Source organism: Sus scrofa, chromosome 17 (assembly GCF_054392235.1).
Source record: "Sus scrofa isolate SSC_HxYL_T2T_F1_AM1 chromosome 17, Sscrofa_HxYL_maternal_Yorkshire_Landrace_v2.0, whole genome shotgun sequence".
Lineage (NCBI taxonomy): Eukaryota > Metazoa > Chordata > Mammalia > Artiodactyla > Suidae > Sus > Sus scrofa.
The window spans coordinates 32,022,914-33,176,346 of NC_139399.1; the positions used below are offsets into that span (position 1 = coordinate 32,022,914).

At 42.5% G+C, this 1,153,433-nt stretch overlaps 6 protein-coding genes and 1 long non-coding RNA gene across 63 annotated transcripts in view; 3 read left to right on the top strand and 4 right to left on the bottom strand.

Moving 5' to 3' along the window:
• Positions 1-86,888: 86,888 nt before the first annotated feature.
• Positions 86,889-159,970, bottom strand: LOC102160165 (uncharacterized). 3 transcript variants are annotated; one of them, XR_014832846.1, is made up of 10 exons: positions 159,872-159,970; positions 159,657-159,729; positions 151,803-151,873; positions 143,758-143,821; positions 135,914-136,082; positions 135,650-135,753; positions 133,891-134,072; positions 129,545-129,603; positions 127,650-127,725; positions 127,402-127,547 (listed from the first exon to the last, which is right to left on the bottom strand). XR_014832846.1 is itself a non-coding variant. In XM_085004525.1 (4 exons), the coding sequence occupies exons 1-4, from the start codon at positions 134,135-134,137 to the stop codon at positions 87,001-87,003; spliced, it is 534 nt and encodes a 177-aa protein (XP_084860651.1). In that variant the 5' UTR covers positions 134,138-134,244; the 3' UTR covers positions 86,889-87,000. The 3 variants fall into 3 exon arrangements, 1 of the variants encoding a protein (XP_084860651.1); XR_014832847.1 differs by lacking the exons at positions 135,914-136,082; positions 159,657-159,729; positions 159,872-159,970 and having other exon boundaries at positions 140,636-143,821; XM_085004525.1 differs by lacking the exons at positions 127,402-127,547; positions 135,650-135,753; positions 135,914-136,082; ... (2 more) ...; positions 159,657-159,729; positions 159,872-159,970 and adding an exon at positions 86,889-87,152 and having other exon boundaries at positions 133,891-134,244.
• On the bottom strand, positions 116,094-117,228 carry LOC100623116 (SIN3-HDAC complex-associated factor). The gene is given in 3 exon segments (XM_013991573.3): positions 116,094-116,252; positions 116,512-116,881; positions 116,883-117,228. Coding segments are annotated over 3 exon segments (657 nt in total). The 5' UTR covers positions 117,108-117,228; the 3' UTR covers positions 116,094-116,190.
• Positions 159,971-165,546: 5,576 nt separating the features above from the next.
• KIF16B (kinesin family member 16B) lies at positions 165,547-474,363 on the bottom strand. 36 transcript variants are annotated; one of them, XM_085004492.1, is made up of 28 exons: positions 472,662-472,787; positions 430,084-430,153; positions 427,131-427,244; positions 420,670-420,786; positions 417,624-417,721; positions 416,243-416,352; positions 412,897-413,039; positions 410,865-411,033; positions 409,578-409,709; positions 407,740-407,915; positions 399,755-399,820; positions 395,058-395,117; positions 354,201-354,251; positions 319,097-319,216; positions 318,169-318,220; positions 315,700-315,837; positions 294,628-294,710; positions 292,926-293,014; positions 274,050-274,082; positions 273,648-273,701; positions 270,486-271,847; positions 266,689-266,841; positions 264,359-264,455; positions 263,323-263,373; positions 245,687-245,809; positions 223,001-223,090; positions 200,167-200,250; positions 165,547-166,656 (listed from the first exon to the last, which is right to left on the bottom strand). In XM_085004492.1, the coding sequence occupies exons 1-28, from the start codon at positions 472,706-472,708 to the stop codon at positions 166,498-166,500; spliced, it is 4,041 nt and encodes a 1,346-aa protein (XP_084860618.1). In that variant the 5' UTR covers positions 472,709-472,787; the 3' UTR covers positions 165,547-166,497. The 36 variants fall into 36 exon arrangements, with proteins under 36 accessions (XP_084860618.1, XP_084860629.1, XP_084860620.1 ...); XM_085004503.1 differs by having other exon boundaries at positions 430,053-430,153; XM_085004494.1 differs by lacking the exon at positions 354,201-354,251.
• An 804-nt stretch (positions 474,364-475,167) lies between these two features.
• Positions 475,168-645,446, bottom strand: LOC102159962 (uncharacterized). 13 transcript variants are annotated; one of them, XR_014832838.1, is made up of 7 exons: positions 644,722-645,327; positions 641,442-641,498; positions 636,508-636,838; positions 635,704-635,808; positions 619,993-620,031; positions 602,507-602,565; positions 594,183-596,453 (listed from the first exon to the last, which is right to left on the bottom strand). It is a non-coding gene; the product is annotated as an uncharacterized LOC102159962 (long non-coding RNA). The 13 variants fall into 13 exon arrangements; XR_014832842.1 differs by having other exon boundaries at positions 596,257-596,453; positions 636,508-636,613; XR_014832834.1 differs by lacking the exons at positions 594,183-596,453; positions 602,507-602,565; positions 619,993-620,031 and adding an exon at positions 626,211-628,815 and having other exon boundaries at positions 644,722-645,362.
• Positions 644,883-655,019, top strand: SNRPB2 (small nuclear ribonucleoprotein polypeptide B2). Of its 6 annotated transcripts, none has more exons than XM_021077336.2 (8): positions 644,883-644,926; positions 645,321-645,519; positions 646,532-646,621; positions 647,007-647,179; positions 651,512-651,652; positions 652,733-652,783; positions 654,082-654,170; positions 654,657-655,019. In XM_021077336.2, the coding sequence occupies exons 3-8, from the start codon at positions 646,558-646,560 to the stop codon at positions 654,814-654,816; spliced, it is 678 nt and encodes a 225-aa protein (XP_020932995.1). In that variant the 5' UTR covers positions 644,883-644,926; positions 645,321-645,519; positions 646,532-646,557; the 3' UTR covers positions 654,817-655,019. The 6 variants fall into 6 exon arrangements, with proteins under 6 accessions (XP_020932995.1, XP_020932996.1, XP_020932998.1 ...); XM_021077337.2 differs by having other exon boundaries at positions 645,321-645,401; XM_085002898.1 differs by lacking the exon at positions 644,883-644,926 and adding an exon at positions 644,944-645,044 and having other exon boundaries at positions 645,321-645,401.
• A 7,128-nt stretch (positions 655,020-662,147) lies between these two features.
• On the top strand, positions 662,148-666,253 carry OTOR (otoraplin). 2 transcript variants are annotated; one of them, XM_085004526.1, is made up of 4 exons: positions 662,148-662,369; positions 662,750-662,889; positions 664,084-664,194; positions 664,544-664,824. In XM_085004526.1, the coding sequence occupies exons 1-4, from the start codon at positions 662,255-662,257 to the stop codon at positions 664,634-664,636; spliced, it is 459 nt and encodes a 152-aa protein (XP_084860652.1). In that variant the 5' UTR covers positions 662,148-662,254; the 3' UTR covers positions 664,637-664,824. The 2 variants fall into 2 exon arrangements, with proteins under 2 accessions (XP_084860652.1, XP_020937754.1); XM_021082095.2 differs by lacking the exon at positions 664,544-664,824 and adding an exon at positions 665,181-666,253 and having other exon boundaries at positions 662,160-662,369.
• A 297,256-nt stretch (positions 666,254-963,509) lies between these two features.
• Positions 963,510-1,153,433, top strand: part of PCSK2 (proprotein convertase subtilisin/kexin type 2) — a 239,841-nt gene continuing 49,917 nt past the window's right edge. The window contains exons 1-6 of one of the 2 annotated variants that reach the window (XR_014831821.1): positions 963,510-963,997; positions 992,037-992,141; positions 1,091,470-1,091,583; positions 1,093,796-1,093,904; positions 1,102,376-1,102,413; positions 1,145,016-1,145,092. Coding sequence is in view for 1 of the 2 variants with exons in the window: in NM_001004044.1 (NP_001004044.1) it covers positions 963,821-963,997; positions 992,037-992,141; positions 1,091,470-1,091,583; positions 1,093,796-1,093,904; positions 1,102,376-1,102,413; positions 1,145,016-1,145,092 (620 nt within the window). In the remaining variant the exon portion in view is untranslated. 2 annotated transcript variants of the gene reach the window in all.

A 1,153,433-nucleotide genomic window follows, 5' to 3' on the forward strand; every position in this document is an offset into this window, starting at 1 on the left:
CCTTCCCTGCAACTGTGATTCTCAAACTGTGGTTCCCAGATGACCAGCAGCAGCAAGGTTACCTGGGAACTTGTTGGAAATGCAAATTCTCAGCTCCCATCTGAGACCTATTGAATCAGAATACCTGAGGGTGGAGTCCAGCCATCAGTCTTAACAACCTGCCAGAGGATCCAAATGCCCATGGGAGGATGAGAACCAGTCTGTTGAGACAGGCCCTAGGCAGAAAAGGAGAGAGAGAAAAAAAAGGAGAGAGATCAGGGCTTGAGACAGGAAGCTGAGACTACCCTGAGAAGCATCTGTTGCCACTTCAGGTAAACCCAATTGGGCCGTGCAGCTCTGGGGTATACATCAACAGCATTAACCATAGGCTCCTTGTTTTTACCTCTGGGTTTTCATTCACTCATCCCCTGAAATGTTTAGTAAACTTCTCCACTTTTTCAGGTGCCCTGCTTAAGGCTCAGAACATATTGAGACGTGCCCTGGCCTTTGAAAAGTCTGTAGTCTGATGGGATGATAGGGGAGACAGTTGTACATGATCTGCTCTCAGAGGTACGACAGATTCCCTGCAGCTTTTCAACTTTAATATTCATCCGAATCACTTCAGGATGGTGTTAAACCATTGATCTGGTTAAGGAGGCTTGGGGCAATAGTCCACAGACCACATTCTGAGGACCAAGGCCCTCGAGAACACTGAAGCTGAGACCTGAAAGACAAGTAATAGGCAGTCAAGTTCAAAGGAAGTAGGGCATCTGCTCTGGTTTGCCTGGGCTGAAGGGGTTTCCTGGGATGTGGGACTTCAGTGGCCAAACTGGGCTAGTTGGTCCCCTAGTTAAAGGAGGAGGGGATGGTGGAATTTCCGTGGGTCTCACTGAGTTAAAGGTCTGGTGCTGTCACTGCTGTGGCACAGGTCAAAACCTGGGCCTGGGAACTTCTGCATGCTGCGGGTGAGGCCAAAAAGGGAGGTGGAGGTGGTTATGGAAGGATGAGGAAGAGGAAACCAAGTATTTATGAAGTCCTTGAGGTAAGAAGAACATGCTGTGTTACAGAAAAGGAAGAAGGCAATGAGACTAGGAGAATGCAGGAAAGAGTGTCTTGTAAGCCTGGGTAAAGCAAACTTTGGGGGATACTTACATCTCTGAGCATCCCACTTCAGGTGAGACTTCCCCTGCTACATCTCCAGCTGCATCTTTTGGCAGGGGGTGGTCAAGGTGGTAGCCCCTACCTACCTCATTGGGCTATTGTTTGAGTACTTGAACTATGGCTAGTGAAACTGAGGAATTTTTAAGTGTATTTCATCTTAACTGTAAATTTAAATGGCCACACATGGCCTGTGGCTACCGTCTTGGACAGTGCAGGTGCAGAGAATGCATTGATGAGACAGATGAGAAAAACCCAATGCTAGGAGAACACTTGAGTAACTCCTTTAGGAGAAAAATGTTGGCTTAAATGAGGTAGTGTTGGCAGTAGCAAATGAAACAAAATACTATACCTGGTTCAAAAATATGAAGATATAAATGGTAAAAGAGACAATAAATGATAATTCCTAGGGATCTGCTTTGAACAACTAAATATATGGCAAAGCCATGTGCTATGGAGAATCAAGTTTGGGGATGGTGGGAGGAAAAGATATGTTTGAAGTGTCTGTGAAACATTCAAAGGAGATACAGAATGGGAAGTCTCATAGGCAGATGAGGATCTCAGATGAGAGGTAGGCTGGACAGCTAATGTTTGTTCTGCTCAAAATGGTCATCCCCCAACTCCAACCTGCAGGTTCAAATTGGCATTCCATCTTCAAACTGCCCTCACTCCTCCTCGGTTGGAGAGTAAGGGGCACATGACACAGGTGGTCCATGTTTCAACAACTATAGTGATTGGCCCAAGGGCGGGTATCCAACACAATCACCAGTTCTCAGAGCACTTCCTGGACTTTTCAACTTGGGACCAGAAAGACAGATGCTCAGTGACCCACAGACTAGGAGCTCTTGTTAGCCATGTTTTCACCATTTGGAAAAAAGCTAATTTGGGATAATTGTGGGCCTGCAGCAAGAACCAGGGGTAAAAGCAAAGGATAGCAAGAGACAGATATGGAGGCCCTTTTGCATAGTCTCAGAACCACAACATAACTATAACCTGTTCTTGACTCTTAGTTAATTAACCAGCCCAATTTATGGGCATTTCCTTCTTATAAGGCACCATGCTAGGCTTTGAGGGAGTACTCCAAAGGCAGAGACCTTTGACTAAAAGAATTCACTGCCTAGGTTAGAGGATAAAAACTGTGACACAAATTTAATAGCCCTAAAATTGGAAGATGCTGCAATAGAGGGCAGACCTGAAAGAATAGTGCAGTCTTTTGACTTCATTTTCCACACCAAATAAGTTGTCAAAACCTCTCAATTCTGGGGGAAAACAGCTGTTAAATCCCTTCCTCTCATAAAGCTGTAAAAGTCTGTAAAGAGCTTTAACAGAATGCTATCACAGTGAAAAATAAAGCCAAACATTTTAAAATACCCAAATTATCAAATAAGATTAATAGAAAATGCCATTAAGTAAATAAAGAAATAAGCAAGGCTGGGACAAGGCTTGCTAGTAAATTGGGTCTTTCCTACTTAGATTAATCTCTTTCAACTAGAGGCCTTTAAATTTCAGGGTAATTAATCAAAAGCTTAGTTTGCATTAACATTTTTATAGAAATAAGTCCCCAGGTTAAAACCCTCTAGTGGCTCCCATCACATTTAAGGGGGAAAAGAATGCAAATTCTTTGTAAAGGCCTTTAACTCACTTCATCATTTGTTCTTCCACTTTTTGCTACCTTATTTTCCACCATCTTCTCCCCCTCACTCTCCATAATCCATCTACACTGGCCGTCTATGTTTCTAAAATGACCTCTTCACTCAGTCGAGTATTGTTTCCCCAGATATTTTCTGGTCTTGTCTTAAAAAGACAGCGTTCCTCTCAACCCACCTCTCTCTATGAAGTAACCCTGATTTATTTTCCCTCGAAGTCTATGACCTACTTATGTGTGTGTTCATTGTTTAATTTCTGTCTTTCCCACTAGAACATAATCCCCATAAGGGCTGAGACTGTGGATCTCTGTCACCACTTTAATTTTCAAAAGTCCAGAGTAGTGCCTGGCTTATGGTAGATTCTCTAAGCAATAGAGAAAGGCCATAAGGCAAAAGGTTTTACCTTCAGATGTCTCTTACATTTTGTGTGGGAAGAGTTCACTTCCTGAAAGTATTCCTTCATGCCTTATTGGCTCAAACTGAATCACATGTTTACTTCTGGACCAATCACCAGCAAAGAAAAGTAGGGTTGTTGTGATTATATTGAACCAATCATAATTCACTCCTGAGGAGGGGCCAGTCTTCTTGGAAATTAAGGAATTGCTACTCACTACCTGAAAACAAAACTGGAACTCTATTAGCAGGGAAAAGGGGGATATTGGAAGGATAGGTAAACACCATCAGCATCAGCCATCATGCCTGATGTCTTATTTCCCAGGTTGAAGTTCTATCACTTGGAGACCACAGAATGCTTCTACATGTCATATAGGACTGCACCTAACACTGTGCATTATTTAACTCACCCATTCATTTGTTCATTCTCACAAGCACCTTTGAACACCTTCTATTTATCAGATTGCATTAAAATCTAAAGATATAAAGAATCAGTTCAAATTTTAGGAGATATCACAGTCTATGGTGTAGATGAGCAGTTATATAAACAGTTATAATACCATATGCTAAGTGCTTTAGTAGATGGATGTATAAATTGCAATTAGAAATGGGAAGAGTTACCAAATCTCCAAACAGGGGAAATTCAGTGAACGTGTTGAATGAGTAATGGGAGATAACATGACCAAGTAAAAGAAATAGGATGACCAAGTGAAAGAAATAAATGAATACATGTACACTAAGAAAGCTTAAACTAGCACTTCGTGTTAATGTCTGTATTCTACAAGAGGAATGAATCATAGAGATATGTGCCTATATCCATGTCAACACCACTTTTTTTTTTTTAAACCTTGGTAAAGATAAAAGGGAGAGTCTGATATGGGAGCCAGAGCACTGCTTGACTGATAACGTTCAAGCTTTGGTGAACTCAGGTGAAATTCTAGCCAGAAAAACTGGGCAAGAAAGTTAAATAGAAGGCATTCCAGACTGAAAGGGAAGAAGTAAAGTGTTCTCTATGTGCAGATGCCATAATCTTATATGTAATAAATCTTAAGAAAGCCATTTAAAACATACTAGAATGAATAAATGAATTTAGCAAGGTTGCAGGATATAAGAGCCATATACAAAAATCAGTAGCATTTCTAAACAGTAAAACAAACTGAAATGGTATTATGAAAACAATGCTATTTACAATAACATCAAAAATAATAAAATACCATTAGGGATACGTTTAACCAAAGAAGTGTAAAACTTTTACTCTGAAAACTACAAAACATTCTTTAAAAAAGTGAAAGACCGAAATGAGTAGAAGGACATTCAATGCCCACAGATTGAAAGATAATGCTATTAAGATGTCAGTACAACCCAAATTGAACTACAAATCCAACAATCCCTATAAATATCTCGGCTGGATTATTTGAAGAAATTGATAAATTGTTTCTAAAACTCCTATGGAAATGCAAGAATAGCCAGAACAATCTTGTAAAAGAATAAAGTTGGAGCACTCAAACTTTTTCATTCCAAAAGTGTTACAAAGTTGCAATAGCCAAAAAAATGTAGTAATGACGTAAGGACAGACTTATGAATGAATGGACTAGAATTGAGGGTTTAGAAATAAACCCACATATCTATAGTCAATTGATTTTCAACAAGGGTTAAAGACCATTCAATGGAAAAGAATGGTCTTTTCAACATATTTTACTGAGAACTAGATATCCACATGGAAAAAGAAATGAAAGTTAACCCTATTTCATATCACATTGAAAAACCAACTCAAAACATATCAGAGTCTACCCTTAAGAATTCAAATTACAAGTCTTAGAAGAAAACATAGTTGTAAATCTTCATTGCCTTGGATTAAGCAATGTTTTCTCAGATGTAAACCCCAAAGCACAAACAGCAAAAGAAAAAGTAGATAAACTAGATTCTATAAAAATTAAAACATTTGTGCTTCAGAGGGCACCATGAAAAAATGAAAAGACAACCCACAAAATGGGAGACATTTTTTTATTTTTTTGCTTTTTTTTTTTACATCTGCACCTGTGGCCTATGGAGATTCCCAGGCTAGGGGTTGAATCAGAACTGCAGCTGCTGGCCTACAGCCACAGCAACACAGGATGGGAGCGGCATCTGCAACCTAAACCACAGCTCATGGCAATGCCAGGTACTTAACCCACTGAGCAAGGCCAGGGATCAAACTTGCAGCTTCATGGATACTAGTCATGTTCATTATCACTGAGCCATAAAGGGAACTCCAAGAAAAGATTTTTAAATTGCATGTCTGATAAGAACTTGTATTTAAAATTTATAAAAAACTCAGAACTTGATGAAAGACAAGTTACTCAGCTAAAAATGAACAAAAGATTTGAACATTCTCCCAAGAAGACATACGCACATGAAAAGATGCTCAACATGATTAACCATTAAGAATATGCTAAAGAAAGACACAAAAGGCCATATATTGTATGATTCCATTTATATGAAATATCCAGACTAGGCAAATGTACAAAAACAAAAAGTAGATTCATGGTTTCCTTGGAATATTAGAGGAAAATGGGAAAAAAACTTCTAATTAGCATGAGTTTCCTTTTTGGAGTGATGAATATGTTCTGGAATTAGACAGTGATAAGGTTGGGACAATTTTGTGAATATACCAAAAATCACTGAATTGTACTCTTTTTTTTGTTGTTGTCTTTTTAGGGCCTCACCCACAGCATATGGAGTTTCCCCAGGCTAGGGATTGAATCAGAGCTGTAGCCGCTGGCCCACACCACAGCCACAGCCACAACCACGCCAGATCCAAGCCTTGTCTGTGACCTACACTGCAGTTCATGGCAACACAGATCCTTAACCCACTGAGCGAGGCCAGGGATCGAATCCCTGTGTCCTCATGGATACTAGTTAGATTCATTTCCGCTGAACCATGACAGGAACTCCTGAATTGCACTCTTTAAACAAGTGAATTGTGCGGTATTTAAATTATATTTCAACAGTGCTGTTTTGTTTTGTTTTGTTTTCAGAAAGACAAGCCTATTTCCTGTATTCCATAGAGAGTTTGTTGAGCAAACCAAGTTAAAAGTCATAGAGATAGCCAATGGTATGAGGCACTCATACCACTAACATTAGGGACTTTTTAATTTCACAGCTAAAAACGACCATCTGAGAAAAGCCCAACCAGAGCAGTGTTTGTTGCAGTTTTCAGTAGCAAGAATTTGCACTGTATGTGCAAACTTCAGTCCCAACTTGGAAATCATGTCTCTTTTAATTTTTACACCTTGATTAAGATAACATCTTAATCATTATTCAGCCTGAGACACCATACATTTTACCAAGATGCCTCAGCACTGCAGCCTCCCCACCGATGCACACTGGGGCTGCCACCTCTGCTGTCCCTGACCTCCTCCTCTTTCCTCATCTGCCACACTCCCTACCCAGACTTCCCTGGGTCCCCAGCCAGTCCCCTGCCTGGACCACCTGCCCCTCTGGGGAACGCCACCTTCTAGTTCTTCCATATTCTCTCTCAAACCAGTAGTCACCTGTTTAGCTTCCTTCCTGCACAGTAATTATACTGTATTCATAGCCTGATTTGACATTTCCATAGAAAAATGCAATTATAGCATCATGAAAGGCGGAAATAACGTGCTGATGATATTTGAGGGGGAAAAAAAATCAGTTTCAAGATGTGCTTTATCTAAATCTCTCAGAACAGTGTTTCCAGATGCTTTTAGGTATCCATTTTCCTTCACCTTATTAAACCTTGCCCAGCTCTGAGTATTAAGGTTTTTCAAACTCCAGTGAGAACTCCCATTGATCAACTTAGAACCTTACAAAGAAAAGCCTTTCATTGGAGCTACAAGATGAGAAGAAGACTTTGAAAGCAAACTCTTATAAACTCAACCCATTCATGCAAAAAACAAAAACAAAACAAAACAAAACAAAAAAAACAAACAAAAAACACCAAGAGCCGATCAGTAGAATATGATTTGTGTTTTCCACATTTTAAATTAGCAACAGAAGGAACAGAGAGTACTGTAGATTCATTTCCACTTGCCATCACCTGCTGGCTAGAAGACTTTCAGAATTTCAATGATCTTCTACTGTACCTACCTACTAATAGATAGTATTTCTTTTATACAATAAAGGTCAGGAATGCGCTAAGTGCTTAATCTACACTTTAAAGTCACATAGACCTGGGTTCAAATTGTGATTTCACAACCAGTTAGATGTATGACTTTGATCTTCAAGCCTAGATTCTCCATCATTTTTAAGCAACAAGATGCTCTATGAATTTGAAATATTATTATAATTTCGCTGTACTGTGAGGCTTTCGTGTCTGCTTTGTTGAGAGAGATGAAATCTGTCCTGTGTTTACAGGAGATTGTTAGATATCACGATTTTATCACTAAATGTCTGATGTGAGGTTGAGGATCTGAGCCCTTGAATGCCAGACTGGGGCCCCAGAATCTTCAGTGGGCCAGATGTACCGATGCTATTTTTCATAAACGCCCTTCTAAGTATTCTTCTCCCTCATCAGGATGTTTTTTGTTTTTCTCTAGCCAATCATCATTTTGGATGCAGCTCAGTCCAAGGGCAGCTTTAATTAATGATCCAGGTTTCTGGTGTTGATAAGAATTGCTAGGTTAAGGTCGAGTGTGGAGGGCAATCTTCATTAAATACGCTAAATGTGGTTGCAATTTGAAATGAAATTGTCTATCTCTTGCTGAGTTGCTGTTTTATTACACCAGAAGGGATGGCCTTCCAAATTCAAAAGCAATAGTAAGAAGGCTATATGGGAAGTGATGTTTACTTGTACCACAACTATTTAAAATTAAACAGTGTCTCTGCTTGTTACCGAGATAGAACAAAGTGACATCCCTGTGAGTGGTCTGTTGAAGGCCCCCTCCAAACTTCGGTGTCCCTAATGCTCATTCTGGGCCTTCTGATCTGTTCCATGACAACCAGATGTCAGATATTTCGGGTGATGCTCCACAATATAAAGACCTAACATAGAATCATAATGTAGTATTTTTATTCCTATGCATTTATTTATAGTATTTTTAGCGTTATATAGAGCTTTTGTTGCTTTATAAAGGTTGATTTTCCAGAGGTTTTATAGTTGTTGTTGTGGGTTTTTTTGTTTGTTTTTTGTTTGTTTGTTTGTTTGTTTGCCCTCCACTATCAACACCTCATACCAGAGTAGTGCATTTGTTATAACCTATACTTTTGCATCATTATCACCCAGAATCTATAGTTTACATTAGGGCTTTCTCTTGATATTATATATTCTCTTGATATTCTATGGGTTTGGACAAATTCATACTGATACCATTATAAAATCCTACAGAATAGTCTCTCTATCCTAAAAATTCTCTGTGCTCTGTTCATCTATCTCTCTCCCAACAACTCAATCCCTGGCAACTACTGATCTTTTTACTGTCACCGGAGTTTTGCCTTTTTGAGAATGTCACATAGTTGGAATCATGCAGTATAGAGCCTTTTCAGACTAGCTTTTCCTCTTAGTCCTAGGCATTTAAGTTTCCTCCCTGTCATTTTATGGCTGGATCATTTCTTTTTAGTGCTGGATAATATTCCATTGTCTGGATGGACCACAGTTAACTCATTCATTCACCAACTGAGGGACATCTTGGTTGCTTCCAACTATTGGCAATTATGAATAAAGCTGGTATAGGTTTTTGTGTAGACATAGGTTTATAACTCCTTTAGGTAAATGCCAAGGAGCACAATTGCTCTATTACATGGTTAAGAATATATTTAGTTTTGTGAAAATTTTCCAAACTGTCTTCCAATGTCATTTTGCATTCCCACTAGCAATGAATGAGAGTTCCTGTTTCTCCACATCCTCGCCATCATTCGATGTTATCAATGTTCTAGATCTGGCCATTCTAACAGGTATGTAGTGACAGTTAATTGCTGCCTTAATTTATAATTCCCTAATAATATATTATGTGGAGGGCCCTTTCATATACTTATCAGCTATGTATCTTCTTTGGAAGGAGCATATTATTTTCAGTTTACATTTATTAATGTATAATATTTTACAAATGATTTATTTACCCACATTTAAATATTTACATCTTAAAATCCCAATAAGTGAAACCACAGGCATCAAATGAGTGAATTGCCAGAAACATTGTCCTATCTTTTAACAAAAGGACCACCAGCCCATAAACATGGGAATCAAACCTCAATATTAGCACTCAATATTGGCACTCCTGAGTAAGTTATAAGATACTGAATTTAAGAAACAACAGAGGGAAACAGACTCGCAGACATAGGAAACAGACTCGTAGACATAGAAAACAGGCTTGTGGTTGACAAGAGGGAGGCAGAGGGAGTGTGATAGATGGGGAGTTTGGAGTTATTTGATGCAAACCAGTACATTTCAAATGAATAAGCAAGGAGGTCCTACTGTATAGCACAGGGAACTCTATCCAGTCTCTTGGGATAGGCCATGATGGAAGATAACAAAAAAGAGAATGCATATATATGTATAACTGGGTCACTTTGCTGTACAGCAGAAACTGGCACAACACTGTAAATCAACTATATTTTTAAAAAAATGTTTAAAGCAATAGACAGAAAGAAAACAGATCTGTGATTGTGCCAAGATGTTCTTTGTTACAGCAAAAATAATTAGGGTTTACTCCACCCTAGCTAGGCTTACCACAAAATATAACTAAAGAAATTCAACACACCAGCATGAAACCACTGCATGACCTGGGCACATGGAGGGAAAGGCAGTTATGATGGGGACGCTTGCCCAGGTGGTTTCAGTGGAGAAGGTCGCTGTTTCGGTCCAGTCCTAAGGCAAGGAATGGCTTAGTGAGAGCAGATCTTATATATCAGGGGATGCAGCCCATTCCTGCAAGGTCTGACTTGAAGGAAAAACCTTATTGACCCCCCCCTCCCCCGGCCCAGCCAGTAGCAACCGGCATTCCCACTTCAGTTTTTTGTTAAATGCACAAATTTTCAAAGTGGTAGTACATTGATCTTTGAATGACCTACTCAAGGCTCAAAGTCTTGTTGGGAGCATCCAGTTGGCTGGATGGCCCTAAGCCCTATGCTCAGCTCTGGTTGCTAAGATAATAAGCGAAAATAGCACCCATGGTTTTTTTTACTGAAAAGTGGACTCTGCCTCTTTCTAATGGGGGAGTCCTTCAACATTAAGAAATAGGCTCAGAGCAGGACAGCCAACAAATGACAAATACATTGGCCATTTCTTCCTTTTCTTCCTTGAAAATGCCAGTTCTGTTCCCTTTGCAGGATCTTTGCTTTTGAAAATCCCTCTGACAGCTGCTCTTCCCCAATTTAACATGGCCGGTCCTTCCCATTCCCCAGGTTTTAGCTCCTCTGACCTCAATGAAGGCCTACATCACTCTGAAGTCATTCCCCCTTTCTTTTCTAACTCTCATCACTCCGTGAGGAGTACCCTGTGTTTCCTTGTGTGTTGTGTCCTGTTTGCTCCACTGGAGGTCATCTGTGAAAACGGAGATGTTGGCTCTCCTCTTGTCCTTTGCTCCATCTTTTCTCCATTGTAGACCCACCTTGACCATTGAATAAATGTTTGGGAAGAACAAATAGATTTAAGGGCCCCCAAACTATGCCCTAACATCATTTTGCCTCTATTTATTACAGATACATCTGCTTCTATTTCTCAGGCACCTGCACTCTGTTTAATGCCCTGACTTACCATCTGCCTCCAGCCACCAGCTGGATATTCTGGCTGTTTTCTTGGTCTTCGTGTGATCCCCACTCCAGCCACCAGCCCTGAGACACCAGCCCCAATTCTCTCAAGCACTTTTCCTACCCAGTCTCATCTCAGTTTGGAGAGATGTGGGGTGGGGGATGGAGCATGAAGAGGAAGGCAAGGTGGGTCATTTGGAGAGTAGACGTGATATAGAGGAGGGGGAAATTTTCCCCTATAGCCCCTTGACTCCTTGTGACTGAGCTAATAATAAAATGGACACAAGACTATGAACAGGAGAGAAACAAACTAATTTGTGAACATGAAGTTCTCATAGAGATGGGATCTAAGAAGTGGCCAAAGCAGGCAGCTTTTATACTTTTTAGACAAATAATAAAGTTGTGTGAAGAATTGACAGGACAGGGAAACTTGAGCTTTGGGTGCTCAATTAGTGAAGAATCTAAACAGAGTTTGGGCTTGGGATAGTCCCTTAAAGAAGAATTTTCTGGGAGTTCCCCTTGTGGCTTAGCGGGTTATGAACCTGACTAGTATCCATGAGGATATGGGTTTGATCCCTGGCCTCATTCAGTGGGTTAAAGATCCAGTATTGCCATGAGCTGTGGTGTTGCTATGGACAGCCAGTGCATCTCTAATTCAACCCCGAGCCTGGGAACTTCCTTATGCCGCAGGTGCAGCCCTAAAAAGCAAAAAGCAAAAAAAAAAAAAAAAAAAAAAAAAAAAAAAATTCTGCCCAAATCCCTTGTCCAGTGATAAGAGGATACACCTTTCTCATGGGAGATTCATTTCCTGCTTTCAGGGAGACAGAGAGGAAGGTCAGAGTGTCTCTCTTATATCAGCCGTTTCTTACATAACCTTAATTCATAATCAATATGTCACTGAGGCACAGTTTGGGGTGGCCTGCCCTGAACCTCAACAGTGACTAGCTTGGAAAAAAGGGCAAATGGGTGAGTAAGACAATTCAGATGATTGACTAGTGGATGGAGATATAGAATAGCATTGGACAGTTCATGGAGGTTGGAGCAGGGCCTTCTGAGAGGAAAACCAGGAAGAGAACAGTGAATGAGGATAAAGGGATTCTGGAAATTATTCTTGCCTCTGGAGTTTGACCCCAGGCTGGATAGATGTGATTTGGAACCCAAAATACAATGCAGTAAATATTTTTAAGTATCTATTTTCTTAAAACAAGCATTGAACTGACCACCCAAGGGGTGGGAACCCAAAGACAAGAGCCACACCCTCCAAAATCCCTTCTGGGCTCTAGATCATGGCAGGACTCAGGGCAGGCAGCTCCCTATGTTCTACGAGGCACCAAAGTGTTCCACACATTTGGGCTAAAATTAATGTAACAGGAAAAAAAAAAAAAAAAAAAACACATCACAACATGACATGCCCCTTCTTGCCTATGGCTGAAATAATAATAGCTTGTATTCATCGAGCCCTTAAAGAGCATTGAGCTAACCACTTTTCATGCATCATTACATTGAAGTCTCATGAACCATTTGAAGTCTTATTGTGATTAGCAGCATTTACAGATGCAGAGACTAAACTGTGGGCATGTTCCAAAGGTTGCACAGCTGGCAACCGGGGAGGCTGGGGTAGTTCCTCTTCAGTGGCCTCATGCCTAAAACCTGCGGATCTTTCTCCACAGACCTTTCTCTTTTTATGAAAAGATTCTTTGTGATGCTACCCATGGAAGACTGCCTTAGGGAAGCCAGAATTGACTTTTCCTTCCCCTGCCTTTCTATGCCAACTCCCTCCTACTAGTGTTTGGCCTGTAGCTAATGCTGCCTTTTATGATAATCAGTTAAGTCATTTGTTATGTGCAGGAGCCACAAGGTCATGGGTTCAAGACCACCTCCATCCCTTATGAACTGTGTGGCCACTGCTTACAAGCTGTCCTGGGAAAATGCATCAAAGTGCAATTCCTCGGAAGATGCACATCTCCCCATGATACCTAGATCTGTTTTCTAATTTTCCATATATGGCCTCAGTTAGGAGTGTTTCCCACTGAGTGAACAGGGAGGAAATTGGGGTGGGGGGAGGCATTGGAAAAGCCAGGTTTGCCCTGACCTCCCCGACCTTGGAAGTTACAAAATCTCATTCGATGAGCAGACATTTCATGAAAAGTGGCTGGAAGTGTATTTTATGTTTTTTATTATGGCTGCACCTGCAGCATATATAAATTCCTAGGCCAGGGATTGAATCTGAGCCACAGCTATGGCAACACTGGATCCTTTAACCCATTGTAGAGGGTCCAGGATAAAACCCAGGCCTCCACAACAACCCAAGCCACTGCAGTAGGATTCTTAACCCAGTGAGACACAGCAGGAATTCTCGGAAAGGTATTTTAAGCTAAGCCCCTTTTCATGTGTTTGGATGAAAAGAAAACTTTAATTACAGGATTTAAAGCCAATTTAAAAAAAATCAAGCCATAATCCTAACATTTAAAAAAAAAAAAAAAAAGGCAATTCTGCACAGAGAGAAGCAGAATGAACAGAGAAGCAGGATAAGAAAGGCATTAGTCCATTCTGATTGGGAAGCAAGGCACATGCTGATGAAAGGTTGATTTCAACCACACAGGCAAACAATCCCAGCTCTGGGGCAAAAGGTCTTTATATTTATCTTCTTTCCAAACCCAAATCAAGATTGCTAGTTTGTGTCTTTTTCCTATTAGCTCTGAAGTCTTAAAAGATTTGTGCCTTATTCTTTTGTTGCAACAACATTCCTATTTATCCCATGTGAAGGAGAAGGTGGTGTTTCTGGCTTAAATGGAATTTACGCATTTCAAAAACAGTGTTTAGGATCAGGTCCTGACCTTCAGCTTTATTTTTTTTAAGCTAATTCTTTTTGGGCTGAATACAGACTAAGCTGTATGCTTGCGTTCATTCCTATAGACTTTCTGCCCCAAATGCAAGGTCAAGAGGCAGCACTTTTCTTTTTAGGGCTGCACCCTCCGCACATGGAGGTTCCCAGGCTAGGGGTCTAATTAGAGCTCTAGCTGCTGGCCTACGCCACAGCACAGCCACAGCAACACAGGATCCAAGCCACATCTGCAACCTACATTACATCTCATGGCAATGCCACTACAGCTCACGGCAACACCAGATCCTAAACCTTCTGAGGGAGGCCAGGGATTGAACCTGAGTTCTTATAGGTACTACTCAGGTTTGTTTCTGCTGAGTCACAACGGGAACTCCCAAGTGGCAGCATTTAAAAACACCATCCCAACATAGCCTATTTGGGGGCTCTCTTCCCTGATGATACATAGTTTCTGTCAACATAACTTGGAGATATTCACCTGGTACACTTGATAAGGTGACAAAGGTTAGGAGATCTGAGAAACCACCTCTTTCATATGAGCCTAAGATCTCCAGCTATTCTTTATCACAAACAAGACTGATATTTGGGACCCAGCTTCTTCAAATACAAATAAGAACCTCCCCTTGTCAACCTGGAAAGATGAGTGTTTGTAAAGGTGGGTGTTCTTACCTCCCCCACCCTACCTAGCTGACAAGGACAAACAAAGAAGGGAGAACTTCAACTGTGAGTATAGAGGGATTTAGGCAATATGTTGGGTAAAGCTTTGGTGAGTAAACATCATTTACCAGCTAAGGACTGGCCAAAGCCAAGGTCAGATGGAGTCTCTTCCAAAAAAAGAATGGCAGCTCCCAAATTCAGGTGAGACAAAGTCACTGGCAGTTGCCAGGAGCCTTTTGGCTGGTCGCCAAAGTCAAGAGTATCAGTAACAACGAGGCTGAAGGAGAAAGCATGGGGAGCAGAGGTTGGGTGGAAGGGAGCAGGCATGCTCCCTCACCCTCCGCAGAACCCCACTCCTTTCCAACACTTCCTCCATCGCTTTTCATCTTCCCCCTACACCCATCACTCCCAGGAACACCAGTTAGAGAAGAAACATGTTGAAATTCCTAAGGGAAAAATCTTAGGGATGAGAACAGATAAAAAACATGACCCTACAAGGCTAGCAGCTAAAGAGAAGCCTTGTTGAACAGAAATGTCCATGAGGATTTTAAGTCATTGGCTTTGGAGTAAGCGACAGAACACCCTTCCGCCAGCATTCTGATATCAATTATTTAGCCAAATCTATCAGACCACTGCTACTTTTGTGAGACTAGATCCTCCAGGGAAACTCAAAAGTGTAATGAGATTGGTATTCTGAGAACATACAAAATTCACCATGGATGGTGAGAGCAGATGAAGGACAGCTCACCTCAGGGGCATGCCCCTATGGGTGATTAAGAGAGATCCTTGCTCTCATTAAAAGGAGTTCTCTCAGTTGTGGGGGAGGGGTTGGATGCAAACTGTTATATTTGGAGTGGATGGGCAATGGGCCCTACTGTAGACCTCAGGCAACGGTGTGTGACTGGGTCACTTCGCTGTGCAACAGAAATTGAGGAAATGTTATAAATCAACTATACTTTAATAAAAATAAAAATAAAGGGAGCTCTCAAAGTAAGAACAGAATCCGCTTTCTTCTGCACACTGAGAGTTCCCTCCAAGACCTCCTTTCCTCCCTCCCTCTTTCCCCCCTCTCTCTCCCTGTCTCTCTCTGCCTCCATCCTCCCTCTTCCCTTTCTCTCTCTCCCTCTTCCCTTTCTCTCTCTCTGCCTCCATCCTTCCTCTCTCACCTTCTATCTCTCCCTCTCTTTTCCTCCGTCACCCCTCCCCCTTTCTATCTCTCTCTCTGCCTCCCCCCTCCCTCTCTCCTGCTTGCAGGCTCATAATACCAAGAGGCAACAGAACAGATTCAGGAAATCAATCACACAGGTGAGTTGCCCATCGGGGCAGCTATCCAAATCAGAGGGCTTGATTTTCTAACTCGAAGTTAAATCACCTTGCACATCTCTTAAGGTCGAAGTCACTATAGAGACAGAACGTTGCTGAAGTTGAACCTGACAGTGTCAGAGGGTCAGACTCATTGCTTTATCCTCCGAGCCCCAGAAAGAGAAGGCAGGCAGCTGGAAGAAACCAGCAGGATGATCTCACTGAGCAATGTAATAAAACTAAAAGGGGCGGGGTTGCTTTATAAGCCTTTTGATTAAATTCAATGGTGCTAAACGGACTGACGCACTTTAATAGGCAAAAGCGTTTATGAGGAAGAACTGCCTTTTCTGACTTTGGCTCCTAAAAAAAACAAAATCCCGTCTCAGACTAAGCCTCTATATTAAAACAGACTCACATCAAATCTAGCATGGCATTTGATCCTCTTGAGATCCTGCCCCTTTTTTCTGTCTTGCACATGTGATTCTCCCACACCAAGAAACTGTAGGAGACTAAAAGGGAAAAGTGCCTGAGTTATCAGTGGGACCATCAACAGGGATAGAATTTACAAGTCAATGCCCAGTTCCCTGCCACACCTTGCCTATGAGACTCAGTCTGTTTTTAAAGAGTTTTTAAGTCAGTTTCGTTCTGTTATGGTATTTATTTTCAACCATCAGTACCAGCTGCAATGGAAGAGACCACTTGTACCATTGATTTAATTTGGTTATTTGCAGTGGTTTTAAAGCAATGGTTCTCTAACTTGGTTCATACTGGAATCGTCTAGAGAGTTTTAAAAAATACTAGCGCCTGGGTCTCACTTCCAGAGATTTTGATGTAATTGGTCTGGGTATGTCTCAGGCATGGGGAGTTTTTAAATCTCTCCAGGTGGTTCTAATGTGCAGCCAAGGTTAAAATCCACTGGCATAAAGCAACAGCAATGGTTCTGGAATTTAGCACGCCTCAAACTCATCTAGCAGGCTTGATAAAACACAGACTGCAGGGCTGCACCCCAGAGTTTCTAATTCAACGGTGCAGGTGAGGCCCCAGTTCTAACTAGTTCCTGGGCAATGTTGATGCCCTGGCCTAATTACCTCCCTTTTCGAACCACTGGCTTAAAACACTGTGCAAACACTTCTCCCTAAGGTGTTTCATCACATCAATCAGCTCCAAGGAGCCGCCCCAAGAAGTCAACATCCAATCATGAAAATATCCAGTGAAAAGACAATCTTTCTGCTGCCTAGACCCCATGGAAGTTATTGGCTTTTGAGTCTCCTTTGTTATACGTTTCAGAAGAATAGATCAGACTTTGGCAAGGAATATCTACTGAAGTGGAACTAGGTATCACTTCTACTGTAGTTTCTGGCCTTGTTTCTCTCTTTTAAGTGTCCTTTTAACTCCCAGAAGGGATCTGAATAAGTGTATCTGTTCTCCAGGTTCATGGGGGGGACTGGCTCTGGCTCATGGCCCAGACTGAAAGCCCGCCTAGACTCTGCAAGCTTATATCTTGAGTGTAAGTGTCTATGAAAGTACAATGTCTTTGTGGCCCAAGAAGAGGCCAATTCTAGAACTTGTCAAGACTGGCAAAAATATCACCAAGTAAAGAGTGTCCCCTGGGCTGCCCAGATCCACCTATGCAGTAGAAGAGGCAGAAATAACCAGTCCTCATCCATCATGTTCAAGATGCTCTGAACAGCATCGAGAAGCAAGTCTGACTGCTTTTACTTCCCAGGAGTAAACTCTAGGAGATCTTAAGCAACTAGGCATGGCAGAGAGCCCAGTGAGGATTTCCTATATTCCTATATTTCTGTTACTTTTGGCATGCCAGGACTTCAAAAGATTAACTTATAAGATCAAAAGGATATGATCTTTAACTTTGCTTTTCCCCAAGCAGAGGGAGGTAGCCATGAAGGTTGTCCAGCTGCATGGATGTGAGACAAGACCAAGCCTTTCATTAACATTCTTCCTCTTCAAAGATGATCATAATATGCTACAAAACCATACCTGTGAAATTTCATTTGACCTACTTAAATGGCAAGACAGATGACTTTGTTGATGCAAATCCTGTCATACATTCAGGATAAGGAAGCAAAATACAGACAGGTCACGTGATTAATTCAGCACTAGAGCTAGGGCAGAAGTTCCTGGTTCCCAATCCATGTTGAGGAGTCAAGAGGAGGGACCTCAAGGGGCTGCCTTGGAGGCCAGAGTGAGATGGGTATGTAAAGCCCTTCCTCCACTCAGCCTCTACTTAGAGAACACTCTTTAGAGGATACCCTATGAATACTCCTGTATATCCCTTGCTTTTGTCTAAAATTTTGTTTCAAAGTTGTTTTTTGTCTTAGCGCTTCACTTGCAGCAAATGGAAGTGTCCAGGCAAGGGGTCTAACTGGAGCTGCAGCTGCCAGCCTACACTCCAGCCATAGCAATGCAGGATCTGAGCTGCATCTGACCTACACCACAGCTTGTGGCAATGCCGGATCCTTAACCCACTGAACAAGGCCATGATCAAGTCTGCACCCATATGGATTCTAGTCAGATTCTTAATCTGGTGAGCCACAGTGGGAACTCCCTGTTTCAAAGATTTTTGATGATATATAGGGTGGATAAACAATATGGTCCTAATGTATAGCACAGGGAACTATATTTAATATCCTGTAATAAACCATAATGAAAAGAATATGAAAAAGAATATATGTCTATATATATATACATACACACACATATATATGAGTTACTCTGATGTACGTCAGAAATTACTGTAACATTGTACAACAACTATACCTCAATAATTTTTTTCCAAAAAGACAAAGATTTTTTAAGGAATATACAAAACCCCATATTTTGCAAACTGCATGTAACCTCTTCAGAGCACATCTATTGAACACAGGGTATTGAAGGAGCTCCTCTAAGATGGTGTCTCACAGACCCCATTTCATTTGGAAAAGCTGGTGAATCAAACTTCAGTGTGTATCAGATTCCCCTGAAGGACTTGTTAAAACACAGACTGCAGGGGCCCATCCCCTGGGTTTCTGACTCAGGAGCTCAGGGGTAGGGCCTAGGAATATGCATGTCTAACAAGTCCTCAGGTGATGTTGCAGCTGCTGTGGGTCTGAGGACCACTCTCTGAGAACCACTACAGTAAGAGGGTGGTTCTTCAGACCTGCTTATATACTATAATCACCCAAGTGTCTTTTAAATACTGTAAACACCAGGATCACCCAGACCAATTAAATCAGCCTCTCTGCAGGTAAAGCTTGGTTATTTATATTATTAATGTGGTCTCCAGGAGAAGTCAAGGTTGAGAACCTTTGCAATAAAGGAAGCCCTATGTTGAATGACAGTGTTCACCCCCCTAAGTTGGGAAGTTTCAAAACGCAGTCCTGAATTAGCACTATCAGCATCACCATCACCATCAGCATCACTTGGTACCTTGTTATAACTACAAATGCTTAGATCCTATCCCAAACCTACAGAATCAGAAACCCTGGAGGTGGGAGGTCTAGTGATCTGTCTTTACAAACTCTCCAGGGAAATCTGGGGTTTACTGAAGTTTAAGAACTACTTCTCTGAGCCTTTGGCTTCCCCCCAGATGACCCCCTGGAAGTTGGACTGGAAAGCAGTAACTAAGGCAGGGGTACAGCCTTCCACACATACCAGCTGCTCATCAGTAGCTGAGTTGGCAGAGGGACAAGGAAGGAGACCATTTATCAAGCTGTCGGGGAGGTGCCCTGGCATGCTGCTAACATCCTTTCAGGGACATCTGGCTTCCAAGCTCAGTGAGATAAGTTCTGAAAATGACTTTGTAACAGGTCTCACCCTGGAACACTCAGATGCAAGTCCAGCTTCAGGCAAAATTGAGAGGCAGCTTAAACCAACCTTGGATCTTCCCTCTTTGCCTTCCTTCTCCCACCTTCCACCCACTACCACCAATTCTCCAATGAGGTTGTTGTCATGGTCTTCATTGCTATTCAGTGAAAGCTCAAAAAAGTGATTAATTACACTTTAAGTGTCACACTTGAACTCCCAAGGGTATACTCATTCCAAACAAAGATAACTGGGATGGGCAATGCTTAACATAGAGGATCGTGCCTTCAAAAATGGAATCTTGGGCATTTGACTCCTAGTAGAGAAACAGATCATATCATTTAGATGTTTACCTATTTATCTGGCATCATGCTCCTTGGGTTCCAGAGTTCATATATCTCTGTCCCCACCTTTGTTTTCTGGGTCCTAAATATACGCCATAAGGCATAGCAATGGAGGCTACTTTGGTACCTCTTGAATCTGGTCTTGTGACTTGCTTTTAGTTAGTGGGACATTAGAAACCATAATGCAGAGACTTAAATAGCACTTGAGAATCAGGGCTTGGTTCTTGCTAAGACCACTGTGTAAATGAACCCAAACTAGTGGCTTGAGAATAAGAGGCTGTTTGGAGGCGAACCAAGGCCCTCTAGCTGTGATTGAGACCATCCTAGGTCATCCTACCAGCCAGTCTGCCAGATGACCACAGAGGTGTAAGACTAGGAGAAATGAGCCAAGCTGGCCCAGACAGAAGAACCATCCACTTGACCCTCAGAATGGTGAATCAAATTAACTGTTGTTGTTCAGACCACTAATCTTGGGGTTGTTTGTTATAGAGCAAAAGCTAACTGATATACTTGACCATGCCAAAGAGTGTCTTCATTACATCTAAAGATTACCCAGAAACAGAAATCTCAGAAGTGTTTCCTCTTCTGCAATGCCTTCCCTGAACACCCCTCAATTGCTAAGTTGCTTCTGTATTTTTCTATAGAGTCAGTTTTTATATCTGCCTAATACTTGCCACTTTAATTTCCACTTTTGTTTCTCTGCCTGCCCCTGACTCCTGACTGTGAAATCTTAAGGGCAGGAACCTTGTCCCAACCGCCTTCACATTTCAAGCCCCTAAATTATTTCTTTGTGTTATGCTGAGCTGAATAAAATGGAATACACGATTAAAGGGGCAGGGGTATGAAGTGGAAAAAGTCACCACAAAGAATGGTTTGTGTCTCATGGGCTAGATTCTAGACTCTTCCCCCAGGACAATCCATGCCAACCAAGCTCACAAGAGCCAAGTGAATTGATGCATGTCTGGTCCAGGACCCATCACAATGTAGACATCTTTGTCTTGTGGGCCATGGATTATTAGTCTTCTTCACCACATAACAGTTTATAGAAAGAAAAAAAAAGTTTTAGATGAGTATTCCAAAGACATCAAGTTTGCATTATTTTTCCTCATTTTACCACTAATGATGGGCCAGGAAGAGATGCTGTTTACCCCTAATGACACAACACAAATCCAAGACTGCTAATTTGCCTCCTTTCTCCAAACACCTGTATCCCTAAGTCCCAGGGAAATCTGGACATAATTGATAATAAAAATATATGGCTTGTTTATCCAACTGCCATTAGGGTCCAACACAGTGCTCTGAGCTCTATGTGCATCACGTTGCCCAGCCCTCACAACTCTTAAAGATGTTACTATGATACCCGTTTAACCAATGAGAGTGCAGAGACTCAGAGATGACAAGACAGACACCCATGTAGAAGAACCATATTTTTCTGATTCAAAATGATATTCTTAAAATCATAATAGTGCTGAAATGCATGCTATCAATGATAGACAGCTATCCTTTTGATATCTGGTTTCTCTCACGCAACCACAGAGCTGACTCGCTTGGCAAAGGAGATATCATTTCAGAAGCGTGCTTTGCCAAAAGTCACACAGCAAGGGAAGGTGAGATAGTCCCTGGATGGGCAATTCTGCATTGTTGTTTGGCCTGTGACAAAGATGGGCTGCCTGAAGCGGCCTCCACAAAGCTGCCACCTGAGTACATCGTTAGCGGAAAGGGTCGATGGGCAGTGGCAGGCAGGCAGACAGGGACAGCAAAGGAGAAGATGAAAATAATTACAGCTCTAATTGATCAGCTCTACTCAAGAGGAGATTAAAAGGGAAAAGGCATATTGAAGAAGGCACTCGATGTCCGCCCTGGGCCAGATTCCATTTGCTGCTGTAGCCAGACCTCCTCCCCTCCCTTCTGGCCCTCAGTCCAGTAGCCCCCATGGCAGAGCCCACACCACAGCCCTGATGAAAGTTGTCCTTGGTGGAAGTCATCAAGTTGTACTCCCATGAATAACTGCTTTCACAAACAGCGGGGAGGAAGCAGCTCTGAGCAGTGGATGGTGGCCTCTCACTGGCAACTCCCCAGCACCTGATTGCCAACAGCATGTGGAGTGCATGAAAAGAGTTGCCAGGAACCAGGCCAGCCCAGGGCAGGGGACTGGAGCAGCAAAGACAAGCCTATGCCTTGTCATCCGATAACCTCACACCCACAGACACAGCCTGGGCTCCAAGAGCATCAGTCTGGTTTAAGCTTGGTGCACTTCCTGACTCAGCCTTTGGCTTCTCATCATTTGGGAGCAGGGCCAGGGGGAAGTTTTGCCTTGTCCCTGGCACACTGATGGAAGAGCCAGAGAAGAAGGACAGGGACAGGGACTGGAGCCAGGGAGGAAATAAGAAGGCCCATTAGGAGGGAGTCACAGCAGCCTCAGCCTTTGCCAAGTCCATCTGTTTCCACAGGGTCTGAGCAAGGTCAAGAGCAGAAGATGGGAGCAGGGAAGAGGGGAAAACCTCCACGTTGACTTTGTCACAGGAGGAGAAGGCAATCACACTTAGAGGAGGGAGAATCCCGTGGAATACTCATTCCTGACATTTGGGCTCACTTTAAAATTTTTTTGGGGGGGGGGCATGCCTACAATATGTAGAAGTTCCCAGGCCAGGGATCAAACCTGCACCACAGCAGCAACCCGAGCTGCTGCAGTGACAATGCCAGATCCTTAACCAGCTGTACCACAAGAGAACTCCTGGGCTCACCTCTGACTTATGACCTGATAGAGAGGAGAACCAATGAAAATAGAGACCAGAAGCCTCAAGGTTTACTTTCTATGATAGGAGCTGCAGTAGGAATCCATGCAGGGTTCAAAGGAGGGAGGTGATAGGTTGAGAGGTCAGGGCAGAGTGGTCATTCATTCACCATAAAGGCTGTGGAAACAGGAAAACCCAATCACTCCTCTCTCCTCACTGCAAAGTTTAAGCCAGTGCTTCTCAAACTGAAATGTTTGTGCTACTCACTTGGGTTTTAAAATGTGGATTATGATGCAGAAGGTCTGGGATGAGGCCTAGATTCTGCATTTAGGCAAAGTCTCAAGTGATGCTGACACTGCTGATCCATGGATCACAGTTCAAGTAGCAAAAGTCTAAGCTGCTTTAGAAACAGACAACCTAGGGTGGGATTAAAGCACTCTCTTTTTCTTTCTTTCTTTCTTTCCATCTCTTTTTTTTTTTTTGGATGTGATGTACTGTGATAAAGATTCTGCTGGCTTTGTATGGAATGTGGCTATGAGCCAAGGAATGAAGGTAGCATCTAAAATCTGGAAGAGCAAAGCACTATTATTTATGCTAAAGTGGGATTGGAGATTATAACTGCATGTAAGGCTACAGTGGTCTCCATGTCTCTTGCTTCCTTCTCCTGCATCAGCTGGATTAAGGATAGCTATGCTTTTATAGCAGAGGCATCCTGACTTGCCCAGGGCCACAGCAGGAGAAAAAGGAAAGCACAGAGCTGCCAGAGGAGACCTTGTTAGGTCTGCTGTAGAGTCAGGATAAGCTAGGTTATGCTGCCGTAACAAACAATCGCAGGTCTCACTGGCTTAAGAAACATGTTTCTTTGTCACTCACATAAAACCTTCTGTTGAGATGTGTGGGTGGCAGTATGTATGGGTGACTCTGCAGGAATTTTCAGAATCTCAACTGGCCTCCGCCTTCTTGTACCTCCACATCAACCTGAGCTCCCATGATCTCCATGACAACAGGGAGAGGGCCAAAAGCCAAGCACGGACCATGACATACTTTCATCTGGAAGTGACACAGTTCATTTTGGCTGCCATTTCTTTGGCCAAACAAGTCACACAGGGAAAAACAGATAAAGAAGAGAAAAGAAAGACAAATGGACTCACTGCCTCGTAGGGGAGAGTGAAAAAAAGTTCTTGCCTGCATCCTCCACAAAGGTTTGTTTTGAGAATGAGTCATAGTTTAATAAGAGGCACTTTTCATAAATTTATATTATACTTTTACACTTTGAGCATTCTAATGTAATAATCTCCTTCTGTATTTTGGATTCTCATGTACTTTTACAGTCTAAACAGAGGAGTCCAGATCGGGGAGTCAAGAGACCTGATTTTTTTGGTTCCAGCTTATGCTCTTTTCATTCTATAATGTTAGATGATTGCTTCATCTCCTTTTTTTTTTTTTTTCTGGAAAATTGCACTATATGGAATCCAGGCTTGCTATAAAGATCCAGTGACATAACAGATGGGATGTTAAAAGTGTAAATGTGCCCAGCTTTTGTTACATGCATAAGTCTGTCACAAGATATCTCTTTGGTCTTTCTCTCACCCTTTATATGAGAACACTAGACTGTCCCCAGTTATTTTAAAAATAATTCTGAGTTTCCCACAGATTATTTCCTAAATCTTCTATAGTCTTCAGTCTTCAGCCCTGCCGTCTTTTTTCCTTCAGCTCGGGGATGCAGCAGAGAGACAGCATGCAAAAGCTGGTTCTCATAACCCTGCCACAGCTGAAAAAAAAATTTTTTTAAGCAGGAACTCCAAAATGTGAAATGATTCCACTTTTTTTTTTTAAATGGCCTCACCTGTAGCACATGGAAGTTCCCAGGCTAGGGATGGAATCACATAGCTATGGCAATGCTGGATCCTTTAACTCACTGTACTGGGCCAGGAATCAAACCAGCAACCCAAGCTGCTGCAGTGAGGTTCCTAACCCACCATGCCACAGTGGGAACACCTCAGCTGAAACTTTAACAGGGTTAAAACCATCATGGCAAAATATCAAAATACCATGTTTTCATGCCTTGATCTGATAAACGATATTCCATAACAAAGCAAAACCATACCCAAAAGCCATCCAACGTCATCCTTGATGGTAAAATGATAAATGATTTCTCTTTGAGATGGAAAATTCTCCAACTAAATCTAATAGGAGATGTTTGAGATATCTACCCATAAAAGCATGAAATTTTATTGAGAGAAATGCAAGAATATCCAAATAGATGGGTTTGTAAGACTATATCATAAAGATGTAAATGCTAAGTTTATCTATAGATTTAATACAATACCCAAAAAATCCCAGTAATCTTTGCATCAAATGTATAAGCTGATTTTAAAATTATAAACAAAGCAAAGGGCCAAAAAGCCAAGACAATCTTGAACAAGAAGAGGAAAGTTGGATGATTTACTCTCCCAGTTATATATATATATATATATATATATATATATATATATATATATATATATATATATATATATAAACTACAAGTCTAAAGTAAATAAATTAACAAAAGTAGACAAATAGAGCAATGGGACATAATAGAAGTGAAGCTGACCCATGCCTAGATGGACACTTGATTTATGACAAGATTTGCAGAACACAGCAGTGGAAAAGGAACAGATTTTTCATTAAGTGCGACTGGATCAACTGAATATCCATATGGAATAAAATGAAGCTTTTAGACAAAGGATTAATATCTGCATGGAAACAATGAAGGATGATGTACAAAAATCAATTACTCAATTGCATGTGGGCTGTAAATCTAGATGAGAAAAGTAAAGTAATAAAACTGTTCAAAACCCTTAAAAGAATATATTTATAACCTTAGAGTAGGCCAGGGTTGTTTTAAGAGTATATAAAAAACACTCATCATAAGGGAAAAAATTGTTAAGTTGACTATATTAAAATTAGGAACTTTCTCCATTAAATGACAGCACTAAGAAAGTGAAATAACAAGTCACGGAGTGGAAGAAGATATTTTCAAGACAAATAACTGAAAGGGGGTTCATATTCAATTTACATAAAGAGCTTCTACAAATTACTAATTAAAAGACAGAAAACCCAGTAGAAAAATGGAAAAGAATATTTGAGTAATCACTTGATTAGTGAATATATTCAAACTATTAGTAAATACATGAAAAAGTAAACACCATGTTCAAATTCATTAATCAGAAAGAGATTGCAAACTAAAATCACTAAAAGATACCATGACAAACACTCTAGAATGGTTAAAATTTTAAAGACAGCAATTCCGCATGTACCAAAAAATATACAAGAATGCTCGTAGCATCATTATTTGTAATAGAATAACTAGTAACGACCCAAATGTCTATATATGGATGGATAAGTAATTATGATAAATTTATTCAATGAAATACCCTATAGTCATTAAAATGAATGATCGATATAACAATATGCATGAATCTCACAAACATACTGTGTACTAAAAAAAAGTCAACCACAAAAAAAGTTTATGTCGCATGAAATATAACAGGTAAAAATAATCGTGATGTTATAATTCTGGATAAAGGGAGGAAGAGACGGTATCAGGATGGGCTGTGAAGGGGCTTTTGCAGTGCTGATCACATTCCTCATACTGACCTGGGTGTTGGATATGCAAGTGTCAACACTATGTAATGATTAATTGAAGCAAACATTTACAAACTGTGCACTTTTTTGGAAGAATACTACACTTCAATAAAACATTTTTTTTTCTTTTTATAGCTGCACCTGCAACATATAGAGATTCCTGGGCCAGGGGTTGAATTGGAGCTGTAACTGCAAGGCCTATGCCACAGCCACAGCAATATCGGATCCACAACCCACAGAGCGAGGCCAGGGATTGAACCCACATACTCCTGGAGACAGCGTCAGGTTCTGAACCCACTGAGCCACTATGGGAACTCCAAAACATTTATTATTAAACCTTTCAAATTTATTATTATTATTATTGTTATCATTATTATTATTATTTCCTTTTTAGGGCCAAACCCACGGCATGTGGCAGTTCCCAGGCCAGGGGTCGAATCAGAGCTGTAGCCACCAGCCTACACTATAGCCACAGCAACATGGGATCTGAACCTTGTCTGTGACCTACACCACAGCTCAGAGCAATGCCAGATCCTTAACCCACTGAGCAAGGCCAGGGATTGAACCTGCATCCTCATAGATAAGCGTCAGATTCGTTTCTGCTGAGCCATGATGGGAACTCCTAAATAAATGTTTAAATGTCATGTTCCTGGAGTTCCTCAGTGGCTCAGCAAGTTAAAGATCCAACATTGTCACTGCTGTGGCTCTGATTACTGGTGTGGCGCAGGTTCAATCCCTGGCCTGGGAACTTCTGCATGCCTTGGGTGCAGCCAAAAAACATGAATAAAAATAAGTAAATAAATGTCATGTTGCCTATGGGACATAAAGATGAGGGAAAAACAACATGATCAGTGTTTCTAAGGAATTTTTCCTAATGAAGGGAGGTCAAGATGTGCAAAGTAATTGGGAAAATAAAATTATTTTCTTCAAAGAAAAAGAAAGTATTTTTAGGCTTTCCCACTGTGGGGCAGCAGGTTAAGGATTTGGCATTATCTCTACAGTGGCTGTGGTGTAGGTGCAGCTATGGCTTGGATTCAAATCCTTGCCAGGGAACTTCCATATGCCAAGGGTGCAGCCAGAAAACAAAGCATTTTTGAGCTTTTGTGGCAAATTATTATTTGTGCAAAGATAATATTTATCTTATCCAATGAAAGAAGGTTCACTGGACCAAAGAATGAAGTTTATTACAACAAAGAAAGTTTAAAGAGGTGAGTGAGTTCCTTGATAATTTCACTTGGAAAGTTTCATGTGAGGATGCCACTGGCCTTGCAAAGAATCAAGCAAATGGGATGAGGAATTTGAATCCCCTGAAAGTACCGTGAGTAATTGTTCACTCTCCTGTTTTAGAATCCAGTGTTTCTCAAAAGCATCCTTTTTGTCCATACATCATCCAGCATGATTCCTGATAATTATCTGTATAGACTGACTTAAAGAACACAATCTCTTGCTTACCAGGCTGTTTCCAGGCTGTGATTCCTGGGGAGAAATTGAGCAGGGCCAAGGGCAGAAGCCCTTTGTTCTGCTGGTGTCAGTGTGGCTATGAGTGTTGAGGAAGAAACATGCACATGAGCATGAATTCTGTATTCTCAGGTCCTTGAGTTTCAGAGAAGCACATTGTGAGGAATCAGGATTGAGGCTCATAAATCTGGCAGAACCACTTTTGCTATTACCAGCAAGTTCTCTCTGCCTGTAATCTTGATAGGTGGAGGTCACACATAGGAGCCTCTTGATACTGTTATTGAGAATAACAATGCTTCCAATACTTGGAACACCGTCCCTCTCAAGCACTTAAAATGCTCCCCACTTGGTACATTCATGGGCACTTAGAACACTTAGCTCCTCAGGTTTCTAAGACACCAATGAGTAAGCATTTCAGAGAAACCAACTGAGGGTAAAAATGATCAGTGTTGTTAAATACACATAGTATGAACTCCTGGAACACTTGTCAAACAATGTCCACTGGCAACAAAAAGGTACTTTCAAACACTCAGCAAAATGAGTTCAACAGCAGACTTCAGTCTAATTGTGTCAGTAAGAAGCCAACCCAAATAGTGCTCAAATAGAGAGGAGAGCCATCATGCCCCATTTCTACTGCGATGGCCTTTCTTAGGGGGCTTGCTATTCCTCCATGCACTGCTGCAGTAGCCTCCCAGTTTGCTCCCATACCACAGCTGCCCAAAAGAACTTTCTGCGAGGTTGGAGATATTCTACATCTATTCTGTCCAACATGGCAGCCATGAGGATTGGAGACATGAGGGTGAAGTTCAAGGACCTTGAGCTCACCTCCTCTCACGAACGAACCAAAATCACAACGAACTGATGAACAACCACTGATTAAAAAAAAAAAAAAATACTGGAACCTTCCAAAAGGAGATATTCTACATTCAAAGACATAAAGAAAAAACCACAATAGGGCAGCTGGAAACCCCACATGACCAATGAGCACTAGAAATGTGGTTTGTGTGACCGAGAAACTAAGTTTTTAAACTTTAATTTAAACTTAAATTTAAATAGACGCAAATGTTCATGGCTACCACATTGAAGAGCACAGCAGTAGTCACTCCTAGCTGAAGTCCCCAGCAAGATGTCCCCTAGCAGTGACACAAATGACAAAATAAACAAAGATGGAGAGAGATGGCTGTAAAAAACTAGAGAAAAGTGGCCTGTTGCTCACAAATTTCCTTTTCTTTTTTTCCTTCAAGAAAACTTTATAATCTGAATTATTTTTATAATGTTAAATCTCTGTCATGAAAAAATTTACTAAAAACAAAAGGTCTCAGAACCAAACCAACCCCTCCTGCCGGGCCCACATCCAGCCCGAGGTTCACCAGACTGCAGTCTCTGTACTATTAACTTTGAAGTAGTCAATTCAGCTTTGTTACACCTCTGCTTCAAAAATGACTCTCCATTACCTATACATAGAGCCCACACTCCCAACCTGACACTTGAGGGCTTCCTCCCTGGGGCTTCAACCTCCCCTTCCAACCTCCCATGCAGTGGACATCTTACCTGTGCCAGATTGATCTTGGGGTTAGTTCTACCCTTCATCTTCTGGAATGGCTTTCCATGTCCCCAGACCCTTACATAAAACTCATTTCTTCCTCTCCTGGAATGCTGATGGTCTACCTTGCTACATTGACTACTGAGCCAGGAGTCAGGCTGTATGCCTTTTCAACTAGGCATTAGTCCCTGGAAACCATCTTTGTATAGTTTTGGTGTGAAGGCTGAGCTTGGCTTGAAGTAGCTTCTTTAAGAATGTTCTTCAGGGAGTTCCCATCTTGGCGAGGTGGAAACAAAAACAACTAGGAACCATAAGGTTGTGGGTTCAATCCCTGGCCTCACTTGGTGGGTTGAGGATCTGGCGTTGCAGTGGGCTGTGGTGTAGGTCACAGACATGGCTTGGATCTGGCGTTGCTGTGGCTCTGGCATAGGCCAGCAGCTACAGCTCTGATTTGACCCCTACCCTGGGAACCTCCATATGCCTTAGGTGAGGCATTAAAAAGACAAAAGACAGAAAAAAAAAAAAAAAAGAGAATGTTCTTCAGGAGTTCCTGTTTTGGCTCAGAGGTTAATGAACCCAACTAGTATCCATGAGGACATAGGTTCCATCCCAGCCCTTGCTTAGTGGGTTAAGGATCCCACATTGCTGTGGCTGTGGTGTAGGCCAGCAGCTACAGTTCCAATTCAACCTCTAGCCTGGGAACCTCCATATGCCATGGGTGCAGCCCTAAAAAGACCAAAAAAAAAAAAATGTTTATCAAAGTCAGATCGATTAAACAGAGATTCCTTACTTTACTCTTTCAGAGCATTTTCCAGAGCTCCCAGAGATCTTGGTGTGTTCTAGAATGAACAGGCCATGCAGGGAAAGACAATGAAGCTAATTTAAGAAGGAGCAACTTGAGTACATGGTCACATGGTAGCACAATCCTTGGATTTTCACAGCTGGGAGCAGGCAGGGGCCCAGAAGGAAAGAAAGAACAACTCAACCAAAAAGAGATACAATGACTCAGTTGATATGGAACCACCCCAGAAAGGGAATATAACAATGGTATCTCTTTTTCCAGAGTAAAAGAATAAAGAATAATTCCAGAAAGTGTTTTATTCTTCCTGCTCCTTAAGCATTTTTCATTAAAATGTTATTTCCAATTAAAAAGCAAGTATGATTATGGAAGAAAAATGAAAGGGAGAGAAAATGGTAGAGGAAAAAGTAATATCACTCATAATTCCATTATCCCCAAAATAACAATAATGCAGGCATTAGGCTTTTGCATAGCTTTCTATTTTTTTCTGCTTCCTGCCAGTATTTGATATTCCAGTTTTAAATCATAATTATAATGGAAAAATTTTTCTTGCTGTACAAATAAACAAAATTTCACTGTTTATAATATTCTCTCAAGTGGATATACTATGAACCATTCCTTGTTTTTTGGCCACTTAAATTATTTGCAAACTGCATCCCTATAAATCAAGTTTGAGGAATATCACCATGCATACCACTTTTTCCATATTTAGAATTATTGACTTCGAAAATGTGTTTAAAGATAAAATTCCTGAGGCAATAGTTTGAATATTTTAATGGTGCTTATAGAGAGTTCTAAATTCACCACATCAAATTGAGACGTCAGACAAATTTCTAGGGAGGAGGGGAAGTGAGTTTGTTCTTGGGTTTCTTCATGACCTGCCTGCAAAAGAAGCCATTGCATTATCCAGTAGATGGGTCTACTCAGGGCTCAGGCCAGTAGAGGTGAGATCCATAAACTGGCAGACCTTCCTCTGCCAAATGCTTTGACTTATCTAAAACACAAAAAATGGCACCCCATGACCAAGTCAAAATTTGGCCTCTAGCTAGGGTTTCAAATAGATTCATGAGATTTAAAATATAAAATCCACATAGGTAAGGCTTGTTCTGTCTTCTGTAGTTGAAGCCATCCAAAGTAACACTAGACTACACCTTTGGGGTGGGGGGAGGGGGCTCACAGAGGACAGGGTGGGTGGGTGGGGAGGCGCCTTCTGGTTTGTTCATCCTCTTCCACCTTTCAACTGGTGTAGGAGGACAAGAGGCAGAGGGATCTGGAGAACCTACTTTTGTGTATTATATTCTCTTCAGTAATTCTGAGAAAACAGGAAACCAATCCTTCAAACCAGGAACCTAGTATTCTTTTAAATCGATACTTATTCTCAAACAAATAAACCAAAAAATAAATAAATAAACAAACCTGGAGTTCCCTGGTTGCACATCAGGTTAAGGATCTGTTATTGTGATCCTGAGCAGTGGCTCAGGTCACTGCTGTGGTGCAGATTTTATCCCTGGCCCAGGAACTTCTGCACACTGGGGCCATGCCCTCCCCCCCAATTATTATTCTCAACTTTCTATTATAAAAAAGATGAGAGAAAGTCAGGATCTTAGAGTTAAGCTTTTGCCCAGGTAGGTGACTCTGAATATTTTTACCCTGCTTTTTCTGATTTTGGAAGCTATGACCAATGTTTACTTCTGCATGCTACAACCAACCTGTTCTTGACTAATTGAAAGGAAACAAATGGAACTTAATCAAACGTACAAGATTTGCACAGCAAATGAAACCATAAAAAAAAAGAAACATAAAGACAACCTACAGAATGGGAGAAAACAGTTGCAAATGATATAACTGACAAGGGCTTAATCTCCAAGACCTACAAACAAGTCATATAACTCAACAGCAAAAAGAACAAAAAAATCCATTTGAAAAATGGGCAGAAGACCTAGAGATATTGCTCCAAAGAAGGCATACAGGAGTTCCCGTCGTGGCGCAGTGGTTAACGAATCCGACTAGGAACCATGAGGTTGCGGGTTCGATCCCTGCCCTTGCTCAGTGGGTTAACGATCCGGCGTTGCCGTGAGCTGTGGTGTAGGTTGCAGACGCGGCTCAGATCCCGCGTTGCTGTGGCCCTGGTGTAGGCCAGCGGCTTCAGCTCCGATTAGACCCCTAGCCTGGGAACTTCCATATGCCGCAGGAGCGGCCCAAGAAATGGCAAAAAGACAAAAAAAAAAAAAAAAAAAAAAAAAAAAAAGGCATACAGATGGCCAACATGTACAAGAAAAAATGCTCAACATCACTAATTATTAGAAAAATGTAAATCAAAACTACCATGAGGTACCATCTCACACTTGTCAGAATGTCCATCATTAACAAGGCTACAAACAACAAATGCTAGAGAGGGTGTGGAGAAAAGGGAACCCTCCTGCCCTGTTGGTGGGAATGTATATTGGTACAACCACTATGGAGAACAGTATGGAACTTCCTCAGAAAACTAAATATAGAACTACCATATGGCCCAGCAATCCCACCTTTGGGCATATAAGTCAGACAAAACCTTCATTCAAAAAGATACATGCAGGAGTTCCCATTGTGACTCAGCAGTGACAAACCTGACTAATATCCATGAGGATGTGGGTTTGATTCCTGGCCTTGCTTAGTGGGTTAACTATCCAGCATTGCCTTGAGCTTTGATATAGGTCACAGTCATGGCTCAGATCCTGCATTGCTGTGGCTTGTGACCTAGGCCAGCAGCAGCTCTAATTTGACCCCCAGACTGGGAACTTCCATATACCACATGTGCAGTCCTAAAAAGAAAAAAAAAAAAAAGATACATGCACCCCTATGTTCATTGCAGCACTATTCATAATAGCCAAGACATGGAAACAACCTAAGGAAACAACCTAAATATCCATCAACACATGAATGGATTAAGAAGATGTAGTACATGTACACAATGGAATACTACTCAGCCATAAATAAAGAACAAAATAATGCCATTTGCAGCAACAGGGATGGAACTAGAGACTCTCATACTGAGTGAAGTAAGTCAGAAAGAGAAAGACAAATATCATGTAATATCAATTATATGTGGACTCTAAAATAGGGCACAAATGAACCCATCTATAGAATAGAAACAAACTCATGGACTTGGAGAACAGACTTGTGGTTGCCAAGGGGACTTGGAGTTTGGGATTAGTAGATGTAAACTATTATATATAGAATGGATAAGCAATGAGGTCCTGCTGTCTATACTATATCCAATTTCTTGTGATAGAACATGATGGAAGATATTATGAGAAAGAATTTATGTAAAATGAGGTCACTTTACTGTATAGCAGAAATTGACAGAACATTGTAAATTAACTATGATAAAACTAAAAAAAAAAAAGAGTTTGAGGAAGGCAGGACAGTATCCCATCTGCTTACAGCTGTCAATCAGCTTTACCTTGCTCCTCAGACAGTTTCTGAATATTTGGTAACATGGACTTTCAGTCCTGGTGGCTTTGAACCATGAACAGTATTACTCTGATCCCTAAAGTTCCACTTTTGCTTCAAATTATTTTTTATGTGTGTGTTCTCAGAAACAAACCTCAGCACTGTAAGGAAGTGTTAGGGGAATTATTAAGCGCAAGAGTATACCCAATGCATGCCTCACACTGACAGTTATACTGCATGGATCCAAACAGAGCTTTCAAGTTGTTCCCACCTGGCAGCCAGAGCTTATTTTGAAAAGTCTTGAGACTGACGGGTCCAGACCAATTCTCCCCTGGTATGTTTGCAAGGAGGTAGAACAGATGCTCATCCAACATTAATAAAGAGAATGAAGTTCCCACCCCCCTAAAAAGAAGAATGCAGACCCCAAAACATGAAAGAAAAGAAAACATTTTTGCTCTTGACATTTCTTTGGAAAACCTTCAGCAAGCAAAGACTTGAGAAAAGCACCTTTGAAGCCTGACAAGTGCAGAAGCGGAGCCATCAGAACTGAAATTCAGGAATCCCAGCTTGTTTCTTTGAGACCAGCTCTGTCTTTGAGGATAGATTTGGAGGTCCAGGGGACACCACCTCCTGTGATCCTCACAGGTGGAAATCTGCTTCTGGCCACTTTCTGATCAGAAAGTTGAACATTTCTTCTTGGAACAACTCTGCCATCACCTTTCCTTTTGAAAGTTTTCTCAAAGCAAACAAAACAAAGCTCCTTCCGTTTCATCACATGGAAGTTGACCAGATAAAGGAAGAGGAAAATTTTGGTTCATGGGTATTACTTTGACAGGCCCTCCTAAAAGGACCCAGCAATCCCTGTGTATCTTCCTCACTCACCACTACCAACCCAGGCACTTTACTCCAGGCAGGCCAGACTTCTCAATTCCCCTGAACACACCCTGCAATTCCAGCCAGAGTCCACACTGTTCCTTTCCCAACTCCCATTTCAGTGACCTTCTACAGAGTTGGTGCCTAACACCTTCCTCTCCTTGGAGGCTCAGTGGATGTCCCACAAATTGTAAAGCCCTGTTCATCATATATAAATAATCTTAAACTCTCTTCCCTAATTCTAAAAGGTAATAAAGAATAGAGCCAAACTTTCTAGGCTGAAAAATAGAAAAATCAAATGAACTCATTTCCAGACTCTAAATAGCCTCTGTATAACAACCAAGCCACCACCTCTAATTAAGTCTGAAACGATGATCTCCTCTGAGTTGTGCTTTATTGATGACACTCAGCTTGGTACTAATCAATCCTTCTAGCCAGGATTTTTGCTGCAAGCTGCAGCTGATGAGTGAGGCTTCATGATGCATAATGGGATGTGCATGGGCTCAGACTGTATGCTGAGAGGTTGAATAAGCCTAGGCAGAGGTTTCTACCATAGGTCTTTGATGCATTCCTGTGTGCCCTAGTGAGGCACAGGTTGCTAGTTTAGCAAAGTACTGATCTGCAGATAGAAGGACTCCTTGCATTCCTAGATCCAAGGTAGTCCCTTCTGAGGTTTAACTAAAGCTCTCAGTCACAATAAAAGACAAATATCATATGATATCACTTATTTGTGGAATTATTTAAAGGATATAAATAAACTTATTTGCAGAACAGAAACAGACTCACAGACTTTGAAAACAAACTTGTGGTTACCAGAAGGAACAGTTAGGGGAAGGGATGGACTGGGGGTTTGGGACTGGTATATGCACACTGCAGTATATGGAATGATTGGCCAATGGCCTGCTGTATAGCACAGAGAACTCTACCCAAAATTCTGTGATAGTTTATATGGGAAAAGCATCTGAAAAAAGAATGTGTACATGTATCGCTGAATCACTTTGTTGTACAGCAGAAATTATCACAGCCTTGTAAATCAACTATATTTCAATAAAACTGTTAAAAAATAGATATAGGACACTTTAAAAAAGCTCTCAGTCTATGGAGAGTTGGTGTGTAAAACATCTATAGCTACAGAATAAGCACCCAAAACTTCACAGCTGAACACTACAATTATTTATTTTGTTCATGGTTACTTGGATTGGCAGTATGGGCTGGGCTCATGTTGCTGGTTCTTCTGCTTGTCTTCACTGGGCTCACCTACACAAGTAATGTCAGTCCAGCTGGGAGTTGGCTGATTTAGGATGACCTCTGCTGACAGCCCATCTCTTCATGTGTCTCATGTCCTACAACAGGCTCTTCCAGGCCTGTTCACATGGCTGCTCAACAAGGCCCTTAAGCCACAGCAGGGAGCAAACACTAACACATGAGCCCTTTTCAAGTCTTGGTTTATATTATGTTTTCTTTTGTTCCATTAGCCAAACAAGTCTCATGGACAAACCCAGGGTCATGGTGGGAGGGTAAGACCTGCAGGCATGTGTACAAGGAAGCATGAACCAATCAGGGTCAATTACTGCAAGAATAAATACAGGTGCTGACCTTGGTTTTCTAGCATAGTTTAAATCTCCCCATGGTCCCTCATTTTAGCTAATTTGGGTGGTAGGACATGAGAGTTCATGCCTACCTTTCATTTTCAAAATACTATTTCTTGATCATCTACCATGTACCAAGCATGACTGGAACTACTTTACATATGTTACACAATCCACACAGCAGTCCACTAGGGAAGATACAATTGTGCCCACTTCATAGACGAGAGAAATGAGGCTCAGACAGTGAAGTGACCAAGGTTGCCTCTGTTCCATAACAGGTAGAGCTGAGCTTTGAACCCTAGTTCACTTGAGGCCAAATTTTAGGCTCCTAACTATCAACCAGCCCTTTGTATAAACCCCTAAATGTTTATTAAAATGATTCAATAGCTCCCTTTTCAATGATAAGGTATTGGAAAATTTGGGAAAGAGGGTGGTGATTACCATGAACACATCACCACAAGCAGATAAGTCTTCTTCAAGAAAGGTTCTTCCTCAAGGGCCAAAAAAAGACCAGCAAGGAAGATAATAAAAAGGCCCAGCTCTACCCCAGGCCTCTTCTTTTTTTCTTTCTTTCTTTTTTCTTGGTGGGAGGAGGTCTTTTTAGGGCCCTACCTGCAGCATCTGGAAGTTCCCAGTCTAGGGGTCGAATCAGAGCCACAGCCGCCAGCCTACGCCACAGCCACAGCCAACATAGGATTCGAGCTGTGTCTGCGACCTATACCACAGCTCATGGCAATGCTGGAAATTTAACCCACTGAGTGAGACCAGGGATTGAACTCTCATCCTCATGGATACCAGTCAGGTTCTTAACCTGCTGAGCTACAACAGGAACTCCTAAGGCCTCTTCTGAAATGGGGCAGGTGAGCAATGGGGAGCCATGGAGGCCAGGATGGCTGTGGGTCCTCTGGTGGCATTCAGGGCTGCTGTGGCCTGCCCTATGGTATGTCAGGGTCCTCGAAAGACAGAAAAGAGAATCATTTGCTCACTTTCCAAGATGCCAGAGCCAGCCTTCTCAAGTTTCCCTAAAGTTTCATAGAGAGATTTGGAAAATCAACCATGTCTAGGAAAGAGCCTGGAAGGGAAAGTTGCCTTGGGACCCCTCAGGGGTCTCAGAAGAGAACCCTAAAGAAAGGAGATTCAAATTAAACTGCCAGGTTCCATCAGCAGAAAGGAAGCCCCTGTTACATCAGTGCCTCCCCCTAAGGTGAGACCTTGATGTTCACTTTCTTCACTCTGCCTGTCCCAGATCTGTGCCAACAGCAGAATTGAAAGACACTGAGTGAAGAGTCTGAAAGATCAGACCAGTTGGTTCTGTGGGAAATGAGCAGAAGCTGGAAGGAGAGCAGGTCTGCCGCCCTAATTCATTGTTCTGACAAGGAGATGGACTAGCGCATTGCAGCATGTAATGGTGTTTGACTTACAGCATCTTATTATACTTCTATTACAGCCCTGGAAGGAAGGTCAAGATGGCACAACCACCTTGGTTTTGTAGATGAACAGGGCACTAAGCTCAGTGGGTAACCTGCCCAAGATAACACAATGATTGTGTGGCTTGAATGAGAAGCACAATAAGGTCTTTGGGCATCGTGGTTTATGTTCTATTTTGCTTTCAATTTTCTCTCATGCTTGGGCTTCCTTGGACACCCTTGGTTCTTGAGTAATTTGAGGAAGTGACTGTTTCCATAATCCTAAGCATGGCATCACCTGCCTCCCCACTTCAGTTCCAACAGCCACAAATAAGACCCCAGAAACAATATCTGCTGTGGTTTATGGGACAAACATGGGATGTACAAGAATCAACATATCAACTTAGCAGCAATTACTTGTTTCTATTTTCAAAGGGGTTTCTTTTTTCTTTTTGTTGTCTATGTAATTCTTTATTTTTTTTAATATTTAAGAATTGTTGATTAAAGTATAGTTGATTTACAATGTTGTGTCAATTTCTGCTGTACAGCAAGGTGCCCCAGTCATACATACATATACATTCTTTTTCTCATATTATCTTCATCTTGTTCCATCTCAAGAGATTGGCTGTGCTGTTCAGTTCAAAGCAGTTTCAATACTTTTGGATACCTTTCAAAAGAATAACTCGCTGAGCTAATTGATCTGAAGAAGAGACTCAGTAAGAAGTATTTTTGGTTTCACTGACTTACTCCCAAGGCTCTAAGGTCACAGGCTTGAAAACCTCCTCTCATCTTCCTGTGCACAAAAGATGACCACCATGTTTGTCCGCTGGTCCGAGAGGTCTGTACCACTAATCATGAAGTTTTGCTCATTTTCCCTACATTCTCAGCTTTGACCCACTTGTTCCTCAAAGGTCTCCCCATTTTCCCCTATATATGAGATGAACTTCCTTTTGGAAAATTTACTATATCCCCCTCTTGGGAAAATCCTGTCCATCTGCACAGGACAGCTCAGAACAAACCTTCTCCTTCCAGGCTTCCCACTCAAGTCAATGGCAGCTCTACTGGTCTTGTGGCTCAGACACACACCCCAGAATCATCCTTGACTCTTTTCTCTCACACCCCACATTCAGTCCATCAGCCAAGCCTGGGGCCTTTACCTGGGGGTTCAGCCATCTTTCCCACCCCCACCATACTGGCTGGTCCAAGCACAAAGCATCCTCAGTGTAGGTTATCTGACATGATCACATATCACACTTTGGGGTCCTTATTTTTACTGCATTGGGTCCTCTTTGAGGACAGAGACCATTATTGATGTCTCTCTGTATTATAACACTACTGTATCATGTGGATAGCAATTTACAAGCATTTTTATTCTCACATATCAGCCCGCACCATTGCACAGGTGGGGAAAGTGACTCAGAGAGGTTACCTGTATAGACAAAGGCACAGATCTCCCAAGTGAAACAGTGGGGCTCTTGGATTCCAAGTCCATTGCCTTGTACCTTGGAGCAGGCACTCATTAAATGGTCACTGAGAACGTAGAGAAAGGTGGGAGGGTCCATAATGTAAGCAGACTCAAACCCTGCTTTTCTTCACATATATTTTTTTCAAAGTGTTCACCAGGGCAATTTGCTAATTTAATTACCATGAAGACCAATCAAGATATTACCTAGAAGTTTGTTTGCCTTTTTATAGACTCTTAAAAAGGGAGTGAAGAATTATTTTTTATCCCCAAGAGTATTCACAATGGCCCCACGCTGAAAACAAGACAAATTTTCATCAACAGGAGAACAGATAAATAAATTGTAGCATAGTCACACAGTGGAAACCCAAAAAGCAATAGTATTAAATATATATTAAATACTACTACATGCAACAATATGGATGAACCATGTACACATGATACTGAGAGAAAAAAAAACAAGACACAAGTAATATGCACAGTATGATTCCATTTACACCAAGTCCAAGAACAGAAAAAACACATGTTTATGACAGATGTCAAAACAGTGGTTACCTCTGGATGGGTGGGGAGGGTTACTTCGGATTATGAAGGGTGAAAAGGAACACTGTGAGGTCTGGGAATATTCCATAACAAGATTCAGCAAGCTATGGCCATGAGCCAAATCTGACCTGCTACTAGATTTGGTCAATAAAGTTTTCTTGGAAGCCGGCCACGCCCCTTTATTTACATTTGGCTTCTTGCACCTTGCAAGGGCAGAGCTGAGCATTGCAAACAAAGACCATGTGGCCTGCAAAGTCTAAATGATGTATTTCCTGTCCCTCTACTGAAAAAAGTCTGCTGACTTCATTTGTATACCAAGATCTGAGTAGTGGTTACATGCATGTTTATGTATGAAAATTTTCATCAAGCTATATACTGTCAATTACCACTCTGAACACTAAAGGAGGTCCCACTGTGGCTCAGCAGGTTAAGAACCTGACATAGTGTCCATGAAGACACGGGTTCAATCCCTGGCCTAGCTCAGTGGGATAAGGATCCAGCATTGCCACAAGCTGCAGCTCAGATCTCATGCTGCTGTGGCTATGGCATAGGCCTGCAGCTGCAGCTTTGATTCAATCCCTAGCCTGGGAACCACATGCCACCTGTGCAACAGGGGAGAAAGGAGTAAGAAGGGAAATTTTAAAAACAGAGAAAAGTGTCCTAGAGCAAGTCACTTGTAAACACCCTGCCAAGCACCACACTGGTGGATGGAGAGAGAAGTCATCTCACTGTGAGCGAGAGCCTGGGTCTTGAGCTACCAAAGGGGTGTGATGTTATTTTCCCAATAGACTCCTTCAAGCAAGGTGTTGTCTGGGGCCTCAGATATTCTTGTGGTACAACCTAAGCTTGAATCTTTGCTCTTCCCACCTTCTTCAAGGTGTGACTTTAAACAGATAACTTACTATCTCCCGCCCTCAATTTCTTCCTCCTCAATTTCTTCCTCTGTAAAATGCATATAACAATAATCCTTTCCTCAGTGAGTTATTAGGAGAATTAAAGGACATCAATGTATGTTAAGTGCTTAGAACAGTACCCCGGGAAAAAAATCTCAGTTAACTATTGATTAGAGAATATAATAGAAACTAGGAATATGCTCTCACCAGAAAAATGAACTCCTTCACAGACTTTGAAACAGAATAATAAGGAAGTAAGGACTGTCCCAGAAGCCCACAGTGGCCCTAGAGTTTGCTACTAAGGTATCACAAAGGCACGGCAGACCCTGTGCTGACGCCAAAGCCCTGAAAATGCGTAGGGCTGGCATGCAGCACCCCTATCTCATCTCAGACAACAATCAACAGCCCTGCAGGGGCTTCTGCCAGCCCAGTGGCAAGCTGACATCTAATTTTACCAGCTTCCATCCTAAGTTGCCGGGTGATGGGATCCAGGGAAAATGGTGGAGAAAGTGGTAAAAGGCACCTGCAGTGGGACAAAGCCAGTCCCCAACCTGGAGCTGGGCCTGCGTGGGTAGAGATGAACACATTGGAGCCCAGGCAACAAGGCTGAGATGAGAGCAGCCAGGATAATGGCTCATCAAACCCATTCATCTCCACCACCTTCAGGGACCATTTGTCAATTTCTGAAGCCCAGCTGGCCTCCCGGGAGGTACACAGCTTTTAAGAACAGGGGCCATCATGTGCCAGACACCTGGCAAGGTCCCTGCTCCACTAGACATGTGTAGAGATGTTTTCTCTGGGGCGGAAGCCCAGACCATCTCCACATCCATTGTGGGGAAGGTATGAGCAGGTGCCTACTGGCATCATGCTGCTGGGATTTGAGCACTGGATGTTCCCTGGCAGGCCCACTGGCTACCCTCACAGAAACACCTCACCAACTTCAGGGGCATGAAAGGGCTAGGAATTGGGTGAATTGGTATCCAGCTGCAGGGAGAAGATGTACAGGAGGCTTTGCAATTTGTCCATGAAGGACAAGGTAGTCTCTTACCTTCTGACCATTTCTCTAGCAGAAAGACACCCTAGATTCCTTACTGTTTTCTAATGCCGTCTTCACTGGTAAGCAGTAAGAACCAGACCATTTTACTGTCTCAGAGCTTTTTTTTAAGTAGGGATTATCTCGCATGTTTTGACTGGCTTTGGGGGCTCTTGTAAGAGGCACTGGCTGCTGGTGGATCTGCTTCCAAATGCACTAAAGTTATTGGCAGGATTCATTTCCTGGAGGCCACAAAATAAGGCTGTTGGCCAAAGGCCATCTTCAGCTCTTAGAGGTCCTAGCCCTGTGGCCCTTTCCATAGGTTGTGTTGCACCACATGGTAGCCTGATTCTTCAAACCAGCAAAGGAAAAAAGGCAAGTCTAGTAGCAAGACAGAGTCATTTATGCTGTAATGTCACAGGAGTGACATCCCATCACTTGCCTTATTCTATTGCTTAGAAGCAAGCCACAGAGTCCCCCTACATTCAAAGGGAGATGATTATACAAAGGCATTGAGACTAAAAGGCAGGAGTCATTGTACCACCTTCAAGTCTGTTCATCACTGGGAACAAAAAGAGATTCCAATCTGAGGAGCTATGAGGATCAAGAGGGTACTTTAAGGAGTTCCTGTTGTGGCTCAATAGTAACGAACACAACTAGTATCCATGAGGATGAGGGTTTGATCTCTGGCCTTGCTGTATAGGTTAAGGATCTAACATTTTCATAAGCTACGGTACAGGTTGAAGATGTGGCTTGGATGCCTTGTTGCTGTGGCTGTGATGTAGGCCAGCAGCTGCAGCTCCAATTTGACCTCCCAGCCTGAGAATTTCCATATGCCATGAGTGTGGTCATAAAAAGAAGAAAAAAGAAGTGATCAGATATTAGGGATTTCGAGATCCAGAAGAGGAAAAGATTGATGCATACTGGCATTATTGAAATTTACCTTGAAGCATAGATAAGAAAAAAAAAACCTGCAAAGCTTTAGAGTCTGCTTTGCAATGTCATACACCATTTAATATTCCTGAACATCCTGCGACGGAGCTTCATTTAACAGGAGAAAAAGCTGAGATACTGAGAGGTTAAGTAACTTCCCTAAGGTCAGCTGACAAATCTCTAAGCCAGAATTGTTCTGAAGGACCTCTAATCCCATAGTTCATGTCTTTCTGTAGTTAGATTGAAAAGGTGAATGAATTGACAGTGACATCAGTGAGAATGATGAAATAAATACTTCAGAAAAATCCTCTCCTCCGAAAAGCAATAAAAACACTGGTTAAAAATGAAATAAAAATATAAAGGTTTAAGAACTCTGAAAATTAACCAAAGTCTTGCAACAATATGGAGTGTTTATTCAAGAAAAATGTATGATCTAGATAAGAATAAAGAGCTTTATTTTAACTTATTTTATACCCATCTCTTTTCCTCGGCTCCCTGGTACCCATGAAAACTAACAGCCACAATTACAGGGAAATCCAGCAACCTAGAAGCCACTGCAAGACAATACTCCACATTTGTTTATTTTTCTTTTTATTGTCAATACTCTGATAGGTGGATCTGAGAAGATGTTGCTGCCGTTTATGTCAGAGAGTGTTTGGCCTATGTTGTCCTCTAGGAGTTTGATAGTGTCTGGTCTTATATCTAGGTCTTTAATCCATCTGGAGTTTATTTTTGTGTATGGTGTTAGGGAGTGTTCTAATTTCATTCTTTTCCATGTGGCTGTCCAGTTAAATGATCTAAGCAAACTTCAAAGTTTCTGCACAACAAAGGAAACCCTAAACAACACAAAAAGACAACCCACAGAATGAGAGAAAATCTTTGCAATGAATTGACTGACAAGGGATTAATCTCCAAAATTTATAAACAACTTCTGCAGCTCCATACCAAAAAAACAAACAACCCCATCCAAAAATGGGCAGAAGATCTAAACAGACAATTCTCCAAAGAAGACATACAGATGGCCAAGAAACACATGAAAAGATGTTCAACATTACTCATTATTAGAGAGATGCAAATCAAAACCACTCTGAGGTACCAACTTACACCAGCCAGGAGGGCCATCATCCAAAAGTCTTCAAACAATAAGTGCTGGAGAGGGTGTGGAGAAAAAGGAACACTAGTACACTGTTGGTGAGATTGTAAATTGGAGCAACCACTGTGGAAAGCAGTGTGGAGATTCCTCAGAAAACTAAACATAGAACTACCATTTGATCCAGCAATCCCACTCCTGGGCATCTACCCAGAGAAAACCACGACTCACAAAGACACATGTACTCCAATGTTCATTGCAGCACTATTTACAATAGTCAAGACATGGAAACAACCTAAATGTCCATCGACAGAGGAGTGGATCCAGAAGATGTGGTACATATACACAATGGAATATTACTCAGCCATTAAAAAGAACGAAATACTAGCATTTTTTGCAACATGGATGGACCTAGAAACTATCATGCTAAGTGAAGTCAGCCATATAATGAGACACCAACATCAAATGCTTTCACTGACATGTGGAATCTGAAGAAAAGGACAGACTGAACTTCTTTGCAGAACAGATGCTGACTCACAGATACTGAAAAACTTATGGTCTCTGAAGGAGACAGTTTGGGGGGTGGGGGGATGTACCTGAGCTGTGGGATGGAAATCCTGTGAAATCAGATTGTTATGATCATTATACAACTACAGATGTGATAAATTCGTTTGAGTAATAAAATAAAAAAAAATAAACATTAAAAGCTTCAAAAAAAAGACAATATTCCACAGACTGATCTACCAACTCTAGGTAATCATTGTCAAAAATCCTAAATGAATTTTTTGCAAAAATTAACAAACTGACCCTAGAATTCTTACAGAAAGGTCAAGAAAAGTAATGTACCCAGAATAACCAAAGCAAGCTTGAAAAAGAACAAAGTTGAAGGATTCACACTTCCCAATTTCAAAAAAATAGAAAGCTACAGGAATCAAGACTATATTGTTCTAGCACAAGGATAGTGGTATAGAAGTGAGATTCCAAAAATAATTCCTTATATTTATGATCAGTTGATTTTCAACTAGGATGGAAAGACAACGTAATGGGGAAAGACTAGTCTTTTCAACTAATGATATTGAGACAAATGATTATCTACATGCAAAAGAATGAAGTTAGATCCCTACCTCACATCATATAAAAATATTAACTAAAAGTGGATCAAAGACCTTAGTGTACAAGCTAAATCTCCTAAGAAGAAAATTTAAGCATAGATCTTGTGACTTTGGATTAGACAGTGGTTTCTGGGCTATGACCAAGAAAAAGCACAAACAGCAAAGGAAAAAAAGACAAACTGAACTTCATCAAAATGAAAAACTTTTGTCCTAGGACATTATCAAGAAAGTAAGAGACAACCTACTGAATGGGAGAAAATATTTGTAACATATGTCTAATGAGGGACTTGCATTCATCATATATAAAGAACTCTTAGTACTCAATTATATAAAAACAAAGGGGCAAAGGGGCAAAGGATTTAAGTAGGCATTTATGAAAGTGGGCAATAAATACATGAGATGATATACAATATCATTAGTCATTAGGGAACTGCAAATAAAAACCAAAATTAGATACAACTTTGTACCCCCAGGATAGCTTATAATCAAACAAACAAACAAAAAACACCCAAACAAGTTGAACCCAAATAGGCCACACCAAGACATATTATAATAAAAATGGCAAAAGTTACAGAGAGGATTCTAAACGCAGCAAGAGAAAAACAAAGTATTAATTAGAAGGGAACCCCCATAAGGCTATATCAGCTGATTTCTCTACAGAAATCAGAAGAGGCCAGAAGAGGTATAGTCAAAGTTCTAAAAGGGAAAATTTGCTGTCTAGAATACTCTACCCAGGAAGAATATCATTTAAAATAGAAGGAGAAATAACGAATTTCTCCACAAACAGAAACTAAAAGAGCACAGCAATACTAAACCCATTCAAAAAGAAATACTGGAAGGGCTTCTATAAATAAAAAAAAAGAAGTTAGGAAGAAATAGGATGGAGGAAATCACAACTGGAAAGCAATCACTTAAATAAGCCAGTATACACATCTAAAAGGAAAAAAAAATAAGCTGATAACAAGTGTTTGGAAAGAATGTGGGGAATTGGAACTCTCACATATCATTTCTAGAAGAATGATACAGCTAGTGTGCAAGCCTATCTCTGCAGTTCCTCAGGAGGTTAGGGTTACCATATAACCCAACAATTCCACACTTAGATAAATACCAAAGAAAAATGAAAAACCTTTGCTCACTCAAAAACTTGTACACAAAAATGTTTATAGGAGCCCAAAAATAGAAACAATCCAAATGTTCATCAATTGATGAACGGATAAACTAAACTTGGGATATTTAGACAATGGAACATCATTGAGCCCACTAAATGAATGAAGTAGTGATGCATTCTACAATGGGGATGAACCTTGAAAACATTATACTAAGTGAAAAAACTCAGACCCAAAAGGATACATATTGCATCATCCCATTTATATAAAATGACCAAGATAGGCAAATCCATAGATATAAAACAAATTAGTAGTTGCCATGGGCTAGGGGATGGGAAGAATAGAAGTGGCTGCTAATGGGTACAAAGTTTCCTTTTGAGATGATAAAAATATTCTGGAATTAGCTAGTGGTGAAGGTTGTACAACTTTGGTATTGTACTGAAAGCTACTGTATTGAGGACTTTACAAAAGTTGGATTTTACAATGTGTAAACTACATCTCACATTTTTTTTGGTCTTTCTTTTTTAACGACCATACCCATGGCATATGCAAGTTCCCAGGTTAGGGCCCATGCCACAGCTACAGCAATGTGAGATCTGAGCCAGGTCTGTGACCTACACCACAGCTCATGGCAACACCAGATCCTTAATCCACTGAGCGAGGCCAGGGATTGAACTTGTGTCCTCATGGATGCTAGTCAGATTCATTTCCACTGAGCCATGACAGAAACTCCTATCCCACTTTTTACAAAAAAAGATCAATGAACTAATGAATGGGAAAGAAACTTGAAGGGTGAAAAACACACATTAATACAAATCCACATGCTCATTATGAACCTTAGGATCTTTTCTGAGATTGCTAATTAAATACTTGCCTGAATAGACTGTAAATATATAAAACCCTAATGCATAGACCATCTTAAACAATATGTCTGAATGAGATGGGAGGAGAGAATTCACTACTTTTGAAAAGCTACTCAGGAATCACTCATATTTCTACTCTAGTTTGAAAAGATGCATGCACCTCAATATTTATAGCAGCCCTACTTACAATAGCAAAGACATGGAAGCAAACTAAGTTCCCATTGACAGATGAATGGATAAAGAGATGTTACATATATACAATGGAACATTATTCGGCCATGAATAAGAATTGAATAATACAATTTGCAGCAACATGAATACACCCAGAGATTATCATACTAAGTGAAGTCAAAAAGAAAAAGATAAATACCGTATAACATTTATATGTGGAATCTCAATTATGATACAAATGAACTTATTTACAAGATAGGAACTGACTCACAGACATAGAAAACAAATTGATGCCAAGGAGGTCAATGAGGGAGGGGTAGTTCTCACTGTGGCACAGCCGAAAGGAACCTGACTATGAGGTTGCAAATTCAATCCCTGGCCTCGCTCAGTGGGTCAAGGATCTGGCATTGCCATGAGCTGTGATGTAGGTTACAGATGTGGCTTGGATTTGTCATTGCTGTTGGCTGTGGTGTAAGCTGGCAGCTGTAGCTCTGATTCAACCCCTAGCCTGGGAACATCCATATGCCATGGGTGCAGCCCTAAAATGCAAAAAGAAAAAAACAAAAAAAAAGTGGGGGAGGGATAAATTAGGAGTTAGGGATTAACAGATACACACTACTACATATAAAAAAATAAGGACCTACTGTACAGCATAGGGAACTATATTTAATATACTGTGATAACCTATAATAGAAAAGAATCTGAAAAATACATACATATATATATATACATACACATAACTGAATCACTTTGTTGTACACTTGAAACACAGTCAATCAACTATACTTCAATAAAAAAAGAATCATACATTTCTGATTGGAGTATAAAATGGTAGAATCACTGTTTGGTAGCTTAGTATAAAACTAAATATATGTCTACCCTATAATGCAGCAATTTCTTTCTTAAAAGAGCAACGAAGGAAAGTGCCCACGAAAGACTTGTACAAGAATGTTAACCTTAGAAAAACAACTCCAACCAGAAAATAACCCAAATGTCCATCGACAGGAGACTGGACAAAGACATTGTGATATATTCACACAGTGGAACAGAATTCAGCAATAAAAAATGAATGAATCCCTCACAACGATAAAATTGAATTTCACCAACATTACATTCAGCGAAAGAAGAAAAACCCAGGATAGGCTATACTGTAGGGGAACAGACTAAATTAATTTACTGTGATAGAGGTCAGAAAGTGCTGGTCTCCAGGGGAGAAGAGAATTGACTAGAAAGAAGCGCAAGATAACTTTCTTAAGGGACAAAAATTTCTTTATCTTACTTTGGCTGGTAGTAACATGATTGTATAAAAAAATCCACATTCATCAACTGAATGCATTTTGATCTAATGCATTTTATTATATGTAATTTATATCTCAAAACAAAAATGTCACATGAATTGTATATTATATATAGCTTATATAAATATAGTCAGTTACAATTTTTTAAAAATCTTGGATAATTCTGATGTGCAACCACATTTAGGAAATGCTCACTGATTTCATCTAAAAATGCATGTTTCCTTTAAGTCTCAGGAATAGCCTGTAAGCCATTTTTATTCACCCACATTTTTTTTGGTCCTTCCAAGGCTGTAGTAATGGGCTTTCAGTTGAATCAGCCTTGACAGTCTAAGAAAGCACTGTTTTAACAAATCAAGCCCAAGATTAATTTCTTTTATGATTACAAATCCAGCTTCCTTCTAAGCCTTTTGTTTCAATCATCTGTCTCCTCAGGCTAGAGCTGGGCTAAATTTTGTGCCTCTGCTTTTTCTCTAAAATTCGTAGCGCAGACAGTGGATATAGTTCCAAGATGTGATTGATATTTTAGGGAGCACACCGTCACATCCTCTGCTGGGTCTACTGGAGGTGCACTTAGAGTGGGACATGAGGTTTATGTTCCCATGGTAAAAGACATGATCAAAGTGTCTTGGCTAAAGCTGCCAGTCACATTTATTTTATGAGAAAGCTGGTGGTATGGTCTGTGTACAGAATATTCCACCCCACAGCAGAAAATCCTACATCTACTGCAAGAGATGATTTGTCAGCAGAGGCTCCCAGACAACCTCCCCTCACCCAGAACTACACTTGGAGGGGAAAAACTGAATAAGTGCTAAAGATAAAACACATACCAGTGAGGGGTGTGCACCAAGGGGTCTCTGTACCAATAGAATTTAAAACTAACTCCAGGGCGCAAAGACACCTTTCACCAAGAACTATGAACAACGGTAGTGCAGAACCCCTGTGTTTATGGAAAAAGAATCAACAGTCCCTCAAAATGTGACCGTGACACTTGCTAATTCCTGCAGCAATCAACTAGGTACACGCACTCTTAATTTTCCATGTTAAAAAAAAAAAAAGAGAGAGAGAGAGAGAAAGGAAAGAAAAGAAAAGAATAGCGGGTCAAGTATGAGTTCTTGGTTCTACAGTGCTGCAACTTCTGAGTGATGTCCATGAAGGAAGTTTGGGAGGATGGTAGTCAGTTCATTGCATTTTTTTTTTCTTTTCAGGGCCACACCTATGGCATATGGAAGTTTCTGGGCTAGGGGTTGAATCAGAGCTGAAGCTGCCAGCCTATACTACAGCCACAGCCACGTGGAATATAATCTACATCTGCGACCTATGCCACAGCTTGCAGCAATGCTGGAGGCCTAACCCACTGAGTGAGGCCAGGGAGTAAACTCACATCTTTATGGATACTAGTCATGGTTCTTAACCCACTGAGCCACAACAGGAACTCCTCTTTGTGTTTTCTAATAAAAATGCAAATAACTTTATTGAGGGTATATTCCATGGGAGGTACATGTCCAAGAGCCTTAAATACAGGAAATCATTTATTTCCTCAAACGACCCTCTGAGTTCAGTATCACCAACATCCTGCAAGGAAGGAAACGTAGGCCCACAATGGAAATTAGTGATTGCCAAGGTCAGACAGCTAGTAAGCATCCAAGCTGGGTTTTGAATGGTGGTGGTCTGGCAAGTTGGTCTGCAACTTGAAATGACCTGGGAAACTTTAAAAAATTCTGTGGCCTGGGAACCACTCCTAGAATTTCCATTTTAGCTGGTCCAGGGTGCAATCTGAGCATCTCTCTTTTTAAATCTCACCAGGCTATTCTAATGAACAAACAAGGCTGAGAACCACTGGTCTGGAAACCTCCAGTTTACATCTCTGGTCTGCTCCCTTCTCTGAATCATTGATTCAAATTCCTCTAAAGCAGGTCTTCATAGCCCAGAATTTGCAGAACTCCAAGCTACAAACATTTCAAAAATTGGGCATTTGGGCATGTACCATTTTCTCAGTAAGATCATTTCATCAGATTTTCTGTAATAACTTTGACTCAAAAAGAAAAAGTTAAGAACTATTCCAAAAGGAAGTAAAAATTCATAACTTATTGCAGCAAATGCTTGGGTGAATATGTAAATTTTTTTTTAATTTATCTACTTTGGTGGCAGAGGAGCCAGGAAGTCACTTCATTTTCAGGAGAAAATCACAGTAGAACCACAAAGATGTCCTTTTCCTTGAAGAAGGCGGTAGAAGCCCTGAAAGTAATTGGGGTAGCAATACGGTCTAGAGAAAGAGCTAAAATGAGAGTGACAAGTGATGTTGTTTTGAAAAAGATTCTTAGGAGTTCCCATCATGGCTCAGCGGAAACGAATCCCACTAGGAACCATGAGGTTTAGGGTTCGATCCCTGGCCTCATTCAGTGGGTTAAGGATCAGGCATTGCTGTAAGCTGTGTGTAGGTTGCAGACACAGCTCGGATCTGGTGCTGTTGTGGCAGTGGCATAGGCTTGCAGCTGTCCAATTGGACCCCTAGCCTGGGAACCTCCATGTGTCTCAAGCGCGGCCCTAAAAAAGCAAAACGCCAAAAAAAAAAACGGGGCGGGGGGGATTCTTAGACTCTCTGAGTTCTCACCTGGGAAATAGAATAAGAGTGCTATTTATCTCCTAAGGTTGTTAGGAACACAAATAAGGCATGCATCTAGAGTGTTGACAAGGTCCAGCACACAGCAAACCCTCAACACATGCCAGCTACTATTATTACTGAAAGTTATTTGATAAGGAGCATAAGTGGTACTCAGTAAATATTCCTTCCCTTCACTTCTTTTCTTTTTTCGCTTCTCCTCCTGCAATAGATTAAAATGACCACAAAATCTTTGCGGCTCTTCCCATTAAATGATTGGAGGCTATTCCCTCAAAATTTGACTCTCATTTGGCCTTAGACTTGTTTTGGTATCAGGCAACTTCTGACTTTAAGCCTCAAGGGGTCTTTCAGCATCTGAACTTGCCCCTTTGGAATGCTACTGCTATGTGAAGAAGCCTGATCCAGCCTGCTGGAGAGGTGTGACACAGCTGCAAGCCAGCACCAACCTTCCAGACATGTAAGGGAGAGCATCCTAGACCTTCCATCCCCAGACGAGCCTCCAAATGACTGTGGCTACAGAATGACCTCAACCAAGATTAGGAGAAGAATCACCTGATACGCCTAATCTAGGTGACTGACCCACAGAATCGTGAACAAATACAATGTTTGTGGCTTTAAGCCACTAAATTTGGGGGTGCTTTATTCCACAGCAATAGATAACTGATATATCATCCTCAATTCCTGTTCAGACCATTAAGTCTCCAGATGATTCACATTCATTAGAAATAGCTGAAAGGTAAAGGTTAGGGGATAGTGGGAGAAGCTAGAATTTTCTAACAGAAGAGACTCCAAAGCTTCCTGGCAGATGAAGTAGGGCTGCTTCCACTGAAACAATATATTTGTTTGCTTGGTTGTCTTAAGGAAGCTCAGAAACTTCCATCAATATCTTTGCAATTGCCCATTATCCTAGCTGAAAAACAAAATGCAGAATTGAATGGAAAAAAAAATCAATCTAATTGCACTAGATAGATATAACCTATAGATAACAGTAGCTTAAAGAATAAAATGCCAAAGTACTCTGCACCACAGAAAATGTGCACTGTGCAATTTTTATGTTAACCCATTAAAAACTCAAGCCTGCTTAAGCCTATATCTCTCAGTTGCCTGATCAGGAATAATACAAGCACTCTCATTTATCAAGGATTTTGTATCAGGCACTGCCTAAATATTTTATATATGATTAGTTATCCCAGCTAACCATAAGTTGGAGGTACAGTTTTGTCCATTTCACAGATTAGGAAACCAAGATGTGCCTCATTTTATTTGCATCCCAAGCTCTTACAATCAATCACTGGCTTAAGTAAAACACAAACTATCAGATTATTTAATGAGAGCTTTTGACCTTCTCTAAATGTTTTGACCTTAAGGTCAGTGAGGATTTGAGCTTATCGAGCATTCAAAAAAAAAGATATCCCACCTATACTCTCCAAAGATGGGCTTGGAAATAAGCTCAAAGGCAACCCCCTTCTCTCTCTCTCTCTGTCTTTCTGTTAAGTGCCCAAACCTAGAAATAGCATGATACAAGCTTTGCTATAGTATAGATTTCCAGTAAGCTCTCTGCCTCTAATGTTCCTGACCTGCCTTTAGGGAGAGAGGATGGGATTCGAAGAAAGATGTTCTCACAAAAGCAGTGAGCAAGCTGCAAGGAGATTCACTCTCCAAGGTGAGACCAGACCTCCCCAGTGATTGTTCTTGGCAACTCTGGATATAGGATGATTTTCCTGGTTCTTTAAGGACTTGAGGGCCTGCCAAAGTAGTGTTTCTTGATCTTGTCTGAATATTAGAATTACCCAGAGATTCAACTAATTCATTTTCCCAACAACTCCTTTTCTAAAAACATTTTTATGAAAGTATAGTTGAAATAAAATATTCTGTCAATTTTCTGCTGTAGAGTAAAATGACCACGTCACACACTTATATATACATTCTTTTTCTCACATTATCTTTCATCATGTTCTGTCACACAAGGCTGGATATAGTTTCCTGTGCAGTACAGTAGGACCTCATTGCTTATCCATTCTAAATGTAATAGTTTGCATCAACCAACACCAAATTCTCCATCCACCCCACTCCCTCCCCCCTCCCCCTTGACAACCACAAGTCTATTCTCCATGGCTATTAGTCTGTTTCTGTTTTGTAGGTAGGTTCATTTGTGCCCTATTCTAAATTCCACATATAAGTGATATCCTATTGTATTTGTCCTGCCCTTTCTGACTTACCTCACTTAGACTAACCTGTTCAACTCTCCACTCCCAGTAACGTGCTTGGTCATGGTCAGTCTAAGGCTTGGCTGCCCATTGGTAGAGAGCCTATGCTTGGTATAATAAGCACTGTTCTTAAAGGTGAGAGGAAAATGTGGCAGAAAACATGGCTGTTCTTTTAGATGTGCTTGTCCAGAGAGAGATGCACATTCCCTTAGGAGTAACTATGACCTTGTCAGGCAGAGTTCTGTGCAAGAACAAAATCCATCTTCTAAATTCATTTTCTAAAATAAATACATCTTCCTACATCTTGACCTGCAGTTATACATAATGTGTGCCTACTCTGAACAAATAGACAGTCTATATTCTGTTTGGAAGAACTAGAAAGTTCATATTCTATTAATGGAATCTAGAATTCATGACTCCCACTAAGAACTGATGGCCATTCTTTAGACAATGTCCAGAAAATGCTGTCAGTATCTGGCTTTAAATTGATCTCATGACATAGATCCTCAACTTTCAGAAATGCTTTGCTCTAAACAAAAGACAAGTTCTCCATGTTGCAACCTCCTTGACCAAAAAGCTAAAGCCTCAAAATGGTAAAAGAACCAAGAGGTAGCTGGGCAAGCCTCCATATATATCCCACCCATCTTTATTCACCATGCTAGACACCTCAGCATGTTAAGGGACACTAAATCTCCAGTCAAGATCCACTGCCCTATAATCATTGTCCTTGTTTAAGACTCTCCATCATGTGTCCTAACATATCTAATGCCTGAGCTTTTGGATGGTACCTGTTATTTCACGGCCACTTGTGAAGTCATAAACCAGTCTTTTCTCTATCTGTCACCCTATCACACAGTAACCACAACAGGATGGACACTTGATAAATATTTATGGAATTAAATACCATTGCATGATCACACCACTAGCTTCTTCCCAAGCCAAAATTATGCTTCCATCAGCAAGGTCCTGGACACAAGCACTGAATAGCCCTAGATGCTTCGTAGAAACAGCTGCCTCTACCTGAAGTTCAACCAGACTCAGGCTGCCACAGATTTCCAGATGAAATCACTTTAGATCGTGAGCCCCTTGTTCACACCGCAATTTCACAAAATCTTTTTATTTTTTCAAAATCAAGTGCCAACCCCACCTTCCTCTCTTTACAGAGAAACCAGGAGAATGAGTCACACCTTAGAATGCTTCTTGATGATTGTATCACTTACCACAGAGTATTCACACCATCCCCCAGGAACATCCACTTACCAGCTCGCTCCTGGTCTTCCCCACAGAGATCAATGGTGGTGCATAGATTATTCCAGTCTATGAGGTTTCATATTCTCCATTTTCAAAAGGTATATTCAGAGACATGAAGGAAAGCTCCCAAGACCACCCTGCTAATCTGCAGCAGGGTCTGATCTAGGACTAAGGTCCTTGGGCTCCTGGTCCAACAGTCCTTTTGCTGACGTCATGATTTAATGATAACTTGGAATGTGATAAAGTTAAAAGTAGGGAAGGGGGCAAAAATCCATACTTCAGGTGGATTCAGTGGTTGTCTCCCCCTCTATCTTAGAAGAATATTATTAACTATCAGCTCTCCCAAGTATGGCAAGAAAGAAAAAACCATCTCATATTCACTTCTCTTGTATAAAGGAGAAAAGAAGACAAATTCAACATCTAACTTGAATATAGGAGAATAAATAAATCTAATATAGAAGGGTTTCATTTCAATAAGGATAGTCAGCATGGAATTCCTTCTTTCCTATTTCACTGGCAAATTGAAAGAGCTAATATTTATTTAGCACCTAACATGTGCCAGCCCTATTATAAGCACTTCAGATCTATGTACTCATTTTATCCCCCCAAATAACCAATGGAGTGGGTGATATCATTATCCAATCTTATACACGAGAACACTGAGGCAAGATGTAGATTGCTTAACAAACATAATAAAAGCCATGTGGCAAATTAGTGGTGAAATTTAGATTCAAACTCGGGCTAAGTCCAGGGGGGTGTCCTATGCTGATATTTCCTCATTATGTTATAGGTGATATTAAGGTCATCACAGATGAGCTTTTAGAAAACAAGATATATTGTTTCCCCTGGATGCACCGTGTTCTGGCAACTTAGTAAAATATGAGAATTCCAAAGTCTCATAGCCCTAAGACATGAATCACAGTGGCATCCATCTGACAGAGCAGATTGCACTGTCGTCCAGAAATATAGTCTATAGCAGGTTTCTTGGAGAACAGGATAGAAACCACAGATGCCCCCATCCTCTTCCTGCTGCCCACTTGGGATAAATTCAGCTGGTGCCATCTTGTCCCATGAATTTTTCCAGCTCGGACTAGGACTGGGTGCCCACTCATAAAATCAGTCCTGGATACTCCCAGGCACACACAGGCCTTCCAATTATTCATTCCTTGTCACTTTTAAGCTTCACAGCTAAAGCTATTGTTAGTACTTTTATTGGTTGTTAAATATATTGGTGACAAAGCCAAGAGGAAAAAAGCATCTTTCTGAATGGCAATCCTATAGAATAAATTGGGGATTACCCAGAGAAGTCACAGTTTAAACATAGTGCAATAGATTGCAAAAGTGCAAAAAAAAAAAAAAAATGGAGTTTCCCTCGTGGATCAGTGGTTAACAAATCCAACTAGGAACCATGAGGTTGCAGGTTCAATCCCTGGTCCTGCTCAGTGGGTTAAGGATCCAACATTGCCAGGAACTATAGTGTAGGTCACAGACACGGCTTGGATCCCACATTGCTGTGGCTCTGTGAAGACCAGCAGCTACAGCTCCAATTACACCCCTAGCCTGGGAACTTCCGTATGCCATGGATGCGGCCCTAGAAAGTACAAAAAAAAAAAAAAAAAGTTTGCAAATGTGGGCACAGTTTTGCAGTTCCCCAATCAATGCGTGGAGTTCATTCCTCTACCCTTTTAATCTTGATTGTCCATGTGACATGTTTTAGAGCAATGGAACGTTAGCAAATGTGGATCAAGAGTGGAAATTGAGATTTTTCTTCTCTGGTTGAAACCTTGAGACCATCATGTAAATGAGCCCTAGGTGGCCTGATGAAAATGAAGAATCATATAGAGGAAAACCTACCCACTCCAGCTAACAGCCACCAAACCATCAGACATGTAAATGATGCCAGAAGACCCAACAGCTGGCCACAGATGCATGATGGAGTCCAGCATACCAAAAGAATCTCCCAAGCAACCCACAAAATTACAAATTGAGTAAAGTGGTTGACATTTTAAGCCACCAAGTTTTGCAGTGATTTGTTACATTGCAAGAGCTGATACACATGGCAAACAATGGGAAGCTACTTTGAAAAAGTATATAGTTTAAATCACATCATGGTAAAAGACAAGCAATAAATGAGAATGTAGTAGATTTTATTTCTTTATACCTGAAGCTAAAGTGCAAGTAATACATTTTTCAAAGAAGAATGGTAAAGAAATTCTAGAAAACAGAGATTTGTTTAAAAGAACAAATAGTCTCTTCTGAAAAAAATAGAGCAAGACTCTACATCCAACTTGCAGATTATCAAAACGTCACCTAGAACATTCTAGACATTACACAGTAAATGTGACCCATTGGATTGAGTCCATATGAATTATGGAACAAATCTTAATTATTGAAATCTTGTGCACTCTATTTAGTTGTTCTCACTATCAAAAAGATTCCACCTTCATTCAATTACTCTGCAGATATATATCAATACATATCATGTGCCAAAGGGCAGTGCTTGATTGTAAATCAAAAATAGTCATGGTTCCTACCCTAATGGAGCTTAGGTTTTGAAGGGGAAAGGGGTAATAAGTAAATATGTACATACATACATTTATGCACACACTCATACATGCATACATACGTACACTCATATATGCATACATACATACGAGTGACAAGAGCCACACAGGTGATTGTGTCAATCCAAAATTAGGGAATTTGATTCCATCAAGGAGGTTGCAGAAGGCTTTCCTGGAAATAATGCTTGAATTGGTACTTCAAGGATGCATGGCATTAAGTACATAGTTTGGAGAGTAAACACATATGTGGGCAGAAGGATCAACAGAAGCAAAGGCTCTACACTGGGAGAGAGGAAGGAAGAATGAAAGACTGAAAAAAAGCTTCCTGAGTCAGCACATGATGAAGACTACAGCTCAACAGAACTCAGAGGGTAGTATTGAACTTCAATGGTCAGAGGGGCCCAGACTTTAGAAGGACCCACCTTTAGAAGGTTGGATTAATCCAGCCCCATTCTTCTCATGGGGCAAGAAGATTCTGGGGTTAAGAAGAGGTTTCCCTCCCAGAGTTCATGCTCCTCTCTTTTTAGACCATTCTTCATGTATAGGACGTACAGAATTCCTTCCCCAAGAACCCCCCACCTTGTCTCCAAGGCCTATGTGGCCTCTTTCTTGGGTCCATACATCAGAGGGTAGACCATGTTATTGGGAATGTTCCTCTAGTTTTGGAAAATGGTGCTAAGGCAGCTATTGGTGGGACTGTAGACAGATACTGGGTGGGTGGGTAGGTTGTCTATGTGGGCTTAAGACTTTCTTGGTATGTTATGATATGGAACTACAAAGAGTCCAGGAATTCTAAAGGAAACCCAACTTTCTAGACTGTTAAGAAGGCTTATCTGTCAATGTAGAGGACAGGAAATATTTTCTTCAATAGCTAGTTTGATTTAGTATTTTTAAATGTTTAGGCACTGGACTTATGGGCCCCCATTTCAACTCTTGCTCAAAACCCACAAATGTTAGGCAAGTTTCCTAAATAGGTAGATAGGTAGGTAGGTCGGTATATAGTTGGTTAGGTAGTGACCAAAGAACACAAAACCTTTCAGGTCAATGCCTTTTAAGCTTTAAAGTACCTGTGAATTACCTGGGGATCTTGCGAAAATATAGGCACTGATTCTGCATTTCTAACAGGTGTGGGGACCACACTTTAAGGAGCAGGGTTGTAGAACATGTTGAGTAGTTTCATTTTTGCTCATTGGTCTTTTTATCCAAAGAGTCACATTCTTTGGCTCATTTGGGTTCTTGAGGGATTTCACGCAACAGATTTTTTTTTTTTTTTGTCTTTTTCTTAGGGCTGAACACGTGACATATGGAGATTCCCAGGCTAGGGGTCCAATCAGAGCTATAGCTGCTGGTCTACACCACAGCCACAGCATTGCAGGATCCAAGCTGTGTCTGAGACCTACACTACAGCTCACCACAATGTCAGATCCTTAGCCCACTGAGCAAGACCAGGGATGAAGCCCTGGGTTCTCATGGATGTTAGTCAGATTCACTTCCATTGAGCCACGACAGAATTCCACATGCAACAAATTTTCATTCTGAAAAGAGGGCAAGAGCTGGGATGTGAAAAACAGAGTAAAGGGCAGGAGAGGAAGTTTCTGCACTTAGAGATATTTAGAAGGTAAGAGCTGTAAGACTTGTTGCATGGATAAAGGAGGGAGAAAGCAATGTGGCCTCAGGATGGACAAAGTTTCACAAAAGCAAATGAGTAAATAAATGAAGCAATAAACTGCCTGTCATTCTCTCAACCAAAAGGCTTCAGAATAGCAGGACTCAGAAGAGTCTTAGTTGTGGGTGATTTCAGAGAACGAGAGGCATTTTTTCTGTTCCTTTGAAATAACTGGAAAACATCTTCACTCAAATTATCTTTAAACTTCTTGGGGGGTTTTTTGTTTGTTTTTTGTTTGTTGCCCAGAGAGCTAAATTAATAGAAGTGATAGCAACTATAATTATAAGCATAATCATCTTCAGTTATCTGCATTTCTTTTGCCTTTAGTAAGGTCATCTGAGCAGTTTCTCCCTTTCATGTAGTGGTTATAATGAGCATTTTTCTTCTCTAAGTTATTTCTCCCATGCCCAAGGGATTAAACACAGACCACTGATGACTTTTCTCTTCTGTGGAGCAATACTCTGGACCCTGGGAGCCCAAGCATCCTTTGGGAAGATGCTCTCTCCCTGGGGGCTGTCGTCTCAAGCGAGGCTTGCTGGCATCCAGGTTGGGCTCTTGGGAATGTTTGTGACTTCAGAGGAGTTTTACTTTCTTTGGCACATGGGAGCGGGATTCAACATCCTCCTGGGTTAATTGCTCAGCTGTATCAGCTGCAGAAGCACACTGCCCCAGGGAAGCTGGTGCCTCAAAGGAACTTTTTATCTTCAGCAGCACATGGCATACTGGGATAGGATGCCAACAAGGGTTTATTGCTCTGCTAATCCCACTTCCATCTTCTCCTTCTCCAGCTTCCTGCTATGACTCACAAAGTTCACAAGAGGTCCCTTTGGAGGAACTTACAGCCTAAATTCAGGGACAGCATCTTAGTTTTTTCATTACAACCCAAGGAAAATTTAAATTCAGTGCACAGCACTCTCAGTCTCCTGCATCACTTATTTCCCATTCTTGCCCTGTAATGGTCCCAAAGATGGCTGACTTGATTTGCATACATTTCAAGAACATCTTTATCTTTTTTATCTTTATTTATTGTCCTCTCTCTGTCCTACTTGCTGCTTTAGAAATCTGTATCAAATATTTATGTGTGTTTACTTCCTGGCTTCAACCCACTTCATCATTCCCTTCCATGGAGTTTTATACTTCATGAAATCCACTGCCTTCCCACAGGGTCCATGAACCCTCCTGCCTTCCTCTTCCACAGTCACATGCGAAGCTGCCAGACTCAAGTTTAATTCATGGGGGTCCTTGTTTCTCTGTTATCCTATAGCATCCTCAGAAGAAGGCATGTGGGAGACATGCCCCTGTCCTTAACATTTCCTGTGCCTCGTCATGATGACTCATAAGCAAGGACAGTTCCTGGCACTCAGAGCTCCTAAAACAGTGTGGGGCTTGTGGGAGTGGAAGAATGACAGAGGCCTGGCAGAATAGTAAGGACGGCTGGAGCTTGTGGCAAGCTGGAGAGCCCACATCCCACTGAAAATATATAGTCTCTGCTCAGGTACACAAAGAACATCATGTGGGAAGTTATCCTCCTGTCTAATTTTTCACCAGAAATAGGAAACCCAATTTTAATAAGAACTGTTCATATTTTTGTCTTCTGCCTCAATTAAAAAAAATAAAATAACAAGCTAGCACATCTGCAGGCCAGCATTGCCTGTCCTGTGTTCTATAGTTCCCTGGGCCTAAAGCACCTCATAAACCCCTCCCCACCACAGGTGTTTGGTAATATATCATATTAGCTCACCTGGCCCCTTTTTAAGCACACTGCCCTGGACATCAAGAAGAAAATTAGTCACAGGAGCTCAAAATGTTAGCCTGCATCTCCTAATATGTCTTCGATCAGATTGTAATCTGAATACAACTGGGCAAGCTTGAAGTTTTTCTTTGCTTATCAGTTTATCTAAGGACAACAACGTATGCCTTTAGAAGCTTGAAGAATAACAGTGACCTTTTTCCAGATTTCCTTAAAGGGGTAGTCCAAAGAGCTTTATACAAAAGGCATGGCATTCCTCTTAAAACTCATCCTTAGTTACTTTTGGTTTGCAGTTGCCCTGAAGTTTTGATATAGGAGTCTACATATATATATCTATGAGATTGTTTTATGTTGTTGGTCTCTTAATTGCAAGTGCATCTCCAGTGTCCTGCATTTGTACCCTCCTCTTCTCATGATTTCTGATTTTGGAAGCATATTCGTGTGTGTATGATTTCCTACTTTTACTGTATATATGCCTTTACTGGTGTCATTTGTGGTATTTTTGTTTCTAGTTGTGATCTTTCCTTTTCTGCCTAGAGATGTTCCTTTAGTATTTGTTGTAAAGCTGGTTTAGTATTGCTGAATCCTCTTAGCTTTTGCTTGTCTGTAAAGGTTTTGATTTCTCCTTCAAATCAGAATGAGAGTCTTGCTGGGTAAAGTAATCTTGGTTGGAGGTTTTTTCCTTTCATCACGTTATGTATATCATGCCACTCCCTTCTGGCCCGCAGAGTTTCTGCTGAAAAATCTACCAATAACCTTATCAGGGTTCCTTTATATGCTTTTAGTTCTTTTCCCTAGCTGCTTTCAATACTTTCTCTGTCTTTAATTTTGGTCAGTTTGATTAATATATATCTCGGGGTGTTCCTCCTTGGGTTTATTTTATATGGTATTCATCGTGCTTCCTGGATTTGAGTGAGTGGTTCCTTTCCCATGATAGGGAAGTTTTTAGCTATTATCTCTTTGAATATTTTTTCTGTCCCTGTCTCTCTCTCTCCTCCTTCTGGCACCCCTATAATATGGATGTTGCTGCATTTAACATTGTCCCAGTGTTCTCTTAGACTCTCTTCACTTCTTTTCAATCTTTTTCCTCTTTTCTGTTCCACATCAGTGATTTCCACTAGTCTGTCCTCCGTCTTGCTTATTCATTCTTCTGCCTCCTGTATTCTGCTGTTGGTTGCTTCTAATGAATTTTTTATTTCAATTATTGTATTTTGCATCTCTACTTGCTGAAGTTTTAAATCTTGTATTTCTTGGCTCAGTTTTTGCTGTAAATTATCAATTTTGCCTCCAGTTTATTTCCAATGTCTTGCATCGTCTTCAACATCATCAGTCTAAAGTCTTTTTCCTGGAGGCTGAGAATCTTCAGATCACTTAGCTGTTTTTCTAGGGTTTTTTCTTACTTCCTTATCTGAGTTATAGTTCTCTGCCTTTTCATTTTTATAGGTTTTTGGTGTTAGTCTCCTTTTTACAGACAATAGAGTTGTAGACTCTCTTACTTCTGGTGTCTGTCCCCTTTGTGACTGATGTTGGTAAGGGGGCTTTCTGTAAGCATCCTGATGGGAGGGACTGGTGCCTGCCCATTGGTAGGTGGAGCTGATTCCTATCCCTCTGGTGGGGGGGGAGGGTTTTTCTCTGGGTAAGATTAGAGGTGGCTGTGTGCCTGGGGGGTCTTTAGGCAGCCAGTTTACTGATGGGTGGAGCTGTGATCCCACCTGGATTGTTGTTTGGCCTGGGGCTTCTCAGTGCTGATGGGTGGGGCCAGATTTTCCCAAAATGGCCACCTCTAGAGGAACACACACTGATGAATATTCCTGATACCTTTGCCTCTAATGTCCTTCCCCCACAAAAGAACTGCAGTCAGGTCTGACCCAGATTCCTACAGAGCCTCTGCTCTGGCCTGGGACCCAGAGCACATGAAAGCCTGTGTGTACCTTACATGAATGGGGTCTCCATTTCCTTCAATCCCAAGGAGCTCCTGTGCACAAGCCCCACTGGCTTTCAATGCCAGATGCTCCAGGGGCTCTTTCTCCCAATGCCAGATCCCCAGGCATGGGGACCTGATGTGGGGCTCAGAACTCTCACACCTGTAGGTGAGTCTCTGTGACACAGTTACTTTCCAATCTATGAGCTGCCCACCTGTCAGGTATGGGGTTGCTTATATCACATAATCACCCCTTCTACCTCTTGATGTGGCCTCCTCTCTGTCTTCTGGAATAGGATATCTTTTTGAAAGTTTCCAGTCCATATTGTTGAAGTTTATTCAGCATTTGGTTGTAATTTTGTTGTTTTTATGAGAGAAGGTAAGCTCCAGGCCTTTTATTCCACCCTCTTAATTCCTTAGTTGCCTTTTTTTTCTGCCCAGAGTCTCAGCTGCCAAGCATCTCCTAAACCCCCTTTTAGAACCCCTCTATTTGGCACATCAATCTCTCATTTGGGGAGAACACATTGCTTTTTTCCCACAGATAAGTCAGCCCTCCTGAACTGGAATTGTAAAGAGAAAAATTTACACCTATACTGTAAGAGTTATCCTCATTATTTGAATAGCTTGTTATTCCACCACGCAAGTAAATGGTCTCTGAAGAGTTTGTTACCATCTTACAACATTCTACCATCACTCCAAATCCCCAGAGCATTAGCCATGATCATTTATCACTCCCAGGGAATCTTTATGGGCTTGAGCTAATTCTCCTTAATGCCTATTTTCTTAGTGATTAGTCATCTAATGATTGAACTATCTAATATTTAATCGTGCTCTCAATCCTTTCCAGTATTTATCCTTTTTTGAAGTATCTTTGGTGTTTTAATCATTTTTAAACAAATTTGCCTGTAGGCACTTCTGAGAGATTCTTATATTTTAAATACAAATTTGACCCTTCTGTAAATGTGCCCTTTGGGTGTCTTTTGTTATTTCTGAATACAGTTCAATATTTTAAGGATATTTTATCCAACTGTCTAATTAACTTATTTTTGTGTTTAATCAATACTTTATATTTAAGATCAAAAAGTTTGATGAAAGCTATCAAAGACACAAATGAATAGAATGGTATCCTGTGTTCACAGATTGAAAGAATAAATAGTTAAAATGTCAATACTATAAAATGCCATGTATAGAGTTAATGCAATTCCTATCAAAATTCCAACATCATTTTTTTAAAAAGTAGAAAAAGCACCTCTCAAATGTATATGAAACCACAAAAGATCCCAAATAGTCAAAGAAATCCTGAGCATGAACTGGGCAGAAGGTATTCCATTTTCTGTTTTCAAACTATACCTTAAAGATACAGTCATCAAAATAGTATGTACTGGCATAAAAACAGACAGAGCAATAGAAGAGAATCAAGAGCCCAGAAATAAACCCAAGCACATACAGTCAATTAATACTTTGCAAGGGTGCTAAGAATGGAAAATAGACAGTCTTGGAGTTCCCGTTGTGGCGCAGTGGTTAACGAATCCGACTAGGAACCATGAGGTTGCGGGTTCAGTCCCTGCCCTTGTTTCAGTGGGTTAATGATCCAGTGTTTCCATGAGCTGTGGTGTCGGTTGCAGATGCGGCTCAGATCCCACATTGCTGTGGCTCTAGTGCGTAGGCCGGTGGCTACATCTCCGATTAGACCCCTAGCCTGGGAACCTCCATATGCCGTGGGAGCACCCCAAGAAATGGCAAAAAGACAAAAAAAAAAAAAAAGAAAGAAAATAGACAGTCTTTTCAATAAATGGTATGAGGATAATTGTATATTCCCATGTAAAAGAATGAGAATAGACCCATATCTTATACCACTCACAAAAATTAACTCAAAAGGGATTAAAGACTTAAATGTAAGGCTTGAAGCCACAAAACTCTTAGAAGAAAATGTAGGAATAAAGCTTCTTGACATGGATCTTGGTAATTACTTTTTGGATATGAAAACAATAAAATCAAAAATAAATAAGTGGGACTACATCAAACTAAAAATCTCTGCACAGCAAAAGAAATCACTCACAAAGTGAAAACACAACGAATAGAATGAGAAAAAATATTTGCAAATAATATATCTGAAAAGGGGTTAATGTTAAAATTATATGAAAAACTCATACAACTCAATTACAAACAACAACAATAACTCAATTTAAAAATGGGCAAAACACCTGAATAGACATTTCTCCAAAGAAGATAAACAAAGAGCCAACAGGTACTTGAAAATATACTCAACATCATAGTCATTAGGGAAATGCAAATTAAAACCACAATGAGCTATAACCACATACGTGTTAGAATGGCTAACATCAAAAATATAACAAATATTACATAATTGTAGAGAAAAAGAGAACACTTGTTCACTGTTGGTAGGACTGTAAATCAATACAGCAACTATAGAAAACACTATGAAAGATCTTCAAAAAATTTAAAAAAATAGAACTACCATATGATCCAGGAATTCCATTTCTGGGAATACATTCAAAGGAAATGAAAATAGTTACATGAAAAGATATCCAAACTTCTGTGTTCACAGCAGCATTACTTACAAAAGTCGAGAAGTGGAAACAAACTAAGTGTCCACTGATAGAAGAATGAACAAAGAAGTTCTGGTGTATATGTAAAGTGGAGTAGTGTTCAGCCATGAAAGAGGAAATCCTTCTTTTTATAATGACATGGATGGACCTTGAGGGCATTATGCTAAGTGAAATAAGTCAGATGGAGAAAAATGAATATTGTGTGATCTCACTTATACATAGATCTGAAACCAAAACCAAAACCAAGCAAAAAAACCAAATTCATGGAAAAAGAGATCAGACTGGTTACCAGAGTTAGAGGGTGGGGGAAAGGAGAATTGGAGGAAGATGGTCAAAAAGTCCAAACTTCTATTTATAGATAGTACTAGGGATGTAATGTACCAGATGATGATGATAGCTAACATTGCTGTGTAATATACAGGAGAGTTGGTGAGAGAGTAAAACAATAAGAGTTCTCAGGAGTTCCCACTATGGCACAGTGGGATAGATGGCATCTCTGCAGCACTGGGACACAAGTTCGATTCCCAGCCTGGCACAGTGGGTTAAGGATCTGGTGTTGTCACAGCTGTGGCATAGGTGGCAACTGCAGCTCAGATCTGATCCTTGGCCAGGGAACTCCATGTGCTGCAGGGTGGCCAAAAAATAAAAATAAAAAAAAAAGTTCTCATCACAAAGGATTTTTTTTCCTATTTTTTTCCCTTTTTGTTGTATATGCATGAGAAGATCGATATTAGCTGAACTTATTGGGTCCTCATCTCACAATATGTGTAAATTAAACCATCATGTTGTATGCCTGAAACTTATACAGTGATGGATATCAATTACCTCTCAATAAAACGGGGGGGGGGGCAGGGAAGGTTTGGGTTCTAAATGACCTCTACATGCAGTAATACATGGTGGAACTTTCTATGTCGCCAAGGGGAAGGGCAACTATACTGCTGTGTGTGCCCTCTCCCAACACCAACAAAATTCACCCTCACTTTTGCCCCCCTAGTCCAGTCCCTGCTGTCCTAGGCATTTCCAAGATTCTCTGTACTGGAGGAAATTTCTCATTTCTTCTAGAGAGAAGTTGGCTCTGTAACCTGCATCACCCAAAACTCTTCCTGGGAAACTTTACATCTGTTCTGGGGAGCCTAGCATTAACTACCCAAAGAAGCCAATTTCCTTGCTCCAGAATATTAAATCTCCCCACATAGTGTTTGATGGCCATGTCAATAACTTAGTGGCTCTTGCATCCAAGTACCTGACCTCTATGAATTTCTTGTCTAAAGGTTCCTTCATCTTTTTTTTTTTTTTTTCAGGCTGTTCCCATAGCAAAAAGTTCCTGGGCCAGGGATCAAAACTATGCCACAGCAACAGTGCTGGATCTTAAACCGCTAGGCCACCAGAGAACTCCCTTTCATCTTTAAATCAAAAGAATCATAACTACCCTCACAACGTTCTTGTAAATATTTGGAAGAAATATCCATAAAGCACAGGATACATGGGAAGCATTCAATGAAGGAGGAGGAGGAAACAAGAGGAGGAAGCTATCATTATTGTTCTATAGAAAAGAGCATCTGAAACAGAACTGCCAGAAAGACACTGTCTAAGAATTGGGGAAAGCGGCTCATACTCACTGAGTCTATGACCTTATGAAAAAATAATCATTCTTTGATGTCTTCTTTGAAAAGAGCCATTGAAAAACTCTGAAAGCAACCTATAAGATGTTACCTTTGGCTAAATTAAAATTGTGGGGGAAAAGGAGTTCCTGTTGTGGCTCAGCAGGTTAAGAACCTGACATAGTCTCTGTGAGGATGCAGGTTCGATCCCTGGCCTCACTCAGTGGGTTAAGAATCTAGTGCTGCTGCAAGCTGCGATATAGGTTGCAGATGTGGCTCGGATCTGGTGTTGCCGTGGCTGTAATGTAGACCTCCAGCTGCAGCTCCGATTCAGCTCCTAGCCTGGGAACTTACATATGCCACAGGTGAAGCTATGAAAACAAAAACAAAAACAAGAAAATTGGGAGAAAAATCAACCATTAGTCCTCTCTGTCACAGTATAACTCCTTACTCTATAGCTCAGGACCTTGGAAATATTTTTGGTCATGGTCTTTCCCAGGAAATCCTCCAAATTACTGAGCCAGGGTGTGAGTGTTTGTTCTTTCCTGGTGTCTTCGGCCAACCTCCTCCACCCATCCCCTCAACTGTCGTATTTCCATTGGCACCTGCCTCAGGCAACCCCTCATTATTAAAAGATTAGCAGGTGATAAAAGAAGGTATGAATGACCTGTAGAGGTTTTTGCCCTACTAGGATGGAACTTGAAAGTAAAAAATGGAAAATATTGATGCCAAAACATCTGACTCTTGTACTCTGTTTTCAGGGGTCTGTAGAACACGTATCTCATATTACAAAGGGAAAATATGTCAGGGATAGAGAAGGTATGTTTGTTTTGGGCTGCCTTTAGATTGAACAATGCCATTTGGCCCCCTAGAAAGCTTTAGAAATAGAATATACAAAGGATGGGTCTCCTTCTCCCCCTTTCCAAGCTACTTCTAAAGCTGAATTTTTCTCATTTTCCCTTTAACCAAGGAAACTCATTGTCACTGAACTTTTTTTCCCACTCTTCACTTTCAAGTTCACGTAACAGAATAAAATTGGCATCAGTCACTGAATGTGACTAACAACTGCTAAGTTTGTCACAACACCCCATCCAATTTCCATAAAGTCACACTCTGCCTTCCCAAGCCAGAAAGAAGCAGCCAAGGGTCCTCAATAGACACAGTGCCTCAGGCAAGAGGCCCACTGTGTGGGAACATGTCGGTCCTTCCTGTAGGGCACAGGCGCAGATGCAGGCAGGTAGCTGCTGCGTTAAGTTCACAGCTGTGGCAGCAGGTGGAGGAGAAACCAGCCAGCCAGAGACTAAAAGGCCCTTCAGCCCTGCCACTAACTAGCTGTTTGGCCCTACACAAGACACTCCCCATCTGACATTGTCCTCCCTGAAGCCAGGACAAAAAAATGACAATTGGTAAGCCCTTCCCAGCTTTACAGGACTCCTCCATCTGCCCCAACCACCCCAGGCTCCAGAAAGTCAGCTCCCTGCACACATATGCAGAGACAGTAGGTTGACCCAGAACATTTTGTTGGTGTTTTGAAAGGAGTGCAGATGTTTTCATCTTTCCAACCTTCTCCTTCCTCCTATCTGATTGTTTCCTTTATGACAAAAGCAGCATGTGCTTATGGTGAAACCATTCACATGTACTGATAAGCAGAAGAAAGGAGAAATTGCCCACAACACCAGATTCTTTCATTCTGTGCTAGGTAGGTGGAGGGTCTACATATTCTGTAGCATTTTTTCAACTTAATAACACATTGACAATTTTCTTCCTTTTATATCATCTGAAGACAACTTGAATGGCTACAATTGCTGCCTTATAAGATTTGAATAGATTTTATAAAATAATTCTCATAAGAATCTATTTTCCAACTTACATATTTTTCTTTTTTTTTCTTATGTTATATGTTTCTGCCAGCCTGTCCCCTCTTCTTTGAAAATGTCCAGTTGCTCTAAAGAATACAGGAAGTGCTCATGTTTTTTTAAAGGCTGCAAATTCTTCGAATGTCCTCCAGCTGAGAAGGAGAATGTAACTCTATTCTTCTTTAATCAGGATTAGATTTATGACTCATTTGTCACTAAGAGAACAGGGCAGAAATGATGCTGTGTGACTACCAAGGCTGGATCAGAAGAGACCAGCCATCTCCCACTGATTGTCTTAGGAGACTTGCTCTTGGACATCTGCCTTTCCATATACATTTTCTTGGAATCCAGCTGCCATGCTGTGAGGAAGCCCATGCTACATGAGAGGCCATGTGTAGATGTGCTGATCAACAGCTTGTCCTTCCATAAGATACAATAGTATATTCTTTGTTGTGTTTTCTCTTTCAGCCTGGATACCTGAATGTCTGCTTGGAGGAGAGCCTCCTCTAGTCCCTCATCTTGAGAAAGAGAGAAACTACCCCTTGTTGTGTACAGCCTCTGAGATTTCAGGGCTTGTTATCCAGCAAAGCCTCTTCTACCCAGCAAATGCCAAATCCAATGATTCTGTGCCCAGAATCATGCTAGGTACTGCGTGTAACTGGAATTGTAAGGCAGGCTCTGCCTTTAAGAAACTGACAGTTATTGAGCTATCTGCAAAATGAAGGGTTTTCTGAACAGATGGCCAGGCTGAGCCAGCAACTGAAGACCCATAAATACCACTGACAGGCCCTGTTATCACATTTGGGAAGAGTTGTTACGTAGGCACGGTTAGGTGGTGGCTGCCATTTTTAAGATGTTGCTGGAGGGTGACTTGGAATGTCAGCACTGAATCTGGACTCTCAGAATCACCCCAAGTTTCCAGACTCTCCTTAAGCTCCCACATCGATTTTTGCTGTTTCATGGTTTTGTTTCACTTAAGGTGTGTGATTGTGGCATCTCGCTCAGCACCTTTTTTCTAGACACCTGGTCAAGGTCCTTGGCATGCTTTCCCTACCTCATCCTAGCCGCTTGCCTTGGAACTAAGCTTGCCCATGATACCCAGTTTCCATCATGCTGTAATCCTCCTCTGGGCAGTCAAGGTTAAGCACCATGGTCAACATCCTGTTTGCTGAATAGCTGGTCACCTCAGTCAGGAGAAAGGGTCTGTCACCTCAGCCAGTGCCTTGTGTATCAACTTCAGCAAACCACTCTGTATGCTCACCTGCAAAGTGAGGGTGTAGGCAAAGTGGGCACCAAGGTTGTCTTCCAGTTGAAAAAAAAAAATACTACTCATGCTCACATAACTAGTCAGTGCCAGAGAAGGGGTTAGAACTCCACTTGGGACCCATTGCCCTCTGTCATCTGAAACAGAGTCAGGCTCATTAACTACATTTATTTGACAGGTGGAAATTTCTCAGGATGGCCACCCAGACACTCAGGACAATTCTTATTATTCCTATAAATAGTGAGTGTTTGAAATTCTGATTTTTGATGAAAAAAGCTTGTCCTCCTAGCCTTGCATTCTACAGTCCTGTTGCTGGCTCATTTCTCTCTTCTCTGTAGAATAAAGGAGAATTTGCTCCCTTTCTCATTTACTTAATAAGCATTTATTGAGTGAGCCTCAGTGTTGTGCCTATATCCTGCTAGAGCTGGAGATAAAAAGACAAAGAAAATGGGACACCTCTCCAGAGAACCAGTCTTTTTTTTTTTTTTTTTTTTTTTCAGAAGACAGGCCCATTCTCAGGGGGTCTCATGGGAGTTAAACAATTGGGTTCCTTACCTCAGGGATCTGGGAGTTGAGCCTTTTCATTTTTTTTTTTTTTTTTATGGCCACATCTGCAGCATATGGAAGTTCCCAGGCTAAGGGTCAAATCTGAGCTGCTGCTGCCAGCCTACCCTATAGCCACAGCCATGGCCACAGCCACAGCCACAGCCACGGCCATGCAGGATCCAAGCTGCATCTGTGACTTACACCACATCTCACAGTAACAATGGATCCTTAACCCACTGAGTGAGGCCAGGGATAAAACCTGCATCTTTGCAAACACTGTGTCTGAACCCACTGAGTCACAATAGGAACTCCTCAGAGTTGAATCTTAAAGCATAAGTAGGAGTTCACCAACTCTCCTGTCTTTGTGAATCTTTTATCCCACTTACTCTTTAAAGGCAAACTTTCAGGTCTTCTAAGGAGAACAACTAAACGGCATGTGTGCTTTCTTTTCTCAACAGCCTGGTTTTTTCCCTTGACTTTTGAGACCCTTGTCTCACCATAGACTCAACAACATCTATTTAGAATCCCAAAAGCCAAGACTTCAACTTTTGTCTTACTCTGAGTATTTTCATATCCTCCTTTCTCTGGGACAATCAAATTCAACTTCTCTAGTTTTAGAAAGCTAAGCCCTGTAGTTAAAATAATTTCTAAAAAGAGTAAATGCAATACTTGTAAAGATTATCCCTGTACCAGAGAGCAGGTCCAAATAGCCACAGAGTAGCAACGTGGCCTTTCACTAAGTCAAGGAACCCAGTGCCAAGTGCTCTGAAACTGGCACAAATCCAAAAATTTGCATCCTGCTTGCTGGGAGGGTATGATGCAGGGAAAGTTCTCTTCATGAGGGAGGCAAGGCCAGGCCTCCAACATATCACCAGGATGTCACCAGTGGACTTTGTGCTTCTCTCCCTGCCATATAAGCACTAATCCTTATTAAGGATCTGAAGAAACTATTTATATTTTTGGTAGTTTATTGATTTCTCAGAGATTCTTGCTCAGAGAAGCTCCCCTCACCTTCCTGACCCTCCCACCTACAGCACCAAACATTCCTTTGCAACAGTGTGCATGCTATTGTGATTCCTTGATGCTTAATTCATTTATCAGAAGGAACTTCTCCATTTTCCCTCATTATTGAATCCTCCCCTTTGGAACAGTGACTGTAATCAGGGAGGATCCTGTGAGGCTTTCCCAGAAGAGACCTCCACTCAGGTCCTCCACCTGCCTTTTTGTGTAGAGAAAAACATTAGTCGAAGGGTCAATTTCATCAGAGAAGTGAAAAAAATACAGAGGAAAAGGAAAAGTTAAGCAAAACAAAATAGTAACAGTTTAGCCATTCAACAAAGACAAGGACATTCAGTTCTTCCTCAAGGACTATGTCTAATATTCTGAACCAGGTTCCTGGAGCTGTTTTGCAGATGCTGAAGACCCCACTGGGTGGACAATGTCAAAGGTATGCTGACCACCAGCAGTAGACCCCAGACCTGTTGAAACCGGAAAGCTGATGATGCTAACTCCCAATAACCTCACCATGCACCATCAGGAAAATGTCCATGAGCTGACCACACGCTGTTCCTTGACACTGTAAGACTCCTCACTACCCCCTTCAAGGGGGTTACTGTCCTTGAGGAACTAACCTGCTGTGTCCCCTCTTTGTCTGGCAATTAAAGCTACTTTTTCTGTTTGCTCCAACTCTGTCTCTGTGTTTCTATTTGGCCTTAGTGTACAGAGTCAGCCAATATTTCAGCAAAGTGACTAGAACATAGCACTCGAAAAGCTATTTTTGAGTGGATAGCGTATGCAAATAGAAGGATTTATAAAATCTTTATGTGAAATGTATAGTTTGCCTTCCTCATGGGCCTGTCCCTGGGTTCTATGCTTGGGGAAATACTTGAAAGCAAAAGTGTAAATACGTTTTTTGAGAGGATTAAGAGATGAAGCTAATACCCATCAAACCTAAGTCATTACAGCAAATACTTTAGATAGTCTAGATTCTAAATAAGTTTCAGAGCATCGAGGAGCATATAAGATTTCAGCCACTCTTCATGAGGAGATCCAGGGATGGGCTGGGTAAAACCCAAGGGACCACTGGAGATGGGAACAAGGGCCCTCATTCAAGATAAAGGGATGTGGGATGGGGTGTGGGGCAAAGGGTAGAAACAAGTCAGAAAAAAATACTGGAGAGAAAACATGGAGTCAGGAAGCTTGTTAAGTCCTAGGGTAGGAGCCCGAAGTCTGGCCATGAATCCATGAATAAGAATCTGGTAGATGAAATCAATCAAAACAAGGATGAGTTGAGCAAGTGGGTGGGACTGACTGGGAGAGAAAGGACAGCACTCTCAAGACCATTACTGCCATGAGGCCGTTACACCAAGGGGGGGGGGGGGGCTGCTGCCCTGGACACCATGTGACAGACCTGCTCTGTCCAAGAGACCTACCCACACAGGTAATGAAACGTTTTCTATAACCACATTTTTTTTTAAGGGCAAAAGAAAAAACTGATACATTTAATGAGATATTTTACATTACTTTTTTTCTTTGGTCTGTGTGTCTTCAAAATCCAATGCATGCTTTCTAATCAACTAGTTCAGCAGATCTCAATTTGGACCAGCCACCTTGCAAGGGCTCAAAACCACATATGGGCAGTGGCTACCCTATTGAATATCATAGCCTTAGGGGGATCCACTCTGGTCCTCTCTGGCTGCATCCCTCATCACAGGAGCAAGAAATCTGTGAGGCCAAGGGGACCTAGCTACCTAAATCCTACAAACCTTCTTCTAGATAGCTGAGATTTTCAAATTCCCTGCCCAAAGGATCCACAGCCTACTTCCAAGGTTTGCATGGATCCTTTTCCTGGGTCCATCATGGGGAAAGGGCAACTCTTTGGTGCCTGCTTGTCAGGGAGGTAGAAACAGAGCATGAACAACTGGGCTGAGATTCCTGTGCAGGACAGAGCTGGAGTGGGGAGGAGAAGCCATTAGGTCATGGACTGGCCCAGGGAGCCTGGCCATCCCTCTCCACACCACCACATCCCAGTAGAGAACCCTGAGGGGTTTAAGAATTCCACATTGGAAACTAAATTTGACAAGGCAGAAAAGTAAGACATATTTTATTATTTAAGAGTTTGTAGTGTGTATACATCAATCCCAACCCCCTAATTTATCTCCACCCCACCCCCATGTTTCCCGTTTAGTATCCATAAATTTGGTCTTAAGATCTTTGGGTCTTTTTCTGTTTTGTAAGTTCTTTGTATCATTTTTGTTAGATTATACACACAACTATATATATAAAATAGATAGGTAATAAGGACCTACTGTATAACACAGGGTAATCTACTCAATACTGTTTAATAACCTAAATGGGAAAATAATCTCAAAAGGAATGGATATATCCATTTGATTTACTTTGCCTGAAATACAACTTTCTTATTTAACTATACTCCAATAAAATTTATTTTTAGAAAAGGGCTTGTTAGCCTAATTTATAAGTTTAAATACTTAGCCGTAGTATGTGAGCCTCCCTTTTTCCACCTGCCCTTGACCCCACAAAAGCTGGAAGCCAACATGATCCTCAGTTTTTATGATTTACTGTAATATCTGTTATTTATTTATTTCTTATTTATCTTTATGGAAAATGTGAAGAAATTGGCCCATCTTAAAAGATCAGGGGTACGATGAACTCTATGTAGCACAAGAGGAAAAATAAATGATTTGGCATAAGGGTTTGAGTCTCGGTTTTACTGAAGGAGATAAAGTTATATTCCTTCCGCTGTGGAGAGCACCCCAATTTCAATTAGCATAACAAATCACTCCTGTCTCCTTGTTCCCACAGAGCACTTTATTTTAAATTTCTTCTTCATTGAAAATATTACATGTCTATTTTCCTCTGAAACATTTGTTATTTATTTTAGGCAATCACAGATCTTTCAGAGAAGAGTATACTAAAAACTATGAGTCCTCTGCATAGGGAAAAATACAACATATGCACATTCAAGAGTACAATTTCAAGGAGTTCATGGACTTGAGGGTTAAAACCCCTGAGTGTGACTGGACTCCATGAGGGAAGGTACCGATTCCATTCTACTCCTTCTGAAACAGACTACGTACCCAAATCAGATGGGATGAAAAAGCAGCATGTTTATGGTATCTATTGCTGTTCAACAAGCCATCCCAAACATGAGTGGCTTAAAGGAAGAGGACTTTAATAAATATTGGGCAGAATTCTACAATTCAGGTAGGACACAATAGGGGTGGCTCTGCTGCATGTGCTGTCAACAGGGGCAGCTTGACTGGGGAACAGAGGAACCAAGATGGCATCACTCACATCCTGGTGCCTTGGCTAGAACCACAGGGGGCTGGCTGGACTCTGTTTCTTTTTCACTTTCACTATAGTCTCATCACTTCCAGGACATCTCTCCATGGGAACACTGCAGCAGGATAGTCGAACTTCTCCTCCAGGATGGTCCAAGGTTTTAAGAGGGAGCTTCTGCTGATGGCATGCTTTCTAACATCCTATTGGCCAAAACAAGTCATATGACCAAGCCAAGAATCAGGGTGGGAAGGGATTATGCTAGGGTATGAATGAATACCAGGATACATGGTTTACTGGGGGGACCAAATAAGCAGTCTGCAACACAGCCTTCTTGAAATAGGCAATTATTGAAAGAACAAATAAGCCCTTAAAGTTACTTCTTTTTATTTTCCTTTTTTTTTTCATTTTTTGTTTTAATTTTTGGGCTTTTTAGGGCCGCATCTGTGGCATATGGAAGTTCCCAGGAGGCTAGGGGTTGAATTGGAGCTACAGCCTCTGGCCTATACCACAGCAATGCGGGATCCAAGCTGTGCCTGTAACCTACGCCACAAGTCATGGCAAAGCTAGATCCCTGACCCAATGAGCCAGGACAGGAATTGAACCTGCATCCTAATGGATGTTGGTCAGATTTGTTTCCACTGTGCCACAAAAGGAACTCCATAAAGATATTTCTTAATGAGGGTGGGGTATCTACTTAATTCCTCCCATCATACCAAAAGCCTCTTTCTCAGGGCATCTGACTAGATCACATCTTCCTGGGAGGCACTATCCATGAACCCATACCTTTCTACATAGATACATATCATAGCTTGTGATGATTTATTAGCATGAGTATCTGATTTCCTTTCACCCAAACTAAAATAGGTGCTCTTTGAGGGCATAGACCATAACTACCTTGCTTACCATTACAGCTCCCTCTGGGTATAAGACCAGGCATATGGTAGACTTTCATAAACATTTGAAGAAGGAAGGAAAAAAGAAAGAAAAGGATAAATGGAAGGGAAGGGAAATTCCATATGGCATAAGTTATAGGAACTCAAGGCATGGTTTGATTAATAGTCACATTCATTGAATAGTAGTATGTGCCTGATATGAGGCTAAGGCTTATATCTCATTTAGTCTCCAACAACCCTAAGAGAGAGTTAATATTATTCACTCCATTTTATGGATGAGGAGATTGAGGTTCACAGTTGTTATGTGATGTGCCCAGGGCTAAAAAGCTGGTGAGTGGCAGAGCTGGCATTTGACCTGAGCCACCTGACCTCAGAGCCCACACTCTTAACTATCTTAGCCATTCCATCACTTCTAAGGATGAAGTGATGTTCAGAAATGAAGGAGAATATGTAACAATGCAAACAAACGAGTACCTTCTTAGGGACTTTGTGAAAAAAAAAATGAACACATATTCAAAGAAAAAGAAAGAGATGCTCCTTGCTTTGGGGGTGGGGAGGGAAGAGGCTTCAAAAGAATGGTGGAGATTCAGCATGAAAATAGCCTGGAACATGAAAAGCATCAGGAAGATAATGAGGCAGAAAAGACCAACGGAGAGGGATGCTCCAGTGGGTGGACCCACGTTTCGTTAGAAAGGGGGTGATGCAAACACTTCCTAGGAGGGGGGAGAAAGAAGATTAGCTAGTTAAAGGAGTCAAACTAGCTTAGCAAAAGGCAGTTCCCAAGATGAGTCATCATTTCAAAGAATTATGGACCAGAAGTGTGAAAATACAAAAATTTTACAGCAGGTACAAATTTTTATTAATCACAATACTCTCATATAAGACTTCTGGTTTTCAGCTGCAAACAGAGATAAAATGCATAAATCTTTCTCTATAGACAAGTTAAAAAGGCAGATAGCTAAAGTGAAAACAAGACGAATGAAACCAAGCATGCGTGAGAATAAAACAATGGAACCGTCCCACCCCATTGGTGGAGAGGGTAACCCAGTGCACCTGCCAAGGAAACCTGCCAGCAAAACCTGCCAGCATCTACTGAAAATGAACATACATATGCGTTCTATGACCAAACAGGGTCACAGCAATGCACACCTGCAGTCATCTAAAGATGTCTCAGAATGCTCAGAGCAACACTACCCAGAATGGACCACAATGGAAGCCACTCAATTACGCATCAACAGTAGAGCAGATAAACCCATCATGGTTATTCATACACAGGAATACGACACAGTGATGGGCATGAACAATGCACAATGACATACAAAACTATGCATGAACCTCACTAACATGAACATTTAAAGGAGAGGGAGTTGTACATGAGGAAGACTTCTTAGGCCACAGGTGCACTTCTCTATATGGATATTATACTGCCATTAAAATTGTCAAAGTTATCCCCATGTTCAAAAAAGAGAAAAATTATCAAGAACCCCAAACTATATAGAGACACAAAGAAAGAAGAGAAGGAGTGGTAAGGAAAAAACAGAAGTCATATTGGACCTCCTATTCACAATCTGTTTAGGGACATGGGATGGTTTTGGAGGCTCCTGGCAGAATCCTTAGAGTGGAGATCTTGAGAGAGGTCACATCCCTTTCTTGAGATATCTTTGTTTTTAGCCAAGACAATGGAAACAACCTAAATGTCAATGGACAGATGAATATATTAAGAATATATGGTACCTATACATAATGGAATACTACTCGGCCATAAAAAGAACAAATCAATGTCATTTGTAGCAACATGGATGGAACTAGAGATTCTCATTCCTTTTTTTTGTTTGTTTGTTTTTTGATCTTTTCTAGGGCCACACCTGCGGCATATGGAGGTTCCCGGGCTAGGAGTCTAATTGGAGCTGTAGCTGCTGGCCTACACCAGAGCCACAGCAACATGGGATCTGAGCCATGTCTGTGACCTACACCATGGCTCATGGCAATGCCAGATCCTTAACCCACTGAGCGAGGCCAGGGATGGAACCCACAACCTTATGGTTCCTAGCCAGATTAATTAACCACTGAGCCACAATGGGAACTCCCCAAGATTCTCATTCTAAGTGAACTAAGTTGAAAGAGAAATACATATACCATATGATATCACTTATGTGGAATCTAAAATATGGCATAGATGAACCTATCTACAGAACTGAAACAGACTCACAGACATAGAGAACAAACTTTTGGTAGCCAAGCATGAGGGAGAGGAATGGAATGGACTGGGAGTTTGGGGTGTAGATGTAAACCATTAGGTTTGGAATGGATAAGCAATGAGGTCCTGCTGTATCGTACAGGGAACTATATCCAATCACTTGTGATGGAACACAATGGAAAATAATATGGAAAAAAAAAAGTGTATGTATATGTATGGCTGGGTCATTTTGCTGTGCAGCAGAAATTGACAGAACATTGTAAATCAACTATAATAATAAAAATATAAAATTTAAAAAAAGAAATGTTCTTGTTTTAAGTCAATTCTAAAAAACAGAAAGGCACTTGCCTCTCATCTCTCTCTCCCCAGCTCCATACATTGTGCCTCATACGTGGTGGATTCAGAGTAAATGTATGGTGAATGAGTGATGAACACACAGAACTAAGCACCTCTTTTCTAAAGGTTGTGTCTTCAGTTGGACTCCAGCAGCAGGAATATGTAAGTTTATGTGGGTGATGTCCCCAGAAAGCACCTATAATAGAGCAGGGAAGTGAGACAGGGAAGGGAAGGAGACAACACAAGCTGAGTTAGTGAATAGTTTTCCACTCGGGGCAAATGGAGCTCAGTCCCACTGATGAGCTCACAGCATGAAACAGAGTGACACCCCCCCACCCCGGTGTGTGAGGGAGCTGGGGTATTGATCCTCCAGCTGGCATCTGTCCTTGGTACAACCTGTGCCCAGAGGGCTAACTCCCTAGCATGTATTGAGACTCACAAGTCCTCCCAGCAGGATATCTTGGAATGGGGGCAGGAGGTTGCTGAAGGGGGAGAGAGGGGCACCAAAAGCATCTCCTACAGGTGACCATGAAAAGTCTTCCCTGGAAACATTGTGTTGTATTCCTCCAATGATGGACAGGGGCTATGACTGATAGAATTAAGATTCAAGAGCTAAAAACAGAAGTCATAAAAATCTCAGTAGGAAACTTTAAGACCCTCTTCCTGGCTACTCTTTGATGTTTAAATCCTTGCTCGTGCTGTCCACTCAATGAACACCCATGAAGTAACCACCTGAGAAGCTTTAAGAAAAATAGCAACTGAACTCCAAATGTCCCATGTCCCTCCTTTCAGCTGTCTGCCCCACACTTTAAAATAGATCACTCTGAGAAGGGATATGATATGTTTGATCCCTGTTTTCATGCAACTTAACAACAAAAATTACTATAGTTTGGGGGGGTTAACAGATGTAAGCTATTATATAGGAAGGGGATACTCAACAAAATCCTACTGTTTAGCACGAAGAAGTATATTCAATATCCAATGATAAACCACATGGAAAAGAAATGTGCAAAGAATGGATGTGTGTATATGTATAACTGAATCACTTTGCTATAGAGTAGAAAGCAACACAACATTGTAAATCCACTATACTTCAATTAAAAATAATAAAATGCAAAAAAAATGCTATAGTTTTCAACAGTGAGACATTGTACACATTGGCTTTCTGTCTTCTATTTCCATTCCAGGATCAATTCCTGGAAAGAATGCAAGATTCATTTCAAAATTTCCAAGAGTCATTCAGATACCAAATGTTAAGATCAGGGTTTAGAAACTGCTTTGGAAAGAGAGACACTCTTAGCCTGCTCTCCTCCAAACCTATGAATCTTATTAGAATTCTCCCCAACCCTACCTGTTAATACCAATTTCACAATACAGTGAAGCATTTATGTAAAATTTAACAGTTTCTCAGTTAATCATCAGAATTAGCCTATCATGGTAAAGAAGGGATCTTCTACTGTTTCCATGCCATATAATTTCAGATAGTAAGTGAGATGATGAAAGAGGATTTTTAATGTGTTATAACCCCATAGGGCATTTAGACTGCTTGCAGAGAAATTTTAAAGTGCCAGAAAGGGGGGAAATGTTGAGGGGGATTCCAAGCAAAGTCCACTTGGACACAATCTCAATGAGAAGATATCAAGGGCCTGAAGGTCAGGCAAGTAAAGTTTATTCAGATACGCTCCTTCCTAAAGAAAAGAGTAAAGTCTCCTTGGAAAAGAGCAAAGTCTTTGAACAAATTTTTGGTTTTTGATATGATGAGGACTTCAAGCCACCACAGCTCAGATAACGTCTATATATTGAAAAGATTTATGATTGATTATTATGCTTAAAATATGGTCAGTACAGGGAATACCTGCACACTGAGTTACTATCAGCATCTTAAGGGGGCTGGCCATATCTATGTAACAATCTGTACTATTGTTTATTAATCTGCCATGGTGTCTATCCCAGTCAGGGGTACATAATAGGTCCTCAATAAACTATTGGTTAGGATACATCTTTAAGGAGCCACATTTTTTAAATGTACCTGGAAATAATGTTCAAGCTTACAAACTTCTCAAAATAAGCTGCATCTTTTAAAAAGTTGCCACAGCCTCGTATACCTGGGATACTGGAAGGACAGCTGCAAAGTCCAGAAGCACGTTTGTAAAGTTGCTAGTGAGATCTGCTTGCTAGTCCTAAAGAAGGAACACCTTGTGATGGGAATAAATGGGTCAGAAGATAGGACATGACCTGACAGCCTACTTCTGTTTCATTGTCTTCATGTCCCATCTTGTGGGAATGTGCAAATGAAAGCATTTAAACTGAGAGCAACAACCCCTTTCTTTTATTTTTCTTTTGTATTTAGCTTTTGCGTTAGTCGAACGACATTTCCCTAGTGTCTGTAAATCCCAGGGTTTCTAGAAGTTTTTATAGACATGATATCAGTTCTATACCAAACATCTGAAAGAATATGAGATAATGATGCGTACAAGGTGGTTTGGTCTGCGTGACCCTCCCAGCTTCCTTCTTCCTTGTGGGAGCAGAATTCAAGGCTATTCTGATAGATGGATGGTTTTTTTGGTTGTTGGTTTTTTCTTACCCTAGTATTCTCCCAGATTTTTGAATTTCGTTGTCTCTTAAATAGGTCAGAGCTACTCAGTGAACATCTTAGATCCCTTTGGTTTTAGACAAATTTTTCATCTTTGCCCCTGACAGTCATGTTGGATTCTTGGCTTTTCCTTTGATTTGTAACTAACTTGCTATAGCTGGACATTGATAGAGGCAGGTAGTTGGAGAAAGAACCCAAATGATTACCCTGTATCAATTCTTTTAAAGGAAATATAGACCAAAAAAATAGATCTTAGATCAGGTCAGAGATTTTTGCCTTTGATGGCAGATGTATTTCCAAAGACAGACACAATGATATCTCACACCCACCACTCTTCTTATAACTATGACACTCCTCCCATTGAGATGTGGCATATAGCCTCTCTCCCCCTGAGTTGGGCTTGAGACTATGACAGAAGGAATGTTATGTGACTTCTGAGCATAGGTGATAAAAAGCCAGACAGTGTTCTTCTGGGACACTGGCTTAGAGTCCTAGGCTGCCATGTAAACAGCCTGGGTGTACTGAAGTATCCCTGCTGTGAGGAAGCCCAAAATAGCCCAGGCAGAGACCACATGGGAAGCTCTGAGACTACACAGTGGGAGAGAGACATGTGACAGCCACCAGCTGTTATTCTTGGCCATCTTCTATCTGCAATAACTGGACACCTGAGCCACAACCACCCAGCCAGTTCTTCCATGAATTCCTGACTCTCAATAACTATGAAAGATGATTAAAAATGATTGTTGTGTTTTCAAGTCACTAAATTTTGGTGTGATTTGTTACTCAGAAACATATATCCAGAACATCACCCATGTTTTAAAAATATTTACAATCCTAAATTGAGGAGGAAATAGTAATTAGATCTCAATATATTATTTTTTTGGTGATAATTAGGGTAATACACTTTTGAAAACCAAATATGGTTCATCAACCATGCAATTTTGGTTCTTCTCAATAATTTACTTATTTACAAACCCTTGAGTTACAAGACCATTTTAGGAGTATCAACCTACTATATCTAAATCAGGTAAACCCAACAAACTAAATTATGTGCTTGAGGTGTAGGGAGAAAATTATTTTAATTCAACCTGTCACACAACCATGAACATGGTAGAGTGTAATAAATTGTTTTCCAAATAGGAATTATCCTCAGTTTTGATAGTCTGATCTTATAAAAGACTGACTCAATAGTGGGGGAGTTTACTTGAGTCAGAGGCACTTGACCTGCCTTGATCCGTATTGTGTAAGATGAAAGAGAAGAGCTGACATGTACTAAATGTTGATTCAATATCAAAAGGTACCTAAGTGATGACACTGATAAAAACATAGGTCTTGAATGGAGAGGAGCTAACTTCTTAGAAGCCAAGTCCTGTAGCACATGGCTTTTCACATGATTCAAAGACTTCTTGGCATAAAGTGCATCCCTTTCAGGTAAGCTGCCATGTGCTTTGAGAATAAAGAAATGTATCAGTTGGCTTTGTCTGTGTAAGAAACCATCCCAAATTTTAATGCCCTGAAACAACTATTTTATTTATTTTATGAATGATTCTATGGGTCAGTTGGGCAGTTCTAGTTTGGGTGGGCTCAGGTTACCTCTGTTGGGCTCTCTTGTGTGACTATGGCCGGCTGGAGACTGGATAATATAGGATGGCCTCACTCACATGCTTGGCAGTTAAGAGGCTGTCAGGCAACTGGGGATACTTTGTTTCTTCTCCTCATGGCTTCCTGTCCTGTGAAAGGCTAGCTTAAGCTGGGTATCATAAGGGTCTCCAGATTCCAGATGTGCAGCAAGAGAAGCAAACCACAAAGTACAAGTTCCCTTCAAGCCTCTGCCAATACCATATTAATCAAAACAAATCATATATCTGGGCCTAGGTGCAAGGTGTGGAGTACAGGTGATGAGAAGAATGGCAAAGTCAAGTAGCAAAGAGTGGTCCATGAGGGAATAGAGTAACCGGGGGCCATTTTTGCAATCTGCCATCAGGAGATGCTGATGCCATACCAAAAACCTACAGCAAAAACCTGAGATTCTCAGCTTTCGTTTCATTCACCAGTTGCTGCCAAGAAGGCACAAGAAGCAAATGAGCAATCCCGCCACCCTCTCCAGATCTCTAACAGCTTGTCATCTCCCAAAAAGGGGCCAGAATATTTAGTTCTGGACAATTAGCTCTGAGACACAGAGCATAATATTTTTTTTAAACACATAATGATACTGATTCAATATAACAGCTGTGAAAAGATCATAAAAGGAGAAGTTAGGGAAAGGCCCATTGGAAATAAGATTAGAGATGATATTCTAGCTCTGCAGATTTTACTGTGCCCCAGGAAAGGAAATACAGGAGAAAAAAAAAAAGGAGTTAACATTTTATAATGTTCCCTCCTAATGAACATTATAAGGACAAATATTCTGTTCACATGGCCCCTTTCGGCAGCCTGGTTAATTTGTTAAGCCCAACTGGACACATAAAGAGAGCCCCTTTATCTTCATTTAACACAGTAAGAATGAATGGCAAACCACAGCATCATTAGTCTGGCCTGATGGTTTCCATCAAAGGACCCGGAAAGCTCTTAAAAACACTGGTGACTTTAGGGGTGGCCGTGTTGGGGCTTGTTCATCTCTTCTAATAAACATTGGGTGTTCTTACCCCTTATTCATAGGTGTGGACAAGCCATAAGTGGCTTCCAATAGCAGGCAGCAGAAAAAGCCATGGGTGGACAAGCGGGTACACACACACACACACACACACACACCAGCATGATAATTGGCGGGGGCTGGGGAGATGGAGGTGATGGGTGGCCATCAAAGACAGCAGTTAAAAGCATGGGTTTTTGAAGTTCCCATTGTGGCTCAGTGGGTTAAGGACATGACATAGTCTTCATAGTCTTCAGGGTTTGATCCCTGGACTCATTCAGTGGGTTAAGGATCCACAAGCTTCAGGGTAAGTCAAAGAGGCTGTTCAGATATAGTGTTGCTGTGGCTGCGGTGTATGCCTAAGCTGCAGCTCTGATTCGACCCCTGGCCTGGGAACTTCCATATGCCACAGATGTAGCCCTAAAAAGAAAAGAAAAAAAAGGCATGGACTTGTAAGCAGACTTCTTAAATCTGAACCCTGACTCTAGCACTTTCTAGCTAGGATCCTTAACCTTGCTGTGACTCATCGTTGTCATAAAACAACACATCAATAAAATTCATGAGGCTATTGTGAGGGTTAAGTAAGTTACCATTCTTGAAGTGCTCAGAATAGTGCCTGCTATGTAATAAGCACTATCAAAGTGTTATTGAAGAAAGATGGCTATTCCAGGACCAACATGAAACAGCTAAGGAGTAGCTTTGTAACAAACACTCCGAGATGCTTTGGAGCCCAAGTGACAAAGTATGGCTAGAATCTGGAGATGCAGTGCTCTTCCTGTACCCACACAACTGAGTCTTTACAAACCTTGGAAGGTACTGAAAGCTTTGGAATCAGTTCTTCGACAGGGACCTAGAAAGGAGAGTTTTGGAATGGGCAAAATAGGGAAGGAGTGTCTCCAGGAAGCATCACAAACCAGAAGAAAGACAGTGATGCTGATGGACCATTGACAACAACCGAGACAACAGACAGACTGCTTCATCTGCTTCATGGGTACATGGGAGAGGTCTTTTGTGGGCCTCCCAGAAATAATATGCTGGGGGTGACTTGATGGATGGGGTCTGGAATCATCAGGAAGTATTTTCATCCATGTGTCTGGCAATTAATGCTAACTTTCTCCTGGGATATAGGTTTTATCAACTGGAGCATCCACGTATGGCCTGTATCCACTGGTCTGACCTTCTTCACAGCATGGTGTCCTCAGAGTACTCAAATTTCCCCTGTGGCAGCTCAGTGCTCAGAAGGAAAAATGTCTCAGCTAAAAAGCTGGAAGGTGTTTTATTACCTAGCCTCCAAAGCCACACAGCCTTCCTTTTGCTACTTCCTACTCATTGCCAATGAGACACAAATTTGCCCAGGTCCAAAGGAAGGGAGCACAGACAGCACATCTAGATGGATAAAGTGTCAGGGTCACATGGCGGAAGAACATGTAGGATGGGAGATATAGCAGCTGAGACGCAATCAGCAACAGGGGCTCTCAAGCCTGAAGATGTGCGCCTTATACACTTTTCATCCATTTTAACTTTTTCTGGAAAAGTAAATTATCCACTGAGCTGACACAATCCTTCTCTGTTTCTCTGGCGATATTAGCAAAGGGCAATCCAAATATGATGCAGCCATTATGTGCTTCCTTATGGGAGAGAAATAGGGATCTTGCAGTCAATTATGTCTTTTGAGGCATAGCAATTCCACATGGAAAAAGTTGCCAAAACATGGTATATTAGTAAAATTGGGTTAGCAAGCACGAAAGGCTCAAAGTATTGGCTCCCATAGGCAGGAAAGGTGCTGAATGGCTCACAGAAATGAAAGAAGATCCACATGACTCAGAATCTCCAGGACAGTAACTGAGGTCCCAGTTCCATAAGCACCTCTTTCTCTGCCATCTGTCATCTCTACTTGGCTCTTTCCTTTTTGTTCATTGTCCTTGTTGGCTCCAACTAACGACATGGGACCTTTTCCATGAGGCTATGAAAATGATCAACCAGTAAGCACACAATAAGACAGACAGAGGTGCTTTTTTCCAGGGTCAGTGTATCAGTTCTAGCTCTGATTGGCTCTAAGTGGGTCACATGACCTCACCTTGGGAAATACTCCTGCTGGGGGATGATGCTCTGTATTGAGCTGGCCAGGGCAGGGGTCAGGGGTGTGTATGCCATGTATTTACTCTTTGGTCCAGGAGTAAGGATCTGTTGCATCTCCCAAGAGCAATTAAAAAAAAAAAAAAAAAAAAAAAAAAACAGGAGTTCCCGTCATGGCTCAGTGGTTAATGAATCCAACTAGGAACCATGAGGTTGCGGTTTCAATCCCTGGCCTTACTCAGTGGATTAAGGATCCGGCGTTACCGTGAGCTGTGGTGTGGGTCGCAGATGTGGCTCAGATCTGGCATTGCTGTGGCTCTGGTGTAGGCCAGCAGCTACAACTCCGATTAGACCCCTGGCCTAGGAACCTCCATGTGCCGTGGAAGCAGCCTAGAAAAGGCAAAAAGACAAAAAAAAAATTAAAAAATAAAAATAAAAACCTTATTATAGTCGATTCACAATGTTCCATCAATTTCTTCTGTTCAGCAAAGTGACCCAGTTATATACTCTTTTGCTCATATTATCTGCCATCATGTTCTATCACAAGTGATTGGATATAGTTCCCTATGCTATAAGGCAGGACCTCATTGCTTATCCACTCCAAACGCAATAGTTTGTAGTAGATCTAAACCCAAACTCCCAGTCCATCCCACTCACTCCCCCGCCCACTTAGCAAACACAAGTCTGTTCTCTATGTCCATGAGATTGTTTCTTTTATACAGATAGGTTCATTTGTGCCATATATTAGATTCCACATACAAGTGATATCATATGGTATTTGTCTTTTTCTGACTTAGTTCACTTAGTATGAGATCACTAGCCTGCTGGACTAATTGTTCTCCCTGGTAACACCTCCACCCTGAGAGTGGTCACTTTTGTCCATCAGTTTCCATGGGATGAAGAGAACTCCAACAGCTTGGGCATGTCCCCTCATGATCAGGCGGTCAGTAAATCATTTGCCTTGGTGCCTTTCACAATTGCCCAGTCTACCGGCAGGATAGATGTTTGCATTAGGGTCATGCTCCTTTTTATTATCAGAAATGAATTACCTCATGCAGCCAGCAAATATCCAAAAGCATTTTACCTTTCCACTAAGTGTAAGACTTTTTTTGCCTTTTGCTTTTTTAGGGCTGCACCCGTGGCATATGAAATTTCCCAGGCTAGGAGTCAAATCAGAGCTACAGCTGCTGGCCTATACCACAGCCACGCCAGATCCTTAACCCACTGAGCGAGGCCAAGGATCCAACTCACATCCTCATGGATCCTAGTCAGGTTCGTTAACCACTGAGCCATGCAGGGAACTCCCAAGTGAAGACTTTTTTCAACCACTTTCCAACAAAAGCAAAATAACCACATTCTGAGATTGCTTGATATCAATATTGCAGGTTTATTTTTCTGGATTTATTGTTGATCTTCATTTGCTAATAATATCATATTTTAATAATATCACAATTTCCATAGCAAATGTGGCACTGTAGCAAGGAACAGTTGGAACTGTGGTATACCATTAGGGCAACATTAAACATAAACTCCAAACTTTCAATGTTTCTTCTGAGCCCAGAGTGATAGGCTTCCTGTAGGGCATGGTGAAACATTCATAGAGGAGTAAAATTCCATTTTTGTTTCCATTAGACCCTGGAATGCTGGTAAAACAGCACTTTCTTTTTTTTTTTTTTTTTTTTTATTTTCCCACTGTACAGCAAGGGGGTCAGGTTATCCTTACATGTATACATTACAATTACATTTTTTCCCCCACCCTTTCTTCTGTTGCAGTATGAGTATCTAGACAAAGTTATCAATGCTATTCAGCAGGATCTCCTTGTAAATCTATTCTAAGTTGTGTCTGATAAGCCCAAGCTCCCGATCCCTCCCACTCCCTCCCACTCCCTCCCCCTCCCATCAGGCAACCACAAGTCTCTTCTCCAAGTCCATGATTTTCTTTTCTAAGGAGATGTTCATTTGTGCTGGATATTAGATTCCAGTTATAAGTGATATCGTATGGTATTTGTCTTTGTCTTTCTGGCTCATTTCACTCAGTATGAGATTCTCTAGTTCCATCCATGTTGCTGCAAATGGCATTATGTCATTCCTTTTTATGGCTGAGTAGTATTCCATTGTGTATATATACCACATCTTCCGAATCCAATCATCTGTCGATGGACATTTGGATTGTTTCCATGTCTTGGCTATTGTGAATAGTGCTGCAATGAACATGCGGGTGCACGTGTGTCAGCACTTTCTGTTAATAAATATACACCATACCAGCAGCCATGTTCACCATAAGAAGGACTATCATCCTTTGCTCTCTGAGTGGTGGCATATTCCAGTGACTTTGAAAGCTCATGTTTCATTTTTAACTTTCAAACAAAATTCATCACATAGTGATTGAATGCTGACCACATACAAGGGATGGTCCTCTGACTTTCTCTTTTTTGCCATCCATAGCCTTGGACCAGGACACTTGGATATCCCTCCTGTATGCTCCTCAGGGGTGAGGCCTGAATCTTCGTCCCTGCAGTAATACCCAGCATACATTAGGCACTCAGTAAATGCTTATAAGTGAACAAATACGTCTAGCAGCCACTGAGGCAATGAGAGGGCGGAGAGCTTTCCTGGAATAGGAGACCCATTCATTGAGCCTAAAAGGCTGCAGCATTTAGTCCAGTGAGGGAAAATGGAGGAAGGACAAGCCAGATAGAAGCAACAGGAAGGTGGCAGGGATGGGAGAAACAGGAGCTGTGGACTCTGAGGGTCTCAGAGCACTACGTCTGTGCGAGGCTGAGGACAGAAATGGGGCACAGAGGGAGGCACCAGGCAGGTCCTGGAGCACCGGAGTGTGGGGTTGGGTCTGGGCCTCCTGGGGAGGTTGAAGGGTAAGAAGCAGAGACAGGTCTTGGTTGCGCTTCTGATCTAGAACGTAATTCAGGTTTCAGTAATAAAGATGGGTATCTGGGGGAACACCTAGGGAGGAGACCACTTAAGAGTCATGGTCATCCTGGCCCTCCTGAACATCCCCACAGGAACACTGTGCAAGTGGCCTTGGACTGTTCCCATCCCAAGGCCCCCTGAGATGCTCTGTGAAAGAGAGAAGCTCAGGGCCCCCCTCTCAGGGCACCTCATGTCCTGGGTGTTGTGTTTCAAGGGTCGCTTTGTTCCAGGGTAGGGAGGGGTCTTCCTCACCCCTCCACTATGCCCCTTCCCCTCCCATCCTCCCGTTAGTGGGCACAGGCAGGGGGGGTGGCAAGGTAGAGAAATAAGACGAAATGCTGCCCTTTCTTTCCCAGTCTCAGAATTTCTCCCTTTCTTTCTCCCTTACTTTCTTTCTTTCTTCCTTTCTTGTTTGCTTTTTAGGGCCACTTATGTGGCTTGTGGAAATTCCCAGGCTAGGGATTGAGTTGGAGCTATGGGTGCCAGCCTATACCACAGCCACACCCACACCAGATTCCAGCCGTGTCTGCAACCTACACCACAACTCATGGCAACACCGGATCCTTAGCATACTGAGTAAGGCTGGGGCTTGAACCCACATCCTCATGCATACTAGTCAGGTTAACTACTGAGCCACAACAGGAACTCCCCAGTCTCAGCATTTCTGAGGACAACCCTTCCTCAGCGGATACTTCCCAAGTCAGCACTGAGAAAATGAATCTGAAATGGAAACATTTGCCCACGGAGAGCTTTCCTGTGGAGGGAAGAGGAAGCCATGTCCCTCCCTGAAGATGACCATTAGACACAGATCCAAAACCACAGGCGTTCAGGTTCACAGACTCTCCCAGACCACAGCACACCATGAACCCACTTGAGCACCAGGCATCCTTTCCAAGGTGCTTTCAAAAACATTGCAGGTTTTGGAAGCAAAAAGCCCAAACTTTGGGCTGTTTTTTAAACCTCAGACACTGCTTACCTAATGGGGGCCTTTCCAGGCTAATCTTTGAAAAGAGAAAAAAGGTTTTGCAGAAATATTCAAGAAATCAAAATGACTCAGACTAGATGAGAAAATTGTCAGCAAGGACTCACGACTCCTTTGAATCCAGAGAAAAAGAAAGTTGCTTTTCTTTATGGCAAAGGGAGTCTAATTGGTTTGCCAGCTCCATCAAAAAGCCAGACAAGGCAACATGCTTGCTTTGGAGCAGATGGATTTAATTTGAACAGAGAGAAACCTTACTGGTAGGAAAAGTTGTCAGGAACTGCAGTGAATTCTGCAAATTCACTAAAATCGCCAACTATATGACTGCTCTGTGCCAAGAGAATTTACTCACAAGTGGAACTAAGAGTCCCACCCAAGTGGAACTTACACTCTAGCTCTGTGAGGTCCAAAGGGGACCAAATCAATGAGGCTCAGAGCGACAGAGCTACCAGGCATCTGAGCTCAGTGTGGGACAGTCACGTGAGGGTGCAGTGGATACAGCCAGGCACAGAGAGACAAAAGACAAGGGCTCACCACCAGGAGAACCAGCTTGTGAACAAAGCATTTGGGTGGCCTGAGAAGCAGGGAGCAAGTGTGAGCCTGGAAAGGAGGTTTTGAGTTTCAACCAGGGCAGAACAGGAAACAGGTACTGCATCCTGGAAAGAAAAGAATTCATGGCGAGATAGGAGATGACCTGACCTGGACCTGATGAGATAAGGACGCACAGAGAATGGTAGGGCCTAGGGCAAGAGACCAATGAGGCCACTTGAGAGATGACACAGGTGAGAAATGAAGTGACCCTGAATGAATGGCTAAGAGGACAGGGTTTGGTTGCTATTTGGATGGAATCTGTGAGAAGCAGGGGCCTTGAGGAGAGTGGCCGGACCTTGTGACCAGCAGGTGGATGGTGCCCTGAGCATGCATGTGGGAAGGAAGGTGGAAGAGAATACATGTGCTGGGTGGAGTTCACCATCAGCCCCACCCCAACATGAGTCTGCACCAGGAGAGGCAACTCAGAGGAAACCACTTGCTGGGTCAGTGCTGTGCATGACCCCAGGTCTGGAGGCTCAAGGTATGGGAGGACCTCAGACATGGGTAAATGAGATGCCTTCCCTGGGCTCAGGAGGGAGCTGTGCAAGCCTCATCTGGTAGACTATGGGTAAATGAGTGAGTGCAATGCATCTTGCTCACTGCCAGCACAATCTTGAGGAACAGCCTCATTACTTTTCAGAACCCTCTAGAAATATGATTTCCAAACCCCTCACTTCCAGTGTGACTCAGAATTGGGCTCTAACTTTCCCTAGATGTCTAATAATTGATTCAAACCCAGGTCCTCTAAGAACTTGAGAGGGGTCTGGAGGTAGGGAGAGCCCCGTCACATCCGTGGTAATCCATCCTGCAAGTGATTGGATTAAGTCCTCCTGACACCAAGCTCTCCAAACAGATCCCTGGATTTGGGGGCACAGTGGGTAAAAGGGAAGCATGGCCTCCTAAGTTCTCCAGCCCTGGCCCTCCATCCTGAAGGTGGCAATGCACAGCCAGGGGTCCTTGCTCTATGGTCCCTTCGGAGAAGCAGGGGCACTCTCCTCCTCACCAAGTGGCCCTGGTAGCCTGGCCACAGCTGACTTCACAACTGCTCATGCATCTGATGAGAGGTGGTCTCCACTGGGGTCTCCAAGCCTGGCCAAGAGGCAGCCACATTTACACACTCCCAGGATGGGATTTACAACACTGCAGTTTTGTTTCCTTACTTCTTGATGTTGGTGATATGACAGTCCCAGGTAGGTCAGCAGTTTTATTATCCATAATCAGAAAACCTCTTTTTCTTCATGGGTCCTTCTTAGGGACCTGTGGGGTATCACCACTCCCTGTTCATACACACCCACTCAACACAAGACAGCCCAAGGCATAATTCCCCTCCAGATGCTCAATGTATTTGCACAGTAACTGGGACATGTGCCCTCCTGAAAATACCGTGGAATTTCAGTAATAGTAGATACCAAAACATTAGATAGAGAATGAAACAAGGCACACCGGAGCCCTTTCAGTCCTGCACAGAAGGGTGACAGGGTCACAGGTGTTGGTAGACAAGCATAGGGGTTGACCATCTCCTCTATAAAGGGGCTGATAGTAAACATGTCAGACTTCCATGGACCAGACCTCCATTGCACTCTGCCATTAGAGCAACCCCCGTCAACACAGAAGCCACTGGGTGTGGCTGTGTTTCTGATAAAACTTCATCAACAGAAGCAGGCAGTGGCCCACCTGCAGCCTGCAGCAGCAGCTGGCCAGGCAATAGTTTGACATGGTACATAGACAAGAGTAGGGGAAAAATGGAACAAAACCTCAGAACAGCCAAGTTTAAAGGATAAGCAGTATAGAGGCCAGGTTACAGTGGGTTAGAGAGTCATGGTTATATGTGTATGTATGTATAATTCACAAATGTGTGTATGTGTCTCTCTGTGTGTTTGTATTACACACCTACACTTGAGGATTCTAGGCTCCTGACAATTTAGAAGATTGGATATACTGAAAAAGCACCCTCTTGGAAAAGCCCTTATGGATAAAACATTGCATCTCTGGCCTGGCTTGGGAGAGAGGGGAATTCTCAGAAGAACTCAGAAGCAGAGTGAAAGGAGGAGCCCTGTATGTTTACAACAGACCATGAAGAACACTGAACTTTTCCTTTTCCAGCTTCCCCGGGCTCCAAGGAAAAGCCCTGAAGCCTTGTGCCAGGGAGGTGGGAACTCCATAGGAATGGCATGCTCATCAGCATAGGTGTTCCAAAGCTGGAAGGATGCACATGACTCATTTATGCTCACAGAACAACTGGCGGAGAACTCAGCACAAGAGCGGCAGTGGAAGGATGTGTGTGGAAAGGGGTCAGGAGACCACAGGCCACAGCATCTCTGTCCTCCTACAGCTGCATCTCATGGGAGAGCTTTGTCTGTAACAAGCACTGGTGTGTCTGTGTGTGTATGTGTATATGCATGCATGTGCTTGTGGTGCTCGGTGCAATAGGGCAGGTTGGTGAAGCACTTTGGTACCTTGATGCTAGCAAACCTGTTCAGAGTGGGCCTCTCTTACAGACACATTCTAGCTCCATGACCCGTCTTAACCACTAAAACCCAATCCCACTTCCAAGCCTCCACTAAAACCAGGAACAGATCCTAAATCCAAATATTGTTACTAATCAACACTGACAGGCCACTTGCTGCCTTCTGCTTGGAAACGACTCACCACTCCATGACTCCAGATCACTGTTTATCCTTAGTGAACAGATGTGGGAGCTTGGGCTAAGGGTCAGCAGCTTGGGAGATAAGCATGTGTCAATACAGGCCAACAGAAGTGACCCCATGCTACGCACCACATCCAGCCAAGACCCCACAGTGTCACAACAGCCTCTGTGGTCCAAGAAACCTCAAGAGATAATGTGACCATAAGTAGCGATGCCCCAAGTAATAGGTAGGAGCAGGTACACATCCTCAATGGAAAAGTTCAGCTTTAACCAGGACCTCAAAGAACTCAACAGATCAAGTTCCAGACAAAGTGGACAGTTCTCAGACAAGCTGCATGAGCAGGAAATCTCCAGGGCAGGAACCGAGATGTGGATTAGTTTTAGTATATCCAGACCAGTTTGAGGAGTTGAATAACCTAAGACCCTGGTATTCTGTGAACAAATGGCCCTTGACCCTTATCCAAGGACATTCGAGTGAGGGAGTTTCTGTGAAACCAAACTGAACCTTCATGTTACAGCGCTAAGACATAATAAAACATTGGGATGCTGGATCTTAACACAGTTATGATAACACCAGAATCATCAGACAGAACCTTGAAAACATCTCTTTTGTTGTCAGATCAGTTGACAGAAGTCTCCTACAGAAAAAAATTATCCTAAAATATTCACCGAAGGATTGATGGGAATCTGGAATGATGTAATAAGGAAACATCCTGATGACGCTTTCCAAAAGAAGACTCTTCATAGTTTAAAGAAGTCAGAAAACAAGGAAGTGACAAGTGAGGTAAGAAGAAAGAAAGGGAGGAGGGAAGAGAGTAGATAAAATGCCATCCTAGTGTTTTGAGAGTCACTAAAAAGTAGCAAGATCAATTCTGGGCTTCAAGCAAAAAAGGAATACTGTTCACTGAGGTCCTTAAGAACTCACAGATGCCCAGGTATCACAGAGAAGGCAGAGAAGTCTGGTGTCACCTCCACTTCTGCTCCATAGGCAAGGAGCTTACCTTGGGAGATTCCATCAGCCTGCCGTCCTCTGTGTAGAGACACGCAAAAATGAAAACTCCAAAAAAGCCAGCCTAGACCTCCCCATATCTGGGTGTTTATTTTTTGTGTGCACTCGTTCTCAGTGGCCACCAACCTCTCTTGTCTGCTCTTTCAAAGAGCCAGCACTCAGTATAAAAGGCTATGAGCTGTGCCCAAGTCTTCAACTCAAGATATGCATGCATATTTGATCAAGATCTCTGTAAATTCCACTCACCAACAGATTGAATATTTTCCTTTGCTTTGAAAATACAGTTCACCTCTGTCTGTATTTGTGTTTCTACAAGCAGCAAAGCCTTCATTTATTGTTTTCAATCACCCTTTTATATTCAACCTCTCTCATTTTAAATTCCTCCTTGAAAAAATAATGTCTCCTCAACAGATACAGGCCTTTACAAAAAAAAAAGATTACAACATAGTTCTTTGTATCTGTGTCCTTTATGTGAGATACCTTCAAGAGCATCACTCAGCCAAACAAAGCCCCATCTTTGTCATTTATCTTTGACTATTGTCTTGACTACACATTTGCCTGCAAATGGCAGACTTTAAAATTTTTCTTTTAAGTATTTAAGTACCATTTTTAAAAACACACCAGTGTGTAATAATACAGGAGTTGTTTTCACTTTTTTTTTTTTTTTTGTCTTTTTGCTATTTCTTGGGCCGCTCCCGCAGCATATGGAGGTTCCCAGGCTAGGGGTCAAATCGGAGCTGTAGCCCCCGGCCTACGCCAGAGCCACAGCAACGCGGGATCCGAGCCGCGTCTGCAACCTACACCACAGCTCACGGCAATGCCAGATCGTTAACCCACTGAGCAAGGGCAGGGACCGAACCTGCAACCTCATGGTTCCTAGTCGGATTTGTTAACCACCATGCCATGACGGGAACTCCCAAGGAGTTGTTTTCACTTTAAATCTATCGCGTTAAGACAAAAAATATAATTGCCTTTCTCCCCTTCTTTTTTGTTCTTCCTCTGGAAAACATTGTTACTAGATTGTCCAGAGGGACAATAAGAACTATGTGGGAATCTTGTTAAAATGCATATTCTGATTCAGTAGATCTGAGGTAGAGCTAAGATTGTGCATTCCAGTCCCCAGAAGAAGCTGATGCTGCTGATCCAAGGACCACATTTGGAGAAGCAAAGGAAAAGACAGACAGATGACCAAAAATAAAAAAAATGAAAAAATTCTCAACATAACTAATAATTACAGAAATGCAAATCAAAACTACAATGACTGTATCACCTTGCACCAGTTAGAATGGCCATCATCAAAAAGCCTGGAAACAATAAATTTTGGAGAGAGTGTGGAGAAAAGGGAACACCCCTACACTGTTGGTGGGAATATAAATTGGTACAACCACTATGGAAAACAGTATGGATATTCCTTAAAAAACTAAATAGAGAGCAACCATATGATCCTGCAATCCCACTCCTAAGCATATATCCAACAAAACAAAACAAAACAAAACAAAAACATAATGTCCACTGTAGCACAGTTTACAATAACCAAGACATGGAAGCAACTTAAATGTCCAGCAACAGATGAATGAAAAAAGAAGAGGTGGTACATATATACAATGGAATATTACTTAACCATAAAAAAGATGAAATAATGCCACTTGCAGCAACATGGATGGACCTAGAGTTATCACACTAAGTGAAGTAGGTCAGAAAGAGAAAGACAAACATAATATGATATCACTTATATGTGGAATCTGATAAAAATGATATAAAAAACTTTACAACACAGAAACATAGTCACGGATTTCAAAAGCAATCTTACAGTTACCATAAGGGAAACTGTTGGGGGGGAGGGAGGAATTGGGAGGATAGGAAAAACATACAAACTATGGTATAAAATAGATAATTAACGAGGACCTATTATATAGCACAGGGAAATCTACTCAATGGTTTGTAATAACCTATATGGGAAAAAAAAGAATGGATAGATATGTATCCAATTCACACCGCTGTACACCTAAAACTAGCACCACATTGTTAAATCAACATACTCCAATAAAATTGTTTTAAAAAGGAGATGACCAGGGCAGTGGTTCTCATCTTGGTCCCACATGTGAATCCCCTGAGAAGAACTCAAAGCAGAGTTGCCTGAGTCCCACCCCACAGGTGCCAATGGAATTGGCCTGGAGGGTGGCCTGGCATCAAAAATATGTGAAAGCACCTGGGCAATTAATGCCAAGGTGCAGCTCAGGTAGTTAACAGTGGTCTAAGGCCTGATTTAGCTGGCAGGTATCCCTCATCCTCACCAGAGGGCAGAGTCTGTGGTTCTAATATCTCTTCCTCCACAAAGATTTTAGATCTGGATCATAATGGAAATGCAACTTGTTATCAATATCACCCATGTGCTTAAAATTAAATGTGCCCCCTACAGGGTGAATGATCAGGCTCCCTTTCCCATTTACCCTGAGAACCAGCATGTTTGGATCAGTGGTTCCTATGGACACCAAGTGGTCCAACATGAGAGGTCTTGGAGTCCTGTATCTTTGATCTTATTTAAGCATCACATACAAAAACTCTGGAAGGAGCAATTAGTCTTCTGCATTCTCCAGATAGGAAGACCAAAGACAAGGTCAGTTAATTATTTTGTAATCAGGGACTCATCTAAGGCTGTGTTTCCCAAGAATAAGTAATAGTCTATCTCCACCCATAGAACAATTGAAGCATGCTGAGAGCTTTGGTAATTACTTAAGGTAAGGAATGTAGGTTTCTGAGGACTTTAGAGTCAGCTTGTAGTTCTCAAAGAGCCCCAGGCTATAGCCCCTCTGCGATTGAAGATGCCCCTGGTCCTCACACTTGCAGAGACCCCACTGGTGAAGACAGATACTGTGTGACTATCAGGGTTCCAATATATGTTGAAAGACAAATACAGTAAAAGAAGTGCATCACTTCACTCTGGTCAGAATGACCATCGTCAAAAAGTTTACAAAAATAAATGCTAGGGAGGGTGTGGGGAAAAAGGAACCTTCTTACACTGTTGGTGAGAATGTAAACTGGTACAACAACAATGGAAAACAGTATGGAGTTTCCTTAAAAAAAACTAAAAATAGAGATACCATATGATCCTGCAATCACACTCCTGGGCATCTAACTGGAGAAAAACTTAATTTGAAAAGATATATGCACCCCACTGTTCACTGTAGCACTATTTACTATAACCAAGATATGGAAGCAACCAAATGTCCAACAACAGAGGAATGGATAAGGACATACAAACACACACACACATACACAATGGAGTATTACTTAGCCATTAAAAAGAATGAAATAGTCTGTATCTTTGCAATGGATTAGCAATGAGATCCTGCTGTGTAGCTCTGGGAACTATGTCTAGTCACTTATGACAGAGCATGATAATGTGTGAAAATAGAATGTGTACATGTATGTGTAACTGGGTCACCATGCTGTACAGTAGAAAAAAAAATTGTATTGGGGAAATAACTATTAAAAATAATAATAATGAAATGAAAAAAAATTTAATTTTAAAAATTTTTTAAAAAGAATGAAATAATCCCATTTATAACAACATGAATGGATCTAGAAATTATCATACTAAGTAAGCCAGACAAAGGCAAATATCATATGCTATCACTTATATGTGCAATCTAAAAAGGTGAGAGAGATGAACATATTTACAAAACAGAAATAGACCCATAGATGCAGAAAATGAACTTACAGTTACCAAAGGGGAAAGGGGAGAGGGATAAATTAGGAGTTTGGGATTAACATATACCTACTGTTATATGTATAAAAGATAGATAACCAACAAGGATCCACTGTATAGCACAAGGAACACTACTCAATGTTCTATAATAACCTATGTGGGAAAATAATCTGAAAAAGTGTATATGTGTGTGTGTGTATATATGTGTGTGTGTGTATATATATATATATATGAAAAGCTGAATCATAGTGCTGTACAACTGAAACTAACATGGCATTGTAAATCAATTATACCTCGATAAAATAATTTTTTTTAAAAAAGAAAGGCATTGTGAAAAGTAGATTTGGCTGAGGACACAAGTAGAAAAGGGATGCAAGATTCAGAGCATTCCTTAGGCAAATTTAAAAAGCACAGGGAACTGTATCTAATCTCTTGGGTAAAACCTGATGGAAAATGAAAAAAAAAAATGGGTGTACATGGGTGGCTGGGTCACTTTGCACAGAGGAAATTGAAGGAACATTGTAAATCTACTATACTTTAAAATTTGTTTAATTAAAAAATAAAATAAGTCTCTAGGCATCTGGAATTGGTGACAGCAATACACTGTCACTGATTCACTTTTGGAAACCCATCTCAAGTCTACAGTTATAACTCATCAGTTGACTACCTATTGGCAACAGGACTCTAGGTTCTGGTGTAATATAGTGGAACTTTTGTATGAAAGGTCATCATTTTTTCCACTTACTTTTAGCTCTTCCCTACAGCCTCTAGAGAATAATTCGCAAATGCCATTGAATAATGAGATAACCTTGAGGACACCAAATGAGCACTCCACTGGGCAGATTCTGATGGGTCAAACAGGATCTGATGGTTACATTCATGGCAAAGTTCCTACTGTACACATCCCTACTCTGCCATAATGATATGCTGGTAAAAAAAAAAAAAAAAACAGGGCAAAAGAATTTTTTCAACAGGGAGTCCAAAACCAGGGCCAAGTGTAACCCATCAGCAGCAGCATGTGAGTGCAGGTGAAGATCATAAGGTCGATATGACAATTAGCTTGCATTCAGATTTCAGCAAATCTATTCCATGTATTTCTGAGCCTCCCAAGGGGGGTTGTGGTAGGTGTTCAAAAGTCCCAAAGGGCACTGCTGCTGTCCTGCCAGCTCCCACTGCTCTTTGACATTAAGCTCCTAAGTACTAGTGGTCTGTGATCTGGCCCAAAGGGCACAAAGTTAATCGCACCTTAATGGGGTCCCCAAGAAGGGATGCTTGTCCCCTACTGTGTTCCAGTATCTCAGACTTTGTATCTAGATCCCAGGTATCCAAGGGTCTCTCTGAAAAAAACCAAATGTGAGTCCCAGCCACCATGTCTATTTACACTGTCTATTCCCCTCCCACATTGTCTAAGCCTCTTCCTACAGTCCTTTCTTAATGGTGAGTTTCCTTTCAGGAGGATCCAAGCATATAAATGTCAGTAGAGCTCCCTCATCAGTCCTGCCCAAATCTTCTGGACACAAGCAGTGGACACAACTGAGACCAAGATAAAGATCATAAAAGCACGAAAGTGTCTGGCCAAAGACCCAAGGAGAAATATGCAATTTTTTACTAACAGCCCCTTTTCAAAGCCAACAAGCACATGTTAAGCTGACAAATGGCAGGCTGTTTGCTGTATCTGATATTTGAAATGCAGCCCAAATTTCCAGAACAATAGGAGTCTACCATGTGGTCTAGTTAGAGATGTTACTGGGATCAGAAAAAAACTTGCCAAATGGGAAAACCCAAATCAAATTATTATTCAAGTAAACAAATTGAAAATGAAGGCATTCCCAGATGCTTTTGACAAGGGGTGAATGGGCTCCTAAATCAAACATTTCATAAATAAGTTAGCAAAATGCATTTTGTAACAGTAACATTAATGACACACACCACATTGCCAAGGTTCTTAATCAAATATTTTCAATCTAGGTGCTTATATAGTGAAAGGGTCAGTTCTTCCAGACAGCTCATAACACAAAGCAAGTCTCTCCAATGACGTTTCTGCCATCACCAAATGTTTTTCTTCTGATCTGTCTCTGGGCCTGACATTTTTGTAAATGAAACTGGATTGCATTATCCATGATGGCTTAAATCCAATTATCCAAATAACTAACCAGCCAGCTCCATGACTAAATTATCCACCTGCTGCTTGAACTTTTGGGATTTGACAGCATGCTGGTTTCATTTCAACTCTGAAAAGTAAAAGGAGACCTGGATTTCCCTTGGCAAAGAAACTAGGAATTATCTTTCCTTCTAGTATTACTTTAGGAATCATAGTCAGATAAAACAATACGCATGTGTTTGGACGCATGGGCTGAATGCACCCACTCCTCTCCACCCAGTGTTATTCCTCTGATCTGCTTTTATGCACGTTTATTACGGTTTCCAATTTTATACAATCTCCAACACCAGAAAAGACATCTTTATTTTTGTGCTTATTTCTAGGTCAGAAGGAAGTCACATTTTTATTTATGAAAATACTGCCCTATTGCCTTTCCACAACAGATACTGTAGGTTTACATTTCACCTAATGGTATGTAAAAGTACATGCTTCAGAGTTCCCATAATGGTGCAGTGGGTTAAGAATCTGACTGCAGCAGCTCAGGTAGCTGCAGAGGTGTGGGTTCGATCCCCAGCCCAGCACAGGGAGTTGTGGCATGAGTTGCAGTTGTGGCTCAGGTTCAGTCCCTGGTCTGGAAACTTCCTCATGCCACAGGTGCAGCCATAAAATTAAAGTTTAAAAAAAGCCCATGCTTCCTTCACACTCATTAACACATATTTTACGTCTTTTTAATTTTTGCCATATGACGGGTTGAAACAACAGGGCATTACTTGTCCTTGAATTTCTATTGTTACTTGAGATTGTACATTTTTTCAGGTTTATTGGCCCCTTTTATACATGGTTTTCAAACCCGATATAGGGAGTAATAACAGTTTTTTAAGGTGTAAACAAAAAAAGAGAGTTATAAGATTAAAAACTGCCAAAACGTGTTGGTAGAAAAATTTTAACTAATAATGAACACATGAGAGTCAAATTTCCAGATAATACTGAATGAAAGGCAAAAGACATCAGAGCAATGTAATGCCAAGGTTATAACAGAATGAAAGAGTAGAAATAGAGACAGTGGTCTTAGATTGGGAGGCAATTCTGAAAAGAAGAGGGTTTGGAGTTCCCATCGTGGTTCAGTGGAAAGGAATCTGACTAGCAACCATGAGGATGCAGGTTGGATCCCTGGTCTTGTTCAGTGGGCTAAGGATCTGGTGTGGCTGTGGCTGTGGCTGTGGCTGTGCATGGGCTATTGGCTACAGCTCTGATTCAACCCTAGCCTGGGAACCTCCATAGGCCACAGGCGCAGGCCTAAAAAGACCAAAAAAATAAAGAAATAATAATAACAATAATAAATAAATAAGAGCGCTTAAAGATAAGGAGAGAATTGCATTTATCATATTTGTTTTCTATTGCTGCCATAACAAAGTAGCACAAACTTACTGGGTTAAAGCCGCACAACTGAATTGTCTCACAGCTCCATGGGTCAGAAGTCTGGCAGGGCACTCACCATGGCTAAAATCCAGATGTCAGCAGCTCCATTTATTTCTGAAATCTCTAGTCTCTAGGGAAGAATCTGTTTTCAGTCCCTTTGGGGTGTCAGCAGCATTCAGTTCCTTGAAGTTGCAGGACCGAGGTGCCTGTTTTCTTGGTGGGTATAAACCAAGGGCTGATCCCGCTTCTTGAGATTCCCTATTCCTCGGCTCCCAGAAGCTGCCTACGTCATCAAGGTTCACATGATGAGGCTGAGCCCACTTAGGTAATCTAGGCTAATTTCTCTATTTAAAGCCAGCTGATGGGCTGTATGAATTCCATCTTACAGCCTGAATTCATTGTTGCCAAGTGACATAACACACTGGCAGGTTCTACCTATTAGATATCTTTATGGTCGGGGTGGGGAAAAGCATTGTTCCGCCTACCACAGTGAGCCTAATGGAATATTCATGGAAGCCCCAAAGAATGATACACCCCATGTTTTCTGGCTTTTGTTTTTAACTACTGAATGAAAAACAAAATAAAAAACTTTGACCTTCCTTAAAGCTAATTTGAGGAAGCCCTGGATACAGACATCTGCCAGTTGAAGACTGTATCTTTTTCCTTTGTTCTTTCTCTAGATCCCCTCCCTTAACTTCCAGGCCCTGGGCTTTCCCTGTGACCTTCCAGCATGCCAGAGCCAATTCCAACTTCAAGAGAAAGTGGGAGGAGTTCCCGTTGTGTCTCGGCGGGTTAAGACATAGAGTCTATGAGGATATGGGTTCAATCCCTGGCCTCGCACAATGGATTAAGGACCACGGGCCACAGCATAGGTCGCGGATGCAGCTCAGATCTGGTGTTACTGTGGATGTGGTATAGACGCCCAGCCCAAGCTGTTCCCTGCAGGTATGGCTCTAAAAAAGAGAAAGACATAACCCCTCCCTCAATCCACAGCATCCTTCCCCACCTGGGTACCCCAGCAGCCTTGCTTCCACTGCTGGGTCTCCATATATCTCCTGTGAAAGTTGCTTCTCCTGGTTCTTGGGAGCAGGTGGATGACATAAAAAGATCTTTTTATGTCCTCTTCTCTCTCCTTTGGTGGGGAAAACATTCAGGCAAATTGACACCTGGTAGGAGTTCCCTTTGTGGCTCAATGGTTAACAGACCTGACCTGGAACCACGAGGATGCAGGTTCAATCCCTGGCCTTGCTCAGTGGGTTAAGGATCTGGCATTGCCATGAACTGTGGTGTAGTTTGCAGGTGCAGCTCAGATCCCATGTTGTGTAGCTGTGGCATAGGCTGGCAGCAGCAGTTCCAATTTGACCCCTAGCCTGGGAACTTCCACATGCTGTGGGTGTGGTCCTATAAAGCAAAAAAGAAAAAAATTGACCCCTGGTAGACCAAAGTTCACAAGAAACATACAGAGAGGTAAGATTCTCTTATGGGGAAATACATACACACTTCTATATATGCATGTGTGTACAAATTTGTGTGTGCATAAACATACATAAGAGACAGATACACACACACACAATGAAACCACAAATAATCCACTATTCTCCCAAGGAATCCAAAAACTATTTTTATTACATTGTTCTAAAGGGTCTTTGTAGGCTACATTAAGACAATAAGTCATTTCATTGGCCAGATTGCAATACTTAGACCTGAGACTAAGTGTTTTTCTTAAGCTCATCAAGACAACATAGCCATCCACCCTTGTCCAGGGCAGTCCTGACCAGAAATTGACCACTATTATACTTTATTCAAAGAACTTATATGCTCAGAAGACAACCTATTCATCACTGAAGCTGAGGTCTTCAGGTGAATGTGTGGGGTGTGTAGGCTCCTGCCAAGATGCAGAATGAGGAGATGCAGGACTTCTGTGGCCTCCACTGAGAGCCAGTGCCAGTGGGAAACCCCCAAGGCAAGCCTTGTTAGCCTCCCTAGAAAGCATCTATGGGTCTACTTTGGAATCTGCATATTGGGAAGTAAGCCAAAAAGAACCTACATTCCATGGCTGTAGAGGCCAGTTGTATGTAGGGAACTTGCCCCCAGGAGCTGCCCAGTCTAAGGCAGGCCCTGCTAGAATAACCTGATGGAGGTCCCAGTGGATCTCTAGTGGGGGCCTCAAATGGAATCATCAAAAATTCATGACCTTAGAAGTGTCTCACATAGGAAGTAAAGTTGTCCTATCATAAGATCATTAGACTAGAAGACCCAGAACACTTTGGCCTAGGCTCACCCGTTCATAGCCCATCCTAGAACCCACAAGCTTTCATAACCATCTGTCTCACCCTCCTCTAAAGGATGTGACTTGGGAAGAACCCAACACTTGCCTGCAAACATGTGAATGTTGCTATAGGACAAAATGACAAAGGACCAAGATGATATCCCAACTCCAACTGGTGTGATCCCAGGTGAGTCACTTTCACCTCCCTGACCTTGAGGTTCCTCATCTGTGAAAATACATGTAATGAAGGGTTCCCTGGTGGCTCAGTGGGTTAATGGTCTGGCATTGTCACTGCTGTGGCTCAGGTCACTGCAATGGAATGGGTTCAATTCCTGGCCCAGAAACTTCTGCATGGGGTGGGTGTGGCCCAAAAAGTAGATATAATGAATATGTATGGAGGATTTCTGTGAAAATTGAAAAAGGCAATCATGGAGAAACCCAGAGCATTATGCATGTAAATTTTTCTAGCATTTCCTTGTGGGTCTGAGGACCCAATTCTCTTCCCTCTCTACTCTTTGGACCCATTCCCCAGGATCATCTTGGAAGAAACCAAAACTACTGGAGTTTCTGAGTTGGTAGTCCTAAATCTTGATCTTGGAACAAACCCATCGCATGCTTGAGACCCAGAATAAAATATTGTCAGTGTCCCACAACTGCCTCCTGGCTTTGTCATAAAACTCACAGCCTGGTCCACAGAGCAGAGGCAGGAAAGATCAAAGCCCCAAGTCCCAGGCCTGAACACAATGAAAAACAAGCCATCTTGAGAGGATCAGCCTGCTTGATTGTGGATGCTTCAAGCATGTTAAACAGGAACTGAACAGCAACAATGGAAACAAGACTCGGGGCAATGAGAGTGCAGCCATTAAATTTTCATGATTTCAGAGCTCAGGACATGCATGTTCATCACTATGGCACTTTTTATGTCAGTGAATTTATAACGAACATAGCTGTTGAAAATCAGTGCTATTCATGGCAATAGCTTAATGCACAATGCTGGCATTTTAGAAATTGACATCAAAACCATTTCACTATCAAAACGAATGAAACCTTTAATAAGTAAAGAAACCTAAATGCCCTGACACCATTTTTCAATAGGCTAAAAAGAGGGTCCTTTTTAGCTAGTGCTTTCAGCTAGTGCTCTTGTACCACAGTGCCATGGTGAGGCCAGTTGGGCCATTTATTTTCAGAAAGGCACTTGTTAAAGTTTAGTTATTTATTTAATTCACAAGTAGTGAAGTCTAGCTAGTTTGTAGCTCATATCCCTTTGTCCAGAGTCATTTTTTTTTTTTTGTCTTTTTGCTATTTCTTGGGCCGCTCCCGCGGCATATGGAGGTTCCCAGGCTAGGGGTTGAATCAGAGCTGTAGCCATCAGCCTATGCCAGAGCCACAGCAACGCGGGATCTGAGCCGCATCTGCAACCTACACCACAGCTCACGGCAACGCCGGATCGTCAACTCACTGAGCAAGGGCAGGGACCGAACCCGCAACCTCATGGTTCCTAGTTGGATTCGTTAACCACTGCGCCACGACGGGAACTCCTCAGAGTCATTTTTGTAATATTTCATTCTATATCCCACAATCTCTCTCTCTTTATCTCATACACACACACACACACACACACACACACACACTGATGAAGAGCCACTCTTCAAGGGGGCAACTTGAGTTTTCATTTCCTTTTTTTCTTTCTTTTTTTCTCCCCCTTTTATGGCCGCACCTGTGGCATATGGAAGTTCCCAGATTAGGGGTCAAATCGGAGCTACAGCTGCCAGCCTATACCACAGCCACTACAATGCAGGATCTGAGCCACATCTGTGAACTATGCCATAGCTCATGGCAACACCAGATCCTTAACCCACTGAGTGAGGCCAGGGATTAAGTCTGCATCCTCACGGACACTATGTCAGGTTCTTAACACTCTGAGCCACAACCGGAACTACCCAATTTGAGTTATTGATTTTTCATTGCCTCTTTTCTATCCCAGGAGCATCACTCTGACTTGCCAACTTTTGGCTCCACAGTTTGAGGACCCTCTTTTCAGGTTGGGTTCCCTTGGCAGACTCTGAGATGAGGTTTGAGTGTAAATGGTTTATTGGGGGAGTGAGACAGATGGAGGCAGCCAGTGGAGGATGCTTTGATGAGCAGGTTACCACTGTGTACAACTGGGGGCTCAGTTCCAATGCTGACCTCTGGTTGACCATGTAGAACACATCTCACAGAATCCCAGGGGTGAGGGAGTTGAGGCATTTATCCACCCATTGCTGTTTGTCATTGGTTCAGAGCTGCTCTAGGTAAATTCCTCTGCCCTCGTCTGCCCCCACACAGACCAAGCATACTCCTGCAGCCAGCAAAAGCCCTTGAGTGTTTTCAGGTACCAGCAGTGAGAAGCCATGAGCATGGCACACAGGAGTGGTGAGCAGTAAGTGACTGTGAGCAAGGAACTGACCATATCTGCTTCACGCTCTATATAAACCTCCATAATTCCAGACTCTCCTGAGTGGCCTTTCTACCACCTGTCTTCTCCCTCCTAATAGGCCACTTGGAAATGGATCTTGGAAGCTCTCCCTGGAGGACCCTACCTATGACCTGCCTTTGCACACAGTCCTAGACCAATGCCGGCAAATAAAAGAGAGGCAGAGGTGGACAGGTGCCTGGTGGGAGGCAGCATATGCCATGGTTAGGAGTACGGATTCTTACCAAGGTCAAGATGGCAGAAGAGTAAGACATCGCACTCACCTTCTCCCACAAACACATCAAAAAAACACATCTACATGTAAAACAATTCACACAGAACATCTACTGAACACTAGCAGAAGAACTTAAACCTCCAAAATGGGAATAAACTCTTGACATAACTAGGTAGAACAAAAGAAAAAAAGAGAGAGATAAAAAAAGAATCAAGATGGGATTAGCATTCCTGAGAAGGATCTGGGAAAGAGAAAAGGAACCCACATCCTGGGAAGCCACCTAACTGACAGGGAGATCAGCCAAGATGGAGGGACCTCAAAGTTGCTGAGAAAAGCACAGCAGCTGGACTGTGGAGGGCAAAGTAGAGTGAGAGCCTCACAAATCATCTGCACCACTTCCCTGGATGGCACAGCCTGAGACACTTGGGTGGGGGCCGGGGGCTGAAACTCAGGCTCCAGAGTTCAGTTCCAGGGAGAGGACTAGATTTGGCTATGTAGGAACAGCCTGAGGGGCTAAGGAGCAGTGTGCCACAGGCAGAGAAGCAGTGTGCTATGGTCTGGGGAGTGGAATGCCATGGCAGAGGGAACCTGGAAGGAGGTCTGGGTCCACAAGAGACACAAGGGGCATTGCTGGAGAGGGTGAGAGGAGGAGGGGTGGACCGCCATAGGAGTTTCCCTGCACACACACAGGCTCTCAGAGGGTGGGGTGCCTCTGGCATAGGCTATGGATGGTGAGAAGCCACTAGCTCAGGCTTGGGTGCCCAGGCATCTCTTGTGTGGGCTAAGGGCAGCAGGGGCCTAACTGCAACATGGTACCTCTTGCATGAGCTACAGGTGGCAGGGACAGATCACCATGGTTGTCTCAGAGGCCAGAAGGAGGCATGGCCTGCCACCACTGTGGACCTGTGAGTGGGCTCCACCATCAGCCCCAGTCACCTTAGGGGTTCGAAAAAAAAAAAAAAGTCACTACAACAAAGCACCAGCCATTGTTGTTCTCACTCCACTGAGAACACACCTACCCTGCTGTGGCACTGCCAAACACTCTGGGCAGCAGCAAGATACTTGATCACTGTCCCTTCCCAAGACCCTGCAACTAGGAGCAGGTAATGCAGCACGTCCTGCATGGGCTAAGCGGGACAGGGTGCTTCTTGCATTGTCTACAAGTGGCAGGGGCAAACCACCACTGTTATCACTGACTCCAGAGGTGGGCATGGCCCAATACCACTAGGGGTCCCTGAACAAGTACCACTTGTGGCCCCAGTCACCTCAGAGGAGGGCATTGTGATCAAACACTACCTTTTGTTGCTCTCACTCCCCTGGGAACTTACACACCCTGCTGATGCCACTGCCAAATGATCTGGGCACCTTGTAAATGTGCATAAGGCTTACTACCACTTCCCCAGGGCCCTGCATCTAGGAGTAGCCTGCACTACCTTCCTGCAGGTCCTTGACGCTGTTAAGAGCCCAGCAACCAGGCACTGAATGCTAGCCCTACCCATTGCTTCCTTCTCCCTGGAAACATATTTAGCACCCTGGGGATAACAGCCTGCTCACACTGAAGAAACAGACAGCAAATATCCAAACTTCCAAGCCAAAAATAAATAGTAACCCCCCAACAAAATACAATGGGCTGCTCTTGCATAGAAATAGACCTCCAAAACTACTTGAACCCACAGAAAAAGAAAAACGTAAGCAAGATGAAGAAGAAACCATTCCCAGTTAAAGAAACAGGAGAATTCACCTGAAGCAGCAAACAATGAAACAGACCTCTGCAGTCTGACAGACACTGAGTTCAAAAGGGAGATAATGAAAATACTGAAGGAATTAAGACTGAATATTAAGAAATTAAGAGCAGATATGAACAATAATGCCGATTACTTTAGAAAGGAACTAGAAAATAAAAGGAGGAACATGGAAAAATTATAAAATACATTTGCAGAGATGCAAACTGAGCTAAAGTCACTAAAGAGCATAATGAATAAGGCAGAGGAAAGATAGAATAATGGAAATCACCCAATCAGGACAGCAGACAGAAAACCAAATAAAAAAAACATGAAAGCAATATAAGAGATCTATGGGATAATATAGTGGGCCAATCTATGCATAATAGGAATTCCAGAAGGAGAAGAAAAAGAAAAGGGGATTGAAAAAATATATATGAAGAAATTATGTCTGAAAACTTTCCAAATCTAAAGCACAGTGATATCAAGATACAGGAAGCACAGAGGGCCCCAAACAAGTTGAACCCAAATAGGCCACACCAAGACATATTATAATAAAAATGCCAAAAGTTAAAGGCAGCAAGAGAAAACAAAGCATTAATTATAAGGGAACCCCCATAAGGCTATGAGCTGATTTCTCTACAGAAACACTACAGACCAGAAGAGAATGGCAAGATATATTCAAAGTTCTGAAAGGAAAAAAATTTGCAGCCTAGAATACTCTATCCAGCAAGAATATCATTTAAAATAGAAGGGGAAATAAATAATTTCTCCAACAAACAAATGCTAAAAGAATACAGCAATACTAAACCCATTTGAAAAGAAATACTGAAAGGGCTTCTCTAAACAAAAAAAGAAATAAGAAGAAATAGGAATGAGGAATCCACTGTTGGAAAGCAATCACTTAAATAAGCCATCATGCAGATCTAAGAGTGGAAAAAAAATTAAAAACCTACTGAAATAGTGATGACAAACACAAAGAACAGCAAAAGGACAAATATAAAGATGTTTAAAAAGGAATTCAAAATCATAGAATGTGGGGAAGGAAAGTAAGAAAATATAGACACTTCTTTAAAATAATGTGTTTGAGCCTATATGACTATAAGGCTAAAGCAAGAAGATACAAGAAGGGGTTAACATACTTAAAAAACAGGGCAACCACAAATCAAAACCAAACATTACATTCACAAAAACTAAAAAGAAAAGTACACAAGCATAAAATAAATGGAAATCATCCAACCAAAAAAAAGAAAGGAAGAAAGGAGAAACATAGAATCAAATGGAAAAAAAGTTTTAAAATGGCAATAAATACATATTTATCAATAATTACCTTAAATGTCAATAGACTGAATGCTCCAATAAAAAGACACAGAGTGGCAGATTGGACGAAAAAGCAAAAACCAACAATCTGCTGTCTACAAGAGACCCACCTTAGGGCAAAGGACACATATAGATTGGAAGTGAGGGGATGGGAGAATATATTTCATGCCAATGGACAAGGCAAGAAAGCAGGAGTTGCAATATTCATATCAGACAAAATAGACTTTAAAATGAAGGCCATAAAAAAGACAAAGAAGGGCACTATTTAATGGTAAAAGGATCCATTCAAGAAGAGGATATTACAATCATCAATATATATACCCCTAATATAGGAGCACCCAGAAACATACAACAAATACTAACAGACATAAAAGAAGAAATTGATGGGAATACAATAAGAGTAGGAGATTTTAACACCTCATTCACATCAATGGACAGATCCTCTAGACAGAAAATTGATAAGGCCAGAGAGATCCTAAATGACACAATAGAAACGTTAGACTTAAATGACATTTTAAGAACATTACATCCAAAAAAAATCAGAATATATATTTTTCTCAAGTGCACATGGAACATTGTCAAGGATCAATCACATACTGGGTCACAAAGCTAACCTGAACAAATTTGAGAGTATAGAAATTATTTCAAGTATCTTCTCTGACCACAGTGGCATGAAACTAGAAATCAACCACAGGAAAATAAGTGAGAAAAAAACTGCCTACATGGAGACTAAACAACATGCTATTAAAAAAACCAATGGGTCAATGAAGAAATCAAGAAGGAAATTAAAAAATACCTTTTAGGGATGCCACAAAAGCAGTGCTTAGAGGGAAATTCATAGCATTACAGGCCATCCTCAAAAAAGAAGAAAAATCTCAAATCAACAACTTAATCCAACACCTAAATGAATTAGACAAAGAAGAACAAATAAAACCTAAAGTCAGCAGAAGGAAGAAAATCATAAAGATCAGTGAGGAAATCAATAAAATAGAGATTCAAAAAACAATAGGAAAAAAATCAATAAAACTAAGAGCTGGTCCTTTGAAAAGTAAACAAAATTGACAAACCTCTGGCTAGACTCACCAAAAAGAGGAGAGAAAAAACCCAAATAAACAAGATAAGAAATAAAAAAGGAGAAATCACAATGGAGACTGCAGAAATACAAAAAGCAATAAGAGAATACTATGAACAATTATATGCCAACAAATTTGACAACCTAGAAGAAATGAACAACTTTCTAGAGACTTTCAGCCTGCCAAAACTGAATCAAGAAGAAATAGATCAACTGAACAGACTGAGCACTAGAAATGAAATTGAGTGTGTAATAAAAACACTCCCTGCAAATAAAAGTCCAAGACAAGATGGCTTCACAGGTGAACTGTACCAAACATACAGAGGAATTTATACCAAACCTCCTTAATCATTTCCAAAAGGTTGAAAAAGAAAGAACACTCCCAAAGACATTCTATAATGCCACCATCACCCTAATACCAAAACCAGACAAAGATACTACCAGAAAAGAAAACTATAGGCTAATATCTTTGATTAATATAGAAGCAAAAATGCTCAATAAAATTTTAGCCAACCAAATCCAACAGCATATGAAAAAGATCATATACCACGACCAAGTGGGATTTATCCCAGGTACATAAGATTGGTTCAACATATGCAAATCAATCAACCTCATATACCACACTAACAAAAGAAAAGTCAAAAACCACATGATCATCTCAATAGATGCAGAGAAAGCATTTGACAAAGTCCAACATCTATTCATGATAAAAACTCTTACAAAGTGGGTATAGAGGGAACATACCTTAACATAATAAAAGCCACTTACAACAAACTCACAGCAGGATATAATAGTCAATGGAGAAAAGCTGAAATCCTTCCCACTAAAATCTGGAACAAGATAAGGTTGCCCATTCTCACCGTTATTCAACATAGTACTGGAAGTCCTAGCCTCAGCAATCAGACAAACAAAAGAAATAAAAGATATCCAAATTGGAAGAGAAGAAATTGTCACTGTATGCAGATAACATGATACTATATATAGAAAAACCTAAGGACTCAACCTAAAAAAAACTCAAACTGATCAACAAATTCAGCAAAGTAGCAGGTGAAGTTTAACATTCAGAAATCAGTCACATTTCTGTATACTAACAATGAAATATTAGAAAAGGAATACAAAAATACAATACCTTTCAAAATTGCACCCCCAAAAGTCAAATACCTGGGAATAAATCTGACCAAGGAGGTGAAAGACTTATATGCTAAGAACTATAAAACATTAGTCAAGGAAATTAAAGATGATATAAAAAATGGAAAGATATTCCATGCTCCTGGGTTGGAAAAATGAATATTGTAAAAATGGCCATACTACCCAAAGCAATCTACAGATTCAATGCAATCACTATCAAATTACCCATGATTGTTGGTTCTAGTCCTTTTTCACAGAACTAGAACAAACAATCCAAAAATTTATATGGAACCATAAAAGACCCAGGGTTGCGAAAGCAATTCTGAGGAACAAAAACCATGCAGGAGGCATAACTCTCCCAGACTTCAGGCAAAATTACAAAACCACAGTCATCAAAACAGGGTGGTAATGGTACCAAAAGAGACATACAAACCAATGGAACAGAATACAGAACCCAAAAATAAACCCAGACCCCTACAATCAATTAATCTTCAACAAAGGAGGCAAGAACATAAAATGGGATAAAGATGGTCTTTTCAGCAAGTGTTGCTGGGAAAACTGGACAGCCACATGTAAATCAATGAAACAGGAACATACCCTCACACCATGCACAAAAATAAACTCAAAAGGGCTGAAAGACTTAAATGTAAGACAAGACACCATAAAACTCCTAGAAGAAAACATAGGCAAAATATTCTCTGATATCAACCTTACAAATGTTTTCTCAGATCAGTCTCCCAAAGCAACAGAAATATGGGCAAAAATAAACCAATGGGACCTAATCAAACTGACAAACTTTTGCACAGCAAAGGAAACCAAACAGAAAACAAAAAGACAACTTACATAATGGGAGAAAATAGTTTCAAACAATGTACTTGACATGGGCTTAATCTCTAAAATATACAAGCAATTTACACAACTCAACAGGAAAAAAACCAACAACCCAATTGAAAAATGGGCAAAAGACCTGAATAGATGTTTCTCCAAAGATATACAGATGGCCAACAAGCACATGAAAAACTCAACATCACTGATTACTAGAGAAGTACAAATCAAAATTACCATGAGGTACCTACCACCTCACACCAGTCAGAATGGCCATCATTAATAAGTCCACAAATAACAAATTCTGGAGAGGATGTGGAGAAAAGGGAACCTTCCTGTATTGTTGGTGGGAATGTAAGTTGATACAACCACTATGGAAAACAGTATGGAGATACCTTAGAAAACTATACATAGAACTACCATATGACCCAGCAACCTCACTCTTGGGCATATATCCAGACAAAACTTTCCTCGAAAAAGACACATGCACTTCTATGTTCACTGCAACACTATTCATAATATCCAAGATGCCAAGACATGGAAACAACCTAAGTGTCCATCGATAGATGATTGGATATAAGAAGATGAAGTAAATGTACACAAAGGAATACTACTCAGCCATAAAAAAAGAACAAAATAATGCCATTTGCAGCAACATGGATGCAACTAGAGACTCTCATACTAAGTCAGAAAGAGAAAGACAAATACCATATGATACCACTTATATCTGGAATCTAACATATTGCGCAAATGAATCTTTCCACAGAAAAGAAAATCACGGACATGGAGAACAGACTTGTGGTTGCCGGGGGGGGGAGGGAGTGGGATGGACTGGGAATTTGGGGGTAATAGATGCAAACTACTGCCTTTGGAATGGATGGGCAATGAGATATAGTACTGGGAACTATATCTAGTCACTTATAACGGATCATGATAATATGAGCAAAAGGAATGTATATGTGTGACTGGGTCACCTTGCTGTATAGTAGAAAACTGACAGAACATTGTAAACTAGGTATAATGGAAAGAAATAAAAATCATTAAATTAAAAAAGAGTATGGGTGCTAAAAAAGAAAAAAAAAAAAAAAAGGTTTCCCTTTGTGACTCAGTGGGTTAAGAACCTGACTAGTACCCGTGAGGATACGGATTCGATCCCTGGCCTCACTCAGTGGTTAAGGATCAGGTATTGCCACAAGCTGTTTGAACCCTAGCCCGGGAACTTCCATATGCCAGGGGTGTGGACCTAAAAAGCCAAAAAAAAAGTGTGGATGCTGTTGCCACACAGCCTGAGCCTGGAGCCCAGACCTTGTATTTTCCACTCCAAAGTTATTTCAGTGCTGGACCGTGATATTTTTCATGATGTGACTCCTCCTGCCAGATTTCTAAAAGCCGTCCCCCCACAAAAGCAGCACCAAAGACATGTCAAATTAATACTGGGCTTGTACAAACACCATCCCAAACCCTGCAGGAGAGATTTGGTTCTGGGAGAGCTGGGAAATGTGTAAAGAAAAGGCCATTGTTTTCTGCAAGAGCTGTGGGCATCCTGGGAGGGAGCTATAAAGGCCCAACTCCAGCTTGGCAAATTCACAGCATGGCAGCATGGCAGAGATATACAGCTTCACCATAATCCCGCCACCCACCAGCCGGGGTACGAGGGCCATGTGGAATTGATTGGGCATAAGCAAGGCCCAGAAGATTGCAATTGAAAAACAATTTAATTATAAAAAGAAAAGGAGTAGACCCTGATGGGGGAAGAAATGGCAGAGGGAACACTGGAGAGAAAATGCTTATGTGTGTGTGTGTGTGTCTGAAAAGAGACAATGAGAAGAAAGCATGGAAATCAAAGGAAAGAAAACTAAGTGGGGAGGAGAGTGATGAGAGAAAAAAATAAAATAAAAGAGGGGAGAGGAGGGAAATAATTCATTCCAGACAATGGAAAATAATTCTGGTTGATTCACATTTAAAATTCCCTCTTGAAAGAATAGTTTCCAGGGGAGGGAGAGTTGGGAATTAAACAAGCAGCCCTCAAAGGGGGCCGCTCCCCAGATGGACAGAGGCAGCAAGAAGAAATAGGTCATTGCTTCATGTGCTTGTACTCAATACTCACTCTTTTCTGTCCATACCTCCACTGAAGACTCATATTCCCAGGAAAAAGAGTCTAGCCTGTTTTTTATCACATGACCTACCTTTGGTGGAGGGCTTGATGTAAGGCATCTTTTTTTTTTTTTTTTCATAAGTGCCACACCTGCAGCATGTGGAAGTTCCCCAGGGTAGGGGTCAAATCGGAGCTGCAGCTGCCAGCCTACACCACAGCCACAGCAATGCCTGATCCAAGGCATGTCTGCAACCTATACCACAGCTCGCAGCAATGCAGAATCCTTAACCCACTGAGTGAGGCCAGGGATCGAACTCACATCCTCTTGGATTCTAGTTGGGTTCTTAACCCGCTGAGCCAAGATGGGAACTCCCAGGGACAGGGTCTTGATTGACAGTTCCATACAGATCACAGAGAATGAGGGAGGGGAATCTCCATGATGGTGCTGAACCAAAGAGCAAGAGCTGCCATGCAGGGAAGCCCAAGAGAGGAATCCAGTTAGGAGAGGACCAGTTACAAACCTGGGAAAGACTAGGAAACAGGAAGTGGAAGAGATGAAGGAAGAGAAAGAAAGGCACAGATGTATCACCCAAAACCAATCAGAATGGCCACCATTAAAGTCTACAAATAACAATTACTGGAGAGGGGGTGGAGAAAAGGGACCCCCCCACACACATAGTTGGTGGGGCTGTAAATTGGTACAACCACTATGGGAAACAGAATGGAGGGTCCCCTTAAAACTAAATATAGAACTACCATATGATCCAGCAATCCCACTCCTGGACCTCTATCCAGAAAAAACTTTCACTTAAAAAGATGGAGTTCCCATCATGGCTCAGCGATTAGTGAACCTGACTAGCATTCATGAGGATGTGGATTTGATCCCTAGCCTCACTCAGTGGATTAAGGACCCGGTGTTGCGATGAGCTGTGGTGTAGGTCACAGACACGGCTCGGATCCCAAGTAGTGGCTGTGGTGTAGGCTGGTGGCTACAGCTCCAACTGGGCTCCTAGCCTGGGAACCTCCAAATGCCACGGGTGTGGCCCTAAAAAAAAAAAAAAAAAGATACATTCACCCCAGCTTCCATTGCAGCACTATTCACAACAGCCAAGACATGGAAGCCATCTAAATGTCTCTAAATGTCTATCAAGGGGTGAATGAATAAAGAATATGTGGTACATATACATAATGGAATCTTAGCCATAAAAAGAATGAAATAATGGCATTGGCGGCAACATAGGTGGACTTAAAGATTATCATACTGAGTGAAGTAAGTCAGACAAAGACAAATATCATATGATATCATTTATATGTAAAATCTAAAAAAATTATAGAAATGAGCTTATTTACAAGACAGAAATAGACACACACACTTAGAAAACAAACTTATGGATACCCAAGGGGATAACAGAGGAAGGAGGAGATAAATTAGGAGTTTGGGATTAACATATACACGCTACTATACATAAGATAGATAACCAAGAAGGACCTACTATACAGCTCAGGGAACTATACCCAATACTTTTTAATAACCTATAAGGGAAAAGAATCTGAAAAATACTATATATATATGTGTGTGTGTGTGTGTGTGTGTATATATACACACACACATACTCATTATATACTCATATATATGAATCACTTTGCTGTACACTTAAAACTAACACATTGTAAATTAATTATCCTTCAATAAAAACAATGTATTTTTTAAATTTTCTAATGACTAAATTTATTCATACCCTTATAAAAGTTTTGATGATGTTTCCAACAGTATAAAAAGTACAAAACAGATTTGTAGATTTCTAATATATTAATACAAAGTACATGACTACATACAGTACGAAGAGAGGTGGAAGGGGAAAAGAAGATTGTGGTTGAGGGCTAGTAAATAAATACAGAGGTAGCGAGGATCCATGTGACAGTATGTTCTACCACCAATACTGCACAATAATGTACAAAAAAAATTTTTCAAAAATAGCTCAGGAGGAGGATGAGAATGGCTGTGATTCTTGTAATAGAGCTCAGAGTCTGTGGAAGAGCTAACCCAACTCACTGTGTAGCCTGTGCATATGGTGGCTTATAGTTTTTTTCTGAAAAGGAAGAAATATAAAACTTTAAGTTTAGACTAAGAAGTGGCTTACTTCTTGCAGTTTTTAATACTATCCAATCTTTAAAATCCAGTTTTAAAAATAAGCACTGAGTCATGCTATTACAAGGTAGGCAAATGACCCTCCCTCATTACAAAACATCTGAACTGGTGATGTGTTTTTCCTGAACTTTTAGATAAGAGGCAATAAATAGCACTCTGGTTCAGGTTCAAGTAAGAGGCTTTTGATGAAAATTTTAGAATTAAAAAACTCCATGTTTAGTATGTATCAGCTAACACTTCAATGTTGAGAAAGTCTGACCAAAAGAAACCCAACGAAAATCAACCACTCAGCATTAATACACACCTCTTTTATTTTACCACAATTTTACCTTACTAGAGAATGAAAAAACAAACAAAAAAACCAAAAACCCAAACCCTGGGGTTCCCTTTGTTGCTCAGTGGTAGTGAACCCAACTAGGATCCATGAGAATGCAGGTTTGATCCTTGGCCCTGCTCAGTGGGTTAAGGATCCGGTGTTGCCATGAGCTGTGGTGTATGTTACAGATGAGGCTAAGAGCCCATGTTTCTGTGGCAGTGGTATAGGCCAACCGCTGTAGTTCTGATTGGATCCCTAGCCTGGGAACTTCTTATGCCGAGGGTGTGGCCCTAAAAAGAAAAAATTAAAGAGCATGTTACAGCAGCATTCAGCTTTCCTATGAAATACTCAGAATCCTCAATATTATGTACACTCCTTTTTTTTTTTTTTCTTTTTTTCTTGTAGTAAGCTAGACACTGGCTTCAAAGTTTGTGGAACTGGAGAAAAAAATAACACTCAAAACTATTCTAGAAATCATCTTTTGGCAGAATAGCAGGTATCCAAGTTAAAAATAGGAGGTCGTTTTTTTGCTTTGTATTCCAAAATTCAAATCGTTTTTTTGTTCCCCTTCTACGTAAACCTCAGTCACCACTCCTGAGCAGAGATGGGCAGAGGCTCTGGGCCCTGCCCCTCCAGCTTCTCAGCAGCTGCTTTCTGGTTTTTTTTTTTTGTCTTTTTAGGGCAGCACCCACAGCATATGGAAGTTCCAAGGCTAGGAGTCGAATAGGAGCTACAGCTGCCAGCCTACACCATAGCCACAGCAACACCAGATCCGAGCCAATTCTGTGACCTACACCACAGCTCACGGAAAGCCGGATCCTTAACCCACTGATAGAGGCTACAGATCAAGCTCTCATCCTCATGAATCCTAGTCGGGTTCATTACCACTGAGCCACAACAGGGAACTCCCAGCTGCTGCTTTCTTATTGCTGCAGCAAGGCTTGACTAGATGTGTGTGGAGGACTTCCTCAAAACAGCCTTTATAGATAATGACACAATGTATTTTCTGTGTTTCCAATAGGTGAGATCTAAAGCCAGAAGCCACCTCTGTATCTGAGCCATCATCTGACTGGTTACTCCAACAAGAAGATGGAGCTGAAGAGGCACTTGAGGTGGTACCATGAGCATCAGTATTGTGATGTTTAAATTCCTTTTGTAGTTTACTGATCTGGTTGCTTTTTATGCTGTTTCCAGACAGGGTTTTCACTCTCCTTAGTTTCAGTGTTTTCTTTAGACTAGGTCCTGCCCTTGCATCTACCACGCAATTCCAGTTTTTTGTTTGTTTTTTGTCTTGATCCTGCTGGCAACTTCTTCCATCTTTTCACAAGCAGGACACAGACAATACAGATGTCTCCTGAACAAGTCTTATGTAACCCAAAACAACTCTGGAAGTCCTTTTCAGAGTGTTTACTGTCAGTGAATAAAGAACTAGAGGATTTGGCTCTGCAAATACAGCAGCCCTTTATGCTTCGGTACATCTTTGGCTTATGAAAACCAAACATCTTCTGGGCAATAGTCTTTCAGAGCAGCTGTTCCATGCACAATAATGTTCCCGAGGTATGGAGTGCAGACCGAGCAAACCCTCTCCCCCAGTCCCCCCAAGGGGGCGGCAAGCAGGAGGGGTCCCTGGCCACCACAAGAGAGTGAAAGTTGACATCCACTCAGCTCATCATGGACGTCCACTCAGTGATGATCCATGATTGTGCTCTTCTAGTTGCTCTCTTGTTGCCCAATGAACCACCCCAAAATTCAGAACCTCAAAACCACAAATGGGGAGTTCCCATCATGGCACAGTGGAAACGAATCTGACTAGGAACCATGAGGTTTTGGGTTTGATCCCCGGCCTCTCTCAGTGGGTTAAGGATCCAGTTTTGCCGTGAGCTGTGGTGTAGGTCACAGACGTGGCTCGGATCTGGTGTTGCTGTGGCTCTGGCATAGGCCAGCAGCTGTAGCTCTGATTTGACCCCCTAGCCTGGGACCCTCCATATGCCAAGGGTATGGCCCTAAGATGACAAAACACCAAAAAAAAAGAAGAAGAAATCACGAATAATTGTCCCTTAGAGTTCTTCAGCTCGACTGTACTTAGAGGAGCAGTGTTTCCATCCCTCGTGACCCAGGCAGTTCAGTCAGATGTCCGCTGGGGCTGCATCATCTGAAGATTCATCTGAGCTGGAACATTCAAGTTGATGCATTCATGTGACTGGCAGTTGACGCTGCAACTCAGCTGAGGCTGTGGATTGAATACCTCCATGTGGCTTGGGAAGCTTCACACTATGGTAGCTGGATTCCAAAAGGGAATCTCCCAGGATGGAGCATTCCAAGGAGTGGAAAGAGGAAGCTGTCAATCAAGCTAAGACAAGCCAGAAGCTGGCACAGCATCACTTCTTTCCTAGTCAAAGTGGACAAAGTGGAATTTCAGGGATGATTCAATCCCATGTTCTGCAAGGCTCAGAACTGCTGTGCGTCCCCTGGCTCTGCTTGTTGAGCCCTTCACACTTTCTTTATTACTAATATGGTTGGAATTCTTGTTTTTTCTAATTCCCATATGTAGTCTTTCCATATACCTATTACTTGAGGCTTATAGAGTTCTTACATCCCAAAATATCTTACTGGCCAATACAAATATCAACAAATAATAATGGTCACCCTTAAAGAGTGCTTACTATATACTGGGCATTCACTATCTCATAAATTCTCACAGTGGGGATAAAGTATGAGGATAGGATTAATTTATACACACTACTGTATATAAAGTAGATAAGTAACAAGGACCTACAGTATAGCACAGGGAAATCTACTCAATATTCTGTAATAACCTATATGGGAAAAAAGAATGGATATATGTATATGTATAACTTATTCACCTCCCTGCACACCTGAAACTAATACAACATTGAAAGTCAACCCTACTCCAGTAATTTTTTTTTAAAAAAAGAAAGAGTTTACAGGTGAAGAAGCTGAATATTTGAAGAGAATGTTCAATACTAGGGTGAATCAGTTATTCAAAGTCAAGTCAACGAGGCTGAACTGGATTCAAGACTAAGTCTTACCACGTTCTGAAGCCCAAATAAGTCTGATTCTCCAACACTGCTGTGTAGTGGCTGAGGTCTTTTCTGCAGGCGAGGGTATCACTTTTACCACCCATCAGAGCAAGACAAGAAGTTAGGGAGCATATAATATGAGCATCACTGCTTTACCCTTGGTTCTGAGCTTAAAGCCATGGGCTGATCCTTGGTGGGTCCCCAAAGGCCACCACACAATAGCGTTTCCCTCCCATAAGTTCCTTGACTGAAAATAATAAGAGACTGCTGTGCATGCACACCCTGAGGAAGGTCAGCTGTGGATTCTTAAAGAAACTCAGACAAAGGACTAGAAAGAAATGTTATCCTGTCACTTGCTGTGTTAGGCCATATGGATAAACAGAAACCATCCCCAGGCAAAATTCTTCTCTCATAGGCGATCTAAACATCTTTTTACCTAATTTTGCTGCTTTTTATGTTCACATACATACATATTTTACAACTGTGCCATCTGCGTTATCATAGATATGGTTGTGCCAGTGTTTCCATAAAAATGACAGTAAATCTTTCTTTTCTGAGGTTCAGAAATAGCCCATAAAAAGTGAGTCTAGGCCAAAACTCATTCCCAACAGGTTCTAGCCAAGGCATTAATAGATTTGTTGGCAAATTAAACAAATATCAACTTACTTGGCAGACTAAAAACACTACAAAAGTCTCCTACTTCCAGAGGAAATAAGCATTCATAAAGGAGAAAAAAAAAACTAAAACTCAATATAAATAAAATTATGGACTTTAATTTTAATGTCTGTAGGCCATTCATTTGGGTAATTTAAAATGTTAAGAAGTCAGATTAGTACCATAAAATCTACAGATGTTTCCTGATTGCATTTGCTAGAGATCTCTTTTGATAACAAGCAACAGAAATGCACCATGGATACCTCAGGCAAGAAGGAAATTCATCAAAGGGCTTTACAAGATCCCACAGGATTAAGGAGCTTAGGGGAGGGTGTGCTGAGGAACTAGGGCTGAAATGAGAGGGAGCAGATCCAAGCAATCTTACTAGCATGAACTGCTTGGTAACATCATGTCTAGAATGAAGGCACTCTAGTCCTTTTGTCTTTCTCTGCATCCTTTTGGTCTGGATTCAAAATTCTGAAAAATGATGTGGTGAATCAAGCCTGTCATGTGGTCATGTGGCTGCTCCTTGCTTCCACTGCACCTGCTCCTTGAGGCTGCAGAGCAGTGGGGTGGGGGAAGCATCGAGGAGGGTGGGTAGGGGCTCAATGGACAGGAGGGGAGGGAGAGAAAAAAAAGACAAGGAAGAACAGAAAGTCGAAAAAGAAGAAAGAAAGAAGGGAAAAGGGCAAAAAAAAGGATGAAAGAGAGAGGGAGGGAGGAAAAAGAGAAAGAAAGAAAGAGAAAAAAGAGAGAGAGGGAGGAAGAGAAAGAAAGAAAGGAGAAAGAGAGAGAGGGAGGGAGGAAAGAAAGAAAGAAAGAGAAAAAAGAGAGAGAGGGAGGAAGAGAAAGAAAGAAAGGAGAAAGAGAGAGAGGGAGGGAGGAAAGAAAGAAAGAAAGAAAGAAAGAAAGAAAGAAAGAAAGAAAGAAAGAAAGAAAGAAAGAAAGAAAGAAAGAAAGAGAAAGAAAAGAAAGAATCAAGGAAGAAAGGAGATAAAATGCAGAAAAGAGAGAGAGAGAGAACCACGTGGATGTCAAACACTAGGGAACCAGTTGGATAGATTATGCTACTAATACAGGACACAGTCATTTAAAGTTAATAGGAAGATGGAGTTCCCATTGTGGCACAGCAGAAACGGATCCAACTAGGAACCATGAGGTTGTGTGTTTGATCCCTGGCCTTGCTCACTGGTTAAGGATCCGGCGTTGTTATGAGTTGTGGTGTAGGTCACAGACAAGGCTCGGATCTGGCATTTCTGTGGCTCTGGTGTAGGCCGGCAGGAACAGCTGCAAATTAGACCCCTAGCCTGGGAGCCTCCACATGTGGCAGGTGTGGCCCTAAAAAGACAAAAGACAAAAAAATTAAAAATAAAAATAAATACCATATGATATCACTTATATCTGGAATCTAATATATGGCACAAAGGACCCTTCCCACAGAAAAGAAAATCATGGACTTGGAGAATAGACTTGTGGTTGCCAAGGGAGAAGGAGAGGGAGTGGGATGGACTGGGAGCTTGGGGTAAATAAATGCAGAATGTTGCCTTCGGGATGGATTAGCAATGGGATCCTGCTGTGCAGTACTGGGAACTCTGTCTAGTCACTTATGATGGAACTTGTAATGGGAGAAAAAAGAATGTATACATGTATGTGTAACTGGGTCACCATGCTGTGCAGTAGAAAAAATATAAAGAAATAAAAATGAATAAATAAAGTTAATAAGAAGAAATATTTAATGATTTGGAAGTCTGTGTTCACATAGTTTTAAGGAAAAAATAAGTTACCCAACAGTATGTGAAATATGATCTCATTTTAGAAAGTAAGAAATAAACAAATGAGTATGTCTGCATGAAAAAAACTGGTGATGGAATTTCAAGTTATTTTTAGTTTCTTATTTTAACTAATCTCTGACAGATGTTTTTAAAAACACATGTATGTTGCTTTTGAGATAAAAACCAAAAGCCTGTTTCTGGTTTGAAAATCCCCTCCTATCTGCACGCCCATATTCATTGCACCATTATTCACAATGGCCATGACATGGACACAACTTGTGTCCATTGATGGCTGTATGGAGAAAGAAAATGTGGTGTATATATGTGTACATATAAACATATATATGTATACCATATAGAATATAATTCAGTCATAAAAAAGGAAATCCTGCCATTTGCAACAACACAGATGGATCTCGAGGGTGTTAGGTGAAATGAAATAAATCAGGGAAAGACAAATATTGTATGATCTCATGTATGTGGAATCCCCCCCCCAAAAAAAATCAAACTCATAGATAAAACAGATGAGTGGTTGTCGGGGTGGGGGATGAGGAGTGGGTGAAATGGATGAACATGGCCAAAAGTACAAACTTCCAGTTATAAGACAAATAAGTTCTGGGGATATAATGTGAAAAACAACAAACAAAAACCACCTGCTCCTGAATCTCTGAGTGAGATCCACCAAAGAGGATGATTATCCCACTGCACAGATGGAGAACTCAAGGCCAAGAGAGGATACTGTGAGGCAGAATCAGAGCACAGAGCTGAGGCAGGAACCCTTAGTCTGTAAACCCCAGCGCTCTTTCCCTCTCCCTTCCAGTGGAGCTGGAGTCACAGGATGTGACCCTTCACAAAGTGAGTAAGAACAAGCAGTCAGCAACCTTCTGGTGAACCATGCTGGCCTCCCAGCTTTCTTTAGTTCCCAGAGCTGCCACTGGAGCCTGTTGAACCAGAGCTTTTTCTCCTCTTTTTGCGAGAGGGGATCATTAAGACATTATTGGAAGTTCTGTGCGTCACAATAGAACTGCTGAGCATTATCTTTCATGGACCTTGCTGAAATCATCTCTGTGTCTGAAAGGTCACTACCGAGGGCTCAGTGGCATTGATTGTCGGCATTTACAGATGTACGTGATGACTCCTGACGGCCTTTTCATGGATTGAGGAGCTGAGCCAGTGGAGTGGGAGTGGCAAACATCTCCTCTGAGCAGAGTCATTGTAAGAGAAAAGATCAACCTGGAGGCTCCAGTGGGAGCTGCGCTTTCCTGAGATGACTGGTGGTGGCTGCCATGCCCTCCCAGCCCAGTCTGCTTCTGGGGCCACGGCTCGAGGGCTGGCACCTGGCCAATGTGACACCAGGACACCCAGGAGTTCCTGTCACTGCGCCCTCCATGCACCCGGTGATTCATGTTCCACAAGAGAAAATAGGCTTAGTGTTGGTGGGGTTGGGGCTGCTTTTCACCATGAAATCTCAAATCTCTTTAGAAAGAACAGCCATATTTCTTCTTCTTTTTTAAATTTTGGGTCTTCTGTCATGTGTCTGCTTGCTTCCTTGGAAAACTTTTTTATTGATGTATAGTTGAATCACAATGTGTTAGTTGCAGGTGTATATCAAAGTGATTCAGTTATAAATACCTGCACATATACATGTATTTATATTCCTTTTAAGATTCTTTTCCACTATAAGTTATTTTAAGATATTGAGTATCATTCCCTGTGCTATACAGTTAAACTTTGTTGTTTATATATTTTAAATACAGTCGTGTGTATATATGTTAATCCAAACTCCTAATTTATCCCTCCCACTTACTTTCCCCTTTGGTAACCATGTTTGTTCTGTGTTGTGAATCTACTGTGTTGTAAATAAGTTCAGTTGTATCTTTTTTTAGATTCCACATATAAATGATATTGCATGAGATTTGTGTTTGACTTACTTCACTTAGTATGATCATCTCTGGGTCCATCCATGTTGCTGCAAATGGTATTATTTCTTTCTTTTTGATGGCTGAGTAGTATTCCATTGTGTATAGATAGATAGATAGATAGATAGATAGATAGATAGATAGATAGATACCACATCTTTATCCATTCATCAGATTTCATTTAAACACTTTCAGTTTGAGAGACACCTGTCAGTCACAAGGGTTCATGGTAACATATGATCTCAGGAAGACAGGTGCACCATAACCTGCCCTGCATCACTTCCCAGAATCACTGGGGTGGCATAAAGTTGGCAGTGAGTCTGGTTCATGTTGCCCCAGTGCCTTTGCCAGGTGCGCCCCACTCTGAATAAGCACTTTCTGAGAGCTTCAGACTAGGCAGTGTGTGAGGACAAGAGATATTTTCATCACAGGGAAGAGACCAGATTGTAGGCCTATAAAACAAGTTGCTTTGCTACTCCCCCCAACCAAACACATATGCCAGAGCAATCTAAAGAATATATATTCCAGTGGAGAATGACTCCCACCTACCGTGTGGATTTTTGTTTCTTGCTCTTTCCCAAGGCATTTAGGTAAGAGATCCTGGATTCTCGCCTATGAAGCGTCAAATTTGTCATGGGGTGACAGGAACACTTGATCCAGTGTCAAATCTGAATTGAAATAATCAGCTCCATGCTTAGCAGGGACATCACCTCAGAAAAGTTAACAATTTCAGTGGTTCTCACAGTAGGGTCCAGGAGCCCATGCGGGACCCCTTTCAGGGCTACCAAAGTCAAAACTATTTTTATAATATTGACATAATGTTATTTATCTTTTCCACTCCCTTTCTCTCAAGAGTGTGCAATGGAGCTTTCTGGAGACTATAAGACATGTGATGTTATCACATTGATGCCTCATGGAATGTGTGCTTGTGTATTCTTTTTGTTTTGTTTTGTTATACCCATGATATATGGAAGTTCCTAGGCCGGGGATCGAATCTGAGCTGCAGCTGCAGCAACACCAGATCCTTAACCCACTGTGCCAGGCCAGGGATTAAACCCCGCCTCTGCAGTAACCCGAGTCATTGCAGTTGTATCCTTAACACACTAAGCCACAATGGGAACACTTGTTTTAATCTTTTTTAATGTTTTATCATATTTTATTTATTTGTTTAGTTATTTCAATTTTTGTATAAACTTTTTTATTAATTAAAATAATTTTTATTAGGGTGTAGTCGACTTAACGGTGTTGAATCAATTTCTGCTGTACAGCACAGTGACCCAGTGTGTGTATGTATTTATGTATATACTTTTTCTCATATCATCTTCCCAAGAGACTGGATATAGTTCTCTGTGCTGTACAGTAGGGCCTCATTTCTTAACCATTCTAATGAGATGAGTATTGATAGAAATAACCCATACAAGCAAAAGCTCTTCTAGATCCTCAGTAAGTTTTAAGAGTGTTTGAGAACTCCTGACCTAATCTCTTTGCACCTCTGCTTCCAATGTATCAACAGGCAGTTGTGGAGATAAAATTCGGTGCAGTACATGGCCCTGAGGGCAACACACCAGAATCCACCCCTCCCTGCTCAAATGCAGGCCTTTGCCCAGTTGCTCTGAGCACTCAACTTTACCCTTTATGGGAATGAGTTTTATGCCTGCTTGGAAACACCCATTGCCCTCCATCCTTAATGCCAGGCCCTTGTCAGTCTCCTTAGATCCAATTTCCTGCCCCATCCCTGGCTTCTCTGTGTGTCGTCACTACAGATATTAGGTTCACTGTACTTTATCAGGCATACCTTGTAGGCATCATAAGGCCACACCTCTGTGAGACAGAGGCAGAGCCTTTCTTGAAATGAATGGTCAACAACTTGGAAGTGAAGAGTTCTAAGACAGCAGCCAGGGCCCTCTATAATGTCTCCCTATGTCTCATCCTTGGGCAAGGATTGAGAGGACTGTAGGCAGGCTTATAGTACCTCCTAAAGTAGAGGAAAGATGGATCCTGGTCCCTGGAGAGAGATCAGGCGCCTGGTAGAAAGGGCTCCCACACTGGCAGGTTCCTTCATACTTATTAATCCTCAGCTCCTCTGTGTTAACTTCTCAGGGGTTCAGTTGTTCTTCAGAAAAATGAAAACCCCACATTTCCCCATCCTGCCATGTCTGAGATCTGGACAGATCCATTTCCTCTACAAGAGGTTGACTTTGGCATTCCATGTCTGATGAAATAGAGCAGGACAGCTTTGGTGGCAGGAAAATCCTCCATGGACAGTGGGGACAGAGAGGAGGTCTGGATTGAATAGATAGCTCAGGATTGATCAGATGTGGGGAATGAGGGAAGGGAGCAACTATGGATAAGCCCAAGGATTCTGGCTCCGAATACTGATGGAAGAGATGCCATTCACTGAGACAGAGGGTAGGGGGAAAAGGGTTGGACTGGGAGGGAAGAAGAAGAGTAGATAGAAATTCAGGTCTAAAGCTCAGGCTGGCGGCTATTAGCCAGAAGGTCGCAGAATGCCAGCTGAACCTCCAGGGATGCTGCTATGCTAGGGAGACATTTCGGAAGCAAGCACAGCAGAGCTTGCAGCTGGAACAATGAAGCTGGCAGGAAAGCAGCAAGCTGTTCTGGAAGATTCCCCAGAGTCCCTGTCACTGATTTTTATTGTCAATTCCTTTCTTGAATGCAATTCTGGCCCCTGACTTGAATTCCCCCATGGCCTTCAGACCTGCTTTTGTAACCCCCAAACTCTGTCTCTTTCATTCTGCTCCCCAAATCATCTCTCTGCCCAGCCTCCGTTCTCCTGACCCCCTGGGAATGCTTTGACCAGTCAAGGCAAACACCCCACGGCTAGTTCTTCTGCTCAGTTCAGGACCCACCCTTATGTTTCCCACAGTCCCGAGACCAGCCCAGGAAATCTTTTATTCTTGCTTTGCTGAGTCCCATTATTAGAAGCTGAGGGAGGGCTGAGATCACAAAGGAAGAACATGTAGAGCAAGAAGAAAGAAGGACCCCAGGAGAACGAAAACAATAAAGCAGCCATTAGCAAACTTGAAAAACTCTTTTCTTCTACACTGTGCATTTTCAGGTCCTGTTTTCAAAGGAACTATTTTAAATGGCTGATTGAAGCACTCATGTCACTTGGGTGTACTTGGACTACAGCCAGACCCTTCATCCTCAAAATGATTCAATTCACTGTAGCAAATATGATTTCACTCAAAAATTACATATAACAATAGAAACAACAAAAATATCTGCAGTCTGTACAGTGGTTTGTTGGTTTGTAACAATTGTTCAAATAAATAATATCTCTTATTAGAAAAATGCAAATCAAAACAGCAATGTGGTGCCAACTCACACTGGTCAGAAAGTCTAGAAATAACAAATGTTGGAGAGGGTGTGGAGAAAAGAGAACCCTTCTACACTGTTGGTAGGAATGTAAATTGGTGCAGCAACTACAGAAAACAGTATGGAGGTTCCTCAGAAACACTTAAAATAGAGTTACCATGTGATCCTGCAATCACACTCCTGGGCATTTATCCAGATAAAACTCTAATTTGAAAAGATACATGCAACACAATGGTCATAGTAGCACTATTCACAATAGCCAAGTCATGAAAGTAACCTAAATGTCCATCAACGGGGCTGAATGGATCAAGATGTGGTATATATATATATATACATACATATACACACACACACAAGAGAATACCATTCAGCCATCAGAAATATGAAGTAATGCCATTTTCAGCAATATGAATGGGCATAGAAATTACCGTACTAAGTGAAGGAAGTCTGAAAGACAAATATCATGTGATGTGGCTTAGATATGGAATCTAAAATGGACACAAATGAACTTATCTATGAAACAGAAACAGACTCACAGACACAGAGAACAGACTGGTTGCTTAGGGAGAGGCTGGGTTGGGGAGGGGTGGAGTAGGAGTTTGGGATTAGCAGACTATTATATATAGAATGGATAAACAAGGACCTACTGTATAGCACAGGGAACTATAGTGAATATCCCATAATAAACCATGATGGAAAATAAAACCAAATTTAAAAAATAATCTCATGTCTTAAGAATATAAGTAGTCCCTTATAATTCACTACTGGGCTGAAATATGTTGTTGATTAAATATTTTTGAGGAAGATGAGAAACTGTATTATTTGGAGCCAGGTGTCTGTTTAGTTTGGATCATTTGCAACTTTTTGCTCAGAAATGGGTAAATATCCATAGTAGCTAAGTTTCTTCCTAGTTGGTGTCAACAGCGTCAGAAGCACGGTTCATTCGCTGACCTCAATTAGTAAATTCCCCAAAATGCTATTTGTCAACTACATAAAATGGAAGAAGGAAGTTATACTAGTCAGGATAGGCTAGGTTATGATGCAGTGATGAACAATCCCCAGACCTCATGGTTTGATCACAAATGATTTATTTATGATGCATGCTCATTACTCATAAATGGAGGGGTTTGCTCCATGTTATCTTCACTCAGAGACCCAGGCTGGTCACAGTAGCAAGAAAGAGGGTGCAAATGAAGAATCATCATTCACTCTTAAAGCTAGAAGTGAAAGGTAATTATGCTCAAGTTGTTTTAACCCACAAGTCACAGGAATTGGTCTAAATTCAATGCATACTTGAACACAGAAAACTAAGTACTTACGAACAACTGCAAAATTAATCAGAACAGTGATAGAGATATCTTCATTCTCAAATTCTAAGCTCATTAGCAAGATATTCTGCATGAAGACAAAAGCAAAGAAAATAATAAAATATAACAATCTCAGGACACATGTTGTAAATTTTAAGTATGTAATGTTAGGAACAAAATATTTGGGGGGAAAAAGATCATATAATTCATGTTTTTTTATCAATGAGGTTCACGCACTTTCAGTGACTTGACCAAGATCACACAGCTAGTGTGCAGTGGCCTTCTCACTTCTACTCTAGTCATCTTTGAAGTAGGAGTCCAGCAAAGATAGAATTTAAAAAGAACAACAGTAAAAAAATGCACAGCTTGCAAGTGAATTATTCTGTGTTAAAAAAATTATTATTTCTTCATTCAGCTGGTAAGAAAGTAATTCCCACTTTTATTATAATGGGAATAAAGTCAAATCACCATTCAGAGACCCATGTGCTTTGCTGTAAACCTGAGCAATTCAGACAGATAAGTAATTGTCTGTTACTTTCTCCAAGAGTTTATCCTTCAGTAAAGCCTCAAGGTAAAACCCTAAATATTTCTTAGATAGTTAAGCTATTTTGCCAATCAACTTGATGATGATTTCTTTCCCCTGCCGAAAATATTCAAGCATTTCCTGAGCTAGACTTATAGCATACAGTAATTTGCTATAGAGTTTCCAGTGTCTATTTAAAGAAGGAAAAAACAGCATCATAAAACTATTTATGATAATACCGATAAAGGCAGTAGCATATAACTTATTCCTTTAAGTCTCTCACAGGTCTGAAATGCAAAGCCATAATAATATGTAGAAAAATAACTTGAAGTTTAGAGCACATACACAAAAGTTTATTCCCAGGAGACCAAACTAATGTATATTTGGGCATGAAAACCAAATTATAAACATGTGCAAAATTTCTTAATTTGTTTAATAAAAGTAAAACCTGCTGGCATCATGTATGTAAGTACTAATGAAGACACAGCAAGAGGTAGGCAGTATATAATGGATCAACTTTGGGGTTGCTTGATGGCCACTGGCCATGTGGGATGTCTACAAGACATCCCTGTTCTTTTTTTTTTTTTTTTTTCTGTCTTTTTGCCATTTCTCGGGCCGCTCCCACGGGATATGGAGGTTCCCAGGCTAGGGGTCTAATCAGAACAATAGCTGCCGGCCTACGCCAGAGCCACAGCAACTCGGGATCCGAGCCGCATCTGCAACCTACACCACAGCTCACGCCAACACCAGATCCTTAATCCACTGAGTGGAGGCCAGGGATCGAACCAGCAGCCTCATGGTTCCTAGTCAGATTCGTTAACCACTGAGCCACAACAGGAACTCCAAGATATCCCTGTTCTAAGAGTAGGTATCTCCTGGAAATGGTCTCCTTTATGCCTGTTCTCCTGAAAGCCCCATAATCATCCACATACCTGGGCCACCAATAAATGGATAAGTGGTGCCTTTCAAAGTAGATCAGTATTCCCTATGCATTTCATTGAAGTAGACTTCATTCCATCCTTAAGAGCAAAATCATGCAGAGAGAAATCCCTTATATGCAGACATTGACAACAAATATGTCTCCTGCCTGGGCCTTTAAAGTGATCCAGTTAGCTGCAGAGTTCAGAATTTCTGGAATAGCAACAAAATCTGTGCTTTTTCTCCTGAGAGCAGAAGCATCAGCTCTTCTGTGAATGGGAAGGCAGTGGGGAGGGCCATATCCCTGACATGATGTAGATCACATATGTCCTAATAAGGTCCCACTTGCAAATCACTCACTGAGTGTCCTCATGGATTTTAGTCAGATTCTCTTCCGCTGAGCCATGAAACGAACTCCTAGGTTTTCCTTTTTAACACTTAGACATTTTAAAAAGTGCTTTCATACCTGTTGCCATCTTGAATCCCCAAGAACCCCATGGAGCAGGCAAACAAGATTCTTCTTCCCTGAGTAGAGTGGGGGAAATTCAAACTCAGAACAATGGAGTGAGTCATCCAGACCCTTAAAGAAAGTTGGGAATGAAGCAACTTGAGAGATTCAGCCCTTGCTCCTTAGTTTTCTATCTCACACATTTCCCTCTTGAATCCTGATTCTTCAATATGAACAATCCATGAATCACCCCTGAAACTCACATGTATGTAAAGGTGGAAAAAATTTCTGTGTTAATCAATGACCATTGGATAATGGATTATGTGTTGCAGAAACTACTGAGGACCATAAACCTGAGAGCTCTGAGCTGCGTGGGTGGTGGGGGCACCAGCAGATGTCTGTCCAGCCACTGCATCCAGGGAAAAGGGAGCAGCCCCGAGAGAGGATAACACAGAATGCTCCGTCATTAGGCTAGCCAGGGTATTCTTGCTATATTCATCTTTGACTCTCTGATGCCTTGCAAAATGGGCCCTACACATGTTTTTGTTGGACTAAATCATCTATATTTGGAATTTCACAATATGCTTTCAAAGCAGGCAGTTCGGAAATAATTATCTTTACTTGGCAAATGAGGGAAATAATACTAAAGGAAATTAAATGGCAAGTTTACAGCTGGTCAGTATCCAAATCTGGGCTTTTCCCCAGAACTCAGTGAACTCAAAGAAGGGTCTCCCCTCCCCCTGGCTTATGTGAATTCTGTGGGAATCCCTGCTGGTCTCTTTTCCAACCAAGGTCAGCACGAGTACTCCATAATCTCTTCATTGATTACGTAACATTTGCCCCTAATAATCTTCAGTTCGATTCTTGTTATTCAAAAGCAGACACTGAAAACCTTTGGGACCCTTGTGGTCAATGGGATTGTGGGGTGAGAAGTAAAAACCAGGCCCTCAGTGCAAAGGTCCATGGCATCAAATGCTCGTGTGCTTTGAACAAGACCCTTCACCTAATAAGCCTCCTATTTCCTTAATTGTAAAAGAGAACAAGAGTTTTCCATCCACTTTGAGCTCTAGAAGTCTCTGGCAATTCTCCCTTTGCCATTTTATTCCTGCATTATGCATCTATTCAGGTAGGTCTTAAGAAACTGGAAATACATTTTCTTTTACTTCCATCCTCATGATGAAAAAGTCTAATTTCATTACCTGTAAGATTCCCCAGCTGAGATGCATGGCCATCAACCACTTTCTGGATTAATCCAGAGAAGAGCAAGGGACCTCATCTTGACAGCACACAACTATCTTGGTCCTGAATCACTTCTGTGCTTTTTTTTCTTTTTTTTTTTTCTTTTCTTTTTTTTTTTTTTTTTTTTTTTTGGTCTTTTTGCCTTTTCTTGAGCCGCTTCTGCGGCACGTGGAGGTTCCCAGGCTAGGGGTCTAATTGGAGCTACAGCTGCCGGCCTACACCAGAGCCACAGCAATGCGGGATCCAAGCCACGTCTGCGACCTACACCACAGCTCACAGTAACGCTGGATCCTTAACCCACTGAGCAAGGCCAGGAATCAAACCCGCAACCTCATGGTTCCTAGTCAGATTCACTAACCACTGCGCCGTGACAGGAACTCCCACTTCTGTGCTTTTTAAGTACGTTTCCTTCACCCTAAAAATTGCAGGGGGACCCAAAGGCACCCTTTTGTCAAGGATCTGGCAGCCCAGCAGAGTGAGCATTTCCAGATCCTGCAAGTACTCCATCATGGACTTGCCAGATGCTGAGTGATGGGGTGATGTGAGCACAAGTATCATTTTAAGGACTTTCAGTCGCTGGATCCAGCATGGGGGCAGGGGGAGGCAAGAAATCCAGAGCCTTTTAGAGATTCTCCCACAGCCCTAGCTCAGTCCCTAGGGGTGACTGCTTCCACTGACCCCCCTCACAGCTACATTGACTCCACACCTTTGGAAAGGGGGTGACCAGACACACCCCAGTCAATCCCACCTCCTCCCAGGTACCCATCCACATTAGCCAAGAGCGCTGGAGACCAGGACACACCCTCTACTGGTTTAACTTTACAAAAATGCATATGACTCAGCAACTCCTATTTACAGGAATGCTTTGCTTATTAGCTAAAAGCCAAACAAGAGCCACTTTCTCATCATTGATGTGGCATAAATAAATAAAAGTCTGCTTAAGAAATCCTACAGAACTCACAGCATTGTGACTTTACCCTGAAATTATAGTCACACAACAATCTGGGAGGTCCCCCCCAACCCAATTCTGCCACGGTAGTGATTATCTAACTAGATGTATCATTTATGTCTTATTAATTCCCAATGCCTATATCTTAGTTTATTTTTATCAGTTTACTAATAAGCATCGGTAAGTTGGGGTAGAGGACAGAGACCTTTTGGTGTCTTTTGGGGTAATTTCCATGTTCCATGCATAACTGATTCTCAGAGCACTAGTGTTCACACTCTGATCTCGCTCTCTCTTTTTTGTTCAATAAGGATTTTTAAAGTTTATTTATTTATTCAAGTATAAATACTAATACAATGTTGTATTAGTTTCAAGTGAACAGCAAAGTGTTTCAGTTATACATATACACGTATACATACATATATATACATATACATATATATACACACATTATTATATATTCTTTTTCAGATTCTTTTCCATTATAGATCATCAGAAGATATTGAATATAGCCCCCTGTGCTCTACAGTAGGTCATTGTTGTTTACCTATTTTATATACAGTAGTGTGTATCTGTACTTCTACCTCTCTTTGATGGTCTCTGTCATTTGTCCTAGTTCTAGGTCCAGTGTGACGTCTCATTATTCTTATATAGTAGATTGGATTGTTGTGACACTCCTTTGTTCCCCCTCCCACTGTTAAATTCTACACCTACCCACTTTGTCATGTGCACTAGACAGAGTATCTTGATGGTGGATTTGGCCCAATGATTGCTTTGGCCAACATAATCTGAGCAGAGGCTTTGCATGTGCTGCCCAGCTGGGCCCGTAGCCACCACAGGCAGGGGATGCCCACAGAGCTGCTGTCTCTGATGAGCCTGGACCCTAGAATGAAGATACATGATCCGACTTGAACCCAACCCACGGCTCTAGGTAGAGCTGTCCAACTGACTTGAAGCCACCTCGGCAAGAAAAGAAACCTCTGTGGTTGTTAACTGATAGAAGTTCTGATGTTTGGGGGCAGTGTTACTGCAGTCAGAATGATTAATGCACATTTCCAGGAGACACACCTCGAATCTAAATACTGGGAGGCCTCTGTTAGAGATTATAACCAAAAGCAATTGTTCCCTAGAAGACAAGGCCAATTGGACACACTTAGAAAATAAATTTGAGTGGCCCTCAAACTAGCAGCCAAGCAATTCCTGCTTAAACATTAACCATTTGCCTGTAAGTCTGAAGGTTACAGAGCCCCAGCAGAATATAAACATTCATAGATATGGGCCCCATATTTTGTGCTGTCATCATTAAGCAGGTTGCAGAAAGCATGGATCCCATGAGAGAAGGCACTTTTATAACACAACGTCTTCCTTTCACCTCCTGATGATTATAGGTTCAAAACAAGACCTGTTTGGTAAGCAGACAGCTTGCTAGAGTTAGAGCATATGCTGACATGCTTTGGAATATATGCTAACACACATTGCAGTATATGCTGACATGCATTGCCACGCCAGCTGCATTGTATGCAATCTCCTGACTTTTCTCTCCTGCTTAACAGAGGTCAAAACTAAGCTATTAAAACATGGATATCATTATCAAATACATGCTGTTACTAGGTGTCAATCTTTACATCAGTTCCTTTCAGCAATTCTATAAACTAGAGACAATTGGAATTCCCATTTTGCAGATGAGGACATAAGGCTCAGATGGGTTAAGTAACTTGCCAGGAGCCACACAGCTAGTTTGCAACCTTCAATCCAGGTCTTTCTGAGTCCAGAGAAACCCCTACCTCTAGCATCTGCCCACCTATTTGCCATCACGCTTCTTCCGTCTCCAGTGCTGGGTAATTTGCTAGGCACCTAAGGCCAGTGCTTGAGGCCTATCGGGCTCCACAAATCTATCTACCTCTGGGCCCAAACATTCCTTTGCTGGCAGACAACAATGACAAGGACACAGTAGTGGTCACATAACCTCTAACTTTCAAAGGAAATAAATACAAACCAATCATACCTCATGGTGAAACTTCCCACATGTCAGTACCATGTTGGCATGGAAGGTAACTGGGGCACAGAAGCAGCTACAAATCTCCCTTTGAGGAAGGTATCTTTTGGAGTAATTCTACTGGGATAAATCCATTGACCCTCGGGGTCAAATTTTAGCAAAAACTAAATGAAATATACCTACTGAGAAATCCTGGCAAGTCAGTTGTCCTCTTCCCCAGCACTGTCGTGAAGGTGTCTTGAATTTGACCAACTCTTGATCCCACGGTCAAGAAGCACCCCTCAGAGGGAACCAAAGGATGACAAGAAGCATGAGCTTTCCTCCCAGTTTTCCACACACAAATGCTTCCTTTTTGGAAGTGAGTTCTGCAAGTGATGGAAAGAACACAGACCCTGGAGTCAGGACTGCCTATAAATACCAACTCAGCCATTTCCTTGAGTGGCCCTGGGCAAGCTAATGCCTTCGTATCACTATAAGCTTCAGTTTTCTCTCCTACAAATGGGGGATAATGTCTTAAGTGAGGTTTCCTCAAAGCATATCCTGAGACTAGGATGCGTATGATTAAGGAAGGGCTCCCAGGAGAAAGTGGAAATTGAGTGGGGGAAGTGGGGGAGAAAAATGGATGAAGCTGAGCAGAAGTGTCATTTCAGGCCAAAGTCCTGCAAAGGGCAGCTTCAACCTGACCCCAGAGGGGCTCTGAGCTGTAGGTGATGCCTGTGTTGGCCACACCCAGAGGTGCTTTCATGTCTCTGCACCTGTTAGTCACTGGTTAAGGGCTGTGGGAAAGACAGTGGATGAAAATTCTGCAGTGCTTACATCTCTGCAAAGCAAGCTCCACCAGGCTGAGAGAAGGCCTATGAAAAAACAGACACACTTGCTTGCTGCTGGAAGCGAGAGCACACCCAAGCCTGGGGGTGGGCACAAAAGGCAAAATGGGTGAAAAGGGTTCCAAGGGGATCTGGGAGGGTCAACATTTTTCACTACAAATAATAGTACTTCTCTTTTTGGATCTATCTCTCTATCATCTCTCTAATCTATCACCTATCTGTTATCTATCTACTTATCGATCATCCATTATCTATCATCTATTTGTTATCCATCTGTCTATTATCTATCAACCTATCTATCCATCCATCCATCATCTATCCTTATCTACCTACTCTATCTTCTGTCATCTATCTACCCATCTATGTCCTGACCTGTCACATTGAAGACACTTGATAAATAATCTGTGCTAATGTTATTATTATTATTATTGTAATTTTGTTCATAAATTTGCCCATAAAATCTTCCCCCCATGGCCTCACTAGGTTCACAGGTCCCATTTACTCTCCGTTGTGAAGCCCACGTGCTCCATCTGCCAGCCAGGTGGAGATCCTGCCAATTTCACATTATGGGCTTTCTCTATTCGGCACTGTGTTTGTCACCCAGTCTCTTGGGGCTCTCCCCTACTCAGGCTGGCCAGGCCCCATTGGCGGGCTGTTTATGAGAGAAGCAGGTGGTCCAGGGCTCAGGATTGAGACTGCTCTCTCGGCTCAGCTGAGAGGCCTCCAGCAGGGCTTGCCCGCCCTGAAATCCTCTCTCATTAAATAAACCCTCCTGGCCTTTTTAAGTTTTGCCTATTCATCTCCCCCCTACTAAGGGCCAGGGATTTCTTGGAATGACCCATGGTCACAAAAGGGCTTCTTGTCCCTTTATTCCTAAGATCCTACCCTCAACAGTCCCAGTGCAGCCCTCTCTCCCCAGGGGGCCCCAGACCCTCTTCCCCCACAAAAACAATGCAGCCTGGCCTTTGCTTCATTCATCTTTCCTAACAATTGGCCTTTTCCTTGTGCCAGCCAAGAGAGCCCATGTGCAAAGGGGCCTCCCCTCTGGGACTAATCCTCTAGGTTAAAAGATGGTGCTTGGCTCCAAAGCACCCCCCTTCCATTCATCCACTCACCAGAGACCATCTTCTCACGGGACCAGACAGCCCCTGCAGCCACGCTACTCCAGGCCTCATTTTCTGGATGTCTGTCATGACTGAAATGAATCTAGGCAGGGCTCCTGTTACAAGAGTGGAGGCAAATATCCAATTCAATTTGCTTTCCCCTGAGATTTCCCAGGAGTCAGGCCAAATGAGATAATCAATGATGATTTCAGGGCTTGGCCTGCTTGGTGGAGTCATGGTGTTAAAAGGAGGGATGGTTTCTGCTTCACTGCTCACCCAAGTCGGGGGCTAATTCAGGCAGGTCCATGGCTTTTCTCGGCAGTTCTCAGCCATAAGCCGTATGCACTGTGATGAGAACATGATCACATTGGAGGAAGGGGTGGGTGCAGAGGTGATTGGTCCTCTTACACAAGAAAAGAGAATTCATTTTTGCTTCTCCTCCCACCTCGGAACAATAACAACAGAAATTTATTGAGCATCTGGAGCAAGAGAAAGGAGGCTGTTGGAACCAAGGATGCTGAAGGAATGTAATCGGGCTGGGCTCAACTTTCCTCCTTTCATAGAGAGCTAGTCAATGTCTTTGTCTAATCCAATCAAAAAGAAAGAATTCAATAACTTGTCGCTTAACCCGGAGAGGACCAGTTTCTGCCTGGCTGATTGTTCTGAAAGATCACAGCACCCAGGGCAGGAAAGCAGTGGCAAATGGCTCACGGGAACCAAAGGGACCCTCCAGATTCTCCCACACCCTCCCTGTGGTTCCTCTTTCTTGCCTCTTCTAGTCTTGTACCAGCACCCTGGGGATGGGGGCTTCCCTGGGCTCTGGACACTTGACAGAGGCTGTGGCTCAAAGCAGAGATGTGATTATGTATTAGTTACCTATTGCTGCATAACAAATCACCCCAAAATGTAGGCGCTGAAAGTCACAAACATGTACTGTCACAGAGTTCCTGTGGGTTAGAAATCCAGGAGCATCTCGGTCACGTAGTTCCACTGAGGGGCCTCTCACAAGTCAACAGGCTGGGTGTCAGCAGAGGCTGTGCCATTTCAAGGGCTGGCTTGGGGAGGATCAGCCCTGACTTCATACAATCCCATGGCCATTGGTAGGAAGCCTCAGCAGATTAGCTTCACCCATGGGGGTGTTTGCCACAAGCTGGCAGCTAGATCTTCCCAGAGTTGGTAACTTGAAAGAGAGGGGGAGAAAGCACAGTGGAAGCCACAGGCTTTTTGTAACCTAGCCTCATAAGTTATATTTGCCCTATTCTATTGGTTAGAAGCGAGCCAATATGGCCAGGTCCCCATGAAGGGAAGAGGATTACAAGAGGGCACACCACCAGGAGGAGGAATCACTGGAGACAGTCTTAGAGGCCACTGTGCTGGAAGGGAACCAGCTCCCTTGGAGAGGTGGTCTGAACATGAAAATGGAAGGGTGTTGCCCTGTTAGGCCCTGAGTTCTTATATGTCTGAGGCAAACTCCAGTGGGGGCTTCATTTCCATGGTGCAGTGTTATCTCTGCCTCCAGGGAAGAAGGAAGGGGTGTCTGCATGCACAAAGAATTGGTCCAGATGCTCAAGGTCACCCACCCACATGGTAGAACAAAAACCATGGGTTGCATCCTGACCATATCACACTAGGGTTGCCTGTGCCTCCATCCCAAGGATTCAGGGCCACTTTAAGAAAAAAGATTTTGCTGTGATCATCTTGATACACTTAGTACATGCCTGACCCATGGCACACAGTTGGTGAAAGCTGCTAAATTCTTATATTCAGTAAATACTGATCAAATTCCTACTGTGTGCCTCCTTTGAGGTCACAGCAGGGGATAAGTCACATGAATTTCTACCTTTAGCTTGCTTATATTCTACTCAGAGGTGATATGCAATAAATAGAAACAAGTACAATATAGAGTATATGGGAAGGTTATAGATGCTCTGCAGAAATATAACACAGGAAAAGGGCATGAGAAGTAGCAGTTTTATGGACGCTGACATCTGAGCAAAGACTTGAAGGTAGAGAGGGATTTAGCTAAGCATTCAAGGCACAGGAATCAGCCAGTGCAAAGGCCCTGAGGCAAGGGTACCTGTTTCATTTGAGGAAGAGCAACAAGGCCAGAGTGGCTGTAGCTGTGTGAACAAGGGAGCTCCTTTTAGAAGATGACATTGAAGAAACAGTGGGTGATTCAGTTTTTGTAGAGCTTTGCAGGCCAGAGGACGGATTTCAGCTTTTACTCTGAGGGAGGTGGGAAACTAGGGGAGTTTGAACAGAGGAGTGACAGGGCCAACGTAGGCTTTAAAAGGATTGATTTAACTGTTCAATTCAGTGAAAGAAGAACTGTGGGGAGTTATGAGTGAAAGGAGTTAGGAGGCAATAACAATAACCCAGATGACAAATGATGGGGGCTTGGAGCAGGTGTAAGAAGTGGTTAGACTCTGGGTATGCTCTGAGTGGCATTTTCTTTTTCTTTTTTTCTTTTCTTTTTTCTTTTTTATGCCCATTCCTGCAGCATATAGAAGTTTCTGGGCTAGGGATCCAACTGGAGCTGTAGCTTCTGATCTCTGCCACAGCCACTGCAACCCCAGATCTGAGGTGCCTCTGAGACCTACACCACAGCTTACAGCAATGCCAGATCCTCAACCCACTGAGTGAGGCCATGGATCAAACCCCTGTCCTCATGAAGCAGGAACTCCCTGAGTGACATTTTCTAACAGATTCCACGTGATGTGTGAGAGAAGATGAAGACATAAGGGGTCCCAAGCTACTCCAAGACTTGGGTTCTGAGCATCTGGGAGGGAGGACTTATGTTGGCTGGGGGGAGTTCTGTGGGGGGCTCGGGTGTGTGGGTGGCCTGGAGCACTGAAGGATATGTTGACTTTGGTATTTCCATTAGCAGAGATTTTGAGGAAGCAGTGGGATTCTTGAGGCTGGAATCCATGGGGGAGGTGTGGGCTAGAAGTATAGATTGGAAGGAATCCACAAACTTGAGCACATTATTTTATTCTTTTGATTTTACTTTCCTCCATGGTAAATTGGGGTGAGAGGGGGATATTAGTGAGATATTCGACTAGATGATCTATAATCCTTCGAAGTGCTAACATCGGCCATTTATCTCAAAGACAACTGAGCCGCCACACAGGTCACCTCATTGGCTTTCTGCTTTTGCTTGTCCTCTCTACTTTTTTTTTGAGGGCATATGGAAGTTCCCAGGCTAGGAGTTGAATTGGAGCTACAACTGCTGGCCTATGCCACAGTCACAGCAACATGGGATCGGAGCCACATCTGTGACCTACACCACAGCTCACAGCAATGGCAGATCCTTAACCTGCTGAGCAAGGCCAGGGATCGAACCTGCATCCTCATTGACACTATGTTTGATTCTTAACCATCTGAGCCACAACGAGAGACCTGGCTGTTATACTTCTGATTCCATTTTCCTGGTTCCTGGAAGACTTGACTCTCTCACACAGAAAGTCCCAGTGCAGCAGGAGAGCCAGCCTATGGCCATGGATGAAGAGCCCAGCTCTCAGTGATCCCAGGCTTCTGGCTAAAGAGGTGGTATAGCCAGAAAATGGGGGTGCGATCGTCCCACCACCCACTGGAAAGCAGGGGCTGCAAAGGGCAAGCACCCAGCCACCCACTGGACAGAGGAAGAGATGACTTGATTTTCCAACACTGAACAGGAAGCACTTTGCAGACAGAATTGCCTTGGAAGGAGGATGACTATGTGTCCTTCTCCAGAAGAGCCTGGATTGGTGTCTTTTATTCCAGTGTAATCATTAAGAGCACCCGCTTTTACTACTAAATTGATCCCAGCTTGAAAAATAAATCTTCTAGCCTGTGGACATCATTTCCACCAAATGCCCCCAGTGTCATCTTTCCCCAAGGACCATGAACTTTCTGACTTCAGAGCAGTTAGGAATTCATTCAAAATCTGTGGGCCAATCTAGCAACTTAACAAGAGCACTAAATTGGCTTCTTCTTTCTGCTCCTACTGGGGAGGGAGGCACAAGGACCCAGGCAACAATGTACATGTGATCCCCCCCTACTTAGGAATCTCAGGGGTCAGGGAAGCCTTCAAGGTGCCTAGACTTGCCTTCCTTGAGTTCAAAGAACTTCAAAAACCCATAAGGCTGACAGTGTGAATTGTTCAAATATTCCATTCAGTGGGGGGATAAAACCACACTCCCTCATTCTAATTCATTCATGTAATTGCTCATCGATAAACTTTCTTGGAGTTCCCATTGTGGCTCAGTAGGTTAAGAACCTGACTAGTGGAGTTCCCATCGTGGTGCAGTGGAAACGAATCCAACTAGGAACCATGAAATTGCAGGTTCGATCCCTGGCCTTCCTCATTGGGTTAAGGATCCAGTGTTGCCACAAGGTATGGTGTGGGTTGCAGACATGGTTCGGATCTGAGATTACTATGGCTGTGGCATAGCTGTAGCTACAATTGGACCCCTCGCCTGGGAACCTCCATGTGCCACAGGTGCGGTCCTAAAAAGCAAAAAAAAAAAAAAGAATCTGACTAGTATCCATGAGGATGAGAGTTCAATCCCTAGCCTCGTCAGTGGGTTAAGGAACTGGCATTATGACAAACTGCGGTGTAGGTTGCAGATGCAGTTCTGATCTCGCATTGCTGGGAACTAGCCTGGGAACTTCCATTTGCCACAGATGTGGCCCTAAAAAGAAAATAAATAAACTTTCTTTCCACTTATGCAACAAATACTTATTAGATGCTTCCTAGCTACAAAGCATTATCTGTATTAACTCTGTATGAAGAGATTCACATATTAACCTTAACCTTGGGTCGAGCACAGGACACAAACCAGGCAGAACTCTCCCAAAACTGACACAGCAAGTGAAAACAACACAAAAGGTCCAGTTTAGGGGAAGGCAATCTGATGATATAAAATCCTCCCAGCCTTCAACCACATTCTGTGCATTTTTTTCACTCTGCAAACATTGTGAAAGTGCCACTTAACCAAGGCTGGCCACTTGACTTACTTTATCTCATTTAATCTTTACAGCTATCCTCCGAAGTCGGTATTACTGCTTCAGCTTTGTCGGCAGGGAGCTGGAGGCTCAGAGAAGTTGGAAGATTTGCTGAAGGCTACGTGGTTGCAGATCAAGAGCTGGAGCCAAGGTCTGTGTACATCTCTTTCCAGATTCCACCTCCACTCAAGGCAGAGCGGCCCCAACTCTGCTGAAGGTGATGGTCAGTCCCTGGGAGCACACAGCTGAGCCCTTGCTGAAGGAAGGACCACACCCACTTCCTCTCTGGCTAAAAGGCCATGCTGGGACCAGGGTGAGGAGAGTGAAGCACTGGCTCCAGGTGCAAGATTTAAGGAGGCACCAAAAACTTCAATAGCTGAGATAAATCATATTTCAATGCGGTAGTTAAAAAATATATACAACTGACAAATTAGAGCACTTGGGTTGGCTGTCTGTCTTTGTTAATAAGATTTTATGAGAACAGACTTGGGTTGCCAAGAGGGAGAGGGAGGGAGAGGGAATGGGAGGAACTGGGAGTTTGGGGTTAGTAGATGCAAACTATTTCATTTGGAGTGGATAAGCAATGAGATCTTGCTGTGTAGCACAGGGAACTGTAACTAGTCATTTGTGATGGAACATGATGGAGGGTAATACAAAAAAAAGAATGTATATGGATGTATGGCTGGGTCACTTTGCTGTGGAGCAGAAATTGACAGAACATTGTGAATCAACTATAATTAAAAAGAATAAAAAAAAAAGGCATGTCAAGACGGGTCACATCCACCATCTGTACCTACCTGGTTTTACTCAGGTGGGGGGAAGGGGAGAGATTTTCTTTTAGCCTTTTAGCCTGGAGGACAGAACATTTTTCTGCAAATAAAACCCACGTGGGTTGGGTCCTGAACAATTATAAAGAGTGACCCCAGGAGGCAGATTGCTCTCTTATTCCTCTTTGGAGCCCTAGCAACCTCAGTTTTTCAGACAAGTAGCCAGGGCTTGGAGAGTCAGGAAGGAGCGAGGAGCCAAGAGGCTGGAGGGCTGTGCAGATGGCTCCCTGGAGGGATTAACTCATCCACATGCTTTGCACAGAGAGGGACTCAGTGCCACCACTCAGCGCCATAAATGTGATGGGAACTGTAGTTTTGGAGGGTATTTTGGGCCATATCTTCCACATGTGGAAGTTCCTGGGCCAGAAATTGAACCTATGCCACAGCGAGGACCCAAGCCACTGCAGTGACAATGTCAGATCCTTAACCCACTGCTCCACAAGGGAAGCTGGAACTGTGGTTATTTTTAACCTACACACTCTGCGTGCCTGGGCTCCACCATGCAACGACTCCAGTGCCAGTGCCAAGCAATTATTAATGGGAAAAAAGATGCAGGGACCCCCAACAGCCATTTCTAAGCACGGACATCATCACTCCACTTTGAGCTGCACCCGGGGACTCGTAAAAGGAAGACATAATGCTTGTTTGTGGAACTTTTATAGCTAATTGACATTTTTTCAGTGCTCCCCTGACAGCTGTAGTTACTCCTGATTGGAAGGGCTATGGAAAACATCAAGTTATGCACTGCCTCCAGATGGGGCCATATTTCTGATATACCACTGGGGGGAAAAAGAGTAAATAAAAAGCTGTCAAGATAAACACACTCAAAAGTGCTAAAGAGGGGCTGAAATGATTGGCAAAAGCCATCTTCTTTGTCCAAAAATAATGCGTGCTGAGTTCATATGAATTAATGACAGACAGTCTCTGGGACTGTCAGATTGCCTCTCTTTTACCTCAGTCCATGTGACTCTACTTATAGGTCCTAGACTTCGTCCTTGGTGCTAGCATAAGGCAGTACATTGTATTTTGGCTACTTGTTTCATGAGACAAAAATCATCAAAATCAAACTGAGAAATCAAACTAATACTGGAAATTCCACTTTGAGCTCTGGACATATTCACATATGGGAAGATTGGTAACTAGGGTAGCACAAGATACACCAGTTTGGCTTTGCAGAAACTAATGAGTATCTGTATGGATCCACTTATTCTAGGCTTCAATCTCATTATCTTAACTCAAAAAAGTCACTGATTCTTACAGAATAAATTCATTTGAGAACATTATTTTCAAGATAGAACAATATTCCAGATGGAAACTACCATATAAAACCAACTTTCCTGGTTGCATAAATAACTAGATCACATCTTGCCTACATAGAAATCTCCTAGCCCACACATTTCCTGATTGAGAACATGTCTCAAGACAGGTACAAAATCCTAAAATGCAATTGAATGGCTATATTTAATATCCAACGTCCACGTATCAAAAACTTAAGTACTTAAGACAGAGGGGAGCCTGTCAAGTATTTGCTCAAAACCTGTGTTCACTTACTTTCCATGCAATCCAGAGACCGGAACTCAGAGACCAGATTTCTAAGTCAAAGCAGCAATTAAAGAGAAGGAGAGGGGTTGCTAGAAGCACTTATAGTGACAGCAGAGAGAAATGGCAAAGAGTAATAGCCTAGCAACAATGGGAAAGATTTTTAATGCAAAATAGTTAGGCATGAGAACTCAAAGAGCCCTAGACACCAAGTCCATCTGACATGGAGGCAAGGGCACATGGCAGCCCTGAATGCCAGCCAACCTGATAAAGAATGTCCTGGAACCATTCTGTGAAAGGTCCCATTTGGCAGCTCTGTTTAAGAAGCCAGAAAGGATACATTTTAGAAAAAAATTCTAAATGTTCATTAGGGTTGTTATTATTATTAATCAAGGGCAGCTAAAGGGCAAACCTCTGCATTAAGCAAGACTCTTTTGGTCTCAAGAGAAACCCATCAATGAACTTAAGAGAATGTTCACTCACCAAGTGAAACTTCATAGTTGATCTGGGTTCAGAACCCACTGGATTCAGGTGGCCAAACAATGCCATCAAAGTTCTCCATCTTTTTATCCCACTTTCCTCTGAAATTTCCTTTCATCTCTCAGTACGGCACTCCAGGACAAAGAGGGCTTCTTTGTCTCAATGGCTGAAGCATAAATCCTGGGAAGGGTTCTACTGGCCAGCTTGGGTCACATGCCATCCCCCCCACACCAATCACAGCAGCCAGGGCAGTGCAGCACTCTGATTGGCTAGGCCTGGATCACTTACCCACACCTGAGCTGGGGAGGCAGTGGGTTGAGAGGAGAGTGCCACCCAGTGGCCCCAGGAAAATCTGGAGGCAAAGAAGAGGGTAAGGATGCTGTATCATAATAAAAGCACAGTTTTCTAGAATGACTCAGTGTCTGAGAGGTTTTGAGTCCTGGAGAAAGAGACTTACATGGAGAATCAGGTGTGGGAGGATTTTTGCAGAGGGCTGTTGTTTCAGCATGACAGAGGGAGTGAGGGAAGGTGAATGAGTGGGTCAGAAGAAGGTGTCAGGATGGCATGAAGATGCAATAGCAGCCTCAGCCCATTCCACAGCCCTTCCAGGTCAGCCTGAACACAACAGGGTCCAGGCCTTTGTACCTCCTGCACTGACCAGTCATTGTCATTGTTACCAGTTTTTTTGTGTAGCTTCCCAAATGATGTATTGTGTGTGTGTGTGTACATCCTGTAACAGGACCTACAATGCAGACTCAGATTCATCACAGTTGTAAGGATGCAGCAGTCATAGGTACAGCCCGTAACACAAGGAATGTTCCCACACTATGGCCATACTGCCCCTGGGGAAGGGTCTTAATCTTGGGGGAGGGGGCTCCCTTCAGCCAAGTGCAATTCTAGGGCAGGGACCCAGCTGAGAGTCATCTCTGGGCAACCTTCCCAGCATCACAGGAAACAGGTGCCTCGTGCGGAAGGGGCAGTCTGGGCAGCACACCAGGCTGAAGAACGACCAAGCACAGATCTGAGGTGGGCAGCCCTGTGGACAGGCCAGGTCCCTGGGAAAGGAAAGGCACTATCATTTGTTAAGCACATGCTATGTGCTGGGTCCATGCTAGTTTCCTTCTACTGCACATGTGATTCTATTCAGATGAGATGAAGAGTCTCTACAACTAACAGTCTATAATTAAGGGGAAAAATGTGTGAGCAACTTAAATGCTGGTTCTTGGGGCTCCCTATTAAGAAAATTCGTTCCAGATTTGGATTACAGAAACCACATTAAGGGCCAAAGAAAGAGGAACACGGGGTTTATATTAAATCAGTTCAAGAACAAGAAAAAGGGTAGTTATTCAAAAGTGAGCCCCTGGGATGAGCAAAGTGCATTTCTGAAGGTGTGTCAAGGGAAATTAATTCCCAAGAAGAGGTAGGAAATTAAGGGAAAGTGTGATCACATAATTAGTCTACTTTTTGAAGGCTTCTTTTTAAAGGAGAAGCACCAAAGAATTCCCGAAAATTCGTTATAAAGAAGGATGAGATGTTCTAAGACAAAGAACTATGAGATAAAAATCATAGGACATGGCCAACTGTGTAGAGCTTCTAAGAGGAAAGGACTTGCAAAATGAAGTCATCCCATTTGCCCTTGACTCTTTACCACTTTTTTTACGGGAGTTATTAACCTGGAGTTTGTAACTGAGCTGAAGAGATCCATGGATACCCTACAACCGAACATAAAAGTGTGTGTGTGTGTGTGTGTGTGTGTGTGTGTCCTCACAAGAGTATACCTTTTTGAGGAGAGGTACCTTCAATTTCAAAAGACCTTTAAAAACAACCTAATTCCCCACGTTTAAGAACCAATGTCCCAGCCCAAATAGCGACTCTAGTGACTAAATCATTGCAACAGGAAGAGAAAAGATTTAGGAAATACTTTTATTTCCTCTTTGAGTAGATTTCTCATTTTTTGTGCATGTGTGGCTCAAAATTAGAAATATAGAAAGAGTATTCAGTAGAAAGTTCCCCCTGTCCTGTCACACCTACCTAATTTCTGGCCACATAGCAAATAATGTTACCAGTTTTTGTGCAGCTTCCCAAATGCTGTATTCTCTATTGTGTGTGCGTGTGTGTGTATACACCCTATAATAGGACCTATAGCTGCAGACTCAGATTCATCACATTTGTAAGGATACAGTAGTCATAGGCAAGCCCCTGATGTGATGGAATGTTCCCGTGCTGTGGCTGCCAGTGAAGGGTGCCTCTGTCTTGTCAGGAGATCTGCCTCTGAATTTTTAATTTTTTAATTTAAAATAGTATGTTTTACACAAAGCAAGCCATAAAAGCTGTATGAAGCAAAACCAAACCAGCCCAGGCATAGCTTGTTATGGCAGAATTGACAAAAGTGGTAATTAAGTCAGGGTTTCTGCAGGGGGAGAAACAAATAGAGACTTAACCTTGGCATTGCTCACTGCCTTCTGAGGCAGGTAAAGCTCAGGGACCACTGAGTATAGAGGCTGACCACTTGGGCCTTGGGGGGTGGGGGTACAGGCCAGCAGAAAGTAGGAAGAGACCAGCAGACATTTCAAAGCATGCACTGTGTGCAGAAGTGTATCAGGTGTGTGTTGTTATATTCAGCCACCAACACAAACATGAGAGGCTCTCTCCCCGCTTCATAGGCCAGGATGTAAATGTACCTGGTATGGCTTGCTGTGCAAAATATGAATGCAAAGCAGATCCACCATCCCTTCTCCATATTCCTTCAAATTCAGAATTTGCTGAATTCAGAGAGTTGCAGATTTGGAAAAGGTCACAGGACACAGTGATTCGAGATTACATGACACCCTATCAGTCTGAGGTCAGACACCATCATCCTCCAACAGCAATACTTCTGCAGTAAAACATAGGCATATTCTCACCAGGGATCGATGAACATTATAAACACCATAGCCTTATATCGTATCCTGTCAAGTTTGCAACCTAATGAGACTTATCAATCTTGGGGAGAAAAAAAAAAAACAGAACAAAAAAGAAATAAACTCTTTGATTGCAGAGCATTCTTGGGTTTGGAACCATAAATTGGAAAATATGGACCTTTTTCATTTTCTCTCTGGTGTCATTTCCTACCTTCCTTCATTCTTTTATTTCTCCTTCTCTCTCCTCCTTCCCTCCATCCTTTAGGGCATCTGTAAGAATGTGTTCGGTAAGATAACCAGAGGTCTTATGTCTATCAACAGTCACCACCTTTCCTCTCCCAAGCAAATCACCAAACAAAAAGACCCCATGATCAAATGGGGAGATTTGGGGGGGGGGGATTGGGATAAAAATGTTTCTTCACTGAAGCAGTTAAAGGAAACCTTGGAGTTCCCTGGTGGCTCTGCGGGTTAAGGATCTGGTGGTGTCACTGCTGTGACTTGGGTCACTGCTGTGATGTGGGTTCGATCTCTGGCTGAGGAAGTTCTGCATGCTGCAGGCACAAGGGGAAAAAAAAGGAAACCTGGACGTTACAAAACGTCTTGTAAATTTCCCAAAAAGTAGCTATGGCTGTATCTATTTGAAGACAACACTGATAGGCTTTACAGATGGTGCCCTTCTATCAAGCGATGCATGGTGAGAGTGCTTACACATCTGGGCCTTCCCTCTCCATCTCCAGAACTGCAGGCTCCTCCTATGTATTAGCTGAGACTTTTAAGGACCCCTGTTGTAATGCTTATTCATATAAGGAAAAGGAATCCTTAGGCTTGTCCAGAAAGGTCCCCAATTTTAGGACTATTTTAGAGCTAATATCATAAATGTCTTAATATATAATGAAGGAAAACATCTTTATTAAAGTAAAAACTGATTCTGCCTACTTATTTTTTCATGTTACTCATCTCAAATGACTCTGATTTTTTTTCCCCCCTAGGGCTGCACCCACAACATATGAAGGTTTCCAGGCTAGAGGCCTAATCAGAGCTGTAGCCACTGGCCTACGCCAGAGCCACAGCAACGCGGGATCAGAGCCTCGTCTGCGACCTACACCACAGCTCATGGCAACGCTGGATCCTCAACCTACTGAGCAAGGCCAGGGGTAGAACCGGCAACCTCATGGTTCCTAGACAGATTCGTTAACCACTGAGCCATGACAGGAACTCCCACTCAATGATTTTTAAAAACTGTATGCCACATCTCCATAAGCAATTTATCACCAGATTTAGGGGAAATGAGATGTTCGAAAAATGGATTCTAGTTGAAAGGACAGATCCATTTAAACGCTTTGTGAGCAATGTGTTTAAATCAATGATACTGGAGCTTACAACCAATTGTGGGAAGTTCCATTTTTGGAAGGGCAGCATTTTATGGGAGAAACACATACACACACACTCATTCATACACAGTCAAGGAAAACTCTTCATGAACATTGCCAAAATAAGTTACTAAGAAGTGTAAAAATCAGAATGCTTTTGTGGTTTGTTTTAAAAGGCAAAAAATGTAAAAACTTAAAAAAAATTTAGAAATGGCTTTAAAAAATAAAATATACATTCCACCATAAAAATTCTGAAAATGGAAAAAGGAAAAAGGAAGAAAATTGTTCTCTGCTAATTCACTGCAGCACTATTTACAATAGCCAAGACACGGAAGCAACCTAAACGTCCTTTGACAGAGGAATGGATAAAGAAGATGTGGTACATATATACAGTGGCATATTACTCAGCCATAAAAATAGAATGAAATAATGTCATTTGCAGCAACATGGATGGCCATACAAATTATCATACTAAGTGAACTGAGGCAATGAAAGGCAAACATCATATGACATCACTTATATGTGGAACCTTGGAAAAAAAAAAGGATACGGGAGTTCCCGTTGTGGCGCAGTGGTTAACAAATCTGACTAGGAACCATGAGGTTGCAGGTTCGATCCCTGGCCTTGCTTAATGGGTTAGGGATCTGGCGTTCCTGTGAGCTGTGGTGTAGGTCACAGACGCGGCTCGGATCCTGCGTTGCTCTGGCTCTGGCGTAGGCTGGCAGCTACAGCTCCGATTAGACCCCTAGCCTGGGAACCTTCATATGCTGCGGGAGCAGCCAAAGAAATGTCAAAAAGACCAAAAAAAAGACCAAAAAAAAAAAAAAAAAAAAAAAAAAAAGGATACGAATGAACTTATTTGCAGAACAGAAACAGACTCACAGACTTTGAAAAACATGGTTACCAAAAGGGACAGGCCAGGGGATGGGGTAGGGGGAGGAATGGACTGGGCTTTGGGATTGGCATATACATGCTGAGGTGTATGGAATGATTGACAAACGGGGACCTGCTGTATAACCCAAGGAACTCTACTCAATATTCTGTGATAATCTATGTGGGAAAAGAATCTAAAAGCGAATGGATGTGTGTATATGTATACTTTGTTGTACAGCACAAATTATCACTAACTTGTAAGTCAACACTTCAATAAGACTTTAAAAAATGAAGAAAAAAACCCTGGGAGTTCCCCTTGTGGCTCAGCGGAAATGAACCCAACTAGTATCCATGAGGTCACAGGTTTGATCCCTGGCCCCGCTCAGTGAGTTAAAGGATCTGGTGTTGCCATGAGCTGTGGCATAGGTCACAGACACAGCTCAGATCTGGCGTAGGCCAGCAGCTGTAGCTCTGATTCAACCCCTAGCCTGGGAACTTCCATATGCCTCAGGTACAGCCCTAAAAAGCAAAAAAAAAAAAAAAAAAAAAAAAAAAAAGAATAAGGAAGAAAGTCATTCTCTGCTAATTCTATTATTAGGTGTGTACATAATATATATTCTCTCTATATAAATGAATACATTTTGTAATAAGTTTTTTATTAATATGAATATAATGGAATGAATATTATGTAATACAATAAACTAATGTTAATCTTATATTTATACATTTTAATAAAGAGATCTTGATCATCATATTAGCTACCACTAGTAGCTCTTACTATGAGTTGAAATTACACATACCATTAAGTTAACTTAATTACCTGCATTTAATTCTTATAAACCTCAGACAAGTGTTATAATGAACCTCCATTTTCCAAATGAGAAAACTGAGAGCTCAGAAAGGCACGGTGCCTTTCCCAAAGTCACACAGCAGGTGGATGGTGGAGGTCTCTATACAAAGTCAAGTTGGCTCTAGAACCTGCATATTCCATCCCTGGGCTATTAACCTTTTCCTGTAAACTGCTTTTTTCACTTAATGAATCACATTTCTATTGTTTTTTTTTTTTTTTTTTTTTTTTTGTCTTTTTTTTGGGGCTGGACCCAGGGCATTTGGAAGTTCCCAGGCTAGAAGTCGGATTAGAGCTGCAGCTGCCAGCTTACACTACAGCCACAGCAAAGCCAGATCTGAGCTGCATCAGCAACTAACACTGCAGCTCACAGCAACACTGGATTCTTAACCCACTGAGTGAGGCCAGAGATGGAAACCACGTCCTCATGGATACTAGTTGGATTTGTTACCGTTGAACCATGACAGGAACTCCCTCATGTTTCTATTTCTATGTCAATAAATATAGACTGAATTCTAACTTTTAACGGCAGGAATGCATTTCACTGTCCTCGGCATGTTAATTTATTAAGCTCAGGGTTCCAAGACAGTGAAAATGGAAACTGTCAGACCCCCACAGGCCTAGCACCTAAAGCTGTAACTTCACTTCTGCCACATTCCATGGGTCCACACAAGTGTCTAGGGGAGCCCAGAAGTCTGATGGGAGTGTGACAATCACACTGAAATGGGGGGGCCGTGGGGTGGGAGGGAATGTCATGACCACCTTTGCAAACGACTTAAGGATAAGTCAAAGCATATGAAAGCAGCAAAGGCTTTTGACAAATACTGTCCCCTGGAGGAATGACACCAGCAACACCTCTTCTACAGAGACTCAGAGTATCTGTTCCTCCATATTTTCAGAAATCTCTTGAAATGCTTACCAGTCTGTGGTATCTCTCATAATAGCACTGTGATGACTTTATTTTATGGGGAGGGAGGTGGTAGTATATTTTATTTTATTTTTAAATTTTATTTTATTTTTATTAAAGGAGAGTTGCTTTACACTATTGTGTCAATTTCTGCTGTACAATGTAGTGACCCAGTCATATATATACATATACATATATACACACATTCTTTTTTTCATACTATCTTCCATCATGTTCTATCCCAAGAGACTGGATGTAGTTCACTGTGCTGTACAGTAGGAACTTCACGGCTTATGCATTTGAAATGTAATAGTTTGCATCTACCAACCCCAACTCCCAGTCCATCCACTCCCTCCCCCTTCCCCTTGGCAACCACAAGTCTGTTTTCCAGGTCTGTGAGTCTGTTTCTGTTCTGTGGATAGGTTCCTTTGTGCCACATTTTAGATTCTACATGTAAGTCATAACTGATGACTTAATTTTAATTTTTAATTTCTAGTAAAATTGTACACCTGTCCATATGTTCATGGGCCATTTACATTTCTTTTGTTTTTTTAAATAAATTGTGTATTCATATCCTGTGCTATTATAAAAATCAGTTTTAAAATGCCATTTAAAAAAAGGATCGTGTGAGTTGCTATTGTGGCTCAGTGGGTTACAAACCCAACTAGCATCCATGGGTTACCTAGCTCAATGGGTTAAGGATCCAGCATTGCTATGGCTGTGGCATAGACCAGCAGCTGCAGCTCCAATTCAACCCCTAGTCTGAGAACCTCCATATGCCACAGGTGCAGCTCTAAAAAGCAAAAAAAAAAAAAAAAAAAAAAAAAAAATCTTTGCCCCCTTTATTAATTTGAATGCACTCTTTACTCCTTTTATTATTATTATTATTATTGTTGTCTTTTTGCCATTTCTTGGGCCATTTCCATGGCATATGGAGGTTCCCAGACTAGGGGTCAAATCGGAGCTATAGACACCAGGCTATGCCAGAGCCACAGCAATGTGGGATCAGAGCTGAGTCTGCAACCTACACCACAGCTCACGGCAACGACAGATCCCTAACCCACTGAGCAAGGCCAGGGATCGAACCTGCAACCTCATGGTTCCTAGTCAGATTCGTTAACCACTGAGCCATGATGCGAACTCCCTATTTATATTATTAATAATATGAGCTCTTATATTATTCATTCTTTGTCACATAGGTAGCAAACTTTTTTCCCCCAGTTTTAATGTTGTTTTCTGATGTAAACACCATCTACATTCTTTCATACTCACAGCCCTGCTGTGTTCAGGCCCAGGTCAGCTAGATGTTCCTGGGCATCTCACCTCCTCCAGCACATCCTCAGGGCATGTTCCTGAACAATCATCCACCTTGTGGAGTATCTAAGATGCTAGTTTAGGAAGCCTGCTCAGGGGACTATCCTGGTCCCCTGGCTCACCCTGGGCTGTGCTTCTGGAGTTGAAAGTTGCCATCACTCAGGTTGGGTACTTCTGTAGTTCAGACTGGATCCTAGAAAAGAAAGAGCACACTCAGGGCCTCTCAGAAGACTAATCACAGCAAACCAGGGTTTCTCAGCATGCAGCAGGGAACCGAGTTAAGCCTGTGACTGGGTCCCTGGAGTGACACCCTTGTTTCCATCCACACCTGTAGAGCTGCACCTGGAGACCAGAAGCTTCCCCTCCCCAGCATCAGAGCCCAGCCCCAGGGCACCTCAGCACGTCCTTCAGCAGCCTGCAGAGAAGTCAGGCCTCTGAGCACTTTCCCAGGTTTGGAACAGATGAAGCTGCAGCTAGAGGGCCTGGAAGCTCTACCGCTGATGGGGTTTTGTTGGTGGTGAGGCAACAGTCCCTGGTTATTCAATCACATACTAACCAGGTGTTGCTGTGAAAGTATTTTGCAAAGGTAATTAAAACCCCTCATCAGCTGGATTTAAGTAAGGGAGGTTGTCTTGGATAATTTGTGTAGGCCCCAACTGAACCCACTGGAAGGAAGGCCTTAAAAGTAGGGCTGACATTTCTGAGCTGAGTAGGGAGGGAGTTAGGGAGGCAGGGTCTGAGAGAGAGAGAGAGAGAGAGAGGGAGGGAGGGAGAGGATGAAGGCAGAGAGATAGAGGGAGAGGGAGAAGGAAGGTGGGAGGGATGAGAGAGAAGGAGAGACAGGGAGGGAGCAGGGAGAGAGAGAGGATGGAGGTAGAGAGAGAGAAAGGGAGAAGGAAAGAGGGAAGGATGAAAGAGAAAGAGGGAGATACAGGGGAGAGAGAGAGGATGGAGGCAGAGAGAGAGGGAATAGAAGGAGGGAGGGGATGAGAGAGAAAGAGGGAGAGAGGAGGAGGGAGGGAGAGAGGGTGAAGAGAGAGATGGAGAGAGAAAGAGAGGATGGAGGGAGGGAAGGAGAGAGAGAGAGAGGAGGGAGGCAGAGTGAGAGGGAGGGACACAGGGAAGGAGGTGGAGGGGGGGAAGGATAGAGGGAGGGAGAAAGACAGAGAGAGAGACCTTCCTGTGGACAGCAGCTTCTGGCCCTGGCTGCATGCCCACCCTACCCGGGTCTTCCCTTCATTACTGCTGTGCCCTGCGGACCTCAGACCTGCTCAGCCAGCCCACGATTCACGAGCGTCCTCTTTGTGAGATGAGCAGAGTTCACGGGAACCACCCCAAAGGCCAGGGGGCCTCGGCTGCTCCTGTACCTGGGAGTCCATGGGCCATGGGCCTGGAGGGAGCAGTGGAGGAAAAGAGCAGCAAAATGGAGACGTGGGAGAAGGCCGGCCTCCGGATCTGAGTCCGCCGAGGGCAGACGAGGAGGAAGGACAATGGGCCCAGGTCTTGTTTGATGGCAGGTCACACGTGCGGGTTGAACAGGGGTCGTGGGAAGACTTTGCACGAAGGCCCCCCTGGTGCACAGCTGCCCTCACCCCACATCTGTCGGTTGTTTGTAAACCTAGGCCATCACTGCCTGAGATCCCACACAAACCTCTGGGTGCGAATCCCTTTCTGAGCCTCTGCCAAACCACGCCCTGGCCTCCCTCCGAAATCTGATTTCACGCTCCGGTGTGCCACGACGGTTCCCCAAGTGGGGCCATCTGGCCGCAGTTCGCCCTTTCCAGAAATGCTGGAAACCCAACTGTCTCCCTTCTTCCATGTCCCACAGACACGCAGGGGTCTGTTGCATCAGGGATGTCCTTGGGCCTCTGGGTACCCACCTCCCCTTTGTTCTCGGCTCTGGCCTTTGACCCGAACAAGGAACAAGAGCACATCGCGGAGCCTGGAAGCATCTCCCTACCCCTGGGATTGGGGGCAGCACCTTCAGCTTGTTCCTGCCTGAGCAGGGAAGCCCATCAACGCCCCACCACCACCACCTCCCCTGCTTGGCTTTCCTTTCCTCCCTAATACGGGAGGCATAGGGATTTAGGCCAGAAGATGGTTTTGGAAGGCAGTGGCCTTTCTCACCAACGCTGTTTGGGATTCACATCAGATCCTGTTGATCCCGCCTCTGTGGACACCAGCTCTCTCTTTCCATCCCCACAGAGGCTGCCCCATTTAAGGCTCCTGGCCCCTGGTGTCCCCGCACTTCTTCACCATCACCCCTCCCAATCCATCTATTTCCGGAAATAGCTGGCAGGATTTTCTTAGAAAGTTAGTCATCACTACCACTCAGCCCCCAGATACCTATACCAATTCAACTTAATCCCACTGACAATGCCAGGCACGGAACAAGGGAAACCAGGAGTGAACAGAGAATGAAGTCTGTCCCCTCGCAACTCAGCATGTAGGAGACAGGCAGACAGAGGCCCAGAAGCTACCAGACAGTTATTCAATGTCCTGTTTTCCCAGTGAGTTGGAGAGGAAGTCTGACCCCTCACTGGGGGCTTTTCTCACTTGGCCTTCTCACCCCCTGCATTCACCACCACCCCTGCCCCCGCTGCCCCCCACAGCCTATGCAGGTGGGGCACCCCGGGCTCATCCTCATCATCCACTCCTGTTCTGCCTGATGCCCCTAGGGAGCCCCTCTGTCACCCTCCTGGTGAATTCCTTCTCAGTTTCCGGGTGACCTTGGTTAGTCTGGGGAAGTCTTCGTGAAGAATCGTGAGGCTCGGAAGAAAGACACCTGCTGCCATTTTCCTGTAAGAATCATGCCGACCTAATCTGGGCCAATGGTCTTTAAGCCATGAGATAGTGGGAACACTTTAGACAATGGTAGACGTGGGGAGGGAGAGGAAAGGGAGGGAGGAGGGGGAGGAAGAGTGCTCTGGAGCTGGCGTGGATGGTGAGACACCAGCCCCATCATCCACTCCTATCGAGCACCTGCTAGATGGTGGATGAGCCATGGAATGGTCCCTGCCATTTGCATGCTGATGGGCTGAGTGAGAAGACAAATTTGCAGACAAACCATGTTTTGGTCCCAGTCAGACCTTGGGGCCTAAGCTCACCAAATGCGTGTGGAGCCTGCGACTGCATTTTTGTTTTTCTCCCACAGGACTCTGATATGCAAGAAACAGAAACAGTTGTGGTGTGGAGTAGAGTCAGCCAGTCAGCACACTTCACCGATTAATTACTGAATAGGTGTAAGGCATACTTTATATGTGATGAAATTCACCCTTTACGACGGAAAGGTTTATGAGTTTTGACAAACACATGTGATTGTATGATACCCCCACAGCAACAATCCCCTCACCCCAAAACATTCCCGCTCTGGCAACTGAGCATCTGTTTTCTTTTCCTGTGATTTTGCCTCTTTGAGATTGTCATTTAAATGGCATCTTACAGTAGTTATATTAAACATCATTATTAATGTAATTGCTTGACTCAGTCCTATAATACTTGTTTCTCATTTTGGGGGCTGCATTTTCTTTGATCACTTCTGTATCTGATAATGATATAATATCATCTTAATTTAATTAATTAATTAATTAATTTATTTATTTTTACAGCTGCACCTGTGGCACATGGAAGTTCTAGGCTAGGGGATGAAGGGGAGCTGCAGCTGCTGGTCTACGCCACAGCCACAGCAATGTCAGATCCAGACTGAATCTGTGACCTACACGGCAGCTTGTGATCCTTATCCCACTGGGTGAGGCCAGGGATTGAATCTGTATCCTCAAGGACACTAGGCCAGGTTCTTAACCTGCTGAGCCACAATAGGAACTCCTAATATCATCTTTAGAAAGAAGAGAAAGATAGGCTCTCTATGGTGTCACAACTTGTTACTGGAAATGCCATATCTTATGTGCCATGCTTCTTGCCTAAAGCACCAGCTCTTTCGTCTCCCTACACAAGCCCCCAGGGCCTTGGCCTTGGTGGTACTAGTCTAGCTCAGCCCCCACCTCTCTGCAGCTGGGTGATAGAGGCAGCCTGCCAGCTCTGCCCACAGTGCCCGTAGGACCACGAGGTGGAGAGGTGATGCCTAAGTGGGGGGCAGAGATCACCCCATCCAATGAAAAGCTGGGGTGCTGCTTCCTCCTCAGGAAAACCCAGGCACTTTGGAAGTAGCCTGTGTATGTGACAGGCTTAACCCAAAACATCTTCCAGATAAGACGTCAAATCTCCCTTAGGAGACCAGTGGTTCTCAGGAAACTGCAACTCCTCAAGCCTCGAAAGATGCACCCCTTGTTCAACACACTTCTATTCCATGTGCAAATGCAAAGATGGAGCATCGGGCCATTAGGTGTTTGGGACTTCTTGGTCCTTGGGAAAACTTTTCCTGCTCCCAGAGAAGCAAAAGGGGCACAATGCAAATGAGATTATGAACTAGAGACTTTTGTTAAAAGGATGGTGAAAGAGAAAGATGAACCTAAGAGTCTGAACACATTTTCTAAATTACCTGTCTTTTGCCACTTTCCTTTTGCCAAGTGGATGATGGCTAGTTAGAGAGATTGCTTAAAATATGTTTTATCTATTCAGACATCCTCACTTTTAATTGAGTTCCCTTGAATTTACAGGTAAGGTTTTGGCTTGAGTTCACTGATAAGCCCTGTCACAGTGTATTTCTCGAATGGCAAACAGAGGCAGTTACAACTCTTGTTCCTGGCACCTTCATAAGAGGAAGCTTTCCTTGTGATCAGATGTATTTTCCAGCACTTGTCAAACACCACACTGAGGAGCTGATCGCCTGCCATTGATACCAGGAAATTTAATGAAAATAAATGAAGTTCTTTGAGCTTCCTGGACAGCCTTCATTTCAAGAGGAAGACAGACAAACACCAGCTCAGCCCATGTGAGATGGCTGGAGGGGTGAGATAGGATAGCAAGCAAGAATTAAATGTTCATTTCATTGCCTGGGGATTTCATTATGGTATTGAAATAAGTCTGAACCTCAGAGCCAGAAGGCTTTTCTGGGCCATCAGAGTTGTTTTTTGTGAACCTGGAAACCTGGAATCTTTTTGTTTGTTTGTTTTTTAGGGACACGCCTGCGGCATATGGAAGTTCCCAGGCTAGCGGCTGCATCAGAGCTACAGCTGCCAACCTACGCCACAGCCACAGCACCTTGGGATCCGAGCCACATCTATGACCTCTACCACAGCTCATGGCAATGCCGGATCCCCGACCCACCGAGTGAGGCCAGGGATTGAACCCGCGTCCTCATGGATACTAGTCATATTTGTTTCCGCTGCACCAAAACGGGAACTCCCAAACCTGGAGTCTTGATGCCAGTTCTCTTTCAGAACTCCTTCCCTACATGACTCCCCTGCTTCCCGACCTTGCCCACTTCCCTCTGATCTACCTGTTGGACCTCCTGGCACAGGTGATCAGAAAAGCTCCAAAGGAAAGAGAGCTCTTGGACTCCCTGGCTTAGCAGAAGTGGCCTCTGCCTTAGAATAGTGGTCATTGGGAACGGTCAACCACAAACTCCAAAAATCAAAACCAAGATCCTACTCGAATGTCTTTGCTCACAGAATGTTACATCTCTTTAGAAAATAGTCACAAGTTCTGAAGTTCAGAACAGTCAGGACAACAGCCTTACTTTTTTCTGTTTATTTATTTATACATTTATTTATTTCAGCCACACTTGCAGCATATGGAATTTCCCAGGCCAGAGGTTGAATTGGAGCTACAACAGGAACCTATGCCACAGCCACTGCAAAGCTGGATCCAAGCTGCATCTGTGACCTACACTGTAGCTTGCAGTGACGCCAGATTCTTAACCTCCTGAGCGAGGCTGGGGATTGAACCTGCATCTGCATGAACACTGTGTTGGGTTCTTAAACCACTGAGCCACAACGGGAACTCCTGGTTTGTTTTTCAGATAAAAATTTTGAGAAGAAAAAAATTCTAATAAAAGAAGAAAAACAGTCTTTGAGTTTGTGTCAGACTTGACTGGGGATGAGCACCGATACTGGCCTGGGACCCAGTGCAGACATTAGGACCCTGCCTGCCCCAGAGCCCAAATCCTGCCAGGAAAGGGAGGCTCAGGCCAGTCAACTTGCCCAGAGCCTCCTGGCCCCCATCCAGTGACAGTGACTGCTGCTGAGGGCTAGGTACAGGGATGCATTCTTAGACATCCCTATTTAAGTCTCAAAACATTGTTAAGGCATTGATTCCTGCATGTTCCTGAAGAGGAAACAGGCTCAGATTTACATGCGCAAGGTCAAGCACCTGCAAGAGTTAAGTCTAGATTGGGGCCTGGGTCTCTTCACAAAACCTGAAAAAAAAAAAAAAAAAAAAAAAAAAAAAAAAAAAGAGGAGTTCCTGTCTTGGCTCAGTGGTAACAAACTCGACTAGTATCCATGAGGACTAGCCTGGCCTTGCTCAGCGGGTTAAGGATCCAGCATTGCTGTGGCTGTGGTATAGGCCAGCAGCGCAGTTATGATCTGAACCCTAGCCTGGGAACTTCCATATGCTGCAGGGGTGGCCCTAAAAGGACAATTTAAAATAAAAGATTTTTTTCCTCTTATAGCAAACATTATTTTGGCAATTTATTTTGTAGACATAGACCCTAAAATCAAACCATTGTTTTAAGTAAACAATAGAAAGTATAATCCCCATCTTTCACCCATCCAATTTCAGGTCTCTGAAAGTCAAAGGCATGGCCTAGGACAGGGAATGTTATGGCTGTTCTTGCCTCTCAAGGGGATAAGCACAGAGCAATAACTTCTCAGGGGAGAAGCACTTTAGGTCACGGGGTAGAAGGGATGAAACTGCCCACCCTAGTGTCCTAGTCAGATTCGTTAACCACTAGGGTGACTCTGACACCGATCAGCAAGGGTGCTACCTCCAGCTGCAAAGACCACAAGAAACCACTGTGTTTACCCACCAGCATATACCCTCCCTTGCCAGATGCTCTAGAAACACCCTCATCTGTGCCTGCAGGGCCAACCCAGACTGTCGCTCTCTTCCTTACAGGGCCATGGAATTAGAGCAGACACTCCCAAAGTAATTTTCTTGGTAAGGGAAGAACAGAGAAAAAACAGCTCTTTTTGGCCCAGGAATGAGCATCCTAGGATGTTTTGGTTCCTTGCCTTTTCAAAGCAGCCTGAATATTTCTTTCAAGTTCTGAAAGCCAGCCCATGGCAAAACCCAGTTGAGCCAGGAGATGCTTATGGTGTCATGTCTCACGTGACGAGTATCACACTGCACAGCCGTGGTTACTTTGAGCAGAGTGCTCTCTGTCTCTCGATCCCCTGATAACGGTTTGAAATGAATTTGACCTTTGTAAGCAGGTAAGCTCCTGGAGGGCCAAGACCATGGAGACCAACTCCCAGCACGTGGCCCAGACTACAACTCAAAGTTTCCTAGGGATGGCAGAATGTTTGCGGTTTTCTGGGATACTAGCGGGGCTCCCACCTCTGAGGGTCCCTGAGACTCTCAGTCAGGAGCCCTGCACAGCTCACCGGGGTCACAGCCACATGTGTCAGGAGGTGGCACGTGGAGACAGGTGGCACTTGGTATAGGCAGCAGAAGCTGACTTACTGGCTATGGAAAAGAAGTGTTCTGTGTGGTTAGAAGGCCCTGGATGGCCACCTCTTTCCTCTGCCTTTTAACTTTAATAGATTCATTAAAAGCTACTTGGGGAGGAGTTCCGTTGTGGCTCAGCAGGTTAAGAACCAACTGGTATCCATGAGGATGTGGGTTTGATTCCTGGCCTCACTCAGTGGGTTAAGGATTGGGTGGTGCTGCAAGCTGTGGTGTAGGTAGCTGATGCAAGCTGCAGAAACAGCGTCCCAGTTAGCATGTGACTCCATGAGAGCTGAGCCTGCATGGGGTACCCTGTTCTGCTGTTCACAAAGCCAGGCCAAGATAGGACACACAAGTTACCGGGACCTGCCGGCTACTGAAGGGGGAGGGGTGGGTTGTGGACTCACCCAGCTGGACTTCTAATGGTCTGCAGAGATTGTGTTTCTTGATTGTGCTTCTCAAAAGAAAGAGGCTTTGAACCTGGAACATGTTAAAGGTCAAAGTTCCAAGGGCAGGACAGCCAGCTTCTTAAAGGCAAGGGACAGGACAGTACCCCTGGGCCCTGACTGTGCCCTTGGCTATTAACACTTACTCAAGAAGTAAGTTGGTTTCTCCCTCTTACCTGTAGCTTCGAAGGTTGAGTCTTAGTTGCCATGTGCTCTCATCTTCCTCCCCAGGGAATATTCTTCCAAAACAGCAGTAGCTGATGGGAACAGTGATCCTATTTACAAAATCCAGGCCAGCAGCCACTCAGATGTCCCGTGGCCTGATCTGTGTCCCCCTCTGATGCTCCCTTCATGCTGTGGCTCTTTCCTCCATGCAGGGCCATCTCTCCACTCCCACATCACTTGCTCAGGGAAACCTTGGAAACTCCCAGGCTAGACAGTTTGTCTAGGACATTCTCTCCCTAGACACCCCCTGCTCTTCCTTCCCAACATTTATCCCAACTTGCAGTCGCATAACTGCAACTATCAGCCTGACTCTGAGCGGAATGGGAGCCCCTGCAGCAAGCCCTTGGCCACACTGCTCATGTCTCTGCAGGGGCACATGGCGGGGACAGAGAAGATGAGGCAGAAGACTTTGTGCTGGATGCCTGGCTGGTGAAGTGTGGGGCGCGGATGGGAAGGCCACCCTCCCCTGAGGACCAGGAACGAGGAGGACACAGCCAGCTCTGAACATGCTCTGTGTATCTCTCTCTCAGCCAGGGTGGACATGAGAATGGCCAGAGTTTGGGCTGATCCTCTCGCTGCAGGAAGGGGATTGGGGCAGTAGCGGGAACATGAGTTTATTCCGGTGACTTCGGGTAGGGCAAGTGCCATCCCTACTTTATAGACTTTCCGAGGGTCACCTCACTGTGCCAGTCCCCCACTCCTCCCAGACCCCAAGGGGTACAGAGCAGGAGAGGGATCAGAGTTCAGAGAATGGCGTGCCCCTTGGGCTGTTGAGGTGGGGACAGGCAGTGGCCTATGCAGTGGGGGCCAACCCGACTGGCACCAGTTTTCTGATCAGGCTTCTACACGTGGCAGCACGTCCCACCAACAGCGAGCCCGAGGACCTCAGTTCTTCAAAGAACCACCCCGCGCCACCCCCACCCCGCTGCGATTATGACCTGGAGGGGAACGATGTGGCTGCCCTTGGATCTGAAGGCGTGGGAAAGCCCCTACCTGTAAACATGAACTTCCCCATCCATTTATGGAGGATAAAGCGCCAGTATCTTCACATTTCTCTGCAAGTGAAGGCTTACACTCTCTGTGAATTGAGTTTTCTCATTACACGCATTGAAATTAGGGCTTAGGAGTTCCCACGGTGGCTCAGCAGTTTAAACACCGACTAGTTTCCATGAGGATGTGGTTCGATCCCTGGCCTTGCTCAGTTAAGGGTCCAGTGTTGCCATGAGCTGTGGTCTAGGTCAAAAAGGAGGCTTGGATCCCATGTGGCTGTGGCTGTGGCTGTGGCTGGCAGCAGTAGCTCTGATTCAACCCCCAGGCTAGGAACTTCCATATGCTGCAGGGGCAGCCATAAAAAGAAAAGAAAAGAAAAGAAAGAAATTAGGGCTTAAAATACCTAAAAGAAAAGGAAGTCTATAATGGCAAGGCACCCACCTTGTCCATGGTTTTTAGTTTGTTTTTAGGAAACAAGCTAACAGTTTAGAATCAACCAAAGTGCAAAGATTAAAAAAGCTCTTGATCACCACACATTGGTATTTACATTTTTTTTTATTATAGTTGATTTACAAAGTTCTGTCAATTCCTGCTGTACCACATTGGTGTTATTGTTCACTGTGATTCTTTTCTCTAAAGATGTTCCCTGGTGCTTTGAAAAAGCAGCCGTGTCTCCCTGCCTCCGTTGCTTTCCTTCTGCCTGGCTGACCTGCAGGCACAGCCTGAAGAGCCACTGGAAAGATACAGGCATATCCGCAAATACTAAATGTGCGTAAGGACCTGGGACACTTTGAAGAAAGTAACGCTGCTTTTAAGCAGTGAGGATGCTCAATATTTTCCATGTTGGTTTTTTTTCCCCGCAGATCGAAATTCTGGAGAACAGTTTCTTTCTGGTGACTTGCCTTAACACAACCAAACAGCTTTGTAATGCTAACCTGACATGGGCCTTACTGGGCTTAGTCATCTTTCAAGAGCTGCACAGAAGGGAGAACCTTATAGAAAGGCACGGGGTAGCCTGAGGTGCCAGAGCTTAGTGTAATTCCACAGTGAGAAGTGCGTGCAAATGCTCTTTGCAGGGAACAAGGATGAACTCCTACCCTTGATACTCTTCAGCTGCGTCAATTGCCTTTCTGTCTCTCCCATCACTTTAAATGTAACGGGTCCTGCTAGATTTCCAGATACAGAGGATTTCTGAAGGAAGCAGCCTGGCCAACTCCAACTTGACCCTGCTAACTCCCAGGTACCACCATAGGATCAATTCGTTGTTTTGTTTTGTTTTTGTCTTTTGTATTTTTAGGGCCGTACTGGTGGCATATGGAGGTTCCCAGGCTAGGGGTCGAATCAGAGCTACAGCTGCCGGCCGGCCTTCGTCACAGCCACAGCAACGCCAGATCCAAGCCGCATCTCCGACCTACACCACAGCTTGTGGCAATGCCAGATCCTTAACCCTCTCAGTGAGGCCAGGGATCGAACCCTCAACGTCATGGTTCCTAGACGGATTCATTTCTGCTGCGCCAGGACAGAACTCCCAGATCAATCTGAAATACAGTGCTTTTAGAGTTTCCTGGTGGCTCAGCAGGTTAAGGACCTGGTGTTGTCCCTGCTGTGGCTTTGATCCCTGGACCAGGAAATTCTGCTTGCTTCAGGTGTGGTCCAAAAGAATGGGATGCTTTAGAAATTTATAATAAGAAACAGGTGGATTTGTTTCAACTGGGAAATAACTCTGTATGCATGGAATTTAAAATGTGAGCATCACAGAATCATTTTCCATCTAATGAATTAGCATCAGAAAAAGCAGTCTAAGCTGAAGGGGGAAAAAAATCAACAGTCAGGACCTCTTCTGGCATGTGGATAGAGCCCTGTCCTTAAAAGGAGGGCTACACAGGCTTCATTTGTCACGAATCCATCTCCTTAGATGCACAGTCTTTAATTAGTTTTCCCCAAACATAAACCACCTGTCATGATCATTTAAATAAAATGGAAGCATTTGATTTTGCCATAGAGTTACTTTACCTTAATTCCCTTACTCCTCCTTAGAATGGAAAAAAGGGGGGGGGGGCCTTTCCTGGAAAAATGTCTGAATGGAACCACTCCCCTGGGTGTATGTAGGAATATGGGCAGAGAGGGTCTCATGGCTCATGGGGCAGAAATGCTCAACTCTGGACTCATGAAACCTCCAGGCACCATTTTCAGCATTTGTAAGAGAGTGAAATTAAAGCCTGTTTCCAACACAAGCCTTTGGAAGCAGGACATCACTGAATACTCCTTCTCCTATCGCGCTTGCATTGCTACCTGCCTCTGAGGGAATGAAGCTTGCTGGTGGTGAGCTCCATATGAGCAATAATGACCAGCCACGTCACCATACCATGCCACTTCTCCATCTCCAAGAGCATGGTTTGAGGAAAAAGTGGGGCAGGCATGGGACTGTGTGCTGGGGGTTGTGGAAAGGGCCCTGCCCTTAAAAGGAGGGCTACACAGCCTTAATTTGTCATGAACATGTGTCTCCTTAGATGAACAGTCTTTAATTTCTGAAAATCCCATCTGTAAAAGCTGAGCCGAGAATAGCCACGGGTCCTAGCTCTAAGGCTGGGAGCTGCACCTCCACAGGAGCTACACTGCCAGGTTCATGGATGCTCCAGGCTGTGAGAGCTTCTGGTTGCCTCTGTTCAGATGGAAAGATACGTTGTGTAGAGCTCCGAGGGAGCAGATGGGGACCAGACTGAGCAGAACCAGCTCTTCCTATGTACAAATATAAACAGAGGTGCCCTGGGGCCTGGGTACCCTGTTCATGAATCTTCAGAGCATCTCCACATGGTGGACCAGGAATCTTCTGGATGTCCCTCATTAAGGAACCAGCCCAACTTGGTTACCTGCCTCTCATATGCCTAAGTACAGCACTGACTTTGAATCTTCCGAATTCAGAAACAGCCAGGCCAGGGTAGGAGCCAAGCTAACTAGCATTATACTAATTTCGAGTAGACACAGTTTGGTGCACATATTTTAGGGTGTGAGCAGGACCGAGGAGCACATGCTGAAACTTCCTACATAAAGAATTCTGTTTAAGTTTCTTAGATTTGTGCAACTGTCTACAGAATATTTAGAAACTGATGGCACCTCAATCTGAATTGCCTGAAGCCGTCAGCTTAACATTCCATCCTTATTTGACATACTTGAAAATAATGACACACACTTGCTAATTTTCTTTTACTCCTTTGACTGATTCCAATGAGCAAAGCTTCAGTTTTGTCCTTCTGCCTCTGTCATCTGTCTTCTCTTCATTCCAGAAGGGGATTCCATTTTCTCCTTAGAGGAGACTTTCCACTGACTTGTCAAACTTCCCTCAAGTTTTACTTAGATTAAAATGCCTATGGGAGTTCCCATCGTGGCTCAGTGGTTAACGAATCTGACTAGGAACCATGAGGTTGCGGGTTCGATCCCTGGCCTCACCCAGTGGGTTAAAGATCCGGAGTTGCCCTGAGCTGTGGTGTAGGTTGCAGACACGGCTCGGATCCCGTGTTGCTGTGGCTGTGGTGTAGGCTGGTGGCAACAGCTCCGATTTGACCCCTAGCCTGGGAACTTCCATATGCCGCTGGTGCGGCCCTAAGAAAAGGACAAAAGACCAAAAAAAAAAAAAAAAAAAAAAAAAAAAAGTGCCTATGAGTCTGATGAGAAGTCTGTAGTTTGTATCCACACCTGGTGATGAGAAGTCTATAGTTTGCATCCACACCTGGTGACAGTCCTGCTGCTTATAATCACAAGCTGGGATGGAACCTAGAGGTTGTCCCAGGCAATAGCTTCATTTTCACATGGGGACTGAGGTTCAGAGAGGTGAAATGGCACGTGTGTGTTACAGCCGGCTTTATGCTGTAAAGAGCCAACCAGGACTTGAACCTTAAACTCAACATTCATCATTCTTAAGATGAAGACAGGAATCAAACCATCTCTTGCATTCCTGCACTGCCTACAGACCCACGCCTACGTATTCTTTCAGGATTCCAATGAAATGCCCGCCAGGAGCCTGGCCTTGGATTCAGGTCCAAAAGCGAGGGAGACTGATTATCTGGTTGATTGAAGAAAACACTTTAGTTTACTCAGCACATGGGGAATAATCTTCAGGGCTTTGGCTCCTTTTAAGTAAATGACCTATGGTTAATTACTATCTCCCAGCTTTTATCCTTTAATCTCTAGGTTTAAATTCTCTAGTAGCAACTGTCCCTAACCTATGCCTGTAATCACAACTGCAGACAAAAACAAGTCTTCCTGCAGCAGTTAAAAAAAGTCCTCATTTTTTCATGCGAAACCATGATATCTAATTAGTACACTAATAGTTTCCCCCTTATCGGGATAATTGCATCTTTAAATACATCTTTTCAGGTTGGAGAGCTCTGTTGTGAAGGCATATTCTAAAAGTCTGAATGCAAGTATGTTTGGTTACCCAGTCATTTGTGACTTCAATCATTACTATAAGTGGCGTCTCCTACAACAAAATTGCTAAATTATACATTATGTACCTTTCCAAGCACATTAGATAAATTTTTAAACAGGCTGGTAGGAAGGATCATGCCACAAACTTAAATTCAGCTATAGAGTAGATTCTAGAACTTCATTTAATATTGATAGCAGCTCAATCTAAATCTTTAAAAAAGCAAACATCTTTAATAAATTTGGTGTGAATGATTATATATTTTGATACAACTATCATACAGGAGTGTATACACATATAAATCTATAGGAAGAATTACATATACACTTCAATATATATCGTATATATATTTTTTCTACTCATATTTTTCTCTTTAGTAAAACAAAGCAGTTTTCCTGTACATAGATGTGCAAGGCTACATTAAGTCCTGAGTAATTGAAGGGATCATTAATAAACTACATTAAATTCTAGTCTCTTGGCTAAAGATCCGGTAGAGTCAGGAACAGAAATGGGAACAAAACTTTTAAAAATATGCATTCAGCAAGGCGCTGGTTCTGTGCTTGGCAGAGAAAGCTTGAGAGTGCACAGCAGCCATTTGGGAAAATTTTCTTGAAGATTCAAGATTAAACAAATAGCCTATTTGAGTGGATTTATAGACGTTTTAAGTGATGTCATCTACATCCAATGTGTCAAGCATGGAAGACCCCAGTCTTGATGGGAACGAACATCCCTTTTGCAGAATATGAATTTCTGTGTAAACATCAGTGCTGAGGGATTATAAAAAAGGGCAGACTCAAATAGAGGGGAAGGAAAATACAGTGAAATAATTTAAAAATGCTTGTCTTGGGATAGGGCCAGCCACATGGAAGGCATATAAAAAATAAGAGTGTATTTTGGTAAAAGAGGAAACCAGATGAACGCCATTAGCGGGGTCTGGGCGGCCACCCGTCCCCAGAAGCCTCAGGCTGCTCGGCTCCAAGGCCCAGGATGATCGAGCCACGGGGGCAGCTCCCGCGCCCAGCGAGGAGGAAGCACTATGGGGAAAAGGCCACATTCAACGGCGATGGACAGAAACGGCCGCCTGTCGGGGTCACCGTCGGCAAGTTCAGCCTCCTGGCCCCGCGGCAGGAGAAGGCACTGCGTGATGGTCCCCGTCACCCGGCTCTACCCCGTCCCGTGGCTGCTGTAGTCAAAGACCCCCTTCTTGAAGAAGGGCGAGAACTCACAGACGGTGTGTTTGGACAGCGTCAGCCCCACTTTGTCGATGTGCAAGGGAGACGTCGCCGACTGGAGCATCACGCTGAAAAAGTCCCTGAGGTACTTCTGCGGAAGAGACAAGAGGCAGAAAGAGGATCAGGATGCGGCTGACAGCGGCAGAGGGATGTCCACAAACAAGTCCCTGCCGGCCTCGAGTTGCTGCGGCTGGCATTACAAACAGCGCTGCCTTCGGCACATCAGAGCCACCTGAGGGGACAGCCACGACGTGCAGCACGCAGGGGACACTTCTTTACTTCTTGGCTCAGAGCAGCAGGGCTAGTGCCTGGCTTGGGCCTGTCTGCAGACAAAACGCCCAGGGGGGAGCCAGGCAGTGCCTGATGGTGGGGGGGCAGGGCAGGGGGTGGGGGGTGTCTGACTTCCTGCCACAGGATCGCTAGTTAATACCCTGCTTCTTTAGCAAAGAGACCGTCCCCCCACAACTCACTCATTAAACGGCAATTAAGAGGGGAACAAAAAGGCCAGACATCTGCATGATCCTAAACATGTATTTGCCAAAGGACACAGACGCTCTGCTTTGGAGTCTTCTTATAAACTAACACAAAAGAAATACCGGGGACAAGAGAGTCATTTCCTAATGTTTACAGATCATTTCACAGCTCCTATGACCACCAATAAAAGGAAGTTCTCGGTGAGAATTTCTGGACCTCTCATGCAGGCGCGCCTCCCCTCTGTGTCACAGCATTACCGCCTCTTCCTGCCCCAAGCACCTCGGAGCCTAGGCTCTGAGATGCTGAGGTTGAAATCAGACGTGGTGCCAGCAGAGTGTTTAAAGGAAATGCGGACACACAAAAATAATATATTTCAGGTCAGACAAATGTTATCTATAACCAAAATGGGGCGGATAGGGGTGGCTTTAGACATGAATTATTATTGTCTCTGCTTGTTTAAAAAATATAAATCTGGGAGTTCCCGTCGTGGTGCAGTGAAAACAAATCCAACCAGGAACCATGAGGTTGCGGGTTCAATCCCTAGCCTCACTCAGTGGGTTGGGGATCCGGTGTTGCCGTGAGTTGTGGTGTAGGTCGCAGATGCGGCTGGGATCCCGAGTTGCTGTGGCTCTGGCGTAGGCCATCAGCAACAGCTCTGATTAGACCCCTAGCCTGGGACCCTCCATGTGCTGCGGGAGCAGCCCTAGAAAAGACAAAAAAAAAAAAAAAAAAAAAAAAAATCTGGTCTCAAGCTTAGAAACTAAACATAATAATTATGGACTCTGAGTAACAAAAAACATTTGCCTATGAAACATGGCCTAGAACAGTGGTCCCCACCCTGGGTGACTGCCCTGTAGACATTTTTCACTGTTACATGGAGGAGTGGTGTGTGTATCTTAGGGGTGGAGGCCAGGGATTCAGTTAACATCCCACGATGCCCTGTACGTACAGCCGCTGTGGAAATAATTATTTGGCTCCAAAAGTCACCATTGAAACACCTTGGCCCCGGGGAAATCTTTTCTTTTTTTTAAGCCAAGCGAAAACCCAACACATTTATTAAAAACAGATATTTCGGTTAACATCCTGTAATCAGGATAGCCACAATTCCAGACACTCTGGTGTGTCAACAGCCACGTCTGGATGATGAACATGCCATTGAATCTTAAACTAAAACACCGACAATATGGTCTTAGACCCTTCAGACTGAGTGAACAGGTATGTTACAAGCACTTTGCCAGGTTCACAATGGCAAAGCCTGCAGCTTCTCCATTTGGAAGGTCACATTTCCTTCGCTTTCAAAGGTGAGCTGGCATGGCTGGGGGAGGGGCAGAGGAGGAAATCAACTCCATCTACCCAAGGACTTGCAGCTGTTATTGCAGACGGCTCCGGAGGGCCCATTATAAGCTGCTGTGCTATGCTGTGCGTCCCTGGAGCGCTCGTCACGTGGCGTCTCCCCAGCCTCCAGCCTAGGGCCCCCAGGAGCGCCAGCGCCATCAGCTTAAGTGGTACCGCAAGGCCGAGGGGAAGAGGAGGTACCCGAGACCATGTCTCCGGGCAGCTTCCGTGAGAGCTCCGGGCGCAGCTGCCTGACTGAGGCCCCGGCGCTGTTGCCGCCTCCCTACACACGCGGTGGCAGAGGGTGTGCGTATCTTCGGAGACTTCAACACCTGCAAAGCACCACGCTCCACTCCGAGTACCGGCGGAACCAAGCAACTCTGCCCTGCTGGAGCCCCGCAATCTCATGTGCGCCCAGAAAACAGTGACCTTGAAGCCAGGGACGGGTGGTCAGGCTGTGAAAATACACTTTTGAACTTTTGAGAGGACTGAGGGTTCACTCCGCGCCTCGCCCTTTTCCCCCAGCACGGCTCGCCCCCACCTCATATCAACATCTGAGACGCACCCCCTTCCCCTACCACTGTGAGAACCACCTCGGTTTGCTAAGTGGGGACGGAGAAAACGTTACTCCTATTCAATTTCCAAAAGCGTCCTTTCACGGTGCCCAGTGTTTTATATAAAGAACCAGCACCCCAAAACACAGGGGATGAGTTTTTTTAAGTGTGGTAAAATTTCAAGTCTTGCACTTTGAAGTACTCTGAAATTATCTATGCATGTTCCCCTCTCCCAAAGTGGATGAGGAACCAGCCCTGGAAAGGTAAATCAAGTAACTGAGGTCATTCCCCTCCTTCAGGCGCTTGGCGACCCTGAGAATCCTGGACTGGGGCGACATGGTCAGCGGGTCAGGTGGACCGAGAAGCTGCGTGGAACTGCACGCTGCACCACCAGGACTGCTCACACCAAATAAGGGGTCCTACTGACTGTGAGCTTGGGGTGGGCTCTGTAATATGCCTTAAGTAGGACCAATGAAGTCCTACTTTTTTTTTTTTGGTCATTTCTAGGGCCGCACCTGAGGCGTATAGAGGTTCCCAGGCTAGGGGTCGAATCAGAACAATAGCTGCTGGCCTACGGCAGAGCCACAGCAACTAGGGATCGGAGCCGTGTCTGCGACCTACACCACAGCTCACGCCAACACCGGATCCTTAACCCACTGAGCAAGGCCAGGGATCGAACCTGCAACCTCATGGTTCCTAGTCGATTCATTAACCGCTGAGCCACGACGGGAACTCCAACGAAGTCCTACTTTTCAACCACATCTGGGCCTTCCACCTCAGTTCCCCGCAAAAATATTTGCTATTTTTCAATTTCTCGTCTTTATTAGTTACCTTTCTTCTTTCAAAAGCACGAGTTCACCAGTCTGAGTAGGGATGCACTCCTCCAGGCAAAGGCTGGTGCTGAGGCCACAGCCACCCCGGCGGGGTGTTAGCTGCTAGGGATTAGAATGCCATTGCCAGTTCTGAGCTGTGCCCTCCTTCTGGACCGGCCAGGATGGTGAAGTCTAATTAGTCTAATTCCCCTTCTTGGATGAACTGCCCACCTGAAATTTACCTCTGAAATAAGATATTTTGCTCAAGGAAAATCTGTTAGCTACTTTCTTAAAAATAATAATAGGGATTACTAATAATTCACGTTTGTATGTAATTTAACATTTTCTAAAATCTTCTAACATCTAACTGTTTGTGCCTTATAGACGTGTAACTGACTGAACACGGTAACGGCATACCCTTCAAATGTACAGTATGTGGAGTATTAACAAATGCAGGTGGCTGGGAAACGATTGCCAAAGCAAGGTGACAAACATTTGTACCACACCCCAAAGTTCTCTAGGTCACCTAATTTTAGGTGATCTTCATACATGGCCTAGACTTACCTCTTTTTATTATTTGCTCATTATCAGGTGAGCAAGGCTAGTAACCAAGAGAGGAGACTGGAAAACAAGGGTTTTTAACTCAGACTCTGTTTTCTGTGTTCCAAATTCCTACCTTGCTGGTCTCATGGTAACCTCTCAAGAAAGGCTCTTGAAATAGAAATCAGGTTGAGGTAAGAACATGCCAAAACCAACTGCTAAGAAAATAAGAGAATGGAGTTCCTATTGTGGCTCAGAGGGTTAAGAACCTGACACAGTATCCGTGAGGATGTGGGTTCAATTCCCTGGCCTCACTCAGTGGGTTAAGGATCCAGCATTGCTGCAAGCTGTGGCGTAGGTGGCAGATGCGGCTCGGATCTGGCATTGCTGTGGCTGTGGTCTAGGCCCCTAGCCTGGGAATTTCCATATGCTGCAGGTGTGGCCTTAAAAAGAAAATTATTTTAAAAAAAGAAGAAAGAAAAAGAAAACAGAGACCTTGCTCCAGTGCTTATTTGCATCAAAGAAGCAAAAGGAACCTGCCTTGACTTTTCTGGGGGGAGGGAAGCAGAGACCATTAACCTAGAGGGACGTGAGGTTCATCAAATATGGTCACTAGGAAAATATGGACCATACCCGGGCAGCCAATGCTCGTGATGAAATGCACACTGCAACTAACTGTGTAAGATGGAGTGTGACATGATTCTGCACAAGGAGGATGTGCGTGGAGCTGTACCACCTTCTCAGTGTAAAGCAGGAACAGAGCCAGCACCTCAGCAGCTCCTGTGTAGCCTGTGTGCCCATGGCTGCACTCAAGCTCAGACAATGCTCACAACAAATGCGTGCCTTCAAGATGAATTCCTCCTGGGTGGAAGGCATCTGAATCTGGGAACAGATGTTGCATTCACATTTGTCATAATTAGTTCACAAAACCGGGGCCCTTTAAAGATAGTGAAAAAGAGAAGTGAAAGCAAAAACTAGAAATATGACGTGAAGGGAACATATTGGAACCCCCTTCACTGCTGGGGAGGCACCATAAAGAGAGCAGTGAGCTAGCTGCAGGTCAGGCCTTTTCTGAAAACGAACACCTCGGTGAAACCTCGAGATGGGGAGATCGGAAAGTTATGTAAGAGCTTCTTTGCAAAACAAGTCTCTGCTCAGCAGAGTGGGGCAGCCTTGGTTCCCATTACACAGACTGCTTGCTTGGTCAGAGAAATGCTGCGATTAGGAAGCATTCCTGGCAGTGACCTTGGGATGGCTCTGAAGTGTAGGAGGTGACATTGGCCTTGGCTGGCTTGTCCAGCCAAGGTGGGCTGAGCAAGTTCTTTCTCCTGAATGGCAAACCCAAAGGACCAGAGCCGGAGCTTTGTACATAGATGGAACTAAAATTCCAGAAGGTTCCTGAGGTCACGGACAGCATCTCATCTTTGCAATCTTCCATCATCCCAGGCACACTGCTGAGGCTGGGAAAAGTGCTTCTGAGCAATCTTGACGACTTTGACGTTTTTTTTTTTTTTTTTTGTCTTTTATCTATTTAGGGCTGTGCTTGAGGCATATGGAGGTTCCCAGGCTAGCGGTCAAATCAGAGCTACAGCTGCCAGCCTACACCACAGCCATAGCCACTCCAGATCCGAGACACATTTGCGACCTACACCACAGCTCATGGCAACGCCAGATCCTTTACCCACTAAACGAGGCGAGGGATAGAACCTGCAACCTCATGGTTCCTAGTCAGATTTGTTTCTGCTGTGCCACGACAGGAAATCCCTAGACGAATTATTATTATTATTTTTTAATTAAAGTGTACAGAGAGAAAACAGCATTCATCATGAATGCGCAGCCTTGTGACTTTTCAAAAAGTGAACACACTGGTATCATCAGCATAAAACTATTACAACATTCTTAGAGGCCAGGCAGCCCTCCGCACACTCCTCTCCAGGGTAACCACTGTCCTGGCTTCCCATACCCTTGGTTAGTTTTGCCAGGTTTTGAACTTTGTATTGATGGAATCACACAGGGCACACTCCTCTGTATCTGGTTTCCACTGCTTAACGGGTTTGTGAGATGTGTGCATCCCACTAGGTGTGGCTGTGGTCTGTTCATTTTCATTACTGCACAGTATTCCGTGCAACCATGCCCACCCACAGACCTCAGTGGAGGGGTGTGTGAGGGTGACCAGTCTGGTAATTTTGTCTGTGTCTCCTCCAGTAATGAAATTTAATTCCATGTAATGGTATCGGGTGAGTCAAGTTTATTACTATTCCTCCAATTAAGAAGTTTCCCCTTAGGGCTTGAGACCTCTCTCTAAGACCAGCCAATATGTCAGAACTCTGCTTTTGCATGCATTCAATATACATTATAATTATATATTAAGTAAACATTTAAATATATACATTTATATTAGTAATTTTTGCTGCCTCTGCTTCCACTGTTTTCCACGGCCCCTGCAGCTAAAGAGAGAAAATTAAAGTGCTTCCTGTCCTTGTTCTCCCTTTACTGTTGATCCAAAGGCAGCTCCACCCTCCCTGGTGTGTGAAAATAAAGCCAGGTGCCCAGCTCCCTCCCCAAGGCACTTCTAACGCTTTATAGAAGAGCATTACAATTACAAAAACTGAAGGACATCAGGGGTGTAAATGGCTTATCAGGGTTAAAAGGGCAAAGCAGGAGAAGGCTCTGTGAAATCCAATATCCAATTTCTGTTTCTTTCACATGGCATTGCTTCCATTAAAATCTGGAAGAAGAACAGGCATATTTAAATCTCTGTAGCCCTCGGAGACCACAGAAGGCCTGCAACCCTTGCCTGCCCTGGTGGTAGGGTCACACCTGAGTCTCTGCTCTGATCAACACCCTGCCTCAGAACCAGTGAGGATGGTGGCTGCACCCACAGTGGTTGTGCAAGTCAGCCCTGCCTCAGGTGCTTGGAGGATGAATGACAGAGGAGACTCACTCTTCTTGCAGTAAGATTTCAAACCAGGAAATGGAGTCTGAGCCAGAGGAGGTCTGGAGATTTCTGAGAGAGCAGCTGAGGGAAAGGGGGGAGCCAGGGCAAGAGAAACACCAAGAAATAAGGGGGGTGGCTGGGGGAGGGCGAGGGAGGATGGCTGGGATGGAAGGGGGGGTGCAAGGAGGGATGCCTGCGATGGAGGGGGGAGGGTAAGGAGGGATGCTGGGATGGAGAGGGGAGGAGGGGGGAGGATGGATGGGATGGAGGGGAAGAGAAGGGAGAAGGAAAACAGCATGACCTTGATGGCAACAGAGGCCCCTGAGTTGTTTTCCAAGTTGGCAAAAAAGCTTTAGGAATAACAGATATATTAGACATTTATCTAGGTGTTTTCACTTTTTGCCACTTGGACCAACACTAAAATATAAGGTGTTTTCTTATCAAGGCTTCCAGAAAATCAAATTTAGATGGCTAATCTTTAAGGCGTGCTTCAGCACTGGCACAGAGTACCTTGATTTCATAAATGGTCTCTCTTCCACGGGCTATGGGCCTGTTTTACTGCTTTTTAAGGTCAATCTACATGTAGGCAGTGAGCGGGTGGGGGAGGAAGAAGTCACAGGAGACATGGGCCCCCCATGGGTCTGTTTCCAAGTGTTAAACTGGCATGTGCTTTTAAAATTCCCCCCCAGAACAAAACCAGAATCCTGTCGAGGACCACAAGCTTGTATTTTTATTTTTTTTTTATTTTTGTCTTTTTAGGGCCGCACCCATGGCATAGGAAGGTTCTAGGCCAGGGGTCAGGACCTCAAGCTTTTAAACATGAGGCCAAGAGAGACCAACAGAAGGATGAGGGACACACAGATGGTCAGAGACCCCACACCGGGCCCCTGATCCTTCTCTCCTAAGTGGTTTTTTTTTTTCCTTTTACTCTTACCTGCCAACACCCCTCCAGGACTGTTCCCTGTGTGGTCACCAAGGCTGACCAGCCACCACCGCCTTCCTCTCATTAGAGGCCATTTATCAATGGCTCACAAGGTTTTAGGCACAGTGAAAGCTTTTTTATTTTTTTTTAGGGACACATCCATGGAATATGTTAAGTTCCCAGGCTAGGGGTCCAACAGGAGCTGCAGTTGCAGGCTTATGTCACAGCCACAGCAATGCCAGATCCGAGCCACATCTGCACCCTATGCCACAATCTGTGGCAATGCCAGATCCTTAACCCACTGAGCAAAGCCAGGGATCGAACCCACATCCTCATGGATACTAGTCAGGTTCTTAACCCACTGAGCCACAACGGGAACTCTGGCATAGTGAGAACTTTTAATGGTCTTGTTTAATTCCTGCAACAACTTTATGAGGTAGGGACTTCTCTTATCTTTGAGATTAAAAAACTGACATCAGGAGGCTTAAGTAATGTCACAAAGGTCACAGAGCATGGAAGTGTCCACACCCAGATCTTCCAACACCAGAGGCTGGGTCCCAGTCACTAGGGATGCTGTCCACAGAGTCTGCCCCCCCCCCACCAGCTGACACTCCTCCTGAGCACAGCTGCCTCACCGGCCCAGGCCGGCGACACTGGGCATCTCAGCTTTTCCCAGCCTGGATGGTGCTCTCATGGGGAGCAGGAGTACTGGGTTATCTAGAGTTAATGTTCCATACAAACCAGGGGCAAAGACCCCTTTCCCGTGAGCCTTCTATACTTCTAGATGGAGCTGTCCACAGCTCTGCCCAAGCCCTGATAATTTACTGACAGTGACTTGCTGGTCACCGGCCATTTTTTGGTTGCCCTTCCTTTGTTTCCCTTTCTAGAGAGCATTCAGATTCCTTACTGAAAAAAATGCCTTCCCTTTCTTTGAGACTAGTTATCTGGCTAACTTAGGGCAGACAGCTGGTGACTTTTTTCCCCTGCATATTCTGGAATGGGCGCCCCGTAGCCAGAAACCTCATCAAGACAGCACTTGGAGTTAGCTGGGACAGAGGGTCCCCTGGGCCAAGCCTCTTCCAGATGGCAGAGCGGCTGCCGTGAAGCATTTCAAGGGTTTACGCGAGAAATTCAGGTTAGATTCCAGAGAGCGTCTGGTCTGCCCATTCATTCCAAAACCCACTTGCTTACAATGACCGCAGTCATTTTCTGGAAGGTTCCTGCGCCAAACCCAGGTACACACACAGGCCAGTCTTTCAAATCCCAACTCCATTTGAAAACATGGCCACCAAACATCATTAATCTTTTCAACTGAAGCACCAGCTAATACGGTCTATTGGCTCATGAGTTCTGAAGGGTGAAACACACTCCCTACAGCACTACAGGGTAATTCAGCCAGAATTTAGTCAATTATTTTAGAGCTTTCGCCTGGTACCTCAATCAATACACTGCATTAAGGAAAAAGAAATGAAAATAGAATGTGCTGCTACACGCTGTTCCACTTTAGATGTTCTTGACGAAGGTCGCTGTGTTAACATGATTCATGTGTGACTGGTAGTACAATGTCGGTGTCAGCCCGGGCTGAAAGGAAAAGTACTTAAGTTTCTGGAATAACCTGGGTAAATGCTGGCCTTGAGGTAGCCCCTGCTGGGCTTTTCTTTTCACCTCGGGAGCTTGCGGCTGTTCTGGTCAATAGTCTATCCAGGCATAAACCTGCCAGGGCAGCAGAGGGTTAAATAGCGTGGCTGCTCCCATCCTACAGCCATTCCCTTTTAGTTCTGGGACTGGGGAAGAGGGGGAGGTGTGAGACCAGGGAGAGGAGGGAAGGTGTGTGGTACCCAGGCCCAGCAAATGACGTGCATGCAGATCAAGGCCAGGACGGAAGGCTCAGCGTGGGGATAAGAAGGGCCGGAAGGAGATGATGGGGGTGGGGCTTGACCCTGGGTGTGGGTCTGCAGGGATGCTGTACACAGCCTTACCTGGTCCAGGAGCTCCTAAGACCCCTGAGACATGCTGAGGAGAAGCATGGGTATGTGTATCCTGTTTTCAGATGAGGAAACTGAGACCTCAAGGCACAGTGACTTAGCCAAGGTGGATGAGGATACAGGGCTAAGGAAAGCCCTGGGGCTCTTCAAATTCAGGAGAAAGTCCTGGAAATCCTCAAAGGGAATTCTTTAAGCAAGATGTTAATGTAAATGTAAATGCAGTCCCTGTCTACAGGGCAGTCCACACCCCGCTCATGGAGGCTCTCGGAATTGTGTGTGTGTGTGGTGTGTTCCTCAGAAGTGTTTGAAAGATCTTGCCTTTTTATCTTTTGGCTTCCTTCCTTCCATTTTAATTAGCAGGGGGATAAAATCATGAGCACTTTATGATATTATAAAAAAGTTCCTGCTTTAATAGGGCTCATGACTGTATCTGCAGCTACTGCTTGTTTCGTGTGCAATATTTCACGCCGGCCATGTCACCGTAATGATTTCCTGGCCATCTCCCTGTTGTGGAGCTCTCTTCATTTCACAGTTTTAACACCAATCCATGATTTAATTTCCAGTTATTGATATTAAAATTGAAATGTTCTTTAAAAATGTAATAGGGCTTTGTCCACCTTTCCCTCATGACAGATTAACAGGGAAGACAGCACAATGGCATCCCTCATTTCCCCAAGTCATTAGCCATGGCAGCTTAAAGACACAGCGCTGGACTGTGCACTATTCAGTGTGGAGGATGCACTTCCGGGATGCACTGCCTGGTGGATCAGCTCTCTACCTGGTCCCAGATGGGGCTTCCAGCACTGTGCTCTGGCGGCCTCTCTTCTCTCTGATTCATGGAGTCCTCCCGGGCTTTCTGGGTGGAGTCTCTGACTTTTTTTTGTTTTATTTATTTATTTATTTTTTAATTACTCAAATGAATTTATCACATCTGACTTGCTTTTAACCAAGAGAATATGCTGGAGATAATGCTGAGAGTGAGCCCAGGCCTCAGTGGAGATGCGATCAGAGTGCAGCCATATGAGTTCCCTGACCTGACAATGACACTTGGAAAAGATGAACCACCCAGTGGAGCCCTGCCCACATTCTAGGACCACCGCATCATAAGCTATAATAGGGTAGTTTCTTTAAGGTACTCCATTGTGGGGTGGTTTATTACTCAAGGATGGATTACCAAAATACATGTGTTTGGGAATAAAGAGGTGAGGGAATAAACACAATTAGTCAAAGCAGAAGAGAAAAAGTTCCTTTGGTTTCTACTTATAATTTATGACTAGCCATAAATTACAGTTTTATTCTACTTCATGCCAACCTCTTCCAACCTTTTCAGTATTTCTAATGAATCATTCTGTCTTTGCAGATACTTCTTTTTTGTCCTAGGTTTTAGAGTAAATACTTGGATTAAATAGACATCACTGGAAATATGGCATTTATTTCTTGATGTTATATAGAATTCTGAGAACTCCCAGTTAAAATTCATCAGGGTGAAAATGTTAGTCTGTGATTACAGAATCCAAACTATTCATTACAGCTATTCAGAGAATCTTCTTTATGAGTTTAATGACATAAGCATATTGTATTGAATTATTATGGGGAGGCATCAATTGGACTCATAAACTTAATATACTCAATCTGGTTCACATATTCTAATAAAATCCAGCAAGCTTTAAAAATTTTATAAGGGATGTGCATCTTAAGTCCATGTGATACTCAATTTTCACAGGTTGACGTTCTTGTGCTGGGTGTTAAGCAGCTTCGATACCCTGATGACCCAGCCTGGCTGACCAGCAAGGTCAGGGTGAAACCTCATTAACAAGGTGCATCAGAAGGCCAAGGTCTGCTTAGACTGAGAGGCTGGTGGAGCTTTTCTCTTTCTTTTCTTTTTAGGTCACACCTGAGGCATATTGAAATTCCCAGGCTAGGGGTCGAATTGGAACTGCAGCTGCTGGCCTACGCCACAGCCACAGCCACAGCCACATGGGATCTGAGCTACAACCTACACTGCAGCTCACAGCAACACTGGATCCTTAACCCATGGCGCAAAGCCAGGGATCGAACTGGAATCCTTTGGATACTAGTTGGGTTCATAACCCACTGAGCTACAAGGGGAACTCCTGGTTGAGCTTTTCTCCAGAGCACAAGGCACCACCAGTCCCATCTTTCTGCTTCATGGAAGGGAAGGGAGGAGTTGAGTGTATGCTGTACCTGTGAGCTGGAAGTGACAGCACGTGCAAGGGAGAAAGCAAAGAGCTTCCATTCTGTCTCATAGGAACCCACTCTCAACTTCCTTTGGATGAAGCAAAATATGGGAGGATGCTGGGAGGAGCCAGTTTCGGGGGCTCACTCTGCTTGACTTTCCTTTATTAGATCTTAGGTTCTCTGTACGAGATTGATAACTAGCTGAGCACAGATGCCGAGCAACTCAACATTCTCAGTGTGGAGGGGAGGTTGGAAGAGAGCCCAGGAGGCACACACTGGCCATCAGGACTGCACAGCAGCTGGAGTTCAACTCTGCCCTGCAAGCCAGCTCCTCAGGCACTTGGTCACTTTGCAGCTACCACGCTGGGCACAGAGACATTACAGCACAGGGAGAGTAAGTCCCTGAACTCCTCTGCACCTCTGTTTCCTCGTCTATCTTTTTTTTTTTTTTTTTTTTTGTCTTTTTAGGTCCGCACCCATGGCACATGGAGGATCCCAGGTTAGGGGTCAAACCGGAGCTACAGGTGCTGGCCTACACCACAGCAACAGCAGCACAGGATCTGAGCTGCATCTGCGACCTACAGCTCACGGCAATGCCAGATCCTTAACCCACTGAGCAAGGCCAGGGATTGAACCCGCAACCTCATGGTTCCTAGTCAGATTCCTTTCCGCTGCACCATGACGGGAACTCCCTCATCTGACTGTCCTTAAGGATCAGAATCTTAAATGAGCTGCCTTCTGTAGAGTGCTTAGGGCAGGGCCCAGTTCGCAGTGTTTATTAAGTCATCAACACTACTATCTATACAGCTTTGTCCTCTGGGAGTTACTGGGCAAAGATGTTAATTTTCTTCTCTTTTAGATGTTTAGAAAGACACGGGCTTAATGCATGGGAGTATTTAACTTCAAGTTTTCCTCTAAAAAGGAAAATGAGAGACAGCAAGAATCTGGAACTTCTTTTTTCCCCCAAAGTTACCCCATATCTGATCCTGGCAGCCTCGTTATTTCAAGAGTTGTTTTAAAGTAAGGAAGAGTTCAAACTGGGGAATCCTATTAAAAATAGATTTTTAAAAATATAACTATACTGGTAAATTATTTATTCCCTGAAGGATCAGTTTAAGATATCTTTTGGATACTGAGATTCTGTAAAGTGCCATTTGGGATAAAAAAACAAAACCAGAGACAAACAACTCTTCTATCCTTTGTTTCTAAGCTTATGATTCCTTCTGACACTGCAGAGACCTTCATGAAGATTCCTGACATTTGGGGGTGTGGGGGGGTGGGAGGTGGAAGCTCCCAGTGACCCACTAGACTGACAAACTTTCAAATGAGCATCTGGCTGAGTGGCATTTCCTGGCTGTAATGCACTTAAGAACCAGGTTCTAAAACACTCGAGACTCGAGAAGCAGGTGTATATCACTTACTGGAATCCTGAGGTCTCCCTTTCTGTGGAACCCAGGAGCTGCCTGCAGTGCAATGTTTCGAGAACCCTGTTCCTCCCTGCCCCCCAGGCCATGCCTGTGGTGGAGCAGAATGACCCTTCCCTTTAAGGTCTTGCCTAAGGTCATCTGCATGTGGACAGCAAGTTCTCCTTGGCTGGCCTTGAACCGGGCCATCACTGAGTAACACGGAGGCCTGATTTCAGGCAAGAGGGTAAGCCCTTACTCCAGGGCATGGAGGAGGAAGCCCACTGCCCCCTTCTGTTCTCTGGACCCTGAGAACAACTCACAGATTACCCTCTTGCCTCGGGAGTTATCCCTCTATGCCCACATGCCGCCCTATGCCTGGGGGGAGCCATGGTCATGCCCCAAGTGTGAAGAGGACTGTGGCCTGTGACCCTGCCCCATCGAGGGGATTAGCTGGGGATGTGGATTATCTGCACTGCTGATCCCCTTCAGAAGGGACAATGAGTGAGGCTTGATTCTGTCAGGGAGGGAGGGAGGAAGAGGAAGGGAGAAAAGCCAGCTCAAAGCTTCTCTAAATAGAATACCTCGAGTTTTCCAAAAGGATGGAGTAGGTCTGCATTTCATACAGGGAAATGAAAATAAATTCCTTTTCCAAATAGATATTCTCTACAGAATTAAACCTCTAAGTTAAAAAAAAAAATACACACTGAATCCACGAACTTCCTGAATGGTACTTTGCTCATAAAAGACACTCTCCATTACATGACTGCTGTGAAGATGGCCCTTAGATGATGCTCAAAGGCCACAAAAGGTGTGGGTTTTCTTTCCTTAGTACCTCACCTTGTAGCAAAACATTATTTTATAGTATCTTCTTTATCCTGAACAAGGGATATTTACTAATTTACTACAGAGAACAGCATCTATTCATTTCTGCTTCAAAGCCAGACTGTGGAAACGTTTAAGGCTGACATCTATGCTTACAATCCGAGAACCTGCTGCAGAAGAGAAGTGGAAAATGCTGCATACCAGGCGGTGATCACACATGCTTCCCTGAACACCTGCATCTGGCTGCTTTAACCACCAAGTGAACCTGAAAACGGCTAAGCATCCATCATAAGCATCTCTCAATCGTCAAAACTTTTAACATCTGGGACTGTTCTCAAGTAAAGGGCTGGGCAGGCAGTGCAGCCAAAGCCAAAATGTAATGACAGGGAGGGAGTGGGATGGATGGGGAGTTTGAGGTAGGTAGATGCAAACTATAACATTACCAGAATGGATAAGCAATGGGCTCCTACTGTACAGCACAGGGAACTAGGTCCAATCTCTTAGGTTAGAACGTGATGGAAGATAGTACGAAAAAAAGAATGTATATGACTGGGTCGCTTTGCTGGACAGCAGAAATTGAAAGAACATTGTAAATCAACTATACTTCCATAAAAACTTTTTTAAAAATGATAAAATGAAGACAGAAAGAAGGTCCAGTAGATCACAGGGAAATGTCACCAGCAAGGGGATCCTGGAGAAAGCGATGGGGCCATTTAATCCAAGAAACAGTAGGGTTAATTTGCTATCCACAGACCCTGCCATGGAAAACTGTCTTCAAAGTCAGGAAATGTCAGTTTATCCAGGCTGCACTGTTACTTGCATATATCCAGCTTCTTTCAAATGAGAAAATGCAAGTAAACGCAGTTTTGTGAACTGGAAGATGAGGACTATAAATGGAAAAGGAAAGGGGGATCAGCCATAAATACCACAGACTATGGTGCAGTGGGAGCTCGCTGCCCTCAGCCCTCACCGCAGAGTCTGCAATAAGAGCCACTGGATCCCTTCTGCTGCCACCCGGCTAAAAAAACTCCATTGAGGAAAAAAGCGATGGCTTCGTTTGCTGCCATTTTCATCTCTGATTAGCACATCTTTCCTTGATTTCAATGGCAGTTTCTTAATTTTACTTATAAATAATATGAAGCAGGTGATCTCAATTAGAAAATAGATTACGGAAAGTCTTTTCTTTTTTGGCTGCCTGGAATGAATATTATATATGTAAATGTAAACGCACTGCAGCGAACTGCTGGGCGCAGCAGTTCACAGCAGTTTTTTTACATCTAAAAACGGATGGGAGCTTTACACGGGCAGACGATGAAGATAAAAAGTTGCATGGAATTGGAACAAACTGATGTTCTTCTCCATTCGTTCTCTACAAATATTGTCTCAAAGGGCTGCGGCAACACTGATTCATGACCACTATGAAACAGAAGTGGCGCATACTGAAGAAAAAAGGATTGTCAAGGGAAAAAAAAATAACTGCAGGAATTCTGAAATAAAGACGATGCTGTTTACAAAGGCAATACAGGATGAGATGGAGGTTCAAAGGCAGAGGCCATGTGAGCACTTTTCCTCTAAGAAAAGCACACCTTTTCTGGGAACAAATCTGAATGAATGGAGTCATGGGAACTGAAGCATCTTCAAGAGAGCCGAACGCCAACTAGGTGCAGGGCTTCATAAGAGAGGAAGGATAATCCTCTCTTATGTGTTGGTATAAACAGTGAGCAGAGAACTTAGAGGAGACAGAGCAGAGATACTGGCTCTTCAATGTGCAGGAAGAATTTTGATCATGTCTTTTGGGCAGTTGCAACAAAGGAAGGGCATGAAGAGGAATGACACTGACATCAACGGAAATAAAAACCTGACTATTTCTGGGAGTTCCTGTTGTGGCGCAGTGGTTAATGAATCCGACTAGGAACCATGAGGTTGCAGGTTCCATCCCTGGCCTCGCTCAGTGGGTTCAGGATCCGGCATTGCCGTGAGCTGTGGTGTAGGTTGCAGACACGGCTCAGGATCCTGCATTGCTGTGGCTCTGGCGTAGCTGGCAGCAACAGCTCCAATTCGACCCCTAGCCTGGGAACCTCCATTTGTCACGGGAGCGACCCAAGAAATGCCAAAACAAACGAACAAAAACAAAAACAATAACTATTTCCGGAAGCAAGCAGCTAGGTCTTCAGGTTTATGACAACCCTCTCAGATGCAGAAGTGACCAGCAGAATGTCAGAGCAAAGGAGGACAGGGTAAGGTGGCCCAGGAGCACAGTGCTTCTCAAAGCTGTGGGGAAGGACCAGTGGGGGAGGGACATGAAAAGCAGAGGAGAGGAAAATGAGAGGGGGCTTAGGCCACAAGGATCCACCCAGACACATGGGGGTCCAGAAAGAAACCGAAAAACACATTAAATGAGGAAATCATCATAGAGGACTCCCAGTGATGACGGATGGGAGAGAGAAAGTCTGTGCAGACAGAGAGGCTGTTCACCAAAGCAGGACCAGGAGTACTCCAAACCCTGCGGACAGAGCGGGGGAGAGAAGCACGTCACATCCAGAGGATCAGTAATCAAAACAGCTTTGACCAGCCCAACAGCAGCACGGGAAGTCGGAAGACAATGAAACGACCCCTTTGAAATTCAGAATGAAAATGGTCCTCAACTATTATATCATATCCAGCCAGGGTGTGGGTGGAGAAAGCCCCTGTCAGACATGTCTCTAGAAATGTACCCCTTACATGTCCTTTCTCAGGAAGCTACAGAGATGTGCTCCGTCAAGACAAGGGATTGGGGGGAGTTCCTGTCGTGGCTCAGTGGTTAACGAATCCGACTAGGAACCATGAGGTTTCGGGTTCGATCCCTGGCCTTGCTCAGTGGGTTAAGGACCCGGCATTGCTGTGAGCTGTGGTGTAGGTTGCAGACGTGGCTCGGATCCAGTGTTACTGTGGCTGTGGTGCAGGCCGGCAGCTACACCTCCGATTTGACCCCGAGCCTTGGAATTTCCATATGCCACGAGAGTGGCTCTAGAAAAGGCAAAAAAAAAAAGGGCAAAAAAAAGGACAAGGGAGTGGGTTAAGAAAGAGGAAAACCCAGGGCACAGGAAGCAGGGGGAACAACTCAAGAGAGAATAGAGAGGACGGAGAAGGTCCTTGTGGATGTGACCCAGGCTGACTTGAGCACATCCACAATTGACACTTATTTAAAACAAAGTTTTAAAAACTACACACATACACAAAAGAGCGGTAAATGTGCACAGGTTCACTCACACACACTCTTCGCAAAATGGTCAGAATGCCCAATCCATATGAGTAGTTTGTGATCCCCTGAGAGCAAAGACCGAGTCATTTGTTCATTCAGGGGTGACCCTGGACACGGAAGCAAAGGGGCGGGGGGAAGAGAAGGGGAAAGGGGGGGAAAGCCAATGCAGGGGCTGAGCAGGTTACCACCTGCAGGACTGGGCTCAGCCCTGCTGGGGCAACATGGAGAATGTGCCTGGAATCGTCCTGGAGAGGATGGGAGGCTGGCAAGCTCAGCCACGGACTTGCAACCTCCCTGGGGTGAGAGTTCCCTCCAGGGCCTCCTCCACTCCAGCCTCCAGTCAGTCTGCCTTGGCTTTGGAGAAGGCCAAGGGGGAAGAGCTGAGAGACCTGGGGGACCTGCTGGTGTTACAGGAGGATCGAGGGGACAGGGATAGCATACAATGTGTGTCAGCTGTGGGATGGGACTGGGGCTTGGGGTGATGAAGGGGGATCCTGGCTGTGGCTCAGCTCAGCCGTTAACCACGGGGGCTGAGGGGTGGGAAGGTGGCAGGAGTGTTGCTGCTCCTGACTCAGCCTCAGCTGCTTTTTCCTCCCCAAAGCTCTCTCTCTGTGTCGTTAGCACTGGATTTTCTTTCTTTCTCTCTTTTTTTTTAAGGGTGCCACCCATAGCATATGGAAGTTCCTGGGCTAGGGGTCAAATTGGAGTTACAGCTGCTGGCCTATGCCACAGCCACAGCAACGTCGAATCCGAGCCGTCCACAACCTATACAGCTCAAGGTAACGCTGGATTCCTGATCCACTGAGCAAGGCCAGGGACTGAACCCACATCCTTATGGATAGTACATGGATTTGTTTCTGTTGCTCCATAACTGGAACTCCAAGGACTGAATTCTCTGATGAGAACTTTTTGAATTCACAGGAGGCTTACTCATTATTTTCCTTAGGCTGTGCAGGCATTTTTAAAGGACTTAAATATACATGTTTTATTGCAACCTTAGGGGATAAGAATGCGGGCAAACATGGCTCGTGCATAGGGCCTCAGTGAATCCATCATCAAATGACTGCAAAGCATTCAGAAGACAGCAAGGCGCCCAGGAGCTCCCCACCTACCCATGGTCTCTGCTCACATCCAGGCTGGATGGTGGCATCTCATGGGAGGAGCTGGGACGGTGTCAGCCAGCTTGGAGTTCCTGGGCCTGGGCTAGACTGCAAGTACCTCCAGGGACTCCTATGCTTTATATCTTTTTGGGTTTTGTGAGTCCCCTCCCCCCACTTCTAGGGCCACACCCAGAGCACATAGAAGTTCCCAGGCCTACACCACCGCCACAGCAAAGCCAGATTCAAGCCACATCTGCAACCCATACCACAGCTCATGATAACGTTGGATCCTAAACCCACTGAGTGAGGCCAGGGATCAAACCCTCATCCCCATGGATCGTAGTCAGATTCGCTACCACTGAGCCATGATGGGAACTCCCTGTTTTTTGTTTTTTCAAGTTGTATTGAATTACAGTTGATTTACAATGTGATAATTTCTGCTGTACAGCACAGTGAATCAGTTATACATATACGCACATCCATTTTTTTCAGATTCTTTTCCCATATAGGTTATCACAGAATATTAGGTAGAGTCCCTGTGCTATACAGCAGGTCCTCATTGGCCAGTCATTCCATATACATCAGTGTGCATATCCCAAATCCCAATCCCAAACCCCCAATTCATCCTTCCCCTCACCTTTGGTAACCATAAGTTTGTTTTTGAAGTCTGTTTCTGTTCTGCAAATAAGTTCATTTATATCTTTTTTTTAGATTCCACATAAGTGGTGTTATGTGATGTTTGTCTTTCTCTGACTTACTTCACTTAGTTTGACAGTCTCTGGTTCCATCCATGTGGCTGCAAATGGCATTATTTCATTCTTTTTGAGGCTGAGTAGTATTCCCTTGTGTTAGATGCCACATCTTCTTCATCCATTCATCTGTGGATGGACATTTACGTTGTCTTCATGTCTTGACTATTGTAAATAGTGCTGTAGTGAACGTTAGGGTGCAAGTATCTTTTTTTTTTTTTTTTTTTGTCTTTTTACCTTTTCTAGGGCCGCTTCTGCGGCACATGGAGGTTCCCAGGCTAGGGGTCTAATTGGAGCTGTAGCTGCTGGCCTGCGCCACAGCCACAGCAATGTGGGATCCGAGCTGCGTCTGCGACCTATACCACAGCTCATGGCAACGTTGGATCCCTAACCCACTGAGCAAGGCCAGGGATCGAACCCGCAACCTCACGGTTCCTAGTCAGATTCGTTAACCACTGAGCCACGACGGCAAGTCGTGCAAGTATCTTTTTGAATTATGGTTTTCTCTGGATATTTGCCTAGGAGTGGGATTGCTAGATCATATGGCAGTTCTATTTTTTTGAGGAAGCTACTGTTTTCCATAGTGGTTACAAGAGTGGATTCTTTATTCTATTACATAACTCTACATAGTTATATCTATATACAATATTGAATTATACCTAAATTTCACATCTCTATACACATCTACAACCTATACAGCTATAACCTACATCTATGTTATACCTATAGAACTACATTTATAATTATGCCTATAATTATACCCAAATAATAGAATCTATAGTTAAATCAACATTAATTGTATCTTGCTAGATCATGCTTTATCTTATTCTGTAATTAATAATATATCACTGCATGTCTCCTCCTTTAGTGAGTGTGAGCAAGATGTGGATGTGTCTACAACACTACAATCAGGAGCTCTAAGGGACACTCTGGTCCCCAGGAAGGGACTGAGAACCACACAGGACACCCTTTTATCTGCATCCAGGACAATGTGTGCACTGGGGGAAAGAAAACATGGCAGCCTCTGGCAGAAAGGAGCAGATGTAACTGCACAGATGTGAACACTGCTAGAAATTAATGACATAAGCGTGACACTATCATACACATGACTCCAAACAGTCACTAATTCCAAAACAATTTTAGTAGCTCGGGCATCCCCAGGAGGTCAGAGTTCTTTCTACCACAATCACGACTGCTCTTTCCCTCTACCTTTAGCTGTACTTCTGATGCTTCCCCCAGGGCCCAGGAGCTAATTAAGTGCTTGGGTTTCAAAGACCTCTCACAGAAGTGAGATGAGACGGGTGGCAAGAATGAGAAAACACGAAAACGGTATTTAATTACGCAGAGCAAACAGTGAGGCCCACAGCACCATGGAGTTCACATCTGTCTCTGAGCAGGGCAGGCCAGCCACCCCCAGGTACAGGCGACAGAGAAGGGAGCTGCTGTCATGAGGAGTCACCCGCGCTGTGTGTTCAACACCACTTGTGGTGCCTGCTTCTGTTTCAGAGGCAATGAGACATTTAATAAAGGAAACCGAGCAGCGATGCCTTGCTGGAGCTAGAAAGAGAGCAGGGACAACTCTCTAGCAGTGTCACACCACAGCATTCAGGACTCGTGTCATTCTGCTATGAAAATAAGCCGGGAAATGAAAATTGTCTGGTACCGAACTCCACAGCGAGCGTGCTTGGCCTGTAACCCTGCTGCCGGAGCTGCACTGCACTCCTTTCATTTGATGCTATTGCCATAAATTGGGAAGAGCTGTGGGATCCCTGTGGTATGTGTCAAGCCCCCAACACCTTGTAAAGGAGCACGGGACCCAGGAATGACAAGAGGCCATGGACTTAATGGGTCTGCACATGAAGAAGGATTGCAACTGGGATTGATATTAGACTATCAAAAGCCACACCAAATGGAACAATTACCACTGTAGCATATCAGGGGTGAAGAGAACTGGTTTCTGTGATGGTGACTTTTATGTGTTGATTTGGCGGGGCTATGCAGCGCCCAGATGTTTGGTGACATATTGTGCTGGTGTCTGTGAGGGTGTCTCCAGATGAGATTAACATCTGGATCAACAGACTGAGGGGACCACACCATCCCCCCTAACGTGGGTGGGCTGCACCTAATCAGCCGAATAAGAAGGCAGATCCTCCCAGGGTAAGAGGAACTCCTGCCTGACGGCACTGAACTAGGGAAGCAGTCTGTCTTGTCTTTGGACTTGAATGGAAATGGTAGCTTTCAGAATGGAACTGACGCCACCAGGCTCTGCTGGTTCTTGGGCCTTTGGACTCAGATTGGAACCATTTGCTCTCTGGGATCTCAGGACATCTCAGCCTCTATAACTAGGTGAGGCAATGCCTTATGACAAATCTCTACACACACGCAGACATCTTGTTGGTTCTGTTTCTCTGGAGAACCCTGGCTCATACAGCTTCCAATCCCCAAATGGGTGAAGTGGTGAAAAAGCACTACTTCAGTACCATGAGTTGCATGCAGAAATGCAAAATTCACAATATATCGACTGCTAAATCTTACTGTCTTGTTAAAGACGGATGTTCAGATCTTGGGCATCCAGACTAATTCTATCGCTGCCTCACAGTTTTGGTTCAGTGGAACGGTGAGCCCTGCTGGTGAGGCTCATATCCTTCTGCCTTCCTCCATCCCAACCACCGTCTCATCTTCCTTTAGGCCACGGTCACCTCTGATCTGAAGGCAGTAACAGCTGGGTCACTGCCCTTCCTGCCTCCGTCTCCGCTGCTCCTCTCTTCTCGCTCTGGCAGTAAAAACCTCATCCCACCATTCCTCAGCTTAAAATACTCGCTGGGTCCCTCATTGCCCTGTGGTTCAATCCAAGGACATGAAAGTGGCTTTAGGATCCAGCTTTTGCTTCCACATCAGTTCCATCTTTGCACAGCAGATTCCCAGATCCCACTCTAGACTTGCTGAGCCAGAATATACTAGAATGAGGTCTGATATGTCTATTTCAAAAAGCTACTCAAGATCTTTCAAAGATCAGCCAGACGGGTTTGGGAACCACTGGTTTGGGAGTCGCATCCTTGATGAGCTCAGAGGTGGTCATGACTGTCCCTGTAACTACTTGTCTCAACTCTGCTCCGACAGGGCAGAGCCCCTTGAAGCCTCAGGAAGCACTTGACTGACATACACAGGACTGGCTCACTGCAGGCATGGGACGTGGTCCTGAGTGTGGGTTGTGACTGCCATAATCACCAGACAGCCTTGATAGAGAAAGCAAAGACCATCAGAGACAGACCAGCAGACATCACATCCCAACTGCCATGCTCTGAGACATGGTGGAACAGCAGCACCACCTCTACAGCATTCTTGACCCAGAAAATCAGACCTGACCTCAGTGGAGCCACTCAATCTACCTACTTGCCTTCAGAAGACAAAGGATTAGAGAGGCATAGTGAACGACACCCCATGTGACTAGCAAAAACTCAAATGTAAGAATTCACTGGACGAAAGACATGGTCCCATCAACAAACAGATGGTGGGAAAAAAAGAGGGAAGGCAAACCTATAGATTATAAGACACTTTCAAGACATATTGACCAATGCTAAGGGTGGATTTATTGTGGGTCTTAATGGAAGTACATCTGTTGAAAAAAAATGAGAAAATTGGTGTGGTCTGAACATTGACCAAGTATTTGTTTATATAAGAAATTAGTTAATTTCTGGTGTGTGTGTGGGTGTGTATGTGTGTGTTGATGATGGCATTGTAGTTGTGGTTTTTTTTCTTCCTCTTTTTAGGGCCAAACCTCTGGCATATGGAAGTTCCCAGGCTAGGGGTTGAATCAGAGCTACAGCTGCTGGCCTACACCACAGCAACACCAGATCCAAACTGTGTCTGAGACACAGCTCACATCACAGCTCACAGCAACACTGAATCCTTAATCCACCCTGAGTTTGGAAAGAACAAGGGAATACAAATGGTGCTCAGTAAAGACAGATAAAAATAATGTTTTTCAAGTTTCAGAGTAATGAGTTAGGTCGTCCTTAATGAAATATAAATTATTATATGCTTAGCAGTAGAGAAAATATGTATGAAAAATATAATTTATTTAGAGAATGATTATCTTCCATATATATATATATATATACACACACACATATATATACACACACACATATATATACACACACATATATATACACACATATATATACACACACATATATACACACACATATATACACACACACATATATATACACACACATATACACACACACACATATACACACACATACACACACACACACACACACACACACATATTTTTTTTTTTTTTTGGCTTTTTAGGGCTGCAGGTGCGGTGTATGGAAATTCCCAGGCTAGAGGTCGAATGGGAGCTACAGCTACTGTCCTATGCCACAGCAATAGCAACTTTGAACCCAAGCCGAGTCTTCAACCTACACCACAGCTCATGGCAACACTGGATCCCCAACCCACTGAGAGAGGCCAGGGATCGAACCTGCATCCTCACGGATATTAGATTTGTTTCTGCTGGGCCACAACAGGAACTCCCTGCCTTCTTTTTAATAATAGTTAAACCTCATAGTTTTAACAAAAGTGTATACTAGTGTCAAATGCATTCACTCACCCATCTGTCCATCTGTCCATCCATCTCGCCATCCGTCCGTCCGTCCATCCATCCATCTATCCATCCATTCATCCATCTATCCTTCTTCCTGCCTTTTGTTTAGCAAAGCAATAAAGGGACAGTGGAAAAATAAGAGGATGGAGAGAGGACAAAGTGAAAGACAAAGGAAGACAGTAAAGGAGGAAAGGAAGATTATAAATGCATGATGACTGCATTTATAAAAAATTTATAAAAATTTTAAATAAACTTAATTTGTCTTTTGCTTTTTAGGGCCGCACGTGAGGTATATGGAAGCTCTCAGGCTAGTGGTCAAATCGGAGCTGCAGCTGCCAGCCTATACCACAGCTGCAGCAACATGGGACCTGAGCTGCATCTGCAAACTACACCACAGCTCACGGCAACGCCGAATTCTTAACCCACTGAGCGAGGCCAGGGATTGAACCTGCATCCTCATGGACACTAGCTGGGTTCGTTACCGCTTAGCCAGATGGGAACTCCTAAACTTTATTTTAAGAGCAGTTAAAACGTGACAGAAAAATAGAGAGGAAGGCAAAGAGATCTCTCCTACACACCCCCATCCTCACATACACACGGCCACTATGAAATTCCTGCACCAGAAGGTTCCATCTGTTATAATCAGTAGCCTACACTGACACAACATTATCACCCAAAGTCCACAGTTCACATTAGCGTTCACTCTTGCTCACTCTATGGGCTTTGACGAATGTGTACTGACATGTACCCATCATGACAGTATCCTACAGAGCAGCTTCACTGCCCCAAGAATCCTGTCCTCTGCCTGTTCACCCTCCTTCCCACCACTGACCCCTGATCCTTCTCCTGTGTCCATAGTTTTGGCTTTTCCAGAATGTCATATAGTTGGAATCATATAGTATGTAGTCTTTTCAGACTGCTCCTTTCACTTAGTTTTATGTATTTAAGGTCACTCTATGTCCTTTCATGGTGTGACAGCTCATTTCTTTTTAATGTTGAGTAATATTTCACTCTCTGGATGTACCACAGTTTATTTATCCAGTCACCTACTGAAGGATGTCTTGATGGCATCCAAGTTTTAGTAGTTATGAATAAAGCTGCAATAAACATTCATGTATAGGTTTTTGTGGGGACATATGTTTTCAGCTCATTTGGGTAAATACCAAGAATGCAACTGCCAAACTGTATGGTGAGAGTGTGTTTAGTTTTAGAAGAAACTTCCAAACTGTCTTCCAAAGTAGCTGCATCGTCATTCATTCCTGCCACCAATGTAGGAAAAGTTCCTGTTGCTCCACATTCTCCGTGGCATCTGACAGCCATGACGTTTTGGGTTCTGGTCATTCAAATAGGTGTACAGAGAGATATCTCATTGTTATTTCAATTTGCGATTCCCAATTGATATATGACATTGAATGTCCTCTTATAGTCTTTTTTTTTTTTTTCTTCTTAACACTTGTCACCATCAGAAATTATCTCACTTGGAGTTCCTGCCATGGCTCAGTGGTTAATGAACCTGACTACCATCCATGAGGACTCGGGTTTGATCCCTGGCCTCGCTCAGTGGATTAAGGATCCAGTGTTGCCGTGAGCTGTGGTGGATGTCACAGACGTGGCTCAGATCTTGTGTTGCTGTGGCTGTGGTGTAGGCCGGTGGCTACAGCTCCGATTCAACCCCTAGCCTGGGAAGCTCCATATACTGCTGGTGCAGCCCTAAAAGATCAAAAAAAAAAAAAAAAAAAAAAACGGCAAAAAACAAAAGACAGAAATTGTCTCATTTATATATATGTATTTCTTCTTTTTTTTTCTTTTTATAGCCATACCTGTGGCATATGGAAGTTTCCAGGCTAGGGGTTGAATCGCAGTTGTAGCTGCCAGTCTGTGCCACAGACACGGCAACACCAATCCAAGCCACATCTGTAATCTATGCCATGGCTTATGGTGATGCTGGATCCTTAACCCACTGAAGGAGGCTAGGGATCAAACCCGCATCCTCAAGGACAAACTATGTTGGGTTCTTAATGGGCTGAGCAACAACAGGAACTCCATTCTTTTATATTCTTTTATTTTATTTTATTTTATTTTTTGTCTTTTTGCCTTTTCTAGGGCCACTCCCATAGCATATGGAGGTTCCCAGGCTAGGGGTCTAATCAGAGCTGTAGCCACCAGCCTACACCAGAGCCACAGCAACACAAGATCTGAGCCACGTCTGCAACCTACACCACAGCTCACAGCAATGCCGGATCCTGCACCCACTGACCAAGGCCGGGGATGGAACCCATAACCTCATGGTTCCTAGTTGGATTTGTTAACCACTGAGCCACAATGGGAACTCCTCTTTTATATTCTTATTTGCTATCTGTATATCTTCTTTGGTGAAGTGTGTGTTCAGGTCTTTTACCTATTTTTAGATCAAATTTCTCATTTCTTTATTGGTTAGTTTTAAAAGTTCACAGTATGTTTTGGATAAGGGGCCTTTATCAGATGGGTCCTTTGCAAATGTTTTTCCCCAGTATGAGGCTGGCATTCTCATTATTCTCATTCTTGGCATTGTCTTTTGTAGAGCAGAAACTTTTAATTTTAATAAAGTCCAGTGTATCAATTAATTCTTTCATGGATCATGCCTTTGGTGCTGAATCTGAAAGGTCATCACCGTACCCAAGGTCATCTGGGTTTTCTCTAATATTATCTTCTAGTTTTAGAGTTTTGCATTTTACATTTTGGTCTATGATATATTTTGAGTTACTTATTGTGAGAGGTATAAGGTCTGTGCTAGAATCTTTTTTGCATATGGATGTATAGTTGGTCCAGCATCTTTGTTTGAAAAGACTATTTTTGTTCCATTGCATATCTTTTCTCCTTTGTCAAAGATCAGTGGACTTTATTTATGTGGATCTATTTCTGGGCTCCCTGTTCTCTTTCATTAATTGCGCTGTCTATTCTTTTGCCCCTAACACACTCTCTGGATGACTGTAGCTTTACCGCTAGTCTTGAAGTTGGGGAGTGTCTGTCCTGTGCCTTTGTTTTTCTGCTTCAGTATTGTATTGGCTGTTCCGGGACTTTCACCTCTCCATACAGACTTCAGAATCAGTTTGTCCACGTCCACAAATACCTTGCTGGGAGACTGCACTGAATCTATAGGTCAAGTTGGAAGACCTGATATCTTGACAATATTGAGTCTTCGTATCCATAACACAGACAATCTCGTCATTTGCTTAGTTCTTGATTTCTTCCATCAGCATTTTATAGTTTTCTTCACATAGATCTTATACTATTTTATTAAATTTTTACCTAAGTATTTAATTTTAGGGGGTGCTAATATACATTCTACTGTGTTTTTAATTTCAAATTCCACTTTTTCATTGCTGGTATATAGGAAAGTGACTATTATATATTAACCTTGTATTGTGCAATCTTGCCATAATTGCGTCTCAGTTCCAGAAGACTTCTTATCCATTATTTTGGATTTTCTAAAGAGATAATCATGTCGCCTGTGAATAAGACATCTGCTTCCTTCTTAAGCAGAATGCCTTTTGTTTCTTTTTCTTGTCTTAGTGCATTAATTAGGACTTTAATTTTAAAAGTACACTGTAAGTCACCATATGGCGATGGGAAGATTGATCATTTCTAGTGTTTTCTATGTACCTGACACTTATCCAAGTATTTTACACATATCTCATTTAACCTTCTCAACAACTCAGCTATGAAGTGAGTTCTTTTATTACCTCCATTTTGTGGAAAAGAAAACTGATTCACAGAGAGGTTAAGTAACCTGTTGATGGTACTCAGCAAGTGGCAGAGCAAGGATTTAAAACTAGGTCTGCTGGACTATATAGTACCATATAATGTATATTTTAAGTCACTGTCTTGTATCAATTTGGGATATATACACGTTACATCTTCTATAGGTAGAACTTCTGTGCCATTCAGAAGTTCTGGGGCCAGGGGTTAGACCTAAGCCACAGCTTCAACCCAAGCCACAGCAGTGACAACACCAGATCCTTAACCCAATGTGCCATCGGGGAACTCTTCTCTTTTCTTTACTTCTTCTCCTTCCCTTCCTCCCTTCCCTTATAGGTGTTTTTAAGATACCATTTTCATTTGATCCCCTCAACAGCTCTGAAAAATTAGCTCTTTTGTTTCACATTGAGAATAATGAAGCTCAGAGTAGGTAAGTAGCCAGCCCAAGAGCCTATTATTGCAAAGTGGCATTTAAACCCAAGTTTAAACACAGGCAACACTAGATCCTTAATCCACTGAGCAAGGCCAGGGACTGAACCCACATCCTCACAGAGACACTGGGTCCTTAACCCACTGAGCCACAATGGGAACGCCTAGGTAAAAACTATTAAGACATCCAATCATAGAATTAGCCCAACATCCAATCCAGAGTGAGGCCCCACTTCCTTGCACTCTGCCCTGAGTCACCTAACCTGAGCCCAAGTCCTATTCTAAGTTCTTGGTAACACCTTGCAGAGACGCCACCTGCTTCCTCTGAAGCAGGTATCTGTTTTTCCTCAGGGCAGTGGGTTAATATAAATCTAACATTGTTAAAAAGTAGGTGTGTTGCTGGGGGTTGCTGGCCAAAAGGCATTTACGCTTACCTATTTTTTTGTAGGCAGAAGCTCAGGGACGCATCAGGTATGTTGGGGACTCCTAAGGGGGTGGTCCTGCCCTCAGTGACCCGGGAGATGCAGAGAGAAGCAACTGGCTGTGTAGAACAGCAACATAAACACAGAAGAATGGTGCTCATTTCGTCATGATCCTGGGCCCCCAATCTTTCTCACAGTGGACAAGAGCTTGACCATGATCAAATTGTCAGAAGCCATTTCTAAATTTTCAGATGACAATTTTACAGGTTGAGTGAAAGGCTGGTGTTACGGCATGAAAGTCCTGGCATCTTCCAGGGGTCAGCATGTATAAGAACATAATTGTAGTGTCTCTGCCCTTGGAAACTGATTTTGCAAGTAGACGTGACAGACTGAGGTGCCCACCTTGTTACCCATTATGACTGCAGGAGGGTGGCGCTCCCTTGTCCTTCCCTGGCTCTGAAATGTGCCAGAAGGTGCCATCGCTGTTGCCATTATCGCCACCACCGTCTTCACTCACCACTGCACCACCCAACACTTCTGAGAGCTTCTCTCTGTGCCAGGGTCCAGATTCTGTCCGTGATTTCACTTAACCCTCAGGTCAACTTCTGGAAGGTGGTGTCTAATTTATCCTCATTTTACAGATAAAGCAGCCGTTGGTGACGTTAACTTTGAAATAGAGCCAGATTCAAGACCCAGGATGACATGCTCCAAGGACCACTCTCCCAGCTCTCACACAATGTTCATCCATCTTCCTAACGCTCTAGCTAAGGAGGTGAAAAAAAAGGCAGACAAAAAGGAGTGGCCTTGGGCTGGTGCCCACTCTAGGACTTCCAAGTATATGTCCTAGAAATTTCCTGGGTCCTTACTTCCAGAGGTGGTGGTTTTATTCTTGAGAGCTTTACTGTTCTGGAGGATTTCATTTGTTTTCATTAATTACAGTTACTCCTTGAAATGACAGACTACTGAGATGATGAGCGGAAGTGTTCCCTAGTAGATAATAACATTCCCTGAAATTAGTGACACAAAACACAAAACAAAAACCTCATCTGGGCAGATTTTTCTGAGAATTTGGTGAATGATTCAGGGAATTTGAAGCACATGTGAAATATCAGGAGAGATTAAGAATTCCATTAGACGTCTATCTGTTGCCTTCAAGTAACTTTAGAGTACAAATAAGGGAGTTTGGGACCTAAACATATCTTTGAATATGAGCAAGAAAGGAACAGGTATCTCAAAAGAAGTGGAGGACAACGCTCATGGACATTCCAGAATCAAGTATGTGGAAGACCCAACTCCATCTCAAATGCAGAGTATGCTGAGGATTGAGAAAAGGAGCCTGCTCTGAAAGATGTTCCACTAGGAACTAAGGCTTTGCCACTTACGGGCTCTCTGACCAAGACTTAACCTTCTCACCTGTAAAATGGAGATAATAATAGAAGTCACCTCAACAGCTGGCTGGGAGGAGTAAACGGCCTGATGTATCAAGCCTTTCACGTATGCCTGGCACTTAGTAAACACTTAGTAAACATGACATTGCAGGAGCATTATGTGGAAGCCTATGGAATTGCCAATATTCCTGCATTTCTGACCTACCACAAGGGCAGGTTCAATCTAACAGTAATGGTATCTGGCTTCAAGGATAGTAAGTAACAAGGTGGAGTTCCCACTGTGGCACAGTGGGTTAGGGGTTTGGCATTGCTGCAGCTGTGATGTAGATCACAGCTGCAGCTCAGATTCCATCCCTGGCCTGGAAATTTCCATATGCCACATGTGCAGCCTAAAGGGAAAAAAAAATAAGGATAGTAACAAGAACCTTTCTGCTCAAGAAAAGGCACTGGGCAGAGACTGATGTAATCATATCCCGTTATCTCCAGAGCCTTTTCTGCTGGGCTGCTGTCTGCGTTACAGGAAGGGCTGGATGAGCTGGGACGTAAGCTACATGTGGGAAGTGTTGCTGTCAGAACCCTCGGCCTGCCCATGACGTGCACACTTGCACTGAACCCATGTTCGGAGTGGGGGGTGGTGCACCACGGTGGCAGCAACATCAAGACTGCCCATGTCAGAAACCGTCCAAGAGTCTATGGGTCTTTTTGAGCAAAAGTGCATGGAGGCGTTGGAGCATGAGATGCAAAGCAGTAACAGGGTGGATTATAGAAACACTGGCCCCAGATATAAACCAGAGTTGTCTGCTAACTATATAGGTGGAGCCAACAAAGTTTATCAGTAAGCATCAGTGCTAGGGGCCAAGTTTACTCCTCCTCTTAGCATCACCATGTCCTGACTCATTCCTTTTTATGTGCTACCTACCATGACTCCATATACGTCACAACCCCATATACACCCTGACCTCATACACACTCCGACCCCATACACACTGGGACCACTGTCACACACAACTGAACTTCCTCTCTCCGAGGTGAGAAAATCAATCTCTAAAGCATCTTGTGATAGGCAGAAATTTCTGTTACTACCCATCATTTTTACACTAATTATACCTTTTTACAAGCAAGATTTAACTTATACAATTTAAAAAGCAGCAATGTGGTGTCTACGTCTTCCATGTGAAACCATTTTATGCTTTTTTGCTGATACGCTCACATGGTCCAAATCTTGGAAATATTTTAATAGCAAGGAAGATGGAAACACGACTGAATGCTTAAACCACCGCTCTATGCTGCTCAATCAGTGTGAAGAGGTTTATAGAGTTGCGTTTCTGGATTTTAAAAATCAGCAGATAATTCCTTTTGAGCCAACACTATGTATATTAGTGTCTACCAATACAAATGGGTCCTACTGGAATCCATTTTTCTGTATGTGCTTATGTATTTAATTATACACACCTCTAGGTAAAGTTTCATACAGAAATTTAAACATATGCTCTTCGAGGGAAGGAAATATCATCATTTATCTTGATATTCTATTTAACACCTAGCGCAGTCTCTAGCAGGGATTAGGAATTAAATAAATGAATATTGAGTTCAATCAAACAGGAAGTCCAGGAAAATAAATGTTAATTTCCACCTGAAAATGCATTAAATCGGTGACTTCTAATGTTAGATTGAAAAAAAAAATCAACAGTAGTTGTAGGAAATTAATCCAAGAAGCTCAGGTTAACTTTCTGTTAAAGCAAAGCTAAATTACACACTCTCCTTGAAAAGAACATAAATCTTCTAAGATTGAACAGTCATCATTAGGTGAAACATTTAATTTAAAATGTAAGTCCCTATTTCCAGGAGGTGTGAAATGCATTCCAGAAAGGTGAATGTCACCAGTAAACCACAGCCGCAGGCAATAGGAGGGATGCTTGTATTGGAAGAGAGGCTAACACAGAACCCCGTTCACCAACAGCTGGTGGCTTAGGAGGGCTAAGCGGTTAAGCAGATCCTGAAAGAACAAACACAGGCTCCATCTGAAAGCACCAAGGATGAAAGCGAGAGAGAGCTTTGTTCTGACTTTGTTCTGACTCTGGAAGGTGGATGCTCTGACAGCTGAGCTCACGAACGTGCAACACAAAAAACACCCAATCTGTGTGGGCCAGCAGTCGCCATGTGCATTTAATCAGAGCCTTGAGTAGGTCAGGACGTCAACAGTCTACTTGCTGTTAGTTTGCAAATGTGTTTCGATATACTGTCATTCTGCATCTTTCCATTAAAGACCACTCTAGATAACTGAGGCTGGTAAGGGTACGGTCAAGAAAACCATCACTAGTTCTACTGTTATTTTCAAATTATGCATATGATACAATTACACCTTGAGGAGAACTTGGTCAAGCAGACTCACCATGACAATCTTTCCCCGGAATGTAAATTCTTCAGCTGGATATTAGGGTCAAGCCCCCTCACAGGCTGATTTTATTTATTTATTTTCTCTTTGTAGGGCCACAGGTGTGGCATATAAATTCCCAGGCTAGGGGCTGAATTGGAGCCACAGCCACAGCCACACCAGATCCAAGGTGCATCTGAGACCTAAGCCGAACCTCTGCGACAATGCCAGATCCTTAGCTGACTGATTGAGGCAATGCACTGAACCTGCAACCTCATGGATAACAATCAGGGTCTTAACCCACTGAGCAACAATGGGAACTCCTGACTTTTAGAGGCCTGCAATGACCCCTCCAAACCTCCGTCATCACAGTTCCAGGACCTTTTCAAATGTATAATTCTATACTTTAATGCACATGTCTGTAAGCATGGCCACACTCGGAAAACTCATCTTCCCTCAGAACAGTCTATGCTGAGGATCTCAAAACTCTCAGATGCCCAGCATGGAGCCTGATCTCCTTGTCTTCAAGTTCTGCATGGCCCCCACTCCTGCTTTTGGCTCTCACTGGAAACTCTAGTCTCTGGGTGCTTCCCTAATCCTTGGTGCACTGGCACTAACTGGACACCATGGGCAGCCACTAAGACTGGCTCTAGGAATGGGAACAGTACCAAATTTTTAGGGAGGACACGGCAATTCACAAAGGGCTGTATCGAGTGTCCTCTTACTTGATTTCATTTGCAATAGGTCTTATTTTTACTACTCTTGAAGGAGTATCAGAGGGGACTTTGTTGGGCCCCTGGGAAGCTTGTTGACTAGAGTGAGCTCTTTGTGATTTTGTCTTCTCTGCCTCGGTGGCCACAACGGCAAGAGAGCAGCCAATGACCAAGGGCCACCTGCGATCATGCCTCGGCACAGATGCTGTCTCAGTAGCATCAGATGCCAAGCAAATAAGCAACTCTGCCCCAAAAAGAAATATGAGCTATAGAAAGCAGTCTGCTAGGCATGCTGGCAGGGAGGCAGTCAGAAAAACAACAGTTGTGTTGAACCAAAGTTCTCCAAGTAGCTGGCTCTGAAGACGAAGTTAAAATAAGTCAAACAAAACCGAACCATGACTAAAATAGGTATGCGTCTTTTTGCTTCCAACCATCCTGAAAAAGTAACTGTGGTGCGATACTATATGACTTCAGTTAATTAATTCAAGTTTTTGGCAACAGGCTTCATCCCCCTGTTCTGCATTGTGCACCATCTGTCTCTGTGAATATTTAGTTCGCACCCACAACCTGCTTCCTAACCCTTGGAATAAATGTATCTCCTTCAGACCCAGGATGATGCCCAGTTAGACTGGGGTGGGGTGTGTGGGGGGGAGGGGAGAAGAAGACATATTTTAAATAAACTGGTCTCATTACTTTATAATCTGCTGCTGCTACCTCTCATGTTACGAAGCTGCACCATCAAATCGTGAGCCAGAGGTAAGTGTTTAAGAGGAAGGATTCTCACTGGTCAGTGGGAGGGCAAGTTTTCTACACACCGAGAAAACAAAGCTTGATTCTGTTACCTCTAAGTGACTCCGCCTCTCAGCAATCACACGCTCATCCTTGTTTCCAAATAGTTTCTTTGGCGGGAATTCAAGGGTCGCAAGCTGAAATACATATTTTACAAGAGATGCATTAATATCACACCTGTGATGTTTGGGCTCTTCGTAATCAATTATTATATTACTATTATTTGGAATCTCTATCAAGGGATGGAAAGAGAAAGAGGTTGGAGGTTTAAAGACAGTAGGCCCTAGAGTTCCCTGGTGACTTAGCAGTTAAGTCATTGCGATGGCTTGGGTTCGATCAATATCCTGAGAACTTCTGCATGCCTCGGGCATGGCCCAATACATAAATAAGGTAGGTCCTGCCTTGTTTAGCCACCAACCAAATGTGTGACCTTGAACAGACCAGGGAGTTTCCACAAGGGTCAACCAAGAGGCAGGATGACAGGGACTCCACAGGAAGCACAGACTTGCGTCTCAATGTTTTGTTCCAGATGATGTACGCATCCATCTCTTTGCCAGACGGCATTTCACATGTTTTCTTTTTTAAAACATGAGTTTGCTTTTCTTTTATGCCTCTACTTATACTGGAACTCAATTATTTTTTTGTGTTGAGATGAGAATTTGAAAATTTGACTTGCAATCTATCTGAACATTATTTTGTGCCAGAGTTTTTAGGATCATTGTTCTTGAAACATCCCACGTTGCCTTTGGTCAGCTTCTGCTGCAAGTGAAGAGCACCCGTGTGAAAAGAGGACTTCTTTTCAATCTTTTCACCTTGTTTCCTCAAGAACAAAGGTTTAGAATTTGTTGGAGCCAGGTCTGGGAATTTCTTAAGTATTTTCCTTGTGCTTTGCTTCTTGGAAGTACAAAAATTGCCATAAATAAAGATAAGTTCTCTTAGAGACACTAAGGCAAGAAAGAACTCGTCAGCTGGTGGAGACCTGAGCTAGGGTGGCTTTGGCTGAATGAATGCTGAATGGTGACAGCTGCAGGTGCTGAGGAACTTCACTGTTTCCTCCCTTCCTCGCCTTGTCAGGTTCAGACACATGGAGAAGCCAATGGAGCGTCATCAAGAAAAAAATGAACATTTTCCTCCCACAATATAGGTTACAGGGTGCCACCAATGCCTCTTTTATACATATGCAAATCTTAGTTGATTTAAATATATATCACCACAGTGGGGATAAAAAATTAAGGACTTTAGCAGCGGTATATTTAGTACTTTGAAAACTTAGCATTAAGTAGAATACATATGCAGAAAAGTGCACATAAGTAAATCCGAATTTTCAGCATCTCAATACACTGTAACCACCACCGGGATCAAGAAACAGGACATCCCCAGCAGCCCAGGACCTCCCAAGTGCTCCCTTCCACTGCCCCCTTCTGCCCTGTGCAAAGGCTGGCACTAGCCTGGCTTCTAACAGCATGGTGTAGTTCTATTTTTTTTTTTTTTTTTGGCTTTTTAGGGCCACACCCACTTTCATCCCATATGAAAGTTAACAGGTTAGGGGTCACATCGGAGCTACAGCTGCTGGCCTATGCCACAGCCAAGTGGGATCCGAGCGGCATCTGCGACCTATACCACAGCTCACCGCAACACCAGATCCTTAACCCACTGAGCAAGGCCAGGGATCAATCCCGCAATATCATGGATCCTAGTCGGGTTTATTAACCACTGAGCCACAAAGGGGAACTCCCTCCCCCCATTTTTGAACTGCATGTAGATGGCATCATACGGCATGAACCCTTTTGTGTCTACTGTCATCGCTCTACCTCGTGTTTGCCAGATCCTCCCAGGCACCATGTGCAGCAATAATTTGCTCATTCCTGGGAGTGAATAGTATTCCGTATGTGAATGCTCCGCCAACTGACTTGTTCAGTCTCTGATTACTGACCTTTGGGCTTCTTTCCAGTTTTTTGGCCATTAGGCATTGTGTTGCTATTAACATTTTCCTATAAGTTTTTTTTCCCTTTCGTTTTTTAAAGTTTTATTGAAGTACAGTTGATTTACAACACTGTGATAATTTCTGAACAAAGCGATTCAATTATACGTGTACACACATCCATTCTCCTATAGGTTTTCTGATAAACCTATGTAGGGAATGTGGTTGGTCACAGTCTTAGGGGTGAACGTGCCAGGTTGCATGGAATGCAGGTGCTCAGCTGTACCTGAAATTATCAAATGGTTTTCCAAAGCAGTCCTACTCACTGGCACTCCTACCAGCAAAGAATGAGAGACCCAGCTGCTTTAGATCCTCACCAATACCCGGTGCTGTGGGCTTTTCCATCTTAGCAATTCTGGCGGGTATGCTGTGATTTCTATTGTGGTTTGAATTTGCATTTTTCTAATGAACCATGATGCCGAGCATCTTTCTACATGCTCCTTGACCATCTGGTTACGCATTTTGGGGAACTGTCTGTTTAACTCTTTTGGTTTGCTTTCTTTTTTGTAAACTCGTATATGCCTTTTTCTTATTAAGCCTCCCTTTTCACTCTCTTTAAGGTGTCTGATGACTCCAGAGCCTGTTTTAAAAGTTAACTGAAGTCAGGCAGAGGTTTGCGCTTTTCACAGTCAGAGACATCTTGAGGTGAGTGGCGTGTAGCACCTCTCTTTTTTTCCCACCGATGTTCCAATTTGGTTGCTTACATTGAGCTTTAAAATGAGTCCAAGGTCAAGTGACAGACCACAGGCACTGAGGTAAGACAGGCCCAGTATGAATTAGCTACTCTTATTATTTAGAGAGATCTGGTAATTACCAAGAAAGTAGCAAGCCACACCCCCTGGTCCCCTCTCCCCATCCCTGTACAGGTGATATGGCTTCAAGGGTTTTCTGGAATCCTGCCTCGCCAACACAAACACACTTCCCATATGTTACTGCTCAGAGAAGACAGGTGCCCAGAGCGTGTCTTCTGGGCTTCATCCAGCCTCGATTTCATCCTGCACAAATGTGCCTACCCCACCCACACCCCCAAATGCGGTGATGATGAAAGCTTGGCAAGCAGGCTTTCACGGTTGTTTTGTCATTTTCCTCTGTGGCTGATGAGGGGATATGGTTTCTATCAGGGGAAATTTACAGGCAGGTTTGCATGCTCAGTCAGGACTGGGGCACTGAAAGAACCTTGGGCAGCTGAACTGGGTGGGGAGCAAACATTTACATTTCCTCGTGGTCCACAGCGGTATCCCATCCTGAGATGGAGGCTAGTATTTTGTGCTCTGACCATCCACCCTGTGAAATAAATATGTACAAATTCTGTGTAATACTGTTGTTCAGATTGTAGGAAGGAAAGGGCAACCTTAAACGGCACTGAGGTACATAATCCTAACAGTCTAACTCCACAGATAAAGAAATGCAGATCCAGATTTCAGGGACTTAGAAAGGTTCCAAGGGAGTTCCCATTGTGGCAAGGGGGGTTGAGAACCCAAAGTAGTGTCCATAATGGTGCAGTTTCAGTCCCTGGCCTCGCTCAGTGAGTCAAGGGTCCGGCGTTGTTGCAAGCTGTGGCATAGGTGACAAATGTGACTGAGATCTAGTGTTGCTGTGGCTGTGGCCACAAAAAGAAAAAAAAAAAAGAAAAAAAAAAGAAAGGTTGCAAGTCATGGGCTGGCTGAGTCAAGACAAGGAACCCAGATGACTCTAGGTTTTCATAATGAGGCTGTAGAGAGCATCTTTGGGGCATGGAAGACCTGCCTGAAGTCTTCCAGGGCCTGGAATCCAGATGAATGGCAGTGACCCTTCCTCCAGTGTATTGGCCTGAAAAATGATGGATAGCTGCTGGCAGTGGTCAACAGGTCCACCAAGAGCTGTCAACAGAACCTCCCTGAGCACCTACACCAACAGAGGTGACAGGGGTTGGCGATGGGGTGGCATAACAGGAACATGATGGGTCTGGAGGCACAGTCCCCAGGAGTCTGTCCTGGGACATAGAGGATTACCTGTTCCTGTCGCCTTTCTCTTCACAGAAAAACGGGAGCACCGAGTTGAGGTGAAGGAGGTGGGGAGAGACAGAACGGGGGCACAAGTTCCCATGGGATGGGTGATAAGTGCACAAGATCCCCTCTGCATCCTTTGGGTGGGGCTGGGCCACAAACAAACTAAAGTAGAAAGGTAAGGTCGTGAGGTAAGGTATTAAAAAATGTACTGCCTCCATCGAAATAGTTATATTTATATCAGAAACTGCTTTTCAGCCTCTTCCCTCTGAGAGAATGGAAACTACCTCCATTCCTCCTTTTTAGAAAATCTTGACAGTGCTGTTTAGCCTCGCAATCTATAAACTCTTAGGCTGAATGAGATGAAATTGCCAATCTTGAAGTTAAACATGGCTGCATATCAGCAATTCCATCTGGTTAAACCCCATATAAAACTCTGACATTTTTAAACGACCACTAGGGTGAAGATCCATCTCCAGCTGCTTCTACCTGCCAAGGATGAATATCCTGGGGACTGTCTATCGGCTGCTCTAAACCAATATTCTTTCTAGAGAAGAGTCTTCTTAAAAGTGCTCAAAAATAAAATGAAACTAGAAATATCTTATAGTAAAAAACAGGCGACATTAAAAGAGCCGAGGAGTTGGGGTAAATAGCGTAGGTGGCATAGAAGCCATTTAGGGGCCAACAGCTGTTGGCACAGAACGGATTAGAGCGGCATGCTCAGCATCAGCACATCTTTTTTTTTGGGGGGGGGGAGATCATCATAACCTTTACGTGGATTAAAGGAAAGAGGGCAGGAACTACTGCTTAATTCATGATATCAGAAAATCCGTCTAATCCTTTTTATCTTTAATATTATAAAAATCCTTAGAAGGGTTTAGAAATCTGGGTTAGAAAAGAGGTCTGAACTTTTTTCTCTCCACAAGTACAAAGTTACTACCTTCATTTATTTTGAAACAGAACAGCAAAAGCAACCCTCGGTAGGTTTCATTTCTGGATTGGGAATTATTTCAACTGTCCAAATACTTTTAAAAATGGACAATTTACCAAGATAGAAAGAACCACTAGTCAGGACAAATAATGTGCCTGGAGAGCCAAAAAAGGGAGAAAATCTCTTTTCCATTTTGCAGAAAGTGTTGTTGTCTGAAAAGTAATATGTCCAACAAATGAAGAATAAAGAAGAGGCTCAGAACGGGGGGTGACTGAATTGTCCCTGACTTTCTCACTCATGTCCTACATACACTGACATCTATTGTTTGTTTGGCTTCTCATGTTAGACATAAAATTTAAAATAAAATCAATCATATTAATTGGGCATTTATGTTTCTTCTCAAAATTTTTATAGTTAAAATTTTTTCATTTTCGTTGCTTCATTTTTTTAATTGAGCAGATGGTTGAGATCTTATTTCCATGAGAAACACTGTCAGGGACAGTAAACAGCAAACCACTGGTGGAGGAGAGGCTCCTCTGATTTCCTTTGTAACCTCTGACAAAGGAAATACAGTGTCCTATGTTTCCAAAAATTAAAGTTCCTCAAGTTCTATACTCCTGACAATAACCAAATTCTAAAGGAATTCAGATAAATGTTTCTGATGTGTATAAAAACGATCAAGATACTTGGGATTCAGTAATGAGGAAAAAAATAACTTTCTTCCTTTTTGTAAGATTATCTTTTCAGAAAAGGCAAGAACTATCATTTCACCTTATGACTTTCATGAAGAGCGTCTCATGTTAAAAAGTGTGTGTGTTCTTTGCCATTCACCTAGTCATCTGAACCCACTAGGCAAAGCTCAGTAGCAAAATTCTATTATTTTGTTGATATGTCAAAAAAAAGTCAGTGTAACAGAAATAACCTTTCTACAAACCATAACACTGATGGAACAGCTCTAGTTAAAGATGGTAGAGTCTAACTTCACTCAGTGTGATAACCTCTGATATCCCTTATATGTGCAATCTGATTTTTAAAATGATGCAAGGGAGCTTGTTTATAGAACATAAACATGCAGATTTCACAAGCAATCTTATGAAACCATGGAAGGGAGGGGAGGAACTGGGAGGATGGGAAGAACATATACACACTACTGTATAAAACGTGATTAATAGTAACCTACCGCATAACAACAGGGAACTCTACTCATTAGGTTATAATAACCATATGGGAAAAAAATAATGCATTTATATGTATGGCCGATTCACTTTGCTGTATACCTGAAACTAATACAACATTGTAAGTCAACTATAATCCAATAAAGTTAAAAAAACAAACAAACATGGTGGAGTAAAGCTTTTGTTGGCTCCCCTTATCGCCATCAAAAGCACCACAAACAACAAAGGTGATGAAAAGTAAAGGAAACACTCTGTCTCAGACTAGGAAGCCTCTGAGCCTCCCTTCCAGGGCCCGGGCCATGAGCTGTCCACTGGAGCAGGCTGCCAAACCCCCAGGTATTCCACGATGTGCCTGTTAAAGATGAAAGCTGGGGACAAGGAGAAGGTGGCGACACCACGCTGGCAGCAAAGAGGACGGCAGCAGGGGCTGTGGGAGGAGAACCTAGAGCTGTCCAAGGTGTTGGAAGGAGATCAGGCCAGAGGCAGGCACTGGGCTTTACTGCCACAGAGAGTGACCCCACAGTCTCCGCCAACACCAGAAAATAAAGAGAAGATGCATCTCAGTGCAAAGGAAAAATGGGTGGGAAAAAATTCAGAAACATTCCAGGCAAAGGTTTAGGCACGTGGTAGGCTTGCTGCCTTGCCTCCTTCCTCCTCCCCAAAAGGATGCTGGGTAAAAATTAAGGAAATCTCAAGAGTATAGACTTTAGCTAATAATAATAATGTATCAATACTGGTTCACTAGTTATGCCAATGCCCTATACTCAAGTAAATTGTTAACAGGGGAAAGTGGTTACTTTTTTTTTTTTTCTTTTCCTATAAATCTAAAATTATTCACATAGGATCTGGTTTCTGATCTGATATGGAAGGAGCCTAGGAGTTGTGATTCCTGTCCTCACAACAAGAAAACAACTGACCAAACTGAGGGTTATCAACTCTTTTTAGATTCATTGGAGAACTGAGGCCACAGGGCAAACACGGGTTCCCAACCAGAGAGATGGACAGGCAGAAACAGAGAAGCAGAGCTTAGCTGGGGCAGAAGCTCAAAACTGGAGTCAAAGAACAAAATAATGCCATTTGTAGCAACAGGGGTGCAACCAGAGATTATCATACTGAGTGAAGTAAGTCATAAAGAGAAAGACAAATACCACATGATGTCACTTATATGTGGAATCCAAAATATAGCACAAATGAACCTATCTACAAAACAGAAAACAGATTCATAGACATAGAGAACAGACTTGTGGTTGCCAAGGGAGTGGGGGATGGAGTGGGATGGACTGGGAGTTTCAGGGGAGTAGATACAAACTATTACATCTAGAATGGATAGGCAATGAGGTCTTACTGTATAGCACAGGGAACTATACCCAATCTCTTGGGATGGAATATGATAAAAGGGTAATGAGAAAAAGAATGTGCATATATATATATATATATATATATATATATATACATACACACACACACACACACACACACATATATATGAATATGACCAGGTCATTTTGATGTACAGCTGAAATTGACACAACACTGTAAATCAACTATAATGAAAAAGAAGAAACACAACAAAACTGGAGCCAGTTTAAATTACAATTGATGAACTGCTAGAGGCTCAGTGTAGACGAGTATGACAGCTAAAAAAACTCCAAAGGAGCTAGTTTTCAGAGAACTGGGATTCCCATACTTTTGTGAGGTTGACCTCCAGAAGTCCCACAAGATTCTCACTGTGAAGACAGGAGAAAAATCCCCTGAGCTCTGCAGAAAGTGGGCACTGGGGGTGGGGGTGAAGGAGTACTTTTGAAATTCACCCAGAACACTCTGTTGTCCTTAACAAGGTCTCCCCTCCCTCAAGAAATACTCTTACTGGAATCAAACCACCTTGGGTTTTACCAAAGCCTAATGGTCCTGGGGGTGTGGAACGCCCACCACAGGCTAAGACTGAGGCATAATCACAGGCCTGCAGACTTTTCCTCCAACACACACACCCCCCAACAGGGCTCCTGAATGACAAAAGGGATGCAGCTGAAGGAAGTGCTCTATTTAAGAGTCTCTGGGAAAAATCCAGAGAGGGAGTCCTATTGTGGCTGAAGAGTAAGGAACCCGACTAGCATTCATAATGACTAGGGTTCGATCCCTGGCCTCGCTTGGTGGGTTAGGGATCTGACATTGCTGTGAGCTGTGGTGTAGGGCACAGACGTGGCTCTGATCTGGTGTTGCTGTGGCTGTGGTGTAGGCTGGCAGTTACAGATCCGATTAGACCCCTAGCCTGTGAACCTCCACATGCCCCAGCTGGGGCCCCAAAAATGACCCCTCCCCCCAAAAAAAAAACGAAGACAACAGTGGAAATACAAACAAGGGCACTAGAGGACATTGTAGACTCTGACACCACAGCCAGGGCAATCATAGCCTATATCCTAATCAGATAAATATGAAACTTCACACTAAAGGCCCACTTACCTCAGTTCCATTCACACACTGCATCCTGTCCAACTTTCAACAAAAATTAACAAGGCATGCTACAAGGAAGGAAACAGTCTGAGACTATTCTAAAATGAAAAAAGTTGGGAGTTCCCATTGTGGCACAGCAGAAACGAATCTAAGAACCATGAGGTTGCGGGTTCGAACCCCGGCCCTGCTCAGTGGGTTAGTGAGCTGTGGTGTAGGTCGAAGATGCAGCTCGGATCTGGCGTTGCTGTGGCTGTGGTGTAGGTCAGATTAGACCCCAGCCTGTGGTGTAGCTCCGATTAGACCCCAGCCTGGGAATCTCCACATGCCAAGGGTGCACCCCTATAAAGATTAAAAAAAGAAAAGAAAAAAGTTGACTGAGAAAAGAAAATCCAACACTTCAATGCCCTCCACCTGAGCCCCTATCCTTCCCAACCCCTCCACCTGCAAAAAAAATTAAATAAATAAAAAGTAAAAAAAGTAAGCAAGAACTCAAGGAAGAGATGAAACAAATACAGTAGTAGAAAGAGAGCCCCAATGCAGAAACAAAATTGAACAAAGACAATAAAAACACAGAATAGCATATGGCATAAAGAGCAGAGCAAACAACAAGGCAAAGCAAAATGTGCTAAAGGGATGAAAATATGATCCAAGGAGTTTATAACTAATACAGAAGTGCCTTTGTTTGTTTTCAGTTTTCTGGCCACTCCCACCATGGCATGCGGAAGTTCTGGGGCCAGGGACTGAACCTGCACCAAAGCAGGGAACCCAAGCCGCTGCATTGACAATGCCAGATCCTTAACCCGCTACGCCACAAGAGAACTCCACAAAAGTTTCTTTAAATTGTGCAGGCCACAAACAGACATTCTCAAGATGGCAAGAAGTCGGGTAAAACACATCAAGGCGAACATTTAAAAATCATTCTGTGTGATCAAAAATAATGGACCAAGAGATAGCACAATATAAGGATCTCAGGAACGAAGAAACCACAGTAAACACCACCTCTATTTAAACTCACAACTAGGAGAGAATTATGCATAATTTATGAATAAAGGGAATTATATATCTTAACAATATAAAAATATAATTTTAACAATTGGGTAGGGAGGAATAAATAGAATGTGATAATCTAATCTTTGTCATGAATCAACCGATCATTCATAAGGGGGAAACAACTGATAATTTATCAAAATGAAACCGACCATATGAAAATGAGCTACTCTTGTTTAAATGTTTTTTATAATCTTTTTTCTTAAAGTCACATATATTTTAGAAGTTGTGGTGGAAAAAAATTTAATTTGAAGTTCAGAAATTTCTTTAGTTTTCCTTGATTTTCTTTTGCTTCCATTAAATTCAAGTAAAATTAAATTTAATGTTTGTAATTTAAAATAGTACATCTAGAATGAACCCAGTGTTACAAAGTTATTGCATTCCTTTTTTCCTATTCTTTTTTTTCTCATTTTAATTTCTGTGTATCTTTCTACATATCCATCCTTTTATCTGTGCCTATGCATTTAAGTACTTAGTGTTCACTAAATGGTAATATTAATTATATTTATAGAATGATTTTGAGTCATCTGTTGCTTTCTTGTATTATATGAAATTTTTATAAGTTAGCATGCATCATTTTTATAGCAACAATAAAAAGTGATTATTTATTTTACAAAATTAATGGAATGGTTAAATTAACACCATATGCCTTTTTCTTTTAATAACCTGGGATTTAGGAAATCCAATTTCAAAGCAATGGTGTAGTTTTATCATCTGTTAAAATGAAGGAGTTAAAGATATTTCAGTTTCCTTTCAGCTCTGAAATTCTCTGTCTCAGGTTCTAATGACTAAAATCTCTCTACAATGAGTCAGAAGTAGTGCTATTTGTGGAGCTACTTTACCTATTATTGTGGCTACATTGCTTTTGAGGAGTTTACTTTTACTTCCCGTAACATCTTCACAGCATTCTTTATTTGAAGAAAAGCAAATATGTATACAGGGAAAATAGAGCCCAACATAATAATGACATGTTACTTTTCAGGAGGTTGTAGAATAGAAAGAGGACAGAGCAAAGGGGAATGCAGTATTCATGAGAAAACCCTTAAATGGTATCTCTTCCTGCTATAGCCATTATCCTTACAGCGGGAGTGGGAAATGATGCAAAGACATTTGAGCTCTTATGGGAAAATTGTACATTAAAGTTAAAAATGATGACTAAGGGCAAATATATTGGACATTTGTGGGAGACATGATCGGCCTAGAGAACACTGGAAGAAAATTGAACAACAGCCCTATGGCCTACTTTGGATAACTCTGAAATTTGATTATGCAGAGTAAAACAGAAGAAACAAACAAATGAGAGTTAAAATGGCACATTTCTTTGGCCTAAAAGAAACATAATGACAAGCTTATTCTGCAATTCAGTAAATAAAACATTCTAAAGACAAAAAGACTGGAATAAGAGCCATTAAAAAATGAAATCAATAATTAGGAGGCCTACTGACTTCCAATGAAATCTGTCTTGCCCTTCTGCACTCTCCAGGGAGTATAAAAATCTAAGCTATCAACTTTATTTTTTAATTTTTCTTTTTCTTTTTAGGGCCGTACCTATGGCATATGAAAGTTCCCAGGCAAGGGGTCGAATCGGAGCTGCAACTGCCAGCCTACGCCACAGCCACAGCAACACCAGATCTGAGCCCACATATGCTGCAGCTTGGGACAATGCTGGATCCTTAGCCCACACAGGGAGGCCAGGGATCAAACCCACATCTTCATGGACACCATATCAGGTTCTTAACCCACTAAGCCACAGTGGGAACTCCTCAACTTTATTTTGCATCTTGAAGAAACAAGCCACTGACTTTTAGGTTGAACAATTGCTGTACATGAAGAACTATCAATAGGGTCAGAAAAGACAGAGGTTCCTGATAATATTAGCATCATTAATTTATGGAGTTATTTGTGAATCTCAGTTTTGGGAAAACGAAAGCACTGCGTATCCATTTATCCATCAAGTTGGCTAGCTGTATGTATATGTATGTATTTTAGAAATATAATCAGCAGTTTCTGTTGCTTTGTAATACTTCTTAATGATCTTAATGATCTCCGAGTAACGTTTTCATCTACAAGTTGGCTTTTCCCTTTCTGATTCCCAGTGAACTGACATAGCCCAATTTTTCCTAGGGGCCATCATGCTCAAATCCTGACTTCAATGTTTATTACATTATAATGAGCTAGGTCGGCCAGTCTGCTGCCATCAAGAAGACAAATTAAGTGTAATGAAAAAGTTTGCTTTTATTAGAAGCTTTACTCTCCTGGCCAAGATCATTTTTAGGTTAGCCAAGTGGTCTTGGCAGCAATAGACAGCGTTTTGATAAATGGCATCGTTGTTCTTTTGGATATAAAGAATGGCAGCTGTAACACAGAAAAGAAATTAAAATGAACAATAAAAAGCCTTGCACATCTTTTATGATTTTATATCAATTAAGCAGCTAAAAGTGGATTATAAATCACTGAAAGAAAACTGAGAACAACTAATGAAGTATGCAATCTTGACTAATCAAAGGAAAACATGTGACTTTTGTTACCACCTAATAAAAGCATACTTTGCTGTCATTCGTCATTTGGATACCTAAGCAGTACCCAGTTTTTATTACTTTACTCGTTTTATTTTTTATTATTGTTTTTTAGGGCCACTCCTGCGGCATATGGAGGTTCCCAGGCTAGGGGTCCAATCGGAGCTATAGCTCTGGCCTACACCACAGCCACAGCAATGCCAGATCCGAGCCACCTCTGCACTGGATCATTAACCCACTGAGTGAGGCCAGGGATTGAATCTGCAACTTCATGGTTCCTAGTCAGATTCATTTCTGCTGTGCCACGGCGGGAACTCCAGTACCCAGTTTTTAAATATTAAAGGGGAGAATTCTATAAGGCTCGCTAATTGGTCAAATCATCTATAACCTGCCTTTTGTGGGTAGACACACCTACATGTCCAGCAGCAGCTGAGATACCCACAACCTACAGGTACGTGTGGTTGTAAATTTTAGCCATTCCGGCTTTTGAGAAATGAAATAATGAAAACTCATCAGAGGGCTGCCATTATTCTCACAGCTGACTAGATGGGGGCATTTCTGACTACTCCAAATTAATAGCAGCTCCCAAGGCCTTATAAGAAAAGCTGTCACCGAGAAACACACTCACCAACAAAATAAGCGATTCTCCTCTAAGTTTGATTTATTAGACGCACAATGCAGCAAGTCTTCAGGACAGCCTAGAGGGGTTATCAAAGGAGCAATGAGCTCCCTTTAGATCTCTGAGATGGTAACGTGAATATACCAGGCAATATTTATGATCACGTGCTATGCGCCTAGCCCAGCGCTTGGCACATTCTGGATTCTCATTAAAGGTCTGCTCAATGAACAAGGCAGAAAACTTTCCTGGCCGTCCACGTGGAACAGCCAGCAATTACAATGAGGACATTCCACCAACAGAAGCTGCTGTCTTTTTGTCACTGAAGTGCTAAGACTTGGCAAGGTACTAGGTATAAAACCACAGCTGGAAATGTAGTCAGGACTGCAGTGATTTCGTTACATCTGTCATAAAGGTTGTTAACTTTTTTCCACATAAATCCTGCTCCTCCCAAAGACATTGTCAATTTTATTTACATATAAGCCAGTGAAGATGGATTTGAGGACATTCATATATGTCGCAACAGTTTTTCCAAGTGGGAAACATTTTAGATCTGTGAGAATTTAATGCGGCATTTTTAAGAATAATTACGCAGTTGAATTAAGTCAAGGACTTGTCTTTCCTGTCTGTTACTATGATGCTAACTGTCCCTTTCAGGAACTGAGACACGACAGGAACCTCGGTGTCATGACATTCTACAGAAAGAACCCAATCTCTAGTTGTCATTTATGGGATCTTGCTATGTAACAGATTTTTACATGGAAAAGATTTTCTTCTTTCTGTCTCATCTGGAGCACTCTGAAAACCATCCCTTTGCTCCACCACCACCTCTGCACCTCTCCCCCCAACCCCATGCCACACTCGCAGCATATGGAAGTTCCCAGGCCAGGGATTGAATCTGAGCCACAGCTGCAGCAATGCTGGATCCTTAACACACTGTGCCGGGCCTGGAATCAAGCCTCTGCCTCAGCATCAACCCGAGCTGCAGTAGAGACAAAGCCAGATCCTTAACTCACTGTGCCACAGCGGGAACTCCAGAAAACACCTTGAGTGAACATGGTCACAGGGAATTCAGGATAAAGAAGGACTGAGAATCAGGAGACATGAGCCTTGCCTGGTCCCCAAGTATCGATGTGACTTTGAACAAAATGCTCTTTGGGTATTTGATTCCTCATTTCTAAAATGAAAACTGGACCACCCAATTTTTTTTTTTTTTTTTTTTTTTTTTTTTTTTTTTTTTTTTTTAGGGCTGCACCTGTGGCATATGGAAATTACCAGGCCAAGGGTTGAATCAGGGCTGCAGCTGCCAGCCTATGCCACAGCCACAGCAACTCAGCATCCAAACCACATCTGCGACCTATACCATAGTCCACAGCAACACCGGATACTTAACCCACTGAACAAGGCCAGGGATTGAACCTGCATCCTCATGGATACTAGTTGGGTTCTTAACCCACTGAGCCACAACAGGAACTCTTGGATGACCCAATCTTTAAGGTCTCTTGGAGTACTTACAACTCATAATGTGCAAATGGTTCCAACCCATTGTTATAGAAGTTCCCTTGCTGGTTGGAGAGGAAAGCCTGGTACAAGTCTATGTCTTATCATCTTTGGTGATCAGAGAGGCAACTGACGTGTTTTCATGATCCAGGTTTAAACTCACCAGTCATTAATTTTGACAGGATTAATGACCTAGAAATCACCTTTTAGATTTGGTGATCTATGACAGTGACTATAATAATGAAAAATCAACTAATGCTCCTACAGTGGATGCAAAAGAAATGGCAGGCAGCATCTTAACCAGTGCTCCAGAGAGCATTATTCAGTGGCTTTTTTTCCCCCCTAACTACACACTCCCAGGTTCCATGTCAGATTTACTGAATCAGAATTTCCTAGTTTTGGAGTTCCCATTGTGGTGTAGCAGGTTAAGAACCCGACATAGTGTCCATGAGGATGTGCGTTCGGTCCCTGGCCTCACTCAGTGGGTTAAGGATCTGGCAGTGTAGGTCACAGATGCAGCTCAGAGTCATCATTGCTGTGGCCATGGTGCAGGCCATCAGTTGCAGCTCTGATTCTACCCCCTGGCCCAAGAACCTCCATATGCTGCAGGTGAAGATGTAAAAAGAAAAAGAAAAAAAGAATTTCCTGGTTTGGGGCCTGGGTTCACATATCATAGAAAAGCTTCTCAGCTAATTGATGCCTTTGCTCCCCAACCCAGGTTTGAAAGCAGTAATTTAAATACGGATTATCTATCATGTGGAGTGAATAGTGTGCTATAAGCCATACAGTGAGATACCTGGGCCTCTGAGAATGCACTGGGTCAGGAGGCTGACAGCATTTTGTTTTTCCCTACATAGCTGTTTGTTATTTAGAAATTCAAGGAGGCTGAGTGCCTGGTGCAGCTGAGTTGATCTAAGGCTTACTGAATGCTCATTGTAGCTATGGTTGGTAGCATTATAACTTGGGTGGTGAGTAGACTTGTAATTTTGATATTAAATTTGGAATGCAGGTTATAAAACTGTTTAGAATGCATTTTAATGCTGGATGGTAAAAAGCTGTCCTAGACAAATAACTGGCCAGTAATCAGTTTATTTTCTTTCCCCTTTTTGGTGCTGCTTTGGGGAAACTACTTGGAAGATAAAGAAGGCGAGAAATGGTTCTATCAGTACAAACTGAAAGTCCGCATACGAATCACATAAGTTCTTCCCTAATCATTTTCTTCCTTCCCAGTGGTATTTACTGGGCACCCAGAGGATGCCAGATGTGAGCCTCAAGAGTTATTCTAACATAGCAATCTTTCATGTTTTTACTCGAAGACTCTGAAAATATTTTTCTCCCTCAGTTCTGTAACAGGGAGAAAGGAGCACTCAGAGGGATGTGGCTGATGGAGGCGGATTCTGTTTGACAGTCAGGGACTCTGATGACTCACTGTGATAACTTAGCTATGATGCAGACAGGCAACGTGGTCTGTTCCAAGTAACTTAGGCTCTCATCACACCAGGGCATTAAAGTTCCCTTAGCATTTATTTTGATACATAAAACATTGTACATTTTAACACATAAAACATCCCATTTTTCATGGTTCATCCACTTGCCTCTGGGCAGAAGCACAAACCTGCTTCAGAATCACTATTAGCAAAGATTTAAAAAAGGCCCTCAATAATCAATTCCAATGCTTAACTGCTTGCACTGTGAGATGATTCTCCAGCGACGTAAGGTGCCCATTAGACTCTAGCATGTGGAAGGGAGGGCTCCTTGCTAAATGTACTAAAATAAAGTCATCTAAAAATCAGACTGAGGTTGGCATCTCTGAATCTCCTAGAAGGAATGGCTCTCTCAGTGACCCTCTGACATGGGTCTGCTATGTCTTACCACTTTATTAAATACATTCAGAGCCTATCGGACCACTTATCCAAAAGGGGGAAAGGGGACAGGAAACTAGATCTTCATTATTCATTCTAAGGGTTGAAAGGGGATGTGGTTTTAAAATAGCCTTTTTTTCAGGTTCTTGATAGCTATGTTTTGTCTTGATGGGCTCTCAGACTATGACCTGGATCTACAGGCAAACTTCAGGGACTCCAGACATCCAAAGTAACAACAAGGTCCTACTGTAAATCACAAGGAGCTATATTCAACATCCTATGATAAACTGTAACAGAAAAGAATATAAAAAAGAATGTATACATACGTATGACTGAATCACTTGGCTGCAGAGCAGAAACTAAACACAACATTGAAAATCGACTACAATTTAAAAAATTTAAAAGTTAAAAAACAATAAAAGGTAAGTAACTCTGCCTCATCTGTAGAGAAAGGAAGAGGACACTTAACAGGGCTTTGTTTCTGAGCACATGACTGATACTTAAAATGACTATACTGATTTTTATAGAGTGAAAAATGCATGATTTTCATAGAGATAAAGAGCACTGCAGAAATGATTTGCATGACAAAATTTCAGAGGCATTCTCTCTGGCAGATACTGCACAATACTTCATAGTTACTTTCAGGAACATATTTCATCCGAGACTCTCGCAATCCTTTACGAACTAGCTGTGGCATTATTATTTTACAGATGTGGAATCTGCAGACACAAGGTTTAATTTGATTAAGATTCCATACAAGGTCAGTGAAGGGAAGCAGAGAGGGTAAGCCAGAAGGAGCTATTATCTTGCATGAGACATTTTAAGATATCAAGAGGACAAATTAATTTGAAACAAAAGGCAAAGATATTTAGAATCCAGAAGATGCTAAGTTTAAAGAAGATAAAACGACAATTAAAAAAAAAAACAAAAAACCTTGAATGATGCTGGAGCTCAGCGCACTCACACAGCGAGTCAAGAAATAGAATAAATAATGTTTCCATATGATGCTGGTCAACTGCAGTCAATCTGTTCTTTTTTTTTTTTTTTAGGGCCACACTGATGGCATATGGAAGTTCCCCCAGGCTAAGGGTCAAATCGTAGCTATAGCCTCCAGCCTACACCACAGCCACAGCAAAGCAGGATCCCAGCTGTGTCTGAGACCTACCCCACAGCTCACAGCAACACCAGATCCCCAACCCATTGAGCAGCGAGGCCAGGGATCAAACCTGCATCCTCATGGATACTAGTCAGATTCATTTTTGCTGAGCCACAACTGGAAATCCCAGTCAATCTGTTCTTCGGTATTATTCAGGACAAATAACTTGGCCTTCTTTCTTTCTTTTTTTTTTTTTTTTCTTATTCTGAAATCTATCACCATACAAAATAATAGACTAAATTTTTCTTTGATTTCTGCTTTTTCCCTGCCCTCAATCCCCACACCCCAGAGTTTCAGGGAACCCAGAGATTTCTTATCTTTTCATTTCACAAGTTCACTTTGCCTGCAATAATCGTAAGGTCCTTCTATTTTTGTCACAGACCTATGGTAAACCTAATAATCAGCAACCCCTGCCTGGTTTAATGGGCTCACCACTCGAGTGTATATAAAGTATCCCTTGGGGATCCTTTAGTTGACATCATTCTCCTTAAGGAGGCATTATAGTAAATAATTAAGCAAATGAATGTGGGGGAACAGAGAGATTAGAAGACAGCTGAAGGATAGTTAAGGGGTTCCAAAAACCTTTACACTAATGGGAGCGAAGGACCTCAGGGCTCTCAGCTCACCCAGTTTCTGTGTGTTGAATCCTAATCTAGTCTTTTTTGGTAAATTGGGTCTTTAAGAACAGTTGAGCAGTTACCAAATTTCTTCACAAAGCCAGCCTATGCAGACAAACATATCTTCAAGAATCCCTTCAGATAAAGAGTCACAGCAGCAAGAGTCTGGAAACTAGCCATATGTCCATCAAAAGGATTCTGGAAACCTGATAAGGTGATATGCCAACTTTGTTACTAGGCACTACTGCTCACGGTAAAGTGATAAACTGCTTGATAAACTGATAAATTGTGGACCAGGCAAATGATAGCTATTTGGTAGGAAGCCATAGCATACGGCTTCTCTAAGGGAGGTGACCTGGTAACTCAGCATGTCCCTTGTGAGGCTCTGACCATAGAGTTGTTCCCAGAGAAACTAGCTCTCTTATTGGATAAGATTCTAGGGCAGAATGGTTCTCAAGTCTTCCCTACATGGGTTTTCTCTCCTAGCACCTAAGCTACTACCTGGGGGAGGATGGGGAAAGAGAACAGCTGCTGGACAGCCATGTGGACTGCGGTGGACACTGCTGCCAGGCCCCCTCCATGCTTCGGCCCTGCTGGGAGGCCGTGATCTCTGGCTTACATTGTTCCTGGGTCACCCAGTGCCAAGTGTGGCCTCTGGGAGTCCTGTGATTCTCAATGTTTAGTTGGACCCAAGGAAGACCTTCTGAGGTCCTTGCAGATAGTTGCTTCTGAGGATCAAACTAAGAGAAACTTTCACAATCTACATATATGTCTGAATAATTTTAACTTTTTACCATAAACAAGTAACTTATCATCTGGAAGGAAAAAAAAAAAAGATTACTGAAAGAAAAAAACAACAACAAAAAAACTCCACAAAAGGAACTGTCACAAAGTCAAAGGACTTTGTGGGGTATCCCCAGGAAAACAAGGCTAAAATTTCAGAAAGAAATGAGGATGAACAGGGTGTAATTTTAGACAAAGTTCCAAAAGATGAAAAGCTATAACCAAAACTCAAGTTTTGAGGTGAATAAAGATTCTTGACCTTGGCAAGTACTACAAATTCTGGATATACTGAAGTCAAGTGTATCTTTTCAATTTTCTTTTCAGCTTGATTAAAAATTTGGAACCTTGTATGACTAGCTATGTTTCAGATGTATCATTAAAAAAATCATCAATTATTTCATTATGAACCAAGAAAGGAAAAGTCGTTTTCTACTTTCCACTTCCACAGAAAGAACAAGCCCAATCTGATGAAAGGGTGAGGTAAGTAAAACTTGCTTCCACGTGGCAACGAAACAATCCTTCCCAAGAGGAAGCTTTTAGCAGTCTTCCATAAGAAAGAAATCCTTGGCCTTTCACTCCTGAGGAAGGTCCATCTTTAGCAAGTCCAAAGACTTCCAGGATGTCAGGCCAAACAGACGATTTGGAGGTAGCTGATTACTTCAAAAAGATGAACATTATATACAGAGATGGCAATGATACAGACAATAATAAGAGCGCTCAAAATTAGCGAATACCTAATATCCAGATTATTGATCTCAAGTCCCAACAAAGACTCAGCAAATAAGACAACGTGATGCAAGTCTGCACAAAAGAAATGTCAACTGGATGGAAAAAAATAAAGTTGATATTCATCTTGATGTTTCAGCTTCATCTGGAAAACGTTAAGTGGACAATGCTGCCCTCTCACCGAAATAAGATTTATTTCCATCTGGAATGCTCTTTCACAGCTAACTTTTTTTTGGTCTTTCATTTGGGAAAAGAGACTGTAAGTCACAAAGCTGAGCTCAACAGGGAAAAGCAACGTGCAGCCTTGGTTTGGTTACCCTTTAGATCACGAGTCTGTCTTCAGGGAGAGGGCTTCTGGGAGAAGTCATCTCTGAACAGAATGGAAATTCCAGCCAGGTTTCAATATCCAGAACTTTTTTTTAATATCCTCCAGTGGTTTCCCACAGCATTGAGAATAAAGTCCATGGTGCCACGTGGCAGGGTCCCTACCTATGTCCCTGCCCTCCTCTCTAGCACACCTTCCACTTTCATGGGTCTTCTGGATCAGGAAACACACCGAACTTGGGCTCACCTCAGGGCCTTTGCATAGGCTGTGTTCTTACCTTCACATGTTCTCACCTCCGGATCTTCACTGCTTTCTTCTTCTTAGCACTCAGAGACAGACTTACCTCTTGCCCGTCCTAAGTAGCACAATGCCCGTCTCTCATGCCACATGACCACACTGCCGTGTCTTAGTCTCTCTGTGGCACTTAATATTATCTAAAATCCTCTTGTTTACTGGGTTTTGTTTGTTTATTGCTCATTCTCTCTGCTTCATGAGGAGGGATGGCTATCCTGCTCACAACTGTCATATGGTGTGGAGTTGCTCAATATGGACTCGTGACCAAATGAAGGAGGAAACCAGCTTGATTTTCATTTGAAGGTCACTGACCTTTTTCAGCATGTATGTAATAAACTCTTTACCCCTTAAAATAATTTTACATAGGGTAATTATCTCTCTTCATTAATTCATTAATTTTGCCTGGCACCAGGCAACCACTTCAGTTTCTAGGTTGATGTCATTGTTAACCTAAGTTTTTTTCTATTATATCTTTCAGGATGGCTTCAGTCTGTTCTAAAGGGTTTTTTTTTTTTTTTTTTTTTTTTTTATTTCCAGGTAAACTCATTTAAATATCTCTCACTGCATATTTCAACTAAAATGCCATTTTGTTAGAAATATCCTCACACTAAATGATCAACACCTTCCACCATCACGTCTCTTTTTTTCGCTTTTTTAAGGCAGCACCTGAGGCATATGGAAATTCCCAGGCTAGGGGTTGAATCGGAGCTGCAGCCGCAGGCCTACACCACAGACCCAGCAATGCCAGGTCCAAGTTGCATCTGTGACCTACACCACAGCTCACAGAAATGCTGGATTCCTGACCCACTGAGTGAGGCCAGAGATGGAACCTGCATCCTCATGGATACTAGTTGGATTGGTTTCTGCTGTGCCACAACAGGTGCTCCTACCCATCAAATTTTACTGATGTTTTCCTATAAGGTATGTGCCTCAACTAAATGGTAACTGTCACCTGGCATGCTTACTCTTCAAGTGTTAGTTGTTATTACATTTTCCTGGTTTATAGTCAGTCTGCCCTGATATAAATTAAAGATACATAAGAGAAGATACTTTTGTTCTTGTCCACTATTGCATTACTAGAGTTTAGAGAAATATGCCCATGTAGAATGGCTTGAACTAATGGCACTGAAAGAAGTGATCTGAAATAAATGATGGAATCAATTTATATATATAAAACAATATATATATTCATATATAACAATTTTATATATATATAAAATATATATATACATATATATAATAATGAACTTGAAACAAAGAACACAAACTTTACCAAGATTTTATACATATCCTATGCCCTTTCTTTCAAGTTCATTGTTTTTCTCCATCTACTAATGTCGGAATTTAGTATGTTAATGTGAAAATTTGTACTTTATTAAACTACTGATGTAGTAAATTATAATCAAGCAGTTAATGATCTGCAAAGCTCACTTTAAAAATAACTTCCTCTGTATATTTAATATGTACATAATTACTTCTCTTTCTTATTGTCCATGTTAACTTGGGACATAAAGAATAAACCACAGAAAGAAACTTAATAACTTGACTTTGATGTAGTTACTTTGGAACTGAAGCCTCTTGGCAACACTGAACTGTAATTCATACCTGAAATGTCTTCACTTTTTAATAGAATACTAATATTAATTATAACAACAGAATTTCAGAGGTAGCTCAATTTTTCCTGGATTCAAGATTTTTCTTTAGACCACACTAAAGAACCATTTTATCTACAAAAAGGTATTTTCTTTATATTGTGTATCAAATGAGAGAGAGGGAAGCCACAGAGACATTCAGTGTGAAATAAATTAAGGATACACGCCTGACTAAATTATTTTTTAGAATAACATAAGAAACTACAAAAATAGTGCTGAAAAGCAGTACTTAAGGAAAACAGGCTAAATAGACAAGGACTACTGATTGATTTGCAGTCAGTTCAAACCAAAATTCCCTAAGTGCCTATACAATGTTTCCTTTAAAGTAAAAATTAATTAATTAATTAATTAAGAATAGGAGAAGTTCCTGTCCTGGTGCAGCAGAAAGGAATCCAACTAAGAACCATTAGGTTGCAGGTTCAATCCCTGGCCTCGCTCAGTGGGTTAAGGATCTGGCATTGCCATGAGCTATGGTGTAAGTCTCAGATGTGGCTCCCATCTGGTGTTGCTGTGGCTGTGGTATAGGCCAGCACCTGCAGCTCCGATTAGACCCCTAGCCTGGGAACCTCCATGTGCTGCGGGTGTGGCACTAAAAAGCAGAAAAAGAAAAAAAAAAAAAAAAAAAGAATACACTCACTTGGAAGATACATATTAATTTTAGGAATACCTTTCTTACATAAAAATATTTTTTAAAAACAGTCTTTGTTCCCCCCCCCCCAAAAAAAGATTATAAATGTATCAATATAGTCTGGAAATCTTGCCAGATGCATGAAGTAAAATGCTTCCTTTCTTCTAGATAACTGCATATTTACTATCTACTTTCCCTCCATGTTTGATGGCAAATTAATTTTTATGACCCTACTCCTCAGCATGTGGAAGTCTAAGTATGTAGTCTCTTTTAAGTGAATAAAGGGCAAATCTAACCTAAAAAATTTATTACTATTTCATTTTAATAGGTCTCACTCATGGTTGGGAAGTTGCAAATAGATTATTTATTTAAAAATTCATCGTAAAATTTATGAAAAGGATAGAATTCATTTACTACCACTCAAAATTTTGTGTTCAGAAGAATGCTTAAATTGCGTAGAATACAAATGGAACAGAGGACATAAATTAAAAAGCTATCTTTGGAAGATGAGTAATTGAAATAAAACTTGGTGACACTCATAAGCAAATACCTAAAGCGAAAGGGGGGCATGGATAACCCAATCAGCTCAACTGCTTTAAAAAACAAATGTTCTTAATTGGAGATAATTATTTCATAACTCACCTCTGCATACTTTAACTTCAATGTTTTATGCATTTCTCGGAAACGACTGTATCGCCTGAATACGGTCCATGTCTCATCGAGGACAGTGATCTATTAACCAGGAAAATCAAAATAAATCAGCATTAATTAGAGGGAAAAGTGACTAAACTTGTTTAAAATGATTTGAAAATTAACAAAAAGTGATTAGCATGAAAATTTCTCCAGAACTGAAAACATTAATCTAGCTGCACAAATAAGACTTATAAATAATAACTGCACTCTGCTCAAGCACGCATCTCTGGTTCCCTAATCTGGTTAGAAGCAGCATGTGACTCTATAAAGTGAGGGACAGAGAGTTACCTCTTAATGGCTTGTAAAAAGTGTCCCTTAACTCCCCACTTTGGGTGTATCAAGGAAATTCCACAGTCTGACCTTTCTGTTACATTTGTAGGGCTTCAAGGCCCCTTCAAGGAGATAGAACTCAAAGCCTCTGGCCAAGACAAGAATCACCAATCCTTATCATTGTCCCACCCATCTCATTGTCTTCCCCCTTCTCCCACCTTGAGCAACCTGGCCTATTCCTTTCTGCCCCCTACTAGGAAAGGTATGTGGCCCACTCCTCACCCCACCCCTACAGGGTCTCATATGACCTCAACCAACCAACAAGTGCACTGTAAGACCCCTCTTTCCCCAACCAGTCAGCAGGTCAGCAGGTGTATCCTGAGACCTCTCCTCTCCCTGGGCTATAAAAACAAACACAACCATGTTGTCAGCTCTCCCTGTTCATCAGGAAGTCATCCCGCTGTGCTAGCAGCATCTCTTCTCTCAATAAACTCTTCTTTTTCTTCACCCTGCTACACTGGAAAGTTCTTTTTCTGAACTGCATATATGGACCAGGACAACAATGATGTACCCATTTACACATTGTATATAAAATGTCAGTGTAGGTCTCCAGAGGCCACCACAGTGGACAAGAAGAAAAAATAAGAGAGAAGAAGCAGGAGAGGAAAAAAAAGATGGATGAGGAAAAGGAAGCAGGAGGACAAAGGATGAGGACAAAGAGAAAACTGAAAAAAACAAAAAGAAAACATCCTTCCTGCATCTCATCGATTCTCAGAATCAAAACACATACTGTATTTTGATATATTTCAGAGGAAGAAGTCTCAGTCCAGCCTCTAATCAGCAGTTGAACTTACTGTTCCTGTTGGATGTTGGGTGGACACTTGTTGCCCATCATCCACATACCAAGGTCATGGTGACCAGGGGAGACTGGGAGACACGGCAGCCTCCACAGTCACACCTGAAGCACAGGCTCCGAGGGTCATATCCCATCTCATTCCCACACTTCCTCTGAGGCCCAGTCCTATGTCTCCTGGGAGACATCTTTCTTCAGATGTCACACTCACAACTTCAAGGTCAGCTTGTCTGAAACACAATCCACCTTTCTCTCTAGTCTCAACTCTACTTCATCTCAGTGCATGCACCACTATCGATGGAGCTGTGCCAGACAGATGCTGGTCCCCAGCTCCCCCTAGCATGTTACAAATAAGAACCAGGTCCTGCTCCTTTTACCTCCAAGACATGTCTTAGTGCTCTGCCTGTCCATCCTTCACCACCATCTTACCCTGGGCCATCAGGTCTCATGTGGCCTCAGCCAGGCCTTTCCCAGTTGTCAATATCCACAGCTGCTCCACTCCATCCCTTCTCTGCACAATTGATAGGAGAGCATTTTAAAACTTAAATCTGACCTGTCTACCTTCCCCCTTAAGTCCCGTAGAAGCTTCACGCTGCTCCTAGACAAAGAGCCGCAGTTTACATCTGCACCCCGTTACCTGTAGCAGTCTGACCTCCAGCATCTCCCTATGGGTGTCTTGGCTCACGGCCACACCCTGAACATGAATACACCTTCCCATGCTGGACTCTGCGGGGGCCGCATCCCTGTACCAGAAACCCTACTAGGGGCACTAGAGAAATGCCCTCCCCAACACACTGATTCAGCCTGATTCTCCCGCGTGGAAACCACCGGGGATGAGCAGCAAAGTTGGGGACCCACAAATCACAGCAGGATCAGTGGGGGGAAAATGCCACGCAAGAAGCCTCGGGGGAGTGGAGTCCTGAGTCTCACCCTTTGTTCCTCAAGCTCACTCATGTCCCCAAGCTGCAAACAAGATGACTTTGGATTATACAAAAATACATGTTTTAAAATTAAGAATACGTGTGTGTGTGTGTGTGTGTGTGTGTGTGTGTGTGTGTGTGTGTGTGAAAGAAGAGAGAGAGCGAGAGAGAGAGACTAGGTCACTCTGTTGTACAGCAGAAATTGACAGAACATTGTAAATCAACTATAATAGAAAAAATAAAAATCTTAGGAAAAATAAAATACAATAAAATTCTTCTGGTTCTACATTCACTATATACAATAACTTTTGTTTTGGTTCGGTTTTGGCTGTGCCCACAGCATACAAAAACCCCCAGACCAGGGATCAAGCCCACGCCACAGCACTGATCTGAACCACTGCAATGACGACGCTGGTTCCTTAACCTGCTGTGCCACCAGGGAACTCCCTACAATAAGGTTTTCATTGTGGCAAGTTTCTTCCTGTGAGGTTCTTTGAAAAAGGTAGTTCTATAAGGGAAAAGAAAAAGGTAAGTATGTTTACAAAAAATCATATAGAAAAAATAGCACAAGTGTCACCCAAGTTTGGGAAGCACTGCTCCTGGCAGCTAAGGTTGGGGGTGTTTCTCTGGCTCTCTCCTCCTCAGCAGACCCCTGAGATGCTGTGGGCATGGCCAGCACACTGGGTAAGGGGGTGAGGGCTTCCTTGGGGCAAGGGCACAGTGATAACGCCACCCTGGCTAGACACAAGCCAGGGATCAAGGAGAGAACTGGGCAGGAGTTGGCATGATGCTGCCTGCTTGCTAAGAAAGCTGGAGGATTCATGGAACCACACCTGTGACCTGGGCACAGTAAGATGCAGATGCTCATCACAGGGAGGCCATCTTGCACTGGGGCTTTGGAATCCACAGGAAGTCACGGAGAAAGCCTTCAGTCTTCCTCTTCCAACAGACTCTGAAACTCCCTGGTGCTCTGACAGTGTCCACTATTCCTCTTGAACTAATGGGTAATCATACGCAAAATCCTCAGCCTCTTCTTGGGACAGCCCCTTCATCTTGGCTCTCAATGAAAGCTGTCCCTTCCAAGGAAATCCCACCCCCCACACAGCCCTCTCAAGGAGGGAGCTTTGTGCCGGGAGGTGGGGAGACACTTTGCTCTTCCATCCAACTTTCAAACCATCGCTCCCCTGCCCATTCTACCACCCCTCCTATGGGAAAGCCTGCACCTTCAGATTCCACCTGTACCTGACCTTCCCACAGGCAACTCGCCTTACTAACATCCTTGAGGACATGAACAGCTTAGGTTCTGCTCACTGTCATCTGCTCCAACACCGTGGCACTCCAGCCACAAATCTTGGTAATTTCATCAACCCACAAAGGATCCCTCCTATGCCCTGATCCTGTCTTTGACCTCTGCCTGGTCCCTTCCTCTCTCAACTTGGAAACCCTGGGCAATTATTAAAACTGCTTCATGGCATTCAACCTGACCTCTTTGTCCTGCTCTTGAGATACCCTGGATGAGGCTAACCCATGATCCTGCTGAAATCCAGCTGGCTGCTTACTCCCCTCTACACCTGCCCAGCAGGATATGGCAGAAAGAAAACACACCCCAGATGGCTGCCTGGTCCCAGTTCCAAAGTCACAATCACCAGTTTCATGTCAGCCTGGACGCCTCCCACCCATAAAAACCGTATTTCCCAATTTCCTCCACTCTCCCATTCTTAGATCAGAGTTTTCTAAACGCTTTACTGCCGCTTTCTCCTCAGGCCTTCACCATCTCCCTCCTGTCTCCACTCTCAGATGATAATCCTAGTTCCTCTTTCAGGGAGGAAGTGGGGACAATCCAAAGAACACTCCCCTGGGCCCACATTGCCACCATCCACCCTGAACCTCCTCTCCTGTCCGGTTACAAGGCCTGTGCCACTGGTCCTAGGTAAGGCTATTCCTCTTCCTAAACATGGGATTCCACGCCCTACGGCCTTATGACCACCAACACTGCCATCGGCAATGTTCTCTTCTCTCTCCGGCACCAACACAACACATCCCCAGTCTCTGCTAGATCCTTCTTATCAGCATCTGAACTAGCCCTGATTTCTCTCACCTTGAACTCCCCTCCTGGCCTCCCTTTCCCTTCCAAGTACCACTCCATTCCTGTCCTTCCTGTTACAACAAACTCCTTGAATGACTTTATCCTTGATGTCACCGATTACTTTCTTCTCATTATCCCTTCACCCACTCTAACCTACTCACCATTCCACTCAAACTATTCTTGCCAATGTCGTCTTCAACGTCCACAGGTTATTTCATGCTAATCCAGTGGTTAAGTCTTGGTCTTTATACCACTTGATCGATCACAGGATTTGACAGAGCCAACAGCTCCTCCTTGAAATGCTTTTTTCACTTGGCTCCCAGGTGGCTGCCTCTCCCACCTGAGTTTTTTTCACTGGGATTTCTCCTCATCCCCGGACCCTTCTAAGCATCACATTGTCCCAGGGCTTAGTCCTTGAATGTGTTTTATTTTCCACCTGAGCTCACGCCCTCGGTGATCTCACCCTCTCTTGGAGTTTAAATTTATACCAGGGACTCCAAGGTGCTCACCTCTCTCCCCTGAACCCAGACTTGTATATCCTACTGCCTCCTGGACATGTCTGCCTCCATGGATGTCCAGTTGCACTGCAAACTTAACATGGCCACACTTGCCAAATTCATCTCATTTGAACTTGCTCCCCTTCCTGGCCTCCCATCTTGGCAATGATGATGCCATTCTTCCACTTGCTCAATCCAAAGACGTTGGCATCATCTCTGATGTTCCTCTTTCTCTCATATCCAATCAGCCAGAAAATCCTTTCCACCAAACTCCAAGATATATAATAAAGAATTTCCATAATTCTCATTATATAAAAGATGAGAATCTGACACTTCTCCCATCACCACCATAAACATCTAGGTATAGGTAACCATCATTTCTTGCCTGATTTTTTTTTTTTTTTTTTTTTGGTCTTGGCTGCACCTGCATCATATGGAAGTTCCTGGGCCAGGAATCAAATCCACACCTCAGCAGTGACCCAAGCCAATGCAGAGGCAATGCTGAACCCTTAACCCACAGCATCACAGTGGGAACCCCCTTGCCTGGACTATTTTTAACAACTTCCTACCCGGTCCCCTTGCTTCTGCTTTGTCCCCTCCCCGATATCCCCTTCATTCCTTTCCAAACACAGCAGCCAAAGGGATCCTGTTAAAAAGTATCATATGAGGTTGTTTCCCTGTTTGAAAGAGACATCCTTCCACAGTGTCCCATCTCACTTGAGGTACAAATTCAGGTTCTTTCTCTGACCTACCAGGATCTCCTTCCCTACCTCCTCTCCAGCCACACCTTCCCTTGTTCACTCTGCCTTCCTTGCTTATCTAAAATGCATGAAACATGCTCATAGTAAGTTTAGCCTCGGGAACTTTGGATGTGATTTTTTCCAACTCTTTCTGGAATGCTCTTTCCACATGACCAGTTCCCTCACTTCCCTCAAGTCCTTGCTCAAAACCCACTTTCTCAGTGAGGCCTTCTCTGGATATACTATCCAAAATTGTACCTCTTTCCTCAACTCCAACACTACTTGCCCCTCTTCTTTTTCTACGAAGCACTTCTTACTCCCTAACATGGTACAGTCACATCTCCAAGATTTTGTGGGTTTGGTTCTAGGTCACCACAGTAAAATACATATTGCAATAAAGTGAGTCACATGCATTTTTTTTGCTTCCCAGTGCATATAAAAGTTATGTTTACACAATACTGCAGCCGATTAAGTGTGTAATTGCATTAGGCCTGAGAAAACAATGCACGTACCTTAATTAAAAAATACTTTATTGCTGGAGTTCTGCTGTGACAGTGGATTAAAAAACTGTCTGCAGTGGCCTGGGCCTCTGTGGAAGTGAGGGTTCAATCCCTGGCCTAGTGCAGTGGGTTAAGGATCCAGTGTTGCCATAGTGGTCGCAGCTGCGGCTTAGATTCAGTCTCTGGCCCAGAGACTTCCATATGCCACAGGTGTAGCCATAAAAACAAACAAAACCTTTCTCACTTAAAAAAATGCTAACCATCATCTGGTAACGCAGCATTGCCACAAAGCTTCAATTTGTTTAAAAAAAATGCAATATCTGGAGTTCCCGTCGTAGCGCAGTGGTTAACGAATCCGACTAGGAACCATGAGGTTGCGGGTTCGGTCCCTGCCCTTGCTCAGGGGGTTAACGATCCGGCGTTGCCGTGAGCTGTGGTGTAGGTTGCAGACGCGGCTCGGATCCCGCGTTGCTGTGGCTCTGGCGTAGGCTGGCAGCTACAGCTCCGATTAGACCCCTAGCCTGGGAACCTCCATATGCCGCAGGAGCGGCCCAAAGAAATAGCAAAAAAAAAAAAAAAAAAAAATGCAATATCTGAAAAGTACAGTAAAACAAGGTATGTCTGTACATATTCACTTATATGTCTTGGTTTTTGCTTCCTTCCCCACTGGGATAAGCTCCAGGAAAGCTGGGATTTCTAATTGGTTTCCACCACATCTTGGATAAGTATTTGACACACCACAGGTATGTTGGGGGAAGGTGGAGGTTGGAGCCCCAAGATGGGCTCTCGTCCATTGTTTTTTTTTTTTTAACTTTCAAAAATTTAAAAAATTTTTTTAATTCAATGAATTTTACCACATGTTTAGTTGTATAACCATCATCACTACCTAGTTTTTTAAAACATTGCCATCCCAAATCCCCAAACCTCTGCAGCTTGTCTTAAGTGTACTCGGGCTCAGCAGCAGTGAAGCAGCAGGGCCTCTGTTCACCTCTCTGGTGGGAGAGATGGCCTCAGTAACATCAGGATATGGACAGATAACCGGACAACAAGCCTGTGGTTCTTGGGGAAGAAACCCCAAGTTTCTTCCTCTTCGTGGCTTTCACAGCTCTTTCATGTCGGACCATTTTTGGAACCCTCTAATTAATGAAACGGCTACATCAAATCTGCCTCATAATCAGGGTTTCATTCCTCTTTCCCGGTGGCCCCAGAATAGTGCCTTTATAAGGGGTACTGATTTCTCTAGCAACCTGCCTTCAGCAAATACCGGGAGGACAGGCAGGCTGATGGATTTCCCGGGCAGGAAAATGGGGACATCTGGGCACAAGAGAACGAGAGCAACAAGACATAAAGTCCCTGAGAGCCACCTAAAAGCACCCAAGGCAGTTCCTCCTGCTTCTTGACATCAGCCCCCTGTGGTCACATGGGATGTGGGTGCATGGAGCTGGGAGGAGATGGCGAGAGATGGGCAGATGTGGAGAGCTGTCCGGTTGGGTAGCCTGTGAACTGGGCTTAACGAGGGCCACGAGGGCATCAGAGGAACCTCTGTTTTCACCGTGTTACACTGGTGACTCCAAGGATCCCATGTTACTGAGGAGGGAGGGGCTCAATGGGAGCCATTAATACTGTATAGAGTTTCTGCCAAATACTGAACAATGAAGATCATTACGGGTACCTTCTGGGCAGTGGTTAATTTTGTGCCTCACATCTTGATATCTTAATAAACCCACACACAGGTCTCAGTGAACTGTGCCTTCGTCCACAGTCTAAGCTGGTGGTTCTCAAAGGGCGATGCCTGACCGGAAGTAACAATGGCCCTTGAGAACTTGTTGGAGATGCACATTCTGAGGTCCACCTGCCCTTACTTAACCCTGGAACTCTGGGGTGGGGCCCAGCAATCTGGGCTTTAACAAGATCTTCCGTATCTCTGGTGCAGGGAGAAGTCTGAACAGCCCTGCTGTGAACCTCTCTAGAGCTGCACCCCCCAAATCAGACCTGGTGACATGTGGAGAATATGGCGCCTTCTCAATGTATTTGTATCACATGCTTAGGTGAGGCGTAGAGAAATTTCCAAATTCTTTGAGATTTTCACAGGCTTCCTGCTTTCCACTCTCCTCCACAGGCCAAAGCTCTTGACCTGGCCTGCAGGGACTGTTTCAGGATAACCCAACGCTACCCTTCTGACTCCAGCTCTTAGACGATTAAAAATCTCACACTTCAGACGAGTTGTCAACACACAAGTAGACCCATCTGACGGTCTTTTGAAGGGTCTTCTGAATGGCCTTGTCATCTGTCCACCCCATCCTGTGGCCAAGAGCTCCTGCTCAGCCTCTAGGGTGGGTCCAAACCACGGCTCCTCCCTTGGTGGCATCCTGGCTTCTGCTCCCTTTCTCCCCAGAAGGAACTGCCCCTTCTGCATCACACCTTCGCATGAAGCTCACACTCCGATCAGAGCCCATGTCATAGGATATAATGTATAGTATTAACCTTGTACTAATAATGTATATAACCGATATTAAATATACAATATCAACTATACTATTAGTTATATAATGGCATTAATTATATTACCATACACATTATTGTATAATATTAATTACATAATCTTTGAGGGTATCTCTACCTTACAAGATTCTAAGCCACTTTGGCAGTAAGTGGGGGAGAGGTGGGAGGACTCTCATTGAAAGGATCAAGGTTTATTGAGCTACTGCTGTGTGTCAGGCACTGTATCAGGCGCTGGTATTTTTTTAAGAGATGTACTTAAGATTATTTTGTTTTTCAAAGCAGGTAAAGCTCCACTATCTTGGCTCCACTAACTGTGTTCTGGTGGTTTCTATAAGGTTCATCTGAATCAAAGATTATTTTACTAAGTCACACAGTAGTATCTTTTTTTTTTTTAAATCTGTACCAAGAATATGGTGCATTCTCAACATATGCATAACACAAGTTCAGAGTGAGACACGGAGCTCCACATCCTTTTTTTTTTTTCTTTTTTCTTTTTCTTTTCACAGCTACATCTGCAACATATGAAAGTTCCCAGGCTATGGGTTGAATGGGAGCTGCAGCTGAGCCACAGCCACGGCAACACCGGATCTGAGCCACATCTGCGACCTACACCACAGCTTGTGACAACACCTGATCCTTAACCCACTGAGGGAGGCCAGGGATTGAACCCGAATCTTCACAGAGACAACACTGGGTCCCTAACCTGCTGAGCCACAATGGGAACTCCGAGAGTTTCAAATTCTTTACCCTTGAGATTTTCACCAGAACCCAGGTTAAATATAGGGATTACAAAGGCTCAAGCTTCTTGCTTTGCATATAAAACAGTTAAATCTCCCCTTGTCTATCAACATGTCAACAAGATGAGGACAGTGATGATGAAGAATGAGGACCATCATGACCACCGTGGCAACAGTGGCTGAGGCAAACCCACGGATCACCTCTCACAGGAAAAGTCCAACCCCTGCTCTGTAACTGAGACACCTTCATGTCGAGCGCCTGCGTGACAGCGTGTGAGGTTTGGGGAAACCACACGGAAAGCGGAAATAGTAAAGTCCTATTTTTTCCCCCAATTATAGCTGGGCATGGGATGAGGTGCTGATGCAGAGAAGAGGGTCAGAAGATCACCACACCTAACACGTTGGGTCAAAACACTCAACTATTCTCTCCTGAGCCAAGAAAGCAGGGCAGCATCACTGCGGGTCCTGGAAAAGCAAATTCATTACTTCTCTCTCACTGAACGGTGCTGCTGATACGAATCCATCTTTTAAGGGCCATAAAATGATCAAGTGCAACTAAACACCATAAATGCATCCACAAGATAAACTGTGTTCACTTATGGACAATTCTCAATTGAGTGCTTCCCCGCAAATTTATGTCATATACATATTTTGCTGGTTTAAGGATTGTTGATTTTAAGACTTGTCATCAGTATATATTTGCTTGTGTATATCTTTCTGTGTAAGAAGGAGAATCAACAGTTTTTCATCCAAAGAAAAATACTCTAAGGGGGCCCCAGGTAAATAAGCAGTTACTTGTAGAGTTGTGTGCAACACTTATTTTTAAACAACAATTGGAAGAGCTACTTCAATCCTATACAAATGAAATTCCTTGTATTTACTAAGAGTTTGTAGGAAATGGTCTAATACCAACCTAGTATACTAAAATAAGTTTTGTCAGATTTTTGCAAAATCTTATGCAGTCACTAACTATGGGCATGCTTCAGGAAACACGAAATATACTACAAATATTTGAGTCTGTAAAATGGCAAGCATTAATACACTAGATTTTTTTTTTTTTTTTTTTGCTTTTTAGGGACACAGGTACAGCATATGGAAGTTCCTTGGCTGGAGTCGAATCTGAAGTACAGCTGATAGCAATAGCAATGCAGTGTCCAAGCCATGTCTGCGACTTACACCACAGCTCATGGCAATGCTGGAGCCTTAACCCAGAGAGCAAGGCCAGGGATCAAATCCCCATCCTCATGGATACTAGTCAGGCTTGTTACTGCTGAGCCACAACGGGAACTTCCAACACCCTAGATTTAATTAAATCTCTTCAGATAACTGTTGCAAATAGAACTACTGAGGAGGTGTCAGGAGAAGTCAGCCCCCGTGAGTCATGGCACTGATGCAGTGATCACAGCCCGACACCCAGGACTCCTTGCTCTGGTCCTCTTCTTGGACATCCTTGTCTTCCCAAGGACAGACAGCCCCAGCACGCTTGGATTTTGGATGGACATGCTCACCCCACGTGGCCTGCATCCAATGTCTGTCTTTATCATGATGCCCCAACCTTTCCCGGTCTCCCAGCTCCCCCTTCTCTTCCGCTTCTTCACCAAAGGTCTAGGCTGGTCTCCAGGTCACTCTTTGTGCCTGATAATCCCTAGCTCCCCTGACCTTCTGGTGGGAGGAGGTCAGAATAATCCCCTTCTCTCCTGGGTGCTGCCCAGCACGGCTCCAGACAGCCCCCACGGGCCTCCCCAGGAAGGCGGGAAGCACTGACATTAAACATGGGCTGTTTTTACTCTGCAGGGTCAATCCTATGTGGAAATCCTTCTGACATTTTCTGCGATGAGGGTTTGCAAATGTTCTAGATGTCTGATCCTCATGGACAATGTTTTACAGAGATGACTAGGGTCACCCAAGTCCAAACCCCGAGCAGCCTCTCAGCTCATCTCCACAGGACACTGTTGCTCCACCCTTCTCCTCCCACCCTCAAGACCTCTTTGGCTTCTCATCGTCCTCATTCACTGCTGCCTGAAAGGAGTGCCTCCCCGGGGGCTGCCTCAAAAGTCCTCCTTCTTGTCACCAAAGCATCATTTGTACCTGTCTGCCCTTGGACCTGACCTGGCACCCCACTGCCAAGATCGCCCTCTCTCACTCCCACTCGTGAACAAAAACCCTGACTCCCCGGGTGCCCTTCATGACCCCTCTGCTCTGCATGGTTCATGTTCTGCACATTTCTCTCCCACACCTCGTTGACCCTAGAGTATGTGAACTGTCTATTCATCTTTTCTCTTCCTCAATATCTTGATACTTCCAGTATGGTCTTTTTTTGTAAAAAAAAAAAAAAAAAAAAAAGTTACAGGTACAAAAGAAATATCTTTTAAATGATACATGAATGACTAATAAAGATAGCAGAGCCCAAAGCCTCTTTTCAACATTTTTCTGCCTCATTTTCCCAGTCCCTTTCTATCCATAAATGTGGGCGGTACAGTGATCTGAATCAAGGCCCTTTTCTGACTTTCCTACAAATGTTTAACGTTTTTGGAAAGGAGGCGTTGAAGGAGATAAGGGAGAAGGTAAAGAATTTTGAATCAAAGGAAATGTCATGTACGAGATTCCTGGGAGAAAAGAGTCTTGATTTAGGATAAAAGATTTGGGGTAAGAATGAGTGTACGTAAGTGTGAGAAAAAACTCCTAAAAAATACATCAGGAAACAAAAGATGGTCTCTAAACTGCCTATAAAAGGGGGGGTGGCGCTTAACTGAAGAGGCTTTGCTTCTTTCTGAAGGTCAAGGTCCCCTGGGTTTGCAACCCTGGGGATTCTGGCCAAGGATGGGGGCTGGAGCTGGCACCCCCCCCCCACCATCAGCAAGGGGATAACAGCTGGAGCCCAAGGGACATCTAGGAAGTGGGGAAACACTATGTTTTGGAGAGAACTTGATTGTCTAAAGGGGGTATTGTCAGTTATTTGCTCCGAGATGTACAACGTACTTCCCTTCTCTGCTTCCCCAGGGGAACGTCAGCAAAGTTTATATGCTTTTCCTTCTGGGGAACCCAAAGGAGTGCTGAGCTCCACGGCAGAGTGGACACAAAGGGGAAAATACTGTGACAGCGACCCTCCAGGGTGCTGGATGTGAGGGAACAGCTGCTGCAAACTACATCCTCAAACCTCATCCTGAGTTCCAGGGCTGAGTTTGTACCCCCTTCCCTGCAGGGGGTACTGTGAACCAGAGCGCCACCATCCACAGAAATCCCATCTCATGGGCACCTGCCAGAAGATGGGCCCTGGCAGGCTGAAATGGTCTTAGAGGCAGCACATTGTGCAAGGAGGGGGAGAGGTCTAGGGTCCAATCCCAGATCCACCCCCGTTTGAATGTAACATGGAAGGGTGGTTATGGAGTTCAAAGAGTGAAGATTCCAGAAAGCTATGCAGATATAGGATTATTCAGCCTTATTATCCAGGAAATGTCTCAGACATCCTCTGTGTAGACACATCATCAACAAGGACAGAAAGTGCCTCGGAGCCTCTGGCATCTGAACCCCATCTGAATCCAATGTGCCACACAGACTGGTGCCTGACGCCTAACTGCTGGTTACACCACACTCCGCATAAGCAGGGAGTGATACAAAATCAAATGGGGCTTTCTAGCTGGCTGAAATCTCAGCCTTCTGCAATAACTAGAAATAATGGCTACTTTATGCTTCCATTCAGTACCTTCAAAATAGGCATAATACTGCTTATTTTAGTATATTTAACTTCATAGAGTAATTTGAAGGTAAATTTGAAAGAATGTCCAAAGACCTTAAGATTCTGCTAATAAGATGGATGCCTTTCAAATCCCAGATCATTACTAAGGAGTACTTCTCCCTTCCCCTAACACCCCTGTGAATCAGGTGAGGAGCAAAGGGTGTTATTCTACCTTAAAATCCTGGGAAACTGGGAGAATGATAGCCTAGGCAGTTTTCCTTCAAATTACCCAGCTATTCAGAGGCAAAGCGTGGAATGCAAACTCTCATCATCACTGGAAAACAGAATAATGAAAAGTTCTGGGTTAAGAAGACCTGGATCCTGGCTTTAGCCCAGGCACCAATTAGCTGTGACTGTGGCTAAATTATGCCACTCCTCAGGTTCAGTTTCTTCATCTGCAAAATGGACTCATGACATCCAACCTATAGCTGAACTAAAAACTGTGAAGCAACCAACACAGCACTGGGGTCCTCAATAAATGGTAACTCTTGTGCTGGGATCACATTCCTCAAGAAAAGCCTTTCATTATGCGCTAGTCAAAGGCCAGGGTACCTGTGGGCAGCAACCTCAGAAAGGGGTGTTCAAACTATTTTGTGCTTTTTCTTTTTTTCAAGGCCACACCTGGGGCATACAGAAGTTCCCAAGCTAAGGGTTGAATCGGAGCTGCAGCTGAGGCCTACACCACAGCCATGACAACATCAGATCTGAGCCACAAAAGCATCTTGCAGCAATGCCCACGGAGCTAGGACAGGGATCGAACCTGCATCCTCACTAACACTGTACTGGGTTCTTAACCTGCTGAGCCACAAATGGGAACTCCATGATTTCTTTTAAAACAAATTTTATTCTAGGAAGAGATGTACAACTTCCCAGATCCTGAAATGAAAGAAAGAGACGGGTAATATATTCCTATAGCAGAAAAACAAAGTTGAAGGGAAATCCAAGCTATGACCACAAGGTGATGACTGATTTTCCTCTATGCTTGTGACTCAATCTCATTTCCTCTTCATTTCTCATGTGCACAGCATTAACTTTGTGAAGATAAACACAACTGCCCAAGTAAAAAGCAATGTAAAAGATCAGTGGCGTTAAAACAGGGGAAGGGAAAAATGTGTTTTCTTACTTTTTTTCTAGTGAAAGACAACATTTTCCAAGGGATGGGAACAGTGCTTTAAAAAAAAATAAATAAACCTAAGACAAGATATGATGCGTTAAGTCTCAATGTTATTTCTTCCACTTGATATTTATGTTGAAAATAGGGCGCAGACTGGATATGTGAATCTAGATGGGCCGCAGCTCATGTGACACTCTGTCTGTCTGAGCTCCGCTAATTCCACGTGGGGAGATCATCTATCTTGATATTAATAAGCAGAAATTCCGATGCCAACACACAAATCCTTTTGAACACTGATATTCTATCGAGTTGGGAGTATTTCTAAAAGATGTGTTTCTGTGCATAGTTTATCCAATAGACTGGAATGGCTCTTCTTTTTGTTCTGCCAAAGAAGGAGACATTTCTCTGACTGGAAATGTGACTGCTTCAGCTCCCGAGCTGCACATTTTCTGGGCATTTCCTCCTCACACTTCCTACCAGCTCTATCCACCACCACATTCTCGAGGTTTGTCAAAACTTTAATAATTGCCCCAATTTACAAAATGCCTGTGACTTGGCCAGAATTCAAGATAAAAGTTAAAGTACACCCAAAAATAACAGCAAAATTGGAAAACAGGCAAGGATTTGGAAATGGCCGCTATGTCTAAGGTAACAATAAAACATGGCCTTGACTTCCAAAAAATACAGAAAGTAATGCTATTTAGAAAGTACATTAAGATGAATAAGTAAGGGAACCAGGATGTCTCAGAGTATTTAGATTCCAAAGACATTTAGTACCTGGACCTACTTAGCAGCCATGCACACTAGGGCAGGTCGTTCCTATTTCCTAGTTCATTAAATGCAAATAATGTCCCCATTTTGGTATATCTTCCACATTTGCGAAAGCATCTGGCAAAGTGCCTGAGACAAGAATGTGCTTGACAGATGTGAGCGTCCAACGTTGAAGCAAGGGTCCGAACGCAACTGCCTCCACAGATTAGTCATAAAGGCAACTCCAAAAGGCCCAGCGAGTGTAGGAAACAGGGTTCAGAAAGCAAGTCTCCGGACCACCTGAGCGCATTCGATTCTGCTCCAGGGATGGACGGAGCTCCTGAGAGGGGCTAAGAGCAGCCAGGGAGTAAGCAAGGAGTTTGCAGGCAAACTGCACAGAAGGTGTCAGAACAGTTGCACAAGCAAGCAGCTTGTGAGAATGAAATTCATAAGACATGCTAAATATAGGCCTATAACCTATGAGACAAGATAGAAGAAATAAAGGTGAAAGAAGAGACAAGAATGCTACTTAGAGACAGAAAGGGCTGAGTGGTGATCACGCCCACTCTGGACCAACAGCTACATCAGCCCTGAATTTACTGCCTTGGTGCCCCGCTGGCCCCCATGTGCTGGCCGCCACATGAGGGGAAAACCAGGATAGGTGGTCCAACCCCCAGGGAGCAAGTGTGCACTGCCTCCGGGTGCCCTGCACCTGCTGAGGCCCTGGCTCATAACTCTGGTCCTGATAAGCAGGGTGGGCAAGGCCACAGCAGAGAGGGATGTTCAGGCTGGGGACAAGTGTTCCACCCACCTGCCCACCACTCTCCGAGTCTCTGCATGTGTTTAGGCTGATTTGGTAAATGGTGTGCTCTGAGGCTGCATGGGGTCTGTGGCCTTGCTCTGCGGTCAGATGTGCTGGGTGTCACCTAGTCCCTTGGTGAAAGGGCAGCCTGTGGCAGGGCAGAAGGCCCAAGCCCCACCCCCACCCCCAAGGAGCCACCGGTCTGCCCCTGCCCGGGGTGGTGGTGGTGGGGATCTCACGTTTTCTGACATTTTACGGAAACGTGGGAAATCTGGATTTCTGTGTCAGAGCTCCCAGATCCGAAATGCTGACAACTCATTCAAAAAGTTTTGAGGAGTTCCCGTGGTGGCGCAGTGGTTAACGAATCCGACTAGGAACCATGAGGTTGTGGGTTCGGTCCCTGCACTTGCTCAGTGGGTTAACGATCTGGCGTTGCCGTGAGCTGTGGTGTAGGTTGCAGACGTGGCTCGGATCCTGCATTGCTGTGGCTCCGGCATAGGCCGGAGACTACAGCTCCGATTCGACCCCTAGCCTGGGAACCTCCATAAGCCGCGGGAGCGGCCCAAGAAATAGCAAAAAGACAAAAAAAAAAAAAAAGTTTTGAAATCTGTTCAAGCCCAAATACAGCACATGGTTCACTGCCCGTCTGTTCCTGCTGCTGTTAAGTCAATGCTGTTCCAGTCAGTTGTCTCTGATCTCAGATCCCTGACAAAGTCCCTTAGACAGAAAAGCAAGATTCCAACTTGAACCATGGCAGCCCTGAAGTTTTGCCATTACCCTGCCTCACCAGCAGGATCGCTTCTACTGAGGGAGAAGCGGCAGAGGGAACTCAGAGTTGAGCATCTCCTGGCTCTGCGACAGACAGACTTCAATCAGAAGGCAGGACTCACAGATCTAAACCAACAGGACGGAAAACGCCCGCCGCCACCAGTGCTCAGGGGCTGTGCACAGGGTCTGCAGGTCTTCACTGGGCATCTGCCCTGAGGCTACTGTCTCGCTGGCATTCACTCTGTTTCTCTGCCTCTCCTCTTCCTTAGGCCACCGACCAGGACTTAGAGCAACACGAGGAGGCACTTGGGGAAAGGAGGAGACTGTTACTGTGGCACCTTCCACAGGAGCCAGAGCATCATGCTGGGATGGGCTGTGACTGGGGTCCGTGGGTTTGAGGTAAGACCATGGAGTCACACATGTCCTGGTCTGCAGGTAGACACAGGGCTGACCTCCTGCAGCTACGGGAGCAAACGCAGGAACTGTCCTCTCCCTATCAGCATGAGGAGTCAGAAGCCCCTTAGAAAAGATGACACCACCACCTGGACTTCTATGAGCAGCAGCTGGAGAGGGCCTGGGAGAGATCCAGAGGAGGACAGGTGGCAGAGAACTATCCCTCTGGGCAGAGGAGCCAGAATGAAACAACAGCTCCTCTGGGTGCTGGAGAGGCCAGAACTAGGGCATGCATGGGGCCCGGGGGTGGCCAGGAGAGGCTGGGAGGGGAAGCCAAGGGTGGGAGGCCCCAGTGCTCTTGGACACGGATGCTGCAGAAGGCTGATTTGTCCCACATGCTCACTGAAGGACCTGGACTGGCAGCCACGTCATGGGAAAGACGACGGGCGAGACATTGGAAGGATGATGGAGATGAAGCGCAAGGGCCTGATCACAAAGGGCACATGGTCACATAAGCCCCGAGGCTCCAAATAGGCTCTGCCTGCTGCACAGAGCCTGTGGCCAGACTGGTGTGGGTCACACACCATAAGTGGGTCCTGGGTATGGGCTGGGCCTCAGCAATGTGCAGGCTGACGAGGGCCCATGGAGCTTCTGCCTGTAACACAACAGTGACTAAAGAAAAGCAATGGGGCTATGGCTGTGACACCTGCTGTGATGGGAATAAACCAGGATGGGGGTGAGTGGGGCACACTGGCATAAATGATACAGTCTCCAAAAGAGACAGGAAGACAATTCTTGTAAGCATTGCTTCTGGTTCTTACAGGAATAAAAACTCTCAGGAAACAAAATATTTTAAAATTATCTACCAGTATTAGATTATTTCTCCACATTACCACATTAACATCTAAGTTACAAAGCAGGGCATTTGAAGCTATGCTGGAAAAAGCAGCTCATTTCTAGGGCAGAAGAGTATAGTGACCTCTGTTAGCCAGAACCACAGATTTCAGGTCATGCTGGAAGGTATTTAAAAATTAAATTCTCCCCGGTCTGGCTCTAGCTAACTGAGAATGCAGGGTAACTGGTGTCACATATCAGTCACTGAAAAGCAGGGGGAAGCAGGAGTTTTTTGCTGGGGTCTATGAGTTCATGATCTTCCTTGTGACGGCTGTGGTTCCAGGCACACTCATACTGTGCAGGTACATTCTGCTGACAGCAGGCCATGTTCAGTGACGTTCAACGCAGAATGTGCTCTTCTCAGAGAGTAGCCAGGCACACCCTGGGCTTCTCTGCCTGCCTGTGATATCAGCTGGCGGGATGCACATCTCCTAACATAAATGTGCACACGGTTCCAGAAGGACGTGCAACTGGGACCCAGTGGCAGGTGTAATTGCAGGGGTGACTAATGGGGACAGATATCCTGACCCACGGGTTCCCAGGCTTGAGTCCTTCAGAGGTGATCAAATAAGGCGTGGGGGTTGACAGTGGAGATGATAACTCTCTACACTGTCAGATGAGAACAACAGAACAAATGCCAACCCACACAGTACGATGCTGCTGAGCAACAGGAAGAAACAAATTACTGTTACACTCAACTACGTGGATCAGTCTCCGAAAAGTCACATGGGGGACGCAGACAGACCCAGAAGAGCAGATGCCACCTGTCCCACCCCCACCGCAGGCTAGACTAACAGACCCAGGAATCTGTAGTTACGGAAAGCAGATACAGAAAGCCTGCCTGGAGCATGAGAAACTTTCTGGAATGACTGAGACATTGTAAGTTTTGATTGGGGGGCGGGCTTCAGGGATGTACACATATGTCAAAACTCAACAAACTGCACTTACAAGGTGTGTTTTTCACGGGATGTAAATGATGCCTCGACAGAGTTGATTTAAGACATTAAATATGACCCAAATCCCCAAACCTTATCCTCATCCATTCTCACAGTTCGTAAAAGAAAGTTGTTTTTAATCCCCCGAGTAGAGAAGATAGAAAAGACAGCTCCTTTGAATTAAATGCTCTATGTTCCTCACTTTAAAGCCCAGGGGTGGAAACCTCCTCAGGGTTCATCAGGAATCAGAAGATGAGGGTTTGGGACCCACTCTTCTTTCCCCCTAGAGTCCTCTCCCTGCACCCTACCCCGTACATCCCTTTAAAGGATCATGACTGCTTTGTTTGGCGATGAACAGTTCAGGCTGGAGGACTGGAGCTACCCAATTGGGAATTAAAATGAACAAGGGCAGGAAGATGAATGATTTAAACAACTAATACATTCCATCTAAAGCAGGGGAGTAGGGAAGGGCAGGAGCCAGAAGGAACAGGGTGAGGGAGAAGCTGAAAGCAAGCACTTCCAGGCTCCCACCCCTACACACACTGGCCTACCCTGGACTCCTGGGGACCTGCCACCTCAGCCACTGGAGACTAGCACCCAGTGGGCCCTCTGTGTACCCAAGTCAGCTCGGCCCCTTTAATGAACTGGATATGAAGTATCTATATCCCTTAATATCATGTTTTCCTTCAAAGAAAATCTAAAATGAAGTAGAATAGACTCTTTCAAAAATAATACTTTTTTTGACCTGCCTCTTCTTAAAGCCATTGGCTAAGAGAAGAATTCGGGAGCGACCAAGATGTTACCCTAAGCGTGATTACTTGCTCTAGAAAACACTACCTGTGCATGAAACAAAGTGATAGAAGGAAAAGGGTGGCACAGTTCATTTTTAAACTCAGAATAGTGAGAGGGAATAAACACCCAAAAAGGAGAAAAAATAAAAATTCCAATCCTCATAAAGATATGATAGAACACAGGAAGTCATTAAGGGGATTCCGAGGGTAAAGTCTCACTCAGTTTGGACATCTCTTTATTTTTTGGCCACCCCCACAGCATGTGGAAATTCCTGGGCCAGGGATCGAACCCATGCTATAGCAGCAACCTGAGCCATTGCAGGGACAATGCCAGATCCCTAACCTGCTGAGCCACCAGGGAACTCCTTTATTTATTTTTAATAACAAACACATACCCAGTACTTAGGGTGTAGCTGGCACCGTTCTGAGCATTTCACATAATAAGCTCCTAGCGTCCTGAAACCAACTCAGCTGGGGTTTCCTCAGCTCCAATTTACAGATGAGGCATAGCGAGGTTACGTCAGGGAGTAACACTCGCCAGCACTTTTCTAACAGCTTTGCTTCTGCTGAAGCTCAGCTACTTTTGTCTTTTTAATAAAGGAGGGACAGTATATCCCCATGTTTGTTTCTCACACTGAGCCCTGAATCCTGTGTTGATGGGGCACCCCCATAGGACCATAAGACCCTCTGCCCCCTCCCTGCGAGTGTGTGGGGCAGCCCTTCCTTCTCCTGGAGAAGCAGGGATTCTACAGGCAAAGGCTAACAGCACACTCCTGATGCTAATGATGACCTGGGGTGTGAACCGGAAAAAAAAATACAAAAACAAAAACGCAGAACAATGACAGGCTTTCAAACATGGCTTTGATCAGTCCAGAAGAAGCCAGCCTAGATTCTGCAAGATGCCAGGTTTTTCCTGTGTCAGGTTTCTCTAACGTGCCTTTGCAGTAGCATCTGCACAATTCTGGCCAGATCCACCTGTGGCCAGGACTATAATTTGCTTGAGATTTTTATTTAAATCAACTCAGTTAAAAAAAAAAAAACTAAAAATATTCTTTATTCATGTCTTCAGTTCTAAGGATGAAATCCATTTAATAGTGACATTTTATGAACACATTTTTATCTACTAAAATAAAAGAAATCTATGTACCAACTAAAATCATGGCATGTCTTCCAGTGCTGTGAGTTCTACGTTTTGGAGAATTCAAATTTTTGAGCTGGTAAAAGCCAGTCTTTACTCTCTAATTTAAAAATATGGAAATAATTCAAACACACCTTTAGAAATTATCTTTATATATGAATATAACATATATGTGCAAATATGTATATATGAATCTACCCACACATTTCAAATGGCTGAGAAAGGAAACTAAGCAGGAATCAGGCATTAGGTCGGGGGCAGCGAAAGCCCTGGAGCAAGGACATGTGGAACATTTTAACAAGAAACCACAGCATCTGGCCAGTAAAGTTCAATCACCACCACTACTACACAAGTATCATGTCTTCTCAACAAAAACCTCAAATATTATAATGCATAGCTTTTACTCAATAAGATGGGAGGAGGGACTCAGTATGCAGAAATAAGATTACAAAAACTTGATTAATTGGAAACGTTATTTTACATTGTTTCTCCAGGCAGACTGAAATAGCATGCATGCCTAAAGGGAGGGTCCACCAGAGCCTGGGGGTTCCCCTCAGATGCACCAGGATGGGGGTGGTGCTGGATTCAGGATCCTACCCACCCTTCCTCCACAGCAGCTCCAAGCTTATCTGCTTCTACAACGTCCTTCCTCATAAAAGACTCTCAAGAAGAAATCTGGAAACCACTGGCAGTGTCCAGTTTCCTCACCTTACCAATGAGGAAACTGAAGCTTAGAGAAGGTCAGTCACAAGACTTTGGGTCACTCAGCAAAGCACAGTGGAATCCGAGTGTAAAGAATTCCACATCTAAGAATCCCCATTGTGGCTCAGCAGAAATGAATTCAACCCGTATCCATGAGGATTCGGGTTCGAATCCTGGCCCCACTCAGTGGGTTAAGGATCTGGCATTGCCACAGCTGTGGTGTAGGTCACAGACATGGCTCAGATCTGGCCTTGTTGTGGCTGTGGCATAAGCTGGTAGCTGCAGTTCTGATTGGACCCCCAGCCTAGGAACTTCCATATGCCGTACCTGCAGCTCTAGTGGGGGAACAATAGTGACCATCTCTGGGCAGAATATTGGTACTTAAAAAAAAAAAAAAAAGGAAAGAGGAAAACCTCAACATCCAGACTCTGGGGTTTATCTGACCAAAATCACTTCCAAGAATGCCCTCCCGCAGACATACACTGGTGATCCTAGGGAATGCCACTGTACCAACACCCTCACCTGTCCTCAAAAAAAGAGGATGTGTGATGAACCACCAATTCTGTGAGGAGGGGCTGGTGACCAGCGATAGCCAATGAACTGCTATGAGTCAAGGTAAGTCAATCAGAAATAAGATGAAGTATGACATAAGGAAACAGGCGTATCTCTTCGTGAAAAGTTGAATCCATCAAACAATGCCTAAATGGATTAGGAAAGCTTCCTAATTAGTAATGACAGAAACAACAACAATGAAAATAGCAACAAGATAAAAGCAATGGCTATAATTTATTATTATGTACCAAACACTAGAGTCAGTCAGCACTTTATATACACTTAATATCTCTGTGGCACAAATATTTTTATTCCTACTATTATAGATAAAAAAAATTGAGGCGTTCTCATTGTGGCTTAGCAGGTTAAGAACCTGACTAGTATCCAGAAGATGCGGTTCGATCCCTGGCCTCGTTCAGTGGGTTAAGGACCCAGCATTGCCATTAGCTGTAGTGTAGGTCACAGATGCAGCTCAGATCCCATACTGGCAGCTGCAGCTCCAACTGGACCCCTAGCCTGGCAACTTACATATACCATAGGTGGGGCCCTAAAAAAGAAAAAAAAAAAATGAGCCTAAATGGATGGTAGGGTGAGCAACAAACTGTCCTGGTTTGCCTGGCAGTAAATAGTTTCCAAGCTGTGGAACTGTTAGTGCTGAGAGCAGGGGCATCCAGGACAACCTGAGGTGGCTGGTGACCATCCCTGTGGGGCTGGTAGGTGACAGAAACTCCCATGTGGGCCTAGCTCCTGAGCCACCACCACCTTCTGTGGGATAACTTCCCTCCATGAGCTCCAAGCTCAGAGAGTTTTGCACTATCATCTAAAGATGTGCATCACCAGTTGCATACAAACAACACTTTCACACGTAGCTTTACTTCCTCATGTAAGAAAGATGCAAAGCACCACAGAGCCACCAGCCTCCATTATCCAGAAGGGCAAAGATGGGGACACTTACCTTGATCTCGAACTCGAAGTGCTCGTCCTTCCCTTGGCCGCAGAGGACATAGCGCGGGATACTGATTTTGATGGGGTCCTTCAGGTCGTCTGGACTCACTCCCAACGAGCGAGACACCATCCGCTATCAAAGGCGCGCCGGATGGGAGAACAAAGAGAGACTGAGATCACTGCACTGCAAACAGTCGCCTGGGCAGGCGGTGAAACACGCTTCAAGCAGAGGAAAGAACATCAAACCAGGAGAGTTTATTTAGAAAAATGATGGTTTCTTTTGAAGAGAAATGCTTACGTCCCTCTCAGGACAAAAGACCATTTCTTTAGGGAGACCATTCCACAAAGGTAGAGGAACAGCACTTCTAAATGTTGTTTGGCTTTGATGTTCCTTCCAATTTAAAAGAACAAGTGAAAAAAAAGGGGGGGGGAGGACATATTACATCTCCTGACTTTAAAAAAAAATCTGGTATAAACCAGATTCTTTTCTGAAAAGTCCTATCACACTGAACAACAGCTTTGTTCTTCAAAGAGTACCAGACTGCCGTACAGAAAGCTCGGAAGCTGGAGATTCTATCCAAATTTACTTCATTTTTAACCTCGAGGCATTTCTGCAAGGCAGTGGGGTGTGGCAAGCTCTTTAAATCACAATTAAAATGAATTCCCCAGTGTTTTCTTTAGGCTCCATCTGATTAATAATCAACTGAGCTCTGACCAATGTGTGTGTTCCGGATGGAGGGGTTTGAGGAAGTCATTAAAAAAATTCGAAAGCAGTTTTCTTGAGTGTGAATGGGAGGAGATCTCTGAACAATCCTCATCATTTACACTAGTGGATGGTTTAAAAAAAAAAAACAAACAGAAGAAACTATGTTTTTGAAGCAGTAGCAGTAATACAACAATTAAAATCATAGTTATCACTTATTGAATACTTACTTATTACTTAGAACTGTGCCAAGCGACTTATGTGACTTATGTGCATTGTTTCATTTAATCCTCATGATCCCCCCTCCCCTCATGAGACATGAACCATCATTAACCCAGTTAGTAGATGAGAGAGGCCCCAGACTGACAGCTCAGGTAACTTGTAAGAGTTTAAATAACTTAAGAGGTAGGCGGGAGAGCCAGGGCTCGAACACAGACTAACCAAGAGAACCCACCTGCATCACCACTACACTGCCATCAAGACATTTTATTTATTTACTTTTAATTGTAGTACAGCTGATGTACAGCATGGTGTCAGTTTCAGGTTTACAGCAAAGTGATTCAATTACACATGCACTTTTTTTCTGATTCTTCTCCATTTTAGGTTATTACAAGATACTGAACGCAGTTCCCTGTGCCAGACAGTAAATCCCTGTTGTTTATCTATTTTATGTACAGTGCTCTGTACCTGTTCATCCCCTACTCCCAATTTACCCCCTCCCCCCACTTCCCCCTTTGGTAATCATAATTTGTTTTCTATGTCTGTGAGTCTGTTCCTGTTTTGTATATAGATTCATTTGCATTGTTTTTTGGTTTCCACATACAAGTGACATTATACGTTCTTCTCTGACTTACCTCACTTTATTAGCTTTCATGAAATTTTAAAATAAATAAACTGAACTGATAAACAGTTCGACACACACAGAATTTAAGAAGATGGAAATCTTGTGATTATGTAATGAAATTCATGTATCTGAAAAGGCAACAGGGGCAACAAGCTCCCCTTCCCTCTGGCAGAAAGGGGTCTTGGACTCAGGCAGCCTCGGCCAGGTGTAGCGTGGAAGGGCCCACTTTGCTGTGCATGTGAAAACTCAGGTCTCTGGGTGACAAGGGCGTGTGTGGTTTGCCCCAGATGGCTGCTTTCATCTAGCTGACAGTATAAACATCTTGGCGTGATATGAAGTTACCAAAGCCTTCAAGAGCATCTTAATTTTTCACTGCATAGCTGGTTACCCCCAATGAGAACGATCCATTTTATTGCAATGCTGCACCTGTTTAGCTGCCCTTGGTGTCAAAAACAAGAGTGTAAATTCCTAAACAGAGAGTTTCTCAATATGTGTGTTGCCAAAAACCTTTCAAGCCACCAACAGTATATTTTCAAATTACTGTGAATGAAGACATTTCCCAGAACATGGAATGTGTATATCTATTTGACGGAGAAAAGGCAGAGAAATAATCTAGTGCTTTTATTTATTTTCAACAAACACATTAACACATTTAATATTAAGGAATGTCTCTAACCTCGAAGCCTTCTTGGTTTAGCCATGAATTCCTAGCACTTCTTGCCTTAGCCCTGAAACTTTTTTTTTTTTTTTTTTAATGGCTGCACCCATGGTATATGGAAGTTCCCAGGCCAGAGACTGAAGCTGAGCCACGGCTGAGACCTACACCACTGATGCAGCAACAAGGAATCCTTTAACCCACTCTGCAAGGCTGGGGATGGAACCTACAACCTGAGTCACTGCGGTTAGATTCTTAACCCACTGTGCCCCAGCAGGAACTCCAACACATTTAATGTTAAGTAACGTCTCTGACCTCACAGGCTTCATGGTTTAGCTGTGAAGTCCTAGCCCCGCTGCCTTGACCCTGAAACTTTCTGTCATGCTTATAACTGTATGTTTCAAGTAGGGGCAGAACCTCTCTTGCAGATGTGACACAATCATCTGGGAAATCCACGGTTACACCTGTGTGTGTGTGTGTGTGTGTGTGTGTGTGTGTGTGTGTGTGTGTGTAGTTGGGAGTACAGAGCTGTGGAGATGTGACACAATCATCTGGGAAATCCACGGTTACACGTGTGTGTGTGTGTGTGTGTGTAGTTGGGAGTACAGAGCTGTGGAGCTTAGAACAACCTTGGCGGAAGGAGATGCTGTTTCAGAACTCTGAAGCAACAACTGATGATACTATTTTAGAAGACCCACTTGCAATATATCAGAAAGAACCTGGATCCTCCCTACCGGTCAGACCAACAGGCCCTCCTGCAGCTGACTGGTGAGCAGCCCTCTCTGCTGAGTTACAGGTTCCCTCCTAAGAGGCAAGAATAAGGGAAAGGAGGAAGGAAGCAGAGCAAATAAAGTACTCCCCTGCAGGCTTGGTCAACACACAGAGTGATAAGCCTGGACAGGGCTGGAAGTGCTCCTGGACCACAATAAAGCCCTAGAGGTCTGGTGGTCCCAAGTAGAGAGGCAGCAGCTCCAGCCAGGGGACAGGAAAGCCTCATGGAGAAAGGGCTCTGCAGCCAGGTACAGAAGGATGAACAGGAGTTTTCTAGGAGGAAGTGAATGTGCATTCTGGCAGAGAAAAGGACATCCTCTGGGCAAATAAATACTTGGACGAGGTTTGGCATAGTGTAGGTGCAGAGAGGAGGGGAGGAGGGGGAGTGAGGGGAAATAAACATTCCTCTTAAATCACTTAGGAACCGTGTATTATCACGGCTTCTCTGAAAGGCGTGGACGACAGCACTAACTTGTGGAGTACACGCAGCACTGAGACTACCCTGTTTGCTTCCGAGGCAGACACAGGAGAAGAACTTGGATTCCAGACGGCGTGCCTGTCAGGACTCTGACAGAGAAGGAGAATGAGAATCAAATACAAGCTTTAGGATCCTGTCTCTGGGTAATGGCCCTCCATCCTCTGCCCCTCCGTTTCTATGGAAGCAAGCATGATGTTTACCAAATCACATCTATGGGGCACGAACACACTGTGACCAAGGCCGTGTAAACTTCTGGTCAGAGGCCAACTCTGACAAGGAAACTGATCATTACAGTGGGATTAGAAAGTTACAATGGGGTCACTGAGTGAAAAAAAATAAATATGGACAGTGTTATCTAAATGTCTTGAATTTTACTGAGGAAGAACTGCAGTCAAAACAGCCAAGATCCTTGTTAACCAAGCAATGGAGACTTTTTTTTTTAAAGTATAGTTGATTTATAATGTTTTGCCAATTTCTGCTGTACAGCAGTGACCCCATCATGCGCGCACACACATATATACACATACATACACATATAATTTCCCCCCCCCTTTTTTTGGTCTTTTTTTCCTTTCTAGGGTCACATATATGGCATATGGAGCTGTAGCCACCAGCCTACACCACAGCCATAGCAACACTGGATCCAAGGAGAGTCTGCAACCTACGCCACAGCTCACAGCAATGCTGGATCCTTAACCCACTGAGCAAGGCCAGGGATCGAACCCGCAACCTTATGGTTCCTAGTCGGATTTGTTAACCATTGAGCCACGACAGGAACTCCTTCCTTTCTTATGTTATCTTTCATCATGGTCTATCCCAAGAGATTAGATACAGTTCCCTGTGCTATAAGGCAGGACCTCATTGCTTATCCATTCTAAATGTAAGAGTTTGCATCTAACAACCCCAAACTCCCCATCTCTCCCACTCTCTCCCTCTTCCGCTTGGCAACCCCAAGTCTGTTCTCCATGTCCGTGAGTCTCTTTCTGTTCTGTAGATAGGTTCACTTGTGCCATATTTTAGATTCCACAGATAAGTGATATCATATGGTATTTGTCTTTCTTTTTCTGACTTCACTTAGTATGAGAATATCTAGTTGCATCTATGTTGCTGCAAATTATTTAATTCTTTTTATGCCTAAGTAGTATCCCATTATATGTATGTACCATATCGTATTAATTCATTCATCTGTCAATGGACATTTAGGTTAATTTTAACTTTCCAAATGCTTTTTCCTAAAGGCACCCCCAGGAAATATAATCAAACGTTGGTGTCTGGTATTGATTACCAGCTACAGGGCCGCATCCTGGGAATACAAAGTAAGTTTGATAAAATTTCTGTACCTTCTTAGACCTTTAGTTTTTCTCAACTGCATTAGGTTTTAAACAAAGACTTGTGGGGTTTTTTTCACTCTAGATGTATCATAGGCTAAAGTTAGCAAACACTACCTTAACTTTCTCCTTTTATATGTCGGCTTTCAAAGGGGGTTAAGGCTGTAATTGATGGTCTGGTTACAGGCATTTTAAGATTAGAAAGTTCTCTAATTCTAAGAATGTATAACTGAAATCAATTGCTAATGAAAAGAAAGCTGCATGAAGCATAGGCTCAGAAACCCTTTAAAGAAAAAAATTCACTGCCTTTGATAATTTAAATGGGTATGTGAGTTACGTACAGGCCGGTTATCTGGGAGAGACTGGATCTTATAATACCAGGTAGCTCAACTAGATGTAGGACAGACCTTTCTATACCAACACATGCACGTGCACCCTAAGATATGATTCTAGGGAGTTCCTGCTGTGGCTCAGCAGGTTAAGAACCCAACTGGGATCCATGAGGATGAGCATTTGATCTCTGGCCTCGCCCCCTTAGTGGGTTAAGGATCTAGCATTGCCAGTGGCTGTGGCGTCGGTCGCATATGTGGCTCAGATCCAGCATGGCTGTAGCTAGGGCATAGGCCTTGAGCTGCAGCTTGGATTCAACCCCAGCCCCGGAACTTCCATATGCTGCAGCTGTGATTGTAAAAAAGAATAAAAAATTAATTTTATAACTTAAAAAAATGGTTCTAGACGGCACACAAGAGCCACTGACCAACCAGCACTTGACAGCGAAGAGGAAGTAAATCCTTTGCTGAGAAGAGGATAATTGTCAGCGTCCCCACTACTGCCTGTGGCCAAAGTTTAGTTCAATCTCACTGACTTCACAGTAACTAAACATCAACAGGTATAGAGACGTGAACACCTGCAGGAATGAATGACTAAGCTGGGGATCCAAAAACATGTGAGCAGAAATAGAGAAATAAAGTGTATGTGTTTCCATCAAGTCACTGTGACAACGTCATCTGTAGAAATTACCTTTTGAAGCCAATTTGATGAGACATGTCAGAGTCTCTGGATACAGTGTGAAAGCTTCCTGACATCGCCCTGAACTAAGGCAGGAAGGAAAACTCACATAAATGCCTCCTATGTTTATTTTTTTATTTGAAAGTAACTATATTTTGAACATCTTTTTGAGTTTATAGTAGACACATAAATGTGGGCTGTAATCATATCATATCCTAATATTTATGAGATCTTTTAAATTTCCATGGAATTACTTATTTTGGTATTGGTTGCAGTTTTCTCTCTATGCAGAAAAAAGATTCTTAAGACTTGGAGGGGGAAGCAGGTGACACATAGTAGTAGGAGGGAAAGAAACAGGAAGGACTGTAGGTTTAGAAGCACATCTTGCAGGAAATCTGGACAAATACGAAGGACACATTAAGGAATCTGAATGTGTCAGGGAGTGGCTCTCTTTAGAAATAAAAGCATTTAATCAGTAACTTGGATTATATTTCTATATTTTATATATATATATATATACACACACACACACATACATATTTTTTTTCTTTTTAATTCTTTTTTGGCTGCCCCAAGGCTTATGGAGTTTTTGGGCCAAGAATCAGATCCGAGCCACAGTTATGGCAATGCTAGATCCTTTAACCTACTGTGCTGGGCCAGGGATTGAACCCTGTACCATGTGCTGCAGAGAGGCCGCCAATCCTGTTGCACCACAGTGGGAACTCCAGAAATATATTTTAAAATAAGATACAAAGAAATATTTTTATAATAGCTTTTAACAAATCAGTGTCCTGGGTCCACAAATACAATCTTTTTTCCAGTGTCAGGGAAACACTACAGTCCGGTCCTCAGCCAAAAGAAGCAGACAGAATATAGGCGATATATTTTGAATATTCAGATTAGAATCTGCTCTTCCTACTCAGGCTGTCTCCTTCGATAGGAACAAATTAAGGGAATTAATAGTAAGTGGCATTAACAGCAACTCAGATCGCTGTCGGCGCTACAGAGGGCACAGAGCGGACCAAGTCTATAGGGAGCCATCCGCATTTCCCGCATTTCCCCCTAAACGCTCTAATTATGTACCAGATGGTGGGATTCAGTATATGCTTTAATGATGACAAGGTCAGGCCTCAGGATGGCTGTGGATCTCCTAGAGCCAGATTTCCAAGCTTTGCTTCTAAAACACATGCAATCCTGGGTTTTTATCAGATTTAACAAAATTAGTAATTCCCCTTTCTCTGTTCCCAGCATTGCACACATTTCTAACCAAGCACACAAGCCACAGCAATAGTTCTAATTAGGTATTATCATTAGGCACCAGCTGTGGCCCAGCAGCTTGAAGACAGGGGCCTGGGGCAGAGAAGGTGAGGGTGCATCATATTCTCAAATCTGAGCCATGTCACAAGAAATGTGGCCTAAAGGTAAGCTGTGTGGGCAGGTGTACGTCACAAACATGGCAAAGAGCCAAGACATACTTGCATCTTTCTCCAGGAGGTGAGCCTGCTGGTGCTGCGGGGGCTCAGGGCCAAAACTGTGCCACCTCCGAAGATGTAGTACCTACATCTACATCACCTGGACTTGCTACAACATGAGGCACACCTGCTGCGGGTCCTCTCACTGCCAAGGTCAGGACTTAGCCACAGCCTGATGCAGAGAGACCCCACTGACCACAGCTCATCTTAAAGTGAGTTTAGAAGACTCACGTCAGGAAACAGAAATAGGGTTCGTCAGGAAATAGAAATAGGGTTTTCAAATAAAGGATTACTTCTTTACTTTTGACATATATCTGTATCTCTACGTCATTAAGGATAATTACCCAGAAAATGACAAACTGTGTTTGGTAGAGATACTTGTGGAATATAGAGTTTAGTGGCCTTACAGTAAATTCTAATCTGTGATTTTTTTTCTTTTTAGGGCCGCACCTGCAGCATATGGAAGTTCCTGGGCTAGGGGTTGAACTGGAGCTGCAGCTCAAGCCTATGCCAACAGTCATGGCAATGCCCAATCCAAGTCACACTGCAGCTTGCAATGTCAGGTCCTTAAACCACCAAGTGAGGCCAGGGATCAAACCCAAATCCTCACAGACACTATGTCGGGTTCTTAACCACCCATAACAGGAACTCCTAATCTGTAATTCTTTAAAGTAGATTATTTCAGCCATGAAGATCTCAGTGGATCAACACTGTTTCAAGGTTTGGAAGTACTGATGAATGTTTCAACTTGAAAGCATGAAAAATGTCCCCATCTTTCTCTAGACCAAAAAGAACTTTGATGGTCATTGTCTCCGAATAACCCATCATTAAATGGATGGTTTAAAAAAAAAAAGTTTGGTATGGCACATGGAGAAAGTGGCAGCAACTGTCAAGTGGCCCTTGTTCCCAAATAAAACTCTATGTGGCTTAGAACCTGAAGAGGGAAAATCAGGTGTTCTCCTTTCTGGTTTTACAATGTCTTTAATGACCTGTGAAAAGGGCCATTCACCTTCACTCATTGATTTTTGCTGAGCTCTAGTTTGGGTTCAAATTGTGCGGAATTCTAAGGTCCAGAAGAGACTAAAGTGGGGGTAGGGCACTGGCAAGCCCTCTTTATCAGGTTTCTGTAATGCTTATCATTTAACCTTCCAACTAAAGGAGCAACTTCAAGCACACAAGGTTATCTGTACCACTTGCTGCAATGATTATATCCAGGCTTCTCTTCTATGAGAGCTAAAATGCAGCAAGCAAAAGGAGATATAAAGCCTGCAAGAAACAAAGGAACTGCTAAGAAACTTGTAAGGCAATTCTTGAAAAACAGAACTCATTAAAAGAGAAATAATTTTTAACATCTAGAAATTCCAAGAAAAAATGCACAAGAAAAAAAAAATTCTTCCAATTACTTATTCATATGAAAAAAGAAATCAATAAAAAAAAAAATGTATGCAGGCCAGTCAAGAATAACTATGACCAGAGGTGACCTTGGCATTGTGAAAAGATTATATGTTCTAGAGTAAAGTCTATGTTTGAGTTCCACTTCTCAAATATGTGATCCTTTCAGATATGCAATGGAAATCTGGAGTTCCCATCATGGCTCAGTGGTTAACGAACTCAACTTGTATCCATGAGGATACAGGTTTAGTCCCTGGCCTCACTCAGTGGGTTAAGGATCTGGCGTTGCTGTGAGCTGTGGTGTAGGTCGCGGATGCAGCTCAGATCCCAGTTGCTATGGCTATGGTGTAGGCTGGCAGCTGTAGCTGCAATTCAACCCCTAGCCTGGGAACCTCCATGTGCCGCAGGTGCTGCCCTAAAACAAACAAACAAACAAAAAAAACAAAAAAAAAAAAAAGAAAGAGAAATCCATGACAATTCCCCCATCCCAGGGAGGCTCACTGTGGGACTTCAAAGGAACAACGCACAGGGAAGAAGTCCATGCCCTGTAAACCACAGTGTAAAGGGTGGTTGGGTTGTTATCACTGTGACCCACTGCCTCTTCAGCAACTTTAACAAGATGATATAAGACATACTGTGAGCAGTGATTTACCACAGAAATCTCGTTCCTCCTCACTAACTGGATTATTCAGTTCTACTCCTTACAAAGAGTTATTTATTTATTTATTTTGCTTTTGGGGGTCGCACCTGTGGCATATGGCGGTTCGCAGGCTAGGGTTCCAATTGAAGCCATGTCCTCATGGATACTAGTTGGGTTCAGAACCTCTGAGCCACAACGGGAACTCCCAAAGGAGTTTTTTTGAATAAAACAAGGATGCATCGTTAACAAAAGATTAGATGGTGATGGTTTGGAAACTGTGTTAGGAACCAGCAGAGGGACCGAAACGTGTTGTAGGTAAAGCAGGAAAATGAGAGGAGGGGAGAGAGAGGGAGGGAGGGAGGGAGGGAGAGGGACAACTGTGATCCCTGAAGGGCTGCAATACAGTATGACTGTGGTATAGACTGTGACAGAAGGCGCCCTGGAGGGACGGACTGCAGATGGAGGTCACCGTGAGGAAGGAGATGGAAGGAACAGTCTAAAAATGGGAGCAGGAGTTCCCGTCGTGGCGCAGTGGTTAACGAATCCGACTAGGAACCATGAGGTTGCGGGTTCGGTCCCTGCCCCTGCTCAGTGGGTTAACGATCTGGCGTTGCCGTGAGCTGTGGTGTAGGTTGCAGACGCAGCTCAGATCCCACGTTGCTGTGGCTCTGGAGTAGGCCAATGGCTACAGCTCCGATTCGACCCCTAGCCTGGGAACCTTCATATGTCACGGGAGCGGCCCAAAGAAGTAGCAAAAAGACAAAAAAAAAAAAAATTAAAAAAAAAAATAAATAAAAATGGGAGCAGATCCCACTGAATAAACTGCTTCTGATGCAGATGATGATCAGCCCACAGAGGTGCCAATCAAGGACTGAGCTGGAAAAGTTCAACCAGTAACTAGTATCTGAAGGTTGCCATTAGGGAGAGGTTCTATCTGAAGATTCGTTTTGTTTTGTTTTGTCTTGTCTTGTCTTTTTAGGGCCACACCCACAGCATATGGAGGTTCCTGGGCCAGGGGACGAATTGAAGCTGCAGCTGCTGGCCTATGCCACAGCCACAGCAACGTGGGATCCGAGCCAAATCTGTGATCTACATTACAGCTCAAGGCAATGCCAGATTCTTAACCCACTGAGCGAGGCCAGGGATTGAACCCATGTCCTCATGGATGCCAGTCGGGTTCACTGACCACTGAGTCACAGCAGGAACTCCTTAAGTGTTATCTGAATATATCTTCAAGAGAACGTTGGGAACCCTGACACAATGCATCTGTGGTCGATCCTCAGTCTCCTGTAGCTGGAAGGGGAGAAGAAGCAGACACTCCTTTCATGGCTTCCAAGTGAGTGGCATGAAGCCTTCTTTGCCCCTTGATGTTGGGTGTGGCTGAGTGACCTGTGCTGGCCAATGGGATGTGAGCAGACATGATCCGGCCTTTCTGTGCTTCTGCCATCTTCACAATGGCCACTGTGCCTTCTGCACAGACCCCAAAATGAGACAGCTGGTGCAGACCAGCCACAGCTGAACTGCAGACAACCTCAGCCTATAGCAGGGCTTGCCTCAACCTACTTACAAACCATTAATGAGAAATAAAAGGTTTTTTTTGCATGTCACTAATATTTTGAGGGTTGCCTGATATTTGGCCGCAGGGTGGATTTCCTGGTGTTCAAGTGGTTAGGACTCCGTGCTTTCACTGCTGTGGCCTGGGTTTGATCTCTGATCTGGGAACTGAGATCCCAGACCAAGCCACTGCATGCCACAGCCATTCCCCCGCCCCATCCCCTTCACTAAGGAATGACACAGTGCTAACTAAAATGAATACTGGAGGCTGTGTAACCAAGTTAACAAAACAACCTCATTAGCAACTGGTCTGTCCAACAAGACTGCCTGATTGTCAAAGAAGCATTAATAAAAGTGCTCTAATCTACTTATCATTCAAAACTTTAAATCATCTATAGAAGAATGCAAATAAAAATTATTGTAATTACTACCGCTGGAAGGCGGAAGTACTCCTTCCAAAGGAATCACACACATTTTTTTCAAGTAATGAGGACAGGGAGACAAACTGTTTTGAAATGTTTTTCAACAAAGACTAAATACATTCACCCTGACAACCACAAGTCTGTACAACAGGCAGCTGTGAGCAAAATGGATGTTAATCAAATTCAGATGAAATCACTGTTTCAAAAGGCCTCAAAGAGGTATTGTCTAGAACACATCAGCAAAGCCCTTCGATGTAAATGTTTATGCCTGTGTTACAACAATGCAAAATGCCACGTAATAAAATACACATAAACTTTTTTTTTTTTTTGGATCCAGGAACTTGTTACAACTGAGAAAACAGTCCTCAGGCTGGATGCTGAGGTCCCCATATCTACTCTACTGCAGCAGTGACCTGGGCTCAGAATCCCTAGAGAACGAGCCTGGGAGGCCCTGGGATTGAAGCCAGTGGCCTCCACTGGCCTCTTCAGGATCATGGCAACCTCAATACTCACTTCATGATGGTAAATCAAGTTCTCAGTATCAAGAACCGTGTTTGATCTCAAGGTAAAAAGTATGCCTACATGAAAAGGCATGAAATCAAAGTTGCCTAGAGGCTGCTTCTATAACACAGCCTGGAATGCAATCCTCATCCTGGGCTACCTGGATCATAAAGCAGACGAAGTTACAACCAATAATATGATCTGTACACAATGCACGTGTCTACTGCATGCTCCATCTATGGACAAAATTAAGGACCATGATATACAACATAGAACTGTGCTCTTTTACCTATGAGGACAGGAAAGTCTGTTTAATATGTATCATCCTGTTAAAATTTTGTACTGTTTATGTACCGTTTCCTTTCCAACCATGACATCCCTCTTCTGGCATCTTAAATTCCACTCCCTCTGCTCTTCATGATCATTCACTCTGTTCTTCTTATCAAGAACATAATGAGAAAAAGAGTTCCCTTTGGGTTAAGCATCTGGCATTGTCATTGCAGCAGCTCAGGATGCTGCTGTGGCATGGATTTGATCCCTGGCCCAGGAACCCACACACCATGGGAATGACCGAATGACCAAAAAAAAAAAAAAAAAAAGGAAAGGAAAGGAAAGAAAGAATTCAGTAGGATGGTTTAAATTAGGGGAAATATTATTGATATTAGAAGATTATTGTGGTTCATTTTGGAATTTTTTTCCCACGGTAGAAGATCCACCAGCCAAGAATTTTAATAATACACAGCCTCAAAAGCCCTGTGTGTAAAGCAATAGGGCGTGGTGTGTGTGTGTGTGTCTACATCTGTGTGTGCATGGAGTGAGGGTGTGGAAGAGGTTAAGTATCCGAATTCTATTGCCTCAAAAAGACAAAAAACTTTGCTTGGCTACGGCAAACCAGGCAGGACCCTGACACACTTTCCTCGGTCCTGCTTCCCCCGCTCACTTCCCCGGAACCTGGGGAGAGGAAAACCATTGCTGAGAATGCGGAACAAGTTAATGAGCGTGCTGTCAGCTCTGATGGGGAAGAGAAGGAGGACCTGCACTTCCCAGCCAAAAGGGAGACAGCCAGTTTCTGGGAGGGTTGGCCTTGACACCAGATTAGCAATGAAGCAGAGGGTACGACATTTATGTTGCACATTATCTACAGGTCTGGCCAGAACAGAAAGTGACCCCTCCAGGCTGGGCCAAGGCTAAGGCCTGAGTAGAATGGCTGAGCCACTCGACTGCAGACACACTGTGGTGCAGCTCCCGTGAACGCATATGACCCTGGCCAAAGCCAAGGAGAGTGAATGGGGTAAGGGGGAGGGGCCTCCTTCCTCCTGGGACTCTGGAAGTTAGCAGAACCCTCAACCTGAGAAATAGGAGGACATGGGCAGAGCAGCCCAGGAAATACAACAAACACAAAATGGGTAAGCAGATTCCTCATAGGCAACTTGAACCAAGGTGGGTACAATGCAGAGTCAACCAGAGGAGAGAGATTCTGAAGAGCTCAGTCTTAAGCCTCTTACAGCAGAGGAGAGCAAGCAATCGTGTCCCTGGTGAGGAGGGGAGAGCCCGGCCTTGGACTGACATGGGGTGTGACCTCCTCCCAGAAGCAGAACACCTTTGCCTGAGGTTAAGAGAGATGCCTGGGCTGAGAGGCAGGAGGGAGGGTGGAGGAAGCCCTGGATGCCTTCGAGGAGGCCCTGTATCTGCTAAGACAGCATAATGCAGCCAAAAAAGCTACATTCCTTTCCAGGAGAGAAACACAAATGCTGAGAGAAAAGACTGGCACATGGGAGCACGTGGTCTAGGGGAGGGGAGTCAAAACCAAACCAACAAGTGAGGATCTGAAATCACACGGGCCGGGAAGGAACAGTCCAGACATCTATAAGGAGGAAGGCAAAGGTGATGACCTGAGGAAAATGACCCCACAGCGCACCAGTGCTGACCCCCCCAGCCCCACCACCCCTCATGTTACAGTGAGGGGAGGGCGTTTTAAACCCCTGGGTCCTCCAGGGAAGCCTGGTGCTTCAGGAACGTGCTCTGCTGAGCTGTCCTGACCATGGTCAACACCGTGGATATTGAGAAGGTCCCTGCCAGACCAGGCACCTTTGCAGGCAGCAGAGTTCTGCCCGCCAGAGTCCAGCAGAAATAGACACCAAGGCACAAAGGCCAAGTCGACAGGAAGCCACCACAGTCAGAAAGGCTTTCATCACCTCACAAATAACAAAGCAGACCTGACTCACAGGCTGAGGCTCAGGAAAATGAAACAAGTGGTTTCACAAAGGTATTCCATCAGTGCACTGCCATCGCCTATTTTTATGTCATTGTAGGTATCTTAAATGTTTACCTTTCCAATGTATAGAGGTCTACATTTTTCCATTCTCAAATCAGGTAGCTACACTGACATCATCAGAGACCTGGATGGTTTTCATCATGTTTAATGAAAGAGCTCAAAAAACATACAGAGTATTTTTACAAGGCACCTCCCTAGAGCCTTGTCAAGTGTGAGATCAGCCAGAGAGCCTCATCTTGAGAGTTGAAGGTCAGTTTCCAGACCTCGGGAGCCACATTCTGGCCACCCCCTGGACACAGTGTGCTGGCGCAGGGCAGAACATTCTGGGCTTCCCGAGAGTGCTTGGAGGGAGCACTTCTGGAATCTGATGGGTGTCTGGGTCTTTGGGAGAAGATGAGTTCAATGGTGGATGAGTTCGGGTCTGGAACAACCAGGCACCGGAATTCCCTCAAAGCGCGGCATGTGACCATGTCAAACCGTGTTCCTGGAGGTGGTGAGCTCAGAGAGTGGCTCCGAGGGTAGAACACGCAGTCTTCCCTGACCAGGGCAATGTGCGTGTTTAGAAGGGCCAGCGACTGGCAGCGGCCTTGGCCAGAGTCACCCTCCACTCTGACCGTTGTGTAGAGCAAGAGTCGGGCCTCTGCCAGAGAGGGGGCGTCGGCGTCCAGATTTCCATGAACATAGTAGATCAGGTCCACCAAGGTGCTCTGGAATTTGGAGGACAACCGAACTCCGTTTGCCAAGACTAAGTCAGGGACTTCTGCCTGCCAGTTGAGAGAAAGCTGGACCAGGTCTTGTTGGAGCAAAGGATGGTTGGTGTAGGCGGAGGACTGGGATGCAGACAACAGCACACACAGGAGGTCCTGGCATATCTGCTGACAGAGGTTTTTGTTGTAACTAAAGACGGTGAGCAGAAGACTCTCTGAAGAGCCGAAGAGTCGTAAACTCTGCCCCGCAAAGCCGATCTGAATCTCCTGTAACTCAGCAAGGGGTAGAGCATGAAAAACGACCATGGAGGCCAGGGGATCCCCAGACAGAACCAGTGCGTACAGGGCCGAGCGGAGCAGGAGCAAACAGGCGGCCCGAGGGGAAGGTTCCGCGCAGGTGGAGACAGCAAGCCAGTAGACGCCTTGAACCTCACTTGTGTCACTGGCAAGTTCTGGGAGGGAACTGGCCACCAGCTCCAGGAAGTCCTTTAAGGGGCACTCCTGAAGTTTCAGCATTTTGTCTGGGAACTGCACGAGGGTCTGCTTAAACACAGAGCCCCTTTTGGCACCTTCCAGTTCGAGGCAGAAAACTGAGCCTGAGCAGGAGCCTGGAAACTTGGCAGCTGCTGGGGCAGGAGGCAGGCCCAAGGCTCCATAGGGCACCAGGCTCCCCGCCTGCCCCCTGGCCCCAGGCTGTTCCCTGCGGTCACCAACGTGGGCTTCTTTGGGGCAAGAATGAGCATCAGCTGACACTTCTTGTGTCTCCAAGAGCGTGTCCAGGGGTAAGAGTTTCAGGAACGGCAGCCTCCTGATGAAGGTTGCAGCTTGGGAGGCGAGCCCACTGGGGTCACACAGGACCCCCACGTGCCTGGCCTGGCTGATGGCCTTTGTGCCAGCCTGTAGCAGTAGGGTGCTGGTGTCTCTGTAAAAGTCTGAGACCTGCTGGTAAAAATATCCCAACCCACTGCGTCCCTCTGTTCCGGCCGTCATCGATGACTCTGGAGAGTGAACTGCTTCAGTCTCTGACTCTTTCCGGGCTTTCTGCTCAGGGCAGAGCTTCGAGGCCACTGTTCCTGCAGAAATGCTTTCCAAGAGAATGAGGCAGAGTAGCTGGCTCTGCCTGGTCTGCGAGCTCCCACTGTTCATACACACTTCCTGGGATGCGCGTTGCAGCCAAGTCCAGCTGGACGTGATCCCCGGGCTGTGTTCGCCTTGGCGAGGTGTCGGCTCACTGGCATTTTCTGACTCACCCTGAAAATGTTCTGCCCCTTTGGGGATGCTTTTGTTAAGCAAAGAGATTTTAGGTAGATGGAAACATTCTGGTTGGAAACTGCTTGTCTTATAGTCAGGACTGCATCTGCTGTGGCTGTTAAGTGACAGCTCATGCTCCAAGGCCTGAGACCCCGCCTGATGCCGGCAGGCTCCCCAGCCTGGTGCTGAGGAGGGGGCCATGGGCCCTGGGATGCTCCACGTCATGGAACGGCTCTGGGAGTGGTTCTGGTTCACTCCCCTTCTCTCTTCTCCGTCGGGGGCGTCAGTGACTTCTTTGGGCAGCAACAGGGCAGGAGAGCTTTTCTGTCAAAGACAGGTGAAATGGGGGTGTGGCATCTTTTGCAAATCTTTCGCACATGAAGAGCCTTGCGGTCATTGGTTTCATCGTGTGGATTAATGACAGGCATTAAATCGAAAGCCTAAGCCATTCATGCTGATTGATTCATGATTTAAGAAAAGAGGATCTGATTCACACACAGAGCATCAATTTCTGTATTTCTTATTTTACAAATTGCCAAGTATTTTGGTAGAAATATGCTGGATGGGATCGAGCCACAGTATCCATTTCTTGGTCTTTCATTTACTCTAAAATAAATCCTAAGACCTTCGATTCAATTTCCCAAGGGTTACATTTAGTTGTGAAAATAAGTCCCTGACTGTATGTCCAAAATGCAAGTGTAATCAGGGCATATTTGATGCAAATCAGAAAATGACCAGTGTTCCAACCCCGCATGTTTCTTTTGCTCGTGGTTTATTTCATAGGAACTTTCACTTTATCTACCCTGGTTAGATGGCCATGATGGTGTCTACAAACCCATGCTACAGAGGTTCATGGTCACGGCCAGCCTGCTACAGGCCAGGCACGTGGACACAAAGAAATCAAAGGCAACGTCCTGCTCTTCACAAGGTTATGTGCTGATGAGACAGAGGTCCAGAGGAAGCAAGCCTCATTCCTGGATGGTGGGGACGGAGGGAGAGGTGGCCACCAGCCAGATAAGCCTCCCATGGAACATCCAGCCTCCGCCCCCGCCACTCGCCACTCGATCTGTTCAGTGATGTAGGATTTCTGTCACCATGTAGTTTTGCTTTTTTGATTTTTAATTTAGGAGGCTATGGAAAGGAAAAATCCCTCGGTGGAGGAAAATACAAGAAAAGCCTTACAAAGCATAGGCCCCAGTAAACCTTGGTTTGACAACTCACCAGAGAAATAAGCTAATCGACCCAGAGTATTTCCTTGGTACCACTGCCAAGGCAGTCTATAAAACGGGTAGGGTTTCTAAAACATCGAGAAGGACTCAGTTTCATTTGCAGGCCTCCTATCTGATTCTGATTGTATAATGCTGCCTTTTAAATGCAGAGCCAGGGAAGGGATACTGTTACAAATGAAAAACCGGGCAAAGGGCCTCCACCACAGTTACGTGCCATTCAAATAAAGTCAAAGCAGTTTGCGTCCGGCAGGATTCCGTTTAATTTTAAGTCATATTATAGCTTGCCTTCCCTATTAGCCATTAATCTCACTGGGACTTCAAAATTCTAATTACGCAACCAAACATTAAGAAAATTTAATCACACAAGCATGCCATAATTTAAGGCGACCCTATCAATCTGAAAAGTCATTACCTACCTCATATTTTAGCTTACGTTGAATGGTGCCATTGTGAAGTTTCTCGTTACCCTGAAAAGAAAATAAAAGCTCTCTGTATTAAATTATAGCATGTTCTCGGGGGGGGGGGGGGGGAGAGACTGATTTGATTAGAAATATTTAGGCAAAAAAAATTCTAAAGAAACATACTTGTCATTCAATACTGACAGTGCTTCTAGAGAATTTACATTCCCAAGGTAAACATGACTCTATCGATCCATGGGCCTATAAGGGAACCGAACCATTAATTCTTAATCTTAAAATTCTCAGAATAGCATTAAAGGCAAGATTTCCTTGGGATACATCTTAATTTGCAGGATAGAAATGAAACACCTTTCTTTTGATAAAAAATGAACTTGTCAAAAGTATGATCTTCTCAAAGGCAAAATTATATTTCTACTTGGGATAATTAATCAAGTACATTAAATATTTACGGAAACATCACATTTTTGGAGAAAACAGAAAGGTGGTAGGTATAGAATTTTTATAAATCAAAGTAAATCAAGCATTATAGGAAACTTGATATTCACCCAAGAATCTCCCCCCAGAGTTCAAAATTTTAAGTAAAAAAGTTACTTTTGAATGAATCTCATTTGTAAATTGTTAAACTCCAATCCAAGTAATAGTTAATTTTTCCAGAACATTTTGCATCTCAATTTTCTCACCGAAAAACAGTAAATAGAAGACCTGGGAGTTCTCCTTGTGGCTCAGTGGTTAACGAACCCGACTAGTATCCATGAAGATGTGGGTTTGATCCCTGGCCCCCCTCAGTGGGTTAAGGATCTGGCGTTGCCATGAGCTGTGGTGTAAGTCACAGACATGGCTCGGATCCCATGTTGCTGTGGCTGTGGTGCAGGCCAGCAGCTACAGCTCCAATTCTATCCCTAGCCTGGGAACCTCTGTATGTCTCAGGTGTGGCCCTAAAAAGACAAAAAAAAAAAAAAAAAAAGCCACCCCAGTTACTTATTGAAAGGTCATCTTGAAAACGCATGAGCGGGTCACCTGCTCCATGGCTCACCTTTGCAGTCTCTGCAGGTGTGCTGGTGCCATTGCCAACTGCACAACGCAAGTCCTGAAGACGCCTCTGGACTTCTTCTTCAATGTAAGCACTGATCCTGAAAGCCAAAGACACAGGGGTATGTGACCACGGTTTAACCACACAGGCATTCTGAGATTCATTCTTGACAACCTGGAACTTTCTCTTTCTCTATGCCAAACATAACAACAACTCAGGACCTCGAACACTGGTCTGCTTTCTAAGAAATCTAGTGCCCCATGTTCACCATCTTGGGTTTTCCCTAAACGAGAAAGACCAGGATGAATAACGGAACCTTGGGACAGGAAGGCAGACTCAATGATCCCATCCGGACCCTTCCTGGATTTCCTGGGTGGAACCCCTCCTTCAGGACAGGGGAGAGTGGCAGACCCTCCTTTCAGATGCCTCCATGGTCCCAGAATTGATGGCACACTTCACTTACGGAGCCTCGATTTTGTCCCCGGAAAATAGTGAGTTATTTCTCACAAAACACAGAGTCATTTCAGACGATTAAAAGGAAAACCAAAAAGAAGTGGCTACACTCTCTATAAACCTTCACTACTGGATGGAACAAAGTCTCACACTATTCCTGCTCTGTCTTGTTACCTGCACCCAGCCAAGAGAAGCTCAATTTCAAAGGTCTTTACCTTCCAAAATGCTTGGTGAAGGGCCAAGGTAGTTGAAGCCAGAAAAAGGTGACTTTCAGGCAGTTGTCAACCAACTACCTGGTACGACATGCAATACAGGGAAGCTGCTTAAAGGACAACTGTCCACCCACAGGAATCAGGGAGACGAGAGAATTTCTGGTTCCATCTAAAATCTTTCTAGCGGCAGAGTTCCTGTCGTGGATCAGCGGTAACAAACTCAACCAGTATCCATGAGGATGCGGATTTGATCCCTGGCCTTGCTCAGTGGGTTAAGGACCTGGCGTTACCTTGAACTGCAATGTAGGTTTCAGACACGGCTCGGATCCCGCGTTGCTGTGGCTGTAGCTGTGGCTGTGGTGTAGGCCAGCAGTTATAGCTCTGATTCAACCCCTAGTCAGGAAACTTCCATATGCCACAGGTGTGGCCCTAAAAAGACCAAAATATATATATATATATATATATATATATATATATATATATATCTTTTTCATTAAAAAAAATTTAAAAAATAAAATAAAGTCTTTCTAGTGGCTCAATCCACCCAAAAGCAAAGTTTACTCAGTTCTAGGCTCCCTGCTCCAGTTCTATAGACACCAAATTACACAGATTATTTCAAATGAACCACTCTAAATGTTTTACAACTTAACACACTAAAAAAAAAAAGAAGAAGAAAGAAAAAAGCTGGTTTCCTCTTGCTAAGCACATGCATAATCCTATAAACACTTCTATGCTACTGACCACTACTGAATGATTTTCTGATACGCTGGGTAAAAAGATGACTACTGTAGGTAAAATAGCCCAAAAGAGTGGAATTAGGGTAATAAAAAGCCGTATTTACCTTTTCAGTATTTCAGTAAAGAAAATCCTGTACAACTGAAAGCTGAGCCAAGGCCACTTACAGATTCTCTCCCCAGACCTTAACTTAAATTTTAAATGAGCACCACGGAAAGTGCAGACCTTGATTTAAAGGACCACAGAGGTTCATGCCATTTTGATATCCCAATACCTATCTTCTACTGCTCAGGGCTCAGGCCTGCCCAATTTGCAATGTCCCCATGATGGAGATGGGGTTGGGGAAAATAATCCATTTCTTTTACAGGAAAAGAACGATTAAGTCAGTTTATCCAGGGCTCTAAGGCACAGAGCAATTCCCAATGCCATCCAAGTTGAAAATCATAATCTCAGACATGTATTTGCTAGTCATGATCATTCTGAATGTACTGGGACAGTTTTTATGACAGACTTCATCCATTTGTAATCAATGACTTCTATAAATTATTTGTCAGCACAAGGTCCTTCTTGGTACAATTCAATTAACCCAGTTTCTTTGTTCCTCTCAACCTGGCCTTGCACCTTTCTGGATGAGCTGGTTTCCCTGAACCTTTTCATTCTACCTCCTCACACAAACCACTTGCACCAGCATTCCTTGGATTTGGCTGGCCAGGTCTCAGGTCTTGGGCCCTTTAAATGATACCTCATGCCACCGCGGGCCAAGCAGCAGCTAGCCAGGACAGAGCTTGTCTCAGGGACATGTCCTGCTTGTGGCCTTTGACAGATCACTCCATATGCAAACTGGCCAAGATAAGGTACATATATTGTGTACCTACTATTGCAGTCAGTAAATCCCATCAGAAATAGGCATGGCATCAGTTTAACGTCCAGTACCTGGCATCCATCAGAGGGGCCAGGGGAGAATTTTCAACACTGGATACCAAGCTGGAAGATGCAGACTTTCCTTCTGAGGTCCCGTGATGCCCTTTTTGAATACCATCGACCTCACAGATCTTCTGCTTCAACTGCTGGATTTCATGTTCTAACCTATGGAAATGGAAGTAACATGAATTCATTCATAACCTACATCTCCTGTGCATCTTCAACAGAAACCATGGGAGATCCAGACAAAAACTGTGCAAAGAGCTTTACCTTCTGGTAGAAATGACACCACATACCTGTAAGACAAGTTATAAGGTGGTAACAGGCCACAACAGAGTTTCAGAACAAGTGCTGCAGGCATCCAAAAGTTGGACAGAGTTCTCCCATCAAGGGCAAGGGTATTCCCACGTGCTCAGCTAATCCTCAGAGGTGGGTGTGCAGGATTCTGAGCCCTGACCTCTGCTTCAACAAAGCAGTTGGTTGTGGACTATATATCAGATCCCACCAAATATTTCTATTTGACAAAAGAGGTCTCTGCTTCAAAGAATTTTTTGAAACCACCAGTCGGAAGAATCTTCACGGTCAAGGCAGTTCTAAATTGAGTCTTCAGAGGCCTGTGGGAATCTGGCACTTGGGGATGATGGTGGAAGTCTCTTTAGGAGCAGAAAGCAGTATGAATGAAGGGGCTAAGCCACAAAATCCAGGAACCTGCTTTGGCTAAGGCAGCAGGTGTGGAAAAGAGGAAAGAAAAGGAGATAGAGACCTAAGAGAGCAAGGCTGAGGTTTAGCGAAATTGATATAAACCCTAAGTTGTGGAACCAAACATTTACTTCCAGTGACAAATGATACATCGGAAGTCAAGGACATGGAAGGATTGTTCTCCCACTGGCCCAGGCATGCTTGAATCCAAGGTCATCAGGCTAGAGTGCCAAGCTTGCCAGTAAATTTGGCCTGAGGACCACAAGACCCATTTAAGGACTGCAGGCCACTCATGGTTAATGTCATCTGGGTCTCAATTTGTTCATGTATAGAATGAGAGTCAACTGTCTCTCCAAATTCTTTTGGCTCCAAAATCCAGAGAGTCTAGATCAGATGCATATATGCTAGGATACTGCCAGCTCTCTGGTGTCACCTGCAGCAGTCTGACTGCTCCATCCTGAACATGAAAGCCAAGTTCTTGGCTCTCAGAAATGTGATTATGGGATTCCCCAGGGTAGATGCTCATGGGTTTCATGGGAGACAATGCCCAGCTGAACTCACCTTTCACCTGTCTACCTGTTAGCAAGTACTGACCCAGCAACAGCTTGCAGAGCAGGTAGTACTTTGGAAGGAGGAGGGGATGAGGATGAAGAGTGATGTCAGGGACCAGGTGGTAGGCAAAAAACCAGGGAACGATGCTAATACAGAGCATTAGTGACAGTAAAGATAGTGAGCCGATGCAAAGAGGTGGCTGCCAACGTTTATAATTAAAATGATGCCTACAGAGTTGTTCAAAGACATCCTTCAGGGCTGAGCAGTGGGAAAGACTCCACAGAGCCAAAAGGCTCCAGTGAGGCCCTGAAGGCTAAGTGGAATTTAGATGGGTGGCAAGGGATAGCAGGGCATCCAGGAAAGGATCACAGCATACATGAAGAACCAGCCTGCCTGGCAGTGGCTCTCTGGTCAGGAGACAGGTAGACAAAATGAGGCTACTTTGTCTACCTGTCTCCTGACCAGAGAGCCACTGCCAGGCAGGCCGGTGGTCACTAGACTTGGATGCGAGCTGCAATTCTGGGTGGTCACTAGACTTGGATGCGAGCTGCAATTCTGCCACTCCTAACTGCCTGACACTTGTCCTCAGTGGTAACATAACCAATGGGGGGAAAGAAGAAAGAAAATGGATTAAATCTGAGAGAGAAGACCCAGTACAATATACTGTTCAATCTGGCTTCATGTGAACTGGCTATTTCACACTTTGGAAATTCAAAAATGGTCAAGTCAGGGTGCATGATGCGGTCCCGGCTCAGCCATGAGAACCCAGAGAGATAAAAAGACATAAAAGCAACACCCCTGGAAAGCTGCAGGGCCGTCACAGCTGGAGCAAAGCGCTTAGAATTTGTTGGCCTGAATTAGCGCTTAGCAAAGTCTACTTAAACACATGAAGCTAAAAGCCTCCTTTGTGGCTTCTGGAGAAATGCTGACATCAGGAAATCACTTCCGTGGAAATCACTGTAGTGTGTCCACTATAATAGAGTATTAATACTAAATGGCCAGGGAGCCAAGCCAGTGGATAAGAGCCAGGGACATGAGGCTAACAGCTCCCACTCGCCGCATTCTCATTGCACACCAAGAGCCCCCCCCTCCCCCGCCCCATGACCTTAAATGTCCTGGGGCTGGAGCTCTGTCCAGCAATTTCATGTATATAACGTACCTACAATTATTTCTTTAAACCTCAGACCTATATGTCTGAAGTCACAGCATTATGGTTTCTGATTGCTCTCTGTTGCTATTTTGCCTGAGCGGAGGGGGTAAACAGAATTCAGTTTAAGCAGATCATCTGAAAGGAGGCTGTCTTGACTTTTTCGGGCAAGATGATGGAGGTTCCAACAACACCTCACAGCAAGGCTTGCCTTGTCATCAGCATCGATCCAAGGCCACTGCCAATGTCAAGCTGGGCTCCTAGAGGCCAGGAGACCAGGCTTCTGCTGCAGCCCTTCAGAAGGAACTGGGAGGCTGGGGGTGCAGCATTCCAGGCCCCAGTACCTGGGCTTCAGTTAAGATCTCAACAGACCAAAGGGTCTGAAACTAAAGAAGGTGCAGAGGCCCAGGCCCTCCTTGTAAAACTGAGGACATTGTGGGACCAAGATGGAAGAGCCTGCCCAAGGCCAGCAAGGCAAGAAGGGCACCAAAGCCCCTGGAGGACACCAAAGTGGGTGATGTCTATACACTAGGCAGCCACCAGCCTCTCTGAGAGTCTTGGCATTTCATCTACAAGGTTAGCAGGAAAAGCTTTCTTGAGTTCATGTATTTATTTGTCTTGAGATTCCCACCTCCAGGAAACACAGTGACAGGGAATAGGTGGCAGAAGGTAAATATTCTTTCTTTACCCTGAAAACAGTGCTAGTTCCTAGTTCTTAACATCAAAATAGTATCAATAAGTCATCATCAAACATGCTTGGATAGCCCACCGTGCTCAGGACTTCTGGAGAGCTTTGGTTTGCTTACGTTTTAATACAAAATCCTGAGGCCTCTCCTCAAACACTGGGAGTCCGTGGTGGTGATTAGGGAGTGGGGTGGAGGGGTTGTCAATTTGCTTCCACATGTGGAAATCAGTGTCTCTGCAACTTGGGATGCTTCACCAGGACAAGTGCTGGTCACGGAGAAGACTCGAAGCCAAGGGTTAGGATGGGGAGAAGAGAGGGAAAGGGTAGCAGAGGGAAAGGGAGTCAGGGAAAGGGAATGAGGAGAGGGGACAGCCTGGAGGAAGGGGTCAGGTGGGGTAGGAAGCTGTCTTCCCTATTCATCAAATATTAAACACACAGTCAGAGGTCAGCCAGGTAACAGACAAAGGCTTTGTTTTTGTTTGTGTGCTTTTCTCTGCTTTAAGGGAGTGATTCTAAAACAAGAATACTAAGCAAAAAGAAAGCTTAAGGGTACTCTTCTCAGGTTTGGTAAAATGAGCATCTGCTGGCATAAAGAGAGGTCATAAAGGCTAAAGGAATTACTTTTTTTAAAGATTATAAAAGAGAAGGCACCAGGAGTAGAGAATATGCGATCACAGGGTCATGAGGCCCTGAGGATTTGCCAAGCATCCCCTGGGCTCCGCTCACCTCTCCTGGTCCTTCTCCAGGGCTTCCTGCTCAGCCCCTAGGCTGGCCCAGAGTCCCGACTGCTCTGATCCTTCACCCCCGCTCAGGCTGGCCGGCTTCTGCCTCTGTTCCTCTGGCCCCAGGCCCCGGGCGCATCGCCTCTGCAGGGCCGAGTGCCTCCTCTCCAGCTGGGCCACGGCCCGCTCCAGCGCCTCCCTCTGCTGCTTCTCCCGGGATTCCAGAATCTCCTTTTCCTTCCGCCTCACCTTCTCCTCCTGCCGGGCTACATTGGCTGTGAACTCGAAAGTGGCCTGTAACTTTTGCAGCTGGTTGGCACTGGCCTGGTACTGGGCCAGCTGTTCTTCTTTCTCTTCCATCTCCTTCTCCACTTGATAAAGAGTGTTGTCTAGGCCCAGGGGCCCCCGGTCAAGGATTTCACAGGCTCTCTGCTTCTCCTCCAACAGCATCGGCAAATGATGCTGCAAGAGGCATCGGAGCTGGCGCTCCTTGTACTGCAGCCTGCACTCCACTGGCTTGATTTTCTCTACATCTCCCGCCATCTGGGGGGCCTCTGTGACACCGCCATCATTTTGTCCCAACCACCCAAATTCTTCGTTGCCAGATTTCAAGCGCGCCAGTGTTTCCTGTTCTTCCTCGACCTCTCTCTTCAGGAGGTCCTTCTGCTGAATCAGGTCCTTTTCCAGGTTAGCCAGCGTGGCCAGCTGCCTTCGCTTGAACTCCAAGAAACGCAGCTGAGCCTGTTCTAGCTCCTGGCCGTCGTCATTGTCCCCCTCAGCGCGGGCCTCCTTGGCCCGCAGAAGCGATGCCCGGATGCTCTCCAGGTCCTGCCGCTCCTCCTCCGCGCGCTGCACCTCCCCGTGCCGCAGCGGCGGGATCATCTCCTGCTTCTCCCGGAGCTGCTCCTCCAGGTGCGCCACAAGCAGGACCTGCTCCTTCTCCTGCTCCTCCAGCCGCTGCTTCTCCAGCTCTAGCTTGGCGTACTGCTCCTCCTTCTCCCTTTTGAGCTGGTCCAGCTCTCGAAATATCTGATCCTTTTCCGCCTTCTCGTGGCTATTGAGTTCTTGCAGCCGCTGGAGCTCTTCCTGGACGCGGAGAAAGCTCTCCTCTTCCTGCTTCTTCTTCTGTAGCTCGATTTCCTGCTGCTCCCTCAGCCTCTCCTCCTCGAACCGCTCCTTCTCAGCGAGCAGGTCCTTGAGCTTGCTCTCTAGGTGGAAGCTACGGCGTTTGAGGCTCTCCTCCTGCCGGCGGATCTGGAGCTGGACGATCTCAGTTTCCTTGCGCTGCGTCTCCACCTCCTGTTGCATCCGCTCCAGCGCCGCCTTATCAGACTTTTGCTTTTCCTCCATCTCCTCTATGAGTTTTCTGAAATGCAAATCATTAACTGATCATTACAGGATCACTAGGTTCACATGCTGCTCTAACTTCTCCCTAAACTGAAACATCCTGGAAATGCATGTACAGCACCAACTCTTCACTAAAATGAAAAAAGACAGCGGACAGCGCTTTACTTTCAATACCCAGCAGCATACTGTTGCATTTTTTTACTCTGTAACTGTCCAACATATCATTTGCCTAATCTCCTGAAGTAGCCTCTGATATCGTTTCTTTGTAGAGCCTATAAGCATAATGTGTTATGCATGATATAATTTAAAAGCCCCCTGAGCTCAAAGAGAAAGAAGCAGGCCTAATTTAAATTTAAATGTGAATGATTTTATTCAGCCCAATGGCTAAAACTCAATAGAAAGTCAGCTGCAAAATGACATTAAATAAAAATGCTTATGCTGTCCTCAACTCATCAGGGTCAAATATCAAAGTCAAGGTAATTGACACTTCATTGTTCTAGCTCAAAGAACTACATGCTACTTAGCATTTAATCACTTCTTTAGGAGAAATGGTAATCACCAAATGACCCAAAACATTAGTTTATTAATGTGTAATACTGAAAATAATGGCAATCTCCATTGGAATATTTAACTGCATGATTCTGGGGGTTACATGTCATGTTGTATTTTGGAGAGCAAATGATCCCCACTGGGAGCTAAGCCAGTATTTTGAGGATGGGATGACCTCAGAAGCCAGAACATGGGGCACATTAGAGTGTGGGTCCACAGCCTCCATCTGCTGACCCACCAAAGACCTCTCCTATAGCATGCCCAAAGCTAAACTAATTCATCTGCAACATCTAGATTCCATGTTCTAGAAAATAAATATCCCTCATGAAGATTTTTTTTTTTCTTTTTCCCTTTTCTAGGGCCGCTCCCGCGGCATATGGAGATTCCCAGGCTAGGGGTCTAATTGGAGCTGTAGCCACTGGCCTACACCAGAGCCACAGCAACGTAGGATCCAAGCCGAGTCTGCAACCTACACCACAGCTCAAGGCAATGCCGGATCCTTAACCCACTGAGCAAGGCCAGGGATCGAACCCACAACCTCATGGTTCCTAGTCGGATTCGTTAACCACTGTCCCATGACAGGAACTCCAGATTTTCTATGACTTAATTTCTAATCTCGTTTCTATCCTTGGTCCATTTCTTGGCTTGCTGAACAGATCAGGCAAAAAAAAAAAAAGAAAGAGAAATACCTACGTTTTATCAAAGAATTATATTCAGAACATAATTTAAAAAAAAAACAACAACCTCTCCAAATCAATTGAATAAACACACCCACCCCACACCCACCCCCCATCCCCCAACACACCAACTAAAAGAAAAGTGAGCTGTGAACATGAAGAGGTGAATTTGAGATGGGGATACAAACGGCCAATCAACATATTTAAAAAGTGAGGAGGCATAAGGAAGGGGAATTGTCACTCTTTTGGCCTTTTTAAAACTCAGAGGATACTATTAAGGAAGACACACTTTTTAGTTAAAGTTAAGCAAGTCTATATTTGGTGTATTACATTTCCTGAATGTGTTAAATTTGCCTCCTGACTTTATTCCCTCTATCTCCAAAGTATTTGAAGATGAACTTTTTAAAAAAATTCAAACACGAAGTAAAACTAACCAGCTAAAGAGAAATGAGCTACAGTTACTCTGTTATACATACAAGTAAATGATGGACACGGAGCCAGAGGGGGATGGCAGGGACATGGGTGAACCTGTTCAGGACATCAGCACAGGCATCCACCCACTACACGGGGAAGACTTGTACCGCGAGGCTTACCTTTTACTCTCTAATTTCTCAAGTTCTTCCCGCTGCTGCCGCTCAAATTCAAGTCTAATAAAATCAAATGAAAATGAGTCATTTTTCTGAAAGAGCTTTTTCCTCTCTTATTCTCTAAATGTAGTTACATATTACAAAGAGCATCAATTTTCAAGTATGATTTTTAATTGCTACGGGTTAGCCAGTTGAAAATGCATTCTTTGTTCTATGGCTGTGATTAGAAATTAGACATACTTTGGGGTGCTTGAATTCAGGCTGAAAAGAACATATTTTATTTGGAGGAAAACAAGCAAAACACCACTGTATGGAAAAAGCAGGCTCAAAGGAGATTTCTAAATGAGAAGCATGTCTACCCCATGCAGCTTAGTCAGTGATGAGTATATAAAAATGGAAAATCTCTACCTTAGACAGATGGGTCCTTTTATAGGGAAAAGACTGCCATGGAGGTAGAGAGAGAGGGAGAGAGAACACGGACATCAATTAAGACAAGAATTAACTGGGAGAACATCAGGAGAAAAGCAATAAGGTACTTAAAAGCCAAGAGCCATGCACAAATTGAAACGTATTTTCATACTTATCACATTTCCCAATAATTTCTTGAAGCAAACACTCCAGAGTTAGCTGTTATGTTTTGCACACTTCCCGTAATCATAGCACTAGGAGCTCCTGTTGTGGCTCAGCAGGTTAAGAACCCAACTAGTGTCTATGAGGACGCAGGTTTGATCCCTGGCCTCACTCAGTGGGTCAAGGATCAGGCGTTGTTGTGAGTTGCAGTGTAGGTCGAGGATGTTGCTTGGATCTGGCATTGCTGTGGCTGTGGTGTACACTGGCAGCTGTAGCTCCGATTTGACCCCTAGCCTGGGAACTTCCATATGCTGCTGGTGTGGCCATAAAAACAACAACAACAAAAACTAAAAAATTTTTAAAAATTACAGCACTAATAATAATAATAATAATAATAAGTGCCCACAGAAGTCACATTCATATTTTTACTACTTTTTTCTTTCTTTTTTGCTTCTTAGGGCTGCACACATGGCATATGGAAATTCCCAGGCTAGGGGTTGAATCAGAGCTAAAGCTGCTAGCCTATGCCACAGCCACAGCAACGCAGGATCTGAGCTCTGTCTGCAGCCTACACCACAGCTCATGGCAATGTCACATGTTTAACCCACTGAGCAAGGCCAGGGATCGAGCCCACATCTTCATGGATACCAATCAGATTTGTTTCCGCTGCACCAAAATGTGAACTCCCTATTTTTACTACTTTATAGTAGTAGCTTCCCTCAGATCCTCCTGTAATGAGCGCTTATATGATATAGGAGTTACTGGAGTCTACAGAGATTATGAACAGACTGCCCACTGTGGGAGCAAAATACAGGGGTCAGGTCACCTGGAATTTTAAAACAACTCAAATATTGATAACCAAGATTGATTTCTTCTGAAATACTAGGTTGAAATGCTTCAAGACTTCACTATACCTATGAATCAGCATGAACTGTAACTCTTAAACTTCCTCTTATGGTGGATGGCAAATATAGCAAAAGGTTGAACTATGGAGAAATTCATGAGCAATTGTTTTCCTTGGATAACATGTGAATCCAGGTTGGCAACAGTTACCTCTACAATGAGCTAACAACATATCAAACAGATCTGTTATGATTTTAACTTGAGCTACAACTGAGAGTAAGAAGTCTGGTGGTTTTTGTGCTGTGCTGAGGGATTTACACATTCACTTACTCTGCGATCCTTGCAAATCTTAAAGACAAAATATAGTATCTGATCCATTTTTTCAAAGACAAGGAACCCAGAGCTCAGATGTGAGAGAGAAATTGTCCAAGGTCACGATGGTAAGATGTGGTGGAACCAGGATTTGAACCCATAAGAGCCTGCTTCCAAAACAGCCTCAATTCATTCATTTTAGGGGCAACGCTTAAGTTTGTGATGTGTAATAAAAGCTTTAACTTTCATTGAAACCAGTCGTTTAGAGTCATATTTATCTTCCTAGAAAATGAAAATAATCTGTGGATTACAGGCATTACCATCCATGAGAAATCACTCACATATAGGAAATCACATATATGGAAGGTATTTGCCATTTCCTGACCCCAATCTATATGCCACTACAAAATGGAACGGGGCTTCCTTAAAGTGCATATATGATCATTCTGTTTTATATAACAATAAACAGAAACTTAGGAATGTTTCCCAGCAGCTATTTTTAGATTTCGGTATAGTTCAGTCTTACTACAGATAATTACAATCCAAAAACATAAAATCATTGGATAAAACACTTTCAAAACCTGAGGGTTTTCCAAAGAGAATAGTCTTTAGTCTCAATTTTTATTTTCTGTGGCCATCAGCAGATAAGGCCTCTCTGCTCTGACAATGTCGTAAGTGTGAGATCATAAGTCAAATGCTGCTCTGAGAAGTTTGAATGAAAACCTACCACTTGTGGGCAGCTGACCACGCGCAGGCACTGGGCCAGCCACGCAGCATATAATACCCTTTCTTGGTTCTTCCAGCCCTAGTGGGTTTCGTTCCTGTTTTGTACCATAGGAAACTGAGGCTCAGGACTGGTAAGGAGCAGAAGGAGGGCTTGAAACAGTATGGTACTAAAATCTGTGCTGCAAATTGCCACAACTGTTGCTAATGAGTTGCATGGTCTCAAAAGGTCATAAAATGTGTTAATATCTTCATCTCCAGTGTGAAGCTCTGAGCATTCCCTTTCTTTACTGAGCACAGTGTCAGGCGCCATGCCAGGCACGAGGGGGATACAGCACTAAGAATGGGACTCACAGTCTCTGCTCTCCCCTGGGGGTCCTAGTCTGTTAGTGACAGTGGAATAAACACGAGGGGCATCATGAGCCAGGACTGAGAAAGGACACAGTGTCATAACACTTGGAACAGCTGCTGGTCTCAGAATTTAGACCTAGAATCTAGACTAGATTGGCACCTCGAATGAGTGTAACCAAGCAGGACCCTAGGGAACCTTCCCGGGACAGACCCCCACCCATGTCCTCCACCTGCCTTTTTGTCTAGAGAAAAACTTTAGTCAAAGAATCAATTTAATCAAAAAAGTGAGAAAACATGGAGAATCAGGAAAACAGTCCAGCAAGACAAAATAACAACAGTTTAGCCATTCAACAAAGTCAAGAACCTGCAGTTCTTCCTCAAGGACTATAGATAATATTCTGAGCCATGTCCCTGGAGCAGTTTTGCAGGTAGAAGAAGTCACCTGTATGCTGCCCACCAGCACGCAGACTCCAGACTGGTTGGAACTGGAAGGTTGATGATGCTGACTCCCAGTTAACTCACCACCAACCAATCAGGAAAATGTCCATGAGCTAATCAGGCCCTGCTCCTTGACACTCTAAGACTCCTCGCTGCCCACTCTGAGGGGGGCACAGTTCTTGAAGCACCAGCCTGCTGTGTTGCCCTCTTTGCCTGGCAATTAAAGCTACTTTTTCTGTTTCCTCCAACTCTGTCTCCAAGTTTCTATTTGGCATTGGTGTAGAGGGACAGCTCATATTTCAGAAACACTGGTAGGAACTAGAATCAACGGAGGCTTCCTGGAGAAACGTCTACCTAAGCTGCATCATTCTTCCTCGCTCATAACTTAGAAACTCAAGAGCAGCTCAATAAAACTTTTATCCCACTTCCTGTGGGGTAAAAGCCAAGATGCGAAGTTCGAGAGACAGCAGAAGCCACACAGTGAAGGGCCTTGGAAGTTCTATTAAGGACTCTGAACTTGACCCTAAAGATGGTGGCAGAAAAGAATCGTGGAATAGGGATGCTGGAGAGCCCACAGAGAAGAGATGGGAGGAGAAGCCAAGAAACAGATCAGGAGGCCAGCTTTGTCACAGAAATAAGAGCTAACAGAGGCAGGACCAGGAAAACCAGGATAAGGAAAGGCTGGCACCTGATGATATTTGGGGGGTCAAGTTGACAGGATCTGCTAATGGGATGGATTTTGTTGGGTGCTGTGATGAGAAAGGAAGAGTCAGAGATGACACTCAGATTTCTGGCCAGGTCACAGAGGGGGTGGAGAGGCAGAGCTTAACTGCCAAGAGGCTGCAATGAATGGTCATTAGGTCTGAATACAGATGCTAGTGGTTGTGAGGCTATATATGAGTTATTTAACCATGGATACTTACTTTTCACAGAATTTGAAGAAAAAACAAGCCCCCCGAAAGGGTTGTACGAGCATCAAACAAGACAATACACAGAAAACACATGTAGAGTGCCTACATACAGTAGGTGCTCAAGTGCTGCCCCTTGTGGATGATGCCTGGAGACAAGGAAGAACTAGGTGGTGGGGGTGTGGGGGGAGGCAGCAGTCATGGTCATGCCAGTGCCCATGGTGGCAAAGGCAAGGATCTGGTCAACATCCATGAAAGACCACCTAAACCTGCTTCTGATGACTCCTGCTGACTCTCATGATGGCCCCACGAGCTGGGTGTCACCATTACCCCACTTGACACACGAGAAATGGCTTTATCTCTAGTAAATGGCAGAATCAATCAACTCTAGAGCCCACAATTTATCTCTTCATCCCTCCTTTAAGAAAGGAAGCTCAACTGTACACATGTTAAATCTAATGATTCTAGGAGTTCCCGCTGTAGCTCAGCAGTAACAAGCCCGACTAGTACTCATGAGGATGTGGTTCGATCCCTGGCTTAGCCCACTGGGTTAACTATCTAGCATGGTGGTGAGCTATGGTGTAGGCTTCAAATGAGACTTGGATCTGGCATTGCTGTGGCTATGGTGTAGGCCTAGGCCAGTGGCTGCAGCTCCAATTCAACCCCTAGCCTGTGGGTGTGGCCCTAAAAAGAAAAAAGAAAAAGGAAAAAAAAAAAAAAAAAAACACAGGAAGGAGAATCGAAGAGTGGGCTAAGCAGACACCTGAAGTGAAAGGATCAAGGGTGCTCTAGGGTGCTCTAGGGTGATATGAGAGCAGCTGGGGGCCAGAGGAGGCGGGAGGGTCTCTGGCCTGTAACATCACAGGTTCCCCCTCAGGAGAAGTTTTCATCACACAGAGGATTTGATCAGGATGAGGAAGGAGAAGGTATCTGGGTCAGTGGCAGCAGGCATCTCACATGGCCACAGTGCTGATCCTTCTTGAAAAGCAGCATCTACTGGAATGTAAGTTTCTCAGCCAAGAAACCAGGGAGAGTTTCCCAGTTTCTTTCTTTCTTCTTTTTTTCTTTTTTTGTCTTTTGTCCTTTTAGGGCCACACCAGTGGCATATGGAGGTTTCCAGGCTAGGGGCCTAATTGGAGCTGTTGCTGCCGGCCACAGCCACAGCCACGTCAGATCCAAGCCGCATCTGCGACCTACACCACAGCTCATGGCAATGCCGGATCCTTAACCCACTGATCGAGGCCAGGGATCAAACCTGCAACTCATGGTTCCTAGTCGGATTCATTGCCTCTGCGCCACAACGGAAACTCCCCCAGTTTAATTCTTAATGAAGAAGGACCTGTTTCTAAATAGAAAAAAAAAAAAAAATGCAATTGCTTTTATTGAAAGCAGGATGTCCTTGATAAATGTTTCCCATTTCCTCAAAAATAAGAGTTAAAAAAAAAATAAAGATGCTCAGTCTTAACCGAAAACGAAGTCCCAAATAGCCTAAGGAGAGAATCATCACTACAAAGTCAGGAACTATATTTTAAGTATGAGGAGCTATCAGCTATTGTTGATACCATTTAGCTTCTGTTAAATATTACATATTTACTAATCATACTTCAAAATGCACCTTTTTCCATAATCAATGATAATTATTTCAAACAGCAAATCTCAACAGACTGTGAAATATAAATGCGAGCGTATTAATAACAAGGAAGAGATACCAATGGTAATTGTATTTTAATGTGACTTCATTTTAAATAAGTATAATTCAATATCTTACTTTACTGGAATTATCCTGGCCCCAAATGCTAATTTCCTAAATATTGTAATTAAAGGAAAACCACAAAAGGATATAATTTTTGCAGTTGTTTTTAGCATTTTTAAAATGGCAGTTAGAAGTACACCCACTGTGTTGGGTCCAACAAAAAAGCACAGCGTACAATCTATTTTTAGGAGAAAGAGTCTTTTTTTTCCCCATTAAAAACATCTAGCATTTTTATAACTGCACATCTTGCAATTTATCTGCCTATTACCATCAGCAAGGAAAAAGCAAGGGGGTGAGGATTTCTTCATTCGGATCATCACACTGAAAGTGAGACTGTGATGATCAAAAAGAAAAAAGAAAAATTTTAATGCACTGAAAGCATACATCTTGAGCCCTTGTCTGACCTCGGTGGTGGTGAGCTTTGCACCACTGATGTCATTTCTAAAAGGAGGAAAGTGGCAGAGTTCCCGCTGTGGCACAAGGAGATTGGTGGTGCCTTGAGAGGGCTGGGACGCAGGGTCAATATCCAGCCTGACACAGTGGGTTAAGGATCCTGTGTTGCTGCAGCTACAGCTTAGGTCACAATCGTGGCTCAGATCTAATCCCTGGCCCAGCAACTCCATGTGCCTAGGGGCAGCCAAAAGAACAAACAAAAAAAAGGAATTAAAGGAGGAAAGTGGCTACTTGCGCCCAGCCTCCACTGGAGCTGGCAGCTGCAGGGGGAGGCGGATAGGGCTTGGAGGCTGAGCTCAGACCACAGAGCAGCTGGAAAGGGGCTCGCACCGGATCAGGGAGGTGAGCCGGTGAGCCGAGAAGAGGCAGCCCCCGTGGGGATGTTTTCAGTAGGTTCTGTGGACAGGTAAGGGGAAAGTTCTTGGTCAATGGGAAGGCCTGGATTTCTCATACGTGGCTTTCAGGTTGTCATCACACACAAAGATGACCTCGTGGGTGTTAAACCCTGAAGCTGCACAGGGCCCTGTATGTACACAACCGATGCTCTACCATTGTCATCCTGCAGTGCTTAACATCTGAATGAGAGGCCCTGCCTTTTCACTAGGCACCAAGCCCTGCAAATTGGTCCTGATCAAGTAGATGTCATTTTTGAAAGAATCCCTTCCTGCTGCCTGGAATGTCTGGTGGTTTTCCTCAGTCCAGAGTCTGGTGAGGGACAGGTGGGAAGGAGCTGGAAAAATCCACAAACTCTGTAGATGGTTTCCCCTCTCCCGGATCCTTCACAAAGGATTAGGCTTTGGTCACACTGGGGTCTGTAATGGTTTAGGCCAGAATCGCTGACCTTCTCACCACCCTACCACCCTCAGGCACTGCCTTCCAGCCAGTGTCTGATCACCTCCCAAAGATTACATCCCAAGGAGACCTGGGGAGCTTGAAGATGAAAGAGAAAGTTTAGGTTTGGGTTCCAGAGTTGATGCAGGTCCTATCCAGCTTGACAATCCTGACATGCCAGATGTCCTTTAAAGACAGAGCAGAAACCAGATGTTACCCAAGGGAGGCAAAAGGAAACCCATGAAAGAAGAATCTGGCCCTCCATCCAGACTCCAACTCTTCAGAGGCCCTGCCATCGTTTCTGTGCATTGGGGTTCATGTATGCTTGCGTGTGAAAGCTAAGAACAGCTGCTTCTGCAGAGACAGCCACAACTGCCACACCACTCCCTCCCAGGAACCCCTTTCTTCTCCCCAAATCAAGTTATCGGACAGTAGAGGGACTTTATACAACTGTAATTCAAGGTGCTTACATCCAGATGAGGGCCAGGAGTTCCCATCGCGGCTCAGTGGAAATGAATCTGACTAGCATCCATGAAGATGCAGGTTTGATCCCTGGCCTCGCTCAGTGGGTTAAGGTCACAGACACGGCTCAGATCTGGTGTTGCTGTGGCTGTGGTGTAGGCCAGCGGCTACAGCTCTGATTCGACCCCTCGCCTGGGAACCTCCATATGCCACAGGTGCAGCCCTAAAAAAGAAGATTAAAAAAAAAAAAAAGATGAGGGTCGCATAAGGCAATCTGATCTAGGTGTGAAATTAAACCCCTTTTAGGTAAAAGTCAGAGTTTATAACATAAATATCCCTAGGATTCTGGGGGTGGTTTTCTAATGAACTTTCAAATCCCTAGTCTAGAAAGTCCTCATAAAGACTTTCCAGGGGCCAGTCTTAAGCCTTTTGTATTGCAAATGAAAAGTGCTCAGAGAAACAAAGATTGTTTTAACAAAAACAGTAAAACTTGATACCAAAAGCATTTTAAGTGAGTTTCCTCCCAGCCTCCTTCTCCTAACAGTAGTATAACTTGCTCTAGTAAACACTGGCCATGACCACATGCTAAGCCCGGAAGAGCCTACCTGATCCAACACCAGAGCGCAGGCATTAGAAGGACATGGCACTCACGTGTTCAACTTGACGCGCGCGCGCACACACACACACACACACACACACACCCCATGCCCCCTGGGCCTACCCCTCCCACCACTTTACTGGCTAGGAGATGGAGGCTCCGGAATATTAGGGAGAAGCTCAAGGTGACCTCCTCTTTAGAGAGGCCAAGAGTATAAAGCCCACCTCTTCCTCCTCCTCCATTCTTACTTCAACTCTGGAATTCCATCTCACCTTCTCAACCTATACCCCAGAAACCTATACCCCATGGTAACCTATACCCCAGAAACAGCCTCCCAAAGTTAATGATTCACCATTCCAAGAGGTACCTCTTCCAAGGGACGAACCAGAACAGTGGCCACAGGGAACGTTCTGGCCACTTCAAAACTACAGGGGAACAAAGTACAGATTAACCCTCCTCAAAGCTGCTGCAAAGTATACAGCCTCTATCTAGCCTTCCCAGCCCAGCTGAACACACATGGCTAAGAGCCTACGACAGAGTCTATTTTGCAGGCTTTTCCTCTTAATATGCACCTTACACAAATCCCCAAACCATTAACTATCATTCTACCACAGAGTTGAAGAGCATGCGATTTCAGAACATGGATGTACCATGAGTTATGTGAGCAATCTCCTAGTGCTGGAACCATACATGGAAGATGACTCTGATGAAATGGTTTGGCAGGATCTACACTGGGTAACCCAAAGAGAGTTTAGTTTAAGAAATGAAAAGCTGGAGTTCCCATTGTGGCTCAGCAGTAACAAATCCAACTGGTATCCATGAGGATGCATGTTCGATTCCTGGCCCCATTCAGTGGGTTATGGATCCGGCTGTGGTGTAGGTCGCATATGCAGCTCAGATCCTGAGTTGTTGTGGCAGTGCTGTGGCAGAGGCTGGCAGCTGCAGCTCCAATTCGACCTCTAGCCTGAGAACTTACATATGCCACATGTGTGGCCCTAAAAAGAAAAGAAAAAAAAGAGGGAGTTCCCGTCGTGGCGCAGTGGTTAACGAATCCGACTAGGAACCATGAGGTTGTGGGTTCGATCCCTGCCCTTGCTCAGTGGGTTAACGATCCGGCGTTGCCGTGAGCTGTGGTGTAGGTTGCAGATGCGGCTCGGATCCCGAGTTGCTGTAGCTCTGGCATAGGCTGGCAGCTACAGCTCCGATTAGACCCCTAGCCTGGGAAACTCCATATGCCGCGGGAGCGGCCCAAGAAATAGCAAAAAGACAAAAAAAAAAAAAAAAAAAGAAAAAAGAAAAAAAAAGAGAGAAGCTGTGCATATTTGTGGGCAGAGAGAAAAGAGAGGGCAGAGAAGGTAAGTTTGAAGATGCAACTTGCCATGGCAACTCTGCCCTGGCATAACTTTTACCCAAGTGAAGAGCTTTGCAAGTCTGCTTTCCACATTTGTATACCTTTGATAGCATGAGCTGGGAGAATGCTCACACACTTAACTAGGCAGTGCCTGACCCAGCCTGGCGTCTGGTGGGGCTGAGCGAGGTCTCAGCAGGGCCTGTGGATCGCAAGAGCTGTCCACCGCCCCCCTCCAACCCCCAGCCCTCAGTCTTCAAGCCTCTCTTTCCTTATTTCTCTCTAACATCACTCCATCCCTCCCTTGGTTGCCTGAGTGTAAGCAGCAGGTACTGTCAAACAAAGAATTCCAGGGCATGCAGGTTTAGCTGACAAAATAATAGAGTGGGAAAGATTTATGTAAGCTGATTAAATGAGATGCAATCAACAATTTATGTCGGAAAAAAAAGAATAGTTCCCAAAGTCCTTAATGATTAAGCAAGACTTACATTATAGTATAAACATGGAACAAAGACGAGTGTTCAATGGCATGGAGAAAAGTTCACATGAAGATGTTAAAAGAAAAAGGAGGTGGTTCCTGCTGTGGTGCAGTCGGCTCAGTGGCATCTCTGGAGTGATGCAGGTTGGATCCCAGGCCTGGCACAGTGAGTTAAGGATCCGGCGTTGCCACAGCTGCCATATAGGTTGAAACTGTGGCTTGGATCTGATCCCTGGCCTGGGAACTCCATATACCACGAAGCAGCCAAAAAAGGGGGGAAAAAAGCAGAATACAGAACTGTGTATCAAGCATGATTTCAAGTTGGCTTTTTAAAGCACTCTTTAGAGTACATGATTACAGTATCTGCTATACAATTAAATACATACACAGTATAAAGTACAAGTAAATATTATACATGTAAACCAATCATTACTTCTTGGTAGAAGGATTGTGAATGCTTGTGATTACTTGATTCGTTTCTGAATGTTTTACTTTTTTGTAATAAGCATTTCAATTTGTAATGAGACAAACTACCTGTTTCAACATTTTTTCTTAATCTACTGTGATTATAGCAACTGTTCTGCTTCCTCTTTGCTTCCATAAGTCTCTAGTTCATTTCTACTCATCTCCAGCAACGATGCTTAAACCCAGTAGACTGCGAGACATGGGGGTTGCTGATGGTGACTAGACATGTGATGTCTCTGATGTGGGACACAGATGTGCAAGGTCAGGATTACAGTCTAGGATCAAGGAAGGGGATGGAAGGTCTTTGTCAGGGCACAATGATTCTCTCTCTCACACACACACATACAATCAACAATTACTTCTCACACACGCTACTTAGCGGGGTACATTATTAAGAAAATCCAAAGTTCTAGCTGTGGCACAATAGGATCAGTGGCATCTCTGGAACACTGGGACTCAGGTTTGATCTCCCACCCAGCATGGTGGATTAAGTATCTGGCATTGCCACAGCTGCGGTGTAGGTTGAAACTGTGGCTCCAGTCTGATCCCTGGCCCCAGAAACTCCATGTGCGGTGGGGCGGCCAAAAAAGAAAAAGAATATTAAACCTTTTCACTAAGTATACTAAAAATACTCCACTCAATATACTAGACAAATAATTGTATCAACGGGCACAATTGCCAACCAAGCGCCACCAAAGAAAGACAGGATGCTAAGGAGAGGACATCCCGGTTGGGGTCAGTCATGCCTCCCTAAGGAAGCAACATTTAAACTGAGGTTTTTTTTTTTTTTTTTTTTTTTAGGGCCGCACCCGTGGCATATGTAAGTTCCCAGGCTAGGGGTTGAATCAGAGCTGCAGTTGCCAACCAAAACCACCACCACAGCAACGTGAGATCCGAGCCGCATCTGCAACCTATACTGCAGCTCACGGCAACACCAGACCCCTGACCCACTGAGCAGAGCCAGGGATTGAACCAGCATCCTCGTGGATACTAGTCAGATTTGTTTCCACTGCACCACAACGGGAACTCCTAAACTGAGATTTTAGAGACAATGAGGGACTTAGCCATGTGAAAAGCAGATGGACACACGGACCAGCGTTCCAGGAGGAGGAAACAGCACATTTCCAGCAAAGGCCTGGAAGCAAGAACAGACGTGTATGTTGAACCAGAGCCCTTGAATGAATCAGCAACAAGCTCTAATCAAACGAGTCAACAAATTACAGAGAGTTCATGGCAGGTAATCAAGCTGATACATGATGTTCCTTCAGAGGAAAGTTATGCTGTCAAGTAGGACCAACCAAGAGGAACCTACTCCCTTCCAGCTTGCCTATAACTACCATCCATCGTTATACTAGGAACAGCCTCACTTCCTCATCTGACCTGTACCATCAGCTTTAGTTCCTACAGTTAGTTATATGACGGAAGCAGGAAAGCAGGCACCATGCAGGCAACACAAATCTAAAGTAACAAATGAAGACAGACTGTGCATCTTTCTGCCTTCTTTGAAAACTGGAAACCCAGAGAGCTCATGGAATTATGCTCAAGGACAAAAAGAGAAAAAGCTAAGTCAGTACAGACAGAACTCATTTTACTGTACTTAGCTTTACTGTACTTAATAGATTTTTTTTTTGTAACTAATTGAAGTTTGTGGCAACCCTGCATCAAGCAAGCCAACCAGCAGCATTTTCCCAGCAGCCCTGGTTCACACGGTGACACATGTCTCTGTGTCACATTTTAGTAATTCTCACGCTATTTAAAATTCTTTATTATCATATTTGTAATCATCACATTTGTGATCTTTGACGTTACTATTACAAAAACATTATGACTCACTGAAGGCTCAGATGACGGTTAGCATTTTTGAGTAATTTTTTTTAATTAAGATGGGTACTTCTTTTAGACATAACACTATTGCACACTGAACATACAATATAATGTAATCATATGGCATAAACCTAATTTTTAAATGTGCTGGGAAACCAAAAACTTGGTGTGACCCTCTCTATTTTGATATTTGCTTGTTCACGGTGGTCTGAAACCCAACCCGCCGTGTCTCCGAGGCGTACCTGGAAATGACACTGCTCTCTGTTAGTGGCAGAAACAAGCTCACTTCTTTCAGTCACTTTCATCACAAGTTCCCCGAGCCTGTGCATCTTCACAAGCCATTTAAGGCACTCTACAGCAACCGCAAAGTTAGTAAATGGTCCATGAAAAAACAACACCGCTGAGACCAAAGGCTGGAGAGAAAGTCAGCCTTGCAGCAAAGCAAACTTTTGAAAAATGGTAAAGCTCAATAAAACAAACCAGCAGAGACAAACATAGTAAATAACCATCAGCTAAAACACAGGCTAACTACCAAATCACCGGCAATATAAATATTGCCAACGACACTGCATAAAACTTCCACGCTCAAGGTCAACAACAACCAAAGGATAAAAGAGGTATAAAGTCCCAGAGAGTGAGACAGAATAAGTGAGAAACGTGGGTCTGGCAGGGCACTGTAATCACGGACAACACGCTCTCTCCTCCTGGACCTGCAGTGAGGACAGGCCCTCAACCAAAGTTGCGGGTCGTAGCAAGACCATGTCCAGCTATGACCTCACTCTGTCTGCAGCCTCTTCTGCGCTGGTATGAATTCACTTAGTTCCTGTGTGTTACGTGGCTATTAAGTGCCAGGTGCTATGCTGGGCACTGAGTGAGCAAATTAGATTCTGTGCCCATTTTCTGGAAGCTGACAATCATCTCGAGTGAAGGAAGTTCAGCAAAGGATGCACCTTGTTTCCTGTTCCTAATGTCTTCTCACTCTCTCCCCAGTGTGATGTACTTGTCCATCCGGTTGAAGGAGTGAATGGGGAGAGTGCGAGGGAGGGAGGGAAGAAACAGGAGAGAGAACTTAAGGGAGAAATAGGGAAGGGGTGGGGGAGGAAGGAAAAGGAAACTATTTTCTTTTCCTACAATTGTCATCAGCTGGCAAGAAGTTCCCACTCACATCTTGGTGCCGACAGCTTTGTGCTTCCCAATCCCAGAACTCTTCATTCCGAATCTGGCTCCTCCTAGCTGTACATTCTGAAATCCCCTCCCTACCCTTAACCAGGAAAGAGCAGGAAGGCTGGGGCTAGCCACACAGGGCGTTCTTGTACAGTGCGGAGCTCAGCACAGGACAAATTAGGTGTCTGACGAACCCCTGCTGATGAACAGGCCCAGGACATGCTTCCTGGAGGGTCACCATAAGGGGAGTTCCCAAGAGCCCAGTTCCTGGGAACACAGCTTAGAGCTGCATCCAGGAAGGTGTGGTCACATTGACCCAGCCAACACTTCCGGAGAGTCCCTTTCCAGTTTCCAAGCAGAAGGAAGTGCTCAGACAGTACCCATGGGAAATGAATAGTGGTGAGAGGTACCACCAACCTAGAGAGCAGTCTGTGAGCAGAGGGCAAGAGCCTTAAAACTGGACACATGCTCTGGCCTGGCAATTCCATTTCTACTTTGTTCTCCCCTGAGGAAGAAATAATCATGGATAAGGACAAAGATTTAGCTACAAATATGTTCACCCCGATTACTTGTCATAGCTCGAAACTAGAAAATAAATACCTACCAATAGAAGATACGTAAGGCGTGGAATATCCATATAACAGACCCTCATGTGGACATTAAAACGATGTTAGATAATATAGATGAAGGGAAAACATATATAAATGCTGAAAACTCTCACAAGCCCAGTGTGAACCCATCATGTGTGCATAAAGATGCACACACACACACAGATGGCTAGATAGTGGGACAAAGGTAGAGACTAGGAGATACAGCAACGTGTTAACTGCAGTCATTTTTGCTTGTTTGTGATTTCTAATGTTTCCATAATGAACGTATGGAAATAAAAACAGGTTAAAGATAATCATCGCTCATCTGTCTTCATCCTTTGATTGTCGATGACCTCAGACCCACTCCAGAGGTGGGGGGCCTTCCGCAGCTCCTGAGCCCCAGGTTGGCCCTGATGCTCACCAGCCCCTTCTTGATGCTACACCTCATGAAGCTTTGGTTGGCTTACCAAATGCAGGTCTCATGTTAGACTTTAGATAACTTTAGTCCAACCAAATCTGAAACCCGGGCATTTCTCATCTTCAGAATTTAATTACTGAAAGACAGTATAGCTACTGAACCAGGCTCGCCACCGGTTAGTGTTTAAAGGAAGTTAATGCGCAAGTGACAATATTTCCCTCTATTTTTAAGACTGAAAGGAACCTGGATGTGTATCATTTCACTTAGAGTGCTTTTAAGAAACTGTGAAGGCTCCCGCATTCTGCCAAGTTAGCTGCCTGTTTGCAGCCTCAGAGCAAGACAGAGGAGGGCTAAGGAGCAGGCTTGGTTTAAAGGACACTGCGCCTCTGAGAAGGAATGTTTCCCCTGCAGCGAAGCTGTTTCCTGGCAAAGACCCTGGCTGGGCCCTGCTCCAAAGTGACGCCAACTCCCCAAGCAAGTCACCAGGCTGCTTTGCCTCCTCCAGAAAATCTCTGGCACCAAGTACCACTCATGTGTGCACTCAAATTCTGGTTTCCAGAGAGCCTGTGATTTGGGCAGTAAGTTCCTAAACTACCTGAGAAACACTACATCCAACATTATGTGCCCCGATGGGCTGTTAGAATGTTCTTGGGTAGCAAAGGATTATCACAGGATCTAATAGTCCCGCATCTGGGTATATACCCAAAAGAACTGAAAGCAAGAGCTCAAAACAGATATTCCCCCCACCCCCCATGTTCATAGCAGCACTATTCACAATTGCCAAAAGGTGGAAGCAACCCAAGTGTCCATTGACAGATGAATGGATACATAAGATGTAATACATACTTGTAATGGAATACTATGCACCCCTAAAAAGGAAGACATTTTGACACTTGCTACAACATAAACTTTGGAGACACTATGCTAAGTGAAATAAGCAGTCAGAAAAAGAAAACTACTGCATGAATCCATTTTTACAAGGTACTCACAGCAGCTAAATTCATGGAGACAGAAAACAAAGTGGTGGTTGCCAGGGAGGAGGAAAAAGATCTGGGATGTTTTCATTTAATGGGCATAGAGTTTCAATTTTATAAAATGGAAAGAGTTCTGGAAGTTACTGGCAACAACGTGAATGTACTTATTAGCACTTTGGAGCTGTACACTTACAAATGGTGAAAACGACAAATTTTATGTCAAGTGATCTTTGCACAATTTAAAAAAGAGTGAAGAAATGAGTTAGCAAATGCTTATGATTATACGAAAATACTCCTCTGTTGTACTCTGGGCCATGCATTTTAATCATGATCATGACAGGTGCTGCGAATGGGCCTGCAGAACCCGAGCTTCCGTCTCTTACTTTGAATCCATCCACCCAAACTCCAAAGGGCTTTTCCTCAAAGAATAGCTGTCTGTTTTTCAAAGCAAATCGCACAACCCCAGTCTCGGCCCTCAGCATGCTCCCCAGCCAGGCCTCCCCCTGCAGAATCCTCTCATCTCTCCCCAGCCTTCAGCACGACCCCACCAGCACCCCCCAGGTTTGCTCTTCAAACACTCCTCTCCTGGAACCTCTCTCCAGAGGAAGTTCCTCTCCGTCTCAGGTCCTGGCACAGAATCCAGTGCATCTGTGAACCAGGGACACAATTCCCAAGAGGAACTGAGGGGAGTGATGTGGGGCTCCAACCTGGGGAGCGTCTAGGGCTCAATCTCTGGTGAGTGTTCCATCCTCTTTGTTCTCTGAGATAAAGCATCTTTATAGATATCCAACAGCTGCATATCCTCAAGTCCAAGAAAAAAGTGCTAGTCCAGAGAACGTGGGAGAGTTACTACTTAAGGCTCCTATAACCTACTATCCCCCCCAAACCCCTCTCCTAATGTGGCACCACAGCTATTTACTGCAGGCTACGTGTTGCTATGGCAGTGAGAGAGCGCAGAACAAGGGGAGGCTGGGAAAGATATCATACAGAGGTAAATGCCTATAAGCATAAGCTTTGAGGACAAGTGGAGTTCCTGTTGTTTAGGCTTATGGCAGCCTCCATGATGACGGCTGGAGGTGGCCTCAATGTCAAGAAAGATTCTGCAAGTCTCTGGTTTTCTAAATTACCCAACACACTACAAGGCATGGCTACTGGAAGAGAAGCTCTTCCAAGGCAGGTCAACTTGCACTTTACAGACACTGAGAAAAACCATTTTAACTTGAAAACCAGCAAATAACAACAAACAGCATCACTCTTAAGAGGACCACATATTCTCCTGTGTTCAGAGGGGGGAAAAAAGGACTGAGATCCCATCAGCAATACCAAGGAAAGAGGGGCCCACAGCTGTGGACCCCATACCTCCGAGGACAGGCTGCATGCGGACCCCTTTTTGGTTTCTGGAGGCAATGAACTGCCACGTGACACTTCTAAATGGTTTCAAGGTGGAAGCCACCACCATCAAGGACAATGACACTGGGACCTGGATCGGGTTCCGAGTGGGGAGGTGAATCCAGGCAAGCACGCGCCACACCCCACACAGATATAAGGGGCCCAAAACAGTGAGCAGATGGGAAAGTGGTATCTGAGCTGAAGTGACCTGGAGAGTCCTGTGCATTATAGTAAACCTAAATCAAGGAGTATGTGAATGACTCAAGCTCAGTCACCATAAAAGGCAGTTGCTAAAGGTAAAGAATTAAAGAACTAAAACCAAACAAGCTTCTCAAAGCACCAATAATCCAGTTGCTCTGAGACTGTTCTTGTATGTCAGGGGTCTGATCAGTCCCCGTGGCTGAGTTCAAGGCCGATTTATTCCATGAACAAATTCTTCTTGGGAACAAGAGTTGTAATAAGACGGAAAGACTCCATGCATGGTGCGGGCAAAAGCTGACACAGGGATGGAAGCCTGAACTTCCAGAAGTTCTAGAAGGAGTGGGGTTGGGGGATGAGGAGCCTGCAGTCGCAAGGCGGCACTAATCAGGTCTGGACTTCAGCTTGCTCACCCATAAAAAGAGGAATCCAGAAACGTGATCATGATCAAAGGCCTTTCCTAGTTTTAAACTCTTAAAACAGTGAAGAGATTCCTTATAGCTGGGTCTGCTGTCCCCAAACCAGAGGATGAGCTGAGCTGAAGGAGGGAACGCAGGAAGCTCGGAGTTCATGAGAAGTGCTGAGCTGGGACCACAGACCATGGGACCAGCACCCAGGTAGGAAACTGCCCCCCAAGTTGAGAAAAGCAGGAAGTGACACAGTCGGAGCACAGGCTGGGGATCAGAGAGTCCTGGACCCACTCCCTAGCTCTGATCCTGAAACCAAGGTGAGCAAACCTATATGACTTCTGTACATATGTGTGAAGTGGAAAAAGGGTCATGGTGAGAAGTAAAAGAAAACTAACAGAGCAGAGGTGCTCAGCACAGCGCCTGCACTGTAACTTCTAAAAGTCACTTCTAGAAGACGACACCGTGGTCAATTGCAACTCACTGAGCTATTAGATTTACCTCCCCCCCCCTTTTTTTTATGGCCACACCTGCGGCACATGGAAGTCTGGGCCAGGGGTTGAACCAGAGCTGCAGCTGCCAGCCTACACCACAGCTACATCAGATCTGAGTCACCATCTGCGACCTAAGTCACAGCTTGCGGCAATGCCAGATCCTTAATCCGCATCCTCGTGGAGACCACATCAGGTTCTTAACCAGCCGAGCCACAGCAGGAACTCCACACCATTTTTTTTCATGTGAGATTATCCTTGTAGGAAAGAGAAAATTATGGAGGCTCATAAACCTGGCAAGGACCCCAAAATTCTTCCCTCCATTTCCCTGTTTTGAGGCATTTTCTTTACCATTTCACAGATGGAGTTGTGAAGGACCTGGGCAGTTAAGCTGACCACCAAGATCACCCCCCACTAAGTCCATTCGAAACATGGTAGTTTGGGAGCTCCCCGGTAGCCTAATGGATTAAGGATCTGCTGTTGTCACTGATGCAGCTCAGGTTACCACTGTGGTGCAGGTTCAATCCCTGGACTAGAAACTTCTGTATGCCACAAGTGCAGCCAAAAGAAAAAACAAAAACATGGTAAGTTTGTGTCCCCAGTGTCCCCTAGAGCCTGAAAGGAGTGATCACAACTCCCTGGGTATCTGAAGCCCTAAGAATCATAGTTGTTATTATGCTAAATTTATAAAATGAAAACAAAGTGCCAAAAGCTAAAGGGATGGTGCTTGGCAGTCAAAGTGCCACCTCTAAAATATCAGGCAGCCATGAAAAGGAGAAGGAAGCCGGAACCCTCACCAATGCTTACAGGCAAACAATCCAAATGTGTCTCATCTGTGCTGTGATTACAGCAAAGTGAAACTGTGTCTCTACACGACCAGGGCTAGGAAGGAATCTGGCCTGATAAAGAGGCCTGACTGCAGAAGTTTCATTTTTATCTGACTTGTTTTTGTCCTTTTTTTTTTTTTTTTTAGGGCCGCACCTGCGGCATACAGAAGTTCCCAGGCTAGGGGTTGAATCAGAGCTATAGCTGCTGGCTTACACCACAGCCACAGCAATGCAGGATCTGAGCCGCATCTAGGGTCTATACCACAGCTTACACCAACACCAGATCCTTAACCCACTGAGCAACGCTGGGGATTGAACCCGCATCCTCACGGATATTAGTCGAGTTGGTTACTGCTGAGCCACAGTGGGAACTCCCTGACTGTTTTTTTCAGTTAGTGACTTTGACAGAGTCCACATGATGGACACAATGGTGCCGACCACAGGGAAGGTGACGCCGATGTCCACTCACCCTGGGTTGTAGAGCATGACGGCGGAGAGGTTCTCACAGGACTTGGAGAGGTCGGTCATGGACAGGCTGAGCGAGGACAGGAGGCCACTCTGGGAGCAGACATAGGGCAGAGTGGTCACCTGGGTGGCAGGGGAGGCTGTACACTGCGTGCACCCTCTCCACTCGTGACAGTCGGTGAGGGGACCAGGCCCCCCTTGAGTTTGCACACAATTGGTCTCCCGGGGACACAGGTCAGAGACAGTCAGGCTAAGGATCCGTCTGGAACCCAAGCCCGGAGTTTGGATGGGAATGGCACAGCCCACCCAAGGGCCTCCCTGGCAGGGCTGCTGTATTCATGTCGGGGGAAGGGGTCAAAGCATCTTTGTCATCTCTGTCCCCAGGCAAGAAGCAGTGCCCTGTTAGCAGCACTCACCCATGTGAGTGACACAGAGGGAGAGGTGACGAGAGACCGAAAGGTCAGGGGCTTGATTTGCTCTGCTTCCATGCAAAGCTACCGGCAAACACACTCTCCTCCCTCTCTCCCCTGCAGCTATGAACCAAAAAGGGCCTCTGGGGTGACCCTGGGCTGGAAAAGCTGAGAGGCTTCACTGGCTAGAACCACAGCCCTGGAGAGGGCTGCAGCTTTCTCATTATTTCCCATGCCAGGCACTGGCCTCCTTGGGCAGCTTGCAAGAGCAGGCTGAGATGCTGAGACGTGGGGCTGCAGAACTCAGGGGTGAGGGGCAAAACGTCCAGGTTGGCAGGTCAGGGCTGCAGCCCAGCGCCCCACTTGCTGGCTACAGGACAGGTTACTTTCCCCTCTTGATCATCTGACATGTAGGGCTAACAATAGCCTCTGTGCAGATAAAGTGGCACATGTGGCAGTTTTGCACAATGCTGGGCTCCCAGGAATACAGTTGTGACTTTATTCTCTTCCTCAGTCTAAAGACAATGTGGTGTCCTAGACACGTTTCTCTCGCTCTCATTTCTTCCCTTCTCTCTGGTCCTTGGCCCACCTCTCCCATCCAGCGCTTCAGGTACCGGTACCCTCCGGATGTGCCCCTCCAACCAAGCCCAAGTCTCGTGCAATGATCCTAACCCATCCCTTTCTGTTTCACAATCAAAAACCCTGGTCACTGTGAATGAAAATTAAGAGTGAGCAAACTTTTGGATGGAAGCTCCTAAAACTGATGCTCACGAGTGGAAGGCACAGTCCACTTAATGTAAAACAACGCCCAGAGTTCCCTGGTGGCACAGTGGGTTAAGGATCTGGCGTTGTCATTGTGGTGGCTCAGGTCACTGCTGTGGCTCAGGTTCATTCCCTGGCCTGGAAACTTCTGCATGTTGTTGGCACAGCCAAAAAATAAATGCATAAACAAATAAAAACAAAATTGTTAAAACAAACAAACAAAAAAAATACAACACCCACCTCCCAGGGGAGGCTAGGCTGAAAAGGATGGTCCAAAGAGGAGTGTTTCTCCTTCCACTCTGGACCTCACTTGCTAGCCTACTTCATAGCCAGCCATCCACTGGACACAAGCTCCCTAGAATCAACTCAGGCTACAGGACTTGTCAAGTGCTTTGCGCTCCAGAATGTCAAGCTGCTGGAACCAGAGTGGAGACTGCCCCCCTCCCCACCCAAACCCTGTGCCCAGCGCCCCCCCCCCCCGCCCCAGTCCCCACCCAGATCAGAGCTGGATCCTGGAGATTCTAGGCTGCTCACCTTCCTCTTCTCCCTGAGCTTGGCAGCCTCCTTCGGATGGTTAAAGCGGAACATGTTGGTTCTTCCTAAGAGTATCACCGCACCTGCGAACACACAAAAACGGCAACGAGTCTACAATGGGCCACCTCGTCTGTGGGTGAAATATTAAATGGAATTCTACAGCTGCACTGCAACTTCCAGTGTATTCTAAACACTGGAGCATGGGAAGGCTTTAGTCTCAAAAGTCTGCTTACATAAGCCAGTTTTAAAGCTTCAAATACTTTTATTTTTTTCAGCCCAGGGTCACAATACTCGTGTTACCTGGCGCAGAAGTGATGGATCTAACCATTACCACATCGTGTGAGATTTAATAGATAATTAGACTTCTGATTCCTGAGGAGAAAAACAAAAAATCAGGTCTCCCAAGAGAAGCTGGAATATCAAGCAAAAACATATGGTCGCCAATTTAGGAAATGTTTATTAATGCCGATAAAAGCAGAAACCTCAAAGGAAGGTGCTTTCAAAAGAAAACTTGGTGACATCGCCAGAGCCCAGGTCACTGTCACTACGATCACCCTTAGAATTCGACAGGAAAGAAGGTGTGCACGTGTGGTGTCTTATTTCCCCATAAATACACTGCTTCTTGTGAAAACTCTGTTAAAGCTTAGATGGCTCCATTAGACACACAAGAAGGGCTCCTTTTGACTGATGAGGGGCCTGCTTATTCAGAAAATGCTTATACAAAGGGCAGGCAGATGACAATGTAAACGCCCAAGCATAACAAAATTATCAGGTGGGGAAGCGGACTTCAGCTTGAATAGGCCAATAAGCAAACAGACACTTCTAAGGTCGACTCTGTCCAAAGCTGGCACGGATGTCATGGAAGGCAGTGAGCTTGTGGTCACTGGAAGCATTTAAGATCTACATGATCTTACCTGGTCCCTTCACACCTGAGAGTCTACGAGGCCTCAGAACAGACCCCTCCCCCCACCTATGTTCAATCTCTGCCCTGAAAAAGAAAATAACTTATTTGTGAAGATAAGATATTCATTCTAAGCAATGAGATCCTGCTGTGTAGCACTGGAACTATGTCTGGTCACTTGTGATGGAGCAGGATAATGTGAGAAAGAAGAATGTATACATGTATGTGTGACTGGGTCACCTTGCTGTGCAATAGAAAACTGACAGAACACTGTAAATCAGCTATAATGGAAAAAATAAAAATCATTATAAAGAAAAAAAGATATTCATACTAGTAGTCAACCATGAAGGACCTAAGTGAGGGGGGCAGAATGCAGGAGCAGGGGACAGACTGTGGCGCCGAGGACCTAAGCTGGGCTCATGGGACAAGAAGAGGACAAGAGAGGAGTTCCGTGTGAGGGGGACTGTGGGGAGGAGCTAAGCCTTAAACTATAGGGTGGGCCTCTTGAGTTTGGAGAAAGGACAGGATCAAGTCCAGCCAAAATGCAGAGCACGTGAACCGCAGCAGGATTCCATACTGGACAGGGGAAAGAGAAACAGACTGTGAAGCATGAGCCGCCAGGATAAAGAATCTGCAACAAAGACCACAAAGTGGTGGCTGGAGAAAAAAATTCAGCTCAGAATTTCCTTTGGTGTGCCCCGTGAAAATTTCAAAAAATAAATTATTAGCAGTCAACAGTTAAAAAGGAGTAGTTTTCACCAAAAGCCTGTGTTTCTGGCTCCCCTTCAAAAACAGAAGATACCGAGGTTGTGGGTTTGATCCCTGACCTCACGCAATGGGTTAAGGATCCGGCATTGCCGTGAGTTGTGGTGTAGGTAGAAGATGCGGCTCGGATCCCGAGTTGCTGTGGCTCTGGCATAGGCCGGCGGCTACAGCTCCAATTAGACCCCTAGCCTGGGAACCTCCATATGCTGCAGGTGTGGCTCTAGAAAAGACAGAAAAAAAAAAAAAATTAGAAGATATGGTATCAGAAGCCTGGGCTGCCACTGGGTGAAAATCCCCAGACTGCTGCCTCCATTAGACTGGGCACGTGACCTCTGGCTTAACCACGCCTCCAGCCTCTCACTTGAGTACCAACTCCACCTGGACCCTGCAGGTAATGTCATCACCCCAGATCGCTATGCTGGAGCCTCAGACCAGCGTGTCCACCTGCCTACTTAACAAACTGTCTCAGATTTTCAAAGGAGTTTCCAATTCAGGATGGTTAAAACCTAACAGGTTTAGATCATAGCCACAGGGAGCAACTGGAGAGCTGGTTCTGGTGGCTGTCTTTGTGTAGCAGTGATGGAGTCAACACGAGAAGGAGAAGACAGCTTTGGGAGACTCAGGAGGGCAGCAATGGGTATCACCCACTCCACAGCCCACTTATCCCCCTCGTGTAAAAGTGCATTCATGTTTTTTCACATTACAGAAAGGCACCATGACCATAAGGAAGATAGGCATTTCCCATGCCTTTTATGACTAGGATTCAAAACTGTGTGCCAGGAATTTCTGTTGCGGTTCAGCGTGTTAAGAACCCGATGTTGTCTCTATGAGGATGCAATTTTGACCCCTGGCCTCACTCAGTGGGTTAAAGGTCCATTGTGACTGTGACTGTGGCATAGGCTCCAGTCACAGCTCCAATTCAACCCATAGCTCCATAACTTCAATATGCTGCAGGTGTGGCCGTAAAAAGAAAAAAAAAAAAGTGCCATACAGAGAGTCAAAAGCTAAACAGCCAGGTTCAGGATATATGTGTATTTAATGCTCTTAAAGTGACATTAGAGATTAAAAAGGCAATCTCATTCAAGATGTTAATCACATCTAATCCAATTCTTTTTTTTTTTTTTTTTTGTCTTCTGTTGATCAAATGCCCAGCCATGCAAGTTGAAAATTGCTAAAATATGTTAATGGAAAAACAGAAGAGTATTTCAGAGACACAATTCATATCTTAATAAATCTTTGAAAATCATCTTGCCACCCACATATTTGCATGAAATACACATAAAATTCAAGGAGTTATGAAAAAAAACCCAAAATTACCTATGACCATTCTTTGTTTCCATCCACATGTGTGTAAACTGCCTGGCACATAAAAGGGGCTCTTAAGGTTGGTTCCCTTCACTTTCCTCTGTCATTTTCCTTGACTGAACAAAGCTATGGGCTAAAAAGATGCAGCTACTGTGTGTCCATTCACTCAACAAATACAGAATGAGCTCTTGCTCCATTCACTGTGATAAGCCCTGGGGGTGGGGGTACAGAGGTGACTGAGTCAGATCCACACCTTGTCCTTATGGAGTTTATCAATAAGCAAAAGAGAGGGGTCAGTAAGTAAATACGTCCACAAATAAACACGAAGCTGCAACTGCAGGAAAGATACCCTGCCCCGCCCCCCTCACATGAGAAGGGGTCTGACTGCAGGGGTTGTAAGGAAGGAAGCCCAGGAGGAGGTGGTGCTTAAGACAAGCCGGTGGTGGGGGCAGGTAGCACATGCAACAGATAGCAACAGGGAGAAGTCTTCCAGGACTGAGTAAGGCACCTCTTATTTCCCACCAGAGCCAAGAGAAGACCCTCGAGGGCTTTGCACAGCAGCCTCACACCATTAGCCTGAGTTTCAAGAAGATCTTTCTTTCTCCTGTTTGAAGAATGTACCAGACGGCAAGAGTGAATGAAGGTAAATAAGGCAGGAGACTTCTGCAGAGGTCTGGTCCTGACAGCTCAGCATGAGGAAGGAAAGAAACAAACAGGTTGGGATGACATTTAGGGATAAAATCACCAGGACTCATGATGGGCTCCATAAAGGGAACAGAGAGCCTTCTGAAATCCACAGTAACTATTTGGAAAGGGGGGCTGACCACACAAATGGAGACCATTGGCAAAGGACCGAAATCAGATCGAGGGGAAAATTCTGAGTTTGGTTTAGGCACAGTGAGTTTGCAATGCCTTTGTCGGGTATAAATAAAAGCTCCAGAAAGAAATTTAAAAAAAGGAAGAACAAAAATAAAGCTCCAGAATAAAGACCTAGGAGCTCTATCTATCTGTCCATCTCTCCTATTTCCTATCTACTTCTTTTCAATATATAAATATATATAATATTATATAATTATAATTTAATATCAATATTAAATATTAAATTTTATATGAAATTATATAACACAATAAATTTTAAATTATAATTTTAATTATAATATATAATAAAATATCAAATATTAATTTAATATTTAAACATTAAATATTCATATTTATGATTTATAATTTATTTATAAATATTAAATATTTAAATATAAATATTAAATATAACATAATGACATATTTTATATATATAATTTTGATAATTTGGTGCTCTGTCATGAAAAGACATGGTGCTGAAATATGGAATATTTTGTTTAAGATGTTCTCTTGATGTTGGCATGTATTCTTGATAAAGACCCAGGGGTTCTTTCACAAGTATATTTTGTTAAATGATCAAGATGAAGAGATCCAGAAAGTTGGAAAATTAAGAATTGTTTATTGGAGCTCCCTGGTGGCTCAGTGGGTTATGAATCTAGCATTGTGGCTCTGAGCACTGGTGTGGCATAAGTTTGAGCCCTGGCCTCACTTAGTAGGTTAAGGATTCGGCCATTGCCAAAAGCTGTGGCATAAACTGGCACCTGCAACTCCGATTTGACCCCTAGCCCGGGAATATCCATATGCTGCAGATGCAGCCATTAAAAGAAAAACATAATAAAGAACTGCTTATTAAATCCTGATGGTAACTCCAAAAAATCTGTACATGAGATATACATCTCAAAAAATCTATATACAGACACACATATGTGTACATATCTACCCAAGATCTGTATGTATATACATATGCATATATACACACACATCTCTACAGACATTAGATAAATATGTGTGTGTGCGTGAGAGTATATACCTCTATGTATATTTGAGAATGTCTCTAATAAAGGAAGCCACAGGTCATACCCAAGAGGAGAGAACAGTGGGGTGGGAGAGAAGAGGGCCTGAGATATGGCACCTTGAGGAACACTGGCTTTTAATGGCCAAGCTGAGGAAGGTGAACCTGCAGAGGAAATAGAGAAGGGCCATCGAGGCAAGAGGGCAAACCTCAGAAGCTGGGGAAAGGTGTGGAAGAGGATACAGGATGCTCAGGGAGGTCAGCCAAAATGAAAAGCCTGGCAACACCACGGCGGGTGGGGGGGGGATGACATGGGGGCCACATCGGCCCTCATGGGTTAGGGAGTGGCCAGGAGCCAAGATGGAGGGGACAGGGAGCGAGTGTGGGGAAAGGAAGAGCAGGTCTCCTGGGTGCAGACAATCCATTCCAGAAGCCTGTGCTGTACATTTGAAACTCATGCAATACTGTAAGTCAACTATACTTCAATTTAAAAAAGAAGCAGTCTGTGTATGAAGGAAAGACAGAATTAGTAGTAGCTGGAGGGGGCAAAGGATCCTATGGGATATTTTGTGATTTTCTTTTTTGTGAAAAGGAGACTTGTGGGTATACCAGAAATAAACCCAGACACCTATGGCCAATTAATCTTTGACAAAGGAGGCAAGAACATAAAATGGGAAAAAGACAATCTTTTCAGCAAGCATTGCTGGGGAACTTGGACAGCTTGCATGCAAATCAATGAAACTAGAGCATACCCTCACACCATGCACAAAAATAAACTCAAAATGATGGAAAGATTTAAATAGAAGACAAGACACCATCAAACTCCTGGAAGAGAACATAGGTAAAACATTCTCTGACATGAACCTCATGAATATTTTCTCAGGTCAGTCTCCCAAAGCAACAGAAATAAAAGCAGTAATAAACCAATGGGACCTAATCAAACTGACAAGCTTTTGCACAGCAAAGGAAACCAAACAGAAAATAAAAAGACAACTTACAGAATGAGAGAAAATAATTACAAATGATGCAATGGACAAGGGCTTAATCTCTAGAATATACAAGCAACTTATACAACTCAAAAGCAAAAAAGCCAAAAACCCAGTGGAAAAATGGGCAAAAGACCTGAATAGACATTTCTCCAAGGAAGACATACAGATGGCCAACGAGCAATGAAAAAATGCTCAACATCACTGATTATTAGAGAAATGCAAATCAAAACTACCAGGAGAGACCACCTCACACCAGTCAGAATGGCCATTATCAGTAAGTCCATAAATAACAAATGCTGGAGGGGGTGTGGAGAAAAGGGAACCCTCCTGCACTATTGGTGGGAATGTAAGTTGGTACAACCACTATGGAGAACAATCTGGAGGTACCTTAGGAATCTATTCATAGAACTACCATATGACCCAGCAATCCCACTCTTGGGCATATATTCCTTGAAAAACACACATGCACTCACATGTTCATTGCAGCACTATTCACAACAGCCAAGACATGGAAACAACCCAAGTGTCCATCAACAGATGACTGGATCAGGAAGATATGGTGTATGTATATATATATATATATATATATATATATATATATATACACACACACACAATGGAATACTACTCAGCCATAAAGAAGAACGACATAATGCCATTTGCAGCACCATGGATGGAAGCAGAGACTCTCATACTGAGTGAAGTAAGTCAGAAAAATAAAGACAAATACCATATGATATCATTTATATCTGGAATCTAATATATGGCACAAGTGAAGCTTTCCACAGAAAAGAAAATCATGGACTTGAAGAATAGACTAGTGGTTGCCAAGCAGGAGGAGGAGGGAGTGGAGTGGTTGGGGAGCTTGGGGTTAACAGATGCAAACTGTTGCTTTTGGAATGCATTAGCAATGAGATCCTGCTGTGTAGCACTGGGAACTATGCCTAGTCACTTATGATGAAGCATGTTAATGTGAGAAAATAGAATGTGTACATGTATGTGTAAATGGGTCACCATACTGTACAGTAGAAAAAAAATTGTATTGGGGAAACAACAATTAAAAAAATAATTAAAAAAAAAAAAAGGCAAAATGCTGAAGGAAAAAAAGGAATGAATGGGAGTTCCCATTGTGGCTCAGCAGGTTATGAACCCAACTAGTATCCATGAGGATGCAGATTCAACCCCTGACCTCGCTCAGTGGGTTAAAGGTCCAGCTTTGCCGTGAGCTGTGGTTTAGATGGCAGACATGGCTCGGATCCTACGTTGCTGTGGTTGTGGTGCAGGCCGGCAGCTTTGACCCCTAGCCTGGGAACTTTCATATGCTGTGTGTGTGGCCCGAAAAAGAAAAAAGGGAATGAACTAATGAATGCTAGTGACAGGTGGTACAAGATTTGGGGATGAGACCCAGCCTGTGCATCCTTGCCTGATGGTAACCCCTCCAGAGCTCGGCTCTCCTTACCCAGTCATGGAGACTTCCTTCCTTCCAGATCTTTTTTTTTTTTTGGCTGCATGTGCAAGTTCCAGGAACAGGCCTCAGGGCCACGGCAGTAACAGTGCAGGTCCTTAACACTAGGCCATCAGAGAACTCTGAGACCTCCTTCCAGATCTTAAAGCCTCCTTAACTAAGAATGACTCCTTGATCTGAGGTTAATGCAATTCATCGCAGCAGGTGGATGTTCTGTGATACACTTAATTTGTCATGTTTAGAGTAAATCTAAACCTCCCTGAAACATATGATGGCTTCTTTGGGATCACTTTTGAGCCTGTTAAATATGTGAGGATAGACAAATTCTACACGGTCTTAAAAGGGGACGGAGGGGAAAAGACATTATAAATGGTTGACAAAGACACTTGATAACAACAAAAAGAGCCTTACTCCATAAATCTCTGTGACTGAAACCATGGAGTGCTGCTTTCATGGGGATTTTCTGTTTTAATATTTCAGGTATACTGAAAAAAATTAAGCACGTAAACATTCCTAGTGATTTCTAATGAGCTCACTGACAATAATCATCGATATCACCATTAATTGCCATCCTCAAATTTTATGTGTTTTCTAATTCTGCTACTGCACAGATAAATCAACTGTTCTTTAGATTAAATATTGTCATATGAATATTTATGAAGTGATATTCAAATGATTTCATTCTGAGTTATAATTCATATGAACATAAAAGACAACTGTATTCTCCGAAGGGTATGGTCCAGTGTAGTGTGAGCTTTCAGGCCAAAAACCAGGAGGCCTTTGAAATCTGCTTTAGGGCTCCACATTCTGAATTCAACCATACTTTAGTAAGTCCATCCTCAACTTCACCGACCACGCCCACCACTACACCACAAACACAGACACACACAGACACAGGATATAACTCATTCTTAAACTATGCTCAGTGAAAGACAGGTTTTCATTTTAGGTAAAACAGCCAGAAAAACAAAGCTCTGTTCAGAAACACGATTTTCTGGAATGGTACCACAGGAGAGGTTGGAAGATGTAAGATGAGTGAAGAGCTTTTGTTTTCTAATTCAAGCCGAAAGAAATTTGTGTGTGATAATTCTTCTTTTCATTTAAAAGACGTTAAAATATTTAGACTAAAATAAGTTATAATGATGACACCATTTGGGGGACCTGATAAAGTCTCATTTCCAACTAACATAGGCTGATCCTGAAGAAGAGATTGCATAATATGTTCTAGGGCCTTGGACACTTGGGACACTGGCTTTTAAGATGCCTGAAATACAGCAATTTTTCTCTATCTTAAAAATGGCTTTGGGCAGCGAGATGGGAAAGATTTAAGAACTAACATGGTGCATGACATGGGTAAGAAAATTTCACATGAAAACTAGTGGATTCGAACAGGTCACATGGTTTGAGGCTGACAGCTGGCTAGAATGAGTTATAGGCACTCAGCATCATGGGTAGCAGGTGTTAGTATCAAAGCCTGTCCCGGCATCACCCAATGGAATTGGTGAAAGATGAAAATGCACAGGATGCCTCACCAAAAAGCCACACAGGCCCCTGTCCTCTCCTTGTTAACGTTTATAATTCCAATGTGGATTGACAATTTCTTGTTTGAGATGAATCACTTAACCCATTGATTACCTTTGGCACAGTAAAACTTGCAAACCTAGACTCTGGGACTCTGGAGAAGAAAGAAAAATTTAATCTTTGTTACTGAATTTCTAGCCAAATAATCCACAAGAATGATTTGCCTGACTATGTGCACGGGCTGATCATAGAACTTTATAAAATGTCAAGATGCTCCAGCCCCATCCCCAGATAAATATTTAGATGTGTGTGTGCGTGGGTGTGGGCTAAGTGGGAGCTGAATGTTTTCTTCCTAAAGCCTCAGGGGAGACACAAAAAGCATACACAAAGAGGTCTCATCCTTCTGAAAGAAAATGGAAAAAGCATAGGAAATAATTAGAGGATGATTCCAGAGAGTAGAAAATAAAATGTTAAATTCTAAGATAAGGTACTGAATGAAAGGCATTACAGTAACTGGTCAAACTATTAGCACACTCCTCTCTCAGTATCCATGGGGGTATCAGTTCCAGGACCCCTGGAGAAACCAAAATCCATGGATGCCTTAGATAAAATAGCCCACTATTTGTAATATCTACCCATATCCTCCTGTATACTTTAAGTTAACTCTAGATAACCTATACTACCTAATATAATGTTTAAATTCTATGTAAATAGCTGTAAATAATATGTAAATGCTATGTAAATAATTGCCAGGGCACAAAAATTCAAATTTTGCTTTTTGGAACTTTCTGGAATTTTCCCTGAGTGTTTTCAATCTGCAGTGGATTGAATGCACTGGGATGAGGAACCACAGACAAGACAGGGCTGACTGTAACATTCTTTCTACTCACACCTAGTAGTTGGTATTCTTTGTTATCATCACTTATCCCGCTGGTAACTACCTCGACTATTGAGTTCTTGCCTCCTACATGCTCCAAACTGCCAATCTCCTACCCTTCCTTCCAAAATGCCTCCCCCACCCCAAAACCAACAGTCTCCCACCTGCATTACCCCTTTTCTTTACTTCCAAGCCCTCCTTGGCTACACAAACACTACACCATCCTTCACCTCTGCAACTACGTTACTCATCTCCTGAATGTTGAACACTTTCCACAGAAAATTCCTGACACCAGTCTGGGATTTCAGAGCCTTAAACACATGCTAGAGGCCAGCGGCCAGGGCTACTTGGTATCCTGCTCCTTCTGCCCCCACATCACCTGTTTTCCAGCCTTAAGATAATTCTTCACAGGACACTTTGGCCCAAGTATATCTAAGTCACTTTTCATCATGGGCCATCATGAAAAATACATTCATTCATTTTGGAGGTCTGAGTTGGATAAATTTCTCCATTTTCGTCAGTCTAAGGCCACGCTAAACGAGATATTTTGGTTGTGCCCCAGATGGAACAGCACCCTCCACCTGCCTCTCCCTCACAATACAGCTATGACCTGATGGCCTGGACGGAACATGTGCAGCAGTTACTTGAGGGGCCTGAAAACAAACAGAAGCAGGTGGATTGAGGGAAACCAGGACCTAAAGCACCACTGCACCGGTGATGAATTCATATTGTTCTCCTCCAGGGTGACCGGCTTCATCTAGGAGGAACCCCAAAATTTATCAGTGCAAGGGAGAGAATGCCAGGGAGCTACTAGTTCCAGTTCTAGGAGGAGGGAGAGGGCCTCCTAGCAGCAACCGTGGCAGCAGGAGGAGGCCACAAATGCCTAAACCAAGGAGGGAGGGGAAATTCTTTCTTTAGTCACAGGAGCTGTTTTATCCTTCCCCTCTCTGTTCTCGCACTGCTCGGCCCAGACATGTGCACAACCACAGGAAGAACATGAAGGAGTAATATAAAAACAGGTCCAGATTTCTAGCTGGAGGGCAGAAAAGGAAAGACCCAAGGAATTGGAAAGTACTTGGGATATTGTGTAGAGGAAGGAGTTCATGAAAGCGACCTTACGGAACTATTTACGGACTCCTGGGCCACCCCAACTGTGCATGCATGGAGCTGACCCCCAGCAGGACATGGAGACTTTGAGAACTGAACTAAGTGACAGACCACTGCTCAGCTCGCAGGCCGGCCGCTAGACGGCACACACAAAGGACAGACTGAGAATAGCACTGCAAAGGCTGTGAAAACTGAAGAGGCATTAGAAGTAGAACCATGACCCATAGAGACCGATTCTCACTTTTGGTCTAAATCTGACCAGGCCAACTGTTTGCTAAAACAAACAAGCAAAAATCAACATTTCCCATCGGATTCCCATAGAAGACCCAGACTCTTATAATATAAAAATATCCTAGAGAACAGACTTGTGGTGGCCAAAGGAGAAGGCTGGTGGGGGTGGGAAGGACTGGGAGTTCGGGATCAGCAGACACGAACTATTACATATAGGATGGATAAACAACAAGGTCCTACTGTATAGCACAGTATTCTGCGATAAACATAATGAAAAAAGAACATCAGAGTTTCCACCAGGGCTCAGTGGTTTAGGAACCCAACTAGCAACCATGGGGATGCAGATTTGATCCCTGGTTGGCCTTGATCAGTGAGTTAAGAATCTGGTGTTGCTGTGAGCTGTGGTGTAGGCTGCAGATGTGGCTGGGATCTGGCTTTGCTGTGGTGTAGGCTGGTGGCTACAGCTCTGATTTGACCCCTAGCCTGGGATCTCCACATGCTACTAGTACAGCCCCAAGAAGACAAATTAAAAAAAAAAAAAAAAAAAAAAAAAAAAAAAAGAATGTGTGTGTGTGTATGTGTGTGTACATGTGAGTCACTCTGATATTCAGTAGAAATTAACACGTTGTAAATAAACTACACTTCAAGAAGATACATTTTTTAAATGCCCAGACCCTTAGTCCAAAGTGCTTTTTAAACTCTATTTATTTATTTGTTTTGGCCAGGCCCACAGCATGCAGAAGTTCCTGGACCAGGGATCAAAGCTGAGCCACAGCAATGACAATATCAAATCCCCAACCACTGGGCCACCAAGGTACTCCTTAAAATACAGTTTTTAAATGTCCAAAATATAATTCAATATTACTCAGCATATAAAGAACTGGAAAAATTGCAACTTGCATGGCAAAAAAACAATCAACAGATGTTAATATTAAGACCACAGGGATGTTGTATTTACTTGATAAAGACTTTCAATCAGCTATTATAAAAGTCTTCAAACAATTTATCCTATAGGCTGCCCAGAAAAAGGTTTGTGTCAGGGTAGGGGTGGGGGGGGTCAGAGAGGAACCCTAGATGAAGCAAGATAAGCAAATGTTAATAATTATTGAAACTGAGTGATAGGTACATGGGGGTTAATTGTAATATTCTCTAGTTTGTATATGTTTGACAATTCCTGTGATAAAATTCTTTAAAGTTTTATCTCTCAAATGCTTAAAAATGAAAATGATTTTCCCTCCCCCCCCAAAAGAGTTCAAAACATAGACAAATACTCTTGGTTAGTAAGACATTTCAACAAAAAAAATAAAGGATATAAAGAAGAATCAAATGTTACAACTTTTGAATACAATAACCAAAATTTAAAAGAAAACTCACTGCATAGGCTAAACAGCGGAATGGAGATGACAGAAAAAAAAAATCAGTGAACGCGAAGACAGATCAAATAAAATTATCTCATCTGAAAAGTGAAGAGAAAAAAGTTTATCAAAAAATAAAAACAAATAAACAGAGCCTCAAGGATCTGTGGGACAACATTAAAAGATTTAACATTCATATAACCAGAGCCCCAGAAAGAGAGGAGAAAGTGGACGGTGCAGAAAAATATTTAAACTAATGACTGAGAACTTCCCAAATCTAAAGAAGGACAGAGGAGTTCCCATCATGGCTCAGCGGTTAATGAACCCTATTAGTATCCATGAGGACATGGGTTCAATCCCTGGACTTGCTCAGTGGTTGAAGACTGGGTGTTGCTGTGAGCTGTGGTGTAGGTCGCAGACACGGCTCAGGTCCAGCGTGGCTGTGGCTATTGGCTACAGCTCCAATTTGACCCCCAGCCTGGGAACTTCCATATACCCTAAAAAGACAAAAAAAAAAAAGACAGAAACCTACAGATTCAAGAAGCTCATTAAACACTAAACAGGTAAATTCCAAGAAATCCATTGCAAGACACACTGTAAAGTCACCCTAAGCTGAAGATGAAACTTGAAAAGGAGTCAGAGATCATGAAAAACTGATGTGATGACTGAAGAGAAGAAAGGGGTTTTAAGAAGGTGACAAAGGTTGTCTCCTGTGCCAAAGTCCGGGGCAAGACTTTCTGATTAGCCTTGATCCTCAGACCATAGTGTGTGTCAGAATCACTTGCAGGACTTGTTACAACAACAAAATCAAAATTAGATTTCTAGGCCTATCCCCAGACGTTCTGATCCAGCAGGTCAAGGATGGAGTCTGGGAATTTGCATTTTGAGAAGTTCCTGGGTATTACTAACATTGTTGACCTAGGAACGTATTCTAAGAACCAGCAGCTTTGGGTATAATCTTTAAGAAGAGTTAGGGCTTGACACTCAATAGTTCCTGCTGAATGAATCATCCACGTGCAAGTGGCAGGTGTTAGCTTTGCAGGTCTCAAATTTGAAGAAGAAATCTAATGAGTGCTTCAGGGCAAGTGCAGTTGAGTTAAATGGGAGGCGAAAGGCTGAGATCTGCTGGCTTCTTGTAATGCTCTTCTGTTCACTAGACATCTTGACTAAACGGCTGGAAAATCTAATTCCCTTTCTAGTTCCACTAAAATTCTTTTTTAATTTGTCACTGAACAACTCATATCAGCCCTTCAGCGGATGAAAATTTTATCAAAGGCTCCTCAGCTCCACTCCCCAGACAATCACCTGTTCCAAGAGCTTGAATAGATGCAAACACAGTTTGGCACTCAAGCATAGCACATTCAAATGCACCTAAGTGTAAATTCCCCAGATGGAGTTCCTGCAGCACTTCTAACTGGAGAGATGAACCCTCCATAGCTCTGACAAACCAGCAAGATCAAAGGCATCCACTGATATGAATGGAAAAATTGATTATATTTAACAACTATCAGCTTTAACCATTAGAATAAAAAAGAAAAAATAATAATAACTAAAACAAGAGGAAATAGTTCCTGGCAATTATACAGCAAAGGCTCAAATACATTTTAAAATATAACTCACTTGATTTTTGTACATTTCACATTAAACATATGAAAAAAGGAAAACCTAAGGTTCGAGACTCTACCAAAAACAGCTCAAGGCCTATGGACTAGATGCTGTGGTCAAGGCATGCTTTCTTCTCTAGCAAAGGCCTCCTCTTTCTATTGAATCATAGAAAGGAAACTACATGTCTAAGAACACACCCACTGAACAGTGTGGTTAGATGCAAGGCTGCATATGCTTTGCACTGTTTCTGGAAGAACTCAAAAAAGAGCAGAAAAGCTTCAGAGGCTAGGCTTTAGACAAAATGCAGTGTAGACATCATCGCATTTAACTCTCTGAGTATTAGCAAACGCTTTTCTTTTTAGTGACATAACCAGATGAAAACATTCCTGTAATTCAAGGCAGAGGAAATACTCTTCAAGCAACGTGAAAGAAGGCAGTTAACTGAAAACAGGTAAAAAAAAAACTTCCCTGGCAATAGTGACAATCTGCTCAACACAGATAAAGCTCCTATTAGTTGACATTCACAAGTGTCTTAAGTGATTTTCATAAGGAAGTGGTAATTACTACATGTGCTTTTAATGGCACAGACTAACTAACACATTTCCAAATGAATACTCATTTACTAATGAAAAGAGACATTTAAATACCAAGTATCAGCAATATACTGAAGACTGGTAGTAAAGAGACAGGAAGCTGCTGGGGAACCAGGAATCCAGACAAACGCAGAGTTAATACCATGTGATATTATAATATCTGCATTTTTAATAGCTTTACTTAAAAAATGGTTTCATGGGTAAACGCCAAAGTAGTTTTTGGTGTGTGACCGCACTGCTGTTTTTCACCTTGTCTGCCTGTTATGACTACATTTTAATGAAGCACATATACTATTTTTTGGTTTAGTCTATTTTTTCTCTTTACGAAATAAAATCTCACACAGTGGGAGTTCCCACTGTGGCAAAACAGGATGGGCAGCATCTCTGCAGCATCAGGATGCGGGTTCAATCCCTGGTCCTGCACAGAGGGTTAAAGGATCCAGCAGTGACAACAGGGGTCACCAACTGTGGCTCGGATCTGATCCCTGCCTGGGGAATGCCATGTGCCATGGGGTGGCCAAAAAAAAAAAAGAAAAATAAATAAATAAACAAACACAATCTTGCAGACACAGTTGAACATCCTCATGTGTCCCTGCCTGATTGAGCCCCTTCCCATTCTTCTCCAAAGGTTAACACTATTCTAAAGTAGATATGTGAGTCCCATTCACATCTTTTTATTTTTAGTACCTATTTTTGTAGCCACAAACAACACATCATATTATTTTGTGCTTAAAAACATGTTCCAGTTCTCATTTTAGTGAGCCTCGAAAATCAGGAAAATTTAAGTGCAGAATTCTAATCTTAATTTCTAAAGAACTGTACGTGTTTTTCCCTTGATGGGATCTTTTAGTCTTAAAAGTGTGTATATTAAAAAAAAAAAAAAAAAAAGGTTACCATCTTGCTTCTCTCCTGTGAAGCCTTGAAACACAAAGTCCTCTGACATTTTACTGCCTAAGACCTGCTACTGACATTTATAACCAGCACTGTGTTTCAAGGCTTTAGCATTTTTATATTAATTTCACTAACAGTAACACTGAGAAAGCTGTTCACATAGCAGAATTCCACAGGAATCCAAGCTCACTGAGTTTGAATACCATGGCAAGAAAAGAATTAAGAGTACCCTGCAGGGGACAATCCTAATAATTAACCCTGAAGGCCAATTAGGACTATTACTTTCTAAGGACGAGTCACATCTTCAATATGAAGATGAAAAATTTAGTTCCAGCCATGACTAACTTGAATAGGCATATTTTTCAAAAGGACTTTAAAAATTTAAGATAAAAAGACCACTCAATAAAAATACTGCGTGGGGGATACATTTATTACTTACCTACCACACCTCAATCCACAGAGAATTAGAAACATAATCATTGCTACATGTGCATATGGCAATGGAAAAAGAAGCCACTTCTCTGAACCAAATACATAAGTTAATAATGGGAGGATAACCTCAATATTAATTATTAAATTCTAAGTGGTTCCCACATTAAAAAATATACGCTCTAAAAGTTCCTCTTTTCTGTTGTGGCACAGCAGAAACGAACCCGACTAGGAACTATGAGGTTCGGGGTTTGATCCCTGGCCTTGATCAGTGGGTTAAGGATCGAGCCTTGCCATGAGCTGTGTGGTGAAGGTCTCAGATGCGACTCAGATCTGGCATTGCTGTGGCTGTGGCATAGGCCGGCACGTATAGCTCCAATCGGACCCCTAGCCTGGGAACTTCCATATGCCATAGTAATAAAAAATAAAATTCCTCCTTCAGTATGTAGTTTGGAACTCTGGACTCCTTTTCTCACAAAAACATCATTACATGTAACAGCTTCCAGGCAAATCTGCAAGAGATTAATTAACCCATAACATGGCAGGAGCGGTGATCACTGGAATCCACTTAACAGGCTTCTTAGCATCCAGTGGCCAGGACTTCAGGTGGCCTAAGTTCCAGAAGCTCCAGGGAAACATGTCCTTATATCGGAGGAAACAGTCCAATGGACAGACAACAAAGCCAGGTAGATCCAGCAGCGGACACTGACCTTTGTGGACTATTTGTGATTCAAGCACTGGTTTGTGCTAAGGAGCACCCCCAAGTTAACCTCCACTGTAACCGCTTCTCTAACATCTTGTGTCTCCTCAGACACCAGTCTGCATCTGGCGTGTCTGGAAGAGCAATGCACCAGACTCAGAAGTCCTGGAGTCCAGATGCTGAATTCTTTGGGCCTCGCTTTCCCATATGGTCTTCAATCGATATGCTCATAGGCCCTCTGTGCTTGAAATAATCGAAACAGATTATTATAGAATACATGTAAGTTCTTTCCTTTCCGTTTTTGAGCTGTTAATGTATACAGCTATGTTCAGAACTTTGTATACATGAATAAATGCGGTTCAAAAGCACATAAATTAAAAGCCTTCAATGTTTTATTGGAGGAAAGTGATGAAAACTTAAACATGACAAGAGGCATATTGAATAAACAGAAGCCCCAAGATGGAAAAACATTTTTTAAATGTTAACAAATCAAATCAATTTAGAATCTAACGTCTCAAAGGCTATTTTAGTGCAAGACGATTCTAAAATTTCTTTGAAAAAAATAGGCATGAATAGCAAAAAAAAACACTCAAGTAAGAACAGAAATAAAAGCATGTTATAGAATAATAAGCATTAAAACTGTGTGATATTGGTATAAAAACAGAAATAGAGTACTGGAACAAAGTGGAAAGCCAAAAAATATAGTACTTTGTATGACTTTTTAAACTTATTGGGAAAATAAATTTCTTCAAAAGCAAAGTGCTGAGAAGGTTATGATAATGGTATATCAATGTGGGAGAAAATTATGTCCACACTTTCTATACCAGTGAAACCCAGATGTACTAAATATTTAAAAATGAATTTTCAGAGTTCTACTCATGCATTAACAATGATACTGAAAACCAGGACAAGCCTCTTGTGAAATCCTGTAACAATAACCAGAGCCATCACCACAAGGTCACCGCCCTCTGAGCTGAGGGAGATGCAGCCAGTACAGAGATCTCTGCTGGACAAGGACACACGTCTCCTATCTCTCATCATGACCCCTGCATCACCCCTGCTGCCTGAAGCAACAGCAGCAGGACCGTCACCTGAGGCCCTAAGAGAGGCCAGACAGGTGGCCTGGCTGTGGTCCAGATCCAGTTACATAATTCACTTGTGGGGTCATCTGTCAACTGTGTATCCTCTAATTCCACCTACTGTGCACAGAAGGGCAAGGACTGCCACTGAAGAGCCTTACCAAGTGACCTCTTGGCTGCCAGCCAATTACGGTGACTTTCTCAGCTCAGGGCAGAGAGAGCTTCTCACCATGATCAATACTCCTGCCTGGCAAGATCCAGGTTCTCCAGACCTTATTGCCAGGACCTTTGTCCTGGCTGCAAAAAAAGCCAGGATTGCTGCTTTGGTAACGGTAACTGGGTGCTCCCTGTGTCTTTGCTTGGGCTGATCACTGGCTACTTCTGACCTCTGACCTTCCTGGATAGCCCCAAGGCATCAGATGTCACCCAAGTTCAACTAAACTTGAGACTGAGAAATACTAAGAACAAAAAACAAACAAAAACCAATGAAGAGATAGATGAATGGAAGGATGGGTGGATGATGGGTGATGTGGAGATGATACCTGGGTGGGTGCTCCATCAGCTGCTTTTCAAATGTCTTTGATGGACTCTCTGTGCCTCCTGTAAAAGGAAGATCACCCTGGTCCAGGCTGCTGTCCTTTGTCTCTGAGATAACTCCTTGGAACTGATTTCTGATATGACTTCACTAACACCAATCAACTACATGCTTTCCAGTCTCCATCTGTCCAATTCCTATGTCACAGCAGATACAACCTTGTAGTATGTAACCATGAAAACTAATTATAAAGCTGAGATATAATACGCCAAAGAGAGCTTAAAATAGAATGTCAATGTCTTTCTTCCTTCTTGTATAGTTCCATACAAAAGCCCTTAGATGGGGCTGGCAAAGCTGGCATCAGCACAGGAATGGAAGGGAGCCTTGGCATAAGGTGAGGAAGGTATTGGCACCAGGAGAAGGGTGAGGGCGGTGGTGGCCCAGTGTCGGGTGTCAGAGCCCAAGGAGGAAGAGGAGGGTCCTTAAATGAAGAAGAGCCAGAAGTGACAGGACACTGGTTATACAATGGGAGTCAAGTTCATCACTGTCAGAAAGGGGCTTCAAATAAGAAAAGGGAGAAAACTAGAAAGAACTCTATGGTACAGGGAATTAGAGGTATCGGTATGAATTCCTGGTTAGCAATACAGATACTGAAATACAGGTTTTTCAATATACCAGTATAAACAGATACAGAAATATAGTTGTAAATGTTACACACACATACACACGTACATTTTCCCTAACTCTGTTGACTGGCAAGACCTGGGAACAGCAACACTCCAATAGCAATGATCACATCCAGTGCCCAGATCTTGGTCTCTAAATCCCATTCTCCACCAAAAGGAAGTAGGGCTCCTCAGAGAACTGGCTGATTCCAGAGAAGTTTAAGATGAGCCTGGAATAGCTTGTTGTGTCAGAAAGTAAGGAAGTAGTCACGGACAACAAGGAAGAGCTAAAAAGCACAAAAACCAACTTGAAGGAATTCCTACTGCCCAAATTCAGGACAATTTGAGCATCAAAATAAGCAATGACAGAAAGGGACCAAAACCTACCAAAGAAAAGAGCAAGACATGTGACCCTGTTGATTTTAATAAACAAAGAAGGTTCTTTCTTACAGTAAAAATGCCAACCAATAACTGTAGAAGGAAGAAAATCACCATGTGCCAGACATCAGAATAATAATGACATCAGACAAAAACAACAATGGATTCTAAAACAGGTGGATTGAAAGTATGACAAAAAAATAGAATATTTGGAAGTTCCCGTCGTGGCTCAGTGGTTAACGAATCCGACTAGGAACCATGAGGTTGCAGGTTCTATCCCTGCCCTTGCTCAGTGGGTTGGGGATCTGGCACTGCCGTGAGCTGTGGTGTAGGTCGCAGACGTGGCTCAGATCCCGAGTTGCTGTGGCTGTGGCGTAGGCCAGTGGCTGCAGCTCCAATTCGACCCCTAGCCTGGGAACTTCCATATGCCACGGGAGCGGCCCAAGAAATGGCAAAAAGACAAAAAGACAAAAAAAAAAAAAAAAGAATAGAATATTTATGATCCCCAAGTACCTTCCCGATAGCCTTATTAATGAGAAAGGGGGGAAAGATTAACTTCATAGCGAAGTAGCCTGGAAGGCTGTCCTTAATGAAGTGACCAAAACAAGCATCCTCAGTAACAGGACGAACAGAAACCATGTAATGAGACATGAGAAAATTACGGCATCACTTCTCTGACATTTTTGACATCATTCTCTGTCAAAAACGGTATTAGTCTAATCACGAGGAAACCATCTCATAAATTCTACATTTATGGAGAAGGACATTCCACAGCACATCTGACCTGCAATGTTCAAAACTGCCAGAGTCATAAGAGTCAAGGCAAGACCAAGGCACATGTGTAGACTGAAGGAGCAACGTGGCAACCCAATGCATCATGACGCTGGACTGAATAACAGACACTGTCAGGACAAATGGCCAAACTTGAAGGGGGTCTGAGAACCAGGTGGTAGGAACGCATCTCTTACTTTTGCAGTGTGGACAGCTGTTCTGTAACTGCACAGGAGAACACCAACCACTGTCAGAAATATTTAGGGATGCCAGAGTATCACGTTGGCAACTTACTCTCAAAAATCCTGAAGTTAAGAGGTTCTTGCAAATTTTCTATAATACTGAAATTACTTCAAAAGAAAAAAACAAAGATATGATACTAGACCCCCTAAGTATGTTACAACTATTCATAAAAAAATATAAATAAGGAGATACAATTATCAAAAGAAGTCGCTGTGTTAAGGTTTTGCATTTGAAGGGCACTTTTGAAACTTAAATGCCTTTAAAGCCATATTTCCATAACATCAATAATGTTTGGAGTTCCTGGTGTGGCGCAGTGGTTAATGAATCCGACTAGAAACCCTGAGGTTGCAGGTTCGATCCCTGGCCTCGCTCAGTGGGTCAAGGATCTGGTGTTGCCATGAGCTGTGGTGTATGTCGAAGACGCGGCTTGGATCACACGTTGCTGTGGCTCTGGTGTAGGCTGGTGGCTACAGCTGCGATTGGACCCCCTAGCCTGGAAACCTCCATATGCCGTGGGAAGTGGCCCTAGAAAAGACAAAAAAATAATAATAATAATGATAATGTTTATGCCGCCGTGTGTGTGTGTGTGTATATACATATAGGCATTTATATACGTGCCCATTTTATTAAGAAGTCATCTGCAAAAAAAAAGGAAACAGCCTACTGAAGCAAACAGTCTTTACCCTATTCACAAACAAACAGCAGTTAATTCAAAGATGCACACGTTCCCCCGTTACCTCATTGACTTGCTTTTGGGAAACAAAGTACATGAAGAACTCAGAACCAAAAGCCGATACCTTGATTGAGGTGTGTAGCCTCCATGATCTGAACACCGTTCACAGAGCACTGGGCCCCATTCAGGGGGATCAGAGTCACTGTCCCCCCGACATTTTCAAAGATGCAGTGCTCACTCTCCAAGTCAAGGCCGTGAAGAACTGAGACAGAAAAACAGAGAAGGAAAATATTTCCTGTGGTATCCAGGGCAATGATTCCCAAGCTTTATTTATTTAGTTAGTTAGTCTTTTTAGGGCTGCATGTGCAGCATATGGAAGTTCCCAGGCTAAGGGTCCAATCTGAGCTGCACCTGCCGATCTACACCACAGCCACAGCAATGCCAGATCCAAGCCACAACTGCGACCTACACTGCAGCTTGCAGCAATGCCAGATCCTTAACCCACTGAGCAAGGCAGGGATGGAAGCCCCATCTTCGTGGATCGTAGTTAGGTTCTTAACTTGCTGAGCCACAATGGGAACTCTGTTCATTTATTTTTTCACACTGAATATTGTTCCTTTTCCATACAAAACTGTAAAGTGAAAATTTATGTTGAGTAAGAAAACTGAATTTCAGGAGTTCATGACACCAACTGATGGAACTGTCCCCTGAATGCTACTCAGTGAGTCTGAACATCACCTGCATAAGGAAGTAAGTTCTGACACATTAATTTATTTCATCTCCTGGGAGAAAAGAATTGAGAAACTTCCCTGAATTAAATACCATTGAGTCACTTTGTTTGAGGCTAAATAAATTTCCTCCATCAGTTACCCAAATGTTACAGAAAAACAGAAGGGACAAAAGGGCCCTGTGGCTCAAGGACTTACTGTGAGCTCCAAATGACACTGTGTTCCAGGAGCACAAACCGAAGGTGGAAGGCAAACCTGGCCTGGTGTGGATCCGGGGAGGCACAAGGATGTCTGAGGAGTGCTCAGGTGACAAAGCCACGGAGCTCACTCTGAGAGAACTTGACCCCCTTGGACTGCTCAGAGCCCATGGCTACTGAGGGCCACCTACTCTGCTCTGAACTCCCTGAGCTGTGTCTGATGAGAGGCCAGGCATGGATGTGAACGCCTATCAAATGAACCTATACGATTTTAGGCACAATTCTTGGCCAGCTTCTGAGAAGCATAAACCAAGCAGCTCCCAGTATTCTCCACAGAACTGCACTACTGAACATTTGTGTTCACAGAGAACAGGTGTTCTTAGCACTTACCATCATTTGTAAGAAAACAGTTGAACCTAAGGACTTCGAGGAATTGGTTTTCACCATAAATAGTAAATGCACGTAGGAATGTGCGAGGCTTGATAAACAGCTTATGCTGACAAGGAAGCAAGTTCATTGCCAGCAATTGCCCCTCTGTAACACACACATACACAAAATCATGTGAATTCCCAAGGTTATGCTTGTGAAGCCTGGCAAGACCTCACTGGGCTCAGGTCTGAATCCCAGGTTGTCTGTATACCCAGTAAAGATGCTGGAGAAACCCAGGAAGTCATGCTCTGTGTGTGTGTGTGTGTGTGTGTGTGTGTGTACACTGTGTATGAGTGTATCCTACTTTCTTGCTCATCTTTGCACAGGTAAGTTTCACCTTTAATGATTTCCCATTAAAGATTCTTATATCTGATCCCTGTACCTGTTAGCATACTGCCATCGATCACTGTCCCCCTGGGATAAAAGTTTTTTGTTTTGTTTTTTTTGTCTTTTTCACTTTTTCTAGGGCCACACTGGTGGCATATGGAGGTTCCCAGGCTAGGGGCTGAACCAGAGCTGCAGTCACTGGCCTATGCCACAGCCACAGCAATGCGGAATCCGAGCCACGTCTGCGACCTACACCACAGCTCATGGCAATGCCGGATCCTTAACCGACTGTGCAAGGCCAAGGATTGGACCCACAACCTCATGGTTCTCATGGTTCCTACTCGGATTCGTTAACCACTGAGCCAGGACGGGAACTCCGAGTCAAATCATTTAAACAACAGTACACTTGAAAGACATCGCAGAGGACATGGGCCCAGGGTGTATGTAGGGCAAGGATCCACAGCTCGTTTTATTCACTAATTGTTCTGTGTTACCCATTTGAGTTTAGTTCAAAATTACACAGATACACATTCTGATCAATATTGTATGTGAAACTTCTTTTTATAATTACTTCAATGTCAGTCATTCAAAAAAAAATGTTTTTCATTAAGTGATCTAAAGAAAAATCATTGGGGGAGTGTCCGTTTTGGCTCAGCAGGTTAAGGACCCAAGGTTGTCTCTGTGAGGATGTGGGTTTGACCCCTGCCTTCACTCAGAGGGTTAAGGAACCGGCATTGCCAGAAGCTGCGGCATAGGTCACAGGTGCGGCTTGGATCTGGCGTGGCTGTGGTGTAGGCTGGCAGCTGCAGGTCCGATTTACCCCTAGACTGGGAATTTCCATATGCCGCAGGTGTGGCCCTAAAATGAAATTTAAAAAATCACTGGAAAGAGGGAATTGATAAAGATTCTCACCAATATCTTGTTCTGTTGAAGCATCTTCTCTGCCAACATACGTCTGACCTTCCTAGGGAGAAAAATCACACAAAATTGATCAGTAAGAACATGAGGAATGGTCTGTTTCTCCATCTGTCATTGAAACCCGAGTGACCTGGTGACCAACGAGCTGAGCTCTGTCCCAAACAGGTCACAGCCGCAGTGCAACTGGAGTTCCCTCGGGCTCTATGATAACAACCGCGTGGTCAGGAAAATGGCGAGGGTCCCGAGGCTCAGCCCTGACAAGGCTTGGACTCCTGTTTCAGCATCAATAACCTGCCCGTGCCAGCAATCTCACAGACGTTCTGATCCCCCCTGACAAGCTTCTCCTTGCGCAACCAGAGGTTTCTTTGTGTCTAAAGATATGGCTGAGGGGAGCCCGTGAAGCACAAGTGCAACACCATTCTCATGTTAAGTCAGGGATCAAGGAGAAGATACTAAAGTCAAGGTTAAAGAGGCAACTACTGATACGGATGCAGAAATTCTGCTCTCTTGACAAGAATAGCCTGCTCGGGACCAGGTCCAATAACGTAGGTGGGAGACAACTATATAATTAACACAAGAGACCAGGAAACTGTCTACACAACAAATCCCAGTTCTATGTGCTTGTAACTTCTTCTTTGGTCTGCCTGCTTTTGGTTCCTGACTCCTTAATGATTCTACAAATGAGAAGGCAAAAAGTGAATGATGGGGCTTCATTTAGCTTCAGAACCACATAAAAGGGGGATTCCGAACACCACAGAATTGCACCCAACTGCCAAAAACCCCCAAGGGGCTGGGGGATTTGTTATTTACTCTTTGCTGTCACAGCTGCGTTCCTGGATATGGAGTATTACAATAAACCTCGCACCTGTCCAAGGGCAGAGCTGAAAACAAAATGAGAACATTCCACTTAAGCAGAGTCTACCTTCAGGTGATATAAGATGATTCCAGTACTCAGAAGGTCGTCATCGATGCCAATCAAGTGGGGCAGCTCGGAATCCAAGACAACGCCAATCCCTTCCTTCCTCAGGGCGAGAGTCTGTTCCTGAAATGAGAGGGAAAAGAAAGGAAAAGGTTACCCTGGGGAAAGAAAACTTCCTATTAGGTGCTCATTCTAACTCTCGTATTAAAATGAGCAAGGTTTTATTTCTCACCCAAAAAAACTGCAAGAAAAATGGACTATAAACTTCATGTTGAAATCATGGCACATGGTGGGCAAAGCAAGCTCGGAACATATAGGAAACTCAATATAGGAGTTCCCTTGTGGTGCAGTGGGTTAAGGACCCAGTGTTGTTACTGCAGCGGCTCGGATTGCTGCTATGATGCAGGTTTAATCCCTGGCTTGGGAATTGCCAGATGTCATGGAGTGGCCAAAAAAAAAAAAAAAAAAAAAAAAAAGCTCAATATAAAGTGATATACATGAATACACACACACAAAGCTAACCTCAAACCTTGCCTTCCTTAGGAAAGGCTTAGGACCACTCAACCACAAAGTAATCTTTCTCCCTCTTCAGAACCTTTATTTCACTTAATACCTAGATGTCTCCTGACTCATTGTTTCTCCTTCCCAATTACTAGGGTCAAACTGCGCATGGCCCTAAAAGCAATTCTCCTCTGTGAGTTAGCTCCCCTGCACTAGAGGTACCTGACCCTGTGTCCTGCATCACTTTCTCCTGCCCACCTACCATCCGAACCTACACAGGCCTCTGCTACATATCTCCCAACCTTGTCTCTCTTGATCCTGCGTACCCCCGACCCCAGCTACCACCAATTTCTCTGTGGCCCTTTAGGAAAAACCGCCTCCAAAGGGTTCCTACACCTTCGGTCCTCCAATTCCTCCCCTCTGGCTCTCTCTTGAACCTGCTTCCATGGAGTCTCTCATCCCAGGGACTCCAGTGTCTACAGCCATCCCTTGATGATACAACTTGCCTCCTTGACTTTACCTGCAATCTACATGGCCGGTCCCCGGACACCCTCGGGGGTAGGGGACTCGTTCCAGAACCCCCACAGATACCAAAATCCAAGGATGCTCAAGTCCCTTAGGTAAAAGGGCATAGTATCTGCATATGCCCTATACACATCCTCCCTTATATTTAAATCATCTCAGGATAACTTATATCACCTAATACAATGCTAGGTAAATAGCTGTAAACATAAGGGGAATGCTATGTAGACGCTTGCTAGCAAATTCAAGTATCGCCTTTTGGAACTATCTGAATTTTTTTTCTCTCCAAATATTTTTGATCTGTGATGTTGCACCTACAGAGGGCTTGACTGTAAGTGGATGACTCAAATCTAAGTCTGCAGACAGCCCTGTCCCTGACAGCTCCACACTCCTGACACACCCCGCCTTCCTCAGCAGACCTGCCGGGGAGCCAAACAGGCAGCTCGAACTTAACCTCCTGCCTCCCACAGCCGCACGCTCTCCCTTCTCAGTAAATGCCAACCTTCACCAAGTTGCTTGGACCAAAACTCAGGCTCTCCTTTGCTCCTTTCCTTCTCTAAACCTAGGAGCGCTTGGTGTTGGCTCTACCTTCAAAATGTGCCTGGATCAGATAACCACTGGCACTGCACCGCCCTCCTGTCTGGCCCCAACTACCCCCCTATCTTTTGCCCATGCGGCTGCCCCCCACACCCTCGGGCCCCCATCAGGGTCCATGCTCTCCCCCCAGCCAGAGGGCCATCAGGACAGGCCACTCCTATGCTCGGGTCAATTACATAGCCCTCCTTTCTCTGAGCAAAAGCCAACGTCTTGGCAAGGTTCTCCCACGCTCCATGTGACCCCCCCCCTTGGCCGCTCTACCCCCTGCTCAATCCCTCCAGGAACCCAGGCTCCCTGCTGGCACTGAAATGTGCCAGCCAGCCCCCACCTCAGGGCCCTGGTCACTGCTGTCTCTTCTGCTTTTGTGGCTGCCGTCTCCTCTGCTCTCGTCTGTTCCCTCCCGTTCCCTAGAGCACGGTGTCCCAATCTTGGCACCACTGACATTTTAGTCCATATGATTCTTCACTGTGGGGGGGGCCATCCTGTGTACTTGTGTGACATTTAGCAGCATAGCGGGCTAAAACACATCCCTTTCCCAAGGTTGTAACAAACCAAAAATGCCTCCCAACACCGGCAAATGTCCCCTGGGAATGAAGTCTGCCCCTGTTGAGAAGAACCGCCTTTGCTTTACATGTGACTTGGTCTTCACTTCCTCAGGGCTCTGCTCAAAAGCCACCTTCCTGGAGTTCCTATTGTGGCTCAGCAAGTTAAGAACCTGACATAGTGTCCATGAGGACTGAGGTTCAATCCCTGGCCTCACTCAGTGGGTTAAGGGTCTGGTGTTGCTGTGGATGTGGTGTAGGCTGGTAGCTGCAGCTCCATTCAGCCTCTAGCCTGAAAATGTCCTTATATCACAGGTGCAGCCCTAAAAATACACACCCACACAAACCACCTGCCACATGACCCCATAAAGAGCAGTCACCGACCCTATTATCTATCCTGATTAGTTTTTCTCCTTAGCAAGAATCACTCTAAGAGATGTTATACACAAGTTTATCACCTGTCTCCTGACTAGAAGGTAACCCAGTGCCTAATTTCACATCTGACACACAGGAGCTCCTAGTAAGTATTTGTCACATGAATGAATGGAGGTAGATATGCAGAGTTCAGAAAAATGCAGCAAGGAAGGTCAACAGCATCCTCTCAGGGAAGAGACGGAGAGGCCGTTACCCTCAGCCGCATCCGACCCGGACAAAAGACCTGGAAAACCAGGCTTCTCGGCAAGTCCCAGCAGAAAGCAGACAAACTCCAGGAGGTTAAAGATGAAAACTCCATCCTTGAGGCTGGGCTGTGCTGAGTTCACATCCAAGAGCACGACTCTGTGCTCTGTGATGACAAGGTGATGGGAGCAGCCGAGGAGCCAGCCTGGGCTGCTAATGGGGGGGCTCCAGGTCAGAGGCTGCCCAGTCACTAGCTTCCCCACCCCACACCGGCAACCAGACACAGTGAGCAAGACATAGCTCTGGACTCCAAAGGCCAGCACTGCCTGCAACAGAATCAGAACTCCTCACCTTCCAGGGTGGAATAAATGCATCACAAGTCATTTAAGTATTAACACAGTGTACAAAGCCGGCCCTTCTCTAGGTGAAGAATTCAAAACTTCACAGCCTTGCAGACAAGGGGACCGTCAGAAGTTCTGGGAAAGGGCAGGGGAAAGAAAGAAAGAAACCCCAGGCCTTCATCTCTGCAGACCTTCCAGCTTCCACCAAACACCCTTCCACCACACTTGCAGAGCTGGAGTTGGGCCAGAGGGCAATGGAGTGGAGTGGCCAAAAAGATGGTTTTAAAAAAAAAACATAAAAATCATCACTTGAAAGAAAGCAATTTAACAACCATTAAATAGATATGCAGAGAAAATGGCCAATGCATAACTTAGATTCAAGAAAAGGAAACGAAGCGTATCATTGTTCTCAATTAACCCTCTTAGCAGCGGGGCTCCCTCTCCAGGCTCAGAACGTCAGGCAGGGAGGGTGCAGCCTTCCGTCATCCTGCACCCAGGATTTGCTGCACCCAGGCCCTTGCGAATCTGAGCTGAAACAAGCCCTCTAAATAAACCAGCCTCAACTCCTGCCTCTCTGACATTGGTAGAATTTGTGCTTTTCCTCTTGCCAACAGAACTCAAACAGAAGTGGAAAGGCTGGGATTTTTTTTTTAAGATCTGTATTACAGTGGAGAATTGAATCAATACAGCTCAATCTCCTCAAACAATGTCCTCACTCGAAGATCTGGTGGCTCTGAACTGTGACAGCCCTGCTCACACGGTAGGTAGCTCTTGGAAATTGATGGTTCCAGGCCCTCGGGTCCACATGAAAAAGACAGGGACTATTCTCAAAAGTCCAGAGACAGAGTGTTTTCTTTCTGCATAAAAGGGGACCATAACCCAAAACTGAGGGGCAGTATTTTAAACTCTGTGAGCCTCCATTCAAACTAGAAAAACAGTTTTGCACTATATCCTGGTTTAGTTTAAGAATCTTTTTTTTTTAATCCCATTGAAAAATATTTTTTTAACCTTCCTTAAAATAACGCCCATAGACTTTGAAAATCATTTGAAATTCATAACTTCGGAGCCCTTAGGTTAAAAGCAAATCAAAACCACAGTGAGGTACAACCTAACACCAGTCAGAATGGCCATCATTAAAAAGTCTGCAAATAACAAGTGCTGGAAAGGGTGTGGAGAAAAGAGAACCCTCCTACACTGCTAGTGTGAATGTAAATTGGTACAACCGCTATGGAAAACAGTATGGAGGTCCCTCAGAAAACGAAATACAGATATGATCCAGCAATCCCACTCCTAGGCATATATCCAGAGAAAACCATAATTTGAAAAGATACATGTACCCACATGTTCAAAGCAGCACTATTCACAATAGCCAAGACATGGAAACAACCTAAATATCCACTGACAGATGAATAGATTAAGAAGATGTGGTACATATACACAATGGAATACTACTCAGCCATTAGAAAGGACTAAAGATGAGTTCCCATCATGGCTCAGTGGTTAACAATCCTGACTAGCATCTACAAGTATGCAGATTCGATCCCTAGCCTTGCTCAGTGGGTTAAGGATCCGGTGTTCCCATGAGCTATGGTGTAGGTCGCAGGTGCAGCTCAGGTCCCAAGTTGCTGTGGCTGTGGTGTAGGCCAGTGGCTACATCTTCAGTTGGACCCCTAGCCTGGGAACCTCCATATGCCGTGGGTGTGGCCCTAAAAAGACAAAAAGACCCTCCCCCCCAAAAAAAGGACAACATAATGCTATTTGCAGCAACATGGATGCAACCAGAAATTCTCACACTAAGTGAGGTAAGTCAGAAAGAGAAAGACAAATACCATTTAATATCACTTATATGTGGAATCTAAAATATGACACATAGGAGTTCCCATCATGGCTCAGCAATAATGAACCCAGCTGTTATCCACGAGAACAAGCTTTCGACCCCTGGCCTTGCTGAGTGGTAAGGACCCAGCATTGCCATAAGCTGTGGTGTGGGTCACGGGTGCAGCTTGGGTCCTTCGTTGCTGTGGCTGTGGTGGAGGCCAGCAGCTACAGCTTCGACTCAGTACCTAGCCTGGGAACTTCCATATGCTGTGGGTGCAGCCCTAAAAAGACAAAAAAAAATTTTTTTAATTTAAAAATAAAATATGGCACAGATGAACCAATCTACAGAATAGAAACAGTCTCACAGACATAGAAAACAGACTTGTGGTTGCTGAGGTGTGGGGGAGGGGGAAGGACTGGGAGTTTGGGGTTAGTATATGGAAACTACTACATTTCAAATGGACAAGCAATAAGGTCCTGCTGTATTGCCCAGGGAATCTAATCACTTGTGACAGAACATGATAGAAGATAATATGAGAAACAGAATGCATATATATGTATGACTGGATCACTTTGCTGTACAGCAAAATTTACCAGAACTATAACTTTTATTATAATCAACTATAATAAAAAAACTTTAACAACAAGCATTACTTATGCCCACACACACATACACACACACACACACACACACACGCACATACCACCAGCCTGCACTCACACACACTCCCATACACAGAATGGGTAAAACTTGAATTAAGAGAAAGTTTTTCAGGATTGGGAGTGGAGGCAGATGAGTTTATGACTAATGCTGCCCTAAAGCTCTATGACATTCAAGCTGTATTCACTATATGATATTATAAAACTGTCACCTCATAAAACCAGACATGGGGGTTTAAATCATTGCTCAAGTGGAAAAGTAATTTCAGACAAAAATATCTATCACATATAAAATATTTATTGAGTGGCATCTACTGTTATACATAATTTATAAAACGCCTCTTTGATAAGATAGACTATTTAACAAAGCAGGACTGGCGACCCCTTTCCCACTCCAGGCATGCTGGGTCCCAGAGAAAGAAGGGCTCAAATACATATCTCTAAACATATTTTGTACCGAAACAAAGCTTCTTTGCAAATTTTCTTGTATGAAAAGCAAACTATCACCTGATGAAAAAGTGTCAAAAGATGGTACCTGCTTAAACATTCTGTTCATCCTATTTGTAGATGGTATGTTCAGTATGTTTTCCTCCATCCCCTGAATTTAAAGCATGTGTCCAGAGTGGGGATGCTGGCAGCAGCTCTGCTGACATGTCCCTGCAGGCCTGGTGAGTGGCAGGCAGGGTGCTCTGATCCAAAAGGAGACCTCAGGGCCTGGCTCCCTGGGAGTGTCCCATTTATTAAGGTGAGCAGGAATTCTCTCTTTTCATCACCACCACATCCTTAACACCTAGCATTGCACCTGACCAAACTCACCAACTCTCCTGAATCAATAGGTTAAAAAACCAAGACAAAAACTGGTCAACAAAGAAGCCTGTGTCTCCCTCTTGAGAAGCTTCCTGAGAGAGAGATCTTGCCTGGGAAATGCTAGGAGAACTTGGGTCTCACATCTGCCCACCTGCAGTAAGAGCTCTTGAAGGACGGGGGCTGTGTTTCCTCACACTGAGGACCTGAGGTGAACGTAGGTGCACCACGCACACAGCAGTCACTCAATAAGTGCTGATTGTTTGCCACCAGAGGTAGTAAGTGATTTTATCCGAATTTTTGTTGTTGTTAGCCAAGAATTAAAAGTCAGAATTGGGGGGGGGGGGCGGAAATCTAGTCTATGAAGAATTAAGTATTTCACTAAATAGGAGAATTAATTCTGTAGAGTTGCCTCTCGGCATAACACGCACCTCATTTCTGCAAACCTGACCAATAATGACACTCAGCAGAAGACGAGGGGGGTCTCCACACTCGGGGCTTAAAGCACACACCCTGCGCGGGTATGTGGAGGAGGGAGTAGGAGGGCAGATGGGAAGACTTGTATAAAAAATAACACTGTCTTTCCTCTAGCATAGATACTTTTTCATTTAAAAAAAAAAAAAAAAAACTCGTATATGATTTCATTTGAATTTAACAGAAGGAAAAACAACTGAAGTATTTCCTGAATTTCAGCCAAATGTTTCTTTGCTACAGCAGACACTTCCTAAAATACCCTTCTAAGTTCAGACGTTATGAAACATATTTAGAGGGTGACAGCCCTGTGTATATGTATTTTTTGTACATGTTTTGGTTTTAAGTACCACTACCCACCCTTACACGTGTTGGAGTCTATCCACCTCTGCCCAAGCACCTGACCGCCTATACCAAGGCCGTGTCCATCTGGGTCGAGATGGATCCACTTGCTCTCCCTCAGAAGGGCCAGGACACGGCTCCACTCTGTTCAGAAATTAAATGTGGCACCAAGGAAATGTGAAGCAAGTCTGACTTTGGGTCTATGGCAGATAATCTGGTTTTTCTACCCAGACGTCAGAAGAAATCTTCCTTTATTTTTGAAACCCAATAATGAGGCTAGATATTGGTGTTAAATATCCTGTACTCTGAATTTTCCTTAACACGATACATTCTTCTAATCTGTCCAGTTGTTTTCATTTCATGAAAGTTGGCTTGTTCTATATTTCATTTTCTTTTCTCTTTTTTCCAGACTGTCTGATTGGTTTTATTTACTGATTGACTTTTTGCCATGCCCACAGCATGTGGAACTTTCCAGACCAGGGATCAAACTCACTGTCATGGCAGTGACAATGCCAGATCCTGTACTGCTGAGCCACCAGGGAACTCCTCATATTCCTGTTTCATATGTTGACTGTCAACAAGGATGCCAATTATCCTTACGTTACATTGCCTTTGTCTTTATCTTTGAGGGTCTGATTGCTTTAGTACCTTGATGGCTTCATTTGTGTTCAATGAGATTATCAGGGCTTTAATTTTTCACAATTTGATTTCAGTGGCATCTTTTTGTTCCTTTGCTGTTTCTAATTTTATGTTAGTCCTGTGATGGGTGTTGTTTGGACCCCTCTGTCTTTCTGTAGATCCACAGCCTCCCTTTTCATTTCTTTCTCCTCTTACCCATCTTGCTTTGTCAAATTCACATTTCTCATTAACTTATTCCACGAAATGAAAAAACTATAAGGACGTCCCTTCTGCGTGCTGAGGTACGTCTGCATCTCGATCCGGATCTTTTGTCTTTTGCCTATTATACTCCCTTTTTTCTTTCTCTTTGTCCACCCATCTGTTGTCTAGCCATCCATCAAGCCATCGCTGCACTTATCTTTATATAATTGCCTATATTTTTCATCTATGTGTGCGTAGGTGTATCTGTCCAGAAATCCTGCTGCTCTAATATGGGATGGGCAACTCCCTGCCTCCTGTCCGGCCCTGTCTGTGACCTTTCTAGTTTGAAGACTGAGTGGATCTGTGTTTGATCCACTTGTCTCTGGCCAGGCGGGGTGACAGAGCCAAGAGCTCGCAACAGAAGCACTTAAAGGCTTCCTCGGAATTCCTGAGCTCTGGGCTCTCTTCACAGAGGATGTTAAATATCCTCTACTGGGTGTCTCTGTCCTCCCAAGAAGAGCCAGCTGCCATGGGGACACTGCCTCCAGGTTCCCTATATCACAGAGTCAGCTCTGCTCCCCAGAGGCCCAGTTTCTACGATCCCTCTCCAAGAAGAGGCAAATCACCATGTCTGTCCGCCCGCCCCCAGATCTGCAGGTGGAGAAGGGTTTTAAGAACCCTCACTAACTTGGTTTCTGAGGCCCTGGCTTAGGCACCCCCATCCTCAACCTTCCCTTCTTAACATCAAAGTCAAGAACAGGATTTTAGGAGTTCCCGCCATGGTTCAGCGGAAACGAAGCTGACCAGCGCCCATGAGGATGCAGGCTCGATCCCTGGCCTCACTCAGTAGGTTAACAATCGAGTGCTGCCATGAGCTGTGGTGTAAGCCAGACATGGCTCAGATCTGGCATTGCTGTGGCTGTGGTGTAGGCCAGCATGTGTAGCTCCAATTCAACCCCTAGCCTTGGACCTTCCATATGCTCCAAAAAGCAAAAAAAAAAAACAAAACAGGATTTCAACAGACTACAAAAAGGAAGGAAGAACACAAAGGGTACTTCAGGTTTGAGGGGGATGTCTCTTGAGCAAAGACATGGAGGCAGAAAATATGGGCACATACAGAAGGGACCACTGGACATTGATTTAACTGATAAACCCCAAAAAAGAATGGTCTGGAAAGACAGGCAGATGGTCATTACTTGATTCAAAAGCCAGGAAGCCATTGAGAATCCTGAAAATAGGAACTGGCTGATGGAAGATGAACTGGCAAGGATGCACAGGAAAAATCCTAAAAGTATGCCCACTGGCATTCACCCAGACACTACAGTTTCTTGTACCTTCCTCTGCACAAAGAAAGAATCCTGTCCATCTCACAGAAGAAAGATGACCAGGAAGTCAGCAAAGTTGTACCTGTCAAACGCCTCAGCACCTTCCTGTCCTCCTCCACCCTTTGTTCATGCAACCTCAGCAAGCAGTGATGACAAGAAGGAATGATCTCCTTTGCTTTCCTCCAGGAAATAAATCAGTTCTTGCTATGTTCCCGCAGAGCATGATGAGGTGGGTAAAAACAGTATTTGCTGCCTAGGAGGGTGTTCCAAGTTCCTGCAACGCTGACTGGGAGGTAACGTGTAATCCCTCCAGGAAGAGCTCTATTAATTATGCTCCTCAAATAAGAATGATAATTTTGTCTTTTTAGGGCCGCATCTGTAGCATACGGAAGTTCCCAGGCTAGGGATTGAATTGGAGCTGCAGCTGCCAGCCTACACCACACCCACAGCAATGCCAGATCCTTAACTCACTGAGAGGGTCAAGGGTTAAACCTGGAACCTCATGGATACCAGCCAGTCTCTGTAAGCCACTGAGCCACTATGGGAACTCCCAGATTTTTTTTTTTTTTTTTAATTACAAACACAGAGAAAGGGAAGAACAGCTTGTGAGAGTTCAGGACTGGACATCTACCTAAACTGAAAAGGTCTGGAATGTACCTCAGACCTTGAGAGGCCAGGACGGACCAGGAATCAGCCTCCATCACGTTGAGGACTAAGGAAGGAGATGGTTCAGGTCAGGGGGCAGAATGAGCAACCCATAGGTCGCAAAAACAAAGGAAGGATCACGTGGGTCAACCCAGAAGTTTCGCCTCTAACCCCACAGCCAGACCATCAGGAGACTAGCTCCTGGAAGCGCAGGGCTGCCAGGATCGCCCACGACCTCCCGTCTCCACTGCTCTGCCATCGCCATCTCCTGCCTAGCCTCTGATGTCCCCAACTGTCCTTCTGCCTCCTCCCCTGCCACCTCACAATCTGTTCTCCATGTGACATCCAGAGCCTGCTTTCCAAAATGCCAAGAGCTCACACATAAAGCCCTACACTATTCTCAGGCATTTGGAAGAAAAAGGCACTGAAGCTCACTTCATCTGGCCCCGACCCACCTCTGCAATCTCACCCCCTAACTCACATGTGACCGCCAACACTCCAGCCTCAGCGGCCTCCTCACTCCCACTGCAGGACCTTAGCACAGGCTGTTCCTTCTGCCCAGGACATGTTCCCCCTAAGTCTGCAGGCTGGACCCTTCGTGTTCATCAGCCCTTACTGCACATGCTGTCTGCTCTTTAAGGTTCAAAGATACCAGTGAGCAAGATGGACAAGGTCCCTGCTCACAGAAAGCTGGCCTCCTACAAGAGTCACCACCCTCCTCCTCCCAGGCACATTCCAGCATCCCTCCTGGCCGGCTGTTTTCAGAGTACTCCAGTCTATCAAAATTATACGTTAGTTTATTACCTATCTGCTCCTCCAGAAGCAAATAGTGGGTCCAGTTCAAGTGAGGCCCAGGAAAAGAGGGAGCAGGCTGGGGCCAGTGAAAGCAAACTACTACGGCTCTGACTCCAGGGCTGACAGCATCTCTCATCAGACCTATTTGCAGGCTCCTTGCTAAGTAGAAGCAGCTCTTCAACCTCAACAGAATGCTTAAAATGGCCTGAGTAAGTCGGAAGCATAGATGGGGATCGTCTTTACCTGTGAAGGCTGGATTCCAACAGACAATCATCACAGATAATTTAACCAGTATCCGTAGCATCTGTACCAGCATCAGGAAGTTACTATCAGATTGGCACGTATTATGTCCTCAACACTGAAGTGGGAATGGAAAAGTCTTGCTTTTTACACGACTATCAAACAGTCCACATTACAACAGCTGTGCTCAAAAGCAACACACTGAGAATGGATGGGGAACATTCCCACACTCGCCAGGGCAGAAACGGGAAGGGAAGACTCTGACCACCGCCTCACCCCTTCCTGGTACAAACACACCTGCATTTCCTGGTATTACTGGCTGTCAGCCCCTAAACGGTAAATAGAATGAATATTGTCCTTTTAACGGACAGAAGCTCTTGGGGCTGTTCAATTTCCACTATGCTTCCCAGTGCAGGAACATCATTTTTTATTTAAGCACCGAGCAGCTAACTGCTGGCAGGCAGTTCAGAGATGCTCTGTAGATCCTCCCAGTGAAGCGGTCCTCCGCTGGCTGAGCAAATCACCCAGATGTCGGTACTTAAATTATGCAAAATGCATAATACCAATTAAAGAAATTACGTGTGAAAATATGCAAGAGCAAATTTCCTCACATTAATACTTAACTAGACGTTTCGGAGCAGAGCAGGATCTTGTGATCGCAAGTACTTCAGTATAGTTGACGTGAACGGAAGCCCAAAGTACTCAAGAAATAAGTAATTCTAGAAACTGATCCATCCACTCATCTAACATATATATATGTTATTCATGTGTGAGTGAGAGGGAAAGAGAGAAAGAGAGAGAAAGAGCAAGAAAGAGCGAGAGAGAAAGCTTGGGCTGCCATACAAAATACCACAGACTAGGACTAGACGGCTTAGACATAAGAAATTAAATTTTCACAGTTCTGGAGGCGGGTGAGTCCAAGGTCGAGGTGTCAGCGAGATAAATTTTATTCTGAGGCCTCTTTTCTTGGCTTGTAGGAGGCCACCATCTCACTGCGTGCTCATGTGGCCTTCCCCAGGTGTGGGCACACAATGGGGGAGAGAGAAAACAAGCTCACCAGCCCTACTGGACTAGGGTCCCATCTTTATGACCTCATTTAACCTTCCCTTAATTTCTGCCTACAGGCCCTATCTCCGAGCACGGTTGTACTGGGGATCAGGGTTTTCGATAGGTGAATTTTCGAGGGTAACAATTCAGTCTATAGCAGAGTGCGAATGTCTAATATATACATCACACACGTATAAAAGATACAATAAATAAATATGAGAAAGAGAAAAAAGACAAGAAGAGAGATCCTGAACCTAACAGAGATGTCTCATGCTAATTAGAAAGAGATATTATTATCTATGGGTAGTTTTTTCTTTGTCCTTCTTCACTTTCCGAATTTTCTATAATAAGCACACCTATAATTAAAATAATATATATGTAGGTAATAGAGATTTTTAAAATAACATAAAGGAGGAGTTACCGTCGTGACTCAGTGGTTAGCGAACCAGACTAGCAACCACAAGGTTTCGGGTTCGATCCCTGGCCTCACTCAAGTGGGTTAAGGATCTGGCGTTGCTGTGAGCTGTGGTGTAGGTTGCAGACGTGGCTCAGATCTCGTGTTGCTGTGGCTGTGGTATAGGCCAGTGGCTACAGCTCCGATTAGACCCCTAGCCTGGGAACCTCCCCATATGCCATGGATGCAGCCCTAAAAAGCAAAAAAAAATAAATAACATAAAGGAACATACTTCCATATGAATTTTCTGAACTTATTTTACTTAATTTATTCCAATTTATTTTATTTAAAATTTACATGATCTCAGGTAGTCATCGCCAAGGCTGAGTTTTACTGTATGTTATATAATATCCTGAAGATGGAATTCTAAAATAATGAAAATGCATCAGCCAAAATGGAAAGCTCAGGACTATTTCCTCAAAAGCCCTGACCGTGGAAAGTCTGTCCACAGCTAACATCACACTCAATGTGATCAGCTGATAGTTTTTCCTATAAGATCAGGAACAAGACAAGGAGAAAGAAATCACATCCATTAGAAAGAAAGAAGTCTGTGTCTATTTGCAAATGACATGATATATAGTTAGAAAAGCCTAAAAATGCCATCAAAAAAACTATTACAGGAGTTCCCACTGTAGTACAGTGGGTTAAGAATCCAACTGCATCAGCTCATGCTGCTGCTGAGGCACGCACAGGTCCAATCCCCAGCCTAGTGCAGTACGTTAAAGAATTTGGTGTTGCTGCAGCTGTGGCTGGGATTCAATCCCTAGCCTAGGAGCTTCCATTAGCCTCAGGTGCAGCTATTAAAAAACAAACAAACAAACAACAAAACTATTATAGGGAGTTACCACTGTGGCTCAGCAGAAATGAGTCCAACTAGTATCCATGAGGACTCGGGTTCAATCCCTGGCCTTGCTCACTGGGTTGGGGATCTGGCATTGCCGTGAGCTGTGGTGTAGGTCACAGACATGGCTCAGATACCCCATTTCTGAGGCTGTAGTGTAGGCCGGCAGCTATAGCTCTGATTTCGCCCCCTAGCCTGGGAACTTCCATATGCTGTGGGTGCAGCCCTAAAAAGCAAAAACAACCCTATTATAACTAATAAAGAAATTCAGTAAAGTTTCAGGAAACAAAATCAAAATATAAAAATATGTTGAATTTTCATACACTAATAACAAACTATCAGAAAGAGACATTTTAAAAACTATGCCACTTACCTTCTTGCATCAAAAGAACAAAATAACTACCAATATATTTAACCAAGATAGTCAAAGCCCTATACACTGAAAATTACAGGATATTGGTGGAAAAATTGAAGATATAAGTAAATGAAAAGATATCCAATGGAATGGAAGAATATTGTTAAAAGATCCATCTCACCTAAAGTAATCTTCAGATTCAATGCAATTCTTATCAAAATTCCAATGGCACTTTTCACAGAAATAGAAAAAAAAATACTCAAAATTTGTATGGAACAACAAAACACCCCACATAGTCAAAGTAATGTTGAGAAAGAAGAACAAAGCTAAAAAAGGCATTATGCTTTCTGTTATCAAACTATATTACAAAGCTACAGTCATCAAAACAGTATGGTACCAGCATAAACACACAAAATCAACCCCCCCCCCACACACAGAGATCAATGGAATAGAGAGCCCAGAAATAAACCCACACACATATGGTTAACTAACTTATGACAAAGGCACCAAGAAAATGCAATGGGGAAAGGACAGTCTCTTCAATAAATGGTGCTGGGAAAACTGGACAGTCACATGCAAAAAAAATGAGACTAGACCCTTATTTTACATCATACACAGAAAATAAATTCTAAAGACAAACATAAGACCTAAAACCACACAACTTCTAGAAGAAAACACAGCAGGTAAATTCCTTACCATCCGTCTCAACATGGTGTTTTGGATATGACACCAAAAGCAAAGGCAACACAAACAAAAGCTCAAGATTTCACCGCACTACTCAAATCAGTGTGTAATTTAAAACTTACGAATTATTTATAACTAAAATTTTCCTTTTAATATTTTCAGACTAAAGTTGACCACAGGTACTGAAACTGTAGAAAGCAAAACTGCAGATAAGGCAGGACTACTGTACATGAAAAGTTCACAACATCACTAATCATTAAGGAAATGCAAATCAAAACATCAAGGAGAGATCACCTCACACTCGTTAGAAAAGACTAGTGATAACAAGTGCTGATGAGGGTGCGGAAAAAAGGGAACCCTTGTGCACTGACTGTTGGTGGGAACCTAAATTGGTGCAGCCACTATGGAAAACAGTATGGAGAGTCCTCAAAAAATTAAAAATAGAACTACCATATGATCCAGCAATTATACTTTTGAGTACTGATTTGAAGGACATGAAAATGGGATCTTGAAAAACCATCTAAACCCTATATTCATTGCAGTATTATTTATAATGGCCAAGATATGGAAACAACCTAAAGCAGCACTAGCAGATGAATGAGTAAAGAAAATGTGGTGTACACACACACACACACACACACACACACACAAATGGAACACTACACTGGCCACAAAAAGAAGGAAATTCTTCCATCTGCAACAACATGGATGAGAACTTTGAGGGCATTATCCTAAGTGAAATAAGTCCGAGAAAGGCACATAGTGTAACACTGCACCTGTAAGTGGAATCTAAACAAATCAAAGTCACAGATACAGAGAACAGATCAGTGGTTGCCAGAGGTCGGGGGTGGGGCAAAACGGGTGACAGGGGGTCATACGGTTCAAATTTCTAGTTTAAAATAAATATGGAGAAAGCACATGTATAGTCTGGTGACTAAAGTTAACAATAACGTGGAGTTCCCATCCTGGCTCAGCGAAAATGAATCTGACTAGTATCTGTGAGGATGCAGGTTCGATCCCCAGCCTTGCTCATTGGGTTAAGGATCTAGCACTGCTGTGAGCTGTGGTGTAGGTCCCAGATGTGGCTCAGATCCCACCTTGCTGTGGCTGTGGTGTAGGTAGGCCAGCAGCTGCAGCTCCAATTCGACCCCCTAGCCTGTAAATTTCCACATGCCATTGGGTGTGGCCCCAAAAAGACCCCCCCCCGCCAAAAAAAGAAAGAAAAAAGAAAATAACGTATCATATAATCATAATTTGCTCACAGAATAAATCTTAAAAGTTCAATTACAAGAAAAAAAGTGTACCCAAGAGAGGTGAGGGGTGTTAACTCAACTTGCTGTGGGGTTCATTCTGTAACATACACACATATCAAATCATCAGGTTATACACCTAAAACGAATACAGTGTTCTTAAGTCAATTATCTCCAAATATAACAGGGAGGAAAACAAGCAAAAAGGAGAAATTTCAGGTGTCAAGAAGCTAAAGCAACTTTCAACCACTTTTATCAGCAGAAATCACACCTGAAAGACCTATTAATGCTTTTAATTAAAAATGACCATCCAGAGTTCCCACTGCAGCGCAATGGAAGTGGTGGCGTCTTAGGAGTGCTGGGACGAAGGTTCGATCCCCAGCCTGGCACAGTGGGTTAAGGATCTGGCATTGCCACAGCTGCAGCTTAGGGCACAACTGCAGCTCTGATCTTATCCCTAGCCCAAGAACTCCATGTGCCATGGGGGGTGGGCTAAAACAAAAAACAAAAAAAGAAACCTGACCATCCTCCACAGGCATCATGAACACACTCTTGAGTATAAAGTTTAAAACTCTATGTGGGAACTTGTAAGGGTCCCTTTGCATGATGCTGTTACGTCACACGGCATCTGGATTCTGAGCTCTTAATTAAGCAAGAAATAAATATCAAAGCAAATGTCCTCCAGTTCACTTCTTCTGTGAGCCGCTTTTTATCATTATTTCACATAAAGTAAGATAAAGTACATTAAAGAGAGAGAGAGAGAGAGAGAGAGAGAGAGAGAAGGCGGGGGGGGGGGTCTTCTCTAATTGGTGAAAGGGTGAGGTTAATGCCCAGACTTGGTGTATTAACAGATTTCACTTGTTTCTTAGCCACTTGAGTCAGTGTCATTATCAGAAGTAAATCTAGAAAAAATGGGAGAAGGAAATGGGGAGAGAAGAGGAAGAAGAGGAGAAGGAGGAAAAGAAAAAGGAAAGGGGCCAACTTGTGGCTTCTAATGATTTCCTTGAAGAATGCGCTCACCCCAGGCACCTGCTGAGTCAGTCAGTACAGACCACCCCCAAGGAACAGGCTCACTGCTTCTCCCAGTCAGCAATAAAATCTGCTTTTTATGAGGAAGGGGGAGTATGCACCCCCCTTTCCTACATTAACCTGATATCCACCCTACTCACTAACACCCAATCAGTCCAACGAACCCGACTGTTCAGACAGCTGCTTACACCGCACACGGTGAGGGCCTGTCAAGAGCACACATCGGTACAGAAGTGATTGCAGGAAACTTGGGGGAGGAGGAGAGCCCAGCACAGAGATGCGCCTGGTGATGAGGGGCCGAATCAACTCTCCTCTAGGAACCCAAGGAGTTAATACTTTCCAAATGGTCTGCTGCCAAACCAATCCTGACCCTGTGAGAGTTCAAGTCCTTCACGTCACGAAGACAACACTTGACACAAACACCAAGCCCAAAAGCCCAACTCCTCCCTCCTCCCCGGTCAGGTTAGCAGGAATCTACGCCTATGTCTTGGTTGTATAAACTTTCTCATGGTCAACAATATTTCACACAAGTATTCCTGTAAGTGATACATTACACTTAGAAATGTTACTAATATATCTTTAGTAAGATACATTGCACAGTAAATCAAAAGGGCACACTCCCAAGAAGGAGGCTTTCAGAAGCCCAGATGTGATTTTGAGTGCTGAATGCACAAGGCCCGGAGAGTTTATTCAAATATGAAACATAATCCATTTGAGAAAGAGAAATTACATGTGAAAGCTTTTTACAAGTAAAGCATGCGGCGAAGGTTACAGAACTGCTCGAGGAAACATGAAATGCAAGATACAAACTGCATTGTGTTTCCTGACCTGGTCTGTTCGCAGTAAACAAAATAAATAAAAGGTACGTGTGCGACACTTTCCAATCACACACTTCAGTTAGTTTTGCTAATAAATGCCGTGCCTGCCACTGAGCTAAACATCTAACCTCACAAACAGAACCAAGAGTCAACAGCAAGCAAACAATTCTTCCTTAAGCCATCACAGAATCCGGACCCTGAAATTCACATACTTCATTCTTTACAGAACGATTTACCTGTTATAAACTGGATACAACCACTTTGGGAAACTGGCAGCATCTTCAAAGGTTATATAATACCTATACCAGGTGACCCACCTGGGCATCTGCTCGATGGCAGGGGCGCCAACTCCTTTCCAAGGCCCCATCAAGTCAGCCTATATTTGAACTCTGTGTGCCAAGGGTGAGCTTTACATGCTTAGGAGGTTGAAAAAGTCAAAAGAAGAATATTTCATGACATGTGAAAACTATCTGAAATTCAAATTTCCATATCCATAGATAAAGTTGTAGGAAACACAACATTCTATATTCACTCACGTCTGTATTGTCCACAGCTGATTTTGACTCTAGCAGCAGAGGTGAGGGTCCGAGGCGGAGGACATGGCCAGCCCCTTACAGAAGCAGCGTGTGGACCCCCTGCTGTGGAAACGCATGTGCGTGGTCCCCAAAGGATGCGCTCAAGAACGGGCACAGCAGCATCACCCAAAACACCCCCACAGAAAACCTGCCAACTGTCCCAGAGTCTGCTAAGAGTAGAATGGGTGAACCTCCGTTTATTCCTATGACGGAATAACACAGGCTATGTGAGAACACCCAACAACAGCCATAGAAAACACCTCGATAAAGAATACAAGCTCAGCATGGAGTGAAGAGGCCAGAAAGACCAGGGGAAAATGATGAGCGATTCCATGGGTCATGGTTTCAAAAACAGGCTGAACAGTCAACACAGATAGGAAACCAGGAAAACAGCTACTTTTCAAGGCAATAGGAGTGACCAGGAGGGGGCCGCTGGGGCTAGGATGTTCTTCTTCTTTATAGGGATGTTAGTTATAAGATGCACTCACGCGGTATGTGTGATTCAACCTGGATATGTGTGGTTTCTGCACATGACTGTTTTGTGGACACTTCAGTGTCAAGTTCACCAAAATTTCTGAAAATGCAGAGTTTGCGCGGCCTTGATAACGTGACTTTCTGTCCCCAGTGGAGTGGCAACAGCCAGCAAGAGAGGAGGAAGAATATGGCAGGAGAAGCGGGGCTGCCCAGAGGGGCGAGAACCAGGACGGATTAGACCCCAGAACACAAAACGTGGGACAGTAATTGATAACTGAGCACTGAAAGGTATAGTACTAAGTGTGGCCTCCAAATACCCCAGCAGAGGAGCTCCCTTGTGGCCTAGAAGTTAAGGACTTGGCATGGTCAGTGCTCTGGTGCGGGTTTGATCCCTGGCCTGGGAACTTCCACATTTCACAGGTATGACCAAAAAATAATTTTTTTTTTTTTTAAAAAGCATTCCCATCATGGCTCAGTGGTAATGAACCCGACTAGTATCCATGAGAATGTGGGTACCATCCCTAGCCTCACTCAGTGGGTTAAGGCTCCAGCATTGCCGTGAGCTGTGGTGTAGGTTACAGACGCGGCTGAGATCTGCTGTTGCTGTGGCTCTGGTACAGGCAGGTGCAGCCCAGAAAGAACAAAAAAATAAATTAAAAAAAAAAAAAACAAAACGGTAGGGGAGCATAAAATGTGGCTGTTTCATGATGACGACTATCTGGGTTGCTAAGGAACACCAGGGGTGCCTTATACTAAAGTCTGACTCTTCACCTCTCAGAGTCCAAACCATTTTCCAGCCCTGGTAAGGTGTCAACCCTACACCCACCCCCAGTAATTCTTTCATTGTTCACATCAACGCTTGGAACAAACCCGGCCACGACAAGCATTAAGGCACTGTCCTATTGCTAATGTGTATTTAAAACAATGGGAAAGTGTGCTATTTCCTGAAAAATATCCACTTCGAATGGGTAACATCTGTTTCTTTGCTCTAAAGTATAAACTTTCATAACCTAGAAAACAGAAACTTTGAGCAAATGCCTCAGTCACAAGAGCAGATAAGGAGTGGCCTCCTTTGATAGTAAATAATCACCGATAATTCACCCTGGGCAATTCTGTAAAAGGTTAAATATATCTAGATAGATAGATACACACACACACATATACATATATCTATACCTATATATACACACAAACTTTTAAACTATATTAGTTTTCTGTTGCTGCATAACAAATTAGCACAAACTTAGTGGCTTAAAGCAATACAAACATACTGCATACAGTTTCCATGGGTCAGGGGTCCACACACAGGGAACTGTTTCCTGCTCAAGGTCTCACAGGGTTACAGCCAAGGTGCTGGCCAGCACCATGCTTTCATCTGAGGCTCAGGGTCCTCTTCCAGGTGCATTCAAGTTGGTGATAGAGTTCAGTTATAAAGGTTATAGCACTGAAGTCCGTGTTTTTGTCTTTTTTTGCTGGCTGTAGGCTAGGAGTCACTCTCAGGTCCTAGCCAAGTGACCATCACAGCATGACAGCTTCAAAGCCAGCAGGAGAATCTGCAGTTGGCTATGACAGAGTCTTAGCCCAGTATCATCGTATCCTTGCTCAAAACAAACAGTAGCAAAAGTATCAGAATTAAAAAAAAAAAAAAAAAAGTATCAGAATTAGAACCGCTTAGCGTGGGAATGACACCCCTCATTTTCACAGACAGGGGTGGGGGAGGTGGGGGTGTAGGGGGGGTCACACAGAGTGTCCAAAGCAGGGGCAGCAATCTTGAGCCAATTTAGAACTCTACCCCCCACAAAAATGAATCAGGGCTAATTTACTTCTTGAAGGTATTTACAAACTTAAAACTTGACTTTTTCTCATTCTGAGATAAGTAAAATCTGAAGTGTCATAAAACTAATACCAGCTAAAACTAAATTTTTTCCCCAATAAGAAAATAAGTTCTGGAGTTCCTATCGTGGCGCAGTAGTTAACGAATCCGACTAGGAACCATGAGGTTGCGGGTTCGGTCCCTGCCCTTGCTCAGTGGGTTAACGATCCGGCGTTGCCGTGAGCTGTGGTGTAGGTCGCAGACGCGGCTCGGATCCCGCGTTGCTGTGGCTCTGGCGTAGGCCGGTGGCTACAGCTCCGATTAGACCCCTAGCCTGGGAACCTCCATATGCTGCGGGAGCGGCCCAAGAAATAGCAACAACAGCAGCAACAACAACAAAAGACAAAAAAAAAAAAAAAAAAAGAAAATAAGTTCTTTCTACTAAGTTTGTTTGCTACCAACAAAGGGGGAAAAAATGCAGTTAAGCCAAATAAATATTTAAAGAAACATTCAGTTGCAGGAATAAAACCATCCTTTCCATTACATCTGTCCTAAAAATACTCTCCACTCAGCCTTCCTCTTTTAATTGAGTGATAAGGAGGCTGCGTTATCAATGGATTGAAGAACTTGATCCTCCCTCACTCATCCTGAACATCAACATTAGACTAACAAAGGATGTGAGCTTGGCACTGAGGATAGGAAAAGATATTATATTCTTTTCATCCATTTTATCCATAAATTTTTATATAAAGAGAAGATTATGCAGAACAGAAGCTATAACAACAACCAGTAGAATTCATCAATCGAAGAAAGAATGTCTTCTCTGACTTTGCAGATTCCTTCTACTAGAGCCCTGCAATGCTTTGCTTTTTAAACACATTTCTAATATGCCCTGTGGGGGGGGGGGGGGCAAACAAATATTTACCAAGTTAGAGTCATTTCCATGGGAGTTAACTGAGGTCAAGATTATGTCTACAGCTCTCTGCACTGCCTGTGGTTTCTGGCACACACAGTAGGTGTTTTATCATTGTTTGATGAATACCATGGTTTCTTATAAGATGTGACAAGTAACAACATCAGTAGGATAAGCGAGATCAGCTCAGTCCAAAGATCCTCCTTACGGAGCTATTTTGTTCTAATTCTGATACTTTTGCTACTGTTTGTTTTGAGCAAGGATACGATGGATTCTTTCTGCAAACAGAAAGAATGAGTAGCCATTGTGGCACTGTGTTCTGCTTTGGTCCTGGGTACCCTCCTCAGGATGTAGTCAATGACCTTGAGGACAGGCTCGACTTCAGGTACTCCATGCTCACAGGTGAGGGGCAGCACAGATCCAACCCTAGGCTCCCACCTCTGCCCCATAACTTCGGGAGAGCTCTTAGCCTTGGTCTCCATTTCTGCAGAGCGGGACCCTAGTACTTATCTTAGGATACCCTTGAGTTTATGTAAGACGTTCATGTAAAGCATTCAGTGCCCGTTACAACAGTGCCTAGAACCTAGCAAGAGGTCAGTGAATGGGACATTCTTACAGTGTCATCATCACAACACAGTTATTTCTCAACAGAAGAGCCAAACGACCCTTCGAGAAATAGTCATCTCCCCTGAAACTGAGCCATTCTCCCAGAGGTAGCCAGGTCCAACCTGAGACACAGCCCACGGCAGGTTTAATGTTGATGCCCTCAGAGCTGCTTTTTTACATCATCAACGGATTGCGCTATTTCAACTAATTTATTTTTGGAATCAGTGGAATTTTTTCCCAATTTCAAATTGTAACAGACGTATGCAGTGAACACATCCCCCCCTTCACGCCTACACCCAGCCAACCAGGGTCCTTCCCCAGCGACACAGGCACAAATGAGTATATTATGACTGTGTCACCTCTCTTCCCTTTTTTTTTTTTTTTTTTTTTTTGTCTTTTTGCCATTTCTTGGGCTGTTCCCACAGCATATGGAGGTTCCCAGGCTAGGGGTTGAATCGGAGCTGTAGCCACTGGCTTACGCCAGAGCCACAGCAACATGGGATCTGAGCCACATATGCAACCTACACCACAGCTCAGGGCAACGCCAGATCCTTAACCCACTGAGCAAGGCCAGGGATCGAACCTGCAACCTCATAGTTCCTAGTCAGATTCGTTAACCACTGAGCCACGACGGGAACTCCTCTTCCCTTGTTGTATACCAGTGACAGTCCCAGTGGGTACCATCCCCAGCCTTGTTTCACTCTCCCCACTTAAGAGTGTTTCTGGAGCTCACTGCATATCAATATATAAAGAGCTTCTGCAGCTTCCACATGGTTACATAAAGTTCCACCATGTGGCTGAGCCCGAATTTATTCAACCTGTCCTCTCTTCATGGGTATGTAGGAGGCTCTCAGAATCTTTCAATCGCTGGCTGTTGCCAACATCATGCTGAGATGAACACCACCGAATGGACAATGAGCCTTCCAGCACTGGGGAAAGGGAAGGACAGACCTATAACCGAACCTGATGCATGTGTCAGAAACCACACAGAAACAGTCCTCAGGGCTCTGGTCCTAAAGGAGCAAAGTTCTACACCAAACTGAGGCCAAAAACCCCCTCTGCTTCCAGGGGCCAAGTGTGCAGGGTGCTATCATATGTGCGTTTATTACGGATCCAGAGTGGGGAGGAAATTTATTAATTCCTACTGTATATGTCTTTGTATACATACATGTGTATTCATATATATGTGTATATGTATTTTCTCCTTTAATATGAAGTTGCTTCAACCAGACTTTACAAGAATTAACTTAAATATACTTTTAAGTAAGAATTAAATGACAAACCAAAGTCACAAATGGCTCAGAATTCCAAGGGTTGTCAAACGTCATAAGGAGCAGCTTTGATGGCTCTTTTCTGAAAACATGGACATGCATATATTTAGAAACTTAGCCATGAGACAAGTAATTTTACGAGCACTAAATAATAAAATACTGAGACTTGTAGTATTGTACGTGTCTTGTTTTCCATTTTTATTATTCTAGTAATTCATTTTTATTGGATTTTACAGAAGCATCAGTGCTTCAGATTAACATTTCAGATTAACATTTCTTTAAAAAAAAAAAAAAAACCAACTTGATTCTTCGATAGAACCAGCAACCTCCGCTTCCTATAATCTGCCAGGATGGGCAGTCGATGGGAGCACCCAAGCCTCTAGCATGAGCCTTGCTGTCGACAACACCCCACACAGACTAGGAAAGATGATGCAAAGGAAAGAGGGTCTTTGCTTTTATAAAAATAAACTTACCCTTATGTATCAATTAAATAATGAGCATTCCAACCAGGAATGCTGAAGCCCCCACTTCTTTGCTAAAAGGTAAATTCAATAGTTTAGGAGAAACCATAAAGGCAATCTCATTACAGTTTTAATGGGAATGGTGTCCAGCGTTAGCAAATTCCAACTTCCACAGCCCTGTGGTCTTATCAAAATTCCAGATCGGGGTTAGTTTTTAATTAATCTAATGAACCGGCTGCCTGGCTTCAGCAGACATTTTTTAAATGTCACCGCAGACCTGGGGGCCGCGGGTGAACCGGGTGGCAGCTCTCTGTACCGTCTTGATTCCATTAACACTCGCCGACGGGAACATTCCACGTCTGCACCCTCATATGCCACGATAATTCTGTCAATTTATGCTTTATTAACCCAATTAAAACACAGAAATGTTAAGTAACGGAAATCTACAAAATTATGACAATCCCTTAAAATAAATGATGCCCTTAATTTAATTGGGGTGGGGGGGGAGGGGGGGGAGGGAGAGGGAGAGAATGGCTACCATGCTTTGGTTACTTAAAAAGACCAGAGATTCTAAAAGTTCTACAGGGAAAATGTTGATCTAATTCCTAGAGACCACACTATTGAAATCCTAGGTCTTCTATCAATTTAGGCTTAGAAGATCAGAAGGCACACTAGGTGGAATGGTGGATTCCTAAAGCTCTACAGACTGGGTACTAAGTGCTCCTAAAGAAAACTTGCAGGCCATCATGAGAAAATACAAAGAGTCAAAAAAAAAAAAAAAAATCAGCCCCTACACTGAATTAAATCTACCCATGTTCATCAACTCTATTCTAACAGAACCTCTTAGGAACAAGAACATGGTCTTTTTACACTTGGCTTTCAGATACCCAGCAAGGGGCAGACACTCAAACACGAAATGAATACCCCCTTGCAAACTAAGCGGCACTTTAAATCCTTCAAATCACAGACCATACTTGAAAACAGGAAAAGGGAAAGCGTTTAATGCAGCTCTTTAGGGCTTATCTGATTTACATTAGATGTGGGCCACTTAGAACATCTTTTCATTTTTTCTTCCTCTTGTTCAAAGATGTACTATGACCTACAACTCTACTCTTGAATTAAATGGTAGAAAAAAGTTAGAGTTGAGTAATAAATCACAGGCTCCTTCTACTGTGAATATATTCCCATGTTTTTGATCACCTTCTTGAATTAAAACCAGAGACCTGACTCCCACTTCACTCATCACGGGAAGAGAAGCGAAAGGGTCCTGGAGGGTGACCTGCAATTTCACTAGAGAAAAAAAAAGGTGTGCTGGAACTTACACTGGGAAAGTCCATTAAAAATGCCCACCCTCATAACTTCCAGAGTTCAGGCAAAATTACAAAGCCAGAGTAATCAAGACTGTGTGGTACTGGTACCAAAACAGACATACAGACCAATGGAACAGAATAGAGAACCCAGAAATAAACCCAGACACCTATGGTCAATTAATCTTCGACAAAGGAGGCAAGAATATAAAATGGGAAAACTGGGAAAACTGGACAGCCACATGTAAATCAATGAAACTGGAACACACCCTCACACTATGCACAAAAATAAACTCAAAACGGGTGAAAGACTTAAACATAAGACAAGATACTATCAAACTCCTAGAGGACTACATAGGCAAAACAAGCTCTGATATCAACCTTACAAATGTTTTCTCAGGTCAATCTCCCAAGACAACAGAAATAAAAACAAAAATAAACAAATGGGACCTAATCAAACTGACAAACTTTTGCACAGCAAAGGAAGCCATGAAATAGTTTCAAATGATGCAACGGACAAGGGCTTAATCTCTAAAATATACAACTTATACAACACAACAGCAAAAAAAGCCAACAACCCAATTGAAAAATGGGAAAAAGATCTGAACAGACATTTCTCCAAAGAAGATATACGGATAGCCAACAAGCACATGAAAAAATGCTCAACATGCCTGATTATTAGAGAAATGCAAATCAAAACTACTATGAGGTACCACCTCACACCAGTCAGAATGGCCATCATTAATAAGTCCATAAATAATAAATGCTGGAGAGGGTGTGGAGAAAAGGGAACCTTTCTGCACTATTGGTGAGAATGTAAGCTGGTACAACCACTATGGAGAACAGCACAGAGGTACCTTAGAAAACTATACATAGAACTACCATATGACCCAGCACTCCCACTACTGGGCACATATCCGTAAGAAACTTTTCTTGAAAAAGACACATGCGCCCGCATGTTCATTGCAGCTCTATTCACAATAGCCAAGACATGGAAACAACCTAAATGTCCATCAACAGATGATTGGATTAGGAAGAGGTGGTATACATACACAATGGAATACTACTCAGCCATAAAAAAGAACAAAATAATGCCATTTGCAGCAACATGGATGGAACTGGAGACTCTTATACTAAGGGAAGTAAGGCAGAAAGAGAAAGACAAATACCATATGATGTATCACTTATATCTGGAATCTAATGTATTGCACAAATGAATCTTTCCACAGAAAAGAAAATCTTGGATATAGAGAACAGACTTGTGGTTGCCAAGGGGGAGGGGGAGGAAGTGGGATAGACTGGGAATTTGGGGTTAATAGATGCAAACTACTGCCTTTGGAATGGATAAGCAATGGGATCCTGCTGTATAGCACTGGGAACTATATCTTGTCACTTATGATGGAGCATGATAATGTGAGAAAAAAGAATGTATATATGTATGTGTGACTGGGTCACCTTGCAGTACAGTAGAAACCTGATGGAACACTGTAAACCAGCTACAATGGAAAAAATAAAAATCATTACAAAATTAAAAAAAAAAAATGCCCACCCCTATATAAACATCTTATGCAGCTTTCATATCAAAACAAAACAAATAACCCAGAGTTCGCACTAAGGCACAGTGGGTTAATGACCTTTTTTTTTTTTTTTTTTTGTCTTTTTGCTATTTCTTTGTGCCGCTCCTGCGGCACATGGAGGTTCCCAGGTTAGGGGTCCAATCGGAGCTGTAACCCCCAGCCCACGCCAGAGCCACAGCAACGCGGGATCCGAGCCATGTTTGCAACCTACACCACAGCTCACAGCAACGCTGGATCCTTAACCCACTGAGCAAGGGCAGGGACTGAACCCGCAACCTCATGGTTCCTAGTCGGATTCGTTAACCACTGAGCCACAACGGGAACTCCAATGATCCATTTTTATTTAACTGGAGGCACCAGTTAAATCCCCAGTCCAGCAGTGGGTGAAGGATCTGTTGTTGCTGCAGCTGTTGGTGTAGGTCACAGCTCCAGCTCAGATTCAATCTTGGCCCAAGAACTTCCATATGCCACGGATGTGACCAAAAAAGGAAACAATAAATAAATGACTCAATCAAGAAATAGGCAGAAGCTCTAAACAGACATTTCTCCAAAGAAGACAAACAGATGGCCAAAAAGCACATGAAAAGATGCTCAACATCACTACTTATTTGAGAAATGCAAATCGAAACTGCAGTGAGGTATCACCTCATGCTAGTCAGAATGGCCATCATCAAAAAGCCTATAAACAGGAGCTCCCATTGAGGCGCAGCAAAACGAATCTGACTAGTGAGGATGTGAGTTCAATCCCTGGTCTTGCTCAGTGGGTTGGAGATCCAGCATTTCCATGGGCTATGGTATAGGTTGCAGACACAGCTCAGACCCCAAGTTGCTGTAGCTACAGTGTAGGCCAGCAGCTAGAGCTCTGATTCAATCCCTAGTCTGGGAACTTGCATGTGCCACCAGTGCAGTCCAAAAATGCAAAAAATAAAATAAAATAAAATAAAGAAATAAAAAAGGCCTACAAACAATAAATGCTGGAAAGGGTGTGGAGAAAAGGGAACCCTCCTACACTGTTGGTGGGAATGTATTAAAACAACCACTATGGAGAACAGTATGGAGATTCCTCAGAAAACTAATATAAAAACTACCATATGATTTAGCAATCCCACTCCTGGGCATCTATCTGGGGAAAACCTTGATTCTATAAGCTACATGCACCCCAGTGTTTACTGCAGCGCTATTCACAGCAGCCAAGACATGGAAGTAACCTAAATGTCCATCAGCAGAGGAATGGATAAAGAAGATGTGTTACGTTATATACAACGGAATATTACTCAGCCATTGAAAATGAAATAATGTCAGTTGCAGCAACACGGACTTAGATATTATCATACTAAGTCAGACAAAGACAAATACCATATGAGATCATGTATATGTATAATATAATAAAATATGATACAAAAGAACTTATTCACAAAACAGAAACAAACTCATAGATTTCAAAATCAATCTTATGGTTACCATAGGGGAATCTGTGGGGTGGCAGAAGGGAGGAATTAGGAGGATGGGAATAATACACACACACCACTGTATAAAATAGTTAACTAACAAGATTCTACTGTATAGCACAAGGAACATTACTCAATAGTTTGTAATAACCTGTAGAGAAAAAAGAATGGAGATACACACACACACACACACACATATAGTACATGTGTGTGTATATAACTGATTCACTTTGCTGTACACCTGAAATTAATACAACACTGTAAGTCAACTACACGCCATTAAATTTTTTTTTTTTTTTCTTACACGTCCACCCCAAATGCAAAGCTCTAAAAAAGGGCCCTGGCTTCTGATGTAACTGCTAAAACCATGGGCAGCTGTTCCACTCTCACCTGTCTCCATGTTGAAGTGCTAATAAAAACACAGGAAGAAATTCAACCTAACACACACTTTGGAATTTAGAAATACTGGCGATAATGGGCCACAACCTGAGAGACACTTCTGTCAATAACCTACAGAATGCTAAGTGTCTGAGAAAAAAAGGCAGATTGCTACCCCTGCCTCTCCTCAACCCCACAGTCTGTTCTTGGCAGGAGGAACCCCCTTCCTGAAGTAGCCTAGACTACTTCATCACCCCAACCCAAGCATCCCCAGTGCTATTCTTTTTCTGCATCAATTGTCGCTCACAGCCAGGACGGAGGGAGCAGGCCACTGCACACTGTGTCTTGGCACGTGACGGAGGTGACAAGGAGGGACGGAGGGAGGCAGAGCTACCCATGCAGTCTCATGCTGCATTTCTGCCAAGATAAACAATGCAGATATACCCATTTATTCTAAGTAAATCCTCCTTTAAATAATCTCATAATATACAAAGGAACAGGCCATCCCTCTTCAGAGAGACAAGACAAGCTGGACAAGTGACTAAAAGACACCAAGAATTTGGCGAAGTCTGGTCCACTCAGACCAGCCTTTCAGCTTGTATCTGGCAAAGAATTCCAATTAGGAAGAAGGAAGGCAGTGTTGGGGACCAAAGAAAATCCCCAACCAGGGAAAAGCAACAGCAAACAAGTTCAAGTGACCATAAACCTAAGCAACAACAACATAAAAAGCAACGCAGATCGGCATTGCTGGCAACCAACAAGCAACAATAGTCACAACAAAAGCCAATACCAGGGACTCTCCCTTCAAAGAATGAAGAGATGAAGGATGACCAAGAAAGAGGAAGGGAAATGGAAAATCTGTGCTAAAGGAAGTGTGTATTCCAGAGAAAGAGAGGAGACCAATGGGTATGAAGCTACAAGCCACTGTAAAGAAGCTGAATGGAGACCAGTATCTATAAGGAAAAAACTCTCCAAGTAAGAAGGCAAAGAAGTATGCCAAAATTTTTAATTAAAAAAAATAAATTTTAGTTGTTCCTGTCATAGCTCAGTGGTTAATGAACCTGACTAGTATCCATGAGGATGCAGGTTTGATCCCTGGCCCTGCTCAATATGTTAAGGATCCGGCATTGCTGTGAGCTGTAGTGTGGGTTGCAGACATGGCTTGTGCTGTCGCTGTGGTACAGGTCACAGATTCGGCTTGGATCTGGCATTGCAGTAGCTGTGGTATGGGCCAGCAGATACAGCTCCAGTTGGACCCCTAGCCTGGGAACTTCCATATACCCCAGGTGTGGCCCTAAAAAGACAAGAGACAAAAATAAATAAATAGATAAATTTTAGCATAAATCACAGCAACACCTTGTTGATTCACCTCCTAGAATAATGACAATAATGATGCAAATAAACCAATGGGACCTAATTAAACTAAAAAATCTTCCACATAGCAAAGGAAACCATTTTAAAAATGACAAGACAACCCAGAGAATGAGAGAAAATCTTTGCAAATGATTCAAAAATGATTCAACCAACAAAAGTTTAATCTCCAAAATAAACAACTCATACAACTCAACAACAAAAAAATAAACAACCCAATCAAAAAATGGACAGAAGACCTAAATAGACATTTCTCCCAAGAAGACATTCAGATGGCTAGCATGCACATGAAAAGATGTTCAACATCAGTGATTATTACAGGAATGTAAGTCAGGACTACAATGAGGTATCACCTCACACCAGTTAGACCGGCCATCATTAACAAGTCAACAAACAACAAACCCTGCAGAGGATGTGGAGACAAGGGAACCCTCCTTCACTGGTGGTGGGAATGTAAATTGGCGCAACCACCATGGAAAACAGTATGGAGGTTCCTCAGAAAACTAAATATAGAACTACCGTATGAGCCAGCAAGCCCACTTCTGGGCATATATCCAGAAAAAATAAGACACATGCACCAACTACAGGTTCACTGAAGCACTATTCACAATAACTAAGCGGGAACAACCTAAATATCCATCAATAGATGAATGGATTAAGAAGATGGGGTACATATATACAATGGAATACTTCTCAGCCATAAGAAAACACAAAATAATACCATTTGCAGCAACAAAGATGGAACTAGAGACTCTCATACTGAATGATTTAAGTCAGAAAGAGAAAGACAGACACCATACAGTATCACTTATATGTGGAATCTAAAATATGGCACAAATGATCTATCTGCAAAACAGGAATGATGATGGACATGGAGGACAGACTTGTGTTTGCCAGGGAGGAGGGGGAGGGAGTGGGATGGATTGGGACTTTGAGGTTAGTAGATGCAAACTACTGCATTTGGAGTAGATAAGCAATGAGATCCTACTGTATAGCACAGAGAACTATATCCAATCACATGCGATCGAAGAGGACGGAGGATAATGTGAGCAAAAAATGTGTATATGTATATATATGTATAACTGTACACTTTGCTATACAGTAGAAATTAACTGAACATTAATTTCTGTACAAATTATATTTGTAAAGAATAATTTACAAATTATATTTGTAAATCAAATATGATTTAAAAAATTAAAATGTTTAAAAAGAATGAATAGTTGAAAAGATGTGAACATGTAGTGACAAAAACAGCGGTTGGGCCAGAACAGCTAAGAATTTAAAGAGGAGAACAGCCACAGGGCAGTCACAGAATCTTTAATTCCCCTCTGAAGCACTTACATGACAGTATCTGATGCACAGTTCCTGAGTTGTTTTATAGCTGTTGAAACCCTCACCGAATGGAAGTTAACAACTCGGTGACCATGAGCACAGAAACCCCAGACCGACTGGAGCCTGAGGATTGATAACATGAACCCCCGCGACACCGCCCTTTTATCTCACCATCAACCAATCAGAGAACTGTGCACAACCTGACCACACGATGACTGCCCTTCCTCATCTGGACTCAAAAAATTCTTTCCTGAAACCCACTGGGGAGTACAAGTTTTTTTGAGCGTTAGCTAACCTGGATTCCTTGTCTGAGTGCCTTACAATAAACACTGTACTTTCCTTCAACGTAAAAAATAAATAAGGAATAAATTTTAAAAATCCTACTGGTATCATAATAAAAAGGGAGAATACTGAAGCTCCGTGGTAACCTAGCGGTGAAGAATCTGGTACTGTCACTGCTGTGACTCGGGTTTTGGCACAGGTTCAATTCCTGGCCTGGGAACTTTTGAAGGCTACAAGCATGCCCCTCCCCTGCCCTTGCAAAAGAGGAGAACATTTGCAAAGGAAAAAAAGCATTAAGCTGATACAAGAATTCCCTGTGGCAATAATGAACTCCAGAACACTCACAGATTCTGGAGGGGAAAAGATCAAAAGAAAAAAAATTCTACACTCACATGGTTTTTTCCATTTGCAGAAGTGGACCCAAGCACCAAAAGACAGTCAGTAAATTCACTCTGACATGATCAATCAGAGAAGAGCTAAACAAAACACTTACTAACAGGGGACACAGAGGAAGTGGTCTAAAATGCACAGCGTCAAGCACTGAAACCATCTCACGATCGGAGTGTTCTTATCGATGGTTGGAAGTGAGGTTAGAAAACTGGATCGAGGAGTTCCCATCGTGGCACAGTGGTTAATGAATCCGACTAGGAACCATGAGGTTGTAGGTTCGATCCCTGCCCTTGCTCAGTGGGTTAACGATCAGGCATTGCCATGAGCTGTGGTGTAGATCGCAGATGCGGCTCGGATCCTACGTTGCTGTGGCTCTGGCGTAGGCCAGTGGCTACAGCTCCAACTGGACCCTTAGCCTGGGAACTCCATATGCCGCGGGAGCGGCCCAAGAAATACCAAAAAAAAGACAAAAAAAAGAAAGAAAACTGGATCAAGTGTGAAAATAAGTAAATTAAATAGAATTATTAATAATGGAATGTAAAACCTCTCATTCCATCAACAGGAGTAAAATGAGTGGCAGATGGGCAAGGCAATTACCAGAAAAAATAGATGCTAGAGGTGAACTGGGTTCCCATAATTTGATTCAACAAACATTCACTGGGTCCCTTTGTGAGCAATGGACCACAGCACACGAAGGTGAACCAGAAACAGAGTCTTTAATGAGGGTAACCACGAGAGTGAACCACAGAAATACTAGGAGAAACTTTAAATAATTAAGAGAACAAGAAAAGCAGGCAAATTTCGACCTTTCAGAAAAGCAAGTTTCATAATTGATATCCTGTGGAAGGCCAGGCCACGGCTCAGGAAGGGCAAACTTTTTAAAATTCTAAATGCAATCCAGCCTACTTGCGTATTAATCTATGGTAAAGTTCATTTGTGTTTGAGTTTTAACTGCTTCTTATTGTATAGACCTTTGCTAATTTAGATCACAAAGGAAATAAATATGAAGCATGGAATCCATGGCCTGAGAACTCCAATCCTGCAGGGCGGCCAAAAATGAAAGAAAAAAATATGTATGTATGTGTATGTGTGTGTGTGTGTGTGCGCGCGCACGCGTGTGCATGTGTGTACACACACACACACATAAAGCTTGGAGGGAAACCAATACACACACACACACACACACAGTTCCAACAATGGAAATGCCTTTACCAATAAGCCCCAGCTCTGCCACTGCACATCTGCACAGAGAGCACAAAGATACACCAAGGTGTCCTTCAGCTAAAATAGCAAAACAGTGTGATCAGGCTAAGGTCAGCAAAGTTCTACTGCAGAAGCTCCCTGGCGTGAGGCAAAGGACAGGAGAGCCAAAAGGGACCTTGGGGACTCTGTGACCACACCTACAAACACACATCTGCAAGGCAGGACCGTCCCTCTGCTCAAGTGCCCTGTGTCATACCTGCTTCATGGTCATTACTACTGTTCCTGTCTGACTGTCTCAAAATCATGCGCTATCAAGGTCTTTGGGAATGAGGACAGCATCTCGTTGGGGTTTGTAACCCCAGCACCTAACACTGCCTTTTATAGGGTAATGTGCTCAGCAAATGATGTGGGGCTGAGCTAAGCTTTAAGTGGGAAGAAATGCATGACATCTGGAAACAAACATAGTGTTTCGGATCCACATTCTGACTGACAGGGGCTCAATTCCATAAAAACCTGAGGGCACCTCTCTTTGGAAAGAGAGAAACAGGCAAATAGTGTGAACAGGTTACAGCTCACTGTTTTCCACCAAAGAATACTGTAGTTTGTTTGCGGTGACAAGTAATATGAAAGATGAATCCTGTGCAGGGCAGTGTGGAAGGTGACAGTGTCACTTTGTACCACTCTGCATCTTCTCAGACAGGATTGGGTCAGTCAAAAATCTTGATATCCATGTTCTTTTCACATTACCTAGAAAATAGGCTTGTCAGCACATATTTTGCAAGCTGCCTTCCAAGCTCACATAGAAAGAAAAATACAAATGAGAAAGACTGAAATAGAGCAAGTCAATTAGCATCTCATGTGGCTCGTGTCTTTAGGGAAAACATTTCTATAATTGTAACTGCCTTATTTGGCCTTCTGATGGGAGACATTTATAGCAGCAAATGCAAGATGCTGCTAGACTTGAGAGACATAAAAATACATTTCAGAGAATAATGAGGAATGGGAAAAAACACCATAGCTCCTCTCGCCACCCAGAAAGTTTATGAAGCATACACAACTGCTCTTCTCTCGGTATTTAAATTTTCACTAATGGCGATTCTTGATAAATCATAAATGACCCAAAATCACTCTCCAAAGAAACTTGAAGACTTCTCTTTCTTTGGATAGCTATGCCATTTGCATTAAATTGAAATAATTACCACCGTGTCAAAAAAAATCATTATTTCTCATAATACTCTAGTCAAGTTCATTAAAATCCCTGTCTTATGAACTTGGCAAAGAGAAGTTAGAAGAGGAAGTAATTATTAAACAAACTCTGTCTCATTTTCACACAACCCAGCTTCCAGTTCTGGCGAAGATTATGCATGCCCAGTGCACATGGAACTTTCCCATAGTTCTGTAGAAATAGAATATTCCCATAAAGATCTGTAGAAATAGCTGGGAACCAACATTATCTTATTTGGATCTTGCTTTCACTTTGCTTTAATATTCAGTTTTTTTGGGCTTTTTGTTTTTTGGGGTTTTTTTACTTTTTAGGGCTGCACCTGCAGCATATGGAGGTGGCTAGGGGTGGAATCGGAGCTACATCTGCCGGCCTACACCACAACCATAGCAATGCAGGATCCGAGCTGCATCTACAATGTACACCACAGCTCACCGCAATGACAGATCCTTAACCCAGTGAGCGAGCGAGGCCAGGGATCGTATCCACAACCTCACCGTTCCTAGTCAGATTTGTTTCCACTGGGCCACAACGGGAACTCCTGTTCAGTAATTGTAAAATAAGCTTATATTGGAGTTATCCTGGTTAAAAAAAAAAAAAAAAAAAAAGGCAGCAGCAGCTCATGTTTACCTATTAGATAAGGAATACATGAGATCCATCCGGCTCCTGGTAGGAGTGTGGGAACTGCCCACAAGTGATTTCTCCCACTTCTCCTAAAAACCATGAAAAGCAACCAGATGAATAACCAAAGCCTTTTATGATGCCTATCTTAAATAATGTGAGGATGTGGGGGGTACCAGCAGAACTGATGGCACCAAAGTGACATTTGTGTTCAGGGGGAGAGGATACAACAGGGAAGAAGGGGTCAGGGATGGGATGGTAAACAGCAGATCCAAAAAAAAAAACAAACAAAAAAAAAACAGCAAAACAATATTTTTCACCAGAAGGAAAGGGGCACACCCTTACCTGGAACTGCTCTGGGCAGGTCTGAGAAAGAGCAGGGCAGAGCAGGAAGCACTGGGGGAGGCAGAAAGAAAAGGCATGGAAAGTGATAAAAATGCAATCAGTGCCTTGCAGCAAAGAAATCACCCCTTCCAGTAGCAGCATGTTTTGCCAAAAACCAGAAGGCTGCTCTAAATCCACTCCCTCCCAAAACATGATGCTAGGAAAATACAAACAATCCGAATAGGAACAAAAAAGCAAGTAGAACTGCCATATTCACCATAGGGAAAAAAAAAATTATTTCTCAGCAGAAGAAAACTCACCAGAAAAATTCAGGTGCAATGCTAGAAAGTTGCCATAAAACATTCCAGACAATTCAAATATATGACTAGACAACAGCAGGAGGGGAGAAGAAAAGGTACAGAACTCATGAAGGATGGAAAACAAAAAATAATTACGAAATTAGGATAATTATTTGGCTCGTAAATAAAACATTCTTTTAATTTCATTCATAAGAGAAATACAAATCAAATAGTACCATGATCTATTTTCAATCTATTAGACTGGCAAAATTTTACAATTTGAATTCATTCTGTTGAGAAGTTGTAGAGAAAGAAAAATGGGACAACCCCATGGAAAAGAATTTAGCAACATCTTCCCCAATTACAGATTAATTTAACCTTAAGAATTTCACTTCTAGAATTCTATCCTATGATTTTGAAGGAAAAAGTACAAAATGATTTTTTCACACAACCAACACACACGCACACAACTCAGTTATTCCCTATGATATTATTTCCACTCCAAAAGACTGAAGAAAAAATGCCCAGTAACCCAGAACTCTTTTTTTTTTTTTTTTTTCTTTTGACTGCTCCCACACAACCTAAAAGTTCCTGGGCAAGGGATTAAACCCATACTACAGTTGCGACTTGTGCCACAGCTGTGGCAATGCCAGATCCTTAACTCCTGCACCACATGGGAACTTCCAGTACAGAACTATGGGGGCCACCTGCAGTGATACAGTTTATCTATCCACACAATGATAAAATGCAGTTAATAAAAAATGAGGAAAATCTCTTAAGAACTAAGATACATTGCTAAATGAATAAAAAACAAGATGCAGAACAATGTATATATTTTATTGTCCTTTTCTGCAGCAAGTATGGAGAATACAAATTCATACTTGCTCTCCAAAAGCCCAATGCATATTCATATATTCTTATTTTCCAAAAGAAAGAGCTGAAAGATAAATAACTAATAAAAATAGTTACCTATGGGGGCAAAGATTAAAGTAAGATTTATCTATATATACTATTCTTTATAAATTTAGATTAGAGAATTGTTTAAAAGTAATATATATTTGCACATAACACATTATATAATATATACACATATAAAACATATATACATAATACATTTTATGTATATAAAACACACCTGCAAAGATATGTGTAATTTAATTTTTTAATCTTAAAACACTGAAACAAACAGAAATAAAAGAATCTGAGCATTCATCAAAATGAAATAACCACAAATACAATTAATCTTCATCTGGAACTACGTCCAGTCACTTATGATGGAGCATGATAATGTGCGGAAATAGAATGTGTACACTGGGTCACCATGCTGTGCAGTAGAAAAAAAAAATGTATTGGGGAAATAACTATTAAAATAATAAGAATAAAACAATTAATCTTCATCTCAAGTGAATCTATAGTGCAGCACTCTGGCGACAAACCCTTCCTAATAGAAAGCATTCTCAAAGACGAAAAGACCTACGCATTTACTTTAAATAATAATATTCATTAATTTTATTATTAGCTATAATATTAGTAATATTGTTTTGAATCAGCTTTCAAATCAAATAAATAATAAATAGAAAAACTCAAATAATTCATTCAAGGTCTTAGGAATCAAGATTTTCAGTTAAGGGGGAAGACATATAATGATAAGGTGAAACAAGTTAAATACAAAGGTTGTATTTATTATTAAGTAGTTGAGGAGCCTCAGCGCCCCAGCAGCGGGGACCACCCTGGTTTTCAGAGGTTGGTTTCTCCAACAGCTCATCACTAGCTGGAACCAGAGCTCCCTCAAGAAAGGGCTGATTTCCGCGCTCAGGCAGGAGGGTCTCACCCTGTGCCTGGGACACTGTGTTCTGGCAGAGAGCAAGCAGCCTTCAAAGATTTATGAGGATGGGTAGACCACAGGTGGAAAAACATTCACTGAACAAAGAGTTTGACATCAGAAAGAACAATGACTGGAGTTGACTAAAGAAAACACACTGAATTGAGGAGACCCCATATTCTGTAATAATTATCATCCAAAAAAAAAAAAAAGGCAGGAAGAAAAAAAAGACCCATATCTGTCCTCATTTGAAGTAGCTATGAAACTAACTCCTTATCTTAAACAAATATGACAAAGAAAAACAGTCAGCATTTATCCTGACTTTTCTGAAGCTTTGAATAGGCTCCAGTGAGAAGGTAAAGCTCAGTTTTACAGAAGAACACGGCATGATAGGAGGAAGAGATAACATTAGAAAATATTCCACAGCTTCTAATGAAATTACTGACTGAGGGGAGAATGATCAACTGCTGTCAAAACCAAGAGGTAAACAGGTTCAAAGGCACCAAGTGACAGCATATAGTCTTTGTTTCTACTCTAGTGCCCAACAGGAGTCTGCATACAGTAAAGACAGGAGCCAAAACTAATTATTATTATTTAGTATTACTTTAGTTATTAACTCTTTATATTTTATTAATATTTTAATTCTTAATATTTTGTCTCAGAAAAACCTAAAGGGGGGCAGTAGGCTAAATGAAGGAGTGAGGACATGGAGTTCTCTTGAAGCACAGCAGGTTAAGGATCTGGTGTTGTCACTGCAGTAGCTCAGGTTGTGGGTTGCTCCTGTGGCATGGGTTTGATTCCTGACCCAGGTGCAATAACACCACCACCACAACAACAACAACAACAAAAATGGAGTGAGGATAGGCATCCTATATGTACATTCTTTTAGGGCAGGACAAACTCCTGACCTTACATAAATCGGCTAATACAAAGAGGGGACATGTCTAGCTATGAGATTCAGTGTCTTTGAGTTACATACAAAACCCTTCCCCAGCACAGCTCCCACCCTTCCGGATACCAAGAGAACTGCCCCCCCTGGAGTCTCACAGGGAAGCAAGCAGAGTCCTTAACAACGTCCCAGATTCCACATGGCAACCTGCTTTCTACTGCATTTCCTACAACGCCCTTCAATACAGGTTAATGGGATGTGGCCAAAATCGGTTCAAGTGAAGCAATTCTACTGGGAGCTAATAGGATTCAGCCCAGAAATATAATTCCAAAGGTCTGACCTAATCCAGTTAAAGATTCCTAAGGATCTAGAATCCAACTCAACACATTTTACTTAGATAAACACACGAAAGATTCACATTTCCTATGGGAGACCCAATTTGGAATACACAGCTCTCAGATGCCTGAACTCTCAAATTCAAACTGACATTAACGTCCTTGCAGTAGACTGCTTTTCTGCCTTTGAAATGAAAATGCAAATAGAAAAGGCCTTCCCTGATCTTGCCAAAAACAGGCTCCCTTTTTTCTTATTCCAATTTAAAGTGTGCACACAAACATAACACACATACACAAATCCTTTACTCCAAAGTACACATACCTTGTGTGCTCTTTAATGATGTTCCTGATGGAAGGTGGGGCCCTGTGAGTCCCAGAGTGTAACCCCCAAAAAGGAAGAGATAGGCACTAAAAGAGATCACTAATATCCTAACAGCCAAAATGTAAGTAACCTACCCAAAGGACACAACTAGTAACTAGAACAACTAAGACTGGACCTTAAGTAACCTGACCTCAGAGATCATGACTTTCAACACTATACAGTATGACCTCTCAACAGCAATCCTCCTCCTGAACCAGGGATGCTGCCCCCATGGTTTTTGTCACAGCTGGCCTGGTGATGAATATAAAGATGGGACCTAACTTGCATACCATTTTGAGTGAGCTATGATGCTGTGGAAGAGCCAGGGCTCATCCAGCCATGGGGGCACCTGCCTCGCCACACACAGCTCTGAGCTTTAGGGGGACAACTGTCTATTTCTAAAGCCTCAGGGTAGGGAAAGATCGGTGGTACCCAAAGATTCTACCCACAAATCAAAAAAGACACAGAAACATAAATGAGGACCAGGCCTCTCCTCACCTCATTCTTCAAGTGCTGTCATTTACAGGCCGGTCCAAGCACAACAAATAACGTGGGTCCTGGGTTAGAATCCCAGCAACGTCTTACTCTTGGTGACAATACTGAGAAACCCCGTTTTACTTTGTGCAGGTTCTGGAAGACCTTTGGTCAAATTATGCTTTCGAGATATTCCTGCAAGGGCTTTCTTTTTGTTTTTGTTTTTTGTCTTTTGTCCTTTTAGGACTGCACCTTTGGCATATGGAGGTTCCCAGGTTAGGGGTCCAATCGGAGCTGTAGCCAACGGCCTATGCCAGAGCCATAGCAATGCGGGATCTGAGCCGCGTCTGAGGCCTACAGCACAGCTCAGGGCAACGCCAGATCCTTAACCCACTGAGTGAGGCCAGGGATCGAACCTGCAACCTCATGGTTCCTAGTCTGATTTGCTAACCACTGAGCCATGACAGGAACTCCAAGGGCTTTCTTTGTTGAAGAAACAAACTAACTTGATAGATAGACAGGCAGACAGGCAGACACAACTCACACATGCACACGCGTGCATACAGGTAATGGCCAGTAACCTAATTATTTCTAAATATGTGCGCACTGTTGCCAAATGACAATTATAAATATTCTGAAAAGGACAGAAAACATGTAATGCTGAAAAATATCTCAGACCAGAAATCATACTCAGTGCTGTTTATCTATATAGTGAAAATTCAATGGCTGCCTTTGCTCAAAAGAAGTTAGTCTTATGATTTCATGTCCTTCATTTCTGCTCCATGAGATGTTAAAAAGGGGGAAGGGTGGGAGGAAGACTGAATATTCCCTGCCTTCTGAAGTCTTCACCTGCTCCATCCATGAAAAGCCTGGCTGCGGTCTGTCATCCAATATTCAACAGCTGAGCAGGTGGTGTGCAGAACTGCTGCCTAGTCTCAGGCAGAAAACAAAAAGGACTATGAACAACGCCTTGAAAGGTCTTGCTTCATACAGCCTGCAGCTTCCAGCTCAGGGTGTTTATAAAGGGTCACGGTAAAGCCTCCCCCAGCAAGGCCTGACCCTTGACATGGACAAGGACCTGAAACAGGGCATCACAACAGTCAACTCAATGGGAAGCCTCACTGCTCAGCCACGCCTGCATCAGTGGTCCAAGATCACAGTAAAAACCATGGATGGGAATTCCTTTCATTCTCTCGAAAAGAAAGAAATTAACCCGCATCACACAAGTAGAGCACAACCAAGAGGAAACTCCAGAAACAGTATTTCAGGAAATGGGAGGTGACGGGTGGCAAGAGTTTTCTTTGGGCTTTGTAAAGCCCTTCTACTTTAATCAGTCAAGAAATCCATTAAAGATTCTGCCACAACCCAGATCAAAACTGTGTAGTTGTGCTGTGCACCACCTCCCTGCCCCAGTGCAGCTGCTGCAAGAACAATCCAGGGGGGTAGTGGCGGCTGCCAAAGATGAATATCAATTAAGGAAAATGACAGATGCAGCATAAACAACTGCCCAAATGAGCAAGCCTGGCACAGAAACAAAGACAACAGAAAATTAACATGGTTGCTCTGAATGACGAGAAAATGTCAAGTTAGGAAACCTCACCTTCTCACAGTTCTCACTTGTCCTATCAATTACTTGCTTTTGTCACCTAGGCAATTGCTCACCCATGGGTGGGCATGAAAATAAAAGCAATTATTAAGAAATCAAATTCTATTATAAGAGTCAAAACAAGAAGCCGCTGTTGAAATTCACATTCCAAGAGCATTTCTTGATATCAATTTTTGATTAATGGTCTGATGAGCATGGGTAGCATATGCTGTACTTTTTTTCCAGAAAACTCTATCTTTATGAATAAATATGGCTTAATATTCTAAAAATGGTATGCAACTGTTCAAAACATCAGGCTTGACAAAATGCCAAGTGCTAGCCATGATTAGGTTCAGAAAATACCTAATTTTAGTTAGAATGAAAAGTGAAGAAAGGAAGGCAGGGTTAGAGAGAGGAAGGGAGAAAAGAAGAAAACACCGAAGAGAGGAAATTCACATACAAATGGACATAAACACACAAACACTCCATGCCCCGCCAGCCACTCCTTAGGAAAGCCAAAGAGATTAATTAGATGACTTCTGGAAAGTGCTCTGAATTCTTTGGAAGAAAGGTGCAATATGAATGTAAAGTATTCCTTTTATTATTCTAAAAGGCATCTTCATTCACTTCCAGATGAAATATAATACAACTAAATATCCAGTTGGCTTTCTTTTAACAATGAAAATGAATCAAATCAGAAGTCTTTCTAGTACTTCTATTAAGCAAACACCAATTCCCCATTCACCAACTCTAATGCTTGTATGATTATCGTTTTTCTTAACAAGTGCCTGGAGTCATGATTTCTTGCCAAACTAAATTACTATAAATTTAATTACAAGCATACAGGTATTTCTGACTTTTGAAAATCACTTCCTCATCACCAAGACTAGCACGCACAAACGTTTATTGACTACCTACCCTGACTAGTACAGAAAAGCATGGAATGCATTGCCTGACCTCAAGAAGCCTGCAATTGTAGGGAGATGACACAGACTTTGTAAAAATTCATGAAGGGAAACCTCAGTTAAAACAGAGCCTAGGAGTTCCTGTCATGGCTCGGGGGTTAATGAATCTGACTAGGAACCATGAGGTTGCGGGTTCAATCCATGGCCTCGCTCAGTGGGTTAAGGATCTGGCATTGCCATGAGCTGTGGTGTAGGTTGCAGACGCAGCTTGGATCTGGCGTTGCTGTGGCTGTGGCCGGTGGCTATAGCTCCAATTAGACCCCTAGCCTGGGAACCTCCATGTGCCACGGGTGCGGCCCTAAAAAAGACAAAAACCAAAAAACAAAAACAGAAGCTGGAGTCCGGAAGAGGGAGCTGGAGCTCTCATGCCCTAGGAAAGCAGAACCCAATGGCAAGAAGACAAGACTTTCTCTTCTAGCCTGGCAAGAGCTCAGCCAATGAAAAGCTACTCTACATGGAACTCTCACTTCCTCCAATGGACTTTCTTTCCTACAGTCCTTCCCAACTTCCTTTTCCCCTCTTGCAAAGAGTTCTCCTCTCCTTGCTGGGCAGGAACTTACAGGAGGCTCACCTTGGTTGCACACCCCAAATTGCAATTCTTGGTTGATGGTGAATAAACTTGTTTTTGCTGGAGAAATAACCAGCAGTCTATTTGTTTCAGGTCAACAACTAAAATACAAAAACTATCCACTAAGGAGTTTCCGTTGTGGCTCAGCAGTTAACGAACCCGACTAGTACCATCAGGATACAGGTTTGATCCCTGGCCTTGCTCAGTGGGTTAAGGATCTAGCATTGCTGTGAACTATGCTGTAGGTCACAGATGCAGCTTGGATCCAGCATTGCTGTGGCTGTGGCACAGGTCAGCAGCTTAGCCCCCATTCAACCCTTAGTCTGGGAACCTCCATATGCCATGGGTGCAGCCCTAAAAACACCAAAAAAACTCCCCCAAACCAAAAAACTATCCACTAACATCATACTTAACCAACACTGTTGCTGGGGGTGGGTGTCAGGTGTTCTTCTAAGAATTTTCCTAAAACTCTAGACCTTCTTTCATAAAGTTCTAAACCACTGTCTAAAATGGAACTACATTTAAGGGAAATTTTCCTAAAAGGAACAGCACATTGTTGGCTCTCGAGTACATTGTCATTGATCCCTGGGACTCTGAGTCATCACTGTGACCTCAGATAACTCAACTGCAACAGAACTTAAGTCTGTGCCTTCGGTTAGAGCATCTGAAGGTGGGGACTGCTTTCATCCTAAACCAAGGAGCCATCAAAGTGCTTATTAGATTTGCTGAAATTATTCTGCCTCTTTTCAAATCAGTGGGTTGTCATTTATCCCTGCTATCTGGGTTGGCTCCTCTCAGCTCCTGCCCCACTTCCAATTTGCTTTTTGCTAATCTCCTGTGAGCCAGGAAACTCAAAAATCCTTCTTAAGATGTATGCACTGAGAGGTCTCTCATGTGAGTATAAGTTTCTAACATATTCCAAATCCTTGCCAGCCTTTCGTTGACTTTTGACCCTTTTTAGTGCTCAGCTATGTCCTGCAGAGCTGAAACTGTCAAATTCACCTGTCTCACCTCTCCCCTCACAAATGCTTAGTTTAAAAGAATAATAAGTATAAAAATGAAGAGTAGTGATGGGGAGAAAGAGGCAATATCTATACAATGGAAATTCCAAGCTGTTTTTGTTATCGATCCAGACAAAATGAGACAGAGGTGGCCAACATCTGAAGAGCTCAGGGTAATATGATTTTAAGACAAACAGAAAATGCCACAAAGAAATACAAATAAAAATTAAATGCAGGTTGGCTTCAAGTAGCAAAAATAGCCTTAAGATTTCTCCTCAATTCCAGGATTTAGAAGAAAAGAGGGCACAGCTTTAAGCTTTAACGAAAACATCATGAGCCCTACAGGCAACCCAGCTATAATTTACATGCAAAAGCCATGAACATCCAGTGGGTGAAACCTCCATTCATCCAAGAGGTAAATCAAAATAAAGAGAGGAAAGGGGCAAGCAGTTGTCAAACGCACTAGTTTGAAGCCATGAAGATCAGAAAACTCACTGAGTTTAATTTAAACATAGCCTAAATACAGAGAAAAAGAAATAGACCCTGAAAAAAAGATAGTGTAAAAATAAAACAAAAATCTGAAATTAAAATCCCAACTCAGGGAAATTTTAAAAACCTTCTTCCAAATATCTATCGAGACAATGAAGAAAATAAAACTATAACTAGAAAACCTATCCAAAAACCTAAAATTACATATTAAAACATACAAGATGCTGCCAAATTTACACTCAAAGGAAAATGGATAGCCTTACATAATTTCATTTTTCTGCAAATGGCACAAAAATAAAGGTTTTTAAAATATCAAAGAAAGAGAATAAGAAAATAAGACATAAGCAGAAATTGATACTTTGAAAACCAAGGTAAACATAAGATTTGAAGGTACACACAGAGGAATGAAAGGCAAACTTTTAATGCATCTAACAAAAGAGGGAAAATATACAAAATTAACAATGAGAAAGATCCAGAATCTGCATCCTTTGAGTACTTTTTCAACCTTTTTTCTTCTTTACCTGACTGAGACTGAAGAATCTAAAACTTATGAAACCCACTGGTTCCTCTTCCCATGTTAAAAGAAATCAGTAAATAAGAAACAAATCATGTCACCTCTGCTGTGAACCAGCCCATTTTATCCATCACTACACCTGGAAAGATTAAACACGCATAACAAAGAATATGGATCACAATGAATCCAATCTTAAGGTAATTTATCATTTATACGTTTTTTTTAAAATTCCAAGAATATTAATGATTGAAAACCACCACCCAACTCAAACCCAGCTGAAGACACTGACAACAGAAAATTACAGATCTTAACGGAATACTGACTAGTAATTCCCAGTCTCCTCTTAAAAATACCAAGTTTTAACGATGTAATAAGTTACTACCAAGGTACTGTTAGGCATAAAAGCAAAAAAAGCCACAGAATTGTGTACTATATTCTCAGAAGAATGACAGAAAATACATGAATTGTTAGTAAGTTTCTGGCCTACCAGAGCAAAGGGAAGTATCAGAATTACTGTCCAAAAGCAGAAGTTTCAAACTGGAAGTTTTCTAAGAATGGAAACTTCCAGAAGCTATTAAACACAGAGAGATGTAAGGAGACCCATTTCTCTAATTTTCGCAGGTGCGCTTTGCTAAAATGGATCTTCCTGAGAAGGCGCCTGCAATGCACACCCCCAATTCCACTCTTCTCTGCCATCTCCTTTTTCACAACTGCTTTTCCTCCATTTTACACCAGAAAGACATCCCCGTCACCCATCCTAACCTCTCTACAGTGCACTCAAAATGCCAAAGAGAAAATCTGAATATTAGGTTTAAATCTAAGCCTCTGCAATCAAGACCTATCATAGGACTCTTTGACTTTCCCTTCTGATACTATTTTTGTTTTTTTGTTTGTTTTGCTTTTTTGCTTTTTAGGGCTGCACCTGCGGTATATGGAAATTCCCAAGCTAGGGGTCCAATCGGAGCTACAGCTGCCAGCCTACACCACAGCCACAGCAATGCCAGATCCCAGCTGTGTCTGCAACCTACACCACAGCTCACGGCAATGCAGCATCTTTAACCCACTGAGCAAGGCCAGGGATCCAACCCGCAACCTCATGGTTCCTAGTCGCATTTCTTTCCACTGCACCACAACAGGAATTCCTGATACTATTTTTGTTAAGGGCAAACCCCGGTGATAGACTCTGGCTGGTCTGGCCTCTGGGATGCTCTGGGTTTAGATTTATCAGTGTCTTGACAACAAGGCAAGCAGAGGATCTGGACATGTTGAAGACACTGTCCTTATTTCAAGTCAGCAAAGGCCAACTTTGTCACTGTCCCCAACTCTCCCCATCTAACCACTTTAGAACTGGGGAACAGAAATGACAAGGATGTCAGAGAAATAGAGACTAACACATTTGTTTGAATGGAAGAATGAAGTTAGATGTTTTTAAACTAAAAGCCAGTATTTTCTAACTAGAATGATAACAATTCTGCAGCTCCACGGTTTTCACCACAAATACACAAATACATAGAGACAAAAATATATTTAAAGTCACTAATATAAAAATGCATTCTCAGCCTTTCCAGAGTATATAGAATCTTAAAAGGTGCCTTTTAGGAAGTTCCCTGGTGGCCTAGCAGTTCGGGATTCAGCATTGTCACTGCTGTGGATCAGGTTATGGCTGTGGCTACGATTTGATCCCTGGCCCGGTAACTTCCACATGCCACAGGTGCAGCCAAAAAGAAATACATAAAATAAAATAAAGTAAAAGGTGCTTTTTGAAAGTGAGAACGCAACAGGTATGACTGACGGTCAACTGGTAATTTGGGATAAAGCCTTTTCTGGTAAACTTCCCAGAAACTGAAACAGAGAATGGCTCTAATGAGTGGGAAACAAAACCTTTGTGACAGTCAGGTGATCTCCAATTCTTAATTTTCAAGCAAATGGAAGGAGGACCAAGTCTCAGCTTGTCAGCTCACAGAGTATTATTGTTTTTTGGTAAGAGATCACCATGTGACTTTTTGCTCATCTCCTAAAACCACCTTGAAGGATTAAAGGACATGGCTAATGGAGCTCACCTTCCACTGACGTCAACTCATCTACACGGAAAGATCTAGCAAGGGTAAATCTATGGCCCTCTGTCAACGTCCTTGCAAACAGACATCTACCTGAGGGGAAGGTCCCATATGTTTTGTTAAATGACACCTCTCTAATAGCACTTTTTTTTTTTTCTTTTTATGGCCACACTCATGGCATATGGAGGTTCCCAGGCTAGAGGTTCCCAATTGGAATTGTAGCCACTGGCCTACGCCACAGCAATCTGGGATCCGAATTGTGTCTGAGACCTGCACCACAGCTCACAGCAACGCCGGACCCTTAACCCACTGAGCGAAGCCAGGGATTGAACCCTCATCCTCATGGACGCTAGTCGGGTTCACTAACCATTGAGCCACGATGGGAACTCCTCTAATAGCACTTTTAATGTGTGATAATCAGTTATCAAATTGCAGGCTTCTGTTGCTTTGATAAAGCATGTACCACAAATAATTATGATGGTAGGCAACTCGAGAAGAAATTTCCTTAATAATCACAGCCTCATGGTTATAGGAAATATTTTTAATTACATTTTTTTATTTATTGCATGGTTTTATCATAAGGATTATGACGGGATGATCAAAGAAAAACTTCCTAGCACCAAAAATGTATTAAATTAGGAAAAACTGTAGTAGGGCGAACTGGTAATACAAGTTCAAGGACAAAAGAAAATGATACAAAATTTCTGAGAGTTAAAAGGAAACCTTTATTTCTACATGGATGATGGTGGAGAGTGGATCCCTGTGGTTTTACATTTCACTGGATTCATTCGAAAGGGTGATTTTATTTTAAAATGTCAATATTTGAAATCCACCAAAAATTCCATCTTGTGCAGATGTTAAGCATAAAGCAAAACACAGATAGCAACTTACAGATGTTCAAGGAACGTAGGGTTTTGCAAAGTTCCTTGAGCAGGGAAGTGACTCCAAGTGTGGAGTCAGAGGGTCAAGGCCCTCTGGTTCCCAGCATGGCCACAGCTCGGGGGCTACACTCCAGGCTCAAAGTAACAGTTCCTCCCCTGGACCCTGGCCCCCCTGGTAAGTTCTTCCAAAAAACTGGGCTCTGAATTCCTTTGTTTACTCTTTCATACTTATATCTCAACTGCCTACCATAATGGCAAACAATACAGATTGCTGATTTTCCAAATGAAATGACATTTGCCAAAGGTTTGAGAGCAAGTCCTTGCTCTTTGGGAACTTGTTCAAGCTGAACATTTATCAGACACAGGAGCATAGATGGGCTGAACTTTGGACTCTATGAAGAGAGGTCAGGAGGTGACTTCCTAACCAACATGAGTTCCAGGAGTGACCTTTGATGAATCATCATATAGGTTTTCATCCATTTAAAAATAAATGTGCAAGAGACCAGGCTTCTTGCCCTACAGCAAAAGCAGCCTCAAGAAAATGAATGCAGGCCTGGAGAAACATTTCCAGCTCCTAAAAGAAAGAAATGCTCAACACAGGGACCAAAAGGATTTTTAAGTCATCATTTATTCTAGTGTATCCTCTACCTCGGGATAAAACCAGAACCAACCAATTCTATGCAGAGCTGGAGGCTGCACTGCCATTTAAACACCGTGAATGGGAATCAAGAGGTTCTTTAGTAGAAAAGATTCTTTGCCAGAGTTCCCATTGTGGCTCAGTGGTAAGAAGCCTGACTAGCAACCATGAGGCTGCGGGTTCAACCCCTGGCCTTCCTCAGTGGGTTAAGGGTCCCATATTCCCGTGAGCTGTGGTATAGGTCACAGATGCGGCTTGGATCTGGGTCTGGCATTGCTCTGGCTGTGATGTAGGCTCACAGCTACAGCTCTGATCCAACCCCTAGCCTGGGAACTTCCATATGAATCAGGTGTGGCCCTAAAAATGCAAAAGAAAAAAAAGAGAGAGTGAAAGAAAGAAAAGATTTTTGCTAATGTGGTTTAGCTCCACAGTCTCCCCTGTCCTGGGAGGTGGGCAAACAACCCAAGCCCAGCAGGCAGCCTCTGCCCCTCCACTTGGGAAGCACTCCACACACCTCTCAAGTGCTATGTGCAGCAACTTCAATGGGCTGATGCATTATTCATTTTAAATCATTTTAATATGTATTAATTTAGAACATGCAGCTGCATGCATATCTGTGCATACACGTTCCTGTACAGAAGCACGAATGCGTATGCAGTCTCTCCACGAATTATTTTAACTAATTCAACAACCAAAGGTGAAAGACAAAAATCACTATTAAGCCTTACAACAAGAATCCAACAGACACATTTTTATGTGCAGAACATTTTTTCATTTTTTTGCTTTTTAGGGCCACACCTGCGGCATATGGAGGTTCCCAGGCAAGGGGTCGAATTGGAGCTGTAGCCTCCAACCTATGCCACAGCCATGCCAGATCTTAGTCTCATATGCAACCTATACCACAGCTCATGGCAACGCCGGATCCTTAACCCACTGAGTAAGGCCAGGGATCGAACCCACATCCTCATGGGTCCTAGTAACATTCATTAACGGCTGAGCCACGAAGGGAACACCCTACATGCAGAGCATTTATTGAGCCACACCGCACATTCAGGTCTACATAGCCATGGCTGAGCAAAGCAGATCCATCTTTTCTCTCAGTTAAACAAATCTAAGTAGAATCCTTAGTGCTAACAGACCTTGAAATCATTCCTCCTGTACTTCTTTCTTTTTCTCTTGAACTTCAGGAATTTGCCAGAAAATCAGAATGCTGGGCGCTCGATGGCAGTGGAGACTGGGTCCTGTCTTGCTCCACACCCTCTAGCACCCAGTAGGGGGAGCTGCACAAGGACTTGTCCAGCAGACAACATACAATAGTGACCTGGATGTAGAGGGGGAGTTCTCATTGCCGCATACCTCACGCAGGCAGGGCAAGGAGGTAATTAAAGCAGTTTTAAGTGAAATTTGTTTGGCTGAGTTATATTTATATATAAATTACTTTTTTCCAGCGTTACTGAGATATTACTGACATAAGACATAGGTAAGTTCAAGGTATACAATACAATGATTTGATACCCAGACATACTGCAAAACAATTACCACAATAAGGTCAGTGAACACCTCTCAGCCCTCACCTGGTCACCTTGTGTGTGTTTATGACAATAACAATCAAGACCTGCGACTCTTTTCCCAACTTCAAGTATGTGATGCCGTATGAGTCACATCACCCATGCTGTACACGAGATCCCCTAAACTGATACATCTTCCAACTGGAAGTCGGTATCCTTGGAACAACATTTTCCCATTTACCCCACTTCCCAGCCTCTGGCAACCTCCATTCTACTCTCAAGTTGAGTTTGGTTTTTTTAGATTCCACATCTAAGTGAGATCACACAGTATGTGTCTTTCTCTGACAGACTTATTTCACTTAGCATAGTGCCCTCAAGATCTACTGGCTCGTGGAAGAGGCAGGACTTGCTTCTTTTTAATGGCTGAATACAATTCCACTATGTAGAACAGATACTAGCTACAGATCTCACATCTTCTGTATCCACTCATCCATAAATGGACACTTGTCTCCAGGTTTTGGCTACTATAAATAAAGCTGCAACAAACATGGGCGTACAGATGTCTCTTTCAGATAGTGATTTTATTTCCTTCAGATATATACCCAGAGGTGAGATTGCTGGAGCATATGGAAGTTCCATTCTTCATTTTTTAAGGAATCGCCAAACAGTTTTCCATAGTGGTTGTACCCATTTACATTCCCATCAATAGTGCAAAAGGGTTCCCTTCTCTCCACATCCTCACCAACACTTGTCACTTGCAGCCGAGAGTCGTTTTGACAGGTGTGAGGTGAAAGCTCATTGTGCTTTTGATTTGTGTTTCCCCCAGTAACTAGTGAGGCTGAACATCTTTCCCTGTGCTGGTTGGCCATCTGTAAGTCGTCTCTGGAAAAATGTCCGTTCATGTTCCTGCCCATTTTTTAATCAGATTGTTCATTTTTAATGGTGTTAAGTTATATGAGTCTGTTTTTAATAGTGTTAAGTTATATATTTTAACACCTCATCAGACAGGTGGTATGCACATACTGTCTTCCATTCTGTAGGATGCCTTTTCAATTGTGCTGTTCCTTTGCTCTGCAGAAGCTTCTTACTTTGATATAGTCTTGCTTATTTATTTTTGCTTTTATTGTTTGCACTTTTGGTGTCATCTCCAAAAAACTCATTGCCAAGATCAGTGTCAAGAAGCGCTTTCCCTAACTTTTTTGTAATAGTACTACAGTTTCAGGTTTTATATTTAAGTCTTTAATTCCATCTCGAGTTAATTTTTGTGAGTGGTGTAATTCAGGGTCTAATTTCATTCTCTTGCATGTGGATGTCCAGTTTTCCAAGCACCACTTTTATTGAACAGACTGCCCTTTCCCTATTCGATTTTCTTGGCTCCCTTATCAAATTTAATTGTTCAAATATGCATAAGCTTATTTCTGAAGCTCTCAGTTATGTTCCATTAGTGATGTTTGCTTATATGCCATTATCATACTGTTTTGAGTATTATAGCTTTATAATAAAATATAAATTATTATAATGGGCGAAACATGACAGAAAAAAATAGAACGACCATATGATTCAGAAATCTCACTCCCACTCCTGGCATCTATCTGGAGAAAAATCATAATTTGAAAAGACACACGCACCCCAATGTTCAGTGCAACACTATTTACAACAGCCAAGATATGGAAACAACCTAAATGTACATCAACAGAGGAATGGATAAAGAAGATGTGGTACATACATACAATGGAATATTATTCAGTCGTAAAAAAAGAATGAAATAATGCCATTTATCACAACATGGATGGACCTAAACATTACCATACAAAGTGAAGTTAGACAGTGAAAGATAAACATCATATGCTATCACTTATATATGAATCTAAAAAAAGCACACAAACAAACTTATTTGCAGAACAGAAACAGACTCACAGATTTTGAAAAAATTATGGTTACCAAAGGGGACAAGTTGGGGAAGGGATGGACTAGGGGTTTGGGACCCGCCTAGGCACACTGAGGTGTATGGAATGATTGGCCAGCGGGGACCTGCTGTAGACCACAGGAAACTCTACTCAATATTCTGTGATAATCTACGTGGAAAAAGAATCTGAAAGAGAATGGATATGTGTACATGTATAATTAAATTACTTTGTCATATAGCAGAAATGACCTTGTAAATCAACTATACTACAATAAAATTTTTTTAATGGGGAAAAAACATAATAAAAAATATAATAACAAACAAAAAACATGACACAGATAAAGGCCTGAATGAGAATCACATTCTGGTATTAACTTCAAAGAAAAAAAGTACTAACTTCTGGTTTCTGGTCTATCATGTAAGGAGCACAGAAGTCACCATATCATCCTAAGAATAAGTAAAAAGTTGAAGAAAAAAAAAAAAAAACTGAAAAATCAACAACTCTTAGATCTGCCAGAGAGGTCAAGTCCGAGCAAACTGCTACCCTCACAACTGAAGACACATCAAATACAGAGGATCACAACTTACTGGAGCAAAAACCCATGACAAGGTGCCAGGGTAGGAAAACCTAAACGGTAATTTGACAAATTGGCAGTGACTCAGGGTGGACAGGTCTGATGGTTGAAAACCAAGGGAGGAATTCCTGTTGTGGCTCAGTGGTAGCAAACCTGACTAGGATCCATGAGGATTCAGGTTCGATCCCTGACCTTGCTCAGTGGGTTAAGGATCTGGTGCTGTGTGAGCTGTGGTGTGGGTCACAGACGCAGCTCAAATTTGGCATTGCTGAGGCCGTGGCGTAGCTGGAGGCTACAGCTCCAATTCAACCCCCAGCCTGGGAACCTCCAAACGCCATGGGTGCAGCCCTAAAAAGATAGATAGATGGATGGATGGATGGATAGATAGGTAGGTAGAAAGATAGAAGAATAAATATGTAATAAAATAAAATAAAAACCGAGGGAACCCAGCCATAGAAGGAGGTCCCTGAGCTTTTGTGAAACCTTCTCCAGGAGCTCTCCGGATCCACACAGAGAAAATCACAGAAAAATACCCTCGTGCTTACAGCAGAAGGTGGGGAAAATAGTCTTTTTTATAACACCAGTGCATTTTGTTCTTAACAAGGCTTCTCTCAGGAGAAACCCCTTCACCAGAGCCTAAGGTGCCTGGGGGAAGGGAAATACCCAACTCCAGCCCCTCCCGCCACCCTGTCCCACCTAAGGGGACACTGAAGGGATGGCTGAGAAGCACTGTGAATTTCACAGTCCAGGGGCACCCGTCCAGCACAAGGTGAGAGCTAATCAGGAGACTGCCAAATGCTCCCCTCCCCAACCTCATCTACATAACAAAGGCTGGTATATTCTGGTTCCCCTCAATCAGCCCCTCAATGCCTACCTTTCAACTAAAAAATCCTAGGCATGCCAGGAAATGAGAGCAGTCTGAATTGCCAAAAAAGCTTCAGAAGCAGAGTCACACATGGCAGGTTGGTTGGAATTACCAGACTCAGACTTCTTAAAAACTGTAATTAATATGCTAAGGGCTTTGATGGGGAAAGCAGACAAGATGCAGGAACCTGTCACAAAAATTAACCCCACACGGGTCACACATCTAAATGTTAAACACAAAACTATAAAACTCCTAGATGATAAAACAGGTGAAATACTAGATAACTTCAGGCACAGTGGTAATTTTTTTTTTTTTTTTTTTGGTCTTTTTAGAGCTGCACCTGTGGCATTTGGAAGTTCCCTGGCTAGGAGCTGAATCAGAGCTGTAGCCACAGGCCTATACCACAGTCACAGCAATATGGGATCTGAACCACATCTGCGACCTACATCACAGCTCACGGCAACTCCAGATCCTTAGCCCACCGAGTGGGGCTAGGGATCAAACCCTCGTCCTCAAGGATACTAGTCAGGATCGTTACCACAGAGCCACAGTGGGAACTCCCATGGTGACAGCTTTGTAGATACCACAGCAAAGGCATTATCAAAGCCAGAAGTCACCGCCAAGCTGGACCTCATTAAAATTGAAAACATCAGCTCTAGGAGAGACAATATTAAGAGATGAGAGGGTCAGCCGCAGACTGGGAAAACTACCTGTACTCCGGTGGAAGGAGGGGGTTTACCTTCCTTCGATGGCCTTTGACACGTGCTGCACAGTAGAAGACTTTCACCTGTGTTCTGCATGCTCACCTCTCCCTCCCCGCAACCTAACCTCTGACAACCACTGACCGCCACAGTGTCACCTTTACAGAAGGCCAGGGAGTTGGAATCCTACAGTATGGAGTCGTTTCAGATTGGCTTCTTTCACTTAGTAAGATGCCTGTGGTTCCTAAAATATTCACTATCTGGTCCTTTAGAGGAAATTCACCAGCCTCTCTGGCAGGAATTCTACAAGGCAGCTGTACAGGTTACCTCTTTTACACGACTGATACCAGGGAGGTACAGATGACCAGTGTCCCCATTTTAAGTAAAAGGAAGCTGAGGCTTACTGAGATGACGTAATTTGCCCAAAGTCACAAGTGGCTAAGCCAGGCTTCTCCAAACTCACTGGCTCCAAGCAGATGCTCTAAAGCACCAAACTCCACTGAGTGGGACGGTAACTTAACCCTCATGTAAGAAAACGTGTAGCCTGGATTCCTTAGAACAGAAGTGCTTTTTCATTCTTTTTAGGCTGCCTTTTGTCCTTGGCTATTAAAATGGTAAGAAGTTTTCTGCGAAGACGCTGATGTCTTAGAATGGTGGCATTCCGAAAAATGAATACTGCGTAGTTTCTCAGAGCCTGGTTCTCATGTCTGTCCATTGAGTATTGATACTCACTTGTGGTTGGGTCCCCAGCTTGGGACACCAAAGTGAGGTACGCTGGGGGGGTTAACTTAACCCTCGTGTTACCTAAGCAAAGAAATCTTCACTGGTACAAAGGTAAAGGCCTAAGCCAACCTCTGGAACTGAGGGAGTCCCACGCTCTGGGGAAACATTTCCGGGATCCCATCATATGGCAGGTACCACAGTGTCACCAACGTTCCCGTGAAAATGTCAGGCCATTTGCTCTGGACACTGTGCGGATGGAGCCAGAACCTCTCGGTGGACTGACCATCAGCCCCCGAATCTGCATTCGGTCTTGCTCGATGTGCCACCACCAGGCTGATGCCCCCTCTAAGGACGTGGGAGTCAGCATCTCAGCATCTCATGCCCGGCACTAAACAGACTTTGGTGGGCCAAGCTGAGGACCCAACCACAAGTGAGTATCAGTACTCGATGGACAGACATGAGAGTCAGGCTCTGAGAAACTACGCATCATCTTCTAAGACACCAGCGTTTTAGCATAAAACTTCTCACTCTTTTAACAGCATAAGGACCAAAGGCAACCTAAAAAGAATGAAAAAGCACTTCTATTCAAATGAATCCAGTCAGACTACATATTTTCTTACATTCTAGACACAAAACTGAAAAAAGACATGTGGCTTAGAGCCAAACGGCCACTCTGAGAATACAGTAAGTTTAAGGCGAGCAGCCCCTTCTTAGAGCTCCCTTAAAGGCTTGCCCGAATTTCTATAAACAAGCCTGGTCAACTGTGTTTAACCCAGAACTGCCCAGATTTATCAGAACAGGTCATTTGTTTTTTTGTTTTTGTTTTTTTCCTCTCTCTCCCAAGGAACCACATTAACACTGGAACAGTTTATCAACAAACAATTCCTGAGTCTCTGCTCTGAGTCAAGAACTCAACTGAGGACTAGGTATCAGCTCAAATGCAAATTTTTAACCAAATATCAATGTCCTGTAAAGTGCTACACAGGGACCAGGGAACAGACCTCAGGAAACACTGCTCGGGTGGAAGGCTCTGGGCTGAATCAGAAGGTTCTCTTCTGACCTAAACTCAGACACTGACTCCCAGTGTTGAGGCACCAGGCACGCTCAGCCACAGCATGAAGAGGTTGGATAAGATCAGCGCTGAGGGCCCATCCATTGTGAATATTCTATGCCATTAATTCAAAGTGAAATGAGGGAAACGAAGAAGAAATTTCAATATAGTACTTAGACACTTCAAAAGACATACTGATGGCTCAGATAATGAAACTAAACTGGAAAAATGTCTGCAGAATGTATGTGCGGAATTTAAATGAGCTCCGAGTATTTTTTCCTCAAGAAATAATAATGAAGCTGAAGGAGCTTTAAAGGGGGAATGAGTCCACCATGACCTGATACGAGCTCTATCACCAGTCTCCAACCACTGCCCTCTTGCTCCAAAGCCCACTCAGGTGCCTGGAAAGCCCCAGTTCCCCAGGGTGATGGCTCCTTCTGAGCTCCAGCTATGAGAGAGCCTTTATCACCCCAACAACAACTTAGTTCTGTGCTGGCTTCAAGGTCAACTCTTCTCTGAATCCCTCCTGACATCCTAGCTACACGCTTCCAGAAGGTGTGCCCTGTTGGCCAAGGCCTCCCTCGTGTCTCCACCAGTCCTAAGACTGATTTCCGGCTGGCCTGGTCACTGATTAGCTGTGTGAAAGCTCCTTATCTGCTCCAGCCTCCCTTTCCTGTAAGAGAAAAATGAGCATCCATGCGGCAGGTCTGTCAGGAGCTTCCAGCGAGTTACTACCTACAAAGAGCTTCGAACAGAGCCCAACACAGAGCTGGTGCTTGTGGTCAAAACCATCTTCTGCTTTCGCTTTCTTCTTCCTGAACAAAAACCCAGTTTTCTTAGGGACGGCAGCGTGCTCAGCTGAAGCAACAATTTCCTAGCCTTCCTTGCAGCTAGAAGGGGCTATGCGGTACAGCCCTGTAGTGAGATACAAGCCAAAGCTGTGAGCAGGGCTGAAAAGAGGGGTAAACTGAGCTAACGTAGGCCCATGGGGCAGGGGATAAGGTGGTTGCAGAAACTGTCTTGAAACCATTGAGAGAAAGACCAAGGAGATTACACAGGTTCGGCTCTGAGTGAACTACTGAACCCTTGCCACCAGAGGCTGGGCTCTGTACCTCTGTCCAGTGAGGGAAAAAGGACAACCCTTAATTGGCTCAAGGGTCCTCTGCTCAGCATGCTGTTATCTGCAGCCATATGCGTCCCAGATACAGTTAACTCATACTAACTTAGAACCTATAACAATTTATTTCATTAGTTGTTTAAAGTTTGGTTCCCCCACCAGGTGCAAAGTGTCTCATTCATGTCCACGCAATCTCTCTCACCAAGTAGGTGTTCAAAAATGTCAAATGAATAAAGCGATAGCGAGGCCAACACAGTTTGTCCCCAGTTCTTTTCTAAGAGAAAAAAAAGATTTTTCTTCTTCCTCTCCTAGCTAAACTCAATACGATTTAGACTATTTAGCACTTATAAAAAAGCCTATACAGTGCCTGAAATTCAAGTTTGTTATTTGACAAGCCCTAAGAATGTTATTTGCCAAGCACTGCAGTTCAATGCTTTACAAGCAACTCATTTAAGGAGTTCCCATTGTGGCTCAGTGATAACAAATCTGACTAGTATCCATGAGGATTCAGTTTTGATCCCTGGCCCTGCTCAGTGGGTTAAGGATCTAGCATTGCCTTGAGCTGTGGTGTAGGTCGCAGATGTGGCTTGGATCCTGAATTGCTGTGGCTGTGGCGTAGGCTGGCAGCTATAGCTCTGATTCAACCCCTAGCCTGGGAACTTCCCTATGTTGTGAGTGCAGCAAAAGAAAGAGAGAGGGAAAGAAGGAGGGAGGGAGGGATGGAGGGAGGGAGGGAGGAAGAAAGGAAGAAAGGAAGAGAGAAAAAAAAAAGCAACTCATTTAATCCGCATAATAATCAGATAAGACAGGTACTGCTACTTCCCTTTCACAGAAAGGAAGCTGAAGCAATGAGAGGTTAAATAAGTTGCCCAAGGTCACACAGCCAGCAACCCCAAGGGCTGGGACTGGATTCCACACAGTCAGGTTCCAGAGGTCAGGTCCCTACAGTCTCACCTCTTTCTTTCTGCTTCTACATAAACCTGCAACGAGCTGGGAGAAAATTCACGCTGAGTTTCTATCAAGGTTCCTGGCTCCACAAACCAGCAGAAACCAAGGAAGAGAAAGCTGCATCCACTATACTAAGAGCTGTGGTTACTTTGCTCCAGTAAATATGATTGGACAGAAAGAGAGACAAGGAGTTGTATATTTTAATTCTCTTAAGAACTTCTAGACTTGAAATGAGGAATATGCAAAGTAAAAAAAGAAACAGCATCACAACAAAAGTCTTTTAAGGGGCAAATACAAGCAAGCAAATAAATACAAATAAATGACAAAGCTTTTGAATGGAAGCTAATCAAAATGACCACCTAACACCCAGGCTTCTACCTATATTATCCAGGTATTCTAATCTGAGGCAACTTTAGAAAAAAACTATTTTAAAAACTGAGAGAAGAACCCCCCAAACGTGAAGGGACATTTACATCTTTCAGAGCAATTCTCAAGTTGGCTGCAAGACACTACTTATACCAAATTCTTCACTATTTCCCTCTTACAGCTTCGGCATCCCCAAGTCAGTAACCAGGCCCCAGTCCACTTAGCAATACCTGTCATGTCCTTCCAGACAAATTCACTACCAAGGACCCTGGAATTAAAGACAGGAGGAGAGCTGGTTCTTCCTATCTCCAGTGACATCTAGTGCTAAGAAACTGAAATGCACCCTGGAGCCCAATGTTCCTTCTGATTACCACATTAACTGTATTATAAGACAAAAATATGTGTAACTCGAAAACAGTTTTTTTCCATAATTGGATTGCCAATTGTCAACTGTCTTCTAAGCCCAAATTTTAAATATCTCATAAAATTAACCCATTAAGAAGATACACTCCTTTTGGCTGAGGGGAAGAAATCACTTTGTTCTCCAGTTTTTTTGGGGGGAGGGGGCGGGGCCTGCAGCTCCCAGGGCAGGGATTGAACCTGCACCATAGCAGTGACCAGAGGCACAGCAATAACAACACGGGATCCTTAACCTGCTGAGCCACCAGGGAACTCCTAGGGGTTTTTTTGTTGGTTTTAAATGCAAGTGTAGCTTTATTTACTAATAGCAGACTGAGATGTTAGGAGATTCTACAGACTCCTGTTAAATTTAACCAAAAAACACTCAGGCTTTATATAAGAATAAATACAAAAAAATAAAAAAGAATAAATACGAGCCATTTATTCAAAAGCAACTTCAAAAATCTCTGAAGGAGAATAATTTAAATGCAGATGAAGCCCATTATAGAATGGTTTGCTGATTTAAAAATGCCATGGGCTAAATCTTGTCTCCAAATTTTACATATTAAAATTATATTCTAAAAGATGCAGGCTAGCCATGTTCTCTTTATCAAAGTAAAGCACCATTTTGGAATTAAGAATCGAGGCATTTGGAAACCATTTGAAAAGATAAGTAAGATAGCACTGGATTAGGAGGGGAAAAACAAAACAAAAGAAAACAGGACCTAGTCCTGGTTCGAACTCCAGGACTTCAAGACTGATTCATTTAATTTCTCGACTTCAAATTCTTTCTTTAAAAAAAAAAGAAAAAAAAGTGGGGTGAGATGAAGGAAGAGAGTCCCTAAATTCCTTCTTGGGTCCCTTGTCCTGACATTCTACGTTCCATGAACAAGATGATCTTTAACATCTTTAAACTTTTTTTTTTTAATTACTTAAACTACAAACAATGACATAGAACTATGAGGAGAACGGTCTAAGGGTCAACAAAGGAGATGTGAAGTGATACCAGTATGGAATACATAATCTTCAGGATGCTTAGATGATGACCCCTGAGCTGGATCGAAGACATATGTTAACTCACATTCACTATGACCTTGTAGTTTATAACCCATAAGGACTGCCAGAAGCCTTTTAATTAAGATTTTCAGAAATCATTTAATTTTATTTTCTTCTCTTTGGCCACCCCACAAGAGATCAGGGGTCAGATCTGAGCCGCAGGTGTGACCTATGCAGGAGCTGCAGCAACGCTGGATCCTTAATCCACTGTGCTGGGCTGGGGATCGAACCTGCATCCCAGAGCACCAGAGATCCTGCAGTACCACAGCAGGAACTCCAGAAATCATATAAGTAGGCTTTGTCACTGAGCCCGGATATTCATAAATACTCTGGGCAAGTGAGGTTTTGCCATAGAATAAGTTTAAGTCTTCGTTTAGTTTACAGGGAATATTTACCGAAAAGCCTTTCTAAGATGAGGAAGGAGATCTAAGTGATTTCAAATCTGCCTAGAGCTTCCCACTACAGTTATGGTCAGCACTCTCCCACTTTGCAGAAAGAAAGCCGAACCAGCTAAAAGCAACAGCAATGGCTCAGAAAAGCTAAAAAGAGACCTTGGGTGGGGAGACCAGGAGAAAGAGTCAAACTTGACAAAAACAGGAAAGAAGGTAAGTTGAACCAGAAAGATCCACCAGGTTTGGGTCGATTCCAGATCATGGCACTGGTGTTCCCCAGGCATCTCAGGATCAGCCCCCCTCCACCCCCAAGCATATGTGACGAGCTGGTGCCTCAGTGAGTGCCAGCTCTCCAGGGTGAGGGGGAGCAAGTCTGTACATCAAGGGGAGGGGGTGGGTAAAGTGTACCCGTGATAGAGGACAGGAAATGCCAGGACAACCCACTTGATGACAAGGTCTAAATGAAGCCACTTGGAAAATGAGGCTAATTAAAAATAATGGTAATTGGAGTTCCCGTCGTGGCTCAGTGGTTAACAAACCCAACTAGTATCCATGAGGATGGATGTGGGTTCAATCCCTGGCCTCACTCAGTGAGTTAAGGATCCGACATTGCTATGAGCTGTGGTGTAGGCTGCAGACATGGTTTGGATCTGGCATTGCTGTGGCTGTGGCGTGGGCCAGTGGCTACAGCTCCAATTGAACCCCTAGCCTGGGAACCTTCATATGCCAAAGGTGCACCCCTAAAAAGACCAAAAAAAAAAAAAAAAAGGTAATGGAGTTCCCATTGTGGCTCAGTAGCAATGAATCTAACTAGTATCCATGAGGATGCAGGTTCAATCCCTGGCCTCACTGAGTGGGTTAAGGATCTGGCATTGCTGTGATCTGTGGTGGAGGTCACAGATGCGACTCTCATCCAGCATTGCTGTGGCACAGGCTGGCAACTGCAGCTCCAATTCAACCCCTACCCTGGGAACTTCCACATGCCTTGGGTATGGCCCTGAAAAGGAAAAAAAAAAGAAAAAGGGGGGGGGGGGTTATACCATCAGGAAATTCAAAACAAAACCATGATACGATACCATTACACACCCATCAGAAATGGCTGAAAACAACAAAAGACGGAAAACAGCAAGTGTTGGGGAGGAGGTGGAACACCTGGGCCTTTCACCCATGGCAGGTGGGAGTGTAAACGGTACAAGCACTGCAGAAAACTATTTTCAGTACCTACTAAGGTAGAGTGGACACCTGCTCTATGACCCAGCAATTCTACATCCTATGTGTTCATACATCAGAGCACGTACGAGAAGGCAGCACTATTTCTCACAGCCCAAACCAGGAAACAATCTGAATTCAGAGTGGAATAAACAAACTGTGATATAGCCACTCTATGTAATAGTATGCAACCATGAAAACAAACACGACTATGTGCAAAAACACAGCCGGATCTCACAAGCATAATGCTGAACAAATGAAGCCAGTCACCCAAAACAAATACATTCTGTATGATTCTGTATGTATACAGTTTAAAAGCAGGACAAACAAAGCTATGCTTTTATGCTTTTGTTTTTTACAGCTACACCTACAGCATATGGAAGTTCCCAGGCTAGAGGTTCAATCGGAGCTGCAGCTGCTGGCCTATGCCACAACCACAGCACTAGATCCGAGCCACATCTGTGACCTACCCCACAGCTCATGGCAATGCCGGATCCTTAACCCGCTGAGCAAGGCCAAGGATCAAGCCCACATCCTCAGAGACAGTATGTTGGGTTCTTAACCCACTGAGCCACAGTGGGAACTCCAAAGCTATGCTTTTAGAGTCAACCTAGACATCTTCTTTGGAGGTAATAATGATTAGAAGGAGGCCCGTCAGGAACACTGAGGGGCAGATCATATTGTTTCCTCACCTAGTCACAGGTGAGGGGGCATTTAGTTTGTGAAAATCCATCAAGCAGGAAATGACTTGGGTAATATTCTACACATAGATGCCCAGAATGAAAAGAGCTCCCAGGTCACCTTCACAAAGGAAGAGTGGTCCCAACAAAAGACATCCCACAGCAAGGGACAAAAGGAAGCAGTCTGGAATCCCTGAAACAGAGGAAAGAGGGCACGGTCCCATGCCCAAGATATGGGGTCACAGGGATAATTCTATGCAGCCTCCTGAGAAAGAACCCTGGTCCTCAAATAGAAGGAATCCTGAGAGCTCACCTTACCAGCCTACCTCGTTATAACTGAAAAACTGAGACAGTGAAAGAGAAAGATAGAAAGAAAATCATTTCATCAAAATCATGCAACCAGCTAGGGATAAGTCCAAGTGTAAAAGCCAGGTCACCTCAGGTAATTCAACTTAACTAACTAGAAAAGAGTCAAGATAGTTTGAAAGAGGGAGTTCCCGTTGTGGTGCAGCGGAAATGAATCCAACTGGGAACCATGAGGTTACGGGTTCAATCCCTGGCCTCGCTCAAGGATCTGGCATTGCCCTGAGCTGTGCTGTAGGTTGCAGACACAGCTGGGATCCTGCGTTGCTGTGGCGTAGGCTGGCAGCTGTAACTCCGATTGGACCCCTAGCCTAGGAACCTCCATATGCCATGGGTGCAACCCTCAAAAAAAAAGAGAGAGAGGTTTTGAAAGAATGAATTAGGCACCTCCACAGACTGAGTAAGGACATTCAAGGACAACTCAAGAAAGGACATGGCTTTTGCCAGTTTCATTATAATGAGAGAAGCAGAGCAAGGTGACAGGCACACGCAACACCTAACAGACACAAGGGGGACCCAGAAAGGTTAGGAGAAGGCAGTCTTGGAGACACTGGGAACATGGCACACTGGCAGCAGATGAAATACAGCAAAACTACCTACCACTGTACCTATGATCTCCCTTCCTTGAATGTAGCATCAAAAAATTAATATTTTGCATATCAGCACCACTTTTCCCTGTCCAAGAGCACATTTCAGATCTGTTTTATAAACAACCATAACTGTAATAAAGGGCAATAGAACAACTGCATAAAAGCAAGTCTAATATGAAGCAAAAACATTACCTACAAAGGTAGACAAAACACACAGCTGGCCGGATATATTTTCAAAAAAAGAAAAAAGAATCTGAAAGATGCTCAGAGAAATCATTCATGTAAGAATAAATGTTAACTGGAGTTCCTGTTGTGGCACAGCAGAAATGAACCCAACTAGGAACCATGAGGTTGCGGGTTCGATACCTGGCCTTGTTCAGTGGGCTGGGGATCCGGCGTTGCTGTGAGCTGTGGTGTAGGTCTCAGATACAGCTAGGATCTGGCACTGCTGTGGCTGTGGTATACCAGCAACTACAGCTCTGATTCTACCCCTAGCCCAGGAACCTCCATATGCCGCAGGTGCAGCCCTAAACAGACAAAAAAAAAAAAAAGAAAAAAATTAAAATTAAAGAGTATGTTCCTAATAATTTTTATATTGATTATGTCAAAATGGTAATTTTTTAATATAATGAGTTAAATAAAATGTACTGTTAAAATTAATTTCAGCTGTTTCTTTTTAAATGTGGCTATTAGAAAATTTAAATTCCCATATGTGGCTTGCATTGCATTTCTATTAAATAGTGCTGACTTAGAAAAATGCCTGGCACACAGCACGAGTGCAGTAAATATTAATTTACTATTAATATTCCTATTAATATTATCATTATTAATACCTAAATGCAAGGCAGTTTGAGAGGACCCCAAAACAACTAAAACATGCTCTACTTTCTGGGCCTCAGAGTCCAGCAGAGGAAACCCAGATATACCATAACAGCTTTATAGACAAATTATTGTAGCTGTGAGAAAGGAGGACCTGAGGGAAAGGAAAAAAAAAAAAATTCACGGGGCATATTCAACACATTGAAGACCTTTGAAGCCACCCTTCTAAATGTCTCCAGAAACCAGAATTTGTGTTAACCACTCAATTAGACTAGATTCAGATGAGGGGAAAAAAAAAAAAAAAAAAAACTTACACTAGGAATCCACACAGACTAAAGGCAGACAACTGCTTCTGGTGGAAGGGGAGGTCTTCTCCGGGTGGGTCCAGACCCGATCCACTGGGACAGGGGTCCTGCCTCACTCCCTCGGCCCAGCCCACGTGGACAGCCAGCGGAACAGGGAGTCAAGGAAGTGTGGGTTGGGGACACTCTGACTACAAACACTGGGCAGGCACATGCAGGAGGAAAGCAAGCTGGAGCCAAGTTACCACCAGGATGAGAGCCAGAAAAGGGGGCCCAGTGAACGCACATGCCCAACAAAACAGGCTCAAGTGTGTTCCTAGAAGCCTTGTTCATGACAACCAAAGGACCGGAACTGACAACCCAAATGGAGATAAGCAACAGGAAAAGGGATCAAGTGTGTGCTGAGGTTGCATAATAAAGCAGAAGCTACTGTGGAACACAGCTCGGATGCATCTCAAAGACGACAGGCTGCATGAAAGAACACACTGCAGGAAGCCCAGGAGCAGGCAAAACCCATCTCAGTGACGGCTGTCAGAACACCACTGGGAGGGGAGGCTGGGATGTAACTGATGGGAAGGACAAGGGGGACTTCTGGGGAGCAGGAAATATTCTGCATTTCCATCTGGGTGGGGGTGACAGGGGTGCACACCCAGAAAAACTCATGAGCTGGACACTTCCGATGTGTGTCCTTTACAAGTTCACCCAGTTGCCCACTTCAAATCTGCACTTTGTGCATGTTGGACCTCAATTAAAAAAATTAACTCCAATAGTTTTTAAAAGGTCTTGTGAGGAGTTCCCAACGTGGCTCAGTGATTAATGAACCCAACTAGCACCCTTGAGGATGCAGGTTTGATCCCTGGCCTCGCTCAGTGGGTTAAGGAGCCAGTGTTGCCATGAGCTGTGGTGTAGGCTGCAGACACGGCTTGGATCCCAAGTTGCTGTAGCTGTGGTGTAGGCTGGTGGCAACAGCTACAATCTAACCCCTAGCCTGGGAACCTCCATGTGCTATGGGTGCGGCCCTAAAAAGACAAAAGACCAAAAAAAAAAAAAAAGAAAGGTCTTGTGGAGGAGTTTCCATTGTGGCTCAGTGGAAACAAATCTGACTAGTATCCATGAGGAAGACACAGGTTCACTCCCTGGCATCGCTCAGTCGGTTAAGGATCCAGAGTTGCCTCGAGCTGCAGTGTAGGTGGTAGACAGGGCTCAGATCTGACCTTGCTGTGGCTGTGATTTAAGCCAGCAAATGCAGCTCTGATTCGACCACTAGCCTGGAAACTTCCATATGCTGCAATTGAGGGCCTAAGAAAGCAAAAATAATAATAATAAAAGGTCTTGTGGGAATTTCCATTGTGGCTCAGCAGTTAAGTACCTGACTAGTATCCATGAGGATGTGGGTTCGGTCCTGGGCCTCACTCAGTGGGTTAAGGATCCCATGTTGCTATGGCTGTGGTGTAGGCCGGCAGCTGCAGCTCTGACTCAACCCCTAGCCTGGGAACTTTCATAGGCTGAGGATTCGGCTATAAAAACATACATACAGACATACATACGAACGTAAATAAAAAAGGTCTTGTGAACGAATCCCTCTGTTATAACAGAAAATAATCTATTCAGCTGAAATTTCAAATGGCACCACCAAATGTCTCCAAATGCTTGCATGAGTGTACAATTTGGGGACTACAGAGCATGGCAAGAAGTTTCAAGCACCATTTTTTCCCAAGAGCCTTTGTCCATGTAATAAACGTGTGGAGATATGCTTTAAGGGATAGTCTCCCACATGCTTAGGGCTGTGGGTCCCAAGCCCTGCGAAGCTCGGGGCACTTGTTTACAAACAGAGATCTGGGGAGGGGAGTACCATCCCCAACAATTCTCCTCCACAACTCTGCAGAGCCCCCAAAAGCCCCCAGGGAATTCTGAGTGGAAACCCCTTCCATGTGGAAAAGCAATGTCTATGACATGCAGGCTAAGACATTTATGTTGCTTTGGATGAAAAACTGGACTTAGCAACTTAAAGAATACCATAGCAAGTTCTGTTGCTTGATTTCAGTCCAATGTGCTAGAAATGCCAGTGTAATTTTTACTTTCATAGCAAGGCTTAAATATAATACATTAACATAGAGTAGCTAAGATCTAGAAGAAAATGAGCCTCTTCAGTGACATTCAGGTTGTTAGATTCTTTCAAGGAGAAATCACTGTTTGGAACATAATTTCTCACATAGGACACACAAGACAACTTGTTCAGGAAGGCTGTTTTCAGCTGGTGAAACTGGCACCGTAAAATATTATATAAGATGGTAGAAATTTATAACCACCCCTTCCCGCTAAAATCGGAATATTCTGGTAATATATATTCACAGGCAACCTAGGTCCATATCCGTTTTTCAGTAGTTTCCCACTGCAAATTAACCTGTCTTAAATACCTACATGCTTCTTAAACCACCACTTCTGCCAAGAGATTCTACTGCCTGGAATTAAGAGAAATGATGATCATCCTTAGGCAAAAATCAACCCAGATGCTAAGGAACAGTAATCTCCTAAAACCTACTGTTGAGCTACAAACAGAGGGCAGTGCCAACTCACCACTCATAGCAACTGTTGCTAGGCAGACCGGGCTGGGAAGCATCAAGCTAAAGGGGTCAACGGGAAGTTAAGCCAAATTCAAAACCACATCTGAAAAGATGTAGAAGGGAGCACATGCTCATTTAGAGCTCGTTTCAAATCACATAATCAGTCTGATAAAGGAGAGAGAAGTGTGTTTAAATACAGGGAGCTCATGGTGGGCCATCCTTCGATTTTAACACCAGCAAAGAGCCATTTTTTCCTGTATGGAAGGTCTCCACCACAATACAGATAATCAGGGGCACTTTCGCACGAGCTTCCAGCTGAACACGGGACTTTTGAGTCATAAAGGAAGTATCTGAAATTATTTTCTCTTACGAAATAAAAGAAAACTTTAACTAAGTTCCATCTTCTGGTTGCCTTGAATATAATTTACACGAGAGTAAGTGACCAGGTTCTAGTCTTTTTCTTTAGGGCCGCACTCACAGCATACGGCAGTTCTCAGGCTATGGGTCAAATAGGAGCTGCAGCTGCTGGCCTACGCCATAGCCATAGCCACATGGGAGTCAAGCCACCTCTGGGACTTACACCAAAGCGTGCAGCAACGCCAGATCCTTAACCCACTGAATGAGGCCAGGGATGGAGAACCAGCATCCTCACGGGCACTGTGTTGGGTTCTTAACCCACTGAGGCACAATGGGAATGCCCAGGTTCTATTCTTCAGTGGAAAATGCTGATGGCATCACCAAGGTTCACCTGCTCCCCCTACACCACAATGAACAGTGGCTGCATCCAACGGGCCTGACTTCAGCCCAGGTCCAAAGGGGGCCTGGTTCATCTCAACCAATCAGGGTAACCCATTCTCTTATCACAGCAATTGGTGTAGACAACCCAGGTCTAAGCCAGTCAGCATGAGGCCCCAGGGAACTGGTTCACAAACACATCGATCAATCTGTGCAAGGCTCAGAATTGTGCTGGAAACTCTAAAACCCAGGCTCTTTGAATTTAGATGGTATAGTGGGTAAATATAAAGCTATAATTGCCACTCTCACTTTGCCATCCTTGAGAGCCTGAGGATGATGTCTTTACAGCAAAAAGGTGAAACCAAAAACAGTCCCAGAGCACCAGAGCCAGTGCCCTGATCAAACCTTGCCTAAATTCCACCCTACCTCCAGACCACTGCTCTTCTGTGAGCTCATTAACGCCTTCACCATTTAAGCCATTTTGGAACTGGGTTTTCTCTTACTTGAAATTAACAAACAAAATACTATATGATAAAATGTATGATAAGTAATACTCTGTTATAGCTGTATAAAACTGTATTTTAAAAGTCTGCATATACACAATTTCTGTTTTTTCTACCCAAGTGAAAAGACATACATTATTGGCAAGTCACTTTTACATATTAAGAGGATGGATTCAGAGAAAATAAAACAAGTAAGAAAACAAGATGAATTATATGTGAAATCTAAAAAACAAAAAACAAAAAAAAACCCTAAGCTCTCACAGATACGGAGAGCAGATTGGTGATTGCCAGAAGGAGATGAGAGGAATGTGAAATGAAATGGGTGAAAAGGGGGAGTTCCCATTGTGGCACAGTGGAAATGAATCTGACTAGTATCCATGAGGAGGCAGGTTCGATCCCTGGCCTCATTTAGTATGTCAGGGATCCAGCGTTGCTGTGACTGTGGCGTACATAGGCTGGCAGATTTGACCCCTAGCCTGGTAACTTCCATATGCAAAAAGAAAAAAAAAAAGAAAGAAATGGGTGAAGGGGGTCAAAAGGTACAAACTTCCAGTTATAAAATAATTAAGTTCTGGGGATGTAAAATGTTGAGTATTTTGACTATAGTTAATCATACTTTCTGCATATGTGAAAGTTGCTAAGACAGTAGATCTCAAAAGTTCTCTTTGCAAGATTGTTTTCATTATGTTGATAAAGAATGGTAACTAGGTTTGTTATGGTGATCACTTCACAATATACACAAATATTGAACCTGCTATGCTGTACACCTGAAACAAATCTAATGTTAGCTGTCACTAATACCTCAATAAGAAAAAAAAGGGAAAAACTGGACATTACCGAATGCTTCCAACACCGACCACCTGCCGAACACTGTTCTAGGCATCTCACACCTGCTCCTTTCTCACCTTAAAGGACAGGTACTGTTATTGTTGGCCTCTTACAGTGAGGTTCTGAGATACAGAAAGGTCAAAGGGACCAAGGTCAAACATGCACAGACACAAACCACCTTCCCACTTTCCTAGGCTCTCCCCACCTCCACCCACTCCTCTCCAAGTGAGTTAAGAGTGTTCCTCCGTGACATGAACAATAAACTGATCGGACCATGAAACAGTCACTTTTTAAGCTTTTCTGCCAAGGAAACCCAGTCCCTAAGTGCTGGCACCCCCAGGGAGTTCAGGTGCACACACAGAGCATCCTTCCACGTGACCAGGCAATCTTTTCCTCCCTGACTGTGGCAATAAATATGCAGTAAGAGCCCATCAGCACACATGCCTCACTGCAAAAGATCAGAAGGAAAATCCCACGTGTATTCAAAATAATTTATCACACGGCTCCAACATTTTAACAGGGCATGTTTGACTTATTTCTGAGCCTTTTGCTCCAGAAACGTTACTCAAAAGTAAGAACCAACATATACGTGCAGTACTTTTATTTATGAGCAGCTCCCTCAAGATGAAAACTGCCATGGAAAATAAGGTAGGCATGGCATTCTTAACAGCATCAGAGCTCACCCTGGGAACAGCTTGCTTACCCTCTGACCCTGCCAAGCTCTTAGTCAATCTCCAGTGCAGTAGGGCTGACAGTCACCACCCCAGGAAATTATTCAATCTCAGGTTCAGAGAATAACAAACTTTATTACTGCGCCTTTCATCTTAAAAACACAGTTGCAACAGCAGAACTTCAGAAAGGAGAGAAGACATAATCTGATGGAAATTAACAGCCAAGAGTCTAACTTGAATGAGAAGTTGACAATCTAACAACCGCATACTACATAAAGTGCAAGTAACTTCTTTTTCCCTTTCACATCAAGAACGAGCCAGTGAGACAGGATGTGTGAACGCACTCAAAATAGATATAGGGCTTTGCACACAGGGGTACTGATGGTGGATTTTGTTCAAAAAGACATAAAGTCATGCACATTAGTCTGCATGTTAAAGCAGCAAGACAAGTAATTTCTTACAAAGCTGCAAACAGTAAGAATGACTCTCTTAGGTTAGAATTTTGAACGTCAGGAGTTCCCGTCGTGGCGCAGTGGTTAACGAATCCGACTAGGAACCATGAGGTTGCGCGTTCGGTGCCTGCCCTTGCTCAGTGGGTTAACGATCCGGCGTTGCCGTGAGCTGTGGTGTAGGTTGCAGACGCGGCTCGGATCCCGAGTTGCTGTGGCTCTGGCGTAGGCCGGTGGCTACAGCTCCGATTCAACCCCTAGCCTGGGAACCTCCATATGCCGCGGGAGCGGCCCAAGAAATAGCAACAATAACAACAACAACAACAACAAAAAAGACAAAAAAAAAAAAAAAAAAGAATTTTGAACGTCAAAGGCCCAAAGAGTTGCTAATAAGGAAGGTGACCTATGGTTGAAAGAGAGGTCTCCTCAATCCAAAATCTGAGCAAAATCAACATCCATAAAGAGAATTTTAGGAGTTCCTGTTGTGGTTCAGCAGGTTAAGAACCCAGATCCATGAGGACACGGTTTTGATTCCTGGCCTCGCTCAGTGGATTAAGGCTCTGGTGTTGCCACAAGCTGTGGTGTAGGTCGCAGATGTGGCTCGGATCTGGTGATGCATGGCTGTGGCAGAGGCCTGCAGCTGTGATTTGAACCTTAGCCCGGGAACTTTGCATATGCCGCAGGTGCCACCCTAAAAAGAAAAAAAGAGAGAGAAAAAATATGCTACCCTTGAGCTACCCCCAGGTGCAGCTATTTCTTGTACCAAGAGGAGGTCAAGATTAACTGATTACAAAGGAGAAAGAGGCCAGCAATAATGTCACCTCTCCATGGCTGTCCATAGGGCACCTAGAAACCAGAATATCCAGTGCCCTGGGCAGCAGGAATCCCAGGGACCAGGGCCGTGGATGGCCACGAGCCCACTGAGCAACAACAGCCCCTGTTAGCGGTGCTGCTTCCAAGTCCATTATACTCCCCAACGCACGCACGTCTTCTGCATGAAATGGAAAACTGCAGACGGCAGGAAGAAATTCTTTTATAGGCTGCCATAATCTTCCAAAGACAAAAGTTCGGCTGATTGATTCTATCATAAAACAGAAATAAGTTGGTTTAAACTATGCCTCTCTGTGAAGCTCAAGCTCAGAAAATCTTGAGCCAATAAAAGACTCCAATTTCATTTTACTATACTCCTTACCAGTCAAAACATTCTGAAAGAGTAAAAATATTTTCTTCCATCACCATGCTGCCCACTCTTGCCCTGGGCTTGCGGTACTCACTTCTTCCACTCCCCAGAGATGGAATAGTAAGACACCAGCACAATTTACTTATTTATTTTGTAATAGACCTTAACCTGTAAGAAGGCCTATTTATTTATTTATTTGTTTTTAATATATTTTGTTGGCCACGGCTGGAGCATGTGGAAGTTCCCGGGCCAAGGATCGAATCCATGCCACAGCAGTGACCTGAGCCACAGCAGTGACAACACTGGATCCTTAACCACTAGGCCACCAAGGAACTTCACCAGTACAATTTAAGCTTAAATCATTTGCATTAGGATCCCATCATCACATAGATTCAAATATATACCATCCTCCAAATTCAATTCAACCAACACTGTTTACCAGAAGAGGAAAAAAATCCACATAAATAATGTCTGGAAATAAAAAAGTCTAATACTTTAACTGAACTCACACTTGCACAAACCGCTCCCTTCTCAAGGACAAACCTCTCCAGTACCAGCCTCTGCAGGGGCGAAGCATGCTTCCCATCCCCCACCTCCTGTGCTGGGCCATAGACAGACCCTTGCGCAGGGCAATGAAAACACAAGTGCGAGTCAGGCACTGGCATAATCCAAGGATGTGTTTTAAGTGAGGGAGTGACCCTATGTATTGAAAACTGCGAAGAATAACCAACACTGGAGGGATGCAAACAGAGGCCCTTCGAGCACCCCTCTGCAGCCCGTCTCTGAACGGACTTTGCACAGAGTCCGAGGTTCCTTCTGCTGCGCCATCTGTCAGACCCTGGAGAGCTGGTCGCTGTGGTCCAGATGGGCTGTGATCTGTCCCAGAGCACAGAGCTCAAGGAGTTATTTGGAAGTCAGATAACTTATCGCTGAGCATTTCATCTTGTTTAGAAAATGCTGGGACAGAGAAACCAAAACGTGCACAGAGTGGACAAATGACAAAGACGCCCATGGGGTGGGGGGTGAGGGAGAAAGTAGGAGTGAGGGGACAAAGAACTGGGGGATTCCTCGTGGCCTGAAAACATTCATCAGCAATAAGATACTCGGGATTTATAAAAAGCAAAAAGGAATCAGCTTAATCCGTTAACGTATTCTTTTCTTTTTTTTTTTCATCAGTTAATACAGTCTTCCTTTTGGTCTCTCGCTCATCTTAGCATGCTGCCCCAATGTGTTTTTCATCCTGGCTGAGTGTGTCTTGAACTGCGATCACTGTCGGATCTTGGAACTTTGTGTTGTGCTAAACCCAGCTTCTCTGAGGCCTGGGATCCACGCATTCCTGAGGCCTCAGTTCCTCTTTCCCATGGCTTCTATGGGGCACCGCTGGCTTAGTGTTTGTAAAAATCACCACTTAAGACCCCTCTCATGTCCCTTCTGGGGGAAGCAATTTTGTTTTGGGGTGTGGGAGAGGAGTGATCAAGAGCTTCACGGTGGATTCTGATGGTCCAGGAAGGGGGGCATCTCAAATGATGGAGCACCACAGGCAAAGGCCAGGAGACACCCTGAAACCCAATGCCCAGCGACATGGGGACCAGCAAAATGAGGCCAGTGGAACTGTGACCCATCACACAGAGAATTCAGTGCCTCTGTGAGCCGGGCAAGGGACTTGGGGCTCTAATTTCTAGAAAATGAAAATTAATGAAAATGAGGAAGGTAGGTTAAGGGGCAAGAGAGCGGATGTACAGCAAAGACTGTAGAGGATGACGAAGCCCTCGTTATCCACCTGCCCCCACCATCAGCACGCTTCCATCATCGGCTACTTGTGTCTTAACCCCGAGCACTCTGTCACCTCTTACCTGTGACCCAGATAGGAAGGAAGGGCTGCCATCCACCAACCTCCATGCTGGGGACGAGGGCATGTGACACTGGGTAAGTGCCACAACTCAGTGACTCAGAATGAGCCTGAGATAGAGACAGGACAGAACAAAGCCAGAGACTCGTGCGTCGGCACCACCAGCCCGGAAACAGAAGGTACCTTCTGTCTAAGCACCTTTCACCCCCGCTTTACCTCCATTCAACACACCTGGGGCTTCACTTGTTGTCGGCAAAGACAGCCACAGACCAGACTACAAAGAAGGGAACAAAGCCAGTCCTTGGCTTCTGAGTATCTAAGGGCCCAGGATCTAGAGATTTCCAGAGAAATCAGGGGACTTCTGAGAGTAATTCTGACCTAAGGGACATCTGCCTCACATGGTGACTCGAGATGCCTACCAGGCATGAGAAGGACCCCCGCAGATCCCTGAGGCTGACAGACCCACGTCAGCCCTCACAACTGGAACAGGAAGTACCAGCACAAAGCAGTTACATGAACAATGACAATGAAGATTATTCTGAGGGCTGAGAATACAGGTAACATATTTTTCCTTTGTCCTCCCTTCAAACATTACCCGTGAGACTCCTCTGACATGACTCAAGGAAGCTGGGCAAGAAAAACCAATAAGGCCGATGCCAGCCGTGCCAACAGGCACCAGATGCCCACGCGTCTCCTTCCATCCCCTGGGTGGCCTGACTCTCGGTCTTCTCCTCAGAGGCTGCTTCTTGGATGCTCATGACTTGGGGCTTGGAAGAGATGGTACTTGACAAGCTGGCAGAGTAAACAACTGTGTCCTGATGATGACGATAATCCTGGGAATTTACCACTTCACTGAACCTGTCTCTACAAAGTGGGCAAATGCAGCAGAACAAGTTCCCAGAATGTAAAGATTCACATTTTAACAGGCGCTGGTGCCAACGAAAACAATGATCTCAAAGCAGAATTAAACATTTATAGCCTGGCTGTGGCCTTATCATGGGAAAACACGTTTCTCCCCCCCACTTGACCTTCCACTCAGCCCACTGACGTGCTCTGCTTCCAAGCAGAGGCTGGAAGTGTGCTTGCAGGACCACCCATGTATGCCTTGGCCATGACCATGAGAAGATCATGCTCTGGACAGCCAGCTGGTCCAAGAGGATGAGAGACCTGGAGCAGACCTGGAACCTACCCACAGCCTAGATCCAGGCCCAGCAAACCAGCCCAGCCAACCCCCAGCCAGGGGGATGCGCAGGAAGAAAGATTAATGCTGTTAAAGATAAATGCTGTTGCGGCCACTGGGCTGGAGTGGGTTCTACGGAGCATTATTGGAAAAAAAGCTGACTGAGGGAACAATCAGGTAGCAGAAACATGGGAGAGAACTGCACAAACCACAGAGATGACCTCATCAAGTAACAATCTCTTTCCCCATCAATTTCCAAAGACTGTTTTCAACAACATTTGAGTAGCCCTCTTCTTCACCTCAGCCCACAGGCACTGTCTTCCAATGAAAGCTGAAAACAGCTCTTAAAGTATCAGACGTGAGCAGAAAACAACGACAGATTGAAAACACAAATTCCAGCAGAGAGATCTAAAAAGGGCTTGCAAGGTCAAAGAAGGGGAAAATGTGAAATATCATCAGACTTGCTCATACCTTTAACACCCAGAACATAACTCCTTTCTAGTCCCCTCACCTCAAGTTATAAAAAATAAAAATAATAAGATTTATGAAAAACAGAATGGGAACTGGAAGATTAGCTTCGGGGCCCAGAATAACCATAAAAGAAAAAGCATCAGAAAAAGCTCAGCGGTTCATCCTGGTGACCCTCTGAGTGGATACCTCTGCAGGGCGGATGTAAAACCTCTACCACAGTGACAAGGAGACCCGGCACAGGAGATGGGCTGAAACCTCTCCATGCACGGCCGCGTGCCTCCTGTGCTAAAGAGCTCTGAGTACACTAGTGACTTTTCAGCTAACTACTTGTCTCTCTTTTCCTTACATGCTGAAGATTTTAGTCCTCTTAGGCAAATTTGCTGAGGAAAGCATCCATCATGCCATGAATGGTGCAATGACTGGGCTTCTACTTCTCCAGCTTGATGCAACATAGCAATAAAAAAAATCCACATTTTTGCTGGTGCTGATTCTACACCTGACTCTTCAGAAATGAAAGTCAAGTCTTTGCTGAGTTCCCTGCATGAAAAACCTCTCAACAAATGCTGAGAAAGGACCTCAAAATGATGCAACGTCATCACTGTCATCAGGAAGAAATAAAAGTCGGGACACAGAAGCCTCGCTTACTGCAGGGCTTTCTGTAACTGGGAAGAATGTGCCTGGGACAGTCACAACTCACGGCCACCCTCTGCGGTTTGCCCTCTGCTCAGGAGCAACAGCCTTTCTAACCCCCAGAGGGAGCAGCCAAGACATCCAAATGTTCAAGGAAACTTGACATAATACGATGGTGGTTCCACTCTCAGAGTAACTCCACGACTACTCCAGAACCTCAAACCCCTGTGAAACGGCAACTGGGTGCCCCATCCTCACCTGAAAGGGGTGCAAGTCAGGGTTCTGCCAAGACACACAGTAATGCTCATCTCTCCAGCCTCCCAACAGTCCAGGGAGACTTCAGTCCTTTGGGAAAGTTCTATCTGAACAGACCTCAAAAACCAACCTAGGGGAGGTTCCAGTCTGGCTCAGCGGGTTAAGAACCCGACCAGTATCCATAAGGATGCAGGTTCGACCCCCGGCCTTGCCCAAGGAGTGGGTTAAGGATCTAGTGTTGCCACAGGCTGTGGTGTAGGTCACAGATACAGCTTGGATCCAATGTCGCCGTTGCTGTGGTGCAGATCAGAGGCTCCAATTCGATCCCTAGCCTGGGAATTTCCATATGCCGCAGTCGCAGCCAAAAAAAAAAAAAGAAACCAAGGTAGGATTCAGTAATCACCCCCAAATCGCCTTCTCTCATGTATAAAACAGATGCTATCAAAGCATAAAATTCCAGTCTAAACCTCACACCTGATGTAACTGACCCCCAACAGATGACATAAGCTTCCTACCAACTCAGCAAAAAATGGAACCACAAAGAAACACGTATTTTGAAGCACAGAGTGTGAAAAATAGAGGCCGTTACTGACATCTTTTCACAATATGTCCTGCCAAAAATGCAGCCTAGCCTTTGAGACACACAGAAAAAAATCCCAATAGGAAATCACTAGCTGAGACATTTCTGAAGCCTACCCCTGCTACGCCACACATACTCTACCCTACTGTCATGGGAAATACTGTTTTTCATTTTACATATTGCTTTTATATTGGGTTTAACAAAAGCAGAAAAGCAAAGTGGGTGGCCTTGAATGTGAAATGGAGTTTAATATATGCTGAGTCCCTGAAAATGGAAAATGGCAAAACCCCAAGAGTAAGAGCAAATACCTTAAGTATCAGCATCCCCTCTAAGTGCACAGAGCTTTAGTGACTGGTAGCTCCCTTTCCTGTTTCTTCAAAATCAAACCAGACTCCCAGCCTCCCAAAAAGGCACTAATCATTTCCACTGATCTCACCTTAAGTAAACCACACAACTGCCATACTGCAGGAAGAAAGAAAAAAAGTTGTACCTACTTCCGCCAGCACAGTAAGATTACACCTTTTTATAGTCCTTACTTTTAAAATGTTTTGAGTTTCGTTCCACTTATTTGTCCATTCCTTGGTCAATTCTTGAACCTAAAAGGAAAAATATACATATGTGATTGTTCCTTTGAAAAAAAAGTTATTATGATTTACCTCTACAAAATTTCCAAACTCTTATACATTATGGTAGGATATACTCCACATTTTAAAAATTAGATGGCAATTTCTGTGCTTCAAAGAACCATCACCAAATACAAATCAAACAAGCTGAGCTCATCCTACAACCTACATTATGGCAAAGGAAAGAAGGGGAAAAAAAAAAAAATTTGCTCAATTGCCTAGAGTTTTACAAGCAGGCTTTTTCATGGTGTACCTAAATTTAAGCTGCTTCCCTGGATATTAACCAAAATTACAGGTTCAAGGATGACAATGTCTCATTAAAGGGGTTAATTTTTTTCCTGATTATACTTTAGGTCTTAAGAAACTGCGATTTACTTTTCTAATTAGATGTGATGATTAAATCACCCTGGATGCTGCAGTTTTCTTTTAGGAGATAATCTGCTTTTGTAGCTAATTAATTGAGTTTATAAATCTCATTCTATCTTAAAAAAAAAAAAAAAAAAAAGGTGGTCCTTTAATTGACTCTTCGTAGAAGCAAAAAACTTCTGATAAAAATCAGCTTCTTTCCAGTCCATGGTAACTTAGGAGAGAAAATATCCCCCATTGTCGAACACAGCAAGTTGGAAATTGTTTCTTCAAGCTAATGAAAACATTCTGCTAGTTCTATACAACTTTTTAAATGATCTTAGTGAGTGATTCATTAAGAAGCAAAGAGTGATACCTGATTGAGAGATAGAAAGAAAAAAAAATGAAGAATTCTGTAAAGAGAAATATACCTAGGGCGAAAAGAGATGGACCTCCTGGCAGTGGGGGGGAAATGGATGTATCCTTTCAAAGCCTTTTCACTCTGCTCTTCAGCACCTCTGCCACCTCCCCGCCCAACCACAGACTCCATCCCACTTCAACTGGCAGGTGTCCCCACAGGGAAGTGATCCTTTTTAACTAGGGCAAAGTGAAGGCACAGAATACACTTGATTATACTCTCACTGCTAAGAGGAAGATATTTTCCACAGGCCATTAAGTAACTGAAATGGAAGGGGTGTGAGTCGGCAACCTTCACAAGAGGCAGTGTTTGTTACTTCACTGGATGAACCGGAGTGATGGTTTAGCCAAGAGCAAAACCAGAACATCTCTCACCCACCTGTATTCATTCAGGGGTCATTCATTTTCCTCCTCAACATACCTCAAACAGGACGACAGGAGTTCTATGTTTAACATCTTCTACACATAACGTATCCTCTTTCACTAGTTATTAATGTTACATCTATCATCTTCTTGGTAAAAAAAAATGAAAGATACAGGCCTGGGCCTCTCTAATTCTGCTTTTGGCTCGTTTTTACTATCAGATAAGACTGTCCTGATCTCTGTGGACTGGTCACATGCAAGCCTTCATTTCATCACCTACGTGATGCCAGCCCCATGGCCTCCACCGACAACAAGAGAAGTCATGGGACTTTTAGTTCTGGAGAAGTTTCAGAGAGGGAATATTCTTATGCCTTCTCTCCCTACAGAAGGGGAAAAATTAGGGTGATGGTTTACTAATTTATATAATCAGTTATGGATTTCCTGTTGTGGCTCAGCAGGTTAAGGACCCAACACTGTCTCTGCAAGAAAGTGGGTTCAATCCGTGGCCTCACTCTGTGGGTTAAAGATCTGGCTTTGCCTCGAGCTGTGGTGTAGGTCACAGATGAGGCTCAGATCCTGCGTTGCTGTGGCTGTGGTGTAGGCCTATAGCTGCAGCTCTGATTCAACCCCTAGCCTGAGAACTTCCACATGCCACAGATGTGGCCCTAAAAAGAAAAATTAGGAAAAAAAAATTAAAAATATAATCAGGAAGTTTCCATTGTGGCTCAGCAGTAATGAGCCCAACTAGTATCCATGAGGATGTGGGTTCGACCCCTGGCCTTGCTCAGTGGGTTAAAGGATATGGCATTGCCTTGAGCTGTGGTGTAGGTGGCAGATAAGGCTCAGTTCCCAGGTTGCTGTGGCTGTGGTGCAGGGCAGCAGCTACAGCTCCAATTCAACCTCTGGCCAGAGAACTTCCACATGCTGCAGGTGCAGCCCTAAAAAGCAAAAATAAATCAATAAATAAATATATTTGGTCAGTTAACAGATTCTCACTGCAATTTATCTGAGAAACACAAAGCATTTAATAATAAATGCTTCTTTGTTTCTCCAAAAGATAAGTCCTCCGTAAAGAAAAGTAGGCCAATTAATCTTTTTACAATTCAATCAAATAATTCTAACTCTTCAACAAATTATAAGTAGGCCTTGGGTTTATTTTACTATTGAATTTAAGCCAAGCAATCTTCATTTATAAAATTAAGAAAAAATGCAGTCTGATGCCACCTCTGACACTGGGACCAGGAAATAAGGTCTACAGCCAAGCAGATGGCAAACAAGTTCAAAAGGTCAGCGAAAAGCTAGATGAAAAGTTAGAAAATAATATGAACAAGAGAAGTAGTCATTTCTGTCCCAACATGTACAATGCATTCAAATTAAAATGTTTATTGGTTTCTATTAACTTGCTAGGTATTCCTGAAAACGATTAGTAACAAATAATTTAAGACTATATCCAGACATTTCAAAGCACTCAGAATGAGAATATGAAGTATTAAAATACAAAATGTCAAGAGAAAAATATAGATTAGGAAACTGTTTTCACTAACACTATTATCAGCAAATTAATCAACATAATTATCCAGGGAGGTATCAATAGGTTCCTAACTACAATCCAATTTATATCTTCAATACTGTGTATTCTTGAAAGAGCTTTATCCACAGAATCCAATTTTCTTTCTCAATCTGTTTTAACCATGTGGCACAGTGAACAAAATTCAGTCAAGAAATGTTCTCCTTTCGCAGTTATTTAAAAAACAAAAACAGTATAGAACTAGATCAGCCATGAAACTAGCTTTCAAAAAGCACCAGCAGGAGCTCCTACTGTGGCTCAGCAGCAGCGAACCCAACTAGTATCCATCAGGACTCGGGTTCAATCCCTGGCCTCATTCAGTGAATTAAGGATCCAGCATTGCCATAAGCTGTGGCGTGGGTCACAGATGCCGCTGAGATCCCACGCTGCTGTGGCTGTGGCGTAGGCCGGAAGCTGCAGTTCCAATTGTATCCCTAGCCTAGAAAACTCGATATAGCACAAGGTTCGGTCCTAAAAAAGCAAAATAAAAACAAAACAAAACAAAACAAAACAAAAACCAGCATACAAATACTGGTTTCAACCCAGAACACTCCCTTCCTGCCCCAAATCCCACCTCACTTAAGAGCAACTAGGGAGTTCCCGTCCTGTCTCAGTGGTGAACGAATCCGACTAGGAACCATGAGTTTTTGGGTTTGATCCCTGGCCTTGCTCAGTGGGTTAAGGATCCGGCGTTGCCGTGAGCTGTGGTGTAGGTTGCAGACGTGGCTCGGATCCCGAGTTGCTGTGGCTCTGGCGTAGGCTGGCGGCTACAGCTCCAATTGGACCCCTAGCCTGCGAACCTCCATGTGCTGAGGGAGCAGCCCAAGAAATGGCAAAAAGACAAAAAAAAAAGCAACTAAACATCTACCTAGAGTTGCAGTTGCTAGAAAGTTAAAAGAATGACCAGAAACTCAGCGGTGGTCATGGTAAAGCCGTGGGGACCACCACTGCAAACTCGGCCTCCCTCCACTGTCAACTCTGAAGGCCTGGGCACCCTTGCTGCCTCATGGCACAGCCCATACATATGTGGATTTCAGTCACCGTTAACCATCATGTGCCTGACAAATCCCATGTATTAAGTCATACAGAACATGAGACAATACATAGAAAATCAACCATTCCAAGTCCTTAAAAATGGGGTGGTAGAGTTCCCAGCGGGGTGGAGGTTAAAAATCTGACTGGAGCAGCTCAGGTTGCTATGGAGGTGCAGGTTGGATCCCCAGCCCCATGCAGTGGGTTAAAGGATCCAGTGTTGCCGCAGCTGCAGCTCAGATTCAACCCCTGGCCCCGGGAACTTCTATATGCCCTGGTGTGACCATAAATTTTTTTTTTTTTTTTTTGTTGTTGTTGTTGTTGTTGTTGCTATTTCTTGGGCCACTCCCACGGCATATGGAGGTTCCCAGGCTATGGGTCCAATCGGAGCTGAAGCCACTGGCCTACGCCCGAGCCACAGCAAGGCGGGATCCGAGCCGCGTCTGCAACCTACACCACAGCTCACGGCAACGCCGGATCGTTAACCCACTGAGCAAGGGCAGGGACCGAACCCGCAACCTCATGGTTCCTAGTCGGATTCATTAACCACTGCGCCACGACGGGAACTCCAATTTTTTTAAATAAATAAATAATTTTTTAAAATTTTAAATGGGGTTGGGGGTAGTTCCTTGGTGGTTCATTGAGTTAAGGACCTGGCAGTGTCACTGCTGTGGCTTGGGTTCATTCCCTGGCCCAGGAACTTCTATGTGCAGAGGGTACAGCAAAAAAAAAAAAAAAAAAATGGGGTCGGGACAGAGGGAGTGTTAAGTGTCATGAAGAAAAAAAAAAAAAAAAAGAGTCTCAAACAGCAAATACCAAGTATGCACTTAAAATAGTGAAAGGATTTAAAAAAAAAAAAAAAAAAAGTAGTCAAGGTATCACTTACTCTTGCTTCATTCTGCTGAAGTTTTTCCTCCATACTTAAGGCTGTGGGCGAGTCTAAGAGGGCAATCTGCAATTTAAACCAGAAAGGAAAGCAGTAATGAGTAGACATCGATAATGGAGAGGAAGGATCTGTCCAGGTTGTTGTAAGTCACCAAAACCTGACAAACTACTAAACCCAGGTAAAAAGTACTGTCCCACATCCTCCAAAAAGTGTCAATCTTCACTAAGTCTTTAATCCTTAGCATATGTATCTCATAATATTCAAAACCATGGCATCCCAGGAATGCTACATCTGCAACACAAGCTGGCAGAGGAAAGGAAACAAACATGTAACATACTGACATTTTACCAAAATCAAACACAGTCTAAATCCCAAGATCCTAAAGGCTTCGTCTGTTGTGAATGTGCACAAAACATAAATGCAAAAGTAGGAAGCGTAAAGTCTCGCTCGACCACAGGCTTTTGAGGTTCATCCACGTGCAAATGCAACTCAGTTATCATCACTGCAGGACCAAGTTCCGTGTAACCATTTCCCCATCCGTGTTGCAAAGGTGTGAAGGCTGACGTGAGAATGAACAATAAACACCAAAGCCAGCCTCTCCCTGGGGGGTACAGAGCAGGCAGAGAGCAGGGAGGCAAAGGCAGGCGGGCAAGGCACACAGGGGTTCCAACTGCAATTCATAACTCATAACCTGAGAGGCAGGGACACAGGACCCCAGAAGACGTCACCAGAAAGAAGAGAGGGAGGTGGGTCTCCCTCCCTCCCCATCCCACAGGCAACCTTTCCTACCCGATTTGCTATGAAATGTGCAGTTATTTGGGTCATATGCAAGCATGTTTCTGTTTTTGTTTTTGTTTTTTTAAACATAAACAGCATGAACAGTTTTCTGAATATTGCCTTTTTGATTCAATCTATCTTGGAGAAAGTTCAGCACCTTCAGTCTTTCTAACAATTCCATTTCCCCTGTATTCCATTGTGCAGATTTTCTACAATTTATGTCCGCACTTTCCTATTAACAGACATGCAGTTTTTCCTCATCCTCTGCTTTAGCAGCGATGCCACAGTGACTGTCTCACAGAGTTGCCTACAGTATGGGTGGCTGTATCATCAACAAAATAAATTCCTAGAAGGGAATTTGTGAGTCATCTATGTGTATTTTTAATTGTCAAAGTGACCTCTCCAGAGACTGTCACCCTTTTTTCTTTCCTTTTTTTTTTTTTTTTTTGGTCTTTTTAGGGCCACATGCAAGGCATATGGAAGTTCCCAGACTAGGGGCAGAATTCGAGCTTCAGCTGCCGGCCTACACCACAACCAAAGCCACAGGGGATCCGGGGCTGCATCTGTGACCTACACTGCAGCTCACGGCAACATCGGATCCTTAACCCACTGAGAGAGGCCAAGGATCAAACCCACATCTTCAAGGATACTAGCTGGGTTTGTGACCACTGAGCCACGATGGGAACTCCCATTATGATTTACTTTTCAATTTCTATTCAAACAAATGTAATCCACAAGGTGGTCTTCTCAGGCTCGGTTAAACACTCAGACTAACAAGCAACCGTGGGCCACTCTTGGCACCTGCCTGTTGGACAGGAAGCAGAGCCAGGACAGGGAGGGTGATGTCCACGTGAGGTCTCTGCCTCTGCTGCACTGCAGCCCAGGGGCTACTGTCTTTGGCCCTTTTGAGGGGTCTACATTCAAATGGGCAGGTGGAACCCACCTTGGCTGAGAAGCCCAGGTCCTACAAGTAGCAACATCTTTTGCAACGACACCAGAAGCACCTCCAGGGCCCTCCAGGGACACAGCCAGTTACGAGTGTCCCTGCACTCAGGGAAACCCAGAGCCTCGACTTCCCACAGGCATTCAGGGTTTACACAGAGTTCATCCTAATCCAGCTGCAATTCATCTGTTAGGGGGTTACTATTATCCTCGGAGCTGCTGCCTGGTCATAAGGCTGGCATCTCACTCTTATCTGGTTTACAGAGGAGGACAGCCTTTACCCTCGGGAAAGGAAAGCATCCTTAGTGAAAGAGAGGAGCTGTTAGCTCATTACTTCAACACATCTCCAACCCTGCTGCACCTCGCCTGTTGTCTTGCACACAGGTGGTGCTTAATAAATGCTTTCCATTGAAGAAACACTAGTGGTAGGTGTTATTATGACTGCATTGTTTATTATATGGTTGACAAGTTTCAAAACAATCAGTAACCCCTTGATACCATGGCTAATTGTACAGACTCCACAGCTAGGGTTTTTCATCTGTAATCAGAGCTGAAACATTCCTACCACATCATCAACTCGGGAGATAAAAGACTGACTGCACACAAGCACGTAGCTACTACTCTGGAGCACATGTGAAGAAAGATCTAAGTCTTTTTAAAAGACATCACTGAGGAGTTCCCGTCGTGGCGCAGTGGTTAACAAACCTGACTAGGAACCATGAGGTTGCAAGTTCAATCCCTGGCCGTGCTCAGTGGATTAAGGATCCGGCATTGCCGTGAGCTGTGGTGTAGGATGCAGGCTCGGCTTGGATCCCACGTTGCTGTGGCTCTGATGTAGGCCGGTGGCTACAGCTCCGATTAGACCCCTAGCCTGGGAACCTCCATATGCCCTAGCAAAGGCAAAAAAAAGACAATAAATAAAAAATAAAAGACATCTTTGAGAAAACCAAACCATTTTCAATTAAGTTATTCCTTACAAGGTAACTGTTTAGAAGAAAAATGTTCAATATTAAGTAATACTCAGATGAAGTTCCTATACTAAACCAAGAGTCAGACTGCATCGAAACGGCCGCACCGTCAACTCCACTGACAGGCAGGCACCTTGCACCTCCCACCTGTGACCACACACTGCGTGGTGTCTTTGGCCAACTGATGGGTGAAAAGGACATCCCCTGGCCTTGTAAGAACTCTGAAGTATAACATCCACACAGTAAAATATGCAGCTTGACACCTCTCTCTGGATCTGCTCATGGATCCATTCGCCATTCCTCAAGGCTGCACTGACTGTGTTGCAAATGAAGGCAAGCACATGTTCATACATTACGAAGCCACTGCAAATTCTTTTCTATGAACTGAGCTTATATTCTTTGATCATTTTTCCGTCAGCTTGCCACCTTATTTTTGTTGTTGTGGTTGTTTTAGTGCCTCACCCATGGCATCTCGAGGTTCCCAGGCTAGGGGTTGAATCGGAGAGAGCTGTAGCTGCCAGCCTACACCACAGCCACACCAACGCCAGATCCAAGCCACATCTACGACCTACACCACAGCTCACGGCAATGCCAGACCCTTGACCCACTGAGTGAGGCCAGGGATTGAACCTGCATCCTCACGGGTACTAGTCAGATTCGTTTCTGCTGGGCCATGACAGGAACTCATAATAGAACAAACTCTTTCCATAAGGAGGACAGTAGTCTTTCATTGCCTGAGCCAGCAATCTTTTGCCTGCTTTGTATTGATTAGAGCAAATTTTCACAATGTCCTATAAAGATGTTCTGTCCTTACTTATTTTTGTCCCTGTGAGTGCTCAGGGAATAAGAAAGAGGACTTAAAGTTCCCTGTGGTGAGTGTGCATGTGGCTCTGTCACCTGCCATTTCCCAGGTCTTTTTTTTTTCTTCTTTTATGAAAGCTGACTTCATGTTTGATTTTAATTATGAATTGCACGCTCTGTCACGATAAGCACTTGTTCAGGCTCACATAATGCTGTTTTTGCACTGCTTTCTTCCCCCCTGAAGTACGTGGCAGGCTTTTGCTCATTCTCACAGACACCATATAGCCTAGTTTTACTCTGGGCCCCCCTCTGAACTGTGTTTATCTTAAAGTTTACACGTAATGGCATTTCTACGATCCAGCTATTTAAAATGTATATGTGATTCCAGTTGCACAAATAAGAAATCCATCCTCCTTTCATCTTTTCTTACTCGTGGTCTTCTTTGCTTCCTGGACTGTCCTTGCTCATTTCCTTTCTACACTGTTTAATTTTCCTGTTATCTTCAGATACAGTCAAGAGAGAAGAGTTAACAGACATTTTTCTCTCTGCCAAAACCAAAGCAGGGGTCTGAAAATGCTTTCAATATAACCAAAGGGAACATGTGAAAAGACAAGATGTCCAATGCTCAGCTTCACTAATCATTTGAGAAGCGCAAACTAAAATCACTGATACCACAATGTATACATCCGAATGGTTACAGCGAAAAATAGGCCATAAGAGATGACACCAAGTGCTGGCCAGGGTCTGCAGCCAATAGAACTGACACTGTCGTAGACTTGTGGTGGAATAAAAGTTGGGATAACAACGTGTTTTTTTGTTTTTTTGTTTTTTTTGTCTTTTTGACTTTTGTCTTTTCAGGGCTGCACCCACGGCATATGGAGGTTCCCAGGCTAGGGGTCTAATCAGAGCTACAGCTGCCAGCCTACGCCAGAGCCACAGGAACACCAGATCTGAGCTGTGTCTGTGACCTACACCACAGCTCACAGCAGTGCCAGATCCTTAATCCACTGAACGAGGCCAGGGATCGAACCCACAACCTCATGGTTCCTAGTCGGATTCATTTCCACTGCACCACAATGGGAACTCCGATAACAACTTTTTAAAACTATTTGGCAGTATCTCCCATACATTCTGACATACCAACTCTACTCTTAGGTATTAACCTAACAGAAATGCGTCTGTAACATTCATGAAAAGACATGAAGAAGAAAGTCCAGAGCAGCACTACAAGCCCCCAAAAGGAAACTACCTAAAGTCCAAAAAAAAGAGAATGGATGAGCTGGGCAGTATCTGTAGGACGGAATGCCGCACAGTGATGACAATGCATGGATCTACAACTTCTTGGGCCACTCTCGGAAGACTCGACAAAGGGTCTCCGATGTGAGTTGTTTACTGTTATTCAATGCACGGCCCACCCCCACTGGCTCAGGCAAGGCCTCTCGAGATGTCATTTGTTCACACTTTTATCTTTCTCCCTTTGCCCTTCAACCTTGCTGCCTACCCATCTCCTGTTGTGGGCCAGCATCCTGGCCTATCTGCAACCATATAAAGTGGGCTTTGTTTTGTATACCTACATTTTTAAATTCCATAAATTTGATCTCATGTAAAAGATCAAAAGAGTATATACTATACGATTACATTTATATAAAGAACAAAAGTAGGCAAAACGCCTACTTTAGAAATCTCCACCTAATAGAAATCAGGATAATGGTTCCCCTTGAGGGAAGGGCAGGTGGTCCCTGGACAGAAACATGAGGGCGAGATTCCAGGGCCCTGGTTATGTTCTGTTTCTGGATGGAATGCAGATTAGATGGGTGAATGCAACTTGTGACAATCCACTGATATGTAAACTGACAATATGTGCAGTTCTTCAATAAAGAGTTCACATATATGCATATACACGCATCTACATACACCACTACACATGTATCTGTATATCTATGCAATAAGAGAAGCAAATACATGTCGGAATCTTTTGCTGTATTTAAACTGTGCTTGTGAGACTCTGATACACATGGCATTTTGCATTGGCAAATGGATAAAATTATTAAAAGGAGGAGTTTTTATTTGGCTGGATGCAAACAAATAACCCAGAAATGGCACTCTGACTTGAGCAACACTCTCAATGAACCATGGCAGCATCTGGAATAAAATATTGTGGGAATAGAGTGATGTCCTCAGAAAAATTTATACAGAGATTCTTAACTGACACTTAAGAATACCTGCTTATTTTACTGAGAAGTACAAATTTAATTAATTTTGGATAAGCCTGTACTGTCTCACAATTTATAGCTTAATAGTGTGAAAAATTATTTTAAATTGGACTCATTTTTGTTATAATGCATTCATGTTATCGAAGAATTTTATCTTCTCTGTATCCTAAAATAGACAACTACAACTATATTTTCCATCCTCACCCCAAACCTACTCAAACAAAAATAGCCTTAAATTACTGAGGTGTTCTTTGGCCATGAAAGAAACAAGACAATGGAAAATCACAAAATATAAGGCAAATAACATACACGAAACCTCTGGAGACATTCCCCAGAGAAAATTTGTAAAAGTTTTAATAAAGTTTTTCTGTCCACGTGATAAGGCTCCTTTTGAGGATTTCCTTAGTTTTATTTCAAAAGGCTTATCTTTCTTTTCCTTCGCTCTCATAACTTAGCAACTTGTTAAAAATACAAGAAATTAAACCAAGAATTTTCCAGGTAATTCCCTTCACAATAGCTTGGGTGATCCTATCAAATCACCGTAAATATTTACTTCAGATCAAATGTTTTTTAAAAACACTGAAAAAAGATCCCAACAACAAGGGGTATAAATAAAAATGACAATTGTGGTTCATGTCATAAGTGATGATATAAGCCTGTTAACTTCTGGTGCAGCTGGACCAGTGGTTCTGACAGTTTCCTTTCACACATGGGAAAGCTCCACATCAAACAGTAAAATGTACGTGGAGATATATAGATATATATATACATTTTCTTTTTTTCTTTTTTTTTTTTTTTTTTTTTTTTTTGCTTTTTAGGGAGGTTCCCAGGCTAGGGGTCTAATCAGAGCTACAGCTGCCGGTCTACACCACAGCCACAGCAACGTGGGATCTGAGCCACATCTGTGACCTACACCACAGCTCATGGCAACGCCAGATCCTTAACCCACTGAGTGAGGCCAGGGATCGAACCCACAGCCTCATGGTTCCTAGTCAGATTCATTTCCACTTCGCCATAATAGAAACTCCCACACGTGGAGGTTTTTTTTGGTTTTTTTTGTTTGTTTGTTTGTTTGTTTTTTGGTCTTTTTAGGGCTTCATTGCAGCATATGGAGATTCCCAGGCTAGGGGTCTAATCAGAGCTACAACCGAAGGCCTACACCAGAGCCATAGCAAGACCAGATCCAAGCCAAGTCTTCGACCTACACCACAGTTCACAGGCAACGCCAGATCCTTAACCCACTGAGTAAGGCCAGGGATCAAACCCACAACTTCATGGTTCCTAGTCAGATTCGTTTCCACTGCGCCACAATGGGAACTCCCATGGAGGTATTTTTAAGCACAGAGCAACTCCTGGTCCACTGAGGTCCATCAGCTTATGGGAAAGCACTGTGAGGTGTGTAGGAAATTCAGGGAGCTTCTCAGCCTGCTGATATTTTCACAGGTCAAACCACTTACGGGATGCCAAGGGCTTCAAGCGTCATATATTCCTGGATGGAAAGTTGCTCTACAGAAAGCACTGTGCGTTTAAAGAAAAGGTCAGTTTGTTGTTGTTGTTGTTTTTAATAATATATCCCAGATATCCATTTATAGGTTAAGTAATGGGAAGAAATCTCTATTTCTACCTCCAATTTACCTTGAATATTTTCAAAAGCTATCCTCGATTTTCTTGCATGACAGTGTCTAAAACAACCCGCACCAACCTCGATACATCACAGGATGCAGCTGTGTACAACATACACCATGCAGATTATGAGGGAGTTTACTGTGGAAAACACACAAGGACCAGGCTCCTTCACTAAAACCCAAAAGATCCTGCAGAGAGGCTGTGGCCACAATCAAGCAAGGGCCCCCATATATCACACATGTCCCTGTATCTACAAAACAGAAATTCAGAAAGGTATTCAAATGAGTCACATTCTGTTAAGATATATTTTCAAGTCATAAAACGCACGGGTATGATTTTAAATACCACTCCAAGCACCTCGATTTCCCTCCACTAATGGAGATTATGCTCCTAATCCTATCGCAAGCTAACTTTCCATCCATAATTGATAACTATTAGATAGTTAATCATTTCGGGTTTAGTGGATAAAACCTCACACACCAAGTCCATAATGAATGCAAAGGCCAACAGGAAGGTGATGAGAGGAGAGAGGGTTCAAAGCTTTACTTAGCACTTATTTACTCAAATCAATATGAGGGAGATAAGTGTCTCATTAAGATCCAGAAATAGATGCCATTACTCAAAGAAAATTATCCATGAATCTCAAGAAAAACCCAACCTGATTCCCTTGAGCAAGCAGCATTTTCAGCCTGGCTATTTCAGCTCGCAGCTCACGGATGAGCTTGACGTTGGCATCCTCGTTAATAGTGGGCTTGTTGATGATGTTTTTGGCTCTATTTGCATAGCGAAGAGTACTTAGGGTTTCTCCATAATTGACATCAGCAGGTGAAATGGCTGTGAAGAATGAATTCAGATGATCATTTATCCCGCACTCCGTTTCATTTAACACCAAGTTGGTTTGTAATTTAAAAGTCAGATCAACTCCAGGTCACTGGATAGACTAAATATTCACTGCCGCAGGAACAAATATTAAAAATTATCTAAGACTCATAGGAAAGGTGCTCCCTATACCAAATTAAACATCATTTTTTCACTCTTCTTCAGTGGAGAATCAGCCATTTGACCAAATCTAAAATGAGATCGCAGATACACCACTGTGGTTTGGGGAGTTTTCTCTGTTGAAAATATGAGAAGAGGATTTCAAGACTATTTACACTTCTCAATATAAAACAGAAATTAAAATACTGTTTAAAGTTCTATCAAAAACTATGACCAGTAAAAATCCAGAGCATGATCATTTTTTAAAGGAGTCAGTGGAATCAGCTAGCTCTTTTCCACCTAAAGCTTTGGCTCACTGTCATCCAACCCCGCTCCCCATCCCCCACCCCCTCCTCTTTTAGGCCTCAAGTAACTGCATCTGGGGTAGATCCTATGCCTCCAGTTACTTCCTTACGTGGAGGAGGAGAAGACCTGGAGATGAGAAAGGGGGTGGTGGATGGGGAGCCGGGTTGCAGGGAACAGGTTTCAAGTTCTCCTTGGCGGTTTATCTCCCCTTTGCACCTCTTCCCCTCTGTTCTGTTTTCTTCCGGTTAATTAGTGCAAGTATATTACTGTTACCACAATTTTCTATATTTACTGTTGTTTTTCTTCTTCTCAATTCTTAATTTTAAATTCCACATTTACTGCTTTAAAATAGAAAGATAAGAATTTCCCATCATGGCTCAGTGGTTAGCGAACCCGACTAGCATCCACGAGGACGCAGGTTCGATCCCTGACCTCGATGAGTGGGTTAAGGATCCAGCATTGCCGTGAGCTGTGGTGTAGGTGGCAGACGTATCTCAGATCCCACACTGCTGTGGCTGTGGTGTAGGCCAGCGGCTACAGTTCCAATTGCACCCCTAGCCTAGGAACCTCCATATGCTGCAGGTGCAGCCCTTAAAAAAAAAAAAAAAAAAAGACAAAAAAATGGAAAGATAAAGCTTTGTTATTTTTATCTGATATCCCTACAATGAGTTCCTCCTGGAAGTTAACAGAGTTACAAGTTTCTATCCTGCACTTGAAACAAGGAAAAGCTGAGAATCATCCTGTAAGTACCAAGCTTGCATGACCAAAAACATGGCAAGTTTATGAAACTAGGAAGAGGGAAAGCGTTAATAATATAATACCAGAGACTGGATCACATTAAGTGTTTTTCTTCAAAATATAAAAACAATTTAAAAAAAAAAAACAAAACACAAAAGGTGCTATTTCCTAATGAGACACTCCCCCCACCCACCCCCAGCATCCACGTCATATGAAAGTTCCCAGGCCAGGGATTGAATCTGAACTGCAGCTTCAACCTACACTGTAGCTGTAGCAACACCAGATCCTTTAACCCACCTGCCCAGGCAAGGAACTGAACCTATATCTCTGCAGTGACCCAAGCTGCTGCAGTCAGATTCTTAACCCACTATGCCACAGCAGGAACTCCCCTAATGAGACACTTTAAACTTAAATATTTATAATCAATTCACACAAAACCCTATATGTTGAGGGGAAAAATGTAGAAATTCTTACTGGCAATCATGATAGTTTTAGAGTTTCCTCCAAGGCTATCTTTTAACAACCAAGTCAAAACAGAATCCCTGTAAGGCACAAACACTTGCTTCTTCTTTACAAGAGGGTTTGCTGCATCCTGAGATAAATCAGCTGTAGAGAGAAAGAAAAAAGGAGAGGAAAAAAAAAAGTTAAAGACAATTAGTAACGTTTTTACTCTGATCCAGCTTCAAAAAACCTTCCCTGAGGCTATTACTTTGGTTTATAAACTAAAAAAAAGGGTTGTCATACGATCCAGCAATTCCATCCAGGGCATTTATATCCAGACAAAACTATACTTCGAAAAGATACATGTACCCTTGTGTTCACAGCAGCACTATTTACAACAGCCAAAACATCAAAAATAGCTAAGAAGATATCCATTCATCTGTTGACAGACACTTAGTTACTGCTGATGTCTTGGCTATATATACTGTGTGTGTGTGTGTGTGAGAGAGAGAGAGAAAGAATGAAATAATACCATTTGCAGCAACATGGATGGACCTACAAATTATCATACTAAGTAAGTCAGAAAGAGAAGGAGGGAGTTCCCTTCGTGGCTCAGCAGTTAACAAACCCAACTAGGATCCATGAGGACGCAGGTTTGATCCTTGGCCTCGATCGTGGATTAAGGATCCGGCGTTGCTATGAGATACCGTGCAAGTTGCAGACATGGCTCGGATCCCACATTGTTGTGGCTGTGGTGTAGGCCAGCAGCTATAGCTCCGATTCAACCCCTAGCCTGGGAACTTCCATGTGCCCTGCGTGCAGCCCTCAAAAGCAAAAAAAGGAAAAAAGACAAGACAAATATATGGTTTCACCTGCATGTGAAACCTAAAATATGGCACAAGTGAACTTATCTACAAAACAGAAACAGATTCGCAGACATAGAGAACAGACTTGTGGTTGCCAAGCAGGAGCGGGGAGTAATGGGAGTTTGGGATTAGCAGATGCAAACTAGTATAATTGGGATGGACAAACAACAAGGTCCTACTGTATAGCACACGGAACCAGATTCAATATCCCATGATAAACCATAATGGAAAATATGAAAAAGAATGTGTATATATATATATATACAGAATGTGTATGTGTGTATAACTGAGTCGCTTTGCTGTACAGCAGAACATAACATTGTAAACCAACTACACTTCATAAAATTTTTTTAAAAATTACTTTGGTTTGTAACACAGACATTAAACACAAGTGCTTCAGGCCACTCTGGCCCCACCAGAAGCAAGAGGAGGCAGGAGATGAGCGTGAACCTACCTAAGGCAGAAATGACATTCCCCAGAGTCACGAGGGACTTGTTGATATTCCCCCCCTCCTTCAGCCGGACCCCAGTGGCACCAGTGGCATCCGCCCGCTCGCTGCCGGCAAGATCGACCAGGTGGATCTTACTCACGGTTTCACACGGCATTTCAGAATCAAATTTTGCCTGTGGCAAAACACAAAAGCAAAATGGAAGTGGTATAAAGAGCCCCAGTGTTGTTCATAACACAAATTCTAATTATTTTTCATTCTTTACTGTAATCTCTCAGGGTAATTTATTTTTTTAATTTTGTGGTTTCAGTGGCTTTCTTACGGATTACAAAAATTAAATTATATACAATAAAAGTCAACCACGTGAGGATTTTTAAACTTTCTAAAGAACTACGGATTCTATTACTCAAACCACTCAGTCATTTTCAGAGTTTCCTGCTGGCTCAGCAGATTAAAGATCTGGCACTGTCATTGCTGTGGCTCAGGTCACTGCTGTGGTGCAGGTTCGATCTTTAACCCAGGAACCTACACAGGCTACAGATGCAGCCCAAATGAAAACAAAAATGAACCAGTCAGCCATTCTCAAAAAAGGCTGAGTCTGACAGCGGCAGAATAGGAACCTAGGCACTAAGGGGCCCTCAACAAAGAAAAATGTAATTAAACGAATAATTAGTTTTGTTCTCATCCAAAATTTTCAACATTATAAGCACAGTGGCTTTCTAAAATATGATAAATATAGACAACGGAGTGTAAGATCATCCAACCACTCATTATTCGATGTTAAAATTCTATTTGTATCATAATTACAAAATGGTGAATATCTTAAATACTGTATTCCTTGATTCTAAATTCTACCAAAATTTTCCTTTCCCAAAGACTCTTAACCTACATGTTACAGTTTGAACCAAGATGTCAAGAGGAAATTATTCTATTTTGATAGACAATCAAGTCTCTTGGAAATTAGAGATGGCCACATCCTAATCCCCATTAACCAGGAAACAGGAGAAAAACCCATCAGCTATAATAAATGGAGAGAAAGGTCTACCAAAATGCAAATTTGTAGAGAATTTATCAGGAGTGGTTCCATTTGACCTTAGAGAATTATTTTCTTTACTCTCCAATCTCCCTCATTAACTAAATCTTTCTTATGTGTTCAATGGTTAACACAGCCAGGACTTCTCCAAACCCTTGACACGTGCTTAAGCACCGCAGGTTCATCTGCTTGACCAGCCAGGGTGTTAACATATTTACCCTGAGTCATTTCCACACAGATTCAAAATGCTCTCTACCTCTAGATCAGAATGAATTCCTGCATTAATACTTAAAAATGTCCCTTGTCAGAGCCCATCATGGGTCAGCAGAAACAAATCTGACTAGCATCCATGAGGATGCAGGTATTCTATCCCTGGCCTCGATCAGTAGGGTGGGGATGTGGCATCGCCATGAGCCGAGGTGTAGGTCGCAGACGCAGCTCGGATCCCACGTTGCTGTGGTTTAGCATAGGCCTGTAGCCACAGCTAATTCAACTGCTAGCCTGGGAACCTTGATATGCTGCGGGTGCAGCCCTAAAAATACAAAGAACAAAAAATGTCCCTTGTCCTTTAATATGGTTCTAATTATGATAATCAGCACTGCGGGGTGAGTGCCAGGGAGCGGGTGATGCACCACAATGAGTTACCTTGGTCTCCAGCTGGTCTGACTGGCAACCCATTATCTCCCACAGAGCTTGCAACAAGGAAAACTTGGCTTAATTAAGCACAGAGCAAGTTTTTGGTGTGTGTTTTTTTTTTTTTTTTTTTTTTTTATATCTGGAACAGGGCAGAAGTCTGCTAAATATTTCTTAAGGGTATACATCAGGATAGTTCAAATGACTGTGATTGTAACCACGGCGACACTCAGCACATGTTCGACTCTAATTAACAAGAAAACGGTGGAGGACCCCTCCACCTGCCACTGCTCCTGGCTCAACGGGATCGGTCCTCTGCAGGTGCTAATCAGCCCACAGGGAGGGAGCCTGATGGCCCCCCACCACCCTCACCTGCGTGAACTTGATGGTGAAGATGGCGTGGGACCTGCTGCTGACGTCATTCATTCCTGTGGCTGCTGTGGTCCGATTGATGTTTCCTGCATCCATAAGCTCTTCGACGTCACTGTAATTCTGTACTAAATGTTTGGATAAATCTGGGAGGAAAAAAAAAGAGGAGCGCACGCAAAGGTGAAGAAATCCCCCCAGTATATACAGTACATGGAAGAAGAAATGAACCTCTATGAAATAACGCACGATGGGACAAATTTGCTGCCTTGTTTAAAGACTCTCCTTGTTCCTCCAGTGGGGTGGTTCAGACCACAGACTCAGGAGCTGGGCTGCCTGAGTCAACTCAGCAGTGTACGAGGGGACTTACCTGGTTGTGAATGAGTCACAACCTCCCTGAGCCTCAGTCGCCTCGCCTGATAATGCGTACCTATCACATTCAATATTTAGGGTAACTGTGAGCTATTCTCATCAACCTCATTAGCACTAATCATAGGCAGGGAAGTGTAAACGCTACCTCCATGCAAAACCCCAAAGCATTCTTTCAAATCCTTTTTTTCACTTTTCTGGAAACATTCCTACAGTTTTAAAGTCAAAGGCTACAAAAAGTATAGTGTAAAGGGTCTCTCCCCTTCCCCCTCCAATAACCCCTCCCTCCCTTTCCTCTACTGTCCGGCAACCCAAAGTTATTAGTTTCTCCAGACCCTTCCAGAAAGAACCCATACATATACAAACAATTACATACACATTAAACTATCTTTCTACACCCTGCCTTTTTTTATTACTCAATGAATTTAATACATTTATAGTTGTACAATGATCATCACAACACCCCACCTTTTATACATGGTAGCATACCATAAACATTGTCTCACATCCTTTTTTCTGTGTCAGAATACATAGAAGAATATTCTGTATCAATTAAAATGACCATTCATTTTTATAGCTGCAGAGTGCTACGATTATATGCATAAATTGTATGCATGTACAATAACCAATTTAACAGCCTCTAGAGACAATAGAGTATGTTTAAAGTTTGATTCCAATACAAGTAATGCTGCTATAAATAACCGTGTACATAGGTTTCTACAAATACGTGTGAATATTTCCACAAATTCTTAAGAGGTGGAATTGCTAGATCAAAGCACATTTGAAATTTTGACAGATGCTGCAAATCTGTCCTCCACAGAAAGCAGTTTACACCCAGCAGCGATAACGTTTAAGATGGCCTGTCTCCTAACACTGTCTCATCAAGTTTCCTCACATCTGTGGGGAAACAGGTTAACAAATGTTACCTTGAAGACTTTTTATTTTGTTTTTCTTTGATTAGGAGAGGAGTGAGCATTCTTTCCTCCATTTTAAAATCATCAGTAGTTCCATTTCCGGGGACAATCTGGTCACATCCCTTGTCTGCTTTTCTCCTTGGGGTTGGAGCTGTCCTTATTAGCTTCTAGGTGCTCTTTATATATTAGGAAAACAAGTCCTTTGTCTGAAATTTGAACTGAAAATATTCTCTCCATATTGTGAACTGAATGTTTGCTCTGCTTGTGGTGTCTCTGCCAAGTATAAAGTTGGGCTTTTTGGAGTTCCCGTCGTGGCGCAGTGGTTAACGAATCCGACTAGGAACCATGAGGTTGCAGGTTCGGTCCCTGCCCTTGCTCAGTGGGTTAACGATCCGGCGTTGCCGTGAGCTGTGGAGTAGGTTGAAGACGCGGCTCGGATCCTGCGTTGCTGTGGCTCTGGCGTAGGCCGGTGGCTACAGCTCCGATTAGACCCCTAGCCTGGGAACCTCCATATGCCACGGGAGCGGCCCAAGAAATAGCAACAACAACAACAAAAGACAAAAAAAGACAAAAAAAAAAAAAAGTTGGGCTTTTTGTTTCATTTTGCTTTACTATTTCAAACTTAACACTTTTATTTCATGGTTTCTGGACTTTAAGGAAAAAAATGTTTAAGCCTTCCTTTCTCCTACAAAAAAGTAACCCAGGGTTTCTTGCAGTCATTATGTCCCTTTTTACATTTGAATCTTTTATCCATTTACCATTTACCAAAGTATAAAAACTGAGCTCTGGTACTAATTTACTTTCTTTTCCCCTCACAAACAGCTTAATAACCCATATTCTCCCAATGTTTGAAAAACAAATTTATTAGAAACTAAATCCCCACTAAATATCTATAAGAACTTCTGGATGTTTTACCCTGCTAGATTATTCTGTCTCTCCACAAACCAGCTTTATAGTATGTTTCAACAGCTGATAAGACAAAGAGAAAACATGAAACAGGTAACAAATGCTACCTGTTTGTAACATGAAGGCCCAGCTAGGCTAAAAATTATTAACAACAGTAGTTATCCTATGCTCCACCAAACAAATACACACCTCACCTTGGCATAAAGGGCAAAAAGTTCAAATGCAAATGTACTATGACAGTCATTGGGGTGCTGTGGGTGCATCTGTTATCTCCCTATAGTCATGTCATCATGAAGGTTCATAAAAACATACCACTAAAGCCATTTAACAAGACCATTTACATGGAAACAACCCAAATGTCCATCGACAGATGACCAGATTAGGAAGATGTGGTATATATATGCAATGGAATACTACTCAGCCATAAAAAAGAACAAAATAATGCCATCTGTACCAACATGGATGGAACTTGAGACTCTCATACTGAGTGAAGTCAGTCATAAAGAGAAAGACAAACACCATATGATATCACTTATATCTGTAATCTAATATACTACACAAATGAACCCTCCCACGGAAAAGCAAATCATGGACTTGGAGAACAGACTTGTGGCTGCCAAGGGGGAGGAGGAAGGAGTGGAATGGATGGGGAGTCTGGGGTTAATAGATGCAGACTGTTGCCTCTGGAATGGATGGGCAATGAGATCCTGCTGTATAGCACTGGGAACTATGTCTAATCACTTCTGATGAATCTCTACATGTATGTGTAACCAGGTCAACACGCTGTACAGTAGAAAATTGACAGAATACTGTAAACCAGCTATAATGAAAAAATCAAACTAATTTAAAAAAAAAAAAAAAAAGACCATTTAAAGAGACAGGTTGTAGGGTCGCTCATCTTGCCATTCAAATCTTTGGAAAACAAGTTTCTGGAGTTCTTAAAGCCAGAGTAAAGCTACTGGCAAGCCCCACAAAAATCAGTGAAGTATAAATGCATTAAATGAACAGTGAGCAGAGACAGCACATGTCATTTTTACTACAGTAAAATTCCAAAAATAAATTTCTTAAATCTCACCACTACCCTACATTTTTTTTTTCTCTGACACTATTATTTTTTACAGAAGTTCCCAAGAAGAACAGGGCTACGAAACAGTCACTCTTACCCTCAACATAAGGCCCTTCTTTTGGATGCTCACGGACTCTCAAGTTGAAGGTTTTGGATGACTTCCGTCGCAGCAGATCTCTCACCCGTTCATTATAAATTTCTAAGTAGCTAAAAATTTCAAATAGAGTTGAATTTAGTAAAATGATTTCAGATATTAACAACAATAATAACAGCAGCAACATACATGTCAGGTGGTAACCATGTGCCAAGCACAGCACTTTACATGGATTATTTAATCCCTGTAATAGCCTAGAGGTAGGTACTACGATTATCCCCATTTTACAGGTTAGATGATAGAGGCTTAAGGTGACTGAAACAACTTGTCCAAGGCCACATGGCTACTGGGAGGTCAGGCAGCCAGGAAAACTCTTGATCAGTATGTCTGTCCTCAAACCAAAGATCAAACTGCCTCCCCAAACACCTTTAAGTTTAGGAGAAGAAAACAAAACAAAACAAAACAAAACCTTCAACCAATCTAATTTAAAGATTAATTTAGGAGTTCCATTGTGATTCAGTGGGTTAAGAACCCAACTAGTATCCATGAGGATTTGGGTTCGATCCCTGGCCTCACTCAATGGGTTAAGCATCTGGCATTGCTGCAAGCAGCCGGGCAGTTTACAGATGCAGCTCGGATCTGTCTAGTTGCTGTGGCCATGGTGTAGGTCGGCAGCTACAGCTCCGATTGGACCCCTTGCCTGGGAACTTCCATATGCCACAGGCACAGCCCTAAAAAGCAAAATACATATATATTAGATTTATAGTGATCCTACCCACATAAAGAATAACACAAATCTGGGAATTCTCATGGTGGCTCAGGGGTAACAAACCAGACTAGTATCCATGGGGAGGCAGGTTCAATCACTGGCCTCACTCACTCAGTGGGTTAAGGATCTGGCGTCGCCATGAGCTGTGGTGTAGTTCACAGATGCAGCTTGGATCTGGTGTTGCTGTGGCTGTGGCATAGCCCAGAAGCTGCAGCTCCTATTCAACCCATAGCCTGGTAGCTTCCATATGCCACAGGTATGGCCCTAAAAAGCAAAAAAAAAAAAAAAAAAAAAAAAAAAAAAGAATAGCACAAATCTGATTCAGCTAAAGGAATAAGGAAATAAACACTGAAAAGTAAAAAGCTCAGTCCATCTGAGACGAGCTTCCTATGCTAGCTTCTGACCAAACCAGGTCACCTCAAGTAGCCTCCCAAGCCCTAATCCAAATAGTACCCAAGCAAGTCACTGAATATATATGTGTTTTAAGCTTTACTTCTCACTAGCAAAGCAAAGGAGGGGTAAAGACAGACCCTCCCCTTAGGAATCCAAAAGGCTGATCCATTCCTTGGGCCTTAGGTCAAGTTCACACTCAGAGACTCAGGTCACAGGCCCTACCTGACTTCAGTCCGGAAAGATGCTTCATCCCATCTGGTAGTTTCATTGATCCCACTGAAGAGTCCTTCACAGATCCGAGGTATTAAGCCAGAATCACCCTGCGGTGAGAAAGAGGAATGTCTCCACCATCACTTGAAAGAAAAGCAACCGATGATTATATCTGCAATTTGCTGGAGTGGCCTTAGACTCCAGCAGCCTCCAGACCCACCCCAGGGCTCCAGGGGCACCACTCCCTCCACACAAGACTGCTTCCTCCTCTCTGAAATCAGAGGAGGAGGCTCTCTAATTTCTACATGCCGGAGCCATGGTAATAAATGGTTATCAGCTGTTAGCCAGCTAAGCCAGGGCTTGCAAACATGAAAACCTATTCTCTGGCTTTCAGACAATGGAGTCTACCTTGTCTGATAAATGTTAAAAATCTGTTAGGATCAAAGGGCAAAAAAAGTTGAAATATACAATGAGCAGAAAAGAAACATCAATGAAATCTTAGTAAGTCCTCAAAGTAGTGGATGATGTCTTAAAATTTAGGTCACGACCACATTAAAACATGCAGTATATCGCTCCCTCGATGCACTAATCCCTACACTGGCCTCCCCAGCAGGAAAGTTTTAACACATCCTATTACTTGCACAACATGGGCATAATCAGTAACAACCACATGTCAGCACCATCAAGCTGATGCATTTCAGGAGGTACTAAAGACCAAGGAAGGAAGTTCCCCGGCAGCGCAGCAGGTTAAGGATCTGGCGTTGCTACGGCTGTGGCACAGGCCACAGCTGTGACTCGCATTCGATCCCTGGCCCAGGAACTTCCATATGCTGTGAGTACAGCCAAAAACATAATAAAAACAAGGCAAAACATTCTCATTAGGAAGCCAAACTCAGAGCGTCGATGTTTTCCTCAGCAGGTCCTCCTTACCTTCGCCCAATCTCCCTCCCAAAATGTTTTCATAAATAGCATCACAAGTTTAGGGAATTTTTTTTTCCTTTATACCATTAAATCAGTACCAACTCAGAGTTTCTACTGTGGTGCAGCAGAATGAATCTGACTCAATCCATGAGGATGCAGATTCCATTCCTGGCCTCGTTCAGTGGGTTAAGGATCTGGCATTGCTGTGAGCTATGGTGTAGATTGCAGATGTGGCTCTGATCCATGTGGCTGTGGCACAGGCCTGCAGCTGCAGCTCTGATTTGACTCCCAGTCTGGGAACTTCCATATGCCTCGGGTTCAGCCCTAAAAAGCAAAAAAAAAAAAAACAAAAAACAAAAAAAAACAAAAAAACAGTACACTCCTTGCTGTGGCTCTGGTCACTGCTATGGCATGGGTTCAATCACCGATTTGGGAACTTGTGCATATCACAGACATGGTCAAAGAGAAAAAGAAAAATCGGTAAAAATTCTTGTAAAGAAAAATCGGGGTTTTCACAACATTTTTTTGTTCTTTCCCGCTATGGCACAGTGGGTTAAAAATCTGACGCGGTGGCTCTGGTCACTGTGGAGGTACAGGTTGGATCCCAGGCCCAGTCCAGTGGGGTTAAAGAATCCAGCGTTGCCACAGCTGTGACTAAGATTCAATACCTGGCCCAGGAATTTCCATATGCCACAGGTGCGGCCATAAAAAAATAAAATAAAAAAGAATACCAAAATGGTACTCAACTATAAGGTCCAAGAAAAACAGCTGTGATTTATGAGTGCTTTATAAATGTCGCACTTATATAAAATAGCTTAGAGGGAATCAACATGCAGACTTCACTTTTAGAGAAGACGTTTTTCCCCCAAAGACACAGTAGGAAAATAAGAAGAGAGGAGTAACGATAAAAGGAAATGGGAAACTCTTGAAACCGTCTATTCTAATTCTTGCCTACTTTCCAGCATTGAGAGTTCACAGCCCAGCATTTATCTACTTCTCCTGGGAAGGAAAAGTCTGGCTTTAAAAAGCCAAGATGAGCAAAAAAAAAAAAAAAAAAAAATACAAACTTCCCATCGTGGCTCAGTGGTAATGCACCCAGCTAGTATCCATGAAGATGCAGGTTTGATCCCTGACCCTGCTCAGTAGGCTGGGGATCGGGCATTGACGTAAACTATGGCACAGGCCGCAGCTGAAGCTCTGATTAGACCCCCTAGCCTGGGAACTTCCATATGTCACAGGTGGGGCCCTGAAAAACAAAGAAAAAAAAAAAAAAAAGAAGAAGAAGAAGAAAGAAACCAGGACACATGCGCTGAAAGGCTTTCACCTGGCAAAACCTCCTCTCCTTGAATGCCTTACTTCTTCCAGGAACCACCAAACTTTTAGCTTGCAAGACACCAGGGAGCCTGCCAGCAGGAAGGCCTGCCATTCTCTGCCACATCTAGAACAGGCCATGGCTCTGAGAGTCAGTGAGCAGAGGTTTCACCACATCATTAGAAAAATAAAACCCACAAGCACTATCCAGGTCTCGAGAGAGGAGAGAACGGGATAAGGTCCTACAGTCAAGTCTAGTTTTTCCTCCACCACGTTCCAGGACAAGCATAACTTTAATATCTCTTCACGTCCAGAATAACTACAAAACTCTACATGCTCTGTTTACAACTAGGTAGACTATAACAGTATGATTCTAACACTTCTCATGTATTTGCTGGATTTATGTAGTACCTTTCCACCAAAAAAGACTTTTTTTTTTTTACATTTTTCTTGGAGAAAAATGTTTTGAATAACTTTTAAAAGAACAGAGTTCAGTAATTTTATTCAAACTGTTGGGCTGGCAGAAAAGAAGAATATATTATTTGTGGGCCCAGCATACTTTTTTGATAAGATTATAAAGCCTTTAAAAACAGAAAATGAACTGAGAGTCCCATCCATTATTCATGCCCATAAACTTAAAACTATAATTTAAAATCTCTCACAGGAGATTCCGTCCAACTTATTACTGAGTTTTATCTGATTGCTAAAAAATGATCAGAACATGAAAAGCAAGTTAGTCCAGACCATAAAGATAAGAGAGATACTTTTATCAATCCAAAGAGAGATTAATGAGAAATTTTCCTCCCCTACAGGGTAAACAACGTACAGAATCTCCCATCATAGTGTACGACTTTCCTGATCCAGTCTGACCGTAGGCGAAAACACAAGCGTTATAACCTTCAAATGCAGACTTCACGACATCTGTGCCAAGGGTTTTGAAAACCTGAATGCAAAAACAAACACACAAAAGATACAATTACCATAGAGGTTAATAAAAGCCCCTTCAGTGTAGACAGTATTCTTGAAGGCTACTTTCGTCTTTTTTTTTTTTTTTGCTTTTAAGGACCGCACATGCAGCATATGGAAGTTCCCAGACCAGGGGCCCAATTGGAGCTACAGCCGCCAACCACAGCCACAGCCACGTGGGATCCCAGCCACGTCTGCCACCTACACCACAACTCACGAGAATGCCAGAACCTTAACCCACTGAGCAAGGCCAGGGATCAAACCTGAATCCTCATGGATCCTAGTCGGGTTCATTAACCACTGAGCCATGAGGGGAACTCCTATTTTCATCATATAAGGATTACAGCATAAATAAATCACTGCAGAGCTGTTAGCAGAATGTGTACCCCAGTTTTTAATTAAAGGGAAATGTTTTAAGGAAGCAAAAAAAAATCCCCTAAAATATAAAAATGTAAACAAGGCAAAGTGACATGCAGAGAAGCAAAGATGATTTTAAAGCATGATGATTTACCTGCTGATTTACCATTTCGGAATTTAGAAAACTTATAAGGTGATTTATTCTATCAGAGCTTCCAGAGACTAAATACTCAAAACCCCCAAGTCACAGCAGCCAGAAGGTATGGCTCAAACCACGTCAAGTCCACACCATCATTTTAAGGGTTCAGCTATTCGTCAAAGTTGCTCTCAGTGGCTCAGAGAACGGAGGCTGGGGATGCCTGGCCTCCAGAGTCAGCCCAGATGCTTTTTCCCATTTGGGAATTTTCCAGGATGGAGAGGGCAGGAAGGTGGGTTGTGTGGGACCTGGGGTGGCAGCCACATGCCCTAAGTCCGTGTCCACGGACTGCAATGGGACACCCTGAGGAATGCAAAGGGACAAAGGACAAATACTTTACCCACACAGTGTAAAGGTAGCAAACCAGGATGCCTGGTCACTTCCTCACTCCCAGCAAGAGAGGGGGTCAACCAAGCTTCCCAAACCCCCAAGTCTTTTCGCTGCCCCCTGCCCCTCGGATCAGTGTACTCAGCACACAGAACACAGCCGGGCTTCCAAAACAAGGGCCACCTGAAATTCCTATTGTGGCTCAGTGGGTCACGAACCCAATCAGTATCCATGAGGATGTGGGTTCAATCCCTGGCCTCGCTCAGGGGGTTAAGGTTAAGCTCTGGCTGTGGGGTAGGCTGGCAGCTGCAGCTCCTATTTGATCCCTTGCCAGGGAAGTTCCATGGGCTGCAGGTTCAGTCCTAAAAAGACAAAACAACAACAACAAAAAAACAAAACAAACAACAACAACAAAAAAAACAGCCCATCAGCAGCTGAAGAGACAGTAGAGAGAGGGTGAGAAATCAGGTTCTCAGTCTGAGCCAGGAAAGGTGTGGGGTCCCCAGGCCCTCAGCCTCTCAGGAGGTTCAGCCTCTGTGAGCAATGCCCACAGGGAGCTCCCCTCTGGCCAGACACCACTCCGGGTGTCTGATGACCACAGGCCATGTCGCTCTTCCCCCCAACAAACACCATGGCCACGAACGAGCCTGTGATCCTCGGGCACTTCACACTCCATCTCCCCACCCCCTCGCCTGGACCTGGTCCCCTAGGCGTCATCAGAGAGTCACAGGCCATCCTCCCACACGAGCCGGCTCCACAGGTGACCGTTCGCATCACTTTGCTTCCTTCTGAGCTGCTTTTCACCCACAGCAGCTTTACGAGGGGGAACTTTCCCGATCTGATTCGCAACATCAGACGATTTGCTCAGCCTTTGACTACAAGAGCAGCTCACCCTATGCTCGGGACCCACCCTCAGGGTGAGAACTGTGGTCAGAGCCACTTTCTGGGGGGCGAAGAGTCAGGTCATCGGGCATAGCGAGTGGCAGGGAAGGATGTGACCCTGAGGTTGCGCTTTGCTTCTGAAGACCTCATGGCAGAGTGGTCTTCCCCTGTTCCTGACATCGACCTGGAGGCTCCAACCCTACCTTGAAGGGTGTGTACCTATCTCCCTCACTTCCTCTCTCTCTCACACACATACACACACACACTGTGAAGAAGCAGAACCAGGAATCCCAGGGGACTCTGGGTTCCAGACTAACTGTCTGAGGTCCATTTTCACCCCTGCACATGCAACAGGAGGAAAACTCCAGATGTTTCTTACGTTTTTTTTTTTTACTTTTCAGGGCCACACCTGCAGCTACCAGCCTACACCACAACCACAGCAATGCCAGATCTGAGCTGTATCTGCAACTACACTACAGCTCACAGCAATGCCAGATCCATAATCCACTGAGCAAGGCCAGGGATCAAACCCACATCCTCGTGGATACTAGTCGGGTTCTTAACCTGAGGAGCCACAACAGGAACTCCCTCTAAATACTTCTTTCTTTCTGATTAGACAAAAAACAAAAGACAGAGATCATTTCTACCATTTCACAGAGGTCCACTGGAGAGCAAGAAGAGCCTTCCAAAAACTTCCCCAAGAATAAAGGAAGGCTTTCACGCAAACTTTTGTCTGGGGCCAAAACAAAGTCATGGGAAATAGCATATTGAAACCAAACCCAAAAGTTCTCAAAATGAAATTCTTCCCCAGGGTTAAAACCCACTCTCACTGCTTTCCTATTCCTTTACTCTCTAGGAAGCTAACTCAGCCAGAGCTCCCAGAGGGGTGGGGGTTGGGAGATGTGACCGCCCAACTGGCCTAGAAGATGCAGGCCTGGAGGTGCCGAGACCCAGGCCCGGCTCAGGCCTGGCTTCAAGTCGGCAGGGGACCCAGGGAAGCGGTGGGATGGTGCCCACATCTCTGGGGATCCTCGCAGGGAAGACAGGCTGCTCCATGGCATATCCCACCAAAGACATATTTACCATCATCCACCAAACCAAAACCAAGGTGGGGAAGGAAGGGCTGCCTGAGGGGGCAGACGTCCCTCACCCCTCCAGGGGCAGTGAAAGCCCACTGATACTCTGTCTGGCCAGAGTCCTGGAGATCCACCCTGCTGTGCCTCTCTCTGAGCTACTGCAAAGCTTCCTCCCAACACAAAGGAAGGCAACTCAGGCCTCACCTTCCCACAAGGGGGCACTGTTAAAACAAGACTCTCCCGTCCAGCGGGACAACTGGGAAACTTTACATTTCAAGTTGGGCCAGGGCTGAATCAAGGGACAGTCTGTGTGAGATCAAAGTCTCCCTCTGGAGTCTGAAGAACCATGAAGAAAATGAGACCGCATTTACTGGCCTTTCATCAACATGAGTAGGGATAAATTGCTCACAGATTTTCTTTTTTCTAAATCTAAAATTAATTTGGAAGGAAGAAACATGAACCATCATCTTACTTGGAATTTAACATTACAGGAAACTTGAGCAACAGTAATAGGCATGCTATGTGATGCCTTTACACTCACAGGATTTTAAAAAAGAAGAAAAAGACAAGGGCTCACATTGCACCGAGCCTGGGTCTCCCTCCATCAACTGTTTAAAGCAGGGGTGTAAGACCTATCAGCTCAACTCCTATGCTGCATCTGGCAGCATGAAAACCTTAGCCAATATGACACCAGCTAGTAAAATTAGGGATGAAAAATAAAGTTAAGGATGAAGACAGCGACTTTCCCTTGAAGAGTCTCTAAAAATAAAATAAGTGTTTTCCTCTGTCTCTGCTGGTGTTATTAACACGCAGTTCTACTAGAAGGCAGTGTTTACTAACATGTCTCAAAAGCTTTTTTAGTTTTGAAATGAACATATAAATAACCCCAGATTGTTGCAGAGTCAAAGCAGCCAAAGCATCTGAAGCAGAACTGTCTCCTTCTCAGTTGAAAATTCTTCACCATCTCAAACTACTTTTAAACTCTGGGCAGGTGTCTTTAACTTCCCAAAGAGCTAAACGTGATCCTGATTCCATGACCTTGGCTCGCTGATCCCAGGAAGTGTCATCTATTCCCATAAAGGAAGCGCAAGGCCTACTGGTCAGCGCACATCTGCTGAGTATCCCTAGGGAGCCAGCCCCACTGTCAATGCTGCCACTCCCCTCTTCCCACGACGGTCCTCAGCACAGCCCTCTGTCCCCAAAAGGCCTCATACCCAGGTTGAAAAGGGAAAATCCAGCAGCTCATGGGGTTAAGTTAGGAGGAAGGCCTCGGTGGCCCTTCATTTAGCCTCTGGTGAAGAAATTCTGAGGACCCTGCCATGAACTGGTTTTTCCCTAAAGGCCCTTGTACTGGCCACTTCAGTCCACCCCTGTTTGAAAGCCCAAATCTGGATGCCATGAGCTGTCACACTCTATTCCTTCCAAGACTCCTGACCACCAATGCTGATGAGTCCACTTAGGTCAGCACCGGTCACCTCCATTCACTCACTCTTCCATTTCTTCATTCACCAGGGCCAGCAGATCCATCAGTCACTGAGGATGCACCAACCCCTTCCCTTATATCCTTAAGACCTTCCAGCAGCATCTCTACCGCCCTACACATCAGCCCCAGGGCCTCAACTCCACTACTAGGAAGGGGATTAGATCTGTGGACTGAAGCAAGTTATTTAAGCTGGCCGAGTCTCTTTGATAAAAAAAAACAGAGCTGAAGTTGACCTCACTTGATTCTCATGAGGATTAAAGCACACGTGAGCACCGGCCAAGCAGCATTTCTGACTCCGATGCAAACTCCAGCAAGCCCAGTCCACCCTTCTTCTCCTGGCCCTTCATCTCTCCTTATGGCCCCCGTTCCTACTGCTGTTGTCCTTTTCTAGGCTTCCCTGATAATCAATCGACATTTCCAGACACCACCACTCCAGGCCTCTCCCTGGAACATCTTCTCCACGTTCACAACATACCTTAACTCCAGCAATTATATCACCCCAGAAAGCCAGTCTCCTCCACAAACCAATTCTAAACCAATGACATTTCTCAAATGTTAAGGAATGTGCAAATCACCCTGGGATCTTGCTGGAAAATGCAGTTGGATGCAGTGGGTCTGGAACAGTTCCTGAAATTCTGCATTTCTAACGCTCTCCCAGGCAGCGCTGATGATTCTGGTATCTGGACACACCAAGGTACAAGAACCCAGATGAGGACCCCACTTCAGGATGTCATCGCATGGGTTACAACACCAGGTGAGCGGGACAGGAACCCCCATCCTTTTAGCACCTGGAGACCTGAAGCGGTATCTCCAAAGAAGCTGTTAACAAGCCAGAAGAAGCCCCACTGTGCAACCACGTTACTCCCCCTACCCTGTGCTTCCCCATAACCGCTCTGCTCTAATAGCTGCTTGTCCCATCCAGGGAAATGCACTTGTCCCGGTCACACAACGCACCAACATGGGACAGGCTCATGGGAGGGTCTTCGGGTCTGTACTCTTTTTCCCATGTCACATCTACATTTCAGATCACCAAAGCCTACAGCATAGGGTTTCTGGACAAATTCCAGCTTCATTCCAGGTTCTAGAACGATTCTGGACAAGACACTCTTTCTAGAAACCTTCTTTCTAGGACCTATCGTGATCCACCCAAGCAGGGAAACATGCCTCCGGTTTGAAGTCTACCTCCCAAAGCTCTGCATAAAAGCAGGACTCAAGGCCAAGTGAGTTACTGTGGGCCCAGTGAAGTGACAATCACAGCAAAGCGAGTCACACACCAATGCTCTGGCTCCCTGTGCATGTAACAGTTATGCTTATACTACAGCAGGGTCTACTGAGCATGTAGTAGCATCGTGTCTAAAAAAAAAAAAAAAAAAAAAAAAAAAAAAAGATACACATACTTAAAACACTTTCTTGCTAAAAAATGCTACCGTGTGAGTATTCAACAAGTAGTAATCTTTTTTGCGACAGTAACATGACAGATCACTGATCAAATATAATAATAAGGGTAAAGTTTGAAACATTGTGAGAATTACCAAAACGTGACACAAAGTGAACAAATGCTGTTGGAAAGATGGTACTAACAGACTCACACGATATAAGGTTACCACAACTTTCAATTCGTAGAAAACGCAGTATCTACAAAGTACAATAAACCAAAGCGCAGTAATGAAGTATGCCTGTTAACATCCCCCCAAAAATGCTTTATTTGTAGAGCGCCTTTAAAAAAGTAGTCACAGCCAAGTTTTGACGCAAAAATTATGATCATCATGCTCAGAAGTGGGGGGAAAAAAAAAAGAATCAACCTTTTGGGGACTGAATCCTTCTCAGGCTTAAGATAAATGGTGCTATGCACCAACCAAAAAGCGAGGTTAGCAAAGGCTAATTTTATGTGAGTCATATTCAGAAAAAAAACTTAGCAAGATGGTTTAAAGAGTTTTAGGGTAGGCATGTTTTTCTCAATATGAAAATAAACCACAAGAGAGATCTTGAAAATTCCATACCATTTCTTGTGAAACATAATCTGGACTTTTTGTATCAGCAGAATAAAAAGAAAAGTCATAGGTGAAGGTCTTGGTCCGTTCTCTTCCTGAGTCTCCAGTCCCTCCTTCCGGTATCTAGAGAGATGATGATGTAAGAGAAAAATAATAATAATGTGAAGAGCACTGTCAACTAACAAGTAATCTATCTAATTCAAGACAAAAAAAAAAAAAACTTCATAAAAAGTACACAACAATCACCATTTTCCATTATTTATTTCCTCGTATTTAATTTCTCCCAGCCACTTCTTGAATGAGTGAATGAATGAATAAACAAAGAAGCAAATCTAAAACTCCTCCCAGCAATCCAGGCTCTCCACAATATGAACCACGGCTATTTTTCTGGACTTTCTGATCATGATTACCTTACCTGAACCTGACACTCCAGCCAGACTCAATGTTTTTTTACTGTTTTCTGCATCCAAAACCACCAGAGCTGGAGGCTGCCCGACTCCAGAGGGTGCTGTTCACACAGATCACAACGTGACCTCGGTTGTGTGATTCTGTGGCCGCACCGAAAACTCCAGGTCAGATGCTTCCTCTTGCATTTGCATGATGCTTCCTTTGGGCCCTCCTTCCAGAAGCAATTAGTGCCCCCACCCCCCACCCCATCTATTCTCCCTGGTCACATCTTACATACATCTTGTCTCGCTATGTATGGAAACTGAATCAAGAGCCATGTTTAAAAATCTTCATGTGGGAATTCCCATTGCGGCTCAGTGGAAACAAATCTGACTAGTATCCATGAGGACACAGGTTCAATTCCTGGCTCAGTGGGTTAAGGATCTGGCGTTGTTGTGAGCTGTGGTGTAGGGGGCAAATGCGGCTCATATCTGGCGTTGCTATGGCTGTGATGTAGGCCGGCAGCTGAAAGCTTTGATTTGACCCCTAGCCTGGGAATCTCCATATGCCACAGGTGCAGCCTGAAAAAGATCAAAAAAAGAAAAGAAAATCTTCATATGCCACCAAAGCCTCACATAGTTTCCCTGGACATGAGCTGAATAAAGTGAATGAGCATCATATTTTCCAACACAACTCAGATACTATAAAGAAAAAATTTTAAGGTTATTATTCAACAATATTAAAAAGCTGGTCCTCTATTCTGATTATATCTGACAAGGAAATGTTCGTAAACCTCAAAAAGCAACTGAGTGGCAATGAGGTTCTGCTGTACAGCACAGGGAACTCTATCCAGTCTCTTGGGATAGAACATGACGGAGGACAGTATGAGAAAAAGAATGTGTGTGTACATATGACTGGGTCACTATGCCGTACAACAGAAATTGGCAGAACACTGTAAATCAACTACACTGTAACTTTTAAATATACATTAAAAATAATAAAATGTAATAAAGCACATGTTAAAAAAAAAGGCAACAGAAGCATCATAGAAAACAGATTTCATTACACACAAAGAAGACTCATCCAAGGCCAGGGTCTCCCGGCTCCGTTTCGGCAAATACAGTTTTTGATCAGACTTTGACCATAGCTCTGTGAGCACGGGAGAGGTGGGAAGCAGCGCCAAGCCAAGGTCACAGACAGCAGAGAACAGAGTGTGACTAAGAGCAAGGTGAAAAAATGTGGGAGGTCAGATGAGGAGAAGCCAGCTGTGGGCCAAACAGAACCACAGGCACTAGCACTGCAGGGGGAGAAAGAAGCCATTCCACTGGAAGATGCCTCAGGCCAGAGGCACCAGGCCTTGAATCACCCAGAACCAGCCTGGCTGGAAGACAGGGGCAGGCCCCCTTGCTTCCACCCCTGGAGATCAAGTCGCACTTCTTTCAACTGAATTTCAAAGTGTCTGTTCCCTGGAGCCAGGAATTAACAGAAATCCAACAGGAGCCGGATCTGCTCTTGGCCATGGGCCAAACCCATGAGCAAGTGACAAATATCAAAGAAGAATGAGGTTAGGTCCATAAAGCACGTGACTTCATTATTATTGATTCTACACTTATTTTTGCCCTAAGTGAAAAGTATTCAGAGTCCTTACCAAATTCATGGACCAGAAGAAAAACCAGAATATTTTAAGTAAAAAAGAACTCATCATCTTAGAAAATTCTTAGGTTTTTTTTTTTTTTTTTCCCCAGAAAAAAATTTCAGGTATTTTAATTTTTCATCCTAAGTTTTGAATAATACCAACTCCTCTTACAAAGTTTACAAAATCAATTATTTTTGGGAGTTCCCTGGTAGCCTAAAGGATCCAGCACTGCCATTGCTGTGGCTTAGGTTCAATTCCTGGCTTAGGAACTTACACATCCTCAAGGCATGACCAAAAAATATTCTGATCATTTTCATTGAAAATGAAAACAAGAGTTCCCATTGTGGCTCAGCAGAAACGAATCTGACTAGGAACCATGAAGTTGTGGGTTCTAGCCCTGGCCTTGCTCAGTGGGTTAGGGACACCGCTGTGAGCTGTGGTGTAGGTTGCAGACAGGGCTCGGATCCCACGTTGCTGTGGCTGTGGTGTAAGCCAGCGGCTACAGCTCTGACTCGATCCGTAGCTGAGAAACCTCCATATGCCACAGGTACAGCCCTAAAAAGACCAAAAAAAAAAGAAAACAAATCTAAGGCCAGAGCTTATTTAATGGTCCACAATAAGCCAGGCTGAGAGTAAGGATCCACCAAGGACACAGGATAAAAATGCCTGGGCCAGGGCTAAACCCACAAGCTCATACCCCAGAGCTTCAGCTTGGGTCTGGCTCCCAGATCAATGAAACCAGGGACCAGAGACGGGAGAGGAGACAGAGCATCAACCCTTCCACTTAGTGAAGGAGCCCAGGCCAAGTACAAGTTGCCATGGTTAACTGAGCTGGGAAAGGAGGCTGTGGAAAGGGCAGATGTATTTACCCTCAAACCACGTGACACTAAAACAAACATGGAACTCACAGAACTGAAGCCAGGCCAGGTCACTACTTGCCTTCAAGTTGGTGATTGTTGTTTTGCTTTTCTCCATTTGAATGATGAATTTGGCTTCCAAGTCCTTTTCCCTACAAGAAAAATAAATTCAGTATTGGTTAGGACAGAAGAGATTGTTTTTCCAGGGTTTGTTGTCTTTACTTTTTACATATGGCGGTTTGTTTCTAAACAGCATGTGAAATGCAGTCTCTGACACACCTCCTCCCAAATCCTCACTAGCATAAACATGAAGACACACAAAACAGATGCCACCGTCAAAAACCTAAGACTGAAAACACTATGTCAGCAACCCTGGAAGAACGTCTACCTAGAAGCCAAAAGGATTGTAAGAGAAATGACAGAAACCACGGAGGCTGTGCGACTCCAGAAGAGAGCAGCCCCGCCACCTGGTACAGAAGAAAGTCGCCTTATTCCTCCATCCAGGATGAGGACAGAGAAGAAAATTAACTGAGTGGTCACAACTTCCAGAAGCTGCCAGAGCATCCCCTCCTCCCCATACCTTCATTCTATATCCATTCAGAAACTGGCAGGCCTAGAAAACACTTGAACTAGGAAATTAAGAGAACTCCTAAAAAGTACAGTTCTCTAGAATAAATGAGCAAAGACCACACGATGGAGCGTGATGTCATTGGAAAAGAAACGAGGAAGTTCTCCACGTGCCGCTGGGGACGGGGGCCAGGGCACATTAAGTAGGAAATACGAGGTGGAGAAAGGATACACAGAATTGCTACCCCTTGAACTCAAAGATAAAAAGGCCAGCCTATTTATTTTCCAAAAGGTTACCTAGGGAGGAAGAAGATGAAATGGAAGAGGCAGAGATAGAAGCCAGATTTTTACAAAAAAATACCTCAATCTGGACATCCTCCTTAGAATGATGAAAATAATGTCCACAGATATAAAACAAAATTACTTGTTAATAACCTAAAACACAAAAATACGTTGAAGCAAATGAACCTGTGTGCCACGCACAGTGAGAGAAGATTTCAGTGGTGACTGCAGGAGGAATCTGGTCCGAGGAGAAAAAGAATGACAAAGCCATCTTAAAGCTTTTTCAGGAATCTTCTTTTTTAATTATTATTTCACTGGAGTAAACTTAAAATGTTGTATTAGTATCAGGTGTACAGCAAAGTGAATCCATCATACATATAAACATAGCCATTATTTTTTCTCATATAGATTATCAAAACTATAGAGTAGATTTCCTGTGCTACACAGTTAAGTTCTCGTTAATCTTCTATTTTATACAGTAGGGTGTAGTGTTATTCCCACCTTCCCAATTCTCCCCCACCCCCGCCGCCCCCGAGGAATCATACTTTTGGGAATAAAGTAAGTGTGGTTATTCTGGAATTTCTGCTTGTGTATTGTGAGATTATACACGAGTAATTATGTTTCTGCCACTGAGAACCCAGGCATTTGATTAAGATATAAACATTAGATTTGTTAAAAAGAAACTAAAAGGCCAAAATGGAGTCACTTAGGCTAATCCCACCAAGACTTAGTACCTAACTTAGTGCAGTTTCAGCCTCTCCCAGGAGCAAATCTTGAACCAATCATCTGGAATTACCTAGTTTACACTAAAAAGGGAACCTGCCTGCTATGACCCCTGCCACCCCCAGGGAAGCTGAAATAATCTCTAACTCACTTGTCACACCCTCTTTCTGCCTATAAAAGCCTTTCAGTTTGTACAGCTCCTAGCAGGGCCTTTCTACTCAATAGGTGGGTATTGCCAGATTCATGAATCATATAAGAAAGTCAATCAGATCTTCAAATTCACTTGGCTGAGTTTTTTGTTTAGTTTTTTTTTGTTTGTTTGGGTTTTTTTTTGGTTGGCTGGTTGGTGCTTTTTTTTTTTTTTTTTTTTTTTTTGGTCTTTTTAGGGACCTGGATTCACTCCTGGGCACTCTGGCCAATGCTCAGAACCAGGGGCTTTTGGTCCTTTAATTCACTAAACTTACTGGGATTTTTTTTTTTTTTTTTTTAGGGCCACACCCACAGCACATGGATGTTTCCAGGCTAGGGGTCCAATTAGAGCTGTAGCTGCCAGCCTAAACCACAGCCACAGCAACACGGGATCCGAGCTGTGTCTGCAACCTACACCATGGCTCATAGCAACGCCAAATCCTTAACCCACTGAGTGAGGCCAGGGATCAAATCTTCTTCCTCATGGATATGAGTCAGATTAGTTTCCTCTGAGCCACAACAGGAACTCCTGAATTTCCTCTTAACAGATTGATGAGGCTAGGTTAAAAACTCTGCAGTCCTGAATCTGAATGGGAAATACTAACATGAACTTTATCTGAAGTGGAAAGTACTCCCCTAGCTTTGTCCTCTAAAAAGGCCTAGAATCTTATGACCAAATCATAGTATCTAAATACCATTTTGACTAAGGTAAGTCAGGGATCTTTAGAGAAAGATTCAACGCAAACACAAGCAGACCTCAGAGGGACTGTGGGTTCGGTTCCAGACCATCACAATAAAATAAACAGCACAACAGTGAGTCACATGAATTTTTGTGTTTGTTTCCCAGAGCATACAAAAGTGTCATGTGTAAAGTGTGCAATAGCATTATGTGGGAAGAAAAATGGTACATAACTTAAAAATACTTTATTACAGGAGTTCCCATGTGGCTCAGCGGAAACGAACCCAACTAGTATCCATGAGGATGCGGGTTTGATCCCTGGCCTCATTGAATGTGTTAAGAATCGCAGCATGCCATGAGCTGTGGTGTAGGTCACAGACATGGCTCAGATCTGGCGTTGCTATGGCTGTAGTTTAGGGCAGCAGCTGAAGCTCCCATTCAACCCCTAGCCTGGGAAATTCCATATGCCATGGATGCTGCCATTAAAAAAAATTTTCTAGTACTTTAATAGCTAAAAACACTAGCCATTATTTGAGCCTTCAGCAAGCGGTAATCTTTTTCCTGGTTGAGGGCCTTGAATCAAGTTGATGGCCACTGGACTGGTTGGCTGTGGAAATTTTTTTTTTTGCTTTCTTTTTTTCTTTTTTTTTTCTTTTTTTTTTTTTAGGGCTACAGTTGTGGCATATGGAAGTTCTCAGGCTATGGGTCATATTGCAGCTACAGCTGCTGGCCTGACCACAGCCTCAGCAAAGCCAGATCCAAGCCACGTCTGCAATCTACACCATAGCTCACAGCAACACCAGACCCCAAACCCACTGAGATAGGCCAGGGATTGAATCCACGTCCCCATGGATGCTAGTCAGAGTCATTTCCGTTGCGCCACAACGGGAACTCCAGAAATTTCTTAATATAAGATAATAATGAAATCTCATTATTATGAGACTCATGATGAGAGTCCCTCATCAACTGACTCTTCCTTTGATGAACAATCTCTCTGCAGCAAGCAGTGCTATTTGATAGTATTTCAACCACATATAAGATAATAATGAAATCTCATTATTATGGGACTCATGATGAGAGTCCCTCATCAACTGACTCTTCCTTTGATGAACAATCTCTCTGCAGCAAGCAGTGCTATTTGATAGTATTTCAACCACAGAATCAAAACTGTGGTCAATCCTCTCAATCCCTGCTGCTGCTTTATCAACCAAGTTGATGTTATATTCTAAACCCTTTGTTGTCATTTCAACAATCTTCACAGCAAATTCACCAACAATCTCAGCATCTTCTGGAACCACAGAAGAATAGAATCTCAAGGAACCATTTTTTTTTTTTTTTTTTTGCTCATCCATAAGAAGCAGCACTTTATCCATTTAAAGTTTTATCCTGGAGAGTTCCCTTCATGGCTCAGTGGTTAACAAACCCAACTAGTATCCATGAGGATGAGGGTTTGATCCCAGGCTTTGTTGAGTGAATTAAGGATCCGGTGTTGGCGTTCCCATCGTGGCTCAGTGTTTAACGAATCTGACTAGCATCCATGAGTATGCAGGTTTCATCCCTGGCCTTGCTCAATGGGTTAAGGATCTGGCATTATCGTGAGCTGTGGTGTAGATCAAAGACACGGCTGAGATCCTGCATGGCTGTGGTGTAAGCCCACATCTGCAGCTCCGATTTGACCCCTAGCCTGGGAACCTCCACATGTCTTGGATATGGGCCTTAAAAAAAGCAAAAAAGAAAGGATCTGGTGTTGCCATGAGCTGTGGTACAGGTCAAAGACGTGGCTGGGATCCCATGTTGCCATGGCTGTGGTGTAGGCTGTCAGCTATAGCTCCGATTTGACCCCTAGCCTGGGAACTTGAACACACCACACCTGAGACTCTTTAAAAAAAAAAAAAAAAAAAAAAAAAGGCAATAAGTAAATAAAGTTTTATCCTGAGATTGCAGCAATTCAGTCACATCTTCGGGATCCCCCCCTTTTTTTAGGGCCACACCTGTGGAATATGCAAGTTCCCAGGCTAGGCGTCAAATCAGAGCTACAGTTGCCAGCCTACAACACAGATACAGCAACACCAGATCTGAGCCATGTCTGCCACCTGCACCACCGCTCACTGGCAATGCTGGACCCTTTAACCCACTGAGTGGGGCCATAGATCAAACCCATGTCCGCATGGATAAGAGTAAGGTTCTTTTCTGCTGAACCACAAAAGGAACTCCAGGATCCACTTTTAACTCTAGTTCTCTTGCTGTTTCTACCTCACCTGTACTTACGTTCTCCATTAAGCCTTGAACCCCTCGTAGTTGACTTTGAGGGGTGGAAACAACTCCTTCCAAATACCAGCTAATGTTGATATTTTTACCCCTTCCCATGAATCATAAATATTCTTAATGGCATCTAGGATGCTGAATCCTTCCAGAAGGTTTTCAATTTACTTTACCCAGATCCATCAGAGGAATCACTACCTATAGCAACATATGGAATATATATATATATATATATGTATTTTTTTGGTCTTTCGTCTTTTTGAGGGCCTCACCCACAGCATATGGAGGTTCCCAAGCTAGGAGTCAAATCAGAGCTGTAGCCGCTGGCCTACGGCAGAGCCACAGCAATGCGGGATCTGATCTGAGCCGCATCTGCGACTGAAACGTATTTCTTAAATAAGAAGACCTAAAAGTCAATCACTCCTTGATCCAGGGGCTGCAGAACGGATATTGTGCTAGCCAGCATGAAAACCACAATCATCTCAGTGTCCATCTCCAACAGAGCTCCTGGGTGACTGGGTGTATGGTCAGTGAACAGTCCTTATTTTGTTTTGTTGTTTTGTTTTTGTCTTTTTTATCTTTTCTAGGGCTGCACCCATGGCCTATAGAGGTTCCCAGGCAAGGACTCGAATTGGAGCTACAGCTGCCAGCCTACATCACAGCCACAGCACTGGGGGATCTGAGCGGCGTCTTCGACCTACACCACAGATCACGGCAACACCGGATCCTTAACCCACTGAGTGAGGCCAGGGATCGAACCCGCAACCTCATGGTTCCTAGCCGGATTCGTTAACCACTGAGCCACGACGGGAACTCCAGCAGTCATATTTTGAAAGGAATTTTTTGGAAAATAGACTTGTGGTTGCCAAGGGGGAGGGGGAGGGAATGGGATGGATTGGTAATTTGGGGTTAATAGATGCAAACTATTGCATTTGGAGTGGATAAGCAATGAAATCCTGCTGTATAGCACTGGGAACTATATCTAGTCACTTGTGGTGGAGCATGATGGAGGATAATGTGAGAAAAAGAATGTGTATATATATATATATATATATATATATATATGTATGTGTGTGAGATTGGGTCACTTTGCTGTACAGCAGAAAATTTATAGAACACTGTAAATCCAGCATAATGGAAAAAATAAAAATCATTATTTAAAAAAAAAAGAAGAAATGATCAGATTAGAATATCATCATTTTGTAGCCTGGTTAACTAATGGCTCCAGGGAGCAGCAATCAGTAACTAGACCAGCCACTAGTTACCACTAGACCACCAGACAAGCTGTGTATCTGAAATGAAAGACCAACACCACTGCCCCATAAATCTTGCCCCCTCTCCATCTAAAAGGCCTGACCCGACCTAGACCTGATGTCAGGGCAGTGAGCCACCAGAGAATACTGGGGGTGGGAGAATGTGTCAAACAATGTTGGGGGGCCGATGGGCAAAATCCAGCCTCTGGGAAGGATAGCTAACAAATGACCCAGCTTAAAGACATGCCAACCAACTGGAATCTCCATTCAAACAGAAAAGGCACTTTTAGAAATTATAAGATATGTAGGGAAATGTTACGACTGACTAGATATTGGATGATATTAAGGAATTATTATTACTGTTTTAGGTGTGATAATAGTATTGTGATGATTTTAAAAAGGTCTTAACCATTTAGAGAGACATGCTGAAATACTTGCAAATGAAATGATACGCTGTCTGGGGTTTATTTTGAAATAATCCTGGGGGAGTTGCGGGGGTATGGAGCCAGATGGGGCTAGCACCTGGCCACCTCAGGATGAACAGGGTCAGAATAAACACCACCCAGAGCAATTAAGCTCAAAGAGTATGTTGCAAAAAATACCATTCAAGAACTACAATGGATCCCCACTGCCTGCTTCGACTTTTCCAAGCCACTTTGAGGAAGTGCAGGGCTGAGTGAACAGAACACTGGCTCAGGGACAAATAAATGCCCTCCCTCCCATGTGTGGGAAGCTTCCACTCCACCCTCTGGGTCGTGGGCAGCTCTACTCTGGATCCAAAAGGGGGAACTGCCTCAGGGACACTCCACGTTCACGCGCCGGAAAATAAACACCTTGCATAGTTACCCCTGTGCATAGCAATCAACTTCCAAAGATACATTCCACCCAGCCAGGGAGCCACACGGATTCGTGCCGTTGATGCTATGGACGGCCACGTCTCGGTTCCTCCCATTTCCCCCAGAGGTCATTTCTCAGGCACTCACCAACCTACTGTGTCTACATCTTTCCCTTTAAAACCGCTGGTATTATCATCAAATGCCTGCTGGGAGAAGAAAACCATCCAGGGATCTCAGAGGACTGGTCATGGCCACGACCGGTGGGATGCAGGACACAGCACATCTACCCCAAAGGTTAAAGAACTCTAGGCTCCGGGCCTTACGCCTCGGGAGCAGCTGGGTTTAAAGGGCCCTCCCCATGATCATTTATTCCAACCTGTAAGTTACCATGACAGTACCTTCCTGGCTTTAAATTAACATCCACTCCAGAAAAATAGCACGTAAGAGTTCCCATTGTGGCTCAGTGGGTTAAGAACCCAACATAGTGTGCATGAGGATGCAGGTTCGATCCCTGGCCTCGCTCAGTGGGTTAAGGATCGAGCGTTGCCGTGAGCTGTGGTGCAGGTCAAAGACGCGGCTTGGATCTGGCATTGCTATGGCTGTGCCGTAGGCCGGAGGCTGTAGCTCCAATTGGACCCCTAGCCTGGGAACCTCCATATGCCACGAGTGTGGCCCTAAAAATAATAATAATAATCACAGGTCATCAAGATTAATATGAAAGCCATCTGTTTCAGAAAGGAAATTCCACAAATAACCATTTCCTAGATCACTTCCTTCTTAAGCATAAAAACTAGAACTGTAAGGAAAAGATGTATCTTGACTCTGAAAACAATCCCTAAAGTAATAGTATTAAACATACAGAGAAGCTAGCTAGAGATTTAGCGAATCTCAGTCTACTTCCTAAAAATACTGATGGAAAAGCCAGTGTAATCTCCATGAAGCAGTTACAGTAGCTGGAATGATTCAATGCTGAAACAAACCCTCTGGTGCTTTCAGCCTTGGTCGATTCCAGGAGGCTGTCAGGCTTCTAAGTAGTTCAGAAATGGAAGAAAGGAATGTGGCCCCAAGCTCTCCTCTCCCTCCGCACCCTGCTGACCTGCCCTACTAGGGCCCCTCCTCCTCTGGGAACTGGCTTCTGCTCCTGGCTTCTGCACCCCAAGGCCTCCCTCCAGCAGCCTTACCTCCTGCTCCCCAGCAGTCAGTTACCCCATCCTGTCCCATCTATCACCAGGCTGCCAACCTCAGCGACCTCTCCCCACTGCACAGCCAGTGGCCCAGGTGGGGCCACCACCAACTGTCTAGTCTCTCTGCTTGCAGCCTTGTCCCCTCCCATCCACCCTCCACTCTGCTGTCAGAGGGCCTTTTCCTGATACACAGGACACCACGTGGGTCCCTGGCTTTACCCGCCCTCAGCCATTTCTTTCAGGGGAAGCCCAGCTCCCAGCAGTAAACAAAGGCCTTGGGACCCGACCCTGCCTAAGCTGCCATCCCACCTGCTCCCGGCCCATGCCCAGCCAGCCCACCACTCAGCCTCAACGCCACACCTTACTGAGCCTTTGCCAGGCCACTGCTTCACCCCCTGACTAGGGGCCCATCCACTTGTCTCACCCCATCGACTGTGAACTGCTCGGGAGCAAGGACTCATCCATCTGGGCTTATATCCTCAGGCCCAGCCGGCGCCTCTATGGTGCCATAAATTGGCTGGGCGGGGGGGGTGGGGGGGGTGGGTGTTTGTTTTTTATGGCTGCATCTGAGGCATATGGAAGTTTCCGGGCCAGGGGATGAAATGGCCCAGACATCCAGGTTCCCTCATCCTTAGCACCCTACCAAGCTTCTGGCCCTTTCTACACCCATATACCATACCGTACTATGCCACAGCCACAGCAACACCAGATCCAAGCCACGTCTGCAACCTACACCACAGCTCATGGCAATGCTGGATCCTTAACCCATTGAATGAGGCCAGGGATTGAACCTGCATCCTCATGGATGCTAGTCAGGTTCTTTACCCACTGAGCCACAGCAGGTACATTGAATACGATGAGCTAACTGACCGAAGAGTCAAACGGATGCTCCCCCGACATCCAACCCTTGGCCAGGTGCATTCCCTACTTGGTCATTCCCCACGCCAGCCACTAAGCACCCCAAGTTCTGGTTTTCCCACCCAGGCTCTCAAGCAAGCCTGGCCCAGGTCACTCTGACTCACCTACCTGTGAATTTTCAGAAATGCCTACCCCGCCCCCCCAACCCAAACGGGCTCCAGCCCTGCTGGTATCATCTCCCCAGTTGGTCCAGAGGGCCTCAGGGAAGCAAGACCCCAGCGTCCTCTTCACCCCACAACCTGAGCCTCTGGGCACAAGGGCGACCCTCATAATCACTGCTGGATGCCTTGTCCTTCAGCTGAAAACTGTGGACACCAGGCATCGAGCCGTCCCAGCCTCAGGTCAATTTCCTCTGACATTTACAAAACAGGGAGAATAAATCTTGACGTTTTTCTCATATTGTGGAAAATAAATAATTCTAAAATTATTTGAACATTGATTTGATAATAGAGCAAAATGAACTATGTGTCTCCCTGGCCACTTAGGGGAATTGGGTTTCTCAAGTGAAAAGTCAATTATGGTCCACTCATATAAATAAGTAATTTATTGGAAAGGTCTGGAAACTAGCTCACAAGATGCTACGAATGAACTCACTGGAGTAAGTACGCCGGGTTATAGATCAATGGGGGATATAAAATATCCAATCAGAGAAAGAGATGAATTGTGTCAGCCCTCAGATAGGAGAGGAGAAGGCTTATCAGAAAACACAATCATCTGCAAAGGTTAATATTTTGCAAATGATTTAAAAGTAATCAGCCATTCAGACTGATTCCGCTGGTACAGCTAATGGGGTTCAGTCAGTCCATAATAAGACAGCTGGACTGGGGGATGCCAAGATCCCCAAACCGGGCCATCGTCTTGCTCACCCTGAGTCCTGAAGTGAACCAGTCTCTCCAATCTTACCTTGAAAGTTAACCAATATTTAACTTCCTTCAACTTGGTGGCAAGACACTCAAACAGCAAGGAAAAAAAAAATTTTTTTTTTTTTTTATGGCCACACCCACGGCACATCGAAGTTCCCAGACCAGGGATCGAATCAGAGCTGCAGCTGTAGCCTATGCCACAGCCACGGCAACACTGGATCTGAGTCGTACTTGCAACCCATGCCACGGCTGTGGCAACACCGGATCCTTAACTTACTGAGGAAGGCCAGGGACTGAACCTTCATCCTCATGGACACTATGTCAGGTTCTTAATCCTCTGAGCCACAATAGGAACTCCACCAGCAAAATTTTTTAACTCTGTTTTTAAAGAGAAGACATAGGCCTAGCCTTTAAAAACTGAATCAGGGGAGTTACCTTTGTGGCTCAGCAATTAATGAACTCAACTAGTATCCATGAGGATGTGGGTTCAACCCCTGGCCTCACTCAGTGAGTTAAGGATCTGGGTTGATGTGAGCTGTGGTGTAGGTCACAAATGCGGCTCGGATCCCACATTGCTGTGGCAGTGCTATAGGCCACCGGCTGTAGCTCTGATTTGACCCCTTGCCTGGGAACCTCCATATGCTGCAGGTGCAGCCCGAAAAAGCAAGAAAAAAAAAAAAAATGTGAACCAGGAGTTCCTGTTGTGGCTTAGCAGGTTAAGAACCCTACTAGTATCCATGAGGATGCGGGTTCAAAAAAGTAAAGCAGCGGAAACAAAATCCAACTAGGAACCATGAGGTTGCAGGTTCGATCCCTGGCCTCGATCAGTGGGTTAAGGATCCAGCATTGCCGTGAGCTGTAGTGTAGGTCGCAGACGCAGCTCAGATCCCGAGTTGCTGTGGCTCTGGTGTAGGCCAGCGGCTACAGCTCCAATTAGACCCCTAGCCTGGGAACCTCCATATACCACAGGTGTGGCCCTCCAAAGACAAAACAAAAAAGTAAAAATTGTAATCCATTGTACTATATACCTATAATTACATAATACTGTACATCAACTATACTTCAATTTAACAATAAATATTAATTTAATTAAATTTAAAAATGCATGACCCCAGAGGTACCACAATGGAAAGAGGTGCAGAGGACACCCTTAAATGCGAGAAAGAAAGAGCAGCAAAGTGCACAGACGATGATGCAACCTTCAGTTAAATAAGCAGATAATAAGCAAAGAGAATATGCACATACACGCTTCCAGAGGCACAGAACACCCCTCAGCATTTCTGAAATAAGTGGGAAATGCCCTCAGTGGCAGCTGGTCACCTCTGGCAAGTAGGTTGGAGCAGGACCTCAGGGGGGAGAAAATGAACTTTAAGACATATCACTGCAGGAAATTATTTCATTACAGTAAGTTTAGTGAATTAAGAGTTCCCGTGTGGCTCAGCAGTAATTAACCCAACTAGCATCCATGAGGATGTGGGTTCAATCCCCGGCCTCACTCAGTGGGTAAGGATCCAGCATTGCCATGAGCTGTGGTGTAGGTCACAGATGCAGCTCAGATCCTGTGTTGCTGTGGCTGTGGTGTGGGCCGGTGGCTACAGCTCTGATTGGACCCCTAGCCAGGGAACCTCCATATGCTGCAGGTAAGGCCCTAAAAAAAAAAAAACAAAAAAAAACAAAAAAAAAAAAAACCAGTAAGTTTAGTAAATTAAAGGGCCAAAAGCCCCTGATTCTAAGCATTGGCCTGCTCCTCAGTGCCCAGGGGTGAATCCAGGTTCCTCCAGGGCATGGAAATGAAGGGGCTCCCTGCTCTCCCCTCCTCACTGTATGGCCCACAGAAGGCAGCTCACCTTGGGCTTGGCTCCCCCACCTCATCCTCCTGCATCACGTGCTGCCCCTCCTCACCCCACCAGGCAAAAAGGCACCAGACATTCAAAACCAGCCCAGGTCCCCCCTCTTTCAGGAAGCAGTCCTGCTCCCTAAAATGTTCAGGAACAGCTCAGTCCATGCGCTTCACCCAGCAGCATCTCTTTCTCCCTTATTAGAGCTCCAGATGAAATAGAGGAAAATCCAGCCAAATCTGAATCTCAGATAAACAGTTTTTCAGTAAAGCTGTATCCCAAATATTGCCTGAGACCGCTTGCGAACCTGACACCACTGTGGCCGGGGGCGCACCCAGCAGGCTCCTCCAGGTCCACCATACGTCCGTCCTCCCTCCCCCAACACAGGGGGCAAGCGAGCCAGGCCTTCACTGATGCTCAAGCCTCTGCACCCAGCGGAGGAGCAGGGGCTCCATCAGGACGTATCATCTTGCCCTTGCCAAAGCGTGAACACAACCTCAGGGCGGGCCACTCTCTTGCAACCCTCGCACCCTGGACAACTCCTGAACCTTTCTGGACGGTTTGAGCACTCAAAGATCTTGCTGATTTCTCTGAGCCGCGCTACCCATAAAATCATAAAGCCTTCAGCTTATGTTTTGGGAAAAACCCAGGGAGACAAGATACTGAAATTCCGGAGTGAGTTTTTCAGGCCGTCACCCTGCCTGCATTTCAGAATCGGCCTCAGCATGCAAGGGTCAGCTAGAGGTCAGCAGCACCATGACCTGCATTCTGATGCCCAGCACCAGCCAGGGAGGCATCTGCACAGCCTCCTCCGCTCCCCAGCCAAGGGCAGTGGTGCCGTCACGTCTCAGACACTGGGAGCGTCTGGGGCCATGCGGAATCCTCGATGACCCTGCCACTGTGGGACAGACAGGCTATCAAGCTGCGCCTTGTGTTGTCTTCCCTGACCTAGAGAGGGTGTGATAACCCTAGAAGATTAGCAAAGTGCCAAGTGCTCTGGGCTGGGTTCCCGAGAAGAGGACGATCTGAGGGAGTCTGGCTGGCACACGATGGGGTCAGTCCTGGAGGGGGAGGAAAGGACAGCAGGACAGACCAGAAGGAGCAGTGGGACGGTAATGCAGGCCCCAGGGCTCTTCTGGAGCCACAGGGGCCCTCTGACACCCCCCACACTGCACAGTCAGGGACCAGAACCATGCGCTGCCAGGGAAAGGGCCCCAACCTTGGGCTCCTGAGGGGCTGACACTAAAGACCATGTGCACAGAGCTCCAGCAGCAAAGGAGGCTCTGGGCATCAAGCACAGGGTCCACACCCTCAAGTCCCCTCAAATCAAGGCTGTAGATGGTGCCCCAACTTCCCAGCACAGGGCGAGGGAGGAGCTGGGGCTACCGGGCCAGAGAGAAGGCAGATACTTGCTTTCAGTTTACCATTGAAAGAAGGACAGCCTAACAACCAGAAGCGTCTCAATACAGAATGAGCTGTCCTGAGATGTGCAGACTCATCAGCAAGGAGGCTTAGCCCAAGGCCAGCAGATCCTAATCCAGAACACTGGGGGGCAGGGGGGTGGGGGATTTCTGTATTCATTCAGTCCACAAACGTTTAATAAGACCTTCAAATGCCCAAAAGCCCTCTCTATGCAGGGATAAATGGTAAATAAAGGGAAAGAGTTCTGTCGGGAGTCTTCCTTCCTTTTAGTGAGGCTCAATAAAACACAAACAATAACATTTTAGATTCTGGTAAGTGCTGGAAAGAAATAGCAAGGTATTAGAGGCTAGGACTGAGGGCGGCGGGGGAGGGGGGGAGGCAAGCAGTCCAAGAAGACCCCTCTAAGGGGTGGTGCATGAACAAAGGGCTGACGAGAGCGAGGCAAAGCGCTGGGAAGGGCATTCCAGATAAAAGGAACAGCAGGTGCAGAGACCCTGCAGCAGGAACCAGCTGGTGGGGCCAGGGAGACGAGGCAAGAAGGCCAGCATGACAACAGGAGAGAGGGTGGTGAAGCAAGATGAGGTCGGAAAGGGGGACAGAGCCACATTACACCAGGTCTCATAGGCCCTGGTTAAACAGCCGAGACTTCGGAACTCAGACATGAGAGGAAGCCAAGACACAGGAAGGTCATATGCAGAGGGGGTAGCAAAATGCTTTGATGTTTTTAATATGTTTTTAGGGCCACACCCACAGCATATGGAAGTTCCCAGGCTAGGGGTCCTATCAGGACTGTAGCCACCAGCCTACACCACAGCCATGGCAACGTGGTATGTGTCTGCGACCTACACCACATCTCCCAGCAACATTGGATCCTTAACCCACTGAATGAGGCCAGGGATCAAACCTGTGTCTTTATGGATGCTAGTCGGGTTCATTAACCACTGAGCCACTACAGGAACTCCTGCTTTGATGGTTTTAAATGATCTCTATTGACTCTAGAGCAGGGAGGGGAGGACAAGGAGACCAGCGAGGAGGTCAACACAGGAGATGCCAGGCCAGGCGTCTGAGAGCAGACATGTCCAAAAGGCAATGGGGATGGATCTGGGTTCCCAAGCCCTGCTGGGCAACAGCATCTTCTAAGAGCCCAACACAGGCCTCTAATAAAGGATCTCCAGTGAGGACCAGGCACCTGCACAGTTAACCTCCCAGCACATACCGATGAGCAGGACGGTGAGGCAGCCCCTGCCCCATGACTCCCTCCTCATCTCCAAGAAGCCAGGATTCTACAGGCTGTGGAAGCTCAACTGCCCTTCAGCTCCTTCTGAGACAGTGCTTTCCTCAGGGGTTCCCACCCCTTCCTCTGAATCCCCAATTCCAGAACAAAAGTCCAGAGCAGGGCTCTCTACCTTCCGGGTTATAGCTGCTGGCTTCCAGCTGAAGCTTCTCTTCTGAAGTCTTTTTTTTTTTTTTTTTCTTTTTACAGCCACACCTGTGGCACATGGAAGTTCCCAGGCTAGGGGTCGACCAGGCTAGGGGTCGAATTAGAGCTGCAGCTGGAACCTACACCACAGTCAAAGCAACACCGAATCTGAGCCTCATCTGCAACCTATGCCACAACTTGCGGCAACTCCAGATCTTTAACCCACTGAGCCAGGCCAGGAATCAAACTCGCATCCTCATAGAGTCAACATCGGGTCCTTAACCCACTGGGCCACAACAGAAACTCCCTCTTCTAGAGTCTAGAACACCAAAGTGTTGAGAAACACTGGTATGTGGAGAAAAAGAGCAAGTAGCAGAAAAGCAAGAAAACTCTGGTCTTATTTGCAATAAAAAAAAGAAAGAAAGGAAGGGAAGGAAAATATATATGTATGTATACTGACTAACTATTTCCAATTCCCCTCAAGAAGGCACCTATCTAAGCTCTATTCTAGAAGCACAAGAGCAAGGTTAATTGATTACAGAAAATGGGTGCCTTACTCTAGGCATTAGGCTTCATTCTGTCATGGAACCCTGGCCCCAGTTGAGAAAAACTGGCAGAAAGCTCAAGAATTTCATACCCTACAAAACTGAAGGACTAAATTTTGCTTGAGAATGAAGATGACAATGACACTTTCACAGAGAGTTTGGGACACTCACCAGGGAGAGCACCTGGGGCCAAGATGCTGCAGGCTTGAGAAATGAGGCCCCGGAAGTGGAGCTGGCAAGGAGAGGAGGGCTCAGAAGAGAGGGCGAGGGGCCAAGCCCACCATCTGGTCCCACCCAGAGATAAACTGACCTCTGGAGGTTAGAGGACTGGCGTGAAGCTGCTCCCTTGGAGTCAGGATGGGAAAAGGTTAGAGGAATTAAGCCACAGAGCTCTGCTGGGGGCAAGCTAGCACCCCTGACTTGATTTCAGCCACAGCCTCCTGAAGGCAGGAGTTCTTTAAGCCGGGGCCCCATGTGATCTCAGCGGGCAGGTCAGCACATGTAAAGGATCCACATAAAGATTAGTTTAAACAGGGTGCAAGTCACCGACTGTATCAGGCCTATGCAGCCCCACCGCCTGCCCACACCTACTCTCCCAAGCTCCCCCCACGTTCCAAACTATGGACTCACAAAGCCCCTCACGCTGGTCCCTCTGCATAGAAGGTACTTTTCTCCTCCAGGGCACTTAATGCTTCAAAACACTTAAAGACGTCTCCTCCTCCAGGCTTTCCCAGAACACCCCCTGGCCAATACTTCTGTGTGATAACTGACAACACATCACACCTGCAGAGTAACAGCTTGCAACACACCACAGCAGTTTCCACTTTCCACCCAGGTGCTACTGGGCAACACTATTTTGTCTTCCCCACCAGTCTAGAGGCTTTCTGAAGGCAGGGATGATCCCCTACTTTTTGTCTTTTTGTCATTTTAGGGCAGCACCTGTGGCATATGGAAGTTCCCAGGCTAGGGGTCCAACGGGAGCTACAGCTGCTGGCTTACACCACAGCTCTCAGCAACAACAGATCCTTAACCTGCTGAGCAAGGCCAGGGATCGAACCCGAGTCCTCATGGATACTAGTCGGGTTTGTTAACTGCTAAGCCATAACAGGAACTCCAGATCCCCTACTTTTTATATATCCCACGGTACCTGCACTGTTTTTATATACAGCAAGCACTCATATGTATGAATCAATGAATGGATAAATAAGCAAATGAAAGAATGAATGAAACAGCTGAACTGAAAACAAGGTACTTAAACTCAAGCACTCAAGTGAAGTAAACGCTTCCAAGTTTATTGCACGTTTTCTCCCCTATAAACACCAGTTAACTTAGCAGATGTTAACTCCAAAGGCAAACCCATAGCTGTGACTGACGCCAAGACTAAGGCTGAGGGACCTGTTCTCTCTTTGGAGTTATGGGAAAGAGAAACACAAGGATGTGCATCTGGCCAACCTTCCTCCAGGAACTTCTCCAAAAGAGATAAGCATCATATTCATAAACAAAAAGTGGAACTTTAAAAGAGGCAGTGTAATATAATATCCAAAAGACAACAATATCTACTAAGGAGTTCCCGTTGTGGCCCTGCGGGAACAAGCCCTACGAGTATTCATAAGGATTTGGGTTCAATCCCTGGCCTCGAGGAGTGAGTTAAGGATCCAGCGTTGCTGTGAGCTGTGGATTAAGTTACAGACGATGCTCAGATCCCACGTGGCTGTGGCTGTGGTGTAGGCCGGCAGCTGTAGCTCCGATTCGACCCCTAGCCTGGGAACCTCCACATGTGTTACTACTTGTTTTGTCTTCCCATATGCAGACATTAAATCAACTATGGAAAGCGCGGAAATATCCTAGTTGAGGGCGGCTGCGCTAAAAGAAATGAGTTTCCTCTGCTCTTTGCCCACATAACACTACCACGCTCCTTCCAGATTTATCTCTACTGTAGAAAAATGTTCTCAGTGGCAGCTTTTGAAAAAAAAAAAAATACAATTGCTGGCCTGTAAAAAGAAGATTGATTCCTTTTACAACATTGGCGGCTAAATATACTAGAGATAGAAAGGTATGCTGAGAAATACCAAATTGCAGGCGTTTTTCTTCAAAAGACTTCACCTGGAGTCAGAGTGGAATAAAACGCAATCTTGGGCTCCAGCAGCATGTCCATCAATCACAGCGTCTGATGCGCCCAGCAGAGTGACCAAATAATTATGGGAGGTGGGGGGAGCACAGGGCTTCAAGCAGTTAGGTTCAAATCCTAACTCTCGGTAGCTCTGTGACTTTGGCACTTGAACTTTGCTAAGCCCTGGTTTCCTCACCTGTAAAATGGCAGAATAAAACCTTCACATGCTAGAAAGCACTGATTGTGCAGCAATGCTGTGGGTGCTCAGCTACCCTTGTGTGTAACTTTTTGCTGGAAGATGTAACAAAGGAAAGCAGGCAGCACCAAGCCAGGCACCAGCAGAGAGCCAGTGTGCTCTTTCGCTTCCACCACAAACCCAAGACCCATCCATTCACTCAACAAACATTCAAGGTGCCTCTTCTGTCCTCTGAACTTACATTCTGGAGAAATGATTCACTTTAAGAAAACCTTCCCAACCCTTTCCCAAAACAGATAGAAATGAAGGGAATCCAGCAAATATATTTTACCAAATTTTCTAGCCGGATCTCACAAAAAGGAGGAACCACCATATATAGCTTGATCTTCATAAATTTTGTTTATAAAATGCTTATCTTCATCAACACAATCCAGAGGCCACGGTTCATTTTTTAAAAAAACTTTTAGGAGTTCCTGTCATGGCTCAGCAGAAACAAAGATGACTAGCATCCATGAAGACGCAGGTTTGATCCCTGGCCTCACAAAGTGGGTTGAAGATCCGGCATTGCCGTGAGCTGTGGTATAGGTGGCAGACTGGGCTCAGATCTGGCATTGCTGTGGCTGTGGCATAGGCTAGCAGCTGTAGCTCTGATTTGACCCCTAGCCTGGGCACCTCCATATACCGCAGGTACGGCCCCCCAAGAAAATAAAATCAAAATTATTTTAAATAAATCAAAAAATAAAAAAGAATATCAGGAACACCAAAATTCTTTCACTTAATGTTTAAATGCCTGTGAGTTGTTTGGTTATTCTGACTTAATATACTGACTGTCCAATCTGAAGACAGGGGAGCACGCTGTGCCCAGCCGCCCCCTCTCCCCCTCCCTCCCCTGGGCAAGTGCAATGCTCATTTATATTTTAAATTAATGAGAGAGAGCAACAGCGCCAGAAGCAGGAGTAGGTCAATGGACAAACACAGACATCTCCCCTTGGGAAGGCTTTCTGGGGACCCAGAGATGCATAATCACAGCTCTTGCCCTTCAAGGCCCTTGATCACCCCACACAGGTGAGAGCAAACAGGCTGTAAAAGCAAAACCAGCTTGGAAGTTGGGCGAGTGGGTCACCCAGCCCTGGGCAAGGGAAGCCAGGCCCAGGAGAGACCAGGCTTCGGCTGGCTAGTAAGTGAAACAAAGTTGTTCCAGAAAGGATGCCCCATCACTGCCTAATGCAGCAGCGGCATTTTTTTATACTGGGAGAGAGGGGCGAGGTCCACCAGCAGTTCCTGTCCAGGACATTCTCTGAACAGCAAGCTGGGCCACACTGTAGGCCTGGGCTCTTGCCCCCATTTCCAGACCACGAAGGTCAGACAGGCAAAGACCACCCTTCATCTGTGTTCCCCAAAGCAGTAAAGAACCAAAACAGGAGAAAGGAGCCACAATCCACACTTGGGCGGGCTTTCACTTGGCCATTGCGCTGGAAATGTCAGGATGCAGACGGAAGGTGAGCAGGCCGAACTCAGCCAGAGAGCGTGGTCCCCGAGCGCATGCAACTCAGCCACCTCCCAGTAAGGCCTCCCACCCCAGAAGCTCCAGGGGGCTTTAAAGACACCGCCACCCAGCTGCATCCCATACTCCATACATCCCACTCTTGGGGGTGGGGGAGGAGCCCCAGCTGAGAGGGAGGCCAGGGTCCCCAGCTCCTGGGTTTCTCCAATTCCCGCTGCTGAATGTCTCAGAGGGACACACCGGGGCGCACCCATAACCAGATGTCACTGCCAAAGCCCCGAAAGCAAAACAGACCAGGCTTTGGCCCTCCAAGAAACCAGATGAGAGAGAGACACAAACCAAGTCGGCCACCAATGCCCTGGGGAAAGGAGAAAACACACCCCCCCCAACCCTGCCCCTGCAGGAAGGCAGCTTGCCTGGGGCTACAGCCAAGGTAGGGGTCTGGAGGGCCAGGTTGAGGCTCTGGATCTGTGACCCAGTGACACTCTGATGGCCACTCAGCCTGTCCACCGTCCCCAAGACCTGTCTCGGAGGGGATGCGAGGTTCAGAGCACAGACCCAATGCCCACAGCAGGTGATCAAGCCACAAAGGCACCGTCCTTACTAGGCACCACCAGCAGAGCCTGAGGGAGCTCCCTTTAGCGCTGTTTCTCCCAGGAGGCCCCTTCCACCTCCCCTCTTTCCTGATCCTGGGGCAATCAGGGAAGGACCAGCATCTCTAGTCATGCAGTGAAACTCAAGGCTGTTTGTGGCACAAGAGTGGGACCAGTGAAGGGCACCCAAGGATGACGCCTCCCCAGTTATGGGCAACACTGACACTGCAGGAAGGGGGACTGTCTCAAGTAAACAATGAATTCTAAACAAAGAAAGGAGGAAGTTTTTGTTTGTTTGTTTTCTTTTTAGGGCCTCACCTGTGGCATACAGAAGTTCTCGGCTAGGGGTAGAAATGGAGCTTCAGCTGCTAGGCTATGCCACAGCCACAGCCACAGCCATGCCGGATCCTTAACCCTCTGAGCAAGGCCAGGGATCGAACCCAAATCCTCATGGATACTAGTCAGCCTCACTACTGCTGAGCCACAACTCCCAAGGAGGCAGATTTTTAAATCTCCACTCTAAATAGGAAGTTTTACACTGGCATCAGAGAATAAGGGCTGGTCACTCTGTTCTGAAACCCCTTTGAGGATAAGAATAAATTAGGAGTTTGAGATTAGCAGATAACACATTACCACACATAAAATAGATAAACAACAAGAACCTAGTGTATGGCACAGGGAACTCAATATTCCCTATCATGGGAAAGAATCTGAAAAAGCATATATATCTGAATCATTTTGCTGTGTACCTGAAACTAACACAACACAGTGTGTCAATTATACTTTGATACAAAAAAATTCTTTCTCTCCCTTTTTTTTTTTTTTTTTTTGGCTCTTCAGGGCCTCATCTTTAGCATATGGAAGTTCCTGGGCTAGAGATCAATAGAAGCTGCAGCTGCCAGCCGACACCATACTTCACCGCAACACCGGATCCTTAACCCACTGAGCGTGGCCATGGATCAAACCCACGTCCTCATGGGTACTAGCTGGGTTCTTAACCAGAGCCACAACGGAAACTCCCCCAACAATTTCTTAATTTATAAAAATTAAAGAAAACACCTTTAATTAGTTGTATTTTAAAAATCAAGAGATTCTAAATACAAATCTGGCTTTCAGACTTCTCTGGAAGCATGGGAAGTCACAGCACCCTGAGCTTGCACCTATAGGACAGCAGGGCCAACTCCCCACAGGGTCCCACCAGTCTGCCCCCAGAAGCTGCTCCCTGCCTGGCTCCCTAGAGGCTTCACAGAAGGGACCGTGCCTCTAACAGCAAAATCCCTTATTTTAATGACAAGCTGGCAGCCAATTCCAAGGATCTGATTATGGCTTCTCAAACTTCATGTACTTTCTGCTGGATTTCATTATCTCTGCCCACCCACGGTGCCTCCACACAGGACAGAGAGCCATGAAGAAGCTGGCAGAGGCAACGAAACTAATCAAGCTGACTTTTAACAAAATAAAATATGATTTCACCCAGCCAGGAGCAAATAACCTTTGATTTGCTCAGGTACTGAGGATTTACTAAAGAAACCACAGCGAGGGGCTTTCTCTCTCATTTCCTTCTGTCTCTGCAGCATCTTTCAGTGTGGGCTGCACCCACCCCAATTCTCATTCCTTCTCGCTCCTTGACCATATCTTCACCCTGGATGTCCTCAAGCTATGCGCCTTTTGAAGAAGTGGCCCTTCCCCCGCAGCTGGAATGCAGGTGTAGCTCACAGGTTCTTAATTCAAGGATTCATCTCAGATTCCTTGAAATTGAAAACACTCCCACAAGGTCTCGGCAGAAATAAAAGACATCACCTCGTCATCAAGCCAGAAGGACCTGGAGTAAGAAGGCCCTCTGATGCCACCATGCTTTTTGCAATAAAACAGAGACAGAGAGCAAAACAGGTCTGGCCTCATTTCTATGGCTCAGTTGAGCCAAGAGGCCACGCTCAATAAAGCAGCCCCTCTGAGGACAGTCAGGTGAGGTCTCAAGTTGCACCTGGCTAAGGCCTGCACCTCTAGTTTGTACGTCATTTCAAAGGCGGAGGGGAGGAGGGGGCTGGAGCCAGCAAGTCCTGTAATTGCACTCACTGTCTCAGCCCAGAGGCCTCCTCTTGTGATAACAAGATGGCATCAAAGGAGCAGTTCCACATCTGGTTCACTCACGTCCTCACTCTCCAGTGGCGCCTTTCTGTCCTCCGATGATTGATCAGGTTTTTTTGTTTAGGGCCACATATGGAAGTTCCCAGGCAAGGGCCTAACTGGAGTTGCAACTACTGGCCTACACCACAGCCACAGCAATGCCAGATCTTTAACCCACTAAGCAAGGTCAGGGATTGAACCCAAATCCTCATGGACATTAGTTGGGTTCATTACCGCTGAGCCAAACAGGAACTCCTAAGTAGGCTTTTTAATTCGGCCTCCACTCTGCTGCACTGACGGCCACCTCAGAGCCCCTCATATTTCAGGGCTCTGCTGCTTGCATTTTCAAAGCCTGACAAACCAGAGGTCCTGTCACGGTAACAAACCTGACTAGTATCCACGAGGACGTGGGTTCGATCCCTGGCCTCACTCAGTGGGTTAAAGAAGCCAGCATTGCCGTGAGTTGTGGTCTAGGTCATAGACTTGGCTGAGAACTGGAGTTCCTGTGGCTGTGGCATAGGCAGGTAGCTGCAGCTCCAATATGACCCCTGGCCTGGAAACTTCCATACTGTCTAGGCCTGATAAACCCAGTTCAGCATTTGACATACAAAGCTCTCTGACAGGAGAGCAGAAAAACCCAGCCCTCAGCTTCTGAGTTACACAGGGAAAAGACTTGCGAACAGCTGTGCGTGCCTCTGAGGTTAAACAGATGGGTAAAATCACATCAGACTGAAGCCATGCAGAGAACGCAAACCACCGGTATCCTTCTAGCAACTTCGACATCAACACGCAGCTCCCTCTGACCTCTGGGCCTCCATGTGCTGCTCCCTCCACCTGCTGCCCCAGCCCTGAAGGCCCACAGACATCCACTGCAGGCCCAGCTGAGCCACTTCTCCCTCCAAGGCCCTTCCCCCTGGAGGTCCACCACAGGTTACTTGCACCACAGCACCTGGTCCCACCAGGCAGAGCCTGTGCCTGGCTAGTGCCCTACTAGATCCCCAACATAGTTTGGGGGACTCTGCAAGGTCCAAACTATTTGCATAGTATCACCAGGACGTTTTTTACCTTTTCACTCTCACTCAAAACAGCAGGGCGAAGTTTTCCAGAGGCTACAAAATGTGTGCTGATGCGTCATTCTGATAACTAAGGGGTCACGCGTGTGTGCACGCCTGTGCTCTAAAAATGTCTATTTTGGAGTTCCCACTGTGACACAATGGGATCAGCACTGTCTTGGAAGAACTATGACTCAGGTTCAATACCTGGCCTAGCACCAGTTAAGGATCCAGCATCGTGACTGTGGCTCAGATCTGATCCCTAGCCGGGAAACTCCCGATGCCATAAGGCTGGCAAAAATGAAAAAACAAACAAAAACATCTGCTTTAATTTCTAATGCGGTAAAGATATTGACATAATACACAAAAACAAAGGCTCTTCAGGGTCTTCCATAATTTTAAGGGAAGCCCCAAACATGGAGAGATGCTGGTCTAGCATAAGGCCTGCCATACACCCAGCAACGTTTACTTTGTGAATGATCGATCCACCCATCAATCAATCGATGATGAAGAGATGGATCCTCTTTCTATCACTAATGAAGTCTAGTGTGAAGTCTCATACAGACAAAAAGTAGAAAGAAGTACCCAGAGGTCAGTTCATGCTCCCTCAGTTAAGAGGGGAAAGAACCAGATTTGGGGAACATCACCTGAGAAAGAGCTAGGACCATGACGGGCCCTGTGGGTGATTCCCTGACAGCCCCCGCCCCCCGCCACTGCCACCCCCATCCCCAACTAGATCGTAAGCTCCAGAAGAGCCAGAATGTGTTGACTTTGCTGAATCCCAAGTGACGAGCACAGAGCCTGGGACAGCAGGAGCTTAAGGAATGCAGGTGGTAGGTTTAGTTGATGGGTGGATGAGTGATGGGATTTGGGATATTGTGAACTGAGACTCATATAGATTCCATAAGATTGTTAGAAAAATTCGTTTTTCATACATTTTAGGACAGGAAAGTCTATCAAGTTAATTGCTGTTGCTAATCATGTGTGCTGGCTTTAGTTGGAATAAATAAACTAGCTGCTACCAAAACTGCCAGGTGTTACTATAAGATCATATGAAAGGCTGCACCAGCAACATAGGAAAGTTCCCGGGGCAGGAATTGAATCCAAGCCGCAGCCTCAGCAACAACGAATCCTTTAACCTACTGCACCGGGTAAGGGATGAAACCCACATCTCCGCAGTGACCTAAGCCACTGCGGTCAAATTCTTAAACCCCTGCTCCACGGCGAATTCCTGAGATCACATTTTCTTGTTGAGTTCTTTGAAAATGCTGTATCTATTCATCTGAAAATTGTCAGCCACCCAGAATTCCCTACATGAAATCTCCATGGTCATGTTCCATGTCTTTATCAAGGTCTTCTTAAAGGCTATTCAGCTATTATTCTCAAGACTTACTCTTTTACCTATTGCCTCCTGTCCTGGGCTGAAATTTTTGGTAGGCTTCTGATTAGACCGGCAGGTGGTTGGTTGGGTAGGTGGACAGATGGATGGATGGATGGATGGCAGGTGGCTGGCTGGCTGGTGGCACAGCAGGTAAGTGGGAAAGTGGATCTACTCTAGCTGCAATGCACTAGCCTCTGCCCCTCTAAGTTCAATCATACCTGGCCTCCAAATCTGTCCGGCAGCTGTGAGTCTCACTGGCTGGCTTTCTAACACACAAATCTCATCTGTTATACCCATTTGGAAAAATGGTTCCTATTACCTACAGAACCAGCTTTAAGTTCAATCATTCTATAACTATTTTATAACAGTTTCTTTATAAAGAAAGAAACTATTTAATAAAGTCGAGAGAGCACAACCCCCATAATCTGGACCTCCCACCTCTCCACCCCAGCACTTACCAGCCATATGAAGTTCCAGCCTCAGCACAATACTCTGCAGCTTCCCATCACACTCTACCGTGTAGGGCCTCTGTACACTTTCTGCTTAATATGTCATTGCCCCTCTTGTCTGCTTAGCTGTCATCCCACAGAGCCCTGCCCTCAGCCCTGAAATTCTTGGGGTGCTCCTCCAGCCCTGAGAAGGAATGCCACCCAACACCTGTGCACCCTGACACTGCCATGTGAACACCATCACCCAGAGAACTGGGGACACTCTGTGTCTGCTGCTCCCACTCTGTGTCCACAGATCAAGTGCTACTGGAGAGCAGGGATCTCTGACCAAAGTAAAAGACCCAATAAAAGCTCAATGGCCAGACAGAAGCCAAGGTCTCCAGGAAAACACCTGCTCTCCACCCTAAGCCCATGCAGACGCCAAAGGTCCACTTCTGCCATAATGTCTGCCTGGACACTCGAGCTCACACTGATTTTCCTTTCTCTAAAACCTACCACACTTTAATATCAACACAGCAGAACCTAATACATGGTGAGACGAGCGGACAAAGTCCATTCATTATTGAGTTATGTGAAATTCTGCTCCATCATCACAATATTCATGTGAAATACGAAGAGGTACAATACAAAATTATAACAGCTACCACTGATTGTGCCTACTCTGTCCAAGCCCTTTACAGCCATGAAAATAAGCTTACGAATAAGGTTATTGTCCCCATTGTACAGATGAGCAAAGAAGAGACCGAAGGCTTATTCTTTAGAAAACCATGCAGCTTGTTTAGTGGCAATGCCAGAAGGAAACCCTGGGACCATCTGCTTCACCTACCCTTCAACATCCAAGCCTCTATCACACCCTTACTGTGCTGAGCACTGTGTGAAAGTCTGAGATTATAGAGAGTGAGATCTCTGCCTCATTAATTTAATCAAGTCACAGTCCAACAGTCTCCTCTCTAAGAAAAAGCTCACTTCACAAAAACACAGTTTCTGTTAGGCAGAAAGCATTTAATGTCTGCTGAAGGAAGATATGAATGAATAAGAAATGGCAAATCAATAACTACCGACACGCTCCAAAGCTAAAAAAGATGGTCGAGAATATAAATCAGATTTACCCCGGACTGATTATCAATAGCTGTCTCTCAAAAGTCAGAGCAGAATAAAAGGAAGAGAGGGAAAGATGACAAAAGCAGAAACAACCACAAAGTCCTCGGACTCTTCAAAATCAAAAGAGGGAGGAATTCCAACCAAGATCAAATTCGAGACAATCAAATCAGTTCCAAAGCATTTATGTTCCAGGAAAGAATAAAGTCCTTCCACTGATTCCTGAGTCCATTTATCAGTCATCAAAAAGAACAGAAAATCAGAGAACTATTAGTAGAACATGCAGGCTAAGTTACTGCCAGAAATAAGGTTCTCTTGGGGAAAAGCTGCCCTCTGGAGTGTTCCTCCTTCCCTGCTCAGCATCCTCCTCCTCCCAACACTGTCCACTGACCTCATCACACACTGAACCTCAGCAGCTGCTTCTGCAGCTCAGCTTCAGCGGCTGTCCTCTGTCAAAAGAATAAAAGCTTACGAATTCTGGATCCAGTTCCAGTTCCGGAAGGATCAAAGTAGAGGCTCTTTGGCCTGAAACTCTAGCATGATGATCAACAGAGTCGAAACACAAACAAACAAACAAAAGCAAAGTGCAGCCAGGTGGCATCAGACCTGTGGCTTTACATCTGCCTCCCTCACTGCTCCTCTCCCCAGCCCTTTTGCTGCGACCCAACTAGTCACTTCACTGGCAAGCCTGAACTTCCCGAGAGCAGAAACTGTGCCCTTTGGTGTCCCCAGGGCTCAACACAAAGCTTGGCACTTCAGAGGTAGCCAATGAATGCTTGCAGAGTGAATGAGCACTTGAATAATTGTGGTCACACAGCTACACCTGTCGCTCAAATCATCTCACTTCTATTCTTGGCCCCTTGAGAGTCCATTCTCCACCAGCGGCCTGAGTGGCCTTCAGACACTCCCACTCTCTCACCCACATGAGAGCCCTGACCACACTTAGAATGAAGCCTAAGGCCTCACTCTGGCTCTCTGGGTCCTCCATGGTCACCACACGTCCCCTCCCTCACTACACTGGGCCCTCAGCCTCCCGTATGCAGTGCACACTGCAGACACACTCCTGCCTCAGGACCTCTGAACTGCTTTTCCTTCTGCTTAGAACATTCTCCCCAGATATCCCCACAGTTCATCACCTTCTTTCACCCGCACAGAGTCCATCCCCGACCACTGCTACCTACCTATGCCTTTACTCTGTTTTATTTTCTTCACAGAACTTTCAACCACCTGCTATTATACACGATTCATCATTTACTCACTAGACCTGCACTGTCTGAGATGGCGGCACCCAGGCACACACAGCTCTGAGCACTTGAAATGTGGCTCGTCAGGAGTTCCCATCCTGGTGCAGGAGTTCCCATCCTAGGAACCATGAGGCTGTGGGTTCGAACCCTGGCCTCGCTCAGTGGGTTAGGGATCCAGCGTTGCCGTGAGCTGTGGTGTAGGTCACCGACGAGGCTTGGATCCCATATGGCTGTGGCTCTGTGGTGCAGGCCGGCAGCTATAGCTCTGATTGGATCCCCAGCCTGGGAAACTCCATATGCTGTGGGTACAGCCCTAAAAAAAGCAAAAAAAAAAAAAAAAACAAAAACAAAACAAAACAAAACAAAAAAAAAAAAAGAAGAAGAAAAAAGAAATGCAGTTCATCCAAACTGAGTTCTGCTATGGGTGTAAAACACACTCCAGATTTCAAAGACTTAATACAAAAATAAAAAATAAAAAGGGAGTTCCACTGGGGCTTAACAGTAACAAACCTGACTAGTATCCATGAGGACACAGGTTTGATCCCTGGCCTCACTCAGCGGGTTAAGGATCTGGCACTGCTGTGAGCTGTGGTGTAGGTCCCAGACACAGCTCAGATCCAGTGTTGCTGTGGTTGTGGTGTAGGCCAGCAGCTGCAGCTCTGATTTGACCCCTAGCCTGGGAACCTCCATATGCCACAGGTGAGGCCCTCAAAAAGACAAAAGACAAAAAAAAGAAAGAAAGAAAAGTAGAAAAAAAAACCAATGAATAAGGAAAATACAAAATAGGCCAAGCTGTGATAAGTGCTGTAAAGAGAAAAAAAACAAAAAAAATCACACACCAGAAGGTCAGGTGTGATACTTTCAATGAGACAACTGAGGAGGTACCATCTGAGCAAAAACTCTTAAGGAAAGAAGTGGGCTGTGTAGACCCCTGGGTCTCCACACCTCCAGCAGAGGTCGTGACCCGCATCACTGAGGGGAAAGGGGCAGAGGGGGCAGTGGAAATAGAGAGCTTCCCCTTTAAGGTATAGAACTGTCGCTAGAAAGTGGTTTTCCCAACCAGGAACCACAGTTCCCAAGCTTCCTTGCAACTGGGTGAGGCCATGTGAGCAAGAGTGACTCATCTCTTCCTTACCGAGAAGGAGGAGAGGTGGATGCACTCTGCCCACCCTCTGGCTCCCTTCCTCCACCTGGAGGGAGTAGACAGTGAGGCCCCAGGAGTGGAGGCTCCACAAAATGGGAAGAAAGCCACCTGCCTCCCTGAGCAGAAGATAAGCTCCTTGGTGACTGCAGTGCTAAGCCACCAACACATGGGGGTACAGAGCCCTTCCATACAGGATCCCTCCCAGACTCGAAAGCTAAGAAGCTGTTTCTTTTCCCATCCTCTGTGCTCAGGGGTTGTCATGTGCATCACCATAAGCCTGCCAGGTCCCTAGGGGGCACCGAGTGTGTGGTCCCTGTACAACAGCTGATTCAACCAATCATGTCTAAAATCAAGCCTGACACACCACTGAGATCAGCCTTCCTGGCTCATTCCAAACTCCAACCCTTTCTGCCCCATCAAGGATTAAAGGTCCCCACCTGTCCTTTTCACTGACCTATGGAACTGAACAATTAATCCAGCCTCAATCTTTTGAATGGAGAGAGGTACACCAGGGGAAGTTTACCTATTCTTACCCTTAATGTATCAGCATAATCCAAGTTGGCCCTAAAATCAAGAAAAGCTTAATTAAGGAGGAGATGTTTTACAAAACAACTATTTGCCTTGTGTGATCTTGGACTGAATCTTGGACCAGAGAAAAAGACACTATCGGGGCAATTTGGGAAATGTGAATGAATCAGATTAGTAGATAATACCGTATCAAGGCCACTTGCCAGGTTTTTAATTACACTACAGTTGTACAGGGTGATAACACCAGGGCAAGTTGGGTAAAAGACACATGAGAACTCTGCGCTACTTTTGCAACTTTTCTAAATATTTCAAAGTGAAAAACATTTTTAATATTAAAAAAAAAGAAGATATCTCAATTGGATCATCCTCTATGAGCCCAGGACTAGTGACATTTTCCTCACAGTTGCACGTTTATCCGATCAAGCAGAGACAGCTCCTAGAAAAACACTAACTTTGGGAAGAGAACAGACCAAAATCTGATATTTTTAAAAACTTTATCTCTGCAGCTTTTTTTCACTTCTGAGCTAGTCTCCATCACCTTGACTTGTTTTATTTCTTGAAAGTTCCCTGGGGCTTTAAATCTCGCTTAGAGGGGGCTCACAAAGTGACTTTCCTGTACCCCCAGTGGAGTCACTGTGATGGCTGAGACTCTGTTAATAAACCCTGAAAATAAGAATCAGTAGGTGCGCCCAGGCAAGAGGCCACGAGAGCTTAAGAAAGAAAGCTCCTGAGAGTGGATACACACGGTGGGCTCAGAACCCTAGACTCTTTGAAGTTGAAAATTCTCACTCTAAGCTTTACGTATCCTCATGGGATCAGGAGCCCCACACCCACCCCCAGCTTCCAAGAGGAAATAGGATTGACTTTCTGACAGCATCCTAATTTCAATGTTCCCTTACGTTAAAAAAATCAGATTTTACCAAGTTCAGCTCTGAATAAAAGATTCACTACACTAGTGTTTACAAACTGCCCATCATAAAATCAGTTTAGTGGATAACAACTGTCGACTTTTTTAATGAAATAGTGGAGAGTAGAAAACATCAAATGCCATGGGCTGATAAATGTCCTATAGCAGATGTTTTAAGTGCATAGCCCAGTACAATTATCATCAGCCTTCCAAAGCACTAATGTCCTTCATTTTAAATGTGATTAATCCTTGTGTAATAAGTCAGAAGGAAAAATATATTTCTTTTTTTTTTTGTTTTTTTGCCTTTTCTAGGGCCGCTCCCACGGCACATGGAGATTCCCAGGCTAGGGGTCTAATTGGAGCTGTAGCCACCTGCCTATACCAGAGCCACAGCAACGCAGGATCCGAGCTGTGTCTGTGACCTACACCACAGCTCACAGCAATGCTGGATCCTTAACCCACTGAGCAAGGCCAGGGATCGAACCTGCAACCTTATGGTTCCTAGTCAGGTTCGTTAACCACTGTGCCACAACAGGAACTCCGGGAAAAGGTATTTCAAAGGTATCTTATATTCACAATTACTTTTACTAGAAAATCTGAAATGTGTTCCATGGGCAAAAAATACCAACTATTTATAGCTGCCAGTCTACACCACAGCTGTAGCTCCGATTAGACTCCTAGCCTGGGAACCTCCATATGCCACAGGTGGGGCCCTAAAAAGCAAAAAAAAAAAAAAAAAATTCCCTTCTGGACAAATGGCCAGAATGCACTTGTAAAGATGCTCAGCAGCACTAATCATCAGAGAAATGCAAATCGAAACTACAATGAAATATCACCTCTCGCCATCATCATCAAAAAATCTACAGACAATAAGAGGGTGTGGAGTAAAGGGAACCCTCCCCATACTATTAGTGGGACTGTAAATTGGTGTAGCCACCATGTAGAACAGTATGGAGGTTCCTTAAAAAACTAAATATAGAACTACCACATGACCCAGCAATCCCACTCCTGGGCATCTATCTGGAGAAAACCATCATTTGAAAGGATACATGCACCCCCAATGTTCACTGCAGCAACTATTTATAATAGCCAAGACAGGGAAGCAACCTAAATGTCCATCAACAGAGGAATGGATAAGGAAGATGCAGTATAAATCTACAATGGACTATTACTCAAACATAAAAAAGAATGTAATAATGCCACTTGCAGCAACACGGATGGACCCAGAAATTATACTAAGTTCAGTAACTCAGAGAAACACAAGTATCATATGAGATCACTAATATGTGGAATCTAATTTAAAAATGATATGAAAGAACTTATTCACAAAATAGAAATAGACTCAAAGATTTCAAAACTAAAGTTATGGTTACCAAAGAGAAAATGTGGGGGAGGGATAAAATAGGAGGTTGGGATTGACCTATACACACTACAATATATGGAATGGATGGGTAACAAGAACCTACTGTATATTATTCAATACTGTGTGGCAAGCTATATAGGAAAAGAATCTGAAAAGGAATGGATATATGTATATGTATAACTGATTCACTTTGCTATACACCTGAAACTAACACAACCATGTAAGTCAACCAGACTCCAATAACATTTAATTTAAAAAATAGTTTAAAAAAAAAATAAAATACAGAAAGAAAAACTAAAAAAAAAAAAAATTGCCAAAGGGGGAGGGAGTGGGATGGACTGGGAGTTTGAGGCCAGTAGATGCAAATTACTGCATTTGGAGTGGACAAGCAATGAGATCCTGCTGTGTGGCACAGGGAACTACATCTATCCACTTGTGATGGAATATGATGGAGGATAATGTGAGAAAAAGAATGTGTGTGTGTGTGTGTATATATGTATGTATAACTGGGTCACTTTGCTGTACAACAGAAATTGACAGAACACTGTAAATCAACTATACTGAAAATCTTTTAAAGAAAAAAGAAAAAGATTCCTGTCTACTCAGAGGGAACAATGTGAAACATCCCACAGATGCTGGGCTACGGATCCCTGATTGCTTATAAACATCTACAAAATCAAAGACTGGGTTAGAGGTGACAGTTATTAATGCAACAACTATTTTCTGAGTATCCATCTCTGTCAGGCACATTCCAGGTCCTAGGGAAACAGCCATGAACAAAACTAACAAGGTAACTGGCTCTCATGGAGTTTACATGCAAGGAGAGAGACAAAAACCAAGAAAGCGAAAATCCTTTCATATGTGCACACACACATGCCGGCACACAAACATATATATATATATATATATATACACACACACAAACTCAATCACAGCAAATGCTGTGAAGCCAGAAAAACAACACAAGGTGAGGAAGGCTTTTCAGATGAAGTCATGATACTTGAGCCAGAACCTGACCCTTCTTTGATCCCCGTTTCCTCAGCTAAAAATATTCATTTCTGTGGGACTGTTGTCAAGAATTAAATTAGATACGGAGGGTATAAGAGCAGAGTTCCTAGTCAGCGAATGAGTGGCTAGAAAGTAATTGATGAAAACAACTACTCATCAACATTACAGTGAAAGCACTTGCTCAACTGACCTTAAATTCTACACATCCCATTGAAATTTGCTCAAAGTGTCTATGAGTAGATTGCTGATCACAGAAAGAGCTATTTCCCCTCCACTGGGCAGCAACAAGGAATAATGAATGTACTTGGACATGGACAAAGCAGGAAACACACATGCTCAGCCCAGAGCAGGTGAGAGCGAAGGGAAGCCCCCAGGACGGACCTCTGAGCCCTCCTCTCCGGTCCCCTCCCCTGTGCCTGATGGGACTCACTGGGCCGAAGCCATGGGAATGATGACCACCTTCCCAGGAAGGATTTTTCCATGATGGCCGATGTCACTGTAGCAGGACAAAAGGCAGTCCAGGACACCGAAACAGGCCAGAGGCTCCGTCCTGGGGAAGGGGCTGGGTACTGGGAGGCACTATCACTCCGCCCCCAGGACAGAAGTCTAACTAGAACATATTTTCTTTCACAAAACTGACCTTACAAGATTGCATCACAGAGTTCCCATTGTGGTGCAGAGGAAATGAATACGACTAGTAACCATGAGGATGCAGGTTCGATCCCTGGCCTAGCTCAGCGGGTTAAGGATCCAGCATTGCTGTGAGCTGTGGTGTATGTAGTTTGCAGATATGGCTCAGATCCCGCATTGCTGTGGCTGTGAGTGGCAGCTACAGCTCCAATTTGCCCCCTAGCCTGGGAACTTCATAAGCCACCTAAAAAGAAAAAAAAAAAAAAAAATTGCATCCCAATTCCCAAATCCACAAAAATAGAAAAGATTGAAATAACTGATTATATATTTAAATAATTTAGGAAATTAATCATGAGATGAGAATGTGTAAACTAGGTCAGCTTCAGACCTAAATGGTATGGACCACACCACTGGGCATTTCTTGACTCTGGTCCTCCTCAGAGACAAGTCACAGCCACCACAGCTACTATCACCTTCAAGTAACTCACCTCCAGATAGGCCTCCACAGAGCTGGTAACTCACCTGTGTCACTACTTCCTGGATCAGCCACCAGCATCCTGAGCCAGCTTCACTGACTACCATGGCACTCCACCCTAACCAGCTCATCCTGCAACCTGACCTTGGGAAAGGTCATTCCTTCACTTAGAAGGGCCCCAAACTACTCAACATCTGATTCTTCACCTCTGGCCTATTTATTGGTCTTGAGAATGTCTCTTACAAAGGCAAAAAAAAAAAAAAAAAAAAAACAGTCTATAACACAGTTATAATTTATGCTGCTACACCAACAGGAAAAAAAAAGACTGGATCTATATGCACCAAGACTAAAGAGGGCTTCTCTCTGGATCATGGAATTTATGAGCCATTTTCGATTTGATTTCTTTGGTACACTTTTCAGCACACTTTTTTTTTTTATATAAGCATACACTGGTTTCACAATTAGAAAATACTGTGGAGGAGTTCCTGTCGTGGTGCAGTGGTTAACGAATCCGACTAGGAACCATGAGGTTGCAGGTTTGGTCCCTGCCCTTGCTCAGTGGGTTAACGATCTGGCGTAGGCCAGTGCCCACAGCTCCGATTCGACCCCTAGCCTGGGAACCTCCATATGCCGCGGGAGCGGCCCAAAGAAATAGCAAAAAGACCCCAAAAAAAAAAAAAAAGAAAATACTGTGAAAGCGTCTTTTGGGGTTTTTTGTTGTTGTTGTACATTTCATACTTTGACTGCCCTTTCTTGTTACTTACAACCCCAACGGAGTCCAGAATCCCGCTGTCAGGGGTTGTACCTCAGTTCTCTGTATGGACTTCTTGCACAGGCCTCTGCCCATTCCCAGGACATCTGAGGCCTCACGGTCCAGCATTGCAGCAAGCGGCAGGAAAGTGGGCGGGATTATAGTGCGTAAAAGGCACCTGACGCAGCACTCAGAAAACAATCAATAAATGTTTGCCGTTGCTGGAGCTGGCAGGGTTACTTCTCTGCTATTCCACAGTGAAACTCCACTCACTGGCTAATGACAACCCTGTTTTAAAGCCATCGGTAGCTCCCGGTGCCTGATGATAACAGCCAAGATCTACAGAGCCCAAACTTTGGGGCCCGATACTGATAGCAAATGTTACTTCATTCCATCACCATCTCCCCCAGACAGGTGGGTCCTGAGAAGATCTCCCTCCAATGGATGAAGAAACCAAAGCACAGAACAGCTGAGCAAAGTGTCAAGGCACAGAGCTGGGGTTCAAACCCAGCTCAGCGCAGGCTGTCAGAATGTTCCACAATAACGGACAAGCTATCTACTGCTGTTCAATATGTAGCTGCTGAGCGTTTGAAATGTGACTTGTACAACTAAGTAACTATGTTTTAAATTTTTTTTTTTTTGTTGTTGTTGTTGTTGCTATTTCTTGGGCCACTCCCTCGGCATATGGAGGTTCCCAGGCTAGGGGTTGAATCGGAGCTGTAGCCACCGGCCTACGCCAGAGCCACAGCAACGCGGGATCCGAGCCGCGTCTGCAACCTACACCACAGCTCACGGCAACGCCGGATCGTTAGCCCACTGAGCAAGGGCAGGGACCGAACCCGCAACCTCATGGTTCCTAGTCAGATTCGTTACCCACTGCGCCACGACGGGAACTCCTATGTTTTAAATTTTATCCCATGTTCATTTAAGTAGCTGTGTGCAGCCAGCGCTAGGACAATGGCCAGCACGGGACTGAAACAAGAAAGCCCAAACTCTCAAGCTAACAAAGAAATGTCCTCACATCACCCACCTCTCAACTAATCCTTACAAAAAGCTCCGGTTAGTCTAAGATGCCTGGTGACTGTACTTGGTGCCACCTGCCAGCCACCCCTCCGCCCCCCTCTCATCTGAGTCTTCTGTTCAAGGGAGGGGCTTTAGAAATGAGAGTGAGAGAGGCTTCAGCTCAGACCCAAGCTCAGCAGTGACAGAGCTGTGTGACCTCAGGCAAGCTGTTTCCGTCTCTGAGCCCTCACTCCGCATCTGCAGAATGGGAGTGACTGTGCTGACTTACAAAGAGCACCAGCCAGGCACTCCACGGACACCCTCTAAATGGTTACTGTCATGATCCCTTCAGAGCTCAGTTCAAACTCCACCCTCTCATCTATGAGACCCTGGAGATCTCCTCCTCCAGCCTCCAGAATCTCCTCGAGACTCCCTCTTAACCCTGCACAGACTCCATTGTTGTGTGTGTGATATGTGATGTGTCTTCTCTGCCACTGGCCCAGCTGTCCCCTGAGGCCAAGGGCTTCTGTCATCAGGGAGCCCCAGGGCAACAACAAGTTACCAAGCAAAGGGCCTGGAGGGATGAGAAGCCAGCTCAGCCCTGCTTTATTATCTAAGGAGGTCTCAGGTTCCACTCAGGGAAAGGGGGTGAAAGGCCCGCTGTCAGTGAGTTGGTGGGAAGGGAAACGAAGTTGCCAAGATGAAGAGCACGGTCCTCTCGACAGCCTCCCATCCTCAATAGGGAGGCTGTCATCATCATCACAGACCCCAGAGGCCACAGTCGGCTATTTTCCACGACACTCCTGCTCTTTTTTTCTTTTTTCTTTTTATTGCTGCACCTGCTACGTATGAAAAGTTCCCAGGTTAGGGGTCGAGTCAGAGCTGTAGCTGCCTGCCACAGCCACGGCCACACTGGATCTGAACCCCATCTACACCACAGCTTGAGGCAACGCTGGATCCTTAACCCACTGAGCAAGACCAAGGATCAAACTATATCTCCATGGAAATTACGCTGTAGGGTTCTTAACCCACTGAACCACAACAGAAACACCACCCCTGCTCTTAAAATGGGAAAACTTCTGGAGTTCCCTTGTGGCGGAGTGGGTTAAGGATCTGGTGCTGTCACGGCAGGGGCTCTGGTTACTGTTGCAATACAGGTTAGATCCCTGGCCCGGGAACTTCTGCATGCCACCAGCAAGACCAAAATAAATAAATAAAATCAAATCAAATGGGAAAACTTCAGGGCCCTCTACAGATGTCAACTCCAGTCAAAACACCATTGGCATTTTTTTTCTTTTCGACTTAATGAACATGACACCAGATTCTACCTGAAAGGCTGAGAACAGTCACAAAATAGAAGGCAGGGAAGGACTTGCCTCATCAGATAAGAGAACATGTTATAAAGCTAACTTCTGGTCTGTTGCCATTAGTCAGTAAATTTTTTTTTGGTAGAACTTTTTTTTCCGTCTTTGTCTTTTTAGGGCCGCACCCGCAGCATATGGAAGTTCCCAGGCTAGGGGTAGAATCGGAACTGCAGCTGCCGGTCTACGCCACAGCCACAGCAACGTGGGATTCAAGCTATGTCTTCGACCTACACTGAAGCTTGTGGCAATGCTGGTTTCCCCAACCCAATGAGTGAGGCCAGGGATCAAACCCACATCCTTATGGATACTAGTCAGGATCTTAACCCTCTGAGCCACAACAGGAACTCCAAAAACTGCAATTTTTTAAATGAGACAGAATAGAAAAAAATAGGACGCAATAGAAAATATGAATGAATTGCATGTAACACCTCATAAACCTTTTACATATCTACAAAGTTTCAATTTAAAATGTCTCAATGTGAATTACAGTAAAAAAAATTTTGAAAAAGATCTTGTCTCACAACTTAACAAGGTACGTATGAGTATCATCGCCATTTTGCAGATGACAGAATTGAGGCTTAGAACAATGAAGTCACTTGCTCAAACTGACCCAGCTTGTAAATGACACTTAAAACTGGAACCCAGGCTGCCTGCCCTCAGACCTAAATTGTATTAACACTGGCAGGTCAAGGGGACAGATACACGGCCCTGAAGAATCAGCTCTTGTTTCATGAAAAAACATTCAACTGAAACCAACAGGAAATAAAATTAGTTACCAAAATATCATTTTTTTGTCTCTTCAGAAGAAAAAAAATTGTTTAATCTCATTAAGATTGTAAAAATGAAGCCAGTGAGAAAGAAAAGACTAGGCATCAGGACCATGGATATAATCACAAACAAAAAGCTACAGACAATTCATAAAAGTTAAGCTTTTGCCCATAAAAATGACGAATGAATGAACTTTCTGCCAACACCTTACTCATTTTAAAAAACACAAGAGTTCCCTTCGTGGCTCAGCAGTAACAAACCCGACTAGTACCCATGAGGACTCTGGTTCAATCCCTGGCCTCTTTCAGTGGGTTAAGGATCCTGTGTTGCCGTGAGCTGTGGCGCAGGTCATCACAGATGCAGCTCAGATCCCACTCTGCTGTGGCAGTGGTGTAGGCCAGCAGCTGCAGTACCGGTTTGACCCCTAGCCTGGGAACTTCCATATGGCATGGGTGCTGCCCTTAAAAAAAAAAAAAAAAAAAAAAAAAGACTAAATAAATAAAAAGCACAGCTATGACTGCCCTAAGAAACCTACTGTGGGGCAAGCTGTCTTTCTCAACCTGTAAAACGGCATGACAGTAAAAGTCTCTACCTGCTATGATTACTGCAAAGATTAAATTAGGTTTTGTACCTCTGGCACAGAGCTAGCTCTGAATAAAAGGAGCCGCTATCATGCAATAGAAAGTATAGCTCGGAGTTCCCATCATGGCTCACCAGTTAACAAATCTGACTAGCATCTATGAGGTCGCAGGTTCGATCCCTGACCTTGCTCAGTGGATTAGGTCACCGTGAGCTGTGGTGTAGGCCGAAGATGCGGCTTGGATCCTGTGTTGCTGTGGATGTGGCATAGACCAGCAAGTATAGCTCCAATTAGACCCCTAGCCTGGGAACCTCCATATGCTGTGGGTGAGGCCCTTAAAAAAAAGAAAAGAAAGTAATAGCTCTTCCAAATTTCAAACTATTATGTCTGCCACATAATCACATAGCTTCTGTTGGGGTTCAGGGTGGGTCACCCCAAAATGCACTTTCACGGCATATTGATTGTTTTAAGTTAAACTTACTTAAGAAACCACCCATGTAAGAGAGTCACTCTCACTCTCCTGTCTCCCTGAAAGCGGGAACTAAATGTGTCATGTGACAGGTGTACTCTCTGCATCAGGAGATCCTTCCTGCCAAAGATATGGAATTTGGGGCTTTGTTACTGCTTTCATTGACTACCTCAAGCACAAATTCTATTTAGGTTCTTCACCAATCGGGCATACCAAACCTAAGTTTCTTTGTCCTATCAATTCCTTGCAAACTTGATTCTTTGCCTAAAAAGGGTAAATGCTGTCTGCTCTGGCCACTTCTTAGATCCTGTTTCTGAGACCTCCATGCAGAAGATGAAAATTTGGGTCTTTTTCTCCTGTCAATCTGCCTTGTACCAATTTTATTATTAGTCCAGCTACAAGAACTCAAGAGAGAAGTAGAGGGGGAAACTCCCCCCCCCCCCGGATAGTACAAAAAACAAATTCATCACATCTGGTCCTTAATCAAGCCCTTCATATTTCTTGCAAGGAGGACTGGCTCTGAGCACAGGCTCAGAGAGTCAGCATCTCACCTCCTCACCCCATTCTTCAATAGTCCACCTGTAATGCCATCCCCACCTCCCAACCCCTCCAGGCCTTTCCTCCCTGTTGCTTGCTTCCTCTTTGCCTTCGGCACCTGTATGCTTATTTACAGCAGCCAAGAACAATTTAAATGCCCAAAAGAAGACAGGTGAATGGGTATATGCAAATATTACTCAGTCATGAAAAAGGAAGTCCCACCATTTACAGCAACATGGATGAATACTGAAAGAAGTCAGAGAAATACTGTATAGATCACACTTATAGGTGGAATCTAAAACTAATAAGGCCAAAACAAACAAGTAACAACCACAAAACTCAGAAAAAGAAACCATATTTGTGCTGAAGTTCCCACTGCCACACAGTACAAGTTAATCTGACTACTATCCATGAGGATGCGGGTTCACTCCCTGACCTTGCTCAGTGGGCTGGGGATCCAGCATCACCGTGAGCTGTGGTGTAGGTGGCAGACACGGCTCGGATCCCACATTGCTGTGGTGGTGGTATAGGCCAGCACCTTTGGCTCCAATTAGACCCCTAGCCTGGGAACCTCCATATGCCACAAATGCAGCCCTAAAAAAGACGAGGAAAAAAAAAAAGATACAAACTTTAAGTTATAAGATAAATAAGTTGTGGGGATGTATGTACAACATGACAAATGTAGTTAACACTGCTGTATGCCATGTTTGAAAGCTGTTAAGAGAGTAAATCCTAAGGGTTCTCTTCACAGGTGGAAAAAACCTTTCTTTTTTTGTACCACATGAGATACACATTTTTTAACACACACATTCAGGAATTTCCTGGTGGTTTAGTGGGTTAAGGATCTGGCATTGTCACTGCTGTAGCAAGGGTTTGATCCCTGGCTGGGGAACTTCCACATGCTGTGGGTCTAGCCAAAAAAACAAAAATAGAAAACACATTCACAAAATGCTACCACAGTGTGTATGTATGGCTATCTTGCTTTTCTCACTCAATCCCCCTATCTTGGAACGTTTAAAATTAACATATTCTTTTGTAAATACTAAATAGCATTCTACCAAACAAATAGGCCATAACTCAACAAATCCCCCATCACTGTATATTTAGGTCATTTATGATGTTTTGTTGGTTTAAACAATGATGCAGAAATATCCTTACACATACATCTTGGCAGGTGGGAAAATAATCCATAAAATAAAATCTTGGAAATGAAATTTCCCAATGAAAGAGTTTATAAATGTCTAACCTTGACAACTACTGGCAAATTTCCCAATATGGACATTTCAGAGGTCTAGGCCCTTCATGATTCTGTCGCCATGCCTTTCCCAACACTGGATGTTCAGACAACAGTCACCATTCTCACTGGTGAAAAATGGTTTCTTTGGGCCACTGTAACTGGCAAGTCTTTCATCCTGAGTTAGGCCAAGCACATTTGGATGGCTACTTGTATATCTCTTTCCAATTCACTCCCAACTTCTGAATCACTGTCTCTCCCTGAAACTGCTCTTTGGAAGGTTACCAATGCTCATGTCTCCAAGACCAAGGACCTCATCTCACTGGCATCATCAGAGCACCTCTCGGCAACAGACAACTCTGTCTCGGTAACACCTGACACCAACACCTGCCACTTCCTTTGGGAAACCCTTCTCCTTGCCTGTCATGAGCACCTGCTGTGCTGGTTCTCCTCCACAAGCTGCAAGCCAACCTTCCCTCTGGAATCCTAAAGAGAAGCATGTTCCAGTGTCCAATCCCTGATTCCCTTTTCTTCTCACCCTAAACATCTTGCTTCTTTTGTTTCATCTACTGTATATCTGTGCTTTATGCATAAAAATGAAATTTTTCCCTCCTGAGAAATCCCCTCACTCTAACATTCTTACACTGTCATCTACGTGCAAAACATCTCCAAAGGCCGATCCTCGGATCACCTGAGACCCACGTTTCTAACAGTCTACTGAACACCAGAAAGAGGGGGACGTCCTTCCCACACTTGAGAAAATGAACAGGGTCAACGCGTGGGCAGCACTCACCCAGCACTGCACACCGTGCTTCTACTTGACACTTACTGCACCCACCTGACCGTCCACCTTCCCCAGACCTCTTCCACCTCCTTGAGCATCAAACTGAAACCCAGGAGGACCCTAAGGGGTCTTCCCAGGGCAGGCCCTTCCCCCAGAGCCTCCTCTGCTTTAGCTCTTCTCTGAAGAACCTAGATAACAGTATGTGATGAACATCTCCTGAGTTGTTTTACAGATAATAAAAACATCGCCAAAAGGAAGAAATTAACTACTTGATGATCCTGAGCATGTGGGCTAAGGATGGATAATGTTAAAACCTGTGGTGTTGCCCTGTGACCTCACCATCAACCAATCAGAACTGTGCTTGAGCTGATCACTTACCCAGCAACCGCCAACCCCCCCCACCCCCAAACCTGGCTTTTCAAATGCTTTACCATTTTGTTTGGGCTTTAGGGTGGGGGGGGGGGGGAGAAGAGCCACCTGTCTCCTTGCATGGCCTGCAACAAACCTTTCTCTGCTCCAAACTCCAATGTTTTGGTTTGTTTGGCCTCACTGTGCATCGGGCACTTGAACTTCACTAACAAAACCTCAGTCAGTGACCTTGTGTTCTTCCCCTTTCCCCTCTTTGCCATCCACTGAACTGCCAAACCCTGTCAATTCCTACCAACTGTCTCCATGGATCTTTCCATCTCTATCTATGACCTAGACTGCTGCTTCCTTACCTCTTGGTGTAATCCTGATGCCACCAGCACAGTGAGAACACAAATGTCATCACATCTACCTACCTCCTGGAAGCACCTGGCTTTTGGACCCATTTCCTACAGTCCTTCCACGTACCTGGGCTCCAAGCACTGTCAAGGAACACATGGCAGCATTCTTCCTGGGGCACCCAGTGTTTTATGAGAGTCCCACCAGCATGCAGTCCCTCCCTCACCAGACAGTAAGGTCCTAGAAGACACTCATCAGACCTCCTTTACCCTGTCCCCCAGACAGCACTCAGCACAACACTCAATAAGTGCTGGCAGGTGCTTAATAACTGCTTTCTAAAGTTCCCCGATATGACCTCGGAGCATGTGCTCCAAAGCTTCTTTATTTCAAAGAAGGAAAAGAACTTTCCGTGGAACTCCAAAACAAAGAAAATATTTTAAAACCATCTAAACAACTTTGGGGTCCACTTGTCTCGTATGACTAAATATACATAGAAATATACATATTCCTAAGACTTACAAAAAAGTCAAATTCCTTCCCTAAAAAACTTTAGAAATAACTTAAAAATTACAAAAGCACTCATTTCCAATAGTTTACAAACCAGAATAATAACTCCCTACTTGCCAAAAGAAAAACAGATTCAGATGAGTCAAAGACGGTTCTGGCAATGTCTTTATTTTATGATCCTCTGCTGCCCTAATCAGCTGTCAGAACAAACAAACAATGACCTCCAAAGTCAATACAACCTAAGTAGCAAAGGGCATATGGTAAGTCAAATGTCCAACTTGCTTGGGAAGCAAATAAAAATAAATGCCCGGTATGAACCCCTTCTATCAAATGAGAAGGACACATCCCATTCAGATCTACTTCATCCTTTAAAGTTATACCTGAAACTTAAAAAGCAACTTTTCTAAAGCCTCTTTCTTAACTGATTATAAAATGGTCACTGAAAAGGACGCACAGCTTATTCTTCAGAGAATGCAGTCAATTCATTATGAAAAGCATTACTGTGTAGAATCATACAAGGTTAAATTCTAAATGTGTTTAGAATCCCCCTCCCCCCCCGCCTCCCTCCCCCTCAGCGTATTTCAAACACGTGCACTTAAGTGTCCTTGATTTTTTTTTTTCTTTCCAGGAAACAAAACTTTGTCAAAGTTTTCCCATCCACTCTTTAACCTGAAGTTAAAAACTGTTAAACTACTGATCAGAAGTTAGGGTTCACATTCAGGGGACAGAAATCATCTCCTACTAAAGGATTAAAGAGTAACACTGTTAATAGCGAACTTCTGAGTTGGCATAATTGAGGGGACTTTGCCTGACAGCTCTGGTACCCCCATGACCACGCTCATGGATTTCTACCTTCCTGAAAGTGATCCCTTCATGCCTTATAAAGGAGGAACAAGCAAACTTCTTTAAATTAATGGCACCAAGCGGAGTTCATAGGAATCTTCTCCGCCGTCCCGTAAACTCTTTACCCCGTCCAGCGGAGCGTAAAAGGGACAGCAAAGCTTCAAGTATCCCAGGCCCCCAAAGGCCATAGCCAGGGCCCAGTGGGCCGGAGACGGGATTCTGACACGTAAGTCCAGGCTGGCCTTGGAGGGGAGTTGGAAACCAACTTCCTCCCGGTGGGGACTGGGGACGTGTCGGGGAGCCGCCTGCGCCCCGCCCCCTCTCACCTGCGATTCATGGGCCGGACTCTCACGGCCACCTTGACCGATGCCATTGCTCATGCCGGCCCAGCCCGGCCCGCGCGGGCTCACACCTGCCCAGCGCCCTGCGGCAGCCAGCGATCCTCCAGACTCGGCCCGCGGCTCCCGCCCACTTCCCCCTCTGCCCCCGCCCCTCGGCTCCCGCCGGACCCGGCGGCCCGCGGCGGCCCCACCTGCCCAGCCACTGAGCATGCCCAGAGCGGCTCCGGCCCGCGTGATCCGCGCACCCGTGTTTGGCGGCGGCCCGGAGGCGCGGAGGGGCGGGGCCGGGAGGTGCGGAGGGCGGGACCGCGGTGTCTGGGCGGGGCCGGGATGGCTGCGGGCTGGACTACAAAGGTCGGAGCCGCCGCCTGAGGTCTAGAAATCCCACGTATTTCAAGCTGCAGGCGGTGGCCTGTGAGTCGACCAGGGCGACAGGGATGGGGTGATTTCAGGAGAGTTTAAAACCCAACCTCATCCCTTGAAAAACTGGGGAGGAAGAAGAGGGATTCGTAGTAATTTAGGTCCAACGCAAGGATCACAGTCCTGTGATCAAATTACCAAAAACAGTTTTCCGGCCCTTATGGAAGACCTAGTTTTACCCCCACAGTGCAGGAGTTAGCTAATCTAATTTACTGAGCAAGAAAGTGACGCATAGAAAAGATTATCACAGATTGTTAGAGTGCAGCTCCGCTGAGGACTTCTCCACTACTCTAAGGCCAACCAGGTATGTGTCTTGGACCCCTCAATTCCGAGATAACCAAAAAATGAAAATAAAAAGGGTACTAGAGGTTTTAAATGCTATATCGGCCGAAATCAGTTCTTAATGGGACTTTTTTTGCACTTACGTTACAGTTTAGTAGTTTTAATCTTAAGGGAGTTAGCGGTGGGGGCGACACTATCCTCGCGGCTTAGGGTCTCTGATAGAAGAGAAGTCCAACGCTCTTTTTTCGTGAGTCCCTGCCCCGCTCCGTTCTCCCTGAGAATATACTTTCATTCATTCAGCCCGTTATGCATTCATGCGTGCATTGGGGCATTTGTTCACACACACCCAAGGGCCTACCACATTCCTAGTGGAGCCACAATGCTCCTCTCCCCCTCCTCGAAAGTATTTCACACCCTCAGGGCACCCAGGAGCTGGCTGGCAGTGGTCTTGGTTCTGAGGAAGGCAGCTGGACAAGGGTCGGAGGGGCTGCTCCTACAGCAAGCCCAGCAACAATGGAGGCCGCAAGGTGTGAAGGCCGGGCTCCTGTGTTTGAGCCTCAGCTTCAACACTAACTTTGGAAGTCGTCCAGTTTTAAGCCTCAGCTTCAACACGAGCTTTGGGAGTCGTCCAGTCTGCATCACTGAGCACCTCTAAAGCTTTCGCTTTATCTGCAAATTAGGAACAACTCCTTGAAGTTGGCCAAGGCATTAAGTGAGATGATGTCTGCAAACTTGTCACCCACCAGACAAGGAATAATGATCTCATCAGCTTCCCTAGAGCCCGCAGGCTGACCTGGAATCAGCAATCCGTGTGTTTCCAGAGCCCTAAAAATCCTGGGTTTTTCCCCTGAGAAGCACGGCGCTGAGTGCGGATTTGACTACGCGGCTGCGGAAAAACCAGGAGTACTGGATTCCGGAAAGGGCCGGGCATGCGCGGTAGCGGCGGGCGAGTTAGAGACTCCGGGAAGAAGCTGGCGCGGCGCCTGGGCTGCCCAGGCAGGGGTGGGGCCACTTTATATGGGAGCTGCGTGGGGACAATCGGCGCGGACCTCCTCGGAGGGTGTGGCCTGACATCCACGCGAGCCACTGTCATCCAAGCCCGCGACCACCCTCTCCGGGTCGCAGGTCTCAGCGCACTGAACTGGCAAGGGGCCCAGAGCCGGCAAAGCCAGCCCAATTCTTAAAGACAACAAATTACACAAACTTTGTAGGAGGAATTCTAGATTACATATTAAAGCGGTTTTTTGTGTCTGCGGCTTTTTTGGTTGGTTGTTTGGAAGGTTTCACTCATTTATTCATGTGTTAGTTATTCCTAACGCCCTCCACATGCCTGTAACTCTCAGTCCGTTCGTGACTTTTCCATTTAACAAAATAGACTATAGCAACCCTGCAGACACTGTGGCCCCACCCAGCACTCCTGGAGCTTTTGAGTATGAGGCGGTAAAGCCTTCATCTCACACCAGAGGGAAAAGAAACATAGCCAGAGAATATTTCCAACCGAGAGTAAGGAAGTCTCTGAAAAGGAAGATTAATTATAAGATAAGGAGTTGGCTCATCTTCTCAAACGTTAAAGTGCATACTTCCTAGTACTTCGCAAACATTAAGGCCTATACAAATCACCTGAGGAGGCTTATGAACGTGCAGAATCTGGGCAGTTCTGGGGTGAAACCTGAGATACTGCATTTCCCCAAAACTCTGGGGATTGTGGATGCTGCTGGCTGCAACCCACACGAGGGGAGCCAGGTGTTAGTGATCTCTAAGCAGTGTGGGAGCTTTGAAATACTTACATGTCTTATGAATAGTGGGAAACACGTGTCTCAATGTGAGGTCCAAAGGGTCAGTGGAGAAACTTCAGGGGTCCACATCAGATATGTATCCCAGCACAACAGTCCCAAATTTAGCAGCTTAAGACAAAAACAAAACATTTATTATTTCTTACAAATCTGTGGGTTGTTTAGTCTCACTTTATGGAACCAGGGGCTTGAGGTTGAGCTCAGTTGGGATGATTGGAAAGCCTGTGCCTCTTTCTCTTTTTCAACCTCAAAAAGTTGGACCAGATTCTTGGTTGGGCAAGGCAGCCTTCCCTGAGGGCAGCCCAATGACTCTGTTGGAGCTCATTTTGATGATGTACTATTGGCCGAGTAGAGCAGACCCAGCATCAGTGTTGGAGGGGGGAGAGGTGAGTGGGCGCAGTCACCCACCAGGAGCTGGTATATATGAGAGCCACTAAAATTACAAATTACCAGAAGGTCCTTGAACTCAAATGAGGGAAAAACAAATTACACCTGTAATAGCCTCTAAGTAAAATAGATTAGCTTTAGTAATACCAGAGATTTTGGCACCTCTAGAAATCACAGATATTTTTATGTTCAATTGGAATCTTTTCAGCATTCTCAAATTGTTTAAAAAAAAAAAAAATCAGTTGTGGAGTCCCCGTCATGGCGCAGTGGTTAACAAATCCCACTAGGAACCATGAGGTTGCAGGTTCGATCCCTGCCCTTGCTCAGTGGGGTCAACGATCCGGCGTTGCCGTGAGCTGTGGTGTAGGTCGCAGATGCGGCTCAAGTCCCACGTTGCTGTGGCTCTGGCATAGGCTGGCGGCTACAGCTCCGATTGGACCCCTAGCCTGGGAACCTCCATATGCCGAGGGAGCGGTCCAAGAAATGGCAAAAAAGACAAAAAAAAAAAAAAAAAATCAGTTGTTATTTTGAAATTGCAGTAGTCATGAGACTGACGCTGTCTTGTTTTTAAGATAACCATGTTATTCTATTACAAATTTATTTTTCTTATATCTTGTTCACTGTGTTCCATTGCAGTTGATTTCACTTTTAATCTCATGTATCTTATGTTATACATTTTAAAATGTTATTCTGAAAATGTTGCTTTCACCAGACAACCAAAGGGGCTCAAGGCACAAAAATATTTGAGCCTATAATCTAGGAGTTCCTGTCTTGGCGCAGTAGAAACAAATCCAACTAGGAACCAAGAGGATTCGGGTTCGATCCCTGGCCTTGCTCAGTGGGTTAAGGATCTGGTGTTGCGGTGGTCTGTGGTGTAGTTTGCAGAAACAGATCAGATCCCAATTTGCTGTGGCTGTGGCGTAGGCCAGCAGCTGTAGCTCCAATTAGACCCCTAGCCTGGGAACCTCCATATGCCGAGAGTGTGGCCCTAAAAAGACAAAAGACAAAAGACAAAAAAAAAAAAAAAAAAAAAAAAAGAGCCTACAATCTAGAAATTTATTTGGGTCAGTGATGGGCATTCCTATTTTCAAAAAAAAAAAAAAAAAAAGCGAGAGAGAAAGAAATACAGATTCTGAGGCCAAGGTTAAAACCAAAATGGTAATAAATGAGAGTGAAATGTTAACCTCACCATTAAGGTGTACTTGTGTGTTGGATTAATTCTGTTTGCTTTTTCTGATGTAGCTTATTTGGGTCTTCATTTATTGCAGAATTCTTGTGTGTGTGTGTGTGTGTGTGTGTGTGTGTCCTGATGTTTAGGAATCTCATTACTGCCAAATAGTTGTGAGTGATTTAAGTCCCCTGAGACCTAGTTTCTTCATTTCAAAGTGACATAACACTGGAATAGAATTTTCACTGCACCTCAAAATGTTTGAATCATCTTGAAATACCATTATCAGGGAAAAAGGTACATATTCCTATCAGCTATATGTATAGTTATGTATTTTCCCTCCAGCCTGTAAGGAATAAAGTTGATTTACTCTCTCACAAACATGACTTCTAAAACACCTTGATAAACAGCAGACTGGCACACATAAATTGGAATATAGAACACAACCGACATCTCAGAAACCCATCTGTTTTCCTAGAAAGAAGTGTGAACTGAAGTTTGGCACTTGCCATCAGCCTCTACATGGGTTAAATTATAAACCACAGCAGCTGCTGACCCACAGCACCTCATGAGCAGAGCTCGGGGTGGAGACCAGGAGTGAGGCACTCTGTGCCCTGGGAAAACTGGAATAACAGGTCTTCAGATAGTCTGTTATTTTTAGAAGATTTTATGTGCCCATCTCCTCATACCTAGAAAAACCAAAATCCTTCATGGTGATGTCTGCTCCTTGTGACTAGTGGTAACCTTCAGGAGACCAGCAACAAACTTTTGTAAAATGTGTGCAGGCACCTCCTCCCCACCTTGATCATATACACTGATATTATTTCCCCCTGACTCTTTGGGGTGGTATTTCATAGTTATCTGTGAAGGCAGCCACCTCCAAGGGTGAGCCGGTAAGCCCAGAGGGCTAAGAAAATTCAGAATACTGGCCCCTGATAGCTGAGGTGCATATCAATGAATAATTTCAATAAGCCCAGGCCTCTTTTGCTCCTGCTAATTGCCCTTAAAAAAACTCCTATATATCCTACTTCCCCCCCTCACCTCCTTGAGTGGATTCTCAAGGCTACCTGAGATGTTACCTCCAGGGCTTAAATCCTAATTTTGCCCTAAAAAAAACTTAACTCTCAACATTCAGGTTGTGCATTTTTTTAAGTCGCGGGGAGGAAAGGACAGCCCTCAAGCACCATATCGTACAGTCTACTTGATATCTTCATGTGGGAGTACCTTACATCGTGGGACTTATGTTGAATTTCGGAGGTATGTGGTGAGCCAATAAACAAAAGGAAAACTTCTGGTTTTCAAACAAGGGTGTAATAGTATCAGAGACAGAAATCAAAGATAGCGAATCCAAACACAGAACAATTTTCAGGTTCTGAGTCATCAAATTTAAAGGTAAATTTAGGACCTCCTAAAATCCTAAACATCAAAAAGCAAAGATGATTTGAGAAAGTGTACTTTGGGGCCCAAGAGTGAAACCTGAGCTCCAAAGTAATGGTGAAGATAATTCCAAAAGCCGTCCATGGTAATTTTGCCGCCAGGCTCTAGGCAGGTCACTATGAACGGCAGCTTTCTTTTACAGCAGAAGTGAATGAAGAAATCACAGCAGAGTCAATTTAATAGAAGCTATCACCCTAAATCATAGCCATTTGATGGACAAAGATGAAAAAAAAAAGATTGTTTTCAATTGCACATCACTAGACCTATGGTCACAGAGAGCTCAGAATCAATGGTCTTTGTACAGAGTCCGGGGAAGCATTTCAACTTCTTCAGAGTGAGAAACCACATTTAGTTAAAGGGATAGGGGAAAGGTTCATGGATGAATTAGTTGTGGAGACAAACCTGGTAGGAGGGATGGCGTTTGAATCTCAAGATGGAGCAGATGCTGACTTCTGAAGCAGAGGAAGTACCTTGAACAAGTATTCAGAGACGGGAAAGCAAGGGTCCTGCCCCAGGAAGAGTAAGAAAGCCCTTTACCTAAAGCAGAATGTTGGAAATTTAAAGAGATGCAGGCATTCCCGTTGTGTCCTTACAGAATATGGAAAGAAAAGCAATGAGAAGAGGTCACTGAGTATTGAACCAAGAAATCAGACAGGAGTTCCCACTGTGGCTCAGCAGGTTAAGAACCAGACAAAGCGTCCATCAGGATGCAGGTTCAATGCCTGGCCTCGCTCGGTGGGTTAAGGATCTGGCATTACCACAAGCTGCAGGTAGTTCACGGATGCAGCTCAGATCCTGTTTTGCTGTGGCTGTGTCTGCCGCTGCAGCTCTAATTCCACTCCTAGCCCAGGAACTCCCATATGCCACAGGAACAGCCCTAAAAAGACAAAAAATAAGAATGAAGATAGTGATGCATTTCCCCTTCCCTACCATGTACTTGTACCTTGCACTATCACTTGGCAGTGACCCTCAATCAGAGATGGCTCTGTTTCTCCCTGATGTTAATATGATTGGCCTTGAAACTTGCTTTAGCCCACTGAAGGTAGCACAACTTCGTTATTTCCAACCTAGGCTTCAAAAGGCCTTGCCTGCTTTCACTCTCACTCCAGGGGCCCTGCTGCCGTCACGTAAAGCAATCTCAGGCTAGTCTGCTGAATGATGGCCTGACAGGTCAAACCCAGTGCCACAGCCAATAGCCAGAAGTGGAACTGGAGCCACTTTGTGCCAGCCCCAGCCAATTCATGAGCTGAGCACAGATTTATGAGAACAGCCCAGAATGACAGAGCCTGCACAGACCAGCAGAACCACCAAGCTGACCTGTAGACTGCAGGGGATCAGAATATGCCACTCTGATATATGCCACTGCAGCACAAGAATTATCTTAATCCAAAGACAACTAAAAAGAAGCCAACACAGAAAGTGCTCTTCACCCTCCCTCAACTGCCCCAAAGCAGGACATAAAATTTCCCTTTGTGAAGGTGTTTCTCCTCCCCTCTGCAATATTATTAGAGACAGACCTTACTCAGCTAACCCTTATCTCCCATTAATTTTGCCTGTGTATTTACTTTCCCTCAATTTACAGACACTAGGAACCCAGAACTTTTTTTTTTTTTTTGGCCGCTTCTGCAGCATCCAGAAGTTCCCAGGCCAGGGATCCAACCTACATTACAGTAGTGACCCAAGCCACAGCAGTGACAATACCAGGTCCTTAACCCACTGAGCCACCAGGGAACTCCCTGTTCCTTTGTGTAGTCACCTCTCCACTGTATATCACCTTTTGTTAAAAGAAGCTCCCAAGCCTAACTGCTTTGAGGAGTTTTCATTCCTTTTCTGTGATGCCCTCCAGGTGCATACAAAATAAACCCTTTCTTCTGCACATCTGTACCTTATCAGTTGGATATGGTTATTGTTTAAGCCATTTGGTTTTAGGTATGTGTGTTTATTGCTTGCATCCATATACATTCTACCTGGTATAACAGGAAGGGTTTTGGCTGGTGAGGACAATTCAGGAGCCTTGTTAGTCTTATAGAACTACGAGTGCCATAGAAAATACCACCAAGCTGGGAAAAAAAAAAGAAAAAAAAAACCCCTGTGGCTCAGCAGGTTACCAATCTGACTAGTACCCATGAAATGTGTGTTTACTCCCTGGCCTCACTCAGTGGGTTAAGGATCCAGCATTGCTGTAAACTGTGGCACAGGTCAAAGATATGGCTCGGATCTCAGATACTGTGGCTGTAGATGGTTCTAATTCAACCCCTAGCCTGGGAATTTCCATATGCCATGGATGCAGCCCTAAGAAAGACAAAAACAAACTTCTAAGCTGAGGCCCTGATCAAGGGCCTTTGGAGCTATTGTTTGAAGCTGGAAGCTTTTAAGTTCATTTCTTACACATGAGGAGACTCAGGCTCAGACAGACGATGTAATTGTGGACACCACTTTCTTTCCCCACCGCCCAGCCTGCTCAGAGAACTTAAGTCAGTGAAGCAGATTCACGGGAGTGGAATGCTGACTGGAGCTCCTGTTGTGGCTCGTCGGAAAACAAATCTGGCTAGCATCCGTAGAACACAGGTTCGATCCCTAGCCTCGCAGTGGGTTAAGGATTTGGCGTTGCTGTGAGCTGTGGTGTAGGTCGAAGACATGGCTCGGATCCCGGTTACTGTGGCATAGGCTGGCAGCTACAGCTCTGATTCAACCCCTGGCCTGGGAAATTCCACATGCTGCAGGTTCAGCCCTAAAAAGCAAAAAAAAAAAAAAAAAAAAAAAAAAAAAGGCCGGGGAATGCTGTCTGAACACACTCTCTGCATTCCCAAGGCCACATGGTGCACCCAGCAGGCCTGCTATGTCCTCCCTTCCTGGGTCCAGTTCTCCCTCTGAGTTCTTGCCTGTTCCTATTCTTTCCACACTGACCAACTCACAGCAATCACTCCCTCTTCCAAACGCTTTGTAATATGGTCAGGACCACTCACTTGTTCCTTCCTGGAGAATTTTCAACCTTGTTTTCCTTTCTTTTTTTTTTTTTCTTTTTTTGGCCACCCCACGGCATACAGAGTTCCCAGGCCAGGCATCAGATCCAAGACGTGGTTGCAACCTAAGCTGGAGTTGCACCAACACCAGATCCTTAACCCACTGTGCCAGGCTGGGGATTGAACCTGAGACCCAGTGCTCCCAAGACACTGTAGATCCCATTGAGCCACAGCGGGAACTCCTCCACCTTGGTTTTCTATATCTCTCTTCCAATCTGACTATATATCCTTTAAGGATAAAAAGCAGGTCTTAGAGTTGTCTCTATTTCCAGTAATGTCAGATTAGCAAATGTCGACATTGACTCTTAGCAAAACCAATAAACTCATTACACTATTCTGTATCTATAGATGGCCAGTATATAAACACGAATTTCTATGTGGTGATTCTTTGGCCCATTTTTGTCCTTTTCTATTTCTCTAACTAGGTCATAACATAAAGGTTATACCATTTGTTACTGTCAAGCTTAATTAAGTCCATTATAATTCGTTAACCCCTGTGCTTGCTTTGTAATTAACATTGATTAACACAAATAAGTACAAAATAGGCCATCAGCACTTTCCAGAAGTGCTGATTACAATTTTATTGGTAATTCAATACAGTACAGAAGGTGATGGGATAGTAATTTGCACTTGCTTTACATAAGGAGACAAATCTGCTACCCCGTCAAAATAGCCTAGGAGCGAAACAGTTTGTTGGTAGGATTCTCCTGATTACACCTCTGCCTTGTTAACACTTATGACCAAGCCACCTAAACCTCCTTGGGTGGAATTGCTGAAGGCAAAGCTCCAGGGAATTTGCTTCATTGCACCCTTGGACCAAAAGAGGAATTAAAGCTGGCAGAAGGATGGCGGAGCACCCAGACACAGCAAAGCAGCTCCAAGGCTCATGACAGATAATTATGACACTCAAGATCACATTCCGCGGTTCTGGGAGAGGTCTAGGGTTTGACGGCAGCAGGTTGAAGCTTCACAACAATTAGCGCCCAAGACATTGGATCCAAAAACCTCTCTATAACGAATTGCTTGAAAGTAAACTCTATCTGCCTACCCAGAATGTAAAATATAAACAACCTTATATTCTAATATAGTCAAGACTGTGTTTAAGTTCCCTTTCTCTCTGATCTCAGAGGTCAGGGATACATTCTTGGCCTCCGAGTTAAGAGGAGGCCACAGTGGTCACCTGTGACCAAGAGCACACCTGAACTTTTGGATATTTGAAGGAGAAAAGTCGGGATGCTTAGGAGTGGCAGCAGTTTTCGTGCTGTACAAAATAAGTGGGACTCTGCCCCACAGCCCTCCAGGGAAGGACTAACAAATTGATACCATCCAGATTCATTGGCTCTGTGCAGATGACTTCATAATGAGGCCGGGGAGTTCTTAGAGTTCTCTGTTACTGCTACAGAAATCATTCAATCCCTCTAAAAGGAGTGTTAGCAGAAATGGGGTGTTTCAAAGTCATCACAGAAAGAGTTGTAATGTTTGTGAAGACCCCTAAGACATGAAGGCTTCCGTATACATGTGTGGCTCGTGGAAAAAAAAAAAATGCTTGATGTAAAAACATGGAGAATTTGCTGAAGGTCACAGAGCTTCTAAGTATGGAACCTGGACTCTGAACCCAAATGTGTGTGTCCTCAGAGCTGGGCTTTCTCTTTTTTCATCCCTCTCCCCAGCAGAGGATGTGTTGGAGAAAGTGCAAGGAATAGAAAAGCAGCTGTGGGAAGCAGAACTGAATAAAGAGAGGAAAACCACAAGCACACATGGATACAAAGCCTCAGCCTTAAGCAAGATGGGGACATTGGTGACACGTCCTGGTGTCTGCAACCTTCCAGCCTGCTATTATCAAACATCATATTCATCATATTTGGGATCTTGTATCAGTCCCAACAGGGTTGTAGAGAGTCACTTAACCCTCCCTCTCTCTCTTTCTCTCTCTCCTAACTATGTTACAAGAGAGCGAGAGGGAGGAAGACACAACAGAGCCAAAATGGAGTCACCTGTGCTAAGCCCTGTGTCACCAAACCGAGATTTAATACCTACCATAATTATAGTTTCAGCCTCCCCCTGAAATGGAATCTTAAGCCAGTCAATCTGGAATTACTGGTTAGCACTAGTGAGGTCATCTGCCTGACAGACTCCTAGTGTCCCCTAAAACAAGGTGACCATGCTACAGACAATTGACTCTTTGCTAATATAACATCTTCACCACGCCCCCTTCTGCCCGTAAGTCTTTCATTTAGTACAGCTTTCCAGAGCTCCTTTCTCTCTGCCAGATGGGATGCTACCCAATTCATGAATCACTGAATAAAGCCAGTAAGATCTTTATAATTTACTCACTTGAATTTTGTTTTTTAACAACTATGACACTGTTTCTTCTTCATTCATGTTAAAAAATAGGATATAAAATACACTCAGTGGAGAGTTCCCATCATGGCTCAGCGGTAACAAACCCAACTAGTATCCATGAGGACACGGGTTCAATCCCTGGCCCAGCTCAGTGGGTTAAGGATCTGGCATTGCCATGAGCTGTGGTGTAGGTCACAGACATGGCTCGGATCCCACACTGCTGTGGCTGTGGCATAAGCTGGCAGCTGTAGCTCCAATTCAACCCCTAGGCCAGGAACTTTCAGATGCCACAGGTGCAGAACTGAAAAGACAAAATCAATTAATTAATTCAAAAATAAATAAAATACACTCAGTGGGATGCATAAAGTATACAAATCTTAAGAGTATGGCTCAATGAATTGTTCCCCACATATACACCCACGTACCCCTCATGCCAATGAGATTCAGAACACTTCTACTATCCCAGAAACCTCTGTCAAGTTACATAGAGGCTTTTTATTTCAAAATCAGGTTTATCGAGGTATCATTTTCATACTGTAATAGTCTCCCCTTTTCATAGGTAGTTCTATGAGCCTCAGCAAATGCAGATAGTTGTGAGGCTACCAATAAAACCAAGATATAGAACTGTACCGTCACTCTCCCCCCACACCCCACAACTCCCCCCTGCCTCTTTGTGGTTAAGTTCCTCCCTCCAGCTCCGATTCCTGACAACCACTAATCTGTATTCTAGCCCTATAGTTTATCTTTTCTGGAGTGTCTTATAAATGGACCATACTGTGTGGGTCTGACTTTTTCACCGAGGATGATACATTTCAGATTCATCAGCATAGCTGTGTGAATCAATAGATTCTTCCTTTATATTCCTGAGTGGAACTGAATTATACCACATTCTGTATATTCATTCCTTAATTAAAAGACATGGGTTGTTTCCAGTCTTATAACAATTCTGAGTAAAGCCACTATCAATGTTCACATACAGGGTTTTGTATGAATCTCAGTTTTCACTTGTTTGGGGTAATAACCCAGAAGTGGATTTCTTGGTCAGTGCTAAGTATAGGTTGAACCTGTTCATTTTTTTTTTAAGCCAAATGGTTTTCCAGAGAGCTTGTACCATTCTGCATTCCCACCAGGAAACAGAGACTTCACTTTCTCCATAATCTCATCAGCACTTGGCATTGGCAATTTTTTTCAAGTCATTTCACTAGGTGTATGGCACAGATATTTGAAGCTCAGCAATGTTCACAGACTACTGCTGTCTTCAGAGAAGACTTAAAATCAATCTTAAACCTCTTAAGGACTGCATGCTAATTAAGCAGTTCATATTAATGATCCTGACTGGAATGCCCTGTCCTCAGCCCAGTTTGTTTATACCTCAATCAGCATCCTTGCCAATTTCCTTAGCACACTTAAGGCAAGAGTCCCGTCTCTTACCTGCCCTTGCCCTGCAGGTTATGCCTAAATGTTATGTCTCCTCCCTGGCTTCCTTTGGCATCTTTTTTTTTTTCGTCTTTTTGCCTTTTCTAGGGCCGCTCCCACGGCACATGGAGATTCCCAGGCTAGGGGTCTAATCAGAGCCATAGCCACCAGCCTACACCAGAGCTACAGCAAGGCGGGATCCGAGCCAAATCTGCAACCTACACCACAGTTCATGGCAGCACCAGATCCTCAACCCACCGAGCAAGGCCAGGGATCGAATCGGCATCCTCATGGTTCCTAGTCAGATTTGTTAACCACTGCGCCACGACGGGAACTCCCTTTTGGCATCTTTAAAACACTTTACAACCTAGCCCTAATCGCCTTGTTTATGCATGTTTCTATACTCAGAAAATGAAACATCCCCCCTGCTCTTACTTTCAAGAATATATCTATTGAAACCACTCTAAGTGGAGGAAGGGGGGAAAAAAGCTTCATTGTGGCAAACACACTGTCATGCTCAGGGGATTGCTAGAGAATTCAATCACTTTCCTACTCTGCCTTCAACATGCACAGAGCCATATGCTGTTATTTTCTGGAGGTAACCATAACCAAGGTTGATTTTTCTGGCTTGGACATAAAAACACACATAGTCAGAACCTGGTCTTCTCACATTTGTCTCACAGATCCCTCCCTGGGCTGTTGCTTTTTTCTGGATTTCTTTTCTACAGCCTTATTCATTTGCATCTGTCCACTACATCTGCTGGTTCTAATGCCCAGCTGTTGGCAGGTGGGCTGTGACGAATGAGCCACCTCCTTTGCCTTAAGAAGAGGATCCCTGCTTTCCTCCTACTCCAGCAATTTCCATCTCTCGCCCTCCTTCCCAAACAGAGGAATGCACCAGGCATCCTTAGCTGCATCTTCTCATGTTCCTAAATTTTATTGTAGTTATTTTATGTTTTCCTTTTTTAGGGCCACACCTGCAGCATATGGAAGTTCCCAGGCTAGGGGTCGAACAGGAGCTGCAGCTACCGGCCTATGCCACAGCCAAAAAAAAAAAAAAAAAAAAAAAGATTATCTAAAATAATGACTTCATAGCTTAAATAAGACAGTAGTGTATATCATGAAAAAGATAAACAGAGTCATATGGTTCAGGGCTGGTGTTGGTAACTCTGAGCTCAGAGACTGAAGGTCCTTCTATCTTGTTGTTCCTTTGTTCTTAGCCCATGGATTTCTCCTCAGGTTTCAATGTGGCTGCTTGAGCTCCAGCCTTCACTTCTGCATTCCAGCCTGAAGACCAACATGCTCCCTATCAAGAAGGACAATTCTCAGTTCACAAAATCCTTGCAGTTATATCCTCTTTTCCAAAACCTAGTCACAAAGCTACACCTAGCTGGAAGGGAGGATGAGAAATATCATCATCTTCCAGGGAATCTGTGGAAAATTGGGTTCTAAGGAAGAAGGAGAGGAGAGTGGATATTGATGCACAACAATCAGTTTCTGTCCCAGAATTGTTGCCAGTCCTTCTCTTACATACACTGTTGAAATATACATCTTTGTGAACATTGTATGTGACACTATGTGGGAAAATCTATAGAATTTCTATGTCACGGGGCACGTGCATTTTAATTTTCATGGATATTACCAATTGCCATCCATCGACAAGTTAACATTTGTACTGACCTTTTGTAATAATGCCTATTTTGCACATTCTCAACAGTTTCAAAGATTCTCACATTTTTTATCTTTACCTGTGTGATAGCTAAAATAGAGTATCCCAAATTGTCTTAATTGGACTTGACAGGGCATTTTCTTATTTTTAGTGGAGCTGAATACTTTTCCAAATGTCTAGGAATCATTTATATTTCCTTAACTCTAAACTGTTTCCATCATTTGTGCATTTTTTTTTTTTTTTGCTTTTTTAGGTCCCACATACTGCCTGCATGGCAAAAAAGAAAAAAATACCAAAAAAAAAAAAAAAAAGAGAGAGAGCGAGAGAGAATCTGAAATAAACGTTGCAACTCTCATTTAAAAAAAAATAATAATAAATAAATAAATAAAACAGAAAACAGTCAGGAGTGTAAAGAGAAAACCAAAAGGAGAGTTTGCCTGATAGCTCTTCAGCTCACTGGGGTAGCCACAAGCAGAGCCTTCTCAGGGGGTTCTCCACACAGGATGGTCTGAGGCAGGGACAAGAGGGCAGCAGGCAGCCTGGTGTCAGGACAAGGGAGGCGGCCTAACAGGTATCTGTGAAGTCCCAGAGAAGAGCACCCAGTCCCAGGTCTTTCTTCGCTGATTCTAGAAAGTGGCGTCTATCATGGGACCAGGAAAGAGAAACTTGAGTGGAGAGGCGGGTGGTGAAGAGAGGATACAGCAAGGCGGGCAGAGATCAGCATTTTCTCCCAAATATCTATTTTTAAAAAGAAATCTCATTCCAGCAACAACATGTCAACTTCACTCCCACACACAGCCACCAAGAGGGATGGTTTCTATAGGCACGTCTCGGTTTTGCCAATGCTTCCCCTCCGAGGTCACACAAATAGCTGATACATCTGTTTCCCCGAAATAAATGCCATCATGGAGGTGTGCTCATCACTGTCAGAGGTTATGAGCAGCGCTGATGGAGCTGGGTAATGACATCGCAGGGTGATTGAAAGGGCTTGGGATGTGATTTCCTATTTGGTTCAGACAAAATAAAAACCATTATCTGTGTTTCATCTTTTCTAAAGAGATTGTTTCCACAGCTCCTTCATGCTGGAAGCCTGTTTCAGAGCTCAGGGGCAATATTAGCCTGTCACAATTATAGATCAGTTCATCACCACAGTCGGCCTCCAATCTCCTTGAACTCTTTCCAGGGGAAATGACTTTCTGGGGGTCTACCTTATCCCTGGGCATTTTGCCTTTTGACAAAGTTGGTGCTGCCATCACCCATCAGCTTCGGAGAGCCGGGTGGCGAGCACACACCCGGGGGCGCTGTGGGGAACTGTCACGGAGCCACCGGTGAGAGACCAGGACCCCCACTGGCTTGTGGGTCAGCAGAAATCAGGCACTCAGACAAGTGGATGGAAGGGGTGGGGGCAAGTGTTTGCTTAAACATGTTAAGGAAATACTTGATGCTAAAGAATTAGGGCTCCCTGGTGGATTTATTTTTTTCTTTTTAGGGCTGCATCCGAAGCATATGGAAGTTCCAGGCTAGGGGTTGAATGGGACCTGCAGCTGCCAGCCTACACCACAGCCACAGCAATGACACATCTGAGCTGCGTCTGCAACCTATGATGCAGCTCACAGTGATACTAGATACTTAACCCACTGAGTGCGACCAGGGATTGAAAACACATACTTGTGGATACTAGATGGGCTTTTAACCTACTGAGCCACAATGGGAACTTGTGCACAATGGTGCATCTTTTATCCATCACTAAGGCACGCCCAGGTGGGTAGGCTCAGGTGGCCAGGCCACAGTGAGGATGCAGGACAGCTGTCAGTATCCTCACTCTTACACTTGTACCCCCTGCTACCCTAGGAAAACATGTCCTTAATATTCTGGCCCTCAACCCTGTTTTGCTTAACAGCAGCTCATCACCAGAACTAGCAAGTCATCTTCAGATCGCAGGATGCTGGCTCTATGCTGCAAGAAATCTTTCCATTCCAGGGGCTTCCCAAGCACGGGCTTCAGTCCAGCCCCCGCACACCTTCACATGAGCAGTAGAAAGTCCTACAGGTTGCCACTTTTCTCAGAATCAAAAATATCTTTAATTCACCTCTGTAGGTAGGTGCAACATATGTATACAGCCATCAACTTGGCAGTATTTTTCAAATTGTGACAAAATATACATAACCTAAAATTTACATTTGAACCATTTTTAAATGTACAGTTCAGGGGGGCTGTGGTGGAGCTGAGGATGGCAGCCTGGCCATAGGTGTAGCTGCCATCTCCTCTGTGTGGGCGCCTGGGGTTGGTACAGCGGTAAAAAAGTTTTTTGTTAAATTTTAATGTGCAGTTCAACATATATACAATGGAATACTTCTCAGCCATTGAAAAAGAATGAAATAATGCCACTTACAGCAACATGGATGGACCTAGGGATCATCCTGCTGAATAAAGTCAGTCAGAGAAAGACAAACATCCTATGATATCACCTATATGTGGAATCTCAAATATGATACAGATGAACTTATTTACAAAACGGAAACAGACTCACAGAAACAGAAGCAGACTTGTGGTTGTCAAGAAGAGGGTGTGGGGGGAAGGATAAATGGGGAGTTTAGGATTAGCAAATACAAACAATTATTTATAGAATGGGCAAACAACAAGGTCACATCATATAACATAAGGGGCTAGATTCAATATCTTGTGATAAACCATAATGAAAAAGTACATGAAGGAGTTTCCATTGTGGCGCAGCAGAAATGAATTTGGCTAGGAACCATGAGGTTGCAGCTTAGATCCCTGGCCTCGCTCAGTGGGTTAAGGATCCAGCATGGCTATGAACTGTAGTGTAGGTCACAGATGCGGCTCAGATCCCATGTTGCTGTGGCTCTGGTGTAGGCCAGTAGCTATAGCTCCAACTGGACCCCTAGCCTGGGAACTTACATATGCTGCGAGTGTGACCCTGAAAAAAAAAGTATATGAAAAACAATGTATATCTCTGTGTGTGTGTATATTATTGAATGGTTTTGCTGTACAGGAGAAACACAACATTGTAAATCAACTATACTGCAGGACAATAAAATTTTAAAAAATGGACAGGTCAGTGGCATTACATACATTCACATCATTATAAAAACATCACCACCATCCATCTCCCCTAACTTTTCCAACTTCTCAAACTGAAACTCTGTCCCCATTAAACAATAACTCCCTATTCTGATGAAACCACCTAGATTTGACTTATATTTACTTCATACGGCTGAAATCCTACAGAATCTGCCGTTTTGTGACTGGCTTATTTCATTCAGCATAATGTCTTCAAAATTCATCCATGTTGTAGCATGTATCAGAATTTCATTCCTTTTTTAATGCTGAATAATATTTCATGGTATGAATGTAACATATTTTGTTTATTTATTCATCCGTTGGTGACTATTTGGTGAATATTTCCACTTTTTGTCTTTTATTGATATGAACATAGTTGTATAAATATCTGCTCAAGCCCTGGCTTTCCATTCTTTTGGTATATATATCTAGAAGTGGGATTACTGGATCAGATGGTAGCCAGTTACCGAAGGGAGTGATATGTGTGTATGAGAGAGAGAGCAAGACAGAGAGAGATGAGGAATCATTTTACCAAATAACAGCCACCATCATCAGAATCTTGTTGCCGGTGACTGAGCCCCTTTAGGGTCTGAGAGAGTGGACACTCCAATCTATCATACTTCTAAAATTTCTCACACATATTCTCAAGCAACACATTTATACCACTGCCATCTGTTTAACCCATTGGCTCCATAGAACTAAAATATATTTATTAATAAAAATGTCAATAAAAACAGACTGAGAGCCATGTGGAAGGATATATCTGCAATATCTAAGACTGATGGGGATTAGTACTTAAAATATATAAATAACTCCTGCCAATCAATAGGGAAATCAAGAAATCAAATAGAAAAATTGGTGAAGAATATGCATAAGCCTGATGCAGATAAAGTTTGAAGGATGAAAATATATGAAAAAAATCCTCAACTTCATTAGAAATCACAGAAATAACAATTAAAACACAGAATTTACATGAGACTCTTAAGAACAGCAAAACTTGAAAGGCTTAAAAAAAAAAGAGGTATGTATTGGTCAGTAGGTCAACTTCCTTCCACTGCTGAAATGTATACTCGATAGCTGCTCTGAAGAACATACTGACATTTTTGTATGAAATTAAATATGTTTAGGACTGGGAGTTCCTGTCGTGGCTCAGTGGTTAAAGAACCCAACTAGCATCCATGAGGATGCAGGTTCGATACCTGGCCTTGCTCAGGGGGTTGAGGAGATGCGGCTCAGATCCCGAGTTACTGTGGCTCTGGCATAGGCCAGTGGCTACAGCTCTGATTGGACCCCTAGCCTGGGAAGCTCCATATGCCACCAGTGCGGCCCTAAGAGAAAAAAAAAAAAGACAAAAAAAGTATATTTAGGACAAAAGAGACATAAATCTCTTTCTTGAATGTCCCAGAGCAATTCTTGAACAGGTTGGTGAGAAATTAACAAGTGAGAATTTTCACCACCACATTGTTTGTGGTACCAGGGGGTAGAGAGAACCATCGTGGTGAGGGGTCTATCACAACAGAACAAGATATAAAGAAAATTAGTGGATCCACCATGGATTCTGCTGAGTTAGAAGCAAGAGATTAAAGGTGCCTTCAGCAACATGGAGATATCATAAAATGTTAAGAAAAACAATCAGGAAACAGCACATAAACTTTAGTACCACCTGTGAACATTAAAGCATAGATACAAAACAACACTAAGTGGTTTTAAAGGATACGCGCATATCAGGGATGGATATCAGCACATTAGAACGTGCCTAGGAGTTCCTGTTGTGGCACAGCAGAAATGAATCTGACTAGAAACCATGGAGTTGCAGTTTGATCCCTAGCCTCGGTCAGTGGGTTAAGGATGTGGTGTTGCAGTGAGCTGTGGTGTAGGTTGCAGATGCAGCTTGGATCCTGTGTGCTGTGGCTGTGGTGTAGACTGGCAGCTGTAGCTCCGATTTGACCCCTAGCCTGGGAACCTCCATATGCCACGGGTGCGGCCCTAAAAAAAAAAAAAAAAAGAAAAAAAAAAGAAAGGTGCCAAGGAGAATTAAGAATCAAGAAGGGAGTTCCCATTGTAGCTCAGTGGGTTAATAATCCAACTAGTATCCATGAGGATGTGGGTTCGATCCCTGGCCTTGCTCAGTAGGTTAAGGATCCGGTATTGCTGTGAGCTGGTCTAGATTGCAGATGCAGCTCAGATCTGGTGTTGCTGTGGCTGTGTCTGTGGCCGGCAGCTGCAGCTCTGATTCTGCCTCTAGCCTGGGAACTTCCATATGCCACAGACGCAGCCCTAAAAAGAAAAAAAGAAAAAAAAAAATCAAGAGGAAACCTAAAACAAGAGAGAGAATTTTCAGAAGACTGTTGAGGAGGAGGAGGAGGAGGATAGATCTGGTTAGTTTATATCTCCTTAGCCAAGAGCCAAACATAAAATAAAGCAAAGCCAAAAAAAAAAAAAAAAAAAAAAAAAAAAAAGGAAGAGACGACCCAATGATCAATATCTGAACTGACTGTTCTCTGTCTTATCTATACCTCTATATCCCACCCCCCTGAACACTCTAGCAAAAACAGTGAGGAGTTCTACATAATAAACATGACTGATTTCCTCATACTTAATAGTGAAAGATTGAATGTTTCCCCCAAGATCAGAAACAAGACAAATCTGCTCTCGCTACCTTTATTCAATACTCTACTTGAAGTTCTAATAAAGGCAATTGGGGGAGAAAAAGGAAGAGAGAAAAACAAGGCAGCCAGACTGGGAAAGAATTATTAAACTATTCTCTACTTGAAGAAATATGAACTTTCATATAGAAAATTGAGCTCAGCAGTATTGCAGGATACAAGATTAATGGCAGAAATCAAATGCATTCTATACACTAGGAAGGAAGAATCCAAAAATGAATTTAAGAAATTTACTCTAGTATCAAAAAGAATAAAATATTTAGAAATAAATATAGCTAAGTATAGAACATGTACCCTGAAAACTACAAAACACTGTTAAAAAGAAATTTAAAATGATATAAAAACAAGGCCACTGCATAGCACAGGAAAGTATATTCAATATCCTGTGATAAACCATAATGGAAAAGAATATTAAAAATAATGTATGTATGTATTTTTCAGATATATAGATATGAATCATTTTGCTGTACAGCAAAAATTAACATCACATAAATCAACTGTACTTCAATAAAAAAAAGAAATTGAAGAGGATGTACCTAAGTGAAAAGATCTCATTCACGGATAAAAAAAGACATATTATCGTTAAGACGGCAATATTCCCCAGGTTGATTTACAGATTCAGCACAATCCCTACCAAAATCCTAGCTGGCTTTCTTACAAAAAAGGCCAAGCTGATGCTAGAATTCACAAAAATTCAAAGACTTAGAATAGCACAAACACTCTTGAAAAAGAAACACAAAAGACAGAAAACCTACACTTCGCAATTTAAAAGCATACTAGGAAGGTACAATAATTGAGTCAGAGTGGTCCCAGGTAAAGATAGACGTATAGGTCAGTGGAATAGAATTGAGAACCCAGAAATAAGCCCCTTATATTTATGGTTAACTGGTTTTTGACAAGGGTGCCAAGAAAATGTATTTGAGGAAAGAAGAGTCTCTTCAACGAATGGTACTGAGAGTTCCCCTTGTGCCTCAGCAGAAACGAATCCTACTTAGTATCCATAAGGACAGAGTTTCGATCCTTGACCTTGCTCAGTGGGTGGGGGATCCAGTGTTGCCGTGAGCTATGGTGTACTCTGCATTGCTGTGGCTGTGGTGTAGGCTGGCAGCTGTAGCTCCCAATCAACCCCTTGCCTGGGAACTTCCATATGCCGGGGGTGTGGTCCTAAAAAACAAAAAACAAACAAAAAAATGGTTCTGAGACAACAGAATATCCACGAACCAATGAGCTTTGACTCCTTTTTATAAACATTCACTCAACATAAATCTTAGAATCAAATGCTGAGCTAGGAGTTCCTATTGTGGCTCAGTGGTTAACCAACCTGACTAGCATCCATGAGGATTCGAATTCAATCCCTGGCCTTGCTCAGTGGGTTAAGGATTTGGCATTGCCATGAGCCATAGTGTAGGTTGCAGACGTGACTCAGACCTGCATTGCTATGGCTGTGGTGTAGGCCAGTGGCTACAGGTCTGATTAGACCCCTAGCCTGGGAACCTCCATATGTCTCTGGTGTGGCCCTAAAAAGACCAAATAAATAAATAAATAAATGTAGAGCTAAAAATTATAAAATTCTTAGATGCATAGGAATAAATCTTGTGATCTTGATTTAGGCAATAATTTTTTTGAGATATGATACTAAAAGCACAAGTGCCAAAGGGAAAAATAGATCAACAGAATTTTATTAAAATTAAAAACATTTGTGGTTCAAAGGAAATCATTCAGAAAGTGAAAAGATAACTTAGAAAAGTAGAAAAACATTTTAAAATATTTGTAATTCCAATCATGGCTCAGCGGTAAATGAATCTGACTAGCATCCATGAGGACGCAGGTTCGATCCCTAGCCTCTCTCAGAGGGTTACGGATCTGGCATTGCCGTGAGCTATAGTTTGCAGATGCGGCTCGGATCCCAAGTTGGGTGGCTGTGGCATAGGCCTGCAGCCTCAGCTCCAATTTGAGCCCTAGCCTGTGAAACTTCATATGCCACAGTGCAGCTCTAAAAAGAAAACAAAACAAAACAAAACAAAAAAGAAAAATATTTTAAAATATTTGAAAATTGTATCTGCTATGGGGTCAGACAACAAATTCAGCAGTAAAAAGAACCCAATCTAAAAATGGGCAAAGGTTCTGATGCTGAAACTATTCACCTTGAAGATAGAATATGGTGTCTCAGAAGGGAAAGAAGTCAAGGGGCTGTTCTGTAGTGACTTCAGGAAAGAATTGTCCCTGGTTGGGAACCCAGAGCAGCAGAAACCTATCATCAGACCATTGCACAATCCACATAGCTGCAGTACACCTAGAAAGACTAGACTGATTTTCCCAGCAGATCTTGGTCCTCTGCACCAAGATAAAAGAATTCTCACTTCTTATTCTTTGCTGTACCTCATGTTTCACGTGAAATGGCTCAAGTCCAAATCTTTATCAGTGTCCTTCATTTATATGAGCCATTTTCACTAGTTAATGTCCAACAAATATCTAAGTGGAGCGCCATATTTATCAGGCTAATGTTGAGAATAACTCTACAACACATTCCATAATCAACATACTGGCCTTTATAAAAGAATTCTCTTTCTGGAGTTCCTGTTGTGGCGCAGCGGAAACAAATCCAACTAGGAACAATGAGGTTGTGGGTTTGATACCTGGCCTCGCTTAGTGGGTTAAGGATTGCCATGACTTGTGGTGTAGGTTGCAGACTTGGCTTGGATTCCACATTGCTGTGGCTGTGGCCGAGGCTGTGGTCGTGGCTGTGGCCGGCAACTGTAGCCTCATTAGACCCCTAGCCTGGGAACCTCCATATGCCATGGGTGTGGCCCTAAAAAACAACAACAACAACAAAAAAAGAATTCTCTTTCTAGTGGTGATATGCTTGTTTGACCTGGTCTAAATTAAATAAATAAGCACTTCAGGAGACAGAACTGTGTATTTTTTTCATGTTTTCCTAACCCCACAGGACCCAGAAGAAGGTCCATTAACTTGTATGTATATCATAAGTTGGAAAGAAATGGTTCAGGATGGAGTGGAACAAGAGACAATGCACACCAAGGAAACGAAAGGATAGGATGTGCATCCAGGGGACACACCAACCATGCTTCTTGGGATGCTCACCTTCTAGCAACCCTACGCACCTTTGCTTAAAGACAAACATTTGTTCATAGAAGTTCAACGTGACAGGTGACCTTACTTGTGGAATAAAAAAGTCCCAAGTGATATGACTCAATACTGTTTACAAAATCAATTGTCAAGTTTATTTTTCTTAGCCTGAGGGAGTTCTAATTTTAATATTTGGCATCTTGTTTTCTGCCTGAGATGCCTCTGGGCTAATCACACATTTGAATAGAGCTGAATTATTTAGCCTATCTACCTTTGTGCTTTTGTGACCCTAGCAGGCTGCCTGCGGAAAAGATTTGGAAGCATCCCAGACTATCCCAGTACACAGAAGTAAAAGAAACTAAATGAAAAATGCCTATGTTTTAAAAATAATTTTAAAATTGTCAGCTAATCAGGAAAAAAAGTTGTCTTTTCCATTTACAAGTTGAGGTTGCCCCACTGTGCATTTCACAAGTCCTAAAATATGTGGATAATTGTCTGATTAGTTTGACCATGATGCGGACAACCAGATCTGATAATTTAAGTCAAAGCAAAATTTAAAAATTTTAAAAATGTCTTTTCTGGGAAGCAGGTGAGCTTGAATGGACCCTGGATGTATGGCACAGTCAATTCTCTCTCTATAGAATTTCCTAGAGATTTTGATGACCCAGAAAGGCTTCAGCACTATAATGGCACTTCCTTGCACCTTGGTCCATGAGCAGAGCAGAGAGATGTAGGAGGAAAAACCAAATCTTCTGGTCCCAGAGCAAGATTGCACCCAGAGATAATGTGGCATGGAGGAAGGCCAGCCTAATGTTTAATTTAGCCAGGTTAACTGGCTGATGAAGACAGGAGATTTATCATATATATTTTTGCTTTTCAGGGCCACACCTGCAGCATATGGAGATTCCAGGCTAGGGGTTGAATCAGAGCTGCAACTCTACACCCCAGCAACAGCAATGCAGGATCCCAGCTGCATCTATGACCTACTCCACAGCTCACAATGATGCCGATACTTAACCCACTGAGCGAGGCCGGGGATCAAACCCGCATCCTCATGGATTCTAGTCGGGTTCATTACCGCTGAGCCACAATGGGAACTCCCAGATTCATCATTTTCAATTTTATTCAAAACAAATCAAGAATTGCCATTCAATGACTGATTTAGTTCATTCATCACTGAATCCAAAAATACTGAATTATTTGACCCTGCTCTCTTCTTCCAGCTTGTTTGCCAAGGGGAGACAAGTAAACAATTTTCGCACCTTGGGATAGGTGCTTAGGTAACAGATATTACATTAATCAGACAATTCCAACCCATCTGGGAAGGTAGGCTTCATGCCTGCCTACCACAGAGGAACTTGATTTGGCTGGAGGAAAGCAGAGCATTTAATTCCTACCACGCTAAGGGCAGGTGGGACGGAGGGTCGGTTCACCTTGCCAAGAGAGCCTCGGGTGCACTGGAAACAAAAAGCACACGCTAGGCTTCTGATTTGTCAAATATTTGCCAGGGCCTTGTTTGTTTATTTATCTGTTTCTTTGTTTTGGTGGCAAGAATCTACATTGAGAGGGAGCAGGTGGGAGAAACGCAATGCATCCTACACCAGCCTCCAGAGATTCAATTTTCCATTCCGGTAAATACTGTTCACACAGGTGAATAAAGGTTCAGGTTTATGCCCTAAGTCCTATTGCTAATAAATGCTGCGAGCCAGGATCTCAGACTCAAGTAATTGCAGGAATGTGGTAAAACCAACTCTGGGGCATGGCTCTCAAGCCTGGGGGGGGCATCCAGGGAACACGGAGGTGGAGCAGTTAAGTGTGTGCTTCTGGGGCCCAGGATCATGCATGACTGTCAGTCATCCTTAGAGAGAGAGAAATGGTCTGCTCTGTCATGGATGACTCATTCTGTTCTTTCTCCCCTTCTTCCTCCTCCTCCACCCCCTTCCCCTCGTCCTTCTTCATCGTCCTCCTCACCCTCCTCCTCCTCTTCTCCTTCCTCTTCCTCTTCTTCTGATATATAACATTGTATTCATTTTAACTGTATACATAATGATTTGATACATGCCTATATTGTGAAATGGTCACCACAATAAGTTTAGTTACTATCCATTGCCAAACATAATTACAGTATTTTTCTTATAAGGAGAACTTTTTAAGACCTACTCTCTTAGGAGCTCTTGACCATATGATTCAGGACACAGTATTGTTAACTCTAGTCACCACGATGTACATCACATCCCTAGGACTTATTTATCTTATAACTAGAAACTTCTACATTTTGACCACCTTCATCCACTTCACCTCCCCTCCCCCACCCCCTGGCCTCTGGCACTCCCCAGTATATTTTCTTTTTCTTTTCTTTTTTTTTTATTTTCAGAGTTTTATTCACTGTGAATTTTGCAAACTTGGTCTTTTCTCTACTTGAACTTTTAGAACTAAACAATTTTCCCAGAATGTTTCAAGGTCACCTTTATTTCCAAGGATCATTTGAATCACAGTCTAAAGAGAAATGAAGACCTCTTAATGGTCTGTTTAGTCCCCAAGGTTCTCAACCTGGCTGCATTATCCCCAGTATGTTTTCTGTACCTTGCTTGGTTTTTGTTTGTTTTGTTTAGATTCCACATATATGTGAGATCATGCAATAGTTGCCTTCCTCCGATTTATTTCACTTAGCATTATACCATCAGGGTCCATTCCATGTTGGCACAAATGGCAGGATTTCCTTTTCTTTTTCAATCCTGAGTTGCTGTGGCTGTGGTATAGGCCAGTGGCTACAGCTCCAATTGGACCCCTAACCTGGGAACCTCCATATGCTGCAAGTGCAGCCCTAAAAGAACAAAAAATATATATGTATTATACACAAATATCATATAACATCACTTTCATCATATAGTCATCCATTTACTTACTAAATTCCTTCATTCACTGAGTATTAGTTGAGCACTTGCTGTATGCCAGGGCATTGCTGTAGGAGCTGGGCATAAAATGCAGACTGAAAATAAGATTTGTCATTGTGACGCTTACAGTTTAATAGGGAAGACAGCCATTACAAAAATCTCAAATACATATTGTCCTTATGACAAATACTCTCAAGGAGAAGTACATGGCAGGATAATAGAAGTTTCCTCAGAAATTCTTATAAGCACTAAATAATACCATATGTGAAATACTTTAAAGCCCATTAAGTGCTTTGCACATTTTACCAATTGTTAATATTTGGTGTGGACATGGAAGTCAGTTTTCTTTTAAATTTGGTTCTTCTCAAAGTGTCCCAGTCACTACAAGATTTAGTTGTCTCATCCCATCCCTCTCTTTGGCTAGAAATACTTTCCTTTACTCAACTGCCCTGGGAATTTTATTTTATTTTATTTATTTATGTATTTTTAGATCTACACCTGCAGCATATGGAAGTTCCCGGGCTAGGGGTCAAATCAGAGCTGCAGCTGCCAGCCTATAGCACAGCCACAGCAACACCAGATCTGAACCTTGTCTGCAAATTATACTCCAGCTCACAGCAATGCTGGATCCTTAATCCACTTAGTGATACCAGGGATTGAACAAGAATCCTTATGTATACTAGTCAGGTTCTTAACCCACTGAGCCACGTCGGGGAATCCTGCCCTATGAATCTATTTCTATTCTATTCTATTCTATTCTATTCTATTCTATTCTATTCTATTCTATTCTACTCTGCTCTGTTCTGTTTTGACTTTTTAGGGCTGCACCACAGCATATGGAAGTTCCCAGGCTAGGGGTCAAATCAGAATTGTAGCTGCTGGCCTACACCACAGCCACGGCAACGCCAGGTCAAAGCTGCATCGGCAACCTATACCACAGCTCACAGCAACTCTGGATCCTTAACCCACTGAGAAAGGCCAAGGACCAAACTCGAATCCTCATGGATATAGTCAGATTCAATACCACTGAGCCACAGCAGGCGCTCCTGCCCTGGAAATTTTAGATGCCACCTCCCCACCCACCCAGGAACATACACGCAGCTCGCCTTCCCCCAGTAGCCTGAAACACACACTGCACAGAAGCATAACCTGGCACAGGCCTCCAAAAAGCCAGCCTTGGGTTCTGCAAGCAACTGGCTTCCCTCACAGATGACTCCAGGGCAGTGGAAGCCACTTTTTGGAGGGCTGCTAGCATGGCACGGGGGAAGACCCAAGCTCTTGAGAAATTGCCAATTTGAGTTTTCAAAGAGTGGCACATCTACTGATACCATCATTTGGTCCCAAAGTTAACACTTGACCTACTTTCCTGCTGTGGAAATCCCTCAGGAACTTCAGTGGGGCTAGAGCTATTCACATTTTAAGCAGGGAAACCATTCTCAACACCCAAGCTGAAAGGCATGGGTTGTCATGCAGGGACCCAGATTTCAAGGGATGAGGGGACAAGGAAATTCAGTGGAGAAAGGCACAGCTCCAAGGGGACTCTGGGGACCACACCATCATCAGGCAAGAGCTACAGGATTGAAGCATCTTGGTGTTAAATGTAACCAAGCAGATCCTATGAGACCTTCCCAGAACATACCTCTACCCACGCCTTCTGCATGCCTTTTGTCTGTAGAAAAACTTTAGTCAAAAAACCAATTTAGGAGTTCCTGTTGTGGCACAGTGGAAACAAATCCCACCAGGAACCATGAGATTGTGGGTTCAATCCCTGGCCTTGCTCAGTGGGTTAAGGGTCCGGCATTGCCATGAGCAGTGGTGTAGATTGCAGATGCAGCTCGGATCTGGTGTTGCTGTGGCTCTGGCATAGGCCATCAGTTATAGCTTCAATTCGACCCTTAGCCTGGGAACCTCCATATGCCACAGATGCAGCCCTAAAAAGACAAAAGACCAAAAAAAAAAAAATTAATCAGAGAAGTGAGAAAAATGCAGAAAGAAAGGAAAACAGTCAAGCAAGACAAAATATTAAGACTTTCACCATTCAACAAAGTCAAGGACCTTCAGTTCTTCCTCAAGGACTATGGATAATATAATAATAATAATAATAATAATAATAGTCATGGCCTTGGAGCTGTTTTGCAGGCGCTGAAGCCCCCACCAGGTGGAAGAAATTAACTATATGCTGCCCATCGGCATGTAGACCCCAGACCAGTTGGAACCAGGTTAATGCTAATCCCCAATTACCTAACCACCAACCAATCAGAAGAATATCCACAAGCTGATCACATGCCCACAACCCCCTCCCTCATCCTGTTTTTATAAAACTTTTCCTGAAAGCTAACGTGGAGTTGAGGTCTTTTAAGCACTAGCTTCCCTGGACTTCTTGCTTGGTGCCTAAAATAAATGCTGCACTTTCCGTCATCACAACCTGGTGTCAGCAGATTGGGCTTTACTGCTCACGGGCCAGTGCACCCAAGTTTGGTTCTGTAACAAACAATATGTTTCTTTTTTTGTCATTTTTAGCCACCCCACAGCATATGGAGCTCCCAGGCCAGGAATCAGATTGGAGCCACAGTCAAGACCTAAGCCGCAGCATCGACAACACCAGATCCCTAACTTACTGTGCTGGGCTGGGGATCGAGCCCGTGTCCCAGTGGCCCCCAAGACACTGCTGATCCTGTTGCACCACAGTGGTACCTCCAAACAAGATGTTTCTGATACGCAGTCCATTCACTTGTGAGTTGCTTCATGTTGGGATTGGAGAAGTTGAAGATAGACCTGAAATTCATGCTGGAAGTGGTGATGAAAGAAAGAGGCAATGGGAAAGGGGATGATGAGTTGGGTCCTACTGAACTTGAAGGGCTAGACACCATGAGGTAGAGCTGTTCAGGAGACAGCTGGTGTTCATGCCTTCAACCTCCACAAGGGACTGGGAAGAGAGGACAGGTCAACAGCAAAGGCTTCTGAAGTGGTGGAAGCAGTCGAGCCTCACTCAGGGGAAGCCAGGGCCCAGGTGGTGCCAATGAGCCCCCACCCACCACTCCTGTCAGCACACCTTGTATGGTGCTTTGAACTCTCACCACATTCTTGCTCCCTGAATCTCCTTACAGATCCTTCACACCTCTGCTTTCCACAGGATCTGTTTCTCGACTGTTTTTTTTTTTTTTTTTTTTTTTTTTCTTTCCCAGGGCCACTCCCGCGGCATATGGAGGTTCCCAGGCTAGGGGTCCAATCGGAGCTACAGCTTCTGGCCTACACCAGAGCCACAGCAACACGGGATCTGAGCCGCATCTGCAACCTACACCACAGCTCACGGGAACTCGGGATCCTTAACCCACTGAGCAAGGCCAGGGATCGAACCCGCAACCTCATGGTTCCTAGTCGGATTCGTTAACCACTGAGCCATGACGGGAACTCTTTGACTGGTTTTGATGAAAGAGGATCAGAGATAGGCAGAGACACAAACTCCATGGTTAACCTAGGACAATGTTCTGAACTCACCTTGCCTCCATTCCTCAGCCGGCAATAGGGATAATGGGAGTTCCTGACTCAGGGTGGGGGGGGAATATTCAGGCTTCGAACAGAGTATCTATTAGTGCTCAACAAATGTCTATCATCAGTAGTTGGAAGGAGCAAGAGATAGGATATGCAAACTATCACACCAAAATAGCAGTTTGGTTTAGATCAACTGTTAACAATAAAATGCATGATACCCTCACATTTAAAACACATGTTGGGAGTTCCCACTGTGGTGCAGTGGAAACGAATCCAACTAGCATCCATGAGGATAAGGATTCCATCCCTGGGCTTGCTCAGTGGATCGGGGATCCAGCGTTGCTGTGAGCTCTGGTGTAGGCTGACAGCTGTAGCTCCGATTCAACCCCTAGCCTGGGAACTGCCATGTGCTGCAGGTGTGGCCCTAAAAAGCAAAAATAAATAAATAAAAATAAAAACTATTTGCACTGTGTCTTTAAAAAAAACACATGGACATTTGTGCATACCTATGCGTATATGTAAGCTTATGAGTATGTGAACACACGTGCCCCTGTATCTGTATATACATATGCCTTACTTCTTCAGAAAACATTCCTGTATCTGTTTTTCTTCAGAGCCCTTGTTGCAATCATAATTTTGCATTTCTTTGCATGATTATTTGAAGTTTTTCTTTCCACTAGGAACACGAGGGCATGGATTTACGTATGCAGTAACTTAGCAGAGATAAGCCATTCACTTTTTGTCCTGCCTGGCACTGAGAACGGCACTAGGTAGGAGCTCAGGGGTGATTTAGTGGCTGAATCAATGGATGGATAGAGAAGCTGGTAATGGGCAGAGAGTGGTACCCAAACATTAGCTACAACAGAAGGCTTCCCTAGACTAATAATGTTCCAGCATCAAATAACCTGAGAAAAGTTGACTGGTTTATTTATCTAATTCCTAACTTTTTTTTTCTTTCTTTCTTTCTTTCTTTTTTTTTTTTTTTTTTTTGCAACCCCCACAGCTCACTGCAGCATGTAGAAATTCCCAGGCCAGGGACTGAACCCACACTACAGCAACTCAAGCTGCTGCAGTGATGACACTGGATTCTTTTTTTTTTTTTTTTTTTTTTTTTTTTTGTATTTTTGCCTTTTCTAGGGCCTCTCCTGTGGCATATGGAGGTTCCCAGGCTAGGGGTCTAATCGGAGCTATAGCTGCCAGCCTACACCAGAGCCACAGCAACACGGGATCTGAGCCATGTCTGCAACCTACACCACAACTCATGGCAACGCCGGATCCTTAACCCACTGAGCAAGGCCAGGGACCAAACCCGAAACCTCATGGTTCCTAGTCGGATTCGTTAACCACTGTGCCACAACAGGAACTCCGACACCAGATTCTTAATACACTGAGCCAAGAAGGAACTTCCCCAATAGACTTTTTTTTTTTTTTTTTGGCAAGAAATAGATTTATTAAGATAGGACACTTTTGAGAGATGCATGTGGGCAGGCAAGGAGGCTCTCCCCCAAAAGACTTTTGAGTTTTGTTTTTTAAATCTTGAAAAACAAAATGAGTCATGAATGAATAAAAGTAGATTTCTGGATCATGAATATGTGCTGTAACATCTTAAAAAAACAATTTTTGTGGGAATGTAAACTGGAGAACAGTATGGAGTTTCCTTAAAAAACTAAAAATTGAACTTACCATATGATCCAAAATCACACTCCTGGGCATATATCTAGAGAAAACCATAATTCAAAAAGATACATGCACCCCAATGTATAATGTTCACTGCAGCATTACTTGCAATAGCTAAGACATGGAAGCAACCTAAATTCTCAGTGACAGATGAGTGAATAAAGAAGATGTGGTATACATAAGCAATGGACTATTACTCAGCCATGAAAAAGAATGAACTAATCCCATATGCAGCAACATGGATGGACCTAGAGATTATCATACTAGCAGAAGAAAGAGAAATATCTTATGATATCACTTATATGTTAAATCTTAAAAAATGATACAAATGAACTTATTTTCAAAGCAGAAATAGACTCATAGACATAGAAAAGGAACTTATGGTTATCAAAGTGGAAAGGCAGCAGGAGAGATAAATTGGAAATTTGGGATTAACAGATATACATTACCATATACAAAATAGATAACTAACAAGGACCTGCTTAGGGAACCATACTCAATAATCTTGTAATGACCTAGGATGGAAAGGAAACTTTTATATATAAAAGAATATATATGTGTGTATGTATATACACAATATATACAACAAACATATGTAACTGATTCACCTTGCTGTATGTGTGAAAAAGCGCAACACTGTAAATCAACTATATTTCAACAAAAATTAAACAAACGTCTCCCCAGTCTTGCTCCTTTCCAATTATATACATGCACCAACACCTTGAAGGGGTTGTTAAACTCAACCAACTTAGCAGGCGAGTGTTTACTGAGCACTGATTATGTGTATCATATCTCACTAGCACTGCATGCAAATGGCAAGCTATATGCTCCCAAAGGAACTATGATGTTATAAAGATTCAGGCATATTTTGAAATTTAGAATTTGCCATTTCTAACACTTCCTGAATTTTTCCTATCTTTCAAACACTGTTCTAAACACCTTTCCTGGCTGATCTCTTTCTAACTTTATAATAACTCTTTGCAGCGGGCATAAATTATTGCCATTTTATATTGCAGTAGTTGAGGCACAGGCAGACTAAATGACCAGCTCAAGATCACGCAGCTCTTTAGGGAGCCAACCCTTGGGAGCCTGGGCTATTTATCACCACACTTTATTTTCTCTCAGCAGAGCAGATGAAGGTGACAGTGCAAAGTATGTTCAGAAATTAACTGTACAGAGTTTGGTTTATCTTTTTTCTTTTGGACAGTGTACCCAAGAAATTAAAACAATTTCCTATTTGCTTTTGGAAATCACACAGCCTTCCTGAAGCTTTCTGCTTCAGGAAATTTGAATGCAGCACGTTAGTTCAAGAACATTACTTTTCATTGTTTCTGATTACATCAATAATTATCAGATGCAAGTTGGTTCCTTACAATGTACCTGGGTTTTATTCTCTGGCATACAGGGTGACCACATCCCACTGTGCCATTCTAAAACTCATTGGACACTTCCATCTTCAAGGGAGGCTGGGAAACAGATTTTTTTTTTAAGCATATGATTTATTTATTTATTTATTCTTGTCTTTTGTCCTTCCAGGGCCGCACCCGCGGCATATGGAGGTTCCCAGGCTAGGGATCTAATCAGAGCTATAGCTGCCAGCCTATGCCACAGCCACAGCAACAAGGGATCCTCAACCCGCTGAGCGAGGCCAGGGATAGAACCCGAAACCCCATGGTTCCTAGTCAGATTCGTTTCTTCTGCGCCACAATGGGAACTCTGAAACAGATTTTTTTAAAAAAATCCGAGTCGACTAACAACAGAGGGGTTCTGTTACTAAGAATGTAAACAATAAAACCTAATTAGACAACAAGCAAGTTCTGAATCCTCCCTTGCTGTGATGGTTTTAAAACATATCTAGGGAGTTCCCGCTGTGGCTCAGTTGTAACAAACCTGACTAGTATCCATGAGGATGCAGCTTCAATCCCTGGCCTCGCTCAGTGGGTTAAGGATCCAGCGGCGTTGCCATCAGCTGTGGTGTAGGTCTCAGACACGGTTCCCATCTGGCATTGCTGTAGCTGTGGTGTGGGCCAGCAGCTGTAGCTCCAATTTGACCCCTAGCCTGGGAACCTCCATATGTTGCAGGAGCGGCCTTAAAAAGACTGAATAAATAAAAAAATAAAACATACTACAAAGTCTGGTATGTTCCTCTCACTGAGGGGGTGGCATCTATCTCTCACCACGTGAATCAGGGTTGGCCTTAGTGACTGACTTATAAGCAGTAGAGTGCAGAGGAGGTGACACCATAAGACTTCAGAGGCCTTTTGGTCACAAAAGGCCTTGCCATGTGCTCCTGCATTTTGCAGAAGCCTCACTCTCATGATACTCCCGGGGTGCTCCCAGCCCCCACACTGTGAAACACTCAAACCACATTGAAAGTCCACCTGCTGGCTGTCAGTTCTGACAGAGCCTACTCTGAGTCGTCCCCGTGTGGCACCAGACACATGCATGAAGGGCTCCCCAACAACTCCAAGAGGTAACGTACAGCCTTAGCATCTTTCAAAATGGTAGTAGCAGAGACAAGCTATTCACTCTTTGTCCTGCCTGGATTCCCCACTCAGAGAATCTGCGTATGTAACACAACAGCTTTTTGAAGCCGCTAGGTTTGGGGGTGGTTTGTTACAAAGCGGTGGTATCTAGAACACCTCCCTTCCTCCAGAAGAAGATAATTGCTCCTGTATGTTTCTATCACTGGCTAGTCATACATCTACACTTTCTAGGAGTTCCCACTGTGGCACAACAAGATCAGTGGTGTTTCTGGAGCTCATGGATATGGCAGGTTCGATTCCCAGCCTGGAACGGTGGGTTAAGGATCTGGTGTTGGCGCACTTGTGGCTGGGATCACTTTCTATAACTTCTATCACGTGGGACATAATCATCTTCTTTAAATGTTTAATAAATGAGTGAGCTATATATATTTTTTACATTTTATTCTAGTTATTTTTTTTAATCTTTTAATCTTTAATCACACCCACAGCATACGGAAGTTCCCAGGCCAGGGGTCAAATCAGAGCTGCAGCTGCCAGCCTACACCACAGCCACCACAATGCCAGATCTAAGCTGCATGTATGACCTACACCATAGCTCATGGCAAGAACGGATCCTTAACCCACTGAGCATGGCCAGGGATTGAACCCGAATCCTCATAGTCAGGTTTGTTACCACTGAGCCACAATGGAAATGCCTCTAGTTATTTTTTAATATTCCATCTTCTCTGCTATACTGTGAAAGCTAAAGCAGAGATCATCTCTGAGGGCATTGGGATTAATAAAACTCTGTGGGATTGAATTTGCAATGGCTAACTTTGAGGCTCTATTTGAGAATAGACAGGGATGGGTTTGGCTATCTTCTATAACACTGACTACAAATATTTATATTTTACCTTTTTTTTTTTTTGTCTTTTGTCTTTTTAGGGCTGCACCCATGGCATGTGGAGGTTCCCAGGCTAGGGTCTAAACGGAGATACAGCTGCCGGCCTATGCCACAGCCATGCCAGATGCAAGCCGAGCTGCAATCTACATCACAGCTCACGGCAATGCTGGATCCTTAACCTGCTGAGTAAGACCAGGGATCAAATTGGCGTCCTCATGGATTCGTTTCCGCTGAGCCACAATGGGAACTCTGGACATGCCATTTTAAATGCCTGAAATGGGAGTTCCCGTCGTGGCGCAGTGGTTAACGAATCCGACTAGGAACCATGAGGTTGCGGGTTCGGTCCCTGCCCTTGCTCAGTGGGTTAATGATCCGGCGTTGCCATGAGCTGTGGTGTAGGTTGCAGACGTGGCTCAGATCCTGCGTTGCTGTGGCTCTGGTGTAGGCCAGTGGCTACAGCTCCGATTAGACCCCTAGCCTGGGAACCTCCATATGCCGCGGGAGCGGCCCAAGAAATAGCAAAAAGACAAAAAAAATAAAAAATAAAAAAATAAAAAAATGCCTGAAATGCCACAGCCTGTTTATCAGCATGGGTAAGGTAGTTTATGCTGCAGTAAGAAATACCCCCCAAATCTCAGCTGTTTAATCCAGCAAGATTTATTTCTCACTCCCCTACATGTCTAACACAGGTCAGTAGACCCACCTCAACACAGGCTCTCAGTTTCTGAGGCAGGACAAGGAACGTGGCAAGTCACATACTGGTTCTTAAATCTTCCACCAGAGGTGACATATGCTACTTCCACTTTCATGTCATTGGCCCAAGAGGGTCAGGTGGCTACACCTGATTTACCAAGGATGGAGAAGTTCCACCTACCACATGTTGAGAAGGTGGGAAGTCGGAACACTGAAAATCTGACAAATGACCATTCGAGGTGCATGTCTGTCTCTACTGCTGGTGAAATGCAAATTCTCTGGGGACAGGGACCTCGCATCGCCTGTCAACAGCCATTAATAACTTCATTTGGTTACTGGAGCATATTTTTCTTGAGACTATGTTTTGATGTGATCAGGAAAATATGGAAACAAAAAAATGACAGTGACTTAGATCACAGAAAGATGATTTAGGATTAGCAGAGAATGCTCTCTAGAAAGCTGCTGACAGCCACAAGGCTGCCTGATGGGAGAGGGAGGGAGTGGGAGGGATTGGGAGCTTGGGATTATCAGACACAACTTAGAATAGATTTACAAGGAGATCCTGCTGAGTAGCATTGAGAACTTTGTCTAGATACTCATGTTGCAACAGAACAAAGGGTGGGTAAAAAATGTAAATGTAATATATACATGTAAGGATAACTTGATGCCCTTGCTGTACAGTGGGAAAATAAAAAAAAAAAGAAAACTGCTAAGGAGTAAACAGAGATGAGAAACTTCAGTTTAGGAGGGAAAAGACAATAGCTGCTGAAACTACTTAGTCCTAATTCTTCCCCTAAGTAGCTAGAAGTTTCAGGACAAATTTTTCTACTGCTTAGGTCTTGGCTCCCAACCCATACTCCTTTTTTTTTTTTTTTTTTTTTGCTTTTAGGGCTGAACCTGAAACATGGAAGTTCCCAGGCTAGGGGTCAAATTGGAGCTACAGCTGCTGGCCTACACTACACCATGCCAGATCTGAGCCATATCTTTTACCTACATCACAGCTCATGGCAATGCCAGATCCTTAACCCACTGAGCTGAATGAGTCCAGGGATCAAACCCACATCCTCATGGATTCTAGTCAGGTTTGTAACCCCCTGAGCCACAATGGGAAACCCCCAACCCATATTCTAAGGTTACTAGAGCCAGAGGCAACCCTGCCAACTTATCACCAGACTCTCACAGACAAGGAAAATCATAAATACAGAGAGAACAACAGAACACAAGAGCACGTGAGGGAAAGGTAGCAAAACACTAGGCTGGGTGCCCGAGGAGAGACAGCCAGTGTATATTTCAGAGGCAAGAGGTCCTGGCCTTCGCAGAGCCCCCACCCATCTCTCCCTACAAGGCCCTCAGCCTGCAGGGTTTACACTTGGGCCCTTCCAAGTGGCAGGTCAAGTCCCTAACCATTTCTACTGTTCATTTCAGAAAGAACAAATCTTCAGGGGAGTTTCCATTGTGGCTCACTGGCCACAAATCAGACTAGTATCCATAGGATGCAGGTTCGATCCTGGCCTTACTCAGTGGGTTAAGAAACCATCATTGCCATGAGCTGTGGTGAAGGTCCAAGATCCCGTTGGGATCTGGCATTGCTGTGGCTATGATGTAGGCCAGCAGCTACAGCTCCGATTTGACCCCTAGTCTGGGAACCTCAATATGCCATGGGTGAGGCCCTAAAAAGACAAAACAAAACAAAACAAACAAAAAAAAAAAAGGAAAGAAAAAAAAGAACAAATCTTCATTCTAGGTCAAGAGGGAACAGAGCCAGCTCTCCTTTCCATCTAGAGCCGCCCTTGAAAATATAAGCTTATTAACCTCTGAATAGGCAAAGGGAAGAAGAAAGGGCTCCTAGGACAAAACCAGCTGAGAGAGACTCCAAGGATAGGTTTTATTGGTAGTATAACCTCTTCCTTCAGGAATTTTATGGGGAACTGTCAGGCAGCAGAGACCTTGGCAGCTGAAATTGCCGGCTGCTGTGGATCTGAAGGCCTTGGTCTGGAAGCATATTCTCCGCAGGGTCTTGATGTATTTTAAGAAGACAAGCAGGAATTACTTATTCCTCCCAGTGAATGATTTCTCATTTTTCTTCCAGCAGAAATAGGAATGGATTGCTCTTAGATTTGCAAGCTTCCTGGGTGTTCGAGAGGGTGGCAGTTAGAATGACAGTAATGACTTTGGTTTCCTCTGAGGATGGTCCCTTCATTACTGGGACAGCCTGGGCTCTGGCCCCATCACTCACACCCCATCATACCATGCATGATGCTCCCCACTCTGCCCATCACGGTTCACCCTGCTCGCTGGCCGTCTCTCTCCGGGACAGCCTGTCAGCCTCACCAGACACACCCCCTAAATGGGGCACAGGTTGGAGCAAACCCTACAGAATCCTCTCTCCTCTCTGCCAACACACATGCGTGTGCAGAAACGTACATGTACACAGGTGTGCTCACATGGACAGTAAGAGAACTTGAACTTAAGTGAACATTGTAAGCAATCTGAGAATTGAATGCATCTTATTTTATTTTATTTTATTTTATTTTATTTTATTTTATTTTATTTTATTTTATTTTGCTTTTTACAGCCTCACCTGAGGCATATGGAAGTTCCCAGGCTAGGGGCAGAACTGGTACTGCAGCTGCCGGCCTACACCACAGCTACAACAATGCTGGATCTGAGCTAAGTCTGTGACCTACACCACAACTCATGGCAACACCAGATCCTTAACCCACTGAGCAGGGCCAGGGATCGAACCCATGTTCTTGTGGATACTAGTCAGGTTCATTACTGCTAAGCCACAATGGGAACTCCTGAGAAGTGAATGAATCTTAAGGAGAGAGGTGTGGAGGTGGGGAGAGCCAGCCCCACCATTTAAATTTGGGAAGCAGTAAAGCACCAAGGTTACTGGTTAATTAGATGTACCAGGACTGCAGAGCAAAGGAAGGGATTGAGTTTCATAATCTATTCATTCACACTTTTTCACATCTTCCTAGTAGACAATCAGAGAGTGACCATGTAGTACCATACTCAGGGATACAGAAGAATCTCATAGATGTAAACGCCGCTTCCTACCATCACGTTCCCCACCCCCGACCCCGCCCCAATACACCACTCACCCTTGGGCTCCCCCCTCAATCTGGCCTCTGGTACCATCACCCCACTGAAAGATCTCTAGCCTAGGTCAACAATGACCTTATAAACATCAGATCCAAAGGACTTTTTTGTTTCTTTTTTTTCTTTCTTTTTTTTAGGGCTGCACCTGCAGCACATGGAAGTTCCCAGGCTAGGCACTGAACCAGAGCTGCAGCTGTCAGCCACAGCTAAAGCCACAGCCACAGCCACAGCAACATGGATCTGAGTTGCATCTGTGACCTACACCACAGTTCTCAGCCTCCGAGAGCTTACTGATTCTCTTAACAACCCAGAATGGTGGGTGCCTCTGTGCCTTTGCTCTTGCTCTGAATACTCCACGGTCAGCTACAATACAACCTGGTGAGCCACTGGACCCGAGCGTCTCCCTGCCAAACCCCTGCCTACCTTACTTTTCCAGGCTAGACTCAGGATCATCTCCTGGAGGATACTTTTCTCAAGCCTCCGTGGCCTTGGCATGGGTCCCAGCCATGCCTCCTTTGACCCACATTTTGCCCCTGCATACCTCTTCCACAGCATGAATGACACTGACTGCCCTCACTGCCTCCCCCTTCTAAACTTGGGTGGCCAAGATGATGTTTTATTTGTGCCTCTGTGTTGCAGTGACCAGCAGAGAGTCTGACACAAGCACTTAGTGATAACACTTGGATGTTTTACTGAATGAATCACTCAGTAATTTTATCTCTGTAGTTCATGTGGAGGGAGAGAGAAAAGGCCAGAAAGTCATACCAAAGTCTACATAAATGGGCAACCTCAAATAGTATGATGGCCTCTGCAAAGGAGAACTGCTATCTTTGCCTGCCTCTTGGTGACAGCCCTTCCCTTTCCTTTGGGGAGCCCAGCCCCCTTCTCTCCACACTCTCAGGGGTGGAAATTTGAAACTTGAATGAATCTTACAAGGACAGAAAGTAGTTCCTACTGTCTAGAATCTCAATGCCATTCTGGCTCCTGTCCTCTCTGAGTCCTGGATGGTCAGGTTTTCTTCCTATTTTGTGGGTCCTCATGTCCCATTAATAAATTGCATTTCTCCCTTCATGGCACTGAAGTTGGTTCCTCTTGCTTGCACTTAAAGAATCTTTGTAGCTAGAACAATGCTCATGCTTGCTTTCTGTTCCTGGTCCTGCTCCAAACCCTTCTTTCTCAGAAGTCCTACCTCCTCTCGGTCCTACCTGTTGGCTGCCTTTTCCTATGAACACCTGCTCCTCAACTCTTCCTGCCGCCCCTGCTTCTACTACCTGGCTGTGACTTGAATGGGGAAATTGTTTGAAAAGCAGAGACTCTGATCCCTTAAAGACAAGGAGTCTTTACTACTTCTGCCAGGCAGGGGTGTGCCTGATTCAGCAGGAATGAGTGGGAAGATGATGGTGTTGGGGCTGGAAAGAGGATGGACTCCACGCCCATTTGTCATCTGGGTGATCATGTGATCCTGGCCTTGCCAATAAGAGCAGACCCTCATTTGAGGGCATGGAACATGAGACAAAGGGAGCTAAATGGAGGGCTGAATTCTGGGACTTTAGTTAGAATCCTTAAGAAAGAAAACTCTTTCAGCTGAAGTTGCCTGGGAGCACCATCTGGTCTGACTAGGGGAGCTTCTTTGGAGATGGAGCTGAGCCTGGGGCAAATGGATTTAGGGATGAGAAGAAGGGGACTGAAATCTAATGACACCATTTGAACCCCTGCAGTTCTCAACTCTTCTGAGAAGTATGATTATGCCTTTTTAGCCTGATGGCCTTTCCTTGTCCAAACCTTCCCAACACAGCTGCCACAAGCACACAGGCACTCTTTCCCCCTCTCTAGAATGCCAGTGGCACCTACTACCTGGAGCTCCCAAATTAAAATGGTCACTTAGGCACCTTAAACTCAATCAGAAGATAGCAGAAGGCAAAGATGAGTGAAATGCAGTCACTGTCCTTAACCTGTAGCCTGGTAAGAGGGAAAGAGCAAGGGTTGCTGGTTGAAGAAGAAACTAAAGCACAGAGAGGTAAAGACCTTTGCCCGAGGACACACAACTAGTAAATGCTGGAGTTTGTATTCACACCCAGAGGCTCTGATTCCAGAGGCTGGCATCAGTGATCACTACTCATACTGTCCCTTTGAACTGTGAAAGATGTTATTTTTCCTCCTTTCATTTCCCATTGGGAATTTTCCTCATTGGATTTCCTCTTGGAGAGTCATTAGTTGGGAAATCTTTTCCCAGGGCACACAGAGACCTGGAGTGGGGGTGGGGCTGGCAGGTCTTTCCCTGGCTTGAGGCTGTGAGGTGCTTCCACTGTTTGTTCTACGGGACCACACAACACAAGCTAAGTGGATCTGGAGACTTCAGCTCCTGCTCTGCCTTTGCCAAGTTCAGCTGACAGTCAAGTGGCAAGATGACATTTGTGACCTACACTCCAGCCCCTCCCCAGCCCCAGCATGGTGCCCTGAGGAACTGGGAGAAGCCTTAGCTACTGACTCTAGTTCAGCTGCCACCACAGCAGCAGTTAGAGCCATCCCTCCCAATCCATGGGTTTCATAGCCATGAATTCAACCAACTACGATTGAAAAAAAAAATTTTTTTTTAATTCCAGAAAGTACCAAAAAGCAAAACTTGAATTTGTCCTGTGCTGGCAACTATTTACACAGCATTTACACCTATTTACACAGAGATGATTTAAAGTATAAGAGAGGATGTGTGTGCATTGTATGCAAATAAAATACTGTAACATTTAATTTTATTTATTTTTTATTTATTTATTTTTTTAGGGCCACACCTGCAGCATATGGAAGTTCTCAGGCTAGGGGTTGAATTGGAGCTGCAGTTGCAGGTCTATGTTATAGCCACAGCCACACGGAATCCAAGCCACATCTTTGCTTGTGGCAACGTGGGATCCTTAACCCACTGAATGAGGCTGGAGATCAAACCCACATCCTCATGGATACTAGTCGTGTTCTTAACCCACTGAGCCACAAAGGGAACTCCTATACCATTCTATATAAAGGACTTGAACATCCATGGATTTGGTATCTGCAGGGCTCCTGGAACCCATACCCCTGGGGTACCAAACACAGCAGCACCTAAAATTCCACTTCTTCTCCAACATTTTTGATAAACTCACTCCAGCAGTATCCTTGTCCTGTCTTCTCTCCAGTATGTCACCTTCAGACTTAATACAGCAGAGACCAGATGTTAGCAGGGTGGTGAAGAGAGGAAAACCTCTCAGGAACTCCCCAACTGGCAGACACCTTGGAACAAGCTCCCTCTTAAGGCTTCATGACCGGGGCTGAGAGGAAAGCAGCCTATCCTGAATTATACCAGCTTCAAAGCTGGCCCATTTCTCTATTGCCTTGACCTCAATAAAAAAAAATAAAAGTGGAAACAGCATCCTTTCAAGAATACCACTAAATCATGTCGGACCTGGAGCTCTCAGGCTCAGTTGAAACAAATCTGACTAGTATCCATGAGATGAAAGTTCGATCCCTGGCCTCACTCAGAGGGTTAAGGATCCTGCGTTGCTTTGGCTGTGAGGTAGGCCAGTGGCTGCAGCTCAGATTTGACCCCTAGCCTGGGAACCTCCATATGTTCCAGGTGTGGCTCTAAAAAGACAAAAAGTGAAAAAAATAAAAAATAAATAAATCATGTCAGCCTTGTGCAGGCTGAAGCAGCCAGTTCCCTGATCTCTCCACAGAAGCTGTTTCTACACGGGCTCAATGAGCCCTCTTGTCTACACCTTTGTTACTCAAAGTGTGGTCCATGCCAGCAACAGCAGCCTCCCTGGAAGTGTTATTAGAAACACAGACCATCCACCCTCATCCCAGATCTACATTTTGCAGGGACTTTAAAGGACATACATTTAAATTTGAGAAAGAGTGATACAGCCCAGGGAGTTCCCGTCGTGGCGCAGTGGTTAACGAATCCGACTAGGAACCATGAGGTTGCGGGTTCGGTCCCTGCCCTTGCTCAGTGGGTTAACGATCCGGCGTTGCCGTGAGCTGTGGTGTAGGTCGCAGACGCGGCTCGGATCCCACGTTGCTGTGGCTCTGGCGTAGGCCAGTGGCTACAGCTCCTATTCAACCCCTAGCCTGGGAACCTCCATATGCCGCGGGAGCGGCCCAAGAAATAGCAACAACAACAACAACAACAACAACAAAAAGACAAAAAAAAAAAAAAAAAAAAAAAAAAAAAAGAGTGATACAGCCCAGTGGTTCTCAGATTCTAGTAGGCATTAGAAGTCCCAGAAGAGCTTGTGAAAACCCAACTTTCCCTGCAGGTAATAGGTGCCCTATGCCTTTGTTAGTGGATTGAGTGGTTCTAGGCTGGGAGCACAGGGATGGATTCTCTTGGAAACCAGCTAAACCCCTCATGCCTAACATCCCTGCCAGCAGTGTCACACACAGCTGTTCATGCTGTTCTGGAAGCTCCTCTGACCACCTGCCCCTCTCCTGACTGACCTTTCCTGGAAACCGCAGGCACACCACCTGGGGAAGCACAGCATCATCCTCAAATGTCCCCTCCACGTCTGGTCTTACAGAGCCCACTTTGGCTCTGTCCCAGGTCGACCACTCCCTGAATTCTCCCATATGATTGCTTCTGCCTCTTGTACGACTCCTGCTTCAGGGCTTGGATGCAGGGTGGCCCCCCACTGCCCCCTTCTGACCTCTTCCTCTTCCCTCTGAAGCTCTTGGTCACCACCTTCTTTCCCCTGGGTGACAGAATCATTAATCTCACTCAAAATTACCCTACCCATCCATTTTCCACTAGAGTAGTGCAAATACTCAGGCAAATGCAAACAGGCAGCTCCATTGGGTTACAAGGTCCACGCTCTTAGAGCTCACCCACCTCAGGACAGGCCAATAAACAGAGAATTTTTTTTTTTTTTTTTTTACTTTTTAGGCATATGGAGATTCCTAGGCTAGGGGTTGAATTGGAGCTGTAGCCACTGGCCCTCACCACAGCCACAGCAACATCAGATCTGAGCTGTGTTTGGCACCTACACAACAGCTCACGGCAATGCCGGATCCTTAGCCCACTGAGCGAGGCCAGGGATGGAACCTGAAATGTCATGGTTCCTAGTCAGATTCATTTCTGCTGCACCACGTCGGGAACTCCGGCTTTTTTTTTTTTTTTTTGGTCTTTTTAGGGCCGTACCCACGGCATATGGGGGTTCCCAGGCTAGGGGTCGAATCTGAGCTATAGCCACTGGCCTACACCACAGCTCACAGCAACACTGGATCCTTAACCCACTGAATGAAGTGGATGCTCGTCAGATTCATTTCTACTGAGCCATGACGGGAACTCCCAAGAGAGGCATTTTGGGAGAAAAAAAGTAGTGACTTTATTCAGAAAGCTAGCAGACTGAGCGAGAATTCAGGCTCCTTTTATACTAAAAGGGGAGGGCATCAAGTCAAAGAGTTCCTGGTTTGGGTTGGCCTCTGGATGGGTGTGTGAATTTCTTCCTTGTGGCAGCCATTCACAGGTGGGGCTGGCTAGGAGGTTTCATGTGAGCTAAACAAAGGTATCTCAGATTAATGCTCATTATTACCTAGGAGGCAGGGTTCCCAGAGATGGGATATTATGTGTAATTTGAGCTTATAGGCAACATCTCTTTGGTGATTAACTTGTAAGAGTAGACAGAGGCTCTTCCCTGTTACAACTGTCCTAAGGAGAGAAGTCTAGCTCCTTACCTTGGCCATGGTGCTCAGATCTTCAGCCTAAGCCCTATCTCCCGGGCTTCTCCTTTGTCTCCCACTTTCTTTCCAATACTCAACCCTAGTGTGTGTCCTCCAGAATAGCTTCTCAGGGACCCTGGCTCTTGTGGGTTTGTCTCCATGCCTGGAGAACCAGGCATCTCTCCTCCATCCTGGGATAGCACTGTCTTGTAATTGCCTATTACTGGTCTGCCTTCTGCCCATGCACAGGGCAGGGCTTATGACTCATTCTCTGCCCCACTTAGGAGTCTGTTTAGCTGCAAATTGCAGAAACCACCCAAACAGTCCTTTAAACAGCTGAGCAGGTTTGTTTTTCTCACATAACAAAAAATCTGGAGGTCCACTTCAGTGGCTTGAGGCTACTGCCCATGACTGATTTTTTTCAAGATTTTTGCTCCACCTTCTTTCATATACAGTCTTTGTCCCTCGTGTTTACTTCATGGTCCCAAGGTGGCTGCTTCTCTCCAGCATCCCTTCTACCCGCCAGAGATGGAGAGGCTGACTGAGCCAGCCCCCTTCTAGCCGCAAAGAGGGCTGGGACACATGGTTTGTAACCAGATATGCTGCTGCACTGAATGAAATTGGCATTTCCTTTCTTTCTTTCTTTTTTTTTTCCCCAGGGCCACATGTCCAGCATATGGAAGTTCCCAGGCTAAGGGTTGATTTGGAGCTGCACCTGCTGGCCTACACCACAGCCACAGCCATGCAGGATCCAAGCTATGTCTGTGACCTATACATCTCATGGCAATACCAGATCCTTAGTTCACTAAGCAAGTCTAGGGATCAAACCCGAGTCCTCATGGGAACTCTAGCGTTTTCTTAATAGGAGGATGGATATTGAGAGGTAGTTAGCTGTTGGTGTCTGCCATATCCTAGGATCCTCAGAATGTAACAGAGCCAACCAAGATTAGGGCTCCATAAACAGTGGTTGGTTGAATAAATGGGTAATAAATACACAGAGTCAGTTCTATGGGGATCTAAAAGAAAAATATCAGACTCAGACAGGTGGTGCTTATTGGGCTAGGAATTGACTCAACCATGCTTTGACATTGAGGGCGACCCCTCACATGCTCTCTATAGGCCTTTCCTCTGGTTTCATGTTCTCATGTCTCCAAATTCTTCCCTAGGCCCTTTATGGGGCATCCCTGGGGCTAGATGGAATCTTGTACCTTCATTTTCCCAAATACAAATACGAATCTTGTATTTTCCTAAGGTGCTCTAGGATCTAGGGTAGTCCTTCTCCAGGCTGAAACAATATTTTATGGTTAAATTCAAAAATGGAAATGACCACAAAAAGAGAAAAACAAAGACTCCTACAAACAATCAACTTTTTTTTTTTCTTTTTAGGGCCACACCTTTGGCATGTGGAAGTTTCTGGGCTAACATCCAGTTGGCACAATAGATGCCACTCTGTGCCACAGCCACAGCAACACCATATACGAACCACATCTGTGACCTACACCTCGGCTTGCAGCGATGCTGGATCCTTAACCCACTGAGTGAGGCCAGGGATCGAACCCCCATCCTCATGGATACTAGTAGAATTCTTCACCCACTGAGCCACAACAGGAACTCCACAATCAACATTTTTTTTTTTTTGTCTTTTTAGGGCTGCACCTGCGGCATATGGAGGTTCCCAGGCTAGGGGTCCAATAGGAGCTGTAGCCACTGGCCTATGCCAGAGCCACAGCAATGCCAGATCTGAGCCACATCTGCGACCTACATCAGAGCTTACGACAATGCCGGATCCTTAACCCACTGAGCAAGGCCAGGGAGTGAACCCGCAATCTCATGGTTACTAGCTGGATTCATTAACCACTAAGCCACAACGGGAACTCCAACACAATCAACATTTTGATATAGAGTCTTCTAAAATTTTCTTATACATACATTTTTTTAAAAACCAAATTAGGAATACAAATTTATGTAGTATGTTGTAATTCCATGATTTACCTCATATAAACATCTTTCCCTGCCAATTAACAAGTGTTTGCCATAATTTAAAGTGTTGCTACATTGGATTGCATTGCAATGTCTTGTTTATGCTTGATCTTCGCTCTCCACCCACAGCTCTACAGATCAGAGCTCAGGGCTTAAACCCAGCATATCAGCTTGGGTCCTGTGAGAGGCAGAGGTCAGGATGGAATGAAAAGGGCAAGAAGTTTCCTGGGGGGAAATGCTTGCAAAGAATAAAAGTGAGAGGAAACAAGAGAAGCCAGGGAGAGCCTTCAGAGTGGATACAGGCCTGAGTCCTGTCAAAGGGAGGGAAGCAGAGGTGAGTTGGGAAGGATGAGCCTGAGAAGAGTCTCAGCCAGGCCAATGGGGAGCCTCAGATATCCCTGGCAGAAATGACCTGACTCTAGTACCCACCATGTTTCATCAAGTGCTGGCAGTGGTGTGGCCTCAGTGTGAATGCTGAGTTAATCTGAGGTTACAGCCGCTGGAGGCACTCAGCCAATGACATTCCTCTCAGCAGTTTCTTTTAGAAATGTTACGGGTGCCATATGCATGCTCTGGGAGATTCGGTTATTTCCAGCAGTGTGGGAAGATGGAATCTGACCTAATCAGTGTAAAATAAAGGGCTAGCCATCCTCTGCCCAAAACCTAAGCTTTTCTGCTGGGGCATGTTTTAAGGAAGGCATCTCCACATGCTGGCAGCAGTCAGGGATTAGACTGGTTTCACAGTATTGACTGTGGGTGAGCCGTCTGCCCAACTATCAGAGGAAAGACACCCAAGAGAGGTTAGGCAATAATTAGGAGATAAGTAAGCCCACAGTGAATAGTACAGAAAATCATGTGCCTGCTCAGAACAATAACTCTGTCAGGCCACTGCAGAAATGCGTTCTGGGTCCCTCATGATACCCATCAATCTGACAGCCTGTATTGATCTCTGAAGATTGACCGTGACTACTTGAAGCATGTCTCATCTGGCTGGCTGGCTAGCTGCAACAGCCCTGCCTGGTGGAGAAGGTCTGTTTTTATTGTCTCAGCACACTTCAATTCTTGCTCTAATCCAAGGACTGAAAATTCACATTTCTTCAGGGGTCCTGTTTCCTAGATGCTTCTAGACCTGGTGCTGGAATTTTGGTGCATATGCCTTGTTGCAGGGGTCCTCTTAGGCGAGGCAGTGAGGAAGAAAGGGCAGAGCAGGGATAGAAGCTGAACCAGGGTATGACTTCTGCTAGAGTGGACCTTCAGCCTGATACCCCTGGATGCTCTGGAACAACCAGAGCTGATCCCACCTTGAGGTAAGGAAGCCAGCCTTTTGGATGGCTGTGTCAGTCAGTCATTAGCTAGGACAGCAGCTCACCAGGAAGGACATCCAGCTTCTGAAGAGGCAGCTCCCATTTAACTGAGAATAATGGTCTGCAGAAGGGAACAGCTGTGAACTGTAGTGTTCATAGGCGGTGGAAGAGGGGACACGGGACTGGGTCACAGCTGGCACCTACTAAACATCTTTGATGGAGGTACTCCTTTGACAGAGGTTTTAAGAAAAGGGAGAGACAGGTACTGGTGGCAAAGAGAATACAGGCTATGTCTGAGGCACCACCTGGACCTTGGCCTCGGCCAATGACGGCTGGCTCAGCATTGCCAGTTAGGGGATGAGAGCAGCTGAAAAGTCTAGATGTTCAAGATTTGAGCAAACACTGGCAAGGCAAACAGAACTCTGTGTGGGTCTCCCGTGTACCACTTCCACGGACTCCTTCCCACTCAGCCTGTCCTGAGCATGCTTGCTTCCTACCCCAGCCAGGAGCTGAGTGAGATCACAGGATAAAACACAGTTTTGTGAAGCAATTAGAATTCAGTTCTGTCACGAGTGGCAGAAAACCAAAAATAACAATGGTTTAGGGAGTTCCCATTGTGGCGCAGTGGAAATGAACTTGACTAGCATCCATGAGGATGTGGTTTTGATCCCTGGCCTTGCTCAATGGGTTAAGGATCCAGGGTTGCTGTGAGCTGTGGTGTAGGTCACAGACATGGCTCGGATCCAGTGTGGCTGTGGCTGTGGCGTAGGCCAGCAACTGCAGCTCCAATTCGACTCCTAGCCTGGGAACTTCCATATGCCTCAGGTTTGGCCCTATTAAAAGAAATGGTTGAAAGAAAATAGGTTGGTTTATTTTTCCCCCTTCTCTAAAGTAAATGGAGTCTAGAACTAAGCCACTCAGTGCTGGTAGGGCAGCTCTATAATATTCAGGGACTCAGGCTGTTTCTACTCTGTGTTATTATTATTATTATTATTATTATTATTATTGCTTTTTAGGGCCGTACCTGTGGCATATAGAGGTTCCCAATCGGAGCTACAGCTGCCGGCCTACACCACAGCCACAGCCATAACCACACTGGATCCAAGCCACTTCTTCAACCAACACTGCAGCTCATGGCAACACTGGATCCTTAACCCACTGAGTGAGGCCAGGGATTGAACCCACATGCTCATGGATCCTAGTTGGGTTCATTAACAGCTGAGCCAAGAAGAGAACTCTTGTTCTGCTTTTTTTTTTTTTTTTGGCTTTTTGGTATTTCTAGGGCCGCTCCCATGGCATATGGAGGTTCCCAGGCTAGGGGTCGAATCGGAGCTATAGCCGCTGGCCTACACCAGAGCTACAGCAATGCGGATCCGAGCCATGTCTGCAACATATACCACAGCTCACAGCAACGCCAGATCCTTAACCCACTGAGCAAGGCCAAGGATCAAACCCACAACCTCATGGTTCCTAGTCGGATTTGTTAACCACTGCACCACGATGGGAACTCCTTTTTCTGCCATTTTTAAAGCATGGCTTATTTCTTGTGATTTAAGACTGTGTTGCCCAACATGGGTGCTCTGTCGAAGTGTGGCTTGTCCTAACTGACTTAGTATGATTTTTAAAAAAAGTATATTATTAAAATGTATTTGCCTGCTTCTTTCTACTTTAAAAAACCTGGTTACTAGAAAATCTTAAATTGTGTATGTGGCTCTCATGTGTGCCTTGCACTGTATTTCTGCTGGACAGCCCTGGTCTTAGACAATAGCAGGAGCTCTAGTCATCACATCTATCCACAATCTAACTCAGACTGAACTTATGAGTTACAACACTTATAACTTGAACCCATGTGCCAGGACTCAGAATCAAGCCTAAACCCTGATTGAGACTTGAATCCATGGCTTTTAAATTAAAATCACTCACCCAGTGTCTGGACTTATTGAGGTTCAGAAGGAATTCAGCGAGAGACAAAGGGATAGACAAGAAATAGATTTATTAAGATAAGACACTTGTGAGAGATACAAGCGGGCAGGCAAGGAGGCTCTGCCCTGAGGATTAGGTGGGCTACGTTTTTTTATAATCCAAGGAAAGTGGGGAGGGGGAAAAGACCGCCCCTTTCTCTTTCATTGAGTAGATGTCAGACTGACATCACCAGTTCCTCCTTCTTATCCAGTAAGAGAGTATATGACCCTATGAGGTGGTGTTTATTCAAATCAGCAGAAGGGCATAACATATGCTAAAATATGTTGAATCATTTCAAGTTTCTGTATGAGGTCTCCTGCTTTGAAATGTCATCTTTCCCATAAACTCCTGTCCTTGGTCTTAAGGGTCATTGTCTTGCTAAACTTGAAGGGAGGCCTCATTTTCCTTTCACTTAATGACCTGAGGTATATCTCATGAAGCGAGTCTGCTTCATTCTGATGGCTTTCTTGAGCGATTATTAACTCACAGTGATCTCCCAAAGTTCCCGAGGTTTCCCTCTCTATGATCCCCTTTGGGACTTCTGCAACTACCTGTGCAACTACCCTACTCCATCCCTACCATAATCAGCAGAAAAGAGAAAGGGCAAACAAGGGCATGCCCTTGCCTCCAGAGGATGTATCCTGGACATGGCAAGCAGTATTTTTACTTCTATCTTATTGGTTAGAACTTGATCTGGTAACTACGTCTAAGTACAAAGAAGGCTGAAAAATGTCCTATACAATTAGGGCACAAGCTACTGTTCCCACTTTACTTCCCAACCTGCTGGCATGAATTGCCTTATTCACCAACACACACTTACCTACACTTACCCATCAAATATTTGTTAGTCCCTGTTTTGTGCTGGAACTTGTACCACTGACCAGGCATGCAAAGGTAGGTAAAGGCCCTCACTGAGGAATTCCCATTTAATAAGCAGGGGCAATCTTGTGAAATGAGTCAGAGCTGCAGACTCTGACAGGTGCCAGGATGGGCATTTATAGGAGAAACGAAGGCTGGGATGGCTGGTTTTTCTTGGGGGAAACAGAAAGTACTTATCAACAAGGTGGCTCAGAGGTGGCCCCTTGAGCTGAGTGTGGGCAGCCCTGGGGAGCTAGCTGGAATTAGGCTCCCTCTGGTTTGGGGAAGGTGAGGGGTGAGGTGGGATGCTCTGGGAAGCCAGCTCCTGTGCTGCCTCCCTCCCCATGAAACTGCCAGCACTAACGGCCTGAACCCAGCTTAAACCTAGATTGAGACTTGAACCCATGTGCCGGGACTCTTTCCTTTCTTTTTTTTTCTGATAGACAAGAAATAGATTTATTAAGATAGGAGGCTTGTGAGAGATGCAAGTGGGCAGACAAGGAGGCTCTGCCCCCAGGATCCGGTGGGCTACAGTTTTATCATCCAAGGGGAGTGGGGGTCAGAAAAGACACCCCTTCCTTCCTGGGAGTAGTAGCCCCTGCTTGGTATCCTGTAAAGTGTGCTTCAAGTTATCAGAAGGGTGGTCTTCAAACTACTGCCCTTGGTCTGAATCTGAATGCCAGCCTCATCCCATCCCCCCGCCCCCCCAAAGTCATGAGGCAGTTCTCACACCTCCACTACTCAAGCAGCCTGCCTTGTTCTGATGGCTTTTTTGAGCAATTTATTAACTTACAGCGACCTCCCAAAGTCCCCTAAGTCTCTCTCTTTATCTATGGTCCATTATTGGGATTTCTACAAGGACCTGTGCCCCGCCATCCCTATCACCCAGGTAGCCTAAGATGAACTAGGAGTCACTTCTACCCCAGGAGGAAGGAGAAGGCCTGGAGGGTGTCCTTTCTTACCTTGCTTTCATCCATGTGACCAATATTCCCTTTCTTCCTCCCCTGCAGGAACCTGGTGTTAGAGATAGCTTAGATGAGCACATCCCCATGTGGGTGGGCTAAAGCGAACCCAGGCAGGAAACTGATCTCTTCTGCCCAGTCTCTGCAAGATTCCTGTTCTTCTCTCTCCCACCTCCCTCCTTTTATTCCCTCTCCAACCTCATCAACTAGGGAAACTGGGTGTACAATCAGACTGGAGTAGAAACTCATAACTCACGCAGTCTCTCGACTGAATCCTCTCATTGACACGGGAGGAAGCAGCCCAAGAGGAAACCTTTCTCCCCACGTGAAATGTGGTAACTGGCCCCATTTCCACCCTTTCCCACTCCATCCTCAGCCCTCATCCTTCCCCATGAATGAGAGCTGGTTCATCCCACTCCTCACCACGTTGGACCTTTAAGCCCAGGTTAGCCTCCTTTCCACCTTTGTTTTGTTTGTTTCTTTCTTTATAGGGCCATACCCATGGCATATAGAGGTTCCCAGGCTAGAGGCTGAATTGGAGTTACAACTGCCGGCCTACACCACAGCCACAGCAATGCAGGATCCGAGCTGCGTCTGCAACCTATACCACCGCTCCCGGCAATGCCAGATCCTTAACCCACTGAGCAAGGCCAGGAATTGAACCCACAACTTTATCGTTCCTAGTCGGATTCGTTTCCGCTGTGCCATGACAGGAACTCCTCCCTTTCCATCTTTGACTAAAGCACAAGAAAAATCCCCTTCAATTCCTGGGTCCATCAACAACATAAAAAATTTTCAAATGTTGCATTTACAGGAAAGCTAAGGGAAGCAACAATGGCCAAGAGCAAAACAGGAAAATCCAGGCAGGAACAGAGGTGGAGAAGGCAGCTCTGGCCTGGCATGGGACAGAGTCACAGGGTGCTGAGGGCTGAGTAAGACCCAGCCTCACTCTGAGCTGCAGGGAGAACTGGGTGGAGACCCAGAATCAGACTGCCTGGGCTCCAGGGCCTCCTCTGCTTGACCCCAGGCAAGTCAGTAAACCCTTTTTATTTTCCTGTCTACTTAATCTAGTACCTGCCCAGCAGGCAGGTTTAAGGAATTAAGGATAAGTCAGGATTCAGGAGCTAATTCATGTGAGAGTTCTCCCCTGCCACAGTAATTGCTAAATAAATTTAACTATGATTGTTATTATTACAAAAAAATTGGACAGAGGCATGTCCTTTAGCCCATCTTGACTTATGCTTTTAAGACTTTCTTGGAGTTCCTCTTGTGGCTCAGCAGATTAAGAACCTGACTAGTATCCACGAGGATGTGGTTTGATCCCTGGCCTCACTTAGCGGGTGAAAGATCCAGTGTTGCTGTGCCTGCGGCATAGGTCACAGCTACAGCTTCGATTTGACCCCTAGCCTAGGAACTCCCAGATGCCACGGGTGCAGCCCAAAGAAAATCAAATAAAATAACAACTTTCTCCAAAGGCCGAGGCACTAGCTGACTTTCTACTCCCCAAGCCCCACTGTTAACAGGCTTTGCCTTGAGCCAGGATCAGCCTTTTAAAAACTGGAGAAGAAACAACAACCTTTGTGTGGACTTTGAAGGCCAACAAGTCTCTTCCCATGGAGTCCTATTAAAGGGCATGGGGTGCCCTTCTCACAGAGGAGTTCACTGTCACTCTGAGGCTTAGGGATGGACCTGGTGCTTAAAGAGCTTATGCCATCATGTGGTACTAATCCCCTGCCCCTCCTGTGCAGCTGGATCTGCAGAGGGCTGTGCTGGTTTTGGGCAGCCAGCTCCCTCCTTCCTTCCTCCTTTCTCTTCTTTGGATTTTGTTTTGTTTTTGCTTTTCATGATTATTCTGAAGAGGAGGAAAAATAGCTTTCCTTTGATCCTTCTGTGCTCTTGGCTGAGATGCCCCTGCAATAACAGACTAACAGGAGAAAAAGCAAAACAATTTTTATTATGTATGTACAGGAGCCCCACAAAGATATGAGACTCAAAAGAAGGCCAAATGGTTGCAGCTTAAACACCATCCTGAGCTAAGGAAAGGGACAGGGGTCTGGAGTGTCCAAGGGGGCAAAGTGACAAGAAATGTTTGGCAAACAAAGGCTCCCTGCCATGCAGATCAGTCTCTCCAGGGAAATGTTTTCTGTGGTAATAGCCCTCCTCCTGTGAATTTAATGTGAATTTCCCTTATAAAAGGGTAACTTATACTCTGTTTTTAGAACTTCTCCTGTGTCTGCAGTTCCTCAAAGTAATCAGCTCAAAATAGTCCTTATGCTGCCAAAGAGGCATATTTGGGGGTGGCATAATCTACTCCCCTTCAATTGCTATCTTTTAAAGAAACTCACAGATAAGAGCCAGTAGCCCATTTTTCATTCTTGGCACTCTGCCCAGACTCTATGGCTGGACACCAAGCACTTGTCAAACTTCTTGGACCACCAAAGAGGCAGGAAGCAGATCGACTGTGTGTAAATTTGTTCTTTCCAGATTTTTAGCCTCATTTTCTCTTTGGTATTCAGCTCTGGGGTGGTTCAGCCCTGAGGCTTTCTCAATGTTTTCTTTCTCTGATGCTCCTGACTCAAAGGGAACGTCTCCAATTTTAGCTGAACCCTTGGAAGTTTCAAATGATTGTTTCCCAAAGTATATTTCAAGGGTATGTTTTCAAGTAGAGTAATGGGCATGCCCATAATAGAGAATTTTATGAGCAAAGAAATTTAGGATCACTGTATTGGATAGATTACAAAGAAAATTAGAGGCGTTCCCGTCATGGCTCAGTGGTAATGAACCGACTAGAATCCACTAGGATGTGGGTTCGATCCCTGGCTGTGCTCAGTGGGTTAAGGATCGGTGTGGCTGTGAGCTGTGGTGTAGGGCACAGATGCGGCTGGGATCTGGGGTTGCTGTGGCTGTGGTGTAGACCAGCAGCTGCACTTGGATTTGACCCCTAACCTGGAAACTTCCATATGCCGCAGGTGCAGCCCTAAAAAGCCAAAAAACAAACAAACAAAAAAAAACCCCCCAAACTGCTTGCAAGATGCAGCAAAATCTTTAAAAGATTAGTAAGCATTATAAATCTGCAAAGGATTAAACTATAATTTGAGTAAATCACACACACACACACACACACACACACACACACACACATAAAATGAAAAATAGTGCACACATCTCAGAGAACCTGTTCTCACTGATCACCCTTTAGAGACAGGAAGGAAGGGGGCTGGCAGAACTTTTAAAAGAATGAGGAGGGGAGGCTGGAGAAGACAGCAGGCCTGACTACAGCATGCCCTGAATACCTAGCTGCCCCAGATGGACATGCCCCTATTGCACTGGGAATCCACAGAAAGAATTTGAGCAGAGCAGGAACCCTTCATCTCACGTGTTGCTCTTTCCCCTTAGTACCTCACCCCGGTTCTCATAATCCCAACGCCCCCCGCCTCCGGGCCCCCTTCCTCCTTGAGGGGAGAAGGGGCCTGGTTTAACCTCAGGGCCGGCTCAGGACCACGTCACCCACTGCAGGAGTGACGTCCAACTCTGTTTGTCTAGTTTCCAGACTCTGGACCTGCCTCTGCCTCCAGGGCCCTTCTGGATCCTCGATGTCATCTTGGGCAGCTAAGCCTTCCTGCACCGAGCTGGGCAGGAAGAGCTGAGCCCCAGAGGGGCTGCTGCCTGCAGGATCCTGGAGGACAGTGAAGGGCCAAGCTTGCGCAGGCGCAGTTCTCTGGGGGAGTCCCCGGTTAGGCACAGTGCACCGGGTGATAGACAGGTGCTTCTATTGCTAAGAATCCCCTATTTCCATTGGAAAAGAAGAAAGAAAGAAAAAACAGGATACAGCACCGTCAAAAAAGAAGCAGATAAGCTAAACAAAATCTATACCTTACACTTTCATTATTAATTTACTACATATCCATCTGTTTAATTACTAATTTACTATGTATTCATCTGTTCTATTATTCACTAGGACTCTGGAAAGGAAATCATAGCAATAGGCAAAAATTTAATAAAAATATATGAGGGAGTTCCCATCATGGCTTAGCAGTAATGAACCCGACTAGTATCCGTGGGAATGCGGGTTCCATCCCTGGCCTCGCTCAGTGGGTTAAGGACTCTGCATTGCAGTGAGCTGTGGTGTGCAGGTGCAGTATGGAAACTGCGTTGCTGTGGCTGTGGTGTAGGCAGGCAGCTACAGCTCAGATTCCACCCCTAGCCTGGGAACTTCCATATGCCACAGGTATGGCCTTAAAAAGACTGAAAAAAAATGTATGGGAAAGGCCCTTAAATTAAGGGGGGGGGAAGGAAAGGAAGGAAGGAAGAAAGGAGATATAATAAAAACTGGTTGGAACCAAAGAGGCCCAGGGTGGGGAAGAGTTGTATTCCCAGAGGCCCTGAGCCTTGTTATAGGCTCATTGTAATGCATTAGCTATAGGACATACTATCTGCGCCATGACCGTTCCAAGGCAGACCTTGTAGGCCAAAAGCACACTGGCCCAATTCCTGGAAATCTCCTCCAAGTAATTAGAATAACCCTCCTTAGTGCATGAAATTACCCAGCCAGGAGTTCCCTTGTGGCACAGTAAGTTAAGGACCCAGTGTTGTCACTGCAGTGGCTTGGATTGCTGTGGTGGTATGATTCAACTTCTGGCCTGGGAACTTCCACATACCACAGACGTGGCCAAAATAAATAAATAAATAAAAGCTGAAGTTACCCAGCCCATAAAAACTAACCACCTCCAAGCCCCTGGAGACACTCTTGACTTTTGAGACCTTTAGCCTAGTGGAATGTGTATCTCTTTAAATAAACCTGCTTTCACTTTACTGTGGCTTGCTTTTGAATTCTTTCCTATGAAAATCAAAAGACCTTCACATGTTCCAGGAACTCACCTGAGACCTGGGACATGACCATTCTCTCACTTCCCCTTTTCCTGAAGAAATGAAGATCTAAGCAGTGGAATACTATACAACCATTAAAAAGGTGCAAAAGGCTTATACACGATTTCTTAGAAGGATGTCTACGATGTGTTAGAAACAAAAATATCTCAACAACATGTACACATTATTTTCATTAGGAAAATCGCAGGTAGGTGAATATAAATATGTAAGTGCAAATATACCCAGTTGGCACAGAAAGGGCTGGAGGTGTGTCTATTACAGAGGTATTAGGCCCCTCATGAAGTAGGGAGAAGACTGGAGGGGTGGAAAGGAAGAGTTTTTACTTATTTTATTTATAAGTAAATAAAACAATTATGGGGTAAGTATAAATGATTTTATTCTTTGTGGGGTTTCTATATTTTAAAAATAGAAATCCTAAAAATTCACAATGAACACATCTAGATGTTCTTACTCGCTTTATCCTTATGCCTCTACTAATATTAAGAATTCTGACAAATTGAAAAAAACGTACACCCGGTGTTGGAGCTTTGGGCCTTATTTTTATCATGAGGAATGTCTGCCTGTCACTTACATTTGACCATTAGTGTTAAGTTTCTTGAAAGAAAAGAAATGTGCCTTTCTCAGCTTTCCAATTTTAGGCAAGAATGTTGGCCAGAGATAAATACGTAAGGGAATAAATGAATAGGTGTTCGTGGTTGACATCTAATTGCTGCAGAGCTAGGGAGCAGAAAAATGAGAATGTCTCTAAGGTATCTATTTCTTCTTTCTTCCCCCAACCGACTGCCTCACATCAGCTGCAATGGAACAATTTGTTGGTTTTCTTTCTTAACTGGACCAGGGAGATGTTTTAATAACTCTGGTAGGTGAGCTCTTGGTACTCCCAATATATTTTCCCTATCAGCCAATTTTGTCTTCATTGTTCAGAGAACTGTTGCTCTGTCTTTTGAGAAATGGAAGAACTGTTACGATTAAGTAATAAAGAGATAATGCTGGGTGACAAATGCCTGTAGAAGCAAGAGCCAGGAAGATTTAATAATATCTGGTGAGTTATGATCATAATCACGTTTCTATTTGAAACAAAGAACGCTGGTAGCAGGTGTCCTGGAAGATTTTTACTACATCTCTTCTTTTTTTGTACCAGTTGCCTGGTTCTTGACTCCTAGATCGTGACAGGAAGAAGCCATTGCGCCACCCTGGGACTAAAGATGTTGGGGTGGTGTCTTCTGTTGAGTTGCCCCCAGCCCCTGTAAGCAGAAGCTGAAATAAGGATTTGATGCAGCAGCAAGCGAGTGGGCAAGTCAGATGGGAAGAGAGGAAGGCCCCCAAGGGGCATTCTTTTTTTTGTTTTGTTTTGTTTTTCTTATTAGGGCAGCACCCACGGCACATGGAAGTTCCAGGCTAGCGGTCAAATTGGAGCTGCAGTTGCCTGCCTAACACCATAGCCACAGCAATGTAGAATATGAGCCACATCTGCAACCTACATCACAGCTCACGGCAACACCGGATCCTTAACCCACTGAGCAAGACCAGAGATCAAACCCGCAGACTCATAGATACTAGTCAGGTTCTTAAACGACTGAACAACAACGGGAACTCCGAAGGGGTGTTCTTTGATCAGGCTGCTTCTCCAGTGGGTAGCTGGGATTTCTGCTGGGAACATCTTGGAGACTGAGGAAAACACACCTCAGAATTGGTGGACCCAAGAGGCAAGGAAACTGGGCATTTGTTTTTCAGCTCCCATTTCCTTTGCTTTTCTTTCTTTCTTTCTTTCTTTTTTTTTTTTTTTTTTGTCTTTTTGCCTCTTCTAGGGCCGCTCCCACGGCATATGGAGGTTCCCAGGCTAGGGGTGGAATCGGAGCTGTAGCTGCGGGCCTACGCCAGAGCCACAGCCACAGCAACGCGGGATCCGAGCTGTGTCTGCAACCTACGCCACAGCTCACGGCAACGCTGGATCCTTAACCCACTGAGAAAGGCCAGAGATCGAACCTGCAACCTCGTGGTTCCTAGTCAGATTCGTTAACCACTGCGCCACAACAGGAATTCTGCTCCCATTTCTTTTTGGCTTAGAGCTGCTCCTGACTGTGTGCTGAGTACTTCCAGACAGTCCTGAGTGGGGACAGAGGGTGGCAGGGGAAGCCTATAGTGTGTCTCAGGTGTTTGAAGGGCAGGTGTGGAAAGGTGAGTGCCAAGGGGATACAGGCAGGGCGTGGACAGCATCCTTCATAGGCTGAGAGCATGACAGTCAGATCTGTGGCGCTTTTATGGGATCCCCAAAGTTGGATTAGCCTGTCTTTCTAGTAACATTGTGTTTTGTTGTTTTTTTCTGGTTTTTGGTTTTGGCTGCCCTGTGGCATATGGAGTTCCCAGTCCAGCTATCAGATCTGAGCCACAGTTTCAACCTATGGCGCAGCTGTGGTAACACCAGATCTTCTGACACACTGTGCTGTGCGGGGGATTGAACCCGCACCCTGGTGCAGCAGAGACACCACTGATTCTGTTGCACCACAGCAGGAACTCCTGTAGTTCAGGTAACATTGGAGTGGAGCTCAGGGAAAGGGGTAAAAAGGGAATGCAGGAGAAGGTGACAGAAAAGGGGTGAAAAAGGGATAAAGAAAGGTGAGGAGAGCAAGGAGAAGCAACATAAGACAGAGGACGTCCCAAGAGACCAGCGGTCTTAGCAAAGTGTCTTTGTACTGCAGCCCAGTTGTATTGTCAACATTTGCTCTCGATGACACAGTAACAAAGCTGATAAAAGGAGTGAAGACAATTCTCGCTATCCCTTAATAAGAATCTACTTTGCTAAATAAAATAAGAGAACCTAGATTACTGCCACTTAAAAAAACCAGACCTCATGTTGGTTGTTTTACACAGAGGAATTGTCATTTTCACACAGAGCCTGCGATGTGGGTGTTATTATCCTCTTTTACCAATGAGAACACTGAGGCACAGAGAAGTTCGGTGATTTGTAAGCCACTATTTGTATCAGAACTGGCTCCAAAATGTATATGCTTTCCCCTGCAGAGTTCTTTCCCTTACACACGCCAAATCCCTTGACATTTAATTCTTTGGCTTTGACACAAGGAAGTGACCAGTTTGCTTTAGCCTGATCTTAGGTTGATAGGAATTCTGGGCCACCAAGGACGGAAGCACTTCATACAGGATGGCCACGCCGTGTGCTCTGCCCCTCAGTTTCCGGCACAGAGCCCAGCTCCCAGAGGATTGTAGACTCTGAGCACATCTGGTGATGTCATCCTTAGCGCGGAGATATTTATGGACCAGCAGCAGCAGGTGGTGACTGCACCTAACTGCTCTGAGGGTACCTATAAGGATTCACCTTGAGAACTAATAGAAATAACAGATGTGTTAGGTCAGATTCCTTGAAAGCCGAGCATGAGGCAGGTTTCAGTGGGAAGGCAATTCATTGGAATAGGGAACGAAGTCTTCTGAGTATAAGAGGGGCTGCTAAAAAGCCAGAGACACTTTGCCTGCAGAAGTAACATGTCAACTAGACCGATCAAAATAATCCTGATGCTGAATAATTCAGTCACATCAATACTTTTCATAAAGATTGCTACATGAGGAGTTCCCATCGTGGCACAGTGGTTAACAAATCCGACCAAGAACCATGAGGTTGCGGATTTGATCCCTGGCCTTGCTCACGTTGCTGTGAGCTGTGGTGTAGGTGGCAGACGCAGCTCGGATCCCACGTTGCTGTGGGCCCATGGCTACAGCTCTGATTAGACCCCTAGCCTCGGAACCTCCATATGCCGCAGGAAGTGGCCCTAGAAAAGGCAAAAAGACAAAAAGACAAAAAAAAAAAAAAAAAAAAAGATTGCTACATGAATATCTGCGTATGAAACAGACAAGAGGCAACTGAACTTCATTTTTGTTTTAAAAATGGGATCTTGGCCTTTTAGACTGATTTTGTTTTCTTTTTAAGGCCATGACTGTGGCATATAGATGGTCTCAGGCTAGGGGTTGAATCGGGGCTATAGCTGCAGGCCAGTGCCACAGCACCACCTGATCCGAGCTGTATCCTCGACCTACACTGCAGCTTGCTGCAACGTTGGACCCTTTACCCACTGAGTGAGGTCACAGATTGAACCTTCATCCTCACAGACACTATGCTGGGTTCTTAACTAGCTGAGCCACAGTGGGAACTCCTAGATTGATTTTTTGAAGGAACTAGGGAGGATCTAGGAGAGACCTGACCACTTGGGATCTTAGAGAAATTGGGCCAACAAGATTTGTTGGGCTAACAATTCCATGTAGGACTCCTAGGCAACACAAGATATCAGACTCTGCCCATCTGCTAGAGTGACCCAGGGATGTTAGGGCAGCACACAGTACTTCCTTTCCCCAGACAGAGAGCCAGAGTCCCATTGTCATACAGAGTGATGTGCTAGGTTACCTGCTGTAAGCATTTGACACCTGGAGGAGACGGCTTCCACCTGGTACAATATCCGACTGCGATACACAAACTAATGTCTGCCCAAAGACCACTCCTTAGCTTGCTTTATTTCTTCTTATTTAGTTTTAGCTCTGTAAGGATGGGAACGTTGCCTTGCTGAGTACGTGACCTTCAACAAATATTTGAGGACTGACTGACTGAATGAATGAATGGGTGCTGAGAGATGCTAGGTTCTCTGCTCCAGACCCATAGGGCTACACTCTGGCTTCAGATCCAGAACCCTGTGAACACCGTGGCTCCTTGTCAGCTGGCTTCTGGGCATGTTCTGCTGAGAAGAAGCTCTAAGGGAGGCTGGAAGGCTGGAAGTGGGGCTTGGCGGGGTGATGGATAGTGGGTGGACTTCCAGTTTTGTTGCTGTTCCTGTGAGTTTGGCCCGACCACAGCACTTTCCCCAGTGGCATCCGTTGGCTCCAGTGTTTGGTCTCATTCAGAACCAGAACCAGCCTCGTACTCCCTTAGAAGGACCAGCACAGCTGTGTGATACGTCTGTCCTCTTTAAAGGTCTGATCTGTCTCCATGGGGCTCCTTCTCCTACTTTCTTGAATCTGTCAGAACTTGATTCCGTCCCTTTGTTCCCAGACCCTGAGAAGGTAGCTGCTTCCTGCAGTTACTCCCTCCGTGTTTCCTTTTGCTTTCCTCTAATGCCTGTGTCATTACATTCTTTCTGTTAAAATACCTTACGTGGGGAGTTCCCGTCATGGCTCAGTGGTTAATGAATCTGACTAAGAACCATGAGGTTGTGAGTTCGATCCCTGGCCTTGCTCAGTAGGTTAAGGATCCGGCATTGCTGTGAGCTGTTGTGTAGGTCACAGATGCTGCTAAGATCTCACATTGCTGTGGCCCTGGCGTGGCCGGCGGCTATAGCTCCAATTAGACCCCTAGCCTGGGAAGCTCCACATGCCTCGGGTGCAGCCCTAGAAAAGGCAAAAAGACAATAAATAAATAAATAAATAAATAAAATACCATACGTGGCTTTGGTTTTCTGGACACTGATTCTTACATGATCTTTCAGCAACTCTGTGATGTAGGTATTACTCTCTCTATTTTGCAGATGAGGAAAGCAGTGCAAAGAGTTGTTCAGTAGCATTTCTAAGGTCACTCATCAAGGACATGTTGGAAAAGGCAGTATATTGTGGTCAGAAAGCCTGATTTTGAATTCCACCCTATTTTTTTTAATTGTTTTTTAACTTTTAAATTTGCATATAGCAAAACTCACCCTTTCTAGAGTATGGATCCATGAATTTGGACTAACACAAACATAGTTGTGTTATCTCCACTGCACTAAAGATACAGAACAATTTGGAGTTCCCATTGTGGCTCAGCAGTAACAAACCCAACTAGTATCCATAAGGATGCAGATTCAATCCCTGGTCTCGCTCAGTGGTTAAGGATCCGGCATTACCTTGAGTTGTGGTGTAGGTTGCAGACACAGCTCAAATCCTGCCTTGCTATGGCTGTGGTGTAGGTCAACAGGTGCAGTTCTGATTTGACCACTAGCCTGGGAACTTCTACATGCCACGGATATGGCCTTAAAAAACAAAAAAACATAAAAGAAAGAAAAGAAACAGAACAATTTCATAACCCCCCAAATCCCCTCACACTGTCCCATTATAGTTAATTCTTCCCCCACCCCTAGCTCTTGGCAATCACTATACATTTTCTATTCTATAATTTTGCCTTTTCCAGAAGGTCATATAAATAAACTCATATAGAATGTAGCTTTTTGAGTCCAGTTTGTTTCATCTTGCATAATTCATATGAGATTTATCCTGTTTTAGCAGAAGTTCATTCCTTTTTTTTTTTTTTTTTTTTTTTTTTCTGAGTAGAATACTTTTACATAGATGTATAAAAGTTTTTTTCATTCACAACTGAGGGACATCTGGGTTGTTTCTTGCTTAGGGTGAATACAAATAAAGCAGCTATAAGTATTCACTTAAGGGTTTTTGTGTGGACATAAAGTTTTCTTTTTCTTGGGTAATTACTTAGAAATGGGCTTTCTGTGTTTTGTGGTACTGTTATTTAACTTTGCAGAAAATGACTGAACTGTTTCCTAAGAGGCCGAGTTATTCTGCATTATCACCAAGAGTGTATGAGAGTTCCAGTTGCTCCACATCCTCGTCAGCACTTGACATTGTCAGCTTTTTTGTTTTTATTTATTTTTTCTAGTAATTCCAATAGGTATGATGTGATGTAGTACATAATGAAAGCACCTGGGTGGGGCTTTGGACTATATAAGTTCACCTTGGACTTGGAAGGCTGCAGAGCATCATGGTCCAAAGTCCAGAACCTGCAGTTACATTTGGTGCTCACTATCTTTGTAAACATGGGTCTCAGTTTCCTCATCTGTAAGATGAAGACAATAATAGAGTATACACCTCAAAAGTTGTTTTGAAAGTTAAATGAGTTAATACATGTAAAGCACTGGTACAGAGTAAATACCACTTAAGTGATAATTATTATTGGTATTATTTTATCTAGGTCACTGCTTAGCTACCTGGTACCCATATTTGCATTAAAAACAAAGCTGAGAAGTTCCCTTATGGCACGGTAGGTTAAGGATCCGCACTGTCACTGAAGTGGCTTGGGTCACTGCTGTGGTGGAGCCCAGGAACTTTCACATGCCACAAGGTATGACCAAAAATAAATAAATAAATAAATAAAATCAAAGCTGAGAGTTCTCAAGTGGCTCAGAGGTATCCAACCCAACTAGTATCCATGAGGACAAGGGTTTGTTCCCTGACCTCACTCAGTGGGTTAAAGATTAGGCATTCCAACAAGCACATGAAAAAATGCTCAACATCACTGATTATTAGAGAAAGGAAAATCAAAACTACTATGAGGTACCACCTCACACCAGTCAGAATGGCCATCATTAATAAGTCCACAAATAACAAATGCTGGAGTGGGTGTGGAGAAAAGGGAACCTTCCTGCCCTATTGGTGAGAATGTAAGCTAGTACAACCTCTGTGGAAGACAGTATGGAGGTACCTTAGAAACTATACATAGAACTACCATATGACCCAGCAGTCCCACTCTTGGGCATATATCCGGACAAAACTTTCCTTTAAAAACCCACATGCGCCCGCATGTTCATTGCAGCACTATTCACAATAGCCAAGACATGGAAACAACCCAAATGTCCATCAACAGATGATTGGATTAGGAAGAGGTGGGATATATACACAATGGAATACTACTCAGCCATAAAAAAGACAAAATAATGCCATTTGCAGCAACATGGATGGAACTAGAGACTCTCATCCTGAGTGAAGTAAGTCAGAAAGAGAAAGACAAATACCATATGATATCACTCATATCTGGAGTCTAATATAAGGCACAAATGAACCTTTCCACAGAAAAGAAAATCATGGACTTGCAGAATAGATTTGTGGTTGACAAAGGGGAGGGGGAAGGAGTGGGTTGGTTGTGGTACTTGGGGTTAATAGATACAAACTATTGCCTTTGGAATGTATTAGCAATGAGATCCTGCTGTGTAGCACTGGGAACTATATCTAGTCACTTATGATGGAACATGATAATGTGTGAAAATAGAATGTGTACATGTATGGGTAACTGGGTCATAATGCTGTACAGCAGAAAAAAATTGTATTGGGGAAATAACTATTTAAAAAATAATAATAATTTAAAAAAAATCCAGCATTGCCATGAGCTGTGGTTTAGGTCATAGTCGGGGCTCTCACCTGGGGTTGCTGTTGCTGTTGCTGTTATGTAGGCTGGCAGCTACAGCTCTGATTTGACCCCCAGTCTGGGAACTTCCATATGCCATGGGAGCAGCCCTAAGAAGACAAAAAAACAAAAACAAAAACAAAAAACCCAACAAATCCCCCTACCTCTTAGAGTAATGACAGTAAAAACAAAAATAAACAAATGGGACCTAATCAAACTTAAAAGTTTCTGCACAGCAAAGGAAACCCTAAACAAAGCGAAAAGACAACCCACAGAATGGGAGAAAATCTTTGCAAGTGAGTCAACTGACAAGGGATTCATCTCCAAAATTCATAAACACCTTCTGCAGCTCCATACCAAAAAAACAAACAACCCCATCCAAAAATGGGCAGAAGATCTAAACAGACAATTCTCCAAAGGAGACATACAGATGGCCAAAAAACACATGAAAAGATGTTCAACATCACTCATTATTAGAGAAATGCAAATCAAAACCACTATGAGGTACCACCTTACACCAGCCGGAATGGCCATCATCAAAGTCTACAAACAATAAGTACTGGAGAGGGTGTGGAGAAAAAGGAACCCTATTACACTGTTGGTGGGATTGTAAATTGGTACAACCACTGTGGAAAACAGTATGGAGATTCCTCAGAAAACTAAAACTAGAACTACCATTTGATCCAGCAGTCCCACTCCTGGGCATCTATCCAGAGAAAACCATGACTGGCAAAGACACATGTACTCCGATGTTCATTGCAGCACTCTTTTCAATAGCCAAGACATGAAAACAACCTAAATGCCCATCAACAGAGGAGTGGATCAAGAAGATGTGGTATGTATACACAATGGAATATTACTCAGCCATTAAAAGGAACAAAATACTGGCATTTTTAGCAACATGGATGGACCTAGAAATTATCATGCTAAGTGAAGTCAGCCATACAATGAGACACCAACATCACATACTTTCACTGACATGTGGAATCTGAAAAAAGGACAGACTGAACTTCTTTGCAGAACGGATGCTGACTCACAGACATTGAAATATTTATGGTCTCTGGAGGAGACAATTTGGGATGTGGGGGGAGGCACTGGGTTGTGGGATGGAAATCCTGTAAAATTGGATTGTAATGATCATTGTACAACTATAAATGTAATAAATTCATTGAGTAATTAAAAAAAAAAAAAACCCTAAAGCTGAGAGGTCATACCTTGGACTCCAAAGAGCAAATCTTAAAGCTTATTTATTTTATTTTATTTTATTTTATTTTAGTCTTTTTGTGTTTTTAGGGCAGCACCCGTGGCATACGGAGGTTCCCAGGCTAGGGTTCTAATCGGAGCTACAGCTGCCATCCTACACCACAGCCACAGCAATGCCAGATCCCAGCCACATCAGAGACCTACACCACAGCTCACGGCAACACTGGATCCTTAACCAAGTGATCGAGGCCAGGGATCGATCCCAAAATCTCATGGTTCCTAGTCAGATTAGTTTCCACTGCACCACAATGGGAACTCCCCCAAATCTTAAAGTTTTTTGTTTGTTTGTTTGTTTGTTTTGTCTTTTTGCCATTTTTTGGGCCACTCCCAAGGCATATGGAGGTTCCCAGGCTAGGGGTCAAATCAGAGCTCTAGCCACAGCAACACGGGATCCGAGCTGAGTCTGCAACCTACACCACAGCTCACGGCAACGCCGGATTCTTAACCCACTAAGCAAGGCCAGGGATCAAACCCACAATCTCATGGTTCCTAGTCAGATTTGTTAACCCCTGAGCCATGACGGGAACTCCTGATTGCTTCTTCTATCTTCGCCAATCCCTAAACCACAATTCTGTTTAGAAGTCATTCTATGAGTAATGCAATGCTCATCCTCACTTTGCAAAAGTCCAATTTTGAAGACAGCATTTGAACTTCAGTGATTAAAGAAAGCATTAGAATTGTTATGGATTCCCATCTCTGTCCAAACAATACGCTTTTAATAGGAACACAGCTTGTGATTGATACCATTTCACTCTGATCTGCAGTGCAGTACGCATCATCAACATTAAGATGAAATTACTCTGCAATCACACACACAGAGCTCATACTTGCAGTAATTGCACAAAGAAAACCTCATTATCCTGCAATATGTACTTCAAAAATAAAACTTACAACCTTTTCTCCCTCTAGTGGCACATTTAAAAAGCGACCTCAAGGCGCACAGAGGCCAGTCTTGCCTATTAAATTTGAGGGAAACAAGCAGAACGTTTACTGAAGGCTTGGGAGGTGCATAATATTTGTTTATTATCGATCGTGGTGAAAAGTTTGCATTTCATTTATGCCAAATGATATTGCTGTCAACACAACAGGCTGGATGACAGCCGTAGGAGTTTTATGATTTATCCTCAATTGGCACTTTATTTTTTATTAAAAACAAGAAAATAAACGTCTACAAATATTGAGCAGTCAGGGATTCTGACTGCAGGCAGCCTCTTGAGAGAATGAGATATTCCCCTTGCCCTGCCCTTTAAAGGTTTATCATCTCTGAGCAGTGATGCCTTATTGCAGTGGGTTGGACAGTGTCACCCGCAAATTCAGGTTCACAGAATATGACCTTATTTGTATATAGTGTCTTTTCAGATGTGATTAGTCAAGATGAGGTCATATTGAAAGGGATGGAGTAAGATAGTTACACGGTTAGCTGTAGAAGTCCCAATAAGGGAGCATAGACAAAGAGGGAAACCTAGGGAACTTTGGGAGATCACTGTAAGTTAATAATCACTCAAGAAAGCCATCAGAATGAAGCACGCTTGCTTCATGAGATATGTCCCAGGTCATTAAGTGAAAGATATTTATTTATTTATTTTTTGTCTTTTTGCTATTTCTTGGGCCGCTCCCACGGCATATGGAGGTTCCCAGGCTAGGGGTTGAATCGGAGCTGTAGCTGCCGGCCTACGCCAGAGCCACAGCAACGCGGGATCCGAGCCGCGTCTGCAACCTACACCACAGCTCACGGCAACACCAGATCGTTAACCCACTGAGCAAGGGCAGGGACCGAACCCGCAACCTCATGGTTCCTAGTCGGATTCGTTAACCACTGCGCCACGACGGGAACTCCGTAATTTTTATTTACTTATTTATTTTTTTGTCTCTTATTAAGTGAAAGATAAAACAAGGCCTGCATTCAAGTTCAGCAAGACAATGACCCTCGGGACCAAGAGCAGGAGATTAAGGACCACCCCTCTGCTGATTTGAATAAACACCATGACAGTCCTAGTCGGACTTCATAGGGTCAAATACTCTCTTGCCAGATAAGAAGGAGGAGCTAGTGATGTAAGCCTGACATCTACTCAATGAAAGAGGAAGGGGCAGTCTTTTCCCCCTCCCCACTTTCCTTGGATTATAAAAATGTAGCCCACTTAATCCTCAGGGCAGAGCCTCCTTGCCTGCCTGCTGTGTCTCTCACAAGTGTCTTATCTTAATAAATCTATTTCTTACCTATCCCTTTGTCTCTCACTGAGGCACAAAGAATCTGAACCTCAGTAAGTCCAGACACTGGGTGAGTGATTCTAATTTAAAAACCATGGGTTCAAGTCCTAATCTGGGTTTGGGCTGGGTTTGAGTCATGACTCGTGGGTTCAAGTCCCAGTCTGGGTTCCAGCTAAATGCAAGTCATAAGTGTTGTCAGTTTCAGTATAAACTGACTGGGCCTTAAATCTGTTAAGTGGTGTGCTTACAAGAAGAAGAAAGGATGTATGGGGAGACAGACACAGGGAAGAGGTTTATGTGAAGGTGGAGGCAGGGGCTGGAGGGATGGGTCCATGAGCCCAGGAAGGAAAGGGGTACCAGCAGCTGCCAGAAACTATGAGAGGCATGAGGAAATTCATCCAAAGTCTTCATAAAGAACCAATCCTGTTGACACCTTTATTTTGGATTTCTGGACTCTTGAACTGGGAGAGAATACATTTGTTAGTTCGAACCATCTGATTTGCAATAATTTGTTACGGTCACCCTAGGAATCTACCACACTTACTCTGACGGATAAAACAAGGATCCTTTCTGCAGGTACTATCACATGCCTAGCACTCAGTAAGCAGTTTGTCTAAATTAACTCATTTGATTTTCACTGTAGCACTGACATAGCTACTAATGTAATGTGTGGTTTACAGATGAGTAAAACTGAGTCTCAGAGAAGCCGCATGACTTGATTAGTATCACATGACTTGCTATTGTTTAGATGTGGCTGCCTCATGTTCTCGAATACCTGGCAAGTGTCTGAGATTGTTCTTCTGCTTTTTCACTTAGATCATTCATATGTCAGATTTTTTTTTCTTTTTGGCCACACCCATAGCATATGCCAGTTCCAGGGCCAGGAATCAAACTTCTTAATGCACTAGGCCACCAGGGAACTCCTCCTTTGTTAGTTTTTAAACTTCATTTTACTGAAGGATATATCACATACAGTAAACTATGCAAATCTCTCACACACACACAAACACACACACATACACAGTGTACTGAATTTTTACATATGTACATAGCACATAGATCAGCACCCTAGAAAACCCTGCCTTTCTGAATGATATGATTTTAAGATTTTTTTTTTTTTTTTTGCTTTTTAGGGCTGCATCTGCACATATGGAAGTTCCCAGGCTAGGGATTGAATCAGAGCTGCAGCTGCCAGCCTACGCCATAGCCATAGCAACAGGGGATCTGAGCCACGTCTGTGACCTACACCACAGGTCACAGCAACGCTGGGCTTAACCCACTGAGCAAGGCCAGGGATTGAACTGGCATTCTCATGAATACTAGTCAGGTTTGTAACCCACTGAGCATGATGGGAACTCCCAAGACTTTTTAATATTAAAATATTACAAAAAGTTATAAGGGTTCTTTATAAGACTTTAAAACATAAAAAAGCTATGAAAATTGATAATTTCTCTTTCCCATTATCCCTTATTCCCACACTCAGTGTTAATCATTGCTAATGTGTGAGTTGTATAATCTTCCATACCCTTTCTGTGTTATATTTTTATTTATATATGTAGATACATGCATAGTCTGGCATAAGCATACATGTTTTGTACATATATACATGGGTGCAGATGCATGCACGAACACACGCACAAGCACAAAACATGTACATGCATGTACATATCATTTCCCCAGTACAGCATAATTTTATAAATATCCTGAAGCTCATTATCTTTTCATTTAATAAAAAGTCATAGCATTTTTTTACGTTGTGCTCATAAAGACCCACCTGAAAAGAGTAACACTGGGGCTGCCATCAGTCATTTCTACTTTAGTGTGAATGAGGTTTATCAATGAAGATACTGGGAAGAAATGAGGGTGGGAGTTCCCATTGTGGCTCAGTGGTTAACGAATTGACCAGAAACTATGAGGTTGCGGATTCAATCCCTGGCCTTGCTCAGTGGGTTAAGGATCCAGCATTGCCCTGAGCTGTGGTGTAGGTCACAGATGTGGCTCAGATCCCGTGTTGCTCTGGCTCTGGCGTAGGCCAGTGGCTACAGTTCCGATTAGATCCCTAGCCTGGGAACCTCCATATGCCACGGGTACGGCCCTAGAAAAGACAAAAGACAAAAAAAAGAGAAAAAGAAAGGAGGGCGGAGCTAACTTTCCAGTTTAGCCCATTCCACTCCAATCACTTCCACTCAGATAGCCTCATTGCTAGAGGTTGGAAAGATAAAGCCTACTTTCTCAAGACTCCCTGACACCTTGCAGGAACCAAGGTATTTCCAGGAGACATCTGGGGTCTTGGAAAGCAGCCGCGAGACAGAGACTGTCCAGTTCCTTCTTTCCCTTTATGTTTCAGCAGGGAGGTGCGGTTGTGGCAGATTGTAGTTTGCTGGCCGCTGCGGCAGCAGAGATCCCAGGTTCTCAGAAGTCAGGACATTTATCAGAATGGGTCATAGCTGAGGTGATAACGTTCCTAGAGGTTAGAGTGTGATAGTGGCTTCCTGACCCCAGGTCAGTTCAGAGCCTGGGTGGCACCATGGGCCAGGGGTAGGGTCTGTGGCTTCCTGAGCATGACCAGGAAGCTGCTCCTTCAGGAGTGCTGTTCTGGGAGTCACTCCTGGAAACTCAGCCAAGAGCCCTTCTGCTGACCTCCCAGTGGTTTTGTAAACATCCACCTCCCTGGAGCAAAGCCCTCTACTGAAACTTGGGTGGCTTCTGACAACAATAATCAAACTACTACAGAAGGGAAAAAAAAAAAAAAGAAGGAAGGGAAAAAAACAGAGAAGGGCAAAGACAGGAAAGTTCTACTTTGGGACAATGTCTCTAAATTATTCACCTACATTAATGGAAATAATCATTTCAATTCATTAATCGATAATGAAATGAGTAATAACCAACAGACACTGCAAACACTGGCTTTTAACATTGTGTTAGAACTTAATTTAATAGATATGTTTTATGCCCTGGAAGTTCATACTACTGTTGGGAATTCCCACACTGGCAATGTGGGACATCCTCTCCCCTTCAAATCTTCTCCTCACTGAACATCTCCTTGGATGAAGCCAGGTAGTCATTCTTCAGACCAAGTTCTAAGCTCGGCGAGACTGTAGGTAAATTTCCAACAAAAGTGGTATCCCAGTGTCCCAGAAGTCTTCTCAGCTAGGTGTCATTTTGTTCCTTTTTTTTTTTTTTTTTTTTTTTTTTTGGCCATTTTCAGGGTCGCACCTGTGGCATATGGAGGTTCCCAGGCTAGGGGCCGAATCGGAGCTCCAGCTGCCGGCCTACGCCACAGCCAAGCAATGTGGGATCCGAGCCTTATCTGTGACCTACACCACAGCTCAAGGCAATTCTGGATCCTTAACCCACTGAGTGAGGTCAGGGATCAAACTCCAATCCTCAGGGTTGCTAGTCAGATTCCTTTCCACTGAGCCATGCAGGGAACCCCCTTTTTTACATTTTAAAAGGGAGTCATTTTCACACCAAAGCAACGGACTGCTGGGATCATGTCAGATCTGACCCCTTCTCAATTCCACTTCCTCCAGCCCCATCCAGAGTGAAAAAGAGGAAGAGAATTTGTTGACTCAAAGGTGGAGATACTATGAAGTGCATTCTCCAGCACTTATGTCAACACGTGCCAACTAGAATGGCTCGAAGTGCCCTAGAAAACCTCTTGAATCTATTTAAAGCCTCTGTGGTTTTCCAAAAGGGTATTTTCTCCCTGTCTTCAAATCTGTAAGCAAAAACAGTTTTCCAAAAGAGAAGCCTTACAAAGTTAATGGAGAATAACGGAGTTCCTGTCTTGCCACCGCAGAAATGAATCCGACTAGGAACCATGAGGTTTCAGGTTCGATCCTTGGCCTCGCTCAGTGGGTTAAGGATCTGGCGTTACCATGAGCTGTGGTGTAGGTGGCAGTCACGGCTCAGATCTGGCATTGTTGTGGCTGTGGTGAGGCCAGCAGCTATAGCTATGATTAGACCCCAAGCCTGGGAACCTCCATGTGCCACGGGTGTGGCCCTAAAAAGACAAAAGACAAAAAAAAACCAAAAACCAAAAAACAATGTTAATGGAAAATAACAACATCAAAAACGCTCTCTATAGGTGTTCTACATGTGTAGGATGCATTTCATTGTGAATCTCACTGAGAGAGAGAGAGAGAGGGAGAGAGAGGGAGAGAGTGAGGGAGGGAGGGATGGAGCACCTAGCCTTCTGTCCAGAGCGCCATGCTTGTAGTTATAGTTTTTGACTGTTTTTTGCAGTCTCTAAATCAGATCTAGACTTATTTCCGGTACTAGAGGAGAACTCCATCTTCTTACCCCACACCCCCAGGACATTTCTGAAGCCCCATCTCTACTAGTCCTCCAGTCTTTTTCCTTTGACTCTTTTTTAGAGCCACACCTGCAGCATATGCAAGTTCCCAGACTAGGGGTCAAATCAGAGCCACAGCTGCCGGCCTAGGCACAGCCACAGCAATGCAGTATCTGAGCTGCGTCTGTAACCTACAGCACAGCTCATGGCAACGTCAGATCTTTAACCCACTGAGAGAGGCCAGGGATCAAACCTACATCCTCATGGATACTGACTGGGTTCATTCCTGCTGAGCCACAACAGGAACTCCTTCCTTCTGATTCTTTTTTTTTTTTTTTTGTCTTTTGTCTTTTTGAGGGCCGCACGCATGGCATATGGAGGTTCCCAAGCTAGGGGGTCTAATCGGAGCTGTAGCCACCAGCCTACGCCACAGCCACAGCAACACCAGATCTGAGCCGGGTCTGCAACCTACACCACAGCTCGCAGCAATGCCAGATCCTTAACCCACTGAGCGAGGCCAGGGATCGAACATGAAACCTCATGGTTCCTAGTCGGATTTGTTTCCTCTGTGCCACGATGGGAACTCCCCTTCTGACTCTTGATGCTCAGCCTTCTCTGTCTTGGCCCTGGCATCACTCACTCTGTCGGGGGCCCTGTCGCTCCTGGCAGTGCAGGGAGACAGTTTTGTCAGCACCGCCCCCCTTCACTGCCCCTGGAGACAAGCCTGCACACACATCTTATCGTGGTTTTGCCACTGACATCACAAAAGAGAAACCAACCAACAGAGGAAGACAAAATAACTATCACGCTTAAGTCTTTGGCATCCAAGTTTTGGGACTCTGGTTTCTAACTTTTCCATTTTTGTGCTAATTAAAATAGAAGCATGCTGACCCCCTGAGTCTGGTGCTTACCCACTACCTCCCTTTTTCAATGTGGGGCTGTAAGTGCAGACACCTACTCCAGGTCCTACTCCACCAAGACTCTTAACATCCTCAGTCACTGCAGGTGCAAAATAGTCCACACTGCTGCCTCTGTCCTGCAGCAGAAATCCATCCCCTTTACTTTAGTTTCTTTTGACTAGGGTAGAGCAAGAATTATTGTTTAGAGTAAGGATTGATGAACTATGGCTCTCAGGCCAAATCTGGCTACAGCCTATTTTGGTACAGTCCTCAAACTACACACACACACACACACACACTACATTTTTTTCTTTTTTTTTAGGGCTGCACCTGTGGCATATGGAAGTTCCCAGGCTAGGGATTGAATTGGAGCTGACGCCACAGCAACACCAGATCCAAGCCACATCTGTGACCTATACTGCAGCTTGAGGCAATGAAGGATATTTAACCGCCTGAGTGAGGCCAGGGATTGAACACACGTCTTCATAGATATTAAGTCAGTTTCTTAACTCAATGAGCCACAGTGGAACTCCTAAAATATATAATATATAAACTATATTATATAATCTATGTAAAATATGTGCTCTAATATATAAAAGATATTTACCACATATACACATAAAAGACATATACCTAACACATATACATACATGTAATATATATATTTTCTTTTGTATAATGATTTTTATTTTTTCCATTATAGCTGGTTTACAGTGTTCTGTCAGTTTTCTACTGTTCTTCAAGTTGACCCAGTTATACATACATGCATACATTCTTTTTTCTCACATTATCATGCTCCATCATAAGTGACTAGATATAGTTCCCAGTGCTATATACAGCAGGATCTCATTGCCTATCCATTCCAAAGGCAATAGTTTGCATCTATTAACTCCAAACTTCCAAACCATCCCACTACATGATATATATATAGTATATATAATATATATGGTATATAGGATATATACCTAAAGATATTGAAGGGGTTTGGAATGAGCCTCCCCAGAGTTCCCTGGTAGCTGAGTGGGTTAAGGACCAGGGATTGTCACTGCTGTGGTTCTGGTTACTGTTCTGGCACGGGTTCAATTCCAGCTCGGGAACTTCCACATGACAAGGGGTGCAGCCAAAAAAAATATATGGCAACAAGATTCCCCAAAACATGCCACTTTGGCATGAAGACTGTTTTGAGATGAAAGCAATCAAGACTCAGCAGATTCAAACAAAACCAAACAAAAACAAACAATATTTTACCCTCAACTACTACCTTAAAGAACTTAGATAAAGGACCTGTCCAGAAAGAGAGCTATTACCAAGAGATAACTTTGTATCTGAATGACCCATCTCCAGGCCATGATGGGACAAACATCTAATTACCAAGGATCCACCCCACTTATCCTCTTGGGAATCCCCCCTCCCTGTGGAAACTCAAGCCCCCAGCCAATTCTTTAACTCAGGGTGGCATATAAGCCTCCATTGCTGACTTGTCCTTGGGTTTCATTGTCCTTGTGGGGCCTCTGCATGTGTGTAATTAATTTTTTTCCTCTTTTTGATCTGTCTTATGTTAATTTGATTATTAGAAAGCCAAAGAACCTAGAAAGGTAGAGGAAGAAATTTTCCTCTCCAACTATGTATATATATACACCTAAAAGACATCATTTCATGGGCTCCCTCCAACCATTCGGTGGATGTTTGGAATGCTGTTATTAAGTTGTGTTAGGCTTGGCCTGAATGAGACAAGTGATTGATTAGTAATGTGCCTGTGTGTATCTGCCCTCCTGGACAGACCCTGTGAAAGGCATTAGTTTGGATGCCTTATTCTATGGGACCAGCTGACCAGTGGCTTCACACATTCTGAAGAGCTGGATGCTGACAGTTGCCTCACTGTGACTGGAGTCGTGGCTCTGAACTCTGCTGGCTCACTTACCTGGGCGAGTGACCAGAACGCACTGTCCAGAGTCCTGGGCTGACCCTGCCAGGCTGAAGACACTACAGGATGTTCATCATACCATTAGCCCAGGGCACATTGTGTCCTTTTCTTAGTAGGGATACACAAGATGCTTCCAGCATCCACCTGCATCCTCTTGCTTTGGCAAGCAGGCAGCTTCCTAATTCCTACTACGAGCATCCTGGACTCTTCCCAAGGGCTTTCTGTGAGCCCTTCAGGAGCAGGCTGGGCCTTGGTGCAGGGCGGCCTGGGCCTTGGTGCAGGGCTGGGAAGCACTGGGGAGTTATTGCCTAAGGAATACCCCAGAGTTGATAAATACCACAGGATCCTCACCCCTTAGATGTGACATCTCTGATGTGTGTTCTACATAACCTCCCAGAATTCACTTTTTGGAACAGTTTAAAGCTCAATTTTCCTGTGTTTGCAACCCGCTCATTAACCCTATGCTCCCACTCTGAACTGACTTCTGGGCTGTCCATGAAAACACACCTTCTGGAACTCTAACCACAGACTGTGGGAGACCCAGGTCCTGCTAATGCATGTGAAATCCATTACTGTGTTGGTCTTGCGTCTGTGCTTCTTGTGGGCCATGTGCTGCCAAGGTCTCCGCACAGCAGGGAAACTGAGGCAGACCCAGTCTTGGAAGATACTGGGCTCCTCTGACTGCTGACTGTGGCTCAGGGACTTGCCACTGGCTTTGCCAAGACTTCCTGAAAACTGGATCTAAGGCTTTCCACCCAACCCTCCTTTCTTCTTTCCGCTCTATGGGGGTGGTACTACAGCACCATCTGTGTTTTTAAAACTTGGAGTATAGTTGATTTACAATGTTGTGTTAGTTTCAGGTGCACAGCAAGGTGATTCAGTTTTTTATATATATATACATATATATACATACACACACACGTATACACACATATATCTATTACTGATATATTATTTTTCTATATCTTATATATCTTACATGTTATTTATATATCTTATATATATATATGATAATGTATATTCTTTTCCAGATTCTTTTCCATTATAGGCTATTACAAGCTATTGGATATAGTTCCCTGTGCTATGCAGTAGGACCTTATTGTTTATCTGTTTTATATATGATAGTGTATATCTGTTAATCCTAGGCTCCTAATTTATCCCTCTCCACTTCCTTTCCACTTTGGTAACCATAAGTTTGTTTTCTATGCCTGTGAATCTGTTTCTGTTTTGTAAATAAGTTCATTTGTATCATTTTTAAGATTCCACATATAAGTGATATTATATGGTATTTGTCTTTGTCTGACTTCACTTAGTATGATTATCTCTATGTCCATCCATTTTGCTGCAAAAGGCATTATTTCATTCTTTTTTTTTGGCTGAGTAGTATTCCATTGTGTATATGTACCACATTTCCCTTCCTTATCCATTCTTCTGCTAGTGGACACTTGGGTTGCTTCCAAAGCTTTTTTTTTTTTTTTTTTTTTTTTTTGCATTTTAGGACTGCACCTGCAGCACATGGAAGTTCCCAGGCTAGGAGTTGAATCAGAGCTGCAGCTGATGGCCTACACCACAGCTCATGGCAACGCTGGATCCTTAACCCATGGAGCCAGACCAGGGATTGAACTCCAGTCCTCATGGATCCTAGTCGGGTTCATTACTGCTGAGCCACAATGGGAACTTCTGCTTCCACATCTTGGCTGTTGTGAATAGTGTTGCTCCATCCCAATTTTTTTTTTCTTTGTCTTTTTGCCATTTCTTGGGCCGCTCCTGCGGCATATGGAGGTTCCCAGGCTAGGGGTCTAATTGGAGCTGTAGCTACCGACCTACACCACAACCACAGCAACGCAGGATCCGAGCTGCGTCTGCAACCTACACCACGGCAATGCCAGATCCTTAACCCACTGAGCAAGGGCAGGGATAGAACCCACAAGCTCATGGTTCCTAGTCGGATTCGTTAACCACTGCGCCACAACAGGAACTCCCCTCTATCTGCATTTTTAATCTCACAGATGTTTTCTCAAGATACCCTTTTCATGTCCAATCCTGTCTTTCTTGGAGAACCCAAACTAACACAGTGTCCTTCCTTTTCTTGTCTCACTTCTCCCCTCCCCTATGGAGGCTTTCTGTAATCACCTTCCAAAGGACACTTACATCTTGGGGTTGGTTTCTGTGGGACCCCAACCTACATCACAGTCTGTAAGTGTTTTTCTCACTTTGTGTTTATGGGGCAAGCCCAGGTTGGCCAATGATGCGATCTCCTACACTTCAGATGCCAAAACCCACATTTTCATGGCCTTTATGAAGTAAATAAAAATAATAATGGTCTGAATTGCAGTGTTGTGTTTCAGCTTCAGGGGTTCACAGAAACTTACTACATCAATTGTGGCCCTATTTATATCTTCCGACATGAACTGGGTATCAAAACTCATTATCAATAGCTGATTTGCAAATTATTCTTCTCTGTGTTACTTTACGTAGATTGAATAACAAAAATCTATTGTCAATATTTGCCTCACATGAAACTCATCAGCATGGAGCAGAAAAGCTGCAAATATTCCATATGGAACAGACCCATAGATAATCAGATTCTGAACATATTCTTTTCAAGAGACTCATGATTATTTTTCCCATTTTAACGGTTCATAGAACACTGGCCTAATTGCAGATGATATATAAACTGGCCAAAAAAGCTATTAGTCTGAGTACATTATTTCCTGTTGACTTATTTTTGAGCTTTCTCTCAATATTGCACCTGTTTGGTACCCAAAAACTCAAGTGTTCTGAATAAACTGAAACATAGCCTGCAGGAGCATAAATCTTGCATGATATATACATTTCTAAATAAAAAAGGAGCTAGAACTCATGAGGGAAAAAATGGCATTTATATATCAAAATATTATCAGATGTTAAATATGTACTTTTTGGAGGTATTGTTAATTCTCAAGAATTTAACTTTCTAATTCAGAGAAGTCAATATGGTTTTTTTTTTTTTTTTTTCTTATGTGAGATCCAGATATTCACTTTTGTGTGGCTGTGGGGGGAATATAGGTCTTAAGATGGCTAGTTTTTCTCTGTGAGTTGGCAGGATAATTTAGCCAACCAACTTCTTGGCAAAGTGCCTTGTGTGTTTCAGAGCCAGAAATGCTCCATTAGCATTTTTGGTTAGAGGTGTGTGTGTGTGTGTGTGTGTGTGTGTGTGTGTGTGTGTATGCGCGTGTATGCGCGTGCATGTGTTTGGGGGTACTGGTCTTGCGCCAGTGTTTATCAAAATGGTTGTAGGTTGAAGTTCCTGTCGTGGCTCAGTGGTTAACGAATCTGACTAGCATCCATGAGGCCGCAGGTTCGATCCCTGGCCTTGCTCAGTGGGTTAAGGCTCTGGGGTTGCCATGAGCTGTGGTGTAGTAGTAGACGCGGCTCGAATCCTGCGTTGCTATGGCTGTGGAGTAGGCCGGAAGCTACAGCTCTGATTCCGACCCCTAGCCTGGGAATCCCCATATGCCTGTGGATGTGACCCTAAAAAGCAAAAAAAAAAAAAAAAAAGTTGTGGGCTAGAGAATCATATTACCTTCCCGAAATACTCCCTTTTCAATTTATTCTTTGGTTTGTTCCTGGGTGAATATACCTATATATACATATACATACATATATATATATATATATATATATATATATATATATATATATATATATATATATATATCTTTTACAGCCACACGTGTAGCATATGGAAGTTCCCAGGCTAGGGGTTGAATCAAAGCTGCAGCTGTTGGCCTACACCACAGCCACAGCAATGTAGGATCCGAGGTGTGTCTGCACCCCACACTGCACCTTGCAGCAATGCCAGATCCTTAACCCACTGAGCGAGGCCAGGGATCTAACCCATATCTTTGTGGATACTAGTTGGGTTCTTAACCCACTGAGCCACAATGGGGACTCCTTGGTGCACATATTTGCCACCTTTTAATATCCTTTATTCTAGCCACCCGCATCTTTTCTATTGTGACCTAATGGGATATGCTGGTTTCAACTTCCTAAAAAAATTGTATTTCTGTGGCTGGAACAGCTGGGTGAAAGGATAAAGGCTGAGGTGAACTTTTATCCTCCAAAGTCTCATCTAGCTGAGATGGGAAAAGATGTGGAATAAGAGTTGGAACTGTATCCTTTGTTGGAATGTTTGTAAACATAAATGCATATATTCCTCCATAAGAACACTGAATAGAGATTATGACTTAAAAGTCATCCTTATGTGATTTTTTAAAATCTGTGAAATGTTTATAGATTGGAAGGTGTCTTGGAGTTATTGGCTCCTGTTTTCACTTATGTGAAAACTCAGGAGCTGTTGGAGGTTGTCTAGGGGGAAAATAAATTTATCCTCTACGCTCTTAGCTCTAGGGCCAAAACACTGTGAATTAAACTGGCAAAAGACACATTAATGTAGAAAACATACAATTATTTAAGTTGATGCCAATATTTTTTAATGTTTTAAATTATAGTTTATTTACAATATTCTGTCAATTTCTACTGCACAGAAAAGTGTCCCAGTTATATATATATATACATATATATATATATTCTTTTTCTCATATTATCTTCTATCATGGTCTATCACAGGTGATTGGATATAGTTCCCTTTGCTGCACAGCGGAACTTCATTGCTTATCCATTCTAAATGTAAGTTTGTAATGCTAATATTTTTTACATGCATAGGAGATTCCCAGAAAAGAAATAAAAGCTCAAAGAAAGAGTTAAACTAGGGTGAGGCTGCTTATACATCATTTAAACAAAGGGTAATAAGTTGTGGAGAAGTGACTAGACAAAGAAAAGGGGATTTGACCTTCGAGGGCAAAAAATTGTGGGAAAATGACAGGGAGATATATAAGGAAATCTATTGGAAGATAGGATCCTTTTATTTTTTCTGTTCTATTTTATTTTATTTTTAATTTTTTTGCTTTTTATTTTTAGGTGTGGCATATGGAAGTTCCCAGGCTAGAGGTCGGATTGTAGCTACAGCTACCGGCCTACACCACAGCCACAGCAATGCAGGATCTGAGCCTCATCTGCAACCGACTCCACAATTCACAGCAGTGCTGGATCCTATCCACTGAGCAAGGCAAGGAATTGAAACCTCATCCTCATGGATACTCGTGTCAGGTTCCTTTCTACTCAACTACAATAGGAACTCCCTATTTTTTCTGCTCTTTTCACTTAAAAAAATGTTATTGGAGTAGAGTTAACTTACAATGTTGTTTTAGTTTCAAGTGTACAGCCAAGTGAGTCAGTTATACAAGGGTTATTTTAGTAAACTCTGTTTATGCAGATTTATCTCAGTGTGACCAATCCCCCAACCTGTCTCCTGAAATAAGGATCAGTCTCTTTGTCTGAGGGACACCTTTATCAAAGAAAACTCAATGTCCTGCTTCTCGGCAGATAAGGGATGGCCAGAGAACATTTTCTGCATCCACTGCCTTCAGCTCAAAGTCATCCTTATGCCAAAGTGGCATATTCTGGGACGGCATATTCTGATCCCCTTCAGGTTCTAAGAAGATCCAAGATAAATGAATTACATAACAGGTAATCCTGACACACAGAACATCTGGTTCCAACCTCGGAATGAAGGAGCAGAGGGGCAAGCTCGCCCACCTTGAGGGTACAGGGAGCCAAAAGCATGGGTGAATTAGGGATTTCTTCATTGCATTCTGCAAAAGAGAAATCAGAAACTGAATTGGCAAGGTGAAAAGGGAAGGAAGAAAGGCTTTCCTTCAACTCGCCAACTTTGAAGATGAAATGGGAGTGTAGGTGATAGGGATGGAGGAGGCCCAGGTGGTTGAAGAAGTCCCAGTAAAGGATCAGAGATAGAGAGGGAAATCTAGGGAACTTTGGGAGATCACTGTAAGTTAATAAATTGCTCTAAAAAGCCATCAGAACAAGACCTGCTTGCTTGACTAGTGGAGGTGTGAGAATTGCCTCAGGTCTTGGGTGGGGGATTGGGAAGAGGCCTGCATTCAGATTCAGACCAAAGGCAGGAGTTTGAGGACTGACCTTCTACTGATTTGAATACACACTTTATCAGATACCAAGGAGGAGCTACTACCCCCTGAAAGGAAGAGGCAGTCTTTTCCCACTCCCACTCCCCTTGGATGATAAAACTGTAGCCCACCGGATCCTGGAGGCAGAACCTCCTATCTTAACAAGTCTATTTCTTGCCTATCAAGAAAACCAAAAACCAAAACCAACCAACCAACCAAAAAAAAAAAAAAAACAAAACGAGTCCTGTCTCGTGGGTTCAAGTCCCTGTCTGTGTCCTGGCTAGGTTCAGGCCATTAGTGCTATAGGAAAGTCACACATACTAAGTGATTATATGTGATAATCACAGTGACCTAGACACACATAATAACACACGCAATAGCTGATTATAGGGATAGAACCTATTAAACAAATGTACAAGTTAGGGAGCTCCCAGATGCAAGAAACAGAAATTACAACTCGAAATGTCTTGAGCAGTGAGGGAATCTTTATGTCTGATAAGAAGGGTTGTCACTGGGTTAAGAACCCACTAATATCCATGAGGATGCAGGTTCCATCCCTGGCCTTGCTCAGTGAGTTAAGGATCCGGCATTGCCGCAATCGGTAGCATAAGTTGCAGATGTGGCTTGGATCCTGTGTTGCTGTGGCTGTGGTGTAGGCTGGCAGCTGCAGCTCTGATTTAACACTGGGAACTTCCACGTGCTGCAGGTATGTCTGTAAAAAGAAAAAAAAAAAAGTACTGCTAGAGAGTGGCGCCAAGTTTAGTTCAGAGGTTCCATAAGGTCAGTAAGTCACCGAGGATCACACTCTGCCCTCTTTCTACCACCCTGGCCACCAGGATCTTCAGGTTAACTCCTTTATTGCTGCCAAATGGCTTCCCAGGACCACACCATATTTGCAAACAGCTTGTTCAATGGAAAGAAATGAGGCTATTTACTCAGGTTATTTCCTTTTGTCAGTAGGAACCTGCCCAAAAGATTTCTCTTAGATCTCACATTTTATTAGTCAGGATTACATGAATCATGTATTTTATTAGCTGGGATTACTTAAATCTCTGTTAAAGAGATTCCCCTCCTTCCTGCCCCTGGGGGCCAAAGACAATGTCTTCAGAGGAGGGTCAATACAGGATGATTCAGGAATCTTGCTTCAAGGCAGAAAGAAAGGAGAAGGAAGGAATTAGATAAAGAACCAATACCTGGGCTGGAACCCAGCACCCAGGAACCTTCATGACCCAGACAAATTACTCTAGAACTTGGGAACAAATCCAGGAAAGGTCACCAGGCATTCAGGACAATGTTTTTGGATGATGAGGCCGAAATATTTCCTGAATTACTAAAAGGGCTCGAGGTTGTCACCTAGAATCTCATCCAGAAGCATCACTTAACAGACTAATTGAGATGAACTACATTCTTGGTAGGAAATCCATGCCTAGGGTTTGTTTGTGGCTGATAATAATGCAGTTGAAAAGGAGAGAGTTGAAATTCTTCCAGTTTCCACCCATATGAAGGACAGAGGGTGCCTACCTTATCTAGCCCCGGTTTTGTTCCAGGAAAGGGACCTTCTGTGGCAGAGTAAATCTGCTAGACTCTGCCAAGTGCAGGATGAATGATCACCCAGGACCTCCCGTATCCCTTTGTTCCAATGCTCTGCCTTCCCGTAAAACCTGCAAGCAACCTCCTAATAATTGTGCTAATTTTCCAACTACCTTAATCCTGGGAAAAGGGCAACTTGGATGGAAAACCTGAATACTCTGAACACTGAAAAGGCATCTTCTCTACTGCAAATTAATAAACTGGCATCATTCTGATATACATTCTAATTGTCAGCGGGTTGGGTTTGTCATCAGATGTGAAAAAGAAACAAGTCAATCCTGGACATCCACAGGTGAGGACCAGACCACAAGCCGATGTTGTCCATGTCAAGGGCAGACACCTTGGAAGGCCCTGCTGGAGCAGTCAGGCTGCTAACCCAGGAACCTAGCCTGTTTCTCTCCCTTCCTCTGTTGCCTGGTCATCACTGCACTTTGGGACAGGACTTTGTGAGATGACATACATCAAAGCCAGGTGAGCTCCTGTCTGGGAGGTTTCCAATCTCCTCTTGCCGTATCCCCTTTGCCATCCTGCTGCTCCAGCTGAAGACCCTTGGTTCCCTTGTCTTCATCATGGGTTACCCAGATGGATGGATAAATTTACTGGGCTGCAAGAAGCTCTGCAGAGCACTGACTTCCTGGAGGACATCAATTTGGCTTCCTCGTTTCTCTTTAGAGGTAATTGAATGTCAGGATAACAGATGGAGGGTCAGGAGGATGAGCCACAGTTTTACTTTCAGGACTTTTGGCAGGAAGGAAGAGTTAAGATTGCCAGATTTTAAGGTTTTTTTTTTTTTTTTTTACAGCCATACCTGTGGCATATGGAAGTTCCCATGTTAGGGGTCGGATAAGAGCTGCAGCTGCAGGCCTACACCACAGCTTGTGGGAACACAAGATCCTTAACCCACTGAGAGAGGCCAGGGATAAAACCCACAGCCTCATGGATACTATGTTGGGTTCTCAACCCCCTGAGCCACAATGGGAATTCCCAGATTTTAAGAGTTTTAAGATTGAGTTTGTTTAGGTTAGTTTGACGTCCACTCTTAACAATTTGGAGAGAATTTGGTGAGTAGAGAAAATGTAAGTAATCTTACTTCTTCCACTCAGGTTTCTAAAAATTCTCTTTAGGGGAGTTGACGTAGACTCATCCAAAGAGACATCTCCAAGACTGACTATGGGGAACCAAAAATAGTTCTGAGACAGTGGTTAAAGCACCTGGTTAGACATTTGTTCACCATTATGGTCTAAGTCAGTCATCTTGACTTGCCAACAAATACTAAAATATTTGTCCTACCTAAATTACCACATGGGACTTGACTTGATCTTTCATCATTCATCCCACCTCCAGGTAAATTATCTTTTCTTTTAGGAAACCACCCCTCCCCTTGGCCCATGAGTTTAGTTGAAGATGACCCCCCTCTTCCCGTGGACTTGGCAATGGCTGGATGATCCAGTACTGGCCAGTGTATTCTGTGGATCTCCTAAGCAGTCATAGGAAAAGAAAAAATGTTCTTCAGTGCTTTTAGAGTGGCTCGCTACATCTGAAAATTAAACTGACAGAGACAGATCAATAAGAGAAAAGCATACTCATTTTATTAAATTTTTACATGTGTACGAGAGCCTCCACAGAGGATGAAGACCTGAAGAAGAGACCAATTTTAGAGAAATAATGCATTTGTGAAGAATTGATAAGATACAGGGGATTTGGGCTAAGGGTAGTGAATGGTGTAGACGTCACTGGGAAGAGACGGGTAGGTTTAACCATATTTGTTTGTGGATTTGAAGGTGCCATCTCTGGGCTGATAAGGGTCTGTCTCCAGGAAAAGGAGAGCTGATTTCCTGTGTTTAGGCAGAAAGGGGAAGATTTGTCTGCATTTACTGCTTCTTAGTCGCTTTCAAGGTGAAAATAATTTTTATACTAAAGAGACATATTTGGGGGTGACGTATTTTGGTTTTCTTCAAAGTTGGTCCAGCAATGGGAATAAGACCCAAGGTGAACAAGACCTTAGTTCTGGGACTCCTCTTGGACCTCTTGGAAAAGACAAAGCATCTTTCCTATGGTATTGCTGGCTGCGAAATGGATGAAAGCTTGAAGACACTGTGGCCACTCTGAGAAATCTGTTGGTGTAGAGGAGAGTGGAAGCGGGCCTCAAAGAAAGGGAGAGGTGGATCATGGTGATGTTATTTGAGTTCCTGAGTCCAGCCATGCCTGCCATCTGACTTTTCTGTTATTTGAGTCAACAAGCTCTTTTTTGTTTTTTTATGTAAGCCTGTTTGACTCCAAGGATTCTTATTTGTATTTTTGTATTTTTATTTTTTTGCTTTTTAGCCACACCCGTGGAATACGGAGGTTCCCAGGCTAGGGGTTGAATCCTAGTCAGGTTTGTTAACTGCAGACTCACAATGGGAATTCCCTTTTTAAAAATTTATTTATATCTCTAAATGAAAGAATTCTAAAGCAGTCAAAAATTATGTCAGCTTTAACTATTTTTTTTTATCCCCACTGCATCTGTTACTCATTCCTTCTGTCTCTCCCATCCAAATTCGAGCCCCTGTCTCCACCTTTCCTTCCTACCACCTTCTGACTTGGTAGTTGTGCTTAGTCTAGACCAGAGCTTCTCAAACTTTCCTGTATAGTGAAATCACCTAGAGGGCTTTTAAAAACAGATTTCTGGGCCCTGTTCCCAGAGTTTCTGCTCCAGCAAATCTCAATTAGAGCCTGATAATTTGTAATTCTAAAAATTTCTCTGGTTAAAAAAAATATTCCCAGGTGATGAGAACAGTTGTTCTGGAAATACTGGTCTTCTCAATAGTTCTCAACACAAAGCACAGTTCCAGTCCAGGGCCTTCATACTGAATGCTCTTTCTGCCCAGAAGACTCTTTTCTTGGATATTTGTATGAATTGAATGCTAAAAATACTCAGCGACTAACTTTCTGGGAAAAAAAAGAAAAAAAAAAAAGTCCTGATTTATAGCCTTTGTTGATTTCTGGGGAGCAAATCCTCCCACCATGGTTGATTTTAAGCTACCAGTGTGAGGTCACTGAAGGTAGAATTGGGAAAAGATGTATCCTGTCTGTTCTTAGGTGCCAATGTGAGCTGGCTCAGCACACCAGCATTCAGGTGACAGCATCATGTCTCTGCTCAATGTCACCTCCTCCATGAGGGCTTCCCTGATAACAGGATAAAATAGAACAACCATCTCCCAATCATTCTCTTTTTTCTTATTTTAGTTCACTTCATTTGTTTCTACCTATGATGCATTTCTATTTTAAAGTTTTCATTGTCCCTTACTAAGGTGTAATCTTCAAGAAGGCAGAATTTTCCATCTCATTCCATCCTGTATCTTTAGAGCCTAGAAGGATGCCTGGCCCAGACTAGATGATCAGTAACTATTTGTTGACTGTATGAACAAATGAATGGGTTTATGTACATATTTGTTGTCTTTTTTCCCCATTACCTGACTGGAATGTAATCCCATGAGGGTGCAAATTTTGTCTAGTTTTGTCCATTGTGTCCTCATCCACACATAACAAATATGAGATAGTTTTTGTTTTTGTTTTTGCTTTATGGGCTGCATGTGTAACATATGGCAGTTCCCATGCTAGGGGCTGAATTGGAGCTATAGCTGCAGGCCTATGCCACTGCAACAGCAATGCAGGATCTGAGCCGCATCTTCAACCTACACCATAGCTCATGGCAATGCCAGATCCTTAACCCACTGAGCAAGGCCAGGGATCAAACCCATATCCTCATGGATACTAGTAGGATTCGTTTCCGCTGAGCCACAAAAGGAACGCCTGAGATAGTTTTTGAATGATTTAATCCATCAAGTTGTGGAGAGGATAACATGAGATAGTGTTTTTTTTTTTAATTTAATTTAATTTTATTTTATTTAATTTTATTTTATTTTATTCTATTGCTGCTTCTGTGGCAAATGGAAGTTGCTGAGCCAGGGATTGAATCTGAGTCACAGCTATGACCTACACCACAGCTGCAGCAACACCAGATCCTTAACCCACTGAACTGATCTGGGGATCGAACCCATACCTCTTCAGTGATCCAAGGCACTCAGTCAGATTCTTAACCCACTGTGCCACAGTGGGAACTCTGAGAGGGTGTATTTAAACGTGCTAAGAAAATGGGAAATGGGGATATAAATGTAAAAGGAGCTTTACACATACCTGGTCTCTAAACATGTGTAAGGAAGAGACAGGGCCCATTAGGGAAGGAGTAGAGACAGAAAAGATGTAGAAAAAACTCTCTCCAATTTAGAATCTCATTAACCATGGAAAGAAACATTTTAAGTCAAATCTTGTCTCAGAGGTCCTGTCATGGCTTAAAGGAAATGAATCTTACTGGTATCCATGAGGCTGCAGGTTTGATCCCTGGCCTCGATCAGTGGGTTAAGGATATGCTGAGCTGTGGTGTAGGTTGCAGAAGTAGCTGGGATCTGGCATTGCTGTGGCTGTGGCACGGGCTGGCAGCTGTAGCTCTGATTGATCCCCTAGCCTGGGAACCTCTGTATGCCATGGGTGCAGCCCTAAAAAGCAAAAAAAAAAAAAAAAAAAAAAAAAAAAAAAGAAAGAAAGAAAAAAAGGTGGGAAAGCTAAGACCTTCACACAAATTTTGAGAGCACTGAATAGTACTCCACTGTATATGTGTACCACATCTTCTTAATCCACTCCCTCTGTCAATGGACATTTATATTGTTTCCATATCTTGGCTATTGTGAATAGTGTTGCATGAACATAGGGGTGTGTGTATCTTTTTTAATTACAGTTTTGTCCAGATATATGCCTGGGAGTGGGATTGCTGGATCATATGGTATTTCTATTTTTAGTTTTCTGAGGGACCTCCGTGCTGTTTTCCATAGTGGTTGAAATAATGCCATTTGCAGCAACATGGATGGACCTAAGTTAAGTAAGTTAGAAAGAGAAGGACAAATACCATCTGATATCACTTATATGCGGAATCTGAAACATGATGAAAATGAACCTATCTACAAAACAGAAATAGACTCACAGACAGAGCAGACTTGTGGTTGCCAAGGGGGAGGGGGAGGAAGTGGGATGTTTGGGGAGTTTGGAGGGTGGATACAAACTATTACATTTAGAATGGATAAGCAATGAGGTCCTACTGTACAGCACAGGGAATCATATCCAGTCTCCTGGGATAGACCATGATGGGAAACAATATAAAAAAGAATATGTAAAACTGAGTCACTCTGCTGCACAGCACAAATTGACACAACATTGTAAATAAACTATATGTCAATAAAAAATTTTATTTATGTATGTATGTAAGTATGTATTTATTTATTTTTGCTTTTTAGGGCCACTCCTGGCATATGGGTTTACCAGGCTAGGGGTCTAATCAGAGCAATAGCTGCCGGCCTACGCCACATCCAAGTCACGTCTGCAACCTACACCACATGGCAACGCTGCCGGATCCTTAACCCACTGAGCGAGGCCATGGATCGAACCCCCAACCTCATGGTTCCTAGTCGGATTCATTTCTGCTGCGCCACAACAGGAACCTCTAAAATTTTTTTTTTTTTTTAAATTGAGAGCACAAGGTTGATAAGGCTAAATACCTCCCAAAAAGTGAGTGTAGCAGATATGCTGAGAGAAAAGCAAGAAGCCAGAACTTCATAAAGCATGAGGATCAGGAGCAGATTCCCAGGTTCCTCTACGCCTGCAGAGTTGCTGTGTCAGACAGTGTCTCTGAAAAAGAGAAGCTGCTCAGGGACCTGGTGGATGTCAGCCTGAGAAATATGGGCAGCTCATCTGCATATCTTTTAGTGACCTTCCAGAATGACAGCCAAGCCACCAATGCTTCCCTGTTTGCAAATGATAGAGATCTCATTTCTGGGGACGTTGGGATTGATGTGGCAGCCGCAGTGCCATTAGGCTTGGAAGATGCTCTGTTCTCATTACTGTCTCCTGGCAACGCAGCACCAGATGCTGCCGTGAATATTAACGACCCTCATTCATGCAACCTTTAGCGCCTTTCCCCCAGCTCCTCCAGGCTGCAGCGGGGGACCACTGCTATCTGCTTCTGCAGTCTCCCTCTCAACAAATCTTTCCTTCTTCTTCTCCTATTTGAGGAAAGAATTATTAATGAGATTTTTATCTGAGGAGAGGGTTTTTACTCCTCTATGGAGACGCTCACTTTCCAAGCCTGATCCCATTTTCTAAGAAAGATAAGGGCACACCCATTCTGCTGGAGTGTCTCTGTGATGGCTTTCGCTGACTTTATCTGCTGATTGGAATATGTCATTTGTCTAATATCTTTGCTTCCTCATAGGCGTGGTTTAAAAATAAATGTACAATTGCACAAAGGGGGAAATGAAACAGTACTAAAATCTCAGCAGTGTCATAGTTCCTATCAGCTTCCATCAATTTCAGGGCTGGAGTGATGTGTGTAGCAGTGGTCACTCCATGCTCATCTGTCTGCTGTCCTTTGGCTTCACACTAAGGGCATACCCTTGAATGGCGAAGGCATATGGAATTCTCCGGGCTGGGATGCTTATTTCTCTTGGCTCTTTGTCTCTTTAGACCTCCAAGATCCTGGCCGGAGGTCATTCTTGAGAGTCATTCAAGGCCCAGCAGAGAGGAGAGTCTTTCCCTTTCCTTCCTCTGATGTTTAGTGAGTGGTTTCAGAACATAAACCTCAGAGGAATCCAGAACAATGTATGGCTCCTGGCTCTGTTATTTCCTAGCTGTGGATTCCCGGGCTTGCTGCTCAATCTTGCTAAACCTCAGTTTCATATCTGTAAAATGTGGCCAAAACCACCCAACTCCCCGGGTTGTCAGTAAGTTAAATGACATAACCTAGGTGAAATACTTAGCCCAGTGTCTGGTACATAGTAAAGACTCAATAAACGGCAGCCTGGTGTGGTAGATTGTTGACGACACATGCCTCCTGGTGTTGACAGCACTCACAGAGATTCTAGAGTTGGCCACACGACTTGCCTTTACCAAGGGGACATCAGCAAATGTGACTGAAGTAGAGGCTTGATAAGAGCTTGTGCCCTGGAGATTTCCCCCTGGGAAAACTGGCCCGCACCCTATGAGGAAATCCAGTCTAACCTATAGAAGAAGGAAAGGCAGCATGGAAAGAGGCCCAGCCAACCCTGAAGCTGAATGCAGCTGCCTAAGCAAGACCAGATCTGGGCAGGAAAACCATGAGGCTAACCTTGTAGGTGTTTTAGATTTATAGTATGCATCTATCTACCTAATTTATTTAACTCAATCCTGACTCACCACACCTTAGTGTTCAGTAGCCACACAGGGCTAAGTGGCTACCATGTTGACACCATGGGTCTAAAGACTCAGTTTACTGGACTGTGAAGTGGGGACAGTGAGCTGCCCTCGTGAAGAGCAGCGCGCGTCGAATATGATCATATGTGCAAGTTCTATGTCATCCCTACAGGACCTCACAGGCTGTCCCAACAGTCTTGCCATTTTAAGCTTTTCCAACTTCAGAAGCATCAAAGTTACGACTGATAAAAACCATCCTTTGGAAATTTCACAAATTAAAAAAAAATACATTTTGAATTTAATTTTATATGGGCCACAGTTTCTGGGTGATGCTTTCTTGGGCTGGTGGATGGGTAGGGGGTCCTCTTGCTTGGCGGTGTCATCATATGACGTAATTCCACAAGGCCATTTCTTGTAAGAGTCATGTCAAAAAGATCGAGTGTAAAATAAAGCCTCAGTTACTGGGTAGTGACTCAATAGCAGCTGATGGACGTATAGTCAACGTTCAAAAATTGACTACAGCGATACACAGCACAGGATGGTGGTGAAGTTGAATTCAATAGGAACATATTACTATTGAAAAATGATAATAATTAATCTCCCAGATGCTATTTGTTGTAGGCTTATAGCATTTACACTTCCAATGTAATTAAAGCTTTAATTAGCATTAGCCTTCTGGACACCATGTATTTATGTTACTCACCAAAAAGGTGATTAGAATTGTTCCCCCCATCGATCCTAGCCTGTCTCCACAGAACTCTCCCCCAGAGAGCTGAGCTGCACAGGCTGTTGTGAAGGTCAAGTTGTTACATGCTGTAAACTGAGGGTCAAGAAATCTGTGTGATAGATAGTTCTTACGTGAACTGGGAATTCCTCACTCCAATTTCTCCATGAGAATTAAGACCTACCTACCTCAGAGATCAGGCACTAGCTGTGGGACAACTAGACTGCTTTGCATTTTTCTGGAGGCCTTGAAGGGAAGGAACCTGAAACGATGCATAGAGATCCTGGGTATTAGCTATAAATTGCCATGTCTTGGTGAAGCACAGCAGTGGAACTGGTAACAGCGAAAAACTCACGGGAATGCCTACATAACATGTTTTCAAAATCAGAAGAATTCACGCCTTTAGAAGGCTATGGTAAGATTGTCATTAGTTCATTTTTCAAACTTTGTGTTTATTAAAAGAAACTGTCTGTCCCTTCCTCTGGTAGAGAAATAGCCCTGCCCCAGGGCAAATGGCTTGGGAGTGAAGTATGGCTGGATATCAATTCAACTGCTTGATTGTCTTTGTAGACAACCTATATGACTGTACCTTGTGGCCCTGGCAACTGTTGGTTCACATTGCCTCTCAAGACTGAAATGTTACAAGTGAGGCAGCAATCTAGCTGGCTCATAGACCAGTTTGAATAAGATATGGTCCATTTTTGGGCTATGGTCCATTATCCTGCCCTTAAAAATTAATCACATAGAATACTCATCTTTTAAGGACAAGTAAGGGGGAAAAAAGGAGACTCTAAATGTCCTTAATATTATTTAGGAACAATGGAACTCAACTTCTAATCTCTACCATACTGCTAAAAGACATTTTATTTCATTAATATTTTATGCCTTTTCCCTAGAGCAATTGAATACATCACATGTCACAAGACTAAATTACATTTATTCCCAAGAATTTAAAACTGGAACTTGAGCCAAAAGGACCCAGCAAGGAAGGAATGCTTTTCTACCACAGTCTAAATGAATTGTACTGTTCATGAGTGAGGCCGTGGTCCTTTGGACCAAAAGAATACACACATTCGCCCAATGAATGAAGAAATTGTGTCTAGTTCATTTTCTCTGGCTTTGATTAGAGATTAAACAATTCCCAAAGAATAGGAAAAACAAGAGAAAATATACATTCCCCATGTGTTAGAGCAGATGGCATATGGAAACTCAATGAACTGATGATAAAAATACATACCCATCGTATCGACACTTATTGGTGTAAAGAGAATTTTGAAAATCTCATTGGCCTTAATGATGGAGAGACAATCGTTTGGCTTTATTATTTTAACTGAAAATGGAAAGAGAACTTGTTCCCTAGTTTCAGAAAGAATTTTAGAACTACCCAGACACTTCCTATAATTGCACCATTACTTTTGGTGAAAATGACAGGTCAGGAAATATTCATTTTCTTATGCCATTTCTGGACTCGTAAACACTGCTTTTTCTCTCTCCCTGTCACATACACGCACAAACACACACGCTTCAGTCTGTCATAATTCAACGCAATAGTTAATTCCTTTCAGCCTAATTCTCTTTCATATCCTGTGGTTATCATCTGAATTCATCCAGAGAAATGGGGAAAGACAAACTGCCTTTTCATCCAGCTTTGCTCTCAGAGTTCAGAAAGCTTCCGACTTCAGCTGCTGTGTGTAGCAGACCCCATTGGTTTCCTGCCCATATCCTGTTGCCTTCACCTTCCCATAATATGTGTGGAAAGCATTGCTCTGTAAATTGCCACCTCTGCATGATGGCTTGCTCTTAGCCCGTGTCTGGACCAAATCAGAAAGGCCAAAGCATTAATGCCATTCAGAGTATCACTTAGTCAGTGATGGATGGGAGATGAAAAGTAAATACCCCAGCTCTCCCATTCCTGGAACAGGACAAGGTGAGCTCCAGACAGTCTTCTCAACCTAGAGGCCTGCAGACCAGGGTTACTGCACAAAATATGGGATGGCCAGTTAAATTTGATTTTTAGTTAAGCAATGAATAACGTTTCAGGTAAGTAGATCCAAAATATTACATGGGACACTCTTGAACTCAAAAAAAATTGTTGTTTGTCAGACATTCAAATTTAAAAAAAAAATTTTTTTTTCAAGGCCACACCTGTGGCTTAGGGAAGTTCCTAGGCCAGGATTTGAATTGGAAACATTCCAATTTATTTATTTATTTTTAAAATGATTTTTCTTCCCCGTCATAGCTGGTTTACAGTGCGAAACACCCCAATTTAATGGAGTATTTTTCTTTACTAAATTTGGCAACTCTACCCCATAGAAAATGGACCCCAGTTACCCACAGGGTCACCTGTTGCTTTGCAGAAGTAGCTAGCCTCCTGCTCTGCATTGTTTCACCTTTCTCCTCCCGAGGCTTCCTGGGACACCCTCCACCTTCAGGTTCCCTAGAAAGTAGAGCCTGAGAAGGGGATGCTTACACAGCATTTTCTGGAGGGGATGCTCTTAGGAGAAAGGGGAAGTACACAGGGAAGCAGGATAGGGCAGGGAAGGGGTGGAGCAAGGTGTGGTATGCAGAGGAATCTCTCTTTAGCCTGATCCTGGGGGCGTTCCAGAGAGTGTGACACACACAGGGTTATCACACCTTGAGTTGCAAGGGACTGACTTTTGCCACCTCCCCACCCCCATCCTCTGTATTCACTTGTGGCCTGTGGTTTACCCAGATAAATGCAAGATCTGGGCAGACAGCACCAACATCTACAATACCTCCCAAACGGCCTGCCCTCACGTCTTTGTCTCAGGGCTGATCTCTGGGCAATCTGATCCTAAAACACTATTGGAACCCTTGATGTTTCCTAATTCCTCAGGGATAATAATTTCCCTAAGGACTAAATTCTGGAACTCCCTTGAGGGCTGGAACTGCAATTTATTTGCAATACTTCACATAATAAATGGTCAATAGATATTTGTTGAATTGACTTGTACATAGGAGTATAACTGATGTAGCAACAATATAACTACTAATAAAAATTATACTTTTGTTGGAGTTCCTGCGATGGCACAGCAGGTTAAGAGATACGGCGCTGTCTCTGCGCTGAGGAGGGGTTCAATCCTCCACCTAGCACAGGGGGTTAAGGATCTGGTATTGCTACGGCTGTGGCTTAGATTCGATCCCTGGAATTTCCATATGCCACAGGTGCGGCCAAAAAAATATATATATACTTTTGTTTTGTGTCTCCTACTGTAAACTAAGTGAGGCACTTTATTAAGGCTACTCATTTTTAAAATTCAATGAACAAAGAAACAGAAACAGACTCACGGAGTTTGAAAAACAGCTTATGATTACCAAAGGGGAAATGTGGGGGAGGGATAAATTAGGAGTTTGGGATGAACATATACACAATGCAACATAAAAAATAGATAACAGAAAAATAAGATAACCAACAAGAACCTACCGCATAGCACAGGGAACTCTATTCAATATTCTGTAATAACCTATATGGGAAAATAATCTGAAAAAGGATGGATACATACATAGGTATAACTGAATCACTTTGCGGAACACCTGAAACAAACACAACACTGTAAATTAACCATACTCCAATGACTTTTTTTTAAAAAATTCCACAAATAAACAAACAAAAAAAAAACATTGCAATCATGTCTCAAAAATACCCTGGAACTAGTCTCAGCCTTGTTAGATCTTTAGCAAATTAATAAAATACAGGAACTCAGAGTATGGCTAAGTATCATTGAAGCACAGATGCAGCAGCTAAGAGATGGAAGTGAGTGATGATAAAAGACCCACCTTCCCAAAATATTTCCCCTGATGAATTCTCCTTTTTGTGCAGGTGGCTGACTACATCAAGGAAACACATGGCACTACTGGAGCCCTTGGTGGGAACAAGAAGGCCCATTCTCCAGAGTTGCCATTGTCTAGATCTCATGGTGCTGCCTCTCCCAAAGAAGCCCTGAGCTATACTCACACTGCTTTGAGAGCACTGAGCCTTCCAGGTAGGGGCACTGGGAGAGGAGGGACAATGGATGGGATCCTGAAGCACTAGGGTTGTTGCAATCAGTTTGGACAAGGGTGTTGCAACCTGGCTCTTGTCGGGTGGTGGCAATGGCCTTGGGACATGGGACATACTAAATTTGATGGACCTCAGTCAACACTGGATCAGGTCAGACACAGAAGAGACTGGTTAGGACTCCAGGTAAGGAAGCCACAGCAGGAACAGGTATAATCTGCCCTTGAGTCTTTTAAGTGCCTGATTTGATCCAAGAGGCAATTAGCCAACCACCTTGGGATCTGGAAGAACAGAGGTAGCTTTTCCTTGTTTTTCAAAGGAAAAGGTCCAGAATATTTGATGTTGTGCAGGGTCAGGGTGTGTGCACATTTCACCAAACCCTAGGCAAACAGGCAGTAGGCAAGCTGGGAGTTCAGGGATGTGAGACATAGGTGGTGGAGGAGGTGGAATTAGACCAAAATGTAGGAGCTAAAGTAAGAATAAGGGAGCATTAAAGGGAAAGCTAATGGTCAACCACTTTGGAAAACTCTCTGGTAGTATCCATGCACCCCAAGCCTTCCAATATGCCATGATCCAGTGATTCTGCTCCATTGTATATGCCCAGAAGAGAAGTTACATATGTTCAGCAGAAGTTAAATATAGAAATGACCAAGGCAGCATTATTTGTGATAGCCCCAAAGTGAAATAACTCAAATGTTCATCCACAGTGGAGTGGACAATTGTACTCAAGAGAATAATACTATCAAAGAGTAATATTATCAAAATAATACTACTAAACATAGTAGTAATGTCAAAAGACATCTGATATTACAGGCAACAAATTTCCATGTGACAGTGACAGGATAAGCCCCCTAAATCCTCAGAATATCCTGAACCTTCATCTGGGGCCTGAGTTTCCACCTCCCTTTCAACTCAGTCATCCGTCAGGTTGTTTAACAGCGGCCACAATGGTGGTTCATGGTTTAGTTCTTCAATTTCCCTGGCTGCCTACCTTCCGGCAGCAATGTTAGCGAGCAGATAAGTGGTCAAAAAATGGCAGAGTGGAGGCAGGGGACAGGGTGCTGAATAATACGCTTTTGAAGAGCAAGACTTGACTGAGCCTGGCACTTCCTGTGGAGACTGGAGAAGAGGACGAGCCCCTCTGGGCTGGGAGCGCGGATGCTTATCCACAGGGAAGTGCCACAGGATCATTGGCCTTGGCAGCAGTATAAAGCTCTGGTTTCACTTGAATAAACTCTTCTTGAACACCATCTCCAGTGTATTTGCACACATCTGTTTTCTCAGAGTGTTCCGAATTCGTTCCTTTTTGGTTCTCCTGCTGCTCAAAGCAAGTAGAAACCCAAGGGATCCAGCCTCTCATTGTAAAATAAACACCATTCTTTCTGGACCAGCTGAGCCAGAAGAAAATGAGACCAGAAAATGAATAAGGCACAAGGCTAAAGCAAGTCAAACTGTCCTTATCCCTTTCATGGGCCCCCCTCTGCCTGTGAGTGAATGGAGGGATATGTCACAACCTCTTTTTTCTGCTACCAAAAGCTGATCTACCTGTGCTTACTTACAATGCACTTTCTTATAGTCTGGCTTTCAAAGGCTTCTCTGTCCTAAACTTTTGTCCCTCCCATTCACCTACACATCTTCAGGCTTTCTCCATCTGCCCCATCCCTTCTAATCTCAAGGATGATCTAATACACATTTGCAGCCAAGGTGCCAACCACTGATGATATTCTAAACCATTACTGCTTCAAGGTCACCTCCAGCATCTTGGCCACTGCCAGTTGCTATTAATGATGGGCCTAGACCTTTGAGCCCTATTCCAGACCACTCTTGTGACTCAGATGCTTTGGACAGAGCCCACAGGACATGTACTGCCAGCCTCAGCTAGGATTCAGACCTCAGCCAAGCTCTGAGCTCTCATGCTCCCCTAAATCAGAGCTTCTCCCCTAAATCAGAGAACTTACCCTAAATCAGAGCACTTCCCTTTCACCATAGATAGTGCCTGAGGCCCGACCTCACTTTCCTGTTTGTCCTGACTCTTTAGGTGAGCACACCCAGTTTCTGAGCTAGTCTGACCAAGGGCCAGGAGGCTGTCAGCCGCCATGTCCCACCAGGAGCAGGTGGTTGGTCTGGTTGTATTGGCCAAGTATAGCTGGAGGTAGCCCAGCGCCCAAAGCAACCACGCTTCTGCCCTCCTAGAGTTCACAGATGGAAAATCTAAAATTTGGGCTGGAAGGAAGGTGCGTGGTGTCAAGAGGGCCTAGAACAAAGGGATTGACCTGCTCAGGGAGGTCAGAGACTACTTTTCTGCAAGACTGGAAATTGAGCTGAGATCTGGAGGAAAAGGGACATGGGGGAGAGAGCTCTAAGTAGAAGGAACACCCTGCCCTGAGGAGGGATGGGCACAGTTACTCCAGGAGTTGAGAGAGACAACACTGACTTGTGCCCCTGGGGAGAGGAGGGTGGGGCCACCCCCGAGGGCCTTTAGTTTAGGTGTCACAAGGACCTGTCCTGATCATAGATGCACCAGAGTTTCACCAGGTAGAAAGAGACAAAGGGGCCAGAGCTTCCAGCTTGGCCAAGACCACTGTTGCCATGATGGGTCATGGGATCTCAAGTAAATAAAGAGGCAAGTGAAGCAAAGGGAAGGCTGATGGGAGAAAAGAGAGGGGCTAGGGACTTGATGGTCTTGTACAAGAGAAGCCTGGTGCTAGTGAAATCATTCCAGTGGTGAGCCAGAAGAGCAGGGGATGGCTAGCATCTGGTGTGGCCTCTCAGGTGCACTATCAGGAATCTCCTTGTGTTGATTCACAGCTGGGAAGGCAGAAGACTGTGTGGGCAGGTGTGTCTCTGAGGTGTTAGTACCTGGACACAGGGAGGCGGGGAGCGGGGGAAGGGAAGGCAATTTCACGGGAGTCTGTTTGCTTGGCTAGCTTATCTTTCTCTGAATATTATTGAAAAATATAAATATACCTGTTTCCATTCACATATTATTCTTGACTGCCTTTTTAAAATTAAATTAAATTTTATTTTATTTTTTGGCCTTTTTGTCTTTTCTAGGGCCGCACCCGAGGCATATGGAGGTTCCCAGGCTAGGGGTCTAATCAGAGCTGTAGCCGCTGGCCTATGCCACAGCCACAGCAAAGCCAGATCCTGAGCTGCGTCTGTGACCTACACCATAGCTCATGGCAACACTGGATCTTTAACCCACTGAGCGAGGCCAGGGATCAAACCTGCAACTTCATGGTTCCTAGTCAGATTTGTTCTGACCCACACTCTGCCCACCTCTGGTAACCACTAGTCTGTTCTCTGTATCTATGAGCTTGTTTTTTTGTTGTTTATTTATTTTTATATTTTCATCTCATTTTATTTTTAGGGCTGCATATGGAAATTCCCGGCTAGGGGTCAAATTGGGACTGCTGCTGCCAGCCTACACACAGCCACAGCAACACTGTATCTGAAGCGCATCTGCAACCTACACTGCAGCTGTGGCAACACTGTATCCTTAACCCAGTGAGGGAGGCCAGGGATCAAACCCTCATCCTTATGTATACTAAGTAGGTTCTTAACCTACTGAACCACAACAGGAACTCCCTGTTGTTTGTTTTTTAGATTCCACATATAAGTATGATATTGTATGGTACCTGCCTTTTCTGTCTGACTTATTTCACTTAGCATAATACCCTCCAGGTCCACCCAAGTTGTTACAAATGTAAAAATATCATTATATTTATGGCTGAGTAATATTCCATTGTGTATGTGTATATATATATTATATACATCTCATATATATAATATAGATATATAATATACATATATCTTATTTATCCATTAATCTGTCAATTGGCACTTAATTTTTTTCCATAAATTGGTAATTATAAATACTGCTTGGGTGAACACGAGGGTTCAGATATCTTTTTGAATTGGTGGTTTCATTTTCTTTAGGTAAAAACCCAGAAGTAGAATTGCTGGATGATGTGGTAGTTCTATTTTTAATTTTTTTTTTTTTGTCTTTTATCTTTTTAGGGCCGCACCTGCTGCATATGGAGGTTCCCAGACTAGGGGTCCAATCGGAGCTGTTGCTGCCTGCCTATGCCACAGCCACAGCAATGCCAGATCAGAGCCTTATCTTCAATGTACACCACAGCAGCTCATGGCAATGCCGGATCCTTAACACACTCAGTGAGGCCAGGGATCAAACCCGCAACCTCGTGGTTCCTAGTGGGATTCGTTTCTGATGCCCCACGAAGGGAACTCCCATTTTTAATTTTTGGAGGACTCTCCATACTGGTTTCCATAGCAGATTTCCACCAATGGTGCATATGCATCTCCCTTTCTTCACGTGCTCACCTTTTTGATTCTAGTCATTTTAACAGGTGTGAGGTGATACGGTAGTTTTGATGTCTATCACTTATTATCCCAACATTTGCCTAGTTACCTCCCTATTGTAGAGAATTATTGGAGCAAGGCTGTGAACGTTTAAGCATCTTTTATAAAACAGCCTGTCTTATGTTCCCCCGGGACACACAGTTATCAGTTTATGTACTGTGAACTATGTGAATCAACCGCACAATTGGCAGCACTGAATGCTATATCTTTTTCTTGGATGTCCATTTAGCAGATGTAAAATGAAATGGAATCTCACTCCTACTCTGCTTTATATTTACTTCCATGTAGGCATGTTTTCTCCGCAGCCTTTGCTATTGGATTTGCTTTTTTGTCTTGAAAGCAGGAACTGTTTTGTTTTGGTTTGTTTTTTTTTGGTTTGTTTTTTTTTTTTTTTGCATTTACAAAACATGTTCTTGAAAGATGGAAAATATTCCTAGAAACCATTTCCTAATCTCAGTTTTAAAATAAAGACTAGCAGGGGAGTTCCCTCATGGTGCAGTGGAAACGAATCCGACTAGGAACCATGAGTTTTCGGGTTTGATCCCTGGCCTCGTTCAGTGGGTTAAGGATCTGGCGTTGCCAGTGAGCTGTGGTGTAGGTTGCAGACTCGGCTTGAATCTGGCGTGTCTGTGGTGTAGACCGGTGGCTATAGCTCCGATTCAACCCCTAGCCTGGGAACCTCCATATGCCACGAGTGTGGCCCTAGAAAGACAAAAAGGCAAAAAAAAAAAAAAGAAAAAATAAAAAAAAAATAAAGACTAGCAGGGATAAGGAGACATGCAGTGGCTACTGTGAGTGAAACAGAAGAAACGGCACAAAACATCAAAAAAACCATAGGTTTCCCACTTAATCAGACTCTGCAAAGGCCACCTGGTGGCAGTTAGGTATAATTGCAAGAAAATGAGAAGAAAATGGAGACATCATACACCCATAGAAAGTGTACAGAGTGTTACACAGGCATTTAAAGATAATTTTAAAAATTCAAATCCATCCCACAGTTTTTTCATTTTTACCTTTTTCTTCAAATCCCTGTCACTTATTTCAGAATCACTGAAAAGGGACATCAAAAAAATAGAAATTACTCGTTGGAGACAAGGGAAAGGGGTTTGCCTCAGAACACTTCCCTGGTGGCTAATGAGGACTATGTGTTGAATAAATGCTATTTTCATTCATAAAATTCCAGAAAAATGCACAGTTTGGACAATATAAAATCAACATCTCCAGGAATGAAAGCCTTTTCTCTTGGAATTGGATAGACCCTGAAGGACATTTCAGGAACTTTCTCAGCCTCACTACTCACCACTTACATCCTTGCGGTTTTCTCCTGAAGGAAAACTTTTTTGATACCCTTCCACAAAAAGGAAAGGGATAATTAAATGACTGTTCATATGCTTACGTGTGAGGTTTTTCTTTCTCTATGATTGTGTCAAATTTTTTTTAATGTTCGAAGGTTTTCATAATGAATGGTGGAAAAAAATGTAAGCAAAGTAATTACTGTGCCAAATAAGAGATCTTAGATATACCACAGAGGAAATAAAAATAATTAGTAATGAATAATACATTTAGTTATCTACAATAAATGTGTAAATGTTTATGAAAACGAATGGCCATAATTGGCTTTAGAGAGGAAGAAAATGTGTCTAAATGGATAATTTTTTTTAACGGCCACAGGTGCAGCGTATGGAAGTTCCCAAGCTAGGGGTTGAATCAGAGCTGCAGCTGCTGGCTTATGCCTCAGCCAGATTAAGATGTGTCTGTGACCTACACCACCACATCATGGCAATGCCAGATCCTTAACCCACTGAGCGGGGCTAGGGATCAAACCCGCATCCTCATAGATACTAGCTGGGTTTGTTTCTGCTGAGCCACAACAGGAACTCCCTAAATGGATAGTTTTTTAAAAATGAGTTTTACACAATGTCAAGTGTGAGTTAAGTGGTTGTCCAAGGGTGTGGAAGGATGAACTGGGGGATGTTTGATGAGCATGGTGGAGACCTGGGGTACTGAGGATAGAGAAGGAAGTGGGTACAAGCGTGACCATTGCTACCAGCTCAGCTTCCTGGTCTTTGAGTGGCAATCCTACTCTCATATGATTACACTAAAGATTAGAGCACTGATTCTCCAGCTTGTGCATGCTTCATATTCCCCTCGGAGACTTGTTAAGACATGTCTAATTGCTGGACATGTGGAACTTCCCAGGCTCAGGATCCAACCTACACCATAGCAGCAACCTGAGCCATTGCAGTGACAACACTGGAGCCTTAACCCTCTGCACCACAAGCGAAACTCCCAATTCAGCGTTTCTAAAAAGTTCCCAGGTATTGCTGCCATTGGCCCAGCTCACATTTTGAGACCAGGCCCCACGTCAGAGATTGCTACTATTTTAGTCATTCACCCCACATACACTTTCCCTTTTTATCCTTGGCAACTCCACAAATTAACAGATCATTTGTTCAGGCAAATACTTACAGGCAGAGACTGAGATGTAAGAACCGCCCCCGCCAGATTAATCTCTGAGGAACATGGCTATGATAATTTTGGTCATCTTACGTTTTATAATTTTGCATCTCTAGTAAAATATTATAATGTTCCCTTTCTTGAGGAGGCGGTATAGTATCCCTTATGTGGGAGGATACCTGTTGTGTTCTTACCAAACATATACAACTTGAAAAGATTATATTTTATATTAAATCATTAATGACTTATGTTAACTATACTAAAAACCATTTTCAGAGGGTGCAATTAGTGTTGAAGGGTGTGTCCTAAAACTGGCAAAAGGAGGAGATGCCCTCATGGTGATTATGGCTAATAACCCTGTGCTAGACACCTGAATGTTGCTAAGAGAGTAATTCTTTTCTTTCTTTCTCTCTCTTTCTTTCTTTCTTTCTTTCTTTCTTTCTTTCTTTCTTTCTTTCTTTCTTTCTTCTCTCTCTCTCTCTCTCTCTCTCTTTCTTTCTTTTTTGCTTTTTAGGGCCCCACCTGGGACATATGGAGGTTCCCAAGCTAGGGGTCCAGTCAGAGCTGTAGCTTCTGGCCTGTGCCACAGCCACAGCAACACAGGATCCAAGCCTCATCTGTGACCTACACCACAGCTCACGGCAACACCAGATCCTTAATCCACTGAGTGAGGTCAGGGATTGAACCCGCATCCCCACGGATGCTAGTCAGATTCATTAACTGCTGAGCCACAAGGGGAACTTCTCTTTTTTTTTTCTTTTTAGGGCCACATCCATGGCATATGGAAGTTCCCAGGCTAGGGGCTGAATCAGAGCTGCAGCTGCAGGCCTATGCCACAACCGTGGCAATGCTGGATCTGAGCCGCATCTGTGACCTACAGCACAACTTGTGGCAGCCAGATCCTTAATCCATTGTTCAAGACCAAGGATCAAACCCACATCCTCATAGATACTAGCTGGGTTCTTAACCTGCTAAGCCACAATGTGAACTCCAAGAGAGCAGTTTTTTTTTTTTTTAGGGATGCACCCTTGGCATGTGGAGTTTCCCAGGCTAGGGATCGAATTGGAGCTATAGCTGCCGACCTATGCCAGAGCCACAGCAACACAGGACCTGAGCTGCGTCGGCAACCTACACCACAGCTCACAGCAATGCCAGATCCTTAACCCACTGAGCGAGGCCAGGGACCGAACCCGCAAACTCATGGTTCCTGGTCAGATTCGTTTCCCCGCAGAGCAGTCTTTAAATGTTCCTACCAGGAAAAAGAAACAGTAATTGTGTGACAAGGAGGTGTAGTGGCTGGGTGGCAGCTGGTGCTATTCATTTGTAATATATCAATATATCGAATGTCATGTCACGTTTTACACCTTAAAGTTGCACAATGTTGTACGCCAATTATGTCTCAATAGAGCCGAAAAAAAATGAAAACAAAAAAAAAGGGGAGGGGATGCCTACTCATCTGGTTTTCATAAGTGCCACACGGAAGTGGAAATCTCCATGGACACGTGTTAAATATGCACAATTTGGAGATTAAAAAAAAAAACTATTGCTGAGATGTCCATCCCCACCCCTCCCACCCTCCACCGCAATGAACAGACAAATAGAAGGCAATGGTCACTGCTGACAAGTGAATTAGCAGCTGGGAAGATGAAGCACAAACCAAAAAAATCACTCTCAAAACAGAAAGAATAATACAGAAATAGAAACCATGAGGGAGAAAAAAGAAAAAGATTCAGAGGCCAGGTCTCGGAGAGCTAAGTGAGACTAACAGGCTTTCCAGATGGAGTAGACGGGACAGATGGAAGGGAGTTAATCACTCACATAATTGAAAACTTTGCTCATTTGACAAAAGACTTGGTTTGCAGCGAAAAGGGCTCACAGAGTTCCAAATGTGATTAATGAAAAACGACACACACTTCTGCACATCCTGGCCAAATTATGTATTAAGGATAAACAGCAAAATGCTCCCTTTCCAAGCGGAGGAAAAGGATAACATTAGCATCACCCTGTGGCCTGATAGGAGCTAATCCCATTTTCCCTCCATTTCTGGAACTTTCAGGATCTAAAGGAGATGCTTTCTCTTCTACTTGCTTTACCTTGTGTGGAAGATGAAAGATGATGACAGATTCCTCGTCACTCACTTTTGAGGGTGGACTTTTTTTTTTTTTTCTGCTCTCCTAGAATCTGGGCTGGCCTCACTAGTTGAATGGGACAAAGTGATGTGGGTCCTGTTCCAGGAAGCTTCTGCTTTGTGCTTCTTAGAATGCTTGCTCTTGGGCTCTTATTCTTTGAACCCAGCTGCCATGCTGAGTGGGAGCCCAGGCCACACGGAGAGGCTTTCCTGCTGACAGCCTTATTGAGGTGAGATTCTGGAAAAGACTCAGAGAGAAAATTCTAGAAAAGACAGGCTTTAGTCCTATCAGACTTCTCCTTGGCCAGGCCCAGTGGGGCCCCTTAAAGGAGATAGCCAATAGATTCTCTATAAACAGAGAATTTCCTTCGCTTCCTAGTTAATCTTTTATAAGGGGATTACGTATAGTTTCCCCCGAGTTTTATTGAGAAATAATTGACATACATCAATTTAAAGAGGAAAAAGTTTTTCTAAAAAACACCTTAAACTTATACAATTTACATTTTTGTGTGTATGTGCTTTTTAGGACCACACTCGTGCCATATGGAGGTCCCCAGGCTAGGGGTCTAATCAGAGCTGTAGTTGCCAGCCTACGCCACAGCCACAGCAATATCAGTTCCGAGCTGCATCTGTGACCTACACCACAGCTCACAGCAACAATGGATCTTTAACCCACTGAGCAAGGCCAGGGATCAAACCCACAACCTCATGGTATAGCGTTTAAGTTTAAAAACACCTTAAACTTGGAGTTCCTGTTGTGGCGCAGTGGTTAACGAATCCAACTAGGAACCATGAGGTTTCGGGTTCGGTCCCTGGCCTTGCTCAGTGGGTTAAGGATCTGGCATTGCCACGAGCTGTGGTGTAGTTCAGACTTGGCTCGGATCCTGCGTTGCTGTGACTCTGGTGTAGGCCGGCAGCTACAGCTCCAATTCGACCCCTAGCCTGGGAACCTCCATATGCCGTGGGAGTGGCCCTAGAAAAGGCAAAAAAGACAAAACAAAACAAAACAAAAAAACCCCTTAAATTTATACAGAACAATTGTTTGATTTATATACATTTGATTTATATACATTGTGAAATGGTTACCATTTAATTAACATTAGTTTACATCCATCATCTCATATAGATAAACAAAAAGAAAAGAATCATTCTTGAGCTACTCTTAACAACTTTCTTATACTATATCAAACTGTAGTGTTAACTATAACTAATTGTCATGTTGTACATGGTATGTGCATATTTTCTTGTGTACCTCTGCACCCTTGTGATAGCATTTAATCCTCTCTACTGCCAGAACCCAAATCATCTGCCTAGATTCTACAGAATGCAGTTTTGCCAACAGATGTCCCTCACTGTCTAATACAAAGAAGAATGTTGGCTATTAGACCATGAAAAGGCAGCCCAATGAGCGTTGTTACCGTGAGATGCCCCTTCCCCCCGAAAAAAAACCCCAAAACCCAACCAGGAAGGATATGGATCCTACTGGATTATTTCATTAACCATGTCTTTTTTTTTTCTCCTGATGGTTTGATATCTGGGGTCTTGCTGATCCTTGAAGAATTAGCCATTTCCTCTATCCAGAAGGTAAACAAGGCACCCTGGAGCAGAACATGCTTTTGAGATGCAAATCAAACCACTCCAGGGCCCACATCTCCCTGCCTCCTTCATCAGGATCTCACACTCTGAGCTACTCTCCATCTGCCCTGATCCCCCACCCCCACACCCCCGCCAGGTGCTGGACAAAGGACAGCCTGTGTCCCAGAGCACACTGAAATGATTCAAATCAGCCCATTCTAAACTTGCACGCCCAGTCCTTCCTGTGGAAACCACAGTAAAGGCCCTTGGCCACAGCTGTCCTCTCTCTGCCTGTGACTAACCTCGTTTCCTTGTGCAGTTCCCTATGACATGGCACGCCACCTCCCCCGGGACCCATGAGTAGCAAACTCTCTCCTTAATGAAGACCATCTCCTGATCCGTTACTTTTTTTTTCTTTCTTTCTTTTTTTTTTTTTTGTCTTTTTAGGGCTATACTCTTGGCATATGGAGGTTACCATGCTAGGGACTGAACTGGAGCTGGAGCTGAAGCTGCAGGCCTATGCCACAGCCACAGCAACTTGGGATCTGAGCCACATCTGCAACCTACTCCACAGCTCAAGGCAATGCCGGATCCTTGACCCACTGAGCAAGGCCAGGGAACAAATCTGTGTCCTCATGGATACTAGTCAGATCTGTTTCAGCTGAGCCCTTTAGGAACTCCTCCTGATCTGTTTCTATATCTCAAATTTTTTATTAATAAATTACACTTGAAAGCAAGCCTCTAGACACTGGCCCCAGGCTTCATTTGCTCCTAGATGTTAGAAGATTATCATCTTAGTGATCACGCTGATAGGACAGCTTTGCCACTGATTGTTTCAGCATCGAATAGACATGTTCTAGGCGGCCTGTGGCCAGTTCTATTTTTCAAAGACAGCAGTCACACTACCTTGCATTTCATGTGCGGAATAAGATGATTTTTATGTTCGTCCCATTCACCTGCTCCCCTTGACTCTTGTGATTAGGGCAGAAGCAATGCAATATGACTTCTGAGGCTAAGTTATAAAAGACAGTAGAGCTTCTAGCTGGTTCTTTTATGGACCACTCACCCTAAGAACCCAGCTGCCATGCTGCGAGGAAGCTCAAGAAGCCTATGGACAGGACCACATGGAAAGTAACCCAGCCTTCCAGTACAAAGCCCTGTCTGAGTTCCCAACCAACAGAGAGAAACACCTTGATAGCCGTGTTAGCATGCCCTCTTAGAACCGAAACCTGTGGCCCCCTGCTGGGCTGTCCCAGTTGATGTTTAGTAAACCAGAGATGAGCTGTCCTTGCTGAGCCCTGCCGGAATTGCAGATTCATGAGCTAAGTGATTATGTGTTGTTGCTTTAAGCGACTGAGTTTGGGGGTTTTGTAATACAGAAATACACAACTGGAAAACAGCCCCATCGCAAAGGTTCCTTTCAGCCCTCACTACAATACATGGAGGGTTTGTGGAACATGGCCACATACTGGGTCTGGGGCTAAGCTCACTCCCAGAGATTCTGATGTAATTCAGATCAAGTGAGCCTAATGTGTAGCCAGGTGATTCTAATTCATCTGCAGCTATAACAATAAAATTAGAGACTAAGAGGTTGGGACACAAGCATCTGCATGTCTTAAAGTTGCCGAGGTGGTTCAAATACACAACCAGAATTGAGAAGCTTGTAGCTAACCTATCCACAAAGAGAATGTTAGAGGAATGCTTCTCCAAACTTTAATGCACACAACAATCACCAGTGGATCTTGCTAAAACATGTAGATTCTGGCTCAGTAATTCTAAGGCAGGGCCATGGGTCCGCATTTATATCAAGTTTCCTGGGGATGCTGATACTGCCGGTCCCAGAAAAGTATCAGATTCTAGTCAGATTCATTTCTGCAGAGCCTTGAGGGGGAACTCCTCTATTTTTTAAATTCAGAGGAAGAGAGAAGTGGACACGTTTCATCATAATATGATCATGTTTCTCGGTTCTTTCATAGTCACTTTTTGGTTTTTTTTTGTTTTTGTCTTTTGTCTTTTTAGGGCCGCACCCATGGCATATGGAGGTCCCCAGGCTAGGGGTCTAATTGGAGCTGTTGCTGCCAGCCTACACCACAGCTCACAGCAATGCCAGATCCTTAACCCACTGACCAAGGCTAGGGATCAAACCCACAACCTCATGGACGCTGCGCCACAACAGGAACTCCCATAGTCACTTTTTTATTCCTCTTTTATAGCCCCTCTTTCCCCTATCTTGTTCTTCCGAATTTTTACTCCAGGGGCTCGATTTTCTTTTCTTGTGCTGAAGAAATCTTTTCTGTAAAGGAGAAGTGGGGAAAAAGTACTCCTTTGTCACATTGCATCTCTCCATATGAATCTTTGTTTTGAAAAACAGAGATACCCAGGAGCCTGGATCCACTTTCCAAATGTAGTTCCTGGCTTGATGAATCTCCTAATGTGTGAAAGAAGTCAGACACAAAAGAGTACATTCAGTATCATTCCATTTATATCGGGATTTTCCTTCGTGGCTCAGTGATTAACAAACCCGACCAGGATCCATGAGGATTTGGATTCGATCCCTGGCCTCGCTCGGTCGGTTAAGGATCCTGCATTGCTGAGGCTGTGGTGTAGGCTGGTAGCTGACACTCCGATTCGACCCCTAGCCTGGGAACTTTCACATGCCACGGGTGTAGCCCTAAAAAGCAAAAAAGTATGATTCTATTTATATAAAGTTTAAAGTTCAAAAATTGATAAAAGTAACGTCTTCCATTAGAAGTTTGGATAGTGGTTGCCGATAGGTGAGGTGGTAACTGGAAGGACATGATGGGGCTTCTGATGTTCTCTTTCTTGACCTGGTTTCTAAGAACATGGGTGGGTTCATTTGGTAAAACTTCACTGGGCTGTGCACTTACAATTTTTGAACTTGTCTGTTTTCCTTCATTTAAAAATTTTACACACAAAATAGGGATACTAGAGAGGATGTCTGGAACCTAAAGGAAAAAATTAACCCTATCCTCAGTTTGAAAGATTTTACCATACATAAGCTACCTTACATCTCTTACCTTCAGTTTTCTTATGTGTAAAATGAGGTAATAATTTACTTAGCTTGGATTGTTTGAGACACGTGGGCCCACGGAAATAGTGCCTAGGATACAACATGGAAGAGATCCTCAACCACGAGAGCCGGATGTCATGGTGCAGGGTTCTTGTTTGCCTGTGGTTGGGAGAACACTCCCAGGGCCTACTCTGACCTAAAGGGAGGTGAGAATGGGGGTGAGGGAGGATTTGGAGAGAACAGTACTAGCGCCTGCTCTAACAGGGAGGTGAGAGTGGCAGATGGGAGGGTGGGATTCAAGGCAAATTGCTTTTGCAAGACTCTTGGCTTTGAGGACTTCAAGGCTGATTCAGATTATATAAATGTGTGCATAATCTAAGGACAGAGAAATATATTGTACACAGAGCTAACCACTATAATACAGTGCAGTAAATAATACTTTATACCATATTTGCATGTAACTTATATGAGTTCAACTTGACACATCGCGCACACACACACACACACACACACACAAACAGAGCTCTGGAAGGGAGCTTGAGTTAGGAGGTGTGTAGCACACATTCCCACCCCACTCCGCCCTCTATGTGAGACCTCTCAGTGACAAGTGTAATCCCAGTACTTAAAGAGACAGTTATTTTCATACCCCTAAATGCAGGCTGATGACTCTGTTTCCATGGCCCATGGCCAGGCAGTGGTGGCGAAATGGCCATCAGTGCCTGGGAGCATGAAGACTTGCAAAATTGGTAAGTGAGAGAAAGTTTCTCTTTATAGAAACTTTCAGCTATTAGCTGAAGAGGGATTATAGGATTGAAATATCACCTTTTCGCAGCTTCTAATGAACTAATGGATCCTGGCATTAAACATCAGTGGCTGCTAACATCACAAGAAGAGACAACCAGATATTATGTGCTTCTTGATGGAAGAATCCAGCACCATCTAGCAAGTGTTCCTGCAAAACATCCAGACCTATCTGTGATTGAGCTTTTAGATCAAAAAAACAATTTGCGGTAAATACAAGGGACAAAAGAATATTTTAAATTACACCACAGGGATGAAATCAACAAAAATCAGGTGGTGACAAACTCTGCATGGGCAAACAACCCAATTTCTTCAGAAATAAATTTTAAGGGGAAAAAAGAGGGAATGAAGGAAAGCCTGAAGTTTAAAAGAAAAAAAAAGACATACCGAAAAAACTACCACAAGAAAATGTAATTTGAATCTTAATGTTTTTTTTTTTAAATTTTGTATTTTTTTGTCTTTTGTCTTTTTTTCTTTTTAGGGCCGCACCCTCAGCATATGGAGGTTCCTAGGCCAGGGGTCTAACTGGAGCTACAGCTGCCGGCCTATGCCACAGCCGCAGTAATGTGGGATCTGAGCCGAGTCGGCAACCTACACCACAGCTCATGGCAACGCCGGATCCTTAACCCACTGAGCAAGGCCAGGGATCAAACCCGCAACCTCATGGTTCCTAGTCAGATTTGTTTCCGCTGTGCCACCATGGGAACTCCCTGAATCTTAGTTAAATAAAAAAAAAGTTTAAAGAAAGGTCATGACATTCATGAGATAGTTGGAAATTTGAACATTGCCTGGATATTTGATGATATTAAAGAATTGTTTCCTTTGATGTTGAAGAGGTATTACGTTTATGTTAAAAGTAATTCTATCATTTAAAGATACACACTAAAAGATTTATGGATGAACACTATTTCAGACACGTGTCAGAATGATGTGTCATAGGAAATGACATGTCAAGACATTTGTTTCAAAATTATACAAGAGAGGAGAAAGCAGATAAAGGTGTGAAAGTGGGTGGATGGTGGGTAATGGATACATGAACCATAGTTGGTTACTCTGTTGCTTTTGCATATATTCAAAATTCTCCATAATTAAAAATTTACAAAAAATTTTTAAACCTTATAGAACGGTGTCAGTGGCTTGGAAGAAAATCGTGGTGCATGCATTTTAAGAAGTGCCTCATCCCCCAGTCTTTTGGCGAAAAAGATAACATAGTCATTGGCAAAATGGAGTTGAAAGTGGCTTGGAATTAAACTCCAAAAAGTGAAGAAGTTTTAGAAGTATTTTAAATAATTTTTTTGGTATACTTTGCTTTTCTAAAGTGCCAGTGATAGATGATTTTTTGAAATGCTTAAATGAATCTAATTCATATAATTGGGCTAAAAAATTCAATAGGGATCAAGAAAATCTCCTTCATTAGGATAAAAATTCTAACTGATACGAATGCATCATGTCTGAGTTGGAATTGGTGGGTTTTTTTCTAGAGTGGTGTATAAAGGAATAGGATGTTATTAATAACTTTTTAGCTTTGATAAAATATGAAACTTCATCTAGTGGCCTTGGTGATTTGTTTCAGAGTCAGATGGGAAAAGGAACTAGTTTAATGGATTGACTGACAAATGTTCCTTGCTATTCTTACTTGGCAATCTAATGGTTTTGTGTGTGTGTGTGTGTGTGTGTGTGTGTTTTGTCTTTTTTTGTCTTTTCTAGGGCTGCACCCACAGCATATGGAGGCTCCCAGGCTAGGGGTCGAATCAGAGCTGCAGCCGCCAGCCTACACCAGAGACACAGCAACGTGGGATCCAAGCCGCATCTGCGACCTACACCACAGCTCATGGCAACGCCGGATCCTTAACCCACTGAGCAAGACCAGGGATCGAACCCACAACCTCATGGTTCCTAGTCGGATTCGTTAACCACTGCGCCACAACAGGAATTCCAGCAACTAATGGTTTTTAAGGGATTCTTTTGCCAGGTACAGATTTGGGTATATTCAGTGATCCTATCTAAAGTCAAGATGGGGAAGGTTCTGGGGGGGCTCTCTGGCAGCAACCTTGATGGCAACTTTTATGTAGATCCTTATTTCTCTTACTTAACCACTTAAAATAGGAGAAGTTAATATCAGAATAGGCGCTTGGTGGCAGCTAAGGACTCCAGTTTTATGGAGGTAAGCTTTGCAGTGGATGCCTTTGTTACCAAAGAAATATGGGGATTCTGGCCTGGCTAGTAGGTCCTTGCTGTAGGAGCTGGCAGGAGGTTTAGGGATGACCTGATCACTACCATCATTTCATAGGTGAGGAAAATGATGCTCTGGTTGCCCAAAGGTAAATGGCAAGCTGGACCAAGGCTAGAAACTGGGTCTCCTGGGTTCTAAGATTCTGATCAGTTCTAAAAGTACATGCTTCTAAGGGTCTCTAGAAGCAGAGATTGAGATGGATATTCCTGTGCAAGTGATTTGTTGGGAAGAATTTGTCAGAAGAGAGAAGGTGAAGGGAGCTGGAGAGGGCAGAGAATAAAAGCTAAGCAAGGACGTGGTTTCAGGTGCAGCCGAGCCTCAGCCTGACCTCACCATGAGCTCAGGAGCACAGATCCAGCCCAGAGCTGGTCTGACCTTGAGGCAAGAGGGCTAGGCTTTTGAACTCTGTATCAGCCACTGGCTGTGGGCAGCTAGGGACTGGGTTGCTAAGGTGCCCCTTTGTTATGGGCTGAATTTTGTCTCTCCCAAACTCGTATGTTGAAGTCCTAATCCTCAGTGCCTCAGAAAGTGACTCTATTTGGAGATAAGGTCTCTCTCTCTCTCTCTTTTTTTTTTTTTTTTTTGTCTTTTTAGAGATGCACCCATGCATATGGAAGTTCCCAGGCTAGGGGTCCCATTGGAGCTGCAGCTATGGACCTACACCACAGCCACAGCAAAACCAGATCCGAGCCACGTCTGTGACTTACACTACAGCTCACAGCAATGCCGGATCCTTAGCCCAATGAGCGAGGTCAGGGATCAAATCTGCATCCTCATGGATACTAGTTGGATTCGTTTCTGCTAAGCCACAGTGGGAACTCCAGAGACAGGGTCTTTAAAGAGATAGTTAAAATGACGTCATTAGGGAAGACCATGGAAGGTGCCGGAAGAGGATGACCACCTCCAAGCCAGGAAGAGAGACCTCAGGATGAAACCAATTCGGCAACCCTTGAACTTGGAGCTCTGGCCTCCAGAACTGTGAAGAGATAAACTGCTGTTGCTTAAGCCACCTGGTCTGCAACACTTTGTTACATTAGCCCCCGCAAAACTGCTCTCCTGGGGAGGGCACAGCTGTGCACAGCATTATTGGCCAAACTGCCCAGCAGCTGGGGGACAGATGCCCTGGCTGGTAAAGGGATCCACCCTCTAAGGTTACGTGGCACCAAGGGATCTCTTCAAGGGCGCTCTGCAAGCTTTTAGAAACCAGCCTTGATTTAGCTTCTATCTGGGTCAGTCTCAGGGGACACAGAGGGACAGGGGGAGGATGGAGATGGATTTCTTGATTGTCACGATCCTGCAGCTCGATGCTTTCATCTTTTTTCCCAGAGCAGAAGTGGAAGGAGAATGGGGCCTGATGAGCAGCAGAGGACAGAAGGAGGGTGTGGCTTGTCGTTTTTAACTGGAAAGTGTAGTGGGACCTGCTGGGGGAAGAGGGGGTTCTACAGCAATCTGCCACCTCTCCTCCCACCCCCAGATGAAGTATGAACTGCCTCAATGACACGAGGTTGACATTATGAGACAGGCTGCGTTTCTCTGTTACCACAATTCCACTCTTTCCCCTAATGGTTTTACCACATTTTTTTTTTACCCTGGCTGGCTGAGTGAGAAATTTTAAGGAAGGCAAATTAAATTATTGCTGAAGTTTATCAAGTTGATTTTTCCACCCCATCACTTTCTGTGCTTCATAAAGCAAGGGAAAGGTTATTGATTAGGAATTTCTCCAGGACACTGTATGAGCAGGGTAGCCAAATGTAATTCTTTTTAACAGTCAGAAACTTGGCCACTTCAAGACCTGCAGTATGATTTTCATCTATGGAAAGAAACTCACTTTCTCAAGTATTTACTCCGTTTTATTTCCACCAGCTGTATTAAATTGCTACTAAGCAAGACAATTCCTTCCATGATTTGAATAGCATATTTTTGGACTCGATCACATAAATCTTGGTGCCAGAAGGAAGCTTCCATCACTCTGATAGAGTGAGGGCATCATAAATGAGAAAATCCTTAGGCTCCCTGAGCGGGAAGAATGTGAAATGGCTACACTCATCAGAGTCTTCCTCTGGGTGAATGAAACAGGCAGACGTCTGAGACCTTGCCTGTGTGCAGAGGCGGATCCACGGAAAGCAATCAGGCTTCAACTCAGAGGGGCGTCACTTATATGAGCACTTCCAAGGCTCTGCACCTAATTCTTCGTTCACTGAAGTTTATATTCTGTTCTTATAAAATGGACACCAACACTGAATCATCTCCAGGCTCCCCATATATGGAACTGCCCCCTATTGGATATAATTTGGCCAAAAGAAATTCTTATGGATGAGACAGTTGGGCCAGCACCTATGAAGCAACACAGTGACAGCCCCAAAGGGGAAATATCCAGTGTGACTCTTGCATGGAGCCTGCTAGCAGCTATTTAACTGGCTCTTGTTTGTTTTATGTTTTGGTTTTTTTCGGTCTTTTTAGGGCTGCACCCAAGGCATATGGAAGTTCCCAGGCTAGGGGTCAAATCAGAGAGAGCTGTAGCCACCAGCCTACACCAGAGCCACAGCAACTTGGGATACGAGCCGCATCTGCAACCTACACCACAGCTCACGGTAATGCCAGATCCTTAACCCACTGAGCGAGGCCAGGGATCAAACCTGTGTCCTCATGGATACTAGTCAGATTCCTTTCCAATGAGCCATGACAGGCACTCCTTGGTTTTTGTTTTCATTTTATTCTTCAGCTGCACCCAAGGCATATGGAATTTCCCCGGGCCAGGGATCAGACCTGTACCTCAGCAGAGACCCAAGCTGCTGCAGAGACACCACCAGATGCTTTACCTGCTGTGCCACAGCAGGAACTCCTAATTGGCTCTTGTTATACATTCATTTGGGTAGCCCTGAGAAGATGGCATGCCATAAAACAATTTTAGAAGACTTAGCCTATCTTTTGACCAGTGTTTTCCAACTGGGGATGATTCTGACCTTCAGAGAACATTTGGTAAAGTCTGGAGACATTTTCGATCACCCTGACTGAGAGGCACTCCCAGCATTAAGAAGGTAGAGTGAGGCTGCTAGGGTTGCTGCTCAACATCCTACAATGCACAGGACAGGTCTGGTTGAACCAAAGAATGACCTGGTTCCTAATGACAGTGCTGCCACAATTAGGAAACCCTGTAAAGTGTGGAGGTGAGGGGTTCCCTTTGTGGTTCAGTGGGTTAAGAACCTGACTGGTATCCAAGAGGATGTGGGTTTGATCCCTCAGTGGGTTAAGGAACCGGTGTTGCCATGAGCTGTGGTGTAGGTCTCAGACGGAGTTTATATCTCGCATTGCTGTGACTGTGGTATAGGCCGGCAGCTCCAGCTCCAATTTGACCCCTAGCCCGGGAACTTCCATAAGTTGCAGGTTCGGCCCTAAAAAAAAAAAAAAAAAAAAAACAGAAAAAAGAAGAAAAAAGAGTGGAGGTGAAGATTCTGGCATCAGGGTCCAGAGATCTGAACTCAGGTTTTTCCACTTGCTGGATCTGGAAGCCTCAGTTTCCTCAACTGAAAATGGAGATAATATTAATATCAGTCTCCTAGGGTTGTTAAGAGGGTTCCATGAGGTACCAGAGGTAGGATGCCTAGCACAGTGCCTGGCCTATAGTTCTCATAAAGTGCTATGATTATATTCAAATCCTAATATTTTAGATACTTTGAATGATAATACGTCTTTACTTCCTTCCAAGGGTTAATCTCTTAAGAATACTTCTCTGGCTAAAATAAGAAGGAGGAACTTGATCAGTGGTATTTAGACTTGGCTCAAAGAAGTCAAGGGATTTAGTGATGACACTTGTGCGCCCCTCACCCTAAAAGCTTCCATGGAGAGGGGCGCGGGGGCAGGGGGGCCAGTGTGCAGAGACAGAAATACTCGGCTCTAACTCAGGTCAATCAACTCGGCTTTGATCTGTTTTGTTTCTGCTTTGAGTAAATTGAGTCTAATAAAAAAAAAACAACTTTGAAAAATATTGAACTAAAAGCTTCATTCCAACTAAGACATGTCATGATTATATAATAATTTTAAATACTTTCAACATCTGTAAGCCCAAATAAACGTGTGAAGCATTTGGGTAAGACACACAATCTTGAGTATCTTTCTCCCTGGAAATATAATAGGTTTTTATGTGGAGCCTAATAAATCCAGAAAGAAAAAGATCTCGTTAAACAAAGTCTGGGAAGGATGTTCTTTATCTGGATTTTCTTGGTTAACATCTTGACTCTTACCTTTGTGTAGGAACCACGTCATCCAGGTGTCCATGTGTAAACTCACATACAGAGCTTCTCTGGGACAAGGATCTACAGTTTGGACTGACAAATCTGTGCCATGCTTTGGGCCAACGAACATGTCACTGAACAGAAAGATGCTTCCATGGGTTCTGATATGCAGCCCCAGTCTTTAATCAGGGCGTGTAAGGGCCACACTCTAGGACTGACCTGGACTTTCTCATGGATTTTCCTGGTCTCCCAGGTCTGGTCTGCCCCTGAACATCCTCTTTGTGCTGTGTTGGGTCTGTGCCGGAAGCACCAGGAAGGACTACGTCTGCAGATGCTGACAGCTCTGTGTCTGCTCTGTCTCTGGAGGGATGGCTGTTAGCTGGGGCCTGCATCCTCTCAGTGTGCAAGGCTCTCTGCTGGGCACAATCTCTTCTGACCAAACACTGGACAGAAAAAGAATCTTACCTTTGGGCCGGGCTGGGCACTTCCTGGGTGGCAGCATTAAATCACTCCCCAGCCATAATCACCTGGGGTGTCCTGGTCATTGGACATGTCTGTGGGTGGCCTCCCTTTCATGGTTGTAGGACGGGGGCAAAAATATAGATGACAGCTCTCAGCCTGTGGTCTGCCTCCTTTATTTTCTACCCCTGATTCTATCCTGCACAACAAGGGAGCTGATACCAATACACCTGGCCTGCAAGGTTAAGCCCCCATACAGACCCTCTGCGAAAGTCACCCTTTGGGCCCATAACTTATCATGGTGACCCTTGAGAGGAAAGACCAAGAAAAAAGTTCACACAGAGGATCCCAGGGTCTGAATGGGGACACAAAGTCTCTGGGTGGACATATTCCCTATGCCCTGCACACACCCACTCTGGAAAAGGGCCAGAGCAAGGCTTCTAAAGTACAAGGCCCAGGGCAAGGCAGCATGTTGCCTGGTCCAAGGATGGTACTACTGTCTCCCAAGGAGATGATACTGTACCTATTTTCTGCTGCCTTTTTTTTTTTTTTTCTTTTTAGGGCTGCACCTGCAGCAAATGGAAGCTCCTGGGCTAAGGATCAAAGGGGTCGAATTGGAGCTTCAGCTGCCAGCCTACACCACAGCCATAGCAACACGGGATCTGTGTTTGTGCTTGCAGCAACATTGGATCTTTAACACACTAAGCAAGGTCAGGGATTAAACCTACATGTTCATGGATATTAGTCAGGTTCTTAACCTGCTGAGCCACAACAGGAACTCCTATTTTCTGCTTCTAACTTTACTGATTCAATAACACTACACAGTAATCCTTACATGTCATAATTTGTTCTTTTTACATGTTCACATACTATTTCATGGTATAGATGTATCATCATTTAGCCAGCCTCTTCTCTGTTAATTGACATTGATCAATGTCCAGTTTTTAGTTATGAATGATGCAGTTATAAGTATTTACATATGATGGTGTTATTTCTTTGGATTTTTCTATTTCCTGGAATGGAACTGACATGTCAAGAATATACAATTTAGACTTCAATAAGTGCTGTCAAATGGTCAACGCACACATGAGAGAATACTAAATTCACCAGTCATCAGGGAAACACAACTTAACCTAACAACGAAGCATGACTTTACATCCATCAGATTGAAAAACTGTAAAAACGAGTTATAACATCAATATAACTCTGGGGAGAAGCATCAGCTCATACATTGCTGATGGAAATATGAAGCGTCCCAGCCTTCCCAGAAGGCAGCTCAAAGCTTATTTATGGGGTCCCAGAAATAAAGCAGAAATCCCTTGTCTTTTCATGTTTCTCTCCTCTTCTGTGAACTAACATGTGCGTGATGACACTATAAACTCACTCTCTCATAGATAATCTAATCCACCTGCAGGGAGTGGAAAAGGAGAGCTGAAGGATCATGGACCTTGGGTACCTTCTGCAAAGCTCACATGGGCTCCCAGAAACTCATCTCCTGGTCAGAGGTGGCTGATGTTCATCTTGGATACAGGGGGATGGAATGAAAAGTGGGGGGCTGGAGTTCCCGTCGTGGCTCAGTGGTTAACGAACCCAACTAGGATCCATGAGGATATGGGTTTGACCCCTGGCCTTGCTCAGTGGGTCAGGGATCTGGTGTTGCCATGAACTGTGGTGTAGGTTGCAGATGTGGCTCAGATGTCGCATTGCTGTGGCTGTAGTGTAGACCAGCAGCTGTAGCTCCAATTTGACCCCAAGACTGGGAACTTCCATTTGCCTGGGTTCAGCCCTAAAAAGCCAAAAAAAAAAAAAGAAAGAAAAGAAAGGGAGGGAGGGAGGAAAGAAGGAAGGGAAAAGAAAGAAAGAAAGGAAGGAAGGAAGGGAGGGAGAAAGAAAGAAAAAGAGAGAGAGAGAGAGAGAGAAAGAAAGCAAGCAAGAAAGAAAAAGAAAAGTGGGGGATTGCTGAGGAGAGCAAGCACTGGAGACAGCAAGCACTGAAGACAACTCCCCTTTCCTCAATTTAGCAAGTTTTCTGGGCAGAGGCCTCCAAATCAGGCTATCACCAAGGTCCATCTCTGATAATGCAAAAGCCCATGATTCTTTTCCAGAGGACTCTCTCCAGCTATGAAATTTCTAGCCATAATTCAATAGCGTCCTGTGTTTTCTTCTGGGTCAAATAGGCTGTGAGTGTTGATCTCTGCCCACAGCCCACAACCCCGTTTCTGGAAACAGTATGCATTGTCAGCATGGTTGATAAAACAGAGAGATGAAATGCCCAATTTTTCTTTTTTATGATAGATATGACTAATTAACTATAAATGTCAAGTATCCACAACTTAATTAATTCCAGTTCATTTAACTACTGTAATTAGATTTTTTTTCCCCCAAACAAAGCAACAGTCTGTTTTTTTCGAAGGTCATAGAGTAATACTACAATGAACAAGGCTGAAAGGCCTGCACTTTGGATGAAAGGTAGCTGATGGCTGGAGCCTGTGGGAGAAACAGACCACACAAAATAAAAAATAACTGGCAGGCTAATGAACAGAGTTTGTTTGAAATGTATACATAATTCATCTTTGATTAATAGCACCAACAAGTCCTTGAAATTAAGCCTTTAAAATTTTCAGAGACTTTTCATTATAATAAGAAAATTGAAAAAAGAAATCTGACTGGAGTTTGAGTCAGACCCATAGGAAGCCAGAATTCTAATTAGTGGGAAAACGTCTTTTGTTTAAGAAAAGCAATTTAAATGGGCATATTTGATTCTATGTATGTCAAGTTCTCCAGGGCATAATCTGAATGGGGAGAGATTTAATCAAGGAAGGGTTAACTTGTTTGCCTTAGGATAAAAACCTTAAGAAAATCTGGGAGTTCCTGCTGTAGCACAGCGGGTTGAGAATCTGACTGCAGTGGCTCAGGTTGCTGCGGAGGTGCAAGTTCAATTCCCAGCCTGGCTTAAAGGATATGGTGCTGCTTCAGCTATCGTGGTGTAGACTGCAGCTGTGGCTGAGATTCAATCCCTGGCCTGGGAACTTCCATATGCTGCAAGCATGGCAAAGAAAGGAGGGAAGGAAGGAAGGAAGGAAGGGAAAGAAAGAAAGAAAGAGAGAAAAAGAAAGAAGGAAGGAAGGAAAGAAAGAAAGAAAGAGAAAGAAGGAAAGAAAGAAAGAAAGAAAGAGAAGGAAAGAAAGAAAGAAAGAAAGAAAGAAAGAAAGAAAGAAAGAAAGAAAGAAAGAAAGAAAAAGGAAGGAAGGAAGAGAAAGAAAGAAAGAAAGAAAAAGGAAGGAAGGAAGAGAAAGAAAGAAAGAAAGAGAAAGAAGGAAAGAAAGAAAGAAAGAAAAAGGAAGGAAGGAAGAGAAAGAAAGAAAGAGGAAGAAAGAAAGAAAGAAAGAAAGAGGAAGAAAGAAAGTTTGAAGAGGCTGGTAGGGGCTTCCGGTGCCTGGGAGAGGGATTTTGAAGGATATTTGAAAGGAGCTAAAAGAAGGGGAGACCCTAGCCACATGGATGGCATGGATTCAGCCATTTCTAGACAGTGAGCGCTACCAAAACGGAAGACGTTATCCAAGGAGTGGATGTGGTCAAATTCAAATGGAGACGCCTGTTATTCAACTTTATTTTTGGTGCTAACTTCTGCCACCACTTCCCCACAAATTCAAGTAAAGTCTTGGAACTGGCCTGTGAACAATGGAGTGTTTGTCTGGAAACAGCATGGGCTGAGGACAGGTAACGGAACCCAGTTTCTGTAGAAAGGCACCAATTAAGTCTCGGAGACGGTGTTTGGGATGAAGAGGAAAAACAGCTTTATTGCTTTGTCAGGCACAGGAGGACACAGCAGGCTGACCCCTCAAAACTATGTCCTGTCCTGAGAGGGGATAGCAAGGGGTTTTATTGGATTAGCTCAGAAGACAGGGTTCCTGATTAGGGATATATAAATATATATATAGTCTTTTGTCTATTTAGTGCCGAACCTGCAGCATATGGAGGTTCCCAGGCTAGGGGTTGAATCAGAGCCTTAGCTGCCAGCCTATGCCACAGCCACAGCAACTTAGGATCTGAGTCACATCTGCAACCTACACCACAGCTCATGGCAATGCTGATTAAGGTGTCTATATTATTCTCCCTCCATAGATCATTTCAGAGTCATCAAGTCCAGCATCAGTCTGTCTGGTGATAGTTTCTGGTTGTCTTTGGGGTTATTGTTCCTTGACCTTTTCTCTGGAAAGAAGATTGCCTACAGGGAAGAGGAGTTAGGGAGTGTTCCAATTACAAAAGAAAATGCTAGGCGCAATATAACTAGAAAGTAACCATTAGTAAAAGAAAGCAAGGAAGTAAGGAAGAGATCATTTGTGAAAAGCCAGAGACTAGGTAAAATGTAACTCTAACTAGAAAGTAAACCTTAGTAATAAGTTAGTGGGCCAAAGCAGGCACATACCATGGAGACTGTTTTAGTTAGTTCTTAGCTGTAACGATATTTTCTAATCATTAACTCTATTTATTTATTTTTTTGTCTTTTTAGGGCTGCACCCACGGCATATGGAGGTTCGCAGGCTAGGAGTCGAATCAGAGCTATAGCTGCTGGCCACAGCCACAGCCACAGCCACACCAAATCCAAGCCGCGTCCATGACCTACACCACAACTCATGACAATCCTGGACCCTTAACCCACTAAGCAAGGCCCAGGATCGAACCTGTGTCCTCATGGATGGTAGTCAGATTCATTAACCGCTGAGCCACAATGGGGACTCCCTCATGATTAACTCTTGAGTCAGCCTTTTGAGACTGAGGGGAGGCCTGGGAGGCTGCAGGAAAAGTCTTTTACTTCGAAGCACAAGGACTCCTGGGCTTGTACATGCTTTCAGACACGTGGAAGGGAAGGAAAAGCACATGGCAGAGAGGATTATTTCAGTAGAAAGAACACCTCCCCCACACTCCTGAGAGGTCACTGGCCAGGAGCTGGACCTCCCTTAGGGCACGGTGTTGAGCTGCTGACATGAAGCAAATAGACTGCCAGGCATTCCTCCAGCAAAGTTGGGTCTATTCAGCATCAGCAGAGAATTGTGACTCAAGCTCTGTAACCATGGCGAGCCACATGCAAATCTCCAGACAGCAAGGGAAGGAGAACGTTTTTATAGAGGGGACAAGGAAGTTGGGAGGTCTGCAGTAAACATAGAGCCTGGGATTTTTCACTGGCTGAATTCTTGCCAGAGAAAGAAGAGGTCTTTCTTCCTGCTGGGCTCTGCCATCATTGCAGGGTGTGAGAGCTCCCCCTTATGGTCATGCAACTCTATTTAACTGAGGTTTCTATTACTTTTTTTTTTTTTTTTTTGCGGGGCCCAAGATTGTTCAATACCTTTTAAAAAATTGATTCATAGTCTTTATTTACCAGTTTTCAAAACGGTGTGTTGGTTCACTTCCGTCCTTCAATGGTTTCCAATTAATTTTTTAAAATGATTATGAACTCATGTATTGAAACAAATTTGTTCCATCATATGCCGTAATCTTTATTAGTGCTCAGATGGTCCCATCTCTGGCCCAAGGGAGCCTCTTGAAATGGCACAAGCCATTTTTTAAAAATTTAGATATAAATGACATATAACTTTATGTTCGTTTCAGGTGGACGACATAAAGACTCCGTGTTTGTATATACTGTGAAATGATCACCACAATCAGTCTGGTTAACATCCATCACCTTTCATTGCTACAAATTTTTTTAGTGATGTAAACTTTTAAGATCTACTTAAATGCTCTTAACATGGCACAAGCCATTTTTATTATGATGCCAATAAGCCATTTTTTAAAATGCGAAGACAAAGGGTAGCTGTGGAAAGCTAAAATCTCAAGGCTATCAAGGCAGCAGTCATCTATCTGTGAACTGACATTCTTCTGGCTGTTTCTCAACATGTCCTCCTTTTGTCTCTCTTTTTCAAAAACGAGATCACTTAACCTTAGTGCATGCATCTTATCAGACTTAAAGGAAAGCCGTGACTCAGTTTCCTGCGTGTGTATTTACTAAGTGCGCACTACGCTGGGCCAGGCAATGCTCCCTTCTTCAGTGGCTAGACCCTCGACTCTGATCTCCTGATGAGTCCTGTTGTCTGTGAAGGCAGTCATGGTGATCCCTTTCTCAAATGGTGTGGACTTGTCAGATTAAATTGGGTGAGGCCTCAACAGTAAAGCTACGGTGAAAGGTAATCATTCTTTAATGGTTTGGGTAATGCCTCCTTCCAGAATTGGCTTTTGCTGTGATTGGTAGATAAGGGAACATCGTCCTTGCAGTGTTTTCAAGCATAGGTAACTGGGTTCATAGCCCATGACCAGAGTGGGCAAAGGGATTCGCCACTGTTGGCGGCATTACTGGCCACGCTACAACTAGGCTGCAAGTGGTAAGGGCACAGTAGAACTTCTCCTCCATAACTACTACTCTGGCTGTTAATACATGAGTCATGTTCTGAGTTTCCAGAAACCTCCCCTCCAACCTCTTTTTGCACTCTCAGGAAGAGTATCTGCTGTCGTGCTATTCACTTCTCCAGATGCTCAAGGGCCAAGAAGTCTTTGTGAGGCAGCTTTCTTGAGGGGCTCCTGTCTTCGGAAGGATCGAGTCAGGTCCCGGGGAGCACAGGGATCACGAGTGAGGATGGCAACTCCCTGCTCTAATCTTTCATCTCTGTGGCCGGTTCAGTGTCTACCACAAGGGCCTGGAGTGGAGACAAGAGACCACTGGAAAAATTCTCTCTCCTCCTTGATGTAGAAAACAGTGAGTCAAACAAATGTGACTCTTGGCTTTAGCATCTAATTATTTGATTTGGACATTGTCTGACATTGGGTTCTTTCTGAAAGCAGACTCAGAAAAAGGTCTGAGGTAAGTAGTTAACTTGGGAGGTGATTCTAGGAGGCGCTGGTAGAGGAGTGGGGAGGCGAGGCAGGGACAGGCAGGGCATCTCTTACAAGGTACGTTCATTTACTCCTGTGGGCACCTGCATCTCATTCCTGCTGCGGAGCGCCTGGGAGGCTGCGCAGAGCACGCCTCAGTGCCATCCCACACAGAAGAGAGGAAGCTGGGGAATTTATCCACCAACATCTTTCCACCAGGGACAGGGGCTGCTCCCAGGAGTGTCAGCACTCCAGCCTTTCTGCGTGTGGGCTGGTTTGTTTCTGCAGAGAGAGCCAGGCACAAGGGAACAGCTGCTTGCTATAAGGAGCCTCTGGCCTGGAGGTCAGCTGGTGTATATGAATTGTGGGTCCACTGCAAACATGTTAGGCAATATCTCCAGGCCTTGGGTTTCTCGTGTGAAAAATGGTGATCACCCTACTTCTCAGAGTCCTTGTGAAGGGTAACAAGCTAACGTGAGGGAAGAGCTTGCCATGGAGCACTCAAAGTAGGCATCTTCCTTTTCCTTGTAGATACTAGAGAGCTGCGACAGCAAATAATCCTGCAAACAGGCTCCATGCTTTAGAGACTTGGGTGGAAGGAGGAGGTAGGGTGGGACCAGCAGGCAGACGTGGGGCTGAGTGGTGTTGACGAATAGGAATAAAAGCATAAGGTAGAGTGTTGTATACTCGTCCATGGGGATGCTTCAATATATTTGCATAGAAAGATAAGATTTCTGCAGTTTCTTCACAAAGTTTTCCCAATGGCACCTCTTTAGTATAATATGCAGTGTGTTTCAAAAGCTAAATTGCTGCCTGGCATCTTAAATGGAATCTTTGCTTTGGGATCAGGCAGCAGAACATGAATAATTTGTACCAATATATTCCCTTCCATTCTTCAAAAACTAAGTACTTTCTGTTATTAACTCCACACACTGCACTTTTCCTTAGGGAAGGGAAATTACCTCATCAGCAAGCATTCTCACTTCCTCTATTTGACAGTTGCAAAGACCCAGCCTAGAGGTATATCCTGGGGGATGGCCCCACCCCAGAAAACTTGGGTTCAAGTTACATAAACTCTAGGCCTCATGACATGGTAATATCCAGAGCCTCATAAAAGAAAATGGGAACATGATACGCTGTTTCTAAAATCAGGCTGTGGTAAATGGGTTACACGTGGCTCTGAATCTTCTCTTGGCAAGGAAATGAGACAGTGCAGCTTGCATGCATTTGTGGGTAGGTGCGGCTGTGCTGTGTCTTAGTTTTTGTAGTTGTTGTTCTGTTTTTAATTACATGTGCATTTGGGTCTGAGGGTGTGTGAGTGTGTCTCTGTGTGTTTTGGTGAATGGCCCAGGCTAGAGAATAACTAAGATCAGAGACCCGGTCCATCGCGTCTCTTTTTCTTCTTACCTTAAGATTAATGTATCAGTCAGGATAGGCTAGGCTATGCCAAGATAACAACCAGTCCCCAAATCTCAGTGGCTTTACACAAGCAAAGGCTCCTCCAATGTGTCCATCAAGGGTCAGCTGGGAACTGAACTCTGTCTCTGTGTGTTTGATCTCCCTCTAGGACCCAGGATGATCAACAGCCATTATCTGGTAAGTTTCTAGTAATTATAGAAGAGCAGAGAGAGAGAGAGAGAGCGTGAGCCACAGATGGTTTTCCATCAATTATTAAATGCTCAACCAGGAGTGACATACATCACTTGTGCTTACAGCTTATTGCCTAGAATTGGTTGTGGTTGCCAGTAAACTCCAAGGACTCTAGGACGTGCAATGCTCATGGGTACCCAGAAGAGAAAAAGAACCAAAATATATGGTGGACAGCAATCATGACCACCTCAACTTGAGTGATGGCCAGTTTGGGGTAACTGCTACCTTCCTGCTATTATACAGAAATGCCTCATCTCACATAGTATCACCATATTCAAGATATAAAATTTTAGTCATTTATTTCTAGACCAGCTCTGTCCAGCAGAACTTTCTGCAGTAATGGAAGTATTCTCTGCATTGACCAATACAGTAGCTTCTAACCAGACATAGTTATTGAACACTTCAAATGTGGCAAGGGTGTTGGAGGAACAAATTTTTAAATTTGTATTTAACCTTAATTAATTTAAATGCAAATACCCAATAGTGGCTCCTGTATTGCCCCACATAGTCCTCGACCTCTGAAGTCACGCTGTGGGTTCACTGTCCATCAGCAATTATAACAATAACATTACTACCCCCTTATACTTCTGTTGCATTCTGTAGTTTTCGAAATGCTTCTATGTACACCACTCATCTCAAACTATTCTCCCAACATCCCTCAGAGGTAGACAAGGAAAGTCATATTATAATACCCATTTCATAGACACAAAAACCAAGATTCAGATAGTTTAAGCGATTTGCTCACAGTAATGGGGGGATGAGCGGTACAGAGATTAATCTCTAGACAGAGATGTGCCTTGTGTGACATTAGCCAAATGCTTGTCTCTCAATGGATATTTGACCTAACCCTCAAAAACTCTAAGAACTTTAGAGCTAACCCATCTCTCCTTCCTTTGAAGCACTTTTCATAAATACTTCCATAGCACCCTGTTCAATATCACTCCATATTAATCATAGAGTAAGCTTATACTAATACTTTCTCTTGAGTTGGTATCTGTCAGTGTAATGCATAGATTTCTTTCTTTTTAAAAATCTAATTCAGTTGCAAACTCTTTCAGTTTAGAAGTTTTTCTTTCTTTGATGATTGCCTCAGTGCCCAGTAGGGTGACCAACAGTCCCCATTTGCCTGAGGGTGACAGATTTCTCAGGATGTAGGACTTTCAGTGCTCAAGGCACTGGGACAGCTGGGCACCTAGGTATCCAGTACAAGGCTGAGTTCACATGTTGAGTTGAATTGTATGTTAAAATAGTAAAGGTGTGTTTCACTCACAACCCTACCACAGTCACCTGACCATTGTAGGTACTCTGTAAATGCTTTATTTAAATTTTGCAACAAAAATAAAGGGTGACAAATTTTATAAGTGTTTCCTTATACTCAAATAGCAAACTAAGGAAATGGATTCTGGGGGAACTGTGTGATGCCAGTAGACCTATCTTTTTATATTTTACATATGGTTTGAGTGCTATTTCAAAGTCAAGATTACTGATCTTGGACATAGCAGGCATTGTTTACAGCACCCACAATCAAAAGATAGCCATTCTCAAAAGCGTCCATTGACTTTAGGTAACTATTCTAAAGTTGGAATGTTTGTTTTCAAACTTTGGTCCCTTCTCTCATTCTGTTTTGTTTTGTTTTGTTTTTGCCTTTTTAGGGCTACACCCATGGCATATGGAGGTTCCCAGGCTAGGGGTGGAATCGGAGCTGTAGCGGCTGGCCACAGCCACAGCCACAGCCACAGCCATGAGGGATCCAAGCTGTGTCTGCAACCTACACCAGAGCTCACAGCAACGCTGGATCCTTAACCCACTGAGCAAGGCCAGAGATCGAACCTGTATCCTCATGGATGCTAGTCAGATTCGTTTCCGCTGAGCCACCATGGGAACTTCCCATCATTCTTTAAAATAACCATTACCTTCCATCTCTCTGGGAAACAAGGCCAAGCTCTTGCCTTGTGGATTTTCCAAGCCTCTGCTCTTACAAGCATGACTAGAATTTTAATTTTGATCTGTGGATTTAGGGGGAGGGGGCATTCTCTATTGTGCCTTTGAATTCCTCAGTCACTATAGCATATTGATTCCCTTGACTTTTCTAATGAGAAAGTGCCTTCTGAATAGCAATAAGGCAACTCCTGACTTGCCTCCTGAATAATAATCTCCTGCACTTGTGTGAGGACCAGCAATGTCTTGAGGAGTTTCTCATCACAACAGGCAACTCTGCTGTCTTCTGCATCACTACTACCTGGCAAATTTCATGAGGACCTCCTCTGGCCCTCATTTTATCCAATAGCTATATCTCTTTTTAGGGCCACAGGTGCAGCATATGGAAGTTCCCAGGCTACGGGTTGAATGGAGCTGCAGCTGCTGGCCTATACCACAGCCCCAGCGATACGGGATCCGAGCCGTGTCTATGTCTGTGTCTGTGACCTACACCATAGCTCATGGTAACACTAGAACCTTAACCCACTGATTGAGGCCAGGGATGGAACCCACATCCTCATGGATACTACTTTGGTTCGTTACAGCTGAGCCACGACAGGAACTTCTCCAGCTGATTGTAATGAGCAGCCAAGTCTCAGAACTACTTTTGAGGAAGGGGCTGTCACATTCTGAGTTCTTTGATAAAAGGTCATTAAGGGAAATGTCTATGATACGATGGAGAGAACACAGAGGAGGTGTATGCTGCCAATTATGATGTCTATTCCAACTTTGGACTTTGCTTCTTAATTCAGTGCTCTATTTCTAATGCTCATGGTAATGGCACAAGAGAGAAATTCATATCAGGTCCAATTTATGCACCTTTCCAAATTCCCTCAGTTTCAAGTGTCTCTCGATGGAGAATCTTGCTGCCCCCATCAAATCATCTCTTCCTAATCCATCGATGTGTTCTTGACAAACTGCTCTGTGCTCCCCTAACCTGGGGATGTGAAGACGTCAAGTTCCACAGTATTCCCTCTTACTGTGACTTTGATTCTTTGCTGCTTGTGGGCAACCTCATAACTGAATAGCTATCTGCTTTTTCTTTTTCTTTTTTTCTTATTATGGCTGCATCTGTGGCATATGGAAGTTCCCTGGCTAGGATCAGACTGGCAGCTGCCTGCCTATGCCACACCCACAGAAACATCAGATCCAAGCCACATCTGCAACCTACACTGTAGCTTCGGGCAACTCCAGATCCTTGACCCACTGAGTGAGGCCAGGGATCGAACTCACATCCTCATGGAGACTATGTTGGGTCTTTAACCTGCTGAGCCACAACAGAAACTCCTGTCTGCTTTTTCTGGCAGTAAACTCAGTAATCCTCCTGCTGATATTTGCTTTCCTTTCATCTCTGTCTTTTTCCCCTCACTCTCACCACCCTGGGGTTGAACCCCTCAGTAAAACACTAAGAGGAAGTTTTGAAGGAGACCCAAGCAAATACAGAATTATTATCCCAACAAATGCTGGTGTTGGTCTCCAAAGTCCCTACCCTTTTCACCCCTCTCTTTCTTTACTCCCCCCTTTCCTCCTAGGAGGGAGAAGAACTGGATGTGGTCCTTGCTTTGTCACTGACTTTCTGTATAATCTCAGAAAAGCCACTTGTCTTCTTCAAGCCTATTTCCTAACCCGTCAAAGGAGAGTGTTGGGCTATCAGATGTTCTAAACTTCTGGAGTTGGGTGAAGCCTATGGATTTCTTTGACAGTTGGGTGAAGCCCATGGATTCCGTCTCAGAAAAAAAAAAAAGTTTTCAAATGCATAAAACAAACTACACATAGAATGACAAAAACCCTACAATTATATTGAAATACACTTGTGATAATACATGTATATAATTCACAAACTATGTGTGATACAGTAATATATATGCTTCCTTACTCATGTCTTTTTTTCTTATGATTCTATTGAGATATAACTGACATGCTGTATTGTATAGGTTTAAGGTTAAAAGCATAATGATTTGACTTACATACATTATGGAATGATTATCACAATATACTCATGTCTTAAATAGATGCCTGTTTAATAAGTATCATATCTAAGTAGTGATAAGAATGCTACATTGAAATACCTATAAGAAAACAGTCCTGAAAGCAACTAGGCTATAATGATCCCAATAGAAGTAAACAATGCTCAAAGAATATACATGGTCATCAGACAAGTTCACCGTGTAACAGTATCTTATTTTATTTTATATTATTTGCTTTTTAGGGCCACACCCACAGCATATGGAGGTTCCCAGGCTAGGGGTCCAATCAGAGCCACAGCTGCCGGCCTAAACCACAGCCATAGCAATACCAGATCTGAGCCTTGGCGTCTGTGACACCACAGCTCAGGGCAACACCGGATTGTTAACCCACTGAGCGAGGCCAGGGATCGAACCTGAAACCTCATGGTTCCTAGTCGGATTTGTTTCCATTGTGCCACAACAGGAACTCTCTGCGTAACAATATTTTAAATAAGGCAAAGACTAAGGCACTCTTGAAATACAAAGATGACTAAACACTCTGCCCTTACAACAGACACAAGTGACTAACAGCTTCTTGATCACTTGTGACTTTAGTCTTGTTTAATGCTCTTGTGCTCTAAATAAAAGTGATCTAGATACCTAATCACTGAATGATTCCCCAGTATTGATAGGACTGTCACCCCAACTTCCTCCAAACTTCCCAGAAACACTCACAACAAGCCCGATGCTACTACAATTCCATCCTAATTCCTCCTTTCTCAGATGTCTATGGTTTCTCTGGGGTACGTTCTTTTTTGCTGCAGGGAACTAAATGAAGATAAACATTTGGACAATGTATTCCTGATGGTCTTTGGACAGTGGGCTTTAAATTCTGCAACAACTGTAACATGAAAAGACTTGTGGTTCCTACCAAGGACAATAAAACTGCAGCTGAGATCCAAATCCAGGCTTTCTGGTTTTAGAGACTGAACTCTTAACCTCTGTGCTCCATAGCCTCTAGGCATAAAGAATTAAAAAGCACACAGTGTAAGCAGTCACACACCCATGATGTGCTGTGGCACATACAACATCCCTAACGGCATGCACAAGTTAGAGAAATTTTAGCTGGCGCTAAAACAACCACACAACCAGTAATAGTAGAAAAGGGAAGGGAGAAAAGGAACGTCTAAAAGTAAGTAAGCATAACAACGATCTTCCTTTTTTTTTTTTTTTTTTTTTAGGGCTGCACTGGTGGCATAAGGTGGTTCCCAGGCCAGGGGTCAGATCAGAGCTGTAGCCACTGGCCTATGCCACAGCCATAGCAATGCCAGATCCAAGCTGCATCTGCAACCTACACCACAGCTCACAGCAATGCCAGATCCTTAACCCACTGAGCGATTCCAGGGATTGAACCTGCATCCTCATGGATGCTACTCAGGTTCATTTCTGCTGAGCCACGATGGGGCCTCCCAATCTTCCATTTGTGTAGCTCTTTATACTTTACTGGACCATCTGCATATTAGCCTCAGCCAAGTGAGGGCAGACCCACCCCCCAGGGAAGGTTTATTTGGGCATAGACCAAGTCTTTTCTTTACCTGTAGGATCTAAAAAGAGACATGATTCCTGTAAGGGAGGAAGATGGGTCATTCTCAGCTCATTGTTGAAGCCTTAGTATTTATATTCAACCAATATTTATTAAATACTGTGACTGAATTGTGCCCACCCCTTGCCTCCAATTTCTATGTTGAAGCCCTAACTCCCAGTACGATTATATTAAATGAGGTCATCAAGGTGGGGCCCTAAACCAACAGGATTGGTGTCCTTACAAGAAGAGGAAGAGACATCAGGGATGTGAGTGCGTGAGAAAAGGCCCTGTGAGGATACAGCAAAAAGGCTGCCATCTGCAAGTCAAGGAGAGAGGCTTCAGGAAAACCTCACCCTTCCAACACCTTGAACTTGGGCTTCCGGGCTCCCAAACTATGAGGAAATAAACTTCCATTGTTTAGTCACCCAGTCTGTGATGTTTTCTTACGACAGCCCTGGCAAACAAATACCTAAAGAATATGCTAGATGTCTTTACTCACTTTTCATTAAGTCATCACATCCAGGAGAATGCTGGAACCATCCTCTACTGGCTGTACACCTTAAAACATTTTTAGAAATTTTGTGAATTGGTTTTTTAAGACATTCATTACTAAAATTAAGCTATGTTAATTTAAAATGAAATAATTTGTATTTTTAAAAGGTGATGAATATGCAAAAGCCATCACTTCCTTATTTTACTAACTTTTACCATTATTTATGTCCTTGAAGTTGTATCTGTTGTCTCTGAATTTTGGAAACACTACATAATGGCAAAACTACAGGGTTGGTAGTTTTAAATAGGCCAGGGTGGGGGTATTTACACCATGGAAATGGGCAAACAGTACCAATCAGGTTTTTTGGGCACTCCAAAGAGCTGACTGTTAAACATTTACCAGCATATCCCTGATCACGATAATCCCGCAAAGGAGGCTGCCTAATGTCAGATTTACAAATGAGTAAACTTCAACTACTAAAATGACTCCAACTACTCCAACCACTAAAACACCACTACTGAAATTACTGAAGACTCAAGGAAGAACCAGACACCCTCGCTTCTGAATTAAAGCTCTTTGCCTGATGCCACACTGCCTCTCTGTGCACCCAGGAGGAACTGCTGTTGCTCCACATCTCAGCCAGGCTGCCCCACAGAAATCTGATGAAAAGGAGCAAGTACACTGGATGAGGGTCCAGGCCCCGCCTCCTAAATTTCTCTGCCCAGCATGGCCACTGTGTAATGCTAATACACCATAGAAAGGAGGCTGCTTGCTATAAAACCCAAAGCAATGGGAGAAAGCCGTGGGTGGAGCACTCTTTAACAACCACAATCTACAGTCTGTTGTAGAGGATTTGCCTGTGTGTTTCTGCAGCATGGTAAGACTAACGAGGAGCTGAGGGCTGAGTCCAGGTACATGTGGAGTTGGGAGCAACAGGCTTGACCATTCAGAGATGGATGCACAGAAACATGGGCGGAAGACCCAGCAGGAAGTCTTCAAAATAACTCTCAGAGAAGCTTCTTTGATGAGCTGAAGCCATTCAGCGGTTCTTGCACTGTGCATTCATGCTTATAAATCAGACAGCTTTGCAGGGGTGGTAAGACATCACCCACCAGCAGTTAAAAGATGTTCTGGCTGCAGTAGCATTAATGATCTGCTGCCTGTTATTTTACTCAGGTTCCTTGCATCTTAAGGGACAATTTGATTCCTGTTGTTGATTACTGGAGGCATACACATTTAAAAAGGCTAACTATTAAACCATTCCAAGAAAAATCTTGGAGATCATTTCCCGAGGAGAATATACCCAAGAAAACTTTGAAGACTTCAAATGCGTTCTTTTAACCTCTGAAATCGAGGGAGTGCAGAGCCTGGTTTACATAGGCTGTGGGTGTGAACCACCCAGAGAGTTTTAGAAATCCTAAAACCTACATCCCACCTTCCAGAGATGCTGACGGACGTGGTCTGAGCTGGACGTTTGGATTTTTAAAGCTCTCCGGAAGACTCTGAGGCACAGTCAAGTTGGAAACCACTATTCTAAAACTTTGCATCTCAAAGTGTGGTTGATTCCTGGACCAGCAGCATTAGCCTCACCAGAGAGTTTGTTAGGAATGGAGAGATTTGACCCAGACACATTGAATCAATCTGTATTTTGTCATGATTTCTGGATGATTCAGTTTTGCAGCCAAAGTTGAGATTGTCTAGAACCCAGGGAAAAGAAGCTAGAAGCTGACCTCCTAGAGGACACTGCCTTAATTCAGGCTCGAAATGGTGTTTTTCCTTTCATTCCCCACATCCAGTTAGGTACCAAGTCCTGATTTATTTTCCTTTCAAACAAATCTCTCTTGTGTCTCACAAGCTTGTCCCTGACAAGCACCTTCCATCTTCCTTGAGGGCTGCTGCTGAAATAAATCCTTTCACTACCTCTGCTCAAAAAATTTCAAGGGACCCCTATTTCCATCATTTCAGATGTGAATTTCTCCACCTGAATACAAGGCCATCCCACATCTGGCTCCAGGTGACCTGTCTAACCTGATTTCCCCTGTGTATCTCTCTGGTGCCAGCTGGTCTTTTCACCATGTCCCAAGATGCCAGCCAGTTCCTCTTTATCTTGGCTCCTGGAGAGCCATCCCCTTGCCATCTTCCCTCTGCCTCTCCAAACCTCATTCATTTTTCAAGGACACTTCCTTTTGCTCTGAATGCCTCCAGCACTTATAACTTGATACAATTATTAGCTCTGCTTCTTCTCACATTGCTCACCAATCTTCACATATCTAGGACCAGCTCTAAAACAGGAATAAATGAACCCTAGAGATGAACTCAGCTTCTCTCTGTTCAGAACAGACTCAAGCTCCCTCTGTCCCCCCAAGGAAGGCACCCCAATTGATGCTGCCTATGACCATACCTATAATCACACTTTGCTCCCAGCTCAAAGGTCAAGCCTGGTTGTTTGCCTCTTCCATCAGACTAGGGACCCTCAGGTTCAGCCTGGCAGCCTCTGTGGGTCCAGTATTGTCACCAGTAACTTAGCAGGTGGATCCTGGTGCCACCTGTGGGCAGATCACCATGCCAGGTAGTGGTGGAGGTGGGTAGCAAGACGCAGTACCAGGATGATTCATGGAGTCATGGCAATAACTCGAATGTATGGAGGACTATCTATATGCTGAGCATGATTCAAAGTGTTTTATATATTATTTATCTAAAAATCTTTTTTTTTTCCTTAGGGCTGCAACCATGGCATATGGAGGTTCCCAGGCTAGGGGTCGAATCAGAGCTATAGCCACCAACCTATGCCACAGGCACAGCAAGATCCAAGCCTCATCTGCGACCTACACCACAGCTCACGGCAAGGCCGGATCCTTAACCCACTGAGCGGGGTCAGGGATTGAACCTGCAACCTCACGGTTCCTAGTTGGATTCCTTTCTGCTGCGCCACAACAGAAACTCCTAAAAATCTTTTTACTATAAAAGACATACACAGAAAATCAAATAAAATAACAAAACATTATAAGGCAAATACCCTTGTAAACATCACTAAGATCAAGAAACAGAATCTCACTAGTGACCCATACCAATTAGAACCTCCTGTTTCCTTTCCCCACAAAACAAAACCATTATTTTTGCTTTATTGTGGTAAAATATATAGCATAAAATTTATCATTATTAAGTGTACAATTCAGTGCATTAAGTACTTTCACATTTTTGTGCAACCTTTACCTCTTTCCACATCCAGAACATTTTCTTTTTCTTTTTTCTTTTTAGGGCCCCACCTGAGGCATATAGAAGTTCCAGGCTAGGGGCTGAATTGGAGCTGCAGCTGCCAGCCTACACCACAGCTCAGGGCAATGCTGGATCCTTAACCCACTGAGAGAGGCCAGGGATCAAACCCGCCTCCTCATGGATACTAGTCAGGTTCATTACCACTGAGCCACAATGGGAACTCCTCCAGAATCTTTTCATCTTCCCCAGTTGAAACTCTGTCCCTGCTAAATAACACCCCATTCCCCCTCCCCACAGCCCCTGGAAACCACACTTCTACTTTCAGTCTCTATGAAATTGACAACTCCAGGTCCTTTATGTAAGTGGATTTTGTGACTGGCCTGTTTCACTTAACAGAACGTCTTTAAGTTTCTCCCATATGTCCGAATTTCCTTTCTTTTCAAGGTTGAATAATATTTCACTTTGTGTATATACCACATTTTGCTTAGCTATTCATTTGTCAATGGAAACATGGGTGGCTTCCACCTTTTGGAAATTGTCAATAGTGCTGCTATGAACATGAATGTACAAATATGTATCTTACCTTTTATAGTAAACACGTCATTAATAGTTTTATCATCCAATTGTGCATTACCAAGCACTTCCATTCGGTCTTAACCACCCCTTATAATTTGATATTTCCTTTCATTCTCTTTTAAATATTCACTTTGAAAATGCTATTTCTTGTCCTGGCAAACTCTATGCCTTAGGTATTGTTATTACTGCCCCATTATGCAGATGAGGACAATGAAGTTTCTCAAGGTCAAGCCAGAATTAAGATACAAATGTATTTATTCCCACAAGTGTTTTTTCAACTACATGAGCCATTTTTTACAAAATAACTTTGGGTTCACTACTTAGCACAGCCATTTAAGACCCTTGAGGCATACAGCATCACCCGGGTAGCTTTAAGAACAAAACCATGAAAAGGTCCCACACTAAACCAATTAGGTTTTTTGCCTGTGGGGCTCCAATATGTTTGCAAAGCATTCCAATAATGCATTAGCACCTTCCTCAAATAGCTGAGATAGCCTTGATCATTAGCTCAGCATGTAAATTCAGGACTGCCAATGAAAAAAATTGAGGAAGTACAACCTGCCTATTCTAAGTTAGGGAAAAAACTCCATCAAAAGTGGTCCTCTTGCACTTCAAACATATCCCTGAATATTTGATGAGTGTAAGCGTTAGGCTTTGGTTGTCATAGCAACAAGGCAGGGGAAAGGAATGACCAGGTGCACTGCCCTAGAAGCCTTTATTCCCCCCTGCCATCCTGCAATAAGCTGAGCCTTTCTTTCACCCAAAGTTATTGATTAACTGAACTCTTCTAGAGCAGATCCATGGAGACTGCTGTCTGAGGTGCTACTTCTTGTGGTTGTCATTGTGACCTGACCAAGCAGGGCCTGGGAGGCACCCACTGGGTCACACCTGGTCCTGGAGCAGTTGTAATTTCAACTTCTTTCTCTTGAAGCAGTAGAATCAAGTGCAATTAGTGAGGATGAGGTCATATTTTATGGGATTTTGTGCAATAAAAAAGACACAGAAGTTTGGCTTAGTTGCCTAACGTTTTCTAGTTATCTTCTCTTTAAGCAGCCACGCTTCAAAGAAATGCTTTCTCAGAGCTAACCATTACTTACTGCAGTAAACCATTTGCAAAAATAGCTACAATAATTCTCCTTGCTGTAGCCACACCTCCATGCTGTGTGACATTTCAGCATCCTTCATCAAGAAAAAAAAGGCCTGTGTCTAGGCTGGTACAAGCGGCAAAGCTGGCAGTGTGCTAGTTCCAAGCCAGGGGCCATGGGGCCTTGCACTCTTCTTTTTGCTCTTGGGATCCATCCCATTATCAACATGAGAAAAAACCCAGGCTAGCCTCCTGGGGAATGAGAGACCTCAGAATGGAGATGTGCACTTGATGTGTCTCTAGGTCAGCAAACTCAGCAGCTGACTGTAGACGTGCAAGCCTAGCCAAGACCAGAAGAACCACCAGCTAAGCCCTAGATGCAAGGCTAATCCACAGCATCATAAGCCAAGTAAATGGTGATTGTTTGAAGCCACTAACTTTGGGGTGGTTTATGACACAGGAGAAGCCATGTGATAGGTATATATACACTAATAGAGTATTTTCTATTAAGTTTAAGTGACTTCACACATTTCCTGTGTGGATACCTACTCTGTGATACAGAAAGAAACTGAGATTTCATTCCTGCCCTTCAGAAATTAAGAGACTTTTTTGAATAATGAGGCATCCTGGGCTTTTTGCCATCCGGAAAAATCAGTTCAGACTTGCTGGGGAATTAAATTGCCGAAACAACTCCACCTGGCAATGAACTGAAGGTACTAGAGAGATAAATTTGGGACTCACCAGTAGAGAAGTGATAGGTAAAGCTAGAGAAGTGAATACAAACTCTGAGAGACAAAGCATCTATAGTTTGGTTTGTGCCGGAGGTGAACTTTGGGGGAAAGTCATAGAAGGGATCTCTGAAAAGGCAACCTTTGAGCTGAGACCCAAATGACAAGAAGGAACTATCATGGATCAAGCCAAGGAAAGTGGATGCCAAGCAGAAAGATCAGCAGGTGCAAAGGCCCTGAGGTGAGGAGACCGGTCATTCAAGGAATGGAAGAATTAGTGTTACTGGAACAGGCTGATGGAGAGGGGAGCAGAAGAGGCAGTGGAGAGGTAGGCAGGGGTCAGTCCCATTGGCTGTGTTGGAAGATATGGATTTTAAATAACTGCAATAAGGGGAAGTCACTAAACAGTATCAGGCAGAAAAAATAGCATGATCTGAGGAACACTCGCATATTGTCTGCTGTGTGACAGGTGGATTATGGTGAGCAAGAGCGCTGGGTGCAGCTAGGAAACAATGGCCTTGAGGAAGACAGTGGAGGTGGAAGGGGGCTGCTAGTGCGTGGAGAGAAGAGGATGGTTTTGGGAAATAGAAACTAGTAAACACTTTCAGTCTTCAGAACTCAGTATTATGAGCTTCTCAGATGAAACGTGCCCTTAATACAAACATGCTATAAATACACAATGAAATGGGTGTCATTAAAGGTGACATTTCACCCCATCATTTGAAAAATTGAAGCAGTGGAGTTCCTACTGGGGCACAACGTGATCAGCAGTGTTTCTGCTGCACCAGAACGCAGGTTTGATCCCTGGCCCTGTGCAATGGGTTAAAGGATCCTGCCTTGTGGCAGCTGCAGCATAAGTTGCACTTGCGGCTCCAATCTGATCCCTGGGCCAGGAACTTCTATGTGCCTCAGGGTGACCAAAAAAGAAAAAGAAGAAAAAAAACTAAAGTGGTGAGAAATGGAAAGTTGATTGAATTATTCTAACTCTTCAAATCCTTTGAGGGCTATGATGTATTTCCAAAGGGAAGAGGTTATGTTTGGACGATGAAAGTTTCATAATATTCATTTATGGGCCAATTGAAATGGGGAATAATTTTCAAAGTAAGATGTTTCCCTCCTTTCATTAGAGAAATTAATGCTGCTCAGTGATGTCGTTATGGCAGAAACAAATGAAGAGGTCAGTGTGATATCACCTGGATTGAGCGTGAATTGCCTCCTATACCGAATGTCAGGCAGTTGAAAACAGGGTCAGTAGCAGGGCCTGCCTTTTGAGTGTGCATTCTCTCTCCTGAGCTTTCTCTACGGCTAATCCGGTCTCCTTTAGCATCATTCTCCTTGAACCAAGAAACAGTGTATCTGACAGGCTGCATATCATATAAAAATATGGTGAATAAAGCCATTTTCCTGGGACACAGCATGCCATAAATTCTGAATGACTCCCATTGTGAGGAAACACCAGACAAACCCAAATCAAGGGACAACCAACCTGGCCTCTTCAAAATGTCAGGGTCATAAAGAACCAAGGAAGGCAGAGGGACTGTTCCAGATTAAAGAGAAATGTCAACTATAGGCAGCGTTTGATCAGAGATGAAAGAACATTATAGAGAGAATGGTGGCAATTTGAATATAGGCTGTATATTTGATAATCATACTGCACCAATATTGTAAAATAACCAGGATTTGATAATTATAATTTGTAATCATAATTTATAATTACTGTAATTATAGAAGGGAATGTCCCTGTTCTTAGGATGTATGGGCTGAAGCATTTAGAGGTAAAGGGTTATAATGTCTCAAGTTCTAAAGTGTCTCAGCAAGAAAAAAAAGAAGACAAAAATACCTAGAGAAGTGGCAAAATACACTTGGTGAAACTAGACAAAGGGAACACAGGTATTCGGGGTTTCATTTTTGAAACTATTCTGTGAGTTTGAAATACACAGCTTAAATAGAACACTTAAAAAGTTAAAGAAAGAAAAAGCCATTTTCCTTTACAGGTCACCTCATAGACTATAGCTCATACTTTGGGTAAATGCCAAGATTAGGTATTTATTTTTTATTTTTATTTTTTTAATTTTTTTGTCTTTTTGTCTTTTCGGGGCTGTGACTGCAGCATAGGGAAGTTCCCAGGCTAGGAGTTGAACTGGAGCTACAGCTGCTAGCCTACACCACAGCCACAGCAACACAGGATCCGAGCCGCATCTGCAACCTACACCACAGCTCACAACAATGCCAGATCCTTAACCCACTGAGCAAGGCCAGGGATCAAATCCATGTCCTCATGGATACTAGCCGAGTTCGTTACCATTCAGCCATGACAGGAACTCCAAGATTAGATATTTCTACCTGTGACTGCTCAAGCATGAGGAAAACACAAGAGCACAAGGAAAAACTGCTCAGGAATCACAACAGAAAGTTCTAGGACTGTCCTCATTCAGATCCTCTGAGTTGTATCTGAACCCACAACCCCAGCTCTCCTACCTTCTGGATTTTCAGGATCTTTCTGTTCTCCATCTGTGATTGTTCTCTGGTTTTCTCCCCTCAGCATCCCTTTGAATGTCTGAGGTCTTACTTTCTGCTCTGGGAATCATCTCCAATTTTAGCACCAAAAAAACACACAAAAAAACAAAAACTCACAAAAAACAACCCCCCAAAACACACACACACACACAACAAACAAAAAACAAAACAAAAACAAAGCAAGACAAAACAAAACCCCACCTAAACACAAGAGTTTCTGTCTAGGTTTTTTTTTTTTTTTTTTTTTTTTTTTTTTTTTTTTTTAGGTTTCTTAGTTTTTTAAAATAGATGAGCAATGAGATCCCACTGTACAGCACAGGGATCTATACCCAATATCTTGGGATAGAACATGATGGAAGATAGCATGAGAAAAAGAATGTATATATATGTATGACTGGGTCACTATGCTGTACAGCAGAAATTTGTACATTGTAAATAAACTATACTTTAATAAGAATGAAAAAAAATGCCACCTGCAGAGAGTCCCTGTGGCTCACTTAAAGATACTCCTTGCAGTGATTTACGAGCTGGTCTCTAAGACATGGAAGGGCACCCCATGAGGTGCTCCAGAAGGGACAGTGCTGCTGGAAGTGTTGCAGGGAAGAATGTGGAAGGGGACTGCTTAGAAGCTGCAGGAGCCAAGCCGTTTGATGTTACTTTCCATGGGGCTGCACTGGGATCCAGGAGAGCTGAGTTTCCATCCTAGCTGTTTCAGGATCCAGCTCTGTGAACTTGGGCCACTTCTTTAACCTCTTTGGTCTTCATTTTTCTTTTCTTTTTTTCTTTAAAATAATTTTTTGTTGTTGTTATGGTTGCTTTATAATATTCTGTCAATTTCTGCTGTACAGCAAAGTGCCCCAGTTATACATATATATATATATATATTCTTCTTCTCATATTATCTTCTATCATGTTCTCTCACAAGTGACAGGATAGAGTCCCTGTGCTATACAGTAGGACCTCATTGCTCATCCATTCTAAACATAATAGTTTGCATTTACTTACCCCAAACTCCCAGTCCATCCCTCTCCTGCCTCTTTCCCTTGGCAACCACAAGTCTGTTCCCATGTCTGTGAGTCTATTTCTGTTCTGTAGATAGGCTCATCTGTTGGGCTTCATTTTTCTCACTTGTAAAATGATTGCTGAGGTTCTCACAGGTTTAAAATTACTCTAACCCTTCTAATTCTCTGATTCAAGTCCCTCCTCATCACATCATAGGACTGCAACTTGAGGACTGTCCCTGGGATGTGAAATCATTGATTAATCATGGAAACATGGTGAGCAGGTTCTATGAGGCTAGGCCTGTTCACAGTGGTTAAAATGAAGAATCCTTGCTCTCAGAATTTGGACAAGTTATTTACTCTGCCTAAAACCTCAGTTGCCTCATCTGTACAAAGGGATCTGTAATGTTACTTACTCTGAAACATTATTGATAAGATTAAATGAGATAATGCATAGAGTGCCACATAATGAGCATTCATTAAAAATCATATTTCTAAATACTATTAATAATGTTCTATTGGAATATAAGAAAAATCTTTTTCATCTAGGATACTCTGACTGAAGTTACATGATTGAAGTTTATTTAAAGCCTAACAACTGCAGAAAAGGCAAGAAATTTAATGATAAAGTCTGTGTGGTGGAGATAAACAAGATTTTATTAGATGGGAGTTCCCATTGTGGCTCAGCGGGTTAAGAACCTGACTAGTATCCATGAGGATGCAGGTTCAATCCCTGGCCTCACTCAGTGTATTAAGGATCTGGCATTGCAGCAAGCTGCAATGTAGGTCACAGATGTGGCTTGGATCCAGCATGGCTGTGGCTATGGTATAGGCCAGTAGCTGCAGCTCTGATTCATCCCCTAGCTTGGAAACTTCCATATGCTGCAGGTGCGGCCCTAAAACGAAAAAAAAATATTTTATTAGATGAAAGAGAAAAGCTAGTTTGGGCCAAGACTGTAATTATTCCTGGCTTAAATATTCAAAATACTATAGAGAATGGAACAACTTAAAAAGCATATATGTAAATTGTTTTTTATCTTAAAAATGTATTAAAAATAAAATTAGTAACTGTATAGCACAGGGAACTAAATCCAATCTCTTGGTATAGATCATGATGGAAAATAGTATTTTAAAAAAAGGATGAATAGATATGTATGACTGAGTCACTTTGCTGCACAGCAGAAACTAGCACATTTTAAGTCAACTATGCTTTAATAAAAAAAAATTAAAAAATTAGTACATGGATGCATCTAACTTGAAAAAAAATATCTTCACATAATATAGATTTAGGAAGTCTTCATTATTGCCCAACCAAATCCTACTGTCCTCCCCAGATGTAATCACTATTATCAGTTGGGATGAATTAAAGTTTTTGTCCTTCTATTCATTTTTGTTTGAATATTCTAAATCTGGGAAATCAGGGGCCTAGGGTTCATGACAGTTATGCTGCTTACTTGTTTCTTTTTATCTGTATGAAATAGCTCTTAACCTTTTCTGATTCTAAATTTGCCTAGAATATTGTTTCTCAGCTCTCTTTTGGTAGCATTTACCTTGCATAGTTTTTATTTTTATCTGTTTTCAACTTTCCCCCTTTTTTTTCCTTGGTTGCTTTTTTAGGGCTGCACCCACAGCATATGGAGGTTCCCAGGCTAGGGGCTGAATCGGAGCTGTAGCTGCTGGCCTACACCACAGCTCACAGTGATGCTGGATCCTTAACCCACTAAGGGAGGCCAGGGATCAAACCTTTGTTCTCATGGATCCTAGTCAGATTTGTTTCCACTGCTCCATGATGGGAACTCCTATTTTCAATCTTTTGATGTGGTTGTATTACACATATTTCTCTTGCTAACAACACAGAAGTGGACCTCTTCAACCTGAACAATGCTTTTCTTTTGTTTTGTGATTTATTTTTCCAGTATTGTTTTCAGAACCCTCACTCTATCACTCTGTTTTCTCCTAAAATTCTTATTAGATATATGTTGACTTCTGACTTGTTCCTCCAAACCCTTATTTTTCTTATATAGCTCATAATTTTTTAAAAAATCAGAATTCCTCACCTAAATCTTCCAGGCCACTGATTTATGATACACCAATGTCTATTTTACTTTTAAGCCCATTACTTAGTTGTTAATTTCAATGGTACATTTTAAAAAATGCCCTAGATCTCCAATTGAGCATTTTTATGGCTACACAATATCTTCTTAGACTTGTCTGAGAATAGGGACAATAATCATTCCAAAGTCCTCTTCTGTTTACCATATTAACTCTGTTTCATAATTTGTTGAGTTTCCTGCCCCTTTTCCAGTTGTTGATCCACTCAAACGTTTGCATATTCTTGCCTTGATTTCCTATAACCCTGACTCTATGAATCTTTTGTCTTTTCCACGGTCCCCCATTCATGGATTCCTTCATTATGCTGCATAGGGGGAATCTGCTTTTAGGTGAGGTGGATTGTGGCCACTCTGAAGGTTTGGGAGTCGCAGGTGGGCACAGTGTGGCATGCTGTCTTCTGGACACGAGCAAGTTCCAGTGCCCCTTTTGGTCACCATCCTTCTGAGATGGTCCTATTGGGCACTGTCTAGCCCTGCAGAGAGTTGGAAGGGGAAGAGGAGTCAACCGTTTGACTTATCCCAGCCAGTGATCCAGAAGCCACCATACCTTGGTCCTCCCTTCCTCTTGCCTTTGCTACCTCTAGGCTGCAAGTGCCCCTGTATTCTACAGAAGTCCTCTCCTACTTGGGTTTGCAGTTTGCATGGTATAGTCTTACTTTCCCTCTGATCTACCCAAAACACCTCTTATTTTCAAAGCTGATTATGTATTTATTTTTAAACATAATCTATTTCTCCCTTAATTTCTAAGACTGTGCAATGGGAAAAAGTTACAGAGTGTTGTCAGGAAAATACCTCTTTCCGAATAGACTTTAAAAACTGTTTTCTTTGAAGTTTTGTTCTCAAAGAGCAGAGGAAATAGTGCTGTATTTATTTATTACAAGAAGTTATCTTTATATTCTATCAGGGTTATATTTCAACTCCTTGAAAGCATATTGCATTATAGAGATGCTCTTGTTAAAAGAGAAATCTTTGAAGAATGCCAAGGGTTATCTTGGCAGAAATCCACAGTAAACAGAGCTCTGGCTCAAACAGACCATGCTACAGAGTCTTCCAGATAAATGACCCTGAAAGAAGAGGCACAATTCTGCATCTGCCAGCATGGCGTGTGTGTATATGTCTGTGTGTTCTTAATAGAAAAATTTTATTTGCAATTTCGTGTTAATTAGTGACCAGTTATCAGCCAAGACTTGAAATTCAATTAGGAAATCAGTGTGATGAGAACTTGTATCTATCCCAAGAGGAAGATTCTTATGGGGAGAAAAGATAAAAATATAACTTCTGCCTTTTCCTCCATAAAATAGCAAATTCAGCTTTATTCTTGTATATAAAAAGTCTAGGTCTCAAAAGAAACCTCTGATCATTTACACTGACAAGCAGCAGTGGGCTCTCCCCTCTTGAACTCACGTCTGTGTTTATCATTCATCCTTACATTCACTGCATTAGCTAATTTTTGCTTGGCAGTGAACCACCTTAACCATTATGGGGCTTAAAACAATAATCATTTATTTAGCTCAGGCACTGACTGGGTGTTCTTCTATCTGGGTGAGGCTTGGCTGACCTCAACTGGCTTCATTCATGCATCTGTGGTCAGTTGATAACTGGCCGAGGGCTGCCTGGGATATTGGCAGAGGTGAGGGGGCAGCTGGTCTGATGGGACCAGTGGTTTCTCAGCATCCAGCAGGCTAGCTTCCACTCCTTCACATGGAGGCTGGGCTCCAACAGCAGAAAGAGGGTAAAACCCAAAACATGAGCCTCCTTGAGGCCTTAGCTAGCTTCACTCTTGTTAATGTCCCAATGGGTGAAGCCCACAAGGTAAAGAATATATTCAAGGAGTGAAAGTGTAATCAAACAAAGTCCATATGCCTGATGCACTGTGAGGCCGAACAATACCAAAACATCAGAGTTTGGGGCAGAGAAAGGCTTATTGCAGGATCATGCAAGGAGACAGGTGGCTGGTGCCCCTAAAAAACCTCGAACTCCTCAAAGGCTTTCAGCAAAGCCCTTTTAAAGGCCAGGTGAGGGAGGGGCATGGTTAGGTTGCTGCAAAGTTCTTGGTGTCGGAACCTTTGGTCTTGCATCTGTCCACAGAGGACAGGCCACGGCTAGGTCATAATGTTCTAGCTGGAGCATCTTCACATGGCCATTCATGCCAGGAGAGGGTCCCTCTAGTTCTCGGGCAGACTGAGCATCATCATCTTCATCTGTCTGCTGGTCTACTTGTTAGTGTGCCTGCCTGGCCACCCCAAACACCCCAGACTCACCCAAAGCAAGAACCTCTGATGCTGCTGCAGCTTTTCCTTTTCAGTCCCTTCCTCAGCTACTGCTCCTCCAGGCCTCATACAGTGACTGTGCAGGTGAAGGATGCCAGCGTGCAAATGGGGGCTGCTGGGTCCCTCTGACCCCCACCCCAGGAGATTGCCAAGGTGGGGACCACTGCCATGCTGACCCTTGGTGGAGTGGGATTGCAAAGGGCTGGGTGCTCTCTCTGGGTGCCCTATTACAGTTCCTCATTTTTCTTTGAAACCAAAGAAATCTTGAAAAGAACCAGAGTGGACAAGGAGGGAGATAGAGTTTTGGATAGAGAGGCTCATCATAAACTCACAGGGGGAACTCAGTTTTAAGGGGACTTGGATTTAACTTACAGTCCTATTTCATCCTTCCCCAAATCTTTCAGGGAATGGGAAGATGACAGCTCTGGCTACTTCCTACTGAAATGGGGTGTAGGCTTACCTTGATTTGGGGAATGCACATTGAATCAGGAATATTCCCAAGTTCCAAGTCTTGGATCCACATTTTGTATTAATAAAGATCTCACTTCCTGAGGAATTGAGGCGAATAAGCCTGGAAACCAGTCTGCACCTGGCCCTCTGGGGGAGACCTGTGGCTGGTTGTCTACTTTTACCTATGTAAGTTTTAACTTGTGATGTGGTATTAACAAATACATAAAAGGAGCTATTGGCCACTACGCATGTCTCCTTTTTCTCCTGACATCTGATCTAAAACTATTTTATTGTCTAAAAATGTAATAGTTACAAGAGGGGACCTTGAGGTCATAAGGCAGCAGCTGCCATCTGCCAGCAGGCACTGCTCTGAGAGTGGCTGGTGGCATCTGAAGCCTGACACAGCTCAGAAAATTCAAGTTCTCAGCAACACAAGGACGTGCCTGAAATCACAACCACAACGGCCACCTAGTTTAACCTTGGAGGTCTGAGCCACAGCTATTCCATTTTCGACTTTCAAATGTATTCCCCTCCTCAATGGCTAAGGCAGATGTATAATACATGTCCAAAGGCCACAGAACAGACCACTCTGGTAAGTAAAGTTTAAGTTAAATCATGTGTCAGCCCAAATGACTTCCCCATACTTCAAAGTACGGGTAGATTTTTTCAATCATCTCCCTTTTTAATTACAAATCCTTCAACAGACCAAAACATGTCCCTTGCTGCTGGGGTGATTTAGCTGTTTGCTCTGAGTCTAGACCCTGTCTCTCAGTGGTGCTAGACATCCTTCACACTTGCCTAAATATTCATGTTAAGGGAAAACTGACCAGATGATGTAAACAGGCTCAGAGGTATGTTAATGGGGAAATACTTTATAGCCCACGCATTTTAATCACTTATATCCAATTGTCACACTAGCATTGTACACGTGCCTTTTTTTCTTCTTTTTTTTTTTTTTTTTTTTAATGGATGCACCCACAGCATATGGAAGATCCTGGGGCAGGGATTGAATCTGAGCCACAGCTGCGAGTTATGCCACAACTGTGGCAATGCCAGATCCTTTAACCCACTGTGCCAGGCTGGGGATCAAACCTGTGCCTTTGTAGCAACTGAGCTGCTGAAGTTGGATTTTTAACCCACTGTGCCACAGCAGGAACTCCATACGTGTGCTTTTAGCGATAGACTTAAAGTAAATGGCTTCATACATCATGAGTAGTTACGCTCTGTAATAATTCCTCTAGATAATTTTCCTTCCCTCCTGAACATCAGGGCAAAACTGTGACTAACAAAATAACTGTCATAAATACAGTCCTCAATTAACAGAACTAGAATTTAATGTCTATTGAAACATAAATTACCCTCATCTCCACAAATATGCCAAATCAAGGCTAATTTTCCTAGAGTGATGAAAATAAAAACAAAAATATACAAATGGGACCTAATTAAACTTAAAAGTTTATGCACAGAAAAGGAAACCATAAGCAAAACAAAAAGACAACCCACACAATGGGAGAAAATATTTGCAAATGAAGCAACTAACAAGGGATGGATCCCCAAAATATACAAACAACACATACAGCTCAATGTCAAAAAAACAAACAACCCAACCAAAAAATGGGCAGAAGATCTAAATAGACATTTCTCCAAAGAGGACACAAAAAATATAAAAGATGCTCAATTTTATAATTATCAGAGAAATGCAAATCAAAACTATTATGAGGTACCACTTTACACCAGTCAGAACTGTCATCATCAAAAATCTGCAAACATTAGGAGTTCCTGCTGTGGCTCAGCGGATTAAGAATCTGACTAGTATCCATGAGGATGTGGGTTCAATCCCTGGCCTCACTTAGTAGGTTAAGAATCCAGCATTGCATAGGTCACAATGCAGATCTGGCGTTGCTGTGGCTGGGTTATAGGTCGGCAGCTGCAGCTCTGACTCTACCCCTAGCATGGGAACTTCCACATGCTGCAGGGGCAGCCTCCCCCTCAAAAAGTCTACAAACAATAAATGCTAAAGAGGGTACAGAGAAATGGGAACCCTCTTATAATGTTGGTGGGAATGTAAACTGATAAGACCACTAAGGAAAACAGTTTGGAGGTTCCTCAAAAAACTAAAATTTGAACTACCATAAGATCCAGCAATCCCACTCCTGGGCATCTATCTGGAGAAAACCATAATTCAAAAAGATACATGCACCCCAGTGTTCATTGTAACACTACTTACAATAGCCAAGACATGGAAGCCACCTAAATGTCTGCTGACAGAAGAATGGATAAAGAACATGTGGTACAGGAGTCCCCATCGTGGCACAGCAGAAACGAATCCAATTAGGAACCGTGAGGTTGCGGGTTTGATCTCTAGCATCACTCAGTGGGTTAAGGATCCGGCGTTGCTGTGAGCTGTGGTGTAGGACGGCAGCTGTAGCTCTGATTGGACCCCTAGCCTGGGAACCTCCATATGCCATGGTTGTGGCGCTAAAAAAAAAAGTTTAAAGAAAAAAAAGATGTGGTACATATACACAATGGAATATTACTCAGCCACGAAAAGAATGAAATGATGTCATTTGCAGTAACATGGATGGACCTAGAGATTATCATACTAAGTGAAGTAAGTCACATAGAGAAAGACAAATATCATATGGTATAACTTATATGTGGAATCTAAAAAAAAAAAAAGAAAGAAAAGGATACAAATGAACTTATTTGAAGAACAGAAACAGACTCACAGACTTTGAAAACAAACTTATGATTACCAAAGGGGACAGGCATGGGGGAGAGATGGACTGGGGGTTTTGGACTGGCATATGCACACTGTGGTCTATGGAATGACTAGCCAGTGGAGACCTGCTGTATAGCACAGGGAACCCTACTCAATATTCTTTGATAATCTATATGGGGAAAGAATCTGAACAAAAGTGGATGTGTGTACATGCAAAACGGAATCACTTTGGTTGTACAGCAGAAATTATCACAACATGGGAAATCAACTACACTCCAATAAAACTTTAAAAAAAAAGAATCTAAAAAAAAATATATATATATATATATATTTTTTTTTTGTCTTTTTGATATTCCTTTGGGCCGCTCTTGCGACATATGGAGGTTCCCAGGCTAGAGGTCGAATCGGAGCTGTAGCCACTGGCCTACGCCAGAGCCACAGCAACGCAGGATCCGAGCCACGTCTGCAACCTACACCACAGCTCATGGCAACGCCGGATCGTTAACCCACTGAGCAAGGGCAGGGACCGAATCCGCAACCTCATGGTTCCTAGTCGGATTCGTTAACCACTGCGCCATGACGGGAACTCCTAAAAAAGTATTTTAAAAAAGACTAATGTGTTTGTAAAATAAGCCTTGTCCATTGACCACGGAGGCTCCTCCAAACCAGCTGTGGTGGAACTCCTCAGGAATCTCAGGCTGAATTCCCTTTGGGGAGAAATACAAGTCAAAGGCTGGCCATCAGATGCTGCCTGGGGGGAATTCTCAGTCCCCACAAATCAAGTTTTTGGTACAAGGCAAGAGATGGCGTTTTCCACTCACCTGATAAAGCTGCTCAGAACCTGAGTCTCCAGTTTCTGGAAGAACCACCCACAGAGAAAGAAAAAATAGTTCAATTTTACTCATGGAGGTGTAATTTACCAAATTGCTGTTAAGTCATGAGTAATTTGAGGTGAAGGGCTTCACTATATCTGTAGAACACAAAACAAAACCAGTACTATTCCAGACAAACCCTACAAACATTATAACCACATCCAACATTTCAGTGGATAATCAGTCCTTTTGTTAACTTTTTATGAAGTCATCAGGTTTCCCATTAGGACTTTTAATTTATTACCCTGTTCAGTGCTGTAATCTGAAATTTATCAGAGACCTGTGCTTGTCAAAAAGTCCTTCCTATGAATCTTCTTGAGGATGAAGCACTTTTGCAGAGCGTCAGCTTAACTGTCTACTGAAGACTTAAAAAATCAAGATTAAAGATCTGATTACCATGTGTTGAAAAAGAAGCTTAATCAAGTTGCTGTGACATACATTTTAAGATAACCAGAATTATGACTGATAGCATTTTACCAGGACATATCTACAATTTACAAAATTTATATAATTTCTAGAATATCTATCTATATATATATATATTTTTTTTTTTTTTTTGGTCTTTTTAGCTATTTCTTGGGCTGCTCCCGCGGCATATGGAGGTTCCCAGGCTAGGGGTCAAATCAGAGCTGCAGCCACCGGCCTACACCAGAGCCACAGCAACACGGGATCCGAGCCGCGTCTGCGACCTATGCCACAGCTCAGGGCAACGCCGGATCGTTAACCCACTGAGCAAGGGCAGGGACCGAACCCGCAACCTCATGGTTCCTAGTCGGATTCGTTAACCACTGCGCCACAACGGGAACTCCTAGAATATCTATATTAATAACATTATCCATACAGTATAATCTGAGGAGGCTTATCACTCATTTGACAATGCTGCCATGTAATTCAACATACCAAATATTTCTCTCTGAGGTGCCTCAGTATCCCAAAGTTAGCTGAAGTCAAAAGAATATTAATTAGAGTTTTACAGGAAGTTTATCCAAAGGTTTAAAAACACTTGGTCAAATAAGATCACAGGTCACCATGAGACAACGCTTATTTCTTAACCAAAGTGAGAAGAGATCTAAAGAGCAAATTCAGATCACTTAAAAGCAAGGAAGTTCACATAATCCCTTATCAAAAACAGCATTCTAGGTAAACTTGTTTTCTTAGCATAGAGGAATCAAATCTAGTCTTGCATCAGCCTATTTTTAACAGAATTCATTAATTAGGTAAATTGACCCACCATGTATAGAACTCCCCCTTCTTTTTCCCATTCAGAAACAACCAGCTCTGGATACAATTTATTTCTTTCCCCCTCTTAACAGGATGAAATTCCACTCCCCATACCTTCTTCTGTTCAAAACACACATCTTACTTTCCTTAAAAGTGTTTTCATATTGAGTTATTTATTTTCCTTGCTGATAAATTTGCACCAGATATAATAAGACTTTATTTTAACTCTAGTAAACCTAGGCACAACTGAAGTATTATATTTAACACTGATGACTCTAAAGACATGTCTATATTAATCAAACCAACAAGTTTCAGCTAGCTTCAGTTACGACACCAATTCAGAACTGAATACTTCCCAGATCATGAAGACCTGAATTTCATTTTGGCCAATTTTCTAAATATTAGAAAGTATTTAATTTGTATGTCCTTAATTTTAAGCCAATTAAATAGAGCTCATTTATAAGTTAATTTCAGCAGTATTACCCAAAGACATGTAATCATGATAGACATATACCCAGACAGAGATCTCACAGCTTTATCTTAAAATGTAATCATGGATTGGGTACTTTAATACAAAACTTATTAGTTTATAAGTTTTTATTTTATTCTCTATTTTAAAACAGCTCTAATTGCATAATAGTGGCACAGTTTAGGGATCCATGACTTGGCCACTTCTTTCCTGAATCTTGGGAGTGTTATGGCCAGGCCATATTACAAAGAAAAAAACCCAGCTTTTTACATATGAAATGGTTTGCAACTGAAAGTGGTCCAGTTCTGGAGAATGCACTTCAAGGGGCTGCATTCAGGAAACAAATTTGAGTTTCCCATAGCTGGCACACTTACACACAAGACAAGTGCAAACGTACACACCAAGAGCAAAATCTAAATCCTGCAGGACAAAAGCAAAAAGTGAAGTCCAACAATTTCTTCAACTTTTTCAAAGATCCCTCTTTTTAACAAAAAACAAGCAAATGGAAAGATAGGGAATCATGACCTCACATGTCATGGCAATTCACCTGGCAAGTGCAAAACCAAAAATAACAGTTGGTGGTTCTCTCAGAGTCAGAATTCTGAAAAAAGTATTTTATCAAGCCAGTTTTCTCTAACTGCATATGCAAAAGGAATCAGCTTTGGAATTTCCAAAGTTTCCTCTTAACCAATATTCTTCAAAGTCTAAAGAATATCTTTCTCTTTCTAGGAACATACTAAAGATCTCCCAGTTTTGTAAAATATACGCTAGAGGGGCTATAAGATGGAATAGGACTCCGATTATCCATACTTAATTATTCACAGCCCGTGTTCTCAGATAACAAGCAAATAAATGCAATGCAAAATGGTCTCTCAGGATCCTGTTTTTTTTTTAGCACCAAAAAGAGAGATTCCTAACCAATGCCCCATCAATCAAAAGGGGAGAACACCAACCAATCCAGCCAACACCAAACCATCTCTGTTCCCATCAGAGATGAAGCTGAATAAAATGACCAAGGCTGGTAAGGAGAAAATCCCAACCAACACTCCGCCACAGGCAAAAGCCAACACAATAGGGAAGGATACTCTCGTGTCCCGTGTACTATGGATACACTTGCCAGCCCCATTATTCATCAAAGATGACATGATACACATGTGAGCCCAATTATTCATCAAAGATGCTATGGATACACATGTGAGCCCCATTATTCATCAAAAATGATATGATACACATGTGAGCCCCCATTATTCATCGAAGACATCTCAACTGACCAATGCTTACTGATATGTACAAACAGCAAACATATGGTCCCACAAAGGCACAAACTGGAGTGGCTCACCCTAAAATGATACACACAAATAATAAGCTCCGGTTGCACAGGCAGAAAATCAGAGGAAGTTCAGTCTAAAATTTTATTTCCTCTCCCAGAAGGAAGCCTCCAAACAGAGCTAGGCCCAGATCTTGGAAGAGAACAGTCACAGAATGGCTGACTTCCCACGAAGGTAGCAGCCTAAATGGAGTGGAGAGAATTCCCAGCCTGCCCAAGCTGGAGCGACTTACCCAAGTGACACCGGATGTGGATGGCAGCTTAAGGCGTTTCTCTCTGGTCAGGGAGAGGCCCTCCCATTCCACCAGGCAAAATGAGCTCCTGCAGGTGCTGGGAACTTGGGGAAGGGGCTGCCCTGGCCAAGGTGGACCCGCCAGGGGTACAGACTCTTGCCTGGCTCATCATCTTGTTCCTGAACAAAGTTCATGTGCCCAAGGTACAAACAACATGAAAGCGTTGAGAGTTTGGAGCAGAGAAAGGTCTCAAAGCCCTTTTAAAGTTAGGTGAGAGAAAGGCATGGTTAGTTGTTGCAAACTTCTTGGTGTCAGATCCTCCCTTCTTGCAGCTGTCCACACAGGTCAGTCAGGTCATGGTCAGGTCACAATGTCCCAGCCACAGCATCTTCACTTGGACGTTCATGCCAGCAGAAGGTCTCCTGAATTCAGGGTCTGACCTAGCGTGGCCAGCTTTACCTGTCTGTGAGTCTACCTGTCAGAGCGCCTGGGCGTCAACCCCAAACACCCCAGACTCGCTCAAAGTGAGAAGCTGCAAAGCAGGAGCCAGACATTTCCTGCAACTTTTCCCCTTCAGTCCCCTCCTCAGTGTACAGCTTTGCCAGGTGTCAAGGGGCGACTGCACAGGTGAAGAGGGCTAGGGAGCAAACTGGGGCGGGTCCCAAGCACTCCCACCGAGGGAGACTGCCCCCGCCCTGGGGGCACTGCCGAACAAACCATTGGCTGAGCTGACCCCTAAGGACGGCTTGCTAAGACCGCCCGCAGGCTAACGGCCAGGTGCGAACAGCCAGGCCTTAAAGACCAGGCGCTAATGGCCGCCCCGCCCAGCCCCGCCCTCGCTCGATGGCTCCGCCCCTTTTACACCTTCCCGGGAGCCCACCAGCCTCTGTTATAAATGAGTGACACAAACACATTGTAAATCAACTACACGTCAATAAATTTTTTTTTAAAAATGACAAAAAAATAAATGAGTGAAAGAATTTTTGGACATTTTGCAATCCATCAAGTTACATTTTAGTTAATTTTGTGAAGTTTACAGATACACATTAAAGATTTCTCCACAAAATTCAAGCGATTAAGAAAGAAATATCATGGGGAACTTACAGCAACTACCTAGACATCTATTACGAGATAAGATAAAGATCGGGTAGGAAAACTGAGCTCCAGGCCCAGTCCACCATTTTTTCTTTCTCTTTTTCTTTCTTTCTTCTGTTTTTTAATGCCATACCTGTGACATATGGAAGTTCCCAGGCTACGGGTCGAATGGAGTTGCAGCTGCTGGCCTATGCCTCAGCCACAGCAACGATCCCAGCAGTATCTGCAACCCTACACTGCACTTTGCAGAAAGGATCTAATGCGCATCCTCATAGACAACATGTCAGGTAGACACAAAGGGAACTTTTTTTTTTTTTACTTTTTAAGGCGGCACCTTCGGCCTATGGAGGTTCTCAGGCTAGGGGTTGAATTGGAGCTGTAGCCACTGGCCTAAGCCACAGCCACAGCAACTTGGGATGTCTGCAACCTACACCACAGCTCATGGCAACTCAGGATCCTTAACCCACTGAGCAAGGCCGGGGATCGAGAACCTGCCTCCTTATGGATGCTAGTCAGATTTGTTAACCGCTGAGCCACGATGGGAACTCCCTTTTTTTGTTTGTTTGTTTTTAAGGGCAGCACTAGCAGCATATGAAGGTTCCCAGGCTAGGAGGCCAATCTCAGCCACAGCTGCCGGCTACACCACAGCTCATAGCAACGCCAGATTCTTAACCCAATGAGGCCAGGGATCAAACCCCAAACCTCATGGTTCCTAGTTGGATTTGTTTCCGCTGCTCCATGACAGGAACTACTTTTTTTTTTTTTTTTTTTTTTTAATCAGTGTGATTTGGGGCAAATCATTTAGCTTGGGAATTTGACTTTTTAACATTTAAAATGAAAGAGTTGGACTGGATTACCTCTGAGGCCCCTTTTCTCACTCCGTTATTAATAAAAAAGAAATCTGAAAAGCAAAGCAAACAAAAATGTTTTTTCTGGAGGAATTTACATAAACAAAAATTCTTCTGTACACAGCAAAAATAAAAAATATAGGGACTATTCCAAGAATATAAGTTCTAAATATTCCCAGGTTTGAACTTTGGATACTTAACCCCTAAAGAACTTTCATCTTCTCTCTTTCTCCAACCTGTCCACTCTGTCTTTGACCAGATGTTCCATGAGGAGATCAAATCAATGGACTTGGCCCTTACCTTCCTGCCTCGCTGAGCCACTCTCCCACCTTAGGTTAACTTTGACCTCATTGAGAAAGTGTTCCATACATTCTTCTTGTTCCTAGTAGTCTGAGTCACATGTCAATCATCAGTAAACATTGGCTGAATGAAATGAATAAAATTGAGCTGATTTTCCACACTGAGTAGAAGAAGAATATATTTCTTTGAGGACTGGAACAGCATTTTTTTTTTTTTTTTGGAAATTGGAAAACAATGGGGGCTGCACCCCCAGTCCAAGTTAGAGGCTTTCTACTGCCCACATAAAGTGCTTTGATTTACTAGGGCCATGGGAACGGGGACACAGATTGCTCTGTAAGGTGGAAGAAGCTTTGCGTTTTCCAGAACACAAATCAGAGAACCCCTTCTGTCTGGAATACAACATAGTGGTGAGGAAACCTAAGTTCAGGCACCACCTGGGCATCACTGATCTGGAGTGCTCAAGCGCCTGAATCTCCATTCTCTGAGTTTGAGCACAGGGCTGGCACCAGCCCTCTCAACAGCAGGGAGGCAAGTCCGTTCCTGCAGCCCTGTTGGTCTACATGTGTACGCTCCAGCCCATCACTGATTGACAGATCAAGCCTCAGGAGGGAGGCAGGGAGGAAAACAGCTTCAATGTGTTCTCCCAAGAAAACCAGCATTTGGATAGTCAGCAGGTGAGCAAAGGTTATTATTATTTTTTTTTCGAAAGTCATTGACTTTCCATTCAAGGTCTGTCATGATTTTGCCCTGGGTTTTGGCCAAGATTATCTCTGAAAGTAAAAGACGGAAAAAAGCAAACTCATATTGAACAATGGGATTTCACCCATTTAACTTAAACAAGCAAAAGCAACAGCAGTAGTAGAACACATGTGATAGCAAAGAAAAAAAAACTGTCATTTTCATTGATTCACAATAAATCTACTAAATTTAATGCAACATAACTTATTGATTAACCCAGTGAAGTAGGTATTAGAAACCAGTCTTGCAGGGGAAAAAAAATATCTAATTTGGGAAAAATTATATTCAAGAGATTCATGTTCATTTTAAACCTCAAAGTGTGACAAGTAATAAAAAATTGAGGCCTTAAGCTTCTGATTGAAATTGATTTAGGAGTGGCTTTACTCAAAGCCAAGGAAATGCAATAGAAATCCTCATTATTTCTCTTGCATGGTTGCTCTTCAATTAATTAACCCTCCATTGTTCCACACAATACTCCTGTGAGAAGGAAACCTGGAGAAGTACTGCCTTCTTAATGAGAAGGGACATGAGGCAATGGGATGTAAAATGATCTCTTAAGTCACAGAAGGAATCCATAGTAGAACCAGTACAGAACACACGTCTGCCTGGCTTCCTCTCAGGTGTAAAGAGAGAGAGGTCTGAATAAGCAGATGCTTGCTCTTCATTCTCCACCAAAGGAGGCCCTTATAACTTAAAGCGAGAGGCAGTTAGACTCTGCACCATATTTTTTGCAGCCGTTCAAGACAAGCAGCTACGATGCCATGAAGTACCTGGATTTCCCAGTATTGCATGTTTACAAAGGGTTTGAAAAGCAGAGAGAAAAATGGTTGTATATAAACCTACACTGATCTTTAGCTTCTTATGACTGGCTGCCTTCTAAAGGGAAATTGAATTTTAAATTTGGGAACGGATTTTCAGAGCATGGTGCAAGCAATGCATTGTGATGACCCAGTCACATTTCCAAACATTCTTTTTTAAAACATTTTTAAGTGGTTCTTTTACACTGTCTGGAAGGACGAAAGTAAATAAAGTAAATGTTTTGGTGGCTATAATACACTGCTGGACCCAAAAGCTCTTTATTTCAAGATTAAGATGACTAAGAGCAATTGTAATCAGAATAAATCCGGAAAACTGGAAGGAGTGGGTGCTCTTAAGAAGTTGGCAGATAGACCGTGAAATCCCATCCGAAGAGCAGGAACAACTTGGCTCCACAGAGCTACCTTCATTCAAATTCCTGGAAGAATAAATCAGCAGTGTTTGAAATGCTTCCGAGCGAGAGTATGAATGCGACAAGCACAGAAGGAATTACTGGAGGCAGGAATCCAGCCCTGGGCAGCAGGGTTACTGAGATGCACTTTTTTCACTTTCGAGCCATTCAAAGGGGAAAAAGAAAGAAAAAGAGAGTGTAAGCAGATGTTTCCTTTTCAATGTGTTTAGCCAACACTCAGAGCAACTGGATACAGTTGCTTCCCTTGGTCTACACAGGCCACCATTGTACTGCAGTCGGTGGATGGTTAGATAAAAAGAGCCCAGAGGGGAAAGAGCCTGGGGGGCTTGCTTCCTGGTAGTTTGCCCACAAGCGCAGTGTTCAGGGTTCAGACTTACTTGTGAATCTTGATGTTGCTGGGGAAAAGCAAACTTCTAGCCCCAATTTAGAGGGCGGTAGTGAAGGTCCCATGATCTTGGTCAAGGACGACAATCAAATTGGGATGAAGTGTGTCCATACCTGCCGTTTCTTTTATTTATTATTATTTTTTTGGCCGTGCCCAAGGCACGTGGAAGTTCCTGGGGCTGAGGATTGAACCCTCGCCACAGCAGCTACCCTCGACACTGCAGTGACAACACCAGATCCTTAACTGGCTGAGCCAGGCTGGAACTCTGCCACTGTCTTTCAAAAACTGAAACCCTAACCCCCAGCACCTCAGTACATGACTCTGTTTGGAGATGGAGTTTTAAAGAGGTGATGAAATTAAAATGAGGCCCTGAGAGTGGGCCCTGATCCAGGCTGACTGATGTCCTTATAAGAAGAGGAGATGAGGACACAAGAGTGTCAGCGACACACACACAGAGCAAAGGCCATGTGAGGATATGGAAGGAAGGTGGCTCTCTGCATGCCAAAGAGAAAGACCTTGGGAGAAACCACATCTTTAAGGACTTCCAGCCTCCAGAACTGTGGGAAAATAAAATCCTGCTGTGTAAGCGGCCCAGCCTGCAGTACTTTGTCAGGCAGCCCAAGCAGCTCAAGGCACTGGTTCTTGATCCTGCTAGCTGTCCACACTCGTCTGCACAGGAGCAGACCCCCATACAAGAGGGGATCAACAATGTTCCCGTTGTGGCACAGTGGAAACAATCCCGACTAGTATCCATGAGGTTGAGGGTCCCCGACCAGTGAGGTAATGATCCAGCATTGCCATGAGCTGTGGTGGAGGTCGCATACGAGCCCTGGATCTGGCATTGCTGTGGCTGTGGTGTAGGCCGGCAGGTGCAGCTCCAACTCAGTCCTTAGCCTGGGAACTCTCATATGCCATACATGTGCCCTAAAAAAAAAAAAAAAAGTTTGTTGAATGAATGACTGAATGAATGAATGCAATGGACATGCCTCTCCCTCAGCTTCCTTATTTCTTTAAATAGGCACAGTTACAGTAACTCCAGAACCGTGGTTGGATGTAGCTGTCAAGTGCTTAGAATGTTGTGGCCGGCACACAGTAAACCCATAAAAGTGTTTGTTCTTATGACCTCTATTAATTTTTTTCTTTTTAGGGCCACATGTTCAGCATATGGAAGTTCCTGGGATAGATGTTGAATTGAAGCTGCAGCTGTGACTTGTGCCACAGCCATGGCAACACTGGATCCAAGCCACATCTGCAACCTACACTGCAGCTTGCAGCAACACTGGATCCTTAACCCACTGAGTGAGGCCAGGGATGGAACCCTCATCCTCACAGAGACAACACTGGGTCCTTAACCCACTGAGCCACAACAGGAATTCCTCATGACCTTTACTGTTAAGCTTTGTATTACTTTTCCTCTTTTGGTGGCTTTACAGACAAGGAGCATTGAAGTAGGCAGTGAGATACACTCTTGAGCACCAGGAGTATTTTACCTCATGCAGTTCCAATAGAAGAACCTGGGCTGTTTCTATTATATCTAATTGGTTTGTGGGCCAGAATATCACCGAAATTAGAAGTAGATGTGACAAGCCCATTCTTTTTTTTTTTGCTTTTCAGGGCTGTACCCACAGCATATGGAAGTTCCCAGGCTAGGGGTCGAATCAGAGCTACAGCTGCCAACCACAGCCACAGCCACAGCAACATGGGATCCAAGCCGCATCTGCAACCTACACCATAGCTCATGGCAACACAAGATCCCTGACCCACTGAGCAAAGCCAGGGATTGAACCTGTATCAATCCTTGGATAGTAGTCAGATTCATTTCCACCGTACCCCAATGGAAGCTCTGTGTATCATTCTTTTTGTTTGCTTGCTTGTTGTTTTGGTTGAAGTTTCCCAGCCAGGGATCGAACCCTAGCCACAGCAGTGACCTGAGCCGCTGCAATGACAGTGCCTATTCCTTAACCCAGGGCACCACAAAGGAACTCACATCTGTCTCACTCTTGAACAGCTGAACCAGGCTGTTTTATGGCTGTTTGGTATTTTATATCAGGAGTGGGACTGCAGAATGTGAGGAATGAACTCATATTCTTTCCTTCCCCCATGCTCCCAGCTCTCGAGTCCCAGCAAATACATGTGTCCCAAAGCAGTCAGGACTTGGGCCTGGACTGTGCATTGCGTTGGGTGGGAGAAAAGTCAAGTTCCTACAACAAGGCTTTAAGTACAATGAGTGTTGGAAAGTTCATGATTTTTGTCTTAATAACATTTCCACTATGGGCTAGATTTTGCTTCTCCTTGCTCTAAACTCCCTTAGCTTCACGTGATTATTCTTAGTTATTCCCCCTCTCCCAGAAATACTCTTCTACAGCACAAGCCCCCCAGTGAGGCTAGCAAAGGCAATTTTTGTGCTCTCAATATTTCATGATTAAGGAGCCAGCCTGCTTCATGCTCCATTAATCTCTCAAACCAGTCTCACACTTGGGCTGCAATGAAAGCGTTTCTAATTTGAACCTGTCTTGTCTTCTGTGAGGCTTTGTTTATGCAACGCTGTCTCGGAGGGCCCTGTGCTCCTTCTGTGTTCCTTTTTGTGTTTCATTCCATCACCATGTTATTTTCTTTTTTGGCTGTCCTGCAGCATATGGAGTTCCTGGGCCAACGATCAGAACCAAGCTGCAGTTGAGACCTATGCTGCAACTGTGGCCACACTGGATCCTTTCATCCACTGTGCCGGTCTGGGATGGAACCTGCACCTTGGCGCTGCAGAGACTGGCACTGCGGAGCTGCTGCCACCGATCCTGTTTTGCTACAGTGGGAACACTGTCACCGCCTTACTGTTAATTTGGGGTTTCTCATTGTGGATTGCCCATAGTTTGCACACATCCTGCACCCCCTTTAGGTCAGGAGCTTGTGGAGAGCTTATCTGCAAGGTTTGCTTCTTCTGTAACCTACTCTACAGAGAGTGCCTACTAACTAAATGATGGGATGGGATGTGCTGGTCACATGTCCATGTCCCCCTTTGATCCTTCTTCCCATCCACGGACACTTGATTCTTTATTTTCTCTCTTGATTACTTTTTTTGAGCAGTCAGTGTAGTGGAGCGCATCAAAGTTGCAAGTATGCCATTGAGAGATAAAGCAGAGAGGGAGAGTGTTTTAGGTTTTAGATTTTGAAATGCCATGTGCCTCCAGGAAAAGCCAACAGGGCGGGCTCAGCCATTAGGTGGGTGGGTAACACAGCCCGCAAAGGACGTGTGAGCTCATAGCAGCAGTCACAACGAGGTGACTGAGACAGGTGCCAATGAGGGAAGAGTAGAAGGGGACTTGTCCCAGCCACCTGTCAGCCCTGAAATCAAAGGGTGCCAGCAGCAAAAGCTGCTGACAAGGTAAGAGAGAAAGAGGATGAAGGAAGAGAAGGGGAGCACGAAATCTATAAAGTGCAGCTTCCTAACTCCCCTCTCTTCACTTAAGGATGCTCTGGCCCCACACACTGCTTGTCCCCAGGACATGGGACACATAGCTCAGGCACAGAGGGCGGCTGGTGAATACATTGCACCCATGTAACCAGCATCTAGATTAAGAAATATACCCTTCCCAACACCCTACAAGCCCTCACTGTGCCTCTTTCAAGGACAACTCCCTTCCACCTCAGGTAACTTTCATCCTGATTTCTAATAAGATAAATCCATTTGCCTGTTTCTGAAATTTATACAAATGAAACTAAACAGTAAGGCCTATTTTATGTTTGGATATTGATTGATTGATTGATTGGTTGATTGTCTTTTTAGGGACTGCACCCAAAGCATAGGGAGGTTCCCAGGCTAGGGGTCTAACTGGCTTACGCCAGAGCCACAGCAATGTCAGATCTGAGCCGCATCTGTGACCTACACCACAGCTCATGGCAATGCCAGATCCTTAACCCACTGAGCGATGCCAGGGACCGAACCCTCAACCTCACGGTTCCTATTCGGATTCATTTTCGCTGCACCACGACAGGAATCTTGTTTGGCTTTTTACACTCAACATTGTATTTGTAAGATTTATCCATGTTGTTGCATGTAGAAATGGTTGGTCCATTTTTTTTTTCTTTTTGGTCATACCCATGGCATGTGAAAGATCTTGGGCCAGTGATCAAACCTGAGCCATGGCAATGAAATGCCAGGTCCTTAACCTACTGCCCACAAGGGAACTCCCTCCTTGTCCTTTTTTCTTTTTAAACCTGCACTTGCAGCATATGGAAGTTCCCAGTCTAGGAGTCAAGTCGGAGCTACAGTGGCCAGCGTATACCACAGTCATGGCAGCACCAGATCCAGCCACATCTGCGACCTACATCGCAGCTTACAGCAACACCAGATCCTTAACCCACTGAGCAAGTCCAGGGATCAAACTTGCATCCTCATGGACACAACACTGTGTCCTTAACCTACTGAGCCACAATGGGAACTCCTCTCCTGGCCCATTTTTATTGTCATATACTAGTCCATTGTGTAGATGTATACTTATTCCATATCTTTATCCACTATACTGTTGAGAGATATATGGGTAGTTTCCAGTTTGGGAATATTATGACTAGTGCTCTGAACATTCTAGTGCACGTGTGTTGTTTTGTTATTGATCTTGCATGTCCACAGGCATGTCTATGGAACATTAAACTTGGAGTAGAGTTTCTGGGTCATAAAATATTCCTACATCCAGCTTTAACAGGTATAGCCAAACAGTTTTTGAAGGTGGTCGTACTTATTTACACTTCCCCAACAATATCTGAGTATTGTCTGCCTTCTCCATTTGAGCTATTCTGGAATGTGGGTTAGAGATTGCTTTTAAGACCCAGAAATTTGGGAGTTCCCACTGTGGCACAATGGGACCAGCAGCGTCTTGGGAGCACTGGGTTGCAGGTTGGATCCCTGGCCCAGCACAGTGGGTTAAGGATCCAGCATAGCCATAGCTATGTCACAACTATGGCTAAGATCTGATCTCTGGCCTGGGAACTCAATATGCCACAGGGTAGCCAAAAATGGAAACAAAACAAAACAAAACAAAAGACTCAAAAATTTGGAGTAAGGTTTTTTTTTTTTTTTTTTTTTTTTTTTTTTTTTTAACCCTTAGTGGAAACCTTCAGTGAGCTAGTTAGTCTAGTGCTCCTCTGGTATCTGATGCCTACTGCTGGAGCAATCTACAGGACTCTATCAACCTGGAAATATCTAACACCTAAGGTGGAATAATTCAAAAAAGTATGGGGCAAAGAGCTCATGATCCACTTGGGAAGAATTCTCTGTATGACACTAAAAGGCCACAGTGGAGTACTAAAATGTTTGGGACCAATGTTAAACGTTCTCTTAATGTTTGCTGAATGTTGGGTGTTCACTGTCAAATGCAAACAGTAGCATCAGTCCCCAAGTGCAGACAGGAGAGATGACAGAGCACTGGGGCTGGGAAAATCTTCAGGAGTGAAACGGGACTTCAGTTGGGCATTTCAGTGTAGGATGTTTGCAGGTGGGGAAAACTAGAACAGTATTTCATGACATTTTTCTGGGCAGATGGGCATGCACATCTGTGTGTATGTAATACTGAGCAAATATTTTAATATTGACAATTACCTAAATTGCCAGCACTTTAAGGAGAGGCATGATTATGTCAGAAACACAAGGCACAGGGATCAGTCCATCCAATGTTTCAGAGAGTTAGTGTCATCCTTTATGTTTCAGATTGTCTTATATCTTGCATTAGCCATAACTTCAGTCATTTAGAGCAGAAGGGGCTTTGAAATTAGGGCAGGCATTAAAATATGATTTGTATGCTGTTGTCAGCAAAATCTCTTTCCCACCTCACATTTCAAAATAATAAAGTAAATCTCTCATTTCTTGTACGCTCTTCAAAAGAATAATGTTGCTATAATCATATACTACAAGAAAGTCTTTATGATGCATTTAACTTGGTGGGTATCTTTTTTTAGACTCAGGAAAGAAATGTGACAGAGAGGGTCTTGCCTCCAAATACTAATTTTTCACTTTTTGTCTTTAGAAAACAAAACCACAGGCAACATCTCCTACTAAGAAGTACATTTTTCAGCCTTGTTTGTAACTAGGTGAGCTTCTATAACTGAGTTCTGTCCAAAATGATATAAATGTAAGTATATTTTGAGACTTATGAGAAGCCTATCTAAAAGATAGTGGAGCAGTTCTCGTCGTGGCACAGCAGAAATGAATCCGACTAGGAACCATGGGGTTGCGGGTTTGATCCCTGGTCTCGCCCAGTGGGTGGGGGATCCGGCGTTGCCATGGGCTGTGGTGTGGGTCGTGGACGTGGCTTGGGTCTGGTGTTGCTGTGGCTCTGGTGTGGGCCAGCGGTGGCAGCTCTGATTGGACCCCTGGCCTGGGGACCCCCATGTGCCATGGGTGCGGCCCTAAAAAGACAAAAGACAAAAGACCAAAAAAAAAACAAAAACAAAAACCCGCAAAAAAACTAGACACTCTCAAGAAAAGAAGAAAAAAAAAAAAAAAAAAGGACTTCCTGTGTGGCTCACAACATAACTACTTGGTGTTGCTTCTACTGTGGCTATGGCTTGACCCCTGGCTCGGGAACTTCCATATGCCATAGGTGCGGCCACTTGTTTAAAAAAATAATAAATAAATAAATAAAAGATAGTGGAATAAGCCTTCCTCCTTCTTTCTTCTGCTGCCTAGAATGTGGATGTAATGGCTGGAACTCCAGTAGCCACAATGGACCATGCGGTGATCTTTTGAATGGAAGGTTCGATTTGTTTCAGGCCAACATATTTAGTAGGGTGGACCTTTAATCCAATATTTCTGGTATCTTTATAAGAATAGGAGAAGAGACACAGAGACATACAGGAGAGAAGGCCATATGATGACTGATGCAGAGATGTGTCTGCAAAGCTAAGGGACACCAAGGCTTTCCAGAAGCCAAGAGAAAGGCATGGAGTAAATTGTCCCCTAGACCTCCAGACAAAGGCTCTGCTGATACCTTGATTTCAGATTCTAGCCTCCAAACTGTGAAAGAATGAATTTCTGTTAAGACACCTCATTAGTGATAGTTTGTTACAGAGGCCCTAGAAAATGAATACATCACAATCCCTACCCTTTCCACATCTGATCCACCAGCAAGACCTGTCAATTATGGTTCTAAATAGCATTTAGGAGTTCCTGTCATGGCTCAGAGGAAATGAATCCAACTAGTAACAATGAGGATGCGGGTTCAATCCCTGGCCTTGCTCAGTGAGTTAAAGATCCAGCATTGTCATGAGCTGTGGTGTAGATTGCAGATGTGGCTTGGATTCTGCTTTGCTGTGGCTGTAGTGTAGGCCAGCTGCTGTAGCTCTGATTTGACCCCTGCCCTGGGAACTTCCATATGCTACAGGTGTGGCCCCCAAAAGAAAAAAGAAAACAGCATTTAAATGTCTATTTCTCTGATGCCACATTAATTCAGCCTAACCTCATCATCAGTTGAATATTGCAGCAATTTCCTAACTGGCCCAGACTTGACCCCTCCAATTTATTCAGAAAGATCCACACAAAGCCTCAGATCATGTTCCTCCTCTGCTTGAACATCTGACTTCTTTTTTTTGAACATCTGACTTCTATTGCTCTTGGCATAGCATCTAAATCATGGCTTTCAAGATGCTACATGATCTGATCCAGCTATACTGCTCTTTTCTTTTTCTTTTTATAGTTATTCAAATTTGGCAAATAATTTCTTTTAATCTCAGGGCCTTTGTAAGAAGTATTTACTTTGCCTGGGGAACACTCCAGGTGAAGGAGAGAGAACACTCTAGTGAAGGAGAGAGAAGACAACAACTCACTGGTTCATGCTCGTTGTGGATGTCAAAGCCAATGAGCACCAGACAAAATGGGCTGTGAAGATGTTCTATGACATTGATGTGGCCAAGGTCAAAACCAGATCAGGGCTGATGGAGAGAAGAATGCATATGTTTGACTAGCTCTCCATTATGATGCTTAGGGTGTCACCAACAAACTTGGGATCATCTAAACTGAGTCCAGGTAACTCTAACTACAATTTTTTTCAATATAAAATAAAGATGGCCATAGTAGTATCTCCCTTCCCACAAGTTTTCTACAGTGTGAATTTGCCATTCCCACACCAACAAATGGAATTCAGTTTCCTTCCCCTTGAATTTAGGCTGGCCTTATGACTCACTTGTAATCAACAAGAAATTTTTTAAAGTTTTGTTGTATGACTCTCCAGTCTAGGTCCAAAAAGATCATGTAGCTTCCACCTAGCTTTCCTAGGATGCTTGGTATGGGGAAACCTGCCCCTATATAAGAAAGTCATTGGCCCTGAGACCACCAGGTTCTGGAAACACCATGCCTGGTTGCTTCAGTTGACAGTCCCTTGTGAGCTCAGTCCTTTAGCCACTCATGCTACCAGACATGTAAGTGCAACTGTTGGGATCCTCTAGACCAACCCACCTGCCACCTGAGCCCCACTGAGTGACTTAGGTGGCTCCAGAAGGAGTAGAAGAAAGAAGAACCACCAAGCCACACCCTGACTGAATTCCTGACCCAGAGAGGCAATGAGACATAATCAAACAGTTGTCTTAAACCATAAGTCTGGGGTAAGTTTGTTATCCACAGTAGCTACTCACCATGCACAAACATTGACTTTTGGTCTGACACATCAGAGACATCAGAATCCCTGTGACAGCAGGTGGCACATCTATGCTTCTTCAGCTACTGTCATGTCTTTAGTACCTAAGAGGATTCAGGATGTTGTAGGTGCTCAATAAATATAAGAGGGTCCCCAAGTCTGAGGGCACAGACTTCTGGGCCACCTTGTGCTGAATGAAGCCAGAGAGGAGCTCTTGTCTTTGCCACTTGTAATGGAATCTGACGTTTGCAATTTCAGTCATGAGGAAATAACTTAGAACAAATCTCTTTCAGGCTTCTAAGCTGACCAGTCTTATTTAGAACCTTCGACTGAAATGACAAAATGCATTATAAGTTATATTAATATCTTTTAGGAGCTGAAGTCATTTGGTAATTTTAAATGTCAGAAAGTAGATTCATATTAAAGCTGAAAAAAAAAGACTATGATTAAAGGGAGACTATCCAATATCAATAGGGAATAAATACTACTTCCTACTTTTTTCACCATCCATTTTAATAAACTCATTAACCCATGTGATGATGTTTCTGCTAGTGGACACTGAAGAAATTTACAATAGTTTAACTGACCCACATTCACCTTAAACAAAATAGAATAGGAAGTACCAGCCTCATTTACATAATTGTTTTGGATTTCCCAGACAGAAATAATTTTCAGGGTTGTCTTGTCTGAACATAATCTGCAATTTAAACTACAGGCTTCTTTTTTTTTTTTCTTTCAACTTCCTTGTGATAAGAATCCAGACTGTCTCATGATGTTAAGTCTTGCCTGAAATGTTTTATACATATCCTGGTCTCTTGTCTCAAGATGATTCTGACCACCCTAAAATTAGAGTGTGAACATGACATCTCTTTATTTTTTCAGAACCCTTCCCTGAAGGTATGTGAAAATGCTACCAACCACTAATTCTTCTCTCAGTTAGGTTTCAAGATTTTTTTGTTTTTAAGGCTGCACCTGCAGCATTCTGAGACCTACACCACAGCTCATGGCAATGCTCGATCCTTAACCCACTGAGCAAGGCCAGGGAAGGAACCCGTGTCCTCATGGATATTAGTCAGGTTCATTACCACTTAGCCACAACAGAAACTCCTCAAGATAGTTTATTATACAGTCATCTTACATAGGTGCTCAATAATTTTAGGATTAAATTATTCAATGAAGGTCACTCAGAATGTAAATCATATAGTTGTAAATTGATTACTTTGATTTTCTCCCTTGAAAAGGAATGATTCACCTCAGATATATAAACTCTTATACACTTAAAATAGTCTGTAATTATGAAACTGCTTATATCAACTCTTTTGAACTTTCTAAGAGTTATTAATCAGAGGCAGTTTAAATTAGTGTGTAAGTCAGGATAGTTTAGGATATGCTGCATTACAAATATCCCCTAAATCTTAGTTAATTATTTCTTGCTTATGTTACATGACCAGTTTGATCTGGTGTATCTGTGTGAAGAGGAGCTGTTTTCTGGTCATTGTAGTCACTTGGGAACCTAAACTTGACAGAAATTCCTCCTTATGATATAGGTCTCAGACCACAAAGACAGGAAAACAGACATTTGGCAAGTTGTGCACTGGTTTGTAATGCTTCTGCCTGAAAGTGATGCTTATCTCATGTCCTCACACTTTGTTAACCAAAGCAAGTTACATGGCCATGCCAGTTTGCAAAGGGTATGATGTGTAAGCCCTCCGTGAACTTGGAAGGAGATAGGAAGAAGCATACTTGTGCACAGCTGCAATAACTACCAAAAACAAGGTGACCCAGGACCTCAGAAACATCCAGACAACCTCTTGTCAAGAAAGAACAAAAAGTCCAGACGTTCTCATTCTCAATTAAGGCTTATTTCTGGAGTTCCCATCGTGGTGCAGTGGTTAATGAATCCAACTAGGAACCATGAGGTTTTGGGTTCGATCCCTGGCCTCGATCAGTGGGTTAAGGATCCAGCGTTGTTGTGAGCTGTGGTGTGGGTCGCAGACATGGCTCAGATCTGGTGTTGCTGTGGCTCTGTCATAGGCCCAGCAGCTACAGCTCCCATGATTAGACGCCTAGCCTGGGAACCTCCATGTGCCACTGGTGTGGCCCTAAAAAGAAAAAAGACCAAAAAAAAAAAAAAAAGACTTATTTCCAGTTGCCCAGGCACTTAAAATAAAGTACAGTTTCAGATACACAGCACCTCCTCAGAAAGAAAGAATCCATGTGTGTTTGCATAAGATCGTGTTCTGTGTCTAACTATTGTGCAGTCTTGGATAATTGAGCAACACTCTTAAAGAGGATATGCTTAGGATCTTGCAACCCCAAAGATGGGACCAGCAGCATGAGCATCTCGTGGGGACTTGCTCTACATGCAGATTCTCAGGCCCTACCCCAGCTCTAGCAAATAAAAATCTGATTTTAACAAAATGGTTAGGCTATCTGTATACACATTAACATTTGAGAAGCACTGGATTAGGATATCTGCCTGGGATATGCCAACAAAATCAATGATACATCATGCTTGAAAAGACAACATTGAAGTCCCACATTTTTAAAAGTTTGCCTTTTAAAAATTTAGATTTTTTTTTGTCTTTTTGTCCTTTTAGGGCTGCACCAGCAGCATATGGAGGTTCCCAGGCTAAGGGTCTAATCAGAGCTGTAGCCGTCAGCCTATGCCAGAGCCACAGCAATGCCAGATCTGAGCCACGTCTGTGACCTACACCACAGCTCATGGCAACACTGGATCCTTAACCCACTGAGCCAGGCCAGGGATCAAACCCAAAACCTCATGGCTCCTAGTCAGATTCATTTCTGCTGCGCCTCAATGGGAACTCCAAATTTGGATTTTTAAACTGTCACAGGGCTCAAGACTCAAAAAGAAAAATTTATTGCACTGAATCATAAAGCAAAACCTAAGAATTTTATCTGCATAATGTCTTGCTTGTTTGGTGGGCTGCATGGGACTGGCATCTTATTTTCCAATCTTTTTTTTTTTTTTTTCTTTTCACGGCAGCACCACAGCATATGGAAGTTCCCAGGCTAGGGGGCAAATTGGAGCTGCAGCTGCTGGACTATGCCACAGCCACAGCAACGCTGGATCCAAGCCACATGCAGCAGTGTAGGATCCTTAGCCCACTGAGTGAGGCTAGGGATCAAACCTGCATCCTCAAGGATACTGTGTTGGGTTCTTAACCCACTGAGCCACAATGGGAGCTCCTACTTTTCCAGTCTGGAAGGGAATGGCAGTCGTGTGATGTTACTTCAGTGACTTTCAGAGAAGGTCAGACTGTACCATGCAGAGCACAACTTACACAAAATGTTGAACATTAAGAAGTTCAGATTTCCTTCATGATTCTTTGAATTAGTTATTAGGTCCTCAAAGGCAAACTACTGCTTCCAAACTTTATGGGGTGCAGACATTATCATAGCCTATCCCTTCTATTTTGGGGAAGAGGGTATTATCCTCTTATTAACATTAACAAAGTAGTGCGCATTAGAGGTGACGGTTACCTCTTTGGTTTTTTTCTTCCCTAAAAATAAGAATATTTCCAAAAAAGAGGAGTTCCTATTGTGGCTCAGGGGTTAAGAACTCAACCAGTATCTATGAGAAGGTGGGCTCGATCCCTGACCTCACTCAGTGGGTTAAGGATCCAGCATTGCCACAAGCTATAGAGTAGGTTGTAGATGTGGCTCGGATCCCCTGTGGCTGTGCTTGTGGCTGTGGCTGTGGCTAGCAGCTGCAGCTCCAATTCGACGTCTAGCCTGGGAACTTCCATATGCCACAGGGGTGGCCACAAAAAAAAAAAAAAGGACTATTTCCAGGAGTTCTTGTTGTGGTGCAGTGGAAATGAATACAACTAGGAACCATGAGGTTGTGGGTTCAATCCCTGGCCTCACTCAGTGGGTTAAGGATCTTGCATTGCCATGAGCTGTGGTGTAGGTTGCAGACGTGGCTTGGATCTGATGTGGCTGTGGCTGTGGTGTAGGCCAGCAACTGTAGCTCAGATTGGACCCCTAGCCTGGGAACCTCCATATGCCTCAGGTATAGCTCTAAAGAGAAAAAAAAAATTGCAAAAATAATAAAAAGGAAAGATTGAGGTGAAATAAGTAGAGTTAATTGTACAAAATGCTTTCTTCCCTGAATTGTGGGGCTGAGTGCTTTTTAGGAAGTTTCAGCCACCACCATCCCAACCATCTAGGAAAGGTAAACCTGATTTGATGCTCAACAATAATGCCTCAGTTTGTTTAAGGCTTGTTGTGAAATAATTTCACTCTACATAAATTTTTTAATGTAATCACCACCTGGGGAGCAAAAGAAGATACAAACAAATTGTCATATATTTGTGGTTCTATCTGACATAAACAGGCCAAAATTTATGCACCACAGTTTTATGATTCATTTTCCTCTAAATGTGGCTCTGTCTCCAAACTACTGCAGCAAGATATTGAAAACATTAATGAGAAACATAAAATACATGCAGACAAGGTAGGAAAAATATATGTGTATTCAGCGTCACTAAGAGACGTCTCAGTTATCCTTATAATTTAGATGTCTTGACACAGTTTTTTTCCCAGATATTGGTGGTAATTTTTCTGCAACCCCTAAAACAAGTGAGCTTCATCAGCAGCAGACACATTAAGCTTGGCTAGTGTTACAGCACTGCCTCTGGGTTTAGTTTGATAAGAACCCTATTTCATAGCAAAGTAAATCATGTCACCTAACTGAAATTTGAGAGACAGGACTGAGTAGAACTGGTAAACCCGTTTGCTTTCCTAGTATTTTTTTCTTTAAATATATGGTTTTTTTCAGAAATAGACTCAAAGACATAAAAAAAACTCACTTATAGTTACCAAAGGCATGGGAAGGGATAAATCAGGAGTTTGGGACTAACAGACAAGCACTACTATATATAAACTTGATAAACAACAAGGACTTACCATATAGCACAGGGAACTATATTCAATATTTTGTAATAACCTATAATGGAGGAGAATCTGAAAAAGAATATACATACATATAACTGAATCACTTGGCTGTGCATCTGAAACTAACACATTGGAAATCAACTATACTTCAGTTAAAAAATATGTGAGTTTTGACATCTGATTCCTGGTCTAATCCTCAAGAGGTGAATTTTGGTTATAAAGGAGTAATGGTTCTTTTCAGCACATCTCACTAAAGTTTGGGTGTTATAATGCTCTGAATATAGCTGTGTAACCAGATAATGCAATGCTTCTTACAAGATCAGAAAAGCTCCTTTGTCCTTTCTTTCCTTTTTCAGGCCTACTTTCAAAGATGGGTTTCTCCAAATCACTCAGGAAACTGCCCATGGACAGGAAAATCCACTGGCTCTTTTTAGAACCTGGGAAAGAGCTTGCAGGTCATTGCCCCTGAGTTGACACTAGAAGATTTCCTCCTCACAGTGTAATGTAGAGTAGCCACTGTTTTAGTTGGTCATAGACCTCCACCTGTCTCCTGTCTTTAGGTCTCTGCATTTCCTGTGGCATTTTCTGCCCAAGTAGAGTGTCTTTGTAAAGTTTTATCCCCTTCCCCCCTTTTTTTTTTTTTGCTTTTTTTAGGGCTGTTTGTGCTGCGTATGTAAGTTCCCAGGCTAGGAGTCAAGTCAGAGCTGCAGCTGCCAGCCTACACCACAGCCACAGAAACACTAGATCTGAGCTGCATCTGTGACCTACATCACATCTCATGGCAATTAACCCATGAGCTAGGCCAGGGCTCAAACCCACATCCTCATGGATATTAGTCAGGTTCATTACCACTGAGCCACAGGGGAATTCCCTATCTTACCCTTTTTTTAATGGTTATAATGAGCTCTTGGTCAGAACAATTTACAAACCACAGTTTATCCATCTTCATTATCATCAAACAGAATTATTGCTCAGATGCCCCGTGTGCAGGGAAGCTTGTCTTTTGTTATTCAGCAATGTTTCTATTTCGTTCATTTTCTCTTTAAATGTGTTAAGGACATTCTCTTTGTATTCTCTCCTAAGTCCTTACCTGAGGCAGGATTATTTACATTCTAATTTTTATATCTACCTAATAAAATATGCCTTTCTGTGATTGTTTAATATCATTTCCTACACTTATGTGCGTCTTCCTAAGGCATCTCATTTGTTCAGAGTTGCCTAATATTCCATGAAGCATCATTCATTTATTCAATACATATTTATTATCAGTCACTTTTTCAGTTAATGAAGGTACTTGAGTGAAGAAAGTAGAGAAAAATCTCTACCCTCAAGAATCTTACATTATTTTGAAGATTACTTGTTGCACCTCTACATGATCTCTTTTTTTTTTTTTTTTTTTTTTTTTTTGTCTTTTGTCTTTTTGCCTTTTCTTGAGCTGCTCCCGTGGCATATGGAGGTTCCCAGGCCAGGGGTCTAATCAGAGCTTTAGCTGCCAGCCTACACCACAGCCACAGCAACGCCAGATCCAAGTTGCGTCTGTGACCTACACCACAGCTCATGGCAACGCCAGATCCCTAACCCACTGAGCAAGGCCAGGGATGGAACCTGCAACCTCATGGTTCCTAGTCAGATCCGTTAACCACTGTGCCACAAAGGGAACTCCCATGATCTTTTAAAATAAAAATCCCCGTCTTATAAAACAAATCTAGTTGACCCCTTTATCCATATGTCCAAATCATGGTCAGCATTTAGAAATAATATTTATGGGAGTTCCCATTGTGGCTCAGAGTAAGGACCCAATGTTTTCTCTGTCAGGATGCTGCTGAATCCCTGGTTTTGCTCATCCGGTTAAGCATCCAGCATTGCCACAAGCTAGGGTGTGGGTAGCAGATGCAGCTCAGATCTGGTGTTGCTGTGGCTGTGGTGTAGGCCACAGCTGCAGCTCTGATTCAACCCCTGGCCCAGGGAACTTCCATATGCTGCAGGTGCAGTCGTAAAAAGAAAAAAAAATTATGAACCATTTATTTTGTGTCTGGCAATGTGCTGACTGTTTTACATTTTTAAACTCACTTAATATCACAGAAGGAAGTTGCATTATGATCCCTAGTTTACAGATGAGGACAGTGAGGGTCAGAGGGATTAGTTAAGGAGAAGATACAGGATTCATTTTTTCTTGGTTCTCAACAACCATTTCATATTCCAGATGATGCTTTACACACATTTGATAAGTGGATGAATGAACACACATACTTTTTGGAATTCTCCTTCAGCTTGCCTTAATCACCAACAACTTGATTACTAGAACAATCTACTCATTTTGTGGGGAGAGAAGGTGGGAAGGGTGGTAGGGAAGTGATGCTTTTTTCAATGAGTTTAGGAAGATGATTGTATCAGTGTTTAGCTATTACTGGAGGTAACTGCTTTATCAGGTGAGACAGCTGGACAGAGACATCAATTCCCTCCAACGTGGGAACACAGATTAGCTGCTTCTGGGATTTAAGCTCTTCAGTAGAATGTTGGAGAAGAGTTCCCTCAGAGTCTCAAGAATTGGAAGAGACTTGGGTGGGTGGAGGGTACCGGCTGCTCTGAAGGTGGGGGCAGCCACCTGGAGGTGGAGGCAGCCCTCTGGAGAAGGGAAATCAGGGCACCTTTCCCCTGCAGTGGACAATAGGTGCTGCACTTGTAAAACTATTCAAAGGGTCCCTGACTTATGACGGTTCGACTTAAGATTGTTTGACTTTACAAAGGTGCAAAAGTGATAAGCATTCAATGAAAACCAGACTTTAAATTTTGAATTTTGATCTTTTTCTAGGCTTTTGATATGCGGTAGACACAGTGTCCTGATGCTGGACAGCAAGCCAAAGCTCCCAGCCACTATGGGACCACAAGGGTGAGCCACACTACCACTGTGTTTTGCACTTTCAGTACAATATTCACTGAGTTACACGAGATGATTTTGTGCAACTGTAGGTTAATGTGAGGGTTCTGAGCACTTCAGGTAGGCTGGGCTAATAAGTTGTGATGTATGGCAAGTTAAGCGTATTAAGTGCATTTGCGTCTTACAAAGTTTTCAATTTACAGATGGGCTTGTCAGGACGTAACTATATGTAAAAGATCTGTAAAGCATTTGGAAAGACAGAAGGCACCTGTTGTATGGGATAGACCAACGCAAACTCATGGGTAAATGAATCACTGCCTTTCGCTGTTCCCTTTCTCAGCGGTCCCACGATTCCAGTTTAATCCCACAGCATTCCTCACAAGCCTCTTTCGCTTCTCCCACATCCCCTCTCACCTCTTCTTCCAGCCAGAGAGATGTGCGTGTGCGCGGAAGGATTCTCAACTGCCGCCTTGGAGACTGTGGCTTATCGATCCACTCCGGGCTCGACTTCTTGATTTGTCGGTACTCGATTGAGGCGCTTGGCAGTGTTACTTCCGGCGCCCGGCCCCACTTCCGGCTTCCAGTTTCCTGGTTGCACTGGACGCGGCGACCGTCTGGGGTGAGTTGAGGCTCTTTCTTCCTCGCTTTCTTCGTTTTCGGGCTTGCGGATTCCCTCTTGGCACCACGCTCCCCTGCTGGAGCAGGGGATGGACGAAACGCGGTGCTGGGGCTGAATGGTTGGCTGTCGGGAGTTCGGGGAGGGTCGCCGAGGGGTCGAGGGGGGATGGAAACTGATGCGCGGGTCCGACGAGGTCCCCGGACTTCGGAACCTTGTCTCTTAGCGGGATGGGTCGGGGCCGGAGATCGCGTGGCGGCTTCTTGGGGCTTCAGGCCTGGGCCGTTGGCGAATGTGACTCGGTCTGGAAAGGCGAGAGGCTCGCGCATATGAAGTTATGGATAACTGGTGTCCCTTGGTTGCTGTGAGGGCCTTACGGCTCGCTTTGGATTTTCAGGTGCCTGCCGGAGGCTTACTTTTGGATCAGGGAGGCGACCCCGGTGCCCCGGCGCTAGTCCTACTTTCCGTAAAACATCGCGTGAGATAATACGAGAGCCTCTCCTCTAGTCTTCCGGCTTTCTTCGCGGCCCCAGACTTCCAGTGTCAGTTTAGGGGTTCGCAAGTCTCTGAGAACCGTTACCTTTCACCTGTTAATCGTACGAGTACAGTCCCCATCTGTATGCTCTTGTCAGTCGACCTAGGCTGTTCACATACCGTGGGTGTAAATATTCATGAAATGAAGGAATATCTGGGGCAATAAGAAAATAAAGGTCAAAATTTGCAACTGAAACTGTAAATAATAGTGTGGTGGGTGTGAAAGAAAAGTACAAGAGACAGAAAGCAAGGGTTGAATTCTCAGATCTCTGGTTTAATCAGCTGTGTGACTACATGTATACAAGAGTAGGTATTAGCTTGTGATAGAAATTAATAACGTGTTGCTAGAACTTTATCTCATTTAGATAAATAAACTCTACTGGGTAGATTCTGTTCCCATCTCATTTTTTCAGAGTGGACCTGGGAGATTAAGTAATTTGTCCTCAGTCAAGCAGGTAGTAGGAAGCATAGACATACGTGAATTCAGATCTGGCTGGCTCTAGATTCTGAGCTCTCAACCATCTTGCAACCGCTCTGGTATTTCAGGTCGGTTACAGGTGACTTTGGAGGCAAGGCAAGACTGTTGGTGATGGTGTATATAAATTAAGTAGTAAATATGAAAGTGCCCGTGAAATAGTTCTTAGCAAATTTCATTATTGTTCCGTCTTGATTTTTACTGGACGTACATTTGCTAGTTCTTTTTTCATTTTTCTTCAAATCTACTTTTCCTTTTTAACAAAGTTTTAAAATTATTTCACTAATGAAAAACAGGTGGAAAAACAGTATCACTTGTAAGTGAAAGATAAGTATAAAAATAAATGTGTGGAATAAAAGAATATTATTAAAATCTGACTAGGTAATAGTGCCCCACCAAGTTTTCAGCCTGAGAACTGTTCTTGTTTTATTTCAAGAGAAAGGCTAGTAAGTTCTGGAGAAGTTTTAGACTGTTGCCAAACTGATATTTTCTGACATTTGGAATTGAAAAGATTGCAAAGTTAACCTTGTGTCCTTAATTCCACGCTACCACGCAATGAATTCTCCCTGTTTATAACAGAATATTTACCATCTCTTTAGGCTGTTTGAACAGTTTAACTCAAAACATGGATATCAGACCAAATCATACAATTTATATCAACAATATGAACGACAAAATTAAAAAAGAAGGTAAGTGCTTTTTAAAAAGTAACTAAAGTGTGTTTACTTACACCATCTTAAAAATTAAACTGCTTCAAAAGTTCTCATCTAGTCCTCTTTCTCAGTGCCTGAAATAATGGTTTATCCCTTAATGCATGGGGATTTTAAGGCTTTTTAAAGATAAAAAGTAGGTAGGGGCTGAAAATGTGTGGAATTTGTTTTCACTCATAGATCAAATGATTTTAAAAACTTGTAAAATTAGACAGCCAATGTGAATAGTATGATATTTTTATTAAAAAATGTAACTTTGTATAAATAAATAAGGGAATGGCAGGGGTGCGTGCAGTGTCATTTTATGAAGAATCTTGTCATCATTTCATTGACAAATAACTGGTTTCTCTCTAATTTTGTGCAGAATTGAAGAGATCCCTGTATGCCCTGTTTTCTCAGTTTGGCCATGTGGTAGATATTGTGGCTTTAAAGACCATGAAGATGAGGGGGCAAGCCTTTGTTATATTTAAGGAACTGGGTTCATCCACAAATGCCTTGAGACAGTTACAAGGATTTCCATTTTATGGCAAACCGATGGTAAATCAATCTTACTATTTTGGCTTTGTTCACTATTAATGAAATGGTAGATTTGTAAATACACCCCTGAAAATATGGCTTGTTTTTTGCTTTTAACTACATGTTAGAGTGGGTTAGGGCTTATTTTATTTATGTATTTATTTTTATAGGAACACAGTAGTAGAAGAGCTTATAAGTCACCACTTAATTTATGATAGTTCAAATAGCCAAAAGCAAAATACATTGAGATGTAGAATATTTTAAAAGCAGTGTTAGTATAGGCAATACTGTCCTCTCAAAAGATCTAGAAATTAATAATTACTCAGAAGATTAAAAAGAAACCTCTGTTCGTAAACTCGTAAAACACAAAACAAAAATTGTAGGTCAAAGAAGAAATCCAGTCTGAAGTTTCAGAAAATACCATAATTAAATACTGTATATCAGAAGCTGTGCAATCTAGATAAAGCAGTGATCTAAAGACACTTCATAGACTTAAAGTCATAGGTTTTATTAATGGGTGACAATGAATGGAAATGAAGTAGTTATATATGGAAAGTTTTAAACTCAGGAGTGATATAATGAGATTTCACATTTAGCTGCTGGGTGAAGATTGGATGGTGGTAGGGATTGAAGGGAACTAGAGAACTCAGGAGGCGTTGGTATAAGTCAAAGTTGGTAGAGGGTTGGATTAGGTTGGAACAGTGCATGTAGCAAAGGGTTTTACCTTTGTGAATGCGTACAGAGGACCCTGGGTATGGATTCCCAAGTGCTTTTCTACTGGAATTGGAATGTGATGGGTAGGGATGTTGGGGAAAGAGCCAAGTCCTGCAGTTTCAAGGACCCATGTTCTCATTCTGGTTCTGCTGTTAACTGGTTCTGTGCACACGTTCACCACCTGTAAAATGTAAGCAGATTGGATATTCTTTGCTCTTATTCATAGGTGAACAAAAATTCTATAAAGGACCAGTAATAAATATTTTAGGCTTTGTGGGCCATGTACAGATTCTGCTGCCTATTCTTTTGTGAGTGTGTGTTGTTGGTTTTTTTTAAAACAATCATTTAAAATTGTAAAAAATGAAAAAGAAATAAAAGTTTTCTGCCATTCCTGTCGTGGCACAGCAGAAACGAATCCGACTAGTATCCATGAGGATGCGGATTCGATCCCTGGCCTCACTCAGTGGGTCAGGGATCTGGCATTGCTATGAGCTGTAGTATGGGTCACAGATGCAGCTCGAATCCCAAGTTGCTGTGGCTGTAGCTCTGATTTGACCCCTAGCCTGGTACCTTCCATATGCTGCGGGAGTGGCCTTTAAAAAAAAAAGTTCTTAACTCATAGACCATACAAAAACAGGTTATAGGCTGGATTTGGCCCATAACTTGTAGTTTAGACCACTGGTCTGATCCCTTTATTTTTACAAATGAAGAATCAGGCACAGAAAGCTTATGTTAATAATACCAGTAGTAGTATGAAGATTTAAGGGCTAATCTAACACTCAGTACTGTGACTTTTTTTTTTCTCCCCTAAACAAGGATTCAGCATGCTCTCTGTAAAGGACCGGATAGTAAATATTTTAGGCTTTATGAGCCAGATGATCTCTTTTGCAGCCACTTAACTTTGCCTTTATGGCCATAGATGGTGGGCAGGTGAATGAGTGTGGCCATGTTCCAAGAAGACCTCATGTGCAAAACAGGCAGCGCTGGCTGTGGTCAGTTAGTCTGAGGACCTCTATCCCACACTGTGTAATTCAGGCCTGGGAACTTTCTGTTTTACTGGAGCAAGTTTTCTTCTCACCCTCTATCCAGTTCTCCTTTCCCCATCATTTCCCACCTGACTGGGCACCGTATTTGTAGAAAGTCCCATTCCAGAAAACTGGGAGGTAGGACCCACGTTCCCTGATTTTCGGTTAATTGGCATTTCCTGAAAGCAGTTTATCTTTCTCAGTAGTATGAAAAAATAGCATACTTGAGATCTCACTTGGTGGTAGCATAGGACTGGGTTTTAGTTAAAATCTAAAACTACATTAGAATGAAGGAACGGTTTTTTCCTCTTGAGGTTTTTAGGTCTGTTTTGCTAAGTTGGGATGACAAGGTTGCATGACTGACTCAGATCCAGGAAAGCTGAAAATTGTTCACTGTGTTTGGCCCTGGCTTCACCTTGCCAACTAAATTTTTAAAATCAATGGAAAAAGCCCATTAGACTGATCTCATATTGAAGGTATTTTAGGAGGTCCATTCTCTGCCTTTAGGAAAGTAGTAGTTGCTGCCAAGTCGCCAGCATCCTGGAAAAGGAAAAGAATGTTCCTTGAGCTGTCTTTACTTAGGTGGTTTCAGTTGCTCTTTAACTCAACATACCAGATTAGAAATGAACAAAAATTTATATAACTTGGAACTCAGAACAAAATTATGCTCTGTGATTCAAGGATATTTGGATATTTAATTTCCAAAGTAGCTCAGTAAGACAGAACCATCTTCCTAAGGGCTTCTGTAATGAAACCTTTGGAATAAATGTAAATCTTGCGCCTTCTCTAAGTTGTGAATGGACTTTTATCCTATACCAGGATTTAGTCTAGACCAGGGCTTTTCAGCATCTGATACTTGGGGTATTTGAACTGAATAGTTGCTGGGGCTGCCTTGTTGGTTGTAAGGTGTCTAGAGCACCCCTGGCCTCTGCCCTCTTAGCATGACAACCCACTGTGCCCCCTTTCAGCACTGCCAGCTGTCTCCTGGGGGCGGATTCTCCCCTGATTGAGAACTGCTGCTCCAGACCAGCCTGCTGAAAGCGAGGATTCAGGGCAGAGGTATTCTCAGGCCACAGGGACAAATACAAGACCACCCAAGATCTGTTTAGGTCAACAAGGAGGTTAAAGACCCAGGGTAGCTGGGAAGGAATCCTTGGGACCAAGTCAGAGTTAGTCCAGACCTGTCCCTTTCCATTAGATGACGACATGCAGGATTATCAAGAGTTGATCACAGCTAAGTCCGTGGTCTAGTGGCTAGAGCTTTCATAGGAAGCCTTTGGGACTGAGCGGTCCTGGGAGGCCTGCTGCCCTCTCATTCTCCTGTACATTCATCTCTAGCTAATGTAAAAGAAAGGGAGTTCCTGCTGTGGCCTAGTGGGTTAAGAACCCAACTGCAGCAGCTTGGATTGCTATGGAGGCATGGGTTCGATCCCTGGCCCGGTGCAGTAGATTATAAAGGATGGGGCTTTGCTGCAGTTGTGGCTCAGACTCAATCTCTGGTCCAGAAACTTCCATTGCCATGGGTGAGGCCATTTAAAAAGGGGTGGGGTGGGGAAAGAACTGCTTGGTTGTGACACATTTCTTGCTTTAAAGCCTGCATTACTTTAAAATGTCACTTGTTCCCTTCAGACTGAAATCAATTTCTTGCCATACGGGACAATTTTAGAGAGAATTGATAGGGCTGTGGTGTTTTGGTATGATCACAGAGGTAGTTTCGGCTCTTTGGGTGCCAGGGAAGAAATATTCCCTTGAATTGGAAGTTGTAGTTTGCAAATAGGCACACCTGGATGACAGCATAACTTGTAGCAAAAGTTTTGGGACAGGTAATTGGTATGAGACTTAGCTATGTGACAGTGCCTTAGGGCAGGGCCATACTGCTCATGGTGTGCCCCCTCTCCCAGATGCCCTCTGTGCTTGTTTTAAGTACAGACTCTCAGGCCTCAGCGGAACCACTGCATCAGGATCTGCAAGTTCTCTGGGTAATTGGAATGCATGTTAAATTTGATGAAATGTAGTCCTAGACCAGGGTGTTTCCATGCCTGCTCCCTGGTGTGTGCTATGCCTCCTGGCTATGGCCTGTCAATCAGGTCAGTGTTGTAGTTGCACTAGCTATGTTGTCATCCTTTTGTTTCCTTTCAAAGCTTTTAAAATTTAAGTTGATGCCCCCATTAGTCATTTCATTTAAAAATAATAGCTCAGATTCAAAGGCAGGTCTTTCTCAATCTTTGGTACTTTAATTTCGGAAGTAACAATCCCATGCATATTTTGACCTTCTGTTGAGCATCCTTGCTAAGGGATGGACAGCTTTCCAGTGCAGTTTTCTCTGTTTTTTTAAGTGGAGGAGAGCAGTGGTATGGATATTTCAAAGTCCCGTTTTCTCATCTGAAAATATATGGTTTTTTCTTCTAATACACATAGCTGAATCTAACTTTGTCTCACTTGTAAATCATGGGCCACAATTTATTTTCATTTGGAGCTCAGTGTATTTGACATTTCCTTAAGGATGTGTTTAAAATTAGCTCATATTTGCTTAATGAAATTTGCAAAATTAATGACAAGTGTAAACAGGCTTCAGCGGAGTGAAAAGTAACCTGTTTTCAAATAATTAAAACAGCGAATCCAGTATGCAAAAACAGATTCTGATATAATATCTAAAATGCGTGGTACTTTTGCTGACAAAGAAAAGAAAAAAGAAAAGAAAAAAGCCAAAACTGTGGAGCAGACTGCAACCACCGTGAACAAGAAACCTGGTCAGGTAAGATGGGCAAATGTTCATATTTTTTTGGTGTCAGAAAATTTGATAGTTCTTTGTCTTCCACTTGAGGGGTGATCTTTGGGGCATGCTTGTGCATCTCTGTGTGTTTGAGGTGGATTTTTAAGAAGCTAGAATGGTTGAGTTCTAACATTTGTAGATTTGTGTTTAAGCAACACATTATAATGTAAAACTTTACTTATGGCAGATATATATTAAACAGTTTTATTTGAATTTGCCTGACATTTGGTTCCATCATTCTCCAAAATATGTTAATATCTATTGGCTTATTTTTCAAGTTCTGTGTATAAATAATGCTATAGATGTTACCTTGTAATCATGAGTATTCCACTCAAAGCTGCTTTCTTTGAACAGTTCAGGAATTCAAAATCTAATTCAAAATACTAGATAAAGGTGAAATTATCATCCAAAAAGTAGTTACTTTGAGATTGAAAGTGATTACAAATCAGTTTTACTAAGTATGATTTTTTGCTTTTTTGTGTATTTAAAAAAAAAAGTGAGAAAGACTAGTTCTTGGCTTTTCTCTTATATATTTCTCCATAATTTTAAAGCCTGGAGGTTGAATTTTATGATATAGTCTAAAGTTAGGGCTAGACCTTTCAAAAATATTCTACTATACATAAATGTTTGAGTGAGTTTTTGAAATGTAAATTTGCAGCAAAAGTAAGGTAGAATAAAAAAATCTGTTAATCATACTTTTATGCAGTAATTATAAATGTAAATATCTGCTGGGGTTTTTGGGGGTTTTTTTTGTCTTTTTGCCTTTTCTAGGGCCGCTTCCTGCGGCCTACAGAGGTTCCCAGGCCATGGGTCTAATCAGAGCTGTAGCTGCTGACGTACACCACAGCCACAGCAATGTGGGATCCGAGCCGCGTCTGCAACCCACACCACAGCTCATGGCAACGCCGGATCCTTAACCCACTGAGCAAGGCCGGGGATCGAACCCTCAACCTCATGGTTCCTAGTCGGATTCATTGACCATTGAGCCACGACAGGAACTCCGTGCTGGGTTTTTTTAGAAGGGTTGGAAATTGTAACTTTCTCTTATTTTTTTTGGCTTAGGGAACACCAAATTCGGCTAATACCCAAGGAAATGCAACACCAAATCCTCAGGTAATATTATTTTTCCATGTGATACTTATTTTAAAATAAAATTATAAAACAGTGACAGAAATATACAACAACCTGCATGTCTTCCAAAACCGAAAATTATTCCATCTCTAAGCCACAGTACATTAAATTATATACCACTTTAATGTGGAAACTCACTCCTCAAAACATTCTAATTTTCTTTATTCCTTACTCTGCACAATGAATCAATAACAGAGTCAAAATGACAGCTTCTAAGCTCTGTGAAGGCAAGGAGGAAAATTGATGTTTTTCCACAGTATGTGGCCCAGAGCTTTCCAGACTTGTGCCTTGGGTTGAGTTGGCTAAGGCACTAACCCATCTTTTCTAATAGAGCCAAATTGTTTTACAGTTTCCTTTGCTCTTGTTTCCTCAGCACAGATATTTTTAAGTCTCCTGATACAGGTGTTTTAGAAACTCGTTACCAGGTCTTCCCAATAAAGGCCTCAAGAGAAAGCCTCGGTCATGGACTAACAGTTTCCCATGTGGTCCCTTGGGTGCTAGAGTCTGACAGGATCCTTACATCTAGGGAATTGCTTATCTACTTCTTTGTAGTCTTTCAGCAGTTACAGTTCAGTGCACAAATGCCAGCACTTAATTTTCTGAGCCCTAAGTTCTTTACATTTCATCTTTCTTCCATGAAATTAACCCGAAGATGGGGGCTCTTATATATAAGAACCTTTTGCTATGATTCCCTGTATCCTTGGGATCAGGTAGCAAATAATTTAGTTTAATATCTAATAACAGTGTCCGTTTCTACTTATTTGTATGTAACTAGATGCCATGTATATCTCATTGATTTGCAGAAAACATTAAAAATCACCAAGTAGTGGTTCTAAGTAGAAATCATTCTGTTTCCCTATGTTCTAACACACCGGGAAGTAGTAAGCAGTAGTGCAGAGGGTTTGAGTACCTGAGGGTGGGTGACATCTCTGCCTTATCTAGTTTCGTTAGGATTGGTCATGTAATCCAGAAGACAAAATCCTCCAATTCTAACTGACCTCCAGATGTTTTAACTTAAATATTGTTTTAAGTACTGTTAAAAACCGTTCTTAAGATTTATAATTTTCTAAATTTGTATTAAGTGACTTGTTTAGTCACTGTTAGGTTTTTGTTTATTTCTCTGGTGTCATTGTTTTTCAGCTTAGTGTTTGATGTAGTAAGATTTCACAAGCCTTAAACAGTGGAAAGTTGTTCTCTGAAGTTTAGATTTTAATGTGAGAGCTAAATGGCTTACCATGCTTTTTATACTTCTAAGCTAGCTTTGCCTTTTCTTTTTATAGGTCCCTGATTATCCTCCAAACTATATTTTATTCCTTAATAATTTACCGGAAGAGACTAATGAGATGATGCTATCCATGCTGTTTAATCAGTAAGTGTTTTCATAAATAAGTCTGTGTTCCGAGAGCCTTCTGACAGGACATCTACCTCTTCCCTGGGTTGAATCCATTTGTGTGTCATGTGGCAGTAATTCTTACAGCTTCATTGATTTGCTCCAGGATTAATCACGAATTGAAACCATTTAGCAGGTTTAGCAAACGAAAAAGCTAAATTACCTCTAATGCTTGAATTATTAATGCTATTTGATGAGTAAAACAGGAAACAAAGCTTTGATGAAATGACAAAACCAGAATTAGTTTACATGATTCCTGCCATTCTTCTCATGCTATTAATTACATTTCAGGCTCTTTCCTCCTGCTCAGGATTCTTGGTGGATATGATACTTTTTGTGGACTAATATCAGGGTGTTGCTTAACAAACTTAAACACGAATAGACATTTGTGTATTTGATGTCATTTCTGTATCTATATATGTATACATTGTTTCCATATATAAAAATGGCTTTTCTTCCTTATAGGTTCCCTGGTTTCAAGGAAGTACGTTTGGTACCTGGGAGGCATGACATTGCTTTTGTTGAATTTGAAAACGATGGACAGGCTGGAGCTGCCAGGGATGCTTTACAGGGCTTTAAGATCACACCATCCCATGCCATGAAGATCACTTATGCCAAAAAATAACATTTGGGATAGTTGTCTTTAAAGGACTTGGTATTTATGGTGTTTGTTTTGATAATGTTTGGTCAGGCCATTTTATTGGGGGGAGTGGGGATGTGTATGTGAAATTTTTGTAAAGGATTTAAAAAATTACCTAGTCTTTGGTTAGCCTCAGTGAACTGTGAACTGCAAAGGCCTTAATTTTGCCCAATAAACATTTATTTGTATTTTGTATGTAATATTTCATTTATGGGCCCACTGTCCCATCATCGCATGCTAGTGCTAGTCTAGAACACATGCTAAGGGTATATAAAACTAACAGGGATCTTTTCTAGTGTTATTTTAAGCAGCTAATGGTAGAGAAGCATGGAACCATGTTAATAAAAGTAGAGTTAGATCAAACAGTTGATTAGATTTTCTGTAATGTTATTTCTTATGCGTATGAACTGCCATCCTAGAGTTCATTCTTTTTTTCTCTCTCTCTTTTTTAAAAAAATTGACTTTTATTAATGGCAAAATGATCATCCTGGAGATTAGAAGAAAATGAGACCTGGGCAGGATCTAAATTTCTTGTTCTTCAAATCATTGAGCATAGCTAGGATTTTGTTGGCAGTCAACATTTCACAAATCCTTTCATTCAGTTTTTAATTGAGTCAAGGCTGTTTAGAAGTGACTGTATTTATTGTTTTCTGGGAAAACAGACAGAAAGAGAATTGTCTTCAAACTTCACATTGTATGCGCTTACCCTCTTGAGGCAAGATGGTTCTGAGAAATACCTGCTCAGGTAATAACCTAACCTCTTTATTGAATGACCTTCTGAGGAAGGATTTTTAGTCTAATCTTTCTGAAGATTAGTAGGCTGACTTGGAAAGTTTGCCACTCCTAACCTTACTGTTTTTGCTTCTTAAACGTGAATGCTTATTTGATTTCTATCTAAGGCTATCGATTCAGTCCCCTGCAAGTAAAACCATGGGTGTCTTCAGAAGTGGACAATTTTTGAGGGAGTTCCCGTAGTGGCACAGCAGAAACAAATCCAACTAGGAACCGTGAGGTTGTGGGTTTGATCCCTGGCTTCGCTCAGTGGGTTAAGGATCCAATGTTGCTGTGAGCTGTGCTGTAGGTCGAAGACATGGCCCAGATTTGGCGTTGCTGTGGCTATGGCGTAGGCTGGGAGCTACAGCTCTGCTTTGACCCCTAGCCCGGGAACCTCCATATGCCACAGGTGCAGCCGTAAAAAGCAAAAAAAAGAAGTGGACAATTTTTTGTATGTATAGCACATGTTAAAGTGATACTGTTGACCATTTTTGTGTCTCTTTTAACATTTCCTTGAATAAGACTTATCACTTAGAATTTTTATGTACATATGTGGAATATACATTTTATGGAAAAACCACTTTTAGACTTATGTAGATTTATCATAGCACTCTTGTGCACACATGAGGAAAAAGCAGAGTAGGTTTTATGCCATAAACTTTGCCCCTGCAAAGTCTGAGTTTTAACTTTTTACCTTAGTTGTCAAGTTCATGCATGTCATAAAATATATTAACAGTGAGTTACTAGAAAAAGGACCATGCTCTTGTGTGTTGACAGCAATGCCAATTGCTAGTAACTTTTCTGACTACTTGCTCTCCATTGACTGTCAAAGAACAGAAAATGTTTTGAAGACTGGCCCTGCTTTGAATGGCTGTTTGAGAGGGAGTACGTCATAATGGATTTAGTGGGAGGGAGGGAGGGAGGGGAGCGCTGGAAGGGGGGATTGTGGAGGCCTTTTGAAGGGCTTGCTTACCCTTTGAAATGGAGAACCATTAGAGGATTTTAAAAATTGAGTTATTTTCTTTCTTTTTTTTTTTTTTTTTTTGTCTTTTTAGGGCTGCACCTGTGGCATATGGAGGTTCCCAGGCTAGGGGTAGAATTGGAGCTGCAGCCACTGGCCTACACCACAGCTACAGCAACGCCAGATCCTTAACCCACTGAGCGAGACCAGGGATTGAACCCATGTCCTCATGGATACTAGTTTGGTTCGTTACTCCTGAGCCACGACAGGAACTCCTAGTCTTCAATTTGATGAGCTTTGGCAATTGTGTAGAGGTAATATAGAGCTTCTGTCACCCCCAAAAGGAAGGGCTCCCTGGTGGCCCTTTGCAGCCCTAGGCAACCACTGGTCTGTTTTTTGTCCCTGCAGTGGGGCTAGCATGCTTTTAAGGTTCATCTCTTGTTCTGCCAGTGGCTGAGCATTGGCGTTCTTTCCAATTTAGGCCCATTATGAATAAAGTGGCTGTGAGCATTCACATACAAGTCTGTGGAAATAGATTCTGTTAGAAGATTTTGAGCAGAGGAGTGACATCTAATTACTTTTGAAGGCTTTTTATATTTTGATAAAACTTTCAATTTATATGAAAGTGGCCAAAATAGTACACAGAGCTCTCAGAAATGTTTTTGATCTGTCAAGGAGGGGAAATTTCCCCCTCTACCCCTCTTGAAGTTTTATGGCTGGACTAATAATAAAATTGGCACAAAACGGAGTTCCTGTTGTGGGTAGTGGTTTGAGAATCTGACTAGTATCCATGAGAGTGCAGGTTCGATCCCTGGCCTCACTCAGTGGGTTAAAGAATCTGGCCTTGTGGCAAGTTGCAGTGTAGGTGGCAGATGAGGCTCAGATCTGGCATTGCTGTGGTGGAAGCCAGCAGCTCTGCCTCCGATTCGACCCCTCCTAGCCTGGGAACTTCCATGTGCCACAGGAGCGGCCCTAAGACAAAAAAAAAAAGGAAAGAAAGACACACAAAAAATTGGCACAAAACAGATTAATAGGAGAAAAACAAATCTAATTTGTGCATACAGAGGTCTCAGAAATGGGATCTAGGTTGTGGCCTAAGCAGGCAACTTTCATACTTTATAGAGAAATGATACATTAGAGATGAATTGTTATGGCAAAGAAGCTTAGGTTGGGGGTACTCCATTAGTGAAGATCTAAACAGTTTGGCTCGAGTTCCCGTCGTGGCACAGCGGAAACGAATTTAACTAGGAACCATGAGGTTGGGGGTTTGATCCCTGGCCTCACTCAGTGGATTAAGGATCTGGCATTGCTATGAGCTGGGGTGTAGGTTCCAGATGAGGCTCGGATCCTGCGTTGCTGTGGCTGTGGTGTAGGCTGGCAGCTGTAGCTCTGATTCGACCCCTAGCATGGGAACCACCATATGCCACGGTTGCGGCCCTAAAAAGGCAATAAATAAATAAATAAAATAAAAAGATAAACAAGTTTGGCTCTGAGGCAGTAAGTTAGTAACAAGGTGTATTTATACAGGCCTCTGAGCCTGAATTCCCTGTCTAGTAATAAGGGTGTTGTTCTACCTCCAGATGCAGGGGGCACACCTTTCACATGGGAGATTATTTCCTGCTTTCTGGGAGACACAAAGGAGGATCAAAATGTCGCTCTTGCATCAGCTGTCCCCTAAGTAACTTTAATTCAACGCCTTTGCCTTTGGTAAAGTTCTTTTGTGGCGCAGCAGGTCTGGCATTGTCACTCTCATCTTGGGTCACTGTCATGGGTTTGATCCCTGGCCTGGGGACTTCCACATGCCATGGGTGTGGCCAAAAATAAAAAAAGTTAAAAAAAAAATTCAACTTCTTTACCTTGAAGTTTAACTCCTTGCCTTTAATTCAAAGTAATCAAAATGCCATTGTGGCTTATTTGGGAGAGGCCCTCCCTGAGCCCTAACAGAACCTTTTCAGAGTGTATTGATCTGATTGCTCATTACCCCTTCATACTTCAGTGTGGCTCTCCTAAGTACAAGCCCACTTTTCTACATAACTTCTAGGTGACCAGAACATCAGGAGGTAACATTAATCCAGTTTGTTGATGTCCCAGTCATGACCCAAGAATCCAATCCAGGATCATGTGTTGAGTGCAGTTGTCGTGTCTCTTTAGTCTCTTGTCAATTCTTGAGCTTGTCATTACCTCCATGAGCTTAATTTTATATAGAGGTATTTATATATCTATGGGTTTTTCTGTACCATTATATTAAAAAATGATGAATTTACAATAGTACCTTTGCTTGCAGTCCAATAGCATTAAGTTTATTCTAGCTTTAACCCCCTCCTTGTAACTTTCTTCTCCAGGCCTGTGAATCTGCCTTGTGCCTGTTGTATTTCTATCTTGAAGTTTAGATAGGTGGCTGCTTGTAAATGTTTATCCCAGAGCCAACCCATCTCCTGCCTCAAGAAGTGTAATTAAGAGGCTGGTTGTAAATGCCCATCCTGGAATGCATCTTTCTCCTGCCTCATGGGGACCATGCTCTGGCAGAGTGTCTGTCCTAATCAATTAATCAATGAGTCTTAATTGGAGGGGTGTTATGGAACCTCTTTTTTTTTTGTTTGTTTGTTTGTTTGTCTTTTTGACATTTCCTAGGCCACTCCCGCAGCATATGGAGATTCCCAGGCTAGGGGTTGAATCGGAGCTGTAGCCACTGGCCTACACCTGAGCCACAGTAACACGGGATCTGAGCCGAGTCTGCAGCCTACACCACAGCTCACGGCAACGCCAGATCCTTAACTCACTGAGCAAGGCCAGGGATCGAACTGGAAACCTCATGGTTCCTCATGGAAACCTCATGATTTGTTAACCACTGAGCCATGACGGAAACTCCTGCAACCTCTTTTTAAGTCTGATAAAACCTAGAGACTTTCCCCAGGGGAAAAAAAAAAAAAAAATAGAGCACATGTGAGTGTAAACACCTAAACCTACTATTTCAGGGGGATCATGGATTCACTCAACACATGCTTATAAGCACCAAATATTTTTCTGAGTGCTAGTGATATAGCGATGGACAGAATAGACAGAGTCCCCCTGTGTGGAGTTTTCACCATGGCGTTGGGGGTCAAACCACGACCAAGTAAATAAACAAGGTATGTCAGGTAGTGATGTGCATCCAAACAGCATAGCACAGCCATGTGATGGTCAGATCGGATTGAGGAAGTGGGGAATGGCTGGTAAACTGGTCTGTTGGTGGAGACATATTGGCCAGAGACCTGAAGGCCTATTTCTGGAGAAAAACATCCCAGGCAATAAGCTCAGAGGGGCCTGAAGTAGAAATGACCTTTGTTTTCAAAAGACAGAGCAGCTGGTATGGCAGGAACAGAGCCAGTGAGGGAGAGTGACAGAAGGTAACTTCAGAGGAACAGAGGGGCCCAGTCTTGCAGGGCCTTGTATGTCAAGGAGAAGAGGCTGTTTCCACCCTGTCCACTTGTCCAAGACTATTTTTAGACCCTAAAGTAGCCACTGCCTCCATTTTAAGAACCCCAGACCGAGAAGCTAATTTAGGAACTCAAGGAAAAAAAAAAGTCTTTGGGGGGATTAAAGGCTCAGAGAATCCATCTGAAAGTCCAGGGGAAGGATGGAAGCAATTTTGGGACAGAGCCCTTCTCTGGCCTCCTGAATATGTGGCCACCCAAGTGTGCTACCAGGCACAACAGCCCGCTGAGTTATTCTAAGTTTAAATTCCTGTTTGTGAGCAAAATTTTACAAAGAGGGCTTTAGTCTCCAGCCTGTCTCTGCCCACTGCAAAATGCCCGTGCATCCCAGGCCTGCCCAGGATGCACTCCGAAGGCTTGGCCTCTTTTTTCTTCATTCTCCACCTTCAAATGGGCCATAATGGTTTTGCGTCAGCATCAGGTGGCTAAGTTATTGTGACAGCTCAGAGGTGGCTTTAGTGGACCTCTCCCTCTGCTTTGGGGGCCTGCCTACAGTGTGGCCATCTGAGCTTGGGCAGTGCCCATTTCTGAAAGTGCCTCTTAGATGGTAATTGTCTTTTAACTCTCCTGTGTTGAGGGCTGCCTGGAGACTGTAAGTGTCTGTAAAACAGCTGCCCGATCAGGATATTTGATGGAGGAGATTTGATCGATGCTTTCATTTTCTGAGAGATTCCCCTTAGGCCCCTAGATTATAGGAAGGAAAGATGCACTGGCATTCTGCTCTCGAAAGTGATTTCTAATTCTTTCTTTCCTTCAGGTGAAACAGGAAATAAAGAATGTAAGAACCCAATTCTAAGCTGACAGTGGATGCATGCAAAAGACACAGGACCACAAACCCACTGGGTGCCGTTTAGATGGGGTGGTTAAGAAAGATGGGTCTGGCCTATGCTGGGCCTCAGTTTCCTTGTCTATAATGAAGATGTTGGGTTATACCAGCTTCCAAATCAGGGCCAGCTGTGTAAAAGATCTTCCCCTAAAAATAACGCCCCCACCCCCATCTTCATACCACACACACCCAAACAGTAAAACTTTATTACACACACACGGACACACTTTAAAATTATGCTCTATTTTTGGAGATCCCTGGTGGCTCAGTGGGTTAAGGATCCAGTCTTGTCACTGCTGTGGCTTGTCACTGCTGTGCCTCAGGTTTGATCCCTGGCCCGGGAACTTCCTTATGCCATGGATATGGTAAAAAAAAATTATACTATATTTTGCTTTACCAGTTTATCCCTCAGAAAACTCTTTTGTACCTATTTTGTGAGCTGAATGCTCGTCCCTCATTTTGTGTGGGGAAGGTATTTGCCAGGCAACAGGAGAAGATTCTGCTCTAAAACCTTATCATCAACCAAGTCTCATGGGGCCTCCTTACAGGGCCTCTATCCTGCTTTATTTTTGGCTGCACCTGTGGCATGCGGAAGTTCCTGGGCCAAGGATTGAACCCACGCCACAGCAGTCACAACCGGAACTCCCATGAGTAGGGTCTCAGTGTGTTACAATCTATGTCTGCCCCAACAGACATGACTCCTGAGAATTCCATCATGAATGATTGGTAAACATAAGCATCCTTTGCTTATCTATTCTATAGATCCAGGTGTTTATTAAATGTTTAAATCAGAAGTATTTGTATTAGGATAGAGATCTCACATTGTCAACAGATGCCTCCAGTTAGCACTTCTTTGCTCATATATCAAAAGATGATGAGGGGTGAACTAAAAAAAAAAAAAAGTCTTTAGGAGTTTCCTGGTGGCTCAGCAGGTTAAGGATTATGCATTGTCACTGCTGTGGTCTGGTTACTGCTGTGGTGCCAGTTTGACCCCTGGCCCAGGAATTTTTGCATGTTGAGGGCATGGCAATAAAATAAAATAAAATAAATAAATTTTAAAATGACTTAAAATTCTCGTAATTCTCTCAACATTGTCATCCTGATGCAATAAACCATGAAAAAAAGAGAAGGTGACTTTAATATCAGTGGACCATTTTGGATATGATCTGCGTGCAAAAAAGACAGAGCGTTTGAGTGTTCTTGGAAAATCAGATGCTCCAAAGCCCCTAGAGCCCAGTCGCTGTTATGAAAGCAGAGGAACAGTAGCTACCACCCCATTGGCCGGGGGACTTGCCCAGATGTCTGGCCTTCACATAAAAGACAAGAAGCACTGAAGTCAGTCTCCACTTCCACGCAAAGGGTGAAAGCAAAAACAGCAAAAAAAGGAAGATGGCAAGACTGCTGTTTCTTTTCCTCCCAGGTCTTGTGGCCATATGTGCTGTGCATGGAATATTTATGGACAGACTTGCTTCCAAGAAGCTGTGTGCAGATGATGAGTGTGTCTGTAAGGACTTTTTATGCCTTTCGCTACCTTTCTATTATATAATTGGGAAAAAAATCCACTAATAGCATCAAACTGAATTGTACTTTGAAATGAATCTTCTCTAATGTGTTCGTGATAGCATTGTTTTTCCTGGTCTGGGCCTTTTGTGTCTGAGCATGAAGAACTTGCTTGGCTAAGATTCTGCTGGATGCAGCTTTAATACCTTAGTTATCTTACTCTTTTGAACTGAACATGAGCTATAAACTAGGAGGTATTAGTCACTCTGATTCCTAGTTTTCTGATGTGCTTTGCCTTTTTACTCTTCTAAAATCCAGGAGCCATTTTTTTTTTTTTCCTTCTAGATACTATTTCCAGGTGTTTTTTCTTTTTTTTCCTTCCAGATACTATTTCTCTGGCCAGAGCTCAAGAAGATTACAATGCCCCAGACTGTAGATTCATTAACGTTAAAAAAGGGCAGTGGATCTATGTTTACTTAAAGCTGGTGAAAGAAAATGGAACTGGAGAATTTTGGGCTGGAAGTGTAAGACGAGATTATTAAAATCTATACACACATCTTGACATATATTGCTCTTAATATCTTCCCTAATTAGTTATCTTCATTGCCTTTTTTTTTTTTTTTTTTCCTTTTTAGAGCCGCACCCTTGGCGTATGGAGGTTCCCAGGTTAGGGATCTAATCGGAGCTACAGCCACAGCAACACCAGATCTGAGCAACATCTGCGCTCTATACCACAGCTCATGGCAACACTGAATCCTTAACCCACTGAGGGAGGCCAGGGATGGAACTTCAACCTCATGGTTCCTAGTTGGATTCATTTCTGCTGCGCCACGATGGGAACTCCTTCAGTGCCTTTTAATGTTTAAAACTAGCTGTTAAGAATGATACAGAGGCTGCAGATCCAAGTGCAAAAATTCATATATATTTGCTTTGATTGCATTTTAAAGAGACAAAGACAATTTCATAACAAAGCCAAATGTAGGTTTATTTGATCTTTTGGCAAGAAAGACGGGTCAAACCCCTGGGGGCTTGAACATCCCAAAGAGCTTGAATCTTATTCAAAAATATTTGAGTGGATTTGCCAAGTAAAAGGCATGCGTGTTGGCAGGCAGTCTACATTTCAATATTTTAGAGGAAATTTTAGCATCCTCTTTGATTCCAAAGAATCTGCTTTTTTTTTTTTTTTTTTTTTTTTTTTTTTCAGTTAAAACATGCAAGGGTGGGCCTGGGAGAAGAGATGAAGCAGGGTTGATTTACTGTCCTTGACTGCAGTTCCAGCTTCAGAGACAGATTCTCAAGTAATAAAGAATTAAATCTTAAATTCACTCAAGTATCTGTTCATTTGAGTTTTGTGAAAACTGAGGAAGTCCTTTAAAGTAATAGTGTCGATTTACTTTTTTAAAAAGGGTTCAGACTTTACAGGTTCCAAAAAAGATTTCAGGTAGCTCACAGGATTGCATTAAGTAAAGGAATATTGAAGCAGTGAGACCCGTAAATCTGGGCCACAAAACAACAGATACACAATTTCCGTGGGTTGACCTATTTGCTGTGCATGAACTTCAGATTTGGACCTGAGCCCCCCCAGAATCTAGATGGAAGAGTGAGGCATGGGCAGTTTCATTAATTCCCATGGACAGCAAAGAGGATGCTGGAGGGTTTCTAGAAAAGGACTCACGTGAGCTTCCTTTCACCTCACTGTTACAATTCTGAGCACTCAGGTTTATGGTGATGAAGATGAGGACGACATGGGAACTGTGGGTTATTTCCCCAGCAACTTGGTCCAGGAGGAACATGTGTACCAAGAAGCTACCAAGGAAGTTTCCACCACGGTAAGCATCTCTGGGAGGGGGGAGAGGGGCTGAGAAGGACTCAGATCTTGGGGTAATGTAGACGTAGGCAGGTGTTAAAAATACATCATGTGGAGTTCCCTAGTGGCTCAGCAGGTTGAAGATCTGGCAGTTGCCATTACTGTGGCTTGCGTTCGATCCCTGGCCCAGGAACTACCCCCCCCCCACCCAGCAAAATGCATCATAAATACATCATGAACCTTACAAGATGCATCAAGCCAAGCCCCCCACTTCCAGTGGTGACATCTCTGAGACAACAGAATTTGGGGGAGCATCTATTATTAATGTTGGAAGATTAGTAAACTTTCTCTACAACCCCTTTTTATTTTAGATGCAAGTTATCCTGGAAAGGACTCCATGTCACAAAGAGAGAAACCAAAATAGTATTAACAGCTTCTTAGTGATGGGTATACTTATTGACTAAAGACTTGGGCTGGGGAAAACATCAGCACCTGTATTTAATAAAATCAAAACATTCTGGAAAATGTTTAGATTCCTTATTTTTGTGATAGTTAGACTCTACTTATGTATGAAAAATAAATTATACTCTTCCTAATGCCCTGGGGTCTTGTATACCCAGAACAGAAATAAAAGATCCCCTTTGAGTTACTTTGCAAGGTGGTTGTTTTGAAGTGATTCTCCTGGAACTAATTGCTGTGCAAAATAACTTCAAAACATCACCCCACCTACACAAACACGTCTCACTTGTCATCGTGTCTTTGCATCGAGCTTGAATGTGCCAAATAACCATAAATTAAAAGTGTTATTTGAGAACCTGCATTTTAAGTAGCTTCTGACTTAAAAGGATACTTGTGTCATACTCTTTGGGGTTCAACCTTTGCTTCTTTTACATCCAAATTTCCCTTTGATTTATTATGGTTTTAAATAAAGAATCTACATCTGTTTTCTGCATGCTTGGCTCAACCTTTTTTTTTTTTTTTTTTTTTTTGCTTTTGTTTTTTTTCCAGGATATTGACTTCTTCTGCGAGTAAGAAGTTAAGACAAATCTGCACATAGAAAGGAAACACCAAAAATAAAGAGCAAAAATCACCAAAAAATAGGTGTCCCTAATTCCTGACTTTTGTTCCAAGGGTTTGTTATCTTACGGGAGGCTGGGATGTGGGGCTGGAGATGGGAGATAAAGGTGAGGGAGTCGAGGAGGGGAGGGATTGCCTGGCCTGGGCTTCCCACCGGAGACAGGGTGATGTTTGGCTCAAGAAAGTGAACTGAAAGTAGAGAATTAATTACTTTTCAGCCTAGAGAATATTCACCACCCAGGGACCATATAGAAGATGGTTCGTTTGTAGTTATTGCTAAATAGTAATTCCCAGCTCTTTGGATCCCTGTAAAATCTAGCTCCTTGATCTTTTCTTTGGACATAACGTTTTCTACCTATTTGTCTTTCTGGTCGGTTAGAGTGTTATAATGTACCCAAAGGGACATATAATGTACCCAAAAGGACTATGTTATCAAGGAGTAGTCCAGGATTGTTGCTGTTTTTAATATTTGATGTCTTGGGATCTGATCCCTTTGGGGGAGAAAAAGAGCTGTTTGGACATAGATGTTTGGACTATGCTTCTAAATTTCTCTTTAAAAAATGTGTCATAATTATTTCAGTTAAATAATTTTACCTTCTAAATAATCAATTTACATCTCTCCGCATTTTAAATAAATTTTAATATTAGTACATTTTAAATGACTTTTAAAACATTTTAAGTAATTTTAAATTTAAATTGTTTTAATATAATACATTTAAAGAATTTAAATTTTAAATACGAGGTGGTGGGGAGTTCCCATCGTGGTGCAGTGGAAACGAATCTGACTAGGAACCATGAGGTTGTGTGTTCAATCCCTGGCCTTGCTCAGTGGGTTAAGGATCTGGTGTCACCATGAACTGTGGTGTAGATCGCAGATGTGGCTTGGATCTGGCGTTGCTGTGGCTGTGCTGTAGGCCAGCAGCTGTAGCTCCGATTAGACCCCTAGCCTAGGAAACTCCACATGCCATGGGTGCGGCCCTAAAAAGACAAAAAAAAAAAAAAAAGACATAAATAAGTGGTGGTGGGATGCATTCTGAAATATTTATGGTGGAATAGTTTCCCCTTATTATGTGCTATTCCTAGATATTATCTAAATTTCAAGTCAAAAGATACAGAAAAAAAGTCTGTGAAGGAGTTACCTTGTGGTGCAGCATGTTAAGGATCCATCATTGTCAAATGGCAGCAGTTTGCATCACCACTGTGGTGCAGGTTGGATCCTTGGCCAGGGAATTTCCACATGTTGCAGGCATGACCATCTCCAGGTTGCTTTTTTTTAAAAAAAATTTATTTTTGTCTTTTTAGGACTGCACCTGTAGCATATGGAAGTTCCCAGGTTAGGGATCTAATTGGAGCTGTAGCTGCCAGCCTACACCAACTCGGGATCTGAGCCACATCTGCAACTACAGCTCATGGCAATGTGGGATCCTTAACCCACTGAGCAAGGCCAGGCATTGAATCTCAGTCCTCATGGATACTAGTCAGGTTCATTACTGCTGAGCCACAAAGGGAGATCCTGTTTTCTCTATTTCTATTTTAATTTTGAATTTCCTTTCCTGGGCAAATTCCCCTAGTCAAAGTTGACATGCTAGGAAATATGGTGAGGGCATACAGGCAGTTTGATAGAACTACAAGTTTTTCTGTATTTAACTAGAAATTAATTTTGATTGTATATTACTGATGTGATTCTTTTGATGTAGTCATGAGCTTTTTTTTGTTTGTTTGCATGTGATTAAAATGCCTTACTATACTAAAAAAAAAAATTCACAATTTCTGAGTTAATTTTTTTAAAAAAACACTTTCACCTTGAGGTGTAGAAAGTCTGGGAGGTGGGGGCTGGGAATGGGGTTTGTTCCTCAGTTTTCTGGGGTGCGGCCATCCTGCAAGGAAGGCATTTAGGACAAGTTGGAGACTTGGACTCCAGAATGATCTTCCAGCTATATCCACTGTCACTTTGGGTGAATGTGGAAGTCAGTCAAATAAAATGGTACCCACCGCACCTCCCAAGGAAAAAGTCTCCTAAACACAAACCCACCCCATGTATTTTTTTTCTCTCACTTTATTTCATAAAAGGTTTCAGGCAGCATCTAGGGCTCCCAGCACAGGGTTAAGGTAAGAGGCATTTACCCTACCTCTCTATCTGCCTCTTACTTGCTGCCCCCCCACTCCAGACAACTCATCACTCTTTGAGAAACCAAGTCCCCCCATTGTGTCCTCAGTCTGCCCAAAGCCCCCATCTGTCTGGCCTCAGGCATTCAGCCTCTATACCCAGGTACCAGGTTTCCAGCGGTAGGTTCCTTCCTGGCCCAAATCTGCTCCCACCCACAGGACTGCTCTCATCCAGGCGTTCTGAGATCATCAACTGATTGACATCTCCCTGGGGCTTATCTACCTGAAAAGAATAAGTGTGCTCGCAGGAATTTTGAATGTCATGGTGGCACTGGGAATTTGAAATGCCATTCCTGGACCAGGAGCTGGTTGGAATTCAGAGTCTCAGGACCCACTGTAGACTTACTGAATCAAAATCTGCATTCTGGACTTCCCTTGTGGTGCAGAGTTGGGGACCCAGTTTTATCACGCCTCAGCTCGGGTCACTGCTGTGGTGCAGGTTTGATCCCTGGCCTGGGAACTTCCATGCACCATGGGCAGAGACCAAAAAAAAAAAAAAAAAAAATGCATTTTCCTAGGAATACCTGTTATGGTTTAGCAGGTTAAGAACCTGACATAGTGTCTGTGAGGATGAAAGTTTGATTTCTGGCCTCGCTCATTAGGTTAAGGATCCAGCATAGCCGTGAGCTGTGGTATATATCGCAGGCGCAACTTGGATCCTGAGTAGCTGAGGCTGTGGTGTAGGCTGGCAGCTGGAGCTCTGATTGGACCCCTAGCCTGGGAACTTCCATATGCCACAGGTGCCGCCATAAAAAAGGAAAAAACCCTGCATTTTTCTATCAGGCCATCTGGAACATCTAAATCAAAGGTATTTGTAACACTTTCCAGATTGCATATTTTTTGTAGTTTCATTTAAAAGAATAAATCACCTGAAATTGTCTGACATAGTCTCAAGTCATTCCACCAGCCATTCAGGGATGTGGTGTGGAATATAGGAGTATAACTTAGATTTGAGTTCCCAGTTCTGGCCACAGCCCTCCATCGACACCAGCAAGCAAGGGTCACCACACCTTATAAAGATCAACATACATAATTTGCTCACCCATTACACCTAGAGCCAGACAGCTACCAGCATGTAAACTAATCATATTTAGCTCAACCAAGTAGAGCTGTCTTATTTGTATATGACCAACCTAGTAAAGTGTAAACTCCAACACCTCTTGGGAAACCGACCTCAGAAAAGCATGAGTACCTTGAGGCCACAGCTTGAGTACCTTGGGGCCACCTGCTAGATCTACAGGGTTGTATGCTGCCCCTCTGCTCTCTGGATGCTGGAAGTTCACATCTCTGGCCTTTTTGACCCCTGCTCTGTTGAGAGCCTTGTACAAGATCCAAAACACATGACAGCCCAGGCGGCCACTGGGAAGAGAGAAAGCCTTCTCGGACCACGTGGAGATGGAGGTACTATGGTGGTTTCCACATCTTCTGTAAAAAATATGCATGGGCGCAGAAAGCATACAAATGGGGAGATTATTCTTGTAGCTTACTAGAGTACCTGATGTTATAGTGGCTACAGCTTTGTTATGTCAGATACTCCTACAGTAAGTACAGGTAATCAGAACAGGTGCTTATGGTTGGTGCCGTGTTATCTCAAAGCCAGTGGGATTCCTGGAATGGGAATCACTGTTCCTTTCAGACCTCTTGAGACTCCTCCATGTCATATGAGACTATGGCTCAGACTTCTGTTGTTTGTGTTACCACATTCATGTCGTTTAACCTCTCGCTTTTCAGTTCGCTCATCAACACGTGGGAATAAGAATGCCTTTGAGGATAATAATAACTAACTTTGGGAGTAACTATGGGGATTAAATTAAATGAGATTCTTATGTCGAATCGCCCAGCAGGCTTGCACAGTGCACAGAAGGCATGAAATAAAGGCTAGTAAAATTAACTCCAAAGAGGCTTTTAAAACATTTTCGAGAGAGTTCCCATTGTGGCTCAGCAGTAAAGAACCCAGCTAGTATCCATGAAGACCAGGTTCGATCCGTGGCCTTGCTCAGTGGGTTGGGGATCTGGCATTGCTGTGGCTGTGGTGTAGGCTGGCAACTATAACTCAAATTCGACCTCTAGCCTGGGAATATGCATATGCTGCCAGTTTGCTCCCACACCCCTCCAAAATAAAAATAAAATTAAAATAAAATTTTGAAATCTTTGAAGAATGGCAGGTTCTTTTTTTAAATGAACAAAAAGTACATCTTGAGCAGCTTTTCTTTCCAGAACACTTCTGTTTTTCTCCATAGTTTTTTGAAGTTGTTTGCCAGGGACCCTGCAAATACTTAGCAAGATGCAAACACACATGTTCTGTTTCTCTCTCTCTCTCTCTCTCTCTCACACACACACACACACACACACACTTGATAAATGTTATATTTAATTTCTGGGATGGCACCTTTTCCCTGCCTTCATTACCAGAGAAATGTCTCTGGTGCTCTGTCAAAAAAACATTTAAAAAACACCTGGGCACCAGGGAGATATTGTTCCCTATAAGCCCTGATACTCTCCAAATTCAAGTTCTTCTTTCTCCTCCCACTCCTGCATCCTCTAAGAATGTTGAAGCTGGCAGGGAACCCCCAGACCCTCCCTGCTCCCTGGTCCCCAGCCAATAGCGACTTCGCTTGATTTCAGCCCCTCTGTCTGAGTGCTTGACATTGTGACATATCTTTGGGATAACAAACAAGTAAATGGCTAGAGGTCTGTTGGAGTAAATCCCTTGCAGTTCTGCAGAAATGATTAACGTTGACCTAATTAATGAGTCTATAGATGTGCAAGGCACCTCATTTTCAGACTACAGGCTTCAGAATTCTCTTTCTTGGCTATGTCCCTGGAAAAAACATTCAGCACATGGCAAGAAAGGGCAATTTAAGGCAGGGCTTTGATTACCTGCTGAAAGCACTGTGAGCTCACCCCTGCTGGTCGGCAGCATTTTCCTACTGTCCTAACATTCCCCTTTGCTAAAAGTCATACCTCTTTTTCAAGGGGCAGGTGGTTGGGCTCAACTCCTTTGCTCTCTGCAAACCTGCAAGAGGTAAAGCAGAGTCCCCATCAGATATTAAGACTGGTGACCCCTCCTTTCCATTCCTGGCCATGAATTCTTAACACCCTTTGCTAACCAGATCTAGCAAGAGGTTTTTCAGACTTGCCATGTGAAATGGCAAAGAGAAATGGAGTCACTTGATTGTCAGGCCTCCAGTCTACTCTTACCAGAAAATTCCAGATTACTGGGGTCCTACTTCCCTTCCTGCCCCAGCAGCTTTTGTGAGGACACTGGTTGTTTGAGAAATATTTGAGTCACTGTTGACTTAGTTCATTGTTCACAGTGGGATTCAGTTCAGCAGCAGTTTTCATACAGTCACGTTTTGGAAAACCCTAAGCATATTCATAGGCTTAGAAAAAAAATAACGGTGTCAATTTCAGCATCATGCATTCCTGATCCCTAATAAGTATGGGCCTTTATCGCTTCTCATGTTTATTGGATTTGACCTCATGGATCAGATTCAACACAGGGAACTATGAAACTCTTTCATACAGTATGTACGTATGTATTCACTTTTCAGGGCCGTACCTGTGGCATATGGAAGTTCCCAGGCTAGGGGTTGAATTGGAGCTGCAGCTGCCTGCCTACACCTCAGCCTTGGAAATGCTGGATGGAAGTCACGCCTGTGACCTATGCTGCAGCTTACAGCAATGCCGGATCCTTAACCCACAGAGTGAGGCCAGGAATCCAATTTGAATCCTCGCAGGCACTATATCAGGTTCTGAACCCACAGAGCCACAGTGGGAGCTCCGCATGTAATATTTAAACAGATCTCTGGAGAGAGTGGGTATTTCAGCCTTGAATGGAAAGAAGGCTTAGGAGCATGCACTAGGAAGAAACTCTCATTTCTTCAACAATCAGCCATATCTATATGAAATAATAAAAAAAAGAGAAGGAAATCACACAAACTAATACTATTCCATATTCTATGTTTGAACCATAATTTTTTTGTGTATGTGAGATTTAAAGTCCTTTCCATGCTACGATGTCTTCTCAGCTGTAACACCTCCAAATACCATGGTGTACCGGTAGTTTAATCAGGAGAACAATGTATTGATCCACACACTTGATATAACCTACCCTCAAACCCATCATTAACAAAGGCAGGGAAGCCTCCCCGACCCCATGATTTAAATATTCTTCTCAATAGAGATGACTTTTCCGTCACATGGGAGCAATTGTTTTAATCATTTTTCTCAAGAGTACGCTAGGCTGAAGCCCGTGTGCTTTGGAGGTAAAAAATGAGACTCTGCTGTTCATATTTCACCCTCCTTTCTTGTCTCTCTTCTCCTCTTTCCCTCCTCTCCCTTTTTCCTCTTTGCTGCAGCAGGTGAATTTATTCTGGGAAAATGAATCAGTCGAGATGGGAATGCTAATTTGTTTGAGCATTTCTATGTCAAGCTGGGGAAAAACAAATAAATAAAGCCCATGCTGGCTTTTAGATTTCTACAAACCAAGGCAGAAGCAGAGCTGTCACTCCTGGGTGTCCATCTCCCCATCTCCCTGGACCCGCAGTCACTCAGCCTTGGCAGTGCCCTCCTCTTTCTCTTCTTCCCTGTCCCTCATGACCCCAAAATGACTTAAAGGTTATTTAAGCTGCTCCTAGATCCTTCCCTGGAACTTAATTGCTAGTATTGTTGCCAAAACTCAGCCTCTGTCCACCAGTGCTGAATAGAAATGCAGAGATAGTTTTGGGTAAAGGAGAAAAAAAATAGCTGAATGGCTTCCCCAGGCAAAGAGGGTCACAGCAGGCTAATGCCTTAAAGACTGTGTGCCTCCCTTGGGAGAGAATAGGAAGTAGTTATATAGTTTGGGTGTAGAAAATAGGGCCACAGGAGTTCCCATCATGGTTCAGCTGTTAATAAATCTGACTAGGAACCATGAGGTTGCGGGTTCAATCCCTGGCCTTGCTCAGTGGGTTAAGGATTCAGCATTGCTGTGAGCCATGGTGTAGGTTGCAGACATGGCTTGGATCCTGCGTTGATGTGACTGTGGCTGTGACTGTGGCCGGCAGCTGAAGCCCCGATTCCACCCCTGGCCTGGGAACCTCCATATGCCATGGGTGTGGCCCTAAAAAGACAAAAGAACAAAAAAAAAAAAAAAAAAAAAAAAAAAAGAAAAGAAAAAAAGAAAAGTAAAAAGAAAATAGGGCCACAGAGAAGGATCAGGGTGGAGGCAAGCTTGCACTGTTTTTCAAAGCTGGTGTGCATCCTCATGGATACTAGTCGGGTTCCTTTCCGCTGAGCCACAGCAGGAACTCCCAAGAACCAACTTTTTTTTTTTTTGAGCATTGACTGTAAGCAGTGTCTTAGATGAGGTTCCCCAGAAGCAGACCCTGAGATGAGGTTTCATGTACAGCGATTTGTGGAAGAAAGGGTCCCAGGGGAAGCAGGGGAGGGGGGTGGTGGGCAGCAGGACAGGGGAGGAGTTCAACCAGGAGCAAAGCAACAAGGCCTTTCAGCCCTGGTTCCTACCTCATTCCCCCGCCCCCCTTCCCAGGCCTCGGGTACAGGGAGTTACATCTCAGGGGCTGCCAGGAAGTCAAGAAAGCTGAGCATTCTTCTGTCTCATTGGTCATTTGTTTTGTTTTGTTTTTTCTTTTGGGGTCCACACTTGTGGCATATGGAAGTTCCCAGGTTGGGGTTGAATCAGAGCTGCAGCTGCTGCCCACATCACAATGCAGGATCCAAATGGCGTCTATGGCCTACAACGCAGATTGTGGCAATGCCAGATCCTTAACCCACTGAGCAAGGCCAGGGATCAAACATGCATTCTCTTGGACACTATGTCAGGTTCTTAACCCAGTGAGCCACAACGGGAACTCCTACCATCAGTCACTGATTAAGGGTCAGTGGGGGAACAGCATCTCCCGGTAGTCCTGGTTCTCTCTGCCTTTGGGCAAAGTGGACTGGAGGAGGCTGTAGGTGCTGCGGGCCATGACAGCATTACAGCGGCATCCAGGAGCATTTGTAGCCCAGTTCTGCACAAGGTGCCTCACTTCACCTCACCCCCACTTCACTTCACTTCAACCTCCCAGCCTCCGGTTTCTACCACATCCTCTGTGAGCAAGAGGTGGCTGCTGTGTAGCACTGGGAACTATGTCTAGTCACTTATGATGGAGCATGATAATTTGTGAAAACAGAATGTGTACATGTGTGTGTAACTGGGTCACCATGCTGTACAGTAGACAAAAAGTTGTATTGGGGAAATAACTATTAAAATAATAATAATAATAATAATAATAATAATAATAATAATAATAAATAATTAAAGATTAAAAAAAAAAAGAGGCGGCTAATCTCTCAGAGTTCCTCCTCAGTCTGCTTCCCTGGACCCTGAAACTTTCTGACATGTGAGCAAGTGAGAAACTATGGTGGGACCAGGGTGCCATCCAGTGGGGACCATGGGCTCTGCAGACAGAGATCTCACCTCAAGTTTCTAGACTTGAGTCTGCAAGCCAGGGTGTGAAGGCCCTTGCATTCAGAATCTACAGCATCCCGGCCCCCTCTGGGGATGGACTTCATTACACCCCCCACCCCCACCCCCATCACACACAGTCTTAAAACCTGGGTGTCGTGTGGCATAGGTCAGGGTATTAATACACGGTTATAGCTCACCTTGTAATACATTCAACTGACTTAAAAATTCACACATTAGGGAAAAGCTGACTTTTCACTTTCAGATCTGTTTTGTACATTGGCCTTGGGTATGGAGCCCTGCAGAGTTTATAGATTGTTTTCGTTGATTTAATTCATTTATAGGAAAACAGCAATACCACCTTGAGCCCAGAGAGCAGCAGCTTCTCTAGAAAACACAGGCGCATCACTGGGGGGTGGCCAAAGGTATAGGACTTGGCATCCCAGATCCCTTTTTATAAAATGTGGGAGTGGGGACCTGCAGCCAGACATCCTGGCTTCAAGATCACCAGCTGTCTAAAACATCACACTGGAATATGGCTAAAGGAAAGAAAATCTGGATTTCCACTTGATCTAACAGGGTGTTTCTCTACTGAGGGCAATTTTGACCCCATCTCCCAATATTGGAGATATTTGGTGATGTCTGGAGACAGTTTTCTTTTTATTGAAGAGTTGCGAATTAACAATGTCGTGTTAGTTTCCAGTGTACAGCAAAGCGATTCAGTTATGCATGCATCTACATATATATGCATGTATACACACACACACACACACACACACACACACACACACATATATATATACACACTCTTTTCCATTGTGGTTTATTGCAGGATATTGAATATAATTCCTTATGCTATATACTAAGACCTTGTTGTTTAGCTATTTTATACACAGTAGTTTGTGTCAGATAATCCCCAAATCCTAATTCATCCCTCCCCTACACCCTTTCCCTTCTGGGAATCCTAAATCTGTTTTCTATGTCTGTGAGTCTGCTTCTGTTTTGTAAATAAGTTCATTTGTAACTAGAAACATTTTGGATTGTCACAACTGGAGGGGGACACCACTGGCGTCTAGTGGGTAGAGGTCAGGGATGCTGCTAAACATCCTATAAAGCACAAGAGAGCCCCCAACCAAGAATGACCCAGATCCAAACGTCCACAACGTCTAGGTTAAGAGAGTCTACTGTAAGGGGTGATTTAATCCATAGATGAGCTTTGAAAGAATAACAAATGCTAGGAAAACCTAAGCCATTATCTGGCTGTGTGTTTGTTTTCTGAGTCCAGTCTGGGGTGTATTTTTATTGTAAGGAACCATTAATTAGGTTGAGCCATATACCTGAAAAATGGGTCTGTGCTGCAGGCTTATCCTGACACCCATACCCCACATCTCTAGCACAAAGAAGCTTCATTGTGCAATTGGCCTGTTACAAATAACCACTGGCAACTTTCTTTCTCCAGGATTTTATTTTATTTTTTAAATTTTATTTCTTTTCAGGGCTGCACCTGTGGCATATGGATGTTCCCAGGCTAGGGGTCGAATTGGAGCTACAGCTGCCTGTCCTACACCACAGCCACAGAAATGCCAGATGGGATGGGAGCCGTATCTGCAACCTGCAGCAGATCCTCAACCCACTGAGTGAAGCCAGGGATCAAACCCACATCCTCATGGATCTTAGTCAGGTTCCTTAATGGCTAAGCCACAAAGGGAACTCCCTCTCCAGGATTTTAAATACGTCCTTTTGCTTCCTGCTCTAGCTATGCACGGCCATAGCTGCCTTTCACCAAAGGCCCTTCATCAGCCTGGGAGCGCTCAGGGCTGACACTTGATGGGGGCTGAAGGCTATTTGCATTTCTTCTTGCATCCATTTTCAGTCCTAGAAGACTAAGCGACTGCTTAATTGCTTTTCAAAGAGTTTCATATCCTCTTAGCTTTACAGCTTCTTCCAGAAGATGATTACCACGTCATATTCTTTTTTGAGCAAAAAATAGCACTTCCTTACCCCTCAGTAATGTGTGCATTGTCAATTTCAATAGCACAAGCTGCTTTACCTGACTCAGATCTCTTTTTCTCTTTATTTCCCCCCTTTTGCTATTGTTACACCATTTACTCTTTCTCAGGAGAGCTTCCTAGGTGCACAGTTATGTTTATAGAAATCTGTACATTTGTGGCTACAATTAAAATGTAGACATTACACATTTATCATTTCTTAGAGGAAGAATTTACTTAAATATTAATATCTAAATATGCAATGGACTTTTCAACTCACACTTCAGTTCTGAGAAGGAGAGTTTTCATCTGTTAGCATTGTGGGTTTGTTTTACAAAGATATGTAATGGGGACCTAAAGCCAAATTTAAAATTGGTTATTTTGTCTCATAGTGGAAGCATAAATGAATGCAGACTTTTGAGTGAAACCCAAACTTAATCTCTGTTTCTCATGGCTCATGAACTTGAATGGGGCTGGGAGATTTTTTTTTGTTTTTTTTTTTGAGGTTGCTATTGGTTTAAGTTTAAAGGAAAGACAGCACTCCTGCTGTCCTCTGACAGAGTATTTCAGTTTAGAAAATGGACAATTGGAACAACAGGGAAGTAAAAGATTGGAGTTCCTGTGTGGCTCATTGGGTTAAGGATTCAGTATTGTCACTGCAGTGGCTCAGGTCCCTGCTGTGGTGTGGATTTGATCCCTGGCCTGGGAACTTCCATGTGCTGTGGGAATGGCAGGAAAAAAAAAAAAAAGAAAAAGGAAAAAGAAAGTTAAAGTTGGCTAAAGTATACACAAGGGTTGGGATTGGGTTTACTCCAAATATTGCACTTTCACACTTTCTCCTTTCCTGAGAGTCCTGACAAATGAGGGGAATCCACAAGGTGAAAGTGATGGCGATGGAGTAGGATGGTTACACAGGTGGTTGTAGACGTCCCAGTAGGGGACCACAGATAGGGAGGGAAACCTAGGGATCTCTGAGAGATCACTGTATGTTAATAGTTGCTCAAGAAAGCCATCAGAATGAACCAGGCTTGCTTAACTATAAAACCATAAGGAAAAGCATGAGATATGCCTCAGGTCATTAAGTGAAAGATAAAATGAGGCCTGTGTTCAAGTTCAGCAAGACAATGATCTTAGAACCAAGGACAGGAATTTAAGGGAAAAATGACATTCCAAAGAGACCCCCATTATATGGAAACCTGAGATATTCAACATATTTAAAATATGCTATCACCCTTCTGCTGATTTGAATAAGCACCATGACAGTCCTAGCTTGACCTCATAGGGTCAAACACTCTCTTACCAGATACCAAGGAGGAGCTAATGATGTAAGCCTGATGTCTACTGGAAGAGGAAGAGGTGGTCTTTCCCCCCTCTCTACTTTCCTTGGATTACAAAAATGTAGCCCACCCAATCCTCAGAGCAGAGTTTCTTTGCTTGCCCGCTTTTATGTCTCACAAGCATCATATCTTAATAAATCTATTTCTTGCCTATCACTTTGTCTCTTACTGAATTCCTTCTGCACCGAGGCACAAAGAACCTGAACTTCAGTATGTCCAGATAACAGGTGAGTGATTTTCATGAAGAAACTGTGGGTTCAAGTCCCAACCTGGGTTCTAAGTCATAAGTGTTGTCAGTTTCAATAGAACCAAATGAGCTGCAAAATGTCAGCTTAATTAACCACTAGGCAAGTACCCCAAAATGCCCCAATCTCCTAAGACAGGCCTGGATTGGAGGGTGTGTCTCAGATGGAAAGTAAGGATTCCAAGTTCCTATTTCCTCGAGTCTTGGTCACCTGCATCTGTGGCACAGGATTCAACGAGCCGTGTGGACAAATGGCTGATCCCACTCAACCACAGATGGAGAAGTCACAATAGAGAGGAAGAAGAGCAGGTGCTCCTGACACCTGGCTGTGACACCTGCATCTCTTTGGCTGATGGTAAAGGAACTGGAGTTCACCCTATACTTTCAGGACAATCAGGAAGTACCAGAGGATTAACCCTAGAAGGATCCTTTAATTAATAATGAATTGGGGTTGGTATGTGGTATGTCAGCACCCCATCCTAGTTGTATGGTCTACACTCTCTTCCAGAGGTCCCAAGTGAAACTGAGGTCCAGGTGCCCATAGAAGGTGCTCTTTCTTTCTTGGCTGCACCTGTGGCATATGGAAGTTCCCAGCCTAGGGGTTCAATCAGAACTGCAGATGCTGGCCCACAACTCAGCCACAACAATGCCAGATCCAAGCTGCATCTTTGACCTACCACAGCTCACAGCAATGCCCAATCCTTAACCCCCTGAACGGGCCAGGGATGGAGCTGAACGGGGCCAGGGATGGAGCCCGTGTCCTCATGGATCCTAGTCAGGTTTGTTACTGCAGAGCCACAACTGAAACTCAAGGGGTGACTTTCTGGATGACACACTCTTTGTGGCTGTTTTCTCCTCCCTGCCTCCCTTTCCTGCTCCCCTATCTCAAACCTTGGAATCACCTCCCAAAGAAATTATTTTTACACCTGTCCCTGTTTCAGGATTTCTGCTTGTCTGGAAAACTAAACCAAGACAAAAAGGATACCTGGATCCATCCTTAACAGGCAGGCCCTCTCCAGGGAAGCTGGAAGCAAAACTGAATGTATGTAGGAAGGCTGGTTTGAGTTTCCATTGCCATATGTGCGACCCTGAAAAGACACATACACACACGCACACGCACACGCACACACACATACACAATCACAAAAGAAGGCCCAGCATGCAAAGGTGTGGGAGGTGAAAAAGGAGCTGGCAGAGCCGTACCAATTCTAAGCCCAGTGGTCCTCCTGCAGTAGTAGAACTTAGCCCGGTGAGTGTCTTGGCTTCTGACCAATAATGTTTGCAGTTCCTTCTCCTCTGGGGCAGAGACAGTGGAGGCAGGGTGGTAGAAAGGTTGGGGTTTTCCCCTCAGGTTGCCATTCCATCCCACCTCCTAAAAAAGAAAAGAGCCAAAACAAAAAGACCTCCCTCCCAGCAGCTCAGGTTTATCACAGACTATTTGCATGTCTGAGAGGCAAGTGTTCCAAACTGTCTATGGTCAAAATCCCCTCCAAACTCCCAACCCTGCAGGAAGATGGAATAGAATTTGACACCATTTGATATTCAAAACTCTACTTCCTCTCTCTCTCTTTTTTGCTCTTTAGGGCTGCATCTGCAGCATATGGAAGTTCCCAGGCTAGGGGTTGAAACCGAACTGCAGCTGCTGGCCTACAGCACAGCCATAGCAACTCGGGATCCGAACTCTGTCTGTGACCTACACCACAGCTCACGGCAATGTCGGATCCTTAACCCATTGAGTGAGGCCAGGGATCAAACCTGCACCCTCATGGATATTAGTTGGATATGTTACCGATGAGCCACAACAGAAACTCCTCATATTCAAAACTTCTTAAACCACTCCCAGACACCCAAATCTTTCAGATTCATCATGGTAGAACTTACTATTCAAACATGACAGCTCTCCAATTCCTCAGATTCCTAGTGTGAACAAGACTCATAACTATGGAAAACTTGTAGCGCAGGCTTTTGCGAGTGTTTTATTAAAAGGTAAGACTATGCTTGAAGCAAAGGTTAGGCAAACATTTGCTTAATGTCTTAGTACTCCACAGGCAGGGAACACCTTCTCATTCGGGAAGCTGAATAAAACGGCTGCTAGGTTAAGAAAGGTCTTTACTTAAAGGTCAAACCAAAATATAATGGGGAAGATAAAAAGTTTGAAATAGGCTTTTTTTTTTTTTTTTTTTTTAAGGGACACTAGTTCTAGGTGGAGATTGGTTTTTTTCTTTCAAAGTTTTAAAAGTTCATATGTCAGTTTTAGAAATACAGTTACTCTCAAGAAGAGTGTAATTGAAGGAATGCAGTTAAATTGGCCCCAGCACAGCCTCAACTTTAAACAGGAGAAAAATTCCCAATCTCCCCCTTCTTAGCATCACCCAATTAAGTGGCTCTTTCATGGCCCCCTGCTTCCTCTTTCTGGATTGCCAGACCTGGATTCCAGGTCCCCAGGGGAGAGGTGGACTGGGGACTAGAGCAGTCATTTGTTTTGTTTTCTTTTGTCTTTTTAGGGCCACATCCAGGACGTATGGAAGTTCCTGGGCCACCTGTTCAAGTGGAGCTACAGCTTCCAGCCTACACCACAGCCACAGCAACAAAGGATCCTAGCCGTGTCTTCGACCTGCACCACAGCTCATGGCAATGCCAGATCCTTAACCCAATGAGCAAGGTCAGGGATGGAACCCACATCCTCATGGATACTAGTTGGGTTTGTTACAGCTGAGCCATGACAGGAACTCCAGAGCAGTCATTCTTGAACCTGCTGTGGGCCAGAAACTTAAACCTGCACAGGTGTCACTAGCACAGGTGATTTTCTTCCAGAGCAAGGAATTGCAGAGGCTGGCAAATTGATGGGGAGGACACTCAGGTTTAGGACGCTCCTCAGTTTTCCTAAAGTCTGAAGTGTGACAGGTCGCCAATATTCGGAGCAGGCTCCAGGCAATACATATCTGTCCCATGACCAAATGCATGAAGAGGTGGCATGCTGTTTGGTTCCTTCCTAAACCTTTGGCCACGTTCTCCCATGAGAAGTTCCAGCACCTCATCTTCACTAGATTTAATCGAACACACTCAGAAACTTGTTGAACTTGTTACATGGTGTAAAATATGCTCTAGGGAGTTCCCCTTTTGGCTCAGCAGGTTACGAATACGAGTAGTATCCATGAGGATGTGAGTTCAATCCCTGGCTCCAATCAGTGGGCTAAGGATCTGTGGTATAGGTGCAGATGTGGCTCTATCTGGTGTTGCTATTACTGTGGCTTTGGCTGGCAGCTGCAGCTCTGATTCAACCCCTAGCCCGGGCACTTCCATATGCCATAGCTGAGTCCCTAAAAAGGAAAAAAAAAACGATGCTCTGATATACCCTGATTTAACAAATGGTTTTGCTCCTCTGAGACTGATGGTAGGTAGTTAGCTTTTCCAAGATACACTGGTACTATTTAAATTTTTGAAATATTGCTTTACTCTTTGGTAAATTGTCACTGCTCTGAAGATCTACAAATGATGTTTCCTGCCACCCCACTTCGTAAGCTCCTCCCCTAGGATCACCAGAACCTCTAAGAGTTATAGATTGAATGCTCAGAGCCCCATCTGTACCCAGGACAGTGCTCCATTCTGATGGGCTGATGCCTATACAACCTCTAATTTAATGGGACTCTCCTTTCTGCACTTCTCTTTTCTCTGGAATCTAGCTCCTCAAAGTCCTCATTACCTTGGTAGCTGTCTGATGGTTCAGACATGTGTCATCTATTTTGTCCAGCTTTCCTGGCTGTCCTTGGTGTGTTGGAGAGCAATAAGCTAGTCCATCACTGCTAGAAGCAGGAACCATCTGTGGACTTTTTATGTGAGACAGTTGAATCACATATTTGATAAGCTACTAAGAGTTTGGTTAGTTGCAGCCCCCAAAATTCCCAACGGATAAGTTTGGTATTGCTAGGACCCTGCCATGTATGATCCAAGTTCATTTGATCTTTGTGACAACTTTGGCATGTGGGCTAAAGGAAGGAGACTGGGCAGGCTGCCTTGACTGAAGGGGAAGGCCATAAAAACAGAATCTTGGTCTAAGTAAGAACTTCAGAGTAATCAGAGAAAGGTAATTTATTTATTTATTTTTTTCCCTTAGGGCTGCACCTGTGGCATATGGAAATTGAATTCGAGCTGTAGCTGCCAGCCTATGCCACAGCCACAGCAACACCAGATCCAAGCCAAGTCTGTGACCTACACCACAGCTCACAGCAATGCTGGATACTTAATCCACTGAGTGCAGCCAGGGATCAAACATCAATTCTAATGGATATTAGTTAGGTTCATTAACACTGAGCCGCAATGGAACTCCTAATTTTTTTTTTTTTTTTTTTTTAGGGCCGCACATGAGGCATATGGAGGTTCCCAGGCTAGGGGTCCAATTGGAGCTGTAACTGCCTGCCTACACCACAACCACAGCAAAGCCAGATCTGAGCCATGTCTGCGACCTACATCACAGCTCATGGCAATGCCAGATCCTTAACCTACTGAACTAGGCCAGGGATCTAACCTGCATCCTCATGGATATCGTCAGATTTGTTTCTGCTGAACCACAATGGGAACTCCCCCTAAAAATTTTTTGATTTTCATGTTTTGTTTTCCAAAGGCTGAAGGAGTGGCTAATGTATTACACATGAGAAGTCTGTTAATCTTTAAAATTTTTCTTAAATGAAATATAGTTGATTTACAATATTATGTTACTTTCAGGTGTATAGCAAAGTAACACACACACACACACACATATATATGTTACTTTTTAAGATTCTTTTCCAGCATAAGTTATTATAAGATATTAAGTATAGTTCCCTGTGCTATGCAGTAGGTCCTTGTTGGTTATTAATTTTATATATAGTAGTGTGCATATTTTAATCCCAAACTCCTAATTTATCCCTTTTTCCCTTCCCTCCAGAGGGTAATTTGTATTATTTCATTCTGAAAAAAAAGGGGGGGGGAAGAGATCCATAAAGTGTACAAACAAAGTGAAAGGGTTATTAGAGAGAAAACTTTGGAAACTGCTGAGTGGTAATATTTCTAGCCCAAGTTAATAACTTGCTGGAAACCCAAGAGGAAAGCATTTCGTCTTAGCTTTGCCATTAAGCACAAAGCAGCAACCCTCAGCACATGATTTATAACCCTGAGAACTCTGCAGATTTCATTAAAAAGTACTAAAGAAAGTCTGACACCTTCCATAGCCTGGGATATGGAGAGATAAGGGGCTTTCTCCAAGGTCAGACTCTCAGGCAGCAGGGATCCCATGAATGTGAGGAGGTTAAAGGATAAACATCACACACACACACACACACACACACACACACCCCACATACACACACGTACATGTATGTGTGTGCACGAGTGATACAGGCAGCTGGTAGGAGTAATCAATCTATTCTCAGGCCCTCAGTGGAAGATGGTATTTTCCAAAGATGGTCCCTCCATCATGGCCCATCCTCCCCTGGGCTCTTCTTAGGATGCGCTTAGACCCTTCTCGGTCAAAAGTTGGGGGTCTGTGCTCCTTCCCTTAGCATCCAGGTGGGCCTGTGACTATGGCGGAAGAGATGCTATGTGACTTCTCAGAATAGGTCATAAGGGCAATGTGGCTTCACTGGCCCTTTGGGGATCCTTGACCTGGGAATCCTGCCAGCAGCCACATGGAAAGGCCATTGTAGATGTTCTGGCCACAAGCCCACTGACAGTCAGCCTTGACCACCCATCATCTGTAGCAGCAGCAGCCAAGTGAGAGAGTGAGGCTTCAGAAGATTCCAACCCCCAGCCTTGGAACTGCTCTGGTGAAGCCATGTTCGGCTGAGATGAGCTGGCACCGTGGACCCCTTCCCAAACTGTAGGCATAAGGCAAATGTTTTAAACCACTGTGTTTGAGTGGTTGTATGCCACCATACTAGCCCTCTTTCCCCACCTCTGAGTGTATTGCTTACAGAAGTGGCTCAGATACTACTCGTGACAGAGAATGTACCTGAAGAGACAGAGTCTACCAGATACATGAACTGGTCCCAGTGAATATATGAGAGCAAAATTCTGCTTTTTAACAAAGCCTCAACGAAGTCTTTCCTTAGGGATGATGGGCAGACATACCAGCCCTAGCCTTTTACTGGTCTTGGTTTTAGTTTCCTCATTGGGGACTTTATTGCAAAGATAAAAGTCAAGGGATATTTGACAGAGCCCACCAATTGATCCCCCAAATCTGCTTTCTCCTTCTTTTAGGAGCAAGTTTCTAAATCTTAGCAGCATGCAGACCACTCAGAATAAAGATTCCTATTGCAGGACCTTGTGATACCCCACACCCTCCTCGGTTCTCCACCTAATCTCATGTAGCTATGGAGACAGGTCCATGCACTGGTCTTCTTAATTGTTTTCTCCTGTATGCCATATTCATTTTTCTTCTTTTCTTTTTAATTGAAATAAAAATGTATGTAACTTAAAATCCACGTTTTAACCACTTTAAAGAGTACAAGTCAAATTTTTAGTATATTCACAGTGTTGTACAACCATTATTAACTGTCTAATTCCAGAGGATATCAGCCAGATAAAAACCCTGTACCTTTGAAGCAGTAACTCTCCATTCAGACCTGCCTTTGGCAAACACTCCTTTACTCCATGTCTCTGGGGATTTGCCTATTCTGGACATTTTTAAAGTAAATGCAATTATATAACATGCAGACTTTTTTTTGGTCTGGCTTTTTCACTTGATATTTTCAAGATTCATCCATGTTTGGCATATATTAGTACTTCATTTATTTTATTGGCTGTATAATATTCCATTGTATGGATATACCACATTTTGTTTATGTCTTGAATAGTTAATGGACATTTACATTGTTTCCACTTTGGGCTATTACAAATAATAATTGTATTAATATTTACATGCAAGTTTTTTTGTGGAATACATTTTCATTTCTCTTGGGTATAGACATAGAAGTGGAATTGATAGGTCTTACAGTAATGTTATGCTTAGCTGTTTGAGGAATAGCCAAAATCTTTTTCAAAGCAGCTTTATCATTTTACTTTTCCACTTGCAATGTACTAGGGTTCCAATTTCTTCTCATCCTCTCCAACACTTCATTATTACAATTATGTTTGTATTTATATACGAAGTGATATTTCACTGTGGTTTTGATTGGCATTTTCCTTATAACAACATTGACCATCTTTTCATGTGTTTACTGGCCATTGCATATCTTTCTTTTTTTAGTGCCACACCCTCAGCATATGGAGATTCTCAGGCTAGGGTTTGAATCAGAGATACAGCTGCTGGCCTACACCACAGCCACAGCAATGCAGGATTTGAGCTGCATCTGTGACCTATTTCACAGCTCATAGCAATGCCGCATCCACAACCCACTGAGTGAGGCCAGGGACTGAACCCATATCCTCATGGGTACTAGTTGGATTCATTTCCACTGTGTCGCAATGGGAACTCCTCTGTGTGTGTGTGTGTGTGTGTGTGTGTGTGTGTGTGTATTGATCACTGACTATTCAAGGGCTATACTCAGTTTTTAATTGAGTTGTCTTTTTGGAGGTGGTCTTTCTGTATTCTGGTTTCTGAGCTATTATCATGATTTGCAAATGTTTTCTCCTATTGTGTGGACATCTTTAAAATTTTATAGGCGTGTTTTTTGGTGTACACAAGTTTTCAATTTTAATGAGTCAAATTTATATCTTTTGTTATTGTCTGTGCTTTGGTGTCATACTTCAGAAATTGTGGCCTTATCCAAAGTCATGACGATTTACACCTATGTTTCTGTGATGAGAAAACAGATATTTTGAGACATTTTACAGTATGACAATTCTGGTCAAACCCACAATCTGGACATTTAGATTAAGACCTGAACTGAGGATTTTGGCTCCAAATTCCCACTTTGCTTTCCCTAGAGAAAAATTTAAAGTAACTACTTAGAGTTGAGCCTGAGAAAATTCCATGACCTCCACCCCAACCAGGTTATAAGTAACAGATGTTTTCTACACAGCTCTATCTCCTGCTCACTAGTAACCTGGGGTGGAGGACTGCCCTTCCCTGTTCTCTGCCCACTCCCATTCCTCGGATTTGTAAGTAATAAATCTTGGAGCTTTACTTCTTTTACATGAGTGTCTTGAAGCCGTGCCTTCAGTCAAAAAGACCCTGGGGTTTTCATTTCTCAAAGTGGGAGCTCAGATGCTGGGGGAGCGACCTGTCTACCTCTGCATGTGGCTTGTGCCTCCTCACTCAGCAGGTCGTAATTTGTGTATTCTTTTTTTTTTTTTCCTTCCTTTTTATAGCTGCACCTGTGGCATATGGAAGTTCCCAGACTAGGGGTCAAATAGGAGCTGCAGCTTCCAGTTTACCCCATCCACAGAAACACTGGACCCAAGCCACATCTGTGGTTTGCAATAAAGCTGGATCCTTAACTTACTGAGTGAGGCCAGGGATTGAACCAGAAACTCTGGTACCCTATGTTAGATTCTTAACCCATTGAGCTGCAATGGGAAGTCCTATCTGTGTATTCTTTTTTTCTTTTTTTTGTCTTTTGTCTTTTGTCTTTTGTTGTTGTTGTTGCTATTTCTTGGGCCGCTCCCGCGGCATATAGAGGTTCCCAGGCTAGGGGTCGAATCGGAGCTGTAGCCACCGGCCTACACCAGAGCCACAGCAATGCGGGATCCGAGCCGCGTCTGCAACCTACACCACAGCTCACGGCAATGCCAGATCGTTAACCCACTGAGCAAGGGCAGGGACCGAACCCGCAACCTCATGGTTCCTAGTCGGATTCGTTAACCACTGCGCCACGACGGGAACTCCCTATCTGTGTATTCTTAATTTAGACCACCAACTGTGGGTCCCCCAACACAATTTCCTCCCACAAGTTTTCTCTCTGACATTGAGATCTTCAATCTATCCTAGTTAAATTTTTGCATGATGTGAGGAAGGTGGTCCAAATTCATTCTTTCACATGTGGATATTCAGTTGCTCCAGGACAACTGATGGAAAATAATATTCTTTCCCCATTGAGTAATCTTGGCAACACTGTTGGAAATCTATTGACCATAGATGTATGAATTTATTTATGGACTCTCAATTTTATTTCATTGACCTATATGTTTTCCTTTATGCCAGCAACACAATTTTGATTTATGTATCTTTATAGTTAATTTTGAAATAAAGAAGTGTGAGTTCTCCAACTTCATTCTTTTTCAAGATTAATTCAGCTTGGTTACCTTGCTGCTTCATAAAATTGAGGATCAGCTTGTATAGTTCTGCAAAAAGAAGGCAATTGGAATTTTAATAGGAATTAAATTTAATCTATAGATAAGTTTTGGAAGAAATGGCATCTTAAGAATATTAAATTTTCCAATTTATGACCATGCATTTTTCCCATTCGTGTAGTTATTCTTTAATTTCTTTAGACAATATTTGGTAATTTCAATGTAAAAGTCTTCTAAATTTTTGGTTAGGTTTATTCCTAAGTATTGATGCTATTGTAAATGGAATTATTTTCATAATTCCATGAAAATATATGAAAATAATTATTTTCATAATTTTATTTTTGTTTGTTCACTGCCAGTAAATGAAAATACAATTGATTTTTTATATTGATTTTATATTCTGCAACCTTGCCAAACTCATTTATTAGCTCTAATAATTTTTTCATGAATTTAAAAAAAGTGTTTTCTGGGGGGTGGAGCAAGATGGTAGAGGAGTAAGAGGTTTCTTCCACAAAAACATTAAAAAAAACCACACCGAGAGGACAAGATGGCGGAGGAGTAGGGGGACACGCTCGCCCTCTCCCACAAACACAACAAAAAAAGCACATCTACAGAATAAATGACTCGCACAGAACAGCAACCAATCGCTGGCAGAGGAACCTAAACTCCAATAACGGCAAGAAGTTCGTGACATTACTGGGCAGAACGGGAGAAAAGAGGAGAGTGAGAGAAGGTGAATCCGAGCGGGACGGGCGCTCCCGAAAGGGAACTGCGGAGGAGAAAGGGATCCCGCACCCTGGAAAGTCACCTACCGGGGGAAAGATCAAACGAACCGGAGGAATCTCCAGATGCAGAGAAGAGTGTAGCAGTTAAGTCGGAGTACGGAAAAGCCGATCAAGAACCCAACAGACCATCTGAACTATGCGCACAGTCACCAAAAATTGGGGCACCTCTGGGCACCGAATCCTCGGCTCCAGAGGTTAGTCCCCGGGAAAGGGCTGGGCGACGCCTGGGTGGGGGCTGGGCACCGAGACCTCGCCTCTGAAGGTTAGTCCCTGAGAAGGGGCCGGGGGACGCCTGGGTGGGGGCTGGGCACCGAGACCTCGCCTCTGAAGGTTAATCCCTGAGAAAGGGCCGGGGGACGCCTGGGAGGGGGGCTGGGCACCGAGACCTCGCTGCGGAAGGTTAGTCCCCGAGAGGGAGCCGGGGGACGCCTGGGTGGGGGCTGGGCACCGAGACCTCGCCTCCGAAGGTTAATCCCTGAGAAAGGGCCGGGGGACGCCTGGCGGGGGCTGGGCACCGAGACCCGCCGCCGAAGGTTAGTCCCTAAGAGGGAGCCGGGGGACGCCTGGGTGGGGGCTGGGCACCGAGACCCGCCTCCGAAGGTTAATACCTGAGAAAGGGCCGGGGGACGCCTGGCGGGGGCTGGGCACCGAGACCCGCCGCCGAAGGTTAGTCCCTGAGAAAGGGCCGGGGGACGCCTGGGTGGGGGCTGGGCACCGAGACCCGCCTCCGAAGGTTAATACCTGAGAAAGGGCCGGGGGACGCCTGGCAGGGGCTGGGCACCGAGACCCGCCGCCAAAGGTTAGTCCCTGAGAGGGAGCCGGGGGACGCCTGGCGGGGGCTGGGCACCGAGACCCGCCGCCAAAGGTTAGTCCCTGAGAGGGAGCCGGGGGACGTCTGGGGGGGGGGGCTGGGCACCGAGACCTCGCCTCCTAAGGTTAGTCCCCGAGAAAGGGTCGGGGGACGCCTGGGTGGGGGCTGGGCACCAAGACCTCGCCTCCGAAGATTAGTCCCTGAGAAAGGGCCGGGGGACGCCTCGGTGGGGGCTGGGCACCGAGACCTCCACTCCAGAGGTTAGTCCGCGAGAACGGGCTGGGGGGGCGGGGTGGAGCGGAAACTGCTTGGGAGGTCTAGAAACCATTTGACGGGGCAGAGACTGCCTGGGAGACTAGAAAACAAAGCTGTCACAGAGGAAGGGAGCAATACTCTAGGAGCGGGGAAGTGGAAAGCCGTGTCAGAGGGAACCTGGGAGAAGAGCCTGGTCTGCGCCCGTGCTGGGGAGGGGAGAGAAGAAGGGGTGGGTCCCCATAGAATACCCCCCATAGAATACCCCCCATGCCACAGCAAGCTTACAGGCCCGCTAGCTAGCTGAAAGCTGTGCTTCCCAGTGCATCCCCTCCCCCCACCCCTGCCACGCCCTACGCTCTCACCGGACCTGGGGCTGCCTGCCATCCAGGAGGGCTGGCCTTAACAATTGCCTGAAGCCTACCACCGCAGGGGCTGTCCCTGCACAGGCCTGCTTGCCCTTTGGAGGGGCTACACTTCCACAGAGCAGCACCAAACACCACCAGCCCCCGAGAAAAGGCCTGCAGCCCAGAAAAGCTAGAACAAGCTTAGCCAGGCTGTGAATAGATCGGCCTAATTCTCGGATGATTTTTCTGAGTTGGGTTGCCTCGGGGAGGAACCTCTTAGGTTTCCAACGGACCTGCTACCCGCCCAAGCCCCCAGGGGGTGCCCCACTCCCATGAAATAACTGCTCAGCACCACCAGCCCCCTGGAAGAGCCCCTGCAGTCCAGAAAAGCTGCAACAAGCTCGGCCAGACTGTGAAAAGATCCGCCTACATTCTCAGGCTGTCCTTCTGAGTTGGGCTGCCCTAGGGAAGAGCCTCTTAGGTTCTCAATGACCCAGATAGCTGCTCCAGCCCCCAGGGGGTGATGCACCCCTGAAGAGCAGCTGCCCAACACCGCCAACCCCCTGCAAGAACCCCACAGCCTAAAAACACCAGAGCAAGCTCTGCATGACCAAGTGAAATCTGCTACCATCGTGGTGTGGACCTCCCAGTCCTGTCTGCCCTCAGGAAGTCCTCCTTTGCTTCAAAGAAACACTGTTAGCCCAATCAACACTCCAGAAAAGCCACACTGCCTCAAAAAAGATTGACCAACAACGCCAGCCCTCAGGAAATATTCCACGGCAGTGACAAGGCAAACACTGCCCGATCACAGAGAGTACAACTCCCTCAGGAGAAAGAAAACAACAAGCAAGATGAAGAAGCTGAGAAACCACCCCCAGTCAAACCAACAGGAGAACTCACCTAAAACAGTCAACAATGAAACAGATCTCTGCAGTCAGACAGACCTGGAGTTCAAAAGAGAAATAATGAAAATACTGAAGGAATTAAGAGAAGATATGAACAGTAATGCAGATACCCTCAGAAAGGAACTAGAAAATATAAGGAGGAGCCAAGAAAAACTAGAACATTCATTTGCAGAGATGCAAACTGAACTAGGGGCAGTAAAAACCAGAATGAATAATGTAGAAGAATGAATCAGTGATATGGAAGATAGAATAATGGAAATCACTCAATCCGGTCAACAGACAGAAAACCGAATCAAAAAACTGGAAAGCAATATAAGAGACCTATGGGATAATATAAAGCAGGCCAATCTACGCATAATAGGAATTCCAGAAGGAGTAGAAAAAGATAAAGGAATGGAAAATATATTTGAAGAAATTATCGCTGGAAACTTTCCAAGTCTAAAGGATACTGGATTCAAGATACAAGAAGCACAGAGGGCCCCAAACAAACTGAACCCAAACAGACCCACACCAAGACACATCATAATAAAAATGGCAAAAGTTAGTGATAAAGAGAGGATCCTAAAGGCAGCAAGAGAAAAACAGAATGTTACCTACAAGGGAACCCCCATAAGAATATCAGCTGATTTCTCTACAGAAACACTACAGGCCAGGAGGGAATGGCAAGAGATATTTAAAGTGCTAAAAGGAAAAAGTATGCAACCTAGAATACTCTATCCAGCAAGAATATCATTTAAAATAGAAGGGGAAATAAAAATTTTTCCCAACAAACAAAAACTTAAAGAATACAGCAACATAAAACCCAGGTTAAAGGAAATATTGAAAGGGCTTCTCTAAACCAAAAAGAAAGGAAGGAAAGGAAAGAAAAAAGAAAAGGAAAAAAAAAAAAAGAAGAAGAAGAGGAAGAACTAGGACTGAGGAAACTGCAATCAGAGAGCAGTCACTCAAATAAGCCAGCATACAGATTTAATCATGAACATGCTTCAAACAAAATAAAATTAAAAAGAAAAAAATAAAAAAGAGTCATCAAAACCATAAAATGTGGGCAAGGGATGTTAGGAGGTAAATAACCCTTTTTTGTTTGTATGTATGTCTCTCTTCTTAATTTTAATATAGTAATGAAGTGTTTGAACTTACAGGACCATCAGGCTAAAACACACAATTATGGGAAGGGGTTAGCATACTTAAAAAACAGGGCAACCACAAGCCAAAACCAAATATTGCATTTGCAAAAAATGAAAAAAAAATACACTCAAGCAGATAATAACAGGAGACCATCCAACCAAAAAAAAAAAAAAAAAAAAAAAAAAAAAAAAAAAAAAAGAAAGGAAGAATGGAGAACCATAGAATCAACTGGAACACGAGGTTCAAATGGCAATAAATAATCATCTATCAATTATCACCTTAAATGTCAATGGACTGAATGCCCCAATCAAAAGACACAGACTGGCTGAGTGGATAAAAAGGCAAAAACCTTCAATATGCTGCCTACAAGAAACTCACCTTAGGACAAAAGATACATATAGATTGAAAGTGAAAGGGTGGGGAAAAATATTTCACGCCAATAGACATGACAGAAAAGCAGGAGTCGCAACGCTCATATCAGACAAAATAGACTTTAAAACAAAAGACATAAAGACAAAGAAGGACACTATTTAATGATTAAGGGATCCATCCAAGGAGAGGATGTTACTACTATCATCAACATATATGCCCCAAATATAGGAGCACCCAGATACATACAACAAATATTAACAGACATAAAGGGAGATATTGATGAGAATACAATCATAGTAGGAGACCTAAATAACCCCCTCACATCAATGGACAGATCCTCTAGACAGAAAACCAATAAAGCAACAGAGATCCTAAAGGAAACAATAGAAAACTTAGACTTCATTGATATCTTCAGGATACTACATCCAAAAAAAGCAGAATACACATTCTTCTCAAATGCTCATGGAACATTCTCAAGAATCGACCACATATTGGGACACAAAGCGAATCTCAATAAATTTAGGAGCGTAGAAATTATCTCAAGTATCTTCTCTGACCACAATGCCATGAAATTAGAAATCAACCATGGGAAAAGCAAAGAGAAAAAACCTACTCCATGGAGACTAAACAACATGCTACTAAAAAACCAATGGGTCAATGAGGAAATCAAGAAGGAAATTAAAAACTACCTTGAAACAAATGATAATGAAGACACAACCTCTCAAAATCTATGGGATGCTGCGAAAGCAGTGCTCAGAGGGAAATTTATAGCAATCCAGGCCTTTCTCAAAAAAGAAGAAAGATCCCAAATTGACAACTTAACCCTCCACCTAAACGAAATAGAAAAAGAAGAACAAAAAAGTCCTAAAGTCAGCAGAAGGAAGGAAATTATAAAAATCAAAGAAGAAATCAATAAAATAGAGACTCAAAAAACAATAGAGAAAATTAATAAAACCAAGAGCTGGTTCTTTGAAAAGGTGAACAAAATTGACAAACCCCTGGCCAGACTCACTAAAAAGAGGAGAGAAAGAACCCAAATAACCAAAATTAGAAATGAAAAAGGAGAAATCACAACGGATACAGCAGAAATACAAAAAACCATAAGAGAATACTATGAACAACTGTATGGCAACAAGTTTGACAATCTGGAAGAAATGGACAATTTTCTAGAATCTTACAGCCTGCCAAAACTGAATCAAGCAGAAACAGACCGATCACTAGAAATGAAATTGAAGAGGTCATAAAATCACTCCCTACAAATAAAAGCCCAGGACCAGATGGCTTCACAGGTGAATTTTATCAAACATATAAAGAGGAATTGGTGCCCATCCTCCTTAAACTCTTTCAAAAGGTTGAAGAAGAAGGAATACTCCCAAAGACATTCTATGATGCCACCATCACCCTCATTCCAAAACCATGCAGAGATACCACCAAAAAAGAAAACTATCGCCCAATATCATTGATGAATATAGATGCAAAAATTCTCAAAATCTTAGCCAACCGAATCCAACAACATACCAAAAAAATTATACACCATGACCAGGTAGGGTTCATCCCAGGTTCACAAGGATGGTTCAACATACGCAAATCAATCAGCATCATACACCACATTAACAAAAGAAAAGTCAAAAATCATATGATCATCTCAATAGACGCAGAGAAAGCATTTGACAAAGTTCAACATCCATTCATGATCAAGACCCTCGCCAAAGTGGGTATAGAGGGAACATTCCTGAACATAATCAAAGCCATTTATGAGAAACCCACAGCAAATATAATCCTCAATGGGGAAAAACTGAAAGCCTTCTCACTCAAATCTGGAACAAGAACAGGGATGCCCACTCTCACCACTGCTCTTCAACATCGTTTTGGAGTCTTAGCCACAGCAATTAGACAAACAAAAGAAATCAAAGGCATCCATATAGGAAGAGAAGAGATCAAACTGTCACTGTATGCAGATGACATGATACTATACCTAGAAAACCCTAAGGACTCAACCCCCAAACTGCTTGAACTGATTAATAAATTCAGCAAAGTGGCAGGATATAAGATTAACATTCAGAAGTCAGTTGCATTTCTGTATACCAGCAATGAAACATTAGAAAAGGAATACAAAAATACAGTACCTTTTAAAATTGTACCTCACAAAATCAAATACCTCGGAATACACCTGACCAAGGAGGTAAAGGACCTATATGCCGAGAACTATAAAACTTTAATCAAAGAAATCAAAGAAGATGTAAAGAAATGGAAAGATATTCCATGTTCCTGGATTGGGAAAATCAATATTGTGAAAATGGCCATACTACCCAAAGCAATCTACAGATTCAGTGCAATCCCTATCAAATTACCCATGACGTTTTGCACAGAACTACAACAAACAATCCAAACGTTTATATGGAACAACAAAAGACCCAGAATCGCCAAAGCAATCCTGAGAAACAACAACCAAGCAGGAGGCATAACTCTTCCAGACTTCAAGAAATACTACAAAGCCACAGTCATCAAAACAGTGTGGTACTGGTATCAAAACAGACAGACAGACCAATGGAACAGAATAGAGAATCTGGAAATAAACCCTGACACCTGTGGTCAATTAATCTTTGACAAGGGAGGCAAGAACATAAAATGGGAAAAGGAAAGTCTATTCAGCAAGCATTGCTGGGCAACCTGGACAGCTGCATGCAAAGCAATGAAACTAGAACACACCCTCACACCATGCACAAAAATAAACTCCAAATGGCTGAAAGACTTAAATATACGACAGGACACCATCAAACTCCTAGAAGAGAACATAGGCAAAACACTCTCTGACGTCAACATCATGAATATTTCCTCAGGTCAGTCTCCCAAAGCAATAGAAATTAGAGCAAAAATAAACCCATGGGACCTCATCAAACTGAAAAGCTTTTGCACAACAAAGGAAACCCAAAAGAAAACAAAAAGACAACTTCCAGAATGGGAGAAAATAGTTTCAAATGATGCAACTGACAAGGGCTTAATCTCTAGAATATATAAGCAACTTATACAACTCAACAGCAAAAAAAACCAATCAATCAATGGGAAAATGGGCAAAAGACCTGAATAGATATTTCTCCAAAGAAGATATACAGATGGCCAACAAACACATGAAAAAATGCTCAACATCGCTGATTATAAGAGAAATGCAAATCAAAACTACCATGAGATACCACCTCACACCAGTCAGAATGGCCATCATTAATAAATCCACAAATAACAAGTGCTGGAGGGGCTGTGGAGAAAAGGGAACCCTCCTGCACTGCTAGTGGGAATGTAAACTGGTACAGCCACTATGGAGAACAGTTTGGAGATACCTTAGAAATCTATACATAGAACTTCCATATGACCCTGCAATCCCACTCTTGGGCATCTATCCGGACAAAGCTCTACTTAAAAGAGACACATGCACCCGCATGTTCATTGCAGCACTATTCACAATAGCCGGGACATGGAAACAATCCAAATGTCCATCGACAGATGATTGGATTAGGAAGAGGTGGTATATATACACAATGGAATACTACTCAGCCATAAAAAAGGATGACATAATGCCATTTGCAGCAACATGGATGGAACTAGAGACTCTCATACTGAGTGAAATGAGCCAGAAAGACAAAGACAAATACCATATGATATCACTTATAACTGGAATCTAATATCCAGCACAAATGAACATCTCCTCAGAAAAGAAAATCATGGACTTGGAGAAGAGACTTGTGGTTGCCTGATGGGAGGGGGAGGGAGTGGGAGGGATCGGGAGCTTGGGCTTATCAGACACAACCTAGAATAGATTTACAAGGAGATCCTGCTGAATAGCATTGAGAACTATGTCTAGATACTCATGTTGCAACAGAAGAAAGGGTGGGGGAAAAACTGTAATTGCAATGTATACATGTAAGGATAACTTGATCCCCTTGCTGTACAGTGGGAAAAAAAAAACAAAAAACCACACCTACATGTAAAACTACTCGCATAGAACATCAATTGAATGCTGGCAGAAGAACTTAAACCTCCAAAAAGAGCAAGAATCTCTTGACATAACTGGATAGAATAAAAGAAAAAAAGAGAGTGAAAAGGAATAAGGATGGGACTAGCATTCCCAAGAGGGAGCTGTGAAGGAGAAAAGGAACCCATCTCCTGGGAAGCCACCTAACAAATAAAAGATCAGCTGAGTCGGTGGTACCTCAAAGTTGCCAAGAAAATCTCAGCAGCTGGACTGAGAACAGCAAAGCAGAATGAGAGCCGCATAGACCATCTGAACCACAGGCCCAGATACCACAGCCTGAGATGCTCAGGTGGGGGCCGGGTGCTGAGACTCAGGCTCTGGAGGTCAGTCCCAGGGAGAGAATTGGGGATGGCATGAGAGGCTAAGGAGCAGTGTGCCACGGGCTAAGGAGGGGAACACCATGGCAGAGGGAACCCGGGAGAAGGTCCAGACCTGCAGTAGAGGCAAGGTGCCATTGTTGGGGAGGGGAGAGGAGGAGGGACAGAGCATGTGCATGCCAGCAGGCTTAGAGGGCAGGGCGGCTCTGCAGCGGCTACAGGTAGCAAGAAACCTCTTGCTCATTTAGGGGAGATGAGGTGCTTCTTGTGCAGGCTACTGGTGGCCAAGCACCTATTGTGTGAGTTAAGGGCATAAAGGGGCTAAGTGCAACATGGTGCCTCTTGAACAATCTACAGGTGGCAAGGACAGACTGCAATGGTCATCTCAGAGGCCAGAGGGAGGCGTGGCTTTCCACTATTGGGGTCCTGTGAGTGGGCTCTACCAGTGACCCCAGTCACCTCAGGGATTGGCAAAAAAAGGAAAAAAGAGGGCACTGCAACCAAGCACCATATGCTGTTGCTCTCACTCCCCTGGGATCACACCCACCCTGCAGCTGCCACTGCCAAACACTCTGGGTGACACCCAGACACTTGGTCACTGTCCCTTCCCAAGACCCTACAACTAGGAACAACTGGTGCAATACCTCCTGCGTGGGCTAAGTGGGACAGGGTGCTTCACCTAAAGCAGTCAACAATGAAACAGACCTCTGCAGTCTGTCAGACATTGTGTTCAAAAGGGAAGTATTGAAAATACTGAAGGGATTAAGAGAGGATATGAACAGTAATTCAGAGTCCCTTAGAAAGGAGCTAGAAAATATAAGGAGGAGCCAAGGTAAACTAGAAAATTCATTTGTAGAGATACAAACTGAGATTAAGGCAAAAAAGAGCAGAATGAATAATGCAGAGGAACGAATTAGTGATGTGGAAGATAAAATAATAGAAATCACCCAATCGGGACAGCAGACAGAAATCCAAATGAAAAAACATGAAAGCAATATAAGAGACCTATGGGATAATATAAAGCAGGCCAATCTATGCATAATAGGAATTCCAGAAGGGAAGGAAAAAGAAAAGGGGATTGAAAATATATTTGAAGAAATTATGGCTGAAAACTTTCCAAATCTAAAACACACTGATATCAAGATACAGGAAGCACAGAGGGCCCCAAACAAGCTGAACCCAAACAGGCCCACACCAAGTCATATTATAATAAAAATGGCAAAAGTTAAAGATAAAGAGAGGATTCTAAAGGCTGCAAGAGAGAAGCAAAACATTAATTATAAGGGAACTCCCATAAAGCTATCAGCTGATTTCTCTACATAAACACTACAGGCCAGAAGGGAGTGGCACGATATATTTAAAGTGCTGAAAGGAAAAAACACTGAAACCTAGAATACTCTACCCAGCAAGAATATCATATAAATTAGAAGGGGAAATAAAGAATTTCTCCAACAGACAAAAGCTAAAAGAGTACAGAAATACTAAACCCATTCTAAAAGAAACACTGAAAGGGCTTCTCTAAATTAAAAAAAGAGAGAGAGAAAAAAGAGAAAAAGAAGAATTAGGATGGAGGAAACCACAATTGGAAAGCAATCACTTAAATAAGCCAGCATACAGATCTAAACGTGAGGATGATAAAAAAAAAAAAAGACATCAAAATCATACAATGTGGGGAAGGAAAGTAAGAAAATATAGATTCTTTTTTTTTTTTTAATTTTAATGATGTGTCTGAACCTATATGACTATCAGGCAAAAGCAAGCAGATATAGGAAGGGCTTAACATGCTTAAAAAACAGGGCAACCACAAATCATAGCTGAATGTTATATTCATAAAAACTGAAAAGGAAAGTACTCAAGCATAAGCTAAATGGAAACTATCCAACCCAAAAAAGAAAAGAAGAAAAGAGAAACATAGAATCAACTGGAAAACAAGGTTTAAAATGGCAATAAATATGTATCTGGAGTTCCCGTTGTGGCGCAGTGGTTAATGAATCTGACTAGGAACCATGAGGTTATGGGTTCGATCCCTGGCCTTGCTCAGTGGGTTAAGGATCCTGCATTGATGTGGCTCTGGCGTAGGCTGGTGTCTACAGCTCCAATTAGACCCCTAGCCTGGGAACCTCCACATGCTGCAGAAGTGGCCCCAGAAAAGGCAAAAAGACAAAAAAAAAAAAAAAAAGTACGTATCTATCAACAATCACCTTAAATGTCACTGGACTAAATGCTCCAATCAAAAGACACAGAGTGGCAGACTGGATAAAAAAAGCAAAAACCTTCAATCTGCTGCCTACAAGAAACTCATCTTAGAGCAAAGGACACATATAAATTGAAAATGAGGGGATGGGAAAAGGTATTTCATGCCAATGGACAAGACAGGAAAGCAGGAGTTGCAATACTCATATCAGACAAAATAGACTTTAAAACGAAGGCCATTAAGACAAAGAAGGACACTATTTAGTGATTAAAGGATCCATTCAAGAAGAGGATATTTCAATAATCAATATATATGCCCCTAATATAGGAGCACCCAGATACCAACAACAAATACTAACAGACAAAAAAGGAGAAATTGATGGGAACACAATCATAGTAGGAGAATTTAACACCCCACTCACATCAATGGACAGATCCTCTAGATAGAAAATCAATAAGGCAACAGAGATCCTAAAGGATACAATAGAAAAGCTAGACTTTATTGACATTTTCAGGACATTACCTCCAAAAAAAATCAGAATATACATTCTTCTCAAGTGCACATAGAACACTCTCAAGAATTGATCACCTACTGGGGCACAAAGATAACTTCAACAAATTTAAGAGTATAGAAATTATTTCAAGTATCTTCTATGACCACAATGGCATGAAACTAGAAATCAACCACAGGAAAAAAAAAAAAGGGAAAAAACTTACTACATGGAGACTAAACAACATGCTACTAAAAAACCAATGGGTCAATGAGGAAATCAAGAAGGAAACTAAAAAATACCTTGAAACAAATGATAATGAAGACACAAGCTCTCAAAATCTATGGGATGCCACAAAAGCAGTGCTCAGAGGGAAATTCATAGCAATACCGGCCTTCCTCAAAAAAAGAAGAAAAATCTCAAATCAAGAACTTAACCCAACACCTAAATGAATTAGAAAAAGAAGAACAAACAAAAGCCTAAAGTCATCAGAAGGAAGGAAATCATAAAGAGCAAAGAGGAAATCAATAAAATAGAGATTAAAAAAACAATAGAAGAAATCTATAAAAACAAGAGCTGGTTCTTTGAAAAGGTAAACAAAATTGATAAACCTCTGGCTAGACTCACCAAGAGAGAAAAACCCAAATAAACAAAATCAGAAATGGAAAAGGAGAAGTCACAACGGATACTACAGAAATACAAAAAACCATGAGAGAATACTATGAACAATTGTATGCCAACAAATTTGACAACCTGGAAGAAATGGACAACTTTCTAGAGACTCACAGCCTGCCAAAACTGAATCAAGAAGAAATAGGTCAACTGACAGACCAATCACTAGAAATGAAATTGAGTATGTCATAAAAACACTCCCTACAAATAAAAGTCCAGGATCAGATGGCTTCACAGGCAAATTCTACCAAACATACAAAGAGGAACTTATATACCCATAACCCTTAAACTTTTCCAAAAGGTTGAAGAAGAAGCAACACTCCCAAAGATATTCTATGATGCCACCATCACCCTAATTCCAAAACCAGACAAAGATACCACCAAAAAAGAAAACTATAGTCAATATCTTTGATGAATTTAGACGCAAAAATTCTTGACAAAATTTTAGCCATCCAAATCCAACAACATATAAAAAAGATCATATAACATGACCAGGTGGGATTTATCCCAGGTGCACAAGGATGGTTCAACATATGCAAATCAATCGATGTCATACACCACATTAACAAAAGAAAAGTAAAAAACCACATGATCATCTCAATAGATGCAGAGAAAGCATTTGACAAAGTCCAACATCCATTCATGATCAAAACTCTTAGCAAAGTGTGTATAGAGGGAACATACCTTAACATAATCAAAGCCATTTATGACAAACCCACAGCAAATATAATACTCAATGGAGAAAAGCTGAAAGCCTTCCCAAGAAAATCTGAAACAAGACAAGGATGCCCATTGTCACCACTGTTATTCAACATAGTACTGGAGTCCTAGCCACACCAATTAGACTAACAAAAGAAATGAAAGTCATCCAAATAGGAAGAGAAGAGGTAAAATTGTCACTGTATGCAGATGACATGATACTATATATAGAAAACCCTAAGGACTCAACCCCAAAACTGCTTGAACTGATCAACAAATTAAGCAAAAGTAGCAGGATATGAGACTAACATTCAGAAATCAGTCGCATTTATGTGTGCTAACAATGAAATATTAGAAAAGGAATACAAAAATACAGTACCTTTTAAAATTACACCCCAAAAATCAAATACCTGGGAATAAACCTGACCAAGGAGGTAAAGGACTTATATGCCAAAAACTATAAAACATTCATCAAGGAAATTAAAAAAGATGTAAAGAAATGGAAAGATATTCCATGCTCCTGGGTTGGAAAAATTGATATTGTAAAAATGGCCATACTACCCAAAGCAATCTACAGATTCAATGCAATCCTTATCAAATGACCCATGACGTTTTGCACAGAACTACAACAAACAATCCAAACATTTATATGGAACAACAAAAGACCCAGAATTGCCAAAGCAATTCTGAAGAACAAAAACCAAGCAGGAGGCATAACTCTCCCAGACTTCAAGGCAATATTACAAAGCCACAGTCATCAAGACAGTGTGGTACTGGTACCAAAACAGTCATATAGACCAATGGAAGAGAATAGAGAACCCAGAAATAAACCCAGGCACTTATGGTCAATTAATCTTTGACAAAGGAGGCAAGAACATAAAATGGGAAAAGGACAGTCTTTTCAGCAAGCATTGCTGGGAAACCTGGACACCTGCAAGCAAATCAATGAAACTAGAACACACTCTCACACCATGCACGAAAATAAACTCAAAATGGCTTAAAGACTTCAATATAAGACAAGACACCATCAAACTCCTGGAAGAGAACATAGGCAAAACATTCTCTGACATCAACCTTACGAATATTTTCTCAGGTCATTCTCCCAAAGCAACAGAAATAAGAGCAAAAATAAACCAACGGGACCTAATCAAACTGACAAGCTTTTGTGCAGCAAAGGAAACCAAACAAAAAACAAAAAGACAACTTACAGAATTGGAGAAAATAGTTTCAAATGATGCAGCAGACAAGGACTTAATCTCTAGAATATATAAGCAACTTATACAACTCAACAGCAAAAAAGCCAACAACCCAATGGAAAAATGGGCAAAAGACCTGAACAGACATTTCTCCAAGGAAGATATACAGGTGGCCAATAAACACATGAAAAAATGCTCAACATCCCTGATTATTAGAGAAATGCAAGTCAAAACTACCATGAGATACCACCTCACACCCGTCAGAATGGCCATCATTAATAAGTCCACAAATAACAAATGCTGGAGGGAGTGTGGAGAAAAGGGTACCCTCCTGCACTGTCGGTGGGAATGAAAGCTGGTACAACCACTATGGAGATACCTTAGAAATCTATACATAGAACTACCATATGATCCAGCAATCCCACTCTTGGGCGTATATCTGGGCAAAAGACGTATATCTTGAAAAAGGCGTATATCTTGAAAAAGACACATGCACCCGCATGTTCATTGCAGCTCTATTCACAATAGCCAGGACATGGAAACAACCCAAATGTCCATCAACAGATGATTGGATTAGGAAGAGGTGGGATATATACACAATGAAATACTACTCAGCCATAAAAAAGAATGACATAAAGCCATTTGCAGCAACATGGATGGAACTAGAGACTCTCATCCTGAGTGAAGTAAGTCAGAAAGAGAAAGACAAATACCATATGATATCACTCATATCTGGAGTCTAATATAAGGCACAAATGAACCTTTCCACAGAAAAGAAAATCATGGACTTGCAGAACAGACTTGTGGTTGCCAAGGGGGATAGGGAGGGAGAGGGGTGGATTGGGAGGTTGGGGTTAATAGATGCAAACTATTGCTTTTGGAATGAATAAGCAATGAGATCCTGCTGTGTAGCACTGGGAACTATGCCTAGTCACTTATGATGAAGCATGATACTGTGAGAAAATAGAATGTGTACATGTATGTGTAACTGGGTACATGCTGTACAGTAGAAAAAATCATATTGGGTAAATAACTATTAAAAATAACAATAAGTAAATAAGTAAAGTGTTTTCTATATATAAGATCATATCTTTGGCAAAAGAGATTTTTTTTTTTTTGTAACCTGGATATGTCTTTTATTGGTATTTCTTGCCTAACTGCCCTGGCTAGAACTTCCCATACATGTTAAATAGGACTGATGATAATAGATATTTTTTATCTTTTTCCTGATCTTAGGGGGAAAGTATTCAGTTTTGTTCACCATTAAACATGATGTTATCTCTGTGTTTTTCAATGATGTCCTTCATGAAGTTAGTGGCTCCAATATTTTTTTCAACAATATATATTCTATAGAATATAATTCATTTGCATTTGTATGGCCAAGAATAATTTGCTTTGTGTTATCAGTTTTCTATAACTTACAGAGTTATAAGCTAACTCCAAGTCAAAGAAAGGTGAGAATATCTAGAAGCACACTCTGAAAGGACACTCTAGAATCTCCTCCCCACCATTTCAAAGTCTTCCCCAATTTTCTCAAGGAACATTCAATAAACAGCTGTTCAGCAAATGAATAGTGAACTAGAAACAAAGGAAAAACATATTTCAAGAATAGTGTGATCGACCGTGTCAAATGCTGCTGTGAGGATGATAAAAATTGGTCCTTGGGTTTGGTAACAGAGAGTATTGAGTTTGGTACGTTGGAGGCTTTGGTGGAATTCTTTGGGAGAAAAACCCTGTTAGACTGGGTTCAAGGAGAAATGGAAGCTGAGAATGTGGAGAGAAGTCAGGCAATGGTAAGCACTGTGAAGGAAAAAATAAAAATAAAAACAGGACAAGGGAATAATAGAAAATCTCAGGAGTTCTCTTGCGGTGTAGTGGATTAAGGATCCAGGCATTGTTGCTGTTGTGGCACACGTTCAACCCCTGGCCTGGGCCTTCATATGTCACAGGCACAGCCCAAAATAAAAATGTTGGCATCAGTCACAAAAAGGGCATCTGTATGCAGAGCATCCAAGGTAGAAGACAGAGCAGGGGTAAATCCGGGGGGAAGCCTGCAGGTGTGACTGCAGTGGAGGATCAGGAGGGTGGCCGGTGGAGTCAGAGGCAAGGGGATGTGTTATAGTCTCAACGCTGAGTTGTGCAGGGTCCTGTAGACCATGGTAACAGGATTTTATTCCATGTGAGATGGGATTGGCTTCAAAATAATTCAATGAAAGGGTGGGAAGAAAAAAATTGGTGGGGGTGGGGGTGGAGGGGTGGGGGGGTGAAGCAAGCTCAGCCAGGTGTTGATAATGGAAGGTGAGTTCATTATTCTCTCCACTTTTGTGTATCTTTATAAATTTTCTTAACAAAACATATTTTAAAGCCATCAAGAAAAATCCTGTCCCCACCCCACTCAAAATCTTCTATTGCTTAAAAAAATGTTTTTGACTAATTTGATACATTGTATAACAATTACATCCTTCTATTTCTTTAGTTTACCTTTCCTAGATTTTTGTGTTGGGTGTTCAATTTATTTTGCTTTTTTCATTTTTATTAGAAGTATTTAATAAGGTTTTTTCCCCCTGATACCTGCTTTAGCTATGTTCTATAGATTCTGATAGGTCATTTTAAAAATTATCATTATACTTGAGAAATTTTTCACTTTCTATCGTTTGGTACATCAGCTTTGACCAATGCGTTGTTTATCCGTTTAAAATTTAAAATTTATCTTTTTAAAATTTTTGTGTGGAAGGACTTTTTCCTTTGATGGTTTTAGTATTAATTTCCAGTTTTACTGCATGTGGTCAGAGATTACTCTTTATATTATTTCTGTATGGAGGGATTTCTTAAAGATTTTTTGTGGTCAAAGACATGGTCAATTTTAATTTATCCTCCATGGCATTTGAAAAAGTGTGTCTCTTCTATTATGGAGTTCAGAGTTCCATACACATCTGTCACATCTACTTTATTGATGATGTTATTTAAGAACCTCTAGATTGATCCTAAATTTTTTTAGTTTCCTTTCTTAGTCTTCTTTGGAGAGAGATGTTAGGGCTTTTATACCAGCTGCATCTACTACTCAATTGCATTGACTTCAGATATCCATGTACTTTTACTTCTCCTCAAAAGGTTTGTGCAAAGGTCAGCTTCTAAGTGAGGCTTACCTTGATAAATATATATATATATTGCCTTTTGTCTTTTTGGGACCACACCCATGGCATGTGGACTTTCCCAGGCTAGGGGTCTAATCGGAGCTACAGCTGCTAGCCTACACCACAGCCACAGCAACGCCAGATCCGAGCTGCATCTGTGACCTACACTACCACTCACCACAATGCTAGATCCTTAACCCACTGAGCGAGGCCAGGGATCAAACCCCCAACCTCATGGTTCCTAGTCGGATTCATTTCCACTGTGCCACGATGGGAACTCAGATAATTACATTTAAAAGTACAAATTCCACCTCATTCCAGCTCTCCCAATCTCTTTTTTTCTGCTCTATTAACATTTGATGTAGTTTGTATATGTATGTGTATATATGTGTGTGTGTATGTATACATATATAATGCTTATATATATACATACAATATATAATATATTATATATAATATATGCATGCATAACATATTATATAATGTTTGTGTATATCAATATATAATGCATAATATATCATATATTTATGTATATAATATAAATTATATATGTGTATATATGATAATATAGTATATAATATATTATATATATAATGTTTCTCTCTATATATACATATATATACATATCATAAGAGACTACCATGAACAATTATATGCCACCAAATAGGACAACCTGGAAAAAACTGATATATTCCTAGAAACAAACAACTTATCAAGGCTGAATCATGAATAGAAAATTGGACTACACCAATAACAAGTAAGGAGATTGAATCGGTAATTTAAAAAACCTTCAACAAAGAAAAGCTGAGGATCAGATGATTTGACCGAGCCATTGTTTGGTTTGAATCCTATAAAACACTTAAAGAAGAATTAACTCCTGTCCTTCTCAAACTCTTCCAAAAATTGAAGAGGAGGGAATACTCCCAAGAGTAGTTTACAAAGGAAGTACCTGTAGAGGCTACAAGAGTCAACTAAATGCTTGGCTTTTGGGAAGTGCAGGCAGGTGTAAAAGGGTCAGGAGGTGGAAGCATATCAGGGCCAGCCAACTAATTCCCACTTTCTCTAATTCTCCCTTCCTCCCTCTCATCTCCATTCTCAGGCTGTCTGCTTCATCTTTATTTCTCTGCAAGCACTCCTTTCTCTGACTCTCAGTGTTCATGGCTAATGGTGAATATGTCAGAGGTTCAGAAGTAACACACCCTATGATCAAACCTCCAGCGAGGATTCATGACATTTCTGATTCCAGTTCCACATTCTTCTAAGAGTGATGATCTCATTGGCTTGGTTTGGCTTCACTGGTCAAGCCAAAGGCCACCATCTATGGCTATGCAGGTGGTGGTGGTGGTGGTGGTGGTGGTGATGGCTTTTCAGGCTATAAACGCAACATACACTGGGAACTGGAAAAACATGCCAAAGGGCACCAGCACGTCTCTGTATATTACTTAGATGTCTACATAGACAATATTGATGGCCCAGCTCCATCTGGGCAAATCTCAATGCGTTTTCTTACAATGTGCTTAGCTTAGTGGTGACTTATGGATCACAAAGGGATGAGAAAAGTCTGGTGATTTGTGGTTACCACAAAGAAAGCTGTGTTTGGATACTTAAGCTATATCAGTATGAGGCAGGGAAAAAGGCATGATTTAAATAGTGTTATGAAGATAATTTTAGCATGTATTTTTGTACTGAAGTCAAAAAGAATAACTTTTGTTTTTATTTATATATTTATCTTTATTGTCTTAATTTTTTGCTTTCTAGGGCAGCACGTGTGGCGTATGGAAGTTCCCAGCCTAAGGGTTGAATTGGAGCTGCAGCTGCCAGCCGACACCACAGCCACAGCCACACCAGATCCGAAACACATCTGTGACCTACACCACAGCTCACGGCAATGCTGGATCCTTAACCCACTGAGAGAGGCCAGGGATCAAATCCACATCCTCATACATACTAGTCAGTTGCATTACCCTGAGCCACATGGAAATTCCCTTTTATTTTTAGAGGATAAGGAAGAGATAAATACAGTTTTCAAAAACTGATTTTTCCCCCCCTTTTCAGGGTTAAACTCTTGAAATTTGCTTATACATCCCCCTATGGAAAAAAATCATTTATTGTACTCTGGTGGACCATTCAACAAATTATTAATGAGTAGCTTCCATTTGATATACACTCCTCTAGATACTGAGACTATATCTGTGAACAAAGTGGGAGAAACTCTCTATTTTCTTTCCTTTCTTCTCCTTCTCCTCCTCCTTCTTCTTTTTTGGCTGCACGTGTGGCATGTGGAAGTTCCCGGACCAGGAATCAAACCTGCACCACAGTAGCAACATGAGCACTGCAGTGACAATGCCAAATCTTAATCCCCTTCACCACAAGGGAACTCCAAAAGTTTCTATTTTCATGGAGTTTGCATTGTAATGGGAAATTCAGACGAATTTATAAGGTATGTCATGAGTGGTTAATTCTAAGTATGGGGAAGGAAAGAAATATTGCTGAAAGTTAAGAAGAAATAAATGAGAAGTGTGAGAATCCTATTTGGCCCAATTTAAAAAAATAAATAAAGGGAAAGAAAAAAATCAATTCAGATTTATTCTTCAACTTTGTCTGGAAGAAAAATAAAAGTAATTTTTGAAAATAGCCAGAAAGTTTTTTAAAGAGAAAGATCAAGGGAAATAACGTTTTTCTCCTAATATTAAAATAAACCAGATAGCTACAAGAATTAAAGTCAGGTTGCAATGGTCAAAAACCTGACAGAGCGATGAAATAAAATGAAGTCTTGAAAGAGATCCTAGGATTTTTAAAAAGTTTCAAAATAGGATAAAGGAAATATCACAATCAATGATGAAATAGTATGGGGGGAAAGTCAGATCCTTGATTTTCATTATATGCTCAAATAAAATCCAGCAAAAGGAATTAATGGAAACAAAACAAAGAAGTAATGCTTTTCAGAGAAACTTGGAAAATAGCAGGTGGATTTTAGCTGAATTTGGATGAGAAATGACTTCCTAACTATAAAAGCAAGGGAAGAAATCACACTTGATCAGCTTTGCTGCGTCCCTCTATGCAGGGTAGAGCTCACTGAACACAAAGTGAGAGAGAGTTGGCTTTCTTTTACCTGAACAACCTGTCTCCTAGGCAGGTCTGGATTGGCAGAATCTGGACCTGATGTCTCAGAACTATGTTTCTCACACTGTGATCAGTAGACCAACTGCATTAGAATCTCCCCCAAGATAAGCTGTTAATGAAGGAATCAAGGAAGGAAGGTAGGAAGGAAAGAAAGGAGGGAGGGAGGGAGGAAGGGAGGGAGGAAAGAAAAGGAAGGAAGAATGAAGAAAAGAAGGAAGACAATTTTTTAAAAGATTAAAAAAAATTAGATTCTGTCTTAGACAAACTGGACTAAAATCTCTAGCACTACACAGGACTCCATATATATATTTAACCCACATATTAAACACACACTCTTTTTTTATTTTTTATGGCTACACCCTAGGCATATAGAAATTCCCAGGCCAGGGGTTGAATCCAAGCTGCAGCTTTGGCCTACGCAGGATCCTTTAACCTTCTGAGCCTCTGCAGTGACACAAGCTTCTGCAGCTGGATTCTTAACTCACTGCATCACAGTTGGAACTCCTTTCTTTCTCTCTTTCTTTCTCTCTTTCTTTCTCTCTTTCTCTCTCTCTTTCTCTCTCTCTCTCTCTCTCTCTCTCTCTCTCTCTTTCTCTCTTTCTTTCTCTCTCTCTTTCTTTCTTTCTTTCTTTGTTTCTTTCTTTCTTTCTTTCTTTCTTTCTTTCTTTCTTTCTTTCTTTCTTTCTTTCTTTCTTTCTTTCTCTCTTTCAACACACTATCAAGTTCTTAGCCTTATTGGCTTAAAAGAAGCATTGTTAAGTGGACTAGGAGGGCTTTCTAATAGAGATGCTAGAATGTCACCATATTGTGACATCCCTGGGGTGCCCCCAGAAAAGGTGCTGGTTTCTGGTCAAGGACTAGGAGGTTTCTCTGAGTCTGACCCCTCTACCCAGTTCATATCCCCTGTCACTCTGGCTGGGTTACTTTTCGTTAAAATATGTTATTTATGTTAATATACAATGGCTTTATTATTGATATTTTAACACATAAAGACATGTCAAAATTTTTGTTTTCAATTTATTGTAGTATAAATATCGATCCTCAATATTGGTCCTCAACAATTTTGAGGTGTAAAGGCATCCTTTGAACAAAAACCTTGAGAACTGCTGTCTTAGGGTGCAATTCAATATCACACTCCACCAGGAGGTGGCGCCACGAACACAAGCTGCAGACTCCCCAGCCGTGGCTTAAATGTGAGGCTTCAGTTTCTGCAGCACGCATGAGTGCCTTACACCACCCACCTGAGGAGTCTAGAGTTTTGTATATGAGTTGACAGTGAGGAAGGAAGTGATAAAGAGAAGACCATCTCTAAGTCTTAATAAAGCCTAGAAGAACTTGATCATCCGTAGGGAAGGAAAGAAAAAAAAAAGAGGCTGGTTCCAAAGCTGCAGGGATGAAGTAAGGATGGTTTAGTGGTACCACCTACATCAGTGGGCCCTGGACCATCTGTGCTGGACCCTGAGGCTGTAAAGCATCTCTGGATTCCCTAGCTGTTAAGTGAGATGAGACTTTTCACTGAAGGAAACCCTTCCACTGCTGTGGTCCCTCTTTACATGAAAAAAATGGATTTCTTATTGTGAAGATCCAATTACTGTGAGACTTAGCCCTGATCTCACCCTCCACTGTCCACAAGCTCAGTTTCTCTCACCAAGTTACCAGAAGCAGTTCTCTGTGTGATAATTCATAATCCTGTAGCTGTGGTAAATGTAGAAATGCCAGCTCCTTAGCATCATGAAATATATCTAATATAGTATAGATTCATGTAGTTTGCTCCTTGGGAAATTCATTCCGAAAAAGCCACATCATTCCAAAGGCGTAGTGGAATAGGATTGTGAGTATCAGAGGCTAAACTCTGGAAGGTCTCCATGAGCAATGCTCTGAAATGTTGATATTTCCCCTCTGTGTATTGATGTCAGTGCACTCAGAGAGAATCCATTCCTTCTGACTTCCAGCCTCTCCGAAATCTGAAATGTAAGGATATTATTATTGTACTAAGCTTCAGTTCTGGAGCCGAGTCACTTCCTTCAGTGACCTTTCTATTCTGCATCTGACTCCTTCCCATTTTCTTTCCCCCACTTTCCTCAAGGGAATCCCTGTGCCTTGTGCTGATTTAACACCCACGGCCTCACTCCAAATGACTCACAGTTACTGCCCGACACCCACTGCTGGATGAGGAAAGACAGTGGCTTCTTCTTCACTTGCAGAAGAAGAACCCCAAACAGACCTGGCATGTAGGAGAGAAGAGAGTTTAGTTTCCTGGAGGTAGCTTACTTATCACAGTCCCTTCTTCCCCACCTTCCAGAGAGCCAGGTAAACCAGCTTGACCATAGCTGGTCAATATCCAAGATCAAATCTAAAAGACCGAGAATTTCTGGAGGCTTCAGTTTGTGGCATCTTCTCCGCTCCAGGCTCTGGCTGCCCTTCTTCTCAGCCTCTGATCTGCCCCACCATGTATGAACCTCAATTCCTTCTTTGCATTTTACCAGAAGCCCACCCACTCACAGCTCCATGAGCACTGTGCACATCTGGGAGGTTTTAGGGCAGTTTAGAGGAGGACAGCTAGAGAAACCACATTGCCATGGAGCCGCAAGCTCTACCATTTTCCTTTGCCAGGTCCTCACCCGTTCCCAGACACCTTCCACCTTGCTTGCTCCCTTCTCCCCATCCTTCTTTTGCTCTTGTCTTTTTCCTCATCTCTCCCCATTCTTCCTGGAGCATCCATACTTTTCCTTCTTTAGGAAGAAGGGCTGCTTTTGCCTTCTTCTGCAGCTTGACCCCAGGAAGCACCCCCTCCTTTAAGGTCTCACCATTCATCCTTTCATCCTGGTATCTATCTGGTATCCATTCATCCTGATATATCATCCTGGTATATGTCTTTTCATGTATATATATATGAAGCTCTTTTTGGCTAAATAACTGATGACACATTTTCTACCTCATTATTATTTTTGGATGCAATTTCTATTAAATAGGGATCCCACAAGCAGACCCCAAGTCAGGAGTTTTCACAAAAGTGGTTTTTAGGGGGAGTTCCTTTAGTGGCACAGCAGAAGCAAATTTGACTAGGAACCATGAGGTTTCAGGTTCTATCCCTGGCCTTGCTCAGTGGTTAAGGATCCAGCATTGCTGTGAGCTGTGACATAGGTCACAGACGCAGCTCAGATCTGGTGTTGCTGTGACTGTGGTGTAGGCTGGCAGCTACAGCTCTGATTTGACCCCTAGCCTGGGAACCTCCATATGCTGCCATGGGTGCAGCCCTAAAAAGCAAAAAAAAAAAAAAAAAAAAAAAAAAGACAGAGAGAGAGAGTGTTTTTTTCTGGAGGTAACAGTGAAAGGAGTAAAAGCAATAAGAGCAAATTGGAGCCCTGACAGATGAAAATGCTGGAACATTTCTGTGCAATCTTTACATGACACATCCTTGCATTCCTCCTGGGAAATGCCTGGCAGCAGAATGGCAGGGCCATATCTGAGATTTAGGTTTAATTATTTTAGGAAATTGCCAGGCTTTTCCAAAGTGGTCATGTGTGTGCAGGGTCCAGCTTTCCAAGAACTGTGTGCTGAAAAGCATAAAGCAGTGCCTAGAGAAGTTAAAGAAAGAATGACAGGAGTTCCCCTTGTGTCTCAGCGTGTTAAAAAACCGACTAGTATCCATGAAGGTGTGGGTTCTATCTCTGGTCTCGCTCAGTGAGTTAAGGATCTGGTGTTGTTGTCATGAGCTGTGACGTAGGCTGCAGATGTGGCTCAGATCTGGTGTTGCTGTGGCTGTGGCATAGACTAGTGGCTATGGGTCCAATTTGACCCTGAGCCTGGGAACTTTCATATGCCCTGGGCGCAGCCCTAAAAATACAAAAAAAAAAAAAAAAAAAAAAAAAAGGAGAGAGACAGTATATGTGTGTTCCTGGGTCACAAGGCTAAGAGTGCTAAGATGTTAATTCTTCCCAAATTGATGTGCAGATTCAATGTGATTCCCATCAAAATCCCCAAAAGCACAGAAGCACTTTGGGGAGTGAAAAAATCGATAAGCTGATTCTAAAATACATACAGAAATTCAAAAGACCTGGTATAAAATAACCCTGGGAAAGAACAACAGAGTTAAAGGCTTAACTTAATTTCAAGAATTCTCATAAATCTGGGCACTGTTTACAAATTCTGATGCCCAGTCCACGCTGCAGATGGTTTAAATCTCAGTCTCTAAAGGTGGAGCCTGGTAGCTGGATATTTTGAAGTTCCCCAGATAATTCCTCTGTGCGACCTACACTGAAAATTCCTTTCAGAAGAGTCGTAAGTGAACATATGACCACTAGGCGGCATCCTAAGCTTATGACAGCCGGGGAATTGCACTTGCATCTCAATAGAGGGTCACCCGTAGCCTAATTTTTTCGAGCAATCAAATAATGTGGGGAGAAGAGGAACAAATAAAGAAAATAAGGCTGACAGTCACCACCTCTGGTAGTATTTTAAAAAATACATTGTTTATTAAGCGTGTGGATTGAGGTCGCCTTTATAAGGGTTTTTTTGTGTGTTTTTTTTTTTTTTTTTTTCCTTTTTTGGTCACCCCACGTCATATGGAGTTTCTTGGCTAGGGATCAGATCCCAGTCACAGTTGCTACCTAAACTGCAGTGTGGCAACGCTGGATCCCTAACCCACTGTGCCAGGCCAGGGATTGAACCTGCAGTGCAGCACTCCAGAGATGTTGCTCTGCAGTGGTAACTCCTTTGTTGGTTTTTGATTGTGTTGATGGCCTCTCCGGGTGAAAAGGAGCACTTGCTACTTACAGATTCTAAAATGATCTGGAGGGGCTAAGAGAATTTTAGACTTTGGAACCTCATAAAACCTGGCTCTAGTTTAACTTTCCGCGACTTCTTAAGCTCTTCGAGACGCCTGCAAAAACCCACTGTTTCAGCCATACCGCTCTAGTCTGATCACCTTTTTCCAGGTTGCTGTCCGGCTCCCTCTGACCTTGGCGCTCCCCAGACAAGGAACTTTCAAGTCGCCCCTCCCCATGGTATCCTCCGGTTCCCTCCAGCCATCGGGAACCCTCCCCCTCAGAGTCCTGTAACGCCCCTTTCCAGGATATTTCCTGGGAGCTGCCCTGGGTTATCATATCCCCCTCCCCCAGCCCCACCCCCATAATTCTGAATTGCTTCATGCTTCATGCTATAAGTCTCTACCTTTAATCTAATGACTGTTGGCAGTGCTTGCATGTAGATGGTTGATTGCTATTTGCTTGATGAAATAATTTAGTATGATTATGGAGTTCCCGTTGTGGCTCAGCAGGTTACCAAACGACTAGTATCCATGAGGATATGGCTTCTATCCCTGACTTCATTCAGTGGTTTAAGGATCCAGCCTTGCCCTGAGCTGTGGTGTAGGTTGCAGACACTGCTCGGATTTGGCGTTGCTGTGGCTGTGGCATAGGCCAGCAGCTGCAGCTCCAATTTGACCACTAACCTGGGAATTTCCATATGCCACAGGTGTAGCCCTAAAAAGCAATCAATCAATCAATCAATAAAAATAAATTAAAAAATTAGTATGATTAGATGAGCTTAAAGGAAGCTTCTTTAGAAAAGGGCTATGTTTTACCATTTTTTTTCCCGCTAGCGTTTAGCATCCTGCCTAGAATAGTGCAGGTACTTGATACATGATTGTTGCTTTGAGATGAATGTGTCCAAGTTCAGTATTTCCTTGTTTTAAGTTTATTCTTTTTCTCCTCCTATTCCTCTTCCTCCTCCTCCTTTTTCTCCTTCTCTGACTCTGTTAAAGAGACAGCTTGGTGCAATCTGGAAAGTCATTTTTCCTTCCCTCTTCACCCCTCCTCTCCTCTCTCTTTTTAAATATATGTGCATCTGTGATATAATAAGGAACATATATTTGGTCTCTGCCCCCAGTTCCTGGCACAGAACTTCCAAAATCCTCATAATTTCTTGAGTGACAGAGGTGCTAGGAGTATCTTTTGTTCTAATATTTGGTTTTGGACTGAGGCTCCTGAATCTCTTGGAATTTCTGGGTGATGGGAACATATTTTTCTTCTAATAAGGCAGCCCTGGGTGGGCTCCCAGATGGCTTCAGAATAGAGGCTGGTCACCAGAAAGACAAAGTCATTATTAGAAGCTTGGGATTTTCAGCTTCATCCCTCATCGTCCAGGAAGGGAGGGAGGCTAGAGTCAAGAGTCTATATGATGAAGCAGCCATAGGGTTGCTGAAAGCAATGGATGCAGCATTGCTGTGGTGTAGGCTGGCAGTTGCAGCTCTGATTGGACCCCTAGCCTGGGAACCTCCATATGCTGCAGGTGTGACTATAATAAAAAAAAATCCTTAAACTGTGGGGTTTGGAGAGTTTCTGGGTTAGTGAACACATCCATATGTGGAGGAGTGATGCATCTCAACTCCACAGAGACAGAAGCTCCTGAGCTTGGGACCCTTCCAGACTTTGCCCTAGGTAACTCTTCATTTGGCTTTCATCTGTATCCTTTATAATAATCCAATAAATATAAACATTTCCCTGAGTTCTCTGAGCCATTAATTATGGAGCCTGGGAGGGGGCCGTGGGAACTTCCTATCTACAGCTGGTTGGTCAGAAGCACAGGTGACATGAGGACCTGGGAAGTGGGGACATCTTTGTGGGGCTTATCCCCTAACTCTGGGGTCTGTGCTGACCCTGGGAGGTCAGCATTGGAATTGAATTCAATTGTAGGACACCTATTCCTGCTGATGTTGGGAGAATGGTGGTTGTTAGTGTGAAGGAAAACCCTACACATTTAGTGTCAGAAGTATTGTGAGGAGAGAAATGGTTTTCCTTGAGTTTTTTAATTCACACATTAATAACCAGTTGCAGTAGTGATGAGGAGAGGTAACCATTGAGATATTTGCCCCTATCATGCAGTCTGCATATATGTGATTTGATTGGTGACTAGGTCACAAGAACTGCCTCTGGCTTACCAATCAATATTCATGGTCAAACAAAATATTAAATTGAGGTTGAGGTAGATTTTGGTGAAAATAAAGATTAATTTCTCCCCATATTCTCTCACAAATTCTTTCCATTCTATCCAGAAGCCTCTGGTGGCAGGAGAGGTCTGTAATCTCCCAGGTTAGCGACCTTTCTTGTAGGAGTTCCCATTGCGGCTTAGTGGGTTAAGAACCCGCTACATAGTATTCATGATAGGTTTGATCCCTGGCCTCCATCAGTGGGTTAAGGATCTGGCGTTGCCACAAGCTGCAGTTTAGGACTTGGATGTGGCTTGGATCCCTCACTGCTGTGGCTGTGGCGTTGTAACTCCAATTCAACCCCTAGCCTGGGAACTTTCATATGCTATGGTGTGGCCTTAAAAAAAAAAAAAGAAAGAAAGAAAGAAAGAAAATAAAAAAAGAAAAGAAACCTCTCTTACAGAGCAATATGTTAAATGAATGCTTTTCTTTAAAGGTCAAGTGAATTCTTTCTTTTTTTCTTTACTAAACAATTCAGATCTTTAGCAAAATTTCTAAGTTGCTGTCTTTGAATGCAAGGTCATTGGGAAAACTGAGACCAAACCCAGTGCTTCTCAAACTGAGGTGTCAGAATCACATGGAGAGCTCGTTCAACCCAGACCACAGGGCTTTTCTCCCAGAGCTGCTGATGCAGATGGGAGCTAGAGCCTGAATTTTCAGGAAGTTTCCAGGTGGCACTGATGGTGCTAGTGTGGGATGCTTCTTGGACACCACTCCCTGGTAAGACTTTGTCTTTTGTATGCTCTGAGGGTTTGAAACGGGTGAGTGACTGTCTTGGAAGGAGAGATGGATGCAGTCTGGGTGAAGCAGGAAGAGTGCTGTGTGTGCTCATGGGGTGAGGGGGCCATAGAGGAGAGGAGGGGGTGGGGGACTATGTGTGGATACTGGAAACAGAGCCTGAGTGGCAGGTGACCTGGATGTCCCACCTCACTTTGCCAGCAGCTGCAGCCATCACCCTCCAGCTTGCCAATGTTTTCTGGAGCCAGGACTTGCCCCTGCATAAGCAGGATCTGCTCCACTGCACACAGGGAAAGGAGCACTGGTGGTGGCAGTGACTACCCATGGGGGGCCCAGAGGACATTCCCAGGCTCCCTGTTCTCCACGTGGTTCCCGGTGGCTTGAGAACCTGCCCCCCACAGTAGGGACCCACTCACCGTATCCCACTTGATCTGCCATTTCCACCTTTCCTGTCCCATCTTCTCTCTCTCCATCCCGCTTCCTGGAATCACCTTCCAATTAAAGCTACCTGTTCCCCATTGCTTGTCTTGGGGACTCTTTCCAGGAAACTCAACCTTAGATGTGCACTCAAATCCCAGCCTGCCACTCACCTTCTGGGTGACCTCAAGAGTGGACTAAGCCTCTGGAGGTCTGTTTTCACATCAGTGCCACAGGGACCCCACTACCTACTTCCAGTTGCTGAAAGGACTTCTCCCAAAATGCACTAGGATGGTATTAAGGAAGCACCCTGGGCCAGTGCCTGGCAGCAGGTTACAGGATCTTGGGAGAGTTTAGTCCCCTCCTTCCTTGAGGCTGGCTGCAACCTGGGAGGAAGAGCATAGAAGTCTGAGGACAGAATGAATTTGTCAGATCCGCGATGCACTCAGGCAAGGGGCTCACATCCCCGCAGCGATGCAGGGATTGAGTGGGTGGATGGCATCTCTATTCCCCCTGGACACAGCACCGAAAACGCGGGTGGTGGCCTTTGGATGCTTTGAGCTATCCTGTGTGTATCCTGGGATTTAAAAATCCTCACCCGCAGCTCCCTCTCCCTCAAAATGTATTAGGTTTCAGCTGTGGCGTTTTGAGTGGAGGAGATTGCCTCATTGATTATCTGACAACAGGCCTCCTGCCTTCTTCCTACCCACCCCTCCATTTCATTTCAGGAAGTGGGTTTGTCTTTTTCATTATTTCGATTGTTGTAGAGCAGAAACATTAACGAGACGGTTGGCTTTCATTGGCTTGTTGGATGGTGGGCCTCTTAATTTATTTATGATTTGGTTAAAATCCTGTAAAGTGGAAAAAGAAAGGGGAAAAAAATCTTTAAATCAATTTCAGAATCCCTCACTCAGCAAGCTTCTCCTGTCCCAGCGGTCCCAACCCTAACACGATGTTGAAATGGAATCAGACAAGAGGCATGGACGGGGAGAGAGGATGAATGTGGGCTGTCTCTTCCCTCTCCATCTACTTGGTGTGAATTTTCATGCAGGCTCTGTCTGTGGGGATTTGTCTCTAAAAACATTTCCTGCAGGAAGATGCCTGTGAAGGACAGAGGTAGGGTGAGACTGAGAGAGATAACAGGAAAAAAAATGGGACATGCAAGAGAAACCAAAGCCAACACGCATTTAGGGTGGCAAATCAATGTTTTGTAATTAAAAATAATTTTAAAAGTTTTTGGGGTGAGTTTTGACTCAAAGGACAGCATCTTCTGACAAAATTTCATATGTAATTTAGGGCTTAGAGCTGTGGACCCTGACGCGGGCTTTTCTGCCATTTCAATCCTCAACTCTGTCTCCGTCCAAAGATCCTGTATGAGCTGGTGCCGTTTCTCTGGCTTCTAGCAGAGTGATGGAGTTTGACAGGGGGTCAGGGAGATGAGGGCCCATTGGAAATGGACAAATAGAGTTTGAGATGCAATTAAAAGCTGAGAAGCTGAAGTAAATCCGTTCCTCCTTTGGTGGATCATAGTGGCTTGTTTCTTCAACCACGGCACATGCCAAACTCCTTGTGTCCAGGACTCCTATCTGGTACGTTGTTAGTTTTTGCACAGCACCCCTGGACCTTGGAAAGTTCTCTTCTTATAGAAACAGTGTTAACCTTCAGATTCATTGCATAACATCTTTGCTATACAGTGTGTGTTTGTGTATATAAGCAAGATGTCAAGTATCAAATATATACATGTGCATCCATACACAGTGGAGAGAGAGAGGGAGGGAGGGAAAGAGAGGGAAAACACAACCCTTAAACACAGCCCAGAACGCTGCATTTAATATCAGCTGGTCAAAGGAGTTGGTCACTAAAAGTTTGTGAACAGAGTATTGCTAAAACCAACAACCTTCACTTTCAAGAAATTTGCTGTGGTGGTGAATGGATTACTTGTCTAAGAATTGGCAGTTTTAGGAGTTGCTGTCATGGCTCAGCAGTTAATGAGCCCGACTAGTATCCATGAGGACTTGTGTTTGATCCCTGGCCTCGCTCATTGGGTTGAGGATCCAGTGTTGCCGTGAGCTATGGTGTAGGTTACAGATGCAGCTCAGATCTGGGGTTGCTGTGACTGTGGTATAGTCTGGTGGCTACAGCTGAGATTCCATCCTTGGCCTGGGAACCTCCATATGCCTCGGGTTTGGCCCTAAAAAGAAAAAAAAAAAAAGAACTGGCAGTTTGGGGGTTGGTGCTCAGAAGCAGAAATGATAGTTTGGGAGCTCCTGTAGATTATCTGGATGAGAAAGAAGAGCTTACTCAGCAGTCCCAGAGCTAGTAACAGACATGAATCAACAGGTCAGAGAGACACGGAAGGAGGAGCGTGTCCGTGACCTGGCAGTTCCCCATGGGAGGGAGCAAAAGGAAGGAGCCGCAGATAATTTAGCAATGCGATGTCTGTTTATCCATTTCAAGTCAAGACCTCATGAAAAGGTGACCACATCCAGTTGTTTGTAGTGTTGGAAATTTCTCTGGAGGAATGTTCTGTGTCCTCCAGCCTCTGAAATCCTCTATACTGTATATTCCCACAGGCAATAGGACTTCTTCCTTACAGGTAATCCATGTGAAGCATTGGTTTTATACAAAAGTATTTTTTTAAATTTTTAATTAAAGTGTAGTTGATTTACAGTGTTGGTTCAATTTCTACTGTACAGCATAGTGACCCAGCTATATAGAGATAGAGATAGAGATGGAGATGGAGGTGGAGATGGAGATAAAGATACACATTCTTTTTCTCCTACTATCTTTTTTTTTTTTTTTTTTTTTTTTTTGTCTTTTTGTCTTTTGTTGTTGTTGTTGTTGCTATTTCTTGGGCCGCTCCCGCGGCATATGGAGGTTCCCAGGCTAGGGGTTGAATCGGAGCTGTAGCCACCGGCCTACTCCAGAGCCACAGCAACGCGGGATCCGAGCCGCGTCTGCAACCTACACCACAGCTCACAGCAACGCCGGATCGTTAACCCACTGAGCAAGGGCAGGGACCGAACCCGCAACCTCATGGTTCCTAGTCGGATTCGTTAACCACTGCGCCACGACAGGAACTCCTTCTCCTACTATCTTCCATTGTGTTCTATCCCAAGAGATTGGACATAGCTCCCTGTGCTGTACAGTAGGAGCTCATTGCTTATCCATTCTAAATATAGTTTGCATTTAGCAACCCCAAACTCCAAGTCCATCCTACTTCCTCCCCGCTCCCCCGCCCCAGCAACCACAAGTCTGTTCTCCATGTCTGTGAGCCTGTTTCTGTTTAAGAGGTCATCTTCTCTCTCTCAGTGGATCTGATCAAGTGCACCAAATTCCATCTTTTTTTTTTTTTTTTTAATCTCTTTTAGGACTGCACCTGCAGCATGTGGAAGTTCCCAGGCTAGGGGTTGAATTGAAGCTGCAACTGCTGGCCTACTCCATAGCCACAGCAATGCGGATCCGAGCTGCATCTGTGACCTAGACCACAGCTCATGGCAATGCCGGATCCTTAACCTACTGACTGGGGCCAGGGGTCAAACATGTATCCTCAAGGATGCTAATCAGGTTCTTAACCCCAAATTCCATCTTAAACAGAATCTATTCAAAATTGAACGTCTGCCCTCTACTTATAAAATGCATTTGTATGAACCTATCTACAAAAAAGATACAAAAGTATTATCTCATCAGTAAAGGGGGCAGACGTTCAACATTGAATAGACTCTGTTTAAGATGGAATTTGGTTTTACTTGATAAGATCCACCGAGAGAGGGAAGACAGCCACTTCATCTTTGGGATGGGAAGGTGGTGCTTTGGAGCACACAGAAGACCCTAACTCTAGTCCCAGGCCTCTAGTGATGGCAGGACCTAAGGAGAGAAGAAGGTGTCCGCATGAATGTTTTTGAAGGCTGGGCAGTGAGCACTGGTCTTGGGGATTAGAGGAAAGGAGCCTTGGTAGTCCGCAAACCAAAGTTTGTTTTCAGTGGGGTGGACACTTGGGAGGGACAAACTTGTAGTTTTCCTGAGCCAGACTCCCCTCTTATTTTCTTGCTGTCACATAAGCAAAGCTCTGGGTTCTCTGTGATCCAATAGAGAGGCTGAGGAAGCTCCACTAAGGGCTGATATTGGATGGATATCTCACTGCTCTTGGTAAATGGAAGCTAGAAGCCAGGCTTAACTTGCTTTAAAGAATAAAGAAATAGGATGATTCATCTATTCCAATACTGTGAACCACAAATACCTATTACTATGATTAAAATGCAGGGCGCTGCGCTTTTATTGGGCTCATTTTTTTAGAGGTGTTTTCTGTAGCTGATTTAATTGGATTTACCTTGCAGCGAAACTCTCAGCTTCCTGGGCTGGCGGTTGCTAGAGTGGAAATCTATTACTATCTGTGCTGTCAGTGACTTGGGAAATGGAAAATATGCTGTGGATCATTTTTTTGACCCTTGTGAATGGTGTACGCACCTCTAAAGGCAAGCTCTTTCTGAGCTTCGCTCGTGGTAATTCCATGCCTGTCATGCCATTCTGAGGATGGACGTTGGGAAGTTCCTACATCGGCATAATTCCCTTTTCAGGGAAATGTGAAGTGAGCCAGTGTGGGACTCCTCGCTGGAGATGGGGATGAACCCAAGCATGAGTCTGAAGCATGTTCTGAGCCTAATTGCAGATCATTGAACAGAACAGCAGACGTTATCCAGTGAAACCTGAATGGTCAAGCCCAGGACTCCAGGATGCTCAAAACACAGGGATGGCTCAGCCCACAGGAGCACCGAGGGCACTGCCATGTTTTCTTCACCTTGTCTTAGGAATGCCTTCCATTTGCCCGCATCTGGGGTTGCAAGAGTCATATATGAGTGTGCCCTGTTCCCGCTGGAAATCACTTCCTTTTGAGGATTCCCCCATTGCATATCTTCTGTATCTTTAAACCAGCACCTAGTTTCATTAAGTCAAGAAGTGCATTTTATACTTCATCATTTATGGAGTGTCTGACATGCTTGGGAAATTCCTGTGGAACTGATGAAACACAGAGGTTGTTTGTAAATGTTCAAGAGGCTGTCCTCCTGATCGTAAACCCATGGCCTCATTGTGTGGGAAGAGCTCATTTCAGTCTTACCTTGACCTGTGCAGTTAGTAAGATCATCTCTGCTGAAGAGGATAGCTACTTTCAGACCAGAAAGAAATAGGAAACATTTTTTTTTCTTTTTTCTACTGAAAGAAAAAAAAGAGTTAGACAACCACTTTACCCTTTAATTCTTTAAAAAATTTTTTTATTATAGTTGATTTACAGTGTTGTGTTAATTTCTGCTGTTCTATCCCAAGAGACTGGATATGGTTCCTTGTGCTGTACAGTAGGACATCATTGCTTATCCACTCTATTTTTTTTTTTTGTCTTTTCATGGACACACCCACAGCATATGGAGGTTCCCAGGCTAGGGGTCTAATCGGAGCTGTAGCCGCTGGCCTACACCACAGCCATAGCAGCTAGGGATGCGAGCCACATCTGCGACCTACACCACAGCTCACGGTAACGCCGGATCCTTAATCCACTGAGTGAGGCCAGGGATCAAACCTGCCACCTCATGGTTCCTAGTTGGATTCATTTCCCCTGCGCCATTACGGGAACTCCCCTTATCCACTCTAAATGTAATATAGTTTTCATTTATGAACCCCAAGCTCCCTGTCCATCCCACTTCCTCCCCCCTCCCCCTTGGCAACCGCAAGTCTGATCTCTATGTCCGTGAGTCTGTTTCTATTTCATAGATAGGTTCATTTGTGCATGTTTTAGATTCCACATTTAAGTGATATCATATGGTATTTGTGTTTTTCTTTCTGGCTTATTTCACTTAGTTCTTTAACTATGCCATAGAAAGATATGGCCTTATCCTGTGGAATTCAGGGTTAATTCTTTAAAATTCTCTCTCTCTTTCTCAAACCAACCAACCTCCAATTACCTAAATGGTAAAACTGTTTGCTTAGGATCTTATACCAGGATTTCTGAATAAAACTCAAGATTCTACACTTAAGTTTCTTTTTTGTTTTGTAGAAGAAGATAACTTTTAATTGGCCCAGAAGACATCTTAGACTAATGAGTAGAAGTTATTTTAGAAGGCAGACTTAAATCTGATTTGTGAAAGAACTTTTAAAATTGCATAACTATGTATTTATCATATACTCTGTATTTAAAAAAAATAATTTTTTGGTTTGTCTTTTTAAGGCAGCACATGGAGGTTCCCAGCCTAAGCCACAGCTGTACCACAGCTCATAGCAACACTGGATCCTTAACCCCCTGAGCAGCCAGGGATTGAACCTGCATCCTCATGGATGCTAGTCAGATTCGTTTCTACTGAGCCATGATGGGAACTCCAAAAAAAATATATCACTTTCTAGAGCAGTCTTTATAGTATGATACTATTTTTATCAAAAGTAAAATGTGCAAATATGCACCATTAAAAAAGTTTGATAAACTTTTTGGAGTTTTTTAGTATTTTAGTGGTTTTCTTTCTTTTTACTTGTCTAGGTTTTCTAACACTTATCCATGAGTCTGCATTTCTTGTGTCATAAAAATAATAAGTTGGAAAAATAAAAGGACTTACTAATAGTTAGAACTGTTCAAAGGTGGGGCAGACTATAAGGCAATAAAGCACACATCAGCAGAGGTAGTGAGCAAAAGTGAGAAGGTTAATTGACAGAAATTCCATAGAAGGAGAGCTTTCCACTTAGTTGCCCCTGGGAGAAGATTGCCTCTAATTCCCAGCTCAGCCCCGAGGTCTGTAACTTAGAATTCCTCTCATATGGCTTATATTTTTCAAAGCCAATTATAAATACTTTGACAGTCATGGCTCCTGGTCACTTGAAGCGAAGAGAGTGCTAGGATATTTTTAACCAGTGTTAAACCTCAAATACCTCGATAGGTATTTCTTCCTACGTGAGCAAAATGAAAAAGGTACCATTTTGTGTAGAAGCTGAGCTGGTTGCTTAATAATGGTCAAGCCTCACCTCCACCCTCCAAGCCCCCCAAAACACACTTGCCTCCTTCTGGCAGCTCCGTTTCATCTTCCATGAAGTGAGCGTCTTAATGGCAGATTGCTAACTTCCCAATGAAGTAAATAAAATAATTGACAAATGAAGGATAACCCAGGAGTTCTGGTCATGGCCCAGCGGTAACCAATCATCTGACCAGTAAAAAGAGGATGCGGGTTCTATCCCTTGGCCTTGCTCAGTGGGTTAAGGATCCAGCATTGCTGTGGCTGTGGCCAGCGACAGCTCCGATATGACCCCTAGCCTGGGAACCCCCATATGCTGCCAGTGCGGCCCTAAAAAAAAAATTGACCACAAAAAAAAAAAAAAAGAAAAAGAAAAAAGAAAAAAAAAAAGGATAACCCAGATTTTCCTAGCACGATTCAATCCATCCTTTTTTTAAAAACCTGAAAACATTTAACTGGCAGTGATCTTCCTATCCAGACAGGCTTTTAAAAGAAAGGGGAGACCCCAGCACAGGGCCTGTCCCTGGGGAAGCCATCAGTTCAGCCACTCTGGCTGGAGCAAACACCTTTCTATAGAAATGAGCAAAGCTATTTGTAGAGGATCAAAGCAATACTTCCTCAAGGGACAGACGTGGGCTGTGGGATTCTGCAAGAGACCCCAACCATTTCATGGGTCCCCCCGATTCTCACCTTGTGAAATGAAAGGAACTCTGTGAATAGAAATACCAACGCATAAAGCCCCACATGTGAAAGAAAAGATACAAAGTACTGAGTACATTTTCTTCATATTCCTCCAATTTTTTTCTCTTAGGACAACGGGTTAGGCTGGTAGGACCTGAAGGGCCAGCTGCATGAATGCCATTCCTATAGATGGTCAGCAGCCCTGTGCTTGTCCTGAGTAATCACAACCAATGGGGAGCTTGGCAGGTACTGCAGTGGAGAACGTAGCTGGCAGAGAGGTCATTTCTCTTCACGTAACCCCACCCTTCTTTGGGGAAAATTTCATACCAAAAAAAAAATGATGTTCAACCAAAGAGAGATTTTTTTTTTCTTTTCGTAGGGCTGCACCCGCAGCACATGGAAGTTCCTGGGTTACGGGTCATATTGGAGCTACAGCTGCAGGCCCACACTACAGCCATGGCAATGCCAGATCCTAACCCACTGAGTGAGACCAGGGATTGAACCTGCATCCTCACAGACACTGTGTTGAGTTCTTAACCCACTGAGCCACAATGGGAACTCTAAGAGATATTTTTTGGATCATGGTTTTCTTTGTCATTTTTCTTATCTTTAGGCAAGAAGGGGAGGATGACACAGTTTTTGTTAATTATGGGAGTTTTGTTGGCATCTTATGTCTAGTGTTGACATCAGGCTTTCCAGGGGCAAAGGACAGTGAGGCTTCAAAGCTCAGGACAATTTTCTTTCCTTTCTTTTTTTTTTTTTTTTTGCTTTTTAGGGCCACGCCCATGGCATATGGAAGTTCCCAGGCTAGAGGTCAAATTGGAACCACAGCTGCCGGCCTATGCCAGAGCCACAGCAACATCAGATCCGAGCCGCGTCTGTGACCTACACCACAGCTCATGGCAATGCCGGATCTTTAACCCACTGATCAAGGCCAGGGATCAAACCTTCAACCTCATGGTTCCTAGTTGGATTCATTTTCTCTGCACCACTACAGGAACTCTCCCACAAATTTTTAATTAAATTTAAGTAAATTCTAATTACAGTGCTGTGTTCATTTCAGGTGTACAGCAAAGTCAATCAGTTATACATATCCATATATCAGTTCCTTTTCAAATTCTTTTCCCATAAAGGTAATTACAGAACATTGAGTAGAGTTCCCTGTGCTCTGCAATAAGTCCTTGTTACTATCTATTTTATATATAGTGTGTAAATGTTTATCCCAACCTCCTCATTTATCCCTTGCCTATGTTTCCCCATTGGTAACCATAAGTTTGATTTTGAAATCTGTGAGTCTGTTTCTATTTTGTGAGTAAGTTCTTTTGTATCACTTTAAAATTAGATTCCACATATTAGTGGTCTCATATACTATTTGCCTTTCTCTGTCTGACTTAATTTCACTCAGTATGATGATCTCTAGTTCCATCCCTGTTGCTGCAAATGGCATTATTTTGTTTTTTTTATGACTAAGTAATATTCCGTTGTAAATATGTACCACATCTTTATCCATTCCTCTGCCAATGGACATTGAGGTTGCTTTCATGTCTTGGCTATTATAAATAGGGCTGCAGTGAACATTGGGGTGCACGTGTCTTTTTGAATTATGGTTTTCTCTGGATAGATACCCAGGAGCAAAGCCCACAACAATTTTAACAATGTTTGTCCATTATCCTAAACCAGTGTTCTGAACTCAAGTCGAAGTATTTCAGCACATTCAAATCTTTGTAGATAGTTGCTTTTCCATTTCCCCTCTCTATACATCATGTATTGCACAGACAGCATTACAGCATGAAGAAAGGCACCCTTTTTAAACAAAGAAATATGATACCACCCTACAGTTGCAATTATTTTAAGTTGCTGTGCTTCCTTTCCGTCCTTATGTATATTATGTATGGTGCATATGTATTTTACAGAGGCATTTGTAGAATCATCCAGCTGTCGTTGGTTTTGTATTCTGCTATTTTCAGTGAACTTTGGTCATAAACACCTTTCCCCCTTCTCAAGGTTGTTTGTAACTACTCTGTGATGCAGTATCATCGGGTATGATGTAGCATAATCTCCCGAGCCTTCTCTTCTTGTAGAATGGTTGGGTAATTTTATGTTTACATTATTATAGGGACAAGACAGGCTCTGTTTACATTTTAGCAAAGACACAAGCTATCGTTTGACTCCCTAAAGTGTTACTAAAGCTATCCCTAGCTGTGTAGTTTTTAGTGTCTTCTATGTACGATTATCACACCATTAGCCTGTTGTGTTGAAGGCATACACTTTCTGATTGGCTTTCTGAAAACTGGAGTTGAAACATGGCACTGTGAAGGCCACTCAAGTCTGAAAATGAAGTTCATTTAAAAAAGCAATTTAAGAAAATCCGAAAGACCGTGATAAACTAAAACACTTGAGTGGAGAGTGTTCAAGCTAATTGAATTACCTGATATTTGCTATTGCTGTTATTATTAGCTTATATTTATATAGAGGTTAAAAAGCTATCTTCATGGTATAATGTCTTAAATCATGTATCTTGGGGTGGTAACAAAAACGTTTGTTTTTGGAGTTCTTGTTGTGGCGCAGCAGAAATGAATCCAACTAGGAACCATGAAGATTCAGGTTCAATCCCTGGTTTCTCTCAGTGGGTTAAGGATCCAGTGTTGTGGTGAGCTGCGGTGTATGGCTTTGATCCTGTGTTGCTATAGCTGTGGTGTAAGCCAGCAGCTGTAGCTCCGATTTGACCCCTAGCCTGAGAACTTCCATATGCCAAGGGTGTGGCTCTAAAAAGAAAAAAATAAAACAAATAACAATCAATCAAACAAACAAAACCATGTTCCTTCTTTATCTTGGTTCCTAACATGGCATATGAAATGCATAATTTCCTTTGTGACAGGGCAGGACCCTCAACTATCTCCATGGTGAGAGCAATTCCACCCCCTTGAGAGGGTGCCTTGCAGACAGACTTGCCTGCTGTCCTTCTGAACACTGCAAAGATGTAACATTGTCTGTGCAGCTGTAGGAGCATGGCCCTCATTTGGTGAGACTTGAGGATTATCTGCAGGACCCAATGCACCCCTTTGCACGCACGACTATTTTAACAAGAATCCAGACAGGAGTGTTGGGCTCTGTCCATTTTCTCTTTCTCATCACAGTGGATTGCCATACCAACCCCAGATAATCAAGGACTTCCTCATTTAAGATCCACGGAACTCCAGAATGTGTAGAGACTGACCTTCAGTCAGGTAAGGAATTGGAAGCCCAGAGCAATCATGAGTTTCCTTCAAAGATGAGGACTTGACTTAAAACACCAGAGTTGTGATTCATTATCCAGTGCTCTCCCACCACCTCATGGTTATACTTTAAGTTTTATTGCATAGACTCTTAGATCTTTTTCTTTTTTTAAACAGTCAGAAGCAGTTAACAGAGCTTCACTTACAAAATTTGCTGATCTTATTCCTGTTTTTGCTGTCGACTCGCTTAGCAGGACTGCGTTAAGTAATAAAGTGAGGACATTTGATTTTCTGCCTTTATTTTTCTGCTAACTTATTTTTCCCATTATGGATACTTCATTTGGTGTACTTTCAATCAAAAATTAAATTTGTTTAAACTTTGATAGTCAGAAGCCTGCTAGTTTACCATAATATTTTTTTGATTGAAGTATAACTTATTTACAATGTTGTGTTAATTTCAGGTGTATAGCAAAGTGATTTGGTTTTACATATATATGTAAATAGATAGGTAGATAGATAGATTCTTTTTCAGATTCTTTTCCCTTATAGGTTATTATGAAATATTCAGTATAGTTCTCTGTACAGTAGGTTCTTGTTGGTTAACTATTTGATATTTAGTAGTGTGTATATATTAATCCCAAACTCCTACTTTATTTCTACTAACTTTTTATTGTGTATCTACATTGTGTTAGGATATGAGCTGGGTGCTCAGAACACAGGGACAAAGACAATTTATGAGGCAGTTTGGTTTGGTAGTCAAACAGACCAGGGCTTGAATCCTAGCTCTGCCATCTATTGGCTGTAAATGTGGGAAAATTACTTGTCTTCTCTCTCTATGTAGAGAGTAACAGAAGAACGTCCAGAAGTTCAGTTTATTCCCCTCCTCTACTCCATCTGCCTGACCTTATGTACTGAGAAATTTTTGAGACCATTAGTTTGGAGGGGGTGGATTTCAGTCTGCCCCGTCTCACCTGAGAACACGGTGGTGCTTGGGTATCTCTGATGAGAGGAATGGGTGGTGTGGTGACAGAGGACCACCCTGGAGACTGAAGGATTCAGGGACAGATGAAAGTCTATTGAATAGCATTGGCCCCAAGGAGAGAGTTGCTTCTGGTGCCAATAAAGCTGTAATTTCCTGTCTGCCAAGGACTCTCCAGGCATATTGGGCTTGATGTCCTCTGTATATCCTGCTCTCCTCTATGAAACCATCTTTTTCTTTTTCTTTTTAGGGCCATACCTGTGGCATATGGAAATTCCCAGACCAGGGGTCAAATTGGATCTATAGCTGCTGGTCTACACCACAGCCACAGCAATGCTAGATCTGAGCTGCATCTGTGACCTACACTGCAGCTCACAGCAATGCCAGATCCTTAACCCAGTGAGCAAGGCCAGGGATCAAACCCATATCCTCATGGATACTAGTTGGGTTCATTACTGCAGAGCCAAAATGGGAACTCTTCTGGGTCTGTGATCTTTATGCAATCATGTAAGTCTAGCACTGATCAAGTATCATTCATTGGCCATTGAGGTCAATTGAGTCAGTATTTCCTGAGCATTGAAGTTTCAAAGGTTTGGGGTGTCTTTGTACTAGCAATGGAAGAGGGAACTATACTCTTTTCCAGAATGCTGGCCCCTGAGTCCTTCCCTCCCACCAACCACTGCCCTAAGGAACAATGGGTTATTGGTAGATTCATAAATTCATTCACAAACACTCAAGACCACTTCTATAGCATGCAAGTGGTAAAAGAACAGCTAATGTAACAATAAACTGATGAGCGGTTATGAGAGTGTGAGGCATGTGGAAACTGACCAAAACTTATAATTTGGTGCACTAAATGCTATCAATGGGGCAAGAACAGCATGGCTGGATCTCATTAGCACTTGGAGGAGAGAAGGAATATGAAGTCAAGGCTTTGTTCAAAAATCAGCATGGAGATGCCATTCTCCAACAGGCTAGTGAAACAAATGCCTCTGGAATCCTGGTGCTTCATCTTCCATCAGGTTTTGAGAGCTGTAGTAGTGCAATAATAGCAGTTTGAACATTAGAGACAGAGAGCTGTGGGCTCAGTACCTAGTCTTGTCACTTATATGTTAGGTGGAGTGAGTATTAAATCTTCAGAAACTCAAGGCTTTATGTAGGTGTAACCATATATTTTGTGGTTTTAAGGTAGGATTGAATCGCACAAGAGCACTCTTTTTTTTTTTTTTTTGGCCATGTTCAAGGCATGTGGAAGTTCCTAGACCAGGGATCAAACTAGTGCCATGGCAATGACCTGAACCACTGCAGTGACAATGTTGGATCCTTAACCCTCTGTGCCACCAGGGGACTCCTTGCGCAAGAGCTCTCTTGATTTCCCTGTTGTTGACAGTTTTGTTTTTTGCTTTTCAGGGCTGCACCTTCGGCATATGGAAGTTCTCAGGCTAGGGATCAAATTGGAGTTGAAGCTGCCAGCCTATACCACAGTCCCAGCAATGACAGATCTGAGTCCCATCTGTGACCTACACCACAGCTCACAGCAATGTCTGATCCTTAACCCGCTGAGCTACAGTGGGAACTTCCTTTCTGGTTTTTTTTTTTTTTTTTTTTTCTATTCCCTTTATTTCAGGTGTGGCAAGAGGCATGGGAAGTGAGTTAGAACCTTAGCTCTCAAAGATGTGCTTTTGTCTACCAGTTGAAAATTACCTAAAACCTGAGAAAGCAAAAAGAAAAAGAACTTTGAACTCTTTTGAGTGGATTGAGGAGGAGGAGCCTTTCCTTGCTCTTAGGCACACCAAATGCTGAGTAATAGAAAGTTTTGTGATATTTGTATGTGAAGTTAAATGAGTCATGACTCAGAAAGCCACACAGAATGAGTGATTGTCAACCAGGCAAAATATTTCTGTGTACTCCTTCCTAGTTTTTTTTATTAAATGAGTCACAGAAAGAAAATATGAAACTGAGGCCAATCTGTTAAATAACCCCCCCGCCAAAAAAAAAGGACCATAAATTACTCTCAGAATGGGAGCTTGATGGCAGCGCAGGGCTAGAATTCACTGTTTTCAAAAGCAAGAAAAATTGATCTACAGATTTTCCTTAGTCTCAGATAATAAGGAATGGAACTTGGGTTGGAAAGAAAGTTTTTTTCTTTTTTTCTTTTTTTCTTTTTTTTGCTTTTTAGGGCTGTACTTGCAGCATATGGAGGTTCCCAGGCTAGGGGTGGAATCTGAGCTGTAGCTGTCAGCCTATGCCACAGCCATGAGGGATCCAAGCTGTGTCTGCCACCTACACCACAGTTCACAGCAATGCCGGATCCTTAACCCACTGAGCGAGGCCAGGGATCAAATCTGCACCCTCACGGATCCTGGTTGGGTTTGTTAACCACCGAACCACAAAGAAACTCCAGAAAGGAAGCTTTCTGAAGTTAATTTACTCTCAAGGAATCCAGTAGTGGTGCACAATCCCACATACCAGAGACCAACAGTCCACCAGATTCATGGTCTAGATGGTTCTAATGATTTATTTCTGTGTAAGAAACAATCCAAATTTTCACTGGCTTAAACCAATGAACTGCCTATCATATCTTGTGATTTCTTGGGTACTTTAGGGTAGGTCCATGTGGGTAATTCTGCTGTTCCATGTGGCATTAACCGAAGTCACTTTGGTGGTATTCATCTAGCAGAAGGGCTGGTGTGGAGTGTCCAGGGTGGTCTCACTCATGCATCTGGCACCTTGGCTGGGATCGCTGGAGGACTGAGTTCCCCTGGGGCTCTGGAATGGAACACCTACATCTGGCATATCCCCAAAGGCAGTCAGGGCAGTCAGATTTCCTCCATGGTGGTTCAGAGTCTCTGGAGTGAGGACTCCAGTAGCAGGAGGGGTAGCTGAAAGCATGCGTGTGTGGAAGCTCAGCTTGTAAGAACATCAATTCTACCAGCTTCTATTATCTGTCAAGCAACTCATCAAGGGCAGTCCAGATTCAAAGGGGAGGGAGAACCGACCTCTTCATGCGAGGAGTAGCAGAGTTTCTGGTCATCTTTATTCAATTTACAGACTTACACCTGGGTTATAAATGCTAGGGACTGGAGTTCTGTGGTGGCCTAGAAGTTAAGGATTTGACATTGTCACAGCTGCGGCTTGGTTTCAATCCCTGGCCTGGGAACTTCTGCCTGCTACGGGAGCGGCCAACATAAAGAATAAATAAATTAATTAATTAGAGGCTAGGGACACCTCAAACTCAAACTCCTCATTATATTCTGTCCTTTAGCTCTGGATAAGCACCTTTCTGCGTAGTCTAACGGCCTCTTCCTGCAGTCTTTTTTTTTTTTTTTTTTTTTTTTTTTTGCCTTTTTGTCTTTTGTCTTTTGTTGTTGTTGTTGCTATTTCTTGGGCCGCTCCCGCGGCATATGGAGGTTCCCAGGCTAGGGGTTGAATCAGAGCTGTAGCCACCGGCCTACGCCAGAGCCACAGCAACGCAGGATCCGAGCCGCGTCTGCAACCTACACCACAGCTCAGGGCAACGCCGGATCGTTAACCCACTGAGCAAGGGCAGGGACCGAACCCGCAACCTCATGGTTCCTAGTCGGATTCGTTAACCACTGCACCACGACGGGATCTCCCCTGCAGTCTTATCTTACTCTCTGCCTAAGAGTTTTCTCTGGCCGCAAGATATTTCTCAGCCCATTCGAGGATCAGGCTGGAAGACCTGGGCACTTAGTGCTTGCCAGTGATGGATGGCGATGGAGGGGCAGCGTTATTAGGGTTGCAAAAAATAATCATGCTGGACTCATTCATCACTGGAGCTGTTTAGAATCTCTGACATGCGGTGTTGAATATGAGTAGTGCTAATGAACATGTCTGTTTAATGAGCTCCTGGATGAAGAAACAAAACGTTAACAGTCACCCCAGAAAACATCCTGTCATCATGTTCTCTCATCCTAGCTACTATCCCTCTCCCAAGGGCCACCACTCCCCTGCCTTCTAACCCTATAGATTGGTGATGCCTGCTTCTTCTTTTTTTTTTTTTTTGGCTGTGCCTGTGGCATTCAGAAGTTCCTGGACCAGAAATTAAACCTGTGCCACAGCAATGACCAGAGTCACAGCAGTGACAACACTGGATCCTTCACTGCTAGGCCACCAGGGAACTCTGTGTTTTGTCTGCTTTTTGTTTGTTTGTTTTTGTTTTTTATTTTTTATTTTTTTGCTTTTTAGGGCCACACCTCCAGCATATGGCCAGGGGTCAAATCAGAGCTGCAGCTGCAGGTTTACCACAGCCACAGCAACACGGGATCTGAGCTGCATCTGTGGCCTATGCCACACCTCATGCATACTAGTCAGGTTTGTTACCACTGAACCGCAACAGGAACTCCTTGCCTGCTTTTCAACTTTGCCCAGGTGGGATTGTATAGCACATGTTCCTTGGTGTCTGGCTTTGTTCACTCAACATTGTGTTCAATCAGCTGTTTCAATGATTGGTCCATGCAACAACTTATTCATTGTATCACTATCTACTATCCTATTGTTTAATATACTCTAGTTTATTTTTCAATTCTACTTTTCAAATTTGACTGACATTTGGGTGGATTTCTGGCCTTGGCTCTTAGGAATGTATCTTTTAGTGGAAACACATGGGCATTTCCCTTGGGTACATACACAGGAGTGGCATCTCCCAAATCTTCTTTGCAAATGCACTTTCCTTTTCATCCCTTGCTCATCTTTGCACCTTTAATTGTCTCTCCTGAGCCACTGCAAAACTTTCTGGCTCAAGTAGATCCCTTTTCCAGTCCATCTGTTTACACTTCCATCACAGTTACTCTCCTAAAACTGAGATTGCCTGATGTCCCTGCTCTAACCCCCAAACATCTGCTGGCTCCACGGTCTTCAAAATAGCACTATTGGAGGGCTTCCACCATCAGGCTCTGATCAAGCCTCTTAGCTTCCACCAACCTCTGCATTCTTTGGCATATCTGTTTATCAGCCATATTATCTTATGTACAGTTCCCGAGCTGCACCAGCCCCATCCTTTGGGGGTATTTTCTCAACCTCAAATCCTTGCTCCCCATTTTGCAATTTTCAAAATTTTAGATAAAGATTTAGAACACAAAATGGTATTTATTGTAGAATTAGCAGAGTGGGTGTAGAATTAGCTGTCAAAGAGGTGTTGCCAGCCCTTGATGGACTCAGCCCCTATCTGCTTCTCCTCCATCCTCTCCATTCTAGTCAAAGACACCTTCCATTGGCTCAGCAGCTCAACTCAGACGCCACCCTGGTGTCCTCTTCACTCCTCTCTCCAGACCCAAGATAAAGGCTCTCATTCCCCTGCCATCTTCCATGACGCTCCTATGAGGTTGACTTGCGCCTTCCTTTAAAGTGATTTATGCTAACTTTTAACGTACTACCTGTTTCATTCTGTCTTGTACAAATAGTAGCTTACTTTACTTGTCAGCATCCTATGTGGGTCATAGCCATCGTGGGTGACCAGGTGAGGGATTCCTTGTATGCCCATAAATATCTTTCCCACTTTGCACAACTTGTACTTGGCCTCCTCAGGTGTAATACGATGAATGGCAAAACAACCCTTGGTGTCGTAGATCAGACAGAAATCCTCTCCAGTCTTGTTAATGCTGACGACATCCATAAAACCAGCAGGGTAAGTTATATCAGTGCAGACCTTGCCATCAATCTTAATAAAACGCGGCATGCAGATCTCCTTTACCTCCTCTCCTATTATGGCACCCTTAAGTCTGTGCCTTAGGAAAATAATGAGGGGGAGACATTCCCTCAGCTTGTAGGGACGAGTAGATGGACAAGGAGCAAATATACCAGTAAGTTTATCCAGCATCCAATGCTTTGGAGCTGCTACGTGCTTTAGATATTTTTGGGGACCATGAGCCATGGCTGTGCTAGGCACAAAAAGAGCCTTTTTTTTTTTTAAAGTATAGTTGATTTATAGTGTTGTGTTAATTTCTGCTGTACTGCAAAGTGATTTAGTTATACACATGAAGACATTCTTTTTTAAAAATATTCCTTTCCATTATGGTTTATCCTAGAAGATTGGCTATAGTTCTCTGTGCTATACAACAGACATTTGTATATCCATTCTATTTTTTAAATTTTTTATTTCAATTAAAAAATTTTTAAATATTGTTTATTTACAATGTTCTGTCAATTTCTGCTAACAAAGTGACCCAGTCATACATATGTATACGTTCTTTTTCTCATATTACCTTCCATTTTCTCATATTATCTGAATATAGTTCCCTGTGCTATACAGCAGGGTCTAATTTCTCATTCATTCGAAATGTAGTAGTTTGCATCTACAACCCCAAATCCCAGTCTGTTCCTCACTCACCTCTTCACTCTCTTGGCAACCACAAGTCTGTTCTCTATGTCCATAAGTCTGTTTCTGTTTTGTACACAGGTTCATCTGTGCCATATTTTAGATTCTACATACAAGTGATATCATATGGCATTTGTTTTTCTCTTTGACTTACTTCACTTAGTATTTGAATCTCTGGTTGCATCCATGTTGCTGCAAATGGCATTTTTTATGGCTGAATACTCTTCCAGCTCTGCTGTTCCTGATTCCAAAAGGAGATATCTGAGATGTCCCTAGTTCTGTCATAGGGATTTAGAGGGAAGGTATGCATTAGGAAATGTCACCCCTGTGAGGTACTCATAGACATTTGTTTATTTATTTATGCAATAGCATTTTTAAATAACCAAAGAGAGTGATAGAGATACAGGGACATCATTTTCTCTTTTGAGATTTTTCTGAAAGGGCATTTCATGAGAACTAAAGATGCTTCATACATAAAGAAACATAACTAACGTTGCAAGCCACACTTCAATTATTTTAACAATCAGGTAGGGTTTTTTCCTTTTTCCCTTTCATTATGCTGCCACCTTATAAATAGGACAGATAATTAGGTCATCGGAATAACAAAAAGTCTGAGATAAAATTCTATTAACTTGCAAATTCCTACACTACTGCAAATGTAAAAAGCAGCAAAGCACGTTTATATGATTTTCTTTGAAGGCCTATGCTATTTTTGAGATCATAGCCCTATCTCTAAAATAACTTGAGACATACAGATGTGTCTAGAACTTTAATCCCATCTGAAATCATTTCATCATATCTCTAAAGCCAAATTAGTGCATTTGTGCTGAAGTTTAAAAAGAATGACCGCAGCTTGTTGCAAGGACAGTGCCATAATAAACATCTATATGGGGAATTTACCCTAAAATTTAACCATTTACAATTAAGGGGATACGAGTGTGACACATCTAGTGGTTAAAAGCAAGTCTTTCCTTTGGTGACAGTTTTTCTCCCATCTAGCCTCACCATTTACTAGCAAAATAAACGTGAATGAATTACTTGGATTTGATTAGGATTCTCGGTTGTCAGCAGCAGCTAAGACTCTGGCTTACTTGAACAGGGAGGGAATTCATTAGAAGGATAACAGATGGGAAGCCTAGGAAACAAGGCAGAGGAAAACACACAAGAACAGGGCAGCTAGCCAGAACCACGGTCAAGGTCCCATTCCAGAAGCATCTTTTGAGGTGCTGCTACCCCTGTGGCTGGACACTACCAATGAACTAGACTCCATCATAATCACCCTGTAGATAGGTATCCTAAGCAATGAAGAGGCCCAGGCTCAGTCCTTGGTCTTCTCATCACCATCTGCACTCAATCCCTTTGTAATCTCATCTATTTTCATGGCTTTAAATATTATCTCTATGATGATTAACTCCCCAAAATTTGTATCTCCACTCCTCCTCTTTCCTGAACCCTGGACTCCTGTCCAGTTGTCTACTCAACATCTTCACATGGACATCTGGGAGAGAACTCAACACAGCATGTCTCAAACAGGACTTCTGTCCTTCCTCATTTCAATTAAAGGTCACTCCGTTCTTCCACTTCCTCACTCTTCTTTTTCTCACATCTCACCTTCAATCTGTTGGGAGATTCTCCTGGTTTGGTATGTAAAATATATCCAGAATCCAAGCCATACTCTTCTGTACAAATGCCACTCTGATCTGTGGCACCACCATTGCTCATCTGGATTATCGTACAAGCCCTCTTATTCAGTCTTTCTGTCTCTATCCTTGACCCTTCAGTGCTGCTACCCTCTGCTTAGCACAGAAGCCAGAGTGATATAAAATGTAAGTCTGCACTAGCTACGTGCTTACTTCTTTTTATTTTATTTTATTTTATTTTATTTTCCCACTGTACAGCAAGGGGATCAAGTTATCCTTACATGTATACATTACAATTACATTTTTTTTCCCCACCCTTTGTTCTGTTGCAATATGAGAATCTAGACATAGTTCTCAATGCTACTCAGCAGGATCTCCTTGTAAATCTATTCTAAGTTGTGTCTGATAAGCCCAAGCTCCCGATCCCTCCCACTCCCTCCCCCTCCCATCAGGCAGCCACAAGTCTCTTCTCCAAGTCCATGATTTTCTTTTCTGAGGAGATGTTCATTTGTGCTGGATATTAGATTCCAGTTATAAGTGATCTCATATGGTATTTGTCTTTCTGGCTCATTTCACTCAGGATGAGATTCTCTAGTTCCATCCATGTTGCTGCAAATGGCATTATGTCATTCTTTTTTATGGCTGAGTAGTATTCCATTGTGTATATATAGTGCTTACTTCTCAGAATTGAAGCCACACTGGCTTCCTGCGGCCTTGGCAGTGACCGCTGCCTCAGTCTGGATTATCTTCCTCTATGGTTCTTGGGATGTGCACTCAAGCGCCCGGGGCACTGAATCCAGCTCACAGAGGTGCTGAGGGCTCTTTTTCTAGTTTTATTGATATATATTTGGCATACTTCACTGTGTAAGCTGAAGGTGCACAACATAGCAGTTTGATTTACAGATATTGGAATATTTTTAAAAGCCAAGGGAAATACAGCGCCATCTACTGGACACCCCATAAGCTACTATCTTAAAGTTCTTAGCCATTTTTTTTGTTAGATTGTGTCACATACTTTTGATGATATCACAGTTGTGAAAAAAAAAAGTATAATCTTGGAAGTCAACAAGCAAGCCCTGAATGAAAACTAACATAAAGCAAGAAAAGAGACAATCTGTCTCTAACCCAACTCCAAGGATTTGGAAGTTTTTTTATGCCCAGCAAGATACCTGAAAGTAATCCCTTTAGAAAGCATTTGTAGTTATTTATGAAATGAATAAAAATTTAATTTTTTCTATTAAGGAAAGCTAAGTAACTATGCCAAGATCCTTGCATAAAAATGATCCCACTGTCACTCCCTCCTCAGTCTTTGCTGATGGTGATGGGTTCAATCACCCATTTGAACTCATACAGCAGAGATGTTCCTAAACATAGGAAAAGGGCAGAGACACTGAATCACCAAAATTAAAAAGAAAAAGACCAAGGTTCAGACTAGGGCACAAACTCTCCATGCTTCAGTTTACTCATAGATTAGTTGGAACTATGACTAGCCCCTCCCTTTCAAGCCATTTTGAGAATAAAATAATCAGATGCCTGGAAAAATTAGCAAAGTGCCATCTACCCAAGGGACTCAAGGTCATCTGAATGGGGACTTGATCTTTAGGACAAAATAGCCCATTTGAAAGGTAGAGGAGCTGTACATTGATGAATTCATCAAGAGGAATTTGGAAAACATGAGAGCTCTCACTCCTCAAACCCACCTCAGCCACCTTCAGAGTTTCATCTTCCATAAAGTCTTCAGGAAATGGTGGAGTTTAATTTCGGTTTTGTAAATTTCAAAGAAAAAGTATAATCTAACATTTTTTGAATCTTTTGCAAAAGACTCAAACATGGGCATGTCTATGGAGTAACCATTCAGTTCAAATGAAGTATAAGACTGTCTCTTTTATTTTACCTTTTATAATCCAAAAGGGATGATAATAAACACAGAAAGGAGAATCTGAGTGCTCATATGTGACCACAGAGGTATTAAGAGTGGACAGAAGACAGAGAAATCAACTTGGGTTGGAACAGTGGGAAAAAAGTTTCAGTGACAAGTTCATACTTTTTCTTTTCTTTTTTTTTTTTTAATGGCTGCACCCACGGCATTTGGAAGTTCCTGGGATAGGGATTGAATAAGAGCTGCAGCTGCCGGCCTACCCCACAGCCACAGCCACAGCTACGGCCACATAGTATCTGAGCTGCATCTGTGAGCTACATACGCTGCAGCTCGCAGCAATGCTGGATCCTTAACCCACTGAGCGAGGCTACGGATTGAACCTGCATCCTTATGGACACTATGTTGGGTTCTTAACCTACTGAGTCACAGCAGGAACTCCATCCAACTCATTCTTGGCTCCAGTAATGTGGGTATTGGGGTTGCTGATTTTGAAGGTGGAAGGTACTAGAGATAATGTGTATTTGAAAGGAGAGGCTGAGACTGTCAACAGCCCACCTGTTTCTCATCTGGATAGACTCTGGTTAACCCTCCAATTTTTTTTTTTTTAATGGCACTACCACTTTCCTGGTACACTGGGCACATATTGTTATGGTACCTTGGGTTTAGAAATTGTTTAATTTGATCGATATGCCTTCAGAATTGTTATTTGTCCCAACCTGTTTCCTTTTTCTCCAAAAGGTGCGTGCGTGTGTGTGTGTGTGTGTGTGTGTGTGAGGTATTTAAATTTGTGATGTAATTTTCTCTTGTTCTATGTAATATTCTAGTTACTTCTGTTTCTATCTTACCCCCATGTTTTTTGAAGGCAACACTACTCATATTCATCACAGAACCCCCTGAAATGTATGGCAACAGTCTTGTCCACCTTTGATGCTCAGTAAGAACTTGTTGGTTATAGGGAAAGTGTTTATTACAGCCTCTCTTGTTAGTTGATTTCTGTCCTTTGTGCTCTTTCCAGAATTTGAGGCTCTACTTACTTTGCTATTTTATTCTATGGCTCTCTAATCCAGAGCCTTGCTAACAAGATTCCCAGCTGCTTTAAAAGATGCCTTGAGCAAATGCCAGAAGGTACAAGTGGCATTTACTCAGAAAATATTTTTAGAACAGCTGATGGTGTTTACAGTTAGAGCGATAATTGAAGGCATCATTTTCAATTCAGAAGCAAGTAAACAAAAGGGTCTTCTCAGCTTGAGATGTGTTGCCTTTATGAAACATTTGTCTAGCCTGAAGGAGAAGAGCGGTATTAACTTATTCTCACTCTCCACCCTCGGCTTGACACCAGCAATCACATTCCTACTTAGAAGAAAACCACATAGTCAAACAGTTTGAATTTGAAATGGTTTTTCATTTATTTTTTTTAATTAAAAAGTAATCTGAGTTGGGGAGTTCCTGTTGTGGCTCAGTGGTAAGGAATCTGACTAGTATCCAAGAGGATATGGGTTTAATCCTTGGCCCCACTCAGTGGGTTAAAGATCCAGCATTGCCATGAGCTGTGGTGTAGGTCATAGACTCAGCTTGGATCTGGCATTGCTGTGGCTGTGGCTTAGGCTGGCAGCTGAAACTCTGATTCAGCCCCAAGCCTGGGAACTTCCATGTGCCACATGTGTGGCCCCCCACCAAAATAAGTATTCTGAGTCAGTAACATGCAACAAAATAAAATAAAAAAAAACTGCAAAATGTTATACAGGGGAAAGTGAAATTATTTCCAGAGAAATAATTTCCTTCCCCAGGAGGCAAAGACTCTTAATGGCTTTTGAGTATTCTTACAACTAAATTTTGCGTATGTTTAGACATATTTTACACATATGAATTTAATCCAAAGGGCATATATGCTGTCATGTATCTTGACTTGATCAACTGACAGTAATGCTTTGAAAGTCCCATTACATCATTATACACAGACCTGGTTTATTCTTTGTGATGCTGGTGTAACTTTTTATCATGCAGTTCAGCTCTCATTTATTGAGCCTGCCTCCGCTGATAAGCACTTAGGTTGTTGTACAGTTACAAGTAACCCTGCAATTAATATCTGTGTACACATGTCATTTTGTATATCTGTAAAATATCTAAAGATAAATTTTGAGCTGTGATTTTCTGAGTCAATGGGCATGTGCCTTTTTGTTTTAGTAGGACTGATAGGTCCTCATTAAATACTGTGAGGATTTGCATGCCCACCAGCAGCCATGCTTCTCCAAATCTTCCCCAAACCTGCTATCAAACTGATTGGCTTTACCAATCCAGTAAATGAGAAAATGGAATTTCAATGCCGGTTCATTTGTCTTTTTCTTATTGTGAATGATGTTGAACATCATTTCATGTGGTTTAGGGGCTTTGCAATTTCTCAAGTTCTTTAGTTCATGTCTTTTCTCCATGTTTTGCTCCCTTATCCGCTTGATTTTGGGGATCCCTTTATATATTCAGAAAAAAAATAGCTCTACCTCTCATACGAGTGGCAATTGTTTCATAGATTGCCATTTACACTTTGACTTTTTTTTCTTTTTAGGGATGCACCGGTGGCACATGGAGGTTCTCAAGCTGGAGGTGGAATTGGAGTGGCAGCTTCCAGCCTACACCACAGCCACAGCTCTCAGCAATGCCGGATCTTTAACCCACTGAGCGAGGCCAGGGATCAAACCCTCATTCTGGTGGATACAAGTCAGGTTTGTTTCTGCTGAGCCATAAAAGGAACTCCAAGCAGAAGTATTTTTAACTTCTAGGTAGATGCGCTTTCTTCACTTAAAAAAATTAAGTACTGGTTATAGTGCATTGGAGTCGAAAATGTTGTTTTTATTTTTTTATTTTTTTTGTCTTTTTGCCTTTTGTTGTTGTTGTTGCTATCTCTTGGGCCGCTCCCGCGGCACATGGAGGTTCCCAGGCTAGGGGTTGAATTGGAGCTGTAGCCACTGGCCTACGCCAGAGCCACAGCAACGCGGGATCCGAGCCGCGTCTGCAACCTACACCACAGCTCACGGCAATGCCGGATCATTAACCCACTGAGCAAGGGCAGGGACCGAACCCGCAACCTCATGGTTCCTAGTCGGATTCGTTAACCACTGCGCCACGACGGGAACTCCTGTTTTTATTTTTATGTTGTATTTATTTTTAGACTTGGCTGAGGTTTTGACAGTTTCATGGACATATGATTTAAAAAAAGATAATACTCTGTTTTTAATGGATATTCCTTATTCTAAATTTTGTGTTTATAATTCCAATGCAAGAGTGTGTATATGTATGTATATATGTACATTTATTCACATATACGCATGTATCCATTTATAAAATGTATATATTATTCTCATAAAACTATTCTATGTTTATATAAATGGCATTATACTCTACATATATCTTTCAATTCGCTTTTAAAAAAAAAAAACTTATTCCTGGAGTTCCCGTCGTGGCTCAGCTGTTATCAAACCTGACTAGCATCCATGAGGACAACGGGTTTGATCCCTGGCCTCACTCAGTGGGTTCAAGATCCACTGTTGTCGTGAACTGTGGTGTAGGTTGCAGACTCGGCTCGGATCCCGAGTTGCTGTGGCTGTGGTGTAAGCCGGTGGCTGCAGCTCCAACTTGACTCCTAGTCTGGGAACCTCCATAGGCTGTGGATGTGGCCCTAAAATACAAAAAGACCAAGCCAAACCAAAAGACTTATTCTACCTTTTTTTGTCGTTTGTCTTTTTAAGGCCACACCCTCGGCATATGGAGGTTCCCAGGTTAGGGGTCGAATCGGAGCTGTAGCTGCTGGACTACACCATAGTTACAGCAGTGTGGGATCCAAGCCTTGTCTGTGATCTACATCACGGCTCATGGCAATGCCAAATCCTAACCCACTGAAGGAGACCAGGGATCAAACCCATATACTCATGAATACTAGTCGGGTTTGTTAACCACTGAGCCACTAAGGGAACCCCCAAACTTATTCCATCTTGAAAATTTCTATGTTGATACACATACTTCTGTTATCATTTTCACTGCTCTAGTATTGAATTATTTGAATATACACAAAATTATTATTTGGACTTTCCCCCTATAAGGGAACACTGAATTGCTTCCAATATTTTAAAATTACTGATATATTTTATAGCTAAATAAAAATGCTGCTATATTTTATTACTGATTATTTAGTGATTACTCTTTAAAAAAAAGATTCCTAAGTATGGTCAATATTTGTTTTCCTCTCTCAAACAATGCAAGCACCCAGTCACCCTTTTAAACCCCCAGTTTAGCCATTATTGTCATTATACAGCTGTGCTTTCTCAGATTTACCCTCATGTTCAGCAACTTTTTACCCCCATTTATTCTTGTATCTCATCCCTATCTTCTGATTTCAGTTTTCTCCTTCCCGAAACTCATCCTTTAGTAGTTCTTTCAGTGACTGTCCATGAGCGAAGCTGGGAGACTTGTGCGTCACCTTCCAGAGCCATTGTTCCCATGTTGTCTTCTGATCTTTATTCCTTGTTGTGAAGAGTCCATAAGATTAAAATGTGAAGTGGATTGAGTTGGTGGTGGTTCCCTGAAACCAGTGCACTGACTAGAAAAATGTGTGTATCTCTTAGAACCCTTTTCATTGATGTAGCAGTAAAACCAAACCAAACAGGCTTCTGCCAAATGGGAATGCTTGGATCCAGGCACTTAATTTGCTTTGGTTCAAGTAGTGCCACAGAGACGTGGTTCTCCTCTATTTCTTGTGGCAGTTTTCTAGGTGCTGCCTTTGTTCATGGGTGACTCTCAAACATGGGGTTTCAAGTTTGAGAGTTTCCCAGCCATCTTAGTAGGTGCCTCCTTGTGATGTATGGGATGTGACTGTGTCACTGGCCCATTTCTGAATTGATTACGATGGCCAGAAGAATAAAACACTCTGATTGGCCAGACCTGATTTACCAATTTACCTCTGGAGCCAAGACCACTGAATCCACAGTGGAATAAATTCCACTGAAAATTCATGAACTAACAGGAGGAAGCAGGTTCCCATCAGGAAAATGGGATAGGATATAGTTTCCAGAATAAGAGTGAATGGAATTGGGGCAGAATCACAAACAAGGAAGAAACAAACCCAGGGATGTCAGGATAGCCAGAACTCTGCCAGGCGCTGTGAAGACAAGTAGGCATGTGTAATACAATCCCTACCACAAAACACTGACCTGAAACTTTGAAAGACCAGCAGAGCAAACAGTGTTTTTGGCTCCATATCTTCTTCATTTCCCAGAGTCAACTGAGCTCCAGCGGGCAGCTCCCAACAAGCCAAGGACTTCTCTCCTCAATGCCTCTGTTTTTTCTTTTTTTCTATTTGAGGGTTTTCTGTAGCACCAAGGTGCAGGGAAGCTCAGAGAGGTGAGGGAATCAATGCCCTTGGGGGCAGCTTTGAGATGATGAGGTATGGAAGTTAGTAGCCAATGCCCCCACGCCTCCAGCAACCCCAGTCTCCATGGAGTCAATTCTGAGGGGTATTGGACATAGTATTTCATAAAGTTCCCAGTGGGATGGAGTTCTGTTTTTCCCATAAAAGTCACCAGCGTACTGATGCATTTTCTTGGCTTTTCTCTCTTCTCAATCATTTATCCTTCTGGAGTCACTCCTCATGGAAACTAACTGCAACCAGTCTTGTCTTGGTGTCTCTGCTGGGGGAAATCAAGTAATACTCAAGGTATCCTATGAGAAACCACTAAAGAATGATATTCTGTATTTTATTGTCATAGAAAGATGAAGGCAAACGCTGGCTGAAAGGAGAAAGACTTAAGTACTTAAATTCTTAGGATGACAGGAGGAGTGAGACAGAGACAGAGAAGCTGTGTCTTAGTGACTGAGTAGGAATATTCCAGAAAGAATAGAATAAGCTAAATGGGATGTCAATAGTGTGTAATGCCATAAGTCAGTGAAATTTATCCACAGATTAACATGTGCTTATGGAGGGATTACTAAACACCAGCCCTTATTCTAAGGGCTAGACCGCAGTGGGGAAAAGACGCAAAATCTCTCCCCAAAGGAGTCTGTGTAGTCATGTGGGCAGAAGAGCAAGATGATGAATGTGCATTCATGTACATGTTCAAGGTGACTGGGATGGTATAACGTATAGTGATGGAAATACACAGGGGCTGTGATAGAGATAAATGGAGTGAGGGTGTATTTGGGGGGTAGTCAAGGAAGGCTTCTCTGAGGAGGTGACTTTTGAGCCTTGACACCTAAACACGGAGGTGGAAGCAAGTGTGGGAAAATCTGGGGAAGGAGAATTTAACTTAGAGGGAACAGCAAGTTATGCAGATCCCAAAGCACTGAAGAACTTGTATTTTAGAAACATGAAAGGGGGTGAGAGTGGCTGGAATATGAGGAGGGAGGCAGCACAGGTGGGGTGCAAGGTGGGAGAGGAAGTTGGGTCAGACCAGGGAGTCTGCTCAGCTCACAGCCAAGTTGCTCCCCAAGGTTGGCTCTCTGCTGGGTGGAGCTGCTCCCAGGGTTTTCCCCTCTTCTCGGAAGCAATGTGTATCCAACGACTAGCGGAGAGAAAGGTCCAAAGACCCAGCCCCTTGCCTCAACTTGGGACATACCCAGAAATGCTTCATGGGATCAGCTGAGGCTTTGGTTGCTACTTAATCTCAAATTAGTGCCTGCCTTAGGCCAGCCCCTCTTTCCTTACTCCTGGGCAGGTGTGCTCAAAGGTTTTCCCCAACAAGACACCTGCAGGCAAGTCTACATCTGAGTATCAGGAACTGACTTAATAGAGTTGCCACCAGAAGCATTCCAAGGAAACAGAACCTAAATGGGATTTTGGAGCTGGGTCCACCCACCACCTGCTTGGCAATGACTCCATCAGTGGAGGTGGGTGAGGCACAGATTTTACCCAGCATGTCACAGACAGCAGAGTAGTGCTTACCATTTTACCCCTGGCCACCTGGGAAAGCAGTGCAGTGCTTACCATTTTACCCCTGGCCAGAACAGAAAGCTCTGGCAGGTGCAACACGTCGGGCATTTGAGAGGCGCAGAGAAAGCACTAATTATACTGGCTATGGCTTTGGATGCCTTCTGCTAAGTACAAATGATGCATTGGAAATATTCAATAAAAGGTCAAGAGTGATTAATCATCAAATTAAGGCAGAACATGAAAGTCAGAGGACCTCCTTGCCATTGTATAAAGGAACAGTCATATCCTGCAGCTGGAAGGCAGTAAAAATCTAAGGATCAGGCCTAGAGCTTAATTTAGAAAGTGGCAGAATTCCAGAGAAGGTGGTCCAGTGATATCGTCTGGACATCCCCTAGCACACTGGTCCACCACCGTATTGATGATGTCGTTTTGGTTGGGCCAAATTAGCAAGGATTGGCAAGAGTACTAGAGGTCTTGGTAAAAGTCTTGTGCATCAGATGAGGATATAAACCCTGTAAGGATTCAGGTCTTCCTACATCTGTGACATTTTTAGGGGTAAAGTGGTTTGGGAACATGGAGGATATAATTCCATGCAAATTAAGGGGTCTTCCCAAAACTTGGACCACTAGGAAGAACAATTCTTGGTAGGACTCTTTAGATTCTAAAGGAACTGATTCAACACTTCACATAATGTTCTGACCCGTTTTCTGGGTGGCATGGGAGGCTGTCAGTGTTAGGTGGGTTCCAGAGCAGGAAAGGATTCTGTAGCAGATGCAGATGTGAAAGAACTAGCCCTGCTGCAGGGCCCATATGCTCCATCAGGTCCTAAGGCATTAAGGGAGATTATGGAGCAAGATACACTAGGTAGACTTCGGCAAACCCCTTCAGGAGCCAATCTGCTTCCATGAATAGGAGAAGGGGGCATAAAAAAGCTGGCCCCCTTACCAATAATTTGGGATATTTCTGAAGGGCCATTCAAGCTTCAACCCTGCTCCTGTGGTCAGCCGAGCTTCTGCTGAGACTAAATCACCATTTGACTTCTCCATCTGCTCATTCCTGCTCCCTTCATTTCCTGTGGTGGCTTTTAAGGTATGTTTGCAGATTCTTTGGTGTTTCTACCCTCCAGAGATGGAGTTTAATCCCCCTCCTCTGGTGGGTGGGCGAGACTTAGTGACTCATTCTAGTGAAGAGGTTAACGTGATGGGTTGTCACTCGATAGATTAGTTTATGGCAAGACTGTGGCTTCTGTTTTGGATACACACCCTCCTTCTCTGACTCTGTCCTATGTTCCTTTGGGAATGCCAGCTGCCATGTAGTGTGGACACCATGGGGAGGTCCACGTGGCAAGGAATTCGTTCTGCCAACACCATGCGATAAGCTTGGGAGTGGATCCTCATGGGAGCCAGAACCACACAGCTAAGCTCTCCTGAATTCCTGACCCACAGAAACTGAGACAATAAATATTTATTGCTTTAAACTGCAGCATTTGGAGTAATTTTCTATGGACTGGGTATTGAATACACTCTCTTACAAGTGTCCTTGTGAGAACTCTCTAGAGAACTTCTTGCCTGCAGAGCTCTGCCTCAGAGTCTGTTTCCTGGGAAATCCATCCTAAGGGAGAGAGCAAAGGCTTGTAGATGTGAACAGGCTCACTTTTTCTGAGGGATGCTGAATAATTTATTGTGGCTGAGCACAGGGAGGCTGATATATGGCAGTGAGGTGGTAAGGGTGAGAAAGGAGGTCTTCCAAATCAGCCTTGTGAGATCTACCTTTTATAGGCAGCTGTGGGGGGTGCTGCTGCTGAACATTCTAGAAACAGAATGAAGGATGGATAAAATGGAAAGACTAGCAACAAGGGAACAAATCTGTAGCCTGCTGTGATGTTTGGACAAGAAATAAGGAAATAAACCACCCTTTAACTCCCAGTGGATGGGACTAATAAAATAGGGATAATAACAGTACCTACTGATGAGGATTTGCTAGGATTAAGTGAGTTGACAGTTGTAAAAGGCTGAGAACAGCGCCTGGCCTGTACAGTCACCACAGAAGTGTTTGTTAGATAAGTAAATACATGCTAGGCTGGGCGCCTCCGTGGCCAGAGAATTTACCGATCAATATTGGAACATCCCCAAGTTCGAGACAGAGAGTGAGGAACCCTGGTGTGATCCACGGTAAGGTCAGTGTTCTAGGAAACTTATTAATAAGAGAAATTATGTGGGGTCTGTGGTCATCATTCAAGTTCAAGGTCTTGCTCCCTCCCTCCAATTTGGTTTGTGCTCTTGATAATAAGGGCGCCTGGAAAGAGAAGCAAAAAACCCATCACTGTGACTATGAAAATAAATTTAGATCTCACATTCTGCTGACATCTGATCAGCAACCCCGAAGTCTCCTGAGGAAACAGCAGGAAGGAAACCCATCCATCACTGCTCGCCATGACTTTTACTCTGCTCTCTCTCTGCAAAGTGGACCCATTGCCACAGACGCTGAATGTCTTCAGCTAAACTGTAGCTCCTCCATAAATAGGAGGATCGACCTTGATGCCCTCACCTGGCAAGTTCTTGCTGCCTCATCTCATAGGTCACAATGGATTCTGTTACTGAAAGGCAATTTCCTACTTGCACGGGTCTTTAAAAGGCTTCCTCTGATATTAGCTGGCTCCAGCTAATGGGCCCGGCTAGCCAGAGCAGTTATTCAATATCTACGTAATTATGAAAGTATCAGCTGTCACGTGGAATAAAGAGGGGGAAGTTTGTGGCAAAAAAGATATGATGGATGAACATCATATACAAATTCAGTCAGTCAGAAATAAGCCTGTTTAGAATTATATCCTAAAATGAGGCTCTTTACCTGGTTTTGCTGAGACTGGGCTCCAGAATTTGGACTCAAAAAATTTAGTCAGGGTCTCACCAAACTATAGTTTTAGGTGCAAAGTCATCTAGTGGGGGTTCTTTTAAGGTAGGACCTTTTATTTAAAAAAAAAATTTTTTTTTTTCTTTTTAGGGTTGCCTGTGGAAGTCCCCAGGCTAGAGGTCAAATCAGAGCTGCAGCTACCAGCTTACACCACAGCCACAGCAACACCAAATCCTTAACCCACTGAACAAGGCCATGGACCAAACCCACATCCTCATACTAGTCAGGTCCTTAACCCGCTGAGCCACAATGAGAACTCCAAGGTGAGACTTTTTGAAGATGAGGAGTGAATTTGTGGAGAACCACCAAGCCCACATTCTAGAGTGACATACAATTTTCTTAGTTTGGATGACCCTCTCAAAAGACAGTCTGTGAGAGAGAGAATGTGTTTGCATGTATGCCTGGGTCCTTATGCTGTACAGCAGAAATTGACACAACACTGTAAATCAACTATACTCTAAGAGGAAAAGAGAGAGAGCCTGTGACAAGGGCTTGTATATAGGAAGTTTCCCCTGGGGGAGAGTCCCAGGATCTGAGAAGAGCTCATGTGTCCAGTTATGAGTATGGATGCTTTTAAAGTGTGATTTTTCATGATTCGACTTCTGGGTTTTGTCTTTGTGGATAATTCATAATTCACTTACCCACTTTTCTATTGTTTTGTGCTTAGGTTTAATCCCATTTTTTAATGTTAAAAACTATGTTTTGAAATGTCCCTGTGCGTTATCTTTGCAAATATAGCTGATTTCACTAGAAAGAAAAATATAAAAACCAAAACTGCTGAGTCAAAGATGTTGATGTAGATTGCCAAATTTTCTTACGGAAAGTTATACCAATTTATATGCTTATGAGCAGTATATGGAAATGCTTGTTGCTTGCTAAGTGCTATATTGCTATTCTTTTCATTTTTTCCTAGATAGAAAATGAGATCTCAGTTGTCTATCTCTGATCTGATGTGAACAGTTTAACTTTGAACATTTAAAAACATACTTATTGGCCATTAGAATTTTTCATTCATATATTTTGTTCTTTTTTTCTAGTAAATATGCCGGGAGATTTTTTTCATATTTATTTGAACAAATTCTTTATATAGTAAGGCTTTTAGCCCTTTGCAAAAAATAAATGGATATTTTTTCATTGGCATGTTTTGTTTATGACTTGATGCATGAGATTTTAGTTTATGATATGAAATCTGTCGAGTTAAACTCTTTTATGCTTTTCAACTACAATATGCAAGTACATATTCACTTTATAGCCAAGATATTTGCTTTCTCTTATATAAATAGTTGTCAAAGTATTATTTTCTAATCCTCTTTCCTTTCTCCACTGATATGATGTTATCTTTATTATAAAATAAATACGTACATTTGAGTCTGTAAAAAAGTCAAAAAATGTGAAATACAGACATTTTGAAAATGTTCAGAGAAAACGGTATAACTGTGTTGATAAATGTGAAACTATTACTGAAAGGGATAATTTTCTACAAGAACATGAATTTTCAAAATTAATTCAAATAGAAAAGCTGAACAGATAAATAACTGAGAATTTTAAAAATTAGTTGCCTTTTTTTTTTTTTTTTGTCTTTTGTCTTTTTAGGGCCACACCCACAGCATATAGAGGTTCCCAGGCTAGAGGTCCAACAGGAGCTGTAGCTTCTGGCCTATGCCACAGTCACAGCAATACCAGATCCTTAACCCACTGAGCGAGGCCAGAGATCGAACCTGCAACCTCATGGTTCCTACTCGGATTCGTTTCCACTGTGCCATGACGGGAACTCAAAAATTAGTTGCCTTTTAGTTTTAGTTTTGAAATGAATAGAAATTGAATTTTAAATTTCATCAAATCCAGAAGATTTTGTTTTTGCTTTTGATATCTTGCTTTACTTGTAGACTGAAAAAAAGCAGCTCTTATCCCAAGAAGAATGAAATATCTTCCTCTAGAATAATTTATTTATTTATGTATGTATTTATTTGCTTTTTAGAGGTGCACCTGTGGCATATGGAAGTTCCGGGGCTAGTGGTCTAATTGGAGCTACAGCTTTAGCCTACACCACAGCCGCAGCAACACTGGATCCGAGCTGCATCTTTGAACTACGTTGCAACTTGCAACAATGCTGGATCCTTAACCCACTGATCACGGCCAAGGATTGAACCCACATCCTCATGGACACTATGTCAAATTAAGAACCCAATGTCAGGTTCTTAACCCAATGACCCACAATGGGAACTTTTTTTTCCCTTAAAGTATAGTTGATTTACAATGTTACGCCAATTTCAACTGTACAGCAAAATGACCCAGTCATATGTATATACGATTGTGTGTGTATATATACATATACATACATTCCCTTTCTTATATTATCCATCATGCTAACCCTTGTTTTAATCTGTGACTTTTTTTTTTTTAATGGCTGCACCTGTGACATATTGAAGTTGCCAGGACAGGGATCAAACTCGTGCCACCACAAAGACAACGCCAGTTCCTTAACCCACTGTGCCACAGTGGGAACTCCAATCTGTGCATTTTTAAGAAGGTCACCTTGTCTTCTTTCCTTGAACTCTGGATTTTGTAAGGCTTTAGTGAAACTCATAAAAATTCCAATCTGACCACAGAGCAATGCTCAAGCTCCAGGAGTGGGGACTTAAGAGTGACACAAAGAGCTGTGTAGATTTTGAGTAAGTGCTTCTCTGAGTTGGTTCTTATTGTACTGCTGTTGTTCAGTGTTCCGGGAAGTGGAATTCTTCTTGATTAAAGGGAAGAAAAATAACAATTTTTACCAGTGCTTGTTCAGCATAGGTTATTTTGACAAGGACATGTTTGAGTAATTCTGGCTTATGGAGTGAAAGTGACAAGTTTTATTTATTAGCCTCGATTGGCAGTAAGATACACCACAGTGAATACAGCTCGGCATTCATACAGGGCAACTACGGGGAGAAGCTGCACATTTTAAGCACATTATCAGGGTTCTATTTGTATCATGAAACCAAGGAAGTGATAGATGGAGAATTAAGAAAAGAAACAGTAGTTCTACAGTTCAGTCCCTAAACTTAGCTGTGTAATAAATACATTTGATTTATTTTGCCATGAATCAGATTAATATTTCAAGCCTATTTCTGCTGCGTGGCTGGGAATAGAGACTTTTCTTTTCCAGGAATAATTTATTTTAAGAGGTGAGGAAGAAAAGAGAAATAGCAAAAACCGCAAGGGAAGAAGAGTAAGAGGGTGGTCTTCCCGGTGTAATTGAGACAAGAGATGATCAGAACAGCACCCCAAAGACCACTCCCAGGGCAGAGGGTTCTCCATGGGGCCTGCAGAGGGTCCACCACCCTGGACAGAGGAAGCAGCATCAGCCAGGACACCTGGCTCTAAAAACTGGCTTCTTACACTCTCCTCTTCCACCTTGGCCTCTATAAGGTGTTGGCCAGCCCTTGTGTGGAAGAGCTGGAGGAGCTGACATTCGATGCTGGAGGAGCTGACATTCCTCTTCCTGGAGGAGCTGACATTCGGTGCTTTGGGTTTGTCATTTGGCAACCATACTCTGATTTTTACCCCCTTCCTGGTGTGGCTTAAAGAATTTTCTATTAAGTATTATGAAGGAGCATAAAAGCTAAGAGCTGGGAAATGGCAGTTCCACTTGATAGAGCTGGAGAATCTGCATCCTCATGGATACTAGTCGGGTTCATAACCCGCTGAGCCACAGGAACTCCTTAGCCTGACTCTTGAGATGCTTGTAGATCTTATGTGGTTAGTGTTTTCCATATTGCAACAGCCCCCTCCTCCTATTAAAATAGCTGCCCCATACTCCTGCAATAATTCTTACTGAATTTTTTTCTTAGATTCACTTTAATTTTTGCTGCCCCTGGGGCAGGCAGAATTTCCCGGGCCAGGAATCAGGGCCAGGGGTTAAACCTGCTCCATAGCAACAACCAGAGCGACAGCAGCGACAATGTCAGACCCTTAACTGCCAGGCCATCAGGGAATTCCCTGACAGGAGGTATTTTGATGCCCATTCTGTGGAAAGGAAAACTGAGGAGGTTGACACACATCCTGGGTCTGGAGGTCACATTCATTAAGTGTGGCATAGGCCGAGTTCACATCTGGGTTCTCTGCAGACATCTGTCCTGGGGCTTGGCATACAGTCACGTGGGTTCTCTCTTAAGGCTTGATTCACTTTTGTAAATGGAAAAGGTTGGAATAGAGGTCCTCCTCCTCTCTGCCATCTCTGACCTGCTGCAGGGACAAGGCAGAGAGGAGCCCGAAGCCCCAGCCAGAGCCCAAAACAGCCAGGTCAGATGAGAATGCGGTGGTCCATGTGAGAGAAACTCTCAGTAAGGTCCCAATATGGGTCACCAAAATGTTGTGGTCTTGTTGTGGACTTGTATTGGGGTGAAAAGAAAGAAGAATTTGTTGAGCCTGGTGAGGTGGAGAGAGAGTAGCGTTTATTGCGATGAGAGATGTAGTGAGCATAGTGGGATGACTTCCTGATGAACAGGGAGAGTCAACGTGAGCATGTGGTCATGTCTGTTTTTATAGCCCAGGGAGAGGAGAGGTCTCCTGATACACCTGCTGACTTGCTGATTGGTTGGGGAAAGAGGGGTCTTATGATGCACTTGTTGGTTGGTTGGGGGCATATGAAGGCCCTGTGCGGGGGTTGAGGAGTGGGCCATATACCTTTCCTAGTAGGGGACATATATCTTTCCTAGTAGGAAGTTGTAGGCCAGGTTACTCCAGGTGGGGGGAGGGAGCATTACAATGAGACAAGGATAGGGGGCGAAGATAAGGGTCTGGTAATTCTTATCTTGGCCAGAGGCTTTGAGTTCAGCCTCCTTGAAGTTCAAACTCTGTGGACCTTGAAGTCCCACAGAGAAGGCCAGGCTCTCGGACCACCGAGTACCCTCAGAAAGGGAGCTGTCTTCTCAGAAAACATGCCTCTCGAAAAACAAACACGGAAAGGAGATTATAGGCTCAATAGAAGTAAGAGAGGTGATTTTACCCACCCCGTCTAAAATCTAAAAATAAAAGTCAGATGCAAAGGCTATGGCAGATGAAGTCTTAGGCTGTCTCTGGGCTAGTTCGTATCACTGAGGTCTACCTCTGACTCATTCCGGATGCCTGAAATGATCTTTTGTCTGTCTTGTCAGAGTGAGTTGTTTCTAAGGAAAATCCAGGGGAAGCTTCAATGGAGTCTCCGAGTGACCTGATGGGGGTTTAGGCAGTGCAGCATGGTGGTTCCAAGCCAGCAGCATCCTAAGGCTGGGGAACTTGTGAGTAATGCACATTCTCAAGCCCCACCCAGACCTCAGGGGCTGGAAATGCCTGGAGGTGGGCCCAGCCTTCAGTGTTTTAACAAGGCCTCCTAGGGATGTGTGTGACCCTCAAGGGGGTGCTTAAGGATGAGCTTCTGTAACTGACAGCACCCTGTGTGGCTCCCGGGCACAAAAGCCTTTCTGTGTCCCCCATTTCTCATTCTTAGGAAATGGGCCTCATTCAGCCACCATGACCTTCCTTGAGTTCCAAGGGACAAGTTCAGACAGTTGCTGATCAGAGAAGGAAGGAGATGCAGAGATCAGGGAGGAACAGTCAGGCATCAATTGTACAGCGTTGGGGCAGGATCCTGGTTCCTGCTCAAGGGATACACATAATGACATAGCCATCTTATACACCTAAGAGAAAAGTAATATTCTTTATGCTTCTTTTAGAAATGAATTCTTTGTCCTTTTCCCTGGCTTAATTGTACCCTAAACACAATCACCCGAAAGCTAAAGATTAGGCACCCTGACCACAATTGCCTGTGGATTAAAGATTATTAGCACATGATGTTTTTAGGAACTACCCTAATTTGCTTTAATCTCTGATCAATATACCATTTTTGAAAGTACAGTTATTCTAGGCAATAACCCAGAAAACCACCTTTTTTTTTTTCTTTTTTCTTTTTTTTTTTTTTTGTCTTTTTAGGGTTGAACCGGTGGCATATGGAAGTTTCTAGGCTAGGGGTCCATAGGTCCAATAGCTGCTGACCTATGCCACAGCCTCAGTGACTCAGGGTCTGAGCCAAATCTGAGACCTACACCACAGCCCACAGCAACGCCAGATCCTTAACCCACTGATTGAACCCATGTCCTCATGGATACTAGTTGGGCTCTTTAACCGCTGAGCCACAATGGGAACTCTTCCCACCATCATCTCATACTGAGAACTCCTGACTCCATCTTTGATGACTAAGATTCCCCAAAAGAAAGAAGAATGCATGTTTGTCCCAATCCAGATTCCTATCTGAAAACCTGTTTTGCTCCTTTTTACTCTAAAGCTCCTTATAATTCTTTCCAAGGGGGGGTGCTTTAAGATTTTAGTCTGCTGTGACACCCCTTTGCCTGACAAAGCAATAAATCTATCTTTTTATCATCTACCCCAAACTCTGTCTCTGCCTTTCAATTCAGCTGGTGGACAGAGACCAAATTTCCGCAACACTTTCAGGTCGGGTCTGCCCCAGGTGACAATCCTGAGGATGAAGGGAACTTTGCAGTCCTAGGCTCCTCCCTCTTCTGGCAGCTGTGCCTTGCAAGGTAAATCCTCCCACCCCCTCTCAATTGCTATCCCTTCCCAGGTGCCGTTAGTGTTTTTTCCTAGCAGTTCCTGTATTCAAAGACACGAAAGAAATCAAAATGTATTCAGCATCTATGAATGTGTCAGGCACTGGGGCTTGGCACTTTTGATGAGTGATTTATGTGAGCTTCATGAAAACCCAAGGAGTGGAAAAACGTCCAGAATTTCATACAGAGGGATGTGTAAATTTTGTTAGAAGAAACCCTTAAAGACCTACGAAACTTTACCACCTGGGAGGATTTCTATTGGTGGAATTTCATGCACTTTAGGGGATGGTAGAGAGATTTTTGTTGAGGAGGAAGGCCAGGCTGGCACGTGGACTAAGAAGATACTTCTTCTATAAGGTCGGTTCATAGCATGTAACTCAGCAGGTCTGCTCTGGGTAACAGCTTTAGTTGCCCCTGTCTTCTCATTTGAGAGCAATGAATCCATGGAATATGCTTCAGTCATAAAAAAGGACACAATTTTGCCATTTGCAGCAACATGGATGGACTGGGAGGGCACTATGCTAAGTGAAATAAGTCAGGCAGAGAATGACAAATACTGTATGATATCCTTTATACCTGGAATCTAAAAAAGAGTTTAAAAAAAAACCCCAACCTAGTGAATATAAAAAAAAATAGACTCACAGATACAGTGAGTTATTACCAGTGGGGAGGCGAAAGGGGGTGCTGGGCACGATGGGGGAGGGGTGTAAGGAGTATAAACTATTAGGTATAAAATAAGCTACAAGGAGATATTGTACAGCATGAGAAATATAGCCAATATTTTATGGCTATAAATGGAGCATAACCTTGAAAATTTGGGAATCACTATATTGTACACCTGTAACTTACCTAATATTGTACAGCAACTATACTTCAATCAAAAAAAAAAAAAAAAGAATTGGAATTCCCACCGTGGCTCAGTGGAAATGAATCTGACTAGTATCCATGAAGATGCAGGTTCGATTCTCGGCTTCGCTCTGGGCTAAGGGTCAGGTGTTGCTGTGAGCTGTGGTGTAGGTCATAGACGTGTCTCAGATCTGGCATTGTTGTGGTGTAGGCTGGCAGCTGCAGCTCTGATTTGACCCCTAGCCTGGGAACTTCCATATGCCAAGGGTGTGGCCCTAAAAAGACAAAAAAAATAAAAATAAAAATAAAAGAAGAGGAGTTCCCTTTGTGGCGCAGTGGTTAACGAATCCGACTAGGAACCATGAGGTTGTGGGTTCGGTCCCTGCCCTTGCTCGGTGGGTTAACGATCCGGCGTTGCCGCGAGCTGTGGTGTAGGTCGCAGATGCGGCTCGGATCCTGTGTTGCTGTGGCTCTGGCGTAGGCCAGTGGCTACAGCTCCGATTCGACCCCTAGCCTGGGAACCTCCATATGCCGCGGGAGCGGCCCAAGAAATAGCAACAACAACAACAAAAAAGACAAAAAGAGACAAAAATAAATAAATAAATAAATAAATAAAAAATAAAAGAAGAATGCTATTTGCTAGGTGTGTGCAGCGTAGGGGAGAGAAGGGAGAATTCAGGCAGCCAATCAGTGCCTTCTCCTTCCTCTCAAATTTCACATAAATCCACATGGCTCTACACCAGAGAATGAGAAGTCAGTCTGTGGATGGGCAGAATGGCCTATGGGTTAGGGTCTTGGGCTCTGGAGTTGGATCCTGATGAGCCAGTGATTAGGGCTCTGACCTCCAGGGAACTCTTAACCATGCACCTCCAAACTCTTCACCTGGAGAAGGTAGCATTTGTGCATCCCTCCTGGCACTGTTGTAAGCGTTAAATGAGAAAATACACACAAAATATTGAAATATGGTGTTCTCATTATGGCTCGGTGGGCTAAGCATCTCTGGCCTCACTCTGTGGCTTAAGGATCCAGTGTTGCCGCAAGTTGTGGTGTAGGTCACAGATGTAACTCAGATCTGAAGTTGCTGTGGCTGCGGTGTAGTCCTCGGCTGCAGCTCTGATTCAGCTCCTAGACTGGGAACGTCTATAGGCCACAGGTATGGCTATAAAAAGAAAAAAAAATTACTGAAATATAACCTGATTGTCAGAAAGCACTAAAAATGGTAATAATTACTGTTATTATTCAAGCATAAAAATGAGTACATATATGGATCTAGATGTTCCACAAGAGTGAGCCTCAAAAACATAATGTGTGAAAAAAGCAAAAGTTGTCTTAGTATACATAAAAACAGTATGACACAATATGTAAAATGCAAAGCATGAAGTAATAGGATGCACTGCTTATGGATATATAAATCAACACGTGTTTTTTATGTGTGTGTTGCCTGAGTGTGTGTTAGAAAGCACAACAGCATGCTCAGGAATGTATACACTATCTTCCAGATAGTGGTTATCTCTGTGGTGATGGTGGCTGCATATAGATGTGTGTGTGTGTGTGTGTGTGTGCGTGCGTGCACGCATGTGCGTGCATGCAGGCACTTGTGTATGCATGCATGCACATAGACAGAGCAGAGGTGGTCTGCATGCTTGAAATGTTTCATAATTAAAAATTTTGGAGACTGCATTATGAAATCTTCCATCTGATAATGAGAAAACTGTCTTGTTCATTTGTATTCTACTTGGCTATTCGAATTTCCCTTTTGATATGCAAGAGAAGTTGCAATGTGATACCCATCTGATATGTGAATTATTAATGAGACTTTTTGGCCTGGGATAGTTCCAGCCCTGGGTTCTGTGGCTGGAGTGTGGGGGCGGAGTGGGAGAAAGGCCAGGAGACTGGTTTTATGAATTTACATTGTACGTCCTTACATGATCTGGAGAAAGGGAGAGATTTAGAGGAAAACACCACAGACAGTTTGCTTAATCTCTCTCAGTACATTTCCTTCACTATAAAATAGGAATAATAAATCGTTTTTTATGAGATTGCTGTGAGAAGTAAATAAACACCGAACATGGCACTTGGTAAGCAGATCAAATACCCAGTGTTCCGACACCCAATTTATTTTTAAAGCTTGTATGCGACAGAATTTAGAGGGGGAAACTATCCATCACTTTCCAGGCTGAAAGATGATTTCTGCAGGAGTCAGAGGGACCAGAAAAATCTCACCACCACCATCCGCCCCAAATCAGTAAGTGCTTTTAAAGCACCAGAAACAAAACATCAAGTAACATCTTTCTGGATGGTTATGCAACCCCGCCTATCCTCCTTTACCTAGTGATACGCAAGAGCTTAAGCATCCAGTGTAGCGGGGTGGAGTGGGGAGCTGGTCCCTCCCTGGGATGCAGAACAAAGACGAGGCAGGGACAACAGGAGGATCTGGGAAAGAAAGAGGTGGGAGCTCAGCAAAGCTAAAAGAAGGAGGGGTTCGGGAGAGAGAGGGTTGCAGGTAAAGGAGGAAGGAGCTGCAGGAAGGACAGAGACTATGTGAGTCACCTCAGAAGGGGGCAAGCAGAATAACAGGGAAGGCAGAGTGAGGCTGGCTAAGGTCAAGGATGACAGCTGGATTACAAAGCACGGAGAAGAGACATATGACCTCCAGGGACAGGTTGGATCTGGGGAGTCCTATGAGTTGCCTCATCCAGCTTGTAACTTCAAGCAGGTCAGCACAAAAGGTGTTCTTTCTGTAGAAGGATGGCATTCATCTATCCCCTGGGGAACTAATACAGTAAAGAGAGCAGAATACCATAAACAAGTCTTTAGCAGGGGATAATGTCTTTCCCACAACTGGAAAATCAAAGCTCCACAATATTGCCAATCTCTGCTGATGTTTCGATTCCTACCCCCTGTGATTCTTGTCCTCAACGGACATTAAAAAAAAAAAAAAAAGTTGGAGTTCACATTGTGGCTCAGTGGATAACGAACCTGACTAGCATCCATGAGGACAGAGGTTTGATCCCTGGCCTTGCTCAGGGGATTAGGGATCCTGCACTGCTGCAAGCTGTGGTGTAAGTCGCAGATGCATTTAGGATTCCACGTTGCTGTGGCTGTGGTGTAGGCTGGCAACTGTAGCTCTAATTTGACCCCTAGCCTTGGAACCTCCATGTGCCTTGGGAGTGGCCCTAAAAAGACAAAAAAAAAAAAAAATAGTAAAGCTATTTGGTACCATTTTGATTCATACTTCACCGTTTCAAAAAGGGTTTTTTGTTTGTTTGTTTGTTTGTTTGTTTGTTTTAACCGATGCTTGTAGCCACAATGGATGATAAAGGGAAAGTGTGTAGACTCAGTCAGGAAGCAACTCAATATGGTGGGAAAAGAGTGGTTGAAGTCAGACATGCTCAGGCTCATTCATTCATTCATTCATTCAACAAGTATTTATGGAACAGCTCTTAGGTGCTGGGCTTGTAGTGTTTTCTCTCTAGTGGAGGGTGATGAAAAAGAAAGTAAGCAATGAAAGACGAGATGATTTAAGATGTGGTAGAGCAGTGAAGAAGGTAAATGGAGGAGAAAAGTGGCTGGGAAGAATGGGGGCTTAATAGTGGATTGACTGTGGGCTGAAGCCTCAATACAAATCAACCAGCGAAGCATTTCAAGCAGATCCTGTCAAGGTCATGAGCTCTCTTTGTTTATTGCCCTATAGGAAGGTGCTTAATTTTAATGTATCCATCACATTTCTAAACATCTTACTGAATTTTCTTAAAATTTTAAAGCATTTGAAGTGGACGCTATTGACTGTTCTGAGATGATACATATACAGTTGAAAATATTAATTACCTGTCTCTCCTCTCCCTTTAAAAATTGATTAGCTTGAATCCCCAGGACAATTTTGCATAGTAGTAGTGACAGCTGGCATCTCTTCCTTGTTTCTATTTTAATGGAATAAATGACTTATGATGTTTCAACATTTAGTGTGGTGTTTGTTGAAATGGTTTGGTTAATAGCTTTCTCATTTTGGTTTATGGAGAATGAATTTTTTTCTAATATTTTTCTGGCATCTATGGCAATTGTTTCACTTTTTCTTCTTTAATCTGTGAATGTAGTAATTTGCATGGTTGCTTTCCTGATATTGAAGAATTCTTACTTTTCTCAATTATAGTCATTTTGTCTTAACATGTACTCAGTATGCTGATATTTTATATAAAATTTCTCCCATCCATATTCATAAGTGAGATTGGCCTATGATTTTGCTCTTCCTTTGAAACTATTTTATGGTTTATGCATTGAAAGTTGTACTTATCTTATAAAATGAGTTGCATAGATACTCTGAAATAATGTGTTTAAGATGGGAATTATCTGTACTTAAAGGTTTAGTGGAACATTTCCTGGGTCTATTTCCTTTTCAGGGAATAGATCTTTGACTATCAGTGACATTTTCTTCTATAATTACTGATCTATTCAGATTTTCTAATTTTCCTGCCAACTTTGATGATTCATATTTTTCCTACTTTATCTATGTCATATCAATTATCAGTATAAATTTGTATACAGTATTTTCTTATTTTTATAAGTCTATGTTCATTAATTATGCCTTTTCCCCATGGGTGTGTATTTCTCCTCTCTCTCTTTCAGTCATTCTTGTCAAAGATCCATCTATTTTATTTGTCTTCAAAGTACACATTTTTGGTTTTTTATTACTTTAAAAATTTCATTGTAGTTGATTTACCATGTTGTGTTAGTTTCTGATGTACAGCAAAAAGACTTAGTTGTACATATATACGTATATATTTTCATATTCTTTCCCATTATGGTTTGTTGCAGGATATTGTATATAGTTCCCAGTGCTATACAGGAGGATCTTGTTGTTTATCCATCCCCAAATGTAATTTTTCAATGATCTTAATCAACTATACTGCATTTTTGTTTTGTTTTCTATTTTTATTAATCACGGTTCTCCGGAGAAAACATATAAAATATGAACAGTTGCAGATACAGATAAATTTATTATAGAAATAAGTATATTTATATTATTATAGGTATGATTAATTTCATTATAATAGAATAATAATAGCTTATAGATTACGGAGGCTGAGAAGTACCGTGAGCTGCTGTCTACAAGATGGAGAACCAGGAAAGCTGATGGTGTAATTCAGTTTGAGTCCAAACACCTGAGAACTGGGAGCAGCAAGGTCCAAGGGCAGGAGAATGTGGATGTCCCAGCTCAACAAATTTGCTCTTCCTCTGTCTTTTTGTTCTTGCTATTCAGGCCCTAAAAAGATTGGCTGACATTGGTGGGATGGATCTCTTCACACAGTCTACTGATTCAAATGCTAATCTCTTCTGGAAACAACCTTATAGACACAAAGAGAAATAATGTTTATCAGCTCTCTGGTCATTCTTTAACTCAGTCAAGTGAACACATAAAATTATCCATCATAGCATCTTATTATTTTCTGCTTTTCTCTTTATTAATTTCTACCTCTATTGTCTTTGTTGTTCTTTTTTTCTACCATGTAGTGTTGATGAAGAAATCATATTCTGCCCCAAGTCATTAAAAACTGTAAACAAAAAAGTCAGTAAACAAGTGATCTGAATGTTTCACTGAATAAATTTCATGGCCTGTTTCAAATGTCTTCGTTGGATCCATTTAGAAAACTGTGATTCAGTGGCTGTGTTCTAAAGTTCTAAGATTTCACTACTGTCCATCAGCAACTGAAATATATTAATCTACTGTCATCTTGCATTTGGATGTTCTTCTGTCGGAGTCTGGACCTGTGTTAGTAATGGGCTTGTAATGCATAGAAGGTGATAGTGCTTAACTGCTGAGACGAGGTCATAAGTGGTGATACAGCCTACATCTGACCTCTTGTAACTGAGCTGTGGGGCTCCTGGGCACACAAGACTTTCTCTGTCCCCAGTTTCTTGTTTTTAGGGAATAAGCTTCAGATTCCATGACCTCCCCTAAATTCCAAAGGGCAGGTTCAAACAGTTGCTAATCACAGAAGGGAGGGGCTGCAGAGACCAGGGAGGAGCAGGCAAGAGATGATTGTTCCGCCTAGGGTCAGGGTCCTGGGTCCTCCAAGGAATGAATGCAATGGCTTTGAGCCCTTCTGCAGAACTAAACCCCCCAACAAATGGATATTAACTACTTGATGGAGCCTTCTTTACTCTGGAAAGAAGGAGAACTGCCAAAACCAGTCCTAGGGCCACTAAACACCACCTTTGAAAAACAGTGCAAGCTTGCCTCTACCCTGACTGATCCTTATGTAACTTAACTATAAAATAGCGCTAATTATACCTACACCAGAGGGTTGTTCTGAGAATTAATCAAAATAATAACTCTCCAAGGTAGTACTAGCAGGTTCATTTTACCCAGGAGAACATGTACCAGGAAAGATCAATTAATCAGCACAAAGTCAGGCAAACATATAATAAGAGACAGAATGTGATTTTGAACTTAAATCTGACTCCCAAACTGCTTCTCTTTACCATTATTCAATTTCATTCCTAAAACTGATCACCATAGCAACTCATTAACCTACCCTGTCTCACACAAGGACCTAAGGAAATAGTACCATCCCTTTGCACGTTGAGGTTTATTTTAAGTCAGACTTGGCAACAGGCAAAGTTGCGATGCCATTTAAAGCAAAAGAAGAAAAAAAATATGTACCATAGGTTTTGAATACCTGAGCTCACAAGCAGTGTAAGCAGTTATAACACTGTGCCCATGTGGAGAGAACAGCACGTTCATTTTGGCCTCACTTTCTCATAGTGCTGTTTGGGGAAAATGATTTTTACCAAAATAGCGTGCCATGCATGAATCTTGTTCAAATGCCAGAGTTGTCTTGGAACCTTAATGCAGTGATATTGCGTATGTTCGTAGAGGTTTCTAGCACATGGTAACAAGGAGAAGGGAGCTAGCAGAGGGGAGAGTGTAGTGAGGGTGAGCAGAGTCCTCGTGCTGCAGATTTGCATCTATTATCTCATACATCAGCCTGGGTTCAAATGACATCACCAAGTATAAAGACGATCAACACCAACAGCAAAAGTCGTGTTTTCTCTGAACATATACCCCCGGAGGCAATATTATGAATCTGAAAGGTAATGCCAAGGTTCTTCTTTTGTCCTGTAGAGGAATAGTGAGAATGTATTTTCATTCATTCATTCATTCATTCATGGCCATGCCCTGTGGCATGCAGAAGTTCCCAGGGGCCAGAGATCGAACCTCTGCCACAGCAGTGACCCAAGCCACTGCAGTAACAATGCAGGATCCTTAACCTGCTGACGTTTTTTTAAAGATAGGAAGTCCTCTTTTTACTTTTTAAATTTATTTATTATTTTCTTTGGAGAAACATGTTTTAGAAGGGGATGCTTTATTTCAGAGTCTCTGCTTTCCCAATGGTTTACTGATGATAAATTGATTGACCTTCTCCTCAATGTCGTTATTGTCATCATCAGTTAATTTGTTGAGCTCTTTATACACTTAATATGTAATATAGTTACTATGGACTATACTTACTCCGAACCCGGCAGAATTCCAAATACTTTTCTTGTACTATCTCTAATCTTCAAAACAAAGTATGTTGTGAAGTTTTTTTTATTTTTGGCATACATTCTTTTTAATTTAATTTTATTTTTATCGGAGAATAGTTGATTTACAGTGTTGTGTCAATTTCTGTTGTACAGCATAGTGGCCCAGTCATATTCTTTTTCTCATACTATCTTCTATCATGTTCTATCCTAAGAGACTGGATATGGTTTCCTGTGCTATACAGTAGGAACTCATTGCTTATCCATTCTAAATTTAATAGTTTGCCTCTACCAACCCCAAACTCCCCATCCATCTCACCTTCTCCTCTTCCCTCTTGGCAACCACAGGTCTGTTCTCTATGTAATCCCACCCCTGGGCATATATCTAGACAAAACTTTCATTCAAAATGATATATGCACCCCTATATTTGTTGCAGCATTACTCACAATAGCCAAGACATGGAAGCAGCCTAAATGTCCATTGACAGATGAATGGATTAAGAAGGTGTACTTATACACAATGGAATACTACTTGGCCATAAAAAGGAAAAAAATAATGTCATTTGCAGCAACATGGATGCAACTAGTGACTCTCATACTAAGTGAAGTAAGTCACAAAGAGAAAGACAAATACCATATGATATCACTTATATCTGGAATCTAATATAAGACACAAATGAACCTATCTACAAAATAAACAGACTCATGGACAAAGAGAACAGACTTGGTGAATACTGTTTAATGTATGTTGTACAGATGAAGAAATTGAGGCTCAGAGAAGCAAATTCAGTTTCCAGGGTAGGGAATTTAGGTTGTGCAAGAAAACGAAATTCAAATCCAAAGTCCATGTTCTTAACTGCTCAGCTATTTATTAGTGTTATTAATACTAGCATTGTCATTATTAGTTATAAATAGCATTTATTGATACATATGCCAGGGTAGCTGTAAGGCCTTGACCAAGGCAAAAGAGAGTGAAAAGGAGATGTTTTTCCTCAATGTGTGAGTCGATGTTATCTAATTCTTTCCTCTTTCCTTACTGTTCCTTAGTGAATCCTTTAGGCTCCTTGTTATAACATTTAAACACAAGGGCTCACAGAAAGCTAGAACTGTGCCTTTTCTACTAGCTCCTTAATTTAACAGATGACATCCGAACATCTGGGAACTATGAGAACTATGTTCTCTGTCCTCTGATGGCAGGAGTGAAGTTATTCACAATTATTTTCATATTCCAGGGGGTGTGCCTCTGACTCATTGTATGACCTTGGCCAAGGTGTCTAATCTCGTGGGGCCTCAATTTTCTCATCCATGTGAGGAACTAGTTGGTCTGTGACATCTCAGGTTCCTCATAGCCATCATCTGGATAGAATGTCGGCTGTGTGACCATTTCATTCCAATAGTAGGAGGTAAAGCACACAGTTATTACAAAGATTTCATTTTTCTGTAAGTCGAATCAGACTGTGCCATCCTGACCAGTGTTTCCCAAAATATGGGCTAAGATCATCCATGGAGAGTTCTGATTATAAAAGAGAAAGGTCAGGAATTAAATAACATGGAGTCACATACTCCTCTTTTGATCTTTCTGCCTTCATCAAGGTGAAGAGCTCACTGTGAAGGTGATGTGTCTTTTTTACCCCTCTAGCCCTTATCTCTTTTTTCTAATAAAGAACTGTCCCAGACAACTATCTAGCCAAAATCTAAATACTGTTTAGTGTTCCTCATATGTATTTTTGGTTAGCTTCTATTTGTGTCACTGAAAAAAAATTTTTTTTCCTCTTGCACAGTGCTATGAAGACTGTTTAAAAGTTAAGTTCTTTAAATGAAAAAGTTGCTTTAGAGAAAAATGTTGAATACATATTAGTAAGGATATTTCTTGGTTGTTTATTGCTATACAATGAACCATTCCAAACATCAAACCAGAACAGTTTTAGAGTTCCCACCATGGCACAGTGGGTTAAGAATCTGCAGTGGCTCAGGCCGCTGAGGAGGCAAGGGTTTGATCCCTGGCCCAGAACTATGGGTTAAAGGACCCTGTATTGCTACAGCTGCTATGTAGGTCACAGCTCCAGCTTGGTTTCAATCCCTGGCCTGGGAACTTCCATATGCTGCATTTAGATTACTAAAACATGGATGGGCAATTTTGGCTAGACTCAGTCAAGTGGTTCCATTTCATTTAGATTGCTAAAACATGGATGGGCAATTTTGCCTAGACTCAGTCAAGTGGTTCTTCTGGTCCCATCTGGCTCTCTCAAGTATTTTCAGTTAGTTAAAACCCATGGATTATTTCTCAAAATACTGTTTTTAAAGGAATAAGGGGAAACTGGGGTGGGGGGTGGTGGGAGGAGGGAAGAATTGGGAGGATGGGAATAACATATTCACGCTACTGTATAAAATAGATGATTAATGAGAACTACTGTACAGCACAGGAAAATCTACTCAATGGTTTGTAATAAAATACATGTGAAAAAAGAATGGATATATTTATATGTATGACTGATTTACTTTGCTAACCTGAAACATCTGAAACTAATACAACGTTGTAAATCAACTATACTCCAATAAAATTAAATTAAAAATAAAGGCATAAAATAAAATGCATAGAATTACAAAGAAAGCCAATTATATTTAAATACAAGTGTCAAAATACTGTAAATTTTTTATATTGCAGTATATCGATTCCTTACTAATACATGAAATAGCATACTCCAGTGGCAGGTCAATTAATCACTACAGTTTTGTCTCTTTCTTTTTTTGCAGCTGCAGCCAAAGCATGCAGAAGTTCCCAGGCTAGGGGTCTAATCAAAGCTGCAGCTGCTGGCCTTAGCAACACCAGATCTGAGCCACATCTGTGACCTACATCTCAGCTCCTGGCAACATGGGATCATTAACCCATTGAGCAGGGACAGGAATCAAACCTGTGTCCTTAAAGATACTAGTTGGCTTTGTTACCGCTGAGCCACAAGAGGAACTCCCACCACTGTAATTTTGAATAATGGTGAATGTACACTATTTTGAGATCTCTGCCAAAAACTTTAATGTGGTGTAAATATATCTATTATTTCTATTAGTTTCAAAGTTAAGGATTCCAATATTATGACTGTCACCTGTTGCCTAAACCCATAACAGAAATAAATGTTAAATATTATTCAGAAGATAGTGACAAATAAAGATGCAGATTTCTTTTATGCATTCAAGTTCATGAGTCTCCTTTACATAAAAGGGAAAATCGGCTCATGATTTATGGTTGCATTCTTCAATTCCTTTTTTCTTTAAGAAAAGCAAAGGTGTGAGTGTCAAAAATCTGGTGAGATAATGATTCCATTTTGATGAATATATGTTCTTTCAAATTCTCATTGGCTCTTATTACTTGGGATTTTAATGGACTACGTGTTGTCTGCTAGTGTCTCATGTAACAAAATGTTCCTTTTAACTCAGAGCTGAGGTTCTTTGCATTCTGCTAAAGTTCCAGGAGCAGTCTTTGATCCTTCTCTTATTTTCACAGGACTCACATGAGACTTCCTTGACATTATCTATTTCTAAATATTTCCATAGGATTCTCTGTTGCTTGAAGTAAGAGTCTGCCATTCTAACATATTTGCTTATCACATGTAGTTGGTGGTCTGAGGGTGAAGATTGTATATGTTGGGTGGGGGGTGGGGAGGAGGAGTGAGATCAGGAACTACAAAAACAGGGAGGGATGAAAGATGAGATAAAAGGGCAGGTCTTCTGGGGTGATAGAAATGTGTTTTGGTCAGTTGTTTAGGACGTGTTGGAGGGGCCGATGCAAACTCAGAAAGCAGCTATGCTTCAGCCCATTCCTCTGTACTTTCTGGGTAATTATCTAAGTATTGTGGGGTACATCACAAAAAGATCCAAGAAATGAACACAGCCTGAAATAACTGACCCCTCATCTCCAAGGACTTTAGTAGTTATTTATCATGCTTTGCTATGTGGGACTCATTAGCACGTGGAGACTATGCCAGGATGTCTGACTCTTCTGTTGCTGTTGAACTGTTTGCAATATACAAGAATATTTGCATCAGGAGTAGACTTGGGTAGTGAAAATATGAGAGTTTAAGAAAAGCAAAAGACTGTGCTGATTATATATTGTGGATGACCAGTAATGCTAGGAAGTTTTTTTTCTCTCCTCAGTAGAGTTGTAAACAGAACTCTCTGCAGAAGAAAGAGTGATGCCTCAGATCTGGTGATATATAGCCAAACAAGGCAGCCAAGAACACTGCTATTTGGAGGGGGTGGGAATCAAGAATGCAGAGGTTGCAATGGCTCTCATAGGGATTTTCTAAAAAATGGAAGTAGCATTTTCTCCACGCAGGATTAAATAAAGCATGATACCTGACTAATTCGGTGTCAAAACTAAGGAATCACTTGTACCCAGTAGATTTTTTTTCTACTGTGTCATCAAACACCCATGATTCATTCAAAGCACTGCTTGTTTTATTTGTTCCTCTTTAGATTGCATAATTAATAAAGGTTTGTTGCAAAATTCCCCACAAACAATACAGGTAAAAGGAGAAAACTTTTCCCTCTGCCAGGCTCATCCTTCAAGATAATAGCCTTTAATACAGTAAATACACTTACCTTCTAGATTTCTAAATGTGCATATCTGCATGCAAGTGTGTCTGCCTATATAAGCAAAAGGGAATTATTCTGTACATATTGTTCTGCTCTTTGCTTATTTCAGCTGAAATTATTGTCTTTTATTTTCCCATATCTCTATTAGAGGAAACCACCAATTATGTTTTTTTACAACTATGCTATGTGAAATTCTATTGCATGGCTGACTTACATTTATTTAATATTCTACTAAAGTCTGGTATTTAAATTGTTTCCCATTTGCAAATATTAATTGAGAGCATATTATTCTTTAGAGATGCCATGGAGGAGTACAAGATATACAAGGAGCCGCCTCTTCTCTCAAGGGGTTTGAGACCAAATACTTGAGTCAGATAGATTGTGTAGCAAATAACCTTCACATTTCAGCAGAAGATGCTAAGAATTCCCAATGTCAGAGAATCTAATAGGAAACCTAATGAAAACAGTCCCCCCAAAGAAAGACATTGTATGAGAACATTTTATCGGTATTCAATCCAACATATCCAAACAGAATGGTTAAAGGGAAACTACAGTATAAAGGCTTTTTCTTACAAGAGGTTTGATTTGTTAAGTACCCCTCTACTACTTAACTCTTGATTTTTGTACCAACAGCTATTTGATACAGTTTGGGGAACTGCCAAGCAAATGGAAGCTTGAATATCAGCAGGCCATGAAGGTTAGAACTCTCGCTACATCTCTTGAAATGTGAAAGTGAAAACGTACAATTCAATATGTTTAAGAGGGTTCTTCAAAACCAAGTTATGTTGGGAGAGTTTAGCTCTGCTTAAGATCTTCCCAGACTTATCTTTCTCCAAGAATCTTCACCATTTTTTTCTCTTCAGCTTTCACTTTGGAGATCAAGTTCATGTAGGTTCTCATAACTGCCATGGCAACAAGGGACATTGTGCAAGAATTACCGGACAGTAGCTTGCCTCAGGCCCATGGCTCGAGTCTTTTGTCTTCAACAAGGGGTTTTCCTGTTGGCACTGGGACTTAAGATAAATTGGGACCTGCTGAGAACTCACAGGGCCACAGGGGAATTAATGCTCCATGGGATAAACTTTTGATCAGTGGGAGTTGAGAGCTAGTGGGTATATTTTCCTCCCTCTTGCAACACACTTGAGCCCCCTCCCCACAGACTATCCTAAGATGTAATAGCCCTTATGGATTCTCTGAGACTCCTGAGAACTGAGATGGACTAGATGACATTTGAATAAATGGTCCTATAATGTCTGAAGACAAAAAGACAAAGTAAGAGCATATTTCTGTCCTACGAGATGATTTTGTTGCCTCTAGTTACAGAAGCTCCTAAGTTTTTGTTCACTTTTGTTTAGTCTGAGGAAAAACATGAATAGATAAAAGTAATCAGCACAGAGGAAATGTCCTTGTGGACAGGTGTAAAAAGTTCTATCATTATCCTGCTTCTTTTTAGGAAACATTTTCTTTTTTTTCAAGGTTTTGACAAAATGATTTTAGATTTACAGAAAAGTTGCAAATATAGTTCAGAAAGTTCCCATAAGCCTTTCATCCAGCTTCCCCAGTGATGGCATCTTACATAGTTCTACTACAGTTATAAAAGTTAAGAAATTAACATTGATACAATACTATTAATTAACTTACAGACTATATTCGAATGTTGCCAGTTTTCCCATTAATGACTTTTTTTCTGGTCCAGGACCTAATCCAGCGATGAGTTGCCGTAACTCTTTAGTTTTCTCCCATCATGACAGTTTTTCTTTTTCTTTCTTTCTTTTTTTTTTTTTTTTCATGGCCTTGGAATTTTGACATTGATCAGCTGTTTCATAGAATATCTTTCAATTTGAGTTTGCCCAATGTTTCTCTCTGACTTAGAGTTAGGCTATGATTTTGTTATGGACTGAATGTTCATGTTCCCCTCAATTTGGATGTTGAAATCTTAATCCCCAGTGTGGTGATACATTATATGTACTTTGCCCTGTCAGTGTATCATATTTTGTGGGAAGATGGTATCAACCTGTTTCATTTCTGGTGGGGCTTACTTTGATCACTTAAGGAAGATGCTGTCTACAGAGTTTCTTCATTGTAGTTCCTATTTTCCCTGTGGTGAAATTTGTACAGCAATACGTTGAGACTGTGTAAATATCCCGTTGCTTCTCATACTTCCATTGTTAACTTTAACACCGATCGAAAATTCTCACCGTCCACCACAATCACCCTGGGGACTAAGACGACTTTCTATTTTAGTTTTGTCCTCTACATTTTCAACGTTCATCAGTTGGACTGTGAGGCTGAATTTAGCAAGGATTTTCTAAATGTCTGTGCTATGAGGGAAGCGGGTCAAGGAACCAGCCTTCCTTCTGTTCTTGGAGGGCTCAGTGCTGGTCAGTTAAGCTGCTCTTGGCTGTTTGATCCCTACAATAGCAGTTGCAGAGGGAGGAGGGGAGGGTCCAATTCCTTTGGCTCTTTGCTGCCCTCTGTGTCCGCTCCTGCTGTTCCTTACACCAGGTGACCTCCCCCCTCACCTTCTGATTGTTCTACCAGCCTCAGCTCCACTAAAGACATAGCAGGGAACTTTCTTATCCTTCTTCCTCCACATTCTCAGCCCTTCTCTGGGCTGACTCTGTCACGGCAAAGAATAGGCTCTCCTGAAACAGCCACACTGTGAGTAAAGACCCCACTATTTCTCTCTAGATTTCTGAGCTATTGGGCTGCATCTGACAGATAATATTTCCCTGGGAAGAATCTGATAGAGAAAGACTGAAAGTAAAATAGAGTTTGCATCTATTTAGAACTAATGTTCTTAAATTTAAGAATGTTAGATTTAACATTCCATAGATTTAACATTATAAAATATTTTAAGCTATATTTGTATATAGTAAAGTTCTTTTTTTTGATATACCATTCTATTAATTTTGACAAATGTGTGCTCCCTGATAATCATTACCACCTCAAGATATAGAAATTTTTCATCACCTCAAGAAGTTCCCTTTGATCACCTGTCATCATCCGTTCCCATCCCTGCCTTTAGCTGCTGGCAAACACTAATCTATTCTCTGTTCTTTTAGTTTTGCCTTTACCTGAATGTCATACAAATGGGATTACAAAATATATTGCCTTTTAGAATATGACTTCTTTCATTCACTATAACGCTTGTGAAATTCATTCATGTTGTTGTTGCTATAGTACTTCAATCCTTTTTATTGTTGAGAATATTCCATTTTATAGATTTATCACAAATTATCAATTCACCAGCCATTGGACATCAAGATGTTTTCAGTTTTGGTGGTGGTATAGATAAGCTTCCATAAGTCAAATGAACTAGACTTTGTGTGGACTTTTATATTCTTTTCTCTTGGGAACATACCTAGGAATGGAGTCTGTGGATCCTATGGTAACTGTGTGGTGAACACATCTTTTTCCAGAGTGTCTGTATCTTTTTGCATTCTGACCAGCAATGTATGAAATTTGTTCCTCAACCTCCCCAGAGCACTTACATAGCTGCAGTGAGGTTTTCATTCCCATTATTTTAGACTAGTGATGTTAAGTATATTTTCACAAGCTTATCTGCAATCTGTATTTCATCTCTCCTGAAGTATATATTCAAATCTTCTGTGTATTTCTTATAGGGTTTTAAATTCCCTATGGTTGACTTTTGGATTCTTTATATATTCTAGATATAATATCTTTATCAGATATGTGGCTTTTAGATACTTTCTCCCAGCCTGTAGCTTCTCTTTTCATGATCTTAACAGTGTCTTTTGAAAAGCAGAACATTAAATTTTTGGTGAAGTCCAGTTTATTATTATTTTTTCCTTTTATGGCTCATGCTAACATTTAGTTGTTTTTTTTTTTTTTTTTGATTGGTTGTTAGTTAAACTTTGCTGTCCAAATTATTTTCTTCTGATAGAATTTCTGGAAAAAAATTACAAGTCTTGACTTCTAAAGCAATGTCCCGGAGAAGTCATCTAGCCTTTGTGTGACTTCGTTTTCTTATCTGTTAAATGGGAGCAACAGTCCTGTCTTTCTTTTTTTTTTTCATTTTTTTTTATTGCTCAAATGAATTTATCACATCTGTAGTTGTATAATGATCATAATAATCCGATTTCACAGGATTTCCATCCCACAGCCCAAGCACATCCCCCCACCCCCCAAACTGTCTCCTCCGGAAACCATAAGTTTTTCAATGTCTGTGAGTCAGCATCTGTTCTGCAAAGAAGCTCCGTCTGTCCTTTTTTCAGATTCCACATGTCAGTGAAAGCATTTGATGTTGGTGTCTCATTGTATGGCTGACTTCACTTAGCATGATAGTTTCTAGGTCCATCCATGTTGCTAAAAATGCTGGTATTTCGTTCTTTTTGATGGCTGAGTAATATTCCATTGTGTATATGTACCACATCTTCTTGATCCACTCCTCTGTCGATGAACATTTAGGTTGTTTCCATGTCTTGGCTATTGTAAATAGTGCTGCAATGAACATTGGAGTACATGTGTCTTTGCGAGTCATGGTTTTCTCTGGATAGATGCCCAGGAGTGGGATTGCTGGATCAAATGGTAGTTCTATGTTTAGTTTTCTGAGGAATCTCCATACTGCTTTCCACAGTGGTTGAACCAATTTACAGTCCCACCAACAGTGTACGAAGGTTCCTTTTTCTCCACACCCTCTCTAGCACTTACTGTTTGTAGACTTTTGTTTGTTTGTTTGGAAGTACAAAAGACCCAGAATAGCCAAAGACATCCTGAAAAAGAGAAATGGAGCTGGAGGAATCAGGCTCCCGGACTTCAGACTATACTATAAAGCAACAGTCATCAAAACTGCATGGTACTGGCACAAAGACAGACATATAGATCAGTGGAACAGGATAGAAAGCCCAGAATTAAACCCATGCACTTACAGCCAACTAATCTATGACAAAGGAAGCAAGACTATACAATGGAGAAAGGACAGGTTGTTCAATAAGTGGTGCTGGGAAAACTGGACAGCCACATGGAAAAGAATGAAATTAGAACACTCCCATACACAAAAATAAACTCCAAATGGATTAAATACCTAGATATAAGACCAGGCACTATGAAACTCTTAGAGGAAAGCACAGGCCAAACACTCTCGGACATAAACCACAGCAGCATCTTCTCAGATCCACCTCCTAGAGTATTGACAATAAAAACAAAAATAAACAAATGGGACCTAATCAAACTTCAAAGTTTCTGCACAGCAAAGGAAACCCTAAACAACACAAAAAGACAACCCATAGAATGGGAGAAAATCTTTGCAAATGAATCAACTGACAAGGGATTCATCTCCAAAATTTATAAACAACTTCTGCAGCTCCATACCAAAAAAACAAACAACCCCATCAAAAAATGGGCGGAAGATCTAAACAGACAGTTCTCCAAAAAAGACATACAGATGGCTGAGAAACACATGAAAAGATGTTCAGCATCACTCATTATTAGAGAAATGCAAATCAAAACCACAATGAGGTACCACCTTACACCAGCCAGAATGGCCATCATCCAAAAGTCCTGTATTTCTTGCATTGCCTCCAGGATAAAAGCCAGAAGGCATTTGCCTGAAGTGAAAAGGAGAAGAAATGACTAGGCTCTGAGTTTTATGTTAGTAACAGCAGGTTGAAGAGGCAAAAGAGGAAGTGGCGATTTACAGGGGGAGATATGATGGAATAAAGTATTGTCATTGAATCCTCACCTATAGGAAGACAGTAGAGAGACATGGCCAGGCTCCAGAGCAGGAAGAGGAAAGGCTGGGAAGCAGATATAAAAAGCTATTAATATTTAATAAATTTAAAAGAAATTCCAAAAATGGAAAAGTAAAAAACAAAAAACAAAAACAAAAAACAAAAACAAAAAAAACAATTCCTGGTGTTCTGATTCTTTGATGGTGTCATTATGTCCTGTGGAAAGCTACTTTTCCATGGAAGTACTGTCTTTAGTTCCCTTTAGAAGGTTAATAAAAAATTAAATAAGATAATATCATACACTGAATCCAAGTATTTTCACATAAGAAAATTTGCATACTTCTCCCTCTGGTGCTCACACCTGCCTGTTGAAGAGTCAAATTGCAAAGAGGCTCAGTCCCATAACTGTAGACATAACTAATCATGAGTGAGGCCATCACATAGGAAGATTGAAAAATAGAAGGGACCCTGTTCAGAAAGCCAAAGGTCCTTCCTCTTCATCACGGCTCAGCACACCAGTCTTCTTTCTCTTTCTAAAGACAAGCAGATCCAGGGAGAAACATGGGATTCTTGATGCTGCAATCGAGTAACTCAACTCAGAATTGCTTCTCGACATCCTGTTCCCTTATGGTCTATATTATAATATCAGTTCATCTTTTAAAAATGTCCTTCCATGGCATAGTTTGAGTTAGGGAGGTTTTAGGTAGATACCAGGGTGGCCTTTCCACTCCAGGCCACCATAATGAACTGCTGATTAATTCTTCACCACCCCCTTTGCAAGCAAACTGTGTATCATGTTCAAGTAGGATGGGATGGAATCTTATCAGACAGGACTTCACCAGCTGGAACTAGAAACAAATCTGTCCATCTGGCCTGGGCAATGTGCCCTAGTGGAAAATGACTGAACAGCGCCCAACTCCATAAAAATACATTCCTTAAAATGCCAGCAGAAGGCACAGACTTATGGAGAAACGAAGAAATTATGCGGTCTCTGCAAAGCTCAATTCATCACCAGGCTTGGATAATGGAAATAAATGCCCACCCAGACATTGTGCCAGGAACATTAATAATTAGTTCACAGGAAACTTCATGCAGAAATGTCCTGGCTGTGATTCAGATTCTGGAAGTGAAAGATTGTGAGGGAAGCACTGTGAGATGATCGAGTCATGAGACACTTGGTCCTGTGTGGGCTGGGAATCAGAAGCAGCCCCGTTACTGTAGGGAGGCAGCGGGAAGTGATGGCTTTGGGCATATCTCTTTGGGGGATGGGGTTGGGGAAATTTGCCAAGTTAAATCTGGCTGCCTTTTCTTTGCTCTTATTGCACTCTCCAGGCCTTTGGTTGTAGCTGCCTTCCGTCTTACAAAGGGGGAAGCCATGCATCAGACTAAGTGCCTCATGTGCTTCTTTGATGGCCTACCTGCCACTGCCACTGCCTATCCCCAGTGGCCGTTACGTCTCCTCACTACTGGCCTCCCCACCTTCTCCTTCTCATGATACCTTGTACCCTGTGCTGTAAGCTGAGTTGTGCTCCTCAACTTTGTAAGTTGTAGCCTCACCTCCCAGTACCTCAGAATGTGCCTGCATTTGGTGACAAGGTGTTAAAGAGGTAATTAAAGCAAAGTGAGGTCATGAGGTTGGGCCTGTTGAGTTAAAAACTATGTACAATTTAAAAGTTGACAGTGAAGTTTTATTTGGGGCAAAATTAGGACTATAGGTGTTCCCATTGGCTCGGTGGTAGTGAACCTGACTAGTATCCACAAGGATGTGGGTTCTATCCCTGGCCTCCCTCAGTGGGTTAAGGATCCGGTATTGCTGTGAGCTGTGGTGTAGGTCACAAACGAGGCTCAGATCCTGCATTGCTATGGCTGTGGTGTAGGCCAGTAGCTGCAGCTCCAATTCAACCCCTAGCCTGGGAACCTTCACATGCCGTGGATGCAGCTCTAAAAAGCAAAAAAAAAAAAAAAAGGATTATAGCCCAGGAGGCAGCATTTCAGAGAGTGCTGAAATACCATACCGCTCCAAAGAGGTAGGGGAGAAGTTCAATATATATATATATATATGTGATTTTGGTGAAGGGGAAAGTGCATGCAACAAAGCACATGTTTTACAGAAGTTAGTTGCTAGTCTTCCGAAGGTTACTGCTAGTCACGAGGAGCAGACATCGCCCATGAGGGATTTTGGTGCTTTTCTAATTACAAGGAGATACAAGAATTGGGCCCATAAAAATCTTCTCCCAAAAACGTCTAACTCTCTGAAGACCTGTTCTGCCAGTTTTCCCAGAGCACAGAGGGCCTCAGTCCTGCTCTCCACCCTGAGCTCCCTTCAGGGGGTGTTGAGGGTCAGCAGCTGCAGTGGCTTAGGATTCAACTCGTGTAGAGGTGGATGGCAATGTCCATCTCTAGTTCACAGCCCTAGTCCAGTATGACTGGTATCCTTAAAAGAAGAGGAGATGAGGACACAGGCAGAGAGAGAGAAGACCCCATGAGGACACAGGGGAAAGTTGTGCCACTGTCTACAGCTAGGGGAAGAAGCCTCCGAGGGAACCAACTCAGCCCACACCTTGATTCAGACGTCCCACCTCCAGAAGTGTGAGAAAATAAATTTCTGTTGTTTATGCTCCCCAGTCTGTGGTACTTCATTATGGCAGCCCTGGTAAATGAATGCACCCTGTTACCCCCACAGAGTCACTCCATCCCCTCCCCGAGGAACTGACCATGTCCTCCTGTTGCTTAATGAATAAAGCACAAAGCGCTGACATTGGCATTGAACTTATTTTCTCAGTATGATCCTCTGCATCTTGCCTTATTAAATCCTATTCATTTTTGATTCATTTTTGCATTCATCTTCCTTGATCACCAGTTTTATTTGTTTTTGGATTTTTTTTGGCCACATCTGCAGTGTTTGAAAGTTTCCTGGCCAGGGATTGAACCTGTGCCATAGCAGGGACAATGCCAGATCCTTAACCCACTGCACCACCAGGAAACACCAGCTCATGTTTTCAACCTCCCTCCCCACACCGACTCCCTTGTCCCTCGTTCCTTGGCCTATACCTGTGCTGCAAGTGTTGTTTTTCCCCCAGTCACCACCCTCAGTCAGATGTACATCCCCTTCTCCAGGGAGCCCTCCTTGTTTTCCTAGCTAAGAAGACAGCTCCCTCTTATATTCCACTTATTTTGTGTGTCACCTATAACTTCTACTTCACATCCTAATTATTTATACGGCTAGGAACCATGCCTGTTTCAACTTTGTGTTTCCTTTTATCCCCAGCATACTGCTTTGCATGTTGTAAATTCTCTATCAATGTTTGTTGAGTGAATAAAAGAAATAACTTGTGAGGGATAATAGCTGTGTGACCTCCTGTCTAGGAGCATTTTGGTTTTAAAATGTGCTTTAGGGGTTCCTATTGTGGCTCAGTGGGTTAAGGACCCGATGTTGTCTCTCTGAGGATGTGGATTCCATCTCTGGCCTTGTTCAGTGGGTTAAGGATCCAGCATTGCTGCAAGCTGCTGCACAGTTTGCAGATGCAATTCAGATCTGGTATTGCTATGGCTGTGGCATAGGCCAAAGCTGCAAATCTGATTCAACCCCTAGCCAGGGAACTTCCATATGCTGCTGATGTAGCTGTAAAAAAAACCAAAAAACAAAACCCCAAAACCTGTTTCAAAAGGTGGTGTAACAGAAATAACTAGGTATGGAGTTCCCTGATGGCTTAGTGGTTAAGGACTTAGTGTTGTCACTGCTGTGGCTCAGGTTGGATCCCTGGCCAGAGAACTTCTGCATGCTACGGGCATGACCAAAATAAATAAATAAATCAAACAGATCTGGCTACAAACGTCAGCTAGACCACATACCTTTTGATATATTTCACTGCCTTTTGGTATATTCATCACTAAAGGGATATTTCTACTTGTTTTATAGGGTTCTTGTATAGATTAAAGAAGGTAATACATACAAAGCACCTACGCATAAGATACTCTTTAAAATATTACTTCTCCTCTCCTTTACAGTTGTCTGCATGGAAATGCTTGACTTAAAGAAATAAAAGAAAAAAATTCTAACAAGAGAGTTTTAAGCATTAGACACCTGGCTGGGACAGCCACCTTTGCAGGAAGTGCTGTCTGAGAAGCCTAAGGGCTGTTCCTCACCATAGGGGGTGAGCAGCCAGCTCCTCACCCTCCTGGGTCCTGAGTGTGCTGAGAAGCAGGGTAGTAGGTGAGAGTCCCAGGAATTCCAGTCATCAGACCTGGTGTGAAAGCAAATTCCAGGTGAGAGCCTCACTGTGTGAGCCCAAAGGGGTGGCAGGTCACAGAGCCAAGCTGGCTTCGTTGGCTTGCAGCTACAGAACAAGGAGGGGATAAGACTCAGGAAGTTCCATTCAATTCAACAAGTATTTAACATGCAGCTGCTCCCTGATGCTCTGCAGAGGATGGTAAACCTTCAGGTGTTCACCCTGTCATGGGCTCAGGCAGTCACAAAGCCAGACTGGAGAGAGAGAGCCAGGAGCTGCAGTCCCAGGGAGCCTTGGCCTTCCTGACTTCACGTCTGCACATTCATCCTCTCCCTGCTTGCTGAGATCTGCAACCTCAGCATCAATTCTTCTGACCTTTTCCTGGTCATTTACAGGCGTGTGCAGAGCAGGGAAAAATCTGAATCCCTCCATGAGATCATCATACTGAAAGAAGTAAGTCAGACAGAGACAGACAAATATCATATGATATCACTTATATGTAGAACCTAACTATTACATTTAGGATGGATAAGCAATGAGGTCCTGCTGTACAGCACAGGGAACTATATCCAATCTCTTGGGATAGAATATGATGGAAGATATTAAAAGAAAAATTATGTGTGTGTAAATATGTGTGTATATGTATATGACTGGGTCACTGTGCTATACAGCAGAAATTGACGCATTGTAAATAAACTATACCCTAATAAAAATAAAATAAAAATTTAAAAAATGATACAAATGAACTTATCTGCAAAACACAAATAGACCCACAGACATAGAAAGTAAATTTATGGTTAACAAAGAGGAAGATGGGCGGGATAAATTTGGAGATTGGGATTAACAGATACATACTACTATATATAAAATAGATAAACAATAAGGACCTACTGTATAGCACAGGGAACTATAGCCAATACCTTGTAATAACCTATAATGGGAAAGAATCTGAAAAAGAATGTCTATCTATCATCTATCAACACATATCTAACTGAATAAAATTGCTGTACACCTGAAACTAACACAACATTGTAAATCAACTATACTTCAAGAAAAAAAGACAAAAGAAAAAAATCTGAGTCCCTTGACACACATATTCCCAGGTGAGGTGAACCAGGCAATATTTCAGATCTCATACTATAAACAAGTGTCCTTTCCATGGTCTGTGTACTATGCCACATTTTCCATGTTTTGTGCTTTTTGTTGGTGATTTTACTGTTCAGAATAGCCTCCAGCACAGCACTGAAGAGCTGCCTAATATCTTTAAACACAAGAAGCCTGTGATGTGCCTTAGGGAGAAAATACAGTGTCGGATAAGCTTCATTCAGGCGTGAGTTACAATGCTGCTGGCTGTGCGTTCAGTGTTAACGAATCAACGATATATTGTAAATAAGGTGTCTGAAGACAGAAAGCCACATCAAACGATTGTTTGGTTGATGAAGATGCTGTGATCAGAGGCTCACAGGAACTACACCCTGTATTTCTCCTGGGAGCAATGGTTCCATATTCTCTAATTCATTGTTCCTGGTGACTTTACAGAACACATCTCCAGCAAATCCTAAGAACTAAATACAGTTTGGTATGAAACACAGTACAGGGTTGGAAGTGATGGAGGGAGCTGGAGAGACAGAATGGAGGAAGCTTCTGAAGCGGCAGGACAGGGCTTTGTTGTTCCTGAGAGTCTATGGTAGTGGGACACAGTTAGACTTTTACACTCGGGAACATTGCCATGAGCTGTGGTGAGAGTCGCAGACGCGGCTCAGATCTGGTGTCATTATGGCTGTGGTGTAGGCCGGCAGCTGTAGCTCTGATTTGACCCATAGCCTGGGAAATTCCATATGCCGCAGGTGCAGCCCTAAAAAGCAAAAACAAAAACAAAAGCAAAACTGCTTTCCAGGAATCTTACCTGCATCTGTCAGCCATACACAACTTAGAGGTACACGTACACTTTAAAAAAAATTTTTTTATTATAGTTGATTTACAATGTTCTGTCAATTTCTGCTATAAGTACACGTACATGTCTAAAAATATGATTCTCTGTGTGTTATGAATTGAATTGTGGCCCCCAGTCCCACATTCATACATTGAAACCCTAACCTCAAAAATGTGATGGTAGTAGGAGGTGGGACATTTGGGAGGTAATTAGCTTTAGATGGGATCATGAGACTGGAGCTCTCACAAGGCATTAATGCCCTTATAGGAAAAGCTCTCTCTTTCCCTGCCACATGAGGACACAGTGTCTTCTGCTTGTAGACAGCCACCTACAAGGCAGGAGAGAGCTCTTGCCAGAAACCTACCATACTGGCACCTTAATCTTGGACTTCTAGCCTCCCAAACTGCAAAATTATAAAATAAATGTTTATTGTTTAATTCCTTAAGTTTATGGTTTGTTGTTATGGCACCTCGAGCAGACTAAGGCAGTCTGCAAGGTCTAAAATCACCAAAGATAATTTCAGAGAAAAGGCAGGCAGGCACCTTTTCTTTGGTTGGGATAAAAATCAGTTTGGGGATTGGATGTCTGGTTATCATTCTCCTAAAAAAACCACCATGAGATGAAAAACAGTGGATATTTTCTAAACTGAATTTTTTATTCTTTTAGGGCCACACCTGCAGCATATGGAAGTTCCCAGGCTAGGGGTTGAACCAGATATGCAGCTGCCAGCCTACACCACATCTCACAGCAATGCCAGATCCTTTAACCCACTGAGCAAGGCCAGGGATCGAACTCATATCCTCATGGATACAAGTTGGGTTCGTTACTGCTGAGCCACAACAGGAACTGACCCTAATTTGAATTCTCTACTTTATCTGATTTAGGAAAACACACACACAGACACATTCACATTCATATACTTTGCTTCGGAACACATTAGAAAGAGCAATGGATTGGAAGGCAAGTGATTTGAGTTCAAGCCCCAGTGTTGCCACCAGCTAAATGGCATCTCTGTATCTCAGTTTCTCAATGCTTAAGCAAAGACGGTAATGTTGTGTCAGCTCAACCCAGATCACGGGGTCACTGTAGTGAGATGAAGAGAATGGAGATGTAAAAATAAAAGTTAAAAGGCTATCTAGATGCAAAGTATGAACATGGCAGAAATAGAAATTGCTTCTGAATTGCTGGGAATCCAAGCCTGAAATAGTTCGTGGAAGCAGGAAAGTCATTTGGGACTTCATAAATGTCACATTGCTCTTCATGGTTTAAGAACACTAGAGGAGCTAAGACCTGTTACTAAGGAAAGTCATTCCTACCACTTGATAATAGTTGTTTTTATGGAACTCCATTTTAACTTTCATCTGTATGACAAATATCCCCATATGCAAACTAGGTCCAGCTTTGACTAAAATTCCAGAAAAAGAGAGAAAAAGAAAGAAGGAAGGAAGGAAGGAAGGAAGGAAAGAAGGAAGGAAAGAAGGAAGGAAGGAAGGAAAGAAAGAAAGAAAGAAAGAAAGAAAGAAAGAAAGAAAGAAAAAGAAAGAAAGAAAGAAAACTTGTGCTAGAAACAGAAGTGGTTAATGAATGAATTGATCTTGTTCTCAAATCTCTGTGTGCCTATTATGTGCTAAGTATTGTTCTAAGTGGAGAGGTGCCCAGAAGCGTAAGGTCTAATCCTCGCTTTTGAAGAGATAACAATGCAGTTGGGAACAAGTGACTGACACTAAGAGCCCCTAAATAGAGCAGGGAAGTCTTACTAGCTGTGATACATGACAAGTGCTGACAGGACATCAAGATCTCAGAGAAGGAAGAGATTGAGTGAAAGCTAAACTCCTCATTGAATTTCCTGCTGCAAAGAAGGGACTGGAGTTGGGCTTTGATGATTGATTAGGATTTGGATGGGAAGAGAAAGCAAGGCTGGCTTTGCAAGTGAGAGGAGGTCTCCTACAAATCAGCCAGTGGGACCACCCAGGCAGAGTCTTTCTGTACAGTGTCATTGCAAAACAACTGGGCTCAGACCCAGATCTGAATACATTACTCAGGCTACAGTCCCTACTCCTGCTTCCTTTTGGGTCATGAGGGACTTCACGGTGCTTGAATCCTTGAAAAAAAAATTTTTTTTTTGTCTTTTTAGGGCCATGGCATATAGAGATTCCCAGGCTAGGAGTCTAATTGGAGCTGTGTCTGCTGGCTATGCCACAGCCATAGTAACACCAGATCCAAGCTGCATCTGAGACCTATACCCAGCTCATGGTAACACTGGCTCCTTAAACCACTGAGTGAGGCCAGGGATCGAACCTGCATCCTCATGGACACTAGTCAGATTCGTTTCTGCTGAGCCACTCTGGGAACTTCTGAAATTATAATTTAGAACAGTGATGCCCACAGTGAATTCCACAGAACCTTGATACCTTTTGAAGTTTATCAGTAGGTCTTGCCCCAAAAATAAAACACTTGTGGCCAGAAAAGTTTAGGAAACACTACATTCCATATCCCTAATGGAGACATTCAGTGCAGATTGATTGTTCAGGGGAATATCTGGAAAGGACAACAATCCTTCCCAGTTCATATGTGCTCCTGCCACTTGCTGGAAAAACAATAATAGATCTTCTTTCACTTCTGCCTTTGCTATCTTGGGTAAGTGTCTCTCCATGGCAGCATCTAGTCAGAGATATGTAGACCGAGCAGGTTTCTAGTCCCTACATTTTGCAGAGATCACGAAAGGGATTTGCCGGATTGATTTTTGGTAACTCAGTCCCATTCCTACCCCTATTTTTTTTTCTTTCTTTTCTTTTTATGGCCACACCTGTGGCCTGTGGAAGTTCCTGGAGTTAGGGGTCAAATTGGAGCTGCAGCTGCTGGCCTCCACCATGGCTGTCACAGCAATGACAGATTTGAGCTGCATCTTTGACCTACACCACAGCTTGCGGCAGCACAAGATGCTTAACCCACTGAGTGAGGCCAGGGATTGAACCCGCCCCCTCACGGATACTAGTTATGTTCATAGCCCACTGAGCCACAATAGGAACTCCTCTACCCTGATTTTATAAGGTTTAAAGATGTCGAGACACAACACAGGGATGCTTGGATAGATGAAAGCAAAACTGTTGCTTAGAACTCCAAAAGAGAGACGGCTGCCATGCAGGGCCCCGCAGGGGGTTGCACCTGCAGACAGGATAACAGCAAACTAAAGATGTAGGGGCAGCTTATATCTGACAAGCAAGCTGGGGTTTGCTAGATTTCTCAGGCTCTCTGTGAACTAGCTAATTGGAATCATCCTGTGGGCTCTAGGACATAGGGGCTGTCCTTCACCACTTGGTACCTGACCCCAGGCAATTGGGATGAGTGCATAATGGCCAGAAGTGTGGGATGCTGGTAAGGAAAATGGTTGGAGTGTGGACTTAATCAGGGGAAACTGATGGGCCTCTACCCAGGGCCTCAAAACTGGGTTAAGAGAGTAATTCCAAAAACAATAACAGCAAAATATAACACTCCCTCTTGTGATCTCTGCAAAATTTAGGGGCTAGATGCCTGATAACTACGTTAGTAAGATTCCCTAAGGGACTGATCTCTGATTAGATGCTGCCATGGAGAGACACTTATCTAAGAAAGAAAAGGCAGAAGGGAAAGAAGATCTACTATTTTTTTTCCAGCAAGTGATAGGAGCTGGGGAATGGGAAATATTATAGTCCTTTCCAGATATTCCCTTGAACATTCATCTCAGGGCTGGAGATGGCAGTGGTATTTTCTGCAGCTTCCCAACTCTGATGCTCCTTGGACCTCATTGTGTCTTTACCCAATCTTTGCAGCCCTAGCCCTTCCAGAGTGATAAGTTCTCAGTCTCTCATAGTCAGTCCTTTTCTGCTAGAATCCTAATTCGATTGCTGCTTTCTGATTGGAGTCCCAATGGTATAGCATAGGTAAGTTTTGGAGAAGTTCTGCTATAAGACCAAACAAAATAGTTTAAAGTAGCATTTTCCACTTATTTGATCACAGAACACCCCTCCCCCATCCTACTGCAGCACCTGCTCTATAAGAAGCACCTTCTGCTATCTTGCAGAATCTGAAACACCCTTTCGAGTATCATCTAAAGTTTGTAGATTGAACACTATGAACCCAGAAATATGGGTTTAGCTGTGTGATCTTCAGTAATTCCCATCACTTCTCTGGCCTTTGGTCTCTTCACTGGATCAAAGAAGGGTTGGGTGAAGTTCAAAAGCAAGAGTTTTCCCAGCTCTAACATTTTTAGATTCTGTGAGAAATGATGTCCTTAAAACAAACAAACAATCATTGTTCAGATAGTAAAAGCAAAATAAATAAATAAAAACCTACTGAACAATATTTTACTTTGCCTTCTCTTCCTTTTTGGCATAATTTGCATGGCTATTTTGAGATTTGAGCTGGGAAAACTCCAGGAGAACTGGCAGCTAGTAAAGAAATGCTGGGTAGCTCTTATCAAAGTGATGGGGTACTTGCAGAATTCCAGAATATTCATACTGACCTTAGAAATAAAGCCCCTTCTGAGCACGTTTACTTTTACATTGCCAGAGCATGGAAAAAAGAGATGCAAGGAAGATGGTTCCACCACTCAAATGGAACAATTTGAATAGGTAACAAGCTCCCTGCCACTGGTAGCATTCAAATGGGGACTAGCAGTTAGCTTGGCGAGAGTGGCAGAGAATACGTTCGGTCTTTTCATAGAGTTGTGGTTGAAAGGGATGGTACAGATTATCATGACAGATCTCCACATTTTACAGATGACAAAACCAAATATCAGAGGGGTTATAGGGATTTCCCAAGGTCACACAGCTTGTCAATGGCAGAACCTGAAGAAAGACCCAGAATGTCTCCTTGTTCTCCACTGCATTATCCTGCATGCCTGGAATTCATTTAAGTTTCTTTGAGAAGTAAAAGTCTCTCCCCTAGCTCTTGTTTTACATCTCTTTAAAGAAGAAAAGTCATTTAGTTTGAGCTAGAAAACACTTCAGGTTGCCAGGTATTGTAGGAGGCTGAGAAGGTTGGAAAGTTTGAGGTCAACTTTTGCCCTCAGAGGTCCTCTCTGAGTATCCTTGGTGTGGAGAACTTGTGCTCCAGCCCTGCTCTGCCCATTGATGTCAGACCAGCCTTCAGGCTTCTGAACATCCTGCATGGCACCCTCTGTCCTTAGAAAAACAATCCCTCCTTCCTCATCCTTGCAATGTCAGTGTCCACCGGGAGATCAGAAAAACCAACCTGAATGCAAATCTCTTCTGCACAGTCTGAGGACCAACCACTCCCCAGAGAGAGGCCGCAAAAGACAGCTTGATGGTAGTGGTAGTGCCATTTGTGATGTTGGCATCTTGGAGTGGGACCGGGCTTCATTTGCTATTTGCGTGACAGAATCCTCATCTGCTTTCTCAATACAGCTGGTGGTGGGTGTGTGTGGAGGGTAATGGCCTTTTCTTTTATCATCAGGCTGCTTTTATTATTCAAATGCTCTTGAGGTAGGAGGGGTGGGGGTGAGGGGCAAAACTTGCTGCCAAAGCGGAGAGCTGTGTGCCTTTGCGAAGAAATAAGGACATAACACGGATCTTATTTTATCCTGAGCTTTTCTCCCAAAGAAAACCCAAGTGGTCAAGGAAAAAGGAATAAGGTTCTAGAGACTTTTGAAGTTTTCCCTTTTCCGAAGAATGACAGAAACAAAGATAAAGTAGCCTCTAGTAAAAATATCTGAGTTTTAAGTAAGCTATTTGTTCCCCCCACCCACCCCATTTTTGGCTATACCTGTGGCAATGCCAGATCCTTAACCCAGTGCGCTGGGCTGGGGATTTAACCAGCAATTCCACAGAGACAAGCCAGATCATTAACTCACTCCTATGTGTTCCTTTTATGTTACAGGATGTGGCATTCAGTTAGAGCTCAAGAAAGCTCACATTGAGCAAGCTAGAGACAGTTGGAAAAAGGCAACTCTGACGTTCTGACAGGCTATGCCTGGGGATTCTGTTAAGTCAAGAGGGCAGGTTAGATTAGGAGAGTTTGGGCCTTATATCTCTCTTTTTTTTTCTTTTCAGAATTAATACAAAAGTGCAACCTTGAGCCCAACTCTGATCTCTTGCCCACCCCGCCCCCGTTGTAATGACCTCAGGTTTTGTTGTCAATTTCCCTTGATTCCAAATCCATGGTTCCTTCTAGTTCAGCTCATCGCCATTCCTGGCCTTTTACTCCTATTACTGGTTTCTCACTGGCATCCTGCCTTCATTCTCCACATGCTGCCATTGGCTCCAGGAAACAACCTTCTCTATCCCAGGTTTAATTCACTGAGTCCCCTATTCAAAATCCTCTGATGATAGTAGTTCCCCTTGTGGCTCAGTGGGTTAAGAACCTGACTAGTATAGATGAGGATGCAGGTTTGATTACTGGCCTCCATCAATGGGTTAAAGATCTGGTGTCGCCGCAAGCTGTGGTGTAGATCAAAGACACAGCTCGGCTCTCCTGTGGCTGTGGGGTAGACTGGCAGCTGCAGCTCCGATTCAACCCCTAGCCCAGAACTTCCATATACTACAGGTGTGGCCCTAAAAAAAAAAAAAATCCTCTGATATTTCCACCCTGAAGGCCTTTTAAGACCTGTCAATTATACTCCCTCCTGACCTCACCTCAGAGCAGACTCCATCTCCAATCTTGTTTATGGTGGTTATCTGAAACCTCTGAGACTTCAGAGAAAAGATGTGACTTAATCACACTCTTCATACTTGAGGATTATCAACCATATGACCAGGGTTTAGCAGCATGTTCCCACCCCTTGTTGCTGTCCTCTTAGGGAGCAAAGGGAGTGTCATGATTTCCTCTCTGAGTAGGACAATTGGCTTAAAAAAGGTTTACTCATTCATTTGTTGAACATCTGTTTAGACAGCAGGCTCTCTGCTAGGTTCCCAGGATACAGTAATAAAGCAGATGAACAAGATCCTTCCTTATGGGAAGCATAAATTTTAGTGGGAGATGCAGAAAACTATTATTTAACTAAATAAAAGTAATAATTATGGGTGGAAATTACCCAGATGGTCTAGGAGTAGAGAGGAATGCTATGTAGACTTTTCAAGCAAGAGCTCTATGGCAAGATGTATTTAATTTGAAGTATAAAGAATAAGTTCTTACAGAGGACTGTCTTTGGAGAGGGAATGGACCTGGAGGTGTAGAAAATGGTAGCAGCCAGACCACACACAGTAAGAAAGGTCATTGTGTCAGCTTATTCCTCCCTACTTCTGGGAGAAAGACAGCAGAGATAAGCCCATGAGACAATTTGCTACCCTTCTTTCTTCTACTCGACATTGTAACCAAAGTCCTAGCCAATGGACTAAGGCAAGAAAACGAAATAAAAGTTACAAATATTGGAAAAAATAGGTAAAACTGTATTTGCAGAAAGCTTCATATACATAAAAAATACAAAGGAATTGGGGTTCCCATCATGGTGCAGCGGAAATGAATCCAACTAGGAACCATGAGGTTGTGCGTTCGATCCCTGGCCTCACTCAGTGGGTTAAGGATCTGGTGTTGCAGTGAGCTATGGTGTAGGTTGAAGATGTGGCTCAGATCCCATGTTGCTGTGGCTTTGCTGTAGTCCAGCAGCTGCAGCTCCAATTAGACCCCTAGCCTGGGAACCTCCATATGCTGTGGGTGTGTCCCTAAAAAGAGAAAAAGACCAGAAAAAAAAATTGAATGGAATTAATTAACTTCTAGAAATTGTAAATTAATTTATCAAAGTCACAATATACAAGTTGAATATAAAAATTTCAAATATATTTCTGTGCCAAGAACCAGCAGTTGGAAAAATGACAGTGAAAACAATATTATTACTTACATTAGCATCAAAACCCACAAATCACAACACAATAAATCTAATAAAGGATGTGCAAGACCTCTATACTGAAAACTGGAAATATTGCTGAAATTAAAGAAGAACTTAATAAATAAAATGAAACACTATATTTATGAACTGGAATACTCAATATTGTTAAAATGGTAATTCTCTCTAAACCAATTTAAAGCTTTGATGTATTATTAATAAGAATTCAAACTGGATTTTTATAGGAATTGACAAACAAAAATTTTATGAAAATGAAAGAAAATTATAATTTTGGGTAAATAAACAAAATTGGAGGACTTATACCACTTGATTTCAAGGCTTATTATAAAGCTACAGCCAGTGAACTACCAATGTAATGATTGACATGAAGATAAATGGTACAAAATAAACAGCCTATAAATACAATGTATGGTGAAATGATTCTAAACAAAGGACTCAATGAGGTTCAATAAAGAAAGGATGAAACAAAAACTTGAAAAAAAATGAAAACTCTTTTCAACAAATGATGATGAAACAATGGACATGTGCAATCTTGTGTTTTAGAAGAAATGTGTATTTGGTCATTCAGATGATCAAAATATATTTCTCATATGTATTTGGCTTTCATCCATGGTTCCTGGCCCATAGTTCCCCAAATCCTTAGAATTTCCTGAGCAATGAGGGTGATGGGAGCAGCTTTTCTCATTATATTTGATCTCTTGTCCTCAGTTTCTAACATTACTTCAGAGCAGTAAAGGTGAAATGGGTGTCTTGTTTGTTATTCATCACAAGTCCCTTTCCACCATAACTGGGTTTATGTTAATGAGGTGGCTTTTGGAAAGGACCTAAGGAGGGAGGCTGGTTGCCAGGGGAACCAACCAGGAATAGAAGGCTGAAACTTTCAGTCCCACTCTTTCTGGGGAGGGGAGAGAGGATTGAGGTTGACTCAATTACTGATCCCAATGATTCAACAAACCATACCTACGTAATAATGAAACCTCCACAAAAATCCAAAAGGAGGAGGTTTGAAAAGCCTCTGGGTTGGTGAACCTGTAGAACTTTGGACAGAGAGATAAACTTTGAGAGAGCATGGAAACTCCATACCTTTAAAAAAATTATTATTTTCTAGCTCTTTTTCTGTCCTTATTTTATCCTTTTTTTCATAATCTCCATCTGCTTCCCCAGTGTTTTTCCCCCCTATTCTCTCTGTACCTCAGAAAAAGAATATATGTTCATGACCACAAATCCTCTTTTCTAGAAAATTCATTGCTCTGCAATTCTCCACTAAATCTTTGACAAAGGGCAAGTATTTAAGGGGGAAGAGCCACAGGTAAGCAGAGACATGACTGAAAAAATTCACAGCAAATTCTGAGTTGATTTGAAAGAAGTACCCATCAGGGTGCTTGCCTGAAGTGCATGTTCCACAAACCACATTAAGATCACTCATAGAACACCTTGCTTGCTCCATTTCAAAAAGAGTTTTAAGTATTAATTAATGAGCGATTAGTTCAGCCTCAGGAGTTATCACTCTAATAAAATGGGTGTTGAAGCACGAATCAACCAGTTTGAGTGTGTTATTGCTATTCTAACAGACCTCTTTAATTTGACAATTAAGAAGCATGAAATGTAGCTTAATAGACATAATTTGATGATATAAAATTGTTCATCTGGTGTAAGCCACTCATCTTCTTAATTCATCTCAGGTCACATGGAAAATGTCTCTTTATGGTAAGACCTACAAAGTCTGTTTGTTTCCTCCCCATCCTCTAAACTACCTGTGATGGGAGACCAATAGGGAGATTCTTCTGATGCAGTCTCTGTTATGAACTCTGTGTTCTTGGGCAAATGATGCGATCTTGTCAGGTTGAATCATTTTGTTGATGTGCATGTGTTGACTGCACAAGAAAAATCAAGCTCTGGGTGTAGAAATCCAGTCGTAGATCATGTGTGTATCCCAACAATGCCTAGAAGTTAGGATTAACAAGAATTTGAACTAATTTAAAACCTGAATTTCAATCATTGAATGAAAAATGAAATGAGAAGACCTTCCTTCACGTGAAATTCAGTTAAGTTCACATAAACTGTAGATAATTTATTAAGTTGTGTTTGTTTCCCTATGCAGTGGCCCCATTTCATTTATTCTTAAAGAATTAACAGTTTTATGACTTTATCGCCTCTTTCATGGATTCTCCACTGGCTTCCCAACATTACCCAGATCCAGCTCTGAGACCTTCCTGCCTCCAACCACATTTGAGTTTCTACAAACACTGTTGTCATACATAAGCCTCCAGTCAAACTTCTTTCTCTTCTTCAATTCCCAGTTTAATCATTCATGACCTTTTAGAATTTGCTTCTCAGAAAAAAATTTGGTATTTTAAAAGGAGTTATTTTTTTCTTAAAGTACATTAATTTAGTGATAACAATGTCTGTTGTTCTTCAAGGATGTAATGCTATGCAATTTTTTCATTGTCTATTGGCTAAGTCAGCACAAATTTACGTCATTCTGAATTTGAACATTAAAAGGGTCAGCATGACAATGGTGGAAATGAAAACTGATTAGTAAGTAAATGCCTTGGGCTCCTCATCTTGCTTGGCTGATAACTTAGATTTCTATGTAAATATGGAAAATTTCTAAGCCTCTGAAAACCTCACTTTACTTGTCTATAAATCAAAAATAATTATACCTCCCAGGGTTGCTGTTAAAATCAACTGGGGATAATTGATGCAAAAATGCTTTAAAAGGTAAGAGTTCTATACTAAGCCAAGAGTTGCAATGTAGCCATTCTTGAGAGCCTGAAGTGTTGGCCTTTGCCTGCAGGGCGATTTTGTATAAAAATTTACCTACATCTCTAATTAGGTGAGTGTCCTTTAGTGCCTCAGTGTCCAAAACCAAACTCAGTCTCTGCCTACAAAAGCTTCCCCTAGATTTGTGGCTAATAGTGTCGCCATCTTGGTCACCCAAACCTAAACCACTCGAAGCCATTTTTGACTTGGGTGGCCAAGTTCCCATTTTGGATAGAATCATTCTGGTTTACATCTACTGACCTGTGTATTAGTTTCAAAATACTACGAATTAGCTGGCTTAAAACAGTAGAAATTTATTTTCTTACAGTCCTGGAAGTTAGACGTCTGGAACTAGGTGTCTGTAAGATCAGCTCTTTGTATAAGCTCTAAGGGAAAATCTGTTCCATTTCTCTCTCCAAGCTCCCTGTAGTTGCCAGCAATCCTTGTTGCTTGTGGACCTATCCCTTCAACCTCTGCCTCCATCTTCACATGGTATTTTCCTGAGTATCTTTCTCTGCTTCTTATCTCTTCTAAGGATACCAGTCAGTGGGTATAGAGCCCATGCCACCCCAGTATGACTTCCTCCTAACTTGATTACAACCCTATTTCCAAATAAATTCATATTCACAGGTATTGGGTATCAAGACTCCAATGTAACCTTTGGGGAGACCTAATTCTAGTCATGACACCATCAAACATTGTTAAAAGGTCCCATTTAGTCTTCAAAGTGCCTGGTTTGGATGACAAATTTTATGGTCACCAAAAACTTTGAGTCCCCACCCCTTCCCCATTATTTCATCCACTCACAGAGCAAGGAGGGAACGGTTTCTTGGATATTAGTTATATCAATCTGCACCCACATTATGCATGTTCATTTCTGATATTTCTCATTATGTTTTATCTCTCAACATTCAATCCAGTTGGATTACCCCTACCAACCTAGTCTTAGATCACTAGCATTCAGCTTTCTGGCTAACATGTCAACTCATCATTCCCGAGTTGAGTTACTAGACATCAGCATGGCATATCAACATTTTAAATGGACTGTTTGTCTAAGGTTAAAAATCTTTCATGCTTTGAGTAACATATAATGTGGAATTCATGTCTTTTAATTGCTTTCTCCTCCTATAAGGTAAATGCCTGGGACTGTGAAAAATTCTGCATTTTTTCTTTTTAAAGACAAAATCAAGTATGTGCCATGGTTCCTGATATTCATTTTTACATCCTTAGGGCTTCTTTTTAAATTCTTGAATGAAGAGTAGGAGGAGGAAAAGAATTGGAAAAAGAAGAGAGACAATCAGCTGAAGCTCAGACATTGGCAGATTATTTAATAAACACAGTATGATGGGCTCTTCGAGTCACTATCAGAATTTTGAGTAAAGGGCATTTGTGATGTTCTTGAGTCTACTTTTTGGTTGTTAACCACTTGGTGTAGCTTGCTTTGGGTTCGTAAAAAGCTTAGAGATTATGCAGGAGAGGATAATTTCAGAACCTCAGTCGGTTCTGAGCCAGAGACTGTGGGAGGCACACATGATGTCTGTCTGCCTTTTTCTCCTCATGATTAAAACTGTAGTATTTTTGACTGACTTCAACTTCCAGGGATGGAAGAAAATTTGAGTGGTTTCTCAACAGTCGAGTCTGCCCTGAATTCTGCCACATACACACCTAACAGGTTACCATCCAGCAGGATGTGAATGCTGATTGCTTTAAAAATCAACCCAAAAAAGGGATGATGTTAGCACCCCAAAATGAATGCTGGTGAGAGAGCTGGAAACCTCTATGTGAAGCCCATGCTGTTTAATTTTATTAAAAAATAGAATTTAAAAAGAGAAACAGCTTTTTTCCCCCTCTTCTTTTTAGGGCTGCACCTGCTGCATATGGAAGTTCCTAGGCTGGAGGGTCAAAATTAAGAATATGAGCCACAGCTGCCAGCCTACATCATAGCTACAGCAATGCAGGATCCAAGCTGCGTCTGAGACCTATATCACTCACAGCAATGCCAGATCCTTAACCCAATGAGCGAGGCCAGGGATCAAACCTGAATCCTCATGGATAATAGTTGGGTGCATAACTCACTGAGCCACAAGGGGAACTCCAGCTTTCTCCCTTTTTATATCACCTAAGAAATACTCTTAGGTTGGCATTGGCCCTTGCAGCTGAAACAGGCTCCACCCTCACCTGTGTGGGAAGACCACCCACACAGTCTAGAAGGAAACACAAGCTTAGGAGGCTAATATTATAAACCTGGATCTCAGTGCCATTGATTGCAAATGTCAGACTGCTAGCTCTGACCACCGGATTCCTGAGATCAATACAGGGCCAAAAAAAAAGACTTTTTTCTTTAAAAAAAAAAAGCAAAAAAACTTTCCACTTTTTGGATGTTTAGAAATAAGGGACCTTCCAGAAGCAGCACGAGAAACAGCGAGTGGAGAAAGAGCCGCATCAACAGCAAACACTTTTCTGGAAAATAGATATTTACGAAATTAAAAAAATTTTCCCCTTATTTTCATCTTTTCTCATTGGAAGGGAACTTTGAGAAAATGTCCTTGCCTTCTGGAGAGCTGTGAAACAAACAGAAGCTCTGATTAAAAAGTGCAGCTCCCATATGGATGATAATGTTTGTTCAGCCCAGCCTAAGAGTCTCTGATGGGCTGGTGATGCTATTCCAGGGGAAGTGACAGCTGAGGAACCTGAGAGCTTTAGGCAAATAACTCCTTCCTCTGCCTCTTCCCAGTCTTCCCCCCCCCCCACCGCCCCAACCCCGCTGCCACCCAAATCCAGTGTCTCTATGAGCAGAGGACATTCAGATGCAATGAGTATGCAAAACTCACTGGGCACCAAAGGCATCGATCCGGTTAATTTTGGGATTGATATAAAAAGGAATGATTGTAGATCCACTTGTGGATGTCGCTAAAGCAGCATCACATCATCTTATTGATGAGACGCAGGCAAAGATTCTTTGCTTGACAAAACTTCAGTCAGACTTCCTGAACCCTCTCCCTAGCTCCCAACAAGACCCATCTGTGTGCTTTGTTGCAGAAACCAGTTTCAGCAAAGTCAGTTTAATAAGATTTCCCCATTATTGGGAGTTCCCTTGTGGCTCTAGGGGTTAAGGATCTGGAATTGTCACTGCAGGGGCTTGGGTTGCTTCTGTGGCACAGACTTGATGATCCCTGGCCCAGACACTTCCATACGCTATAGGTGTGGTCAAGATAAAATAAAGTAAAATAAAATAAAGTAATTCCCCAATATCAAACTCCTCATCCCTACCATCCCCCACCCTCACCCCCAGGTTATAGATCAACCTGACCTGCCTTCAGTAAGAATCCTATTAGGTCAGCCCAGCTGGAATCCCCCCAGACTTGATGTATCCTCATAGGAATTTTCCATCTGCCAATGCTGCCCCCTTCCCACAACTTGCTCCTTGGCTATAAATTCTCCACTTGTTCTGGTTGTTTTTGGAATCAAGCCCAGTTCTATCCTGGACTCCCTCTTCCCCTCCTGCAACATTTTATTGAAAAAAAAAACAAACCCCAAAAACTATCTTCTTTAACTTCTGTCCAGCTCTGTTTTTTCTTTGACAAAACTAATGCTCTCTAGGTAAGATTTCATCAGCTTTCCAAAAGCACACCAGTGTTTGCTCTAGGACCACTCAAGGGAATAGCATCCTTTTCAGACAAATCCTTTCTTCCAGGTTGAGCCATCATGATGCAAGCTGGGGAGTCCCTGGTCAAGTGGTCAGCCTGAAGCCCCTTTCCTGCAGCCCTGAAAAGCTGGACCCCTGGTCTGCTCCAACCATAGAGTGTGTTTGGTAATTGCAGCCAGGAAGACTGGCTGGACTGATTTAAGTGTGAAGATTGGACCTTTTCATTCCCCGGCACCGATCAGTCACCCTAGAACCTTCCAAGTGAACTTTAGTCCTGTTAACTGTATCCATTCTACTTTCACTGCTGTTCTCCTGCCAAAGAGGATTTTCAGCAAGTGTGGTCTAAACAAAGAGCTAACAAGCTGGACTGAGCAGCTCAACTTTCTGCTGAATGGCTGCCCCGAAACTGACAACTGTGTCAAGAAAACAATGGCTCACAGTGAAATAACTCAGAAGGGCAGTTTACATTGCACTACTTCTGCACTTGGAAATTTAAATTTTCAGATTGATAGAACATTGTAAGTTAACTATACTTTTAAAATATTTTTTAAAAAGAAATTTAAATTTGTATTCTATTTCTTTTGATTAGTCAGAGAAAGACAAATATCACATTTCCTGATATGTGAAATCTAATAAAAATGATACAAAAGAACTTAGAAAACAGAAACCAGCAAAGCTTAATCTCCAAAATATATAAACAATCATACAACTTGACAACAACAAAAAACCCAAACAATCCCATTGTAAAATGGGCAGAAGATCTAAACAGACATTTCTCCAGCCAAGACATATGGATGGCCAATAGGCACATGAAAAGATGCTCAATGTCACTGATTATTAGAGAAATGCAAATCAAAATTACAATGAAGTACCACTTCACACCAATCAGAATGGCCATCATTAAGAAGTCTATAAATAACAAATGCTGGAGAGGGTGTGGAGAAAAGGGAACACACTATTTTGGTGGGAATGTAAATTAGTACAACCCCTACAGAAAACAATATGGACGTTCCTCAGAAAACTAAATATAGAACCACCATATGACCCCACAATCCCACTCCTAGAGTGGTTTAAAGGAGGGTTGTGTGGGTACTGGAACACAGCCTGGAGATCCCAGCCCCTTCCTCTCGCACGCTCGCCACCACCTTTCATCAGTCTGGTCTGTCACTTAGGGAAGCTTCTTCCCGTTGATGCCACAGAATGATGTAGTTTTCATCTTCTACTTCTGTGATGCCCTCACCTGAAGCTCTGCCTTGGGGACAGATGCAGGAGACCTCTGTCAACTTAGTTCCTTCCTTAGCCGCTCATCCTAGGCATTGCAGCTGATTTTTGCACCTGGGCTTTTGCACTTCTTAGACTTCTTTTGCACCCCTTTTGGCAGATAACTACCTTCTACTAGGTAATAATTCTTTGAATTAAGTTTTCCTTGTTCAAATACTTGGGGTGGATGTGGTCTCCTGTTTGAACATTGACCGATATTCCCATTATTCTCTCTCTCTTTAAAAATTAATCTTTGTGGATTTCCCATCATGGCTCAGTGGGGTAAGAACCTGACTAGTATCCATGAAGATGCTGGTTCAATCCCTAGCCCTGCTCAGTCGGTTGAGGATATGGTACTGCTGTGAGCTGTGGTGTAGGTCGCAGACGCAGCTCCCATTCCGATAGCCTGAGAATTTCCACAGGCCGCAGGTGTAGCCCTAAAAAAACAAAAAGGAAAAACATTTGACAGAATTGAGGTCTGTTACTTTAGTTCTTATTGTTTTAATTTGAGTTTGGAAAGGGGGCTTGGGTGAAAATGCCTGTATTCCACACTCAAGCAGATTTGGTCTGGCATAATTGTGTGTGCAGAAAACTTGTCCATACTCTGCTCATAACCCTTGGGCTTTCAGCACTTCCACCTACCCTCCTAATTCCCACTGCTGACATCTAAATATCCTTAGGGTCAACTTTTCCTGAGGCTGCAGAGCATTGCTCTGTCCAAGGACACAGCAGATCAGATGTGCCAAGAAATTAATACACCCTAAGAGCAGGTGTCAGCCAGTGGCCAACAAGATTCAGGGTACAAAGACCCCAGCTCCCTTGCCCCACAGGCAGGGCAACTCTGAAGTGTGTGTCCTATGTGGTTCTACCAAAATCCTTCATGGGGTGAAGCCAGCCACCCTCATTGGTAGCCAACCTCACGATGCAACCTTTCCTATCAGTGCTCTTCCCCTGTCTTAAACATTCTTGTTTCCTGGGACCACCTCCTAAAAAATACTTGCACTGGAACCCTTGTCTCAGATCAGCTTCTGGAGGAGCTCAGTTTAAGATAGCAAGATACCCCAAGTTCACCAGCGTGGTATATGTTAGGTTACAGGGAGATTCACCACATACAAAATCTATCGGCCCTCAGTTATAAATCCTGATCATCCATCACCATCTGAGGAAAATGAACTGTTCTTTTTTAAAATCCTTAATATGCTTTGAAGCTATGAAAACATGTTGCTAAAACATCTGTTTGGTATCTTTACTTCAGTCCAATCATCAGTCAGTTCAGCCAGAAACATGTTTGCTGGCATAAACAGAATACCCAGGGGACCCGTTGAAACTTTCCACATTTCAGTTACTTTGGTGTTGTTGGGACACATCTGTCGACTGGGCTACCTCCAGAGTAAACTGAAATAAGCATAGCACCACTTTCTCTAGGCCGTTGTGAGGATAATTCCTAAATGTTATGTCAGGCTCAGGGAACATAGGGAAGTGTTATGCAAATATTAAATAACAAACGTAGAATACTCTATTTCAAGGTACCCAGAGCAAAAAAAAGGTCCAGCTGTATCAGTACTTAGAACCCGTGTTATTTTTCTCCTGTGCACTGCTGGTTAAAAACATCTTTTATTCAAGAACTTTCCTGGTCACTTGGCTTTTTTCTGAACATGAAGAGCTCCTGGTCTTGGTTGAACCACTGTTTTTCTTATGAAGTCTGATGACATAGAACTGACAAAGCAACATAAACAGGGAAAGGGTAATTCGGTGGATTACACAGCCTGACCTGACAAATCCCTGCCCACACACACCCCTTCACCAGAGACTTTGCCTCTGGTACTTCCCACTGCGGGAAACCCCACCCACTCCCGACCGCATGACTTTACCATGTGACTTGGTGGACTGTACACATGACCCAGTGTATTCCTCCCAGCATGCACCCCCTACATTGGTGGACTTTGCAGTGTGGTACTTCCCACTGTGAGAAACTCCGCCCAGTCCCTCACGCTGGGCTTGGTCACGTGACTTGCTTTGCCACGTGACTTGTTGACAGACACCAGGCCCGCAAGAAGTTGAAGTGAGCTTGGCCTATTTGAGCTTGCTCTTACTTGCGTCATCTCTGTCTTCGCCTTGAACACCCGGGTTAGTTTGCCGGTGGATGACAGGCATGTGAGGCAGAGTCCTTACTCCGGGTGAAGCCAGTCAGAATTAACCATCAGCAAGCCATGCCCCACCCACGTGAGTGAGTCCAGCCAGGAACAGAAGTACCCAGGGGACTTGGGGCTAAATCTGTACTTACTGTTTTAAGTGACCCAACTGTGGGGAGTTAGTGTTCCGTGAGTGCATAACTATACATCTAATGTCAAATTTACCAGCGGCGTCTACTGGGGTGCTGGCTGATCCAGCTTGCTAGTGGTGGTGATTCTCACAGACTTTCTGCAGTGATTTCCCCTCTTTGCTGTCAAGATTTTCCCTCTTCTCAAGATTTCCAAGGCTTTTCAACATTTTTCTTCCCTTGACATCATCTCTCTTTCTAGCTTTCTGTCACCCAAATACGGAGGCAAATGGTTCAGACTTCTAACTCCACAGGAAGTTGCCTGCCCCTTTCACCTTTTATAACTAGAGTTCATTATGACACAGCCAGCAGCAACAAAAATATTTCGTTACTCTGACAGACAGCTTAAAATAATTTTTCTTTGACATTCTCCAAGCCATTGTGGGAGCTGGAGAAACACACGGTGGGTGGGAAGAGGCTGACTGGTGGAGACATTTTTTTTTTATTATTATTTTTATACAAAGGGATGCATCTATAGTTTTCATAGCATTTGACACTTGGGTTGGAACAGTAGTAGCTAATTTTCCTCAAACAATTTTAATAATACATTCAGATGAAGACTCCCTTCTTTCTTTTTTTTGTCTTTTTTTTGCTATTTCTTGGGCCGCTCCCGCGGCATATGGAGGTTCCCAGGCTAGGGGTCTAATCGGAGCTGTAGCTACTGGCCTACGCCAGAGCCACAGCAACATGGGATCCGAGCCGTGTCTGCAACCTACACCACAGCTCACGGCAACGCCGGATCATTAACCCACTGAGCAAGGGCAGGGACCGAACCCGCAACCTCATGGTTCCTAGTCGGATTCGTTAACCACTGCGCCACGACGGGAACTCCAAGACTCCCTTCTTTCCATGAAGACATTTACTCATGAAGCACATATGTAGCTGAGCTCCCTTGGTGGAGCCTGTGTGTTCTTTAGCTTATTCTAATATCTCCTTTCTCTTCCTTCCTTTCCTCCATCAACACTCTAAGTGACCCCACAGGTAGTGGGAATTAGTGAAGATTTTCCTGGGGAAGGAAAAAATGAAGTCATTTTTCCCATTATTTTACAAAACTTCCTTGGAGAACTCTTTGACCTGTCTTATGGAGAAGGAGCTTTATAAGCAAACACTAATATAAATACTTAAGCCTTGATATTTAATATTATCTGGGTAACAGCATGTAGTGTAAAATCTGGAGAAATGTTATCTTCCTACTTCTGCTTGAAACACAACAGAGCTTCAGAAATTTGAGGGCTCTGGAATTTCTGTAACTGCTTCACTACCTCTGGAGTTCTGTGACGAGGGGGTGATTCCTGACCATTTGTTCAAAAATGGTGTGGAGAATTTCCTGCTGTGGCTCAGCATTAATGAATCTGACTAGTATCCATGAGGGTGTGGGTTTGATTGCTGGCCTTTCTCAGTGGGTTAACAATCCTGCATTGCTGTGACTGTGGTGTAAGCCAGCAGTTGCAGCTCCCATTGGACCCTTAGCCTGGAAACTTCCATATGCCACAGGTGTGGCCCTAAAAAGCAAAAAAGCAAAAAAAAAAAAAAAAAAAAAAAAAGGAAACAAACAGTGGTATCCTATAGGAATATATCTGAAGGGACGGCTCTGCTACCAGTTCCAGTGATGTGAGTGATGTGTTTCCTAGAGCTTCACCAGGATTGGTGCCTGAGTGGACACCACAGTGGAAGGTAGGAGCAGAAAGGGAAGAAAGTGAAGGCAGCCACTTATCTTCCAACAATCTTTGTTTGTGAGCAAGTGTGGGAACCACTGTGGTGCCCAGAGACATGTGTGGGGTTTGCCTTGCAGAGCATCTGAGGGTCTGCTGTCTTAGATGGCGTGAGAACCAGCTATGTAAATGTTACTCCTGGCTTTAAGGGGAAACATGAGTTCTATTTAAATAAAGACTCCATATACTAGAAATTCAACATTTTCTAAGCGCCTTTCATTTTGAATGGTATTAATTTTTGAAATTCTTCATTTGCCTTGATTTAATTGTGAATACTTGGTATCATGCGTAAGAGAACCAAAAGACAGTGTGGGCCATAAAATAGTCACTTCGACTTCTAATTTTGATTCTGGAGCCAAATAATAAAATGGAAATAAAGAAAGAATATTCCAAAATGAGTCATAAGATCCACAAAGGTCTGAAAAAAAATGATTTTTAACTCCCAGATCATATTAGAATATACATAAGCTAATGAATCATATATCAATGCTACTTTCCAGGGTGCTAACAGATGGCACTTTTTCTGAAGGAAAGTGAAATTTACTCATCTCTGTAGAATCCACGTGGATTGAGAACAAGTGGAAAATTTTTCTAGGAGGACTGACCTTAGTTAAATTTGTGTTCTGTGAGAATATAAATAGACTTTACAGGAGGAAACGGATGTTTATTTTAATCTACAGGACTTCTCAGAATGTATATCTTGCTAATGTGTGTTTTAAATCTTTCAAAATATTAATTCCCAAATTTAATGATCACAAAACCCTGTTTTTCAGAGTCATCTTTGTTGCTGTAGGCGAGATTGTAAACTGATAAATTTTCTCTACATTTCTCCACTTGTTTTTTGTTTGTTTGTTTGCTTGTTTGTTTGTTTTTCAGGCTGCACCAGCAGCATTTGGAAGTTCCCAGGCTAGGGGTTAAATCAGAGCTCCAGCTGCAAGCCTGCACGCCACAGCCACAGCAATGCAGGATCCAAGCCTCTTCTGCAACTTACACCACAGCTCATGGCAATCCTGGATCCTTAACCCACTGAGCAAGGCCAAGGATCAAACCTCATCCTCATGGATACTAGTCGGATTTGTTTTCGCTGCATCACAATAGGAACTCCTCCCACTGGATTTTTTTTTTTTTTAAATCTTCCTTCTTTGACTTCTTATAAGAGCCACCTAAAAATATATATGAGAAGTATATGTATCTGTTATTCCCCTATTCACTTATTATTTGAACTCATATCCTTTCTATAAAAATTCAGAATGTATTTCTTAGGCAGGAGAGGGTAATAGTAATGTGATATTGTCACATTCTAAAATGATATCGTAGTTTGTTATTCCAAGTGTATATTTCTGTCTCCAACTAGATTAGAAGGCCTTGGATAACAGAGTATAAGTTAATTTTTTTTTTTTTTTGGTCTTTCAGGGCTGCACCCATGGCATATGGAAGTTAATTTTTTAAATGAAATTTAACACTGATATTCATATTCAATTAATACAGTTAATATCATAGTTCTGAAATTTACCAAGCATTGCCACTGGGAAGAAGTTTCCAATAACTTAGGGAAGTAGTCTCAAGATGTAAAGTTTTAGAATTTGCTCTTCACTTTCTCTGAGACAGTGCTCCAGAGAGCTCTTATAAACACCTAATATATTTATATGTGTATATTATTTCTTCCCTCCAGAATTCAATAGGATCCAAGACTTAATTTTGTTGGCTGCTGCATCCCCAGTACCAGGCACATGGAGGTTGTTCAATATGTAACTGTGGAAAGAAGGAAGGAGGGAAGGATTGGGTGGAGGAAGGAAGGAAGGAGGGAGGGTGGGAAGGAAGGAGGGAGGAAGGAGGAGGAAAGAAGAGGGAGGGAAGAAGGAAAGAAGGATAGAGGAAGGAAAGAAAAAAGGAAGGAAGGAAGGAAGACAGTGTATAACCATTGTCATTTGTGCTTTTTGCCGGAATGAGACTGCTGCTTTACACTCACATCTAAAGTACATTGATGTCCTGTGAAACAGTGTAATAAATGGTTTTCTGGAACTTCAGTGATTTAGAATAATCCTATTGGCAGAATAGTTAAGGAATTAACTGTGAATCGTCAATCAAAAACCCCTTGTTTTGTCAAGCTTACTTGAAACCTATGTATTTTAAAGGAGTTTAATTGATGCTAAATCTATTAAATACAGATGCAACCCAGCTAAAAAAGAGATGAGTTAAGTTTTAAAGTGAAGAGTCTGAGGACTGGGACTAGAGTGGTGGCAGTGGAGGGGAGAGGCTATTTTTGGGAAGAGATGTTTCAGGCTGTTCCAACACTGCTATTTACCCCGCTATTCCACTGCAGTAGGACCTAATACAGCTTGCAGTGGAACCTCATTTTATTTTGTGTATGGGGCTCAGCCAAATCTGCTTCACGCTCAAAAGAGAATTTTTAGCCACTCATTTTTGTCTTCATTCCATTGTTCTTGTTTTTGCTATTTGTTCTTTGCTCTGCTCCCATTGACCATAATGGGGAATATGCAAAATAATTAGAATTATACCATAGAGGCAGATTGGCAGTAAAATAGATAAATCCTGGACAGAAGAGAAATTCTGTAATATCCTAGAATGTAGATGAGATTTTTAAAATGGATTAGCTAAGAAATAAATCCAAACCATCAAACTGACAATGGCTATTACTGGGAGAAGTTATCAATGCAAAAGGAAGTTGACTTTGGTGGCAATGTCACATGATGAAGCTTGTAGAAGAAAAAAATTTTTAAAAAAGAAAAGAAATTATGGAGCAAGCATTGAGAACTACAATAATTGTGAAAAACTGGACTTAATTTTTCTTTTTTGATGGAAGCAATGACCAGAAAATAAAACTAACAATGACTTATTGAGTAAAATTGATCACAGCATCAAACCCTCTCAAGAAAATATTGATGTGAAAAATATAGCCCTGGCTAAATTGGGCTTGGCATAAATAAGGGTCACAGAAAAACACTCTCAATAGCAGAAGCTGCCATTTGAATGATCTAGACTAATGTGGTGCCTTTTTTGTAGTGGTTTCCAGCCCCTGTGGGTTCTGCATCCCCATAGCATCAGGTATGTGCTGTGAGCCTGGCCCCAGCACCTCCAGCCAGGCCATCTCCTGGGAGTGGAGCAAGTTTCCTAAGGTAGCTAAAGTACAGGTGAAGTGCTGGGTGATATTCTTGTCTTTTAGGTGCAGCACTTATCAGAGGGCCTTGGATACCAGGGTGCTGCCTGGTTGTACGTGTGGATCTCACATGCAGGAGTAAATCAGTGGAACCAGTTCAAAGGGAAACCCCCCTACCTCCAGGAAGTCTTCTTTTCATGAGGCCACTCTATGGAGTATCATAAAGAGCAAGCTCCAGTGAACTTTCTAGTTCACCTCCATTTGCCTTATGGTCAGTGAGGGTTTTCTTAGATTCTGGCATTTTGTTGTCAGCAGGTGATCTTTCAGAGGTAACATCTTGAAAACATGTCATGGATTTAAACCAGAGCTTCCCAAAACAATTACTCTTTGTGGGGCACTTGTACTGCCTGGTATGTATAAAGCATGTGTGAGCATGTATGTGTGTGAAATTGCATGCATTCTTTAGTCTATGTACACATATGTGTGTGCATGCAAGCACGTAGATGTGTGTATTTGTGGACATGCATATGTATATGAATGCATAAATGGGTTTGAGGCTGTGTGAGAGTGTAGGTATGTTACATACACAGGAGCTCACATGAGTTTGTGTTGGAGTGGGTGTGTGTGAGAGTGTTGCATGTGTTTGAGATTGTACGTGATCATGTGGATGTGGGTGAACATGATGATGATTGTAAGTGTACGTATGAGTATGCCTGCTTCCACGTCTGTAGAGCACGGTGTCTATGCATATGCATAAATGTTTGTGTGACTACTTAATATAATTTACATCCTGAGGATGGTTAAGCGTCATTTGAAGCAATCTAATCACAAATCAGTGTTTACACTGTCATCAAAGATAAGCATTTGAAGGGCCTCTTTAGTGGTCTAGTTCTGTCTTCTTCCATAATAAGGGATTCGTTAATTACAGTAAGGGGTATTATAAATAATTTTTAATTGTGGAAATTCGTTGCAGTTTGAGACACATGTGTATGTCTCAAAATTTCATGCACACGTGAATCACTGGGCAACCCAGTTAAGATGCTGCTTCTGAGTCAACGAGTCTGGGTGAGACCTGAGATTCTGCTTTTCCAGCAAATCTCCAGATGGTATTGATGCTGCTGCTCCAGGGACCACTCTGGGGCAACATTCTAGGTCCTGTGTCCCTAGAATGGCATTCTCATGTTAACATAGGGCTTCTAGTTGAACTCCAATCCAATACAGCAGATCCTATCACAAGGTTACCTCTCCAAGGTGAACTGACAATTGCCACTAGAAAATTGGTACATGTTCTCTCTTGTGAGGATCTCATAGTTCTTAAACTTTGAGACACATTGAAATCACCTGGAGAACTTTCCTGATGCCTGGGTCCCACCTCTTAGAGATTCATTTCCTTAAGATGCAGCCCAGCATTGGGATTTTAAAAGTGCAGCCCAAGGGGAGAACTTCTGTGCTCAGCACATGTTGGAGTGACTAAGGAAATCATAGTTGTTTAAGGACAGAAGTGGGCAGAAGTTGGAAGTGGGCAGAAGTTGGAAGCCTAAGAAACAGAGGCATTTAAGAAACAGAATACTCTCCAAAGAGACTGTAAAGCAATAGCCACAGTTGTAGGATTAAAAACCAAGAAAGAAGCATGGAATCAACAGATTAATGAAGATGTGGTGCATATATACAATGGAATTTTAGCCATAAAAAGAATGAAATGATGCCATTTGCAGAAACACGAATGGACCTAGAGATTATCATACTAAGTGAAGTCAGAGAAATGACAAATATATAATATCACTTATATGTGGAATCTAAAAAATAATACAAATGAACTTATTTACAAAACAGAAATAGACTCTCAGACATAGAAAACAAATTTATGGTTACCAAAAGGGAAAGGAGGGGGAGGAATAGTTTAGGAGTTTGGAATTAACATATGTACACTACCATATATAAAATAGGTAAGCAACAAGGACCTACTCTATAACATAGGGATTTATATTCAAAATCTTATAATAACTTATAATGGAAAAAACAGAAGAATGGATGAACATATGGTAGTTTGTTAAAACAGTTAACTACTGACACACCTAGCAACCTAGAGGAACCTCGAGATAATATGCTGAGTGAAAGAAGCCAGACGCAAAAGAAAACATAGTATATGAATCCATATAGATGAAGTTCAAGAAGAGAGCCAATCTAGGGCGATCCATATCAGGATACTAATTGCTTCTATGTGGTTGAAAGGGCATTTTCTGGGAGGGAAGAAGCACAGATAACATTTTGTACCTTGATTTGGATAGTGGTAACAGAGGTGTATATATTGGTGGAAGCTTATCAGATTGATCTGTAGGTCCGTGTTATGTAAATGATACCTCAAATAGAATAAATAAAAATAAGTTTTATTACAAATAAAACCAAAGGAAACAATAATAAGATAGATTGTACTGTCACTATAGGGGGATGCTTTGTAACCTCCATGTTTTCAAAACAAAGTATCAACCTGAAGTGAAGGAACATTTGAGCATAAACATTTGTCTGCCTCCCTGAGCATTTCCTGAAGATAGACTCATAGATAGGAGATTAAATGGCCCAAGTTCATGAATATTTTAAAGATCTTGGTATTATCTCCTTTTAGTGCTTCTGTTAATTCCCTCTTCCCTCTTTCCTTCCTCAGTTTCTCATTCGTGTTCTCTTTCTTCTTCCCTTACTTCTCTTTATCTTCCTTCTCTTCCTCCTTCATTTTCTTCTTTTTGACTTTCTATCCATCAGTGAACTTGCTGAGGCAATGAGGCACAGGGATTAAGAGCAGGGACCCTAAAGTTCAAAGTTGCAGTTTTATGTTTGGGTCTAGCTGACAACATACTGGGCTACAGTAGAGGGAAGAGGAGCTGTAGGATGAGAGAAGATGCTATTGGCTCTGGTGTAGGAAACATAAAACAAAGAAGCAGAAGAGTAGAAGAACAGTGAAAACAAAATCAGCAGAAGGAGGAAGAAATAGTGAACAGAATTCTGGGTTTCATATGGTACCTTCAGAGGAAATGCAGAAGAGGTGTGAGACAGTGACTGTCTTGTGTGGCCAGACCTGGAGCTGGCCTTGATCTGATCTGCTCTGTCTCTTCTGATGATGCTGTTACTGAGGGCAGACGCCCTGAAACATGGTCTCCACAGCATTCTCTTAAAGCTGCTCCAGATTTGATCTCTTTACTTTGCATTGGATGTTATTCCTAGCTGGTAACTGGTAAGAATGTAAATTGGTGCCATCTCTGCAGAAAGCAAATTGATGTATCAATAATCACAATCTACTTATTCTTTTAAAATAAGGAATCCCTCTTTGGGGCCTCAATCCCAAGGAAACAGTCTGCAATGTTGACAAAAAATTATGCACCAATATATTCCCATGGAAAATTCATAGTATCAACAATTGTAGAAAACCTGAATATCCCAAAACTTAAGGAACTATGGAATGCCTATGCAAGGAAAGATTATATGAAAAATAACTTGTCTTAAGGCAAAAGTGGAATATTATTTTTATTTAATGTCTTTGATTCCTGGTGTGATTGAACATTCTTAATATAAACAATGTTTATATTAATATATAAATGTCTTTTCCAAAAGAATATTTTTGGTTAATCTATAAATATATTCTAAAATTACAATCTATGATCTAATGTATATAAAATTTATCTATTTCACATATAAATATAAAATTAGACACGTGGTGTATATGACATACATATGACATGTAAAAAAGACATATGTGTGTATATATATATACACACACACACACACATATCTAAGTATGTGTATGTCTCTTTGATTGGCCACTCTATTTCAATAGTGTTTTTAATACAGTTTGTGTGTTTCTTGTGCCAACACTACATTAATATTGTTGTTTTAAAAATAGTTTCAATATCTGCATCATCTTTTTTTTGTCGTTTTAGAGCCACACCCGTGGCATATGGAGGTTCCCAGGCTAGGGATAGAATCAGAGCTGTAGCCGCTGGCCTACATTACAGCCACAGCAACACCATATCCAAGCCGCGTCTGCAAACTGCACCACAGCTCATGGCAATGCTGGGTCCTTAACCCACTGAGCAAGGCTAGGGATGGAACCCGAATCCTCATGGATACCAGACGGGTTTGTTAACCACTGAGCCACGATGGGAACTCCTGCAACATCTTTTTTTAGTCAGGTCACCATATTATCTCTTTAACTACTGAAGAGTGTAATGGATAATACCAAAACTATGTTTGAGGCTTACCTGCAACTTAAAAATTCTATGATTCTAAAGGTAGTGAGTAACTGCAGAAGTGTAGTGGGATATTATTTAAGCCAGACTCCTCCCAGGACTGGCACACAAAGGGTGAATTTCTCTTCTTACTTGTTATTTTGTCTATGCTATTTAGTGTGTGGTCCACACATCAGCAATGTCAGGATTACATCAGAGCCTATTAGAAATGCAGAATCTCAGGCTACACACAGACTTACTGAACCAAAACCTACACTTTAACCAAGATTCCCAGGTGATACATATGTATATAAAATATTTGAGACTCTCTCTAACTTAAAGTCTTCGGTGATTGCTAAATCTGAATGTTCATTAGAAACATCTTGAGATAGTTTCAAAATGTTGAACTGGTGTAAGGCGTGGATTTGTTTGGGCTGGTCCAGCCAACTGAAGAGGCTTCCCCTATGGCCAGGGAGAAAGTCTACATACAAGGTAGGTCTGAAAATGTTTAAATGACCAATACAATATAGTCCCAAGTCATAAGTATTAAGAGTAAGTCCAGGAGTTCCCGTCATGTCATAGCAGAAAGGAATCTGACTAGGAGGATGAGGTTGGGGTTCAATCCCTGGCCTTGCTCAGTGGGTTAAGGATCCAGCATTGCTGTGAGCTGTGGTGTAGGTTGCAGACATGGCTTGGATTCAGCATTGCTGTGCCTCTGGCGTAGGCTGGAGGCTATAGCTCCGAGTAGACCCCTAGCCTGGGAATTTCCATATGCCACAGGTACAGCCCTAAAAAATACAAAAAGACCAAAACAGTAAGTCCAAATGAGCAATAAAGGTCCCAAGCTAGAGTCCAGGAGCAAGCCAGGAGGAAGCATATGACCCAAGAGGAGAGATTACGGGAGAAAGGGGAGATTGCCTTCTGCATATACAACTCTCCTCTGGTCATCAGTGAATGCTATTGAGTCTTTCTACTCAGTTTGCACAAAGAAGTAGCCTGTATGAGTTGTGACACTAGTAGATTCTTACCATTCAGAGTCCCAGGTTCTGCTTCCCAGCTTGCATCCTTCACTCACTGAACATCTTTGCAAATTCTAGCTGAGCTAGAAGATAAATTCCCAGTGAAAGGGACTGAGGAGTATAATTATTCTTCTACAGTTGGAAAAACAAAGACACCAAGAATTCTATTGTTATCTATGATCAAAGCTGATTTAATTATTAGATGTATTGATCTAATTTCCAGGTGCTTTTGATGAGTCTTCACTGCCTATCTCTTCTGAAATTGAGCTTCAGAGTTCATACCAAATCAGTATTCCTACAGTTTGTTATTATCAAATAACATTTTAAAGGGCTGTTCAAAAAATAATACTGCTAGGTTGTTTTGGTACACTGCATAAGGTATAATTTTGGTGGCATAATATTGCATTATGTAAATATCACAACTGAATGAAAATGATAAGCTGTAGGTATAAATTGTGCTTGGTTTATATCACAGTCTTTGGAGTGGTATGCTATAACTGGCTATGTGTTAATAGATATATTATTAGGTTTAAAATGATTACCCTTGCATGTCTGGGGTAAAATGGAACAATGATGCTATGAACAACTCACTCTTTTTTAAACCTGCAAGTTTGGCAGAAATTAAACATCAGCAAGAAAGGAGACCAGCAAAAGTTAAATAAGATAAGAGAACAACACACCACGTTCAAATATTTGAAAAATGACAATGTTAGAAGTGAGAGATGGAAGATCTTGCCATGACTCAGAGCCTCTATACCACCCCAAAACAGTGCGGAGGAAATAAGGTGTGTGGGAAAAAGAAATCTTTAGAAAGCTGCCCAAACTTTAAGAGTGAATTTAAAAAATGTGTAGGCAGTCCAGAAATAAATGAAACCTCTCTGAAAATAAAGGCTCCAACCACCTTGAGGTCCCTACAGAGACAAATATTGTATTAGCCTTTGCCATTTTTTTTCCTCCTCCTGGGAGAAAAAGTGAAATAGAAGACAAAATATTCAAAATGACTCTGAACTAATTATCTCCAAAGATGAATAGGAATCTAGCAGAAGAGAAGACAAAAGAGGAAAGAAATATGCCAAGATTCTTTGAAGGAGAAGGAGGATTGTGGGGAAAGTAGTGAAGCTTCCAAGTGAAGTTTCTTCTTCCCTCTTAGAAACTCATGAGTCTCACTGTGTTTTTCCTCCACTTGTTGGAGGATGTGAAATTGACTTAGGGAGATGCAGGTGATATTGGAGAAAGGAACAGCTTAGAGTCTTTGGTGAGAGTGGAGGCTCTACAGCCCAGTTAGAAGGACCTGAAATGTTCAGATGTCCATAAGTGTCTCCTAGATGAAACAGAGCAAACCTTCATTCAAGGCAGTTAAAATTTCAAAAGAGAAAATAGAATTATTTCCAAACCCCAATCCACTAAGCTCTAGAAAACTCCTCAATTTTCATAGCTTTTAAACTGAAGGTCTGAGAGCAAGAAAAATAGCCTCAGAAGTTCAAAGAAAATTCACAGGCATCCTTTAAGAGTAAATTGAACATTCTGATATAGGTTGAATTTAATCTCACACAAAATAATTTTAAAAATCATACAGAAAAATATACGCAGGAGTTCCCATCGTGGCTGAGTGGTAATGAATCTGACTAGTATCCATGAGGACAAGGGTTCAATCCCTGGCCTCACTCAGTGCGTTAAGGATCTGGTTGCTGTGAGCTGTAGTGTAGGTCACTGACATGACTCAGATCTGGCATTGCAGTGGCTGTGGCGTAGGCCGGCAGCTGCAGCTCCAATCCAACCCCTAGCCTGGGAACCTGCATATGCCGTGGGTGTGGCCCTAAAAACAAAATATATATATATACACAAATGGAGTCTATTAGCACCTTAAAATCAAGGAGAAGTTAATCCCTAACATACAAGAATGTTTCATAATTAATAAATGTTAATGTGATGTAAAATCTAACAATAGAGTAAAATATATTATGTATTATATCCCTAATATAGTATAATAAATGTCAACTTTTAAACAGTAGACTAAAATAGTATCAATTAAGGGTGAGATTTAAGAAAATTCAACATTCATTCCTATGAAAACCAAACCAAACAAAACTGCCTTAAAACACACTTGTCTATTACTCAAAACAATTTAAAAATGCATAAAACTAAAGACAGGATCAGATCTTGTTTGTAAGCCAGTATTTGTTAATTTGGGGGAGGAGGGCCTCCCTGCATCCAGTCTTTTTCTGTTGGGGAGGAATTTCTCATTGAATTAATCACTGAGAAGTACAGTTCTTTCTTCCAAATCAGAAATTTAAGGACTGAAATGTTACTTCCTCTCATCCTCAAGGAGAGAGGTCACAAGGCACAAGCTAGACTTAGCATGTCCATGATTTTATTTGGGAAATTAACCATGAGCAAGAGAGGAAAAAAAAGAATGAACAGTTACTTGTTATGAAAGAAATATCTTAGCTGGTAACTAGTGACTAAAGCAGTAGTATCCAGCAGTGAGGAGTCTCAGAAATAAGATACAAATCAGGAGCTCCTGTTGTAGCTCAGCGGAAATGAATTCAACTAGTAACCATGAGGTTGCAGGTTTGATCCATGGCCTCACTCAGTGGGTTAAAGATCTGGCATTGCCCTTGAACTGTGGTGTAGATCGCCAACACAGCTTGGATCTGGCATTGCTGTGGATGTGGTGTAGGCCAGCAGCTGCAGCTCCGATTCGACCCCTAGCCTGGGAACCTCCATATGCCACAGGTGCAGCCCTAAAAAAAAAAAAGATACAAATCAGATAAATGTGGGGTTTTCACCCTCTAAATCTTGTTTTCCAGCTTTCTGTTTGAAAATTTTCATGGAAAGGTTTGGAGAGGTCCTTAGGTCCTTAAGAGATCACGCAGGTTAATGGAGAGATACACAGGAGGAACCAATGGAAGTATTACCAGCACTATTTTTGGATGTTGACATAATAATACTAAGGGTAACCTGGAGAAATACATATGTGAGAATATCCAGGAAAATTCTGAAAATGAAGGATGATAAGTGGAGGCCAACCTTATGAGCTATTAAACCATTATATAAATCTAAACAATGTAAAAACAGCTTAATTTAGAAGAAAATAGCCAATTTAACAAAATAAAATGGAGAGTTCAGAAACTGACCCAAACGCAGGTAGGAATTGCTTATATTTAAAGGTGGCATTAAACATAAATGGGGAAGGGAAGGCTTATGTAATAGACTGCTCTGGATCAGATGGCCAAGTGTTTGCAAAAACGCAAATGGGGATCTCTACTCATCCTTATTCCAAATACAGTATAGATGATGCAAACCTTTAAAGAAATGAAACCATAAAACACGAGCCTGCAGATAACAAAATCAATCTAATATTCCTATAACTGAACAGCAAACCAAGGCTTGAAAGTAATTATGTACTTGGCATTTCCTCCATGAAGTGGTAACACTTATTGCACTTATTGCCTTTGAGAAAATTAGCCATGAGTCCCCAAATCTGGTAGTGTTGGGGATTTTCACTGCCTTCCATTTAGTCAAGGCAGGCTTTTTTGAAGAGCTTGCTGTTCTAAACATCACTGAATGTGAGATGTTACTGTTGCCCCTTGTTTGGTAGCAGGGAGAGGGTCTGACTTTGGGCTGGGGGTGAAAAAGGGTGGCTTGGAACTTGAGATGCTCATTGATCATAGCTTTTGTTAGATGGTCTGTGTGGGCAGGTGTGTGGTACTTTCAAAGACATGGGCTGATACCCAGCATTTTTCAGCCTTCAAGGGACATCCCGGGGCCAGCATGGTTAAGTAAATGACAATTCTGGCACCACTCCCTTACACAGAGTGGTGCTGTGAGCATGGACATGACCCTAGAAATGACATGAGGTTCCCATGGAAAACTAAACGGTCTGTAGATCTGCAATCTTCCTAAGAAGAGTGAGTACAGGGAGCACCACATCCAGCTTCCTCCAGAGGCAGTTTCATGGCCCTTATAAATATCCAGGCTTCCCAAATACCCACTGAGGTCTAGAGGCTTATAGTATTTTGTCAACGTCAATGAAATTGATTTGATCTTTCTCTCCCTGGTTTTGAGCATTGGGACCCAATACCCTCCCCAAAGATTTCTCTAAATCCTGAAGGTGCTTATATTTTCTTATTATTTCTGTCTAGGACAGGCTTTGCTTAAACGAAGGGTTAGGGAGAAGAGGGATTGATTATTTATTATGTTAAGTTAAAGTATAGTTGATTTATAGTGTTGTGCCAATTTCTGCATACAGCAAAGTGACCTAGTCACATTCTTTTTTCTCATTTTATCTTCCATCATGTTCTATATCAAAAGATTGGACATAGTTCTCTGTGCTGTACAGTAAGTCCTCATTGCTTATCCATTCTAAATATAATAGTCTGCGTCTACTAACAGTGGCCAAATAATTAATTTGTTATAATTGAGTGACATTCAAATGCACCAGTGAAATCCCCTAGTGCCTTTTGCTGTGGCACTCCACCCTGATTTTTTCCACAAGTTCCCTGTCTGTCTGTCCCTTTTCTCTTCACCTGCTTGGTGAGCCCACACCCCTGGTGCTCCCTTCATGACATGGGTGACTCTGTCTCTCTAAGAGTATAATTAACCCTGTTTCCTTGGGCCTCTCTTGTGCTCCAATCTTGTGGCCTCATCCAGCTGACCATCTGATGAAAGAATACAGAAGAATCCCTAAGAAACATTTGCCATTATTTCATAAAACTGAAGATTAGAGTACCTTAGGACTGGGTAATTTTAGTCCTGGATCCATACAATTTGACATGTTTTTTAAAAATATCCATAAACAAAAGAGTTATGTTATATATTCTATAATGATTTTTTCCCTTCAATGTTATACTTGTAAGATTTATCCATATTATTATGCGTAGCTTCAGCTTATGTATTTTCATTGCTGGATTGTATTTCACTGTATAAATATGTCACAGCTGGTTACCCATGTTCCCTTTTTTATGTCAAAATGGTAATTTAATAGGATTTGATTCAGGTCTAGAATTCAGAAAACAAAGCTTTTAAAAAAATATTATTGGAATACAGTTGACTTACAAAGTTGTGTTAATTTCAGGCATACAGCAAAGTAAATCAGTTATACATATATACATATCCATTCCTATTCAGATGAAACTATGCTATTGCCAAATGTTTGCTATTACAACATTCTCTTAGGAACATTTTATATATATCTTCTCTCTCTTTCTTTTTCTTTTCTTTTTTTTTTTTTTTTTTTTTTGGTCTTTTTAAGGCTGCACCCACAGCATATGGAGGTTCCCAGACTAGAGGTCAAATCGGAGCTACAGCTGCCTGCTTACACCACAGCCACAGCCACAGCCACAGCAAAGCCAGATCTGAGCTTCATCTGCAACCTACACCACAGCTCACAGCAAAGCCAGATCCTTAACCCACTGAACAGGGCCAGGGATCAAACCCGCATCCTCATGGATATTAATCGGGTTCATTACTGATTATCCACAGCGGGAACTACTGTATATATCTTCTTGACTACATGTGAAACCACTCAGGTCACCAGACATATGCATCTTTGACCTCAATAAATGCTGTTAAAATTTCCCCAAAATGGTTGTGTCAGTTGACCCTCCCAGCAGCTGTGAATGATATCGCCTTTGTTCTGCATCTTTTCCATACTTAGTAGCCTCAGACTCATATTAGCCAGTTAATGGTCCTGAAATGCTATCATGTTGTTTGCATTCCTGTTCCCCTGATTAGTAGTGAGATTGAAGGTCTTTTCATATATTTATTCTTTGTTCTCTCTTCTGTCATAGATTTCGTGTATTTATTCTTTCCCTCTATATGTTTTGTCCATTTTTCTACTGAGTCATTAGTCTTATTGATTTGCAGAATCTATTTATGTATTACGGATAGTAGTCCTTTGGCCACTTTTAAATAGAGTTATTTTTGGTTTTGTTGTTGTTGAATTGTAGGAGTTCCTTACATACTATGGACTTAACCTCATATCAGATACACGATTTATAAATATTTTCTCCCATTCTGTGGGTTGCCTTTTTTTCACTCTGTTGATTGCATCCTTTGATGCATGGAAGTTTTTAACTTTGATGAGGCCCAATTTGTTTCTTTTATTTTGTTGTTGCCTGTGCTTTTCGGTGTCATATGCAAAAAAGTACTGCCAGATTCAATGCCATGAATCTTTTCCTTTATTTTTATTTTTATTAGAGTATAGTTGATTTACAGTATTATGTCAGTTTCTGCTGGCAGCCTAGTGACCCAGCCATACATACGTATACATTCTTTTTCTTACAGTGTCTTCCATCATGTTCTGTCCCAAGAGACTGGATATAGTTCCCTGTTCTGTACAGTAGGACCTCATTGCTTATCCATCCTAAATGTAACAGTTTGCATCTACCAACCCAACCTCCCACTCTCTCCTTCCTCCCCCTTGGCAACCACAAGTCTGTTCTCCATGTCTATGAGTCTGTTTCTGTTCTGTAGATAGGTTCATTTGTGCCATATTTTAGATTCCACATATAAGTGATATCATATGGTATTTGGCTTTCTCTTTCTGACTGATAGAGCATAGGGCAAGGAAATATTTTCTTAAAGAGGAGACAGTAACAATACCTGCCTGTATTAATTTACTAGTGCTGCCATACCACAGATCAGGTAATATTAAAAAAAAAAAAGGAAATTAATTTTCTCATAGTTTTGGAGGTTGGATGTTCAAGACTGAGATGTCGGCAGGGTTGATTTCTCTCCCAAAGCATCTCTCCTTGAATTATGGGGCCTCATCTTCTCCCGTGTCCTCACATGGCCTTTTCCTGTAGTGCATGCACTTCTTGTATCTATTCCTCTTCAAGAGGACACTGGTCCTATCAGGTTAGGGTCCAACACTTATGGTCTCACCTAACCTTAATTCTCTCCTTAAAGGTCCTATCTCCTGGAGTTCCTGTTGTGGTGCAGTGGAAACAAATCCAGCTAGTATCCTTGAGGATGAAATTTTGATCCCTGGCCTCGATCAGTGGGTTAAGGATCCAGGGTTGCTGTGGGCTGTGGTGCAGTTTGCAGATGCAGCTTGGATCCCACTGTGCTGTGGCTGTGGTGTAGGCTGGCAGCTGTAGCTCCAATTCCACCCCCAGCCTGGGAACCTCCATATGCCTGGGGTGCAGCACTAAAAATAAAAATAAAAAAAAGAGAGAGAGAGAGAAAAAGAAAGGCAGTGTCTCCAAACAGTCACATTGGAGGTTAAGGCTGAAATCTATACAATTGGGATGACACAATTCAGTCCATAACACTGCTGCAAAATTCTACAAGATGTTGGGAATTCCTGTTGTGGCTCAGCAGGTTAAGAACCCAACCAGTATTCATGAGGATTTGTGTTCGATCACTGGCCTCACTCAGTGGGTTAAGGATCTGGCATTGCCGCAAGCTGTGTAGGTCGTAGATGTGGCTCGTATCTGGTGTTGCTGAGGCTATGGCTTAGGCCAGCAGCTGCAGCTCCAATCAACCCCTAGCCTGGGAACTTCCATATGCCATAAAAAAGTAAAAAAAAACATTCTACAAGATATTGAACGTAGCTCACTTAGCACAGTGCTGGTGCATGTTACCCTGCCCATTATTGTCGGCAATGTCTATTACACCATCACTATTATTCTTTAAAAGTATAATTGAAGCTGTGTTTAAAGTTATGTTGGACTCTAAAAGTTCTAGTCACTTTTAAATGCTTAAAACTCAACTCTGTCCCTTATAGCCATGTGAACTTGTACAGGTCACCTGGTCTCTCTGAACATTAGTACCTTCAGCTGTAAAATATGATAATACCAGCAACCTCACATCAGGCTTTTTGTGGGGGCAGGCATGTGGATTAAAGAAAAGTATGCACTTAAGGTGCTCTGGTTAAAGCCTGGAGCTTAAGAACTGCTAAATAAAAGATAGCTACCATAGCACCTGAGATAGAACACGTTATGAGAAGTAAGAGGTGTGATACAATTGGTAATTAAAATGCTGGGGCCAGCTTAGTATACAAACCTAGAGCCCAGAGTTCATCCATTTGCCAGCAATGAGCCACTTAGATAGTTTGGACTTTCTAGTAATGGTCACAATGAAAGAAACATGAACAGCTAAAAATTTCACAATATCCAGAAGGTCAAAACCAATCAGCTGTTCAGAAGGGGTACAATTATTTATAACTTTAAATAACATTTTATTCCATAAATCCTCAAAACAGACCACACAACAGGTTCATCATTTCCTTCCACTGTCTGAATTCCTACCTCTCCCTGGGGTTCCCATCCCTCTCCTGACCCTTAGGTTCTGTGAGCTTCCTTCTATTGAATTCCTATGTTTGCTCAGTTGAGGCAAGTAGATTTCTCTTGCTTGGAATCAAAGACACTTATTGATCCAAATGTCCTTATGGGGGCACATGTTTTGCCCTGCCTGTGTGCCCTGCCTGTGTTGACTGTTTTGATCTTCACAATGATCACATCAGGTAGATACAATCAACATGTCCATTTTACCAATGAGGAAACTGAAGCTCAGAGAAGTGAGAAAATTACCCCAGTTCATTCAGCTGCAAGAGACAGACACAGCATGATGGTACCTGACCTAACCCACAGCCTTTCCATGGGAAAACCCCAAAAGCTGTGCCATCAGGCTCCTGACAACATCCTTCAGCACAGTCTAAGCAATTGTCATACAAGAGAGTTCAGAATAAGCAGTCTTTAGGGGGGACAAAATGATGTGGTGCAAGTGGGTAGGTGTCTCTAAGTCCAGTTTAATCCAGGGATATCTCACTGTGTCTAGGAAAATGAAAAGATTCCCTCTGCATTTCTCATTGAATCTTGTTTGTTTCTGCCAAGCATTTAGTGATATTGAGCTACCAAGAGCTCCAAACTACATACCCCAGCAAGTACCAGACTGTGTATGAACTCAGGTCAGCCTGGTGAAAATTCTAACTCTACTAGCTCCTTGGTGTGAGATCTGGGGAAAGTTCCTTAAGTTCCCTAATTTTACTCACTTATAAACTGAATGAAATAATATATACCTTATAGGATTTCTGTGATAGATAAAAGAAAAACAATTTTTAAGTAAACCTCATTCCTGATGAATAACAAATGTGTAGTGCCCAGCTGTCCATGATCCTGCAGGTTTAGTTAAATGTGGAACCATTGCTTAAATGACAAGAGCTTGGGTGGGGCGGGATGCAGGACTCACATTGTATAAAAGCTGGGGGAAAGGACATACTCCTGAATGAATGTCTTCCTCTTCTCCCCTTAAAGGTAATCAGAGGAGTCTTTTGCCAGTGGGCCCACAATTCTTCCCAGAAGACAATATTTGTTGGTTTAACTGCATTGGACATTTGGGTAAAATATGCTTTCCAAGCATAGATGCAGGAAAGTTGTAAAGCTGGTATAACCAGCAGTCACTTTTGACATATGAGAAGTAAAATAAAACTCAGCAAATGCATGAGGGTCCAATTTTGGAAGGTCAACTTTCTCCAAAATTAACTGCAGCCTATGTTTGAATGAGCTAAGTTTGTTTCATAAGAATGTGAACTATGTCGTGCTTATACAAAAGCGGGTAGAAGTAGAATAGTTTTCTAAACTAATGTTTTTGGTTTTAAATGATTACTTTCCAGCCCTTTTTCCTGACAATAATTGGCATAGGTGGTGATGATAAACCCTCACCAACTGCAGACAAGAGACTGCTTCTTATTTTTTTATATTTATTTTTTCACCAAAGGGCATATATTAAGCCCAGCATTATACATAATGTCACTCAACTCAATAAGCACCAAGAAGACGGTTCCCAGTCCTGTAGGTGGGTCACAAAAATGAAGTAGACCTGTGGGGCAGTCGGTATCCTCACACACTGCTGCTGGGAATGTAAGTGGTGTAGCCATTGGAAAACAGTTTGGCAGTACTTCAAAAATTAAACATAGAGTTGCCATATGACCAGCAGTTCCACTCCAAGGCATATTGTCAAGAGTAATAAAAATACCATGCAAAACAACAACAACAACAAAACACAAAAAAACAACACTGTACATGAATGTTCATCATAGCATTATTCATAATGTCCAAATAATGAAAATGACCCAAATGTCTATGAATGAATACTAGGTCAACACAATATGGTACATCCAAGCCATGGTACCTCCATGCCATTATTCAGTAATGAAAAGGAGTGACTTATTGGCACATGCTACAACATGAATGAATCTTAAAATCATTATGAAGGCAATTCACAAAAGGCCTCATATTGTATGAGTCTTTATCTGTGAAAAGTCCAGAATAGGCAAATCTGTATATAGAGGAAATAGATTAGTGGATGCCTAGGATTAGAGGGAGGTTCACGGGGTAGTGGCTGCTGATGGGTAGAGTTTCTTTTTGAGGTGATGAAGCTATTCTAAACTAAGGCTGTGGTGATGGTCGCCCAACTCTGTGGATCTACTAAAACCATCAAACTGCACTATTTATTTATTTATTGTCTTTTTAGGGCCACCCCTGTGGCATAGGAAGGTTCTTAGGCTAGGAGACCTACACCACAGCCACAGCAACTCGGGGTCCCAGCCGCATCTGAGACCTACACCACAGTTCATGGCAACACCAGATCCTTAACCCACTGAGTGAGGCCAGGGATTGAACCCACATCCTCAAGGATACTAGTCAGCTGCATTAACCACTGAGCCATGATGGGAACTCCTATTTTGTTGTTATTATTAAAGTATTGTTGATTTACAGTGTTTTGTCAAGTTCTATTGTACAACAAAGTGAGCCAGTCACTTTAAATGGATGAATTTTGTGGTATGTGAATTATATCTCAATAAAGATGTTAAAAAGGAAAGAACTAAGTCAGCAGTATGGCCGAAGTTATGGGGGAAATCATTATTCTAAGAATGGCTGTGGGGAAGAATTACAGGTAGGGTATTCCTGGCCAAGAAACACTAGAGCTGTGGTTCTATTTTACCCCTACCCAGGGGACATTCGGTTATGTCCAGAAACATTTTAGGTTGTCACAACAGAGAGGACGGTTACTGGTACCTAGTGAGTGAGATCAAGGATGCTGCTAAAATACCTTGCAAAGAGCAGGACAGCCTCTGCAACAAAGAATTATCCAGCACAGAACGTCGGTACTGAGATTAAGAAGCTCTGCTTTAGCTGAAAGGAGTTAAGCAAATAATAGTGCCTACTCAAGGGGTTATTCTTTGCACCTCCATCTTTTCAGAAGAGTCTGGATTAAGTAGAGGTAGGAACTTATTACCCAAAGGCATCATTTATACTGAGAATGTCATAGCCTAACCATCTTCAGTCTGATTGTTAGAGTTGCTTACCAACCAGAGTCTTGCTTGATGGAAATTCACTGACATTTGATCAATTTCCAAGAGCTGGTAGTTTGGGAAAAAAATAGAAAACAGCATATCATGAATTCGTTCCTATAGGCATGTCCTATGATTAGTGTATCTTCCCTAAACTCTCAGGGATCAAAGAAAATTTATCATTTGTTCTAAAGACTGGAAAATAAATTTATCTTAATTTACAAATAATCAGAATTCATTTGACTGTGTTATTTCTGAATCCAATTTCAAAGGATTATAAAATATTCACAAAGTGGAGTAGAGGAGATTTAGCCACTATCTAGCCAAGAAATGAAGTTTGTAGATTTATTTATTTGATGGAAAACTTGTACAGAAGCCAATACAAACACATGGGAGCTAGAAGATTTTTTGGGTTTTCTAGAGTATCTTTATATCAGCCGCACTTAGAGACAAGTCAAGCAGTTAGTCAACCAAGCAGATTAAAGGCAGGAAATTTGGGGAAAGTATATGTTACCAAAATACTAGGCACATAGCTGGTACATATAGATAATTCTCCTATGATTTGGCGATATGAAATTGGGCTCAGATGATTGTCAAATATAAATAAATAAGCTGCCAGGGGTCAGGTTTGGTTCATTCATTTCTCAGGGTTTTAGGATTTCATTTTTAAAATATATAAAATAAAAGATTTGGAATATATTAGTGTTTCTCTGGATCCATGGAGCTTATTATATAAGTCTAGATTGCTAGGCTGAATTCCTAGGAAGCTTGAGCTTATAGGTTTGGAGTCAAGCCCAGGCATTAGGCTTTAAGTTGTGGATGTTTCTCACGGACATCCCATTTGGAGAATAACTGGACATAAATACTTTGTTGATTCTGGTGCTTTTAGTTCAACAGAGACCTAGCACTTAGCAGGATATGGCATTAATTGCCCCCCTCCACTCTTTGTCTGGGTAAATCATGAAGTGAAAAAATAAAGAAATCTGCCAAAGAAGATGAGAGCCTGGCAAGGAGGGTGCTAAGGGGAGGGAGGATTTGAGAGTGCTGGATGATGTTGCTATGGCAACCCCATCCTTTCCCAGCGTGTGTTCTGAAAGGCTGCCTGTGCTGTGCGGTGGGCTCCACCTCTGATGGAGTGCAGATCGCTCATGTCATCAATTTGGAGATGAGGACTTGTGGATAGAGCAGGATAATTAAATAAAAGCACATCTGAATATTAACCACTGGCAGCATTTCTCAGTAATCTTAATTAAGTGTCTGGATATTTGGTTCAGGTCCATCACAGGTAAACCAAATGGATTTTGGATTTTGTTTGCTTTTTTTTCCCCCCGAGAGATTCTCTGAGTTTGCTACGTTTATGCTTCTTCCCACTCCAAGTCCCCACCTTCTGGAGGTTCACTGTATCTTTCTTTGGAGGAAGGACAAAAACGTCACCAAAAGTTTTGCCTGATTTGATTAAAGTGGCAAGTTTAACCTTAGAGTCAGCCCCAGGAGGACGAACTTCTCTTTCACTGAGTCAGTCTTTCTGCATCCTTTGCTGTCTCCCCTGTGCTAAGTGTAAGATGGTGTGAATGACAAAGACGGAGGAGGTCGGCCATGGAATACTAAGTATGGGCAATGAATGTCCTTAGAGAGCCTGACCACTTCAGAGGTTGTTTTTTTTTTTTTTTTTTTTTTTTTTTGCTGCTGGCTCATTGGTCTGAGGTGATGGGCTGGGGGGCATCTGAGATGTGAACTGTAGTCTCAGCTTCCAACTAGCCCATAAAATCTAGTATCTATTGGCACCTACCCTATGCTGTCCTAGGCTTATTCATGAATTATTTGTTTGGTCCTCAGAGCAGCCCAGGGCTTAGGTTCTATTATTTACCCCATTTTATGGAGAGAAAAACTGAGGTTTGGAGGATTTCTATGACTTGTCCATGATCTCACTATTCAGTAAATAGCAGAACAGGCCCAGACATCTGTCTGTCAAAGCCTGTGCTCTTACCTAACAGCCTCCTAATTAGCCACATGGCTTCTCTTATTTCTACATGAGAGAGTTGAGCTAGACAAGGGCATTTTGAATAGATGTCACTTGAAATACGTTTGCGGAATGCCAGATGAAATAAATTAAATGAGGGATTTTTTTTACAGGACTTCTTAAAGGCTATTTATTATGCTAATATATTCCAATGGAAAACATGCATCCTTGTCCCACATTTATTTGACCTTGGAGCATACTTTCCTCTCATCTTACAAGACTATTCAACAAAGCCCACTTTAGGAAATATGGCATTTGATAATTTTTAAGAGTTCTGCTAGGATTAAAGCCAAGGTTCTTTCTCACCTCTGCCTACTAATTCTTGCTGTGTTCTTTGTCCTGTCCCCTCAACTTTTTCTGACAACTCTACTTAGGTGTCAGTGATTTATAATAAACTGGATATATTTCAAGTTATACAGTTGGATGAGTTTTGACAGACATACGCATCTATGAAACTACCACTACACAGGATGCTAACCATCACCATTGTTTCCTGTCTCCCTTTGCAACCCATCTCTCCTGATATGCAAACCTCCAGGCCACCATTTGTCCCTCCAGTTTTTTTTTTTAATAGTATAGTTTATTTACAATGTTTCTTCAATTTCTGTTGTACAGCAAAGAGACCCAGTCATACCTACATGTACATTCTTTTTGTTGTTGCTGTTTTTATACTGTTTCAGAATGTTCCAACCCAAAAGATTGGACATAGTTCCCTGTGCTGTACAATAGGACCCCACTGCTTATTCATTCTAAATGTAACATTTTGTATCTACCAACCCCAAACTCCCTGTATACCGCACTCTATCCCTCCTCTTCTTGGCAACCACAAGTCTGCCCAACACGGCCGTGATCTGTTTCTGTTTTGTAGATAGGATCATTTGTGCCGTATTTTAGCTTCTGCATATAAGTGACATCATATGGTATTTGTCCCTCCAGTTTTAAGGTGAGTAATCTGATTTTGGACCTGGTTGAATATCATTCTTGGGAATGGTCTCGGAGTCATTTTACCAGCCAGAAAAGGAGCTTTTTCCCATCAAATTAATTTCCAAGGCTTCCCCCCGCCCCACCCTTATTCCTTTCATTTTTGACTCACACAAAATGGTGTGCAACTCAGACTTGGCACCAGTCAGTTTCATCAAGTTGACACTAGAGCCCTTGTTCTGCCAATCACCCATTATAGGAAGTCCATCAGTGCTCCAGCCATCAGGAGAGAAAGAAAAGGCTTTCATGTGTATTTGAGGGAACCGAGAAATGTTTATTATCATTAAATACTATTACATTAGGCCATAGGAGATAATTCACTGAATTCTTCAAAAGATTTCACAAACATTTATGTGAAGAGAATTAATCATGCACTCTCTTTATTCATAGAGAAGCAAGAGAACTTGAGGATCTGTACTATTTTGATGACCTTTGTGGCCTGGAGAATATTCCTTAATTAATTCAAGAATTATCTCTGAAGATTCTACTTTGGGATCACCACTTTGCTAGATCCTAGGGAGCAAAGACAAATAAAACATAGTGCCACAAATGAACCTTTCCTCAGGGCTTGGAGAACAGACTTGTGGTTGCCAAGGGGGAGGGAGAGGGGGTGGGATGGACTGGGATTCTGGGATTAACAGATGCAAACTATTGCATTTGGAATCCTGCTGCATAGCACAGGAAACTATATCCACTCACTTGTGACGGAACATGATGGAGGATAAAGTGAGAAAAAGAATATATATATGACTGGGTCACTTTGCTGTATAGTTGAAATTGACAGAACACTGTAAATCAACTGTAATGGAAAAAAATCGTAAAATTAAAAACAAATAAAACTGGAGGGAAAAACAAACAACAACAATAACAACAAAAAACTTGGTGCAAGTCAAGAAGTAGTTAAGAATCAGATGTTTTGTACCATTAATTTTCATCTCAGCATTGAGTTTTTAGCTTGGTAGTGAAAAATGAACAAGTTGAATGTTTCACTTATCAAGTTGTCTTTTGTAACAGAGTCAGATGTTAAGAGATTATTTACAGTAACATCACTTCTCTAGGAAACACCTCCTCTAGGAGGTTTGCAAACCTCCTAGGTCTCATAGAAAATGGTCTTGTTAAAAAGAGGTCTTATTTTGATGGTGTGTGGTCGTTTCAGTTTTTTCAATAGCCTTTGACATGAATTGGCTTATTTCAACGGTCAGATAGCTTGGTAAGGAAAGTCTCCAAGGGGATGGGGGGACGATACTTTTAGACGCTGGTTGAAAGATAGCACCTTAGATCTTGACAGTGCTGCCAGATGGCTGTGATTGTTTCCGCAAGACAAAGATAAATGCTATGGTCTGCTCAGCATCGCACAGCCGGTTATTGCTAGAGTAATGCAGGAATTCACCCTTGGCAAGGAAGCAAAATAGAGATGTGAAATTGCTTCTCCAGGGTGGAATTGAATCTGCACCTCCAAAGGACCACGTGTGAGACTCCAGAGGGCTTGAACCAACGTGAGAGAGACAGGACAGTCCCATCCCCAGTAAGGCATGAATCTGACAGGAAGCTGACCTAGAACGATGGCTCTGCCCTCACCAGTTCTACCTGGAGCCTTGGGAGAATGCCTGGATAGAGAGCTACATGTCCCCATTTGGCTCTCAGGCTGGAGAAAAGGCATGTTTGGTCTCCTTTTAGCATTTTACTTCTGGTCAGAGCTCTTGATCAGGGCCAGCCGAAAATCAAGGAGGGTGAATGTACTTTGAATTATCTAAGGCATTGAGGTAGGTTTATCCCCAGATGTCCAGTCCCAGATATCTCCACTTAACTGTCTTCATTAAATGATCCCTGGTTTCTTAATGGACTCACTAACTAAAATTTTCTCACGATTCCTTAACCTGCCATGCCACACGGGAACTGCCATAAGATATTTTTGAAAAGATGAGGATATTTATCCATGTTCCAAACACACTCTGTGGAAATTTTAAAATTTACCTTCTATCTGGAATTTTTGTCAGACTTGAACTATATATATATTACATAATGTCTCTTTCGCCTTCAATTTAGATTTCCTATAATTGGATTTGTTTTTAATTCTTTGCTTTCTTTCCACACTCAAGAAAAAGTCTTGAGCTACTAGCTCTCACATACAGTGGCTGCTCCAAATCTTCTATAATTATAAGGAAGGATGTTGGTCTCCAGTTAGACACCATGGCAGTAAATGACTTCAAAAAAAGCCAACCCATGAGCCGTTATAACATCATTCCCATTAGAAGCACATTGCCCACTCCTGATCAAATTACCTTATGATTGTCAAGTTGTTGCTTTCACAAAACTGTTCTCCTACCAATGATAAGCTGACTAGCATGTAATTATTTACTCCAACATATTCTGTCTTTAAATAATGTTACTTAAAATTCTCCAGATTTTTTTGAGCATTTCATCTGCTATAGGCTACTTTGAGTTATTTGGGATTAGGGTTGCAATGATCATGTCTTATTAATGATCTTTGACTCCCTAGACTCCAAGAGTGTGCTTGAGACAGAAGAGGTGCATTGATTAGCACTTGTTTTCCCTTGTCATCTTCTTTCTTTCATCATTAGGGAGTTGTAACTCAGACAGTTACTACATGGAGGCTAGGTTTGCCCTTGGATCTCAAAATATCTCTGATGTTTTCCCACTGAGCCCACTTCCAATCCTGTAATTCTTCCCCCCATTTCCTCTGGAGTAGAAAGAGAGAGGCATACATTAACCGCTGCAGGGTGTTAGACATCATGACTGCCTCTTTGCCTACGTTATCTCACTTTATCCTCCCAGTAGTGCTTAGAGATAAGTCCTTTTATCTCCTTTTTACAGCTGAGGAAACCTCAGAGAGCTAAAGGAACTGGCCTGATCTGACTCAAATAGCAAGCAGTAGAATCGGAGTTCAAGTACAGCTGTCTGATTCCTAAGCTTCTGTTTTTTCTTTTACCTCATTCTGCCTTGTTGTCCTAGTTGGCAGTTTCTCTGCAGGTTGATTAGAGCATCTTCTTCAGCACTGAGAGTCAGTAGCTAATTTTATCTGACCCTTTGCTTCCGAAATTCTATTATTCCTCTCCCCGATATGCTTCTTGGGTGTTAGTCTCTATCTAGATCTATGGGACCTCTATCTTGGCTCTGTTACCTCGCAAATTGCTTACTGTGTATCTCGCTTCCACCACTGCCACCGCACCTTTGACTGTCTCCCCTTGGTGCTACTTTTTCCACTTTGGTCCAACAGCCCCATCACCCTTTCTACCAGAGCTAATGGCTCCACTCTCCATCTGGTTGTGCTGAACGCAAATCTTGCCTTAAAGAACTTCCAAACTGGATAAAGAAACAAAGCTGTGATATGCTAAGAGTTAAAATGTGATTCCAGGTTTAGTTTGTCGTTGAAGACAGTGGTTTGATGTTGATCACAAGACCATGTGAGGTCTAAGGAGAGGACATTTGTGTTACGTGGGTGCTGGAGGAGTGAAAATGAGCCAGACAATGGAGAATGGCAGGACCCAAATGGGCAAAAGAAAATGTAATCAGGGAAATGCCAGGAGGAAACATGAGGCACTTACATGAACGTAGCAGATTCTAAGGATGAAGGAACTTGTTTCTGTCTTTTAAAATTTTTTTAAATTATAGTTGATTTTCAATGTTGTGCCAATTTTTGCCGTATAGCATATTGACCCAGTCATATATATATATATATATATATATATATAGTCTTTTTCTCATACAATCTTCCATCATGGTCTATCCCAAGAGATTGGATATAGTTCCCTATGCAATACAGTAGGACCTCTTGCTTATTACCCTAATGCTATGGTTTGCATTTACTAACCCTGGAACTTATTTCTAAAGAGCTTCCAGGTCTTTCCATAAGAGATGATGAATTCTTTTGGAGAACAGACTTAAAGGCCATTGAAGTTGCAAGGGCAGTGGTTTGTTTAATTCTTTTCATTATTCAGTTCCACCATTTCTCTGCAGGTTGTTTAGAACATTGCTTTAGCATCACAGGGGACAGATAAATTTAGAAGCTATGATTTAAGCACTGACTTGGGTATTTGCTGGGTTCTATAGGAATGTACTTTGCATCTCCATAATAATAATTATTATTGTTCCTTCAATTATCTATGTTTTCAGCTTTCTCTAACTCTTTTTTTAAGCAATGACTGAGTTGTATGTACTAAAATCAAGTTCTTCTCTGTCCTTTTATAATAAATTCAGCTGCAGCCTGAATATTCTGACAGTAACTTTGACCTGACTTCATTTTCAAGACTGTCAAAAGTAATTAGGGACAGAGAAATTTTCCCGCTCAGCATCTGGAATTGCAAAGATACCTTTCTGCCTGCTTTTTATATAACTCTATAAAATAGTCTATTTCACAGCCAGTAAGGTCTATTATGGAAGCTGTCCTTCCCCCTGTGGAGTCTTGGATTTCCCCTCTACTAAGAAGCAAAAAAATGGGTTTCCATCTCTGGAAAAGAGCATAGATTTTTTTGTTGTCACTCTGACCTGCCATTGATGGCTATATGACATCAGGCAAATTACTTAACCTCCCTGCCTCATTTTCCTCATTATAAATTACCTCTAAAGATTTTATGAGGATTCCTTTGAATAATAAGTGTAAGGCAACTTGTAATATGATTGTAAATTCTGGTACACAATAATATCGGCTGTTAGGCTTATTGAGTGTAAAGTTTTGAACCCATTACTTCATATACAATAAATTTTTATTTTAATGAAATGAATCAGAAATCGTACTCTGGAAAAACTTTTATTTTTCTCCCCAGAAATAACACAACCAAGAATAGCAACATTTCAGGGTTCCCTCGTAGCTCAGTGGGTTTAGGACCTGGCATTGTCACTGCTGTGGCTCTGGTTACAGCTGTGGTGTGGTTTTGACCCCTGGCCTGGGAACTTCTGCATGCCATGGGGATGGCGAAAACAAAAAAAAAATAGTAATATCTTTGGAAGAATAGAAGCAAAATGCAGAATGTCAGAAAAGTAAGGGGCATATATTACTGTTATGACCTATCTTTCATTCAATAATAACCTAAGTCACCATGTACTTAACATTTAAAAAATTTTTGTAATGGTTATTATATACCTATTATAGAAAAGTTGCAAGAATGCAACCATATATCCACTCAGGCAGAGATAAAATATGAAGGAGGAGGCTGAGAACAAAGAGAGTCTTTCATTAATTCACAGCTTTTCAAAGGACTTCATTTCTTACCATCCTCTTCTTCAATTGTGGAGAGATAGCAAAACATTTGCAGGACACCTCTGGTGCATGCAGTGTGGTAATGCATGTTCAGTTAAGCTTTGCCTCTCAGTGCATAATAATCCAGCTTCTATTGATTTAAGATGGGCTTTGTTTTCAGCACAATTTCCTCCTTGTTGTAAAGGACTTAAAAACAAAGTCACTCTTCACTGTAAAACCTAACTGAGCTACATCTCAAGCTGACTCAATTAACTATAGTATGTTTTGGCATTCCAGTTTTAAAAGAAAAAAAACCCAAATGACAGGAAGAAAGCTTTAATTATTCTGAATGGCAATGGCTTACAGGGACTCTCCATCTGAAAGCCACAATGTCTGGTGGTCCCATGTAATTATGAGTGATAAATCTCTGGTTATTCATCTTACCCTACATAAAACAATCAGTTAGAATGGAGCCATGCAGCGTATAGCTTTCCATTTTGGCAGGAAGCAACACTGGATTAGACACATAGAAGCCAGCTGTTATGGTGAGATTGGCCAAGACTGGTGGGTACCAATTGTCAGGGTAAATTGATGGTCACCAGGGCTACACAGAGAGTTCAGGATGAGGAAATCCCAGGGTCTTAGGAGGGTTCTGGGAGAGTAGTTGTCCTGATGAGGGTAAACATGCAAATGGATTGACTGATTCATAGGCTCTTATATTCTCCCTGCCCTATAGCTACTTTCACTTTATTCTTGCAGCAAAGAACCCTTGAAAGGTAAAGGTATTGCCCCAGTTTGGCTGGCCTCATCATTAGAAGTGATATTTCCGGAGTTCTTGCTGCGGTGCACTGGATCAGTGGTGTCTTGGGAGCATTGGGACACGAGTTCAATCCCTGGCACAGCACAGTGGGTTAAGGATCCTGAGTTGCCACCGCTGTGGCTTAGATATCTGAGTCTGATCAGAGACTCAGATCTGATCCCTCACCTGGGACCTCCATATGCCGAAGGACAGCCAAAAATTAAAAATAAATAAATAAATAAAAGAAGTGATCTTTCTTCTTTTGCCTGGAAAACTCTGTGAATCTTGTCCAACCGAAGTATCCTATCTTCTGAGATGAATGGAAGCCAGTTAGGGATTTTATATTTCTGGTTTGGATTAAATTAAATGCCACCACCCCCAAAATGGATGGGATAATCAGATGTGCTCTGATCCCCAGATCTTCCCCAATCTGCCTAGGAATTGGAGGAAGTTTAAGCTATAGCAATGAAAACTGAAAAAATAAGCCCACATTTATAGGAAGCATATAGGGTCAGCCCATGCTTATATGTGTGCACATGCATATACACACACAAAACACATATATACACCTGTGAGCGCGCGCACACACACACACACACACACACACAACACAAATATACATACAGACACAAGGGCTAATCTTTAAATTTCAAATTCTCCAAGTCTACATTTAGAAACAAAAATTCTCAAGGGGTGAACTGGGAGTTAAGTAGACTTAAACAATTACATTTAGAATGGATAGACAACAAGGTCCTACTGCATAGCACAAGGAACTGTATCCAATCTTCTGGAATAAACTATAATGGGAAAGAATCTAAAAAAGAATGTATATATGCGTATGGCTAAGTCACTTGACTTCAGAGATTTTCTGGGTTCGATTCCTGAGTTTTGACTTCCTCGCTGAGTGGCCCTGGCCAAGTGGCTTAACCTCTCTGTGCTTTAATGTCATCGCATATAAAATTGGGGGACTAATAATCTCCACCCCTTAAGGTTGTGGAGAAGGTGGAATTAATTAATATGTAATATATATCAATCTCTTAGAGGTATGCCTGGCACATAGTAGGTATGTTATAGGTGTCGACTACTATTAACAAGGCCATGGACTGGTTTTGAGCCATATGGTATTTTGCAACCACTGATATAGGGGCTTTGGCTTTTTGTTTCTTAACGCCCCTGGTTACCCAGGAAATGTACCCCATCTGCATGGTATCCTGGCCAGGAGTGAAGAGGTTGGCTATCTGGTATGAATCACTATGTAGCCAGATCCAAATCCCCTTGCTCGTGCTCCTGTGTCCTGGTCCTGGTGACAATTTGCTCAGACTTGGCACTGACCACACTGTCCAGTCCCTCAGGACCTGAGTTTCTACCCCCAGATTAGTGAAATATTCTCACTTTTCTAGTTTGCCCGTTTCCACTTGTGCTGTTTTCTCAGACTCAGAACTTGACTTCCTAAGTGGACTTGTCCAGTCCTCATGTCCTTATCTTCTCCACCCTGCCTTCCATACTGATCTATCCCAGACCAGCTCTGTCTAAGCCATTACTAGAGCAAGAGGTGAGATAGTAAAGAGATATGGGAGATATGATGACTCTCCAACTTTCCAATATTTTTAACATAATACCTCTTTGTGCCTCTCTCTCTCTCTCTTACTCCACACACAGAAACACAAACACAGGAGTTCCCACTGTGGCTCAGTGGGTTGAGAACCCGACATAGTGTCCATGAGGATGTGGGTTCGATCCCTGGCCCTGCTCATAGGATTAAGTATCTGGCATTGCCACAAGCTGCAGTGTAGGTCACAGATGCAGCTTGGATCTGGTGTTGTTGCGGCTGTAGTGTAGACTTCCATCTGTAGCTGCGATTCAATCCCTAGTCTGGGAACTTCCATATACCACAGGTGCGGCTGTAAAAAGAAAAAAAAGAAGAAAGAGAAAAGAAACACAAACGCACCCTTGGACAAACATCAAGGAAAATGGGATAACCGCAAAAACAAGCATCAAAAGGATGGGAAATTCATACACACACAGACATATATATATATATATAATATATATATATATATATATATAAACTTGTTAAAATATATATATTCTTTAATAAAATAAATATATAAAAATATTTTATATAAATATATATTTACTTATTTATATGTGATATATAAACAAGGAAAAATATTCAGGAGGAAAAGCTGGATAAGAAGCACAAAGAGAGATCTGTAGCTTTAGTGTCTAAAGAAATAATAACTAAATAAGTTCACAGTACCAGCATTATGAAATCTTAGGCTAGAACTCTGTGAGTGTACTATTACATCAAATACTGGACAACAGAGATTATTAACAGCACTGGTGAAGATAAAATCAATAAGAACGAAATCTGGAAGCTAGACTTGAGACCATGCATCATAACATTTATATTTTGCTTTGCAGGTTGTAAATCAGTGTCTTCCTCATTAAATCCTAGCCATCTATCTTCACATAGGTCCATTCCATCAGACCATTTGCTCTTTGAAGAACCTTGTCTTGCCAATTTCATTATTTTATTTTATTTTCAAAAAATTTTATTGGAGTATAGTTGATTTACAATGTTGTGTTAGTTTCAGATGTAAGGCCAAGTGAATCAGTTATACACATAAACATATCCATTCTTTTTCAGATTCTTTTCCCATATAGGTTATTGCTGAATATTAAGTAGAGTTCCCTGTGTGATACAGTAGGTCCTTGTTACTTACCTATTTTATACATAGTAGTGTATATCTATTAATCCCAAACTCCTAATTTATCTCCTCCCCTTGTTTCCCCTTTGGTAACCATAAGTTTGATTTTGAAACCTATGAGTCTGTTTCTGTTTTGTAAATAAGTTCTTTTGTATTATTTTTATTAGATTTCACATGTAAGAAATATCATATGATATTTGTCTTTCTCTGTCTGACTTAATTCACTTAGTAAGATAATATTTAGTTCCATCCATGTTGCTGCAAATGGCATTATTGCATTCTTTTTAATGTCTAGGTAATATTCCACTGTGTATATATGTATATATACATATTATACACAGATATACATGTATGTATATGTATACACATGTATATGCATGTGTATATGTGTGTGTGTGTATATACACTACATCTGTATATACTAAAGAAGATATATGCTACATCTTCTTTAGCCATTCCTCCGTTGATGGCCATTTAGATTGCTTCCATGTTGGCTATTGTGAATAATGCTGCTATGAACACTGGGGTGTGTCTTGCCAATTTAGAGCTCCGTGACAAATACACAGTAAGACCTCTGCCTCATTATTTCCTTCTATCCTCACAATAACCTCATGAGGTAGGCATATTGATGTTTTAAACAGTATTGAATTTTTAAATTTTTTTAATGATTTTTATTTTTTCCATTAAAGTTGGTTTACAGTGTTCTGTCAATTTTCTACTGTACAGCAAAATGACCCAGTCTCACTTACATACACACACATATATACATTCTTTTTCTCACATCATGCTCCATAACCAGTGACTAGATACAGTTTCCAGTGCCATACAGCAGGATCTCATTGCTTATCCATTTCAAAGGTAATAGTTTGCATCTATTAACCCCAGATTCCCAGTCCATCCCACTCCCTCCCACTCCCCATGGCAACCTCAAGTCTGTTCTCCAAGCGCGTGAGTTTCTTTTCTGTGGAAAGTTTCATTTGTGCCCTATATTAGATTCCAGGTATAAGTGATATTATGTGGTATTTGTCTTTCTCTTTCTGACTTACTTCACTTTGTATGAGAGTCTCTAGTTGCATCCATGTTGCTGCAAATGGCATGATTTTATCATTTTTTATGGCCAAGTAGTATTCCATTGTGTATATGTACCACATCTTCTTAATCCATTCATCTGTCAATGGACGTTTAGGCTATATCCATGCCTTGGCTATTGTGAATAGTGCTGCAATGAACATATGGGTGCTTGTCTTTTTATAAGAAAATAGATGGTATTGAATTTGTTAGCACAAAGGAACACTCATGCATGGAGGCTGTGTGGAAAGAAATATGATTTCTGATCCCACAGAGAATCAATTAGGATGGGATAATGTTGAAACATAAAGAAGTTCTCACCTGACAGAACCTTTAAATTAGTTCTTCATCTGTCCATTTTGCTTAGTTTAGAGTTTATTAGACAAAAGTTGGGACAGCCTAGAGAAAACATCATGCTAGAACAAGCGAACTAAAAATCCATGTGCCATCCTGTTCTTTCATAGTGTTTCTGTCTACCTCAGAAAATACCTTGTCTGTCTTATGTCCTGGTCAGGGACCCCTCTTGCCTCTCTCACTGAGGAATGGAGGGATTGAACACCTTTATAAATCACCCTGTAGCCCCAGATTATGACTCTAAGTAAGTCACCCCCAAGGAAGCCAACAATCACCTCACTGGAAATGAGCAGTGCACTCATGGTCACACGCAACTTCTCTCTCGGACTTCTCCAGACCTCCACTGTTTTCCCATCCACATTTCTCTTGCTGGGGTCTTCACGTGTTGTGAGAAGGCACTGAGACTTGCGACTTCCTTAGCAGAGTTACCCAAAGTCTGATGTGAGCAAAAGTTGAAAATGGTCAATGTGAAGTGATTATGCTGTTTATTAATTTTGTCACCAGCTTTAAACTATTAGTGCTTCTTCTAGCCCATGGATGATTTAGATTTGGCCATAGAAAAGGGAAATTACTCAAGAGAGTTTCCTGATCTATAATGGTAAATGAGGGCATATATTTCAAAGCAGAAGGTAGGGTTATTTGATAAGGGAAGAGTGAATTAATCTTCACTATGTATATGTTGTCCAACTGCTTCATTTCTTGGGGCTTCCATTTGCTTTTTCCAATCTAATCCTGAAATATAAGTGGTCCAAAAATAAAGTAGCTGATTTTTGAGCCAAATAAATCCACTGCCATTATCGCACAGCGAGTTGTACACTGCTAATTGCTAATTATTCATGTGGCTAATATAACCCAAGCAGAAAGAAGCAGAGTGGAAAAAAAGGAGAAGTAAAGAGGACTGGAAAATAAGGCTGGGGTAAAGCACAGCGACGTCATCAAATTCACTTGAAATAAATTAACAAAGCTGCCTTGCTTGCTCCTACTTTCTTTTCAGATGCCAAACTTGTTCCACAATCTGAAGACAAATAATAACTGGAGAGGGGAGGCAGAAGCTCTTCACTCTGCCTTTCCTGGGCCCCATTGCAAAGGTACACTAATTTCCAGCTAGGGGCCTATAGGAAACAGAAGACACAGGATGTTTAAGAGGTGGCAGGGTTTGGGGAACTAAGTGAGGGAAAGTAAAGCCCCCACAGCAGCATCAGAAACTGTCACCAGATCCAGGCCTGAAGGGACAAGGGGAGGAGCCCATTGAGAACAGAATTCATGGAAGCCTTCTTCAGACAGGCACTGTTGCCATCGATACAGCCAAACCAAAGAAGGCACAGGGAGAGAGAGGAACAAAACAATGACCTCTCTCCCTGCTCCCATCCTGCACTTTTCTGATGGTTACTTTTATTAGTGGAATCCAACTGGAGACCAGAGAGCAAAGCAGCCCAGGAAATTTAGGCTGTTGAGGTCAGCCTCTCAGGGACTGGATGAAGGCAGAAATAAGCAAGAATGGATGGAGGAGGGAGAAGTGGCAAATGGAGGAAAAAACAGGTCTGAGATGATGGGGAGACCCAGGAAATCCAAGTGTTCACTATGAAAACATTCAACCAATCTGCATGTGATCAGCCTCATTTTCACCCTGTTCCCTGTAGGACTAGACTTTTCCCTGTTGAGAGTCTGGGAGACTCTAAGGGCAGAGCAGATCCTTTTGGCCAGTGTCCTGTTGTGTAGATTGCATTTCTGTCCCTCCACGAACGCACCACCCCTCCTCCTATCTGCTTCCTTTCTTCCAAAAGTCAGCTGCCATTTCTCTTCCAAGCCTTGTCGTTTCTCTCATTCAGTTTGAATCTGTTATTATTAAACTGCTATTATTATGTTTTATACTAGTATTGTATACTTCGAGATCATTTTGGTGAATATATTCAACTTAAATTGAAATTTAAAAAATGAACTTATTATTTTTTAAATTTATCATTTTGGTAAAGTCTCTGGAAGGAGAGAAATCAAATGCATGAGGTTCAACCACTTAGTTTAACTGAAAAATTTAATAGGACCCCAAGTTTTTAAATATAGATCCTACATTTTTCCTGGTTAAGTTTATTTCTATGTAGGTTAACTTCTAGGCTGGTAATTTTAATTGGATATTGGCTTCCATGTATTTCACTCTGGTTACAGCTTTTAGATAAGGAAACCTTATTTTTCCCATATTAACTTAGTTACCAGTCCTCTTACTGAAATCTCTTATTGTTTGTATTTTAGCTAGAGTATTCCAGGTGTATTTTTTATGTCAGAACAAGTAAAAAATATAGCGTTTTTTAAAATTAAATTATTGTTGCCTTCTTCTTTCCAATAAATATATATAGCATGTTTTTCTTGCTTAACTGCTTTGGTTAGTACTTTCAGAATAATGTTAAATTTTTGATAGCATTCTTGTCTTGCTACTAAAATAGAAATGTTTATATCTCCTGCCTTAAACATGGTAATTCATATTCTATATATGATTATCCTATTCATAACTCATATGCTATCTATTTCTGTTACACTTAGTTTTTTCTTTTAAATGAGAAAGAAATGTAGGATGTTTGAAAGCCTTTTTTACTTAATTAAATAATCTTTACAGTGGGAAAAAATAAAAAATAAAAAAAAATCTTGTGTTTTACAACATTTTATTTACATTATATTTTAATAAGATATATTAGATTTACCTCATTTGAGCCACCTTCACATTTCTGGGATAAATGTAATTTAATTATAATGCTTATTAAAAATACATTGCTGAGTTTTATTTGTTAATATTTCACTGGTTTTGATACTGATATTTACAGCTGAGATTGTAGTTCATTATTTTATTTTTGCTAGATTTGAATATTAATATTAGATATAAAAATAATCTGAACACTTTAAATCTTTTCTTATATCTTCGGAGAGTTAAAATAGTATTGGAATTATCCATTTTTGACAACTTGAAACTATGTAAATTTTGTTTTTCTTAGTTTTCTTAACTTATTCCAGAATTCTTTACAGTTTCTGCTTATTCTAGAATTGAGTTAGACTTTCAATTTTATTCCCAGTTTTTAGATATGCTCTGCTTTGTGATTGTTTTAAATTTCTCTATGTCAATTTGTGTTTTCCTTTTAACATTTACTTCTTTTATAATTCCGTATTCCCCCCTCTTTTTTCTAATTGAGTTATTTTTATAGTTGATTGTAGTCATCTTAATAAGGTTTTGTTTTAAATGTGTTTGGGAATTTGTGAATAATCTCGTATTTTGTTTCTGTTTCCTAACTCCTTATTTGACTTATTTCCTTTCTTTTTTCTTTAGCTCATTTTATTCTTGTCTTTGACTTAGCTGTTTATTTAATTATGTGTTTCCTGAAAATTATATGGCATTTAAGACTTTAAAGTTTGTAATGAACAAAGTTTTAGCTACAATAATTTCTTAGACATTTCTGTCTCTTTTAGCCACTGGATTTTTCTTTTCACAAATTAAGCCATATTTTTCTTCCTATTAATTTATGATGGTGATTTGTTAATGTCTACTGCTTTATTCTTTTGTATAGCAAAAAGAAAAGATTTCGAGCAATCTGTTCTCAAGCTGTTCCTGTAATCTTCAAGTCCTGGATAGCTTATCTTTATATATTTTAATTGAGATACAATTGACATTTAACATTATATTACTTTAGGTACATAATATAATTACTTAATAATTGTATATATTACAAAATAATCACAAGTCTAGTTAAAATCTATCACCACATATAGTTATAAAAAGTTTTCTCCCTTATGATGAGAACTTTTAAGACCTACTCTCTTAGCAACTTTTCAAATATACAACTTATTATAATTAACTATTGTTGCCATGCTGTACATTACAGTCCTAGGATTTATTTGTTTTATAACTAAAAGCCTGGTGTACGACTTTTTTGACATGGTAGGGTTTTTTTGTTTGTTTTTTATGTTTAGGGCAGCACCTGAGGCATATGAAGTTTCCCACGGTAGGGATTGAATCAGAGCTGTAGCCGCTGGCTGTGCTACATCTATGACCTACACCACAGTTCTGGTAATGCCAGATCCTTAACCTACTGAGAGAGGCCAGGGATCAAACCCACATCCTCATGGATCCTCGTTAACCACTGAGCCACAATGGGAACTCCTTGACATGGCTAGTTTTGATATACGATTATGTAAAGATTTTGTTTTGTTTTTAACATGAGAATGTTGTGATAATGCTGAAAGAACGAACAAACTTTTAGCTTTAAAAAAGAAATGCAGGAATTCACTTTTGGGGGGAGGAAGAGGAGGGAGGGAGAGAGAGACAGAGAGAAATACAGTATATATGAAATTTATAGTCTCAAACTCAGATGTGCTATTTTTGATTTCTTCTTTGATTTTGTAACTGAAAACACTGGATGCCTCTGCACCATGTCTCTCCAGTATAATTTGAATTAGTCCATTCTCACTCTTGTCACTGTGAAATACAGTGATTTCTCAGGTCAGTTGAGGCTCAAATGTAGTTTGTGTCCCGGTTACAGACTAGAGCTCAGAAGCGCTGAGCCACTTAGGTAGCTCCAACCCCCCAGGGAATTAGTAGAGGCATCTATAGAGGCTGGGCTGTGTCCACTGCTTGTTGGCTAATGTGATCTGGAAGTCAGTGGTTCACAGGTGGACCAGGAAGAGTTCCACTCTTACTCTGGCCCCTTGGCTGCACTCAGCCTTGGAGCCACACTCCCCTGCTGGCTCTTATCAAGGCGTGTGCAGCATCACCTTTTCTTAATATTTTTTTATTAAAGTATAGCTGATTTACAATGTTCTGCCAATTTCTCCTGTACAGAAAAATGACCCAGGCAATATATATATATATATATATATATATATATATATATATGTGTGTGTGTGTGTATATACATATATATATATGTATGTGTATATATATATATACATATATATATGTATGTGTGTGTATATATATACATATATATATGTATGTGTGTATATATATATATATATTCTTTTTCTTTTTGATGTTGTGCTTAACCATGTGACCCCAGAAGCAGTCTCTGTCTTGCTCTCTCCCCCCATCTCTGACATCTTCAATCTCACCTCTGTACTTGCTCTCTTTCTACAAACCCCACACGAGTGCTGGAATCACAATGAACTTCAGGATTCTCTTACACATCACTTGGATCTTGAGCACCAAGAGTTGCTATGATGCTAGCTTTCTAAGGCTCTACCTATCATGCAGATGATATGGACAGAAAAATGCAATGTTTCTATCCTCAAGAAGCCCAGGCAGGGAACAGAAGACTGATTTCCTCCAGTCTCAGACCCTCTGACATCAAGGTGGGCGTTCATTCTGTCCACATTCTTCTTACAAAGATTTCCTCTCCTTTTGCCTTTCAAACTCTCTTCTCTTACCATGTTAAATATTGCACCCCACTTTCTTCTTGCTTGCATAGTCTTTGAGGACAAGTTGGATATAATTCTATTTGTTACTTTACAGCTAAGGCATGTGTCATTTCCACACCCCCCCCAAGGGCTTCTTTCCTGATTGGCTAAATGAAGCCACCAGTTCAGCTCTATAGATGGGCAGAGCCATTAGCTAGGATCTCTGCTCAGGTGCAAGAGGAATGTGGCCCAATGAGATCTGAACACCAGCCTCTGTAGCCCCTCCTCCCTTCTCCATGGTCTAGATCAGTAGACTCTCCTAGTGACCCCTATGAGGCCAAACATGAGTGAGCCTCTGGGAAATGTCCCCAAATACTGGGGGCAGGGGGCTGGATGTTCATCTTTGACTCTCTTCTCCCACTGGAGAAACCACTCTTGGGGCAGTGCTATGACAACCTAGAGAAGGGGTGATGCAATCAGAGTGTAGCTCCTCTGACCCTTCTCATGCATCCTTCTCAGTCTCTGTGGTCCAGGGGATGCTTCAGCCTCACCTCCTCACCTCCAAGTTCTGGGATTTTCACAATGGTGTCTCATCTATAGTTGGATAGTGGCTAGCTCGTCTTCTTGTGGGGGGGGGGGGCTGTGTTGGAAACCACCTATGTCACCATGTTAATGATGTCACTTCTGACTGCCAATTATTCATGGCACTTACTCCATTTTCCACTTGAAATTTTGAGAGTGTACATCACATTTTTTAGAGGCTACATAGTTATGCCAACTTTATTTCATCTGTTATCTTTGGTCTGTGGAGATGTTGGGGGAGTTAGTTCACTGTTTGCGCTCTTATTTTCAGCTCCAGGATAGATCTTTATTTTTTAATCGTAAAATTTATCAAACCTCTAAATTTTTAAAGCAATACAGAAATAAAGAAGATAAAGGTCCTTATACTTGGGTTTGGAATTAAGATTGGAGTAAGAGACTAGAATGGAGTGATATTGAGGTACGTCAATCATAATCCATTATCTAGTGATAAGAAGCCGTAATTTCACATTTTGAGTTGGCTGGCTTAATGTGGAACAAAAACGACTATGCCAAACTAACCCTCTTATCAAATAGGAGCCCTCTGCTTGGAAACTTGGCTGTGAAGGTAGAAAGAAAGGGCAATAGTTAGATGGGTTTTCATAGTCAAGCGTGTTTAACTTTTTTGTTGTTATTTTTTAATTAAAGGTGACTCTTGAGATATATGAAAACTGAGGAGAGGAGGGACTCTTTCAACACAGCTGGGATTAAACCTGCAGATGGCAAGCAAAGCAGGGCCAGACCTACTCAGGCCATTCTACTACATGGGGCTGATGCTCCTGGCTTTCTTTAAGGTACCAGATGGAAACCATTCTTGGGCGACCCTCCTTAGTGATTTATTGACTCATCATCCCATGGCCAGATTATGTATTTATACACTTTGTCATTCAATCTGGAAAGTTCTCCAGAACATTTGGACCTGATGGCCCATTTCAGTGGCCCCCTCACTGACTACCAACTATGGTACTTAACTGAGAAGCTATTTCCTATACCTTGTGAGTATATATATTTATAGGAAAGCATTTATTCAAGTCAGCTAATTAAAGGAAAGGAGAGTAACAGCTTTTGCTTCTGTGCTGTGCTCTCCAGAGCCCCTACGATATGCATTCTCTTACTAAAGCCAAACACATCCTCTTGCACTTGGCTGATGCATGATCAAAGTGACTCAGAGCTGTACTTTTAATATGCCAATTATTTCTTAAAGAAAAACCTAAGACCGCTTTGTATGCAAGAAAATAATTTGTTTATTTGAGACATCATTGATTTTTTCTTGCAATGAATATGAATTTTTATTCTCCAAGAAAGTTGTATTTATGAAGTTGCAGGTTCAGTATCACTACAGAAGTTTTGGTCCAAATAAATATGTGAATTATTTGTTATAAATAATTTTCACTTCTTAGATGTGTCAATTGTATTAGCATTGGATCTTGTGAACTGTATGTGTATGACTGGATAGTTTTATGACCCATAAGCAGAGGCGGACTGTTGGCACATGTCAGCTTATGTATAGTTGGCAGTAGAAAGCTTTGTAAAGAATAAGATAAGCCTGATTCTGTTTTGAAATATGATTCTACTCATTTATTATCTCATTTTAGGCCCACTTATGAGCTATTTTTGAAATAAAATAGAATCTCCCATTTTAAACTAAATGATTTTTATTTAAAATATTTATATAAGCTTTTTGGGGGGAAAATGAGTAAAAATTACTTATAAACCCACCCACCATAAGAGTTCCCACTGTGGCACAGCAGGTTAAGGATCCAGCATTATTTCTGCAGTGGCTTGGATGGTATTTGGTATTTGGTTAAAACACACGTATTAAGTGTAAATGGTAGGTGGAAATGGGTTTAAGAATGTGTGGGAGTGTTCTATGTGTGATGGTATTGGGAAATGATATGTGTTAAGAAAGTGACAAATTAGGAGAAACAGATAAGGAGGAAGAGACTGCACAGTATTTACATTTTTGAGACAAGGAAGGAGTGAGGCAATAACTCATTTTGGAGTTCAACCAAATGAAATAGAGGTCTGGGTAAGGTGGAACTGAAAAGGTACACCTCCTTTTGCCCCAATTAGGGGATCTCTAGGGCAATAATAACACAGTAAGAAAGGCCCCATGCATTTGACATAAACAGTAAGTGGGGCAAAGGCATGCGTGTTCTAGAAAGTTCCACCTGGGGAAAAGCTAGGGAAGAAGTTTGAGAGGGACTTGCTCAGTAGGAAAAGGAAGTAACAAGAGGAATGGACTTGGGTTCTAAGTAAAACCCAAGAATTTGTTGACCCCATAGATCTGAGAGGCAGATCTCAGTAGTATAGTGTTTGAAAGTGTAGACTCCTGGATCTCCTGTTGTGCTCATTGGAAACGCATATGACTAGTATCTGTAAGGACATAGGTTTGATCCCTGGCTTCACTCAGTGGGTTAAGGATCCGGTGTTGCTGCTTGTGGAGTAGGTGGCAGATGCGGGTCCAATCTGGCATTGCTGTGGCTCTGGCATAGGCCAATGGCTACAGCTCTGATTCAACCCCTAGCCTGGGAACCTCCATATGCAGTGGGTACGGCCCTAAAAAGACCAAACAAACAAACAAACAAACAAAAAAACTTAGACTCCAAGTTCAGACTCTCTGGGTCTAAATCCTGGTTGGGTAAAAATTCTAGCCTTTTGATTTCCTGGACAGTAAAATGGGAATTGTGATAGCTGGGGTGATGATTGTGAGAATTGAAGAATGTAAAATGTTTAAAGCATCACTTGATCTAAAGAAAAGTAACTCGATAAATATTAGCTACCATCATACTATCATACTGGGAATGATAGTCATAATCAGTGTAGACAAACTGAGGGTGTTAGAGCTACACTGCTTCCCTTGGTTGTTGCTTCATGGAAGACACTTGAGGGTTAAGCATGATCGAATGGATTGAACTAGTGGGCTTTGTGAGATGGTTTGGCTTACTAACAGGCTTGATAACATTTTTCTGCTTCAAGAAAAAAAAATTTTTTGCTGTTTTTCTGATGAAATTGTTAGCATAGTGAGATGAGAGTTAATATTTGTATATTTTAACATTGGTGGTGTTCTAATACACATGTGATTTGATTCTTGACTTTTTACTTAAATCTATAATAAGCATTTCCCAGCTCAAAATATTTTTATAATGTTAATAATTTTAATTTATCAAACTCAACATTCCACCAATGGCATTGCTGTAATTATGAATTAAAAATTTGGCAATACCTGTGATGGCTTTCAGTGTACTAGTATGCTTAAGCATACCAGTGGTTATGAAAAATACTTCGGACCTAATAATTTCTAAGGGTTTTCAGTCACTTCTCTGGCTTTGTGGGTTTTTTTTTTTTGGAATAAATTAAATAATAATGAAAAAGTAGCCCTAAGGGTTTATGAAAAAAGGGAGATTTTTCTCCTTGTGAAGATTGATTTATTTTAAAATCAACAAAAGGAGAGCAAGACCTTCTATAAAAAAATTTTCTCAAAGTCCTAGAATGTTAACTGAACACACAAATCTCAAACATGTTTTTGAAGAACAGAACTGCTATACCTACATCATTGATGTTTACATTAAAGGGTATGATTTAGAAGATGGTAGAGTAGAAAGACCCTGAGCTCACCTCCTCCCACCAGCACACCAAAATTACAGACATTTACAGAGCAACTATTGACAAGAAAGAGCAGAAGACTAGTAGAAAAGCTCTTTTACAAGTAAGTATATAAAGAAGGAGTCACATGGGTTGGAAGGGCAGAGGCATGTTATAGACAAGACTCATATCCCCAGGACCCACAAATGAGAGGATGATTACAATAGCAGAGGTTCTCCCCAAGGGGTAAAGTGTCCAATCCCCATGCCAGAGGCTTCCTAGCCTGGAGGTCCTGCGCCAGGAAAACAAGCCCCCGGAACATTTGACTTTGGGCTCACTTTGGGGAGACCCAGAGGGCTGTGAAAAATGGAGAATCCACTCTTAAAGGGAGCACACAACAGCTCACACCTTCCAGGACCCAGGGCAGAAGCAGTGATTCAGAAGGCATGTGAGTCAGACCCACCTGCTGACCTTGGAGAGTCTCCTGGAGAGGCGGGAGGCAAGTAGAGCTCACCCTGGGGACATAGGCAGCCATTTAGGGGAGCTCATTCCACCACAAGGACACTAATGCTGACAAGTGCTACTGTGGAATCCTTCCTCTAGCTCATTCAGGCAAGTACCCAGCCCTGCCCACCAGCCTGGCAGCACTAGTACCGAAAAGGCAGACAGAAAACCAGTTAGGATACACTGGCTTTAAATGACGTACATACCTAAATACACACACACATACAGAGAAATATTACTGAGCCATCAAAAAGAATGAAATCTTGCCATTGTCATCAACATGGCTGGACCCAGTGGATATTATGCTAAATGAAATAAGTCACAGAGAGAAATACAAACACTCTATCACTTTACTTATATGTGGAATCTAAAAAACAAAACAAATGAACCACATAATCAAACTGAAATGAGTCATAGATACAGAGAACAAACAGGTGATTGTCACAAAAGAAAGAGGTGAGGGAAGGAAAAACATAGGTGAGGGAGATTAAGAGATACAAATTCCAGGTGCAAAAATAAATGAGTCACAGGTATGAAATGTACAGTGTGGGGAATATAGTCATTATTACATTATTAATGTATACATACATTAACTATGTAACACCTTTGTATGGTGACATATTATTGCATATAACATATCAAATGTTACATGGTGAACATGTTGAAATGTATAGAAATATCAAAAAACTATATTGTGTAACGGAAACTAGCATAGTATTGTAGGTCAGTTATCTTTTTTTATGGTTTTTTTTTTTTTTTTTTGGTCTCTTTGTCTTTTTAGGGCCACACCTGCGCCATATGGAGGTTCCCAGGCTAAAGGTCCAATTGGAACTGTAGCCACTGGCCTACGCCACAGCCACAGCGATGTGGGATCTGAGCCACATCTGCTACCTACACCACAGCTCATGGCGCCACTGGATCCTTAACCCACTGAGTGAGGCCAGGGATCAAACTCGCATCCTCATAGGTACTACTGGGGTTCGATAACCATTTAGCCACGACGGAAACTGCAGTTAATTGCACTTTAAAAACAAACAAATTCTGGGAAAAAGAGATCAGATTTGTGGTTGCCTGAGGTGAGGAACTGATTGAAGGCAGCCAAATGGTACAAACTTCCACTTATATGGTAAAAAAGTACTGGAGATGTAATATACAATATGATGAATACAGTTGACACTGTAGTATATTGTAAGGGAAGGTTGTTAAGAGAGTAAATCTTAAGTGGTTTCATCACAAAGAAAAATTGTTTTCTATTTCTTTAATTTTGCATCTATGTGAGATAATGAATGTTCACTAAACTTACAGTGATAATCATTTGGTGATGTATTGTAAGTCAAAGCAGTATGCAGCACACCTTAAGTTTACACAGTGCTGCAAGTCAATTATATCTCGGTAAAACTGGAAGAAGAAAATATGAAGAGTATGGAGCTCCTGTGGTGGCAAGGAGGGTTAAGAACCTAACTGCAATGGCTTGGGTCACTGCCGAGGCAGGGGTTTGATCCCCAGCCCAGTACATTGCATTAAAGGATCTGGAGTTGCCACAGCTGTGGGGTAGGTCACAGCTGTAGCTTGGATTCAATCCCTGGCCCAGGAATTTCCATACACTGTGGATGCAACCACAAAAAAATATGAAGAGTGTGATTTGCCCTGTTTTGAAGGGACCATGATACAGAAAATAGAGTAACTAAAGGGTCGCATTTGCTCTGCCCACACCACTCTCTTGGGTTGAATGTTCATATCCCAAACAAAGTGTGGAGAATCAGCACATTATTTTGCTGCTTTTTGTGTCATTGTCTGACAATATAATTTTTTTCTAATGATGAAAATGATAAATCCTCAATGTGTAAATTTTGGAAAAAACATACAGATGAGCACAACAAGAAACACCACTAACTCACTGCTCAGAGACAATCTCTGTTACCATGTATTACCATGTCAGCAAATTTTCATATGTATTAAGCCTAAATTTCCCTGGGATTGCAGAAATAGATGGTGTTAAGGGTAGAGTTATTAGTAAGTCAGAAAACCAAATTTTCTGTATATAATATCACTACTGCTGTGGAAACCAACACCTGCCCTAGAGGGAATAAGCAAGCGTGCTTGGTGAGGAGGAAAGGTAACATCATGGAGGCCAGCTGGGGGGAAGGGTTTCTACCCCTTGGAAGCTGACTGTACCCCAAACGAGGACCCCTAGGGGAACATACCCTGGACGCAGATGCCAGTGTCAAGACAGAGAGCCTTGAGACAAGAGGCTGACCTTCCTGACTCACTCACAAAACCTAGCCCTCAAAGTTCCAATTCAACACATGGAACCATCACCACTATATGATGGCAGAGAAGGTGCCTTCTAAGTATCTGCTGAATGTGTGAGCAAAATAGGGAAAGCAATCAGGACCCAAATGGCCTTTTCCAAACCCTTTTTTCTTCCAGTCTTAAATGGCTTTAATTAGCTATGGTTATTATGTCTATAAATTCAAGACTCAATAGGACCCGCTGCTTTGCATTTCCTTGAAAACACATCTCCCTGGCTCCAGCAAAGCCCTGGGACCAGGAACTCTGAACACAATAGAACTTTGCACAGAGTTGCCAATTAGAAAATGATTAGGCATGGATGACCTTCATGCTGGAGAAGTAATTTAATAATAGTATGCTCTGGCTGGGGGCTATTTGCTGTAATCCAAATAAAGCAAGCTTTTTTACAACTGAGTGATTGTATACCAAATTCATCTTGGAACCTTCTTTCCATGGATGTCGAAAGGGTGAAATTCCTAACTGAAAATTTTATAAGACCCTCCATGAAGTCTCTCTTTCACTGACTGTTGCAAAATTCTCTTCTCATCACGAATTTTTACACATCCATTCAATTAAAGAAATCAAGTGCTCTTAAATACAGTCTCCTTTTCCTTCCATTTTCACTCCAGTCAAAGGTGATTTATTGATGAAGGCCAGATAATAAGGCCCACAACTTTCCTATGATATTGTGAAGCAAGTGAAAACGACTCCTTTTGAGAGTTAGTTACTAACTATTTTGTAAACTAGGGCAATTTGTCTTCTAGAGATTAAGAGAATACAATAAATAAGAAAATGGGAGGTCCTAAGAGAGTAGCCTGAATAAAACGTATTAGGGTTCAGAGCTATAAGCTGTTACAGCCAGTTATGAGATAAAAATTTGGGAGTCGTATCATCAACACTGATGAGACAAGAGCTTAACACCCAGGATCTTAGTCATTAGCTCTTCTTCTTCTTCTTCTTCTTTTTTTTTTTTTTTGTCTTTTTAAAAATTAAAGTAATATTAACTTACAGTGTTGTGTCAATTTCACTGTACAGCAAAGTGACTCAGTCATATATACCCTTCCTTATACTGTCTTCCATCATGGTCTATCCCAAGAGATTGGATATATTTCCCTCTGCTATACAGTAGGACCTCATTGCTTATCCATTCTAAATGTAATAGTTTACATCGACCAACCCCAAACTTCTAGTCCATCCCACTCCCTCCCCCTTCCGCTTGGCAACCGCAAGCCTGTTCTCTATGTCTGAGTCTGTTTCTGTTTTGTCAATGGGTTCATTTGTGCCATGTTTTAGATTCCACATATAAGTGATATCATATGGTATTTGTATTTTTCTGACTTAATTAGGTTAGTGTGAGAATATCTAGTTGCATCCATGCTGCTGCAGATGGCATTATTTCATTCTTTCTTATGGCCGAGTAGCATTCCATTGTGTATATGTGCATCTTCTTAATCCATTCATCTATTGATGTTCTTTTGAGGGGGGGAATACCCACAGCATGTGGAAGGCACATGAAAGTTTCCAGGACAGGGATTGAACCCACACCATAGCAGCAATCCTAGCCACTGCAATAATGCTGGATCCTTAACCCACTGCACCACAAGGGTTAGTTTTTCTTTTAGTCTCACCGGAAGCATCAGCTCATTGTCTGAGCAATTATTTTCAAGGCCTTCCTTGTCCTCTGTGGGATTTATGAGTAGAATTCTCCTTATGCCTCACCAAAGCAGCAAATAAAATTCTACCTCCACCTGCCCCTTCTCCATGATGATGATCTGGGGAAAAAAAAAAAAAAGAGCACACAAAAAACTCACTACTATCATCTCCTGTGTATATTGGAGCCCCTTTGGGCTTCATGTTTCATGCTCTACCCTGAGCAGACATCACATTGTCAGGTGACAACTTTATGTTCCAGATGTTACTTCTATTTAAATAGAGCTCCTTCAGAGTTCCTGTCATGGCTCAGCAGAAGCAAATCTGACTAGCATCCATGAGGATGCAGGTTCGATCCCTGGCCTCGCTCAGTGGGTTAAGGATCTGGTATTGCTCTGAGCTGTGGTGTAGGTCACAGATGTGGCTCGGGATCTGGTGATGTGGCTGTGGTGTAGGTCAGCAGCTACAGCTCCTATTCGAGCCCTAGCCTGGGGATTTCCATATGCCGCAGGTGCAGCCCTAAAAAGACAAAATAAATAAATAAATAAATAAAGCCCTTTATTAGGGAGTTTAAAATCTTGCTTTTTGTTTGCTTAATTTTCTGCTCTGCTGTGGTAGGCAGAATTTTAAGATGGTCTCTAAGATTTCTGTCCTCTGATGTAAATGCCCTGTGTCATCTCCCCCACCCTGCCCTTCAATGTGGGCAGGACATATAACTATGGTGGAATATCCCTCCTTTACATAGGATGCATTATGTGGCAAAGGTGAAGCTATTTCGAAGATGTAATTAGGGTCACTTTGGGTGACTTTGGGTTAATGGAAGGGAGATTATCCGGGGTGGATGTGACCTAATCAGGTTATCTCTTAAAAGCAAGATTAGAGGTCAGAGACGTGAAGTCAGAGAAGCCAGCTCTTGCTGGCCTCAAAGAAGACGAATTTTACAGCTGCAAGGAATTGAATTTGGCCAGCAACCTGAGTGATCTTGGAAGAAGACCCCAAGTATCAGATGAAACTACAGCCTTAGATGATACCTCAACTGCAACCTTTTGAGACCTAAGCAGAATATTTAGCTAAGCCCATAGCCTGACCCACAGAAACTGTGAGATAATAAATGGGGCTTGTCATAAGATGCTAAATGTGGTCATTTGTTATACAGCTACAGAAAACCAATATGCCTTCTTTCTTTTTTTTTAATATAATGATTTTTATTTTTTTCCATTATAGCTGGTTTACAGTGTTCTATCAATTTTCTACTGTGCTGCATGGTGACCCAGTTATACATACATGTATAGATTCTTTTTTCTCACATTATCTTGCTCCATCATAAGTGACTAGACATAGTTCCCTGCCTCCTTCCTTATACATGTGTGCATAACACATGATCTAAACCAGGCCATTTATTTTCTTTTTTCCAGTTTCACTGAGGTATAACTGACAAATAAAATTGTAGGATATTTAAAGCATACATCATGGAGTTTCCATTGTGGCTCAGTGAGTTAAGGACCTGATGTCTCTGTGAGGATGCAGGTTCAATCTTTGGGTTAAGAATCTGGCGTTGCTGTAAGCCGTGGCATAGATCACAGATGTGGCTCAGATCTGGTGTTGCTGTGGCTGTAGCATAGGCTGGCAGCGGTAGGTCTGATTCAATCCCTAGCCCATGGAACTTCCATATGCCACAGGTGAAGCCTTAAAAAAAATTAATAAATAAAGCATACATCATAAAGATTTGATATCTTTTTACATTGTGAAAGGATTCTTCCCATCGAGTAAACTGGTATGTCTATCATCTCACATACAGGGGTGTGTGTGTGTGTGTGTGTGTGTGTGTGTGTGTGTGTGTGTGTGTGTATGAGAACATTTAAATTCTAATCTCCTAGAAAATTTCTGTTATACGAAGTGGCATTATCAACAATAGTCACCAAGATCCTTTGGCAGGAAGTTCTCATTTTGGAAAACTCCCCCTCATCCTATCTGTGAGTGAAGAAGGGCTCCCCCCTCCTGTGTGGGGACTGGTGAGAGATCTGATCTCACCCCAGTATCAGTGGTGAGCAAGTTGCACCTGCATCTCTCTGATATATCTTAGGGTTGTGGATACATACCTGGGAGTCAGTGTGAGTTGCTGAGGTCCACACACAGCAGGAAACACAAAAAGGAATGATGATAAGGAGTGGAATGGGCACTGGATTTAGTCGTTCATGTGTCCCTCCTCATAATCCAGGCTGCTGCATGGCTCCCAGATGCTTTTCCTTGTTGAGACCTCACATACCTGCCTGATCATCTTGTCTGATACCTGGAAGATTTGGTTGCTAGAACTGCCACCACTCGAGGGCCCTGCCCTTGGACTAAGTTCATGACCATATGCCATAAAAGAAGGACTTTGAAAAAAGAAACCATTGTAATGAGGCCACCCTACCAGGTAGATTTGGGCCAGAAAAAGCCCACCCACCACAGGGTAGTGTCACAGTTACAAAGGAGAGCTCTGGAGTCAGACTTGAAGTTGAATTTGGACTAAGTCATTTTCTGTGGTGCTCTCTTCTCTGTGCTTCAGTCTCCTAGTCTATAAAATGTAGCACCTACCTCATCTAGCTGACGGGGGATTGAGGGAGATGACGCATGTGGCATTCTTAACGTAGAGATGATGGAGCCATTCAGAACATCTTACTACCTCTTGCTGGTTCCACCTTTGCCCAGTCTCGGGTTGGAGGCCTCATTCCTCCAACTGCAACCTTCTAGACATTAGTAACTGAAGGACTCGGTTCCTGGACCTGTCTGACACCGGACACAGGCTGTCTCAAAACCAGTGTCAGGAAACCATCACTTTGATAGCTTCCTATCCAAAGAGATAACAAAGTCACGAGAATGGAAATAGAGGCTCTATTTGCAAATGTTGAGTTGGAGCACGAAGGAAAAAACATACAAACACAAACGAGGACATTCCATGAACATAGTCAAAACTCAGGACAGTCTCTGATCCCACTTCCACCCAAGTCCCCTTTTATTTTTACAAAGAGCTGTCTGTCCCTCAGATGTCCCCCAAGGACTGAAGACTTTGTGTATTAGAACCACTGAGTCACCTCAAAGTACACCTGGATCTGTTGTGGATTTTTACCTGAAAAATTTGGAGGCATTCCAAGAAAGATCATCCATCCAGCTGTGGTCATTTTTCCAATGTCTCTAGACAACCATGAGGAGATCAATTATGGTCATAATTCTTAGTGTATGGTTTATTCATCTCTATCATCTGTAATTATCAGTAGCTCCAGAGAGGGGTTCTTCACCAAGGATCCCCATATTCATAAACAGAAATTAGAGAGGTCTTTGAACTTGGATAAAAAAAGTTTTTATTTTTCCAGACTCATATTTAGCATTTCCCTCCAATTTAAAGCTTGGAAACAATCCACAGCACTATTAGCAAGCAGTATCTGTGATTAAGTCATGAACAGAAGCCACAGATATTTTCACACCACGTTTTAGTTGTTGCAACTCACAAAATATCATTTATGTCCATCGACACTTCAAAATTAAAACAGTTATGGAGTTTCCCTTGTGGCTCAGATGGTGTTCATGAGGATGTGGGTTCAAACCCCGGGCTCGCTCAGTGGATTAAGGATCTTGTGTTGCCAGCCGCAGATGTGGCTCAGATCCCACCTTGCTGTGGCTGCAGCTCAGCTCTAATTTGACCCCTAGCCTGGGAACTTCCATATGTCATAGGTGCAGCCCTAAAAAGCAAAACAAACAAACAAAAACTTATAGATTAGGGTAGTTAATTATTTGATGCATTTAAATTGTTATTTGCTGCATTTATTAAGGTAGCTGGTTATTAAAGGTATTCAAAAGAAAACACATTCTTGTAAGAAATGAATAATTACAATCTAATCATAAGAAATAACCAGATAAACCCAAATTAAGGGACATTCTGAAAATAACTAACAAGTGTTCTTCAAAACCGTAAGGGTCACAGAAGACTAAGGAGACTGAACAATTACAATTACTGAACAATTAATGTGGGACCTCGGATTGGATCTTGGAACAGTAAGAGGACATTGATGGAAAAACCAGTGAAATCCAAATGAAGTGAACAGATAAGTTCAGAGAACTGTACCAATGTTAACTTCCTAGTTTTGATAAGGGGCCATGGTTATCTAAGATGTGAACATTAGGGGAATCTAGATAAAGCATGCATTGAAAACTCATTATACTATTTTTTCAGCATTTCTGTAAGTCAAGTTATTTCAGAATAAAAGGTTTAGAAAAATTACGTTTGGGAATTGAAGAAAAAAATAAAGAGCCATGTATATGATTCAATCATGATTTGTTTTTATAGTATTTTGATAAAGATGGTTCTGATAATTATTTTCATTTGAAATCTTGGATAATTTATGATTTTAAATACTATCCTGGGAAGGGTCTGACTGGGTCCCTCAAACTTCCAAAGGGGTCGTTGCACAAAAATATGAAGAACCACTAATTTAAGACAATTAAATTTGCAGATACCAAATGCCAGCGTCTCTGAATTAAAATCTATTGGAGACAAGTAGCCAAAAGAACCTCTAAATTTTGGCTTTAGTTTTGAATCAGTTGGCTGAGTCCATTGTATTTTCTTTAGCATTCTTCAGTTCCCTGCTAGAGATGTGTCCTGAGGGGAAGCTGACCTTGAATGACAGGTGAGACCAACACATTGAGGGCTCCTAAGCAGCATACCCCCCGTTCCTTGCACACTCACATCCTCCTTTTCTCCCAGCACGATGCAACAGAAGGCTCATCTTTCTCAGTTATCCCATATTTGTTTTGAGCTTGGGTTAGGGTATAAATTATTAATCACTTCCTGCAGTATTTGTTTCTCAGATCAGTTTTCAAACCACATATATGTCAACATACACACAGGCTCCTTCTGCCATGCGATGATGCAAAGACAACCTTGTGGGTATTGCTAGCCACTCGTGCAGGTGCTGAAGATGGAGCCACATCCACAGAGGAAACTGATTGGAAACAACATCAAGATGCTTTTAGGAATGTGTGTTTGCTTATTCAAATGGCTGTATAACGCAAGAGGGGGACAGGAAGAAAGAGCATTGCCAAGGAAGAAGGGTGGGATGAAGAATGTGGCTGCATCATCAGATCTACTGCAAAGTCTGCCTCCTGATAAGGGACGGGTGTCTGGGTACCAAACCTACACCCTTTCCTCTTTTAGGAACTAAAGAGGTCATGGAATCTTTATTGGAATGAACTTCAGTGGATCAAAATGGAAACATGGGTTTGCTCCAGTGAGTGTGCAAAGAGCTCTCTAGAAATAATCTCATAAAATGAAATGAAGAAGCATGGGCTGTTCATTTTACAGTAGTGAATTATAGTTTGGTCAACCTGTAGAGAAGTGGAAAGATATTAAAACACTGCTGTCAGGTGACGGAGGGTCTATTCACAACCCCTCCATTCAGATGTCCAGAGCAGAGCTGCCGCAGAATTATGCCTGTGTTTGGTCAGTTAAATGTTTTGATGCTGCAGCTGTAGGAACCATTACTCTCAGTGAGAATTAGCAGGGTCTATACATATTCAGATCTGAGAGTGGCCTAAGGGAAGTCTTAAAAGCAAAGCTGAATATAAATGTTCAATGAGGGTTTGGAAAAAAATCTCATTTGGAGAGCTTAATCGAGGTTTTTTTGAGGAGTGCCTGGTAATTTTATTGGGGCATGAAAAGAGGTTTAGAGCTTTTCTGGGCCCTTGGCAACCTTCCGTGCCATAGGGCCTTTTAATCTATGTACTTTCTCTGTGGAACAGAATTAAAAAATGAGGCAAGTATCTTGCATTCTCTCCAAGGAATTCTTGAACTACTGAATGGAAGTCAAGGTGGATCACTTAAGATGTGCTAGACATTGAATTAAACACTTTACAAACGGCATCTCCTTTCATCCTTGCTATATTCTTAGGAGTTGTGTATAATGGTCCCATTTGACAGAAATGCATGACTTTGATGTGAAATAGGTTTTGTATTTAGTGCCAAGTCACAGCTTCCCAGCCTCTGTCTTCAGTTTGGCATCCCAAGTCCTGATCTGGTTGGAAATTGTGAATTTCATTTCAAGGCATGTTTAAAAGCCGTGTTACTATCCCTTAAGAAAATAAACACATAACTGTCTTCAGAGAGGAGGTGCCATAAAACACATTATGTTTAAAAGCATATTTTTTTTTTAGTTGTACAAATTTGTTGTGAACAATCTTTTAGATGAATATGTTACAGAAAAGAGATAAAGAACTTGCCAGTTTATGACAGCGAGTGCAAAAATTATTCCGGGCTAGACAGGAAGATTTTAATTGAAAAAGAGGAGGTGTCAATTAATTAACAAACGGCCATGACCTTTGAAATGGTCCTATTTCTGAAATGCTAGTGCTGGTCCAGTGTCACTGTAACAGAATGTGAGATTAAGCATCTTGTTGAGAATTCTAGCCAACTTTGGAATTAATAGAGGGTGATGGATGTTTGGGAAGTCCCACTAAGGGCAGCAGATGTTGACACTGTTCTAGGAAGCTTCCCTTGGGGTCCAGCTCAGGGTAATGGGTAGAAGGCTGACCAAAGGGTCCTTCAAACTCAAGGTCAGGCTTTGGATCTAGAGGCAGGAAGGGCCCTGGGAGGATGATCTCAAAGCTTAGCTCTTCTGCTTTCCTCTAGCCAGGGCAAACCCTTAAGGGAATGGTTAACAGCATGGGATTTAGAGCTTAAAGAACTGTATTCAAATCTTTTTCAAGTCTTCATTATAAAATAGGATGTTAATACTACCTCCTACAGAGTTCCATAAAGTTTAATTAGTTAATATATGTAATGAACTTGGCAGATTTTCTGCCACGTAGTAAGTGTTCAGTGAATGGCAGAACTTATTATTATTGTGCCTCCTAGATTAGCTCTCCACGCTGGGCTGGAGCTAAAGGAACAGAACACATTCACAAGAGTTAGATGGATACACAAATAGACAAAATGGCACAGAGTTGGATTAACACAAAATGTGTAAAATATCATTAGTATATTTTCTCATTAACTGCTTTATATACTACTTTATTATAGTGAATGGGAAAAAAAAAATCCAAGTGAAAGAACTTGCATGGATTCCCAATAGATTTTTCTCCCATAAAGTCTAAAATTTCTCAACATACATTTAAGAGAACAGAACCCTTGAAATTGAAGAGAAATTTAACATCCACTGCCCTCAAGGAAATTACAACCTAGAGCTAAACACATACTTAGCAATGACAGACGATGCTTTCTCCAAAATACTTGTACAACATAGGTCTATCTTTACATTTTTTCTTCTCTGGAAGGATTCTGTTTGCTTTTGAATCACTCAGCCATTTTTATGCATGGAATAAAACATTTGTTTACTTATTATTACTGAGTAATACATTTCTCAGGAAAGACTAGCCTGGCAAAACTTTCATGCATACCTGAAAGACTGGTCCCTGGGTTGTAAACCCTATTGGTTTGAATCAGTGATACTCATTCATTATTCATTTATTGTGCACCTACTATGTTTTGGGTACTTAGCAGAGGCACAGGGCAAAGAAATGATCCAGGACAATTCTCCTGTCATAAAACACATGTTCCAGTGGGTGATACAGAACAGAGTCAATGGCAAACCATTATAAAATACCTACTGTGCACCACACATCATCTGAGATTCCTCCCACCCATGGGCAATCACCCCCTGAGATATGTGCCCATCTTACTGAGAGGCACAGGGAGGTGAAGGAACCTGTCCAGGATCTCCCAGCTAGAAAGTGGCCAGGCTGGAATTAGAACAAGGTGGTCTAGCTATGGAATCTAAACTCAACTACTAGAGGAGTTCCCGCTGTGGCACAAATGAATCTGACTAGGAACCATGAGGTTGTGGGTTCGATCCCTGGTCTTACTCTGTGGTTTAAGGATCTGGCACTGCTGTGAGCTATGGTGTGGGTTGCAGACATGGCTCTGATCCTGACTTGCTGTGGCTGTGGTGTAGGCTAGCAGCTGTAGCTCTGATTAGACCCCTAGCCTGGAAACCTCCACATGCTGTGAGTGTGGCCCTAAAAAGCAAAAAAAAAAAAAAAAAAAAAAAAAAAAAAATAATTAATTTAAAAAATTAAAAAAAAACAAACTCAACCACTGGGCTATGCCGCCACATCTTTTAACGAAGAAAAAGCAACCAGTAAACAAATACACATAAAAAAGAGAGTTTCAGAGACCTGGAGTGCTATGACTTGAATCAATAACTACTATGAATAAATTAAATGGGATGTTAACAGGGAAAGTCAGTGGGCCTTTTGCACTGAACTGGGGGAGGAGCATGAAGTAGCTGTGGCCTGATCAGCCCAGGAGGTGTGAGCCGAAGGGCCTTGAGGCAACAGAGCAGAAACAGCAGTAAGACAAAGGCTATCAAGTGGGAAGGGGATTATGGTAGAAGGTCAGGGGGGCTAGAGCATTAGAATAGAGGTCAAATGGAGTCTGAGAGATAAACAGACTCATTTCCAGAGTCACACGAGCCCTTTCACATGTTGGGGATGTTACTTTCTATTTAAAAAATAAATGCACAACCTAAAAGTTGAGAGTTAAGTTTTATTTGGGGCAAAATTAAGACTTAAGCCTAGGAGAGAGCATCTCTGGTAACCCTGAGAAACCGCTCCACAGAGGTGGAGGGGGGAGCTAGGATATAGGGGTTTTTGCAACAAAGGGTAAGTAGCAGGAACAAAAGAGGTCTGGGCTCATTGAAATCATTCCTTTGATATGCACCTCAGTTAAACAGGCCAGTATCCTGAGTTTTCACAGCAGTAGGGGCTCCCCTGCTCACCCTTGGAAGTGGCTGCGTTCCCAGATGATCGTGACATTTTTCTTTGTCTTGTCCACTTAACTATAGCCCCAGGTGGGTGGTGTACTTCAGATAGTTCTGAAAAAACATCGCAAAGGGGAAAGGGGGAGTATTAGGGTGTATGCGATAAAGGTGAAAGGGGAGGTGTCTGCAGCCATGCACTCATTTCACAGTTTGCTGCTGGTCTCGTGAAGGTTACAACTAGTCACGAGGAGCAGACATCAGATATGAGGAGATGCAAGAATTGAGCTCGTAAAGTCTTCTCCTAAAAAATATCTAACTATCTGAAGACCTGTTCTTCTGTTTTCCCAGAGCACAGGGTGCCTCACTCCTGATTTTCATCCTGAGCTCTGCCCAGGAGGTGCTGTGGGTCAGCAGCTGCAGTAGCTCATGATTCCATCCACATAGAGGCGGATGGCAAGTGCCAAACTCCAGTTCACATTACCCAACACAAACCTTCACAGAGGTTCCTTCCTTCACATAGGGAAGACCCTGGAGTTACTTTCGTCTCTCTTGTGAGGAGTGAGCCACTCTATTCCTTGTGCTTCTGACCTAGACACACTCTCTGCAGAGCAAGTCCTCCTCCTTGCCTATGTCACAGACAACACTCAGCCACCAGTATTCTGCCCTGGAGACTCTACCAGGAGCCGACTTGAGTCAGGAGGTAGATGGGTGCCAGGATAGACATTTGCAACTAGCCTCTTATTTGCACTTCCTGAGAAAGGAGATAGGTGGGGGATAAACATTTACAAGCAGCCCCCTATCTATGCTTCAAGATAGAAATAATAGGCACAAGGCAAATAACTGCTACTTGTCTTCTGTGAACTCATTGAACAATTGTATAATGACAGGATCCAAAGAGGGGCTGAGCCCGGCTTGGAGAGAACAAAGAGGTCATGAACTCCCCATCCTCAGGAGCAGGGAGACCCCAACTACACGTGTGCAGAGAGACCCTTCCAGGTCAGAAAGGGGGGGGGTGCCAGGGGATCCCTAATAAGTCTGGATCACCTTCCCAACATGCTCTGCTTCAGAATCCATCTTGGCCAAAAGATGCACACATAGATCAGGGGAGGGCCCTAGATCTTATCAGGTGTGAAAGATAAAACAAGATAATTGGCCAAAGGAAGAAAAAGACCCAGAACTGCTCTATATAAGTAATTTAAATCACCTCTCTGGCGCTTTCCTCGTTCGGGGGACACCCGCACCCTCGCTTCTTTGGTGTGTATTACTGCTTTTCTTCTACCTTAGATAAATAGACGGATATGCTGTATTTCTGTGCTCTCCCACATGGTGTACTGTGTTTCTAACAATAAATTTTATACCTATTTTTACAGTCTTTGCCTCCTTGAAACACTCTTGCTTTCAACAGGGGACAAGAATCAGGGCAATTCTGCATTCAGCTTCTAGCCAGTCTAGTAGCTAGGATTCCTGGTTTTCATCCAGACTGCCCAGATTCAATTCCTGAGCAGAGAATTAAGATCACACTTCAAGCCATCACTCACTGCTGTCTCTCCAAAATCAGACTACCAAGCATTAGTTCCTTGCTCCACAGCACAGGGTCACATGTTTTCTCTCACCATTCTCGTCTCTGCACCTCGAAATGTGTGCTGGGTGGGAAGGAAGGAGCAATAGGGAAATAGAATTAATATGACATAAGATAATTTTTATAACAGATATAATTCTATGTAATTATTCTAAGATACTGGTTCATACAACAGCAGAGGCTAAATTCCATTGTCCCATTCCTGAAACTCAGCTTTGGTCCACAGGTGCCAAACAGAAAGGAAGGAGAGTTTTGCATGAAGGAGAAAAAAAACAAGTAGCTTGTATTGCTTGGCCAGGCAAAGGAGGCCATTGCAGGCTAAGGCCTTAAAGGCTGTGATTTGTCTTGGGAGAATTTAGGAAGTGGTTTTATAGCTTGGGAGTAGAAAATAGGGCCACAGATAAGGGTAAGGTAAAGGTGAGCTTGCATTGTGTGTGAAGCTAGTGTTTATTGGCCTGGTGGTCTTCTTTCCAGAATGAAGAATGCTTCAGTAACCTCTCCCATTTGCTGGTGGTTTGTAGTTCTGCAGAAGATCTCAAAGATATTTTGATGCATATTCCTTGAAGAGGAACCAGGACCCTGCCCGAAGGCTGCCCTATTCTTTCGTGACTGCTCCTCCCTGGTCTCTGCATCCCCTCCCTTCTGTGATTGGCAACTGTTTGAACCTGCCCTTTGGCACTCAGGGAAAGTCAAAGAGGCTGAATGAGGCCTATTTCCTAAAAAGAAAGGCTTGTGTGCCCAGGAGCTCCACAGGGCCCTGCTGGGTTGTAGTCTGGAGACCCTGCAAGCTGGAGATCCAGGAAGCCTGCTAATTCAAAAGCTTAAGAACTGATGGTACAGATTTGTGTCTGAGCCTAAAGGCCCAGGAACCAATAGTGCAGAAGGCAGGACATCAGTGTCCCAACTCAACAGACAGGCAGAGGTAGAACTCAACCTTTCTACCCCCTTTCTGTCCCTCAATTGATTGGATGATGCCCACCCACGCTGGGGGGTGGCGATACATCTGCTTGACAATTCCTTACCCGGTCCCCCAATTCAACTGCTAGTCTCTTCCTGAAACGCCCTCCTAGACACACCCAGAAATAATGTTTAACCAGCTCTGTGGGCACTGGATAGCCCAGGCAAGCTGACAATAAAATGAAGCCTCACAGAAGGGGGGCAGGCAGCACACTAGCTCCATTATTTGGCCTTTTATCTTCCCTGCCCTTTATGGAAACTCCCTGTCCCCACAATCTACAGCAGAAGAAAACTCAAGTTGACCACAGGGAGACTTTCTTTGCCTTTTATCTCTGCTGCTTTTATGCCTGAGCTTCAAGGATGCTGATCCTTCCTGTGTTTACTGCTTTGTGTGGGCATTAAAGAAAGAGGAGCCATTGTTTCTCTCTACCAGCATTCCCAAAATGTGCTTGGCAGGAGAGCTCATTTGCATGGCAAAAATGTCCCGTTAATGAGCCAGTGGCCTGGTGGGCCTTGCAGGCCTTGGGGCACAGCCAAAGGGACTCTGAAACTATAGAATTGCTTGTTACAAAGCCCCCTCCAGATCACTCAGGCTCAGACAGAGGGACTGCATTCTTTGTCCTTTAGAGGATCTAGAAGGTAGTGTTGTGGTCTTCAAACACGGGTGGAAAAGAATTTTCCAGATTTAAACCAAAATGTAGAAAAGACTAGTTTATTGAGGCAAGAGACACTGTTAACACAATGGGCTGACTTTCTGATAATCAGAGAGAGCCAAATCTGGGTGAATAGTCGTGTCTGTTTTTATAGCCCAAAGAAAAAGGAGTGTGAGGAGTGGTCTTGCCATACACCTGTTGACCTGCTGGTTGGCTGGGGAAGAATGGGGTCTTCTGATACACTTGCTGGATGGTTGGGGAAGGATGGGGTCTTTGGATACACATACTGGTTGGTTGGGGCATATGTTGGGGGTAAGGAGGGGGATCCCTACCTTTTCGGGGGCAAGGGGCAGAAAGGAGTAGGTCAAGTTGCTGGGGCAGAGAGGTCCACTGTAAAAATTACAGTGAGAAAGATGGGCTGATAAGTATCTGCCAATTCTTATCTTGGCTGAAGGCTTTTTGAGTTTTCTCTTTGGAGAATCCTTGAAGTCCCACAGGTAGCAGGGACCAGTGAGAACTATGCAGACTGAACATAATTCGAACTTTATCCTAGCTCTGCTCACCAGGTCTTGAAAGAGTTGACTTAAAAAAAGGTACAACCTGGAGTTCCCTTGGTGGCTCCAGTGGTTAATGAATCCAACTAGGAACCATGAGGATGTGGGTTTGATTCCTGGCTTTGCTCAGTGAGTTAAGGCTCCAGCATTGCTGTGAGCTATGGTGTAGGTCACAGACACAGCTTGGATCCTGCATTGCTGTAGTTCTGGCATAGGCTGGCAGCCATAGCTCCGTTTAGACCCCTAGCCTGGGAACCTCTATATGCTACCAATGCAGCTCTAGAAAAAGACAAAAAAAAAAAAAAAAAAAAAAAAAAAAGCACAACCTGAAAGTTGAGGCAGCTCACAGGTTAAGTTTTATTTGGGGCAAATTTAAGACTTAAGCCCAGGAGATAGCATCTCAGGTAGTCCTGGGAAATTGCGCCAAGGAGACTGGGGGACAGGGGGCCGTATCAGGATATATATAGGAAGCTTTTTTTGGTAACAAAGGGCAGGTAGTAGGAACAAAAGAGGTCTGGGCTCACTGAAATCATTCCTTTGATATGCACCTCAGCTATGGGCCAGTATCCTGAGTTTTTACAGCCCTTGGGGCTCGCCTTGGGGCTCACTGGCTCACATTTGGAGGTGGCTGCATTCACAGATGACTGTGAAATAGCGCCCAAAGAGGCAGGGGGAAATAATGTCAGTGTATATGATCAAGGGGAGGGGGAGGTGCCTGCAGCCTTGCACACATTTTTCAAAGTTTGTTGCTGGTCTCATGAAGGTTACTACTAGTCACAAGGAGCAGACATCACCATGAAGGATTTTAGTGTTTTTTTCTAGATATGAGGAGATGCAAGAATTGGGCACATAAAATCTTTTAAAAATATCTATCTGAAGATCTATTCTTCTGGTTTTCCCAGGGCACAGAGTACTTCATTCTGGACTGCAGCTGCAGTGGCTCATGATTTTATCCATGTAGAAGCAGCTCACAAGTGATGGTGAAACTGACAGCACTAATGGCCTGAACACAGCCAGAACCCAGATTGGGACTTCAAGCCACGTGCCAGGACTCGAACCCAGCCTAAACCCAGATCCACAGTTTTAAATTAGAGTCACTCACCCAATGTCTGGACTCACTTAAGTTCAGGTTCTTCATGCACAAGGAATTCAGTGAGAGACAAACTGATAGGCAAGAAATAGATTTATTAAGATAGAATGCTTGTGAGAGAGGCAAGTGGGCAAGCAAGGAGGCTCTGCCCCCCTTGATCTGATGGGCTACAATTTCATCATTCAAGAGGAGTTGGGGTGGGAAAAGACCGCCTCTTCCTTTCTGGGAGGAGTAGCTCCTCCTTGGTATCCTGTAAGGTGTGTATTCAAATCAGTGAAGGGCAGTCCTCAAACTCCTGCCCTTGGTCCAAATCTGAATGCAGGCCTCATCCCATACCCAATCCAACAATTTGAGGCAATTCTCAAACCTCCCCTAGTCAAGCAGTCTGCCTTGTTCTGATGGCTTTTTTGAGCAATTATTAACTTACAGTGACCTCCCAAGGTCCCCTAGGTTTCCTTCTTCATCTATGGTCCTTATTGGGACTTCTACAGTTACCTGTGCCTACTCCATCCCTATCAATGGCAAGTGCCAAAATTCAGTTCACAAAGGTTATGCCTTCGAGGTGGTAGTGGACTAACTCTGATTCACAAGACTCACCCACTACCTCAGTGGTTTTCTTCCTAATATTCTGGTTTAAAGATCCATCACGTGGACACAGGGTTTTCATCACTAAATAGTTGATGGGAATAACTCCCACGTGCTGAGTGTGTGCTGAGTGCCATGCACCATTCCAAGCACTGTCATGGGTTAGCTCATGTAATACTGATGGCTGCCCTCGAGCTCATTTTACAGAAGGGGCACTGGCCCATCTGAAGTCCACTTTCAATAGGCAGAAACACTCTCCTCTCTGGGCTCCCTGAGTTGTGTGGGAAATGGAATTCCTTTCTTTTCAGAATGCCCCTGGCTGTCTCCTGCTATCCCTTCTCCTTTCCCCTCTGGTGCTCTGTCTGTGCTTGGGTTTCAGTCTGTTCCTCTGTGACAGTTCCAAGAATTCTTCTCCCATGAGGAGGAAAGCATGGCTGATGGCAGCTCCCAAGCTTCATATTTTACAACTTCACAGAGAAATTTAGAATCCATGCTCCCTTTTTCTCTCTCTGGGAGGATTCATTGGGCCAATCAAAGATCTTAAAGATCCAAAAATCCAACATGGCAGCTCCAAGGTTGCCTCTGGAATGGATCATGGGGCTCTGAAGAGAAGGGAGGTGGTGGGCAGATGGTGCCTTATAAATTCAGGACGTTTCAAGCATCCTCATTAACATCTCAGTACAACCTCTAAGGTAAGTAATGAATGGGCCTTATTGAGTACTAAATTATCCCTGTACTTTTAAATAGTCACCTATTGCCTTCTGTTTTGATGTTAAGTTCTTCTGCCAGGACAATCCCAAACCCTTCTATTACCCCATTTCGTGCATTTTTTTCTTTCCCACGTCTCCTTCACCACATACCTCCCTGGATTGTACTAATTCAAGCTGTCCTACCTTTCTTTCCCTAAAGACACAGTATTAGCACGCACCTTTTATTCTTTCTCACCTTCTGCTTGTACCTCCTAATTAGCACCTTTTCTATAATTTATTAAACCAGAACATAATGCTGACAGACAATATGCTGCCTCATTAGCTAGATATTTTATTCCACATTCTTTGTTTCCCAACTAGATCGTGGGTCCCTATTAGCAGGGACCTTGTCTTTTATTTCCTTCTGCTGTACCTCATGTCACAGTGTCAAGTGCATCAGTTAGGTTTGCATAGCAAACTGTCTTAAAGCTTAGCAGCTTAAAATAACAGCCACTTAACTTAGCTTAGGCTCCTGTGAATTGATGATGTGAGCTAGACTCAGTTGTGCTGTTCTGCTGGCCTGGTCTGGGCTCACTCATGGATCTGCAGTCAGTTTCCTGCCACCTGGGCACCCCTGCTTCTGAGGTTGTCTGGTTATTAACTGAAGTAGAGGGAGTGACGGGGCAACACACTAGCCCAGCTCGTTTACACAGTGGTGGCCAATTTCCAAGAACAGCAAGAGAGGAAACGCTCGATGTGCAAACACTTCTTATGTCTCTGTTCTTGTCTCATTCACTATTGTCCCATTGACCAGAGCCAGTCACAGCCCAAGGTCGGGGTCCATGCAGAAGGAGAACAACAATGGGATACAGGAAGGAGAAGAATTTTTGTCTGTTTTGCAATCTGTTACCTAAGGTATATTCTAAGGTCTCAGTAAACACATGTATATCTGCTCATTTAAGTTATACACACACACATCTGCCCATTTAAGTTATATATATATATATATTTTTCTTTTTCTTTTTCTTTTTCTTTTTTGGCCATCCCATGGCATATGGAGTTCCTAGGCCAGGAATCAGATCTGAGCCGCAGTTGCTACCTAATCCACAGCTGCAACAATGCTAGATCCTTAACCCATTGTGCCAGACCAGAGATCAAACCTGTGTCCCAGGGCTCCCAAGATGCCACCAATCCCATTGTGCTACAGCAGAAGATCCAAGGTGTATATTTTCTTTTAAAAATTTACCTCTTGAAAAATTAGTAGAGATGATTCATTTGAAATAACATTCCCTCTGTAGTAATGTACTTTTATTTTAAAATTGGCTTTTTTTATACTATATTAGCTCAACTTTTCTTTCTCTCTTTCTCACTCTCATTTCTCATTTGATCCTTTCATTGACTGGATGGAATATATTTATTACTTTGAAGTTGGATTTGGCACTTTAGGGCTGCGTGTGTTTGTGTGTGTGTATGTGTGTGTGTGTACACGTGTACATATGCACGTGTAAGGTAAATAAGGAAATAGTTCTCCTTTGCAAGTTTTAATTTCCTACAATTCAATATCACATTCTTCAAACGTGTTAGAATGGGAACAAACTGAATACATACATAATTTTTACATGTGCTAATTTTCTCAACGTTCCCTGCTAGGAAAAGCAACAATACCAAAACTGGTTGGACGGGGCTTTCATTACTTAGATAGAAGTTCTTTCCCTCCTCTGAAGCGCTCTCTGGAAAACCATTTTGAGGCAATGATGCTCTAACAGGGGCCAACAATCGTGGTCCATGAAACATCCGATTCAGTAGCCAGAGATGTTGAGCTTTATTTTCATGTGTCAAGTTCCCTCTTACCAGAAAAGTCTCAAGCATGCCAACGAATATTTCAAGTCAACAAAGTACTTTATTTTGACCAATGGTTACTTAATATATATTTTGCTTGCTCCATATTTTTCTGGCCCTATGTATAGAAAGGTGTTGCACATCCAGAAAATTATTCAGACCTTTTTTTTTGGAGGAGTTTATCGAATTTTAGAACTTTTTTTTTTTCATCTTTTTGCTTTTTCTAGGGCTGCTCCCTCGGCATATGGAGGTTCCTAGGCTAGGGGTCTAGTCAGAGCCATAGCCACTGGCCTACGCCAGGGCCACAGCAATTCAGGATCCAAGCCGTGTCTGCGACCTACACCACAGCTCATGGCAATGCCGGGTCCTTAACCCACTGAGCAAGGCCAGGGATTTAACCTGCAACCTCATGGTTCCTAGTCGGATTCGTTAACCACTGTGCCACAATGGGAACTCCCGAATTTTAGAACTTTTGAAGAAGGCCAAAGTAGTAGTTTAAGAGACTACCTTGAGGTCTAATCCCAGTAATAAGCACTCAGTGTATATCACCCATTGTAGTTCTGTTCTCTAATCAAGCCACTGTGGTTCCTTATCTTATATGATCTGTGTATGCCTAGAGTGCTTCCCTCATTCTCACGTCCTAAAAAGATTTGTAATAAGTCTGATAAGTTTTAAATCAGTGAGCCCCTGAGGCTCCTGGTGACCACTCTCCATTTTCTTTCCACACAGAGATGTTGGCCTGGAGGTCCAGGACAGTCGAGGCTGGTGTTCAGAGAGGGAATAAAGTAAAGCGAACATGAACTTTGAAAATGACAGACACGTGTTCATATCACAGTTTAGGTCTTACTCCAGTTTCTAGTTCTCTTCTTAATGGTGTAAGAATTAAGCACAAATCTTTTACCAGTCTTCATAGCAGAAAAATAGCAATAGGTCCTCTGTGCAGAGAAGTCTGCTGGAAACACTCTTGATTTTTTTTTTTAACACATTTGATTCTGAATGCAGTGCCTAATGTGATTTACTACTAAATGTTTATGCTGATCACATGGTCTCGTACCATCAGAGGCTTGTCAAAAAAAAAAAAAAAAAAAAGGACAGCTGGCCACTGGTCACAACACTTGTCCTTAAATCAGTGTGGAAGCAGACTAGATCATCAATGACAGGAATCCAAGAATCAGGCGTATCTCACTCGGGGGAGGGAGGGGTTGTGTATGCAAATGATCTAGGGTTGACCAGGCAGGTGAGCATGGGCACCTGACATCCAGACATAGTCCCTGGCCAGGGGCAACCTAGAGTAGGGATCATATGATGGAGTTGTAGGTATGGAGGTTGAGAGTGCTAGGTTTTAAGAAAAAAGCCAAAAGCCTAGTAACTGGTTCCATGAGGCATGACGAGATAAAAAAGTTGACTTCAGAGGAATGAAGAGCAGAGGCCAATAGCTGATCTACCACCTTGGACCAAAGGTATTCTATTCTCAAAACGCAAATGCACACACACACACACACACACACACACACACACACACACACACACTCCAGTATCTGACATTTTACCAACATGTGATAACTTCTTCAGACTGAGACAGCATTCCTTTTTTTCTTCGCTGTGCCTGCAGCACACAGAAGTTACTCAAGCCCAAGCCATAGCAGTAACCCGAGCCACAGCAGTGACAATGCCAAGTCCTTAACCATTAGGCCACCAGGGAACTCCTGTGAGATGTTATTTCTGATAGAATTCTTGCTGGAATGCAAATCTCTTACCTGAAAGTTAACCAGTGAAGACTTTCTTTCTTTCTTTCTCTCTTTCCTTCTTTTTCTTTCTTTCTTTCTTTCGTTTTAGGGCCACACCTGGGGCATATGGAAGTTCTCAGGCTAGAGGTCAAATCAGAGCCACAGATCCGAGCCACGTCTGTGACCTACACCACAGCTCACAGCAAAGCCAGATCCTTAACTCACTGAGCGAGGCCAGGGATCAAACCTGCATCCTCATGGATACTAGTCAAATTTGTTTCCCCTGAGCCACAACAGGAACTCCCCAGTGAAGACCTTCTTAGGTGCTAAAGGAAAGGAGAGTAAAATTTTATCGATCCTCGTCTGCACTACATGAAACTTGATGAGGGAGCTCATGTTATCCCCAGGTTTTATAAAAGAAAAACGGTAGATCAGCAAAAAGTTAATTAAATATTGCTAAAGATCCCCTGCTTGTCAGCTGGGATTTAAATCCACATTCACGTGACAGCAAATTTCCTGCCCTTTCCACCACAGCCTGCTGCCTCCCTTATCCGCATAATCGAGAGCAGGGCAGCCCCTGACGTGAGCACCGAGGACAGCAGTTTTGATAAGGCCCGAGGAACAGATAGACCCTGTAGAGGGCAGGGGAGGAATCTGCAGCCTGACAGGCATACCAAGGGCGAAACAAGCCTACCCCACAGTGTGATCTCCTGCTGTTCCTCCTGTCAAGCTTGTCACCCCCACAGATGTGAGAGGCACAGTTCTTCCAAGGCACTGCCTGTTGCTCTTGCTGTTCTGATGATCTGTGCTGTTCCCATTTTCGGAGCCCCGAGTTGCTCCCCCTTCCCGGCTCCTCAGGCAGAAACAGTCCCCCCTCATCAGGCTTGGGGTACACCAGCCGCTTCCAGGGACTCACGGTCTGAATTTGCAGAGACAGCAACTTGAGAGTACGCATTTGAAAAACTATGGGTTGTTTCTGGTTCTAAGATTAGCATCAAAGGCTAAATAAATAATGGAATGTTCCTAATCACCGAGTCATGCAGCTAGCAATTAGGACTGCATTACAGGGATAACACACGTCGATCTCTGTACCTGAGCTCAAGCTTGGCTAATTTGCCACTCTTATTTTAATTCCATCAATTAGAGAAATAAATTGCCAATAAAAGCTCATCTTTTTAAAAGGTTGAGTTTAACCTTTTATAAAGCACTTGGGCAAAAGCATGGAGAAGAGCCTCCTAAGTGATTGCTAATTTGTCAAGGTCGGGAGAGAGACGCTGTGAAAAACACTGCTCCAAACAACAGCTGAACACTGTCAACTAAGCGGGAGGGTGGCGGGGAAGAGGAATGGGTTTTCTGAGTTTTAAGAAACAAAGCATTTCAGCTGAGAATGGAAATGTATGGGAACACTGAATGTTAGGTTTAGAACATACCATAAAAATGAGCCAGCATGAAGAGATTAATCATTAGAATTCATGCATCCATTCCATTGCCAAGTATGTACTGAGTGCCGGCTATGTACTAAGTTCCAGAAAGACAGTGAAAAGCTCCATGGTCATCGTCCTTGCATTCATGGAGCTTGTTGCCCTGTTGGAGAGTTAGTCTTTAGGCAAATATACACACAGACAAGTACAAAATAGTGGTGTTATGAGAAGGCAGTGGGTGTGAGGGCAGCCACGGTGGTGTGCCATAGGATGACCCAAATTAAAGCAAAGAAATCAGAAGAGGGACCCTTAAGGGGAGACTTGGATAATGCATAGAGTTAGCCAGGTGGTGGAGATCATTCCAGGCAGAAAGAATGGCCTGTGAAAAAGCCAGGGGGCTATGGAAGTATCTGAAAGATCCTTGCTTGGAGAGCAGATACAAAGAGAAAATAGGGGATATAGAAATTGTGGCTTGAGACAGAGAATTTTAAGTCACCAGAAGGAACCTAACTAACCACCCATCCTGATATCTATACAGAAGACAAAAATCCAAGTTTCTGAGACAGTGACAGAATTATCCAAGATGTCAGAGTTAGGGTTAAAAAAAAATCTAGTACTGAGGACTCAATGTCCTCTAGCCCCATAGATGTTAAAATCAAAGTGTTCTTTTTAAGCTTATTCCTGCCTAACTTCCACTGTGATTTTCACCATGATGTCTTAAAAGATCAAAGTGCTGAAGGTTTAAGTTGGAGGGGAGATGGTGTTCCCTTGCAGCTCCGTGGTAAAGAATCAGGCTAGTGTCCATGAGGATGTGGGTTTGATCCCTTGCCTCACTCAGTGGGTTAGGGATCCAGCATTGCCATGAGCTGTGGTGTAGGTCCCAGACTCAGCTTGGATCTGATGTTGCCGTGGCTGAGGCTGGCAGCTGCAGATCTGTATTGACCCCTAGCCTGGGAACTTCCATATGCCAAAGATGTGGCCCTAAAAAGCAAAAAAAAAAAAAAAAAAAAAAAAAAAGTTGGAAAGGGAGAGGAGGTGGAGTCAAGAACACCTCCTCTTAGCCTATGCCTCAACCTCCCCTGGTGCCTGTGAGTATATATATATGATTGATGATTCCTTCCTGATAAGAGTATGAACTCCATGAAGCCACAGACCAGGTCTGTGTTGTTGACTTTTATATCTACAGCTCTGGCAGTGTGCCTGGTACACGGTAGACAACCAATAAATACAATTTGCATGATTGAATAAAAAAATGAATAGGCTCCCTTCTCAGTCTTCAGTTCAGGAACGCTGTTATGCCCCAAGGAACTCCAAGTTTCTCAAGATTTTTTGTGCCCACTGATTTCTATGGCCCAAATTCCAAGTAAAGAATAGCAAGTTAAATCCAGTGCCAGGAAAAACTGGTGTGGATTATATTATCTACAGCTTATCAATTTTTCTATTTTGTTGAATGTATTTAGAACAAAGCAGTTTCTTTCAATCCTAGGCTTTGTGAAGAAACAACATGCATTATTTAAAGAGCAACAACAAAAATAAACCCTTGTAAATATTGCACATCCATTTGCAAGCAGAAGATTAATACAATAATAACATCTTGGAAAAGAAAAGCAGTCAGTGAAATGCAAACCTCGCTGAGAAAAATTGCCTTCCTTCTTGGAGAAGAGTCACAGGAGACTGGATAGAAAATTATTTTTCTCAGCTTTGGTCCTTTAGGGTATCAAAGCTTCCTGAAAAAGATTATGCATCGTGTAAAGTGTTGATGTACCTTATTATTCCACTTCTTGTAGATGAATTCTTTGGAATCAATAAAGGTACTGAACAGTTAAGAATTACATTAGGCCACATTGCAATACCAGGAATCTCTTAGATTAATGTAACACCTATCTTTGGCAAGTACTTTTGAAGCAATCATAGAGGATGAATAGATTTTCCTGCTGTGTGAACCCAGTGAATCCTGTCAATTTTGGGTGTTTTTCTCCTTGTGGACTTGAGCTGTGGGTAGGATGAAACTTATACAAGTATTGCAAGTTTCCTGTATGTTTCGCTTTCTGTGGGTATGTTTTAAAACATATATGTTCACTAAGCTTGTGTTTAAAAAGTGGCTGAGGAGTTTCCATTGTGGTGCAGCAGAAATGAATCTGACTGGTATCCATGGGGATGTGTGTTCAATCCCTGGCCTCGCTCAGTGGGTTAAGGATCCAGCATTGCTGTGAGCTGTGGTGTATGTTGCAGACATGGTTCAGATCTGGTGTTGCTGTGGCTATGGCATAGTCCAGCAGCTATAGCTCTGATTGGACCCCTAGCCTGGGAATTTCCATATGCCAAGGGTTCTGCCCTAAAAAGCCTAAATAAATAAATAAATAAACATATAAATAATAAAAAATAAAAAGTGGCTAAACGATGCAGGGAAATAATCACTACACAGGTAATTTGATTTAGTATGTAGCTGGAAAGATGAGACAGGGAGAGGGAGGAGGTTGAGTAATCCTGCAAGACAAAAATGCAAATCATCACAAGTCCAACCCTTTGAACAATCAATTCATGAAGGGTGAAGTTGGAGGTGTTGAGACTTCAGGGGAGGGCATTACCCCTGGGGGCTGGTGTGTTTTTGAGAAGAAAGGAATTGACCCTTGAAGGAAAAAAATACAATTGGAAGAAATGGGCATTGAGATTATTCCAAAAGGCATGCAGGTATGACATAGTATTTGTGTTGATTATGCATCTTTTGCATAATCTGTTTCATCATATCTGTTTCAAATTTATCCATGAAGAAAAAGATCACTGATGAAATGTAACCTACCAGGTATCAGATAAAGGAAAGTTAATTGAAAGCCCACATTTTACCAATGCTAGGGTACAAGTTTGAGCTTCAGAGGCATCTGCTATGAAATACTTTTCTACCTTAACTATTTTGTAAAACTTATAGCCATAGAGGATCTTACAACTAGAGTATTCTACTCCATGGCTTTGCGTTTGAACCATCTTTTGATCTCTTAATTATACTAAGGCCTTTTTTTTTTTTTTTTTTGTCTTTTTGCTATTTCTTGGGCCGCTCCTGTGGCATATGGAGGTTCCCAGGCTAGGGGTCCAATCGGAGCTGTAGTCTCCGGCCTATGCCGGAGCCACAGCAACGCGGGATCCAAGCCGCGTCTGCAACCTACACCACAGCTCACGGCAAGCCGGATCCTTAACCCACTGAGCAAGGCCAGGGATAGAACCCGCAACCTCTTAGTTCCTACTCGGATTCATTAGCCACTGCACCACGACAGGAACTCCCCCATCCAGGAACTTCTGCATGCTGCAGGTGCCACCAAAAAAAAAATAATAATAATACTGCTCCAACAGGAAACAGCATAAAGCAGGTCTTCCTTGTTCCTGTCTGATAGTATGCAGTTATTAAAAGCTACAGAGGTCCCTCCTTGTAAAACAAAACCACCTATAACAATGTGAAGCCACTCACAGTTGGGTGTTCATTTGGCAAAATTTTCAATAAGCACCCACTTCTCTGAGACTCTGTGTGGTGCCAAATGTTGTGGGAGATATCATAGCCATGAGTTCAGCTGATGCTTGGGAACCATGATGATTTTCTACACAGGCACATGCAGGGTGGGGAAAGAGAGGCAGTTATCCAGATGGTACCATCCAAGAAAGCTGCCAAGGGGTGATAGTGGGGGAGAAACAGAATAGTTTGGTTAAATCCACAGCATATTTGTTCAACACTTTTGCACCCCCTTTGCTTGTGTATATACAGGGTTTCCTTAGAATTTAGAGAGGCAGTACCCATGATTCCTTGTAGAAGGGTTTTTTTTTTTTTTTTTCTCAAGTGCAATGAAAACACGGGGACTACTCTGATGATATTTCGGGTCTCTGATCTACATGCCTGGGGCAGACTTCTTTAAATCAGTCTCACCCCTGTGCGTTCCACCTTTGATCTTCTTGTCTTGATTTTCACCTCTGTGCAGCTGGCTTATCCATCACCTTCCTAAGGCTAATAGGAAGATTATAGTCAAATCTATCAGGAAACTTCTAGGGCTTGATAAACACCTCCTCCTCCACCTCCATACTAATTAATTTCAGTTCTAATCACTTTATTCTTTGTGTGAAACAAAACATCTAAATTTGTCCCTCCCAATCTTTGTCTACCTTCAGATTCCTAAAAATACCTCAAAACATGCATAAACATAAGGTTCTGAGAAGCAAGCTTTCTCTCTTAACCCTTAGCATTTTTCAACTTGAAAACTTCATTGTCAGAGAAATCAGATGCAAAACATTCTCTTGCCTTTTAACCCAAGAAATATTTCCCATATCTTGTGATGTTGCGGCTTCAAAGCAGATTTTCTTATTTTGGCTTCAGATCACATTAATTGCACTATTTATTTCTTTTCCCTTTGAGATTCGTTTTCATCTGTTCTTGCTGTCTCCTGAATACATTTCCTACTAGCAAGAAGCTCTAAATGATGAATAAAATCTTAACCCTACTAAGCTTTAAGGCACTGAGGTCTCAACTTTGTGTTTGCTGATAGCAGGAGGCTTTTTAGTAGGGAAAGAGGTTGTAAGCATCAAATTAGAAAAAAGGGGGGGGGTGATTGTCTCCTGATCAAGGGCTTAAAAAGCAATCTGTGGGTTTTAGAGAAGTTGATCAATGGCCACCTGAAAACTTGGACTTTACCTATCCAAAAAAAAAAAAAAGTAGCAAAAAGCAACGTGGCTACCTTTGGGATCTGTCTGGAAACACTGAACAAGGTTTCAAACAAACTTTTTATGTTTTAGATTCCACATATAAGCGGTATCATGTGGTATTGGTATTTCTCTTTCTGACTTACTTCACTTAGTATGAGAATCTCTAGTTGCAACCATGTTGCTGTAAATGATATTACTTTGTCCTTTTTCTCTGGCTGTGAGGTATTTATTAATCCACTTATCTGTCAATGGACATTTAAGTTGTTTCCCTGTCTTGGCTATTGTGAGTAATGCTGTGATGATATCACTTATAAGTGGAATATAAAATACGGCACAAATGATCCTACAAAACAGAAACAGATCACAAACATGGAGAGCAAACTTGTGGTTGCCAAGGGGGAGTGAAGAGGGAATGGGATGGATGGGGAGTTTGGAGTTAGTAGATGCAAACTATTACATTTAGAATGGATGAGCAATGAGGTCCTGCTGTATAGCACAGGGAACTATATCCAATCTCTTGGGATAGAACATGATGGAAGATAGTATAAGAAAAGGAATGTACAGCACAAACGAAACTTTCCACAGAAAAGAAAATCGTGGACTTGGAAAATAGACTTGTGGTTGCTAAGGGGGAGAGGGAGGGAGTGGGATGGATTGGGAGCCTTGGGTTAATAGATTCCGACTATTGCTTTTGGAATGGGTTAGCAATAAGATCCTCTGTGTAGCACTGGGAACTATGTCTAGTCACTTATGATAGAGCATGATAATGTGAGAAAAAAGAATGTGTACATGTATGTGCAACTGTGTCACCATGTTGTACAGTAGAAAAAAATGTATTGGGGAAATTTAAAAAAGAAGAAAATGAATGTATATATTGTATGACTGGGTCACTTTGCTCTACAGCAGAAATTGACAGAACATTGTAAATCAACTATGATTTAAAAAAAAATATCTTCTGGTAATTCCTGTTGTGGCTCAGCAATAATGAACCCAACTAGAATCCATGAGGACATGGGTTCTATCCCTCGTGGCTCAGCGATTAACAGATCCGACTAGGAACCATGAGGTTGCGGGTTCGATCCCTGGCCTTGCTCAGTGGGTTAAGGATCTGGTGTTGTCCTGAGCTTGTGGTATAGGTTGTAGACACTGTTTGGATCCTGAATTGCTGTGGCTGTGGCGTAAGCCAGGAACTTCCATATGCCATGGGTGCAGCCCTTTAAAAAATTTTTTTCCCTATGTGTTAAATAAAACAATGGGAAGCATATAAATAATGCTCCAGAGAACAGTGTGCCTTAGTGGAAAGAACTCTGGATGAACAGTCAGGAAGTGTGGGTTCTAATCCCTGACTTACCGCCAACCTAGACCTTTGACCCCTGACTTGTCACCTTTCTGTGGCTTGGCTTCTTCATTTGTGTCATGAGAAGGTGAATGAAGAAATGATCTCTCAGTCCTTTTCTAGTTTTAATAAAGAGTGACGCTGTAACTCGAAGGTGCTCAACCATAAAACGGAAGGACTGAAATCAGAGTCTGAGTTTCTCTCCCTTTGCATTATGTGAATCTGGAAACCTTCAGCATATATATGGTGGGGGGGGGTCACATTCAACAGACTGATTAGTTACCCTACTTTTGGAGTGGAGGGAAAGTGTGGGAAGCTGGAGTCCATAAAGGCGTGGGACTTCTGTGCAGTCAAGAGTAGGGAGGTGGAGCAAGCAAGCATGAGTACTGAACAGATACCCATCTTGGCAGGCCATTGACTGAGCTACTGAATCAATGTGTTTGAACTCTTGTAATTGCCTACGTGTTATGAATACTAGGAATGGAGTACTCTTGGGACGTGGTGGGTTAAGGATCCGATCTGGCATTGTTACTGCAGAGGCTAGGGTGGTTCCATCCCTGGCCCAGGAACTATCATATTTCATGGGTATGTGCAAAACCAAACAAACAAAACCAAAAGCAAACAAACAAAACACCAGGAGCATCTTTTGCTCAAATATGTGGTCTATGACCTTGTTTCCTGACACAGGGCTCCTAAATCCTTCGGAATTTTCTGGATGATAGGATTGTCTTTTGTTCTTTGTTTTGCTTTTTAGGGCTGCATCTGTGGCTTATGGAAGTTCTCAGGCTAGGGGTTGAATCGGAGCTGCTGCTGCTGGCCTACACCACAGCCACAGCAATGCCAAATCCAAGCTGCATCTGTGACCTACCCCACAGCTCATGATGGATCCTTAACCCACCAAGTAAGGCCAAAGATTGAACCTACATCCTCATGGATACTAGTCAGGTTCTTAGCCCGCTGAGCCACAACCAGAACTCTGGGACTGTCTTTAGTTCTAATGAGGCAGCACTTGGTGGGCTCTCAGGTAAAGGATAGTCACTAGGAAAACAAAACCATGATTATAAGCTTGGAACTGTTGGCCCACCTCCCATCCTCCAGGAAGAGGAGAGGGTCTGGAAATTGGCTTAATGATGAATCATGCCTTTGTGATGAAGGCTCCATAAAAATCTCAAAGTATGGAGAGCTTCCAGGTTGGGAACACATCCATGTACCTAGAGGGTGGCACAGCCCACCTCCATGGAGACAGAAACCTCTGCTCTTGGCATCTTTCCAGACCTTGCTCTATGTACCTCTTCACCTGGCTGTTCATCTGTATCCTTTATCATATAATAAACTGGTAAATGTGTTTCCCTGAGTTCCATGAGCTATTGTAACAGATGATTGTATCCCAGGAAGGAGACATGAAGACCTCTGATTGGTAGCCAAGTAGGACACAGAGGTTGTGAGTCACCTGGGCACCTGCTATTGCGATTGGCATCTGAAGTGGGGGAAGTCTTATGAGACCCAAGCCTTAACCTGTGGGCTTCACAGCAACTCTGGCTGGTGTCAGAATAGAATTGAGCTGTAGAGCACTCAGCTGATATTTCAGAGGATTGCTTGATATGAGGGGAAAACCCCACATGTTTGGTAACCAGAAGTGTCTGATGTAAAGTGTTCCTTGTGAGCAATAAAGGAGGCACACACAGGAGTGTTTTTTCCTTTATGGTAGCCTTCTGTGGAAATCTTCCTTTTACCTCTTTACTGTCTCCTGAAGGCACTCGTATTTCTTACTCAAAGTAAGCGTGTACTTCTGTATTTTCTGGAAAACTCCTACGAATTATGTCAAATTCTGCCATAGTCTACTCTACAGCATGGGAAAGCCTTTCATTTTTAAAATGAAAGCCCATCCCCCAACCTCTCTCTCAGTCTCTGCAGTGTCCTCTCTAATTGGCACACATTTCTTTCGTCTTCCCCCAAAGTGTTGGCTCTCTTAGAATGAAAGAATGACCACTGGCGGTGAAGAGTCTGACTTCATCTTCTGTTATTTTTATTCCCCTGCTCCTGAGGCTTCACAGTGAAATGCTGTCCTGGCCGATTGTCAGCCTCAGGCTGGTGAACATCTGTCTCCTTAGGTTCACATGAAGGAATCTATTCCTTGTCTTGAATCCTTCTTGCTCCTTCCTGAGACTGGATTTGTTTATGAAGTGGCACAGCCCTGCCACAGGTCTGTCATACTCTCGAACATAGGTAACACCCTTGAGATACTTGCCTGTGACTTAGATGGGTGGAAATCCTGTAGTGGCATCACTGAAGAACAGGGTAGGGCCATTTGATCCACTTGGCTTGGGCCATTTACTCATTAATATCATTTATAATCAATAATTTTGGCATTATAAATTCTTTCACTTTGACTAAGGTTTGGGAAAAAAATGGAGGGAGTTAGTAAGGAAACTGGTCATATGGAATGAGATTGAACTCTCTGGGATATAAAGTTAGGTATGCCAGAAAATGAAATTATCCTCCATACGTGTTCATATGTAGAAGGAGCACAATTTGCTCCTTTTGAACAATATTCCTATTTTAATTAATCCTGCCACATGACAATGCTAACTATCTAATTAATGGTGTGTCAGCCTCAGAATGTTCTGCAACCTTCCTTCATGGTTGAAGAGATATTTGAATAGTTAGAGTGGGAATCCTTTGCCTTCCTATTATAGGTCTTAACTGGAATTTTACCTTTGTCTCATTGGCACAAGAGAGTTTTGGTTTATGCCCATTGCCCCGGACTAAGTATTCATAGCATCCCCTTTTCCTACAAAGGATCTTGGGTTTGGCATTAAATGATATAGGCACTCTAGGTTTGCCTATTATGCCAGGAATCACACTGATGCAAAGAAGTCCTGATTACCTGGACTCAGATTGTGACTTTCAAGTATTTTTTTGGCCCATGTACATAAAGAGCTCAAGAGGTCACCAAAGAAAACATCTCTCTATAATAAATATCCATTAACTGGAGGCAAAAGCGAATCAGAGATAGGATTCATTTTCTCCATTTTTCACATTTATCCCCTGCTTAGCACAGGGTACAGGTTGTTATGGTGATAGGATGAAACTCATGTAGAGGATAATTGTCAAGGAGGTTGCACTGTGGCCTTGAGATGTCACATCACTTATTCCCATGATGTCTGCGAACAGTAGCTGGTTGAAAAAGTGGTGATGACTACTGTGAAAGCCTTGGTTCAGATCACATCAAAACCCTGAAATATAGTTACATGGGACTAGTCTTTACCAGGTTCTCCTCTTTATTTTTCTTTCTAGTCCAGTCCTCTTTCTTTTCATTCTGCTCCTCATATCAAGAGGTTGCATGAAGAAACAGCAAGCCTAGTTCATTCCATTTTGACTAATGGTTAAATCAGGGAAGTGTCTATAGAGTTGAGCAAATTATATGAGTGTTGAGTGGCCACGGGACTTCTTTATGGTGGGTTCTTTGCTTCCATATTTGGTATTCTGCCGTCAGATAATATCAGGCTCAATTGATTGCCCTAGAGTGGTTGAATCAATTGCTTCGTATCCCAGTTCTGTTTAATCAATCATTGTCCCTGTACTCATCACTGACATTTTGGCAGCATAGGAATTATGACACTACTTGTGAATGCTTTGAGTTTTAGAGAAGCAGTCACCACACAAATTCAGTTTATTTTTTAAAATTTCCCAGATTATCTCCTTGTCAGAAGAACATGGTGTATCTTCCTTATAAGCCCACAGTTTAAAAACATAATTTTCAAAACGGGCCAATTTTTTGAATAGTGATATATAAACTAGGGTTCTAAGTAGTTAATTTACAGGGGTGCATGTGGAGAGGGTGGAGTTGACAGTACCATAAACAAATGCCCGTGGCTGAGTATATGAAATCATGCTGGAATATTTGTGAGCCTTGTCTTGCCACTTTTTGAATAAAAAAAATATATATATATTGACTCTTCTTCTATATTCTCCACAAATACAGACCATGATCTTGTGGCATGGACTACAACATCATAATATTGGGAATACCTTATATTTAGTAGTGATGATCAATGATGATCAATTTACAAGAGCCATTGATGTATGCAATGTCATACAATTCTTTTAACTACTAGATGAGATGTTACTATCTCTACTTTGCAAATGAGTTTGGAGGTTTGTCTTAAGATGAAGAAATCGATTGGGGAATCAATAGAGTCTGCACAGTTTTGGAGAATAATAGACTATGCAAATTTCCAGAATTGTACTCAAAGTAATGATACACTATCCTGGGAACTATTTGAAGGAAAGGAATGTTTTCTTCTTCTTCCTCTTCTTCTTCTTCTTTTGTCTTTTTAGGGCCGAACCCATGGCATATGGAGGTTCCCATGCTAGGGGCTGAATCAGAGTTGTAGCTGCCGGCCTATACCACACCAACGCCAGATCCTTAACCCACTGAGCAAGGCCAGAGCTCAAACCCGCAACCTCATGGTCCCTAGTCAAATTTGTTTCTGCTGAACCACGATGGGAACTCTGGAATGTTGTTTTCTTTAGCTTATTTACCATGAGAATTAGTCTTATCTGGAGAAATGTTATTTTTGGAGATGTATTTATCTGTAAGAAAGATGGGTGAGCTGATCTCATGCATTCAAACGTCCAGGATACAAGCTCCTGGCTATGGGGTCCTTAGGATCTTTTTTAGTCCATGCACCGGATGTACACACAGTGTAAGACAGGGTGTCTCCATTCTCACACTACTGGAGTAGTTGAATTGTGCTTGCTGTAAAATGCCATGTTTACTGTGCACCTGGAACGTTTAATGAAGCATTCTGCGTGCAAGAAAGATGGTACTGTCATTAATCACCACTGCTAACTCTTGAACTTGAAAGCAGATGGAGAAGCCCGTGGTTTCTGGAAAAGCACAGGTGGAGGTAGTGATTTAATCTAATTGTTTTTCTTTAAAAATATCTTCCTTTCCTTTTTCTTGGGCTGTCCTTTGTCTTCCTACTGAAAGGCTGATTGTCCCAGAAATGTTTAAGGAATATGTGCGAATAAGATGTGTCCAAGTAAATGTGTCTGTATCGAACTAGTTTTGCTCTATAAATCCACTTTTTCATAAGAGGAAGATAATAAATCAGCTTGGAAACCTCCTCTGGAAGAACACACAGAAAAAAAATTAAAGAGATAGTTTCCGAGAAGAAACCAAATATTTCAGTCTTTTGAACACCTCAGTTCTGGGGTTCTAAAATTCCTTTCTCTCCTTCCCCTCTCCATTTCCCTTGTTATAAAGGCACCTGGGGAAAGGTGTGTTTCACATAGGGCCAGTCAGCCACTTCCACGCCACTTTCCTGGCAACAAGAAGGTCAGCTATGTTGTCTGTCTCATTCTTAAGGTTCTCCAATTAGAGGCTTGTGAAAGAGAGTTGAGATTGTGCATTTATGGCACTGTGCCTCTTTCACTCTCTCTCCCATCTTCTTTTCCAACATTACTGTTTTTTCAGCATTGAAAATGTTTATGACTGTGTTAGATCTTCGAGAACCCCTTGGCTGATCATCTCAATTGTTCTCAGACAGAAAAGCAATTGCCAAGTGGGCTGGCATTAAGTCCCGGTGCATTTAAGTACATGTGCACCTGCTTGTTTGAGAGTCAATTGAACATTAGCACTCCAGAGCCAATATTTTCATACAGGAATGTGACATAGGATCTGAACTTTGCTGGCCAGAGTCAGCTCCGTGGTACTTGGGAAAACAAAGTAGATCCACCCTTGGGTTCATGCTATGCAGGTTCCCAAACATACTGGGAAGTGAAAGAGCTACCACTGTCAGTCCCAGGAGTGTAGTTCTTACAAAAGAGAGACCCTAAGACATGAAAGAGCCTTTTATGGCTTTGAAAACTTCTGTTACTATTGAGAAGCAGAACTTTTACACCTCCTAATGATTTTATTAAGTGTTAAGAGAAGTGAACAGGCACTATTAAGTGCCTGAAATAAATCATCTGACTTTTAAACCTCTCTAAAGAGTCTATATAGCTATGAAATTATATATAATGTTAATGAAAATAGGGACAATTAAATGCTCTTTGATTTTGCAAAGGTGATGATGCTCATTTGTAATTCTCACACAAGAGTGCAACCTGTGAGTAAAATTTCCTTGAGAATCAGACCCAAAAGTAGTTCTTCTAAAAATATGAGAGCAATCAACCATGATCCAGGCAAATGAATTCAGACAGGACTGTGCTCCCGATGGAAGCTACTTTGTTCAGTGTCTCTGTAGTTAATCGGGTACCTAATTCAGATGACTGACCCACAGGCAAAGGGGACTTGACACCTTCTGACACTGAGACCCTTGGAAGCACCTTTGCATTTCTACCCAGAGACAGGGTACATTGCAAATCACAGGCAGAAAAGCATGTTGTTGAGTTATTTGTCAGCAGTGGAGACCAGTTTTCACCAAGCTACACAATTTTCTCCCTCATCTCAATTGTGACCAGCCACACACATTTATAAATGTGTCCATGGTAGAGAATAGCCTTAGGCCTTGAGCCTACACATATAGATTCCATGACCTTGGTCTATTTCAGCCGTAGCTATTTCTGTGGTACCCAGTTGGGCTGTACTAGTCACCCTTCTACCCATCACCCCTCAATCTGCCACATTGTTCTAAAAACCATTGTTGGGGAGGAGAAAAGATGGTGGAGGAGTTGGATGTGAGGATCACCTGCTCCCACAAATACCTGGAGAATGCATCTACATGTGAAATTTTAAGATGTGGTATGTATAAACAATGGAATACTACTCAGCCATAAAAAAGAGTAAAATAATGTCATTTGCAGCAACAGGGATGCAACTAGAGATTCTCACACTAAATGAAGTAAGTCAGGAAGAGGTAAATATCATATGATATCATTTATTTGTGGAACTAAAATATGGCACAAACAAATCTATCTACAGAGCAGAAACAGACTCTCAGGCATAGAGAACAGACCATGGTTGCCAATGGGGAGGGGAAGGAAGCAGGATGGACATAGAGTTTGGGGTTGGTAGATGCAAACTATTACGTTTAGAATGGATAAGCAAGGAGGTCCTACTGTACAGCACAGGAAACTATATCCAGTCTCTTGGGATAGAACATGATAGAAGATAAGGTAAGAAAAAGAACGTGTATATATGTATGACTGGGTCACTGTGCTATACAGCAGAAATTGACACAACACTGTAAATAAACTATACTCTAATAATAAAATAAAAACCATTGTTAGTTGGTTGTGTTTTCCAAAGATGGCTGCAACAGTGTCTCCCATCCCACATGGTGTTCTTACAATGTGACTCCAAGCCTCATTTCCCTTGGGATGGGTGGTGGTGTTGTTCTTGAACATGGATGGAACTGTACCCTTGCCATGATCAACAAAGTATGGCCGAAATAATACTGTGTGACTTCCCCAGAATGGATCATTAAAACGCTAGGCACTCCTGCCTTGTTCTTTGGGGGCATTTGGTCTTGGAATCCAGCTCCATACAAGGCAACTAAACTGACTCCTACAGAGCGCCCATGTATAAGTGTTCCAGCCAATGGCCCAGCTGAGATCCCAGCTAACCGCCAGCGAGAGCCAGACATGTGAGTAATGATGCCTCTAAATGATCTCAGTCATTCTCTTTGAATCTGCCCAGCAAGGCACCCCCCAGCATTGAAGAGAAGAGACAAGCCATTCCCACTGTGTCCCATCCACATTCCTGACACACAGAATCCATGGGTATAATAACAAGATTGTTTTATGTCATTAAGTTCTAGGGTAGTTTGTTACACAGCAGTCATAACTGGAACACTGTCAAAACTTAGACTTGGATGACTTTCAAGCCCTGAAACAGAAAATCGTATTTCATCCTTAGAGTTCTTCCACGGTCCATTAAAAATACTCAGGTTTCCACAAGTGGCAAGCTTCACTGGAAGCCAGTTGACTGAAGTGTATGAGCTCAAAGTGCCTCAAGACAAGGACATGGCTCTTTTCCGAAATATAAAATTTTAAAGTGAATAAAATTTTAGTTCGTCCTTATTTAAAGCAATTTCTTAATCCTGGTGCCCTGAAGGGTAATAGTCTCTTGGAGGAAAACCTTAAAAGGGAGAAGCATCCTTCCTTCCTTATATAAATGTGAAGGGTCCTCTCTACCTTTAAGATGACTTGTCTTGCTGCTTCCTCCCTGTACCACTTCCCCAGTGTCAGAAGGGTTAAGTTCTCCTTCAGACCCATACGACATGACTGCCTTAGGTTTTAGACTAATTGACTGTTTCAAATACCTTGATGGCCAGTCATAGCATTTGTTTTTTTGTTTTGTTTTTTATTTTTATGGTCTCACTTGTGGCATACGTAAGTTCCCAGGCTAGGGGTAGAATCAGAGCGGCGGCTGTGACCTACACCACAGCCACATCAATGCCAGATCTGAGCCACATCTGTGACCTACACTGCAGCTTGCAGCATGGCTTGTGTCAATGCTGGATCTCTAACCCACCAAGCAAGGCCCGGGATGGAACCTGCATCCTCACGGACACTACATCAGGTTCTTAACCTGCTGAGCCACAACAGGAACTCCCACATTCAATTTTTATTGCTTAAGTTATCACAAGGAAGAGATCTGCCCCCTCTCAGGCCATCGATATTCTCACCTTGATTGAATTGATGCTAACATTCCTCTGTACACATGCATGAAAAGGAAAATGAGAAAAGTCACTAACCCCCTCCTTCCTCCACTCTCACCCACGTAAAGTGCTAACATTTCTCTGGCTTTTTTTTTTCTCTCGTGAGAGTGTCCTTAGAGACTCTCAAGGAAACCCATGGTGTTTTATCCACATCCAGGTAATGAGACCAGTCTCCCCTTGTGCAGCTTGTCCCAAAGCCCCCATCTGCACTGCTTGGTGGTAAACAATGCCCAATGCCCAAGTGCTCCTTATCAGCCCAACCCAGCGAGGGCCTCTTCAATTTCCTTTATTCATAAATCTAAGGGGACAGACGATACATAATTTCCTCCAACATCAGGCCGTTAGGAAAGTGCATCTTGTTCTTAACTAGACACTTGCTCCCGAGGATGACAGTTTGATTCGAATCCCCAGAGTCAGAGAAAGCAATCAAAGCAGGAAGCAGATACAAGCCCTCCAATTGCCAGGCCACCAAACAGGGTCACTCTGAGGATCAGTTTACATTTGATGAAATATAGGATTCCAGTGGCAGCTGAAGTGGCACCTATAGTGTGGATTGAAGAGTCCCCCTGGGAAAGGCAGAGGAAAAGTTCATTCAAAAGCCCAGGAATGGGAGTTCCCAGTGAGGCTCAGTGTTAATGAACTTGACTAATATCCGATGTAGGTTCGATCCCTGGCCTTGCTCGGTGGGTTAAGGATTCGGTCGGTGTTTCCATGAACTGTGGTCACAGTCACAGCTCAGATCTGATGTTGCCGTGGCTATGGTGTAGGCTGGCAGCTAGAGCTCTGATTCGACCCCTAGCCGGGAACTTGCATATGCCACAGGTGTGGCCCCAAAAAGAAAAACGAAAGGAAGAAAGGAAGGAAGGAAGGAAGGAAGGAAGAAAGGAAGGAAGGAAGGAAGGAAGGAAGGAAGGGAGGGAGGGAGGGAGGGAGGGAGGAAAAAGGAAGGAAGAATGACACTTCGTATTTTGGTGCTTTGAGTTTCTCATCTTTAAGATGCCAGAGTAGAAACTATGATTCCCCACTTTGGCTTCTCCTTGAGCTCATCTGGGTGCCAACACTGTGCATGTGGAAAAGAAATGTCAGCATATTGGCATCTGGGCTAATAAACAAATCCACTAATTGTGTTTTACATAAAATGTGAAATTCAAGGAAAACACTAGGGGATGTTAATGTTGCTAAGCAGAGCCCTGTGCCATTTAAAAAAATATGTTCATTCCCACTCTACCACTAGTCATCTGTGAAACTTTGGGAAATTAGTTAAGATATCTGAACATTTTTTTTTCAATTTTACCTTTTTACCATGCTGTGATTAGTTTTGGTGATCTCTTATATTTACAGCAGGAGCTGGCTCATAATGACCATTCACTAAACCCTTCCAACTCTATATTATTAAATTCAGGGCAGAAACTTCTTCCCCTAACAAAGACATAAACAGAGGTACATTTACTGTAACACTAATGAAGCTTAAGTTCCAGGGCTCCTCATTTAGGCTCCTTATTTAATTTGTGTGAGTAATATCTTATTATTTTTTCTTGTAGAGGAAAATCCCCCCCAAATTATATGAGCTTTTGGCCCTAGAAAACCTAGATCCACTCCTGGAAATGAGCTATAGTTTTCCTTCAGCTTCATCTCTTGGAAATTTCAGCACAATGGAGGGAATAGAAGAAAGTGATTGGATCCCACCATAAATACGTCTTGGCTAGGAATAATGCAGCAAGATCACCATCTGCATCCATGCCACCATCCTCATCAACTCTGTCATCACCCCCCTCCCCATCTCAATTGCCATCGCCGTCAACTCCATCATCCCCTTCATCAGCAGCATCACTAGTCTCACTCACATTGCCGGTCATCATCACCTTCCTCTTCTACTTCATTATCATCTGTTTCACAGCATTTCTGCTCCATGCTCCCATCCATTCTCCCAACTTTTCTGAAAAAAATAGAAAAGGAGAATGAGCTAAGGTCTTCATTCTTTTTTTTTTTTTTTAGGGCCTCATGTGAAAGTTCCCAGGCTGGGAGTCGAATGGAAGCTACAGTTGCCAGCCCACACCACAGCCACACCAACGGGAGATCTTGAGCTGCATCTGAAACCTACACCACAGCTCAGGGCACTGATGGATCCCTGACCCACTAGGCAAGGCCAGGGATCGAACCCACATCCTTATGGATACTAGCCAGATTTATTTCCTCTGAGCCATGACAGGAATTCCAAAGTCTTCATTTTTGAGCCAAAGAAAGAGGGACACAGACTGTTGACATTACCATGGCTAACTGTTAACACCGTGCTGCTTTTCAGCCTGGCGCAAAGAAGACCAGACGAGTCAAAGGAACCAGGGTTCATGGCCCCCTGACCAGAGGTCAAGTCTAGTCTCTGTCACTAACAGTAAGTGCAACTTGGGGAAATATCTTCATCTGTAGAAGGAGAGGAAAACAGGATCTACATCATAGAGAAGAAACAGAGGTCAAGAGTAAAGTACTTGCAACATGGCAGGTACTGACCAATCCTCTGGAATCAGCTCCCTGTTCCCACTTGACCCCTTCCAAAGGGCGAAATTTACATAACAGAATAAAAAGTATATATATATAACTCAAAAGAGGGACAGGGAAGAAAGTATGTTAAGAATAAAAGCCAGTTTACTTCTAACAACCCATTTTTGGCTCTGGGTTCCCTGAAAACTAGGAAAACAATGAAAACACAGAAAGTTTTTTCCCAAAGATGTACATAATTCTCAGTAGAAATGAGTTTACCTTGACATTAAATTTTATTTTATTTTTATTTATTTATTTATTATTTTTACGGCTGCTCCCGTGGCATATAGAGTTTCCCAGGCTAGGGGGTCTAATCAGAGCTGTAGCTGCTGGCCTACACCACCAGCCACAGCAACGCCAGATCTGAGCCAGGTCTGTAACCTACACCACAGCTCATGGCAATGCTGGGTCCTTAACCCACTGAGCAAGGCTGGGGATCGAACACTCAACCTCATGGTTCCTAGTTGGATTCGTTTCCGCTGTGCCACAACAGGAACTCCGACATTAAATTTTTTTTTTTTTTTTTTTTTTTTTTTGCTATTTCTTGGGCCGCTCCAGCGGCATATGGAGGTTCCCAGGCCAGGGGTCTAATCGGAGCTGTAGCCACCAGCCCACGCCAGAGCCACAGCAACGCGGGATCCGAGCCGCGTCTGCAACCTACACCACAGCTCACGGCAACGCCAGATCCTTAACCCACTGAGCAAGGGCAGGGACCGAACCCGCAACCTCATGGTTCCTAGTCGGATTCGTTAACCACTGCGCCACGACGGGAACTCCCGACATTAAATTTTAAAGGATATTTTTCTTGTGAAATATATGTGATTTTCTGAGACCAATTTCCAAAAACAAAAACCCAAAAAAACACAGAAGTGTTTCCATATGACTGTTGCTTATATACCTTGGATCTCCTGAGGCCTAAAATTAAAACCCAACACAGTCGAGGTGATTCTTCAGGGAATTGTGCAGATGTAGTTCAAGAATGGGGCCTGATGGTTATCAAATTTAACATAGGGACTGAATTCAGACAGCGTGGAGCAAGCTGGGACTTGGTCCTTTACACTGTCTTCCCTAAATGTTACTTCTCTCTGCTGCCTTTTCGAAAAGAGATGACAAGTAGGAGGTTCAGGATTTAATTCCTTGACAAGGTGGGTCCAAATGCTATAATAGTAAATAATAATAATGTTGATGATAATAATAATAAAGCAGTAAGTTTGCAGCTTCATGATCAGTTGAGTTCTAGCTGATAAGATACAGGAAAGTGTCTGCTAACAACAATCTGTGTGTCAAAATAATTAATGTGAGCCCTTATTTCTGGTAGGAAAAAAAAAAAAAACTTAATGCTAGTCAAGAAGTACAGCCTTCTAGACTCAGTTAATCATCAGTTGAGCTCAAAATATACCGAGGAGTTGGAGCTGGTTTTCTTAGAACTTCCTTCTGCTCCCTGAAAGCCAAATAATTATACAAACAGTTGAGATAATTGAAGGGTTTGAGAAAAATGTGTTTCCTTTTTCAGGTGCAGAAATTTCTCTCCTACCCTCTTGCCGCTTTTTCTCTTCATCAACATGATGTCCAAAAAGAACACCATCCGTGAAAGTTTCCATCATTTTAGCTTTTTTGCTTGTTTATCCCTCAGCTCCAATGGCTCCTAGTTAGGACTTTACAACAGTGGGTGCTGTCCCTGGACACACTTCAGCTGCAGTTCACTCTGGATGTGTTGGAGGATCTTGGCAAGAAGGTAGCTGCCAGGGTGACTGTCAAAGTTGCACAACTAGATTTGGCATGATTGAGTATGATGTATCTCTGGGGTAGAGGGATCTCTTGAATTATCCCAAGTGGGTGACCAAAGTGTGTCTGTCAGTATTTGTAGAAACGTTATTCCTCAAAAACTGGAGTATCATGTCACAGGGTCATCTGGGAATGTATGGACCTCCACGTTATGCAATCGCTCGAGTCTTGATTTTTTTTTTTTTTTAATTTGGTAAACGTACATTCTTGTTTCCTTCATGCGGGACAAATTGGAAGCATGTTCAGAGTTTCTCTGGAAAGTCCCAGCAGGATTAATGCCCCAAGTGCCCTCAGTACATCTGCTCACTAATGCACTTTGGATTGACTCCTTCCCCGCCCCCCACCTCACTTCCCACACCCCTGATAATTTCCTGGAGTCGTCCCTCAGATTATCCTTGTCTCAGGATTAGCTTATTTTTTCTTTAAAAAATTTTTTTTAATAAGTTCAGTCCCCAGCCTGGTGCAGTGAGTAAAATATCCGGCATTGCCGCAGCTGTGACATAGGTCACAGCTGCAGCTTGGGTTTAATTCCTGACCCAGGAATTTCCGTATGCTGCAGCTGCAACTGAAAAGGCTGGGGGCGGGGGGTGGGGAATGATCACCATAAGTTTTGTTAAAATTTGTCACCCTACATAGTTACAAATTTTTTTCTTGTGATGAGAACTTTTAAGATCAACTTTTATAACAACTTTCCAGTATGCAACACAGCATCATTAACTATCATCACAAATATTGGCTTCTGAAGGAATAACAAAGTGAGATACTCTTTATACACTTTCGATAACCTATTTTCTTTCCATTTTACAGAGAAGGAAACTAAGGCTTAGAGTCCTTAGGTAACTAGCCTAAAATCACACTTCCAATAAATAGAAAAACTTGATTCAGTCCCACATATACCTGTCTCATTACACCACAGTGCCTTGTAACAGTGGAAGAGCTAATTTGCCCTGCAGCTGGTATGCTTTGCAAATGGATATGGCTTTGCAAATCCTTTCTGATTTTCAAATTGTAATAGCTCTGCAGGGCATTTTCTTGTTTCTGTTTCACTGGTAACAAAGTATATTTGATTATTTATTTATTTTTTGTTTGTTTGTTTGTTTTTCTCTTTGCCATTTCTAAGGCCACTTCTGCGGCATATGGAGGTTCCCAGGGAGGGGTCTAATCGGAGCTGTAGCCACCGGCCTACACCAGAGCCACAGCAACATGGGATCCAAGCTGCGTCTGCAACCTACACCACAGCTCACAGCAATGCCAGATCCTTAACCCACTGAGCAAGGCCAGGGATCAAACTCACAACCTCATGGTTCCTAGTCGGATTAGTTAACCACTGAGCCATGATATGGGAACTCCATATTTGATTTTTTAAATGTCTGTGTAGATGTATATTTAGACTACAACCATATTATCGCACACAACATATATTAGATATACACATACATATGGACTCATACACTTAAGGGTACCTACATGCACTCACATATACAGAATGACAGGAAGGACTGGAATTCACACCCTAAGTATAAATGTGCTTGGCACGTGGGATGTTCAGAATATGCAACTTGGTCAAGCATTCTGGGGTGAAGGCAGATGTTCACCAAAACTCTCTGCTTTGTAAATTATGCATAAATAGTTGCCCAATGAAGGGAACTGTTATTTCATGTTAGTATCATACAGTATTCTTCACCTACTGTGCTGTGTGTCTTCCCTTTGTCCCTGGCAGGTCCTGACCCCAGATCGCCACCCTGGAAGGTTGCCCAATAGAACTGACAAAAACCCACATGCCAGCCAGAAGTCATAGAACTCAAAGGTGATGGGTTAAGCTTTTTCCCAATCACCCTGTGATAATAACTGAAATCAGTTTTTCAAAAGAGTCAAAATCAGGCAATAGGATGTGACGAGCAAACACAGATTATTGTTAGAAAAACAGAAATCATTTCATATTGTAATAAAGATGCATTTAAAATGTTACAGGAAAATGTGATTAAAGAGAGAGAAGCCTGCCTTTTTAGATGTCCTGGAGCAGAAACCCATGTTAAAATGTCATATTTTTAAAGTTCTGGAGATAAAAAGTAAGCCTGAATGTATAAAAGTGCAAAAAGGGTATTTCTAGCTGTGGAAACATGTAATGGAAAAAGTAGGTAGGAGGAAACTGATTAGGTAGGCAGAAAAAGAGCAAATAACCAAGCAAATGCAGGACATTTGCATGAACAGAGCCAGTGGGAAGGAAGAGGAATTAGCACATCAAGCAAAAATAAAGTCACTTACATTTAGAATGGATAAGCAAAGAGGTCGTACTGTACAGCATGGGGAACTGTATCCAACCTCTTGGGACAGACCATGATGGAAGATAATACGAGAAAAAGAATGTGTATATCTCTATCTATCTCTATCGCTGTCTATCTATCTATCTATCATCTATCTATCTGACTGGATCACTATACTGTACAGCTGAAATTGACACAACACTGTAAATCAACTATACTCTAATAAAAATAAAATAAAGATTTTTTAAAAGGTCACTTTCTACAGGCTCCATAGATTTTTCCCCAAAGAGGAAAAGGAACTTGTTTTTTGGGAAGCAACTCCTCAAATGCCCTTTCTCACTTGAGACAATTTTACCCACATCAACGGCTCAAGTTCAAAGCCTTTTCCTCAGTTGGTGGGTGATGCCTTTGCCAACTAACCTCTTTGGGATTCACGCTTCCATTTTTCAGAGTAAAGGTCAGGTGGTGGCCTGCACTTTGTAGCAGGCTTACGTCTCTGGCTTGCGCTTCAGCCAGGCGCAATCCTCTGGTACAATTCTGTCTGCTTACTGGCGATTCCATACTTTTGCCATCTGCCGTATGATATGAAAGATGGTCTATTTCCTCTTTAGGGAACAGCCTCACCACCCTGTCATTCCATCGACTTGGCTTGCTCTCACCTATTCTTTAACACCAACCAGTGACACCTTCTGCAGGAAATCTCTTTGATGAACTTCACTTACCAAGTTTCCATCCCTTTTAGGTGTATTTTAGTAGGGAGATTATCACATGAAATCTAAATTGTCTGTTCACTAGTCCCTCCTTTCCAATACATTGGAAATGTCTTAAGGGCATTGGGCTGTATTTCATTTATCTTTGTGTACCCAGAGTTTGACTGGGACACTGAAGATGATAATAGGAGAAATCTATGTTAAACTGAATCAAGCTGAGTATATTCAACATGGACTTTGGATCAATACATTTCTGAACTCTTCAGTCTCAAACCCTTTGTCTCCAGGGGTTTCTAGGGATTATTTTGGATGTTTGACCCCAAGTGTCTTTACAATATGGTAAAGTAAGGCAAATGGGAGTAACCGAATTTTAAGCACATTCATCTGAGTTACCAAGAGGCAAAGATGTATTACCCTACAGCCTAGGAATTGGCAAAGCTCAAACAGGAACTCCTTTTAATGAGGCTGAGCTGTTACTTCATACAAGGAGGTTTACTTTTTGTGGATGCTCACTTAATTTATGGCTATGATAGTTTGAATCACCTGACTCTCAGCTGTGTGTTTTTCACATGGTCCAGGCCAGCACTTGGCTCCCAGGAAACTGGGTCGCCTATGATAAGATGTCACATCTGTAAGATTCAACAGTCAGGAGGGAGCCGGCTGGGTGCAGTAATCAGAGGGAATTTTCTGCTGGTAGATGGCGATTTGCTGCATTTTGCATTCTCTGATGCACAATGTCTTTGATTGCCAGCACTGTCATTTCAGGTTTGACATCTTTCTATGGGGAACATCTGTGGCACGCGGCATTTCTGTACCCGCAAAAAGACAGACAAGACACTGCTAATTTTTTTTAATCACATGATACAGTCTGACATATACAGTAACAACTAGGCTGCATCTAGGCTGGAATTATTTTTCAATTTGACAGCTAACAGTGGCTCATCTTTTTTTTTTTTTTTCCCTCATTCTTTTCTCACTCACACTTGTGTCCACCTGCACTTCTAGGGCTCTGAGCTGAGGCCTAAAGAAAGGTATTTCTTTCTTATTTCTTCAAAGGACATGTTCTTTTCACTATGGCCTTCAGCCACATGGGAAAGGCAAAAAGGGACATCAGGGCCCTTGCTTGGCCCAGTCTTCCCTCTTCTTCTTTAAATGTCCACTTTTGATATCTCCTGCCATGTCTGCATCTCAAAGTCCCCCATTTTCTTAATATTGTTCTAGGCTGTTCCAGACAGGAGGGCAGACCTAAAAAACAGTTCTACACCAAATCTTGGCAATTTTATGGGTTTTTTTTTTTTTTGGTGGACTTATTATTATTATTATTTTTTAAGGGCCACAACCCCAGCATATGGAGGTTCCCAGGCTAGGGGTTGTATCAGAGCTTAGCTGCCAGCCTACACCACAGCCACAGGAAAGCCAGATCTGAGCCATGTCTGTGACCTACACCACAGCTCATGGCAACGCTGGATCCTTAAGCCACTGAGTGAGGCCAGGGATCGAACCGGAGTCCTCATGGATAGTAGTGGAGTTTGTTAACCTCTGAGCCGCGGTGGGAACTCGGACAATTTTATGTTTTAACTCCTCCCCGTTCCCCTTAATACACAATGGCATTCTTAATGTAATTACTCTTTACCAAAAAGAGCATCAACTGAGTCCTTATGGGAAGGATTTCAGGCATCGGTGGTAGTTTTTGCAGAATTATGTTAGAAGCTCTTCTGCATTCCTGTTGTAAAACTGATCCTGCTTTTCCCCACAGGGCCTGATGTGATGATAGACAGCCCAGCTGTCTGATATTGGCTCTGCCTAATGCACTGAATCTCTGTGGGACCCTGAACAAGGCAACTTACCTCTCTGGCCACAGTTCTCTCAAATATAAAAGAAGGGGATGTGTATTAAACGGTATACACTTTGCTCACAGCTCTAAAATCCCTATTCAGCAGTGAATCTGTTTCTAGAACATGTCAAAAAGTTTCCCACATTTGGAGATCCTGTTGTGCCTCAGCAGTTTAAGAATCCAACATAGGGTCCATAAGGATGCAGGTTCAATCCCTGGCCCAAATCAGTGGGTTAAGGATCTGGCATTGCCGCAAGCTGTGGCATAGGTTGCAGACATGGCTGGGATCTAATGTTGCTGTGGCTGTGGTGTAGGCCCGCAGCTGCAGCTCCAATTCCACCCCTCGCCTGGAGGCTTCCATATGCCATAGGTGGCAGCCATAAAAAGAAAAAATAAACTTTCCCATACTTTGACACAGCCACGGTAGCAAAACTAATAAAAAGGCAACTTATTCTAGAGATATATTGTCATGAAGACATCCTACTTGCTTGTAAGTGATGTACAGATACAGCAAAATACAAAATGAAAATAAAAATAGCACATGGGTCTCATCACGGAGTAGTAACAATATTTTCCTCATTATTCTTTTAGATAGTTTTAAGTGTTACTCTTTTTTTTCTTTTGGTCTTTTTAGGGTTACACCCGCAGCATGTGGAGGTTCCCAAGCTAGGGGTCGAATCAGAGCTGTAGCTACTGGCATATGCAGCAGCCACAAGAATGCTGGATCCAAGCCAAGTCTGTGACCTAAACCTCAGCTCCTTAACCCACAGAGCAAGGCCAGGGATCGAACCTGCATCCTCATAGATACTAGTCAAATTCACTTCCACTGAGCCATGGTGTGAACTCCTTAAGTGTTACTCATTTTTTTCTACACCTTAATGATTACTTGAAAGGATGATCCTAAAAGAAAACTGTTATCTCCCCAGAACTGTGTTTTTTGATGGCATTTATTTTGGTTTATAATGTATGTGCCAGCTTAGACTAGACACTGCCATCTTTACAGCTATGTAGGGTATTAGAAACTATGTAATGGCAACTCATTCTCTGACATTCCTTCCATGAAAAGGTGGAGTCAATGCCCCCCAGCCCTCTTGTGGGGGCAGCCTCTGGAATTGCTTTGATTAATAGAATGTAAAAGAAGTGACATAAGATGTCTCCCGGCTTGGTCCATAAGAGACCAACAGCTTCCACTTTCTGCCTCATAGAACACTCACTCCAAGACGTATCTTTCTGAGGTGGGAGATAGCTGGGCTCAGGTGGGGGCTGTGGCCAGTCTCTTGATGACATTTTGAATAAGACACCTATAGGAGCATTAGGCCGTGGCCAGATGAGAGACAAGATGACCACAATTTCTTCCTGCCCAACTTTGCTTGAGAAGGACTTTCCAGGCCCATACATGTGCAGAGAAGTTCCTCAATCTAGGGAGGAGGCCTGAAGAGAGAGGGTTGCCAGCCCATAATATTTCCTGCCAACCTCTCAGAAACCTGCATGCTGAAATTTATCTCTGCTAAAAGATGTGTATGCCCATCAGGAAGGACCCCAAGTCAGATCAAGTATGGGCACAAACAAGATTGTTGGCTAGAAACAGCTTCCACCCCTGAACAACCCAAAGGACTGCCTCCCACACTACAAAAAGCAATCTGTGCCACCCCATTGCAACTCATTCTGCAGGCTCAACTGTGTGTGCTCTTTCATAGGTACTGTGCTTTTAATAAACTCTGCACCTGCTTCACAGTCTTGGTCTCCTTGCTGAATTCCTTCTTCAAGGAAGATAAGGATCAAGGTCCTTTCATGACCAAATTCATTTCCAAGGAAAGTCAGACCTAAGGAAGAAGTACAAGTGTGACGCCCAAGGCTATCATGTTGTGAGAAGTCCAGACCTCATAAAGAGGGCTTGGAAGATAAGACACCACATGAGAATAAAAAGAACCAAGGAGTCCTGAGACACTGGACTTGTGGGTCAAAAAGACATCTTGGATAAGGATCCTCCAGCCCCTGCTCTTCCAGCTCATGCCATATGAACCAGACAATAACCAACCATGCAAACCCTTCCCAAATTCCTAAGCAAAATATAATATGCCTTAAGCATTAAGAATGGGGTAAATTGATAGGTAAAAATAAGTATCTGGAATGAGCCATCAGGACCTGAAAGAAAGGAGAGAGTTGTCGTTTTTATCCAAAAATGTCAGGGCAGTAAGTGTCAGGCTCTGATCTTCTCTTTGGAGCATCACCTGCTGGCCCTGTGACTCAGGTCTTTTTTAGTGGGAATCAACAGGACATTGTTCCTTCACAAAGTCAAATATTTGCCTCTGCTAATGAAGCTGCAAGGCTTTCCATTACCAACCATTTGGAAGAGTTTAATGGATCTAAAATCCCAGGTGGTATGTGTTTGGACAGAAATATGGATAACTTCTTTTGCTTAGTGTTCCAAAAGCATGAATCAGCAGAACATTGCTTTGTTTGAGGACAGGGTAGGGGACTAGAAATAACAGATACAGCCTCCCAAATGGCCATAGGTAACCTTCTTCTATTCTGAGATGCCCCCAAAATGCCCACTCTTTCACTACACAGAAACTCATTGCTCAACTTTGTGTGGAGCCAGAAAAACTTCATCCAGCCTGAGCCTTTTCTCTAATTATTTTTAAAGTCTTTTCTAGCTTCTTTTCCCTACTGATTCAGTTTTCAGTAGAAAAGCCTTCTAGCTACAAGTTTGGGGGGATTTTAAAATTCTAGATTTATTAACTTTCTCTTTTGTGTGTATTTTTTTGAATTAATTGATTTGGGGGGATAGAGTTTTAGGTGTACTGAAAAAAAAATGAGTGATAAATATGGAGAGTTCCCATGAGCACCTCATCCCCAACCAGTTTCTCCTTATCAATATCTTGCATTGGCATGGCACATTTGCTACAATGAAGGGCCAGTATTAATACACTAATATTAACAAGAGTCCAGTATTTACATTAAGGCACACTCTGTGTTGTACCCTCTATGGTCTTGAAAAATGTCTCATGAAAAGTAATCACCATTGTAGTTTCATACAGCTTAAAATTTATGGAATTATTGCAAGGATAACACAGAGTTTGTGTATACCTCACACTTAGTTTTCCTCATTAAATACATCTAACATTATTATGGTCACTTGTCCTGATTAATGAACCAATATTGATACTTATTAACTGAAGTCTATACTTTATTCAGATTTCCTTCATTTTTATGTAAGTTCTCCCCCGCCACCACTTTTTTTTTGGTTCCAGGATTCCATCCAGGAGACCACATTACATCTGGTTTTCATGTCTCCATTAGCTCCTCTTGGCTGTGACAGCTTCTTAGATTTGTTCTTAAAAATCTTTAACGTGTTCAGGTATTTGGTAAAATGTTCCTCCCCTAAAGCTTTGTTTCATTTTAATTTTAAATTGCATAACTGGGGGGCTTAAACAACCCAAATGTATTTCTCACAGTTCTGGAGTCTGGGAATCGAAGTGCCTGTAGATTTAGTTCCTTTTTTTTTTTTTTTTTTTTTTTTAAGGGCCACACCCAAGGCATATGGAATTCCCAGGCTAGGGTTCCAATCGGAGCTGTGGCTGCTGGCCTGCACCACAGCCACAGCAATACCAGATCCGAGCTGTGTCTGAGACCTACACCACAGCTCACAGCTGACGGCAACACTGGATCTTTAACCCATAGACAAGGCCAGGGATGGAACCTTCATCCTCATGGATACAAGTTGGATTCATTTCTGTTTAGCCACAATGGGAACTCCTCCTATAGCTTTAACATGATCAAGTGGTTGATTGGAAACAAACTTTCTGTTGGTATCACTAACAACCTCAGGGTTAGGAAGGTGTGAGCTCTGGAGTTAGTACCTCTCATCTTAATATCCTATGAGCATGAAAAAAGTCAATCTCGCTACAAGATCCTCTGGGAGAGAAACAGTTCCTCCCACAAGCCTCTAGAATGAGAATTTGGGGCAGCCTGCAATTTGTTACACTGTACGCTTTCCTGTGAAATGAGAGCACCAGGGAAAAAGCCAGCTTTGGAACTAATAATAAAACCCAGTTAGCATTTAATTTACACACATGCTGATTTATTTTATAATTGCAGGTTGCTGAAGAGGTATGTCTTTGCCTTCCTGAGCCCCGAATGACCACAAAAGGTAATTACAGAAACAGCTCAGCTCTGCTCATAATATGGGAGCCTGGCATTTTTGAAATGACTTAACCCACTGTGTCATCGAGCATCCCCTGATGAGAATTGGGAGCAAGAAACCCACCTCAAGGAGCAGAACATTCTTTCTCTTTACTCATGTATAGGAACCTATTTTTAATTACCTTTCAGCTCTTCTCTAGGTAAGAAGGTAACTAGAAAACTAAACACAGATGTTTAAAGGGCCTGATGATAAACACTAAGAAAGCCCTTTAGAAAATAGTTACACAGTATTCTTTGAAGCCAGGCCATTTCAAGGGAAATTATGGTAGTTGATGAATCTAGGTCATCAAGCTATGGAATTTAACACGGGTATGTGCATGCATGCACACGCGCGTGGATGTGTGCAAGTGCACACACACACATGCAGTTATCAATTCATAAAGCCTGTACCTGGAGGGTCCTGTGACAAATGCTGACACACTGTACTAAAGAAGATGAGAGAGGACCCACAAATGACTAAATGAGCATTTCACCAGTCAAAGCCCTTGTGATGGCCTGTCAACACTCAAACCCCATTCTGTATTGCCTGACCCAAAGACAGGCAAGGCCACTGCACGTTTTCGTCCACTATATACCTCACCCCTCTGCCTGTGTTAGCTTTCCATCCCATGTTTAGCCTCTTGGCCTTCCCTCACCTTGACATCTGGACCAAGGCTTCCCAGGAGATGAGACACCCTTCTACAAAGTTATGTGGAAGCCCACGAAGGTAGATGAACAAAGAGAGATTTCCAACCAAAGCACCAGCAATGCGAAGGGCAGGAGCAGAAAATGGAGCCAGAGGTCTGCGAATTCATTCATTATGGCTCAGTTCTAAAAGATAAAGGAGTTCCTGTCGTGGCACAGTGGTTAATGAATCCGACTGGGAACCATGAGGTTGCGGGTTCGATCCCTGGCCTTGCTCAGTGGGTTGAGGATCCGGCGTTGCCGTGAGCTGTGGTGTAGGTTGCAGACGCGGCTTGGATCCTGTGTTGCTGTGGCTCTGGCATAGGCCGGTGGCTACAGCTCCGATTAGACCCCTAACCTGGGAACCTCCATATGCCGCGGGAGCGGCTGAAGAAATGGCAAAAAGACAATAAATGAATAAATAAATAAATAAATAAATAAAAGATAAAGGTGGGCAAGTAGGCATAATCTGCCTCAAGAAGAAATTCATGGTCGGGCAGGACTTTGAACTTAAATAGCTATGGAAGTGCTTTGTCAGGGGAGGGGCACATCCCCTGAGGTTTTTAGGAAGCTCACTCAGGCAGCAGTGTGGATGATGACTTGAGGGAACAGTAATAGAGGTGAGAAGACTGGACAGAGACTGTTGAGGTTTGATGGTCCAGATGGGAGGGTAAGTGCCAGGATCCAGGATAGGGGAAGAGGGTAAACCACAGACACATTTGTTGGGTAGAACTGGCAGGAATAAAGGATGTTAGAGGTCACCTCATTGGAACTGGAGATAGTGCTGTGGTGGGAGCCCAGAAATCCAGTCTCCCTGGGACCTTTCCTCATCTCCCAGGACCATCCCTGGCAGTGAGTATGTTATGGGAGCTTAGTAATTACTTGCTGATTCAATTGATCTGATAGTCATCTCTTATCTCCATCATCCTCTGGTAGAGGCAGCAAAATGATGAAATAGCAAAAAAAAAAAATGTAATTTGGGTAGGTCTCATACATTTTTCTGATTCTGTGTATCTGCCTGTATAAAATGACTGGGTTGGACAGGGATCCCAGCTGACCATCTCCAGCTCTTAGACTCCAAGTCAGCCAGTTCTAAGGGGCAGAGCAGACAGCCACCTTCCAGGAGAACGCTGGCAGAAATCTTGAGAGGTAATCAGACTGTAGGAAGATCTTCTACCTCTCCTCCAAACCCAGGACTAAGCAAGAGATTGCTGCATTGATTGATTGATTTGTGTTATTTACAAGCACTGAAACAGTCATCTTTCTGCAATTCCCTTTAATGGAAGGGAAAAAATGATCTCTATTGAAGGAGTGGAGTAGGGATCCTATGTTGCCAAGGTAGGCTCACGGGAGGTATAAAATTGTGTTTTTATTTAAAGTGAGTTTCCAATTGGCTCAACTGATGCTGCTCTGACACCTCATCAATGCTTTGAATACAACCTGATTCTCATGGCTTTGTTTTCTCCAGGCTCTGAGAGGGGACCCCTGGATGGTTGATGAAAAGCCATTCAGCAACCGCCTGCAAGTGTTTCACTGATAACATTCTCTCCACTGATTCATTAGGGCTTCCCTGGACAGGTGGGAGCCTGTGGCTGGGTCTACCCAGACAGATTTTGCCAGCTCTGGCCTTGAGCCTTCAGAAACTTGAGCAAAGAACCTGAAGGGAGGGTCTGAAAGTTCCTGGTACAGGCTTGTCCCAGACTTCACCCTTTCCCATCTTGTGCTCTGGCCTCTCAGCACATTGTTTTCCCTTGTCAGTTCCCTGAAGTGAGTGGGAAGCTATATGGTGAACACAGTGTGCTCCTGGTTTAAAAAAGAAATAAAAGAGAAGTTCTGTACAGTTCTGCAGCAACCCTTGATTACTGTGAGGAGAGGAGGCAGAAACTACATATAAGGGAGTATTCAGGACTGGAATTTCCTTGGTGGAAGCTCTGGCAGGTAAAGACCCCTGGATTCGGAAGCTTGGTGTCTAATCTTATAGCTTCCTCATATATGAAATCATGGCAGAAAGCAATCTAATCTCTACTGCTTCTTCCAGGTCTGAAATTCCTAGAAATATATCCCAAATAGTTGTTCTTGATCAGTGAGGTGAACGGGAAGAAGCTGAGGGAGAAACCTCTGGACTCTCAGATTCTTCCAGCAATAGGCTTGCATAGGAACCGTCCAAGGTGCTAAGGAGGTAGCAGGATTGGAATTATATTTCAGGCAAACCAGGAAATTTCTGAAAATGAATGGGAGTCCTCTTAATGTTTCCACAAGGAAAACAGGCTTAAACTAGGACAAATTGTCAACTCAAGAAAGCAGAATCCCTTGGGTAAGATCACCATGGTGATGCTTCATTGTCACCCTTCTTCCTGTTCCCTGTTACTGCATGCTTTCTACCATCCTGCCCACACACACTAAATTAGTCCTATGGCCCTGTTGGTCTGCTATTTATCAGATACCTAATATCAACTATATATATGGTAGATTGTTGTAGTAACAACTCCCTTACTCATGGCCTTTAGTGTCCCCTTTCACACTGATGCTGAGCTTGGCCATGTGACTTGCTTTAGCCAGTGAAACATTAGCAAGCATATTGTGGAAGATTGAAAAATGCTTGCACATTAGGGCACAGTCTCTTGTCACATTTAAAACTCTGCAATTGTGATGCAAATAACTTCAAGTTAGCCTGCTGGATGATGAGAACTGCACAGAACAGAAAAGAGCCATTCCAGACCACCTTAGACCAGTCAGACCCCAGACAATTTAGCTATTGGTTGCAGATACATAAGTGAGATCAGAATGTACTTTTGGGATCAGAGGGTACTTTTGGTTAAGCCTATTCTGAATTTCCACCCTGTAGGATCATGAGCTAAATAAATGGTTTTTATTTTAGGCCAACAAGTTTGGAGTGTTTGTTACACAGCAGAAGCTAACTATTACACCTTGTGTTATTTTAGAAACTAGAGAGATGCTCCACAAATATAGCACTCAGTACTGTAACTGGCATATAGATGGTAGCCATTATTATCCCATGGGGTGGCAAAGCACTAAAGAAGTAAAAGTGATGTTTGTGTCCCCAAAGACTTTCCCACAGTCCAATTCTATGAGTAAACCTGGTCATATAAATTGATCAGAGAATAATTCAAAGCACTGTGTTTTTGAGAAAATGTAATTGTTAATAATATTTGAGTATTCTTATGAAGGTTGGTTCACAGTTTGTACCTAAAGAGGAGAAAAGATGATTACATGGAGAACCTTGTTCTGACCCGTAAGATGAAGTGGGTAGGTTTGATTTCTTGTTACCAAGGTAACCTCTTTCAAGAAGCCTTGCGAGGAGAATTATTCTGGGTGAAGATTTGCTTCGCATGCACACCAGTGCTGTTCACAGAGGACACAGCCACATAAAAACAACAGGCACTTGTGGCATCACCTTGATTTTATGAAGTGCAACTATTTAAAATGTAAACATGTATCTTTAAAAGGACTCAATCAGCATTAGCCTAAAAGTGTCTCATCTCACCATATGAGAGGATTTTAGCTATAAAGACTTAAAAATATATTTTCCAGTTCCTTCATTTTGCAAATGATGAAACTGAAACCCAGAAAAGTTAAACTATAAGCAAAGTTCCTCAGAGCACGTTAATGGCAGAACTAGGATAAAAAAATGAATTTCTAGACTCCTAGTCTAGTGCTCTGCTCATTGTCTTGTATATTTTGTATGTCAATGAGGCAGAATATATTTTTAAAATATAATACCATTTTATAAATTCTTTAAGGCAGCAATTAATAATAGTTAAAAGATACAGCAAAGTTCAAAACAAATTAGACTGAAATGTCATAGAATCCTTCCATCCAGAAATAATTATGGTCAGTTTTTATATGTATCCTTCTAATCATCTTTCTACAAGCATGTAATGTATTTTTTAAAGAGGGAGCAAGATCACACTGTGCTATATTTTAACGTTTTGTTTCCTTTAATAACAAATTGTAAATCTATGTTTGATATTATTAAATATGCATCTATAGCACCATCTTATCAGCATAGTTTGTCTCCCTGTTGCTTTTACCTACGCAGATAAGTTTGACTCTCAGATTAGGTCTACCCTAAATCTCTTCTGCCCAAGTCAGCCTCAATTTTCTCCAGACATAATTCTAGTAAGTTCCTGGAATCCATAAAGTGGAAAACCACCCCCGTCACACCTTAAAGAATAAGAAGCCACAGCCCACAGCTCTTAGACAGCAGGAAAGATGCTCACTGTTGTTTATGGGAAGAGAAATGCATATTAAAACTGCAACTACCCTCTTTCTCCTGTTAAATTGGAAAAGATCAACAGGTCTGTTGCACATCATATTGGAGAGCATGGCGAGTGTGGGAAATCAGTGCTCTGATGGATGTATTGCTGTGGGAGGGGAACTCAGTACAGCTTCTGTGGAGAGAAATTTGGCAAAATCTATTAAAATCCGAAGCACACACATCTTTAAATCCAGCAATATCTTTCTAACTCTAGGAAATTTCATCTGTCTTTACTTCCCAAGTACAAAATGGTGTGTGCTTGAAGTTAATGATTGCAGCAACTATGTCTCATCAAGCAAAACTGGAGCCATTTTAAATACTCATAAATAAGGGACTGGTGGCTTCTCCATAGAAGAGAAAACCACATCACCACAAAGAAGAATGAGGAGGACTTCTGTGTACTGATTTGGGTCCAATGCTAAGAATTAATGTTAAGTGGGAAAAGCAAAAAAACAAGATAATACATGGAATGTGTTGCCATTTGTGTAAGATGAGAAATATATTGATTTTCTCAAGAATACTCAAGAGATTCCTTTGCCATTCAGGATCTTGAATACCAAGTATGGGGGTACAGTTCAGGGGTAGAGTACTTGACTGCAGAATTTGGGTGCCGTGGAAATTGATATCCTTGAACAGGTAGCAATTTAGGTCTAAGTTCTGGCAAGTCTATACCAATTAACATAAAAAAAAACTGTGCTTCTCATATCACTGTGTTGTTTATACATAAGTCTGCTTTCTTTTCTCCTACAGATGCCTAATTTTCTGGTCAAGATTGGGCCTATTCAACAGTGTTTAGGGCTAAAAAAAAAAAAAGTAAATTTTGTGTTAGGGCAAGACTTTGATTCTCAGGCCAACACTTATCTTTTATAAACAAACCCTTTGACATGAGTCCTAAATTGGCCCAAGGGACTTAAATCAAAGGAGGCTGGAGATAGAGGAATGGGAGATTCCCTTGCAGCTCAACAGTTAACAAACCTGACTAGCATCCATGAGGCTGCAAGTTCGATCCCTGGCCTCACTCAGTAGGTTAAGGATCCGGCATTGTGGTGAACTGTGGTGCAGGTTGCAGATGCGGCTGTGATCTGACATTGCAGTGACTATGGCATAGGCTGGCCGCTACAGCTCCAATTGGACCCCTAGCCTGGGAACCTCCATATGCTATGGGTGCGGCCCTAAAAAGACAGACAGACAGACAGACAGACAGACAGAAAGAGAAAGAAAGAGAAAAGAAAAGAAAGAAATAGAGAGATGGAGCTGGGACAAGCTTCTCAATGTCAGTGATTCTTGCAGAGACGCTCTTTTACAAATAAGGATGGAGAAACTGAGGCAAACCTGATTATGTCCTGGGAATGAGCAGAGCATTGTCCTTAATGCCTTCCTTGGTCACACACAGATGCCTTCCAAGCAGGTGCTGTCCTTTGTACAGTAAAGCCATAAGTCTCTTGTTTAACATTTTCCCACTCTGTGCATCCTGTTACTATTAGCTCTGTTTCACAAAAAAGTCCCAGGCTTTGTTGGTTGCATTGTTTGCAAAGATTTTCTCCCATCCTATGTGTTGTCTTTTCATTTGTTAAATGGTTTCCTGCTATGCTAAAGCTCTTGAGTTTAATTGGGTCCCATTGGTTTATTTTGGTGTTTATCGTCATTATTCTAGAAGGTGGATCAAATAAGTTGTTGCTATGATTTATGTCAAAGAGCATTCTGCTTTACATTTATATCATTAATTCATTTTGAGTTTATTTTTTGTGTATGGTGGTAGAGAATGTTCTAATATAATTCTTTTACATGTATCTGTCCAGTTTCCCCAGCATCACTTATTGAAAAGATGATCTTTCCTCAATTGTACGTTCTTGTCTCCTTTGTCACAGATTAGTTGACGATAGGTGCTTGGGTTTATTTCCAGGCTTTATCCTGTTCCATTTGTACAGAACAGGGAACTATATCCAATCTCTTGGGATAGACCATGACAGATAGTATGAGAAAAAGAATATATATAAACATATACATGAATGTTTGTTTACATATATACATAAATTGGCACAACACTGTAAATCAACTATAATAAAAATAAAATTTTGAAAAATGTTCACCCAAAAAGGTCCCAGTCTGTCATCATCCTTCTAAAGGTACCATGGCTTTGTTCCTCCCCTTGACATCATCCTTATCCTAGCACAAAATATTCCATGTCTTTTGCACAGTCCTACTTTCTGCTGGAAATGTGAGAGACACAGAGTAATTATATGTGAGCTGGTTCACAATCAGTGGTCTTAAAGTCTATTTTATTCAATTAAAAAATTATCTTGCTCCATGTCCTTGAATTGCTGAGGATAAGAATCTCAAAGCCCACATGCTTTAAGATTCAGGTTTGCCTTAATCTTTGTGTCACTCGATGTCTGTGAGGATCCCTTCTGTAACCTCTAAGTACTCACCTCCACATGCTGAGAGCAAATACCAGGGATTCACTGCCTGAGGGCTTTTTCTTGCCTACCAACAAAACAAGACAAAGGTGCCAGTGTCCATGCCTCTGGAACTGTCTCCAACCAATGACTGGGGAGCTGGTCCTTAAATACCTCAATTTTTTCATCCTTCACTTAGGATAACTTTATGCAGATTTAACACAGTCTCCCAGAGTCATCCAATTACATTGTACTCCAGTTGGCCAAAGGGGTAACGTGCTTGAGCACATGCATAGTTACAAATGCAGCAGTAATACGGTATAATAAAACATCAGGAGGAATAATAATACATGGTTACCCAATACTGGCTTGAAAAAAATAAACCAAAAAAAAAAATTAAACTCATGGATAAGTTAGTGGGCAAAGAAATAAGGGAATTCTTGGAAAAGTAGAAAGAATGAAAAGCCAAATCCAAAGAAATAAGCAATGCTAATGTCAACATTTTCTCTGTAGTTATCACTAATCTCAAGTGCTCTAAATCCAGAATTTTAGTGGAACATGTTATAGGGAATGAGAGACAAATCCTGGGCCCAAACTAGGTGGGAGACCTAATCAAATATCTACACAAGAGGCTGAGAACTTTTGAAGGCAATGCTCTGGGGTGATGACGAGGAAAAATACCCTGTCAGTGAGAGAGAAGGTGATCATCCACTCATGTCTGGCTTTGGCAATGGAAGAAACATTAATGACAATAATAACAATTTTTAAAAAGAAACTTAAAACTCCATGACCATAAGCCTCCATCACCAAGCTGGAGGCAAAATATATGTAGCCCATGTGTCCAGAAATAATCTGAGCTCTGACTGTAAATTTAAGTGTTCCTGAGTTGGTAGCACCCCAAGAGCTGGCAGGAATGAAGACACATCATATTTGGATGACTATTATCTTGACACAAAATTCTAAAGTATTCCCAGAGATGAAGTTCCAAAGAAATGAGCTCATAATCAAATATCACCAAATACATGGGAAACAAGATACCATGAGTGAGAGTCAGGCAAAACAAATGAGATCATCCAACTGGTAAAGAGAACAGACATTAGAATTAACAGAGCTAAAAATCTGTGATAAATAAGCTTAATAAATGCATAGCTATAAGAGGTAGAAATATGATGAGGGAACAAATAAAAGACACTCAAAATTGACCAAGTATATTTGAAAAAGAACCAAATGGAACTTCTCAGGAAAACTGTCATAATTAAAATGAGAAATTTAATGGATGGGGAAAATAGCAGCTTAGACACAGCTGAGATGAGAGTCCATAAAGGAAAATCGTTCTCACAAAAATACCTAGAGATGTGCAGAGGAATGCAGTATAATGATGGTATGATGGACGATAATGTAAAAAGGCTGAAAATGTGTGATCAAAGTTCCAGAAAAAAATATTGAAGTGATATCTGAAGAAATCATGACTAAGAAATTTCCAGAAAAATTTACATTAATCTTCAGCTTCATAAAACACAATGATTATCAGAATAAATGTAAATGTCCATATGTAAATATAGCCTAGTAAAAATATATATTGTCATCTTTTAAAAAATCTAAATAGCAAGGAAAAAAAGAAAATACATGACAATTAGAAAGAGAGGGCTGTATCAATGACAACAGGAAGCACAGGATTGTGGAGTAAAACTTTTCAAGGCACTAAGAAAAAAAATAACTATCAGCATAAAATTGTACCACCAGCAAATATACATATGAAAAGAATACTTAACATTTATAGACAAGTAAAATGGAGGCCTGTCTACTGATAGATGCTAACCACAGAAACTTCCAAAAATAAACTTCAAAAAGAAAAAATTCATGCTTGGAAAATCTAAGATGCAAGGGAGAATGTTAAGCAAAGAAAATGATAAGTAAGTCATGGTAAATTAATAGTGTTAAAAAATGAAGTCGAACTAAAATTCTTAACAACGATAGTATAGAAATCAGGAGGCAGTGATTAGAAGTAAAACATTCTAAAGTAAAACCTTATTTTGCATGGAAAAACCATAAAGGTTATGCTGCATTTTAGAACATGTTAAGCTTTTTAAAATATATATATATATATATATATATATATATATATATATATATATATTTATTTATTTATTTATTTATTTTATCTCTTTAGGGCTGCACCCTTGGCATTCAGAAGTTCTCAGGCTAGGGATTGAATTGGAGCTACAGCTGCCAGCCTACACTACAGCCACAGCAATGCTGGATCCAAGCTGCATCTGCAATTGACACCACAGCTCATGGTAATGCTAGAGCCTTAACCCACTGATCAAGGCCAGGGTTCAAACCACCCATCGAATTCATGGATACTAGTTGGGTTTGTGAACCACTGAGCCATGATGGGAACTTTGGAACCTGTTAAGCTTATGTTAGGTAAGTGTATTTGATTTTCTACCTATCAGGAAGCCTCCTGGGCCTCAGCTCTGTTTCTTAAATGGATGCTGTTTATACTAGTATGTTCTTATTGTGAAGGTCCAGGAGGCTGTGCCTTTATGATATGTACATTTCCTTATATGTAAATTATGCTCCCATAACAATTTAAAATATAAGGATGAAGATATGTAGGGCAAGTAGAAAATATAAATAGGATATGTACTTTCCCAACCAGGGGAGAAAAGAGTGAATTAGAGAAACACACATGATCCAAAAGACAGTAAGCCAGGTAAAAAGTAAGTAAAACAAGAAAAGAAGCATAAAAAGGGTAAAATAAAAAAGAAAATATAAAATAAGATAACAAAAGAGAATTCAAATATATCTATAATTGCAGTCAATGTAAATTCGGTTAAAGGACAAAAATTTATAGACCACCATATGTTCTTTCAAAATGTCAGGCAAATGGTATTTATAAGCACACCTAAAACAAATGACATGTGATATTATGTAAATACTAACCAAAGGAGAGTTGATGTATATGAATATTAAACAAAACAGACATTCTGTATGCAGCATTATTCAGGAATAAAATGGGTCACTAAAAACTGGTAAAACTTGCAATTCACAAAAATAGTACAGGAATTCTAAATTTGTATGATACTAATAACATAGCTCTAAAATAACTTCTAATTTGTCAGAAGACTGGAGGAAACTGGCAAATCTACCATGGCAGTGAGAGATGTTTAACTCTCCCTTCTTGGTAATTGAATGATTAAGAAAAGAGGAGGGAAAAAAGCATAGGCTAGAGAAGCTTTGAATAACAGTAGGCACCAAAGCTTGCTCTTAAAATAATATCTTCCTTGGGAGAAACAAAAACCATTTTAAAACATGACAGTACCTGAGATCAAAACACCTACATATCTCTGGATGAGTTTGCTTAGAATGTTCTTTTTAAAAATAATAATAAAACCCTATGGATTTTTTTTCTGAATTCAAAACCAATATAATATGTGCAAATAAAATTGCAAGGTCTAATAAATGTACTGTTAGGCAATAGTTTTTCCCTAGACCTTAATCTTGAGTAGGAAGCAGGAAGTGTTTTTGATGAGTCTGTGTACTAAGAGTAACACACATTGTCAAGCCCAGCACAGGTGACCACATCAACTAATTAGGCCTCTCCATCTGCTTTGATGCCTAAAAAATCACTGATTTGAAATTCTGGGAGAAAAAGAAAAAAAACAAAACAGGTCAGTGTATACTGAGGTTACAGAATCCAGTAAAGAGATGGATTTTTCTGTCCAGTTAGAGAGTGGATTTAAGTACAAACTGAACAAATACTACTTCTATCAATTGAAACTTTCCAGAGTTCCTTCCTGAACAACAGCTTGGATGTACATGCAGCTTATAGGAGGTCAAAAGGTTAAGCAAAAGAGAATAATGGGGAAAGATGAAGAGTGAAGTGTTATGTCCTGGTGTCATCTATTTAGAAGCAATGCAATTTGACAACAGATCCACTGGTTTCAAATCATGCATCTAGGTTCCCTTCCTCTTTTCACTGATAAGCTGACACATGGTAAGGGATTTGGCAAAGTATTAGTCTCCCTGTATTAGCAACCTGCAGGGCGCCACTTGCAAAAATTTGTTTTCTCCTTTAGGAGGACTTGCAAGGATGGAGAAAAGCTCTTTAGATAGTCAGTATACTCATTTGTCTTTGCTTCTATGACAAATAAATGTAGCTCATAGAACACATATTTATTTTCTTAACTTTCTTTCTTCTGTTCTTTAAGTCAGAAGTCCAACATGGTTCATTGGACTAAAATCAAGGTGTCAGTAGGGCTGTGTTCTTTTCTAGCGGCTCCAGGGGAGCATTCATTTCTTTGTTCATTTGATTGTGGACAGGTTCAGTTCCTTCTGGTTGGAGGACCAAGATTCCTTGCTTTCTATCAGCTGAGGCCTGTTCCCATCTTCTAGAAGCCACAATGTTCCTTGGCTCATGACCGCCTTTCCCTATCTTCACAGTCAGCAGTGGAGGGTCGAGTTCTCCTTGTGCTTTAAATCTCTCCTCCTTCTCCCATCATCATCATCATCACCATCTCTCTCACTCCAGCTGGGAATATTTCTCTGCTTTTAATGTTTTATGGGATTAAATTGGACCCACTTGAATAATCCAGTCTACCCTCCCCATCTCAAGCTACATAGCCTTAATCATATCTGGAATGTCTCTTCTGCCATCCCTGTAAGGTGATATATTCATGAGTTCCTGGATTAAGGTGTCGAATCTTTGGGGGAACCTTTATTTTGCTAGCCATGGTGAGATAAAAGGGTGGAGAGTTTAGGTCTCATAGTTTGGGGATCAAATTGGCACTTCAAGCCACAGAAAAGTTCTTCACTGAGCTGGGAGCCCTGCAGTGGAGGAAGGGGGTGGGAAGTCTTGTTTTCCCTTCCTCTCTTCCACTCCCTTATCGAGGGTCCAAACCTTGGAATGAGGAAAGCCAAGAAGGTAGAGCCGTCATCACTGGGCTGTGTGTCTTTCACTTGCTAGCCTGGCCAGTGGTTAAAGAATGCTTTTATGGGAGTTCCTGTTGCAGCTCACTGGATTAAGAACCTGACTAGTATCCACAAGGATGTGGGTTGATCCCAGGGCCTACTCAGTGGGTTAAGTATCTGGCATTATGGTGAGCTATGGTGTAGGTTGGCAGCTGCAACTCCAATTCAGACCCTAGCCTGGGAACTTCCATATGCCGCAGGTGCAGCCCTAAAAAGAAAAAGAAAACAAAAACTCTTTTATGGGTTCTTCAGAGAGTCTCTACAGGGCCTCTCTCCCCTGCAGTTCTCTTGAGCAAAGAAAGTACATCTTTATCAAGGCGGTCAAGTGTATTTCTCTCTTGGCTTCTGTGCATTCAGCAAGGTTTGTCCAGCCCATTCCTGCTGAGATAACCTTACCCTTTCAACCCTTTCTCATTGTTGGTCTGTGAGAAACAGCTGTACTCTCTCCACTCTTCCAAGCTGTTCACAATGGGGAGGAGAATAGGAAATCAGACTTCAAGGATCAAGCATATGGGATAGGTGGAAGTCCAGCTAGGGACTCAACCATAAGAGATGGGGCGTGTAAAGAGTGGAAGGCGATATTAAAGGAGTGAGGAGAAAAGATCAGCAAGTCAGGTATCCAGTGGGCTCTGAGACAAGATCTAGTCTCAGGTGGGCTTCCCTGGAAGCAGATGCTGAGATGAGAATTTGAAAGCAAGAAGTTTAGGAGTTCCCGTTGTGGCCCAGCAGAAATGAACCTGACTAGGATCCATGAGGATGCAGGTTCTATCCCTGGCCTCACTCAGTGGGTTGAGGATCCGGAATTGCCGTGAGCTGCGGGGTAGGTCGCAGATGCCATTCAGATCTGGTGTTACTGTGGCTGCGGTGTAGGCCAGCAGCTACAGCTCTGATTCAACCCCTAGCCTGGGAACTTTCATAAGGCAGGCAAAAATAAATAAATAAATAAAAGCCGCTTACCAAGAAGTGTCCTTCAACCCTAGAAAGGAAGTGGAGAGATAATCTAAAGAAGGAAAGAGTAAGGCCACCTACAAAGGGTGTGTTGTCAAGTTAGTTATGTAATGGGTAATTGAAACTTCACACCATGGGAGATCCTGAAGAAACAGTGTAGAACACATCTCAGAGCCATCTCACCTGAGGAGCGAGGGAGCTGGGGTATTTGTATACCCTCGCCCATCACTCCTTTGTTGAGTGTCCTCCTGGGGCATCTTTAATGCTGGGGCCCTTCTGGCCTATACTGAGCCAGAGCAGCTCTATGGAGAGTCCCTCATTACAGAGATGCAGGAGCAGGCTCTGAAGTTACCAGCTGCACGTTGACATAATAGAATTCCAGGCAGATAAGTGATGCAACCAGGGCCTAGAGTGAAATGAAAGAGAGGCTGAATAGAAAAGCATGCAGACTGTGGTTGGGCCCTTTAGAGATGGAACCCGTCCTAATATCTGGGTTTCAAACTGAAAGATAACAGGGTTCTTTCAACTAAGGAGCCAGGATTAACACATAAAATGACCTCATTAGAGGAGTTCCTCTCGTGGCTCAGCAGAAACAAATATGACCAGTATCCATGAAGGTGCTGCTTCAATCCCCAGCCTTGCTCAGTGGGTTAAGGATCTGGCATTGCCATGAGCTGTGGTGTTGGTTGCAGACATGGCTCAGATCTGGCATTGCTGTGGCTGTGGTGTAGGCCAGCAGCTCCAATTAGACCCCTAGCCTGGGAACTTCCATATGCTGTAGGTGTAGCCCTAAAAAGCAAAAACAAAACAAAACAAACAAACAAAAAAACAGCATTAGAAATCATCGTGTAAGAAGAGCTCTAAACACAGCCTGAACAAGAGTAAGTGTTATGCAGAATCCACAAGGAAGAAGAAGTAAGCAAAGCGTTGACGGAGGGAGACTGACTGACTGACCCGTATCTTAAAGGAATGAGCAGAACTCTTCTTAGAACTTGCCTTGGTAGCCTCTTTGGACTGTGAGGTTTAATTAAAGCCAGGAGGAAAAGCGAGAGAGAACATGAATGTGTCAACACCAGGAAGGACAAGGGACATTTCCCAAGGTTCTTTCTAAACACAGCCCTGGGGATGGCCCCGGGTATGTGATAAATGCTGTTGAAGAGCTTGTGTTTGCTATTCACTGAGATGCTCTCAAAAGAAAAGTTCCCGTGGTGTTACTTTAGAACTGAAATGGCTTTCTCAGCTCCCTCTTAATTTGCTAGAGGCTAGTCCAGGGAAAATAATTAGAGCTGTTTCAATAACATGTATACTTTGCCACTTTCAATTAAGGATGAGAATATAGTGAGAGAGAAAAGATGAGTTCCAGCACATGCCCAACAGTGAAAGTACTTTTTTATACCACCACCATTCCTCCATACAAACTTGCACAATATTTTCTCGGTCATTTCAAACTAATGAATTCCAACATTGCCTCATTTTAATTTTATTAAGGTATAATTAACATACAATAAATCGTACATATTTAGAGTGTATGATTTTGATGTTTTGATAAATATACATGATAAAACCACTATGACCATTAAGACAGCGACCCCATCCGTCACCCCAAAAATGTTATTGGTGCATTTTGTAAACCCTTCCCCAGTCCTCTCCTACCATCATGGGCATTCCTGCCCCAGGCCACACCTGCTTTCTGTGGCTAGAGGTTATTAGAATTTATATCCATGGAACCATACAGTATGTACTCTTTTTCTTTAATTTGGCTTCTTTCAATTGCCATAATTATTCTGCGATTCATCTGTGTTGTTTATATGTATCAGAGGTTCCTTACTTTTTATTGCTGAGCAGTCTTCAAGTCTGTTAAGTTCATGAAATCAGCTGTTTCTTTCATTTTGGAACCTGTCCATTGTCCTAGTTTCCTAGGGCTGCCTTCATGGATTACCACAAACTCTGTGGCTTTAAACAGCAGATTTTTTTCTTCTTTTATTTTTATTTTTAAATTTAAAAAAATCTTTATGGCAGCACCTGTGGCATATGGAAGTTCCTAGGCTAGGGGTCAAATCAGAGCTGCAGCTGAGACCTAGCTGCAGCTTGAGGCAATGCCAGATCCTTAACCCCCTGAGTGGATCAAACCCACATCCTCATGGATGCTATGCTGGGTTCTTAACCTGCTGAGCCACAATGGGAACTCTGCAAATTTTTTCTTTCACAGTTCTGGAGGCTAGAATCTGAAATCAAGATGTCATCGGGCTATGCTCCTTTGGAAGCCTCTAGGGAAGAATCTGTTCCATGCCTTTCTCTTAGCTTCTGGTGTTGCCAGAGTTCTTTGATGTTCCTTGGCTTCTAGGGGCATTGTTTCTGTCTCTGCCTCCACCTTCACCTGGCATTTTCCATTGTGTGTCTCTGTGTCTCTTCTCTTATAAAGACACAAGTCATATTAGATTAAGGGTCCACCTTGCTCCAGTGTGACCTCATCTTAACTCATTACAACTGCAGTGATCCTATTTCCAAATAAGTTCACAATCAGAGGATCGAGGAAGGACATGGACATGAATTTGAGAAGACCCTAGCCAACCAAGTACAGTCATCCCTCCCCATTAAATGTTGTATGGATCTGTTAAATTAAACTAGGAAGAGAAAGTGATTTTAAAAAATATTCTTGAACTATCTTGAGATAACGTGAGCCAGGAATCACATTTTCCAAAGTGTGTTCCAAATAATTACATATGAAATCACATTCTCTAAAAATAGGATTCTCTTCTCAAAATAGTTTGGTGAATGCTGGGTTAAAAAAAAAAGAAATGTGTCTTTATTGAAGCTTTATCAAATCTTTAACATGTATAACTAGAATAAACTTGGCTCTTTTCATTACCTTTCCCAGCACAGCCTTGCTTTCAGAAGAGCTACAAAAGAATTGAAAAGCAATTTAAATCTTTATTGCAGAACTCTCAAAAAACACCACAGGGGAAATATACTACATTATGTACAGTAAAAATGCCCCCCTAAATCCTCACTCATTTTCCCCAAGCCTACTGATCACCTCACAGCAACTGCCCCCAAATTGTAGAGTCATCCTTTTACATAAACCTCCCCAAAGCTTTCTCCCAAAATAAGCTCTGCGCTGATCTCGTCCTTTTGGTTTCCCTCTTCCCCTCCTACCTGCCCAAAGACACTTTTTTAGAGTGAGGGAAAGCTCTCAGTTCTTTTTAATATAGAAAAATTTAGCCTTTAGGACCATCTCTGGTTTTCCTAACTTCCCTGCTGGTGCAAACACACTGAAACCATCTTAGAAAGTAAAAAAGGCAGCAGGGGAAGGTTGTGACTGATGATGAATTCTGCCAAGCCTCACAGTGTAGGTGTGGCTGAACCAAGAGAGAGGTGCTGAGGGGAGAAACATGGCGGATGCTCCAGAAAGATGGTCCATCCCTTTGGCCCCAGACCAGCCTCCAAGGCATTCTAGAGACTCCTAAACAATGGAAATTGTCATCTTTGATGCCCCTCGTGGGCCTACTCAAAAAGAGTCTGCCCAGATGGACTACTCTCTGCTAGCTTCCAGATAGTCAGTTTATGCAAAAATGGTGCAAACAAGATTTACTGTTCCCAGACTTTAACAGTCTCGTTTTCTCCCTTCTGTCTTTGACTCCTGTTTTTGCCTTCCTTCCTTGGCTCGGTCCACCAACAGACTCCTTCTCATGTGAGTAAACAATCTGCCTGCAAAATAAACTCACAAATGCCTCTGAATTGTTCCTTGACAAGAAACATTATTTTCGTCCCCATCACATAAACTATGCTTCACTAACAATATCCAAGTGGGGTGTACCATGTACTCTAGCTTTTTATAAAGTTCTAGCCTTACCTTTTAAAGTTTTTTGATGATACACAAAAGGCTTTAAATGCTGACCCACCCCACCATGTGACAGTGTTGTTACCAGCTAGATCTACTGCAAGCCCACAATATTTTCAGAGGGAAACCACCAAAAAGTAGGCAACCAGCCCATTGAACATTCACCATTCACAGGATATACTCAAAACACAGTTTAATTTTTCTACCATTTCCCTTTAAATTCCCTGCCTGTTGTAAAAAGCAAGGTACATCTAATGAATGAGGTAATAGTTTTATGGCCACTTTAAACAACACACAAAGCTTCAGCTTAGAAGGATCTTTCCTTGATAGTAATGAAACACATGAATGTGGTGACTTAGCATCAAATCTCCCACCTCCCATCTCAGCCCCCAGCAGTCTGCCAGGTGTCAGGGGTGGAGGCAGGGGTGGCCCTTGTTCATTCCTATCCCACACTGCTCTCTCCTCCTGCCCACACTGCCTGCAGAGTCTGCCCCTTCTTGAGACTGGCCCTGAAACCGCTGGGCTTGTGAGACCACCGTGTGCTGACAACCTCTCTCTTTGGAGTACCTTTGCATGTCCTCCTAGATGCAGATCTCATGAAATAGACCAAGCTTCTCCCACATCCAGACACTCCATGTCCAACTCGTGGTTCACATGCTCACCACTGAGGGTATCAACATCCCTTCAATATGGTCCTCTTGCCCAGGACCTGAAATGGCTTTAGGAGGGTTTCCTTCTTCCAGGATCAACAGATGTTCCATAAAAGTCACTCCTACACACTGTGTTTGGAAGTAAAGGAAGTGTGCTTACTTCCCAAGTGCCAGAACAGCTCCCAGATGACCAGCTGAGGATCTCACCAGCCCTTCTCCTGACCTCTAGATTTCCTGGCATAGGAGACAGACTTCCAGCTCCTTGGCCTCCAAACCTCTGAGGATGCATCTCAAGGTCTCTGAAGGATCCCACTGAGCTCTCCCTGAAAGTAACTAGGGTTCAGAGGCAGGAGCCACTAACCTCTCTACACTTCCTGGCAGCTGTTTTCTCTAAGAAGTGCTCATCATGAAATCCTCTCTCTCCATCTGCACACTTCTTGACCCTTGAGATGCTGAGAAGTTTTGAAACTGATTATCTTCTATTTTCTTTATGAAATGATGCATACCTCACTTTGGATTCTATTCCTATTATAATTTGGTTTTTATTAGAAACTTCAATTTCATGTTCCTATTACAATAAGAGGTGTCAGAGGGCAAAATGCAAGTGCACTCTCTCTAAGGAAAAAAAAAAAAAACAAAACCCAAATATTAGACAGGTCTGGCATTGTGTGATCTTTCTTCCTTTCTTTCTTTCTCTCTCTCTCTCTCTCTTTTTGCCACATTTGAGGCATATGAAGTTCCTGGGCCAGGGATTGAATCTGTGACTTATGCTTCAGCTCTGGCAATGCCAAATCCTTTAACCCACTGCACCAAGCCAGGAATCAAACCTGCACCTCTGCAGCAACCAGAGCCCTGAAGTAAGATTCTTAACCCACTGCACCCTAGCTTGTGATCTTTTTCTTCAATGTTGGGCTGGCCTGATTGTCTCTATGTTTATGTAATGTAGGAAAATAAGACCTATACAAACGTGAAGAAAACAATGACTCAGAGGAAAAAAAGTAATAAAGTTAAACTAAGTTCTTCTTTCTAAGTTCTAAAACAGTTTTTGAGATAAAAGATTTAAAAGTAATTAATTTTTAAAATGACTTCGAAAAACAAAATAAATGTCCACAAAAAAGCTATTTATGAGATAAAGAAATGTAGCTTAGATTTTGGATAACCATGTAGTAATTACCAATAATAACCTGCATATAAATTTATCGACTAAGAATCATTGCTCATTCTATGTTAAATTTACAAATTAAGCACACAATTTTTATAGTATGATAGCCTTTAATAACTGTGTGTGCATATGTGTATATAAGTGTGTGTGTGCTCATAAAAATTGTATGAAAAGATATGTACCTATCTATTAAAAGAAGTCACATCTGAGTGATAGGCTTATGTATAATTTTCAGTTTTATTTTACATTTTTCTACATTCTCTAATTTTTAATATGAATGCTTTTACTATTTTATAGTGAGAATGAAAACAAGAAAGATATTTTCATTGAAATGACATATACTTCCCTCATAAATGTGAGGTTTTTTAATCAACATAATTGTGCTTATGTTTCCTGTTCTGAAATTCAGTAACAGTATTTTTATACTGACTGTAATTTGGTTTTCAGTTCTGAATTAGGCAGTTTTTGCAGGTGAATATCTCCATGACAATTTATTTAAAAGCTATTGATTAGCCAGGCCTTTTGCAAATAGATCTATTTGTATTCTCACAATTTAATATATATTCTGGAGTTCCCGTCGTGGCGCAGTGGTTAACGAATCCGACTAGGAACCATGAGATTGCGGGTTCGATCCCTGCCCTTGCTCAGTGGGTTAACCATCCGGCTTTGCCGTGAGCTGTGGTCTAGATTGCAGACGCGGCTCAGATCCCGCGTTGCTGTGGCTCTGGCATAGGCTGGCGGCTACAGCTCCGATTCAACCCCTAGCCTGGGAACCTCCATATGCTGCGGGAGCGGCCCAAGAAATGGCAAAAAGACAAAAATATATATATAATATGTATATATATTATATATATATATATATATATTCTTTTTTATTCAGTGGTTGTAAACTGATTGTTGACAAAACTTTTGCCATAAAATTAAAATCTGTAAGCATTTTCCCAAGCAATAGGAAAATACCCTAAGCAATGGGTGGTTTTCATGCACATTATCTTTTAAGGTTCTTGTTAAAATAGATTGCTTATCAATATTTGATATATACATTGTGTCTGTTTCTTCTGCATGTTTATTTAAATACCTATTTCATAGTCACTGTAAAATAACTATATGCTTCACTGACATCCACTCTTCCTAGATCCCATAGGGAAGAAATCTAACTGCTAACATAATGCATTTGAAGAAATAGGAGAGAGCCACAGTCCAGCTTAATTTGTGCAGTGCACTCTTACTGAGTCTTCCTTGGGTATCATAGAGCTTATGGATGTGGAGTAAATGGGGAACAAGCTTGATCTGGTATAACATTATCTTTTAATTGGAGTTTCTATTTCTGTCACTGTTTCATTTGCTCACCATAATAGCTTAAACCATAGCAATTGGCAGAAGCATCGTTGTTGGTTTGGACCGCAGACAAAAGGACACATGCAAGTGTTTTATTTCCAAAGAGGCTTGGAGAGGAATTTAGGATTTTGCCTAGATCTTACTCGGGGAACAAATGAGAACTGAAAATAGCTAAGTGCACATTTAAAACCAGATTCCTGAGGAGTCTTTGCATCCAACAACCTCTGATGCATCCTCTCAACTCTTTTTGCCTCTTCTCCCCATTTCTAGCTAAAGGTTAACTCAAAAGATGTATTTCCCTGAAAATAGCATAAGGGGAAACTGGTAAGCTGGAGACCATGTTTTTTGGGAGCTAAGGTCCAAAAACATTGACACCTTTGTACATAAAATGTGAGCAGGCAACTTTGTCCTCACGTAATAGATGGCGGCATTTCTGGTAATTCCTATTTTGAAGACAATTCACAAATGCTGAGTCGAGTTTACCTGGAGAGTTGAGTTTGTATCTGCTGTTGATGAATCAACATGAGCTACAAAAGGACAGGAGCCTGTTCTCTTTCGCTTCCCAAAGTTGAGTCCTATCCTTACCAAGAGTAAATTATGCTCCTTCCCAAAATTCCTGCCCCATTTCTCCATGTCTGAAATCATGAAAACAATGGAATACTACTCAGCCATAAAAAAAGAATGACATAATGCCATTTGCAGCAACATGGATGGAACTAGAGAATCTCATACTGAGTGAAATGAGCCAGAAAGACAAAGACAAATACCATATGATATCACTTATATAATTGGAATCTAATATCCAGCACAAATGAACATCTCCTCAGAAAAGAAAATCATGGACTTGGAGAAGAGACTTGTGGCTGCCTGATGGGAGGGGGAGGGAGTGGGAGGGATCGGGAGCTTGGGCTTATCTGACACAATTTAGAATAGATTTACAAGGAGATCCTGCTGAATAGCATTGAGAACTTTGTCTAGGTACTCATGTTGCAACAGAAGAAAGGGTGGGGGGAAAAATGTAATTGTAATGTATACATGTAAAGATAACCTGACCCCCTTGCTGTACAGTGGGAAAATAAAAAATATATAAAAATAAATAAATAAATTAATTAAAAAAATAAATAAAAGTCATATAAAGCAATGACATATCAGTGAAAAGGGATTTCTTTTCAAAAATAAAAAGAAGTTGAGTCATTTGGAAAATCTCAACTAAGGTGAATAACTTCAAAAATTACTCTCTAATTAAAAGTGGCTCCTGGAGTTCCCATCATGACTCAGCAATAATGAACCCAACTAGTATCCGTGAGGACTCAGGTTCGATCCCTGGCCTAACATAGAGGGTTAAGGATCTGGCGTTGCTGTGAGCTGTGGTGTAGGTCGCAGACTTGGCTTGGATCCTTCATTGCTGTGTAGACCAGTGGCTACAGCTCCAATTCAACCCCTAGCCCGGGAACCTCCATTTGCCGTGGCTTGGGCCCTTAAAGGAGAAATAAACAAACAAACAGACAAAAAAATAAAAGTGACTCCTTTTTCTCCGCAACCTTTTCGGCATTTATTGTTTGTAGCCTTTTTGATGATGGTCATTCCAACCAGTGTGAGGCAATACCTCATTGTAGTTTGGATTTGCATTTCTCCAATAATTACTGATGTTGAGCATCTTTCATGGACCTTTTGGCCATCTGTATATCTTTTTTGGAGAAATGTCTCTTTAGATCTTCTGCCCATAACACAGGGAATTGAACTTAACATCTTGTAATAATCAATACTGGAAGGGAATATATATAGATGTATAACTGAATCACTTTGCTGTACCCCTGAAACTAACACAAGATTGTAAATCACCTATATTTAAATTAAAAAAAAGAAAAGAAGAAATTATAAAAATAAAAAAGTTGATCTAGACTCTGACATAGGAGCCTCTGGATTTTTAAAATTGCCCCAGCTCATTTGCCGTTACCTGGATTTGTCTCATTCACAGGGATCCTGATTTGATTCCCAGGTGTTTTCACTGTGCACTCGAGGCCCAGAGGCACTCTGGACAATGATGTGCTAAAAAAAAAAATGTGCACATGGCAAAGAACATTTATGTTACAAAGTCTGTTGATTGAGAGTCCCCTTGAAGACTCCACATCATGACACCATTATTCCCCCAGGACTTGCCCTACACAATCAATCCACTCTGGAGATTTTGAAAGCATAAACAAGCCATTTGATAAGAGGACCATGTGTTATTCTTACCCAGATCCTTCAAACTTGGCTCCTGGAGTTGTAGAAACAGCACATGGATTGAGACCAGATGCTATGCTCTCCAGGGAGCGGGTTTGGTAGCAGGTTTCAGCCCTGTGACTAGTCAGTGCCTTGGTGAGCTGGGAGACTCGGAGTGAAAGAAAGTTGGAGGAAGACTAACTCTCTCTAGAGACGATCTTTGGGGATACAAAGAGCAATTTAAATATCTAAATCCCACACACTCTTGGAATGATTGAATTAGAGCTTATTACCAAATTTCAAATCAGCAAAGATTTGCACAAATATGTGATTTGCTGTAGCAGATCAGGAGCAGAAATCTTTATTTTTTTATTTTTCAGGAGCAGAAATCTTTCAGCTATTAAATATTTGAAAAGAAGCTGTTGGCTATTTATGGTGTATAAGACACTGGGCTGTTCAAGGGAGAAATGCCAAAGAATGATTGGGAAAGAAAAACTCAAAATAAACTCTTGAGTGTGTGATAGATTGTGTTTTCCAAAAATGGCCACATCAATATCTCCTCACAATCTGCTCTTCCATGGTGATTTGACATTCTTCTCATGGAGAGATGGGGTCTGTGTCTGCCTCCTTGACTCTGGGTGGGTTCTATGACTACAGCAGAAGTGGCACTTTCTTTTTTGTCTCATATGTGTGTATATATATATATATATATATCTCAAATCATAGCTACAGCTGCAGGACTACACCACAGCCACAGCAATGCAGGATCCAAACTGTGTCTGTGACCTACACCAAAGCTCACAGCCACGCCAGAACCTTAACCCACTGAGCAAGGCCAGAGATCGAACCTGCATGCTCATTGATACTAGTTGGATTTGCTTCTGCTGCACCACAATGGGAACTCCTGATCGGATATATTTTTATTTATTTATTTTAAATTTTATTTCATTAGAGTAGATTTACGATGTTGCATTAGTTTCATGTGTACAGCAAAGTGAGTCAGTCATGCATGTAAATATATCTATTCTTTTTTTCTCATATAGGTTATTACAAACTGTCAAGTAGATTTTCATGTGCTGTACAGTGGGTTCTCATTAATCATCTATTTTATACAGTATTGTGTATATATTACCCTCACCCTCCCAATACTTCCCTCCCTACAATGGTTTCACCTATGGTGACCATAAGATTGGTTTTGAAATATGTGAATTTGCTTTTGTTTTATAAATAAGTTCTTTTGTATCATTTTTATTAGACTCCACATATAAGTGACATATTTGTCTTTTTCTGACTTACTTCACTCCGTATGACAATCTCTAGGTTCATCCATGTTGCTACAAATGGCATTTTTTCATTCTTTTTTTTTTTTTTTTTTTTTTTTGTCTTTTTGTCATTTCTAGGGCTGCTCTCGCGGCATATGGAGGTTCCCAGGCTAGGGGTCTAATCGGAGCTGTAGCCACCCGCCTACACCAGAGCCACAGCAACGCGGGATCCGAGCCGCGTCTGCAACCTACACCACAGCTCACGGCAACACTGGATCGTTAACCCACTGAGCAAGGGCAGGGATCGAACCCGAAACCTCATGGTTCCTAGTCGGATTCGTTAACCACTGAGCCACTGCAGGAACTCTGCATTTTTTCATTCTTTTTATGGCTAAGTAATATTCCATTGTATATATGTATATACACCACATTTTCTTTATCCACACCTCTGTGGATGGAAATTTTAGTTGCATCCATGTCTTGGCTATTGTAAATAGTTCTGCATTGAAAATTGGGGAGCATCTATCTTTTTGAATTATGGTTTTCTTAAGATATATGGATCCAGGAGGAGGAGGAGATTTCTAGATCATATGGTAGTTCTGTATTTAGTTTTTTATTTTATTTTATTTTATTTTATTTATTTATTTATTTATTTTTTTTGTCTTTTTGCTATTTCTTGGTCTTGGGCCGCTCCCGTGGCATATGGAGATTCCCGGGCTAGGGGTCCAATCGGAGCTGTAGCCACCGGCCTACACCAGAGCCACAGCAACGCGGGATCTGAGCCGCGTCTGCAACCTACACCACAGCTCACGGCAACACTGGATCATTAACCCACTGAGCAAGGGCAGGGATCGAACCCGCAACCTCATGGTTCCTAGTCGGATTCGTTAACCACTGTGCCACGACGGGAACTCCTGTATTTAGTTTTTTAAAGAACCTCCTCTATATTCTCCTCCATAGTGGTTGTACCAATTTATATTCCCATCACCAGTGCAGAAGGGTTCCCTTTTCTCCACGCCATATCCAGCACGTGTTGTTTATAGACTTTTTATAATGGCCATTCTGACTGGTGTGAGGTGATAGTTCATTGTAGTTTTGACTTGCATTTCTCTAATAATTAATGATGTTGAGCATTTTTTATCCACCTGTCTTCTTTGAAAAAATGTTTGGATTTTCTGCCCATTTTTTGGCTGGGTTTTTTGTTTTTTTGATATAAAGCTCCATGAGATGTTTGCCAGTATGTTTCTTACAAACCTCGGTCACAAGAGGTGATATAGCTTTTAGCTATTCTCTTAGGATGCTCCTACTGGAATCTAGCTGCCACACTGTGAGGAAACTCAAACAGGCTCCATCAGAGAAACTGCATGAACAGGTCCTGTGTAGCCTCCAGCCAACAGCCAGTCTCGCCCTCGGACATGTGAGTGGGGACACCTTCAGATCATTCCAGCCCCAGCCATCAAGACAGTCTCTTCAAAAACTGTAATTGTAATGTATACACGTAAGGATAACCTGACCCCCTTGCTGTACAGTGGGAAAAAAAAAAAAAAAAAAAAAGACAGTCTCTTCAGTGAAGGTCTCTGACATCCTGGAGCAGATACAAGCTGTCTCCATTGTGCCCTATCCAAATTTTTGACTCACAGAACTCATGATCATAAGAAAAGGGCTATTTTATGCCACTACACTTTTGGGTGGTTTGTTATGCACCCAAAATCAGTATGACTGATTTTTCTATCATTTATTATGAGCATAATATCAAACTTTCAGGATAATTGAACCATTAAATCCGAGGCTGTTATATGTAATTTAAGAATGTCAGAAGTCCAGATTTAGGAGTTCTCTTGCAGCTCAGTGGGTTAAGGATCTGAGCTGGTGTTATCACTACAATGTCTTGGGTCCCTGTTGTGGCACAGGTTTGATTCCTGACCTGGAAACTTCCACATGCTGTGAGTATGGCCAAAAAAGGAAAAAGAAAAAAAAAAGAAATCCGGATTTATAGTTTAGAGTCTCTGAAATAAAATAAAAATGATAGGTGTGTTTTAAATAAAACATGAAACAAAGCTAAACATTAAACACTGTGTAATGCTAACCACACATCATTGAATAGACATGCAAATAATAATGAGCAAAGAAATTGTGAATATCAAACTATAATTCAAACTCAGTATGTTATGGAACAATAAGGAAGATGCCTGGTTATTTTTTAATGACCTACTCAGGGATATCAAAATCACAATTATAGCCAAGGCTTAATTTTCAAATGACAAAATACCTCATTACATTTTATTTAAACAAAATGAAGACAGGTTGGTAAACTAATTAGAAACAGGTTCTTTTTTATATCATTTGTTCATGCCTGTAATGTTATTCTATTTTTCTTTTTTTCTTCTAATTAGTATGGGAAATAGAAAAACGAAAGTGACTTGAGAAAAATTGGTTTAGAGAAATGTAAACATATTTCTCTCTATATATTAGTTTTGTAATATGTATTATGAATATATATTAGTTTTGTAATACATATTAGCTTTGTGTGTGTTTTTTCTTTTCCTTTTTTTTTTTTATAGGGCTGCACAATGACGTATGGAAGTTTCCAGGCTAGGGGTCAAATTGGACCTGCAGGTGCTGGCCTACATCACAGCCACAGCAACGTGAGACCTGAGCCATATCTGTGACCTATACTGCAGCTTGCAGCAATGCTGGATCCTTAACCAGTTGACTGATCAAACCTGCATCCTCACGAACACTATGTCAGGTTCTTAAACCCCTGAACCACAACAGGTACTCCACCCACCAAAAATTGAATTAGCTGCTAATGTCCATAGTTTCAGAAAACTGCAAAACTAAAGATGGCTCATAAATGTAATAAACAACTGTAGTGACAATGTCCAATCAATTACATCACTACTGCGTTGCAAGGTACCTGCCTTGTGACTCGCTCTTTTCTTCTCATGGCTCCAGGAGCATGGACATCAGAGTAAATATGGTAAAAAGGGAGCAGAGAAGACTGGGGCATCTCAGTCAATTTCTCCATCATTCACCTCTTGTTTAATTAGCACCCAAGTTCTAAAGAGTGGTCCTCTTGGTACTCCCTACTTTTAATATTCAATTATTATTACAGAAATTCATCCTTTCGGCAAATTGCTTCTTTTTTTAAATTCTTTTTTCCTTTTAAGTTTTATTGAAGTATAGCTGATTTACAATGTTGAGATAATTTCTGCTGTACAACAAAGTGATTCAGTTATACATACACACATATTCATTCTTTTTCAGATTCTTTTCCCATATAAGATTATTATAGAATACTGAGTATAGTACCCTGTGCTATACAATATGTCAGTTTTCTAGAATCTGCTTGTCTCAGAATTTGCAAACCAAACACAAGGTTTTTGAAGATGCAAATATTCACAGAATTTTAGGACACTATCATACCTCATGTTCTCAAAGCCCAGGATCAAAAGTATTTTGTTTGTTTGTTTACATTTCTAGGAATGAATTCCCATTTGCTTCTGTCTCATCTTTTTTTGGCCAAAACAAACCTAAAATTTATAGCTAATGGTTCTTGTGGTTCTGCATCAAAAGAACCATACGTATATGTAGGCCTTTACTGGGAAAAAATTTTTAAAAAAAGAGAGAAATTTCATGTGGCCCAAAAGAGAAGACATGTTTAATAGAATTAATTAAATAAACAAGTGAAATCAAAATAGGAATAAAGAGCCTGGGTCACTATGCTCTATAGCAGAAGTTAATACAACGCTGTAAATCAATTATACTTTAATAAAAATAAAATTAAAAAATTAAAGTCTCACATGAAAATAAAATTAAAAAATTTTTAAATAATAATAATGAAATACAGGGAAAAATTTACAAATAGGAATAAAGAGGAATCCAGTTGACAGCCAGGAGCCTCCTCTTCCAGAAAGTCATCAAGACAGACTATTACATGAACCCTGATGTCCATCATGATCACCAGTGCCAGGTGTGGTAGGTATACATACCTACTAGAAGAAGAAGGTGAAATTTAGATCTCTTTAAAAAATTTTTTTTCTCTTACAGAATTTCCCTCTCCAACTAGATGCCTACCTTAAAGGCTTGCTTGTGGGGATATGTACGGTTCTCAAGTGATTCTTTTTTTTTTTCTCTTAATTTTGCCTCTAAGACCATATTCATATCTCTTGGAATCCCAATAATGTAAAGTATGGTTTGGGGTAGATCTAGAGGAATGAAAGGAAGGGGGAACACTTCTGGGATATTCAGAAGAAGCTGAAGCTAATTTGGTTGATGGAGCATCACCTCCAGTCTAAGCAAGTGTGGAAGCTAAAACTTGCAAAAAATGGCTAACAAAGGCAAGATTCGCGCTTTGTTTTCAGGAAACAGAAAAGCACCTGCTGTTTATTTATGCGTCTCCCAATGCAGGTGTTTTGAATCCAAATACAAGTGAGTTGGCATTTCTTCCAAGCAAGCTGTGCTGTGCAGCTCTTAGACTTCCCAATACTCAACATATTTCTAGGTAAGGGTCTAACCTGGACCACAAATCAAACACAGCCACTCCTGTCTCTGCCCTAGATCCAGGAGCTTTCAGGATTGTGGTCTCACTTCTCATGAGGCTCTGGCTGAGAAATGTCAACTTAACGGTGTGTTGAAGAGATGGAAGACAATGGAAAAGAAAGTTAAGTGGTTTGCTTGAGGATGAGAGGTAACTAGAACCCAACCCTCTCCTGGTGACCCAAATAATTTCCCCAGCTGCCATCAGATGCTAGTCTTTTCTTGTGTGTGTGAGTGCATATGAGTATATATATGCTTCAGCAGATTCCATATGTGCTCTTAGGTATGTTAATAACAGCATTTCACCATTGAAGAAATGAAAGAGAGGGCACACAATTTGAAGTGACATGTTTCTAAGGAATGTCTGTGATTTCCAATCCAGTGAACCATTGTGGAATAAAGGAACTATGTATAACCAACATTTTAAAAAAATGAAGCATGAGAAACTACCAAAACGCACATTATCAGCTATCAGAATTCTCCATGAAGTAAGTCAGAAAGAGAAAGACAAACACCATATGATATCACTCATATGTGGAATCTAAAATATGGCAAATGAACCTATCTACAAAACAGAAACAGATTCATAGACATGGAGAACAATCTGTGGTTGCCAAAGGGGAGGGGGAGGGAGTGGGGTGGATTGGGAATTTGGTGTTGGTAGATGCAAACTATTACATTTAGACTGGAGAAGTAATGAGAATCCCTGCTGTATAGCACAGGGAACTATATCCAATCTCTTGGGGTAGAACATGATGGAAGATAATATGAGAAAAAGAATGTATATATAGAATGTATATATATGTATAACTGGGTCACTTCACTGTACAGCAGAAGTTGACACAACACTGTAAATCAACTATACTCTAATAAAAATAAAATTAAAAATTAAAGAAAAAGAATTCCCCATGGAAAGGAAGGTAGTTAAGAATTTGGTGTTTGGATTTAGAGTGTTTATGTTCAAATCCTAGCTCTACTTTATGTAACTTCTCTGTGTTCTCAGTATCTCTACCTGTGAAATGAGATTTTTTTTTTGGGGGGTAGTCATGAGTTAACATCTGTAAAGTGCTGAGAACGGTATCTGATCTCAATGCACATAAGCTAGAAAATAAGATATGTCAACACTGAAGCGTTGACCAGGCTACACTGGTTTTCTTTCTATGTTGTTCCAAGGAGGCTGTTTCTTCCACTTTAGATTTGTTTTCTGAAATGCACTAAGATTTGTCCCCTTAGTCTTTTCTTGCTGCCATCACTCTGGGAGTGAGGTTTCCTTAGGTGAAGCTAGTGCAGTACCTTCTCAGGTGCTCGCTGTCTCTGCATGCTGTCCTGGGTCCTGCTGTCCAGAGTGTCCCAGCTCCATACCCTTTGCCTGTGGCACTAAGCCTAAGTTCTCTGCCTGTTCCCACACCTTCCACAAACCAAGCTCTGCCTGCTACCTCCATCTCCCCAGCATCCCCATGTGTGGGTCAGGCTCAGGAATACTTCCCTCTTTTTGCATAATGGGTCTCACTCTGCATAGGGTCCTGCAGGATTGGCTTTTTCTGAAAGAGGAAGGAAGGGTTTTCTAAACAGAGGGTGGTAGCTGTGAGAAAAGAAATAAAAGAAGCCATGTCTCAGATGGGCGTTTTGAAATGGAGAAAGGGCACTGTTTTGGGACTCAAGGAAGAATGGAAGGCAGCTTGATGCTATTAATTCCTTCCCGCCTTTACATCAGTGAACCAAGCTCCCTTATCCAGCGCCCAGGCCATAAGTAATCAGTGCACATGGATGTAATGTCTAAGCCACAGGAAGAATTCGTGTGTTGCAACCCTGTGTTCTTTGTAAAAAAAAAAGTAATAATGTAAAGATATGAGAAGAAATAATTTTGTGCATAACTCAGTTTTCATATCTTTCTTTTATTCTTCATCCCCGTGGTGTTTTTTGGTTTTGTTTTTATCCCTTCAAGGTGCAGTGCACACCCACTCCTGGCACTAACCTCTTCCTCTGGGGGCTACGTTTCCTGTCCCAGCCCTTGGGTTTCAAGGAGGAGCTGCTGGTAATAGAATCCTGTCACTCTGACTGTAGCTGAGCCAATTGGAGTCCTTCTCTTGGGATTTTTCCAAATCTCACTCCAATGCCTAGAGTTCATCCCTCTCATAGACCACCGTATAATGTCCATCTGGACTCCTGCCTCCCTCCTTCTTCTCCAACTCTCCACAGACTACTCTTCTCTCAAAAGCCAGAGGGATCTTTTCTCCAAAACTGTATTGGAATGTCAATTCTCTTCTCAGTTCTCTCTTTTGACTTAGCACCTCATTCTGATGAAATTCAGAATATTTACCACTTCTCACCAACTCCCCCATTTCATTTCCAGCCACTCTCCTCCCACTGCTGTGCTGTTTCTTGTACATGCCAGATATATGCCCACCTCAGGGCCTTTGCATGTGCTGTCTCCTCTACCTAGAACACTCTTCCCACTAAGAGTGGCTCATCCTTCCCCTCATTTAAGTTCCTACTCAAAAGACACCTTCCTAGAGAGGTCTTTCCCAGTGTTCCGATACAAAATAACCCCTTGCTGCCACTCTGTCCACACACTCTGTTTTCTTACTCTTCTTAGCACTTAACATCACCTGATATACCTAGCTGTAGGATTTTTTACATATTATCTCCTCCTACTAAAATGTACCTTTACAAGCAAAAAGACTTTGTCTATTTTCATTCCCTGCTGTTTCTCCAGCATTGACAACAGTGTTCCCTATAGTAGGTCCTCAATAATTATTAGGTTGAATGAATGTCTTCCTGAACCATTTATTGTTGAATATTCCTACACTGATGTTTTAAACCAAGTCCAAAGATATTTTTGAAAGGCCATGCTAATAAATGTCTTAGGTAACAAATGAATAAGAAAAAGATTCAAAGTAATCTTGTCAAACCTCCTCTTTTTAAAGATGAGAACAAGGAACCCAGGGTGGGTTGAGTGAAGTGCCCAGGAACACGCACCTATTCATTGCACAGTTGTTTTTGGCAGAAAATAAAAACCCGGGCTGAAGCTGTTTACCAGCCTCACAAAGGAAGGCACCCATGCTGTGTGTGAGCCTCTCCTGATTTCAATTACATCTGGGAAGCTCTGAGCAGGAAGCAGGTGCAGCCAGCTGGCTTTGTTTTCTCAGGGGCCAAAGCAATACATGGCCTCGCCCTAAGCGTGCTTCCAAAGGAGAGACTTGGGAAATGGACAACAGAAGGCCTCCCTGCCCCTTCTCCTGTCTCTCATTATCTTTGGCTGCACAAAGGGATTGAATAAGTGCCTGTCAAATAAATGACTCCCATGCCCCAGAAGCCAGAAGTGGAACAGCGCAAGGGAACTTGCCTGAGGTGCTTCAATCCAGGTTCCTGGGGTTCTCCCTCCCACAGGCTAGTGTTCCTGTTCCCCGCTGCCCCCGAATCCCCACCAAGCTCCCATGTGCACATCCACACTCCCGAGAGAGCATGGCACATGGCAACAATAAGTGATTTCCAACTTGTTTGATACCGGTGCTCTAGTCTCCAGGAATCCCACTTAGCATCGCGTACAATCTTTCCAGCACTTTCAGAAACGCGGCCATAGTACGACAATGTAATGCAGAAGGCAACACCAGCACGTCTTCTATCGAATGCCTCTGATATGAAGGAGCTGACACTGGAAGGGGCTCAATGGCAGGCCCAGGATGGTCCATCTGGCTACATCACAGTTCACCCCAGGCCTTGAATTTTTCTCTAAACTGGCTGCCTATCAAATGATATCAATTTTTGTTTCTGGGGAAGAAGAAACCTCAATTGCATTGGTTTCATAGATTTCTGAAGGTACTCACAGTAGATAATTAAACAGTGCAAAGAGATTTATGCTATTTACTTGATGAAATGCAACATATACATAATGCATATGTGTATATATATTCCTTATACATATATAAATATCTGCATATATACATATATGCACATATATATGAAACTTCAGATACACAATAAGGCATATAAAATAATAGAACTACACCATGCACCCACCATCCAGCTTGAGATATAAAACATTAATAATATCAGTGAATCTTCCTATGCAACCCACCCTAGAACAATTTTTTTTTAAATGACTTTTATTTTTTCAGTCATAACTGGCTTACAGTGTTCTGTCAGTTTTCTACTATTAAATTTCCTTATTACTAGTAAGATTGAGTGTATTTTCAAATGTTCATTGACTGTTCATATTTCCTCTCCTAAAAATTGTGCATGTAATTAATTGATTTTTCTATTTGAATGTTCATTTTGTAAGGGTCCTTTGTATATTCTGGAATTGAATCCTGATCATGTATATTGATTACATGTTAATCAACTACAGTATTTTCCCCTAGACAGTGGCTTGTCTTTTTAATGTTTCATTTTGGCCTGCAAAGGACATAAGTGTTCTGTCCTAATATAGTTGCATTTATGACTTTTTTAAAAGTTTGTGATTTTTAGAAATTACTTAGAAACCCTTAGAATTCCTTTCCTTTTCCAAGTCCATAAACATATTCTGTAAAAGTTTCTTCCAACAATTTTTAATGATTTCCTTTCTATTTTCTTTAATCCAGCCTGGAATTTATATTTATATAGACTGTGGAAGAAGATCCAAATTAATTTTTCCATACAGTTAATGATCACATCACTACTTGTTGAATAATCCAATCTATCCCCACACATCTGCATTGCCTACTCCACCATTTGTCAAGCTTCCACGTGGCCACAGATATGCTTCTGGGTCTTCTCTTTTGTTCTATTGTGTGGTCTCCTGGAGCCATAAAGCTAAAAGCAGATATGAATTTCATTTTCTTTTAATAGTAAAAAATCATTAGAAGCTAGGTGATGAGCCCATAGGACCTCATTATACCATCCCCTCTACTTTTGTGCATGTTTGTTAATTTCCATAATAAAGAACTGCACAAGTAACTGGGTCTTAGATCTTAGTGGAATATAGACAGCACTACTAGGTTGCAGATGCTCATGAGCCATGCTGTCATAGGCAAAAGTGTTTGCTTTTCTTTCTTTCTTTCTTTTTTACTGTGATTTGCCTTTTTTAAAAATTAGTTGATTTACGATGTTTCTTCAATTTCTGTTGCACAGCAGAGTGACCCAGTCACATCCAGTTCCCTGTGTTGTAGTGCAGGGCCCCATTGCCTTTCCATTCCAAATGTAACAGTTTGCATCCAAACACCCCAAACTCCCCATCCATCCCATTCTCTCCCTCCTCGACTCTGGCAACCACAAGTCTGCTCTCCTTGGCCATGATCTGTTTCTGTTTTGTAGATAGGACCATCTGTGCCATATTTTGGATTCCACAAATAAATGACTTCTTAGGGTATTTGTCTTTCTGACTTACTTCATTTAGTATGAGAGTCTATAACTCCATCCATACTGCTGCAAATGGCATTAGTTTATCTTTTCTATGGCTGAGTAATATCTCATTATATATATGTACCACATCTTCTTTTTTAAAATTTTTATTATAGTTGATTTATAATGTTCTGTCAATTTCTTCTGTGCAGCAAAATGACCCAATTATACATATATATGTATATATATTCTTTTTTTCACATTATCCTCTATCATGTTCCATCACAAGTGATTAGATATAGTTGCCTGTGCTATATAGCAGGATCACATTGCTTATCCACTCCAAATGCAATAGTTTGCATCTACTAACCCCAAACTTTCAGTCCATCCCACTCCCTCCCCCCCCCCCTTGGCAACCACAAGTCTGCTTTCCTTGGCCATGATCTATTTCTGTTTTGTAGATAGGCTCATTTGTGCCATATTTTGGATTCCACAAATAAGTGATAACTATGTATTTGCTTTTTTTCTTTCTGGCTTACTTCACTTAGTATGAGAATCTCTAGCTGCATCCATGTTGCTGCAAATAGTTTGTCTTTTTTATGGCTGAGTAGTATCCCAATGTATATACGTACCACATCTTAATCCATTCAGCTGTTGATGGACATCTATATTTTTTCCATGCCTTAGCTATTGTGAATAGTGCTGCAATAGGGGTGGATGTATCTTTTTGAATGAATGTTTTGTCCAAATATACACCCAGGAGTGGAATTGCTTGATCATATGGTGTTGGCTTTTCAATCCTCCTCTGTAAAACACACTTCTTCCTATCCACCTGGCTAATGACCCCTCACCATTAATGATTTACCTGCTGGAACATTTGCTGACCACTTCAGGTCAGTTTGAAGACCTTAGTCCATGTCATCCTCCAGCAAGTTTCTTAGCCCAGTGTGTCCAGGGCTTTGACTTTTCTGTCTGATGTTGCCATTACACTGAGCTCCCTGAGAGCAGGAACTGTATCATATTTATTTATGTTTCCCTACAGTCGAGCAAATTGCAGATATTGGATGCCTAGTGATTACTGGGCGAGTGGATAAATGAATGTTCAAATATTCTTTTAGGACTGATGACAAGCAACGGGAAAGAAATGGGGAGATAAGTGGGTTTCTGACTTATATGTTTGGCCCTTGGAGTCTCATCAGTGCTGGGATGATATGAAATGCTAAGGCTCAGACTCCATCAGCAGAAGGGCTGGGAATAACCCATCCCAAAAAGCAGGAGGTATCTGCAAGTCTCAGCAGAATATGTGACCTAATGCACATGAAAGCATCTTGGCAACATAATAGCCCTATTCTCTGACCCCAAGTGTGAGACTATTATCATCAGTAGCTACTGGTAACTCTTAACACTATTCCTGATTACCTCTTATACTTCTGAAACAGTGGCTTTTTAGAAATCCAAGCTGCATGTGAAAAACCATCAAGATCATTTTCTAGAAATGCTAAGAAAAGGTATAGAATCTATCAACCAAGCAGACAGCACAATGCAGCAAAGAGCTCAAAGGTAATAAGACCTGTCCACCTCAATGACAATCCGAAACACACTTAGGAAAAATAAAACCCTTTACCAGCAGAACCGCTTAATTGTCAAAGCAGAGTGATGGTGTCTGTTTTGAGTAGTGCAATGTTTTCTTTTTGTTTCCAGGATCAGGCACAAGTGTTTTCATGTGGCTGCTAAGAGTTGTTTTCACCGGCAGAGGAAAAAGCTTCCGCCAGATAAAAGACATTCTACCACATCCTATCGCAGAGCCAAGCCTTTACTTTTGTTTTTCTTTTATTTCTCCAAAGAGCGTAGCAGAATGTTGTTTCTAACAGAATAAAGAGAACAACGTGCGATCTTAATAATTAAATACCAGAAAGTAATCGTTGTCTTCAGTTTAGAATCTGGAGCCCAGAGAGCTGAAGGGACTGGACTCAAGGTCACGATGTGACCGTGAGTTGTAAGATTGCCTGACTTCAAATCAAGTGATCTCTCCCCTCCTCCATGGATTTGTTTTGAGTTCATCTGCATTACAACCCAATTAGGATGAATCAAGCAGATAATGTGCAATGCCTTTTTGGAAACAGAAACAAACTTGGCCAATTTGGTAATTGGACTGCAGACAAAACTGGTAAGGACTTAGGGAAAGATTCCAGGCATTCTGGTTGTGGGATAACCCTGCGTCTGATGGTGTCACCTTGAATTTTAAGAGTAAATTTTCTATCTGGAATCTAAATAATGCCTTGATCTGTCTACTTAGCACAGTGTGAGACTACAAGAAGGCAGTGAGGTGTGGCATGTGGTTTGATAAAAATTAGTAAAAAATGGTGCCAGAAGAGAGGGAAAAACAAAAACAGATGTGTAAGCATGTATAATCAGAGAGGCATTATATACATAATCCTAGCAGCTTCATTCAATGGCTTATTCCGTTTCGGGAATCATGTTGGTAGATGAGCTAATTGAAAATTTGTTCATTATTCATAACCAGCAATTTCTGCTCAGTGACAATGAACTGTCAGAGTCAAAAGGATTACAGACCCTTGTAACATAATTTCACAGGCTGCCTCCTATCTTCACCCCCAAAATCATAGGCATCCATTCCCTACAAGAGGCATAGGTGTCAAAGAGCAGGGCAAGGTCAGAGGAAGTGCCCAGGTGTGGAAGGACAGAGCACAAGCAATGGCCTGTCAGTTTGGAGACCATGTGGATGAGTGAGACCGATGCCTGAAAGTTCCAAGCCCAAAGCTCTTCTCCCATGCCCAGTCTTTTACAAGTGGATTTGAGGATTATGTTTTTTGGGGAATCTATTCCATTCTCAATTCCTTGTATGTAAACACTGCCATTTGGAAGTAGAAAACTAGAAGAAAAGGCAAAAAATCTTTTCACTAATGATTTTTTTCTGTCCCATGGAGCCTTACTTCTCAAAGCTGTGGTCAGTGGGCCAGCAGCCTCAGCATCACCTGGGAGCACGTTAGACATGCAGCATCTCTGGCTCCACCCAGACCCGTTGTGTCTAGAGCTGCTTTTTAACAGGACTTTCCTCCCACGTGAATATTATGCCCTTTAAAATCTAGAGCAAAGGACTTCAACTTTTTCAAGGGGAACAAACACATACCTTTTTGTGATTCACAATCACATAGGCTTAGAGCCTTCGATGCAGTAATGAACCAACACGGGATTTTGAATTTCAGGAGATCTGTTAAATCTCCAAAGTGTATTTGGAGGTTAACCCATCTGTTTTGCACATTTCTGTCACAGTTGCCACAGTTACTGGAATAACTGTCATTACTGTCTCTCCTTTATCCAACGTGTAGGAATTCTGTTACTGCTTTTGTCAGCTTTGACGATACACTGCTCTGAGGTAATTCATAGATTTTTTTCCTGTGACACGGATCACATTTTGTCAGTTAATTCCTCGACGTCCTTAATCTTTGTTAGGCAGTTCCCTTCTGCAACCAGCATCCGCTTACATCGCCACGTACATTCCAACCCTTCTTACCAACCTGATGGCTGACAATTTTACATGTGTTGACTTCAGATTAGTCTTTTCATAAATACGGTTTTCATTTCACTCTGACCTTTGCCATTACAGTCACAACTGACCAACCAGTTCATGGCTTGTGCACCCATTGTCACAACAATCAGTCACTATTTATCAAGCACCTACTGAGTGCCAAACATATTGTTCAAGCACCACACACACATATTGTCTCTAATTCTCCATGTAAAACAGCATGTGGTTTTTCCCCTATATGCAGATGAAAAAAAAATAGTCTCCAAAAGCTTCAAAGATGGGATAAATGATGACATTGCGATTAAAACACAGGTGTGCCTTGGTCTAAAGTCACATCTTCACACCGTTTCACATGTTCCCATTAGTATTTGGCAACTTACATCTTTGAGATCACAATCAATGTTATTGACCTCTCCTAGTTGTCATAAGCATTGATTTCACATTAAGTAATATGCATATATTGCATTTGGAAAGGAATGTTGAAAAATAAACCCATGTCCAAGTCAGGTCTCTTAGGGTTGCAAGAAGGAAAAACTCAAACCAGCTAAATAAAAGGTAAGTGAAAAGTCTGAGGAAAAGGACCTGGTCTGGGCTCCAAAGGGACTAAAGCAAGGAACTCAGAAGATAGGAGCTCCTGAGCCATGTGCCATGAGCATCTTTGAGGACCACAGAATCTTTCTCCACCTTGAATCTTCTTGCCCCAGCTTCCTCTGATTAGGGACCACCTCCAACCTCATGAAGTAGCTTTTCTACATCCAAGTGGAGAGGGATCTGCTGTGTAAAGTCTCTCTTTCAAAACCTACCCAGGTCGGCTAAAGAGACCACAGTCCTGATGTGAAGGAATGAACCACTGAAATCACCTAACTTGGAGCAAAATCTTAGGGAGAAACACCTGGGCCTGTGGGCCTTGACTTCTTGGTCTAGACACATGCTTTTTATACCTTGTAGGAGTGTTCCTACAAAACCAAGTCCCTTTAAGCAGGATAATTGTGGTCCAAGTTTCAAAACGTTGTCTTCTTTCCCAATATCTGTGGCCTGTAAGTAGTTATCTTTTCTTTTTCTTTTTCTTTTTTTTTGTCTTTTGTCCTTTTAGGGCCATACCCATGGCATATGGAGGTTCCCAGGATGGGGGTTGAATCAGAGCTGCAGCTACCAGCCTATGCTACAGCCACAGCAATGCAGAATCCGAGCTGCGTCTGCGATCTATACCACAACTCACAGCAACGCTGGATCCTTAACCCACTGAGCAAGGCCAGGGATTGAACCCACATCCTCATGGTTCTTAGTCGGTTTCGTTAACCACTTAGCCACAGTGGAAGCTCCTGTAAATGGTTATCTTGACCTTAGCTTTTGCATTATAATCTATAATGAACAGGAGAATTTTGTGGACAGAGATGCTTAGGCAGTTTAGATGCTGAAATTAAAGATTGGAGTAATGTGGCAACAAGTCCAGGAATGCCAGTAGCCACCCGAAGCTGGAAAAGGCAAGGAATATTTTCTTCCCTAGAATCTCTAGAGGAATTATAGCCCTTCCAACACCCTGGTTTCAGCCCAGGAGTGATGGTGATTTCTGACTTCTGGCCTCCAGATAGGAGAAAACAAATTTCTCTTGTTTTAAACCAAGTTCATGGTATTTTGTTATGGCAGCCACAGAAAACTAACACACTTGGACATACAAAAATTCTATATACTGGGGAGTTACCATTGTGTCTCCGTGGGTTCCAAACCTGACTAGTATTCACAAGGGTTCTATCCCTGGCCTTGCTCAGTGGGTTAAGGACATGGCATTGCCATGAGCTATAGTGTAGGTCGCAGAAACAGCTTGAATCTGGTGTTGCTGTCTCTGTGGTGTAGGCCAGCAGCTGCAGCTCCAGTTCAACCCTTAGTCTGGGAACTTCCCTATGCTGAAAGTGTGGCCCTAGGAAGCAAATAAATAAATAAAAGGAGTTCCCATTGTGGCTCAACAGAAACAAACCCCACTAGTATTCATGAGGATTCAGGTTCAATCCCTGGTCCAGCTCAGTAGGTTAAGAATCCAGTTTTGCCTCGAGACGTGGTATAGGCCAGGAGCTATATCTCTGGTTCGACCTCTAGCCTGGGTATTTCCATATGCTGCAGGAGCAGCCCTAAAAAAAAAAAAAAAAAAGCTGTACATCAAATAGTCAGAAGATGCTGGCCTACAAATGTACAATTATAATCATTATAGATATTGCCAACTGCCTCTCATAGTGGGTGTGCTATCTGACATCCGCAGCAACAAAGTTTAAAGCTTTCTAGGTGTTAACACTCTTACTATCACAAAATTAAAAATTATATTTATTCCTTTTTTTTTTTTTTTGCTTTTTAGGGCCACACCCGTGGCACATGGAGGTTCCCAGGCGAGGTATCCAATAGGAGCTACAGCTGCCAGCCTACGCCATAGCCAAAGCAATGCAGGATCTAAGCCAAATCTGTGATCTACACCAGAGCTCCCAGCAATGCCAGATCCTTAACCCAGTGAGAGAGGTCAGGGTTTGAACCCACAACCTCATGGTTCCTAGTCGGATTCGTTTCTGCTGCGTCACAACAGGAATTCCTAAAAATTATATTCTAACTGTAGTTTTAATTTGAATTACTATTATTCATGGGCTTGTTATTTAAGACGCATGTACATTTTTTCTGAAATATCTGTTTGTATCCATTGCCATTTTTCTGCTGTAGTCTTGATATTTTGTGTAATTCGTTTGCATGAATCTTTATATCTTCAGGTAACTCTAAATATGAGTTGCAATTCATTTTTATTCATCATTTGTCTTTTGACTTTGCTTTGAAAACAGAATTTTTACCATATATGATTTTAAAATTTTATGTAATTAATACTTATGGCTTCTGGCTTTCAGGTCATGCTTTAAAAGTCTTTCCCTCATCAAGATTATTTTTAAAAAGTGATTTATTCTAATTGTGAAGAATTTCAGTTTTTACATTAAATCTTTGACTATTTTAGAATTCATTTTGGTACAAGTATGAAAGATAGATTAAATTTAATTGTTTTTCCACATATGTATCCCAGAATCCTAACACTACAATAAATGATCCATCTTTTTATCTTTTTAAATGCATCTGGGTCTCTTCCTGGACTTTTCTACTACAGAGATCGTTCTTCTTTAAAAATTTGATTGGGGTATAGCTGACTTACGGACATCTTTCTGTTTACACATTGTTTTAAATAAAGTAAAGCAGGCTGCAAAAACTGAATTCTGGAGTTCCTGTTGTGGCTCAGCAGGTTGAGAACCCAACTAGTCTCCTCCATCCCTGGCCTCACTCAGTGGGTTAAGGATCTGGCATTGCTGCAAGGGGCGTAGGTCACAGATGCGACTCAGACCTGGCATTGCTGTGGCTATGGTACTGTAGGCCAGCAGCTGCAGCTCTGATTTGACCCCTACCTAGGAACTTCCATATACCACAGGCACAGCCTAAATAGGAAAAAACAAACAAACAAAAAACACAACAACAACATGAATTCTAGTTACAGTGTTGTTTGAATCCCCCTAAGGTTGATGCATCAGGTTGACATTAGGTCTTTCCTTTGGCTCCCAGACCAGATATGAGGGACACTTAGGGACCTGCAGACCTGGGAATCTTCCACAGATAGGCACCACCCTGCACTCTGAAGGCTGTTTCATGCTCCTGCCCATTGTCCTGGTGAGGTAAGGCTGTAACTGATGGGAAACTACAGGACACTCTCTGCTTGCAATCAGGAAAGCGTCCCTTTGAAGGGACCCATAAGAAGTCAGGTCAGGACAATTGCGGGGGCACTTGTGAGGGAAAGAAATAAAAATCATCACTGTTTTTGCCAAAGTGGTTACACAGATGCCAAATTACAGTCTGGGCTGGTGACATAGCTAAGCGTAGCCACAGGATGTCTCGGGAATCCTCTAAGCTTCCCACCACAGGAACCATGAAATCTCTAAAGCCGTTCCGGGCATGAAAAAATAAGGCAGTACATAGGGTCACTGAGTTCTCAGCATCAAAGACTTGAATTGTGTTAAAAACAGCAGCGGAGCACAATGACCCCCCGCTTCCCACAGATCCAAATGTGGGAGGGGAGATGTAAAGAATTATCTCTGACATATCCCTTTCCCGTGATTCTTTACAATCTTGCCATGTTTCTATGCAGTTCCTTTAAATTTTTCTCTTGTGTGTTTATTCATTTGATTTAGCCTCTTTGAATGTACAGGCATGTATCATACAACTTGATATAGCAGGACTTCTTGTTCTAAAAAAGTAAAAAATAAGTAAATAAAGTCGGTTAGCTATAGGCCAGTCCAGGCAAGTGCAGACCTGCTAGAGAGTCTAGCTTGTTTGTCATATTGATGCTGGAAAGTGGTTCCTGTCAATCATCTCCGTGATAGCATCAATCTTAGGCAGTGCCTCAGAGACCAGAGATGCCACAGAGATCTATCCAAGTGTTGCTGGACCTGCACAAGTTTAAAGATATTCTTCAGAGCTCACGAGCAGAAAGGGTTCTACCTTCCTTCTAATTAGTCTAGATGGACCCCCATCTCAGGGCAGCCACAGCAGCAGGAGTCCCTGTTAAAATCAAAATTAGCTCTTTCTTCACCTTTAAAGCAGAATGCCTTCTCCATTGGGCTCAGGGCATTGCACAAGTCTCTAGGATGGTGTGAGAGGAAATTCTTCCTGGGGTCTGCTGGGGGAGGAGGATGAGAGTGATGGGAGAGACCAGACACAGACCACAGTTAGAAGATCGTAAACACACTCAGTTGAATCTTAGACCTAGGAATATGGACTTCCCATGGTAACATTTCTTACCCCTGATAGCCATTTACATTGAGCTACTAACTCTTCCCCATGTGGTACATATACACAATGGAATACTGTTCAGCCATAAAAAAGAACAAAATAATGCCATTTGCATCAACATGGATAGAACTAGAGATTCTCATACTAAGTGAAGTAAGGAAGAAAGAGAAAGACAAATACTGTATGATATAACTTATATCTGAAACGTAATATACAGTGCAAATGAACCTATCTACAGAAAAAAAAACTGAATTCATGGACATGGAGAATATACTTGTGGTTGCCAAGGGGTAGGAGGAGGGAGTGGGATAGACTGGGAGTTTGAGGCTACTAGATGCAAACTTGCATTTGGAGTGGATAAGCAATGAGGTCCTGCTGTATAGCGCAGGAAACTATATCTAATGACTTGTGATGGAACATGATGGAGGATAATGTGAAAAAAAGAATAACTGGGTCACTTTGCTATACAGCAGAAACTGATAGAACATTGTAAATCAACTATAATAATTAAAAAAAAGAGGTAACAGCTGTATTTGGACATCCGAAATAAAAGGGTAAGGAGTAAGACAGAAAACTCCGCCCCTTGGAATCTGAAGATGCACATTCCTAGTGATTTTTATGTAGATACACCAGTGTGTATGTGGTCTCATACATATGTGTGTTCTGTAGTACCTTTTCTCCACTCAATATCTTAAATAATTTAATAACTGATTAAATTGGAGGGTGCTCTTTAGTGACAGTGAAGAAGGATAGTCTTTTTGCTAAGTGGTACTCTAACAATTGCATATTTATATCTTTGATTCATACTGGCACAATATACAAAAATTAATACAAAATGTACCATAGACTTCTATATTAAACTCAAAATGATAAAAAAATTAAATGTAAGAGAAAATATTTGCAACTTGGTTTAAGCAAAGATTTTTTTGTATAAGGCAATTAAAGTATGATCCACATAAGAACAAATTGATAAATTGAATTAATCAAAATTAAACATGTCTGTTCTTTGAAAGACACTACATAGAAAATAAAGAGACAAACTATAGGAGTTCTCTGGTGGATTAAGGATCTGGCATTGTCTCTGCTATAGCTTGGGTTGCTGCTGTGGCATGTGTTTGATCCCTGGCCTGGGAACTTCCACATGCTGTGGTTTTGGCCAATAAAACAAAAAAGATGAAGAAGAAGACAAACTACAAAGTGGGAGAAAACATTTGCAGAGCATATAACTGATAAAAGACTTACATCTAGAATACACAAAGAACTTTAAACATTCCATAAAAATAAAGAACCCAATTAAAGTAGGAAAAGATTTGGACACTTCACCGAAGAACATATACGGATGACATAAATACATGAAAAGATATTCAACATCATTAGTCATTATGAAGATGCAAATTAACACCACAATGAGATGCCACCACAGGCCTATTAGAATTACTAAAATCAAAAAGACTGACCACTCCAAGAGTTGTTAAGTATGTGGAGGAACTGTGACTCTCATACACTAATGGTGGGAATGTAAAATGGTCCAACCACCTTGGAAAACAGTTAGAAAAGACGTTAGAACCAGTTCAAAGGGGAATCTAAAGCACCACACATTTTTAGGTATATACAAGAAATGCTAAAATAAACTTATAGTTAAATGCAAAACCAGTTTATATCCACAAAGCATTAATCAATTGCATTACAGTAGACAGAACTTGCATTTCATAGACAGTTGTGAAATAGCTCAAAGACAATAAAAGGTGGAGATAACCCAGGTGGATGAGCTATGGGTTAAATAAATCTTTGACAGGTGCTCATTTTTATCTGTGTAAGTGTGGTGACTTTACCTGTTAAAAAATTATGTTTTAACAGGGATTATGAACAATGCCTAGCTCATAATAAATACTCAATAAATATTAGCTTTTATAATAAAATTTTATTAATATATAAAATTACAGACAAATATCACATGATATCATTTATATGCGGAATCTAATAAAAATGACACAAAAGAACTTATTTATGGCAGAAACCATCACATGGATTTTAAAATCAAACCTGTGGTCACCAAAGGGGAAACTGTGAAAGGAAAGGATAAATTAGGAGGATAGGATTAATATATACACAGTACTATATTTATAAGACAGATAACTACCAAGGACCTACAGTATAGCAAAGGGAAATCTATTCAATATTCTGTAATAACCTATATGGGAAAAAAGAATGGATAAATATATATGTATAACTGATTCATTTTGCTATACACCTGAAACTAATACGACATTGTAAGCTAGCTATACCCCAATAACATTTAAAAAATTAATTAAATAAGATGACTTGATTCACACTTGAAATTCACCTGAGGAAGGTACACACTTGGAGACAGCATTTAAGTGTTCTGTCACTTCAGTTATTAATCCAGTCATTATTGAGCAATTCCTGGGAATAAGGCACAGTGCTGGTTGTAACTTCGTACTGATAAGACAAAGCGCTGTTTACTCTTCTGCAGTAAGTGAGAGTATTACTTAGAAGGTCTTAGTAGCATTTCAGAGGGGGCAAGGCAAAGGAGAGGTACTTAAGAGATTTTTGAAATCTAGCTTAAAGTGATTCTTTCAATAGGAGGGATGGTAGGATTGGTCAGGAATGGGTACAGATAATGACATAATAGTTTAGGATTGGTGGACGCAGTGTAGGGAATTGTGTGAGAGTTAAATATGTGAGGTTCAAAGACTCAGAGTAAAAACGTCATTTAGTTCTTTTTTTTAAGGGCCACACTTGTGGCAGATGGAAGTTCCCAGGCTAGGGGTCAAATTGGAGCTACAGCTGACGGCCTACACCACAGCCACAGCAACACAGGATCCGAGCCACATCTGTGATCTACACCACAGTCCACAGCAATGCCGGATCCCTGACCCACTGATGGAGGCCAGGGATGGAACCTGCATCCTCATGGATGCTAGTCAGATTCATTTCTGCTGTGCTACGAAGAGAATTCCAAATGTCATTTAGTTCTTTTTTGAAGAGTTGGTGGGTCTTTTGGGGAAGTTCCCAAAATGATTAATCAAGTTATTCACAACATGGAGTTCCTGCTGTGGCTCAAAAGGTTAAGTACCTGACATAGTATCAGTGAGGATATGGGCTTGATCCCTGGCATTGCTCCAAGGGTAGAGGATCTGGCATTGAGGCAAGCTAAAGTGTAGGTTGCAGATGTGGTTCAGATCCAGCTTTGCTATGGCTGTGGTGTAGGCCAGCCGCCGCAGCTACGGTTCAACCCCTAACCTAGGAACTTCCTTATGCCTCAGGTGGGGCAAAAAAAAAAAAAAAAGTTATTTGCAACTTCCTGGACAAGAATTACCTGAAATAGTGATGGCATGTGGATAAAGATAGTAGACTATGAATGTCATGCCACTACAGGCTTTAAACTGTGTAGGCAGAGATGGTTTTATTCTCAGATAACATCTTCTATATTTGTAATTGGACATTTATTATTTATTGTCTATTTTGATCATTACCTTTCTGGTGCTAATGTCTAAATACTACCACTACTACCACTACTACTACTACTACTACTACTAGTAGTAGTAGTAGTGGTAGTAGTGGTAGTAGTAACTACTATGGCTACTATAGCAGCAGCAACAGTTGTGTTTATCCTACACTTGCTTGGATCTGTAATTCTCAGCAGTACCACAAGGTAGTATTCATTATACCTACTTTAAATATGAGGAAACTGAGGCTCAGAAAGGAAAACTTGTCTATGACTTTCTGGCCAGGGAGTGGCAGGACACAGAATTGAATACAGGACAACAGACTCCAAAGTCTACGTTATGCTTCACAACTAAACAGTAAGCTCCTAAAGGCCGGGCCCTGGGTCATGATCTCTGCATTCAGTATAGTCCTGGGTACAGAGTATTAAAAAGCCCTGAGTCAGAGTTCCCATCATGGGGCAGTGGTTAACAAACCTGACTAGGAACCATGAAGTTGAGGGTTCGATCCCTGGCCTCGATCAGTGGGTTAAGGACCTGGCTTTGCCGTGAGCTCTGGTATAGGTCACAGACGCGGCTCGGATCCCACATTGCTGTGGCTCTGTATAGGTTGGCGGCTGCAGCTCTGATTAAACCCCTAGCCTGGGAACCTCCATTTCCATGGGTGAGGGCCTAGAAAAGACAAAACAAACAAACAAACAAATAAACAAAAAACCCTTAGTCTGGGGTTAGTAGATGCAAACTATTACATTTAGAATGGATAAGCAATGAGGTCCTGCTGTAGAGTAGAGGGAATTACATCCAATTTCTTGGGATAGAACATGATGGAAGGTAGTATGAGAAAATGAATGTGTATATATATATATACATATACATATATATATATACACACATATATATACATATATATACAAATATATATATACATATATATATATATATGACTGGGTCACTATTCTGTACAGCAGTAATTAACACAACACTGTAAATCAACTATACTCTAATAAGAATAAACAAATAAATAAATTAAGTAAATAAGTAAAATCCTCAAATAATCATCTGTCAAGAACACTGAATAGTAAGGCAATTTGTCCCAAGGCAAGTCTTCTGACACAGAGCATCTTCTAACTTTCAATCTAATCTCTATCTATAGGCACAGTTGCTGCTTAGTTGGCTGACCAGGAAGGATACTGAACAGTTTTATTTCTGTTTAACTGCTGAAGCCTTCAAGCTCCCAGGCACCCAGTTCTTGATTTGGCTGCATAACACACACAGCGAAAGCTATAAGGACTCTATTACCAGTAAATTGGTACTTTAAGCCACAACATTGGTTCAGTCTGGATGCATTAAAGGCCCAATGAGAGGTGGAAACCTTCATTCTCCAGCTTTTTCTATTATGTACTGAAGATCATTGGTCCCCAAGGTGAAATAGAGGGAAGAATGAATTTAGAGCACACAACAAGGAAGGAGAACAAAAATTTGTGCTTGTTGTGTCCTTTTCACCCCAGGCTCTATGAAATTTTTGTAGTTCTCAGCTTGTGATTATGTTTATTACTCTTTGTAGTTTTTTTTTACCTGGTGAAAATTAATAAATATGTTTCTTTCAATGTCTATCTAAACAGACACTCAATGCTAATGATCTGACATGCTCTGTGCTTTTCATCTGACCACACAAAGGACAGCTGTCTAGGAAATCTACCATCCACACCTTCCTTTACAGTCCATTGGGATGTTTCTGGAATGATCAATCAAGTTATTTGCAGCATGGAGTTCCTGCTGTGGCTCAGCCGGTCTAGAACCCAACCAGTATCCATGAGGATGTGAGTTCAATCCCTGGCCTCACTCACACAGTTTTCATTGATTTCTTATATCAATTTCCTTTCCAAATCTTAAGAAGTTATTTGAACATTATATTACACACTGTGTAAATGTTTAACGGCAGTGGCTATACATGTTTAGGATTCGTAGTGGTTTTTATTCACCTGAGGCCCTGAGTTCATTTTGGAGATTAATTCTGTTAGGAAATAAATCAGAACAAGGTGAAGTGATGTTTGTATTCATTAGTGTGAGATGAATTACTTATTGGATCAGATTCTTTCCTTGAATTCATAAACAGTGCAAGGGAGAAAACACGCAAATTGAATAATCAGAATATGGGGATTTAGCATAATTTCTTTGTATTTACACTAAAAAATAATTTGAAAGGTTCTAACAGAATGGATATATATTTGATAGAAAAGTTAATAATAACATAATCTATAGGTTTAAAATTCTCTAGAACTGATAGTGGGAATAGAAAATGATTGAAGGTTACAGAACACTGTATTTTATTTTGCAAGCTTAACGCTATCACAATTAATTTCTGATTTTTTTTTTTTACAATTGTTTTCTCATGTGAAAGCTAATTTAAAATTTGTCTTTTTTAAAATGAAAAATCTTGGAGTTCCCGTCGTGGCGCAGTGGTTAACGAATCCGACTAGGAACCATGAGGTTGCGGGTTCGGTCCCTGCCCTTGCTCAGTGGGTTAACGATCCGGCGTTGCCGTGAGCTGTGGTGTAGGTTGCAGACGCGGCTCGGATCCCGCGTTGCTGTGGCTCTGGCGTAGGCCGGTGGCTACAGCTCCGATTCAACCCATAGCCTGGGAATCTCCATATGCTGCGAGAGTGGTCCAAGAAATAGCAACAACAACAGCAACAAAAGACAAAAGACAAAAAAAAAAAAAAAAAAAAAAATCTAAATTGGGAATATTTCTGTTTCTGGTAATGAATGACTAGGTCATAACTAAATTAGGCAAGCCAAAACAAAACAAAACAAAATTAAAAAAAACATGAAAGCAACCAAAGCTAATAAAAGTAAGGAATTTCTAGACAAAGACCCAGGAGAGGAAGGGAATCCAGAAAAGTAAGCCCAGCACTCCAGACTGCCTCCATCCCAAGGACAAGTGCCAGTCCTAAAAACAGGGTTGACAATCTGGATTGCAGTTTTGAAAATCTCATCAGGCCATGTGTGCCAGAGTTCTGAGCATGCCACAGTAAACCACCCCCCATTTTGGTCTAAGATTCCAAGAATAAGAGTGAAATAAAAATAGATCAGCCTTTACACCGACGGCAGCATTGCTTCAATTCTTCTGGGGAGTCCAGAAAATACAAATTTTAAAATTGGGTTAAGATTATCCCAAATTGCTGGTACCCCTAGGTGCCTAAAAAACTCAATGGAAAATCTTTGGAGGAAAAAAAAAAGTCATCCTATACTGCAAAGTATTTCCATAAATAATATTTTGAATGCAATGTCCAGCACATAGTCAAAGATAAATACGCACACAAAAAGGCAAGACATGATAAATGAGAATCAGCAGAAACAATACATAGGAATAAGCTGAAATATATGAAAATCATAGAAAGAAATAAATATGTAGGTAAATCTAAGTGATGAATGTATAAGACAGTATTATCATTATTATTTGAAATGTACAAAAAAAAGAGAGCAATCCTAGCAATGGCCTCCATTGTTCGGATTGAGTGATTAATCCTCAGGTGGAGGAGGGTTCATGAGCCGCCTCCCTCCCAGGGCCCATTTTTTCCATAGCAAATACATGACAGACTGTGTGCGGCCCACAAAGACTTAAATATATACTATCTTGTCCTTTTTGCTGACTCTTGCTATAAAGAAATGAGAATATTTGAGCCCAAGCTACACACAACAACAAGATTGGATCTTCGACATTCATCTTCAGCCAAAAAAAAGCAAGAATAAAAGAAAAATTTCAAACGATTCCATTGACACAAAACTCAAAAAGCCAACAAACTATAGTTTCAGGATGCATTCTTTGGTGGTAAAACTATAAAAGAAAGCCAGGAAGTGTTTACCATAAATGTTGAGAGAATGGCTACTTCTATGTGGGAGAGAGAATTTAATCGGGAAGGACTACATCTCAGAAATAGTGGTGATGCTCTATTTCTTGGCCTCTGTGGCAGTTATTTGGGTGTATGTGGTAACTTGCTAAAACGTGGGTGTATGTTTTATGCAGTTTTGTGTACGTGTATTCTGTTTCATAGGAAAAAAAAAAAGTTTCAAAAGGTGAATTGTATACAAATTAAAAGGAAAGGAAAGGAAAGGAAATAGGGAGGGAAGGAGACAGGGAGGAAATAAACGGTAACACTTAGCCCATAAGCAAGATTGATGTTCTTTGCCCAAATGAAAAAGACAAATCCTAAGCAATTTTTTCAACCACCCCTTGATTTGAAAGGTAATTTCATAGGAAATGACTGCCTGTTTGTATGTTTATAAAGGGCTTAGCTTGGAGAAAAGGTCAGTGTTCTTGCTGTGAATAAAATATTTACGAAAATATCCTTAACTTTTCTTTCTTCGTTTCCCTACCTTTGTCCAGCCACCCAAACTTAGGATATGCTAAAGACCTGTCCTGTTCTCCATGCCTTTCAGAGATATTCTCACCACACCCTCTCTGAAGGAGTTGAACCTTCCTCCATTGGCATCGAGGACGTCATGCTTTTATTCATCTCCTCTATCTCTCTGAAAACATTCCACTTATTGCACCTAGTTGTGTTAAGTGTTGTGAATACAGTTTTAGATCATGTGTCACTAGCACTTCAGAGCTGCCACATGACACACCTCCAGGGAAACATTCACATCATGGCCACACTCTGTCGTTGTGCAGTGCTCAGGCCACTCAACTTATGTACCAGCCTGTGCAAGAGAGTTAGTTTGAATATGTCTGTGGGGTTCAAGGAGAGGGGAATGGAGTAAATCTGTTGCATAAAGGATTCAAGTTAGACAATAAATGAAATTCTTGCTTTAAAAAGGTAATAGTAGGTGCAATGTCTTTTTAAGACTCTTCAGAATACAAAACTACATCTAATTTATATACCTTCTAAACTTTCACATAGATCGTTTCAGTTAATTCTCACCATTAAAAGTATTGGCAGAAGTCAAAGTAATTTAAGTTTATATGTACTGCATCAGATAGATCTGCTGTAAGGTCTGGGCTCTACCTTTTACTGTAAGATCTTGGGCAAGTGACGTGAGCTCTCTGAGCTTCAGATTCTTCATCTAAAAAAAGAAAATGATGATGAATAGAGTATCTATCCATTGTAGAGAATTAAATAAAATAATACATAAGACAGAGTGACTGGCACATATGTGCCCTACAACAATTAGATGGCACTCTATTAATTGATTATCTGATCATTCCTGTTTCCCTCCCAAAGTGTTCCCTTCTTCCCATATCCATCCAGTCCTCCAGTTCTGAACCCGGGAGGGATCCTCTGCATCTTCTACTCCTTCACCCTCCTGACACCAATCTCTGCCATATCGATGTAATCACCAAGCACAGTTCATTATCCTTAATCCCCATGTGCTTATATTACCTCTCCTCAGACTCTTACAGTCTTCTTTTTTTTTAGTTTTATTGGAGTAGAGTTGACCTACAATGCTGTATTAGTTTCATGTATACAGCAAAGTGAATCAGTTATACATATACACGTATTTATTCTTTTTCAGATTTTTGTCCCATATAGGCTATTACAGAATATTATTAAGTATAGTTCCCTATGCTACACAGTAGGTCCTTTTTTAGTTATGTATTTTATATATAGTAGTGTGTATGCGTTAATCCCAAACTCCTAATTTATCCCTCCTCCCCATGGTTTCCCTTTTAGTAACCATAAATTTGATTTCAAAATATTTGTTTGTTTCATTTAAAAAAAAATTGGAGTACTCACTGTGACACAGGAGGTTAAGGATCCACTGTTGTCTCTGCAGTAGCTCAAGTCTCTGCTGAGGCTTGTGTTGTATCCTGGCCAGGGAAATTCCATATGCCTTGGATGTGGTGGAAGAAGGAGGAGGAGGAGGAGAGGAAAAAGAGGAGGAAGAGGAGGAGGAGAAGAAGGAGGAGGAGGAGGAGGAGGAGGATGGAAGAAGAAGGGGAGGAGGAGGAAGAAGAAGGAGAAGGGGGAGAGGGAGGGGGAGGGAGAGGGGAGGAGGAGGATCTCTATTCATTCATTTTGATACTTTTGTCTCAGAGTTCACACTTCACACTGCCAATTTCTGGATGAGCTCAGATTCAGAATTTAGCAATCACTGCCTGCCCCATATTGACTTTCTCTCTGCATTTCCTGCATTTTGAGTTCAGTTCCAGTAGTGAACTTTGAGTCCACTGGTGCCACATTTCCTGGCCTCCAGACAATCCTAGATGAATTCTTCCTTCTCATTCAAAACCAAATAAAATCATATACCCTTGTTGATTCATCTTGACTTCAGCTCTAAGAAATTCTCCCTCAATGAAACCTTAAATAATTAGTCTTGAAATCCATCATAAATGTTTTCCACAGTCCTTCAGCAAGGGTCTCCTCCAATTCAGTAGGCTTTAAAATGCTACCTTTCACGGATTTTTCCACAAACTCCATGGAAAATTAACAGAGTGATGCTGAACTACAGCCTGTGTCCTATTGTGTGATGTGGTTTGGTTTTGGCCTGGCCACAATTCTTAAGTCCTGATGTGAATTTCATTTCCTGTGCCTTATCCTGTACGTTAACTTTCTGCTTGGTAAAATTGCAAATTCCCAATGAAAGCATTCTACAATTGATTAGACCCAGGCTGCTTGGCAATTTCTTTCTAATCTTTTTTTATTGTGCTTTCCATAAAAATGACAGCCCTGGTATAAATCCTAGTTTAAATCAATACCAGTAAGTGCTAATCTCTTCACAGCACTGGAGATGAAAATGTCAAATGGGCACCTGCTGGGCACTAGAACTCCCCACTATAAATCATTAAAAATTAAAGCAACACCAAATTGATTTTATTTTCCTTCTTTAAAAAAAATTACTTTCAGATTCATTATTTTTCCATTGAGTTATTCTTTTTTTCCCCAGTTATACTCTGGTTGGATGAGAATAATGAACTGAATTTGGCATGGCAAACGTGTTGACGTCTTGTCGCAAAATGTACAGAACCCTGGACTGTACTAGGAAGAGCCCTGGGATAAAGTTGCTATTTTAGAAAATGATGGCATATATTTAAGTGATATTTCAATTATTATTCATGTGATAACTTCAATAAAGTAGAATTTTGGTTGAAGAAGCTATACCACAAAAAGTTACCTTAAAAAGGTAAAATTATGGAAAAGAATTTCTAGGCCTTGTCTCCCATCATAGAAATTATTGTCAAAGCCACTACAAGCTACAAAAAATGACACCTCCTCTTAGGGTTGGCTGCCTGGAATCTGGGCATCTCACAGTCAAGATATAGGAAAATGCATAGCTTAAGTGTTGAGTTTACAAGTGATCCTGGAAGAGCTGTGCAATTATATGGTTTATAAATCCAGGAGGAACTTCATTAACCATCTTTTCCAGCTTCCCAGCCTACTCATTTGACTAAAGAAGAAACTGAAACCTAAGGATATTTATTGGCAAGATAATGGCCATCCCAAATTTAAAGGCAAAGCAGCAGATATCTAGATGTTTAATCCCCATCTCTTCTTGTTGCATCACAGAGAAAAATATAAGGGCGATACCCACATTGAGCAAAGGGCATATAAAATTCTGATGTGTGTGTATGTATGTGTGTGTTCATAAAAAGAGTTTTATATGAGAATAAACTCTTCAAATGTACTGATAAAACAGAGAAGTGGTAGGAAAAAAAATCACATTACAGATTAGGCAAAGACTTCATTTAACTGGTCAATTTCAGATTTACTTCCACACAAAATATTTTTTTTATGTTTCTTGCATGGTTCCACTCCATCTCTCAAAGGGGACACTAATTAGCAATGAAATGCCTAAGAAATATGTAGCCCACAAGACTGGCAAAAAAAGCACATCTCATAGGCAAAGCAGTTCATAAAGGACCCAGCCTTTGAATAATGGAGGATTAGGGAAACTTCCAACAATTGACAGCAGAATTCTCCAATCTCTGTTTAGTTCATGAAGTTATTCATCACTTTAAATTCATTAACAGCAGTAACCAAAGTACAGATTTCTCAACATTATCTGTCTCTTCTCTCATCAGCTTAAGCCTTACAAGAGTATCAAGTGCAGGTGACTGGAGGATGGGGGCCAGGTAGCTAGCAGAGGTGAGCAACATGGACTGGGTAGAGACTAGAAAATTCAAGAGCATATCCAAAGGAAACAGTTCCTTTGCCTCCAGTTGAGACAAACTCTGAAACATAATTTATACTCCAGAGCTTCCCTGAAGGACCAGGTGTAGATTTTACCTGAAATCACACAACTGTTCCATCTACTTCCCCTTCTTTGTCTTGCTTTCCTCCACCTCTTCAGCAGCATGTCCGAGGGGCACTTACACATGAATCCTCTCTTGGTCTACTTCTAAGAATCTGTCCTAAAACATCCACAAATTTATTGAAATTGCCTTATTTTATTGAGTTGTATTTTCCCATCCAAATACTTAAGATGCTCTTACAAATGAAATGATTGTGTCGGCTCTGGAGAAGTTGTGGTGTGGTATTGTGTGTGTGTATTTGTGAATGTTATGTTCTTACATAATACTAGTTACATCCTTAAAGATACCATAGGCAACTAGAAAGTAGTGAGTGATATAAATCTCACTGTGCAATTAAACATATTTAAGCATTAGATAAGATACAAAGGTTAAGAAAAGCAAAACAAAGCCATTTCAACTGATTCTTTAGAGGTGGGATATTATGATGTCAAATATAATTCTATCATTTCTTGAACTTTAGGATCAAACATGTTATCTCAAAAAAGAGATAAATAATGTGGCATTTATAATTGCATTATTTTCCCATTTCCGAAAATCAAGAAAATGTTTCTTCAGCAACACAAGCTACATCAATTAAGCAATTCCACAGGATTTAGAAAGGCACAGATACATAATTGAACTAAAAAATATTTGAGCAGCCAATTGTAACAGAAACAATACTGAAATCATAATGCATTTTTCAAAGTAACTTAGTTCAATACTTTAGTTCAAACACATTGCTTATAATAATTGCAAAAATCAGGTAGATTAAATCTCAGGATTTTCCACTCTACTTAAGAGCCATGTGCTATTTGTTTTATTTTAATGATCTGTTCAGTTGTAAGTATATCAGATCAGAAAAATATATCCTCACAAATGGTATAATTTCACGTCATTTTTTAGGATAATAGAAATGGGAAGACTATTAAAATGTGAAAAATGTCTCAGGCTGCCGAAGGATGTTTATGGTGCTGAAACAGTTTGCTAAGCCTTATTGTTAGTGTCTTCCCTCAGTTATACAATCAGCTGATTTTTCTAAGGCTGTTTCAGAAATCATTCAGTAAATATGAGCCCCAGTTTTTGTGTCATAAAAAGATCTTGCCTAAAAATCTAGTAAGAAGCTGAAGTAACATATTCAAACTTAGAACCTAGAAGTAAAACTTACATTCAGCAAAATTACAGTTTAATTGCAAAGACAAAATATCAATATTCTCAAACACTTGAGGTCTCAGGTAGAATAGCACATGTACACACACACACACACACACACACACACACAGACTTTGCTGACACCTCAGAAAAGAGAGAAATTAGTTCAGGACAAAGCGTTGGCTTATGGGAAGTAAGAGTGTGTAATGAAAAGTAAGCTTCATATCTCTTATCTTTTCTATTAATCCCCCTTATATTCCAATGAGAAAAATGTTAGGGGCTCCAATCAATTCTACAATCATTTGTTGAGCAATATGAAGTGGAAAGAGCTATAGTTTGCTCCCTACCCCCAACACACACACACACACATACACACACACAAGCACACACACAAGTACAGAGGCAAATAGAACTCTCTCCTCCGATTCTCCCCAAATTCCAACCTCCTCCTGAAATAAAAGCACTACTTGCTTCACCATCTGCCAATCAACCCTAGTTCTTATACTTGGCATCATCTGGAGGTGTGGCCAGGTCCTTCCTTCTTCCAACCACATCCAATGTGAGTACCATTCCAGGCCAGACTATGGCCCCCATGCTAAACTGCAAAGTTGAGGTAGTCTTTCCTAGATGTTCAGATTCTGTTTTAAGAATGTCCCCCAAGTAGGGATAGTGTTCCACAGTTGGAAAAATAATATTGAAAACATTGACCCTGACCTTGATTTAAGCCCTGCCTTAAGAGTGTTCAGGCTGGAAGCAACCAGATGTCCTGTCTGCCACTCAATTTTGCCAAGTGGGCAGGAACCCAGAGGTCTTAGGTGGCAGATTCATTTAAGCCTTGCTCTTTCATTTGCCCTCACTTGTTCAGAAAAGCCTTGGTGATTACACGGATTGGGGCAGAATGCAGTCACCAGAAATAATTCCCTTCTTTGTCTTGTGGTTTCTTTTCATGGGACATGTGAGGGTTGGCTTCATACATCCTAGAGATTATTTAACAACCTGAGACTGATCAGACTGGGTGATCCATGCCATATGCCTTATTGCCACCAAACTGAAGGAAGAGGGGAAAAAAGAACAGCTACAATCTGTCTCTTGGAATTGCTGCCTTCCCTGTGCCCAGAGCCAACACACAGCCTCTTGAATCTTCCAGAAACAGGGCTTCCACACTAGTACTTGCTGTCCTGTTACAGCCAGGATGCTATTTTCCCAATGGTATTAATGTAGGAAATGACACCCTACCTTCCCTGCCACACATCAGTCACCCACTAGACCTCTGAAAATTCATAGTGTCCAGGTCTCGTTCAGAGTGAGAATCCTGGGGTGCATTAGTGATTTGCAAAGGGGAAAGTAGGTGGTATATTTTCAAAGGAGTTAACATTGCCAAAGGAATACAATAAAGAAAAGTCTCTAAGATAGAAACGTAGTGGGTTGCAGGAGAAAGTGAAGAGCATAGGAGAAGGGTTTCTTCAATAAGAGTCTCTCTTATCTTCTATGGGAAGCTGGAGTGTTTGAGGACCAGCTGCAGAAAATTTATTCCAATTAAGCAAGTATTTTGAGCATCTTTATGCTTGTATTTGTAAGCAAAATTCTTGAATGGTGGTTTAATTTTTCTGCCCATAGCACCTAGCTTAATTCTAAGCTCATAGGTGCTCAGGAAATAAATGGTTCATTCAAAAGAATCCTATCTCTTGACACTTAAAAAATCTCAGAGACTTGAAACTGGAATAGATTAAGTTCAAGGATGCATAGCTAGGAAGTTATCTAAGGCAGATTTGTATCTAAGTCTGCTCTTTTTACTGGTCATTGAAGAGAGAATGAGGCACAAAATCATGCTTAAGAGCATAGACTTGGGGGCCAGATTCCTGGGTTTGAATTCTAGCTTAGTAGCTCTGTGCTCTTGGCCAGAGGAGTAACTTAACCTCTTTATGCCTTGTTTTTAGCCTACGTAAAATGAGGATAAAAAAGTATCTATTTTAAGTATGAAATGAGTTAACATGTGGAAAGTATCTAGAACAGTGCCTAATATATGGTGAGTACTCCGTAATCATTTAAGGCATTTTACTTGATTATTTTTTTAATTAAAAATCATTTTTATTTTTTATTTTCTTATATAATGATTTTTATTTTTTTTCCATTATACCTGGTTTATAGTGTTCTGTCAATTTTCTACTGTATAGCATGGTGACCCAGTTACACATACATGTATATTCTTTTTTTTTTCACATTATTAGTGCTTGGGGTTAATAAGTGCAGATTATTACTTGATTATTGAAGTCAGGAAATATATTCTATCTAGCAAGAAAAAAAATCTTGTAATTATGGTATAAGTTCCCATATGCTGCATCTCTTGAAAACATATGAGGGTGAAGTGACAGAAAATAACCACAATTTTTCTTTCCAAATAAAGTGGTACATCATCATCTTCATCAACTTCATTAACACTATCAGTTTCATTAACACCATCAATTTCATTATCCGCATCACCAACTTCCATTTCAAAACATGTTTGCTTTATGTTTCACTTATATGCACAGACTTTTCTGCCAAAGAAGGGACCTATGTTGAAGTCTTGATTCTAAAGTCAGATTAAGAGGGACAGAGATGCTTATTTCTTATTTCACTGTGTCTCATATTTTTATATCTGACTCTTTCAACCAGTTAGACAGTCTGACACAATGGAGAAAGAATGGGTCAAACACATTTGCATGAGTCCCAGTTCTGTCATTGTCCATTTAGCATCCCCCAATCTAGCAGAATCTCAGTTTCCACATACGTAAAATGGAAGAAAAAAAATAAGATAGAATGGCATCAAAAATGTCAAGCCCAGATGACACTAGGTAGGAACTGAATAAACAGATCTTGTCAGACTTTGTTCCATCTCAACACTTTCCCACTTGATACAATTTAAAATAAAGGACAATATGCTCAAAGATTTGCTGAATACAAGGCATTATGCATGAAAGAGAGGAATAACCAAATACGTTGGGAACTAAGATAGTTCCTGTAATTAGGCATCATATACATCTCTGAGCCTCCTAGAAGCCAGGGCAAAAATTGAAACCAATGAATATTCCTAAAAGGAAGAAGTATACCAATGCTTCAAAAGAAACAAAGACTAAATTGGCAAGAAATAACGATACTTTTCTCATGTGAAATCTTATAAAGATCTCATTGACATGATAGATCTCCTAATATCAAATTCATCTTTAAAATACTGACCAGATTTTCATGTGTATCTTTTAAAGGAACTTGCATAACAAGTTGAGAGTTAACATCAAAATCCATTTCAGTTCAAATGATTCTTGAGGGGATTAAGCTGATATGGTCTAAGAATGATGCCTGACAGTAATCTAATGTAACACAAAGGCAGAACCTGGAATGCATATCTACTCTGAGTGCTAAGGAGCAAGGAAGTTATTGCAGGAATTCAACTTTACACTGAATTTAATTTTGTTCATGATTGGGGCAGTGGGAAAGGGTTCTTTTTCAGCTGCACCTGGCATAAGGAAGTTCCAACGTTGGATCCTTAACCTGCTTAACCACAGCAGGAACTTTAAGCAGAGGAACTTCTGAGATGGAGGAGCTGTTAGATAAAAACAACTTGCAAATTAAGGCCAGGTCCTAGGCCATGTGCTCTGAACTTTTTGTTTTTCTTTTCCGGCTACACCCATAGCATGTGGAAGTTCCCGGGCCAGGGACAGAATTCAAGCTGCATGTGTGACCTGTACCACAGCTGTGGCAACGCTGGATTCTTAACTACTGTGCCAGGCTGGGGAATTGAACACACAACACCACAGAGACAAGCCAGATCATTAACCTACTGGGCCACAGCAATAACTTCTGAACATATTTTTGCTTTAAAGCATCTGCTAAGCATCCAGGGATGAACACACCACAGGTTTGTTCAATTTATTTTCTAATGACATGAACAAATCATGACAGAGATGAAATAACTCTCTCTTTAGTTCTCAGGATTTTCTCTATATAACATTTCACTGGACAGCACCAGCTTTTAGGCAGCTTTATTTGAGTTACTTATTTTTGTGCCACTTTAAAGAAGCTTCCATAGTTCTTCTGTTTATAATCAGCTTATTAAAGGTCATTAAAATCATTAGAATAGGAAAAAGTATTTTTACTTTTTGTAACTCACCTGCTTTCTACAGAGGATGCCTCCTGCCAAGTTCACAAGCAAAGATACTCTTGAGTACCTTCATAGGTTTGGATATGCACATTTGGGAGAGGAAATTAAGGGTGTCTTGAGCTCCATATCTGAGCTGATACAATGTTGTGGACAGCTGTCAGTGGGTTTCAGGAGTCCAGCAGTGAAAGCAAGTAGGAGCACATAGTCTTTAGGAATTTTCAGATAACTTGAGAAGGATTAGGATTCCCCCAGGCCATTCAGTTGGACTTGAGATAATTCTATTGAGATCCCAAAGGCTAAAAGAGTTAGTGGTGATGTGTGGGTTACTTTCTATCTATGTTTGTCTCTTTTACATTCACATGTTCTTACTTAAAACCCAAGATGACCTTCTGAACAAGATAGCTCATGTGTTATTTAGGGGAGAAAATAAAGTTCCAAAAGGTGACACGACTTATCCAGCATCTTTCTGATAAGGCTGGGAACCTGTGTCGTGAGATCCTTTAATGTTCCTATCACCACACCAGAGACTTTTCCAAAATTAGAGGGTGAAAGGCATGAGGCTGAACACAAGGTGGCTTTCAAGTGCTTGCATTTCCAAGTGATGATGGTTGGAATTGTGATTATTCTGTGCTTTTCGAGAACATGAGCATAAAACTGTAAGATACTGCCTGCTTCTGACTGGTAACCTCATCAGATTAATTTTCTCCTCGTTGTTGCAATTTGTTCCAGGTTCCTTTTCCTGTCTTCACACCAGTTCATTCTAAACTAAGAAGTCACTACAGAGGCTCTCATTAAAATTAAATGCCATATTTTAAACTTAACATCTTTAATATAAGAGCTGCAAAACTTCTCAACACTTCCAGACTATATCTTTGATATTTTCCTGAGACACTACATTTTTTTGTTTCCTTAATATAAGAGCTGCAAAACTTCTTAACACTGCCAGACTATGTCTTTGATATTTTCCTGAGACACTACATTTTTTTGTTTCCTTAATAATGATCAGACTTGAAGAGACTTTAAAGAAAATACCTATTCCTTTCCCTTGGTCCGTGTTGTTATAAGTAACAGTAACATAATAAAGTAAAACTTGAGATTTAAATTTTGATTTCTTCCAGAAACGCAAAAAGATTATTTATTCTCATCCTATCCTTGCATTTTTTAAATAATTTTTGGATATGTCATTACATACAGTAATCACTTTTCAGTCCAGAAAAAAAAAAAAAAAAACGATGGAAGAAGTAGTAGAAATTCAGTCCCGTATTTGTGTACAGGCATTTGGGGTATTTCCATCCTGTGGTCTTAAGAGTTATTTCCACCCTGGCCTCTTATTTTGAAACTGCTCCTCAGAGTTCTCACATTTGTGTATCTTTGTGGTAAATTGTTTTAGCATGGTAATATGCTTAGATCAATTGCCAGCAGCAGTAATACCAGTATCAATCATGTACAATACATGTAATAACTGGGAGACAGATATTTTACTCCCCCTTTTTAGCCTGGTACAATTTGCTCTTCTGGAAGATGCCTTTAGCACAAAGTGATTTTCAGGGCAGTCCAAAGGCACCTCAGTTAAGCATTAAATATTCTTTCAGTTCAGCTGCTCCTCAGAGGGAAAGGGGCTGTCCAGGCAGGAGCCTGAACCCAGCCAGCACCATGGACAGAGTCACCACGGAGATGCCTTAGAGGATTCTGAGCGCCACCATGCAACCACCAGGTCTATTCCAGCTCCTTAGACCTTTTGCGCAGGCGCGCATGTGCACACATGTATATCTTTACTGAGCCCTCTCTTTCATTCTCTGCTCTCAATGTTTGGATTTCCTGGTTGTTCACAATTTTGAATTCTGGCTCTTGGTCCTAGGATCTTCTTCCCCAAATCTTGATTTTCCCATTATATCTATGCATTCTAACATAACTTTTTCTTGATATTATTCCAGTTGCCCCAAGTGTATGTCACGTTTTGTCCTTTTTTATTTGTTTTTACATTGGCTGCTGTTTTTATCCATCTAGTCTCCCAGAAGAATAAGATTTGCTGTGGTTATATTTATCTTAAGTGCTGTGTTTAAATATGTAATAAGCTTGATATAAATGTATTCTATGCCCTGAAAATATGTAGCAGGTGTTATGTTTTACATAGGTAACATGTCAGTCAAGATGCCAGCAAGAAAGAGTTGGAGCATGCAGATGGAAAAATTCAGGAGAGTTTATTAACGGAGTTTATACAAATGTATGGGAGGATCAAGCAAATCTCATGAAGCATAGTCAGGCCCCTAGGGCTAGCCCCTAATGAAGGGAGCCACTATCCCTTCAGCCTGAAGAGATAAGGGAAGGGAGGGATTAGCGGAATCTGGAGAGGAACTTTGCATGGAGAGGGCTCTCCAACAAAGCTGTGGCATTCAGAAAAAGGGTGAAATATATATATGGTGACCCAAAAGAGAGGGAGACTAGAAAATAAAAACCTTAACTTGATTCTCCTGTCTTACACTCCAATTTTTTAAAACAGTTCTTCCCATTGGCTGTTCCTTCCAATAAGATGCCATGAAGCCATGAATCTCATTGATATGGCCCATCAAAGTCAACTTCTCAGGGCACAGCACACACTAGAAAATGGTGGAGAGGAGATCTGAAGAGGACAACAGAAATTTCCAACCAGATATCATATGTGTAGTTTGCATCTACATAATAAAACAGAACAATGTTGAAAATCACAAAGATATTTGCAACTCAGTTTGTATTATAGAACACAATTTATCCATATTCTTTACCTGATGGCCTTATAACAATAGCCGACCTCAGGGATATCTTGCTCAGATATTTTATTCTCTCTTTGATAAGCCCATTTTTCTTTATGGGATTCCTCACTCAATACCACTCACTCAATAAAGTAGACAAACATGAGTAGATAACTCACCATTGCCTAACACTGTAGTAAGTGTTTGAAATGCCTTCGGGCCAATATGTTCAACCATATGTGAACAACTGACTTCATGTTCTACCAAAATCTTTTCCTTAATTCATTCAATGATTTAGCTTTTAAAATTCCTCTTGATTAAGGTTGAACATAACCCTTAAAATATGAACACAGCCACAGTGCTGTGGTTTTTGACAAATCACCTCAGCTGAAAGACGCAAGCTCATGTTTCTTATTTATTCATCTGTTCTTGCCAAGGGAACTTGCCAGCTCCTCCTGGTGTACATCTCCTGGGAAAGATGAGAGGAGAAATAATAAGGGCACCTTGAAGAAACAATGTAATTATACATAAAGCACTGTGGGCAAGGCTGAAATTTGAGACGATTTTGCCATCTCATGTGGAACTGAGAACAAGAGCCCTCCTCTCCCTGCCAGTGAAAGAAATGTGAAGACTCATTCTAGCATAGATGTATCTCTTTGCAAAGATTTACTTTTATCCCCCTTTGAATCCTGGAATTTACATACCACTACATGGTAAAATGGGTAGCTGACTTCCCCTCATGAAGACTGAAACCATGATTTGATTTTGTTACTCTCATACTCTAACCAGCTGAGTCAACCCATCACCAGCAAGCCACCAGATATGAGTTTGTGGCATGAGACTAAGGGCTATCATTGCCAGTTGGGCACATGCAAATGGAATGATCTTTCTTAACATCCACAGGTAAATTACCAAATGCATCAAATCTTTCTCTCCTTTCCCAGCATGTAGAGGATGTGAGTGAAGCACCAGAGGATTTACATCTTAACTCTATTGTATTCAAAGTTTTTCAATATAGTTCTTCCTCATAAATTGTCCCTCACCTTAATGCATTCTTCATCTTTGCTGAACAGTAATTGTAACTGACACATATTTTCACCTAACATCCTTGCACCTTTCTTTATTTAAGAAAAAAAGGCCTCTCATTTTCCTTTAATAAAAACATCTCTATTCTTAGTCCATATCATGTGCCAGTTCCAGGAGAAGGCACAGAACACAGGCCTGGCCAGTAGCTGGTTCCAATCCCCTGTACCCTGTCATTGGGGATGAATTGGTCGCATACCATAAGCCAAATTAATGAACTTCTATTCCAAGATTTTATAAAAATTACTGGGGGAAAAAAACCTCCCTTTCCTCTGAGATTAAGCCAACAAAGAGGATAACGGACCCTAGAAAATGAAGATGGAGAAATTTCTGGATTAAGTCATGCCTGAATTTATATATACCTGTGTACTCTTTAAGGAGGCAAAACAGGAAATTTCCTTCATCTTTTAAACCAAGTAGTGTTATAGTTCTATCGCCTGTAACAAGAAGAAAAATAAGGAGGAGGAGGAGGAGGGGAGAAGAAGGAGGATGGAAGAGAAGGAAAATAAGGAGAGAAAGAGGAAGAAGAAGAATTATTCTGATTAATATAATCTGGCATGTGTTCAAAAGTCTAAGGTCACATAACTAGATTCCACTCCCTTTCCTAAACTCTAGGTTTCATATGTTGTATTATAGCTTAGTCTGAACTGATCTGTTTTGAGGAAAGATCAGCCTTGCTTCCATCATCTTCAAACTGAACATTGCCATTTAAATCAGATTCAGACCCCAGCAATGCTTACATGGATCTTCTGAAGAAAATGTCCTAAAAGACACCCACTCTAATTCTTGAGGCCTCTAAGAGGAGAGTGATTCATTCTTTCACACAGAAATTAAATTATTGAAATGTTCTTTCCCAACACTTTAGAACCTCAGATGCAATATAGATATTAATTTAAAAATTAACCCCTTAAAATGATCTCTGAGTCAGTCATTTAAATTGTCTTCCAACCATGTAAGGTGGCTTGCAAAAATATACTTTTCAATTAAATGTCTATAGATGCTGGACTTCGCTTGGTATTATAGTCTGGATTACAGTTCAACAAATACTCTTCTCCTTCACTCTTCCCCTATGGACAGTTAGGCTTGGCCATGTGACTTGCTCTGGCCAGAGAATACTAATGAACATGATGCAATGTTGGTCATAATGTTCCATGGTTTGCTTGGGTTTTGAGCTCCATTGATAAGTCATAAGAAGAGTGTGCCTCCTGTGCCACCACTGTCACTTCAACCTGGGCTTCAGAAATAAATACATAGGGAGAAGATCTAAACAAAACTCTCAAGCTAGAGTCAACCTGAGCCAACCTGCAGCCTGAAGAAAAGCCACTCAGCCTAGCCATATTAGACATTTTCAAAGGTTTTTACTATAAGAGAAGGAAGGTAATACCAATTTGTCTACTTTATGTTATCCAATGTGGATAAAGAGTGCCTTTGACCAAGACTGCTTCCCTTTCCCTGAAAGTCCATGTTCTGGAAATCTGAGTCAAGTTTGCTAGGTTTTCTTACATCTATGATGATAGTCGTTTTAGAGGCTATATCTTATTTCCGTGTTATTCAAATGTATCCTATTAAAGGCACAATCAAGATCTGTCTAGTAAAAGTAATTGAGACCCTGTAGATTGTTTAAACCAGAGGTCACAGACTCGGATGGCTTTATGAGCCAGGTAAAGGATGTAAAATGCATGAATAAGGAGGCTGAGTAAGGACTCTAGCAAACTAGGCAGTTCAAGCCCTAATACAGTGAGGGGTGGGGGGATGATATCTACTAACTCTAACTAATTCTGACTGTGCTGCCAAATCTTTGATTATTCCACATCTTAGAATGTTTCTATGGGGAATAATCAATTTTTAAAGGATGGTGACTCTTTCTTTAACATTGTGAACCATACAAAACATACTTGTGAACTTGATGCCATTAGCATAAATTAATACATCATGGAGTATGTTATTAGACATTAAGAATACTGTGATCAGGTCCTATATGAATTATAATCTCCTGATTGTAGCATTTTAAAAGGTAAAATAATTCTGTAAAAGCCACTAAGTACTATTTTGAGGAGCTGGTTCTAGAAATATGTTTCTAAGGTATACTTTTTGGTTCACTCTCCTTAGTATCATAAAAAGATAAAATTGATATTGTATAATGAAGTTTTCTAAAAATAGACTAAGTCATGTTTTTAAAACCATGAAATTACAAAATATTTTCAGAAGAAATATAAAGTGGGATATTTGAGAGCAGAGTCATGAATTTATAGCTGTTCTTCCAGCATGTTAAATAATATTATATATCAATTTCTCTACCTGGATGAAGTCAGTCAAACCAATATTAAAGAGTGTATAATTACCAAAAGAATTTGAGTCTAAGTAAGGACTTTCTTAGAATAAGATATTTACTGCAATGGCAGAATTAGCCTTAAAATGCTAGTATATACATTTTAATATTGAGCTTTTATTCAATACATAAGTTTTTTATCTTTTAAAACTCCAGTTTACATTTACTAACAAGCCATGTACTTCGTTCTCTCTGAATTGTTTCTATGTTATGGGTAGTTTGAAAAGCTCAGAAAAAATTTCCCTGTTAAGGATAATTTCCATAATCATTCAAAAAATGAGTTGAGGAAGATTTGTTGTATTTTTTAAAAGACCATGAAACAGAAAATGAAATAACACAAAGTAGAGAATTCATGAATAGGTAATCACTTTCTACAGACAATAAGCAATGTTCCAATAAGCTCTGAGAAATAACTAATTAATTTTCCAAGTGAGCAAACATTATTTTGTAGTCCTGTAGACCTAAAGAGGAATCTAAAGATAGTGAATAGCAATCTGCTCATAATTTTCAAAAGAAGATGAAAGGGGCTCTTGGTCCTCATTGTTTAGCTTCTTCAAATCCTAGCAGAATAATAGAACTTAAATTAGCTCAAAAAGATAAGTTTTTACTGTCCTGAAAAATAAGGAAGCAATGAGTAGCTTCTGTTTATGAAGTTGATTAATCAGAATAAATTTGATGGCTTGTTGATGGAGTTCTAAAATGAATACAACCCAAAAGCATTCTAGATTTAAGGCCTTAATGATAATAAAATTCTTGATAAATCTCCATGAATCCTCCCCACTGTATTAATTTAAGACAGTTTCGATAACAAAAGACAGCTGAGACTTTTCAACTGAAGGAAAAACAGATAGGTCATTTAAGGAAAAGGTATAAGTTGGTTAAAAACTATAGGAAAGGGAGATAGGACCAAGTGAATTCCAATGATTTAAAAGGAGTGAATGTATACCAAAAAACTAATTAAAAATTAAGTTACAGCAAATATGAGAATGTAAATAGATATTAGAAGGAAATGAAGTGAGATCTTGGAAAATAAGAATTACCTGGAGAAATTTTTTAAAAAACAATCAATTTTGAGTTCAAACTTTGGCAGAAACCTGTAAGGTGATAACAGTACTTCTAAGAGCCTGAATATGGACCAGAGTAGGGAGGACAAGGAGAGCAGTGTCATCAGGAGGAATCCACTTAAAAGGATTGGTACTACACTATGATGGTAGAGAGTTTTAGTACCAAGTAAAATTATTATCATTGCATTTAAAGTGCTCAGAATGAGAGTTCCCATTGTGGCACAGAGAAAACAAATCCAACTAATAGCCATGAGGATGCGGGTTCAATCCCTGACTTGCTCAGGGGGTTGGTGATCTGGCATTGCCATGAGCTGTGGTGCAGGTCACAGAAGTGGCTCAGATCCCATATTGCTGTGGGGCTGTGGCATAGGCTGGCAGCTGGCAGCTGTAGCTCTGATTGGACCCCTAGTCTGAGAATTTCCATATGCCCCAGGTACGTCCCTAAAAAGTAAAACAAACAAACAAACAACAACAAAAAAGTGCTCAGAATGAACACAACAGAAACGGAAAACTCAATCTGATTTTTAACAAGGCTGTAGTTTAAATTGTACAGTTTGTTGTTCATATCTTATTCCCCCTTACTCCCTCCAGTTTGGTTACATATCCATCCGGTTGAAGAGACATGAACAGAAACATAAGATCTTTTCCCCAATGGTCCAAAGAATATGCAAAGATCCAGCAATCTCTCCTATGACTGCATCTGGCTTTCTCTCTCCCCTAAAGTGATGGATTTCCCTTTACCTGAAGTTCCCTGGGCCCAAAATTATTCCCAGAAATACATCTGAATGGGAGGATCCCGACCATACCTTGGCTGATTGAGGATTTTCCATCACACATAACCCTGTTTATTTATAGTTTTGAGGCCATAAAATGGGAATATTCTGGTCTTTCCAGGACAATGTCTTCAAGGAGACTCTACAGAGTATGTGTCACATCTGAACCAGAACCAAATACCCATGTTTTCTCAACACACACAATAGTATCTTAAATACTAAGAACATTAGTACTAATGGTTTTCATGCCTGATACAGTGTCAGCCAGTTTGTTTCAGTTACTCTTTCCTCAAATACACAAAATTAGTAAACACAGGACACTTTGAAAGAGTTTATATAAAAATAAATAGATCTGTTGGCCACCATAATGTTACCAAAAAATCATGACTGTCCTCAGCATTCCTCAAGATATTGATGACGCATTCTACGTCATAATTTATACTTCAGCATCTCTTCAGAATTGTAGAGACCTCTAGAATATACAAGCAACTTATACAACTCAACAGCAAGAAAGGCAACAACCCAATTGAAAAATGGGCAAAAGACCTGAATGGACATTTCTCCAAGGAATATGTACAGATGGCCAACAAGCACATGAAAAAAATGCTCAACATCACTGATTATTAGAGAAAGGAAAATCAAAACTACCACGATACACTACCTCACACCAGTCAGAATGGCCATCATTAATAAGTTCACAAATAACAAATGCTGGAGGGGGTGTGGAGAAAAGGGAACCTTCCTGAACTGTTGGTGGGAATGTAAGCTGGTACAACCACTATGGAGATCAATATGGAGATACCTTAGAAATCTATACATAGAACTATGACATGACCCAGCAATCCCACTCTTGGGCATATATCCAGACAAAATTTTCCTTAAAAAACACACATGCACCTGCATGTTAATTGCAGCTCTATTCACAATAGCCAAGACATGGAAACAACCCAAATGTTCATTGACAGATGATTGGATTAGGAAGAGGTGGTATATATACACAATGGAATACTACTCAGCCATGAAAAAGAACGACATAATGCCATTTGCAGCAACATGGATGGAACTAGAGATTCTCATACTGAGTGAAGTAAGTCAGAAAGAGAAAGGCAAATACCATATGATATCACTTATATCTGGAATCTAATATATAGCACAAACAAACCTTTCCACAGAAAAGAAAATCATGGTCTTGGAGAATAGACTTGTGGTTGTCAAGGGGATGGGGGAGGAAGTGGGGTGGTTGGGGAGCTTGGGGTTAATAGATACAAACTATTGTCTTTGGAATGGATTAGCAATGAGATCCTGCTGCGTAGCACTGGAAACTATGTCTAGTCACTTATGATGGAGCATGATAATGTGAGAAAATAGAATGTGTACATGTATGTGTAACTGGGTCACCATGCTGTACAGTAGGAAAAAAATTGTATTGGGGAAATAACTATAAAAAAAAAAGAATTGTAGAGACCTGGAAGGTATCTACTTCTACTGTTTCCTTTTACACATAAAGGGATAGAGGCTTTGAAGTATGCAATGGTTTGGCCCAGGTGGCATAGCCAGTGACAGGAGCCTGTCAACTGGATTCCATTTCATTTTTTGAAATATTCTGCTGCCTTCTCCCTTCTGTTAACCCTCTTAAACCAAATTTACTATTGGTAATCAGAAAAAAAAAATGAGATAGAAATAGTTACCTAAAACACACAGATGCACATGGATGTGTATATGTATTTCAAATAATATCAAAACATTTCTTCCACTTGCTTACTACATTGCTATGCATTAGAAATTTAGCATTTGCACCACAAAAAAGTTCTATTTTCATTTGCTATGCTGTTCTGACAATATTACGATGAGCTGTATTCTATGTAAACCACTAAAAATGGCTTGCTTTAATCAGCCATCCAGGCTTTATTTAGCTTGTACCCAATTTTACATGGTTTTAATTATTTAAAATGCAGATACATAAGATTCAACATTTACTAGCATTTCATCTTTGGAATTTATTTAGGAAATGAAGTATGGCTCTGTGGTTTCAGAAAAAAATTAATAAATATCTCTGAATAGATGGTAATTTCATGTTCGTTTTCAGAAAGAGTTAGCTACTTTAGCTGCACTATTTCCCAACACCCATAATCTTCTAAATTGACTTATTTGATGCTCTTCAGATCTATTTTTCTAAAGTCTTGGATTTTTATCTCTGTTTCTGCTTTTGAAATGCTCTCCATGATTGTGAATCTATCTAATGTAATTTTCACATTTGGTGCCATTTTCTCAAATAACAATACAGGGTAGGAAGAACCACTTGGTATTTCTCCATACCAGCCTAGTACTTTGATTAAAAATATAGGCAAAATACAAGGGAGAGGGAGAAAGGAAGAGTTAAAGGTCTCTGAGCAAGAAAACTCTGTGTTAGAATCAGACAGATGGACTATGTGGGGTAAGCTGTGGAATTACATAGGGTGATTTTTTTTTAAATCTTGGCAGAAATGAGCCTCTGAGCAGTAAAGAACTGAGGAAACTAGAGTAGCCCTGTTCCCTTTTATTAATATTTTTCCAGAAAGCTTGTCTCTATTCTGGCCACTTTCATCTTTAGCCTGTGTCCTAGGACCTTATTAGCACCCCACTTAGCTTTTCTTAAAGGAATTCAAGTAATAATAGTAACTGCTTAATATTTCTTATGCTTTAATCAAAATCTCCAGTAACACTTATGTTTTTATTTGGCAATGTTTGAAAGGGCTTTCGGGGAGCCAACTCTATCAAAAATGAGATCTGCTTCAAAGATAGAATGTCCCATGGCAAAGCATATTCATTTCTACCATTAGAGCTTTGCTTGTGTAGATTCTAAATTCATGCTCAAATGAAAAGGAGGAAGTCTGCAATACATAGATGTATATATGTATATATACATATATATGCAGTATGTCAATATTATAATATCTCTCTCTCTCTCTCTTCTCCCTCTCTTCTTCCCTCCCTCCCTCTCCTTATCTTTCTCTGGATATACTGCAAACGCTTAAGATGCTGGGGGAAAAGCCTCTTACCTCTCATCCAAATAAGGTAGAATATCAAACTTTGGAGCTACACAATCTCGAGATCAGTGTACATACTCTGTAACTCAACAATATTGGAGTTGCTTTAAAACAATAGCTCTCATTTCGTTGCAGGTATTGCCTCCCTGCTTCCTCTCACTAGAGCAGGGAGAGGTCAGTAGTAAACAGTTCGTGGACTGGGAGCGCCTGTTTCTTAACTGGTTATCTTAGGTGACCCTCTGCCACTTGGCCTTAATTCGCCCCAGTCGAGGACGCTCAACTGGAGTCTTGGCCCAGAGCCTGCGATCTGTAGTTGTGCCTTCCCCAAAGTGCACCTTCACTGTCCTTGCAACCGAACGTCCCCAACTCTGAGATTGCACCTCCAGGCATGTCAATCCCGCCGCAGCTTTCTTGAAGGCAATCTCAGCAGAGCAGCCCAGACTCCTGGAGGAGTCTCATCTAATCGCACTTACTGGTGGGGGCGAGCCTGATCTCCTGCCAGGCTTCCCAGCTGTTTAGTTCCGGATCTGCTTGGAGCCTACCAAAAAATTAAAAAACAGCTCGCTCCTGCGTTCTTTCCCCCTTGAGTCACCCCAAGAAGGCTACTTTCCCCAAACCTCCCCCCTTGCCAGCAAGGAGAACCCGAAGTAGCTGGAGGAGGGTTAATATTTGCTTTGTTATTGAGAGAAGGGGAAGCATGTCTGCCTTGAGTGCTTGAGTGTGTGTGTGTGTGAGTGTGTGTGTGTGTGTGTATGTGTGTGCGCGCGTGAGAGAGAGAAGTTGTTTTGCATCATAAACAGGAAAGATTAGGGAGAGGCCGGTGCCCTAACTCCCCTCAGGGCCTCAGAGAGCGGCACACATCGTAATTCCCTTTCCAGAGCTCTACAGATTTCCACAAACAGTGACATCACTCTGGCGCCGCCGACCAGATTTCAGCTGGGGGGATTTTCCTTGGAGCGTGCGAGCCCGGGTTGGGCGATGGAGGAGCTCTCCAGGGTGCTGAAGGGGGCGGGGGCGCGGGCTCGCCGCGAGGCGCCCCCCGTCGGCGGAGGCGGACCGGCCAGGCCGGGGGCGGGCAGAGGCGGGACCGGGGCGGCCCAGGGCGGGGCCCACCGCTTCTCCAGCCCTCATTGGCTGCTGGCCGCAGCGCGTCACCAGGGCTGGTGCTCTCCTCCCGCCCCAGTGGAATTGGAGCTGAGGAGGAGCTGAAAATGCAGATTTAGCATCAAGCACAGATATACTCGCTCTTTCTCTGAGATACACACAGCTCCCCACATTAGCACCTCTGCGAGCAAGCTGGGCTGCCTGACTACACGGCTTCCCCGCCAGTCAGATGCTACAGAACACACATTGATTTGCTTTCCAAACCCTAATCAGTCTTTCTATACACAAAGATTAAAAAAAAAACAACTATATATATATATATACATATTTTTTTTTTATTTGCACCTTCCTTGCGCGACCACTGCTCCTCCAGCCTGCGCGCCTTCTAACACCACTTTTCACTCCCAAAGAAAGATGAAAGGTGGCTGTGTCTCCCAGTGGAAGGCGGCCGCCGGGCTCCTCTTCTGTGTCACGGTTTTTGCGTCTGCCGAAAGACCGGTCTTCACAAATCATTTTCTTGTGGAGTTGCATAAAGGGGGAGAGGAAGAAGCTCGCCAAGTTGCAGCAGAACACGGCTTTGGAGTCCGAAAGGTAAGCTCTCCCTTGCATTTCTCCTGTTGTTTCAAAACGGGGACAGCCCTGCGCAATCTCATTGCAGATTTGCAAGTTTTCTCTTTCTCGTGCGATGCAGATATTCTGCCATGGACTCTTTAACACGACATTGCCTCCGGTGATCTTTCACAGGTTATGTAATTAAAATGCCCTTCAAATTGTACTCGTAAGGTCATAAAAACAATTTATTACTCTTTGACTTGGTGACCAAAACAGGGTAACTAAACACCTTTCAAACAATGCGGCGCGCCCGGTCGGCTGTCCGAGCTACCAAGTTCTCTGGGCTGCCAGGGGATGGAGGTAGGAAGCGCTAAACATCTGGGCTTGGGGTTGGCTGACTCGTCCGGGATATCGCCCCCGCCCCCATCTCTCAGAGAAAGCTTAGTTTCTGACCCACAGGGCTGCAAGCTTGGACATTGCAATTCATCCCCCGTGCTTTTCGAACCCCGCACCAGGAGGACTTCCCTCCCCGACTTCAGTCCTTGCTCTAGGGACTACAGCTCCCTGGCTCCTGGAGACTTGTAGACAAAACTGGTTTTTCGTTCTAAAAATAAGCGCTGAACTTCCCACTCTTGCGCGCGACCACCACCACCCACCCCGAAGTGTACTCAGCCTTCTAGCTCTCAACTCAGAGCTGTAGGCGCTGGAGAGGCAGATTTTTTGAGGAGAGTTCTCTACGGAGAAGTCGGGGTGTCTCTCCTGGTATGTGGGCGGTCGGCTTGGCTTTTCCACAAGAAGGCGGGGATCCCCATTCCAAGAAGTTGTCAGAGTTCAACTCTTTCGGCAGCCGGATGAGGTTCCCAGCCTAGGATGCCTTGGAACTCCTTTGGAGACTCCAGGGTACCCAGTCTGGGAGGGCGAGGGGGGGGAGGGAGAGCATTGGATGGGGTCCAGGGCTGACCTATTTGTTCTTCCTGCGAAATATCTTGCCAGCGATCTCAAGTGTCCTTAGGGGACCTGGCGAGAGGTAGGGTGGGGTGAGGGTACAAGGAGAAGTCGAGGCCAGCAGAGCCTAGAGGACGTCGGAATGAGATCTGGCAACCAGAGGGCTGGCCGGATAGAGGTCTGTGGGATTCTGGGCCCCATGTCTTCCCCCTTGATCCCAGGACAGAAGGTTGAGTTGAACAGCGGGTGCTTCTGGTTGCTGCTTTTGCCTCTCAAGGGCAGCGCGAACTCAGTCCCTTGGTCCCAACTTCCCACGCCTCCCGCCTCCCTCCCAGCTGCCGCGAAGCCTCCTTCACCTGCGGCGGGTTCTCCCGCCTCGGTGGGGCGTTGGCCACCGCGATTTCGACCCCCCCAGTGGGTTTGACAGAGAGTTTGCCAGAGGTCTGGGAAGAGGTGCCGGGGCTGTCAGTGGCGCGCGGGTGGGTCGTGCAGAAGGAACTTGTTGCTCCCAGGAAGCGTGGGTGGAGCAGGGGAGAGGAGACGCCAGCTGAAGGAGCAGCCCGCTGCCGCTCTGGCCTCGGGCCTGGGGACTGTTTCCTGAGTGTCGCCAACAGGATAAACAAGCAAACCCTCCTTCCTTCCCACCCCGCCCTGAAACTTGGTAAGATTCAGGACCCAGGCGCCATAAATACAGTAGTAACTATTATTGGCTGACAGTTACTGGGAACCTTCATGTGAGGGAGTCTACATTACATACACTTTTTATTTTTCATTTTTAGAAATTGACGTATAGTTGATTTACAATGTTGTTGTAATTTCTGCAGTGCAACAAAGTGATTCAGTTATAGATATACACATATCCATTCTTTTTCAGATTCATTTCCCATACAGGTTATCACAGAATATTAAGTAGAGTTCCCTTTACATCCCTTTATTTAATCCTCTCAACAAGTCTGAGGAAGCTACTGTTATGATTAAGCCTATGGTTCTGAAAAGGAAACTGGCTCAGATAAGGGCCCAGGATGAATACAGCCAAGAATTTAAACACAGATCTTTCAGAGATGAACTTAAACTCTTTACTCGTACCACATCAAGCTGAGTGCTCTGCAGAGTGTACTGGCTTTTAGGGTATGCTGAAAAGGGTTGTGGCATTAGGCTCTTAAAAAAAAAAAAAAATCAGCTCTGCAAAAAGGCTGCAGTTGATGCAAAAATACCTGTTACTCTTTTCCCCTACCACACCGCTTTCCATGGTGTGGGCATACCCTTAGGAGTTGATCTTAGAAATGTAACCAAATCTAGGTATAGCTGAAGCTGATAATGGCTTAACATATTAATTCTCCAAGAGTTACCTTTTTTGAAAATACAGAGGTAAACAACTTAATAAAAGATTTACAGTTTTGGTGGTAGGATTTGAGCAAGACAATCTCATCATAAATGAATCAGAATCCTCTCAATATACTTATCCTAAAATCTCAGGTAACTCCTACTTTGGGGCGAAATCCGATACCTAAACTACCTAAACCTCTTTCGCTCTCATTCTCTCTTGGAGAGGAACCCACTGGTTTTGCATTACAGCCTCAAACCTGCAATTCCTATCTAAGGAGAAATAGGATTTTAACCTTGCCATAACTCCTTACCTCTCCATAACCTCTCAGAAGTATTATCTCTTATCCAGATGATTTTTGTTCTGATACATATCTAGGTAAAAAAATCAGTCTATAGCAAGAAACTTCTGATGAATTGTTACACAAAGCTACGCTTGTCTAGAATAAACCCACTTTTCCTCCATTGGATCCATGTCCACCCACCCCCCAAGCTTGAGCGTCAAATCTTCCCTGATGGCAGGAGATTTCCCTTCTCCTGATTCCTGTGGGATTAAAAAAGCAAAGGCTACATGACACAAGCTGGAACCTTTTGTCACTTGTCATCTAGTCATTTCATTTATGTAGTAAATATGGGTTATTATCTTCCTGCTTAACAGGTAAATATTCAGGGATGGAATTTTCTATATTTCTAGTTCCCTCATCAGAGCCAGCATATCACTGGGTTTGACAGCCTGTAAGAAAACTTCTTAGTTTTATTTACTCCTCCAGGTCTCCCAAACACTGTCCCATCTTGATTTCATCATGCTGTACTGTGCTTTTGTCAACATTTGTTTTTCATTTTAAACCCTCAGTACCTCCTTCTCTTTCTTCCCTCTAACACTTAGGATACCCGCCAGCTCCCAACTGCCTCATCCTTCCAGAGGCTTAGTGTTGGACAGCAAATTTATTTATTCATCCTAAATGAGGGTGGGCTATCCACCTGGAGGTACCTGATCTTTTACTAAGTTATCTAATCTCATGAACCTAAGAGGTAGAAATTATTGTCATCAGCTCTAATTCTCAGATTAAACACTTAAAGTTCCAAGATATTAAAAGTAACTGCTTATATCTGGAAAGTGGACCAAAAAAAAAAAAAAAAAAAAAAAACCCTCAGATTTAAAGCCAAATTTTCTTTGCGGAAAATAATTTTATTTTTCTATCATGCTGCCTCCAAGAAGCCTTCCCTGACTGCCAAGAACTCTGCCTTTTGGGCACCATTTTAGAGTTCAGATTTTTTCCTTGCCTTTATTTCTTTTTGCCGTTTTCTATATCAGGCAATTATCTTGTACTGACATATGAACATATGTCATTCACTAATGTGTATGACTATATACTTCTTCAGATTGCTTATAAGTCTTCCAAGATGCTATGTCCTTTGATGGCCTCTGTATTTAGCACATTTGCCTATCTACAGCGTATTTAATGAGTATTTGTTGATTATTTTGCCTGACTCTTATAAGACCATGAGCACACAAATATGTTTCCTCTCAAAAATAGAATAAAAATACCTATAACTTTACCCTTGGAAAGGTGTGTTAAAACTGAATTTTTCTATTTTGTCGTGACCTGGCCCAAAGATGTAAGTTCACCAGAGAGGATGCATATCTCTGGGAGAATGAGTTTGCAATAATAATGACAAAGGCATTATTCTAAAGATTACCTTAACATTCTCAATACACTACCAATTTTAATTTCTTTGAAAAAGAAAAAGAAAATTATTTATTAAAGAAACATGTCAAGGGTGGCCAAAAATCAACTGAGAATTCAGGTATAAATCCAAACAAAGGATAATGAAGTGTTTTTGTTTCACTATGATATATTTTATTTTTTTGCCCATGTAGGACTGATGATTACACAGGTAAAATCATGTGACCACATTTAAGCATATAATGTTTTTAAATTTTTTTTAATATAATAGTAATTGTGCTGTTATATAATGAAAGAATAAACTTCTGGCCATTTTAGTTTTATTACAGTTTGATATAATTTAGGAAAGAGCACAGCTTGATGAAATTTCACAAACTGAGCACACCTGTGTAACCCACACCCAGATGAAGAGATACGATATGATCAGTCTTCCATAAATCCCCCTCTTGCTCACTTGGGTAGTTTTTAGCTTTAGGCTCTTATAAATATTTCTTCTATGGATACTGCAGTGTATGCATTTATACCTTCCCATTGGGACTATCCCTAGGAATATCAGTTTTCCGTTGCTGTATAACAAACTACTACAAATTTAGGGGTCTAATACCACACAAATTTATTATTTCTTAGTTATCATGAATAAGGAGCCTGGCACACTTTAGTTGGCTCTTCTGCTTAAGGCCCCGTAGACTGAATTCAAGATATTGACCAGCTGTGTCCTCATTGAGAGGCAGGACTAAGGGAAAATCCTCTTCCAAACATGTTCAGGGGTTTGTTTGTTTGTTTTTGTTTTTTAGGGTCCCATCTGCGCACATGGAAGTTCCTGGGCTCGGGGTCGAATTGGAGCTGCAGCTGCTGGCCTATACCACAGCATAGCAATACCAGATCTGAGCTGTGTCTGCAACCTACACTACAGCTCACGGCAACGTCAGATTGTTAACATACTGAGTGAGGCCAGAGATCGAACCCACATCCTCATGGATGCCAGTTGGGTTCTTAATCTGCTGAGCCACAACAGGAGCTCCCATATTCAGGTTTTTACAAGAATTAAGCTCCTTGTAGTTGTAGACCTAGAGACTTATTTCACTTTCTCGCTGGCTACCGGACCAAGACTACTGTCAGCTTCTAGAGGCTACCCTCATGACCTTGACCCATGACCTCCTCTATAAGCCTTCTCACACTCTCCCCCTTCAAATCTCTTCCTTTGGGAAGGAACATCCCACCTAACCTGATTAGGTTGGGCCCATTCAGGAAAATTTCTCTTTTGATTCTTTTGATTAATTCAAGTAAACTGATTTGGGTCCTTAACTACATTTGATAATCCACATCACCTCTGTCATATGATATAATCTAATCACAGAAGTGAAATTCATCCTAGTCACAGTCCTGCCCATAATCAAGGGCAGGGGACTGCACAGGGCACATACAGCAGTGGGTGAAAACACTGGAGCCCCTCTCAGAATTCTACCTACCATAGACAAACTGACAGTTATCCAAAGTAGTTTTGACAATTTACATTCTTGCCAGCAGTGTGTGAAGATTCCAATCGCTCCACCTTCCCACCAACACTTGCTGTTTTATTCCTTTTAGCTATTTTGATGTGTATGTAGTGGCATCTAGTTGTGACTTAACTTTACGTTTCCCCTGATGAGCAGTTGAAGCTGAATACCTCTTTCTATGCTTATTGGTGATTCAGATAGCCTTTTTTATATAGTATTTGCTCTGGTCTTTTTTTCTTTGGGGTCATCTGTCTTAATTTTTGGCTTGTAGGGGTTCTTTGCCTATTATGGGTAGGAATCTTTTTTTTTTTTTTTTTTTTTTTTTGTCTTTTAGGGCTGCACCCACAGCATATGAAAGTTCCCAGGATAGGGGTCAAATCAGAGCTACAGCTGCTGGCCTACACCACAGCCACAGCAATGTGGGATCCAGTTTGCATCTGTGACCTACACCACAGTTCATTGCAATGCCAGATCCCCGACCCACTGAGTGAGGCCAGGGATCAAACCTACACCCCCATGGATACTAGTCATATTCGTTTCCACTGCACCACAATAGGAACTCCCTGGATAGAAATCTTTTTTCAGATATATGTATTTTGAATATTTATTCTAACCCTTTATGGATGTCTTAATATCTCAACAATATTGAATCATATTTTTACTCTCATATCTGCATGCAATCAACTGTCAGTCAAAAGAAGAATTCTCTAAACATATTCCCCTGTCCTCTTAGTATGGTTTAATGGAAGGGGAGGTGGGGGACAGAAATAGTTTTGATAGTAAGTATTTTGATAGTAAGTATTTCCAAAAAGATTCTATCTAAGAAACCCTTAAAGGACAGTTTTTCTGGAACTACAAGATCTACTACCAAGGAGGAAAGGGGGCCCAGAACACTACTTCCCCAATACAGCTGCTATGAATTCCTTTGGACTCCATCTTAATACATTATGCCTTAGGTTAAGTTCCAACTCACTCCATAAGCCTTCTCTGACCTTATCTTCCTCCTAGGCCAGAGTACTCTCTATCTCTTTGGAATTTCCATTGCATAAAATCTGTTCCTTTCTCTTGGACCAGTCACCAAACCAGTCACAGCACTCACCATGCCCAATAACCCTCCTGTGGCTGAAGGGAAAATAGGAACAGTGATGCTGAAAGGAAAAGATGATGAGATTTGCTGTCAGACAGCACTGGAAACTTGGCTAGGTTATGAAATCCCTCAGAGGCAAATTTTATATGAAATGGTTAATAATATATGAGAGTTGTGAAAGATCAATAATATAGTACATGTAAGGTTCTGGACATAGTGCTGAGTATACAGAATAAAAACAGTTTTGGTAGTAATAATAATAAGGTGGTGACATAGTCAATTTTTTTTTACTCAAGAAAGCAGTTGTGGGTTGTACTTTCTTAGGAGTGACAACTAATTGCATGAAGAATATACACTCAACCCAATGGAAACCCTATCCATGAGTTAGCCATAATTCATGAGATGGCCTAGCCCAAATAATTCCACAGCCTATAATTCATTATAGATCAAGGTATTTATCTTGACTTGTTGCTACAGAGTGGACAGTGGAGACTAGGCACCATGAAAGTCCATCCAGGTCATGGGAGAAGCAAATGTTTCACCTGAGTTTCTAATAACTTCCAGCTCAACTTCCCAATAAAAGAACTCTGACAAAGGCATAAAGCTAATCACCAAACTAATTTCCTCTTCTATAAGAGCCGCAGAAAGACTACGTTCCCCAGCCTGCCTTGCAGGTAGGGGAATCATATGGCAATTCCAGCCAATGTGTTATAAATTGATGTGCACTTCATCTGGGCTTGATGCGTTAAAAATTCTCCATAGGTTGGTTTTCCACACTCTTTTCTTTTATGAGGCTTAATGCGATTGAGAACAATAATTTTGGAAACAAATGCCAAAGATGACAGAGTCACAAGATAAAAGGAGCCTAGATCCCTGATTCCTGATTTAGAAGACCTTAATGAATGAGAAATTAAACTATTATATTAAGACACTGAGAATTGGGAGTTTATCTTTAGAACAACCAGCACTACCCAAACCAGTACACTCTCGATAAATATTCCATTTCTTAAGTTGCTTAAGCAACTCTCCAAACATTGCAGCCAAATCATGCCAAATCACTGTAATAATAAACTTTTAAAGACTTGTGGGAGTTTTTTTTATTTTTGTCTCATAATGTCAACTAAATTTTCAGGTCTTTGTGATTTGTATCCTCCAGCAAGAATATAAAATTCAGGAGTTCCCGTCGTGGCGCAGTGGTTAACGAATCCGACTAAGAACCATGAGGTTGAGGGTTCAATCCCTGCCCTTGCTCAGTGGGTTAACGATCCAGCGTTACTGTGAGTTGTGGTGTAGGTCGCAGACGCGGCTCAGATCCTGCGTTGCTGTGGCTCTGGCGTAGGCTGGCAGCTACAGCTCCGATGAGACCCCTAGCCTGGGAACCTCCATATGCCGTGGGAGTGGCCCAAGAAATGGCAAAAAGAAAAAAAAAAAAAAAGAATATAAGATTCATTCAACACTCTGTCCCTTTCACTGGCAACCAATATACCCTACTCATAGTAGGTGCTCATTATGTGCTTCTTAACTATTAAAGACACTTGGGTCACAAGATGATGATATAGCCTCAGAGAGAAGGTACTTGAAGAATTAGTCTCTAAGAAACTATCCCTGTTGTATCCATTTATTTATAGGCAGAACTTTAGCTAGGAAATAGAAGTCGTTGATGACTAGCAAATCACTGACCAACAGTCTCCTGTGTTTCCCTAAAATTCCCAACTTAGAAATTATCAGTAGTAGACTAGCTGAGCTCTTTAAGCAGAGAAAATGAAACCTGCAGTGAAAACTTGATCAAAATACAAAAGAAGGGGAGAAATTAGACCTTCTTTTCTCTGATGAATGAATATCTTGAAATCAGTTTCTATTTCAAAAGTCTTATTAGCTGTAGATCATAATGTTACAGTACATCACAGAGTGATGCTAATAGTTAAGTTTGCAATAATTATATATTCAGCTATAACTGCTCAGTCAGGCTTTAAAAATAAAACATGAATCCTGAAGTTCAAATGTTTTTCTCCCAGTGTAGCAGTGGCTTTATTTTACATTTGCTCTCAGATTCATAATTTCAAAAAGAAACCCTGTACTATTTCCGGATTATTATTTAAGATTCAAATAATCAGGAATTCCCATCGTGGCGCAGTGGTTAACGAATCCGACTAGGAACCATGAGGTTGTGGGTTCAGTCCCTGCCCTTGCTCAGTGGGTTGGCGATCCGGCGTTGCCGTGAGCTGTGGTGTAGGTGGCAGACGCGGCTCGGATCCCGCGTTGCTGTGGCTCTGGCGCAGGCCGGTGGCTACAGCTCTGATTCGACCCCTAGCCTGGGAACCTCCATATGCCGCGGGAGCGGCCCAAAGAAATAGCAAAAAGACAAAAAAAAAGATTCAAATAATCACAGGAGAGTTGAAAAACAGGAGTTACAGCTTGGCTTTCCCTATTAAGATGTATTCATTATAGCTAAAGACAATTAAGTGTATAAAATCCACTGATGGTTAGGGAATCAAGAAATAACATCTGAATTAACACTTCTATACTAAATGTAATGTTTGCATATTAATGGATGGCTTCTACATGAGATATGTAGAAAAAGCAATAAACTCTCTTGACAAATTGTTTTTGTCCCAAAAGCTCATTTGACCATGGCTTTTGGATAATGTTGTGACGTGTTGAGATCCTCTGATGAGAATAATTGAAAATAATAAACTTTTAGGTTGAAAGTGAAACATTGACATAAACTCTTAATTTTCTGACATAGAATGAAATAAATTTAAGAATCTTACAGTATGTTAATTGTTTCCCCATTAGAAAGTTGACAAGAACAAGAAGGGGACTCTTGGATCCTAGAGTGTTTCCTCATTGGTAACTTTAAATGTGGCACCAACTCCCCTAAACATCCAGTTCTTCTCCTAGTTTTTCCAAAAATAGATTCACTTTATGTCAAGGTAGAAAAATCTTAAAGAAAGATGAGAGAGGTATAAAACTATTTATTTGGGGACGTCAAGATCATGAAGATGATAACTTAGATTTAAAACATTTGCAAACTGTTGCTAACAACATTAGAGAAAATAGTTTTGACCAGGGACATTTGAGTTTCACTGTTTCAAAGTTTTAATACAAATTGAGGGTAACAACGTTGTCAATCTTGCTTTCTATATAAACACAATGCCTGACAAATCTAAGCCTGCAATGAATACTTGTTGAGTGTATGATGTAATTCATGTTGGTATTAGACAATTGAGCATCTTTTCTCTTAAGAGTTAAATGAATAAAGAAATAAAATATGTAAATTATTCAGTTTGGAGGATGGCAAATACCTCAATGTGAGGGCTGTATTTTATACTTTGTGGCATTTGTGAATGCCTTGAATGGGAATAATCAAGTTAAATAACTTGAGATAAGGTAACAGTCCTTAATTACATGAAAAATATAGTAATATTATTGTTTTGCTGATGTTATACATTCTCATTTTTTAAAAAATATTAAGTAATACCAAAAAAACACTGGAAGAAAGTATTATCTTTTATTACCCCAAATCACATTACTCAGAAATAATCATTGCCAGCATTAGGTAAACGATATTGTAGATACTTTTGTAAGACTGTATATGGAGAGAGAAGAGATAAATTGTTTAACAGAACTGGGATCATATTAAACACACTTTGTTTTTTTTAAATTTTTAAATTTTTCATTTTTTAATAGTTATTTCCCCAATACAATTTTTTTTCTACTGTGCAGCGTGGTGACCTAGTTACACATACATGTACACATTCTATTTTCGCACATTATCATGCTCCATCATAAGTGACTAGACATAGCTCCCAGTGTGACACAGCTTAATTATTTAATTACTATAGAATTTAACAGAAAGAAAGGAAATTGAAAGAAAACTGAGGAAATCGTTAAACTTCAGATAAATTGGATACATAAAAGAGATATTATTTCCCAATAGAGCTCCCTGAAATTAAGAAAAAATATTATTGTGTACAAAATTTAGAAGTTTGTGGTTATTTTATGTATAAATGACAGATAGATCTAACCACGTGTTTAGTTAGTTAAAATTTTCAACTTCAGTAAATTATCTGTGATTTGCAAAGTGAGGAAATAAACACCCTAACACTTCCTCCTCTATTCCAATGTTTGTTAGGCACATAATTATTTTCATGTCAAGTTAGTATGTAAATATTTAACCTTCTGCTTATGACCATAATTAATAACCTTGTTTATATTAGTTCTATATTAAGATTGCTTCTAATTTCATAACGAGTCCTTTTACCAGCACTTGTTCAATCCCAAATTCTTCATTTTCATTCATCTCTTGGTTAACTGACTTTTACTGAAAAATGAAGAGCTTAGCCTGAACTTGAAAAAGGAACTCTCCTCTTTCTGAGATAAAAGAGAGAAGAATGGGCAGATGAAGTTCAGTTTTTAGGTCACAGAGAACGATATCAGGAGAATATCCACTTAGGAGTGACAGTTATTTCAAAGATGTAAGAGGCGAGGTCAAGGCTTAGAGTGAGGGAAGCAGTGCTGGGGTGGGGCTTCAAAAGAGATAAAATTTTATCCACTGCTAATGGGAATGGAAGAGGATGCTGATAAAGCACAACCAAAAACTTCTGGCCAGTACTGAGGGGCCAAGTGGCGGAGAGTGGGTTTATAGTAGCACCAACTGAGTCATTTTCTTAAATAGCACTCAAATTAGAGTAGTGGAAGTTGGGAGAGAGAAAAATGGAGTTTTTAAACAATGGACTATCCATAAGATAGAAGAGAGGCAGACTTAAGGAGAGAGCTATGGTTAATGAGCGTGGTGTTGGAACTCAAGATTCCCCAAATTGAGCATTTCCAGACAATGAGGTTCATGGAGGTGAAAGAGAGGTGAAGGAGGTCAAGGGGCTGAAAGTCAAGTGCACAAGCATCCATCCACATGCACCTCCATCATGCCACAGCTAAACAGCTCTGCCAAGAAAGAGTGTTCAGAGAAAAATTAAGAGAAGAAGTTCTAGGACAAAATCTTAGATCCTATCTACAAGACAGAAACAGATCACAGACATGGAGAGCAGACTTGTGATTGCCAGGGGAAGGGGAGGGAGTGGAATAGACCAGGAGTTTGGGGTTGCTAGATGCAAACTATTACATTTAGAGTGGATAATCAATGAGGTCCTACTGCATAGCACAGAGAACTATGTCCAATCTCATGAGTTAGAACATGATGGAAGATGGTATGAAAAAAAAGACTGTATATATATATATATATATATAATTGAGTCACTATGCCATATGGCAGAAATCAAGGAAACATTACACTCAATTCCTGGCTTCCCTTCTCTGTAAATCAGCTATACTTTAATAAAAAATTTTTTTAAAAATTTGAGAACTTTGGGCATAGAGGAAGAAATAGGAGACAGAACTTGGACTGTTAGAGACAGAAAAGGATAATTGAGAGCGTGCTGGGCTGTGAAAGGAATGGAGATGAGGATTAAGAAAGAAAGAATGGGGCAACAACGGCCATTGGTTTTAGAGTCATAGGAGATGTGTGTTGGTTTGCATCCCCAGGAGTAGCCCCTGGGACAAGGATTAAATGCAAGTTGTCTATTCAATGAACAATTCTCAAAAATACTGGTAGGGGAATAGGGAATTGAGACAGAGAAGGGAAGCCAGGAATTGCGTGCATTATAGAGCAAGTTGTCACTGTGGTTAACCAGGGCTCAACCCCACTAGGAAACTCTAGGAGCTGGTTTAGAACACATATCTCAGAGTCATTCTGACTAAAGGGTGAGAGAGCTGGGTATTTATATGCCAATTGCAAGCAGACATTGTTTCATGACTGATAGTTATTTCTAAGTGGCATTGACTCTCCAGCATTTTGACCTGGCATGGAATCAAACAGAGCAGAAGAACTTGGCCACCAGAGAAAACTCTCAGGCAAATAGATTCAGAGGCTTGCATGCACTAAATGCTAAGACCCAAAGGAATTTGAGCAGGAAAGTGATAGTGTCTGCTGCAGGAAGGAAGCCAAATTGTGAAGAGTGCAGTAAGTATGATGAGGAAGGGGTATCGAGTGTAGACAATTTCTTCGAGACGTGTAGTGGTAAAGAAAGGACAAGAAGAAAAGTATTATTACAACGACTTAAATTTATGTGGTATTTAATGGTTTTTATGAATAATGGTTTCTAAATACTTGTCAGACACTTAGAGACTGGTACTCCACCAAAATATTGTGACATACCTGGCTGATTATTCTAACTGGTTTATCCAGACTCATTTAAATTTTGACAAATAATAACTGTAATTATGAAATTACAGCCTGTCAGAGCTGAAAGGATCTTGGAAATGCATTAGTTTAACCCTTAATTTGACACATGAGGAAAAAGAGATTAAACATGACATTTATGCTCCTATTTGCAATAGGCATTTGAACCCTGTGGCTTCCTGGCCGGGGTTCAAACAAAGCATCATCAGAACCATCACCCTGGGTGAGAGATCTATGAGTGATTAGCCACATAAACTAACTTGGTCTGTCGATACCAGTTCGTTTCAGGTCTGCTTTTCACAATTTTACCCTAGAATTTTTATGGATTCCAGTTTCCCAAACAAAATTGCTCAAGGATTGCAGGGTTCCACACCAAAAACAACCTATAGGATGTACACCTAGTAAAAAAATAGAATAGAATTTTATATTTCTTGGACTACCTCCATAGGGACTGACACACTGCTATACATTTACAGAGCACCCAATAAATATAAAAATAAATGGTTAGGAAAAAAAATCTAGGAGTTCCCATTGTGGCTCAGCAGAAACGAATCTGACTAGAATGCATGAGGACATAGGTTCAAGCCCTTGCCGTGCTCATTGGGTTAAGGATCTGGCGTTGCCGTGAGTTGTGGTGTAGGTCACAGATGTGGCTCAGATCCCACTTTGCTGAGGCTGTGGTATAGGCCAGCAGCTACAGCTCCAATTCAACCCCTAGCCCAGGAACCTCCATATGCCATGCGTGCAGCCCTAAAAAGACAAAAACAAAAACAAAAAACTAAAGGTTTGGCATTATCATCAGATGCTCACTAAATGACATACAAATGTGTCATAAGATGCTGCAGTCAGGAAAACCAAGCATTTTAGGAAAAGTTATAAGGAAAGGTTATCAGAGTGTCCTAATTTGTGCCTGTGTTAATAACATCAATTAATTAATTACCATTAACAGCCCAAAACTTTATGACTTAATGAGAAATTAAGATGCCACTGACAGAGGAGAATAAGCAGATTCACAAATCCTATCTTTCCTCACCTTTAGCTTGTTCTCCACTTCTGTGACGGGGGAAATATCAATTTCATCAGGAAGCTAACAGTTCTCTTCAAAAATGATAGAAGTTCAAACACAAGAAGGTAATTGGCAGGCAAAGGTCAATTTTAGTCAGTTCCCATTGACTGCATTTCTAGGGAACATCAACTTAGAATGGGAGCCGAAGAGAGACCTTGCAGAGCCTGTGACCTGGGGAGAAGGATAGGAAACAAGCTGCTATTTTTTTATTTTATATTTTTATTTATTTTTTGCTTCTTGTGGCATACGAAAGTTCCCAGGCTCAGAGTGGAATTGGAGCTACAGCTGCCGGCCTACACCACAGCCTCAGCAATGTTGGATCTGAGCCATGTCCGAGACCTATACCACAGCTCATAGCAATGCCAGATCCTTAACCCACTGATCGAGGCCAGGGATCAAACCCACATCCTCATGATACTAGTCTGGTTCATTACCACTGAGCCACAACAGGAACACTGGAAACAAGCTATTGTTGACCTCCCAAAGTCCAGGAGCAGAATCATGGGTGGGGGTGCAGAATCAGGCCAAAGAAACCTTGGAGGGTTTTCAGTGAGGCTTCTCATGAAACAAATTTGTACCCAGCAGCTGAAGCCTGAAACAAACCATCCTGGCCATTAACTTAGAAAGGAGGAAAGGACTAAAGAAAAGTTATGAGAGTTTGAAACCAATGGACAAAGAACATAACAGAAGCGACAGTCATAGCAGGGGAAAGGATGGAAGCAAAATATTCATTTCTTTCAACATATATTTAGTACATTCGGTAAGGAAGTATGATATCAGACACTGAGACTTGGACTTGGGAATAAGTAAGAAAGTTTTCAGATATTGAGGAGTGATCAAGCCCCGATGTGCAGACACTGTTTAAGTCTTTGGTTGTGTCACATTTACTAAGTCCCATTGGCCAAGGCAAGCGACATGGCCAAGTTCAGAGCCAGTGTGGGAGGGAACTAATCAAAGGCATTGATAGAGACATAAACAAAATAAGGACCATTACTACAACATTCTACTACTGGACCCCCTGGGAGTTAACATGTTTCTGAGTTATCCCATCAAAGGGTGAGCAAGCCAGGAAATGTAGCCACCATTCTTCCTTGGTTGAGGGTTACACCTGAGGAATATCAAACCCCTTGTACTTCTGCCAGCCCCACACAGACCAAGCATACATCCACAGTCAGAGCCCAGCCTCAAGCAGAGGGATACATGAAGACCTTGGCATGTATAGGTACTGTCTACACGTGACCTCCAGGGAGGTAAAAGGAATGCAGGAAGGACATCAAAACCTCATTTGTTACACTGAGGACATAAGTTAGATAAAATAGAAAAATCACAAATAGAGCAGCTCTTTTTAAGCAACTAGAGCCCTGGCAGTATGTTTTGTGACGGAGCTGTGTTATAGTACACGTGATGAAGAAATGACTGTCAGCAGAAGGGAAGTCTTCACAAGGAGGACAATGTCAAGTTGAAGTGGATTTACATTAAGGCTCATAATTTCAACAAGTTAAAATGAAAGGGGGCTTATAGAGGATGGTGCAGCCCATGAAATAAAGTACACAGAGATTTTAGAAGGATTACAATTGGTTTTGCTTGACTAGACACGAAAAGAGATAGAAGGAGAGGCCAAAAAAAGTGAACCGAGGTCAGTTCACGAGGGATCATCCACATCATGTTGGAAGTCTGGATTTTGTTGACAGGTAGAAGCAGGTATTAAAGGCTATTATTTGGAAAGTATAACAGAGTGGTCATGTACAGGAAACCTAGGATAACAAGTTGAGCTAGTAGTGAAGTGAAGGAACCTTGATCTCCCAGGCTTCTTTTTGTCCTAGGAAAACCTTCATGACCTGGAAGCAGGTAGCACCATCTCTTTTAACAGATGATGCTACTATGGAATCAGGTTATGTGTCTTTGATCCCATTGCCATTGGCTAATGACATCAGGAATATTAACAGCTTAATTATTGTCTTTGAAGCCACCGTGAATGGCTGGTAGAGGCAGCCGGTTTGATCATGAAATTTATTCCAGCTAAGAACCAAATGATTAAATGCATCCTCCTTCCTCCTCCAACACACAAATACATAATCTGAAACAAGCCCCCTAACTTAGAAGCCAAAAAGAAAATCCAGGATGGTAATGTTGTCCCAGCACACTCCATAAGTAGCTTATTCCCTGATATTCCAAAGGAATAGTGCATATTCTTAAATTTTCATTTCTGAGATTATATATGGAAACTTTGCCTTAGGCTAAAAAGGGACTGTTTGTGAGTGAGACTCTTCCCCTGTCTCACTCACTGTGTGGTTGTCATTTTAGACCTGATATAAATCAGTTATATTGTTCTTGTTAATAAATCATAGTTTGAATCCCACTGTGGGCTATTATCTCAGTTCTGCAACAACAAACCACCATGGATAACCCAAGTTGTTTCAATTTTTGTGCCCCTGGTAGTAGGGAAGAGTGGCTCCCAGAATCACAGAAAAGAGTTGACTGCTGTCCATGGTGAACAAATGCTTAGGAGAAGCTTAGAAATGAGCAAGATTGACCTAGAGCCAGGTGTCCTGAGTCCTAGGTCAAGTACTTTCTACTCTTCCCTCTATCTTCCCTTCAAATAGCTAATTCCCTCCTGACAAATAGCTAGAACATGATGTAAGATATTTTGAGAAAAATAATGTATATATATGTATGACTGGGTCACTATGCTGTACAGCAGAAATCAGCACAACACTGTAAATCAACTATACCCTAATAAAAAAATAAATCTAAAAAAATAGAATGGATAAAAAGGGAAAAAAAGAATAGCTAATTCCAAAGGAACATCTATCCACACAATCATTTTATTGACAAGTTTTTATTGAGCCCTGCAGAGATAAGGCACATTGAAAAAGATGAGTCCTACAGGCGCAAAGATGACATATTTAGATTTATGTGCAAAGAAAAGCCTATTATAGTTCTCTAGACCCCACCCCACCCTACCCCACCCTTTTTTTTTTTTTTTTTTTTTTTTTTGGTCTTTTCTAGGGCCACACCCGCAGCATATGGAGGTTCCCAGGCTAGGAGTCCAATCAGAGCTGTAGCCTCTGGCCTATGCCGCAGCAACAGCAATTCGGGATCTGAGCCACATCTGTGACCTACACCTCAGCTCTCGGCAACGCCGGATCCTTAACCCACTGAGTGAGGCCAGGGATCGAACCCGCAACCTCATGGTTCCTAGTCAGATTCGTTAACCCTCTGCAACAATGGGAACTCTGAGACCATTTTACAATACTTCACCTGATCCCATGTCTCCATCCTGCTCTGCTACAAACCAATTTTATGTGTTAGGGTGTGGGAAACTCTGTTTAGCTATGGGTTTCTGGTTCCATACACAAAGGACCTTCTCAGACCAGGCTAACCTTGTAATATGCCCTGAAAAGTTCAGGCTGAATAATATTCTCTGTCACATCTGGTTACTCGAAGAAATGACGTCTCCACTCCACAGGGCTGCTCCTCTTGACAGAGGAGCTGAAGGCACGTATAGACAATTAGGCTCCTCTGCTGCATGAGTGGCATCTGTGCAAAGGAGCTGTCAAGACTTCCACTCCTCTAGTGAAATCATATTTACTTTATTCATCTAAATAATGTGGCTTGTTTGCTTTCTGTATGAAATTGTCTTGGTCTGTTTCTCCTTGATTGATTTTTATGAGATAGTGTGTATCATTTTCCGTGCGTCCATATGCCACTCTGCCTAGAATGGAATAACTTTTTATTGAACAGTACCAATCATTATATCCATTTATAGTTTTAGAATCATTGAGTTATTCAAAATGCTCAGCTCCTTATCCCCATTTTATTCACTGCCCCCTATGCCCCCCTCAAAAATTAAAAGGAAAAGAATGCTCAAAATAAATGAAAGTGATAAATAAAAATTAAAAAAATAAAAACCACAGATTCTGTACTTTATTCCCAACGTGTTGCTCTCTGCTTGGGTAATCATAGCAATTTGAATCCACTGAAATGGGCTCTGTGTGTGTGTGTGTGTATTTGAATATATATATATATTTGAATTTTATTGGCATATAGTTGACTTACAATGTTGTATTAATTTCAGGTGTACAGCAAAGTGGATCAGTTAGATATATATCTATATTCATTCTTTTTTCCCATGTAGGTTACTATAGAATATTGTATAGATTTCCCTGTGCTATATGGTAGGTCCTTGTTAGTTAGAAATGGGCTATATATTTTTAAGACTATTTTTTAAAAGCAATTTTTATATGGAAAACAAAAATTAAACTTGTATTTTTTGAATTTTTTATTAGAGTATAGTTGATTCAACTTCTGCTGTACAGCACAGTGAACAAGTCATACATATACATACATTCTTTTTCTCATACTGTCTCCCATTGTGTTCGATCCCAAGAGAAAGCTATTTTAAGTTTACAACAAAATGAGAAGGCAGAGAGATTCCTCACAGACCCTTGCCCCTACACATGCATATTTTCCCCTTTTATCAAATCACTCACCAAAATGGTACATTTTTACCATTTTACCATGTAAATTCTGTAGGTTTGGGCATATGTCCATTTTTATAATATCATACAAAATATTTTTACTCCTCCATAAATCCTCTGTACTCTGCCTGTTCTCTTCCTGCCTCTATCCCTGGCAAACTCTGATCTCTTTTTTTTCTCTGAACAGCTTTGTCTTTTTAATAATTTCCAGATAGGTGGAATCACACAGTATGTTGACTTTGCAGACTGGCGTCTTTTGCATTAGTTACATGTCTTTTTATGGTTTGGTAGCTCATTTCTTTTTAGCACTGAATAATATTCCATTATCTAGATATACCCCATCTAGAATGGTTTATTTACCCATTCACCTTGAAGGATATCGTGAATACGTCCAAATATTGACAGTTTTGAATAAAGCTGCTATAAATATTCATGGGCAGGATTTTGTGTGGACATGAGTTTTTAACTTATTTGGGTGAATACAAAAAAGTGCAATTGCCAGATTATATGGTAAAGACATGTTAAGCTTTTTAAGAAACTGCCAAACTGTCTTCTGGAATGACTGTACAATTTTGCACTATATGAATTCCTGTTATTCCACCTTCTCACCAGCATTTGGTGTTGTCAGTGTTCCAGATTTTGGCCATTCTAATAGATGTGTAGTGGTATGTGATTGTTGTTTTAATCTGTAATGACTTAGGACATATGATGAGGAGTATCTCGTAAGTTTATTTGCCACTTATATGTCTTCATTGGCAAGGCATCTGTCATGGACTTTGGCCCATTTGTTTCTTTGGTTCTTTGTTTTCTGATAGTCAAATTTTAAGAATTCTTTGTAATTGTTGGATAGCAGTCCTTTATGTTTTTGCAAATATTTTCTCTCTTGTTTTCTAAATTCTCTTGATATTGTCTTTCATAGAACAGAAGTTTTTAATTTCTTTGAAGTCCAGCTTATCGATTATTTCTTCTATGGATTGTGTCTTCGGTGTTGTATCTAAAAGGGCATCACCATACCCAATGTTATCTATATTTACCCTCAAAGACCAATTGCTCATACTTATGTGGGTGTATTTCTGGGCTCTCTACTCTGTTTTATTGATCTATTAGTCTACTCTTTCACCAATACCATATTGTCTTAATTTTTGTAGCTTTATAATGTGTCTTAAAGTCCCATAGTGTCATTCCTCCAACTTTGCTCTTCCCCTTTAATATTGCATTGCCAATTCTGGGTCTTTTGCTCTATAGGTAAACTTTATAGTTTTTCAATATCCACAAAACAGCTTACTGGGATCTTGATTGGAGTAGCATTGAATCTATAGATCAATTTGAGAAAAACTGACGTCTTGACAATATTGAGTCATCCTATCCTTGAACATGGAATATCTCTCCATTTATATAGTTCTTTGATCTCCTTCTTCAGAGTACTGTAGTTTTCCTCATATAGATCTTATACATATTTCACTAGGTTTATACCTATGCATTTCATTTTGGGGAGTGTTAATATAAAAGGTATTGTGTTTTAAATTTCAAATTTCATTTGCTCGTTGTCAGTATAGGTTATATTTTAAAATTATTTTGGTATCCTTGCATTTTGATGCTCTGAAATATGTGAGCAAATAGCACTGAATATGCCTGCAACTCTGTCTTGTGCTCAGTTTGTAAATTCACTCTTAGTTAGGTAAGCCCAGAGTGGTTAGTCTAAACTCAAGGCACTTGCATTTAAAAGACTATGTACATTGTAACAAGAAGTATACATTACATGTGTGCTGTGATAGCCTGTCAAAATGCATATTTCAGTCTAATGATGAGAAAAACATCAGACAATTTCCAGTTAAAGATTAAAAGGGAAATAGAAACTCCATGCAACATGTGATCCTGGATTGAACTTTGGGTCAGATTTTTTTTTTAACTATAAAGAATATCATTTAGACAATTGACAAAATATAAATGATGTCTTTAAAAATAGTTTTACATCAGTTAGTTTTCTGATTGTGATACATGTATTATCCTATTCCTAGGAAACACAAATACCACCTACACCTTACCCTCAAAAGATTCAATAAATCTGAATATGTTGATGAGATGTCCTATGTGCTGAAGGGGGTGGAGTGGAGTGGAGATGACCATCAGAAAATTCCAAGGAAGTGAGTTCCCATCTTGGCGCAGTGGAAACAAATCCAACTAGGAACCATGAGTTTGTGGGTTTGATCCCTGGCCTCACTCAGTCGGTTAAGGATCTGGCATTGCCGTGAGCTGTGGTGTAGGTCACAGATGTGGCTCAGATCTGGCATTGCTGTGACTCTGGCGTAGGCTGGGAACAATAGCTCTAATTCAACCCCTAGCCTGGAAACCTCCATATGCCGCAGGCACGGCACTGAAAAGACAAAAGACAAAATAAAACAGAACCAAAAAAAAGTTCCAAGGCATCAGCCAGCACCTTTATACATGCTTAAAGCTGATCTGTGATGTATCTTCAGGCTGGGCTTCCTGGTATGCTCTGACTGAGGTAGTGGGTTGGTTGATTTTATTGATGGCCCAATTCTTAATCTTCCTATATTTTCCCTGGAAATTTGCAGTCCTCCCTGTTCTAATACTGGTCTAATTTCTGGCATGATTTGGCTACAAGAATATAGCAGAAGTGATAGTGTGCCAGTTCCACACTTGGGACCCAAGAGGCCTTACACGTTCCCACTTAGTCTCTTGTACAGTTGAATTTTCCTTTGAAACTTTGCATCATCCATGAAACCAAGCCTGAGTGAGGCTCCTGGAGGATGAGAGACCATGTGGAGGAGAACTGAGTTGTCCCAGCTAACTGTCAGCATGTGCTCAGAATCAGAGCCACTAGACAAACTGCAGCTGACCACAAATGCATGAATTTGTCCAGTCAAGACCTGAACAACCACTCAATGACCTTAAATTATTGACCCAGAAAGTTGCAAGCTACATAAAGGGTTGCTGTTGAAAGCTCCTAAGATTTTTGGTGTTTCCTAACACATTATCATGTCGATAGGTGACTGAAACTCAAGTGCCCAAGAGCCTTTCTCCAAAGCTAGAAAACCTTAATAAGGACCCTTGGAGCTCCTCAACCATCAGAGCTACAGACTCCCTCCATGCGGTTGCCTATCTCTCCAATGTTCAGCAGCTAACCCTGTTCTCTGAGCTTCTTTGAGAATCACCTGAGAACCTGACAACAGAGGCAATTAATATTGATCCTGTGGAGGCAGAAAACAAAGGAAGAGTCTAATGCAGGAGAGAAAATGATCTTACCTGTTATTCTCCAGACCCATTTTTGCCCATCTCTTTTTTCAAAGCAAGACAGAAAGGTATGAGAGTTTTCAAACAGCTAATATGTGTGATCCTAGGTCTAGGTTTTAAGAAGGAGGGACTTTGGTTGGGGGTGAGATGCATGTCAGTACAGGTGAGCATTGAGAACCTGTAAACAAGAGATTGTTAAGGCTGAACCATGGTGTAATATAGGTGGAACTATGCCTTTTGTACCCACCACCCCCACCACCTCTCTTAAGTTTCCTCTCTTTCTTTCTGGCCCTAGAAGCCTCCAGCCTTTCAGTAAATCTCAGTGAGGCGTTTAGCTGATCATGGCATAGGGTGTCACCCATTCCAGAGGTAACTGGACTTTCATGCACGTATTCAATATACACAAAAAAATAAATTTAGGACAGGGCTGAGCAGGAACTTTTTGAGGCAAAGAGAGGTATTTTAATGCTACCTAACTCATACCAAATGACTCTGCTTCTCTCCCAAAAGTTCTCAAGCCACCCCTTCCTCTCTTCTCCTCTCCTTTTCCTACCTTCCCTTGTCTAATTCACAGGCATAATCTCCCTAATTCTATCCTTCTTTGTTTCTACAATATTATTTGTTTCTGTCTGCAGCACAATATAGTTTTCCTGTGTGTTTCCTCATCATCCTGTAAGTACCAGCAGGATGGAGTCTGGAACTCCCCAGTTCCCTTCCCCCCTCATCCTGATTCCAAAGTGCCATCCCCTGCCCATAAAAGATTGCATGCAATCCAGGGAAATTGAGAATGGTCTTGGGAAATGTCAGTAAAATGCAGAGCCTAGCTTCTCTTGTAAAAATGCAGGACTTGAAATTGGCAAGCAGTTGTCAGCTGAACTAGTTTTCAATCCTTTATGTATTATTTTGTTTTCCATTTTTTATTCCTTAAGCCTCTTGACAGTAGCTCCTCTTGAAAATAATTTCAAAATTCTTTGTACGTGGAATGATGTCCAATGTTCTACCAAACTAGACTTCCAATAAACATGACTGAGCATCATGAAAATCAACACAATGCACAAAGCTGCCAAAGGGAAATGGGTCTGAAACAGACAATCCTAACTGTTGAGGGATTCTGGACCCATTTGAGAAACTGTGAAAAGCAGTGGGCATTCCTGAAACAAGTAAATGCTTAGGACCACAAAATTTGAGGTGGAGACCATATTCACAGACCAGAGTCCAGGGCTTGCCTAAGGGAGAAGAACTCAGGTCTAAAGCAAAGCAGGCAGTGAGCTCCAAGAGGATTTAACGCTCCTTTTTATCTGTTCACAATTGGCTGCCAGTTCCCTGGGCTTCCCTGCTGTTGAGGAAAGCTAATGTGTGGGTTCAGAGAGGAGCTCTCGCTTGGAGCCACAGTTATCAGTCAGAAAAGGAGGCAAGAGAGAAAGGAAGAGAGGCAATGAGAAGCATTGCTGGGATCCATAAAATTTTGTGGCATAATGAGACTTTCTAAAAACTGCAAGTCTGAGTTAGCAACGTTATTATACTCTCACCCAGCCTGAACCTTCAAGCTGACAATTTGCTGTAAATTCTTCTTTCATTTCTTTTTTCTCCTTCCCCTGGAACCATGCATATTTTGCCTTAAGAGACAAAGGCGATGGTATAAAAGAAGAAAACTCTGTGTGTGTGTGTGTGTGTGTGTGTGTGTGTGTGTGTGTGTGTGTGTGTGTGTTTAAATGAAGAAAACATTTGAGAATAAGTATTAAAATATATGAGAGGTTTCTTACTGGGACCCAGGTGAGGGTTTGGGGACTCAAGATTGGTTTTAATGTGTCTTTTCTATTTGGAAGATTCTTAAGAAATGGAGGCACGCATGAGCACTACTTCACTGAGGTCTGCATAGGCAGCAAGTACCTTGCACTGCTATAAGTCACACGACAACTGTGTTTCCCTGCCCATGGTAGGCTCATGTTTGCACAAACATCTCCTCAGACAGTTGCTTCTCAGAGATTCAGAGGGTAGTGGTTTGGGAGCCTACACTCCAAAAACAAGAGGCAAAAAGAGTTCTGAAAAATAACCATTACCAGCAGGTTAATCTTCTGTCAAGTTTGTGATCAATTTGCCTGCTTATTGCCAGAGTTTCCAATGTCAGGTCCATGAGGCCAATTCGCTCCATTTCTTCCCATCATCAAGACAGTGCTTCTAATCAAAGAATCCTGGGTTGGAGTTCCTGTTGTGGCTCAGCGGTTAACAGATCTGACTAGGAACCATGAGGTTGCAGGTTCGATCCCTGGCCTTGCTCAGTGGGTTAACAATCCGGTGTTTCCGTGAGCTGTGGTGTAGGTTGCAGACGTGGCTGGGATCCCACGTTGCTGTGGCTCTGGCGCAGGCCGGTGGCTACAGCTCCGATTGGACCCCTCGCCTGGGAACCTCCATATGCCACGGAAGCGGCCCTAAAAAAGGCAAAAAGACAAAAAAAAAAAAAAAGGAATCCTGGGTCATGGGTTCCAAGGACACAGCAAAGGGGATGTCACTCACCAGCCTGACTGTCCTTGAGTCACACTCATCTTTGTCAGAAATTCCAGCCTGCAATCTCTTGGCTTCACAGCCATGGTTACCAAGGGGGCAGGGAGGAGACCTAGAGGGAGACTGCAAAGGAAGCAGTGTGGTGGGAAGGGTGCTGGCTTAACAGTCAGGAGACTGTTAAGAACTTCCTCTTAACTGGACAACTCCTGCCCCTCCCTGAGTCACAGTATCTTTCTCTATAAAAGGAGACAGTTAGGAGTTCCTGTTGTGGCTCAGCAGTAATAAACCTGACTAGTATCCATGAAGATGCAGTTTCGATCCCTGGCCTTGCTCAGTGGGTTAAGGATCTGGTGTTTCAGTGAGCTTCAGTGTAGGTCTCAGAGGCAGCTCAGATCCCGAGTTGCTGAGGCTGTGGCTGTGGTGTGGGCCAGCAGGTGCATCTCTGATTGGACCCCTAGCCTGGGAACTTCCATATGCCCTAGGTGTGGCCCTAAAATATATATTTTTAAAAAAGAAGAGGCAGTTAGATCAAGCTGGAGATGCAACTCAATTGCCTTCAGGTAACATAACCATGTGAAGTGACTTCAGTATGTGACAACAGGAAGTGGTGGGGCCTCTGGCTTGAAATTTTAAAATACATGGCCTTCTTAAGGACATTCAAATTTAATTTTTAAAGTATGTTTTCGTTTTTTAATCTTTAACTTTGGAATAATTTTAGTCTTAAAAATGTGTGATAAAAATAGTGCACAGGTACGCCAATGTTCACAGCAGCATTATTTACAATAGCCAAAAGGTGGAAGAAACCCAAATGTTGGTGAACAGGTGAAATGTGGTACATACATACAGTGGAATGTTACTCAGCCTTAAAAAGGTAGGAAATTCTGATAATGCTACCCATGGATGAACCTTCAAGATATTCAGCTGAGGAAAATCACAACCAGTCACAAAATCATATAAATATTGTATGATTCCACTTATACGAGATATCTAGAGTAGCAAAATTCTTAGAGACAAAAAGTAGAATGGTGGTGGCCACAGGCTAGAGAGGAGAGAGGATAGGGAATTATCATTTAATGAATGTAGAGTTTAGTTTATCAAGATGGAAAGAGTTCTTCATATCCATAGTGGTGATGATTGTGCTGTGTGGATATTCTTTTCTCTGTGTTTTTCCCCTGATGATTTATTTATTTATTTATTTTGAAATTTTATAATGATTTTTATTTTTTCCATTATAAGTGGTTTACAGTGTCCTGTCAATTTTCTACTGTTACAGCAAGGTGACCCAGTTACACATACATTATACTTTTTTTTTCACATTACCATGCTCCATCATAAGTGACTAGATATAGTTCCCAGTACCATACAGCAGGATCTCATTGCTTATACATTCCAAAGGCAATAGTTTGCATCTGCCAACCTCAAATTCCCAATCCATCCCACTCCCTCCACCTCCCCCTTGGCAACCACAAGTCTGTTCTCCATGTCCATGATTTTACTTTCTGTGGAAAGATTTGTTTGTGCCGTATGTTAGATTCCAGATATGTGATATCATATGGTATTTGTCTTTCTCTCTCTGACATATTTCACTTAGTATGAGAGTCTCTAGTTCCATCCATGTTGCTGCAAATGACATGATTTTGTTCTTTTTTTATGGCTGAGTAGTATTCCACTGTGTGTATATACAGTGTGGGTATTCTTAATGTCACTAAACTATACCCTTGAAACTGTTTAAAATGAAAAAGTTTATATTACATCTATTTTACCACAATGAAAAGATTACTTTTTTAAAAAATAACAACAAAGTTCCCATGTGCCCTTTATCCAGCCTCCCCAAAAGGTAACATCTTAATAACTGTAACCACAGTACAATTATTAAAGCCAGGAAAAAACATTGATATAACACTATTAATTGAACCAAAGATTTTGTTCACATGTTTTCCAATTGTCCCACTAAGGTCCTTTTTTCTGATCCAGGATCCAATCCACGATATGCATTGCATTGACTTGTCCTGTCTTCTTAGTCTCCCCCAGTTTTGAAAGTTTTTGCAGTCCTTATTTCTCTTTTATGAACTTGAAGATTTTGAAGGGTACTGGCCAATATGGGTTTCTCTGATGTTTCCTCCTGACTGAATGAACACAGGCTATGTATTTTTGGCAAGAAAATTATGTTAAGTGATGGCTTCTTCTCAGTGCATTGTATCATGAGGCACATGATTTTGGTATGTTTCATACCTGGAGAGGTTAACTTAGATCACTTGATTGAAGAAGTTTCTGTCAGGTTTCTCCACTGTAAAAATACACATTTCTCTTTGGGTTGTTTTTGTTTTGTTTTGGTTTTTGGTTTTTGGTTTTTTGTTGTTGTTGTTGTTTTGTTTTTTGGTTGTTTTGCTTGTTTGTTTGTTTGTTTGTTTTTGCTTTTTAGGACCACACCCATGGCATACGGAAGTTCCCAGACTAGGGATCAAATTGGAGCTACAGCTGCTGGCCTATGTCATAGCCATAGCAATGCGGGATCTGAGCTGAGTCTGCAACCTACACCACAGCTCACAGCAATACCAGATCCCCGACCCACTGAGCAAGGCCAGAGGTCAAACCCATATCCTCATGGATTCTAGTCAGATTCATTTCTGCTATGCCACACAGGGAACTCCCTCTCTTTGTTTATCATTATATTAATTTTAACATCCTTTGGTGATACTTGCCAGCCACAATTATTTATGGTGTTTCCAAAAGGTGATATTCAATTTCCATTCATTACTTTGACTTTTATTAATTAGAATTCCTTCTACTTTTATTCATTGGAATTCAACTGTAAGAAAGATTTTTCCATTTGCCTCTATTTAAATTTAATTTTTTAAAAAAATCTGGAAAATAGAGCCAGAATAATGTCCGACCAAAACTCACTGGTGCTTGATAACCCCAAATTCCCTTTCTTGTGGTAATAATTCTCAGATTCTTCGTGCCTTCCAGATTAGGAAGTAAACTCCAAGTTCATACCACCCGACAGTGGTCATAGACCATAGAGAGCAAATCATTAACACCTTTACATTTTCTTTCCTTCTCCACCCACCCCCTTTTTAATCGAATCTTAACATTACCTTGAGTATATCAACAGGGTTAAGAATAGAAAACATTCAAGAACCACTGAGCCTGGAAAATGCACATGAAATATTTATGTTTAATTTGCCCTGAAGAATGGGGTTTTTAATGAACAGGAACTAAATTACAACAGCTACAGTGTTCTAAAAGATTTCATTCGCACTCCAGACCCCTAGCCAAACTTGCTGTGCCCTTGAAGTTCATCCAGTATCTGCCTCTCTGGCCTCAGGCCCCCTCTTCCTGTGCCAGGAATGTCCCCGGAGGGCCCTTATCTGGACTGCTCCAGGCTGGTGTCACCAACTGACAGACAGAGCTAATATTATTGTAGAGTCTCAAGACAGCACAGTACTAAAAAATAAAGGAATAAAATCTTTTTTTTCTCAGCTAGCTATTTGTTTCCATTATCCATTGCTGAGTAACAAATAAAGCCAAAATGTATTAGCATAGAACAACAACCATTATGCTCATGGATTTGGGATCAAAGATTCCTAGCAGGGATGGTTCGCTGTAGTCCAAATGGGACCCATTTTGATGGGTAGTCATCTGTAGTTTTCTTTTCTTGTGATATTGAAGGGAAGAGAATGGAGAATTTGGTGTGGGGATGAATATAAAGGGAAGGCTCCGTGGAAGCAAAGAGAAGATCAAAAGATGGATAGAAACTAAAGTGATGGAAGAAAGAAGAGAAAGTTTGGGGGAGAGGAGGTGAATGGGCATCACATAGGAAAAAGTAGGAAAATGGGAAAGAGTACAATGGTAGGGAAATAGAGGGCGGGTATAATAGGAGGCTGTCAGGGGCTTTCTCACATACACCCCCATCCCGGGAAGCCCTGGCCCGTACCCCAGTTCCGATGCCCCTGTTCAGGGCTAACCATGCCTGTGTCTGTTTGACTCTCCACAGCTTCCTTTTGCTGAAGGCCTGTACCATTTTTATCACAATGGCCTGGCAAAGGCCAAGAGAAGACGCAGCCTACACCATAAGCAGCGGCTGGAGAGAGACCCCAGGGTGAGTTTCCTTGCAAACCTGCTTTCTCTGCTGCCTCAGATGAGCCCATTGAAGGAGTGCATGAGGGAGTTGGCAGGGATTTTAAAGTAAAGGCACTTGATGTGTTGCAATGGGCCAAGTGGATTGCAGAGTGGTACCAGGGACTCTCTGCTTCTCTGTCATACACATGATTGTTAAACCTTTGATAGGCCAGCAGAGGTGAGTAAGTTGTGGTACCCCCCCTTTATCTGGCTGTTTTCTCCTGCATCATTGCGTGAGGTCTTCTGGTTGCCTGGGAGCATGTTTTGGCCTGTGATAGATGGGAAGACACCAAGCAGTTTAATGAGTTGTTTTATGGAAGGTTTCTACTGGTGCATCCACAGGCTCCAAGGAGACTGCCATGCCCCATATCGTGAATGGGAAAATGAGTGGGCCCGCAAGTGATCAGCTCACAATAGGCAGCGGGCTTCTCCGTATCCTTGCCTATCTGAAGTCACAGGACGTTCTCAGCCCCTCTCCTCACCCTATACTTGTTCCTACTGATCTAATTTATCCCACATCCCACATCTTCTTGATTCTCAAGACACCCACTTTTACCTCCAATCCTTACCTTGCTTTCGGACTGCAGGTCTCATTTCCTACTCTCCCCACAAACCCCCACCCAGAAACTTAAACTCAACTTTCCTGCAACCAGACATCATCTTGGCTATAAAGCTGCTCCTTTTCCAGGTTTCCTGCTTCCTGTTTTTTCAGAATAGGAACTTTGGTCGTCAATCCTCCCTCTCCCAACCTCACATACTCTCCCTCTACCTGATTGGGAGACTCTGACTTCTTATATGCAGTTCGCCAAAAGGGAACTTAATGGTCCAGGCAACTTGCTCCCTGCACCTAGAAGCCTTCATAACTTCTTCCCCAGGACTTTAAGTGGATCTAAAGATGGTCAGGTGTTTGGATGAGAGATTTACACTTGAGACTCCTTTTGCACTGATGGAATCTGGAACCATTCTCATGGGGCTTTTCATGTGAACATTTGGCTGGACTTAATGTGGACTTTAATTAGGAATACGGAGGAAATGGGCTCCCCAGCAGATCACCAACTGACAGGCCACAGGCAATTTAGCTTCAATGGCTCCACCCAGGGGATCCCACATTCCCTCGAGTGGAAATACTGCTTTGAGAAGACACTTTAACTCTGCTTTCACACTAAGATTTAACCTTCCTGTGCCTTCAGCCCATGCCAAGCATCCTTAAGGGGTCTATTGTAGAAGCTGGCACTGTTCTCTAAGGGAGAAGTTCTCTTTTCTGTCATCACAGCCTTGGGCCTGGCTGTACCAGTTCAGGGTCTGGGGATGTCCTTGGGAGGGATCCTGCCTGTCTTGTCTGAGGATCCAAGGTGGGCAGCAGTAGATAATGGCCTCTCTGGTGCAGGTGCACTGGTTTTCCCTATGCTTCATACCTGCTCCATGATCTTCCCCTTTATGGCCAATTATTTTACTTTGATTTACATTTAAAAAATTAAAAGTTCCTTTGGTTTCTCCTCCCCTTCGATTGAAGACATTGCCCCAAAATCATTCAGAGAGAAGCACATAAAAGAAGTTGGGACAGAGGAAAGTGGTGCTTAAAAGTCTTGGATCAGGAAAGAGCTGAGGAACAATGAAACTAAGAAGCCATTGTTTGGTTCAGAGAGACTCCTCAGGCCCATTAGTTGAAGATTTTCTTATTCTTGCACTTACCTGGAATGATCTTTGAAATTCGAGCTCTTAGAGTGTAGAGTGATATTTCCTAAAAGAGAAGAAATAAGATGGGATGGGTAATAAGGAAGGAAATCGTGCAGTGGTGATTCTAATCATTTGTCTCTCTTCTCAAAATTGTAACCATTTTAATCAAAAGGGGCCTCCATTTCCCCTTCATTGCCCAGTGTAAGTGTCCCGGTAGCCATCTGCCTCGGATTAGTGAGGGTCACCATCTGCCTCGCCAGAGGAGACCGAAAGATAGCCGGGGAGCTCAAGGTCATAAATCTCCTGCATCTTTTATCTGCCTTCTCATCAAGGTTAAATGTCAGGGCGGCTGTCAACAATGGAGCCATTTTAGGAAAAGAAATAAATCATAAAACCTCATAATAATACTTCACCTGATAAGGAAAAAAAAAAAAAACCCTGCTCATAATAACTGCCTTATTTCAAAATGTTAGACTAAGGCCTGAGTCTTTCCTGCATGATGTTCTTATGGTCATTCAATTTTGGCATTGGCCAATAGCAAAATAAGGGCCAACTACTCTTTATTTTGGCTGCACCAACAGCATGCAGACATTCCCAGGCCAAGGACTGAATCCTCGCCACAGCAGTGACAATGACAGATCCTTAACCCACTGAGCCACTAGGGGACTGCCATGGGCAACTACTCAAACAAATGCTTCAATGATGAACAGTACAACATCAGAAATATAAGGATTATATTGTAAAGTCTGCGAGTTTACAGACCTTAAACAAAGGGTAAATACGCTGAGTAGGGATACCTCAATTTTGGGTTTCCCGAGCACATTCAAACTGGTTGCAAATAAGAACAGTAAATAGAGGTACAGAGAGGAAATTGAAAGGATCCAATAGCTGAAAAGAATTCTTCTGTCTCCTGCATAGGTGTTGCAAGTTACATTTATGAACCAAGGTCTTAAGAGCAAGCTGTTTTATCATCTTTGAAAAGTGTTGTCCCTTAGACCTGTCCACTTTAATCCTGATCACAGCCTCAACTTCCTTCTTTCTCCAGTCTCTGCATTACTTCCTGGTCTCTCTCACTCACAGTTCTCAGGCTTGTGAAGGAGAATACAGAGCCCAAAGAGCCATGAATGTAAGTCCAGGAGGGTTTCAGCTTCTATAGGGCTCTCAGGTAGCTTTTAATCCAAAGAAACCACCAAGATATCCTATCAGCCCAAGATATAAAGAAGAAAAAGACAGATGACCAAGATTACTTTTGGTTTTGTTTTGGCTCCAGAACAGAAATGTCAAGGATCTTTGTCCCTTATTTCACAACTAAGTTTTACATTTAAGGAAAAGAAAAAGACTAGAAAGGGATTGCATGTGATTTTGGCCAGGTCAATACAGTGCTGCTTTCGATGTGTTTATATTTGTTCACCAACATACAGGGCAATAGCTAAGAAATGGATTCTGATACATATTGTTGTAAAGATATGCTCTTGCCTTTTCATTTCTTTCTGCTAAAAGGATTAGCAGAGTGCTGTGTAACATCATTTAGACGCTAAAAAGCAAAAATTGTGTCTTTTATTTCTGAGATCTTTGCATAGTGCAGTTCTGAGTACACAGTAGATACTCAATAAATGACTGTCACATGAATGGATGGATGATTAAAAATTTTTCTTCAGGGTTTATTTTAATCCATGAAATAGTATTATTCTTCTCATGTTTTTATTGCTATTCTAAACTATGCATCCATTAAGAAACAAAATTGTAGACTTCTTCCTAGAGCCTCCTTTAGATACATTCTTTATTGTGGGTAAAAGATTCATTTCATCATTTTCAAGTCATGTCACTGAGAATCTCATGAGGAACTGGTTTTTAATATCTAAAGTCACTCTGTGTTCCTGATCCTATTCACAGTCACAGTGCAACCACCAAAGTAAGGACAATGTGTTTGGAGAGTGGGTAGCTAAAATAATTTGAAGATGTAATAAATAAATTCAAAGCTGAAAGAAAATCCTAAAACCAAAACTTCCTTCTCATCGTGAGGGTCAAGAACAAATAATCCATATCCAACATCTCTGTGAGTTGTATTAAACTTTTCTTAAACTAAGAGCAGCATCCACAAATCTTAAAGTCAAACCTAATGGCAGTCCACAGGTGTACATATCAAATCCCATACTTACTACAAGTGCTTGAAAAAGGAAATAGATTTATTTAAGACATCTTTTTCACAGTCCTGTTGAAACATATTTGCACATTGGACATAGAGAGTATTGAAATAAAATACGTTCAAAAACATAAAGACTCACATCATTCAATTAAGCAACACACACTGGTCCTATGGAACCCAAATAATGGGGATTTCGGGGTTGGTAGGTGCAAACTGGTACGTTTAAGATGGATAAGCAATGAGGTCCTACTGTACAGCACAGGGAACTATATCCAATCTCTTAGGTTGATGGAAGACAGTATTAAAAAAAGGAGATATAGGAGTTCCCGTCGTGGCGCAGTGGTTAACGAATCCGACTAGGAACCATGAGGTTGTGGGTTCGGTCCCTGCGCTTGCTCAGTGGGTTAGCGATCTGGCGTTGCCGTTAGCTGTGGTGTAGGTTGCAGACGCGGCTCAGATCCTGCGTTGCTGTGGCTCTGGCGTAGGCCGGTGGCTACAGCTCCGATTAGACCCCTAGCCTGGGAACCTCCATATGCCGCAGAAGCGGCCCAAAGAAATAGCAAAAAGACAAAAAAAAAAAAAAAAAAAGGAGATATATATATATATATATATATATATATATATATATAGAGAGAGAGAGAGAGAGAGAGAGACATATATAGCAAAAAATATATATATAGTGAGAGGGAGAGAATGGATCACTATGCTATACAGCAGAAATTGATTCAACACTGTAAAGCAACTATACCCTAATTTTAAAAAATCTAATAAAAAATAAATTTTATGTTAGCTCATCAATTTTACAAAATAAAGGAATGTATGTATGGGTGCGACTGGATCACTAATGCTATATAGCAGAAATCGACACAACATTGTAAATCAACTATACTCTAATAAAAATTAAATTTTTAAAAAGAAAAAGATTGATTGCAGAAGCTAAAAAAAATAACATGATTGTCATTTGCTGAGAGAAATTATATTTGATTTGAGGGTTACAAGGAATTAAATAATTCCTTTTCTCAACAATGATACTCACCAGGTAAATATCCCTGGGGATCCTTTTTAAACCTGTTTCAATTTATCAAGTCAGAAACTCCTATTAGTCCACTGAAAACTTTTCTTAGTGCTCCAGCCTCAGAGAATGTTTCACGTTTCCTCTATGTTTGGTAGCTGTTATCTTCTAGCTTCTTTCTCAACCAAGTGTATCCACATGTCTTATGACATAGATGTCAGCACATGATCCCACAGTGAACGATTTTTTCTCCTTAAGGGTCTATTCTGAGCATATTTGTGAGTTTTTAGGGCACTCCAAAACCCCATAAAATTTAGTTTCACTGGATAGTCCTTCAAAAATCTCATAGAACCGTACAACCAAAACAAAAGAAAATTTCGTCTATTTTTTAAAACTAACTGGATATGACTGGTGTGATATGTTTATAGCAATCTGAGTAATGGATGAACCAGGCTTTCTTTGTCCAAAGGACTTATATACAATAATTGATATTATTTTTAAAAATGGATTCATTACTGTAGTTGAAACTCAGGTGGTTGATGGAAGCTGGAAATAGCTTGTAATTGCTTTTGGTCCTTCAGCAGCTCCAACGAGTAAAGAAATTCATTTACCTTCTTCCTCCACAAGTTACATAAAATTTTGTCATAATGAGTAAACTCTTAGCCTCTAATCCTTTGCAAATACTTAGCAGCAGTCAGTAATTTTTTATAATGCCTTTCCTTTGATTCATATTAGATAACTATTTGATCACAATTGTCCCTCAGTATCTGCAGGGAATTGGTTCCTAGATCCCCACAGATATCAAAATCCTCAGACGCTCAAGTCCATTATGTAAAAATCACATTGCAGGAGTTCCTGCCGTGGCTCAGCAGAAGCAATTCTGACTAGGAACCATGAGGTTGCAGGTTCGATCTCTGGCCTTGCTCAGTGGTTTAAAGATCGGAGTTGCTGTGGCTGTGGCTGTGGCATAGGCTGGCATCTGTAGCTCCAATTCAACCTGCAGCCTTGGAACCTCCATAGGCCGTGGGTGCGACCTTAAAAAATAATAATAATAATAATAAAATCGCATTGCAAATTTGGTCCTCTGTATCCATTGGTTCCGCATCCACAGATACAGAGAGCCGATTGTACTTCGATTAAAAGTTGCAGAAGAGGAGTTCCCATTGTGGCACAGCAGAAATGAATCTGACTAGGAACCATGAGGTTGTAGGTTCGATCCCTGGCCTCATTCAGTGGGTTAAGGATCCAGAGTTGCCATGAGCTGTGGTGTAGGTTGCGGACGCAGCTTGGATCCTGTGTTGTTGAGGCTGTGGTGTAAGCTGGCAGCTGTAGCTCCGATTGGACCCCTAGCCTGGGATACTCCATATGCCACAGGTGCAGCCCTAAAAAAAAAAAAAAAAAAAAAAAAAAATGTTGGAGGAAAGAAGGAAAAAAACCTCAACTGTCTTCTGGAAAATCTACTTTCAAATAGAACATGTCATGGAGAAAAACGTCTTTCCTACCTTTCCTCACTTTTCATTTTGGTTTTAACCAAACCTTCTTCCAGTGGGTGTGTCCTCTGCTTACCATCACAGTAAAGGCATGAGAGCCTCTCAGCCTGGAGGACTGGTAAAAATAGAAATTAGAGGAGTTCTCTTGTGGCACACTGGGTTAAGGGTCCGGTGTTGTTGCTGCTGTGGTGCAGGTTGAATCCCTGGTCTGGGAACTTCCATGTGTGGAGGGCGTGCTCCCCACAAATAGAAATTAGATAATTTTAGTGCCTTTTAAAAAGAATTTACACCCATCCCCCACCAAATAGTTTGGTTTATTTGGTTGGTTTCACTTTTTATATCTTAAAAAAAATTGTTTCTATTTTCTACAGTTATTTTTGTTGTTGTTAATAGGTTGTTTTTTTATCTTCATAATGGTTAAATCTAAAATGGTTAGGTTTGAGGTTTTGAGATACTTTTCTAAGAAATGTATAGGAATTCCCTAATTTATCTTCTGAATGTCTTCTTGAGGGAAAACAAGAAAGCTGGTAGATTTAACTATGTTTTACTAATTTAGAAACACAAACATAGTAAATTTATTATAAATAGCATAACAAATTCAAAGTATTTTGAATTTCTGTAGAGCTTTTTATTCCAGAGGACATTTGTGGCTGTCTTTTCTTCATCTTTTTTTTTATTAAAGTATAATTGATTCACGATACCGTGCCAACTTCTGTACAGCAAAGTGACCCAGTCATGCGTATACATACATTCCTTTTCCTATATCATCTTTCATTACGGTCTAGCCTTTTCTTCATCTTTTCATTTCCCTGTAGCATGAGTTAGACCAACAAATGTTATTCTGTCTTGAAATGGAACAAAGAGGTTGCTATGTGCCTCAAACACAGGAGTTTGTGAGAGCTCAACAGCAACGCATACTCCTCAAAATGGTGAGGGCTGATTTTCCACCCTGGATTTACATCCCTTGGTCAGACAAGGGAACCACCTATTTGAAATCGGGAGTCTCACAGGGAGAAGACTGTCCATGAGGCATGATCATTACAGCTTTATGGTCCACAGATAGAGCTGTGCAAGTACAGAGTTGGCCAATGGTAGGGTTTGAAAGTAGAATGAAATTCCTTTAACTCTGGAGGCCTCTGAGGTACAAATTAGCCAAAATTCCTTAGAGAGACCTTGTGGGACCACAAGCTTTCATGGGTGCCTCTGGGATGTCTACTGTAAACAGAGAAATCAAGTTAAACTGGAGATTTATGCAACTGACAGAAAACTAGGTTGATGTTAGATGGTACAGAAAAAGATAGAGAAAGAGAGAGAGGCACAGGAAAATTTTTTAAATAAAAAAAAAATTTTTTATGGCATTCCCATTGTGGCTTAGTGGATAAGAACCTGACTAGTATCCATGAGGATGCAGGTTCAATCCCTGGCCTCGCTCAGTGGATTAAGGATCCCGTGTTGCCGTGAGCTGTGGGGTAGTTCGCAGACGCGGCTCAGATCCTGCATTGCTGTGGCTGTGGTATAGGCCGGCAGCTGTGGCTCCAATTGGACCACTAGCCTGGGAAGCCCCAAATGCATCTCTCAACAGTTGTCTCAATATTACTTGAACCATGTGACCTGAACGTTTCCTGTTTTTCTCATAGCTCAATTTTCTATCATAAAAAAAGGGAACCATATTACCCACCCTGATAAGACAAATAACTTCAAAAGGAGTGTGTGTGGCAAAGTTAAGCAGATATTATTTCTCCCTCCCTTCCTTTGGTCTCCCCCCTCCCCCGCCCCACTTTATTTCCTCTCATCAGGAATCGGAAGCAGCAAACATCAGCTTTTAGAATGTGCCTCTCAGGCGTCAAGAGGAAAGCTGCTTTATAAAAAATGAAATACAAATGCAAGTGAGTACCCATCAGAGAAATCCATTAGGAAGGTTTCTGTGCTCAGACGTCTCTGCCCTGCCAGCCAGCTAGTGACCCTCTGCCCATGGGTGAAAAGAAAGCAAAAGACACAACCCTTCCAGATCTTGGCATTTCTGCAGGAACCAGACCACTGAGTAAGAAGAGACTGGAGGGGATTGCTCTGGTGTTTCCTCTCAGTTTAATTTGATAACAATTGTAAGACTGGTCAGTGTCTGTTGAACGCTGCAGTCTTAGTTTGGGTTCCTGCAAAAAGCAAACCCTGAGACAAGGACTTGAAAGAGCGTCATTTGTTTGTGTGGTGGATCCTCAGACACAGGAAGGAAAGAGTAAAAGGAGGGAGGAAAGTGAGGAAAGCAAATAGAGGGTGAATTTTTCCACAGGTCTGCATTGTAGGCAGCTGAGGCTCAGTCCCACAGAGCACTCTCTGAAGGTGCTGTGTCGCTTGTGCTTCTGAGCTGTCCCACAAGGAAGGCAGCTGCCCAGCAATGAATCCGCTAGTTCTGTTTTTCATTTGTGAGCCATCCCAGGATGTTAAATCCCTGGCACTTCTGCACTGCTCTGCGCACAGGCTGACCAAGCATCAGGATGCTGGAGAAAGTCCTCAAGCAGAGAGGCAGAAATGAAGATGCTCAACCCAAGAAGCTGTCAGCAGTGGCGGGAGAACTCAGAGGAGGACTGAGAGAATAATGGGATGACATCAACAACTCCTGCTACAAATCCTATCACCCAGCCCGGATAAGGATTTAGCCGGCATCATCTCATTAAACCTTGACATCATCTGTATCAGATTCCCAGTTTATAGATGAGGAAATGGGAGTTTAGGGAGGCTCAGGACTTCTTGAATATCCCATGGTTTTTAAGAGGTGCTCATACTTCATGGTGCCTCTCTGTCATAAATTAATGTTCTCTGCTTCTCTGCACAAAGAGAATTACAGAGCAGGAAGATTCCAGTGGAAACACTGATGCAACCTTTTGCCTTGAAGCTTTAGAATATAATTTTACCATGGATATTAAATAGACCCAGAGGGGAAGTGACTTCTCTGGGGTCACACAACCATACCTGATGGGAAAGAAATAATAAAACTCATGAGCCCTCTCCATACCAGATCTGACTTCAACAAAAATTCCATAAAAAAAGAATGAAATAATGCCATTTGCAGCAACATGGATGGGCCTAGAGATTATCGTATTGTTATTATTACATGAAATAAGTCAAAGACAAACACCATATGATATAGCTTATCCATGGAATCTGAAAAATTATACAAATGAACTTATTTACAAAACAGAAATAAACTCACAGACATTAAAACAACAACAACGTATGGTTACCAAAGGGGAAAGGGTAGGGAGGGATATATTAGGAGTTTGGGGTTAACATATACACCTACTACAGATAAAATAGATAACAGACGAGGACCTACTGTTTAGCACAGGGAACTATACTCAATATAGTTTTTTTTAGAGTTCCCATTGTGGCTCAATGGAAACAAATCTGACTAGCACCCATGAGGATGCAAGTTCGATCCCTGGCCTCATTCAGCGGGTTAAGGATCCAGTGTTGCTCTGAGCTGTGGTAGAGGATGCAGATGCAGCTTGGATCTGACATTGCTGTAGCTGTGGTGTAGGCCAGTGGCTACAGCTCCTATTTGACCCCTAGCCTGGGAACCTCCATATGCCACAAGTGCCCAGCCCACCACCACATGTGAAAATTCCCAGGCCAGGGATGGAGCCCACACCACAGCAGCAACTTGAGCCACTGCAGTGACAACGCCAGATCCGTAACCAGCTGCACCACAAGGGAACTCTTATACTCAATATCTTGTAATAATCTACAACAGAAAAGAACCTGAAAAAGAATATATAAATATATGCTGAATCACCTTGCTGTAAACTAACACAATGTTGTAAATTAACTATACTACAATTTTAAAAGATTCAAAAAGCAAAATAACAAACATACAAAATACACAGCCCATATGTAATAGTTATTAGTCCGGTTAATAGTAGAAAGAAAATTTTTTTAAAGAAACTGCAAAATAAATACATAAGGGAGAATGAAAGAACTTTCTTGAAATTATAGTCCATATAAGTAATGTAAATTGTTTTGTATGTAATATTGAATTACGTATTTAGATTGCTTCATGGTTACACTCTTATTATTAAATTGATTTCTTATTTTTTAAATATCAAAATAGATAAATAGATAAATAGGGATTGATACTGCTTATGAATTTGTGATTCTTCAAAAAGTTGTTCTCACTAATTAATAATTAGGAGTTCCCTGGTGGTCTAGCAGTTAGGACTCAGCAATTTCACTGCTGCTGCCTAGGTTCAATTCCTAGTTCTGAGAACTGAGATCCCACTTCAAGCTGCTGCATGAAGCAGCCAAAAAAAAAATTGTTCTCACTAATCAGTAATTGGATTCTCTGGAATTTCCCTTGTGGTACAATTGTTTAAGGATCCAGTATTGCTACAGCTGTGGCACAGGTCGCACAGGGTTTGATCCCTGGCCTAGGGAACTTCTACTTGTTGTGGGTGCAGCCAAAAGTAAATATATAAATAATTGGATTCCCTAAATCAAAAATAATATAGTGGAGGAGTTCCCATCGTGGCATAGCAGAAACGAATCCAACTAGGAACCATGAGTTTTCAGGTTTGATCCCTGGCCTCGCTCAGCAGGTTAAGGATCCTGTGTTGCCATGAGCTGTCGTGTAGGCTGGGTCTGGCATTGCTGTGGCTGTGGTGTAAGCCAGCAGCTGTAGCTCTGATTAGACCCCTAGCCTGGGAACATCCATATGCCACAAGTACAGCCCTAAAAAGCAAAAAAAAAAAAAAAAAAAAAAAAGTAGTGGAAATAAAATGGTGTCATTAGTTTATGTAACTTATATGAATTCAATGAACTCAGCTATAAATGAAAACTAAAAAGGGAGGAGGGGATAACAACAAGGGGGGGCACTTCTGCTCACTGTTCTTCTCCACAAGCATGTGCCTTGCAGTGGTTGTGAACGAGGGTCAGGTGAGTGTGCAAGCGGCCTCTTTCCCTCCTGACTCATAGTGGGAGCATTTTGCCCCTCTGGGTGAGAGACTTTAGCATTTAAAGATAATATTTTTGGAAGTTGCCCTTGTTGCTCAGTGATAAGGAACCTGACTGGTATCCATGAGGACACAGGTTTGATCCCTGGCCTCGCTCAGTGGGTTAAGGACCCGGCGTTGCTGTAAGCTGTGGTGTAGGTCACAGACATGACTGGGTTCTGGTGTTGCTGTGGCTGTGGTATAGGCCAGCAGCTGCAGCTCTGATTCAACCCCTAGCCTGGGAACTTCCACATGCCACAGGTGCGGCCCTAAAAAACAAAAAAGATAATACTTTTGATGCAAAATATTTCCTAAGCACAAGCTAACGTGTTCATCTGCTGTGTGAACGATGATACAGGACCAGATTTCTTGTGGAAAGAAATTGCACACATTAGTGATGTATCGAGACACAGTATATTGATTTCTAACTTGCTTAAGAAATTTTCAAAGTTAATTTTGACCACGCAGAGCTTACACTTCAGAACTCTATCCCTACAATGCAATTTCTCTACAAAAAAGTAAACAAAGATAGCATCTTAGCTTGGCTTGCTGGAAACAGATTCTGTCACCGGGAGTTATGTGTCTAAAAGACGTTTCTAAGAATGCTATGCACCGTATGATCTCATGTGGCTCCCTCCTTCTTCAAGCCAACAACACACATCAAATCTTTCTTGTGCCTCATCCCTCTGCCTCCTCTTCTGCATAAGGGCTCCTGTGATTCTGTTGGACTCAGATAACCCAGCAGAATTTTCCTCCCTTAATCTTAACAGATTACAAAACTTAATTGCATCTACAACATCCCTTTTTTTAAAATGTGTTTAGTGAACATCCATCACCTTTTTATTTCTTTGTTGTTTTTATTTTTTATTTTTTGTCTTTTCTTTTTAGGGCTGTACCCATGGCATATGGAAGTTCCCAGGCTAGGGGTGGAATCGGAGCTGCAGCTGCTGGCCTACACCACAGCCACAGCAACGCCAGATCCTTAACCCACTGAGTGAAACCAGGGATTGAACCCATGTCCTCATGGATACTAGTTGGGTTCATTACCACTGACCTGCAACAGGAACTCCACAACATCTCTTTTACTATGTGATACAACATAATCATGAAAGTAACACCAGAATCATGGGAGCCAAAATTCCTTCCCTGTTCCTTGAACTTTCTGGAAGAGCTGACATGCTCTAGGGTCAGCAGCTCTCTCTAGGCAGCCCAGCTTCCCCTCACTGCCCTCCTCTTGGGTTTGCACTGAACTCTGAGGGAAACATCAATCTGTAAGCACACAACTTTGACCCTTTGAGCCCAAAGGGTGAAACTGAGAAACCCAGATAGAAAAGATTCCAATGTAGCTTCCCAGATGACCAGGTTCATTTTCTAGATGCCTCATTAAGAGATGGGCTCACTGAATTCCCACTGTGGCTCAGTGGGTTGAGAATCCAACTGCAGCAGCTCCAGTCACTCTGGAGGCTCGGGTTTGAGCCCCAGCCACGACGGGTTAAAGGATCCAGTAGGTCACAGCTGCGGCCCAGATTCAATCCCTGGTCCTGGGAACTTCCATATGGCGTATGCCAGGGATGCAGCCATAAAATTTTTAAAAAGTAAAAAGAGAGAGGTACGTTCTACAGGTGTAAACCTTTCTGGGGTATTCATTTTTGAAAGTGGCTTGACAGCACTGGCACAAAGAGAAATGTGTTGGGAGAGGAAGGAGGGAAGAGATGCCTTTAGTGATGCTCTCGCCTGTGGGAAAAGCTAATCTGCCCTAATCTGCTTGTTTTATTACATAGCAGGGAGGACTTCCCATATCTCCTATTAGTACTGCAGATGTGGCTGGCTCTTTGCCTCAAGGAGCAGCCGCTAGTGCTATAATGAACCGTTTGTAGGGAACAGGGGAGAAGTGTTTGCTATGGATTCAAAGAGGCACAGGGAAAGCTGCTAAGGAGTAAGCCAGGTTTTTTTCCTCGATGTTGTTAGCATATTTTAAATTTCCGCTTCTGCTCACGCTGCCACGCGTACCAAAACAGAAGGAGGAACACTCTGTAAGACATCACTGCAGCAAGCCCAGAGGCTTAACATTCTTTGGGATAAGTCTAACAAAGTCCAGTGTGGGGAAAAAAAAAAAAGCCACGTGCTTCTACATCGTCTTTATACCTCACAAGATGAAGACTCTCAAATGGCGAGCTGGCAAACTTTTAGGACTTTCTGGCAAAATCTTCAGTGTTTTTAAGGCAAATCTCTCCTGACCTGCCTTGCCTCATTCTTTCCCCAGCCTTCCCCAGGATGCAAAAGGAAATGTCTTTAAATACCTAAATGTCTCATATTGCCTAAAAAAAAATGAGCATTTTGTTATGCTTATTAAACTCACACTATAATTCCACTATCTAGTTGCTTGCTAGCAAGCTATTCACTCAGAAAATATTTCCTGAGCTCAACTATATGCTGGGCACTGTTCTAAGTCCTAGGACACAACAGTGAAGAAAAGAGAACGTGTTCCTCCTGTGCCGCTTATATACTGATGGGGATGAAGGACAGAGACAAAACCCAGAAGAATAAAGCAATTGCATGACGATGATGAACGTGTTATAAGGACGAATAGAGAAAACAGTGAGGACGAGGGAGTGCCAGGGGAGGCGTGTTACTGTTTTCTCAAAAGTAAGATAATGTCGGGTAAGGTGACACTTAAATATAGACCTGAAGGAGTTAAAGAAGGTTTCTATGTGGCTATCTGGAGAAAAGGTGTTCGAAGCAGAGGAACCAGCAAAGGTAAAGCCCTCAGGTCCAAGGCACACTTGATGTGTTCTGTGAAAAGCAAGAATGCCTAGGAAGATGTGAGCCAAGGAGAACAGGAAAAGAAACGAGGTTGGTAAGGAAGCAAGACCCCAGAGGACAGTATAGGTCAGGGTGAGGACTTTGGGCTGACTCTGAATGAGATGGGATTTCTCTGCGTTGAGGTGAATTATAGACTATGGGGAGGGCATGGGGGTGTGTGTGCACACTGAATATCTTGGAGAACAGTGCAAGGTGATTGCAACATTTCAGAAGAAAGAAGATGGTGGCTTTGGCCAGGTTAGACGTTGGTTGAGGTGAAGAGAAAAGAGTCTGATTTAGGGATATTTTGTGAAGGTGGAGTCCTCAAATTTGCTGACTCGCTGTTGATGGGTTAGATGAGGAATGGGAGAGAAATAGAGAAGTCAAAGGTAACTCCAAAGTCATTGGCCTGAGTTACTAGAGGATGGAGATGGCATTTGTGTAGATAAACCAGTGCGGGGAGGGGGTGGGGGGGGGCAGGGAGCAGGTTGATTGGGAGTAGGTAGGGAATCAAGAGATTAGCTTTAAGCATGTGAAACATTTGAGAGCTGCAGTGAGTATCCAAGCGGATAGGTAAAATAAGCAAATGGATTTTTTTTTTTTTTTTGTCTTTTTACCTTTTCTAGGGCCATTCCCATGGCATATGGAGGTTCCCAGGTAGGGGTCTAATCAGAGCTGTAGCCACTGGCCTACGCCAGAGCCACAGCAACACCAGATCCAAGCCGCGTCTGCAACCTACACCACAGCTCACGGCAACACCAGATACTTAACCCACTGAGCAAGGCCAGGGATCAAACCCACAACCTCATGGTTCTAAGTTGGATTCGTTAACCATTGTGCCACGACAGGAACCAGCAAATGGATTTTTAAATGAAGGCTACAAGTTGGCATTGGAGACATAAATTGGGAGTCGCCCATAAATTGATAACATTCAATGGCACGAGACTAGTGGAGATTATCTAAGAAATGAGTGTAAATAGAGAAGACAACGTGTGTAGAACTGAGCTCTCGGGCATTCTAAAATTTAGAAGTCTGGAAGGCAATTGGGGACCAGCAAAGGAGAGAGGGGAATGACAATGTAGGAAGGGGGTCAGAGGTCTAGCAGAGACTAATCTCATTAATGTGTAAACCTCATTCACATCTTACCAATATCTTGGCTATCCCCATAATTATTTCTTCCTAGAACCCCTTATAGATATCAACAGAACATGTCTTCAGTTTCTCCCTCTCTAGTCTATTTTTTCTGAAGAGTATTGAAATTCATGGTGCATACATGAGCTTATGAAATTAAGAGTGCCATGAATTTTATCTCAACTGACCACTGGTCTATCTAGGCTGGGTGGTATATTTTACAGCAGGGAGTTGCATTTGACTCAGGAGGGGTAAGAACCAAGCTCCGAAAACCTCAGGCTCATCTAGGCAATATCTCATAGCCAAGACTCGGTTCTGGGAGCTGCTAGGCAAAGTTTCTGGGAAACAGCCTCTGTTTGGCATGGCAAGAGGAGAATCTGAGTTGAGCACTTCTTTTTAATTTTAAGGAACAATAAAAGCTGTGAGACAGATCAAGTTTGACTATAAACTCAAAGGAAAGAAACTTAATCCCCAGTTAATATTATAAAAATCCAAGCTGTGTTGATTCAACTTTGATCACCTTTTCATGGACTTCAGAAAGATAGAGTTCTTAAAATAATTTCCTATTAAGATTCAAAATCTATCTAGAAAGTAATTCCTCACTCCTCAAACCACTGCTCCAAAATGATTTGTATTCAGTGATTAGCTAAAAGAGGCTAATCAGTGTTCCTTAATGATGACATAAACAAATGGTTAAAATAAGTAGGTCTAGCTGGCTACTGATTTTCTTAAGATAATGTTTTATGAGACAAAGTTATGTTTGGAATTTGATAAGCCCCAAGAAAATTTGAAAAAAAAAAAAACAAAACAAAACACTCTAGGAGTTCCCACTGTGGTGCAGTGGGTAAGAATCTGATTGCAGCAGCTCAGGTCAATCTCCAGCCCTGCAGAGCATTGGGTTTAAGGATCTGGTATTGCCCCAGCTGTGGCTCAGATTCAATCCCTGGCCCTGGAACTTCCATATGTCTTGGTGTAGCCGTTAAAACAACAACAGGGAGTTCCCGTGGTGGCGCAGTGGTTAACGAATCCGACTAGGAACCATGAGGTTGCGGGTTCAGTCCCTGCCCTTGCTCAGTGGGTTGGGGATCCGGCGTTGCCCGTGAGCTGTGGTGTGGGTTGCAGACGCGGCTCGGATTCTGCGTTGCTGTGGCTCTGGCACAGGCCAGTGGCTACAGCTCCGATTAGACCCCTAGCCTGGGAACCTCCATATGCCACAGGAGCGGACCTAGAAAAAGCAAAAAGACAAAAAAAATATAAAAAAACACTTTAAAACTCTCTATGAGTATTTTTAAATTGGTTTAGCCATTTGTGATCACATCTTAATCTATAAACAAGCTTTGTGCTCTTAAACCCAAGTCAAGGGAACTGAGAAAATGAGAAGAATTGAATTCCTACCATTTCCAGTAGTTTCAAACCCTTGTTGGTTGAAGAGAGGGTATGACTGAAGCCAGCTCTAGAAATGAGTTAAAGGCAGCTAGACAAAGAGATTCATGTCCGAGTAACAATCCAATTGCTAGAGTTTATCTAATTGGTTTCCCATTATCTGTACCCCAAATTGTTGTGTTTTCCATCTTTTCTGTGGCAAGTATGTCCCATTTAGCAATAAAGAACTAATTGCCTGAGAGAAAACAGGTAAGACAAAACAAGTTTCCATTTTCCGCTCCCCTTAAAGAGGAAAAGCAGCCCACTCCCACATAAAGAATAGCTTAATGGATGTTAGTTTGTAAGGATGCCTCAGAGAAATGACAGGAGAAAGCCCTCCCAGAGAATATAAGAACACCGAAGTGGTTCAAATGTATTGTGCGGAAAGAGACTCAAATAAATGCCTACTAGAGAAAAAAGAGCATGAAGGAGAGAGGGCAGCTTGAGGTCATTCTTGAGTTCTAACACTAGCTCTGATACCAACCAGCCGAGTTTCCTTGGACAAACTGTTTTATCTCCCAGTTTTCAGTTTCCTTATCTATAGAATGAGAAGAGTAGATTAGTTAAACTCCAAAACGTCCCTTTGGGTCTTGATATCTGAGATGCCAGGAGCAAGCCTGGATTCCCTCTACCTGGTTAATGTGAAAGCCAGAACTAAAACTGCAATTTCCCACTATTTTGTGATCCTTCCTTTGCATATCTTTTTATTTTCATCTGGGAAGTGGGGATGTTCTTTAAACCAATATTCTATAGTGTTTGGAAGGCCTACTGTTTATGTCAATATCCTCATCGTTTAGAATAGAATGTCACATCCTGTGTTGGCCAAACCAGTTCCTCAGCACCCTAAAATTCCATTTCTTGCCTCAAGGGAAATGCTAGATGATGAAGTAGAGGTTTTTCCTCCACTTCAAAGATAATAGGTTCTCTATCTTCTTTTATAAATTGGGATTTGGTGTAAGATTTCATTTGGCAAGGTAGGCATGAAGGAATGGAGGTATTTCAACTAAAAGAAAAGTTTGAAAACTAATTAGGTCCTATTCTCCAATCTAGTCAATCAGTGTGTCAGACCAGGATCACAAACAGAACACCTAGAAAGAACGGGCCGTTGAGGAGAGTTGGATGTAAGCAAAGCAGTAACTCAAGTAAGAGGACAAACAAAAACATTTTCTTCTGGGAGTTCCCGTTGTGGCGCAGTGGTTAACGAATCCGACTAGGAACCATGAGGTTGTGGGTTCAATCCCTGGCCTCGCTCAGTGGGTTAAGGATCCGGCGTTGCCCGTGAGCTGTGGTGTGGGTCGCAGACGCGGCTCCGATCCTGCGTTGCTGTGGCTCTGGCGAAGGCCAGTGGCTACAGCTCCCATTAGACCCCTAGCCTGGGAACCTCCATATGCCGCAGGAGCGGACCTAGAAAAAGCAAAAAGACAAAAAAAAAAAAATTTCTTCTACCTTTAGGTGGGGAATACAACGGGGAGGGGTGGAAACTGGAAAACCAGAGTACAACCCTGTCAAAAGGAGGAAGCAGCACCTCTTCCTCAGATGATTCTTACCTCACAAAAATGGAGGTCCACAGCTGCCAGATATTCCCATTTTTTTAAGAAAATCAAAAAATGCCAACCTTTGTGCAAAATCTTCATGCTTCTTAAAGATATTAGTGACTAAGTCAAAAATTCTTAACATACCAGAAAACTGAAGAAAACATGAACAAATTTGTCCATGGGACACCTCCTCTTCAACCTCCCGAAATAGGATGTCTCAGCATCCGGCGAGATGCCACAATGACTAGCCCTTGACTTCACATTTGGAAAAGGGAGTCTGCATAAAAGTTCTGCCTTAAGGCAATCCCAAATCTACCTCCTTAAAACATAGAAAGAAACACAATCCAGGTTCTGCTTTCTGAGTCAAATGATTCCTGATTCCACCCTCCATGTGAGACCCTTCAAACATTTGAAAATAATTATCATGCCCCTAGACTTTCCTCAAAGTAAGCAACCATGGTTCTTTCAGATATTTTCATTGAATTTGATGCATATTTCCTATGCCTTCCTCATCACACATCTCTAAACATTGTCTGAGAACTAAACACACAATCCAGCTACATTCTGATAATGTCAGAGTAGCACTGTAGTCTCATTTTCCTTTCCTTTTTTTATTTTTTTAATTTTTTTCTTTTTAGAGCTGAACCCATGGCATATAGAAGTTCTCAGGCTAGAGGTTAAATTGGAGCTATAGCTGCCATTCTACACCATAGCCATAGCAACTAGGGATCTGAGCCACATCTGTGACCTACACCACAGCTGGGGGCAATGCCGGATCCCCAACCCACTGAGGGAGGCCAGGGATCAAACCTGCATCCTCATGGATACCAGTCAGATTCTCTTCCACTGCACCACAATGGGAACTCCTCATTTTCCGTATTTTTAAAGCTGTTCTTCTATGAACACATCATAGGATCATTTTATTTTTCTTTAAAGGTCATGGGTCTTTTTATTGACTAATACCAACCCTACAACTAGTCAGAACTTCTAGTTTCTTCTCAAGTATGCTGCAAATCAATCCATCCTTGGAAGTTTGGGATATCAGTCCTAAATCAAGGACTGAGGTTTACTTTTTGAACTTATCATCTTGTTAGACTTCATTATGACCTGTCAAGATTTTATTGGATCCTGATTCAGTCTCCTTCCCAGCTTCCTGTCATCTTTGATTTTGATCAACATCAATATCCCCAACCAGTTCTTAATAAAAAGGTTGAATAGAACAGGAAAATAAAATGACAAAGCTCAAAACCCTTTGTCCAAGGTGATATAAATCTATTAATATAGACTCTAAGGAGTATCTCACACTGACTCCATATTGAAAGGAAATTATAAAGTACCCAAAGCTCCAAAAACATCATTCAATTTAAATGACAGTGTCTCATCAGGGAGGCTATTTGAAGACTAGGTTTATACAGCTTAACTGCATCACTCTGAATCTAGTTGATTTGTTTGTGTACACTGCTCTCTGAGCAATCAGTTTGCTTCCCATGGAGGAATCTAATTCAGCCATTCACATGACCAAAATCACCAGACCAACCAGTTTTCAATCTGGTCTTTAGAGGTAATTTGAATTCAGTTGATAATTTGTCCACACATCTGCGACTGGTTGATGTTTAATCACGAAAAACGTTAATCAAAGAACAAAAATCAATGAGTAATCATCAATGCTAATCATGAGAGTACCAGGTGGCACTCAAGTGTGGACCAAATCAAATTTTTCTAAAACTTAATAAAGTGATTCCTTTTAAATGAGTAAGTCAAGACATCTCAGAAATAGACTAATGCAGATCTATGGAGATCACATTCTCCATGTCTAAAATATAACCTATCATTTGACTTCTATCAGAGCACTCAAAAAAATTCTTGTACCACTTACTCATGTGACATTGGCAAGTCACTTAACCTTCACTAATTGCCTCTATTTTATCTTCTATATCATTAACTAACAATGAAAAGTCCAAATGTCTGAAATAAATTGCCTTAATTTTTATCTCTATCATGGAATCACAATGAAAGTGCAGATGTCTACAAAGGAATGTCTAAGATTTCAAAGCTATAAGGGTGATTTCATCTTTGAAAGTATATATTAGTGTCACAAAAACATTCTGCCTTTTTCCAGAGCAGAAAAGGTGACCGCATCATCTACTTCTTCTGCATTTTCTTCCGCTTAATTCTCTACTTATTTTCCTTGCCTGACTCTACTCCATGGCAAATTTTAGTGTGAATTAAAACAGTATTCCTCAAACTGTATTACGTTGGGGTCCTTACATTTCCTACTAGAATGTTGTGAATGATAAAAATATTAGGTAACATAAGCTGGATTGTGTTGCCCCCAAGTCCCAATGGTTTGATATACAAATGTTTACTGTTTGTTTACTCATGCTGCATGACGAGGATGGGTCCTTGGGGGCTCGGATTAACATAACCTTTCAGTAACTGATGCTGTTAAAGGTTCCACCATCCTAACATGGCTTCCAGAGCACTGGAAGAGAAAGGGAAGTGGAAACATGATGAGCTCAACCCATTCTTAATTGCTTGACCTTGAAAATGATACATATCCCTTCTCTTTTCACCCACTAGCCAGAAAGAGACACAATGCATGACTCTGTATAGTGCTCTCATGTACTCATGAAGGAAAGGCAAACTGGATATAGGCAATGGTACAAGTCCCTTGGGTTGTGTATTTTTAATTCAAAACAATACTAAAATATGAATAAAAGTATGTTCTTACCTTATGGGTGACTCCTTGGGACCGAGACTTTTCTATAAGCTCAGCACTCATGTTTATATTAGCAGCAATTACTCCTATGTAGTCTCTGGCTAATGAGAAAGGATGGGGCATTAGTGCCAAACTTTTATTTTGCTAAGATGTCTGGAACACCTCTCATCACATGTACGATTCTGCAATGTGACCTAGACCCTTCTAGAACAATAAGTAGAGTCTATTTCTCCATCCCTTAAATCTGAGCAGGCTTGTGACTTTTCATGCAGTAGAATGAGGTAGGAGAGATGCTTGGTATAGCCCTTACCTCACCTGGTAGCTTCCACTCTTGCTTCTTGGAACCCACCCACCACATAGGAAGTGTGACTATGCTGAGTGCACTCTGCTATGAGAAGATCAAGTCTAATGGAGAGGCTGATATACCATGAGAAGAGAGGGACACCAAGATACAAATACAGATGTATGAATGAAGAAGCCATCTTAGAATTGGTCCTTTCAGCCCCAGCATCCACTCCATCCATTGCTACCTGAAGACAAACCACCAAGTCATGTTCCTTCTGAATTTCTGACCACGAAATCTTGAGCCAAATAAAATAGTTAATTCAACACACTAACTTTTGGAGTAGTTTATTGTGTGGCTATAGATAATCAATTGTCCCACCGTTCAGATGGGGATGAGTCATACAGAACTGTCAGGCATGAAGTGTGTTACAATGGACAGACAGGCTGATCCCTGAAGATACAACACTCCATTAGTCTATATCATACCCACAGGATCTTTTAGTCAATGTTTTTTCTTTAGCTGTTATTGCATTTGTGATGCTGTATATATTTAACTTGTAAGCTTGGGTTAGTTTTGTAGGTGTACAGGAGCTATAAGCATTAGTAGTTTCTGCCAGATTTTATTTTGCACATATTTTAAATAATGTACCAAGATGGGGAAGCCAAGGAAAAATGATTTTCCTTATAAAAGAGTTCATTCCTTATTCAGACTTATTCAAGTCTAAGAAGTTAATGACTTTGAAAAAGATCTAAAAAGGAAGGGCTTCTCCAAAGCATGAAGTTTGGCGTGAGACAAAGGCAAAATGGCCCTGTAGGGGCAGAGACATTAGTGGGTGGCATATGATGAGCCCATAAGGAGCTACCCTGTGTTGGGAAAAGCAAAGGAAGAATCAGTTGAGTCCTAATCCAAATTCTGTCATTTATCATCTGTGTGGGTTACAGAAAACCACTTGGCTTTTATGGTCCTCAACGCCCCACCTGTGACATGATGAATGCCATCGACCCTGCTCATGTCGTGATGTTACTGCTGCGATCAAAGGTGATAGAATGTTTCTGAAAACTGTGAGGAGTTGTTACAGAGATTGGGAACAGCATTTTAAGTTTCATGCTGAAAAATCTAAAAATAACCTGATTTGGTGTTACTGTGGCATAGGTCACAGCTGTGGCTCGGATTCCATCTCTGTTCCAAGAATTTCCATATGTGGCAGGTGTGGCCATAAAAGTAAAAAATATGGAAACGTGTGCCCTATCTAATAGTAAGTTACATCAGATTTGAATTTCTTTGAAGTATAAGGACCCTTGCCTTTTGCTGTGATACTTGATCTAGAAAAGGAGGATGAGCCTGGAGCGCTTGCAGGTCCCTGAATTCCTGTAACCTCCTAGTCTGTCTGGAGTGTAGACTTGCGGCTGAGTTTATAAGCTTTTGTAGGTCCAAATTTAAATCTCATGCCACCACTTCATTTTCCAACTGCATAAATTTACAATAGTTATTGAGCTTCTCATAATCTCATCTATGAAATATGGTTAATATTAATAGACCTATCTCAAGGTCTGATGTGAACATTAAATGAGATGACCCTAAGGTAAGGGATCCAAAGATGATAGTCGTGATTAGTAATATTTTATCTGTAGTGTATAATTACAAAGTGACTGACACTAGTTTCTGAAAAATACCTGTTTTAGCACTTCTAGTCACTGTTGTCCTTTAGCAATTTTACACATATGTCATGCACATATCACATTTGGTTGAGTAGGTGATTTTATCTTCACTGTAATGTTGCCAAAATAAATAGTTTTAAAAATTAAATTCAAGGCTTAACATTAAAGATAGCATTCTTGGGAGTTCCTGTCGTGGTTCAGTGGTTAACGAACCCAGCTAGCATCCATGAGGACACAGGTTTGATCCCTGGCCTCGCTCAATAGGTTAAGGATCTGGTGTTGCCGTGAGCTGTGGTGTAGGTCACAGATGCGGCTCAGATCTAACGTTGCTGTGGCCCTGGCTTAGGCAGGCAGCTACAGCTCCGAATGGACCCCTAGCCTTGGGAACCTCCACATACCGCCTATGCGACCCCAAAAGACGAAAAGAACAACAACAACAAAAAGATGGCATTCTTGGTGTTCTTGCTGTGGCACAGCAGTTTAAGGATCTGGCATTGCCACAGCTGTAGCATAGATTGCATCCCTGGCCTGGGAACTTCCATATGCTGTGGTTCTTCCCCCTCCCAAAAAAGATAGCAATCTTTTGCCCCACCTCTATCAAGCCTCAGTCCCTCAGAGGCATTATCCGTCAATTATCAGTTTGTTAACTCTACATTTTAAAATAATGTATGTGTGCTAAAAAATGCTGATTTTTCATTTCTGATGTAGTCTATTGGCTTTCTTCTATGGAAGATGAGATTTAATTTCTTCAAATGCAACACACACACACACACACACAAGCGTACACACATGTTTATATTTCTTCCAGCTTTTGAATACAGTAGCCCTCCCCCACCCCATACCCAGGGGCTATGTTCCAAGACCTTTAGTGGATGCCTAAAACTTTAGATAGTGCTGAACGCTATGTATATGCTATGTTTTTTCCTATACATACATACTTATGACAAAGTTTAATTTCTTAATTAGGCACAGTAAGAGATTGACAGTAACTAGTAACAGAACCTTTATGAGAACGCACTCTAATAAAAGTTATGGGTCCTCCTTACTCAGGGGGATGCCCACACCTGCACTTCTCTTCAGAGTGTGTATTACTTCTTTGCTTCTGATGTAAATAAATAAACTGCTTCTCTGTGTGCTCTCCCATATGTTGTACTGTGACTCTAACAATGAACTTTATACCTGGTTTTTAAATAAATAAATAAATAAAAGTTATGTGAATGTGGTCCCTTTTACTCTCAAAATAGCCTATTGTACAAATTTAATGTCTTTTAAATTAATTTATTAATGGAGTTCCCATCATGGTGTAGCAGAAACAAATCTGACTAGGAAACACGAGGTTGCGGATTTGATCCCTGGCCTTGATCAGTGGGTTAAGGATCTGGCATTACTGTGAGCTGTGGTGTAGGTCTCAGACAAACTTGGATCCTGTGTTGCTGTGGCTGTGGTATAGGCCGGCAGCTGTAGCTCCGATTTGACCCCTAGCCTGGGAACCTCCATATACCTCGGGTATAGCCCTAAAAAAGCCAAAAATGAAAAATAAATAAAATAAATAATTTACTTATTAATTAATTTAATGCCTTTTCCATCTTGGCTAAGCACTTTTCACACTCTGCAGCCATAACTTTTACAGTTCGAGGTGTGATGGCAAAACTAGCACAAATTTCTTTCTTCTTCATGGTTTTATAGAAAGATTTGTTCTTACTGTAGATCTTAGCAACCTCAGTGTATGATGTTTTTTCTTTCTTCATTAAGGACAGAATTTCCACCTTTTCACTTAAAGGGAGCACTTTATGGCTTCTCTTTGGCATATTCAAATTGCTAACATCAATACTCGTGATTTGGGGCAATTATTAAATAAAACCAAAGCTACTTGAACACCAAAGATACCTCGACAGTCAATTTGATAACCAAATGACTAAGGGACAAACTCTTGGGATGGAGTGGGATTGGCTCAAGATTTCATTGTAGTACTCATAAGGGTGGGCAATTTAAGGTTTATGAATGTTGGAGCTCCCACTGTGGCACAATGGGATGGGCGGCACCTGGGACTTGGGTTCGATCCCCAGCACAGTAGGTTAGGGATCTGGCATTGCCACAGCTGTGGCTTAGTTCAAGGCTGTGACTCGGATCTGACTCCTGGCCCAGGAGCTCCTTGTGCCATGGGACAGCCAAATAAATAAATAAAGTTTATGAATGTTTATTTCTGGAACTTTTCATTTAATATTTTTAGACCATGGTTTTGCCTCTGGTAACTGAAACCTTGGAAGCGAAATCTCCAATAAAGGAAGGGCTATTAAATAGTTATGTCACTATATGGACCTAAATTAACAGTCAATGTTTATATTAAAATAAATATTCAAGCATCATTCACAGTTTAGTTACTTATTATACCAGGAACTTCTCCTTACATCCATTTTTGAACTTTGAGTTTCCCAATGCCAAGTGCACAATCCCTAACTGTACTGTCCTGCTCTACAATATTCTCTATTACTCTGACTTCACTTTTCAGAAATTTCCTGTGGTATGTGCTCTACCAAGAGGATGACCCTTTCTTATTTTCCAGTGCAGTTAAGGGTTTTAAAAATATCTATCATCCTTTAGAAAGATCGAAGGAGAAGAAGGGATGGGGAGTGGCTCTCAGTGTGCTAGTTGTGCTGATTCCTGTGTAACTTTAAATATGGAACATCCATGTCTTTCATTGACTGTGCTTGCTTTTGACCTAAATGTAATCTTCAGGCCATGACAGGCTTACTCAAGGAAAGAAAGAGGGAAGCTCCCCATTGTTGTATGAAATACAGATAAGATCATGCTAATATAATACCTCATCCTCATCTTTTTTATGTAGCTCAGGATAAAAAGAAAATCTCCAAAGGAGACCTAGAGAACAGCCACATTAATTAAAGGAAAGTTGTTTTTTTTCTAAGTGCCTAACAACTAATGAAAGGAGACTCATTAGTGGAAATACTTCCTTTGAAAGGGCATACATGCTGTGAAAAAAGTGTTATGCCAGGCTTTTTTTAAAATGAAGTAAAACCTTTTGTCTTTTTCCCATTTATCATGCAGGCTGGAGAAAATGAGTCTATGTGAGTCTTATAGATAAGCTACCATGATTTGAAGATTATTCAGATCTCAGGTTACCTGTTTTTTTCTGTTTTTAGGGAAATTTTTTTCTTCACTGTGTATGGCCTTCTCTAAAGAATAGTTAGACCTGGGAACCCCTCATAGAGTCAGACTTAAGTTTGGGGTCCTGGACCTCAACAGCCCCATTAACTGGTCGACAGTTTGCCAGTAGCATCTTCTATGGTGCCACATTGAGCAAGTGGACGAGAATCTAATCCCTTCCCTCAAGTGTGAAAGGAAAATATGCTGTAATATATAAATGGATGGATGGATGGAGGGATGGATGAATGGATGGATGGATGGTTAGATAGATGATAGATAGATAGATAGATAGATAGATAGATAGATAGATAGATAGATAGATAGATATAGATAGATAGATACAAATGTGGATAAAGAGACTAGAGAATAATCAAAGACTAAATTTTGTAAAGAAACCTATCATGAAAAATGATATTCATGGATAGGGGAGCTTAGGATGAGTGAATCCTTAAGGAATTTTCACAGAGGTGTAGGGGAAAGTCTAATATTTGCATGATAAATTGAGATCATATTTGTATTTCATTATGTTGCCCCACTCTCATCATGATGGTTGCACATGGAAACAGCCCTGGAATCTCCAGAAGAAGCCAGACAATTCAATGAGCACAATCACTGCCAGACCTACAGGAGGGATGTTGAGGCTGACTCCCTCACATTAAGTATCCAGGTGTTAGGCCAGCGTTAATTTCATTTCTCTATCAAGCCAGAGAATGGTGTTGTATGATTTCAAGGGTAAGCAGTTTTTGACAGGTGCTTAAGGCTTTGGCTTCTTGTGCTGAAGAGCTAAGTCAATGGCTATCTTGTCACACTAAGAAAAGAGGCAGAGGACAATTAGATTTCAGGTATAGGCCCATCAAGTTGCTTACCCCTCCCCCAAACTGAGTTAGCAGCCATACCCAGACCAGGATTAGCAGATGGAGAAATTACTTATCTACTTCATTTCTACTCAAGCCTGCCTTTATGGGAAGAGATGAACAAAATGAACCTCTTGGAAGTTTTCTGACTGGCCTGAGATGACAGAGTTCACTATTGCCAGTTCCATGGCTGGAGCCCACATCTCCTATCTCCAATGCGTATGACTCCACCGGTGTTCTTGGCTGATACTTAGATCTTTGGCAGGCATCCATGTAGCATCCATGTAGCCCTTCTCTCTTGGGCATCTCATAGCATTACCTCCACCCCCAACCCCTCTCCCATCCCCACTCCTATCACCATCTCAGTGGGGTTGAGAGTTTACAAAGCCCTTAATCCCCCTGAGCACTGTATGATATGAGCCAGACAGCATCATGGTCCCGATTTTAGGAATATTGCTCCCACTAAACAGAGAAACTGAGGTTTCTGAGGCTAACAAGTCAGAGAGTGAGGATAACATCCAGGTCTTCAGTGGTACCCATCCTGGCCTCTGACTACTTCTTAGCTAAGAGGACTCCCCTGATCTTGTGGTACTGCCCCTCGTGTTTGCCTAACTATAAGGAACAGCATGCTATTATTGGTAATGCCTTTCATCCTATCCATGAAAGCATTTCTCAATTTTCTCAAAGCCATTTCCTAATTGTTACTATGGCCATTCAGCTCTTCCTTCCAGGAATTACATCCGCTGCATTTTCCCTGTCATTTTCTTGTGAGATAGGAGGCTCGTGCAAGCCCTAAGTCTCTCAATTGCCCTGAATTCTTGAGGAGATTGTGTTCTGAACTGTGCCTTCAGACAGCAGTGGACAGAGTGGCCCCATGAGAGTAGTAACCCTCAGACCGAAGCTTTGAGGAAGTTCCAAAGCATAGTATAAATCACGGATTTCTTCTGTCCCCTGCAACCATGACCCACCATGACAAGTAAAGAATTAGGACTGGAATTTTCCTTCCTCTAGATCTAGAAGTTAGGCCATAGTCCACATCCTCCAAGCCCTAGCATATCAAAGACCCACCTATGGTTCAGCCTATGGCCTCAGAGGATACTTGAAAAACAATCTTACTACCAGAACCCACAGGAACTTTTGCAAATAACCCCCTATGACAGTAACTACAGATTTATTGTTGGTCTTTTCAGTGAAATTGTATTTTATGTGAATTTTAATTGATAGCAAATATGATTTTCAAAGCCTGCAGAAAATGCACACATATAAAGCAAAGATGGCCAAGACTTTCCTCCAAATAAAATCTCTACTCCATTGTTCCTGTTTTCTCCACAGTGAACAAGCTTTGCATAATGAGGGAACTGCTCTTTCTGGAGCCCCACTGCCAAAAATTAGCAATAAAAGAAGACCTTACTACCTGGCACATGTGGCTACTCAAAAATTATCTGAAATAAAAACAAGCCAGAATCAGTATAATAGTGTATAACAAAACCCAGATGTCTCTTGAATAAAAGGTTAATCAAATGCTAATGTTAAATGAAAGAGTTTCAAAGGCAGGAGGAAGAATGTTGAAGATAAATGGGGAAATTAGGTGCAGTCTCCATGCACTGGAAGAGCAAGCTCTCTGCACAGAATTTTTTTTAAAAGAAATTAACCTTTTCTTTAACACCTAGAATGTGTCATATGTTTTATAAGAAATGCGCTAAATACCATTCCAGGAGCTTGGACTTGTGGGGAGGAAGCAATATTATTGAGATGCATTTGAAGGGAGGAAAAATGCAGCAATTGCTACATATTTTGGTAGATGTTTATCTATAAATTATGGTTTTGTCAAGCATTCAGTAAGAGTTTGCAATGTCTTTAACCCATCTGCTTCACTTAATGGATTGCAGACCAATTCTGGCCTCACTTCCCAACACCTCCAGCCTTTGTCCCCATGCTGCTGGGGGCAGTCATGTTCACATCTTTAGCTGTCAGAGTTCTCCAGAGAAAGAGAACCAACAGGATGTATATATAAAGAGACAGATTTAATTTAAGGAATTGGTTTATATGCTTGTGGAGGGCTCAAAAGTCCTAAATCTGCAGGGCAGGGTAGCAGGCTAGAAATTCCAATAAGAGTTGATGGTGTAGTCTTAAGTCTGAAGGCATCCTGGAGGCCATAACTCCCTTCCTTGGGAGAACTCAGTCTTTGCTCTTAAAGCCTTCCACTGATTGGCTGAGGCCCACCCACATTATGGCAAGTAATCTGCTTTACACAAAGTCTATTGATTTACTCCTTTTAAATTAACATTTTTTGTTCCAGGCCACCCAATGTTTCCCCAAGCCCCCTGAGGGGAGACTTGAGGAAGCCCGGGGAAGCTGGGTGAGTTTCTCTGAGCCCCTGGGCCTGTGTAGGATCTGGTCTTAAGGCTTTCCTGTCTTTATCCTCAAGGTGGCTTTTCTTTGGGGGCCTTGTTCCTCTTGATGTGTCCACCCCTTTCCTACCCTGAAAAGGCTGGGGTTTGGGTGGTTTTTCCTTCTCTCCTATAATGGCTTGCCTTGTTTAAGCAAAGTGACCTTGCCCCACCCATGGGCCAGCTCTGCCCTTCCCTCCTCCCGACCTATTCTCCCTGCCCAAGCAGGAGCTCTCCTCAGGGCCCTTCCAGGACCAGACAGCTCTGCTCCTAGACCAGCCCTTCTTTTGGAAGATGCCATCAGCACCATTATAAGGATGTTCTTTAATGGGGCATCCATCTAACCTCCACCTTAGCAGGTACCCTATTACCTTAAGTCATATGAGAATGCTCCCAAATTCAGGAAAGCCTTTCAAAAAGAAGATTGACAAGGGCTTTGCAAAGTGGTCTGGCCCAGTGTAGGGTAGCTTTGAGAGAGAGCAACACCAGGGCAACAAGACAAGAGCAGATGAAATTCCAGAGGGGCAGAAGAGAACTGGGAGAGCCCAGGAGAGGTGGTGGTGGTTGGTCTCCACTCCCCAACTCCGCCATCCAAGCCACAACAACATGATGGCTGTGCCATGGCCTAAATTGTGTCCTGCCATAATTCTAATGTAGACATCCTAATCCCCGGTATAGCAGAATAAAACTCTAATTAGAGATAGAGTCTTTAAAGATCTAATTAAGTTAAAATGAAGTCATTAGGATGGACCCTGATCCAAAATGACTAGTGTCCTTACAAACTGAGATTAAGACACAGACACACACAGACATAAGACTACATAGGAGACACAGAGAGAAGACAGCTATGTATAAGCCAAGGAGAGAGACTTCAGAAAAACCATCCCTGCTGATGCTTTGACCTCAGAACTGTGAGAAAATCAATTCCTATTATTAAGCCACCCAATCCATGGTACTCTGTTATAGCAGCCCTAGCAAACTCGCATACCTGGCTTCACTCTAAATCGAATTAGAGTTAGCAATTCCAAAAGACTCCGCGAAGCTCTCCTAAAAGGCTACAGGAAATGAAAAGCTGGGTTCTTGGGCTGTGCTATCTGATCACTGAAGGAAATAAGCATGCAGACATTGCTACAAACTGCCTTGTGCCTAGAAGGAGATGTTTCATTTCACACAACAGAGGAACAGCAGTGGAGTCCCAGGCAAGGCTGGATAAGTAGTGATAAAATCCCTTATCCTTTTAAAGATAAATTTATGCAGTGTTCGTACCTCTCACCTTTGCTTCATCTTGTAAGCTGGTTTGATTAATCAATAATTAGGTTGAAGAGCAAAATGGGTGGTGGAGATGGTCTTTTCGAAATTGAGATTTATATACCTAAAATGAACGTAATTACTTTTGCACCCAAAAAAAACACCAGGGGTAATAGATGCATGTTGGAGGGCCAACATGACCCTCTCTTAAAAACTCACTCATTGATGCTAACAAATATTCCACAGTGGTGCTGGATGTCATGGGAGAGGCTGTGCATGGGGGTGGGGGTAGGGGGGACAGGAGGTATATGGGAACCCTCTGTACTTTCCACTCCATTTGCTCTGAAGCTAAAGCTGCTGTAAAAAATTAAGTTCATTACTTTTTAAAAATGACTGAAATAGTAACCATTAAAAAAAAAAAAACTTTTACTATTGAAAAAGGAACATGATATCTATCTCTATAAATCAATATATACATTTAAAGAGAATAACTTCTGTCTTGGTTAGCTTGGGTCGCTGTAATATAATACCATAGACTGAATGGGTTAAGAAGCAGACCCTGGAGGCTGGACATCCAAGATCAAGGTGCCGAAAGGTTGGGTTCTCCGTGAGAGCTCTCTTCCTGGCACTCATCCTATCATGAGGGCTCCACCCTCATGACCAATCTAAACCTGATTACCTCCCAAACGCCCCACCTTCAAATACCATCACTTTGGGGGTTGGGGCCCAATATATGAATTTTTAAGATATACAGACTTAACAATTTAATTAACAATTAAAAAGTCCATAACAATTTTAAAAATAGAAGTTACTCATCACCAAACTAAACATCACTTAACATTTTTTTGTTTACATCCTTTCGGTGTTTTGTCTATTGTTTGGTTTGGTTTGGTTTTTGTTCTTTGTTTTTTTAGGGCCTCACCTGTGGCATATGGAAGTTCCCAGGCAAAGAGTCAAATTGGAACTGCTTGCTGCTGGCCTACACCACAGCCGCAGCAACATCAGATCCAAGCCAAGTCTGCAACCTACACCACAGCTTGACCCACTGAGGCGAGGCCAGGGATCAAACCTGCATCCTCATGGATACTTGTCAGGTTTGTTACCACTAAGCTACAATAGGAACTCCTGTCTATTTTCTTTAATCTTACAAAACTGTCATCCTATGTTATAATCAGTGTTCTTTTTACTTTCTTCTCTAATATTGTTTTTGAAAGATACTTTGTTTTCCATTTTATGATTATAGCATCCTTTATTTAACAATAACAAATATTTTGGAACAATTCCTAACATTTTTTTTTTCTTTTTTGTTTGCCCCACAGCATAAGGAGCTTCCAGGACAGAGATTAGATACTAGCTGCAGCTGCAGCCACACCAAATCCTTAACCCACTGTGCTGGGCCAGGGATTGAACCTTCGTCCTAGCACTCCCAAGATGCAACCAATCCCATTATACCACAGCAGAAACTCTGATTTCTAATATTTTTAAATAGTAAAAGAGCTTCAGAGAATACTGTTGTAAATAAACAACATTGTGTTTATATTTTAACGTACTTCTGCTTATTTACAGATGATAAATTCCTAAAGTAAGATTGCTATCTTAATCAGCTTGCCCACTTTTTTTTAGGTTTTTAAACTCATTTCTATCAAGAGAGCATTATAATTTTTCATCTTCAATTTGGAAAGCCAAAGATGGTATCTTATTTTGGTTTAATTTGCATGTCTTTGATTTTTAGTGAAAGCAAATTTCTCCACATATTTCTCAATCAGTTATATTTCTTCTCCTTTGAGAAGGCAGTGACCTTCTATATGTCACTCACAGCCATACTTTCAGAACTCAGCTCTGCCTGGCACAGAGTAGGTCTTCAGTCAGTGACAGATGAATGATCTACCTTGTCGGGTTGCTGTCATCTTTGGGGAGAATGATCAGATTCTCTCAAAAAGAGAATAAGAAATATTTTTCTATTTTGATACAGGATAAAGTCATAAAAGTATTTAACAAATGTATTAAAAAAATATACTTCAGGGAGTTTTCTCATTGTGGCTCAGAAGGTTAAGTACCTGACCCCGTCTCTGTGAGGATGCAGGTTCAATCCTTGGCCTCGCTCAGTGGGTTAAGGATCCAGCGTTGCCACAAACTGCTGTGTAGGTTGCAGAAGCAGCTTGGATCTGGTGTTGCCTTGGCTGCGGTATAAAGTCCCAGCTGCAGCTCCAATTCAACCGCTGGCCTGGGAACTTCCATATGCAGCAGGTGTGGCTGTAAAAAAAGAAAACAAATACATATATGTGTATGTGTGTTTTGTATATGTATACTTTAACCTGGTTAATCTACTTGGAAATTAATTTGGAAATTAATATGAGGGCTTCTTTTATAGTTAGATAATTGACTAAACACTGCTTGTTTAATTTATCTAGCCCTTTATCACATACAGAAGTTTTAGAATCAAATATTTGGATCAAGTTTCCATTAAGCTTATAGATTACTGGGAAAAGGTGAAGTTGAAGCCCTTAAAACATTGGGTCTTCCCCTTCAAGATCATGGTATGTCTCCTAATTTGCTTACATCTTCTTGTGGGTCCTTGAGTAAAATGTCATAATTTTCTTTATTTAGATTTTACATATTTCCTATAGAGTTTTCCCCCAGGGCTTTTATCATTTGGCTTGTTATTATGAACACTTTTTAAAAAAAATTTTTTTTCCTAAAGACTATTGCTAGAGCATAGAAGAGCTGTGAAATTCTTAAATGTCAGCTTTCTCCAGTTTGCTGAATCTTACTAATTATAATAATCTGCAAAATGATTATCTTGAATTTTCTAGGAAGACACTCAGATGAAGTATACATAATGATCATTGGACATATCTTTTATAATATTTATTTCTCATGCATATTTCTTGACACCTTGGTTACAGCTTCCAGGTAAATGAACAAAAGCTTTCAGTGTGGGCATCCCTTTGTTGTCCACGATTTCAGTGAGAAGGCCTCTGTCTTGTTTTTATGTCTTTTGATTCCTAACAAATACCCTTTATCAAGATTCAAAACATTTTTTATTCTTCTAACTTATAAAAAGTATTTCTCTGATGGCAACTTTATCAAACATATTAAAATATCTATATGATCATATTGTTTTTCCTTTAAACAAGTAACTTAATAAAGTATATTTTACTGATCGATTTCCTACTATAAAAGCACTCCCAAATTACTAGGTTAAATTTCTCTTTGTCATGATGTATTGTCTTTATTACGCTCTGTATTTAATTTATTGATATTTTATTTAGAATTGTTAAAATCTGTATTTCTGAAAGGTATTTGTCTGTAGTGTTCCTTTTGGCAGTCTTTTTCTCAAGAATTGTTAAGTCCATAAAATGAACCAGAAACGTTTTGTTTTCTGATGCTTCTTAACAGTTCCAACAGCAAAAGAACAATATGCTTCTTGAAGGTCAATGTAACTGGGCTACTCTGGTCCTTCTTTAGAAGTTGACAACTTGCCGACTTTTTAATATTTTTTATTAAAGTATAGTTGATTTACAAGGTTGTGCCAATTTCTGCTATAGAGCAAAGTGACCCAGTCATACACACACACACACACACACATTCCTTTTCTTATATTACCGTCCATCATGGTCTATCCTAAGAGACTGGATATAATTCCCTGTGCTGTACAGTAGGACCTCATTGCTTATCTTCTCTAAATGTAATAGTTTGCATCTATTAACCCCAAGCTCCCCCCCCATCCCACTCCCTCCCACTTTCCCCTTGGCAACCACAAGTCTGTTCTCCACATCTGTGAGTCTGTTTCTGTTCTGTAGATAGGTTCATTTGTGCTATATTTTAGATTCCACATATAAGTGATATCTTATGGTATTTGATATTTGTCTTTTTCTGACTTACTTCACTTAGTACAAGAATCTCTCATTGCATCCATGTTTCTAGGAATGTCATGATTTCTCAAATCCCTTTTTTTTTAGGGCCTTACCTGCAGCATATGGAAGTTCCCAGGCTAGTGATCGAATCAGAGCTGCAGCTGCTGGCATACGCCACAGCCACAGCAATGCGGGATCCAAGCCTCACCCAAGACCTATGCAGCAGCTTGCAGTAACCCCAGATCATTAACCCACTGAGCAAGGCCAGGGATTGAACCCGCACCCTCATGGATTCTAGTCCAGTTCTTAACTCAATGAACCATGACAGGAACTCCTCTCAACTTCCTTTTATTTTTTTATTTTTATTTTATTTTTTGTCTTTTTAGGCCTGCACCTGAGCACATGGAAGTTCCCAGGCTAGGGGCTGAATTGGAGCTGCTGCCACTGGCCTACACCACAGCCACAGCAACACCAGATCTGAGCCGCACTGTGAGCTACACCATAGCTCATGGCAATACCGGATCCTTAACCCACTGAGTGGGGCCAGGGATTGAACCTGCCTCCTCATGGACCCTAGTCAGATTCATTTCTGCTGAGCCACAATAGGAACTCCTCAAATTATTTTTAAATGCATTTTGTCTGTTCAGATTTTCTTCCACTTCCTGAGCCCATTTTGGTAATTTAGGCATGCCTTGATGAGTATTTATTCATCTTAATTATCAAACTTGTTGCTATAAATTTGTATATGGTATTTTCTTATCCTTTAAAAACCCCTTCAGCAGCTATAATTATATGCTTTTATTTCTAATGTAACATACTACTACTTTCTCTTTTTCTTTTCTTTTTTATTATATTTTCAAAAGTTTTATCTATTACGTTAGCCTTCTCAGGGAACTGAAACTTGGATTTATTTATCAATACAACTCTTAGAGGGGGTGGATTTCATTTTTGCTTTGATCTTAATAATACCTTTTCCCTATCTCCTTCAAAATTATTGTTTTGGTTTTTTGAGATAATGCTCTGTTGTTTTGTTTGCAGTAAAAGCTACATATTTTATTTATATATACTTTATTAAAATGTTTTCCTTTGACTCAAGATTTGAATTCATCTCGCAGGCTTTGAAATGTGATCTTCCACTATTATTCCCTTCTCGGTAGCCTATGATTACGTTTTTTTTTTTTTTTTTTTTTTGTCTTTTTGCTATTTCTTTGGGCTGCTCCCGCGGCATATGGAGGTTCCCAGGCTAGGGGTCCAATCGGAGCTGCAGCCACCGGCCTATGCCAGAGTCACAGCAACGCGGGATCCGAGCCGCGTCTGCAACCTACACCACAGCTCACGGCAACGCCGGATTGTTAACCCACTGAGCAAGGGCAGGGACTGAACCCACAACCTCATGGTTCCTAGTCGGATTCGTTAACCACTGCGCCACGACGGGAACTCCTGATTACTTTTTAAGAGAGTGTTTGAAGAAAATGTGCAGCAACTCATTGACAACTGCAGTTTCTACGAAATAAAATAAAATAAAATAATGTAATAAAATCCAGTGTGTTCATTATGCTAAGTCCTCTGTATGCTTATGATTTTTTTGCTCTTCCTCATCTGCCAGTTATTAAAAGAAGAAGGTAAAGTCTCCACTGTAACTGATGTCCAGGTGATTTTTCCTTTTGCTGAGAGCTGTTGATTTGCATATCCCAAACTAATGAATGTGTAAAGTTTTGTGATTGTTGCAGCTCCCTGGTTGGGGGTTCCTTTTAACAATATAAAATACTCCCCTTTGTCCTTTTGTGTTCTTTTCTCACAGGGTCTGTTTCTTGGAAAATTAACATTGCCAGACCTGTTTCTGAGGTGGTGGTGGTTTTGCATTTGTTTGTCGAATCTTTCACTATCTATTTGCAACCTTTCTCTTATGTATATATATAACTTATATAATATATAACTCTTATGTAATATATAACTCACATTTGCTCTGGTTAATTCAGTTGGACAAACTTTGCCTTTTATTAGGTATCTAAATCATTCATTTCATTATGACCCCTGATTTATGTGTGTCTTAGTCCTCCGATTTTAAGTTGGCTGTATATTATACTTTGCCAGTGTCTCCTTTTTATCGCTTTCCAGTCTTTTGCTGGAATAACCAACTTTATTTCTTCTACCTTCATACACGAAAGCTAGGCAGCTTCACATTCAATCTGGGGAACATAATCTATTTTCCTCCAAACTCTGTAAAGCGTATTCAGTTTTCTGCTAGCATTTAATATTTCAAATTAAAAAGTCTAGTATCTAAGAACTCCACTTTGATTCCCCCTGCTTTGTGATGGGGGAGGCTTGTCTATAAGTTTATGGAAATTTATCTTTATCCTGGAATTTTAGAAATTTCCCACAATATGATTTATTTCCAATAACCTTGTCTATCATTTATTGAGGGTTTTCAATCTGAAACAAAACTTCTGTAGATCAAAAATTCTTTTGCTTACTCTTCTGCATTGCCTCTCTTTTCTCCTCAAAATGGCACCATGGACACAAGATATTCTGAGTCCCTCGCTTTCTTTCTTTCTGTCTCTTAGCTCTGTTCTCCGAGATAATTCCTTGAATTCCCCTTATTCATTGATCTGGCTCTTAGCAATGGCTATTTTATTCCTAAATTAAAATTTGGGACAGTCATGGTTTTGAATTTCTCAAAAGGTTTCTCTTTTTCCTGTCCATTCTTATCTCATAGCAAATTGTTCCTGACACCCTGATAAAAGTGTCCCTCAAATTTCACTGAGGTTACAAATTCAAAATTGAGATAATCTCTCCTGCTTTTTCTATTGTTTCAGCAAAGTCCACACTTATATTCAGGTAATATTTTTGAGAGGTTAATGTGTTCCAGATGTTATTTGAAATGCCTACATTTGTAAACTCATTTGATCCCCAACAACCTTTGAGGTTGTTATTACCAACATTTCACATACAAGCAGAGGGTGGCAGAGCCTGAATGCCAAGCTTGGCCATCTGGCTCCAGAGCCCTAAAAGTCCCAACACCATGCAAGGCTGGCATTTGCTCTTTAGGCTCAGGTGAGTGAGTCTCTTCTTTGGCTGCTCCTTCTAAAGATATATGCCCATGGTTTTCCTGACATCTGCCTCATTTTCATAAATAAAAATTAAAATGTATCCAAACTGATAACTGGTGTGACTTGCACCCCTGCCCCTCCCTAAGCATAGTACCCATAGCATCATAGCAGGGGATCGGTGAAATGCTTGTTCCAGGGACAGTGTAGCCTTGGGCCAAAGTTATGCTTCTCAAGGTGTAAGGCTCAGAGCAGTTCAGAACCCTGGGATCTGGTGTCTGTCCCATTCACTGCCCCAGCCCCTAGGCTGCTGGGCAGAGATGCCACTGACAGTGCAAAGGAGCAAGGCGATATGAACAAAGCAGGCAGCTCCCTCAGGGTCAGAGACACAGTGTGGTCAGCCTAAGTGCCAGGGGCATGTGAGCAGAACAGCAACAGAGTCTGCTACACACCTCACACCAAAACCTCCCAACAAGAGATAGTTAATCACCTACATAAATTGTGAAACCCAAATCATAGGTTCTTTTTTCATCTAAAATTGTAAAACAAAAAAAAAATTTAAGTTGGAGAATACAAAGAACCTAAACATGACATTTTGTTGATATCACTACCTTGATGCAGCCAAGCCATATGTGCCCCCGTCACCCTTCACCTGTGCTCACCTTGATGCCATCTGTTTCCTGTCTTCCAGAAATTCTTCCAGCCTGACCTGTCAAGTCAATCCTTCTGGGTTTTCAGCTCTGTTGCATATTTTAACTGACATTTACATTCCTTTGGTTGTTTCAATAGAACTTTTTTGGGAGGGGAAAAAAATGTCTGAGCTCAAATCATTGCTTTGAAAATGGATCTTCTTGTATTTCTGGAAGATTTGGGGTTGCATATTTTTAAATTAATTATCATAATTTTTCTAATCAAAAGGAGAAAGTGTAGGAAGGATTTCTTTATGGCAAGGTCACCTCAGCCCTAAAAGTTTTGGTGAATTCACTTCTGCTTTAAAATGCAAGCAGCAGGCCCACTGGTGACAGCTCCTAAGGATAAGTTACCGTGTTTTTTAAAAGCTCCATTCATTGGTCCAAAGATGCTATATATGAAAGTAAGACATATTTTGTTGCAGATCACAAAGCAACACATCTAGAGAGCAAGCTAAGCTTAAATGATATTCAAAGTGTCCCCTCTGTATGTACGTGTTTATTCTTAACAGTATTTTAGTGAATCAAAGTTTTCATGACATTGGAATTTTATTATAATTGCATAAATTACGTTCATTAAGAGTTGTCATCTGAGCAGAGAATTTAGCAAACAGATGTTGGCAAGTTCATGCTGGTTGTTGTATACAATGGGAAGAGCCAAGTTCAAAGCAAAAGGGGGAGTAACCATTGTGGTTCAGCAGGTTAAGAACTGCAGTAGTATCCATGAGAATGCCGGTTTGATCCCTGGCCTCACTCAGTGGGTTAAGGATCTGGCGTTGCCACAGCTGTGGCATAGGTCACAGATGCAGCTTGGATCCCGCCTTGCTGTGGCTGTGGTGTAGGTCAGCAGCTGCAACTCCGATTTGACCCATAGCCTGGGAACTTCCAAGTACCACAGGTGTGGCTGTAAAAAGAAAAAAGAAAAAGCAAAGTCAAAAGGGTCTGTTTAGTAGGAGTTCCCGTCGTGGCGCAGTGGTTAACGAATCCGACTAGGAACCATGAGGTTGCGGGTTCGGTCCCTGCCCTTGCTCAGTGGGTTAACGATCCGGCGTTGCCATGAGCTGTGGTGTAGGTTGCAGACGCGGCTCGGATCCCGCGTTGCTGTGCCTCTGGCGTAGGCCGGTGGCTACAGCTCCGATTCGACCCCCAGCCTGGGAACCTCCATATGCCGCGGGAGCGGCCCAAAGAAACAGCAAAAAGACAAAAAAAAAAAAAAAAAAAAAAAGGGTCTGTTTACATTAGAAAAATAGGAAGAGGCCAGCCTGGCAAGAGTAGAGGGGACTGAATATCAGGTAGAGACCTGGACAGGGTCTTGAAAGTGATGGCCATGTACTTCGATCTACTTTGGAGAAGGAAATGGGAAGATTTGGGGGTTTAGAGACAAGTTTGATAGTGAGACTTAAGAGGGTAGAACTCACCAGGATGGTGTTGGTGAGTGACTGGGTGCTGTGATTGAGTTTCTCAGATAGACTCTTCACCATGGGAGCATCTTCAGGCTAATGGAGAATGGATTTGTCTGTCACAGAGGGAACCAGGCTCAATGCCAAAATCTCTGAGCATCGCTGGCTGGCGGTGAGCCTGAGGGTGCTGGTTATGTGCTGCAGCCTGCAGGATGGGTTCAAGTCTATTCCATGTGTCTCTCCTTCTGGACCACCATCTCCCCATAGCCTACCCTTTTGATGGTGCCTTAGTCAGCTCGGAGCTGCTGTGGAAAAAATACCATAGACTGGATGGTTTAAAAAACTGATATTTATCTTGCACAGTTCTAGGGGCTGGAAAGTCCAAGATGATTATGTAGCAGATTCAATCTGTAGGACTTACATTCTCATTTGTAGATGGCTGTTTTCCATGTCCTCACAGGGCAAAAGAGGCAAAGAAGGCTGTGGGCACTCATGACCTCCCAAAGGCCCCACATCCAAACATCATCACATCACACTGAGGGTTTGGATTTCAGCATGTGAATTTGGCGGGGCAGACAAATATTTAGTCCACATCACATGGCAAGTGGCAAGAAAGGGTTATATTCTTTGACGTAACATTATTTAGTTCAGAGTTACTCTTTGCGAACATAATTTCTTACCAATAAAAAGTGTCGCTATTCAATGCTTTTTGCCCTCAGGTCTACTTTGTCCAATATTAATGTCACCACAATTGCCCATATTAGTACATTAACCAGATTTGTCTTTGCTGATCCTTCTCTTTTTTTTTTTTTTTTTTTTTTTTGCCTTCCTGAGTCAATTACTTTTTTAGGTAATTTTTTAAAATAACATATAATTCAATTGGAGGTTTCAATCCCAACTAGAAGAAGTATTTTTCTTTTACTAAGGTATTCTTATTTATTATCAAAATTAAAATTTGTTCATATGAGTTTTAGACTAATTCCTTTTTTCTGTCTTTTATTTTATGGATTATATTTGTACTGTTCTTTTTTTCTGCTTCTCTTTTCTTCAAAAAATATAATCCATCTTTATTCTCATCATGGTTACTATAAAAATTAAAATATATATGAACCTATTTTTCTCTAATTATAAAATGTCAACCATCAGGCAGTATTAATTAAATCATTCCTGAGGCAGATAATAAATTTTAAGCATGCTGTTACTTCCTCTCACTTGGCTACTCTCCAATCTCAGTTGCTATAGGTGGAGGGGTTGGACTTCATAGAGTCCACCCCATCCCCCACTCCATCATGTACATTTTATAATTTAGTTTTAGAGCAATGGTTCTCACCAGGGGGAAGAGGAGTGGTGTGGACATCTGGGGACACTTAGCAACACCTAGAGACAGTTAAGTTGCTCCTGGCACCCAATAGGTAGAGACCAGTGATGTTGCTCAACATTCTATGGTGCACAGAACAGAGCCCACAGTGGAGAATTATCTGGCACCTAAATGCCAATAGTGAGATTGAGAAACTGGGCTCTAGAGGTTTTGTTGCCATGATGGTTATTACATTACTTACCTTTTTATTTATTTATTTATTTATTTATTTGGCCTTTACGGCTGCACCCAGGGCATATGGAAGTTCACAGGCTGGAGGTCAAATTGGAGCTATAATGGACAGCTTACACCACAGCTACAGCAACGTGGGATCCAAGCTGTGTCTGCGACCTACCCCACAGCTCGGCAATGCTGGATCCCCAACCCACTAAGCGAGGCCAGGAATCGAACCCAAATCCTCATGGATACTAGTCAGGTTCATTTCTGCTGCACCACAGTGGAAATGCCTACTTATCATATTTAAATTATTTTTAGTGGGGAGTTCCCATTGTGGCACAACGAAAGGAGCTGTGGTGTAGGTCGCAGACATGGCTCGGATCCTGTGTTGCTGTGGCTGTGGCTGTGGCTAGGTCAGTGGCTACAGCCCTGATTAGACCTCTAGCCTGGGAACTTCCATATGCTGCTGGTGTGGCCCTAAAAAGCAAAAAAATTATTTTTAGTGCCAGTATTTTTATACCCTCAGTCTGAAAGTTTTTAATTGCCCTTTATCCCTCTTGACTGGCTAGAAAATGTTTCCAAGTAATTTTTTTCAAGCAGACTCTAGAGAAGAATTATATTTTCCAAAGCTCCCAGTGTTGGGGCATTTCTCACAAACTCACTGGGAAGAGACAGACTATTTGATCAGCCGTCCAGCCTCCTCTTGGAAGGGGTGTTTTTCAGGTAGATGTTATTGCTGTGCATTAGTATATTTCACACTTCTGTTCATTCACTGCCTGTCCTTCTCTTGTCCCTGTTTCTCTCTATTGTCTCTTATGCAGTTATGTCCTCTATGGTAGTAGACTATTGTCTAAAATATGTACTTCAAATATTTATGATATTTAAGATATATACTTATATCTTAATATTTCAGATTTTTATGACAGAGAAAATTTAAGTTTTTCAATTTACTTTTAAAATTTACAACCTAAGTGTCCATCAACAGATGAATGGATACAGAAGATGTGAGATTATATATATATACACATCTCGAATAGAATACTACTCAGCCATAAAAAAGAATGATATTTTGCTATTTGCAGCCACATGGATGGACTTGGAGGGTATTGTACTCAGTGAAATAAGTCAGACAGAGAAAGATAAATACTGTATGATATCCCTTGTATGTGGAATCTAAAAAATATAATGAACTAGTGAATATAACATAAAAGAAGCAGACACATAGATATAGAGAACAAACTAGGGGTTACCAGAGTGAAGGGGGAGGGGAACATAGCAGTGAGGGAGTGACAGGTACAAACTGTTGGGTGTAAGATAGGCTCAAGGATATATTGTACAACACAGGGAATATAGCCAATATTTTCTAATAACTGCAGGTGGAAAGTAATCTTTAAACAATTGTGTGAAATTTTTAAATTAAAAAAAAGTAATTTTAGAGTATATACCACAAAAAAATCCAGCATAAATGATTTGAAAATTTAAGAATAAAATTTACTTTATGATCCCCTTCTTTACTCTTTTGCCAGAATGGCCTTCTTTACTTTGAAATCAAATATTTTTCTAGTTGTCCCGAAATATATTTTCACCTGCAATAATTTTAACCCAATTGTTATAAAATACTCTCAAATGGTTAAGAAAATCTCACACTACAGCTTAGTAAATAATGCCATCCTTGCCCCTCTAATTTGAAATGCCACGTTTATCACATGCTAAACACAAGAGCTGATATTTTATGGAGTTGATATTTTGTTTCATAAAATCTAAATTTTCTTGCACTAAGCTCTGTGTTTTAATTATTTTGGCTATATAATGTGTTTTCATACCTGCCAGTCTTCTTCCACTGCAATTACTGTTAACAACCATCTTCTTTAGCTTCCCCAGCCCGTTTATTCTTCCAGAACTCTTGTAATTTTATCCAATTCCAAAAAGTATCCCTTGGAACTTCGGGTTAGAAGTGCCTTCAATTTCAAAATTAATGTGTAAGGAATTGACATCTGTGCAATACTGGATACATCCCTGATTTATCTGTTCCATTTCCCTTTTTCTTCCATCATTCTTATATCTTCATCTTTTCTTTAGAGTTCTAGAAGACATTTTTTCAAATTTACCTTCTTCTTCACTAATCCGATTTTCTACATTATCAGCCCTTCTTTCTGGCATGCAGTGTTGAATTTAATAATCCTATTCTGCTCTTTATGCAATCTTTCCTGACATCAAATCCCTTCCTTTGGGGGACTGTCAGCTCTCCTTCCACAAACCCGGCTGGGAATTAGAAATACCTCGCCTGTTCTCCCATCCCCTGCCAGGGATCTATTTAGGTGGAAAACATCAGCTCTAAGTCTTTGCAATGAATGACCCAGGCTTCTTAGAGTCTGCGGAAGCAGGTATGTGTCTGCCCCCGCTGGCTCACAGGAGCTGGCTCCTGCAGAGGCTGCTGTCCATGCAGTTGGGGCTCAGGGAAGGAAGGGGGGAAATGCTGAGACTCCCTCTAGCTTGATCCCACCTGTTCAGAGACCCAAGGGGGAGGTGTCCGAGCCTGAGGCACGGTCATTCAACCAGCCCCCTGCCCACTTGGTGGAGTAGCTCTGAATTAGCCCCAGCAGGGTCTCCTGGCACCCCGCGGCAGCTGCCCTCATTGCAAGCCCGCAGCCCTGTCCTCCATGCAGGGCCATCTGCTCCCATCTGGCTTGGAGTCTACACTGCTGTGGGCGCCTGCTCCGGAGAGCCACGGATGGAATTAAAATGCATCTCTCGGGGCCTGGCCGGCTGAGTCCTCCCTGCGGTCCCTGCCAGGTCCACCCACACTGAATCTGCAACAAATGCTAGGCAGCTCCTGGCACCTTCCCTCATTTACAGCCCACGTGTTGGTTTCTCTCTTTATATTCTTTTTGGTGATTCTGCAGGAGTTAGGGAGGATCAGATTTTGATAGACGTTTGTGTCAAGCAAGCCCACACTCTGGACACTTAAGAAGATAAGAGGCAGTCAGAGGAAAGTTGAGCTTTTATTTAGGTTTCAGTGGTTACAAAATGAGAATATTCTCAGTTCTTATTTTCATACTATCTTTCACCTCAGTTCTTATTTTTACACTTAAATAAATCCTGAGAATTCATTATATAAATAATGAATAGAAGGATTTTCAGTAATATTACTCAAAATCATTGATAACATATTGCCTTTGTCCTTGATGTGAGCTGGGATTTTTACCAACATTGTTGGTAAACAAGACTTTGAAAATAAATTTAAAAAGCAAGACACTAATTGTGGAGACTGACTGACAGGATAAATGAAAAGGGGAAAGCTCTTTGATGTTATTTGAATAGGAATTGGGATGAACAGATGAACCTATCTATGAAACAGAAATAGGCTCATAGACTTGTGGTTGCCAAGAGGGAGGAGGAGGGGAGTGGGATGGACAGGGAATTTGGGGTTAGTAGATGCAAACTACTACATTTAGAATGGATAACCAATGAGGTCCTGCTGTACAGCACAGAGAACTATTTCCAATCTCTTGGGATAGAACATGATGGAAGATAGTATGAGAGGAAGTGTGTGTGTGTGTGTGTGTGTGTGTGTGTGTGTGTGTGTGTGTGTGAATGACTGGCTCACTATACCATACAACAGAAATTGACACAACACTGTAAATCAAGTATACTCTAATAAAAATAATATAAAAAATAAATAAAATGATACCCACTCTAAAAACAATTTCCAGCACTGGCATCATATCTGGATTCAAAAGTGCTATATCTTATATACTTACAAAGGAAGTCAAAAGGGTAGAAGCCCTGCCTGACAGCTGTGTGATAATTCAAAAAGCAGCTGGAGATGTCTGAGGCACCTGCAAAAAGTTTGGATAAAATAGTGTCATAAACTGTGGGAATGAAAAAGCAATGGTTTTAAATCAAACACTCTACAGTTGTTGTTTTAAATGTTAAGTAAACAAAAAACTTAATTACCACAAGGAGACATTTGACTGATTTATCTATATTCCGAAAAGCTTTCATATTTGTATTGTCCTTAAGACTTTTTCTTTTTTGGATATTTTTCTTGGGAAAATGGGGCATCACCTTAGATTGGAGGTCACCTTCTACTTGGACAGATTCAAATATAAACACTGTCATAAAACCTAAAATATTGCAAGGCAAAAGTGGCCCTTTCATTTCATTTTATAGTCCAATTCTGTTTATGACCTTATAAAACACCAAGGTTATGAACAATATACAGTTGGCTCTATATTGTCCTTCTTGCTTATTAGCAAGTTGCAGTATGTTCCCAGTGGAGTGTCTTGATGATTTTAATTTCAATTAAGGAGTTTGAAAGATGATGGTTATTTGGTGCTGGCAAAAAAAAAAAAAGCTTATGGTAAAGTTTTTAGGGATCCTCAAACTGAAAGATCCCCTACATTTACCAACAACCAGGATCCAAGATATCCAAAGTAAACAAATAGGCAGACCTCTCATTCATTCCCAGGCTTAGTACTGCAGCATTGATCTTCACATAAAATCAGTGTGTGTGTCTAGAAATTGCCAGAATTTAGGAGGTAGACAAGCAAAAAAAATCACATATTTGTCTGACTTCTCTCCATAGGCTGTCCCCACTTAACCCAGAACTTCAGGCAACCCCAGACCTTGAGGAAACCAAGAACTTTCTTGGTGGGTTCCAAATGCTCCCCGCTCATGTTGATACAGCTGATAGCTGACACTAAATTTTATTCCTAGGATTTCATGACCCAACATCCACTCTACAACTCCCCTCCAACCCATGTTAGTTTCCATTCATTTTTTTTCATTCACCGCTAAACATGATTAAACTTACCAACATTTTCCACAGTTTGTTTTATTCTTATTATTCATTCTTATTTCTTGTATTTCAATCTTCCTCTCCAGGCCTTTACTTCTTGCTTTAAATCCCAATTCTGCCACTTTCCAGCCATGTGGTTTAAATGAGTCACGGTTTTCTCATCTTTTTTTAATTGAAATATAGTTGATTTACAATATAATATTAGTTTCAGGTGTAAAACATAATTATTTAATATTTTTATAGATTGTATTCCATTTAAAGTTATTTTAAAGTATTGGCTTTATTTCAAACACTGTACAATATATCCTGGTAGCTTATTTATTTTATACATAGTAGTTTGTACCTCTTAATCCCCTACCCAGATCTTGCCCCTCTACCCTTTCCTCTTCCTGCTTGTAACCACTGTTTGTTCTCTATATCTGTGAGTCTATTTCTTTTTTGTTATATTCATTCATTTAAAAAATGTTTTTAGATTCCACATATAAGTGAAATCATACAGTATTTGTCTTTCTCTGTCTGACTTGTTTCACCAAGCATAAAACCTTCCAGGTCCAGTCATGCTGTGGTGAATTTCAAATTTTTATTCTTTTTCATGGCTGAGTAATATTTTTGTGAGGGGATGTATATTTCATCTTCTTTATCCATTCATCTGCCAATGGACACTTAGTTTGTTTACATATCTTTGTGAAAATAAATAATGCTGCTGTGAACATTGGGATGTGTATATCTTTTCAAATTAATGTCTTCATTTTTTTTCTAGCTATATACCCAAGGGTGGAATTGCTGGATCATACGGGAGTTCTAATTTTAGCTTTTTGAGGAATCTTCATACTGTTTTACATAGTGGCTACAGTAGTTTATATTGCCACTAACGGTGTACTAGTGTTCCCTTTTTCCACATCCTCAACAACATTTTGTATTTGTAGACTTTTTGATAATAACTATTCTGACAAGTGTGAGGTGATATCTTATTGTGGTTTTGATTTGCATTTGTCTGTTGATTAGTGATGCTGAATATCTTTTCATGTGCCTATTGGCCACCAGTATATCTTCTTCAGAAAAATGTCTTTTCAGGTCTTTTACCCAGTTTTTAATGAGGTTGTTTTTTTTCTATTGAGTTGTATGAACTGTTTATGTGTTTTGAATATTAACCTCCTATTGATCATATCATTTGCAAATATTTTCTCCTATTCAGTAGCTTGTCTTTTTGTTTTTCCAATGGCTTCCTTTGCTATGCAAAAGCTGTTCAGTTTAATTACGTTCTATTTGTTTATTTTTGCTTTTGTTTCCCTTGCCTTAGAACACAGATCCAAAAAAAATATTGCTACAATTTAGGTCAAAGAATACTCTTCCTATATATTCTTCTAAGAGTTTTATGGTTTCCAATCTTAGATAGAGGTCTTTAATCCATTCTGAGTTTATTTTTGTATATGGTGTGAGAAAATATTCAAATTTCATTCTTTTTCATGTAGCTGTTCAGTTTCCCCAGTGCCACTTATTAATTTTTTTTTGTTTTTTGTCTTTTTAGAGCCACACCCACAGCATATGGAGGTTCCCAGGCTAGGAGTGGAATCAGAGCTGTAGGCGCTGGCCTATCCCACAATCACAGCAACACCAGATCCAAGTTGTGTCTGCAACCTACACCACAGCTCACGGCAATGCCAGATCCTTAACCCACTGAATGAGGCCGGGGATCAAACCTACGTTCTCATGGATCCTAGTCAGATTCGTTTCTGCTGAGCCATGATGGGAACTCCCCCAGCACCACTTGTTGAAGAGACTTGTCTTTTCTTCATTGTATATTCTTCTCCCCTTTGTCATAAATTAATTGACCATAAATATTTCAGTTAATTCCTGGGCTCTCTATTCTGTTCCATTGATCTACGAGTCTGTTTTTGTGCTGCCATCCTATCTTGATTACTGTATCTTTGTAATATAGTCTGAAGTTAGGGAGTGTGATACCTCAGCTTTGTTCTTTTTTCTCAATGGGATGCACTAGATCCCTCAAAGGGTCATTATGAGAACCTAATAGAAGAATATGGATTATACAGCTTATTAAATATATACTCAGGACAAGAAAGCTTAAAGCATAAAATAAACATAGAAAACTGTCCTATTCACCTTATTTATTCTTTGCATTTCTAGCACTTGACATGGCATCTATAATAGTAGGCACTCATTAAATCTTTGTTAAAATAAATAAAGGAACCCAAAAGAGCTTTATTAATTCACTGAATGGGTAATTCATCAAACCTTTGCAAGTTTAGCAGGGTGCCATGTACACAAACATTGAAAAGAATATTACTACTGTCATTAACTTGAACATGATGCATTTTATTACTGTTAGGCATTCCCACTGTAAGTGCCACATTATTTTCTTAGCCAGACATTTTTCTGCAAAAGTGTTACTTCCAAAATAAGGACAGAATTTGCATGAATAGTATTTTTAACACTATACTAAACACTGCACTTATTAGGATGAACTATTTTTTTTTCTTTTTTTGGCTGCATCCATGGCATCCCTGGAAGTTCCCGGGCCAGGGATCAAATCTGAGCCTCAGCTGCGATTTATGCCACAGCTGTAGCAATGCCAGATCCTCAACCCACTGCACTGGGCCAGGGATCAAATCTGCCCTGCAGAAGACGCAACACCAGATCCTTAACTCTCTACGCCATAGTGGGAACTCTAGGATGAACTATATTTATAGGGCTTTCTAAAACACAATTATATGGACATAAAGGTGGACCATACAGTTTTATCTCCCTTTAGCTAAGGAGTATTAGCAATGGCATTTGTGCAGAGTTGATATGAACTTCTTTAGTTCCACAGTCCTTTATTGGTTTGCAGTTAAATTATTCATGTTAAGTAGATGATTTTTCACCTCGGCGTTGACATGAAATGAGTGAAGTATGCCAAGATAAATTAATTAATTAAAATAAGTCCTTTTGTGAGTGATCCTGCATACTGATTGAACATAAAAGGCAGAAGCTTCCCAAAGAGAATCATTTGAATCCTCAAACAGATGGCACCAAGCAGGTGAGGACTTAGTATGTCCATAGGGCACTGGGTTTTCAAAGTGAAACGGATTTTCTCTGCATTTAAATGAGTGTTTCATGGGAACAGTGACCTCCTACTCTACCACAACTTCTCATTAGTCCTCCACCTACACAAGGGCTGGTGAGACCACTGGGTTCATTAACAGAAATTTCAGGGGCTCCAGAATCCTTATATCCTGTGTAAATGGTTCAGAACAACATGTGATGAGTGGCATATAAATCTTTCCTAATATCTTACCTGAAGAAGTTGCTGTCAGAATAATTATAACTCTGCCATAAGTCTTACAGGAAAGTCTTTCTAGAAACTATATTGATACTTAAAAAAAACTTTGAAATTTACATGTTCATATCACTCAGCTAATTCGGGAGGAGAAATTTCAAATGCAGTTCTCTCATTCATTATGCTAAGGCTGATGTGAGATGCTAATTGTTTTTAATATTTTTATCCAACTAGGTCAACCCTAGAAACAGGAATGTCAACCATGTAAGAATTGGGAGTTCCTGTTTTGGCTCAGAGGAAATAAACCCGATTAGTATCCATGAGGATGCAGGTTCAATCCCTGACCACACTTACTGGGTTAAGGATCTGGTGTTGCTGTGAGCTGTGGTGTAGGTCACAGACTTGGCCTGGATCCCAGGTTGTTGTGGCTGTGGCACAGGACGGTAGCTGCAGCTCCAATTCAACCCCTAGCTTGGGAACTTCCATATGCCACAGCTGCTGCCCTAAAAAAACAAACAAACAAACAAGTAAATAAATAAATTGCAAGAATGTAATTCCTCCTACCATGCAGGGTTATTTCACCAACTGTATCTTGTTTAATTTGGCAGATACATGTTTTTGGACAGCATTCTCACCCAAGCACGGAGAATGCCAAGTTGAATAGGCTCTAATTTTGGTGAATTTTCAGGCTAAGGGAGAAAAATATCATAGCAACATTTGTTATGAGCTCTAAAAATGTAAAGGAATAATTAATTCTCCTTGGTGACCTGAGGTAAGTAAAAGCACGGAAAGTTGAGCCCAGAACCTTGAGGGATGAATGGGAATGTGTCAAAGGCCATCTCAAAGTGAAGGCATGGTCAGAAGTAATGAGCCATTACAGAATGTGACACACAGCCCTGTGTGGCCAAAGGGTGCTGCTGGCAGTGTCAAAAGCAGCTGAGAGATGGCTGGGCCAGAACAGGAACCGTAGGAATGCTGTTAGTTCAGGCGAGTAACAACAACCCATGTTTATATATTGCTGCTGCCAAATTGTAGCAATTTACAGAATGCCTTCTCTTCCTTCACCATGGTTTTACTGAGTGTCCTAGGATGTACTTGCAACATTCTAGGCCATAGAAATACAACACAGTCCTGATTTCATGGCCTTTATATCCTAATTAGGTAAGATAGATTGTAACCAATAGAGAAATAAATAAAAAGAAAATATCAAGAAATAGTAAATACTACGGTAGAGTACTAAAGCAGGGTAAGATGACAGAAGGTATTAGGTGGTACAATTAGGAAGTCAGGTCAGGGAAACCTTTCCAAAGTGGTTACATTTAAGCTGAAACCTTGATCCTAAATGAGCCAAAACATGACAGAAGATAATATGAAAAAAGAATGGGGAGTTCCTGTCACAGCTCAGTGGTTATGAATCCGACTAGGAACCATGAGGTTGCATCTTTGATCCCTGGCCTCGCTCATTAGGTTAAGGATCTGGCATTGCCGTGAGCTGTGGTGTAGGTTGCAAACGCTGCTCGGATCTGGTGTTGCTGTGGCTGTGGTGTAGGCTGGCAGCTGTAGCTCCAATTCAACCCCTAGCCTGGGAACCTCCATAGCCTTGGGTGCGGCCCTAAAAGGACAAAAGACCCCCCCCCCAAAAAAAAAGAAAAACATAAAAAGAATGTGTGACTAGGTCACTTTGCTATACAGCAGAAATTGACAGAACATTGTGAATTGATGATAATAAAAAAAATTTTTAACAAAATAAAAATAGAGCCAAACATGCAAAGATCTGAGGGAACAGCATCCCAACAGAAGTGCAAAGGTCCAAAGCTAAAGCAAATTCAAAGTATTTGAGGAATAGAAAGAAGGCCAGGGGGCTGGAATATCATGAGTTTTGTATGTGTATCAGATAGTTATTGCTGCATGATAAACCATCCCAAAACTTAATGGCTTAAAACAACAAGTTTTCTTTCGCTAACTATTCTGCACATCAGTAGTTCAGGCCAAGCTCAGCGAGATGACACCCTCATTCATCTGTGGATACCTGTGGGTTATGCAGGCAACTTTAATGATCTTAGCTGGGGTTCCTCACATGTCTGGGGCCTCTGTTGGGACATCTGAGCTACTGAACTCTGCTCCTGAGTTCTCTCATTTTCCTATAGGCTAACCCCGCTTGGTAACTGTGTAGGCTGCCAGGAAAAGCAGAGGCTGCCGTGCCTCTTGAGGCCTCAGAATGAGGACAGCACCACTTCTGCAAAATTCTGTTGCAGAATAAATAACAATGCAAGTGAAAAGACCAGCCCACTTCAAGGAGGAGGGAAACAGACTTTACCTCTTCATGAAAAAAGCGAAAAAGTCACATAGCAAAGAGAGGGAGTGAGTGATGTGCAAGGAGAGAAGTGAACTATTGGGGCCACTTTTGCACAGTCTACGGTAAGACTGAAGAGACTGGCCAGAGACAGATCATGGAGGGCTTAGCAACTTCTGCTGCTTAATTCATGACCAGAAGAGAAGTCACTCAATGAAGAGATGGTCTCTTTTCATACAATCATAAAATGACAGGAGGAAATAAAGCTTTAATAATGATCATTATGTAACTGTCAAGTTAAAGGAGGCTTTGTTGAGCCAAATGCAATTTTGTCCTCCTTACTGAATTCCAGAGAGTTCACAGAAGAGCTGATGTTTAAAAGCAGGTCTCCTGGAGTTCCCGTTGTGGCACAGTGGAAACAAATCCAACTAGGAACCATGAGGTTGCGGGTTCGATCCCTGGCCTCGCTCAGTGGGTTAAGGATCTGGCGTTGCCGTGAGCTGTGGTGTAGGCTAGCAGCTACAGCTCTGATTCGACCTCCAGCCTGGGAACCTCCATATGCTGTGGGTGCGGATTAAAAAAAAAAAAAAAGGATAAATAAATAAATAATAAAAATAAAAGCGGTTCTCCTAATTTCCACCCAGGAGCCATTCTATCCACCATGCTGGCTGCTTGATTAAAAACACTTTGCAGCATTTGCTGCCACCTAATAGGCTGACAAATGCAAAATTAGAAGTCTAAAGTTTGACCTTTTCCCCCAGGGCACTATGTGTGGAAATTTGGTTGCTATTATAAGGTGGAAAACATTGCTGATGATAAACAAGCATGATAATATTTGCTTTATGTGGAAATAATAATCACTGGCACTGGCTGAGAATTTGCTTTGTTCTGTTCATCTTAACTTGACCTCTGAAGCACCAAAAATAAATGTTGCTGATCCATGCATGTGGGATCGCTCAAACTATATTTGCTTCCATTGAAACATAATTCTCAAAAATGGTCTGTTTCCTCACCACATTGTAACTTCCTTGAGATCAGGATCTAAGACTCATTCATGTACACAGCTGGTCACATAGCACCCTACACCAAGTGGGTCATCAGAAAATACTTGTGGAAAAAAATGAGTGAGGTTTTCCTCAAGAATAGAGGTGATAAAGATAAAAGACCATCTGCACCCCAATGTTCACAGCAGCACTATTTACAATAATCAAGACAAGGAAGCAACTTAAATGTCTGTCAGCAGATGAATGGATAAAGAATATGTGGTACATATATACAATGGAATAATACTCAGCCATAAAAAAGAATGAAATAAGGCCATTTGGGGCAACGTGGATGGATGAATTGGTTTACCATACTAAGTGAACCTGGACAGAGAAAGACAAATATCATATGATATCACTTATATTGGAATCTAAAAAAATTGATACAAATGAACTTATTTACCAAATAGAAATACATGCACAGACATAGAAAACAAACTTGTAGTTACCAAAGAGGAAAGAAGGGGCAGGATAAGTTAGGAATTTGAGATTAACAGATAGAGACTACTATATATAAAACAGGTAAACAGCAAGGACCTACTGTATAGCACAGGGAACTATATTTAATATCTTATAATAACCTATAATGGAAAAGAATCTGAAAAAGAATTTATATATACAGAAAATATTATATATATTCAGTGATTATATATATATCACTGAATTACTTTGATGTACACTTGAAACATAATAAATCAACTATACTTCAATTTAAAAAAATAAAAAGGGAGTTCCCGTCGTGGCGCAGTGGTTAACGAATCCGACTAGGAACCATGAGGTTGCGGGTTCGGTCCCTGCCCTTGTTTCAGTGGGTTGACGATCCGGCGTTGCCCGTGAGCTGTGGTGTGGGTTGCAGACGCAGCTCGGATCCTGTGTTGCTGTGGCTCTGGCGTAGGCTGGGGTCTACAGCTCCGACTGGACCCCTAGCCTGGGAACCTCCATATGCCATGGGAGTGGCCCAAAGAAATAGCAAAAAGACAAAAAAAAAAAAAAAAAGAAAGAAAGATTCAACAATCAGAGTAGTTTGAGGCCATTAAATGCCAAACAAATATCTTTTGAGAAACTCTGATTTCATCACTGTGTATTAATTAAGCATCTTAATGAAAACAATCTACCCTTAAGAAAAAGGGCTAACTCCTATTCTGCATTCTCATAGATTTTGGAAAGATTTCCACTGAAAAATCCTTACTTTTTAAATTCCTTTAGTGATAAGTAGGAAAGTTTCAGTTCCTGGAAAATCTACTTACATGGAATAATTTATTTCCTGATAAATATTACAGGAATATCTCATATGTATATATTTCCTAAGCATAAATAACCTGATTGTTATCCCAATAGGAGCAATGAAGGCCAGGTGGTGTCAGCACCATGTAACTGATGTTGTCAGCTGCTGCTCTTCCAAGGTGACTCAGAAAGTAGATGACTGAATTCAAAAGTGGGTGATTTATCATTCCATTCCAGGGGAACAAGAAGAAGTTCTTGGCTTTTTGGATGCACCTTGGGCCATTAAAATGCACATTGACAATGATGGATATGCCTTCATTTTTGTGGTTGATAATGGATAGATCAGGCCTGGGACAAGAACCCACATCTTCTGACTTCTGGTAGAGTCTCTTTTTAGGAAACATGACTCTCACAGATGACCCTGCAAGGAATCTGGGCTAGAGTGAAATAAGAGGCTGTGAGTTTTACAAGACATATGAACAATGGCTCCAAATCTGATTGTATGGGTTTAGCAATATCTCTAGAGAATAATTCTCCTCCTCTCTCCCTGCTTCTCTAATTGACATATACTCCAAATGCCATTAGAACCAGCTTGTTCAAAAGATCTGTGGGCATAGCCTTTTTCTTCATCCTTTATTCAGTATGCACCCACGCCTAACTAGACAGAGGGACCCAGATAAACAAATAAAAGATATTTCACTCAGGTGGTATAACCTGCCTGCTTTACTCTGCAACCTCTTTTATTGAGAATTATCTATTTTGGCTGCACACACATCATTTCAACAAAGCCATTGACATTGAAAAGCAGGCTCTCCTTTTTCCATTTTAGAGACCAGGTTTTATAAACTTCGAGACTCAGACGTCAGCTCTCCAATCTGGCCCAAATTCTGAAATCATGGTGGGAGCAATCATAGAGCAACAACAGCCTCAGGGGCAGGAGAATAGGGGACTTTGGATTTCCTATAACTTCTCAAGTAAAATCCTCTCTTTCCTGGACCATCACTCATTAAGAACCATGTAATACTTTGCAAAATACTAACTCTTTTGATCCAGCTATCAATCTTATAAAGTCAGCAGGACAAATCCTTAACACTTGTACTTTATTTCTTTTTTTCAGTAGAGTACCGTTAATTTACAGTGTTGTGTCCATTTCTGCTGCACAGCACAGTGACCCAGCCATACATATACATATACATCCTAGTTCTCATACTATCTTCCATCATGTTCTAGAAGATTGGGTATAGTTCCCTGTGCTGTACAGTAATACTTTTAGCAAATGAGAAAGTGAGGTACAGGGTGTTTAAGCAATGAACCCCAAAATGAACAGAAAGTCAGGGCATCCAGGACAGCAAAAATTACCTGACCTGACTGCCAGCTGGGACATTTTCCACCTTGCTAGGCACAGTTCTCTTCAAAGCTGTGAGAGGGGAAGTACCATCTTAACGAGTAGCAGGCTAGTCTGAAGTGTTGCCAATGATATTTTAGCTGTGGCCACCAATCTGCCCCAAAGAATTGCCTTTAAACTAGGGAATGGAGCAGGTGCAACTGTGTGTCTGGAACTCTAACGCTGTTAGTTTTTTTGTTTTTTGTTTTTTGTTTTTGTCCTCAACTCAAGTCTTCCCCCTGCCCCTCTCAGACTTTTCCCACAAGTGCTTACCTTGTTTCCTCAAAGGAGACTTTGGGTCATTTGCTCCAGTCAAAATGTTTTCCTCTCTGAATTCACCATCATGACCAACACTGTTCCCTAGAAATGTAAGTGAGTCACAGAGGCCATCTAAATTAAGCTTTCTAGCAGGCACATTTTTTAAATGGAGACAAAACAATTAAGATGTAATTTTTTGCATACTTAATTTGTTCTATTGGCCACAAATGTATTTATTTAGATGGTATTTTTTCTTTTTTCAAAGTATAATTGATTTACAGTGTTGTGCCAATTTCTGCTGAAGAGCAAAGTGACCCAGTCATACATATTTATTTTTGTCCTTTTTTTATAGTTGATTTACAATGTTCTGTCAATTTCTGCTGTACAGCACAGCAATCCGGTCATACATATACATTCTTTTTTATATATTATTTTCCATCATGTTATACCTTAAGCGACTGAATATAGTTCCCTGTAATGTACAGTAGGACCTCATTGCTTATCCATTCTAAATGTAACAGTGTGCATCTACTAACCCCAAACTCCCCATCCATCCCACTCCATCACCCTCCCCCTTGGCAACCACAAATCTGTTCTCTATGTCTGAGTCTATTTCTTTTTTGTAGATACGTTCATTTGTGCCATATTTTAGATTCCACATATAAGTGATATCATATTTGTCTTTTTCTTTCTGACTTACTTCACTTAGTATGAGAATTTCTAGTTGCATCCATGTTGCTGCAAATGGCATTATTTTGTTCTTTTTATGACTGAGTAGTATTCCATTCTGTATATTACCACTTCTTCTTAATCCATGCCTCAGTCAATAGATAGGTTGTTTCTATGTTTTGGCTATTGTTTTAAAACAGAACTTTTGGGAGTTCCCACCATAGTGCAGTGGGTTAATGATCCAGTTGGTCTCTGTGGAGGCGCCAGCTCCATCCTAGGCCTGGTGCAGTCGGTTAAGGATCCAGCATTGCTGCAGCCATGGCATAGATCACAGCTCTGCCTCAGATGCCATCTCTGTCCCCGGAACGTCCATATACTCTGGGTTTAGCAGAAAAAGGAAAAAAATACATTTACTTATGTGCTTATTTATTTTGGGGGGGAGGGGCCATGCCTGCAGCATGCAGAAGTTCCCAGGCCAGGAATCAAACCCACACCACAGCAGTGACCTGAGCCATTTCAATGACAACGCCAGATCCTTAACATACTGCACCACAAGGGACATCCTTAGATGTAACTTTAATTATAGATTTTATTTAATCCGATATATCCAAAATGCTACTATTTCAACTTCTTTGTGGGGGAAGCAGAGAGAGGCTGGCAAGCAATATAAACAGGAGTCTCTATTCCACCTCCTCATGAATCTTATCCCCAACCTGTTTTCATTCTGGAGAGAGGAGAGGCTTTCACAGCCACTTTCCAGGTCACTGCTGGTTGACTCAATGAACAACAGACCATAATTTATAAGGTTTCTCTCTGCAAGTCAACTACAGCTAATGGCAAGTCAACGTTAATGTTGATGCTGACAGACTGGAAAATAAAAGGGTGCATGTTTGTTCCGTTGGTCCACTGAGAAACCCAGACCCAAACCCATTAACAGAACATTTCCTAATAGATAAATGGGACAAATATTATATGTACCTGATTGTAAAGGAAAAGCTTGCATGCACAAGGTAAACTTGGAAAACTCCATTTTTCAGCCAAGATGGCAGGAACTAATGACTCGCTTTTGTTTTTAACAAAGACTGAGTGCTTCTCTCCAGCAGGAAATAGACCTGAACATAAACCCCCACCCCAAAGAGTCTGGATTACTCTGAGTGTTAACATATGTTGCCAAATGCACCTGCAGATGACCAAACACAGGGCAGTTTTAGCCATTTAAACTGTGTCTCAAAATAGCACCTGGGCAGGTCTGTGGACCTCACTTAGCAATTTCCAGGATTTCAAATCTGCTTTCATTTCCTCCCACTGTAGCTTTTTATTTTGTGGTTCATACAGCACCAACTTTGCAGTATCAAGGGAAAACTAGAGCAAGCTTTGAAAACCACATCAGGACAGGGAGATTCAAACTCGGAACACAAGTGGGCTGGAGTTTTCAAAATCCACAGGCAGTACCCTTCACGTAGAAACCCTTGTTGGTTTGGCAGTTGTAGACACACAAGGTATTGCTCAAGTTATGCTCTGAACAACTTTTAGTTACTACATTAGTGTGACTGAGTTGGGGAAGGAACAGGTTCACGTGCAGTGACACAAAGTGAGGTGCAGGATGGTTTCTGGCTGGTCTGCACAGGTGGGCTTGTTTTTTCTTACTGCACATTAAACCAGATGAATTAAAAGATGCTGGGTTTTGCTTTTGAATGATTTTTAAAATACTATCTCTAGTAGGGGATATTGATTTACTCTATATATTTTTTGAAAATCCTTTCTAATTCTCCAGTCTCTGCTACTCCTTGATGTCAAAAATTAAATTTTCATATGTTGCCTTTGGCACTAATAGTACCAGATGTTTCTTAAACATTTGCTAATCCAAACGCGACTCCTTCGTGTTTGGTGTGTCTCATGTTCTTTCCTGTTAGCAAATTTGTTCTCTGGTTGATGGGTAAACTGCAACAATAGATATTTAGACATAAGGAAGGACTTCCTTACAACAAAGAGGTGTTAAATGCTGAAAACTTCTCAAATCCTTTCTGAAATAACCCAGGGAAATAAGCAATGGGACCACTCAACTGTGGCTTCTATGAAATGTCAGCATGGCGCTCCCTATGTATCCCCCCAATTTGGAATGCCAGCCTGATCCCTGAGGGTACCACAAGGGATAGTTCCTGACAAGAATTTGACCTAACTCCCCGACTGTCTATGTTCAGCCTGATGGTGGTGGCGATGGTGTGTGACTGCGCATGCGTTGGTTGGGGTGAGTGGGAGGGGCTGCGGAAAGAAACTGAATGCAGATGTGAAGAAGAAAAAGGGAGCTGAAAATTAGCTTTTTCAGGATCCAGAACACAGTGTCAGTCACAACAAAGTTATTTATTGAGGTGAATTGTGAACTTGCCTTCTCATTGACCCTTTTCTGAGCTGAAGGAATCCCCGCCCCCGCCAGGCAGATCCCTCCTGGGGAAGCAAGTTCCTGCCTCCAGACCCAGGTCCTCCCCGTAGGCAATGCTGCGGGGTGCACCCCTCACACGTCCCCACGACCAAAGCAGAGGTCCTACAGGACCCCAGCTGCCTTTTTTCTTAGCTTTCCTCTGTGACTCCAACCTTCCACGCCACCCCCCCCAACTCCAAAACGAGAGCAGAGCCAGACACGACTCCACCCGCCCCAAATAAGCTGGAGACTCAGCGCTGTGCATCTAGCCATGAACACATCCATTCTTCTTCCCAAAACATGCTTAGAAATGTCTATGTAGTGAATAAATGAGAGGACAAAAAAACCAAGTGCTATACACAATGGAATATTACTCAGCCATAAAAAGGAATGAAATAATGGAATCTGCACCAATAGGTGGACCTAGAAATTATCTTGATAAGTGAAGTTAGTCACACAGTAAGACACAAATGTCATATTGCTATCTATCACTTATATGTGGAATCTAAAAAAAGGATACAATGAACTTTTTTGCAGAACAGATACTGACTCAAAGACTGAAAAACTCATGGTTACCAAAGGAGACAGGTTGGTGGCGGGGAGGGATGGGCTGGGAGTTTGGGATAGAAATGCTATAAAATTGGGTTGTGATGATCATTGTACAACTATAAATATAATAAAATTTATTGAGTTTAAAAAGAAAAATAAAATTATATATATATATATATATATATATATATATATATATATATATATATACACACACATGTATTTTTAAAAAAGGAAAAACCAAGTGTTAAGATAAACCTGGAGCTGGTGAAAATACATTGACATCGGGCTTCTTGTAGGGCCTCCCACTCCCCTGACTGCCTCACTCTCCTATAGGTTCTCCCCTCGGCCAGTCCGCCACCTCAGTGTGAATCCGAGCATGTGTGGGGCAACGGCGGGGGCAAGGTAGGGAGGGGTTCCCCAGACACAAAAGCCACGTCCATTCCCCAGCATTAAAGATCAACCACAGGGCTTCACTTGCATTTCTATTAACAATTTATCATTCCTGCTGACAAAATATCACCACCTCTCAGCCTACCCCTCCAGCCTTTGAGCAGATGCAGTACATGGGTCAAGGACTCAGCCTCTGAAATCACACTACCTGAGTTTCACTCCTAAATTCCATCTTCCTTATGGCTAGTGCTCAGTAACCAGGTGGAATTCACAGTAGCCCTGACCTCATAGAGTTACTAATGCAACCCAAACACCCAGCACCACGTGTGGACAAGCTGTCTCCGCTAATAAATATTTGCTTCTATCCCCACAGCCCTCTTTTTGCTGCCTTTACACATTTCCATTCTTGCTCTCACCTGGATGGTTATGGACCCAAAGTTAGGTTGATGGAAGCAAAAAACACCAGGAATGCAGTGATTTATCCAAGTCATTTGAGGGTTTTGAAATTATAGGGTGTATGTGTCTACACACACATGAACATGTATGTTTGTATGTGTGTATATATGTATCATCTTCTATGTGTTTTAATAAAGTGTCTGCATAGGTGAGGTACCATTTCAGCAAGGCTTTGTACAATTTTCTTCAGACACCAAGCTTGAAAACATACTTTATGCTGGTTTCCTTTTTTTCTCTGCCTCTATTCCTTACTCTCCTTCCTGAGCTTTCTGACTGCCTCCAAATAAGCTGTTTGCTCTTGAATTCCATGTTAAGTCTGATTCCGAGAGAAGCTAGAGGGCTGACAACTTAGCATCCTTTCCCAGGATTCAAGATGGCAGAAAACTTGCATCCTGACAAAAGCATTAGAATCATACAATAGTATCAACTTGTGTTGATCATTAAAGGATCAGTGGCCCCCTTCCCCCATCATCTCCATATTTTGGACATTATCCTGTGTCAGGCTGTGGTTGTGATCTGTGATATTGTAATGTGACAGCTAGTTTCTAGGACTTGAACCCGGGAGATTTTCTGTTGCTTAAATAATTCTCAGGCTCCATATAGCCCAGTCCTAGCCAGCACTGTGCTCCCAATCCATTTTAGGTTCACTCTAGTCTTTCCCGACCTCTCTCAAAGAATGCTAATGGAAGCACTTCTTCCAGTCTGTTTTTCTCTCCTCTCTGCTTTTCTCCAGTTTTCAAGGTTATCACATCCTCTCCGCTTGCCCCAACAGCTCCCAGAACCCTGAACACCATGCCCCAAAAGGCTTTTTTTCTTGTTTGACAAACTTTCACAACCAGCTGTTCGGTAAATCACTTAGCCTCTCCACTTGCATTAATTTTCTCTCAGCTTCCAAAGTCTCCGTAATAATGAAGTGCTTGGGCGCTGACTTCACTGACCCCCAGAAGAAAGCAGTGAGCATGAAAAGGCAGAAATGTTAATATTTACACAGTTATGACTTTTGCCCTTGTTAAGCTTTCCTCCCTGGAACATCCTTGTGGGACTAGTATTCACTTGGGTTCTCCAGAAGCTCCTTCCATTCTGGTCAACCCATCTCTCTTTGATTTTTCCCGCTGGATGGGCATAGTTTCTTGCAGTTTCCTGTTGTGTTGTCTGGGTGATTCTGGCTGTGTCCATTAGCACCCCTCTTGGCAAACCTGGATTTGGAAAATGGGCAGCTAAATATTCGTTTACTAGAGGTGTTTTTCTTTCACTAGCAGCTGCTATCTGTTCCTCTCCACTTCAACATAACGCCCCTCTCCCTCCAACATCCTCTTGAGATATTTCTATTCATTGTTCTTTATTCATTTGTGCATTCAATTGTCAGCCAATTTTTTAAAGAAAAGAAAGAAGTAACTCCAAATAGAAATAATAATAAAATATTACCCCTAAATAAAAGAGACAGGGAAAGAGGTTTTAAAAAAAAGAAAGAAAAAACATATAAACAACACATGAAATACTGGGAAATAATTAAGTGGTTTTTTTAAAAAAAGAAGATTCAGGAAGGACAATTAGGGTCTGGCCGGAAAGATGAATAATAACTAAAGAGCTGGAGGAAAGCCTATGATAAAGATAAAGGACATAAATCAGAAGAAGAAAAGAAAGTGTTTGCCTGATTCTATTTTACAGACAGTCCTTTAAAGCATGATGTGTCGTTCAAATTTGTTTGGATGTACCAGACAACTCCAGGGTCCATTCTGGGCATTGGATGTACCTTTAGGACATGTTTTAAGACCTGCCAGCCAGGTTACCGGCTGATTGACTTGTGGACAATGTGCTCTCCGCAGGAACACAGTTCCAAATGCCAAAGAAAGCCGAGGACAGAACAGGTCCAGTTCCGTTTCCATCCACAATGTGGAAAAATTTAAATGCAGTTCTCCAAGTCTCACTTCAGTCTGTTATTTGCCATTCAGAGTTTCTGCAGGGACAGTGCTTGGTGCCTTCCTTCGCTCTGTAAGAGATGAGGGACGTGTCTGGACCCCAATGAATAGGCATTTGAGATCCAAAACGTATTGAATTTGACGTGTTTGTCATCATGTTTTTCATTTGCCCAAGTCCCATATAGACACAAAACAACATTACCAGCCCCTGTTTCAAAGGCAAAATGCCTTCTGTATTGTATATGAGCCGGGTAATGTCAAGTGGCTGTGATTGCAGCGTGGGAGTTGTTTTGGTTTGTTTTGTTTTGATTTAAGTCAGGAACAATGAGTATGTTTGTCATTTTCTAAACATGATGGCCCGAAACCACTTGGGGCTGGTGGTCTTTCATCTCCACGGGGCATTCCACCCAACCACCACCGTCTGCACGGACGCCTACGAATGTCAGAGTTCTGCTGGGTTTCTCTGAAGCCCGCCTCTGCTTTCAGAGCTCTGAATAAGCTACAGGGCCACAATTTACTTCTATTGTCATTTCCTTCAGAGAGACAGAGAGAAATACATCTGCTACTTTAGACGAGCAACCCATGGGAGAGTACACGCACAATCAGAACCACCAGTGCTGTAGCATTCAATTCAGCTGCAATCAAAAGAAGGGAGGGGGGAAAAAAGAAGAAAAAAAAAAGGAAAGAAAAGCCCCCATCTCATTATTTCCGAGCCAGTGTTTGAGGAAGGAGCATGCTGTTAACTTCGTGAGAAAAATATATTTTCTTTCTTTATCAAATAGAGTAGGGTCAACCAAGAATCAATCACTGGTAGGCCATTAAAGGGTCAGTTGTAAGGGGGAGCACTGAGTTCTGATGATAAAAATAACATTTTTTTCTCCATTGTAAATAACTACTAAGCCATTGTGTGAAGATGGAATGAAGAATTAAAGACAAAGAAGTCACATCAAATTAGCTTTTGCTATATAACCAGCCATCAAGATGCAGTAGCCTACAACAAGCTTTGTTACAAATTTTTATTAGAATATAGTTGACTTCCAATATTGTGTTAGTTTCAAGCATGCAGCAACGTTAATCAGTTGTATACGTACGTATATCCATTCCTTTTCAGATTCTTTCCCCATATAGGTTATTACAGAATATTGAGTAGACTTCCCTGTACTATACAGTAGATTCTTGCTACTTGTCTATTTTATGTATAGTAGCATGTATATGCTAATCTCAACCTCCTAATTTATCCCCCCCCCCAACACACAGACATTTCCTCTTTGGTAACCATAAGTTTGATTTCAAAATCTGTGAGTTTTGGAGTTTCCATTGTTGGTGCAGCTGAAACGAATCCAACTAGGAACCATGAGGTTGCGGGTTCGATCCCTGGCCACACTCAGTGGGTTAAGGATCCGGCATTGCCGTGAGCTGTGGTGTAGGTCCCAGATGCAGCTCGGATCTGGCATTGCTGTGGCTCTGGCGTAGGCCAGCAGCAACAGCTCCGATTAGACCCCTAGCCTGGGAACTTCTATATGCCACTGGTGAGGCCCTAAAAGGACAAAAAGACAAAAAAAAAAAAAAATCTGTGAGTCTGTTTCTGTTTTATAAATAAGTTCTTTTGTACCATTTTTTATTAGATTCCACATATGTGATATCTTATGATATTTGTCTTTCTCTGACTTACTTCACTTAGTATGATAATCTCTAGGACCATCTACGTACAACAAGCTTTTATTACCTCCTGATTCTCTGGACTGCAACTTAGGATGGGTTCAGTTGGGCAGACCTGCTTGCCTTGTCTGGGATTACTCATGCAGGTGCCTTCAGATGGTGGTGTGGCAGGGAGCTGAACTTCCTGTCTCACACACATGTCCGGTGTTTAGCACTGGCTGTTGGCTAGGGAGGTGGCGTGGCCTGGGCCCTGCCTCTCCAAGAGGCTATCTGGGTTTATTCACCTTTGATGGTCTTACTGTTCCCGAGGGCAGCAAGAGAAGGCAAGCCCCAGTGCACAAGCACTTATCAAGCCTCTGCTTGTGGCATATTTGCCATATCCCATTGCCGAAGCAAGTCATGTGGCCAGGCCCAGGATCAGGGTGGGCAGGAAATACTCAAAAGTGTGCTTAGAGAGAGAACTAGGAATAAATGGAGACTGTTACTCTGACAATCAACCATAAAAGTATCCTTGGAAACATTTTAATGTATCTCTCAGCCTGAAATTAGAGGACTTAGAATCATGCAGTCATGGTACAGAATGGATCTTAGATGTCTTGATTCCAAATCCTTTCTTTGATAGATAACTTAAGTTCAGACACATCACTTTTTTGCCCAAGATCCCATGACTGATAATTCATTGATTATAAAGACATTGGAAAGCATCTAGAATCACTGATATAGTCATTTGATTTAGTGATTAGGATAGGGGAAATTATTTATACTGGGGAGGGAAAAAAAAAGCCCTATCAGGACCAGACAAGTCTGGAAAATATTTCCGGGGATAAAAAGACTGAGCTTAGGTAGGCGAATAGGTAGGTGTAATAAGGGAAAACGAATTGAAATCTCAAGGTATCATATTTTCCTCGAATTTTTTTTTTAGATTCATAAGGTAGTGCTTCTCAAATCACCTAGGATCTTGTTAAAATGCAAATTCTGATTCAGGATACAGAGCTTACGACTGGATAAGCTCCCAGGTGAGGCTGAAGCTGCTGGTCTAAGGACCACAGTGGCAAAGCACTAAAAGTTGGTCTTGTCTATCCATTTCCTCATCTCTCAACTTACTCAGCCTTTATTCAGCTCCCCTCACTGCCATCACCACTCTCCATATGCACAGGTCACAAATCTGGCAGCAAAGACCTTCCAGGGAGAGCTCTCCTGGTGAGAGAGGTATTTGCCTAGGAGACACTTTGTCTCCACTCACGTTATTCCTCCAAATACACAGAACATATCCTGAAACCTAGAGTCCCCTCAGCACCTTGCACCTCAGGGAGACCCCTTCCTTCTGTCCCTCTATCTCTACTTCCTGGCATCGGCATCTTCTTTCCATGACTGTTATCACCCAAGAGGCAGAGAAGGGCTAAATTCTTATGTCCCCACTCCGTCCGGGTGACTTCGCTTAAAAGGGTTTTGTACCTGGGGGAAGATCCTCAGGGAGCACCAAGAAAGGGTGGGGAAGTGAACTGATTCCAATAAAGTGTGTGTTGTCAAGAAAATGCCCACTATAGGTACAGGGACTCAAGATTGTAAGGACCTCTGGGAGACTGAGTGGAGCATACCCTAGGGTTACCCCATTTGGTGGGAAGGGGGTTCATATAGCAAACCCCTGGAAGGCATTGGTCAAGGGATTCCCCATAGATCTAATTCTCCAGGATGTTTGGCTCCTCGAGGCATGGGACTAGCATTCAAGAAAGGCCTTCAGGTAGGGAGTCCTGGGAGTTTACTGAGGCAGCTCTCAGCTTGTAGAGGAGAAAGCAGAAGGCAGTTGGGCAAGCCTAGCATCCTTCCACCTTAACCATCCTTGGAGAACTAACCAGAAAGGCAGGAATAACTTAACTGTATAAAGGCTGGGACTAAAACCAAGGGAAACCCATGAAAAGCAAAACATCATTAAAATGAGCAAACTCTTATGACAACAATTCTTTTGGTTATTTTTATTTTTTCCCTCTTGAACTGACAGTTTGGTTGGTTTATTTTCTTGTTGCTGTCATTGTTTTTATGCAAACTAAGAATGCCTTGGCTGCTTTAACTACATGGTTGGCTTTCAACATCATCCACCAAAGTCACTTAGTGGGAAAGACTTTTTTTTTTTTTTTTTTACTACTTTACCTTAGAAAGCGAGAGTATATCTGGACTTCATTCTGTCCCTGTTATTTACCTAACCTGTGACCTTGGCCAAGTTATCATCTCCAAGCTTAAGATTCCTCATCTGTTAAAAGAGAATAGCATAGAACTACACAGGATTGTGGTTAAGGATTGAATAAAAGGAAGTATATTAAGCAACTCGCCCATGAGAGATACAGATGCCCTCCTTCCTCAGTCTCCAATACTCTCCTCATTACTGAAGACTAAATTATATTCTCTTCCATCAATTCATACTGCAGTCTTACTGTGCACAAAAAAAAATCCATCTTAGGTTTACCAGGGAGCTAATAAAACATAACACTTTCTCTACAGTCACTTTCTGCTCTGGAGAAAAGCAGACATATAAAGAAGTAGCTCTAATAAAATCATGTAGCGATCGGTATTACTTTCAGTATAAAGAGTGCTATGTTCTGATCTTACAGGGAGAAATTATTCTCTATTTTCCTATAATTTACATAACAGTAGTTGGTTCCATAATTCACACTCAACTGCCAGAGTCTGCAAAATTCCCAGCAACTGCCACGTTCTACAGAATTGTATCACACACGAAGAAACCCCTGAATAAGCTCTAATTGATTCTGACATTCTGAAGATTATAAGAAAGAGTTGAAAATAATTTGGAAACTGCTGATTTGTATTAGGCATAGATTTATTCAAACAAAACAGAGAGACAGAAAGGTTTTGAACTGAGATGATTTTGTCAATTGAGCGTGACAAAGAGAAGAAAATAAAAATTATTTTTCCAAGCTTTGAAAATCCTTTCTCTTGTGATGAGATTTGACTAGAAGAAAAAACTAACTTGTGCTGAGCATCTCTAAGTGCTAGGTATTATGATGGAGTCTTCATTCATCATTTTATTTGATCCTGTTGACTCCCCGAAGACTCCTAGAGAAACCTGTTGATCAAGCAAAGCTACATTTATTAGACTTTCTGCAGTGAGGAAGAATGCTGTCTTGACAGAGGATGGTTTATGGGCTGAGCTAGGTGATTTCGAGGTGGATATTGCAGTGCCAAGAACTTATTGGAATTGGGCAAAATGTACGACTTCATTATTATTGACTTTGAGTTGGTGAACACACTGAGGTAAGGATATTGATGGGAATCTTGATAAGCAAGCTATTTAGCTATTGTTAGGTGTGTCTCCTCCTAAACCCTAGCACCTCAGGACGAGACTGTACTTGGACCTTTTTTTTTAGATTTTTATTTTTCCAATTGCAGTTGATTTACAATGTTCTGTCAATTTCTGCTGTATAGCGAAGTGACCCAGTCATTCTTTTTCTCACATTATCCTCCATCATGTTCCATCACAAGTGACTAGATATAGTTCCCTGTGTTCTCAGACCTTTAAAGGGGTAGTCAAGAGGTTAAATGAGGAGTTCTTGCTGTGGTTCAACAGGATTGGTGGTGTCTCTGCAGCACCAAGACACAGGTTCAATCCCTGGCCCAGCCCAGTGGGTTAAAGGATCCAGTGTGGCTGCAGCTACGGTGTACATCACAACGGTGGCTCCGATCTGATCCCTGGCCCAGGAACTCCATATGCCACAGAGCAGTCAAAAATGGAAAAAAAAAAAAAGAAGAAGAAGTTGAATGAAGCCATATAGATGGACTCTAATCTGATATGATCGTTCCCACAAGGAGAGAATGAAGGGACACAGAAACACAGAAGGAAGTCCATGTGAAAACAGGAGAAGACAGTCAAACCACAAACCAAAGAGAAAAACTTCAGAAGAACCCAATCATGCCAACACCTTGATCTTGGACTTCTAGCCTCCATAACTATGAGAAAAATAATTTTCTACTATTTAAGCAACCTGGGCTGTGGTGCTTTGTTACAAGAGCCCTCGAAAACTCACGCAGTTGGCTCAAAGTCTTCTCTTCTAGAAGGAGGTACTGCTGGAAGCAAGAGGTGAAGTAATGTGCCCACTGGACCAGAAAACCAAACTTTCCTTAGTACGTTGAACTTTTCCCTGAAGCAGAAATAGATTATATATGGAGAAAGTCCCCTCAGGATTCTAATCGGCTCTGTGCCCAAGACGAATTCCTACAGAACTTGCCTCAAGGAGCAACAAAGGAGAATCTCCAAAGAGCACTCCTTTTTAGTGATTTCAACAGATTTTCTAAATTTAAAGGTTTACCGGAGTTCCCGTCATGGCTCAGCAGAAACGAATCCGACTAGGAAACATGAGGTTGTGGGTTTGATCCCTGGCCTCACTCAGTGGGTTAAGGATCCGGCGTTGCAGTGAGCTGTGGTATAGGTTGCAGACGCGGCTCGGGCCTGGCGTTGCTGTGGCTGTGGTGTAGGCTAGCAGCTGTAGCTCCAAATTGATCCCTAGCCTGGGAACCTCCATATGCCACGGGTATAGACCTAAAAAGACAAAAAAAAAAAAAAAAAAAAGAAGAAGAAGAAGAAGAAGAAGAAGAAAAAGAAATAGATTATATATAGGGACTCAAAAGAAGGTGACTGGGGCTTTGTTGTACCTTTTATCAGATGGTCAGTTTTTTCTGGGGCAGGGGGACAGCACCAGAGGCCCATTGTAGTTTTTATTTTTTCAGCCTAGGATAGCATTTACAGTTTATAAGATCTAATAATGCCAATACCTGCAGCTCTTCACTGAGCAGTTTCCCCAGGCCACTGGAGCCCATTTGGCCCTTATTTTGGGCAGATGGGAAGTTCTGAGCAGAGAACAGCCCTTCCCTGGAGCATCTCTTAACCAATGTCAATGTTGGTGGATAAATACCCCAGCTCCATGGTCCCTCAAGTAAGATAAGTGTTCCCACAGCTCCCCGGTAGGACTGACCCCCAAGTGCCCACAGCAGTAACTGACTTGATGGCTGACTCTTTATGGCTACCATCCCTCCCCCTCCTGGTGCTCATTGGCACTGCCTCCCAGATAAGCTGCATTCAATTCCTTGTCTTAGGAACTCAATTGGAGACACAAAGCTCTAACTCCTGCCTCCCACCTGACAGTCTCCTCTCCTGCCTAAAACACTTCTATGGACCTCTAGCTCTCTTAGGCTAATGGTCACATTCCTCAGTGTGACCCAGAAAACCCAGTATGATCTGGTTCTTGCAGGGGCTCTTAGCCTAGCAACAAAAATAGAATCTGGGTAACTAAAGCAGAAAAGCAATTTACTGGACAGGCTTCTTGTAGAGAATGAGCTAGAAGGCTGGGAACCAGGCTGCTTCAGAGGTAAGCAGCCAAGGCCCTGCTGGAAGATCCATTCATGTGGGGGACCAACCCCACCACCACCACCGGAAACCTGGTCCCGATCACTCTTCTGCTGTATAGGTCGCAGATACAGCTCAGATCCCAAGGTGTGTGGCCATGGCGTAGGCTGGCAGCTGCAGCTCCAATTCCACCCCTAGTCTGGAAACTTCTATGTGCTACAGGTATGGCCCTTAAAAAAAGATAAAGAAATGGCCAATGGTCAATCGTATCCTCAGTCAGTATGTAGGTCTAAATTCCCTTGAAAAGCAGTACCCTTCGAAGCTGTCAAAGTATCAAAAGTAAAAGTCTGAAAAAGGTCACAGTCAAGAAAGAATAAGGAAACACAGATGAAAAAATATAGCATGGAACTCTAGATGGGATAATGGGACAGAAAAGGGACATTAGGTAAAAATCCAAGAAAATCTGAAAAAAGTACAGGCTTTAGTTAATAATAATGTTTAGATAATGAAAGATAGTATGAAAAAAAGAATGTACGTATATGTATGACTGGGTCACTTCGCTGTACAATAGAAATTGAAAGAACGTTGTAAATCAACTCTACTTCTTCAATTAAAAAATAAAATAAAATGAGTATAATTCAAAAAATAATGTTTAGTTGTGAGAAATGTACTGTACTGTTGTTAGATGTTAAAAATAGGGAAACTGAGGGAGTTCTCTGGTGGTCTAGTGGTTAGGACTCGGCGACCTCACAGATGTGGCCTGGGGTCAATCCCTGGTCTGGGAACTGAGATTCCACATCAAGCCATTACATGCTGCAGCCAAAATTAAAATTTTTTTAAAATAAGGAAACCAAGTGTGGGATATATGGCACCCTCTGTACTTTCAACTTTTCTGCAAATCTAAAACTTCTATTTAAGCAAAAAAAAAAAAAAAAGCAGTCAGATATGAAATGTGATTTATGAAAGCAAGAATAATTTGTGGTCCAGACTCATGAAGTACTTAGCCTTATCACTGTCTGAAAAATATCAGATTTGGAGTTCCCATTGTGGCACAGCGGAAACGAATCCGACTAGGAACCATGAGGTTGAGGGTTCGATCCCTGGCCTCGCTCAGTGGGTTAAAGTTCAGGTGTTGCCCTGAACTGTGATGTAGGTCACAAACGCAGCTCGGATCTGGCGTTGCTGTGGCTGTGGCGTAGGCTGGCAGCTGTAGCTCTGATTGGACCCCTAGCCTAGGAACCCCCATATGCTGAGGGTGTGGCCCTAAAATGCCGGGGCCGGGGAAAGAGTCAGATTTGCTACCTTGGGTTGGGGGAGACAGGGGACCCCCATTTCTGAGACTCTAGGACCAGTGATTATACTCACCCAAGACAACTACTCAGCAAGGAGCTGGATGTATGCAGAGAGGGCTCCGTTTAGAGTCACCTGTCAACCAGGAGAAAATAGCTGCCTGAGACCACTGGCTTGTAAAGCTGCCTGCCCCAGCCCCTAAGCACCTCCCGTAGGATTTCTCCCAGCCTTGTTCCACTGCAATCTTCTTCCTCTTAGTACCTACACCTCTACTGGTTCCTCTCCTTCTGTTTCCTCAATGGAACATAAAGTCAGACTGGATAAGTTCTAGATGCCACACCAAACTTCTAAGATTTTGGAGTTAACGTAAACAGGCAAACTTAAAAATTCACAGCTACAATAGGATGAGGCTAGCCACTGAAATTTTATTTATTCTTCAGAATCTAATTTAAATCCCACTTTCTTCTTGAGAAGGCTTTCTTAACTGCTACAGCCTTCATCAATTGCCCCTTCTCTGGATATATAAAGACTCTATATCACATGATAATATGCCTTTTGTTAGGGCACCTCAGCCTAACTGTAAGTTCCTTGGAGGCAGGACCAACTTGAAAACATCCTATATCCTCCAAAGATTTAACCAAAAGCTAGGTCATATGCCCCCACCTCCACCCTGCTGAACACGCAAGGGCCCATACTCTGCATCTGTTCCCTGGGGCGGAGCTGGCTGGCTGAAGTTGCAGGCAGCTCACTGGCATTGTTGCTACTATGGCAACATGGCATCTCTCAAGTAGACCACGCTCCATGAAGTCGTGGAGCAGCTGTTACTGCTGGTCCCCACCTGTGCCATTTCTGCTTCCCTGAATTTCTTATTGGCTTGGATAATAGCGCAAATTAAGGTATTTGCTGGTTTCTATTACCATTTTTTGGTAAATCACTTTTTTCCGTATTAATGCATGGGAAGGAAATTGTCAGCAAACATACCATTTATTTCACTGAGAAAAAGCTACAAATGCTCAGTCATGTTTTTCTAATACAATTCAGTGCTTCCAAATTTATTTACGGCTGCCTCAATAAATCCGAGTAAATCAAGTTTTTATACACGCACGCGATGCCCGTGTTGAGAAGAGATTTGTTAGCAGGCTGCGTTTGTGGAGTCCTGAGTTTGCTTCTACACCTAGAGCAATTGTAATGCAATTCTAGTTGATAATGGAATGAATGCTATCAAAGAATTCTTACTTCATCCTTTAAAGAATTCAAATTTAGAGATGTCAGGGAAATGAGAAAACAAAGCAGGTTAAAGAGGACTTAAGCTCAACATTCATTCTCTAAAATTCAACTTCCAAAGAGCAGTTATAAAGTATTTTCAAACTTAGATTTTATATCGGAAATGTGGTTACGTAGTTTTTTCTCTGACTTCTCCCAAAGAAATTTTTGGAGTCTGGGAATTTATATGTATGTTTTCCACAGTTAAAGTTTCCTCCCCATGTATGTACATTTATGTATATGTACACATATATTTAAATATAGTATATAATTCTATATAATACATGATGTTATACATAATATAAAATACATAAAATGTATTTTAAATTAAAAATTTCTAGGAGTTCCCACTGGTGCGGTGGGTTAAGAATTTGACTACAGCAGCTTGGGCCACTGTGGAGGTGTGGGTTCGATCCCTGGCCTGGCACAGTGGATTAAAGGGTCTGGCACTGTCACAGCTGTGGTGTAGGTCACAGCTGCAGCACGGATTCAATCCCTGTCCCAGGAACTTCCATATGCTGTGGGTGCAGCCGTTAAAAAAAAAAAAAAATCTATTTTGTTTCTATTTATTTATATATAAATTTATATTATTAAATACTTAATGAATCACTTAAAATATATAAATGCATAAAATAACAGATATATATTTATATTGTCATATATATAATTTAAATATTAGTAAGTCTATAACTTAATTTGTAATATAAATATATAGCAAATAATCTATAGTACTATAATTTAATATACATAATAATGTGTATATTTTAGTAGTAGGGACATCTGTAATGCCGATAATTAAATGGCTTTAAATGTCAAATAAGGCACGTGTTTTACTGATTACACTGAACATTTGGAGAAAGAAGGGTATGTAGAAGGGGAAGGAAGGGGAGGGTAGGATAAAGTGAGTTCAAAGCTGGGATTATCTGTTGAGATTACCTGTTTAACTGGCCTGAAAGTTGAGGTCCAAAGGGGAGCATCGAACAGCAAGCCTGTGGCTGAGCTGTGAGCAAAATGATGAAACCAGCAAACCACCTGGATTTTTGCTTGAATTATGGAAAATCATGAAAATGTAAACTGTTACATCTGGAATGGATAAGCAATGTGGTCCTACTGTACAGCACAGGGAACTATGTCCAATCTCTTGGGTTGGAACATGATGGAAGACAGTATGAACAAATAAAAAAGAATGTATGTGTATGTATGTGACTGGGTCACTCTGCTGTACAGAAGCAATTGAAGGAATGTTGTAAATCAACTATACTTTAATTAAAAAAAAAAAAAGAAAGAAAGAAAATACTTGGAGTTCCCATCGTGGCTCAGCAGGTTAAGAATCCAACAAGTATCCATGAGGATAAAGGTTCAATCCTGGCCTCAATCAGTGGGTTAAGGATCCCAAGTTGCTGCAAGCTGCAGTATAGTCGCAGATGCAGCTCAGATCTGGCATTGCTATGGCTGTGGTGAAGCCCTGCAGCTGCAGCTCTTATTTGACCCCTATCCTGGGAACTTCCATATGCCACAGGTGCGGCCATAAAAAAGGAAAAAATAAAATAAAAAATAAATTTAAAAAAATTTTTAAAAAGAAAATACTCAAAGCCTCCACTGTATACAGCTGATGTCAACCATCAAAACTTTGCCGGAACCCAGCAAGGAGCGGGGCTAGGACACCTGTGGGCTCTGCTTCCCACAGCCCTGTGGGTGAGTGTCCTCCATTGGCTTCCAGCATCCTGGTAGCTGTTTTCTTTTCCAGCTCCATGAGCAGGATGAGAATCATGTGCTGCCTTTTTAATTAAAAATAATAATAATTAAAGGACTAAACACAGTGTTGACTAGAAACAAACCATTATTCTTCCTTAATCACTTAGGCCAAGCAATTTATCTTCGTACTTGGCAAACTCTCAAAAGGAATAAATCAATGTTAAATCTGAAATTCAATGACTCAGAGGTTTTTGGAGAAAAATAAACCTCCTAAGGCATCACAAAAAGACAAGAACCAGGATGGGTTCTACCAGTGAAAAGAGAGTTAGCATCAATAGTGCTATTTATATATGAGCTAAGCCCAAAGCACCTTAACTTCTTTACAAGTCACCTTTTAAATTTTTTGATGTTGATCTTGTAAAAATGCCCCCAGTTATTCAAAAGCAAGCTCACTTGCATATAAAGTTCTCTGATAAAAAAACAAACACACTCTGTTTCATTTCTCTGTATGCATTGTCTAATATTTAAAGTTGCAGAGATTTAAAATGCCTGGTACCTGTATTCAACCATACATAATGTTCCAAAATAGGTGATTTTCAGGCTTAAAAGCTATACTCTTGCAACTCACATGTGCATAATTTCACAATTGACAAGACATGATTGCAAGTGTTAATTTATTTGTTTTTATCTTGTCCTTTATTTCTAAAACTTACAGAAGTAATCTACAAAAATACACTCATTGTAGAAAATTCAAGACATGTATAGGAGCTCTATACCAAGCTCATTCGCTTTCACACTCCAGAGGTGACTACTCTCATTAGTTTGGTGTCTATCCTTCTAGAATATTGCTGTCCAATAGACTATAACATGAGCCATAAATTGGCACATGATACTAAATAGCCACATTTTTTAAAAGTAAAAGTGAAATCAATGACACATTTTATGTAATCCGGTATATCCCAAATATTTTCATTTCAACTTGCAATCAACATAAAATTACAGTGAGGTGGTTGATATTCTTTTCTTGTACTAGGTCTTCAAAATCCAGTGTACATTTTATCCTTACAACATATCTCAATCCGGACTGACAACATTACAAGTACCTAATAGCCACATGGGTCAGTGGCAATCTCTTGGATTATGCAGCTCTAAATGTTTCTTCCTATATATATCGAGTATATGGGGTGTGTGTTTGTGAGAGAGAGAAACAGAGAGAGAGAGCTGTAGCATGATATGTCAGTAAAGAATTCTTTTGGAGTTCCTGTTGTAGTTCAGTAGGTGAAGAACCCAACCTGTATCCATGAGGATGGTGGTTTGATCCCTGGCCTCGCTTAGTGGGTTAAGGATCTGGTGTTGTGCGAGCTGTAGCATATGTCACAGATGCAGTTCAGATCTGGAATTGCTGTGGCTGTGGTGTAGGCCGGAAGCTCTGATTCAACCTCTAGTCTGGGAACTTCCATAGGCTGCAGGTGTGGTCCTTAAAAAAAAAAAAAAAAAAAAAAAATTCTTTTGCTGCCAGTAACAGAACTATAATAGCTTAAATAATAATTTAAAAACCTTATTAGCCCATGTAACAGAAAGTCTAGATTTCCAAGGCTGCCATTTCCAAGGCTGGGCCAGCAACTAACTATCCAAAGCTATGGTTTGATGTCTCTGTGATTCTCCCAGCATTCCCTGTGATTGCAAGATGACTGCTGTCAGTCCAGAGAGCGAATCTTCATCCACCAGCCTCCAGACAGGAAGCAGGATGGCTAAGACTGAGCAGGCTCTCCCTTTATTCATGGAAGGAAAACTGGTCCCAGATGTCCATTTTCTAGCTCACTGGACAGAAGAGATGACATATTCTTTCCTGGTCACAGGGAAGCTGAATAAACAGGTGTCTGGCTATTTTAGTCTCTGCAGTGAGAAGCCAGAAATGGAGAACAGAGTCAAGAATAGGTAACAGGTAGGCACCCAGATATCATGCATAGCTCTGAGAGTGGAATTCCAGGCTCAAATAGCATGCTCACTTTAAAAACAGGTGGACTTTGAATACACACCCCATGTAGGATGTGTTGATTTATACTTCCTCCAAAAATGAATTTTAAAAAATATATGCGGCATTCTCATTGTGGCTCAGCAGGTTACGAGCTCAACTAGTATCCATGAGGATGCAGGTTTGATCCCTAGCCTCACTCAGTGGGTTAAGGATCCAGCTTTTCCATGAGCTGTGGTATAGGTCGAAAACCCAGCTGAATCTGGCATCGCTGTGGCCATGGTTTAGGTAGGCAGCTGCAGCTTCTACTGGACCCCTAGTCTGGGAACTTCCACATGCTGCAGCTGCCACCTTAAAAAAAAGGCCAAAAAAAATGTGTGTGTGTGTGTGTGTGTGTGTGTGTGTGTGTGTGTGTGTGTGTGTGTGTGTGTGTGTTTCACCACATCTGCAGCAGCACTGGCATGATTGTGTTCTCAAATATCCCTGAACAGCTTACACTTTTATGGGCATCACCTTCCTTTTTCCCAGAAGTTAGATGTCTTCCCCAGGTCACAACCAAGGGGAGGCTGACCAACAAACTATCCCTTAAATCCAGGTCCCCTGTTAACAAACTCACTGCTTCTTCCATCCTAAGCTGAGATCTGCCTGACAAGGAAAGAAATGTTTATGAAACTGAACACATAATTAAAGAACCTCAAACTTACTTTTATAACCAGTTTGAGAATGCAGTGTAAGCTTCAGTTCCTCCCTGGCATAATCTCTGAGTATCAGTGAAAATCCCTATATACACAGTCCTTGTCTGAGAACCAGGCAGACTGATCCAAGGGCACTGAATGATCTTTCTGTTGTGATTGGCTTGGATAGTTTTTATTCTTGAAGAGAAGGTAAAACTCTCAAAAGGGTTTGATGCCCATCATATGATGTACTTTGAAAAATAAGAGGAAAAAAATCGATGAGGTCAGACGTGTCCAAATCTACTTAACTTGTGATCACTGGAGAGGTAAAGTGATCTTGCATCAAGATCAAACATGTGAGCAAGGACCCAGGTCTTGGATTCCAGGACATAGAGGAAAGGCTTGGATGCTGGTAGAAAGAGGGGGCTTCCCTTTCTCCCATTACCAAAACCTTCCCCATGGTCTAAGCATTGGGTGTAATAATAACTATATATCACACCTACAGGGTACCTATTATTCGTTCCACACTGCTCTGGGCCCTTTGCATTTGTTGTCTTATTGATTCTTCACAGTAGTCTTATAAGGTTGTGTATCTGTCAGCTATTTCTGCATAACAAACAAACTTTTGGAGATCTAGGACAGATGCTCTGTTCTCATTAATGTCTATATGGTTTGGCTATGATTCAGCTGATCTAGGGGAAGCCAAGGGCTCGCTTCCAGTTTGTTCCAACTATCTTGTCATTTAATGACCAATGGGTTATGTGACAGAAGTCAAAAATTCCTAAAGGTAAAATAGAAACACATGATATAGTTCTATATACATACATATATACTTATATATATATATATTATATATGCATATACTTATATATAGGTTTGCTCTAGCCCTCCTACTTATACCCACATTCTATTGGCCAAAGAAAGTCACATGACCAAGCCCAAAATCAGTGAATGGGAAGTATGCTTCTGCCATGGAGGTTAAGGAGGAGAGTCTGACTATTTGCTGTACAATAATTTAATCTGATAGGTGAATTTTATTTTTTTAATTTTCATAATATATGGATTTATTTTTTTAATTTTATCGGCTTATATAGCTGACTTACCAGGTTGTATTCATTTCAGGGGTACAGCAAAGTGAATCAGTTATACAGATACATACATCCATTCTTTCTTCCCATATAGGCTATTACAGAATCTCGAGTAGATTTCCCTATGCTATACGGTAGGTCCTTGTTAGTTATCTATTTTATATACAGTAGTGTGTATATGTTAATCCCATTCTCCTAATTTATCACCCTCCACATTTTCCCCTTTGGTGACCACAAATTTGATTTCAAACTCTGTGATTTTGTTTCTGTCTTATAAATAAGTTCTTTTCTATCATTTTTTATTAGATGATGTAAGTGTTCCCCCCATGGATCAGTGGGTTATGGATCTGGCATTGTCACTGCTGTGGCTCTGGTTACTGCTGTGGCAAAGATCCAATCCCTGGCCCAGGAACTTCTGCATGCCACAGGTGAGGCCAAAAAAATAAAAAAAAAAAATTAAGAGAATTTTATGTATTATTCCTTTTCTAAAGATGAGGAAACTAAAATTAAGAGAAGTTAACAAACTTCTCCCAAGTTACGCATCACAACTCTAAAGTGCTAGAGTTGAGATGTAGCAATTGAAACATGAATAAAACTTACTCTGTCTAGAACCTGGTTCTCTTCCTTAACACTTGAATTCATATGGTACGACAACAAAAAAAATTTTTTTTGGACACTGTCTCAATTTCCAGCCTTGCTTAATCTTTTCGGATTACAGCCACATCCATCCTCATTTCAGGGAATTTACAGAGATCAACCTTCATATTGTGTGTGTGTATCTGTCTGATTAACACAAATAACATCTTGCTTGAAGGGTTCGCACTCAATAGACCTCACGCATCAATAGCATTTTCTCAGTACTCCTGAATGAGAATTGGAGCCATGCCAGTGTCTTGGTGGAAGTGGGAGGCCTCCAATAAACAGAGAGGTTCCACCATGTCTACCTCTACCTGAGAATGGAAAGGAATTGGGAACAGATCATTGGATTTGATAAGTAGGCAGTCATTGATTAAGCCATCCTGTGAAGTTTCTGAGTGGGGACATCATCTGACACAGGTTGGTTAGAACCATGGCTCTCAAACTGTCGCCCCTGGATCAGCAACACCAGCACCACTTGGGAACTCAAGAGAAATACAAATTCTCAGGCCCCACCCCAGACCTACAGAGTCTGAAACTCTGGGGGTGGGAACAAGCAATTTGTGTTTTAACAAGCTTTCAGAGGCTTCTGATGCTGCTTCTAAATTTAAGAACCACTGCTCTAAGGGATTCTGAGAACACAGGGAAACACAGCTATGTGCCAAGCTCACCACTGTTGACCCGCTAAAAGGTTAATGATTTTCTACTGAAACTTTCACATTCTTGGCTCTATGACCTCTGCCTTCATTTTACTGTATGTGCAATGGATGGTTTTGCTTATAGTCTTCTTTGCTAACAGGAAATAATCTCTGCCTTCATTTTACTGTATGTGCAATGGATGGTTTTGCTTATAGTCTTCTTTGCTAACAGGAAATAATCTCTGCCTTCATTTTACTGTATGTGCAATGGATGGTTTTGCTTATAGTGCCTTAACAGGAGGACCCTACCTCCTATTAGCTTTAACTTTGGTTTCTCTAGACATGGAAAGTTGGAAATATTTTCCCTTTTAAAAAGTATGTAAATATCTGGATTGAATATGAATTATTTTTTCTCTTTTGCCGTAATGACATTAGTGGGATTATTGATGAAACTTGAATAAGGTGTGGCGATTAGGTAGTAGTAGTGTATCAATGTTACTTTCCTGATTTTCACAAATGAAATGTGGTTGTGTCAATGAATATAATTATTTTTAGGAAACACACATGGACATATTTAAACTTCAGGAGGAAAAATATTTACCATTTACTCCCAAATGGTTCACACACACACACACAAATTGTGCGTGTGTGTGTGTGTGTGTTTGTGTTTGGAAAGAGAGAGAATGAAAAAGTAAATGTGGTAAATATTAGTATTTGGAAAGTCTAAGCAAAGAATAAGTGGGAATTCTATTCTGCTTTTCCAACTTTTTGTTCTTACTTCAAAATACAAGTTTAAAAAGGAAAAGCAAATAGAATCACTCTGACTTAAGCTCCATATGGATACAACCAGTTTCACAGAATTGCATGTCCTTATTACCACATGTGTCTTTATCATAAGTCACTGAATATATTTATGGGTTCAAGTTCAGATTGTTGTGAATCCATAGTAAGTTCACAGGATGTTCAAGTTTATCTGGTTCACTCTCTCACTTTACACCTGATGAAAAGGAAACCCGAGAAGTTAAATCACTTGCCCAAGGAAACACAGCTTGTCAGGATTACTTACCAGTTCAAGTCATCTGTGCCTGAAATCATCTCTGCCAGCACACTCTCTGGGCTAAAGGTTTATAGAGCACAGGGAACTCTATCCAATATTCTGTGATGGTCTATGTGGGAAAAGAATCCGAAAGAGAATGAATGTGGGTACGTGTATAACTGAATCACATTGTTACACAGCAGAAATTATCACAACATTGTAAATCAACTATACTTTAATAATACTTTTAAAAAATAAATAAATACTTTTTAAAATAATTTTTAATGGGGGTAATTATTCTGGTTAGCATTGCTGTGAAATTAATCACCCCCAACCTAGAGATGTGAAACAAATAGTTCTTTTTTTATGGCAATGACTTTTTATTTTTAAAAATATTTTATTAAAGTATAGTTGATTTATAGTGTTGTGCCAATTTCTGCTATACAATGAATTGACCCAGTCATACATATACACACATTCTTTTTCCCATATTATCTTCCATCATGGTCTATCCCAGGAGACTGGAGAGAGTTCCCTGCGCTATACAGCAGGACTTCATTGCTTATCCATTCTAAATGTAATACTTTGTACCTACTAACTCCAAACTCCCTGACCATTTTCTCACCTATCCCTTGACAACTACAAGTCTGTTCTCACTGTCTGAAAACAAATACCATTCAACCTGAATTTGGAAAGAACTCAGTAATTCCTGCTAAGGGTCTCACATGGTTGTCATCAGAGGGGCTATTCCCATGGTGATAGGCTGGGAGCCTAGCCCAGGATGTTGACCAAGAACCCTACATGTCCTTCCAGTCTGATAGCCTCAGGGAGGCTGGGTTTCCTTACACAGAGACTGGCTTCCCTAAGTCCAAAGAACCAGGCGGCCTTTCTGACCTCATATTCCAAGTCCAAGGGCATCTTTTCTACCACACTCTGCTGGCTGAATCAGTCACAAGTCCACTCACAGTACGAGGAGGGGCAGAAGTCCTGCCTGTTGATGAGAGGACCCTTGAAGAATTTTCAGACAGGTTTTAAAGCTGACATGATAGCAATACCATGTTATAAAATTGCTGAAATGACTAGACATCGAATCATTGTAGTTTGTATAGTGTTATTGAGATTTTTATCATTTATTGGCTTAACACAGGACAACAGGGTGCTGCCTACCACCAATCAGAAAGATATAAGAGAAACATGGGTAGATGGTGTCCTTTCTGCAAGCCACAGTTTTATAAAAACCCAGTTGCCTGAATCCAGGCTAGAAACTAGTTGAAAGTCACTGATCACCTATAGGAATTGACTGAATACCTTCTCCAGGTCCCTGAAAGGCATTGATCCCCAGCTTTCCTCCCCAGCACTGTGTGAATGTCACTGAATGGTGAGAGGTTGTCTAAATGGGCAGGGATATTGATTTTCTTTTCTATCTTTTTTGAAAGCTCTTTGCTTACCAGCCAGGTGCTGAGCAAACATCAGGCAAATGGCAGATCACATAGAAATAGATCAAGTAAGGAGCAACAAAGGCATCTCTGGCTTTCCGAACATGAAGCTGGTTAAGTTCAGGTGCCCCTCCACTCTAGTTTTAGATGGGAAAGTACACACCATTGTTCATACTTTATTATCTGCCAGTTGATAGTGCAACTCACCCAGCTTGTATGAAGTAGCATCATGGAAAATATTCCCAACCAACCCCTGGAAATGAAGCTCCAGCTGTGTCTGAAAAGAGGTGACCAGAGTGTTAACAACAGGTGGGGCTCTGCATTTCAGAGGATGGGGTATGCATCTGAGGTGTCGGCACAAAACTGCTTATAACCTTGGAATTCACAAGGACTGTCTTAGTCTGTCTCCGTGGTGACAGATAAACTGGAATTGCTTTAATATAGAGGACGTTCAAGAAATCACCATGGGAGATTCTGTTGTGGCTCAGTGGGTTAAGACCCTGACAAAGTGTCCTCGAGGATGTGGGTTCCATCCCTGGCCTTGCTCAGTGGGTTAAGGATCTGGCATTGCCACAAGCCACAGTATAGGTTGCAGATGCAGCTCAGATCAGGTGTTGCTGTGTCTATGGCATAGACCTCAGCTGCAGCTCCAATTTGACCCCTAAAATTTCCCCTGATAATTTTCATATGCTGTGTGTGACCATAAAAAAGGAAAAAGAAGAAAGAAAAATGGAAAAGGGTCCACCCATGGATACTACATCACCACTCACACCCAGGGAAACGGAGGTGTGGTTGTCTTTGCTTAGGAAAAAAAAGTCAGGGGTTCCCTCGGGCAGTCAAAGGGAAGCACATTAGAAATCACCCATAATCACACCATTGGAAAGGAAACCAATGACCAGGGGTGGAGAAAGTCCTCTCAGGATTCTAATCGGCTCTGTGCCCAAGATGAATTCCTACAGAACTTGACTCAAGGAGCAACAAAGGAGAATCTCCAAAGAGCACTGCTTTTTAGTGATTTCAACAGATTTTCTAAATTTAAAGGTATTATTACTTTCCACAGAATATGATGAAAACCTAGTGGGGCATTCTTGTTCTTGGCTTCAGGTTTTTCTACACTCTTAAGGAAAAATCCATAAAAGGGCAGATTTGTCAAGCTCTACATTTGGAGCATATTTTCTGCACTTAGTGTAAAGACCATCCATTCTCCACTGTAGTTGAGAACAGGATGCAATGATTTCATTTCAAGCCAGAAAACAGTTTTCTGTGCAGTTCCTAGAAGGAACAAAAAGAGAAAGCCACTCCGTCTTACTTCACGGAGATGGAAGTCCTTTGTTTTCCCTGAAATGAATAATAAAGTTGTTTAAAAGTTTTAAGAGGAGTTCTTGCCATGGCTAAGCAGGTTAGGACTGGACATTGTGAAGATGCGGGTTCAATCCCTGGCCTTCCTCAGTGTTAAGGATCCAGTGTTGCCATGAGCTGTGGTGTAGTTTGCAGCCGAGGTTTGGATCTAGCATTGCTGTGGCTGTGGTGTTGGCCAGCAGCTGCAGCTCTGATGCAACCCCTACCCTGGGAACTTCCATATGCCATTAAAAAAGAAAAAACAAGTGTTGAGAGAGGAGAAAGAAATCTCAATGACTCCATTCTGCATGTGATGTCCCCGGGTTCAGGGACAGAAAACTGGAGATCAGGCAGTCATTTCTACCTAGCCCTGAACCCAGCCACTTTAAACACGCAACATCTGTCTGCACTCAGATTCATTCTTCTGAGAACAAACTTGACTTTTTTTTGGTTATGGTTATTGTTGCTGCAGTTTTGTTTCTAAGCGACCTGTTTGCTTATTCATTCTGGATCATTTCAGGAGAATAGCAACTCTGGAGAAGATTCCCTTTCTCTACAATAAATCTTTCATTAAAAAAAATCACATAAATACTTAGTAATTTCTTACTGTGCACCTGCCACTTCTGGGAGCAGAGCAACAAAGGGGAGCAGGGTTCATACCCACCAGGAGCTTTGATAGCCATTGGAGGGCAAGAGAAATGCGCCCCATTCATAGGACAACTAAGAGACCATGTTTCCATTCAAAGAGAAAACAGTCTCCAAAAGTCTAGAAGTCTAGGTGAGTCCAATTTGATAACAAGACTTAGAGCAAACTGTCCGTCCTTAAAATTCGAGAGCAGTTCCAGAAAATCCGTGAGGATGTTCACATGGCATCCTGCTTTTGAAGTGATTTCAAAAGCAAGATGCCATACCAAGCATCGGACATACCAAGAATATTTTTTTGCCAAGAATATCACACATTTTTCAGGAGATCCATTCAGCAGTTAAATAACATCACATCTAAATCCTTCTTAAGGCTACACAGAACTCTTCAGATTTCATAAATTGAATGCACAAAAGGGATTAAATTTTACCTTTCAATCCACTGAACTGGGTCATTACATAAATTATGTATCTTATAAGGGTTATGTTCGAATGAGCTTGGAAACCCCTTCCCTATAATATTTTATCGGTCCCTGTGTAGTTTCTTAGCCTTTATGACAGTTTGTGTCTCATCCTCTTCACTACCCTGCAAACTTCTTAAAGAGGGGTTAATGTCCAAATACTTTATGTGAAATAAAGCATCATGGAGCTTTTTAAAATGCTGGCTAGGTGTAGGAAACCCGGTAACTTTCCACAAAGTTTCCTTACTTTTTAACTATAGGACAATCCAATTCATGTTTAGAAATGAAAAACTAGGAGTTCCCATCATGGCTCAGCAGAAAATAATCTGACTAGTATCCATGAGGATGCAGGTTCGACCCCTGGCCTCATTCAGTGGGTTAAGGATCCAGCATTGCTGTGGCTGTGATATAGGCCAGCAGCTATAGCTCCAATTAGAACCCTAGCCTGGGAACCTCCATATGACACAGGTGCAGCCCTGAAAAGACAAAAAAGAAAAAGAAAAGAAAAGAAAAAATAAGTGACTAGAAAACACGACCCATCAGAATGACAGGAGGATCCCATACAGAAGAGGTGATGGTGGAGATGGGAATAGCACCCTCATAGGCCCACCATTCCATAAATACAAAACTGTCACGTGGAAATGGCAGGCTTTATCTTCTCTAAAAGTGAGACAAAATATATTTTTACAATAGGTTTTATTTTCTCCAAGGAACTACAATTTAGGAGTTCCCAATGTAGCGTAGCAGGAACAAATATGACTAGTATCATAAGGATGCAGGTTGGATCCATGGCCTTGTTCAGTGGGTTAAGAATCCAGTGTTGCCATGAGTGAGCTGTGGTATAGGTCACAGACATGGCTCAGATCCATGCTGTGGGTATGATGTAGGCCAGTGGCTGTAGCTCTGATTTGACCTCTAGCCTAGGAACTTCCATTTGCCTTGAGTGCAGCCCTAAAAAGCAAAAAAAAAAAATGCTTTCTGGCTCTGATGTTGAGTCAGTTTTTCATACAATGCTTTTCCCTAAGTCTTCAGCATGACCTCTCTTCTTTGTTCCTAGCATTTTTCTTTCCAGTTCCCCCATGTGGTTTTCTTTGTTTGTTGATGTCTTTTCTGGTCATTTCTGAATAAGTTCCATCCAAACCCAGCATTTGCCAGCAGACTTGCTCCTGGGTTGCTTGGTCTATGAGTTAAATTTCCTTCTTAGATCCAGTGTTGGAAGCACAGCCAAATTTCCAATGTCTTTAGGACATGCAGGATTGAGATGGAATCTCCTTTTACCCACCCCACCCACCCCGCAGCACTGAGCCAAAACGAGAACTCCCATTCTCTTTTCCCATCTCGGCTATTACAAACTATTGAGTAGATTTTCCTGTGCTATACAGTAGGTTCTTGTTAATCATCTGTTTTATACAGTAGTGTGTATATGTTATTCCCACCCTCCCAATTCTTCCTTTCCCAATGGTTTCACCTATGATAACCATAAGATTCACTTTGAAATCTGTGACTTTGTTTCTGTTTCATAAATAAGTTCTTTTGTGTCATTTTTTATTAGATTCCACATATATGGAAGATGATTTGCTATTTGTCTTTCTCTGACTTACTTCATGCCCCACTGACGTCTTGATTTTAGACTTTTGGGCCCCATAACTCGTGTGGTTTTAAGCCACTAAGTTTTGGTAATGTGTTCCAGCAGCCATAGAAAACCAAGACACTGCAGACTGAAAAGCTGTCCTCTCCTGGCATTTCTCAGAGGGCAGATCTGAGCACATGGTTATTTCTATACCTTCCAGGAGCACGATTGCAAAGTCGATTCACTATGTTCTTCATTTGTTCTGCATCATCGTGCTGGGGCTCATTATCGCCCCATCCCTGGATGCTCTGTGCCTAAGTAGAAGTGTGTTAAGAATCAATCACTCTGACCTTTATCCCTTGTTGGTATTTTGTCATCTGTGGGCTGCTTGGCTTGAAGTACAAATTACTCTCCAGCTGCCTGGTACGGGGGACGCACAGTAACTAGCCCCCAAATATTCAGACACATGCCAATTGTAATTTCAACACACATTTTCTTTTCCACCCTGTCGACCTGGAATTTTTCCATTGGCAACTAATGAAATACCGGTGCGAGGAAAGAATTGGCAAGGCATTGTGGTTGACGAAAAGGCTAACCTTTGAGGAAGATTAAAAAGATGCCCTTTAGGAATAACCAACTGAGGAAGACACTCTTCTCTCTCCCTTAACTCTTTTTGTTTATTTACATTTGATAGAACATTTTAAAATAGCTTTACTGTGATATACCTCAAATATCATTTAAAGTATACAACCCAATAGTTTTTTAGTATGTTTGCAGAGTTGTGGAGCAATCACAATTTAATTTGGGGGAATTCCTGTCCTGACGCAGCAGAAATGAATCCGACTAGGAACCATGAGGTTGCAGGTTCGATCCCTGGCCTCACACAGTGGGTTAAGGATCTGGCTTTTCCATGAGCTGTGGTATAAGTCGCAGACACCGCTGGCATAAGGCTTTGCTGTGCCTGTGTCATAAGCCAGCGGCTGTAGCTCTGATTGGACCCCTAGCCTGGGAACCTCCATATGCCACAGGTGTGGCCCAAAAAAGACAAAAAGACCAAAAAAATTTAATTTTTGAACATTTTTGTCTCCTCCCACCCCCCGCAAGAGAAACCCCATATTAACCGTGACTTTCCGTCTTTTCCCGTCCCCACCCCTAACCCCAAAGCAACTGCTAATCTATTGTCTGTCTCTGTAGATTTATATATTTGCCTCCTCTGGATATTTCATGTAAATGCAATCATGTAATACGTGTGGTCTTTGTGATTGGCTTCTTTCCTTTAGTATAGTGTAAGGTACCCATGTTGTAGCATGTGTCAGTACTTCATTTCTTTTCATTACTGAATAATATTTCATTGTACGGACATACTGTATTTTGTTTGGCCATTCATCATTTGATGGATGCTTGGGTTGTTTCTACTTTTGCCTATTTAGTCTGTTGTCTTAACCTAAAAGCCAAACCTTTATAGTGTGTGAGTTTAAGAAAAGGCGATTGTAAAATTTCAAGAATCCATTTAAATTCTGTGTAGCAGACAACTTTTTGGTTTGTTCCCCCACTGAACGTGTGAAGAAACGATACTGGAACCTTTGTCACAGCAAATAAACAGTAAGCGTATCCTTCCGCGCTGAAAACCTGCCAGGCTTATAAAATATCTACGAAAGTAAACACGTCTGAGAGCATTTTCACCTCCTTTATCTTAATCCTCCCACTTCCAGGGACACCCAGTTCTAAGTCCTGAATCCTTTGTTGCTGCTTTCGATTAGCACTTTTCCCTGGCTGGAAAGCAGCTTCCCAAGAATTTCAAAATTACCTTTTCACTAAGGTTCCATTTCTTCCTTGCCCCAACCTCAACCAGTATCATTGAGAAGAGCCATCTAATTAATGAGTTCATGCACAAGTGTCGATACGTGATAACACCTGGATGTATTGCCTTCCCCAGAGGACTTGTTTTCCAAATCTTCTCAAGCAGAGATGTAATCAACCTGGAGAGTGAAGGCTTAAAATTAAAGCTTAACTCTTCATGGCCGGAACCCAGGCAGCATTCTTGTGCTCTGGAAAAGTGATTGGGGGTCACTGGAAGCTTTCTTTGTGCTGCTCAGATGATACCATTTGCACTACTACTCAGAATTCTGCCCCTGCTTCCACCTTTATAGAAGAGACAGATTCCATAGACATATTATTCATCCTGATGATAGTAAAATTTCTTGTAGATCTCCTAGCACGTGACAACGAAATGTTCTTTCATATGATCCTCACCACTAGCCTGGATGGTCAAGAATTCCATCATCTCCATGCTATACATGGGGGGAGGGATCGACAAACTTTCTGTAACGGGCCAGAGAATACATACTTTAGGCTTTGTCAGCCACACCATCTAGGTTGCCAGCACTTAACTCTGCCATCATCACAGTGTGAAAGCAACCGGGGGCAGGATGTAAACAAATGGCCATGGCTGCATTTGGCAAACTTTATTAAAAAAAAAAAAAACCCTGCTTTAGATGAAGAAATCATGACTTGAAGACCTAGTAGTATCTACCTCAGGATACACACAAATAAGAAGCAAACCACTATGCCAACACAGAGCCCTGCTCTTTCTGGTTCTAAGTCTAGTGCTTGTTCACTGCACCACACTGTGTTTGGTCTTTAACACTTCAGCAGAGCCACAGCTTTGGACCAGATCACCTACACTCCCCACCCACCCCCTTTTCCCCCACACATGAGTAGGGCAGCAGCTGGGCTGGGCTACCATCAGTTCCCTGTGATCATGGAAGCAAAGTGAAAATAACTTACCCACAGGACCAAGCCAGACACCGTTGACCTTGTAGCTTTTCCTAAAGAGGTTTACCAGCAGTAGACACATAATTTATGAGACTTACTTGTACATGTGGTCAGATTTGCCCATTCCTTCTGGAAACACACTATTAAACCCTCAGTCCAGCACAGAAAAAGGTCTAGGCATCCTGGATACATCCCATCCAGCATTCGCTGTCTGGTCCACTAGACCATGCACCAGCATCACAAAGGAGACTTTGGAGGACATGAAGATTTGGGAAGCTGTATTCCTGCGCTCTGCTGCAGCCATGCACTCCCAGCTGGGTTCCATGAGGGTCTTCTCTGTGGGCCCCACTGGCTTCTCTTCACCTCTTACCCTCAGTGCCTTTCCAGGAAGATGGAGCACTGAGTGGGCTGGTCATGTGTGAGGACACTTGGGAAGGACCACAGCTGGAGTTGACAAGGCAGAGCTTTTATCTTGCTCATCCTCTTCTCCCCCTTGGCCTCCTCCTCCTCCTCCCCTCATTTGACCTCCCAGGACCCTTCTCTGTTAGACCGAGGTCCTTCTGTCCACTTGCAGTGGGAATCAGAGCCATCCAACGTGGCTAGGCAGGCTCTGGAAGGATACATCATGTGTTTAGCCAAAGCTCTTAATACATTTAAGTGACTTAGCCTCACTTTGCTTCTTTTCCACATTCGCTTCTCAAGAAGGCCTCACCAAAAGGGCCATGTCATTGTGGCCAAGGACAGCATTTTGGGATCCCTGGCATCCCAGGAAAATTGTCCTCTCAAGCATACCTGTTTAATCGTCCCTGCTTCAACGTCCACCATAGTAACCACCATCTTTTAATATTCTTCTCCATAATATAAGCCCCTAAATCCAACTCATGACATTGCCCCCGCCACCATGGAAACAGGAACAAGAAGACTGAGATCGTCATGATGCACACATTCCAGCTGGAATGTTACCTTCTAAAGGCATCCCCATCACTGGCCTCTGCCCTTCACTCTGCTGGAAACATCTTTCGATCCCTTCCTGATTACATTGACTTACCTCACAGTATATCTTGTATACACAGCTTTAGATGATAGATAGCAATTTGTTAATATCTTGTCACTGAGAAGCAGTAACTGGAACTGTGGCCAGAGGCACACAGCCATAGCCTCTCTCCTCGATTGATTGTCTTCATTCTTACAAGATGGGCAAACCTCTCTAAATGAGGGCAATCGATGCAGTGCATTCAACCGTAATTGTGGCTTAACTCCCTGTTCTTTGAAAAGCTAAGCCCTGTGATTTGCCTATAATTGGACTTTTGAAAAAGTTATACCTGCCTGCTCAAGGAAGAAATTAAGCAGCCAGACTCCCTGACTGTTTGCTGCCCGCTCCTCCATCACCACAATTCATGTCCTGGGTCAAGTCTTCTCTTCGCGAAACTCTCTAGAGTTTGCCAACCAAAGCCATCAGTTGGTGGAAAATAGATGAACTGGATATCTGTTTATCCTGATGACATATTTGAAAAACATCAAAATTGTGTGTGTGTGCACACGCACGTACATAGATATCCACTGCCACATTGAGTGGAACTACCAGGTAACAAAGGACGAAATGAGCAGCCAGCTAAAGCATCCTTTGATAGGTGACAAGATAATTAAATTTTCCTTATACATGTGATGAAATAATATGCATCTTAAAGGGAATGAAAGAGTTTTTGTTAAGAACGGCATATGTTAGCATGATCCTTTCACAGTACATTTAGAAGGGATACCATCAGGAGTTCCCATAGTGGCTCAGTGCTTAACAAATCTGACTAGGAACCATGAGGTGGTGGGTTTGATCCCTGGCCTTGCTCAGTGGGTTAAGGATCCGGCGTTGCCACGAGCTATGGTGTAGGTTGCAGATGAGGCTCGGATCCCGTGTTGCTGTGGCTGTGGCTTAGGCCTGCAGCTATAGCTCCAATTAGACCCCTAGCCTGGGAACCTCCATATGCCATGGGTGCGGCCCTAGAAAAGACAAAAAAAAAAAAAAAAGGATACCATCAGATATTACATCTACCTTACAATAGATATTTAGAGATATAAAAATATATCTGCTTTATATATACATAAATCTTCTAGTTATATATCTATATTTAGATATTTAACATATAGTTATTACACATCAATATTGTATATGTGTATGTATATATAAATCTCTTTTTAACATGTTACATTGTATTTGTTTCCTGTGGCTACTGTAACAAATTACCATGAACTTGATGATTTGTTTATTTTATTTTATTTATTTATATTATAATTGATTTACAATGTTCTGTCAATCCCTGCTCTACAGCAAAGTGACCCAGTCACACATATATATATATACATTCTTTTTCTCACATTAAGCAGCCAGACATCAGAAGTGATTGGATATAGTTCCCCGTGCTATATAGAGCAGGATCCCATTGCCCATCCACTGAAAATGTAACAGTCTTCATCTACTAACACCAGACTGACAATCCATCCCACTCCCTCCCCCTCCTCCTTGGCAAACACAAGTCTGTCCTCCATGTCCATGATCTGTTTCTGTTTTGTAGATAGATCATTTGTGCCGTATATTAGACTCCACATATAAGTGATATCATATAGTGTATGTCTTTTTCTGCCTTCCGTCACTCAGTATGATAGTCTCTAATTCCATCTATCTTGCTATGAATGACATTATTTTGTCCTTGTTATGGCTGAGTAGTATTCCTTTGTATATATGTATCACATCTTCTTAATCCATTCATCTGTAGAAGAGCATCTAGGTTTTTTCCAAGTCTTGGCTATTATGAATAGCACTGCGATGAACATTCAAGTGCATGAATCTTTTTCAATGAAAACCTTGATGATTTAAAACAACTTCTGGAGTTCCTGCTGTGGCACAAGGGGATCAACAGTGTCCCTGCAGCAGCAGGGACTGGGGTTTGATTCCCCCGTCCGGCAGAGTGGGTTAAGGATCTGGCATTGCCATATGTCAAACAGAGGCAAAAAAAAGAAAGGATAAAACTTCTGGAGTTCCCGTCGTGGCGCAGTGGTTAACGAATCCGACTAAGAACCATGAGGTTGCCGGTTCGGTCCCTGCCCCTGCTCAGTGGGTTAACGATCCGGCGTTGCCGTGAGCTGTGGTGTAGGTTGCAGACGCGGCTCGGATCCCACGTTGCTGTGGCTCTGGCGTAGGCCGGTGGCTACAGCTCCGATTCAACCCCTAGCCTGGGAACCTCCATATGCCGCGGGAGCGGCCCAAGAAATAGCAACAACAACAACAACAACAACAACAAAAAAAGACAAAAGACAAAAAATAAAAAATAAAAAAAAAAAAACTTCTATCTATTCCCTCATAGCCCTGGAGGCCAAAAGTCCCAAATCAAGGTGTCTAGGGCTGTGCTCCCTCCCGGGCTCTAGAGGAGGCTCCTTCCTGCCTCTTCCAGCTTCTTTTGGCTGTCGCCTTCCCACGCTTAAGACTGCATCACTCTCCTCTCTCTTCCATCCCCATGTACCTCCTCCTCTTCTCTGGGTATCTCTCCTGCATCTCTTCTTAAGACACTCATCCTGGGACACATGTCACCGGATTTAGGACCCACCCAGATAATGCAGAAGGCTCTCATCCCAAGATAATTAATTACACCTGGAAAGACCCTTTCCCAAACAAAGTCACATTCTTAAGTCCCAGAGTTTACAATGTGGACATATAATTTTGAGGCATGCATATTTGGGGGGTGGGAACACATTCAATCCACTACACTGTAAAAGAATCATGCTAAGGGGTTCCCATTGTGGCTCAGTGGAAATGAATCTGACTAGTATCCATGAGGATTCGGGTTTGATCCCTGACCTCAATCAATGGGTTAAGGATCCGGTGTTGCCATGAGCTGTGGCATAGTTCACAGATTTGGCTTGGATCTGGCATTGCTGTGGCTGTGGCATAGGCCAGCAGCTGAAGGTCCAATTTGACCCCTAGCTTGGGAACTTCTTTATGCTGTGGGTGCAGCCCTTTAAAAAAGCAAAAAAAAAAAAAAAAGAATCATGCTAAATACACTGCTTTTAACAAAATCTCCCTCTGCCTACATATATATATATATATATATATATATACATATATATATATATGTATATATATATATATATATATATATATATGTCTTAGTATGTATAAATGTTTCCTGGAAGGACTCACAAGAAGATATTGAGAGTGGTTGCCTTTGAGGGGAGCTTTTTGGAAGCAGAGAAGGGGAAAGGAGTCTAAAATGTTCCTTTTCCATCATATAACTTTCTGTGCTATTTTAATTTTCTAGTCATGCACGTCTTATAGTATTTGCACTTTTCAAGTACAACAGGAATTATCAGGAAGGAGGGAAGGATTATGGTTTTTTTGTTGTTGTTGTTATTTTCTTCCCTACTTCTCTGTTTTAAAATAATTCTTTTTGTGTGTGTGTGGTCACCCATGGGCTAAAGAAGTTCCCAGACCAGGGATTGAATACGAGCCACAGTTGCCACAATGCCACATCCTTAACCCACTGTGCCATAGCAGGAACTCCTAAAAGAATTTTTAAGTAAAGACACAGCTCACCCCGGTGACTCTGATGTGCAACCCAATTAGAGAATAAATGACCCAGTCTGACCATATCAGAGAGAAAAGTGAGGATGGCAGGATGGACTGGAAAGGGTGCTGGCTGAGGGCAGTGGGCATCTCTCTGTCCCTCACCCTGGGTGGCACCCTTAGCAAAGTGATGGCACTAGTCGCACTTCTGCAGAGCTCTTTACCAAGTGACGATTCCACAGCCCACAGCCCACCAGAGCCTCTCCACAACTCTGAGAGGCAGAAAGCAGGACTTTTATGGAAGAAGAAAACCAGCCTCCAAGACAGAGTCAGCCTCAGTGCAGAACAGGTGGGCATCACTTGGAGAGCGTGAGAAACCGAGATGCTTGGCCCCACTCCCGGAGGATCTGCTGGGGTCCAGTGTGCCCTGGGTGTGTGGACTGTAAAAAATCCCAGGTGATCTGATGTGCACCTGGGTGGAAGACAACTGACTGGAGGACCCACCAAGGTAAATGGACTTTGTGGAAACTGACCTGCCATGTGCCTTGTGCTTGGTGTGTCACAGCAGTTGACATAATTCACTTCTCAAAACAATCCTCATAAATGATTATCATTCCCATTTTAGGGAAAAAGAAACTGAGTCTCAGAAAGGTCACTATGATGCTCAAAGACACAGAGTTAGTAGGGGCAGGTGCTGGTTTCAAACCCACACCTGTGGTAGAACTTCGGGTGTACCCCCAGAGCCCCTGACCCCAACCCAGAGATCTTCCCATGAAACCTCGCTGCTCCCACAGACTGTCTCCCAGTCCGCTTCTCAGGGCCTCCAGTCCTGGGGTGAGGCCAACTGAAAGAAGTCTACTGTGATTAACTCTTCAGAAGTTTGCCTTCAGAAAATCTACAGACGCAAAAACCATGATACACCATCCTGTCCAAAACGCATGTTCTTTGCACGTGCCTTAAACTGCTCTCTGCGAAGAGTAAAAGAAAAAAAAAATGATGGGTTTTTTGTTTATTTATTTTATTGGGAGGATAGAGGATTTACAACATTGTATTAGTGTCATGTTTACAGCAGAGTGCACCAGTTATGCATATACATGGAACCATTCTCCCCCCCCATACATTATTACAGAACATTGGGTAACCCTCCCTGCATTACACAGTAGGTCCCTGTTAGTTATCTATTTTACATATAGTAGTGTGTGTATGTTAAGCCCACCCTCCCAATTTATCCCTCCCCCCAACCAGTGCCACTTTGGCAATCCTAAATTTAATTTCAAAACCTTTGACTTTGTTTCTGTTTTATAAATAAGTTCTTTTGTATCATTTGTATTATATTCACACATAAGTAATATCATGTAGTATTTGCCATTCTCTATCTCGCTCACTTCACTTAATATGACATTCTCTAGGTACATTCATGTTGCTGCAAATGGCATTATTTCATCTATTTATGGCTAAGTAATATTCCACTGCATATATATACCACATCTCCTTTATCTAATCCTCTGTCGATAAAGGATTGTGGGCAGGATAAAGGATTGTTATTTCCATGTCTTGGCTATTGTGAACAGAGCTGCTATAAACATAGGAGTTCATGCATCTTTTCAAATTATACTTTTCTCCAGATAGATACCCAGGAATGGGGTTGCTGGATCTCATGGTAGTTCTATTTTTAGTTTTTTAAGGAACCTCCTACTCTTCTCCATTGTGTTTGTACAAATTTTCTTTCTCACCAATAGTGTGGGAGGGTTCCCTTTTCTCCACACCCTCTCCAGAGTTTTTGATGATGACCATTCTGACTGGTGTGAGGTGATACCTCATTGTAGTTTTGATTTGCATTTCTCTAATTAATGCATTCATCTAATTATTGATGTTGAGCATCTTTTCATGTGCTTTTTGGAAGAGTGACAAAATGTTCATTGCCTACATTGGTACATCTAAACATGCAGAATAGGTGAGGGTAGCTGGGAGGAAACTCCTGGAGCACTCTTTCCAGAAATGCTGATCCCTACCTAATGGGCTGGATGGCACAAAGGATAATATCTTACAGGAAAACACACATAAACAATTCTGAGCTAGACTTCACGTGTGAAGGAGTTTAGGAACATCTTAACCAATTGATTTTACCAACATTTTCTTTGTGCTTGTTTGCAAAAATGACATATGGTAAAAAAGAAATCTTTGTCCAAATGAAGCTACAAGAGCACTTTAAGTGCAAAATCATGCTTACAGATGAAAAGAAAGCACTGGTAACAAAAAAGAAATCTTTGTCCAAATGAAACTACCAGAGCACTTTAAGTGCAAAATCATGCTTACAAATGAAAAGAAAGCATTGTGGCATAGTTTACTTCTTAGTGGTTGTAATCATTTCCACAAGAAAGTACCATAGACTGGGTAGCTTCACACAACACAAAGGTATTCTCTTCTGGCCAGAAGTTCAGACTTTAGATCAAGGTGTTGGCAGGGCTGGGCTCCCTCTGAAATCTCTAACCTTGGATGTCTCCTTGCCTCTCCTAGCTTCCTGTAGCCCCATGGGTTCCCTGGCTTATAGTAGCCTGACTCCAGCCTCTTCTTCTTCCCTCTGCAGGTGGCGTCACTGTGTGTGTGTGTGTCTGTCTGTCTGTCTATCTCTTCCCGCAGCATTTTCCGAGTGTATCTCTCTAGCCTCTTCTTATGAGAACACTAGCCATTCTGGATTAGGGCTCACTCTACGCCAGTACACCCTCATCTTAACTAATCACGTCTGCACATATCCTGTTCCCAAAGAGGGTCACATTCTGAGGTACTGAGGGTTGGGATGTCAACATATCTTTTAGGGTGACACAGCCAACCCATAACAGTGGTAAATAAGGTAATTTTTAGTAATACGGAAGTAATAGTGTGATACAATCAATGACATCATAGATTTATAAATCAGTACTCTCAGCAACCTATCAACTTTGTGCTTTCTATGTTTATTTTTTGTTTGTTTTTTGTTGTTGTTGTTTTGCCACTCCTACAGTAGGTGGAAGTTCCCAGGCCAGGGTCTGAGCCAGCATGACTGCAGTGACCCAGAGCCGCTGCAGTGACAATTCTGGATCCTTAACCCACTCTGCCACAAGGGAACTCCCTATTTTTTTTCTGATTCTCACTTCAAGCCCATAAGTTCTGTACGCCGTGTGGAGGGAGGATTCCTACATTGTCTCCCTTTCTCCTGGCTCCTCCCTTGCCCAGCACAGTCCACACTAATTAGCAGCTGTTTAATTATCAGTCCAGCAGGGAAGTGATCCCAGCCCTGATCCTCAGAGAGTTACATGCACAATTAAGCGGTCCCAGATATTGGAAGTTTGATGATGTCCCGTGCCTTAGTGAGAGGCTATGTGCTTTAGTGGAAAGTTCGTGGCATTAGAATTGATCAATCTGGGTGACTGCCATGTTTTCAATTTTTGGACAATGGTCTCTGAACCTTCATTTCCCCAACTATAACCATACCCACTCATGGTTCTGTTAAGAAGATTAAATGTACTGAAAGTAACTTGTTAACATAACCTATAAAATAATACACCAGTGTGAAGGAACAGTATCTTCCTATCCTAAATACTGTCTGTAACTAGCACCTTGTAGATGAACAAAAATGTTTGTTGACTGAAAAATTCTTCGTTGAAGAGAGACACTAGAAGACGGAAGGCAGTGGATGAAGCTGTTCATGTAAAATTTGTGTTTTGCACATGTGAAATTAAGGTTGAAAAATTGAACCTGAATTGCAGACTATCCATCTGTTCATTTTTAATAAAACAGTACCCAGTCATGAAGACACCTGCTTTCTTCTATTTTTTTATTTGTGTAACTGTTTAAGTCAATGGCTCAACTTGGGGGCACATTCAAACACTAAATACCAAAGCTAGCTACATTTTTTTTCGAGAAGGCAAGACGCTATGGTTAAGTCGTATGCATGTCACTGGTACTACATCTAAGTGGTAATGAAAGGAATCATCTGTGAAAGTTTACAACTCAGAGGAGGAAGAAGAGCGAATTAAAGTGGCCTTTCAGTTATAACGTGAGGGAGTATTACAGATGCTAGGAAATGCTTTTCTGACATTAAGAGCTTCATCACACATAGAATTGGAACACTGAAATCTTCCCCAGAGGTCTTTAAAAATAGTTTATAACCTCATCTCTCTGCTCATGGCAATTTCATGTATAAGAGAAAATAGTCAAAATGACCAGTAAGTGTGAACTCTTTGGGTAAATTATGTCACATTCTTCTAGGGAATATTTAGGTAGCTATTTAAATTAAACTGTAAGAGCTATGCAGCCACATGGTTGGATACTTAATGAAGAGAGAATGCACAATTTTACCTAAAGTATTGTTACTGTTATGTAAAAATTAGGTTTAAATGCAAAGTAGTAATGGTCAAGAACCCCCCCCACACACACACACACACAGTGAAAGGAACTGATGGCAGCATATAGTATCATTATGAAGGGAAAGCACTGTTCTCCAGTTTTGTGTGTGGTAACAAGTAAAAACATATGTTTGAAAGGTGTTCATCTCTCTTGGAACTGTAACTGTGATTTTTTTTTTTTTTTGTCTTTTTAGGGCTGCACTTGTGACATATGGAGGTTCCCAGGAAAGGGATCGAATGAGAGCTGTAGCTGCCAGCCTACACCACAGCTACAGCAATGCGAGATTCAAGCCACATCTGTGACCTACACCACAGCTCACGGCAATGCTGGATCCTTAACCCACTGAGCGAGACCAGGGATTGAAACCGTGTTCTCATCAGATTCGTTTCCGCTGAGCCATGAGGGGAACTCCTGTAACTATGATTTTCATGGAGGACATGATTCAGAAAGCCCTCTGCAGTCTGAGGATTCCTGATGTCTAAGAACAGAAGATGCAAGGAATTCCCATCATGGCTCAGTGGTAAAGAATCTGACTGGTATCCATGAGGACGCAGGTTTGATCCCTGGCCTCCATCAGTGAGTTAAGGATACAATGTTGCCGTTAGCTGCAGTGTAGGTTGCAGATGTGGCTCCGATCTGGCATTGCTCTGACTGTGGCATAGGCCAGAGGCTACAGCTCCAATTTGACCCTTAGCCTGGGAACTTCCATATGCAGGTGCAGCCCTTAAAAATAAAAAAAAAAAAATAAACTCAGAAGATGCAAAATTGCTGACCCCTGAGTTACATTTTGGTGCCTCTGAGCTACCAAGAGGATGCTGCCAAGGAACACAGCTTTCCAAAGTGTCAATGGTCTCCATTCAAAGCTAATTTATGGAATTAAAAAGTAATTTCATGGAAACGAACTTAAGCAGTCTTTTCATTAGAATGCACGTGATCTAATTGAGTTTGGAGTGATGTAATTGCCATTCCTTCACTGTTACTGGAAAAGATGGAATCTGACCTGAGTCTTCCTGTCCTGATCCTGCTGGGAAATGACCTATGGAAGAGTTTTCCAACCAGGGCTCAATGTCGTGGAAGCTCCAATTGGAAGCCCGGCAAGGCTCCCATCAGCAAGCAAAGCAGATAAGGACTTGGTTGCGGGACCAACATAAAAAAAAATGCAAACTCAGGGTGGGAGGACAGGAGCTCCCACTGTGGCACAATGGGATTGGCAGCATCTTGGGATGCACTGGGATGCAGTTCAATCCCCAGCCCAGCACAATGCATTAGAAATCTGGATCGCAGCACCTGTGGCTTAGTTCGAGACTGCAGCTCTGCTCTGATCCCTGGCCCAAGAGCTCCATGTGCCTCAGGGCAGCCAAAAATGAAGGGGGAAAAAAATAAAAAGGTTGGGAGGACCAACTCTGTCTCCTTCTTTCCCAAGAGGGTTGAATACTTGCTTCCATAGTAAAAGGAAGTTTTGAGAGGGGCATGTCTGTGGCTCCTGACAGGTTGAGGATAGAGGGAATGGGCTCACTTTCCCCTCTGTCTCTCTCGAGTTCTTGTGGCTGGACTCATAAGAAAATGGATGTGAGACATATTAACAGGAGAAAGAGAAAAAAATTTCAATTCATGCACATGGAGTTTTCATAGAAACAGGAACTAAGGAGTGGCCATGGCCAAGGCAGGCAGCTTTTATACTTTTTAGGCAAAGAAACAATAAATTTAGGAAGAATTGACAGGACAAGAAATTTGGGTTTGAAGTGCCCAATAAGTGAAGAACCTAAATAGAATTGGGGCTTGAGGTAGTAAATGAAAGAGGTAAGAAAATAAATTTTAAAAAAAGTTTAGACATCAACTTATGGACATCTCCAAACCCTAAAATATGTTTTCCCCTAGCCAGAATCATAAATACATCTTCAATAGGTCTTTCCACTGTTTTGAAGGTTGACTTTTTTTTTTTCCTGGAGGGTGAAATATGTGATAATACCAGTGACTCAGGAAAAAAAAAAAGTAACAGAGTTCCTTTCGTGGCTCAGCAGTTAAGGACCCACCACTGTCTCTGTGAGGAGGTGGGTTTGATTCCTGGCCTCATTCAGTGGGTTAAGGATGTGTCATTGCCTCAAGTTGAAGCATAGGCTGCAGATACAGCTGGGATCTAGTGTTTTTGTGGCTACGGCATAGGCCAGCAGCTGAAGCTCCAATTTGATCCATAGCTGGGAACTGGGAACTTCCATATGCCCCAGGTACAGCCATAAAAAGAAAATTTAAAAAGTAAAAAGGTTTGTTTATAAAGGCTCCCTGGCTTCAAAATACATAGTTAAGTATACGGTCACTGGATAACACAGTGGTAGTGGTTTTATGTTCGTATGTGTGTGTAAGTCTGACCCTCTCCTTTACGAGGGTCAGACTTACATCACAGTTTCTTGCATTTTCTCTCCTAATAAAATCCTTGCATATTTCATCTCCTCTTGGCATCTGCGTCTCAGAAGATATATCTTTACATTACAATACACACACATACATGGATGTATAGTTATACATGAAGCATAATTTATGTCCATTGGATGGACACCAGTTGTGTCCGGATTTATGCCATTATTAAAAAATTCATCTATCCCATTTTTCCAGAGCTTTGCTATGGACTTGCTGGCTCACCAGACAGGTTTTACTTTGCTGTTTGTATTTATTTTTTGGCTGATTCCCAAACTTGATATGCAGGGCTGTCAACAAAAGTGGATGCTGAGAAGCCCTGCAGAAAAAAATAGTTGATGCCAGTTCCACTGTCTTCCTTTCTGAATCCACATATATTTCCTTAATAGAAGTGTTTTGTTGTTTTATTTCACTTCATGCCCCTACCATCTCACCTCCCTTGGGAATACTTTTCACCATCAAGTTCTTATGTTAAGGAAACTGACTTTGAACCATCCCTCAAGGCCTCTTTGTTCAGTGTGAGCAGAAGTAAATGATCTTGGAAAATAATCACAAAATATGAATGTGCATGAGCTGAACTTGGCTTCTGCTGAGGGGAAAAATCACTATATAAATGCAATTTGAATTTTGAATTTGTGGAAATAAATCCAGAAAAGGGGTGTTCAGTTGATCTGCGGATAACTTACCAGTATTGTCATTCCAGGTAAAGAGAGCTTTGCAACAGGAAGGGTTCGATCGGAAAAAGCGAGGGTATAGAGACATCAATGAAATCGACATCAACATGAATGACCCTCTTTTTACGAAGCAGTGGTATCTGGTAAGTGTCTCGGTATTATTTTTAATGTTTCTTATCTTGGGACTTCAGATAAAAGATGCATTTCTATTTCCTTATTATTCTGTGGGATGTCGGCCAGCACCTGACTCAGGGGACCTTTTGGTCCCCTCTGCTGGGTATTGATTTTCTATCACCATCCATGCATCTTGTTCTCTCATTGGCTTTCTGTCTAGAACTGCTAAATAGCCATGACCTCCTAGGGTCAAAGCAACTCCCAAGAGCTGATGAGATTCTCAGGCCAGTGTCTGAATGAAGACCTGCGAAAACATGTAAAAGTCAAGTCTAACTTCTGGGAGGATCGATCCAGGGGGCTCTCCACAGGCAGAGGAATGGAAGGACATGATGAAACCATAGGCATAAGAGGAAGAATCAGGTGACTTCACAAGGCACAAAGCAAGAGAGCTCAAAGACTAAAGTCTCTGAGCATCTAACAGTGCTTCCTAAATAATTGATTCCATGGAGCTTAATTGATGCAGGATTCAAGGCACGGAAACCCAGTCTGTCTGATGAAACTAATATTTTCTGACTCACCAACAGTCCTCATGACCCACTTGAGGGGCTTGGGTTATGTTTGAAAGGGGCTCAGTGCCTCCAAATCAACCCAAACTGCAGGGCACATTGAAGGAAAAGGAGTGACTAATTAGTAAATGTGAGTGAAACTTAATTTAAGATCAAAAGGTGATGAGTGAGAGAGAGGGAGAATGAAATTACAGCCCTGTGGACTGCTATATTGTAGGAATGAATCCCTCTCGGGGCTTCAGAGCTTGACTATGCTTTATGCTTTTGGACATGGAATTCTACAAATTCAATCTGGCTACCAAAACGAGTTTATGGTGTGCCAACCTCTGCTGCACAGCAAAGTGACTCAATCATACATATATATACATTCTTTTTTAGTATTCTTTTCCATCCTGGTCTATCTCAGGAGATTGGATATAGTCCCCTGTGCTATAGAGTAGGACCTCATTGTTTATCCATTCTAAATGTAATACTAACATCTACTAACCCCAAACTTCCAGTCCATCCCACTCCCTCTCTCCTCCCCCTTGGCAACCACAAGTCTGTTCTCTATGTCCGACAGCAGTCATTTTTATAAAGAGCACTAATGACAGTCACACAATGTTTTAGCAAAAACCATAATAGCCAGCTCATCACTATGGCATCTACCAGTACAATCTCTGACTTCACTATTTTTTATAATTTATCTTTGAGAAAATCTGCAGAGAACAAAAGTGCGTAAAAAGAGGGTAATGAGTATATTTGTATGGAATTTTTCTTTTTTTTCCCTTTCTTTCCTTTTTGATTTTTTTAAGGGGAAGTATTTTTTATTTTGTGCATTAGAACATGCACTAAAGTTAAGCCAGCTATCTTTAATTCAGTTCAACAAGTATTTTTAAGCAAGGCTTGGTGCGATGGTGCTGACATTACAAAGATAAATAGGACATGCTTCCTTTTGCAAAGGATATTGTTAGTGAGGAAATCACATTCAAATAAGAATAATCCGAGACAATATGCACTAAATTCTAAAAAGAGGCACAAGGTAAATAAAGAACCTCAGGCATGAGCATTTAATTCTAAATTGGGAGGGTGGTTCTTGCAATGTTGCCTCTAAGGAGTTTAAAGATAATGATCTAATTATAAGAGATATGGAGATTGAAACTGTGTGTGCATTTTTCTGTAAAACAGAAAACATTGCTTGTGTATACCAAAAAAATGGAGGGAGGAGTTCCCACTGTGGCTCAGCAGGTTAAGAACCCAACATAGTGTCCTGAAGATGCAGGTTCAGTCCCTGGCCTCGATCAGTGGTTAAGGATCCCATGTTGCCACATGCTTCAACCTAGATCAAAAATGCAGCTTACATCTGGTGTTGCTGCGACTGTGGCACAGGCAGCAGCTGCAGCTCTGATTCAACCCCTAGCCTGGGAACTTCCATATGCATCAGATGCCACTGTAAATTAAAAAAAAAAAAAAAATTTTAAAGAACGAAGAAGAAGAAAATGAAAAAAAAATGGAGGGAGAAGACTAGAAGAGATGGATGGGGAAACAACCAAAACACTGTTTCATATAAGATGTGGCCTTGAGCTGATCCTGGAATAGTGGGTGGCTGCAGAGTATGTCAAGCAAACATTTGCACAGGTGCTTTATCACCTACACCAAACTAATAAGATTCTCTGCTTTGGAATTCCTGAACCAGATCAATACTGGACAAGCTGATGGTACCCCTGGCCTTGACTTGAATGTGGCAGAAGCCTGGGAGCTGGGATACACTGGGAAAGGTGTTACCATTGGAATTATGGACGATGGTGAGTATTTCAAAGCCTTCACATCATCTGGAAGCAAGTGCATCTTTGCACACCTTTGGAACATACGAGATTCATTGTTCTGGTGAAGCTAATCTGAGGCAAAATGGCCAGATGCTGGTCATCATCCATGCCATGGCAACATCTTCACCTTCCTCCTGATCAGTGGTCCTCAAGTTTGAGAATGCCCTTCACAAATATTTGTTGAATTAATTAGTTTTTAAAAATTAAATGAACAAATGAAAGTCAACCACTGCTGAACTGAAATTTCTTATTGGGCCGCTGCTTATACCTTAAAACATCTTCTAAACCAGTTTCTATTCACCATCAATTTCTCTAGATCCATACCATCCAATATAGTGGTCACTAGCCATTATGCAGCTATTTACATTTAAGTTTTAATTAGTTAAAGCTAAATACAGTTAAAAATCCAATTTCTTGATCATATTAGCTTCATTTCAAGGTCTCAATAACCACATGGGACAAGCTGCAATTCAACTCGACTCCATTTCTATAATCAAGGAAATTTCCATTAGACCAAGTGGCTCTAGATTCCTGAAAAAAACCTTTTTGTAACAGGATTGTGATCTGGAGTTTTTTTTTTTCCTCTGCTCAGTGTTTTTTTATTTTATTTTTATTAAAGAATAGTTGATTTACAATGTTGTGCCAATTTCTGCAGAACAGCATAGTGACCCAGTCATACGTATACATATATATTCTTTTTATCATACTATCTTCCATCATTCTATCCCATGGAGTTGGATACAGTTCCCTGTGCTGTACAGTCGGACCTCATTTCTCCTCCACTCTAAATATAATAGTTTCCTTCTACTAACCCCAAACTCCCCATCCATCCCACTCCCTTCCCCCTCCCCCTTGGCAACCACAAGTCTGTTCTCTATGCCTGTGAGTCTGTTTCTGATTTGTAGATAGGTTCATTGATGCCATATTTTAGATTCCACAAGGAGAATTTTGACTTTATTACTACTTTCAGAATAAGCCCTTGTAAAGCAGATTGAGCCTGTTTTATCATACATGCCCCTATAATATGTTATTCTATCCTATGAGACTGCCCAATGGATTTAGCCAAGCTTCCTTTTTTATAGTTTGCAATATGAGAACCAATGGGTTTGATGAATGCTGTTTTACTAACTGTGTGCCCTTGGCTCTGCCAATGTTCTGGAGCATCTCTGCCCTGCAGTCATCTTGCAGGGCTGTACTCCTGCCCTTTTTCAGACATCTGGGTCCTCCTAAAAGGCCCACTGGGCAATATTGGTCCAATTACATATAGAATTTATATGGAGATGAAACAAGGGAACCTTTCCCTTCTCAAAATCCTCAAAGAACACCGTGTTCTCTAAAGCAAGCCTTTGAAGCAGCATTGATAGAAAACAAGGAGAGCCAGCTTGCTGCAAATCTGACACTTTGTCGGGGCTCATTACATAGCAACATAAAAACAATACACAATGTCTTCTGAGGGTGAAATGTTTTGAAGTGGATGTAAAAGCTTTCTCTAGTGGCCGAGGGCTTTCTCAAGAAGAAAGGAGCTCTCACAAGGCAGGAGGCGGGGGCGGATCAAGAGAGCTTACCTGTTTCTTCCTAATGCTTTGGTTTAGAAACCACAGTGGTTGAGGCCTGCTCACCCAGGAAAAAGATGCATGTAGGTTTGGGAGAAACCTGCCTAGGATCAACTGTAATCACTATTTCATCATACAGCATATGGGGGAATCAGAGAAGCATCCTAAGTGGCACTACAGTGGCCTCAGGCAGGCACATCACTTTCACAAAACCTCCCACAGTGCCCTGTGATGTCCATTTCAGGCTCCTGTAACAGCGGCCCCTTGACTGACTACTCATCGTCCCTCCAAAGAGAAGCAACGAGAGGATGACGCCTGCCTCTGTTCCACATTTCCTGGCCTGAATAGCAAAGCCCTTTAGAAAGCCTCAGAAGAATTTCCTATTTGATGTGATCTCTTCTGCAGATTTAGTACCCTTTGGGATCCAAAAAAAAAATCCAACTCTCTGCCCCTCAAATATAACTCCTCACTTCTCTGTTGTTTTGGGCCATCTACCACTGCAGAACAAACCACCCCAAAATTGAGTAGCTTAGAACAACCACCGTGTTGCCATCTCTCACAATTCCGTGGGTTGACCAAGCGCTGCTGGACGGTTCTGCTATTGGCCTCTCTGAGGTCTCTCCTGTCGTTGGGGTCAGAAAGCAGCTGAGGCCAGTGTCAACTGGAGTCTTGACCGGTGCTAAAATGGCTCAGGCTCCCTCCTTTTCTGTGTGGTCCTAGGGTATCTCCTCTCTGAGAAGTCTCCCCAGCAAGGTAGCTGGATTTCTTACAGACAGCTCAGGGATCCCAAGGGACAAGAAGCAGAAGCTGCCGGTCTTCTTAAAGGTGAGACCTGGAATGGAAAACACTGCTTTGCCACTTCCATTAGATAAATGGTCTCAGAGCCAGAGTCCAGAGGAGAAGAACTAGATCCTGCCTCCTGGTGCAGAGAGGGATAAAGGAGGCATGGGTAGAAGTTCCCATTGTGGCTCAGTGGTAATGAACCCAACTGGTATCCATGAGGATGCAGGTTCAACCCCTGGCCTCGCTCAGTGGGTTAAGGATTCGGCATTGCCCTGAGCTGTGGTGTAGGTCACAGAGGCAGCTCAGACCCCATATTGCTGTGGCTGTGGTGTAGGCCAGCACCTGCAGCTACAAGTCAATGCCTAGCCTGGGAACATCCATATATGCTCAGCCCTAAAAAGACCAAAAAAAAAGTATGCATGGCTACCTTGAAATTGGCACATGTTTATTCAGTAGGATAACTGAAGAAAAGAAGCACCACTAAACTGTTTTCCAAATACACTGTTGAACAGCAAGATGAGCACATTGGGGATGAGAACAGCCTCCTACATGAGAGCAAGCCCAGATGCACAGCCTCTCACCATGTGATAGGGTATCACTGGTTGCCCAACTCAAAACTCAGCCATCATGTCCGCAGCTGTATCCAATGACATGCTAGATGCTCACTGCTTTTCATTTAGATGCATTCCAATATGATCCAACCCAACACACCTCTAAGAAAGAACCTCCATGGTTAGCTGTTGCCCAAAGGCAGAAAGAATTTCTTGAGGGTGGACTCACATTCCAGGCATGGCGATGTCAGCAAGGACCTGGCTTAATGAGGACAATTCCTCCCTTTCGTTGTGATAGAATTGTTTGATGTTGGGAACTTGACCTGGAAAATAGGATGTGGCCATAACAAGATAGAGGGACAGAAGTTACCCAGCCCCCAGCAGCCACTGGCTATCAAGGTCAAAGACAGTCAGAGAGGGCATGGTCAAGGGCTTTAGCTGATATCTCTATGGCCCTGCCTTACTGGGGGGCCATAGAGAGCTTTCAAGCTGAAGCAGCGATGAAAACAGGCATTTCTTGTGTACTATGTCCTAGGCACTGCTTAACATTTTGGAAACAAAGTCACACTTATTCTCTAAGAACTAATGTGTTCTCATTATCCACCTTTTTCAGACGGAGAGATTAAGGTTTAGGGAGGTAAGAAAGTACCCAAACTAGGTTAGTAGATGCAAACTATTGCATTTGGAGTGAATAAGCAATGATGTCCTACTGTACAGCATAGGGAACTATACCCAATCCATTGTGATGGAACATGATGGAGGATAATATGAGAAAAAGAATGCTTATATATGTATAACTGGGTCACATTGCTGTACAGCGGAAATTGACAGAACATTGTAAATCAACTTTAACAAAAAAAATTAATAAAATAAAATAAATTTGTTAAAAAAGAAAGTAGCCAAACTAATCTTCACCACCGTCTTCAGTGCTTGAAACCCACTGCTTGACCTGCCTCCCTGGTGGGACCGTGTGAATGGGGGCCTCATCCTTATAAGCAGAGGTTCAAGCTTCAGGACTAGACAGTCACCCACAGTCTTCCAGAAGATTTAGAACTCTTCCCCACTTAGAAAAGCAGAGTTTTCTCTCCTACAATGGGCTCTGCAAGACCTTAGAAGATCCAACAGGTATCTGTTCCAGTTATTAGTACTGTGCAACAAATGATTCCAACACTTAGCAGCTTAAACTAAGCTGCTCACTTATTTTGCTCATAATTTTGTGGGATCAGAATTCGGGAAGTCTGGGCAGTTCTTTGAGGTCTCTCTTGCAGTAGAGGTCAAGTTTTGGTTGGGCGCAGGGCATCTGATGGCTTGAGTGGGCTGGACATCCAGGATGGATCAGTGGTTGATATTGGCTCCTGGAGCTCAGCTGAGGCTGTAAGAGTGCCTACGGGTCGATGGGCTTCTTACAGGGCAGCTGGCATCCAAAGGGAACAGGGGGAAGATGCCTGGCCTTTCCTCACCTAGACGTGGCAGTCCTACAGTGCCATTCCATCACGACCTTTTGGTAGAAGCAGCCCTGGCCCACTCAGTTGAAAAAGGCAAGAATAGACCAATGGGAGGCTCACATTGTCACACTGTAGAAGACCATATGGATTGGGAGATATGAGACCATCTTTGTAAAATACAATCCATCCACTGAGGCTGCTCTTCATCAACATATAAATCAGTGGGGGCTAGCTTTCCTGGGACAGTGGAAGGAACTGGGCTTAGGATCAGGGTCCTGAGATGTTATCATTGCATTATCAACATTGTAACTAGGAATAGGTACATAGAGCCCCTTGCTTATTCCCTGAGGTCACCAGAACTCCCAGCAATTCTTGAGAATTTGCACTATTGCCGATTAGACTTTCAAACTACTAAAAGGATTCCAATGGTTTATGAACAAAAATACACCCAAGTATTTGTCATCTGAGTCCTGTATTGCATTGTGATTGGCTGGTGATCAGTCAGTGACCCCTGTGGACTGGGAGCCTTAGGTGGTTGTACAGCTCAGGTTTTGGGTCTAAATGTCTGTATTTTTCCAGGACCTATGTAGCACCTGGCATTCATTGCTGAAAGTATACCAGTGGGTGAAAATAAGAATGAATACATTAATAATACAAGAATTGAAAACTAAATAAGCTGATAAAGAAAATACATCAATACATTCTGCCTCAGCAGATAATAAAATATAAAAAAATAAAAATACTATTTAATTACCAGGTTATTATTTTCATGCTTTAGTTCATTATTATTTTTTCCGAATCATGTCCAGGATCTTTATCAGTAAATAATTTTTCTTCCCTAGACCAAAGTCTGTGTCTGTTCTAACTTAACATTCAATCTTCCCTTAACCTAATTAAAGATCCATTGTTTTAATTAGGCTAAATTTATTTGGAGGTTTGTTTGTTTGCTTTTTAGGGCCACACCCATTGCATATGGAAATTTCCAGGCTGGGGATCAAATTGGAGCTGCCACTGCCACTGTCACTGCCACTGCCAGCCCACACCACAGCCACAGCAACGAGGGATCCAAGCCGTGTCTGTGACCTACAACACAGCTCACAGCAATGCTGGATCTCCAAACCACTGAGTGAGGCCAGGGATCAAACCTGCACCCTCATGGATACTAGTTGAATTCATTTCCACTGTGCCACAACAGGAACTCCCAATTTTGTTCTATTTTTTAATTTTTTATTAAAGTACAGTTGATTTACAATGTTGTGCCTAAATTAATTTTGTTTTAATTCTAATTTCCTTCTCAGTTTATCTCTTCAATATTTTCTCATCACAGAGACTACTATGTCTTGAAAGTAGTCTAAATAACTTACATCATCAGAACATGAAGTCATGTTTTAAAAATTGACTCCCTGTTAGGAAAAAAAAAATGCTTTCTGTGTGTGCGTGTGTTTTCTTTTAAACTTATCTGTATGTTACAAAATGTTTTGCCTAACAATAAGTTCACAAAATTAACCAATTTCAACAAAAATATACAACAATTTAGTTTCAACACAACATTCTAAAACCAATTTGATTTCTTATTATAGTTGATTTACAGTGTTGTGTCAACTTCTGCTGTATAGCATAGTGACCCTGTCATACATATATATACATTCTTTTTTCCACAATATCTTTCATCATGTTCTATCCCAAGAGACTGGATATAGTTCCCTGTGCTGTACAGTAAAACTTCATTGCTTATCCATTTTAAATAGTTTGGATCTACCAACCTCAAACTCCCCTTCCATCCTGCTTCCTTCTGCAGCCCCCTTGGCAACCACAAGTCTGTTCTCTATGTCTGTGAGTCTGTTTCTCTTTTGTAGATACGTTCGTCTCTACCATATTTTAGATTCCACATATAAGCAATAGCATATGGTATTTGCCCTTCTCTTTCTGACTTACTTCACTTAGTATGAGAATCGCTGGTTGCATCCATGTTGCTGCAAATGGCATTATTTTGTTCTTTTTTATGCCTGAGTGGTATTCCATTGCATGTGTGTACTGAATCTTCTTAATCCATTCATCTGCAGATGGACATTTAAGTTGTTCTGGACAAAACTTTCATTCAAAAAGACACATGCACCCCTATGTTCATTGCAGCACTATTCACAATAGCCAAGTTGATTTTTCAAATGTCCCTGCTCTTCCGCATTATCCACATAACTGATAATGTGGTAAATGATGGTACTAATGATGACGATAAGAAAAATAATTTATTAAATGTTTACTCTAAGCTAAACACTTTTAGTGAATGGGCTCTAACCTCGAAAATTGCTTTGCAAGGTAGATAATATTCCCATTTCAAAGATGAGGAAGCTGATGTTCAAAGAGATTATGTCACTTGACCAAAGCCACACAAATATTACAGTGTCTGAGGCTGGAATAGAACTGGATCTGTTGGTCTTGCAGCCCATCCTTGTCCACAACTCCACCCTACAGCCTGCATTGGCCATCTCTGAACCAGGGTCCAGAACAAGGGCCTCCAACCTTAAAAAAAAATATTAGCCTTTAAATCTCCTGAGCCTTGTCCTTCTGCAGTTTTGGGGGGGAGGGTGGAGGAGGAGGAGGAGGAAGATGTGGGTGAGAGAGGTTCCTGACTATACTCTCCCAAGCTATAGAAATCAACATGATGGTAGTAATTGCTTCAGATGTCAAAATACCAGCATAGCAGTGACTCTTGGTCCAGAAATTACTTGTGTCACCAGAAAAAAAAAAAAAAAAAGGAAACTTCTTTTTAGCAATACACTTTCTGATACAAGTCCTTTTTCACAGGACAAAGCTGTAATGTGGCCTGGCCTTAGTGTGCATGCAATGAAGATGATAGCTATGAAAGGGACTTAATGATGCTTCTGGCTTTTAGATATTGCAACTCAGTATAACAGTGGTTATTCATGCCATTTCAATAAGCAGACCACACCATTCTCACCTGTACCAGGTTGAGAAGAGAGCAAGCACAGGGATGCCAAGCACCTTGCCTGAAGTATAGCTGGGAATAAAATTCAAGCCCTTGGCTCTGTAATCTACACCATTATGCTAGGTAGTACAGGAGCCCAGCCAGTTTCTCAGAGGACCAGATGCTCTGATGTCACCGCTGCAATGTGACATCTCTGCACACCTGGGTGAGAGCTTGGCAATTTGCAGACTTCCTGCTATAGTGTAACAAGATCGGCCACATGTTGGGAGCACTGATACACAGGTTCCATCCTTTGTCTGGCACAGTGTGTTAAGGATGCAGCTTCAGCTTAGGTCACAATTGTGACTCAGATTTGATCCCTGGCCTGAGAATTCCATACACCACAGGATGGCCAAAAAAAGAGGGAAAAAAAGAAATTTGCAACTTGCCCTTTGAAGCGTCATGTGCTTTCTGAGGTCCACGAGTTGATGGAACCCAGAAGGGCTTGTGGACCATAATTCTATTATTGCAACAACTCTTGGACAACAAGACAGGCCACATCCAGGAGAAAGCACAAAACTCCTGCTGGAAGACCCCTGGTCTCCCTGGAAAGCCATCTGCAGGGACCAGAATCAACTCCCACTGGGCACACCTTTTGGGAAAAACCTCACCCTTTGCCTAACGGCTTTTCTCACCGAGCTGTGCTCCTCTTGTTATTTTCATGCCAAGTAACACTCTTCTAATCCATTGCATTCTGGGCTCTGTTAAATAATCATTGCTTTTCCTCCCCAGGGCCAGTTTCATTTCAGAAGAAATGCCAGTTGATGCTTTGGAAATGTCAGGATTTCCACAATCTTTTAGATAACTGCTGTGATGAGCCATCCCATCTTGGGGCCACTAAGCTGGCATTTATGTCAGATGTGTTATCCTGGGATCCCAAGCCCTAATGGGCCTCACTCCTCGGACACATCGGGTGGCTACTGGCTCTCCACATGGGGGGCGGCGGGGGGGGCGGGGCGAGCAGGGAACAGCACCCTCACCTGGGGATGGAAATGCTAGGCTGGGATCCAACGCTCACTCCCTTTACAGCTCCTGGTGCCAGCCCATGAGGAGGGCGCCTTCTCAACCAGCTTTCCTGAAGACGCAGTGGCAGGTATTAACCTTTCGGTCCTGTGCTATTGTCTTTTCTCAGGAATCGACTATCTCCACCCGGACCTGGCCTCGAACTACGTAAGTGCAAGCTGCCCTGTGCACGGAAATGCATGGGTCTTAAGTGTTCTGATGCTCCGTGTAATAGGAACACACACACACGTACACACTATGTGCTTGCATGCACATAGGCCACGCGCACAGGCACACGGGCACTCTCATGCACCCCAGACGGCCCATCTTGCTGAAGCCACAACTCAGGCCAAAGACAGATGACGTGGGGCCTGGCAGCTGGCAGAGGTGAGTGGCTTGGAGAGGAGAAAAGAAGGAAAATTGAGTCTGAAAGAATAAAGGGCTGAGAAAAAAAAGGTACAGGGAGAGGAAGAGAGAGCCTTGGCAAGGCTTAAAATCCACTCCAGCTGAGGATATTGAATGGAGGGTGGAAATGAGCCCTTTGGGTTCTTGCTGGACAAAACTTACAGCCAAAAGCCAAAAAGGGCAACCATTCACATGGCAACCATTGCTTTATGAAAGCAAGCACATCATCTTTTTTTAATCGCTCTCGTGCTTATGAGCACTCAACACAGGTTTTCCCCCCCAAACTCTGAGTATAGCATTGGCAAGCATTCCTTGACAAATAAGAAATAGTGACATGGAATCTCAGTTAGCACTGTTGGACTGGAACCATGCGCTCTTACTTTTGACCCAGCAAGTCACCTGCTGATTTCCTGATAAAATCTACAAACATCAGCAATTGCTTTATTTTAAGAGGAAGAAGTATACTCTTCAAGCATTGGTGTAGTAACTTAAAATTGCCCAAACTATTACTAAAGTATATTTCTCCTGTCACTTCCAGATCTAAGGATTTTTTTAAATGTTATTTTAGTTGCTAAAAAGATTTATATTGAGGAGAATATGGACTTAGAGGGAAAATGATTAACAAGTAGACGTGTTTGGGAATCAACATTCTGAGTCATTCTTCCTAAAAGGTGTTAGGGTCCACATTGCAGAAAGAGAAGGAAAGTTTTCCATGTGTTTAGTGGACTGGACATCAAGAAACAAAGCACCAATGTGCTAGGTTTCTTTTTACTGCTGAGGTCTTATAAACCTAGAAGTGCGTACATTCGGGTAAGCGTCTTTTTTAACTTAAAAAAAAAAAAAAAAGTTAAATGAATCATTTGTTCAGTCCAGCCAATAGCTAATATGTGCCTCCAGAGAGAAATGACAGAAATTAATCCAAAGCTCTATTCCTTGAGATAAGAATCCACTGCAGTTTATAAAGCAGTAAAGGACCACCTAAGAGTTGTAGATTCTGCCTCGCCAACCGTCTGCCGCATCTCAGGACACAGCTCTCTGCTTCTCTGTGTGAGCTCCCTCCCCCACTGCGGGCACACCTGGCCACCTGGCTGCTCCTTTTTTTCCTTAGATGGACCACCCCATACAGGGCCTTGTCTGCCTCCTTCAAAACCCTGACTTTCCATCTGCCCCCAACTACAGGACCCTGGAGAGTTCGCCAAAGGAAAAGTTGGAAAAGACATGTGCTGCATTTTCTCCAAGTTTCTGATACCCAGAGGCCCTTCCTTAGGGAGCAAGAGGGGATAATAGCCTGCAGGGTGAGAGGCTGGCCTCAGAGCTGCCCCTACGCATGAGGCATTGGTATTCTCCTTCGCAGCTGAGCTGTGGCTGCATAAGCTTCCCCCCATCTCCAGGACCAGCACCTCTCAGAAAAGCCAAATAGGCTTTTGTCCAAATAGGTTCCTCTAGCTTTCACAAACCTGTTTTCCCCTCTTGCAGACCACAGGGCTTCAAGATGGGGTGGCTGCCAGTTGGTCAGTGCTGGAAAACAGACAGCACAGCCACTCTCCTGTGAAGACAACTTACATGGAGACTGACCTGGGCATCCCTGCCCAGCCCAAGTGTTTCCATGACACTTGTTCACAACACCAGTCACCAGATTTAAAAGAGACAGTAATTCAGGTGGGGGAAAAAATCCTCTGGGACCCTGATGACCTGCAGGTTCAATGCCAGTCGATAACATGATTCATCTGCTAACACCTGCCCCCAACAATCTGACAATGGAAAAGGAAGGATGCACACTGACAAGTGCCAGGTCCCCTCAAAGCTGAAATATCCGAATGTTCCTAATGGCACTGTGGGTTCTTTGAATGGGGTACTCTTCTTTTTTTCCTTTTTTTCTTTCCCTGTTTCTTTCCAAAAAAACATTTTTCTAATTAAAAAACCATACATGTCCTCTATAGAAAATGTGGAAAAACATAAAAACAGATTCCAAACTAGCTACATCACCACTCTTAATATTCTGACATTTTGGATTTCATTTCTATGTGTACATTTTTAATAAAATTGAGCTCTTATTCCATATACAGTTCACCCTCCCACGTGATATGTCTTAGACATTTTATATCATTAAATAATCTTCAAAACATGATTATAAGGGCTACATAGTATTGCTTCATACTGTAACTAATTTGAACTTTCCAATCCCCAATTGTTGGACAATGAGGTTACTTCCAGTGGGCATCTCACTCTTAGGGGGAGACTGGCAGACAGTGACAAAAGTGGTAGAAGGACTCCAAACGCAACTTGCTAAAGAGGGCAGAAACAACCAGAAAAAAACACAACTTAAGAACTACATTACGTATATTTACAAATATTTCAAGCTCTCCAAGGTGGATGAGAGATTCAACTTGTTCAGTAATTTTAACTAAGAAAATTCCCATCAATGCGTGACAACTTAGGAGAAAGGTTTTAGCTCAGTTAAAGGAAGAACTGTCTAATGGATTAAAGTGTAAATTAGAAGAACTGGCTTGCCCAGGAAGTAATAAGTTCTTAGCTGAAAATTTTTATGAGGAGAGTTGGTAGCCATTTGGCGGGGGTATTACAGTGATGACTTAAACCAGATGACATGTAAGAATTGAACAGGGAGTTCCCATCGTGGCTCAGTGGTTAACGAACCTGACTAGAACTGATGAGGACACGGTTCGATCTCTGGCCTCGTTCAGTGGGTTAAGGATCCAGCGGTGCCATGAGCTGTGGTGTAGGTCGCAGACGTGCCTCAGATCAGGCGTTGCTGTGGCTGTGGTGTAGGCCAGCGGCTACAGCTCCTCTTTGACCCCTAGCCTGGGAACCTCCATATACCGTGGGTGTGGCCCTAAAAAGATTAAAAAAAAAAAAAGAATTGAACAGAAAATGCGAATTCTGGACAAAATGGCACATTTTGACAAATTTCCACCCAGAGGACGGTCCAAGTCGTCAGTCAGCATTTATTAAAACTCTTGGAACCTTACAAAGAAATTAGATCTATGAGCTGCTACTGTACAACATAGGGAACTATGTCCAATCCTTGGAGTAGAACATGAGGGAAGATAGTATGAGAAAAGAATATATATGTGTGTGTGACTGGGTCACTTTGCTGTACAGTGGGAATTGACACAATACCATAAAGCAACTATACTCTAATAAAATAAATAATTAAATAACCCCCCAAAAAAGAAATTATGTCTAATTATACATAGCTTTGAACATGTTCCATGTCTTCAGTATAGGCGAGAAAACCAAACACCCATGTATCTCATCCTTAATTCCTCAGCAGAGAACCTGAACCAGCTAGTTCTCACCAGTCACGGTATCTCCCTCACTCTGTGTAGAGTGGAGAATGACAACTTTGAAGCTACTAACCAAATTAATCTTCTTTATTTTTAATTAAAAATTTCACACTATAATTAACAGAATGAAGATGGCAAGTAGTGTAGACTCGCCCAGGAGAGCAATGAAATTAGTGGACGGTGAGAAGCTAGAAAATTGTTTGAGCAAAGGATTAACAGGCAGCTTCACACTTTGTTAGGTGACTTAATGGCTTGGATATGATGAGCTTGCCCAGTGCCCTTCCAGTGAAGTGTACTTTGAGGAGGTCCGTGTGTGGGTTCCCCAGAAGCAGGCCCCGAGACAAGGGCTTGAGGACAAGTGGTGCTGGGGAAGAGGGGAGGTGATCTTAGGAAGCAAGGTTAGAGGAAGAGAGAATGAGATGGGGAAGGAAAGGCAGCCACTAAGGGATGGGTTTCAAACAAGCTGCCATGGTGAGCAGCTGGACCTAATCCCACTGGGGCAGCTGGGAGATGGTGTCAAAGGTGGGCACTAGAGTTATCCAACCCAGGATGGTATACCCGGGGAAGCTGGGGTATGTGTACAGGAGCTCCCATCAGTCGCTGGTTGAGAACAGATCCCGGGGATGTTAATGTCCCAGCATCTCCTACCTTCCCCCGTCTCAAGAAAAGCCCTCGGCAAAGCAAACAGAAGTGGGTACTGCAAATCAATATATAAATGTAAGTCATTAGTGTTAATTTAATTCAACCAGTCTACCTTGAGTGTTCAGAGCAAAGGATAATAATGGCCACTTTGGGAGTTCCCGTCATGGCTCAGCGGAAACGAATCTGACTAGAAACCATGAGGCTGCAGGTTCGATCCCTGGCCTCGCTCAGTGGGTTAAGGATCCGGCATTGCCGTGAGCTGTGGTGTAGGTCTCGGACACAGATCGGATCTGGCATTGCTGCGGCTCTGACGTAGGCCAGTGGCTACAGCTCTGATTAGACCCCTAACCTGGGAACCTCCATATGCCGTGGATGTGGCCCTAAAAAGACAAAAGACAAAAAAAATTAAAAAATAAAAAATAATGGCCACTTTTATTATTACTCTACTGTTCTGTTATTGAATTTAATTGGAGGAATCCAGTCTGACGTCAAATAAATAAATAAATAAATAAATAAATAAATCCTCCTTTCTTCATCTCAATAGTAATAATCTAAAATGAGTCTTGGCCAAGACACTATTACAGACCAAGTTGAAATCAGAGTTCCTTTACCCCGTCCTCGGTGGGCAGATGGATATATGATCCAATTCAATCAGATCACTGTGCACTTGGCCCGCTCTGGGCAAGCCTCGGAGGAAGAGAGAGAAACCAGAGGAGCCTGAGGTCCTAAGGACACAGGTGTGGACACAACTTACTGGTGAGGGGTAGGCAGGCGGAGGTTGCTGTCTGTGCTGTGTGGCCCCAGTGCAGCAAAGATCACGGGCCTGCATTCACAGTACTGGTCCAAGCCTGAGATCCTTCCAGGGTTGCAGAAGAGAGGGAGGCTTCTGTTCAAGGACCTGCAAGTGCGACTAGGGTGGCAGCTTTCAGAGCGTGAGGGCGGATGGAACAGAGCAACTACTTTGCTGCAGAAGTCTGCTCTGCCGAAACTGAGGAAGTAAAGAGAGGGCTTGTGGTTCTGTAAAGTCCAGGGAGAACCTTTTTTACTGTGGTCCAGGTTTTCTCAGAGGCCGAACTGAGACAAAGATTTGAAGGCACGTAGTTCATCTGAGAGGAGACCCCAAAAGGGCCAGCTGGCAATCCTGGCCTACCTGCCACACATGCAGGATAGGGTCATGGGAGAGAGGCCGTCTTCAGGCAGAGTGGCAGTGCTGACAGCTAGAAATTGGCCAGCTCGTTCAAAAGCCCCGACAGCATAGACGATACCTGAGTGCGACTCCCAGCTCCCTGGCAACATTAGACTAACCTATCAAACCTCTTTGAACATTTTTTTGTTTTGTTTTGTTTTTTGTTTTTTGAAGCTGCACTTGCAGCATATGGAAGTACCCAGGCTAGGGTCCAATCAGACCTGCAGGTGCTGGCCTACACTATAACCGCAGCAAGACCGGATCTGAGCCACAGCCACAGCAATGCCAGATCCAAGCCATGTCTATGACATACACCACAGCTCATGGCGACACCGGATCCTTAACCCACTGAGAAAGGCCAAGGATCAAACCCACATCCTCACGGATACTATTTAGGTTCACGACACCAGGAACTCCCTAAACATATTTGAACTTTAACCTCCTCGTTCATGAACCAGGACAAAAGAATATCAGGTGTGTTGTGAGGTATCATTGAGACTCTGTGTGTATAACGCCTGGCAGATAATAGATGCTCAGTAAACATCCATTTCCTTCTCAAAAGAGTTGAGATTACAACTGGGCACAGAGGCAGCCTGCCCAGACGGGGAAGCAGGCACACGCTTCCAGAAAGCAGTACAGTTGTCTTGGCCACTCCCAGCAAGCTCAGTGTTATCAGAAGAGAAAAAAAAAAGGCAACTCCAGACTAAGTGTAAGATTGTGAGGCTAGGAAAAGCAGAGGGCAAAAGTGGAAGTTACCAAAGTCAAGCCCCAAGATATATTTGGGTGGAAAAAAAGATTGTTTAGAGAAAGGGCATTCAAGCAAACGGAAGAAACAGGGAGAGAGAAGACCCATTGTTCACAACCAGGGATGGAAGAAGGAGGTCCTGAGAGAGAATTCCTGAACCACTCTGCTCAGTCACAGATCTTTGAACTAAAAGGATATTCATGGGGGAGTTCCCTCTGTAGCTTAGCAGTAATGAACTCTTGACTAGTATACATGAGGATGCAGGTTCAATCCCTGGTCTCACTTTGTGGGTTGTATTGCTGTGAGCTGTGGTGTATGTTGCAGATGTGGCTCGGATCTGGCATTGCTGTGGCTGTGATGTGGGCCAGCAGCTGCACTCCCATTCAACCCCTAGCCTGGGAACTTCCATATAGTGCAGGTATGGCCCTAAAAAGCAAATAAACTAAAGTAAAATAAAATAATTTTTAAATAGAAAATTTAAAAATAAAAGGATATCCATGGAAAGTTCCCTCATGGTGCAGTGGATTAAGGATCTGGTGTTGCCCCAGCTGTGGTAAAGGCCACAATTACAGCGCAGATTCAATCTCTGGGCAGGTGACAGATTGTAAGATAGCAGTTTTTCCAAATTAGGAAATGAGCTTTTCTCCAGGCCAGAGAAATGACCCCCTCCTGATGCTTAAGACGCAGATTGGGACCCAGGCTTCTGCCCTGAGGTGGGGAGATTGGCCATTTCTCACTCTCGGGCCTCCACCTCTCATCCTGGAAACTGGGTCACCCTTCAAGCAGCTCCAAGAACCTGTGCTGAGAAACTGAAGTCTTCTTCAGTGCTCTTCCTGAAGTTTTTCCTCAAATTCTTGGACATAGCCAAGTGTGGAAGATTGCATGGACGCCAAACCCTCATTCTTCTCTAGACCTCAGCTTCTGTCCTGGGGCTCTGTAGACCCTCCCTCTAAAGGGTGACTTGTGTTTCCCACCCTCTTGACTATGGACTGTGCCTAGACACTCTTTTAAAGGAATAGAATAACACAGAAGTGTCAGCATGCCAGGTCAGAAGCCTTAAGAGCCTTGTGGGTTCCCGTGTAACCTCCTAGGCTTCTACCATCACAGGTAGAAAAGCAAGCCTGGGCCAGCCCACTGGACCCAGGAGGAGGCTGCGGGGTTGTGGAGAAGCGCTGCCCAGCTGCCAAAGCTAGAAGCATGGCCACCCAAGAGGACACAGAATTGCAGTAAGAAGCTGGGCTGCCTAGGCAAGCCCCCTTCCCCAAATCAGCTAAATCCCAGCCAACCCCCAGAAGCAAACAAGTATAGCCAAGATCCACAGAGCCCAGCCTAGGTCATCTCACTCCCAGCCAAACTGCAGACTCAGAAGTGATATAAATGCTTATTGTTATACATTGCTGACATATGATCATCTTTATGTAGCAACTATTACTGTTACCCATGTCAGACCCTCTTCTGGGTCCTCTCACAGTAACTGATGCCCTTCCCAGCCTAAGGATAATGTAAATTCAGACCCACTGAAACAAAATCTCCGGGAATGGGCCTCATAATTTATGCATATTTATTTTAAAACATTCCCAGATACTGGCAATTAACTTTGTCATTCATTTTAGAATTTTTCTCACCTGTTCATTCGAACACTCATTTATTCATTCAATAATCCTATTCCCTAAAATGTATGACTTTATCACAACTCAATCACAAGCTCTTTGTAAGGAAGGGCGTACCTTGTAAATTTTGTCTCCCTCTTCACATTTAGCGCAGTGCTAAGCAGGCATTTAATACGTATTTGTTCAACTGTTTTGCATAGCAATAAATCATTCATACTTTTGCAAATGAAATCAGGAGCTAAATCACATGATGGGTCTCCATCAGTGAGGGTGGGAAAGTCTAGCCCACAGAACCCTCCCACCACCCCACAAGTGGATGCCACCACTCCATCTCCTAGCGCGTGTCACTGGTGAGGGGTAGAGATAGTGTAATTCTCAGTGTGGAAAATCTATCTACCGATAACCAAGAGCTTTTTCTTTGCTGTGATATCTAAAATTCCTCAGGTTGATGGAAATGCAATGAGGTTCTCAGATGGGAAAAAATGAATTATGCTCTTTGGCTCAGTTCTAAATTTGAAACATTATTTATACTCCAGGGTTGTTATTTTACCAACAGAAGTTCTTGGAAGAGAAAAAAGCTCACCCCTTAGGACCTGCACTTTCCCATTCTTTTGATGGGTTGCTGAATGGTGACTGGCTTTGAAGAGGGGCCTTTGGAATGCTCTGAAGGGCTGTCAGTACTGTGCCTGAAGCAAGTGTCTTTGAGCTCAGTGGCCCTGTGCACACTGGGGTTCCACATGGCAGGTGGCTGCCATGATGAAAGGATGGCTGCCAGAGATGGACCCAGGCGTCAGCCCTGAATGACTCAGATGCTATGAGGCATTGATTGCATGCATTGCTCCAGGCTTTTAGGCTGATTAATATTTAAATAAGCACATTAATATTGCATATGAATTGAAGCTTAAACAACCTTTGCATCTTACTGAGAGGAAGAGCTGGCTTTTTTTGATGTACTCATTAATGCTGACCAGATCACAGTGAGCACTGGATCACCAGGAGGCCAGACTAAATATTGGGGATAAGAAAAAAAATTTTCAATCATTTGGACAGACCATCAGTTAAATGACTATGACCTGACTCAACCCATGTACTAGAGGAATCTGTCCATTCTTACTGGAATGTACTTTGACATAGAAATAGAAGAAAATAGACCCTTAATTAACTAAAATGAAGCTACTTTTTTGGACCTAGACTTACAATTACAGGTAAAAGCAAAGGGGAAAAATCTGTTTAACTGATTTTTCTGCGTTGTTCAGTTTTTATTCTATTGAACCTAGTCCACAGTTAAGAGAAGTGTATTCAGTTTCTACCAGGTGTAAGATACTCCTCTAGGGGCCTGGATTATAAAATCCAGGGTAGGAGTTCCCGTTCTGGCTTAGTGGAAACAAATTCGACTGGTATCCATGAGGATTTGGGTTTGATCCCTGGCCTTGCTCAGCGGGTCGGGGATCTGGCATTGCCATGAGCTGTGGTGTAGTTCGCAGATTCAGCTCAGATCCTGAGTTGCTGTAGATGTAGCATAGACCAGCAGTTGACCCCTAGCCTGGGAACTTCCATATGCTGTGGGTGTGACCCTAAAAAGAAAAAAAAAAAAAATCCAGGGAAGTTCAGAGTTCAATGAAGGAGGCACACATGTAAATTTATGACATCATGATATACTTGAAATGCTATCCTGGAAGTAAAAACACTACCCACTATGGGAAAGCAGCAACAAGAACAAGCAAGTCAACTCTAAAAGCTAGAGATAGGAGGAAGATATTTAAATGCATTTAAAGAATATTATCTTGGGTCAATACAGCATAGGAACTCATCTAGAAGCTGGATCTATATGATACTGAACAAAAGGTCATTGGATTTTCATCTGGAGCTTTGCTTGTGCAAAGAAGCCTGAACTCAAAGTAACCCATTAAAGTCATTTTCTTATCCCCAAATTCCCTAAAGGCCTGTAACAGAATCTCTTCAACTAAATGTAAGTGACTTAAAGACCAAGATAATATCTTCCAATTCTTTGTTTGTGAGAGACTCAAACAAAAGTCTTCATTCCCCAAGGAGATCATTAATAGAAATTCCTCTATAAATAATTGAATTGTGAATGGAGGGATGGATGGATAGGTGGATGGGAGGATGGATGGGGGGATGGGGAGGTTGATGGATGGATGTTAATGAAATAACTGGGACCAGAGAGATGTTCCAGTCCACTTCCTTGCTCACTACACAGGAGGACCAGGATGAATGTGAGTGGCCCAAGGTAATACAGCAGGTTAGAGCAGAGCTAGTCCTGGACGCAGGTCTCTAGCGTCCCCAAACCTGAGGCATGGCTGCACCCCCTCACCTTACAGTTCACACCATGGGGCAGGGGCACCCATCAAGCCAAACCTGGTCTGGGCAGAGAAGCACCTGAGTGTCCCTGCGCAGGAGCTTCAAACCCCTTGGCCCCTCTCAGCACAACTTTCTCCTGCCAAGTCTTCCCAACCCACCCTCTGCCACTACCACCCCTGCTTCAGCCACAAAAGTGAGCCCTTGGGGGCGGCATCTGCCTCTCTGGCGCTTTTGAACCAGCTTCCATCTGCCCCCACTGTGGTGTTGGTTTGTTTCTGCCTCCAACTCCCAACATCTGTTACTCATTTTTGATCATTTCTCTGGGGCTCCTAGACCCTACTCTGCCCCACATGGGTCAAGACCTGATAAGTCTGGGAATGTCCACCTCCATCGTCTTGGCTCCTCTAAATCTTTGTCTGCTTGTGGGAGCCTGAAAGCCTTGTCTCAGCTTGATAACTAACCCTGCAGGGCCCCCTGCAGGGCTCACCCAAAATCACACCCCAGCATGTCTTCCTCTGCTGTTCACACCTGCTTCCCTCACTCCATCACTGGTTTCCCCCTGGGAGCACATCTTTAATAAACTGCTGGCCCACGAGTCTTCATCTCAGAGCCTGCGCTGGGAATCCTGTCCTCTTCACATGTGAGCGGTCCGGAGCTCTGGACAAAGCAGAATCTTCCATCCTTCATGGCCAAGGCAGAAAGAATCTCTGACATAGAAATAAGATTAGCTTCTCAACCATGTTATAACACTGCTGGCTCCCAACCGACGGGAAATTACTCTTCGCAAAGAAAGAACCCCTAATTACTAACCGATAATTAAAACCCAAAGCCAAATGCAGAAAGCCAAGCTTGGCTCTGAGCAGCGTGGCTCACCATCCTCCCCAGGATGGTGGAGGGAGGTCTGTACTTGCGTGTGGCATGCACACAGCCCCACCAGTGAGTGCTCTGCCAGGCGGAAGAATAAGATGTATTACAGTGTGTGGGAGGTGTTTTCATTAAGCTATGGAAATAGGAGGCTTATGTTTTATAGCTCAAACGTTGCCAATTTTTTAAATAAGAGGTTTCGTGTAAATCTCAGCTATTCAGGGAGCACCGGCTCAAGGGCTCTCATTGAGTCACTGTGAGCAAAAATGCATACTTGGTCTCTATTGTTCTCAGTTTCCCCATCTGTAAAACAGGGATGATTGTCTTCCCCACTTCAGAGTCAAAGGAATATGACTATTGTCCATATGACTGATCTAAAGAGTAGGTCTTTGTTGATCTATCACAAAAATATGCATGGAGCTCCTCAGAGTGCTAAAGGCATGGAAGCCCATCTGGTACTAATCCCGGACCTCTTCTCCACCATCCCCCACAAACACATGCACATGTGTCCTCTCTGGGACTAGTAGAGAATGTTCCAGAAGACTCAGCAGGAAGGAGCCAGTCCCAGTGTAGGTGCCAGCCTGCTGACCAAACAGACACTGAGTCATCTGATACAGTCAGCGCCTTGTTGGGATTCTTACCAGGCACCTTACAAACAAAAAAATACATTCTCCATTCTCCATGAAGAAGACCATCACCAAAGTTCATTAATGCTTCAAAAACTAGCCACTCTCAAGGATTACCATTATCCTCTTCTACATGACAATTTGGTTTGGGAATTTTCATGGTTGCATGTTTGGTCTTGGCTCACAAATACATCTGCCCTCACATGGGGGGTTGACTGTTGGTAATAGAGTGTAAGATCCCTCTTTGCTCTCCCACCTCCCGCCCCACTCCATCCACCCCCAACTTGGTCTTGATATTTTGGTCCCTTTTGTCTCCAGTGACTTCTTCTAAATGGCAGTGGTGGCTTCTTCTAAATCCAACATTTGTTAGAATGGACTGTGTGCCTGGCTTTGAGGTTTGCACAAGAGACGTGGAGAAGAAAGTGCCTACTTTGTTGGTTTAACATGCAGATTCGATGTGATAATGCATGCAAGGGGTAAAGAGCAGAGAGGTTCATGGTCTGCCCTAGCTCACACAGCCAGCAAGGGATGAAATGTGAAGTTCACCATCTGTCACATGACTTTGTTCAACTTGCCCCCTACCCCAGGCTCCCACAGTTCAGCAAACGGCACCACCATGGTCACAGTGACTAACGCCCTGAATAAGAGTATGCTCCTGGACACCTCTCTCTTCCCCTCTCCACTCAGCCACAGGATCTGATATTCCTAACTCTGCCACACATCCGCTTCTCTGTTTCCACCACTGGCATCCTGACCGAGCCAGCATCACCTTCCTCCTGGACCCCATGAAAGCCCCGACTTGCTCCTGCCACTTTTACCCTCTGCCATGCCCTCTCCCCAGAATAATCAGAGAGTCATTGCAGACAGAATAAAAGGACAAGGGCCCCTCCCCCATTAAACCCATCCAGGGGCTCCTCCTGCACCCAGAGTCACGACACCCCTTCCTCCCTGTGGCCCCATGTGTCCTGGGTCCCACCACCCTTTCAACATTTCTCCTGTTCCCTCACTACGTGGACTCCACAACTGCAAGATTTGTCTTAATTCAAGACTTAAAACACTCATACATTCAACCTCAGCACCACGCCTGATTTAGTCCCCTCCTAGCTCTTGAAATGATCTGTAATTAAGTGTTTAGGTCTGGGGTTTTGTTCCTCCCATTGGAACCTCAGCTCCAAGAGCAGAGGAGTCTTCTCTCTCTCACTCACCTCTTCATCCTCAACAAAGCACAATGGCCTTGGCCAATGTGTGTTGGATGACAGGCTGATGAAGAAATGCTTGCCTTCTCCTTTTCTTTAGACTTCACCCCCTAATTTCTTCTGGTTGTGCTTTCTCCTCCCCCGCTTGGTGAGGCTCTTTTTGTTCTGTTCATAGTAGAAATTATTTCTGTAGACCTCCATAAACACTATGAAAGGAAGCTTCTGCTCTGTGCCACCAGGAGAATGGTCTATAAGGAAATGAATACTTGTTAGTACTTGAGAGCTTCTGGAAAGAACTGATGTGTTTCTAACCACAGTCCAAGGAACAGAAGATCCCGCTACCAGGCTGACTTGTGTTCCTCAGGAGAGGAACCAATGAAAGCAACAGCCATTGCCGTTTTGATGTTTAACTCACTCATTTGTTTTTGGCCATTAACAGTAGCTATTCGAGGAGTTCCCATCATGATGGCTCAGAGGTAACAAACCCAACTAGTATCCATTAGGACTCAGGTTTGAGCCCTGGCCTGGCACAGTGGGTTAAGGATCCGATGTTGCTGTGAGCTGTGGTGTAGGTGGCAGACTCATCTAGGTTCCTGTGTTGCTATGGCTGTAGCATAGGCCTGTGGCTACAGCTCCGATTTGACCCCTAGCCTGGGAACCTCCATATGCAGTGGGTGTGGCCCTAAAAAGACCAATAAATAAATAAATAAATAAATAAATAGCCAGTCTATTTCTCTAAGCATGCAAAAATTAGCCTAGGTTTTTTTAATCCACTGTTAAGTATCTAAAAGATTTTGAAAATTGAAAAATAAAAGGTGGATGTAGACAGGTCCTTATCTAATAAGCTTTGCTTATCCACTAGTCCACCAGGAGAAGGGAATTCCCAGAACAGAGGAGCTCTACTCACAGGGTTTTCTTAAGAAACATAGGATATTACGTGTCCTCATTATTAATATTAAACTCAATGCACCATATATGCAAAACTCTCCAAAGGAAAACAAACCTGCCCTGGAAACAAAGCTTATAATTTTAATCACAGATGCTATTTGTTCCTCACAGGGAATGCTTAAAATATCTATTTAAATGCAAATGAATCTTATCATTCCAAATTAGGCTCGTTCCATTGTGTTGAAATTAATATAGAAAATAATTTTGAACACTAAATTACAAGTAATTAATATTGACACTGTGAAAAAATACACTTTTATTTCGATATTCTGGGGAGGGGCAGACTTGTCTGTGTGTGTGTTTTGTGACCTGTAAGTTAGTAACTAGAACGTGGGAGTCCAAGTGCCTGGCAAGTCTAATTTGCAGGATTCATACAACAGAAATAAGGAGCAGGAGACGCATGGCAATGGTACATCATAGGACCAAGTGAGCTATTCTTTGGGTCTAAGAAAAGCTTACTGAAACAGATATATAAGAGTTCCCATCGTGGCTCGGTAGAAACAAATCTGACTAGTATCCATGAGGACGCAGGTTCGATCATTGGCCTTGCTCACTGGGTAAGGGATCTGGCATTGCCATGAGCTGTGCTGTAGGTCACAGACATGACTTGGATCTGGCATTGCTGTGGCTGTGGTGTAAGCTGACAGCTACAGATTTGATTTGACCCCTAGCCTGGGAACCTCTATATGCTGCAGGTGCAGGTCTAAAAAGATTTAAAAAAAAAAAAAAAAAAAAAAAAAGGTATCTAAGTGACTATGTGACATCTAAGAATAAATTTTTCCAGAAATGCCAAAGAGCCATAAGAAGAGCCTGGAGAATTAAAATCTTCCTCTTCAGCATTAAACAAAAAGGACCTTTGTCTCCTCTATAATCTCATCTAAGGATTAGCAAATTATGACCCACAGGCCAGCAGCCACCTCTTTTTGTCAATAAGCTTTTATCAGAACCCAGCCATGTCCGTTTGTTGACTAATTGTCTGGAGCTGCTTTCACTGGCACAATGGCCAAGTGAAGTAGTTGTGACAGAGACCATCTCACCTAAAATTTTTATTATTCGACTCTACTTTTAAAAGTCTGCTGAAACCCCTTGATATAACCAGATGTATATCCAAATGTAGGGAAATGGCTTCTTTAGAAACATGAGTCCAGAGAGTGGTCATGGGGATCTGATCATGGCTGGACCACTTTCTAGCTCCAGGGTCTCTGGCAAGATGTTAGATGTGTTGGGGGTGTAGCATCCCCATTTGTAAGCTGAGAAAATTGGACTCATCTGCTGCAACTCTAAAATCTTATGAAGCTCCCCCTCCCCTTAAAACCAGTGATTAAGAAAGAAAGGCTGAATTGGTGTTTTGAGGAAATGAAATGGTCAAGTGGTTTGAATCTACTTAACTGGCTTTGGAGAATGACAGACATAAACATCAAAGTTATGCTCCCTTTCCACGCACAATGCTCTCCACGTAAATCACTGTGGCTGAGCGACCTCAGAGAGTTTTGCATTCATTTTCTGTCTTAGTTTGGATTCCTCCAGAAGCCAGCCCTGGGGCTTGGATCATTTATTTGAGAAGTGGTTCCAGGAAGCAAGGGCAAGGGAAAGGGCATGTGTCAAGTACGTTGCTAGAGCTCAAATCTGCTGGGAATCCCTGGGTAATGAGTAAGAACATGAGGGAGAAAGAGCTGGGGTATTAATACACCAACTCCCATCCGTCCTCCATTGAAGGCTGCTGCCAGGATGAGGAGAGAGCAATGTCCTCTTCTTCTGGGATGCCAGAGTCAGGGGCAGAAATGGAATCTCATATTGGAGATTGGAATGTTGAGCCAATATGTATTGAAAGGCTAAAAGCAAGAAATTAGGAATAGGGTATCCAAAAGCATCTGCTAATTACAAAGTGACGTCTCTGAACTTTTGAATCACACCTTTCTATCTATAAAAGTTTTTGTTTGTTTGTTTGTCTGCTTTTGCTTTTTAGGGCCGCACCCTGGGCATATGGAAGTTTCCAGGCCAGGGTTTGAATTGGAGCTACAGCTGCCAGTATATGCCACAGCCACAGCAATGCGGGATCCGAGCCAGGCCTGCGACCTACACCACAGCTCAAGGCAATGCCAGATCCTTAATCCACTGAGTGAGACCAGGGATCGACTCTGTGTCCTCATGGATACTAGTTGTATTCATTTCCACTGCACTACAAGGGGAACTCTACAAAAGTTTTTAAGGGAGATCTTATTGTGGCTCAGCAGAAATGAATCTGACTAGCATCCATGAGGATGCAGGTTCGATCCTTGGTGGCTCGGATCTGGTGTTGCTGTGGTTGTGGCGTAGGCCAGTGGCTACAGCTCTGATTCAGCCCCTAGCCTGGGAACCTCCATGTACCTCAGGTGTGGCCCTAAAAAGACAAAGAAAAGGTTTTTGAGCAGGCTGTCCAAATGTATTCCTAGTTATTTATTGACACAGTGTATGTAGGTACTACTGTAATAATGGACTGCGTACATTATATAGTCAAGACAGAAAATTTTAAAGGGTAAGCAAAAGATAATATTTTAAAAATTATCATACATACACATGTTCAAAGCAGCATTATTCACAAGAACCAAAAGGTGGAAGCAACTCAAGTGTCTGTCAACAAAAGAATAGAGAGAAAAAATGTGAGCTCTACATACAATGGAATATCATTTCAACCTATTGCATCAACAACATGCATAAAACTTGAGGACATTATGCTAAGTGAAATAAGGCAGTCACCAAAAGACAAATCATGTATGATTCCACTTACATGAGGTACCTAAAATAGTCAAATTCATAAGATGGAAAGTGGTTGCCAGTAGCTGAGGGAATTGGGAATGAAGAGCTGTCATTTAATAGGTACAGCATTTCAGTTTGGAAAAATGAAAAATTATGGAGACTGGTTGCCCAACAGTGTAAATATATAAACCTGCTGAACTGTACATTTTATACAGGTTAGGATAATTAATTTTTTCTATCATTTTAGGGCTGCGCCTGTGGCATATGGAGGTTCTCAGGCTAGAGGTCAGATCGGCACTGCAGCCACTGGCACAGCCACAGCAATGCAGGATCTGAGCCACATCTGGGACCTACACCACAGTTCACAGCAACACTGGATCCTTAACCCACTGAGTGAGGCCAGGGATCAAACCCGCAACTTCATGGATGCTAGTTGAGTTCGTTAACCACTGAGCCACGACAGGAACTCCAATAAATACACAATTTTTAATCAAGATAAATAAAAAGGAAGCTATGATATCCCCCCCCAGTGGATCTTCTGGCACGTCTTTAGGGTGGGGGGAGCATGCCCACTTTGAATATCTTTGCATGCAATAGCCAGTGTGTAACCCTGTCCACAGTGTGATCAAAAAAAGATTCCAAATTGGCCAGCTAAATATGAAGATTTCTCTCTTCAAGGAAGATAAAATAGTACAATAGAAATGGCCTTAAGGAGATCCATGCAAACAGATAGCTCTGGGTTCAATCCTGCCTTTACTATTTAGTGGCTGTGATTTGAGGCAACCTCTCAAGTTATACATTCCTCAAGTGTAAAAGAAAGATAGTATTATGTTCTCGTTTATTCATTCAACAACTCTCTATTGAGTGCTATACTATAATAAGATCTGTGGTATATTAGTTACCTAATGTAATATTTGGTGTATAGTATTTGGTATGTTAGTTACTTATGCAATAGTTGCTGCATAAAAAAATTACCCCCAAAACTTGGCCACATAGTAGCTATGGGTCAGGAATTCTGGAACAACTTGGCTGCATGGTTCTGGTTCCAGGTGTCTCTTGAGGCTGCAGTCAAAATATTGACCAGGGCTGCAGTTATCTGAAGGCTCGACTGGGGCTGGCTTCCAAGAGGGATCACATGGGGATTGCTGCTGGCAGAGGTCTCCATTCCTTCCCCTATGTGGGTCTTTGTGAATTGCTTGAATATCCTCCTGACAGGGCAGCTGGCCTCCCCCAGAGCAAACAATCAGAGAGGGAGCAAGATGGACCCTACCCTGTCTCCCAAGTCACCCACTACCACCTGGAAATTTCCTCTTGGTTACATGAGTCAGCCTTGTTCAGCATGGGAGACTCTGTGAAAGGTCATAAGTACCAAGAAGCAAGGATCACTGGGGGACCAGGTTAGATACACTGGTGAGTAGAATAGACATGGTCCCTGCCTTTGAAGACCTTTTTGTCTAGAGAGGTCTCCAGAAAGACTCCAAATAAATAATTACAGAAATAGTAGTTTATTTACAACCGTGGTGCTTTGCTGTGGTGGAAGAATATCAGGTTCTCTAAGTGTGTTTTATGTGAAACTTTATCTGGTTTTCTGGGTGAGGGAAGATTTCCCTTGAGAAGAGACACTTATGCTGATGCCTTAAGAATGAGGAGGAGTGAGCAGGTACCTGGCAGCAGAGGGAATGGCTTGTGCAAAGGCCCTGAGGCAGAAATATGCCCAGCCCTTGTAAGGATTTGAAGAAAGCTGGTGCTTGTGTTGGGGGAGAGTCAGGAGCATATCAATCCAGGGAGAAAATAGCCTGAGTGACAAAGGAGAAGCAGAAAGAGACCCATTTGTGTGGACTTTGCAAGCCATCAGGGTTTCTGACTTCATCCTAGAAGCAAAGGGAAACTTTTTCTTTTGAGTGACAGTGGGGGGAGTGTAGTATGAAATGATTTTCCTGGATTTGGTATTTTCCAAAGATTTGTCCACTAGGGAGATGGATTGAGAGTAGGCAAGAGTGGAAGCAGGGAGCCCTTGTAAGGAGAAATTATTTGCAAAGGAGCTGTTCTGGTTGGGGGGGGGGGTTAGAGAGAGGGGAAAAGAACATTAACATACTCTGAATTTAGGAGACACTAGATATTGCTTCTCTCTTCCTCTTAAAAAATAAACAAAGAACTCAGGAACATTTAAAATAAGGTGATATCTGCAAAACAGAGATCTCTAAACAGTAGACCAAAATATTGTCATAGAGTGCAGGTCTCACTAGGCTACCTCATGATCTCAGGGTCCAGAAAGACCCTGGAAACACGAAAAAGGATTCTGTAGCAATCCTACTGCCTTGCTCCACTGCCAGCAGGAATCCAGACCAGCCCACAGAGAGACCTGAATAGCATTTATGATCCTTAATCAGCAAGCATGCAGCGTTGATCTAGAAATTAATTGGATGCTCGGGTTTTTCACACACCATGGAGAGTTAGATATTACAAAGATTTTGACAGGAATATATTTAGCAGCAGCATCACTTGATGTTCCATCACCAGCAGAGACCCATATTCACTTTGGGGCTCATTATATCCTGAGTGACAATGGGTGCTTAGCAAATCTCTTTTGATTATGATGATTAACCACATTGCTCTGTGTCTTTAATAGCTAGCGAGGAACTGAACCAGAGCTGGGGTTTTTCTAAATATGACCCACTGTGCTACTATTTATTTAACCATCTTTACTTAATTGACTCACTATTTTAACTTATTAGATTGTTTTTGATGGCAACTGTAAGTCACTACCATAATGGAAAACTTCACTTGCGGTGCAAATAGGATAGTCATTAAAAACAAATACAGTCCACCTCTATGCCCCGGTATGAGGCCCATGGTGGGTGCACGGTGCCCTGAGACATGCTAGACTAAAATGTGCTTGTAGCAAAGGATCTCAGAATAAATAGCCGGGGTCATGGGTTCCCACAGCTGTCTAAGTCTGCAACACGCAGCAAGTGATGTAGAGAAGGGATGCAGAAAAAAAGGAACAACAAGTGAACTATAGTGAAAGTCTACAGTACAGACCTAAACAAACAAAAGCCCTTCTGTGCAAGTAGAAGGATGTGAACATATATGCTCAGCCATTACAGCTCCAAGGACCACCAGAGAGGGACTAGTCCTCTGGACTCACTCCCTGGGCCAGGAACCAATTCAGTTACCTGGGTCTATAATCTAGGGAGGGGCAGGAACTGAAATGGGTGAGGGCTCAGTGCCATGTTTGCTGCTGCTGAAAGGTTCCTTTAACCTACACTCTATTTAAAAACTATTTACAGATGTACCTAAAGGTAGAGGTTTTCAGGAACAAAACCTAACTTTAATTTCATACGTTGCTGGTGGGTATGTCAAATGAGACAATCCCTTTGGGAAAAGGCTTGGCAGTCTCTAACAAAGTTAAACACACACTTACCATCCAACCAGCAATTCCACCCCTAAGTATTTACTCAAGAGAAAATGAAAACCTATGTTCCTTAAGAGACATACATAAGAAGGTTCGTAGCAGCTTTATTCATATTTGGAAAAACTGGAGATAATTCAAATGTCCATCAACATGGGAAGGGACAAATAAAATTGTCATATGTTCATAAAATGGAATACTGTCCTACCACTAAAGGTACAGGCCACTGATGCCAACAAAGAGTAAGCAAATCTCAAAAACGTTATGTTAGCCAAAGAAGGCAAACAGGAAGAGTACATACTCTCTGGTTCCATTTACATCAAGTACAGGTAGAATTAAGTTGCAGTGACAGAAATCAGAAGCAGGGTTGACCCAGGTAGGTGGAAGTTAACTGAGAAGGACATGAGAGAACTTTCCTTAGAAAGAGATGAAAGTGCTCTATATCTTGATGGCCGTGATTTTTACACGGAGGTGTGTGTTGCCAAAATTCATTGAGCTGCCCATTTAGCATCACCTATTTTGCTATATGTAAAAGATACCTCAGTTTAAAAAATAACCTGTTAGTGAAAGAGCCCATGCATAAACCAGTCAATATTGAAAATGCTCCGTGAATGTGGGAAAAGGCAGTGCGGGCAGCTTCCCATTTCCTGGGAGACTAGCTTTCTCACTGGCCTCCCAGGAAATGATACACACCCCCCTCCTCCCTAAGTCATCGCAAGCACAGAAGATAATCGGTGTCAAGACCCTTGGAAACCCACAATCATTGTACAGGCTGAACGGAGTAGTGTTTAATGATTGCTAAATTCTCAGAACTGCATCACTCTATATGCAATGCTACTCAGCCATTAAAAAGAAGGAAATTTTGCCATTTGCAGAAATGTGGATGGACTTGAAAGGCATTATGCTAAGTGAAATAAGTCAGTAGAGAAAGACAAATAGTGTATGATATCACTGATACGTAGAATCTAAAAACTACAACAAACTAGTGAATAAACAACAAATTCACAGATATAGAGAATAAGCTAGTGTTTATCAGTGGAGGGGGGAATGTAGGGATGGGGGAGTGAGAGATACAAACTGTTGGGTGTAAGACAGGCTCAAGGATGGATGGTATAACACGGGGAATATAGTCAATATTTTGTAATATTGGAAAGTATCTTTTAAAAACTGTATTAACTTTTTTAAATTTTTTTCAAAAATTGAAAAGAACCATATCACTCTTGTTTTCCATACTTGCAATTTTAATATAGAAGGAGGCCTGCTCATCACTTTTTTTTTTTAGGGCCACACCCATGGCATATGGAAGTTCCCACACTAGGGGGTCAAATCCGAGCTGTAGCTGCCAGCCTTCACCACAGCCACAGCAACGCAGGATCTGAGCCGTGTCTGTGATCTACACCACAGCTCACAGCAATGCCAGATCCTTAACCCACTGAGCAAGGCCAGGGATCAAACCTGCATCTTCATGGATACTAGTCAGATTCATTTCTGCTGCACCAACAAGGGGAACTTCTGCTCATCATTTTAAAAGATTCAAACATTACAGAAGTGTAGGTAAAATAAAAACTGCAATTTCTCTTCTCTCCCCTCTGCCCCGTCCTTCCTCTATAAAACCCACTTTGGTGATGAAGCTGTTTTGTGTGGGTCTTTCCAAATTTGTTTCTCCCCAAACTGGAATCACGCAGTGGCTCATATTGTATAATCCACTGTTATGTACCAACAACATCTTCTCTCCCATAGAATGGATACCCCATAATTTATGTAATCAAGCCCCCCCAAAAAAAAGACTTTTTGATTCTTCCCCAATGTTCTGCTCCTATAAACTATGGAATGAATACATTTCCTTGAACACAGATCTCTGAATTCTTGTGGGAATATCCCTGTAGAATAAATTCCCAGGAGTGAAATTTCTGGGTCAAGGAGTACATGCTATTTTAATTTTGATAACACTTATCAAATTATTCTCTGAATAGATTGAATTAATTTAGTCCTCCCACCAGTATCACTTCTGGTTTTGATCTCAAAGAGAAGGAAAATAAAGTGAAGAGAATATTGCATGCCCTTGAAAAGCAAAGGTGACGCAGAGGCCGACACATCCTTATTCTCACTGCTGACTTGATTTCCATAATGAGGGGAAAAAAAACATGATTAAAAACTCTTAAGCTATGAGATTAATAAGAGTTGAGAGCTATGACTTGAACATTTGCTGGTTAATAGATTTAAGGATAGAAACATTGTTGCATCGATTACAGTAATTAATCAGAGATGATGAATTAAAGGGACCCTCTCTTACCAGCCAAGTCTCAACCTAAATGCTGAATAATAAACTGCTGGTGGGGACAGGATGACAAGCACTGGGCTAAGACTGAGAAAAGGAGGCAGATCTCATTCTCCAAAATACATCCTGGGTTCTTCGAAACATGGAGTTCCATCCTGCCTCAGCATCCCAAAGAACCCCCTTCTCACATGGCTCGCCTTACAGAAAATAGGATGCTTGCCAACAAACACATCTTGGCTATCTCCCCCAAGGTATTTTTATTCCTTAAATGGAGTTAAACTCTTTCTGAACCTGAAAGAATATGACCCTGAAGGAAACTGAGCCTGTCTCTGTGATGAAATGCACAAACAGGAAAAACACTAGAAGCAGTGGTTTAGCATCTTGCCGACCAGGTCAGAGAGAATTCATGATCCATCCAGTAGTCCACTGTGTTGGAAATAGTTCTTTTAAATGGTGGGGGGGGGAGGAAAAGATTTAAGAGAAAAGGCAGTACATTCCAAAGCTATAACTAGAAATCATATTATATATTCCACCAGGATAAGAGCACCTCACTTATTATCACATAAAATCACTCTAGCTCAGGAGCCAACTGCTATTTTTTCAATTCATTTTTTACTTAGAGCAAGTAAAATTTATTCTTTTTTGGAAAACCATTCTATGAGTTTTGGCAAATGCTTAAATCGTGTAACCACCACCACAATTTGGTAGAACTCCTCCATCTCCCCCCAAAAATCCCCTTATGCTGCCCTTTTGTGGTCCACCCACCACAGCCGCCACCCCCAGTCCCTGGCAAACACAGATCTGTTTTCTGCCCGTGTAGGATTGCCTTCTCTAGAGAATGTCATACACGTGGAATCCTACAGTAAGAAAAAGTTAAAAGGGGGGGGGGGGAATCTTCTGAGTCTGGCTGTTTTCACGCATTTGTGATCTATCCGTGTAGTTGTGTATATCAACATTCACTCCTTTCCATTGCTGTGTGCTATTTCCATTTTCCACTTGTGGGACATTTGGATAACTCCTAGCTTGGGCAGTTATAATCAGGTCACCATATTTAGTCACACACAGGCTTTCGTGCAAAATTAAGATGCTCTTTCTCTTGGGACTGCTGCATCATATGCTAGCCCAGTAGCTATTTAATTGCTAGAAAACATAGCTGTCCTTAGAATGCAAGGAGCCTGGAAATAGTTCATTTGCCTCCAAGATAAAGATGCTCTTCTCCAAGAATACTTTTCTCACATGGTGTGGATCTGGGGGTGAATATCCATTCCAGCTGGCATAAGGAATTCGGGGCTTGAACTCTGATGCCTTTGGTCCAGTGAATTCAGAAAAATCACTTGCCCATTTTTGTTTTAGGCCCCAAGTCAAGCTAACCAAGATGCTTCCATTTCCTTTCTTTTTTCCATGACCTTTTGCATCTTAAACGTTTCATTAAGATATACACACAAATAGGTATTGGGATTTTTAACTGAATAAAATAAATTTAAGTAGAAGCTTGATCATTTTTCCATTTGAAAAAATTTTAAATACATGCAATCCCAAAATTTGAACAGTAAATGTGAATTTATCTGATTATATTCTGAGAAGGCTTTTTAAAAAGCTAAATCACCATAATTATACCATGCCTGTTATATCTCAACTCTTAAACATAAATATTTGATGATTTGTCTTCAAAAGGATAAATATTTTAAAATTTTTCTTCTTTTCTATTACAGTGGAACACAGCTAAGTTAAATCCAGTGACTATTCAATAGGGACAAAAGGCTTGCTATGTGTAGCACACCTAATGATTTCTATCTTGCTTCAATCGAATTAATTTTCTAAGACCTCTATTTTTATCTCTAGCATCAGCTTCTTTCATTTTTCCATTTTCCACTTGTTTTCCTAAAATAAGAAGGACAAAATTCAATTAATATATGCAAATGGGGAGTTCCCTTCATGGAGCAGCAGATGAATTCGACTGGAATCCATGAGGATGTAGGTTCGATCCCTGGCTTTACTCAGTGGGTCGGGGAGCCAGCGTTGCTGTGAGCTGTGGTGTAGGTTGCAGATGAGGCTCCAATCCTGAGTTGCTGTGGCTGTGGCGTAGACTGGCAGCTGTATCTCTGATTCGACCCCTAGCCTGGGAACTTCCATATGCCTCGAGCGGGGTCCTAAAAAGCAAAAACAAAAAAACAAAAAAACAAAAAAAGCAAATAGTACTGCCTGCTTACCACACAGCCATAGCTAAATATGCTATAAATAAAGTGATATGATGCTAGTGCATCTAAAAGGAGGTCTGAGGATATCAATATTTAATGTACAAAAATGCCAGTAGTGAAAAGGTGATTATTTAAAAGTCTAGAAACCCTTGGAAGCATACTTGCGCTCTTCTGCCCTATTCCAAACACAAACAAAATTACTTTAATAACTTTGTTAATGTACAGAAAGTGAGCACACTCCCTCGGATTAAGTCCCTAAAGTCAAGTGATGTTGGAGTCAACAAAATGGTCTAGACAGTTCTTTTAACTAGTTCATTCATTCATTCAACATGCATTGAATGTCTGTTGTGTACACAGTGGCGTCAAAAGACACAGTCCACATCCTTGAACCACTTAGAGTGAACTGGAGGGGATGGAAGAGTGAAGGACATCTACCTACAGCAGAGGGTCACTTGGGGAGGACTCTCCCTAAATGAGGTTATGTTTGAGCTGACTCAGATGAGCCTGACTGAGGGAGAAGAGAATTCCAGATGACACAGCATGGAAGCCAGGTATAGATGGAGCTGCATGCAGGTGGAAAAGATAACACTTAGAGCTGTGTGTTAGCTCCTAGGACTGCTGTAATGAATTACTACAAACCAGGAGGTTTAAGACAACAGAAACTTACTCCCTCTTGGTTCTGGAGGCTAGACGTCTGAAATCAAGGGCTCAGCAGACTGGAGACTCTGAAGAAGAATCTGTTCTGTGCCTCTCTCCCAGGTTGGCAATGCTTGGTGTTCCTCACCCCAATCTCTGTGTGCATCTACACCGGGCCTCCTCCTCCCTGTGTGTCTCTGTGTCTCAGTCTCTTCACAGGACCTCCTTATCAGGACAGCTGTCATTGGATTTTGGGTCCATCTGCCCTGGTCTGGCATGACCTCGTTTGACTTGTTTACATCTGCAAAGGCCCTATTTCCAAATAAAGTCACATTCAAGTGGGGACGAGAGGGTTAGGTCTTCCATATCCAAGTAGTGGCTAACATATACCTTCATGTGAGTTGAAGCTCGTCTCCCAGAAAGGTATATTGCAAACCACAGCCCACCCATCACCTTTTTGCTGCTGTTGTCTATAAGTAAGGGTTATGAGGACACAGCCACACCCCTGTGTTTCCATGTCCCTGTCCCACTTCAAAGGCAAAGGTGAGTCCTCGGCACAGAGGTAACAAGGCCTAAAATATTTACCATCTGGCCCTTCCAGGAAAAAATTAGTGACCCCTGAGCTGGAGAGAAACTGGTAGAAGGCTGATTATGAGCACCCTTGAGGATGAAGCTCAGAAGTGAGAACTTGACTCCAAAAACTCTGGGGCATGCAGCCCAAGCTTAGTAGGAAACTTGCAAAATGGGATGGAAAAGCCACACAAAGAAAGAGGAGTGGGCGAGGGATGTGCAGGCTCCAGTGAGACATCGTGGTGATAAGAGGAGAGGAGGGTAGGAACAGGCAGCGGAGGTCAGAGAACGAAATGGCAGCTTTTGTGATTTCAGCAGATTTGCTGTGCTGGGTTGTGAGATGAAGGAAGTTGCTGAGATGGAATTGAAGGGGAGTCACTGGAGTTTCAGAGGTCATGGAATGGGAAGGCAAGGGGGCCAGATGAGCATTCTCTGGTTCTTAGAAACTCTGGGAATGACAGCGGTGGTAAGAGTGGCGAGGAACACCATGAGTGGAAGGCATGTTGTCCCCAAAAGGTCTAGAGCAGGGGATTTTCCTTCACAAGGGACCAGTGTCCATAATTCAACTGCTGAGAATTATGCACAAAGTGACTGTGTGATTGATGGGGATGCTGCAGTTTCATCCTTGTAGCAACTTAATAAGGTGTGTGCACAGCCTCTGAATGAAGGAAACGTAATCACTTTTCCATAGTTTATGAATTATGAATTTGGAGTCCCATCACAAATGCTGTCAAAATTTTTTGGCTTCAAAACCAATTAAAATGACGAATAGCTGTGAAAGGAACCAGAAGTGCATTTAATCTTTCTCTAGAACAGTTGGAGATCTGTCCTTCTTTTTGCGTCACATTTCACATTAGTGGGGAACATAAAAATTGGTCTCGTTTAAAGGTAATATTCAAACAATGTCTTCATGAAAGGGAACAGGATCCACTTTGCTTTTTTTCCCAGCTGTAAACACTGAGATATTTACAATGTCTCATCACCCTTTTTGCTCATCTCCCAAGGTCAAAATACTCTCTTATCTATCTTTTCCTCTTAGCAAGGTGATCCTAAAAAGAATCACCGAAGCAGAGATTAACTGTTTGAAGCAAAAACAGACAAGGGAGAGGATTGCTGACAAGCTGTTGAGTTTGATTTACTATGGATTCGAAAGTGGGTAACCACCCGAAGCCTTGGGTTTCTCACCGCACCCCCACCCCATCTCTTTGCCATGTAATACATCTTAGCTCTTAATGTTCCCACTCAGTTCCAAAGGTGCTGGAATAATCAAGGTGCTTAATCTTATCATTTTTTTTCTTTACTTTTTATCATAGGAAGCTTCTGTAGGTGCCATGCAGAAAGGAGAGAATGGGTCTGAGTAGAAGACCTAATTTCTAACACTGACTCAACCACTTCCAGCTGAAAATCTTGAGCAAATCACATCACCTCGTGGAGCCTTGGTTTTCTTATCTGTGAAATGGTGATTGCAATTCTCAATTCTCAAAACTCTTGTGAGGCTCCACTGAGTTCAACTTGTGTTGCATTATCCACACATGAAACGTACACGTGTGTGTGTGTGTGTGTGTGTGTGTGTGTGTGTGTGTGTGTGGTAGCAATAGACTCCTGTGTGACATAGTTATCATTTACATAGCTATGCTTTTGACAGAGGGGAAAACATTGTGCAGATGTGTTTGAGACAAAGTCTCCAATAAATTATAGTTGGACAGAACAATCCCTTTGAAGAGGTGACTCAGCTATCAGTGAACTCATCTTTGCTATTTTTAGGGCTGGAAAAGGAGAGGCAGGTGATGCTGAAGTTGTGTAATCGGTCTCACAGGGAGGGTACTCAAAGGTAGTGACCTTGACCTTGGTGGCCATTCAAAGTCAAGCAGAACACTCACAGAGGAAGCAGAGAAGCCTTGAGCATCCCCGTGGCGTCGTAGACCCCCAGTCCAAGGAGAGGGACACACACATTGACTTGTACCTCGTCCCCTTGACAGCACGAATTTAGATCCCGACTGCTGCATTATCTTCTGATTCCTTTTCCAGAGCTGTGTCTCACGCTCCTTGTGCTGATTTACAGGATTGCTGTCGTGCGGACTTGATTCAAAGTCTTTGTGGAACTGCGTGAATCAGGCTTGAATTGCCTTTGAACCCGCTGCTCCCAGCCCCTTGCATCTCCACCCAGGGGAGATCCACAAGAGCAGCACCTGTTGGCTGGCCCCTTCTGTTCCAGGCCCCAGAGTGCATCCCTGTGGTCACCCTGTGTGACCACTCTCCTTACCCTCTTATTACAGCATTAAGGCAAATTCAACTGCCTTTCTTAAACTCACATCCTCGCTTTTCCTTCCACCTGAGATGAACCATTGCTTCCAAGACGCCCTCCTCTCAAGCAATGGGCAGTGAAAGGATGAAGACTCCCAGCACTGCCAAGAGCTGTTGTTATATAACTCGCTCAAGATCAGCGTTGTCATTATGGGGACACAGAGAGACCTCAGCAGGGCCGTGGAGGAATCCAACAGGGCCGGCCCAGAACTGGGAGAATTGGCTGATTCTAGGGTACACACTTGAGTGAAGTCAGGCAGGCACTTGGATTGGCTTCTAGCTGAATCTGTACCCAGATGCAGACTGTGAGGCCGTGCAAAGATTGAGCACAGAATCTCGGTAGCCTGTGGTTACCTGTGTGCACCCTCATTTGCCCTAAATTAATTAGATCTTGCTATACTCTTCACTCTGGTTTGTCTATACCATTTTTCAGAATCCAGAAAACTCATATTATTTCTTTTCAGGAATAGAGGCAGGGTCTAAATACAGCATGTATTGAAATATAAACACATTTTTTAAATAGGTTCCTGCCTATTCCTGTTAAAGCAGTCTGGCGTTTAGTTTGTCTAAAATTGAGTGTATTTTTAAAGTTCTGACAAAAACTTTATTTTAGGCACCTGGAGGCAAAAGTATTTCAAATTTTAATATTTGCCGTATTTAACAGCAAGAGACCCCTCACTCTGAACTTTTACTTTTCTTTCCTGCAGAATCAGCTCCCTCTCCCTGCAAAAAGCCCTCACCTGCCAGAGGCACAGAGAATCCAATAATATTATGCATACAGTCACACAATTTATCGTGCTTTGGTTTTTGGTTCATCAGGCCTCCCCTTCAAAACCAAAGGAATCCATTAGGACAACTCTGTTCTTAGAATCAACCTTCTTGGAAATTGTCTTGTGCCATAGGGGGTTAAAGATCCAGCATTGTCACTGAAGCAGCTCTGGTTACTGTTGTGGCATGAGTTTGATCCCTGGCCTGGGAATTTCCAGATACGACAGGCACAGAAAAAAAAAAAAAAAAAAAAAAAACCAACGACTTTCTCTGTAGAAAGAACTTAAGTCTAAGAGATGCCAAGAAATTCCTGATGCTCCTGAAATACCACCCTTCAATCCCTGCTATTAGAGATTGAGGATTTTTGCTTTTTCCAGCATCCATTCTCCTCTGTTAAAGCAAATAATATTAGGAAGGGTAACATACTGAACTTATCTATGCAGCACAAATTCAGTTTCTTCTGTTGTAGCGTTTAGGTAGAAGAGGGAGGAAGGAAAGTGGGAGAAGATTACAACTAGAAGATTATGCTAAATAAAGGGGAAGTGGATGAGCCAAAGGGAAACATGGTGCTATGCACTCATTTTACAAATAAAAGAATCAGGAGTTCCCTGGTGGCACAGCAGGTTAAGGACCTGGCTTTGCCACTGCTGTGGTGTGGGTTCAGTCCCTGGGTTGGCAGGGACAAATTAATGTAATATGTTATTAGGAATTCCAGTTGTGGTTCAGTGGGTTAAGAAACTGACTAGTATCCATGAGGATGCAGGTTCCATCCCTGGCCTCAATAAGTGGGTTAAGTATCTGGCTTTGCTACAAGCCATGGCATAAGTCATGGTGCAGCTTTGATTTGCCATTGCCATGGCTATGGTGAAGGCTGGCAGCTGTAGCTCTGATTTGACTTCTAGCCCATGGAACTTTCATATGCCATAGGTGTGGATGTAAATAATAATAATAATAATATGCTATTAAAGAAGGGACAGGGTGGGAGTTTCTGTCGTTGCTCAGTAGAAACAAATCCAACTAGTATTTGTGAGGATGAAGGTTCGATCCCTGGCCTCACTTAGGGATCCAGCATTGCTGTGAGCTGTGGTGTAAGTCAAAGACATGGCTCGGATCCCATGCTGCTGTGGCTGTGGCTTAGATCGGCAGCTGCAGCTCCTATTCAAGCCCTAGCCTGGGAACTTCCATATGCCATGGGTGCAGCCCTAAAAAGCCAAAAAAGAAAAAAGAAAAAAAAAGAAACAAGGGACAGGGTGGGAGGACATTTTTTTAAATAAAATAAAATAAAATAATAAATGTTCACACATGAATTCTCTAAAGATTCTGCTAAAACCCAGAATCAGATTCTGCCAATCTGCAGTGCAGCCTGAAATCCTGCAGTTCTAACAAGTTCTCTGGTAATGTCAGTACCCCTGGTCCACAGACCACTTTAAGCATCATTAGGACTTGAGCAATGAACAAAGGTGTCAACTAAGTGGTTCTCAACCTTGGCTGCTCATCAGAATCAACTGAAAAGTTTTTGTGGTTTTTTTTTTTAACTTCTGATGCCCAATCCCCACCCCTAATCAATTTAATCAAAATCTCAGGGCCACTTAAATATTTCCTATTTCTAAAATGTTCCTATTTCTATGCTGCTGAGAACTGCTGAACTGAGAACTGCTGTTAGCTGATAACTTCATTGGAACCTCAGGTATCAGGCCATAGGCAATGTGTTAGGTCTTAAGGGCTAAAGGCAAGACATCCACCCAAGGGCATCTTCCTCTCCAATGAGAACTTGCTCTTGCACAATGCCTGGCAAATAGTTGCTACTTAATAAACATGTGTTCCATGAAAAAAAAAAAATCAATGATTGGCTGAATGCGTGAAAGATTGAAGACTTTTGAAGGCCAATAGTCTACAGAATGTCAAGGATTGAATTCACAGTGTTGAAAGGACAAGTGACAGGACTGAAATTTGAAGACAGAAAGGTTTTTTTTATTACTCTTTCAAATCCCTCACTCAAGTTTCGGGCCACTCTTAACCGTGACTCTGTTGACAAGGAGAAGTCAAAGCTGTAAATATTACCATGACTTTATTCCAGTGTTTCCCCATCATCCACCAGTAATAATACACTTTCACAGTCTTTGCTATCGGTGCTATTATCTACCTAGCATGTTTCCTTAAATTGACTCACTTTTTTCACATAAATGGATATATTTTAAAGGGAAACTATACATTACTGTTTCAAATAGAAAAACAACCAATATCCCTCAACATAAATAGAAGCGCCTGTCAAAATAAATACAATGAAAGCGATTTAAGCAGGCTGTTCCTGCCTGCCAAGGCTTGCCCCATCAGATAAGAAGACAGATTAGCAAGGAATACAGAGGAATTAAAGACACGGATGCACTTTAGGGAGACTTGATGTTGGTGTAATAAGAAGGATTGGAGAGGTGCTTTGAAAGGAGTCACAGTCAAGTTCTGCAATGCCACGTTATCGAAGGCACCACATGCAAGCTTCCCAGGAAACATCATGCTTGGCCAATGATGTTCAAATTGTACCCAGAAACCCAACGACCACCAAGTAGTCCTGAAGAGGCGCTGAAAATAAGGGAAGTCAGTTCAAGATTCCAGCTTCTGGAGAATCCAGTCATCAATGTACTTTATATTCTATACAGTGTGATGTTTGTTTTCCTACTTCCAAGAGGAACAACATAATCAGCAGAGGAAAACAGGTTGAGTCTTGTTTTTGAAAGCACAGGTTAAGCTTTCTCTTTGGAGGCATGTTGGTTGATTTAAGCCTTGAATAAGAAAATCCACTAAATAAAACCATGCTGTTGTCAAAAGTATGAATCAGACAAAGTAAGAGATGAGCTTCTAAGATCTTTAATGGAGGGTTTCCCAGGGTGGGGGTTAAATTATGATTTCAATTTGCATACTTTTGGACAGAATGACATCGATATTTTAGGGTATAAACTCACTAAATTGTTCTTTTTTTTAGGTGTTTTTCTTTTAGACAATACATGCATAATGTGATGGTAATAATTTTAATGCAAAGAGGCAAGACTGAATAGTTAGGGGTGAAGCGTCTGAAATGAGACTGCCTGGTCTAAGTCCCTGCTCTGCCCCCCGTTTCATCTGTGTGACCTTGGGTGTAACATTCAACTTCTCTGTGCCTCAGTCTCCTTGCTCCTAGAATGAAAGTAATGAGTGCTACTGCTTGAGGACATCACAAGCAGGCGTTAATGCAGACGAACCACCTAAAAAAGTCCCTTGCACAAAATAAGACTGAATATGTGCTACTTGTGGTTATTATTATGGGGAAAAAAAAAAAAAGATACGCAAAGGTAATGTAATGAAAACTGCCTTCCTTCCACCTCAGACCCAAGCCAAACCCTCGATGCAAAGCATATAAAAAGGCTCTTGTAGAATTCCCATCGTGACTCAGCGGAAACACAATCTGACTAGCATCCATGAGGATGCAGGTTCGATCCCTGGCTTCACTCAGTGAGTTAAGGATCCAGCATTGCCATGAGCTCTAGTGAAGGTCGCAGACGTGGCTCAGATCTGACGTTGCTGTGGCAGTGATGTAGGCCAATGGCTACAGTTCCAATTCAATCCTTAGCCTGGGAACCTCCATATGCCTCAGGCGTTGCCCTAAAAAGACAAAAAAAAAAAAAGGGAGTTCCCGTCGTGGCGCAGTGGTTAATGAATCCGACTAGGAACCATGAGGTTGCAGGTTCGGTCCCTGCCCTTGCTCAGTGGGTTAAGGATCTGGCGTTGCTGTGAGCTGTGGTGTAGGTTGCAGACACGGCTCAGATCCTGCGTTGCTGTGGCTCTGTCGTAGGCTGGTGGCTATGGCTCCGATTAGACCCCTAGCCTGGGAACCTCCATATGCCGCGGGAGCGGCCCAAGAAATAGCAAAAAAAAGACCAAAAAAAAAAAAGGTCTTGTGCGTCTTTTCAGAAATACTCTCTGCATTTATTAACAAGTATATCCTTCCCTTCCATGCCAGTGGGAGTGTTCATTGCCGGCCACTTACCTAGTTCTTTGCAGGGACTGCCGTTTTATATCATGTAGCTGTACCATCATTTATGTACATCATCCCCATGTTGGACACAAGTCTTTTCTGGTCTTTCACTTTCACAGTCATGCTGCTATGAATACACTTACCATGAAACCCAAATCTTTCCTACATGTACAAGTATATCTTAGGATAGATTCTTACCAGTGGGATCACTGAGTCAGAGTCTGTGCATCCTTTATGCTGATAGAGCCTGCCAAATTTCTCTTCAAAGTGATGACACCAATTTGTACACCAACCACCTGTATGCACGGTGCCTCTTCTCATTTTTAGGATAATATATATATATTTTTTATACTCTTTTTTTTTTTTTGGTCTTTTTGCCATTTCTTGGGCCGCTCCCTCAGCATATGGAGGTTCCCAGGCTAGGGGTCTAATTTCTCCAATTAGACCCCTACGCCAGAGCCAGAGCAATGCAGGATCCGAGCCGCGTCTGAGACCTACACCACAGCTCACGGCAACACCGGATCGTTAACCCACTGAGCAAGGGCAGGGATCGAACCCGCAACCTCATGATTCCTAGTTGGATTCGTTAACCACTGCCCCACAACGGGAACTCCAGGATAATATTTTAAATGCATAAAACAAAAAACATAAGATAGCCAAGGAAAGCAATTATATTGAAGCAGTTATCAAGAAATCAAAAATACACATTTGCAAAATAGTAGTATGTATCCTTCTTTATACAGATACATTAAATAAAATCGTGTGCCAGGGAGGAGTATAGAAAAGCTATTTCAGCAAATCTGCAACAATTATTGTGTGGTATGAAAGCCCATATTGCTGACAAGCTCACAGGTACTGCTAACAGCATTGACTTGTAGTCTAATCCGTAATGGAAGGAAATGCTAAATTTGAGTTGGCAATTAGTGGAGGGGGGGGGAGATGTAAATTTTTTCCAAATGAGTTTCGGACCTTGCCTTGGAGTCAGTTCTTAGAGATTAATTACGGTGAGTGGCAGCTCCTCCTCAAAGCACCCGGTCAGCCCCAGGAATTCACGCTTTGAAGGGGGCTGTTAAAATTCATGTGTAGGAACTGGCCTCATACAGGTTTCGCTGGCCTTCTAAAGTAGTAAAAGGAGCCAAGAAGATTCAGGCAGGGAGAGATAAATGTCATGCCATCCGGAAGGACTGCCTCGACTATGTTTAGAGACAGTAACTGTCCACTTCCGCCTTCCAAGCATTCGCTCTCCTACTCCATGGGGTTTTGAAGAATATTAAGTAAAATAAGAGAACTTAAATTCCTTTGAAAAACTTAAAGACACTCTGTTCATTTAGGGCACTGTGTTAGCCAACAGGAACTAATATTATTATCTCCTCTTACATTTAGTGCTTATAACCTCCCTCTGATATCCTGGTAAGAGTGACATTAGGGCCAAAGGGTGGAACCACTCAGCTTTGGAAACTGAAAAGCACAGCAGTCCAGGACAGGTCTTGCACACAAGGATACCTGCCAGTCTGGCTGTTCTTTTCCTCCTACCTGGAGACTCCTCCAGTGATTAGTAAAATTGCTGGAATTTCCAGGAACAAGAAAGAAATGATGATAGGAGATGCGAAATCCACAATCAGAAAACATTCTGTCAATGGAAAAATGCATGACGCTGGAAATCTTAAGCGCCTAGAAGAAAGATTTCAAGCAATTTTCTGACTATGCATCTTTTTTTAAAATTTTTGAGTGCTGGAGAAATGCTAAATTTCATTAAGTTTTACAGCCAGACTTAATATAGACATAAATCCCTTTAATGTTAGTTTCAGTCAAAAGTGAGCTGAGCATTATTGTGAAACCAGTGCGTGTGGGAGAATTATTGGGGGAAAATCAAAATAGGCACAGTTGGGAACATTGAGCCATGACCATATTAGATGCAAATAGGCACAAAGCAAAATTCTTTAGGCTCTAATGGACTGGGCTATTTTGCTGCTCAGCTTCCATACAGATGAGCTTTGTTCTGGGGCAGTATGGTTGCAGTTTGCGAGTCTATCTGGGGAAACTCATTTCTCTTTCATTAGTCCATGAGCTCAGTGCAATTTCAGCTAATACTGTTACACAGCTCCTAGCTGGGTTATTTGGTTAAATGCCTTCAGGGAAAGTAGCAAGCCAGAATAAAGGGACAAGTGCGATGTACTTTCTCGTTCTCAGTGCCTATAGCTGTGGAATTGCGTTGGCAACTAATCATAGGCCACGCTGTACAAACTCCTATTGCTTGAAATATTATTTAAGCCTGGGATTACTTGACATTTCACAGGGGACGAATTGTCTCCTTAGTACAATTTCTCTGCGGGCTAATACATGACTATCACTAGAGAGATGTATTTCTTGCCATGGCTCATAGACATGCTAGGACTTACATGCATTTGCGTGAAACTGAAAAAACCCCCTACTGGTGGGTGAGTTGCAAAACAGCACCCTCCCTCTGGGCAAAAAAAAAAAAATCAGAAAATATGCCCCCTTCTGTGCAGATAAATGAGAAAGGGGTGGCTCCTCTGGGATGATCAATTATTATTTTAAATCCCCACACCTGGGCACCTGGCTTGGGAAGTCCAGTGCAGCCCCCAGTTGTTCCCTTTGGACACACACCTGTGCAAAGTCATGACCTGCACAACTGTTAAAGATATCACCTGCCTGATTTTGTATTCAGACAACAGAGTCTGCTCCTCAGTGGTCTAAAAAATTCAATTACACCAGTGGACTTTCATATTAAATGTATTGGCCTATTATGAGAGCCTGCTATTGTTAGATGCCAAAGTAGCATCACATTTAAAAATGAAAGATGGGTGAGCCCTTGTGTAGTAGCCCCTGTACCCACATCTCCTGGGCAATTACCTGCTCATGCTGGAGGACTGTTAACTGCAAACACCTACCGCTCTCTGCCAAGCGTGATGGGGTTTTGGGGGTTTCTTTGTTTGTTTGTTTTGTTTTGTTTTTTGCTTTTTAGGGCTGTACCCATGGCATATGGAAGTTCTCAGGCTAGGGGTGGAATTGGAGCTGCAGCTGCCAGCCTATGCCGCCGCCACAGCAACACGGGATCCAAGCCGCATCTACAACCTACACCACAGCTCACGGCAATGCCAGATCCATAATCCATTGAGTGGGATCGAACCCACAGCCTCATGGATCGAACACAGTCAGGTTTATTTCCACTGAGCCACAACAGGAACTCCAAGGGTGATGTTCCTACAGACAGGATACTTGTAGATGGAAGAGCAGAAGAACTAGGGGTTTCATACCCCTAGGAGCAGCCTTCTGCCCATGATGGGCAGAGGGCTAGTGGGGACAATGATGGGGCTGTCTCACCATCCCAGAAGGATGCCCTTAACTGCCTCCGCCAGCACCAAGTTTCTGACCACAACAATACCTGACAACCCACTTCTGACTGGTGTGAGACCCAGGACCAGTAAACTTCAAACTCTTCCCCATGTAGTAAGGCTAGTTTATATCAGAGTCCTTGTCAGCAGCTACAGCTCACCTAGAGAGAGGGGGCTATGGGATAGGTATGTCTCAGGGCAAAGGGGGTTCCTCAGGAAGGCAGGACAGAGTAAGATGCTGTGGCATAAGCCTTAAGCCATCAGAGGGCAGCCCAGGAGCTCTAAGGTCTAGGATGCCAGTCCCCAGCTGACACACTCTTTCTATAAAAGAGAATCAATATTTTAAGATTTGTAGGCTTCTGCCACAACTACTGAAGTCTGCCGTTACAGTGTAAAAGCAGCCATGGGTAACCCATAAATAGGGACATGGCTATGTTCCAATAAAACTTTATTTACAAAAACAAGTCGCGGGCTGGCTTTGGCCCTTGGGTCCTGTTTTGTGATTCTTACCCCAAGTTATCGGAGAAAGCGAAGGACACGAAAGGAGAAGTAAGAGGCATGAGAATGTCCACAGCGTTCCTGCCAGCTCACATCCCTTCCTTTGTTTTGTCCTCGCAGCAACCAAACAGTTACCTTTTTATCATCTGCATTTTAAAAGGAAGGAAAACATCGGTTTCCAGAAAACAAGAAACTTGCCAAGACCAAACAGCCTGGGTTCAAAACCAGATCTGTCTGGCTTAAATGCCTCTCTTCCTTGCCCTACTCCAAGGTGACTCCTGCAGACACATCTGTCTTGTACAGCCCAGCAAGGAACTTCCTCTGGTCCCAGAGGCAGTAAATTCCAAATGTGGGGGTAAGAGTGGCAGGGTCAGAGCCAAGTTCAGTCTCAAGAGCTCGGAAGCTTCTCTGAGAAGGTTAAAGCCATGGGTATGGCTGCCGCTGGGTCCACCACCAGCTCTCACGGTGAGACCAGCCCTGGCATCAGACATGTGCCATTTGTCAGCCCCTGCCTTCGATGGCAGCACCTCAGATTACAACAGAGTCAGAAGATTTCGTGAAAATAAGTAAGTCCCTTGTCCTTACTTAGCCTGGTGTACAGGCTGGCCATCTGATGAGAAAGCACACAGTGCAAACAATAGCCAAACCCGTAATTATTAAACTTCTTTGCTGAGAGCTAATCTAGCCTTGCTTTCTGACTATGCATTCAAGTATTCAGAAATTAAGCCTTAGAAATATTAATTACTGGAGGGATTTTTTTTTCCCCTGCACTCAACTGCTAAAGAGAAAATAAGCCATTATCAGAAGTTTCTTCCAGAAATAACTTCAGGGATGCCCTGAGGTCAGTTTGGATTCAGCCCAATCTTCTTACTTTCTCTTCGATGGTACAACGATAACTCAAGTTCTTAATGATGACTCTGAATCATCCTGATCCTGAATCATCGATGATTAAATTATGTGCACTCAACAGCTAGTATTTTCTAAAAGAAGAAAATAGACAAATGCATTTTAGGAAGAAGTTATAGAATTCAAATCAAAACAAGCCTCCAGCTTAGCCTAGGATGACAGGAGCATTAAATTTACAGAGATCCCACTTCCTCCCAAATGTCCATGTTAGTGGATATTTTAGAAAATTCCAGTATGATCCAAGGTCAGTTTAATTTATTCCTGTACACAAACAATTTTATGGAAGACAAAATTGTAATTCAGATTAATGATTTGGAGTTGGCTATAAAAGTATAAACAGAACCCTTGCAAAAAAACTCCTCACTCTTCTTTCTTGCTATAAACCACTTGATTTTCAGCCAGAAAACATGCAGCCAAACAAGAACAACTGTTTGCCTTTCTTAATACTCGGTGTAGACTATTATGCAAGAAATCAGCATTAGGCTTCAAATTAATTGTAAAGACAATGAATTAGAATCCTAAGCCCTCACCCATTTCAACATTCAGAAGTGAACTTGACCACAGACAATACATGACCCTTCTTCCTACTCTGAGTGATCTCAGAGTTCCCTGGATTCTCAGGCACAAATTTTGGGGTTCTCCAGTTCCTCCCTCTGGCTCCCACCCACCTCACCACAAACCAATTTCTCCAGAGCCAGGAATTTGAGCCAAAGACCTCAGCCCACACCACAGGTGAAAATTGTGAGCTAGAAAGTTGAGCCAGGATGGAAAGCTTGTGAAATGTATCAACTGCTCGGGTAGCAAATGCAAAGATGCAGAAAATTCTGATTTTATTTTTCTCTAATGGAATTTAATTTCCATCTGCCTACCTACTTGCACTGATAGTAGAAATCTGACCTTGGCCAACTCAGGTTTTGCCCCTATCCTTCCATCTCCAGAATTGCCCTCAAGCTTCATAGTGCACCTTTAAGAAGTGGGGGACGGGGTCCTGGAGCTCCCATCTCATCACCTGTTCCCCTTGGGACCTACTGCTACATCCCCATTCTCGCTGGACTTGGTCATCACTTCATGCAGATCCCAGCCAGTCCCTGGGTCTTCACTGTCCTGACCCCTAGACTTCCTGGGGCAGCTAGTTCTCTCTCTCAGGTCCTCACTAATCTCACCTCCCATAGAATATTCTGTTGCTTCCTGCTCTGCACTGAACTGAGCATCTCAGGAACACAGAGTGGGGACCAACCCAAGTCCCTCAGCTAAGACACCTCAAAAACCTCCTTCTTCTTTTTTTTTTTCAGTTTTTCAGGGCTACACTCACAGTATATGGAAGTTCCCAGACTAGGGGTCAAATCAGAGCTGCAGCTGCTGATATATGCTACAGCCACAGCAACACCAGGTCCTTAACCCACTGAGTGAGTCCAGGGATCAAACCTGTATCCTCATGGATACTAGTCAGGTTTGTAACCTGCTGAGCCACAATGGGAACTCCACAAAGTTACCTCTGATCTTCAGCCCCAGGCCCTTGTCCTGGGATGGGCCACAGACCTCTCTAAGATTGGACATTCCAACACACCCCCATCCTACTTCAAGAACACAGCTCAGAAGAGAGAAGTAGCACTCAGGCCCCCTCCGAGGGCCCCACAAGGGCTGCTCAAATTTTCTATTCAACTCACCTTAGACCAGAGTATCTTAATCTCTTCTCCAGAGAAACAAACCAGGCCAAGCAAAGAATCTTCCAGATCTATTGCTCAAATTTCAACACTCAGCTTTGAAACCCAAAAGAAGAAGTATTAACTTGTGTTCCTCTTAATATTCCAACTCTACCTTGGAAGGTTCTTATCTCAAAAATTCAGGGAAATGGAGTTCCCATTGTGGTTCGGTAGTAACAAACCCAACTGATGTCCATGGGATATGGGTTTGATCCCTGGCCTCGCTCAGTGGGTTAAGGATCCGGCATTGTCATGAGCTGTGGTGTAGGTCTCAGACACAGCTCGGATCCCGAGTTGCTATGGCTGTGTTGTAGGCCAACAGCTGCAGCTCCTATTTGACCCCTAGCCTGGGAATTTCCATATACCACAAGTGCGGCCCTAAAAAAAAAAAAAAAAAAAAAAATTCAGTGAAGGTTAAGGATCATCAAATGTACTTAGGAAAGCCAAATAAATTACTTTCAAAAGAGTATCCCTCAAAAGAACTGAGATCCAGATAGCTCAAGAAAAGTCAAGGAGGAAAATACCAAATCTGAGGGAGTTTTCTGTAGACTGGGATTGTAGACCAGATAAATAATTAAACTTTTAAAGGTGAAGGAAGGTAGTTTGAGATCTAAATGGAGGAGGAGAGAGCTGAGTATTTGCCCATGATTATGGCCAGTGCAGACAGGAAGCATCCTCTCTAAAGACCAGGTGTTGAAGGAAGACCTAATTCTAGAACACAGGATAACCACATACAATGCCCAAGATACAATGACTGGTCAGAGGAGGGAAAATGAGGAATTCTTTTTTTTTTTTTTTTTTTTTTTTTATTGAAGTAGGGTTGATTTACAATGTTGTGTTAATTTCTTCTGTACAGCGGTGATTCAGTTATGTATATAAAACTGAATCACTTGAGTTCCCGTTGTGGCTCAGTGGGTAACTAATCCGACTAGGAACTATGAGGTTGCGGGTTTGATCCCTGGCCTTGCTCAGTGGGTTAAGGATCCGGCTTTGCCGTGAGCTGTGGTGTAAGTTGCAGATGCAGCTTGGATCCTGCATTGCTGTGGCTCTGGCCTGGGAACCTCCATATGCCGAGGGAGCAGCCTAAGAAATGGCAAAAAGACAAAAAAAACCAAACAAAAAAAAAAAACTGAATCACTTTGCTGTACAGAAGAAATTAACACAACCTAACTGAATTTTATATATATGTGACTGAATTATATATATATTGAAATTAACACAACCTAACTGAATTATATATATATTATATATATATAATATATATAACTGAATTGCTTTGCAGTACAGAAAAGATTAACACAACATTATAAATATATATATATATTCTTTTCCATCATGGTTTGTCACAGGATGTTGACTCTAGGTCCCTGTGTTATATACAGCAGGACCTTGTTGGAGGAATTCTTTTTCAATAGGTATGAAGTTTCTGTAATCCAAATGGATAAGTTCTAGAGCCCTGAAGTGCCACACAGCTAATAACAGTATCTTTTTTTAGGGTTATGGGTGACCAAATGTCCCAGTCTCTTCTTTTTTTTAATTACTCAATGAATTTTATTACATTTATAGTTGTATAATGATCATCACAATATTATACACTATAAAATATGTTAAGACGATAGATCTCATGGTAAACATTCTTAGCAAAAAAAAGAAAAACCCCTACAGACACAGACGCAAAAGAACATGAGGAAATTTTCGGAGGTGAGGGACGTGTTTGGTACCTTGGTTTTGATGATTGCATCATACAGGCGTATGTCTCAAACTAGCAAGATGTATCCATTAAATGGGCAGAATTTTTTGTGTATCAACTCTATCTCCATAAAGCTAAAGACTTTTAAATTAAAAAAAAAAAAAAATTTAAACAAATTTCGAGGTAACTTCTACCCAGGCACATTTATTTAAATAAATTTGTATTACAATGCCAACCATTCCAGCAGTTGCTCTTTGCTATCCAACAGATAGAAACACAAACAATGGAATTAGTCAATTTGCTCTTAAGAGCATCACGCCACTAACACATTAAGTTTACAAACTAAAGTGTTTTGACTCATAAGAGAGCACAATTCTTGAACATGTCTCAGAGCCCATGGAATGGAGAACTTTCCAAGCTGGAATATGCCTCTAACCCAGTGTTTCTAAGCCCAATGTAGACTGTGGACCAGGAAGCCATCTGGGGTCTTGGCTGCAGACTCCAAAACCAAAGAGAGAAAATGGGGTGAGAAGAGTGGAGCCTCCCAGAGCTCAGCATCCCTGAGCAAGCAGACAAGGCAGGGGATGCAGGGAATCAGCCACCTGGTTGCAGGGAGTGCATTGGGGTGGGGGGGTAATCTCTTGCCATGGCCCAGAATGAAAGGCCAACAAACTGAAGACCTACACAGACACAATGAAGACATGAAATAACTTAAAAACAATTTAAGGAAGTTCCCTGGTGGCTCAGTGGGTTAAGGAACCAGCGTTGTCACTGCTGTGGTGCAGCTTCCACCCCTAGCCAGGAATGTCTGTGTGCCTCAGGCACAGACAAAAAAAAAAGAAGAAGACAATTTAAGTGAATATACGATTGCCTTCTGTGGGGAAAAGCTCTTAGTAGAAAAAAGAGGTGTGGGACTGCACAGAATTTTATCTTCTTATTGTTTATTAAAGGGTTACAAAGACTCAGTTCCCAACTGTGTATTTACTTGTGGGGTTAATGTCTGTCCTAGAAACTAGGCTGTAAGTTACATGTGGGCAAAGAGATGACCATTGCATTTCCATACTTGGAAAAGTCCCTGGCATATCTTGGACTCTTCATGACACTTGTTGAGTGAATAAATGAGGTTGATATTGTGGTCAATGTTAGAGGCTTGAGTTTAACATCCACAAATGTCAACGAGACAAGCCTCTGTCAGCCCACAGAAGGGAGACAGGAGTGAGCCTTATACATAAAGAAAACCAGTGGCTGCCTCACTTGTGACATGAGAAGTAGAACATTCTGGCCACCAGTCCAAGGAAGCTTAACATGAGTCCTAGATCCTGGGTGATCCCTATTTGCCCACAAGTGGTGATTCAAAATGGGGTCAATAGGAGTTCCCACTGTGGTACCACAGGTAAGGGATCTGGCGACTCTGCATCAGTTTGGGTCACTGCTGAGGCACAGGTTCAATCCACAGCCCCGGCACAGCGGGTTAAGGATCCACCATTGCTGCAGCTGCAGAATAGGTCTCAGCTGCAGCTCAGATTCAGTCCCTGGCCCAGGAACTTTGGCCCTGGCACAGCCAAAACAGAAGAAAAAATATAATAGGGACATTCCTGGGCTAACGCAGATCTCAAACTTGCTAATCTTTTGAGGGCCCAAAATAGGGTGGGGTGAGGAAGCCTGGAAAAGAGGAGAACAGGAGGAGAGAAATCTCCACGGACACTCTTTCGTTCTGTCACCATCTTCAAGGGCTGGTCCAGAGCTGTTACATACAGTCTTGCACAGAGGGACCCTTGACGAAAGACAGTCGAGTCTCACAGGGTCCTCTTGTGCCTGTGCTCCTGGCTTTAGGGACTCAACAATACACCTTGTGTCTTTCAGAATGCGGAAGCGAGCTACGACTTTAGCAGCAACGACCCCTACCCTTACCCTCGCTACACAGACGACTGGTTTAACAGGTAAACTGGGCCCCCTGGGGTGTCTTTGACCTCAGGTGTGGGAGTTTTATTTCACTGTTTGGTTTTTTAAGGCTTGAGTATCACCAACAAGATAATCTCAACGCTTCACTAAATGATATTGTGAATTCTTTCTTCTTCATGGCTACATTCTCTAAATTCTTGAATTTGTTTTAAATATGGCAACGCTCCTCTAGAACTATCTTTTGACTATTTTGTTCGGTTGAACTAGGAATTATTTGCCACCTTATTAAAACAAAAGAAAATAGGTGTTTTTAAAAGTATGGATTTTACTTGGGCTGTCGAAACTAATGCAGAGAAATTTTTTGCCCTACGGGTCCGTGTTTTTGGAAAGTGCTTTTGCTATAATCTTACAACAGCTTATGTAGTCCCTTTCAGCAAAAAAAAAAAAGTAAGTGTAATCAGTAGAGATTCGAAGGATTTTTTTTACTGAAGTATGATTAGCTTCAGGTATCCTACATAATGATCCCATGTTTGTATATATTGCAAAATGATCACCACTATAATTTACTTAACATTCGACACCACACATAATTACATAAAAAAATTTTTTTTCCTCGTGAGAAGGATTTTTAAGATCTACTCTTAGGAGGTCCCTTTTGGTGCAGCGGATTAAGGATTCAGTGCTGTCACTGCAGCAGCTCAGGTTGTTACTGTGGCAAAGGTTCCATCCCTGGGCTGGGAACTTCTACATGCTATGTGTACAGCCAAAAAGAAAAAAAAAAATCTACTCTTTTAGCAGCTTTCAAATGTGCAAAACAGTGTTATTAACTCCAGGTTTGAAATATTGCCTGACATCTTATGATCCAAAACTTCTCAATGGTTTGTCCAGAACTGTGACTTTTCTCCAGCCTGCTTTGCTCCTAAACAAGTAAATGCAGTCTCTTTGTTTCTCCAAGTAAAATTCTTGCCTAAGCGACAAGAACAGAGGAAATATCCAGAAATTAAGATGTGTGCCTTGCTCAGTCAAAACTGACTCCGTTTTAAACCTAGTGCCTCCTTATTATTGATGCGCTTGGGTGAAGTCGTTGAGAATGTATGAACTTCAGTGAATGAGTTAAAAATGTATTGTGTGTACAGCGCCTTAGTCATTTCTTCTATTTCTCATAACAGACCCATGGGAAATGAAACAAAGGCTATCCTTCTCAGCTTAGTGATGAGGAAACGAGCTCAGAAAGGTTGCCTGACTTCCCTGGTCACACAGCGAGTAAATGTCAAAGCTGACACTTGAACCCAAGCTCCATAAGTGTTTCTAAATCCAAACTGTACCATTCTTTTACAAGCATCATTTTTCAGCTGAGACCACAGCATGCATAACTGTCCAGGCCAGGAATTGAACCAGCGCCACAGCAGTGACAATGCCAGACCCTTAACCCTCTAGACCACCAGGGAACTCCAAGCATCATTTTTAATGTAAAAGACAGGAAGTATGATGACCAGAGAGTGGCCAGGGACAGGTCCCCCAGTGGACCAGGTAGCTCAGACTCGATTCCTACAATTAGCAAGTCTCCCAGAGAATGTCTGGGGCTCAGAGCACACGGGGCTTGGTAAATACAAAAAAAATGCAGAAAAGAAGAAAGTAGAAAACATACTTCATGTTCGTAACATTTTTAGAAGGTCACCACTCATTCTCTGTCAACTTCATCTGCAGCTTTAAAATCATCATGCAGGGTTTGGAAGTGTGTGCTTAAAGGGTGAGGATGTAGTTTTTATACAGTCTCCTGTTTTAGCTCTGAGAACTCTTGACTCAAAGTATCTCTTGCCCCCCATGACTTACAACCTTAGATCCTTGCATACCCTTAGCTAATACATCATTTTCAGACACAAGGATGTGAAGTCACCAAGCAGAAGTCACTAAGCCAACAGTGAGACATAATTGTGAGTGGTGGCCTGGAACTCTATGTTGAGAAGGACCATAAAGAAGGACCTGGCTTTCTCAGGATGGGTTATGGGCTGTCCACGCCATATTAGAAAGGGCAGTAGCAACACGTGTGCCAGCTACATGCCTTCTCTCTGCAGCCGGTAGGTACTAAATTCATCTTTGGTGAATTGAGCCAGGCACAAAAATATAACCAACAGAATGGTTTCCCCCTCTTTCCTACTTTTTGAACCCGAACACATCTGCCCCCAAGTAAGTCTGCCTGTGTGATGAGCTATGAGAACATTCTTTAAACAAAAGCAAAAGCAAAAACAGAGATGTCCTCTGTCTTATATAATTTCATTTGCAAACTCGTTCTTGAAAGTTCCATTTTAAACTGCCCAGTCCTCTGGGACTAATTAGTGCTTTAGTGCAATAAAATTTTTCATTGCCGGTGGTGAAATTCCCAAGTGTTCAATTGCCTGAGACTCAGTCATCCTGAGTCAGACAAGTATGATCCTTGCCTCTTAAGGAACCAGTGACTCAAGACACAGTGTTCACTTTGACCAGTAAATGGGGTTTTTCCCAATTATCAAGTCATTTTCAAAGATCGTCATCCATCACAGCTTGTAATTACAGAGACTGGATGGTACCATAGTTCAAAGCACAGACTCTCAAAACATAACTACTATTGTAAATGATTATGGGAGGAAGTTGGGTCAAAGTTCAGACCCACAGGCACTGGGAGGATCTGTGGTCCAAAAAGTTGGGTCTGTCCTGGCAGTGATTCCTGCTTGGCACAAGGAGAATTTGAACACAGCATCCTTCCCATGAGTGTAGGATAAGTTTATTAAAAATTCCCCCTTGGATGAAATATTATGCCTAGTGTTTCCTTCAGTATACCTTGGGGTTTACGGAAGGAGGAAGGAGAATGAAGGAGGATTTGGAGGAAATAAAATAGGTCGTGAGTTAATAATTGCTAAAGCTGGATGATGGTTACATGAGATTTCACTCTACTTTTGTACATCTCTGATATTTTCTATAATAAAAAAGGAAATTTAAAAGGCATTGGGCAGGAGTTCCCTGGTGGCTTAGCAAGTTAAGAATTCAGCGTTGTCACTGCTGGGACTCAGGTCGCTGCTGTGGCACAGGTTCAATCCCTGGCCCAAGAACTTCTGAATGCTTCAGGTGCAGACAAAAAAAAAAAATAAAACCATTGGTCAGAAAGAGAGGCAATAAACAAAACTGAGGCTTTAGATTGTTCTCAAGAAACTATTCATTTTAGTGGACAAGCTCACAATGTGTCATGAGGAGGCAACAGATGCCCAAAGGGCTACAGTGCTAAGTGGAGCCATGGCTAAAGTAACACAAGGAAAACTAGTGCCTATTAAACAATTACTATGTTGAAGGTACTCTTTTAAGTACTTTGCACATATTAATTCTCATCACAACCCTCTGAAATAAGTGCAAACGTTATTATCCCCATTTTGGAAATGGAAGCACAGAACGATTAAGTAACTTGTACAACGTCACACAGCTGATACATAGTAGAGACAGGATTTGACACATTGAGGGGGCCATTACAAGCCCTACTTTATAATAAAGCTGCTTTGGGGATCATGAAGAAATGCAAAAATATTTCTGGCTGGGAAAACTGGGACAGGCTTCCTTGAAGAAGTGTCTTTGGTCCTGGATTTGAATGAAGGTAACAGATAGAGTTGGTGGGGGGAGAGTGTATTCTGGAGTGAGAGGACAGTTTAGGCAAAGAAGCAATAGCAGGAGGTACAGACATATTCAGAAGGTGATCTGGATCGCTGATCTGGGAGTTAGAGACAGGTGCAGACAGTAGCAATCTGAGAAGCCTTCATGGAGGAGGTGAGCCTGAGAGGTTGTTGAAACTCTAGTTAACTAGGAGAGAGGAAGAAAGATCTTGTGATTGGGTCAGAAGCTGGGCTTGAGGCAGAGACAAGGACCAATCTCCCATTGCACTCACACCTACACAGAGGCTCCAGGAGCCTTGAGCTTCACTTGCCTTTGGCTAGAGCAAGGTTTACTGCCTAGGCAGCTTGAGCCTTTGGGCAATTGCCCAGCCCCAAGGCATGCCAATTTCTTGTGGGCTTGGCACCAAGCCCAACACCCCATCTTTGCTCAATAGAACTTGGGGCTCTCAGATAAAAGGCCAATGAAAGCACCAAAACACCAATGAAGGGCTGACGTGCTGCCCAGCAGTGGACCTGCCGCTGCTGCTCCAGCCACACCAGCCGCCTAGAACTCAAAAGCAATTGCGGCCTGGAAAAGGCAATGACTCTCCATCATGGTCTTCTCAGTGTTGTGGAAAGTAGAAAGTAAAATGCACTACCAGGGGCACTCGTAAGACCAAGCAAGGGAAGCAGTCCGCTTGGTTGGGAAAATGATTTTAAAAGCAGCGTGGTTCTGCGGCGCTTCCCTCACACTTTAAACCACCACACCTCCCCTCTGTGCTTATCGGTTAACTTATTTTCCTCCAAGTGTACATTTAAGGACATTCTTAAAACTCCAAGCCAAGGACCCTTTATAAAGGCAAACTTCATATATACGCGGGACTGCTTTTAGGAGATATGTATATTAGAATATCTTGCCCTGTGCTTAATTTGATTTTGTGGGATTATGCCTTTTGCAGCAGAGCAAGTGTATTTATTCTACTGCAAACCATTTAATAATTACAGGTGGTATCTGCACTCCAGGGATGTATTTGGAACATAGTTGAGAAATTTGAAAAAAAGGGTATCTTTTCCTCCTAGCTTGCAATCAGAGAAATGCAGACAGCCAAGCAAAATAATAACAGCCGTGTTAGTAACAATAACTCAAATTGCAAAAAAGGTAGAAAATAACACACATTTAATACGCATCAATAACGTGCAAAACAGATGTAACTGATTTACTCTGAGGTGTCAGGATCTAGTAATACGTTATTTTTTCTTGCCGGCATTCAATAAATATTGATTGGCTGGTGGATGGATGGGTGGCATACTTCTCAGCCATGCCAAGATGTTGAGAGGCTTGACATCTGTCCATTTTAGAGCTGCCTGCTTCTCCCAAGGTTTGCAGCCCACGCTTTGTCAATAATCTCTCAGCCTTGCTCGGTTTTAGGTCAATGTTTGGTGATGCATTGCAGATCTGTATTCCATTACTGTGCTGCTGTCCATAAAAATCTCTCTTGCATAGCATTTCTTTGACAGGCAGGCACCACTGAAATGTCATCCCCGCCAGGGGCAGTATTTTATGGAGCCTCACTGGATGCAGCACACTCCATCCATTACACCCTAAAGAGTAAGAGATTCTGGATTCGATGCACTTGCTCGCCACAAAAAAAAAAAAAAGTTTACTATAAATTCAGGAAGAGAGAAGACATTTATTTTCAAGCAACCCAAATAAAGGGAAAGAAGGATAAATGGATGCCAAGAAATCTCTCTCTCTCCGTGGGTGAGCCCGTTTGATGGATAGCATTAGTTAAACCTTCCAATAAGAAAGATTTCCAATGATTAACTTTTTTTAATTAAAAGTCATGTTTCATTTTGAAGAACCCAATGCGACAGGCCAAAGGAGAGCATGTGAGAAACATGGGTTCCCTGGTTGGCGGTTAGCGCAGTGATGGAAACCCACACATTACCCTGGTGACACTTGATGGTTTAGAAATCCACGAATGTCTTTCCCTTCTCTCTTTATGGACTAATTCTGAAACCACCTCCTGGATAATAAAATCCAAACTGCCTTCAAAGATCTGATCGAAGTTTTTCTTTCATGTGAGCTTTGAGACTACCTCCTAAGGTGATATTAGCTCAAAGGTGGCTATTTGCAATCACCCTTCTCTCTTTATCCAAACCAAAGCACAGTGAAATCCAACACAGTTTAATTTTGTGAGCTCTTCTGGGCCACAGGAGAAATATCACGAAGTGGTGTTTTTTTTTTTTTTTAATTTCTAGTCCCCTACCTGGATTATACAAGTTCTCATTACTTAATCGTTCCCCTTCAGCTAAAAGAAACAGACAGAACATAGATTTGGAGGTTATGGAGGGAATTATATAGATTGAAAAAAAAATATCTGTATGTTGGCATAGTCATGTTTATTTCAGAAACGAATGTTTGTATGTCATATAAGAGGATTTGGGGTTCTATGATGGCAATAATTCTTTTCTTTTTTTTGCTTTTTTTTTTTGTTTGTTTGTTTGTTTTTTTTTTGCTTTTTAGGGCCACACTTGTGGCATATGGAAGTTCCGGGTCTAGGAGTTGAATTGGAGCTACAGCTGCCAGTTTATGCCACAGCCACAGCAACGATGGATCTCCAACCCACTGAGCGAGGCCAGGGATCAAACCTGCCTCCTCCAGGGTACCAGTCGGATTTGTTTCCACTGAGCCACAACAGGAACTCCCAATAATTCTTTTATTAAGGGAGAAAAATCATCGATTATAATGGACAAGTGTAGTGATATATGAATCGCTTAGTATAGAATAAGTGATCCCTGAATCAGTTACCTCTATCTGCGAAATGGAACTAAAACTCCACGTAGAAGTTTTGCATGAGGGACTAGAGATATGTATACAGAGCACCTGGCAAAGAGCAGGGCACACAGTAGGCACGCTCTACACGGCAGCAAATGTAATTGGGGAATTCGGGGAAGGGATTTCTACAAGATCTAAATCAAAGGTTCTCCAACTAGACAGAGAATGAGAAAAATTATGCCAAAGGAGTAAAGAGATGGTCCCACCATTCTTTCTTAGACCCATTCTCTCATCTGAGCTTTTAGCAAAAACCAGATAACGGTTAAACTTTCTGGTGAGAGTCTGGTGCCTGTGTTTCTGCACTGCTGATTGAAAGAAGAGTTGTAGCCGAAGAGGGCTTGTATGCATGAGACAAGGTTGATCTATTTGGAAACGGGAAAGCCCAGCATCCACCTTCAGGAAGGTTGAGAACCTCTTCACTTTCCCAGAAGGCACTGAGTTCTTGCCAGCAGACCCCAGTGTGGTTTGCCTCAGAAGCAGCTACAACATTCTCACCCATCTAAACCTTTGGGCTCTTGGGATTCCAAAGTCTTACCCTCTGGACATTAGCCAGCAAACGCGACTGATGCCAAACTAGCTAGGTACTCTCTGCATTTCAGCTCCACTATATCTACCATTGAAGCATCTTTTGCCAAAGACAAGGCTGAAAAGACTGCAGCTGCCCTCTGTGGAACTTTGTCTAAGAATCCGTAGACCTAAAGAGTTGAAAACTAGAGGATAAAGACAGCCTTGTCTCCATGATCCTGGCCCAGCTGTCCACGGGCTTGCTGAATGAATCTGCCTTTTGGCAGTATCTCTGTGAATCCAGAGTCCTAAAACACCTCTATAACACCTGGCTATGGGATACAGAACAAAGGAGTCAATTTATAGCCAGGAAAGGAGCGTAAATGTAGAAAGAGAAAGAACAGGGGAAAAGTCTCCAACTTAAAATTAGCCTACAAACCAAAATTCCAAATTTTCTGAAAAAAAAAAAAAAAACACATCCCACAAAATGAAAAAATCAGGATGTGAATTTATACCAGGTGAAATTAATTTTATGGGGGGTCATGAAAAAAATAGGTTATGTTCAGTTTGCTCAGAGCGATAAAGCCATGGATGGCATCTGTTCAAAAAAGAAAAATTAAAGATGTGGGAAACACAAGCAAAAATAAACATGAACAGGAGTTCCCATCGTGGCTCAGCAGAAACTTATCTAACTAGGAACTATGAGGTTGCGGGTTCGATCCCTGGCCTTGCTCAGTGGGTTAAGGATCTGGTGTTGCTGTGAGCTGTGGTGTAGGCTGGCAGCTGTAGCTCTGATTTGACCCCTAGCCTGGAAACCTCCATATGCTGAGGGTGTGGCCCTAAAAAGCAAAAAACAAAATAAAATAAATAAACACGAATAGGAATAGGAACTGATTGCAATTTTAAAAATATAATGTCTTGAATAGAATCTCAATAAATGGGGTAAAATCCAACCTGGGCACAGTTGAAGAGATAATTATTGAATTGAGGATAACACCCTGTTTATTAAAACCTACAGCAAACTTGATTTTTAATGCTGAAACTTCAACAGCATTCTCTTTATTGCTGGGGCAAAATAAAGATGATGCCTATCATCTACTTTATGTGACACTATGCTGTATCTCATAGCCAATTAAATAATTATAAATCTGGGGTTTTTTTTTTGGGTTTTTTTTTTTTTTTTTTTTTTTTGCCTTTTCTAGGGCTGCTCCCATGGCATATGGAGGTTCCCGGGCTAGGGGTCTAATCAGAGCTGTAACCACTGGCCTATGCCACAGCCACAGCAACATGGGATCCGAGCAGTGTCTGCGACCTACACCACAGCTCACGGCAACGCCAGATCCTTAACCCACAGAGCAAGGCCAGGGATCAAACCCACAACCTCATGGTTCCTAGTCAGATTCGTTAACCACTGAGCCATGA

Excerpts from the sequence above, each read along its gene's own strand:
- LOC102160165 (XM_085004525.1), bottom strand. The coding sequence starts at position 134,137 with ATGGCTGAGTTGGTATTTATAGGCAGTCCTGACTCCAGGGTCTGTGTT. Across the intron at positions 129,604-133,890 it reads TGACTTGCCAGGATTTCTCA|GGAAGAAGAATCTTGTTTGC; the intron begins GTAGGTATATTT and ends CACTCTACTCAG. Across the intron at positions 87,153-127,649 it reads GATTAATTTTGCAGTTGTTC|GGACGAAGATTCAGGCCTCA; the intron begins GTAAGTACTTAG and ends GTATTACTGCAG.
- KIF16B (XM_021078042.2), bottom strand. The coding sequence starts at position 472,708 with ATGGCATCGGTCAAGGTGGCCGTGAGAGTCCGGCCCATGAATCGCAG. Across the intron at positions 413,040-416,242 it reads AGAAGGGCCTTATGTTGAGG|ATTTATCCAAACATTTAGTA; the intron begins GTAAGAGTGACT and ends TTTTCCTCCCAG. Across the intron at positions 263,374-264,358 it reads CACCTGCAGAGACTGCAAAG|GGTAACGAGAAACTTCACAA; the intron begins GTGAGCCATGGA and ends TTTTCTTTTCAG.
- SNRPB2 (XM_021077339.2), top strand. The coding sequence starts at position 646,558 with ATGGATATCAGACCAAATCATACAATTTATATCAACAATATGAACGAC. Across the intron at positions 647,180-651,511 it reads CATTTTATGGCAAACCGATG|CGAATCCAGTATGCAAAAAC; the intron begins GTAAATCAATCT and ends TAATTAAAACAG. Across the intron at positions 651,653-652,732 it reads TGAACAAGAAACCTGGTCAG|GGAACACCAAATTCGGCTAA; the intron begins GTAAGATGGGCA and ends TTTTTGGCTTAG.
- OTOR (XM_085004526.1), top strand. The coding sequence starts at position 662,255 with ATGGCAAGACTGCTGTTTCTTTTCCTCCCAGGTCTTGTGGCCATATGT. Across the intron at positions 662,370-662,749 it reads TGCAGATGATGAGTGTGTCT|ATACTATTTCTCTGGCCAGA; the intron begins GTAAGGACTTTT and ends TTTTCCTTCCAG. Across the intron at positions 662,890-664,083 it reads GAGAATTTTGGGCTGGAAGT|GTTTATGGTGATGAAGATGA; the intron begins GTAAGACGAGAT and ends CTGAGCACTCAG.